Source organism: Ambystoma mexicanum, chromosome 9 (genome assembly GCF_040938575.1).
Source record: "Ambystoma mexicanum isolate Mex_15411 chromosome 9, UKY_AmexF1_1, whole genome shotgun sequence".
Taxonomy (NCBI): domain Eukaryota; kingdom Metazoa; phylum Chordata; class Amphibia; order Caudata; family Ambystomatidae; genus Ambystoma; species Ambystoma mexicanum.
This window is the reverse complement of record NC_090931.1, coordinates 434,625,203-435,604,301: the sequence shown is the minus strand read 5'-3', so window position 1 is coordinate 435,604,301 and position 979,099 is coordinate 434,625,203. Positions and strand designations below refer to the sequence as shown.

General features: G+C 46.3%; 1 protein-coding gene and 1 long non-coding RNA gene across 5 annotated transcripts; one reads left to right on the top strand and one right to left on the bottom strand.

Annotated features, from left to right (window-relative positions):
• Nucleotides 1–136,284: 136,284 nt before the first annotated feature.
• Nucleotides 136,285–791,209, bottom strand: RASL10B (RAS like family 10 member B). Of its 4 annotated transcripts, none has more exons than XM_069614917.1 (8): nucleotides 791,107–791,209; nucleotides 494,350–494,727; nucleotides 342,973–343,097; nucleotides 160,037–160,121; nucleotides 156,985–157,040; nucleotides 156,812–156,880; nucleotides 152,970–153,046; nucleotides 136,285–136,377 (listed from the first exon to the last, which is right to left on the bottom strand). In XM_069614917.1, the coding sequence occupies exons 2-7, from the start codon at nucleotides 494,563–494,565 to the stop codon at nucleotides 152,971–152,973; spliced, it is 627 nt and encodes a 208-aa protein (XP_069471018.1). In that variant the 5' UTR covers nucleotides 494,566–494,727; nucleotides 791,107–791,209; the 3' UTR covers nucleotides 136,285–136,377; nucleotide 152,970. The 4 variants fall into 4 exon arrangements, with proteins under 4 accessions (XP_069471018.1, XP_069471019.1, XP_069471021.1 ...); XM_069614918.1 differs by lacking the exon at nucleotides 791,107–791,209 and adding an exon at nucleotides 605,504–605,571; XM_069614920.1 differs by lacking the exons at nucleotides 156,812–156,880; nucleotides 156,985–157,040.
• Nucleotides 791,210–791,241: 32 nt separating this feature from the next.
• On the top strand, nucleotides 791,242–802,546 carry LOC138488141 (uncharacterized). Its single transcript, XR_011274593.1, has 5 exons — nucleotides 791,242–791,372; nucleotides 791,824–792,026; nucleotides 793,688–793,786; nucleotides 800,109–800,270; nucleotides 800,773–802,546. It is a non-coding gene; the product is annotated as an uncharacterized lncRNA (long non-coding RNA).
• The last annotated feature ends 176,553 nt before the right edge of the window (nucleotides 802,547–979,099 follow it).

Below are 979,099 nucleotides of genomic sequence, written 5' to 3'. Positions count from 1 at the left end.
TGAATACATTTCTAGTATAAAGAAAGTTTTTGACAAGTACATATGAGATAACAAATTAAACACCTGGTCTAAAGGTAATTCACTCTCATCTAAGGAACACAAGCCGGGTGTCCGCTTACTAAACTATTCTCTACGCTTCATTCTAAAATATAGGGGCTATACACCCAGGAAGACAATCACTTATTGTTTGTCCTTTGACAATACACCCGAGTGTGCAGGGGACGTGAGTGTTCCACAGCCCGTGCACCAGCAAGCACCAGGATGCAAAGAAAAAACAGGATCGGGCATGGGCCAATTGAGCTCTGTAGACATTGTTACCTCAATATGTCCTAGTATGTTGCTTGTCTCTACAATTCCAGTTTATTTTACATAATGCCTGGATATTTCGTCTTTGACAACCAATGTTGATATATTTCCAGTCTCGCTGTAAAACTAATTTTGACAAAGTTTCCAAGATTGTCCCTAGATTCCTTTCCCTGTGTAATCTTGGACACTTTTGTGGATTCGGGTCAAGGGGGGACAAGATGCTGTAATCTGAAGCTGTCCCTGAAAAGTTTGGATGAATTCTCACCTTAAATTGCTAGCATGAGAACCCGGTTATCTACTTTTATAGGTTCACCCACATGAATATGTATGCAGTCATGGCACTAGTTGAGCAGCAGCACAAGCTTGGATCTGGCGCAAAGTTTGCAGGTGCTGACCACTACTACTTGAGGAGGAGATATTGGGCTTCATTACGAGTTGGCCAGTATTTCGGCGGTAAATCCGCTGCACTACTGCCCAACGGAATTACTGTTAGCAACACTTTTTTGAGAGTCCATTGGACTGTATGGTATATTTTTGGGTGGAATTACTGCTGCAGTCATTCTGCTGATGTTGTCGATTTTCAGCAGAAAGTGGGGGGGGGAATTTACCTCCAAGATGATGTTGGAGGTAAATACCCCACTCTAGGGCCATACTCGTAGTATGTTGGTGCAGGAAACGTGGCGGTAATTCCGTTACTGCTTGGTTTTCCCTGCACTGCCACAATTGTAGTAAGCCCTACCACAGTGTACTGTTCAAGTAGAAGTACATTCTAAGCACACAAATGTTACTGTATGGCCATTTCTATGCATCTCCCCAAAAGAGGACCAGACTAGTTCCTAGTAACACACATTTTGGTCAGCAAATTAGTCATGAAATGCTAATACGTGAGTATTAAACACCACCAACACATTATGAAATTGCACTGATAAGCCACCATTAACTGGCAGCAAATGCAGCACTAAATTTAAAAATAATATGAATGAAACTGGCCTACCAGCATCACAAATTGCTTTGTAATCAGAAAATAATCCATGTCTTTATTTTGCCTGAGCGGTTGTTCCATCAGTCGAACAAAATATTCTTAGTGCCATAAAATATGGCCCACCATTACTTGAGAACAAAGCCCATAACATGTACTTAATATTGCCCCCCAGTCTCACATTGTAATGTTTATGACTGCAGACTACAACATAGTTATATAGAGAACTGGCATGCAATATTACCCATAAATGCAATCTAGTGATTTATTCATTGATACATTGATTAATAAAAGTTATATAGCTAACTGGTACCTCACAGGGTCTCGAGGTGTTGTAAGATGCAGTTTAAGTATTCACAATTCAGTGTGAAACAATATTGCACTTATTCAGAGAGGATTTCTACTCAAATGTATGAATTCTGGCAATGGTGTTGGGGCCCCATAGCGGTCAGAATTCTGGCAATGGTGTTGGGGGGCCCCTAACTGTCAGAATTCTGGCAATGCTGTTGGGGCCCCTAGCTGTCAGAATTCTGGCAATGGTGTTGAGAGCCCCTAGCTGTCAGAATTCTGGCAATGGTGGTGGGCGTCCTTAACCGCCTGGATCCTGGCAATGGCATTGGGAGATGCTGTTAGGATCCCCTAGCTGTCGGGACCCTTGTCAGTATCCTGGAAATGCTGCTTGGAGCCCTATGACAGAACCCCACTGTTCGGCCCGATTCAACAAAGGGAAATCTGGGTGGGAAGAGCTGTCACACCCATGGCCGCCAGTCAATGTTTGCCCAGTGGGGAGGAGAAACTGATGTGGGGCAAGCTCCATCTATGCCCACTTGTACTCTTCAGCAGCAGCAACAAGTTGTGTGGGAAGGAAGGTGGAAAAGAGGAGCGCGCTTACATGGAAACAAAGATGGCAGCGGCCATCCCAAGCCCAGGTTTTCAATGCTGAGTGAGGAGAGTTGTAATTCAGGCAGTTGGCATTGGCGTTGGCACTGGAGGCAGCAACATGAATGCTCCTGAAGCACGATTTAGCGACAAGTCATTCATACGAATCCCGACATTCCAAGAGTGTGGAAAAATGGTAGAAATTCCAACATCTCTGATGAATTGAGAGTAGAAGTGAGCGCTCACACAAGGCTTTCTTTCACGGGATGACCCACATGGAGTTGGTTACCCAGAGAACAGGCCGTCCTTTCGCAATGGATATACATTCGCCGGAATGAAGCTGCCCAGGACTCTTTGGGGCTCAGGTGCTTGTAGCACATGTGTTGCAAAATAAAACAAACAGCAGGCCACTCACTACCACACCAGACCTAATACAGACCTGAAAGATGCTGGTTCTTTCTGCTCTTCATCCAACACTTTGAGCAAATAAATGTTTCTAATGTGCAAAGCCAGCAGACCGCTGCAATGAACTCCACTGCTCGTGCCAACCGAGTAGCGGGTACACAGATCTCGCTCAAGTTTATTCCGTGACCGAGGTCTAGATAATTCGTCCACTCCCCCATACTAACTTCTAGCCGAGCATGTAATGGCCAAATGAAATCTGGATACAAAATAGTATTTGGTTCGGTATAGTCAGATTACAAGGGTCAGTAACGGCTGTTTGTCATGCTCCAAGAAGCATGCGCTTGCCTCCTTGTGTGTGGGTGACACTGCCTCCACTCTCATGCTTGAAGTGTGTGTGCCCGCTTCTTGTAACCGCCAGGTTGCTTCAACACAGGTGCAGAGAAGCATTCCCCTTCAACCCTTGGAAAACCAATTCTTCGCTCTCTCCCCCCACCCGGACTGCACAATGTTCTGGTTTGCCTGGCAATTGTGGCACCAAGGCAGACTCATTTGCAAGGCTCGGCTATAGAGGTTTACAGATCGAAAAACAAGTTCAGCTTATTTGTCACATTTCTTGTAGTACGCAGTCTTGCACCGGGTCTATTTTACATGGATCCGACGCAACCCTTCTAAGAAAAACACATATCCCATGAACGCCACTGCTTGGGCCCGATCCTCAAAATATTACACATCCTAGAAGTCTCACGTCGCTACATTCCCAAAGGCGACTTTAACTTTTCTAGTGGGCTGTGCCCCGCCGCAACTGTTGAGCTGTCCAGCCCCCTTGCAGAGACTAGTTGTTGTGGCCTGAATGGATGACAGGACGCAGTAGGGTTTCTGACAGTCTTTATTGACTGAGAACAAGGGAGAATGTCTTAAGGTGGACTGGTGGGGCAGGGCGCTTACTCACTGTTAAACTGACCAGGTCCTGTGCTTCCCCAGTTACTTCACTGTGGAAGGGTTGTGCTCACCGGTGGCACGCCGTAAACTCATAGGGCCCCCATGAAGCCTCCATTGGCTGTGGTGTTATGCCCTATGAGCTGTAGAGCAGGTTCTGGAGTTGATTCTCCTTTTTGTGTAATCAGGAGCAGCGCTCCTGTACGACCGCTCTAGCTGGCAGGGCGCCAACTGTGAAGCGGGAACGTTTTCCCGCGGAGCGTGGGCTCGCGAGATCCCGTGTATCGAGATCTCGCGAGAACACGCTCCCGCGATCACGTGATGTCCCCACACACCTCCTCTGCTGGAAAAAGGAATGGGAGGTCACTCCATGATGAAGTCCGCATATTTCCCGGGCTTCCTTCTCTCTCTCTGGGGCCTGCCAGGATCCGGGTATGTAGCGGGATCGATGAAGTGTCCTTGGGAGGGTGCTGGTGAATCGGGATCTCTTTGTCCAGCTCCTTGCTGTGATCCCCTGGGTGTGGTTGGGAAAAGGGAGCTTGCGAAGTCGTTGCGATGTTGCGGCTCTATGATGTCTCCACTCGGGAGATGATGGTTCTCGTATGGCTCTTGGCAGACCTGATCTCCTCCAGTGTCTCCAGGGGAGTGTACAGTATCATCTTTCCTGCAGTACATGGCTACCCTCTCTAGATTCCATCTCCTGCCATCGCTGGTGCGGATGTGGTTTGTCCCTCTCTCCATGACTTCTATGGGACTGCTGTATCTGGAACCTGTGATGGTGTCCTTGTGGGGAAGTCGTATCTTCACCAGATCCCCTTTGTTGACTTGTGTGTGTCGAGCGGCTCGGCGCAAGTCCCCCTGTGCTTTCATTGCTTCTTTGTTGCGCTGCATACGGCACGTTACGTCAGCCATGTCGACGTCTTCGTCGGCCCTCACTTGCTGAAGCCATGGTGGTACCAGTGAGGATGCCGCCCTTCTCCCCCTCAGCAGATGGAACGGAGAAACACTTGTGACGGCGTTGGGGGTGAGACGGTGAGCCGCTACGGCTTCTTTGACCGTCTTGTATGGGTCTAGGCCCGAGGCGTGGGCCAGTTGCAGCGCCCCTTTGATGAGGCGGTTGGCCCGCTCGACTAGGCCATTTGCCTGTGGGTGGTATAGACTTGCTTTCCGCTGTTTGATGTTGTTAAGCTTGAGAAATTTTTCCATTTCCCTGGATACTAGTTGGACTCTGTTGTCCGTGACGAGTTCTTCGGGCAGGCCCTCCCGCTGAAATATGGCGGTGAGAGTTTCAATGACTGTTCCCGTAGTGATGTCCGGGGGCGCTTTGGTTGAGGAGCCTGGACATGCAGTCCGCTTGTGCGTTTTTCCAGCCCGCAATGTGTTGTATCTCGTAGGTATACTCTTGGAGCTTCGCGGCGATCCTGGCCAGTCTGGGGGTGGCCGTCCTGGTGCCGCCCGGGCTCAGCATTTGGATTAGCGGCTTGTGATCGGTGATCAACTTGAATCTTGTCCCCCATACGTATGATCTGAAGTAGTCGACGGCCCAAGCGCATGCCAACATCTCTTTCTCTACCGTAGAGTAATTCTTCTCGGATGAGGATAATGCCTTGGATGCAAACGCCACAATGTTCTCTGTGTCGCCCTTTTTCTGGGTCAAGGTGGCCCCTAGGCCGTATGCGCTGGCGTCAGTGGTGATGTAGGTGTCCCATTCAGGGTTGTATGGTTTAAGGCACGGCGCGTGTAGAATCCTATTCTTGATTTCGCCGAAAGCCTCATCTTGTTCTGGGCCCCAAGAGTACGCTGCCCCCTTCTTCAGAAGCTCCCTCATGGGAGACGTGGTCTCAGAGAACCTGGGGACGAATTTGGCATAGTACTCAGCTAGGCCTAAGAATGAGCGCAGTTCCTCTTTAGACATCGGCGCCGGCGCCTCAGTAATGGCCTCCATGAGGTTCCTTTTGGGGCTCACCCCATCACTCGAGATGCAGTACCCAAGATACTCTACTTTGTTCACCCCGAAGACACACTTTTCATGGCGTAGGTGAATGCCTTCCTCCTGAAGTCTGCTTAGGACTGACTTGAGCGCCTTGTCATGGGTCTCGCTGTGCTTGGCGTATACCAGAATGTCGTCTTGGAAGAATGAGACATTGGTGAGGCCTTTCAATAGGGAGTTCATCATCCTCTGGAATGCGGATGCTGCGGACGATCACCCGAAAGGCATGCGGGTGTATTGGAAGGTGCCGAAAGGAGTGATGAACGCCGTCAGGGGGCGGGAGGACTTGTGTAGGGGAATCTGGTGATAGGCATCACGCATGTCCAGCTTCGAGAAAATGGCCGCCTCTTTCATCATGAGGACGATCTCGTTGATGCTGGGGAGCGGGAAGCTATCCGTGATCACCTCCAAGTTCAGGCTTCTCAGGTCGATGCAGATCCTGAGGTCGTTGCTGGACTTCTTCTTAACTAGTACCACCGGACTCAGCCATTGCGAGGATTCCACGGTTTCAATGGTTCCTTCCTCGACCATCTTCCTCAGGTGAGCGTCCAAAGCTGGTCTTGCGGTGGCAGGTACCGCCCTTACTTTGTGCTTGACTGGGGTGGCGTTGGGTTTTAGTCGAATTTTGTGTACGAAGTTTCTCACTTTTCCCGGTCTCTCGGAGAACAGGTTTGGAAAGATCTCCTTATAGTTTTGCGCTGCTCCTGACGAGATCATGAGCACCTGTTCTGGAGTGCTGGGATCTAGTTTCATGCTGAGTTTGTGTTGGTCATCCCACCCCAGCACGGCTGGACCTTTGGGGGAAAAATACACCTTGGTGGTGGTAGACCTCCCCTTGAAATCGATGCGGGCCTTGATGTAGCCCAACAGGTCGACCGTTGACCCTCCAAACACGGTGGGTTTTTGCCTGGTGGATCTAATCTCCACTCTTTCTTGTCCCATCATCTCCTTGTACGTGTCGATGGGCAGAATGGTGAGGTCGGATCCCGAATCAGCCATGACGCGCGTTTCCATTCCGTCCACTTTAATGGTGCAGTGGGGCTTTTCTCTCCTGGCATGGGGGGCATTGACCATGACAACCATGGGTCTGTCCAGCAGTTCATCCTCATCGGTGGAGGTGCAGTCACCGTCGACACGGGACACGGTTTTCTCCCGCCACATGCATGCTGGAGCCACGTGGCCAATGCGTCCGCACTTGGAGCATTCTCTATTCCTGGCGGGACAGTCGCGGTCGTTCGCCATGTGCTTGAGACTGGCGCATCTGTAGCATTTCAGTGCCTCCTTTTTCCTGGGACTTTTGTCCTTGGGGCCGTCGCGGGATTGCTTGTCTCTGCGACCTCTCCATTGTAGCGCCGCCATTTCGGGCACAGGCAGGTGACTTCCCGCCTCCTTGCGTCTGCTGGAGGTTTCTTCCTCCGCCCTGGCAATCTGGATGGCTTTATCGAGGGTGACCTCCTTCTCCTGGATGAATTTGTCCTGCACTTTCCTAGAGTTGGTGTGGACGACGAGCATGTCGCAGATGACCTGTTCTGCATTTTCTCCGAAGGCGCACAGAGAAGCGAGTTCCCTCATCCTGGTGATGTAGTCATCCACGGTTTCGCTCCCTTCCTGTTTGCGAGTGTAGAATCTCAACCTATGCAGTACAATATTCTCCTTATTAGTGAACCTCTTCATGATGCGACGCGTGGCTTCTTTGTACACGTCGTCGTCATCGGCGTCTTCGTCGGCCGCCGGTATTTCTTTAAGGCCTGCAAAGATACGCTGACCTTCAACCCCTAGCGCATTCAACAGCATCGCCCTCTTCCTGATGGGGGCATATCGCGTGCCGCCCACCGCTTCCAAGTAGGTGGAAAAAAGGGGTTCCCATTGCATCCACGGAATCGCCGGTGTCCCTGGCAGGGGGAGAAACGCAGGGGGTGGCGTGGCGCCTTGCATGGTGGGTCCGTGGGACTTCAGGTATCCTCGTCGCCAGTTATGTTGTGGCCTGAATGGATGACAGGACGCAGTAGGGTTTCTGACAGTCTTTATTGACTGAGAACAAGGGAGAATGTCTTAAGGTGGACTGGTGGCGCAGGGCGCTTACTCACTGTTAAACTGACCAGGTCCTGTGCTTCCCCAGTTACTTCACTGTGGAAGGGTTGTGCTCACCGGTGGCACGCCGTAAACTCATAGGGCCCCCATGAAGCCTCCATTGGCTGTGGTGTTATGCCCTATGAGCTGTAGAGCAGGTTCTGGAGTTGATTCTCCTTTTTGTGTAATCAGGAGCAGCGCTCCTGTACGACCGCTCTAGCTGGCAGGGCGCCAACTGTGAAGCGGGAACGTTTTCCCGCGGAGCGTGGGCTCGCGAGATCCCGTGTATCGAGATCTCGCGAGAACACGCTCCCGCGATCACGTGATGTCCCCACACCAGTGCAATGCAAGACTGGCTCCCAGCATCCACAAGGGCTCTGGTGAAACACAGTGATGGGCCCAGCAAAGGATTGTCAGTTTATCATCTCATTGTAAAATGAGGCAACAAAACAAAATGAGATCACTGTTTGATGGATAAAAAGGCAAGTGGGACAGGAGTGGTTCATGTCATTTCTGTTACTCTTATAAACAAGCATTGGTAAAGAGAACAGTTTTAGCTTTTATGTAGGCACGGGTAGATGCTGGCCAAGCACTGCCATAATGGTAATACCTGGCCATAAAATTGGACCAGCTGACAAATGGTTTGGGTAAGTGAGCTTATAATGGCGCTGCTTGGTAAATGCACAATTAATGCCTGTAAATAAGCCAAAGTGATTGGCTTTGCAAATGTTTTGTTTTTAACAGAAGTTCAGTGCAAGGGAGAAATGCAAGGGCACACAAATTGCTTAAAAATCAAGTGCCTAAAGGCATACTTGGCTCAGAAAACTGCTTGAAATATCAAGGCCTGCTTTATAAATAGCACATACTTCGCTATTACTGAGTGACTGAACTAGCTCAAAGAGATCTCAGGAGGGTGTGTTTTCAGCAGGGTATATGCTAGGTTATTTTTAACGTGCTTATTACCCAGAGTTTTCTAAGCGCGGACCCGGGGATCGAACCTGTGGTGCTCGGTGTCGTCTTGCTTCCAAGGCGAGCACGTTGCCCCCTGAGGCAGGAATGTCCACAGGAATTAGCATGCCCATTGGTGAGTAAAAAGCTAAACACCCCTCTCCCCACAGGCTGTGCCCCACACCCCACATCCCATCTCCCTCCTATGTGTTGTCCTATGCTAATTTTTTTTGAATTTATAGGTGGAGCTAAAGTGCTGCCTAATAGCCTAGACTAAAAGTTCATGAAGGGCAAACCTATCCTCTGATACATTGTGCATACCATTGTACCTGTTCCAAACCAACGCAGGGAAAAGTACTTTTTTTTTTTACGTTGCAAAGTGTATCCTGTTTGTGCGTTCAGGGTGCGCTTTGCAAAGCGCAGCAACACTCCCGTCCGGGCTCACTTGCAGATGGGACCAAGGACATCTGAATGCGTGCGACTTTGATGTGCAGGTTCAGATTCATTTTTTAATGCAATGCTTTTGGTGCACGTGAACGGGAAGCGATAGTGCATCCCACCACTCGCATCAACAAAAGTTTTACGAATTGACCCCAATCTTTAAGGAATGCACACCTCTCCAGTTTTGCATACTACACATTCTTTTATAAGCAGGTATCCAACATCTCTCACATGTTCTTCATGATCCTTTGAATTACAAGAAAAAAATGCAAATAAACCATCTCAACAAATTACTATAGATAATATTTTAAAGGTCTCACATGATGTCCTAGATGAAATACTGACAAGCGTCCAGGAACACTGCCTAGAACAGAGGGAATTACTGTATGTTCAAATCACAGGGTCTTGCCTCGAATGCCATTTACCATTCAACCCCTTCCGTCCTTCTTCCCAATTTGAAAGCCTATTGTAAAGCCAATCTGGGGAAAACAGTTGCCTCATGCAATGGAACCAACAACTTCAATGCTAATGTTGGGACGCACGTCCAGCTCCTGGGCCCCCCACCACAGGCGATTTAGGTTGACGAAAAAATATGAAATGCAAGCGAAGATAGATACGTGCGATTGCAGGGCGGTGAAACAAGCAAAGCAGGGGTGGAGCGTAGGGCATCTTTGTGGCAAGATTTGGAACTATAGGTAGGCCCACGCCTTGGGCGCATGTCTGTGTGTTAGTAGAATATAATAGCTGAGCGGCACCGCAGAATAAAGTAACGACCAGTCCTAGTCCCCACTGTGGGGAACACTGAAGTACTGCCGTATTAGAGCAAGGCCTTCTGCCGCAGGCCGCGGTGGAAGTAGCAGCCCAACATGGCAACGAGCCCCGAATCACTTTCCCATCACATTCCACAGCAAGGGAGCTGAATGAGAAGGCCTTCAGGCCCGACAGATAAAATATAACTGTATCATGTTACAGGCCTGCAAAATTAGAAAGGAATGTGAATGGCCGAACACGGGTCGGGCTGTGCATGTCCCGAAGGACAAACCAATGGTAGCCGGGGCACAGACCCTGAGCTGCCAAATAACGCAACCCAGATATAGGGCACTAGCACCCCCAGAATAATGGCCGTCCTATTTGAACTGCCAGATGCCCACAAACAGAACACCTAAATCCTTCACAATTTGTCTGATTAGTGTGGTCCTGGAGAGTCCTAGGTAAGCCAAGGTGGGGGGGTACAGAGCAAGATGTCCTATGATTTGTACTGCATGGTGATGCCAGCAAATCCAGTTTTGCGCCGGGGATGCATGGCAGGGGCGCCTGCGTGTTTGGGATCATAAGAAGCTCTTCTTTATTCCAGAGGGCCAATTTGACGTCAGTGAGCTCGTGTCAGCGACCAGGTGCACATCACGTGATTCGACCCATGGTGTGGGTAATATTCTCAGATTGCCGCCATTCATGCAAACAGAAACGAGGGTGGCACGTGGTGAAGACTACATGGTAGGAGCCAGAAGAGAGTAGATGCGGCCAATCAGTCAACATTTTAAAGCATTTTGTTGCCACTTGTGACACACAAAGTATACAATACTGATTCCCTATCTTCATTTGCTATGCCCTTTGTACATACTGTTTGCTTTGAACTAATCAAGTGAGCTGTACCACAGTTGGGTTCTACGGGACCCTCCATCAGCTTTTTTCATTTTGTATACAAAATAAACCAAGCAAGAGGTGCACAGAGGCTTTGGTGACCCTGAAGTGATCCCAGACCCTCCGCAGGGAAGGAGGATTCCTGGCCACACATCCAGAGGGGCTGTGTCCACCTGCAGCGACCCTGTGCACAAACGGGAGAAGTTTACAGAAGCCGTGTTGCCAGAATTCCTGTCTGTTGTAATTGTAATTGGTTATTTATAACGCGCTTAATACCCAGAGGTTTTTAAGCGCGGACCCGGGGTTCGTACCTGTATTGCTCTGCGTCGTCTTGCTTCCAAGATGAGCGTATTGCCCCTGAGCTATCCTGCGGAAAGGGGCAATGTTCTTTGGAGCAGGGCGCCGCTCCCGGATTGTGCATGCCATTGATAGGACGCTATGATGGAGGAATTCAGGAGAGCATGTAGATATAAGTGGGCCTTTTGTGGGAGAAAACAACGTGGGTGGAGGGGAAAGCATGAGTGTTGGTGATGTGTAGGGGAGTGATGATGTAGTGACAGAGGTGTGGGTGTTGAGTAGGAAGACCACGTGGTATTTTGTTTTTTGTGACTTATTTTTATTATTTTAAGGAGTAAAGAGGATAAAGGAGTAGCAGGATCCATCCAGAGTGGGGAAAGAAGACATTGTTGTATAACTAAAAAGAGAGAGACAGAGAGATAAGGGTAGGGCTCTGTGTATTGAGTGCACCTGGGATCTTCCTGCCCGATATAAAGAGGGCGTGGGAACAGAAAGTAGTATTTTTATGTTTTTGCATGGATATTGTTGTTGTAATGGGGTTGACCAAGGAGGGGTCTTGGGTTGTTGTGAGGAATTTTTTAATTGGAATGGAGTGACTGTGTGGGTGATGTGCGAGGGAGCGTGGGACATAGTGGTATGAGACAGGAGTGAGGGGTGTACGTGTGGCATGTGATGAGGGGAACGGGTGGGGTATTGGAACTGGAAGGGGTGGGGTAGCAGGACGCTAAAGTACAGCTGGATCGGAACCTGGAGGTAGTAGAAGGTTTTACATTATGATCAAACAGGGGCGGCTACCATGGAGCTGACAATCCCACTGGAGTATATGTGTGCAGCCCTCCCACTGTATACTGTATAACAATAAAATTAGGAAATATTATCGGGAGTGGGTTGCCAAGATGAGGGGGGTATGTTCAAGCCATGGCAAGAACAGGGGACAAACTAAAAAGATGTTCTAGGCCATATGTACACATTTTTAGCAGCAAAATATAAGGGGAAGAAACTGAAAAATAAACAGAAAGTATTGGAGTTGTGAATGATGATAGAGGATTTAGAAGTTGTTCTTCCTGGCCCTGCGAAGAGAGCGGCAGGACCATCTCTATTGTGTGCCGCAACTCAGACCACGCACAACACCCCCTTCCATGCAGGAATCACCTGCCCCATCAATCAGGGCACCAGCAGTGTGTCATGAACCCTCTTGGTTGGCGATGGATGCCGTTGTTACGGCTTCGCCGCCATTAACACTGCCACCACGTTTTTTTCACGTTTCTCTGTTTACGGTCTAGTGTTTTTTCCTCTGTTCTTCGTCTCGCCTATTTACTTCCTGCTTCCCATGATTCCTTGCGTTGCAACCGTCTCCTTTCGTTTTCACGGTGAGACGCTTCCAGTGCTTTTCTCTCGCTCGCTCTTGTTCCCCCTTCTGGGGATTTCTCTCCCTTCTTTTCTCCTTCCTTCCCGCCTCCCTGGCGGCTCCTCTTCTCCGCTAGTTTCCCTCTGCGGCTGCGTTTTGACCCTTACCGGCTACACGCCAGTGTTCTTTCCTTCCTTGTCATTTCCTCTCCGGAAGGATCTTCGATTTGTTTACCTAAAGGATCCCGAGGCAATTGAATTCCACTACCGCTACAGCGACTACTACATCTCTCATCGCAATCCACGACTACAACTCAGGGGTTTTTTCCGCCTTTGGGCTTTTTCCCCTTACCCGCCTGCATACGGGAACGGAGCCAAGGTGGTAACCTATACAGAGTTACACCACGGCTTCATTCCGTGTCAGAGCATTCACAACGAAGAGTAAAAAGGATTACCTTGCCCACAGACACGGCGTCGGAGCCTCAGACCCTGAAGACTCAGGTGAGGAGAGTGGTGCCTCGGGTGGGAAAGTGAAGCATTTGGACAATACCCTTACGGTGACTTCAAGTCATTCTCCAGATTGTGACAGTTTGCAACGCCCGAAGATACCAATGGCTACTCCAGAACAGTTGCAGGATCAAATCCAAGAACTATGGAAAGCTGTACAGTCCCTTTCTCAAGAGCTTCAGACTGTTAAGGCAGAAAATGTGGTATTAAAACAATTGGTTTTGGGCAAAGAACCTTCCCCTCCCCCAGAATTGCCACCTATGGCCCTATCTTCGGGGAAGTTCGACGGTTCTCCCAAAAACCTTAAAGAGTTTCTGGAAGCTGCCACTATTTACTTCACTTTCCGCCCTCATATGTTTTCTTCTGATCAGGCTAAGGTTGGCTTCCTCATTTCAAATATGGTGGGCAATGCCCTTGCGTGGGCTACACCTCTTGTGACAGGAGAAGACCCGGTTCTACAGAATTACGGGAATTTTAAGATTCTTCTCAGAGAATCCTTTGAAAGACATGAACTCACCTACACTGCTTGTGAGGATCTCCTGGATGTTAAACAGGGAGCCTCAGATCTCCTCACCTACATTACTAGATTTAAGACTCTGGCGGCAGGGGCCGGTTGGCCTGAACAGGCACAATTTGCCATTTTTCGTAGAGGTCTCAAAGAGGAGATAAAGGACGAACTAGCCCGGTCTCCCCGACCTGCCTCTTTTTCGGATCTTTTATCCTCGGTCCTACAGATTGAACATCGTCTCCATGAGAGACGTAATGAAAGAAGACGTTACAGAGAAAATCCCTCTACCATAGGGACGTCATCCAACACTCTTCCTCCATCTTCTAAACAGAGTGAAGAACCTATGCAGATTGGAACCACCCGAGCACCACTCACCATGGAAGAAAGAAGAAGACGAAGAGAAAGAGGGCTTTGCGCCTACTGTGGGTCTGACAAACATCTGCTCAAGGACTGTTCCGAACTACCTCCACGGCGTTCGGGAAACGAATCACCCCGGTTTTAAAAGGGACAGAAAACCGGTGGTTGTCTAAATCTTCCAGTCCCTACGTTTCTTTGGCTGTTTCCACAAAGAAGACACCTGAAGATTCCAGACTCATGGTTATCAATATCAGCGTGATGATCCAAGATCAGCTCGTAGAGACTTTGGCACTCTTAGACTGCGGAGCAGCCGGTAACTTCGTTGATACCTTATGGGTTGACAAGGTGGGCCTCAAAAGGCTAGCTAGACTCGAAGACCAGAAGGTGGAGGGTGTAGATGGTACTCCCTTGTCTTCAGGACCCATAACGCAGACGACTGAGGAGCTAGAAGTCCGAATTTCCCAGCATGTGGAGAGTCTTAAATTTGACATCATTAGAGCTGCCCATTTTCCAGTTATTTTGGGAATCACTTGGCTCAGGAGACATAACCCACAAATAGATTGGGTATCTAATTTGCTACGTTTCGAGTCTGAGTTTTGCAAGAAGCATTGTATTCCTCAACAATCCTATCTACAACTACAGGTCACCCCTGCTTCTTGTCAGGAATCCTCAACTGTCCATAATATGGCACATCTTGGCGAGGCCTTCAGAGAGGTTTTCACAGAAGTCAAGCCAGCACCTCTACCACCCCATCGTCCTGAGGACTGCTCTATTGATCTTGAGCCCAACGCACTGGTTCCGTTCGGTCGTATGTTTTCCTTGTCCAGATCCGAGAAGGAGGTCTTACGAACTTACCTGGATGTGAATCTGCACAATGGCCTCATTCAACCTTCAAAATCTCCTGCCGGAGCTCCCTTTTTCTTCATCTCCAAGAGGGATTCCAAAGAATTACGACCTTGCATTGATTATAGAGGTCTCAACAAGGTCACTGTCAGAGACCGCTATCCTATGCCACTCATCACAGACATTCTTGAGGCGGTTCAAGGTGCTCACATTTTCACTAAGCTGGATCTTCGCAATGCATACCATTTATTGCGCATTGCTAAGGGTGATGAATGGAAGACGGCTTTTCGAACACCCTTCGGATTGTTTGAATATAGAGTCATGCCCTTTGGGCTAGTCAATGCTCCCGCAGTTTTCCAAAGATTTATGGACCGCATGTTTTCGGATCTCTTATTTGTTTCAGTGATCATCTATCTAGACGATATTCTTGTATTTTCCATCAACAAGGAAGAACACGAAGAGCATGTCCGGACAGTGCTTTCTCGACTTAAGGAGAACAGTTTACTAGCCAAACCTGAAAAATGCCAGTTCGGGGTCTCGAGCATTCCCTATTTGGGGTTTATTTTGTCTGACCGGGGTATCTCCATGGACCCTCGCAAGGTGTCTGCCATTTTAGAGTGGTCTTCTCCCACCTCTGTCAAAGAGGTTCAGAGATTCTTGGGTTTAACAAACTTTTACAGAAGATTTATACCCCGGTTCTCCGAGATGGTGCTACCTATAACCACACTTCTCAAGAAATCATCTGGAACCTTTGTGTGGTCATCGACGGCAGAGTCTAGTTTCAGACATCTCAAAACTTTGTTTTGCTCAGCACCCATATTGCTCCAGGCCGATCAAACTAAACAGTTTATCGTGGAAACTGATGCCTCTTCCGCGGCCATCGGTGCTGCCTTGCTCCAGGAGTTCGAAGGTATAGAACATCCAGTCGCCTACCTCTCTCGCACTCTGACCATCAGTCAACTTCACTATACCGTCCTTGAAAAGGAGTTACTAGCTATGAAATTGGCCTGTGAGGAATGGCGACATCTGTTATTGGGTGCCAGTATTCCCTTCATCATTCGCACGGATCATAAGAATCTAAAGGTCCTGCAGTCCCTCGAATGTGCCAACTCTCGCCAGGCGCGATGGGCTTATTTTTTTTCCCAATACGATTTCACCATTACCTATTTACCAGGCTCTCAGAATGTCCTAGCCGACGCCTTGTCTCGCAAGGAGTTGGTTGCTGGTTCGGGCCACCTCTCAACCGAACTTATGTTTCCATCTACTCGCATAGTGGCACCTCTTCACACTTTTCTACAGGAGCTCAAAGAAGCTTCAGACTCTGAACCCTGCTGTAGAGACAAATGCTTGGCGTCTCAGTTTCATACCAAAGATGGCCTCTGGTTCTACAAGAACCGACTTTACATACCTTCAGGACATCTCCGCAAGAGGATTCTCTACTGGTGCCATGACAGCCGAGTTGCAGGACATCGAGGCCAGGCAAACACCATTGAACTCATAAAACGCTCGTTTTTCTGGCCCAATCTTCGACGAGAAGTCCAGTCATACATAAAAGCATGCCCAGTCTGCGCTATGGCAAAGAATCCAACAGGCAAACCGTTAGGTCTCCTTACTCAGCCTGACATACCACAAAGGCCATGGGGGAACTTGTCTACTGACTTCATTGTGGATTTACCCTTATCAGAGTCCTGTTCTTGCATCATGGTAACTATAGATTCATTCACCAAGATGGCCCATTTCTCTCCACTGGAAGGCTTACCTACGGCCAATCGCATGGCCGAAGTTTTTGCCAGAGATATATTTCGTCTTCATGGCTTGCCCGATAAGATTACTTCGGACCGGGGTAGCCAATATATTTCTAAATTCTGGAAGGCTTTGTGTTCCCGGTTAGGTATTGACCGTGCTCTTTCATCTGGCTACCATCCCCAGACTAATGGTCAGACGGAAAGACTCAATTCCACTCTGGAACAATATCTCAGATGCTACATAAATAGACTCCAAGATAATTGGGTACAACTCCTCCCCACGGCAGAATTCACCTACAACAACTCCAAACACTCTGCCACGGGTATCTCTCCTTTTTACTGCAACTACGGACTTCATCCCAAGTCCATTTGGCCCATTGCTTCTCACACCAGTAACTCTCCTGCTGCCGAAGCTGCTTTATCGGAAATTTCTGAGGCTCACCGGACGGCCAGAGACAGTCTAGCGAGGAGCCTTAGAACCTACAAAACCCTTGCTGATCAACATCGCCAAACGGCCCCCACTTGGACTAAAGGGACGAAGGTATGGCTTTCGACCAAATATTTACCAAGGTGGATCAGGTCCTCCAAGTTGTCTCCTCGGTTCCTGGGTCCGTTTCCCATCCTAGAAAGAATCAACCCGGTGGCTTACAAGATTCAACTACCCTCCTACCTTCGCCGGGTGCACCCGGTGTTTCATACCTCCCTTCTCAAAGAATCACGAACTGAACCACATTTTAGGTCTAAACCCTTGCAAGACATTTCACCCAGAGACTCCCAGGAGGTGTATGAAGTTTCTAAAATCCGTGACTCCCGCTACTACCGGGGACGTTTACAATATCTCATTTCCTGGAAGGGGTATCCCAGGTCTGAAGATTCCTGGGAACCTGTGCATTTTGTCAAAGCGCCCCGCCTAGTAGCTAAATTTCATCAGAGCCATCCTGGTAAGCCGGGCGGGGTGGGCAGTAAGAGGGGGCATACTGTCATGAACCCTCTTGGTTGCCGATGGATGCCGTTGTTACGGCTTCGCCGCCATTAACACTGCCACCACGTTTTTTTCACGTTTCTCTGTTTACGGTCTAGTGTTTTTTCCTCTGTTCTTCGTCTCGCCTATTTACTTCCTGCTTCCCATGATTCCTTGCGTTGCAACCGTCTCCTTTCGTTTTCACGGTGAGACGCTTCCAGTGCTTTTCTCTCGCTCGCTCTTGTTCCCCCTTCTGGGGATTTCTCTCCCTTCTTTTCTCCTTCCTTCCCGCCTCCCTGGCGGCTCCTCTTCTCCGCTAGTTTCCCTCTGCGGCTGCGTTTTGACCCTTACCGGCTACACGCCAGTGTTCTTTCCTTCCTTGTCATTTCCTCTCCGGAAGGATCTTCGATTTGTTTACCTAAAGGATCCCGAGGCAATTGAATTCCACTACCGCTACAGCGACTACTACATCTCTCATCGCAATCCACGACTACAACTCAGGGGTTTTTTCCGCCTTTGGGCTTTTTCCCCTTACCCGCCTGCATACGGGAACGGAGCCAAGGTGGTAACCTATACAGAGTTACACCACGGCTTCATTCCGTGTCAGAGCATTCACAACGAAGAGTAAAAAGGATTACCTTGCCCACAGACACGGCGTCGGAGCCTCAGACCCTGAAGACTCAGGTGAGGAGAGTGGTGCCTCGGGTGGGAAAGTGAAGCATTTGGACAATACCCTTACGGTGACTTCAAGTCATTCTCCAGATTGTGACACAGTACAGCTGCCACAAAAACACAGCAGTCCCCAATAGGATGTTACCCCCACAAGTGCAGCATCAGGGTACACAAACCCAATCTATGTCCCCTTGCCCACCACCACTCCCCCCTCCATCTTCACAGGCCCAGTATCAGAATATCCTGAAGCCCATAGCGTCAGTCGCAGCTTGCACTCAAGAACATGGGGGCCTAGCTTGTAAGCCACAAGAAGTGTTGGAAGAAGCATTGAGCAGGACACAGGAGGAATTGGCAAGGTTAAGAGTGGATAGGAGGGATGGACAGAAAGCACCTGTTGGGGTGGACGAATCATGGGCAGGAGATATCTTGTTCAGGATTGACAGAAGCGCAATCAGCGATGTGCATATTGAAAAGAGGGACAATAGAGGACGCGGAAGACAGCGGCCAACCACCTTGGATTACGGGATGGTATGGTCAGAGGAGAAGATGGGAGGAGCAGGGGAAGAGGAGTGGGATACGATCAACAAGTTGGAAGAGGCCCCACCCACGGTATCACCATGGGTGGAGAACTTGTGTGGTCCCAGGTTGAGAAACCAGTATGGGCGTATGGCGGTGGCCAAGAGAAAGCAGATGGAGAAAAAGAAGATGACAAAGATGGTGCAGGCACTGTTCCGACTGTTGCAAAAAGGACCAGGGAGGGTACAGTATGTGCAGTGGCCACACATGGCCAAGAATAATTTGATAAAGACGGCTTTATAGGTGGCAACATATGGAACAATGGGTTTCAACCGCAATATCAGGGATGGCATCTGGTTGGGTACCGCTGGGGGAGAGGTGGTTTTGCAGGAACCCTGAGGTGGACGGGGAGGTTTCGGAGTAATGGGCCCAAGAGGGGGAAATATGGGGCAGTGTTGCACATGCGGAAGGGTGCAGCATTTCTCACAGGAATGCAGGAGCAGGAAAGTGTCTATGACAATGATTTTCCTGGCAGTGTGCGTTCCATGCAAGATCATGATACAATATCGACATGCCCCATGTTCTGGGCAGAAAGCATCCCACCCTTTGCGCAAAGTGATTTAGCACAGGTACCCATAAACGTTTGGACGAACAACTCTCATGATGTAGGACTTTTGTGGAGTGTTGCACTAGTACACATTACGCTCAAACCGGAATCAGTTTTGCCTAGGGTCAAATGGTGTCCCTTTTCCAAGGAAGCAGAGGACGGAATAAATAACACTATCACATCACTCTTACACCAAGGCATCATGGTACCATCTAATTCTCCTTGCACACGGCTATATACCATGCCAAAAAATTGAAGGGCTCTACATGGAGGATGCTTCAGGATTTACGCCCTATGAACGATATAGTACAGCCAGAGTTTCCAGCTGTGGCCAACCCTGTGACCATATTATGTAACATACCCACCACAGCAACTCATTTAACGGTCATTGATTTGAAAAACGCGTTCTTCTCTTTCTCGTTGCACCCCGACTCTGAATACCTTACAGCGTTTACACGTATGGCAGATGGCAACTCCCTCACACAAGGCTCCCACAGGGATACTGTGAATCCCCCAGTACTTGTAACAGAGTATTACATGCAGAATTAGGCAATATTCACATGCCGAGTACCATCATTCAATATTTAGATCTGCTAGGGTGTAGCGCTGATGAACAACAGTGCCTCGACGACTCTATCGCCTTGTTAAAACTACTGGCTGACAAGGGATATAACATAGATAGAGCAAAGTTGCAGTACTGTCAACAGGAATTACGTTATTTTGTTCAACTGATTTCTGTCCACAGTAAAAAAAGTGACAGCACAGCGCGAAGCAGCAGTGTGCAGCACACCCCAACCAGTGATGGTTAAGAACATGCAAAAGTTATTAGGGTTGTGTAATATTTGCAGAGCATGGATTTTCGATTACACAGCATTCACCCGACCACTATTGCAGGCACTCAAAGAGGCCCAAAAGACAAAGAGCGCCACCACATGGACTGAAGAAATGCTCACTAGTTTTCAAGAGCTCAAGGATGTTATTGCCACTTCCCCAGTTCTAGCAACACCTGACTATACCCAAGAGTTCTATCTCTTTTCACCCTGAGACGGCCAAATGAAGACAGCGGTGCTGACATAAAAGAACGCTATGGGCCACAAACCTTTAGCGTATTACAGTGGCAGGCTGGATTCAGCTATGCAGGGGTAACTCCCGTGTGCACAAGCTCTTGCTGCAGCGCCTTTGCTATAAAGAAGTTGGCCACTATCGCAATGGGAGGCTTGGTAATATTATAAGTAGAGCACACAGTATTTGCCATCCTAGAAGGGTCTAATTCCACCCTCATTAAACAAAGGGCTTCTACATATAAGGGCATGCTGTCCAGCCCATCCATTCACATTGTCTGATGTAAGACAGTGAACACAGCCACCTTCCTGACTGATGCAGACAAAGTGCATGGCTGTGCCACTTATGAAGGTCCCAACGATGATATTGTAATAAAAGAAATCTCAAGAGCTTACTAAATTGCAAACCCATCTATGGCACCTACAAATGTGGAAACTGTAAACTCTGTCCACTAATAGTAAATGGGATGTAGAGTATCACTCTACCAAATGGAAAAGAAAAACCTGTGAAGCAACTAATTAATTGTAACAGCAAGTTTGTTGTCTTCGTAATCTTATTGATGTGTACAAAAACATATATAGGGAATACCATCAGATGGCTGAAAATGAGAATTTTTGAAAATTTACAGGCAATCAAAAATAAAGACCTTAAATATCAATTGGCAATGCATTGCATTACGGAACACCCACAATTGAAAGTTGACCAACTAAAGATCTATGGACTCGAGCAAATAAATGATCCACCCCAAGTGGAAACAAGGAACTATTACTGCGACAAAGAGAATCAAAATGGATCTGTTTTATGGACACTCGCGACACAGGTCTCAATTGTGACAATGAGTTTTTTAATTGGCTATAATACGAATTACATTACAGACATGGGGTAATCACTTATATAATGTGGGTCCTTCATTATAACCCAGACCTGTCAAATATTTGAGTAAAAATCAAGTTTCATTTTTTTGTTTATTCCCTAGGATGCTTGTTTCACATCAAACTCAAATGATTTAAATAGGCGCAACCTTACGAAATATAAAACCAATGATGATATACATACCCACAATATGGAATAGTTAAATACCTTTCAAATCCCCTACAAAAACAAGCTCCTTTTCTTACCAAGGTAGGAAAATATCCCTTTGGCTTTTCTTTCAAGCAATAACTCCAACAAAAAGATTGCTTGCATATTTATAAAAAAGAATCTTTCATTTGCCTGCTTCATCACATATAGACCGTTAAAACGGTACCTAACATGGCTGAATTGATGCAGTGCATGTGAAATTTGTTGGAGCGTTGTGCAACTATCCTGATGCTCCCGGATAGGGACAATCTGATCCCTCTCCTGCTCACAGACTTTTCTCCACTTTTTCGACTGAAAGCACTCTAAGCGTCCCTCTCTATGTTTCTTTGGGTATATGTTTACCTGATAAATTCTACTTTAGTTTAAATTCAAAAGTAGCTCTCTCCAAACACATTAGAAACAAAGTGGTTGAAATCTCCTATTCTTTCCATTTCAGGCCAGTGAATATTTTAAACTGGATCCTGCAGTATTTCCTCTATTTTTAGTAAGAAAAGGATAAATACTCAACTGGCAAAACTACTTAGTTTGATTTACAGCATAAGGACATGGTGATTAGCCAAAAGACCCTATTATTTAAAGTTTTACCTTAAAGAAATGCTCAACATATATGCCAAAAAATGTATTGCGAACAGAATGAACACTTTCCTTTTGTTTGTTTTGGTTTTTGATTGGCACTGATTGTTTTATGGTCACAATTTGATTTGCATGTAAAGTAACTAGTTATTTTCATTTAAGTGAAGCTTTGATTTATTTGCCTTGTTTACAGAAACTCTCCTGAGGATCCCTTTTAATCTTAAAATAAGGGTGAAACACGTGTAGTGAGTACAAATCATTTGCGAATAATAAAACCTTTAACTACTCTCATCAATAGTGTGAAATACATTATTTTGGCTCTCACCGACTCAAGTTCAACAACAAATGACTGAATTGGCGAAATTGGGACTGTACATTTCACTGAATTTTTAACTCCTGTGTGAACAAGCTCTGTCTGCAGCAACCTTTGCTATAAAGAAGTCTGCTGCTATCACAATGGAAAGCTTGGTTATATTTTAAGTAGAGCACGCAGTATTCGCCATCCTAGAAGGGTCCAATTCCACCCTCACTACACAAAGGGCTTCTGCATATAAGGTCATGCTGTCCAGCCCATCCATTCACATTGTCCGATGTAAGACAGTGAACACAGCCACCTTCCTGACTGAACCAATCACTGACGCAGACGAAGTGTATGACTGTGCCACTTATAAAGGTCCCGACAATGATATTGTAATAGTCATGAGACTGCGCTCTTGATGACGGTGAAGTATTCTTTGTTGTCGGGTTAGCGACTATTGACCAGAAGACAGGAAAAAGGCACACAGGTGCACCAGTTGTCCAGTTAGTGGATGAGGAATATGAGATACTAGTGCAGAAGACACTACCCGTGCATTACTGGGACACAGCTGCAGAGCTTATTGCTTTGATAGAAGCACTATGGGTTTCCCATAGATGTAGAGTTACCATCTACTCTGATTCAACCTATGTTACTACTCTAGTCCACTCAGGGCTGTCACGATGGAAAAGAAGGGGATTTAAAAGAGCAGGTGTGTCCCCAGTGCAACATGCTACCCTGCTAGACAAGTTCATTTATGCTCTTTCACGCCCCAATTTAGTAGCAGTGGTCAAATGCAGCATGCACACACAATTTAAGGTCCCCAGTACACATCACTACCAGTCACACAGATAATAGAGCTACAGGGTCAAGCACCCCAGGCCGAAAAGCTTCTATGGCAGAAGAGGGGGTGTGAACAGTCTCCCACCGACCTCATCTGGAGGCAGGGTACCACAGGTAAGGTAATAATGCCCCGGGAATTGTCGATGGTAGCATTTGAGCAGCTGCGCCAACCCCGCAATGCATCGAAACAGCACATTGTTGCAGGCATAGAGGACTATTGGTACATGCAAAAACTACAGGAGTTGCTGAATGCATTAATTTCATATTGCATGGTCTGTCAAATGTACAACACTGGGCAAACATTGCAGTCACTGCAAGGAACATTGAGTCGGCCCAGTGGGATGTTCAGAGAGCTACACATTGACTTTGCTGACATGGGAGAACGGTGCAACACTTCATTTTGATTTGTTTGCCCCTTCTACCATTGGGTTGAGGCTGGACATTGTGCACATCCAGAAGCTAAGTCAGCAGCTACATTTCTAGTACGAGATGTGTTTCCCCGCTGGGGAATGTGCAAAGTACTTAATCCGATAATGGCACCCACTAATTTAATTAGCTAGTTAAAGAAATCGCAGCTCTTTTAGCGATCAAACCAAATTTGTGCTCCACAAACCATTCTCAAGCCAACCGCGTTGTTGAGTGGATCAATGGCTTTCAAAAGATAAACTGTCTAAACCATGTGTCACGTTTAAAAAGAATTGGGTCCATTGTTTGCCACTGGCGCTCTTCACTATGTGGACACAGCCCGGCAAGGACAATCACCCCCCGCCCCCATGCAAACACCACTTTCGCGCATGTGAAGCGCCTGATGCTCATAGGTCTGCGTCCATTCTGGGTGATGAATTTAAAATGTATTTGTTTAACCTGAGCAAGACAAAAAGGATTATCTCTTGACAGATAACGCCAAAGAGAGCAGAAGAAGACAACAGCACTGCACCAGAATCTGCGAGCTCACCACCCCTTCAGTTGCCACTGGGAGACTTAGGGTATGTTCGTAATTTTGTACGCAGGTGGAGTGAACCAAGGTACAACTGACCATTCACAGTTGTCTAATGCCACTCCATTTGCAGTCAAACTTAAGGAGCGGATGTATTGGGTGCACCTTTTGGATGTCTGGGGGGCCCCCCATACGCACCTCTATCACCCGAAATTGCAGCACCAAATTGATTGACATCAATAATATTTGTTTACTATGCACCCACAGCAGGTTTTTATTTTTCATCGATTGCTTTCTGGGTTGTGTTTCCATCTTCTCTCACTCAAGTATTGTTCCTTTCCATTGTATCAATGGTACTACCACAATACAGCACAGCTACCTCATCTCACCCAGCATCAATCATCTTGCTATCACCATAAGATGTGGAATTCTCCTGCTATAATGTTCACTAAATGTTATCAGACAATTATTGCTGCATTTGTAAATATGAACAATGCCTTAGGAATTGGTAACTTGACTAATGCTTTTCACTCTTTACAGAATTTGCATCATACGCTTCGATTGCTCTACATGTTCTTATATATACCCGTTTTGGTTTTATATTAGGTTTCAGCATCTATAGCTTTAGCCAGGGTATATGGTTGAGGCATGTAAAGGGGGGTGGGGGGTGTAGGGTAATATAGGCTGGTGTATAAAAAAGCAAACAAACAATCTGTTTGGGTTTGGTACCGTCCGCATTGATGGTCGTCCGGACAATTTGATGAACGTGCAAAGGACACAGGTAATTGACAGTCACATGGCAATGGAAACACAGAGGGAAAAGGGGGGGTGGATGAAACGAGGGAATATGACGAGTGTAAAGGGGTTTTATTTGACACAATGTCAGATGTGCACCATTCAGAATTCAGTAACGTATGGTACAGTCACATGTGCTCACTGGGGAAGCAGAGGGCGAATGGGAGCCGTCATGTTTGCTTCCTGATCCCCGGGTGTCGGAAGCACCCAACAGGTTAGTACCCCAGGGAATGCCACCTCTGGACGCCCAGTGTTTGGTTCATCTAGCACTGTGCCGAGTCCACAGCTTGTTCGAAGGGCATTGAGTACGAGCTGTGTTGATGGACAAAGATGAAATAAAGTGTGCAAACAACGACAAAGACACACAATGTAAGCCGTGCCCACTGGTAAAAGTGGACGTGTGTTGTTTGAATCAAATAGGTGGCAAAAAGCGGTAGTGAGCTGCATGGCAGGAGGGTTGGCGGTGTTTGACGAATAAGTAATATGGAACCTCTTTAAGAACTGTCTCACTATTTGGACCACAATCGTTCCAAAACTGATGTGGATTGAAACAAAAGAAACGTTGGTGAAGGTGCAGGCAGTGGAAGAATACAAGTTCTGTTTTTGAGGACACAGAACTGTTCCAGTTGGAACTAAATGCAGCAAGACATTAAACATTAACTGATTCAAGCAAGGGCACAGCAGCCCTCCTGGACATCTATTGGGTGTGCGTCCAGCAAGCGTACATGCATCTCCCACCATCATGGAGAGGCACGTGTTCTCTGGCAACATCAAATTCAGCCACCCTCGTGGTTCCTGAAGTACACTTAACTATAACACCAAAATATGTCACAACACAGTTGAAGTAACCCCATCCCAGCCCCAGGAAGTAAGAAGAAAGTAATGCTCACTAAGAAGATAGACAAGGTGATCAAACTATCTATCCGAAGATTCATCCACACTGTTGAAACAAATTCCAGACAAATATCACCTGTACACCAAGAAAGATGTCTTCTTCATGTCCCTTTTGCTGCCAGGGGTCCAAGCCTCAGCAAATGCAAAATGGCTATAGATTATCAGGTCGGAAATTATCCAGTTGGCGAATTACACAGAGCAAGGATTGAACATGATCGAGAGAGAGAGATGTGTGCAATCTGGTTGATGACCCTTCAAAACTGGTACCTTTTAGACTTGCTGATGGACATCGAAGGGGGCTTGTACAAGCAGGTAGGATTGTCATGTAGCACATACACCCCCCCCACTCCCAAAACAATGCAGACAATGGGTCCTTGGGGCACATCATAAGGCCTCTGCACAAGCAAAAGACAGGTATGGAAAGTGAAACAGGAGTTGAAGATGAAGACTGTTTTAATACACTGTTCTTGTGGGTGCCAACATGGCTCGGAGCAGTGGTAAATATATTGGTCCATATTGTGGTACTCCTGCTGATGATGTTTTGCACATGCCAAATGATACTCTGGTGCTTCGTAAAGACACTCCTGAACAGTGCTATGATGATGGTCTCCATAGGGGCGGGTATGGCAACTCCTAGTACAAAAGATGGGTACATTCAAACAGATGATCCAAAGAAACCTTGCATGGTGGGAATTGACAGGCCCATAGATCCCTGAGGGACTGAGTACATACCCACCAGATCCAGAAAATGAGTTAGAACACTGGGTCAGCCTAGCAGGTGATGGGGGCTGTATTTACCTCATGTGTACCCCAGAGAAATATGCCCAATGAGGGGATATCTTGCGTCCTGTGTGCAGGGTATGGGTACCCAAGGATGAGGAGTATAAGGACCGGGAGGCATCTGGGTTAGTGGATGGAGGATTAGCTAAAGGGAGGAATGTTGGGATGCACGTCCAGCTCCCTTTCCCATCCCATTCTCCAGCAAGGGAGCTGAATGAGAAGGCCTATCGTGTTACAGGCCTGCGAAACTAGAAAAGTATGTGAATGGCCCGAACACGGGTAGGGCTGCACTGTCCCAAGGACAAACCCATGGGAGTCAGGGCAGAGGTCCTGAGCTGCTAAACACCTCAACCTAGATTTAGGGCACTAGCGCCCCCCAGAATAATGGTTGTCCTATTTGAACTGCCAGATGCCCACAAACAGACCTAAATCCTTCACAATTTGGCTGATTAGTGTGGTCCTGGAGAGACCCATGTATACCTCTAGGGAGGGGCAACTGCCAAGGGGGGAATAGAGAGCAAGATGGCCTGTGATTTGTACTATGAGGTGCAAGGGGTGATGCCAACGAATCCAGTTTTGCGTCGGGGAGCCATGGCAGAGGCACCTGCGTGTCTGGTATCATGAGAAGCTCTTCTTTATTCAAGATGGCCAATTTGACCTCGAAAGTATCCACTGAGCTCATGTCAACGACCACAGGCCATCACGTGATTTGGCCTATGGGGAGGGTAATATCAGATGCCCGCCAATCATGCAAACAGAACCCAAGGAGGCGGGGAAGAATACATTGCATCAAGTGAAAATCAAGTTATTCCATTCTATAAAAATATTCATACCCTAATTAACTGTATTAAGGGGCTTTATCATTTTGGTTCGATTCTTCTCAAAACGAGACCCATGTTACCTCCTCTGGAGTATGGTATTTTCTGGTGATCACCAACCAGAACAAATAATTTTCCCTATGTTTATTTTCAATCAAATTATCTACCAAAGCTTAGTCTGATTTCATAGACAGGAAATATGTTCTGAAATGTTCTCCTGTATTCGTGTGTATGTCCATAGGGATGTCTTTTTGATCTACAGGAGGCCGCATAACTATGTTATACAGTAGTCAGAATTTTTATTCATATAGTTCTTTTATGTGTGCAGAAATGCAAAACCATTTTGTTCACAATTCCTCATGTTATCATTTTTTTTTTATTTGCATTGGCTTATACCAAACCTTTCACATTATAATATCAGATTAAAAACACAATTCATACATTAAAAAGTGTTAAGCTATTTTTAGATATTAATAACCAAGGAATATATTCTTATAATTATTATATACAATATTGTTGATCATATGCATCAAGATTCTAAGGATACATTTCTTTTTTAGATCAATTACATAATTAAGTAGTAATGACCTAAACATCAACATTAGTATGTGATAAACAGTGTTGTATAGTGTACTACAAGGCTATTTCTAGATCATTAAACTAATCACACAGTAGCTGGCCTTTAATCTCTAAAAATGGGAACATATAACATGTATTCAATAAATTGCACCTTACTGTCCTATTAGTATGCCCATTAATTATCCATCTCAAATTCCTTAGTTGAATAGCCCCCAATATTTGAAAGATTTCCTTTAGAAAAGTTATTAATGCTACAGAAAAGGAGATGTGCCTTGCGTTCATTAATGTAAGCAATAAGGTATCGGAGAAAACTTACTGAGTGTTTGTATTTCTCAAAGTACAAGTGGCACCTTTGAACAAGAACAGAACGTTCTAAAGTTAGATGACGCAAGATCTCTTCTTGGCTAGATTTATAAATTCTAGAAACCTGTTTTCCTTGTGGGATTTTAAGGTGGGGTCAACCACTTCTAGTGTCTAATATATTAAGACTAAAGCATAAAAGCCAAGTCCTCAGTGAGGAAGAGGGACATTTTATGATGTAGGCCATTGATGAACGTAGCCCTCGGGACTCTCAGACGTAGCCATAAACAACTTTAGACTACATGGTGCCAATTTTGTATATCATGATATCCCTCTGTTTATTTTTCAGGAACCTGGGATTCTCTCTTGCAATTGAGATGTCTATATTTAACTCAATTCACAATCCAATTTAAAGTTCAGCAGGGCAACCCTGCCCCTTGTTTAACCACTTCTTTTAGTACAAAGAAAAACATGTTTTTTCTTCATCCAACAGATTAAAATATACATTTAACATATTCCAGAAGAGCGTCCACTTCCATGATCAAAGCCAACCAGGGCATTGCTATTGGTAAAGAGGGTGGGAGGCACAACACAGTACGCCATCAAGTGCCTTCCATGACATTTAAGCCGTTCCAACTGGCTTCATTTAATAATTCCAAGCTATATGCTACGCTTGGAGTAACCTTGGTTTTAAAACATTCTATGAACATTTGGACTATGAATGCACTGGTGTTGTTCTCCAGTCTATCCTTCACCACTTTCAAGTGTTTTTTGTTTGCGATTGTGTACCCTAGTTAAGTTATCCACCTTCTCTATCATAATGTTATGTACAAACCAAGCACATTTCTTCTTATTACATTCCCACTTAAAAGGTAATTTTTTTTTGATTTACTGGGTTAATTGCCAATTTATAATTTTTTACAAAATAACCAAAGTAGTTAAAACTTCTTTGTAGACCTATTGACGTAGCCTCCAAAAGATTTAAGTCATCGCCTAGGATAGCCATGCAACCGGGATGGAATCTATTTTTGGCAGAAAGAGATTTGACCAAGCTAATGCCGGTATCCAGTCAAAATATCTGAAACAAGACAGAGTGGAACATTTCAGAGTGAACAAAAACACTGAAAAAAACTGCAACCATTAATAAATAACGGTAGTGGGGTAAAGGGGCTAAAATGGGTCAGGTCGGGTGGTGTTTTAAGGGTCGCAAAATGGGGGCTTGAAGGTGGGATCCCGTGAAATAAAAAAAAAAAATTAAAATCAGTGTTTTTTGGGTTTTTTCCATGATGAAATTTACCACTCTGTAATTATGGTCGGTAAAATCACATCTAATCATTAATGCTTGCTTATCTGCCATATGTATTTAAATATACTAAGAGCAAGAAAGCATCCTTTTCTCAGGCCTTCATTCACTTTAATGTCATTGGAAAGAGTACCTCCAATGTCTAAGTGAATTTGAAGGCTGATATTAGTATTGACCATTAAAAGCAGATTTAATAATACAAGTGGGATTTTTCATGCAACTAATTTCCTCCACAGAAGATTTATATCTACCCTATCAAATGCTGCTGTCATGTCAAGAGTGGTTGTATGTAAGGCAGTGTCTTTACTTCTTATACATTTCTGCTGGCACACCAGGTTTAAAGACATTTAGGGATTTTTCCATCTTTTTTTTCGAAATACTGTTTGATACATACTTAGATGACCGGTCTCTTCAGACCAGTCTGAGTTCCTTCAAAACAAACGTGGCAAGACATTTGCTAGAGGTGTCATTCAAGCAAATTGGTCTGTAATTTGAGGGAGAATTTCGGTGTCTCCTTTAATAGAGGGTGACTATTAAAGCTTTACACCACGTTAGAGGTGTTGTCAAGGTAGAAATTACCTGTGAGAATAAAAGCTATTAAAGATTTCCCAAAGAATTACATTCCTTTTACAGAGAATGTTGGGCAGACCATCTGGCCCGCAGGCCCCAGAATTATTCAGCTGAGTAAGGGCATATTGTAGATCTTCAATTTCAAATTTTGGTGAGCATCTATAAATTGTATCTGGCGACTCAAAGTATGAGGTCTCATTAGGATGGTAGTAGAGTTTCTGAAAGTGTGCTTGCCAGACTGATTCCGAGATGGAATTAGTTTGTATGTTATACTGAGTGTCCTCATCATTATTTAACAGCCCCCAGATTCCCACAGTGTCCTTTCTGGCCAATATGTAATGATATGCTGGCTCGCTTCTATGTAAATGCTTTCTCTATATTGTTTGAGCCAGTTTTTATATTGAGTTTTGATCCATTTAAGCAATGCAGAGCAGACCTCATGCTCAGAATCCTTAATCCTTTTCATTCTTCTTAATTCCAGTCTCATCTACCTTTTTCTATTGCTAATTTTAATATCAAATGGATGTTTATGTTGGTAATCTTTGGTACCATCTGACAGATACATTCCCCAACCATTTCATTTAAGTTTACAGGGGAACATCTGTACAACCTTCCATGTTGATCCCGGTTTTCTCAATGTCCTTTTAAGTTGTTATTCATTGGTGATATAGCAAAATATTCAGACTTAAGGCCTCATTAAGAGTTCGGTGGGTTCCCGTAGGTAAATCCACCAGCATACCACCCAATGCAATTACCATTAATGCCAACTTGGTCCAGTGGTATTACCGGCAGATGTAAAGTGGCGGTAGCAGTGTAGCTAGCCATTTCTTTTTTCGTCCACAGGACTCAATGGGGCATTTTTTCAGTGGAATTACTGCAGTGGTAATTGCCCCCGATAATTGCACCAAAAATGGGTGGAAAGTTGGCACATTCACCTCCAGCTAATAGCTGGAGGCGAATCCTCCAATTTTCCCCCAAACTCGTGATTGGGTGGTGCAATAATGCAGTGGTAACACTATTACTACTGCATTTATACTACACTGCCCAACCTCTGGTGAGGCCCTTGGTGTTACAATACATGTTCACTAGTAAAATATTTCTACTGATAATTATTTGATCATCTTCAAGTATACCTATTTAGATAAAAGGAGAATTTGTTTGGACTATTTCAAGTGTAGCTCCCAAGCATTCCTCATGTTATCAGTAAATCGCCATGCTACACAGTTGCCACAATTATAACGATGCATAACTGGACGCAGATCCCATAAAGTTGTAATCGTGGGGTACTTTCTTTGGATCGGATAGGTGTGTACCAAGGACTTTTTAAAATATGTATTTCATTCGGAAGCAAAAATAGCTTGGGTGACAAAGCCCAGGATTGCTTAATAAAGTAGAAATTGTTTCGGAGGGCCCTTTTTATTAAGTTAATAATGCGGCTAAAGGTTGTGACACATTTTATTCTTTGTTGTCTTTGGCTGTCTTTTCTGGAAACCTATTTCCTGATTGGTGTGGAAGACTTTCTTCTTTGACTGTTTTATGATCTATTAGTGGATAGACATAAATTTCTAGCCTCATCTGTAAATCGTGTGCATGTTTTTTCAATATTCTCTCAAATGGTACAATTCCATTTAACCCTAAGGAAATGCTCATATGGTAAGTTTGCCTTTAAACCTTGTGGATGAAAATTCTTATATAGTGTAGTAAAGTATTTATATCAGTGGGGTTGTGATGCAACCCACAATGCAATTTCTGTTGATCAAAAATAATGTACAGATCAAGGTAAGGTAGTCTCTACTTATCGACCATAATTAATTTCAGATTAAAGCCAATATTGTGCAGTCAATGATGAAAAGCAACAAACATTTGGTATTGCCCCTTCAGACAACAAAGATATTGCCAGTGTATCCTGTCCACACCCTGTAATTTTAAAAGGATTGACTATCTAATATTTATGTGACTTCTCAAAATTAGCTATATATAGTTTGATACAATCTGGAACAAAGATTGCTCCTGTGTTTCTTCCTTTGATTCCTTTAGAAATTATCTTTCAAAGGGAGGCATTTTCTGTTAAAGCTATACATGCACACTTCAAAGTTGGCACTAAAGTAGGTAGTGTGTGGGATGTTCCTATAGAGGGCTTCAACATCAAATGATGCAAGTTGTTCATTTTTAGATACAGCTGTAGAGGAGGAGCTAAATGCCTCTACCAGAAGTTCCTCCCCCGTCTTGCCTATATGTTGGGAACCGGAAATTATGACAAGTAAATCACCAGTAATGATGCCTATAACACGGAAAGCCTTTGAGATAAGGTATCCATTGAGAAAACCTTTTTTCATGCATCCTCGGAGAGCTGACGGCCTTGTGTGAAGATGAATGAAAGAGAAGCTGGTGACATCACATGAAGTAGAGACAATGCAACAAGAAGAGATGCCAAGGAAGAAAGTGCTTAGACCTTATAGAATCTGATGACGAAGTAAAGAATCAAGTAGCCTTTCTTGTGCAGAATGAAGATTGCATGTGTAAAGAGCACTGCAGAAAATGCAAGCCGTTCTATAATTGTACAGATGTTGAAACACAAGTAGACTAAGTAATCATGAAGGCTGGCTAGACTGCAGACAGCGGCGGTGCTGCCAATATATGTATATAAGATCAGCTGAATCTAGTTGGAGGAAAGTCCCATCCATCTCCACAAAGAAAAATTCTCTCTGACAGCAGCCACATTGAAAGCAGCTATAACTAACGCAAAAAGAGATTATCAACACTAGAAACCACAACTCAAAATCTGGCACGAAAGAGTTATTTTCCATCCTAAGAGAATTGGAATCGCCTGTGCCCCCTACTGATGATTGCATCAAGGATAATACCTGGTGCAATAACATCCAACAAGCACTATCTAATAAAATAGCCCTCTGAACAACACACACAATGCACCCCAGCCAAAATGCCCCCTCTTCCACTTCTCACCAGTCACAGAGAACGAAGTAATCAACATAATTGCCAGTTTAAAACCTTCCAATTGTCTAGGTGATCTATGTCCTGCTTCACTTATCAAGGACGGAGCCAAAGATCTTGCCCCCTTTATCACCACACTGATTAACTCATCTTTTAAAAATTCAGCAGTCCCTAAAACCTCAAAGAGGCCTGGGTCCTACCTCTACTTAAAAAAAACAACCTTGACCCCAATATACCCACAAACTATAGGCCCATCACAAACGTCCCATTTGTACTAAAAATAATAGAAAGAGCAGCATACCTCCAAATACAACAACATTTGGAAGACAACCACCTTCTTGGCCTGCAACAATCTGGCTTTAGACCCAGTCATGGGACAGAAACAGCCCTCCTGGACCTAAAAATACAAATGGATGAAGATAGAGAGAAAGGCAACTTGGCCATCTTGCTCCTGTTAGATCTGTCTGCTGCCTTCGATTTAGTCAACCACCAAATACTTTCTGAGCATCTCTCTTTGGCTGCCACATTCTCCCAGGATGCCGCCAATTGGATCCAGTCCTTCCTCTCGGACAGAACAACCAGGGTCTTCGTCCCATCAGGCGGCGCTGCAGCTGACCCGGTCCCTATCCAATGTGGAGTCCCCCAAGGTTCCCACACTTTACAACGTCTTTACCAAGCTCCTCTTTGACCGCCTTGAAGACCTGGGAGTCACATACACAAATTAGGCTGAAGATACCCAGGTCCTCAAAGCACTCACAGGGAACTACGATGAAGACATTGCAAAATTGAATGAGATCTACCTTGAAATCCAAACATGGATGGCCACCCATGACCTCTGCTTAAACGACAACAAGACGGAACTGCTGATCGTCGGTTCACAGGCCCGTCTTAATAAACTTGACTCCAGATACCAATCCTTCATTATTGACAGCAACATTATAAAATTCTCAAAAGAAGTTAAAACTTTGGGTGAATATCTTGACACCACACTCTCCCTTAAAAAACAAATCAATGCCACCATCTCATCCACAACATACACCAACAAACTCATCAATGCTTGCAAACTCTTCTTATCTACTAACAGGTGCCTCGCCTTGGCTAGGGCCCTCATATTATCTAAACTGGACTATTGTAACACCCTTTTCCTCGGCTCCACAAACCACAACCTGAACAGACTTCAGATACTCCAAAATAACGCCCTTAGATGCGCCCTGAATCTTCTGCACAAGGCCCACATCTCCGCGGTCAGGAAAGAATATCACTGGCTACCCATCCGTGATAGAATTAAACTTTGAGCATTATTCTTCACACACAAATGCATTTATCTGACAGCCCCACACTATCAGAAAAAGGTACAAGACAGATCTCTACTAGACCCACCAGATCTCCTTACCTACACTAACTCAACATCCCTAGGTTCAACCTAAAAACAGCAGGGAGAGCTAGCTTTCCTGTGCTAGCACCCAAAGCCTGGAATGCACTACCGATGACTATCAGAGCGGACATATCATTCTGGTCTTGCCGATCCAAGGTAAAGGAACTACTCAGGTCTCAGCAGTATACTGTAGTAGACACTCAGTATGACACCTGCCTTCTCTGCATTTTATGCTGCCTGTGTTTCAAAGATGATTCTGCAACTAATTTATTCCACATCAAGGACCAACCTTTAACCAGGTTCTTCACACTATCCACTGTATTGTTTCACCTGCCTTTATATTGTATGTGCAGCTTTCTGTAACCACTGTTGATCCTCATGATAAAGCGCCCAGTTACCCCAGGGTTTGTCTGCGCTATACAAATAAAGAAACTAAACACTAAACTATATTTATATATATTATATTATATATATATATCCATATTTATATTACACGGCCTGCGGTAGCGGCCGTGCAGTTATGGTTAAGTTGCTAAATCCATAGAAAGAGCGCTTTTTGGGCGGCTTATAACTTCGCTCCCCCTGGACGAATCCTCACCAAACTTTGTATAAAAGGTATATTGCCCGCTCTGAATTATATTGCAAGGTATGGTGAGGTTTGGTCAAGGGGGGCAAAGTTATAGAGGGGTCCCAAAATTTCTTTTTTCCCCCATAGACTGAATGGAGAAAAACTTTGCTCACGCCTACAGCTGAAACCGCTGGATTGATTTTCACCAATTTTTGGGCAGGAGTGGCAGCTTGGACTCGAAAGCGTGCTTTTGAAAATTTGGTGGAAATCCATCCAGTAGTTTCTTTTAAAATGACCAAAAAGTAGGTCCAAAAAAATTAGTGACACACTTCCCTGTTCACTCCGTGGACAGGACACCGGTTGGTCAATGGGCTTGCATCATGTCCGCGGACAAGCAACGTGTTCGCTGATTGGTTGGAGTGAAGCATGAGGTGCATCACATTTTCCCGATGTGCCGCCATGTTGACTTTGTGGATTTCTGCAGACAGCGCGTCCTGGAACAGAGCAGAAATCTAATTTTGGGGAGTGTGTTGGTGTGGAAGAGTGGCTGGAGAGGGTGGAAGAGTGAGAGATGGCTAAAATGCTGCATTTTGTTTAGGTGGAAGAAGGCTGTGATGTGATCGCAGTGACCGCAGTTGTCCGCAGACATATCAACCACTGACAGCACTACTGGGTATTTTGTTATGCTTTGATGTATTGGTTTTGGGTAGTTTGTCGAGTATTGGATGGAGAGAGCATGCATTGAAGAGTTTTTGCATTGGCTGCAAGTACTGTCTTAGCATGTCAAGTGAAGTGGTAGGGTTTGAGGTGGTTGTGTTATGTTTTTGGGTTGTGGTCAGTTGGCAGGCTGAAGGCCATGCACCCAAGACTCTAGGCCCTGGCCACAACCACTGCAGCATAACACACCCACGTTCATGGTTGTGTTATGTTGCAGTCTTTGTGACTCCAATCATTGTATACTTACTGTTTGCTTTGTTGAGGTTGTATCCAGTTTTTTCATGGTATGGGATATTGGAGCAGCCAATGTTTTTTCATTCTCTGTGATAAAAGAAAAGATCACATGCTAGTTAAGGTAGTTTGTAATGAGTATTGCATTGTATAGTAGACATTTCTGTACTTTGTTGACCCTCATAGTTAGTACTTTACAGGCACTATGCTTCAAACCAGTGTACTGTGCAATTTGCCCAGTTCCTGTGTTTGTTCGTAAAATCATTGGGTCTGTGGGAGAAAAAAGATCCATGCAGGATTAAAAAAAAACTTTCTACGTTATGGTATAATATTTTTCGGTGGTTGATTTCAGTAGGAGGAATTGAATAGGTTTATGGTTTGGAAGTGGTGGTAATATTGTTGTAATTAGATACCAATTGGTGTATTCTAATTGTTTATTTCTTGTTTAATTTTAGCAGTATTCATTTATCTGTTTGGTTGTTGCTGAATTTTGGGGCAGTTATATAGCTGTTGGCGTATTTTAAATGTTGATAGTTTTGAAGTTGTTGAGGGTATTTTTATACGTAATAAGTGTTGTAGGGTTTCCTTAGAAATATTTATATTGCAGTTTTTCGGTTGTAGTTAGATACCAGTTGGCGTATTCTAACTGTTTATAGTTTTTCACTGTTAGATAGCTGTTGTCTTATTCAATTCGTTTATGGATTTAAAGGTTATTGAGGACATTTTGTGGATGTTTATACTCAGATTAGTGATAACATTTTGGTTTTAAGAATATTAAGTAAGCATTTACAAGATTTGCTGGTAATCTTTGTTTTAGAGTAATGGAAGTATCATTAAATTTGAAACATCCACATTTCTTTTTTATGTATGCAGTATAGTGACCTGCATTGGTTGTGGCTCCTGCCTGGTAGATTATGCCTACTGTTGTGAAGGTTTTCTTATCAAGTGATACTTGTCCTTGTGTGAATCCAGTCAGAATGCAGTTGTTTTTTGTACCATCTGCATTGTAACGCGAAAGCATTACTATTACGTATTCACTATGTGACTGTATTTGTAAGGTGGAACGATTATCAAAAATGCAAGTAGTACGTAATCTGCCATGGTTTGCATTTTGTACAAGTTTCTGAAATGGAATGGATTCACAGTTAGGTATGGATACATACACAAAGCGTTCATTAGGGATGTGTTCCTGTGCCACATGGTTGCTGAAAGTGCATGTATGTTTCCATATGTATGAAATCTGGAAGATTTCATTTATAGGTATGTTTTTGTTTTCGATTACTTGTAGTAAGTACATTAGACATTCTTGTGGATCTTCTTGTGTGTTTATAGTGAATATGACCATTCCAGCACAGTAGTCCAATTCCTGCCTTATTCCAGAAACACTGTAAGTGTTGTCAGGATTGTTGGTTGTATTTCTGTGAAGGACTAACATTTGCAAACATAATTGGTCTGTCCCGTTTAAGTAGATGTTTTCAATAATTGGTGGCAATTGGAATATAATATTGATTGCTACATTTGCATAGAAATTTACACCAGTTGTATTTGAAAATTTAAATGGACCAGACAGTTCTGTGTCTAAGTCATTTGTTGGACGTGTGAGCTGTTTCTTTAAAGAGGTTGTTGGTCTTGTTTGTGCCGTAGGTCCTTCTTTGGTTGTGGTCATTGATGAAGTATTAGCTTCTTTTAATTTCTTTGGAGGTATGGTTGTGAGATTCTGTATAATTTGAGTCTGAACTAGTTTTCTTTTACAAACTTTTGCTTTTTAAGGAACAGGTTAGGTTTTGAGATGGGGTACGTAGAGTGCATGTAGTCTATTGTAGTCTATAATGCAGGGAATATCAGCATTTACTTTACTTGCATCAAAGTTGACTAGAAATAGTCCCTCAAGTGTACGTAGGCGTGATAGTGCTACATAGCTCATGCCTTCTTTAAACACTGTGCTGCCAATATCTATCAATGCTTGATCTAGGGTAAGACCTTGTGATTTATGAATGGTGACTGCATTTGCTAGAGTTAGAGAAAATTGTTCTCTGCGTACATACATGTCCTTGAAAAGAAGAAATCGGGCTGTTGAGCGTCCTGTCCTTTTAACTTCTGACAGTTTATCAAAGTGAATATTGACAAACTAAATGTTGTTGTCACGTGGGTATGTTTGAAAGCCAACAATGTTACCAAGTGCTCCATTAAGTAGTCCTTGCTCCACGTCAAGGCTTGAGCATTACTCTAGAGTTTAAAGATAAATTTAATATAGAGTTTTCTAAGATATTCAGTTGTGCTGTGGCTTGTTCACACATGGGTAGTGTCATAACACATCATTATAATTATACGGTGCACTTCCAGTTTGTCTGTGGAGCAAATTTGAACTATTGGTTGCATTTCTTTTTTCAACATTGTTTCATTGAATTGTGCACAGCTTGCAAGAGTTGGCATCAAGGATGTACAGTTTACATTTTTGTGCGCTAATTGTTCCATGACATCAGTAGCACATGAGTTATGGCCATTTAGGTCATGGATGCGTCTGGCATTCAAGATACTCTGTGCTTCCTTAGATAGTACACCAATCTGAATACTTTTCAAAATGCTGGCATTGGTGAGGTCTGCAGACTGACGCATGTTTTCAGTTAATTCTTTGTATTGGAAATGTTGCCAAAGATTAACATTTCCTATGCTGCCAAGATTAACATTTCCTATGCTGCCAAGAGTTTTCCGGCATAGTTTGTGCCCTAAGGTTCTAAATAGGTTCACCTTTAACTGGTGTTAATTGAAGAAGATCTCTGAAAACAATAATGTGTTTTCCTCCAAAGAGCTCTTCATAGTCTGTTTTGAGGACCTCTTGTAATTTCAGGTGAATCAAAGCCAACATTAGGTTGGAGACATGCTCACCTCATCTATTAGCAGCATTTTCATTTCTTTAAAAACTCTGTGTAGTTCCATTGCAGCTTCTGGAGAGAGTTGTGGTAGTAGTCTAATTTGTTTTGGTGTTCTACTGGAAGGATAAGTAATCTGTCTAAAGTGACACCGTCTGTGTTGTAGGCAGCTAAACCTGTGGGGGCAGTTACAACAGCTGACAGTTTGTTGTTTGTCAATTGTTAGAGGAACTTGCTGATGATTTGTATTAAGAATGTTTTCCCTGAACCAGCTTGACCACTCACATATACCAGTATAGGTTTGTAGTCTTGGCAAGTACACATTTTAGTTTCGTGCTGCATACCATGTTCATTTTGTTTTGTTATTTCTAGGAAAATGGTATGCTGTTCATTGTTCAATTGTGATTTAAGTATAGCAAAGTCTTCTGTAGACCCTTAATACTGGTACATGGTGTTTTCTACTTCAGTCATGGCTAATTCAGCCTCATTTCCTATGAGTGGCTGTCCAAGTGGTTATTGGCTTCATGTTAGAGTAGGTTGACTGCTGTCAGGAGTGTCTATATTTAGTTGTGCCTGGAGTAGTTCTTGTTGCTGTTCATTGTCTAACATTGTTTTGTACTGGGTAAAGTTTATGTCGGTTATAGTGCTTTCATTTGCTTTGAAAGCATCTTCACAGGAGACATGGGTATCTAATAAATAATCTTCTTTTCTCCATGGTTTAAAAAGTTGTAGTACGGACATGTAATACAGTTCTTTATGTTGAGGAGTTTTTAATGACAATTTCATATGACTAATTAAGCTTTGTTTGGTAAGTTTCACTAGGCTGCCTTCACAATATTCGACTCTGTATCTACCTTTCTTCTCATCTGGTTTAATATTTTTCTGTATGTGAAGTTTTGGGCTACGGAGTATAGACACATGGTTTCCAAAGTGGTACTCCTGTTTGGGTAGTATGTGTCTAGTAAGTTGTTTTTCAAAATGTCTTAGCTATTGGGATCATTCTTGGCTATTGTTTCTATGTCTTCATACGATTTGATAACTCTTTTTCTGGATTTAGCAGAACCAATGCTTAGCCATACTGTTTTCAGACTTTCCATACAAGGTAGTACTGGTTAAACAGTCTGTGGCTTTGTAGCAGCCACATTCTCTATGGGAGAGCATTTTTACGTCTAAGCTGTACAATTTCTGTGACAGTGTTTTGTCAGATGATATGTAGTCCCAGAGGTCTTTGAGCTCTGTTTTTTCTGCTTTGGTTAAGTAGGCTGTGCACAATGTATTGCACATCTATATTTGCATTCCATAGGAGGGCAATGATTGCATTATAAGCATGTATATACTTTGATCCTTCTGTTCTTTTTATGCAGTATGTGTTCTTAGGTGATTTACCTTTGACACTATGTCTGACTGAAGACATGAAGTTGTTCATTTGACCTGTTGTTGAAACTGGTCTAGGGAAACCAAAGCGGCATTTGGTGTAGTATTTCCCTTTGTTTTTGTATTAGCGCCAACAATATTTCCCACACTTCTGTCTTTAAAATGGTTAAATTTGTGCATGTAGGTCACTATGTGTAATTTGTGAAGGGATTTCACAGGTGACATATTTCAGAATGAACTGCAAAACAGTGGCATCACTGTCCTGACCAAATTTAGGAGCATCTTTAAACCACAAAAGCATGTGGATGTGTGGTACTCCTCTGGCTTGGTATTCTTTTCTCATAAAGAAGTGTTGCACATATCCGAAGGGAGGCACTGTTTTATTACAAATGAAGTATAGTATGGCAATAAAGCAATGATGGAAGTATCTTGATACATTTACAGGATCTAGAGAGCAGAGTTCTCCTGGTGCTTTTATATCTATATTTGTTTTGTTTTTGTTTGCTATGCGTAGGAAGTCGTGCAAATCTTCCCATGCGTAATCTGCACAACTTAATGTCACAAACCATGTGGGTGGGCCAATGTTTATCATACACCACGCATGTTTGCTAAAAGATCTGTAATGCTTGACTGTAAAACAATCTTTTTCTTGCACTTTTTGTAGTAATTGCAGAGCAGGAATTAAGAATTTGGTATTTTCCCTCTTTTTTGTTGTTGTCAGGGACCAGTTTTTAACGGGAAAAATACAAATTAGGCACTCAAACAGAAAAACTGGTTACCCCTCTCTCTGTCCATGTTATGTTTATTGATTAGCCAAACACAATATTTCTACATTTCTCTGCCATGAAACATACCTGAGACGATGTGAAGTATTTCAAAACATTTACATTTTATTTTTCACCTAAAAAGCATTTTTTTATATATGAGTTTTCAACATCACACACAGTGTGATTAAACAATACCAATAATTAAAACACTAATATACACACAGATCACAATTTACAAATAGAGACAAACAATCATAATGGTAAAACACAAACAAACCATATGATGGGGTGAAAGGAACAGTGCAACAGTGATTTTAGAATCACAGAGAAGATAAATGATCTCTGTTTGTTAAGTTTTAAAGCGGTCATCAATATCTTTTGTGTTAGTCTTGCACCGCTAAAAGAGTGATGTTCCATCAAAAAGTGCAAAAACACAACAAGACTTGTTATTCAAGTCTTATAAGATTGTCGACATGTTTCCGCCCTATTTCTTAATGAGACACCATCCCTGATGTCATTTTCGAGTTGTTATACTGGCCTTCTTCAGGACACACAAGTATGGTTTATGTTGTATTGCATAGATCTTCTATACCCCCATGGTATGACAACGATCTTGCTAAAATGGTAAAAAGCTAAAGTCACACTTTTATAGTTCATGGCATGACTCATAATTCCAAAAACAACAGTATTATTATCTGTGGTTGGTTAAATCAGTCTGATAATAATAACACATGGACATGAGCAAAATTTGGCTAATTCCAAGCTAATTGGGAATTACACAGTTTTATTTTGTGGAAAAACTAAATCTAATGATGCACCCTAACATTTTATATATTTCCTAGTATTCGTAAAGGGAAAAAGATTGGTCCAACTGATAGTCAGTCACAGGTTGTACTTCTTAAGGACATTTCTATGTGGCCCAATACTTTAATTCTTTAACCTGTAAAAGGGGACCACAGCGTTGCAGACCTGCCACATACAAAGGGTCATATCTAGGTTAAGCCTGAGTGTGTAGTTATTTTGTGAAACATTTTTTTAAAAAAAAGAAAACATTATTTAAAAAATTAATTAAATGCTTAATTGTCCATTTCCGTTATTTACATCATTATATATTTTATTTTCACCAATAAAGTTTGCAATACAATCAGAAATAAACAATCGTCATAAAAGTACAAACATGGTCACAAGATTGAGTACAAAAGAGAACAAAAAGAAGAAAAAAAACATCTCATAATGCATAACCCAATATAAATAAGATGAAAATGTAGAACAAGAAAGAAAACTGAAAAGAGACCAGAAAAGGAGAAGAGAAAGAAACAGAAGAATATCTAACTGTATCATGTGGTAGTACAATTTATAAATAATCACAAACCACATCTCTGTCATGGGCGCTACTCCCGAGGGGCCAGGACTGGCCCAGCGCCCTCGGAAGCAGACCCATCTTCCACTACTCCGGACCCAGCAGACCCCTACAGGGGCCCTTTGGACCGTGTCCTGGCGCCTTTGGCGCCAGGCTCATGAAGGGTTTCAGTCCCAGCGCCATAGGCGCCAGGCTCATATTGATAAACAGTGTAATAATGCTTGGGTGGACTTACCTGAGGCAGACCATGCTGCATACTTACCCAGAACAATCCAGTCTGGTTGAAGTCCCCAGCCATCAGGGCTGGGAGGAACTATTCCCTCCATTCAGGAACTCTTTTCTTACCTGGGTGGAACCGGTGGAAGAATACACACTGGAAGCACTTCTCTGCTCTTTAAATCACGCCCCGATGGAAAACACGTGCTTCGCGTTATTCTGCAGCAGCAGCAGGATGCTCACCGAGTCGGCTCCTGCATTCCAGGTCCAGAGTCATCTTCAGCTTCCGCGCAGCAACCTGTGGATGAAGAAAGACACAGAACAATACTTACCAGATCCCGGAATCCAGTCACCGGCAAAACCTGCAAAGAATAAACATAAGGTTAGAAAAGTGCAACTCGCTTACCTGATCCATCCGTGATTCCAACGGAGCTAACCGCGGCCTTCTCTTCGGCAGCTTCTCTGCACCTGAAAGGCAAAGGACATAATTAAAAAGGGGTTCGGGTGAAGGCAGTCGCATTCATCTTAACTTACCAGTTTTTGCACGCGCAGAAGCGGCCCCATCAACCGCAGCATCCCGGCACCTGAAAACTAGAAAAAGGACATTATTAGAGGTGCCATTAAAAGCGGCCAACGAACATTATACTTACGTGCATTGGCACGTGCAGAGGCAACGGAAAACTACGCCCACAGCATCCTGAGGCCTGAAACAAAGGAAAAGGGACATTATTGAGGTGCCCATCTTTTAAAGCCTAAAGACTACAGTATACTTACAGGCATCCACTCGTGCAGTAACGGCGGCATCGCTCTTCAGCATCCCAGCACCAGTGCCACAACTAAGGCTGCAAAAGACTTGAGCCTCAACACTGAACTCATCCAGTGACGTAACTGGAATCCACGCACCCCTGCACCAGACGCAGGATGGAGAGCTCAGCATTTATACACCTAAGGTGAGAGCTCGCTGAGACAAGTAGAAAGCTAGGCTGTGGGAGAAACTGGCGATTGGTGGGAGAAGGAATCCCATCAAACGGTGATTAACCCTTTTTCTTCCACCTGCAGCAAACTTACCCTGCAAGTCAGTCATTCGATAAGAGGAAGCCCAGTCCTGAGAGTCGTCCGAGCTCTACGCTTCTCAATTGAAGAAACGATAGCAGCCCAGCCGGGATCAGCGCCTCCGTGGGAATCAGGTGAGCGTTACAATCCCCACATAACATTTCCGTTATTTACAAGACAGGATAATACCGCCAGATTATTGTACAGCTAATTGCACTTACTATTCAAAGAATTTTCTGAAAGTGACAGGCCTATTTCATCCAGTCTTAGTTTTAGAGCCTTCTTATTTTCTTATATACAGATGATCCAAGGCAAGGAACTCTCTGGAATCTAGCTCCATTATTGGCCATTTCAAGTGTGGACACTGTTCAGTCTGCTCTTTGACGAAAAATATTAAGACCATCAAAATAAATGGTAAATATTGGAAACTACAGAACTTCACCAATTGTGGCACAGCGTGGGCGATATATGAGATCCAATGTCCCTGCAACATGACCTACATAGGGAAAACTGAGCGCCCAATAAAACAGAGTATGCGAGCATCGCTCATGTTTAAAGAACAAGATCGAGAAGAAACCACTAGTTGCCCACTATGGCTCACAGAAGCACAAACACACCGACATGTTCTGGTTTGTCATTGAGGTTATTAAATCAACTGTGGGAGGGGGCCATTGAGATCTTGCACTAGAAAAAAAGTGAACATCATTGGATATATAACTTGGGTACAGTGAAGCACAGTCTGAATTTAGCCATCGAGTGGAATAGCTTGATATGAGGTGATATTACAAAATGTTCCACTTTTAGATTTTGCCTTTTTAATAAGGTAACCTGAGTCAGCTGCTGATACCACATCAAGGAGCAGCTAAGAATATCAAATGTGAAGGTAAGTGATTAGTTACTTCAGTTAGTATTCATTGTTGTCTTTTAGTGGGTGTGATGTGAAAGGAGAGACTTTGGCAGAAAGTCTGTCTCATGGGAGGAGAGCAGATAGCTATGGCTGTGTCTTTCAGAAGGCAGATTGTCTGGATTTTGGGTGACTAGGATAAATTGGTTAGAGATGCATGCAGATCGCTGTGGAGTGGCTGCACGTCTTTGATTCCCTCATGTGATTGTGCACTGGCATGGAGTGTGCGGAATGAAGTGGTTAGATTTGGTTACTGTTTGTGCCACTTTGATAACACACGGTCATCCAGACATTATTATTATTCATTGTGGAGGGAACAGTTTAGGACATGTCTCTGGAATCTCCTTGCAATTTGCAATGAAAGAAAGACTTGGGGAAAATTATAGACATGTTTCCAAACTCCCGAGTAATTTTTTCTGGTATTGCGCAGAGACAAATATAGCTGCTTTCTTCTTCTTTCTCTCCACAAATGGAGAAAGCGAGACACAATGTCAACAAAGGCTGTTTGCGCTTTTTTCAGAGATGTTGGTAGGCCCTCTTTTCACAATGAAAATATGTTTCGTAGCACATACGTTTTTCGCAAAGATGGAGTCCATCTTACTCATGCTGGGAATCAGATTTTTCTGCGAAATATACAGAATGCATTGCAACCATTTTTGAAAGTATAGCAATCCTTTTTTCCAGTAGGTGTTGACCACTTGAAGTTTTAAAAACACAAAAAACCCCACAAAAAGGCTCTTTTCAGAGCCACCACTTCCTCCCAGAGAAGAGTGCAATGGTTTTGATAGCATAGTACCCTAAAAATGTGAACGTCCGTGGACTTCTAAAAATGCACAGGACCCTGTAGCATTTCATTGGCACTTTTATTTTTAAACTGTGAAAGGTGGAGAGATGAAGATGTTGGGTGGGCCTTAATCAGGTAGGTGGCAGACTTTCTCATGCCCCCGGACTGTAGCCTCGAAAGCACTTTGAAGTGTCTCCCCCTGCAGAGTACCGCGTCGTAGTACATACACAATACAGTGACCCTCGAAAGGTAAGGGTCTTCTGCGGGGTGTATGGCCTGCAAGGCTGGTTCAGGGATGCGCTGCCCCACAAGAGTGCTTCTTGTGGTGGCAGGAGCAAAAACAGAGCTTGCTGTAGAGGAACTCAATCTACTACCTTTATCGCAGGGGACGACCCACCGAATTGCCACTGTGTGGAATGATCTTAGGTGTCACCGCATGGAAGAAGTCCCATAGCTGTACAAACCTGGTTTGCCACTACTGAGCTCCATCTGGCACTCAGTGCAGTGCACCTTGTGTGCACAAGCTTTGGGTATCCCTTCAACGGTAGTAAACAGCCTCCAAACCCAAGATTCACGGTGGCTGTGAGTAGTAGGGAATTCCACTACCTCAACCTCGTCATCCACTTCATCACTCTCTACATCTCCATCCCTGTTCCCCTCTACAGGCCCTTGGGGAGGTGGTGCTGGTGGAGAAGGTGGGTATGGTGCTGAAGCCGAGGCAACTGCAGAGGTGGAAGCCATGGTTGCCATCTAGAATGTAGCACAGCAGGCAGATATTGTTCTCCAAATGGCACAGCAGACACAGCACAGCAGGCAGTGGTCAGCAGCCAATGCAGTGTAGACAGCACAGCAGGTATAGCACACCAATATTAAGCAATGCTCTCTCTGGTAGCCAAACATAGAATGAGGAGCAGCTTTGGGGTGTGGCCTTTCATAGGGGTGCTGGTGCTTGCTTTGCGGACAGCCGTGCTATCCGCGAACACTTTGAACACCAAAAAGGGTTCAAAAAGTTCCAAATAATATCTAGATCGCTAGGGACATGGTCGGGGACATGTGCAAGGGTGAAGTTCCAGAGTAAAAAACTTTGGATTGCTCAAAAAAAGCACTTTTTTTTGTGTCCAGGGGCCCGGACTGTGTCCGCGGACAAGGGCTTTCGCTTAGCCGAGGTGCAGTCACATGACAACACCACGGACACATTCGCAAATGGGACGTGTGTCCGTAGGACACCTAATGCACAGGATCGGTTGTACGCATGCGCACAGGTGTTCTACGGAGAGGGCTTGGGGCCCCAAACTAATTAAAAGTGCGACCCGCATGCACCAGACAGTTATGGACAGGCACAATGTTCGTAGGACCCAGAGGCTGGGATGCGCATGCGCACAAGTGTCCGCCGGACAGGGTTCAGGTCCCCGAACTAATTAAAGGTATGTCACAACTTTGCAGACATGCGGACGGGTTATGTGTTCTATGGACACCTCCATTTTGATTGCAGACAGTCCGACCAGGGAGAGTGTCCTTAGGACACCCCATTTTGGTTAATTGCGGACATCGGAGACAGGGGCGCCGTCCGTGGACACCAAAATGGTCAAAAAAAAGATGAAGAAAAAAAAGACATAGGAACAGTGTACATAATACTTTATTAATGTACAAAAATATAGAAATGATGAAAGAGGGGGAAGCAGAAATTGAGACATATACAGGGGAATTAGGGTTTTCTACATGTTGGATGGTAGGGGAGGAAGGGCTTGAGGTCTCATAACGTTTTTGGTAATGGGGATTTTTTGGGGGTGGTTGACTGGGAGATGGAGAAGGAGTACAGGTGCACGTGGGACAGTGATGTTTAATTTTTTCCATGATATGATTTTCTACAAAGTTCTTCAAAATAATGAAATTGGTCATTAATTGATCAATTTTTTGTTCTAAATGCTGTAGATGATTTTCCACAGTGTGTTTGTTGTTCCATTAGTACATGATGTACTGTTTGAGAATTATTCTTATTTTCTGTATGTACTGTTAAAGTAAAAACAATGTTTTAGGTACATATAACAAAATGTGTATCACTTGGCTTATTTGAAAATTGCAGCGTCTACCATTCGTTTTACTGTTTTCACTCATTTCATCCCAGGGAAAACTTTCTTCAAGCGACTCCAGAGTGCTAGCCATTTCTGTGTAAAAAAAAAAGATGCATTAGATTTTAGTGTATCCTACTAAAGAAAGTTTATAACTATAGGAATTAATGTATTGTACTTACCAGTTTGTTTTTCAGGTGTCCTGTTATTGCTTAGTAGGTGTGCGGTTGATATTTGCTGCGCAGTTTCTGTATAAAGTATCAGTGAGGTAATGAACATGTTCAGTGTGTTTGTTGTATGATACAACAATGTAAGATACCCCTGAGCTTTTGGACAGTGTTGATGTTAACCGAATCCGTCCGCGGACATTCGCATGACCCGCAAACTTTGCAGCCACTAGCATGAGAAAGGGGGTTCAGTATGTTGTATGGTATATCTATTTAAACTAAGGGTATCCTAGTACAAACCTATCAAATTCATGATATCTATATCTATATTCAGTGAAAAGAATGTTTTATGGTTAAGTTGCGCTACTAAAAACCTATGAAATGCAGTGGAAAAACTTTGTTAAAGGGACGTTATGGTTACAAGTGAAACCGAAACCCCCTGAAATTCACCAGTTATGGTAAGCTAAGCAACCATAACTCGCGCCACCACTGTGCACTGCTAAGAATAACACCCATGACATCAAAGAGAGAGAGACATATTTAGTCTCGAGCATAGAGCACTGTCTTTAGACAGGCTGACATTAAATAAGGGGACGAGAGTCACACTAGCTGGGGGCTAGATATGTCAGATGGAGAGGGAATCCTTTCGCGGAGAGGAGGGAGGAAGCGCACGTGGTCCCGAGGGATGCCCACATGCAGACAAGGAAGTAAGATGGTCTGATCTAGAGCAGCCTAAAGATGGATGCTAGATCCCATGCCATATCCGGAACACCGTAAAGGACGATCACATAGCGAGAAGGGAGAGTCACCACCATATGTGAGCAGGCTGGGGTCATTGCCAGGTAGAAGGCGATCAGGAACCATTGTCCCAACTATGGATAGGCAGACGAAGGGAGCAGATTGTGGATTTTGGTTCATGCAGTTCCCTTTATTGGAGAAAGGAGGGCCAGGCTGCAGTATATTCCATGGCCACAAATGGATTAGAATAACTTGAGATGCAAACTTCCCAGTTTAACGGCAGGTGCAGGAAAATAGATCTATGAGCTAGAGACAGGGGTAAATACTTTAGCAATATTGGACGTTAAGGGTCTCCTAGCAGCCATTCCTGGGGAAAGGGCTGATGACATTTGGACGAGAGCAGGCCATTCAAGTGTCACGGCACAGAACACATCACACGATGCAGTGCCATTTAACAATTGTAGAGCAGATGTCTGGAGAGCTCTCAGGGTGCAGTATCCCGACACATAAGACATGGGTGCAATTATGGCACGCAGGATGAAGGAAGACATAGATCCACTTGCTTATATTCAAAGTATTCAGGAACAGTGGACTCTTGAAATGCGGGAACCACGGGGAAAGACAGTGGCAGTATTTTACCACATCTTATGCCAGGGACTGCCGAGCAGGTACAGAGGCAGCTCAAGAAACTAGTGGGAATGGAGGAGAGACCATGGGCAGAAATAGGGTTGGCCATAGTGCATCACTGTCGGCTGTTGCAAGAGAAAAATAGGAAGAGGGAAGATACCAGAAAACTTGAGAAAGCCAAGTTAGTTCATAAGAAATTGTCAAAGTATGCCATAGAAGGGGCCGTATTGAGAAGCAGAGAAGGACTGGGAATACAACAAGCAGTGGGTACATCGCAGGCGAATAATCAGTGCCAAATGGATCAAGGAGGGAACAGGTTTTTGCCATGAGGCAGAGTAATGGGCTACAGAGGAAGGGGTGGTTTTCAGAATAATCAAGGTGGTTTTCAGAATATGCAGAATGAGAATCAGAATGTGCAAGAAGAAGCATTTAACCAACGGGAACAAGTCAGAAGAGCTCCCTCTGTATGTTGGACATGTGGGATGACAGGGCACATTGCTTGTATGTGTGGAAGCTAGGGGTATGTACAGAATGGGCAATTCCCAAGAGGAGGACCGCTTATCCTCCAGCATATAGCTCACAAGCTAGGGACGGGTTTGCCCAAGATCAAACAGTATATCAGACACAAGTGCCGCACATGCAACAGGCATTGCAGCCACAGCAAGCACCACTGATTCCACCACAAGGATAGTCACAGCATGCACCCATGCAGATACTGCAGAACGAAACAAGGGACAATTATTGACACCTAGAGTAGGGGGTATCTCTGTGGTGGGAGGAAGTCCTTTCACAGGTATGGGGATATACATGAATCCACAATAGGACAGCTCACAGGGTGACTTGATGTGTTCAGTACTATCAGTAACACCAGACCCCCAAGAGGAACCAAGGGTTGATTTAACGCTAGGAGGAAAATCCTTTTCTTTTTTAGTAGACACTGGGGCTACTCATCCATGTATACGAGAGGGAAAAGACCCAATGTCAGGAATTGCCATGAATGCTCAGGGATTCTCTGGAGCTAAGAGTCAGTTTCCTTTTACTGACAAATTACCAGTCTCTATAGGAGAGTGTGACTTGTCTGTTCCATTACTGTATTCAAGGCAGACACCAGTTACCATTCTAGGACTAGATTTAATGACGAAGCTTAATATGACGATTTATTTTACTGATTAAGGCATAGTGTGTTCTACTCCAGGGATATATTATATGAACTTGGGCAAATTTATATTGACATTTACAGGGCAAACGGCTCTGCGAGGAATTCCACTGGAACCATATGTTTTATGGGGTATGCATTTTGTTGACATGGCTACCTGGCTTAGTGGGAAAGACTATGAGAATACCCAATGAATTCTTTTTCAGGCCACAGATACCTATGGACAAAGATTATTCCCCTAGAATTAGATGCAACCATAGTACGAGGGGAAATGTCCATGCTGGGAGGAACAGATGACGAGGGCAGGCCATGGAGAACAGTGATTGCCATTGGGGAAGGGTATAGACTGACGTCATTGACAAAGACATGTTTAGAGATAACCTAGCAGATGATGAAGTTGTATTTGAGATGAGTATTATATATTGGATCAGAATAGAGAAAAGAAAGATCCCACAGCGAATGTCAATAACGCGGCAACAACCAGCATTTTTTGACGAAGATTTGGAAAAGGTGCCAAGTTCTTTATTAACCACAGGCCCCTATGACCTAGGCCTATTGATGAGGGTAGGGGAGGTTAAGATAAAGCTGAAGCTAGGAGCAATTTTACCTCGAGCAAGACAGTTCCCCATGTCTCAAGAGTCGGATGAGAGTATTTTTAAGACTATTTCAGCTCTGATGCAACAAGGTATCTTAGTAACATCAGATTGTAGAGGCAGAGTTGCCTTTAGTTCCTAATCCGGCAATAATATTATGCAGCATCCCAGCAGAAGCATGATATATCACGGTGATTGACTTGGAAAATGCGTTCTCAATTCTGTTGCATAAGAACTCCCAAGACTTGACGTCATTTATGGTTCACCAAACCAGACTGAAGAGCACTTGTTTGCCCCAAGGGTACTGTGAGTCTTCATCAATCTTTAATAGGGTCCTCCAGGTGGACGACAGAAGATGAGTGCAGACAAGACTCAATTCAGTTAATGACTATCCAGGGATATAAAGTAGAGAAAGAGAAGTTGCAAAATTGTCAAGAAGAGGTGTTGTATATAGGCAAGTTGATCTCACATGAGGAAAAGAGGGTCACGCCTGAAAGAGCTGAAGCAATTATGAAAAACCGCAAAACCGCACACAGTAAAACAGATGCAACCGTTTTTGGGATTATGCAACTACGTTAGAGCGTGGGTGTTTGATTACAGTTTGTACACAAGACCCCTTTTGCAGGCTCTAAACAAAGCACAAGTGAATAAGGAAAAAATAGAATGGACTGAGGAAATGGAGGAAGGGTTTGAAGAACTAAAGAAAGCAATTTGTACAGCTCCCATTTTAGGGATTCCCAATTATGCTGATGAGTTCTTTCTGTTTTCACATATGAACGTGACAGTCATGACAGCAATGCTTACACAGACGACTACATTAGGGTACATACCCCAGGCATATTACAGTGGGATTCTCGATCCAGTTATGAGAGGGTGCTTTCCGTGCAAACAGTCGCTGCCAGCAGCCGCAGCCGCATTGGCAATTGAGAAGTCTACGAGTATTGGGATGGGGTGTTCTATGACACTTTTTGTAGAGCATGCTTTGTTTGCCATTTTGGAAAAACCTAAGGGTACATTGACATCTCAGAGAGCATCGGCATATGAGGTGGTTATATCGAATCCAGCAATCAAAATAGTCAGGTGTAAAATAGTGAACCCTGCCACATTTGTAGCCGAGCCCATGGTAGAGGGTGATCATGTGCATGACTGTGCTAGTAATGAGAAGTTCTATCATGACATACCGTGTGTAAAGGAGAATGCGCTGTCTGGAGGGGAAATTCTCTTTATCGATGGGTCTTCAAAAATTGATCAAATAGATGGGGAAAGGAATTCTGGTGAAGCTGCAGTAAGGCACAGAGTAAAAGGGGAATTTGAGGATGTAGCAAGTGCGAGACTACCATCTCATTTTTCAGCGCAAGCAGCAGAATTGGTAGCACTTAATGCCGTGCTCAAAAATCATGCAGAATGAGAAGTGATGGTGTACAGTGACTCCGCCTATGTGACATCAACTGTGAACAAAGGGGTAACATGTTGGAAAAGTAAGTGCTACCTCTGAGTGGACGGCACTCCAGTGAAACATTCAGCATTATTGGACAGGCTTATTAAGGCACTACAACTGCCAGTAGCCATTGCAGTATTTAAATGTGCAGCACATACTAAGAGAACTGACTATTTCTTGCAGGAATGAAGCCGCAGAAGCAAAAAGGGTTGCATATTCACCAGATATTTTGAGTTTTTATACTCCAGATGTTAAGGAGATGGTAGTCCCAATTATGATAGTAAATGAAGGGTTTAATCATTTATCGAGAACACAGTTGATGGAAGTTCAAGGCAATGCACCACATGAAGAGCAGGAATTATGGAAATGGAGGGGCCTTCCTTATCCCCCACAGAAGCATTATGGTGATAGGACAGCACTTGAAAGCCGGTGATGCTGGTAGCATTGTTAAGGGTAGCGCTTCAACAGCTGCACTACCCTACGCATGTACTAGGGAACGCCTTGCAGCAGCTATTGCAGAGGACTGGTTCGTACCAAACCTGTTAGAACACATTGCATTTTATGTAGTAAATTGCATCGTATTTCAAAAGTGCACTGCTGGGCATACACTGCGAATGATCAGAGGAGTGATTCCTCGACCAAACAGTCCTTTTCAACATTTATATAATGATCATATTGATATGCTGTAAGTGTGTAGTGGATACAGGTATATGATAGTGGTGGTGTGTCCTTTTTCAAGGTGGATCGAAGCAGGTCCTTGTATACACCCAGATGCCACTTGCGCAGCAATGTTTTTAGTACAAGAAGTTTTTCCAAGATGGTTAGTGTGTGAGGTTCTGAGATACAATAATGGGCCCCATTTTGTTAATTAAGTATTTGAACAGATTAGCCTACTGTTAAGATGGATTTCTGAACTCTGACCTGGTGGGCAGAGGTTCAGGAGGCCAGCCTAGTTTCTTGAAACAGGGTAACCTTCTGGACAAGCCAGATCAATCAAGGTTGCTTGGCGGCAGTCAAGACTAGATCTCAGAACGGGTGAGGGTGACGAAAGACCTCAATGAGCACACAGAATGAAGGACACTTACAAATCACTCCCAGTCAGGTGTAGATATATTAAAAATACATATACATTTATTTCAAGGCCTTTCAGTTTCAACACACAAATCAAATCACAGTAATACTATTAAGCCTACACAATCCTGTCTAAATACACATATACAAGACCATTGGCGTCTAAAGGGTTAATGCATGAAATGGGTCCACATCCTAAAAGGGGAAGGAAACAGGCAGTGCAAATAGTCTTTAGTCCCTTCTGCATCCAACACACTCCTAACTAAGAGGCAGTCCAAACCCTAAGAAGAGTGGAGCCTAATACTCAAATGTACATGCAATGCAAGTGCACGTGGTTGTTCAAATGCATAAAACGGGATCTCTTCAAGGGTCTGTAGCAACTCAGGAAGGTGGGTGAGGCGATGAAGAATAGGTTGCCACTATTTGAGGAGGTTCTCCACTTGAGGGAAGGTGTTAATTGAGGAAAATCAAAGACTTACATTTTCACTAACCTGGGCAGACAGAGACTTGCACTGGAGGCAACAGGCAGAAATTGAGGAATCCCCCGTGGAGGTCCTGCTCTCTCTCACTCCCCGGATTGAAAATCAGAGAGGAGGGAGGCAGAATCCCCAGGGAAACCCTCTTGGTGAATAAAACCCTGAATCGAGATGGCTCTTCGGAACGGTGAGTAGAAGCTTGGACGGTCCCTCTAGGTGAGCTGGAGTGCGAAGAGGATTGGAAACCTTTCCGGGGAACAATATAGAACAAGTAAATGCCAGGTAGTAAGAAGTGAAAGAACAAGAGATGGATAAAGAAGGGAAACGTACGTGAATTTCAGAATGTAATTCTCAATGGGATGAGGACGTTCTTGGGAGTATCCGAATGGCTGGAAGCCATAGAACTGTGGTGCTGAATGAACGGAATAGAAAGGGTATGAATGTTAGTAATGGGAGGATAGAATGACCTAAAGAGGACTCTGAGTTTAAGGGACTTACAGACACGGGCGGAACTCCTAGCTGGAAATCTATGGTGGAAACTGGATACGGCCTGAGAGTAAGCCTGTATGTATGAGAGGCGGAAAGACAAGAGTAAAGATTAGATTTTAAAGGAGAATGCAAGCTAGCAATGTCGGAAGAAGGAAACCTAGTGGCAAACTTACGGAGCGTCTGTATGAACAGTAGCGACACGTATGCTACTAGCACTTCCTTCCTTATCAGGAGTCACGTGAGTAGACGCAGGAACATAAGATGTGCGTGTAACAACTAGACCGCGGTCTTCCTCACAAGGAACTGTCACTTTAGGAGCCTGCGTTATAACGCTATGTGCTGTTCTTCCTAATCTCCTTCTTTGCCACAATGACCAACGCTGATAATGTGTTACAGTATGCCCCTTTCTCAGGGCAGGAGAACCCGGCTTTCCGGGGTGGAAGCGATAGAATTTTCTCACCAATTTGGGGGCATGGACCCCTGAAGCATCTTCCCACGTTCTTTCTGAAGGTGAGTATCCTTTCCAATCAATCAAAAACTGAAGGTGACCTTGTCTGTATCTTGAATCACAGATGTTGGCCACTTCGTATTCCGGACCTGTCTCAGTGTTCACTGGCGGGGGGTGTGACAGATGAGTTCTAGCAAAGCGGTCCGGAACGGATAACTTAATCTGTGAGAATGAAAAACTGGGTGAATTCGAGACCAGGAAGGAGGTAACTCTAATCGCACTGCTGATGCTCCTACTAGGGAGAGGATCCTAAAAGGTCCAAAAAATCTAGGAGACAATTTGGAAGGAACCAGGTGTTTGGGGAGAAAACGAGAAGATAACCAAACCAAGTCTCCCTTCTGAAGTGGAGGTATCTTTCTGCGATGACGATCAGCATATCGCTTAGCCCGATCCTGGGCTGCTTTCAAAGATTGGCGAGCCAAACGGTGACCTTTCTGAATGTCGCAAACCATGCGGTCGACTCCCGGGCATTGTGAAGAAGGAGGCGTGATGGAGGGTAAAAAGGATGGGTGATAAACATAGGAGCAGTAGAACGGGGTTGATTTCAATGCAGAATGATATGAATTGTTGTATGAAAATTCTGCTAGTGGAAGTAACTCCTTCCAATTATCTTGAGCTGCGGATACAAAGCACCGAAGATATGTTTATGTTTATTATTTGATAATGCGCACAAAACCCAGGGGTAGCCGGGCGCAGCAGGTACAAGGATACTTAAGCTTAGGTTACATACATGTGATAAGAAGCATTTCAGTATAGTGCATACATGTCAATACAAACAGTTGAACTGAGAACTAGCATGTTACAGTGTAGAGAGTACAAATATACAAAAGGTAGAAGGGTAAAAGCAAAAGAATAGTCTTAGAGCTGGGTTTCAGAGGTAACGCAGCATTTAGGTACAGTGAAGATTAGTTGTCGCTGGACCAGAGCCAGTTTTTTACCTTGCGTCTAAAGCTGGAGTAGGGTAGACCGTCTAAATCTAGGGGTTTCTAGCAGGAAGTGGTTAGAAGCCCTAGTGTGGTGGCTGGACGATTTTCTGGACAATCTGGCCGAGATGTAGGGGGTGCTGTGTTGTTGAGCCCTTTATGGGTGAGAGATAGTGTCTTGAGAAGGACTCTGTCGCTAATTTTTAGCCATTGGTGGTCTTTTCTGATGTTGGAAATATGTGCTCTACAGGGTATGTCAAGGGCTGCTCTAAGAGCGTGGTTTGAAGGATTTGCATTTTATTTATGATAGTTTTATTAGCACCTGCATAGAGGGCATTACAATAGTCCAATTTCGACATTACTAGTGCGTTGGCTAGCGTGATGCAGTTAGTTTTGGAGAGGTACGGTCTGCAGGTCCTGATTAATTTACAGGTGTACGCTGTAGAGGATGCCACGGTGTTGACTTGTTTTTTGAGAGAAAGAGTGGAATCAAGGTAAAAACCTATTGTTTTTACCTCAGATGCCACCTTGATTGTGTTACCATCTATGTTGAAATTGCGATAGTTGGGACTAAGTTTTTTTAGGTTAGAGTCGGAGCCCAAGATCAGTATCTCTGTTTTGTCGTCATTTAGGCAGAGGCCATGGGAGGCCATCCATGCCTGAATGAGGAGGTACATTTTGTTTACTAGAGTGGTGTCTTCGACAAAGTTGCCTGATATGAGAATCTGTGTATCGTCCGCGTAGTTGGTATAAATTACCCCTAATCTGTCAAGTTTGTCGAAGAGTGGCTTAGTAAAGATATTATACATTGTCGGGGAGACACATGAGCCTTGTGGGACACCACAAGTGATATGGATTGGGTCCGCTGCAGCTAGAGGGGAGAACACTCATTGTACGGTTAGCTAGGAAGGATTGTACCCATGCTATAGCTTCACTTGAAAAATGGGCGGCAGACGCTAAGTGGTTGCATAATACTGCATGGTCCACCAGGTCAAAGGCCGCCGATAGGTCAAGGAGGAGGAGAATAGCTGTACTACCTTTATCCTTCAACTCGTCGATTTGTGTCTTGAGGTCGATTAGGGCCGTTTCAGTACCGTGAAGTGGTCCAAAGCCAGATTGCCGTGAACCTAATAGTTGGTGTGACTCCAGATAGTTTTGGATCTGGAGGTAGGCTACTCTGTCAATGATTTTAAGGAGAAATGGGACCGTAGTGATGGGCCTGTAGTTCGTGGGATTGCTGGGTCAAGTATCTGTTTTTTGAATAGGGGCAGTACCCAAGATTCTTTAAGGTTTGTGGGTACAGTATTCGTATTGAAAGAGGCGTTGATAAGTTTCGAAATGAAGGGTGCTAGATCTCTGGCTGCATCCTTGATGATTTGCGCAGGGCAACTGTCGCCTTGGCAGTTCGATGGTTTAAGGGATAGAATAACCTTTTCAGTTTCCAATATAGAGATGTTGGTAAATCTGAAGGGTTTACAGTTGCTTTGGGTGGAAGTGCTAGCTATCTCTTTCAGTGGGGTGGTGTGAGTTACACTAGGGCTCAAGGAGGCTTTTTTCTTAGCAATTTTAGATTGAAGGGTTGTGATTTTATTTGCTAGGGCATTTTGGAGGCTGGTGCACCAAGATTTGTCCTTGGGGACATTGTCTGTAGGGGCAATTGGGTTTTCCAATTCCCAGAGAATAGTGAAGAGTTCTTTGGAATTCGAGTTGGCTTTACTGATTCTTTCCTTGAATGCGTCTTTTTTAGTTTGAATTATTTCATTTCATTTCATTATACCCTTCTAATGTCTGGTTTAAACGCTCAGTTTGACCATTGGTCTGCGGGTGATATCCGAAACTGAGGGACCTCTTGATTCCCAATTCTCGACACAGATATTTCCAAAAATTAGAAGTGTATTGGGACCCACGATCTGAAACAATAGCATCTGGAAGTCCATGGTTGGAGAAGATTTCTGTCAAGAACACCTTTGCCTTCTGTTCTGCACCAGGAATCTTGGTGAGAGGAGTAAAGTGGGCCAATTTAGTAAAGTAGTCGATGGTAACCCTTATAGTGTTGTGTTGGGATGAAAAAGGAAGATCAACAATAAAATCCGTAGAAATACATTTCCAAGGTTGATCTGTGATAGGCATACGGGATCGTAAGCGGTAAAATGGAACACGAGGAGTCTTGGACTGTTGACTCACCACACAGGCAGAAACATAATCACGGACATCAGATCTTACTGTAGGCCACCAGAAATGTCTAGAGATGAGTTCCAAGGTGTTTCGATAGCGAATAGATGGTCCATAAATCTTTGAAATATTGCCGGTGCGTTGACCAGTCCAAAAGGCATAACATGATTCTGGTAGTGTCCGAAAGGAGTTCGAAAAGCTGTTTTCCACTAATCCCCAGGGGTAACTCTAATAAGATGATAGGCTCCTCTGAGGTCCAGTTTAGTACAGAATGAGGCTCCTCGAACAACCTCCAGGATATCAGGAATCTGATATCCTGGAGGTTACTTGTCTGGAATAGTAATCCTGTTTAAGCCGCGATAATCTATGCAGGGTCGTAATTCTTCCAAATCTTTTTTCGGGATAATGAACAATAAAGCTCCAGCAGGAGAAGTGGATTCAGAAATTAGACCATTTTGGATATTTTGCTGAAGGTACTCCTTCAGAGCTGCTTTTTCCTTCTGGGAAAGCACATACATGTGCCCGCATGGGATTGGCTGATCGGGCATTAGATCGATGTGACAGTCGTCTCTACGATGTGGTGGAAGAGTGGGAAATTTGGGAGTGGAGAAAACTGAATGATAGAGCTGATGGCATTCAGGAATCCTGCTGATGTGGCTAATAGACGGAACTTTCTGGCAACTTTCCATTTCCGACAGGATATGTACTCCTACTGAAGAACTGGACAAACAATGAGAGGTGCAGTATTCGGAACCCAAAAAGAGAGTACTTGCTGACCAATTGATGAAAGGATTATGTAATCTCAACCATGGTAATCCCAAAATTACGGGGAAATGTGCAGTTCTGATAAGGTCGAATTCCATGGTTTCCTGGTGAGTCTTAATCTGAACATTTAAAGGTACAGTCTGTTCTCGAATGGGACCAAACTCCACAGAGTTCCGTCAACACCTTCAATAGGAGTTACCAATGGTTTGGCAACTCTAGGGATCCCTTTACTGGATGCTCATTCATCATCCAAGAAGTTCCCCGCCGCCCCATAATCGATGAGTGCAGGTACATTCTTTAGGATAGAATTTGGGAGGGTTTTTGTAAAGAAAATCACGACCAAGAGTTGGTCAACCACCCCAGGTTCAGAGTAAGATTCATTGTTATTCGGGGAACCCTGTCTAAACACTCCTACCGTGGTTCCCCCTACGGTAGGCATTTGGCGTTTCTCGAAACCTGGGATTGCTTCCTACGAGGTGGTACTAAAGGACAGTCTCTTAGAATGTGTACAGATGATCCGCAATACATACACAGTCCTAAATTCTTTCTCCTCTCCCTTTCTGTGCTTGATAAGGGAACTTTCATAGTCCCAATTTGCATGGGCTCTTCCGTAGAAATAGGTTTAGTGTTTCCGGGAAGAAACTCCAAATGAGCTCGAGGACTCTTACTCTTCTTCCTTTCCTGATGGCGTTCTTGCACCCGGTAATCTATCTGCATGGTAATTGAGATCATTTCTGCCAAATTTGTTGGTCTAGGAATCTTTGAGACTTCATCCTTGAGCTCTTCAGATAGTCCTCTCCTAAATAAAGTGATCAGACCATCATCCGGCCAACCCGTCTCAGAGGACAATTGTTTAAAGAGCATGATATAAGAGATAAGATCCTTAGATCCCTGTCTCAAATCTAGTAGTCTTTCTTGTAGAGATACCGAAATTTCTTTTCTGCCAAACATGGTTTTCAGACTGTTTATGAAAGCAGGATAGGAATCAAGAATAACATTTCCTGACGTAACCAAAGGGGTAGCCCATGCTAACGCTGGACCCGATAAATGGGAGATCACAAATCCCACCTTATCTTTCTCTGTGGGAAATAATCTGGGCTTAAACGTAAACTGAATAGTACAGCTTTCCAAAAACTCTTTCAGCTTAAGCGGGTTCCCATCAAACTTTTCCGTGTGAAAAGTTGATGGTGGAGTTTCAGAAAAGGCACGACCTATCTGCTGTTTTAAATGTGCATTGTCTTGTCTTAGGGTCTGCATCTCTAGCGACATGGACTGCATTGCAGCCATGAGTTGTTGCATATGTTGTTCCATAGCCTATCGCCGTCTGCCCCAGTAACGATACCAATGGCGTCGCTATCTGTTAATTGAGGAAAATCAAAGACTTACATTTTCACTAACCTGGGCAGACAGAGACTTGCACTGGAGGCAACAGGCAGAAATTGAGGAATCCCCCGTGGAGGTCCTGCTCTCTCTCACTCCCCGGGTTGAAAATCAGAGAGGAGGGAGGCAGAATCCCCAGGGAAACCCTCTTGGGGAATAAAACCCTGAATCGAGATGGCTCTTCGAAATGGTGAGTAGAAGCTTGGACGGTCCCTCTAGGCGAGCTGGAGTGCGAAGAGGATTGGAAACCTTTCCGGGGAACAATATAGAACAAGTAAATGCCAGATAGTAAGAAGTGAAAGAACAAGAGATGGATAAAGAAGGGAAACGTACGTGAATTTCAGAATGTAATTCTCAATGGGGTGAGGACATTCTTGGGAGTATCTGAATGGCTGGAAGCCATAGAACTGTGGTGCTGAATGAACGGAATAGAAAGGATATGAATGTTAGTAATGGGAGGATAGAATGACCTAAAAAGGACTCAGGTTTTAAGGGACTTACAGACACCGGCGGTACTCCTAGCTGGAAATCTATGGTGGAAACTGGATACGGCCTGAGGGTAAGCCTGTATGTATGAGAGGCAGAAAGACAAGAGTAAAGATTAGATTTTAAAGGAGAATGCAAGCTAGGAATGTCGAAAAAAGTAAACCTAGTGGCAAATTTACGGAGCGTCTGTATGAACAGTAGCGAAGCGTATGCTACTAGCACTTCCTTCCTTATCAGGAGTCACGTGAGTAGACGCAGGAACGTAAGATGTGCGTGTAACAACTAGACTGCGGTCTTTCTCACACGGAACCGTCACTTTGGGAGCCTGCATTATAACGCTATGTGCTGTTCTTCCTAATCTCCTTCTTTGCCAGAATGACCAAAGCTGATAATGTGTAACAGCAGGGTCTATTCCAAGAGTTGGGAATAGTTCGTACTAGCAGTGGAAAGTAGAGGGGCCCTGAGGGGCCACTCATGCGTAAAGATGAATGGAGGCGCTAGGAGCCAGCGGTTAGGGTTGCGATTACTCACCGACCTCCGGCGCACTCCAGACCAAACTTCGGCAGTCAAGTCCACTTCGGTTGCAGGTTCAAGTGTGGCAATTTGGCAGCTATGTAGCTTTGAGTGACGAAGATACAGCGATGATTCCCAAATGGCAGAGAGGAGCTTTCTCTGCTCCTGGTGGATGGATCATGCCAGTTTTACCGAAGTAGGCTCCAGGGGCAAGAGGGGCACAAATGCAGCGCACCTGCAAAGTTCGTCACCACGGCCGGGCGACACAGTAACCGTGTGTACTGCGGTTCCGGCGCACTTGTCTCACCTCAGACCTGGGAATGCCAAGTGTACCTAATACGGTGTGAGGGTGCCGTGAACACAGAGCTATCGATATACCAAGTTTCGAGGGCCTCTTCAAAACAGCAGCAGAATCAGGGCAAAGATTCTGCGTAAGCTCGTCAGCCCACTGGTTGGCCCAGGGACACTTCCGAACGTCTTTGCAGACCTTCTAGGATGACCAGATGCAGAGCGGTCCCACGGGACGACAGTGGCTCAGGGTGCCAAACCTTCCAGTGGGTCACGAGTGGTTCCTCGACTCGGCTTCTTAGTTTCAGGATACTTGGATCCTATCCTTCATTCAGTGAGAACTCCAGAGATCAACATGGTATGGGTGTTTGGGGCATTCTCTTATCCAGAATCTCCTTTGCGCCAAAACGAAGACGACCCAATGGGAGATCTAATCACATACAGGCATACCATGCGTGGACCAATCACAGACCGCGGTGGGGCCAGGCATTCACAGCACTCCAGACTCTCTGGCCCCCAAGATGTGTATTGGAACCAGACGTTCCAGCCCACATCCTGGAGGCACACACACAAGGCATGCACAAGCCCGTGAAAACTTGATGTTTCGTGGGAGAATGCATGCCCAAATAAGGACTGACCTGGGTCGGTTCGACCTGGGGAAGGTGAAGAGGCAAGATGGCCAAAGGACAGGAAAAAGAACCTTATGGCATGGCCATTTTGGAGCCAGGCCACCTATTTGGGCCAAAAGCGGTAATCATGGTTTATCTGGCAGAAAGGGTTAAAAATATATGAAATGATAAGCTGCCACCAGCCCTGTCTGAGGCACATCTGCAATTCTCCTAAAAAATCCTTCAGGAGTATCTAGGGCCTTTGGAAATGACTAATAGACCCAAGTGTACTGTACTAGAAGGTACATTGTACGCTTGTTACATGTTGCAGAAAAGTTGCAACATTGGAAAGGGCTAAGGGAAACAAAGTCTCCCAGTAATGACTGTCTTAAGGGCATGTCAGTTTCCCCATAAAAAGTGAGCGAAAAGCCCAGAGGAGAGCAGCAGAAGGCTGAGCTCTTCTGGTGAAGTCAGACTATGGTGTTTAACATCAGCAAAAAGTTTTGGGGTACACAACTGGATGGAAAATTACACATAAATGGGAATCTTTCCTAACACTCATCCCTCTCAGACCAAGGACAGGAGGAATTAATCCACCCCTTGATGAGTCTTATGTTTAGGTCGGTTATACATTCTGGACAGCCTATCAGCATTGCTATGTTGAACACCTGGCCTATGCTCAACAGTGAAGTCAAAGCCTTGCAGATTTAAGGAACCAACTGAGCAACTTTGGATTCTCTCCCTTCATGCTCATTAGCCACTTTAAGGGCTTATGGTCAGTTTGCGCAGAGAAGTGGGTCCCATAGAGGTAGGGCCTCAGCTTCCTTAGGGCCCAAACAACAGAGAAACATTTCTCTACTGTGGACCATCTGAGCTCTCTGTCCTTAAACTGGCGACTAATGAAGCCAAGAGGGTGTTCCTTACCCTTCTCATCTACTTGTGATAGTACAGCTACTATCCCAGTGTCAGAGGTATCTGTCTGCACAATAAAAGGTCTTTGGTAATCAGGGACCCTGAGAACAAGGACCTGGCACAAGGAGTCTTTTAAGCCATTGAAGGCCTTGCCACACTCTTCAAACCAAGTTACCTTCTTGGGTTTCTTAGGAGTGGTGAGAGCAGTCAGAGGGGCAGCTATGGTGCCATAGTCTGCCATGAAATTCCTGTAGTACCCAGTGAGTCCTAAAAAGGCTCTCACTTGGGACTGAGTAGTGGGGGTAGGCCAGCCTTGTACTGTTTGTACTTTACTGGGTAGTGGCTGTATCCTGCCTCCACCTACTTCATGTTCAAGGTAGACCACTGAGCCTTGTCCAATCTGGCACTTACTGGCCTTTATGGTCAAGTGGGCCTTCTGAAGTGTCTGCAGCATAATCCTAAGGTGTTTCACATGGTCTTCCCAGGTGGCACTGAAAACCACTTTATCATCCAGATATGCAAGACAGAATTCATCCACCCATGCAGCACATGATTCACAAGCCTCTGGAAAGTGTCAGGGACATTTTGGATTAAAGCGCTATATAAACCTAATAAACATAAATAAACATTCTTCAACCCAAAAGGCATTACCCTGAACTAGTAAAGACCCTCTGGTGTTGAGAAAGCGGTCTTCTCCTTGGCATGTTCAGCAAGAGCTATTTGCCAATAGCCTGCAGTGAGGTCAAATGTGCTGAGGTATTTGGAGGCACCCAATGTATCCACCAGCTCATCTGTTCTATGCAAGGGGTGTGCATCTGTCTTGGTGACAGCATTCAGAGCCCCTAATCCACACAGAACCTCAACTCAGAGGTACCTGCCTTTGGAACCAAAACCACAGGGCTGGACCAAGGACTACTAGATGGTTCAATCACCCCAAGATCCAACATTTTGTTGACCTCTGTCTTAATGCAAGACCTTACTTTGTCCGTCATCCTGTACCCCTTACTTTTGGTAGGTACACTGTCTCCTGTGTCAATGTCATGTTTGCACCAAGGTGTCAAACCAGGAGACTGTGAGAATAAGGGGGAAAATTACCTCAGCAAACCTTTCACCTCTGCTTGTTGAACAACAGTCAGGTGAGGGGCCACTTGGACACCCTCAATGGAGCTGTCAGAAGGACCGCCCTGGAACAGGTCAGGGAGAGGTTCTGACTCCTCTTCCTCAACATCTGAAGCCAGCAGCAGTGCAGCGATTTCAACTCTTGGGATGAAAGCTTTCAGCCTATTTACATGGAACACTTTTGGAGCCTGACCAGCCCTTCCAAGGTCTACTAAATAGTTGACCTCACCCAGTGACTCAACCACTGTGTAAGGGCCTGACAATTTGTCCTGTCAAGCTCTAGGCCTTATAGGATTCATGATCAGGACTTGCTGACCAGGTGTAAAATTGATGAGGGAAGCCTTCTGGCCATACCAATGTTTCACCAGTGCTTTCACTACCTTCAGTTTCTCACTAGACAGATCCATCAGGAGTACCATTTTCTGATTCCTAGCCCATAGTGTACTACGTTGGTAGTAATGGGGGAGTGGGCATCTCCCATCCCTCCTTGACTATGGCCAAGAATCCCCTTACAGGGCGACCAAACAGAAGCTCAAAGGGGCTGAAGCCAACACCCTCTTGTGGTACCTCTCTGTAGGCAAACAGTAAGCATGGTAACAGAAGATCCCAGGTTCTTCTTTGGTGTTCTTCCAGAGCCCCAATCATTCTTTTTGAGGTTCTGTTAAACCTTTCAACTATACCATTGGGTTGTGGGTGATATGCAGATAAAAACGTATAGGTGACACCACATTCCTTCCACATGGCCTGCATATACTTTGACATAATGTTGCTGCCCCCATTAGACACAACTTCCTTAGGGAAGCCAACTCTAGTAAATATGCCAAGTAAATCTTTTGCAACTGACTTGGCAGTCACAGTCTTCAATGGGATGGCCTCAGGATACCTGGTAACATGGTTGATGGTCGACCAAATCAAGGATAAACCTATTGCCGGAGGATGTTTGGTGGTCAAAGGGACCAACAATGTCGATCCCTACCCTCTCAAATGGTACCTCTACAACTGGGAGTGGTACCAGTGGAGCTTGGATTGTTGAGCCACTCTTACCAGATAACTGTCAGATGGCACAACTCCTGCAGTAACTTTCTACTTGCACCCCCATCTTAGGCCAGTAGAAATGCATGGATAACCTTTGCTTGGTTCTCTTGAAACCAAGGTGACCAGCAAGGGGCACTTAATGCACCAGCTGCACGAGGAAGGTCTTACAGCAAGAAAAACCACTATCCTCCTATGGTTTCCTTCTGTAGACTCTGTAGGCTCACTGTAGAGGAGCCTACCCTTTCAATAAATCCTATGCTTCCCAGGAGGTTCACCCTCAAGCTGGGAGCAGGCCTGTCTCCTTAGGCCTTCCAGAGATGGGCATTCACTTTGGCCCTTACTGAATTCATCCCTGTCAGGACCACCTTCTACTAACAAGTCTTTTAGTTCAGGATGGTCCTTTAAATCAAATACTTCAGGTAACACTTCTACCTCGCCAGGTCCAGGTGCTTGATCAACTACCTCCACCTCAGTGATAGGTGATTTAGGGGGAATGTTTTCTTTCCGTCTTTTGTCTTTCTTGGCTCCTTTAGCCTTGGGTTTTCCATTTGGCTTGGGCACTGCAGTGGTCTTGGACAGTGCTGCCCTTGTTTGAGACCTTGTGCAGGGTCTTTCAGCTGTGTCATCTTGCTGCTGTGTTAAAGCTCTGAGATCATTTCCCAGCAAGACATTTCCTGTGACATCTCTCTGAATGCTCACTGGAATCCTGACTACTGTACAATTTAAAGTAAGATTTACAGGTATAACTGGGAACTGGAGAGGTGGGCCACGAGCCAAGTTAGTGGGCATCAGAGGAGCTCTGGCAACTTCCTCTGGGTCTACCAAGATAGAATCCACTACAGTACAACTGCACCCACTAGCCTTAGAGCAGGAGTATCCTTACTCACTGTCCTTAAAGTAGTGCTTGGTATTATCAGGAATCCTAGCATAGGCCTCTGAGACTTTAGGCTCCCAGGGAAAATAAAACTACCTCAGAATCTATCCCACTAGGGAAGGAATCTGAGGTGAAGGATGCCCCTGTAATCTCTTCTTCCTCATAGGGGAAATAGGCCAGATTAGCAGAGTGGACCCCCAAGGTTTTGACCTTACATCTGGGGTCAATTTCACATGGTCACTTGCTCCAGAAGCCACACCAGATCCACTGGGTCTGTGGACATAGGCAGGCTTTTTGTAACCAGAGTTCTGTTTTGGAGGATAACCTCCAATACCCTGTCTGTTCTCTTGTGACTTAACCCTATGGCCCTTCTGGGAGGAAGTTTTATCAGATCCACCACCATCCTTATTTATGGGATTTTTCCTCTCCACCTGCTTACCAGGATGAGTCTTGTCCTTATGTGACACTCTACGTGACACTCACAAATCTGCTGCAATGGCCAGCTTCTTAGGATCTAACTCCTTTGAATCTGCCAAGTGCTGCTTAAGCTCAGTGGAACAAGATGCAAAAATATGTTCAAGCATGACAAGACATATCATACCCTCAAAGGTGGAGACCTTATAGCCTTCAACCCAGCCAGTCAATTTTTTTAAATAATCAGTCACATATGACACCCAAGTACTTCCTTCTTTCTTTCTGTACTCTCTAAACCTTTTCAAGTATTGGGCAGGAGTCTTCCCAAACTTTAAAATGAGAGTTTGCTTCAACATTGCAAAATCTACTCTTTCAGCTTCTGACATTTCCATAATAGCACTGCAGCCAGAATGGGGGAGTCTGCTGAGCAACCATGCAATCTTATCAGCATTTACAACCTCTTGAACTTTGCATGCATACTCAAATGCATTCAACCAGTCCATAATGTCATTCTTCCCATCATACACACTGAGCAGATCTTTAGGAAATCTAGGATGAGAGGAGGACCCAGACCCATGTCCAGATCACATGGATCCTGGTGAAAGTTGAAGCTTGGCCAGTTCCAACTGGTGGTCCCTGTCTTTCTGTTTTTCTGCCTGTTCTATCTTCAGCTTAGCATGTGAAATTCAAGCTCCTTCTGCTTAAACAGCAGCCCTTGCTTCTTGAATTCCACCATGGCCTCAGCATCAGTGCTTACAGAGGAAACACTAGACATAGCATCTTCCCTGTCATCATGGGCACCACTGATGAGGGCAGTGACAGCACTGTCAGTTCTGCCAGTGGAAGCTGCTCCACCTCCTTCTGCACTCTCATCAGAGGCTATGGCACGGAGTTGCAACTCTTGCCTTGCCTTTCCATGATTTTCTAAATAATTTCTGATTTTTTACCTTGAACAGGTAAACCCCTCTCAGTACACATCTTTCTCAATGTTTGTGATCTAGAAGCATTTAACGTTATAAAGGTACGTGTTTCCATTATATTAGATAGGTCTATTGCCTTTACAGTTATCACTACAAAATCACTGTGTGTCCTGGATAGGAATAACTTGAAATGCCTTCACTAGTGTGCAACACGGATACCTTCAGTCCTATCGCACCGCTGCCACCAATTTGTTAAGATGGATTTCTGAACTCTGACCTGGTGGGTAGAGGTTCATGAGGCCAGCCTAGTTTCTTGGAACAGGGTAACCTTCTGGACAAGTCAGACCAATCAAGGTAGCTTGGTGGCGGTCAAGACTAGGTCTTAGTAGGGGTGAGGGTGACAAAGACCTCAATGAGCACACAGAGTAAAGGACACTTACAAATCATTCCCAGTCAGGTGTAGATATATGGGGATAAGCAAGTGTTGTGAGCACAAGGGTTTCCTCAATTTATTAAGGGGGCTGTGATATGTGAGGAGAAATACAGCAGACAAAAACGTACCTATACCACTAGCTACCCACCTCTAAAACACCGAAAGGTGGCTACTTGTCAGAAATTTACCTCACAGTAGGAATTTCATAGGATTATATCTCCCACCATAGACAAAGAAATGTGTTTAGCATATTTTAATTATTATATCAAACAACATGGTACAACAACATAAAAAACCTATTTCCAGCGTTCGTTATTTGTAGAAACACAAATGGGCGGAAGAAGCAGACACCAAAACATTTGCAATGTACAATTTGAGTGATGTTAGTAATGGTGTATTTTGATCGCATTTTCAATTATAAAACAACATGGTATAATAGCGTCAACATTTGAATATGTTTCTAGGGAGAAGGACAACACTGTTGCAGTTTACAGCTCATCAGTAAAGTCCAACGCCCCGTCTTCAGGACGCAATAGGTTAAAGAAACACGTTACACTGGCAACATGGCGCCTATGTGTCAGTGTAGTGACCTAAAAAGATTAATAAAAATTGTTTTACTCAAACATGATAAAAACGGTGATGGTGGTGTTTGTGTGCATACAAAACAAGTAGCCAGGTTGCTAACCTTAAAAGTGATTTCTTTTGGTGTGATGGGCAAAGCGATTGCATGAATCAATTTAATTGAGGCGGCAGACCAGTCCGTCTTAAGAATTCAAGCTGTAAATCAATACGTAAATTTATTTAGATTTTTGTTGAAACAAGTAACATATTGAACCAACAATAGTTACATTTTGATATATGAATCAATCATATTTACCACTTTATGTGTAAGGCAGGGATTTTTGTTTCAAGCCCTGCAGAGAAATTTCAGTGGTGTACCGAGTTTCTATGGTATTCCGGATACTACATGTCCCATAATGCATCATGGAATCTAAAGGAAATGCGAAAAGCCTTTCAATTTCACAGGTTTCACCTGATTTACGTTTCTTTCAAGCATTTAAGTGGCAGGGAGTAACACTTACTTGGCCATAATGATCCCCAAGGCTGTCTTGCATTGTTATATATTGGGTTAGATATTTTAAACCGCTCGCGTGTCAGTGAATGGCTCTGTGTGGGAGACAAAGGCACCAGAGAGTACAATTAGACTCTGTACATGTTTGAGCAACAATCAAGTGTGGCATGGATTTCAAGGAAACCCTTGTGCTCACAACACTTGCTTTTCCCTTTTAGGACAACCCTTTTGGTCGGTTGAGCATAATTCAGATCATAGAAAAAGTTAATTATATATCTTTTTCTGAGGATTTATACCAAAGATGTTTGGAATTACCTTCAATCTTAGGTCCATCCCCAGGACCAACAACAGCAGTAACAGCTCCAAAAAACACAAATGATCTTGATCTCCTGACCCAAAAGAAAAAAAGCTGATACGCACTGAATCACACGGACAACTTATGGTGGAATACCTGAGGGCCGGAGTGATCCCAGAGGGCCTTCAGGTCAAAAATATCCCCCTTGTCTTTCTGGATAATCCGAAATCTATGGGCACCTTTAGCGGGGTAGCTAATAAATGTTCCAGAGACTGGGTGATATTAGTCATTGAGACAGCTGAGGAGGAGTCAAAGAAACAAAAAGAAGACCTGGATACTTTAGAGAAAAAAAATAATGATGAATCTGCCATTCCAGACATAAAAATACTATTGGAAAATATAGAGGACGAAATGAAAAAATTGAAAACATTTACCTTGGATAAAAATTATGGAAGTTAAAAAAAGATATACTTAACTACAAGGAAGAGTCCACCTATCCCAATCTAAACCCAACCTTTTTTCAACAACAAAATGCCAACCAAGTGGGAGGGAGGGGTCCATCCAATAATAGAAACCGTGTAAATAAATTTGTCACTTTCTCTAACTCATCCAACAGCAGTGACTCTGATTCCTCTACAGCACAACCCTCTACTAGCCGTGGAGGCTTAGCGCAAAGAGGTGCCCAACCACAGTTTTTTCAGGGACAGCGGAAACGCGGGAAGAACAGACAATGGGGCAATCGCACGATGCCGACCAGACAGTGGCAACCGCCACAGAACAACTGGTAATCCCGGTTTTCAATTTTAGTTCCCACCATCTCACTGAGACAGAAACCAGTGTCTTAAGTAAGGGACTATCCTTTGTTCCAACCAAAGCTGCCGATAAATTTACCACTGAGGAACAGATGAGAAATGTCTTCAGACTGATAAGGCTCAAGTATTTTTTCCGCAATCAGAAAGAGGGGCTGACTCCAGACGATAATATATCAGGACTTAAATGTCCTTCGTCTTTTACACCAACACCAGCCATGATCTCTCCAGAAATTCTCACTTTCGAAAACAAAATAATAAGAGAATTAAATTATCTTTTTAAAAACAAAAACCAACAAAAAGATAATCTAACACAAGCAGAGCGAAGAGCTCTAAAAAATCTCAAAAGCAATACCTCCTTTGTAGTGAAACCCGCTGACAAGGGGGGGGGGGTATCGTACTGTGGGATGTGAATGCATACAATCTGGAAATTGAAAAACAGTTAGATAACCAACTCTGTTATTGGAAACTTGTGGGCAACCCTACTACGGGATTGACTGAAGAAATTCTGAGCCTTATGAAACATGCACACGATCAAAAGTGGATCTGTAAGGATGAGCTGATGTTCCTGACTAGACCCAATCCGACCACTCCTGCCTTTTACTTATTACCCAAAATACATAAGGATGCGATTCATCCACCTGGTCGCCCGATTGTCTCAGCTATAGGCTCATTGTTGGAGCCCTTGTCCATCTATGCAGACTCTTTCCTGAGACCATTTGTGGCCAAGATGAAATCATATGTGCAAGACACTACAGCTATGATACACATCGTTGCCAGTCTACACCCAGGGGCCGATGACATCTTGGTCACCCTGGATGTAGAGTCGTTATACACTAACATCCCCCAGGACCACTGCATTGAAGTATTACATCAATATCTAGAGACAAGAGCTGACCGTACAGTGCCATCCAATTTTATCATCAAATGCGTGAGGCTGGCACTGACAAAAAACTTTTTCTTGTGTAATCAAACCTTTTACCAACAAAGGCAAGGGACCTCAATGGGTGCTACATTTGCACCAGACTTAGCAAATTTATACATGGATCACTACAAATCTAATTTCATCTACAGGGCGACTAATCCCTTCCATGAAAACATTAGTTCATGGCATCGTTACATAGACGATGTATTCATGCTTTGGCACGGAAGCCAGGACCAACTAGATCTCTTTTTAATATGGCTCAACAACCAAACTCTAACCATCAAATTCACCATGTCATCAAGCACTGACAATATAGCCTTTCTTGATCTGAAAATCTTCAAAAAGGAAAACCAACTGGGTACTACATTATTCAAAAAACCCACAGACAAGAATACGCTTTTATTGTTCAGTAGCTTCCATCCGTCTAGTCTACGGGAAAATTTACCCTACAGACAATTTCTTAGAATCCGACGGAAATGAATTGGCTGACTTTAAAATCAATAGCCAGTTCTTGAGCGAAAAACTAAAACAGAGACAATATCCTCGGAAAATAATCAAGAGATCTATGAAGAGAGCACGTAACGCAAATCGCGAAGTGATCCTTCAGAAACACACAAAACCACAAGATGATAGAATTACATGTCTCATCTTTTTCGCCCCCGAGTAATGACCTAAGAAGGGTGATACTAAAAAATTGGAAAATCATTCATACTGATGATTTTCAACCCAATTGTCCTAGATTTGCCTTCAAGCGGATGCCTAATCTGCGGGATAAATTAGTACACACTTACCCTATTAACAACATTGAGACACCCATTCAATCTACATTATGGGGACTGCCACCAGTCAGTGGTCATTATGCATGCGGACATTGTTCAGTCTGCCATTTGACCAAGAATTTGAAACAGATTGATCTGTATGACAGGCTATGGAAATACCAATCCTTTTCAAATTGCCTGACTAAATGGGTGATCTATGGGATAAAATGCCCTTGTGGGTTAATCTATATAGGCAAAACGATCAGGTCAGTGAAATTACAAATTGGCGAACATCGCTCAGCCATATGGAATGGTACTCCGGATAAACCATTGGTGGCCCATTATTTACAAGCGAAACACACATGCGAAGATATATTTTGGTTTGTTATTGAGACATCTAAAGCTCACCCACGGGGAGGGAATAGGGATCCGTTCCTTAAAAAAATGGAGCAAAAATGGATTTATAATCTCAATACAGTCCAGTCAGGTCTAAATATTGCCGTAGAGTGGAGTCTGTTTATCGACTAATAGCTCAGACAACCAGTGGGGGGTTAATGAAATATGATCTCATTGCCATTTATGTCTATCATGTCTGCTGGAGGGTGATGCCTTGTCTAAAATTGTCATATAATGCATAACCATTGTGTGCACAAATTTGCTCTATAAGAAAAAATGTATTTGACACACTATACACACCCCCTTACTGAGAACTAGCAAGCAGATCATTATTTACTGCAGTGTTAAGTATACCTTCATAGGATCCATATACACTCAAAAATGGCCGACCCCTTTCTAATACTGAGGAAAGTCCTTCCTCTATTACACACACGAATGGACTGGACTTGGCAGTCCTCTTTCGATGTCAACGAATGACATTTGGCTTAAACCAGTATTCAACCAAGGAAAAAGCCACGAGGTAAAGCGATTCTGTGAAGGCGAATGCACACACGACAGGTAAGCTTGCTTTGAAATCCATGCCACACTTGATTGTTGCTCAAAAACGTACAGAGAGTCTAATGCTACTCTCTGGTGCCTTTGTCTCCCACACAGAGCCATTCACTGACATGCGAGCGGTTTAAAATATCGAACCCAATATATAACAATGCAAGACAGCCTTGGGGATCATTATGGCCAAGTAAGTGTTACTCCCTGCCACTTAAATGCTTGAAAGAAACGTAAATCAGGTGAAACCTGTGAAATTGAAAGGCTTTTCGCATTTCTTTTAGATTCCATGATGCATTATGGGACATGTAGTATCCGGAATACCATAGAAACTCGGTACACCACTGAAATTTCTCTGCAGGACTTGAAACAAAAATCCCTGCCTTACACATTAAGTGGTAAATATGATTGATTAATATATCAAAATGTAAATATTGTTGGTTCAATATGTTACTTGTTTCAACAGAAATCTAAATAAATTTACGTATTGATGTACAGCTTGAATTCTTAAGACGGACTGGTCTGCCGCCTCAATTAAATTGATTCATGCAATCGCTTTGCCCATCACACCAAAAGAAATCACTTTTAAGGTTAGCAACCTGGCTACTTGTTTTGTATGCACACAAACACCACCATCACCGTTTTTATCATGTTTGAGTAAAACAATTTTTATTTATCTTTTTAGGTCACTACACTGACACATAGGCGCCATGTTGCGAGTGTAACGTGTTTATTTAACCTATCGCGTTCTGAAGACGGGGCGTTGGACTTTACTGATGAGCTTTAAACTGCAACAGTGTTGTCCTTCTCCCTAGAAACATATTCAAATTTTGACGCTATTATACCATGTTGTTGTATAATTGAAAATGCGATCAAAATACACCATTACTAACATCACGCAAATTGTACATTGCAAATGTTTTGGTGTCTGCTTCTTCCGCCCATTTGTGTTTCTACAAATAACGAACGCTGGAAATAGGTTTTTTATGTTGTTGTACCATGTTGTTTGATATAATAATTAAACACATTTCTTTGTCTATGGTGGGAGATATAATCCTATGAAATTCCTACTGTGAGGTAAATTTCTGACAAGTAGCCACCTTTCGGTGTGTTAGAGGTGGGTAGCTAGTGGTATAGGTACGTTTTATTCAGGTGTAGATATATTACAAATACATATCCTTTGAGTTTCAACACATAAATCAAATCACAGTAATACTATTAAGCCAACACAGCCCTGTCTAAATACATATATACAAGACCATTGGCGTCTAAAGGGTTAATGCACAAAATGGGTCCACAACCTAAAAAGGGAAGGAAACAGGCAGTGCAAATAGTCTTTAGTCCCTTCTGCAGCCAACACACTCCTAACTAAGAGGCAGTCCAATCCCTAAGAAGAGTGGAGTCTAATTATCAAATGTACATGCAAAGCAAGCGCATGCAGTAGTTCAAATGGGTAAAACAGTGTCTCTTCAAGGGTCTGTAGCAACTCAGGAAGGTGGGTGAGGCGATGAAGAATAGGTTCCCACTATTCGAGGAGGGTCTCCACTTGAGGGCCGGGTCGATTCCAAGAGTTGGTAATAGTTCACTGGTTCGCACTAGCAGTGGAAAAGAGAGGGGCCCCCAGGGGCCTCTCGTGCATAAAAATGGATGGAGGCACTAGGGGCCAGAGGTTAGGGATGCGATTACTCACTAACCCTCCAGACCAAACTTCGGCAGACGAGTCCACTTCGGTTGCAGCATCAAGTGCAGCAATTTGGCAGCTCTGCAGCTATTAACAATGAAGATACATCGATGATTCCCAAACGAGACAGTGGCGATTCCTCCGCTCCTGGGGGATGGATCAGGCCAGTTTCACTGCAGCAGGCTCCAGGGGAAAGAAGGGCACAAATGCAGCACACCTGCAAAGTTTGTCACCATGGCTGGGCGACACAGTAACCGCGTGTACTTCGGTTCTGGCACACTCGTCTCATTTCAGACCTGGGAATGCCAAGTGTACAAAATTCGGTTTGAGGGTGCCATGAACACAGAGCTAGCAATATACCAAGTTTTGAGGGCCTCGTCAAAACAGCGGCAGAATCAGGGCAAAGAGTCTGCGTAAGCTCGTTGGCCCAGGGACACTTCCAAGAAGGCTTACTTGCAATGTTTGATTAAGGTGCCGGGAATAGTTGGTCCCACTATTCCAATGGGTTGAAGCGTCTTCACAGACCTTCTAGGGTGACCAGATGCAGCGGGGTCCCACGGGATGAGAGCGGGCTCAGGGTGCCAAACCTTTTAGCGGGTCACCAGCGGTTCCTCAACTCGGCTTCTTAGTTTCAGGATACTTGGATCCTATCCTTTGTTCAGTGAGAACTCCAGAGAACGACATGGTATGGTTGTTTTGGGCCTTCTCTAATCCAAAATCTCCTTCGCGCAAAAACTAAGAAGCCTGTGAGAGCTTGGCGTTTCGCAGGAGAATGCATGCCCAAATAAGGACTGACCTGGGTCGACTCAACCTGGGGAAGGTGAAGGGGCAAGATGGCCAAAGGACAGGATAAAACACCTTGTGGCATGGCCATTTTGCAGCCAGCCCACCTATCTGTGCCAAACACGGTAATCAAGTTTTTTCTGGCAGGAAAGGGTTAAAAATATACGAAATGACAAGCTGCCACCAGCCCTTTCCGAGGCACATATGCACGTCTCCAAAAAAAATCCTTCAAGAGTATCTAGGGCCTTTGGAAATGACTAATAGACTGAAGTATAATGTACTGGAAGGTACATTGTAAACTTGTTACATGTTGCAGAAAAGTTGGAAAGGACTAAGGTAAACAAAGTTTCCCAGTACTGACTGTCTTAAGGGCATGTCAGATTCCTTTCATTTGCAAAAAGTTCAGAGGAGTGGAGCAGAAGGCTGAGCTCCTCTGGTGAAGTCAGACTATGGTGTTTAACATCAGCAAAACGTTGGGGGGTACACAACTGGAGGGGAAATTACACATAAATGGGAATCTTTCCTAACATCAACTATTGAATACTAAGCACAAGTTTTCTTTTGCTTATCACCTGCAAGCGAACGGGATATGTGAGAGACTCAATGGTCTACTTAAAGAGAGGATCGCAAAACTCAAATTGACCCTGAAGAAGGGATGGCTATATTGCCTGCCTCTTGCCTTACATGCATTAAGGAATCAGCCTGGGTCGGACCACCTCCTCACACCCCACGAGTTACTGACAGGGAGGGGAATGAGAATGCCTCCATCGAGGAGCAGAAGTGATGCCCAGAAGACTGCAGACATGTTAGGAAATGAGCTACATGCTTATTTGACATGTATGACTGCTAGTATCTTTGTCATTTCAGATCAACTCAAGTGCCAGGGAGGGTCGGTCTCAGAACACAGATGAAGACTATCCAGCAACCGGAACTTTAGAATTACTATCTGTACCTTGACTTTTTTTTTCTGGTGACGCAGTATTAATTCGTAACTTTATGTGAAAGTGGCATGAGCTGTGATATTCTGGACCTTACATTGTGGAGAATGTTACTCCATCAGAAGTGAAAGTACAAGGAAGGAGAGCTTGGATACATCTTAATGACATTAAACTTTATATGGGCGAGGCCGCAGCAGCCCTGACAATTGATTCAGAAGCAAGACAAGAAGAAGTAGTTCAGGAAGGACGACGCTGAGGTTGCTGTTTAAATAAATGCAAGTGTGCATTTGGACTGTGGCTCAGCCCGGACACTCTTTATAGATATTATAGCAGGAGTGCAAACTCAGTTCTCGAGTCACAGGAATCTTTTGAATTGAACTTTAGCAAGTGTTGACGTACTATAAATATGCCAACTTTGAGTTGCAATTTGACGACTGGAAACGCAAACCGTTTCCAGACTCGTTTATCACTGAGTTTCTGTTTGGTTGAATCTATGGTCCTGACAGATGTCGATGCCCATAGGCTCCTTCTCGCCGTTTACATTTTTATTCTTAGAGCTTATCCTGCTCTTGTTGGGCACAGTGTATATATATGCACTTTTCTGCATGATCCTAAAAATTGCCATGCAAGAAGATTACTTGTGGCAATAATCGAACAGATCCATCAGTTACCTGATTATTTAACAGGGTTCCCGGATTAAAAAGATTTTCTTTTTCTTTAAAGCAGTATACAGGCACACTGTGGAATGTTAAAAATGGTACAGTTTTTGAAAGTGAACAAGCCCAACGACGTTCAGAGAATCAGAAGTGGTGAGGATCAATTTATTGGTGCATAATATATGCATGCTCAGCATTTATTGCTGTTTTCCTGTTCCTTTCGGTCCATACGGTTTACTTCATTGGTCCAAGCAAAGTAGAAGGCCCCTTGATTCTTCCCACTCCAGTGACTCGTGTGGAGTTGCCCACTACTGAGAAGCCAAGACCTTTTGTGTTATCCCCCTACAGCAAAGCTGCTTTGGAGTTATTTCCATGGGTTGCTGACAAATTAAGAGGGAGATATAGGAGAAGCACAAGGGAAGATGATAATTAATTCAACAATTATTTAGACACTACAGCACACTTGGGGAATAACATGTGGTATCAGCACATGAAAAAGGTAGGAGAGAGAACGTCCAAAGCGAGTTGCTCTGTTTGTGCTCTCTTACCTTATGCTATAGGAACCTCTAAGATATTTATATCTATAGAGATACCAGTGATAAAAGCTCATTGCATGGTGCACCTTGCACTCTGCCATAAGAGAGGTCAGTTCCAGGGTCAAACAGCATCCTTGGTAAGGGTTACCAAAGCGACAAATCAAAGAGAAGATAATTATGTGCAAGATTTGAAGACAAGAGAAGCCAGAAACAAGGAATCTAGTGATAAGTTATGAACATCCTGGAATAAACGAAGCAGGAATCAGAAGAGAAGAAAACAAGATGCTAGATTGTCAAGGCAAAAATCAAGAGGAGATATGAATATGTTGGCAAAGAGGACAATTGCGAAGAATGGGCTGAAGGACTGGTTTTGTGCATGCAAGGATCAATGGCGAAAGATTCCAAAGTTGCTGACATGGGTTGATGATAAAGGAGGACCATTGCAGATAATACCACTAGCTAATGCATCTCTGTATTTCAGAAACAATGACACGAGAAAGGTTGGAATGAATCAGCAGTGTGGTTGAATTTTTTATGCACCAGGCATGAAGGATGGGGCAGTAGGGATAATGGACCACTACTTGGCCTGTGGATCCAGAGCTTATATGAAGTTGCCCAAGGATTGGAGAGGGCTGTGTTCTTTAGTACTTATTCATGTTCCAGCACTAGAGATTCCAAAGAGTGACCTGAATATTGGAGAGTTTCCAAAGGCAGATGCTCATATGAGGAAGAGGAGATCATTTGAGTTTCTCAATTGGACAAAAAGAGAGAATTACTTGTCAGCTAAATCAATCGAAGCCTTTAATTCGATTCCGTATGAACACAGGTTGTTCAGTCAGACTTTGGCAATATTCGCGACTATCTTCATGCCAGGGATCCAGATGATGGCGAATGCAAAGTGGTTGCAAATCACTCGCTGGGAGCTTCTGCATATGATCAACACTACTATAAAGGGATTCAACGTTATCAAAGAAGAATTGAGAGCCATAAGACTGACGACTCTTCAGAATAGGTATGTCCTGGACATGATTACAGCAATGGATGGAGGTGCCAAAATCGGGAAATCATGTTGCACATTCATAACTTCTCACGATGACGAGAATGGGACCTTGACAGAGGCCGTAACTTTGCTAATGAACTAGCACATCAATGTGGAAGATGAAGTAGACGATATTGCAGATGACAGCTGGTTTGCATCGATCTTCTCATGGGTTCCGCAATGGATGTCAAATATCTTCCAGTTTCTTGGAGCACTATTGATAATGATCATGTTTGGATTCTTCGTGATCAGAATAATAATTGCACAATGCAAGAAGACAGCAAAGAAAGCAGTAGGAATGAAGATCATGATCGATGTTGAATCAGGACTAGGACCCAAGGAATTGGCAGATGTAGAAATCAGAAAATATATAGAACCAAGTATTTTAGCACCTGAGGGAATGAAGTTCCTGTATCATAGGAACCACAAGAAGTATGTGGGATGATGGATCTACTCCAGCACAAATGGACAAGGTAGACACATGACCTGGAGTGTTGATGACCATGTCAAATCAGCAGGATCGCTAAAAGGAGTAATGAAAATATGGAAGCAGTTTTTCAAACAAGGATGTCTAGATGTGAAGACTGATGGGAGAGTGGTCGATTAATCGACCAGAGAGGGGAGGGTAGAGGAGGAGCCAAATGCCTCTACAGAAGTTCCGCCCCGTCTTGCCTATATGTTGGAAACCGGAAATTGTGACAAGTAAAACACCAGTAATGATGCCTATAACACGGAAAGCCTTTGAGACAAGGTATCCATTGAGAAAACCTTTTTTCATGTATCCTCGGAGAGCTGACTTCCTCTTAGGAGAGATCCCTGAAGACGTGTGAAAATGAATGAAAGAGAAGCTGATGACATCACATGAAGTAGAGATGACGCACCATGAAGAGATGCCAAGGTAGAAAGTGCATAGACCTTATAGAATCCGATGATGAAGTAAAGAATTAAGTAACCTTTCATGTGCGGAATGAAGATTGCACGTGTAAAGAGCATGGCAGAAAATGCAAGCCATTTTATAAGTGTACAGATGCTGAAACGCAAGTAGAATAAGTAATCATGAAGGCTGGCTATACGTAGTGAATAGACAGCAGGTGGTGCCGTATATATATATCTATATAATCTGGATGTTCCACGTCTCATTTTAGCAAACCAGGACCTCATGAGCAGAAGGGCTGAATGTGCGCTGCAGCAGAGAAGAACAGCTGATGGTCTAAGAAGAATTGAGAAGGATACCTGGCCCAGTGTCAAGGGATAAGGCAGCCAAAAACTGGTTTTCTATCTTCAAGAGATACAAAGGACGTGAGAAGCGAGATGAGCCCCTGCTAAGGTACATGGAAAAACACTATGAATGCCAAGTTTTATTCATTTCATATTTTTAAATGTGAAGAAAGGACCTCAAACATGGTCTCCTGACACATGGGGTAGATGGATACAGACTTGTGGCAACCTGCTTAGAGACTTGAAGATAAGAGCATGCTTGCACTCCCTTCTATTCACAGGAGCACTGATACTTTGCAAATCCGAGTTCAAAGACAATTCGAATGGCAGACTGCAGGAGTGATGATGGATGATGGGCTAATTGGGTGGGGAGGCACGGTCAAGTCCACCCACCAGCACCTGGGGTACCAGCTTGCGTGCTGCTAGCGAGTGGAATATTCCAGAAGAGTACAAGCGTGCCAACCAATTATAGAGAGCCATGTAGCAAAGAGCCCTATAGTTTGAGAGCCAATGAAACGTTGTGTATTTGATGACAATGAAGATGACATGCACTAGGGGTGGGCGTAGTTGTCCAAATCACAATCCTATTCCCCATAGAAAGTATACCTAGATGTTCCACGTAGACCTATCACAATCCCAAGTAAGTTTTCTAAGCTTGCCACTTAGTATGACGTGAATGATGATGAGTTTTTACTATAAAAATGTATTTTTTCATCTGATACGTTGAGAGATTATGCTGTGCGACGTCGATTGATGTCCGTTGTACTCCCTGTTTTAGACAATTGAGTATAAAACAATTTACGTTTTGGCAACTTCCTGAGTTGGTCTTATTATTTGGTGTAAGAGTACATTCTGCATCCCCATCCATCTAATAAAGCGGTATCTCACTTAAAAGGGCCATAACGGGTCACAGCCAAACCATTAACCAAATTAATTATGTCTGTGGAGTCCTTATGGCATTTATATAACAAATGGTTGAAAAGAACATCGACTTGTGTGACAAAGGCTCTACCTATGAAGTCAATTGCTGCAACTATTGGCCTCTGTGGTGGCTTCTCTATATATTTAAGAATCTTTGGGAAATATAGAATGCTGGATGTAACAATATTGCTACTACTCTACATGAGGACGAGGATGATTGGTGAATGAAACTCCTACTCAGCACCACTACTACTAAACAAGTATGGACCCCCTAATAAAAGTGAAACAGGCACAACATGAATGGTACACCTCCTTCACCTCTTTAAGGTAGTATGGGGCGAAGGAAGGCTAAACTCTTCTAGAGGGTGTAAGCTAGCATATAAGCATTAAAACAACAATAGTACTATAATACAGAAATACTAGGATAGACATCTTTAATTAAACTACAAAAACACAAAACAAAAACGAATGACCCACCTGCAAAAATGCAGGCTTTGGAACAAAAGGGGGAATTCTAGATCTTAAGATAGGGCTGGCCAGGCAATCATTTCAGCACATTTCAAAGATGTCTTCAAAAAGGTTAGGGAGATGGGTCTTAATGTAACTGGGGCCCCTTAAGACAAGCCAGGGAGGAAAAACACTTCCAATACCTTTTAGACTTGTTCCTGAAGCTCAACAGCATCGATCTGGGAGTCTGAGAGCTTTTTGAGGGAGTGTTTGGCATTGGGCTGGTAAACAGGTTGACACAGGGGTGCGGATCAACAAGCAACAACAGTACTTTGCACAAAGAAGTTTGGGACAGGCAGGTGATGTCTGGGTCAGTGCAGCTCACAAGCTTGCTCAAAGAGGGAACCAGAACCCTGACAGAGCTATTCCTTTATTGACGTGTTGCTGTCATAAAAATTGGCTGAGCCAGCACAAATTGCCACTAAATAGAATTCAATGGCTCCCCATGTTCCGCATTGTCAGACTCTACGATAATTATAGGTTTTGGTCACACTATAAAGTACATTTGGCTGGCCAAGCTCCAATTGAATTAAACCCTATATCCGAATCCTAACTTATTCTTTTAAGACGGAGAGGACCTTCCCATCACCACTAGTTACGTCCCCGTTACTTGATTCTCTGGGAAAAGCTGTGATGTTGAGGACATAACTATCATTATTAGTAAGCTAAAACCTTCACGTGCGCCTGGTCCAGATGGCATGGCCAACATAACTTTGAAATCTAACCCAACCTTCTGGGCGAAGGCATTGTTGGAATTATTTAATCAGATTGAGCATACTGGACAGGTCCCTGATAGCTGGTTAAAATCTATACTTACACCAGTATACAAAAAAGGCGGAAGGCACGATCCTCGAATGATAGACTCTTAGTCATGCTCGACTCTAGTACTATACAGTTCTCCTTAAAAAGCTTAATTATCAGATCAGGAGTGATCTCCTGAAATCTTTTCAAACTGGTTTTAGGAAATCGAATGGAACATTGGACAACATTTGTGCAATTCAAACACTCATGGCTGACACTACTGGTCATTCTGGCTCCAATCTTTATTGCTGTCTGACTTCAGTAAAGCTTTTGACATGGTATCACATCCACTTCTTTGGGCAAAGCTGTCTTCTTGGGGGATTGACCTGCATTTACTACACTTCTTAAAGCTCTTATACACTAATACAACTGTCACTGTGCATCTTAGTCAAGAGGGAGCCATCACCGGTCTGGTGAAGCATTTGCACCCCTGCTTTTCTTTCTTTACATTACAGCCATGCCCAATTATCTGGAAAAGGCGAGAATCTTTGCATTCAAGACGAATGTGTTGCCATTACCTGACTCGGCTATGCTGATGACATTATACTTTTTGATCAAACCCCCATTGGCCTACAGTGATCCTTTGATGCGCTGACCATCATATGATTAACACTAGAAAAAATAAGGTCATGTATTTGGGGGGTACCCTACCAAAAAACCCACAATTTATTTGGAAATTGGGGAAAGAGCCATTAGAAGTCGTAGTCATATTTGGGATTTCCGCTGAAGTTGAATCAATCCCCATCTTTTATAAGAGACTATACAACTTCCAAGATTTGGAAGAAATGGTTGGCCATCAAACATTATGTTGACCAAAAAGGGGAAATAACCTGGAGTGTCTCTTGACCATTTATCGTGCCAGCCTTATTCCATCTATACTATATGGCCTACAGGTGCTCCCCCTGGGGCCTGATGAAATGGCTTGATGGGATTGAAGCGAGAATGTTATGTTCCATGATGAACCTGCCGTCCTCTGTACCTGTTGAAGCATTAAGGATGGAACTTGGCATACATTCTCTTTCGTCTACCTGGCTTGTTCAGCGCGCCACCCTCTACCTCAGACTGACCTCGTCGACTTGTGAAACTAATAAACTGTGCAATATCTTGGGCTTCATCACATTAGACCATAAGAGCACTCTTTTTATTCGCGTAATGGCACGCTCAGCAAATTTTCATTTGACTACACTGCCCATGCCGTTGGCTCTCGTTCGTAACATGCAAAACAGAACAAGTCCTAAAATCAAAAACAAGAATCTGCGATAGAGTATGCAGCATGGACAAGCTGTCAATGAAGAAACGGTACAGGCAATAATCCACACAGGGCTTTAGACCAAACTACGTGGCTAATTATCTCACAAAGCCTTGCGATCCGGATTTAAGGAGCTTCATAACATATTTATGCTTCAATTTATTACCAACACTGGAGTATAGGGGGACTTGGCAGAACATTCCAACTGACCAAAGATCTTGTCATCTCTGTGGCAGGGCAAACAGAAACGGATCGCCATATATTGACTGTGTGTCCTGCTTTAGCACCCATGTATTTGAAGAGCTATGGAAAATACACACAAAGAATAGATTCTATTGTGTCAGACCAATTTTGGAACACTCTATATGGCACACCATCCCTGGTTATTACTGCTGCACCTTTCATGTATGGAAGGCAGTGCAGAAATTAATAACATGAAATAATTTGATACAACATTTTACTGATCTGAATATTTATCAAATTTAATAATTTTAACATGAGTTGGTTGCGTTTTAGCACATTTTTATCGTTTATAAGAGAAAAGTCAATTTGCTAATTTTACTCATTAATGTAATTTAATGTATTTGTATTTTAATGTGCTAACTAAAAGCACAATAAAGAAAAAAAAGACTGTTTAATAGTATTCTCCTTAAAACCTCTTTGTGAGGATCTCTTCTCGATTAGTTTACATTCCATTTCAAGTAATGCATGTTCACTGCAATTCCTAAGTGCTCTTATAAATTCCCTGTGGGAATATTGTCCATTGTACAGTTTCAATGTAACGTCAGGTCGTTCTCGATAAGTTTTAGTATATGATTTGTTTTCCTTTACATACATATTCTAGCACAGAAATGAAATGGATTTACAGTCATAGTAGTTTGATCCTAAGTTATTATTGTTCAGAATCACATATTTTGCTTTATTCATTATTTGTACCTTTCCAAAATACACACATGTATCTATATATCAACATCATATGACTACAAATTGTGAATTGTTTGTTTTGTTGTTAAGGCACATGTCTAATCATATTCTGCCATAAATAGATTGGCCAGCCATGATGGGTAACATGCACCTATCACTGTTCCTTTTGTATGTGGTACATTTCTCAGTTGTATATAAAGATATTATTGACAAGAGTAAATGCAAGCATCCTTTAATCATCTCATAGTGTAACATATAGTAATGCAGAAATAATCAAGGGCCTGAATAGTGAGAGTGTGCTCTATCGGGGTATAAAGCACATTCACATTAAAGGACACCAACATGCATTAATCTTTCCAAATAATTGTATCAAGTTTATAGAAAATATCCATGGAGTCCATAACAAAACAGTTGTATTTGAAAACGTTGGGTCATTGAAATACATCTATATATTATTTTGGGGGGATTTCATCAATTATGGTGCAACCACGGACATAAATCTCTCCTTTACTAATATGTATCACATTCACAAGCTAGTGTGATGAATCCAAGAATGTCATCACTTTTTCCCTTGGGATAACCCCACACCCTCGTGTGACCAGGGGATGGCAGCCGCTATCTGATCCTGAGCCTGGGGGTGGCTTTATGAGGGAGGACCATCTGGGGGGAGGTGACTCGCAGGGAGGCTCGATGGCATCAGTGGAAGAAGTCACATATCCTCCCTTTTTCCTGAAGGAAGTTTGGTCAGTCCTCCATGCCCTAATGGCATTTTGTTGTCCTCATTCCCCACCTCTATGTAATGTTGGCGTATCTAAACTTCAAATCCCCACAAGGGAGATTGTGCGGCCTACTGAGATGAGGAAGAGGCAGGGAGGGGTGAAGATCACCTCCCAGGCAATTCAATATCCATTTCCTCGGAGTGATCTACTTACCCTTCAACATAACTGAAAATGCTCCTTCGAAGTTCAATATACAAGTCGTCAAACCTATCATATACAACTATTGAGAACATCTTAAAAGACTCCGTTTATAAGTTGTCACAAATGGACTTCCTGTTTGCCGAGGATAAAAGTACTGCCACGAGGAAGCTGAATCAAGTTATGAAGATCAATGTGGGTCCAGAAGTAAAGCTGTGCTCTAGTTGTTTTGGGCAAACATTGGCTCGTGGGACATTTAAACAGGTGAGCCAGCTGACTGAGAAGCTGTCCGGAGAGATTGAGTTCTCTCTGTGCTGACCGAGGCACTGGCAGTGGGCAAATGCGATGTCCGTGGAACTGACTGGCTTACGGGGGGAAACTGAAGGAGGCAGACTGCAGAGATCAGTACACAAAAGGAAGGACGGCATCCTGACGTGGAGCTGTATCGAAAAGCGACCTCTGTGCTGTGAAAGCCCAGGCCAATGCAGAACCAGCAGACAAGAGCTGCAGGAAGGACAGGAACCACAAAGCAAAGAAGGCGAGCCTAGAGGAAGGAAATGGGACGCCGACAAGCTGCTGCAGGTTCCCCGCGGGAGGAGCTGTTCCCACTACAGACAACCAGTGAGTCTGCTTGAGAGAGAAGGGGCCAGTGGGGCACTTCGGCAATGGGACTGAAAGCAAACAGAAGCTAAGTGTGAGCAATATACACATGAGAATCTGCCTAAGAGAGAAGGGGACATTGAGGCATTTTCACAACGGGACAGAAAGCGAATGGAAGTGAAGTGTGAACCACGCACGCATGAGAAAGCCCTGGCAGGAAATTATACCTGGCAATTCAAATCTTAAGTGTTTTTGCACAAAAGAACAAGTGTTTGTATTCCAGGAGAAAGCTCTGGGAGGAGAGCATACCAGGCAAACTTAAAGTGTAGAAGTATGCATATGAGAAGAGTGCTGGCTGGGGCATATACCAGGCACTGCAAGTCATAAGTGTTTATGTTTGATGAAAGAAGTGTTTTGCATTTGAGAAAATCCCGAAAGGAGAGTACACTGGATGAAACAAATTGAACACTTTATAAAAAGCACTATATGAGAACATCCTGACAAGCACATATCAGAAAATGATTACAAGAGTATGATTGATTAAGTAATAAGAAGAAACCTGGCAGGAGAGTATACGAGGTAGTTTATCTAGAAACAGACTGACAGCCAAATCACTTTGTATATTTATTATAGTTTGAAATTTAAGGACCAGTAAAAATCTGTGTGAAGAGAAATCCAGGGGAAGGGAAACACCCTCCCGAATTGATGAACTTTATCATCTTGGAAATTTTGAGTTGGAGTTATAGCATTTTTCTTTAAAACATTTGTGCACCTTCCAAGCCCAAAAGACATTTCACTTTTCACTAGGATCAGAATAGTACTTTGGACACAGGACGATTGATCTTGGCCATCTTGACAAAGTACAGACCCACTAGCAAAAACAAAATAAGATCAATATGATTGATCATACACACATCAATGGATCAAATTATAAACTAACCAAAATCCTTAAAATTATAATTATAGCAATAGCTATCATGGCATTTCGTCTATAACTTTGAATATCAAATGCCTCCCACTAGAATATATCAATAATTGATTTTATGCCGTTAACAACGCAAAAAAAGTATTGTTTGGCTTGAATCAATGAGACGTAATGTCAACATTCATGCAAGTCAAAATGATGCCAGTTTATGGGCCTGCACTCGGTCATTGACCCCATCTCAAGACATCTGAATCAATAGCCAACTTAACAAAGTTTGGAAATCACAAGTAAAATAGATAAAAGCCCAAACTGATGCATTTACTCCCATTCATGATGCTGTTTTGGCTGGGAAAAATTTGTAATGCACAATTCTATTCAATTAGTCACAAGAGAACACACTGGATCATCAAGAATGCAATTGTATGATTCACCAAATATACATACAATTTAAAAATGGCAAAGTGTAGATAAATATTCTGGGAAGACTTAGGCCCTGATTCACAATTGGTCATTTTTTAACTAAAAATAGCTCCATTGAAATAAATATCTAAGACCAAATGGAATTCCTATATACATGATCTACATGAAAGAAATGTACCTAAACAGCAATACCTTTTTTGGGTCTTTAACACAGGAATACAAATGTGAGGGCACTATGAAGCTCATAGATAAACATAAACCTTTCCATGCACCAGGGCTAGATGGAATGGCCAATGCTGTATACAAAAATGCCCCTAACATCTGGGGACCTTTATTGCATTGCATATTTGGGAAAGTATGCACACAGGGTTTACACCAATCTTTGAGAGAATCGCTCTTGATCGCAGTATTTGAAATAGATCTGATCCCTGTAATTATCGCTTACTAACAATGCTTCATGCAAACAGTAAGATCTTTGCTACAATAATATACAACAAGCTAAATAAATGGGCTAATGCAAATAGCGCTCCATCAAGATTTCACATAAGCTTTCATACAGGTTTCTTCACCCTTGACAACCTTATGATTCTACAATATCTCATGCAGCAGGCAAGTGGCATTCATCGACTACAAGGCTGCTTTTCGACATGGTAAATCGTGACCTCCTCTGGAGCAAACTAATAAAACTGGGTGTTTCACTTAATCTCCTAAATTTAATTCAACAATTGTATTCAGAAATTTCAGTGAAGATTTGCTTCAACCATCTATGAGCATATTTCAATTTTATTCTTACTAATCATGGGCTCAAACATGGCTGTATCCTTGCTCCCCCTTTTAGTCAATATTTATGTGATGGATTTGGTAAATTATGTGGAAGTGTCTCGAAACATTGCTCCAACAATTGGTGATGCGCATATTTGTCGCTTAGGATACACTGATGATGTAGGTTTAATAGATCAGAATAAGGTTGGAATAAAAAAACTATTGCAGCTTTAATTAGATATGCAAACTGCAATGAGCTCCTTATGAACTTTGAACAATCTAAGGCATTGGTTTTTGGTGGTAAGAAGCATTGGTATGGTAGGGTAATGCTTATTTGTGAAGCACTTATGCACAAGGCAAGCGTTACAAAGCGATCAAGGCGGGAGGGGAAAAAACAGTTATTCATAGCCCTTGAATTTCTGAACGATACAAGTCTGCACAAGCAGAGTAAGTGCATATAATACAATTAACAGTGTAGATAACAGCAAATAGGTCTGACGACAATTCTGCAGTTTTTCCAAGTACATTGAGGCATCACCATGCAGGGAGGGGAGACAGGGAAGGTAGACGATCTTCAAGGCATGGTCCGTTCAGATCGTGCAAGTGCACAGACGGGACAAGAGTTGGGCAGGGGAAGCCAAGAGCGCCCAGTTAGTCAGAAACTGGGCAAGCGCTGAGAGATGCCATTCTCATGGGTCATTGACCAGTGCAGTAGCAATGGTGCAATTGCAGGCCCGCAGGCAAGTGCGAGGACTGGCGAGGGTAACAGAACCTGTGAGACTCACCCGGCGGCCAGTCGGCAAGCTGTGTGGAAAAGGAGGGATAGAGCAGAGAGAGAGGTTAGCAGGGTAGAGGGAGAGAGAAGGAAGAGGAGAAGAGTAATGTTTTATGGAGTTTTCAGAACTTAAAAGGAGATCAGGCTCAAGATGGAGGGCAACAGAAATGCTATTCCATGCTGATGATAAAGATCTCCCTCCAAATATCTGCTTGAAGAACCAGCTCACTTGCAGAAGGTTGGAGGTAGATGAGCGGAGGGCTGGGGGAGGGGGGACAGTATTTAGGTCGGCATTGCTGCAGATAGGTAGGTCCCAGGCCCTAGAAAGCCTTGTGGACAACGCAGAGGGTCTTGAACTTGATCCTTGCAGCCACGGGGAGCCAGTGGAGGGATTTCAGCGCCGGAGAGATGCGGTCCCTGGGCTTGAGGCCAAGGATAAGTCTTGCAGTTCTGTTCTGGATGAGTTGCAGAGGGCGCAAAGTAGAGGCAGGAAGGTTGAGTAAGAGGCTGTTGCAGTAGTCCAGCTTGGAGAGAACCAGGGATCTGGAGTCAGTGAGCCACTGGGAACGGTGAGAAAAGGTAGAGTACCTCTGAGGAGGTGGAGCTGGTAGTTGGACTTTTTAGAGATGTCTGAAATGTGAGTGGAGAAGGAGAGAGTGGGGTAGAAAATGACCCCAAGGTTCTTTGTCTCACAGGTGGATGCGGGTTTAGGGCCAAAGGAGACCGGCCAGAGAGTGAGTGGGAAAGCAGGAACAGGAGTCCCAATCAGAACAATCTCAGTCTTACTGGCGTTGAGGCAGAGGTTGTTTGCAGCACAACATGACTGAATTGTGGACAAACAGTCCATTATGAGTGAGGTAGAGGAGGTGGCTGAGGGTAGCCTAAAGGAGAGTTGCGTGTCATCTGTATAACACTGGAAGTTCGAGATGAAAGTGGCAATCACACGTGCCAGGGCGACCAAGCAGACATTGAAGAACCAGGGGGATAGGTTAGAACCCTGGGGAACGCCGCAGGTTGAAAGAGTGATAGTAGAGAGAAAGAACCCAAGTTCCACCTGGGATGGGCTGTCAAAAAGGAAGGAGGTTTACCACGCCAGAGCCTGCCCTGTTATTCCCAGGGATTCAGGGAAATGTGCGATTAGGATGTTGTGGTTTACTGTATCAAGACAGAGGGAGTGTTAGTGTCAAGATTTGAGAGCAGGTCTTCATGGGTGTTCAGAAGAGCAGAGTCCGTGCCTCTGGATGCTCTAAAGCCAGACTGATGGTCGTAGAGGCAACCAGCAGATTCAGTGTGACGGGTAAGCTGAGATAGTCAACTTCTCGAGTTTGCCCAGGAAAGGGTGATCGAGATGGGGCGGTTGTTTGCCAGGATGGATGGGTCAGCAGAGTGTTTCTTAAACAGAGAGTGAACAAGTGAGTGCTTAAGAGAAGTTGGGAAAAATCCAGTGGCAAAAGAGAGACTGCAGAGATCAGCCAAAACTGGAGTGAGAGAGTCAATGTTGTCCTTAATTGTTTTGGAGGGGCAGGGGCCCACCTGTTTGATGAGGGCTTCGTAGACCGGATTTGTCTGGCGACCTCACCAGGTGTGATGGGAGTGAGAAAAGAGAGAAGTGGTGGAGGGGCCAAGGGAGGCTCCAGAGGTGTTGGTGTGTGTGGTGTGGAAGTGAGAGAGGAAAGGATGTCCTCGGGTTTTTGTGGTGAGGTGTGCAGCCATGGACAAGCAAAGGTCCTGGGTGGGTGTGACAGAAGAGGAGTCTGCTGCAGGATTGTCCAGTTTCTTACAGACTTTGAAAAGTTTGGGCATGTTGTTTGATGCCGTGGAGATGCAGGCTTGAATAAAGACTCTTTTCTTGGTGTGGATGCAGAGTCGATATTGCTTTTGAAGGAGGCAGCAGGGCAGTTTGTCAGAGGGTCCGTCTGACTCATTCCATTTCCGCTCAGCTGCCCTACACTTGTGTTTAAGGGCAGACAGATCAGAGTCGTAACAAGAGTTTCACTTTTTGGAAGGCTTCAGTTGGACCCTCATGACAGGGGCAAATCAAGAGTGTTCGAGATAGAGATATTGAAGTTAGTGAGGGCTGTGTAAGGGTGGGAGTCAGCCAGAGTAGGAGAGGGAGAGTAGGTGGAGGCAAAGGCAGCCGCTGTCACTCTTTTCATGGGTCTGGTGACTTTGAAAGCAAGTGGCCGCGCCAGGTGTGCCGACTGAAGGGGAGAGGAGAGCTTCAAGGGTGAGAGAATCGCATAGGTTATGGAAAGGTCCTGAGGAGGCAGCAATAGTCCAGATGGATGTTGAGGTCACCCAGCAGGAGGAGCTGAGAGGAGGAGGAGAGTAGAGAGGAGGCCATGACAGCCCATTCGGTGAGTAAGAGAGTGGACTGTCCTGGTGGCCGATAGAAGGTGGCCGTGAGGAGAGAAGATTTAGGAGAGAGTGAGAGCCTGCAGACAAGGCATTCCAAGGAGGAGTAGGCCTGAGTGGAGATGAAAGACACAGGTATCCATTCTGGGAAGATCAACACCACTCCTCCTCCTTGGGCCTGGGTACAGAGAGGATCTTGTATCATTCAGGGAGGAGTGTGTCAAAGCTTGTGACAGAGCTGTCCTTGAACCATGACTCCGTGATGGCGGTCCATGCATTCATGGAGGTTGCAGATCTCAGATGAGTGTTTGACAGCAGAGCGAGAGTTAACTGTGGCAATATGAAGCAGCATGACATCTTTGAAGGTCTTCTGCGAGAGCGCAGGGGACGGTGGTCCCCCCCCCCTGAGAGAGGCAAGAGAGCCAGCAGGATAGGGGAGGATAGTGGAGGGGCCAAGGCCAGCAAGGTAGCCTGGACAGTGAGGCAGGGCAAGGGTGCCTGTGCAGAGAAGGAGGATGGCACAGCTGGCAAGGACGCCTGTCCAGAGAAGGAGGACGGCACAGCAGGGGAGGTAGGAGCCTGTCCAGGGGGAGAGGTAAGGCTTGAGAGGCGAGGTAGGAGCCTGTCAAAGAGAAGCAGATTGGGTTGAGGACCCTGAACCATGATGCCTCCATTCAGATAGACATTAACGATGACCCTGGAAATATTGAAGAGGTCAAGGAGGACCTCCCAGCGGGTGCCAACATTAATAGGAGAAGAGACGATAGGAGAGAGAAAGGCGACCATGTGCCGGGTCCATAGGTCGGGTGAGGTAACGAAAAAGAGGATTTTTGCGAGAGTCTCTCTGGTGGAAGCCGTGACATATGTGTCTTTTAGGAAGGCCTTGGTTGGAGTCCAGTATTCCTTCTCAAGTTTCTTGCAGGCAGATTTAGTGATAGGAGAGGCATAGGAAATAGAGAAGCAGTTAGAGAAGGTAGGAGGGATAGATAGGTAGATAGGGACATAGCTAGCTGCAATGTTGAGGAGGGCACTCACCAGGCTGATGTACTGGCGTGCAGGAATTAGTGCAGGGTGTACTCAACAGCAACCGTCGTTTGTAAAAAAGTAGTAACAGTTGTGAACCTAGAAAGAAGTGATTGTAAGAATGATAACAGCAAGTACACCGCCACGTTCGATTTTAGCTAAGGCAGAAAAAAAAACAGTGCAGTATGTGCACTCAGTCAAGTTCCATCCTAGCTAAGGCAGAAGGAAATACAATGCAACAAGTGCACAGAGCCAAGTTTAAGATTTTACTAAGCAGGAAGACCACAGTGCGGCAAGTAAGTTGAAAAATACAGTTCTGAGCCTATCCACTTGGCAGAGAAGGCCAAATTGGAATAGGAGTAAGGTCAAACAGTAGGATGGAGGTACAGCTAAAAATTACTTTCAGGCAAACATGCACTTTCAAAGCAGAAAGGAGGCACCACTAAAAAACGATTTTCAGGCAAACAGGCACTTTCAAAGCAAGAAGGAGGTACAGCTAAAAACGACTTTCAGGCAAACTGGCACTTTCAAAGCAAGAAGGAGGTACAGCTAAAAACGACTTTCAGGCAAACTGGCACTTTCAAAGCAAGAAGGAGGCACAGCTAAAAACGATTTTCAGTAAACAGGGACAGACGGTGTCACTTCGGCCTCACTACTCTAGGGTATTAGTACGGCGGTTGAATACAACTCTTTCTAACTTTGACACAAATACCCTTTGTGACCCCCTCCAAGCTGGTTTCCGCTCCCGTCACTCCACTGTAACTGCTATGATGAATGTCTCCAACTTTATTGCCTCTGCTAAAGATTTCAACCTACCCTCTATCCTAAACCTCCTCGACTTATCTTATGCCTTTGATACCGCCGATGACGCTGATATCCTCAATACTCTCTTTCTGCTTGGGATTCATGATCAAGCATTTGCCGGATCGAGTACTACCTGGCACCTTGTCAGTTCTCTATTTACTCGAACAACACCTCTCTACTTACTCCTCTTACTGTTGGTGTTCCTCAAGGCTCTGTGTTGGGTTCCCTCCTGTTCACACTGTACACTTCTGCTCTAAGGGCACTTATCTCCTCCTTTGGGTTCTCTTACTAACTCTTCGCAGACGACACCCAAATCGTTTTCTCCTTTTCTGAATGTTCCCCTAACCTATCTACCAAAATCTCTGTCTCTCTCTCTGCTTTTAAATACTGGATGGCCTCACATTCCCACAGAGGTGTTTTTCTTTCCTGCCAAATCCCCCCCCCCCTCTTCTCCTCAGCCTATTCAGCAGCAGTGGCTCGCCTCAATCTCCTACATTTCTGTAAAATCAGGCATGGCCTTCCTTTCAAAACTGCCAAACATACAACTACTCTTGCCTTGTCTAAACTGGACTATCATGCTGGTATCCTCTTTGGTCTTTCAAAGTATGCATTCTGTCCCCTTGACAAGATCATTAACTTTGCTGCCAGACTTCAGTTTGAACTCCCTTGCTTCACGATTACTTCCTCCTATTGACAGTAGCCTGGCTGGCTAACAAAGCAAATCAGGGCCAAATGAAATATCTCCCACTAGTGCATAAAGCCATCCATGTTAAGGCACTACCTTATCTATCCACTTCTATAAACTCCTAAAAACCCTCTTGCAGCCTTTGCTCGGTCTCCTCCACCACGGTTGCAGCACCTCACCCACCCTGTGCTTCCTTTCGCTTCAACTCTTTTACTCTTCTTGTTCCGCTTACTTGGAACTCTCTCTCCCTTCTGCAATTAGAAACACAGTCCACATTGATGTATTCAAAATCAAACTGGAAGCCCACCTCCTTTGTTCTGAGCTATCCTCTTGACTCGCCTCTCCAGCCTTAGTACTCTAACCTTCACACACCACTAACCAGACTCTTGCCCCTCTTTTATCCACCACACTATCACTTCATAGTTTGAGGTCACCCCTCATGCTTAGCTGGCTAGACTGCCTACCTACTGACAATCGTCCTAAATATTTGTTTTCGGTATCTGTCCAATATAGCCCTTCTCATACCATGTCACCCTGCCACTCAAACTCTCCCCTTTATAAGAGGCTCACTGTCTCCCTTTTATCTGCTACATTACTTTTTGTACACTCCTTTGCAAGCAAAACAGCTTGTTTTCCTATACACATCTTTCTATGCATGTGCAAAATAAAGACATTTAAAAACATATCAAACTTGCCCCTAATACCTGGTCGTTGGTAGTACTATAATCTCCACAGAAAATAAAATATTTAGGAGCAATTTGTTTAATACTAAAGTACAATCTGGTATTCAAGTTTATGTCATGGCAAAAGCCCTTGCGAGATTAGCCTTCATAATGAGCTTCATCAAATGTTCAGTGGACTTTTCTCCTGGAGGTGTTAGGAAAGTGTACATTACCAGCATCACCTCTGCCATAAAGTAAGGCCTCGACAAATATTTTTTGTTGATACTAGAGTGGCTAAATATTACGGACGACAAGATACAGAGAACTATTTTAGGACTCGCGCAATGCGTTCCTATTCAGGCCATTCGTCTTGCCATAGGCCTTACATCCCTGAAAACTGAAGTAGAGATCAGGCGTACGTACCATTGTTCATATCAGGATGAAGCCAACTCACTCGAACTTGGGGGTTGTAAAGATCTGGTGAAGCAGGTTAAAGAAAATTATTTACTACCCTTTAAATAACTATGCAACGATTTTCACAAAAAGGTGGATTGGGTTCCATATTGGTCACTTGATTTTATCGCACTCAAGCACGAAATTTAAAAAAATAAGCTCATCTTTGTGATTGGACTATGAATGCCACCATTCAGAGGGAACAACTTTATTGGAACTATGTCATCTCCCTATCCCACTTTCTAAAACCCATTGCATACCTTCTGCTGTGCCCTCATGATAAAATATGCATATTTTTTATACTCCTGCGGTTTAACCTGCCTTCTCTAATGATAATGGGCACTCGCAATAATATTCCCCCAAAAATGTGTAGGGACTGTCACAACGCCTTGCTTTAGTAACCAGGCAACATCTGCTTATACAATGCTCGAATTAAGCACCATATTCAGAAAAGGTGTTAAACAAATATGCACACATTTTTGTTCATAGCTCAACAAACTATGTTTGGTAGTAGTGCATAGCAGGAAGATCATTATCTCTAGCAAATGCACTTTTTTCGCATTATGGAACATCATTGTTCCTAATTTATAGTAGAATTTTAATAACGGTGCATTTTTTGAATTGTGAAATGTAGTTTACAATTAGTAAGTTAAGTATTGTCTTCTTTGTATTCATGTAATCCTACTTGCTATGTATAAGAAGATTGATTACGTTTTTCTGGATATCATCTACTATTGTGATTTGTAAAGTTTTATTATCAACTAATTCACATCCAAATACATTTTTTAAAACTATACATTTGGACAGATTTCTTTTACCCAGCCAATGTCACTAGTTCTAGGTCTTATCTAAGCCAATGGTTCATATTGTTTGTGGATTTTGGGAAGAAAATAAATGGTGTGTATTGTAGGAAAGCCATTGCTTACATATAAGTTATCATCATCAGCGAATAAGCTTTTTTTTGTACCATCTATTAATCAATTCCTTAGCCACAATTATGATTCATTTTAATTGGGCTGCGTTTTCGTCAGGTTTGGTATGACACCCTGTGCTTTGTAAGTGTATGGTACTCTGCTTAATATAATAATCTTGGTTGAGAATTACTATATTTCCTCCTTTGGATGCCTCTTTAATGCTAATGTTAGTGTTCACGAAAGAATGTGTCCGTGGCCCATCGCGGCTCCACATGGGGATTGGCCACATTCGAGCGTGGAGGCGGGGCCGAAGCTGCAAGCATTCCAGCTGGCATCAGGAAGCCGGCCCACTCCACGAAGCCTATCTCGCACAGCGGGCGCGCACTAGGACCCGGGGGAGCGGACGATTCAAATCCTTCCCGTCATCCCCCGGGCCTCTCCTTCATTGTGCACTCAATAAGTGAGGAGAGACATTAATGTCCTGCAGTGGTGCCAAATAATTAAAAAAAAATATATAAAAACAGATTCATCAGAGACACAACACACTTCAAGCTAAAGCATTTAGACTTATAACGTGTCCCAGTGAAGGCCTGATATACATTGCCAGTTTGTGAGCCTCAGCAGCCGACCCTGATTTGTTAGCCCTGCTAACTCAAGTAAGATGGCTCAGTATAGGGAAGACTACTCCACCACTCCAGAATATAGCAAAGAGGAGTGGGTAGAGGAACCCTTCCAGCAAGAGAGTGAGCTCTCATTGAGTTTTAAGAAGGTGCTAGGAGACTCCCTCTCCCAAGCTGTGGCAGAGGGCGTGCAGCCTATAGCACACAGGCTAGACATGCTAGAAGCATGGATGCAGGACAGAGAGAAGATGTCCTCTAAGAAAAAGAGAGCACTCAGCCCAGGTGAGGGCACGTCGGCTGGACACCCCTTAAGTGGGGTTGAACAGGGGTGTACGGCTCGGAAGAGCAGAAGCTCACTGACCCCCCTCCCTCCGAGCAAGGAAAGGAAGGTTCACTCCGACCCACAAGAAGCAGATGACCCTGTCACGAGACTTAAGAAGGCCTTCCTGGCGAAATCAGCTGATCGCCAGCCCAGACCCCCTACCCGAGAGGTGAATACAGGGGACATAGATGAGGGCTATTCGCCCGACAACGAAGGAGGGGAAGAAGAAGACCCCGACCCCCAAGGCGGTGCAGTAGACGCTCCTATCCCTGATGGAGAAGATTATATTAATGACTTTGACCCAGAAGCCATCCGTCATCCCAAGTCGGCAGAGTGGGTCCCTTCTCCCAGGGTGGTGCTCTATATGGCGCAAAACATTCGGAATCCTTTGGACAAGGAGGTACACTTGCGTATGAGAGCAGAATGCCCCTGTCCATAGCTGCCCGATAAGCTGATGGAGACCCCTGAACTTGACCTGAAGATGGTCACTTTTGTTACAAAATTCTCCAGGGATGTCCGGAAGAGCGTAGGCAGAGCATGGAGAGGGTGCCAGGACAAGCTGCTCGATCTGGCCGGTCCTTAAGCGAAGATTATGGATCTTGCCGAGAAAGCCAAGGATCCGGTACCCCTATAGATCCTACCACCCTGGCCAATTGGGCTCAGCGCGCGGTCTGTTTGCTGGGAAACGCCAACTGCACCCTCTCGTCAGAGAGAAGAGGACTTCTACTAAAAATTGACTCAAAGTTGAGTGACCTCTCGTCCTACGAAGCAGGGCAAGGAGCCAAGGGTCTTCTTTTCAAAGAAGTGTTTGCCAAGTAGATGGCCCCGTTCGTAGGGACCTACTCAGCCCTCGAGAAAGCCCAAAGTTCCATACGAAGGATCTTTCCTGGGCGGGTTTTTGCAGGGACCGGACTCCAGCGGGGTTGGGCGTTCGGTCGTGCAGCCTTCCATCGCAGGCCCTAAGGACATTGGTCACAGTACTGGGAAGGGAGACATTAAGACGCTTTCTTCCCTTGCAGAGCGATATATTCAAGAGGGTGTAGGCAGAGAGGAGCCTACAGGCAACCCCGAGCCTCTGGCGGTGAGTACTCCCAGCATGCAAGTGGGAGGCAGGACCCTTCAATTCTTAAGCGCGTGGTATTCCTTATCCAACGATGCATGGGTGCGACACGCAGTAGAGGGAATGCATAGACTTCCTAGGCGACCCCATTCAAGAGCTAGAACCAAATCCGATTCGGATGTCAACGCTAGAAACGGCCCTTCTCCAAAGTGAGTTAGAGAAGCTGTGGCAAAAGAACGCAATAGAGCGCGAGACGCAGGCAGAACCAGGTTTTATCAGCAATATGTTCCTGGTGCACAGGAAGGAAAAGGTCCACCCCGTTATCAATTTGAAGAGCCTGAACGAATGGTTGAGGTACAATCATTTCAAGATGGAAGGGATCCACCTTCTCAGGGACCTGCTGCGCTCGGGGGACTGGCTAGCACGCCTGGACCTCAAAGATGCATACTTGACGATACCAATAGTGAAAATTCACTGCAGATTACTGTGTTTTCGCTTGAACAGGGAAGTGTGGCAGTTCAAATATCTACCTTTCGGCCTTGCCCCGGCACCCTGGGCTTTCACCAAGCTTATGCGCCCATTAGCCGCTGCCATAAGGGAGAGAGGAATCTAAATAATAATAATATATCTATCCTGGTGCTAGGATCAGACAAGTCATCCCTAGACATCGAAGTTCGTTGGATATTCTCTCTCTTGTCCTCCCTGGGATTCCTAGTAAACCTAGACAAATCGCATTTGCAACCGGTCCAGAGGATCGAGTTTCTAGGGTTCACTATAGCTACCATAAAAGCGATGCTAGAATTGCCAAATCACAAAGTGAAAGCGATCCAGAAGGAGCTCAGAGCAGTGTTTGCAAGGAAAGTTCTCTACGGAATCTAGCCAGGATAGTGGGGCTGCTAGCAGCTTCCATCCAAGCCATCTTCCCAGGCCCACTCCACTACAGAGCACTGCAGCGTCTCAAGATCAGACACCTGCACTTATCACCAGCTAGTAGAGCTAGACGACAAAGCCATATCAGAACTTCACTGGTGGCTTCAGAACATGGAGGCCTGTAACAGTCGAGCCATATTCGGTGACGTCCCAGATTTAGTCATAGAGGCCGACGCGAGCAGGGCAGGCTGGGGAGCTCGATGTGAACAAGTGGAGACAGGAGGGAAGTGGTCCAGAGAAGAACTACGGCTCCACATAAACTGTCTCGAGCTGCTGGCAGGCTCCTTTGCAGTGCGAGCAGTCACCAAAGGCAGAGTCAAATGCTGCACATTGTTGAAGATGGACAACATCTCAGCAGTTCGCTACATCAACAAGCTGGGAGGTACCAGATCGAGAATGCTAGCAGAACTGGCAAAGGATTTCTAGCATTACTGCTTCCGAAATCAGATAGCAGTTGCAGTGGAATATCTTTCAGGAGCTCAGAACGACATAGCAGACTGGATCTCATGCTATCTAACTGATGCCAGCGACTGTAAACTTCTTCCCAGAGTATTCCAGAGTCTACAGGAGCTGTGGGGTCCCCTAGATACAGATCTATTCGCATTCAGACTGAACGCTCAGATGCGTACGTATTTCAGCTGGAGAATGGACCCAGATGCAGCAGGCAAGGATGCTTTCCTCCAGCCCTGGGCCGGAGCAGTGCATTACGCATTTCTGCCGTTCATCATGATCACGAGGGTTCTAGCGAAATTCACCAGGAGCAGGCAGAGCTAGTATTAGTGGCCCCCTTCTGGAAATCTCAGCTGTGGTTTCAGTAGCGAAGGAACCTTCTACGGATTTCCTGAGGACAATCCAGTATCACCCAGATCTCCTGATCAGCCCGACAGGACAGAGACACCCACTGGTGGAAGCAGGTTCCCTGAAACTGATAGCCTGCAGAATTTCAGGAAGAGATGGGAGCTGCCGGGCATTTCGCAGCTCACTGCTGACTGTATCAGGAACTCCTGGGCTCCTTCCACCATTAGGAGCTACAGTTCAGCATGGGACACATGGGCGCAATGGTGCTTATGTCAGCAGTTGGATCCCATTTCAGCACCTATAGTGTACGTCCTTAATTTCCTAGCGACTAGGTTCCAAGAGGGTAACGCCTATAGGACTCGGGGAGTTTTTCGATCTGCCTTATATGCAGGGCACGACAGAGTAGTGGGTTGCCCGGTGGGCGAACATCACGCAGTGCATAGACTATCAGACTGAAGAGGCCCCCAGAACCTAAATACACAAATTTATGGGACGTACAAGACGTCTTGCAATTATTTATGAGATGGCCAAAAAACAGGAGCTTGTCCCGATCGCAATTATCAAAGTTGTCCTGATCGCAGTTGACAAAGAGTTTGCCCGCTACCATACTCAGGGAGAGAGGGGACAATATTTGGACACGGGTGGGCTACTCTGGGGTGACAGCACAGAACATAGCTCATAACGGGCACCATTTAATAATTGTACAGCAGCCGTATGGAACGCCCTCAGAGTAAAGTAAACCGACCCATCAGTCATGAGCACGAGCATGTCCTGCAAAATGCGGGAGGATACATTCAGGAGAGTCAGGAGCGTTGGCGCCTTGAGACTCGTGAACCGTGGGACAAGACAGTGGCACTTTTTTTAGCACATAGGTCAGGCATTACCTGAGCCAGTGCAGCGACACTTAAAGAAATTAGCAGGAGTGGAAGCGAAGCCATGGGCAAAGATTCAGTTGACTATAGTTCACCATTGTCGATTATTGCAAGAGAATGCTAGAAACAAATGCGAGGAAAGGAAGCAGGAAGAAGTGAAATTAGTTCAGAAGAAACTATTGAAGTATTCAATAGAAGGGGCTATGTTGACAAGTGGAGAGGGAGTGGATATGCAAGACATACAGCCCAGTCAGAAAATGGCTGATGGGAGCTTCGCAGGAAGGGGAGAATACGAGTACTGGCTCTGGGGAAGGGGTGTGTGTCTAGAGGGAGAGGGTGAGATTTCAAGCTCTGCAAGGAGGAGGAGGAGTTAAAGGGGGCCGCTCTGGCCTATGGGACCGCCCCAACAAGGTTGGCCATGTGGGGAAAAGGGACACATCGCTCAGATGTGTAGAAACAGAGGGGAATGCAACAGAATTGGCAGGACCCGAGAGGGCGGACAACCTATTCACTGGCATACAGTGCAGAACAACCCAATTATTATGACTAAGATCACATAAAGTATCAGGCATATGCGCTGCCGACACAGCCAGCACAACAAGCGCTGAAGCACACACAACAGACACCGGCAGCTCCCCAGCAGGTACCAACAGAGACGCTGCAACCTCAGACACAATGACAAGCACCACTATAACACAACACTGTGGCCACACAGGACCCAAGTATCGAAACGCAGACTGCCACCCCCAGGTTAGATGGAATTCTTCCACACGGAGAGTGAGGAATTAATACCTAAAATAGGACAGCCCACAGACTGACTTGATGTGTTAAATCCTATTTGTTACACCTGACCTGCATGAGGAGCCACGAGTCGGCATGACCATATGTGACAAACATTCTCTTTTCTTGCAGATACGGAGGCAACCAGATTCTGTTGTTAGGGAGCGGAGATACCCAATGTCAGGCATTGCCATGAATGCACACAGCTTTTCTGGGGCCACAAATGTGGTTCCATTAACTGACAAATTGCCCATCACTGTCGTGGAACACGTCCTCAGCCTGCCACTATTGTATTCCCGTCAGACACCAGTCAACATAATGGGAAGGGACATGATGAGTAAGTTCAACATGACCATCTCATTCACTGACAAGGGAATAGTGCGCGCTACACCAGAGATTGATGACATGAATGCACCGGAATTCATACTAGCAATTTGTGGCCGACAGCACAGAGGGGGGCACCCCTGGATCCTGAGGCGTTCAAATAGGGGGCAAATCTTATACTAGAGTGGCTCCCTTGGGATACAGGGGAAAAACACTGACTACCCGCAGCAATTCTGTTTAGAGAAGAGTTTCCCATGGATGAGGAGGAAGGACATGTATTTGCACTAGAACTGGAAGCAGTTATAGTAAGAGAAGAGAGAGTAATGCTCCATGGGGTTGACGACAAGGAGAAAGCATAGCATGCAGTAATTGCTTTAGAGGAGACACAGACTGACAGAATTGACAGATGAAGAGCTATTTCAAGACGTTGAGGAAGACGTTGAGTGGCTTTTTTATAAGCATAACCTACTGGATGAGGGTTGAGAAAAGGGAGGTGCCACATAGGATGGCTCTAGTAAAAAAAAAAAAAACATTCCTTGATGAAGGCTCAGCACAGGTGCCAAGTATCTAATGGACAAATACTCCTATTAAGTTTGCCTATTGAAGGGAGTAGGGGCAGTACAAATAAAATATAGCAATCTTGCCATGAGTAAAGCAATATCCTATGTCCAAAGTAGTAGATGAGGATATTTTTGAGACAATCTCCTCGTTAGTGCAGCAGGGAATCTTAGTGCCCTCAGAATCCCCATGCAGCATGGCTGTATACCCAGTGGAAAAAACAACAGGGATTATCGAGATTTATTCAAAATGTGCACCCCTTAAATAATATTGTTGAGCCAGAATTCCATTGGTTTTCAACCCAGCAACAATATTGTGTAACATGCCATCCAAAGCCACCGCTTCACAGGGATTGATCTTTAAAAAAAAAAGGAAAAAAGAAAAAGAAAAACACACATTTTTCTCGATCCCTCTCCATGATGAGAGACAAGAGTGGACTTCATTTTCATATAGAAATATAAAGTGGAAACATACAAGATTTCCTCAAGTGTACTGTAAGTCCCCTTCTATATTTAACAAGGTCCTTCAGATGGACATAGGGAATGTAACTTTGACAGCACAGTAGTTCAGTATGCGGACAACATTTTGGTGTGCAGTGAGAGGACTCAATTCAGCTGATGACGTTTCTATACACTGGCCAGTTGATCACATAGAAAGACAGGAGAGTAACCCCATAGAGAGCAGAACCAATCATGAAAACACCACAGCCAAAGACAGTGAGGGAGATGCAGCAATTTGTGGGTCTCTGCAACTACTGCAGGGCATGGTTCTTTCCTTACAGCACATACGTTGAGTCCTGCTCCTAGTAGGACTCAAGGAGGCTCATAGAGATGACAGCAAGATAGCCTGGACAAGTGAAATGATAGAAGCCTTTGATGAATTGAAAAGAGCAATATGCACAGCACCTGTTTTTGGAATTCCTGATTACAGTAATGAATTTTATTTATTCTCACACTCGAATGGGGTGATAATGACAGCCGTGCTCACACATAAGACTTCCCTGGGACACAAACCATTGGCATACTACAGTGGGCTTCTAGATCCAGTAATGAAGGGTCATTATCCTTGCAAACAAGCATTGGCGGCAGCAACTTTTGCAGTAGAGAAGTCAGCTAATTTTACGATGGGCTTCAGAGTAACACTGTTATGTTACATTTATTTATTAAGTGCTGCCTTCGAAATCTAGGCCATCATGGCGCTAAAGGTTAAACCCAGATGAAGCCATCAAGGAGGCAGAGAGGGGAGCTCAGGCTGAAAACAGAAAGGTCTTCGGGGCATGCCTGAAAGACAGGTGGTCAGTAATCTCCAGCAGGCACAGAAGGCTGGAATTCCACAGCTGAGCTGTGGCCACAGAGAAAGAACAGCCTCCCAGGAATATCTGAAGCAGGGAACCAGCAACCGCAATGTGGTAGAGGATTGCAAGGAACGGGAGGGGACGTACTGATTAACCTTAGCTAGCAGATTTTCGGGTCCTGTTTTACAGAAGGCCTGATGGACAATGCAAAGGGCTCTGAACTTAGTCTGCTTGGTAACCAGTGCAAAGCGTCCAGAATGGGGGAAACAGAGGAAAGGCAAGGAGCCCCAGTGGCCAACCTCGCTACAGAAATTGAGGATTTGCAATCGCTGAAGCAAAAAAGCAGGTTACCCCAGGATAAGTGAATTGCAATAATCCAAAGATCAAGAAATAAGCGAGGAAACTACCAAAGGGCGTAGTGTGTGGGGAAGATAGTGTAGCACCTTCCAAAGGCTGCAAAGTGTATAGTGTACAGACTGTGTATGCAGGCCCAGGGCAGTACTGTATGCCAGTGAGGCTGAGAGTTTCGCATCCAGGTTTTTTACCACTAGAGAAGGGGCAGGCAGAGTTCCTAGTTCAGGCTGACCAGAAAGCTGAGGACCATCACGAAGACTCAGGTGCGGCACCAACAATAAGGTCCTTCGTCTTATCACCATTTAAGCGAAGCCAATTTTTGCCCATCCACAGATGGATGGCGGACAGACACGAATGACAGAGTTCAGCCGTGGCAAGAAAAGAAAGATCTAGCCGCATAAAGATCTGGGTGTCATCGGCAAAGGAGAAACACCAAAACCCAAAGTAAATAAACTTAACCAAAGGCTGGATGTAGATATTGAAAAGAAGCAGAGATCTGAGCCATGAGGAACACCACAAGTGAGAGGCCTAGGAGGTGAAATGAAAGGAGATAGAGAGAATGAGAGCGGTGGGAATGGTAAGACAAATCAATCCAGGACTGGGCCACAAACACCTGCTAGCGACAATCTCTCCACAAGGATGCTGGTCCACAATGACAAATGCAGCAGAGAGATCCAGCAGGATCAGGGCACCAACACCATCCTGATGCACAATATTGTGCAAATCATTCACCTACGACACCAGGGTTGTTTCAGTACCCCAGCCAGGCCAAAAACCGGACTGGAACATGCCAAGAAAGCCATAGTCTTCCAGAAAGGATCGAAGGAAAGGAGTGACCAGAGCTTCCAGAAGTTTCATAGGATAAGAAAGAAGCGAGATAGGACAGAAATTAGAAGGAATAGAAGAATCAAGATTAGGTTTTTTGAGAAGAGGGATAATCAAAGCGTGCGGGCGGGAATGTGTAAATTAGAGAATGACAGATGAACGGCCATAGTGACAAGATGTGCAATGGCAGGGATGACAACTTGGAGCAGGCTTAGTGGAATCAGGTCTGCTGGGGAGGCGGACTTCATATTGAGTGTGGCTCGAATAACATCTGAATCCTAAAAAAAAACAGAAAGGTGGACCAAGAAAGGAGAAACTGCCAAGGGGCCCGAGTTGACAGGAAGAACAGCCAACGGGGTCACCTGGTCAGCGATCTTCTGCCTAATATTATAAGTCTTTGCGATGGGATCACCTGATTGGAAGAGAGGGGGGGCAGGATTGGACCAATTTTAAAAGTTCCTTCAGGGAGTTCATTTTAACTTCCACACAAGAGGCATAATAGTGGCATTTTGCTTGTACTATAGCATGCTGATAAAGAGTTGTTTTGCAGAATGCAAGACATGCTTTAGGACAGTAAGATATCCGGGCCAAGCAGAGGCTACCAATATCGGCAGTGAACAAAGGGTCAAAGGGACGGCCACGAGGGCGCACAGCTTTAAATGGCTCTAGAAGATTAGCAGCTGTAAGCATTGCTGAGGAAAGAGCCCTAAAGTTGCTGGGGATGTCAGCTGGGAGAGAATTAGTGATACCTGAAGAGATGTCATTACCTCCAATATTACACCAACGGCGTGAGGGGGGTTGAGGGAGGCCAGGAACCAACAAAGTAGGAGACACGTTCACAGAAAAAGAGATGATCACATGGTCGGACCAAATAACCAGCAAACAAGGAAAACGTGTGACCAAAGGAGGGGGTGCAAATAGGAGGTCAAGGGTATTATTGAAACATGAGTAGGGCCCACCACTAGCTGGAACAAACCAAGGCCTGTGCAGGCAGAGATGACACGATCTGCCTGGGCATCACTGGTGTCATTGGGTGGAAGTTAAAGTCCACCAGGACTATTAGAGTCCCTTATTGGAGTCTTATTCCGGCCACAGTCTCAGCAAAAGCCAGATCGAAGCTAGGGTCAGGAGGCTGATAAACCAATAGGAAACAGAGTAAATGAGGAACAGATCAAAACATGGAGCAGATGTGCCTCCATGTTAACTGTATGCTTGCACACAACAGAACAGTAAAAGATTGAGCAATATAGAAGGGCAATCCCCCCACCTGACCAGAGGCAGCCTATCTAACTTACGTATGCCATACTCAGGGCACAGAGCATGGACAAGTAGCAGGGCCGAAGAGTCGTACAGCCACGTCTCTGTAACAAATATCAGGTACGGGGCATGGTCGGCGAGAAGAGCATGACAGTCGGTGGTATGGGCTGCTAAAGAGCACATGTTAAAAAATAAGAAAATAACCTGACCTCACGGGTGAACGGCCAGTGGACTGTCAGCAACAAGGTGCAACAGTCACCCAGGTGGAAACACTGTCAGGCGGGACAGTGTTGATCAGCTCTTTGCATGTATAACAAGTGAAGGTTTTATCAAGAGGATTAGCCCAAGAACGGTCTGACATGCTGATGAGCGCAGAAGGGCCTGACTTTGGCTGTAATTTGGCCAGAATGAGGTGCTTATGCTGCGCCCGTCCACTATGCCTCCGAGGAGACGGTACAGTAATATTGCACTTGAATTGTCAGGAGCCAATCAGCAAGCAGGACACAGGGGCAGTGAGGACAGACTCGCCAAGAACGTGGATGTCGAAAAGGAAATTACGTTCATAGGGAACGTGCCCCATGAGAGTCAGGAGGCCAGGCAACCTCACGCTGCAAGCAGCGAAATACAAGGAAATAAATGAAAGGCCAAATAAATGTAAAAAAGAAGGAGTTAAATTTAAAATTATGTAAGCTGTGTGCAGAAATAAAATGTGACAGAAAGGAGGCCAATCACACGCCTGAGTTCGGGCGGAACCAGTGTCTGTTAAAGGAAATCATCATAATAAGTGCAATAGTATAGAAGATAAAAGCCACCAAGTAGCAAAGCTACTAGTAAAATTTTGAATCTGTATGTGGAGCATGCTCATCTCGAACCTAGTGGTTAAAGTCGTGAGATGCAGAGTAGTGAACCCAGCAATGTTCATAGCAGAGCCAGTGGAGGAGGGAGATTACTTTTGCATAATATACAGAGTATTATGATGATGTATCCCATGTCAGAAAGACTGCCCGCATAGGGGGGTAAGTGCTCCTTATTGATGGTTCCTCGACAATTGATTAGAGTTTGGGGAGAGACACACAGGGACGGCAGTGGTAAAAGTGAGACAGATTTAGATCTTTGAGGTAGTGCGAGATTGCCATCACATTTTTCAGCGCAAGCAGCAGAGTTAGTAGCGCTTATTGTGGCACACGAGGATGAGGAGTTCACAGTGTACTCCAATTGTGCTTATGTGACGTCAACCGTACACGCAGGTCTGTCACATTGGAAAAGTAGGGGCTTATTACATGCTGATGGCATGCCAGTGCAGCATGTGCCCCTATTGGACAGGCTCATAAACGCAGTAAAGTTCCCAGCGGCCAACACCTTGGTGAAGTGCGCAGCCCACACGAGGGAGGAGGACATAATTTACTATGGCAACGAAACTGCTGAGGCAAAGGCCAAAAGAGCAGCATATTTTCCTGAAGTAAATGAATTTGGCACACCACCCAACAGCCATATACGAGTACACAACATGGCATTGAAGGAAGGCTTTAACTCCCTGCCCATCACACAAATAATTGAGCTGAAGGGCACCACTATAAGAGCAGGAACTTTGAAGAGAAGGAGGTGCTCAGTATACCCCACTAATGCAAAGTGGCGGCAGGACAGCCCCGGCAAACCGGTTATGCCTCTTGCATTACTGAAGGTAGCGTTAGAGCAGCTCCATTTGCATTGTATGTCAAAAGTATGCCGCCGGACATACCTTGCCATTAGTAAGAGGAGCAATACCCCGTCCTTCTGCTCCCTTCCAACATTTTCATATAGACTATGTGGACATGACTCAAACTTGTAATGGCTACAGATGTATGCTTTTAGCTGTATGCTCTTTCTGTCGATTGATCAAGGACAGTCCATGAACCCACCCTGATGCCACCTGTGCTGCCAAATTCCTCGTAAGAGAGGTATTCCCACGATTGGGGGGGGGTGTGAGGTCCTCAGATCTGAGCACATCGCGATTCTACTGGGGATTAAGCATACATTCTCCTGCGCTCATCACCCACAAGCGAATGGAATCTGTGAACACCTCAATGGCCTGCTCAAAGAGAAAATAGCCAAACTGAAAATTACCCTGAAAAAGGGATGGCTCCATTGATTGCCCTTAGCCCTGTTTGCATTATGAAATCAGCCCAGCTCAGATCACCACCCGACTCCCAATGAGTAGGTGACAGGACACTGTAAGAGCATATCTCTTGCTCCTCCCACTAGAGCACTAACTGATGCCCAGAATGCCTGTGTTGTTTTAGGAGCTAAAATGCATGAGTACCTAGCAGTGATGATGGCTAGTGTTTCTTTTATTTCCCAACAGATCAAAGCATGGCAGGGGAGGTCGAAGAAGAATGATGAAGATGACACACCAATAGACCTGCAAGACCTTCTCGTACCCCCTCCCCTCTATCAAGGCGACTCAGTACTTTTAAAAAATTTCACTAGGTCATGGCACAAGTACCACTTTGAGGGCCTTTTACATTGTAGAAGATAGTGGGTGAAAGCGGCAAGAAGGAGAGCCTGGTTGCATCTTGGTGAAGTGAAGCAAACAATGTTTGTGGTTGTCGGTGCACACTAATAGATCAAGGTCCTTAATCGATTGTTAATTATTAGAGTTTTTTAGAATCTTAAGGTGCGGGGGAGAAAAAATGGTCTTGGCACAAGACCAATGTTGCTGAAAGTAGAAAGAATAAGAGGATCCAAATTGGGAGCCCTCCCGTCCCTTGCACACTATATAATGTTGTCAATAAAGACATTCAATGAATTGCGTTAAATTTCACAGATACGGAATGTTCAATTCTGGTAAATGATAATCTCAAATACGAAATGGTAGAAACATTTAATTCAAAAGAAGAGGAATAAATATATTTCAATGATTACAGTTGACTGGAGGTCAATTGGCATAAAATGCAAAGGAAAACAAGGAAAAATATCCATAAATTAAACTACGCGTTTCGAGGTAATTCCCTCTTCTTCTTGAGCCTAGTAGCACTGTGACACAGTTGAGGTAGTTAGCAGAAAAAAAAGGGGGGGGAGAGAAAAAGGGAAAAAGTAACTATTGTGAGTATATTTTCCATAATTGTGTATAACTAACATTACAAAACACATGTTAAGAGACATTGACCAGCAGTAGTGATTGTCTAGCAACAATACAGAGTATTGAGATGGTTATCATATAGCATGCTGTTCATTCAATAAGTCGTTCATGGTAAGGACAAACATCAAGCAGTTACAAGACACTGTTTCAATATAAGCGGACCCAGTGAGCACCAATTAGAGAGAACATTAGTTAGCTGGGTGGTAATAGTGGCACTAAAGTAGTGTGGTATCTATAGGAGTGATCACTCGACAGGAAACAACCTGTTAATAAAGGTTAAAAGGATAAAAAGTGCGGGGAGATGAAATATGTATATATATATATATATATATATATATATATATATGTTTAAATTAGTTCTAGGGAGGCAGTAACTCATCAGGCCGATAGTTGTATGGTAAAAAACAGGTTTGATAACTCACATGTCTCAAGAGATTGATAGTAGTGTCTATCTCTTGTCGTGAGGCGGAACAATCCTTGCATCGAAGCGAATAAAATACCAATGTATTCAACTGTGTTAGGTCAACCTAACTACATCTGTAAAGGTGAAAAAATATAAATAAAGAAAAGGATCCATTTCAACTGAAGACTATTAAGTGACTGATCGGTGTATACTAATACATAATACTGCCACGACTGGGGTTATGGAAATCAAGGGTAAAATAAAACTCACTCATGCAACAGTCCCCACGGGCACTAGAATGCAGAGGAAGCTTAGCTGAGAATTTCATGAGCCACGTGATCTGCAGCTTTTGTATTTTCTTGCGAGTCCGTAGTATTCTGCGTGCTCTAAAAAGAGGGGAGTGCAGGTATGAGCTATGTATCGAAGACAAAAACTGGTCGGAAAAAAGTACAACTAAATGTACTTCAAATACCTGATGCGGTCTGATGGAAACTCTGCGGCGGAAATGGCACGGGATGCGCCGGTTGCTTCATGGACGGTCGTAGAAGCCGTTACTTAATGGATGTATTAAGGTTCGCTGTCCTACGGAAAGAAGTCGTTCCCATGCAGTGGCCCTTGAACGATATCTGTAAGAAAGCAAACTAATTTAGATACTGGCAGGATCGCAAAGTAAGCGCCTCTAAATGGTATGTAAAGATGGAATGAATACCTGTTGCCAAGCAGCGTATGCTGTGTCTGGTACCGGTTGCACTCTGAGCGTGGCGGTTGCCACGGTGATCAAGATCAGTGTATCACGTGGTGGTGGCTGTCATGTAGGGCTAGAAAGGTCAAAGGCTGAAAGAGTAATATAATAGAAAATAGAGGCGGACTGAATGCAATAAGTGACTAGAGTGGGTTCCATGTTGAAAGGGGCACTTTAAGCTAAATAACCATACGAATTCTAAACAGCAAACTAATACTCTTAATTGGTGTGAAGCGGGTTCTCTTTCACAATGAACAGTAATTACGTATCTTAAAGTTATGTTACTGATGGAGTGTCACATGACAATGGAATCGTCGTTGCAATGCTTATTAATGTCGTATAATGACAATACATTCGAGCTAGTAAACAATCACCGTATTGAAGTGTATACTTTATGTTGAAGATGCATCAAATGTGAAGATCTAAAGATGATAAAAACATCCTAAATGCTCATACAGTAAGGTTAATGTAGTGATATACAATACTTGTAGCGTGTCGTCATGGCGACAATATGTGATGTTGTTACTAGGGTTACACCGTTGAGTCATCGTCTAATTTGCTGGGAAGTCCTCTAATGTTGAGAACCAAGGTTCATAATGTAAAACAGAAAAAACAATATGTAAGTAATTCGAAATGGGTAAAGAGCAAACATGTTCATAAGAGTTACAATCTCTGAGATCAACATATGACCTCCATGTGGAATAAAGTCAAGTAGTAATCTGGTTCAGATGAAGAATCTTAGTGAGAATTCTTCATTTAAACCTTTAGGATCTAATGTATCCAAGTAGTGGATCCAATACTTCACGTCTTGATAAGATTGATTGATAATTACCTCCTCTGTGGGGCCGCTTCACCACTTGCAGAATTTGGACTTGTTTTCGAAGAAATGTCTTACCAGTGGTGACTTGGTATTTTTGCATCGGATTGTTGATTTGTGCTCGGTCCACCGCTCCTTGGCGGGTCTGGTTGTCTGGCCGATGTACAGAAGTCCACACGGGCATTTAATGGAGTAGATTACTCCTGGTGTGAGGCATGTTGCGTAATCTTTCAAATTAATTTTCTTCCCGGTCTGGAGATGGTTGATGGAGTCACCTTTGATCACGTTGTTGCAATGCGAACAAGACAGACATGGGAAGGTGCCTCTTCTTTTTGTTGTTAGAAATTGTTGTTTTTCTTTGGGCGGTCTCTCCGCCTTCACAGTTTATCACGTAAGTTACAGCCTCTCTTAAATGCCATCATCGGCGCTTTAGGAAACAGTTTGTGGAGAGTTGGGTCAATTTGGAGTATTCCCCAGTGTTTCCTAATTGTCTTGCTAATTTGGAAGCTCTGACGGGAGAATTTGGATATATATATAAGAGTGGTGATTCCTTCTCTTTATTTTTCACAGATAATAATTGTTCCTTAGTTCTCAGGTCAGACCTTTCCTTAGCCTCACTCAATATCGATGCAGGGTACCCTCTTGATTCAAATTTGTCAATCAGTTTGGAGCACTCTGTGTCTAGTCCTGCTGGGTTTGATATGATCCTTTTAAGTCTCAACATCTGGCTGAATGGAAGAATTTTGAGCATTGCTTTTGGGTGAAAACTTGTGAAGTGGAGGGGATTATTGGCATCTGTTGGTTTGTGGTAGACCGATGTGGATAGAGTGTTGTTCTTGATTTCTATATTTACATCCAGGAAATGTAGTAATGGCCTGCCTACCTCCATAGTGAATTTGATATTGTCATGTACTGAGTTAAGGTATTCCAAGAATAATAACAAATCTTCCTCTGGGCCACACCATATGCCAAGAACGTCATCAATAAAACGCTTCCACATCAGTATGCATGCAGACCACCGGGGGTGATCTAATACAAATTTCTTTTCAAAGCGATACATAAATGTATTCGCATATACAGGGGCCATAGAAGACCCCATGGACGTACCTGTAAGAAAAATGTATTTTGAAATCTGAAGTAACTGTTGTATAATATCAGATTGAGTAGTTCCAAAATAAGTTCTGGGTTGCCACTGGAGGATGGAGAATTAAGAATAAGCCATTCAGCTGACTCAATCCCTTCCCTATGGGGAATGGAAGTATACAGGCTTCAGACATCCATACTAAAAAGTATGCAGTCAGAGTCTAGGGCTTTAACCTCATTGATGCAATTTAGAAAATGGGTGGTATCCCTTAGATAAGTGGGGATTCTTTGTATCAGAGATTGAAGGGAGTGATCAATGTAGATAGCAAGGGGATCAAAAATATTATCAGTTCCAGCTACTATTGGTCTGAGAGGTGGAGAGTCTCGATTTTTATGGATCTTTGGAAGACCGTAGAAAACAGGTGTTATAGGATGTTGATTAAGAAGGAATCTGCTCGTTTTCTCACTGATCCATTCATTTTCAAGCGCTTTCTTAATTGTTCTTACAATAATAGCCTTAATCCTGTATACGGGATCACCAACAAGTTTGGTGTATGTAGATGGGTCATTTAAGAGAATCATGCATTTTTTGGTGTAGTCGTCTGTGTCCATAACTACGATGGCTCCACCTTTGTCCGCTGGTTTAATTGTGATCTTCTCATCTTTGGCCAATGCTTCAATATGGTCTAGTTGGCAATTTTTGATGTTATGGGGTGTGGTCCTTTGATAATTAATTCTTTTGAGATTAGTGAGTACATTCTTCTTAAACAGATCCAAAATCAAATTCTGGGGAGGAGGATCAAAGTAACTGTTTGGGCAGAGTTCTAGCTTATCGTCAGCCAATTGTGTAGGTTCTGTGTTGCAGTCTGAATCAAAGAACATTTTGAGACAGAGTTTCCTAAGTAATCTGTGTAAACATATCTTCTCTTCAAATAGCGAAGTATTGCTAGTGGGAACAAACGACAGCCCTCGGTTGAGCATGTCCAATTGTCCTCCTGTTAAAATTTTACTTGAGATATTGACCACTAGGTTCTCACTCATTTTGTTTTTTTTCTTAGATTTTTGCTTGCAACGCCTTGTTTTTCTTTGGATTTTTCTTGGTGAAGTGAAGCCCTGCAAATGTGAGATCCCCCCTGTCCCAAGTCCTAGAAGGTGCAGCGCAAGAAGAAGATGGAGAAACAGGAGTCCAAACTCGAGCAATGACAAGGAGCTGACAGCAGTCCACAGAGAGTTATAAAATACGGATCACACTGTCCTTTTTTACACAGAAAAGGAATCTGCTCTCACGAACTGTGTTGCTAAAGAGACTTTTACCCGCAGCCCAAAAAAAGAAAAGCCCTTCTGATTAGGAAAAGGAGATTTACTAAATGTTGACATATCAGACATTCCTTTATGCTGTTCTCTCATTTGCAGTGAATAGTTATATCGCTTTCAAGAGAGGTAGATTGCCAATAATTGTATTACTAACATATGTGAAGATGCAGTTGATTTTTGAACGGATATTTTTAGCAGTGCTCATTTAGTCTTTTTGTAAGTATTAGGGGTTGGAGATAGAAGTGAAAATGCCATAAAAAGAATATATTATATAAGGCGGCGGTCGCCGCTTTATAATTAAGGTGAGTCAAACTCCCTTAGGAACCCCCTCAATATTCTATCATTAATAAATTCGAGTAACAGATTTGACTGTCATTTATAGAGTGATTAAGGGCTCAGAGCCTCCCCCGCCCCTCCCCAGACTACAAAGTTTCATAACGATTTGTTAAAAAATGAAGTTATTAAGAAGACAAAAAAAATGTTTTGCCAAAAGTGCTGCCTTCTTCCCATTCATTTTCCCATAGACAAACGAGGTACATTTTGCCAAAGTGCACAGCCCAAACCGCTGGGTGGATTTGGACCAGGTCCGAAATAACTTCGACATGAAGTGTTGACTCACTATCAATGCATGTTATGGGATTATTCCGTGCAGTAGTTTTTTAAATATTTGACAGAGAAGGGGGTGTCCCCTTCTCAAAAATAGCTATATCTCTGGGGTTAAGCCAAAACTAGGTGTTTTTAGATATGAAACAGGCGCCATCTTGTTTTTCTCTCAAAGCGAGAGATAACAGCGGCTATAGTCGAGGATATGGGAAAATGAAACGCAGGAAAAAAGCTATTTGCAGGTCAAAAATATGCAAAGACCATCAGACTAAAGGTGACTAGAGGGTACCAAGTGAAATTTGGGAGTTGGAGGGGTCTAGGGACTGAGTTTGCAACATAAAGCTTTCTGTAGCCTCAGCTATAGCCTCAAATAGCCGACATCTCAAAGCAAACTGCATCACAGAAACAGTGTGTGTTGTGGGGCAAGGGGAGAGGGCAGGGCAGGTGAGGAGGCCATCTGGGGAGTCGGGGGAGCTAATACAGATGAGGGTGGCACTTGGTGAGAGCCTGGGGGGCAGGAAAGCATTTTTATTTTGGCTATTTTTCCGATATTCGCTGTTATATTGGAGGCTATAAAGGACTACGGATAGCCGAGGGTATGGGTAGTTACAGTTCTTTTTTAAATATGTTCTTTCAGCTGTAGTGACATCGGGGTGAAAGATCACTGGCCTTTTCAGCCATGGCCAGTGACACAATTGCCATCCAAGTCTCCCATCCACGCAGTAACTAGGACAGACCTTGCTTAGCTTCAAAGTGAGGAAGGGGCCAGCCTCCTCAGTCCATTTTGCCCAATAAATGAGCCAAAGTTAGAAGACCACTTAGAGAAACGTGCCAGCCTTTTCCTGACTTTGAAGGTAAACCGGGTCAGTCCTGCATTGAAGCTAAGCAGGGTCAGTCCCAGTTTATGGCATGGATGGGCGACCAAATGGGCATTCAAATTATTATTATTTTTTAAACTGTGCACCTGTCAGTCCTTGAAGGTTTTGCACACCATTTTTTTTGCCTTTTGCTGAATTGCATTCTGGTATTTGTAGTCCCCTAGTCAATAATAAGAACAACAAAACATTTTTTTTACAGCAAAAGTTGGTTTCACATCCCAGCAGAAACTGGGACGAACCTGGCTTTATTTATTTTATTTTTTTAATTTGTTACATGCCCAGACCCTGGGGTATCACAGCCAGAGTCGGACTGGGACAAGAAATAGGCCCAGACACCCACAAAAAAGTGGCCCACGCCTTGTCTCAAAAAAGTGGCCCCCCCTCGCCTCAAAAAAGTGGCCCATCCCTTGCCTCAAAAAAGTGGTCAACCCCTTGCCTCAAAAAAGTGGCCCTCAAACCATCATCTGTGAATCGCGTCAATAAACGACTTTACAGAAAATGCTACTTATGGAGGGTTCATGTGTCTGTTACATTACAACACATTACCACTGTAACACATTTTCATGCTGCCTGCCTCTTGTCCCAGTTCTGCCCCACACATGTCACTCTTGCTGAAAGCTGCTATCCTTGCTCGAATTCCACCCCATGGCTGCCATTGTGCTGCCCCATATGAAATTCTACCGCTAAGGGAATGTGATGATTTAGTCAATTTGAGTGTAATAACATGTCATACAATGACTTGGATTCACCTAGTAATAGTGAATAACCATTGGGCATGCAAATGCATGTCAAATGATGTGTCTATAAAACGGATGACATGGCTAGAATTAGCGAATCTCCTAAATGGTGTGAACCTGGTTCCTCAGTGTCAGCAGGTTACAGAACTGCCAGTGCCACTGCCAGCTATGACTAGGCCGGATCCACACTGCGCACAGGAGGTATGTCCTGCACACATTTGGGCAGGGGGGAATTCCACATGTTCCCAAAAGTGTGCAAGGTAGGATGCCATATGTACACGGTTGGGAAAAGCGATAGTTACATAAAATGGACAGGGCAGTATGCTATGTGCAGTGCCCGTGGGCGTGTGGGGAAAGAGTAGCCCTCCACATGCACAAGAGGACGCAGGGCATTATACCAAATGCACAAAGAGAGGGAGGGAGCTAGGGTAGAGTTCCACATGAAACCAGAAGGGGTCTAGGGCCTTATATCATGTGCAAGGGGGGTCCTTAATCATCATTCGCCCAGAAGGGAAGGGACAGTATGCCTTCTTTGCACAGAGGGGCGTGCACCGTGTGCACACAAAGGGGCGAGTGAGAGTTCGCCGTGCAGAAAGAAAGGGCAGTATACAGTACACTGCATACTGTCAGGACATGTGTATATCCAGAAGGGACCGAGCAGCATCATGCTACGTCGTGCACAGAGAGAGCATGGGTGCATGCGTCACCTACAGGCGCCGTGATGTGTGCTTGCTTGCTGAAATTGCATACTAAATGCTCACATTTCAGCCAGCAGGACATGTTCATGCATTCAGTGAACACACCATATCTTTAACGGTTTGCTAAAAATGTGGCAGCTTCTCTACTAAGAACAAACTCGGCCAAAGAACCCATCCTCTGGGAATGCGCCCACTCAGGAGAGTTTAGAAGCACGCTTTAGCTTATTGTGCTGCTCACAGGCGAGAAATAAAACTTGAATATCAGTCTTGTCCTATGAAAAAGAGTACCACCAGCAACCCCAGGTTACTATAATGGTGTTTGCTAAAGATGTGCAATGCTCCAATCGCAAGGACATCACAGAGAGCCACACTGATGACCCCCAATGAGCGTGAACTTCCAAAAAGATTTACTGCGAGAAAAGGATTTTCAGGCACTTGGTCCTCCCAAAAAGAGCAATTCCGCCCTCTGATTTACATAACATTCATGCACTAATACACTCAGACACATGGAAAAGTTCACCAAAGGGACATGACAAACAATCTAAACAATATGCGAAAGACAGTGCTGACGTTTTTTCTTTTGGTACTCTTAACGATCCATGTTCAGTGTGTAGGTTTTTTTCCCTGACTCTGGAACAGGCTAGTGAAACCAATTGTATTGCATGTACAGCTGCAGATTCCAATAGCCATTACCAACAGGGATTCCCGCTTTAACAATGCTGACTCCCTAATGTTTGCAATGCCAGGGCCACCAGAGAGAACAGTGCAAACTGATCACAGCCATGCAAACAAAGGGGGGTCTGGGAATCTCTCTACCAGCACGAACACAGCCCAATGACCTGTTCTTGGGTGAATAACCCCTGGGAGAGACTCTACCAAGTCTTTAGCTTACTGTCCTTTTCACAGAGAAGAAATTTCCCCGCATATCAGCCTTTGTCCTGCCCAGGGGCAGTCCAGCGCCGAAATGCTAGGCAATTCTCCTCTGAACAAGAGTACCATCAGTAACCCCATACACGTGTTTCAGCCTTGTTGAGCATCATCAGTGAGGTGAAACTGTTGCCTCTCTAAGAACAGTGAGCAAGGGGTCCACGTCTGGATTGCTCTGTTAACTTAGGGTGAAACCCAAAGTTAATGTATGCAAACAATGGGGGGTCTGGGAATCTCTCTACCAGCACGAACACAGCCCAATGACCTGTTCTTGGGTGAATAACCCCTGGGAGAGACTACCAAGTGTTTAGCTCACTGTCCTTTTCACAGAGAAGAAATTTCCCCGCATATCAGCCTTTGTCCTGCCCAGGGGCAGTCCAGCGCCGAAATGCTAGGCAATTCTCCTCTGAACAAGAGTACCATCAGTAACCCCATACACGTGTTTCAGCCTTGTTGGGCATCATCAGTGAGGTGAAACTGTTGCCTCTCTAAGAACAGTGAGCAAGGGGTCCACGTCTGGATTGCCCTGTTAACTTAGGGTGAAACCCAAAGTTAATGTATGCAAACAAAGGGGGGTCTGGGAATCTCTCTACCAGCACGAACACAGCCCAATGACCTGTTCTTGGGTGAACGCATTCTTGTGCTCTTCGGATATCCCTAATGAAAAACATGGCGGCTACAATTGCACCTACTGATCCTGCCTATTAGCACAGCATCCACTAAAAAGCAAGAAACGTCCAGAGACATTCCTGCGGTCCCGTTTACATGAGAAAAACAAGCATTCTAGACACAGCCATAGTTGTATAGGTGTGGCTGCCGCCCCTTCATTTGTGCAGCGCTGTGGGCACCGGCTGGCACTGCTGCTGGGAGCGGGGAGCCCGCCCTGCCTTTTCCTGCCTCTTGGTCTGCGCGCTGCGATTTCAGGCAGACCTTTGGGACGGTTGCCATGGTGACACTTACAATGCTAGAGAGAACATGGCTTCTCCTCCTCTCTGCACTTCGCAAACACGGATACTACGCCAGAAAGACTGCATGGAACTTGCTTGTGGTACTTAACCCCGTGGCTTATCGCCTTGCACAAATGAGTTGTTACTAGACTAAACTATCGAGAGACAGCAACATGGGCTCACGAGTAACACGCTCGTTTAAGTGTTACCTATACATTTTATTGCCCGAGAGATTTGTTTATTAGCCCCATTTTCACAGATGTACCGGTGGATGTACTTGGAAGCCCCACACCCGTGCTATGGTATTTTTCACAAAGCAAATTAAATAACAATTTTCCCGTGACATTCGCACGCATTCGTTACACACAGGTCGCGTCCAATAACATCCCTCGGAATTCAGATCACGAACATGCCATTTGTATGAAATAGTGGTTTATAGTTCAGTGAATTTAAAATTGATGTGAAACTTAAACACCCCACAAACGTTTCAGCGTTCTGTGAGCTCGCCCAGTCCCAGCACACGCCCCTTCACTGTGCCTTCTATAGTTTGGCGGGGTGAAAGGTCACTAAATGCCTTCTCGTTTTTTGTGATGCCACAGCCCTGCATCATAAAACAATTTAGAGCTCCGTGAGCTTCTGAATGGATTTTGTACCCTCGAGTTTCTGCTGTTCTCAGCCCCATCCCTCTGGAACCGCCATGTGTGGGTGGATGAGGGGCTGGCATGGCACCCGCGGCCATGGCCCAGGCCCCATTACATGGACATGGTCCACTCTTTTACAGCGCCAGCCAGGGCCTTACACGATGTGCAGTGCAGAGAGAGTACTGTCTGCCAGAGCATGGGGAGGGAAGGACGAGGACCAGAACCCAGCAGGCAGAGAAACAGAGAGAGAGGGTAGTGAAAGATGGGGAGAAAGAGGGGAGGGAGAGAGAGGGAAAAGGGAAAAGAGGGAGATGGAGAAAGAGAGAAGCTGAGTGAGAGAAAGAGAGAGGGAGTGTGTGAGAGAGGGCGAGAGGGTGAACGAGGGAAAGAAGAGCAAGGGATAGAGAAATAGGGGAGGGAGAGAGAGGCAGAGACGAAGATCAATATGTAAAAGGAGGCAGAAACCAAAAATCCTCATTTGACAATACGGACGGTGGAAAAATCACACACCCCATGATGCAGCTCTCCTTACCGGGGTCAGTGAGTCTGTTGCTGCTGCTGCTGGGGCCAGGCACAGGGCAGGCTGCTGGCTCTATGGGCGCCGCAGCCGCACTAGTGCTGCTGCCTGCTGCTGCTGGTTTGTGAGTCGTCAGTCTTGGGCAACGGCTGGGCCAGTTGACTAGTCAGCTGGGCCTGGCTGACTAGTGTGGGCTGGCCTGCTGCTTCCTGCCTCGTCGACTTGTGGTGGCCAAAAATGGCAGGGTCAGAGGAGGCCCACTATTATATCAGAGAGAGTGTCTCACCCACGTGCCCATGACGCTCCGGCTCCAAGATTGTGGCGGCACGGAGTCTGTCGTCACCGCCCCATGGCTCCAGCCAGCCCCCACCCACAAGCACACAAGTTGCTTTCAACTTTGCAGTGCAATAAATTCGTTGTTGATACTTCCTGAAAGTTGAAAACAACTTGTTGTGTGTGAACTCTTGGGCAGCCGTGCCCCACCCCGGGCCGGCAGCCAGGCCCCAGCCCTGCAGGCAGAGGATAAGGAGCGAGCAGCCCAGCCATCCTCCCGCTGTGTGCTTGCAGTGGCATGCATGAGGCAGTCTGCAGACCACCCCCGCGGGCCCCGCCGGTGTTGGTAAATTGTATTGTGTATATTACACAGTTCAACTTCTCACAGGGGTTGGGGGGATGCTGCGCCGCCGGCCCTCTCATATGGATGATGCATCATGCATTGCAAATCATCAAAGCAAGGTAACAACAACGTGTGCGTTGTTGTACCTTGCTTTGATGAATATGCTCGCTCCACCCTCCAGGTCAGGAATCCCCCTGGCTGGGTGGGCGGGCGGCCTCAGGGCCCCAGTCCCCAGAGAGTGAGTGAGAGGGCGGGGCATGCGTGACAGGCTGACAGTGTCAGCGTGTCAGTTTCATTTCCAGTTTAAATTGCTGTATTTGTTTCCTTTTCGGACCGGCGCCCGAGGTGAGGCACAGCACGGGACATGATGCACTGTGCGCGCAGAGCACGGCACCGACAAAATAAACAAACACTTAATAAATAAAAACAGGCCCACCTCAAGAGGAAAAACTGGCCCCCAGGTCCCAAAGGTCATTGGCCAGTGGCCGATGGGCCGATGCCGCCAGTTCAACCCTGATCACAGCGTGGTTACAGACAGCTTTGGCATTGGTAATACATTGTACAGAGAACAAGATAAAGGAGTTATTTACAAACAGAGATCATACATTACGCTCATAAACATTTTTTTTTTACATATTCAGCAGATGGAAATTATACTAATATTGGTTAAATAACCAGGTTTTTAGCAGTTTTTTAAAGGTGGGGAAGGATGTCTCTTTTTTGATGTTGATGGGGAGGTGTTTGTGTAGCAGGGTATCACTATGAGTTGATTGTCGTTGGATCTCAGTGATCTAGTGGGTTCTTTTTTCTGTAAAGCTTTGAGGTAGATTGAGGCTTTTTTGGCAAGCCATTTATGCATGATGTATAGTGTTTTAAAGATCATTCTGGCTTTGATGGGTAACTAGTGGGCATCCTTCATGATCTTAGAGGTGTGATCAAACCTTTTTATCCCCAATGCTGCCCTTAAAGCTTTGTTTTGCGTAAGTTGCAATTTGCTGAGGTTGGTGTTGGAGGTCCCTAGTAGTAAAGCATTGCAGTAATCCAACTTGGATAGGACCAGAGCCCTGGCCAGGTTAAGGCAATTTGTAGGTGTCAGAAATTGTTGACTTAGTGAGATTAGTTTGGATTTATAGGCAGTGGATGATAAGAGAGTGCTAATATGTTTGGTCATTGTGAGTTTGGCGTCTAGGTATACGCCTAATGTTTTTACTTGCTTGAGAACGGGGATAAGTGTACCTTCGATATTAATAGAGGAGTAGTCTGAGTTGAGGGCAACTATTTTGGAATGGGATCCCACGAAGAGAACTTCTGTCTTCTCATCATTGAGGCAGAAACTATTCAATACCATCCAGTTTTGGATGATGGCGTATATTTTATTAATGGTCAATGGGCCTCATTACGACCCTGGCGATAAGTTACCGCCTGGGCCGTGACTTTTCCACCATGGCGTAAACTATGTTTACGCCATGGTGGTAGGCGGACTTACCGCCCCATTCCGAGGTCGGCGGGGCTGTAAGTCCCCAATCCCCATTTACCCTTCCCCATTCCCATTTTTGCCCCATAGGGCATAATGGGAGTGGGGAAGGCGTTAATTCCGCCACCGTAAATTACGGTGGCGTAATTAACAACATGGTCCCTTAGCACCATGGATTTTAACACCTGCTGAAAGCAGGTGTTAAATCCGCCATGGCGCTAAGGGACCTCGTACTCAGGCGGTAAGGGTCGGCGCTGTTTACGGCGCCGTAAACCCCTTACCGCCTGGGTCGTAATGAGGCCCAATGTGTCCTAATCATAGTTCCCTGAGATGGGTATGAGGATCTGGGTGTCATCTGCAAAGTTGGTGTAGATGACACCCATATCGTCTAATGTCGAGAAGAGGAGCTTTGTGTAAGCATTATAGAGGGTTGGAGAGAGGCATGATCCTTGGGGTACCCCGATGGGCCCTGGGATAGGATTGTCAGCCCCCGCTGACCTTTTCACCTCGAAATCCTCCCTCTCCTCCTCCTCCTCACCTGAAAGACTGGATTCTGAGCTGGTAGGAATCTGTGGCCGCCTGGTACGGTTATCCTTCTTTTATTTTTAGAAGAGTGTATCGAACCCGGAAGGAAGCCACAATGAAGCTTCAACCTCAGCTCCCCTGGGTACCCCTACCGGGAGGGACTTGACGGCGAAAAAAGCCACACGTGGCACAAAACACCCCAATGGACAGTTGTAGATGTAGAGCCCAGCCGGAACGGAAATACTCCTAGAGGGTCTGTGGAAGGTGGGTTCCCATGGCGTGGTTAGTAGTATTGGCATGTGTCCTGAATGAACTCCAGAAGACCAGTGGACTGATCGAGCACAGAACCGGCGGCGGTTCGTAAGAATAGAAGTGGAGCAGGCAGGTAAGTAAACTGCAGGAAGAGAGAACCGGCACACGGTTCGCAAGTAGAAAAACAGGGCAGGTTGAAAAGTGAACCGCAGGAAGGAAGCGAACAGGGGAGAACCGAGGGACAGCCAACAGAAAAGAAGGTAAAGAGAGAGCACCGCAGCAGTGGACCGGGACGTGCGACAGAGAGAAAGGGTATGGAGCGGATGCACTGGGAGAGACCAGAGTGCCGAGCATGAAGAGAAGAAAACAAGAGGAAGAAGTCCCAACAAGGGACAGAGAGAAAACTAGCGCAATGTAACCAAAGGCAGCGGAAAACATACCGCAATGGTTGCAACGCGCCGATTGTAGCTGGGGGTGGGGCTTAAGTGCACCGCCGTGAAGGCAGCAGGAACACTAGACATCAGCTCCTGCTACGTACAAAAATGTGGTGTGCTTTCTAATGGCCTCGTAGACATGAACGAGGCCACAGGCGCCATGAGGAGGCACATGACAGTATGCCCCCTTCCTAGGCGGACACCACACGGTTTCCGTGGGTGAGATTGGTGGTACTTTCTAAGCAGGTCATGAGCTGAGATATGTGACACAGGTTCCCAAGAATCTTCTGATCTCGAATACCCCTTCCAGTGAACTAAGTACTCCAAACGACCCTGTTTGTATCGGGAGTCATATATCTTGGATACCTCGTATTCATCCTCTGTTGGGGTTGGTGGTAGCAGAGAACATGGGCGATGACCCAAAACCGGTACTGCTCATTTGAGGAGTAAGGAATGAAACACCGGGTGACTGCGTTGAAGGCTTGTGGGTAGCTCGAGCCAGAACACAACAGGGTTGAGTTTGGCCTCTATGGGATACAGGCCAATGTATTGAGGGGAAAGTTTTTAGGGTCGTACCCAGCAGGGCAAATACTTGGTCGATAGTCATACCCTGGAGTCCACCTTCCAATTAGGCACCTCCTGGAGATGGCGGTTGGCTTGGGCTTTGTAGGTCTTCTGGCTGTCTTCTAGACTCAGTTTGGCAGTCTTGTGTGCTTCCGTCAATCGGGATAATGTGTCTTCGATTGCAGGTAAGTTGGACTGTACCGGAGTTGTTGGTAGCATGGTAAGTGGGTGCTGTCCATAAGTGCAGAAAAACGGTGTAAGACCGGTAGCAGAATGGCGGGAATTGTTATACGCAAACTCTGTTATTGGTAATAAATCCACCCAGTTGTCTTGTTCTCGGTTGATGTAACAGCGAAGGTACTGTTCTAAAGTGCTGTTTAGTCTCTCCGTCTGTCTTTTTGTTTGGGGGTGGAACCCTGACGATAGAGCCTGTTCAACACCCAAGTTGGCACACAGTGATTTCCAGAATTGAGAGGTGTATTGACTCCCCTGTCGTAGGTGATTTTGTCAGGAAGACCATGGAGATGGAATATATCCTTGAGGAACACCTTCGCCATGCCTGCTGCAGTGGGTACACCCGGTAGAGGAGAAAAATTAGCCTGTTTTGTCAGTCTATCCACAGTCATCATTATGCATGAGCATGAGTGAGATTGAGGTAGATCAGCGATGAAATCTGTTGTGATGTGACTCCAAGGTCGTGAAGGGACAGGATTCTGTTCTTGCAGACCAAGGGGTCTGGAGGTAACGTGTTTGCTTCTGGCACAAACCCTACAGGACTGTACCTACCTTCTGCTGTCAGCTGCTAAACCAAGCCAATAGAAGGACCTTCGAAGCAATTCAAGAGTGCCAGCCTGCCCTATGTGCCCAGCGGTCTTAGAGTTGTGGCACCATGCTAGGACCTTGTTTCGCAGTTGGGCCATTGGCACATACAAGCGGTGTTCACGGAATAAGAAGCCTTCTCGATCGGCCAGCAAGCTTCCTGTTTCAGGTGGTCCTTTGATTAACCAGGCTTCCTTCACTTATTGTAGGAAGGAAGCTACGTGGGTGATGATGTTCCGAATCTTGGGGATGTTAAGGATTTCAAACATGCAATACACCTGGGTCTCGCCTAGCATGTAATGCACAGATGAAATACTTATTTATTGTGTCTATATGTTCAATATTCTGGGTGATATACCACTCATATCACACCCATCTCAAAATACCCTCCAGGCCACAGTGGATCAAGAATCAGGCTGGTTGGTAAAGGTCAATATTTATTGATTTATTTAAAATTCAAATCAACACAAATTTTATATATGAGGCAGCAATCACCAATGTGGCAACCAAACAATTCAGAAAGTAAGTAAAGCAATAGAATTCATTTATGGCAATACAGAATAGAAAACACAGGCAAAGAACAGTTTTGGCTTGTGAAAAGATAATATAAATCTCTATGAGAGCAACAATGAATGGGTCCTAGCAAACAAACTACAATATGAGAAACAATACACACTTTAGATCAGAATGGAAGTTAAGAAACACTTTGAATGGGAAAAGACACATGTAAAACTTTTGCAAAATGTGAATTTGTGCCTAAATTTCACTATGTGATTTTTAATAAAAACGGGTCAAATATACTGTTTCGCTGTTTTGGTTGTGGATGTAGCTACAGGTCTTAGGTTTAAGTGAGAGTTGAAATTAAGTCTCTAGCTATAAAATTGAAGTAGTTATGTAGGTTTTAATGGGAGGTGTTTTTGAGAAAAATAGAACAGAGAAAGGCAGAAATTCAGTTTTAAAAATGACAGTCATTAATCTAGTTTAAATTAAACCAATCTAAGAACAAGAGAATGCCGCAGTGAATCTCCACAGTTACGCATGGCCGCTTGTAACTCTTCACGTGTGTCGGATACTACGTTTTCTTTATGGGAATTACTTTGGGATTGTAAACAGGGTTGCGAGAATGGTTCTGACAAGGTTAAAGGTTCTTAAGTTAAAGATGGGATAGGACAAGGCAAATATACTATGGGTCACTAGGATTCCTATTGCTACTTACAGTCCACTGTAATTTCAGATTGGACTGTCAGGGTCTGGTCATCATAGATTGGTCTACAGGCAGCAGGGCACCTCTGGCAGAATTGTCAGCTGGACGGTTCTGGCAATTGGACTGCACCTGAGATTGGATTGGATTGGCCCTTCTGGTCACTGGACACGGTAGATTAGTGGGATGGCGAGTTTCAGCGGGCAAGCCTTAATGGTAGCAAGCAAGACTGGATCAGAATGAATTTCCCTTAAGTTTGGAATGGTTCAAGATTTGGGCCTAGCTGAAAAGAGTTTAGCAAATGTTGGGCCTTGGTTTTGCAAAGTAGTCTGGATCAGGACAAGATGAAATGTTCTGGAACAGAATGAAGAAGTCAGGAATCAGAGCGTCACACAGAGATCAGGATGTAGTCAGGAATCAGTGTGAGTCTGTGTGTGGTGAAAGTCCTATATTTATCATGTCAAGTGACATCACTCAGTTTATGGTAGGGGCAGAATTCCAAACCACACCCCACGGCTGTGAGTGGTCAAAGGCACTTGCCTATTTCTGGTTGGAAGTCAGAAAGAGCAGTCATATTTTATGATGTGATTTGTGAACTCCCACATTGATTTGAACCACAATTTAACTTTCCCACAAATGCACATTTCTATAAGTATGCCCTCTAATAAAATCAGACACATACATTACATATTTTGTGGTTATCCTGACATCTAACTGCCATCTCAGTGAAAGCTGTCTTTGTCGTTCTGTGGAATTTTGTCAATTTTAATCATAACGGTTTGGCCGCACAATTCCTAATTCAGTATATATCTGGGCAATCACCCCTAGAACACGGGTATACAATATTATATTTGCAGCATCAAAAGTTTTGCCAATATTATTCTTTTTGTGTAACTTTGGTTTCTTATGTAGTACAGGGTTCACTCACGTCTTCACAGAAAGAGCATACAATTAGATTTATAACTACCAATGTTTAGATTTGTCCTCATTCATGGGGCAAAGTTAAAGGTTTTCAAAGCTTAATCACAAATAGGCATTTTAAACAACAAATGTCTTTTTAGCAGTTTTTTTCTTTGTAACTGTCAACTGGCAATAGCTATCAAACCACTTTGATCAGGATGGGGGTCTATAGGGAAGTTTCCTGCCCCTCCCCTAAAGGGATCGGTGTTCAGCCTGCCACTGTCCTTGGCTGGGTCAGAGATGAAAATCTGATGAGGTCTTTGTTCTAAATATGCGAGAACCTCCAGCATCAATGAACAAGTTACTTTCTTACCTGGTAACGTTCTTTCGATGGGATGGTCCGACAACGTATTCCATATCTATGACAGGTAATCACCACAGCTGTGCTGCTTCGGAAACTTTTTTCGGCGTCTGCGTCCTGCGTCTATGACGTCGATGCGCCATCGTCGAGGACCTCCTCCGATGTCCGACGTCATCTGATGTGATAAGTAGGATGCACGACGCCCGTAGCCTCAGTTGTAGTTTTTTCCCCACAGAACGTGTGACATTAGTCAACTGCCAGTCAGACACAAAGCCTTACGGAACGTAAGCTGCAATCGCAAAAGAAATTCTGCAACGGGGAAGGTAGGGAGGGAGCGATATGGAATACGTCGTCGGACCATCCCATCGAAAGAACGTTACCAGGTAAGAAAGTAACTTGTTGTTCGAGGGGATTGGGTCCTCCGACGTATTCCATATCTATGACAGACTCCCAAAGCAGTACCAGAGCAAGGAGGAGGGAAAGAATTTAGAATCAAAATTTAGAATTGCCAATCAAATAGCAGAGCAAAGGACCGCCTTGCCAAAGGCCAGATCCTGTCCTCGGATGGAAACGAGGGAATAGTGATGTACAAATGTATGTACAGAAGCCCAGGTGGCTGCATCACAGATGTTGCGAATAGGAACACACCTCTGCAGGGCAGTAGATGCAGCCATACCCCTGGTAGAATGGGCCCGCAAGCCAGCCGGCAGGTCATTACCCGCTAAGCGGTAACACTCCGAGATGGCCAAAATAATCCAGTGAGACAAAGTCTGTTTCGTCACAGCCTGTCCCAAACGCTTTCCAGCGTAACCAATAAAGAGTTGATCGTCCACTCTGACCCGGGACATGCGTGAAACATAAAAGCTTAAAGCTCTCCTAGGATCAAGCCTATGGAGCCTCTCCTCTTCCTTACCAGGATGCGGAGGAGGATAGAATGCCGGAAGAACAACCTTCTGGGCCAAATGAAATTCCGAAACCACCTTCGGAAGAAAAGAAGGACGAACTCTAAGGACAACCCTGTCCTTATGAAATACAGTGAAGGGTGGCTTAACTGAAAGTGCCTGTAACTCACTCACTCTGTGAGCGGAAGTAACTGCAACCAAAAACACAGTTTTCAGAGTTAACAGCCTCAAAGGGCAAGAATGCAAAGGCTCAAACGGAGCACCCATAAGAAACTTAAGAACAAGGTTTAAATCCCAACCAGGCACCAGGAAAGGTGACGGAGGGAACACATTAGTGAGCCCTTTCAGAAACTGTGAAATTAAAGGGATTTTAAAGTAGGAACACTCTTCAGACGAGCGCTTAAAGATGGACAGCACCACCAGGTAACCTTTAATGGTACCCACTTGCAAGCCCTTGTGGGCCAAAGAAAGTAAAAAGGACAGAACCATGGGGATGTCACATGCAAAAGGATCCACATTCTGAACTCTGCACCAGTCGCAGAACTTACGCCAATGGCAACGGTACAGAGACTTTGTTGTCGGCCTTCGGGCCGAGAGCAACACCTCCATCACGTCTTCAGGGAGGTCCCAATCCTTATACCTCAACCTTTCAGAAGCCAAGCGTGAAGGTTGAGGGATCTGACCTCTGGATGGAGAACCTGACCCCCCTCCCGTGAGAGCAGATCGTCTCGGTAGGGAAGACGACGTGGAGGGCAGATGGACAATTCGAGAAGGTCCGGGTACCAGGTCCTCCGAGCCCACGCCGGAGCAATGAGGATCATCCGGGAACCGAACTTCCGTAACCTCCGCAGCACTTGCAGGATGACGGGGACTGGAGGAAACGCGTACAGCAGCGGGAATGACCACTCCACCACAAACGCGTCTCCTAAGGCTCCTTTTGGAGGAAATTCCTGCAAGCAGAACCTCTTGCACTTCCGGTTGACACTGGAGGTGAAGAGATCCACTTGAGGGGTCCCCCAAAGGTCGAAGTTCTCCAGGAGAATCTCCTGAGCCAACTCCCACTCGTGAGAGATCGTGCTCTGCCTGCTCAGAGCGTCCGCCGTCACATTTTCGTCTCCGGCCAGATGAACTGCCGAGATCGAAACTTCCTGCTGGATGGCCCAGAACTCGAGCTGCATCGCCTCCCTGCACAGAGGAAGTGACCCTGCCCCCCCCCTTTTTATTGAGGTAGTGCATGGCCACTGTGTTGTCTGCCAGGATCAGGACATTCTTTACTTGCACAGTCGGCAGAAAAGCCTTCAGGGCTAGCCTGACGGCCCTCAGCTCCAACAAATTGATATGGAGTCTGGACTCTGACGGAGACCAACGACCGCTGACTGTCAGCCCGTTGGCATGAGCTCCCCATCCCGTGAGGGATGCATCCGTCACGATCGTCACCTCCGGCCAGGGAAGCCAAAATGGAGCCCCCTTCATCAAGTTGCCTTCGACGCCCCACCACAGAAGGTCCCGGGCGACCGAGGGCGGCACCTGAACCAAGTCCGACATCCTGCCGCAGGACTGCGACCATTGCATCTTGAGTGCCCACTGCAAAGATCTCATCCGCAGACGAGCCTCTGGCACCAGCAGAATGCAGGATGCCATGAGGCCGAGCAACCTCAAGAACTCGAACGCTGGGAGCGTCTGGGCATGCTGAAACTTGTGCACCATCTGCTGAATGTGAAGAGCCCTCACCTGGGGAGGAAAACACTGCCCCAGGGAAGTGTCGAGCACTGCTCCGATGTACTGGAGCCACTGTGTTGGCATCAAATGGGACTTCTTTAAATTGAGGGAGAAGCCCAGCCTGTGAAGGGAGTGGCAGGTGACGGACAGATGATCCAGGACTTGCTCGGGAGAGCTCCCCCTGATCAACCAATCGTCCAGGTAGGGGTAGACGTGAATCCCCCCTTGCCTGAGATGCGCTGCCACCACCACCATGAGCTTGGTGAAAACCCTCAGGGCGTAGGTCAATCCGAACGGCAGGACCCGAAACTGAAAGTGCGAGTCGCCAACCGCGAACCTCAGGTACTTCTTGTGCTTGGGATGGATCGGCACATGGAAGTAAGCATCCTTGAGTTTGAGAGACACCAACCAGTCCTGAAGCTGAAGGGCCTGGAGGACTTGAGATAGAGTAACCATCTTGAACTTGTCCTTCCTGAGGAGTTTGTTCAAACCGCGCAAGTCCATGATGGGTCTCAATCCCCCGTCTTTCTTCGAAATCAAAAAATAAGGGGAATACCATCCCTTGTTCCTCTCCGCTACAGGCACCAGTTCTATGGCGCCTTTCTCCAGCAGGGCTTGAATTTCCTGCGCAAGGAGCGGATCCGGACTCTGCAAAGAGAGGTTCCCCGGTGGATTGTCGCAAGGCCTGTGCCGAAAGGGAAGACAGTAGCCGTGGGTTATGATCTCCAGAACCCATACATTTGAAGCAATGGCACGCCACTCTACAAGATGCTGCGCCAGCCTTCCCCCAACCGGCGAACCATGGGACATGGCCTCATGACTGAGTGGTAGCGGCTGCGGCGTTACCTGAGGGCAAAGAGGCAACTGCCCGAGCGGCCTTGGCACCACGGATACCCTGTCGTCCACCCCTGGCACCCCTGCATTGGCCTCTTTGACTGCCAGCTCCTCTCGCTTTACTGAAGGACGAGTAATAGCGAAAGGAACCACCCCTCCATTGCTGTCCCCTAGGACGAAAAGGCGGAGGTTGGCAAACTGCAGCGCCCAACGACTTCGCTGCAGCTTTTGAGGTCTGCAACCTCTCAAGGCTCTCGTCAGCCTTGCTGCCAAAAAGGTGTTCACCGTCAAAGGGCATGTTGAGGAGCCGGGACTGCACATCAGGAGCAAACCCCGACTTCCGCAACCATGCAAACCTGCGTATCACGGTGCTCGCTGCCATGGATCTGCTGACGCATTCAGCCATGTCCAAACCCGACTGAACGGACTCACACATGGCATCCTTACCATCCTGGACCATAGCAAGGAAACCAACCCGTTGGTCCCCTTCGGGAATATGTTCAGCCGCTAACGCAACACAGTTCCACAGAGTGTGTGTGAAACGAGACAAGGCACAAATGGAGTTGCCCGCCTGAAGCGCCATACCACCAGAAGAAAACACTTTCTTCGCCCAGCCATCAAAACGTTTGTCGTCCCTATCAGGAGGGATGGTAGGGTACGATGCCTGCTTTGCCGGAACCGTGGCCGCCTGCACCACCAAACTCTCCGGAGTGGGGTGCCTGGTCAAGTAGCAGGGGTCACTACTGGCTGGACGGTATTTTCGTGACAAGGACCTGCCCACCGCCGGGAGACTCTCCGGAGCAGTCCAAGCCGCCACCACCCTTCTCTGTAGAGCCATATGGAACGGCAGTACCGGGTCAGTTGGGGTACCAACATCAAGGATGTCTGTGAGATCATCCTGCACAAACTCCCCTGGGGGAGCAGACTATCCAAAGTACTCGGAAACCCTAGCCATAAGGCGCCGGTACGAGGAATCGACATGAGAGCCAGGCTCAGGCCTACAAAACTCCACCTCCGGAGAGGTGTCCAGTCCACTGGCATCATGCAGTGACTGCCTCAAATCGTCAAACGGACTATGGCCCGAGACAATTTCATCTGGAACCTGACTAGGAACCAGGCCATCAGAATCCTCATCCACCTCCGAAATATATTACAGATGGCGAAAAGAGGGCACCCGAGAGTGCTTGCTCTTAACCAGAGCCTTCCTAGAGGGTTCCCTCGTGCCACGGGGTACCTCCGACACCCCGGCCTCGAAAGGCATCGAGGGCGTCGAGTGAATCGGCGCCGGCGTCGAGAGAACAGGCATCGGCGCCGAGTAAATCGGCGTCGACGTCAGATGCAGCGCCGCCAGCATCGACGGCGTTGACACAGTCCTCGAAGCAGGAGCACTGAGCGTGTCCTTCGACGACCTGATCGTCGACGGCTTCGATGACTTCCTCGGAGCCGGAGCATCGAGAAAGCCTGTTGACGCCCTCGACGCCTCAGACGTCGATGTTTTCCTCGAAGACATCACAGGTGCACACGGTCTCGAACGCGTCGAGGACCGGGACCTGGAACGGGTACATCGAGAACGAGTCCCCTTGTCCAAACGGGACCTCTCCCGTGACTCGTACCGACCACTCTTGCGAGCGGTGTCTCTCGACCTCTCACGACCGACCCCACTCGGGGGCGCGGACGGCTTAGTACCCTGCGACTCGAGAATCGGCAGCATTTTCTTCCCAAAGGAAGCCCATTTCTCCGGCGTCGCACGGCTGGTGGGGTAAGCGAGGTGCCGGGGAGAGTCCTCAGAAGAGGACCCGGAAGACGACCGCTGTCGGCACTTCCGAGAATGCCTCGAAGAGGCCTAGGAGTGGCGAGACCGACTCCTAGAAGGAGACCCACGAGACTTCCGATGATGACGCGGAGAGTCTCCTCTCAAATCATCCGTCGAAAGCCCCGCGGACTTCAACTTCCGGGGCTTGGACACCCGACCTACCGACAACTTCCTCTTACGTTCACGTAAGGCTTTGGACGCGAGCGTCTGGCAGTCGATACAGTCATCCGTGTCGTGGGCCTCCCCGAGGTACCAGAGGCAGGCGTCGTGCGAGTCCGTCACCGACATCTTGGACCCACACTCCCTGCACTTCTTGAAGCCCAGACGCGGGGTTGAAGACGAAGTAGAAGACATCTTCACACGAAGGAGATTCACACAAAAACAAACAGGTTCGAAGAACCGAGAAGAACAGAACTCCAAAGAGTCGAGGCGTTAACCGAGATTCACGAAGCAACACGTTCGCGGAAAAAACGGAACTGAGGCTACGGGCATCGTGCATCTCACTTATCACATCGGATGACGTTGGACGTCGGAGGAGGTCCTCGACGACGGCGCATCGACGTCATCGACTCAGACGCCGAAAAAACTTTCCGAAGCAGCACAGCTTTGGTGATTACATGTCATAGATATGGAATACGTCGGAGGACCCAATCCCCTCGAATAAGCCTTACTGCTAGCAGTGGAGTGTCAATCTTTCCCAGGCTGGGCACTGTCCAATCAGAATTAAATAGTTAACTCCAAACTGGGTTTTGATTTTAAGATTCACTTTAAGATCTTTCATTTAAAACCTATAAAAATGAACACAGTTTATAAGGGATTTTGACATTTAAAGAATTAGGGTTTTCACAAAAACATGCTTTTAAACACAGGCGATTTTGCACTTCATGGAAAAAGCACATTTAAACTGAATCCTTTACATCAGAGTTTCCTCTGCAGCACAAACATTGATTAAGTGCCAGTTCTTCATTTAAGTGCTGGGATTTGTCTGCAGTCTGGATGTATGTATCCAGCCTTTGCTTGGAGTTCTCTCTGCACAGCTGAAATTGTTACATGTTTTGCCATTTTTAGCCGCATTTTTCCTGTGGAACTGAAAGAAATGTTGCTGGGCTGGTTTCTCATGAGACACATTTCTCAACTGCTGTCAGTCAAATGAGGCCCGGCTTCTCTGGCCACACTAGATGATCTGTAATACTTTTACTCTCAATGATTCTCTGAAAAATGAATGGATCTAGCGCCAAAACAGCACTTTGAAGGTTGCAAAGCTGCATTTAAAAAAAGGCATTTTCGGTTTTTAGTCCAATTCTGTGGCCTTGCTTCATGTTAACGGTAACAGCACCCACTGGCATTCTCCTACAGTGAGTTCTGTTTTCCCCTCCACTTTCACTGTGTGTGGCAGGGGTGTGCAGCCTTTTGTGATTGTGACCCACGCACAGTTTTGCAGATTTCTGCGCGCACAGGGGTTAGCGCATCCATTTTTGTCTGTTTCTTTCCCCATGGTAAAGTGGTCCATTGGGGCGCATCGGCATGGGTAAAAATATCCCACTTAAGCCCCCCACCCCCGAATTCGGCTTGACTTCCAGTTGTGGGGAAGTCAGGCATGTGGGATTTTTCTTTCTGTCCATGTGAAGAAATCCAGTTTCTTCTCCCGTCAGCGAATGATGCGACATGCTCTCCTCGCCGGCTCTGGTTGGAATGGGAATATACTCCCATCTTCTCTCATGCTTTCTTTTCCAGTGTGGAGCGACACTCCGGATCTCTTGGGTTTTTCCTCCCGGGTCCCCGAGAAGGTCCTCCTTTGTGATTAGGTATACTTGGTGCAATACTGTAACCCGGTCCTTACGCTACCTGTAAGGTCTGGTCTTTTGGGAGTTTCTTGAATAATACTTCGCTGATGAAGCTTTCTTCGCTATTCAAGTCAATTCGGGCGAGGGCAGACTCCTTTACGTCATTTAACTGAATCGAGAGGAAGAGCTGTTCGCCCTTCTTCAGAATGCCAGCTAAGATTTGTGCTGGTTTGATATGAATTTTGGCTATGGAATTGGGATTTTCTGATTCTGAATTAGTGTAGAATTTCAGATCGAATGACAAAATGCTCGAGTCAATTTGACTGAAAACAAAAGGTCACTTTTTTTTTAAAGTATATATATTTTTTTGCTTTAGTATAGGTCAAAAAAAGGTGTTTTAACACCAAAAACAGGGTTTTGGGGGGTGGGGGGATAAATTGACTTGAGCATATTGTCATTCGATTAAATGCATTCGAGCATTTGACCTATAACCGACTGGAGGGAAGGTTGATTTGCAGAAATGGAGAGGAGTTCCCCTCACCAGTTTGTTGTCCCACAGCAATTATGGTAACATCGGGTAGGTCATTGTTTTGAAGGTAAAACTTAATTTGGTCTGGTTTTTGTTCAACCATGTGGCATGTGCCATTAAGACTAACATGCTTGACACTCTGTTTTAATTTGATTGGCCTGTGAGTGTGGGTCCAGAGTACCTTATTCACACAGTCTATAAGGGGAGACAACCTACGGAGGATGTCATTCTCTAATAGACAGGGGTTTCCCTCTGGCGCCAGGACTATGACCGGGTGCTTCATCTTGTGTCACCCAATTTTAATTTCCAGCTCTGCAGACCCCTCAACAGGAATTTCCTTCCCTGTCAAAAGTTCTGGAGTTGCCCAAAGAAGAGGGGTGAGAGGGATCTGGTATCTCTCCCCCCTTCCTGAATTTAGCTGCTCAAAGATCCTCTTTGACAGCAACGTGGCTTGGGACTCAGTGTCCACTAGTGCTGGAATTGCACATTGCCCTTGCACTTGGATGGAGGCGTAGAATCTACCTTCTTTCTCCTCCAATGGGCAAAGGTAATGGGCATTCTTGGTAAGCTGGATGGTCAATTTACTTATTTCTGACTCTGTCACAACGGGATAATTGGGTCAAGAGTCAGTGTTGGAAGCAGGGAGTTTGGCAAAGAATTTTGACACACTGCTATTTGGGGAGTTTCAGGCTCCCCTTGTTCTGGTTCTGGGCTGCCCCCCCCTTTTAGGAGGTGGTCCCCAGTATGGAGTTGGTTGGTTTGGGAATCTGAACAGGTGCTTTCACACTCAGGGATTCGAGGAGTCTCAAGCTCCTCCCTTTCTGATTCGGGGCTGTCCCACCCCTTTTTGGAAACAGTCCCCAGAATGGCTTTGGGGAGCTAAGGAATATTCTTTCTCTGGTTCTGGGCCGCCCCCCTCCTTTTTAGAGGCAGTCCCCAGAATAGGTTTGGGCATGATTCTGTGGGGGAGCTTGGGGATCTGTAAGAAAAATGTGGCAGTTGGATATTGGTGGAGTTTTGGGCTCCCCTGGTTCTGATTCTGGGTGCCCCCCCTTTTTGGAGGCACTCCCCAGAGTAAGTTTGGGCAAGGTGGTTCTCCGGATCATCATTCTGGGGTTCAATGGTAGCGATCCTAACACAGTCCCCACATTCACCCAGTCTTTATTAGGATCTCTTGGGACCCATTTTTCTTTGGGAGGAGTTCTCCCGTCCCTGAAGGAGGAGATCCTTTCCCCAGAGTCCTCTGAGGACACCTCTCCTTCGAATTGGAGGACACTTACCTCCTCCCCAAAATGGGTCTTTTTAGGTCCTTTATTTCTCCTACCTGCCCTCTGTTCCTTGGGTTGCAGACTTTCGGGGGCAGGGGATTTTGGTTCCGGTTCCTGGGTTTCCAGGGGCTTTTCACCAGTGGGTAAGGCAGCTTCCTCTATGGCTTTACACCCCCCTTCACCCCGTGCCTCCTCCTTTGGAACCGGTGAGTTGTCGGGGTTCTCTCCCCGTCATTGCTCTGGAGTACCAGACCCTTGTTTGTGTAGTTCTGGGCCGCCATGTTCGTCTGAGGGTTCTGCTGAGCCCTCAACATGCGACCCAGATCTTAGGACAAGTTCTGGACTTGGCGCTCCAATTGGGACACTCGCTCTGGCTGGTACGGGGGTCTCTGGTCCATCCTAGGTGGATCACGGGAAGAGTAGCTATCCCTTCTCCCATAATACCGTGGGGTGGGATAGTTTGGGTAACACTCACCCCTTGGCCCCCCACTCCCGGATTAGACTGTCTGGGCTCAGTAAAGTGGGGAATGAAAGGAGGGTTGTGTTTTGTGGGTTGCAGTTTTGCGGGTACCGGGGAAAGAAGCTCAACCCAGCATTTGGGGGATTACTGCCCTCCTGGGGAAAGTTAGGAGTGAAGTAACCCGGGGCGGTGCCCACTTGGTTGGATCCCCTCCCCCTTGGGCTGGGGGAGTCCACACATACCCCAGGATGGGTTTGTTGCCCTTGTAACAGGGGCTAATATAATCAGGGGAGTTAGGGGTCCCATTCCATTTGTGGGATTACCTCCCAGACTACCTGATTGGGATTGGCCCGAGGGCCTTCTGGATCTTTGGCTGGAAGGATTCTGTACAGGAATATTTTTAGGCACCCCCATCTCCAGATCTAAAATGGGGGCAACCTTCACCTCCGCCACCTTAGCAGCAGCAGGGGTGTTGCTGGTTTGGGGTATTTATTGGCTGTTTTGTTCTCTACAGGTTTCTGCACTTCATAAATACGGGTCGCCTGTTCAATGACCCAGTCCAGTGATCTCTTCTTGTGAAAGTCCCTCTCCAGCTGGGTCATGATGTATTTAGGGAGTGCATGGAAGAAGGTGTTAATGAACTCCCTACTGTCTGTGTGCACCCTCCTGGAGGTCTGCACAAAGGCAGGGGCGTTGCTAGGGGGGGCTATGGGGGGTATAGCCCCTGATCTTTTGGTTGTAGCCCCGGATAGAATCTCAGGAGCTACAGCCAAAAGACTAGCTAGCCCCCAGTCCCAATAGTTCTGACATCAGCTTAGCCCCGGGTCTTTTCCAGACCTAGCAACTCCCCTGCACAAAGGCACATTTAAGTTCTTGCACAAATTCTTGTGGGGCCTGATCTTCCCCACACTGCAGGTTATAGGCCGCCTTGCGGGCCTCTTGGGGATTTCTATGGACTGAAAAGTGTTTTAAGATGGCTGCCCTGTAGGTGGACCATCTTGAGTGGTTCTGATCCTCCAGCATTGCAAAGTGGCTGGAGTACTCAGGGGAAAATGTCCTTTTTACATATTGGATGCAACTCCTGCTATCTTTCAGATGAAAAGTATCCCTCCTCAGTTCGTATAATTCCAGGTGTTCCCAGGCTGAATACTTGGCATTTTTGTGATAGGGAGTTATAACACTCCGAATGTCCTTGATCTGCTACAGGGGATTTTTCAGTAGAGCCCTCTTAATTTTGTTGGCCTTTTTGGTCTTAGACACCCGTGTCCACTCATCCTCTGAGTCAGAGGCACTACTACAGGAGGTGGCTATTTGATCCTCTAGGCTCTCCCTGATTCTGCGAGCTTGAGAAAGGCTTGCAGAATGTGAGGGCTAGTTTCCTGATGCCTGTGGTGCTCATAAGAGTATTCTGAGACTCCCCTGCTCCCAGGATTGGCGGAGTACACCCCCACTGCCCTGGCTGGGAAGAGGTCTTTAAGATATTCTTTTTGGGCTTCATTTCCTGGGGTTCCCCACCAAATTTGACAAACTGATCCTTTGCTAGGTGGTATTTTTGAGGATCCAGTTCCCTGACGCTCACCTCACAGGAGTCTTCCTGATCAGAGAGGCTAGCCCTAATATTTGGGGATCTGTACAGAGATGCCTGTCCATCAATTTGTGGGTGGCGCTGATCTGTCAGTCCCATGTTACCAATTCTGATGAAGTCTACCCTCCCCATGGCCCTTGGTTCATATGAACAAAAAATGGTTGTTCCTAACAAGAGTATTAGGAACTCCCGTTCCCCTGCACACTGTCTAGTTTCTGAATATCAGAAAAACATTTATAGTAGTATTTTAACAAAGTACATAACAATCATTTAGTGTAATTTCATAAGTGAGAGACAGTTCAATGAGTGCGATCACTAACAAAGAGAGCAATCTTTTTCTTTTTTTAGGAAAACATAGTATTTTATTGTACACAAAGGCCCAACGTGTTTCGAGTAAAATAACTCTTCTTCAGGGGCAAATACAACAATTCTTCAAATTTCTAAAGAAAAAATGGAAAGAGGCATGTCTTAGTACATTAATTGTAAATACAATTTTGAAAAGCATAAGGATATTTCATAGCAGATATGACCACTTTTTAAGAGGAGAAGCCTCCAGTTTCATAGCAAATACCATTACTTTTAAGGAGAGAGACAAGGTGGAAGTCTACCCTACTTTGGTATAGCAACCAAGATAACTCATGGTAGGTATTCAAATTTTTACACATTTAGGGTTTCAACATGGGGAAACAGAAAGCAAAATTGAGCTCATAACTCAAAGAAACCTAATCTCAATTCTTGAGTAATATTTAAAGCAATCAACACTTTTATCACCGCCCAATGCAGTCTGGAGAGAGGTTTAATAGAAAAACATTGTAAAAAGATTGCAATTTAGTACAGTCAGGAAGAAGAAAAAAGAAAAAACGGTAAAGAGGCAAGGTTACAACACTTACCACAGAGTGTGGATGTCGAAAATGAAGACAAAAGGAAGTCTTAATATCTCAAGATCACCAAATTAATCTGGTGGTGGACCAATACCTAATATGTAACCAGAAATAATAATAGTAGTCAAAATAAGGGGAGTGCTACAAATTGAGATTATAAATAGTTAATAAGTAAGGACTCCCCAACTTACTTTAAAAGAGAAGGGGTCCGTCAGAGAAAAATTACGGAGCCGAATCTCCTATCAGCGTAAAGCTGTGGGGACACAGTAAAATAATATGAGCCAGTGGACATGAAGCTGGCAGAGTCTATGGTACTGAAGGGGTTAGAGTCCCCGATTACAGGGGTCCTGATGTTATGCTCAGGGGTGTCTCTGTTCCTCCCTATCTCTTCTCTTTTAGCCCCTATTCCCTGGTGGTATGCCAAAATCTGACTTGTTTGCTCCTCTATTAAGACTTTACTGGTCTCAATGATTTGCTCTTGCATAGCTATCTGTTTGTGGAGCCTTTCATTCTTTTCACATAGAGCCTCATTGTCCCTCTGTGCTTCCTGCCTTGTCTGAAAATACTGGGCCAATTTGTGCTGCAGGAGACTCACCTCCTGAGTTTTAGCATCATTGGTCTGGTTATTCTTTTCCAGAGCATCCTCCACCCACCTGGTGTGCTCTAATAGCTTCTCATATTCTGTTTTAACTTCCTTGAGCTCCTGGAGAGCCAGCTTTCTTTCCTCTAGCTTGGTTTCTAATTGGCTGACTTCCTGACCTAAGGCGTCCCTCTCCTGATTTAGGGTGCCCCTATATGCAGCCAGGTCATCCCTTTGTTTTTTAAATGCGTTGGACTTCTGGCGCTCTTCATCAAATTCTGTTTCAGATTGTAGATCTTCAATAATTAATGTATTGTTTTCCTCTTTTAATTTGCCTATCTGGTCCTGTATGATAACCACCTGTTCTGAGCAGACTCTATGAAAAGTTAATTGTTGTGCCAGCTTCTGTTGACTCTGTTGTAAAGAGTCAACCCTTTCCTGACACTCACCTTTCAGTGCCTGAACTTGGGTATCTTGCTCTGCCTTCTCTTGCTCTAGGAGAGCCAGATCTTCCTTTAGTTTTGTCAGATACTGCCTAGCTTCTGTCTCTGATTCATGGCTCTTTCGTAGCCTTTGCTCTGCAGAGTGTAGATCAGTTTGGATTTTCTCCAGTGTTTCCACTTGATTCTTTTCTAGAACTATGTTTTCTGCATGCTTTTCCTGCATTACTCCTATGTGGGGGTATAGGTAGGCCGCTATTCTGGCAATTTTTGTCTGCTACTCCTTAGCTTTTGGGGCCATGTACAGTTCACTAAGAGCTTGGTGTAATGGGCCCTTGTCCTGCCATGCATCTAGGTCCATGGCAGTGACCTGTTCTTTGATTTCTTGAAGCCAGATCTGCTCATTCTGTTCTGGCCACTCACCCTGACAAACAGTTTGTGCAGGAGGTGTTCCCTAGCCATATTAATGTCTACTGGGATAGCTATTTTGGAAATATCAATTGCCTTATGACTTATTTTAGGGTGAATTTACTTTTACAAACAGGGCTGATTTTTGGAGTATTTATTTTGAGAGGTGCGTGTACAGTGTAGCACAGTACACCAACCCAGCAAGGTATCTGTACCCTGCAGGCTAGTATGTTGTGTTAGACAGTCACAGGTGGTAACTTGAACTCAAAATCACGGCACGAGCCCGCAAAATCTGCTAAGGATTTCAATCATGCAATACACCCGGGTCTCGCCTAGCATGTAATACACAGATGAAATAATTTATTGTGTCTACAGGTTCAATATTCTGTGTGATATACCACTCATATCACACCCGTCTCAAAATACCCCCCCCCCCGCCCACAGTGGACCAGGAATAAGGCTGGTTGGTTAAGGTATTTATATATTTATTTGAAATTCAAATCAGCACACATTTTTTTATATATATATATATATATGGCAGCAATCACCAATGTGGTGACAAAACAATTCAGAAAGTAAGTAAAGCAATTGAATTCACTTATGGCAATACAGAATAGAAAACACAGGAAAAGAACAGTTTTGGCCTGTGAAAAGATAGCGTCTAGGTTAAAGTTTACCCCTGCAAAGTTCTCAATTCACAAATGAGCAACACTACATAGATGTAAGAAAGCAGCATGTATTTAGGAATGAAGAACAGAGTACAGGGTTTGAATGCAATCCTCCCTCCCCAAATAAGTGAGAAAAGTGAATCAACACTTAACAGGCCCTAGCAAACATAAGCTACAATATGAGCAACAATACACACTTTAGATCAGAATGGAAGTTCAGAAACACTTTGAAAGGGAAAAAACACGTGTAAAACTTTTGCAAAATGCGAATTCACGCCTAGATTTGCCTATGCGACTTTTATAGGTCAAATATACCGTTTTGGGTTTTTGGTTGTGGATGTAGCTAGAGGTCTTAGGTTTAAGTGAGAGTTGAAATTAAGTCTCTAGCTATAAAATTGAAGTAGTTATGCAAGTTTAATAAGAAAAATAGAACAGAGATAGGCAGAAATTCAGTTTTAAAAATTACAGATTGGTTTTATTTAAACTATATTAATGACTAAGAAAAAGAGAATGCCATCCCGTGAATCTCCACAGTTACGCACGGCCGCTTGTAGCTCTTCACGTGGTGGATATTACATTTTCTTTATGGGAATTACTTCAGGATTGTAAACAGGGTTGCAAGAATGGTTCTGACAAGGTTAAAGGTTCTTAAGTTAAAGATGGGATAGGTTGAGATTGGGATAGGACAAGGCAAATATATTATGGGTCACTAGGATTCCTATTGATACTTACAGTCCACTGTCATTTCAGATTGGACCATCAGGTTCTGGTCATCACGGATCAGTCTACAGGCAGCAGGGCACCTCTGGCAGAATTGTCAGCTGGGCGGTTCTGGTCAATTGGACTGCACCTCAGATTGGATTGGATTGGCCCTTCTGGTCACTGGACACAGTAGATTAGTGGGATGACGAGTTTCAGAGGGCAAGCCTTAATGGTAGCAAGCAAGAATGGATCAGAATTAATTTCCCTTAAGTTTGGAATGGTTCAAGATTTGGGCCTAGATGAAAAGAGTTTATCAAATGCTGGGCCTTGGTTTTGCAAAGTAGTCTGGATCAGGACAAGATGAAATGTTCTGGAACAGAATGAAGAAGTCAGGAATCAGAGCGTCACACAGAGATCAAGATATAGTCAGGAATCAGTGTGAGTCTGTGTGTGGTGAAGTTCTTATATTTATCATGCCAAGTGACATCACTCAGTTTATGGTAGGGGCAGAATGCCAAACCACACCCCCACGGCTGTGAGTGGTCAAAGGCACTTGCCTCTTTCTGTTTGGAAGTCAGAAAGAGCTGTCATATTTTATGATGTGATTTGGGAATTTCCACATTGATGTGAACCAAAATGTAACTTTCCCACAAATGCACATTTCTATAAGTATGCCCTCTAATAAAATCGGACACATACATTACATATTTTGTAGGTTATCCTGCCATCTAACTCCCATCTCAGTGAGAGCTGTCTTTGTCGTTCTATGGAATCTTGTCAATTTTAATCATAACAGTTTGGCCTAACAATTCCTAATTCAGTACATATCTGGGCAATCACCCCTAGAACATGGGTATACAATATTATATTTGCAGCATCAATAGTTTTGCCACAATTATTCTTTTTTCGTAACTTTGGTTTCTTATGTAGTACAGAGTTCACTCACGTCTTCACAGAAAGAGCACAAACATTAGATTTATAACTATCAATTTTTAGATTTGTCCTCATTCATGGGGCAAAGTTAAAGGTTTTCAAAGCTTAATCACAAATAGGCATTTTAAACAACAAATGTCTTTTAGCAGTTTTTTTCTTTGTAACTTTCAACTGGCAAAAGCTGTCAAATCCCTTTGATCAGGCTGGGGGTCCAGAGGGAAGTTTCCTGCCCCTCCCCTAAAGGGATCAGTGTTCACCTGCCATTCTCCTAGGCTGGGGCACAGACAAAAGTCTGATGAGGTCTTTGTTCTAAATATGTGAGAACCTTCAGCATCAATTAAGCCTTCCTGCTAGCAGTGGAGTAGCTGCAAACAGGCGATTTTGCACTTCTTCATGGAAAAAGCACATTAAACTGAATCCTTTATATCAGAGTTTCCTCTGCCGCACAAACATTGATTCAGCACCAGTTCTGGGATTTGTCTGCAGTCTGGATGTATGCATCCAGCCTTTGCTTGGAGTTCTCTCTGCACAGCTGAAATTGTTACATATTTTGCCATTTTTAGCTGCATTTCCCCTGTGGAACTGAAAGAAATGTTGCTAGGCTGGTTTCTTATGAGATACATTTTTCAACTGCTGTCAGTCAAATGAGGCCGGCTTCTCTGGCCACACTGGATGATTTGGAATTCTTTTACTCTCAATGATTCACTGAAAAATGAAAGAATCTAGTGCCAAAACAGCACTTTGAAGGTTAAAAAAGGCATTTTTGGTTTTTTAGCCCAATTCTGTGGCCTTGCTTCATGTTAACGGTAACAGCACCCACTGGCATTCTCCTACAGTGAGTTCTGTTTTCCCCTCCACTTTGACTGTGTGTGACAGGGGTGTGCAGCCTTTTGTGATTGTGACCCAAATGCAGTTTTGCAGATTTTTGCGTGCACAGGGGTTAGCGCATCCATTTTTGGCTGTTTCTTTTCCCAGGGTAAAGTGGTGCAGTGGGGCGCGTCGGCATGGGTAAAAATATCCCACAGGGACATCTTCTCTGACTGAAAAGAGGCAGATGATTGTAGGTTCGTCTTTCAGGATAAGGCATCTGCAACAGTATTTCGGTTCCCTGGAATTTAAGTAATAACAAAATCATATTGTGTGAAGAAATGGGCCCACCGGGCCTTGTGTGGGTTCACGCAGTCCATGGATTGCAACACCTTACAGTTCTTGTGATTGGTCCGTATGGTGAATGGATAAGCACCCCCTTGTAAAAGGTGGCGCCATTCCCCGCAGGCGAGCTTCATTGCAAGGAGTTCCTTTTCCTGGACCGAAATATTCTGTTGACTCTCCGTGACCAGTCTTTTGGTAATTTTTTTTGTTTTGTAGCAGAGCAATTTTAGAGGCTAGTGCATCTTGTATACTGGTGCACCATTCTTTACTCGAGTTGGCCAGGGTCGTGACTGGGGTGGGATTTTCTAATTCTCCAAGGATAGAGAAGAGTTCTTTAGAGTCTGATGAGGCATTACTGATGCGAGTGTTGTAGGCATTGGCTTTATGGGAGATAATAGCTGTTTTATAGATTTTGTTAGCGTCCTTGAAGGCGTTGGGCGAGTCAAGGGTGGGGTGTTTATTATGGACGTGTTCCAGGGAGCGCTTGGTTCTTCTTAGTGAAGCTAATTCTTCATCGAACCAGAAGTGGGTCTTTTTGTCAGCACGTCGTGTTTTGGTTGTTATAGGCACTACTTGTCAATAGTAAGGATCAGCATTTATGGTAGTAGTCTGCGATGATACTTGGGTCCTTGCTGGTGACCAAATTAGTTTCTAATGTGTTGAGGATGGCGGCAAAATTCTCTACAGTGAGTTTTTGGGGATTTATAGCTTCGTAGGTGTCCATTACTTTGGTCTTGGAGGACAAGGTTCATATGAGGGTGAATTTTATGCAGAAGTGGTTGTTCCAACCATGGGGAGTAATTGAGTCCATAGTTAGTCTGCTATTAAGTGAAAGGATCCAATCAAGTGTTCTGCTCTTGATATGCGTAGGAGTATTCACCAATTGAGTGAAATTCATGTCTTTGAGTGCTGAATGTAAGACTTCAGCTTTTGTGGTCTTAGTTGTCATTGAAGCCTAGATTCAGGTCTCCAAGGATAATGCATTTAGCGTTGGGTTTAATGAGTGGGGCAAGAAGTAGTGGAATGTTTACTTCGGGATGAATATTGGAGCTGGGTGTTCTATAGATCACCACTATATTGATGGTGGTTTTCTCATTCATAGCGAGTTTACCTAGCAGAAGTTCATGCCCTACAATGTCTTCGATGGAACAGGATCTTAGTTGTAAATTACTCTTAGCTATGATGGCTATACCACCTCCTGTGGTGTGGGTTCTATCCGTTCTAAGGTAGAGTATTTGGGTGGTATAACAAGAGCTAGGAGAGGTCCAGATGCTTGGTGGAGCCAGGATTCTGTGATTACTACTAGGTCTAGGTTTTGTTCAATAATTAAGTCATGGATTTCGATGACATGAGCTCCTAGTGATCGTGCGTTGATGAGGGTGCCTTTGAAACTGGTGGGTGGCTTGGGGTCCACAACGGTGGCAGTCTTGGGCTTCTGAGGATGAGCGGCATTGGGGGCTCTTTTGGAGGGCAAGGCAGTAAGTGGCTTGTACTTTTTATTGTACCAGAGAGTCATGCTTAACTTCAAGTCACCCCCTAAAACCATGTTGCCTAATAAATGAGCCCACCTTACAAGACTGTTAGGCAAAGTTTGTATGCAGTAGCCTCTGGGAACACTACAAACAACTCTGACTACAGGTATTTTAAACCCAACCTTTGGTATAAGCTTGTACTACACAGTTTTGGTAGCGTGTTGAGCAGCCAGGCTTTTCTGAAGAGGGGTCAATGTGAGCTGTATGGGAGTTACACAGAGATTCACAGTGACAAGAATTCAAATAAACACTTACACTCAAGGTTTCTTGAATAAACAATTATTAATTGATTCATCAGTCAGTTAAAATAAGCTTTCTTCAGAAGGGAGCATTACAATAGTAACACACGAATACACTTCAATACTGTACCCTCTTAGTTTCTAAATCAGTAAATACACTTTTGGGATGGCCCACAGACACAACCTGCACCCTCAGGTGACTTCACTAGCTAGGGAGCTGGGGACATTAATATCTTACTGTTTGCATTTAGAATACTGTTATAAGTTGGTAAAAGGAAAAGGTTATTAGAACAACAAGAGACCACAAATATTCTTAAGCAGGCAAATACTTTTGGATCCTCACAGCAGAGTCATTCAGTATAACAGGCTAGGCCAAAGTCAAAGGACAAAAGTCTTACATAGGATGAAGCACTTCTGGTAGCGAAGTAGAAAAGTATTTGCACAATGTTTTAGAAGTCTTTGAAGAAAAGAAGAATCAAATGTAGGGCCGCAAGCCGTTAGACTTGTGAGTGGTAGAAGATGCAAGCAACTCTACAGCAAGAGGTAAATTCTCTCAGACTTTGTACAGTACCTTTGAATTGAAGAAAAAGTGTAGCAGATGACTTCTGTTCCTGTGCAGCTCTGCAGATCTCACTGTTCCTGGGCCCCTGTTGTGGGGAAAAGAGGGAGGACTTCTGGGGACTCCAGCACTACAATGGGCCGGTCACCGCTCACAACCAGCAGTCTTCAAATCAGTGACTGTTCAATGTTACAGCTACTCGCGTCTACCGCAAATAGCAACACTGCGGTTCCTGGCTGTTGAGATGAATTACATTGCTTCTGGGGTCCCACACTCTGTTGAGGGGGCTTAGGCTCGGTCAGTCCTGCTTCCTGGAAGTCCAGAGGATCTTCCTGAAGCTCTAGGCCAGCTTAAAAGCAACGCACACAATCTGGTGTTCCTCTCCCTGGCTATACGGTTTCCCGCAGCAACTTTGTAGAAATTCAACCAGCTCCGAGAAGGATGTCCAGGTGGCTTATTTTGGAGTTGATTGGTCCCACCAACTCAAGGGGAGAAGTCGTCCTTGCAGGGGATTCTCTGTCGATACGAATTTGGAGTTTCAGCACAGCAGCATGGCTTCACCGGGCAAACCAACGGTCCAGGAGTTACAGCTGACGTCCTCCTCAAGTTCTTCTTCAGTTTCTTTGTCCAGTAATCGGCTCTGCCTTCCAAGCCAAAAGCCTTGCCTTTTATTCAGTTCTCTCCCATTCATTCCAGCCTAGCTGTCAGTCACCCAGCAGGGTGGCTGTCCTTGCTGGACAGTCAGCCGGCCAATCATTACAGAGTGCATTTGGGTCTCCTAGGAGACTAAGTACAGGGAGTTTTGGGCACCTCCCTCACTTCCTCCCTACCCCAGACAACCTGAAGCCAGAGGCGGGCTTCACTTGTGAATCCCACCAAAGGCAAAGCGAATAATGGGACCAAACATGGTTTGGCATGCAGAATCAATTTCAAGAAGGACCTTTCCACAAAGAAATGGTGAAAAAAGAAGACACGGCCATTTTGACAAAAATGGGACCATTGGGTGGTTTACTGCAGCTGCGAATGTAGCCCACGGTAAATGCACACCACAGTAGTTAAAACGAAACCACTGCCACCAGCCATTCAGCGAGGAAAGGGTAACATAAAATTGTTACATGAGAAGCTAGACAAAGGGGATACTAGGTAACCCCTCCAGCACCCTATTGTAAGATCGTGTGTGCTGGGTCTAGAAAGTTACAAATGTAAGTAAAGTCAATTTCGCTTTACTGCTCTGGGAAACAGTAGTTTATCCCAGAGAAGGTATTTAAACCGTGGGGAAATCTAACAGACTTCCCTCTGCCACTGCACTGACGGTGCTGTATGACACAATGTAAAAGATGATGCCTATGGAGTTTGTCAGACTCCACAACCAAAAGAAACACAAAGCTCAGAAATCACACTAAAATCCATGAGAGAGTGGGAAAAAGGGTCTCACTCTCTCCAGGTTAAAAAAATCAAGTCCTCAAAATCCAGCAAAGTTGCTGGGGGTCTCCAAGGTGGAGGGAATTAGCAAATTTCTGAGGATTCTCCTTAACAAAGACCACTTAGAGAAACATGGCCTAAGGGGGCTGGATCCTTCATCACTTTGAAACTAAGCAGGGTCGGTGCCGGTTACTACATGGATGGAAGACAGTCCACAGTCCTGAATGCCGTGTATTTTCTCGGTTTTAAATATTTTATAACAGACAGCATTTGCATTATTTTTTTTTAAATCGTGCTACTGTCAATTCTTGAAAGTTTTGTTTTGAATAAATTAACTTTGGGTTTCACCCTAAGTTAACAGGGCGATCCAGACGTGGACCCCTTGCTCACTGTTCTTAGAGAGGCAACAGTTTCACCTCACTGATGATGCCCAACAAGGCTGAAACACGTGTATGGGTTTACTGATGGTACTCTTGTTCAGAGGAGAATTGCCTAGCATTTTGGCGCTGGACTGCCCCTGGGCAGGACAAAGGCTGGTATGCAGGGAAATTTCTTCTCTGTAAAAGGGACAGTGAGCTAAAGACTTGGTAGAGTCTCTCCCAGGGGTTATTCACCCAAGAACAAGTCATTGGGCTGTATTCGTGCTGGTAGAGAGATTCCCAGACCCCCCTTTGTTTTGAATAGCTAGTGGTAAGTTAGTGTTGCAAAATACTAATATGCATGGTTAAAAAGCCATGCCTAGTGGCCTGTCACGGTTTCAAAATATACAGTGTGCAAATGTTGAAAGCTGTACTCAGTGGCCATAGCTAAAGGCCATAGCTAGTGCCGATTAATATGTTAGAATATACATTCGGCATGGCCAAAGGCTGTAGCCATTGGCTAGTATTGTGTTGAAGACCATGGCTAGTGGCTGGTTAGTGTATATACTACAAAGTGGGCACGGCCGAAAGGCCAAAGATAGGGGTTGGTTAGTGTTGTATAGTACACAGTGGGCACGTCCGAAGTCCATCGCTTATGGTATGTTAGTAGACATGGACAAAAGATGTAAAAACTGCTCATGGTCAAAGGCCATGGCTAGTGAGGCCCATTTACATATTCGAATATATAGTGGGCACAGCCAATGATTGTGGCCACTGGCCAGTATTGTGCTGAAGCCCATGGCTAGTGGCTGATTAGTGTATGGAATATACAGTGGACACAACTGAAAGCTATAGCCACTGGTGAATGGCAAAGTCTATTGTTGAGGGCCTGTTAGTGTTATAAAACATACAGTGCACATGGGTGAAGACTGTGGCCAGTGTCCATGACTGAAGGCCATGATTCGAACCCACTCATGTGTTAAAATATATTTGCCCATGCACACTGACCGTGGCTGAAGGCCATCCTTAATGCTTGTTAGTGTTGTAATGTAATTAGTGATGTGATCTGTGATGTCATCATTTTGGTCATAGGATGCGCAACAGGGGGTGTGAAGTTAAGGAGGCTTTAGTTGAATTTCAGGGGTTTTGTTGCGTTAAGTTCTCACATTAACGTCCCTGCAACTAAGTTTTTTCCTTTAATATATATGCACGATGATGAGTGTAGTAGATTTTGCCAAGCACAGACTTTTCGCCCACGGACAACGCAATGAACATCTACAGCTGCAGCATATGGATCCAACAACGAAAGCAAATTCAGAATTTTTTTTTGCATTCTGCTGTCTCTACCTTTTTACCCTCCTAGCATTAAAGAAAGCAGTTCTTTATCATGCACACGATTCAATGTCACAAATGTCACCCCTGTTGTCCTGGTAACTGAAGAAGTGACCCAGCCCTTCACCAGTACCACTTAAGAAATAAGATGGCTCAAAAGAAGTGTCAACAACAATTTGAGAACATACAATCGTATAGGACTAGTTCGGCTCACGTGACTAATAATATGTTGTACCAACAAATTACCCGTGTGGGGAGAGAGACATCAAGGGAAAGCTGCTATGTGTGTTCTCTCATTTCCTATGGCATGGCAGCCTCCAGGACATTTGTGCCACTGAAATCCCCGCAACTAGAGCACAGTGCCCAATGCATCTGGCGCTTTTCACAACTAGTGGTCAGTTTCAAGGGTAATGGGCCACTTTGCGGTGGATGTAAAAAAATAAACATTCCGTTTTCAGGATAGTTAAATAAAAACAAAAGCAATGATAGAGGACTACTGGAGCAGGGATAACACGATACAGTACATACTGGACGGCCCAAACAGAGGGGAAACTAGAATAGTGACCAAGAAGGAGTTGCAATGTCCAAGAACAGGAAGAAAAGAGGTAGGGGGCATGACTGGGAAAAGAGATAGGGGGCATGCCTGGGTGTTGGGAAAGACCACAACTACTAGCATACAGACAGGTGTTTACAGGATTGATGGGGAGCAAGGCACAGGCACTCCTGGCTGTGCCAGTAAAATTAGTACCGAGAATGAGGAGTGCCTCAATGAAGGGGCAGAATATTCCAAAACGAAGCAGGATTCGAACCCATAATACCTCTCAAGAATGCATAACTATGTTTCCAGAATGATGGCCAAGTTTGGAGCAAATTAAGGGTGCCAAAATGGGGAGGAATATCGCTGTGGATAAGCAAGAGGACAGGCCTGTGCCAGGCGCGTGACTGAGCGTTGCTTACTAGCACTCTAGGAATTTATTTTTTATTTATTTTAGCTGGTATTTACTTTATCTTCTTTTTTTCCTTGTATTTCATGCTCTAAGAGTGCTGCATCATAGTGATTAGTGACATTCTATCATGCATAAAATAAAGATGCATTTTGCTTTGAAATAATCCGATTCCTGTGTCTCTGTGATCTTGTTATATTTTGTTTCCATAACATAGCATTTTTAGAATTCAAACAACCAGACGTGGAGTGTTGCTATATTACCTGGAGTATGGATGAACATGTAAAGAATCAAGATGATCTGAGGGGGGTGGCGAAGATATGGATCCAGAAGATGCCTTACAGAGGGGCGGGGCCTCTGAGGAATGTAGTAAAGGAGTTGACCAGAGGGGGACATGAAGAGAGACACATTAATGTGTCATTCATTTCGTAGCCCCCTCCTCTGTCCCGATGTTATAGAACTTGAAGATGCACATCAATCGTGGTCTCTGACTCACCTCCACTACACTGCAGGTATGAGAGACACTACTCAGCGAGGCAACCCTATCGCCCCTATCCTGGATCAATTGAAGAATCACTAAACCTGCAGGCTATCCAGGATAAGAACAAGCTGGGAACCCTATGTATATAGTTCATTTCCCCTAACCAATTGCCTCCCACTTTAGGTTTTCAGAAATGAAACGTCAATTGTGATGTCACACCTGTTTTTAAGATTGTGTCAAACCTGGAAGCATTTCAGAGAGTGGAAAATCTTCATGTCCATACCTGTCCCTGTTTTATTTTGGTATTAAATAATACAGGTGTTTGTCACATTTTTGGTCCCTTACATTTTTTGTGGGTGGGATTTCCCCTGGCCTGTCCTCTTGCTTATCCACAGAGATATTCCTCCCCATTTTGGCACACAAATCCCCGTTTCCTTCCTGGGAAACTAACTGTGGGTAAGCAAGAGCGCAGGCCAGGGGAAATCCCACAAAGCTGATATAACTGAGAGGGGGACCAAAGGTTTTGGGGAGTCACATGAAGCTTCCTAAAATATATCTGAGGCGGTACCAGCAAAGGTCCTTGGGGAGGAAACAGAGATTATTCCAGGTGTGGCATTCGCTCAAAGGAATGACCCCTTGTTATTTGAGATTTCCTTCATGTATTATTTGAACAGGAGGGCAGACGAAAAGGGGGACCATTTCTTTTTCTAAAGTCTGGGCTATTGTATAGTGGAAATCTTTGTCCCGATGGTACTCCCAGGTCTAAGATAATGGTTCCTAAAAGCCATAAGAAAATGGTGTTAGAAATGTCCCACTTCCACTTGACAGGTGGCCATTTGGGACAACCAAAACACAGGCACAACTATTATGCCTTTTCTAATGGCCTGGAATTTACACCAACGTGAACAACAAGACCAGTTCTCAAATATCCCCTTCAGCCCCCACTACAGCCTTGACCTATTATTGATGTGGCCTTTTCCCAAATAGGAAATATTTGTGAATTATTATATTGGCGCAAAGCCATGCCCACTCTGGTACTCCTGCCTCTACAAAGATATGGGGCTGCGCACATACACGCACGTGCAACCCAGAGGGCCTCCTGAGTGCCCGTTTGCCTGGACAGGCTGAATGGACTGCCTTTGGACTTTTTTCAAATCCTACTCTATTGTGGATTTAAAAATATTTGTGAATTATTATATTGGCGTGAAGCCACGCCCTCTCTGGTGCTCCCGCCTCTACAAAGATACGGGGCCGCACGCAACCACACACGTGCAACCCGGAGGGCCTCCTGAGTGCCCGTTTGCCTGAATACACTGCACGGACTGCCTTTGGACTTTTTTCAAATCGTACTTAAATTTAAAAGTATGTGGACTCATACACCTATTTATATTTGAAGACCTATCTCCTTAGTACACGTGTAATTGACATGCTCCCTTTCTATTTCTGTAGATATTTGTGAATTATTATATTGGCCCAAAGCCACGCCCACTCTGGTGCGGCTGCCTCTACAAAGATACGGGGACAGGCGCATGCAACCTGGAGTGTCTCCTAAGTGCCTGTTCGCTGTCTCGCGGTTGAAAGAGCTGAGGTTAGCTTTTCTCTGTTCCTTAAGGGGGGTGTGCGTTGATGCAAATCTTGTTAAACATCAATTCTGAGCATAATGAAGCAGCGCTGCTGTCATACTGTGGTGAAATGAAGCCTTGCCTTCGTAACCCAGAAGCAAAAGTCTATGGGGACGCGGATGTATGATGACATACTGCCCGCGCCACTTGTTTTGACACCAGTCAGTAACACTTTGAGACGGGCTCTTGCACTCCCCTCCCCCCTTCTCCGCCCGTCCCCGCTGATTGCATGTTGTTGGAGGTGGAGGACGGTGATTAGTCTCCACTAATTATGGATTCAGGGAGCTCGCCCCTGGGGCATGCTGGCAACGATGGGGACGGCACGGCGGATGTTCGGCCGGAGGGTAGATTAGAGCCTGAGCGGGACCTCTCATTTCTGGACACTCATCCGGCTTTGTGAAAGAAGTCTAAACCTCACAAAGAAGTCTCTAGGAAAGGGGCTAATAAACCCACCCGTAATTCCTGGCGGGACATGGTAAGGGAAGAACTGGTTGATTGCAGTGATTATGGCTCTGGATTGGATATGGTGGTGGAGTAAGAGGGCTGTGCTGGCCAGGAGGGCTTGGGCGCAGCTACTAACACCCTAACTGATTAAATGAAACAAAGGGAAAAAAGGGTTAATCAAAATAGGCCTGTTGCAGGGATAGACTCTGCAAGTGTTAAGAGGGCTGGGATGTATGTATCAACTTTTTTCCAAGAAGTTGGAGATGAGGGATAAAATCAGAATCTCGCCCTCTTCTTGTATTAAGGAACAAAGCAAACAAAAAAAAAATGTGATGAAAGGGGAGAGATCATTACCATAAATGATGAAATTGCCCAGTCTGGAACTTTGAATTCTGCTGTAGAGGCCAAACTTCAATCTCATCTACCCTGGGCCTTAACCACAATTGCCCTCACGAACAATGGAGCTAATGACAGTCTTAACACCGAGGTGTGAAAAGCCTTTCGGTAACCTACCGGTCTATGTGCCTCAGGAGGAAGAATCCCCCCTGAAAAACCAGTGCCTAGAATCAATGGTAAGAAATACCTTGTCCCACATGTTGGGTCACCAGTCATTGTGTTTATTGCCCACTTCTTTACAGGGACCTACGGCGCCCTTGCTGATGAACCAAGTGGATTCCGGGATCCACAGGAAATCAGCTTGTGCACAAACAATTCATAGTGATGCTGGATCCCAACAGGAACTGGAGAAAAAAAATAAGAAAATCATCCTGGACGAGCACCTAATGATGGCCCATTGATACATGGAACAAGGGACTGGGCCTCATTAGCTCAAATTTAGGGACCTGGCACCTAATGGGGGTGAAATTTCCACTAAGATTATGGATACTAACTGCAATGGTGCGAATTCTCTGGCTGCACCCAGGTGTGGGAGGGAAGTGAGGGCGCCCAAATCAGTTTTTAATAGCCAACTAAATACAATACCTTGGAGGCAACCTTGTTACCCAGATGATCCAAGAGTAATCCTGTATTATATGTTTGGCTATGGTGGCCCTGACTCATCGAACAGATGGAGGGTTTTGGCCTTGCTAAATGAAATCCCTAGCCTCAGACTATTTCCTAGGGCAGTGTGACAGTATGTTTAGATGAAGTAGACTCACCTGTACCATAATACCTAATGAAGACATAAACCAGGAAGTCCTACCTGTATAAACAGTGTATGTACTTTCCTCTAATGGCTTGGCTCTCATGTTTTGTTACCTAGGAGACGGTGCCTCGCGGGGAGGAGGGAGAAAAAGACGGTTATTTTTGGGCGTATTGAAGAGGCGTCGTGAAGGGAAGACGCTGTTATTAGCTTCAGGCTGAAAGATAAACAAAGTTGCGCCGTTGTGCGATTCGGCGAAGTTGTGTGTCAGTTTCTACTAAGCGATCGCTGTCGCTTACTCAAGTGGGGAGAAACGCCGCGCTGAATAGAAGAAGGCAGCAGTGTCCGGAGAGGAACAGCTGATCGCAGGCGTCTTTTCAAGAGGGACGCAGTCAGTGAGGTTGTTTGTCAGTTTCTACAAAGCGATCGTTGCCGCTTACTTGAGAGGGAAGAAACCGAGCACTGAATCGAAGAAGACAACCGTGTCAGGAAAGGAACAGTTGATTGTGGTGTCTTTTGAAGAGGGACGCAGAAGGCGCCGTTGCGCCGATAAACAAGTGAGATCAAAGAGAAATACGAAAGAGAACACCGATCGATGTGTTGTCCCTAGCGTTTCGTCCTTGAATGAAGGATATCGTTACAGGCTTCAAGAAACTGTAAGTAGAGGAGCCGCCCTGCTTAAGTGCTATTCCAGTGGGAACCGAGTGCCTGATAAAGACTGTAATATGCGGCTGTGAAGAAAAGCAGCAACCTGAAGAGTTTCTTTAAGAGACTGGCCTTAAAGAGAGAGAGAGTGTGACACTGCATCCGGGGTCTATATAAAAAAGAGCTAAATTGAAAGGGAAGTTTGAAGAAGTATTTATAATTTCATGTGAAAGGAATTACCATGTTTAGGAGAGGCTGCATGATCTGTGGGACTGTGTGTTCTAAAGGGACACTCTCAACCTTAGCCTCTCCAAGCAAACTACAAGATGAGTCATTAAACATGTTTGTGCTAAGCGTAAAACAACCATAGAAGGGAAGACAGAGGAAGAGAGACTAAACAAATTAATGAAAGGAAGACAAGAGAAAGAATAGAACACCAAATGTAGAAAAGGAAAGAGTTGTTTTGAACTGTTTTTACTGAAATAAGGGAAATACCCTCAGACCTCAAAGGATGAAGTCAATGGATGTTAAAGAGACAGATAACTTACCTTAAGCCTGAAGAACTGCCAATCCTGATACCAAGTTGGCAAGGTCCCGCACAAAAGACGTATCCTTTTCTTTGAAACTGCAACGAAAAAAAAAGAGCGAAAATACTGTTAATAAAAATATTTGGGTTCTCGTTGAATTCCATACAAACTACTTGTTGGCTCAGACTTTTATTTATACAATACTGTGGTCAAGCTCTCACAGGCAGACATAAAATTGGTTGATTTTATGTATCTGGATTGCTATGATCATGTGTGCCTGGTTCTGCATTCCCGCACAGTATACAATACCTTACTGCTAAAGGTAAATCAATTTAATAAACTGGGCTATGATATTCTAACTTTTAGCCCCAGATTTTCTAACTCAAAGTACGGTATTCATGGTGTAAGAGATGACAGGGCTGTTCAGGACGGGGAGATAATCCAGAGGAGTGGAAAGGTCCTACGCAATGAAGAACAAGATACTAGCTGGAGATGGTTAGCTCTAACTCTACGTGATGTTCGGTCTGAGCTCGCCTTAAAGGGCTTGAGAGGACGCCCCTCAGGCAGTCTTGTAATCGCCATTAGAAATGGGGAGGACATGGAAATAATAAAATGTATGCATGTATACCACTGTGCCCTGGCTATCTCGCTGGAGGTAAAAGTTTGCCTGCCAGTCCAACTCTTCTTAATCATTAACATCTATTGGAATACAGATTCAAATCTTCAGGAAACAATAGCGAAAATCAACTCCCTTATCACAGATGGGATGAGGACAGCTCCGGGGGATCTAAATGATGCAATGATATGGTAGGGGGTCAATGGGTTCCCAGTGGAAAAAGACTTGGGGCTCCTAACTTCATTACAGGAAAGAGAAAAAAAAAGAGTCTCATAATAGGTGGCCCTCTGGGGTGTAGTAGAAAGAAATTGCAGGGACAACTCTGGTCCAACCTTTTTTCACGATTGACGATATATTTATGTCTAAAACCTTGATTGACGTGACTCAAGTTTTTAATATTAGAAACACTCTGTAGAGTGATCATAGGATACTGGAAGTAGTTTTGTCCTTTAGGCTGGGAATTAACATCCGGAATGCATACTGTGTTCCCCTGGAGCTGAATATTTCGAAATCCAGAATTCTGTGGCACAATGGAAATGTGCAAAAATTAAATGCACTTTTTTTAACCGACTTTGCGTAACAACAATTGAAAATAAGGGGTCTCTATTCACACATGATCATTTCTGCTCCTATGTTGAACACTTATAAATAAATCAGTAAGGAGCCCTGGAACTAGAAAGAGAACTTCAAGACATAATTAAGTCTTTGACAGCTTGGTCCATGTTCAAAAATATTCTTATAATAAAGAAGGACGTTGAATATAAAAAAGTGGCTGTAGGTGGAGGTGTAACTGTTGGGCGTGAGGCAAGAAAAACAAAAATTAAAAAATTGGCTCAAAGGTCATCGAACTGCAATGTATCAATCTGACAGTGAATCCATGCTCGCAGCCCTAAAAAACAAGTCCTCGAGACAATTCTGGATCCTGGTGAACACCTTGCAATCTACCCATATTATGACACAAACCACCTCCATTTTGGGGGTGGTTTGGGCTGGACATTGTGGGTCTCTTTATGCATCCAATGAACGGCCTGCTGTAGGTCTGGACCTCCTAAAACATAACCGTTGTGATTTTGAGTTTCCAATATCCAATGTTAAACTTCAGATACAGAAAGCCGGTTCATCTTGTACGGCCAGGTCGAATCGTCTCTCGAATGCCAAATTTAAAGGGAATCCCGATTTATGGGCAAAGGCCCTCTCAATACTGTTGTGGATATTATTCTGACTGGGAGCATTCTAGCCTCCTGGCATTTTTTCATATGTGGTGCCGATATATATAAAAAGGGCGACAGGAATTGTCTGACAAATTATCGTCCAATCGAGCTTTTGGATGCAGATTCAAAAATCTTTCCAGGGTTCATATTAAAACAGATAGAGGAATGGTCAGATCGAAACACTATTCTGGCGGCTCAGTAATTTGGGTCCAGAAATGAAGTAGGGACGGAAGCGGGTGGTCTACTGGTATCTATATTGCAAGAGAAGGCTTGGAAGGATAATGCCCCTCCCACCCCCTTCTACTTCGCAGCCATAGATCTTTCACTGGCCTTTGATTTAGTGGATAGGGCCCAGTTATGGCTTAAATTGTTTAACCTAGGAATGCCGGGGGAGACTCCTCAATTCTCATCCATCTCCATGGGGGGGCACTCATACAAGTTTGCCCAAATAAAGAAGGTTTACTATACCACCCCAAAAGAAGCATGAATGACCTGCGACAAGGTTGCATTTTTGAACCTGTGCTATTTAATCTGTACATGTCCGACATAGGTAAACGCTTGGATGGTGCCTCTTTCGTGTCTCCAAAAATCGAGGCGTTTAAATTATGCTGGTCTGCTTATGCAGATGATTTTTTACTCATAGATCATTGCCCAAATGGTCTCCAACATTTGATAACTGCATTCTCAACATATATTTCAATAAATGGGTTAAAAATAAACGGTAATAATGAGACTAAGTAAGCGTACATCAGTCACTGTGTACGCGTAGTTTCTGAACCACGAGAAATTGGACATCAGGACCTCAATGCGATACTTAAGCTTCCCAATATTTGATAAGCCAAAGAAATGCCAATATCACCATTACGTGTCGGAGAAAGTCAGTAAGCAAATAGTACTAATGAGAAAAAAGTAGATGGTAAATTTATCAAATACTCAATGTGCCCCCTACTACGCTTCTATAACTCCAAAATTATTCCACAACTATGCTATGATCTGGAACTATTTCCAGTTTGGATAATGGCAGAGCTATACAAGGTGAAATCACAAAACTGGAGAACCATTCTTTATTGCCTACCTAAACCAGTACCCTTAGCAGCGATGAGATATGAGCTGGGCCTTCAATCGGTAGAAAGTATAGTTGAATTAAGGAGACTGTCCATATATAGGAAACTACTTACAAGCTCTGGGAACAATCTTTATGCCCCCTTAGAAAAGAGCCGGCGGTGGGCCCCTTATTTAAACTACAAGAAGAATGTGCCATGACACTAGTTAAATTTGGTCTGGCCAGTGACATTCCTCACTCACGGTGCCACGATGAGCCCAGCTATAGGACAGGACACCTCAAGCTAAAATACAAATCAAATTGAAGTAATTCTACTTCCCTAGCTGTCTCCTCACACGTGATCCGGCCGGCCTGACATGATGCCAAGAACTGGAAGGTGGGACGACGCAGCCATCCCATGTCTGAGACTGAACCTTGCTACATAATTGCAACAATTCACCTACAATATGCAGTGGGACTGGACTGCTCTCATGGCATTAGCAAAGACCTTATTGTTACACATTGTCACATAATCGCACATTATTGATACATATTATACGAGAACAGGTGTATCGCGGGCTGGGAACAATGTTTGTCCCAGGCTTGGGAGCCCGCAGCCTGAACAATCAGGACACGGGGGACAGGGGCTGGCGGCCCGAATCTCCAGGGGTTCTAATTTAACATACTGTCATGGGTACTAGGTTAGGTGACACTATCCAGTCGCTTTCATATCCAGTTCATGATAACCAGAAGAGAAAACGGTCAGGAGCATTGTGGGTAAGAGCATGGAGAGCAAGGTCAGGGTTGATATCCATGTCTCCCCTACGCCCATAGAATAACATGAGACTTCCTGTTCCATTAACATGGATCCCTTTTGTGCCAATCCGGAACAAATACAACGCTCTAGTCTTTGGGCGAGGTCCTCTATAAAAGCCACGCCGAAAGAACAAGACTTGCTTTGTGTGTTTTTCTGTAGCATTGAGCACGCGCTTACCTGGTTCCAGTCTCCGGAGTTTCTCCTACGGCTTTTCTGCAGTTCCGGTGGCTACTACAAGCTCCGCATCTGTAAAGAGAAAACAACAGAAGCATTAGTAAACATCAGATTTCAACTCACCTGTTTCTCGGCGGTTCCTATCGTGTCTGCAACCTCATCTTCCACTCGCGGACCTTCTAGTCACCACGGCTCGTCGGATTCCCTTCCAAAGAGGTATTTTTTGGCAAACCTGCAAAGAGAAAACACAAGGGAAAGGCGGGTTAGACTTTAAAGACATTCGGAGAGCAAAATCCAAAAAGGCAACTCAAACCCGCACTTTCTCTTGCTAGCACCCAATGAAGTAACTGGGCAATCGAGGACACTTGGACATATTGTACTCACCTGATCCACAGCATTAAGCGTCCACTGAAGTAACTGGGCAACCGAGGAAACTTGGACATATTGTACTCACCTAATCCCCAGCATTTGGGTCCAGTGAAGTAACTGACCCTGGGCCATATTATGGGATCTCCAGAACTTTTCCAACTAAGGAAGTGGCGGCGCCTTCTTCCCAGCAGCATAACCACAACTAGCAGTGAGAACAGCATCACTACAGCACGGCAGCCATTCGGCCCCGCACCATTGCGCCCCTGCAGAGCCAGGACAGAGAGCACACCTTTCCAAACTAAGAGGTGAGCCCCTAGACCCAGCGTTTAAACCATTAGGGAGTCGGGAAGGAGGATCTTAGGGTCTGGGCACTATTCATTAACCAGTCCTTTACCTTACAGGTAGAACCCCAGGAGAGGGAGAAAAAGTAGGATTTCGGGCAAGGGAAGAGCAGAGCAGAGGTTGAAGGAATCCATTGCTCCTGCAGAGTTTTCAGGTGAGCGTGACACATACGTCAGGTAGCAATTTTTAGGGATGAACCAAGTGCACCACCTGACACCACGACCACCAATAATCACACACCCTATACGTCTCTATACTGGATCTACCACCCTGGGAGCCAACCCGGCGTGGCGTTAGGTTCGGGGAAGGATTTTGTTAAGTGACGATGATTGTGACATCACGAATGTACAAAATGGGACAGCGAGCCTGAAAATTGCTGAGGTGTACTCGGATGAAACTTGATGCCTAGTATGTTGTCTCTGCTAGTTTGATATAATAAAACGGCAGTTAACCTTTGCTTTTTGTGTGGACCTCGACTTAATTGGGATATTGGAGGGAGTTAGGGCCCTCCGTGAGCTGGAGGTCCGCGGACCCTAGGTAGAATCTACCCTAACTATATGGTAGTGTTCTTTAATTTATACAACCAGCATTTGTATTAAAATTCTATGTATTTTGATGGTAATGTCCAATTTATTCTAAATTTTGATCAACATTTCTGTGGGAACATCAGTCATGTCTGTGAGCGCCTGACCATTGAGTGGCCTGTGCGCTCTTGTTCACTCGTGTTCTTAGAAATATCTAAATTGGTAGATACTGAAAATGGGGCGCTGGTGTTGTCTGATGTATCCGTTGTTAAAGCGTCGGCCATGTCGATGCTGAGGTGGGGCGAGGTCGATGCTTTGTAGGGCTTGATGTCATGTAAATGCGACCAGCGCTATCCCCCTAGTAGAGATTTGGAGTGATGTAGCATCTTTCCATGTAAGGTATTCCATACCTGACTGATTCATACAATCATCCAAGATGGCCCTGACATTGATTGGATGAAATTGTATACTCAGTTTCCAGCCCTATCCGCTTGGCAGAGATTTGGAGTGATGACGCGCGCGCGACATGATGACGTCTGATGTGCACCGACGCCGCGTCTAGGTAATAACAATGGGATGTCCGTGCTCCTTTGCATTAGCTGACTCCTTCCCGGAATACTTACCAGCAACTGAGAAGTAAGAAGCCTAACAAAATATATAAGGTTAAAGGATTTCCTTTGATTTAACTTCCACATTGTGTGGACAGGATAAGGGTTCACCCAACTTCGCTTTTTACCTACAGGTAACGCCTGTTCTGACAAGCTCACCTTCCCCCAGCATTTTGGGTACTGGACTGACCACTGCATACCCTGACCTCACTCGCATGAAGGGGTGAGTGACTCACTTTTTTACCTATACAAGACTCGAATAGTAATAACTGAGAATTACTCAGCCTTGAAGACATTTTGTAAAACTTTAAAAAGCAGAATTATGGACCCATATCCTTTCCTATAGAACTCCTCAGCTCCAGCCTCTACCCGGGACCAAATCACTATATTAGAGGGTTCACCCACCCTAATTACTGACTACTCCAGCCAGAGACACATAGAAGGGGCACCAATGAGGGGTAGAGACACATTTGATTTGTAAAAAATGTAAAAATGACAAAGTATTCATGCACATTGCAATTGGAGAACAATAGACTAAAAGTATTCTCTGTGATTTTCTCTCTAGAGGGAAACAGATTGTCCGGAAGATCCCAGATTATGAAAATATGAAGTTTGAAAGTTATTAACATAGAATATTTTGCTCCTGAAGAAGGGAAAATTACTTCCCGAAACGAGTTGAGCTATTTGGAACAGTAGTTAGGCCTCTACTGTACCTAAAATGTATATATTTTGTGATTGAAGGCATGACACGATATGATGATCAACAATTGGTAATATTGCTGAATATAGACTGGCATGTATTAATAAATTGTATTTTTCTACTGAAATCAATAACCAAGTGACTGCATAATTATTACCTCTACAGATTAAGAAAGCGTGTAAATGACTATTACCAAAGTGCAGATTGAGATAACCCCAGTTGATGGTTAATTAGCCAGTTACTCCAAGTCAACTCTAAGTTATTCCTCTTTGCTATGTAAGCAGTTCAGACCAGAACTGGAGTACTGAAACAGATCCTCAAGAGTATTAGAGAAACATTTTGAACAACAGATTGAACATTTTGGCAATAACCTGAGTGTGCAGGGGATGCAAGTGATCCACAGCCCGTGGACACTTCCTTTTCCTTGTTTTGTACCATTGCCTAGTGTCAAGGCAGTGTTTTTCTCCTCTGTACCTCACTAAATATCTACTAACCCTGTAGAAACGTTTGTTAAAACTTGGTGTGCATACTGTGTTCCCATTCTTTGTGCATGTAAATGCGACCAAACAATTTTATTTTTCAATTTCACCGCCCTCTCTGTGACGTTCTCCACTACGTGGGGGCCTTTAAATCGGGGTGCATTCTATTTACGTGTATAGTTCCGTAGGAGAACCAGGTCTCTTACTTTGATCGCTGAGTCTTTCGCTTGCCCTCGAGTGTCGTTGGCTTCTTGTTGATCGTTCTCGGACCCTGCCCTGTGTTCATTGGATCTGTTGAGAGATAAATGAGGCACTAGTAACCAGTGAAGTGACATATTCATGACATTTCCTTCCCCAATACTTCCACTGCCCCCTCGCAATCATACATGGCCCTTGTGGGTGCAGCCAGTGGAAGGTGCATTTGGTGGCCGGTCACCAACTTGTGAGGTGTGAGGTGGTTGTCCGACTCGGGTTTGTTCCATAGCTCAAATAGACCCAGGGGGAGGCAGTGCAGCCAATTCTTTCTTTTAGAAGGCCGTTGAGGTGTTCACAGACGCCGTTGGCCTGTGGGTGATATGCACACAAACTTATGCTTTAACTCCAGCAACGTGGTGATGTGTTGGAATAGTTTGTTAGCGAAGTGGGCCCGTTGTCTGACCTTAGGACTTCACAGACAATCCACCTTGGGAAGACTTCTCCAACTAGAATGTTGCTGCCCTTATTGCATCAGCATGGGAGCACAGGCCTGCTTCTATCCACCTTGAAAAGGGACGAACTACCACAATCCTGGAACAGTATCCTTGGCATACGTTTATCATGTCGACATAGTAAATTTGGAGGTGCAGAAAGGGACCCTCCAGTCGTGGTATTATACCTTTGATCACCTTAAGTGTATGTCCGGCCGTAAATTGCTGGCAGGTGAGGCAATTACTAATGAAATTCGCTACGTGGGCATTTAATTCAGGACAAAACCATGATTCTCCTCTCTGTGCCGCTATCACTTCCTTCCCAGTATGTGCAGGATGATGTAATTGTGTTAATGCTGTTTGTAATAATGTGAGAGGCATCACTACCTTTCCTGTATTATTTTATCTCCACAGGGCGTCTGTAGGGGACATTGAGCACCCTCTTTTTACCCAGAGTTATTTTTCTGTCATTGATGCGGCTGCATGTATTTCCATTATTTAAGATTCATGTATATGGTTCTAACCTTCCTTCATTAGCATCTGTCTTGCCCCTCCCCTCTCTTTTTGTTTTTCTTGGAGGTCCCAAAACTCATAGAAATCAGCTGCTTCATTTCCTTTTGATATTGGGTCCTCCCCATTAGTGTGTGCTTGGCACTTTACTAATGCAAATTGTATTAGGTATGTCACAATCTCAATTAGTTCCCCTAGGAGGAGTGCGTGCTGTACGGGTGTGCCATCTGCCCATCTGAACCCTCTCCTTAACCACCTTGCTAGACCAGAATGCACTGTTGATGTTACATAGGCACTATCTAAATGGATAGTGACCCGTTTCCCTTCACTCTCTCTAAGGGCTATTATCAGGGCTACTAATGCAGCTGCTTGTGATCAAATCTTGTGTGAAACGCCATGAATCTCTGTTTGCCTTGCGGACAGGGTACAAAGCAGTGTTGCAAGGTGATTCTGATGGTACCAGAATGCCTCGTTCAATGAGGGCGCTTATTGTCTCATAAATGCCCTCACCTGCTTCTCTTGACAGTGGGTATTGTCTAAATCTGGGCAGAATAGTTAATTTCTTCAATTTTATTTTTACTCCCTCTATGCTTTTGATGCACCCCATGTCGTAGGGGCTTGTTGTCCATAAAGAAGATGGCACCTTTGCGAAGTCCTCCTCGCAGAATGGGGGTGGTGCTTCTAGTGCCATTGCCATTTTCTGGGCCAGTTCTCTGTGTGTTAGCTGTATCCAAATGTCATCAGATTCTTGAGTCAATCTACACTGTTCTGCTAGCACTATTACTGCCCTCCAAGCCTTCCCTTCATTATCTAGGGCATGTACTCCAACCCAATCCTCCCGTGCCACTATCCCTTCAATGTCTATTGACACAAACGTTCCTTCTTTCTCATCTGTGGGCGTTTCTGGACTGAAAAGGTTCTCACCTGGTCTTCTCCATACTTTCCCCGCTATCCCTGGTCACCATGCAATTGCCATGTCCATCCCATATTGAAATACTTCCGGGCCTACCGGCTCCTCACTCTACACACTCTTGCCACAATATGCCTGGAGTATCTATCTTGCTGTGAGCATGTGTATACCTAGTGTGGAACACACTATAACCTTTTCTGTGAAGAAGATGGTCATGTTCAGTCAGCTTATTATGTCACGTCCCAAAATATTTACGGGTGCATGTTTAGAGTATAGTAAGGGTAGTAACATGTCATGATCCCCAATAGATAGGGAGAGGTTATCAGTAAATTGAACCACTTCTTAAGCCAAAGAAAATCCTTGAGTGTTCATGGCATCGCCTGACAACGTCTAGTTCCCTTCCCGTACGCATGACCTTGTGGCCCCTGTATCAACCAAAAAGGAAAACATCTTGTCACCAATTGCCACCTTTATTCAAGGTTCCTCTGCAGGGTTAGATGTTACTGATAGGATGGGACACAATAAGGTAGTCTGTGGGCTGTCCTATTGTGGGTATAGTGATTGTCTGTTGCCAGTATAAGGGTTGTGTCCCATTATAGTCACCCCTCCCATTTGTGTTACCGGTACTACCGCCGTTGTGTCCATTGGCTGTTGTATGTCATCCTGTAATTGTGTCAGTTGTTGTACTGTCTGGATGTGTTGTAGTTGTTGCTGCTGTTGCTGGGGTAGCGTTGTGGCTGTTGCTGGGGCATGTCTTGCTGCTGCACCATAGGTAGTTGTCGTGCCTGCTGATAATACCCATTCTGACCCCCCTTGGTTGCTTTGTGGCTCTTGGTTACCCTTATTGTGCTGCTCTGTATCTGCACGTGCGAGAGATGTGACCCACTAGTCTGCATGTCCAACATTGGGGCGGTTCTCGTGCTTGCCATGGAAATCCTCCTCCTCCGTCCCCTTGGCCTTGCCATCCCTGTTGTGGGTAACCCAGGAACCCTCCTCCTGGATAGTGTGCTGGTGGCCCAAATCCCTGCCCCCTATTTACTCCTCCTCTTCCTCTAAAGTTCTGTTGGTACCCGCCCATACCCATGTATTCCACCACATCTGTGGTGGGCACTGTTGTGCTGTGTTGTATTGTATTGTGGCAATTGTTGTTGTGGTATTTGTTGTTGTATTTGTAGTTGTGGTAGTTGTTGGGTCGGGACACTGCTGTCTGAGTTAGCAGTGCATGGCTTATTATTAATGCTCCCTCTAGGGCGTATTTTGACAATTTCCTTTGTACTAATTTAGCCTCATCCGCCTTTCTATCCTCCGCCTTTTGTTTCATCTTTTCCTGCCATAACCTACAATGATGTACTATTGTTAGTTGTATTTCTGACCATGCTTTGGCCTCCATTACCACTAATTTCTCGCGTTGTCTCTGCACAGATTCAGATGGCCAGCGTTTTGTCCCACGGCTCTCGAGTTTCAAGGTGCCAAAGCTCTTGAATCTCTTAAATGTAGCCGACGGGATCCTCATCGTCACGCATCTTGCATGACGTAATTGCTCCTATGTCTGATGTATCGGGGTATTGTACCCTTAGTGCTTGCCACACGGCGTGCATAACAGTTCTCAAATGGGGATCCATCATGTGTAGTGTTTTGTGTTGTTACCGCTGGGAATCCCGCCCTCTTCCATGTCATCTGCTGCGTCAACCAACATTGATACCACTAGCCCCTTTACGTCCCCCACTGCCAATCTGAGACCCGCTGTATGTTTTTCCATTTCGTATATCCACTTCCCTGCCCCCACGCTCAGTGATGGCAACCTATTCATAACGTTGTCCCTGTCTGCGTGTTTCCAGGGTATGTACTGTGGCTTACACCCCTCTCTCTACTAATGGCATCTGTGAATATTCAGCCCTTTCCTCTGGTGTTTGTCGGTACTGTCATATCTGTATTGAACCTCTCTCATCTTCGACGTCTACCCTGATGTCTGTGATTTTTATAGTAGGCGGTGTGCGTGATGCTTTGATGTCTGATATTTCTGGTGGATGTTGTGCATGATGCTTCGATGTCTGATATTTCTGGTGGGTGTTGTGCATGATGCTTCCCGGGGCCCTGTGTGCCCTCCCTGTTGACACGTGTGCCCCCTGTTGTGTGTAACTGCTGCCCCATCTCTTCGGCGCCCCAGGAGGTCTCGGAGTCCATGTATGTAGGGTGTTTGTGGTGCCACTGTTGCTGTCGCGTCCTCTGTAGTTGTGTCAGTGTGTCATCCCCCGTTCTTTTCATCTTGAGTTCTACATTCCCATGACATTCCTGAGCCTGTTTGTGTAATGTACAATTTACTTAACCCTTCCTTACCTATACTATTGTTATCTTCGTCTTCCTAACTGCAAAACCCATCGAGAATGTTAGTTTGCGTGGTATTGGGTACAGCGCTATTCTTTCAAGATCAATGTTTGTAAAGTTTGCTGCTTCCATATCTTCTTTTCCTCTTGCGCTCTGTTGTACGGACCCTGCCTGAGGCAATCCAGTTGTTCCCACGCTACTCACTGTGTGTCCCGTCGGTATCCGCCAAGACTGGTACCCTGCTCTCTCTTCCTCCCACGCCTGCGTCCTATCTATTTCTTCCATTACTTCTTTGTGTATCCTCCGTAGTGCTTCCTCGTCCTCTTCGCTCTTACTTCACGCTTCCTATGTCACTGCTAAGCTGCTTTCCTTGTATTTCCAGGAGCTGTTGAGCAATATCTTCCATCTCCAGAATGCCTTTTCTCGTTCAGCATCAATCCTTTCTTTCTCTAGCGTTCTATACCCCTTTGCTTCCGTACATACCTTCACCTGTCTCCATTCTTTCTTCAGCAACTCCTACCGTTCCCTCCTGTCGCGCGCCTCCCCTTCTCCTCTTTCTGATGCTATCTGCGCCTCCCGTTGTTAGGCAGAAACCTGTGCAGTTCCCTCTGGGACCACTGCAAAAGATTTAAGACTACAGGTGTTTGGCAGTAAACCCACTTGGTAGCAGTCTGTACCACACAGATTCACTTGGTAGCTGTGGTGAGCAGTCAGACTTCCCTCAAGAAGAGTTAGGCAGTATACAGAGTAATCACAATAAGTCACAAGAACACAGTAGAACAAGCAAACACTGACCAGAGCTTGGTGTAAAAGAGATATAATTCTTTATTTAAAACCACATCTAATAAAACACACAGGCATTAATATTAAGCAGTTCAAAAACACGGTCACTAAAAGATATACATTCCCCTAAAAGAATATTAGACAAGTCTTAAGTAAAGCCCCACTTATTTTCAGACAGCGGTGAGCGCTTAACGCAGATGGCACTCTAATAATTCGGTTTAAAAGGGAGAGAAAGGCAGAGCATAAATTGAAACAGATCCCAATTCTTTCAAAAGAACGCAGCACGAGAGGAAGGCAGAGTCAAACCGTGAAGTTAGAGTTCAGAAAGCCGGATCCACTTTAAGAGGATCAGAACGAAATGTGTCCAAGGTCACACGGTTGAAAAGTGCACAAAAGTCTCGGAAAGGTTCAGAAAGAGTTGGACCAAACAAAAGGGACCAGTTAGATGGTCAAGGCGGCCAGCCCAGTTCAGAAGGTTAAGGGATTATTATTACCTTGTAGCAATCTTTAGAAAGGGAGGCCTGGCGGACACGGTACCTTAAAGTGGTGAGAATACTCCAGCGGGGGCAGTTGTTCCTGGCAGCGGATGCAAATCGGTGCTTCATCCGGGGGAAGAGAGGATCTCGTCGGGGAGGAAGACAGGAGTCCGTTGCACTGCCAGGGAAGAAACCAGACTCGCAGAGTTCTCAGTTAAAAAGGAGCGGTCCTTTTATTCGCGGTCCAGTGGTAAGTGGTTATCCGGTTGCCGGGGTGCTTGGCACGGGCAATTCGACCACAAGATGTCCTGGGATGCGAGGAAAAGAAGGTAAACTGGTTGTGCCCACCAGTCAGGGGAAGAAGACTCTCCAGCCGGGAGAGGTTCTCTGTCGTCGGGAAGTGGTGAGTCGGTTCCGCAGGGCTCCACCGGTGGTGTCGTCGTAGCAGGTCGGCTCGGCTTCTCCCTCGTCGGATTCTCAGGTCCTGTGGCGACTTCTGAAGTCCCAGTCCCAAAAGCCCTGCTTTTATGCAGCATACCCCCATTCACTCAGCCTAGCTGTCAATCAAACATGCTAAGTGGTGAGCCGGGTGGCTCACCACTTGGGCCAATCACACAAGAGTGCGACTTGAGTTTCCAAGGTAACTCAGTCCAGGGTGCCTAAACCCCCTCCCACACCCCCTGTGGTACCCAGACAGAGTGGCAGCACTTTTGGAGGCTTCTGTGGAGAAGCCCGCCAAAAAGTGGAACAAAGGGCTCGACTTGGGTTGGAGTCACAGAAGAGAACACAAACGCTATTTTAGAATCGAGTTCTGGCAAAAAATACCAACTGGTGAATTAATATTAAATAAATAAACCGGCGGTATGTTCGAGGCTATGAGAATTAAATAATTAAAGTTGGTAGCCTCGAACAATGGGAAAATCCCATAGAGATATATTCGCAGTCGAATATAAAAAGTAGTATCCACTGCCACCAGCCAAAACTCGATCAGGGGGGACGGAGACGTGCCCCCTCGACTAACAGACCCCGGGGAAATCGAATTGCCCCGACCAGTACGTCCAAAATATGATGGTTTGTACTGGTTTCTGTTCATAATTTGGGTCTAGTAAAGCCAATGGTGACTTCACATGCCCTGGGAGACAGTAGTGAGTCCCAGGGTATGGAGTCTATGGTGGGGTGTCACTATGACACCCCTGTGTCACTGCACGGAGGGTGCTGTGTAACACACATAGTAAAACCACATAAGACCCTATGGAGTAAAGGACCCCATAGCCCATAAAACACATTAACAGTCAAAGGAACACCACAAATCATGTCCAAGAGTGGGAGAAAAAGAGTCTCACTCTTGGCAGGAGAAAAAAACAAACTCCAGAAATCCAGCAAAGCTGCTGGGGGACTCATTAGGTTAGGAAATTCAGCCTAAACAGAGAATTCTCCCTAACACCCGTTCCTTCTTTCAAACTGGTTCACTAACGCGTTCCTCTTCTCCTTCAGCTCCGCTATCTTCGCTTCCAGCTTTGCCTCCTCCTCCTCCCGTAATTGCTACTTTTCCATGTTGTTCATCTGTTTGCTCTTACATCCTTTCCCCAACTTAACTCCTTTATTGCTTATGTTGCCCTTTCTGGTTCTCCCATGGTGGTTCCTTGTAATTTCAAAAGCACTTGCGCCGCTATCCACTCATCTGGGCCTATGCCTGCGAATTCGCTCTTCGCTTGTCTCAGCCCTTCTTCTTCGACATCTGGGCTACCTACCTCTGCCCGTGTTGCGTGCGCCTTCGGGGCATACAGGGGTGGTTTGTATGTGGGGTGCGAGTAGCCTTCCGCTGCAGTTAATTCTCGGGGTTCCATAGTTTCTTTTAGTTCCCTAATCGGGTACAATCCCTGTTCCTCCTCCTCATCTGCATCGTCCGAGGAGATGCTGGGAGGTGCAGGAGGTGGGGCACATGTGTCCCCTGCCTCGTTTTTTGCCTCCTGTAATTTCAACATTCCATGGTAATGCCCCTGGAACATTCTCCACAGTTCAAATATTTCCAGGCGGCTTGCTAATTTCTTTCCCTTGTATGTGTTTTGTACGTATGTGAGTAGTGATTGTAAAGTATCCCTTGAGAAACTGCCATTAGGCGGCCGTTGTATTGATGCTTCCCCTTCCATACCCTTAGTCCATTCTACACTATACTTCACTATTTTATCTTGATAGTTAGGCAATGTATTGCAAATGTGTTGGATTGGGGTTAGTACCATGGCGGGCACCCCGTATGATGTTCCTCCCCCACCCTGTGATACATCATTGTCTTTCACTTGTGTGTTTTACCGGACCTCAAACGGAGGGTTTTGATTTTCCGCTATTAGAAAAAGGATGGACATTTTTTTCGTTATACAGTTCAATGTTCAATTAGTGCTACGTGTGGCTTTTAACAGCCAAAGTACAAATGAGAGACAGAGCTATGATACAGGTGCTGATCACAACAACTATGACCAGAGAGGGACCTGACGCATCTAAAAAGTTACACCATTTTTAATAATAAATCAAGCAAGTTAAAAAACATAATTAAATTCAGCGGTCCACATAAGGAAAATACACAGAACTACACAGAAAAACATAGGAATATGTCAAGGGCAGTAGATGCTAGTTAACACAAATTCAAGAAAAGGCAAGGTACACCACGAACAACTTGATGTGTACAAAGCTCCATTAGGATTAGTAAATCTTTTTATACTTTCTGTGTTATCAGTCCAGAGAGCTATCTACAACTACATAAATAATGAACATTCATCAGGAGAAGGACAATTACAACGAGACACCTAGTTCTTATAGGGTCACAGACTTGATCTGAGTCAATTTCATAGCACCTTGATCGGTGCTTGTGGGGGCTCGCAACTTCAAAAAATCAGTTGGAAAAGGAGAGAAGATCTGTCCTTTACTGCCTGTATAGATGGATGGCAGGTTGGGGAGAGTGACAAGAGTGAAGAAGCTCTCCAGGAACGTCAGGAATAGATAACTGCGCTTCGGCAGCACCTGTCCGTAATCGAAGAACAATGTCCTTGTGCCTGTACAAGGAAGAGTGGGGGCGCGCTCTGACAGCCCAAGGGCTGGCAAATAATTTAAAAATGTAAGAATGAGTAAAGTCCAACTGGTGTGAGACTTCAAAAGACTTATCTCTTGGTATTAGGTAATCTGCCTTTTAATATAGGCCTGTATTACACAAGTTGATAGAGTGAATGAGCAGCCAGGCTTATCTTAAGAGGGGTAATATGATCTGTAGAGCTGTACAATGAAATTAGTAAATACAGGTAATCAAAGTAAACACTTACACAAAGGCGGCATCCTGGCTGTAATACCGACCAACTGTAATCGCGTTAGCGCCCACCGGTCCAGCGGTACTACCGCTGGATCACGGGTTGGTCGTTAACAGTCAAACCCTCATTCCCCATTGGTTCCATTGGACTCAATGGGGAATTTTTGGCGCCAATACAGCAGGCGTTAATACAGGGCACTAAATGGTATTTTCACCTCCAGAAAAAAGCTGGAGGTAAAACAGCCCATTTAGCGCCCAACTCGTGACAGGGCCAGCCCTTGAATGCGGCGGTAATACTGTTACTGACGCATTTAAGGGCTACCGCCCCAACTCGTGATAAGGCCCATAATATAAATATGTATTTATATATACGCAAGGATAATTCGACAATCTTTAGAAAGCAGCAACTAATAGTAACATTAATCCCAAAGTTAAGATTCAATTCAACAAGCATAAAATAGTCCATGAACGACCCTCGGCGAGAACGAACATGGCCCATTGACCTGTTCTTTGGGAAGGTACCCACTCGAGAGTCTGCAGCCACACTTTAGCTCACTGTACCCTTTTGTTTTTTTCAATTCAACAAGAGCAATAAAGTGGGTGAGTAAACTTTTCTTATGCTAAACATGTTCCAACACACTGAGTGACGTTATTTGAGGTCAGTATTAGCCCTTATTTGTGATCACCATTAAAATATTGAGTTTCAAGGAGGGAAAAGTTAGTCAGATCAGAACATACTTTGTAAGTAGAAAAATAGATTATCCCAGAGGCACGTAGGCAGTCTTTTATCCCAGCAATAATAGTGTTCAACAATTAATAAAACCTGTAATGGAACAAGCCAAAGCCATTAGGTTCAGAAGAAGAACTTATAGGGAGCTACGACAGCCAAAGTCAATGGGCCAGTTCAAAGTTCTGATGCACAATGTTTTAAAATAGTCAGTACTTCAGTAGTAAATCACAGAATCTCAAGAAGAACTACCTTGAAGAAGCACAAGCTGAGAGGTGATTAGGGCCTGCTTCCCTGGGTAGCTCATTTGTTTCCGAGCCGCTGTCGTCCGTTCTCAGTTGTTTCAAGACCTCCTTCCGCTTCCTCTCTCATGGTGACCCTATAGTCTTCTCCTTGGTGTTCAAAAGTTAGCACCAATGGGAACCCCCAGAGGTAGCGTATGCCCTTCTCTTGTAGCCATTGGGTCAGGGGTCGACACTCCCGCCTTTTGGTTAGGGTCAATGATTTTGGAAGATTTGGATTTGAGATCCTTCAAAAGGTAATGTCCCCCTTGGCCTTGGCATTCTGCAGTATGTCAATTTTTTGTTTGAAGTAATGACATTTTGCCAGGACCGATCTGGGGTCACTGGGCAGGCTCACTCCTCTGTGGACCCTGTCATAGGAAATCTCTGGGTTTGGTGGGGAGTTCATTTACAAGGGCTTTCACTCGTTGCTGAAGGGCAATTACGGATTCGGCCTGCGGCTCCTTCATGCCCATAATTCTGATGTTGGACCTCTGCTCTCTATTCTCAAGGTCATCGACCTTAAGTGCCAGGTCCCTCTCCTTCTGTTCGGGTTCCTGCATGCAGCCTTCTGATCACATTTCAATTAAGTCCACTGATTGCTAGCAATTTTCAATGGCTTTGATCTTCTCTTCTACCTTATTGACGCACCTGTGCAGGTCTGATATTTCCCCCATTAGGCCTGTCATTATTGATTGGATCTCCTCCAAGAACATCAGTTTGTCAGCATTCATGGAACCTTTTTGTCATCTCCCACTACTGGCTGGTCTTCTGGGGTTTGGGCCATAGTGGCCACAGTTGCGGTCCTCTGGAAGCTGTGCAATAGGGTGGCTGTAACGGGTCCAGTGGAAATTGGGTTATGGTGTCTGCTTTTGTTCTTTGTCGGGCTTTCTTCAGTGGGGGGACCCCTGTGCGCCGGCAGCAATGGGGCGTGGTGTAGCGTGCGCCAATTTCTGCTTGGGCACCTATGCCAGGGTGTGGACCGGCTGATAAGGTTGGTTCTGTCAGAGTGTCAGTGCCAGGGCCAGCGACCACGAGGTTTGTCGACCTCGATGGCTCTCTCTACACTGCAGCGTCGCATCCCAAGCTGGCTTGACCAAGGCGGGTGCACCAGGGGGGTGTTCAGCCCAGCCACTGCCTAGCTTGGGCTGCCTGCGTCCCGCGTTGGTGGTCCACTGTTATCTTTAGCTACTGTTGTCTCTAGCCCCACTTGTGTGTCGCCACAGACACAACGGCCCAAAGAGACCCTGGTGTTGTCAATCAGTCCCGTGTCCCTGCCAGCACCATAAGTGTGGGTGAGCCAGAGCCGAAAACATATTGTAGGGCCGCTTAGTGCCACGCTGGCGTTCCTTCCGTTGGTTGGACCCCATCCATTTGCTAGTGCGTCAGAGAGCAGTGGGGAGGCCCTCAACCTCGCTGATGCAATTTCATTTTCTGGGTGAGGGCCTGGCTTTTGCGTGGCTGCTGGAGCACGTCTCTGCTCTCTGTTCCCCAGTGGCGCTCCACTCCCCAGTGTTTGCTGAGGGATCTGTAGGGTCTCTGAAGGGCATCTGGCTGCCTTTGTGATCCCCCTGTACATGTCTTGTGTCGGCTGCGGCAGGGCAAGTTTCACCCCCCGTAGTGTTTCACAGTCAAGATCACCGGCTATGCTGGTCGGATTCCGTTCAGACTGGCGCAGAGTTTGTATGCACCGTCCGGCAGCCCTCCTTCACTTTGGGTAGAGTTTAGTGAGCCATTTATGTGGTTTCATTTGTTGAGAAGTTGTCGGGCGAGGGAGATGGTGGATTAGAGATCCATCCTGTCTGTGCCCTCTGGTGGTCTACCACCATAGACTTTCATTAAACAAAAAGGGGTTTGGGAAAAGGTCTCGCTGTCCCTACTCCAAGATGTATTTTCCCTATTAAACCAAAACAAATGGGTCAGTCCTTAGTCAGAAGGTCTGAAACAGCCAGTCCTGTGTCAAAAGTCCTATTCTGACCATCACATTCTAAAATCAACTGTAAAGTGAATAGGAAATGCCTCTGGTCTTGAAAGGTGTTCAAAGAAGAAAGGTTTAACTCCAACACAAAGGTTCCCGGTAGATACAATTCAGAGTTCAAAAGGGGTAATTCCCTTCCCCTGGAATTCTCTACACTCAGTAGCAGTTCCTTGAGTTTTCTTGAATTAACAGAATCAGTATGCAAAGTTACTGTATTGACAATTGAACTCTTAGTGGACTGCCTGGAGTACTCTCTGGCCAGGCTTCTTCTACTATATTTCCTTCACACTCCTTGGTTATATCTTGTTGTATCTTTATTAGGATTTTCTTATGTAATCTTCTTTGATATATTGCCCTGCCTGATCTGGTCTGGCCTACTCTCTTGCCAAAATGTTCTCACACACCTGTGACTTGAAATGCCTGGTATACTTCCTTGCCAGGACTTTCTTTACTTGCACAATATAGGTTTTCTCACACCTGTAACTTAAAATGCCTGGTATACTTCACTGCCAGGGCTTTATTTACTTGCAAAACACGTATTCATATCCTTATATCTTGAAATGTCTGGTATATTCCCCTGCAAGGATTTTCTTGGTATGCTCTACGCACACCAGAAAACTTGATAGTCTCTAGCTGTATATTGTTTAGACATATGGCAACCTTTGCTTCATCTTATTCATAAAATTAATAATTTATAAATGTACTTCAGGGTACGATAGCCGGTACACCCCGATTTCCCCCTCTGCCTTTGGGTGGACTCCCCAGGTTTCTGTAGCAGGAAATGGCTCGCTCACTCCTTTCAGGTTTGCTACCTCTGCCTTGTGGTTCCCGCCTTCCTCACAGCTCCCTCTCGTCTGCTGCACGCTGCTCTGGGCTTCTGTAGCGCAGAGGCTCCTTTCCGGTATCGCTGCCTGCCGGGAAGCTGTCTCTCCTGTTTTGGCGTTCCTGTGGTTCACTGGCTTCTACGGTCTGCCTCCTTTGGTTCCTTCCACAAACCCTGCTTAGCCCTGGCAGTCTCACAGTCAGCACCAAACAGCCAGGAGTGCTCTAGACAGGTCTCTCTAATCAGCCGATTCTGCTGTTTAAATGTCCCGCCTGCAAATATGGGTTCACGACAACTAGAATGTGGCCTGTGTTCCCAGTCTTTTGTGATCTTCATTACTCGGCTCCTCTTCCTCGTGGCAGTAGTTCCAACATTAGAAAAAGGCAAGTTAGTATGAAAAAACCAATAAGTAGATTCTGAGGAGATGTCATTAGTAGAATTTATGGGAGAATGAGAGGAACTATAACATGCCATTAAGGCAAGAGGAATGAAAGAGATATCTTTAAAAGGGAAAGGGGAATATCATGTCTCATCCGATGAGGTCGTGAGTCTCCCCTGTGAGTTGCCTCCCCCCACGTGATCCTCCCTCATTATAGCCATACCCAAAGTCAGGATCAGGTAGAGGCTGCCGTCCCCTGGCCACATGGGAGGAGGCCACTCCCGGGAAACTAGTGATGATACCATCCGATTCATCACAAGTGTTTGTACCCTTCCCAGGATCGATAGCCACCTGCTTGGACAGTTTGCACTATCTGGTTGTCTGCCTGGGTGATAGGAGATGTTTATGGATTCCTTAACAGTGATGGTTTTTTCCTATTTGCTAGGGATTTTAACACACATATTTGTGTTTTCCACTTCCGTATCAATCCTTATTAATACCTCAGCAAGGGATGGGCCATCCTTTGACCATAGCTTGGCCCTTACTTTTCCATCCATGCATTCAAGCATAAGCATAAACTGATCTTTTAATCTTCCGTCTGTCTGGGTACCAAAATTGTAGAACCGTGCTAAGCCCTTGAGCAGCATAAAGTATAGCTCCACGGTTGCTCCTTATTCCTGTGTTTTCTTTCCAACATGATACCATTCCAAAAATGTGCTGGTCTTTTTTGTCAGTGCTTTTTGTTCTTTTTGGTACATATTCGTTACGGTTCTTAGATTCCAGATTTGCAAGTTCCAGTAAGTCTTTGTATCCCATAGTTTGTAGCTCACACTACACTGGCATAGTGCTCAAAGGCTTTTTCCATCTTTGCATCTTTGCCAAAGCACTGGTGGATGACACAGGTCAGGAAAAAACTATTTGTGTGGTATCACTTTACATCTCTCTCTATACCAGGGTTGTTCAACTCGAGGGCCGGAATCCTGGTGAGTTTTCAGGATATCCCTCATTAATATTCATGAAAATAAATGTGGATACATTTGGAAATCATTGATCTCATGAAAATTAATGATGGGTATTGTAAGAAACCAAAGGGTGTCTCACCGGCTAGTTCTTGGAGACTTGTCATCCAGGTGGCCCGGACATGGCCATCGCTTTTGGATCCAGTTCCTGGGGTGGACCAGTGCGGGAGGATCACCTGGGTGAGGGGTCTTCATGGAGTGAGGGTGGGACAGCCGATGGCGAGACGCGGAATTTCACCTATTTTGTTTATCCAACCCATCCTATGTTTTAGGATGCTCAGAGGTCCCAACTCCCCCCACATCCCCCCTTTTTAAACAAATACGGGGCTGAGGAAGACGGTGACAGAGTAACAAAATTGTACTGGACATGTCCCGTTAAACGGTTCAGGCAAAGTCAGGCACTTGATTCATACACCCGATACCAATTTGCTCTCCTCGAACGAATAAAAGGCAGAACCCAAAGACACTCTCTGAGCAAGGCATAACACGAGTATGAGTAGGGCTTCCTGGACGAAGGCAAACCTACTGGAGCAGAGCGACAGACCAAGGCACGGGAGCAGCGTTTCGAAAACCCCAAGAGTTCTCTACTGGAGGTCATTGCCTCCGACAGGCCGCAAAAGACACATGCAGAAGGCCAGCTCTCACAAGTGAAGACTGCATTGTGTTTCAGGGACGCCAGCGACCCTCCTGGGTTAACGGCAGAGTTGAAGAGGTGAGGCCAAGCCTGTGGTACTAACCTTGACTCGTGAACTGGGAAGACGCACACAGCCGGTGAGTTGGCAAGCGACCTGAAAGACTGGTGTGTGTTAAAGTTTGAAGTAGCAACATTATATCGCTAGTGAAGGCTGCACACGTGTGAATGAGATGCGACGGAAGGCAGACCTGTGAATGAAAATTGAAGTAAAGACAGCTGTAAAATCAGCGATACCAAGTAACGGAGTGAACAGACAACACCAGTTCAAGTGGAATGATACTGTAGTTCAACCTATCAAAATATTGACAGTGAATTACTAAAAGTGAAGCCAGCAGCAGTAGTCCTTCAAGAGGTGAACCATCCACCTAAAGGTTCACAGTGCAGTAAAGTTGTCTAAAGAATTATTGACGGACTGTCACTGCGCTTGGAACTAGTATTCCAAATGATAATGTTGTGACAATCGTAGAATTAATGTCAGAAATAATAGTCCACACATTAGATCGTGACAAAATCTTCTTTGTATTGGTAGAATTAGTCGACACGTGTTTCGATCCGTTAGGTCGTTCTCAAGGCAGAAAATGTACCTGAGCTTCATAAAGCCTTAAATAAAGAAGTTTAACTCCTAGAGAAGGGGAAAGTGAAAGCTGAACTGTAAACTTTGGGTCGAAGTGGTCCTGCAGTGGTCTGTAAAGAAAGCCATGCAAATTTGAAGGTGTTCCACATCTGAAAGTGGTCCGAGCCCGAAAGAGGGAAACCCGAAGTGAAATTAGCTTGGGGAAGAGATCCCCCCTTGCAAGTTTGTGTTGAACTTTATCGTGAGAGGTCTGAGACCGACAGAGGGGGACCTACGAGAACTGTGGGGTGAAAGGTCTGAGCCCAACAGAGGGGGACCTTTGTGGACTTTTTGGTTGAACATTATTTTGGAAGTCAAGAAAAGAGACTTAAATGTAGGAGGCCAGTCGGGCCTCGATCCACGTTTTGGAACAGTTTATTGTGTTGGAGGCCCAGCCAGAGTGTGTCATCCTGCCTACAGGGGCATCCTTACTCTGTGAGGTCTAACGTGGGAGGAGAGCTGGTTCAACTACATTCATTAATTTGAACACTGATTTTTCCTTTTGCATACATTTCTCCTTTTACGCTTTTTTGTACAAGAGATAGAGCAGGCATTAGGCTTTGTTAGCATAGGCCATTTTGATTTGACGACTCCACTAGGACTGTGTTATTTATTATTTGATGGTCAAGACTACTCCCATCTTAGTTATAGGGCAAAATAGGAGTTTCTCCAACCCCAACATCAATAAAGGTTTTATAAATTGTACCCATTGTGTCGGTGTCATACTTGTGATACCATGCCTCCCCTACAGTATCCTGAAAATCCGACATGGTTCCAGGCCCTCGAGGCCTGGAGTTCGTCAACCATGCTCTACACATTGGGCTATCGCCATGAACCATTTGCACACACTTCTCACTGGTTGGAGAAGTAGGTCAGATGCATGCCTATTTTTCTAATGAAAGGATATTGTTTGCTTCCATTCCTATGCAATTTTATACCTTCATAAACATCTTAAAATCCAATAATGTACATGGCGGGCCACAATTCCCTCTTTCATGTTTTTCCTGCTAGGGTAACCAAAATCCCCAACTTTTCCTTTAAGTTGTGTGCATTCGTTTGCCGACTTCAGAACTTCCCCTTCCTTGTAATCCAGGAACATGAGGGTTTTGTGCGAGTAGGCAATGTTTATGTGTTTCCAAGTAACGTTAGGAGAAATGGAGCGTGGTGTACAGCATCAGTTTGTTGCTGTATTAAGGTTTTGGAGGCTCGCATGAGGTTGAGCGTCCACTTGGTGACGCAGTGGGGCGTGAGTGACTTGCAAAGCATCTTGTAAGATCCTTTCATTATGTTTTACCTTTTAGTTGAACTGAATTAGCATATTCAAGATTAATTTTAGCACTCGGGCACAGGATTGGGCTCCTATCACATTGAAGGAGGGTTCGTCTTGTCCAGCTCGTGCACTCTGCTTTGTGGATCTGCTCTTTTGCCATTTTCCAGCACTTGGCGCTGTTGAGTGGAGCTCTCTTTCCATGCTTGTTCTGTCCCTCGTTGAAAATTTGTATTGAGAGGCGATACCAATCGGAGCAGTTATAAGCTTATTTATTTGGTAAATAGGGCTCTGAGTAATGTCTCTCTCTCTCACTCTGTTCATCTCTACCGCACCATTCATGCATGCCAGACCCACTATGAAATGTGTCATGGACAGAGTTCACACTGTTACTAAATTCAGATTATCAAGATGTTTTTAAAATGGCATCACCAGACAGAGGATACAGAAGTTTTGAAACCATACAAAAAGGCAGATTCAGTAAGTCTCCTTATTGCAAACATGCAGTGTAGACTAAGGGCAGATCACACCAGACTCGAGATTGGGTGGAAACCCATTACCGGCGCATTTAAGGGCTACCTCCCAACTCGTGTTGGGGCCCTAAGTCTTCCAAAGTTATCACTTAACTGGGTTTGCAGAATATTCTTGAAGAACCTCATCTGGCTAAGATCTAGATGCATCCTAAATTACACCATCTGACTGAGACTATGAAGTTCCCTGAAATACATCATCAATTAGAGAATATAAGAGTGTGCTGTATCTGGCTTTGCGTGAGATGCATATGTGTGGCCTACTGAGGTCCACGCCAACTGAGGCTATTTGTAATGAAATGGGCATAACCTTGGGGTCTACATGTATAGGAATTGCCTGTAGCACACTCTAGTTGAAAATGTTGAAGTATAGGAGCAATGGAGTTTCTCTTTATGCCAATTTTTCCAAAATATTAAGTGAAGACGCTCCCACTGGAGCAATTGTAGAATGGCTCCAGGACATTACATCCTTTCATGAAGAGATTGGATTCTCGGTGACCCTACCTTTAAAACGAGGGGTGGCCTGTAAAGAGATGAAAGAAAATGCTGCAAATTGGGATAGAAGCAACAATTAAGAATCTGCAGAATATGTGGTATGGAGTGGAAACGATACAGCATTTATTGAATGCTTGTCCTAAATTAATGAAAATGTTTATCAAAGGATATGGGAACATGGCAAGCAATTTGTTCACCATACAAAACAGACCAATGTGTGGCCTTCTTATATTCAGGAGATTTTTCGATTCTCAATCACGTGGCTTTCATATATGGGTGTAAGTGGAAAAACGAATTTGTGCTAAAGTGTTCTGATTGATTTTATTGTAGATTTCAAATATGTGAGAACGTCCATATTGAGTTTTTTTTATTCTCACATAGTGTTTGGCATTAAAGGTGTGTGTTTTTAAACAAAACACCTAAATAAAAAAATTAAAAAATGTGTTATTTTAGTTAACTTTCCTGCTGGTCATCCCTGCATGATGTTAGAATGTTGGTGAATGAGAGTCAATGACAGCTCAGTTAATGGTAGATTAGTGATGAAGCGTGAGTCTTCTGAGACAGTCAGGTGGGACCTGGAACGTGGACTGGGATGCCGGAGGATTTCTCCCTTGTCTTCATGAACTTCAAGAGTAATTAGAAACTTCAGATTTATGTATAATAAAGCTATATCTTTTGTACTTCCTAGACCTTTCTCCATCCCTGCTAGGAGACCGATCTGAAACATAACAGACTGAGACTAGAGATGTTTCCATAATTACATCATTGGACTGAAACTACAGAAGCCCATGGAGTGTCACCAGGCAGTGATTACTAGAGCTTTCTGTATTGCAAAAATGAGTGAGAGCTTTGCAGGCGCACAGGGATGAGTAGTGGCTAAACTGCCTACTCAGCCCCGCACTAGTACTAAACCAGCTTTAATGGCAATCGTAAAGGTAAAACAGACAGAGCCTGACAGGCAGACCTTCTTCGTCATTGTGGTAACCTGGGCCAAGGGCAGGGAAAACAGGTGTGCTCTTATTCCGTGCCAAAAACTCTCATCTCTACCTCTGCCTATCCACTTCCCACCTGACACTCTTCCCCCTACTCTTCTTCAGCTAGAAAGCACAGCCTCACCTATGACCCTGTTACTGTAACAGGTGACTCTTGCTTTCATGCATCATTCCCAGGGTGCCTTGTCTGCAGGAAATGGAAGAGACAGCACGGAAAGAGAGCCCCACAGAAAAGCAAGATGGTGACACCCTTCTCAGATCTAGTATTCCCTCTCTGGCTGCTCTAACTCCACTCCTTCCCATGCCAGCACTCTTAGGCCCTTTGGTGTGCAGCACCATGGTGTGAGGCTGACCTTTGTTACATGAGGGCCCCTTTCCAGCAGGATACTCTCCTGGTAAGATGTCCTGTGGCCTGAGGCGAGGTGTTAGCCTCCCTATCGGGGAAAAGAGGACAGCAGCCTTATTAATGTCTTGCATGGAGCAATGCAGACAGCAAAGCTAGCAATGAATACACATTGCCCTCACACAGTCGACAGCTATATGATATTAAATTGGGGTTGCTTTAACAATTTTGTGCTCTTATAAGTCACCATGCTAAACCAGGTATAATATATTATATGATATGATATGGCATTTATAATGCGCCTATACACAAGTGTTTCAAGGCGCGAAGAGGCAAGGAATGGGGAACAGGGGAAGACAGACAACGATCTTACTAGGCCCAGTGTCATTCAGATCGTGCAAGTGCATGGGAAGGGGGAAAGGGAAAAGTGCAAGGGGGAAGGGAGAGGGGAAAGTGCGGTACATGGCACAGTAGAAAATGTAGATAGTAAATGGCCCGATGGTGCCAAGTGCAAGGTAAGTGCTGGTAGGGGACTATAGGGATTCAGAAAACAGTCCCCAGGTGCAAGGGTTGCCAGGGAGGCAGCGCAGGTGTGCAACTGGCGGGGTCAGGGCCTGAGATTAGAAGGGTGGCCAGGTAACCAGTGCAGTATCAGCCAGGAATTCAGCAGGGGAGAGGGGGAGAGAAAGCAGAAGCAAAGAGGAAGGTTTTGAGGTGCTTCTGGAACCGGAGATGGTTCTCCTGAAGTCTAAGGGAGGCAGGAAGGCTGTTCCAGGGGGAGGCCCCAGCCGAGGACAGATATCTACCACCAACTTGTTGCTTGGAGAAGCGACTGACCCTGAGGGAGTTGGAGGCAGATGAGCGAAGAGCTTGAGAAGGAAGATATTTAGGAAGACAGAGTTGAAGGTATTTCGTCCCCAGGCCCCAGAAGGCCTTGTGGACAATTTAGAGGGTCTTGAACTTAATCCTCGCAGCCACTGGGAGCCAATGTAGAGATTTCAGTCCTGGAGAGATACGATCCCTGGGCTTGAGGCCAAGGACAAGTCTCACAGTCCTGTTTTGGATAGGTTGCAGAGAGTAGAGGCAGGCAGTTTTAGATAGAGGCTGTTACAGTAGTCCAGCCTAGAGAGAACCAGGGCTCTGGAGACAGTGAGCTTCTGGGGGAAGGAGAGGAAAGGAAGAATACCTCTGAGGAGGTGCAGCTGGTAGTGTGACTTCTTCGAGACGTCAGATGTGGGGAGAGAAGGAGAGTGTGGAGTCAAAGATGACCCTGAGGTTTTTAACCTTGCAGGTGGGAGCAGGAAGAGGGTCAAGAGAGTCTGGCCAGAGAGCTGCAGGGAAGGAGGGAGTGGGTGTGCCGATGCGTAGAATCTCAGTCTAACTGGCATTAAGGCAGAGGTCATTGGTGGCACACCACTCCTGGATAGCAGATAGGCATTCAGAGATGAGAGAGTGAGAGGAGGAGGCTGAGGGTAGCCTGAAAATGAGCTGGGTATCATCCTCATAGCACTGAAAATTGGGGCAGAGAGTAGCGATGCGGTGTGCAAGGAGTGCCAGGTATTGGTTGAAAAGCCAGGGAGAGAGGTTAGATCCCTGGGGGACACCACAGGTAGAGAAAAAGATATCGGAGAGGAAGGACCTAAGCTGGACCTGGGAGGGTCGGTCGGAGAGGGAAGAGGTCAGCGATGCCAGAGCCTGACCAGTGATACCCAGGTTATCACAGAGATGGTTGAACAGGATGGCATGGCTGACTGTGTCAAAGGCAGAAGAGAGATCAAGCAGGATGAGGACGCAGGGGGTGTTAGAGTCAAGGTTGGAGAGCAGGTCTTCACGGATGTTCAGGAGAGCAGTTTCTGTGCTTCTGGCAGCTCTGAAGCCAGACTGATGGTCATGAAGACAACCAACTGATTCAGAGTGGAGATTAAGCTGGGAGATGGCTAGTTTCTCCAGGAGCTTGCCCAGGAAAGGAGTGATGGAGATTGAACGATAGTTAGCCAGGCAGGAGGGGTCGGCAGAGGGTTTCTTAAGCAGTGGGTGCACAAGGGAGTGCTTCAGGGGGGATGGGAAGACTCAAGTGGCGAAGGAGTGATTGCAGAAATCGGCCAGGGCAGGGGCCAGGGAGTCAATGTGGTCCTTGATAGTTTTAGAGGAACAGGAGTGAACCTGTTTTGACAAGACTTCCATAAATCTGCCTTGTCTAGAAACCTCTTCTGCGGAGAACAGAGGAAAAGCAGAGAATGAGGGAAGAGGGGTGGCTGCAGGAAGGCCAGAGCAGGGTATGGGGGGGAGGCGGGAATAGAAGGAGCGGAGCGAGAGGACAGGATGTCCTGAGTTTTAGAGATGAAGTGAGAAGCCAATGCTGTGCAGAGGGCCTGGGAGGGGACAGGATAGGTAGAGACTGCATCAGTATTGGCCAGTGCCTTACAGATTTTAAAGAGTTCAGCCGGGTTGTTAGATGCCGCAGAGAAGCGGGCTTGGATGTGAGCTCTCTTCTTGGTAAGGACAGAGAGCCGGTATTGCCTTTGCAGCAGGCCAGTTTGTCAGAGGATGTAAATGAAGCACGCCATTTCCTCTCAGCCACTCTACACTTGCGTTTAAGGGTGACAAGGTCTGAGTCGTACCAGGAGTTGCATTTGGCTTTAGGCTTCAGACGGATTCTCATGACAGGGGCAAGGATATCAAGAGTATCAGATATAGCAGAATGTAGAGTGAGGAGGGCTGTGTCAGGATGAAAGTCAGCCAAAGGGGGAGGGGGTTGAGAAGATGGCAGCGAAAGCCTCAGCTGACACGCGCTTCATGGGCCGGATGACCGAGAAGGTGGGTGGCAGTGATGAGGTGGCTTGGTCTGAGGGGTAGGGAAGGTGAGGTGGGAGGAGAAGAGAAAGTGATCACTCCAGGAGAGAGGAGAGGTGAGAGGGACAGAGAGGGGAATGTCTGAGGAGATCAGACCATCAAGAGTGTGCCCTGCAGAATGAGTTGGGCCCGAAGGGAGAATAGTGAGTGAGAGGGAGTTGCAGAGGTCGCAAAAGAGTCCTGAGGGAGGACAGGAGGTATCCAGGTGGATGTTGAAGTCTCCAAGGAGGAGTTGAGTAGTTGAGGCCAGGAGTGAGGAGGAGAGGTCCACCCACTCAGAGAGGAAGGATGAGATCTGACCAGGTGGCCGATAGATAGTAGACACAGTAAGGGAATGGCTAGGGGAGAGAGAGAGGGCCTGCAGACGAGGCATTCAAAAGAGGAGTAGGCCTGCATAGGAGTGACAGAGGCAGGAATCCACTCGGGGAAGATTAGGGCTACACCCCCACCCGAGTGGTTGACTCTTGGTGCGGAGAGGATCTTGTAACCATCAGGTAGGAGTGTATCAAAGCTTGAGACAGAGCTGGCAGTGAACCATGCCTCGATGAGACCAAGGACATCAAGGTCAAGTTCTTCCAGAAGGCGGCAGATATCAGAGGAGTGTTTGACAGTAGAGCGTGAGTTTAGAGTGGCAATATGGAGAAGGTTGCCATCCTTGAAGGACTTCCGGGGAGGGGTACAGACCAGAGGTATGCCCTGCGGAGGTGTAGAGGGAGCCCGAGAAGGGGCAGAGAGCGAGTGGGAAGGCAAGGTAGCCAAGGAAGAGGCAGAAGAGGGAGGCGGGGTAGTCAAGGAAAGGGGAGAGCAGGAGAGGAAAGGAAGTTGATGAGGCGTGGGAAGCGTCTATCAAAGAGGCGAAGGTTGGACTGAGGGTCTTGGACCAGGACGGTCCCATTAGAGTAAACATTGATGATGACCTTAGAGGAATGGAAGGATGCCAGGAGGGCATCCCAACGGTGCTACCATTAATGGGAGAAGAGGAGAAAGGGGAGAACACAGAGACCATGTGGAGTGTCCATAGGTCTGGCGAAGGTGTGTAGGTGTCAGCGATAGGGAGGCCTGGGTTGGAGACCAGGATGTCCTTTTAAAACGTCTTCCTACCAGATTTAGTGAGGAGAGCAGGATAGTCTATAGAGAAGCAGTTGGAAAAGATAGGAGAGACAGAGAGCACCATAGATTGGGGGGTGGGGGGTGGAAGAGGGGACACAACTAGAAAGGTCAACTAATGCAGGTGGACAGGACTGCGAGAGGCAGGCAGCTTGAGCAACGGGTCAGGTGGACACTCAGGATAAAGGGAACCCCAGAGTGCACATATAACACAAGGTGGGGAAAAAAAACTAAGTATGAGAATCCTAGATAGTGTGAAGAAGGCCTAGGTTATTACAGTGCAATTATTGGAACTTGGACAGTCACAAATAACACAAGGTGGAAAAAACCACCTAAGTTTGAGAATCCTAGATAGTGGGAAGACGGCCTAGGTTATTACAGTGCAATTATTGGAACTTGGACAGTCAAATATAACACAAGGTGGAAAAGCTACCAACAGGTGGTAGGGGGTAGGAGGGTGCCTGGCAGTTGGCGAACCCCTGCAGACACCTGCAGACACTAGCAGGGGGCCGCCCAAGTGGGTGCCGCCCTTAGTCTAGGACCCTTAACCGTGGGACTGCCCAGGGGGGGCCTGTAAGTAGGAGAAGGAGAGCCAATCAGGGAGGGGGTGGGCGGGCAGGCAAGCGGGGAGGCGGGAGGAAGACAACATGGGAAGTAACGACCAAGCAAACAGAGCAAGGGGGCAGGAGGCACCAGAGGCAGTATGTTTGGGAGGATCAAGGCACCGGAGGATCTTACCCGAGGAGTCTGGACAGACACAGCCGCCCGCTCAAGCCACAAGGGAAATGGCGAGCGCGGACGCAGGGGAGCAGGCACACCAACACACAGAATGAATCAGCAAATCAGGGAGCGAGTGGGCGGGCAGGCAAGCGGGGAGGTGAGAGGAAGACAACACGGGAAGTAACTACCAAGGAAACAGAGCAAGGGGGCAGAGGGCACCAGAAGCAGTATGTTTGGCAGGATCAAGTCCCCGGAGGATCTTACCTGAGGAGTCTGGGCAGACACAGCAGCCCCGCTCAAGCCATGAGGGAAATGGCCTTATTCTTAGATTGTAACCCGCCACCAGATGGATAAGGCAACCATGATTACATTTTGGATCAGAGGTGTAGAATTTAAACCTTTGGGTCGCAACATTTGTGTATGAGCACGATATAAATAAAATATCAATTTCAATTGCTGCCATGAATGCACATGTCACCTTTGAACCTGTCCTTCACCACTGAGGAGCAGGTGAGGCAGATGTCGAGACTGGTGCAGCAAGGGCACATTAATGCACTATGCTTTTGGCATGAAGCTTCATGAAAGGGGGGTGCGATTAGCAGACTACCCTTTCAGAATCAAAATTACCCACATCATGTTATTGTTTAATAAACATTTTAAAAAGCTTGGACTTTCACACCAGATGGGATTCATTCTATCACAGACCTGCCATATGTCCCCTGAATGTTATTGCTTTGATTGGTCAAATGGCCTATTTATTTGAAAGTCAAAACACTGACTCAAAGGAACTGGTAATAGCAACTATTTACATCATTTCTTGTATTCACCTCCATTGAGCCTCTAACATAAGGGAGTAATATTTGTGAATTGAATCACAAAATTGCCAATGGATTCCTTTGATATGGTTAAAGGAATGTAGACCAAGGACAGCAATGCGCACAGATCTCTTCCAAAACCTCAAAAAAGTATTTGTTTTGCATAATTTAGACATCATTGGACAATCAATTGTGCTTCCCCGGTGAAAAAGAATATTGCCATTAGTGCTACACTAATTATTTAAAATGTCATCAGGGATGAACAAGTTACTTTCTTACCTGGTAACGTTCTTTCGACGGGATGTTCCTCGTATTCCACATCTATGACAGTAATCACCACAGCTGTGCTGCTTCGGAAAATTTTTCAGCGTCTGTGCCCTGCGTCGATGACGTCGATACGCTGTCCCTCGAGGGCCTCCGTCGAGCGCCAACATCACCGGATGTTATATGTAGGACGCACGACGCCCGTAGCCTCAGCTGTAGTTTTTTTCCCCAGAAAGTGTGGCACCAATCTTCTGCTGGTATGTCTACAGAAAGCCTTGCGGGAACGTAAGCTGCAATCGCATAAGACATTCTGTAGAGGTGCAGGCTGGGAGCGTGCAATGTGGAATACGTCAGAGGAACATCCCATCGAAAGAACGTTACCAGGTAAGAAAGTAACTTGTTCTTCGAGGGGATTGTGTCCTCCGACATATTCCACATCTATGACAGACTCCCAAAGCAGTACCAACGTATGGAGTTGGGAAAAGAATTTAGAATATTAGAATGCCCAATCAAATTGCAGAATAGAGGAACGCCTTACCAAAGGCCAAATCTTGCCCATGGATAGAATCCAGGGAGTAGTGTTTTACATAAGTATGGACAGAGGCCCATGTGGCTGCTTCACAAATATTACGAATGGGAACACCCCTCTGCAGAGCAGTAGAGACAGCCACACCCCTAGTAGAATGGGCCATAAGCCTACCGAAGGGTCCTTACCCGCCAAGTGGTAACATTCAGAGATCGTCAAAATGATCCATCTGGACAAGGTCTGCTTGGTAACAGCTTGACCTAAACGCCTTCCAGCGTATCCTACAAATACCTGATCATCCACTCTGACCCGTGACATCCGTGAGAGATAGAAGCTCAAAGCTCGCCTCGGATCCAATCTATGGAGCCTCTTCTCTTCCTTACCAGGATGCGGAGGAGGATAGAACTCCGGAAGAATAACCTTCTGGCTCAAATGAAATTCCGACACAACCTTCGGAAGAAAATAAGGACGAATCCTAAGGACAACCCTGTCCTTATGGAACACTGTGAAAGGTGGCTTGGCGGAGAGTGCCTGCAACTCACTCACTCTGCGAGCAGAAGTAACTGCAACTAAAAATACAGTCATAAAGGACAACAGTCTCAATGGACAAGAATGTAAGGGCTCAAACGGAGCTCCCATTAGGAACTTTAGAACTAAGTTCAAATCCCATCCCGGCACCTGGAAAGACGATGGTGGAAACACATTAGTTAGCCCTTTTAGAAACTGAGAAATCAAAGGAATCTTAAAATAAGAACACTCCTCAGACGAGCACTTAAATATAGACAGCGCCACCAGGTAAACCTTAATGGTACCCACTTGCAGCACCTTATGGGCTAATGAAAGCAAAAAAGACATAACACAGGAATTGAACACTGAAAAGGATCCACATTCTGTACCCTGCACCAGTCGCAGAACTTTCTCCAACGGCAACGGTACAGGGATTTTGTTGCAGGCCTTCTGGCCGAAAGCAACACCTCCATCACGTCTTCAGGGAGGTCCCAATCCCTATACCTCAACCTTTCAGATGCCAAGCATGAAGGCTGAGAGACTTGACCTCTAGATGGAGAACCCGACCCCCTCCCGTGAGAGCAGATCATCTCGGTAGGGAAGACGGTCTGGAGGGCAGATTGTCGAGAAAGTCCGGTGACCACGCTCTCCTGGCCCATGCCGGAGCAATGAGGATAATTCGGGAACTGAACCTCCGTAACCTCCGCAACACTTTCGGAATGACGGGGACTGGAGGAAACACATACAGCAGTGGGAAAAACCACTCCACTACGAACGCGTCCCCTAAGGCTCCTCTTGGAGGAAATTCCCACAAGCAGAATCTTTCACACTTCCGGTTGGACACTGGTGGCGAAGAGATCCACTTGTGAGGTCCCCCAAAGGGCAAAGATCTCCAACAGAACTTCCTGAGCCAGCTCCCATTCGTGAGAGACCATGCTCTGCCTGCATAGAGCATCCGCTGCCGCGTTTTTGTCTCCGGCCAGATGAAATGCCGAGATCGAAATTTCCTGCTGGATGGCCCAGAACCAGAGCTGCATCGCCTCTCTGCGCAGTGGGAGAGACCGTGCCCGGCCCCTTTTTGTTGAGGTAGTGCATTGCCACTGTATTGTCTGTCATAGTCAGGACACTCTTCCTCCGCACAGACGGCAGAAAAGCCTTCAGGGCTAACCTGAAGGCCCTCAGCTCTTGATATGGAGTCTGGACTCCGACAGAGACAAACGACCGCTGACTGTCAACTCGTTGGCATGAGCTCCCCATCCCGTGAGGGATGCGTCCGTCACGATCGTTACCTCCGGCCAGGGTAGCCAAAATGGAGCCCCCTTCATCAGATTGCCTTTGACGGCCCACCACAGAAGATCCTGGGCGACCGAGGGCGGCACCTGAACAGGATCCGACATCCTGCTGAAGGACTGCAGCCACTGCATCTTGAGAGCCCACTGCAGAGATCTCATCTGCAGCCTGGCCTCTGGCACCAGTAGAATGCAGGATGCCATGAGGGCCGAGCAATCTCAAGAACTCGAACGCCGGGAGACTCTGGGACTTTGAAATTTGTCCACCATCCGCAGAATGTGGTGAGCCCTCACCTGGGAAGGCGAACACTGCCCCAGGGATGTGTCGAGCATTGCTCAGAGGTACTGGAGCCGCTGGGTTGGTGTCAAATGAGACTTCTTTAAGTTGAGGGAGAAGCCCAGCTTGTGAAGGGAGTGGTAGGTGTCCGACAGATGATCCAGGGGGAGCTCTCCCGAGCTTGCCCTGATCAACCAATCGGCCAAGTAGGGGTAGACGTGAATCCCCCCTTTCCTGAGATATGCTGCCACCACCAACATTAGCTTGGTGAAGACCCTCAGGGCAGAGGTCAATCCGAACGGCAGGACCCGAAACTGAAAATGCGAGTTGCCAACCGCGAACCTCATGAATTGGCACATGAAAGTAAGCATCCTTGAGGTCGAGAGACACCAACCAGTCCTGAAGTTGAAGGGCCTGGAGGACTTGAAAGTGAGTAACCATCTTGAACTTGTCCTTCCTGAGGAGCTTGTTCAAACCATGCAAGTCCATGATGGGTTTCAATCCCCCATCTTTTTTCAGGATCAAAAAATATGGGGATACCATCCCTTGTTCCTCTCCGCTACAGGCACCAGTTCTATGGCGCCTTTCTCCAGCAGGGATTTGATTTCCTGCGCAAGGAGCAGATCCGGACTCTTCAAAGAGAGTTTCCCCAGTGGATTGTCGTGAGGCCTCTGCCGGAAAGGAAGACAGAAGCCGGGGCTAGGATCTCCAGAACCCACACATCTGAATTAATGGCACGCCATTCTACAAGATGCTGCGCCAGCCTTCCCCCAACCGGCGAACCATGGGACATGGCCTCATGACTGAGCGGAAGCGGCTGCGGCAGTGCCCGAGAGGCTACTCTAGGTGCCATAGCCGAGTGGCTATGGCACCTAGAGTACATTGCTTTCCACCTCTGGTACTCCTACGTTGGCCCCTTTGACTGGCAGCTCACCTCGATCTACCAAAGGAAGAGCAGTATCGAAAGGAACCTCCCCTCCATTGCTGTCCCCTAGGACGAAAAGGCAGAGGTTGACGCACTGCAGCGCTCAACGGCTTCCCTGCAGCTTTGGAGGTCTGCAACCTCTCAAGGCTCTCGTCAGCCTTGCTGCCAAAAAGATGGTTACCATCAAAGGGCATGTTGAGAAGCCGGGACTGTACATCAGGAGCAAACCCCGACTTCTGCAACCACGCAAACCTGCGCATCACGGTGCTTGCTGCCATGCACCGGCTGACACAGTCTGCCACGTCCAGAGCTGCCTGAACTGATTCACACATGGTATCCTTGCCATCCTGCACGAGGGCAAGGAAACCATCCCGTTCTCCCCTTCGGGAATATGTTCAGCCGCCAAAGATACACAATTCCACAGAGTGTGAGTGAATCTTACAAAGGCACAAACGGAGTTGGCTGCCTTTAAAGCCATACCCCCAGATGAAAATACTTTCTTCGCCCAACCGTCAAAGCGCTTGTCGTCCCTATCCGGAGGGATGGTAGGGTATGCAGCCTGCTTAGCCGGGGCGGTAGCCGCCTGCACCACCAAACTCTCCGGAGTGGGGTGCGAAGACAAGTAGCTGGGGTCGCCACTGGCTGGACGGTATTTCTTCAGTAGCAACTTATTCACAGCCAGGAGACTCTCCGGAGCAGTCCAAGCCGCTGCCACCATTCTCTGTAAGGCCATATGAAATGGCAGCACCGGGTCAGTGGGTGGACCCTGGTCCAATATATCTGTCAGGTCATCCTGCAGAAAATCCACAGGTGGAGCAGACCATCCCAAGTACTCAAGACACCCTCTGCATGAGACGCCTGTACGAAGACTCAGCATGCGTACCAGGCTCTGGCCTGCCAAATTCAACCTCCGAGGAGGGGTCCAGACCACTGGCATCATGCAGGGATTGACGCAGGTCTTCCATCTGGCTATGACCAGACAACAGGTCATCAGGAACTTCAGGAGGTACAAACCCCTCCTCATCCGACCCTTCTTCTACCTCTGAGATGTAATCCAAAGGCTGGAAAAAATCCTTGGATGAAGGTACAGAAAAAGGCTCAAACACAGGCCTCACTGACTTACTCATGGCCTTCCTCGGAGGTTCCACAGCCCTCCGGGGCACCTCTGGTAAAGCCTCTACAAAAGGCGTCGATGGAATCGGCGTCGAGTGAGGCGCCGACGACTTAGACAACGGCTTCGAGGACGGAGCACCGAGCGTGTGATTCGATGGCCTCGGCGCTGATGGGGTTGGCGGCTTCCTCGGGGCCAGAGCCTCGAGAGAGTCCCTCGACAGACATGGCGCCGATGGCGTCCATGCCTTCTTTGAAGGCCTCACAGGCTCCAACGGTCTCAGCGGCGTCGAGGACCAGGACCTGGAGTGGGCATGGTGGCGTTCATCCTTGTCCGATCGGGACCTCGACGGTTTCCAATGATCGTGCCGACCGCCCGAGCCCAAAGGCATGCGAGCGGTGGCCCTAGCATGTTCCTTGCCGGCTTCTCTCGAAGGCATGGACGGAACGGTGCCCTGCGATTCAAAAATCGCCATCATCTCCTTGCGAATTGCATCCCATTGCGCCGGAGATGAATGCTTGTTGGGACAAGCCACCCGGCGTCTGGCAGAGTCCTCGGGTGAGGACGGGGAAGGCAATCGGTGACGGCGCTTCCGAGAGTGCCTAGAAGAGGCAGAGGAATGGTGGGACCCACTCCGAGAACGAGACCCCCTAGACTTACGCCGACGTGGAGAGTCACCCCTCGAATCGTCGGTCGAAAGCCCTGCGGATTTCGACTTACGGGCCAAAGGCAGACGTCGTGCGTGTCCGTCAGGGACATTTTGGAACCGCAGTTCCGACACTTCTTGAAGCCCAACCGCGGGGTAGAAGAAGACGAAGACATTATTCACAATATCCAAGTTAGACGAACCGGATCAACAGGAGAAGAACCGAGGCGCGTCGAGATTCCGAAGAGAACACGTTTGCGGAAAAAACAGAACTGAAGCTACGGGCGTTGTGCGTCCTACATATAACATCCGGTGATGTCGGCGTTCGACGGAGGCCCTCGAGGGACAGCGTATCGACGCAGGATGCAGAACATTTTTCCGAAGCAGCATAGCTGTGGGGATTACTGTCATAGATGTGGAATACGTCGGAGGACACAATCCCCTTGAACTATTCATTAGTGTATATAATTAATACATGGCGATAAGAGTAATCTTCAATTCATTAACATTCAAACATGTTAGGCCCAGGTCACAATCAAAGATAGACAAGATAACAGTAAATTTACGCAACAACAAAAAAACAAAGATCTGAAAGGAGGGGAGCCTGGAATCCCGACTTATCTCCACTACTTTGGAAAGAGACTTTACACATACCTTTTAACCACATAGCTTCTGTTCCTTGTACCTAGTCTGACTCTGCCACTTCTCCTGCTGAGAACTGCTTTGCTTGTGCTCAGAGCCCAGGTGATCCATCTGCCCATCTGTCACTGAATGTAGCATTTCAGGACCTAAGGATTTGGGGACTGGAGACGCATCACTGGTCACCTATCAAACATCTGCAGGCAGACTATTACATCGCATAATGGCTCCATCTGCTAACCCACGGGCTCCCAGTAAGAAGTTTGCCACCTAGCTAACAGGAAGGCGCCACTCGTTCGCCTAACAGCTTATGGCAAAACCCCCCAACTACTTACTAAATGGAGGAGTAGTTGCCAATTCGAAGCTCAGGCTCTTAACCTGCAACTCTAACGATGAACTACAAGGACATCTTCAGACCCACTGAAAACCCATAACTGCAAATATGAACACTGAGCAGAAACATACTTAGACGTAACTTGCACACACTGTACTCCTGATCTACAACATTACATCTTAGCTGAAGAAACAGCTCCCTGCTCAGCACAAACTCCTAAATAAAAATAAATATTGAGATCATTTCACCCAGCATGTTTAACAAAAAGTATGTTAGCCGAGCATACTCACAAGAAGACACAGTCCCAGGCTTCCCACTCATCCCAGCAAATAATTAAAATATTGCCACTAACATTGAAGGAGCTTCTCCCCACTGACCAAGCATTCCTGATCAGATAAAATGCAACTGAAGCTAACTGCTCCACAATTTGTGAAAATGCGAACCAAGAACACCACCACTGTGCTGTAGGAACATCCCCCAACTGACTCAAACCATGTAAACAAAGTAATTACAACGTAGCTACACTGAGGGCGCCATACTCGCCTGCATTCAATTCCCAAAAAATGTCACCATAGAGCCAAAGGAACATCCTGCTTAACGGTCCAAAATACCAATAAGAAACAACTTGCAACTAAGCCCCAGTCATAACTAACACTTTATCACTGAGCTGAAGAAATATTTACCCTCTTACCCTAACCTCAAAACCCAAAACAGATCTGCTGAGCAGAATTTATGACGTCTTCGTCACCCTGAGGACCGAACCAAAAACAGTACAGTTGAGCTGAAGGAACATGCCCCCTCCCTGACAAACTAAAATGCCACTCTTGTGGCTGAGAATTATATCCTGTCACTATTCCTTAAGCTTAACTAGAACAACATCAGTGAACAAAAGGGGCAGTTCCAACCACTTAGACTTGCTGCTGAGATACGTTTGCAGTTAAACTCAAATATTGGTCAAATAGGACACCACTTAGCTGCAGGAGCAGATGTTGCTGCTAATTTTTACTTTTTTAACATGGAACTCCACCACTGGCTCAAAGGTATTGACCCACTGGCACAGCCAGGCAGGCATCTTCAAGAGCTTTAGGACATGGGCTCTTAGACTACTCTCAAGTGCTCTACTGCAACTAAGCTTCAGATGCAAGCCCACATGGTTATGCTGAAATCATAATAAAGAATATGGCACAGCTGGGGTGGCGCTGTGGAGCAGCCCAAGATGGCTGCTTAGCTTTTGAGCTCCGTGCGGCCCCGGCCCTCATCTGCCCACATCTGCGAACATCGGAGCTTGCTACACTCCTATTGCGGCCAACCATCTGCCCCTGTCTGCTGGGCAGCTCCTGGCGGAGTCCCGGCCTTCTCTGACTACTGGGAGACTTGCTACTGCCGCATCTCTCTGGAGGCCTACCCGGGCTGCGGCGGTCACTCGAGGCCTCGCCACTCTTTCGCGGCCCGCCCGCCCCTGTCTCCCACCTTGGGGGACCCCGCGGGGCGGATCGCTGCCGGACGGGGGGCTGGGACCGAACCGACGGCTGCGGTGGCCTGTGGGGTGCCCCGCCACATCGACACTCGCCTGGCGGAGGACTGCACTGTCGAGGTGAGGAGCGGAGGGGTGACGCATCCGGACGGGGCACGGTGGGCCCGGCCATCACCTCGCGCTGCCCCTGGACCTGCCCTGTGGGCGCCCCTGCCCCCTCCCCCCTGGTGCGCCCCGCTCTGCATTGCCAGCGTGATCCACGTCCACATCGGTGGAGATCCCCCCCGGGCTTGACTCGACTCCTGGACCCTGTGCCCACCACCTCCACGTGGCTGACACTTGATAACCACGGCGGCCGTCGCTACTCTTCGTCATGCCAAGTAAATCGAAAGGAAACTGCAGGGGAGGATCGATGGATAGATTCGCTAGAGCGGTTCCGAGATCCGACGCTTGCTCATCCCCACCCCCGCCGGAGGAGTCTGGGGTGGAGTCGCAGGCCGGGCCGCCGGGACCAGACCTCACGGTTATCATGGAGTCGATGGCCAAAAATTTCGCTTCCTTCCACGAGAAGTTGGACGATATACATGCCAATGTTGCCTCGCTCAAGACACGTGTAGACCAAGCCGGGACCCGAATAGCGGAGGCTGAAGGCAGGATCTCTACTAATGAGGACGAACTACACGTGCTGCAGGCCACGGTCGCGGCCCTGTCCCGGGACATGAAGGCGGTTAAATCCAAATGCGATGACTTGGAGTCCCGCTCTCGCAGGAATAATCTACGCATCATTGGTGTCCCCGAGAACGCACTCAAGGGGCGCATGGAGGATGCGATCGAGAGCTTGCTTAGGGAACTGCTCGACAACCCGACCCTGTCTCCGCACTTTACGGTCGAGCGCGCACATCGGGCCCTGTCCCCTCGCCCTAGACCGGGTGATCTTCCGAGACCCATCATTGCCAGGATCCTGAACTATCGGGACAGGGACCTCATCCTACGCTTGGCACGGGAGAAGGGAGAGCTGCGCCTGGAGGCCAACACCGTTAGGATCTTCCCCGACTTCTCCGTAGCGGTCCAGCAGGAAAGGCGCCAATTTCTCGGGGTCAAAAAGCTGCTCAGGGAACGCAATGTCCCATACGCCATCCTCTTCCCGGCGCGATTGAAATTGACCCACAATGGCAAACTCTACTTCTTCACGGTCCCCGAGGAGGCAGTGAAGTTCATCGAGCTGGAGATACCATTACCTAATCCGATAAATGCTCCCGTGGCCGCTGAGTGAGCACTCCCTGTAGTGCCCCACTCTCCTCGCCAGCTCTCTCCGCTCATTTTGGATGTGTTGTTAGCAATGCTGTTCTTTACCCCAGCGACTCGAACCCCGTGGATGGCCATCCGGCCTGGGGTTTCGCCCTGGGCCCTTGGACACTACTCAATACTCCTCGTACACTGTATGCTCATGCGTTAGATCGCCTATTGTTTTCCTGTTATCATCCGACCTCAACTCCTGGGTTCGAACTTGGATCCTTCACCGCAGAACTTGACTTGATGGCCCATGTCGGCCTACATGATGTTTAAGATGCCGTCCGCACGGCTACAGCGCCCCCACTGCGTTTGCAATGTTTGTGTTTGTGCTTGGTTTGCTGTTAGGGCTGGGTGGCCACTGTTGGGCCGAATCGTGGGCGCATCCCCGTTGGGTGGTGCCCTCTGTTCCTCCCCGGTTGGGGAGACCCTGTCACTCCCCTGGCTTAGCTGGGGACCTTGGGTTTGGGTGGGGGACGATACCTACTGCAAGTTGCGGGTGGGCAGTGTGGGTGGTGGGTGGTGATGTTGGGGGTGTGTGGGATTGTATTACAAAAGACGGAGGTAGTGTGGCAGAATGCATGACATCGGGGCACCATTGTGGGGCCCATTTTAAACTACTGGCTGGCTCTAGGCAGAGAGTGTGGGATGTACCCTAGTTCGATGCAATGACAACTGTTGTGCTGTCCTGGAATGTACGGGGCCTTAGTAACTACACCAAGGCTCGTAAAATTATGGCTTACGCCAACAGACATTGTTGTAAAATTTTGTTCCTGCAGGAGACCCACTCTGGGGGCCACCTGGCCAGATGCATGGCCCCTTCCTGGGGCCCCAATAGATATTTTACCTCCTACTCCTCCCGGGCTAGGGGGGTCCTGACGATGGTTCATAGATCGCTCAAGTTTTCTCTACATAAGAATTATGTTGACCCTGAAGGGAGGTATGTTATCCTGCATTGTTCTTTGGCGAATAGGGAATACCTGCTGGTCAATACCTATGGCCCTAATGTGGACTCTCCTGACTTCGTTGACCGGGTGGCGGCGATACTGCTGGGTTATGTGGGGGTACAGATTATCTGGGGGGGGGACATGAATTTCATAATGGATACCACGTTGGACAGAACGGGCACTGCCCCCAGATTGCTCTCGGGCGCAGCGCGTAGGCTATTAGCACACGGGGTGTCACTAGATGTTCGAGACGCATGGCGGGCGATGCACCCGTTGGCGCGCGAATATACCCATTATTCCTCGGTACACGACAGCTCCTCGAGGATTGACATGTTTTTCGTGTCCAGTACGCTTCTGGGCAGGGTGGCTGAAACTCAGATCTTGGCGCGTACCCTATCGGACCATTCTCCTGTCCGGATGTCCGTGGATCTGGGAGTCCCGGTTCCCACTATTAATACTTGGCGCTTCAAGTCTGCCGCCCTGCAAGACATAGTATTCAAGGCGGATATTCTTGCTGACATACAGTCCTACTTTGAGTTTAACTTGTCCCGGTCCACCTCCCTGGGGGTCCGGTGGGAGGCCTTCAAAGTCTTCATCAGGGGAATGTCCATATCGAGGGAGGCGGGAGTACTCAAGGCTATACGTGCTGCTCTTGCCCGTTCCGAAACCAAATTACGCGACCTGGAAAGAGCGCATCCCACTTCGGTTGACCCGGCCACCCTCTCCCAGATCAGTGAGGAGCTCCAAGCTTTTAATGACCAGGCCATTAGGGAAGTTCGATATTTCAGTCGCCCCCAGGCGGCTCGCAAGTATGGTGAGGGGGACAGGCCGGGCAGGACGCTGGCTGCTGTGGCCAGGGGCGAGTGGGGTCATTCACAGATCTCCTGTATCAGGGACAGGTTAGGGCTGAGTCAAACGTCTGACCAACGAATCTTGGAAGTCTTCGCGGACTTCTACGCTGACCTATACTCCCAGCCCCCTGAACATAGCGAGTCCCAAATGCGCGATCTCCTCAGCCAGATCCCCACGACACTCATTTCCCCCACAACCAAAGACTCACTGGACTCCCCCATCCTGCTGGACGAAATTGTCGGGGCAATCTCCAATCTACCCAAAGGAAAAGCTCCCGGTCCGGATGGGCTAACGGCAGAATTTTATCAGGAGCATGTGGCCATCTTGGCCCCCAGGCTGCTGGAGGTCTGGAATGAGTCGCTCCGGCTGGGCACCCTCCCTCCATCATTGCGGGAGGCCGCCATTACGGTCCTTCTTAAACCTGGGAAACCTGCTGATGAGTGTGGATCATATAGGCCCCTCTCACTAATGAATCTAGATACCAAAATATTCGCTAAGGTGATTGCCAACCGCTTCCTCCCGGTCATGTCCTATATGGTGCATGATGACCAATCAGGGTTCGTCCCTGGGAGGTCGACGTCCCACAATATTAGACGGCTATTCAATGTCATGGCCCGCATGGATCAGGGAGTTGGCGCCGTGGCGGTTACGCTGGATGCCCAGAAGGCTTTTGACATGGTCTCCTGGAAATATACCTGGTTGGTGCTGGAGACTATGGGTGTAGGGCCTAACATGATAGCGTACATTAAGTTGCTATACACTTCCCCGGTGGCTAGGGTGCGGGTTAATTCCCAGACGTCAGCTCTGTTCCCACTCTCTAGGGGCACCCGTCAAGGTTGCCCGTTTTCTCCGATCTTATTCGCCCTGGCGATAGAGCCGATGGCCGACTATATCAGGGCCCGGCACGCCCACCAGGGGATCCGCCTGAAGGACGCTCCCGAAATCGTCTCGCTCTATGCAGATGATGTTTTACTTTTCGTAAGAGACCCGGATGTGCACCTGGACCCGATTATACGCGGTATCACCCGGATTGGCACTCACTCCGGGTTCACCATTAACTATACCAAATCCGAAATTTTCCCTCTTACTAGCTCCACCGCCCAACCGCTCACGGAGTACCCGCTACGCTGGTCCCCAATGGGGATTAAATATTTGGGGGTCTGGGTGTCTCGGTCTAGGGAAACACTGCTAGCGGATAACTACCGAGCGGTGGCGGAACAAGCTGAGGCTAAAATCACGCGCTGGCGCGCTCTCCCGCTGTCGCTGGCTGGTAGACTCTCGCTGGTGAAAATGATCCTGCTTCCTAAGTTCTTGTATATCTTCTCTAACGTCCCTGTCTGGCCGGGTGGGAGATACTTTACAGACCTTCATAAAGCACTTGCACAATTTCTCTGGCACTCTGGTGCGGTGCGTAAGAAATGGTCGGACATGTGCCTCCCATATGACAAAGGGGGCTTCACGGCCCCGGACCTGCTTAGATACTGGACGGCTGCACAGGCGCAATTCGCCTCGTACTGGTACCCTGGACCCCCACCTCGCCCCCACGTTAAATTGGAGACTCTGGCGGGGGCACCCTGTAACATAATGTCCCTGATTCTAAATAGGAAGTATGTCCCGGACTCGCCTATCGATCCAGTCCGCGCCACTGTACAGGCCTGGGGCCGGCTGTTTAACACGTGTGCCGAACAACATCCATACTACAGGTGGCTTCCCACCTGGAACCTTCCCGGGCTTGAACCCACGTGTGACATTGCACTGGCGCGGCACTGGGAGGCGCTGGGTTACCGTGCCCTCACTGACTTTTACCCAGATGGGCGGTTTATAACACTGCAGACGTTGAAGCCGGGGCACTCCGGTTCAGTCATGGAGCTGCTGCAATTCTACAGGCTGCGCGCAGCCTTCCGCAGCGCGTGGCCTGACTTCCCAGCTGAGCCTCCGGACTCCCCCGGGATCGCATACATCGCCAATTCGGGAGGGGCGCGGGGTGTGGTCTCCTCATTATATGGATTGTTACTAACCGGCCCCTCTCCCCGCCCGTCCAGGGCACGGGAGGACTGGGCCGCCGAACTGGGGACGGACCTTACAGACCAATTGTGGGGGAAAATGTGCTCTCATACCAGTGGGGTGTCCTTGAACTTTCGCTACCGCACCATACAGTATAAATTGCTCAATAGGCTGTACTTTACACCGGGTAGAATTTCGAGATTTGCACGCTCTACTCCCCGGCCCTGCCCTCGCTGCGGAACCGATGGGGCTGACCATCTACACATGTTCTGGGCCTGCCCGGAGCTGGCCACATTCTGGTCCAAGATCATGCAGACGTTGTCGACAATTATTGATGTTGATGTTGACCTCGACCCGCTGGGGGCACTGTTTGGGGTGTGGGGCCTCGGGGAGCCTAGAGATGTGGTCAAGTTCCTAAATGTAAGCTGTGTGGTGGCCAAGAAATGCATCTTGCTGGATTGGAAAAGCTCGACCCCCCCTACATATCAGAAATGGTTGAACCTGCTCACATGGTCTAGGAATTGCGAGGAGGGGTTTTTGGATATGCTCCCGGCCCGGTCCCGCCCCCGTAATATCTGGTCTGCCTTTAATAGTTATTTGAACGGTTTGGATGACATCTCCACGGTGGGCGGATCTCCCCGGCCTTCTACTAGTGTTGTCTAAAGTGTTGGTGTCTCATGTTATGTTACTGATGGTCCCTGACAGCTTATGTTCCGCAGAAAAGCCCTTGCATTAATGTACCTACGTACTGTATTTGCTCTTGCTGTCCTGATGTAAGTGTGTATGCTACCTGCCTCTGTCAACAAAAATAAAAGTATAAAAAAAAAAAGAATATGGCACAGCTCTTCTACCTAACCCAACAAGCGAAACAACATGTACTCCCCTACTCACAGCAGGGAGCAGCAATGTTCATTCACCAGGAGATTGCTCCTGGCGAGTTACATGGACGTTTCTTCAGCTGGAAGTGGGTTGCCGCATTCCCCTTGTTCAATAGCTCGTGACTTTAAACAGATGCAAACTGCAGCGGGAGAAAATCACACAAACACCAAGATCAAACAAAACAGGAGTCTGGAGTTTATATTTTTTTAATTTTAGTTTGGAGAGCAGGTACAGGCTTTTGTAGACACCTGGTTGATTAACAATGTGGCAAGGGAAGAAAGGCAAGAAAAGGTGCCAACAGAGGTGAAAGAAAGTATCAAAGGAAAAGAAATACCCCTCTCATCCCAAATAAGTCAGCACATATTGCAGGACGCTTTGGATGCCGTTGAACTATAAAATCTACCTGGTGTTATAAGGCATTTATATAAACTATACAACCAACACAACATATTATTTAACCCCAGAGTCCTTTACTGGTGTTAATGCAGCATAGGGAATGTTGGCTCTCAGATACAAGTGGGACATTTTCAGTTAGTCTTGTTGCTAAGTGATGGAGGAAGAACTATATTGGTCAGGGCTTTCTTATCACATACTGGCCAAAGTGATAACAATGGTCAGAAGTGGGCTGCCGTTCCATTTCCTACTGATTTCTGGTACCTGTAGTCATCTATTCAATTTGGAGCGTGGTGTCATACCTCACGGAATGCAGTAGTTTGGGGGAAAATGGTTGTCCTCTGGAGTTCCTTGTTCCGTATGCTAAGAATGTTGGTGAGAGACAGACTTGCACATTGTGGAAATGACCATTAGTCACTAAGCAACTCAGTGGAGCTCACTGCTTTGCCAGGAGTTGTGCACCACCTGGCAGAAGGGGAGCTGGAGTGACCAGGACCCTTATAAGACCTAAAAGGCTCTGGTTGAGAGTAGCAGAACAACAAGCAATGATTGGCATCAAGAAGGGGCATCAGGAGTGATGTTGAAGCGGTCTGTACTACAACAGCAGGTGCACTAAATGGCACGATGTTGGGGTGCACATATTACTTATGGGTAGCGGGTAAAGGGGTAATGGCAAAGCCATGTGGGAGTGTCTCAGTACTGGGTTATAACAGATACATGCATTTTCCTCTTTCTCCATCCTTGCACCATTACGAGGAACTGACCACTGCCTTTCCTTGACAGAGCTGAGGGCATGGGTACAATAATAATTGCTTTAAATGAAATCTGCCTTCAGGAGGCCCCAGTTTCACTGTCCCTAAAGTTATCCCCTGCCATCCTCTCCAAGAAAAGCCTTTTATAGAACCAATGATCTAGCCAGAGAACTTTCAATCTACTACTGTTGCGTTTTGTGGTGTGTTCATATATTGCAAATGCCATGGATAGCCGCCATAACTAGGGAAGTGAGAGAAATGAAGATCAATCAATACAAGAGCATAAGCACACTACATAGGTCGACTACAACCTATGGGTAAGGCTGCAAACCTTTCAATAAATCGTATTAATGATGATTCCAGTCTATTGAGAGTGAAGGCCTCCCATTGGTCTGACTATGGCCCTCTTTTGGTAACATCTTTGTTAACAGTCATGTGCTAGGCGTGGGATAGCTTGGGGTGTTAACAGGGTGCTATTCTTATTTCAACTGATGTCCTACCAAAACCAGGCACAGACCTACTCGGTCGGAGCAAGGACTAAACTTGGCATTTGTAATGCAACATAAATAGAGTGTTCTGGCTCAAGTGGGTGGGATATGGTAGCGGACAGGTCTGTAAATGGCAGAGACTAAATGGTTGGCCTATATTTGTTGGTCTTCTTCAGAGAAAGACTCCAACTTTCTCATACTTCATATTTGTCATTCGTCTGGTCAGACCCGAGAGTCTATTTGTTTACATTTTTGCTTGGCATATGACATTATGTGATACTATTTACCAGGATCAATACACAGTTAGGGTTTAAACACACTAGCAGCCCTATAAAAACATGTTCCTTCCAAATTCTCATTTCAATACAAATATCCATGGAACTGCCTAATTTTATGGTCCAAAGACCTGTCAGCTTCTACTTTTCAGAAATAATTTAAACATCTACATAATGCCTAAACCCATAATTTCTTCAAAATGCTGGGCTTATCTATTTTTGGAATGACAAATACTGGGAATATTTTCCTGTAGGTCCATCAAAAAAAGAGCTTGCTTGATGGTTTAATTTATTGATCGGGATGTTTATAAACACTTGCATGAAATGAGAGGGAATACGATTTAGGCTCCAATGGGCTATGGATAAAGTAAAGTTTCAAGGAGTGTGTGCTTGATAGATCTGTGTGCATGTTTGAAATCTATTTGTGGATTTTCTCCAGGACTTATATAAAAGCATGTAGAAAGCTATATAAAGTAGTATGGCATTTTTTTTAAGGTTGACATTTATTTGCCAGGGTTCAAGAACTTGTATCTTTAGTTTTATTGGAGTGATTGCCAAGGTTTCTTTGCCAAAAGTGTTAATGCATTGTTTCGGATGTTTTTGGCTTGGTTTGTGTTTTGTCTGTGCAGCTTATGTAGACTTCATGAACACAGTACAGCTTAGAACTATTGTGAGCTCAGAGTACAGTTGCTTTGTCTTAGATGGGAATGCCATCGGAGGGCATTCTTAGGACTGTTTTCTTCAGTGCTGGGCAACACTAACAATCCAAGATGAATTTCCTTTCTATGAAGTATGACCTAACAGAGTTTAAAAAAAAAAAAATACAAAACTATGTCATCAAACTGACAAGTTGGTAAAGAGTGTCAGTGTTATGCAGGTTCATTTCATACAGGGCCCAGTTTGTGTTTTTTCCTGGTCTCCTTGTGCCCTGAAGATTGGTCTCCTACACTTACTACTCATTTCTATCACCCTCTTTTTTGTGTTCATTATCGTAAGACTAAGGGCCTCATTACACGGATGGCGGTAGGGATTTACCGGTACCAGTAAAATACTGATACCGGTAAATCCCTACCGCCTTACTACGAGGTCCCTTTACGGGTTGGGGGATTTAATGCCTGCTTTTTGCAGGCGTTAAAATCCAACCCGCTAAGGGACCTCGGAGCTAATTACGGCACCGCAAAATTGCGGTGCCGTAATTAGCGCCTTCCCCATTCCCATAGAGCCCTATGGGGCAGAAATGGGAATGGGGAAGGGCAACGGCGGAAAGGGGATTTACCGCCCCTCCAACCTTGGAATGGGGCGGTAAATCCCCTTTCCGCCAAGGCGGTGCCGGTATTTTACCGGCATGAGCCATGGCGCTAATAGCGCCATGGCTCACCACCTACCGGGTAATGAGGCCCTAAGTGTTGAGCCATCAAGACTTAGCTATTTCTTGGCCCCACAAGTATGCTGCACAGCAACATCTGTGACTAAAAAACCTACTTTAATGTTCTATGTTAATATACTTTGTTTCTGCGCCAAATCAACATTGTAGTAGTATCAGAGGGTATGTGATCACACAAGTGGGAGGGTGGAAAATGGCGACTTTTTACTTTTTTTATTAAACCCCCTTTATATCACATAGATATGCGGGGGGAGACCCCCCTGCAACCGCACCATATTACTATAATATCCCATACCCCTCCACATATATATGTGGTGTAAAGGGGTTGTTTAAAAAAAAAAAGCGCGCATTTCGGCTGTCGCAATTGTGAAGGCGACATTTTGGGTCATTTCCGTATCAGAGCACTTAGGATTGTCATTGGAGTGGCACACTGTGCCCTGCCAAAGGAACCCAGGCTTTATTCTGCTCTTGCCAAGTAGGTGCATTAATAAGCTCACGTCCTCTTGAGTCCGCTTTTATTAGTCTGAAAAATGACTTTTACATTCTAACATGCGCCCCAAAAAACACCTCAGCCTTCTACCAATGTTTGACTTCCTCTGGTTTGCATACAGAATGCAAGGAGGTTACACTGCCAACCTTAGCTGAGAGAGTGAAGGTGGATATACACATCATTCCTAAAGAGTGAGGGGTGGCCAGCAGGAAAGGCAGAGTAAGTTTTGAGCTTCTTGGGACCCATCGATTGTGATATAACTGATACTGGAAATAAGCAGCCATGAAGATGGAGCATGACAAAGTTCAAATCATTTGATTGTCTTCTTTAACATCAACAAAGTGTAAATATTGGTTCTCTTTTATCTGACAGCAAAGGCCTTTTGTATACAAAACCTTGAGGTGCAATTTAGTTGAAAGGAGGATTCAGTGTAGGTTTATTATACTAGAAAGTGTTGAGTCAAATGGCAGTGGATTGTTCTGTGTGTTGAGGTTGGTAGGTTGTGGTGGGCTTAGTTCGATATTTCTAAATAACCCATCAAGTCTAATTTGATGGATTTACATGAGTGTGAACAATTGGGCTAGTTTGTATTTCAGTAGTTTGACTTGGAAAAGTTAGTTGAGTTCACTGGCTTTTCTTAAACTTGATCGATTCAATTGTACTAAGGTATATGAACTCTGAAATTCACTGAGACGGTTTTTGGGTTGGTTTAAATTAAATGGGGTGCCATGCTGGAATAAACTGAGTTGGACAAATTACATTTGGCGTTTTGGTTTGAGGTGAGGCAGATGTGGATGAGCTGTGTTGTTGTTAAGCGATTCATGAGCAATTTATTTATTTATTTTTTATTTATTTTATTTTATTTATATTGCGCACCTTGCCCAGAGGCTTGCGGGCGCATGTTTAGGAGGAAGTTACACGTTACAGAAAAGAGGTTACATGTTGCAGAAGATGTGATACAATAAACCGTTACAGATGATATTGACATAGCAAGTAACAACATAGTATCAGCCCCCCGTTACAGGAGAAGGGTAGGACTGTGAACAGTTACAGGTAGCAGGATAAGTATACATCTGATCCGTTTAAATTACAGCAGAATCACAGGCAGGCGAACCTAAGCGCGTTAGGCAAAAGTGAGAGCCGGAGTGACAATGAGCAGACAGCCGTGCAGAACAAACACTAGCCGCCAAAGGATGCAAGGGTGGAAGGTGGGGTATCTTGTTCCCGTAGCCAAAGTTTAGCTTTGGCTTTAAATTCGATGCAGTGCGGAATGTTCCTTAGGGCGTTAGGAAGTGAGTTCCAAAGCTTGGCAGCAAGGACCGGAAAACTCGATCCTCCCGCCGAGCGTAGTTTGAAGCTGGGGATGACCAGAGTGTGGATCTGGGCAGATCTCAGGGGTCTGGTGGCCGTGTGTTGCGAGAAGCGTGATACCAAGTAAGCAGGAGCTGCATTGTTCTGAGCCTTGTGTGTGAGCACAAGTGATTTGAGTGATATGCGGTGGGAAATAGGTAGCCATTGAATGTTGCGTCTAAAATGGGATATGTGGTTCCGTCTAGGTATGTTAAGTGCTGCCCTTATGGCGTTGTTTTGCGTGACCTGGAGTTTGTCCAGATTTCTTTGGCTGGTCCCAAGGTAGAGGGCGTTACAGTAGTCAATTTTGGACAGGATGAGGGTTCTCGCCAAGGTCAGGCAATTGTCCGGAGTCAGGAATGGTCTGCAGGCTGTGATCAATTTACAGGTGTAAGATGATGCAGAAACAACTGCATTAGTTTGTCGAGTGAGGGACAGTGTGGAGTCGAGGTAAATTCCCAGGGTTTTGGTGACATTGGCCACTTTAATGTCATTCCCGTCAATAATGAAGGATTTATAGTTGGTGTCGAGTTTCGAAAGTTTAGATTGGGAGCCCAGGATGATTAACTCCGTTTTTTCATCGTTGAGACAGAGCCCGTGATTAGCCATCCATGCTTGGATGACGGAGTAGACTGTATTGAGAGATTTTGAGTCGGTTACAAAATCACCCGTGATAGGGATGAGTATCTGGGTGTCATCCGCATAATTAGTGTAAGAGACACCCAGATAGTCAAGGATATCAAAGAGTGGTTTGGTAAACACATTGTAAAGTGTGGGAGATACACAGGATCCTTGGGGAACTCCACAAGGGACGTGGGATGGGTCAGCCGCAATTGGTTTGTGTCAGATAAGAATGTAGTTCCTATCTAATTTGTGAAATGATTTTGTCTTGCAACAGTTGAAGTTCATTACATCCTAATGGGTAATGCTGGGGATGGCTGAGCAAGGCTGAACGGTGTTGTGCTAGGATAGCACATGCTGAGCATCAGAGAGGAGGGTCCTGTCCAATTTATTTGTATTTAGATGGGCTGGGCGGTTAAATAGGAATTTGGTGAGCTGAGAACGGATGGGCTAGGTTGTGTATTTTTAAATTTGAAGGAGACAGTGTTTGTGTTTTAGGTTGGAATGTATTAAGATATGGAGGGGTTTAAGTCAGGTTGCATTTGGATGAAGTGGATTGCAGTAATTTTGACCGAGTCGGGAGTGTTGTGCGGCGCAAAATTAGGTTGTATTTACGTAGTATAGCTTGTATTAGAGTGAGTTATATTTCGGTAGGGAGATATGTATCAAGATAGATTTGCTTTGTGTTAGAAGAAATCAAGCTGGGAGTGGTGGATGGGATTCAGATTTTCTACATATGAATGCATAGAGTATGTCGGGCATTCACACACTCTGCTAGAGCTGAAAGTAAAGTTGAGTTTGGCTATAGATGGATACATTAACATTATGCTGGGGAAATGGTTTGCATTGCGTTTGATTGGACACGAGTGGGTTGTGGTATTAAGTTATTGGGGGTCGATATATGTTCGGTATAGGTACATTCTGCTAAGATGTTTAAGGATGAAGGCCATGTATTTGGCTAGTATAGGCTGAAATAGCGAAGGTTGAGTTTTTTTAAATTTTTTTACTACGACCAGCATTTTGAAATTGTGTTTGGTGGACAGGGGTTGCTGTGGTATGGGTGAGTTGGTTTGTTTCATAGCAAGGAATTTTGAAAAGGCCATGATGCAGAGACCAATGTTTGTATCGCTAGCTCGCCCAGTTATTCTCTGTGTTTTAAATTGACTCAGTATACACTGAAAATAATTAAGCATGTACACATACACCCAAATGAGAGATGAGAGAGCCACTGTCACCACTCACTTTCTATTACCACTCCTTGTAGATTTATGTCCACATCTTGGTCTGTGTGTAGCGTGAGTATATGGTGTGGTGTTGCACAGTGCACGCTAATCCAGAGAATCTCTTAGAACATGGGTTTTATCATTAGAAGTAATAAAAATGTGCTGCATTTGAAGAAAATCTTATACACTTAATATGATACAAGGTGTGGGGATATGTCTTCCTTTAGAGAATATTTGAAATGATAGATATTTAATAGAATTGTTACTGCAGTTCAATTCAGAATTTCTAAGTGGAGGGGCAGCAGAAGGAGAGAGGGTTCGGTAGAACCTTAAAAGGTGTTTGAAGGAGTCGTCTTCAAAAGCAGCGGCCTTGAGCAACAACAGCAGATACAAATCCTTAAATTGCCCAATAACATGGTGAGTTATAAATATATAAAAGATATTCACTCAACCTGGGTTTGTAAGGAAATAGTGCTAGCACAAGCCAGAAAAATGCTCAGTGGTGCCATCAGAGAACAGCCATAGAAGCTGTAAAAGGTGCATTTATAGTGAGTGCTTAGATTTGAATAGGCCTTTGTACCTCTCTCCTGCCATGTTATTGCTTACCTCATTCCGGTCAGGTACTGTGCAATGGCAAGTCATTCCACAAAACCCACCAGAGAATAGAAGACTTTCCTGCCTATATATGATGGCATCTCCCTACATCCCCACGGTATAAACACAACTCTTCTGGTCCTGCCAATGTGTAATGAAGGGAGGCACCAGATAACACAAATACTGCGGGGGAGGGATGGGCTGTTTCGAAAAGGCAAACTATGTGAGCAGACTGGCAGCCATCTTGAGTAAAAAAACAGACTCATGTCTACCAGCCTAGCATGTTGTCACTAAATATACTCAGACACGTAATTTCCTGTGACATCTTTTCTTCGGGTTCCTCTTTGTTTACTATTTCTTCATTGTTCATTCCCATGCCAATTATGCAAACAAACTTGCCTTGGTTTTCCTTTTTCTAAACTGGATGTGTGCCCCCAAAATAAATCTTTAAAAAAAAATAGGTTTCCCATTTTGAATCGCGTTGTCGGCACTCTGTCACACATGTCTGTGCATAACGTGGACAAAAGTCAAAAAGTTGCACCGTAGCAAAACAATCAATAGCCCACTTTGATGGGGTGCGAGAAGCCAGCTGATAGCCAAGCCATGTCCTGCCAGGGATTATGACTCGCCATAATATCCACTTTCAAGTCTCACGCGCCAGAGAAGAGTTGTTTCCTGCGTCCTTTTGGTTCCTTCCCTATTTTCACTCCCCAGTTTACAGCGCAATATTTAATATTTGGTGGAGGAGTCGGCAGGGAAGGGGACATGGCCTCCATTCAGTGGGGTCACGTACCACAGTGGGTCCCTTGCTCACATGACAGTGCATCGGTTGCGGCGTAGTGCTCCTTGGAAGCGGATGGCTGTATGCACATGTTTGCAACGGGCACAGCCAACACTCTTAAGCAACTCGCTGAAAAGCAGTAGGATGTGCCAGTTGTACTTGGCAGAGCACTCTATGTAGCCACACTTCCAGGTCTTCTTCACCAAGTTGGAGACGTTCCAGCGGGGAATCACACGGCCCTTCTGCAGATCCCGCTTGTTGCCCACGATGATGATGGGGGTTTCTGTGGTTCCAATTACCCTGGTGTGTGAGAGAGGGGGTGCAAGAATTGGGGCATGGAGAGTAGGGAAAGGAATGATCATGAGAAAAATAAAGAAGAAAAGATATTCAGTGATTGATGATAGAGGGAATAAGGACAGAGAGAAGATTGCCAATGAAAAAGAAAGAGAAAATGAGAGAGAGCATGACGATTAGGAAATAGAGAAGATGGAGTGATTGATGGGAGAGAAGAAGGAATGAGTAATTGGTGTTTAGAGCGAAAAGGATGGAAGCCATTGGTGAAGTAAGAGAAGGGATAAAGGTTAGTTTTTGGAAAACAAATGTAAAGGATGTGAATGAAGGACATTTTTAATGTGAGTCAAAAGTAATGTGATAGCGAATGAAGGACAGATTCAGAGACAAATGAAATAATGGGTGATGAGAGAGAAATAAAGTGGATAGAGAATTGAAAGAGAATATAAGATATACACATATATAACAATTTAAGATTGTTACATGTAGCCATGGGGTGAGACAACAGAAAACATTAGATTGAGTGTATGCAACAGGATGAGGGACCCAAAACAGAAGAGACAAATTAATGTGTGAAAGCAGGTGAGGATGGAAAGCAAACGTATATAAATATAGAGAGGGTTTGGGGGAAGGAGAGAATGAAAATGGAAGTTGGGGGAAAAAAGCAGTACAAATGTTAATCTTTCGCTTGACACATCATTCATCTAGTATAGGTCTCACCTACAAAAGCAATGACAACTAACAAGATCAGCCATTTACACTTGTAACATTAGATTAGCTGGAAGACATTATTTTAATGCTAAATGTTAGCCTTAACTGGTGATGCTAGACCTTCTGGAACATTGGCATAGGTCGAGTTAGCAGAAGTGCAACACAAAGAGAACCATAATCCCCGTTTAAAATTTGCAAAGACAGAATTCTACTGACCACCTAGAACGAGCACAGGCTGAGAAACTCTCTTTACATGTCCTTTCAGAAGAAGCCCCTTCACACTTTGACCATAGTATTGACCGAGAAGGTTTATTCCCAGCTTTTGCTGGTCTCTGTCTAGTCTAATCTAGACCAGCATATGTCTTTCCATGTCTGAAATATGAACAGGATGTTGGAGATACTCTCTTTGTCTGTAAATACATATCTGTTAAAACAGTAGAACCGAGCCTTGTCTCTTCAGTCTTCTCATAGTATGATAAAACACACCTGGAAATTACATCTCATTCTAAAATGACAGATCGGTAAAGGCACTAGTATAGACAGTGGGAGCACTTCTGCATGCCATTACTACTACTAAATGAGTATTATTTAAACTAATAGAGCACATATTAGGGATGTGGAGAATTGACCTAAAGTGGCTCTTGTTTAACTGAAGCTCATGTCAAGCCACCCACAGCTGAATGTAGGGGAATAAAAAGTGAAAGGATGTAAAAATGTGAAATTTGCACCTGGGAAAAACGATCACAATCTGCCTTTCCAGGGTGTGATTGTGCATTCATCGCTGGCGCCAATGGGAAAAAAAGTCAAAAATAATGGCCATGGCCATCAAAATAGAAAAGGAATTAGGTCCCTTTTTGGATGACGGTGGCCCTTTTGGAACATGTTTTCCATGGCCGCCGTCATCTGAAAAGGGATGTAGTCCTTTTTCTATTTTAATGGTGTCCATCTGCTTTTTGTTTCTCTGGCGGGAGATGGGCTCGCGTTGAGCTTATCTCCCGTTGGACGGAAAAAAAAGAGGGTTGTGAATAGCGTTCACCCCCGGCTGGGGAACGGCATGGGATTTAAGGGCCTGCAGCCCATGTCTGCCCCCCAGCCAGGCCTAAAAGCTATATTATTTCATAGTTAATGTATACAATGTATACATAAACACCTGTATCTAGGCTGCAAAGGTGACAGTAAATGCACCTCTTTAAATATTGGTGTTATGGCGAAGTGCTGTGAAGATATTACCCAATACCATTATGAGTCTGGTGCCATAAAATGTACCATAGGGTATAAGTACATAAAAGAAGAAATGCTACTGTGGTAAGATGATTGTATTCATTGACGAGGAGCCAGTAAACCCGTGGCTGTAGAGCTCAAATTCCAGAGTATTAAATTGTGGCAGTAAGAAAAAGGAGAGGTGGTGGCTGCCACAACAGTGCACAGGTTTGCAACCTTTGACTAGCCAGATATGTGGACTACAACTCCCATCAGCCCCAGCAACCAAAGGTGACAAATCATTTATGTTGTAGTCCAGCAAATCTGAAGAGCAACAGATTGTAGACCCCCTGCAATAATGGGAGTTGGACTTTACAACTGAACATAGATGGACTTTACACCCATGAGGATTTCAACTTTATAAGAGAGCAGTTAAACTTAACAGAAGAAGCCTTTTCTCCTCACTCATCGCATGAGCGATGGTCAACTGCCTTTCTCCATAGTGTTCCCCCCACTTACACTTGGGAAGTAGCACATAATTTCAATATCACAGATTTCAAATCATTATCTCAAAAAGTTGAGAATCAGGTGTAAAAGGCAACTTTTCTCAAAGGCTGCGCCAGTAACAGCTTTCTGTCTCCCCGAGATCCACATGGGCATAAACCACAACTATCATGCACTCCTTGCTCTTGTTACAGTAAACCGTCAGTTTGTCCTGTTCTTAGAATATACAAATAGTTATCACTCATAGCAATCATCTAATGTCTTCACTGGGACCAAAAATTGAATTGGCTAACCTATTAATCATAATTTGGCAAAACACCAGTTTTATTTTACCAAACCATCACTTCATTACAACTAAATTCAGTAAACAGCAATAATATGAAAACTTTGCTCAAAATCCTACTTCTCCACTTCTTTACAATCATGGACACTAGACTATCTATGCACATGAGAAGGATCCCAGAAAAGATAGTCTAAGAGGCAACAGGGTTGCTACTTTGTGCCCTCCTTTGACATATCCGAGGGAATCAAAGCAATGAGTTTATGAGACCTTCCCAGTTTGATGGATTCTCACGATTACAATGTGTCCAATTCAATACTTCACAAATAGCAAGAACGAAACTCATGCCGCTCACCTGTGAGCCAGAGAGATTAATTGTTCTACCGCTCAGCCAAATGCTAGAAGAAGAGTTGAAATGTTGCAACTCTGCCCAGCAGAACCCCTGGCAGAGAATACAAATGTAAGGAATCTTCCCACCGAGCTTTTCAGACGGTTTCTTTAGCGAGAAAACAAACTGGGCTCGCAGTGACACACAACAAAGCAAGTAGACTCAACAGAGATTCCATGGAAGGTTGATGAGGGCACACACTTAGCAGGGCCAGTTTAGAATCCAAACTCGCAGCTGGTCCTGATGTTAACTTAGGCCAGCCCCCTGACAGATCACGGTCCCTGAACACGTGGCTGAACCAGCGATCAGCCCATCCAACACTAAAAAGGTCAGTTCATCACTGTGGAGCCCACACGAGGGGAGGCGCAGCCACCCTAGACAGCCAGCACAGTCGGACATTGTCATTCTTTGGGAGCGCTGGCATGAAGAATGCAGCAGGCCATGGGAGGCCTGGACTGTGGAGAGTGTTATTGGAGAGTGCTGCAGGGAGGCAGCCCTTGTGAGTGGTAAAGAGGAATTAAAGCAGGATTCAGATTGTTACAAGATAAAAGGTAATAAAGAGAAGTGGACGTGTAACAGAAAGGAGCTTTGGAGTGTTTAGAGAGAGGGAAAGACATTGTTGGGAAACAGAGAAGTGTACCACCTTTAGAGACAGAAGTGAGGGGTACCAGCTGGGAAATCAGAGCGAATGAAAGTGGAAGAGAAAGTGAGATTGCACAGAATGGAGGTAAGGCAAATGAAGGAGACAGTGTGGGGTCAAAGGAGGAGCCAGAGGAGAGGTACAGTATTGGAGAGCTTGATAAAAAGAGGCCATTTAGAAGTGGTTGGAACAAGGAAGACATTGGACATTAACAGTGCAGCAAGGAGGGTAATGAATGGCAAGACAGTGAAATCCCTGAATCAGCCATTAGTAAGAGCGACAACCGAGATTGAAAAGGTACTCAGCATAAACAAGAGGTAAATAGTACTTCTATTAAGGTAAACAAAAAGGTATTGTTAGTAGAGTGAGGAGGATGCTAAAGCTCAAGAGAGCGGGCTGTGCTCTGGCCATTTGGGAAGGAATGCTAAAGACAAGAACAACACTTTGGAGAGTAAAGACAAGGAGGTTCCTGAGGACCACATTAATTCACGGGAGAGTGTTGAAGCAGTATGAAGTTCAAGACGTCATTATTTCGGGGTGCAGAAAGGAAAGAATAAGAATAGCCAGGAGAAAGGAAAGGCGTGGGGAAGGTCAGAAGAAGAAGAGGGGAGCAACAAAGGGTAGGGTCATGCTTCTACACCAAACCCCACCAGGGCCAGTGAGACCTCCCAGCAAGCATAAGCATAACAACAAAGCAGGAAGAGAAGAAGCTCCAGTTTTGCTCTACTGGGAAAAGAACAGGAGGCAGAGGTCTGGAAAACCGCCAAAGCATCAGCCTGGCCTGGAGCTATGAGAAGGCCCCTTATTGTGAGTCAAGAAGAGGCCATAAGGACCTAACAACTTCTTCACAACTACGTCATGGGGAAATGAGAATTACTCCTTGAGGAAGGATAGACCTTTGTAAGATACTTAAGTTGGGACACTGCAAACTCCTTTTTAACTTTGGATTTCGGTTAACACAGATTCTGTAATTTTGTTGAACTCTGGAGCACTGTGCTTTTCATCTATGGACCATCTGATGCAAGAGGGCAAGTCATGTATTTGAGTCCTTCATTAAGGACTCCCCTCAGCCCCGCCGTCACTTTAGAGTCAGACATTTGGGACATTACACACCACATTGCTTGTGGCCAAAATATAGTCCTGACAACCTTAGTTGTACATTTGGTGAAAACATTTGAGCGCACTATATTTTGTTTGGCAATTTTATAAATAAACACTTAAAATGTATTTTTTTGTATTGATCTCAGTTCTAGTAACGCCACGATGAGGCTCTCGACATGCATCTTCACCACAATACTGAACGCAGTGCAGACCACTAAGCCTCTAATATAACAAAGCCTCAGGGAGCCTTTCATGTAATGCTGTGACAGTTTGGTTTCAGTTCATTTGTTAAGTGACATACAGGAAAGATACATTTATAACTATTTGAATCTACATCTGCAATGGTGGGGAGATGCAGGGGCTGTTAACAAATGTACTATGTTATTTAAGATTAGGATATCCGGGTTCGAACATTAGGATTGCAAGTAAGTAACTTTACCTTCTCCAGGCAACCTCTTCATCATGATTATTAAACACAAGCATAGAATAGAAAGCCAAATCCCTAAACAACCCATGGTTGGGTGGCATGGAGGAGTCAATAAAATAAGCAACTCAAACATTTACACATAGCTGCCACTTTAATCAAACAAATCATAGATCCAGGCATTTGAAAAGGTAACAAGGATCACATGAATGGGCCACACAGTTACGAAGGGAGGCCTGACCTAGCTGAGAATAAACTCTAGAGTCTGAATCTATGGAGTGTTGTTTTGCAAAATGTAAAAAGGTCCTTTAAGTTACCTGTCCTAAAAATGTCTGCTTGAGGACATTTCTTAAGAGAGCATTAGTAGCAGCATTTCCTGTCATATAGAAGGCTTTGGGAGAGATGAACAAGTTACTTACCAACTTTAACGTTCTTTCGACTGGATGTTCCTCCCAAGTATTCCCCACCTTATGATATTCGTATCCTGCCAGCTTTGCTGCTTCGGAAAAAATTTTTTTCGGCAGAAGGCACTGTGCACAAGGTCGTGTTGTTGATGTCCCTCGACAGGCTCCGTACCGTGTTGACGTCACCATCAGTATAAATAGCTTGTGCCGTGCCCGTTGGCTTCAGTTCTCCTTTTTCGAGGAAATATTCAAGGAACACCCAGGCGTGCCTCATGACGGATAGACTCTTCGTGAGAGAAAAGTGTAAGAAACGTAAACTGTACTGCAGGGTAGGATGGGAGGGGAGATGAGGAATACGTGGGAGGAACATCCAGTCGAAAGAACGTTACAGTTGGTAAGTAACTTGTTCTTCGAATGGATTGTGTCCTCCCACGTACTCCTCATCTTATGACAGACTCCCATAGCAGTGGTCATTTTGGAGGTGGGAGTGCTAGTTATTGTTCTCATGGACAGAATGAAGTACTACCTTGGCAAATAAACCCTCATTGGAGGAAGAGGCATCTAAGCAATAATGCTCGATGAAGGTATACATTGATGCCCATGTTGCAGCTGAACAAATATCTGCTGCAGGGACTCCCTTCTTCAGAGCCGCAGAAGTAGCCATCCCCCCTAGTGGAATGGGCTCGCAGCCCATCCGGTGGGTCTTTTCCCGCCAATCTGTAGCACTCAATTATAGCTAGAATGATCTAGCAGGATATAGTTTGTTTTGTCACCGCTAATCCTAATTTATGACCTGTATAACCCACAAAAAGTTGGTCATCTTGATGTCATTTTGACATTCTTGAAATGTAAAAACTGAGAGCCCTTTTGGGGTCCAGTCTATGCAGCCTCTCCTCTTCTTTGCCCAAATGAGGAGGAGGATAGAATGTTGGTAATATGATTTTTTGTGACAAGTGGAAGTCAGAAACTACTTTTGGTAAGAAAGATGGTTTAATCTTAAGAACCACTTTGTCCTTGTAAAAAGTAGCATATGGAGGTTTAGTGAAAGAGCCTGTAGTTCACTAACCCTGCAAGATGATGTTAAGGCCACAAGAAGGACAGTCTTCAATGTTAGAAGCCTAAATAAACAGGAGTGCAGAGGCTCAAAAGGTATACAAGTTAGAAACTTAAGTACTAGATTAGATCCCAAGTTGGGACTGGAGGGTATACATTAGTAAGACCTTTCAGGAATTGAATTCCGGGGCAATTAGGAGCATGGTTTTCCTGAACTTTCTCAACCTCCTGATTACTTGAGGAATCACGGGGACTGGAGGAAACGCGTGCAGAAGTGGAAACTTCCAGTCCACCACGCACGCGTCTCCTAAAGCTCCTCTGGGAGGAAATTCCCTTGAACAGTACTGTTCGCACTTCCGGTTTACCGTGGTCGCAAACAGATCCACTTGAGGGGTTCCCCACAGGGCGAAGATCTCCAGAAGGACTTCCTGAACTAGATCCCACTCATGGGAGACTGTGCTCTGCCTGCTCAGAGCGTCTGCTGCCGTGTTCTGCTCTCCAGCTAGGTGAACTGCCAATAGAGAGATTCCTTCTCGTATTGCCCAGAATCAGAGCTGCATTGCCTCTCTATACAGTGACCCTATGCCTCCTCTCTTGTTGAGGTAGTACATGGCCACCGTGTTGTCCGTCCTTATCAGGACATTCTTTCCTGTACAGAGGGCAGGAAGACCTTCAGTGCTAGTCTGATTGCCATCAGCTCCAATAGGTTGATTTGTAGTTTGGACTCCGATGGAGACCAACGACCGCTGATTGTCAGATTGTTGGTATGGGCTCACCACCCCGTGAGTGAGGCGTCCGTTACTACTGTTATCTCCGGCCATGGTTGCCAAAAAGATTCTCCCTTGAGGATGTTGTTGTTGCAAGCCGACCATACTAGATCCTAAGCAACTGCGCTCGGGACTTGCAGAAGATCGGACATACTCCCCGAGAACTGGGACCACTGAGTTCTGAGGGCCCATTTAAGGGAGCTCATTCTCAACCTGGCCTCTGGCACCAGAAAAATCAGGATGCCATGAGGCCGAGCAACCTCAGAAAATCGAAGGCCGGCAGATGCTGGGCATTCTGCAACATTGTTACCATCTGCAGAATGTGGAGAGCTCTCACCTGGGGAGGCGAGGCTTTGCCTGAGGAAGTTTCCAAAACTGCTCCGATAAACTGGAGCTTTTGGGATGGTATCATGTGAGACTTCTTGAAATTGAGGGAGAAGCCCAGTTTGTGAAGGAAATGACAGGTGATCGACAGATGTTCCTGAGCTTGTTCGGGAGAACGCGCTCTGATCAACCAATCGTCCATGTAGGGGTAGACGTGACTCCCCCCTCTCCTGAGACTCACTACCACAACCGCCATCAGTTTGGTGAAAACCCTCGGGGCAGAGGTCAGCCCGAATGGCAGAACTCGAAACTGAAAGTGAGAACCGCCAACCGCGAACCTCAGGTACTTTCTGTGCCTGGGGTGGATTGGCACATGAAAGTAAGCATCCTGAAGGTCCAATGATACCAACCAATCTTGGAGTTGGAGAGCCTGAAGGATCTGAGAGAGAGTCACCATCTTGAACTTGTCCTTCCTGAGGAACTTGTTCAAATTTCTTAAGGCCAAGATGGGTCTCAATCCTCTGTCCTTCTTTGGAATGAGAAAGTAGGAGGAGTACCAACCCTTGTTCCTCTCCGCTACAGGTAGCTGTTCTATTGCACCTTTCTCTAGCAGGGTTAAAATTTCCTGCAACAGGAGCGGATCTGGATTTTTGACAGAGTTGGTTCCCGGTGGATGGTCCTGAGGCCTTTTTAGGAAGGGAAGGCAGTAACCTTGAGCTACTGTCTCCAGTGCCCAAGCATCTGAAATAATGAATGCCCTGCCATTTTTTCAGATGCTGAGAGATTCTGCCTCCCACCAGGGTTTTGTGTGATAAGGCCCCAGAGTAATTTGGAGGCCGCTGCAGGAGCGGCTGAGGGCAAAGATGCCGTTCCTGAGGCTGGTTTTGCACTTCTTCCTCGTCCACTACGAGCAACATTTCTCTTGACTCTTTGAATGGCCTGTCCTCTTCCTTTACCAAAAGTGGAATAGTACCGAAAGAACAACCTCTACAAGAAGATGAGCCTGGATAAGGTTTCTGAGGCTGTCGCATGGAGGCGCTAAGAGATTTAGCTTCTGCTTTTGAGGTCTGTAGTTTTTTTTTTTTTTTTTTTTAAATTTGTTTTTATTGAGTTTTCAAAATAGACATTGTACATGAACAGAGAAGTAGAAACTGAAAATATAATTTGAAATAACAACGAATACCTGTTCAGATCAGGTTCTTCCTGGTGATAGGAAAGTGCAATTATAGAGCATACAGTAACAGAAGAACACAGGGGAACCAAGAGTATACACAGATACGTCATCTCTTTTCCCCCAACGACACTACATTTGTCTGTAGTTTTTTTAAGCTTTCATCAGCTTTACTACCAAACAGCCTCAAGCCATCAAAAGGCATTTTGAGAAGTCTGGCCTGCACATCTGGTGCAAACCCGACTTCCTGAACCACCCAAATCTGCGTAGCACTCTGCTTGCAGCCATGGATCTGCTGATACTATCAGCAGTATCCAGTCCAGACTGGAGACATTCCCCCATTGCCTCCTTTCCGTCTTTGACAATATTCAGTAAGCCTTCCCTTTCCTCGCCTTCCGGAATATGTTCAGTCGCCACCAAAATGCAGTCCCACAGGGTATGGGTGAACCAGGCCAGGGTACATGTGACATTAGTTGACTTGAGAGCCATGCTACCCGAAGTAAAGACCTTATGGGCCCAAGCATCCACCTTCTTATCCTCTCTATCCAGGGGTGTAGATGGATATGCTGTCTGTCTTGAGGAAGTTGCAGCTTGAATAACTAGACTTTCTGGAGTGGGATGCCTGCTTAAATAATCAGGATCAGAACTAGAAGTTCTATACTTCTTAGGAAATGTACTGTTGACTGCAGCAATAGTATCAGGAACCTCCCAGTTTTTGTCTACCGTTCTTTGAAGTTCCCTATGGAAGGGGAGAAATGGATCCTTCTGGGGGCCCTGATCAAGTATGTTAGTCATATCATCCTGATCAAAAGTGGGTGAGGCTCTACCCCAGCCCATGTATTCCACCACTCTATTCATTAAACTCCTGTACCTTGAATCTGCATGTTCTGTAGGGTCATGTTTTGCAAACTCCAGCTCAGGTGACGTATCAATGCCACTAGCAGAATAAAGGGTATCACACAGGTCTCTCATTTTCGATTCTGGATCGATTAATTCTTCTGAGACCTCTCTAGTGCCATATTGTACTCCAAAGGGAGAAACCTCCTCTTCTTCAGAGCCACTTTCTTCAAAAATAGAAGACATAGACTTAAAGAAGTCTGACTTAGGTAAAGGAGTAAATCTCCTTTCCTGTTCATGAGTTTGGGTCGAAGGAATCGAAGGAACCTTCAATGGTATCGAAGGAGTCTTCGAGGACACTGATGATGTCTTCGACAAAGGCGTCGACAACGCTTTTGGCTTCGATGTTGAAGCAGTCGGTGCCGATGGCGTCAACAAAGTCGTCGAGGGTTTCAACGACTTTTGTTTTTTATACAGTGTCGGGGAAACACTCTATTCTCGAGGAATTTTCGACGATTTGACGTTGACTCGAGACTTACGAGTTTCACCCATACTACTGGGTTTTACCACAGTAGTTCCTGACTTCCCTGTGTTGTCCGACGGAGCGACCAGGGTCTGGCTCTTTTGAGGCTTCTTTGAGGGGTTCAAGGCCGCATACTCAAAGACCTCCATCATCTTCCTTCTAAATTCTTCCCATTTACTTGGGGAATCCAACTTAGTCGGGCATCGTACCAATTCGGTAGATGTATCAGAGGATGAAGAGGGAGATCTATGTCTCCTCTTAACCTTTTTTGAAGAGGAAGATGAAGAGAGCCTCGATCTACTATGAGATCGAGATCTCTCAGAGTGCTTACGATGGTTCGATTCTTTCAAATCGCTCGACTTCCGATGTCTTTTTGACGAGGCCATCGAGGAGGCCTTAGAAGCTTCCCACCCCACCGCCAGTTTACCTTTCCTCTCACGAAGGGCCTTCTCCATCATTGACTGACAGGAGCCACAGTCGCCGGTTCGATGGTCTGAACTTAGGCACCAAAGACAAACGCGGTGAGGATCTGTAATCGACATCTTCGATCCGCAATCGATACATTTTTTTAACCCCATCTTGGGGTGTAGAAGGGGTGGAAGAAGACAACATTTTCAGAAGAAAATTTCAAAGCGTGCTGTTCTCGAGAGCAAAGCAATCGGAAAAACGGAACTGAAGCCAACGGGCGCAGCACAAGCTATTTATACTGATGGTGACGTCAACACGGTACGGAGCCCATCGAGGGACATTGACGCCACAAACACGTGCACAGCGCCCTCTAGCGAGACTTTTTTGCCGAAGCAGCAAAGCTGGCAGGATACGAATATCATAAGATGAGGAATACGTGGGAGGACACTATCCATTCGAAATATCAGTTTTTCGATAACACTGCACGATACTGTTTGGAGGCAGGATGACCAATATTAATGGCACCAGAGTTCATGAAAAGTTGTTTAGACTTTTTAACATTTTAAGGGCCTTCTTTTATGGCCACAGTTTTAAGGAATGTTTCTATTGGTGAAGGGGATCAGGAAACAGAAGAAGGAAACATCTTATTTGCTTGAAAACTAGAGCGCACACCCTGGGAAGAAAATAAAAATGTGCCTCAAGCCTTTTCTGGTTCCTTTGCCAATTAAGTATGGCTCATGAGAATTGAACACCTGAGAAAAGGTCTCTGGACTTCCCATCGAAAATTAATTCATCTAATTCATTTCCATCAAATTTTATTCATTGAAAATAAATGCATTTTCATTGAATAAAGTTCGATGGATTTTAGGTTTAGGGTTAAGATTAGGGCAAGTGTTAGAAATAGGGTTAAGGTTAGGGTTGGTGCCCTTGGGGGTTGGGGGGATTCAGGGGGGGGAACCCCTCCCATTAAATATTAAACACTAAAACGTTACATGAAGCTGGCCAGTGCCGAAATACTTTCCAGTTGTCAGCACTGGACAGCTCCATGTAACGTTTTAATGTGTAAAATAAATGCATGGAACGGCTATCTTTTACATTGCAAAGTACGTATCCATTGAAACTTGTCCATTCCTATATTCGATGGACAAGTTTCGATGGATATGTACTTTTAATAGCAATTCGATGCATTTACATTCGATGCATTTCCTTCGATGGATTTCCTTTTCAATTAAATGTTTTCGTTGTAAAGACCATAAACCTTGAAAAAAGAATAAAAGCACATTTCACTTGCCCTCCTTGTTGATGTTATGGCATCTAGAAAACTGACGGAAAGATGTTCCAAATCTACAAAGTGTATTGGTTCAAAAGGGGAACCAATAAGTCTGTATTTGACCACATGGAGTTCCCAAGGAATGGCAAATTTTCCGATAGGACAAAAACCAGTGTCTTCTATAAACTCTGAAATTCAACCTCTTCCAAGGCACACAAGCGTCTAATCAAAGTATGATTACCTTATTTCATAACGTCATACACTAATGGGGTGAATTAGAATGGTTTGCTGGATTACAGTAACTGGAGGGAAGGCATAAAGAAAGATTCCAGATCTGGAAATCAAAGGTGCATATCCCAGCTAATTGGATTCTGGAAACCTGTTTGCAAGGTTGGAGTATTTCGCTTTCTTTGCCAGTGGAAACAGATTAATGCTTGGTGGTCCCGATTCTTTGAAAATGACAGACAGAACTTTGCTGTTTATTGTTATTCATTTTACGTTTTATATTGTGTGAACCTCGCCTGCGGGCATTAGTAGCTAGTGCAGATGGCGCAGGAGTGCAGAAAAATTAGAACATTTAATTTTACCCAAAGCCAGATTACCTGCTGCATAAAGTGCAGGTCTCAGATCATGTAGTGCAAATGTGTAAGCTCCCTTAAGGACAGCATTCCCTCCGTGGGTATGCGACAACATAAGGGGCCTGCATCACCACTCAAAAAACAAATAAAGGTACAAAATGATTTTATTTAAGCAAGGAGAGTTGAAAATTACAGCTAGAGCCTTTTTGGCAGCATGCTCCTTCAGCACGAACTTCTTTTCAGGCCAAGAACTGGGCAAATTCATTGAAGAGATTACTCCTTGTTTTGTGGGGCAAACAAAATGAATTTGGTTTTTCGTTAAAATGAATAAAAAGGTTGGCTGCAGCCATCCAAATCTTTTTTTAAATTTGTTTTGTTTATTGTGCACATACAATCTTATTAAGACATTATAAACACTTCTACACACTTCAACCAGTTGATCAAGGTAAACTCAAGAGATTTAAAATAACCAAATAAAAATTACATCACCCATCATAAAACTTGCTCAATAAATCAGATATCACCTCAGTAAATCTCAAAATATAAAACAGATTAAAATCATTAGCATTTAAAAATTGTACCTACAGTAAATGCACGTCCACAGTTGTGCCATTATTACAGTATTTCCAGAGGTGGCTCGCCCTTAACTTGTTCAAACGTATACAATTTGTTATTAAATGGCGTATGGATTCCAGTACTTTCCTTTTGATGTTACCGTATGGGTATGCCTTGAGATATTTCCCCGGGGGGCTACTAACCTCAATATGCCACAAAAATTCAACACTGTTAGATTTTAATGCAAGTACGGCAATTTGTTGATCTCTATCCTGTGAGTACAATATACTAGGTAAAACTGTTTTAAAAGTGCCAACTGGCATAATAAACTCCCCCTACTGCAGTAGACTCGATAATTCTCAGCAAGCCCTTTCTAAGAGGGACATTCAAGGTTTTAAAGGCAAGCCATAAGCAATGTGCCAATATATCTCCTTTGGCTGTAACCAGCTTCCTGTACATTAGTATTAACTGGTCGTATAATCGCTGCTTTACAGCGAGCCAGGTTGAGTTCCAGGGTTAGGTATTCCACTGGCCGAATTGGACTTACTTTACTTAGTTTCCTTAAGGTTCTTGCTTCTAATTTGTCTAAACAGAACACAAACTTACTACCCCAAATTTGGTCATAATAGAGCACATTTTTGTTTACACAGTGCAACATGGGCTTCCAGGTTATGACCACTATGAATACCTGAAAAAACATTGATTGCTCCCACAATTTTGTTTACATTTAGTTTGACCGATTCCCAGTGTTTATCCCATTTTAACTGGTCATCTATGGTTACTCCAAGATATATGTAATCTCTAACCTCCTCTAGTTCTTTGTCCTGGAAGCACCAATAGTAGTTATACATTCTCTTGTTCCCTTCACTAAAAACCATTGTCTTGGTTTTGACTGTGCTAATCCTCAGGTCATTTTTCTTTGAGTAGTTCCAAGGCATGCCATTTTTTTTGTAATGCGTGCAAAGTGTAATCCTTAATTATTAGGTCGTCCGCATAGCCTAATCAGGAAAGAACCAAATTCCCACATTTCAAGGGGCACACATTCGATGTTTCAAAGGCTTGCTTAAGATCCGCCAAATACAGATTGAATAAGCAGGGTACCAATAGGCATCCCTGCTGAACTCCCCTCATTGTATTCACCCAGTTAGAAACGTTCCCAGCCTAATCCAGGCACACTCTAAAACTCTGGGTTTGTATGCAACACCACAATTATGCGCAAGAAGCTGCCTGGGATGTTCCAGTCGTGTACCTTTTCAAGACGTTACCTCTGTTCACTGTGTCGAATGTGGCTGAGTGATCTATGTAGGCCACAGACAAAGGAAGCACCCTTCTGCACCAGGTAAACTCAATTATGCTTATAAGGGACATGATGTTATCAATAGTGCCTATTTTCCTCTGAAAACTGGTTTGATTAAAGGGTAATATTTTAGCACTCACACCAGTCCGTGAGTTCTGCAAGGAGAACCCTGGCAACATTTTTAGATGGAATACTAAGCATGGCGAGCATCCTTAAACCCTGGCAATATTGTAGTATCTTGCCAAGCTTTGGGGGTTATTCCAGCTTTGCTAATTACAGCTAGCACTCCAAATAGTGAGTGGGCCATATTAGGGCATCCAGTTTAAATAGAGCATTGCAGGTCCCGTGCTCTAGACACCTTAAGTTTGCTAATTAATTTAAAAAAGGGCTTCAATAGAAAGATTGAATGGCCATTCATTACCACATAAGCTTTCCTCAATATGATTGGCCACTGCCATCGTACCCAGTGAGGAGGTAACATAATCCTCCCATTCTCGGCTCGATACAGTTAATAAAAATCCCTGGATTATCATTTTATATTAATATATTGCCAAAACCACCTATAATCATTAACTTTTTTTATACTTCATATTATAAATGTTTTATTATTGTTTTAGTTGTAATAAAACTTTTTCAATTCAGACACTTATTAGCAAGACATTTTCCATGATTCTACATAGTGTTCAACAAGTTTCTTCAATGAGACAACCAACAATTTTGTGCTGATTGAGTCGACTAGTAACATAGTGACATCCATAATTCATACAATGCAATAAATAGGGTTTGTACAGAATAAATGCAAGGGTTAAGATTCAATCAACTAGACAAAAAAAATGCTAACATTTCTAAAATTATGATAAAATGTTGACTGATGATAATAAAACTTGGATGCAGTCAATATATAAATATTGAAAGATTATCATGTGCTGAGTATTTTCATAAATATTCTGTTTGGTAGTTAGATTTAGTTTGGAGATTAGCTATGAATTAGTAGGTAAAATGTTGGGATTAAGATATTTATAAAAATAAATAAAATCATCAGTTAAATAATAATAGTAGTACACAATTGGCATTTCAGAGTGAATCACACATATGGTTTCACAATTAGGTATTGGAGTGATCACCTAAATTAAGAGTTAATAAAAAAACAATGGTAGCAATAGTTAATGAAATGTTTGCGGCGTTAAATATGTATGACCACATTGCTTCTTTGGTCATCATTCTGAAGTCTTTCAGATGTTTATAGAATACTTGGAGTCTTAGCTCTGTCATCGCTACACATTCAGTCAATAAATGTTGTAGGGGCTCTTTATGTTGAGTTAGTGTACAAAATCTACAGGTTATATCTAAGGCTAAGGGTTTGTTATACCTGGCGGCTTGCATTTTTGGTAGGCCAGAGATTGAATCTTATCCTTAACATCGCTTGTGCATAGTTAGGATCAGGGAATCTTTTCACGTATAAAGGTATTTCGTTTGGTGATTTGAGTATAAATGGTCCCGATTTAAATGAGGAGTATAAATTAAACATTTCCCAAGTAGTATGCCAATCCCAGCGCCAGAGCTTTCATTTGGTTTTGTCTGGAAAATTTATTAATAGGTCAATAGAAATATCGGCTTCCTTTAAGATGTTACACTGGGCTTCCCACGCTTGAAGGGGGGGTGGGTGGATTTATTTTTATGGATAGGATGGCCTTCACAGTTGGTAATAGAGATGAGTGATTGGCCATGGCAGTCAGGAGTTTTCTGTAGGGAGATAACATTTGCCATGCTACCAATGTCACAAGTGAGGTTAGTCCCATTTCAAACCTAATCATTACAATTGGAGTACTCATTGGAAGGGATAAAAACATTTTCCAGTACATAACATCCAATAGGATCCATGTATGGCAATTCAGTGGCAATTTAGTTTGTGCTGCGTAGGTAAAAATTGGTATACCTTTTTGCTCATAGAATAGCCTCACCGGCCTTTAAGAAAATGAGCCAGGTTTATTCTGTATTGCTACTAACAGTTTCATTTTTGTTCTTAATTCTAGTTCATATGGTAGATCCGAGATATGGGTATTAATATTCACACCTAAGTATTTATATTTGTGCACCTGTGTTAGTGAGACTTTGGATAGAGTCCAATAGAATTTATGAGTATGTGCAGATCTAGTGTGACGAAATACCATTGCATTTGGTTTGTCTGTGTTAATTGTAACATGATTGTCTAATGTGTACTTATCTAGCGCTGTTTTTTTTATAGGGGTCATATCTAATATCACTAGGTCGTCGGCATAAAGGAGCCACAAGACTTCTCTTGAGCCGAGTTTCGGTGTGAAGGAGCAGGTGGCTTGGAAGGCCTTATTAATATCATTAACATAAAAATGTAATAGTATGGAGCCCAATAGGCAACCTTGCTTGAGCCCTATGCTCGTTAAAATGTTATCTGAGAGGTGCCCCCTTGTATTAGTTTCACTTTTAAGGAGGTATTAGTATAAAATTGCTGAATCAAGTATAAAATGTGTAGCGGACACTGCGATAAAACGTTTTTCCCATAAAATTTCTCGTGATACAGAATCGAAGGCCTGCTTAAAATCAAAATGCTAAAAAAAACTGGTTGTTTAGATAAAATGGCTGGTTTTTTTATTGCAGTTAAAATGGTTAAATTTAAAAAGGTCCCGATTCCTTCGATATAATCAGACTGATGAATATCTAAAAGACCGTTAGCATTTATCGAGATGGTAAAATCTCTAAGACTCAGTCGTGCAAATATTTTGCCAGGTATATCAAGGAGCGCAATAGGCCTATAATCAGTTGTGTCATTGCGATTCCCTTTTTTGAATATGGGAATCACTATTCTGTCCATGGTGGGGGTATTAGCCCTGTTCGAATAACATTAGTAAATATTAACATGAGAATCTTTGCCCACTCACTTGGTTGAGCTTTGAGGGTAGCATTAGCAAAGGTATCTGGGCACGGAGCTCTCGATGCGCTTAGGTTTTTTATAAGGATGGTTGACTGCAGTCTGGCATGATGGGCAATTGGCAAGATTATTTGTTTTTGGAGCCTGTATTGAGTAAGGTAGCAAAAAGAGCAACCCATACTTGGTTGCTTATGGTATACAGTAGGAGGGAGTCTGCCGCGCATTTGTCTTTAGTGTTTAATAATTTCCATATTAGTGAGATAGATTTGCTTGTAATGGCTAGTAGAATCTTTTCTCCATTTTCTTGCTTTTTGTTGAAATCAATTTGTTTTATTCGATTTCTATACACGGTTTTCAGTGCACACCGTTCTTGTCCGTTTGCGGACGTCAATAGCTTTTGCAAATCTTGACGTCGTTTTTTTTTAGAGTTTGGATATCCATGTCAAATGTATGTTTGTGTTTGAACGATGGACGGGCTTGCTTACTGATTGATTGGTTAATCAGATTTAGACAATTAGTGTATAAGGGAGATGCCCGGGCGATATCTTGTGAAGAAGTAGTCAGTCTGGTATTTAATAATTCTATTTTTTGTAGTGACCATATTAGACAATTCCTGCCTTGACTGAGCTTGAGTGGAACATTTGTAAATTCTCGTGCTAGTAATATGCACGGAAACCCTTTTAGTTGTAATATGTCATGGTCAGCGCTACGTTAGGAATGATCTGAAAAGATATCTGCATGACAGAGTTTGCAGAGTTAAACATATAGTCGATAACCGAGGAGGATGATCCTCTTGAACAAGTCGAGGCTGCAGGGACATCACTTGGCATATTACCATTAAGCATGATGAAATCGCGTATCGACATAAGTGTCAATCACTTATCAGCTCGGGTAGGGGAACTCTTCGTATTCGACTTAATACAGTTGGTATTCAAGTCCCCCGTTATGACAGTTGTCTGAATTAAGGGGTTAAAAAGGATTAGATCGAACATTGCTTCTATACGAGAGAAAAACACATCCTCATTAATGGCTTTAGGTTTCCAGTATCAATTTAATAATGCTGTACATGAATAAAGAGGATGGTACGGGTTTGATGGTGAAAGTTTAACTAGTTCGATTCCAGAACAGGGAGATGCCCATGATTGTAGTTGGATGTCGGACTGTAACTTGACTGCAACGATCTGGCCAACTATAGGGCGTCCTTTAGGTTTTTTTTTTTCCTGGACGTAAGATTTGGAAATCAGGCCAAACTGTTTGGCCAGTAATACAGGTCTCTTGAAGCAAAATGATGTGGTAGGTGATTAATACTTCGGCTTTAGAGGTGAGGAAGTGAGAAAAGCCTCTGGTATGCCATTCTGCTAAGGAGCATGAGTGAAAGGTCTGTAATGAGTGGATCTAGCAATTTTAAGTCTAGAGTTGTTCTGTACAGTTATGGCAAGCCATGTCCATTTAGAGTTGAGAGAGGATAGTACCTTTGGTTTAGTTGTGAGCTGCTTCTCGTTTGACCCTTGATTACAAGTGACTATGGGAGCAGTAGATGATGATGATTCCTCAGTTAGATTGAATTAATCAGACAAAGATCTGGGCTGTATTTGCATCAGGAATCTGCACAATTGGATTCTGTCTTTCATTCGCCATATTTTTTACAATGTTGGACGGGATGTTAAGTGCTACAGTGTCCATATTAGGGGAATTGATAAATCTGATAGATCGGATATCCTCAGAACAAATGCCTTTAAGATCTGGGATGGACTTGAAGACTAACTAGAGTCGTTCTGTTTGAATAAGGGTCAGAACGTAGTCTATCCATCATTGTTAGAATAAGTCTGTCTGAATCCAAGAGTACAATGCAGTTGGACTGGGCACTGTCTTTTGTTATCTGGATCGGCTTTGGCTGTGTCGGGATAGAGATAGATGATGGTAGTTCTAAATGAGGTTGTTGCATGGAGCCTCTGTATTCAGTGTCTGTGATTTGTGTATCTGTGCTCTTTTATTGTCTAGAGATTTGAAGGTTGGATAGTTCACATCAAGACTGACACAAATAATTTGGCGATTGTTAGATGTTTGGGATTTTGGATAATACAGAGTCTGGTGAATAATATCAGTTTGCGCAGGAGTGGAGTTTGGATAAACAGACAAGTTCATAAGATCGTCATCAATCATTTCTACATCTTCATTTGCATTATTTATAAACATAGGATCTGCATTGTTGACATTAGCATCAGACAAGTTACCTTGAATTGCCTACTGGGGAACACCGGCTGGAGAGCAGGACCTTCAGTGTCCTCAAAGGGCTGTGTGGGATGAATAGATGAATCGATATTGACAATTTCGTCGTGATGATTGTTCCTTGGGGGGAGTGTTCTTCCATCCAAGAATTGTTTTGCTTGGAGTTTTTTTGATTTGTAATCGGCTGCTTCTTCGATTTTTTCTGGGGCTGAAGTAAGACCGTCTGATAGCATTTCTTTTTTTTCTTTTTGTGGGTATGCTGATTGAATAGATCAAATGTGGGCCTCTCAGTCTCGTCTTTATTAATAATTTCAGTGTTCAAATTTTCTATATCAGATGTATTCTCCACATGGATAGGGGAAGAAATTGGAGAGCCAGTCGATTCTACAAGTATGGCCACTGGGATTGTGCTGCTCTCCGGCTGGGTAATAGAATGATCTAAAGTAACCTGGTATGGGGATATTGATGGACCATGCATTTCAGAATTAATAGATTGTATAGTATTAGAAAGGCACATTAGTTCTCCGGCAATCCAGTCCGTTTTTAAAAGTAGGGAATGCACCATGGTATTGTTATCATTAACTTTGAAGTCCATTGCTTTATATAGCTCCGCTAATGACATGACACTTGTGTTGAGAGCAGATAGCGTGGTGTCAAGTGCTAGCGAAGTTGGGTGTGGGAAGCCAAAGGATGGCTAGGTTTAGCAAAGGAGACAGGGGATGAATTTCTAGAGTCCGACATGTTTGGGGTCTCCGGGACTTCTTCAGTAGTATACAAATTGGAAGAGTTTGAAAGTCTTGTGAAACTTGCATTAGACGCTTGCCCACAGTATTCAGGGAAGCCGGAGTGACTAGGAAGAGAGGTTAGCAAAACTTGTGGGGGGTTGTATGGGTGGAGTGACACTGCAGCATTGCAGTATGGTTCTTCATTAGTTGGGGAAATGACATGCAGTTCTCTCGTTATGTTGTTTTGAACAACTTGAGAGTATAAAGGCGGAATAAAGGCGGAATGATTCTAGAATCTGTGGTATGAGTTGTGGCAGTTGTAGCATGTAGGGTTTCTGCTGAGGGAATTGCGATTGGGGCAGAGAATACTTCACACTCTTGGTCCATGTACACTGGGGTTAAACAAACCTGTAAAGTAGTATCCGAAATTCCGCATTCGGTGGTACTATGCCTAGGGCCATGTTAGATTGGGCTGTAATGGAGTTTGCAGCAGCTAGAGTTGACAGAGTTTTGTCCACGTTCACTTACATGTGTATTTTTGTTCGGCATGTTAGAAAGACAAAATTGTCCGATATCAGGGCTACCAAGCTGTTTTTGGTTCTGGTAGCGAGGTGCAAGGGGCTTGAGCGAGACTGTAGCAAGTGTAGATTGGGATCAAGGCGGCTTCCCAATTAGAAAGGGTGCTTGTTTTGGCATCGCTGAGGTTAGGCGATACGCTGCCATAAGGACATTTTGGAGGAGGCGATTAGTAAAGGTAAAGCTCGGATGTCGGCTCTTGCGACGGGGAAGGGTCGCAAGCAGTATCCAAGTGATGTAGCAAGGGAATCGCACTGAGGTAAGATAAGAGCTACTACAGTGCAGCGTTTGGCTGAAGGTTGTAAGTTGTTAGGGCTGCAATATCACGTTTTGCGCAGCAGCATTTGGTGTACGAACACCGTTGAAGTGGGTGTTCGCAATGGAGGGGGTGAACAGAGATTTTGATCTAAAGGCGTACTAAAGGCACCAGTTGCTCACCAGGCAGCTATTGCAGAAGAGAGAGGAAGTGAGAGGAAAGACAAGGAAAAGGGGACACAAGATGGTATGTGTAAAAAGAGTAATATAGATGTTTCCTAGGCAACACTAATAAGGTAATTCCAGCTGAATTCAGGTTTACCTCTTGAACCTGCAGATACAAACACATAGGGCCTCATTACGACCCTGGCGTTAACCATGGCGCTATTAGCGCCATGGTTGACGCCGGTATTTTACCAACTCCACCATGGTGAATGGCAGAATTACCACCCCATTCCAAGGTTGGCGGAGCGGTAATTCCCCATTCACCATTGGCCCTTCCCCATTCCCATTATTGCCCCCACAGGGCGCAATGGGAATGGGGAAGGCGGTAATTACGGTACCGCAAATTGCGGTACCGTAATTACCTCGAATGTTCCTTTGCGGGTTCCATCCTTAACGGCTGGTAAAACCATCCGTTAAGGTCGGGACCCGCAAAGGGACCTCGTAATTAGGCGGTAAGGGTTTAACGGCGCAGACACCTTTTACGGCGCCGTTAACCCCTTACCGCCTGGGTCGTAATGAGGCCCATAGTAGCTTGCGGTTTAGTGGGTGCACACGAAGCCATGAGGGCAAGGTGTCAGCTGCTTCATAAACAGCAGGAGCGAGGCAGCTTAAGAGTGTGCACGTGACAAAGTGTCGGGGTAATTTGAGAGAAAAGGGGGGAGTACAAAAGATGAAAGGCAGTGGGGAGGCGATGTGCGGTGCAGTCGCTCAGCGTTTTGCCCGCACGCTCCTGTTCTTCTAGCGTCACGCTAATGAAGTGAGCGTGGCTTGTTCTAAAAGGTAAAAATATAAGATTAGGAGGGTTTGTATAATCAGTTTTTGGTAAATAGAATTGGGTCAATATACCAGTGAGGATAGTCCATGAAGTGTTGAAGTTACAAAGTTGAGGCAAAGTTGTGACTTCACGGTGGAGCGGTGAGCAAAGGCTCCAGCAGGACAGCTGATAGCACTCGCGGTGCACTTCCAGTTGTAATCATTATCATTCAATACTTTTGCCCTACACAAACCACTCTTCCTTTTTCTTATTCCTAAAATGACCTCAGGTGAGTGTGGTTTTTTATCATCTCCTCAAGGTCCCTTCTAAGACGTTTTTTTCTTCTAATTGTACCACTCCATTGTGATCCTTCCTTGTGGATTTATGTTTTTTCTTATATTGCCCTTTTATTAGTTTCATGCTACCAATCTGGAATACCAAGTCTTGGATACTGTTCAGCACCATCTCAAACTCCTCAAAGACCCATTGAGCACTATTATCAACGCCCCAGTGTTCTACTCTCATCAGATAGCCTTTCAGCTCTTACTATGCTATTTTACTAGCTCACTCTAATTTATCAAAACTCCATTGCATCCTATTATGGCCACCATTGACACTTCGGTCTCCCACCTCTGTTACCTCATGCCTTTCTCTACTCGCAACAATAATGCGCACAGAGGCATATGTTTACTCTCCTCTCTTACGACAATGATCATATCCATTATCTGGTCATGGTGGGATATACTAACAAACAAGTAGTCAATCATATAAAAGGATTCTTTTGTGCATTATTCTAAGGGAGCTGAATGCCTGGACCATGCAAGCCCAATAAAGAGATCCCCATCAGTCAGGTTTTGTCGTTGGTCTCGGTACAATTCCGAACATCATCACATTAAACATGCTTCAATCGGATTATGCCACCGGGAAACAGACAATATACCTTGCATTTGTTGACTTCCGGGTGGCATTTGATTACATTGATCGAACACTGTTGTACAATAAGTTGGTAAAATATAATTGTCTGCAATCTCTTCTGGCTTTGATTGCACTATTACACACAAATACAACCATGCAAGTCAGGTTATCTCTAGCAGGTCAAATGTCATCCATATTCCCCACACATAGAGGATTAAAACAAGGGCGCATACTTGCCTCTACTATATTCAATTTGTTCTTGTATGACATGAGAGTTGCACTAAGACAAATTCCAAGTGATCCACCAAATTTAAGTAATCAAAAAATTGATTATCTGATGTATGCCGATGATCTAGTGCTTGTGTCCAAAACTCATGTCGGATTGCAGAACTTATTGAATGGTCTTGACACTTATGTAAATGAAAACCATCTGATAATTAACACAGTCAAAACTCAAATTATGGTATGTAAACCAGTCTGGCACAAGGGTCAAATTGTACAAATGGAAATTACAGAGTGTTAACCTCTTAAAAGTATCCCAATACAGGTACTTGGGAATAACTTTCTCAGATACCTTGGTAAATCCATTTTACGAATCAGAAATAAGAGGCAAACTGCGTACCTTGGTTTCACAAGCAAAAATATTGGTGGGGAAGTATGGTAAATTCTCGGTAAAGCTTGCAATGACTTTTTATCAACAAAAAGTGATTCCGATTCTGACTTATGGCACGGAAGCCACAAAGCCAAAAGATTGTAAGTGGTGGGATAAGTTGGAATCTCTATTCTGGAAGCAAGTTTTGCATCTCCCCTTTTCTACCCCATTACCACTAATTCGCTTTGAATTGGGATTACTTTCCATGTACTCTTATGTAACTTGGAAATAGTGCCCTGTTGCGAAAATGTCTTTTAGGTTTAGACCATCCAAACATTTTGGGCATAATGGTGAACAATTTGTTAGATCGGGATCAGTTTTTCTCTCAAACATGGTGTCAATTTACTTTGAATGCGATGGCGGACGCGTCGATTAGCATAGAACTTCTTGTAGCCAACCAAGGTCGCGCAAAATTAAAGATCCAGCAATATGATTGGTGTGCGAATGAATCCGAATGCATAGAGTATAAGGACTTTGATAGAACATTGTTTGGACATAAACCATATCGAACAACTGCAGACTATTTAATCAAATTCCCTTCACCAAATCGGTTCAAGTATCTCCGCTTTCGTTTGAATCTATGGCCAACATTGGACGTGTTGACCAGAAGAAAACAATTTACAAAAGATCAAAATTGTTGTCGATTTTGCAAAAATGTAAGCCAAAGAGAAATTCTAGAACATTGCATAGTACACTGTCGCCAGACGAATCTGCAACGAAAATTGTATTTTAAGAACTTAATTGGACACCAAAATCAGAATGTGTTGATGAACACATGGCAATGAACAAGTTACTTACCAACTGTAACATTCTTTCGACTGGATGTTCCTCCCACCTATTCCTCATCTTGTGATAAATCGTTATCTCCAGCTTCGCTGCTTTGGAAAAAAATGTTCTCGGCAGAGGGTGCTGTGCTCGAGGTCGTGGCGTCGATTGTCCCTCGACGTACTCCGTCGACGTCACCGATGGTATAAATACCTCGAGCCGCGCCCGTTGCTTCAGTTCTGTTTTTCCGATGAAATATATGGGATACATTACTCACCGTAATCGTATTTCTGATGCTTGTATCTGCTTAGCTTCACATGCTGTGCATAGGCCGACATCTAGTGGAAGCTGCGGAGTATTACAGTTTGTTTTTCGAAACTCGAAAATGGGCGTCGACACAGGGCGTGCCAGTAATACTATCCCTAGTGTGATGTCTACTGTACCCAAGATCCCTCACGCGTCTAGGATCCTCAGATTGTATTTTTTCTGACATGAGGTAGCATGAGGAGTAGCGCGAGTACAGATAATCCAAGCAGATAGACAGAAAGGTAAGACTACAAGCAATCATGCGCCTTCTCTCAGAGGGGAGGAGGGGTGGGTCGCATGTGAATCTAAGCAGATACAAGCATCAGAAATACAATTACTGTGAGTAATGTATCCCTTCTGAGGCTTGTGGGATCTGCTTAGATCACATGCTGTGCATAGATTAGCGAGCAGTACCTGAAGAAGGAGGTGGGATGTGAGAAGGCTCATGAGCAAATCAGTGTCTTAGAACCGCTTGTCCCACTTGTGTATCTGCCTTGGAATGGGTGTCAATGCAGTAATGCTGAGTAAAAGTGTGAATAAAGCTCCAAGTAGCTGCTTTGCAAATGGTGTCAAGGGGTACATTTGCAATGAAAGCCAGAGTGGCCCCAATGCCTCTAGTAGAGTGGGCTCTTGGCGTGAAAGGCAGAGTTCTTTCAGAGAGTGAGTAACACAGCTGGATACAGTTAATAATCCACTTCGAGATGGCACCTTTAGAGACGCGATCCCCCTCTCTGCCTGTAGCTACGGAGACAAACAGTTGATCTGTTTTTCTTAGCGGTCTGGTCTTATTTACATAGTAGAGGACCACCCTACGCACATCTAGGGTGTGTAGTTTCACCTCAGCCGAGCTTTCCGGGTCCTGGAAGAAAGCCGGAAGCTCGATGGACTGGTTTACATGGAATTTAGATCTAAATTTAGGTGAGAACCTAGGGTGTGTGCGTAAAACCAGTTTGTCTGGACAGTAAAGAAAGGATCCTGCACTGACAGAGCCTGAATTTCACTGACCCTTCTTATAGAAGTAATAACTACTAAGAAGGCCGTTTTATAAGTCAGGTGTTTGAAACTGCTTTTATGCATGGGCTCGAAAGGGGGGCCCATGAGCTTGGCTAGCACCACATTAAGGTCTCACCCTGGTGGTGGGTTTGAAATAGGAGGGTGAAGTCTCTTTACTCCTTCCATGAAGGCTTTAACTACTGGTACTTTCCACCACGAAACCTTGCTATGGGACGTGGTGTAAGCAGAGAGGGCTGCCAGGTGTACTTTCAGTGAGTTAAAAACCAATCCTGCATCCGGCAGGTGGAGCATGTATGTAACAATAGTGGAAGGAGTGCAATCAACCGGGTTGATTGATCTACTCTGGCACCAGATAACGAACCTCTTCCATTTATCAAAGTAACAGTGCCTTGTGTTTGGTTTCCTAGATTCCTTTAGGATGTCCATACACCTCTGTGGCAAATTGAGATGTCCAAACTCTATGACCTCAGGAGCCATGCTGCCAGGTTCATTGAGTTGGGTTGTTGGTGCACTGTTTGACCTTGGTGCTGGGACAGTAGGTTGTACCAGGCTGGAAGTTTGATGGGCTCGCACACCGCCATCCTGCGTAGGTGTGGGAACCACGGTTGTCTTGCCCACATGGGAGCAACTAGGACGAGTGCCATCGACTCTCTGTTCATCTTGTTCACCACTTTCCTGATGAGAGGAGTTGGTGGAAAAGCGTACGCAAACATCCCTGACCAGTTAATCAACAGGGCATTCCCCTGGGAGTCTGGTTGGGGGAACCTGGATGCAAATCCTGGGCATTGTCTGTTTTCGCTTGTGGCGAATAAGTCTATAGTGGGGAAACCCCACTGAGAGAAGATATATTCTACGACCTCTCTGTGTAGAACCCATTCGTGTTCCTCTGGGAGGGAGTCTCTGCTCAGAGCATCCGCTAGGGAATTGAGCTCCCCTCGAACATGTTGTGATGACAGGAAGATGTTCCGTCTGAGTGCCCGGATCCAGATTTTCTGGGCAAGCTTGGACAGATTTGGCGAGCGAGTCCCTACTTGCTTGTTCAGGTAGAACATGGCTGTTGTGCTGTCCGTCCGGATTTGCACTGACAGGTTTAGTAGGTGGGCCTCGAACGCCTGAAGCGCTCTGAATACTGCCAGAAGCTCTAGCAGGCTGATGTGGTTCTTGGCCACTGAGTGAGACCAGAGACCCTGAGCTGTGTGGTGGAGATGGTGAGCTCCCCACCCCGTCAGGCATGCATCTGTAGTGACTATTGCCTGTACCTCGGGATCGTAAAAGGGTTTCCCCTGTGCGAGATTCTCTCTTGTCCACCAGTGAAGGCTTTGTACCAGTGTTGGTGAAACGACCACTAGATTGTCCCACTGAACACTTGCCTGAGACCACTGTTTCGCCAACCATTCCTGCATGGGACGCATGCGCAGGCGTGCGTGGGGGACCAGGTAAATACATGACGCCATCATGCCCAGTAGAAGCATTGCTTTGCGTACCGTTATTTGTTGACCGGACTGATAATGCGGAATTTGCAGTAGTATATACCGAATTCTTTCTTCTGAAGGAAAGGTCAACCCCTCTTGGGTATCTAGGATTGCTCCTAGGAATTGTTTTGAGGTGCTTGGCACCAGGCTTGACTTTTTCTCGTTGATTGAGAAGCCTAACTCTTAAAGGAGGTCGATAGTCCTTTGAATGTTTGTCCTGCAAATCCCTGGGGTTTCCCCCGTTATGAGCCAGTCGTCCAGATAAGGGTACACTGGGATTGCCTCCCTGCGTAGGTGTGCAGCCACCACCGCCAGTACCTTGGTGAATATCCTTGGTGCTGAAGCTATCCCGAAGGGCAGTACCTTGAATTGGTAGTGTCGACTGTCCACCTTGAAGGGCAAATACTTTCTGTGCGCTGGGAACATGGAAATATGAAAATAAGCATCTTTCATATCCAAGGTTGCCATGTAATCCCCCTTTTTTAGGAGGGGGGATTACCTCTTGTAGCGTGGTCATACGACATTTTTGGGGCTTGACATACTTGTTGGCAGGCCGTAAGTCCAATACTGGGCGCATTGTCAAATCTTTCTTTGGCACAAGGAAGTAAGTTGAATAAATACCCTTGTTTACCTGGTGTCCCGGGATGAGTTCTATCGCGTCCTTTTCTAGCAGAATGGCGATCTCCTCGAGGAGAATCTTCTGATGTTCTAAAGAATGTACTCTTTGTCGTGGAGGATGGTTCCGGGGACACTGCAGTAGTTCTATACAATATCCTGTGGATACTGTTGACAGCACCCATCTGTCTGATGTGATCCCTTTCCAAGGCCGGGTGAAGTTGGAAATGCGTCCCCCTACTGGGGTTGCGTGAGAAGGGACCCTGAACTGAGCGTCACTGCTTTGGTGGAGCCGTGCCACCTCCCTTGTTGGGGCTGCCTCTGCCTTTACCACAACCTCTCCTATTACCTCTGCCGTAACCCTGGGTAGAATGTTGGTTGTTGTTCCACTGTGTACCCTGCCCCTGGGAATAGGTAGATCCTCTCTGGGAATTTTGGCCGCGTGGGCGACGAAAATTACTATTCCCTCTCTGGTTAGGGGGTTTATTGGTTAGCTGGCCAAGGGACTTGAGTTTTTCGTATTCGTCCTTGGCATTCTTCAGTGCGTCTTCGACCGCCTTACCAAACAACAGATCGGTTTCCACCGGTTTGTCCAATAATGATGCCTGGGTTTCTGCCTTAAAACGAGACTGCCGTAACCACGCATGTCTTTTGATAACAGTGCCTTCCGCTATCAATCTGCCTGCGTTGTCCGCGGTGTCGAAGGTTGCTTTCAAAATGCAACCAGACACGGCTCTACCCTCTGCGGAAATCCAAGCTAACTGGCCCTTTAAAGGTTCAGGAGCAGAGGCTATGAGTGCCGCGACTTCTTCCCACTGATGGCAGTTGTAGCTGGCCAACAGGGTGGTGGAGCTTGCAATCCTTGCTTGATTGGCGGACGTTGAGGCTACTTTTCTGCCGAAACCGTATAGTTTTTTGCTCTCCTTGTCGGGAGGAGGTTCGGACGATGACAAGGGTGTTCCAGCCCTCTTACGAGTGTTGGTGACAACTAGGGAGTCTGGCTTCAGATGTCCTCTTATATAGAGAGGGTCAGACTGGGCCGCCCTGAAAAGTTTTTCAACCCTGGGATTGACTGCTCTGGTGAGGTTCGGGTTCACCAGGGACGGATCTATTCTCCGCTGAATGGACTTAAGGATAGGGATGGTCTGGGCAACAGGCCTCCTTTCTCCCACTAACTCTTCTGCGAAGTCCCTTTCCTCCTGGACACCGTGGGTGTCAATGTGGAAATGTTCTGCTGCGTGAGCGAGAACCTCATTTAGGAGGGGTTGGTTATCGACCGGGGGGGGCGGTAACCGGGGCTTCGTTCTCTACCGGGGAATCTACTCTGTATGTTTCCGGGTCCTCCGCTTCTTCTTCCTGGTCCTCATCATCCCCATAGTAGCCCGTCCCGGTTTGCTCTTCTACCATACCAAATTCTTGGTCCTCACCAAAGGAAGCCTCTCCTTGATACAGTGAGTATGGTCTTGCGTATGGTTGTACCTCGAAGGGTTCTGACCTCATCAGAGTTTCAAACCGGGGCTTTTTACTCGGGGGATAGGATCAGTAGAGCCTGAGGGTGTCGCCCCTTGTGGATCATACGAGAGGAAATGTTCTGGATTTTTATCATAAAAATCAGCCAAAGAAGACATTCTTGACATGACCCTATCTATGTCTTCACTGGACCATTTTTTGGAACTGGGAATGACTCTCTCAGCAAGTCTATGGGATTTATCTTTAGTAGCTTTGCTGGTTTTAGACATATCAGCAGACCTGGTTTTGTCTGTCTGTTTAGGGGGAGTGGTGTGTTTCACAGGTGTGGAAGAGTGCAAAGGTTGTTTCTTCTGCTGTTTTCCCCCCCTCCCCGTGCGTGGAAAAATGTTTTCCCTGTCCTTTAGTGGCTCTGGAGGTTTTCGACACCTGGCGTCGAGGATCGGGGGTGGTATCCCTGTCCTTCGAGCGTGGGGCCTCGCTGGCTTTAACTGCGGGCTCCGACTCCTGGAGCGCGGCCTGGGGGTGGAAGTCGTCTTCGTCTTCCAACAATCGAACTTCTGTTAGCCTAGGGAGCGAGGCACTCTTGGCAAGAGTGGATGATTGCCTGGAGTCATGCGGCGATCTTGATCGAGAGCGCCCAGAGGACACCGAATCGGACCGTTCTGTTTGTGCCTCTTTCCGAGAACTCGAAGTCGTCGAGTCTCGGTTGGACTTAGTGTGTTTAGTGTGTGTAGTATGTGAAGCGCTTGTGTCGCCCTGCCGGACAACCTTCCGAGGTCGGGGACCTGCGCTCGGCTGTCTTTCGACGCTGTAATGCGCTCGCCGTCCGAAAGTACGGCGTCGTTGCCGTCGCTGAAGGCACCCTCCGCTGCCATGGCCGCCTGCCTGGCGTGGTGGGCCCAACGCTTCGCCGAACGGTCCTTAAGTGTCTTAGGTTTAAACCTACTACACGCTCTGCAGTTCGCTTCGGGGTGGTCCCTCGGCAAGCAGAGATTGCACGTGGCATGCCTGTTGACCCAAGGGTATTTGCGATTGCATTTGGGGCAGAATTGAAAAGGGGTACCCTCCATACGCACCTTGAGGCAGCGGGCTGTTAAGTGTAGGAAATGTACAAGGTGTACCTATATACCAAGAGTGTAGAGTATGTACCACCCCCCACTCTCCCTACTTGCAGGGCCGAGGCCAGAGGCCTTCCAAGGCCCGGGCCGAGGCCAGCGGCCTTCCGAGGCCCAAATCCGTCGTACAGCAGCCGACGGTCGATTTCTTCTCCAGCCGGCTTCGAGTGTCGAAGTTCGACGTTGGGGTGGGGAAGGATGTCAATAGATTATTATTTTAAATTTTTAGCAAAAGTATGGCTAAGGGCAGGGGACTCCGCAAAATGCTTCCGACCAGTATGGCGGAAAAAAACAATCTGAGGATCCTAGACGCGTGAGGGATCTTGGGTACAGTAGACGTCACACTAGGGATAGTATTACTGGCACGCCCTGTGTCGACGCCCATTTTCGAGTTTCGAAAAACAAACTGTAATACTCCGCAGCTTCCACTAGATGTCGGCCTATGCACAGCATGTGATCTAAGCAGATCCCACAAGCCTCAGAAATATATATATATATAGGAGGAACACCCAGGCGTGTCCCATGACCGATACATTCTTTGTGAGAGGAAAGTGTAAGAAAACCTAAACTGTACTGTGGGGTAGGATGGGAGGGTCGATGAGAAATACGTGGGAGGAACATTCAGTCGAAAGAACGTTATAGTTGGTAAGTAACTTGTTCTTCGAATGGATTGTGTCCTCCCACCTATTCCTCATCTTGTGATAGGCTCCCATAGCAGTATCAATTTTTGGAGGTGGGAGTACAAATTTCAGTTTTCGTGGACAGAATGCAGAACTGCCTTTGCAAATAAACCCTCGTTAGAGGAGTCAGTGTCCAAACCGTCACTACCGTTATCTCCGGCCATGGTTGCCAAAAGGACTCTCCCCTGAGAATATTGTCGTTGCAAGCCCACCATAGAAGATCCTGAGCAACTGCGCTCGGGACTTGCAGAAGATCCGACATATTCCCTGAGAACTGGGACCACTGAGTTCTGAGAGCCCATTGAAGGGATCTCATTCTCAACCTGGCCTCTGGTACTAGAAAAAGGCAGGATGCCATGAGGCCGAGCAACCTGAGAAAATCGAAGGCCGGTAGATGTTGGGCATTCTGAAACTTCATAACCATCTGCTGGATGTGGAGAGCTCTCACTTCGGGAGGCGAGGCTTTTCCTGATGAAGTGTCCAAGACTGCTCCGATAAATTGGGAGTTTCTGGGATGGTATCATGTGGGACTTCTTGAAATTGAGGGAGAAGCCCAGTTTGTGGAGGAAGTGGCAGGTGGTCAAAAGATGTTCTTGAGCTTGTTCTGGAGAACTTTCTCTGATCAACCAGTCGTCCAGGTAGGGATATATGTGAATACATCCTCTCCTGAGATTTGCTGCCACAACCGCCAACAGTTTGGTGAAAACCCTCGGGGCGGAGGTCAACCCGAATGGCAGAACTCAAAACTGATAAAGAGAATTGCCAATCGCAAACCTCAGGTACTTTCTGTGCTTTGGATGGATTGGCACATGAAAGTTAGCATCCTGAAGGTCCAATGATACCAACCAATCTTGGAGTTGAAGAGCCTGAAGGATCTGAGAGAGAGTCACCATCTTGAACTTGTCCTTCCTGAGGTACTTGTTCAAGTTTCTCAAGTCCAAGATGGGTCTCAGTCCTCCGTCCTTTTTTGGGATGAGAAAATATGGGGAGTACCAACCCCTGTTCCGCTCCGCTACAGGTACCGGTTCTATGGCACCTTTCTCTAGCAGGGTTAAAATTTCCTGCAACAGGAGCGGATCCGGAATTTTGACGGAGTTGACTCCCGGTGGATGATTCTGAGGCCTTTTTTGGAAGGGGAGGCAGTAACCTTGGGCTACTGTTTCCAGTGCCCAAGCATCTGAGGTAATGCCCCGCCATTCCTTCAGATGCTGAGAGATCCTGCCTCCCACTGGTGTTTTGTGTAAGAAGGTCTCAGAGGGATTTGGAGGCGGCTGCAGGAGTGGCTGAGGGTACAGATGCCGCTCCTGAGGCTGATTTTGCACCTCTTCCTCGTGCTCCACAAGGGAAGTTTGTTTGCCCCTTTGAGAAGCCTGTCCTCTTCCTCTACCAAAAGAAGAGTAGTAGCGAAAAGAACGACCCCTCCAGGAAGATGAGCCGGAATAGGGTTTTAGAGGCTGGCGCAAAGAAGCGCTAAGTGATTTAGCTGCCGCTTTCGAGGTCTGAAGTTTTTCCAGGCTTTCATCAGCCTTTCTGCCAAAGAGCCTCGAGCCATCAAAGGGCATGTTGAGGAGTCTAGATTGCACGTCCGGTTCAAATCCCGACTTCCTCAACCACGCAAATCTGCCTAGCACAACGCTTGCAGCCATGGATCTGCTGATGCTATCCGCAGTATCCAGTCCAGACTGGAGACATTCCCCCATTGCCTCCTTCCCGTCTTTGACTATATTCAGGAAGCCTTCCCTTTCCTCGCCTTCCGGAATATGATCAGCCGCCGCCGAAATACAGTCCCACAGGGTATGGGTAAACCTGGCTAGGGTACAGGTGACATTTGCCGACTTAAGTGCCATACTGCCCGACGTGAAAACTTTACGTGCCCAGGCATCAATTTTTTTATCCTCTCTATCTGGAGGAATAGTTGGATAAGCAGTTTGTTTTGAAGTAGATGCTGCCTGACTAAACTCTCTGGAGTCGGATGCTTATTCAAATATTCAGGATCCGTTCCAGCTGGTCTATATTTTCTTGGAAAAGTGCTGTCTGCAGCAGCAATAGTTTCTGGTTTCTCCCAGTTTTTCTCTACAGTCCTTTGAAGGGCCCTGTGAAAAGGGAGAACAGGATCTTTCTGAGGTCCATTGACGATTATATCAGTCATGTCATCTTGTTCAAAAATGGGTGAAGTATTACCCCAACCCATATATTCAACTACCCTGGTCATAAGACTCCTGTACCCAGCATCTGCATGTTCTGCAGGATCAGGTTTGGAGAACTCTAATTCTGGGGATGTGTCAACTCCACTGGCAGAGTATCACTCAGGTCTCTCATTCTAGATTCCTGGTCAATAAGTTCCTTAGGAACTTGTCTTGTACCATAAGTAACTCCCAAAGGAGAAACCTCGTCTTCTTCTGAAGCAGACTCTTCATAGATTGCTGACATAGATTTGAAAAAATCTGATCTGGGTAAAGGAGTGACTCTCCTTTCTTCCTCTTCCATCTGCTTCGAATAAAATGGTAAATCCCTCGAAGTTTTCGAGGTTGTCTTCGAAGTTTTCGAAGATGACTTCGATAATGGCATTGATGACGCATCTGACTTTGGCGTCAAAATTATCGACGTCGAGGGCGTCGACAAAATTGTCGAAGTCTTCGATGACTTGTGTTTCTTATACGGCATTGGAGATGTGCTCGACTCTCGAAGAGTCTTCGACGGTTTTACGTCGACTCAAGGTTTTTTGGATTCCTCGACGCTACTGGTCTTAGCATTGGTAGCCTTGGACTTCCCTTTGTCGTCCAATGGAGCGACTTTAGGGGTATGGCTTTTTTGAGGGTCTTTTGAGGGGGTCGAGGCCGCATTCTCGAAAACCTCCATCATCTTTTTGAGGAATTCTTCCCACTTACTGGGAGAATCCGATTTAGTCGGACAACGAATTTCTTCGGTCGACTCTGAAGAAGATGATGATGATGAGGGAGATCTATGTCTCCTCTTCATTTTCTTTGATGACGACGAAGAGTGTCTCGATCTACTCCTAGATCGAGATCTCTTCGAGTGCCTATGTCGATCCGATTTCATAGAATCAGTCGTTTTCTTATGTCTTTTAGACGAAACGTTTTTTGAGGCCTCCCTCCCTACCAACAGTTTTACCTCTCCTCTCACAAGAGCCTTTTCGGTCATCGATTGGCAGGACCCGCAGTCGTCGGTTCGGTGACTGGAACCGAGACACCAAAGACAAATTCGGAGGGGATCGGTGATCAACATCTTAGATCCACAATCTGCACACTTTTTAAAACCAGTCCTGGGTGTCGAAGGTGTCGAAGATGACGACATTTTCTTTCACAGAAAACAGAAGCGCGCCGTTCTCGATAGCGAAGCGATCGGAAAAACGGAACTGAAGCAAGGGGCGCGGCTCGAGGTTTTTATACCATCGGTGACGTCGACGGAGTACGGAGTACGTCGAGGGACAATCCACGCCACGACCTCGAGCACAGCGCCCTCTGGCGAGAACTTTTTTTTCCGAAGCAGCAAAGCTGGATATAACGATTTATCACAAGATGAGGAATACGTGGGAGGACACAATCCATTAGAAGTATATTTACAAGTACAAAACTGGCGATGCGAGTAGAACAAGTTACTTTCTTACCTGGTAACGTTCGTTCGATGGGATGGTCCGACGACGTATTCCATGTCTATGACATGTAATCACCACAGCTGTGCTGCTTCGGAAACTTTTTTCGCCGTCTGCGTCCTGCGTCGATGACGTCGATGCGCCATCGTCGAGGACCTCCTCCGACGTCCGACGTCATCCGATGTGATAAGTAGGACGCACGACGCCCGTGCCTCAGTTGTCGTTTTTTTCCCCCAGAACGTGTGACATTAGTCAACTGCCAGTCAGACACACAGCCTTGCGGAACATAAGCTGCAATCGCAAAAGAAATTCTGCAGCGGGGAAGGCAGGGAGGGAGCGATATGGAATACGTCGTCGGACTATCCCATCAAAAAGAACGTTACCAGGTAAGAAAGTAACTTGTTCTTCGAGGGGATTGGGTCCTCCGACGTATTCCATATCTATGACAGACTCCCAAAGCAGTACCAGAGCAAGGAGGAGGGAAAGAATTTAGAATCAAAATTTAGAATTGCCAATCAAATAGCAGAGCAAAGGACCGCCTTGCCAAAGGCCAGATCCTGTCCTCGGATGGAATCGAGGGAATAGTGACGTACAAATGTATGCACTGAAGCCCAGGTGGCTGCATCACAGATGTTGAGAATAGGAACACCCCTCTGCAGGGCAGTAGATGCAGCCATACCCCTGGTAGAAGGGGCCCGCAAGTCAGCCGGTGGGTCCTTACCCGCCAAGCGGTAACACTCCGAGATGGCCAAAATAATCCAGCGAGACAAAGTCTGTTTCGTCACAGCCTGTCCCAAACGCTTTCCAGCGTAACCAATAAAGAGTTGATCGTCCACTCTGACCCGGGACATGCGTGAAACATAAAAGCTTAAAGCTCTCCTAGGATCAAGCCTATGGAGCCTCTCCTCTTCCTTACCAGGATGCGGAGGAGGATAGAATGCCGGAAGAACAACCTACTGGGCCAAATGAAATTCCGTCACTACCTTTGGAAGAAAAGAAGGACGAACTCTAAGGACAACCCTGTCCTTGTGAAATACAGTGAAGGGTGGCTTAACTGAAAGTGCCTGTAACTCACTCACTCTGCGAGCGGAAATAACCGCAACTAAAAACACAGTTTTCAGAGTTAACAGCCTCAAAGGGCAAGAATGTAAAGGCTCAAACGGAGCACCCATGAGAAACTTAAGAACAAGGTTTAAATCCCAACCGGGCACCAGGAAAGGTGACGAAGGGAACACATTAATGAGCCCTTTCAGAAACTGTGAAATTAAAGGGATTTTAAAGTAGGAACACTCTTCAGACGAGCGCTTAAAGATGGACAGCGCCGCCAGGTAACCTTTAATGGTACCCACTTGCAAGCCCCTGTGGGCCAAAGAAAGTAAAAAGGACAGAACCATGCGGATGTCACATGCAAAAGGATCCAAATTCTGAACTCTGCACCAGTCGCAGAACTTACGCCAACGGCAACGGTACAGAGACTTCGTTGCTGGCCTTCGGGCCGAGAGCAACACCTACATCACGTCTTCAGGGAGGTCCCAATCCTTATACCTCAACCTTTCAGAAGCCAAGCGTGAAGGTTGAGGGATCTGACCTCTGGATGGAGAACCTGACCCCCCTCCCGTGAGAGCAGATCGTCTCGGTAGGGAAGACGACGTGGAGGGCAGATGGACAAGTCGAGAAGGTCCGGGTACCACGTCCTCCGAGCCTACGCTGGAGCAATGAGGATCATCCGGGAAACGAACTTCCGTAACCTCCGCAGCACTTGCGGGATGACGGGACTGGAGGAAACGCGTACAGCAGCGGGAATGACCACTCCACCACAAACGCGTCTCCTAAGGCTCCTTTTGGAGGAAATTCCTGCGAGCAGAACCTCTTGCACTTTCGGTTGACACTGGAGGCGAAGAGATCCACTTGAGGGGTCCCCCAAAGGGCGAAGATCTCCAGGCAAATCTCCTGAGCCAACTCCCACTCGTGAGAGATCGTGCTCTGCCTGCTCAGAGCGTACGCCGTCACGTTTTCTTCTCCGGCCAGATGAACTGCCGAGATCGAAACTTCCTGCTGGATGGCCCAGAACTCGAGCTGCATCGCCTCCCTGCACAGAGGAAGTGACCCTGCCCCCCCCTTTTTGTTGAGGTAGGGCATGGCCACTGTGTTGTCCATCAGGATCAGGACATTCTTTCCTTGCACAGTCGGCAGAAAAGCCTTCAGGGCTAGCCTGACGGCCCTCAGCTCCAACAGATTGATATGGAGTCTGGACTCCGACGGACACCAACGACCGCTGACTGTCAGCCCGTTGGCATGAGCTCCCCATCCCGTGAGGGATGCATCCGTCACGATCGTCACCTCCGGCCAGGGAAGCCAAAATGGAGCCCCCTTCATCAAGTTGCCTTCGACGGCCCACCACAGAAGGTCCCGGGCGACCGAGGGCGGCACCTGAACCGGGTCGGACATCCTGCCGGAGGACTGCGACCATTGCATCTTGAGTGCCCACTGCAAAGATCTCATCCGCAGGCGAGCCTCTGGCACCAGAAGAATGCAGGATGCCATGAGGCCGAGCAACCTCAAGAACTCGAACGCTGGGAGCATCTGGGCATGCTGAAACTTGTGCACCATCTGCTGAATGTGAAGAGCCCTCACCTGGGGAGGAAAACACTGCCGCAGGGAAGTGTCGAGCACTGCTCCGATGTACTGGAGCCGCTGTGTTGGCGTCAAATGGGACTTCTTTAAATTGAGGGAGAAGCCCAGCCTGTGAAGGGAGTGGCAGGTGACGGACAGATGATCCAGGACTTGCTCGGGAGAGCTCCCCCTGATCAACCAATCGTCTAGGTAGGTGTAGACGTGAATCCCCCCTTGCCTGAGATGCGCTGCCACCACCACCATGAACTTGGTGAAAACCCTCGCGGCAAAGGTCAATCCGAACGGCAGGACCCGAAACTGAAAGTGCGAGTCGCCAACTGCGCACCTCACATACTTCTTGTGCTTGGGATGGATCGGCACATGGAAGTAAGCATCCTTGAGGTCGAGAGACACCAAACAGTCCTGAAGCCGAAGGGCCTGGAGGACTTAAGAGAGAGTAACCATCTTGAACTTGTCCTTCCTTAGGAGTTTGTTCAAACCGCGCAAGTCCATGATGGGTCTCAATCCCCCGTCTTTCTTCGAAATCAAAAAATAAGGGGAATATCATCCCTTGTTCCTCTCCACTACAGGCACCAGTTCTACGGCGCCTTTTTCCAGCAGGGCTTGAATTTCCTGCGCAAGGAGCGGATCAGGACTCTGCAAAGAGAGGTTCCCCGGTGGATTGTCGCGAGGCCTGTGCCGAAAGGGAAGACAGTAGCCGTGGGTTATGATCTCCAGAACCCACACATCTGAAGTAATGGCACGCCACTCTACAAGATGCTGCGCCAGCCTTCCCCCAACCGGCGAACCATGGGACATGGCCTCATGACTGAGTGGCAGCGGCTGCAGCGTTACCTGAGGGCAAAGAGGCAACTGCCCGAGCGGCCTTGGCACCACGGGTACCCTGTCGTCCACCTCTGGTACCCGTACGTTGGCCTCTTTGACTGCCAGCTCCTCTCGCTTTACTGAAGGAAGAGTAATAGCGAAAGGAACCACCCCTCCATTGCTGTCCCCTAGGATGAAAAGGCGGAGGTTGGCGAACTGCAGCGCCCAACGACTTTGCTGCAGATTTTGAGGTCTGCAACCTCTCAAGGCTTTCGTCAGCTTTGCTGCCAAAAAGGTGTTCACCGTCAAAGGGCATGTTGAGGAGCCGGGACTGCACATCAGGAGCAAACCCCGACTTCCGCAACCACGCAAACCTGCGTATCACGGTGCTCGCCGCCATGGACCTGCTGACGCATTCAGCCAAGTCCAAACCCGACTGAACGGACTCACACATGGCATCCTTACCATCCTGGACCATAGCAAGGAAACCATCCCGTTCGTCCCCTTCGGGAATATGTTCAGCCGCTAACGCAACACAGTTCCACAGAGTATGTGTGAAACGAGACAAGGCACAAATGGAGTTGGCCGCCTGAAGCGCCATACCACCAGAAGAAAACACTTTCTTCGCCCAGCCTTCAAAACGTTTGTCGTCCCTATCAGGAGGGATGGTAGGGTACGACGCCTGCTTTGCCGGGGCCGTGGCCGCCTGCACCACCAAACTCTCCGGAGTGGGGTGCCTGGTCAAGTAGCAGGGGTCGCTACTGGCTGGACGGTATTTTCGCGACAAGGACCTGCCCACCGCCGGGAGACTCTCCGGAGCAGTCCAAGCCGCCGCCACCCTTCTCTGTAAAGCCATATGGAATGGCAGTACCGGGTCAGTTGGGGGACCAACATCAAGGATGTCCGTAAGATCATCCTGCACAAACTCCCCTGGGGGAGCAGACCATCCCAAGTACTCGGAAACCCTAGCCATAAGGCGTCGGTACGAGGAATCGGCATGAGAGCCAGGCTCAGGCCTACAAAACTCCACCTCCTGAGAGGCGTCTAGTCCACTGGCATCATGCAGTGACTGCCTCAAATTGTCAAACTGACTATGGCCCGAGACAATTTCATCTGGAACCTGACTAGGGACCAGGTCATCAGAATCCTCATCCACCTCCGAAATATATTCCAGGTGGCGAAAAGAAGGCACCCGAGAGTGCTTGCTCTTAACCAGAGCCTTCCTAGGGGGTTCCCCCGTGCCACGGGTGTTAGGAAAGATTTCGTAATTGTAGGGAATTTTCCTTCCATGTGGCAACCCCTAAACTTTTTGCTATTGTTTTTAACCTTGTTCTTGACTTTGCCAGAGCAGTACAGCCTTCTGCCGCACTTCTCTGGGCTTTCACTCCTTTCTTACGGGGAAACTGACATGCCCTTAAAACAGTCAGTACCGGGGAACGTGGTTTCCCGTAGTTTCTTTTATCGTGTCGCAGCTTTAGTGCAACACGACACAAGAGGGCACTGTAAGCTAAGTTACAGCTCTCTTGGGTCTCTAGCCTTCTACAGGCCCTAGATACTCTTTTAGGATGGTATTTGATCGGTGCAAGTCATTCAGGGACTGGAATGGTGGCAGCGATCGTTTTGTTTATTTTGAGCTCCTTTTGGCGTTCTGAGCACATTTTTGCACTGAACCCAAAATGGTGGCCTGGCTCCCAAAATGGCCAGGCCGCGAGGCTCCTTTGTCCTGTCCACTGTCCGTCTTGCTCCCTTCACCTTCCCCAGGTCCGGCGACCCGGGGCCTTCCTTATTTGGGCATGTACTTTCCCGCAAAACACAGTTGCTTTCGCGGGCTTCTACATGTCGTTTGTGTGCCTCCAGGGTGTGGGCTGGGATGTCTGGTCCCAATACACATCCTGGGTGCCAGAGAGTCTAGGGTGGTGTGAATGCCTGGGACCACCGTGGTCCGTGATTGGTCCACGTATGGTATGTGTTTTGATGAGCGGATCTCCCATTGGCTCCCCTCCGTTTTGGCGCGAAGGGAACCGTGGATAAGAGGGGGCTGGAAACACCACTACCATGTCGATCTCCTGAGTTCTCACGAACGAAGGAATACAGGAGCCAAGTATCCTGCAACTACGAGGCTGGACCGAGGAATCGCTGGTGACCCGCTGAAGGAATCCTCCTTTGCACTGCTGTCGTCCGGAGAGCCCCTGTCCTCCTTTGATCGAACCAGAAGGCCTGTACTGGTGCTTCGACCTTTGGAATAGCAGGAACAGCTATTCCCGGCATCTTCAACCATCTCCTGCCAAGTAAGCCTTCGGAAGCGTCTCTGGGCCATCCAGTTGACTGACCAGCTTACAAAGGAGTTTGGCTCTGCAACCGCCGCCAGGTTGTGTTGTATTGCGAGTCCTTGTCCCTCTCCCACGCTTCGTACGCTTGGCGTCCCCAGGTCTGAAGGGAGGAGGGTTCATTTGGCTCGAATACACACGGCCGCTCCGTTGTCCTGTGCGGCAACAAAACTGTGCCGGTTTCGTCGATTGGGACGTCTTTTTGCTCTACACGACTACAAAGCGTTCCCTGCTCTTCTGAACCTGCCAGCTGCTGAAACTATCGTGGAGAAGCCTGGGTCTGCTTGCTTCGGGGACCGGTGAGTAGTATATCTAGGATCTGGTCGCCCTCCTGCAGTATCCCATTGCTTTTCCCTGCTGTGTAAAAACAGCACCCTTTTGCCGCGCTCGCGCTCTGCTTCTGCCCGCTGTGGAGGCGGCGCTTGAGTTGCGGAACCTGTTCTTCTTCTGCTGTGCACTAACGTGAACCGCCTGACTTCCTCCAAAGAGCTTCCCCTTGTGCCCGTCGGCACCGGCGTGGCAGGTACTTTGAGCACAAGGCTCCACTCTTCGCAGGGCTCGGACTTCCATCTAGTTAGGTGCCTATGAAGGCGAACTGAGTCGAAAGCATTATCGCACTGCCTGTTTTCCTTCCCTGGCAGGTGGACTACATATTTCGTGCTTTAAACGCTTGCGACTGTGTATTTGTATATATATTGTGTTGATATGGTATGTGTTGGTTTAATATTGTGATATTGTGATTTTATCGCTACGGTCATTATTTTAAAGGCCTTAAAATAAATGTGTATCTATTTTTGATATAACAACTGTTTGGAGTAGTTTGTTAGCGCTCTTGCTTTGTGTGCTCATTGCGGGCCTTCAGTCACCCTCACCCCTCCTGAGACCTAGTCTTGACCGCCGCGATCGCTACCTTGATTGGTCTGGCTTGTCCAGAGGTTACCCTGTTCCAAGTAATTAGGTTGGCCTTCTGAACTTCTGCGCCACCAGGACAGAGTTCAGAAATCCGTCTTAACAACGGGGTACCTCCAACACCCCGGCCTCGAAAGGCGTCGAGTGAATCGGCACCGGCGTCGAGAGAACAGGCATCGGCGCCGAGAGGATCAGCGTCGACGTCGAGTAAATCGGCGTTGACGTCAGATGCAGCGCCGCCAGCTTCGACGGCGTCGACACAGTCCTCGAAACCGGAGCTCCGAGCGTGTCCTTCGACGACCTGAGCGTCGACGGCTTCGACGACTTCCTCGGAGCCTCGAGAAAGCCTGTCGACAGCCTCGACGCCTCAGACGTCGATGTCTTCTTTGAAGACATCACAGGTGCACACGGTCTCGAACGTCGAGAACGAGTCCCCTTGCCCGAACGGGACCTCTCCCGTGACTCGTGCCGACCACTCTTGCGAGCGGTGTCTCTCAACCTCTCACGACCTACCCCACTCGGGGGCGCGGACGGCTTAGTACCCTGCGACTCGAGAATCGCCAGCATTTTCTTCCCGAAGGAAGCCCATTCCTCCGGCGTCGCACGGCTGGTGGGGTAAGCGACGTGCCGGGCAGAGTCCTCCGAAGAGGACCTGGAAGACGACCGCTGTCGGCGCTTCCGAGAATGCCTCGAAGAGGCCGAGGAGTGGCGAGACCGACTCCTAGAAGACTTCCGACAATGACGCAGAGAGTCTCCTCTCGAATCATCCGTCGAAAGCCCCGCAGACTTCGTCTTCCAGGGCTTGGACACCCGACCTACCGACAACTTCTTCTTACGTTCACATAAGGCTTTGGACGTGAGCAACTGGCAGTCGATACAGTCATCGGTGTCGTGGGCTTCCCCGAGGCACCAGAGGCAGGCGTCGTGCGAGTCCGTCACCGACATCTTGGACCCACACTCCCCACACTTCTTGAAGCCCGGACGCGGGGTCGAAGACTAAGTAGAAGACATCTTCACACAAAGGATTCTCTCACAAAAACGAACAGGTTCGAAGAACCGAGAAGAACAGAACTCCAAAGAGTCGAGGCGTTAACCGAGATTCACGAAGCAACACGTTCGCGGAAAAAACAGAACTGAGGCTACGGGCGTCGTGCGTCCTACTTATCACATCGGATGACGTCGGACGAGGTCCTCGACGACGGCGCATCGACGTCATCGACGCAGGATGCAGACGCTGAAAAAAGTTTCCGAAGCAGCACAGCTGTGGTGATTACATGTCATAGATATGGAATACGTCGGAGGACCCAATCCCCTCGAAGCAGTAGTACAGTTCTTGGATTCAATTTATCCAGAAATAGCATGTTAAATTTGAAAATGGAAAATGAATTGTGTAATTTTTATAGGAAGTTAATTTTATTGCTATTTTTTTATATTTTATAAGAAAAATTATGATTTTATAATTTGTTTATCTGAAGTATGAAAATATCTGCATTTTATTTCAGTAGTTATTGAAATGGAAAATTGTAATGTAAGTTGAAAGGTTGATTTTATCAACTAAACAAATAAAAATAAAAAATAAATAAAAAGAAAACAATTTTAAGCTAGCACAGGTGGTATCCCTCTGTTGGTCACTCTCACAGTTAACATTCAACATTCCAAATCCATTGAGCAACAAAAGGTGCGCCCACGAATGGCCCTTCTTACTATGTTTCAAATTACTAGAAGTGGCCTGTGCCTCCATTTCCATATCGTCTGCCGAAACCCTGGGTATATTTGCATTGAAATTGCCCCCTATAATGGTCATATGCGTTAATCAGGAAAATGTGCTTCTTGGTTGTTCCCTCCCCACAAGGGCCCCAAGTCCAAGGGTGGCTCCAACAGAGGCGGCTCCAAGAAGTGTTAGCCGGTGTCTGCAGGGGAAGCAGTGGCCGGCCGTCAACCATCATCTACAAGGACCAGTAAGGTAGGAGTGGCCTGGGTCAGGAGTAGAGCAACTACTCTACCCCAGACTCCGAGCCACTTACCAAACCAAAAGTATAGAAGATGATTGCATTGTATGATGTTTAGATTGCACTGATAGGACTCTCCCCCACTATACAGGTCTCAAATTTAGCTGGGGTTCCGCCTCCAAATTGCATTGTATGATGTTTAGATTGCATTGATAGGCCTCTCCCCCACTATACAGGTCTCTCAAATTTAGCTGGGGTTCTGCCTCCAAATTGCATTGTATGATGTTTAGATTACACCGATAGGCCTTTCTCCCACTATACAGGTCTCTCAAATTTAGCTGGGGTTCTGTCTCCAAATTGCATTGTATGATGTCTAGATTGCACTGATAGGCCTCTCCCCCACTATACAGGTCCCTCAAATTTAGCTGGGGTTCTGCCTCCAAATTTCATTGTATGATGATTAGATTGCTTTGATAGGCCTCTCCCCCGCTATACAGGTCTGTCAAATTTAGCTGGGGTTCTGCCTGCAAATTGCATTGTATCATGTTCAGATTACACTGATAGGCCTCTCCCCCACTATACAGGTCTCTCAAATTTAGCTGGGGTTCTGCCTCCAAATTGCATTGTATGATGTTTAGATTGCATTGATAGGCCTCTCTCCCACTATACAGGTCTCTCAAATTTAGCTGGTGTTCTGTCTCCAAATTGCATTTTATGATGTTTAGATTGCACTGATATGCCTCTCTCCCACTATACAGGTCTCTCAGATTTAGCAGGGGCCCCATCTCCAAATTGCTTTGTATGATGTCTAGATTGCAGTGATAGGCCTCTCTCCCACTATACAGGTCTCTCAAATTTAGCAGGGACCCTATCTCCAAATTGCTTTGTATGATGTCCAGATTGCACGGATAGGCCTCTCTCCCACTATACAAGTCTCTCAAATATAGCAGGGGTTCTGTCTCCAAACTGCATTGTGTGACGTTTAGATTGCACTAATAGGACTCCCTCCCACTATACAAGTCTCTCAAATAATCTAACTGCGCATAGTTCAGCACTGTATCAATCCCGGAAACCCACCACAACCTAACTCAATTAAGTCCCATTCCAGATAGGCCTCTCTCCCACTATACAGGTCTCTCAAATTTAGCTGGTGTTCTGTCTCCAAATTGCATTTTATGATGTTTAGATTGCACTGATATGCCTCTCTCCCACTATACAGGTCTCTCAGATTTAGCAGGGGCCCCATCTCCAAATTGCTTTGTATGATGTCTAGATTGCAGTGATAGGCCTCTCTCCCACTATACAGGTCTCTCAAATTTAGCAGGGACCCTATCTCCAAATTGCTTTGTATGATGTCCAGATTGCACGGATAGGCCTCTCTCCCACTATACAAGTCTCTCAAATATAGCAGGGGTTCTGTCTCCAAACTGCATTGTGTGACGTTTAGATTGCACTAATAGGACTCCCTCCCACTATACAAGTCTCTCAAATAATCTAACTGCGCATAGTTCAGCACTGTATCAATCCCGGAAACCCACCACAACCTAACTCAATTAAGTCCCATTCCAGCAGACCGTTAACACCCTAACCCCCCCCCCCCCCCGACAGTGCACCCTTAGGAAACACACCCTACCCACCGACAGGAAAGCAACACTGAGCCAGAGAACACCCCAGCGGAATCCAGAGAAGGAAAAACCGAGGGCACTGTGACTGCAAAACATAGCATAGAGGACCAACTACCTTACTACGCCTGCACCTAAACTGGAAAATGGCCCGACCCAGAAAAGGACGCAGAGAAAGAGAACAAGACGTGCAACAAGAGACGCGAACACACAGCACTGACAGAACCCACAAGAAGCAGCCCCACTGGAAGGAAACACGGCCAACACAGCCATAACCGGAACAAAATCTACAAGAGAAAAATCCTTATACCTCACAACAACCACGGTACACCAACACCCCAACACGGAAACCTCGAAACATGCAAAGAATTTCCTGAAACACGCGAAAAACAATGGGAACACTCAACAAGAGAGTGGGAGGGCTCCGACCTATCACACCTTACATCACAAGAACAGAGGGGCAACATCGATTTCCACTACATCCCGCACAATACGGCGAAGCACCGACAACCAGCAATGCTACCTCCCACCCAACAATCGGACTCAATGAAGAAACCACCGCTGATCTTCATCCGAACAGCATCACATCAGAAACACCAAGACTAATCAGCCCTGTTACCAACTTATTGGACCGCTTCAATGAAGAAGCAGCTGTCGCCGTTCTTCATCCTACCGACATCAAATCGGAAACACCACGAACAGACAATTACAAACTTGAACAGCAAATACCCTCAAAACAAAATCTCACCCAGAGAATCCACTGTAACCTAATAAACGCAAGGTCAATGTCCAAACACTCAACTGAAATATACGACCTCCTTTCAGAAGGAGGCATAGACATCCCATTTGTAACCGAAACATGGCTAGACGACAACTACAAGATCACCCTCAACAACTGCCTTCCTGAAGGCTTCAAATGCATGCAAACAAACAGAAAATCTAAAAGAGGGGGGGGACTAGCGTTCATCCACAAGGAACAACTGGCCATCAAAATGGAAGATCCTCCAAACATCGAGAAATGCGAATCCTTAATACTACGACTTTCAGTAAACCCCAAAACTAACCTGAAATTCATACTGATATACAGACCACCAACCTACGATGCAACTTTCATAGACGCTTTCACGGAAGCAATCACTGCCCTAGCCATCGAGTACAATCATCTGATCATCCTTGGAGATTTCAACATCTGGTTCGACGAAGAAACCACAACCACCCAAAAATCCCTAACCGCCCAACTAGCAGCCATTAACCTACAACAACTAGTCAAAGGAGCAACCCACTCAGCAGGGAACACACTTGATGCAATCTTCGCCAACAAGGATCTCATCACCGCGGCACCCCCAATTCAAATACTTTGGAGCGACCACCTCATCATTCCATTCATAATCACAACGGCCGCTCCAAGAAAAAAGCAACAAAAAAAACGACCCATCATGATGAAAAGAAATTGGAGAACCATAAAAAACTCCAACCTAACCGAACTCCTAGAACTCAGCAAACCACAAGCATCAACCATGGAAGAAGCAGATCTAGACAAAAATGTTGCCCTACTTCATACCTGGATCGCAACAACCCTAGACGGCAACGCCAAAGAAAAGCCCTTCACCCCATCACATAAGAAAACCACAGCAAAGTGGTTCACCCCACTACTCAACACCATGAAAAGAAAACTAGAATCTGAATGGAGGACCAACAACACCTCCGCAAACAAATTGAAATTCCTACAACAGATCTGCTCATATAAAAAGGAAATACAAAAAGCGAAGAGGAAACATTACGACAACCGAATTTTCAGAGCACCAAACGCTCAAAAAGAACTATTCAAAATCATAAACGAAATAAAAGACCCACCGGGCTGCAACAACACGCCAATTCCATCTATGAAACTCTGCGAGGACCTCGGAGACCACTTCAAAAACAAAATAACCTCCATCCAACTCACCATACAAAACAGGCCAAGCGATCACAGCTCAAACCCCACCGACACCGACGAGGAACACGCAAACAAGCTACGAAACTTCCCAGAAATATCAGTTGAGGCTTTCGTCAAACTGGTAAACCAAAGCAACAAAATCAGGCTCTCCTGAAGACCCCTGCCCCCCGGACATATACAAAACAATTCTCAAACAAGGAACCCCCATGGAATACCACAGGAACCTCCTCAACCTCTCAATCTCAACAGGTAAAGTACCACAGGCCTTCAAATCAGCCTACATCTAGCCGCTACTCAAAGACACAACAATAAATGTAGACGACTTATCTAATATAGACCCATCTCCAACATACCCTACATAGCCAAACTGCTAGAAACGTACGTCTACCAAATAACCCAACAATTCATAGAAGAGCATTGCCTACTAGAACAGGCACAAGTTGGTTTCAGACCTATGAGAGGAACAGAATCGGCTCTCCTCTCAATATGGGACGACCTAAAAACAAACGCAGACTCGGACAACAGTACCGCCCTGATTCTCCTTGATCTGTCTGCAGCTTTCGACACTGTCAACCACACCATCCTCAAAGAGATTAGAAGGACTAGGGATAACAGACACTGCCCTACTATGGACCAAATCCTTCCTAACAAACAGGAAAGAAACAGTATGGATGAAACCTTTTAAATCCAAACCCAGAGACTCCACGTGCGGAGTACCACAAGGTTCATCCTTCTCCCCGCTTCTATTCAACATCTACATGTACCTATTAATCAAACTCATCAAAAAACATGGCCTCACATGCTACAACTACGCCGACGATACTCAAATAATCTTCAACATACAAGATACCTGAGAAGAAAACACCACACTAGAGAATTGCCTTCGTGACATATTCAACTGGATGAACCTCAACCATCTCAAAATCAACCCAGGCAAAAGAGATAATGATTGTTTCAAAAAAGACATCAACTACATCCCCTGGCCAAGAGGGCTCGGCACCACACCAGAACCATCATCAACTGTAAAAAACCTAGGGGTCCTGATGGATAACAACCTCACTCTAGAGCCAAAAGTAAACTCGGTAATCAAGAAATGTTTCCTCCTCCTGCGAGCAGCAAAAAGGATCCTACCGTTCCTGCCGTTCGGCAACAAAACACTTACCATCATCGCTCTGATCATGTCCAGAGTAGACTATGCCAATAGCCTATACCTGGGCATGCCCGAACGACTTCTAAAAAAACTACAACGCATACAAAATGCAGCAGCCAGACTCCTCCTCAAGCTACCCCGAAGAGAAAACATCACACCCGCGCTAAAAATACTACACTGGCTACCACTAAAACAGCGAATAAAGTTCAAGTCCATGTGCATCACGCTCAGAGCAATGCACAAACAAGGCGCAGAATTCCTAAGCGACAAACTACGCCTACATCAACCGACCAGAACACTAAGATCAAGCACCGACATACGCCTGGAACCAAAACCCTACAACAGAAAAAAACTCGGAGGATGCTTTTTCTCCCACCAGGCACCCAAAACCTGGAATGACCTACCTAAGAATATACGGAACACAACAAATCACCTAGCATTCAGGAAACTCCTCAAATCATGGCTCTTCACAGGGTAACCACAATAGAGACGCACTAGAATGCGCAGACATTAAAACAACGATGAAAATAACTCCAATCCCGGCCTCTCTCAATTTGGACATACACTCAAACCAAAGAACTAACCACTTGACTGAGCATAAGATATCATGGAAAATAGCCACAAAAGGAAGGCTCCAGAGACTGATCACATACTTAGACCCAGACGAAAGCCCTCAAGGGACTCACCCACTCGTACGTACTGGACAGACCATATCCAGGCCGGCAGACACATTTAAATAGAATTGTGAATATTAGCATGACCACACTTGGATGGAATTGTGGACAATGACCTGCGTCGCATCCAGAGGGGACTTTGAATGCTAGCATGCCCGCCCTTAGAAAGAATTGTGAATATTAGCATGTCTACACTTAGATAGATTTGAGAATATTAGCCTGCATCGCATCTAGATAGGACCATGAATGTTAGCATGCCCGCACCTATGCGAAAACTGAAGACTAGCACAGGCCACACTTATAATTGTAGATATTGGCCTGCGTCGCATCTAGATGGGATTGATTGAAGGATAGCAAGCCCGCACCTAGATGAAACTTGAATGATGGCGTGTGCCACACTTGGAATTGTGAACCCCAGCCTGCGTAGCATGCAGATAGGGTTGTGAATGATAGTATGCCCACTATCTGGACAGATTTCTAGATGCTAGCCTGCGCCGCATCTGGATGGGACTGTGAATGTTGGCTTGCCCACACCCAGATAGAGTTCTTGACATTGGCCTGCGCCGCATCCAGATAGAGTTGTGGGGGTCGACGGGTGCCACACTTGGACAGAACTGTGAATGTTAGCATGCTAAAGGTCAGGTAACCCACTAACCAATATAAGCTCAAACTCTGCATACTTATCTCACTCAAAAACTCACACAACCATCTCTCGCACAACAAGCCGCACGCACTTCCCAACACTGCAACAACACATAAGCCGGACCAACAGCACACGCGGCCTCACCACGATCCAATACCCGCACCAAAGCTCAGCATCTGGGTATAGTAAAGTTGAAGCTGCCAACAGAACACCACTCCTCTCAGTATCCTACTCCCTCTTCACCTTTCTAACCCATCCCACTTTATCATTTACAGATCCGCCAGAGCGCCTGGGGACCAATTCCACTGGTGACGGTGCGCGGTACAAATACCTTTAACATTTAACACAATCAAGCAGGCTACCCAGTAGACATTCCATACTTTGGGGGTGTTTTGCAATCTGCCATTTGTTATCCACTGAAATATGGAGTCCTCCCTTGGGCCTCCTTCTTTCGATCTTAATCGCTAAAATGATAATTGCTTCCTCACAAATTCAAGCTCATCTGCCATCCATGTCTCTGGCAGTAGGATTATGAAGAATAAATTACAGACTTCATTCAACCCTCCTGTGTCCCAAATGTGACTATGGCCTGTTGAGTTCCAGGAGTACAGCAGTGACCAGCTATCAGGATTGATTATTAAGGTAACTCTGAATGGCAGTTGGGATCCATTGTAGGAAACCTTCCCAAGCTCAATTATCATCGTCGTACCTGTTTTGTCCGAGAGCATTAGGGTACTGCTTTGCCATCACGGGCTTGGATTTCTTGACAATGAATCTTTGATTGGTCAGGGACCTCTGGACCTTTTTCCTTTTAGTTCTTTGGAAATAAAGACCAGTTTACATTTATAGCCATGCTTAAATAGATCTACATGCTTCAACAAAACGTAGTATATCATTAGAACTAAAAACAATATTGGAGACTGAGTTCACGGTATCCTCTTCTTGGTATGTCATCCACCTGAGATTACTCTTAATAGTATGCAATAACTGCATTGTCGCATTGTTGATTTATTGGAGGATGAACATCATTCCTCGAAATCCTACTGACCTGTAGGGCCATGCAGTCACCCACCAATTCCTCTACTTGGTTTCCATTTTTCATCACTCCGTCTGTCATACTCAGGGATTTATGATTCAATTCTATACCCATATTAGGTGACTTTTGCATCTCAACCTTTTTCAAGTAACCTCCTATATCTTCCTTTCTTCCCTCACTTCGATTTTCCACTCTGCCACCAATGACAGGAACTGGGTCTTCCTCAATCAGTTCTATATACAGCATATTTTGTTTATCAGCAATCAAATTGCTTCTGTACACAACAGCATGCTGATTGGAGTCAGATACCTTTACCCGTTCCCCAGTGGCCACCAACTCACTGATCACTGGATTAGTCTAACTTCCTCCAATTCTGCCACAAATGGAGGCCACCTCTAGTACCTTGTACTTGCCATCTGCAGTCTCTACCAGAGTCCACGTCTCAGAAAAAAAGACACTACCCTGGACATTTCTTCTTCCCATGGCTCTTATTGGCATACACGTGAGCTTGGTGAATAGGGGTTTGTTTCTTCTTTTTTTCTGTTAGACCACCCTGCACTCCTCATTTCCACTTGGCCTTGCGGCCCTATGACAGAGTGGTGGTTATCAGATGCACCCTTTATCTCAATTGCCTCCTGCAATAATCATCTAAAACCATCCCTTCTGCCCAAGTCCTCAATATAGATGTACCTCCGTTTATGCCTTCACTCAACAATGTTACTTCTTCCAGTAAGGCAGTGTGACTATCTAATTTGTCTTCTAACAATACACATTTATCTCTTAATTCAGTACAAGTGCTAATTTGTTTATTTTCCTGTGTACAAAGTGATTTAAGAGGACATAAGTCCTTTTCTTGTGTGGCCAACTTCAGTTCCATATGATAACATTTCACTAGAACCGCCGTTAAAAGTTGTGCCAAGTATTGGGTGGTGGATGACTCACTCTCCCGGTCACTAGCCAGAGAGTCATCCGCACAGTGTGTCCACCAGTCTAGGTTACCTGCTCCCATTGTCTCCCCATTCTCCATATCTAGTACCCCTGCCAACTAGCAGTAGATATTAAGGGGATCTCTGAGCTTAATGGTGTGTGGCAATGCCTATCTAAACCCCTATCCATTGGTAGGTCATATAATGCAGCACTCAACATCTTATTAGCAGCATCTCCTAATTCCGCATCTTGGGGAGTGTGAATGTCAAGGTCGAACTGGTCGTAATTAAGTCACCCAAGTCCAGGAGAGTCTCAGGATCTTTCACCAGATCTAACAAAGCATTTGCCCCATTCAATTGAGCTACTTGAGCCATCCTACCCAGCATGGGAGGTTCATTAGCTACCCTATCTGTCGGGCCAACACTCCTTCCAAGCTTTCCATTATTTGCTGCCAAGGCTCGACAGTGATGTGGCAAGATCTAGCGAAGCGTTCTGTCTGGTCATCTTCTGTTCCGCCTCTGCTGAAAAAAGTTTGTAGTTTTGTTCACAGGTCCACCTAGTCCATGGACCATAGATTTCTTAGATGGAGCTTTAATAATTTTTGGTGTACATATTCAGGGTTGACGTAGCGGATAGTTACAGTCTGCCAATGAACAGTTTCCAAAACCGCCAATTCTCCTAACAAGCCCTCTTGGGCGACACTCCCAGGTCCATCGGGTCTGAGCATCACACTTTTCTCCTGACCACAGTTCTATGCCCTTCTTTTCTTTTTTTTTGTGAGGTAATGGCGGCTCCAAGGCACCAACTGCGCCTGGTCACCGCCTATAAATCCCTAGACTCCGACAAACCCCACAATGTTCTCCCGTTAGTAGAGTGAGTGAGTGGCTCAAAGGCACCACAGCCCACAGTCACAGCCTATAAGTCCTTCGAGGTCCTTAAAGGCCTCATAATCAAGCTCCACACAGAGCGTGTGCCTCCAACAAACCCCACAGTATTCTCTCATTATTGAGGGAGTGAGCAGCTCAAGGGTACCACAGCACGCAGTCACTGTTCCTGCTCCTAAACCCAAGTATATCCAAGTTTTTCTGGAGAGGCGTGGTCATACCCTAACCAAATCACTCCTACAGTTCCTGGAAAGAGATTTAGATCAGTATTAACTCAAACACAGTATTCTCCCGTTTGTAGAGGGAGTGAGTGGCTCCAATGCACCACAGCCCGCAACCACCGCTCCTACACTTAAGCCCAAGTAAATCTGGAAAGGTGTGGTCGTATCCCAATGAAGTATCCCAACCAAGTAACTCCTATAGTTTCAGGTGTAAGGTGTAAGTTCAAGACATAAATAAGTTCTAGTTTAATTCAGAAGTTAACCCCAAATGGTAACTTACGGTGCGCAAGTGCTGAGTGCTCAAGTGGACGAACTCACTGACTGCCACCCAACTCCATGCTCCCAACACTCCAAAAATGGAAAACACTTCACTTCCACACTTCGTGCCAACGCTTCGCAAGAGCTGGATGTTTAAGAAGTGTGGGTCCAGGAATGAAAAGGCCCGATGCTCTTTCCAAGAATAACTGGTCAGGTGAAAATGCTCTGCACACCGCTGACACCGAACGCTGAACACATAATGTTAATTTCTTAATACCATTGTCTGATGACAATGTCAAGTTGAGTGTTGCCTGCATATTGGGGCTGATCACATGTATTAAAACAAGAACGCCAGGGGTTCCAGGTACTAATTAAACCATATACCACATGAAAAGATATAAAGGAACAAATAGATTTTTTTTTCCCTTTAAAAAAAAAAAGTGGAGGAACAACCTGTTATGTCCGTAGCCTGAAATCTGTCAGTCAAAAACAGAACAGGGCCAGTTTAACAGTGGACATCCAATTCCCATATGGGCAGCAAGGATAGAACAGAAATCCATTTGCAATGTTATGCTACTAGGATTTGTATTGTCCACCACTGCTATTTGCATGTCAAATCTGGAAGAGTGGCTTGGTTTGGTTTAGTTTGAAGACATAGGCCCATGTATGGCCCTCATGACCCCCACACAACTCTCACCCCAAAGACTGAGACACGACAGATGCACCTTAGTGGTAGACCATTCACTGCCATTGTCGATGCATCGTAAATGTTATAAACGTTACTCTATCAGACAGCCATTCGGGCCATACCCTTTAATGATCTGGAGGAAGTAGAGATGCCATCAATCGAACAAGTTGACTGACCGCAAATCAAGAAATAAATGATGTCATTATGACGTAGCCGCACTTAGGCATGAAGTATATAGCCATCCATTCACAGAGTTACATGAACATGCACTAGCCTATTGCATATGCACACGAAACACATGCTTATGATTTACACATACCTCTCTATATATAGTCACATTCTTCGCCAAAGCTGAACCGCAAGACGCCAAAGTATACGTATACCAAGCTTGCACATGCTTGACTGCCACTAACATGGAAACGCCATACAGACAAATATGGAAGCTATGGGCCCACTTAAGTGAATGAGGAAGTGGAGACAAACTTCGAGTAGATGGAAGGGCTGTGATGATTGCTGCAGCCACAGGCAAGCAGAAATGATGCACCCAGCCAAGGACGAGTGCAGATGGAAAGTTCCTGCTTACCAAGCCACTTGCAAGAAATTCAGACTAAAACCCTCAATTACAGGCAAGAGAGCTCCATTTCGTGGTCTCAACACACATAACCCAGCAGAACAAGACAATGCCTATTCAATCGAGGTGGGTGGAGGGAAGCTGTTCCCACCAAAACAGAGGTAAAAGGATACAAGTGTTGCTCACAAACTGCCAACTGAATGCACTCTCCCAGGCTTAGGTGATCAGAGATGGCAACATTAGAGAACAGACAGCCCCTCCATGCTCATTCTCATTATCTTGGGAAGGTACACTCAAGCCTAACCGTCCAGGGTCCCAGGGCTGGGAGGACCCATTCTACCCAATCCAGAGTCTCCTTTCACGTGGGGATATAATATGTTGCAGGAGCCAATGGTCTCCCTGCAACACTGTCGATTGAAACATGCAGAGGTGGTCCCAGGAGGAGCCACCAGATATGGCCATCCAATAGTAGAATTTACCCCTATAGGACCTATATCTAGTTCTCCTAAATGACCAATGTGAATGTCCGATGATGAGAACCCTTAGAAATTCATGTTTTTTTAGTGCCATCCCGATCGTTTAGATAATAAAGAGAGTAAACTTTGCCCCATGGCTGAGTCTGCCGTTCTAGCGGTGGGGAGTTTTTAATGGGCTGAGAGTCTCTCTGCTGGTAATTGGGGTAACTTCTACAAAGCCCCCGCCGCGCTCCTTAACAAGTGGTAGCAGAGGGATGGTTGCTAAGACCTTTTGGCAGTAAGCCACCTCATCCCGCCGCATGCCGAAGGGGCTCCGCGGCAACCCACGGAAATCGACCCCTAAATACAACGCATGGGCAAAAAGAGAAGAGGTCCACAGTAGACCCCTTTGGAGGAAATTCCTGCCCGCTTCCCGTGGGACGCCTAGCAGAACGGATGGCAGAGTGCCAGGTTGTGGGAGAGTCAGTGTCCGAGGGGCTTCAGCAAACCACAGAGTGTAAGAATCGACTCAGCTATATGGCAAATGGGGAGGGGAGGAAATATTCTGCTTGATGTTTTGTGTTGCGGTTTTGTTCTGTGTAAAGGTTTATCCATTCTTTAGTCGGTCAGTTTGGGCCGTTAGCTTAGACGAACTAGTTACTCTTACCTTGTAACGTTCTTTCGATGGGATGTTCCTCCGACGTATTCCTTATCTTAGATATATATCCTTCCAGCTCTGCTGGCCTCGGAAAATTTTTTCAGTAGAGGGCGCTGCGCGTCGACGTCCCTCGAGTCGATGTCCCTCGACAGCCGCCGTATTGACGCTCGACGTCATCCTGCCTATAAAGGCCGCGCGCAGCGTCCGTTGCTCAGTTCCGTTTTGTAGTCCCCAGTAATGTTTTTGGATTAGACTAATCACCTTGAAGGAGCATAGGCTGCAAACCCACAGGAAGTCATACTGCGGGGATGGATGGGAGGGTCGATAAGGAATACGTCGGAGGAACATCCCATCGAAAGAACGTTACAAGGTAAGAGTAACTAGTTCTTCGAAGGGATTGTGTCCTCCGACGTATTCCTTATCTTAGATAGACTCCCATAGCAGTGGTATTGTGACTGGAGGCGGGAGTAATAAAAGTTATGTTACCCTTCCAGAATGGACAGAGTGTAACACAGCCTTGCCGAATCTAGTTTCTTGACTAGAGGAGGAATCCAGGCTATAGAATTTGGTAAATGTATGTGCGGACGACCATGTGGCAGCCGCACATATATCTCGAATTGGCACCCCTCTTTGAAGGGCTGAGGATGTTGCGATACCCCTGGTAGAATGAGCCCTTAGATTTTGAGGAGGCTCCTTTCCTGCCAATTTGTAGCACTCCAGAATGGCTAAAATAATCCATCTGGAGATGGTTTGTTTTGTTATTGGAAAGCCCAACTTATGTCCTGCATAACCTACAAAGAGTTGGTCTGCTTGTCTGATCTTAGCCAATCTGCTGATATAGAAGCTCAAGGCTCGCTTAGGGTCCAGCCTGTGCAGTCTCTCTTCCTCCTTCCCCGGATGAGGAGGAGGGTAGAAAGAAGGTAATATAATCTTCTGAGTGATGTGAAACTCCGAGACTACCTTCGGGAGGAAGTTAGGCTTCACCTGAAGAACAACTTTGTCCTTGTAAAAGATTGTATGTGGAGGTTTACACGATAAGGCTTGCAACTCGCTAACCCTTCTAGCAGATGTCAATGCTATTAGCAAAACAGTTTTGAGGGTGAGAAGCTTCAATGAACAAGAGTGTAGTGGTTCAAAAGGGGCACCCTTTAGGAAGTTTAAAATTAGGTTTAAATCCCATAAGGGAACTTGAAAAGGTTTCGGGGGATAAACATTAGTTAATCCTTTTAGGTATTGTATTACCAATGGAATTTTGAAGTATGAAGGCTCCTCTGCAGTGCGCTTAAAGATTGATAGCGCTGCGAGATAGCCCTTAATTGTGCCAACCTGTAGGCCTGAATTAGCCAGGTAAAGTAAGAATGACAACACCATAGGTGTACCACAAGAAAAGGGTTCAATATTCTTTTCTCTGCACCAGCTGCAAAATTTGTTCCAACGGCAGCGGTATAGAGTTTTAGTTGCCGGCCTTCTGGCCGAAAGCAACACCTCCATAACATCATCCGGAAGGTCCCAATCCTTGTACCTCAACCTTTCAGACACCAAGCGTGAAGGTTGAGGGTCTTGATGGCTGGATGGAGAACCTGACCTTCCTTCTGCGAGAGAAGATCCTCTCTGTATGGCAGTCGAATTGGAGGGCAGATGGACATGTCTAGAAGGTCCGGGTACCACGTTCTCCTGGCCCAATCCGGGGCAATTAGGATCATGGTCTTCCGAAACCTTCTCAACCTCCTGATCATTTGAGGAATGACAGGGACCGGAGGGAACGCGTACAGAAGTGGGAACTCCCAGTCCACTACGAACGCATCTCCTAGAGCTCCTCTCGGGGGAAATTCCCTTGAGCAAAATCTGTCGCACTTCCTGTTGATACTGGTGGCGAACAGATCCACTTGAGGGGTTCCCCAAAGGGCGAAGATCTCTTGAAGGACTTCCTGAGCTATCTCCCACTCGTGAGAGACTGTGCTCTGCCTGCTCAGAGCGTCCGCTGTCAAGTTCTTCTCTCCGGCTAGGTGAATTGCCGATAGAGAGATTCCTTCCTGAATTGCCCAAAACCAGAGCTGCATCGCCTCTCTGCACAGTGGTAGTGAGCCTACGCCTCCTCTTTTGTTGAGGTAGTGCATGGCCACTGTATTGTCCGTCATTATTAGGACGTTTCTTCCCCGTACAGACGGCAGAAAAGCCTTCAGCGCTAGTCTGATGGCTCTCAGCTCCAACAGGTTGATATGTAGTCTGGACTCCGATGGAGACCAACGACCGCTGATGGTCAAGTCGTTGGCGTGAGCTCCCCACCCCGTGAGTGAGGCATCCGTGACTACTGTTATCTCCGGCCATGGTTGCCAAAACATTTCTCCTTTCAGGATGTTCTCCCGACAGGCCCACCACTGAAGGTCTCGGGCTACTTTGACCGGGATCCGAAGGAGATCTGTCATCCTTCCTGAGAACTGTGACCACTGAGTTCTCAGTGCCCACTGGAGGGATCTCATTCTCAGGCGAGCCTCCGGCACGAGGAATATGCAGGATGCCATGAGGCCTAGCAACCTCAGAAAGTCGTAGGCTGGGAGATATTGGGCATTCTGAAATCTGATGACCATCTGCAGAATATCTCGAGCCCTCACCTCTGGTGGCAAGGCTTTTCCCAGGGAAGTGTCCAGGACTGCTCCAATGAATTGGAGTCTCTGTGATGGTATCATCTGTGACTTCTTTAAATTGAGGGAGAAGCCCAGCTTGTGAAGGAAGTGGCAAACATAATCTAGTTGTCTCTGAGCCTGTTCCGAAGATACAGCTCTGATCAACCAATCGTCTAGGTAAGGGTAGACATGAATCCCTTCCCTCCTTAGACTTGCAGCCACAACCGACATTAGCTTGGTAAAGACCCTCGGGGCGGAGGTTAGCCCAAATGGCAGAACTCGAAATTGATAATGAGAGCTGCCAATTGCGAACCTCAGGTATCTCCTGTGCCTGGGATGGATCGGCACATGGAAATAAGCGTCCTGGAGGTCTAGAGATACCAACCAGTCCTGAAGCTGGAGGGCCTGAAGGATCTGAGAGAGAGTCACCATCTTGAACTTGTCCTTTCGGAGGAATTTGTTCAATTCCCGTAAGTCTAAGATGGGTCTCAGTCCTCCGTCCTTCTTCGGTATTATGAAGTAGGGGGAGTACCAACCCTTGTTCCTTTCCGCTACAGGTACCAGTTCTATGGCACCTTTCTCTAGCAGGTCTAAAACCTCCTGCAAGAGGAGCGGATCTGGAAGCTTCAAAGGGTTGTTCCCCGGTGGATGACTCTGAGGGATATGTAGGAAGGGCAGGCAGTAACCTTGGGCCACTGTCTCCAGAGCCCAAGCATCTGACGTAATAGCCTGCCATTCCGTCAGATGGTGAGTTAACCTGCCCCCTACTGGTGTTCTGTGAGGGGAGACCTCAGAGTGGTTTTGAAGCGGCTGATGCAGTTGCCGAAGGTAAAGTGGCTCCTGCTCCTGCGGGTGCGGCTTTCTTTCCCCTACCCCGTCCACCACGGGTAAATCTTCCTTGGCCTCTTTGAGCCGGTCGTCCCCTGCCCCTTCCATATGAGGAATAGTAACGAAAGGACCGTCCTCTCCACGATGATCCCGAAGGACGAAAGGTATTCTGACGGATAGCAGCTCCCAATGACTTGGCTGCTGCCTTGGACGTTTGCAGTTTCTCCAAACTGTCATCCGCCTTCTTTCCAAAGAGGGTAGAACCGTCAAAGGGCATATTCAAAAGCCTGGTCTGCACGTCAGAGGCAAAACCAGACTTCCTCAACCACGCATGCCTGCGGATTGTGGTACTTGCCGCCATGGCCCTGCTGATACTGTCAGCAGAATCTAGGCCAGTTTGTAGGGTCTCGCACATCGCATCTTTACCATCCCTGATGATGTTTAAAAATGCGTCCCTTTCCTCTCCTTCTTGGAGGCAGTCAGCCGCTGATGAAGCGCACTCCCAAAGGGTGTGGCTGAACCTAGCGAGCGTACAGGTCGCGTTAATAGACTTTAACGCCATGCTACAGGCAGAAAAAAACCTTCTTAGCCATGGCATCATACTTTTTGTCATCCCTATCCTGCGGAGCAGTGGGGTATGCAGATGTGCTGCCTGATGAGGTTGCAGCCTGTACAACCAAGCTCTCAGGAGTAGGGTGTTTTGACAAATATTCAGGGTCAGAACTAGCCACCCTGTATTTTGTTGACAGTTTTTTATTTACTGCCGGGATAATTTCTGGCGTTTCCCAGTTTGTCAAAATCCTTCTCTGTAGAGCAGAGTGAAATGGAACCACAGGATCCTCCTGTGGGCCCTTGTCCAGTATGTCAGTGAGGTCATCCTGCTGAAAGGCAGGAGAAGGTGCAGACCAACCCATAAATTCTATGATTCTAGACATCAGAGCTCTATATGGAGTCTCCGCATGTTCTCCTGGGTCTGGTTTGATAAATTCTGCTTCAGGAGAAGTGTCCAAGCCACTAGCTTCCTGAAGTGCATCCTGAAGATTTTTTAATCTTCCTTCCTCAGAGGCGAAAGTCTCTGGCTCTGGTGATGTGGTCCTCTGTAAATCAATATCTTGGTCTGAATCCTCCCTTTCCTCAAAAATCGAGGTTAAAGGGGGATACATTGGTTTTTGGAATGGTATAAACCCCATTTCCAATGCAGAAGGAGCCATCATCACAGGCCTTGAAAACGTCGATGTCGTCGACACCGACGTGAAAGTACTCGAAGGCGCCGTGAAAAGCGTCGAGAAATGTGTACTAGGCCTCGAAGAACTCGAAAGGATCGGAGTCCTGCTCGAGAACGACGTCGACGTTCTCGGCGTCGAGTCGGAGGTCTTTTGTCTAACCGTTGGCTGTGGAGTAGCCGTGGTTCTTTCCTTCACCGGCGTCGATATCGGCGTCGACGTCGGCGTCGACTCGATCGACTGATGCGCCGATGAATCCTTCGACAACGGCGTCGATGGCGCCGACCTCTGTTTCGAAGGAGTTTTCGACGATGGCGTCGATGATGCTTTATCTCCCGATGGCTCGAGGCGCTTTCGGGTTGACTTTTCCGCCGGGTACTGCGACTCGCGGCGTTTAGATTTTTTGGGTTTTTTACCCGGGGTATCACCCTCAGCTGTCTTCGAGGGGGACGAGGCCGCTTTCTCGAAGACGCTTAGCATCTTTTTCCTGAATTCCTCCCACTCAGCTTGCGAGCTGCGTTTTGTGGGGCAATGAACTCTCTCAGGAGAACTCGACGAAGATGACGAAGGGGATCTCCTACGTCTCTTCTTCGAGTGTCTCGATGTCGACGAGTGGTGGGAGCCACTTCGTGATCTAGATCGAGAGTGTTTTTTATGGTGAGGAGACGAACGTCTCGACTCTACCGAAGAAGCTTTCGAGGAAGTTAAAGTTGACCTACCTCTCTCGAGCTTCCCCCTACGCTCCTTCAAGGCTTTCGCCGTCATGGAAAGGCATTCCTCACACTCCGAACTCTGGTGCGTGATTCCCAGACACCACAAACAGACCCTGTGAGGGTCCGTCAACGACATTTTCTTCCCGCAGTCTCGGCACTTTTTGAAACCGGACCGAGGGGTCGTCGGGTCGGAGGAGGATGCCATCGATATCGAGGTAAATAGTAGTTATTATATACGTTATCTTGACGAGAACTGAGCAACGGTGTTCCGAGGCACAACGAAGCGCGGAAAAACGGAACTGAGCAACGGACGCTGCGCGCGGCCTTTATAGGCAGGATGACGTCGAGCGTCAATACGGCGGCTGTCGAGGGACATCGACTCGAGGGACGTCGACGCGCAGCGCCCTCTACTGAAAAAATTTTCCGAGGCCAGCAGAGCTGGAAGGATATATATCTAAGATAAGGAATACGTCGGAGGACACAATCCCTTCGAAGGTCAGCTTAGATTCTGGATGAAAAACCGCACTGCGGAAGAGGCTATGCCCCTGGTAGAATGAGCCCGCCAACCCTCTGGTGGGTCCTTGCCCGCCAATCTGTAACATTCTGAAATACCAAGGATGATACACCTCGACAGAGTCTGTTTAGAAACCGCTTGTCCTAATTTTCGTCCAGTGTACCCAATAAAGAGTTGGTCGTCTACTCTCAATTTGGAGAACCTGAAATATAAAAGCTTAGAGCTCTTCTAGGGTCCAATCTATGGAGCCTCTCCACCTCTTTGCTGGGATGCAGCAGAGGAAAAAAAGCTGGCAGAACAATTTTTTGATTTAAAATCCAATAAAACTTTAGACGGGATGGAGGGTTTTACCCTCAACACAACCCTGTCCTTGTGGAATACGGTATAGGGTGACCTGGAAGAGAGTGCCTGCAACTCGCCCACTCTACGTGCATATGTTAGTGCAACCAACAACATGGTTTTAAAGGTTAATAACCTCAATGGACATGTGTGCAAAGGTTCAAATGGGGCACACATTAGAAATTTGAAAACCAGGTTAAGGTCCCAAACTGGAACCTGAAAAGTAGAAGGCGGGAACACGTTTGTGAACCCTTTTATAAATTGAACTATCACGGGAATTTTGAAGTAAGAGCATTCTTCCGAAGAGTGCTTGAATATGGAAAGCGCTGCCAGGTACCCTTTAATGGTCCCAATATTAAGACCTTTGTGTGCTAACGATAGGAGAAAGGATAACACATCCAGAGTTGAACATAGAATAGGATCAACATTCTTTTACCTGCATCAGTCGCAAAATGTATTCCATCGTCAACGGTACAGAGAGTTTGTTGCTGGCCTTCTTGCCGAAAGCAACACCTCCAGCACACCATCCGGGAGGTCCCAATCCTTGTATCTCAACCTTCCAGAAACCACACGTGAAGGTTGAGAGTGTTGACCTCTGGATGGAGAACCTGTACCTCCCTTTGCAAGAGAAGATTATCTCTCTGTATCTGTTAGGAAGAATTCTCTGTTTAGGCTGAATTTCCTAATCTAGTGAGTCCCCCAGCAGCTTTGCTGGATTTTTTGGGGTTTATTTTTTTCTCCTGCCAAGAGTGAGACTCTTTTACCCTCACTCTTGGACATGATTTGAGTGTGTTTCTTTGAATCTAGATGTGTTTAATGGGCTATGGGGTCTTTTACTCCATAGGGTTTCATGTGTTTTGGTGATGTGCGTTACACAGCACCCTCCGTGCAGTAACATAGGGGTGTCATAGTGACCCCCCAGTATAGACTCCATACCCTGGGACTGACTACTGTCTCCCAGGGCATGTAAAGTCACCATTGACTTTACTAGTCTTAAATTCTGAACAGAACCAGTACAAACCATCATATTGTGGACGTACTGGCTGGGGCAATTCGATTGCCCCAGGGTCTGTTAGTCGAGGGGGCACGTCTCCGTCCCCCCTGATCGAGTTTTGGCTGGTGGCAGTGGATACTACTTTTTATATTCAACCGCAAATATTTTCCTATGGGATTTCCCATTGTTTTAGGCTACTATCTTTATGTAATTATTTACGGTAGCCTCGAACATACCGCCGGTTTATTTAATTAATATTAATTCTCCGGTTGGTATTTTTTGCCAAAACTTGATTCTAAAATGGCGTTTGTGTTCTCTTCTGTGACTCCAACCCAAGTCGGGCCCTTTGTTCCACTTTTTGGCGGGCTTTTCCACAGAAGCCCTCCAAAGTGGTGCCACTATGTCTGGGGTACTTAGGAGGGGTGGAGGGGAATTTAGGCACCCTGGACTGAGTTGCCTAGGCAACTCAAGTCGCACTCCGTCCTGATTGGCCCAAGTGGTGAGCCGGCCGGCTCACCACTTAGCATGTTTGAGTGACAGCTAGGCTGAGTGAATGGGGGTTTGCTGCATAAAAGCAGGGCTTTGGGGACTGGAACTTCAGAAGTCGCCACAGGACCTAAGAATCCGACGAGGGAGAAGCTAAGCCAACCTACCACGACACCCCGACCGGTGGAGCCCTGCCGGACCGTCTCACCACTTTTTCCCAACGACAGAGGAGATCTCCCGCCGGAGAGTCTTCTTCCTTTGACTGGTGGGGATAACCAGTTTCATCGTCTTTTCGCTTTCCCGGCGTATCTCGTGGCTGCCTTGCCCGTGCTAAGCACCCCGGCAACCGGGATACCACGTTTTACCACGACCGCGAGACAAAGGTACCACCTTTTACCGGAAAACTCCACAGCTGGTTTCTGCCCTGGTAGTGCAACGACCTTCATCTTTCCTCCACGTCGAGATCTTCTCTTCCCCTGGACGACGACGCAACTTGCAACCACTACCAGGAACAACTGCCACCATTGGAGGATCCTTCCCACCTAAGGTACCGTGTCCCGCCTGGCTTCCCTTGCAACCGACTGTACGGGGTAGATGTAGCCCCCGGCTTTCGAACCTGGGTTAGCCTGGGACACCTTGGCTAAACTTTTCTAAGCCTCTCTAAACTCTTTTCTGAACCCTCTGCAAGACTTTCTAAGCCTAGTGTAACTGTGTGATCTTGGACGCATTTGTGCTCTGCTCTCTCTAAGAGTGGGCCCAGCCTTTGGACTTTGGCTCACCAGTAACTTTTTGCTCTCTGCCTTGCTAATAGTGTTCCTGAATCGTAGAGTGGTGTAACCCTTCATATTCTGTCTTTTTTCCCTCCCTTTTTCACAACCTTAGTAGAGTGCAAGCTAGTTAAGTGCTCACCTCTGTATGAAAATAAGTGGTGTCTTACTGTGATTTTCTAATAAGGAAAAAGGGGTGTATATATCATAATAGTAACTGTGTTTAGAATATTTTACAATAAGAGTGCTGGAGTGTTTCAACTGTGTGTTTTTAAATAAATAATTATATACTTTGATACCAAAGCTCTGGTCAGTGTTTGCTTGTATTATTGTATCTGGGTGCCTATTGAGTATACTTTACATACTGCCCAACTCTTCTTGAGGGACGTCTGACTGCTCAGCCACAGCTACCAGGTAAATCTGGGTGGTACAGACTGCTACCAAGTGGGTTTACTGCTAACACCTGTAGTCTTAAATCTTTTGCAGTGGTCCCTAAGGGAACTGCACAGGTTTCTGCCTAACAGTATCAGAGGACAGATGGACATATCGAGAAGGTCCAGGTTCCACGTTCTCCTGGCTCAATCTGGGGCAATTAAGATCATGCGGCTTCCATACCTTCTCAACCTCGTGATTACTCGCGGAATGACGGGGATCGGTGGAAACGCATATAGCAGTGGGAACTCCCAATCCACCACAAACGTGTCTCCTAGAGCTCCTCTCTGAGAAAATTTCCTTGAGCAGTACCTTTCTCACTTATGGTTGATTTTGGTCGCAAATAGGTCTACTTGAGGGGTTTCCCAAAGGGCGAACTTCTCTTGAATGACTTCCTGAGCTAGTGCCGGTTAGGGAGAATTCTCAGAAATGTGCTAATTCCCTCCACCTTAGAGACCCCCAGCAACTTTGCTGGATTTTGAGGACTTGATTTTTTTTTTACCTGGAGAGAGCGAGACCTTTTCCCCACTCACTCATGTATTTTAATGTGATTTGTGAACTTTGTGTTTCTTTTGGTTATGGAGCCTGACAAACTCCATAGGCATCATCTTTTACATTGTGCCACACACCACCTTCAGTGCAGTGGCACAGGGAAGTCTTCCAGATTTCCCAAAGGTTTAAATACCTTCTCTGGGATAAACTACTGTTTCCCAGAGCAGTAAAGTGAAATTGACCTTACTTACATTTGTAACTTTCTAGACCCAGCACACACAGTATATTACAATAGGGTGATGGAGGGGTTACTTAATATCCCCTTTGTCTAGGTTCTCATGTAACATTTTTATGTTACCCCTTTCCTCACTGAATGGCTGGTGGCAGTGGTTTACTTCGAACTACTGTGGTGTGCATTTAGCGCGGGCTGCGCTCGCAGCTGAAGTAAAGCACTGAAGGGTGCCATTTTTGTCAAAATGGCCCCAGTATTCTTTTTTCGCCATTTCTTTGTGGAAAGGTCCTTCTTGAGATTTACTCTGTGCGCCAAACCCGGTTTGGTCCCTTTGTTCGCTTTGCCTTTCGCGGGATTCACGAGGGAAGCCCGCCTCTGGCTCCAGGGTGTCTGGCGGGGGCAGGAAGTGAGGGAGGTGCACAAAACTCCCTGTGCTTAGTCTCCTAGGAGAACCAAATGCACTCTCTAGTGATTGGCCGGCTGACTATCCGGCAAGGACAACCACCCTGCTGGGTGACTGACAGATAGGCTGGAATGAATGGGAGAGAACTGAATAAAAGGCGAGGCTTTTGACTTGGAAGGCAGAGTCGACCACTGGACGAAGGAACCGAAGAAGAACTTGAAGAGGACGCCTGCTGCAACTCCTGGACTGTTCGTTTGCCCGGTGAAGCCCTGCTGCTGTGCTGAAACTGCAAATTCGTATCGACAGAGAAGCCCCTGCAAGGACAACTTCTCCCTTTGAGTTGGTGGGACCAATCAACTACAAAGTAAGCCACCTGGACATCTTCTCTGAGCTGGTTGAATTTCCATAGAGTTTCTGGAAACCGAATAGCCAGGGAGAGGAACTGGACTGACCGGGCCTGAGCCCCTTCAACAGAGTACAGGACCCCAGAAGCAAGGAAAGTCCATCTCAACAGCCAGGAACCGCTGTGTTGCTATTTGCGGTAGTCGCGAGGAGCTGACACACCAAAGTGCCACTTGTTTGAAGATTGCTGGTTGCGAGCCGTGACCGTCCCATTGCAGTGCAGGAGTCCCAGAAGTCCCTCCTCTTGTCCCCACGGTCGAGGCCCAGGAACTGTGAGATCTGCAGAGCTGCACAGGAACAGAAGCCATCTGCTGCACTTTTTCTTCAATCCAAAGGTACTGTAAAGTCTGAGAGAACTTACCTCTTATTGTAGAGTTGCTTGCATCTTCTACTACTCACAGGTCTAAACAGCTTGTGGCCCTATATGGATTCTTCTTTTCTTCAAAGACTTCTCCAACATTGTGCAAAGACGTTTTCTACTTACCTACCAGAAGTACTTCAGCTCATATAGACTTTTGCCCATTGACTTTGGCTTAACCTGTTATACTGAATGACTCTGTTTAGGGGATCCGAAAGTATTTGCCTGCTTACAAATATTTATGATCTCTTGTTTGTTCTAATAACCTTTTCCTTTGACCAATTCCTGAGAATGTTCTAAATGCTACAGTAAGATATTAATGTCCCCCAACACCCTAGCTGTTGAAGTCACCTGAGGGTGTAGCTTGTGACTGTGGGCCATCCCAAAAGCGTCTTTACTGATTTAGAAACTAAGAGTGTGAAGGTTTGGAGTGTATTTGTGTGTTGCTTTTATATTGCTCCCTTCTGATGAAGGCTTACTCTAACTGATACATGGTTAATTGTTTATTCAAGAAACCTTGTGTGTAAGTGTTTATTTGAATACTTGTCACTGAAACGTTGTGCAACTCCCCTACAGCTCACATTGACCCCTCTTGAGGTAAGCCTGGCTGCTCAACAAGCTACCAACCTGTGTAATACAGACTTATACCAAAGGTTGGGTTCCTATTGCCAGGAGGTCAGGGTTGTTGTAGTGCACTCAAAGGGTACTGCATACAATCTTGACTAACAGTTCCCACTCGTGGGAGACTGTGCTATGCCTGCTCAGAGCGTCCGCCGTCGTGTTCTCCTCCCCGGCTAGTTGGACTGTTGATAGGGAGATTCCTTCTCGAATTGCCCAGTACCAGAGCTGCATTGCCTCTCTGCAACAGTGGTAGTGACCCTACGCCTCCTCTCTTGTTGACGTAATGCATGGCCACTCGGTTGGTTGTCTTTCATTATCAGGACATTCTTTCCTCGTACAGAGGGCAGGAAGGCCTTCAGCGCTAGTCCAACTGCTCTCTGCTCCACAAGGTTGATGTGTAATTTGGACTCCGATACAGACCAATGACCGCTGACTGTTAGACCGTTGTAATGGGCTCCCCACCCTGTGAGTGAGACGTCTGTCACTACTGTAATCTCCGGCCATGGTTGCCAAAAGTGTTCGCCCTTCAGAACATTGTCCTTGCAGGCCCACCACAGAAGATCCTGTGAGACCCTGGTTGGAACCTGAATTCGGTCCGACATCTTTCCTGAGAATTGGTACTATTGTGTTCTTAGAGGCCATTGCAGGGATTTCATTCTCAGGGGGCCTCTGGCACAGAAAAATGCAGGATGCCATACAACCTCAAGAAAACGAAGGCCGGAAGAATCTGGGAAGTTTGAAATTTGTTAACCATCTGAAGAATGTCTTGAGCCATCACCTTGGGTGGCGAGCTCTTTCCCAAGGATGTGTCTAGTACAGCTCCGATGTGCTGGAGCTGCTGGGAAGGGGTCATCTGTGACTTCTTGAACTTGAGGGAAAAGCCTAGTCTGTGAAGGGAGTGGCAGGTGAATTTGAGATGATCCCAAGCTTGTTCGGGAGAACGCGCCCTCATCAGCCAATCATCCAGATAGGGGTAGACCTGAATCCCCCCCCTCCTGAGATTCGCTGCCACTAACGCCATCAGTTTGGTGAAGACCCTCAGACAGAGGTCCACCCGAATGGTAGTACTCGAAACTGATAGTGCGAGCCACCAACGGCAGACCTCTGATATTTTCTGTGCTTGAGATGGATTGGCACATGAAAATAAGCATCCTGAAGGTCCAATGACACCAACCAATCCTGTAACTGGAGGGTCTGAAGGATCTGAGAAAGTGTGACCATCTTGAATTTGTCCTGAGGAACTTGTTCAAGTATCTCAAATCCAAGATGGGTTTCATTCCTCGGTCTTTCTTGGGGATCAAAAATACCAACCCTTGATCCTTTCCGCTACAGGTACAGGTTCTATATGGAGGGTTAATCTTTCCTGCACAAGCGTGGATCTGGAATCCTGAAAGAGTGTTTCCCTGGTGGATTGGTGTGAGGCTGCGTTATGAATGGGAGGCAGTAACCTAAGGGTATCGTCTCCAGAGCCCAAGCTTCTGAAGTAATGGCTTGCCATTCTTCGAGATGCTGAGACAGTCTGCCCCCTCACCGGTGACTCGTGACGCAAGCTCTCAAAGTGGTTTTGGAGCAGTTTCTGCAGCTGCTGATGGCAAGGTAGCTGCAGCTGGAGCTGGCTTTGCACCTTTACCTCATCCACCACGAGGGAATTTTTGTTGGCCTTTTTGACTGGCCATTCCTCTCGCCTTTCCAAATGAGGAGTAGTAGCGATAGGATTGTCCCCTCCATGGATGTCCCGTCGGACGAAAAGGCTGAGGTTGTCTGCAACCACTCAAGGCTCTCATCAGCCATTCTGCCAAAAAGGTGAAACCCGTCAAATGACATGTTGAGAAGACGAGCTTGCACATCCGGTGCAAAACCTGACTTGCAAAACCACGCAAATCTGTGCATTACGGTGCTTGTAGCCACAGATCTGCTGATGCTGTGCGCAGTGTCCAATCTGGACTGAAGGGACTCCTGCATGGTTTCCTTGCCATCTTTAATGATAGCCAAGAAACCTTCCCTTTCTTCCCCTTCTGGAATGTGCTCCCCCACCATGGATATGCACTCCCATTGAGTGTACGTACATTCTGCTAAGGCACATGTGGAGTTGCCAGACTTCAGGCCCATACTTCCAGCTGAAAATACCTTCCGTGCCCATCCATCCGCGCGCTTCTCGTCCCTATCAGGAGGGATGGTAGGGTACGCTGCCTTGTTCGATGTAGCCGTGGCTGCCTGGACCACCAGACTCTCCGGAGTGGGGTGCTTGGACAGGTAGCCGGGGTCGCTACTGGAAGGGCGGTATTTTCTTGTGAAAGATTTGTCCACCACAGGATTGGTGTCCGGGGTCTCCCAATTTCTGGCCACCCTATTTTGTAGCGCCACATGTAAAGGTAGAATCGGATCTGTAGGTGGACCTTGGGCCAGAATATCCGTTGGGTCATCCTGAACAAATTGTACTGGCATGCTCTCCAGGTTTTGGCCTGCCAAACTCCAATTCAGGAGAGGTATCAATGCCACTGGCTTTATGTAGAGTATCACAAAGATCCTCCATTTTACTTTCTTCCAATATGAGGCATTCCTTTACGGTTGGGTTCCAAATTGAAGGGGCATCCTCCCCATCCGAACTTTCTTCCAATTAAAAGATGGAAGAAAGGGATTTAAAATACTCCTTTCTTGGCAAAGGAGTGAATTATTTCTCAGGAGCACTCACAGGTGCTGTAGTCCTCGAAGAAGGTTTTGATTTAGCCTTCTTATGAGTTTCCTCATGAGGTGGAGCTGAAACGACCGGTACTTTTGGCGTCAATGGTTTCTGCATCGACGTCGATGTAAATGGCACCAATGGCTTGGATAATGCCGACGAATCAACTGACCCCTTTGAAGATTTTGACTTTGTGGGTTCTGCAGGCTTCGACGATCTCGAACACTCGTCACGTCTCAAGTGATTTTTACTCTTTGGAGTCGTCGAGGGCTTTCAATGAGTATCCTTTTCGAACACTCTAGAGGGCACGCAAGTGTCGAGTCGAGACCGCTCTCTGCCAGCTTTAATAGATGGCGCGGACAGAGGCTTACCCACTTTACAAGTATTTTGAGCATTTCTAAACGGAATGCTTCCCACTCCGCGGGTGTCGACTGTTTGGTGGGGCACTTAACTCTCTCAGGGGTTTCGCCTGATGAGGATGAAGAGGAGGGCGACCGATGGTGCCTCCTTCTTGATCGCTTTGCCGAGGATGAAGAATGGCGTGGGCCACTACAGGACCTCGATTGATTTTTATCTCTCTTGAGTCGAGGAGAACGATCGCTCAACTCGGCGGTTGAGGAACAATCGGGTTTGGTCTTACGAGGTTTGGACAACTTTCCTACCTGTAACTTCCCCTTTCGTTCTCGCAGGGCTTTTCCTGTCATAGCCTGACATTTTGAGCAGGAATCGGTGTCATGGCTTTCCCCCAAGCACCACAGGCAAGAATGATGTGGATCCGTGATCGACACTTTCGAGTAACACTCCTTACACTTCTTAAAACTGGTGCAAGGAGTCATCGAAGTGGAGGAAGACATCTCAACAAGGATTTTTTCGAAACTGCGTAGTCAAAATGACTAACAGAACTGAGGCCAACAGGCGCCGTGCGTGCTATTTATACCACCCGATGACGTCACCCTCGACGGAGGCCTCCAACGGACATCGACGCTATGCCATCGACGCAGGGCGCCCTCTGCCATAAAAGATTTTCAGAAGCAGCCGAAGCTGGACATGATTATCAAACATGAGGAATACATTGCAGGACACAATCCATTCGAAGGTGGTTTCCTGATTTATCTCTCCGAGATGCATTTCTATAAGGCAACACTAAATAAGAGGGACCACATGACTTAATGGTTTACCTGTTTGTTAGGCAGGAAGATGGCTGTTTATGTGTTATGTCATGTTTGTTATTTGGGTAGTTAATAAGCGGACATATATGCTGAAGAGTCAGGCATCATGAATTCCTCCTCGAAGGTATTGGTGACCTCACCAGCGAGGTTGTGTAATAAGACTTGAGGTGCACTGGAATTGATGGATTTCAGTGGTTAGGCTGTTCATTGAGGTCGGGAACTAGTGTTGGACCCTCGGGGAGGAGCATGAGACATGCACAAGCAGATTTGGGATTTGAGCCTTCAGAGAGAAGGGCTGCAGTGGGGCGGTGCGCGGAGCACACCCACAGTGATGGTGGTGAGCCAGAAAGGCCAAGGAAAGGATTTCATTGCATTGTTATGATTTGAACACATGGTATTTGAGAGGCAACATTGAGATTGAGAATTGCAAAATTGCTAGGTAATTATGATTTGAGGTCAAGTAAGTATTGACAAGTGTTACATAAGGTGACAAAACGAGGGATACATCGCTCTAACACTTATGCAAGTCTCTGCCGCGGTATGAAGACAAAATACACAAGTACAGAGCGGAATGGACTTGCAGTACCGAGTGCAAGTTGGCAAAGCCATGGTCCAAAGACTAATGTTTTTACAAATGTGTGCAGCAACAATTGACTACTTATTTACATATTATAGTTATCAAAAATGTTTCAGGACAAGGAAGGGGGCTTGATCCAGCAGCATTGGATGCTGTGTCAATGGGATATGGAAGGCGAACGGCTTTCAGCTCCCCCCTCCTCAAACCGCTGGCGTAGATGAAGCAACAGAAAGTAAGTATTTCACCCTATAAAGGAGTTTGGCAGGATAAACCAATCCCACCTTCGCACCTCCAGCGTACAGTGGCAGAGATGCACTTAGTTGCGCAAAGCAAGGGGGTAAAGAAACGTGCGATATTAGCAGCAAATATAAGGAGCGCAGCGAGCTGCAAGCAAAGCTAAAGGAGAATGAATTGGGGGAAAACAGGGCTTAAGAGCGCCAAGAACTGATAGTCCAGAATGAATGGGTAGGCAGAGAGATATATCTCAAACTGGATGGGAAAGTCGCAAGTGAGACAGGGCACGTGGGGAAGGAACTACCGAGTAGTAAAGACGCAGAGAAGGAAGCTAGAGAATGGGCAAAGATAATGGAGGAAGTACATAGAAGGGAAAGGGAAGAGAAGGTAGAAAGCAAAAGCGTGCGAAGAGAGAGGGAGAGCGAGCAGAAGCAAGAGAAAGAGAAGAAAGGGAGAAGAGAAACCACAGAGAACTAGAAGACATAGCAAGGAGGAAAGCGGAAAAAGAGTGGGAAAGGCAATTGCAAATAAAGAAAGAGAAAAGGAGTTTAGAAGTCGAGCGGCTCATTAAAGAACGTCGACACTGAGAAAAGGAGGCACAGAGAGGCGAGCATAACAGAGATTAAGATGGATTTGGCACGTTTAGATGATGAGGATGGGGAAGGGATACAAAGAAGGTTGGGGGATCTCTACAAAAGTAGGAGAAACAGTAATACCCAATTTGATTAAAAATATGTGTCCGTATGGACGTTTTTATCGAATTGTGTTACAATTTTGTTCGTGGCCAAAATAACCGAACATGAGGAGCAGGGGCTGCGGGCTGTCCCCCGCTCCCCATGTTCAGTATTTTGTGGTTTCTGTGGTGTGGGGGTGAACAAAACGGGGACAGAGCAATTAGGCTGCATGCAGTTCAGCTGCAAACAAATGTGGCACGAACAAACAGCCCAGATCCGGAGAAGCTGCCCTACTGGCACATAGGACTGCTGCTGGACCCTCACAGAGTGAAACGCAGGAGTACAAACGAACAAAGGGAAAGCAGCGGAAAGGCTCAATGTCACAGAGGCTTAGCTTTGTGGACAAGAGATAAAGGGACAGTGACAGAGGTATGCGGATTATGGGGTCAGACGAGAATTTGCAGGGGAGTGAGGATGACGAAGAGGGAAGACCCTCTCACCGCTCCAGGGAAGCAAGCCCCGATAGATACACAGTATGGGGAGGCGAACAACACATGGACAGAGGAAAGGGAGGATATTGAAGGGTGGACGTGTAGCACAGACAATTATCGTTCCGTATGTGCAGAGGCTCAGGGCCCTGCCAGGACGGAAATGGACAGCGATAGCAAGGGCTTCTTTTTAAATGCACACTTCCTTGGTGATACAGAAACGTTTAGTGAAGCAGAAAGAGAAAAGGAAGAGGACCCAAGTACATCAGGCAAAACACATGAATTTAATTTTTTTGCAGAATTCCGAAGGCACAAGTCGATCACGAAATCGAATTTTCAACAAGGCACCATCAATACAAAGGGCACAAGACCCGGTACAAACGAAGGTATATCAACCAAATTACCAAAAACAAGAGAGGAAAAAGAGGAGGAACGCAAAAACAAAGGAAGCGGACAAGGGGGAATGCAAACCAGATCACAAGACAAGAGGATGAAGTAAATTTAGTCATGAATTTAACTGGACAAGAAGTTGACACAACAATTAACAAGGTGCTGAATAAAGGACTAAATTTCAGTCCATCAAATAAGGCAGATTATTTTCACACCAATGTAGACCTATTCAAATTTTGTAGAAAATTAAAATTGAAAAAATACTTTTCCGAATCAATATTCGAGAAACAAAAGAAGACGAATCAGGATATTTCACCTCTGTCAGTAGAAATTGTAGAAAAGACAATAAATATCATGAATCCCACAGAGGAAAATTCCACTACAGAAATGTTCCTGGATGAACAAAATATAAATCCATGTTTATCGGAAGAATCGAACTTAAAACTAAAATCCAAGTTCATTCCTAAAATGGCAGAAAACAATGTAATTGATGTCTTTCAAAAAATGGTGAGTGCAGATCTGAGACAAAATTTTCTCAAAAATAAACAAACGAAAATGAAACACAATCTTTCACGAAAAGAATCGATGGCTATTGAGACCTTATCAAAAAATACACAATGGATAGTTAAGAGTGCAGATAAAGGAGGCAATATTGTTCTGATGCAAAGAAAAGACTATATTACTGAAGGAAACAGACAATTGAATGATAGGAATTGTTATTGCCTACTACAGATGAATCCAATTATGGATTTGCAGTCAGAATGGCACAGCATGATTAAAAATTGGGAAGAAATCGGTTTACTGAAGATGAATATCATTATCTGAACAATACTCATCCAATCATGCCAATAATATACTTTTTGCCAAAGATCCATAAAACATTTGAACAATTTCCAGCCTGTAGACCAATCATCAATGGCATAGGTTCATTAACAGAAAGAGTTTCCCAATATAATGATTTACACCTTCAGCCTTTAACAACTAATCTGTCATCATACCTGAGAGACAGCAAACACGTTAAACAACAACTGGAAGAAATACCTTGGGAAGAAAGTTTTCTTTTTGTAACTATGGACATGGTATCCTTATATACCAGTATTGACCATTTAAAAGGGCTTGAAACAACTGAGTTTTTTTTTAAAAACTAGATCAATTTCGTTCCTGCAACAAAACTCAACGATTCTAGAAATGCTGCATTATGCTTTAACCAACAATATCTTCTTTTTCAATAAACAAATCTACAGACAAGAACGAGGCACAGCAATGGGGGCCAAGTTTGCATCGTCCTATGCAAATCCATTCATGGGACACTTTGAGATTAACCACGCATGGCAACACACAGCATTTACAAATGGATACATAACCTATTGGGGAAGATATATCGATGATATTCTTATGATATGGAATGGAGATAAAAAATAACATTTTTGACTACACCAGATATTTGAATGCGAATGATTATAATATTCAATTTACTGAAAAAAAGAGTTCTGAAAAAATAGAGTTTTTGGATCTGCTAATCTACACAGATGGGGAAAAGATCCTAACAGTTCTATATATAAAGCCAACTTCAGTAAATAAAGTACTACATGCTGAAAGCAATCATGTGAAGCATATAATTAAAAACATACCATATGGAGAAATTCTGAGAACAAAACGGAATTGTAGTTCAAATGCAAAATACGAAAATCATGTTCAATTGCTCAAAGAAAAATTCATACAGAGAGGTTACAGAAATCACGATGTGGACAAAGCTATCTACAAAGCTGAAAAAGTACCTAGAACTGAACTACTAAAGGACAAACCAAGATTGGTGAAGAAAAGAGAAGAAAGGGTAGACTTCATAACGACTTTCAATAGTGAAGCTCATCTTTCGAAAAAACTCCTGACAAAACATTGGAACATTTTGCAAAGCGATGAAATGTTAAAGCAGTCCCAGTCATATGAAAGAAGAAAAAATAGAAGTTTTGAGTCAATTCTTACAAGTACCGGCACCAACAGGAACCCACAGTTGTGGGAGACTACCAAATGGAAAAATTCACAAACTAAGACAATTTATTAATTGCAACACCAAGTATGTGATCTATACAACCACATGTATATGTAATAAGAAATACGTGGGAAGTACTATCAGAGTACTGAAAATCATATTACAAGAACATATTAGAGCTATTAAAAATAAGGACACAAGATACCCTATGGCAATTCACTTCAATCAAGAACATAAAGCAACTGATATTAAGGGTATCAAGTTTCCGGGCATAGAAAAAATTGAAAGCATGGAGAGAGGAGGCAACAAAGAGCTACAATTAAGGAGAAGAGAAGCGAAATGGATTTGTACCTTGGACACTTGCAATACAGGGTTAAATTCGGATAATGAAATGAGTTATTGGTTGTAATGATTTTCTTTTGAAATTCTGTTTGAAATTTAAAATTGTTTGTAAGCTTGTGAAAATGTTTAACAAAATTCAAAAATGAATTGCTGATATAGGAGAATCTAAGAAATGTATTTTGAGAGAGTGCACATATTCATTTACACTTATGAAAATTAGAGATATGTGATTGCAATACCACGAGTTATAATTATAACCTCCCTGCCTAATTAATTTGGCTAAAATGGTGGAAAAAACAATTTTCACCCAATATATAGACAGTTATACTGTTGTCGTTTCTAATATATATCCAAACTCACTTTTGGTAAAGTCCCATGACCTTGAATTAGTGCGTTTGAAATGAAGCAAAATACACGGCTTATTCAAAAGCTAAGATGGTCGCCGGCCGTGTAGGAAAAACGTGTGACGTCATCGCGCAACGTAACGCATGACGTCATTGCGTTGCGCAGCGTGATGACGTCACACATAGCGGGCCCGCGAGTATAAATAAGAGGATTCAAATCACTCTCACAGCAGCACGGACTGAGAAGGATTGAAGGCAATCGTACTGGGATAAATAAGATGAGGAGAGCAGAAAAAGGGATACTTTATGACACCAAAACTATAGGGATCATTTAAACTTAACCTAAGCTTTAAACTTTGTTTATTTTCCTTCTGGTTTTCGCAGAAATCCCATATATTTTTTCATCTGGAAGATAAGAAAGGATAAATGTTTTGCTATAAATGAAAGAAATAACTTTTAAAAAAAGGGGATTTAAGAGTTGAGAACATTACCGAATTCGAAAAAATTGATGACTATGCTAGATGAATATATTAATTGGTGGTTTGCCTCTACCACCCCAATTTGTTGTACAAAAACAGTTTATTTGGGTTTATATAGTGAAGCAAAAAAACTTTTTTCTTGTTTTATATTAGAAACTCTCCTGATGAACCACGTGCGGTAAACGTGAGAAACACGTGTTGAGAGACAAAAAGGATATGATTATTTGAAGAAGAAAGTTTATGTCTGAAAGGAAATAATAAACAAAGATGTGCATAACCATCCAAAGATGTATTTTTGTATGATTTAAAAGTTCAGAAAAGGAATACCGGAAGCGCACTCCAAGGAAGTGTGCATTTAAAAATAATTGTTTGTTTAATATTGCAGCAGCCGCAATATACACTTCAACAGGTGCAGCATCCAGGTAACAAAGAAATTATTCATTACTGCACAGTAAGAAATCTCCAATTATAGGAAATCAAAGTCGCAAAGGACTGCAAAATTTATACAAAAAGATATAGCAAGGGCGTTCAACCCCACTTATGACATGGGGAGACAGGGCGGAGGGACAAGACTGACACAGTTCCCATTATTGTAAAAAGGCAACCGGCGGACTCGGTGTACTCCGTGGCAGCAAATGAACAGGGAAAATTTAAGATGCAACCCACCATCGTTGACTGCGGGGGCTGGGAAATGGATTTATGAGCTCGAAAGACTGACAGCAGGGACAACATTAGCAGTGGGTGACATGAAGAGCTTGCTCGCAGCCGTTCTTGAAGAGGTAGCAGACACTGTATGGAAAAGAGCAGGGTATGCTGGAGTGACTGCACAGAACGAGGCACATAATGGTGCGCCGTTCAATGGCTGCCGAGCTGCCTTGTGGCATGCCCTAAGGGTGAAATACCCAAACACTTCGGATATAAGCACGATTATGGCATGCAAAATGCATGAGGATGAAGGCCCACTTCAAAATATACAAGAGATTCAAAAACGATGCGCCTTGAGATGAGATGGAGACTTGGGATAAAACAGTGGGGTTGTTTTACCACATATGTCAAAGGTTACCTGAGCAAGTGCAAAAGCAGCTCAAGAGGCTAGTGGAGATGGAGGCTAAGCATTGGTAAGAAATTCAGTTAACCATAGACCACTACTGTAGGCTAATGCAAGAGAACATGAGGAAGAAGCGCGAGGAAAGAAAAAAGGAGGAAGCGAAGTTAGCGCAGAATAAATCATCCAAGCACACAATGGAAGTGGCAATGCTAATGAGTGGGGAAGGATTAGTCGCTCAGCACGTGCAGAATAGACCGCAGATAGCAAGGGGAGGCTTTGCAGGGAGAGGGGATAGGAATCAGTGGTCACAGGGATGAGGAGGGGCACCTCGGGGGAGAGGTTTTGGACATCAAATGCAACAGGGCGCAAAGAGGTTTCATGGAGGCCAGCAAAGACAGACGGGTGTCCCATACAATGTTGGGTGTGTGGGAATGGGCCACATATCTCGAGTATGTAGAAACAAGGATGGGGTGCACCAGAATGTGGGTATACAGCACCAACCCACATATCAGAAAGAGCAGGCGGACTATTATGCCCAGCAACACACGCAAGAGCAGACATACATTCTGCGACAAACGCACACACAGGACATCAAACGGCACAGCAGACCATCATGACCACGACACACGCAAACTCCACAATGTCAACTCCCAATGCAAAAGCTGGTGGGAGCGACAGTTGTAGAGGGGACATCCATTCACAGGGACGGGAATGTCATTATACCCACAATAGGACAGAACTCGGGACAGACCGGATATGTTTAACCCTATCCGTCACACCCAAACTGCCTGAGGAACCACATATAGGAGTGACCATAAGTGACCAGACTTTTTCCTTTCTCGTGGCTACAGGGCAACTCAGCCCTGTATTAGGGAGGGAAGATACCCAATATCAATACACAGGGATTCTCTGGGGCTACGGATTTGGTTTCTTTTACAGACAAACTTCCACTTTCCATAGGAGAACACGACCTGACCCTGCCACTGTTATATTCCCGACAGACACCGGTGAACATAATGGGTAGAGACATAATGAGCCGACTTAACATGACCATTTAATTCACAGACCAGGCGATAGTGTGCTCGACACTGGGAATTCATTACATGAAAATGAGAGAACTCATTCATGCATATTACGGGCAGACGGTACAGAGGGAGTGCCAGTAGATATTGAGTTGTTTCAATATGGAGTAGAAGTATCGATAATGTGGCTCCCAGGGCTGTTGCGCATACCGAACAAGTTCTTATTTAGAACACAGATTCCCTTGGATGACCAGGAAGGAAAGGTGATCCCAATAGAACTAGAGGCAGTCATAGTAAGAGACAAGAGGATAACATTGCATGGGACTAACAACACAGGATGATCATGGATTATAATAGGGGAGGGATACAGGTTGACTGATGTGACAGATGAGGAACTATTTCAGGACGAGCGATCAGATCACAAGGTGGTTTTTGACATAAGCATTACATATTGGGTGAGAATACATTATAGGGAAGTGCCACAGAGAATGCCTGTGTTGAGAAAAGCACCACCACCATTTCTTGAGGATGACTTGGGGAGAGTACCCAGCGTCTTATGGGCCAGTAGTCCCTATGACGTGGGTGAACTAAAAGGGATAGGGGCGGTCAGGATAAAGCTCAAACCATGGGCTATTTTACCAAGGGTGAAACAGTATCCCCTATCCACGGAAGCAAACAAAGGCATTTATGAGACGATCGCCGCGCTAGTGAAGCAAGGCATTCTGGTACCTTCATAATTGCAGTGCAACACTGCAGTATACCCTGTAAAAGGCGACAGAGGAATTGTGGTGTTTTATTGAGGATTTGCATCCCTTGAACCAAATTGTTGAAGAATTCCCATTAGTTCCTAATCCAGCGACAATTCTGTGTAGCATCCCGACGGAAGCTACCCACTTCACGGTAATAGATTTGAAGAACACCTTCTCTATACCGCTCCATGAAGAGTCACAGGGACTGACCTCGTTACTATATAGACACCGGAAGTGGAAACACAGTGGATTACCACAGGGTTACTTGAGTCACCTATCTTTAATAGGGTCCTCCAATGGACCTTGGCAACATACAGATGGAAAGCACCGTCATTCAGTATGTGAACAACATTTTGATTTGTAGCAAGTCAGAGGCACTGTGCTGAAACGACTTGGTATAGTTGTTGACAGTTTTAGCAGAAAAGGGTTACAAAGTGATTAAGGCAAAGTTACAATATTGCCAGAAGGAAGTGCTATATATCGGACAGTTGATAGCACAGGAAGGGTGAAAAGTGAATCCAGAAAGGGTAGAGGCAATCTGCAGAACGGCAATGTCAAAGACAGTGAAATGCAGCACTTTTTGGGCCTCTGCAATTATTGCAGAGCCTGGGTGTTTGACAAGAATACATATACAAGACCCTTGTTAAGAAGACTCAGGGAAGCACAGAGAGGGGACGGCAAGTTACTATGGACACATGAAATGACAAAGCATTCGAGGAGCTAAAACAAGTAATATGCACAGCTCCAGCGTTAGGGATCCCAGACTACCATGACAAATTCTATTTGTTCGCACACTCCAATGGAGTAGTGATGACCGAGGTACTCGCGCAGAAGACTACCCTGCGGCACAAGTCACTGGCCTATTATAGTGGACGTCTAGAGCCAGTAATGAGAGGACACTGTCCATGCAAACAAGCTCTGGCTGCTTCCGCATTCGCAGTAGAACAGTCAGCGAGTATTTTGATGGGATGCAGCACCACGCTTTACATGGTGCATGCTCTCTTTGCAATCGTCGAAAAGACCCAAGAATATGCTGACCACACAGATAGCTTCTGGATATGATGTAATTTTCTCGAATCCAGCGATAAAATATGTAAGGTGCAGGACTGTAAATCCGGCTACATTTTTAGCTGAACCAGTAGATGGAACAGTATGACGACCTTCCCAGGGGGAGAAGCCACTTGAGGGGGGATAAGTGCTTCATATTGACGGGTCCTCAACGATGGAGCAGGCAACGGAAGAAAGACATACGGGGACGGCAGTGGTGAGAAAAGAGACGGATGGGACAGCCAAAGTAATAGCAAGCGCAAGGTTGCCTTCAAATTTTTCTGCACAAGCAGCAGAATTAGCGGCTCTCATAATGGTATTAGAAGCGTGCAGGGACCAGGATTTTGCAGTGTATTCGGATCCGGCCTATGTGACATCTACAGTACACTCTGGGATGTCACGATGGCAGAGGGGCTTCCGGCGTGCTGATGGCACACGGTGCAGGATGCGCACCTATTGAGCAGGCTCATAGATGCGTTGCAACTCCCATCAGCCATAGCGGTCGTGAAGTGCCAGGCACACGTGATGGGGAGGGACCCAGTCACCTGGGACAACAAAGTCGCAGAAGAGAAGCGCGCAGCAATTCTCTCTTAAATCACAGACTTTGATACCTCATCGAACACTCGTACCCCCGTGCGCAGTAGGATTCTAAAGGAAGGCTATAATACCTTTCCAGCCATGCAGATAATGGAATTTCAGAGAAGGGCACTGATAGAGGAAAAAGAATTGTGGATGAGAAGGGGATGCTTTGTGGCGACATGAGAGCACAGGCAAGCAATCGATTCCCTCAGCACTGCTGCAGATTGCATTTACGCAATTGCACTATCCTACTCATATGGGTAAGGATGTACTTGTTGCACACATTGGGGGAAGAGTGGTTTTGTCCAAATATGGTGGAGCATTTAGCCGCATTCATGGAAAATTGTGTCACCTGTAAGAAGTTCACAGAGGGGCATACTTTATGTGTAGTGAGAGGAGCCATACCGTGGGCCATTCCAACACCTCCACATAGCTCTGTAGACATAATCCAGGTGTGCTAGGGCTAACTCTGCATGATATTGGTTGTGTGTCCATTTTCCCGATCGATCAAAAGCCGGTCCCTGCTCACACCCCGACGCTTTTAGAAATTCCTCGTTAGAGATGTGTTGCCATGATGGGGGTTGTGGAAGGTCCTGCAGTCTGACAAAGGACCTTATTTCGTAAATGAAACTTTTGAGCACATCACAATCCTATTGGGGATACAGCACAAATTCTCCTGTGCCCATCACCCGCAAGCGAACGGGATCTGCGAGTGCCTCAACTGTCTGCTCAAAGAAAAGACTGCAAAAATAAAAGCCACCTTAAAAAAGGGATGGCTCCATTGTTTGCCGTTAGCCCCTTTCGCACTGCGAAATCAGCCTGAGTCTGACCTCCATTTAACACCCCATTAGGTGGTAACTGGACGGCGCATGTGGCTCCCCCTGGCTCCTCCCACTAGGGCATTGACAGATGCCCATGCTACCTCTTGCACGAATAGGTCACTTCTTTGATGGCTAGTGCCTCTTCTATCTCGCCAACTGCAGGCACAGCGGCTGAGGTCGAAGAACAGTGAAGAAGATAACACCCCAGAAACAAATAAAGAACTTCTAAAACCACCACTACTTAACCCTGAGAACACTGTCCTGTTGAGAAACATCATTCGGCCCTGGTACAAGCCCAGGTTCGACGGGCCGCACATTGTAGAGCAGGCCACATATCGTGCAGTTCAATTTAATGGTAAAAAGGTCTGGAACAACATCAGAGATGTTAAGCCCTGCCGAGGTGAGACCTCATCCCGCCCGAATGAAGATGATTTGATGCATGATGAAGAACAAGACAAAGAACAAGAAACACAACCTTGGCGAACACGGTCCAGGACTAAAGAATTAGAGAAGGGCAATATGCACACCTAGATTAGGCAACTATCTTTTCCTTACAATAGGTATTCATTGAGAAAGTATAGACTGTCCGAGATATATGGTCCCCAATCGACATATGTCCTTTCAAGAGTATTTCATGAGATTCTTGATAAAATCAGAAACCGAGCAGACCTTTACAATTGCTTTTTCACGCTTTTATGCTTTGTGTAGCTCAGACCTACCCACGGTTAACCCGCAGGGACATACTAAGTGACCTGAGGATTTGCATAGTGTGGGAATGATTGTTCTATACACTCGCCCAATACTATAGATGTAGAGCTTAACCTAACACGTACTAACCTCAAACATGCATTTCTGAGGCCTGTAAGGTGAATTCTACAGATCCTCGGAGCAACAAAAGAACACACCGAGTGATAAAATGGGAATGTAATTCGAAATGCTGTGACGATGCTTTGTGCCTTCTGCTGTCTCCATCTCGTTACACTCCTTGTTTTGCGAAGATTGTTATTTTCACATGCACAGGTTTTAATCGCAACTAACGTAACCCCCTTATCTATGCCATCAGGGAAGCCATATCGGGGCAGGCAATAAGCACTGCTAAAGAAGTAAAGAGACTTGGGCGCAATGCAGACAAGACTTCAGCAGGTAAATTCCTAACTGATTTGGCCTGTATTTCAAATATGTGGTACAAGTACATAGCCACGGTAGGGAAACAAATCATCAGAGAGAGCGGTTAGGTCTGCTCTCTTATCCCCTATTCCGCGAGTGCATCCAGGACATTCGTAGCAACTGAAAATCCAAAGGCCAGAGCACGATGCCTCTTGCATTTATCACTCTGCACCACAAAAGGATGACTTCAAGGGGGACGAGCTATGTCCAGAAAAACGTTCCCGTATAAAGATAGTTACATCAAGACTAAAGAAATGAAAAAGTCCTGCGAAATGGAGAAACAAGGGTAGTAACACAAAAAGAGTTTTTCTTTTCTGTATCATGAATTCATTGTCTTTTTATCTGTGTGTATTATGGTTGACTAACCGAAATAAAGTTTATTATGATGATGAAAAAAGAGTTACAGTGCCCCAAGACAGGACCAAGGGAGATAGGAGGAATGCCGGGATGCTGGGAACGACCGCAGATGCTAGTATATGGACAAGTATACACAGCAAACAGGTGAGAAGAAGGAGTGGTTGGGAGAAAAGCACATGTGCTCCTAACAGTTCCAGTGGAAGTATTGCAAAGGGAAAACACCAACTGCCTCAAGGAATGGGAAGCAAGTGTGAAACTGCTCACATGGGTGGAGAAAGAAGCAGGCCCATGCCCATCAAACCACTTAAAGGAGCTTCTTCATGTTTCCAGAATGATGGTCCACTAAGGGTTGGAGAGAATAAGGGTTTTAAGCAGACGGAGCTACCAGGCATGACGGTCAGAAAGGCGCATTCGTGAAGTGCGGTCGAGGAAGTGTGGTCGCTGCTGTCTCGCTGCTCCCCGCTCCGCGTCAGAGAATTTGGAGTTTTGTGAAAACCCGCCTACACGAGAAAGGAGCCATCCAATTGGTCAATCAGCTGGGGAAATGTGCCCCGCCTTTTCTTCCTGACTTCCTTATCACCGCCGAATCCGCACATTCGTGCGCGCGCCTTCATGAAGTGCGATCGAGGAAGTGTGGTCGCTGCTGTCTCGCTGCTCCCAGCTCCGTGTCAGAGGATTTGGATTTGGTGTTTTGTGAAAACCCACCTACACGAGAAAGGAGCCATCCAATTGGTTAATCAGCTGGGTATGCGTAACATGGACGTTATTTGATTACGCATCTTTTGTTGTATTAAGTTAAACGTGCTTACGTTGTGCACGTTAGTAATGAACAATTGTGCACAGCGCACCCTTTCACTTTGTTATTTCGGTTGTTTTTATGGAAATTTGCCCCGCCTTTTCTTCCCGACTTCCTTATCACCGCCGAATCCGCGCATTCGTGCGCGCGCATTTGTGAAGTGCGGTCGAGGAAGTGTGGTCGCTGCTGTCCCGCTGTCACGTGTGAGAGCGCGAGGGCAGAGGTAGTACTATAGTATTGTATTAATTAAGCTTTTTTCTTTTTGTGTGGCCCCACCATTGGGGAGTTTGTTAATTATATCTTCTAAAGTATACACCTTAAAGACAGGCAAGCCGGCTGATTTTGTTAATAATGTCAATAACGACAGCCTAAACATGGTATGTCCGTTGGCTAAAAAATATTTACCGGCAAAACAACAACGCTCACTCTCATTGTCAACTGACATTAGAAAGTTTTGTACCTCTAAAAACAAACAACCAACTGAGACCAATGTAAGTTCGAGGGGTCAAACCATTGATTCATCCCCGACAGGCTCTACTACAAATGCTGAATATGTTGTACCTGGGGTGGTTAATATAATTGCTCCCATAACAGCTCATGTTTCCATACTCCTTAAAGGTCAAGAAATATCTGATTCCATTTTGGAATCAGTGGTTCTATCAGGCAAAGCAATCTTTATGCAAGATCTACAGGGGGACAGAATCATGCTGGCCGAACCCCCTCGTTGTTCAATACAAGCCCAACACAAATTGCCTAAAGCCTACGATTTGCTAACAGCTGTAGGCGAAATTGACGAAGAAGCTATTGAATTTATGAACCTGTCTCACAACAACACTCCCGATTCTGAGGAGATTTTATATATATGTTCAAATTCAGGTGACTTAATTCAATTACAAGAAGAGTCTACTGTGCATGCAACCGTAGTGCCGGAGATTATAGGACAAACAATTCACACCAATGAAACCTCAAGAGTCCAACATGACCTTTCTAAATCTCCGGTCATGTTTGATAAATCTGATATTCACTCATTGAACAAATCCATTTCATTTATAGCCCCAACTCCCCGTCGTTCTAAATTTACTGAACTGGCGAGAGATCGCCAATTCTTTATTCAAACCACTAACTCCCAACGATTTTCCTTCCCAGAAGCCCCTGCACTTAATAATACACTCAGTACAACGAATACGGCTCTTCTCATGGTAGCATGTCTATATGAAGTATTGGAGCAAAAATGGTATTACAATCTGAGTTAATGACCCAGCTACTAAAGAAAGTTTGCTAACAAAGTCTATGTGTGAAATTCAAAATCAATCACTTACATCTTTAACAACTTTGATTATGCAGGAACAAGAATTGGATGATTCGTATTCCATAGCAAGTAATAAGAACCTACGATGTAAGGGAAGTCTTGATTGTAACCAACAATCGGAGCGGGCAACTACTTTGGATTTACTGTCCACCCCAGAGTCCATACAAGTGGCGGGGGATAAAGGGGAAGATGTGAAACTGGCTAAGGAGAAAATAATAACACCAACATTGGAGCCATTGGATCAGGCACAGTCAATAGGTAATGAGATAGAACCTATGCAGAATCATTATCCATTCACTTTGTTTACCAAAACACAACCGCTTCAGCCTAACTTGGCAGTTAAATCACTTAAAAGAGGGAAGAGAAAAGTTCAGTCTGCAAAGGCCTCTCAAATGGCTTCTCAAAAATCTAAAACTCGCAGATTTATCAAGTTATTGACTAACCGGGCCAGAACAAAAGTGCCAGTGGGAACATCCCTATCGAGTAAATTGCCTCAATCTGATAGTAAAAAAAGATTGCTGCCGACTTAGTACTGGAATATAAACCGCTGAATGACATAGTGAGTATGGTGGATCAAGCCAAGATGCCTTTACATGCCACCATACAGGTGTCCGACCGTCTGCCATTAAATAAGGTGCCTGTTCCTGTAGCGAAGGTGTCACTTCCCAATTTGCAGCATCTGAGAGAAGAGATAAAGCTCTCAATTGCTCAATATATGGGTGACGTTCAGGTTCTGACTCCTCCTGACCTTGAAAAACAATTGCAGATGACGTGTGTTACCCATGCTAAGCCTCTTCACCGAGAGGTTGTGATATCTGATTTGGGAAATACACAAATAAATAAGGTTGATAACATCAGCAATCCAGTTAATGAACTGCCAGAAGAAGTTTTGTCCACCTTACACATTCAGCAAATCAGAGAAGAAATTAAAAATTCGATTGCACAATAGATGAATGGAACACAAGCTCCTTCCCCCATTATTCCTGAAAAACAAAATCAGAAGGTACCCAATTCTCTCTTAACACCTCTCTTGAAAGGCCCTCCCTCCCTGCAAATAGGGTGTACTCAAAGTACTAATGCCTGGAACTTGAATAACTCTGGAAAGAATGTGACCAAGAACGAAATTGGTTCAATCCAGGGGTAAATTACCAATTTCTTCTAATTTAAATCAACAGCAATACAAGAACTGCCATCGACTGTTGATAAAATCTAGAAAGTACCCCGTTGGTCAATATGATCTCAATCGAGCCAGCATACTAAACATCTGTAGAGATATACCAAGTTTAACAAATCTACTTTCAACAGATATTGATTTGGTGGAATTTATGATCATAACTTGACAGGGGCAAGATTATTTGTTAAATCTGGACTCATTGCAGGTATAATATGGGAAGCCAGAGTACGGTTGTTTGACCTGGGATTTGTTATATCACATGATGTGGAGATAAACACTCTAGAAGGCCCCCAACATGAGCCAATAAATATGAGAATATATAAGCCATCAACTCACACCCAGAATATATCTGAAGGTAACAGTAATAATCTCCGGTTCGAACATACTTATGACAGGAGACTGTAACAATTCTTGCCAAATGAGCGGGTGTCTTTAATTTCTTGGAACACGAGGGGTCACAGGCATTTTGACAATTCTAAGGAAAATGAGTTAAGTGCATATGATATTATTGATATGATATTTGTTTTGCGGTTCCTGCAGTAAGCAACAGAAGAGGCCGCCTATGGCAGGTCTCTTAATAGCACTTGAACAATCCATGAATTTCAAGAGTAGTTCATACATCTCCAACACCCCTTATATACAGAAGGTCAAACTCCAAAGAAGCAAACTGACCATAATTATTATAAACATATATTGGGGTCTGGCCAATTTATCATCAGAAGACTTCTTTGAGCAACTTAACCTAACGCTAGATGAAACATCTGCTGATTCGACTGTTAATCATTTTCTAGTAATGGGAGATCTAAATCTACATTTAATGCCAGCGGCAAAATCTTATACTGTGGACGAGCTTCAATGGAAGTCACTGATGCAAAGCAGGAACTATGTGATGCTAAATGGTACCATAATGGGCGATATCCCCCCAGTGTCAACGTGGCACAGAGGCTCGCAAGAGGCCAATCTTGATTATATTTACAGTGATGTTATATTCATGAATTTAGCGACATCATTAGTAATTAAAACATCTGAGCATAGCGATCATAAGCAATTGTGTCTATCTTGGTTATGGTCTAAAGATTGTTCATTGGTGTATAAGAATATAGATCTTATGAATATAACGACTAACAACTCAAGGTCTTGTATAAGGTGGACAGAATCTAAATGAACTAAGTTTGAACAACTACTCATTGATAATAACGCGAGTAATAATTGGTTAGAAGAAGGCTGTTATACTACCTCAATGCAAAGATTTGTACAGAAAAAATCATGCGGTGGTCTGAATAACCACAGACATCTGCATGATTTTGATCTTGAGTTGAAGCAAATAAAGGCCGTTCTAAGACAAGACCTGAGGAATTTAAAATATATGCCTGCAATCAGCAGGCAGCCCCAGATGAAGGCCCTAAAAGCAGAATATAAAAGATGGCTAAAGAGTCGGAAAGCCTCTAGATATCAGAAGGACGGGGAATTAATGATGGCCCAGATTAAACTTAAATCAAGAACCGCAGTGCTCATGGACCACTACTGGGCCTGCGGGTCGAAGGCATACCTGCAACTGCCACCTAACTGCAGAGGAATATGTTCACTCGTAAAGTTGAACACCAGCATTGGTAGAACCCCGGAAGAACATACAAGCAGACGGATTCACCAAGATGGAATACTCGCCAAAGGAAGAAGAAATCTGTAGGGTTGAGCAGAGTGAAAAGAAGGAACTATGCATCATAAAAAAATGAAAGAAGCCCTGGACGCAATGCCACCAGTGCGCAGACTGTTCTGCAGAACGGAAATGTTCTTTGTGTCCATCGTTCCAGCAGTCCAATCTAGCATGAATGCCAAATGGCTCCAAATAAAATGTTGGGAGCTGATGCAGACGATAAATTCAACAATCAGGGGGGTCAATGCCATCAAGAAAGAGCTGCGAGCAGTGAGGATAATGGCTCTCCTGAATAGATCTTTTCTAGACTTCCTCACGGACATGGAGGGAGGCTTTTGCACCAAGAACGGATCTTCTTGCTGTAAATTCAGGCCTGCCCATGATGAAGACAATGGGACCCTGACAGAGGCCATTACCCGGTTAGCAGAGCTACATGCTAAGATAGAGGCAGAAACGAATACTATAGGAAAGGAGCAAGGCTGCCTGTCATATCTTTTCATGGATGCCAACATGGATGGCCAATGGACTGAAGGTACTGGTGGCAGCCCTGGTACTAGTATTGTTCGCCTTCTGTGCCATCAGAATAGCCATCACACAATGCAAAAAGACCACTAAAAAGACAATTGGGATGAAAGTATTGGTAGGCTTAGAGGCTGAAGAAGATGGAGACAAAGATATGGAATATACTAAAATCACAGTGTCCTCTGTTCCCAGCAGGAACGGAGTTCGAGTTCCCATTCAAAACACGTGACTAGTGGGGAAAATGGGTTTGGAGCAACCCTGGTGGAGACTTCAGTTACTTGACATGGGGCCTCATTATGACTCCGACGGCAGCCGCGTCAGTAAAACGTGCACGGCTGCCGCCGGAGTCATTTTTTATCCGGTGCCCAGGAACTGGCAATTATATCGCCCATTGAAGCCCCGGCGGACCCGGTAATTGCCCCTTCCCGGGAGCCGGAAAATATTACTCCCCATTCCCTTTGAGTCCTATTGGACTCAATGGGAATGGGGAGGTCAGATGCACCAACACCATTTTGTGAATGGTGCCGGTGCATCAGACATGGCCTGCTTGGGGTGCCGGTCCGCCCGCCAGGTCAGACCTTGCAGGCAGAAAGGCACCCACGATCAGAACTTTTGGTTTGCTGGTCTGGTAATAATGGTACTGGCAAGCTTACCGGTACTGATGTTACCGGACCGTCAACCTTATAATGAGGCCCATGGAGTTTGGATGACCATGCAAAGCACCATGGACATCTCAGAGGAATAACAAAGGTTTGACTCCCAAAGTTACACGCAAATAGAGATAGTCGTCTATCTAGTTCGGTCGACATGTCGATCAGAGGGGGGAATGAAGCATGGTCCTCATGACCCCCACATAACTCTCAGCCCGAACACTGAGACATGACAGATGCACTTCACTCGTAGGCCATTCACCACCATTGTTGATGCATCGCAGATGTGAGAAACGTTACTCTTTTAGACAGCCATTCAGGCCATACCCCGTCGATGATCTGGAGGAAGTGGAGATGTCATCAATCGAACAAGTCGACTGACAGCAAATCAAGAATTCAATGACATCTCTGACATCACGACATAGCTGCACGTAGACATGGCGAACAAGCACTAGCTCACGAAACACATGCTTATGACTCACGAAGGTAGACGACAGAGACACATGCATATTTCTATACATAGTCACATTTTTCGCCAAAGCTGAACCACAAGATGCCAAAATAAACATATACCAAACTTGCACATGTTTGACTACCACCAACATGGAAAAGCCATAAGGAAAAATATAGAAGCTATATGCCCACTTAAGTGAATGAGGAAAGGGAGACAAGCTTCAAGTCCTTGGAAGGACTGACATGATCGCTGCAGCTAGAGGCAAGCAGAAACGATGCAGCCAGCCAAGGACGAGTGCAGATGGAAAGTTCCTGGTTACCAAGATAAGCCACCTGCAAGAAATTCAGACTAAAATCCTCATCATTACAGGCAATAGAGCTCCATTGCGTGGTCTCAACACACATGACCCAGCAGAACAGTACAATGCCTGTTCAATCGAGGTGGATGGAGGGAAGCTGTTCCCACCAAAATGGAGGTAGAAGATTACAAGTGTTGCTCTCGCAGGCTTAGGTGATCAAAGATGGCAACATTAAGGAACGGAAAACCCCTTCATGCTCATTCTCATTACCTTGGGAAGGTACACCACTCAGACCGGTACCTGTCCAGGGTCCCAGGACTCGGAGGACCCACTCCAGAGTCACCTTTCACATGAGGATATAATATGTTGCGACCCTGCAACACTGTAGATTGAAAGATGCAGAGGTGGTCCCAGGAGGAGCCACGAGATACGGCTATCCAATAGTAGAATGAACCCCTATACGACCTATATCTATTTCGCCTAAACTGACCAATGTGAATGCCCGATAGGTTTCGGGGACGGAGCTTGGTTTTGTGACGTCACGAGATGCATTGTTTGAAGTTTGGTGAGAAGGCATTTTTAAATCCATGTGTGAGTTGCTAGTTTGAGCTTGCGTGTGGAAAGTAAGATGGAGAAATTGAGGGTTAGGGCTGATGTACTGTGTTGCATTGATATTAAAGATGGGGAGTGTAGTCTTAAAAATGTTGGTACCCAAAGGTGTGACATATTCTAGTCACTGGTATCTTTCTGTGAGCGCCATTAGTTGGTTTGGAAATAGGCAGTTGGGAGAAGTATGGCATTCCCTCAGGTTGTGTCTGTGTGTGGGGTTGGTTGGTTAAGAGAGTCTGTATTTTCTGTTTGAATGTTGGCTAGTTACCATTAATTATTCTTTCAAAGGCCATTTATTCCAATTTTTCCTGATTTTCAAGTGGTCTTGTAATGTTTCTTTTGGTAGTGCATTCCAAAGTTTGTTCACTATAGTAGAGAAGCCAGTGCCTCTGGGTCTTTCTCTGCAGAATCCCCTGGTTGTTATAAGCACATCATTTCTGGTTCTTAGATCTTTACTTGGTTGATAATGTGAGATTTTGCTTTGGATGAATTCTGCTCTTTGACCAAAGAGAGCTCTGTGGTTGATTCAGAGGGCCTCGAATTTAATTATGTTTTTGACTGGTAATCAGGTCACAGATCTAAGGGCTGTTGTTGTAGGTTTTCTCCTGTTGAAGTTGAGTGATCGTCTAGCCACTGTGTTTTATATCTGTTGCAGTTTTTTGTGAAGAGGTTCGGCACACCTAGAAAGAAGCTGTTGGCATCATTGATTCTTGAAGGAGCCAGATAAATGACACCCATGGTTCTGTGTCAGAAAGGGAGATTGATAATGGTGGACTGTCAAAGTAGGAATATTACTACTGTAAAAGTTATTTAGAATGTCTCTATACAAACTAGATTAGATTGTGAAGATGAATGGTAGAATGGTGTGTTAGTGATATACACATAGGAGAAATGTTTACACAAAAATGCGATATTTGCACAAAAATCTTTTGTTCACAAAAATATATGTTGATTGGAAATGAACTGTTGTCTTATAACTGTTCAAAAATGATGTATTTTACGAAATTGTAACAGAATAAAATGATATATTTTTTAATAAGAGCGCACTCTCTGGTCCTCAGCATGCGCTTTCTGAAACACATTTATTGAATTTTTCAGCACATAGGGCATCCTCTGTTTAGTAGAAAGGGAGATAGGCCATAATATGTCTCATTGAGCGTAGAAGATAGAGGCAATTTTTGTGGTTCGACCATGCAGCAATTGTTCAATAGTATGCACAGATTCTTAATCACTGTAGATTTTCTAGGGAAGTTACCCATTTCTGGAGGTTATTTTAGATGTGTTTTAGGTTGATGGGAGACAATTATTTCGATTTTGTCTGGGTTGAGTTGGGGTTGTTAGACATTACTTAATAGTTTGTCAGTTGCTGATGGTAAAGAGTTTTGCTCAACAGTAATTTTTATATATAATTTGAGTAGCATCCAAGTAGTTTTTAATAAGTGATCCCATATACTTTAATGATTGTCAAGAGTGGGGCAACAGATGTTAAAAAGGAGCGGTGAGAGGCACGATCCCTGAGGAACTCCACAAATTATGGTGTATGAGTTTGTGCACTCTTCCCATGTCCCCGGTTTTGTAATTGGGTAAATGCTGTCAAAAATGGCATCTCTGTTATTGACACTAAACCATCACCTGTTTAACATAGGAAATTATGTACAAGAGTTGCTACTGAACGAAGCAATTATGCAGCTAGTCCTCTGATACAACCATACCTTTGAAAAATTGGACTACTCCTGTACTCCAGTGTAATAACAACCAAAGTTTGTAAGAACTACATGGCAATTAGTACTTCTGTTGATAAAAGGGCACTACCTACATCATCAGTCAATGTGCTAGACAATGGTGAGAGATTTTGAGATGGAGAATATTCTGACCAGTCAGACTTTGCTTAGACTTTGCAGCCAAAGGCCTTTGAGGTTTCATGGATTCTCCATTTGGTGGTTGTGGCTCTGAAATGTGGAAGGTTTTGGTCGGGAAAATGTCCTGTGCCTCGAAGGTGTGGATCCCTTGTCTGAATGCTGATGTTGTCTTGCCCTTCCCTCTCTTGGTGGAGCTCTGCGAGGATCTTGCAAGAAAATTGTAGCCAGTATTGGTGGAGGCAATTGTGAGGTGTCCACTACGTGTGAAGGAAAAGGAGACGCAGGCTCCGGAAAGGGGCTTCTCCAGATGGCGATCCAGTCCTTGGGGTTGAAGTCCAAGATGAGCAAACCTCTGATATTGAGCCTCTAAACATCAATAAATTGGGCTTTGAAGAAGAAAACCTTGATACACAGATCTCCAATGGTTAGGGTCTTGATGTCGAGAAAGATGCTGCCACAGAAAGCATTGAAGAGATGGAACATGGCACTTGCAAGTCTCTAGATGTCAGAGCATGGCAATTGTTAGGAAAGATTTATTTCTCCCTTTGGCAATTTTCCCCTCAATATTCTGTGGACCAACAAACCTTTTGCTTATGTTTTGGACCCTGTCCTGACTTTTTACAGAGAGGTATGGTGAGCATGCATGAGTCAGACCCACAGTGGTCCCTGATAGGACCGCTGCTGACTGAGTGAGTGGTGCAGATCCTTGCTATTGGAGGGCTGTGTTTGATCACTCACCAGAATGTAGAATAAGAAGACGAGTCTTGCAGCCATTCCTGCAGATCAGAAACAGAGCCAAGTATTCTGTGTTGCTTTGCAGCTGACTGAAGACACAAGGACAACTTCTGAAGAGGCCTGGTGACCTTTCCTGCAACTGTCCCTGATATCAGAAGGCCCTGGTCAGTGCTTCGCCGCTTGACTTGAGGGAACAAGCAGTCTCAACGCCTCCTCATAATGCTGCAGCCTGGAGCCTTCGGAAGTGTCCCTGGACCACCCAGTGGACTGACCAGCTCTGAATTGGGCTAATGTGCCAGAAGTGTCGCTGTTCTGTGTTTTCATCTGGAACCCTGGTGGTCGCCAGCTAGTCCTACAAGTCGCCTTCCTGCCAAGTTTCAGCTTACCAACGTCAAGGGATACTGTCCTGGAAGTTGGTATTTGTTTGCGACTGGAGAGAGGCCTGCTGTCTCCGTGTGCAGTGACTGTTGCTGGTAACGGCCATCCCCAGTCTGGTAGAGTGTCCTGAAGATCCCTGCATTGGCCCCTGCTGCATTTCTTCATCAGCTCCTGGACCCGACCGGAATGTACCCACAGCTCCTGGGCATCTTCTACTGGATCCAACGGTGGAAAAACCTACCTCCAGCGACTTCCATCCGACCTGGCAAGTCCTTCGGGAAAATCACAGTAACAAACACCATTTGTTGTATACGCGCATTATAAGTACCCAATAAAAAATTCAATAAAAAATAAAATAAAGGGCGGTGAGTAGTTGCAATACTTACCTGTGCCCCTATCTATCCCATTATAAAGGTTAGCGAAGAAACATGTTCTGTTCTAAGTGATAGAAAAGGTATCTTACTTAACAGTAAAATCCTTTTGAAGTCTCATGGAACTCCTTTCACCACTACACGAACTGTTCCTGCCTTTGACCCCTGCCCTTGCGAACTTTTGTGCACAAGAGATTAGACTCAAAGTTAGGGCATTTATTCTTGTGGACTGGTTCTCTCATTTCATAACTAATTCCCTCCTCTTTCAGGTGTTTAGGTGAATTGTGCGCTTTTCTATAACCAAAGGTAACTGTATATATGTTTTATATTTACAGTCTTGTGTGGTCATATTATCTGCTCGATTCATTTTCCTAGGTTGTTTTGGGGCACATGATAAATATAGTATTGTTGTACTCACCGGTCTAAGTAGAATCATTGTGTATTTCACTGTGTGGACTCATTATGGACCTCTGACCCCATTCACCTCTCCTGAGACTTATCCTTGACCATCTCCAGCCTTGACCTGATTGGGTTGGCTAAACTTCCAAAGTTCCCTTGCTCACTATAACTGGGTCGGCCTCCTGAAATATGCCCACAAGGCCTGATTTGTGAAATCCAACTAAACAGCAATGGCCATGGTGTCCCTTGGTGCTAACTGGGGAACCTCACACGGCACCAGGAAGGCATAAGCACAGCCAGAAATAATAGCCGCATCCCTTCTTTGTCTCTTGGATGGTTATGAAAAGCCAGGGGATTTCAATATGCGATGTTCCAACTTGCCCATTCTGAACCAGAACTTCTCTGCTTTTCTTTGCCTCTTGAAATGCAGGTCCTGAAAGTCTTAGCAATCACCAATGCATTGGTCCTTGGGCAAACACTACCAGCATATCATACTTGTTCTGTTTTATTATTTTACCACTGCATTTTGGGCTCTTATTTAAGAGGGCAGGCAAGGCCAGGGATTGAGGAAAAGAGAGGGTCATAAAAACTGGAGAATCTAACAGAAAACATGTTGTGTGTGTCAAGGAATGATTAACAACAATACATGCGTTCATGTGAAGAGAAAAAACTTTCAAAAAGGAACAAAATATGCCAAAAAAGGTTGCAATAAGAGTGTTCAGGAATCCTCATGCACTAGAGAAAACAAATTAACGCTAAGGCCAACGGTGACACCAATGGAAGATGGGGGTGCTTTGAGGCCTTGCTTTCTTTAAAGGACAGTTTTCTCCACTGTTTGTGCAGCGCAGTAGAAGCATTTATTTAATCTGTGATGAAGACATTTTCGGAAACAGATTGTCAAGGACTTCAGAGAATCAGGGAGCCGGATGATGGCAGACAGCGGATCTTGAAGCGAAAGGTGGGTTTATTAGGAGAAAGACCCTCAGGCATGGCCACACAATCGCTGCTGGAAGCGCGGTTCACGTATCATTCGCAAACACTGGCGGCTCTTGAACGATACAGGAGATCAAACCACAACACCTTCGTCCCCATAACAAACAAAGAAAAGGGAAACGAACCAAAGGGGTGAGGTAAAACAGGAGGGAGAATGGAGAGGAGATATGGGAGAAAAAGGAGCGAGGGAAAGCATGAAGAATGGACAAGGTGAGCATAGAAAAGGTAGAATCAGACACATCAAAGTCATCAAAGACTGCGCAGAACCACTCGCCCCTCTTCTCACAGCCTTCATCAATGCATCCTTCAAAACGGGCATAGTCCCGGACAGCCTCAAAGAGGCCTGGGTACGCCCTCTCCTAAAAAAAAACACGCTAGACCCTGCTAACCCCAATAACCACAGTCCCGTTCCTCCTGACACTACTCGACAAGGCCGCCCACAAACAGATTCAATTTTACCTTGAATCGAACGCAATCCTAGGTAAACGACAATATGGGTTCCGCAAGGGACACAGAACTGAAACCGCCCTTTTAGACTTACAAAACGAAATTACCAACATCCTAGACAAAGGCAAGCCCGCCCTCCTCCTTCTCGTTGACCTTTCAGCTGCATTTGACCTGGTAGACCACACTACCCTTACCAGTCACCTGACACACGCCGCACACTTCTCAAAGGACGCAGCATCCTGGGTAACATCATTCTTAGAGGGAAGAGCGATGAAAGTGTTCTCCAACATAGCACATGCAGCACCCTCATCATCCACTGTGGTGTGCCACAAGGTTCCTGTACCGCCCCCACGCTCTACAATCTTTTCACAAAGCTACTATTTGATAAACTAGATTCGCTGGGAATCACCTACACAAACTACGCCGACGACATGCAGGTTCTCCTCCCCCTGACAGGGAATTATCACCAAGACGCCTCTACCCTTCAGCAAATCTACTCTACCATACAAGCATGGATGGCTACTAACGGCCTCTGCTTGAACGGGGACAAGACTGAAATCCTCATTCTAGGACAGAAATCTACCCTCTCCAACCTCAACCCACTGTACACCAACTTCAATATAGATAATTGTATCATCCCAGTCCTATCCTCAGTCAAAACACTGGGGGTTCACATAGACGCAACACTATCCATGGACAAACAAGTCAGCACCATAGTCTCGGCCGCAGCACTGAGTACTAAACTCATTAATGCAATAAAAACCTTTCCTAACCAAGGAGGGCTGCCTCTCCATCGCCCGAGCAACTATAGGAGCGAAACTAGACTATTGTAATGCGCTCCTAGCCGGCACCTCCCAAAAAAACCTATCTAGGCTCCAAACAACCCAAAACAACGCCCTCCTTAGCATACCAAAAAGAGAACACATCACACAAGCCAGAAAGGCAGCTCACTGGCTCCCAGTCAAAGACCGGATCTCCTTCAAAATTCTCACAACCACCCATAAATGCATCAACCTCAGAGCTCCCTCTTACCTATCTGACACGATAGGTAAATATCAATCCACAAGACCAAGAAGAGCTCAATACACAAACCAACTAGCAATACCTCGCATCAACAGAACCAAAGCAGGAGGCATAGGCTTCCCCTTCCTGGCACCTAAGCTCTGGAATTCCTTACCTACGGACCTCAGAGCTGATGCTTCTCTCTTCTCTTCCGAAAAAAGCTCAAAACTACCCTTTTCAACTAACCCCATTCTCACGTGTCTTTATGCTGATCTTGCATGTCTGTAAAAAAAAAAAAAAAGTATATCTCGTCCAATGTAACCGCACGGACATGAATTGTATGTAACCAAGTATAAGCAACACTGTAACTAGCGCCACGATGCCTTCGGTCTGATGTGCGCTTAACAAATGCGAATAAATAAATAAATAAATAAAATAAACCAAACAGATGAGATCATGATAAACAAAATCTTCTCTCAAATTCGGGGCGATCTTCCTCCCCTTCGCAGAGACATCCATGAAATTGGAACCAAAACCAGACACATTGGGAGCAGTCTCATCAGACGACAGGTCACAATTAGACAACAAGTCACTGCTTGGAACATCTCTCACATTGGGGGTGCAGTGAACAAATTTGTCAAAAGACCACTTCTTACCATCGTCCAGTACCACATTCTTTTTTCCTACACTTTCAACTCTCTGTGGGCTCCCATATTTGGACAAACCCTTAAGCACTTTCCTAGGGTTTTTTACTCTGACCAACTACCCTTCCTTAAACAATATGCCATGGGTGCCTCTGGTGCGATCATAATATCCTTTGTATCTAGTCTGCTTCTCTCTCACTTTCTTTAACACCTCCTCGATGTCCACAACCTTAACATTCCTTGTTGACAGCCAAGCCAGACTAAACGACTGCACACAGCTCTCTCTCATCATGACAAATGGCTCAACCCTAATGGTGGAATGCGCAGTCAATAGATAGGCATTCAATGACTCCTTGAGGATAACTCTCCATGGTAATGAGTTCGCAAGTGCCAGCTATATCGTACTCTTCATAAACCCATTCATATGTTCTACCATGTGCGGCCATCTTTGTTGTGGCAGGCAGTGCAAGGGTTTACCTCATCTTCCTCCTTCAAGTACGTTTGGCAGCATCACGCTCATCTTGCTTGTCCGGGTATTGCTGCAATTGCTTTCTTATAAGTTTTATGCAGGAGTGAAAAAGATGACGCAGAATGTGCCTGCCCCCCTGCTCTTTCCTCGCCACCCGAGGAGATCCTCAAATTCCATGGGAGCAGTTTACAGACTCCTTCAAGGTATATCTCAGGGCCATTGGGGTACCAAAATGTTATGATGATTTGAGGGAGGCCTCCCTCCTGAACTCCATAGGAGCGCAGGCATTATGGATTTTTCACACCCTACCTGAAGTGACCAGTTTAGATGGTGCTGGCGAATCAATACGCCCAAGAAAAATGAGGTGGCCCTGGTGAAACTTGAGAAACATTTTGGGAACAAAACCGACGTCGTCCTGGAGGGGTACTATTTCTTCATAAGGAAGCAGAAAAAGAAGGAGTCTGTGGACAGCTATGTTGCTGCTCTGAGAGGACTGATTGCCACTTGCAAGTTTACAGGTGTTGCTGACAAGTACCTGAGAGATCAACTTATGCTCCATACCACTGACCCCCACATCCAACAAAAGTTATGGGAAGCAAAGGACCCTACGCTGGAGCAGGCCACTTAAATGGCTTGGGCAATGGCATTAGGGAGCAAGTGTATGAAAGTAGTCCAGCAGGAGTACACTGCTCAGAAGTGAAAACGATAGAGAAGAAAGGAGACGACGATAGCTATGACATCACTGTGGCGTTAGTCAAGATGTGAACGGTGTCTGCACCAGGACACAAGTTGAATTCAAGTGACAAATTCAAAAAAGACAAGCCCACTGCTGGAAATGTTCAAGGGGCAAGTGCATATATTCAAGGATCTCGCCCACAATGGAGATGTCATAGGTGTGGTTGCACCAGGCACCCAAATGGTGAGAGGGACTGTCCAGCAGCTACTGCCGAGTGTTTCCGGTGCGGCGTGGTTGGACACTAGGGTTTAGTATGCAAGAGCGCCAACGGGAAGAACAGTATTAGAGATGTTGAGATTATAGGGGGCCCACAGCCTCCTTACGAACTCGGATGCAATCCTGTTCACATACTTACTGTTGGCTCTACAGGTAAGAGAGGGCAGTGGGTGCACATGGAAATAAATGACATTCCTTTAGATGTAATGGTGGACACTAGTTCACCGTAACAATAGTAGATGCCTGCATCACATTTGTGCATGAACTGAAAGGACAGCTACATGAGTTGAGACCCTTCCATTTAAGTGTCATAGGTTATGGCAAGAGTCTTATCATAATACTTGGATATACAAGGGTCAACCTCAGCTTTGGAGAGGGAAGCGTTTTCTGAAAAACGTATTTGGTGGAGAACGGATCAACAGAAGTAGCATGGGAACAGCAAACTGCTCTACAGATCAAAATACATCCTGGTGAGGAGAGACCATACTGTGTGTCACAACACATGATTTCTTATCCAAGGAGGGTTTAGTAAAGACGTTTCCCCTCGTGTTTAACGACAAGATAGGCATGCTTAAAGGATTCATGCATCGATTTGTGCTCAAGAGGGGAGCAAAGCCAGTGGTATATAAGGTCAGGAACATACCTATCGGCACAAGGGATTCTCTGGAACAAGAGCTAGGCAAATTGTGTGAACATGATATCATTGAGCACATTGGAGTGGCTAGCTCCTATAGTGATTGTGCAAAAGAGTGACAATTTCATAAGGAGGTGTGTAGACCTGAGAGATCGAAATTATAACATCTGAGTTGATAGGCACCGACTGCCCAACATCAATGAGATGCTGACTACCATGAGGTCCACAAAGTACTTCTCAACTTTGGATCTATCCTAAGCCTACTACCGGGTTGTTCTGGATGATTATCCGAGGCACCTGACCTCATTCGTCACACCTTTAGGAGCTTTTAGATACAAAAAGCATGCCCTTCGAATTAGCCCACAGTCTTTCAGAGACTTTTGCAACAACTTTTTGGTGGCATAACATGGGTTTATTTTTAAGATGATAATCTTATAGCGTCTATATCGGAACAAGACCGACGCAAAAAGAAAAAGGACACACTTTGAAGATTGACAAGTGCAGGTTTAAAGTATGTGAAGTAACATATCTGGGGCATGTGATCAATGGTGAAGGGATTAAACCCAAGAATGAGCTAGTTGAGATGATATCGAATGTGCCAGCTCCTGTTATTAAAGATCAGTTGCACTCCTTCTTGGGGATGGCAGAGTACTACTCCAAATGTATTCCACATTTCACTGACTAGACGTTAAACATGAGAGGAATGATGAAGAAATATGCAAAATTCAATTGGGCACCCACTCTCAGTATGTTCAGTGCCACTGCCAGCAGTGTCATTACAGTGGATACCAGCAATGTGGGCCTGGGAGGGGTACTGCAGCAAGTTCAAGAAAGTGCAGCAGTAACGATTGCATTCGCCTCTCGGTGTTGAAGGATGCAGAGCTGAATTACTCGATTATTGAAAAGGAGGCCTTAGGAGTAAAAGGGATTTTGCAACATTTCAGGACACTTATCTGGGGCCTGCCTGTAGCTTTGAAGAATGACCACAAACCTCTGATACACATTAGGAATTCCAAACGTCCACATTTGGTGTCCCCGCGGATACAAAGGTAGATGATGGATATTATGGCATACAATGCCAAGATAGTGTACACCCCAGGTGTGGGGAATGCAATAGTGGACTGTTTTTCTAGACTTCCGTGGGCCAGCAATGAAGGGGAGCCAAGTGACAGAGACAAGGGTGAATACATCATTGCACAGATTCTGCAAGGGTTTGCTAAATACTATAGGATCAGAGCTTCAGCCGAAGACCCAAAGCAAAGATTACTACGCCGATCTGTCCGAGAGGGATAGAATGAGATTGGAGATGGCTTTACAAAATACGCCTAAGTGGAGAACTCACTGTGTGTGATGAGCGACGATGGCATCATTCCGTCAACAAGATTGAGAGAGAAGACCCTGGGTATTGCTTGTGAAGGACACTTGGGAAGGAGCCTCACCAAGAGACATTTGAGAGAGATTTACTGGTGGCCCGGAATGTTGAGCGACGTGGAAGAACTTGTAAAAAATGGTCATGCCTGTGCCATCAGCGATAAGTCCAAACAGCCTAATGTAATGTCGCTACAACTTATACAGGTCCCAGATTGCATTTGAAAGAAACTGGCGATTGACATCGAGGGACCTTTCGGAACCTTGGATACCTACAAGGTTTATATAATTGTGCTAATGGATTACACCTGTAAGTGGTTGGAATGTGGTGTTGTGCAGGACTCAGTGACATCTCAGAAGATTTTCAAGTTCCTGGAAGCCATTTTTAGTAGCGAGGGAGATTGTGAGGAGGTAATTACTGAGAGTGGTGCACAATTAATTGCTGAAGAGATGCAGATATCCATGAAGGATTGAGGGATCCAGCATAAGCGTACCTCACTTTATCACCTCATGACAAATGGTTTGGTAGAACATATGAACGGGTGCGATACAGCTGGCACTTGAAAACTCAATGCCATTGAGAGATGCACCCGGAAGTGCACAGCAAGTGCTGTTGTGCTGTCCTGACCTGCTGCCTCAACCTGCGTTGTGCCGCAGTATCCTCGTGGGACCTGAGTCTGCAAGAGGAAGCTTTGTCGTTTCTGCATACAGCGATACACTCTCTGGACTTCTTTCTTCAAAATCACTATCCACTTTGTGGCCCCGCCCCCAGACTCCCACCAAGCCTTCATAGTGCACGGTGTGCGCGCACCCGGAAGTGCACTGCAAGTGCTGCTGTTCTGTTCTGACCTGCTGCCTCGACCTGCGTTGTGCCGCAGAATCCTTGTGGGACCCTAGTCCCGAAGAGGAAGCTTTGCCGTTTCTGCATATGGCGAAATGCTCGCTGGACTTTTTCAAAATCACTATGCACATTGTGGCCCCGACCCCAGACCCCAGACTCCCACCAAGCCGTCATAGTGCACGGTGCATGTACACCCGTGTGCGGGCCCGGAAGTGGACTTCAAGTGCTGTTGTGCTGTCCTGACCTGCTGCCTCGACCTGCGTTGTGCCGCAGAATCCTCGTGGGACCCGAGTCCACAAGAGGAAGCTTTGTCGTTTCTGCATATGGCAAAACACTCTCTGGACTTCTTTCTTCAAATAAATATACATCTGGGACTTAGGACCTATAATTACGTGTTGGGACCCTTACATTTTGTATGCTCATGTTGTCAGAAGTACCCCTCTGTCCTTCTGGAAACATTGGAAGATTCATCACCCTCGTCATGCCCAATGGAAACCAAGATGGCGGTTACTCAGTTCTATCACGAAGAACTGTTGTTACCAGTCTAGTCTTCCATCCAAGATGGCGGAACCCGCTCTACAGCTCCTTTCATTTCTATATCAGCCTCTGGGAAAGACAGGTAATTGTGTTGCTACTCCGTTCATTCTGAACTAGCATTGCTTCTGCTTTCCCCCATGATTGCAGCATTCCCTTGCGTGATATTACTATCTACGTTATTTCTTTCCCCTTTTTTCCTCTATACCCTTCAGCCCTGTTCTTGACTCCCGCTTCTACGTTCCAATATTCCTTTTTTACTTTTTCTCCTATTGCTTCCTTCTCAGCCTTTACTTATTCCTTCTCCCTTCCGTTTCTTCGTTCGCTTCCTTCTTGCTGCGGCTGCTCTTACTTTTCCTTTCGCCGCCGTGCTACCTGCAGTTGTTTACTTTCTTCCGCTGTTGCTCTGGCAGCTTCTTTCCTCTGTGCCTTCCTAGAATCTTTTTCCCCCCTTTACTATTCCTGCCGCGGCCAGCTCTGGGACCGCAGGCCCTACCTTCCGGAGCCACACAGCTGATCCTTTCTAGAATCCTGCAAGCCGCTACAGGTTACTTCCATCAGCGCTTCCAACTGCTCACCATCACTAAATCCCTTCTGTTTTTCTTGATCTGCGCATTGCCGGACTACAGTTTAGTTCTACCTTGGATTGCTGGAAGTTTTCTCGCAGTAATTTCTACTGGCCTTGGACTGCTTTCATCCTCCATTGCAACACTCATCCTTGAAGACTTCATCTACCCCTTTCTTCTGGGTTTTCTTCCCCAAGAGGGTTTCCCAGGGGGCGCCCCCTGGGTGGCACAGAGCCCAGTTTTCTGGTCTCTGTCGACTGGGGGGACGTTCCTGCGTTCAACAAAGAGCGGTCTACCAAGGAAAAGAAGACCTTTGAGTACCCCTTTGAAAGAGTACATAAGTTATTAAGTGATTGTTAAAACATGTTGGCTTTGTTACTTTAATTCTAGAATCACTATCCACATTGTGACCTCGCCCCCCAGACTCCCACCAAGCCTTCATAGTGCATACGCACCCAGAAGTTGACTGCAAGTGCTGTTGTGGTGTTTGGCTGTGCGCGGGGCACTTATTTGATCTGTTAACCAACACAGCTTTGATTCATCTATCTGGTTTATGGTGTGTCGGTATCTACCTCTCGCGACCCAAAAGCTACGGTAGCATTTAGCACAAAATCTATACTGTGTGCCCTTTGATATATCTTTGCTGATAAATTTGTATCATTGTTCCAATTATTTTGCATATGCGCAATGTGTGTTGATCTTGAAGTTCGGACTCATCACCTGGTGTTTTCCTGTGATTGCTCATTACCAATTTAAACTCCTAAAAGGTCTGTCTTTGACGTTTCTCCTCTATTCAATCTAGCCGTGAAAGCTCTCGTCTCAACTTTGAAAGAGGGCTTAGTGAACCTGTGACATACGCTGCTCTTGACAATTTGGTAGTACATATTAAACATCTCTACAAAGGAGTAAATCCTCTGTCATGGTGGGTTGATTACGTAGTGAGTGCGTATGAACCCCTCAGTTCAGATTCCTAATATGCCCAATACTGTTTAGATGTCAAGGGAATCTGCACCCAAATCACCTCCCGATGAGGGGCTCCCGGTAGCACCCATCGCTACTTCTGGTAGCCCGCGCGCACCTGTGAGCCCCTCTTATGAACCTGAAAATAATGCCTTGGGGAACCCCGGACCCTCCAAATTGTTGGATGATGCTGTGATTAAACGCACCACCCTATTTCGTCTACATGAGGCTCATGACATAGAGCTTCCTGCACACCTAACACTCTTGCAGCACTCTTCCAACAATGTACCACAACCATTTACTCAATACTGCAATAAATCAATTTCGGACGTCTCTATGTTCGCTCCCGCCGTGTTAGCAGAACTTGGAAAACGAGTACAGCTTTCTTTGGGTGCCTCAACACTGGTTATTGCTTCTCGCTGAGGCATTGTAGAGATGCATTTATTTACCGAGAGACATCCTCAACCGAATCCAAGGTTTGATCCCAATATATCTGTAAATCTCTCTGCTAAAAATGCATTTAATCCCTCTGCGAGCTCTTCATTTCCTCAACCTAAAAATAAGCTTGAGGAAAGCCTGAATCACGACCTTCCCACCCAGCCAACAACTTTCCCCTCCAAATACAGTGCCCACAACCACCAAAGTGACATTCAAATGCTTGACCCTCGGACGTTTCCCGATTTCAACCATTCTGATCATGAGTTTCCAGTGTTAAACAGAATTCTAAACCTGCTTGACAAAGGTCATAAACTTAGACACTTAGAACTCAGAGATGAACAAGTTACTTTCTTACCTGGTAACGTTCTTTCGATGGGGTGGTCCGACAACGTATTCCATATATCTATGACAGGTAATGTCCACAGCTGTGCTGCTTCGGAAAATCTTTGGCGTCTGCGTCCTGCATCAATGACGTCGATGCGCCGTCCCAGAGGACCTCCTCCGACAGCCGACGTCACCCGATGTGATAAGTAGGACGCACGACGCCCATAGCCTCAGTTATAGTTTTTTTTCCCAGAACGTGTGCCACCAGTTTTCTGCCAGTCAGACACACAAGGCCTTGCAGAACGCAAGCTGCAATCGCAAAAGAAATTCTGCAGCGGGGAAGGCAGGTAGGGAGCGATATGGAATACGTCGTCAGACAATCCCATCGAAAGAACGTTACCAGGTAAGAAAGTAACTCCGGCGTATTCCATATCTATGACAAACTCCCAAAGCAGTACCAAGCAAGGAGGTGGGAAAGAATTTAGAATACAAATTTAGCATGCCCAATCAAATTGCGGAATAGAGAACTGCCTTGCCAAAGGCCAGATCTTGCCCTCTGATGCAATCGAGGGAGTAGTGACGTACAAAAGTGTGTACTGAAGCCCAGGTGGCTGCATCACAGATGTGACGAATAGGAACTCCCCTCTGCAGGGCAGTAGACGCAGCCACTCCCCTGGTAGAATGGGCCCACAAGCAAGCCGGAGGATCCTTACCCGCCAAGCGGTAACACTCGGAGATAGCTAAAATAATCCAACAAGACAAAGTCTGTTTCGTCACAGCTTGTCCCAAACGCTTTCCAGCGTAACCAATGAAAAGTTGATCGTCCACTCTGACCCGGGACATGCGTGAAATATAAAAGCTCAACGCTCTCCTAGGAACAAGCCTTTGGAGCCTCTCCTCTTCCTTACCAGGATGTGGAGGAGGATAGAACGCCGGAAGAACAACCTTCTGGCTCAAATGAAATTCCGAAACCACCTGCCGAAGAAAAGAAGGACAAACTTTAAGGACAACCCTGTCCTTATGAAACACAGTGAAGGGTGGCTTAACTGAAAGTGCCTGTAACTCACTCACTCTGCAAGCGGAAGTAACTACAACCAAAAACACAGTTTTCAGAGTTAACAGCCTCAAAGGGCAAGAATGTAAAGGCTCAAACAGAGCACCCATAAGAAACTTAAGAACAAGGTTCAAATCCCAACCTGGCACCAGAAAAGGTGACGGAGGGAACACATTAGTGAGCCCTTTCAAAAACTGCGAAATTAAAGGAATCTTAAAATAGGAACACTCTTCAGACGAGCGCTTAAATATGGACAGCGCCGCCAGGTAACCTTTAATGGTCCCCACTTGCAAGCCCCTGGGGGCCAAAGAAAGCAAAAAAGACAGAACCATGGGAATGTCGCATTCAAAAGGATACACATTCTGAACTCTGCACCAGTCGCAGAACTTACGCCAACGGCAACTGCACAGAGACTTTGTTGCCGGCCGCTTGGCCGAAAGCAACACCTCCATCACGTCTTCCGGGAGGTCCCAATCCTTATACCTCAACCTTTCAGAAGCCAAGCCTGAAGATTGAGGGATCTGACCTCTGGATGGAGAACCTGACCCCCGTCCCGTGAGAGCAGATCGTCTCGGTAGGGAAGACGACGTGGAGGGCAGATGGACAAGTCTAGAAGGTCTGGGTACCACGTCCTCCGGGCCCACACCGGAGCAATGAGGATCATCCGGGAACCGAACCTCTGTAACCTCTGCAGCACTTGCGGGATGACGGGGACTAGAGGAAACGCGTACAGCAGTGGGAATGACCACTCCACCACGAATGCATCTCCTAAGGCTCCTTTTGGAGGAAATTCCCGCAAGCAAAACCTTTTGCACTTCCGGTTGACACTGGAGGCGAAGAGATCCACTTGAGGGGCCCCCCAAAGGGTGAAGATCTCCAGGAGAATCTCCTGAGCCAGCTCCCACTCGTGAGAGATCGTGCTCTGCCTGCTCAGAGCGTCCGCCGTCTCGTTGTCGTCTCCGGCCAGATGAACAGCCGAGATCGAAACTTCCTGCTGGATGGCCCAGAATTCGAGCTGCATCGCCTCCCTGCATAGCGGAAGCGACCCTGCCCCCCCCCCCTTTTGTTGAGGTAGTGCATGGCCACCGTGTTGTCCGTTAGAATCAGGACACCCTTTCCGCGCACAGTTGGCAGAAAAGCCTTCGGGGCTAGCCTGACGACCCTCAGCTCCAACAGATTGATATGGAGTCTGGAATCCGACAGAGACCAACGACCGCTGACTGTCAACTCGTTGGCATGAGCCCCCCATCCCGTGAGGGATGCGTCTGTCACGATCGTCACCTCTGGCCAGGGCAGCCAAAATGCGGCCCCCTTCATCAGATTGCCTTTGACGACCCACCACAGAAGGTCCTGGGCTACCGAGGGCGGCACCTGAACAGGGCGCGACAGCCTTCCGGAGGACTGAGACCACTGGAGCTTGAGTGCCCACTGCAAAGATCTCATCCGCAGACGAGCCTCTGGCACCAGAAGAATGCAGGATGCCATGAGGACGAGCAGTCTCAAGAACTCGGACGCTGGGAGATCCTGGGCAAATTGAAACTTGTTCACCATCTGCTGAATGTGAAGAGCCCTCACCTGAGGAGGAAAACACTGCCCCAGGGACGTGTCGAGCACTGCTCCGATGTACTGGAGCCGCTGCGTTGGTGTCAAATGGGACTTTTTTAAATTGAGGGAGAAGCCCAGCCTGTGAAGGGAGTGGCAGGTGACGGACAGATGATCCAGGACTTGCTCGGGAGAGCTCCCCCCGATCAGCCAATCATCCAGGTAGGGGTAGACGTGAATACCCCCTTTCCCGAGATGCGCTGCCACCACCACAATGAGCTTGGTGAAAACCCTCGGGGCGGAGGTCAATCCGATCGGCAGGACCAGAAACTGAAAGTGCGAGTCGCCAACCGCGAACCTCAGGTACTTCTTGTGCCTGGGATGAATCGGCACATGGAAGTAAGCATCCTTGAGGTCGAGAGACACCAACCAGTCCTGAAGTTGAAGGGCCTGGAGGACTTGAGAAAGAGTCACCATCTTGAACTTGTCCTTCCTGAGGAGTTTGTTCAAACCGCGCATGTCCATGATGGGTCTCAATCCCCGTCTTTCTTCGAAATCAAAAAATAAGGGGAATACCATCTCTTGTTCCTCTCCGCTACAGGCACCAGTTCTATGGCGCCATTCTCCAGCAGGGCTTGAATTTCCTGCGCAAGGAGCAGATCCGGACTCTTCAAAGAGAGGTTCCCTGGTGGATTGCCGTGAGGCCTCTGCCGAAAAGGAAGACAGTAGCCGTGGGTTATGATCTCCAGTACCCACACATCCGAAGTAATGGCTTGCCACTCTACAAGATGCTGCGCCAGCCTTCCCCCAACCGGTGAACCATGGGACCCGGCCTCATGACTGAGTGGTAGCGGCTGCGGCGTTGCCTGAGGGCAAAGAGGCAACTGCCCGAGCGGCCTTGGCACCTTGAGTACCTTTGTTTCCACCTCTGGCACTCTTACGATGGCCTCTTTGACTGCTAGCTCCCCTCGCTTTACTGAAGGACGAGTAATAGCGAAAGGAACCTCCCCTCCATTGCTGTCCCCTAGGACGAAAAGGCGGAGGTTGGCGAACTGCAGCGCCCAACGACTTCGCTGCAGCTTTGGAGGTCTGCAACCTCTCAAGGCTCTCGTCAGCCTTGCTGCCAAAAAGGTGTTCACCGTCAAAGGGCATGTTGAGGAGCCGGGAATGCACATCAGGAGCGAACCCAGACTTCCGCAACCACGCAAACCTGCGCATTACGGTGCTCGCCGCCATGGACTGGCTGACACAATCTGCCAAGTCCAAACCCGACTGAATGGCCTCACACATGGCATCCTTGCCATCCTGAACCATAGCAAGGAAACCATCCCATTCGTCCCCTTCGGGAATATGTTCAGCCGCTAATGCAACACAGTTCCACAGAGTGTGTGTGAAACGAGACAAGGCACTTATGGAGTTGGCCGCCTGAAGCGGCATACCCCCTGAAGAAAACACTTTCTTTGCCCAGCCGTCAAAACGTTTGTCGTCCCTATCCGGAGGGATGGTAGGATACAACGCCTGCTTTGCCGGGGCGGTAGCCGCCTGCACCACCAAACTCTCCGGAGTGGGGTGCCTAGACATGTAGCAGGGGTCGCTACTGGCTGGACGGTATTTTCGCGACAAAGACTTGCCCACTGCCGGGAGACTCTCCGGAGCAGTCCAAGCCGCCGCCGCCACCCTTCTCTGCAGAGCCATATGAAACGTCAAAACCGGGTCAGTGGGGGGACCAAGATCAAGGATGTCCGTGAGATCATCCTGAACGAACTCCCCTGGGGGAGCTGACCAACCCAAGTACTCGGTGACCCGAAACATAAGGCGCCGATATGAAGAATCGGCATGAGTGCCAGGCTTCGGCCTACAAAACTCCACCTCCGGAGAGGTGTCCAGTCCACTGGCATCATGCAGCGACTGCCTCAGGTCATCAAACTGGCTATGGCCCGAGATAAGCTCATCTGGAACCGGAACCGGAACCAAGCCGTCATCAGAGCCTTCATCACCCTCTGAAATGTACTCCAGGCGGGGAGAGGAAGACCTCTGGGGACCAAAGCAGTGCCTGACCTTAGCCAGAGCCTTTCTAGGGGCCAACCCCGTGCCACGGGGCCCCTCCGACACCACCGCCTCGAAAGGCGTCGAGGGCGCCGAACGAGTCGGCGCCGGCAGAAAAGGCGTTGACGTCGAGCGAATCGGTGTCGACGTCAGCTGCAGCGCCGCCAGCATTGGCGGTGTCGACACAGGCCTCGAAGCCGGAGCTCCGAGATTGTCTCTCGACGACCTAGGCGCCAACGGCGTCGACGACCCCCTCGGAGGCGGAGCCTCGAGAGAAATCGTCGACGACCTCGGCGCCACAGGCGTCGACGTCTTCTTCGAAGACGGCACAGGATCACGCGGTCTCGAGCCTGTCGAGGACCGGGACCAGGAACGAGCATGGCGAGAACGGCAACTCTTGTCCGAGCGGGACCTCTCCCGCGAGCCGTGCCGACCACCCGAGCCTGAAGGCATACGAGCGATGTCTCTCGACCGGTGCCGACCGACCCACTCGGAGGCGCGAACGGACCGGTGCCCTGCGATTCAAGAATCGCTAGCATCTGCTTCTCGAAGGAAGCCCATTCCTCCGGTGTCGCTTGCATGGAGGGATAAGCGACCCGCCGACGGGCAGAGTCCTCGGAAGAGGACAGGGAAGGCGACCGATGCTGGAGCTTCCGGGAATGCCGGAGGAGTGGCGAGATCGTCTCCTTGAAGGAGACCCACTGGACTTACGACGATGACACGGAGAGTCGCCCCTCGAGTCATCTGTCGAAAGCCCCGCAGACCTCGACTTCCGGGTGCTTAGACACCCAGCCTACCGACAGCTTCTTCTTGCGTTCCTGCAAGGCCTTTGCCATGAGCGACTGGCAGTCGACACAGTCGTCCGTATCGTGGGCCTCCCTTAGGCACTAGAGGCAGGCATCGTGCGAGTCCGTGACCGACATCTTGGACCCACAGTCCCCACATTTCTTGAAGCCCGGACGCGGGGTTGAAGACGAAGAAGACATCACCACGAACAGGTCTTCACAACAAACCGAACAGGTTAAACGAACCGAGAATCAAAAACAGCAAACTCCAACGAGTCGAGGCATACCGAGATTCACGAAGCGAACACGTTCGCGGAAAAAACGGAACTGAGGCTATGGGCGTCGTGCGTCCTACTTATCACATCGGGTGACGTCGGCCGTCGGAGGAGGTCCTCGGGGACGGCACATCGACGTCATCGACGCAGGACGCAGACGCCAAAGATTTCCCGAAGCAGCACAGCTGTGGACATTACCTGTCATAGATATGGAATACGTCAGAGGACCCAATCCCCTCGAAATAAAGATCTCAATGGTTGAAATACTGGCAATGGTCAACACATTAGAAAGATTCACATGTGCTAAGGAATTCATTAATGCTTCCAATGCATTAAATACACCATCTCTACCAAAGCCAGTGCTATTACCTAAGATCACTCAAACCTCAGTACATGAGACTAACTTGGCTATAATTGACAAAACAAACTTAATGCAAGGTGAGGTGACAAAAACGTATGCCCAAGCCCTCATGGCTCCCATATCTGACCCAGGACTGACACAGCATAACGAAATGAGGGATTTATGGCATAATGTCTTAACTAATTCTGCGAAAATTCACGAGATGGAAAACAAAACTGAAAGACATAAGGATTCAAATTCGATGCACTCACCAAATGGACTGTTGCAAAATGGCACGATGGTAGAGGGGATAGTATCACCCATCTATATTGTAGATAGTCCCTCTGCACTCACAAATTTAATTGACCAAGAGACTCCTTCAATGGGGTTAAGCGGAACTGGTGAGGAGCTTAATGGCGACTCTGAGGGAGCTATATCGCCCAATCGATATCTGTCTTGAAAAGCCAGACGACTACAAAATCGAGCCATAAAAAGATTAGCTCTCAAAAAATTCAAAGGGTACAGGCTCTTACATTTTTTTTTTTTTTTAATTTTAAAAAAAAGAAAAATTGAAAAACCAAATTATACCTAAAATGAAGTCACACAGCTCAAACCTCAAAAATCTTTTGAATTAGTCTAATGAAGACTTACTGCTTGATCTAAACCAATTAAATAATGAAAGTCACTTCGCCCTTCAAGTAAAAACATCACCTTCCACTTCTGCTGGAAAGACTCTCCTTCCCAAAAAGGTTATTCCTCAAAACCAAATGGAAAAAATTCTGATACTGGAAATTATCCCAATACAATTAATACCAAGCCTGTTGTCCCCCCAGCAACCTGTCATGGCTCCGTTCCTGAAGATTCACCTCCACTGATTGTATCCATGGTTTATCCTCTCACGCTGCCTACAAAACAGTCTCAATTGTCATCTTTTTTTATCTAATTACATCAATAAAAAGAGTTCGTTTGAATCGGAAGATGACTGGTGCTTTATCCAGAGAAACAAAGTAGCAAAAGCTCAATTACCCCTCTTTTTCTCCGCCTTGCAACAGGATCTGGAACCAAGGGATTTTTTGATAGATATCTTTCTTATCTATCTAGGAGTCGCATAAAAATATATCATTGTCCAGAGAGAGTTCAGAATAAAAAAACATAATATTTTAATAGGTTAGATTACACACTTCTATAAATGGTCGGTGCTTTCCACAAGGCACCTCCAGACTTCAGAAACAAATTAGAACACATAGAATTAAAAAGTCCAGCAAAAAAACACACACATATTCTATTCGTGGTGGCTAGGGTTAGTAAAGTGACAGTTCTTATGAACCACCTTTCCAAATCAATTGTTTAGATTTCTGATTCTGTTTGGGGAAACTAAAACATTAAATGCGCAGCAAGAGAATTTTTGCGCTGCAAAAAAGGCACATCTATTTTTGTGTCAGGATGTCAGATATATTTATCACCGTTATATGGGGGTCTTCCTGGTGCGCCATCTAATAGCGCTAGGCCAAATGCTGCTTCTAATGCAAATGTTAACATCGATATTACTTACCCTGCGGAAGGAATCACACCAGTTGCGACCACTGATTCTGGTCGGAACAGACTGGAGATTCACGCTCAGAGTGCGGATATTAATCAATCTGCTGTTGGAACCTTCCCTGTTGGAATCACTGGCCCGGGTCCCAACAGCCTTAAGACACCTCTTCAGACACCCTGTCAGTGAAATACTGATTTTCTAATCGATCTATAAATATTGCAAATAAATTTACCTCAGATACTATCAACACCATTGGTTGGGCGAGTGATCCAGCTATTAACGGCGATAAGAGAATAAACAGAGCATTTATATTACATGCCTTTCATGACATACCACCCCTGAGAATTCTTAATTCTGCAGATCTTGATTGGCAAACTCTTAATAACACAAACAATCATCGAATGATTTCCCACTTTCCTTCTAATATTGCTAAATTAGTCTGGGACTATTGTGCAGATCTAACACAGTTGGGTTTAACACCCTTTCTGTTTTCTTCAAATAATGAAGCTAATGAATGAATTGCCGATTTAGAACCTGACCGCCCTTCTTTGGTGGATGTTTCAAAAAAACATCCTGTTTTCTGATCTTACGGATGCATCCACTATGGCACACCTGGTAACATATACCAAAGTAATAAAAGACCTTGCCTGGCTGGAACCACATGTAAAAAGTTTAAGTCTTACAAAATAGGCCAAACTGCCGTAGACACTCTAATCTCATAATAAGGTCATGGAATTCTTGTGGATCTAATAATCTGCTAGCGTGGCTCAAGACCAGACCATTGGCCACAGAATTTTCGATTCTATTTTCTCAAGAAACCATGAACCTTAACAATGGTCATATCCATGGCTACACCTGTACTCTGTTCCAGCCAAAATTGGGTCTCTGGCAAGGCACTATGGTGGATTAGCTATCCTTCTTAATAACATGCAATTTTCCTCCAGATTAGTGAAAGCCCACAATGATATTCTAGCGGTTGAACTCATTTTATCTCACGTGGACAATACCACTCTTCTCTTAATTTCGTTATACTGGAATCCCGCTAAACAATCTCTTGTCCGAATTTTTGCAGCTCTCGACACTCTACTTGGAGAAGCATTTATTCTCAACTCTAATTATAAGATTGTTGTTGGCAGTGATTTTAATTCGGTATGTTCCGCGGAACTGACTAACCAACCATATATTTTTGACTAAGGTGGTTAATCTGCCTCTATCAAAAGAGGTGAAAAGTGGGTAGAGTATTTTGTCCAATGGGATCTATTCTTTCTTGAAAAATATTTGAATGATCTTCCCTTCACTTGGCAGAGGGGGAAGTTGAACTCACACATTTACTTTTTTGTAGTTTCCACTAACATCAGACAAGCCTATATTCCACAACGGACTATAGCGCCAGGCTTAGGTGATCGTCTATTATATCTCTGACCATAAATACACCGTACTATTTTTTCCATTTAAATAGAAATGTCACACACATTGAGATTGAGAATGGATTCCATTTGTTGGAATCCATTACTAGCTAAGAAGCAGAATTGTATGATGCAGAAAGAATATACCTCTGAAACGACTGCATACGTGAACGACAACACAATACAAGCCTTAGAAAATCACAATGTGTGTCTAATTCAGGAAATGCTTGTTCGACTTCATAAAAAATACAAGACCATTAAAACCAAGCATACTAATTCATTGAATCGACAAATATTCTACTTAAAGGAGGAAAAAAACTTGCAGATAAGAGCCCTCAAACGTGCTAACTTATCTTGCAGGCATTCATTGCGTAGAAGAACTAGATTGTAAATGCTTATGGGAATAGAATGAAAGCAATAAAATACTCTGTACACACTCACGATAACCAAAATATTCTATGTAATTTATGTAAAAATAGACAATCTGTTTGGGTCGATCTAAGAAGAGTCACGTCTTCTACTGTTTGTGACTTCCAAACCTCCATCTCAGGTGATATTTGGACAGCCTATATAACCAACAAATTTAAGATCCCTGGCGACTTCACACACGTTATACTTGATCAGAGTTTGAGGAGCCCTCTAGGAGTTTGCCCATGGTCTTTTATAGACATACAGTGGGCAATCACCCAACTGAATAAGATTTATAAAAAAAGGTGCCCCAGACGATCCAGACAATTTTCACCCCATTTCCTTATTGGATGCATCAGCAAAAGTTTTTGCAATCTTGATTTTGAATCAAATTGTGACCTATATTGGTAAGAAAAAAACTTATATCATGCTACCAAGTTGGCTTCAGAAAGCAAGTGGGAACATCCTTAAATGCAACCATACTGGCACATATTTTACATAAGTCTAAAACTGCGAACATGGGTCCGGTTTATATGGCATCACTGGACCTTTTGTCTGTTTTCGACTGTATCATCCGCAACATCCTTTGGAACAAGATGGTTGCCTTCGGTTTTCCCCTTTACCTAATTAATCTTATCGTGAAGCTGCATTCCAGCACAAGCATTAGGATAAAGAGGGACCACTTACTGAACCCATACCGACCTATGTGGGGGTTAAACAGGGTTGCAACTTAACAGCAACCCTGTTTAACCTCTACTTGTCTTATATGGATAAAATCTGGGATCTCGCAATTTCCTTTCATGTGAGAATCGGTTGTTTAACACTTAATTGGTTGGCATTCGCAGATGACATCTTATTATTTGACCACACTCCTCCTTCAAGCTAAACTATACTTGATTGCAAAGTATGTGAATTACCTCAACCTGATATCTAAAGCAAAGAAGTCTAGGATCGTTATCTTTAATAACTTAAAACGAAAAGTGGTGTCCTACTCGTGGTCCATCAATTAACTGTCGATACCACGTGCACAGGTGGTTCACTATTTGGGTTGCAATCCGACAGATGTACAATATATGGTAATGTGGAGGGATACTCTCAACTCTAAAGCTAAACCGTTAATATCTCAAATGATGATCATTTATAAAACTATGCAAATTCACTATGGGGCCGCTCTTTGAATCATATCTATTAAAAGTGGAAACCATAATACTGTACGGCCTTGATATATGTTTAGCTAAAATTCACCCTTTCTTGGACCAACTCCAAGCCAAAATTTTGAAGCAGTGTCTGAACTTGGCAAATTCACTTCCTAATGCTGTACTCCGACACAAATTGTGACTTGTTTCCCTTTCTGTACGATTCCAGTGGAGGCTTTTAAATAATTACGGCAAAATGAATGCCCCTCCTTCCAACTCACTCTATGAGGAATTCCATACAATGTTAGAACTAGGCCAACCCCCGTCTATTGCTTCATTTCGATTGAACATGGAAAACCAGCTCACAGAAATAGCTTTAGGGCTAGACGATCTATTGATAAGACCTGGACATGTCAAGAAAAATCTTTTTGATTCAGATTGATGCCGAACAGTAGACTCTTTGAGTAAATACACATGCTATGAAGAGAATGCAATTTTTACTCTCAAAAGACATCCACGTCAGCTATATCTTTTACGCTTTCCATCAAACAAGGCACGTGAGATTCACATAAGATTTAAGATCAACCAGATGTTGACTTATGAAAAAATAAAACATTGGCCTCATATGCAAACATTCTTGACTCTAGAGCACTGCAGGTTTTATAAAGCAGTCAATCAGCTAGAAACGCAAAAAACATTTAGTGATCTTTTGCCCATAATTTAACCATCACAGAATCACTGCGCTTGGACAAGAGTGCATTGGTCATTCTCTCTTGTCACGTGAATCATTATGGGCACAATGTATGACCGGTAGTAATCTTAAGATCATGTTGGCACTAACACAGTTACTTTCGCATATTAATGAGGCACTGGCCCTAAAAGTCAATCTAACAACCAGTTAGAGTGCTTTCTTCTTAGTTCAACAACAAACGTACCCTGCTGACTCTAACCTACCTTTCCAGTAGGTGCATACATCTTACAAACAGCAGATGATTTCTATCAAAGCAGGACATCAATGGCACTAAAATTCCCATTTGTTAACTCTCTGATACTAAAAACTTCCAAATATTCATTATGCTACTGGTATGCATCATAAACAAATCAAATACCTACACATTTTTACTTAGTTCACACCACAATCCTCCTGTGGAAATATGATATGGAAATGTTAAAAAACAACAAAATCTTAAAGCGTTCCTATGAATTCTGATTATATTTGTTAAAGATAGTTCTGTGTTTACTTTAAATTGTCACGTTTCTCTAATGATCATCCTGCAATAGATTTAAAATGAAGAATGCACTCTTTTTGTTTGTACTAATGTTGTATGTATTGTTCTTGTTTCAAATTCATACCTTTAGGATGAGTACTTTTAATGTTCACATTGAGGATAATTCACACATATTTTGTTATGTTTGTAAAACTGTCTGCTATTTGCACAACAAGTTATACACTGTGCGATTTTCTTTGCACCATTCACTAGCTTCTATGTAAACTAATTGTCAATTAAGAACAAGCCATTTGAGGGGTTCTGTGAAAAGGTTTTACACATTGTCTTTCTGAATGTGCATCTCGGTTTTACTCCAATGTGACAATATGTTGATGGATGTTTGTAATTTTGGGATGATATATGTCATTGCATTATACGTAAATGTTGTAAAGGTTTTGGATTTTAAACTAAATACAACTTTAAATAAAAAATGAAAAAAAGATGATATGACATGTATTACGTGCCTGTACACAAGTGTTTCTTGGAGAGAGATACTGTCAAGGATTCATTGAATGCCTATCGATTGGCCCTGCATTCCAGTAAAAGGAGGGTTTATTAGGAGAAAGACCCCCTGGCCTAGCTGCACTAGCGCTGCTGGAAGCGCCGGTTCACAAGTGCTCTCCCGTATTGTTTGCGAACGCTGGAGGCTCTCGAACGATACGGGAGATCAAACCATAACACCAGCTTACCTTTGTCAAACCCTAAAATGGTGACTAGGCACTTTAAACCCTGGGTCACGGTCTGTCTTACAATCAGTCAATTACTACACATGACAATAAGGGGAAGCTGCTGCACATGAGGGCGAGGGGTAGAAGAGGGAAAACGCTTCATAGAAATGTGGAACTAGGGACTACTGACCAATCCCAGGTCTAATAGTAAAACATCCAGGTATAATTGTGGTGGTTAGGGCTAGTAATGCAGTATAAGAGGGGGCAGAAAGAGGGAAATTGTTTGGGAATTAGGAAGGGGATCCAGAGGGATGGTGAAGGAGAAGAAAGATTGAGAGGAAATAAGAGGAGAGGTTTGTGGAGTGTGGTAACTCTACCCCATCAAGACTCACAGAGGAAGGAGAGCAAGCTGCCAATTATCTGCTGGGGGCTGTTAACATCCTGTCTGGGGCCACAGGAACTTGAATGATAAAATATCGGCTTGCAAGCCTTCTGGGAGCTATTGCCCAGGACTTGGCTAGAGCCAGAGAATCAGAACTCAGAAGGAATACACACAGGGCCTTTTGCTGGCTGAAGCCTAGGAGGGCAACTCTTGGCTGGAGCGTGAGAATACTTTCAGTCTGACAAGCACCCAAGGAAAGAGTGGGGTGGGAGGTCAAAGAGGGGGATTCCTGCTGGTAATCATTTTGGGTATCCTGCAAGACAAGATATAATCTCAAGTTCTTGCCTGTTTGACCTGTGAGGTGCCTACATCCCAGAAGACAAGAAAATTACCTTTGAGTCAAGAAGCCATCTAAGAAGGAGTCAAGGCAGCTTGCTCGGGTGATACAAAAACCTCCCTACGGAGTGGGCCAAGGACAGGGCAGGGGGCAAGAGCAGGGGCCTATATCTCTTGTACTGTTTTTAGTAGAATAGGAAATTGCACTGAAGTGTTGTAGGCCTTTTAGGTGTTCAGCCAACTCACTTCTTCTGTAGAAATAAAGTTGTTGAACTTTGTTTATAAAGTGAGCTGTTGGTCACAACACACCTCTCGTTTTTTCATTTACACTTTAATGAGTACAAGCACGTAGAAATGATGACCTGATATATATATATATACACACAAAACATACAAAAAGAAGAAAAACGTTTACAGGGACATTTGGCATGTTTTTTATTTAGCTGGATTACAATAATATTTCTCTCTTATGATAGACCTTTGGGGACCCACCTCATGCAGGGAGATATCATAATGTAATGATTAATAACTGAAAAATGGGAGATTCTTATGGTCCGATTATAGATTTAGATCAGGGTCTACAACCTTTGGCTCATCAGATGGTTTGGGCAAACTCCTATCAGCACTAGCCAGCACAGACAAAGATGAGGGATCATAAGAGTCACAGTCCAAAACATCTGGAGGTGGCAGATCCCCAATTTAGAAGGACAGAACTCATGCTCACAAAGGCACCCTATATATCAGGGATCAGCAACCTTGGGCTATCCATATCTTTTGGACTACAACTCCCATCAGCCCTGGCCAGCATAGTCAATGGCAAGAGATCATGCAAGTAATTGTTCTAAACATCTGGAGAACCTTAGGTAGGTAGGTTCCACTGCTATATATTACATTTATCTCTCAGATTACTCTCGTCACTTACATATTTTTACTTAATATATTTGTACACTTTTAGAGAGTCAGATGTTGTTTCACTTACTATTTTGAATGTTTGGGAATCCTTAAAAGTGCATGGTTCAATTCTCAAAACCAAACTATCAGGCATCTTAAATAGGAGAGAAAAACAGGATGCAAATTGTTCTGGAAATGAAAAGCAAACATCAATAAGACGATTCAAAGGGAGCCTCAGGAATGTCACTGCTTCCTTCTGTCTGGCCCCCTCAGCAACCAGCCATCCAGGTACAGGTAAATTTGCACTCCCTGGAGACAAAGTTGTGAGGCAACTGATGTCATTAGCTTGACAATACACTGGGTGCTGAGTCCAGTCAGAATGGAAGCACGCTTTACTAGTTTGGTTTTGCTCCCGGGAAGAACACAGGACACTCAAATGGGACACCTTATCAAGGACAAGGAGGTATTCATCCAGGAGATTAACCATGCAGAACCAGTTGCCCCAAATCAGAGCTTACTGGTCTGTGCCGATGAGATGGTCTTAAATCTTTCTAGGGTAAGAGAGAGACTGAAGAAGGACAGATCAGGATTGTATTCAAGCCTGCCTGGTTTGGGGGATCTTGAACAATCGGGAGAAGAAGAGTTGCCCAGCTGAAATTCTGGAACTTTTCCCCACTGTGCCCTGGCCAAACAACTTCTACATTTCTTGAACTGAACTACCAAAGTGCGGGCTAGGAAGGAGAGGAGGAAGGAGGAGGAGGGACAGAAGGCTGGCGGTGGAATCTCCATCTCAACGCACAGAGAAGCCAGGGATCCATACAGATAGCTCTCCAAGACTCCAAATGAAGAGATGCTCTGCCCACCGACCCCCGGTGCAAGAAGAGGGCAGACAAGCCCATCATGGTTTAGACCTTGCCTCAGATGAGGCAGAGGAAGACCCTTGAACCCGCCCCCGTGGGGTGGTGACAGTGATCTGCATCGCTATCTGTGCCGACGTTCTTATAGACACTTGAATCCCCTAAAGGTCTTGGATCCCTGCTTTTCCTGGAAGACAAGAAACGGCTTTTGAAGGGGTTTGGTCAGAACAAGCAGAGAGCAGTGTGGGTGCTGCCTTTCTTTATTCACAGCTCCACCTCCTCATCGGTAGTAGCATTGAAAAAATCCTTCACCTCAAAAGGAGGTTTAATGATTTTATTCTCTACATCCAGCTTGAATTTCATAGGCCTCATATTGGCCTAATGTCTAATTGATTCTGCACCTGGAGTATGAATGTCCATATTGTCCTATGGCTGCTGTTCATTTGAAGATTCTGCCCTTATGAAGGACTTTTCAGTCCGAAATGCATTGGCATTCTGGCTATTGCCTCAAGCACTCGCTGATTAAAATATGTTTGACTTCTCAAATTTAAAAAGAGTTGTGTATAACCTTTTAGATTGAGGGCCTCATTACGAGTCTGGCGATAACCGTTAAATGCGGCGGTAGCGCTATTACCGCCGCATTTAAGGTTCCACCAGATCATGGCTTTGGCGGATTTCCCCCTAGCTCTGAGATGGGGCAAATCCGCCGTAAATCCTACAGTATTCGCGCCATTACTGCAGGCGGGAAATCTGCCGGCGGTAATAGCGCAAAAATTCCCCATTGGGCCCAATGGGGAATGGGAAATAACCGCTCCGCCAAACCCGTGATCCGGCGCTATTAGCGCCGGGGGGTTTGGCGGTAGCGCTAATAGCCCCGGCGCTTCCGCCCAACTCGTGATGAGGACCTGTGTCTAATAGACAGGAATACGCACATTAGGATTGAAGGAATGTTATATAGCTTTAGGAGCTAGACAAAGGGAGTGCAACCCTCACTGCTGGCTTTTCAGCCTAGGTCCTGTTGTATGTATGTGAGTGCCCAGTGCAGAGGCACTTTTAGAGGGTGTGCACCCCATAAGATATTGAATGTAAAATATTTTTACGAATTGAGATGTTAACTGAAATAGTGCCGGCTCAGCTTTTGCTTTTGTCACACCCGTGCTTACCAGCATGCCTTGAGTTGCCACATGAATATGATCCATGAAGAAGTTCATGATGTCCTGTGTCACCTGGCGAGCATCAGCAAACCGAGACATGAAACAATCCAGCTTGTCCTGCAGGAGAAACTCAGCAGGATCCTTCTAAAGCTGCTAATTCGCAGCAGCTAGGAGTGCATCTACATCTGCTTGCTGCAGGTGAAACAGGCAATTTTGGAACACTTTCTTGCCTATGCTTCCAAGCAGCTTACCATCCTTTCCTAAGACCGAATAAGAAAAGGTCCATGCAGTCACACTAGAGAACAGCGATGCAGCTTCCCCTACTGACCAAAGCAGTTTCAGTTGCTAAGCGAGACAAACCTTTGCTGGAAGTGGCCTATACTGCACATCCTACTCCTGTTGACCACCCTTGTAGTATGGGGTTTCCTCCAAAGCTTCTGCACTTGGGCCAAAATGTCCCTCTGCATGGGATCTTCTGTGAGCTCTTGCACTGTTGTAGTTAGAACTGCTGATTGGTCCCCTGTTTCCGATTGGGGAGTCTCTGGCAAGGGTATGTCCAGCAACTCGAGGAGGCCAGAGATTCCCTTGTGAAATGCCCTGGCCAAGGACATAAATTCCATCTTGAGACTCAATTAATCATTATCCCCCTCTCCCTGGTCTGCTACATCCATATTTATCATAGGAGATGCCATCAACAAAGGAGAAGCCAGTGAAGGCATCAATGTTGGTGCCAGTATAGACAACGGAAACTCTGATGGCAATACAGTGGTAGGCGCAGGTGGTGAAACCGGGGCCTTGGACCCCATCTGCAAAGTTTTGGGTCAGGGACGTTGGACCCAACAGAGGAGGCTGCAGCAGTATCTCTCATATAATGTCGTAGAAATATCCCTTTATTGAGGGTAATTGCATTATTGCCTGAAACTTTCCCAGAAAGCGGTCTTCTGCCGAAGGCTGAAGTGGCTGACGTAGGGGAAACATGCAACCGAGGCGGGTATCCATGATGGGCCATGAATGAGTCAGGGGTCAGAATAAACCAATGGTGATACATTTTGCGGAAGATCCACCATAGGGGTTGACCACATTCTTGTCAGAACCGACCACTGCACCAAGAGGGGGAAGGGATCCCTGCCCAAGCTAACCCTGATCTCCAATCTGGATCCAACTCTAGAAGGTCTGCATGGACATGAGTGATTTTGTGGGGGCTGACAGGGAATATTCTGTTCTTTTACCAGCTTGTCTGCCATTTTGTGGACCTGTGGGGGAGAGGATAAGCATTGTTTTCCAACTTTCTCAGTGCCTTAGCTGGCATTGTGTGGTGGTGACACTTCATGAAGCCCTCCGACTTATTTGTGTGGGGTCTAGATGCTTTGGGAGCCCCCGATATGCCTTCGCTAACTCTGCTGCTTTTTGGGTAACGTCAAGCTGCTGTGTTAGCACCCCAGTGGGGATCTTAGGAGGACAGTCCGGGTTTAAACCCTCTGCAAGGATCGACAAGTCATGGCTTTAGCTCCTCAAAGGGGATCCTCAGACCATCGTCCAATTTTAGCCCCTGAACAGGGGAACCTATGTGGGCCTCCCCAGTAGTGCAAAGACCATAGGAATTCCTCTAGAACCAAGCAATCCCCATAAAGATCTCCCCGAGCTGGCATAAGCTAAAGTAAGTAGGGTTGCTTTCCTGAAGCCATTATTTGGAGCTCAAGAACTCCCTGTGGTGCTGGGGAGTAGGCTTGGCAAAGATTCCCTCCCAGCAATGCAGGAACTAGTCACTGCCCTCACTGAAATGTCATCACAGGACCAGCACAGATACCAACGATGGTTAGGCTCAGGATGTGATGTCAGCTGCAAGAATCTGACGATTTCAGCTAGTGCAAATGCTGAAACCAGTTTTACCCGGCATATGCAGATGAAACTAAATAATGGGATGCAGGCACTAGAGGGAAAAGTAATATACAAAAACAAAAAAATGCGGGGGGAAAAGCACAGGATAAAAGGGTGCCAAACCTGTACTGCACTGGAAGCTCCAGTCAGTCTGTTGCAGAAAAGGACACTGGGGTGCGAGGCCAAGGGCGGTGCCTGGATGGTTGTGGCAACATGCATGCATTCCACTTTACGCTGCAATGTGCTACATTTCAATAGCACAGCTTTATTGCTGGAAAATGGCTCTAGTTCCATCCTCCCATGGTGTCCCAAGAGTATGGAGAAAGGGGGGCGAGAAGTAGGATAAAATGGTTTAGGTCATAGTGCCGAAAAGAATGCTCATAATTATGAACACCCTGCTGCAGTGGAGAAAGATGGAGGCAAGGCTAGCTCACATTCACTTGTCTGAGACTATAGTCAATCGTATAGAAAAGTAGTTCCTAGCCAAAGTTGGACCTCTCCTAATAGCAAGTTTTGGAATTGATCAGCATCGAGTACTTGCTTACCACTAAGACATTATAACAAACATGGATGAAATACCACCGACTAATACATAAACTTCCCTTTTAACAGAACATTTGGTTTAGGATAAGGTCCAATATATTGGCATGTAATGATGTGGTGAATGGAATTAAATATATATTGGACTCAAAGACAGTGTAAATAGTGGGAACATGTGAATTCCTTTTGCCTCACCCAACGTAAAGAAGGACCTCTTCATTTGCATAGACTACATGCATAAGCATTCGATTATGGCGACAAAGGAAGCCATCATAAGTGGTCTAACAGGAAGTCTGTGGATTTTCATTGTAGATTATTTTTTATTATTAGTATTATTATGGTATTTATTGAGCATGAACCTAGCTATGTGTGTCTTGAAGAAGAAGTGTTTGTCGATGTGGAGTCCAAGGGACTTGGCGCAGGAGGTGAGCTGAGGTGTGAAGCCCTGAGAGTTCATGGTTGATAGTCAGGTCTGTATGTCTGGCTGTTCGTTGTTGTTGGTGAGGAGTAGGAATTAGGCCTTAAAGGGGAGGGCTCCCAGCGGATCCATGCATAGATTGAAGATCACTGGGGAGAGGATGGAACCCTGCGGCTCTCCACAGGCGATGGGTAGCATTGGCGATGTAGCGGAATCCATCTGAACAAACTACTTGCGGTTGGCGAAGTAGGACTTGAACCAGCAAAGGACAAGGTTGCTGATCCCCATGCGCCGATAGTGCCTGGTGGTCTACTGTGTGGGAAGTGGCAGATAGGTTGAGTAGAACCAGGAGGCAGGGGTGGCCATAGTCAAGGATGTTTAGGGTGTCGTCGACCACCTGTATGGTTGCTGTCTCTGTGCTGCATCTGGGTCTGAATCCGGATGGGTAGGTTTGGAAGAGATTGTTGGTGTGGATGTGTTGCTGCAGTTGTGAGGCTACCGCTTTCTCGATGATCCTACCTAGAAAGGTAAGATGGGTGATGGGGTGATAGTTACCTAGGTTGTCGGGATCTAGAGTGTGTTTCTTTAGTCGAGGGAGGATTTGTCCTATTTTTAGGGTCGAGTGAAGGTGCATTGAGTTAGGGAGCCTTTGATGATCTCCAGGCAGGGAAGGAGAGCATCTGCGTGCAGGGTCTTGAGGATGGATGCTGGGAGGATGCCATCTGTATATGATGTGACTTTGGGCGGCCAGGGTTTCTACCAGGTCCTCTGTCGAGAGTGTCTTGAATGTTATCCAGGGTGTGGAGATTTTGCAAGGAGGGACGTGAGGTGGGTCTGTGAATGCAGATCTGGCATCTATGTGCTGGCGAATCTTGCTGATTTTGTAGATGAAGGTGTTGATGGTGGTGGATTTCTTGATGGAGTGTTGACTGCTTTGAAGAGGGCTTTGCTTTTGTTGTCCGCTTCTGCTATGGTATACTGACAGTAAGGAGGTCTTGGCTGTGTTGATTAGTTGCTGACGGGTTGCTCGGAATTCCTTGAGAAGCGCCAGCTCGGATGCAGTCCTGGAGCGGTACCAGGCTTTCTCTTGTTTCCCGATTACTCTTTTCCTGTGGTGAAGTTCTTGCGAGCACTGAGGTGCTGCTTCCAGTAGAGAGTCACAGTTCGATTGGGGGTGTTTGGTCCATGTAAAGTTTGGGTTGGCGAAGTCTTCTGAGGGCTTTAAAGGACCTGAAGGTTTGTCTGCTGGAAGTGCTTGACTGGGGTGACTATCACAAGGTCATATTCGACCAAGCACAAGGTCATATTTCAGCCGGGCACAGGAGATCTTGAACCTAAATCTCCCACTCACAAAACTCATTTAGACTCTGAGTTCATCAAAGTGTTTCTTAGAATGCTCTCACTTATGGATGAGTTATGTTTTCTATATGCTTATGCTCAGTCATAAAGCCTTGAAATAATGATGTTTGTGGATTGCACTTTGGGCACTACTGTTTATTTGTTGATTTGTTGAAAAAAATCAAATATCCAGCTTAATAATAAAAAGCTATGTCATTTCATCTGAAAGTATATATGTTTTCACAAGTAGCTTGCTAAATGGAAAATGCCTTAAACCCCATTTAGATGTGTGTGTTCACTAGGGTTTGAACCTACTTGCATCAGATCATTGCATAGATTTAAATTCCAGAGGGTAGGACCACCCCCCAGTTTCAGTGACTGGGGTGGTATGCAGGATGTTGAAAGGCAAGGCTAGGTGGTCAGACCAGTCAAGCGGGAGTGGAGAGCTGTAGTGGAGGGAAGACAGTGTGGTGATGATTATGTCAAGGATGTTACCTTTCTCGTGTGTTGGGTCTTTCGTGTGCTGTGTGAGACTGAGGGTGTTGAGAAGGCTGAGGAGAGCTTTCTTCATTGGTTTGTGGCCCTGTAGCCTGGGAGGTTGAAGTCTCCTAGGAAGATGTTGTTTACGTGCGCAAGGGTGATAGGGAGAATTCTCAAAATGTGCCAATTCCTCCCACCCTAGAGCCCTCGAGTTCTTTTGCTAAACTTTGGGACTTTGAACTTTTTTATTCTGTTAGTTTTCTGTGTTTATTTTCTTTGATTATGGAGTTTTAGACAACTCCATAGGCATCATCATTTCATTTGTGTCACACAACACCCTCAGTGCAGTGACACAGGGGAAGCCTTTTAGGCTGTCCCAAAGTTTAAATATCTTCTCTGGGATAAACTACTGTTTCCCAGAGAATGTAAAGTGAAATTGACTTTACTAGTCTTTTCAAATTCCTAGGCCCAGCACACACTATCTTACAATAGAGTGCTGGAGGGGTTACTTAGTATCCCCTGTGTCTAGACACTCATGTAGCAGTCAAATGCTACCCTTTCCCCTCGAAACGGTTGGGGGCAGAGGTTTTACAACGAACTCCCATGATTTTTACAGACCGCGAACACAGGCAGAGTTAAATTGCACAAGGCATGTTTTTCAAGATGGTCTCAGAGCCTCCTTTGTTTAAACGGGTCCCGGTCTTCTTTTTTCGCCATTTCTTTTTGGAAAGGTCCTTCTAAAGTTTGTCTCTGCGTGCCAAAACCAGGTTTGGTCACTTTGTTCCTATGCCTTTGGCGGGCTTCAGGACTGAAGACCGCCTCTGGCGCCAGAGTGTCAGGGGTGGGCAGGAAGTGAGGAAGGTGCCCGAAACCCCCTGTGCTTAGTCTCCTCGGTGACCCAAATGCACTCTGGCATGACTGGCTGGCTGACTGTCCGCCAAGGACAGCCACCCTGCTGGGTGAGTGGCAGCTAGGCTGGAATGCATGGGAGGAAACTGTTTAAAAGGCGAGTCTCTTGGCTTTGAAGGCAGAGTCGACCAGTGGAACGAAAGAACCGAAGACGAGCTGGAAGAGGATGGCTGCTGCAACTCCTGGACCTTTGATTTGCCCGGTGAAACCCTGCTGCAGGTCTGAACTCGCCAAGTTCATCTCGACAGAGAAGCCCTTCAAGGACGACTTCTCTCTTGAGTTGGTGTGACCAATCAACTCGTAAGCCACCTGGATACCATTCTCGGAGCTGGTTGTATTTTCCTCAGAGTGCTGCAGGAAACCGAATAGCCAGGGAGGACACCAGTTTGTGTGCTTGACTACAGCTACCGGAATCGAAGAATTGCTTTTGCCAGATTTTGACCAGTCCCAGTGCAGTGTAGGAGTCCGCCGGCGTCCTCCCTCTTGTCCCCACGACTGAGGCTCAGTAACAGCGAGATCTATAGGAACTGCCAGGAACAGACATCTTCAGCTGCATCTTTTTCTTCATTGTAAGGAACTGTGAAAACCCGACCGAGAGAACTTCCCTCTCACTGCGAAAGTGCGTGAAACTTTGGCAACTTGCAGGCCTAGTCAGCTTGTGACCCGGCATATGAATCTTTCTTTTAAGAGCTACTTCTTAGAACTTTGGCAAAGACTTTTCCGTTTAACGTCCAGAACTGCTTTATCCTATACAAGACTTTACCCCATTGACTTTGGCCTAACCTATTGCATTGAATCAACTCTGGTGAACTAAAATTATTTGCACTGTTTTTGGTTTACTGTAATATTGGTTTTTATTAACTTATGCCTTTTTGCTCCTACATCAAATGCTCTGAATGTCATTTTGCTCCTCTTTCAAAGTAGTTTAAATGCCTCAGAATCTGATCTTGTGAAGTACTGAAGTATTTTTTTGTTTGATATAGATTGCCTCCTTCTAGTGAATGTTTTATAAATGACTGTGAAATAAATTAATAAGTGTTTTACTATGAAACCTTCAGTATAAGAGTCTATTTGAATACTTGTAATTATAGACCTCTGTGTAACACCCTTACAGCTCACATTCCCTCTTGAGATAAGCCTGACTGCTCAGCAGCGCTACCACAAAACTGTGTAGTACGGACTTATAGCAAAGGTTGGTTTTGCTTACACCTGTAGTCCTAGTTGTGTGTAGTGGTCCCAAAATGGTACTGCATACAAACTTTGCCTAACAGAGGAGCATGGTGGTGACCAGGTCAGTGAAGTCTCTGATGAAGGCAGCATTGGGTTTGGGTGGTCTGTAAATGAGATGGAAGGTGACTGTGTCCGTCGGGGAGAGTGAAATGTGTCAAAAGAGGGCTTTGAAGGAGACAATGTTGTCAACGTCAAGTCTGGTGCAGGGCAACAAGGTCTTGTGTATGACTGCAAGGCCACCGCCTATCTTGTTCGGCCGGTCTCTCTGTTGGATGCTGTAGCCGTCGAGGACAAGGACATCTAGGATGTGGGTGGAGGTGGGTGTCATCCAGGTCTGGGTGATGAAAATGACGTCAAGGTTGGGTGTAGTGATGAGATTGCTGATGTCTGCTGCATGGGTAATAGCTGAGCATCAACTTCTGTGTTGTAGATGTTGAGGCAGTCTTGATGGGCTTGAGGCGGAGGTGGGTTGTGATTGTTGCATTGCAGAGTCCATGCTTTAGAGGAGGAGCGATGTCATTGGCGTTGCCGGGTGATGGCCTGTGGGGACGGAGTTGCATATGTTGAATCAGTGATGTTAATAATATCAAACACAACCTGACCTAAAACACTGTTTCATTTGGTATCACAATCTTTTTTTGTGTGAATGCCATTAGTCTTGTGTAAAACCTTTAGCATACTAGAGGCACAACCTTTCATATCTTCATTGCGTTTGTCTGGTAGCAGGCCGATCCTTCAGAAAATACCATGAAAAACCTCAGTCTGTTTAAGCAACTCTTGTAACATAAGACCATTATGCAACCCTAACAGAGATATCTCCGAAATATTACCATTGACGCAACAATCATCTTCATTTTTGTCAGTGTGTGTAGACATCCCCAACAAAGATATATCACCATCTTGAAAAATAACTGCGGTATCAATAAATGATCTATTGGGACTATTTACTATGTCTAGATTAGCTCCCTTCTCCATATGTTTACAATTAAATTGAACTGTCCCCCATTCCTTTTCGCGATCTTCACCAAATAGCGATTGAGAGCAGCCTTCGTGGTCAGATTCGTTTCCGACCTTTTTGTTTGTTTTGAGTTTGTTAGATCATAAGAGTGCACAGTCAAGTAGTTCTTCCTCGTTATTGCAAGCTACTGGCAAGGGTATAGCAGCAGCTCTAGCCAAACCTGCTCTACGCGTATGCATAGCCGCAAACATTTCAGGTACTGTATCCTTTTTGCCCAATGTTGATTTTTTCCTCATTTTCGTATACACTTCACCTGTCACTCACTGTATTTACCCACAATACCCTATCACAAAAGGCAAGTTACAATCCAGTACACTGTAATACTGAGTGGTTTATATGGTCATAACTGTAATATGTTCACAGACAATTGGGGCCTAAAAGTAACTGTGCAGGTTCCACAGTAATTAAATGTTATCTAAATTGCATACATATAGGAGTCCGACACCCTATCAATTCAGCATGATTCTCCAAATAACTTTTCTGATATTGACAAAACAGTATGAAGGCAGACACCAACTCAAAGTAAAAAGTACATAGACTTGTGCACGCCCAATCAACATTAGAAAGTTACTGCCTGACACACACATGTATCCCGTGAAACTCAGTGAGGCTAACCCATTAGTTGGGAAGCTCAGCACTCAACACGAGATAAAGCAAACTAGTTAGGCGAGCGTACAGAGTATTTCGTTAAATACGTATAACAAAATAATACCGTAACTAATATTGAATAGCTCCGGACTCCTCTCGCCACCTCACTGTCGTCCGCCCGAACAGCCGAACAGCCTACTTAGGACTTAAATCGGGTGCGTGCGCAGATGCGCTATACATGAGTAGTTGTAGGCTTGCTGGGTAATGAAAGGGTAGACCCAGGAGGCACCGAGAAACATTATGAGGATGGAAAGGGAAACAAAATGAGGCGTGGGGGCTAAGAATACCAGAGTCCTCACAACAAAGTTCCAAAAATCAAAATAAAGTCTGATGATTACTTGGTGTTATGTCACATCAGCCTTGCAGCGTTTCAACGCAGCACGAACTTCACCTTACGGACAGCAGCTCCTTCAAGTTGACCAGCGTTCCCCAGAGTACCACAGCCAAACAGCCTACTTAGGGTTCACTCTAGGGGATACCTCCATCCAAAAAAACGGAACTAGAAGAGAATCCCACGACTGCAGAGTCTGTTTCGGACTGGGGAAGGGAAGCGCCTGAAAAAAATATAGCATCCGGGGTAACACATTTACCTTTATAACCGCTATCTTACCAAACCAGGATACGGGTAGGCTACCCCATCTTTCCAGGTCATTCCTTAAACTCCTTACCAGTGCCGGGTAATTGGCCCCAAAGAGCTCCCTTATTTTGGCTGGAATATTAATCCCAAGATATTTCACCGACTTAGAGGGCCATGCCTCTGTCTGTTCCAATTCTGCCTTCAAGAGTGGGGTAATATTGAGTCTCAGTATCTCAGACTTAGTGGTATTAATCTTAAACCCAGATACCAGTCCGTAACACTGGATTTCTTACGCTATCCCTTGCAACAGGGTCATGGGGTCTGTAACGGAAAGAATAACATTGTCTGCAAAAAGGTTCATTTTATGCTGTGCACTGCCAGATCTAATGGCCATTATTCAATCTTGTCGCAAATGGTTCCATTGCCATCTCGATTAGTAATGGTGACAAGGGACCCCCCTGCCTAGTTCCCCTGCTCAGATTAATGGGATCATTTAATGCCCCGTTGATCATTAAGCGGGCTGATGGCGATAAATAGTTGGACATAATCTTGTGGCACATCCTTGGGCTGATGTTGAATTTGTGAAGCACCTCCCGCAGGAACCGCCATTCAACCTGGTCAAAGACTTTTTCGGCATCTAATGCCAAAAACAGAGAATGTGCCGTGTTCCGACCAGATTCATCCACCAGATGTAGTACCCGTCTAATGTTGTCCACAGCGCCCCTTCCCCACACAAATCCAGATTAATCTTTATCTACGAGGGCCAGTAGGAGCCTCTCTAATCTAGTCACCAAAATCGTATTGAATATCTTGGCATCCAGGTTCAAGAGAGTGATTGGCCTATATGAGTAGCACAATGTGGGGTCTTTCCCCGGCTTACGTATCAGAATCACCTGGGCCTCCCTCATCGATTGTGGCAGTTCTCCCTCCTCCCATATAGAGTTAAAGAGGTCACACAGGGGCCTTGCAAGAACCTGGCACAGTGCTTTATAGAATATGGCCGTCAGGCCGTCTGGACCCAGGGCTTTGTTATGCTTAAGCGTTTGAATGGCTTGTAGGACCTCTGGGGTGTCTATCAGGGCCTCCAAAAGCTCACTATCACTTTGGGTCAGTTGTTTTAGTTCCATGCCGTTTAAATATGCTATCTGCTCCTCCCATGATGGAGAGCCCGTCGTATGAGGGAGTCATAAAAGAGTTTCCTTTTCTGATCTTCTTCCGCCAATTCCTTCGCTCCCCTGTCCCTCACTGTATGAGCAAATGAGAGGCTCACCTGCTGCCTACCATCTTGCCTGTTCAAAATATGTGTGCCACTGCCCCAGCAATACCCGGTCCATCCTCTGCCTCAACAACACCTTCAGCTGCTGTTTGGATGCACTCAATAGCTTGGAATTGTGGCGGGTCGGGTCTGCAGCGTAAGTGTTGTCAGCCTTCTTAACCTCCTCTACCAAGTCCCTTTCTACTAGCCCCCGATCAGTTTCACTGCCGCAGCACTGGCTATGATGCTTCCCCTAGCCACCACCTTCAGAGAGTCCCATCTGGTCCCTTCACTATTGTCCCCTACAGATTGTGACCCAAAATGTCCCGCACCGTTCTCTTCAGTTCCTCCAGGCAGACCGGATCCCTTAGAACCCTGGGGGCAACCTCCACTGGCATTGTAGTCAATAGCCCACCAAGCCCCTCAGGTGTAGTCACACCATGCTATGATCTGTCAAGGTCATGGTTTGAATAACCGAGAAGACGGTCCTACGGGCTAGCCCGGAGTAGATGAAAATATAGTCAAGGCGTGATGCTGAGGTGTGTACATGTGACATATGGGTAAAGGCAGTGTCAGTGGGGTGGTTTGTACGCCACACGTCTATATGATTGCAGGCGGCTATCCGATCCCTAACTGTGAGGTGGCGCCGGTTATGGAACATTGTTTGACTCGACCTATCCTTCCTACCATCCATGACCACATTCATGTCTCCAATCACCAGAAGCTCCCCCTGCACACTTTGTTACAGCTTCTCTATCACCTGCCACATAAACTGCTCTTTCCCCATAATGGGGGTGTATCTGCCTCCCATGTCCCGTTTCGTGACAGTGTTTTTGAACCCTAGGTCATTATACAAGAGGATCGCCACCCCTACCCTTTTACTAAAGACTGAGGAAAAGAGTGAATAATTCCTATTCCTAAGACGCAGCTGGTCCTTAAGTAGCAGGTGTGTATCTTGCACTAGCTGAAGCTGCATACACTTCGGTTTTCGAAAAAGCGGACTGCGTTTGCTCAGGGTGTTAAGAACCCGAGCGTTTATGGTGCCTATCCTAATCATTATCTCCCCCGAGCTTTCGTCCCTCCTCCTTTGCACTTCATGCCCCCATGCCATCATTTCCGCCCTTTCCTCTGGAATCCACATATTGTGGCCTATTCCCACGAAGTATTAGAAATGCTCTTCTATGCACACCCCTTTCAGATGTTTACCACTGGATACACAAATAAATCATGCACTCCTGCAAATACCCATGTGCATCTTATAATCCTCCACAACATTGAAGTAGAAGATGTGGTCCCGCCCCTCCCACTCGACCAGACCCGCCGCCCCACAGGCGAGCTCCGGCGAACTAGATTTGTAACCTTTCAACTGCAAGATAAAGAACACCACAAAACAAAGCCTCTGAGGTCTGGCAGCTGGCCTAACACCTCAAGCAGGATTCTCCCGCACACCAGAATTGCCCACACTCCAGTGCCTGGGCTCCCCTTGGGAGGCAACCAACTGTATGCTAATATACGAAAGAAAATGTAGACTGTAATAAAACTGTTCATGTGTCCATCAGTACTCTACGGGTTTGATAGAATGTCCAAAACTTTACCTGGGGTTCTAGCAGTCACCTTCCAAGTCTTAAAATAAAAATGTTTGGATCAAAGCCTGTCAAAGTGTTGGTGTATGTTAATGAATGTATTGTAATTCAGAAGCCTTAGTAGTAGGAGAGTGAAGGCTTGATGCAACGTATCTATTTGAGGACAAAATGTATTTACAATGTAGCATGTCACCTACAGACTGAACTGCATCAAGGCGAGAGGGACCGAGCAGAACGAAACTTGCATGAGCAGCCCTTGGACAAAATCGGCAAACAGGGGAATTAACAGAAAGGTATTGACAGAATAACCAAGTTATAATGGCCTTGCGTAATGGAAGACATGTATCCATATCTCAGAGAAATTGTGGTAAAGAGTCTGGTAGCTGCAACCAAAAAACGTCGGTCTCCCTATTAAAGAAATTACCTGAAGGAATAATCAACATATGTTTTGGGGATCATAAGACTCTTGATGAAGAATAATGGAAAACTGTACTTTGAAGATAAGGATGTAGCAAATCGTGGAGGCATTTAAAGGTGAGGCACAGTGTTTTCAAATCAATGTGTTGGTTTGCAAGGAGCTAATGAACGGAAAGGCATGGGACAGAGATATATTCAACCCAGTGACAATCGGAAAATAAGGCGAACAGCAGCTTTTTGGACTGCTTGAAAAAGACTGATCTGGTATGCCGGGAGGCCCAAGTAATGTCAGTTGCAATAGTAAATTTTTGAGTTTATTAAAAACCTACTATACCTCGCATGAACTCAGAATTAATAAATGGCACCTCTCTTTGTAGAAGTCAACATTTAAAAATGAGGCTTTAACCACTTGATTAATTTGAGTATCCATACCTAGGTCTCGTTGCCAATATATTCCAAGATGTTTTACTTCGATCAAGTATTTCATGGGAATGTCAAATAGGGTGGGAGGTCCTGGGGGGATGCCTGACCACAGAAATGTGTTCTTTGGGCCCAGAAGGGTGACTTCTGTTTTATTTGGATTAAGGTGAAGGGCATTCTCGAGCATCCAGGATTCCACCTAAGCACTTGTCATAGGTCCAAAAGCTCACAACAGCAGCACTGATGTGTGCTGTGTTCTGGGTATTACAAAAGAGTTACAAAGTGGTCATTCCTAGCCCTATGTTTCTTTAGCAAACAGACAAAAGGTTAATCCAATGAATCAGAAATAAGAAAATAAATTGCAAACCTAAATGTCTTATGGTGAGTGATCCCCAACGTTTTGGAGACAAAAAAGAAGCTTGTCGTGCCTATTGGAAAAGTATGCAACTCCAAAACGGACAGTTCCAAGAATGATAGTGTGAGGCATGAGGATTAAGGTAAAGGTCATGAAGACACCTAGTCCAATATCAAACCAAAAGCCCCAGCGGTCCACCCATGAGAGGGTTCAGTAAGTCGCACAGTCTCAGGGAGTTAGAGTATCCTAGTGCACTTCATGATTTAGCTGCTGCACAAAGCTGTGCAAGGAATTTGGGCAGAGATGCTTACTTACCTAGCAAGGGACCAGAAAGACTGCAAATGTGAGATTGCAGTGTTATTGGACTGTCCACCCTATTGACCACACCTAAATGCCTTTTCTCACACTGCCAGTATGCTTCCATTGTTGCATTTTACCTACCTGTACCTGCATACGTGACGTAGCCCCTTCACCATAGGGTGAGGTTTTCCATTGTTGAATTTGACCGACTTGTTCCTGCATGCTTGAGCCCCCTGCTCCTTAGGGTGAGGCTTTCCCAATTTGTGCACCCACTCCACTGTTGTTTCTTCATGTCCAACCTTGTGCTTTGTTCAGCCTGTCCACTTGCACTTAATGTACGATCCTCCTTCCTCCCGCCTAAGCATTACACTTCCTCCCCTTCCCACAAGTCTCCTCCTCCACCTCTCCCCTCATTTCTGTTACTGCACGTGCATGCTCCAAATTGTCTCAGGATCGAGTAGGAACGTTATTGTTTGTCCCTCTACCCTGTTCCTCCCCTCCTCCCCCTCTCCCCTGCACTCTTGTTACTGCACATGCACAATCTGAATTGCTCAAGACCTGATAGGAAAGTTATTGTCTTGTTGTATTTCTTCCCTGTACCTCCCCTTCCCTTGTCTTGAAGCGCCTTGCAACACCATTTTGCTGTATAGGTGCATTATAAATACCCAATAAATTAAAGAAATACACACAAACTTTGGAACTCACTCCCAAAAGATATCCAGCCAACTGAAGGCCATCTGACATTCAGGAAACAATTAGAATCCTAGCTAGACAATGAACCCGAATAGATGAACATCTACAGCCCAAAGATAGGAAACAGACCACAACAGGCCACCACCACAGCGCCACCATAACACAACACTTTTCCAACGAATGACACATCATAAAAATCACAATAAGCAAAACACCCTTTATGGAACAATCCAACACAACACCTTTTCTTCAACGAATAACGCATCAAAATAAACACAATGACCAAAACACCTATTAGCGAACAACAAACCAAACCTCCAAAACAAATCATCACCACCAAACAGGGTTAGCTTTCCCAAGCACCTTTTCCTTCCAGGAGTCCACTGCCAGAGTATGTGGATTTGTACAGAGAATGACGATGCAACAGACATAAACCTGCAAGACAACAAAAAAACGCTCCCACAAAATCTAGTGCAGACGATCTGTCCGAATAACGAAACCTACTAACAACCTCACCTTCTCAAACACTGCACTCGACACACGCTCATCAAACGGCCAGCACAAAATACAGCTAAAACAAATATGTTGGCCCATCACGACGTAGTCAAAACTCTACACCTCTCAAAGCAACTGCTAAAAAACCTTCCCCAATGCAGAAATTCCAATGCCTCTTCCGTCTAGAAACACAGAAGGAGAATCACCACAAACCAACTAGAGAACTCACCCACATGGGTGCCAGTTCCTCCTGGCTCTGCCATCACCAACATTTGAACACACCTTGTCTCTTCCCACTAATCACTTAACCACTCCCTCCACCTCCTTTCTCTTTCAGTTCCCCAAGAGCACATGGCGACCACGAAAATGGCTGTGGTGCGGGGAACAAATCCCAATAATGTAACATAACATGTAAGTTATGGCAAAAGTAGTTACCCTTGACCCTCAAGTGTTTAATATCCACCTCAGTTTGGCATGACTAGTCATTCTATGGTTGGCATAGATGGCAATCCAAAATCCCTCAGAGGGATTACCAACAAACAAATATTATGAAAATATGAGCATAGTGAGTAGTTACTATGGGCATCCATTTTGGCGTTCTTTCAAGCTGACTTGAACCAATAACAATTCAGCTTTACAGATATATACGAAAAAACCACAGGTCTGCACCTACTCTTCTCTCTTAACGGTAGTGGCTTAGACCAAGAGAGTCTCTTAAAATTTCTCACTATAATTCACTGTTTCACACTTGAAGCACCTTGCTATGTCTGACACAAATACTAGGCAAAAGGAGCCACTCTCCCGCCTTGCCCACACACACACGCAACCTGTTTTCCTGGCAATCCTCCATCAAGGACTTTAGGTTTTACTGTTTGACATCAAAGGATCAAGGATCCTGCTCCTCACTTCTAGAATGGATTGAAGGAATCTGAATTTCCATGTGAAACACAATGCTGGCCTTTCAGGATTGGATTGGATTGGGACAAAACTAATGGCCAAAAAGTGGCCCTCGTTTGAAAATTGCAATTTGGGATTTTTTGTGACAAGTAGTTGGTTTAATTTTTGCTAACATTTATTGCAGGTGGAGGTTGTAAAGTACATTGGGCTTTTAACATTGGTCATAACTAACTGATGCATTACACGGAAAGTAAACCTACTCTTAATAGCCTTCAAAAATGAATGGTCCACAGTCCCCTTTGGGGACTACCCTACTGAAATATAGACTGGTTGGAGCTCATGCTTACCTGGTTTCCAGGATCTGTTGTCGAATAGTTTTGATGTACTCGAAGCTGTCAAAGCAGCAGATGTCATAGACAAGGATATATGCATGGGCACTACGAAGCCCCCTGCAGCAGGCATCCGCCCACTCCTGAAAGAGAGTAAGATAGAGAATGAGAGAGAGAGAGAGAGAGAGAGAGAGAGAGACGCCAGTCACTCATATGGACGACTCATGAGCAGATTTATCTCACAAATCAAACAGTAGAGCAGAATAAACAACCGTTTAGGACCTGGTCCAATAAGAGACATGATTATGCCTTCTTGAACCTATATGATTCTTTATAAACGTTGGTGTAGCCACTGTAATCTTTCCCCACACTTGCTGAAAATTATAATTATTGGGATTCAATGAAATATTTACATTTAAATCATTTTGATTTCGTTTTCACATAATGTCCAACTTGGCTTAGGGATGTTTCATCATGTGTTCCATCGTGAAAATGAACCTCTTGTCCACTAGGCATGCCTTGATCCAATTTCTTCATGCCTAAGAGTTGAGATTCGACCAGTTTTTGTGAAGAAGGCATTGTAGGAGAAGGCACTGAGGAAAACAACTGTGGCTGCAGCTCAAAAGAGTAAAAGGAACTAGAAATCCCAATTGGGGATCAATGAGAGATCAGATTAGTCTGCTAACCACATTCTAGGTGGAAAGCCTTATTAGCTATTTTATGCAGACCTCTGTAAAGAAAGATTTTTGTTCCTGCACCTAATCAAAATGTTTACATTATATTGATATTCGTGGAGTGTATGGGTTGGAGAGCCAGAAAAAGATGGAAGTCATGAATGAGAAAGGGAGCGTTTATTGGGGCGGACCTTCATAACCATTGTTTTGTGTATATCGATATTTAATATGAGCTGTGGGCAGAATTTGGATATCAGACATTTCAATTTAGATAATACAACTTCACGAAGTGCAGTAACCCATTAAGATGATGTGCTTGGCCTATAATTATGAATGATATACAAGGTAGATCATCTTAAATGCTGGATGAATTGATGGTTGACCACACCAAGTCAGTAGAAACAGAGAATGTGACGCCAAGACATCCAAGGCTGTACAACCTGCCCATTCCCATGCCTACTCAACATCTTGGGTCACTGATCTACTGATTTGCACTGGCCTGCTTCTTCTTCCCTGGGTTTTTGCAGATTTATCTTGAACAGTTCCACATACGTAATACATTTTCTTTCCTGAATATATATTTTCAAAAGCCACATCCTCTTGTTTCGTTCTGTGACATTTAGCCCTGCAAACAGTATTCGACTGACATATGACTACCTTTTGTGCCAAGCTTAGACACATTAGAAATGTGAATACTTTTGTCAGATGCCCTTGGTCCCTATATTATTCCATTTAGGTAAAAAGATTTCAATATAGCAAATCTCAACTCTCTGCAACTAACTCAGTGCTGACTTTATTTAACAGATATAACTTTTGAATACCGCACACATATGGCATCAATCAATTCAGTAAATCGAACAGAAAAAAATCATTGTGCAATGGGTTTAAGCTGCAAAGCTATGGCACAAAATGTGTTTACAATGCCTCTGAAGGAGAAATATCCTTAGACTGCACCTCTGCACAGTCGCTAATTGCTGGCAAACGATAGGAAACAACAACTCTGAAGAAATGCAGAAGGTTAGGATCATAGATTGACCCAAGCAATAAATACAACAAAGGGTGCTGCTTAGTAAATGAGACTTTCTGGCAAAAGAAGAGCAGAGCAAAGCTATAGGTGCTAGCATGGCCAGTAGGAAAGTGGAGAAAAAAGGTAAAGATGCAGGTCAACTTGTGTAAACACTAGGAAAGGAACCGAATCTAACAGTAGATGGTTAGAGTAAGGTGTAGGGCTAGCTTCACAATGTCCCAGATGATATGGAAACAAAACAGAACAGAAGGAGCATGGTAAGGCAAGATGTGGTTGTACACTGTACCTCATTCTGAATCATAAGGATGTTTGCATATTGTAATGCACAATACTTCTTGTGCATAGTGATACAAACATGTTCTGTAGTAAAGACGAGGGCTTTGGCACAATAACGTTGAGCACCTCACGACATTGAGGACTTAAAGAGATTCCACAAGTAACTCATACCTCTTCACGTTGAACCAAGGATACAATAAACGAAAGGGTTTACATACACAAATATCAGTTGATTAGTAAAATCGACTTTATTATAAGCTCTTACACCAAACATTGAAGACATTTGCCTTCTTACATTCCCTGATCTGTGACCACCTCATTATACCCTGTGTGCTCCAAGCAGTATCAAAGGCATCCAACAAGCCCCACAATAACCCCCTGATCTGGAAAAGAAACTGGAGAATCATCAAAAGTAGGGACCTGGACGAAAAACTAGAATCCTCAATGCCATCGATGACACCCTGAATGCAACTGACAGACAAAAGAACAGACATAATGCTGAACTGTATCATGAAAACAACAGATAACATCTCACCGGGAAAAACCCATTGCAAAAGAAATTGATGGCGAGGTTCATGCCTCACCTCAAGGCAATGAAAAAAACAAACCGGAAACTAGAAGGAAAAACTATGATCAAGACAAAAGAATACCATATCAAAGACAGATCCGATCAAATAAAGCAGAAATTCCCAAAGCAAAAAAGAAATACTACAACGAAAGGATCATGAAAGTCAACAACACTCAAAGAATTGTTCAACATCATAAATGAGATGAGAAATCCCTCCCGGTGCAATAACACACCAGCCCCCTTGCAAAAACGATGTTATGATCTTGCAGATCACTTTAAGAATAAAATCAACATAGAACGGATCAAACAAAGTAGACGGACCTACCAGACCACCTAAATCAACTAGCCCACAGACCAGGCTGAACCTCTTTCCCCAAATACCAAGAGAAAAATGAATCAGCCTGGTGAACAAAAGCAACAAGGCAGGCTCCCCAGCTGATCCCTTTCCACCAGGCATCTACATAGATGCTTGCACAGGGAACAACATCGGAATACTACCAAAACCTCTTCAACCTGTAACTTTCAAATCAGCCTACATCAAAACCACTCCTCAAAGTTACAACGGGCGATATGGAAGACCTCTCAAACTACAGACCTATCTCAAACATTCCATACCCGGCAAAAGTAATAGTGACCTATCTTTACGAACAAATACTGGAACCCTCCGAAAACAACCAGCTTCTGGATCAGGCACAAGTGGGCGTCTGACCCATGAGAGGTATGGAAACGGCACTACTCTCTATATGGGACTACCTAAAGACCAATGCAGACTCCAACACGAACTCGCCACTGAAACTACTCGACCTCTCCGCAGCATTTGACACAGTCAACCATAACACCCTCATCAAGAGACTTAAAGACATAGGGTTCGGCAACACAGCACTCCTATGGAATAAATCTTTCCTGTCAGGAAGAAAATAACAATATGGCTAAAACCATTCAAATTCACACCGCGGGACACCACTTGTGGAGTACCACAAGGCTCCTCGCTAACCCCACTATTGTTCAACATCTACATGACACCCCCAAACAACCTCATCAAAAGACACAGGTTTACATGCTACAATTACACAGAAAATACCAAAACCATCTACAAAATCAACATCAATGAAGAGAACCCCACGCTAAAAGGCTGTCTCAAAGATTTCTACCAATGGATGAACACTAATAACCGTAAAATGTACCCGGACAAAAATGGAAATCATGATTTCACCCAACAACCAAGGAATCAACCAGGACATCCCAAGGCCCACAGAACTGGGAACCCCACCTGAACCATCCAAAGTAGTCAAAACCTTGGCAACCTAATGAACAACAAACTTACACTAGAACCACCCGTCAATGTGATAATTAAGAAATGCTTCTTCAATCTGCACACTATCAAAAAGATACTACTCTTCTTTTCCTTCACGCACAGAATACTTGCCATGATCTCCCTTATGTCCAGGATAGACTTCGCCAACAGCATATACCTTGGAATGCTGGAATACTTGCTAAGGAAACTACAACAAATACAGAATGCAGCTGCCAGGCTTCTACTCAAACTCTCTCGAAGAGACCACATCACACCAGCACTAAGGACGCTACTGGCTCCCAGACGAAAACAAATCACCTTCAAAACAATGTGCATAACACACAGGGCAATTGACAGCTAGAAAGCAGAATTCATACAAAAAGAATCAGCACCTACAAACCAACAAGAACAATTAGATCTAGCAACGACATCCGCCTACAACCTAAACTCGACGTGAGAAATAACTTGGCAGGATCAGCCTTCTCTTGCATAGCCGTAAAACAGTGGAACTCCCTCCTGAAAGAAATATGAACTATGGAGGACCATCTACAATTCTGAAAACTTGAAGGGGATAAAATGCCTGAACAACATCAACGTGCCATGAAATGAGCAAATATACAGAGAGGAAACCCACGAAACCAGGTACTGACCAAATACACCCGACATGAACCGAGACAGAGCAAAGGGACCTACCCCCATCAACACAATCCAACACGCTAAACCATGCAATATTTGGCAAGAGAAACCACCTAGAAAAGCGGGGAGTACAAACACTAATGTACTACAGAGATTCCCTCTACTCTAAGTACTCACTATCATTTAATAACCTGCATTTGGCTTACTCACATAGGGCAGCCTTATCCTGCATGTAACCTAACAATGTAAATTAGTCACTTCCACACTTAGCCTGTATGTGTAGGTTAGCCACATTCTGCATCTGGCCCAATAGTATAGCTAAGCATTATGTTCCCTGCCGTGCCCTGAGACAGGCACGATGTAACATCTGTATTATGCTGGGTTCGTCTCCCGTAGACTGATTGTTTAGGGTGGTAAATGCATTGCACTTTGATAAACTGTAGGGGCAAGAAATATATCACACCCATATGGATTGTTTAGGGGTGGGAAGTGCATCACACTGGGATGGATTGCGGTGGATTGAAGATGTGTCACACAGTGTTGAGCACTTGGATGGAGTGTTGAGGGGGGGAAGTGGGTATCACTTGGATGGACGGTTAAGGGCGGGAGATGTATTGCACTTAGATGGACTGCCAGTGTTCAGAAATGCGCTGCACTTAGAGGGATTGGGTTGGGGGCTGAAACCATGCCGCACATGGATGGCATGATGGGGACAGGGAATGTGTCTCACCTGGATAAATTGCTTGGGGGGGCAAATGCGTTGCACTTGAATAAACTGTTGGGGGTGGGAAATGTATTGCATTGAGATAGAAGGCTGAGTGTAGGAAATGGATTGCCACTAACTGTGCTAAAAACCCACCTTCCTGCATACGCACCCTCAAACTCTAAACTAAACACACCCATACCTCTAGCGCACCACAAACCATACACCCTTCACAACACCTGACATGCAAACAAACCATACACAATCACACCTCAACACCACATGACAGCTACCAACCGAAAAGACACAAATGCTCAGTGACCGGTTTCTCCGAACTGAAGTTGCCAACAGCACATCAAAGCTCTCTTGCTCTTCTCCCTCTCAATCCCACTAAAAACCCTGCAACCCTCCTTCCATTGCAGATCCGCCAGCGCGCCAAGAGACCATGCAAATGGCAACAGTGCGTGGTATAAGACCCATTAATTTTAACATCAACATCAAAATATATAGCAGATGCTACTTCTGGTAGGTGTGTGTATTCTATATGTAAGTTTTCTCCCATGTCTATATTTGAAGCTGTGGGTTTCAAAGTACCAGCATACTTCTTACTTAGTGAGCTGCTGAAATGTTTGAACATATAATTGTGATCAACTATGTGAAGCAGGTTTATATTGATGGATGGGAAGAAATGTGATACAGGGCTTGATGTCTGGCTGCTCCAGATGTTGTCTGAGCCTCTCTATGTCATTCTTTTAGTTTTCGAACCTATTTTTTAAATGCATTTATTGGTGATTTAATGGATGTCCTATGTGGTAGGGAAAAGCCTTAAGGAACCGCAGGTCGTATAGGCCAAGAGGATCTGAGAAGGGTATAAGGAGCGTAACAACCTTCCCATGGATGCAAATTCAACAAAAGAGTCACTATAGATGAGCCCTGAAAATACAATATCAACACAAAATTACAGCTAGGAAAGCAAGTTGATCGAGTACAGTTCGTGATCATAAATTGAGGCATTAAAAGACTTTTTAAAGAGTTCATTTTTACACTTTTAATGCACTTCTTGTGATCTTCTCCCAGTCTTTTTGCCAGAACTTCGGGCTACACACTGCAAGAGTCATTCCTCAATGATGGACTTGATTATTAATAATCATAATAATAACAATAGTATTCTTAAATAGCGCAGCGCGCCCGGTGACTCACGCTTCTAAGCACTGTACTAACAGGTGCTGTTATTACCCAATTTCAAGGTATCCAGCTGATCAGCCTTGGAGGCATGAAGAGCTGAGTTGGCCCTGCTACGGGATTCGTACTTGCGAAGTTCAGGCTGGCCTATGTCTGGGGCAAGAACGTGGTAACTATCCACTATCCACAATAAAAGACGCCTCATTAAAATAACATGCAATAACGTGCACAGAGACCTTCATTTCCTGGTAGGCAAGTAAAGGCACAAACTATGGAAAGTGTTTCCCGTGGCCTCTTCTCCCTCCTTTTGGTGTTCTGCCTGTTCCCTTTACTGCAGCTGCGTTCCACGACGTCGCAGGAACCTGCACAGCCATGCCTGGCTCTGGACTTCCCTCCCCACATCCTGACAAGGCCAGGAGATTGGCCTGGTCACAATAGACTTTTACATTAGTCACATCTGGATAGTACGGACGCTGTTACAACATCAACCCTGTATGCCAAAGTCAGGAAGGGAAGGAAACACGTTAGACTTGTATATAAGAGAGGGTTCTGAAAGAGACAGAATTGATGTGTTATATCAGAAGGAGCTCAGAGTTCAAATCTCTCCTCAGTTGACTTGCTGCAGCCACCACAGCTGGGTCTGGTCTGGGCTCATAGCTTAAGTACAGGTGAAAGGCAGGAGCTGATGGTTACTCAAAAGATTATCTGAGTTATTTGGCCTCATTATAAGTTTGCCAGTAAATGTTAAAAGTGCTTGTAGTTCCGTTTCCAGCCACTTTTAACGTTCCGGCAAATTACAAGTAGGTGAAAACACTGTTGCTGGTAATACCGGTGCCTAATACCAGACCTTCTGGAATTACTATTGCCAGTAATACCAGAAATGGAATATCAAAAGTCAAAAACCCCGGTGCAACGGTATTACCCTTGGTTTACCAGCGAACTCGTAATGAGGCCCATTGTCTTTCATCAAATCCTGCACTTTGGACAGGCATGTACTGATGTGAGGGTTATCAAATGAATTACGTAAAGGTGACAAAGCTGGAGGAAGTGAGTGTAAATGGCAAAATGTTGGAGGATAAATTAAGTATATAGGTGAGGATAAATTAAGTACATAGGTGTTACCAATCACTAGAACAAGGATAACTCTTGGAAAACCCACATGTGTGGTAAAGTACAAAGTTTCCCACATTCTCCTGTCTGGTACTTTTGTGCAAGAAGATCGAATACCGACCCTGTCAGGCCCACAGAACAACTGGATTGGGCCAAGTTAAATGTGACAATTCCCCTGAAGCAACTGACTGATATCTCTGTGGAAAAAGATGGTACACCCACTGAGGATGTCACCTAAATAATGACGCCTCAAATTTTCCAATTTAGCCCACCCCTACTGGTAATAAAAGAGGCAAAAAATGATATTGCCCGGTAGTCGGTGGATCAATGAAAGGTGGATTTGAGGAGGCTTTCTGGGATTTTATATTTTTATGGATTCTACAGCGGCTCTCTTGGAAGGTTACTAATTTGCCTGTTAACTGTTGTGTTGGACAGGGATCAATACAATTATGTGTCATGAACTCGAAGAAAATTATGAGGTTAGTCGGGATGCAGACGTCACAGCCAAATGTGTACATTGTCAGGTAGGCGGTCTGGAACTATTGTCTTTTTTCACTCATTCCCCCATTGTGATCTAATTTCCCCAGTTCTGCCACATAACGATCGTATTTCGCAAAGTATGCCCCTTTTTCATTCTCATTGCCCTAGTTAAGCCCCATTTCACTTTCATTGTCCAACGTCCGTCCCATGGTCACTCTCATAGACCCGGTTCTGCCACGTGCCACTCTCACTTCTGCCCTTATGTCATTTTCACTATCCCATTCTGCCAAAGATGTACTCACCGCCACATGTCACTCATTGTCCGAGCTCTGCTGCGTTTCCATCTAACTGCCGCAGTTCTGCCCCAATTTCATTCTCACAGTCCCCGTGCTGCCCTATTTTGCTGTCATTGAACCCTACGCACGGGCGCACACACACTAAACATGGCCATGCTTTCTTAAGCAGCCACTTCTCTCTTGGCTCATGGCTTCGACATGTGCACCTCAACTAGAAACAGTAGTTGGGAGCATTCCACAGCTCTGAACAACATAATGCGCTTGCCCTTTCCATTCACTAAGACAGCCTTCCTCTGGACTGGGACTCGCAAGTGCCACCCAGCGTCAAAGTGCCAATGCAGGTCATACATGAACGGTGCCCCATCACACATGGGGAGTGTAGAACGGATGGCCCTGTAGGCATAGAGTGGTTCTCTCTCAGTCTGCAGAGTGGTACCCATCACAGATGGCCACATTGGAGGCTGTCTCTGCCAGGGAGTGCTCTGCATTTCAGTCATCCCCTGTGACCGCTCATAGAGGGGGGTTGGGTACATACCCATTGCCCATTATGGATGGGATGTCACTGACTGCATAAACCCAGGTAAAAAAGGACTAAAATGTTAAAGAAATGATAACTTGTTGGAAGTGTAGCAACCCCATCTTCAGTAAAGAACTGGCTGTTCAAAACAGGACAAATTGTTAAGCACAATGTTAACATCCACCCCCTTAAGATTACATTTGCACCACGAGTTGGTCTCCCTTTCTCCTGCGCCGTTTCTCCACTCCCACCATTTGCCAGAATGAATTTGGCGTTGTTTAGACTGCTACTTTATTCCCCCTTGGGTATTTGTCCCAGTCTTACAGTGGGCTTCTAGCCTCAGATAGAGGGACCAGAGTCCTGTTTGGGGGTACTCCTGTAGACACTAAGGGCCTGATTCACAGAAGCATTTTATAATGGCAAAACCCCATTGGAAAACGCTCTGATAATTAGACCCTAAGACTTTAAGCAGGGGAACAGATTTGGGGGGACTTAGAAGGAAGAGGGAACAAGTTACTTACCTGTAACTGTTCTCCAGCATGGGTCTGGCATGGATTCACATGCTCATGAATATTCCCCGTCGTCAGGCTGGGAATCCTCGGTTAAGAAAAAATCTGTTTAATTTTCGTTTCTGAACTGTCTTTCTCCTAATAACCAATCACTGGTCTCTGGGTCATACTGCCCCCAGCCAATGACTGCCCTCTACCTAAGCCCCTCCTCTGGCAGCCATCTTCAGATTTGGTAGCACGTAAAATGACAGTAGGACCAAGAGAAGAGCCGCAGAGGGGTAGGAGGGAGGGTTCACATGTGAATCTATGCCAGACCCATGCTGGAGAACAACAGTTACAGGTAAGTAACTTGTTCCTTCTCCAGAATGGGGTCTGGCATGGATTCACATGCTCATGAATATAAGAATAAATAGCAGTACACACATGCACAACCACGGCAGGTGGCAAGGCTCAACATTAAGCAATTACATCAACTCAACATTAAGCATCTTTCACCCCTTCACCAGGCCCACCTTCAGGCGAACAGGTTGCGCAGCACTGCCTGGCCTACTCCGGACTCCTCCCTGGAATCCCAGTCGACGCAGTAGAATCTCGTGAAGGTGTGCGTCGACCTCCATGTAGCAGCCCTGCAGATGTCCAGCAGGGGCACACCAGATAGGAACGCCGTGGTAGCAGCGATCGCTCTGGTGGAATGGGCTCTCGGACGGCCGGGCAACAGTCAGTTTGCCAACCGGTGACAGTGCATGAAGCAGCCGGAGAGCCATCTGGAAATGGAAGCCCTCGAGAGGGCCTTACCTTGGTTCACAGGTCCAAAGTTCACAAACAACTGTGATGTCTTCCGAAAACTCTTCGTGCGGTCCACGTAGAACTTCAGTGCTCTAGCTACATCCAGCGAGTGCAAAGTCCTCTCGGCCGGCGATGAAGGCGATGGGAAGAAAACAGGTAAGACCAAGGGCTTGTTGAGATGGAAGTCCGACGGCACCTTGGGCATGAAGGAGGGGTGCATCCTCAGCACCACCCTCGTCTCGTGGAAAGTCAGGTATGGAGGCTTGCAGGAGAGGGCCTGGATCTCTCCCACTCGTCGTGCGGAGGTGATGGCCACAAGAAACGCTGTTTTCCACGACAGGAACTTCAACGGTGGCGAATGCAGAGGCTTGAATGGCGGCCCCATGAGCCTGATTAGCACCACGTTGAGCTCTCACACCGGGGCCAGAGCCTTCACCGGCGGGAACGATCGGAACAGTCCCTTCATGAACTCCTTCACCAGGCGATGGGACCACAGGGATGAGCGCCCCGGAGTTCTGGTGTAGCGGGATATAACCGCCAGATGGATCTTGATGGAGGCATGGGCCAGCCCCGCCTTGGCCAGAAATAGCAAGTACGGCAGCACTCGAGGGGCCGTAATCCGCAGAGGGCTAATCTTCTGTGCCCGGCACCAGACAGAAAACCTCTTCCATTTGTGTCCATAGCACTTGACAGTTGAGGACGCCCTGGCCTTTGCAAGCACCTCCTTGCAGTCCGCCGGGATATCGTACCCTCCAAACTCTAGTGCTGCAGGAGCCAGGCCTGCAAGTACAGCGACCAGGGTCGTGGTGGAGGATGGCGCCTCCTTCTCTGACGAGGAGATCCGCGTCCGTCGGCAGTTTGACTGGTGGGGACGCTGACATGTGTCCAAAAGGTCCGGGAACCAGATCTGTCTCGGCCACACCGGTGCGACGAGGATCATCCTGCACCGGGACCGTCTGAGTTGGTTGATGAGTCGCAGCAGCAACGGTGGTAATGCATACAGGAACAGGCCGTCCCAAGGGAATGAGAAGGCATCGCCAATGCTCCCCGGCTGGGGAAACCTGCTGGCGAACCTCTGACACTTGGTGTTCGTCGCCGTCGCGAATAGGTCGATCTGGGGATTGCCCCATCGTTGGAATAGCAGATCCACTTGATCGTGACGCAGTTCCCACTCGTGGCACGAGCGCAGCTCCCTGCTGACTGAGTCGGCGATGGTGTTCTTTTATTCCTGCCAGATGGAAGGCTACCAGAAACATCCCTTGGGCAACGGCCCAGTGCCACAGATACTGGGCTTCCTTGGATAGGGCTGGGGATCTGGTGCCTCCCTGCTTCCGGATGTAGAACATCATGGCGGTGTTGTCGGTTAAAATCATTACCACCTTGCCCTTGAGGGACGGGAGGAAAGACCTGAGGGCCCAGAACACGGCTCGGAGCTCCAGGACATTGATGTGTAGTGATCTCTCCTCCGGGAGCCAAAGGCCTCTTGCGTGGAGATCTCCGGTGTGCGCTCCCCATCCCTCCAGGGAGGCGTCCGTCGTCACTGTCTCCTGATGTGCCGGGGTCTGGAAGTCCATACCCGCCGCCAGAGGCGCGCGGGTCCCCCACCACCGGATCCCTTTGCGGAAGGTCTCGTTGAGCGGGATCCTGTCTTCGAAGCTGCTCGCCGCCTGCATCCAACGGGTTTCGAGGAACTCTTGCAGTGGACGCATCCGCAGCCTGCACAGGCGCATGAGGTAGCTGCACAAGGACATCATGCCAAGAAGGGACTTGATGGACCACACCCTGGCCACCACGTCCATGGTCAACAGCCCTTGTACCTTGCCCAGGATGGCCTTCGTCCTTTCCTCCGACGGAGAGGCCAATCGCGCCACTGTGTCGAGCCTGGCTCCCAGGAACAGGGCGACTTGCGACGGTACCAAGTGGGATTTTGCGAAGTTGATCGAAAATCCCAGATCCGTGAGCAGCTGGACGGTCTTCGCTGTGTGCCCGACAGTGAGTTCTCTTGTCTTTGCTCGGATGAGCCAGTCATCCAGGTAGGGGTAGACTTGGATCCCCTGCAGGCGCAGCCACGCCGCCACCGGTGCTAGGCACTTGCTGATACCCTGGGCGCCGACTTCAATCCGAAGGGAAGGGCCTTGAACTGGTAGAGTGGCCCTTGGACTACGAATCTGAGGAACTTTCGATGTCCTTTTAGAATGGGGATGTGAAAGTAGGCATCCTCCAAGTCCAGCGACGATAGGAAGTCACCTTCCTCCAGCTGTCCCAGCACGTGCTGGAGGGTGACTATCCGGAACTTGATGTACTTGTTTAAACGACGAAGGTCCAGGACTGGTCGCTAGCCGCCGGTCTTCTTTCTTACGAGGAAGTATCGTGATTACACTCCGGAGCCTCTTTGGGACGAGCTCCATGGCTCCTTTCTTCAGCATCGCCCTTACTTCCAGCAGCAGTTGAGGGATGTGGTTTTCCTTCCTGGCCACGGGTGGAATGCGGGGGCACTTCTTTAGAAACTCGAGAGTGTGCCCGCGGGCCAGGGCATCCAGCACCCATCGGTCGGTGGAGATGGACTCCCACATGCTGACGAATTTCGCCTGCCGGCCTCCCAACGGGGTGCTCAGGTGGGGGCCCGATGCTACGGCCGGTTCAGTCCTGCTTGGCAGTGGCCTTGCCGCCTTGGCCTCCTTGCCGACGAGATCCTCCTGTCCTTCCGCGTCCTCTGTAGGCATCTGGCGATGAGGAGCAGGCCGCCTGGCGGTACGTCGAGGAGCCGCCACCGAATCCTTTGGAGGTACCTTGCTTGACTCCGGAGTTCTGAAAGGGCGGCCGTCGTTGCTGCAACACTCCCTAGGCCCGAGCCGTCTCCGTGTCGGCCTTGATGGCCTGCAGTGACTCGTCCACTGTCTTGCCAAACCAGTTGTTCCCGTCGAAAGGCATGTCCAGAACTCTGGTCTGCACGTCTTGGTGGAAATCGGTTGCCTTGAGCCAACCACACCGGTGAAGGCAAACACTGTTGCCCATCTGGCGAAAACCGGTGTCAGCAATGTCTGTGGCTACCGTTATGACGTGGTCCGACGCCACCTCACCTTCCTGTAGGATCTCCAGGGCCTCAGCCCTCTTGTCGTCCGGGAGGAAGTCCAGCAGGGGAGCGATCTGAAACCACAGCTCCCTGTCGTAGCGGGCCATAATCGCGAGGGCGTTGGCCGCTTTAATCGTTGTCGCAGACGACGAGATGACCCGCCGTCCCATGATGTCCAGTTTCTTCCCCTCACTGTCCGGCGGGGAGGTCGAAGTTGAAGCCGTCGCCCCTGCCGCTTTCTTCTCGGTCGCCACAGAGACGACCGAATTCGTGGTAGGCTGCGCCCTAAGGCACATGGGGGCGGAAACCAGGGACCCGGTACTTCTTCTCGTACCGGTCTCTCTTGGCAGGAGTCGTGGACGGGTTTCTTCAGGAGCGACAGCCCCTCGTCCCAGATGTCATCAAGTAATGGAACCGAGAGGACAGTCTTCCTCTTGGCCTCACGCCGTTGATAGAGGAAACCTTCCTTCTTCTGTTCCTCGGGGCAGAGCTGGTAGAACTCAGATGCCCTGGCGATCATGGCGTGGAAGGAGCCAATTTCGTCGGGCGGGGAGGCCCGAGGAGGTGCTGATGGAAGGCCCATCCCGTCGTCATCCCGTCGTCACCACCGTCGCCATCCGTCCCCGTCGTGGCCGTCTCTGTTCCCGTGTCATCACTCGGATCAGGGGAAGGAGATGAGAGCTGCGAAGGCCGTGAAGGCTGGAAGGGCGGGGGGGGGGTGAATTCTCCTCCGCTTGCTTGGAGGGCTTCCCGACGGATCGTCTGTTGGGGGTAAGGGCAACCTTGTCCATCAAGATTGCTCCCGAGTTGTCCTGTGGCCCAGGTACCGGCTGCGACGGGCGCAACGGTTGGGGAGTGGAATCCTCCGCCTCCACGGGCTCCTCATCGGCATCACCGTCGCTTTCTTCGTCCACCTCGTTGGGATCCCTCCCGTGGGACCGGACCTCCTCGAACTTCTTCTTCAGGATCTTCGCCACTCCAGCTAGCTCCCCCTCAAGAGGCTGTATCTGTGTCTGTGATGGCCACCGCCCCCCCCTCTTTTTCCACCAGGGTTTCACGGGGTTCGTATCGATGGGTTGAAAAGAGGATTCCCTCCGCGGTGGCAGGGAAACTCTGGGCCCCGAGGTTGCCTCCACTGGGGTAGCCTCCACAGGCTTCGCCAGGGCCGCCACGACTCCCTCTATAGAGGCCTTAGCCAGGTGAAGCAGGGCCTTCACGACTTTGGACGCGCTTGAGGCCTTCACCTTGGGGGGGGGAGGTGGGAGGGTCACTGCCTCGCTCCCCCTCGGCTATCTCCGTCGGGATCGACCGGGACTTCACCCGAAGCTTACCAGGGTTCTCCGATTTCCTCTGCCCCGAGCCAGAGCGTTGGCTCGTGGTTGATGGCATTGGTGAAAGGGCGCCCTGCCTGACAACCGAGGAGCCCGACCGATCGGTGCTCCCGGTGCCCGTGGACTCGAAGTGCTTTGCCTTTTGTTGGGCCCCCGTCGCCGGAGCGCCCTCAAAGGTCTTAGAAGACCTCTCGGACTTCTTCTTCTCACCTACCGCTGGGCTCTTCCCTTCCAGCCAGTTGGTGAGGCGGATACTCTGATCCTTCATAGTCCGTTCCGACATGTTCTTGCAAAACGCACAGTCTTTATCCACGTGCGTTTTGTCTTCGTGAAGGCAGTGGAGGCATCTGGAATGCTCATCCTCCTTGAAGACATTCTGCAATCCGCATCCAGGGCAGCTCCTGAACAGCTTTAATCCGGGCGTCGTGTTTCCTTTGTCCTGGGCCATGTCCACGCAGGGTAGGCCTCAAAGATGTTCCGGAATCCTCCAAGAAGTGAAACTCGATGAAAACTTCGCCCTTGAGGGGTGTAGAAAATTCCGAAACGGGTCCCCGTTGATCATAGGTAGTAATGGTGGAGCTTGAGGCTCGATTGACGAAAAAATTACATTAAACTCTTTGAAAAATCGCAAAATGCAGTAAAAGCTCGAGAGCTATAGCACGAAGACTCCCAACACTTGAACGTGCGGTAAAAATCTGAAGATGGCTGCCAGAGGTGGGGCTTAGGTAGAGGGCAGTCATTGGCTGGGGGCAGTATGACCCAGAGACCAGTGATTGGTTATTAGGAGAAAGACAGTTCAGAAACGAAACTGAAACGGATTTTTTCTTTACCAAGGATTCCCAGCCTGACGACGGGGAATATTCATGAGCATGTGAATCCATGCCAGACCCCATGCTGGAGAATCACAAGCCTAGGTGGCTTGCACTGTTTTTGTTATCTTGTGGTAGCTTGTCCATATGGCGCAAGGGGGCGCTGACCCACCAGTTCACTCGCCCATTATGGAGGAGGCGGACTAGCCAGGCCACTTAGCGCTCCCTCGGCTGCTTTCTGAAGCCGAGGCAGCACTTCTGGGCTCAGGACTAGCACAATTTATAAACAGGGAAGACTAATGTTCCTGAGCTCAACAACACGGACAAAAATGGTCAACAAAATATCTGTGGAGGTGTGACATACCGTTAAAAGGAAGCTACTCCTGAGTCCTGTCCTATATCTGAAACACAGATCAACCTATATTCATTATTAAACTATCAGCTCACGTTCCTTATCGAAGACCTCTGAAACGTTACTCTTTTGCTTAATATTCCCTCTTACTACAAAAAAACCTTTGCATGAAAAACTCAAACCATAACCTTAGAACTATGTAATGGCAACTGCAGTTCCAGATAAAGTTCCTCCAAACCCTTTCAATATTTTAGGAGGGTGTCATTTCTACTGACGTTTTCCGGAGTGTGCTAGTGGCAAATGTATTGGGCACTGTCTCAGTGATAATATATGGCACAAATAGAGATTTGTCAACTGTACAGTCATTATTTCTATGTGGTGTATAATTTTCGAATAGGCACCGAATCGATTTTCTGCAATGAAATGCTCCTCTGTACTGTTGGCAATTTGTCTGAAGTATTGCAGTATTTCTCAAGTTCCCGCTCAGAATTGCTTTAAAATGATTTTACTTTGTGCCCAACTTTTCATGGAATTTGTGCTTTAAAATGAAGCCTATCGACCTTTTTATACATTTCTTGACAGTCAAATCGCCTGGGAGTCCATCTAATTTGTTTCCAATGGACTCACTTCGTGTCTTTGCAAAAACATGTATGGCCCACCACTTTAATAATCCACTAGCCACCGGTGATGCTTATTAGTGTCATAGTTCCACTTGTGCCGGCCAGCAGGTGGTGTATTTGAATCCAAACAGGTGTACTGTCTAATTGGGCTTGAAACCCATAGTTTAGAGCTTAACAAATGTTCAAAAGAAGAGGGACATCTACACCCACAGGCATCTTATTTGTAGGATTTCATCTTGGAATGGAGGTTTTGCAGAAGCTATCAGTAGCTAAATGTCACTGTGTGACTTCAATTTTGAGTTTTATATTTCCACGCAAAAGGCCAGAGTCATTTCGCGCGCTAACGGCATTGGCACTGTAAAGATAACGAGACCTACTGGTCTTGAAAATGATCAACGATCACAAACACATTTTAACCTGTGTCAAATGCCGGACATATGGTTTAAGAAGCACGCCAAGACGGACTTCTCAAGTTCAATTTGTTTATTCAGTTAGTGTTTCTCCAGTCTCTACCCACCAAACCCCCACCCTTTAACCCCTCCCACCCGTCTCTTTGCCGCTCTTCACACTGAGGAGGTGTGGACAGGACTCCGTTGCCTCAGTTCTTGAGTTACAGTCCAGTTCTGCACTATCTTGAGGGTTCACAAGACCCAAACCCCAGTCGTCTGTTCAGGAGAGCCTACGTGTCGGCTTTTCGGGGTCTCGTACTGAAAGACTACAGTAGTTCCTGCTATCTGGGAGGACACTGTGGGCTTCCACAGCAATGATGTGAGCTTCAGGCAAGCAAGAGGTACAAGGATCCTTCTCCACTAGCCTTATTGTGTAAGCCTGTCCTTCCCAACTCTTCTCTAAACTTTCACTGGATCCCCTGATCCCCGCTGGAACCTCCTTCTGTCATATAGACCTGCTTAGGTCGTGGCATGGCCCCCCATGGTTTCCAGCTTCTGGCTGACTGATCTTCCTGTCCTTCCCTCAATCTCCTGTCTCTCATTTTGTTCCTCAGCCTCTGATCAACATATAGCCATTTCTCCTTACTCGAAATCTCTTCATCTGAATACGTCCCTTCCTCCAAGGAGATAGACACACGCACGCAAACGCGCCTCCCTGATTGTGCCAGGGCTGCAGGGATGTCACGTAAGGGTTGTACTCTGCTATTCGATTTTCTTCTGTTCATTGTTTTTGTTTATCGCGCCTTCACGCCTCCGGGTCCTATGGTGCGTTATACAAACGAATAAAAGTAAAACAAGTAAAGTAAGCCCACTTGTGCTATGTTGCGCTTGTTAAAGTCAATAGAACATTAGCGTGTCTAAAGTGTATCAAGTCTACATTTGTTTTTGCATGGGGTAAAACATTCGTACATTGCTTTTACATTTAGCATGGTCAGTCGTAAAAACATGTATGTGAATGACATACATTTAATTAGTAAATGAAGTGAATCCATATGCATGCCGTAATCTAAAGATAGTAATGTTGAGCAAAGTGCGTATGCAATGCTGTTTACTCCTATCATTGTTTTTTGCCTTTTTGAATCATCATGTTCCTTTAGGATAGATCCCACCAAGTAGCACTAGATGGTGCACTCCACTATTGAAAGCAAGTCGAGACGGCCAGTGGATGTGTGACGATCTCTTTTTCATACCTCCTGAATGTGAGGAAGGCAGACTGTTTACACGTTTCAACTGTACTGATACAGAGGACATATACGCAGTGCTTAAAGTGGGCCGTGGCCTGCCCGGCAGTCTCCAAAAAGTGGGACTGAGCCGGGGCCCCGTCCTACCGCAACATTGGCGGGCTGCAGCCGCGAAGGGAGATGCGCCTGCAATAAAGTCAGGCAAGCTGACAGAAGTGGCAGCCTGCCACAGCGACGCTGTGACTGGCTGCCACTTCCGTCAGTCATAGTAACTGCATCTGGTGACCCCTCGCGTGAGAGGTCACCAGAGGCAGTTACTGTCCCTTTGTTTCCCCAGGTCACCGAGGCGTCTTTAACCCTTGACAAACCTGGGGATTCCTCGACATATTTTCGAGGTTTATAAAAGATGGCTTTGAAAGTACACATTTCAAGCCATCTTTTATAAAGCTTTGCAGATGGACAATTTTGTCCGTAGTCAAAGCTTTATAAAAGATGGCTTGAATTGTGTACTTTCAAAGCCATCTTTTATAAACCTGAAATGTTTAAAAAAGATGGCCTGAAAACTAGGCAAACCGTAGGGTATACACACAAATATATATAAATGTTATATATTTGTATGCGTACCTTACTATGGTTTGTGTACTCTGCAAGCCATCTTTTCTAAACGTAGAAATATGTTACATATTTCTATGTTTAGAAAAGATGGCTTGCAGAGTACACAAACCATAGTAAGGTACGCACACAAATATATAACATTTATATATATATTTGTGTGTATACCCTACGATTTCCGTACTTTTTAGGCCACGCCCCTCCCACAAGCCACGCCCCCAAATGAGGGCCCCCCTCGATTTCTTACCCCACTTAAAGCCCTGCATATACGTATGTGCATTCCTCGAGATGTAACCAGCCTTACGTACTCATTGTAAATGTGTACCGCCTGTTAAAATATACCCATGCAATCTTAAATGCTTGGCTGCAATACTCACTGGGCCCAAGCTATGTGAACACCTACAACTACATTAAAAACAAGCATCGGCAAAGCAAACAGTTTGGTTTTTTTTGGGAAGGTATGGGATAGCAAATCGCTGGGCACTGATATACTGGTTCTACCTATTTTTTTTTTAATGGTGTAGTTTATTTATAAACTTTTTCATTATACAAGAATGTTTAGAAAGGATTAGAGTTAAGAAAGTATTAATCGCTTCATTTGTTGAGTTCGAGGATGGTTTGGAGAAATAAGGCTATTGTGTAGGTGTATTTGTTATCTTGTCCGCTCAAGAAAGTAGACCATCTTTCTTCTGTGTCCATTTGCTGCTGTGAGAGATCTATAAGATCACAACTGCTGGAAAACACAGCGATTAACTGGGCATATGATGACAGTACCTGGCAAATGCGTGTATAATACCTTGAACCAAAGCTGTTGGCTTTGTCGCTTGTTTTTAACAGGATTTCAGTGCATGGAAGACAAATTAGCGACTGAAGACATACTTCGTTAAGACATTTTTATTACACCAGTAGTAATTTACAGCTGTAATTTAGCCATTAACTCCCACCAGCCTGTTAGAAAAAACACTGGCAGGCTAAAGACTGTTATTACTGCTTGATAGAGCAAGCGCAAAGAGATCCCAGGAGGGTGTGTTTAGGGCAGGGAGAGGTTGGTTTGAGTGTGAATGGCCATAGGCCGTCAAATGGGTGGATAAATACCCAAACACCACCCAAAAACTTTGTATCCCTCCTCACATGTCATCTCCCTCCTACCTGTACTCCAATGCACCCTAATAGCGCAAACTAAAAAAGTAAAGTTGTGAAGGGAGACCTACACAAGAAAATGATGTTCCTTCTGTTTAAATGTGCGGTGACAATTACATTCATATCGAGGATTGGTTTAACATTCCCAAGATATCTGTGTACATGCGGCAGGGCATTAGCATCAGTAGTAGTACCCAACCCTGCCTGTGATCATATAAATCACCAGCAGCAGTTGTTACAGTATTACTGACATTCGAAAAAGCACTCTACTGATTGGTAAATCACAATGTTTTGAACGAGGGCGCCAACTGGTGACAAAGGAGTGCTGTCCACAAGTGAGTCATGTGCTGCAATACCGCCTATTAGCTAGGCTATAATGGTGGGTTCTATGGGTCATTCCAAGCAGTCATTGTCTGTTAGACCGAGTTCACAGGCCTGACAGAAGCGTGGGCCTTCTACAGAGCCCAATGAACATAGTCACCATCCATCAGCACACCAGACAACCAGCTGCGGTGCTAAGATACTTTTTTGTGTAAAAGTAACAGTTTACGTAGAGGGCGCAAACCATATCTTTTATCCAAAGAAACACTAGTGGCAATGGCAGTGAAAGCAGGCGATTGTAGGTAAGTGGGATGGTGGGAAGCAATAGAGGGGGCGGCTGGTTGGGGAAGGGTTTTAAAGATCTGCGATGAATGCAGGTGTCAGAGAGGGCAAGCGGCTGTGAATATGGCCGGGAGTGGGAGAGTCCCCAGCAGCAGACATGGAAGGTTGCCTAATACAGGGTAATAAAGCCTGCACTCCTAGTCAGTGGAATGACTGAGGCCCCGCCCCCTACTGCAGAAGTGTTCCAGTCCATGACAAGGGGTAGTTAACGTGTGTTATAGGCCTGCAACCGAGATCTTTAGTCACAGACTGATAACATTCATTACACCTTGCTTTCACGGGCCAGCAGCGCCGCATATGCATGCTTTACACCGGAGACACAGCCACCCGGAAGTGCGTTTTGATTTTCTACATTTTTTTTTTTTTTAACATTTGTAGAGCGCTCTACAGCCCAAGGGCATTGAGGCGCTTACTTAAAACAGATCGTAAGAAGGCATATTTAAGGGTTACAAAAGCCGCCCATCAAGTATTCTTGAAATTACATGTTACAGAACACATTGGTACATACATTAGCAGTAAACATACAGATTGTTTAGGATGTGCACGTGGGGCCTGCAGGTTTACACAAAGAGTTTGGTTTTGATGGCCTTACGAAAGGCACCATGGGATTCAATTAGCCTAAGATGTGGTGGTAACGCATTTGTTTTCTCCACCGTTTCCTCCCCAGTCTGCTTACACTTGAGTTACCGCCTTTCCATCCCGTTCACCCTCTTCACTGAAGTGCATGTTCTCACACAACCACCCAAAGTTCCTCCAACTTTCACCAGACTGTGGAAAGAGACAACTGGACACCCTCCTGGAAAAACTTGAAGCAAAACAAACCCTGCTTTACAACCAAAAACAGAGCAGAACACTGGATGACGAAGACTTTTATAATCAGGCCAAGCTAGAAACCAACCTGGACAGCGGGTCGGAAACTCACGAAAGAGTGGCCGCCAAATGGTTCACTCCCAAACTGAATCACACCAAAAACGAAAATCGGAAACCTGAGAAGATGCGGTGGAGCAACCTCCGGACATACAAACGGGCACATCACTGTCAATTACGCACTACAGGGCAGAAATGATACAAGCAAAATAAGCGCATTACTCGATTCATATTGAATGAGCCCAACGCTGCGAGAAACACATTCTTCAAAAACCGGTAACAAGGGGCACGTCAATTCACCAAAATGCTAGGGGTGGCAAACGGGACATCACAGGGCCTTTTGCTTCAAAGGACACAAGAGGAAGTTACATCATATAACGTTTACCCCCAAAGACAGCCCAGGAAGTGATGCTTGACCAAGGTGACATCAGAGCAGGTCACATCCTTCTGAAAGGATATCATTACCCAAAGCACCTAGGTACGGGAATGGTCATGTGTGGATTATATACACCCATACGCACTAAGTACACCAGATGTGCTACATAGGTAGATATGAGTCCATTTGCATATTTTAGGGAAATATTTATATTGGTGACTAGATGAGAAGTGAAAACGGATGTAAGTCCAAACATGAAATGTCCTTAGATTTCACAAGTATACACTTGTAGCTGGCCATTGCTCCTCGTTCCAAAGTAATGAAAAGTCACCTCTAAATTAAACGTTTCAATTACTTTCAAATAACAATAAGCCAAAGAAAATTAATTTTAAGTTAAATTTTTGTTTGTATTTGACAACAAAAACTTGGCTGTGCCGCATGATTTTTCGGTCTATAAGGTGATAAAATCACAGCACATCAGGAATCATTCTTTATTACTTAGAACGTGCAGAAAAGCCAATAGGTAACCTGTGCCTGGAGTTAGGCAGAGCATTGCAGAGACATCAACCCATTGGGCTCTTCCTGCAGTCTTTTGCACCACTCTTTCCTTTCCATCTTCTCGTATACAGCAGTGCCTATTCAACTTTCAGTTGTTGGGAAAGCATGCTACTCAAGGGCGTTTCTGGAAGTAGCTCATCAGAGCCCTCTATACTTGTTCTATATGTTCCCGACTCATAAAAGATGCACCACCCGAAGCAAGAGAGCTGGACAAATTACAACCATATTTGACACAATCTCCAGACCAGATCTCTAGACTTTTATATTTGCATTTTCGTTTAAACCTCTTTTTGACTAAAGATCGAACAAGCACTTGGGCATCCAAAGAAACCTCTGATCTTATTTGTCGTTTCTGTGAACATTCTATAGAGAACTTAAAACACTTGATCTTGTTTTGCCCAAATTTCTACTCACTACGAACAAAATTGTTCGGACCTCTCTTTGAGGCCCGTCAAACTTATTCAGCCAATGATTGGTGGAAAGCTATGTTTGACGGTTCCGATCGCAAAGTCTTGTTTGGTCTAGTTCTGTTTTTGAAAGACCTAAAACTCAACTTGGCTGAACCGAATCCCACACCAGTAAGGAACTGTTGAGTTGAACACCAACGATAAGTGGTGTGGGTTCGTATGGAACAATATAACTGCGATGGTTTAATAATTCTTTTTTCTTGTTTTTCTTTTAAAGGTTTTCTTTTGTAAACCGAATAAAACATTTTTTTTAAAAAAACAAGCAGTGCCAGAGGCAGCAGGGAACAGTCAGTGATAGCAGCTGCTACCTCTGGTGACCCCCAAATGACTACATCGCAACACACTTCAGCAAGACAATTCTACAACTCAAAGACCAGATATATTGCAAAAGCTTAACTGCAACATCCCAATTAAGTAAACAATGCCGACAAAACCTTCCGCTCTGTCATTATCAGATGTCCTCAGGGCTTTCTCTTCACAATCAATTCCAGCAGCCCAGAATGCTCCCCAGAAGACCTTTGCCTCCCCAACCCGAACTACACAAACAGAACTAAACAAATGGGACTAACACCTGCCTACTTATCCCTTCTTAACGCCTCCACTAAGCAGCCTTTCTTAAACCTCTCATTAAAAGATTAACATAAATGAGTTAGTCCCCGTTGAATTTAAACCATAGGGAACTTGACCAAATACAGCGCAAGTAAATATCTGTTAGTCCCAAACCCATGGAGACCCTGGCACACTATACCAGCCTCTTATGGTGCGACACCCTGAAATAGGCCATTACAAATGCAAACTCATCAAGGAAGGCCTCAGAGGCAAAGCAGTGGAGTGCTGTAGGTCTACTTTATGCATGTCTCTCTGCTATATCACCTCTCCGATGCAGCTCAGACCTTTGACCTGCAGGGCACCCAAAGATTAGCCCTATTTTTCAGCATCTACTTATTTTCTTTAATTCTTCTGACGCCTCCCCCGGCATTTCCCTGTACAATCCAGCAGCTGAAATTCAGCTTCTAACTTGTGAACAGCTACGTCAGAGCCCAATGCTCAGCGTTTGAATATGTGAGTGAGTGGTATCTAATAACATAATGAAGCATAAACTCAGAGACAGTCTCTCATCACAGTGCTAGATGCACACAATGTGCTCCTTTGTTCGGGCCAACCTCTCTTTGCCAAAGTCCAACTGAAGCCACTGAAGGCAAGTCCCTTTTTGCGCACACACCAGAATAAAGATAACCCGCAAGGGAAATAGGCCAGGAGATAGCCTTGCAAGTATAACCAGGTGTAATTGTACAGAATCCAAATATCAGCAAAGGACTCTGCTGCTCGAGAGCGCTCCAACTATTAGAGTTACAGCCAAGGGCTTAAATAACCCAAACGCGTCATAGTATACAGTCCAAATGCGTGCCCCTGATTGGCGTTACCCTTCACATGGGCATGCGCCATAGGGGATGCCAGGCGGTAATTGGTTAGTTCTTCCCCGTCAGTCTGGATCCATGTGGGTCAGCTGGGCTCATCCTCCCGGTGAAGGTCAAATCTCACATTAATACATTGTTCCCATCTAAACTAAACATGCTAAGCCTGAATATTAACTAATTTTGGCAGGCACCTGGGCGGCACAGGAGATGGTGCCAGGGAGGATAAAATACAGTCATGCTGACCCACACATTCAGGGCTTAATTGATACCGCAGTTCCCAGACTCAAGGTCTCCACCCTTGGTTTTGATCTTTAATGTATCGCTTCTGGTAGCTCGTGTTACAAGGATATGTGTTTATGCTAGAAAGAAGAACAAGTTACTCTCTTAACTGGTAACGTTCTTTCGCTGGGATGGTCCGACGACGTATTCCATATCTATGACAGTAATCACTAAAGCTGTGCTGCTTCGGAAAATCTTCGGCGTCTGCGTCTTGCGTGGATGACGTCAATACGCCACCCTCGAGGACCTCCTCCGGCGGCCAACGTCACTGGACGTTATAAGTAGGACGCACGACGCCCGTAGCCTCAGTTGTAGTTTTTTCCCAGAACGTGTGGCACCAGTCTTCTGCAGTCTGACACACAAAGCCTTGCAGAAACGTAAGCTGCAATCGCATAAGCAATTCTGTAACGGGGAAGGCAGGGAGGGAGCGATATGGAATACATTGTCGGACCATCCCATCGAAAGAACGTTACCAGGTAAGAGAGTAACTTGTTCTTCGAGGGGATTGGGTCCTCCGACGTATTCCATATCTATGACAGACTCCCAAAGCAGTACCAATGCAAGGAGGTGGGAAAAGAATTTAGAAAACATAAATTTAGAATGCCCAATCAAATTGCGGAGTAAAGGACCGTCTTGCCAAAGGCCAGATCCTGCCCACGGATGGAATCGAGGGAGAAGTGATGTACAAAAGTATGGACCGAAGCCCAGGTGGCTGCATCACAGATGTTATGAATAGGAACACCCCCCATTAGGGCAGTAGAGGCAGCCATACCCCTGGTAGAATGGGCCTGCAAGCCGACCGGTGGGTCCTTATCCGCCAAGCGGTAACACTCAGAGATAGCCAAAATAATCCAGCGAGACAAAGTCTGTTTCGTCACAGCTTGTCCCAAACGCTTTCCAGCGTAACCAATGAAGAGTTGATCGTCCACTCTGACCCGGTACATGCGTGAAATATAAAATCTTAACGCTCTCCTAGGATCAAACCTATAGAGCCTCTCCTCTTCCTTACCAGGATGTGGAGGATGATAAAACGCCGGAAGAACAACCTTCTGGCCTAAATGAAATTCCGACACCACCTTGGGAAGAAAGGAAGGACGAACTCTAAGGACAACCCTGTCTTTATGAAACACAGTGAAGGGTGGCTTAACTGAAAGTGCCTGTAACTCACTAACTCTGCGAGCGGAAGTGACTGCAACCAAAAATACAGTTTTAAGAGTTAACAGTCTCAAAGGGCATGAATGCAAATGCTCAAACGCAGCACCCATCAGAAACTTGAGAACAAGGTTCAAATCCCAACCGGGCACCTGGAAAGGTGACGGACGGAACACATTAGTGAGCCCTTTCAGAAACTGAGAAATTAAAGGAATTTTAAAATAGGAACACTCTTCAGACGAGAGCTTATATATGGACAGCGCCGCCAAGTAACGTTTAACGGTACCCACTTACAAGCCCCTGTGGGCCAAAGAAAGCAAAAAAGACAGAACCATGGGAATGTCACATGCAAAAGGATCCACATTCTTAACCCTGCACCAGTCGCAGAAGTTACGCCAACGGCAACGGTACAGGGACTTTGTTGCGGGCCGTCTGGCCGAGAGAAAAACCTCCAACACGTCTTCAGGGAGGTCCCAATCCTTATACCTCAACCTTTCAGAAACCAAGCGTGAAGGTTGAGGGATCTGACCTCTGGATCGAGAACCTGACCCCCCCTCCCGTGAGAGCAGATCGTCTCGGTAGGGAAGACGACGTAGGGGGCAAATGGACAAGTCGAGAAGGTCCGGGTACCACGTCCTCCGGGCCCACGCCGGAGCAATGAGGATCATCCGGGAACCGAACCTCCTTAACCTCCGCAGTACTTGCGGGATGACGGGGATTGGAGGAAACGCGTACAGCAGTGGGAATGACCACTCCACCACAAACGCATCTCCTCAGGCTCCTTTTGGAGGAAATTCCCACAAGCAGAACCTCTCGCATTTCCGGTTGACACTGGAAGCGAAGAGATCCACTTGAGGGGTCCCCCAAAGGGCGAAGATCTCCAGGATAATCTCCTGAGCCAACTCCCACTCGTGAATGATCGCGCTCTGCCTGCTCAGAGCGTCCGCCGTCTTGTTTTCGTCTCTGGCCAGATGAACTGCCGAGATCTAAACTTCCTGCTGGATTGCCCAGAACCAGAGCTGCATCGCCTCCCTGCACAGAGGAAGTGACCCTGCCCCCCCTTTTTGTTGAGGTAGTGCATGGCCACCATGTTGTCCGTCAGGATCAGGGCCTTCTTCCCTCGCACAGTTCGGCAGAAAAGACTTCAGGGCTAGCCTGACGGCCCTCAGCTCCAACAGATTGACATGGAGTCTGGACTCCGACATAGACCAACGACCGCTGACTGTCAACTCGTTGGCATGAGCTCCCCATCCCGTGAGGGATGCGTCCGTCACGATCGTCACCTCCGGCCAGGGTAGCCAAAATGGCGTCCCCTTCATCAGATTGTCTTTGATGGCCCACCACAGAAGGTCCTGGGTGACCAAGGACGGCTACTGAACAGGGTCCGACAACCTGCCGGAGGACTGAGACCAATGGAGTTTGAGGGCCCATTGCAAAGATCTCATCCGCAACCTGGCCTCTGGCACCAGAAGAATGCAGGTTGCCATGAGGCCGAGCAATCTCAAGAACTCTAACGCTGGGAGACTCTGGGCAAGCTGAAACTTGTGCACCATCTGCTGAATGTGACGAGCCCTCACCTGGAGAGGAAAACACTGCCCCAGGGACGTGTCGAGCACAGCTCCGATGTACTGGAGCTTCTGAGTTGGTGTCAAATGGGACTTCTTTAAGTTGAGGGAGAAGCCCAGCTTGTGGAGGGAGTGGCAGGTGACTGACAGATGATCCAGGACTTGCTCGGGAGAGCGCGCCCTGATCAACCAATCGTCCAGGTAGGGGTAGACGTGAATCCCCCCTTTCCTGAGGTGCGCTGCCACCACTACCATGAGCTTGGTGAAGACCCTCGGGGCGTAGGTCAATCCGAACGGCAGGACCTGAAACTGAAAGTGGGAGTCGCCAACCGCGAACCTCAGGTACTTCTTGTGCTTTGGGTGTATCGGCACATGAAAATAAGCGTCCTTGAGGTCGAGAGACACCAACCAGTCCTGAAGTTGAAGGGCCTGGAGGACTTGCAAGAGAGTAACCATCTTGAACTTGTCCTTCCTGAGGAGTTTGTTCAAACCGTGCAAGTCCATGATGGGTCTCAAACCACTGTCTTTCTTGGAAATCAAAAAATAAGGGGAATACCATCCCTTGTTCCTCTCCGCTACAGGCACCAGTTCTATGGCGTCTTTCGCCAGCAGGGATTGAATTTCCTGCGCAAGGAGCGGATCCGGACTCTTCAAAGAGAGATTCCCCAGTGGATTGTCTTGAGGCCTCGGCCGGAAAGGAAGACAGTAGCCATGGGTTATGATCTCCAGAACCCACACATCTGAAGTAATGGTGCGCCACTCTGCAAGATGCTGCGCCAGCCTTCCCCCAACCGGCGAACCATGGGACATGGCCTCATGACTGAGCTGAAGCGGCTGCGGCGTTGCCCGAGGGCAAAGAGGCAACAGCCCAAGCGCCCTTGGTACCTCGAGTACCTTGTTTTCCACCTCTGGCACTCCTACAGTGGCCCCTTTAACTGGCAGCTCCTCTCGCTTTACCAAAGGATGAGTAATAACGAAAGGAACCTCCCCTCCATTCCTGTCCCCTAGGACGAAAAGGCGGAGGTTGGCGAACCGCAGCGCACAACGACTTCGCTGCAGCTGTGAAGGTCTGCAACCTCTCAAGGCTCTCGTCAGCCTTGCTGCCAAAAAGATGTTCCCCGTCAAAGGGCATGTTGAGGAGCCAGGCCTGCACATCAGGAGCAAACCCGACTTCCGCAACCACGCAAACCTGCGTATCACGGTGCTCGCTGCCATGGACCGGCTGACGCAATCTGCCATGTCCAAACCCGACTGAACGGCCTCACACATGGCATCCTTGCCATCCTGAACCATGGCAAGGAAACCATCCCGTTTGTTCCCTTCGGGAATATGTTCAGCCGCCAAGGAAACACGGTTCCACAGAGTGTGTGTGAAACGTGACAAGGCACATACAGAGTTGGCCGCCTGAAGCGCCATACCCCCTGAAGAAAACACTTTCTTCGCCCAGCCGTCAAAACGCTTGTCGTCCCTATCAGGAGGGATGGTAGGATACGACGCCAGCTTTGCCGGGGCCATAGCCGCCTGCACCACCAAACTCTCCGGAGTGGGGTGCTTGGTCAAGTAGCAGGGGTCGCTACTGGCTGGGCGGTATTTTCGCAGCAAAGACTTGCCCACTGCCGGGAGACTCTCTGGAGCAGTCCAGGCCGCTGCCACCCTCTTCTGTAGAGCCATAAGGAACGGCAGTACCGGGCCAGTTGGTGGACCTTGGTCGTGGATATCCGTAAGGTCATCCTGAAGAAAATCCCCTGGGGGAGCAGACCATCCCAAGTACTCGGTGACCCTAGACATAAGGCGCCGGTACGAGGAGTCGGCATGAGTGCATGAGGCTACAAAACTCCACCTCCGGAGAGGTGTCCAGCCCACTGGCATCGTGCAGGGACTGACGCAGGTCCTCAATCTGGCTATGGCCCGAGAGAATCTCGTCTGGCACCGTATCAGGAACCATGCCATCATCAGAGCCCTCATCCACCTCTGAAATAAACTCAAGATTGCAGTAAGAAGGCACAGAATGTGGAACAAAGCCATGCTTGACCTTGGCCAGAGCCTTTCTAGGAGGTTCCACCGAGTCCCAGGGTACCCCTGTCGAAACAGCCTCGAAAGGCGTCGAGTGAATCGGCGTCGACGCTGAACGCGGCGCTGACAGCATCAATGGTGTCTACACAGGCCTCGAGGCCGGAGCCCCGAGCGTGTCCCTCGACAGCCTAGGCGACAATGGCATCGACGACTTCTTCGGAGGCGGGGCCTCGAAAGAGTCCATCAACACCGTCGGCGCCACCGGCGTCGACATCTTCCTCAAAGACACCACAGGTGCACACGGTCTCGAGCGCATCGAGGACCGGGACCTGGATCGGGCATGACCAGAACGATTCCCCTTGTTGGAGCGGGACTTCTCCCGCGAATCGTGCCGACCACCCGAGCCCTAAGGCGTGCGAGCAGTGTCTCTCAACCGATCACGACTGACCCCACTCGGAGGCGCGGAGGGACCAGTGCCCTGTGATTCGAGAATCGCTAACATTTTCATCCCGAAGGAAGCTGATTCCTCTGGCGTCGCATGCTTGGTGGGATAAGCGACCCGCCGACGGGCGGAGTCCTCGGATGAGGACGGGTAAGGTGACCGATGACAGCGCTTCTGGGAGTGCCTCGAAGAGGCAGAGGAGTGCGGGACCGACTCCGGTACCGAGACCCACAGGACTTCTGACGACGATGCGGAGAGTCGCCCCTCGAATCGTCCGTCGAAAGCCCCGCAGACCTCGACTTCCGTGGCTTGGACACCTTTCCTACCGACAACTTCTTCTTGCGCTCCCGCAAGGCTTTGGACGTGAGCGACTGGCAGTCGACACAGTCATCCGTGTCATGTGCCTCCCCGAGGCACCAGAGGCAGGCGTTGTGCGAGTCCGTCACCGACATCTTGGACCCACAGTCCCCGCACTTCTTAAAGCCCGGACGCGGGGTGGAAGACTTGGTAGACATCTTCATGAAGAATATACTACACAATACGAACAGGTTCGAAGAACCGAGAAAGAACAGAAACTCCAAAGAGTCGAGGCGCGCCGAGATCTCGGAAGCGAACACGTTCGCGGAAAAAACAGAATTGAGGCTACGGGCGTCGTGCGTCCTACTTATAACATCCAGTGACGTCGGCTGTCGGAGGAGGTCCTCGAGGGCGGCGTATCAACGTCATTGACGCAGGATGCAGACGCCGAAGATTTTCCGAAGCAGCACAGCTGTGGTGATTACTGTCATAGATATGGAATACGTCGGAGGACCCAATCCTCTCAAAAAAGAGCCGTGCAGGCTTAGATCCTTTGTGGACACTTGATTGGTCTTGGGACCTGGAGGTCACTTGCTTATCAGGGAATGCAAAGGTGTGGGGTCCAGTCAATGGTGTGGGACTGGCTCCGGCCTGGCTGGGTGGGGGTTAGAGGCCTAATGGCAGTTTAGTGGAGATGGAAGGACGCAGCGTGGAGCCTGGGGTTGTCTCACGCTCTTGCAGGGCGCATTCCTTTGGAAGATGCTAAACATTCGCAACATTGAAGGGACAAGAGGGAAGTGGACTTCCGTGGGAACAAGGCTCTAGCAAACCCAGCATGTTGTACAGAAATTAGGCCTTCTGAACCAGGAACATGCCTGAAACGTATCCCTTCTGGGCCTAATACAAATTGGAGTCAAGGGCTAAGGGTTTTCTAGTGGCATGCATCTACTTCTAATCGCTACAGAGCCCCTAAATATTGCCTGATCGTGCGGATTACTCTCCCCTTGTACGTTATATCATCTCATATGGTGTTCCCTTACTTGGAAGCACCTAGGGGGGTGGGATAGGCTCATTTCCATTCCAACATTTCGCACTTCTGTTACTTCTACAGTAACAAATCCCCCCACCCCTATATTTCCATTCATTTGTGTGCCTTTCTGCCTCGTCCCATGCTGGTGTTCCTTTTATGGGCATCCATGCTCTGCACAAATGCCTCACACTCTCCCCATGCTGCTCATACTGTTCAGGTGTGCAGGTCAAGTATATGCATCCCCCATCACCCGCCAAATCCACCCACACTTTCTTATAGTTTACAGAGGTATAATGGTAGTGTGGTACAAGTTGTCAACTACGTCACCAATAGGGAGGGGGACCATGCAGTGTGCAGGGCAATTACTTTGCTCAGTTTGGATGTCTACTTCTTTTGTATCACGAGGTACTTTATTATTATTATTATTCCCAATAGTCACCATCATCATTGCACTATTAGGCACAGCTTTAGCACAACACCAGAGACCCAATTAGCGCATGCAGAAGATTACCATGATAACCACGATGATCGGAACCAGCATCTTCATTAATGTTCCAAGCCACAATGGGATCCAGCTGAAGGCCAGGGCGAAACCATCCTCTACTTTTACCTCATCTTCTTTCTTCATTTTCACCCCTAGCTCTTGTACAGCAGCGATGACGTGTTGTGGGATACACTGACCCACTCAGCAGAATTCCCATCCATAACCAAGCTGCACTTCAGCAGTTATCAGCAAAATGGCTGCACTAGCTCCTTTGAGCACCACTGCCTCGCATTAAAACTGCGTTTTGCAGCTACAAAAGGATGTCCTACACTGTTTTGCCAAGCACCATTGGGCAAGTTCAAACAGGGAGCACCCCGAGAAAGGCTGCCAGGGTGTGTTCTTGTGTGTACTAAAGAAGCAAAGTGAAAAGCTGCGCTACTTTGCTGCTAGCCCAAAGTCTCCTATTGAAAAAGGGAAATATTTTACATTTAAAATCATGTCGCTCTGATGCTCTTTTCATCTGTTCTACATTACTCTGCTTTCATCAGTGAGGCCCTGTCATGCCCATCCATATTCAGATTGTGCTCCAGCAGAAGAGGGCATTATCCCTGAATAACAGGCTGTGTCAGACCAGATCCATAATCTACAGAAGCTTTACTTTCAGCCACACGGACCAACGCTTGACTTTTGGGTTACAAAATGTCAAAAATCACTGCTTCAAAAGAAACCCTAGCTCGAAGGGCACAGGTCAATTTCAGTGGACCTGTGTCTTAAACAGATTGCTGTATAGGTGAAACTGACTAGGGCTGCAAGTCAGAAGGAAGAGAAAACCTTTTTAAATGGTCAGCACAGCAGACTTTACCATGTGTTAAAATGCGCTTTTGCAAATAAGGAAAAATGCCCGTTTTAAAAGTGTAATGTTGAAAGAAGGCCGTGCCTTGGCCTAGCAATGTAAAAGGGGTTATGCTGGGAAACCTATATGGGATGTTTTATTTCAACAGGCTTGCTGCTGATGCAGAACAAAATAAAATAAAGAAATAAAGGCATTGACTATACTGGAAAATTAGCCAAACAGGGTTCTACTATGGCTCAAGGGACAGTTGGGGGCTGGGTGCTTCCCCCAACAGGAGCCAAAAGAGAGTTCTGGGACACCTACATATTAACTGGTGCCTTTTGAAACTTTGAATGACCAAGAGAAAGAAATATTACACGCTCGTCAAACTTCTGTCTGGGGTTCAGCTTGAGACAATAGATCTGGGACACCTACGTGCGATTTCTGGAAGTGAAAACCACCAGTCATTCAAGCTGGGGAAATTCCAGGGCAGCCTTGGATAAAACTGACATTTGATGGTAACCTGAAGAAAAAAGATGGTCCCAGTTGGGGGACAAAGGCCATCCCATTTTGGCTCTAAAGACTAGTTTATTAATAAAACCTTGAGACTTTTATCTCCGCAATTGGAAAACACAGAAATGCAAAAGTTTCACAATCTAGATGCAATTTTGGTGGCTTTAATTCAAGACATGGTAGCCTTCACTGGCATATAAGGGACAGAATTGGCAGAGAATTGGATTTTCTGAGGAAAGTGTATATGGTGCCACTTTCAAATCCAGGATTAAAATGCCTTATGATAATACACATGTATAAAGTTATAGAATTTTGGTTGAATATTTCTCACTGAAAATGCCCAACGATTATTAGACAGACAAAACAAAGTCTTACAAACTTGGGAGTTGGACTGCCATGCTCTTTATAAAATGTAATTTGCCTATGTAATTTGCAAGAGAGCCACAACTGTAAAAATGTGCCATTTATGTCAAAAATGAGTTGTGGCAAAATTAAAAGCTGATGTCATGCCTCTCAAAATCCAACCGGCTAACAAGAAAGTGGTAACAACAGACCCTGACCAATCCAGTTGGTTAGAGGCATGTCCAGCCAAATCCTGCCCCCATAATAAATCAGGTGATGTCACCATATGTTATAAATAAGAGGGGCTGACAGAACTCTACACACACACTCTACTGAATTTCCAGTGCCTGCGTATCCAGACATACCAGATCCACCTTTGCAAGATTCCAGACCCTACTGCCAGGCCAAAGCACTGCTGACCCTATCCCAGCAAGGCCATTGATTCAGAAACCCCACAAAAATCCCAATAACAAAGGGGAAAAGCTGTGGTACCCTTTGGGAAGTATCCTGTGACCAGACCAGCTTTTTGCCCACTACCTGCATGCCCGCTGTACCCTTGCCATTCAGTGACCAGACTTGCCCAGCTGTTTGCTGTAAGGGGCACGCACCTTGCTGTGACCAGAGCTCTTTGACTCCAGAACCCGGTTGGTTGTCCCAAATTCAAACTCAAGTGTGGATTGTGAGTATTTCCCCCATCCCATAGCCACACATAGTCTGCCCTATCTTGATACTTTGTCTTTGTCCTATTTTCCAAGTAATTCTATCCATACCCTGGTAACTTTGTTAAGAGTGTTAGAATTTTCTGTGCATCCTGTCCTTGATTTCCCAGCGTTAGCCCCACTTTTCTATTAATTTCTGTTTTGCATAGATCACAAGTCTTTAGTAATATTTTGAATAATCAAATTAATTCCCACATAAAGTTGAACGCGGGGTGAAAAGGTTGACGTCGCAAATCAACCTTGGAGTGCACCGTGTCTTTCTTTAACAATATAGTCTTGATAATCTAGTTTAAGTAAAACTTGCCTTTCTTCCCAAACCGATTTTCTCTTTTAATTGCTTTATTTTCCTAAAACAGTCTGCTTCCACCTTGAAAATCTCCAATTACCCAGCTACAGTCACTCTTTCACTTCTATATTGTCCCTATGATGTGCATCTATACCCCAGACTAAAAACTGCATTCCGATTCTGCTTATTTCATCAGTTTAAAAAAAAATGTTTTGACATTTAAAACTGAAAAAAGGTGAAAATGCAACTTTTACACGTGTGATTTTGACACCAGTGGGGTTCTCACTTTCAAATTACTTTTAAACTGTATGCCTTTTGTGATACATTGCTTTATAGTTGCTAGTGATATTACATCCCTGATGCTGTGATAAAACATATGTACCTCATTATTTAACCACACATATAATCAATTATTTGTCAAAGTCAGAGTGTCATTTTAAAGGGTTTTGAAATCCGTTTTTGCCTCTTATTTTGTGAGGGAAGGTCAGATTTTGATTCTGTTTGCTTGGATATGTTCTTGTAGAAGGTTACCCAAGTGTATTTCAGTGGTTTTCATAGTAATTATCACCTCATTGATGATTGCTGCCCAATATAAAAATTGTGATTTTTTTCAAATTTAAAATAAATAAATATTGCGTTAGCACCCTTCGTCCTACCTCATGGTACATTGTGACCCGAGGTATTTGTAAAATGGGGGGTGAGACGGGTTGGGTATCGGCTCAATTCAAATTCGTAAAAAAATCAACAAAAAGTATGCAAATTGCGCGCTACAACTAAGGCTATGGTCGAAGGCCCTGGTCTGGTGTGTCACGCCCGATTGGAATCCTTCACAGTGTGACAATGTCCCGTTTTTAGCATCCTCAGGTACGAATGTGTAACATGAACTCCCGATCTTTTTACCAAAACCGCTCTCTATAGCTGTCAAGAGGTCCAACAAGTATCTGTTTTTCATTGTCATGAGTATTAGGGCCCTTAATTCCACCTTGATGACGTTGAACCCCTGTTCAGTGGCGTTTGCCAGCTGAATTAATTCCCACCGAACTATCTGGCGCCACTGGACATTGGCCCTTGTCTGCATGCTGGGTACCAAGGATGCAAAAAATGTCTCAGCTGAATTGTAGAGCATGTATTCTTCAGATATCTGGGCTAGTAGTTTCTGACGAGTCGTTGGAAATGTAATTTGATGTTGTTTTTCTTTTGCATAGTTGGTCATAGGGCCCTTTTTCAGGGAGAATGCGAAAGATAGGTGGTGGCTTTGTGCGTCGAGCTTCGAAGGTAGGGGGTCAGTGGTTGCTTCGAACAGGAGGTCCCCCCGTTAGGTGCAGGGCAGAATGCAGCCTTTCTAGCAAACAGTAGCCCCTCCAAAAAGGCAGGAGGTCCAAGTACGCTTGCTGGCCGCAGATCCAGTAATAGTCAATAAGTGCAGCTGTACCCTTCTTGAGGTCGGGCATCAGGACGACTCGATTGCATTGTTCATTCGACCCAACAGCCACTGTCCCCTCACTGAAAAAACAAAGTGTGTATGATTTCTGTGGGTGTACCTTCACTGGTTTCTCGAGCGCAGCAACCCAAGTTAGCTTTGTGATATGATCTGTCCATGTTTGCTCACAAGTTTGCTCCAATAATATTGCAATTTGCTCAGCCCCAGAAGTCCTTCGGCGTGCAAGGTGAATCAGACATTGTGTTTCTATCATGGGTAATTCTTGTGGTACTAAGACCTTAGGTGCCCCAGACGCATGCAGTATTAAGGAGCAAACGTAGCAACTCCCATTGGTTGTTCGCCTTCCCATTGCACGCATGTCAGAGTACCAACTATTTGAGTGTTCGGGGTGGCGAGGGAGACCTTCATAATTACGTTGGCGCACTTGTCTCCTCTTTCTGTCACTATGCAATGTGAGCTTTTACCTTAATGCTATTATTTCCTTAGTACTGTAACCTTACATAGGGTTTGTTTTACCCCTGGCCTCAATAGTCTGAACATTGTGGTATTGCATATTGTGGTTTGGGAGCTTCTACTATTCACAAGGCTATTCTTAAACCCAGTATCATTTGTTGGCGTTATGAAAACCTCAGCTGTTGCCGCTGACATACTCACATTCATCTTTTCATTCGAATCAGGAAAGGGGGTAGGGTTGATTTCAGCTTTTGTAGAGTACATAAACATAGAACTGGGGATACTGGGTGGCATTGCAGTTACATTTAAAAGAGTTGCAGTAACACTTGAAAGCATTTTTGTTTCATCCAAATCTAGGCCTGTTATGTTCAAGGGTGTACTTCCATTCCAGGTCCATTTGTTCCCATTCCAAGTCCATCTAAACCCCTGTCCCCTTCTTTTAGATGGCCAGCCCAGATAAAAGATGCCCCCAATAAATACCCAAGACAGACATACATATTGTCAACAGAATCGCTGTGAAGTGAAGGTCACAGTTATAGCTGTAGGCCCTAGTAATGATAATTCTACTTCTACTACTATCTACATTTGAAGAATCTCTTAGTGGTCCCATCTCCATCATCGTTGCACCTGCAGAAATTGGAAAAAACGGAGTGGGTAGGAGATGGGGAGGGATGACGAAGATGAACAAGTGAGGAAGAGAGAAAGAGAGAGAGAGAGATAGTATTAGTTTCTGTAGCTCGTGCTCTAGCAGCAATGCATGTATTGTACTCATTTTCACATGCACAAATATGGTCAGCATAGAGCTACTGGTTTGAGGTAGTGGTGTTGTTTTCCGTCTGGGCGTTTTGTGTGGTGTCCTGCGGTGCCCCTCCGGACATCAGAGTGGTGTATCCAATATCTCAGCCCCTTAACCCTCACTGCCAGGGGTGGAAAACACCACTTCATAGGGGCCATGGAACCTAGGCGTGTTCCATTTTCAGACAAAGATTCTGACATAGATCCATTCCCCAGGCAACAATGGTTGGATCGGGTGTTGTCTGCTAGTGGGGTAGTTGTAGTTTCTCTGTCCTCTGTGTGGAGTGGTGTGATTTGTTTCGAGAGGCATCTGATCGCAAGTTGGGTTAGATATTGTTTAAACCCTTCACCCAGAATCGTAGCTGCTCTATGAGCATCTGATGTTCTTACTGGTGACAGAGGTGTCTGCATGCGTCAGCCAGTCACCATCTCATGGGGGGACAGGTGTTGGTCCTTACTGGACTGTGTGTGCAAATGGAACAATGCCAGGGGCAGGCAGTACACCCACTTCTTTTTTAGAGTGTTCCATAGTTTGGAAAGCCTGCTTTTAAGAAGGCTGTTGATCCTCTCTAGCACCCAGTTTGCTTGTGGGTGGTGAACACTGTCAAGTTTCAAAATGGAAATAAAGGCAATCACTCTTGATAGTCTGTAAAAACGGTCAACTTTTATTCAAACTAAACACAAACTTTTAACTGCAAGATAGATTCTCTGTAGTTGTTTAGAAGTCTAGCTTCTCCTCCTGCTGAAGTGAAATTTCTTCAGATTCTTCCAGAAGCTGTGCCAGAATCAGTCTCTCAACTTGTCACTTAGACAGAATCTTTCTTATCTACTAAATTTAACTTTAACGTTCTCCAGCCACTTTCAATCTCATCTTAAAAGTCTTTGCATTCTTTCTTCTTTGTTTTTATTTTTCTCTCCTTCCACTTTGCACTCTATTTCTTATTATTAAAGTCTGGCTTTCTCTTTATCCTTTTGTTTGTCTCTTTTCCTAGCTGCAGTTCCACTGATGACTCCTAGAGGTCCTCGCAGCAGGCTTAACATTAAATCTTGGTACCTGCAGTTCCACTGATGGCTCCTAGAGGTCCTCGCAGCAGGTTTAACACTAATTCTTGGTACCTGCAGTTCCAATGATGGCTCCTAGAGGTCCTCGCAACCAGGGCCTTTCCTTTCTCTACATTCGGGAAGTGAGATCAACTGTTTCAGCTCCCCCGATCTCTCAGCTCGGCTCAGTCCCTTATCACTAGTCCGTTTCACTTCTCTGGGTGCTCCTCGCAAACTCAGCAGTCAGTTATCAGCTGTTTGTGGAGCTTCTCCTTTCACGGACCACAACAAAGTCAATGTCTATAAGTATAGCAATTTATTTCGGCGGATTTGACTTTAGGCTTCCTTCCAGCGCAGCTCACACTCCGATCAATGTTTTTTCCTCTAACTATTTAAAACACACTCTTTAACTGAAGATCATTTTTCAGGGCTACCTTCAAATAAGCCCATGCATAACGGCTCTCGCTCTCTATTCATCCTCCTTAACCTGGCAACCAGAACACACAGCTTAGATAAAAGCACCTACAAAGTGAATCTCTTCTCCCATTCGCCAGTTAAAAATGTCCTTTATCATGTATATGTCCCGCCTTCGTTCACTCATTCCTTTATTCTGAATAATGCTCTGAGGTGCTGTGAGGACGGATGTTATCAGATAACATCCCCTGGTTTCATATACTTTAACCCCTTATGTGATTCACCCTTTCACAGACACCCCCCCCACTCCTGAGCCCTTACGTTCGGGAACGGCATGAGTGTGCGAAAGAAGCCAGCCTGTTTTAGCAACCGACCTGGGCAATGGATAGTTTGAAAAGAGTAAGGTTGCAAAGACAGAAACCATCTTAATATCCTTGGATTGGTATCCTTATTCCTTGATAGCCATGCTAATGGTGCATAATCTATCACCAGTGTGAAATTCCTCCCCAGTAGATAATATCTGAGCGCTTCTATAGCCCATTTGACGGCTAAGCATTCCTTTTCAATAGTTGCATACCCTAATTCATGAGGGAGTAACTTCCTGCTGATAAACAGTATGGGCCTTTCTTCATCACCCCTACTTTGAAATAATACTGCTCCCAGTCCTGTCCCTGAAGCGTCTGTATGTAAAAAGAAAGGTGCTGTAAAATCAGGACATTGAAGCATGGCTTTGTCAGACAGTGCATTCTTGAGGGCATTAAAGGCTCCTTCTGTTTCTTTGTTTTTCCATTCCCTTTTTGGAGGGGCTGATGATCTTAACAAGTTGGTTAGAGGTGTTGCCATAGTGGAGAAGTGTGGGATGAACCTTCGGTAGTACCCCACAAAGCCTAAGAAAGCTTGAACGTGTCTAGTGTTAGCAGGGAACTGTAACCTTTGTATAGCTGCCATCTTTTCTTTTTGTGGTCTGATAATACCTTTCCCCACAAAATATCATAGGTATTTAGTATGTAAATTGGCCACATGTGTTTTCTTAGGATTGATATGTAAGCCTGTCTGTTGTAGGGTCATCAATACTCGCTCTAAATGTGTCAGGTGTTCTAACCAAGACTGACTATAAACAATAATATCATCTAAGTAGGCTCCTACATATTGCTCATGTCCTTTGACTAAGGAGTTCATTAACCTTTGAAAGGTAGGTGGTGCGCCATTGAGCCCAAAGGGGAGAACTGTGAATTGATAAAGGCCTGTTGGCATCTCAAAGGCTGTCTTCTCTTTATCCGAAGGCCAAAGAGGAATTTGCCAGTATCCTTTTGTAAGGTCAATGGTAGTTAAGAATTTTGCTTTCCCCAATTTATCCAACAAGTCTTCAATTAGTGGCGTTGGAAATGTGTCAAACTTAGACACTTCATTCAATTTCCTGAAATCCATACAGAATCTTGAACTCCCATCCAGTTTAGGGACTAATTCCATGGGGGGGAAGGGGGACACCAAGCACTGTGTGAGGGTTCAATGACTCCCAAATTAAGCATTTCTTTTACTTCCACATCAATGGTTTGTATCCGAGCTTCAGGTATCCTATAAGGTCGAAGACGTACTGTAACTCCTGGAGAAGTATTTATGTGATGATATGTTAAAGTGGTTCTCCCAGGAATGGATGAAAATATTTCAGCGTATTTGTCAATTAACTTGGAAAGATCCGATTGTTGCACTAGAGACAATTCTTGGTTGATCTTTAAGGCTTCTTTCCCCACTTCTTCTGATGCTTGTGGTAAGTGTTCAGTTGACACCTCTTCAGTGTTAATCATGGATACTATAGGTAAAGGTTCGATCAACTTCTTTAACAGGTTCACATGGTAAGTTTGTAGAGGCATTCTCTTATCTGATTAGCATATTTTATAGGTTACTGGTCCTTCTAGTACTTCTTCCACCGTATAGGGGCCTTGCCATGTGGCCAACATTTTATTCTCAGAAGTTGGAAGAAGAACCAGTACTTTGTCCCCTACTTGAAACCTCCGCATTCGGGAATGCGAATTATATCATTCTTGATTCCCTTGAGCTTCTAACCGGTCATCTCGGGCTATCGAGCGGAGATTTTCTATTCTCTCTCTTAGTTGCGAAGCATATTCAGTCAGGCTTATTTCTTGATCTGGTTGTTCCTCCCATCCTTCTTTTAATATATCAAGTAGTGTACTGACTGGTCTACCAAAAAGAAGTTCAAAAGGGGCACAGTCTGTTGACGACTGTGGTGTATTTCTGAGAGTCATCAAAATCCAAGGTAATAAGATAACCCAATTTCTTTCTCCTGGAGTGGTAGTTTTTCTTAACATGTTTGATTGTTTGATTATATCTGTCGACTAATCCATCTGTCTATGGGTGATAGATGGCGGTCTTGAGATGTTCAATATTTAACGTTTCACACACCTGTTTCATTACTGCTGACATAAATTTACTTCCTCTATCAGTCACAATCTCTTTGGGGATTCCCACTTGAGCAATGAAGGGAACTAACACATCACATATCTGTTGTGCGTTGGTAGACCTCAACAGAAAAGCCTCAGGATAGCGTGTGGCATAGTCAATACTGATATGTCTTTGTGCCCTCGACTAGTAGGATACAAAGGGCCAACTATATCTATACCTTTTCGATGGAATGGTTCCACAATTAAAGGCATCGTTTGTAGTGGAGCTTTTGCGACTACTGCCTTATTCTTCTTCTGCATTCAGTACATTGTTGACAATGTCTGGTCACTTGACCGTATATTCCAGGCCAGAATAATCGTGCTAATATCTTTTGTGTTGTTTTCTCTGTTCCAAAGTGACTTTCTCCCACTTGCACATGAGCCACTTCTAATACAGTCCTATAATACTTACTGGGAATTAACAGTTGTCTAAGTGTTTCACCACCTTGGTTTTGTGTGACCGGGTAATATAGACCTTTGTCCTTAATGAAGCTTGGCCTTTCCCTTCCTGGCGTCCTCCTACACATTCTCATGCATTTTTCAAGACCAGATCAAATTCTTGTGCATCCGGAAACTGTCCCCCTGCTCGTTGAGCCTCCAATCCACCGTGATAGGGTACACATTCTGCTCTAGCAACTCTTTATTGTCATTCTGACGTTTGGTTCTGCTTTTCTGTTCCTTTGTTGGAGTGGCCACAATTGCTTGCTCATAGAAGGGGGCAGTCTTCAACCACTCTTTCATAATGTTTCGTATTAGTCGTGGCAGATCGGGAACATCCGATCCGACTAATAGGGGTTCCGGTAACATCGGCATCACAGCAGCTTTTACCCCAATTTGCTCCTCCACCACCTTAATCCTGATCTCCTTAGTGTGATACCTTTTCACATCCCCATGCACACACCTTTTTTGGATGCTAACACTCGACTCAGGCACTTCGCCTACCAGATCAGCTGTAACTGCTGTTTGCAGGGTCCCGGAATCAATCATTGCTCAGGTTGGGCGGCCCTCCACTTCAGCTTCACAGGTATAAACATATGGCGATTTGATAAGCTGGTGCTCTTCATTGTCCTCAGTTTCTTTTGAAATTTCAAAAGTGCCAACGTCCATCGGCTCAGACTTGCTTTGCTTAGGACAGAGTCGTGCTAGATGTCCCCACTCACCACATTCCAAACATTGGGGACCTTTGAAGGATTGACTAGTGGGTCTTGTTTTAACAGTTCCTGGAATACCTTCACTGCCAGATTGGTATCGTGAACCTTCCCACTCAGATCTGCGTATCATTGAATTTTGCCACCTTGTCACATTTGTTGATCGATTGACAGTGGTCTAGGGTCCATTGACCATTCTGTTGGGCGCTGCATACGTCATCATTTTACTTTGACCTGCCTTTTGGTAGGCCCATGCAATGTTCACTGCTTCCATCAAACTAGGGCGGTGGTGCTGTCTAACCCATCGTTGTATCGGAGGTGGTAGTGCATCTATAAATTGTTCTAATACAATCTTCTCGGCCAATTCTTGAGTTGAGGTGGTTGAGGTTTGTAGCCACTTGTCGCCTAATTCTTTAACCCGATAAAATAATTGTCTCAGGGTTTCCTCACTTTGTAATTTGATTCCTCTGAATGTAATCCGGTATGCCTCCTTTCATCATGTCCCAACCTTTCAAGTACTACTCTTTTCATGTCGACATAATTGGGGTCACCTGTCGGATTGGCAGCCTGATATGCACTTTGCATCTCCCCCGTCATCAGGGGAGCAATGAAATGACACCATCGTTCAGCTGGCCACTGGGCATTTCTTGCCACCCTTTCAAAATTTACAAAGAGGTGGGGTGGATCTTCTCCGGGGGTATATTTTTGTAGTACAGAGGCTGGTACCGGAGCATATCTTCTTAGGTTAGTGGCGTCAATTAGTTGTGCCTGTTGAACTTGTAGTGCTTGTTGGAATGCCTGGCGGTCTGCTTGTGCCTGTTGACTCTGTAACTGCAGTGCTTGTTGTAAAAGATACTGCCCCTCACTTAAAGTCTTTATTAGAGCTTCCATTGCGTTGTGCCTTATCCTACAGCTGCCACCTAATGTCAAGTTTCAAAACAGGAATAAAGGCAATCACTCTTGATAGTCTGTAAAAACTGTCTTTTATTCAAACTGAACAAAAACTTTTAACTGCAAGATAGATTCTCTGTAGTTGTTTAGAAGTCTAGCTTTTCTTCTTCTCTTTAGATTCTTCCAGAAGTTGTGCCAGAATCAGTCTCTGAACTTGTCACTTAGACAGAACTTTTCTTATCCAGTCAATTTAACTTGAACGTTCTCCAGCCACTTTCAATCTCATCTTAAAAGTCTTTGCATTCTTTCTTCTTTTTTTTATTTTACTCTCCTTCCACTTTGCACTCTATTTCTTATTATTAAGGTCTGACTTCCTCTTTATCCTTTCGTTCATCTCTTTTCCTGGCTGCAGTTCCACTGATGACTCCTAGAGGTCCTCGCAGCAGGCTTAACATTAATTCTTGGTACCTGCAGTTCCACTGATGGCTCCTACAAGTCCTCGCAACGCGGGCCTTTCCTTTCTCTACATTCACGAAGTGAGATCAGCTGTTTCAGCTCCCCCGATCTCTCAGCTCAGCTCAGTCCTTTATCACTTCTCCGCTTCACTTCTCTCGGTGCTCCTTGCAAACTCAGCTGTCAGTTATCAGCTGTTTGTGGAGCTTCTCCTTTCACAGACCACAACAAAGTCAATGTCTATAAATATAGCAACTTATTTCTGCGGATTTGACTTCAGGCTTCCTTCCAGCACAGCTCACACTCAGATCAATGTTTCTTCCTCTAACTATTTAAAACAAACTCTTTAACTGAAGATCATTTTTCAAGGCTACCTTCTAATAAGCCCAGGCATAACAGCTCTCCCTCTCTTCATCCTCTGTAACCTGCCAACCAGAACTCACAGCAGACTAGCTTAGATAAAAGCACCTACAAAGTTAATCTCTTCTCCCATTCGCCAGTTAAAAATGTCCTTTATCATGTATAAGTCCTGCCCTCGTTCACTCATTCCTTTATTCTGAATAATGCTGTGAGGTGCTGTGAGACCACCCCCTGGTTTCATATACTTTAACCCCTCATGTGATTGACCCTTTCACAAACACATGCAATGTTTAATCCCTAATAGGGCAGTCACCTCCTTGAAGAGTTCATTGAAAAAATGTGTCCAACTGTCTGATCGTAGGACATCACACACTCCCCAAAGAGGGAAAACTTCTCTAACCAGAAATTTCACGGCACACTTGGCGTCTGGGTGGGCACATGGGCCAGCCTCAACCCATCGAGAAAATGGACACACCACCACAATCAGTTATCGTGCCCCGTTGCACCTCTCTCCCATGTCTGCATTGTAAATGCGCAGCTCACAGAAGGGACCCACAGGGTGGGGCAATGTCCCCCTTAGAGTTATCAGTGTCATTCCTGTGATGAACACTTGACATGTTGTACATTGAACCACCATTTCTGCCAGGTTGATTTGGGATAAACCAATCTTCCTGGAGGTCTGCTGCGATGTGTTGCTTACAGCTGTGAGATGGGAAATGTAACTGTTCAAACGCTCCACTGGGATCACTACTCTTCCTGTGGCCTGCTGTCTCCACAGGAGGTCTGTGGGTGATTTAATGCACCCACGTTTGTGCCATAGATTCTGTTCTTCTGTGGGTGCCCTATGCTGTAGCTCAATTTGGGCAATAGGGAGGGCTGTGTATGCATCTGTGTGTTGTTCTGTGTTGGATGTGGCCACAACATATTCTGCTGATATGGATACTGAGAGATATGCTGCCTTTCTGGCTGCCACATTGGCGGCTGCGTTTCCCAATGATATTTTGTCTGCGTTGTTGGTGTGCGCTCTGCGAGGGACACAATCAGTTTGTTGTGTAATGCTGCATGTTGTACCGATGAGCCATCTGCTCTTTGAAACCCTCTCCTCCAGTGCGACAGACCTGCATGCCCCGTGGTGGTGTCATATGCAGTCTGAAGATACGGTAACACAGCACCCCCTTTGAAGCCCAGAGGGCTTCAATGAGCGCTACGAGTTCTGCTTCTTGTGCAAAATAATGCCTGGGCAATCTTTTCATGATTAGTGTTTCGTACTCTCCCTTTTCTAGGTGCACCACTGCTGACCAACATGTTTTTCACCCGTATCCTGGTCAATGGATACTGACCCATCAACAAAGAATATGTCTCCTTCCTGTAAGGGGCTGTCTTTGGAATTGGGGATATCACCACCTTCCCCCTCATATGAAGCGCAGTCATGCTGTTGCATGTACTCAGCTGTGCCTGGTTCGATGAGAAACGTGGTGGGATTTACTGTTCTACACCGCACCACAAGGATATGAGGGATGGACAGTATTATTTTATATGAGTCGAGCGTGCCAATGTAGTAAGCCAGAGGTTTGTGGCCCATTTAATTTTTCTGTGTGAGCACTGCTGTCATGAGTGTGCCGTTTGAGTGTAAACATTTTTTAAATTCCTGTGTGTAATCAGGGGTGGCAAAGACAGGAGCTGTTGAAATTACTTCTTTTAGGTCATTAAAGCTTGTCGCCATTTTTGATGTCCACTGAATTATGTTGCCTTCTTTTTGGGCCTCTTTGAGGCATTGTAGGAGTGGTCTGGTTATTGCTGCGTAGTCTAGGATCCATGCTCTACAATAATTGCAGAGCCCTAAGAACTTTTGCGTGCCCTTTACTGCAAGTGGTTTGGGAGTGGCAGGCACTGTGGCTGCCTTGTCTGGAATTATCCTTTTGCCATCCTTGGAGATAAGTTGCCCTAATTAGAGCACTTCCAACAAACAGTACTGGAGCTTTCTCTTGTCCACTTTGTACCCTTTCTTTGCTAGCAACTGTAGTAGTGCAATGGAATCCCTTCGACAGCTCTGCTAGCTGTTGCTGGAGACCAGTAGGTAATCTACGTATTGAATGATCATGCTGGGTACCTGCATGTTCCCTAGATCTTCATGGAGTATTCTGTTGAAGATACTGGGGCTTTCACAGTACCCCTGGGGCAAGCAACAGTGTTCATAGCGCTTTCCTCCCAGGGCGAATGCTATAAGATACTGTGAGTCCGGATGGAGGGGGCACTGAGAAAAATACATTCTTCAAGTCTACCACCATGAAATGGGTAGCTTCTTTGGGAATGCTGCATAAAATTGATGTCGGTTTAGAAACAAGTGGAAACTCTTTCTGTACAATGTTATTAAGGGGTCTTGAATCCTGAATCATCCTCCAACTGACCCCCGTTGCTTTTTTGATTGGATATATAGCCATACTGCATGGTGATGTTGAAGGCACTATGATCCCTTGCTGTAATAGGGCCTGCAGTGTTTCCTGAATCCCCTCCTCTGCTTCTATGGAGAGGGGGTATTGCTTGACCCGCGGCAGAATGGCTCCTGGTTTGAGTGTTATCTTTACCGGTGTTACCTCTTTCAACATACTTGCATCAAGCAGGTTTGTTGTCCACAAATAGGTAGGGACATATTGTAAATCACTTTCACCGAATGGGGGTGGTACACTGACAACAGCCAAAAGAAATGGTGCTCTGCACCTTCCCGTATTGCAACATTATGTCACTAAATATACACATTTCAAGGATTATTTCACCATCACTACTGCCATCTTCAAAAAGGTCCTGGTCTGTCACTTCTTGTATAGGTACATTGGGGTCAATACACAACACAGTGCACCATTGGCACCCATCGAGGTCAGTTCCTAGCACTACAATCCTTCTAGCAGACACAAGCAAGCCTTCCAGATCTAATAAGATTGTGCCAACAACCACTTTGGGAAGCGCCACAAGTCAGAAAATTAAGTCTGCAGGTATTCTCCACTCTTTTCGGGTAATCTGGGGGACAGCTCGGATGAATAACTTGGGTCCTTCCTATCATCTACCTTCCTCTCTACCTGTGGTGTTCCCCAGGGGTCTACTCTCTCGCCCTGGCTTTTCAACCAATACCTGGCAACTCTCGCCCACTGCATTGCCATTTTCTGCTCAAACTTCCAGTGCTACGCTGACGATACTCAACTCATTTTCAAGCTTCTCTCAGCCACCTCCTCTGCCTCTCTCATCTCTGATTCCATAACTGCCATTCAAGATGTGTGTGGCGCCAATGACCTTTGTCTGAATGCCAGCAAGACGGAGATCCTCCTCATCGGCACACCTTCACCATCCTTTCCCCTCACTTTCTGGCCGGCCTCCCTTGGCCCACCAACCCCCACCTGCGAGGCTAAGAACCTCGGGACATTTTAGACTCCAAACATTCTCCGCCCACATCTCTGAAGTCTCTAAAAAGTCTAATGTCCTACTGCACCTCCTCAGAGGTACTCTGCCTTCCTCTCCTGACCCCAGAAGTTCACTGTCTCCTCTGGTTCTCTCTAGGCTGAACTATTGTAACAGCCTCTTTCTAAATATACCTGCCTCTACTCTCCGCCCTCTGCAACTAATCCAGAACAGGACTGCAAGACTTGACCTTGGCCTTAAGCCCTGGGATCGTATCTCTCAAGCTCTGAAATCTCTCCACTGGCTCGCAGTGGACTCTAGGATTAAATTCAAAACCTTCTGCATTGTCCACAAGGCTTTCTGGGGCCTGGGTCCAAAATACCTTCAGCTATCCTTCCGCAAATACCTCCCCTCTCGAGCTCTTCGCTCCTCTACTTCTAACTCCCTCAGGGTCATGTGTTTTTCAAAGAAACAAGCTGGGGGTAGATCTCTGTCTTCGGCTAGGGCCTCCCCCTGGAACAGCCTCTCTGCCACTCTAAAACTTGAGGAGAACCATCTCCGGTTCCGTAAGCTACTCAAGACCTTCCTCTTTACATTTGCTTTCGCTATCCCTCTCTCCTGCTGAACTGCTCTCATGGCACTGTGCACCTGGCCACCCTCTGTCCCCTGGGCCCAGGTACCTGCTCACCCTGCCACCCTCCTGCACTGCCTCCTGGCCACCCCTTGCACTGGGGACTGTATCTGTACCCATACAGTTCCTCACACCCCCATTTTCTTCTTTTTTTTCTGCACTTATCAGACTTACCCAGTCTACTGCCTTAAACACAGCACTTTGACTGCACTACCACTGTTTATTGCCTCTATTATCTAGTTATTTTATTTATGATTATTTATATGTTCTTCTCTGCTCCGCACTTTCCACTCTCTCCCTTCCATGCACTTTTCCCCTTTCCCTTTCCCATGCACTTGCGCCTTCTCAATGTCACTGGGCCTAGTAAGATCGTTTTGTTCTTGACTGTTCCCCTCCCTTGCCTCGTCGCACTCTGAAACACTTGTTTACGAGCACAATATAAATAAATCATCATATCATCGCATAGCATCGTTCGGAGGGAGCACATGCCAGGGGTGGCACAGACAATCCCTCCGTCTGTGAACGATATTGTCATATTCAGTTTGCTAAGCAGATCCCTACTCAGTAAGTTAACAGGGGAACTCTCAGAGTAGAGGAGGGGTGCTTGTACAACCTTCCCTCCCACCTTGACCTCTAAATCTCTTTTGTATGGAACTGTTAATACAGCCCCAGAGAAACCCTGCGCGTCGAGAGTTTTTCCTGATAGCGGGAAGTTTCCTTCGCTAATGCACGACTTCTCTGCTCCTCAGTCCACCATAAAGATGAATTGTTTATTTCCCATCTCTGCCCCCACCAGTGGTTCCTCTTCTGGATGCAAGGTCATTGACAGTGCTGGACACGCAAGTGCTCTCTGTGGGCTGCCCTAGTTGGGGTAGGTGTCTGTCCCTGGGAACGAGAAGGGATTCCCGCCTACCACCGTGGCTCCCTGGCATGCGGCTGCTGCTCCGTGGGGCGCAGTAGCAAAGGGGTGCCTGATTTCCATGGCTTGTAGGTTGGGGTGGGGTTGGTGTGGCTGCATGGTCTGTTACTGGTGTGGTGGGTGGTGAGGGCTGGGGATTTGGGGAGGCAACTGCGTATATGCCTGGTGTATTTCATGCAGGATTAAGGGCGTCCCCTGAATGGGCTCTTGTGTGCTACCTGGGTGGGGGTATCCATAGGGCTATTGATTGTAATGATAGTTTCCTCCCTGCCTGCTGCGACATTCTCTCGAAAAAAGTTCCCCCACCTCCCGCATGATCAACAATGCCTCGTCTGCCACCCCTTGGTCCTTGTCCACGGAACCCACCTCATCCTCGTTGCGGCCCTCCTTGCCACTGGGGCCCCAAAAAGTGTTGGTTTCCTCCCTACTGTCCTTGTCCATTGTCTGCTCATACCGCTGCCATCCTCGCCTATGTTGAGACGGAGGCACACCCTTCCTCTCCCATCTGTACTGGGGCAGCACTGCCGATACCGCTGCTACTTCCACTAGTTTATTTTGAACTAATTTCACTTCCTCGCTTGTCTCTCTGAATAGTTTCTTTCTCGCGTTTGTTGATCCTTCCACAATGGTGCACTATAATGCTTTGAATCTCCGGCCATGCCTCCACCCCAGCTAGCTTATTGAGTGCCTCCTGTACCTACTTAGGCAATCCTCTTTTCACAATAAAGAAAAAAAACAAAGGCGTTGACTGATCCCAGGCGCTGTCCGTTTCTGCTCTCCACATCTCTTGAACCCTAAGAATATACTGCTCAGCGTCTTCCTCATCCTCCATTGTGCATTGCATTATTGATTGTAAATCAGGGGTGTCTGGGAACGTTTGCCGCAGTCCATCCCATGCCGCGTTCTGATCTCATTGAGCGATGCCCCATCATGGATGCCATTACTTAGCGTTACTCCCGAATAACCAGCTTTAATACACACTGTCTCTGCCTGATCTCCCACTGCCGCTACTAGCAATCTCTTAATGTCACCTATGGCTAGGCGGCACCCCCACAGTGTGTTTTACAAAAGCATAAATCCAATTCCCTGCTCCCGCGGTGAGTTGGGGGAAGGGCCTTGAGGACATGTTTTTATCCATTTGTGCCAAGGAACTAATGGGGTTGTCATGCACCTTTATGTATGAAGAGCATTAGTAATTGTGTCTTTCCTTTCCCTCCCTTGATAACACTTCCCTTGTTCTTTGCTACTGCTATCCTCCCACATCTTTCTCTTAACCTTCCGTCCCAGAGACTTTCTACTCTCTGCGTGCTCACAGGTGCTTGCTCTGCCCATCCCTCTGCGTCTTCCTCAGCGTCATTGAAATCACTCCAATATTCCTCATCCCCCACACCGGGACCCCACATTCTCATACCCCCGGCTGTCTGTTTCTTCCTTACGCTCTCATGGGGGCACTGTAAATCCTGAATAAGAAGTCACCTGACTTCGATTCATCCCCAGGAGGCTGTGGGGGAGATCCTGGGGGAAACATTGGAACCTCTAATGCCCGTGTTGTTTCACAAGCTGCCCTCAACATGGACAATTCTGTACGTCTAGTGGCCAATGCTACTTCAAGGTCTCTTGCGCTTACCCCTGTAAGGGTGGACACCTCAGGGGGTCCGATATATGGCGGGGCGGGCCGTGCTGGGACCGGCCATCATCGTACCTCCGGACACATAGGTCGGGTTGGTGTATTCTTCTGCTGGGCGCGTGTCGAGCGGATGAATCCCCTTTTCCGTCTCCCCACTCTTCCCAGTCTCCTCGGTAGTCATTTTCTTACTATTGTCCAATTTCGCCCCATTCCCTTCAGGGGCCTCTGCCTCCTCAAACATTCTCCAGAGGTCCAATATATCCCTTCTATTCTGTAATGGTCTTCCCTTATCCCTTGCAGTTAAGTACGTGGACATATGGTCCAAGGCGCAACTATCAAACGACCCCCACTCTGGCCAGGAGTGGGGCATTCCTTCCCCTTTAGTCTTGGTCACCCATTGGTTGTGGTACTTCTTGATTTCTTTCACAGTAACGGGGCAGGGCTCTACATATATGATGTAGGGGCGTGTCTGTCCCCATAGCTATGTCCAGTCAGTGTTGTGTGTCGGAAAGGTGTTTGTAAAGTTGTCCCCCAACTTAACCCACAAATACAATCCATCCAATATTACATGTATAGTCTATACTCTCAGTCAATACTGTCAAAATGTTCATAACAACAATATCAATGTCACCCTTTCTCCACTAGAGCATCTTCATTCACTCCCCTCACACTCCCCTGATGCACCCACACACACCGTACACCATACACGGCCCATTCTGGGCTTCCTCTGTACATATAGAAAATACATAACAAAACAATAACACTACTTTTCCCGAGCTCTCTAATTATATATGGAGCTGCTATTTTTCTCCTTATATGCATCTCTCACACTGGTCTGGACAGTGCACCGTGGTGCCACCATCTCCCCTCACTCGGGGGAGGCTCCCGTATTCCTTTTTCCTTTTCCTCAATATATCTGTAAAAAAAAAATGAATAAAAATGGTCAGAAAATAGACATTCCCAATCACCACATCAAACTATGCATTCACTTTCATTCCATCCATGTTCGCCTGTTTCACACTGCTCTACATCCCCACCTGAACATTGTAATTCCTTACAGGCTATACTCGTGTGTTTGCATTCTTCCGAAAGCCTCTGTTCACTGGGATTCCACAACAGGCCTGGGCCTCTCCTTGGGGCTGTACCCCGCTTCAACGAGCAGGCGGGAATTCTGCAAAGACGGCACCCAGAAGGGCCACTTCAGCCTACGTATTTTGGGACTGGTCACCGTAGATGGGCACGGCCTTTCCGGAGCGGCCGACTGGATACCACTGCAAGTACGGGAGCGATGGAATCATGTCATAGGGGTCACCAAATTAAGGCAAGTCCCTTTTTATGCACACTCCAGAATAAAGACAGCCTGCCAGGGAAATAGGCCAGGAGATAGCATTGCAAGGATAACAAGGTTTAAATTGTACAGAATACAAATATCAGCAAAGGACTCTGCTGCTCGAGAGCACGCTAACTGTTACAGTTACAGAGAAGGGCTTAAAAACCCCAAACCCATCATACTATACAGTACAAATGGGTGCCTCCGATTGGTGGCACCCTATATATGGGAATGCTCCATAGGGGATGCCAGGCGGTAATTGGTTAGTACTTCCCAGTCGGTCTGTATTCACGTGGGTCAGCTGGGCTCATCCTCACGGTGAAGGTCGGGTCTCACATTAATACATTTTTCCTATCCAAACTAACCATGCTAAGCCTGAATATGAACTCATTGTGGCAGGCACCTGGGCGGCACGGGAGATGGTGCCAGGGGGAAGGAAGGATTAAATACAGTCATGCTGACCCACACATTAGGGGCTTCTTGATGCTCCAGTTCCTGAACTCAAGGTCTCGACCCTTGGTTCTGATCTTTAATTTATCCCTCCCGGCACCTCGTGTTACAAGGGATATGTGTTTATGCTAGAAAGAAATACAGCTGCGCATGCTTAGATCCTTTGTGGACACTTGACTATTGTTAGGACCTGGGGGTTGCTTGCTTATCAGGGAATGCAAAGGTGTGGGGGTTGAGTCAGTTGTGTGGGGCTGGCTCCGGCCTGGCTGGTTGGGGTTAGAGGCCTAATGGCAGTTTAGTGGAGCTGGATGGATGCAGCGAGGAGCCTGGGGTTGTCTCACGCTCCTGCAGGGCGCATTTCTTTGGAAGATACTAAATATTTGAAACACTGAAGGGACGAGGCGGAAGTTGACTTCCATCGGAACAGGGCTCTAGCGAAGCCAGCATGTTGTACAGGAATTAGGGCTTGTGAACCACGAACGCGCCTGCAATTTTTCCCTTCTGGGCGTAATACAAAATGGAGTCAAGGGCTAGGTGTTTTCTAGTGCCATGCATCTACTTCTAAGCGCTACAAAGCCACTACATATTGTCTAATAGTGCGGATTACTCCCCCCTTGTACGTTATATCACCTCATATGGTGTTCGCCTTACTTGGAAATGCCTGGGGGGGGGGTGGGGTTATTTTCATCCCAACATCACTTAAGGAAAAACATGGATGTTCTACACAACCGTGAGCCGCCTAAGAAACCTAAAACCACAGCAGATACTAAAACTGCTGTTCTACCTTTCAATTTAACAAGTTGTTTCCCGACCTAACAAAAGGATTGTGACATTGTTCTTTTACACTCCATTCTTGATTACATGAAGCAATCAGCATCATCACCGCCTACATCATCTTTAAACACAGGATATCACCTTCTGCTGGTCCTATAGAGTTGGCGCCGCCAATGAAGCCATTTACCTCGGCATCGCCCACATCATCTGCAAACACAGGATATCACCTTCTGCTGGACATATAGAGTACACACCGCCACTGCAGCTATTTACCTCGGCTTTGCCCACATCTGCAAACACAGGATATCACCTTCTGCTGGTACTACAGAGCAGACGCTGCCACTGCAGCCATTTACCTCGGCATTGCCTACATCACCTGCAAACTCAGAATATCACCTTCTGCTGGTCCTATAGAGTAAACGCCGCCACTGCAGCTATTTACCTCTGCATTGCCTACATCACCTGCAAACCCAGAATATCACCTTCTGCTGGTCCTACAGAGTAGACGCCGCCACTGCAGCTATTTACCTCTGCATTGCCTACATCATCTGCAAACACAGAATATCACCTTCTGTTGGTCCTATAAAGTAGATGCCACCGCTGCAGCTATTTACCTCGGCATCGCCCACATCATCTGCAAACACAGGATATCACCTTCTGCTGGTCCTATAGAGTAGATGCCACTCCTGCAGCTATTTACCTCGGCATCGCCTACATCATCTGCAAACACAGGATATCGCCTTCTGCTGGTCCTATAGAGTAGATGCCACTGCTGCAGCTATTTACCTCGGCATCACCTACAAACACAGGATATCACCTTCTGCTGGTCCTATAGAGTAGATGCCACTCCTGCAGCTATTTACCTCGGCATCGCCTACATCATCTGCAAACACAGGATATCACCTTCTGCTGGTCCTATAGAGTAGATGCCACTGCTGCAGCTATTTACCTCGGCATCACCTACATCATCTGCAAACACAGGATATCACCTTCTGCTGGTCCTATATAGTAGACGCTGCCACTGCAGCTATTTACCTTGGCATTGCCTACATCATCTGTAAACACAGAATGTCACTTCTGCTGGTCCTATAGAGTAGATACCACCGCAGCAGCTATTTTACTGGCTACCATTGGCTCAGCGCATCACACACACTTTTTTTTATTGTAGTGGGCCACTATTACTAGGTCAGAACAATATAGGGGTCACACACATTAAGCTTCCCGAATGGTGACTATTTCATTCAAGAGGCAAATCCATTCACATTCTCGTCCAGGAAAAATGTAACCATAATGAGATACCTTGGCTTTTCTCCAAATAACATTCTTTGTCCTTTTGCACTGCCATTTGTTCTTGGCTATGCCAAGATAGCCATCAGTGCCAAATGTGCATAAAAAATATCTACTTTATCACTTTTAGAGCAATATCATTCTGGCAATGTGGAAGTGACTGAGCTTAGCTTACTGCTATCGGGCTTCAAGTTAGGCACTGCATTTCATGCATACGCGATCCATTCCCTACCCTCTTTATTGCTTCTCCGCTTCTCAAAAGTTTCATTGACAAAAGTGAACATATATTTCAAAGGATAAGACACTTTTTTACTGCACGACTGAGCAGCAAACGCTGGGAAATGCACGTCAGCAGTCAAAGTTCTGACTTCAGAGAGAGAAGCTCTGCGCTCTTGGCAACGTGCTATCTTGTTACTCTCCAGCTAGGACTCTGGGTGCCAAAAAAACCTTAGTAACACCAGGTTTTAGGGGAGTCACACCGGAAGCAAAATCTTTAGCAGTAAGTGTTGCTGCCTCATGGAAAAAGCGTTCTTCGGAAATTAGAGATCTGCCAGATCAGCTGCCGATCTGTCGAGTACTGGAAGGCTGGCCGCTCTCCAAGGCCTTTTCCCAGAATGTTCGTCTGTTTTATAGCCAAGTGCAGTGATGTGTGTGTACATTTTCTCTCTGTTCTTCCTGGGTGAGGGAGGCAATCTGAGTAACAGTTACTGTTACACCAGTCTCATATGGACATTCTAAGTTAGGGGCATGGGAGCGGCTCGTGTAGATCAATGGCTTTAAAATCCAATGTACGAGTCGGTTTCCCGCCATGGCCAGAGAGGCCTCACTCTCATGATGCCAACTTATGAAATAATATAACGCGTACATATGTCGCAGAATATTGTAGTACTAGAGTACAAGGTTGTTACATCGAGTTTTTTTTTTAGATGGATTTTTTTTACCGAAATAGTGTTTTCGAAAAAACGAATCGAAACATATATGGGGTAGTGGTTAAGGGTATATGAGGGGTAGGGAATAATGTTAAATTAATAGCGGAGGTGGGGATTTTGTGGGGGCAAAATACAAAAATGTCCAGTTTTTTCGAAAAGATCGTTTCAGTAAAAAAAAATAAGACTGTCGTTGTAATAACATAGAAGCTCTACATTCCTTTGCTACACCTTACAGTGCACCTTGAGAGCAGCTACTTGGTCTCGGGTGTTGGACCCTTAATTAAAGGGAAAGTCTGCAGACGCACGATGCTTCTCAACGGCCTTTCTACCCTATGGAATTTCCTACCTGATAATATTGGCCGCATTCAGAGTCCCACTTTGCGAGGAGTGATGGAGGATGCTGAGACGTATGCAATCCATACAGCCGTTAAGAGTGTGGACAGAACATTAAATCGATGGGGATACATGAGGCCAAGTGTTCTGTACACCCAGCAACCTTCTGAGCAGATATGTAGGGCAGCGGAGATGGGAACTAGTGCCACTACTAAATGATAATGATGCCATAGGTTATGTATATAGCGCTTAAGCGCTTCACATAGAACATATTTACATACAATATCACCCAACCAAAGGTGGCACTCATTTATCGACCTCGGAATGGTGAAAGGCTGAGTTTGCCTTGCCAGGGTTCAAGCCTGTGACCCGCAGATCACACCGATCGCAGCAGCAAGGGTTTAACCCGCTGAGCTATCTTATCAGCAATAATAACAGTAGTAATGACAACTGCCAAGAGGATAGGTTGGGATTGTGGGGAAAAAGGGAGAGCATTTGGCAAACTTTTAAGATGGAAGAAAAAGAAGATGGCCATGTTGTTGATCAGTGCAGCATTAAACAACAGTTGCATTTAGAAAACATTGCTGTTAGCTGGGCTATTCCACTTTATGGCAAAACCCAGCCCTGGGGCTTCAGTCGGGCGTGCATTCAGACTCAGCCAATAGGTACAAATCCAAGAACTAATGGCAAGATCCACGAGTGGGGGAACTTGCTATACAGTCTCAATTTAATTTGAGCATCGTTGGTTTAAGGTTAGACTGTAAAGCAGAAGAATAAGCCGTTCATAAACTCAACACGACAAATAAACATTAAATAAGGGAGCAAAGCCTGCATTAACCACCGTTAGACAGATATAGAGCACATGAATTGCCCCAAGAACCAACAGTTTGTTGGAATAAGCTCAGATCTACAGCTGCCAGGTCTAAAATGATCAGAATCCATATCCAGATCTCTTCCAAGATGATTAAGAATATAGATTAGTACTAACTCAGTAAACGTGGCTTACCTGAGACCATCCTAAAAATTGTTCTTAAGCCCTTGATTTTCAATAATATTCAGGAATTGCCCGGTAACCGTATGCTGCAATCACTTCATTGCAACGGGTGCCAAGAGCTACGTTGGAGGGAGATCTGAGAATCCAGAAACTACTTTCAACAATCACTGGCAATGCCAACAGTTTGGGCTTTTGTTTAGGCATGGCAAAGGGACTTGACAGGCACTGACATAGTGGTATTAACTACCTATTGATAGTATCAGGTGCAAATTGGTGCGTCTTATATCAGTGCCTGGTAAATGCCACTTCTGATACACAAGCCAAAGCTGTTGGCTTTGTAAATGTTTGTTTTAACAGGACTTAGTGAAGGACACGCATAGTGCTTATAAATAGAGTGGCTGAACGCAGACCTGGTTAAAATTTTTATTACACCAAGAGCATGTTTTACAGCTCTAATTAAGTCATTAACTCTCAGAGGAGAATTGCCTAGCATTTTAGTGCTGGACTGCCCCAGGGCAGGACAAAGACCGATATGTTTGGTATATGTCTTCTCTGTGAAAGATAGTGAGCTAAAGACTCTGGGAAAGTCTCTCGTAACCAGGACTAATGTCTGGCAGAGGGACTCCCAGGACCCCCTTGTTAATTAACTCTCAGACTACTGATTTGAAAAAACACTGTCAGGCACTTCCAGAGTCACAAGTTTCATGGCAAGGCTTCATTAAGCAAGCTTAAAGAGTTGCCAGGAGGATATGTTTTGGAGTGGGAATGGCCATAGGGATTAGCATGGCCATGGGCAGTCAATGGGTGGGCAAATAACCAAACAACACCTATACGCTGTGTATCCCTCCTCATATGCCATTTCTCCCAATCTGTACTCTAATGCAATGGTTTCTGCTTAAAGGTGTTGCAAGGTACACCTAGTAACCCAAACTAAAAAGGGGACAACCACAGAATGCTTCAGCTGCAAACAGAATGAACCACATCTGATATTAAATTAGAAGGTGATCTTGAGCAGGGTGTTATGGTTAATGCAAAAGTCGGTATTGTTTTGTTGGCATGGGGTTCAGAGGAGAGCCATAGGTTCTGCACCCTGAATAAGTGGCACAGCTTCCTCCAAGGTGAGCTAGAAGACAGCACTAGAACATTAAGTTTTAGTTTTTGCAATCTTAATTCTATTAGTGAAATCTTTAGCGTCAATAAACTAGCAAGGTGTTAGAGATCAAGAGATGTAGCAAGGATTGAGGCAGGAAACTGAGGTGTTGGAGAGCTCCTCAAGAAAACACATTGTCTAGACCTATTAAAAGCATGGCGGGTATAATCGCCACATTAGGCTAGTTTACTGACTTGTAATTTATAAGCCTTGATTTGTAATCCAGAGATGTGGAGAGCAGTACGTAGATCTACATGTTGGCGTCACATCATGGGTGCTACATTTTATTTCCGTTAAATGAGGACTAAACAGTTTGGCTCCTTTGCGAGTAGCTGCTGTGTGTGTGTGTATCTTAATAAATAATTGAGATGTGGTAGTGGTGAGGACTTAAGGAGTAATGTGTACTAAGAACTGATATGAGCAAGAGAAAGTGTGCAGTTTACTTACAGCTTTGTCTACTTAAGATGGGGGATATTGAAGGGGAAATTGAATAACCTCATGACTTGGACTTGATTTGTGCCCCCCCATTAGTAGAGTGAATAGCAGCAAAACTGTCAGCTGTGAAAATAAGGCTTGTGATTTGTTCTGTCTATAGGATGGGCTTCACAGTGATTGGGAGTGAGAGAGAGGGAGGCAAGTGGAGGGGGAGAGGGAGAGGGAGACTTTCTCTTGTAGTTGCTAAGAGGGAGGGAGGAAGATATTTCTAGCCCAGTCGTTGAAGTCCCCAAATGCTATTAGTTGGCCACTGGCAAAGGAAATTAAGGATAGAACATCAGCATGTCTAAAATGTTTACAATTATCCAGGGTTCCATACACAAGTGCACATTGGATTGTAAGAGTGTCTGTGACTCTAAACGCACCGGCAAGTGCTTCCAAATGAAATTGTTTTATAGAAAGGGAGAGTTTGACACACAATTTGACTGGTTAGATTAGAGCCACAACCAAATCATTAGTATCACTTTCTGTACGACATAGCCTTTGGGCACCAACTGTACTTTGGATGCTTAAATGTTCCCATTATAGATACGGGACTACAAGTACCAGCATGAAAAGTGATTCTGACTTAAAATCCAGGACTGGATAAAAGTAACCTTGATGACATGGGACAAGTTGGAAACTGTGTCATGATGGTCCAGAGCCTCTCTTCCGCTACCTTTCTATTACCTGACATTTTTTCTGCCACCGTTTCCCTACTGGTATTTCTTGCTGCTTCTCATATACTCCTCAACATCCAAGCCAAATTCCAGAGAGGGACATCCAACAGCGGAGAGGATCTTCATGTCCAGCCCACACAGAAGTCCCAAGCGCCTTCTGCTTCCACTAGCTTCAACTCAACAATTACAGAGCCTGCAGGATCCCCGCTATCAGGTCTGTTGGGCAGCCATTGTGGTCACATCAAATTTCATCCTGGCCGGAGAGTGCAGAATGTATGCCCATGAGATCTGGCCAAACCTGTGAGCTTTGCCTGGCCCCCACCACAGTGTGAAATAAACATGTGAATTAGCAGAAGCTAAGAATAAATTCTGTTTATAAGGCTTCAAGCACCTAGCAGCAGCTACATATGTGGTACAAGTAGCTGATAGCTTGCTGCACATCTAACAGCCACACAAGCTGCAAAGTATAGCTTTTTTGACATTGTATATGGCCTGTTATGGTTTAAGTCTTCTATACATACCCAATACTCCTTTCTACACTGTCACAAAGGCATAATGACTTTTGTATGGGCTCAGTTAGCTGGGGAATCAAACGCCTGGTACCTGTTTTTGTCAAGCTAACAAGAGTCTTCTAGGCTACAAGTAGGAGCTAAATAGCTCAGAGCAATTGCGAAACCTGTAGTGCAACCACTTATTGACAGCCCCACCCTGCTAAAGGGAACATACCCAGTAATGGAGGGGAAGAGAGCTTAAGAGAGAGATCTGCAAAGAGACAGAGCGAGAGATAGAGAGAGAGAAGGTTGTATAGGTCTATTACAAATCCTAAATAATAGGGATCTGAATAATCAGAAGGGTTTAATTTAGGTAATTCAAGTAGGTGAAAATAATTACTTCGGTTTATCTACTTCCAGGTCAAAGAACAAGTTACTTACCAACTGGTAATGGTCTTTCGATTGGATGTTCCTCCAACGTATTCCTCATCTTAGATGTATTCCATCCAGCTTTAGCTGCTTCGGAAAAAAAAAGAAAATCGGCAGAGGGCGCCGTGTGTCGATGTCGTCGAGTCGATGGTCCCTCAAAGGCCTCAGTCGAGGGTGACGTCATCGGGTGTTATAAGTAGCACACCTCAGCTCTGTTTTTCCCCTTTTACTATTGATTTTGCACTGTGTAGATTGTGCCGGCAGACAGGCATTCGCCTTGCGAGAGTTGAAGTGGCAATAACCCGGAAAAATCTACAGAGGGTTAGGTTGGGAGGGTGATGAGGAATACGTTGGAGGAACATCCAATCGAAAGAACGTTACCATTTGGTAAGTAACTTGTTCTTCGAGTGGATTGTGTCCTCCAACGTATTCCTCATCTTAGATTGACTCCCAAAGCAGTATGGACAATTACTCTGGAGGAGGGGTTAGATTTTTCGATACCCATAGATGGCTGAATATAGTACCGCTTTACCAAAATTCAGCTCCTTACACTGGGAAGTATCCAGACTATAGAATTTTGAAAAAGTATGCAGTGAAGAGCAAGTTGCTGCTTCACAAATGGACCTTATAAGAACACCTCTTTGTAGGGCTGTCGAAGAGGTGATGCCTCTGGTGGAATGAGCCCTTAGACCTTCTGGTGGGTCTTTTTGTGCTAATCTGTAGCATTCTGAAATGCAAAACACAATCCAGTGTGATATTGTTTGCTTTGTCACTGATTGACCCAATTTCCTTCCTGTGTAGCCAATAAAAAGTTGATTGTCCACTCTAAGCTTGGAAAGCCTAGAGATGTTAAAGCTTAAAGCTCTTTTTGGATCCAACCTGTGTAATCTTTCCTCCTCCTTACTAGGATGAGGTGGAGGATAGAAAGCGGGTAAAACAATTTTCTGACTTAAATGAAAATCAGACACCACTTTAGGTAAAAATGAGAGGTTAACCCTCAACACAACTCTGTCCTTATGGAACACAGTATAGGGTGGCCCAGAAGACAGTGCCTGCAATTCGCTCACTCTTCTTGTAGATGTTAAAGCAACTAGGAAAGCAGTTTTCCATGTCAGTAATCTTAATGGACAAGTGTGCAAAGGCTCAAAAGGAGCACACATTAAGAATTTTAGGACCAGATTGAGATCCCAAATTGGCACTTGAAATGGGTAAGGAGGAAACGTGAGTCCTTTTAAGAATTGCACTACCAAAGGAATTTTGAAATAGGAGCAATCTTCCGACGAGCGCTTAAAGATGGAAAGTGCCGCAAGATTACCTTTAAAGGTTCCAACATTTAGACCTCTATGTGCTAGGTACAGGAGGAAGGACAGTACTTCCGGAATAGAACATAGAAAAGGATCAACATTCTTTTCTCTGCATCAGTTGCAAAACTTTTTCCAACGGCAACGGTATAGAGACTTTGTTGCTGGCCTTCTTGCCGAAAGCAACACTTCCATGGCGTCATCTGGAAGGTCCCAATCCTTGTATCTCAGCCTTTCAGATACCAAGCGTGAAGGTTGAGCGTTTTGACCTCTGGATGGAGTACCTGACTCTCCATTTGTGAGAGAAGGTTCTCTCTCTGAGGAAGACGTACTGGGGGACAGATGGACATGTCTAAAAGATCCGGGTACCACATTCTCCTGGCCCAATCCGGGGCAATTAGGATCATGCAGCTCCCGAAGCGTCTCAGTCTCCTGATGACCTGAGGAATGACGGGAATCGGAGGGAACGCGTACAATAGTGGGAAATTCCACTCCACCACGAACACGTCCCCAAGGGCTCCTCTCGGGGGAAATTCCCTTGAGCAATACCTTTCACACTTCCGGTTCATTCCGGTCGCAAATAGGTCCACTTAAGGGGTTCCCCAAAGGGCGAAGATCTCTTGAATGACTTCCTGAGCCAGTTCCCATTCGTGGGACACTGTGCTCTGCCTGCTCAGAGCATCTGCCATCATATTCTCCTCCCCGGCTAGATGAACTGCTGTTAAAGAGATTCCTTCTTGAATTGCCCAATACCAGAGCTGCATTGCCTCTCTGCACAGAGTTAGTGACCCTACACCTCCTCTTTGGTTTAGATAATGCATGGCCACTGTGTTGTCCGTCATTATCAAGAAATGTTTTCCCCTGACAGATGGCAGGAAAGCTTTCAGCGCTAGTCTGATTGCTCTCAGCTCTAAAAGGTTGATGTGTAGTTTTGACTCTGATGAGACCAATGACGGCTGATTGTTAGATCCCATCTATTAAAATAGAGGGCAAAGTGGTTTTCTGTGCTGATTGGTTTCTAGGAGGTGTTCAATGGATAGCTCATCTGTTTAAGGATGGGGTCTGGATGACGGCGAGAGAACTACAGATGTGTTATAACATTGAGAATTTCAAAGTTTCAGACTACAGAAAGCTCAGAAGTGCGATTGGAGATATTGATTTGGAGAAAAGGCTTAACCTAGACTTGTTTACAAGGAAGGCAATAAGGGGGGAATGTGGGTTAGCCAGCCGTGTTTACAATATGATTGTGTCTGAGTACAAATGAAATGACTCATTAAGAGAAGAATGGAGTAGAAGAATTGGTTCGGATATCTCGGTGGAGTTATGGAAGCAAATGTGTCAGAATGTCAGGCTATGCTATTTGGGACTTACAGAGAGATCAAGACAGATTAAGATCCTAAATCGAGTTTATTGGACACCCAAAAGAATGTGGAAGCGAGGTCTGTTGGAGAATTCAGACTGTTGGACATGTACCCATGAATCGGGTACCCTGGAGCACATGTTGTGGGACTGCAGGAAGGGGAGAATGTTTTGGAGGGAGATAGGTGTAGTTTGCGAAAAGGTGATTGAGGGAATATGCCTGTTCTAGACTTCAAAACAGTGGTGTTGGGGAGCGATGAAACATTGGAGGATCTTAGTCAATGTCAGAAAAAGTGGTTGTTCAGAGGAGCTATGATTGGAAAGAAAGGAATTTTGAGCAATTGGAAATCTGCTTTGAACTTGAAAATTGAGGCTTGGACAACGGACATGCATGCACTAGCAGAAATGTAGAATGTACTGTACAAGAGAGAAAAAAAGGCTTGTTTGAAAAAATCTGGGGAAAATGTCTTACACTATACTAAACTATGTATTATAAGGAAGTGTATCTGAAGGGGTGAGTGTTTGGGTGGGGTGATTGGGGAGGTGGGGTGGAATCAATTGTAAGATGATGTAGTAATTGTATCCTTCAATGTAAATAGTTGTATTGTTTATTTGATCCATATGATATTATTCTGACCATTTGGGTAGCATAACTATGATTTATACTATATTTTGTTAACTAGTAAATAAAAGTTAAAATAATAATAATAATAATAATAATAATAATAATAATAATAATAATAATAAGAGAAGAGAAGGACTTGATCTTCTTGGAGGACCTAACTGGGTGAAAGCTGTTGGGTTTACCAAGTGTGTACCGGTCCCGGTATTCTGATATGAACTAGGTCTTCTATCTTTGAAGGCGTGGCTGGAACGGAAGTCTTTATTCCTTTTTTCGAAGGCTTTGACTTCCGCCTGGGAATTCCCTCCTCTTGAAACTGCAATCATTGATTGAAAATAATACTTGCTCCTTTTTCTCTAGTCGCGTAAATGAGAATAAGAACATGCTGAAGTAGCTGGATTGCTCGGCTGAATGTCTCGAACTATAACCGCTGAAGATCAAAAGGGCAGTTGGAGAAAGGGATAAGATACACACTGGAGAGTTTGTTAAGAAGTACACCATCTTTAATAATATGGTAAACAGTATTAAATCCCTATCAGAACCAGAGCCATACATTAAGAGTTTCCCCGGCCCGGTTTGGAGAAATACATTTCTGAGATTCAGATTAAACTTGTTACCACTAGAGAAGTAGAACAGGCAAGAAATGGGATTGAGAGGGAAAACAGGTTATGTAGATATTGTAAGGGAGAGGGCAAGATAGAAACAGACCATTTGTTGCTAATTTGTCCTCATAGATTACGGATAAGACAAATATTTTAATCTGTTTATAAAGGATTTAAGGTTGTATGCTCATGATTGCTTGATGACACACATTTTAAACAGAACGCTAGTTTCTTTAACTTTGGCTGTCTTATGATGTTTTGATGAAATTGTTGGATTTTAAAGGAAATTTTGGATTTTATGTATAGAGAGTCGTGGCTAAAGGTCTAAGTTAATGAAATGTAAATTGATTTATTATGTTTGTATGATGTGTTTCTGAATGTGTACTGTGTAAGGTTTAATTGTGAAACCAAAGTACAATAAAAACAAATAAAAAATGAGTTCATGTTTCGTGCTTCCACATTTTGCAATGTATGCATGAATGTATATCTCATTCCATCCCATCTTTAGTTATGCATACATGTTATTTTGCATAGTTGTCATTCAAGAAGTTCTCTGTTTAATAAAGCTACATCAAAAGCATAAAACAACGTGGCCAATCAACCTAACAATATATGGATATTCTTAATAGAAACATGTTAGTAAAGGAAGTATCCTTCAGCCTGAAAGTGTGTGTGTCTGCAAACTTATTAGAAGGCAATCCAAAAAAATTAGATTTAAAAATGAAAGCATGTTGTCCTCCACAATGCAATTTCAAATACAAGGAACAACTTAGTGTGTAAGTTGAAATCAGTGACCTCCACTGATTTACTATAACTACTCGAGAAGCAGAAACTTGGTGGAATAAAAAATACACTTCTAAATATGAATTTGTGATTGTTTTTGTAATGTGTTCCAAGGTATACTTATATAAGGATATACCTTAACATGTGCAACAATAATGGTAATATAGCCTACTGCAAAGATCTGTGTTGCCTCCATACCACAAATGTGAAACTTAGTTAAATAACATGGTAATTTATCGCCCAAAGTCAATCAAATTACTACTTTGGGTTGGGTAATAATATTGCCCCATATTGACACGCCACTGCACCACATTTGTGTCTGTTCATATGGTCAAACTATGTTGACACTGCCCACCTGCAAAAATCTCACTTTCCATTAACAGGATCTACTAGATCCAATCCCTCATACTCATGGAAAAGTCTAAAGGATGAATGTGGTCTACCGGTCAATGAACTGCTGCCAGGGATATATCTTAGCAAAGGGTGTAAATACAATATTTCCAAAATAGCAGCCTAGGGCAGTGATATGCAAATAATTGATTGGCCAGAGAGTAGTAAGCTGCACATGAAGTCCCGCTCAGTAAGAGCATTTTTGATGGTCAAAAAAGCTAATAATGTTGACAAACTGCTGCCAACTGTTGGCATCTAACTTAACTCTTTCATTAAAACGTATCAGATAAAATATGCCAAAGCAGCTCCTGTATTGTTGTTGTAGGATCTGAGATGTTCTGCTGATGTTGGTGTTTTGGGTCCCGTAATTTTTCTTTCTCATACACCGCTGGCATTGAAGTAAGGACTACATTGAGCAGTTTTGCATAAAGATGTGGGCGTGGATGCAGGCACAGGCTGCATGTTTAACATGACATGAGACAGACTGAAAATCTATAAAGGGGGAACTAAATTCTAACATGGTTTTTAGTATTGCTAAGTGGTCACGTGCAAGCTGCAAATAGCCCTGGCTTTTCATTCAATAACACTTTGCATTCTGGGACTTGTAGTGTTGCTTTCCCCATAAGGTTAGACACATGAATATCCAAATGCACAGTGCTGCTGTATAAAAAATAAACATGTGCACTTGGCAGGTACTTTACTACAACTATCCAGTCCAAACTGTGTAGAAGGGCTGCAGGACTGCATGTGCTCTTAAACCATAGGACGGGGCAACTTGAGATTTCTATAAACCGTTCAGTAATGCATTACCAATATAAAATCACTTCATTTTGTAATTGTTTGAAACGGCATTCATATTGCTATTGCACACTTTGTGAATAAAGTGAGTTGCACAAAGTAAAATCTATTTTTTTTATTTTAAAACAGGCAGTTGTGTGGAGATTAGCATTTCCTTAATTTACGTTTTGTTCTGGAACTTAACCGCAGGATGAGGTGATCATTTTATTTTAAAATTGCTGCAGCAAATCATACAGTGACCTAGACGTTCCAATTATATAAGGAATTTGACAAGTAAAAGGGTCACTGAAGATGGCCTTCGCCTCACAGCCACGTCCCAGACATTTCTGCCATGTGGATCTCACTTGACAGACAATGGAACACAGCAAGAAACGTTAACATGGGTGCACAACATGGGTGCACAGAAGTCATGTCTGCTCCTAAGGTACCCGCACCAACAGAGCTGCACATAGGAAGGGGTGTGATCGCCTCCGTCATGCCCTCCCACACACGCCCCTCTGCAACATAAGCCCCTGAGGAAATGCCACCAATCTGCGGTGCAGCCGTTGTCTTCTCTGCAGCGTTGCATTACATGGGTGGGGGGGTGGGGGCTCAGTCCCCATGTAATGCTAAAACACTTACAGGGTAAGTCATAGAATTTCGCACAAAAGTGGCGCACGCGGCTGGCGCACAGTGTGCGCGTGCGAATGTCTGCGCCAGCCGCGTGCGCTAAAATCGATTTCCGCGCACAGCGTATTCATGGATTTTAGCCTCCAAAACCAGCCATGGCGCAGAGTGGCGCAGGGACCCTGCAGCAGCGCCAGTTGCGCCCCCAAGAACGCCCTTGCGCAAGGAAAAGCCATCAAAATTCCCAATTCAGCGCAAAGGGCTGCGCTAACCCTGGACCAGTATACAGGGCTGTCAAACAGCAAACGCCGAGCGGGGAACGTGTATTACTGGAGTGCGCGGGAAGTTCCACATGCAATTTCAGCAGGGTACGTGTATTTCTGGGGTGCGGGGAAGTTTAACACGCAATTTCAGCAGGGTACATGTATTACTGGGGTGCGCGGGAAGTTCCACACGCGATTTCAGCAGGGTACGTGTATTTCTTGGGTGCGGGGAAGTTTAACACAAGATTTCAGCAGAGTACGTGTATTTCTGGGATGCGGGGAAGTTTAACACAAGATTTCAGCAGGGTACGTGTATTTCTGGTGTGCGCGGGAAGTTCCACACGCGATTTCAGCAAGGTACGTGTATTTCTGGGGAGCGGGGAAGTTTAACACGCGATTGCAGCAGGGTACGTGTATTTCTGGTGTGCGCGGGAAGATCCACACGCGATTTCAGCAGGGTACGTGTATTTCTGGGGTGCGCGCAAAGTTCCACACGCAATTTCAGCAGGGTACGTGTATTACTGGGGTGCGCGTGAAGTTTCACACGAGATAGGCCCTGTGCGAGTGGGCTACGTGTATTTCGGGGGTGCAGGGGCATCCTACGCGTGAATTGCCAGTGTGGGTCCTCCCAGGTGTTCCCTCTTCACCCTCCACGGCCCCTGCAGGCAGCCCACACCACAGGGGACTACCCTGCACCCCTGGTCATGTCCTGCAGGCAGCCCATCCACCATGGGCATGCCCCCCCAGCCAAGCCACATGTCACCTTGCACTAGTGATCACCAACGCATTACCCCCTTGCACTCCCACCCCCCCAGCAGTGCAGGGCAACTGCCAGCAGGCCCCCACTCATGTCCCACTCATGTCACCTTGCACCACCACCCCCCAAGAAGTGCAGGGCACCTGCCAGCAGGCCCCCACTCATTTCCCCTAGCACCCCCACCCCCCAGCAGTCAGGGGCACCTGCCAGCAGGCCCCCACTCATGTCCCACTCATGTCCCCTTGCACCTCCACCCTCCAGCACTGAGGGGCACCTGCCAGCAGGCCCCCACTCATGTCCCCTTGTACCCCCACCCCCCAGCAGTGCAGGGCACCTGCCAGCAGGCCCCCACTCATGTCCCACTCTTGTCCCCTTGCACCCCCACACCCCAGCAGTGCAGGGCACCTGCCAGCAGGCCCCCACTCATGTCCCCTTGCACCCCCATCGCCAAGCAGTGCAGGGCACCTGCCAGCATGCCCCCACTCATGTCTCCCAGCAGTGCAGGGCACCTGCCAGCAGGCCCCGACACATGTCCCCCAGCCAACACGTCATCACAATCTAGATCCCTGGCCCTTATGGCCAGCCTCCACATACCAAAGACCCACCCAAGTATTGCATCCACCCACATAGAAATGCCAATTACATGATACAACCCCAATGGCAAGTATGTAAATGAACACATGTCCATCACACACACACAATGGGTGCAAGTGAATGTCAAAACCCATATCATGACATGCATGAAACCAATGAGATAATACCACAAATGGAAGTATACAAAAATATATATTAAAGATATCATGAACGTAAATCAAATTAAACACACAACAATGGGAAAAACAAAAGAAATGGTCCATGTCCGATAAATAATGAAAATCAAGAAAACCTAAGCAAAAGAAATCCCCAAAAAAATTGTGTCCAAAGTCACAGTCCAAAAAATCAAATCCAAGGGAAAATAAAAAGTAAAAACCATTGCTCCATGGTGAACACAAAAAAAATATTAAAAAAGATTAATCCAATGTAGAACTATGTACAATTGAAGAATCCAGGGTCCATGAGCCCAACTTAAGAAATGAAACCTACCAAAAACCACTACCAAAAATGTGGTGCATTGTCCAAGCGGGTCAAAATAAAGAAAAAACGAAAGGAAACCTAATACTAACGAACTATTTACAAGGGCAGCAGGCAAGTCCAACAGCTCACTTGTTGACGTCCCGGGCCTGGGCATCATCGAACTCCTGCTCGATGTCCCGGAGCCGGTCCTCTTCCATGGCCCGAGGGTTCGCAGGGACGATGACATCTGGATATCCAGGTCCCTGCGAATGGCCTTGAGGCACTCGGCCCGCCTCAGGGCCCTACACATGGAGTTCTCCACCCTGACCATAGCGAGCCGTGCCTCTTCCACCCGCTGCTCCGCATCTATCGCATGGCCCAACAGCTGCCACACGGAAGACACTCCCATTCCTGGGTCCTCCTGCCCTATGGCCGATGCCTGCCCCTCCGATGTTGATGGCCCCGAGCCATCATTGCTCCCACCAACAGCCTGCTCCTGCTGCTGCTGCTGCTGTCCATGTGCCCAGTCCGATGGTGCCTGCACATCCTGCATCTGCTGGTCTCCAATTGTGGTGTCCACCCCTGCTGGGCCACCAACTCCCGACTGTGGCAGGGATGGGATCGCCACCAAGCTGGCTGCGTTGGACAGGCCAAGTCCACAGGGGGCCCTGGTGTAATCTGGGCCGGGAGACGATGTGGAGAACGACCGGCGCATAGCCTCCACAGAGGAGGAGAGGTCCGCCAGAGTGCGCGTCACATGTAGGAACCCACCGACCAGGGCCCCTCCCAGCAGTGCCACGTCACGACGCTGCTCTTCGTGATGGCGTGCGTTCTCCACCCAGGAACAACGCACGTCATCACGAATGTCACGCGTGCGCAATGCGACACCCACCAGGACGGATCCCATACGGTCGCGGGACCCCTCGCCCGCAGGTAGTGGAGAGGCAGGTGATATGGCACTTTCCCCTACCTGCGGACGGGCCTGGGACAGGGCCTCCCTGCTGGTGCATGATGGTGCAGTCACAGGGTCAAGGACAGCGACATGCACAGGCCCCTCCGCGGTGACCTGTGCTGCCTCCTGACCCTGACCCTGGACTGCACCACTTGCACCAGTGGTACTACCCCCACCAGGCCCCATGTGCGGCTCAGTAGCGGGCTCCTCCTCCTCTGTGGAGACCACCAACCTGGATGTCTCCACACCGTCTTCCGCCATTGGAAGCCCCTGTGGGGGCTCACCCGGCCCTTCCACCACAGCCGTTGTGGCAGACGCGGCACCAGCCCCCTCGCTCCCGGATGATGGTAATTCCTGGGAGGGTGGCTGGGCCATGCGTCGCCGACCGGTGGAGGCATCCCCGCTGCTTGGCTCCACAGCGCCGTCTCCGCCCTCTTCTTCACTTGACGCTGCATAGAGGGAGACATAGAACACAAGCATCAGGGTACAGCACAAAATACCCTAGACAGGAAGCAATAACACATGAGTGACACTGCCAAATGTCACTTCCATCCTGTCCTTCCACAACACATGGGTCAATGCATGCAACACACATGCAGAAACACTCCCAGCGCCTGCAATCACACCCATGTACAAGGGCCCCTGTAAACCAAGATGGTGCCTTCAAAGTCACATGCATCCATGGTGTTTCAAAGTCAAACACACACTTCTCTGGCGCACACACACACACACACGTGCACCATGCATGTATATGACATGAGCACCCATTCCTCACCCCCCCCCCTCCATGTCCTGGAACACAGACTGGCATGCTTTCAGGTGTGCATTCTGCATAGAGGTCCCCATGTTGCATTAAAACACATGCACCTACCATGTGGTTCACACATAACTGGTCCCACATGCATGACCATGATGTCCCTGCACACACACATCCATACATGTATCAGACTACCAGCACACTGCAACATGCCCTGTCTCAAACAGCAATGCTTGGCCACTTACCGCTCAACTCCAGACGGGTCTGCCTCCGAAGGGTCTGGGCGTGGAGCGCTGGGCCTACGCTTTCCAGGACCCTCATCTGGATGTTGCTCAGGCTGACCCAGCCCCCCTCTGCGAGGCGCCGGGCCTTGTTGAGGGTCCTGGACCTGAAGTCCTCCAAGCCCTTCTTGACATGATGGAATTCACGGACTGCCACCCCCTCCGCGTTGATGGCAGTCACGATGTCCGTCCAGATCCTGGTCCGTCCTAACTTGTTGGCGCGTCTTGTTCCGAAGAGAGCATCATAATGCCCCAGGACTTGCTCCACCAGGACACCAACTTCGGTGGCAGTGAAGCTGGTGGCCCTCTGCCTCTGGCTGGGGGTTGCCAGTGGTCTCAGATGGTGGCGTGCCCGACATGGCAACCCCAGAGGCGGGAGCGGGTGATCAACTGGGTCCTGGGGCTGGGCTGTGGAGCGATGGAATCCCAGTCGGGAGTCTTCGGTTCCAGCAGGGGCGGTCACAGCAACAGCACCCCTGGCTGACATGCACTCAGCAAATGGCAGGGCACGTGGGCAGCAGGCAATCAGGCAGCAGCAGATGGCAGGTGGGAGCGTGCTCGGGGCTCTGGGGGGCAGTAATTCGGCCTTCTGGGCAGGAGCGGGGTCTTCCGTGTGTGAACGCATTGGCCAGCTTGATACGGAGTGATTTGGCACGTGAAAATCTTGCAAGTCAACGTGTAATTCGAGGAAAGGCCCTTAGCGCGTAAGTGCGTCAGCGCACATATGCGATTTCATTCGACCAAAGGCCCTTAGCGTGTAAGCGCGTCTGTGAAGTGACGCGCGCGGATGTTTCCCTCATAGCATGTGATGACAGAACACTCGTGGAAAAGCTGCACGTCCGAGTGTCAGCGCATGTAATTGGAGGAAAGGGCGCGTACACGCGGAAGTGACGTGTACGTGTGGGCCGGTTTAAAAGGTACGTGTAGGACGCCATTTCCTTGTACGTGCTTTTTGTGGAGAGCGAGTGGGTGGATTCTGTACTTCTTGTCGGTTCACAAGCGATTACTTCACAGCGTTTCAAGTTCGTACTCCCCGTTACCTCTGACAGTTTTCATTTTTCTACTTTTTTTGGGCCTGTTTCCTCAAACAGTGTTCACTTCTCCTTTTGTCCCGTCTCCTCAGACAGCGTACAATTCTTCTTTTGGCGGGGGTGTTGCCAACGCATATTTTTTCACGTTCTTTTTCCAGGCAGACGGTGAGTTCCGCACTTACTTAGCAACTGTGCTTGCCCCGTGTGTCGCGTACCCCTTCAGAGGTCATTGTAGGCTGCGTGTATTACGCGTACGCTTATTTTTGTGTTGCTGGGTGCCACAGCGTAGTGCAGGTTCATTTTTCCACGCACGTGGTCTACGAGGGGTTGCATGCACGTTTATTTTTGTTTTTGGGCTGCCTGTGCGTTGCGTGACCTGTCATCTTCCCCCAGGGGTCACAGACAGCCTTGTTAGAGCACTAGGGTACGTATTCCATCTAGTACCCTACCCCTTTGACCCCCAATTGCCCAGGACAATAGTTTACTGCTCCTCCCATACGCACAACAACATCAGTGCCATGGTTGGGAGGCGAACAAGCGGTAAGGGAGGCAAAGGTGGCCGACCTTCAAAAGGTGGATGTGGTGGGCGCGGTAGGGGACGTGGCCAGGATTTGCAGGGTCTCTGTAGACCCCCATGTTTGGAGGACCAATCAGGGACACCCATGCCCCCCCCAGGTTGAGGGAAACGTGGCTGAGACCATCCCAGCTCAGTCCCTGTTGGACCAGCCCATTGTGGCACCTGACCTGGCACAGGATGACTCCCTGGCTGACTTCCAGCTCAGCAAGTCTAGGCCACGTGTGGCGGTGTAAGTTGTCACCAAGGCACGTGGATCTGAGGCAGCTATGTCATCTGCTGCCCCAAGTATGCAGGGAGGTGAAACTGCAGGGGCAGCTGCAGCTCCATCCGCCCCAGCTCTGACTCTCCCAGCCAGGACAGTGTCGGTCGTGGTCCATCATACTGATGTTCCCCCTGCCAACATCACACTTCAGACAATCCCTGCACCAAGTCCTATGGTCAATGTGCATTCGCACACTCCAACAACCCAGTCCACCGGTGATTCTGCCCCTACTGACCAGAGCGGCGTTAGCCACTCCGGCTCCGCTCCACCTTCTAAAAAGAGGAAGAAGGGTGCTCTGGCAAGACAGGCTGAGACCCCAGGCACAGCTACACACTCCGGCACGTCAAGGAAGCCTTGCTTTAATGACGCAGAGCTTAATGCACTTGTGAGCTATGTGTTGCAACATAGCCACGAAATGGTGGTGACTGCAGGGTCCAAGACCACACCTGGTCAACGTAAGGCACACTGGCAGACCATCGCCAACAACATAAGTGCCCTTGGATTTGTGAGGCGCTCAGCTGATGATTGCTACAAGCGGTGGAACAACCTGAAACGCAGAGCAAAGGACAAGCTGGCCTCAAGTCATGCCGCTACTCTGGTGACTGGCGGTGGGTCTCAACAAGAGGACAACAAACTCACTGAACATGAGTCTGTTGCTGGGACCTTCGTCACAGAGGAACAGATCCGAGGTGTGGGAGAACTACCCGATTATGAAACATTGTCCGGTGAGTGCCCATGCGTTTGTGTGTGTAATGCATGTGTATGCTGTTTGGGTGACGGGTTCTGATTGAATGGCAGGTGAGGGTGTGTTTGACTGAGCAATATGGGTCACCCATGTGCTTCATCCAAAACATTCTGCGGCCTTGAATTTGGGTGTGACACTATCCCTTCTGCCCACAGTAGTAATATAGCGCAACATCACGGCAGTTGCCCTTGAGGTGGCATCATGCAACAACATTGTTTGTATTTTTCAGTGTTCTTTCAGGCTGATTGTTTCAATTCTCCCACTTTTGCAACACATTCCTCAGCCCTATTGTGACATATGTGACATGCTTCTGTCAGTGAAGAACCCCACATAGGCCCACATGTGTCACCTTGGTAGTTGAAAGACTTGATCATTCAGGCTGAATGAGTATTGTCCTGATCACATTATGTTTTTGGGCCTATTTGAATGTGGAACATGCTAGTTGTTTCCTGTCATGTTGAAGTGCACAAACATTGATGTGTAGATGTTCCTGTAATCACTTTATTTTTGTACACAGGATGTGTTGCAGTGTGTGGCACATAGCGTATCTTTTCACACTATGTGGCATTTTTCATCTCTTCATGTCCATCTCACATGGATGGGTGACAGTACTCATTCACTGACATATGGATGTACTTGTGGAATGTACCATGGCTATGGTACATGCCATCTGTGTGATGGCATGTGCCATTTATGTGTGTAGGACATGCCACTCACAGGCCAATGTGTGATGGCAGTGCTACCCAGCATGCAGCAAATGTGTTGCTCTTCCATCTTGGTGTCATCAGTGTCAGACTTTTGCCTCCCCTTCCAACTCTGTGACAGTGCATGCATGGGAGGGTTATAGTCATGTGGGACATGTGTAAATCATGTACTGGTTCTGTAGCTTATCAGGCCTATTTGTGTGCTATGGTGCTAATGCCTGTTTCCATTTTTTGTCTTTCATGTTTTTGCAGGGGATGTCGCACTTGATGCTGGTGAGGTTGAGGAGATGGTGCAGACCCAGGAGGAACCTGAGGCACAACCGGCCACCAGTGGGGGACGTGGTGTGGTGGTGGGTGAGAACCCACTCTTGCTGCAGACGATATTGTCAAGGGGTGTCTCTTGGTGCACCTCCCCAGACCTCTATTCAGGTGTTGCTTCGGATGATGAGACCTATGTGGCGTTGCAGGTAAGTGTTTCTGGAAGGGGTTCTGTTCTGTCCAACCTACCTGCACCAGGGGTAGAACCCTCTATGGGGATGTCAGTGTTGGGTAGTCAGCCTTTGGCGGTTAGGGGTGCAGGGTCACACTCCACAACATCTGATCCTGTTCCTGGGCCAGCAGATCAGAGGGGGAATGCAGTCCTGCAGCCTCAGGCAGTGCCGGCACAGCAAGGCGCAGATCGCCTTGCCCCAAACAGGTTTGGTGCCCGCCGATGCGGTGGCCGTACGCCACCAGGCAATACCGCATGGGAACAATCCATTTACGGTATGGCAACCCAACAAGCAGCATCAGTTGAGATGATGGCTCAAGCAATGGAGAGGGTGGCCACTTCCATTGTCCCCCCTGAAAGGCAGATGGAGCTACTACAGCAGGCAACAGACTCCATTTGCCAATCACACAGGGAGGACATGTTGGCGTCCAACAGGGACAGACGGGCGGCACTGGAGACTCTACACCAATCGATTTCAATAGAGTCCCAGGGCCACAGGGAAGGCCTGAGGGTAGAACTCCATCACCTTAGGGAGACAGGGAGACTCTTGTTGACCTTGAGACTTCCACTAAATTGAGGACAGAACAGCAGCTGGAGCGACACACACGTTCACTCTCAGCTGAGATGCAGGCAACTCGGGAGGAGATCCGGGCATCATGTCAGGTGCTGCATGGGGATCTCCGCACTATAATCCTCCAGAACGAGAACTTCCGCACCCGCATGCTTGCTGCCATGGAGGACCATACCAGGGCTTTGCGTGGGCTGCCTCCCATAGCACCACCACCTCCTGTGGCAGCAGCAGAGGGTGTTCAGAGTGACAGCAGCAGTTCTCGCACATTGGCATAGCCGTGCAGGCCATGAGCCCATGGAGGTGTTTTTTGTTCCCCAACATCCACACAGGCGGGCTGGTGCGCACCCTGTCCTCGGACCTCCTGGGTGGCCTCCCCCCCCCTGGCCCCCACATGGGCATTTTTGATTTTTGATTTTTTTTGACAGTGTGTTGCCTTGTGTGGCTCCCGTGGACATGCACTGTATTCCGGCTGGGCACATGCAGGCTTGTCCTGAGTTTGGGTTCGATGCTTGGGTTCGTGAGACACACACCACTCCTGCTTCCCGTTTCCATGGGCTTTCAAAGAGTGTGACCAAGTGACAGTGATGTACACAGTAATGTTGGGCTCCCATGAGCTGTGTGGGCAGTCTGTAGTCAATACAGTGTACACATTCCTTGTGTATATTGTAGTTGTATTGTACACTGCATGTTGGAATTATGTATGCTTCTGCTTCCATGTCTCTCTCTGAATTTGCAGGTTCATTCCTCATGTCTTCACAAGGCCGTCTACTTTGGAGATGGAGTTCATGTTGTATGCAGTACACAGACAAGTTTTGAAGCCTGCAAGACTACAGTTGGAAGGGGGCGATGTGGTGGCATATTCAGGTTGTAAGACTATTACTATTTTAACTTAGTACTGTCATGTTTTAGTTATGTTTGAGCTTGTGTAGCTGCATTGTATTGTTGGTAAGTATTTGGTCATGTGTGTTGTTAGTTCAACATTACTGGGAGCATATTGTTTGTGGCCAGTTTCCATTAGGGACACTGTACTTTGTGACACTTGTGTCAGGTTTTCGGGATTGCTTTGTTTGCTCTCACATAGCATGACATGCCATGGTGTGTTGGGTGGTGGTGCCGGGGAGGGGTTGGGTGACATGGCACTGTTCTCATGTATTTTGCAAGGGGGTAATGCATTTAGCAGCATATGTGTCTTTTGATGACACAGCATTGGTGGTGTTTCTGTAGGTAGGTATGCACACATTGTGACACTTCCAGGTGACCAATCTCAGGCTGGTATGGTAGTGACAGTTGACTGTCCCTTGAGTCATCATCATTGATTGTCAGATGGTATGTGCCAGGGCTGTGTGCACTCCACTGGGGTGTGATTCTAAGTGAAGTAATTAGCCACCAGCTGCGTTCGGGCTGCCTCACCCCGTGCCCTTTCCCCTCCCATGCGCAGCGGGCCTGCATGTGGTTGGGGATGTGGGGGCACCACCATGTCCACCGGCAGGCCCCGGCGTGTTGCAACGTTGTGCAGGACACATGCTGCCACTATGATCCTGCACACTACTGGGGGAGCGTATAACAGCTGCCTGCCAGAACGGTCAAGGGAGCGAAAGCGTGACTTGAGCATTCCGAATGTGCGCTCCACTATGCCCCAGGTTGCAATATGGGCTGTGTTGTATCTTACCTCGGGTGGCCTGGTGGGGTTCCAAATTGGCGTCATCATGTGGGTGCTCAGAGGGTAGGCACTGTCCCCTAGGGAGGTGGTGATGGGTATCATTAGTAGGGTTGTGACATTACTCAGTATCTGGCATGCATGCATGTGCTGTGGCACTTATACTCACCGAGCAGCCATGTATCGCCATGCCACCCAGCTTCTATGTCCCGGTTTAGGGTTGACATTCTGTAAATGAAACTGTCGTGGGTGGACCATGGATAGTTGGCATATACTGAGGTGATGATTCCCTTGGCACAATCGCGTGTAAAACCTCCCGCGAGCCCCTGAAGTACACGTACCCCGCTCACCCAGGCACAATCGCGTGTGAAACTTCCCGCGCACCCCTGCAATACACGCTATTTTTGACACAGCGGGTGTCCGTGTTTGTCGCGTACCCCTTTGCACGTCATTTGTCCTAGAGGCGAACAGTATGGGACATTCATCAGAGCTGTATATACAGGCTTTTTGTTAGCGCAGGGACGCTACCGCCTGCCTTCGTGTGGCGGACATGTGTTGATGTACATAGTTGACTTTTGGTTTGTGTCATGAGATCGCCATTTCACTGCTGGGGTTTGGGGGTGCAAGGGGACATGAGTGGGGCATGAGTGGGGGCCTGTTGGCAGGTGCCCTGCACTGCTGGGGTGTGGGGGTGCAAGGGGACATGAGTGGGGGCTTGCTGGCAGGTGCCCTGCACTGCTGGGGGGTGGGGGTGCAAGGGGACATGAGTGGGGGCCTGCTGGCAGGTGCCCTGCACTGCTGGGGGGTGGGGGTGCAAGGGGACATGAGTGGGGGCCTGCTGGCAGGTGCCCTGCACTGCTGGGGGGGTGGGGGTGCAAGGGGACACGAGTGGGGGCCTGTTGGCAGGTGCCCTGCACTGCTGGGGGGGTGGGGGTGCAATGGGACACTAGTGGGGGCCTGCTGGCAGGTGCACTGCACTGCTGGGGGTGGGGGTGCAAGGGGACACTAGTGGGGGCCTGCTGGCAGGTGCCCTGCACTGCTGGGGGTGGGGTGCAAGGGGACACGAGTGGGGGCCTGCTGGCAGGTGCCCTTCACTGCAGGGGGGTGGGGGTGCAAGGGGACATGAGTGGGGGCCTGCTGGCAGGTGCCCTGCACTGCTGGGGGGTGGGGGTGCAAGGGGACATGAGTGGGGGCCTGCTGGCAGGTGCCCTGCACTGCTGGGGGTGGGGGTGCAAGGGGACATGAGTGGGGGCCTGCTGGCAGGTGCCCTGCACTGCTGGGGGGTGGGGGTGCAAGGGGACATGAGTGGGGGCCTGATGGCAGGCGCCCTGCACTGCTGGGGTGTGGGGGTGCAAGGGGACATGAGTGGGGGCCTGCTGGCAGGCGCCCTGCACTGCTGGGGGGTGGGGGTGCAAGGGGACATGAGTGGGGTCCTGTTGGCAGGTGCCCTGCACTGGTGGGGGTGCAATGGGTCATGAGTGGGACATGAGTGGGGGCCTGCTGGCAGGTGCCCTGCACTGCTGGGGGGTGGGGGTGCAAGGGGACATGAGTGGGGGCCTGCTGACAGGTGCCCTGCACTGCTGGGGGTGCAAGGGGACATGGGTGGGACATGAGTGGGGGCCTGATGGCAGGTGCCCTGCACTGCTAGGGGTGGGGGTTCAAGGGGACATGAGTGGGGGCCTGCTGGCAGGTGCCCTGCACTGCTGGGGGTGGGGGTGCAAGGGGACATGAGTGGGGGCCTGCTGGCAGGTGCCCCTCAGTGCTGGGGGTGCAATGGGACATGAGTGGGGGCCTGCTGGCAGGTGCCCTGCACTGCTGGGGGGTGGGGGTGCAATGGGACATGAGTGGGATATGAGTGGGGGCCTGTTGGCAGGTGCCCTGCACTGCTGGGGGGTGGGGGTGCACGGGTGTTAGGCAGAAACCTGTGCAGTTCCCTTGGGGAACACTGCAAAAGATTTAAGACTACAGGTAGAGCAGTAAACCCCTTTGGTAGCAGTCCGCACCACCCAGATTTACCTGGTAGCTGTGGCTGAGCAGTCAGACTTCTCTCAAGAAGAGTTAGGTAGTATGCAAAGTATACACAATATGTACCAAAACACAATAGCACAAGCAAACACTGACCAGAGCTTGGTTTCAAAAGTATATAGTTATTTATTTAAAATACACATAAGTTAAAAACACTCTAGCAAAATATAGTAAACACTTCAAACACAGTTATAATGAAAGTAGATTCAATCCTTTCTCCTATCTAGACAACTCTAGGTTAACACCACTTAATTAAAACAGAGGTGAGTGCTTAACGTTAGATGACACTCTAGTAGTTTCCAAGAAAGGGAGAGAAAAAGCAGAAATGGGTTAAACACACCACTCTAAGGTCCAGAACACTTGCAATGGGCTCAAAGAAGCACAAAGTCACAGGTGAGCAAAAGTCACTAGGCAGGGCCCACTCTTAGAGTAGCCGGAGCGAAAATGTGCCCAAGATCACACTGTTAGTTAGAGATTCAAAGTCTTGCAAAGAGTCAAAAAGAGTTTAGAGTGGCTCAGAAAGTTTAGCCAAAGTGTCCCAGGCACTCCCAGGTTCGAAAGCCGGGGACTAAATCTACCCCGTACAGTCGGTGGCAAGGGAAGCCAGGCGGAACACAGTACCTTAAGCGGAAAGGATCCTCCAGCGGGGGCAGTTGTTCCAGGCAGCGACAGCAAGGCTCGACGTCGGTCAGGGGAGAAGAATATCTCGCTGAAGAGCAGAAGAGAAAGGTCGTAGCACTGCCCGGGAAGAAACCAGCCGCGGAGTCCTCCGGTTAAAGGGTTGGTACCGACTTTCGCGGTATGGGGGTAAAGTGTGGTATTCCGGATGCCGGGGTGCTTGGCACAGGCAAGGCGGCCACGAGATACCTCAAAGAACGGAAAGAAGGCGAAAACTGGTTGTCCCCACCAGTCAAGGGAAGGAGCCACTCCGTTAAGAGTTCTCCTCGGTCGTCGGGAAAAAAAGTGGTGAGACGGTTCAGCAGGGCTCCACCGGGTGGTGTCGTCGAAGCAGATCGGCTCAGCTCTTCCCTCGTCGGATTCTTGGTCCTGTGGCGACTTCTGAAGTCCCAGTCCCCAAAGCCCTGCTTTTATGCAGCAAGCCCCCATTCACCCAGCCTAGCTGTCACTCAAACATGCTAAGTGGTGAGCCGGGCGGCTCACCACTTGGGCCAATCAGGACGGAGTGCGACTTGAGTTACCAAGGTAACTCAGTCCAGGGTGCCTAAATCCCCCTCCACCCCTCCTAAGTACCCCAGACAGAGTGGCACCACTTTGGAGGGCTTCTGTGGAGAAGCCCGCCAAAAGTGGAACAAAGGGCTCCACTTTGGGTCAGAGTTACAGAGGCGAACACCAACGCCATTTTAGAATCAAGTTTTGGCAAAAAGTCCCAACCGGAGTTATAAAAATAAATATATAAACCGGCGGTATGTTTAAGGCTACCGTAAATAAATAATTAAATGTGTTAGCCTAAAACAATGGGAAATCCCATAGGGAAATATTCGCGGTCGAATATAAAAAGTAGTTTCCACTGCCACCAGCCAAAACTCGATCAGGGGGGACGGAGACGTGCCCCCTCGACTAACAGACCCTGGGGCAATCGAATTGCCCCAGCCAGTACGTCCACAATATGATGGTTTGTACTGGTTCTGTTCAGGATTCAAGACTAGCAAAGTCTTTGGTGACTTTACATGCCCTGGGAGACAGTAGTCAGTCCCAGGGTATGGAGTCTATGTTGGGGAGTCCCTAGGACACCCCGGGGTCACGGCACAGAGGGTGCTGTGTGACCCACATCACAAAAATACATGAGGCCCTATGGAGTAAAAGACCCCATAGCCCATTCAACACAAGGTTTAACCAAGAAAACACACTTCAACATGTCCAAGAGTGAGGGTAAAAGAGTCTCACTCTTGGCAGGAGAAAAAAATTAAACCCCAGAAATCCAGCAAAGCTGCTGGGGGACTCACTAGGTAGGGAAATTCAGCCTAAACAGAGAATTCTCCCTAACACTCGCCCCCCCCAGACTAAGGGACAGGAGGATTTAATCCACTCCTGGATGAACCTCATACCTCTAGTCGATGATATACATCCTAGAGAGTCCATCAGCATTTTGATGGTGACACCCTGACCTGTGCTCAATGGTGAAATCAAACCCTTGCAGGCAGATTGACCATCTCAATAGTTTTGGATTTTCCCCTTTCATTTGCATTAACCATCTCAAGGGTTGGTGGTCAGTCTGAATAACAAAAGTAGAACCATACAAGTATGGCCTAAACTTCTTCAGTGCCCACACAATAGCAAAGCATTCTCTTTCGATAGTTGCCCACCTTGTCTCAGGATCCTTCAGTTTCCTACTGATGAAGCAAATGGGGTGCTCCCTACCCTTCTCATCCAGTTGGCTTAGAACTGCACCTATACCTACATTGGAAGCATCAGTTTGTACAATGAAAGGTTGGTGGTAGTCAGGAGCTCTCAATACTGGAGCCTGGCAAAGAGCTCTCTTCAGTTTTTCAAAGGCCTGATTGCACTCCTCATTCCATTTTACCTTTTTAGGGAATTTGGGAGAGGAGATTACATTCAGTGGAGAAGCTATGGTCCCATAGTTCTCAATGAAATTCCTGTAATATCCAGTGAGGCCTAGAAAAGCTCTCACTTGGGTTTGAGTAGTTGGTGTTGTCCAATTTTGCACAGCTTCAATCTTGCTGGGCAAAGGCCTTATTTCTCCACCTCCTACCTCATGTCCAAGGTAGACCACTTTACTTTGACCAATCTGGCACTTACTGGCTTTGATTGTCAAATGGGCCTGTTCCAGAGCCTGCAACACATGTCCTAGGTGGTTCACATGTTCTTCCCAGGAGTGGCTGAAGACTGCAATGTCATCCAAGTATGCCATGCAGAAATCTTCCATCCCAGCCAGAACTTGGTTCACCATCCTTTGGAATGTGGCAGGTGCATTTTTTAGTCCAAAAGGCATGACCTTAAACTGGTACAAGCCAACTGGGGTTGAAAATGCAGTTTTCTCCTTGGCATGGTCTGTCAGGGCTATTTGCCAATAGCCTGACGTCAGGTCAAATGTGCTGAGGTACTTGGCTGCACCAAGTTTATCCACCAACTCATCTGTCCTGGGCAAAGGGTGGGCATCAGTCTTGGTGACTGCATTTAGAGCTCTATAGTCCACACAGAATCTCAAGTCTTTGGATCCTGCCTTTGGTACTAACACAACTGGGCTAGACCATGGACTAGTAGAGGGCTCTATTACCCCGAGATCAAGCATCTTCTTGACCTCTCCTTTGATGTGGGCTCTGATATGTTCTGACATTCTGTATCCTCTGCTTTTGACTGGCAGACAGTCACCAGTGAGTATCTCATGCTGGCCCCAAGGGGTCAAGCCTGGTGACAGTGAGAACAGGGAGGCAAACTGATTTAACATAGATTTGCACTCCTCTTGTTGCTCAGGTGTCAGGTCTGAAGAGAGATTGACTCCTTCAACTTTTTCATCTAAAGGTACACCTCTGAGGAGATCAGGGAGAGATTCACTCTCTTCCTCCTCTGCAGCTGAAGCTAGAAGCAAGGCTCCTACATCAGGTCTGGAGATGTATGCTTTTAGTCGGTTGGTGTGGAAGACTCTAGGAGCTTCCCTGGGTCTGCCCAGATCCACCAGATAGTTGACCTCTCCAAGTTTTCCCACAACCTTGAAGGGTCCCATCCATTTGTCTTGCAAGGCCCTCTGCCTTGTTGGGAGCATAACTAGAACTAGCTGGTCTTGAGTAAACTCAACCATGTTAGCCTTCTGGTCGTGCCAATGTTTGACCAGGGCTTGACCAGCTTTCAAGTTGTCACTTGCTTCTGCCATCATGTGTGACATTCTCCTCCGGAGACCTATCACATAGTCAGTCACTCTGACTGGCTTGAGGGGAGGAGCACCTTCCAACCCCTCCTTAATCAGGGCCAATGGACCTCTGACTGGATGGCCATAGAGAAGCTCAAAGGGAGAATAACCTACTCCCTCCTGAGGGACTTCTCTATAAGCAAAGAGAAGGCATGGCAGTAGAAGGTCCCACTTTTTCTTAAGGGGTTCTTCCAAAGCACCTATCATGCTCTTCATGGTTCTGTTAAACCTTTCAACCAACCCGTTTGTCTGAGGGTGGTAGGCGGTTGAGAACTTGTAGGTAACTCCACAGGTTTTCCACATGGCCTTCATGTAGTGGGACATAAAGTTTGACCCCCTGTCAGAGATTACCTCCTTAGGAAACCCAACCCTGGTAAAAATACCAAGGAGGGCCTTAGCCACAGCCGGAGCTGTAACAGTCCTCATAGGAATGGCCTCAGGGTATCTAGTAGCATGGTCTACTACAACAAGGATAAACCTGTTGCCTGAGGAGGTTGGAGGATCAAGGGGACCAACAATGTCAATCCCTACCCTCTCAAATGGGACTCCCACAACTGGGAGAGGCACTAAAGGTGCCACATTCTTGGAACCAACCTTACCAGAAGTCTGGCAGGTATGGCAGCTCTTACAATATCTATCTACTTCAGCCCCCATCTTTGGCCAATAAAAGTAGAGTGAGAGCCTTTCCTTGGTCTTCTTGAAACTCAAGTGGCCAGCCAAAGGTATCTCATGGGCTAGTTGTAAGAACTGTTGTCTGTTTTCTTGTGGGACTACAAGGCGTTTGTAGTCTCCAGGTTCAGACTCAGTGGGTTCACTGTAGAAGAGGCCATCTTCCCAGTGCAACCTATACTTCCCAGGCTCTTGCCCATCAGCTTGAGAAGCTGCCTGGTGGCGGAGACCTTCCAGAGTTGGACATTCTCTTTGCCCCTTACGAAAAGCTGCCCTGCTAGGCCCACCTTCTGCCAGTAAAGACTGCAGCTCAGGATGGTCCTCAGGGTCCAAATCTCCAATAAGGTTGGGGCCTCCTTCTAGCTCTTCCTCAGAGTCTAGCTCAACCACACAGGGTTGTACCTCCCTCTCAGCCTCAGCTGGAGGGGGAGTTACAGGTGTAACTTTGGACAACCTAGGGGAAGTCCTTGTTGGAAGCACTGGAGTGCTTGCTGCTGGCTTTTTCCTAGGAGTCTTGGGTTGCCCCTTTGCTCCTGATCTGGTAGTTACTGCAGTAAGTTGCTCCAGTGGTAGAGGAGTGATTTCTGTCATCATCTCCTGAGATAACCCTCTCAGGGTTTTCTCCCTTGCAGGTTTTGTGAGTTCCTGGAACCTTTTGCTAGGAGGTCTGGGGGTATGAGATACAACTCCAAGAGCTTTGAGGTCATTACCCAACAGAACCCTACCTGGCACTTCACATTGTACACTGACAGGTATTTTTACAGCCATGTCATTACATTGGATGAGAACTGGTAACTGGGGACACATCTGCACAGGCCCACCAGCTAACTTGGTGAGGCATTTGGGTGCCTTAGCAACATCCTCTGCCTTGAAAAATGATTCATCCACCACAGTTATGCTGGCTCCAGTGTCCCTAATGGCAGGAGTCTCCTGACCATTCACCTGGACACTGTCCTTATAATACTCTTTAGTATTATCTGGGATAGAGTTATAGACATCTAAATTCTGTTGCTCCCACAACCCCAGAGAGACTAAAGAAACACTAGCTGAGACTCCAGTGGGTTCATCAGCTAGTAATAGAAAGTTTCCACTTGCCATATGTACTTCCTCTTCTGGAGCGAAGGCTAAGGAGGCAAGCTGGACCCCTGAAGGTTTACCCTTACATCTGGGATCTCCTTTCACATGGTCAGTAGCCTTACAAACAAAGCATGAGCCAAAGGCTCGCTGGAATGGAGGCTTGTTCTGACCTCCTTCTGGTCTGGGACCAGAAGGTACACTAGCCTGATTTGGTTTCCCTTGTGGCTTACCCTTATAGTTTTGTTTGGGGCCCTCTTTGGAATTTGTAGTATTAGAATTCTCTTTGGAGTCCTTCTTAGACTGTTTTTCCCCATCCTTCTTCTGAGTTACCCCAGAATCCTTGTGAGTGGCCCTGTTGGCAACCCACAAGTCAGCAGCCTTAGCTAGTTTCCGGGAATCCAATTCCCTGGAATCAGCCAAGTGTTGTCTGAGCTCAGGAGAGCAGGCATCATAAATAGTCTCCAACATAAACAAATTCTTCATACCTTCATAAGTGTTCACCTTGTAACCCTTAATCCATCCCTCTAAGTTTTTCAAACATTCATTCACCCAGGTAGCCCAAGGGGTACCATCATGCTTTTTGAGGCTCCTAAACCTCTTAAGATACTGGGAAGGGGTCTTCCCAAACCTAGCTATCAAAGCTAGTTTCACACATTCATAGTCCTTCCTATCCTCCTCCCCCATCTCCATTACCACATCAGTTGCAACAGGGGGAAGCCTAGAGAACAACCAGGTGAGTAAGTCATTTCCTGTGATGTTCTGGAGCCCATGATTATATTCAAACAGAGACAACCAATCCAACACATCCAACTTAGGCTCATACATACCAACCAATTCTTTAGGCATCCGGGGTCTTTTAGGACTGGAACTTCTAGAGGAGCCAGAGAGAGAAACATTCTCAACAGATAATTTCTTCATTTCTAAGTCATACTTGAGCTCCATTTCCCTTAGCCTTAGTTCTTTGTCAGTTTGAGCATTAAGTTTCTTATACTCCAATTCTAGCTTCATTTTCTCCAGTTCAAAGTACTGAGGACTAAATGTGGGACCTGGTAAAGGTCCAGTAGGCACAGCAGGTAGAGCAGGCAGAGGCCTAGGGGGGACAGTTACAACAGCCTCACCCTCCTCTTCTGACTCTTCCTCAGAATCATCAACATTTTGCTCCATGTTAACTTCAATACTGTCATCTACAGTTGCTGGAGTGGTAGGTTCCTCTGAACCATCACCCAGACTTTGGTTAGCCAACAATCTTTCAATCAGCTCCATTTTCTTGCCCTTAGTCAGGAGATCCTTATGTTTACAGAGCACTCTTAAACAATCAGCAGTTTTGGCTGCAAGGGACTCTTGACTATAGCTTTCTATAACTGACATGTTAGAGGATTACTTTTACAGTGCTAAGCTTTGTGGTTAGTTGCACTAAGGTATCTAAAGCACAATAAAATGTATACTCAATACAAATCCCACCGCTGTACACCAGTGTTAGGCAGAAACCTGTGCAGTTCCCTTGGGGAACACTGCAAAAGATTTAAGACTACAGGTAGAGCAGTAAACCCCTTTGGTAGCAGTCCGCACCACCCAGATTTACCTGGTAGCTGTGGCTGAGCAGTCAGACTTCTCTCAAGAAGAGTTAGGTAGTATGCAAAGTATACACAATATGTACCAAAACACAATAGCACAAGCAAACACTGACCAGAGCTTGGTTTCAAAAGTATATAGTTATTTATTTAAAATACACATAAGTTAAAAACACTCTAGCAAAATATAGTAAACACTTCAAACACAGTTATAATGAAAGTAGATTCAATCCTTTCTCCTATCTAGACAACTCTAGGTTAACACCACTTAATTAAAACAGAGGTGAGTGCTTAACGTTAGATGACACTCTAGTAGTTTCCAAGAAAGGGAGAGAAAAAGCAGAAATGGGTTAAACACACCACTCTAAGGTCCAGAACACTTGCAATGGGCTCAAAGAAGCACAAAGTCACAGGTGAGCAAAAGTCACTAGGCAGGGCCCACTCTTAGAGTAGCCGGAGCGAAAATGTGCCCAAGATCACACTGTTAGTTAGAGATTCAAAGTCTTGCAAAGAGTCAAAAAGAGTTTAGAGTGGCTCAGAAAGTTTAGCCAAAGTGTCCCAGGCACTCCCAGGTTCGAAAGCCGGGGACTAAATCTACCCCGTACAGTCGGTGGCAAGGGAAGCCAGGCGGAACACAGTACCTTAAGCGGAAAGGATCCTCCAGCGGGGGCAGTTGTTCCAGGCAGCGACAGCAAGGCTCGACGTCGGTCAGGGGAGAAGAATATCTCGCTGAAGAGCAGAAGAGAAAGGTCGTAGCACTGCCCGGGAAGAAACCAGCCGCGGAGTCCTCCGGTTAAAGGGTTGGTACCGACTTTCGCGGTATGGGGGTAAAGTGTGGTATTCCGGATGCCGGGGTGCTTGGCACAGGCAAGGCGGCCACGAGATACCTCAAAGAACGGAAAGAAGGCGAAAACTGGTTGTCCCCACCAGTCAAGGGAAGGAGCCACTCCGTTAAGAGTTCTCCTCGGTCGTCGGGGAAAAAAAGTGGTGAGACGGTTCAGCAGGGCTCCACCGGGTGGTGTCGTCGAAGCAGATCGGCTCAGCTCTTCCCTCGTCGGATTCTTGGTCCTGTGGCGACTTCTGAAGTCCCAGTCCCCAAAGCCCTGCTTTTATGCAGCAAGCCCCCATTCACCCAGCCTAGCTGTCACTCAAACATGCTAAGTGGTGAGCCGGGCGGCTCACCACTTGGGCCAATCAGGACGGAGTGCGACTTGAGTTACCAAGGTAACTCAGTCCAGGGTGCCTAAATCCCCCTCCACCCCTCCTAAGTACCCCAGACAGAGTGGCACCACTTTGGAGGGCTTCTGTGGAGAAGCCCGCCAAAAGTGGAACAAAGGGCTCCACTTTGGGTCAGAGTTACAGAGGCGAACACCAACGCCATTTTAGAATCAAGTTTTGGCAAAAAGTCCCAACCGGAGTTATAAAAATAAATATATAAACCGGCGGTATGTTTAAGGCTACCGTAAATAAATAATTAAATGTGTTAGCCTAAAACAATGGGAAATCCCATAGGGAAATATTCGCGGTCGAATATAAAAAGTAGTTTCCACTGCCACCAGCCAAAACTCGATCAGGGGGGACGGAGACGTGCCCCCTCGACTAACAGACCCTGGGGCAATCGAATTGCCCCAGCCAGTACGTCCACAATATGATGGTTTGTACTGGTTCTGTTCAGGATTCAAGACTAGCAAAGTCTTTGGTGACTTTACATGCCCTGGGAGACAGTAGTCAGTCCCAGGGTATGGAGTCTATGTTGGGGAGTCCCTAGGACACCCCGGGGTCACGGCACAGAGGGTGCTGTGTGACCCACATCACAAAAATACATGAGGCCCTATGGAGTAAAAGACCCCATAGCCCATTCAACACAAGGTTTAACCAAGAAAACACACTTCAACATGTCCAAGAGTGAGGGTAAAAGAGTCTCACTCTTGGCAGGAGAAAAAAATTAAACCCCAGAAATCCAGCAAAGCTGCTGGGGGACTCACTAGGTAGGGAAATTCAGCCTAAACAGAGAATTCTCCCTAACAACGGGGACATGAGTGGGGGCCTGCTGGCAGGTGCCCTGCACTGCTGGGGGGTGGGGGTGCAAGGGGACATGAGTGGGGGCCTGTAGGCAGGTGCCCTGCACTGCTGGGGGGTGGGGGTGCAATGGGACATGAGTGGGGCCCTGCTGCCAGGTGCCCTGCACTGCTGGGGGTGGGGGTGCAAGGGGACATGAGTGGGACATGAGTGGGGGCCTGTTGGCAGGTGCCCTGCACTGCTGGGGGGTGGGGGTGCAAGGGGACATGAGTGGGGGCCTGCTGGCAGGTGCCCTGCACTGCTGGGGGGTGGGGGTGCAAGGGGACATGAGTGGTTGCCTGTTGGCAGGTGCCCTGCACTGCCGGGGTGTGGGGGTGCAATGGGACATGAGTGGGGGCCTGCTGGCAGGTGCCCTGCACTGCTGGGGGGTGGGGGTGCAAGGGGACATGGGTGGGGGCCTGCTGGCAGGTGCCCTGCCCTGCTGGGGGGTGGGGGTGCAAGGGGACATGAGTGGGGGCCTGCTGGTAGGTGCCCTGTACTGGTGGGGGTGCAAGGGGACATGAGTGGGACATGAGTGGGGGCATGCCCTGCACTGCTGGGGGTGCAAGGGGAGACATGAGTGGGGGCCTGTTGGCAGGTGCCCTGCACTGCTGGGGGTGGGGGTGCAATGGGACATGAGTGGGGGCCTACTGGCAGGTGCCCTGCACTGCTGGGGGTGGGGGTTCAAGGGGACATGAGTGGGGGCCTGCTGGCAGGTGCCCTGCACTGCTGGGGGGTGGGGGTGCAAGGGGACATGAGTGGGGGCCTACTGGCAGGTGCCCTGCACTGCTGGGGATGCAAGGGGAAATGAGTAGGACATGAGTGGGGGCCTGCTGGCAGGTGCCCCTCAGTGCTGGGGGGTGTGGGTGCAATGGGACATGAGTGGGGGCCTGTTGGCAGGTGCCCTGCACTGCTGGGGGTGCAATGGGACATGAGTGGGGGCCTGTTGGCAGGTGCCCTGCACTGCTGGTGGGTGGGGGTGCAAGGGGACATGAGTGGGGGCCTGTTGGCAGGTGCCCTGCACTGCTGGGGGGGGGGTGGGGGTGCAAGGGGACATGAGTGGGGGCTTGCTGGCAGGTGCCCCTCAGTGCTGGGGGGTAGGGGTGCAAGGGGACATGATTGGGACATGAGTGGGGGCCTGCTAGCAGGTGCCCTGCACTGCTGGGGGGTGGGGGTGCAAGGGGACATGAGTGGGACATGAGTGGGGTCCTGTTGGCAGGTGCCCTGCACTGCTGGGGGGTGGGGGTGCAAGGGGACATGAGTGGGGGGCTGCTGGCAGGTGCCCCTCAGTGCTGGGGGTGGGGGTGGGGGTGCAAAGGGACATGAGTGGGACATGAGTGGGGGCCTGTTGGCAGGTGCCCTGCACTGCTGGGGGGTAGGGGTGCAATGGGACATGAGTGGGACATGAGTGGGGGCCTGCTGGCAGGTGCCCTGCACTGCTGGGGGGAGGGGGTGCAAGGGGACATGAGTGGGGGCCTGCTGGCAGGTGCCCAGCACTGCTGGGGGGTGGGGGTGCAAGGGGACATGAGTGGGACATGAGTGGGGGCCTACTGGCAGGTGCCCTGCACTGCTGGGGGTGGGGGTGCAAGGGGACATGAGTGGGGGCCTGCTGGCAGGTGCCCTGCACTGCTGGGGGGTGGGGGTGCAAGGGGACATGAGTGGGACATGAGTGGGGGCCTACTGGCAGGTGCCCTGCACTGCTGGGGGGTGGGGGTGCAAGGGGACATGAGTGGGGGCCTGCTGACAGGTGCCCTGCACTGCTGGGGGTGCAAGGGGACATGAGTGGGACATGAGTGGGGGCCTGATGGCAGGTGCCCTGCACTGCTGGGGGTGGGGGTGCAAGGGGACATGAGTGGGGGCCTGCTGGCAGGTGCCCTGCACTGCGGGGGGTGAGGGTGCAAGGGGACATGAGTGGGGGCCTGCTGGCAGGTGTCCCTCAGTGCTGGGGGTGCAATGGGACATGAGTGGGGGCCTGCTGGCAGGTGCCCCTCAGTGCTGGGGGGTGGGGGTGCAAGGGGACATGAGTGGGGGCTTGCTGGCAGGTGCCCCTCAGTGCTGGGGGGTAGGGGTGCAAGGGGACATGATTGGGACATGAGTGGGGGCCTGCTGTCAGGTGCCTTGCACTGCTGGGGTGTGGGGGTGGAGGGGGTCATGCGTTGGTGATCAGTAGTGCAAGGTGACATGTGGCTTGGCTGGGGGCGCATGCCCATGGTGGATGGGCTGCCTGCGGGACATGACCAGGGGTGCAGGGTAGTCCCCTGTGGTGTGGGCTGCCTGCAGGGACCGTGGAGGGTGTAGAGGGAACACCTGGGAGGACCCACACTGCCAATTCACGTGTAGGACTCCCCTGCACCCCAGATATACACGTACACCACTCGCACAGGGCCTGTCGCGTGTGAAACTTCCCGTGCACCCCCGAAATACACGTACCCCGCTCGCCCAAGGCCAATCACGTGTGAAATTTCCCATGCACCCCAGATTTACACGTACCCAGGCCAATCGCGTGTGAAACTTCACGCGAACCCCAGGAATACACGCACCCCACTCGCACAGAACCCCAGATTTACACGCACCCCGCTCGCCCAAGGCCAATCGCGTGTGAAACTTCACGCGCACCCCCGAAATACACGCACACGCTATTTTTGACACAGCGGTTGTTCGTCGCGTACCCCTTTGCACGACATTTGCCCTAGAGGGCCACAGTATGGGACAATCATCAGAGCTGTATATACGTGCTTTTTGTTAGCGCACATTTTGGCGCACATTTTTTTCATGCGCAGGGACGCTACCGCCTGCCTTCGTGTGGCGTACATGTTTAGGCCTGTGCGCGTCTTCACCGGTGCGCTGGTTTGCCCTATTCGATTCCATGAATACGTGTTGCAGGCGAGCGTGTGGGCGTTCCGCGCACTTGCCTCCTGTACTTCCCCCGTGACGCCCACATTTTCACGCGTTGTTCCCCATTCCACGTGTCACGCCTACTTTTGTTATGTGCGCCGCGCTATGTGCACTTTCGCTGTGGCCGAGGCGCACGCCGTTAGATGACCTGTGCGCCGGCGTGCGCCACGCAGATTTTCAGCGCACATCCCACATTTTACGCGCGCACGAACTTCCATGAATCGATGTGCGCGGGTTTTGCTGCGATTTTCGCACTTGCACTGCGATTCGCACCGTTTCGCACGCTTGCGCAGGAATTTGCAGCGCACATTAATTCCATGAATCGGGCTGTTAATTCTTATGGTGCTAGTGGTGCTGCAGAGCGAGCACAGTTCATTTGAAAGAAAGTGGTCTCACGCGCCAACACAGAATGGAGGTCCACTCCACCCTTCCCCAACGTAGGCCTGGCGGCGCCACAGAGACCACAAAAACAGACAGCGTAGTGGATGATGGGTTGTTTTCAGTCGCATGGCATGTCATCATGTTATTCTGAAATACAGTAACTTGCCACGTTACTGATAGCATAGCTTAAACTCACATTGCCAAACCCAGAGACCCCTACTGATCACGGATAATCCAATTAGACTGCAATCCTGGGAGAGGTAGGCATCCCACCTCCCTCCGAAGCTACGCCATGTAATCTGTGTGCCACCTGCACTCAAAAGTTTGAATCTTGGCAGCGCAAACTCAGTACTTCATTCTTCGGGGGATGTTTTGAGTACTAAATTAGTTAATAACACCTACTGCTGTACTTCGAGATGGAAGTGATACAATATTAAGCACTTCATAAAAATGTACAGCACTAACACGCACAATTTATATGTTACAACAAAAAACATGCATACCAACTAAGCCACCCAAACTTGGCAACTGAACACCCATATCAATACGCATAACAAAACTGCTGTACTACTCCAACCAATTAAAATAGCACAGTCCCACCCATCCTCACACTACAGGCACTTGACATGAAACACATAGAAATAGACCAGGGATGGTGTCAGGTCCTTTCAACCTTTTCTGTTGAAATGGCCCGAGACTCAGCGGGGCCCCCGAGCAGCTGCCCTTATATAGACAGTCTTATGGCACAGCATCATCTTCTAATACTAGCACAGCAACATCATTAAATCTATGGCTTGCAGAATACATTTGACAGTCTGCTTTTGCAGCTAACCTCAGGCTGTCACCCCAACCTCACCATCATTGGCATTTTACTCAAGTTTTGTCAACATTAGTGCCATGCTGAGAGAGGAATGAATAGCTTTTCAATGGACATTTACTGTTTCAGCACCCCACTGGCTGCCTGTCCTGAGAATGATCTGCTCCCATTAACTCCTTGCTGCATTCCTTTGGGTCTGTTATAATTTAAGCACCACACGGGTGCCTCAGATTGTTTTCCCCACACATAGCAAAGGGGCCCACAAACATAATGTTGAAATGGACCCCCACACATCTTCAGCCGTCCCTAAAATAGTACCCATCGACTTCTGAGCTACACACGTCAACACAACAAAGCTACCTTGCATTTTACCACTTTACACACTAAAGAAATTCAGCCCAACTCCAGATGCAGCAGAGCACAAAGAGACCATGACAAAGGCAGCAGAGCGCTGTATAAAAGCCAGTAACATAACAAACAATGGATACATAAAGGAAAAAAACACAATTAACAACAAAAAAATGGTAGCGTTCTTTCGACTGGATGTTCCTCCCATGTATTCCTTATCTTTGATATTCCCATATCCACCTTCTGATTCTGATTTATTTTTCAGTAGAGGGTGCAGTGCGTCGATGTCTATCGAGTAGATGTCCCTCGGAGGCTTCCACCTTGACAACATCATCACGGGTATAAGTCACGCGCAGCGTCCATTGCTCAGTTCCGTTTCGAAGTGTTAGTCATTGTCCAGGATGAGACGGTTACTACCCTTGAGAGAGCGCAGACTGCAATTACAAGGGACGTTTTACTGCGGGCAAGGATGGGAGGGGTGATAAGGAATATGTGGGAGGAACATCCAGTCGAAAGAACGTTACCATGGGTAAGCAACTTGCTCTTCGAATGGATTGTGCCCTCCCAGGTATTCCTTTTCTTTGATATACTCCCAAAGCAGTAATGTATATAAAAGGAGGGAGTACAAATTTAATTCTTTCAAGTATGCACAGAATGCAATAATGCCTTCCCGAATTTAGTCTCTTGGCTAGTGGAGGAATCCAGACTATAAAATCTTGTAAAGGTGTGTGAAGACGGCCATGTGGAAGCTGTGTAAATGTCCTTTAGTGGAACTCTTGTTTGAAGAGCTGACGAAGCTGCAATACCCCTGCTTGAATGAGCCCTCATATGCACTGGAGGGTCTTTACCGGCAAATTTATAACATTCAACAATAGTTATAATAATCCATCTCGAGATGGTTTGTTTGGTGATGGCTAGGCCTAACCTATGACCTGTGTAACCCACAAACAATTGGTCATTTTGTCTTAATTTTGCTAGTCTGCTAATGTAATAACTCAAGGCACACCTTGGATCTAGTCTGTGCAACCTTTCTTCTTCTTTACCTAGATGTGGAGGAGGGTAAAAGGAAGGCAAAGTTATTTTCTGGGTGATCAGAAACTCTGAAACAACTTTGGGGAGGAAGTTAGGTTTCACCTGTAATACCACTTTGTCCTTGTGAAAGACAGTGTGAAGATGCTTGCAGCATAGAGCCTGTAGCTCATTCACCCTTCGGGTAGATGTTATAGCCACCAAAAAGACAGTTTTGAGGGTAAGAAGTCTTAATGGGCATGAATGAAGGGTTCAAAAGAAGTACCCATTAGAAATGTTGAGACTAAAGTCCCACAGGGGAACTTGAAAAGGCGTTGGGGGGTAAACATTAGTTAACCCCTTCAAAAATTGAATTACCAAGGGATATTTTAATGTAGGAGACTTCCTCAGCAGTGCGCTTGAAGATGGACAGCACTGCTAGGTAGCCTTTTATCGTGCCAATCTGGAGTCCCAGATTTGCTAAGTGCAAAAGAAAGGATAACCCCACTGATGTATTACATGTGAAAGGGTCAACATTCTTATCTCTACACCAGCTGCAGAATTTGTTCCAACGGCAGAGGTATAACGATTTGGTCCCAATCATTATATCTCAGCCTCTCAGAAACCATGCATGAACGCTGAGAGTCCTGATATCTGGATGGGGAACCTGACCCTCCTCTCGCGAGAGATCTTCTCTTGTGGAAGACGAATCGGAGGACAGATGGAGTTGTGCAGAAGGTCCAGGTATCACGTTCCAATTAGGATCATGGATTTCCGGAACCTCCTCAACCCCCTTATTATGTGAGGAATGACGGGGATTGGAGGAAATGCGTAAAGGAGTGGAAATTCCCAGTCCACTACGAACCCGTCTCCTAGAGCTCCTCTCGGAGGAAATTCCCTGGAGCAGTACAGTTCGCACTTCCGGTTGACATTGGTCGCGAACAGATCCACTTGAGGGGTTCCCCAAAGTGTGAAGATCTCTTGAAGGACTTCCTAAGCTAGATCTCACTCGTGGGAGACTGTGCTCTGCCTGCTAAGAGCGCCCGCCGTCATATTCTTCTCTCTGGCTAGATGAACTGCTGACAGAGAGATTCCTTCTTATATAGCCCAGAACCAGAGCTGTATTACCTCTCTGCACAGTGGTATTGACTCTATACCGCCTCTTTTGTTGAGGTAGTACATGACCACTGTGTTGTCCATCATTATCAGGACATTTGTTCCCCGTACAGATGGCAGGAAGGCCTTCAGCGCTAGTCTGATTGCCCTCAGCTCTAAAAGGTTGATTTGCAGTTTGGACTCCGATGGAGCCCAACGACCGCTGATGGTCAAAGCGTTGGTATGGGCTCCCCACCCCGTGAGTGAGGCATCCGTTACTACTGCTACCTCCGGCCATGGTTGCCAAAAAGGTTCTCCTTTCAAAATATTCTCCAGATAGGTCCACCACTGAAGATCCAGTGACAGACTGTTTGGGATTTGTAGGAGATCCGTCATCCTTCCTGAGAACTGTGACCACTGGTTCCTGAGAGCCCATTGGAGAGATCTCATTCTCAGGCGAGCCTCTGGCACCAGAAAAATGCAGGATGCCATGAGGCCGAGCAACCTCCAAAAAATCGAAAGCCCGAAGATGTTGGGCATTTTGGAATTTTGTCACCATCTGCACAATGTCTTGAGCCCTCACCTCTGGTGGCGAGGCTGTTCCCAGGGATGCATCCAGGACTGTGCCGATAAACGGGAGTCTTTGTGATGGTATCATGTGGGACTTCTTGAAGTTAAGGGAGAAGCCCGGCCTGTGGAGGGAGTGGAAGGCATGGTTTAGATGATCCAGGGCTTGTTCCGGGGAACTGGCCCTGATCAACCAATCGTCCGGGTAGGGGTAGACGTGAATCCCCCCTCTCCTGAGACTCGCTGCCACAACCGCCATTAGATTGGTGAAAACCCTTGGGCGGAGGTGAGCCCAAATGGCAGAACACAAAACCGATAGTGAGAGTTGTGAATGGCGAACCTCAGGTACTTTCTGTGATTGTGATGTACTGGCACATGAAAGGAAGGTCCAGAGATGCCAACCAATACTGAATCTGGAGGGCCTGAAGGATCTGAGAAAGGGTAACTATCTTGAACGTGTCCTTCCTGGGGAACTTGTTCAATTCTCTCAAGTCCAAGATGGGTCTCATTCCTCCGTCCTTTTTTAGGAATTAGAACGTACAGGGAGTACCAACCCTTGTTCATTTCTGCTACAGGTACCGGTTCTACAGCACCTTTATCTAGCAGGTCTAAAATCTCCTGCATAAGGAGCAGATCTGGAAACTTCAAAGAGTTGTTCCCGGTGGATGACTCGGAGGTGTTTGTAGCAAAGGCAGAGAGTAACCTAGTGCAATTGTTTACAATGCCCAAGCATCTGAAGCAATAGCCCGCCATTCTGTCAGATGTTGAGTTAATCTGCCTCCTACTGCTGTTTTGTGATGTATGACCTCAGAGGTTTTGGGGCGGCTGACGCAGATGCGGAGGGTAAAGTAGCACCTGTTGATGCGGACTTAGCACTTCTACCCCATCCACCAGCTGTCCTCTGCCTTTTCCGAATGCGGAATAATAGTGAAAGGACCTACCCCACCCAGGGTGCACCTGTGGGGTGGTTTGGAGTTTGCCTTATTGCAGCACCAATTGATATTGCTGCCGCCTTGGAAGTTTGCAGCTTCTCCAAACGGTCATCAGCTGTCTTACCAAATAGATGAGTGCCGCCAAAGGGCATATTCATAAGTATGGACTAAACATCTGGGGAAAATCCCGACTTCCGCAAACATTCAAATCTGCGAATTGTCGTACTAACCACCATGGCTCTGCTGATGCTGTAAGCAGAGTCGAGACTGGTTTGGAGGGATTCGCACATAGCGTCCTTTGCATCCTTGATAAGGTTCAAGAAACCTTTTTCTTCCCCCTCAGGGATATGGTCAGCCGCCATTGAAACAATCCCAAAGGGTGTGCGTAAACCTTGCCAGCATGCATGTGGCAATAGAAGACTTTAACGCCATGTTGCATGCCGAGTAAACAGTCTTGGCAATGGCATCAAACCTTTTGTCATCCCGATCCTGCGGGATTGTGGGATATGCATTTTGTTTTCCAGAAGAAGATGCAGCACGTACAACTGGGCTTTCTGGAGTTGGGTGCTTTGACAGATAGAGAGGATCTGCAGTTGATGCTCTATATTTAGCTGTCAATTTTTTGTTCACTGCAAGGATCACATCCGGTGTTTCCCAATTGCTACACACCCTTTTATGCAAAGCATTGTGAAAGGGGACAATAGGATCCTCCTGTGAACCCTTGTCAAATATGTCCGTTAGGTCATCTTGTTCATATAGAGGTGTGGGCCTAGACCACCCCATATACTCCTTCACTCTAGTTATGAGCATTCTGTAATTGCTTTCTGCATGATCCCCTGGATCAGGCCTACCAAAGCCAACTTGCGGGGAAGGAACAAGTTACTTACCTGTAACTGTTGTTCTCGAGGATGGGTCTGGCATGGATTCACATGCTCATGAATATTCCCCGTCGTCAGGCTGGGAATCCTCGGTAAAGAAAAAACCAGTATCAGTTTCGTTTCTGATCTGTCTTTCGTAGTAATAACCAATCACTGGTCTCTGCGTCATACTGACCACAGCCAATGACTGCCCTCTACCTAAGCACCGCCTCTGGCAGCCATCTTCAGATTTGGAAGCACGTGAAGTGGCAGTATGACCAAGTGAAGAGCCGCAGAGGGGTAGGCGGGAGGGTTCGCATGTGAATCCATGCTGGAGAACAACAGTTACAGGTAAGTAACTTGTTCCTTCTCCAGCATGGGGTCTGGCATGGATTCACATGCTCATGAATAAAGAATACATAGCAGTACACACATGCACAACCACGGGAGGTGGCAAAGGCTCAACATTAAGCATCACATCAAACTCAACATTAAGCATCTTACCTCCTCACCAGGCTCACCTCAGGCGAACAGGTTGCGCAGCACTGCTTGGCCGACCCTGGACTCCTCCCTGGAATCCCGGTCGACGCAGTAGAATTTCGTGAAGGTGTGCGTCGACCTCCACGTAGCAGCCCTGCATATGTCCAGCAGGGGCACACCAGAAAGGAACGCCGTGGTAGCTGCGATCGCTCTGGTGGAATGGGCTCTCGGACGGCCAGGCAGCGGTCGGTTTGCCAACCGGTGACAGTACATGATACAGCCGGAGAGCCATCTGGAAATGGAAGCCTTCGAGAGAGCCTTCCCCTGATTGACAGGTCCAAAGTTCACAAAGAGTTGTGACGTCTTCCGAAAACACTTCGTGCGGTCTACGTAGAACTTCAGCGCTCTAGCCACATCCAGCGAGTGCAAAGTCCTCTCAGCCGGCGACGAAGGCGACGGGAAGAATACAGGCAACACCAAGGGTTCGTTGAGGTGGAAGTCCGACGGTACCTTGGGCATGAAGGAGGGGTGCGTCCTGAGCACTACCCTCGTGTCGTGAAAAGTCAAGTACGGGGCCTTGCAGGAAAGGGCCTGGATCTCTCCCACCCGTCGTGCGGAGGTGATGGCCACAAGAAACGCTGTTTTCCACGACAGAAACTTCAACGGGGCCGAGTGCAGAGGCTCGAACGGAGGTCCCATGAGCTTGGTCAGCACCACGTTGAGCTCCCACGTCGGGGCCGGAGCCTTCACCGGCGGGAACCATCTGAACAGTCCCTTCATGAACTCTTTCACCAGACGATGAGACCACAAGGATGTCCGCCCCGTGGTTCTGGTGTATCGGGAGATCGCAGCAAGATGAATCTTGATGGACGCGTGTGCCAGTCCAGCTTTGGCCAGCGTCAGCAGGTACGGCAGTACTTGGGGAGCCGTAATCCGTAGAGGGTTAATCTTCTGTGCGTGGCACCAGACAGAGAACCTCTTCCATTTGTGTCCGTAGCATTTAAGAGTCGAGGACGCCCTGGCCTTTGCAAGAACCTCTCTGCAGTCGGCCGGTATGTCGTATCCTCCAAACTCTAGCGCTGCAGGAGCCAGGCCTGCAAGTTCAGCGATTTCGGGTCGTGGTGGAGGATGGCGCCTCCTTCCCTGGAGAGCAGATCCGCGTCCACCGGCAGCTTGATTGGCGGGGACGCTGACAAGTCCAGAAGGTCCGGGAACCATATCTGCCTCGGCCACGCAGGTGCGACGAGGATCATCCTGCACCGTGACCTCTTGAGCTGGTTGACGAGCCGGATTAGCAGTGGCAAAGGAGGGAACGCGTAGAGGAACAGGCCCTCCCAGGGGAACGAGAAAGCATCGCCCATGCTCCTCGCCTGGGGAAACCTGCTGGCGAACCTCCGGCACTTGGAGTTCGTCGCCGTCGCGAACAGGTCGATCTGGGGTGTGCCCCACCGTCGGAAGAGGCGATCCACTAGATCCTGCCGTAGTTCCCACTCGTGGCACGAGCGCAGCTCCCTGCTGAGTGAGTCGGCGATGGTGTTTTTTATCCCTGCCAGATGAAACGGCACCAGAAACATCCCTTGGGCGACTGCCCAATGCCACAGGTCCTGCGCCTCCTTGGACAGTGCTGGGGACCTGGTTCTGCCCTGTTTCCTGATGTAAAACATGGTGGTGGTGTTGTCGGTGAAGATCCTCACCACCTTGCCCTTGAGGGACGGAAGGAAGGACCTGAGGGCCCAAAACACTGCACAGAGCTCCAGGACGTTGATATGTAAGGATTTCTCCGTCGGGAGCCAAAGGCCTCTTGCGTGCAGATTTTCGGTGTGCGCTCCCCACCCTTCCAGGGAGGCATCCGTGGTCACTGTCTCCTGGTGGGCTGGGGTCTGGAAGTCCATGCCCGCCGTCAGATGCGCGCGGGTGCCCCACCACCGGATCGCTCGTCGGAAACTCTCGTCGAGTGTGATCCTTTCCTCGAAGCTGCCCGTCGTTTGGATCCAGCGCGCATCCAGGAACTCCTGCAACGGGCGCATCCGGAGCCTGCACATGGGAATGAGGTAGATGCAGGAAGACATCATTCCGAGGAGGGACTTGATGGACCTCACCTTGGCCGCGTCGGCCACCAACATCCGCTGTACCTTGCCCAGGATGGTCCTGGTCCTCTCCTCCGACGGGGAGGCCAGAAGGGACACTGTGTTGAGCCTCGCTCCCAGAAACAGAGCGTCTTGCGCGGGTACCAGGTGGGATTTGGCGTAGTTCACGGAGAATCCCAGGTCCGTGAGAAGTTGGACGGTCCTTGCCGTGTGAACCACGGCGAGCTCCCTTGTCTTGGCTCGGATGAGCCAGTCGTCCAGGTAGGGGTAGAGGTGGATCCCTTCGCGGCGCAGCTGCACCGCCACCGGTGTGAGGCACTTGGTGAACACCCTGGGTGCCGACCGTAGTCCGAAGGGGAGGGCTTTGAACTGGTAATGACGCCCTTGGACCACAAACCTGAGGAATTTTCGGTGCCCCTTCAGGATGGGAATAGACGACAGGAAGTCTCCTTCCTCCAGCTGACCCAGGACGTGCTGGAGGGTGACCATCCGGAACTTTTGCGCCTTGATGAACTTGTTCAGACGTCGCAGGTCCAGGATGGGGCGCCATCCCCCCCGTCTTCTTCTTCACGAGGAAGTATCTCGAGTAAACTCCGGAGCCCTGAAGCCTCTTTGGGACGAGTTCGATGGCGCCCTTCCTGAGCATCGCCTTTACCTCCCGGAGAAGTTGAGGGACGTGAAGTTCTTTCCTGGCCACGGGGGGGATGCGCGGACATTTTCTTTGAAACTCGAGCGCGTGGCCCCGGGCCAAGGCGTCCAGCACCCAACGGTCGGTGGAGATGGACTCCCACACGCTGACGAAGCTCGCCAGCCGGCCTCCCACTGGGGTGCTTCGGTGGGGGCCCGACCCCACGGCCGGTTCAATCCTGCTTCGACGAGGCTTTGCCGCCTTGTCCTTGGCGACGACGGCGGGGTCCGCCAGACTTGCCTCGTCCTCTGTAGGCCTCCTGAGACGACGAGCGGGCCGCTTGACGGTAGGAGGAGAAACCGCCGCCGGAACCTTTGGAGGCGCCCTTGCCCCCGCTGCTCCGAAAGGGCGTCCGTCGTTGTTGCAGAACTCCAAGGGCCCGGGCCGTCTCGGTGTCCGCTTTAATGGCCTGAAGGGAATCGTCCACTGTTTTCCCAAACAGGTTGTTCCCATCGAAGGGCATGTCCAGGACTCTGGTCTGAACGTCTTGACGGAAGTCCGTAGCCTTGAGCCATCCACGCCGCCTAAGGCAAACGCCGTTGCCCAACTGGCGGAACCCAGTGTCGGCGATGTCCGTCGCAACGGTAATGGCGTGGTCCGAAGCCACCTCACCTTCCTGCAGGATCTCCAGGGCCTCTGCCCTCTTGTCGTCCGACAAGAAGTCCAGCAGGGGAGCCAGTTTGTACCAGAGCTCCCTGTCGTATCGGGCCACGATAGCCAAGGCGTTGGCAGCTTTAATCGTCGTCGCTGCAGACGAGATGACTCTGCGTCCCATAGCGTCCAATTTCTTTCCCTCGCCGTCCGGTGGGGAAGTCGATGTGGAGGCCGCACCCCCCGCGCTTTTTTCCTGGCCGCCGCGGAGACGACGGAGTCCGGGGTAGGCTGCGCCCGGAGGCACAGGGGGGCCATGTCCGGGACCCGGTTCTTTTTCTCGTACCGGTCTCTTCTAGCTGGCGTTGTGGAAGGGTTCTTGAGGAGGGTGAGGCCCTCATCCCAAATGTCATCCAATAGAGGCACTGCGAGGACCGTCTTCCTCTTGGCCTCGCGCCGCTGATAAAGGAAACCTTCCTTCTTCTTCTCCTCAGGGCAGAGTTGGAAAAGCTCGGATGCCCTGGCGATCATGTAGTGGAACGATCCAATCTCGTCGGGCGGAGAAGCCCTGGTGGGAGGCGACGACGGTACATCCTCGTCGTATACCTCGTCGTCTGTACCCGTCGCTGCCGTGTCAGTCCCCGTATCATCCCCTCGGGTGGGCGGGGAGGAGGGCTGGAAGGGGCGCGACGGCTGAAAAGGAGGAGGAGGGTGGGTCCTTCTTTTCTTGGTAGGGGGAACCCCAGAAGGTCCCGGTTCTGGGTCCCCCGACGGGAGAGGTTCCGTCGGCAACGGTAGTCTCGTCCTTATCTCTGAGCATAAGGACTGTATAGCCAACAAAATGGCCGCCGAGCTGTCTCGCGGCGCTGGCAGAGGGGAATCCGACGGGCGATCAGGGGCCCCGTCGGTACCCTCGACGATGTCGTCGTCACCTGCGTCGGGATCCATCCCGACGGGCCGGTCTTCTTCCACGCCGAGGCCGTGGCTTAAGACTTCGACCAGCTCCTCCTCCGAGGTTGAGGCCGAATCTACGACGACGCCCTGCCCCCCCTTTTTCTTCCCCACGGGGGGTTTCACGGGGGTCCTATCGATGGGCACAAAAGAGGACTCCCTCCGAGGTGGCAGGGAGACTCTGAGCCCCGAGGTCGCCACCACTGGCGTAGCCTCCACAGGCTGAGCCAGGGCCGCCGCGACAGACTCGATAGAGGGCTTGGCCGGATGGATTAAGGCCTTCACCACCTTAGGTGCGCTCACCGCCTTATCCTTGAGGGGGGGGGACAGTGCCTCGCTCCCCCTCCGCCTTCGAGCTCGACCGGGGCCTCTCTAGGAGCCTCGCCGGGTGCTCGGCCTTCCTCTTACCCGACCCAGAGCGTTGGCTCGTGGTTGATGGTGCCGGGGAGGGTGCGCCCAGCCTGGCGCCCGTAGAGCCCGACCGTTCGGCACTCCCGGTGCCAGCGGACTCGCGGTGCTTGGCCTTATGTTGGACCCCCGTCGCCGGGGCGTCCTCAAAGGTCTTAGAAGACCGCTCGGATTTCCTCTTCTTCTCGCCGGACGGGCTCTTCCCTTCCAGCCAGTTGGCGAGACGTTGATGGCGGTCCTTCATGGTCCGCTCCGACATGTTGCCGCAAAACGCACAGTCCTTCTCCACGTGCGTCTTGTCCTCATGTAGGCAGTAAAGACAAAAAGAGTGTTCGTCCTCCTTGAAGACGTTCTGCAGCTGGCATCCAGGGCAGACCCTGAACAGCTTTCCGGGCGTCGAGCTTCCCTTCTCCTGGGCCATGACCGGGCCTGAGAAACTTCTGGAGTCCTCCAAAAGCGTAGCTCGACGAAATCTTCACCCTTGAGGGGCGCAGACGAATCCGACACGGGTCCCCGTTGATCGGATGGAGAGTCGGTGGAGCTTGAGGCTCTTTTGACCGAAAAAACGAAGTTTTTGAGAAAAAACGTGAAAAAAATAGCACTAACGCTCCAGAGCAATAGCACGAGGATCCCAACACATGAACGTGCGGTAAAAAGCTGAAGATGGCTGCCAGAGGCGGTGCTTAGGTAGAGGGCAGTCATTGGCTGTGGTCAGTATGACGCAGAGACCAGTGATTGGTTATTACTACGAAAGACAGATCAGAAACGAAACTGATACTGGTTTTTTCTTTACCGAGGATTCCCAGCCTGACGACGGGGAATATTCATGAGCATGTGAATCCATGCCACACCCCATGCTGGAGAAGTATCAATTCCACTTGCTTCATGCAGGGAGTCCTGCAGATGTTTTATTCTGCATTCTTCCGAGACTAATTCTTCTGGGATAGAAGGTCTCTCCAGACCAAAAGGTCTTTCATCATCAGAAGTTTCTCCTTCCTCATAAATTGAGGATAAAGTCTTGAAGTAATCTGAACGAGATTGTGGTATATAACTCTTCTCAAACGAAGTAGGAGTTAGGGATGTCACTATTGGTGCTGAAATAGTTGAAATCATCGAAAATGATGTCAGCGGCTTTGATGAAACAGTTATTGGCTTCAAGGTCGTCGATGGAACCGACTGTGAAGTCGAAGTCTTCGACAAAGTTGTCGAAGATACTGCCTTTAACGGCGTCGAGGAGGTCGGCGCTCAAAGCGGCAATGGTTTCTCCTTTGCTGGAGTCGCCGAGGGCGTCGATCACGCAGTCTTGGGCTTCGCTGTATGAGTCCATAGTGACGATTTCTTGTGCGTCACAGAGGCTTTTTCTCGACTCAAGAGTTTTTCACGCTCTCAAGGAGTTTTTCCTGCCGAGGTCAAAGACTCACGACTTTTATCTTTGCAGGTTTTTCTCCTGGAGCATCGCCTCTAGGTGTCTTCGGGGGGAACAAGGCCGAATTCTCGAACACCTTTAGCATGCTTTTATGGAATTCCTCACAATGTGCCGGGGAACTGTGTTTGGTTGGACATATAACCCTCTCCTGGAGGATGAGGTGGAAGGCGACCTATAAGGCCTTTTCTTACTATGTTTCAAAGAGGATGAATGATGTGATCCACTTCGAGAACGTGACCGGGAGTGTTTTTTGGGACGAGGAGAGGAAGGTCTCGACTCATCGGAGGTGCATATGGATGGGGTAATGGACTTTTGGGGCTTACCTCTCTACAATATCCCCCTGCACTCGTCGCACTCTGAACATGTATGCTCTGCCCCAAGGCACCTAAGACAGACCCTGTGTGGATCTGTCATGGACATCTTAGCCCTGTAGTCACAGCATTTTGTTAAACCGGACTAGGGCGTAGATGGAGCCGCTAAAGGCCATTTCGATCGAAGTTATTGAGAAGATTTTCCACAGGAAACTCAAAGAATTTCGATGTTCTCACAGAACCGAGCGTTACGTTCCCGAAGCGGTGAAGCGCGGAAAAACAGAACTAAGCAACAGATGCTGCACGCGCTACTTATACCGGTGATGACGTCGACGTCAAGACGGAGGCCTCTGAGGGGCATCGACGCGCAGCACCCTCTACTGGCAACATTTCTTCCCAAAGCAGCAAGCTGGATATTAGGAAATATCAAAGATAAAGAATACATGGGAGGACACAATCCATTCGAAATATATTTTACTCCCAACTTAAAAAAATTGTGAGTAAAATACTCCCACTTTGAAATCTTATCTGAAGCACAAGCCCTATACATGATCATATTGTTTTAATCCATTGATCAGCCTAGGCTAATTGCCACATCTAGGGCCAGCAATGGCGGTCAGGCAGGCCCCACCACCCGAGATCACTGGCTGGGTAAGCTGCGCTGCTCTGTGGCATGCCTGTTGGGGTGAATCTACCCACCTGCACTTCTTGTGGACCTGTGAAGAAAGCTGGAATATAATATAAAAAAAACAAAAAATATTTTATAAATGTTTTTTTTTTGTTGTTTCTTAATTCAATATTTTCACTGCGAATATCCCAACATCAAGACTGAGCCCTCTGCTGCCTTATTTGTACGTGGCAACTCCACAGAGGCCTTATCTGCTTGAAGGCTCATCCACATACAGCAGCTGTGCTATGTGTTGCAGCATTTTTCGAAATTCCATGATGGCCACCGCTTGTTTGCAGCACTGGAGTGCTTGCCGTGCCTAACTTCATTGGCTTTGCCCTTCTTCTTAGAGCCAATCACTAAGCCGGCAAAGCGAACACCAGTCCCTTACCAAGGCCCACACTACGGCCCCCTGTCTGTGCCGGTCCGGGCCTGGCTGGGCTTCACAGTCCCCTCTCCTACTAATGCAGGTAAAGGTATGCTCCGACATACACACTTGGACTATGGCATCCCTCTCCTGCCATCACATGAATGGTGACTGCTTCTTGGTGCCGACCTCATCTCTCCTTGACTCACTCCCTCTGCCTCTCCAGTCATTCACATTGCCCAGCACTGCTGGCAGATGTCCCCTATACTACATGGTCAAAGTTCGCATTGCTTTTTCACTCCCTGAGCCTCACCTCCACTCAACCCATCTCTGTGCTGCAACACCTGGGTCATCCTGCATTGTATGTGTCTGTTACGTGTATACATTGATTTTAGTTGTGCCTTCATCCTGTATGTGGCTGTTAGTGTAAAAATCAAATTTAGGGGTGCCTTCATCCTATAACTATTTTGTTATTATTACTCTTAACATCCACTTGGCCGACTGTGTGTCAGGTTCAGAACTGCGTATTGCAGTACACCCCCACCCTGCCCTCTTTTCTCTCTGCCTCTCACTTCCTCCTCCCGCTCTGAGATGGCACTCTCCATCCCTCCAATCTACTCCAACTGCTGCACCACCATCTATCCTCCCTCTCTCACAAAACCTGGACAGAAAAAGAATTTAAAAAAAAAAGACATCCTTGCTGCAAACCCTGGCCTCCCAATTGCAGTCACCTATGTCAGTGGATCCTCCAGAGAAATCTTCACTGACATCCTTTTCTTTGTCCCATATCCTGACCTATGTACCTCTCACCTCATTTCCACTCTTTTCCCTTACTCTTCCACCACCACTAATGGCGGCACCAAGTGGGAAGTCCTCCCGATGGGTTTCTTCTCATCTCGCTGATGCATTAATGTCTACCTCACGGGCACAATCCTGGTTCAAGGCCCTCAGGCCAACCTCCTTCTCTTTGACCGGATCCTGCCGTCTCTCATCTACTTCCTTCCATCTCCTGTCTCTCCCCTTTCTACCCTCCCTGCTCCACCACTTCTGACTGAAGCTCCACACCCCGACACTCCACCTCAAAAAACCTTCAAAGGCAGCGATCATCTCTACCTGGCGACCCTCAAAGCACGCTCAGCCTTCAAACACTCTGCTGACATCTGCATTCTCATTGAAGACACTGACCTGGACATATTCACACTCACTGAGACTTGGTTCAATGCCAGCTCAGTTATTTAGTTTGACTCACTCTTACCCGATGGCTTGAAGATCACCTCCAAGCCGTGCTTGCAGTGGGGTTGCCTTAATCTTCCCCGAGTGGATTCCTTTTTCCATCCTACCCACTCAGCTCTATTCGTCCTTTGAGAGCCTAGTATGCAAATTGGTCATCTCTCCTTCCTCCACCCTGACCATTGCTACCATCAACCAGCCTCCAGATGCTTCCTCTCTGTTCCCCTCTGAGTGGGCAGACTTCTGTTCCTCCCTACTCTCTACCACCTCCAACCTGCTACTCCAAGGTGACTTCAACATCCACTTAGACTCCCCGTGCACAGCATCCACCCTCTTCATGACCTCTGCGGCTTCCTCCCCCTCTCCATCCTTCCCTCTGGGCCAACCCATTCTGTCGGACAGACGTTAAACACCATTATCCATTCCAAACTTCCTCTCTCCCCTGGTCACCTCTCTTCTGGTCTGACCACCCTCTTCTCACCTCCCACCTGGGTCCCTATGGCCCTGTGACAACCCCTCAAAAAGCCCTGCCAACCTCGTTCACGAACATCCGTCCGATGAAACGAGTCAGCTGCTGCCTTCAGTTCCACCTTCAGTCCCCCTTGCCCACCCAACAGACCCTACCACTGATTCTGCCCTCAGCAACCTCTATATTTCCATTACCAACACCCTTGACATCCTTGCCCCAGTCATGAAAATCCACCTGAAACCTGCCTCCAAGCAAAACACCTGGTACAACTCCGAACTTGCAGTCCAAAAACCTAAGTGCAGGGCTGCAGAACGGAAGTGGCAAGCTTCAGGTTCACCCTCTGACAAACTGGCCTGCTGCCTGCTCCAAAGGCATTGCAGACTCTCTATCCGTGCCAAAAAAAAAGCCCACATTCAGGCACGAATATCTAGCACGTCCAACAACACGGCTGAACTCTTCAAAATCTGCAGGGGACTTGTCAACCCGTCAGCAGTATCCTCTACCCCTACTCCATCCCAGGCCCTTTGCAATGCACTCGCCACTCACTTAACTTCCAAAACCCCGGGCATACTGAGCAGCCATGTCACGCACTCTCCCAACCGAGACCCCTTCCCCCCCTGACCACTCACCCTCCACCTTCTCCTTTGCCCCAGTCTCTCCGGAAGAAGTCACCAGACCGGTCAACTCCATGAAAGTCTCTTCCAAACAGGTTACCCCTTGCTCATCCAGAACCATCAAGGATAACATTTCGATCTTTAAGCACTCCATTGATACTGGTTATTTTCCATTCTCCCTCAAGCACTCTTGTGTGCCCCCTCCTTAAAAACCATCAGCAGATCCTTCCTGGCCGGCCAACTATCACCCCATCTCCATCATCACCTTCCTGGAGAAACTGCTTGAGAAGTTGACCCTCCCCCAACTTAACTCCGACACTGAACTTGTTGACGGTCTTCACAACCATCAGTCTGGATTCCGAGCATTCAGAGGCATGGAAAGTGCTCTTCTGAACACATGTGAAGAACTGCTTGCATCCCTTGACTCCAACTCCCCTGCTGTCCTCGCCCTCCTTGATCTCTCTTCTGCATTTGACAGTGAACCACCCCATCCTCATAAAAAAGCTCCATTACACCCTTGGTATTTCGGAGCGTGCACTGGACTGGCTTACCTCCTTCTTAACCGATCGCTCTTCCAAAGTCATACTGGACTCCTTCTCCTCCCTTACTTCCTCCTCCACCTGTGGCATCCCCCAGGCCTCCATTCTCTCACCTTGGCTCTTTAACATCTACCTTACTCTGCTGGCACGTCTCATTTCCTTCTTCTCCCCCAATTTACAGTGCTATGCTATGACACACAACTCTTCTTCAAACTTCCTACAGATGCCCTTGCACCCTCCTTCATCCCGTGCAGCCTCTCAGCACTTCTAATGATCTTTGCCTCAAAGCCAGCAAATTAGAGACCCTCCCAATTGGGACCCCAGCACCCTACTTCTTCCCTTCTCTCTGGCCTTCCTGCATGGATCGTCTCCCTGCTCCATCCTCAGAAGCCATGCTCAGAAGCCAAGAATCTCAGAGTCATCTTCGACTCCTCTCTCTCCTTCCTCCACCATGCTCAAGACATTATCAAGAAGTCCCACTTTCAGCTCTTCCTTCTGAAAGGAATTCTACCTTTCCTCACCTTCCCGCAGAGACTCAATGTTACGCAGGCTCTGGTTCTCTCTAGGCTTGACTATTGCAACAGCCTCCTCCTTAATCTACCTTCATCCATTCGGCGACCCCTCCAGCTAATCCATTGTAGGGCAGCAAGACTTAACCTTTGCCTTAAGCCCAGGGACCGCATCTTTACTGTCCTACAAAGGCTCCACTGGCTCCCGATCGCAGCACGGATTAAATTCAAATCCCTCTGCATCATTCACAAGGCTGTCTGGGGCCAGAGTCCACTCTATCTGCAACTATTTCTGACCAAATACTCCCCCTCTAGACAACTGCGTTCCTCTGGCACCAACTCCTTGTGTGAAGCGGTTTGCTAAACAGAGAGTATGTGGTCGATCGCTTTTTCTCAGCGGGCTCCCTTCCTTGGAATAGCCTTCCCCTCCCTCTTAGGCTTAAGCAGGACCTCCTTAAGTTTCAGAAAAGCCTCAAGACCTTCCTCTTCACTTCCTCTCTCACCTGCTAATCGCACAGTAGCTTGACTGAAGTGCAAGGCCCTAATGCATCCTCGGGGGGTGCTGACCTCCCACTTCTTCTTATCTCAGCTGCTGTCCATCCTCTGCACTTGCTTCGGCTCACCCTCTCCAACGAGGTTGCACTTACCTCTTCTTCATAGCACTTCACCTGCTTCTCGCATGAGCACCACAGCACCTATCCCATTACCCCTCTTCGCCACTGCACTTGCACATTCTGAACACTCAAGGCATAGCAGATTTCTCTTCCCCTCCCCACTTCTCTTCTTTTTTTGTATTTAATTAACTTAAGTATTTATCGTTGTTGTAATTACATTGACTATCATCCCTTTCCCCTCCCTGTTGCCCTGTGGGCGCTCAAGTGAACAATAAATAAGTGTTTGGGCAACAATCCAGCCTTGAGCTAGTGGTGAGTAGCCCCACAATTAATTTCCCTTAACAGGCATGGGTGCAATTTTAGGGGGGCAAGGTTGTTTGTCCCCCCACGCCCAACTTTTGTGGCACACCATTTTGTATCACTCATTTGGCAGGGGCCTCTTTCATTTAGATGTCATGTCCCTCCAACATTTTCAGGAAAGTTACTCCAATGGTAACGGGAGCGAATTATAGAAATCTATTTGTTTAATATTTGGTGAAACACTCAGCCGACTGCAACACTGACTTGTAATTTAAGTGTTCGTTCTTTGTGCATGAAGCGCTTAGGCGCTATTTAAATAAACTATCAATCAATCATGTTCCTCCCGTCCCCGCCTCCCTCTGGGAGAGTCAGTCCGTTGAATGTAGATAATGGGCTTGTTACCCCATCAGGATAACTTGAGCTACTCAGCATTTATCGTCAACCTCCTGTCGCTCAACTGTTTTTAATCCTTTGGTAGCAGTCGGTTTATTTTATTTATTGCATTTGTTACACTCCCAAACCCGGAGGTATCGCGGTGTAAGTTTCTTCAAATGCTTATCTGGTATCAAGCTTTGTTACAGTACAGGCAGAACATTTCAGGATACAGTGATAACAATATGCACAGAATGGAAGGGGTCAGACTGGCAGGAAATCTAAGGACAGGGTGGAGACACTTCCAGTTATATGTTTTAAACAGCCATGTTTTGATAAGTCTCTTAAAACGCTGGTGCGAAAGCTCACTTCGAATGTGCATGGGAAGGGTGTTCCAAATCTTGGGTGCAGCTACTGGGAAGCTGGCACGCACCGCCCTAGAACTCTTGAACCCCGGGAGAAATAGGTGTGTGCTAGATCCTGATCTAAGGGATCTAACTGATCTTTTTTGGGTGACATAATTATTAAGGTAAGAATGGGGTATCAGTGGTGATACATTTACGTGCAATGATCAGGGTCTTAAATAGAATTCCAGCTTGGATGGGGAGCCAGTGTACTTCACTCCTAATGTGAGAGATGTGTTCATTTCTTTTCAAGCCAAAGGCTGGCTTCTAGGGCTTTGTTCTGTAGTAGTTGCATTTTAGTCAGGTTAGTTCTTGTAGGTTCCTAGTAGGAGGATATTACAGTAGTCAAGTTTTGATAGTATGAGGGCAACAGCGAGGGGGAGGTAGTTTTGTGGTGTGAGGAATTGGCAGTTAAGTGCGATGAGTTTGGCCATATAGGCAATGGAGGAGGAAAGGGCACTGATGTGTTTAGTCATAGTAAGGTTGGTGTCTAGATAGACACCCAGAGTTTTAACCCGTGCGAGTACTGGGATGGAGGTCCCGTCAATGGTGATGGCCGAGTAGTCGGCGTGTAGAATTTTTAGTCGGGTGGGCAAACCTACAATGAGGATCTCAGTTTTTTCTTCGTTGAGACACAGGCTATTTGTGGCCATCCAATTTCGTATGATGGCATAGATCCTATTGATTGATGTGGAGTCTTGTTTGTGACCTCCCGTTATGGGGATAAGGATCTGTGTATCATCGGCAAAGTTGGTGTAGATAACTCCCATGGGTCAAGTGCAGCAAATAGGATTTTGATATATGCGTTGTATAAGGTGGGAGATAGGCAAGAACCTTGAGGGACTCCTAGAGGTACTGGGATAGGGTTGGCAGCCTCATCACCAACAGAAATTCTCGAGGTGTGTTCCGATAAAAATGAGTTAACCCATAAGGTGGCATCAGAGGAGAAGTTAAAGTTTTTTGATAGAGCAAGGCATAGCGAGTCATGGTCTACCAGGTCAAATGCAACAGACAGATCGAGTAGGAGGAGCACGAACATATAACGAGAGTCTCGAATGATGTCCATCTGGATTTAAAAGGTCTAGTAATGCTGTTTCTGTGCAGTTAGAAGCAGGTAAGGTATGTCTTAATGTTAGGCTGACTGAAACCTCTTTCTGTTGTCGTGTCTACATGTGTTTAAATGAAAACACGCTTTTTATCTCAGAGACACTTTTTGAATATTGCTCATATTTTTTATTTTTTTAAAGTGCCCAAGGGAGAATGTCGGCTTAAGGATGTTGAAGGTACATACGATTTTGGGGAAGAACATTTATTTTGACTACAGTTGGGCATCTACATAACCTCTAAACTTATGCTTTTCCATCTCTTTTCCTCTGCATCTGTTGCAAGGAGGTTGTCCAGATTTAGGCTAACATTGTGAAGTCTCTGGGTATTTGTTTATTTCCAAATATACACAATATGTGAGTCTGCCCATTCAACTTTCCATATCAAGAGGTCTACTCGGCTTAATCTCATCTTCTCCCTGTTAATCATAGTCTCACGTGTGCTATCGCAGGTATTGGTGTAGCCTGCTTCCCAACTAGGAGCTACATATCCTTTTATATTCTGCTTCTTTTACTGTTTTACAATCTGTGTTAATTCTAAGGGATTTAGGTAGTGTTTCAATAATCGTGATGCATAGTAGAGGGCACAGCAGTTGCCCCAGTTTAGGAACCCCTCAACCAGAATCTGTCAGAGGGAAGGCTATTTATCATGATCCTTGATTAAGCTCATGCGTTCAGTGCTTCAGGAATTAGTCTGAACCAGCAGAATCTATATAAAGCAAAGAAATGTGCATACAATTCGAGTACATGTTAAGGTGCTTACCATTTGTATGGATTACAGAACCTTTTATCTCTTTAATCTCATCTGGGCATTGTTTGTCGACACAAGTGTCGCACAGTTTAGTTCTGCAACACTTTATCACCAATCTTGCCTATTTACAGAATTAACTTGGAAGGCCATCAAGTCCAGGTAATTTTGCCTTAGAAAGGCTTTTAACGCTATTTGTGGCTTCCTACTATGTCAAGTCTTTGGGCATCATTACAAATTTGGTGGCAACTATGGGCTTGTGGTGGTAACGGTAATTGGGTTTGGCCCGCAAATTTGCCATCCAAACTTGATTACTGTTAGAGTCGTTTTGAAAGTCCATAGGGCTTCATGGGGATTTCAGTGTAATTACCTATGGCAGTAATTCTCCCCATTTTGCCAATTGTTGGCAATAAGGTGGAGGATTTACCCCTCATTCTTTGCTGGAAGTAAATCGTCCACCGTACCACCAAATTGTAGTACAGTGAGAAGGTAATGCAGGGGTAATGTAGTGGTAACGGAATTATGGATGCATTACAGCCATTTAAACCCACACTGCCGTACTTGTAATGAGGCCCCTTGATCCTTTGATTATTTTTTAGTCACAGTGTTAATTTGAATCTGTACAAGTTAGTCATCGATTAGCTGTAAATCAACCTATTTCCAACACATAAATCGCTCAGAAATTACTTTAATTCTTTACAAATGTCATTGTCTTTCCTGGTTACAGGACAATCTTTTTGCATTGAGTGTAACGCTTTGAGTGTAATTCATTGGTTGTGTATTTTAACTAACATTCCTAAAACTGAGATCAATCAAAGTGACAGACTTCAAAACACCGGCATTATTAGGATCATTCAAAGATGTACATGCTTATACCAATACATGTTATGTTATGTTTTTTGGCATTTATATAGCGCTCTATATATCACTGGTATGACCTCAAAGCGCTTGCAGGTTGAACGCCCTCGGGGACCGTAGTCCAGGTCAGTTGAGAGAGTAAGGTGTAATAGGGTACTTGGGCGCACCAATTATGTGCACAGCCGATGCAATTGCCTGATGGTAGCTGCAGACTAGCATTAGGTGTGGTGGTATTTGATAACAGTTGAATGTGTGCAGTCAGGAGGATGGACACCAAGACTGGGTTCTGGCTGAGTTAGGCCTGTGTAGGACGCTTATGTGTGCAGCTAGGCCGGTTTTCATGGAGTGTAGCTGCGTTTTATTAGAATGATGAGGTGTTCATGGGGTAATGTTCGTATGTCAGTATCTAGGCCGAGATTGATTGAGGGGTGTAGCTGCACTCTAATTGTGTGTTGGAGTAGAGAGTAAGCATAGCGATATGGGAGGTGAATGTTTGTGTGAAGTTGTGATCCAAGAAGCTTGCTATTCCCGATTTCAAGGGCGCGTTTGCTTAATAGTGACTTAATAAGCGTATTCAGTGGCGTGATTGCTCGGGATGTCATTGAGCATTTGTTATCGGTTGCAAGGTCTTAGTTGCCTCAGATGGTCATAGTCTCCATTACGGAAAGAGCCATGTTTTTAGAGCTTTGCGGAAGGTCATATAGTCTTGGGTGTGTCAAATATGTGGGGGGATTTCAAGGATAAGACAGCATTCTGAACACTAGAGGGACTTTACCAGTTCGAGGTAATGCCCTTTGGATTGAATAATGCACCTCCTACTTTTTAAAGGCTTGTGAATCATGTCCTTAATGGGTTGGATGAATTCTGCTTAGCATATCTGGATGATATAGCAGTCTTCAGTGCCACCTGGGAAGAACATGTGAAACACCTGGGAATAGTACTGCATGCTCTTCAGAAGGACCACTTGACCATAAAGGCCAGCAAGGGCCAGATTGGACAAGGATCTGTGGTCTACCTTGGAAATGAAGTAGGTGGAGGGAGGATTCAGCCTCTACTGAGTAAAGTAGAAGCAGTACAATACTGGCCTACCCCCACTAAACAAACTCAGATGAGAGCCTTCTTAGGTCTCACTGGGTACTATCGAAACTTCATGGCAGCCTATGGCACCATAGCTGCCCATCCGACTGCTCTCACCACTCCAAAGAGACTCAAGAAGGTCTCTTGGTCTGAGAAGTGTGAAAAGGCCTTCACTTGCTTAAAAGACTCCCTGTGCCAGGCCGATGTATTCAGGGCCCCTGATTATAAACATGCTTTTATTGTGCAGACAGATGCCTCTGACATTGGGATAGGTGCTGTACTATCACAGATAGATGAGAAAGGCAAGGAACACCAGATTGGATGTATTAGTCACCAGCTTCAGAACAGAGCTCAAGTGGTCCACTGTAAAGAAATGTTTCTTTGTCATGTGGGCCCTAAGAAACTTGAGGCCCTCCGTCTATGGGACCCACTTCACTGTGCAAACTGACCATGAAGCCTTAAAGTGGGTAATGAACATGAAGGTAGAGAATCCAAAGTTGATCAGGTGGTCCATAAGCCTGCAAGGGGTTGACTTCACCATTGAGCACAGATCAGGTGTCCAACATAGCAACGCCGATTGGTTTCCCAGAATGTTTAGTCGACCTGAACACGAGACTCATCCAGGGGTTGATTAAGTCCCCCTGTGCTTAGGTCTGTGAGGGGCGAGTGTTAGGAAAGATTTCACTTAGGTGCAATTTTCCCTCCATTTGTGACCCTCCCTAACCCCCACCAAATGTTTTGCTTTTGTTTGGAGTACCTAACCTGACTTTTTCCAGTAAAGCACAGCCTTCAGCTGCACTACTCTGGGCTTTCGCTCATTTGTTATGGGGAAACTGACACATCCTTCAGGCTGTCAGTACCGGGAAACTATGTTTCTCTTAGACTTCGACTTTGTTGCCATTTCTTAGTAACTTTATATCTATGTGGCAAGTACCTGACAGTACCGCTCATAGGGGCCCTTTTGTTTTATGGCCTTAGCCACCCTCTAAGGATTGTTTGGTGTTTGTACAAGTGGGTCTAGGACGTACTGGTGGCAGCAGTTTACCTTTAAAGTATTTCTACTTCATATTTAAGGACCATACCGCATTTGGCTCAAGACTGTGGCCAGTGCCGAAAAGGGCTTGCCACAAGTCTTTTGTTCGATCTATCCTTTGGCCATTTTGTCCCTTTGCCTTCCCTCAGGGCGAGAGACCAGGGTATTCCTTATTTGGGTATGCAGCCTCCCCTGAAAATCACAACTTTCTCGTGGCTCCTGCATGTCATGTGTGCTAGATCCCAGGAAGAGGGTTGGTCTGGCTGGTCTCAATCCACACTATTGGTGGCAGTATATCTGGTAGGCCTGAATGACTGGAACCAGTGTGGGCCACGATTGGCCCATGCTTGGCGTGCATGCAAGAGAGCAGATCTTCCATTGGCTATCTGAGATTTGAGTGCAAACTGAATCTTTGATAAGAGGAGGGGCTCTGCATCTATTCCAGGTCAATCTACTGAAGCTCACACCGAAGCTCATAAGGAGCCAAGTATCCTTAACAAGAAAGCAGACTCAAGGAACCGCCGGTGATGTACTTGGAAGGTTTGGAACTCTAACCCTGCTGCTGTCCCGTTGGACCATTGTTTCTTCATCGTACCAAGAAGGCCTGCAAGAGCGCTTCACCCCTTTGGAGTAGTGGGAACAACTACTCTCGGCTTCTCCTACTTGGCCTCGAAAAGAGCGTCTCCGGAAGTGTTCCTGGGCCATCCAGTGAACTGAACAGCTCAAACAAAGGGTATCGCACAGGAATGCCGCTGTCCCGAGTTGAGACTCGATCCTCGGGGAATCGCTAGCTTGTGGTCTTGGGCCCTCTCCCCACAAAACTCATTGTCCTAGCTCCGCTGGGTCATGATTTATGAGAGTGAGCCACACCGTGAGCATTTGCGGTCCCTGCGTCGCCCCGCTGCGGTGACCATTGCTGAAAGCGCCTGCAGTTCTTGAGTACCGTGTCCTAAAATGTGCTGCACTGGAACTTTCCTCCTTCCTTCAAGGGCTGAGAAAAAGCAAACATATCATCACAGACAATCGTCCCGTACCGCAGCCGCTAAGAGCCGGAGCGCCCTGGCACTGCAGGGTTAACACCAACAGGCGAAGTGGGCTAGACTGCCAAAGTTTGGTCTGGACTAGGTCGAGGGTCGGCAAGTACATTCCTAATTTACCAGTGGCCCGTAGCACATCCATTCACTTTTATGCATGAGTGTCCCTCAAAAGATATTCACATTGGCTCGGATAGCCTGCGCTCCCTAGCTATTCCGAAACTCCAAAAGTTGCTCTATCTACAAGGGTAGACCTCTTCTAGGAATAGGATCTTATTCTTCATCGCTTCAAGCCTCTTCCTGAGCAGCTACAGCCCCCTGAAGAGAACCTGCTTTTTTCGTTAACGCATGACTGCGCGTTGTCAACGCACAACTGTACTTTGAGCACTAGGCTCCTCTCATCATAGGGCTGGACTACATAAGTTAGGGCTTGTTGATGAAGGACTGCCTAAACTGGTATCTGTGTTGATTTAACCCCTTTGTGTTACAGGTCGTGGTTATGTTCTCCCCATCATCAGCCTTAGGCTAATCACATTATTGTATATATGTTAGATAGTGTATGATCGCGTGTGGTATTGTTTCTTTATAACTGTGGTTTAATTGCGTTTGGATTATAAGGCCTATAATCAATATACTGTTGATACAACTGTCTAAGAGTGATCTGTGGAGTTTTACTGTGTGTGCTCATTGTGGGCTTTCGATCACTCTCACCCCTCCTGAGACTTAGTCTTGACAGCCTGCCAAGCTACCGTAGATTGGTCTGGTTTACTAAGAGGTTTCCCCTGTTCCACTAAACTGGGCTGTCCTCCTATATTTCTGCCCACCAGGCCAGAGTTTAGAAATCCATCTTAACAAATATGTCAAAGATTTTGATTTTCCAATCGCGTGGACGTGTTTCAGAAGCTTATTCCCCGACCATCAGCTTTACTGGGCCAAATGTGGATTCAGTTTCTTGGAATCACCAGCACAAGAGGTATTACACATCTTGTAGAAAATAGGATATGAATACAACTAAGAAAAATTGCATCAGACTGAAGGAGATGGATGACATTAAACCTCACATTAGGGGTCATGACTGGAACAATTAAAATGGCCGACTATACAAATAGTTGTATCTGTTTAGCCTGCTCCCACTGCCTCTGTCCCAACAAACGGCTAAATGGAACATTTAAAACCTTTAATGACTACATGTGGGGGTTGTAGTTAGACCATGGATTCCAACTTCGATCCTATCATGTTTGGTGAAGGACGGTGGGTGTCATGCAGCATTCTCCCTGCGTGGTCTACATCACTGGATTAATGCAGATTCCGGGGCTACACCTATCTCATCATTTATTCAAAACGACTGAGAGTCCTCCATTCCTGCAGACATCCTGCTAACTACAGAGAAGAACCTGTCAATCAACACATTGCCACCCATACGCCATAATCTGATGGTGTATAAAATGCAAATAAAGACTTGTTCCTCGAATAGCGCCTGTCTGGGGAATTATGCTTAGGGAGGAATTCCTGCGATTATACTACAAAGGAAACAATTACATTGGCGGTCATGGCAGGCCACAGGCATTTGAAACCTTAAACATGTCGATAGGCATTCACTTGTGGACATTAGTTTCTTATGTTTCAAATAGAAGTTGTGCGCCTCCTAACTTTCAAGGCACTCTGTGCTCTCAATCATAAGTACAGCTATTTTCTCACCAATTAACACTTGCATGCATTGACTACTAGCACTCTACCACCGCGAGCAGAGGTTAGCTCTCACAGCACCAACGATCTACTGCTGGCTACTCCAGGTCACTAGACTAGAGCAAGTAAACTGAACTAAGCTATGTGATCAAAGAACAAGAATGGTTAAGAGTGTGCAAGAGTATTAAGAAAATGAAGTTAGAGCAACTACCTACGATGCACCCTATGAAAAGTTATTAATTCTGTATAATGATCCGCACAGAGGATGAAACCATGTTAAATCCTACCACCTAATGTGTGCTGGACATGTAAGAGTGGCAGGCACAGACCTACACGTTTTAGGGATGTGATTAGATTAGTCAATAAATGGATGACGTTATTCAAGGGATTGGAGTGGTAACCAAGAGTATAGTTCAATGTACCCATTGTTTACATACTAAGTCTTTTCCCACTGGACTAACATCTCCCTTCTGAGACGAGGAACTGGATATAAAAGGGCCTCATCACGACTTTGGCGGTAACCCTTAAATCCGGCAGTAGCGCTATTGCCGCCGGATTTAAGGGTCCGCCAAATCAGGACTTTGGCAGATTTCGCCCCAGCTCTGAGCTGGGGAGAAATCCACCGGAAATTCACGCTCATACCGCCCGCGGGAAATCCGTCGGCGGTATTAGCGCAAAATTTCCCCATTTCCCGAATGGGCTCAATGGGGAATGAGGATTAACATTATCGCCGAACTCGTGATCCGGCGCTATTAGCGCCGGGGAGTTCGGCGGTAAGGCAGATAGCGCCGGCGCTAATAGCGCCAGCGTTACCGCCCAAGTCGTGATGAGGCCCAAAGAGTGCTGATAATGTCGAAGAAGCAAAGCCTTAGAAAGTGGAAGTACACTGAAAAAGCCTGATGGAAGGATTAGATTCAAGGAACACTAACCTTATCAGCAAAACAGACGGTGTTCTTTGTGAAAATACAATCTTTGGATGACTATATGTCAATCTGAGGCCCATTAAATGAAATAAATGTTAGACATCTTGGCTTTTTAACTAAAACGTCACTCATTAAGTCTCTGTTTAGCTTGGTTGACCATGTGATCCCGCAATTCACCTTATGCCCTTGCCCTCACCCTGTCTTGCCTACCCCCATGAGTAAATGTATGCAGCCCGCAGGCTTGGCTACAGTGTAGACCAAGAACCTCTGGGATGGAAGGAGTGGTTGTGTTGCAATGGTCTTAAACAACAAATGTGCTGAAATATTTGGATTACAGGTATGGTTTAGTTCGAGATTTTAATCTGTCAGTGTTTGGATGCTGTTATCAGATATATGTGGTTTGAAGAAACTTGATACAAATATTTTGGAAAAAAAGAAATACGGCTTCTGGTTGTGGAACATCAGGGGCCAGTTTACAGAAACGTTACACTAGTGCAAGTGCAAAGTTGCACGGTATTAGCGCTGGTGCAAAGTTTCTGTAATCTGGCCCCAGAAGTATTTTTAAATGTTTTTTTAAAATTTGATTTCAATGTCACTCAGTATCCCTTCCTCCCTCCCTATCTCCCTCCCTCCCTATGCCCAGATTGGATGTTTTACAAATCTATTTTCTCCATTTTCCAACTTTTTCTTCTCAGACTTGAAAAGCAGGAGTATTCTACCCATCTTCTTACCTATCGATTTACTTCCAATGTGTTTGTTGGGAAATCATGTTCTCCCAATGTTTTAATCATGCAAGTATTTCGACTTAAGAAATAATTGAATGATTTCCACATTTTGGGAACTGTATTACTTTCTTTCACAAAATGTTAACTTAAGCACTAGAAGCAAAGTGAAACAAACATTTAGCAAATGAAAAGAGTTTGTAGTTAGACTGGTGCAGGGCTTCTCAGTGTTATGTCAATGCGAGGAAGGCAAGTCCCAAATTGAGAAGTATGTTCTTTTTTAGTTCTTGGTGCAAGGAGGGGAAAGTCTGGAGTAATGGTGAAAGTAAACGCCACACACCAGTACCAGACTTGGGCAGAGCAGTACCCTAGTACCATGATGGCAGACAGACAAACAATTCTTCCGGTCACGTGATCCTTTAAATATGCATTTCCTTTATTTTGTTTCTCCATTAATGCGAGTATTCTGCAACACTAATATGTTGTTTAGCTAAAATTAATCCTGGTTTTGATGTTCATTTTTAATGTGTGCCTTTGATTGTCAAAACACAGTGAACACTTGAGCACTAACTTACTCAGTCCAGTTGAAGCTGCTTTCCTGCTTCTTGTTTTATTGCTCCATGGTGCAAGCAGCACTGACTTTAAATACTAAGGCGCTCATTTTGGAAGTCCCTGTAGCGTAAATGGAGGTGCTAAAAGCAGGTGTAATATAGCTGTACCTCTCTCCAAGCCTCCATTCATGCTACAGGGAACTTTCATTGTTTTTGAAGGTGGAGGGCAGGGTCATAACTGGAGTTACGTTTCCGTCTCCCGTTTGCACTGTGCCTTAAAAAACAACTTGGTTTCTGCGAGAAACCTGAAGGTGTCTCCCTAGCTATTCCCCCGGGATCTGTCATCCAGGTGGCCAGGACACGGCCATCGCTATTGGATCCAGAGATCATCTGGTTGTGGGGTCCTCGGGAAGTGGGAGACAGACGGGTGAAACACGGTGTCCACCTTCTTCCAACACCTTTTCCCTATCCTACTATGCGGACATTAATTCTGACAGGAGCAGTCTCGCACAACACGAAAGAGAATGGACTAACACCCGAGCCGTTTACCTGACATGTCCCAATACAAGGGTCAGGTAATTGACCAGAATCACACACACACACACACACACACACCGGACGACCCTTTCCTTTCCCCACAGGGATAAAGGGTGGAGCAAGAGAGCACAGTATGAGTAGATGTCAATGGTTGATTAGACCCTCCTCTGCTGATAACCAAGGCAGGGAGAGACTCTTGTCTCCGTGGCACCAACCTTGACTCGAAAGAGAAATCCAAGCAGTTCATCACAGCTGGTGAGTCGAGGGGAGAATCGATAAGAAACCGAACTGTGTTGAACGAAAGACGCAAAGTAGCAATTTAGGGAAAATCAAAGAACTGTTAAGAATAAAGGGGAGACCAGCTGCAGAGGGATTCAGCACCACGTGGGTGCTCACTCGAGAATCTCTGGTCTATCCCATGTTTCTTAAAACTGATGATACCAGAAGGCCGTAGGAGAGCCGCTAAAGCAGGTCAAAGTGGTCATACAGGAAGTCTAGCAAAATCCCTGTACAATCAAAAGTCTTTGACCAACAAACTGTTAAGAGAAAGTGAATCACGCATCAAGAGAAAGCAAGGGAAGTGAATCCCAAAATCATTGACAGCAAAAGGAATTGTAAAGTGGCAAGAGTGAACCCAGCAGAGGGATGCCAGTAAAGAGGGACAAAGTCTAAAGTCTCAAGAAACAGTGTGTTGACAAAACTGAACCTGGCAGAGGGATGTCCATGGAGAACTGTTTAAAAGGACATTAAGATTCACGTATACAAGAAAAGCCATAGTGAACTCAGAGGGAGACTAAGAATCGAGAGGAGTCTGCGGACGGAAGAGGAGGACCCAGGGGTGAAGAATTATCATCCCAAATACACGTTGAAAGAATTTGTTTGTTATTTTACCCATGAGTAGTAGAAATGAGAGGAATCCTCTGGAACTTAGGTGCAGATGTTTGATGTGCAGGACAATGAGGGAGGGATAGGCCTTGATCTTCACAACATCAGTTTGATCTATGGGACTGATACTAAACCAGACCTGTTACAAATTCTGAAATAGCTACTGAGTCTTTATTCAATAACGTAGAACCTAAGTGTTACTTTAAGCTGGCCTGATGAAGTACAGTTACAGGAAGCTTTGAATGTAGTAAAAAATGTTAAAAAAAAGAATCCTGAGGAATTAGAGGACCGCTTTTAGTTATAGTCCATATACTCACAATTTGCGATTTGCTGTCAACTATTATTTCTTTTCAAGCCACAGTTACTAAATACTCCTTTTAAATCAGTTTTGCAGTGCCGTTCTTAATATATAGAATGTTACACACTCATTACGATTTCAGCAGAGTGACAAAACAAGTGGTGCACATTCCATTACTCCCAAATTTTTTGGCAGTAATAGAATTATTGCTGTTTTACAGCACCACTGAATTCTTGTTTGACCTTGAAGTGGAGGATTTACCGTGCGTCATGCTGAAGTTCAATCCACCGCATTAAGGGCCAAAAATCAGCAGAATTACAGCTCAATGAAATTCTGCCCAAAATCCCCATGGAGTTTTACAGACTCCAAAAATGGGGGTTCACATCGCCCTACAACCACTCAATCCCGTGATAAGCTCACACGATTGAGTGGCGGTAACAGTAAACCAGTTTGTTGGTAATTCGCCGGATTACTGCCAAACTCATCGTCTTAAAGGACTAATGTCCCTATGTTCCCACTAAATACTAAACGTGGTGTACAACTTAGCAAAAACATTGGTCAAATTGGACGGGAGCGGTGCGCCTCTACTTTTTTAAATAAACTTTTACTGTTGCTATACTTTCATTTTAAAAAGAAACAGTTCCAGAATGGTTTAGTTTTAAAATAAAAGTGTAGGAAGAAGTTGAAGCTTGCACTTTCAGCGCACAGCACTGAAAGTTCCCTTAAACAGCAGGCGCATGTGTTTGGGGGTTTGTATTGTGGGTCAGAGGGGATGTGGCAATGGGATTTGTGGGCAGTCGGGGCAGGCCAGTAGGGTACATAGTTCAACTACTTTTTTTTGTACACTTCGACCACTGAGCATAAAGGTGTTCCGCTTGGTTTACTGCCACTTTTTTCACCCAAGAGTAGCTCTCCTTCGGTGTTGCAAACTTGGGTTCCTAGAGGAGCAGCCAGAGAGGTTGCAGTTTTTTCCTGGAAGGCCAAGGGCAGCTATGAAAGAGCCTGCAGCCAGGCAAGCAGAACCAAGACTACAGGCAGAGTGCAGGTACCCTCAGTGCTGGAAATGGAAAACATTTATTGGGGGAACCGTCTCTTCTTAGGAGGGGCGGGGGTTTGGGAAGGAGGGGGTGGGGCCAAGGGGCGTGGCCCCCGACAGGTTGTGCAACACAGTATCTCTTTATAGAACCCAATCCTGGCGATTTGCATAAAAGCAAAGAACATTATGTGAACATAATGTCCACAATTTTAAGTGTTAAACAAGTCTTATAGTAATTCATTAAAAACACCTGTTAAACAAATAATGGACTTGTTTATTTTAACTGGTCACAATATTCACCCTAATAAAGAGAGTTCTGTAAAATGCAGGACATATATACCAGATTGAATAGCTGCAAACATGGATGTGAGGCTTCAGCAGTTTCTGTATACAGGCTCTAGTACTTTAAAGAATGGGTTGTGCAGAGGGAGCAGCCTGCGCTACGAGTAGACTGCTTTCAGAAAACTCTGCACGAACGCCGAGACTTCTGAAAGCGTCATGAGTGCTTCATCCTCACATGACTGAATCACACCCAAGTTGGTTAACACTTTAATGAGTGGGCCTGAGTATATGCTCAAAAAATGGGCGATAACAGTGAGCTTTTTGGCACTCTTCACCATTGTACTCATACTTCAAAGAAAAATGTCCCTATGCTATTGTACAGCTTCTAATAATAATAATATCAACCATTGTGCAGTAGAAAGACTCTGTATGGCTATTAATGTGAATGATCAGAAGATGAAAGTTTCATTTCATTCCATACTTGGATCACAAGGGTGAGAGGTGCTTCTGTCAACTAGGATTTAATACAACACAAGGGGTGGGGGCATAGCAAGAAGCACTTTCCAATCCTACTTCTAAATACAAGTCTAATCTAATAGTCTTTAATGGTACCAATTTGGAGCCTCAGATTGGCTAGAGATAACATAAAGGAGGATAAGACATCCAGTGTTTTACACAGAAAGGGATCTACATTCTTTTGTCTGCACCAGTCGCAGAATTTATTGCAAGGGCAACAGTACAAAGACTTGTTGCTGGTCATCTGGCCGAATGCAAAATCTCCATTATGTCATCCGGGAGGTGACAATCCTTGTATCTCACCTTTTGGAAACCAAGCGTGAAGACTGAGTGTTTTGACCTCTGGATGAAGAACCCGACCCCTGCTCTCGCAAGAGAAGGTCCTCTCTTTATGGAAGCCTTATTAGAGGACAGATGGACATGTCCAGAAGGTCCGGGTATCACGTCCTCCTGGCCCAATCCGGGGCAATTAGGATCATGTGTTTCCCGAACTTTCTAAACTTCCTGATGAAGTGAGGAATGACAGGGACTAGAGGAAACATATACAGGAGTGGAAATCCCCAGTCCACCACAAATGCGACTCCTAGAGCTCCTCTTGGGGGAAATTCCCTGGAGCAGTTTAGTTTGCACTTCCGGTTGACACCGGTCGTGAACAGATACACTTGAGGGGTTACCCAAAGGGTGAAGATCTCTTGAAAGACTTCCTGGGCTAGTTCCCCACACGTGGGAGATAGTGCTCTGCCTGCTCAGAGGGTCCGCCAATGTGTTTGTCTCTCCGGCTAGGTGAACCTCAGACAGAGAGATTCCTCTTTGAATTGCCCAGTACCAGAGCTGCATCGCCTCTCTGCACAGTGGTAGTGACCATACACCTCCTCTCTTGTTGAGGTAGTACATGGCCACTGTGTTGTCCGTCATTATCAGGACATTCTTTACCCGCACAGGCGGCAGGAAGGCCTTCAGCGCTAGTCTGCTTGCCCTCAAATAAATCGAAGCCCGGGAGACACTGGGCGTTCTGAAATTTGGTAACCATCTGAATAATGTCTTGAGCCCTCACCTCGGGTGGCAAACTCTTTCCCAAGGAAGTATCCAGTACAGCTCTGATGAACTGGAGTTTTTGAGAAGGGGTCATATGGTACTTCTTATAATTGAGGGAGAAGCTTAGTCTGAAGAGAGTGGCAGGTGATGTTGAGATGATCCAGGGCTTGTTCGGGAGAACGCGCCTCGATCAGCCCATCGTCCAGGCTGGGGTAGACATGAATCCTCCTTCTGCTGAGACTCGCAATCAGTTTGGTGAAAACCCTCGGCAGAGGTCAGCACGAATGGCAGAACTCGAAATTGATAATGAGAACCACCAACTGCGAACCTCCGGTATTTTCTGTGCTTGAGATGGATTGGCTCATGTAAATAAGCATCCTGAAGGTCCAATGACACCAACCAATCCTGGGGTTGGAGAGCCTGAAGGATCTGAGAAAGTGTGACCATCTTCAACTTGTACTTCCAGAGGAACTTGTTCAAGTAACTCAAGTCCAAGATGGGTCTCGGTCCTCCGTCCTTCTTGGGTATGAGGAAATAAAGGGCATTCCCTCCCTTGTTCCTCTCTGCTACAGACACTGGTTCTATAGTACCTGTCTCTAGCCGGGTTAAAATCTCCTGCACAATGAGCGGATCTGGAATCCTCAAAGACTAGTTCCCCAGTAGATTCGGAGGTCTTCTTAAAAAAGGAAGGCAGTAACCGTGGGCTACGGTTTCTGAAGCCCAAGCATCCGAAGTAATGTCTCGACACTCAGAGGTTTTGAGTTGGCTGATTCAGCGGCAAATGGTAAGGAAGCCGCTGCTTGAGCTGGCTTTGCACCCCTTCCTGGTCCACCACTAGGAAAACTTTGTCCACTTTGACTGGCCATTACCCTCGCCCTTCCAACTGAGGAGTAGTAGCAAAAAGATTTACCCCTCCAAGATTGTCCATTAGGTCAAAAAAGGCTGAGGCTGGCTAATAGCGGGGCATAAAGACTTGCCAGCCGCCTTCGAGGTCTGCAACTTCAAGACTCTCGCCAGCGTTTGTTGCCAAAAAGTTGAGACCCGTCAAACGGCACGTTGAGAAGTCTGCATTGCACATCCAGTGCAAAATCCGACGTCCGCAACCACGCAAACCTACGCATAGCAGTGCTGGTAGCCATGGCTCTTGTAATACTATCAGCAGAATTCAAACCTGAATGAAGAGACTCGCTTATTTGCTGCCTCCAACTATGGTTAAGAAGCTGTCTCTTTCAACCCCCCCACACCCGTAGGAATGTGCTCTGCCGCCATGGAATTCCTTCGCCTTAGAGTGAACGTAAAGGTAGCGAGGGTACATGTGGAGTTGGCAGATTTGAGTGCCATACTCCCTGCGGGAAATCCCTTCCTTACCCGTCCTTCTACTCGTTTGTCGTCCCTATCAGGAGGGATGATAGGGTACGCCGCTTGTTTAAATATCGTACTAGCTGCCTGCACCACCAGACTCTCTGGAGTGGGATGTTTCGACAGGTAGTCGGGGTGACAACTGGAAGGGCGGTACGTCTTGGTCAAGTTCTTATTAACAGCCGGATTGGTCTCCGGTGTCTCCCAATTTGTCGCCACCCTTTTCTGCAAGACAATGTGGAATGTTAATATGGGATCCAACTGTGGACCCTCGCCTAAGATGTCAGTAAGGTCATCTTGTTCGTACGGCAATGGAGTTCTACTCCAACCCATGTAGTCCACTACCTTTGACATGAGTTGCCTGTTGGACGCATCAGCATGATCCCCAACCTCTGGTTTCCCAAACTCCATTTCAGATGAGGTATCCACCCCACTTGCAGTCTGCAGGTTGTCATAGAGGTCCTTCTTCCTGTACTCCTCTGCAATAAAACTCTCAGGTACATTAGGCGCACCATATTGTAGGCCAAATGGGGCTTCTTCATCAGACTGCTCATCCACTTCATAGTTGGAGGAAAAAGACTAGAAATAGTCTTTCCTGGGTAGTGGTACATATGTTTTCTCAGGAATAAGTCAGTAATGGGTTCAACACTGGAGTAGTCGTTGAAACTTTCTTTATCAGGGCCATTGATATAACTGGGGCGCTCAGTGGTGATGGAACAGCTGGCAATGGTGGCGCAGCTGGTGTCTATGCCTTCGGCGTCAATGTCGACATCGAGGGTTTGGCTGCCGTCAATTGCGCCACCGAAGGCGTCAACGACCGCGACTTATGTTTGTGGCTCGACTGATCCTTTGATGAGACTTCATCGAATAGAGGCCCCGAGGGCTCACGATGCAGATGGGGCCTTTGTCCCAGGCTCGAGGGCGAGCAGGATTTAGGTTGAGCCCTTTACTTCCCGGCTTCTTTCGAAATCGCGGTAGGAGCATGGCTTGCAGGCTTTTGTTTCTCGAATATCATGAGCATCTCTGCTCAGAAGGCCTCCCACTCGGCCGGAGTGGACTTTTTGGTTGGTCAAGCAACTCTCTGAAGCGCCCAATGACTAAGTCGACCAGCAGTGCCTTCTCTTCGATTTCTTCAAGGCCACTCCTTGATCTCGACCGCTTGCCTTCTTCCTCGGATGAGAGTCGCCTCTCGACTCGTCAGTCGAAAGTATCACAATCATGTTAGGAGATTTGGCGATTTGGCCAACTCTCAACTGACCCTTACGTTCCTTCAAGGCCTTTCCAGTCATAGATTGGCACTTGGAGCAGTCGGAGGTGTCATGGTTCGCCCCGAGGCACCACAAACAGATTTGGTGGGGATTTGTCAGAGGCATTTTCGACCTGCAATCCCGACACTTTTTGAAACCAGACTTCACGGTCGTTGGTATCGATGATGAAGACATCTAAATCACGAAATAGCAAAGGTGTCACAAGAGTGAAGAAATGTGCCGTATTTTTTCGAAGCAAACGCTGTAGCAGAAAAACTGAACTGAAGACAACGGGCGCTGCGCTTGCTATATCTGCCTTCGATGACATCATCCTTGACAGAGGCCTTTCGAGGGACAGAGTCGATGCCATCGAAGCACAGCACCCTCTGCCGAAACAAACTTTCCGAAGCAGCTGAAGCTGGACAATACATGTCAAAAGATTAGGAATACGTGGGAGGACACAATCCATTTGAAGGCAGGTTTTCTGGTCCTTTGCTTTTTGCATCAGTGGATTTCAAGTCTGCGCATGTCATGTCTTCTGGTGGTGCGCTGTCCACCAGAGATGCTGAGTTTTTCCACAAAGTAGTTGGGTGACTTGAGGCCGACTGCCTTATAGATGATGCATCAAGACTTGATGGTGATTTGTGCGTGCAGTGGGAGACAGTGAAGGTCGATGAGAGTCGGGGTGATGTGGTCATATCTGCGTAGACCCTTGATGAGGTGTGCAGCTGTGTGTAGGACACTTCTCAGGGGCACAAGGGATGAGGACAGGAGACCTTTGAGGAGGGCATTGCCCCCATCCAGGTGGGATAGGACCAGTGCTTAAAACGGTGGATCTAAAGCTGTCCGGGGGGAGTAAGAGCTTGACTATCCACAGGCAGGAGCGCCGATACCAAGCTGTCTGAGGTTTCTTAGCTATGTGTGTCTTGAAGGAGAGGTGTTTGTCGATGTGGGACCCAAGGGCTTTGGTGCAGGAGGTGAGCTCGGGTGTGAAGCCCTCAGGGTTCATGGTTTATAGCCAGATCTGTATGTCTGAATGGTCAGTGTTGTTGGTGAGGAGTAGGAATTTGGTATTGGAGGGGTTGAACTTCGAGTGCGCACTGGCCATCCAAGACCAGATCAGTGAGAGGCAGGTTTTGAGCCTATGGATGTCCTTCATGGAGTCCATCTTGAGGCATAGCAGCGGGTCATCAGCATATTGGTGGATGTGGATGTTGTGCGTGGCTAGGTGGGCTCCAAGCGGCTCCATGTATAGATTAAAGATCCATGAGGAGAGGATGTAACCCTGCAGGTCTCTACAGGTGACAGGTAGCATTGGTGAGCTAGGGAGGTCCATCTGAACAAACTGGTAGCAGTTGGTGAGGTAGGACTTGAACCAGCATAGAACAAGGTCGCTGATCCCCATGCGCAAATGTAGGGTGTCTGTGAGCGCCTGGTAGACTACTGTGTCAAAAGCCACAGAGAAGTCTAGTAGAACCAGGAGGCAGGGGTGGCTGTCGTCAAAGATGGTGAGGGGGTCGACCGTCTGTATTGTTGCCGTCTATGTGCTGCATCTGGGCCTGAACCCGGATTGGTCGGTTTGGAGGAGATTGTTGTTGTCGATGTGTTGCTGCAGTTGCACGGCTACTGCTTTCTAGATGATCTTACCTAGGAAGGGAAGATGGCTGTTGGGGCGATAGACACCTAGGTTGTCGGGATCCAGAGTGGGTTTCTTTAGTAGAGGGTAGATTTATCCTATCTTTAGGGTCGATGGAATATCCAAACTAGCATACCCAGCTTGCCCTTCCGTCTAATGCCTGCCCACACCTTCTCCCAACCTCTGAACTCACATTTGGAGACTGGATTGCCCAATCCTTTTGCAGCAACCCCTCCTTTCCTACTCACTGCTTTGACTCCAACCTTCCTTAACTAGCAGTGATGGCAGGGACGGAAACATGGCTTGCACCCGAGACCACAGCCACTCCTACAGCCCTACACTGAGTCTGACACCTTCTTACACTCCCCCTCAGCATGCCAAGAGAGGTGGTAGAGTGGGGTTTATGATCAAGAAAGATATCCCCCTCCTCCCCTCTTCTCCAGAGCACATCAGGCTTCAATGTTTTGTGCTACTCCTCTTAATAACTTCACCATCTATCAAGCCCTGGCACTCTCGACCTTCTATTCCATTACCTTGATCGTCTACTGGAATTTCTCCCCTCTGAGAGCCCAACCATAATCATGGGGGACTTCTACCTCCTTTGATTGATCAATTCACATTGACTCCTGCTGGACTGATTTCTCTTTCACCACTCTCGGGTCTCCATCAGCCCTCCCATGCCCATGTAAACTCTCTGGATTTCATATTCCTATCCTCCTCGCTCATAGCCTCAGCTCTCTCCACTAACCCCCCTCCCTCAGACTACTCCTTACTCCACGTCACTGTTTCTATCCCCCAGCAATCTCACCCTCCTCTACCAACCTTGATCACCAAACTTAGGTTTCAGCATAATTACCAGGTTACTCACCGTAGTGACCACCTTACTCCTAGTCCATAGTCCCCTTTCCTCCATACTTATGGGACATCTCTCCGTCCTGTGGGACGGGACCGGAGCACTTTTGTAAAAAGCATCCACATTATTTTTCAAAAATTTGTCCCTCCTCGCGTTCCTGCGCAGGGCCCGGCACGCGGCCGTAACCCCACCCACTTTGGCTCCGCCCCACGCATCGCCCAACAGTCCTTTTCTATCGCAGGGTCAAGACCCATTAGCAATAGCAGAGGAACCTTAATAGAGGGGACGGCGGGCGGGCGCATGGAGGAAAGGGGACTATGGACTAGGAGTAAGGTAGTCATTACGGTGAGTAACCTGGTAATACTCCTACGTCGTGTCCCCTTTCCTCCATACTTATGGGAGATTCCCAAGCACTCCTTACAGGAACTATGGGTGGATGGAAATACCCCTTACTGAAACAGGTTCTTCAGCACAGCCTGGCCGAACTGAGCGTCAGCTCTAGAGCTCATATCGAGGCAGTAATGCTTACAGAAAGCAGATGGGGAGGCCCAAGTAGCCGCTCTATCGATGGACTCCCAGGGAACATACTTCTGAAAAGCAATCACGGCTGCCTTGCCTCGCACCTGGTGTGCATGGATACCTTTAGGAGGTTTCAGCTTGTGGACGGTGAAAGATTCTGTGATACAGGCAGCAATCCATCTGGAAATGGATTCCTTAGACGCCTGCTGCCCTGGGGTTTACCGAAGGTCTCAAACAGTTGGGAAGAGCTCCAAAGCTCAGTAGTCCTGTCCAGGTAGAATTTAAGAGCTCTTCGGACATCCAGGCAGTGTAGAACCCTTTCCGCCTCCGAGGCAGGGTTTGGAAAAAAGACCGGAAGGGAAATCGACTGATTCAGATGGAATTCGGCCACTACCTTTGGTAGGAAAGCTGGGTTCGTCCGAAGGACTACCTTGTCCTTGTGAAAGACCAAGAAAGGATGCTCCACCGACAATGCCTGGAGCTCACTCACACTCCTCGCTGACGTAACGGCCACCAGAAAGGACACTTTCCAGGACACGTACTTGAGGTCAACCCTAGTCATTGGCTCAAAAGGTTTATGGCACAGCGCCGTCAGGACTACATTTAGGTCCCAAGGCGGGTGCAGACTACAAACCGGAGGGTAGATGCGTGTGAAACCAGCAAAATGTCTCTTCACCACTGGGTTGGTTAACGAATAAGAACACCGGTCTGTAGAGAGTTAGGCGGAAATCGCAGAGCGATAAGTCTAGCAGAACAAGACATGAACCCCTGACTCTGCTAGGGAGGAGACGAAGGACATCACCGTGTCAATCGTCACCACCCTCTGGTCCAATTCTTTCTCCAAACACCAATGCCAGAACCTAAGCCTTTTACTCTTGTATTGAGATCTGGTCGAGAGATTGTGGGTAGGGGTGCCACATCTGCTGTTCCCCATGGTGAAGAAGATCGGGAGTTACTGGTAACCTGATCGGCGGACACACCGACAGGTGTTGAAGTTCTGAGAACCAAAACCTGGCCGGCCACCACAGAGCTATCAGTAGAAGAGAACAGTTGACAGAGCTCTTCAACTTCCAAATTGCTTGATGAACCAGCGGAAGAGGCGGGAAGGCGTAAACTCATGTTGTGCCATGGGATCTCGAGTGCGTCCCCCACAGAGGAGGCTCCCAGCCCCCCTCTGGAGGCATACTGAGAAAGCTTCTTGTTTACCGCCGTGGTGAAGAGGTCCACCTCCAGTGTGCCCCAACACGAGAAAATCCATGAGAGGATCTCCGCCTTCAACTTCCACTCGTAGCTGACCACTGTCCGCCTGCTGAGGGCATCCGCGGTGACATTCAGGCGGCCCAGGATGTGCACTGCAAGCAGCCAGACCCCATGAAGCACGGCCCACTCCCAAATCTGGATGGACAGATCCACGAGAAGGGGAGACTTTGTTCCCCCTTGCTTGTTTATGTAGTACATTGACACCGCATGTCCGTTCTTATGCGGACCACCTTGTTGACAATGAGAGGTCTGAACGCCTTGAGCGCCAAAAAAAAAAAATCGCCAGAAGCTCCAATTGATTTATGTGCAGGAGCTTGTCCTGAGGTGACCAGAGGTCCGAGACCTGAAGAGGATCTAACGTCGCACCCCACCCGAAAAGGGAGGAGTCTGTCGTGATCGTCACCATGGGGGCTGGGTACTGGAACCCCACGCCCACTGACAGGTTGCTGAGAGATGACCACCAGTCCAGGTCCACTCTCATGGAATCCGGAATCATTATCCGTTTGGAATCCGGGTCCACAGCCTGACGCCAGGAACTCCGAAGAGCCATCTGGGTCTGTCTCATTTTGAGAGGAGCAAGAGGAAGAGCCAGTACACACGAGGCCATGAGGCCCAGAAGCCTCTGGAACCACCAGGCCGACTTGCTCTCCGACTGCGTAAACATCTGACACGTGGCCAACAGATCCGCCATTCTGTCCCCGGTCAGATACACTCGGCAGTCTATCGTGTTCCAACGAAAACCCAGGAAAGTCAGGTCCTGTGAGACCGTCATGGAGGATTTCCGCCAGTTCACCGACAGCCCAAGATGGAACAGGAGCTGAAGGAGAGACTGGAGGTTGCCCGCTGCTGCCAACGGACAAGGGCTGCGTAGGAGCCAGTCGTCCAAATAGGGATACACATGGATACCCTGGAGACGAAGATAGGCCGCAATCACCGACATCATCTTTGTGAAGACATGTAGCGCCGAACTGAGGCCAAAAGGAAGCACCCGAAACTGGAAGTGCTCCTCTCCCAAAGAGAAACAGAGGTATCTCCTGTACGGGTTCCAAATCAGGATATGCATGTACGCATCCTGAAGATCCACCACGCTGAGCCAATCGCCTACCTGCAACGAGGAGCGAATCTGGCCGGGCGTGATCATCTTGAATTTCTCTTGGGGTAGGGAAAGATTGAACTGGGAAAGGTCTAGGATGGTGCGCAGGCCAGCCTGTTGGGTTTGGGCACCGTAAAAAGCCGGGAGTAGAAGCCCCCCCCCTTCGCTCCCCAAGGGGAACAGGTTCCACAGCTCTGAGGAGCAGAAGTTACTGAACCTCGGCCTTGAGGGAGGGTGAGCCCGACAGCTGAAAAGGAGGGTTTAGGGATGAGGTATACTTTATAACTTCCTTGCCTAAGCCTTGCATTTCCTTTAACTGCTGCGCACTGTTACCCTCGGGTCTGGTGCGCATTATAAATGAACAAACAAACAAACAAACAAACAAACAAACTACACCTTAAAACACTGGCAAAATCACATTCTCTGTCCCTCCTTACAAGGGGCCTCACACTCACGTCCTCTGCTCTCAACTCGGCCAAATCTTCATAATACACATCCCTCATAGCCTGTCTTTGATCCCACCACAACAAACTAGCCAAAACCTTTCAAACCATGCTTATCCAACCTGAGCCTCTAAACATTCCCTCCTCCCTCTTCCCAGGCAAAATTGCCTGCTTCTCCCCCTTTAAAATCTCAAAGATTTGTGACATCATCACCACACCTCCTCTAGCATCTTTCTGCACATCACCATCCCAACCCCCCAATTCAGTCCTCTCCTGCCTACCTCTACAAATGAACTGCTTCCTTCACTCAGGTTGCCAAACCCTCCCGCTCCCCTATTCATCCATTTACACCTCACACCATGAAGGAGCATGTTCCCTATACCATATTCCATATCTCTTTTAATTTCTCTTGTTCAGAGAGGAATTGCCATAGCATTTCGGTGCTGGACTGCCCATGTGGGCGGGACAAAGACTGATATGCAAATGGATATTTTCCATCTGTGGAAGGTACAGTGAGCTTGCAAGGAACTTGGGGTTGGTCACCCTGAGTTACCTGGGGGAAACCAGACGTGGACTCCCTGCTCACTGTGCCCAGAGAGGCGCAGCTTCACCTCACTGATGAGGCCAACAAGGCTGAAACACGTGTAGGGGGTTGCTGTTCGTACTCTTGTTCAGAGAGGAATTGCCATAGCATTTCGGTGCTGGATTGCCCATGTGGTCGGGACAAAGACTGATATGCAAATGGATATTTCCCATCTGTGAAAGGTACAGAGAGCAAAAAATCGTGTGCTGCAAACTCTTATCTCAGAACAGGTCATCATGCCATTTTCTATCTGGAGAGGAGCGCCTGCTACCTATTTTTGAAATACCTCTACAAATAAACTGGTACCTTCACTCAGGTTGCCAACCCCTCCCACTCCCCTATTCATACATTTACACCTCACACCGAGAAGGAGCATGTTCCCTATACCATATTCCATAACTCTTTAATTTCTCCATTGATTCCATGGGCTTCACAGCCTGCTACAGAGTAGCCACTGTGCTTACTCTCCCCACATAAAACTATGGCTAACAACCGTGCCACGTGCTGACCGGTTTCAACTAGTTGCAGTCCCACCCTTCTGCACTCCTAAGTCACCCTGTGAATGAATTACTCTATAGGCAGTATTTACTTCCCTGAACCCCTTCACATTCAATATATTGTCTCCAAGGTCTCCTCTCTCTGTAGCCCCACCCACTACTACAACTGGTTTATATTCAGACATATGTCACTCGGTAACATTGTAAGACACCCCTTCTGTGATGCACTGTTCTCCTGTGTACACTCTATCACCTTTAGTGTCAAACTTCTATCTTGCAACTAATGAATACAAATGCAGATGTATTTCACTTGAAGATAGGGTTCCCTGGACAGTCCAGTTGACTATTTCCAGATGGTTTCAACTTGACCTAGCTGCTCACATGTGTTTTCTCATATCTCCAGAATTGCCATCATGACTTTTCCAGAGAAGACTTGATAAGTAACAATGGCATTATTGTTTCCGATTGTTATATAACGAAGCCCATGTACCACAAATTGATTCAGCAGAAAACGATCTCTTAGGGGTTAACGGAAAGTCCACTAGCATGAGGTTCTCAAGCTGAAATGTAACCACTTGCATTATTCAAATCCTTCTATAACCAACCTCTGCTGTCTCAGGATTTTTACTTGAAGGGTGTCTTGGTGGAAATTTTGATAAACCATTTTCAAATGCTTTCTACTGGATCCAGTTGCTGATACACCTGGTTTTATACATGTCCCTAACTACTATGAAGATAGTTTGAGTGGTGATTGTTGCCCCCGCACCCTAGTGCACTGCAAGACCCTTGACCACAATTCCAGTAAATCTCTCCACCAGTGCCCTGCTATTTCCAATCTTTCCCTCCCTTTTCCCCACTCCTTCCCCTTGATACTTGCTGGCTCCCACTGACCCTTGCTCCTCAGCTCCCTTTCCCTCACTTCCTCTTTCCAATGCCTATTGAAATGCCAAACCTATTAGCTTTGCCATTGCTCATGTGAAGTGCAACGTGGGCTCTGTATTGTATTATACTAATTTCAGTATTCATGTATTGCTACTGTCTGCTCCCTCATTGATAGATGCTTTCATATCTTATATATAGGTCGATGAAGGCTAGCGTGACTGATTCAAGACTGAAGCATGAATGGAAAATGTGTACCATTGGACGTCAGAGAAAGGGGTTGGCGATTGCACTGAAATGGAGCCCCTACACATGTTGCTTTCCCTAACAACGTAACCGTTGTCAAAGTGTTGGTGTCGGCTCACTGGTATCTTATTAACATTTATACAAATTTACATGAGCATCCTTTTGCAAGACTCCATAATGTCTAGAATATGGCTGTCGACTTACTGCTGAAGCTCGGGAGAAATCGTTTTCCTCTGCCTCTCACTGGCCAAGGTAGAAAGATTTGAGTTAAAGTTGCTCAACAGAACACAACACTGTTTTCATGGACATGTTCTGGTGAGCATGAATAGAGGTGAAATATTTATGGGATGCTGTTCGTCCCACCCTAGCACCTGTGGGCCATTCAGGACCACATACTTGTCCTTCAGGCTTACCGAAATTAATTTGTCACGGAAATCCAATATTGCTATGTATGTATTATGAAACCTCCATGGGCCGATGGAAATCTGTCTGACAACAAGAGTTTCCGACTTTCATTTGGGTATAATGATTTGTGTTATCCTTGAGAAATTATTGCGTAGTCTGAGCCAGAGTTGGACAATAATTTTTTTGCATGTCTTAAAGTAGCAGATAGAAAAATGGCTTCCTCTTTTTTGCCTTGGTAGCATCCATTTCTATGCTGAGGTCAAGCTGACAGTTGTGCTCAGCACATTTGTTTACTTTATGAGTGTTAAATTCAACAGTGTTTACTATAGGAAGTTCTGTACAATGAGGACTTGTACACTCTGGCATGATTGGCAATATGGTTCTTGCGGTCACATCCGAAACACGTACGCAATGTTGCATCTAGCATGTGGTTGTCATACCTGTCACGAGGCACACAGGATGGCTTCTTTTCACTGTGTGCATATTTGGCATAAGCTGAGATTTGATGCATGGTGCATACTTTGTTCCTCATCTCATTCTGTGTTGACTCACTCATGCACAACTACACTACTTTGATATTCGTTGTTGTCATAATAGCATCAAATGAGGAGTCTTTTCGGAGCCACAAAGCTTCTTGCACTTTTACATCGTGACAGTGAAGTACTATCCGATCTGTGATCATTTGATCAGTTATGGCTCCAAATGTGCTGGTGGCCTATAATTCTGTGAAGGCTGGTACAGTCAACAATGGATTCGGGAGATGCCGCCAATCTATTGTAGAACTTCTTGTGTTCTCACTTTTTCTAAAACAATTATCCAAACGACCAAGTGCCTCCTTGTCTACATCATCAAAAGCAGTACCATCTAGTTGGGCCACCAGGGGAACGACGGCAACTAATCATTGACCTTCACAACCCAAAGAATTAAGTAGCAATGCTCTTAGATGAGTGCATGCAAATTATGTAACTTTGATGGCTTCAAAGTATGTACTAAAGGAGTCCTCCAATTGGGCCAAAGGTATGACAGAGGGCCTAGACATTGAAGAAAATCAGTGGGGATGACAATCCTTGCATGGACGCTGGGTAGGTGAAAGTTGGTGATGAGGAGAAGGCATGTTCCATGAAAAGGCAGGTGCTGCTGGGATGTCTCATAGGTGCACGGCGACGGTACCAACTTGTCACCACTGTGGTCTTCAAAATGTCATGCTTCAATAATGATCTAACTCAATAGACCCGCACTGAATAATGTTTATTGCAAGTGAGTGTTATATGACAATCAACAAGGAGTCATCAAAAATGTTGTATGGTCTATTATCGTGAAATATCAATTATTACCATGTAGACATAAAAGAGTCCAAGAACTAAATGTGTACTCTTTAATTAAACATATGAAAATTATTGTATTCATTCATTCTTTTTTTATATAAAACACACGTAATTAAAACATTAAAGTGGCATGTGCACCCCATAAAGTGCATAAGAACAATAATCCCATCCTTTGAAAATAACAATTGCCACATCTACATAGAAGGATTTGTTGACTAGAAATGACATCTATGAACCATCAGCCAATCAATTGACCATTACAGAACAATGGGGTATGACCAGACCAAAAGGTCACACCCCTTTTGGAGGTTGTAGCTGCTGTCCATAGACTAGAAGAACGCAGGAAGTGGATATGAGCTTATTAAGACCGTGGCAACAGAAAACACCAACTGCAATACAGCAATGGTTGTTTATGCCATTTGGTGTCCATGCCATAAATTGTACATCGGGAAAACAGAATGAAAAATAAAAACCCAGATTTGTGAGCATAAAAGGTGCATAAGAAATCAAGTTCTAACAAGTCCCCTAGTGGGCCATTTTATTGCCGCAGAACATCAATGTGAGGAATTAAGATGGGGGGTAAAATTGCACCTAATAACAAAAAGCAGCATCAGAAAAAATTATTTGAGCAAGGACAATGCCTAATGTTCCTAACTAAAAGCCATGAGATTGGGTTAAATGAATGCATTGAATGGCACCATATAACCTCATTGCTGACTGAGAGACACACATAAATTAAGTGGGAAGTTTTATAGCATATGGTGTTTGATGGTTCTAGTATGCATTGTAATGCTTCCGCACATTCCTGCTTTCAAGCATGTTGGTTGGTAGTAGTCGAGTTAGGTTATGTCTTATATTATAACATTTTGTATTAGAGCCAAAAACTCCATGTGATACTTTGTTATCATGGATAAACAATGTGAATGATTGGTGCTCCTCTCGTAATGCCCAGATTGATTGTGGCGCACACTTTAATCTTGGGTGGGACTTATTCCTCATACTTTTATTGGTTCAAGTTAAATACTGAACAACACCAAGACGGCCACTAGGTTCTGATGTAGCTTAATAGTACACGTGTGATGATGCCGTGCATCACATGACTAATTATCAAGTTCCTTAGCGTCCTGTTAAAAGTAGGGCTTCTGACTCCTGGACCTGCTTCGTAGAAGGGATCGGAATGCCAAAGATATCAAGTGATGCCCATATAGAGCGATTAAGCGAGATTCATTGAATTGTGTGAATTAGTTTACAGTGAGTTGATACGCGAGTCAACAGTTGCGAACACCCTTGTGAGCCAGTGCTATCATTTTTACTATTGCAGATACTGATTATTGGAACACGGATGCCTAATTTGTATGAATGCTACGAACAGCACGCTGATATCTAACATTCTGCCAGTCTTTCGTCAGTCTACGTCACATCTTTGAAATAAGTAAGTACTGCTGTGGTTTTGGAGTTTGCTAATGGCACCAGTCTCTTAACATAATTAACATTGGTAGATGAAATCGAACAGAGATGTGATGCATTGGTTCATAGGGATGGACGTGTTGAGAAGTTGATGTCAAAATATGATTCTGCAACACCACAAGTAATCGTAGTAAGCATCATAAAGACATTTTCAAGTAATAATAAAGACTTAGAGGCCGATTCATGGAATAAATGTGCGCTGAAAATTCCCGCGCAAGCATGCGAAAGCGTGCGAATCGCAGCGCAAGTGCGAAAATCGCAGCTAAACCCGCACACAGCGATTCAAGGAAGTCCGTGCGCGTGTCAATCCCTGGATGTGTGCTAAAATCCTGCGTGGCGCACGGTGGAGCACACATCTCCAAACAGTGTGCGCTACGTGCACAGTGAAAGTGCACATAGCGCAGCGCACACAACTAAAGTAGGCGGAACAGGGGGCGTAACACACGGAATGGGGAACAACGCGTGAAAATGTGGGCCTCACGACGAAGTACAGGAGCCAAATGCACGGAACGCCCACAAGCGCGTCTACAACACGTATTCATGGAATCGAACGGGGCCAATGAGTGCGCCAAAAAAAGACGCGCTAATCCGAAAACACGTACGCCAGCAGGCAGCAGGCATACGTGGACCCGCGCAGCATAAAAGTGCGTGCAAACAACAAACAAGCTCAGACGCCAAGATGAATATACCGTTCCTCGCAGCATTGGTCGTGGGATACCGCAGGCGGAGGAGGAGGATAGTCAGGCCCAGAATTTTTACACCCAGAACCAGCCTTTTTGGGATGCCTGATGACCAGGTGTATGGGAGGTACAGGCTTCCACCTCATATAATACTCGAGCTGGTGAGTGAGTGGGAGGATGACCTCACATCACCCACACTGTGCTCCCAAGCACTGAGCCCCTTGAAAAAGGTGCTCCATGTACTGCACTTCTTGGACACTGGTTCATTCCAGCGGACAACTGCCATAGTGGGGGGGGGGGGGTCTCGCAGGCCACGCAGTTACGCTGCCTGCACCAGGTGTTGGCCATCATGACTGCACGCCCATCAGTCCCGCAGGCACATATACCTGCCCAGAACACCTGCAGGATTTTTACGGGGTGGCACACTTCCCCAAAGTGCTAGGTGCCATTGACTGCACCCATGTGGCTCTACGTCCTCCCAGGGCAACTGAGCACATCTACAGAAACCGCAAGCACTGGCATTCCATCAACGTGCAGGTAGTATGTGATGCCAAGGGAATCATCTCCTCAGTATATGCCAACTATCCAGGGTCCACCCATGATAGTTTCATTTACAGAATGTCAACCCCCGGATCTAGAAGCTGGGCGGCATGGTGATACATGGCTGCTTGGTGAGTATAAATGCCCCTGCACATGCATGCATGTCAGATACTGAGTAATGTCACAACCCCATTAATGATACCCATCATCACCTCCCCAGGGGACAGTGCCTACCCACTGAGCACCCACATGATGACGCTAATTCGGAACCCCACCACACCACCCGAGGTAAGATATAACAGCCCATATTGCAACCCGGGGCATAGTGGAGTGCACATTCAGAGTGCTCAAGTCACGCTTTTGCTCCCTTGACCGCTCTGGTGGGCGGCTGCTATACGCGCCCCCAGTAGTGTGCAGGATCATAGTGGCAGCATGTGTTCTGCACAACGTTGCAACACGCCGGGGCCTGCCCGTGGACATGGTGGTGCTCCCACATCCCCAACCACAAGAACGGCCGCTGCGCATGGGAGGGGAAAGGGCACGTGGTGAGGCAGCCCGTACGCAGCTGGTGGCTAATTACTTCACCTAAAATCACACCCCTGTGGAGTGCACACAGCCCTGGCACATACCAGCTGACAATCAATGATGATGACATAAGGGACAGTCAACTGTCACAACCATACCAGCCTGAGATTGGTCACCTGGAAGTGTTACATTGTGTGCATCTCTACCTGCCGAAAGACAACCAATGCTGTGTCACAAAAAACACACATTTATGCTGCATGAATGACTACCCCCTCGCAAAATACAACATGAAAATAGCACCATGTCACACAACCCCTCCCCAGCTCCGCCACCCAACACACCATGGCATGTCATGCAATGTGAAAGCAAACAAAGCAATGCACAAGACCTGACACAAGTGTCACAAAGTGCACTGTCCCAAATGGAAACAGCCCACAGACAATATGCTCCCAGTAATCAATAACAAACAGCACACATGAACAAATACTTACCACTAACACAATACAGCAACACACCATGAAACATTGCAAAAACATGACAGTACTAAATAGTGGTAGTCTTACAACCTGAATAAGCCAGCACATCGACCCCTTCCAACTGTAGAGTGTTGCTGCCACGCAAATGTGTCAGTGTACTGCATACAACATGAACTCCATCTGCTAAGGAGACGGCCTTGTGAAGACATGAGGAAGGAACCTGCAAATTAGGAGGAAGACATGGATGCACAAGCACATATCAATACACCATGCAGTGTGCAATACAACAACAATACCCACTAGGGATGTACACACAGTATTGGCTACAGACTGCCCACACAGCTCTTGGGAGCCCAATGTCACTGTGCAAGTCACTGTCACTTGGTCACACCCTTTGCAAGCCCATGGAAACGGGAAGCAGGAGGGGTGTGTGTGTGTCACAAACCCAAGCATCCAATCCAAACTCAGGACAAGCCTGTATGTGCCCAGGCGGAATACAGTGGATGCCCATGGGAGCCACACAAGGCAACACACTGTAAAAAATAAATAAATCAAAAATGGCCATGTGGGAGCCAGGGGGGGGGGAGGCCACCCAGGAGGTTCGAGGACAGCGTGGATGTTGTGGAAAAAAAATACCTCCATGGGCTCATGGCCTGCACGGCTATGCCATTGTGGGAGAACTGTCGGTCTCTTCACCCTCTGCTGCTGCATCGGGAAGTGGTGGCACTATGGGAGGCAGCCCACGCAAAGCCCTAGTATGGTCCTCCATGGCAGCAAGCATGCGGGTCTGGAAGGTCTGATTCTGGAGGATTAAAGTGCGGAGATTCCCATGCAGCACGTCACGGGTTGCCTGCACTTCTGCACGCATGGCCTCGCGGGATGCCCAGATCTCCTCACGTGTTGCCTGCAGCTCAGCTGAGAGCGAACGTGTGAGCTGCTCCAGCTGCTGTTCTGCCCTAACATTTCGGGAAGCCTCAAGTTCAAGCAGACTCTGCCTGAGGTTATGGAGTTCCACCCTCAGGGCTTCCCTGTGGCCCTGTGACTTTATTGATATGGATTCGCGCAGAGTCTCCAGTGCTGCCCGTCGGTCCCTGTTGGACGCCAACATGTCTTCCCTGTGTGATTGGCAAATGGAGTCTGTTGCCTGCTGTTGTTGCTCCATCTGCCTTTCAGGGGGGATAATGGAAGTGGCCACCCTCTCCATTGCCTGAGCCATCATTTCTACTGATGCTGCCTGTTGGGTTGCCATACCGTACATGGAGTTTTCCCATACAGTATTGCCTGGTAGCGCACGGCCACCGTGTCGGCGGGCACCACACCTGTCTGGGGCAAGGCGATCTGCACCTTGCTGTGCTGGCACTGCCTGAGGCTGCAGGACTGCATTCCCCCTCTGATCTGCTGGCCCAGGAACAGGATCAGATGCTGTGGAGTTTGACCCTGCATCCGTAACCGCCAAAGGCGGACCTACCAACACTGACACTGACATCCCCATAGAGGGTTCTACCCCTGGTCCAGGTGGGTTGGACAGAACAGAATTCCTGCCAGAAACACTGACCTGCGACAGCAAGTCTCATCATCCGACTCAGCACTTGAATAGAGGTCTGGGGAGCTGCACCCAGAGGCACCCCTCGACAGTATGGTCTGCAGTACCAAAGTGTTTTCACCCACCACCACACCACGTCCCTCACTGGTGCCTGGTCATGTCTGAGAATCATCCTGGGTCTGCACCATCTCCTGAACCTCACCAGCATCAAGTGCATCGTCACCTGCAAAAACATGAAACACAAGAAATGGAAACAGGCATGAGCACCATAGCACACATATAGGCCTGACAAGACAGGGATCCTGTACATGGTTAACTCATGTCCCACAGGACCATAACCCTGGCATGCATGCACTGTCAATTATTCTGAAGGGGAGTCAAAAAGGCAGACAATGAGGACACCAAGATGGAAAAGCAACACATTTGCAGCATGTTGTGTAGCACTGGCATCACACATCAGCCTGTGAGTGGCATGTCCAATACACATACATGACACATGCCAGCACACAGATGTTATGTAGCATAGCCATGGTAAATTAGACAACTACAGCGATATGTCAGTGAATGAGTACTGTCACACACCCATGTGACATGGACACGATGAGAAGATTAATGCAGAATAGTGTTGCAAAATATGCATGTGCCGCACACTGCAACACATCCAGTGTACAATTAGACAGTGATTGTAGGCAGATGTACAAATCATTGGTTGGTCACTTCAACATGACAGGAAACAACTATCATGTTCCACATGCAAACAGGCTCTAAAAATAAATTTCAGCAGGCCAATACTCCCTCGCCCTGAATGGTTTAAACATTCACATAAACAGGTAACTAAAGTGGCACAATGTGGGGTGTAAACAATGACAGAAGCATGTCACATATGTGGCATTAGGGATGAAAAAAGCTTATGAAAAATGGGAAAATCTAAACAATCAGCCTGAATGAACACAGAAAAAAATCAGAATAATGTTGTTGCAAGATGATAGTTCAAGTGCAACAGCAGTAATGTGGGGCTAATTGGCTACTGTTTGCAGAAGGGATATGGTCATACCCAAATCAAAGGTACATGAATGGATTGGAGGAAGCACATGGGTGACCCATTACACTCAGGAGTACACACCCTCACCTGGCACTCTGACCTGGAAGTCAGCCTGGGAGTCATCCTGTGCCGGTTCAGGTGCCACAATGGGCTGGTCCAACAAGGGCTGAGCTGGGATGGTGTCAGCCATGTTTTCCTCAACCATGGGGGGGGGTAGCATGGGTGTCCCTGATTGGTCCTCCACACATGGGGGTCTAGGGGCACCCTGCAAATCCTCGCCACGTCCCCTACCGCGCCGACCACGCCCACCTTTTGGAGGTCGGCCACCTTTGCCTTCCTTTACCGCTAGGTCGCTTCCTAACCATGGCACTGATGTTGTTGTGCGTATGGGAGTTGCAGTAAACAATTGTCCTGGGCAATTGGGGGTGAAAGGGGTAGGGTACTAGATGGAATTCGTACCCTAGTGCTCTAGCAAGGCTGTCTGTGACCCCTGGGGGAAGATGACGGGTCACGCAACGCACAGGCACCCCAAAAACAAAAAGTAACGTGCACGCAAACCCTCGTAGACCACCTGCGTGGAAAAATGAACCCGCACTACGCTGTGGCACCCAGAAACACACCCAGAAACCCAAAAACAAGCGTACGCGTGTTACACACAGCCTACAATGACCTCTGAAGGGGTACGCGACACACGGGGCAAGCACAGTTGGTAAATGCGTGCGCGACATACCGTCTGCCTGGAAAAATAACGTGAAACACAACACCCCCGCCAAAAGAAGAATTGTACGCTGTCTGAGGAGACAGGACAAAAGAAGAAGTGAACGCTGTTTGAGGAAACAGGCCTAAAAAAAATAAAGCACGCTGTCAGAGGTAACAGGGAGTACGAACTTGAAACGCTGTGAAGTAATCGCGTGTGAACCGACAAGAAGTACAGAATTCACCCAGTCGCTCTTCACGAAAAGCACGTACAAGGGAATGGTGTCCTACACGTACCTTTTAAAGCAGCCCACATGTACAGCGTCACTTACACGTGTACGCGCTAAGGCCCTTTCCTCCAATTACACGAGCTGAAACTCGGACATGCAGTTTTTGGACGTGTACGATGAACATGCACCGGTGTTGATGGAAATGCCTGCGCGCGTCACGTCACTTACGCGCGTAGGCCCTTTCTTCAGATTACACGCGGACATGCAGTTTTTTCACGTCACAGAAGCGCTTACGCGCTAAGGGCCTTTGGTCCAATGAAACCGCGTACGTGTGCTGACACGCTTAAGCGCGAAGGGCCTTTCCTCGAATTACACGCTGACGTGCAAGATTTTCACGTGCCAAATCACTCGGTATCAAGCTGGCCACGCAACACACGGAAGACCACGCTCCTGCCCAGAAGGCCGAATTACTGCCCCCCAGAGCCCCGAGCACGCTCCCACCTGCCATCTGCTGCTGCCTGCTGCCCACATGCCCTACTATTTGCTGCCTGCACATCAGCCAGCGGTGCAGTTGCTGTGACCACCCCTGCTGGAACCGAAGACTCCCAACTGGGATACCATCGCTCCACAGTCCAGCCCCAGGTCCCAGTTGCCCACCCACTCCTGCCTCTGGGGTTGCCATGTCGGGCGCAACACCATCTGGCACCACTGGCAACGCCCAGCCAGAGAGGCAGAGGGCCACCAGCTTCAGTGCCAGGGAAGTTGGTGTCCTGGTGGAGCAAGTCCTGGGGCAGTATGATGCCCTCTTTGGAAGTTTGCGCGCCGACAATGAAGGACGGACCAGGATCTGGATGGACATCGTGTCTGCCATCAACGCGGAGGGGGTGGCAGTCCGCGACTTACAACATGTCAAGAAGCGCTGGGAGGACTTCAGGTCCAGGACCCTCAACAAGGCCCGGCGCCTCTTGAAGGCAGCGGATGCCAAGGGGCGCCGGGGCCACCTGTCCGACCACCAAATGAGGCTCCTGGAACACATATGCCCAGCGCTCCACATCCAGGTCCTTGAGAGGCAGACCCGTCTGGAGTCGAGCGGTAAGTGTACATGCATACTGATTGGACAGCGTGCATGTGGTGGTGTGCCAGTAGTATGCAGGTTGCACATGTGTTTTGTAGGGCCATGTAGGGATGTGTATGAACAGGGGCGTGAGGCTGCCACATGCGAGTCCTCTTAGGTGTGAGACACATCGATGGTGTATGTGTTGGTAAGCATGCTGTGCAAATGCAGGTGTGGGAGCACACGTTTGATTTTCTGTGTATGTACGTTGGCATGGTTGTGGGGTCACACATGGATGGTGGTTCCTGCTGCATGTATCTGCACTGTGTACATGTGCATGTATTTGACAAGTGTGCAACTGTGATGCAACATGGATGCACGTGACACTGATATGTAGAAGGCTGAATGCCAGATGTGACATGTATAGCGATCGCATCACTGCGACAGTTGGAGATGTAGACATGCATGTAAGTGTGGTGGCTTGTGTGCATGTCTAGTGCACTCCTTGTGTTTCATGTGGGGTCAGGCTCACCTTCGGCTGTTCATGCTGTTGTATGTGTATGGATGGTGCTGCCTGGTGCAATATTGCTATGGAAATGCTCATGTGTGTGAGTTGAAATGACATGTGTGTCGTGGAGTGTGATGCCATGTCTGAAGTTTGACACTGCCACTCATGTGCAACTGCCATGTGTGTATCAGTCCAATGTACTGTGCCCTGATGCCTGTGTTTTATCTCTCCCTGTCTGCAGCGTCAACTGATGAAGAGGGCGGAAAGGGTGCTGTGGAGCACAGCGGCAGGGATCGCACCACCAGCCAGAGACGCAAGGCCCGGGATCCCCTCCCAGATTGTCATCTCGTTGGGGAGTGAGGAGTCTGGTGCCGTGTCCCAGGCCGCAACTGCCGAGGGTAGGTCCAAGAGGCGGAGGTCGGAGGTGGACTCCTCGGCAGCAGAAGGGGCAGCTGAGACCCCACAGGGTCCAACGGAGGAAGATGGCATGGAGTTATCCAGGTTGGTGGGGGGTTTGCTGGAGGAGGACGCCGCGGAAGGGACACACGGGGTCTGGAGGTGGGGATTCCACTGGTGCTAGTGGTGCAGTGCAGGGGCAGGGACAGGGACAGGAGGCAGCACAGGCCGCCGCAGAGGTGCCTGTTTGCAATCCTGTCCCTGATCCTGTCACTGCATCATCTGGCATCAGCAGGGATGCCTACGTCCAGACCCGTTTTCAGGGAGGGGATGAGCACACAACAACTGGCCTTCCTCTCCCTGCTGACGTGGCTATCCGGGACTGTGTTGAGCCTGTCCTGGCCGGGATAGCGTTGCGTCAACGGGGCATGCGAGGTGACCTGCAGTCTTTTCGTGAAGAGACTGCACATCATCTCGGATGCCTCTTTGACCACGTTGACCTGCTGGGAAGGGTCACCTTTGCTGGATTCCTCGGTGTGCTGGACCTTCTTGCGACCCCCTCCTCACCTGAATCCCCTACGCGCCAGTCGTCCTCCATGCCATCTTCCCACTCATGTATCACCTGGGTACCCTGTGGAGCTGCCTCTGACCCAGCGGCCAGGCTGGTGGAGGACACATCCCTGCCACAGTCGGGAGTCGGAGGTCCAGCGGCCACCACGACAACTGCACCCCAGCCGGAGGAGGACATGCAGGCAGCAAGAGACAGGGCGCAGGCACAGGCACAGCAGCAACATGGTGGGAAGCAATGATGGCTCGGGTCCTTCAACATCGGAGAGGCAGGCATCACCCAGAGGGAAGGAGGACCCAGGATTTCAAGTGTCTTCCATGTGGTAGCGGTTGGGCCACGCCATAGATGCGGAGCGGCAGCGGGCGGAAGAGGCACAGCTCACAATGGTCAGAGTGGAGAACTCCATGCGGAGGGCACTGAGGCGGGCCGAGTGCCTCGAGGCAATTCGCAGGGAGTTGGAGGTGAACATGTTGTCGTCCCTGCGAACCCCCGGACAATGGAAGAGGACCGCCTCCAGGACATTGAGCGGGAGTTCGATGATGCCCTGGCCCGGGACATTAAAAAGTGAGCCGTCGCACTAGCCCGCTGCCATTGTAAATAGTTTTTAGAGTTAGGTTTCCTTTGCCTTTTTCTTTGATTTGTGGTGAATGGACTATGCCACACACATTTGTATATAGTTTTTTTATTAGGTAGTTTATTAGGTAGGTTTCATTTCTTTCGTTGGGCTCATGGACCCTTGACAATGGATTGTACATAGTTGGACAATGGATTATTTTGACCTTTTTCATTTGATTTCACAATGGATCAATGGATTTTTCTTTTTACGTTTCCTTTTGGATTTGCGTTGTTGGAGGGAGAGTTTGGACTATTTTTCTTTCGGATTTGTTTGGATTGGTTATACTTTTCATTTACTCATCTTTTGCACATGCTTTTCATGTCATGTTTGCTGTTTTTTTATGCTTTCATATTTTAGTTCCATGTGTGGGATTCGCTCATTGGGTTGATGCATGTGAAAATGTGGGTTTACACAATCAATGCCAACCAGTGTGTGTGTGTGACGGACATGTGTTGATGTACATAGTTGACTATTGGTTTGTGTCTTGAGATAGGCATGTCAGTGTGGGGTGGATTGGGAAATCATTGCGTCTCAAGAATGCGGTGGCATGCTGTGGTATTTTGGTGTAGAAGTGGGACATGATTGTGCATCTGTATTTCATGCCCCCGACTGCTGGGGGGTGGGGGTGCTGGGGGACATGAGTGGGGGCCTGCTGGCAGGTGCCCCTGACTGCTGGGGGGTGGGGGTGCTGTGGGACATGAGTGGGGGCCTGCTGGCAGGTGCCCCTGACTGCTGGGGGGTGGGGGTTCTGGGGGACATGAGTGGGGGCCCAGTAATAAACGTACCCTGCTCCAATCGCGTGTGAAACTTCCCGCGAACCCCAGTTATACACGTACCCCGCTCCAATCACGTGTGAAACTTCCAGCGCACCTACGAAATACACATAGCTCGCTCCAATCGCGTGTGAAACTTCCCACGAACCCCCGAAATACACGTACCCCACTCGCACAGGGCCTATCGCGTGTGAAACTTCCTGCGCACCCCCGAAATACACGTACACCGCTCCAATCGCGCGTGAAACGTCCCGCGAACCCCAGTTATACACATACCCCACTCCAATTGTGTGTGAGACTCCCCGTGCAGCGGTGTACGTGTATTCGGAGGGGTGCGCGGGGAGTTTTACAGGCGTTTTCGTGGTTGGGGGCCTGTGCGCCATGTACAGGATTTGTGCGCTGTGCATGGCGCACGGGGAGGGGTTGGGGCGTAACTGGCGCTGCTGCAGGGTCGCTGCGCCACTCTGCGCCACGGCTGGTTTTGGAAGCTAAAATCCATGAATACGCTGTGCGCGGAAATGGATTTTAGCACACGCGGCTGGCGCAGAAAGTCGCACAGGCTCACTGTGCGCCACTTGTTCGCTGAATTCTATGAATTATAGAGTTAATTGCTTGTATGAACAGCAATTATTGTGGTTCCTTTGTTCGTGGCACAGGAGGAGGTGCTGAGAATGCAGTGTTGTTGCACAATATTTGATTCTCATTAACATTGGAACTAATCACAGGTGGAAGAAATTGAAAAGAAGTACAGTGAGATTTGTGTTTATCCACTTCTCCAACATATCATTGACATAAGTGAGGCGTACCAGTTCAATATAGAAGTCGCATCGATTTAAAACCCCTGAAGAAGTTCAGAAAGTTTCTTTATTAAATATCACAGAACAAAACATGTTGGGTTAGGCTGTTACCACATGACTGTGGTTCACATAAATGAGGGCATGATATGGCCTTTATGTCCATGATAACTAGTTCTACTCATCAAATATGGCCACACCATAAATGATAGTTGGACATACATTTACTGTTGACATTATCGAATGTTACTCGTATTTGGACATAACGCTACTGTGTAGCTGTGGCAATTTCTGAGCAAATTGTTATTTTCAAAGGATGTAATTTTTGTGCTTATGCACAAGACACTTTATTCGGTGCACATGACACTTTAATGCTTTTAATTATGGGTGTTTCAATATTAAAAAAACGAATGAATAAATATGTTTTATACAAATTTGGTTCTTGGTTCTTTAGTGCATATGGTCAAAATTGATATTTTGCAATGATAGATCATGACAAAATTTCAGATGAGTTTTGGCAGAACTTTGGGGGTTGCTGGAGTGGAACTTTGGGGGTATGCAAATGTAAGGACACCGCCTACTGTAGAAAGAAAATACATTTTTTTAAAACCCTTCTCCCGTTGCCACAGGGCGCATCTAGCACCTTACTGCACTTCAAAACGAACTTGTGCCTATAGTTATTGTTGCAACAAAACCAATCGTATATTGGTTTCGGCTGCGCAGACCCCCAAACTCACACCCTTTAGGAATGATCTAACTCATGTACTAAGCTTAGAGGGGGTGCATTAACTTGCCACGGGCTGCCCATGTTAAAGAAGGCTTGTTTGATTTGAATGAGCAGGACTTATTTCCCGTCCTGATCAATAAGTGCATGCTCACCAAAATCAAAAGCAAGCTTTCTGTAAATCATTATAGGGAGAACATGGTGCCAGCATGCAGAAACCTGAAGCTGCCCCTCAGTTGCCCAAGGATCAAACAGGACTTTGGCTTTGAGAAATACCTTGTTTTCCTTAACCTTCCATTTGCCCGTGCCCTGGTCATTAATTTCCAACTGGGCACACTAAAGCTGGCTAATTTTACAAAGACACAGGGAGAAGGGAATACAGGTTTATGGCCAACATTGCAGCACTTGTGAGGAGACAGTTGCTCACTGCATCTTCCTATGCCATACAACACAGGGCACGAGAGCACTTTACCTTAAACCCATCTTAGAAATAGTGGGAATACGTATCACAACTGACGCCTTGGACCTTTCCAAAAGCTCGGATTCGGATGACATATAGTATAGCAGTGGCTAAATTCATCCATCAGCATGGCTAGTGAGGCTCAAAACGCAAATTAGGCAGTTACTGTCTAAAGGCAATGATGTTAAACCTGCAATATTGGCCTAATAGAGAGCGCGGGCTGCAAATGTTTACGTTTCCTCGTTCAGCTTGCAGATTACTGTGGCTACAATTTTTGAGGCCCAATTGTGAACTTGGATTTAAAGGCAATTTAAATACCAAGCAGGGTGACTCAGCTTCATAACTTAAAACTTAGTCGTTGGGTCTGCAAGCATATACTCTCCTTCGGTTTGCCCACTGATAACTGTGGACATGTAGATTCGTAAATGTGAATCTGCGTCTTAATTATTTTTAATCTTACTTGTTTTAGAATTTTATGTACATATATCAAGCACTACAATATTTTAGAATGCAACTTCCATGAAATTGTATCGGTCTTGCTGTCTTACTTTTTACGGCCTGAATAAAAGTGGCATTGAATTGAATTTCAGATGACTCCTTGTTATTTGTCTTTTCTAACTCTCACTTGCCATAAACTTTGTTGAGAGATGGTCTATTCCGGTAGATTGTTACGTTCTTCACCAGGGAAAATCCCCTTTTGTTAATGCCCTGGTGTCTCTTGTAGTAAAGAATGTTTGAATATTGATGTGTTAAGGAGCCCCCGACACCATGTTTGCTTTAGTGCTGCTTCGCCTATGTTTCCGATTCAGATGTGTCTCTCCCTGTACTGCTCTGCACCTCTGCCTTCATGCACAAGCGATCTGATGCACAGCATGTTCATATGGACAGGAACTGCATGCATGTCTGAAGCTCTATTAAATGAAGACTAGATTACTCGCTGCCATTTTCTTCAGCCCTACAATCTACTAGCAGCTACAGGCATGCTTGCTGCATCTGCCAGAATGGACGCTGCCCTATTTTGTGTGTGCCTAAATGCCTCTGGGGCCTCTGCAGTGAGCGAGGCAGAGTTCCTTTTGGTACATTTCGCTCCGTTGATCTCTGTACATGCAAAACATGAGTCACTTCCATTGGGTGCTTCTACTCTGGATGAGGCAGAGTGTATTCTGAGAAATGTTATCTTTGTGTGAAGAAGTGTGCTTACTGGCATGCGGTGGACATATCTGGGCTTTTGAAGCTTTCGCTAATGCATGAGGTTATCTATCCTGATATTGCCCCTGACCAAATGAGAACAGGCATACAATGGCTATAGATGGGCACATAGTTATGCGCCAGGCATATGTTGACAATACCTAGGTATGTGATGGTGTCCCTATGCACATGATGTCTGTAACAGACGATATGAGGGTGTTCTTAAGTCAGGCTTTTTTAATGATAGTTTTGAAATACTGGAGCACTGCTCAAAAATATAACAAGGCTTACTTAAAACATGATTATGGCGAGTGCCTAGTCTTCCTCCTTTGAAAAAGTGCATAGTATCTACACTTGTGCTCTGTAAGGTACTTGGACTTAATTACATCTTAGCTTCCATGAGTGGAGCATCAATATTGAGCCTAGTACATATTCTTCTACATTGAGAGATTTTGTGACAACCCAATGTCAGAATGGTGCAGAGAAAGTCACATGTCAGTATTCTAAGTCACAAGTGATTGGCTCTGCCACAGTCCGTCCCATCTTTCAGAGACTGGAGCCTGTCAGGACATCTCATCAAATGTCCCTGTAGTCCAGTGCATCTCAGACTGCCCATCCACGTCGTCTCCACTCTCCCAGAGCTCTCACATTTCACTATTAATGCTTATTTCACCCACTTAAGAAAAGACAGGGAACTTTATCAAGGACATTTTCTGACCACACATTGGACACGTGTTTTGCTGCTTTGAAGATCATTTCAGCACTCTGTTTTGATTTCTGTAAAGGATATCAGCTACCAGCTGTATGATATCTCCCATCTGTGTTCAATCAGTTTACCAAGAAGTGAATGCAAGAGTGATGTTGAGTTTTCTCCAGCTGAGCACACAATAGAGGGCAGTCCCCCAGTCTGCCTCATTATAGGTTTGGCGGTGTGGCCAAAAACTGTGGTATTGCAGTGGTAACAGTAAATCCGTTTGGTGGTATATCAGCCGATATACCACTGATATGCCACCAAACGCCTAGGTATTTGCATAAGTCACAAATATGACCCCCATGGGTAGGGTAGACCTAAAACTCTGACAAATCATGGCACACTGCTGTCCTTCTACAAGTCCTGTGGGGTAAGGAAGTATTTCAGATGGCAGTTGGGCCCAGCATGGCACCACCCACTTATAAGACTTAATCTAAAAAACGTTTGTGGATGAGTAGTTTAGCAAATCACGATTCACCATTTCCGGCCAAAGTGGTAGAGCATATAGGAAAATATAGTGATTTCCAAACAGGTCAGTTCTTCAGAAAGGCCAGGAGATCTGGGGCTAATTGACTTTCAGAATCATTGTGAGCAAGTAAACATCCTCTGGTATCCCTATAGATCTCTGTCTCCGCCGAACATTGACTTACCTGCAAGGTGTTAACTGGGAAGGAGGCAATGGATGGAAAGTCCATGATTTGCAGGTCGTGGACGTGGCCGTTCATGACCACGGCCGGCAGGTAGACGCGACGTGCCTTGGTGGACACACACACCTCGCTGAATTCGTTGTAAAGGAACTGGCGGACGATGGCACTCTTTCCGACCCCTTGCGCCCCAAGCACGGCGATCTTGAAAGTTGTCACCATGCCTCCCTGCCGTGGCCTTGCGTGTCGTGGCAGCCGGCCCCCTGACACAGTCCACTGCGTGTGCGCTGGCAAGTGGGGCCCTGAACTGCATATTCCGGCGGCTGCGGGTTCAGCCACAGTCTGGAAGCATGTCCACTATGCCTTTAGGAAGGCGGGCTGTCACTGGAGGAACAAAAAGAGGACAATGAGAATGAGTACAAAAGGCCATCAACCATAGTGGGTTCAAGGCCTGACCATACATGGGAGGATGCAAAACGAATTAGGGAAAACAGAGCCTTCCTAGTGTTTAAGTTCCAACCCCAAGCCCCAGTATAACATTTCACATAAATGCATCTGGATACGATTCTCAAATTGTATCTACTTCAAAACAATGAGAAACAAACAACCTATTGGTATGATGACCGTAGCAGTGATGCTATTGGCTCCTGGCCATGCTAACCAAAGCCTTACTGTGGCTAGCGTTCTTTAACACTGTTATAAAAATAAGAAACAGCCCCAATCAAATGATGAGCTGTTCAGTCACCAAGCAATTCAAGATTCACATTCACCGTCTTGCTGGACCACTGTGGGGTGCCTGCCACATTTACCCATATCTCACCCTCTTGGGTGTAGATGGGGACGGCTGTGAGCGGGTATAGTTATCTTTCTTATGTGGTATACAGAGGAGTACATTCACAATGACAAGGAAACATATGCACACTTCATAATTTCCACCAAACATGCACTTCACCTCTCCCCTAATGCCAATGCCACAGTCATACTTGCGGGGCCGGAATTATTTATATTTCATGTAGGGCATCATAGGAGATTCCTGGATTGACAGAGCCTAGACCTACCTAGTTTTATTGTCCAATATATAAATCCCGGACTAACGTGGGGCCGGCCACCCGAAGCATTTTAGGGGTACACATTCATGGCTTCATTCAATTAAGCAAATGCGAGCCATAATTGAGCATCACCAAATTCAAGTCAATTAATTTCTTAAAAGCCTTGCCCTAACTCTTGTATGCACTGATGAGACAGAAGATGGAGCTTGGAAAGTTCCAAGAGGGAAGTACTAGGGTATTGTTTTCTGGACTATACTTACAAAAATGTCATGCATATAGAGTGGTGATCACTTAGCGTAAAGAAGGTATACGAAACGGAAACAAATGTTTGACAGAGATATATGAAAAGGTATTACGACTATCAAAAGTAGATGAGGTTAGAATACACATACAAACGGTGTGGCACAGAGAATGTCTTCACCAGTTTGTTCTACCACAAAAATAAGGCACCTTTATATATGGTTCAAGTGGAAGCAGAGACATATTCTGGCAAGCAGATGAATCTCAAAGGTAGATAAGGCATGGACTGTGTCGAACACAGTTCAATTCCCTTAAATCGTGCCTTACAGGATTTCACAGGAAGTGGTATGTAGGGAACCCTGCTGATGTCTCCAAAGGCCAGACTGCCCCTTTGTGTAACATTAGCGATACATGCTTTTCTTTGTGCCATCCCTTACAGCCACTTACGTAATCATCGTGTGCAATACAATGAAAACACTTAGCCTGGGTGTGACAATGAGACAATTAGGCGGCGGTTGAAGAAAGAAAAGTGGTCTTTATTCAGACTTACAACTGGTTGAAGCACAAAAATAAAATAAAAGTGGGTGCAGAGTTCTTTACTGCAGGAATTATTTCTCCTCTCTGTCTGTATTGATGTAGTGTTCTTTGTATGGTTCCTTGCAGGGAATGTAATAAGGACCACTGGCAATTCTTCTCCTCCTAGTCGTCATAAGCCCACCAGCCTTCTGCAGCTCCTGTCTGGCCGTCTGGTTCGTTCTGCAACAAAACCAAGAATGAACACCCCTCCTCCTCTCATCAGTGGCTTTATATATGCCGAACTTCACAGGCCAATCAGGATCTACTTCCTTCTCCAGTTTATAAAAGTTCTCCCAAGCCCCGCCCCTTTCTCCCTTGAAGCATGGCGTACCACATCCTTCCCCGGCTCCAACCATTTCCAGCGCCCTGTTCGGGCCCCATTAAACAGGTACGTGAATTGTTGTGAATGTGTGCTTGTTGGTACGTGGTTGGGGTTCAAGGGTGTTTCGGGCAGTGTCTGCCGAATATCGTGCTCTCCGAGTTTGAGCGGAACTGCTGCTTGGCAGCCATCCAGCGTTTCATTGAACACGGTTCCGCGGCCCGAGTCGCCATTACGGTCGTAACAGCCGGCCACCCGTGTCTCTGCTAAGTTGCCGAAGCGCGGCATTCCGGCCTTCGCATACCCGTCTTGCAGGTATGAATGTCCATGATAAATCAGGACCGGCGGTGGCCCAACAACGCTGGGTTCGGCCGACGAGCATTTATCACCCGCATTCTCCTCTGTATCGGCCATAATGATTTCCTTGCAGGGCTGCACTGTGGGTGGGTCTGTGGTTCTCCATTCATTCCGTTTGAAGTCTGTACAATTATACTGAGTTTTCTCCTGGCCCCACCATTCCCCAAGCATGTGTGAATCTTGTTGCTCTGAGTCTCTGGGAGCTATTTTCTCTTCGGTCTCTAATGGATGGCTACGTTCTTGTTAACATTTCTGACCGTTACACTGGGTTATTTTGAATGAATTTGTAAACTATCTCCCCATCGATGCAGGTATTCGATTGGGTTTCAGGAGGAGACGTGTGGCATTCACTGGATTGATTCATTTTAGTTGATGGATTTGTGTTGTGGATATAATCTTGAATAAAAAAACAGACATGTTGGCAAAAAACAATTTAAGTCTGTTTATTTTTTGCCCGGGCCTGGTGGCGAGCCCTTTACCAATAGTCGAGGGAATCACGCCATACCACCCTGATCCCAAGACCAGCTGTAACAAGAGCTCGAAGTGAACACCCGCAACCAGGCTACGGTGAATATGCTGGTTTGGGTTCCTGTACACTTTCCTATTATTCTTTGCTCAGGTCGCATGCATATATAGGGTAGCACAGCTACCCAAAGTGACCTGCTAGATGACTGAGCAAACTTCACCACTTGATGCCACTGTCCTCAACCATTTCCCATCCCAAAGGGCAGGGCAAACAGAGCTCCAAGGATAGGGGAGAATGAGAGAATCAAGTACAAAAGCGGCTTCTCCTTTTCCTACCATGATTACCCCCACCACATCTGGGAAACAAACAGACATGCCCTAAGATAAATAACAGCTACATAACAGTCCAGGGGCCGGTGGCAGCACAATCAATGAGCAGGTGTAGGGATCCCTTGTCCTTTAAAAAGTTCTACTTTCTGGATTGTACCTGCTGCAGGTGACTGGAACAGCTTAATTCCCCCAAGCCGGGGCCCATGCAGATAATGGTCTGCTCAGAATAGCGTTGGGTGTGTCGTCACCGCAGCAAGACTCTAGCTCTACTAAGTCTCACAATGCCCGCAGGCTGCCACTTGACTGTGGTTCAGCCTTGTACCTTAATGTGGAGGTCCAATGTTCTTGGCACTTTATGGAGCACGTTAGAAGGCCGGATAGGGCCCTGCAATACGTGTCACTGTGTCCACTGCACAGGTCTCCCACTCCCCAGGCCTCAAATCTCCCAGTCGGGGGCCGCGCCTCCAGTACGGATGCATCTTCTGGTGTCCGGCTGCACTAGACCAGCACACAGTGTCCTAGATCCAGCGACTACATCTTTGACACCTGTTGGGTTGCTCCCGACATACACGGCCAAGGCCCAGCCCAACTTGTAGAGCTCAGGGTTTACTCTTGCTGGGCTGCTCCAGCAATGCAGCTTGGCTGCTGAGGCCTCATACTCACTTCACTGCACCCAGGAGCCTCCTGGCACGAGTCCTGGTCCTACATTCCATGGGGCCATACAACACCAGCCCTGAGGGGACAGCCGGTTGGCAGCCATTCAGTGGACCATCCTCCACCTGTTCTTTCTCTCAATTTCTCTCTTTTCAACGTCCTTTCAACCGTTCGGATTCTTGATTTCCAACTAACATAGTTAGTACCCATTGGATATGGATTATGTCAGAATTGAGCTATTAAATTCTTACCTAGCCCAGAACCTCCTTGCTCTGCAGTATCGAACTCTTCCTCCCAGCAATGTTAACATCGAATTGAGGGCATACCCACCTCAGCCCAATAAACGTTGTCCTAGCAAACCAGTAACCAGAACTGATATACATACCCAATTTAGAGATATTTCACAGCAGGATGCTACAATCTTAAGTGATTTCCCACCTTTACCAATTAAAAGTGCCCCAATTTTAACATGTGGGAGCACAAGCCTGAATGATAATGACTATTCTCTAATCAAACGTGCGGTTCCCTTGTTGGACCACGGGCTGCGTCATTTATCCTACTATCATGGGACATCACAGACTTAGAGAAGAACTTTCAATGTAATGAGTGGCGAGAATTTGTCAGAGCCCTCCAGGTGCTCCGTTTCCAGGAAACCTGGGAACTAAGGCCACAGCATCTCCATGGTTACACCACATATACATCCCTGGCATAACAAGGCCCAAAAAGGACGGCCATATGGCGGCCTGGTGACTTGGATCAATTCTCGCTTCTATAGTGAGGTCAGACCAGCTTTCATCAATACTGCAGACATGAAAGAAATCCATATACTTATAAAACCATCAAAGCGCATAATTCTGTTTAATGTCTACAATGGACCTAATGTGGCCAGCGCAGACGATTGTCTTCAGTTCGTCATGGATAGATTGAATCGTCTCCCAGAGTCCACGTGCCATGGCTCAGCGGTACTGCTTGTCTGCGATTTAAACATTCAATTTGAACCTCTGGATGTGAATAAGGATATAAATCGCCGAGGAGGATTTGGCTTGGGATATTCCAAACCTAATAGCCAGTATTCCGCCATCCTCCTTTAGATCTGCAGAACTGAAATAGCTTATCGCAAATCTTGAGCTTAGGGAAGGCAACGGCTGCATGCCAGGTGACCAACCGGCCAGAACAACATTTGTAGCTGGCAGGAGAGAATCGCATACCGATTATATTCTCATCACCGCCAAGGACTAGGGGTGTACCAAAATTGGTCTTCGATTAAGTATTTGGCCGAATTGCAGCTGAAAATTAGGTATTCGGCTTTGGCTGTATACTTAATTATCACTCAAAGCCGAATAGTTTCTCCCACAAAATACATTAAGTATTGCTTTGTCGGCATGCCAGGAATCATTCAGGCATGTCATGTTTATTCTTTAAAAGGATCATCAAACAACCACTCATCACATTTGTAAATGCATTCGATAACCCTGCAATCCATCATAAACCCCATGAAATGTCCTCATTCTCACTACTATAGGGCGGAAACCTATCTGCCAAACCCCCAATGGAAAAAGTGTCACCCTGAAGAAGTAAACCCCCACTGTTCAGAAGCCAAAATGGTAAACCAGACCCACACATAAAGGTATCATAGTATCGGCCCAGGTTCAGCTAAGTGTAATATGATTTGTTTGTTTTCTTTATGATTGATTACTACCTTTTATACACCTTGTGTATTTTTTTGCTTTTCATTTTACGGAGAGTCATTGGTAAAGGAAGAAAAAGCTAAGTTTAAATGGGTATCCATGAAAAGAGACATGACAGACAGGCGTCACCACGCAAACCCGGACTACATCCTAAAGAATGAAGACTGTAATCAGCAAGTCCTGGGGGAGGAGGGAGTTTAAGGGGTGGGGGTGGAGTAGGAAGAGGGGTAACCCGGCAATGTTAAATCTGTCCCCGATTATGTCTATGTTGAAAATGATTCAATAAAGTACATTTTTTTTTTTAAAGGATCATCTAAAACAAATGCTGCTGTAACTTTTTTGATTGAGTACAGGGAGAGCAGAGGTGTGCAAGTGCAAAATCCCTGCCCTTCATGTGCTGGACAGACAGACTTTCATCTGGTGGTTTGCTTGGGAGGGGTGAGCTGAAGTAAAAGTCTCAATATTGTGAATGTGTCTCTGGTCGCACCTGTATTTCACAGTTGAAGACCATTGAAGTGGAACAATTGTTTATGAAGTCGCTATTGGAAAATTGTATTTTGTTTAGGTGCTTATTGATTTCCTGATGACCTGTGTGATAAATCTAAATAATACATTTAAGTGAATTAATATATCTGTTGCAGAGATCCTAATAAGTTCCAAACCCTGAGACAAATAGCTCAGGATGTTGTGTACCTGCAGAAAAGAACTGTATTCAGCCTACAGGACAAGGTTTTAAAGCAAGTAAGATGGCTCAGTGGGAAGTGTGCCTATGGCAGAGATGTGCTTGTAATATCGAAACATAGGTTACAATTCCTGCCCAACTTTCTCATGTTGCCAAAATGAGTCCCTTTGAATTGCGAGAGGGATCTCACTGAAGAACGTGGCTACATTTTTTTAAACAAATCCCCCACCCCCCCACCCCCCGTTTGTGTCAGCTGAAATATTCTTCCCAACATTAGAGAGTTACCAAAGAGGGATATTTGTGTAATAAAGACAGGGAGATACAAGATTACAATTTAGAACTATTGCACCAAATGGATGTACAAAAAGATCTGAAAATCAGCACTGTCCCTTCCGTATTGGATCAGCTGAGAACCATGGAGGACTCAGCATTCCCTATATATTTGTGTTTGGTTTCTTTTACCATGTCCCAAAACACTGCAAACATACCCCAACCGAAACAAAGACTATTTATTAATGAAAAGACATGTTTCAAATGCCTCATCCCCACTCAGTAGCACAATTAAAAATCATGGCTTTGGCATCCCAAAGGAGTGTATCCAGTAGCACTTCAGCATCAGCAGGGTGCTAATAGATGTAATCATTCCTTTTGTGTTTCAGTGCCTTGCTGGAGCCAGAAAGCTAAAGATGGGCAGGTGCAAAAGTAATATTTGAAAGCACAAGCAGACACATCCCAGTCTCTCCTCGCAGTGACTGCAGACATGCATACTATACTTTTTGGCTAGCCTTAGATACTCGAGTCCTGCCCAATAAGCGACTCTTATGAATGCACAACAATACAAACTGTGCTGGTGTTCAACAGTTTATTTTCTGATAATGTATTCCTTTGATGGTTTATGCAAGCATCTTCAATAGACAACAAAGAAATTAAATGCAAAAAAGAATGGATATACATATTTAAAAGTGTGATTTAATTTACAAAATGTTTTTCTTATCTAGATAACCTTATTTATTAAAAAGGCAACTATTCGGCTCTGTATTAAGATCCTCCAATACTTATCCAACTATTCAATATTTCATCAAATAATTAAATGAACTATTTAGTACACCCCTACAAAGGACTGGACCTTATTTGAAGATATGACAGTGGTAAGTCGCAACCGAGAGAGATCATCGGCCGCTGAAAGCCCGAATGAAGCTCCTTTTACAGCACAACATTGTGCATCATACCAGCTTGATAGACATTGGTGGTACTGCCAGGAAACGAGTGAAATGGGATGATCTTCTGACACAAGGGGCCAAAGCCCAGATCTATCCCTTAGTGCTCGCTAGCTTCAATGGATTGTTCTCAATAATTTGAACAAAATGTATTTGGACTCAATTGACGCTTATGAAATCATGATTTCAAATGTTGTACCCTTGGTTACGAAGCCCGGTACAGTGGCTCAAGGTAAAATCTTAAGCCACGCCACATGGTACGATGGCGAGTGTTGCCAGGCCAAATATGACATTACAAAGGAAATTAAAAGGCCTGTGTCCACTACATCTACGTTGAGGGCGTTGAGAGCATCATATAAGAAAACAGTGGCTCAAAAGAGGCAGCATTCAGGGCCAATGAATGGCAGGATTTTCTAGCTGGTGTGAGAAGTAAAGATAGTTCTGCCTTCTGGAAAATGGTAGAGCGAGTTTTGTCTGCAAAGTCCAACACCATTCATGGGTGTATACCTGATGTCACCTGGGTAAATCTCTTTGCTTATATGCATCTAACACAGAACAAGAGGGCTTGAACATTGGATGTCTAGGCAATACCCCATTCGCCATACTTGACACATGCCCTGTTCCCCCCCCCCCCAATCAGTGAAGACACAGATGCAATATCAGCATAGAAGGAAGGGAAAGCGATGTGCCCGGACTTGGTACCAGTAGATTGTTCAAGACTGAAACTGACATCTGGGCGCCCACCCTGGGTGAAATCACTGCCCCAATTGACATCATCCGTGGGATTCGTCAATGGTGTGTCTTAGTCATTACCTTATTTTCCATATACGTTACAAAATTGATCATTGGCTTGGAGCAAGAGGGGACTGATGCACCAAAGATAGGGCCTGATTTTATTACTGCCCTACTCTTTGCTAATGATGCTATCCTATTTCCAAAACTCCTGCTGGATTATGGAAACAGGTGGGAATCTTTCAAAGGGGGTGCATAGAGGTCTTACGATTAACAACGTGAAAACCAAAACCATGGCCTTTTGCCACCACATTGCAAAAAGATGCCAAGACTATGTGTAAAAACAGGGGGACAAGCTATTGAACAGGTCGAGACTTTCCACTACTTGGGGATTTGGTTCTCAGCAAAGGGCACCTGGTTACCCCAGATGGGGAAGGCAGAACTTTCATTAGAAAGATCTTGAAATGCGGATAGCTCATTTGGTGGGACGGTGTGGGGAGGGGTGTTAAACGCGCACCAGGAGGAAGTACCAGAGAATACCACTTTGTCGCGCAGCTAGCGCCCAACGGCTTCTTGATTCCGGTACTCCTGAGACTGTACTATCCTACTAATTTAGGAAAGGTTTGTTTCATTACCATTGGTGTTCCTTAGTGCTATGCACTCCCCCTAACGTACAAACCATGCATGCCTGTGACTTTATATACGCTGAAATCTGACATGCCATCAGACATTACAAATCCCAGGAGGGCTGTGCTCCCGAGCCCGCACTCATTCCAACGCGTATCCAAGAAAGCAATTATCCTTTCACCGGCAGTCCTTAATAAGCACAAAACTCTGATCGCAGACATTCGCGAGTTCTGTCAGCCTCGAGCTACCACTTTTATCACCAGCTCTGCTGTACCCAGAGTCACAAAAATGCCTAATCAAGTCTTACCATCTCCTCCGTCTCGCAATGATGACACAGTCTGTATCAACTCTGACCTGCCGGGGGTCATCGATAATACCTCCTCCCTTTACCAAGACATCCACTCCATTGTTACAATCGATACCGATCAGCCTGCCAGAATCGACTCCCAACCAGTGCGCTCGCTCTCTACCCACTTAAGATTGCTGAATGTTCCTAGTGGCACACTCTATGATCGCATTCTCTTAGCCACAAATTTGTACTTGACAACACTGAGTGCCACCAAACTTACTATCGGTACTAATGTTGACGGAGGAATCAGCAAAGCTGTTCATTCAGACATTTCTCTTCATGCTAGTTTGTTAGACTCAAACATTGTTCCGAACTTATCACAATCCCCTATATTATTTAACCACTGCTCACTTGAATCCTCTCCTCTCACTGTGTCTTATACCCATCCCACTCCACGCAGATCTGTTCCTGTGCAAAAAGGTGATTCTATTCCAAACACTATGCTCAGAATCACTTTGTCTGCCAAGAACTTGGCCATAGCTAGTCTTGCTAAACTATTTGAATCCCTTGATGTGAAAATTACTCAATCTTTACAAATTCAGCACATTGCTGATTGGATAACCCATGAATTGAGCATTAAGGCAGCTAATTGTTCCATCCTTAAAAATGTGCAGCTGAACCAAGTTGAACAGTCACCCTGCTCATCCCTCAATACCCCCATTGAGCACTCCCAAGTCGGCTGTCCTGCTCACATTCACACGAGTGATACGATCTGCTGGCGATAGCACTTCCAACTTGCCGGCAATCGCCATTAATGACTCTGGAGCTTCCACTGTCCATGAACCACATCTAAATTTAGATGATGAAGTTACCAAACCTTTTAACATATTCACATGTCAGAAAAAAACGAAAAAGATATGCAGAAATCTCTTCAAATAAGCTCTCTCCACCAGAGCAACAAAAAAAGCCAAAAAATATGAAATCTGTCCAAACCACTTCTAATAATAGTTCTAAACATTTCATATGTATTATTACTGCCTCTAAAAAACAAACTGTAAATGCTGGTTTGGCAGTTGCAAAGAAATACAAGACATTACCTAAAGGCAGAAAAACACCTGCATCTCAGATTATAGGCCATTCGGTTACACATCCGCTTCTGGATGATCTCATCTCAGCCATCGCTAAACATCCTGAGACAAATGTGAATAATTCTCTAATTGAACGGCCGCTGTCTACTTAGAAAAAGAGCCACCTACAAAAACCTTTGACAAAAGACATTGATTTATCCCTCGAACAGAGCCGCACTGAAATTAGGAAAGCTATGGACTCTTATCTTGCTACTCAATTTAGAGAAAACCACACGCCATTTACTAATTCGAAAAAGAATAAGAAATCTGGTATGTTTGTTGTTGACCACTTGCGCGAACATAATCGCAAGCAAGAAACGCTACCCTTAAAACTGACATTTTGATTCTCAGCCCCATGGTTTTTGTGAACAGATGCTGCCTCTACGAAAAGTGTGTGCCAAGTCCTCATTCCAGCAAATACAGTGAGAGATAAACATGATTTACATTTGATTAAGAAAGGAAAAACACAACCATTCCATCATTCCTTAATTATGAAATGTCACACGAAATCATATCCCTCCTTTGACCTATGTAGAACTAGCATTATGAATATTTTTGAACAAATACCAGCACTAGAAGACATCAAATCGGTCGATATTGACCATTTGGGATTTCTTAGTGAAGACAACCAGTCTATAGTTAAACTATGGATCCCGTTGGGTCTAGTCATGAACACAATATGGAAAGCCAAGATGTATTTATTTAATCTAGACTTTATTGTTGTCCAAGATCTGCGCAATTATCATAACAAATCAGTGAACATCGAAACTGACAGACCCTCATATGAATGTTTTAAATGTGCTCATCATGGAGTTCATCCCACAAATGAGTGGGCTTCACTCAAAGCATAACCACCAGAGTCTATTCATAGTTATAAACTGTGCTTGGCAAGCTGGACTACCCGTGGCCATGTTCACTTATGAGACTCCTCTGACAATTGCATAAACTTTGATATCTTGGCTTTCCAGGAGACATGGTTAGTTGATACCCCTGTATGGAACGACCATGACATTGTATTACTACCTGCAAGCCCTGCCCTCAAAGGACATCCCAGCTCAGGACTTTTAGTAGCAGTCAAAACAAGTGCCGGCCTGACCATCCAACCTTGGATAGCCCCGACCATTACCTACAATTAGTAAAAAATCTTCTGTCACGGCCACGTGATTGCTCTCCTCAATGTCTACAGAAACCCGGCTGGCATTTCTGATGACTCCTTCTTCAAAGACTTAGAACAGCTTCTTCATACTAGCATTACTGATCCCTCTATTACTAACACCATTGTTGCTGGAGACCTTAACTTACGTTGCCTTCCTCACAACACATGCACAATTAACATTACGGTCACTAGATGGATCACGTTGATGAATGAAAGACATATTTTAATGACCAATGACTCGCTACCCGGTGATCATCCTCCACGTAGTACATGTGATGATCCTCCACATAGAGGGACCGTTGAGAGTATCACTGACTTTGTTCACGTAAATGAACGCTTATATGCTGAGGCCGAAAAATGTGAAATTGTCAATCAAATGCATAGCAATCATCATATGATTACCCTTTATTGGACCCGGACTTGCAAACGCACTCAGGCCACTGCTCAATGGTTCACACCTACACTTACAGTTAACAATGCCAAAACTTGTTTCTGGTGGTGTGAAAATTGATTACAGCAATTGAATCACATGGTTTTGCAGACTCAATCAGTTAACAACGAACCATCTTACACGGATGCATTAAAATGCTTTAAAGTCCCATCTCCTTCTCTTTATCCTTCTTTATGCAAGAAGAGACATTATTTTGATCCTTACTTGAAACAGAAGAAAGCTGAATTTCTATGTCTCAGAAAATCACTTAATCAATTACAAGCGGCAGACAGGCCTGCTGCTTTGAAAGCAGCCAAATGTAAATATAGAAATTGGGTACGTGGGCGAAAAGCGCTGATGTTATCAACGTGATGGCGAGATCATGCTAAATTCACTGCCTAATAAGAATTCTGTTCAGATCTTGAGTCTCTTGAATCAAGCCATTCATGTCACACAACCTCTCATTCAAATCAGTAGTGTTACTGAGCAACAGTGGTGTGAGCACTTTGCTACCTTACATGCTGATTCCACTACCATTACTTCTTTACACAATCTCCCCAACCATCAGCCATGACTCTTGCAGATTTCCATAGAAGACATAGAACATTTCATTGCAAAATCTAGTGGATCAAGAGCCCCTGGCCCTGATGGGCTGAGCAATGCAATGCTCAAGTTCCATCCCAAGATCTGGTCCATCATCTTAAACATATTTGCTGAGGTTATCAGAAGTCGCTCTATACCAAATTCCTGGCACAAGTCTGTGATTGTACCTGTATGTAACAAAGGGGACCGTTCCCTGCATCACCTTATAGACCAGTAGCGCTATTAGATGCTCCAGGGAAGATTTTTGCATGGTTCGTACTCCATGACTTCAATGAATGGACATTATCACAGCAGAAATGAGATCCTAACCAGACTGAATTCGTAGCCGGCATGGGCACTGCAATCAACTTGATGACTCTTAATGCCATCAATGCCCAAGCCTTTATGACAAAACAACCCATCTACTTTGCATTTGTAGACTTCCACACTGCCTCTGATTCTGTATCTAGAGGGCTCTTGATAAACAAACTACACAGTGCAGGTTGTCCACCTACACTAATTGACATCATCGGTGCACTTCATTCAAAAACCTCGATTCAGGTTTGATTGACCACCAAAGGCCTATTATCTACCCCCATTCGAACATTTAGAGGACTGAAGCAAGGTTGTAGTCTTTTTTATATTTGACATGAAGCATGCATTTGAGAGTAGTGTTACTGATGCTCCAAAATTAGGCTGCAAGATAGTTTCTGCTTTGCTATATGCTGACAACCTAGTTTTAATTTCTAAGACACCTATGGGTCTGCAAAGGCTGCTTGACTCCTTATCTCGATATATAAGCATCAATCAGCTAACAATAAACCTACAGAAAACAAATATTTTGATCTGCTTCAACAAACATTCTGTTAGTGGTAGTCCTAAATGGACTCTACACAACATTGAAATAGAGGTTGTCACTCAATACACTTATTTAGGTATGATCATGGACACCTTACCACAAAACAGAATCCATCTACCGGCGATGGAGAGAAAACTAACCACTGCAATCTCACAAACCAAGATCATTGTGGCTAAATATGGCACATATTCCCTGAGCCCTACCTTGATTTATTACAATCTAAAAGTCACCCCTGCCCTATTGCATGGCATGGAAAAACGAGCCATTCTACCTGAAACCTTCTTCCATAAGATGGAGGGGAAATACTGGAGACAGATCCTAAAGTTACCCCAATTTATACCTGCTGCATGGCTTAGATACGAATTGGGAATGATATCCATGAATGGGCTGCATCAATGGCGCCTTTGCGCCTTGTTCAGAAAGTGCCTTTTGGTGGACAATTCTGATATTTTACTACAAACATTGTCCAAATACATACTGCTGTCTAAGCACAACTTTGCATCCCAATGGAAAATTAGTGTTTTTCACATTTTGGCCACTGCTAATATAACTATAAGTACACTTGTCTCCGATCCTAATAGGGCTAAAATGAAAGTATACTTAGCAGATTGGATTGAGATGCGGAGACAATGTAATTTATATAACGATTTCAGAGAAAATCATTTCGGAGAAAAGAAATTTAGGACTGTTCAACCATATTTGCTTAATCACCATTCACACATGTATAGATCAGCAATATTTCGCTTAAGACTTAACTTATGGACCACACGAGACCTTATGGCCAAACGCAAAATGATCAGCAAAGAAGGTAACATCTGTCGCTTTTGTATTTAAGATGGCCAAAAAGAGACTTTACGACACTTAATAATAGAGTGCCCTGTACTTGTCAAGGAAAGAAAAAAGTACTTTTCTAAACATCATCTGTACCTGAGCAAGATCGACACAGATACTTTGTGGCTTCCGATTCTTTCCACTTCAAGTACCAGCATTAGAACTGCCACAATGAACTTCTTAATTGCATTGGCTTTAGACAAACAGCCTATAACCGATATCTGACCATATGTGATTGTTATTTTTTGTTCACTTTTCCTTTTCTTAATCTGTAAAATCATGCTGTCACAATATTAATAACAACTCGATGCTGTTATTTCATTGATGCAGACTTTGTGTGCACATATGTGAGTCAGAATGTTTTGTATTTTACCTAGTTAGACTCTGAGACGCCTTGTAGTTGATGAACTACAGTAATACATCTGTCTACAGCTACAAAATGAGAAGGCAGACCAGATGTATGTTTTATGTTTTAAATGAAATTGATTCTTAGCCGATTATTGAACCAAACCTCTAATTTGTTGTTTTAAGATTTTTCTTTTAAATTTTGCGATTGAACATCGTATATTCACTTAATACGTGATTTGTATACTGTGTCAATTTTACATGTGCTTCATGAATTACTTTCATGGTTTTGATACTATGTAATTTGCAATTGAAAAGTTGAATTATTAAGCTGTATCAATAAAAAAAACAAAAATGGTAATAGGTTACAGGTAGCCGAGAACACATTCTTGAAGAAATCCCTATGGCTGCCGAAAACCACTTCAAATATAGCCCTTCATATAGAATTAGCACAACCGCATAACAGATGCATTGGCAAGCAGGCCCATGTATTACTGGATGCAGCTCTAGTTTACGCCAAAGTTATCAAAATATAGTGATGCTCTAACTGATTTCGCAGCCAGGTGCGAGCAACATCCAGTGGCATAGGGAGAGGCAGCAGAGGAAAGCAAACAATATATACAATATATACGAATTAAAAGTGGCACGCAAGGTTACACAGTGTGCGGATCGCATGAAGAATGGCCTTGGCACTTATCTATCTTGGATGTCCTTCAGTTTCAGCCATGAGATTACCTTAGAGCGGAAATTCAGGTGGGGCATGTCTACTCTGAGGTTGGGAGGCAAAGAGTTCCATAGTTTGGCTGCCTTTACTGGGAAACTGTTACCTCCTATGGTGGCAAGTTTGTAGTTAGGGACAGAGGGGCAATCTTTGTAAGCAGTTCTAAGGGGTCTCGCTGGGGCTCGTCTATGGAATCTGTTAATCAAGTAGATCGGGGCGGCCTTGTTAAGGGATTTGTAGGTAAGTGAAGCCGTTTTTAGGAGAATTTTAACTCTAGTGGAGAGCCAGTTGTTCTGTTGGCTAAGTCCTGAGATGTGCTCTCTTCTGGGGATGCCTAGGGCTGCTCTCAGGGCGTTGTTCTGGAGAGTTTGTAGCTTGCTAGTGGTGGCCTTGGAGGTTCCCAGGTAGAGGGCGTTACAGTAGTCGAAGCGGGATAGTATAAGGGCTCTAGCGAGTGTAAGGCAGCTAGTGTCTGACAGAAATGGTTAAGCTGAGTGGATTAATTTGCACGTATATGCAGATGAGGATGCCAGTGAACTCAGTTGTCTTTTGAAGGAGAGGTTAGAATCCAAGTAAAAGCCCAATGTTTTGACCTCCTGTCCAACTTTGATGTTGTTCCCATCTATCATGAAAGAGTTGTAGGCCGGGCTGAGTTTCCTTAGACTATGCGTCGTTCCCAAGATGATGAGCTCCATTTTCTCATCATTCAGGCATAGTCCATGAGTGGCCATCCATGCCTGGATGATGATGTACACCCTATTCAGCAAGGCCAAATCCTTTCCATAATCTCCAGAAAGCGGAAGGAGGATCTGAGTATCATCTGCATAATTAGTGTAGGTGATACAGAGATGATCCAAATCATCGAAAAGGGGCTTGGTGAATATGTTGTACAGTGTGGGGGAGACACAGGAGCCCTGTGGTACACCACAGGTGATAAGTATGGGGTCTGCTGCAGCTGTGGGAGAAAAGACCGTCATAGTTCTTCCGTTAAGGAATTAGGTGATCCATGAGATGGCCTCAGGAGAGAAGTGTGCTGCTGTGTGGAGGTGTGAGCATAGGACAGAGTGGTCGACCAAATCGAAAGCTGCAGAAAGGTCAAGGAGTAGGAGCAAGGCAACTTGTCCTTTGTCCCCGAGTGTATCAATCTGAGCTTTCAGGTCGATGAGTGCATTCTCAGTCCTATGTTGAGGGCGGAACCCTGATTGTCTGGATCCTAAGAGGTGGTGTTCTTCCAGGTGCTTCTGTATTTGAACGTAAGCAACCTTGTCTAGTATTCTTAGTAAAAAGGGAACAGTCGTTATGGGTCGGTAATTGGTAGGTATGGCTGGGTCAAGAGTAGGTTTTTTTAGTAAAGGAAGTACCCAGGATTGTTTTAGATTGCTGGGGATAGAGCCGGTGGTGAAAGAGGCATTGATCAGTTTCGTGATGAAGGGTGAAAGATCGCGAGCAGCGTCTTTGATGAGCTCTGCTGGGCAAAGGTCTCCCTGGCAGTTGGATGGTTTCAGGGACAAGATGATTTTTTCTACGTTGAGAGTATTGACTTTAGAGAACTTGAAACGAGTGGGGTCTGTGGTTGTGCATTTATCCGGTTTTTTGGAAGGGGGCATGTCTTTTAAGGTCGCTTTTTTGCTAGAGATTTTGGTTTGAAGGGTCTTGATCTTGTTGGTCAGGGCAATCCGAATTTCCGAGCACCAGTTTTTATCTTTGGTGCAGGTATCAAGGGGTAGTATGGGAGTTTCAACTTCTTTGAGAATGGAAAAGAGTTCTTTCATGTTGGATTTGGCTGACGATATGCGAGAGTCATAGGAAGTTCGTTTGGCCATATATATTTCTTTTTTGTATAGTGCAGTTATTTTAGATAGATTAAGTTTGTTAGCAGCTGAGGGACATTATTTCCAGGTAGCTTCGCAATTTCTCTTTTGTTGCCTCAGGTTTTTGAGGAATGGTGTGTACCATTTGTTAAGGTGTGATTTCCGTTTGGTCGGTTTGAGTTTGAGAGGGGCGATGAGGTCCAGTGCTGTGGCTATGGCTTTATTATATTCCTCAACTAGGATCTCTGGGTCCGCGTTGTCCGAAAGTGTATCAAGTTTGGGGAGTATGTTCGGGATGAGTCTTTCTGCTGTAATGTTTTTCTTATTTCTGGTGAGAATGGGTGGGGCTGTTGTGATAGGCGGAGGTGTAGGTTTGTCGGTGGTCAACCAGAACGAGACTAGGTGATGGTCGGTCCAGATTAGAGGTAAGATATTGGTGATGTTTGCTATGCAGTTGTGATCGGCCACCCAATCAAGTATTCTACCTTTTGAATGAATAGGGGCCATGCTTCTTTGTGCGAAGCCTAATTCAGCCATGGTCGTGCCTATAGAATTAGATATTGGGTCTGCTGGGTCATTATAGCCTAGGTTAAAGTCCCCCAAGGTGAGGACTTGAGATGAGGTTTTAAGATTGCTAGTTAGAATGGCGTTAAGGTCTTCACCGAAGGTACCGATAGGTCCTGGCGGGCGGTAAATCAGGTGGATGGTAAGGGTTTGGGCATTAGTGAGTGGGACTTTGACTGATAAGTTTTCGCAGGATTGGACATTGGTAGGTGTAGCGAGTCCCATGGGTAGGCTAAGTTTATGTATAATGGCGACACCCCCTCCTCTGGAATTGGGACGATCTTGCCTCAGGATGGTGTACTTGTCTGGGACTGCTAGCATGATCATGGGGCCTGCTGCTGGGTGTAACCAGGTCTCAGTGATAGCGAGGAAGTCTAGGTCGTCTTTGAGAATCAAATCTGCTATTTCTGTAGCATGTGCTACTAAGGATCTAGCGTTAATCAGGGCTCCCTTGATTTTAGGGCTGGCTGTCTTTAAGGTGGTAGTTGTGTTTTCAGTAGTGCTTGTATGGCGTTTATCTTGAGTTGGTCCAGATGTACTCTGGCTAGGGTGGATGAGTATGGGACTAGAGGTGAGGTTGTGATGTGAGCTCGAAGTTTTAATGTTAGGGCTAAGTTGAGGTAGCTGCTTTGAGGATTTTTGTGAGGTATGCAGCGAGCGGGCCAGTGGCTCGTAGATTTTGGCTAGTCTAGCTCTGAGTCCTAGGTTACTGTCTATGGTGGTACGAGGGAGACTGGGTAGTAGCTGAAGGTTGGCTAGGTCTGTATGGGGTGGAATCTGGTCCGTGAGCATAGAAGGAAGGGGCATATTGGACAATAGTGGTGCCATCTTACAATACGTAGCGATGTTTAGGAGGATAAGGACAGAGGCGTGTAAACTTATAGTGGGTAGAGGCATTCTAAATAGTATTGAAGGTAAGGTCTTGACTAAGGTAGGCGCTAGTAGACCAGCGCGTGCTTGCCCTCTGAGCCTGGGAGAGAGGCTGCACAGTGAAGTAGGGGCAGTAGGTTGCTATCTAAGTTTGAGTCCTGCCAGCAGGCTGAGTGCGTCTCTGCTTAAGCGAGGCAATAGGTCTAAATATCTCATAGTTTGAGATAAAGCAAGTTGGCTGAAGACACTAGAAGTGAATTTGAGCAGTATGGCTAAATAAGACTAGATTCGAGAACAGGCAGCATGTCTAGATACAACTAAATTCAGGATCAAGCGGCATCTAAGTTCGAAATTGAACAGTATAGCTAAGTATGAAGAGCAGGCAGCATGTCTAGTTACAACTAAATTCAGGATCAAGCGGCATCTAAGTTTCGAAAATTGAGCAGTGAAGCTAAGTATGACTAGACTAAAGAACAGGCGGCATGTCTAGATACATATAGATTTGAGCGTGTCAGGGGCTAAATGAACAATACGACAATAGGTGTAGATCAGGCCGGATAGGCAAGAGAGCATAGTGCATCTCTGAAACAGATTTAATAGTCAGGAAAAGATACAGATTAACAGGCGGGTCAGATCTGATGCATGTCAGGCACGTGATGTAGAAGCGGTAGATATTGTACATTAATTAGAACAGGAGTAGGCAAAGTCTTTGTAATTATTGACAATAATGTTCGCCAGAAGTTAGAGAGTAACCATCATTCAAAGTTACCTTATGAGTTGTGGTGCCTTGCACTGGTGTATCCGCAGGTTTGGGAACAAAGGGGACCGTCGCTCCTAATATGCTACTTGAAGCGCCATGGAGCGAACAGGGGGCAAACAGGGGCCTTTGTGAGGGCCTTCGTCGGTGGCCGTCGTTTCTGCCTGCCGGCGGAAGTAGCGGGATGAAAAAGCTTCAGTTGATTAGCAACGAAGTCACGCGGCCAGAACCTCGCTCTGGTGCCGCGAAGCGCCCGCCATCTTGGAATCAGGCGGAAGATAGTGAGGGGGTCAGGCGGTGCCTGCTAAGCGGTGCGTTTCGGATCAGAGATAGAATCCGAAGTTAGGTATGCTTAAGGCGCATACCGAAAGATTGATGGTCCAGTCCAGCTAGTAGAAGCCTCACCCTTGTGGAACCCAGGGTGCCGAGGCAATCCGAGGCGCGGCTAGGCTGAGGGTTGTGGGAGCCGCTCCAAGGCTCTCGGGAGGCTGGGCTCCTGCCCTCCCCCGTGGTGTGCTGCGGCTCGACTGAGGATGCAGGGGGTAAACAGGGGCCTTTGTCGGTGGCCGGCGTTTCGTGCAAGGGCACAGCTAGCCATCTCTAATCAATTAATGCCCACCACCCAAGCATGTGAATATCAGAGATGCAAACCAGTGCTAGGGAAGGAGGATTACTTGTATCAAATAAATGTACGACTGACGAGAGGTCTCTATGTAAAACATTGACTGGGCATATGGACTCTCAAATCATCATTGTTTTCATGGCGGGCAGTGGTAGAGGAGACCTGCCCAACCAGTATAATGGACACAGAATCAGTTGAGCACTTGTTTCTTTGCCCTCTTTACTTTAGGAAAAGGTATCTTAGGCCGATCTTGCTGAAGTAGAACATCAGACATCTCCATGAGGACTTACTGTTTATCCAAGAGTACATCCGGTGACCTCGTGGTCTTTGCATTTTCATGTTACACTGGTGGGGCATGGCAACTCAGGAAAAAATGTTTGGGTCACTTATAAGGGCCAGTAGCATTACACAAGGGGAAGATTGTATATAGGAGTGCACATTGTACTTCACATTTTGTTTTTTTATGCAGTTTGACTACAAATGTCTGGCACACATTTTATGAGATTCATATCTGGTGAATGGTTTATATGTTTTTAGCACTATTATGGCAAGATCATGTATTCATCTTTCAATGTTATTGTGTTTTGTATTGCTTTTATGGCCGATGCCGAAATAAAGTTGTATTGATTGATTGATAGTAGTTTCCATTGTCCCTGTCTCCAGAAACAACACCAGCCCTTTGCCCTGCTGCAACCACCCGCATTCCATATGATCCCCACCTTACAAATAGTACAAGACAAGCCACACAGTTTAAGTAAAACACTACAAATGTGCAGGCCCATACGATACGAAATAAACTATATTTGAATAAGTGTTCTGTGCGTTATTCTAATGTCAAAAACTAACATGCATACCGCCTGTAACCCCATTGTAGCCAGACCCCAATCTGGCCAGAGGTTACAAAATGGACAGGTCCAAAGAGTTCTCCATTACTCATCCTGCCACAAATATATATCCTTTTCTTCCTACACTGATAGTTGCTCTTGAGCTGATGACCACTGGCGTTATGTGGAATTCTTTCTATTCGGGCTTGCAGAAGACCAACATAGCCTTTCTGTGTTTTGAGGTTAGAAGATTTACTTGACTCCACGATGCACACAATTTTGGAAATAGGCAGACTGACCTCTACATTGTCCTGTTAGGGGACAAAATGGCCCAAGTGCCTCATTGCGCTATACATGCTCTCCAAAAGCAGTCTGCCTCCGTGATGCCCTATTCAGGATTTCACCTCTTAAGAATTTGGGCATTATATTGACAATGGAGTGAAGGCCCCATTATTGAATCTGACTCCGTTTTAAGGAGCAGAGAAAGGGTCATGGGCTGAAGGCTAATTGCCAAATCCTCAACTGGGAATAGGTAATTTGATCTCAGTGGTATACGCACACATTCAGATCCATGGTCTGCTTGTACATCACAACATTGTAATGGCCTGTTCAAGACATTGCTGTGTTAGGAGAAGAGGGGCAGGATCACACGCATGGATCCAAGAGTCTATGGGGAATGGAGCTATGAGACCATATTTGCAACTGTCACACAGAGCCTTTGTGTTGACGAAACAAACTGCATCGGCACCGAGCGGTCTGACCTGAGCCCAGTGGCGCAGCGCTTTCCACAATTCCAAGGGCACCTTCACATGGGCAGCCAGCCATCACAAACTTTTAAATTGAATAACATCATGACCACGGAACCGAGCCGCAGGCAAGACCTTGCTGGGCTTCCTACTATTCATATAGAGCAGTCTGCTCAGATCAACATGGCCGCCATAGTGGCCTTGAGGCTATAGAGACCTTCTCCGCCGAACCTCCCGCATCCGCAGATGGCAGATTGGCGGAGGCCCGGGTTATCGGTTTCCTGATCTGGGAGCTGCCAGGCAAAGCCAGCCCCCTCAAAGGGCCTCCTTTAAAGGTCCTGCACAACCCCTTTCTGGCCTGTATTCTAACATCTCTACAGGAAGAACAACATGCTGACAGCACCGAGCAACAGATGAGCTGCAGGTGAGCTCTTGCTGGGCTTCGTACTCTTCATATAGAGCAGTCTGATCATACCAACATGGCCGCTGTAGCGGCCTCGAGGCCACAGAGACCTTCACTGCTGAACATCCTGCCTCTGCAGATGGCGGGTTGGCTGAGGCCCGGGTTATCAATTTCCTGATCCGAGAGCCGGCAGGCAAAGCTGGCTCCCTCAAAGGGCCCCCTATAAGGGACCTGCACAACCCGTGTGGGCCTGTACAGGAGCTTCCTGTGCTTCCTATGTATTCCACATCTGATCCCCCAGATTTCTCCAAATGCACCCCTCTACATCATGAGGGCTCCAACGGATGCAACGCCTGCCACCATGCTAACCATGTTTGTAAGGTAAAGGTAAGGAGGGCATTACACCTCTACCTTGCCTGCCGCCTATTCGTACTTGATAGCTTACTCTTGTCTATATTACAGGACAATGCTGCCTGTTTACTGCCAAACCTACAGACTCTAATCCCAAGCTAAATCTATCGCACTATGATGACTGTTCCACTCCCTCAACGCTAGTGCCCACCAAGGGTCAGCCTGATGCTTCTCCTTCCAAAGACGTGTGCATCATGTATGGTACAGCCATCTTTCATTAGCGCTTTTCCTCACTGAATGTTCACACCAATGTTTTCTGCAACTGTTGTAGCCCCTGCCTCTTGGGATTAGACTCCTGGGTTTACTCGGAACGATCCTTGGATTTACCCTCCTCCTTCCTGGTCTGAAAACTTGTACATAGCATGCAGAGTTTGTAACAAAAGTCTCTCACCTGTAACTACCCATTTCTCTATACTGCTGTCGTTTCACCTCCCTCGTTATTGTCTCTGACCTATGCAACCTGTATCCATATAACAATTTCTCTGTCCGCCGTACCACGAAGCAAGGCTTTTTTCAGATGTATACTCACACCAATTATGTCTCTTGCTCTAGTTTGCACCCTGAAGTCCCCTGTACCTTGAGGCAAGGCTTTTCCAGAATGTTTATTCATACCAATTAGGTCTCCTATGCTTGTTTGCCCCGCGTACCATTAGGCAAGGCTTTTCCAGAATGTGTACGGACACTGATTATGTCTCCAATGCTTGTGTGCACCCTGAAGTAGCCCCTGAACCATGAGACGAGGCTTCTCTAGAATGTCAACAGTCACCAACTTTGTTTTTTCATGCCGGTTGCACACCTGAAGCCCCTTGTGCCATGAGGTGAGGCTTATAAAGGGTGCCCCCACCACCTACCTTTATGCTGTAACCCTATATAGGTGAACTTGCACTTCATGAACTGTACTATGCTCTTTCTGTAACTAGCGCATAGATGTATTAGGGCTTTGTGTGCTGAAATAAATTAAAAAATAAATAAAGTTGTCCTGCAAAGGAAGCGAGAAAAGCAGCTCTGTGGTAGATATGAGGTATTTAATTTTCTAGGGTCTACGTTAAAAACCGACAAAGAAACAATGAGACCCAAAAGAGTGAGTTTCTTTTTTGGTCGCAGTACAAAAATGTTTTTTGTATTTTTCCCCCATTTTAAATATTGCTGGTGGAGACGCCCGCATGACCCCACCCCTTCCTTCCCCCAACCTTTATTTACACCCATCCCCAACCACCCCATCTATTTATTTAAAAAATTTACAAAAATCCCTGTAAAATTCAACCAAAAAACCGATCTTTTCGGCCTCGTTTTCTGATTCGTTTATTGGGGGATTACCATTCTCTAGCTACCCTCAGGGGATACCATGGTAAAGGGTAGCCTTGAGAGGTATAGAAAGAAACACATGCATACCCTTAAATATGCCTAGAAGAGCTCCTCTGAGTTAGTGTCCATTTGCACACAACAGATATTGTAGTCCTTCTGACAGAATTAAAACTACCCCTAAAATAAATATGTTGCTTCTTGGAGAATAGAGCATATTGAAGAATTACAGTATGTTTATAGATTAGAGCAAGTTTGCAGCTTTGAGAATATGGTACTCCATATTTAAATAAAGACTGGGACTGATGTTATGGCCGCACTTCTTACAGTTTGGACTAAATGACGTTGCAACAGGGAGTGGTAGAAGGAATGTAAAGGCTGCAAGAGCACTAAGAGGTGGTTGTGAGAATTAGGTTTATGGAGTAGTAGAAGGGAGCATTCAATTACGAAATGGTTTTCAATGGTCAGGGACAATATATGATATCATGTGGCATTTATAACGCGTCTGTACACAATTTTTTCTATGAGCGACAAGGCAAGGAGGGGGAAACAAAAGGAGGATAAAATAACGGTCTTACTAGGCCTTGTATCATTCAGATTGTGCAAATGCGGAAAGAGGAAAGGGCAGAAGTGCCAGGGCAAGGTGGAAGTGCAGTTTACTCACAAGTGCAGCCAGCGGGTGGCTCATAAGTGCAGAGAGAAGGGTCTTTAGGGTTGCAGATACAGACCCTTAAGTGTTGGGGAGCACAGAGGCAGTGCAAGGGCAACTGGACATGCAGGAGCCTGGGGCCGACTTCAGAGGGTGACCAGGTGACAAGTGCAAGGGGCAGTCAGGTGCATCAGCAGGTGTTAGGAAGAGAGAAAGCAGAAGCGAAAAGGAAGGTCTTGAGTGGTTTCCAGAACCGAAGATGGTTCTGCTCAAGTTTGAAGAGAGGCCGGGAGGCTGTTCCAGAGGAAGGCCCCAGCCGAGGAGATAGATCTGCCCCCAACTCTCTGCTTGGAGAAGCATCTGAGTTTGAGGTGGATGAGCGGAGAGCTCGAGTAGGAAGATGTTTTGGAAGAGAAAGTTGGAGGTAGAATGGTTGCAGGCCCCAGAAAGCCTTGTGGACGATGCAGATGATCTTGAACTTGATCTGTGCAGCCATGGGGAGCCCGTGAAGAGATTTCAGACCTGGAGAGATACGATCTCTGGGCTTGAAGCCAGGGACAAGTCTCTCAGTCCTGTTCTGCATAGCGATAATTCCTGCATTTGGGGGCTGAGATGGTTTGTAAGGGTGCACCAGCCTGGGTTTAAAGAAGGTCAGAGTGAGGTGAGGGCCTCGGCAAGAGTTGCAGGATGTTACCTGCTCCTCACAGCCACCTAGACTGAGGGATATCGCTATTGCCACCGCAGCAATTCTTCTGCTGTGCAAAGTTTTTCAACAAAATGTTTCGTTTTTGTTTTTAAGGGAAGCAGATTTCTTGCAACTTGCATGTACCTACTTCCCTAAAACAACAAACTACAGACAAAGGTGAACACAAATATAAATAGTAAAGGGGCATTGTAACTTTACTCCTTCCATGACCAGGACTCGCTGCACAGCTAAGGCGTGGTAGGAGGCTTGCAAGTAAGTAGGGTGTGGGATTGGGAGGGGTGACGTATTTTGTTCATGAGGGAGGCTGGAGTCTATAGAAGATTTTGGGGTTGAGGAAGACACAGGACTGGTGGCAATGGCACTAGCATGAAGGCGAAACAATGGAGGCCTGGAGAAACAGGACATTAGCAAGGAATGCAGGCGGATGATGCAGGATTTTGCCTGCATTTTGGGCTACCTGGTTGGCCAGCAATTCTGTCCGAGATGCCAACGGAATGAATTTGAGACTAGAAAAGGTTTTCCTCAATGTTTAGTGAACCACTTCTATATGAGCATGATACAGATAAAATAGATCATATAACCATGGGGAAATTCCATAATGTGGATCCTCTTCAATTGCTGGAGTTGGGATGGCAAGTTTGGAACTCTTGCATTTATACTACGGTTGTGCTATATGCAGATCAACCGAAGCATGTCAAAAAGTGCCAAGAAATGAGTTTCTCACGATTCCTGCCATCGAAGGCAGAGCCTACCGTTTCGTTTAACAAACAAAAAGTTACAAATGAACAATATATGTAGGTGGAGAGAGAGAGAGAAGAAAGAGAGAAAAGAGAGAGAAGAAAGAGAGAAAAGCGAGAGAGAGAGAATAGAGAGAAGAGAGAGAAGGTGTGTGTGTGTACACCAATACAAATAAATTAAAAGGGCAGTTTAAGGAATGTATATATTGATAAGAACTGCCTTTATGTAGTGCACTCTCTGGCGTGAATTGTCCCTAGAAGCAGAGGTTGTGTGCATCTGCCAGGATTAGAACGGACGACCTTCATATTGTCCATAGTACACTTGAGTGGATGTATTCGAACACTGAACTATTTTATCAGCTTCTTCTAGTGCTTCAGCAAAAGATTGAGTTATGATTATGCAGCTTGCTTTACAATCGTGTTTGTGTGCATAGTGCTTCTAGATAATTGCCCTGGAAATGTAGGTGTACACACCTCAGTCTGGCTTCCACTCCGCAATGGACTGATTAAGCACATTGCAAGTCCATTAAACAGCCATTCAACTTACCAAGCACTTTGAAATCTAACGGACCTCGAAATGCCTTATGCCAGTTCACATGAACAGCTCAACTATGGCAGCATGTTCATATGCATGACATGGCGATTAGAGACAATAAGCATCCACACTCAAACATACGATATCCTACTGCTTCCCTGCACTCCCTTTACCTAATACGACTGACCCTTTTGCCTTTCTTTCTCCCACCCCCTTCGGTTTCCTACCACAAAACAAGTTCTGGAAGCCATACGCATAGGCACAATTAGATTTCTCATAAGGACAATCCTCGGTGGTGTTAGCTACCACAGTACAAATACATGTTGCACTACATTAAATATAATGTAATTTGTAAAATGCAAACTACAGGTGAACAATTCTGTTAAAACCATGGTGTTACAGGGTAAGTTCAAAGTCAGTCATGAAGTACACTTGAACCAGATGTATAAAAGGGATACGTTGTCAATATTCTTACAAGTTAAAGGTACCAGTTATTCCTAAACACGTGTAAACAGACGCCCACCGAACTGTACACACACAGTTATCTCTACAACTCCCACTCAGAATACTAATTCACGTGCATCCGACATTCGATTAACCTTGCTTCCCTGTACTCTTCCTCCGTTTAGTTTCTCTTATACACTCCTATGCAAATTGTTCTATATATTGTTTTTGATAGTTTGTCTCATGTTTTACAATTATGCTTCCATTTTATTCTAATGTATTCTTGTTGTTTAGTGTAAAGCGCTTTGGCGTAAAGCGCTATATAAACCTAATAAATACAAATAAAAATACCAAACTTTCCACTGGCATTCACAATGACCTAATAGACAAAACACAACACACATCCTTCATTTGCACAAATAACCACCAGGGCAAGGCACAGCATAAGACTACAAACAACGGTATTGTACATCAAAGTCTTGAAAATCGGTACAGGATGTCATAGGCCATTTTCTCAGTGTAAAATACAGGGACGGAGACCGTTGCCCATCAAAATTGAGGGGTAACATTTTAAAATAATAAAGCCAAAGAGTAGGCGTGGATTTTAAATGAACCTTCATCACAGTTGTATGCTGCTCACTGTGCCCTGGCATGTATCGCTCCTTTTTAAACAGGCTAAAGAGTTAGAAGGCTGAAACCAGGACATGCCAAACCTGCCCGCGGAAGAACAGGTCACAAGAGAGCTGTGAACGAGAGCCCAGATTTATCCTAAGCCGTGGGCGGAGGTGAAATGCGCTCACTGCATCATGCTATAGATAGACACATATATTGATTAGGTGACTCGACATTTCTATCCTCAATGACTTGCAGGAAGTAAAACAATCAGGAGAAAGATGGTTTAAGGAGTGGAAGATTTTGAAGCCTTGAAAAGGTATGCAAGATGTGGCAGACTGGTCTGTTGGAAAACAGACAGCTCTCCCAACAGTCCATTGTAGGGATCAACATGTATGGGAGTGCGAAGCTATTAAGCTCGTGCGAATAACCCAGAAGAACCTAGCTAGATTGACAACAAGAGCTACAAGGAGCCAGTGATCAAAGTGTGCGCAACGCTCAGAAGTGTTGTTCCACTATTTTTTACGACCATATTCACCATTCTATATAGAGGATTCGTCCATTCATGTCACAGTGCAATTGTAAAGTTGTAATAGGAGCCTTAGTTAGTAGTCACTTGGACTATTGCAATGCCGCAGCCACAGCACCTTGTTACATGATGCACTATGCTTCCGCCTACCTTCTCCCCTGTCGAGACAACAGCTCCACTACTTTTTTCGTTACACTTCTACCACTGCAAGGAGCTACTTTTGAGTTCCCTTTGAAAATGTGTTGGATACATACCTATATGATATAAGGCAGGATTCAGCAAGTGAGGACATGCTACCTTAGAACTGATTACCGAAGCTTGAAACTGGGCAAATCTGGTTATGCATGGAACATTTCCAAGATGCCCTGGACCGAATCCTTGTGACTCACATTTGAACGTTCACGCTATAAGAATATTTAATGTTATATGTATTTTTTGCTACTGTTAAATTATGATTTACTACGGAGCAAATACCGCACATGTACGTCATTTCATTTGTACAGTGTTGTCAGGTGAAACCATGAGTGTCTTCAGGGACCTACGTGATGACGTCACCGCGCAGCGACAATGTCACACGTTCGTCTCCAGTCGTCCATGTAAGGACACACACCAATATAAACATTCAGCCTGACACGCGGCTTTTTCATTCATGCGAACGTGTTCTACATGAACAGCCTTTTCTTGAGTATTTGGTTACTGTTATATAACCCAGAGGGCTTTTGATTGAATTTCTCTTTCAATGCATGCACCTTATCTGTAATATGTGTACCTTACAGGCTGACCGCTTGGCTTACAAGCTCAACACGTGTGATGAGGTATTTTCTACACTGTTAGGTTTACCATCCTTTGGAGACACAATTGCTTCATAAGAACATCTAGTATTGGATATATATTACTATTGTTTTGTCAAACACATACAAATGCTAGATTGTATGTAACCTTGCATATTCTGCATTTTTTGCAGAACTAGCCCCGATGATGGACTTTCAGCAGTGGTTTAAGTGGGGTAAGACATTGAACAGGGCCCTCATTTGGGGGCGTGGCTTGCATTGTGGTCATGGTCTAATACTTGATGGGTGTGGCTTAAAGAACATGTACAAATGGGTAGTGGGGTTTTTGCAGGCACTGAGAACCCTAGGACAGGTGGTCAGGATTCCTGCTCGTGCCAATGCTTTATCTGGAATGTGGTGTTGGTGCTGTGCAGAAAAACCTGATCATTCTCTACACACTAATGCACCCTGCAGTCTTTGTTGAAGATGTAGCCCTCGAATCAAGGTGCCTGCAGCCTCTGAGGGTTTTACACGATTTGCTATGAAAATGTGTTTTTTGTGTAATAATTTCAAGCAAAAGTAAAAAAATAAAAAAAAAGTCCTGTCAAGGCTGGGATGCTTTGCATTATATCGCGCTAGTTGTGTAAAACTGGCGACTGAGGAAAAGCCTTTTATTGCTGAATTTGGTCTGTCGCGCATTTTCTTTGATGGTACGCAGCTTTTGTTTATTATTTTGCCAGCTATTTTGATGCCGGCTTCCTCGTTTCTCTTTGAAAAAGGGTTCCTTCCAGGGAGCGCTGTTGCGCACAGCACCAATGGCCACCTGAGAGGAGAGCTCCGGCCCGTAAACCATCCTCTTTCAGAATAAATCTTTTTCGGGGCCACCTAAATGCTGGAAAATACCTGCAAACGGCAGTGGAAGACCTACGGCACCACTCAACCAAAACCTATGCATTAACGGATACGTATCCCCGAGATATCGTTAGGGGAACTTGCACCGTGGGAGCAGCATTGGCGGCCCCGAATCGCGGCTCCACAAGTAAGCCACGACAGCCCGGGGGCGTGAACTCAGCTGAGCGCCGGGAGGGGGAAGGGCCACGCTACGCACCCGAATACTGAACATCCCGCATAGATACTGCAGAGCTGGCAAGGGACGAGTCCTGCTAATACCCTGATACTAGCCCAGGTGTACACCACCAGAGCGGACTAGGCGTAATCCACGGAAGACGCTGACTCTCCCGGCTGAAGGCTGCGGTCTGGTGGATGCGAACCGCCGTGACAAGACCCTTGTGTCGGCCCCCTGGGCTGCGCTGCCCTCCGCCCAGGCCGTTGGAGTGCTACAGACTGACCCTCTGCCTACACCCAAGATTGCCTGGAGGAGGGCGGGCCCGTGACCTGGGCAGACCTTACGGTGACCGGTGCGCCGACTGCTGCCATCAGTCGGATCCCGCTCTTATCACCCTGAGGCAGGAGCCTATACCACAACTCCTTCATAGAGCGCCCCGGCCGCTCCTGTCTGCTCATGTCCACTACGCAGACCACCATCGGACGGGCTGCGGGGGTTCGATTGGGACCCGGAACGACCTACCCTGGCCTTGTCCTACGCAACGCATGTTGCCCAAACCCCATGTTGAAACCCTGGGAACAATCCAAAACAAATGCCTGCAGTATTGAGGGAATTAGTGTGATACCCGGATTGCGCCACTAGCCAGATCATACGCCCAGGAGACGCTGGCCACCAGCCTCCCGCCTCGGGCCCCAGGAGGGCTAATACCCTGTCGGATCCGGCCTATACACTGAACCTGTGCAGAGTCCACAAATCTAAGGCCCGGACGGCTTGGTGGTGTAAGGTGACCCGACTGGATCAGTCATAAGTGTCGCTGTGCGCCCATATAAATCCTACCTTTTGACTACAAGATCTCCTGACTTCGGACACACCCGCGACGCAACGGACAGGAGGAGTGCGTGCTGTCATCGCCACTGGCACTGGCTATAATCCTAAGCAAGCAGTCACATACCAACCCCGGACTTTGGCAACATACCATAGGTTGGCACCTGTAAGGGGGCATTGGAAACACTGAACTCCAACAGCCGGCGGAGCTTATATAAGCGCCTATACTCAGACACACGGCCCGGCCGCTACAGAGCAACCCTGTCACCTCTTCTTCACTGCGGCTGAGCCAAACAAGCCCAACTCACACGCCAGGAAGGATCGCTTCCAACGTACAGGTGATTGATACACCCCACTCAAGACTGCTGGACAATAACACTATAGAAAGCAGAGACGTGGAAGAACACAAACCACTCGATCCGAGATATGGGCCGCCACGAAAAGAAAGGGACGGGCCCCAAGAAAACCGGCCCAATGGACTCCTTTGCCAGCTCCCAGCCACATGGGTCTACCACAACGCCGATTGGGCCGGCTGACAACCAGCCAGAACTCCCGATGGATGAGAGGGTGGACAGACTGATGTCGATAGTCCAGAATGGCTTCCTTGTGGCCAATAGTAAACTGGACGACACTGGGGCAACAATTAGCTCCCTGAAGGCAAGAGTCGATAAAGAAAGCGCACGCACCACTGAGGCGGAAAACAGGATCAGCGCCAATGAGGACTCGATAACGCAACACAGCCGTGACATCGCCCAACTGAAAGGTGACCTTCAGGGAACCCTAAATAAATGCGAGGATCTCGAGTCTTGATCCAGGAGGAATAACATCCGCCTGGTCGGGGGTATCCGAAACCTTTGGCAAGGGATCCATGGAGCGACAAGTGGAAACCCTCCTGAAATCTCTTTTAGGCCCTGACGCCTTCTCCGATCATTTCCTTGTGGAGCGTGCCCATCGCACCCTGGCCCCTCCTCCCAAGCCTGGAGCACCACCCAGCACAATCATTGCCCGTTTCCTTAATCAGAGAGACAGAGACGCTATCCTGAGAATCTCCAGGGAGAAAGGCTCCCTCAGCTACGAAAATAACACAATACACATATACCCGGATTTTTCGACAAATGTGCAAACATTAAGAAGGTCCTATGAGCCAGTTAAAAAACAGTTGAGGCTACGCCAGATCCTGTACGCGCTCATCTTACCGGCTAAGATGCGGATCCAACACGGGGTCGAGCGCATTTCTTTAAAAATCCTACAGAGGCCATGACGTATGTTGAGGCCTCTATCCCACTTCCCCCGGGAAGCTGGGCAATAAATCAGAACTTGCCGCCCCAGCCGGCAGCGGCACCGGAGGACCATGCTGGCTGACAGGCCTTATCCCACACTGCGTTATCATGAAGTTCGGAAACCTGTTGGCGATGAGGTGGTCCTGACCGTCACATGTTTGAAGTAGGGCCGTGAGCCCCCCTTAGTGGTCGGTCATGTGAGTACGGCTCTCACCCCCAGGAGACTTCCCAAGTTATGTTTCAAGGGATACATCATCGGGTTGGGGTTGATAATGCGGGTGGGGGTTGGCGGGGAAATCAAGAAAAGGTTCATCCTGGCACTGCGCCAGGACTGATATGGGAAGTTATAACGTTAAAATCAGGGGGCTACTTTCTAGCGAGACGCTCGCATTACTTCAGACAATGGCAATACACCTGGCAAACACATTTCCCGATAAGCAACTATGACACAGGCTAAAGGGGGCTTAAACATTAGACTACTCTCCTGGAATATCCGCGGGCTCAATAACCCGGTTAAGGCGAGGAAAATCGCAGCATATATTACACGCCACGACCCCCATATTCTCCTTATACAAGAAACACATGCACTGGGGAATGTTAACACCAAATTCCTGCCACGCTGGGGCCCTCATAGATACTATACGGAATACTCAGCACAGTCTAGGAGAGACCTGACACTTATACATCCCAAGCTGTGCTTCAAATATCACTCCAGTAAGATAGACCCACAAAGTAGATTATGCGCTGGTATGGGGTAGGGGGGGAGTTGGCGGGGCGCCAGATAATCCTGATTAACACGTATGGACCCAATATAGATGACCCACAATTTTACTGTACAATATTGGATATGCTGTCCACATCGAGGGAGGCACAAATAATTTGAGGTGGAGATTTTAACACGATACTTGATCAATCCCTGGATCGCTCATCAGCCGCCTTAAGGGCCCCGTCCAAAGCGGCACTAGTCGTCAAACAATTGATGGAACAGATCGACATAATTGATGCATGCCGCACGTTACACCCATATGAGAATTAATTCACCTTCTATTCATCCGTCCACGATTCCCACTCGCACGTAGACTACTGGTTCACTAGTTCATCCCAAGCTGGGACGATTACCAATTGCGAAATACATCCCACACGCTCTCGGACCACTCACCGGTAACACTCGACATTGGCCTGGATGACTCTCCACCTCCAGCTAGAAGATGGAGGATGCCCCCCACGATCCTTAGAGACCCCCATATCTGTGAGGCACTACGTACTGAAATCGAGGCATTTCTGGAACTGAATGAGGGCTCGGTGAGCACCTATGCCACCCTATGGGAGGCGTTCAAAATTTGGATTCGGGGAACCGTATTGGGCAAGTCCACGGGTATGTTGAAATCTGTGAGAAGGGAACTGGGTGTAGCTGAAGCCAAAATAGATTTGTTACAAATAGAGTATAGCGCCACACTAGATAAGGAAACCCTGTCGAAAAAAATTCACACTACACTAAAGGAATTCAATGAGTTGGCCGACAGGGAAGTCCTATACATGGTTGCCCCGGCTAAAGCCCACAGATACGGGGAGAGTAATAAAGCGGGGACATTTCTGGCCAATATGCTTAAAACCGATAGACATCACAACCCATTCGCCAGCATACAGAATCCGGCCGGGATAGCGGTCAATAAAGAACAGGACATCAATTCCACCTTTGCAGATTTTTACTCCGCTCTATACTCCAACCACGATGTAAAAATCAAAGAAGACACACTCAGGTACCTAGATGACCTAGACCTCCCTACATTAACGCCTGAGACACGAAACATACTGGACCAACCTGTTACAGTCGAAGAACTAATAGCGGCTATTAAATCCCTATCCGGTGGCTGGGCTTCCAGTTCAGGCGGCCTGACCGCGGAACTATACAAAGAATTTCAGAGTGAATTAGCCCCATTATTATTGAAAGTGTGGGAAGAGGCTATGGGCCCGGGGTCCTCCCAGATTCGATGCGCAAAGCAATCATCATGGTCCTTCTGAAACCCCGTAGACCAGCACAAGACATGGCCTCTTATAGGCCCCTCTCCCGGATAAATACTGATGCAAAAATCTTCGCTAAGGTACTGGCCACCAGACTCCTACCGTACATGCCAATCCTGGTCCACCCAGACCAGGCTGGCTTTATACCAACAAGATCTACAGCTCTGAATTTGAGGCGTCTATTCAATGTAATGGCAGAGATAGATCCAGAGGCAAAGGCGGCGGCCGTAGTGGCCCTGGATGCCGAAAAGGCCTTTGATTCAGTCTCCTGAACATACCTTTTCCTAGTGCTCGAGCAGTTTGGTCTCGGTCCATACTTTATTAAATGCGTGCGGTTATTATATTCCCAGCCATCTGCTAAGGTCTTAACCAACAACACTCGGTCCTCTACATTTCAACTACACAGGGGGACCAGGCAGGGATGTCCCTTCCCACCTATCCTTTTTGCACTTACCATAGGACCAATGGTGGAATATATCCGTCAGAACCACTCACATAGAGGTCTCGGGATGACTGGTCCCCCACAGATCATATCATTATATGCGGACAATACACTGCTATATGTCCGAAACCCACAGGAAAATGTGAAACACATCATGTCATACATACATGAGTTTTCAGAATACTCTGGATACAGAATCAATGTCCCAAAGTCCGAAATATTTCCTTTGACCCTAATACAGGTGACCTCTCCGAGATAAAGAGGTTCAAACCCACCCCTACCCAGGTACCATATTTGCGGATCATGGTGGCTAGAGATAGACAATTGCTATATGCACATAATCATGGTGAATTATTGCTCAACCTTACGACCAAGCTCCAGTTGTGGGCTAGTCTTCCACTATCCCTGTATGGCCGAGTGGTACTACTCAAAATGGCGGTTCTCCCCAAACTCCTATACTATTTCAACAACATCCCGATCTGGCCTGGTAAACCCTTTTTCGCGAAACTCAGTCACTCGCCTCCTCTTTTATCTGGAATGGGAAGACTGCCAGGCTGGGATGGGCTAAAATGGTAGAACCATACTCACAAGGCGGTATTGCTGCACCTGATTTTGAACTGTATTACATAACTGCACAGGCACAATTCACGAAACATTGGTTCGACCCCGAGGACACAGCCCCACATATACCCCTTGAAAAACACGCAGTCCATCCCAATGACATACGTTCTGTCATCCTTAACCCCACTTACGGAGACATCTGTCCATTTGACCAGGTATACACCACCACACGCGCCTGGTCCAAAATCTACAAAAGGATTGGCCTGGAGACCCCTTATGACCCAGAAATCCCCCTATGGAACTTCTCTAGTATCTCCCCAACGTTTGACAAGGCCCTCCAACGATCCTGGGACCCAAATAAACTCTTTACGATGCGGGACATGTTCCCAGATGGCACGTTCTGCAAGCTCACACACTTCATAGATGCGGTGGGTGGAGGCCAGCTTAAAAACGCTTTCAATTCCATCGTATGAGAGCTGCCTTTGCTGCTAGATGGCCAACATTCCCATTGGCACCCCAGGCACATGAGTGTATTAGAGCTGTAGTATCCATGGATGGCCACGGCAAGGGGGTCTCGATGCTATACACTTTGGTGCAAACTCACTCCCCTTCACTTAACACAATTAAAGAAACCTGGGAGCGGGATGTGGGCACCCAGATCGATGACATTAGATGGACCCGGTACCGTCAACTCACCAAATCTGTCTCAATGAATTCAGGGCTCCAATTGATTCAATTTAAAATCTTGAGTCAGCTACATTACTCCCCAGCTAAGCTAGTTAAATTTGTGGAAGGTTGTACAGGGACATGTCCAAAATGTAGCGCCCCCAATGCTGGGGCGTATCATATGTTCTGGTCATGCCCAGTTATTGTGGAATTCAGGCGGGTGGTGGCGGGATTCCTGGAGGAGATAACGGCGATCCCGGCCACTCTGTCCCCTTTGAAGTATTTATTTGGTGACATTGGTAAAGTGAAGGAAACCACGAGAAGATTATTTAATATTTCATGCATAGTTGCCAAACGATGTATCCTTAAGTGCTGGAAATCTGCTGCTGGACCAACCCGAACCAATTTCCCAAAAAACCTATGCATGGTAAACGACGATGAGGAACTCTTTGTACTGTCGATTCCGACACCCTGCCGCCCCAAAGATATATGGTCGCTGCTACGCCTATACCTGTGTAATTTGATGCCTGACACAGATGTTACGCCTACATCATCACCATGAACTGTGATGTATGCCTGACTATCATATGTATATGAGTAATGGAATTATGTTTATGTGGTATTGCACTGTTTATGTGAATTGTCTTGATGTGAAACTGCTCCCTCAATAAACAAAAGTTTTTTTAAAAAAAGAAAAAGGGTTCCTTCCCCTATAAGTCAAAGCTTCGGGAAGCAATGGGAACCGTACATACAACCTCCTACTAGGGTATGGGCATAGCACTAGTTGCTAGGAAACACACAAAAGGTACTCACGCGAGCCTACATGCCAAAAAGTTGCATGCTGTGAGGAAAGTGGTCTGTGCATCACGAAAATAAAAATCCTGCACATCGAAACAGCATCCGGAAGAAAATAAGGTTGTGTGTGTGCATTTGAGATAAAAGAAGGTGATAAAAGGGGGAAATTCTCCCCGCCCCGGGCCTAACAATCTTGCTTTGTTTCTAGTGTGGACAGCTCTGCCTTTGAGGGAGGGTAGGGTGTGTGGACGGGGATGGGATCAGGACCAGGTAGGCGTGGGATGGAACTGAGCAACTAATGGACGACATCCAAGGGATTGTGGAGAGACACACATCATCCTTTAATCTTTCCACTCAGTTCGGTAAAGGACCTGTCAAGGCCAGATGAGCTTCACGGACAGCAGCGAGACGGCCTCGCTTCCAGATAGGTGAGATGTTCAGCTATGACTGACAGAAGTGCCAGCCAGCCACAGCATTGCACTAGCTGTGTGCGCAGCGCTGTGGCTGGCTGCCGCTTCTGTCAGTCACAACTGCCTGACTTGATCATGGCGGCGGGCTCATCTCCTGTCACAGCAGGAGATGAGCTAGCCGTAGCGTGGTGGGACTGCTGGGCCCCGGCTGAGCTCCACTTTCTGGAGACTGGCGGGGCTCAGTCCCAGCTGGCCACGGACCACTTAAAGCACTGACTTTCAGTCCAAAATGCATCGGCTGCTGTCTCTGCTGCTTCAGTTATGAAGAAAGCACACAATACACTACTAAAGGATGTCATATTTGACTGTAATGAAGTAGTTCTCGCTACACAGGGTTGTCATCAAATTATTTCTCCAGTTACATTTCCTGAAAGAGTGAGTTTCATGCCTCCGGTGCAACTCAATAGATGAAACATTTAATTTATTTATATACGATGGGGGCCCGCCCGTAACGCCTATTGTTCACATTTGCACTTCGGCATGTCAGAGGTGCTTGATACCTCTCCAGATCTGCTTTAGTTTTAGGTTTTGTGAATCAGCTATAGAAGAGCAAGTGCAAATCGTGCCAAGCTAATCGGTACCATCAACTTTGCACAAGAACACATTTTTTAGAATCACGCCCGTTTCAAATATGTATGAAGGAACACTTGGTCACATCTAGAACACATTTAAAGTACAATTGGACATGTATATTTAATTGACAATAATTAATAGTTTGCATTGGATGTGGAAGTTAGATTTACGCTAGCTTCTCATTCTACAGAGATGGGTCTTTTTGATCGAGTGATGCCCGACAACCAGGAATTGCTTTCAGCTCCTGCTCATCAAATCTCTATTTTGCCCCCTTTATTGACTTTGTACCAATCACACTGGCCGTTTGGAGGCCTTTACATGTCGGGCAGAACAGGGGTAGGAAAACAGAAACACTGGAATATTTAAAAACAAGTACTTGAGACAAGCAGTCAGGTTGAAGTAAAATAAGTTGAGGGTGGCCAAGTAACTGTGGGAAGTGAGAAAGGAATCACAATCCTTCTTAGTCACAGCAGCACACATCGAAGTAAGCATCCAGCAGAGCATAAAGAAGGGGTAGGAATCCAATCACAACAGGGGTCATGTCCCTAGACTTCTGACTTATATTCCAACGTGCCCCTTATGCACTGAATCAGATTGAAATGACAGGGATCGTTTTGCACATACTGTAGACTACAAGGAAGTTCCTGGTTATATATATGTATATGTATGTATGTATGTATGTATGTATGTATGTATAAGGATGAGTGCAGCACAAAGAAGAGGAGGGCTACACAGTATGAGAGAGGAAGGGAGCAGGACAGGACGAGGGCATCGTCAGGAACCGGCCACCTTACACCCGTCCTACTCATCTTCAGCTAGAAATCTCAGCGTCATCTATGACTCGCCTCACACCTTCTCTACTTTCATCTCCAAAACTGAAACAGCAGCTCGCCTCAACCTCCTAAATATTCAAAAAAATCAGGCACCTCCTTCCTTTCAATCCTGCTAAACATCTCTCAACGACTCTTGTCTTCTCTACACTGGACTACTGTGCCAGCATCCTCTTTGGTCTACCAACTATGCTTTCTGTTCTCTCGACAAGATCATTAACTTTGCTACAAGGACTCTCGTTGAACTCCATCATTTCACACCGACTTCCTCGTACCGTCACCAGGCTAGATGGCTGACAATGCAAAACAGGGCCAGATTTAAACAATTTATCCTGGTTCACAAATCCATCCACTGTGAGGTACCAACATATGTATCCTCCTCCAGCCAACTCTACCAGCCTTCTCATAATCACCACTCTGCCTCCTCCACTTCCCTTGTGAGACCTTGCACTCTCTGCGCTTCCTCTCGCTTCCACTCTTTCACCCTTCTTGCATGAAATTCTCTTCCCCCGGACATCCGAGAAACAGTCCACATACATTTGTTCTAAACCAAACTAAAAGTCTACCTCCTTTCCTCCGAGTTACCCTCTTGACCTCCCTCTCATCTGCCTGCTAGCTAACATTTATCCCACGCCTCTAACCTGCCTCTGTCCCTCACTTCCTGTCTCCACTCTAGCATGTATTCATTTCTTTATTTTATGTCTTGTAATGCGCCCCATGCCCATGGGCCTCAGGGTGCACAAGTAACCGAACAAGACAGACAGACATATCAAGACTGATGGCGATCAGGGCCAGAAATGAGAGGAAGAAGCACTAAAGCAAGAAAATCTGGATTATGGCCTGTTAAACTGGTGGGTTTTTACTGTTTTTTTAATGCCACCAGGGAGTTACAGGATCTAATTGATAGTGGATAAGGGCATTCCAAGCCTTAGAAGCCTTTACTGGAAAGTTGGCACCTCCAAACTTGGACAGCAGGAAGCAAGACTGTACAGATTTGTGATTATCACCAGAGTGGAGGGATCATGGTGGTCGATTAATGATAAGCAGTTCTGAGAGATAAGCAGGGGGCAGTAGAGGTCCAGCATTTATAGGCTAGTGCAAGGGTCCTCTGCAATATACTGTATCTAACAGGCAACCAGTGCAAGGCCCTCCTAGAACCATAAATGTGACCCTGCTTGCAGAGGCCAAAGACAGTACGCATAGCGCTGTTCTGTGGGGTCCTTGAGGGCTAACAGGTTAGTTTGTGTGGTCCCGCTCAGGAGACTGTTACAATCGTCAAGTCTTGAGATGACTAGGGCAGAAGCTAGTTTGGATCAGTTGTTAACTGAGATATAGGGCCTGATCTGATTGAGTAGCCGGACCACATAGCCACAGCATGAGCGTGTGTGTGTGTGATACATAAGTTTTCATATTAAGTTCTGCATCAAGGTGAAATCCTAGGGTTTTGGCACAATCTGAGACCTTGATCTGGTTGTTTGTAGGTGGTATAAAGTTTCTTAAGTCTCTGGCTAGTAGTCACAATAAGAATCTCAGTGTTGGAGTCATTGAGAGCCAGGCAGTTTGAGACCATTCAAGATTGTATTGCGGCATAGACATTATTTAGGGTGTTAGAGGTGTTAGAGTCCTTGTCATGATTGCCTACAAGTTCAAATACCACCTGGGTGTCATCAGCATAATTGGTACACTTGACACCCAGGCGGTCCAGTAGGTCAAGCAGTGGCCAAATATAGATGTTAAAAAGTGATGGCGAGATGCAGAATCCCTGTGGTACTCCTGCATTAACAACATCGGGCGAGGATTGAGCATTATCCACTGCCATTCTTGATAGTCGTGGGCCAAGGAAAGAGGAGATCCAGTCTGAGGCCTTAGAGGAGTAGCCTATGTTTTTTAGCCAATCGGCGAGGATGGAGTGCTCGACCAGGTCAAAGGCTGTAGAAAGATCCAACGGCATCAATAATGCTGTGCTCCCACTTTCGATTATACCAGTAAGGGTTGTCTTGAGATCCAGGAGGGCCTTTTTCCATCCTGTGCTTTGCTCTGAATTCCAGACTGATGAGTGCTTAGGATGTTCTTTGCTTCAAAGAAATCCAGAACCTGTAAAGGATTTTGAGCAAGAAGGGTACGTTAGTTATGGGATGAAAGTTCTTTGCTAGGGAGGGGTCCAAGGAACTTTTTTTCAGTAGGGGAAAAACCCACACCTCCTTCAGTGACGATGGAACCATGCCCTCGTTAAATGAAAGGTTGACCATTCTAGTGATCCAAGGTGTCAATAAAGGAAGAGACTCATTGAGCATGGCAGCTGGGCAGATGTCTCCCTTACATGCCGTGGGTTTAAGATTGGTAACTATTTTAAAGATTTCTGCTTTGGTGCATTGTTTGAAGCTGAATTCTGGTATCTGTGGCCTGATATTAGTGATGTTAGGATGAGGTCTATCATCAGATGTAGTGTTTAACTTGAGCCGTTGTATTTTTCTTTGATGACCCAGAATTTTGTTAGAAAATTCATCTTGGATCAATTGACACCAAGCTGAATCTTGAGTGATGGCCTGTTTAATGACATATTTTTCCCTCAATTTAATTTAGAACCTAGAGCTGGATTTAGCGTTGCTGATCCTGGAATTATAATATCTAGATTTTGCCTCAGTAATGGTGGATTCTAAGTTTTTAACTGCAGCTTTGTAATTTATAATGGTGTGGTTGGTAGGATTTTTCTGCCATTCTCATGTTAGTGCCCTTTTCTTGGTTCGTGAATGAAGCACGTCTTCATTAAACAACGTATTCTTTAAGGTTTCGGCTTTAATACGTTTATTCTTTTCTGGTGCTAGGGTTTCTATAGCAGCCAGTAAGGTAGAGGATAAATGAGTGACCAGGGCAGTGGCCTCTTCCAGTGACTCTGGAGGGAGCAGATGGGTTTCCAGAAAGGAATTGAATTTGGGTTGGGTCAGATTCTTATAGTTGCGGCTCATTTTATAGCATCTTGGCAATGTCTCAAAGCGAGAAGATGTTTCAGGGAGGAATATGGTAAAGTCCACCAGGAAGTGATCAGACCATGGACATCTAGAAGAGTGACGTCTAACTGGTGTGTCAGACATCATGGTCACATCCCGAGCACAGCTGGTCGTACCGCCTATTTGCACTTAAAAAAGGTCTAATGTTGGGTGTCCTTAATCTATGTATGTCCACTCATGTATTGTCCCTGGTGACCATCACATTTACTCCCTTCCATAACCGGGTCAGAATGTCTCTCAAACTCATCCCATTGTATGAAGCTGTATGAAGCTCACTGCTTCCCATCAAATCTGATTTCTTATCTATTATACGCTCTTTTGTGTTCAAGAGAGCATTGTGCCTTCATGTATATAAATAAATAAAATAATACTCTATATACAGTGTATATACAGCGTTCCAAAAGGATGCAAGCAGAATATGGGAAAGGGTTACGATTACTCTGCCTTTCCCGCTCTTTTTTGGTGGTAATTTTTGAGGTGCTGATTTCATGGGCTGTCATGAGTGTGTTCATTAATGAAATGTGATCCACTTGTCTCTGTACACAGCAAGTAAAAACAATTCTGGTTAGTCAGATAAAATATGAATATTTAGTCAGGGTCCATTCCTATTTTTGGAATATATTTTTATTAACAATCTACAAGTTCCTATGATGAAGAAACGCATCCCTAGCTCAGGACCTTTTCTATTTTCCCCCATCACACACCCTCACACTTTATAACTATACCAGTAAATATTAGGTTGTCATACTAATTCCCGGGCATTAACGAGGATTAGAAACATTCCCTTCCCCTACTACTTGGTCATCTCTTCCTAATTTGAGGCGTTGCCCAGGAGTGCCAGGAAAAATGATCTGTGTAGAGACCTCCCCCGAGAGTACATCAGACGTCCTCTGAACTTTGTTCCACAGTCTTTTCATATGGAGCAGCTTCAGATCATATAAATGAGCGATGACTCCTCATCTCAGCCTCTCTAGCATGCAGGGAAGTTTATTTTGCTTATTCAGCGGAGATCAAGAGGCTACTAGTATGCTCTGTGCAAAGATTTAGTGGCTATTGAAACAAGTATAATCCTGCATGACTCTAAAGGAGCAGGCTCCTATAAGGACCTGCCTCACACAGGGCTTCATTACGAGTTGGGTGGTGCGGTAATAATGTGGCAGTGATTTACAGCAGGAATACCGCCCAACTCGTGATGAGGTCCATTGTCTGGTATCTGCCTCCCCAGGTCCCTACCCAGATTAAACTCAGACTGGGGAATCTGTACTCAACCTACATTGAGAGAACAGCATAAGCCCATGTGACTGCTTGTGTTTTATTAATGAACCATTTCAGGTATTTCTCATAAAGAGGGTGCTTAAGCCCTGCATCCCCTATTATACTCTGACAGGGATTTCATGACGCATATCAATTAAGGGCAATAAATAATTTTTTGGTGAATTCAAAGATTGCCATTGTGCCATATGGTGGCTCCTGCCAGCATATCAGTTGACATGTTCTCCCTTCTGTGGATCGCCTTTCAGATCTTTCTGGAATGGTGCAAAACTGCATTGATATTTAGGGGGACTCCACCTGGCCAACGAAATGGACAGTCAAAGTTTTGAAAAAAATCTTCATATTATACCCACATTTGGTTCTTTGTGTCCCCCAATTTGTGTATGAGCTTGTTATTCCAGTCTGGCATCCAAGAGGCCAAGCTTTGTGCAATGGTCACTGAGACCATCCAAGAACTTGGTTTTGTAGAGCATTTCTTACTTAATTGTTGCATTGCTATCCCGGGAGAGGGGTGCACAGAGTATCTTGGACAGTATTAGATGGCTAGAATCAATAGAGGCTGGCTGAAGAGGGAAAATCACAAAAGCTCCTTCTAATTAGCGTCACTGGGAGAGTTTTTCAAAAATTGAGGATCTTTCAATGGCATACCAGAGAACACTAGCATTTGTTTCCAACATAGACATTAAGGATCTCTGGAGTTGGATGCCGAAGTAGGTTATCAACTGTATAATTTACATTTTTGGTAAGGTCAGGTTTTCCATATGTACTCCCCTGGAGAACCTTTGTCTTTCACAAAGTTCATGTTATAGATCAAGGGGTCTCCAAATTTCTAAGTGAGTTCTAGGATCTTGAGCAGGTGAGTATTGGTATTTGCAAGGGTTAAGAGATATTGGGGGTCATTACAAGTTTGCTGCTACAGGAACTATGGTACCGGTAAGCTTGCCGTTCCCGGAATGGCAAACTACGAGTTCTGCTTGCGGGTGCCATTACGGTCGCCAGGACCTGGCGGCCGTACCGGCACCCGCAAGCAGGACTTGACGGTAGCGCCGGCACCGTTATTAACGGTGCCAGTGCTACCGTGCTCCCCATTCCCATGGAGCCCTATGAGGCTCAATGGGAATGGGCACTGGCAATTACCAGCACCCGGCAATGGGTAATTGCCGGGTCTGGCGAGGCCGGAATGCCCCGGTAATTGCCCATTGCCGGAAAAAAAACTACTCCCGCGGTAATTACCAGCACAGCTACCGCCATAGTCGTAATGAGGCCCACTGTCTGTGTAGAGCAATAGTTTGCTCCAAGAGTGGAGTATTTGCACGTGAGTCATAAATTAGTATTCTCAGACTTCTCAGCTAGAGGCTGCAACATTATTTCAAACAAAAGTGAGGCCAGGGGGCACCCTACTGTGAGAATTGCATGGATATAGCAGCCAGTGGAGAGCTTCGCTCTCATTATATAGGACTTTGATCCACCATGTAAGTTTCCCATCAAAGCCAAATGTTGAAATGGTGCCCAGAAGACAGGATCCTTCTGCCTTGTCAAAGGGCTTTTCTGTGGCAGTTGAGACCAAAGCCAGCTGTTCATGCATCCATGAACATCCATCATCACAAGTGGTCGATTGATGGCCCCTGTATAATGAACCCCAGCTCGTCGGGGTGTGCAATGTCTCAAATCTAGTTTTGGATACTATCAGCAATGTTCTCTATCTGAAACGTCAGGTCAGTGTTTAGCTTGGCAATTAGCTGGAAGTTCCCTTACTCTGGAGCTTAGTGCCCTGCCTTAGACATTACCACATTCTAGTTACCCGTTTCATCGTTTCTAGGATATTGCTCTGATCAAGAAAGGCGTTGCAGTTTTGCCAGGGGTGACCTCAATTTCATGTAAGGATTATAAAATGTGACAGTGTACTCACCTTGTGTAGTATCTGGAGTATTGGTCTGCACTGGGTGCACACTGTGCAGACAGTAGATTGTAGTGATGTCACCTAGAACACCATGAGACATCAAGGTTCCAATTATTACAGTTGGGATCTTCAGGATGGGAGAGTTTACTGAGAAGATGTGTTATACCTAGCTCCTGTCTCATTTAACCAAGCTTACCCTGTAACTTACAATAAAGCTTCCGTCCCTTTGGTGATTCTCCCGACTGCCGGCTCCTTCGTGCAGGACCTGTGTGGAAAAGACTTGAGCCCTTTAAGAGGAGCTCCGCCTCCACCTGCGACCAGATTGGTCATCTCAATATAAACCGTACGCACGCGCACCCGCGCGCGCGCTTTTGGGGCAAGTACTGGTTAAGTACTGCTTGGCTGCAAGTTCCTCTGCAAGTCCCTTTGGTGATTCTCCTGACTGCCGGCTCCTTTGTGCTACACGTACAACAGGACCCGTGTGGAAAAGACTTGAGCCTTTTAAGAAGAGCTCCGCCTCCACCTGCGACCAGATTGGTCATCTCAATATAAACCGTACGCATGTGCACCCGCGCGTGCGCACTCGGGGCAAGTACTGGTTAAGTACTGCTTGGCTGCTTAGCTGCGCAGCCAGCGGCCGCGGTCATCGATTACGGTTATTTACTGCTTCAGGTGTCGGTAAAGCATATTTTTAACCTTCACCAGCTCTGTGTAGTAAGTGCTTTCTTCATCTAGGTCTATCTAGGTACGCGTGTATGGCGTACTCTTTATAAACTGGTATGCCCGCGAGTATAAATGTTTTGCAAAATGGTATGGTTACTCCGTCTACCCGCGCCTTATGCGCTTCTCCCAAATCTATAACATTGACTCCGGTCAACTCGGCATCTGTTACGAAGGGGTGTCCCATGCCAGTTTTGTCTTTACCGAGCAACAGTATACCAAGGGTCTCTCTTCCCTTTGCTCCAGCACATTTATCACACTCTCCGTGCGGCTCAAATTTTTCTTCTCACCCTCTCTCAGATCATACTATGCTTCATACCCCTTTTCCGCCTATACTCTTTCCCTACAATAGAACCTGTGAGTTCTCCAGCGCACCAGACCTCTTCCCCCTGCTCCGATCCAGATCTCTCTCTTTATGCGAGCCAATGCCAGTCACCTACTTATATGTTTTTTGACTCGCCTTGTGCCCAGACTAGTGTGCCAAGCTCTGCTTCCACTGCATGCTCCCCAACAGTGTCTTTTGTTTACCCCAGCCCACGGAGAGCACGTGTCCCGGCTCCTCATGTTTCAGTCCCACTTATTCCTTCCCCCCCTCAGCCTTCCCCGATGCTTGATGTCACACTGTCCGCCATCAACCTCAATCTGCAAAGCCTTTTCCAGTTATATGAAGGGCTTGATGCAAACATTTTTAAACAATCTACTCGGAGTTAACATGTACTTTCCTTACTGGAAACTCTAGCTTTACTCCCCAAGCCCATTTCTCAAGGTGATACAAATGAAGACTGTGTGCCCATGGATAACATCTCAATTATCACCATAGGCTCTCCTGTGCCCCAACATTCTTCCCATGCTCCTGCCTTACCTTTGTTCAAGGATATTACCCCAGAGGTGGAGGATGATGGTGCTGCCCATGTTCTACCATCTCACGACTCCTGGATTAGTATTCCTACTGCACCAGTCAACACTGAACCCTCCTCGTCCATACATCTTCAACCGACCGCGACCCAAATTGAAGCCGCGGCTTCAATCTCACATCCAACTGCACCAGTCAAAAAAGGTACCAAGGTGTCTTTCCCTTTAAGGAAAAAGAACAAAAATCACATTACTCTGAGACTTCCAAAACAAACCATGAAATCCTTCTTTCACACCTTGAAACCAAGGTCAGATAAAAGTAAGTCTATTAAAGAAGTAGCCCTTGCAACCCAAGTCCCAAACAAAGAAGTCTTCACCACTCTCTCACTCAGGGATGACTTAAAAGAGTCAGCTCTAGCGTTGAAGTCCTGTGATCCCTCTAGTAGCTGACCCAAATCTTCCTCTGGCCTATCCACCCCTAGATGTCCTAATTCGAGAGCTGGACCAAACAGATCCAGCAAAATCTACCAAATATGTTGCATATACACCTGCCCCGATAGGCGAAAATAATACTCCGGTTGTCTCCACTACAACGAGTACAAACGGGGCCCTTGATCCTACAATTGACCAACTACGCAAGGCGGTAGACTCCTACTTAGCACTACGAACCCAGTCAGCGGCAGTTGTCCCTATCCAAGTGCGCAGTGGGCTGGATCCACGATTGCATCAATGGCTTCTAACGAATACTGCTCGAATGAATAGGTGCGATTCCAAACATCCACCTCTGCTTAGTAGTATTAGTCACCCCTTTGCACCCAGGCCCATGAATGTTCATCACCCCCTCTCAAAAACCTGACGATCTGACTATCAACTCAAACACACAAGGTGCTGAACATCTTCTCAGAATTAGTTGGATTAGAAGACATTTCTTCTAGCGACATTGAACAGATTGAGTTTATTTCTGACTCCACATGTTCGGTGGTGCGACCGTGGATTCCCTCGGGGATTGTGCTAAATACAATCTGGAAGGCAAAAATGCAGCTCTTCAACATGTGTTTTCTTTTGGCTCAAGATCCAGCCCTCATGCTTGTAAGAAATGACTTAAAACAGCGCCCAATACTTACAAGAATGATGCAATTACGACAATAACCAATTTTGATTATCCTTACATGTCCTAACCATTAGTATAATCAACAGAATGCTCCTTTTCCATTGTGAGTTGGAATACGCGTGGCCACTCACACCTGCAAGTTTCCATTTCCAACTTTCCTGTAGAATACAATGTCATAGCGCTACAGGAAACTTGGCTTACACAATCACCCATGTGGAATATTTATGAAATTGCATTGTTGCCAGCCATTGCAGGAACCAAAGGTCATCCTTCTTCGGGTCTTCTAGTGGGAGTCAATATGTCTAGGGGTCTCTCTGTTGAGCCTTGGGATTCTGTTACTTCCTATATACAACTTGTGAAAATATCATGTCTACCGCATGTGCTAGCACTGATTAACATCCATCGCTACCCGCTTGGGCTGACAGAGGCTGCTTTTTATGCCGGTACGATTAGACTTCTTGATCTTGTAATAACCACCCATGAGGTTACAGACACAATCATTGTTGGGGACCTTAATCTCAAATGCTTACATCCTAAAGGCAAAAACAATCTTGCCAGAGTTAATCGTTGGTCTTCCTTCATGTTGGAACGCAATTTTCACATGGTTTCTCCATACAAGGCGACATACCAGCTCGACCTACGTGGCGAAGGGAAACTATGAGTAGCATTATTGACTTCATGTATATTCACACCAACCTGAGCGGCCTTGCACAATCTTTTGAAGTCAGACCCCAATTGCACAGCTACCATAATCTGCTAGCATTAAAGATCTAATAGTCAATAATGCTAAAACCCATTTTCGTTGGTCACATACCAATCTAATAGCCCTTTCTAGCTTGATTAATTGCAATAACAGTTATTTTACTCCAACACAGTATACAAATCTATTAATCTCATTTAAGAATCCAACCAAATCCACTAGTTTCCGAGGGCATTTACATCGTCATTCCTTTAATCCTCTAGTCAAAGCCACAAAGAACGAATATCAACGAGAAAAGAAATTCATTTGTAAACTAAATCAGCCTTCTCGGAATCAACAACTGAGAACTGCAAAATGTAGATACCATAACTGGATGCGACAATATTGAGCCCAAATCTTGCAACATGATAGTGAAAACATGCTAAGATTAATTGCAAATAAAAACACTGCCGAGACCTGGGCTGTATTTAATCGGTGTGCCCAGCAGACCCAATCTTTAATGCAGTCTCACAACGTTACTGAGGCACAATGGATACAGCATTATGCAAATCTGTACGCAGAACCCAGTTTTTCCAACACTGCCAATCGTTTAGAGGACCAAGAAAAATGTATATTGGAATGCTCTCCAATCATCTTAGAGGAATACATCAGCATATAAGTCCCTCGAGAGCAATGGGACCTGATGGTCTTAGTAACTTTATGTTCAAATCCAACCCCTCCATGTGGGCCAAAATCTTCAATAATTTATTCCAACATATTATTGCCTCACGCTGGATTCCTCTCTTTTGGAAAACCTCCATAATAGTGCTCATTCATAAAAAAGGTGACCGAACTCTCCCCCATAACTATAGACCCATTGCGCTTCTAGACGCTCCTGGGAAGCTTTTTGCTAAACTAATCCTTCGTCACTTTAACATCTGGACAAAGTCTACTAACAGAAGAGATCCATTTCAGACGGAATTCTTAGCAGGCATGAGCACTAATATCAACTTGCTTTGCCTTAATGCAGTCAAATTTCAAGCACAGGCATCTAAACAGGCAATTTATTTTGCCTTTGTTGATCTTCATACTGCCTTTGATGCAATTTCTCGCCCTCTCCTGTTTTCTAAACTAAAAAGAGACAGCTGCTCTCAAACATTATTTCAAATCATTCAATCCTTACATTGTGAAACGTCCATTCGTATTAGATTGACCTTAGGAGGGCTGTTGTCCATGGCAATTCCAACTGCCCATGGCCTTAAACAAGGATGTCTACTTGCTTCTGCAATTTCTAACTGCTTCATGCATGATGTACGACAATTCTTTGAGGCAATACCGTCAGATTCACCCAAACTGAATAATATTCAGATCCAGACCCTCATGTATGCGGATGATCTGGTGCTCATCTCCAAAACTGGTTTGCAAGAACTACTTGATGTATTTAATATCTATATAGAGAAGAATGAATTTCGTATTAATACCACCAAAACTCAAATTGTCATTCAGACCGAAGAATTTGACTAGAAATAAATCTATATGGACAATCAATCAAACCAATTTGATGATAGTACCAGATTATACATATCTGGGAATGATATTCGATGGTAATGCCTCAATCTCTGGCCACTTTGATGCTATGAACCAAAAATTAGACACAGCCATTTCTCAGACTAAGGTTATATTACATCGCTTTGGCACCTTCACTTTGAAGCCACCTGTCATCTATTGCAAACAAAAAGCGATCCCCTGTATCTTATATGATCTAGAATCCCAACCATCTTGGTCTTCAAAAGTCTTAGATAAGTTAGAGGCCAAATTTTGGGAAGCAGTACTCCACCTTCCTCAATGCATTCCAGGGGTTTGGTTACACTACGAATTAGGTTTAACCTGCTTACATGCACAATATCATTGGAGGGTTTGTGCTCTACTTTCCAAATGTCTAATGGCCACCAACGAGGATAACATCTTGAAGTTTTTATCTGATTATGTATTTAAAACCAACCATAACTTTGTCAAATGTTAGGTGTATGACATTTATACCATTATGGCACAAGCGGAAGTAACCATTGATGTTTTACTCTTTAACCCTGACAAAGATAAAAGTCTAATTTATCGTCATGATTGGATTAATACCAGACATGAATGTCTGCAATACAAAACTGCCTCCATTGACAGATTTAAACATAAAAGTCTCGGCTATATGGAACCGTACCTTCTTAAAGGGATAGTCCAGTAAAAAAAAATATTTCTAAAATAGATAGGCAATATAAAAAAACGAATACTAGCACTAGTTTTTTGTAAACTTCCTGTGGAAAGTTTTGAGCTATTCAAGCTCAAAATTCGCAAAAGCAAGCACATGGGCGCATCCATTTTGTGAAATGGATGCCCGCCTGTGCTGGCTTTTGCTTTTGCGGCACTAATGAAGGAAAAGCCAGCCAGCTGTAGTAAACAAAAGCTACCGCTGGGTGGCTTTTCCTTCATTGGTGCTGGGACTCGGAGGACCGGACCGGAGACCAGAGCAGGAAAGCTGCAGCTGAATCTCGGTAAGTGCTATTTATTTTAAAAAAAAATAAGCACTAGCTGCAGTTTTTTTTCTAAGTTTTCCGGGCTGGAGGAGCCCGGAAAACGTAGAAATAAAACCACAGCTTTAAAAACGTTGTATTTATGTTTGCGGTCGCTTTTGAAGCGACCGCAAACATAAATACAACGTTGTGTTTGAAAACACAGCGGTTTTTCTTTCCAGGTTTCTCAGGCTCCTCTGGCTCGGAGGAGCACTGGAGACCCAAAGTGAAAGCCAAGGCAGGCAGAAACACAACACGGTTGTGTTTACATGCCGCGGTGTTTCTCCCTACAGCTGATTTCCCATTTGGGGCTCTCGGGCTCCCCACGGGAGGCCCGAGAGCCCCAAATGGGAAATGCTAAATGCTGCAGTGTTTCTGCCTAAATCTGCCTTCCCATTTGGGGCTCTCGGGGCCCCCGTGGGGAGCCCGAGAGCCCCAAATGGGGAAGCAGATTTAGGCAGAAACACAACCGTGTTGCGTTTCTGCCTGCCTTGGCTTTCAAGCTGTGGGAGCACCGGAGACCCAAAGTGATAGCCACAGCAGGCATAAACACAACGCGGTTGTGTTTGAAAACGCTGCAGTTTTTCTTTCCGAGTTTCTCAGGCTCCTCCGAGCCAGAGGAGCCTGAGAAACTTGGAAAGAAAAACTGCAGCGTTTTCAAACACAACGTTGTATTTATGTTTGCGGTCGCTTCAAAAGCGACCGTAAACATAAATACAACGTTTTTAAAGCTGCGGTTTTATTTCTAAGTTTTCCGGGCTCCTCCAGCCCAGAAAACGTAGAAAAAAAAAACGCAGCTAGTGCTTATTTTAAAAAAATAAATAAATAGCACTTACCGAGATTCAGCTGCAGCTTTCCTGCTCTGGTCTCCGGTCCGCGTCCTCCGAGTCCCGGCACCAATGAAGGAAAAGCCACCCAGCGGTAGCTTTTGTTTACTACAGCTGGCTGGCTTTTCCTTCATTAGTGCCGCAAAAGCAAAAGCCAGCACAGGCGGGCATCCATTTCACAAAATGGATGCGCCAATGTGCTTGCTTTTGCGAATTTTGAGCTTGAATAGCTCAAAATTTTCCATAGGAAGTTTAAAAAAAAATAGTGCTAGTATTCTTTTTTTATATTGCCTATCTATTTTTTAAATACATTTTTTTACTGGACTATCCCTTTAAGTTTCCCTCTGAAAAAATATGTTCAGGAATTCTATGGCTACGCCTCAATTTGTGGCACACCCGTGAGCTACTTTCCAAGCGTAATCTTATTAAGTTGGATTTGGCCTTCTGTCGATTCTGTTTAAACATCGAAGTTAGTGAAACCTTGGAACATGTAATATCCTTGTGTCCATCTTTGATTCATGAACGTTTGAAGTTTTTCTCTCATCATTGTAATCATTTAGGAATGTTGGATTCTATACAACGATGGTCCACACTATTATACACCTCCAATGTTTCTTTACAAATAGCAATTGTACATTTTCTTTTTGCTGTGAAGTTAACCTTTTAAGTTCATGTTTGTTTTATTAACTATGTCATACTATTTGTTATCGTTTTTTGATTGTTTTAAATGTAAAGTTGTGTATATTGAAAAGTTTATTTAATTCAGCTATATCAATAAAAATAAAAAGTAAGCCATAACAAGGCATGTGAGTGGGTTCCAGGGAAGGGGAAAAAGATGCTGTCAATATGCGAGCAGGTGTGGAGATTGGCATTTTAAGTCCATGGACATCAGGTGGTACAACCTCAAGGCATCCAGTAAGCTATGTTCTCTAATCAGTCACAGGAATGCCCATCTCGTTGGAGAACAGAGTTGTTTAAGCATTCCAGAAAGTACAGAGTTGGATCTCAGCCTTCATTCCAGTCCCTCTCCCAAATGATCAGGCAGTGAGTGTGTCAGTAGGGGTTTGATCGTGTCCATCCTCCACCCAGCATCTGCCCTCTGCATCTGCAATATAGTCCACCATCTGAAAGACGATAGCTTTATGAATGAGGACCACCACTCTGTTTTTCTTCCTCATGCCCGAATTATAGAAGCAGCCACCTTTCCATCTCTTGGCTGTTTTTTGCAATCATCTTTGGTACAGTGCTTCAGACACTGAAAGTCCTAAAGAGTAATCTTGGCAAGAGACCCTTGTGATTTTGGTATTTTCCCTGACAGGTTACTCTACCTTTTCTTGAGGGGTCTTAATCTGAGGCCTCAACAGTGATGCAAATGTGAATGTGTCACTGAGAGACCCCAAGAGTCTCAGGGTCAGGGTACATGAAGTTCCTTATTGTGTTCTGTGTTAGTATGTTCCAACTACTGGCTGTGAGCTCCCTACTGTTTGGTGACAAGACTAAATGTGTACCCCAGGATGTCTCTACTGAGCAGCCTGCAAAAATTGAGTAAGGTGTATTTCAATCAGACCTGATTTGCCTATTTGCACGAAACATGAAATGCATGATGACCAGCATTGTTGTCAGACAGGCATTTATTTTATTTTGGAATTTTATAATGCACTCATTCACGGGGTGATGCACCTGGGAAAACAAAGCAGGACATTGGGCACAATACAAAAAGTGTGACCTATATACCAGGACTACAAAAGATGGGATGAGGTGACAAACCCAAGTTGTCTGCTTAGTTACAGTCAGTATCCGAGATCTGAGCTGACAATTGGGTTACATAGTCTGGTTGATGCTTTTGCTAAGGCACTATTGGTTACGCAAATATTGGAGCTTTATTCATAAAACAACAAACATAAAACATGTGGACATAAGAACAAGTCAAGTGACCTTTTGCAGTGCCAAGCCCGGCAGATTCAAGGTTATATGATATGATATTGCATTTATTATGCGCCTGTACACAACTTTTTTTAGGTGCCACAAGACAAGGGAAGACCAGACAAACAATCCTATTATGCCTTGTGACATTCCGATCGTGCAAATGCGACAACAAGAAGTGCCTCGGGAAGGGGGTGGGGAAAGTGCAAGGGAGAGGGTAGGGGGAATTGCGGTCAGGGCCAGTAAGGCTCTGGGTAAGTTCGACCAGGGCAGCGTAGCTCAGAGTAAGTGCAAGTCGGCAGGGGGGGCTGTAGAGGTTACAGATTACAACCCTTAAGTGAGCAATAGGCCAGGTGGCAGTGCAAGGAGGACTGGTTATAGAGGAGCCTGGTACCCAGTGAGACTCAGAGGGTACCAAGCAGCCAGTCGGCACATCAGGCTGGAAAGGTTAGCAGTAAAGCGAGAGAGAGAAGGCAGAGGAGAAAAAGAGGGTCTTGCACTGCTTCCAGAACTTCAGGTGGTCCAGCTTAAGTCTGAGAGGCCGTTATGAGGTAATGGTTATGGGTGTGGGGTGCAAGTGCTAGTAATAAGTCATAAGGTAAATGTGTGATAGAGTCAAATATAGGAGTATTTGAGAGGGGGATATTTGGTTAATGTACGCTGGCAGATCAGAGTTAGATCTTCTGCTCATGGAGTCAGAGTTTCACATTCCTTTTGAATCTCTTGAGGGTATATTGTGTGTTCAGGGTAATGGGGAGGATGTTCCAGAATTTCAGACCCAATACTTGGAGGGATCCCCTCTGTGCTTCAGCTTTTGAACCTGGGTGTAGTAAGGTTGTTCACCTCTGATGTTAGTTGTCTTTTAGGTACATGTTTATTTATTTACAGAAGTTTAGGTCTTATGGGGATGTCTATTGGAGGATTTTTGATAGTAATAAAGTTAGTTGTAGTTTCTGCAACTGGGAGCAAATGTAGGTTTTTTTCCAGCCGTGAGAGTCATGGCCCCAGGACTTGAGTGCCAAAATAAGGTTTGCTCCTTTATTTTGGACAAGTTGGAGTTGATTTGGCTGTTTTTGTTTAGTCCTAGATAGAGAGAATTGCAATAGTCTTGGCGAGAGGCGAGAGAGAAAAGGGCTATAGGCATACACATTGTGTGTCATTTCCAAATAGGGGACAATTCTCTAAAGGATGTGGAGCTGGAAGCGTGATTTTGGGCTAGTACCGTCTCTGTGGTTGTAATTAGAGAGTTTGGTGATGAAAATTATTCTTAAAATTCTTTACCTGGTCTGACGGGTGGGTGCCATGCCAATGAAGGGTGGCCATTTAATAGGTTGTGTGGCCGCGGCTGGAATCCAAAAGAGGATTGTCTCTGTTTTAGAGTGCTAAAAACTTGGGTCATCATCTATGGTCCCATACTGCATTGTCTGGAGAAGAACAACAAGGAAATTGCCCCTGAAAGGACAATATGGATGACAAATAAGAGTATTAACTGACTGAGCCCTGTTGCTGGGGCTGCGCAGAATATTCAAGGATGAGACTAGTGTGAAAGGGTGTATGTGGGCTTTGACTAGGAATACATATCCCAATTGAAAATGTGGGTAAAGACCGGCAAATTTCAATGTGGCAGCCCTCGGTGATTGCGTGGCTGTGGGGAATAGCCAGCTGCCAAAGATTTAGAAGCAATGGCACTTTTGATTGTTATTCATTAATAAAATGATGCAGGTAATTCCATCTCAGAGAGTTTGATCTGCTAATCAGACCCTGCGTTCATAAGCTCCATGCCAAAAGCTTAGTGGCGTCCACTGCATCAGTATCCTGATCTGCAGCGCCTTCTGTCTCTCCAGTGGCACAGAGCAGGTTCAGCGATCACAGGTGCACTTCGACAGCTGCTCTGACAGAAAAGGCACGTCAGCACAGAGGTTGCATTTAAAGTATGCACCTATTTTCCAAAACCACTTAGTTATGAATAATTACTATTCTGGTGGCAGTTTAATATTTAAACATATAGCTATACCAGAGTTTAAGGCATGTTGGATAGCAATTGACCCAACTATAAAAAGCCACATCTGAAGGCCACCAGGGGGCGCAGGCAGGATGGACGCCTGAGCTTCGAGCTCCGCACCCAGCCCCGGGTAAACTGCGGTCCACCAGCGGAACGAGGATCCCATGACCCAAGCGACCCCCACCAAGAGAAGTGGGAACTTCTAGCCCCCACCTGGACCCAACTCCGGTCCCGATCCGACGCTCCTGCGCGGAGCTTTACGGACCGAGGAGTTACCGGCGACCCCTCCCCCACGGCCTGGTGCGAAGCAACGCAGGAGACAACGAGGAAAGACGTGGCGGCCGCGCGCACACGGGCTGTGCCGTACACGAGTGAGCCTGGGGCCGCGGGCCCGCGGCGCCCCCCCCTGGACACCTAACGCTCACGACCCAGGGGCCCGATCCGAGGAGGGCCATCCACCCGCCCAAGGAGCAACGACATCGCAGGGGGGCCGACGCGGGAGTGCGCCCCCCCCCTCCCATCGCAGCACACACTAGAGCGGCCCGCGGCGCCCTGGGGCTCCACGCTTGGCGCTCCTGACGCCCAAGGCGGGGCTGCCGGGACACCGCCGACGCGGCCTATCCGGACCCCCCGGCCCGTCCCACGGCCCTGGGGCCCGGCCCGGAGAGAGCCATCTTCCCGCCCTTGGAGCAACTGCACTGCAGGGGGGCCGACGCGGGAGCGCGCCCCCCCCCTCCCCGTCGCAGCACACACCACAGCAGCCCACGGCGCTCTGGGGCTCCGCGGCTGGCGCTCCGGACAGTCGGGGCGGGACAGCCGAGGTGCCGCCGGCGCGCTCTGTCATAGGGAGGCCCGGGTCCACCTGCCCATCCCACGGCCCGATCCGAAGAGGACCATCCTTCTGCCCACGGGGCAACGACATCACCTGGGGGCCGACGCGGGAGCGCGCCCCCCCAACACACTCCCCTCCCTTGCCTGAGGAAAGTGCCAGGGGATACCTATAGCCTCGCGACGAGGACTTTCCCCACTGCGGTGAGGCTGGGGGTACAAAGAGAGGCAAGCATAGAGGGTAGGGACACCTGATCAGCACCCCTATGACCCCCCTCCACTGGAAGGGCACCAAAGGGAACGTCATCCACGCTTGAAACACTGTTTGAGTTGGGTCCTCAGATACCCACAACAACTTGGGAACCCCCCAGCTGAGATACCGGGAGATTGTCACCACAGGGCTAACTAACGGAACCAAACAGGGCAGACACACACCGAGTTGTCGACACCCCCGGGGGACGCGCCCCCTCTCCGCGCTGCACCCCGACTGGCCCGGACACGGCTGACCTCCAGGCGGTGCCCGCTAACAAGTAAGCGACACGATCCTTTCATGAGCTGGAAAGAAAACCTCCTGAAATACCAATTTGTGGCCAACAAAAGTGTCATGGCGACTGGCGGCCCCGCTGCCCCACCCCCAGACCTGGGGGCCATCCAGAACAATATCCAAACGATTCTGGAGGAGATACGCGGGATGAGGACTGACATGGGTGCAAAATTGGCTGACCTCACGACCAAAGTCACCACACTAGAGGACCGAATGGAGGGGGTCGAAAGCAATCAACTCTCTGTAACACTCCTTGAAACCCAAATGGACATTAGACTCAAAGACATGGAAAGACGAGAGGAAGAACTCCGGCTTAAGCTCGACGACATGGAGAACAGGGAGAGAAGGAACAACCTGCGCATTTTTGGCCTGGTGGAGCCCGAGGGCGAATCCACACAAGGACTCGAGGGCAAAGTGCACGACATTGTGAGGATCGCCCTGGGAACAGAGGATGCAGGCACGATTAACTTTGACAGGGTGCACCGGGCGGGGGGGGGGGGGGGCAGGGGCCCGCGCTCGGTCTTGGTCCGGCTACATTATTCTAAAGACAAGGCCAAAATTCTAGAGAAAGCAAGAAACCTCGGCAACATACAATATGGCGACTCAAGGGTGTCCATCTTCCAAGATCTGTCGGCCCTCACCCTGTCGATGAGGAGGAAATGTGGCAGCCTCACAAGATGGCTTCAGGGAAAAGGGGTTCGATACCGCTGGGGACATCCCTTCTACTTGGAATTTGAATGGCTAGGGGAGAAACACCACCTGGTGTCGGAGAAGGACATTCGGAGGGCCACAGACGAACTGGTTGGTGACCAGGCGGGCCACTCGGGCGCCCAGGATGGAAGAGCCCGAGACCCCCCCAGGGGTCCTGACAGATTGGCGAACCAGAGCGGCAAATCCAAGGTCAGGGGGGCCCGGAAGTTCCGGAAGACTAGACACCCGTCGACAAACTCTGAAGACCACTCAAAGTCATGATAACACCGTTCGATCGGAGGTGGAGGAAATCACAAGGTGAGCATTGACTCGGGGTCTGGGCACTGGAGGTCCTGGGTCCACGAGATGCCATAACTGGACGCCACGTTGGCGCTACGGCTGGCCCGCCGGACTACAGGGTGGGCGAAAGTTTGCCGAAAAGTTAAACTGTTTGGTTGAGTTACCCCATACACGAGGCCCAAGTTAATGGTTTGAGGGCTGGAGTGGGGGCTCATTGTTCCTGAATTTTATCTCGGGCGCCTGTACCGAGGTTCTGACGGGGCCGATCTATACTGATTCTGAGAATTGGGATTCCCCAACACATGATAATCCCGGGGCTGGGGTTAGAGTCCTTGGTGGTTCGTTGACCAAACCCAACGTATGTTGGGGAAAGTGGACAAACACCTTATATTTCAGGGGAAGGGTGGGAGGGGGGGAGGAAACAGGGAGGGGGGCTTGGAATAGGGGGGAGGGGGGCAGAATGGCCAACAGGGTAGACAGAGGGTTAAAGGGGGAAAGTCAGTTCAAATCACAGAAACTTGCTTGGCAGCGGGCTCTGAAATTCAGATACTATGAGGGATTCAAAGTGCACAACCGAAAAGACGATAATGATTGAAGGGAAGATAGGCAAGTTGAATGTCAAGGGCCTTAACTCTCAAAATAAGAGGTCCCTTACGAGCAATATGTTCCGCAAACAACATCTAACAGTCCTATTCCTACAGGAAACACATTATAAACGAGGGAGAGAGTCCAGAATCAAAGGGAAGGATATTGGCTGTAACTACTGGGCATCACACGCGACCTCAAAGAAAGAAGGGGTGGGCATTCTCCTGGGAAGGGCACTCCAACTCACAGGGGTAGAAACCAAGAGAGGATTTGGAGGTCGTTTTTTAGGCGTCAAAGGGTTTTGCGAGGGACAGCGCGTCACTCTCGCCACCGTATACGCACCCAACTCGGGTCAGGTGGAGTTCCTCACGCGGATCTTCAGTGTCATGGATGAGTGGGCAGAGGGGGCCATGATACTTGGCGGGGACTTCAATCTCATAGCTGACCCCCAACTGGACTGGTGGTCCGCAGGGGGAAGGACACCCAGGGGGATCACTAAGGACAACCTGGCCTTGCAAGCCCTCCTGAGGGATCACTATTGGGTAGACACCTGGCGCAAAGCATACCCAGGCCAAGGCGGTTACACCTTCTTCTCTCCCCCACACTGCACCTACACTAGAATCGACCTCCTGCTGACCTCAGAGGAAGGGGACGGGGTGGTAACCCAACCAAGGGTTGAGGCCATAACGTGGTCGGACCACGAATTGCTCGTGGCTAACTGGACACTGCCCATTGCCCCGAGATCATCCCGATGGCGGTGCAATGACACGCTCCTTAGGGACCCCGTATTCCACGACTTTATGAAACAAGAAATGCTGGCCTACTTTGAGACAAACGACACCGGGGAGACTGACATGTCCATGGTATGGGAAGCGGGGAAAGCCACCTTTAGAGGTCTCCTCATAGCGGAGGGCTCGAGGCGTAAGAGGGAGAGGGGCCTGGTCGAGAGCAAGCTCCGTGCGGAGCTGAAGATCTTGCGGGCCAAACTGGGCGCCCCGGGGGTTGACCGGGATGCACTCCTGGGCGAGATACAGGGCAAAAGACAGGAGCTCCACACGGTGCTCATAGGGGAGGTTATCAAAAAAATGCGTTACACCAAACAAAGATACTATGAACGGGGCGACAGAGTAGGCACTCTATTGGCACAAAGGTCACGGGGGTGCAGAGTGGAAAGAGGGATTGCCCAGCTTGGTGATGAGGGAGGCAGAAGGCATGGGGACCGGCAGAAAATTACGGAATGCTTTGCTGACTACTATAGCAAACTTTATTCCAGGCAAGTGGGCGAATCACAGGAGGATATTTCCTCATACCTGGCAGAACATCCCCTCCCCAAGCTGACCGACGAAGACTTAGAGGCCCTCGAGGGGGAAATCTCAGAAGAGGAGGTGGAGGGAGCCATCAAAAGATTGAAGGCCGGAAAGGCACCTGGCCGAGACGGCTATACAGCAGATTTTTACAAACAGACCCAATCGATCCTAGTGAAACCCCTGGCTAAACTGTTCAACCAGATTAGGAGTCGGGACACAATCCCACCGACATTCCTGCAGGCCCTCATCACCGTCATACCTAAACCCGGCAAGGACCGGACGGACTGTGGGTCTTACAGACCCATCTCCCTTCTCAATTTGGACGCCAAGATTTTTGCTAGAATCTTGGCCTCCAGACTGGAAAACTCCCTCCCACGTCTGATACACCCAGACCAGGCAGGATTCATCCTTAACAGACAGGGTTCCGATAACTTAAGGAAAACACTTCACATACTTGCCACAACTGAGGCCAGAAACGAGGGCACACTCTTATTGGCTCTCGACGCGGAGAAGGCCTTTGACAGGGTCAGTTGGGCCTTCATGAGGGAGGTTCTCACATCCATGGGGATGGGCCAAAGGTGGTTGGGATGGATATCTGCGCTTTACTCCTCCCCCTCGGCCAGAGTGGTGGCAAACGGAACGGAATCAAGAGAATTCCCCCTTGAACGTGGTACGAGGCAGGGATGCCCCCTATCCCTGTTAATCTATGCATTAGTAATGGAACCATGGGCAATCTCGGTCCGCAATGATATGGCCATCAGGGGAATACAGATGGGGGACACGCATTGCAAAATTTCCCTCTTCGCAGATGACGCCCTGCTTTATATCACCAGACCGTCCCAAACAATCCCCCGGTTGCTACAGGGCCTCACACGATATGGAGAGCTATCGGGGTATAAAGTCAACCTGGACAAATCGGTGGCATTCACAGGTGGGAATCTGTCGGACCCAGAGATGACCTTTGTGGGGGGACTCCCCTTTAAACGGAGTGAGGAGGGGTTCCGGTATCTAGGTGTCCAAATCACGCGCGACCTTGAAGACCTGTATATGGCCAACTTCCCCCCCCCTCTGGTCAGCAATCAGGAGAGACATAGAAAGGTGGGCGGGAGCGGGTCTCTCGTGGATGGCACGCCTCAATCTCACAAAAATGGTGATTCTCCCAAAATTCCTGTTCTCTTCCAGATGCTCCCGGTGCTGGTCCCTAAGGCCTTCTTTGAAGAAACAAAACGAGTCCTTCTTAATTTCCTCTGGCAGGGCAAAAAACACAGAATCTCGTATGAGGTATTGACTAGGGCTAAGGAGGACGGGGGGTGGGGTACCCCGACCTGGGGACATACTACAGGGCATCCCAGTTGAGGATTCTGGTTGATCATTTCTCACCGGGAACGAAAAAACAGTGGGTAGCCATGGATAATAGGCCCCTGGCACCTGTCACAATAGAGGAATGGCTCTGGGTTCCTAGGAATAAGATCCCCAGAACCGTCTTGAACCATCCGATTCTGAAAGTACTGTGGTCCCTATGGAGGGAGGGAGGCTACTACAGATGGCTCACAACATGGCCCTCCCCCTTAAGCTGCATTTGGGCCCCTCCTTTCCTGGCCAAAATAGCAGAACCAGCAGCATACCAGACATGGTTCGAGGCAGGCCTTAGCAGGACTGGCCATATGTGGGTGGGGGGCTCTTTCCTACCCCTGAGTGATCTTGAGGAGGCCCTGGGAATAGGCACGCTTTCCCCCTTTCGTTATCTCCAGCTCAAAGGTGTCCTCACTGAGCCATCTTGGGGCGATACCCTCAGGAGGGATCTCACAGACTTTGAAAAGCTTCTCCTAACCACGAGGGGCTCCAAGGGGACAATATCCCGCCTCTACAAGCTCTTTCTGTTCTCTGTCCCCAGAGATCCGCCGCCAGCACGCACACAATGGGGTAGGGACCTAGGTGGGGAAATCGATGACGAAAGATGGACGGAGATGTGCAGACGGGCTAATCGATCCACGGCCTCCCTCCAGTATCGCCATCAGGCCCTCAAGATATTACACCGATGGCACTATCCCCCACAGAGGATAGCTAGGATGAGGCCAGGATATGACCCACACTGCTGGAAATGCAAGACAGAAAGAGGAGACTATATCCACATGTGGTGGGGATGCCCAGTGGTCCAAGATTATTGGGACAAGGTACGGGCCTGGATTAAGGGGGTGGATGGGGTTGAGCGATCTTCCTGCCCTTGGCTCCTCCTTTTTGGAATTGACGATGGGGAAGGCCAAGAGGACATTCAAGACCATATGCTTCAGATAATGCTGGTAGCAGCCAGATGTTGCCTGGCACAGAAATGGAAACATCCGGGAATGCCAGGGGAAAAAACCTGGGTAAACAAGGTACGGGCCATCTACGACATGGAGTTTCTCACACACCTGCTTGATGAGTCCAAATCCAGCATCGAGGAAATCTGGCTCCCCTTTTTTGACAAATACGGCCGAGCGGTCTAAGGTTTAACGATGGTGCCGAGGGTCCCCCCCTCCCCCCCAAGGACATGGGGCCATGGCCCGCGGACCCGATTGCGAACTTCACCCAGTTGGTCCACATGACTTCAACGTGCCAAGCGCATAATGCATTGTCACTTCTGTTTTTTAAAGAGTCCGTTAAGCAAGCTATTAACTAACCCATGAACATTTGAACTGAAGGGGGGTGGAGGGAGGGAATGGGAGGGAGGGAGAAAGGGTGTGTTGCGATTGGTTTTTTCTTGTTAACTCACATCAGCAAATGCAATGTAATTTCGTAATGCACAAATGAAACTTAATAAAATTGATTTTCAAAAAAAAAAAGCCACATCTGATTTATATCATACACATTTCAACATTGTGAGCTTAGGCCACCTGTGGAAGGATTGTGTGTATTCTGGTCAGACAGCTTGGCCCCGCCACTAGCAGGGCACAAGACTGAATGGCTGAGCATCTCCTTTGATCCTTTGTGAGGTTGGGTAACATCTCTCTATAGGGAGGCAGGGGTTGTCCTGGGAAACTAGTATTAAAGGCCACATCCTATTCAAAAGGACTAGCCTCACACTAATGGCTAATCTGCTTACTCGGTCCGCATAAGTCTACAAAACAAGAATGAGCCCAGTCATAAAGGTGAAACGGGCACTGTTAAGAGGTATTTCCCCCTTCGCCTCTTGGGATGATAGTATCATATCACATCCCAAGGTAGGGAGGGATTGTGGTGATAATGTCACAATCCAAGCCCTAGGGCCTATGGATGATAGTGTCCCTTCCCAAACAGAAGGCCGGTTGATAAAGTTCCAAATTATAAGCCTCAGAACCAATGGATGAGAATGTCACATTGCAAGGAACAGGATGGACAGTCTCAAATCCAAAGCTAGAGTGCAAGTGGTTGATAGGTCCTCAATCTATCGATGATGTTGTCCCATTCCAATGTAGAGGACCATGTATGATTATTGCACATGCAAGATTGTCAAAACGAACTGAGATTAGTGTTCCAAACACGTGGCCCATATATATATATATATATATATATATATATATATATATATATATATATATATATATATATATATATATATATATATATATATATATATATATATATATATATATGGGATACATTACTCACCGTAATCGTATTTCTGATGCTTGTATCTGCTTAGATTCACATGCTGTGCATAGGCCGACATCTAGTGGAAGCTGCGGAGTATTACAGTTTGTTTTTCGAAACTCGAAAATGGGCGTCGACACAGGCGTGCCAGCAACACTATCCCTAGTGTGACGTCCACTGTACCCAAGATCCCTCACGCGTCTAGGATCCTCAGATTGTATTTTTTCTGACATGAGGAAGCATGAGGAGTAGCGTGAGTACAGATAATCCAAGCAGATAGACAGAAAGGTAAGACTACAAGCAATCATGCGCCTTCTCTCGGAGGGGAGGAAGGGTGGGTCGCATGTGAATCTAAGCAGATACAAGCATCAGAAATACGATTACGGTGAGTAATGTATCCCTTCTGAGGCTTGTGGAATCTGCTTAGATCACATGCTGTGCATAGATTAGCGAGCAGTACCAGAAGAAGGAGGTGGGATGTGAGAAGGGTCATGAGCAAACAGGTGTCTTAGAACCGCTTGTCCCACTTGTGTATCTGTCTTGGAATGAGTGTCAATGCAGTAATGCTGAGTAAAAGTGTGAATAGAGCTCCAAGTAGCTGCTTTGCAAATGGTGTCGAGGGGAACATTTGCAATGAAAGCCAGAGTGGCACCAATGCCTCTAGTAGAGTGGGCCCTTGGCGTAAAAGGCAGAGTCTTTTCAGAAAGAGAGTAACACAGCTGTATACAGTTGATAATCCACTTCGAGATGGCGCCCTTAGAGACGCGATCCCCCTCTCTGCCTGTAGCTACGGAGACAAACAGTTGATCTGTTTTCCTTAGCGGTCTGGTTTTATTTACATAGTATAGGACCGCCCTACGCACATCTAGGGTGTGTAGTCTCACCTCAGCCGAGCTTTGCGGGTTTTGGAAGAAAGCCGGAAGCTCGATGGACTGGTTTACATGGAACTTGGATATGAATTTAGGTGAGAACCTAGGGTGTGTGCGTAAAACCAGTTTGTCCTTGTGGATAGTAAAGAAAGGATCTTGCACTGACAGAGCCTGAATTTCACTGACCCTTCTTATGGAGGTAATGGCTACTAAGAAGGCCGTTTTATAAGTCAGGTGTTTGAGACTACTTTTATGCATGGGTTCGAATGGGGGTCCCATGAGCTTAGCTAGCACCACGTTGAGGTCCCATCCTGGCGGTGGGTTCGAAATAGGAGGGTGAAGTCTCTTTACTCCTTCCATGAAGGCTTTAACTACTGGTACTTTCCACCACGAGACCTTGTTATGGGATGTGGTGTAAGCCGAGAGGGCTGCCAGGTGTACTTTCAGAGAGTTAAAAACCAATCCTGCGTCCAGCAGGTGGAGCATGTATGTTACAACATTGGAAGGAGTGCAATCAACCGGGTTGATTTGTTTATTCTGGCACCAGATAACGAATCTTTTCCACTTGTCAAAGTAACAGTGCCTTGTATTTGGTTTCCTGGACTCTTTTAGAATGTCCATACACCTCTGTGGTAATTTGAGATGTCCAAACTCTATGACTTCAGGAGCCATGCTGCTAGATTCATAGAGTTGGGTTCCTGATGCACTGTTTGACCCTGTTGCTGGGACAGTAGGTTGTACCAGGCTGGGAGTCTGATGGGCTCGCACACCGCCATCTTGCGTAGGTGTGGAAACCATGGCTGTCTCGCCCACATGGGAGCAACTAGGATGAGCGTCATCGATTCCTTGTTCATCTTGTACACCACCTTCCTGATGAGAGGAGTTGGTGGAAAAGCGTACGCAAACATCCCTGACCAGTTCATCCACAGGGCATTCCCTTGGGAGTCCGGCTGGGGGAACCTGGATGCAAATCCTGGGCATTGTTTGTTTTCGCTTGTGGCGAATAGGTCTATAGTGGGGAAACCCCACTGAGAAAAGAGATCTTCTACTACGTCTCTGTGAAGGACCCATTCGTGTTCCTCTGGGAGGGAGTCTCTGCTTAGAGCATCCGCTAGGGAATTGAGCTCCCCTGGAACATGTTGCGATGACAGGAAGATGTTCCGTCTGAGTGCCCATATCCATATTTTCTGGGCAAGCTTGGACAGATTTGGCGAACGAGTCCCCCCTTGCTTGTTCAGATAGAACATGGCTGTCGTGCTGTCCGTCCTGATCTGCACCGACAAGTTCAGTAGGTGTGGCTCGAACGCCCTTAGCGCTCGGAATACTGCCAGAAGCTCTAGCAGATTGATGTGGTTCTTGGCTACTGAGTGAGACCAGAGACCCTGAGCTGTGTGGTGGAGATGGTGAGCTCCCCACCCAGTCAGGCATGCATCTGTAGTCACCACTGCTTGTACTTCGGGATCGTAAAAGGGTTTCCCCTTTGCGAGATTCTCTCTTGTCCACCAGTGTAGGCTCTGTACGAGTGTTGGCGAAACGACCACTAGATCGTCCCACTGACCACTTGCCTGAGACCACTGTTTCGCCAACCATTCCTGCATGGGACGCATGCGCAGACGCGCGTGGGGGACCAGGTAAATGCATGACGCCATCATGCCCAGTAACCGCATAGCTTTGCGTACTGTTATCTGTTGACCTGACTGATAATGCGGAATCTGCAGGAGTATGTTCCGAATTCTCTCTTCCGAAGGGAAGGTCAATCCTTTCTGAGTATCTAGGATAGCTCCTAGAAACTTTTTTGAGGTGCTTGGCACCAAGACTTGACTTTTTCTCGTTGATAGAGAAGCCTAATTCGTGGAGGAGGTCGATAGTCCTCTGAATGTTTGACCTGCAAATTCCTGGGGTTTCCCCCGTTATGAGCCAGTCGTCCAGATAAGGGTACACTGGGATTGCCTCCCTGCGTAGGTGTGCAGCTGCCACCGCCAGTACCTTGGTGAATACCCTTGGTGCTGAAGCTATCCCGAAGGGCAGTACCTTGAATTGGTAGTGGCGACTGTCCACCTTGAAGCGCAAGTACTTTCTGTGCGCTGGGAGCATGGAAATATGAAAATAAGCATCTTTCATATCCAAGGTTGCCATGTAATCCCCCTTTTTTAGGAGGGGGATTACCTCTTGTAGCGTGGTCATACGGAATTTTTGGGGCTTGACATACTTGTTGGCAGGCCGTAAGTCCAATACTGGGCGCATTGTCAAATCTTTCTTTGGCACAAGGAAGTAAGTTGAATAGATACCCTTGTTTACCTGGTGTCCTGGGACGAGTTCTATCGCGTCCTTTTCTAGCAGAATGGCGATCTCCTCGAGAAGGATCTTCTGATGCTCTAGGGAGTGCACTCTTTGTCGTGGAGGATGGTTCCGGGGACGCTGCAGTAGCTCTATACAATATCCTGCGGATACTGTTGACAGCACCCATCTGTCTGAGGTGATCCCTTCCCAAGCCTGGGTGAAGGTGGAAATGCGTCCCCCTACTGGGGTTGCGTGAGAAGGGACCCTGAACTGAGCGTCACTGCTTTGGTGGAGGCGTGCCACCTCCCTTGTTGGGGCTGCCTCTGCCTCTTCCACGACCTCTCTTGTTACCCCTGCCGTAACTTTGGGTAGACTGCTGGTTGTTATTCCATTGTGTACCCTGTCCCTGGGCATAGTTGCCTCTTTGTGAATTTTGGCCGCGTGGGCGACGAAAATTACTGTTCCCCCTCAGGTTAGGGGGTTTGTTGGTAAGCTGGCCAAGGGATTTGAGAGTCTCATATTCATCCTTGGCATTTTTAAGTGCGTCCTCGACCGCTTTTCCAAACAATAGATCGGGTTCCACTGGCTTGTCTATTAAGGAAGCCTGTGTTTCTGTCTTGAATCCCGACTGCCTTAACCACGCATGTCTCTTGATAACAGTTCCTTCTGCTATCAACCTCCCTGCGTTGTCAGCGGCGTCGAAAGTTGCTTTTAAAATGCAACCAGACACGGCTCTCCCCTCTGCCGAGATCCGAGCCAGCTGGCCTTTTAACGGTTCTGGAGCAGAGGCAATGAGCGCCGCGACTTCTTCCCATTGATGGCAGTTGTAACTGGCCAACAGGGTGGTGGAATTCGCAATCCTTGCTTGGTAGGCGGACGTTGAGGCTACCTTCCTGCCAAACCCATAAAGTTTTTTGCTCTCCTTGTCGGGAGGAGCTTCTGATGAAGATAAGGGCGTGCCAGCCCTTTTTCTAGTGTTGGTAACCACTAGGGAATCTGGTTTAAGATGTCCCCTTATATACAGAGGGTCAGACTGGGCTGCCCGGAAAATCTTTTCAATTCTGGGGTTGACGGCTCTGGTGAGGTTAGGGTTCACCAGGGAAGGATCGATTCTTCGTTGGATGGATTTGAGGATAGGGATGGTCTGAGCGACCGGTCTCCTCTCTCCTACAAACTCCTCTGCGAAGTCCCTTTCCTCCTGTACACCGTGGGTGTCGATGTGGAAATGTTCCGCTGCTCGAGCGAGAACCTCATTAAGGAGGGGTTGGTTATCAACTGGAGAGTCGGTAACTGGGGCTTCGCTTTGCACTGGGGAATCTACTCTGTAAATTTCGTGCTCATCTTCTCCCTCCTCCAGGTCCTCATCATCTGCATAGTAATCCGCCCCGGTTTGTTCTTCTGAGATTTCAAACTCCAGGTCCTCTTCAGGGAAACCCTGTCCCTGATAACTGGGGTGTGGAGTAGAAAATGGAGTGGAGTAAGGCTGTACCTCGAAGGGTTCAGGTCTTTCCAACCAGGGTTTTTTACTTAGAGGAATAGGATCGGAGGAGCCTGAGGGTGTGGCCCCTTGAGGGTTATATGAAAGAAAATGATCAGGGTTCTTATCATAAAAATCAGCCAAGGAAGACATTCTAGACATAACCCTGTCTATGTCTTCACTGGACCATTCCCTGGAACAGGGTATAACTTTGGTAGGTGATTTAGTAGGAGGGGTAGATTTGTGTTTGCTTGTCTGCCTAGGGTGGGAGGATGGCTTTACAGGAGTGGAAGGCTGTGCTTTCCGCTGTTTTCCCCCCTCCCCGTGCGTGGAAAAATGTTTTCCCTGTCCCTTGGAGGCCCCAGAGACTTTCGACGCCTGGCGCCGAGGGTCTGGAGAGCTATCTGTGTGTTTCGAGCGTGGGGCCTCACTGGTGTTAACCGCGGTCTCGGTATCTTGGCGCGCGGCCTGGGGGTGGAAGTCGTCTTCGTCTCCCGACGATCGAACTTCCGTTAATGTGTGTAGCGAGGCACTCTTGGCAAGAGTGGATGATTGCCTTGCGTCGTGAGGTGATCTCGATCGAGAGCGCCCAGAGGACACCGAGTCGGACCGTTCTTTTTGTGCCTCTTTCCGGGAAGTCGACATCGTCGAGGTCCGGTTGGTCTTAGTATGTTTAGTGTGTGTTATGTGTGTAGCGCTTGCGTCGCCGGGGGTCTTCCCCATAGCCGCCCTGCCGGACGACCTTCCGAGGTCGGGGACCTGCGCTCGCCGGCTGTCTTTCGACGCCGTAATGCCCTCGCCGTCCGAAAGTACGGCGTCGCTGCCATCGCTGAAGGCGCCCTCCGCTGCCATGGCCTCCTGCCTGGCGTGGTGGGCCCAACGCTTTGTCGAACGGTCCTTAAGTGTCTTAGGTTTAAACCTACTACACGCTCTGCAGTTCGCTTCGGGGTGATCCCTCGGCAAGCAGAGATTGCACGTGGCGTGCCTGTCGACCCAAGGGTATTTGCGATTGCACTTGGGGCAGAATTGAAAAGGGGTACCCTCCATACGCACCTTAAGGCAGCGGGCTGCTAAGTGTAAGAATATATATAATGATGTAACTATATATCAAGAGTGAAGAGTATGTACCACCCCCCACTCTCCCTACTTGCAAGGGCCGAGGCCAGCGGCCTACTAGGCCCGGGCCGAGGCCAGCGGCCTTCCGAGGCCCAGATCCGTCGTGCAGCAGTCGACGGTCGATGACTTCTCCAGCCGTCGTCGAGGTGGAGGGTCGACGTTGGGGTGGGGAAGGGAATGAATAAGAATTAATTTTATAATAACAGCAAAAGTATGGCTAAGGCCAGGGAACTCCGCAAGATGCTTCCGACCAGTATGGCGGAAAAAAACAATCTGAGGATCCTAGACGCGTGAGGGATCTTGGGTACAGTGGACGTCACACTAGGGATAGTGTTGCTGGCACGCCTGTGTCGACGCCCATTTTCGAGTTTCGAAAAACAAACTGTAATACTCCGCAGCTTCCACTAGATGTCGGCCTATGCACAGCATGTGATCTAAGCAGATTCCACAAGCCTCAGAAATATATATATATATATATATATATATATATATATATATATATATATATATATATATATATTGGTGGCATATGCCATGGTAGGAGACAAGCGGAAGGGAGTTTTACATACCCATGCAAAGCACCTACAGTTCATGGGCTAATTATATTCTAATATGTTTAAGGAAGTATGGGGGGGGAGTTGCTTTAAATCTTTAGAAAGCATACGTTTGTGAAGGTGTTGCTTCTCCAACTGTTGCGGATGTGGTGAGATGGTACAGAATTAGTCATGCACACAATAGTGCCAGAACATAGACAATGGTGGTTGCTCCTCAGCTGCACTGTCCCCGTCTGTGGTAGTTGGCTTGTCAATGACAGCTTCAAACAATCTTCTGCTCAAATGAACAAGTTACTCTTTACTCTCTTACCTGGTAACGTTCTTTCGATGGGATGGTCCGACGACGTATTCCATATCTATGACAGTAATCACCACAGCTGTGCTGCTTCGGAAAATCTTTCGGCGTCTGCATCGATGACTTCGATACGCTGTCCTCGAGGGCCTCCGTCGAGCCGATGTCACTGGATTTTAGAAGTATGACGCACGACGCCCATAGCCTCAGTTGTAGTTTTTTTCCCAGAACGTGTGACACCAATGTTCTGCCAGCGTGACGACAGAAAGCCTTGCGGAAACGTAAGCTGCAATCGCATAAGAAATTCTGTAGCGGGGTAGGCAGGGTGGGAGCGATATGGAACACGTCATCGGACCATCCCCCCAAAAGAACGTTACCAGGTAAGAGTAACTTGTTCCACGAGGGGATTGGGTCCTCCGACGTATTCCATATCTATGACAGACTCCCAAAGCAGTACCAACGTATGGAGGAGGGAAAAAGAATTTAGAATATACAAATTTAGAATGCCCAATCAAATTGCAGAGTAAAGGACCGCCTTGCCAAAGGCCAGATACTGCCCATGGATAGAATTCTAGGGAGTAGTGCCGTACAAAAGTATGGACCGAAGCCCAAGTGGCTGCTTCACAGATGTTAAGAATAGGAACACCCCTCTGCAGGGCAGTAGAGGCAGCCATACCCCTAATAGAATGGGCCTGTAAGCCTACCGGAGGGTCCTTACCGCAGGCGGTTACATTCAGAAATTGACAAGATAATCCATCTAGACAAAGTCTGCTTAGTAACAGCTTGTCCAAACATCTTCCAGCGTAACCTATAAAGAGCTGATCATCCACTCTGACCCGGGACATACGTGAAATGAGAAAAACTTAAAGCTCTCTTAGGATCCAACCTATGGAGCCTCTCCTCTTCCTTACCAGGAGGATAAAATGCAGGAAGAATGACCTTCTGGCTTAAATGAAATTCCAATACAAGGTCACCTCTCAGCCTGGCTCAAACAGACCATTCTAAGGTCTTAATAGGATAAGAAATCCCCCTGAAAATAGCATTTTCTTATGAGGTCCATTCTCTAAGCACTAGGTGCAGAACTGTATGTACCTGAAGGACTTAATTTTCTGGGACTCTTTCCATTTCCAACGTTCTATCTACAGTGTTCATAAGAAAATGCAATTCTGCATGTAGCAATGCACTTGTAGTCTAAAATCTGTTTATTCTTGTTTTCCCACATCATATGTGAGAACAATTGACACTGTTATAGCCACATGTACACAGAGCATGAAGTAATGCTGATACATGTGTAGCTCGAGTTTTCATGTACTTGGGTCACTCAACCTTGCATGTACAATGTTGGAATTTTTCTGTTATATGTACTTCTCTATACAGTATGAGATAACCTGCTTCTAATCATATGAACCCTCTTGGGCTCTGCTGTACATTCACGCACAGAATGTGTTTAATTTTGTTGTATGTTTTTAACAATGAATGTGTCCACTACCAGTAAAACAAACTAACTCACTCTGAATGCCTGCACTGCATTTCTTGACACACCCTTGCACAACTTGACAGTTAAAGGAATGGTTTGGTCAAAATATGTTATTGCCCCTACGGGTCGACCACGTGTTTTTAAGCTTAAGTCGCTTGATTTTAGAAAAATTTCCTATGAACCTTACCCGAGTTATTGTCCATTAAACGCACGCGAAAACAGGCATCAGGGAGCTGCCATTTTGTGATAATCCTATCATTTCCCCCACCGCCCTGGCTGACCTGCTTTTGCGGCACTAAATCATATCCCCCGTCCCTGAGCCTGACATCAAAACATTCATATTCCCCGCCTCTCTCCGTGAAGTTTCTGTGCTGCGTAGGCAAACGCGCTCAGTCGTCTTCTACGCGACTTCACACAGAACCCGGAAACCAACACAGATCAGCTCACAACACAGCGCGCCACAATTCGGAATATGAAACTGTACTTTAAAATCAAACAGCAACACAGTAAATTTGGTAAAGTACATTTATTTGACATTAAATGTTTATAGAATATTCAGCAATTGCCATATGAACTCCGAAAGTCATTTATTTTCTTTTATCTCTATCCGCAAATCCGTAAAAGTTTATCGTGAGTCACGCGCTGTTCCTTTATGGTACACAGGGTGTTGGTTTTCGTTCAAAGAAGCACTTTTGTCGCACGTTGATCCGCAAGGCTGTTCCATCGAGTAGGCACTAGGCCAGCGTAAAGGTTGATCTGTTGCTTCTAGCCGCTAGTACCGCGTAAGGGCATATGGGCCCTTGGCGATCGTCCCATAAGATCATCAGGATTGTGCAGTCGTTTACATTAAGCTGCAGCTGGCGGTTAATAAAACATCTGCCGGTGTCTGAAACTGGTGGCAGCGGCAAAAGGGAAGGATATACCTGTTTTGAAAACATAAAATTTATAATTAGTCTCGCCAGCCGATCTTTATTAATATTATTTATTACGGCTGAGCTGAAACTATTTGCTTTCAAGGATAGTGCAATGGAGTATGTTCGGCTCTAAAATCAATGCGAAAACTAACGAAATAAATCGAGGTTAGTACACAATGAGAAACGACTTTTTGTCTACATGCGTGTGGAATGTGGACCTGCATGCCAATGTGCCCGCTACAAGGACGATCCCACAAACGTTTTCAAAGCTCTTCATTCATTCATTTATTCATGCATCCATTCATTAATTCTTCATTCCGGTATAAAAGCGTCTATAGAGTTACTTACATTATATTTGCAATTTCCATTGTGTCTCTGCGTAATGCAGTCCGTAAATCCCACTGTGCTCTTGGCAACGATTTTTCGTATACTGAACTAACATGAAACTCGGTCTAGTTTCAGAATTTTCTGCCTTATCGTCTCTTACGTTATTGCACCCCCCACCCCCCCTTCAAATGAAGTTCTTTCGGCATGGTCCCCGTCTCTCAAGGTAAAAAAACAATAAACCTTATACTGCCAGTGCGAGTTGTGGGCCTCTTCAGGGCGCGAGCTGAAAATCAAAGCTGCTGACCTTCACTACATCCTGTAGTAAAGCCATCTGTGAGAACTTGAAGTTTCGAATCCATCTATGTAGTGCGCCTCAATGTGCAAATGCAAACTGGCTTCTCTCCCATCTGCAACGGCTCGCTTGGCGCGTTCTAAGGCCCCAATTTTGTCCTCGTTGTCTGCGAGCTTTGAAGCCCCAAAGAACCATAACTATTGAGACTTAATTTTTTGGGGAAGGTCAGGGAAAGTATAAAGTACGCGAGGAGTTGAGTTGAAAGTGAGATTTATTGTTTGTTTGTTTTATTATTTGCAATACGCAAGCCTCCCCTCGGTTAACATTGCCCAGCATTTAGAAGAGATTGCGAAAATTAGTTACATCAACAAAAATATATAGATACACATATAGACAAGGTCAGCAATATGAGGTGAATAGAGGGAGAATTCAAAGATGACGCCCAGGTTGTTCGGCACCCAGGATGGTGAAGGTAGGGGTTAGGATTAGTGTACTTTGTATGCACACTGTACAATAACATTTATTTACAAAAAGACAATCGTATTACAATTATTTAAACCGGGATTTATACTTCACAACCAGCTCTCCTTTGGGTGGACATGGCACAGTGGCAATGTTGGGTGGCAATGGATCAGTGCTCTGCACAGAAAGGTTCAGAATTCCCTATCTGTGCTTCTCTAATACAGCAACAATAAGGCTTTTGACAAAGTCGAACTCCATTTCCTCATAGACTGGTTTGATCACCCATTGCTTACTTCTTTTTGAAAAGGCCTTAGTGTAGCAAGGCATCCTTACATTACCCTTAGTCCTAGATTGTTCACAGCCGAGATTCTCGTTATGGGCCAAGACCGCTAGTAGAGTCCCATGTCTCATGCCCTGTATGCTGAAATGCAAGCGCTTTGGCCTGTACTTTAGGCACACATTGTGGAACACCTCCAAACCTCCTGTGTGACAGAATTCTGTCAGTCCCCTCAAATCTCTTGATAGAGTTTTATCGAAAACAATCTTCTCAATGGCTTTGTGTGTCGGTGAAGATGGATTCAACCACTTCTTCTTCCGTGCCTCCAATGGGGACAAAGGGCCATGTTCACATTGGTGGAAATGTAGGTTTTCTGACCAGCGGTGCACGTTGGTACAGTGGTGCATCAGTGACCGCCATTTTTCAAGTAGTATTTCCAGTGACCCTTCACAAGTTTTGGAGCTCCACCAAAGATGGTTGCTGATAGACTGGGACCACTCTGAAATACTTCCCAAACCTTTTTTTTTCCCTGCAGCCGAGATTTTCTTATTGATTGATTTAGCAAGATGCCATACGTCAAATTGATGTTTAATATGTGGGAACTGCTCTCTCATTGTCTTGGCAATTGAAACATGTCTGTCAGTGGCTATGAGGTTGATGTGCATTCCCCTCGATTGCAGATATTTCACCGATTTTATAAATCCTAGTTTCTCCATGGCCACTGAGGATGTACATTGTGTTACCTGCACGACCACCGAACTCACAATTTTCTTACTATCCATGTCCTGAAAGTGGTAGGTGCAGTACTTGGCAGAAAATCCAATTGTTCAATTTTCCAAGCATCACTAAAGGCCGGGAAACAGATAATGATGTTGGTATTTGTAGTACTGCGTTTTTTAAATGAAATGGAGTCCCACAAACTGAAAGAAAGACACTAACTTTCTAAAACTGGACCCACTAAAAAGTGAGGGAGCTGCACACAGCAGCTGCCTGCTGGCAGTTTCCCCAGCATCGGTTGTGCAGACCATGAGAACGTATGATTTAATCTACAGGCGGCATGTATTTTGACGTTACTGCCTTGTTTTTGACGAGTCACATGAATCAATGGCTTCCCACATACTTTCCCTCTAACTGAATGCCCACATTTCAGCATACTTATAATATTCTCAAACAACTGTCGAATACTGTGTATTTGCCCTCTTTCATTAGACTGTCATCCTGCGTCAAAGTTGTTTCGGCCTGTGACGTTGAGGACATATCACCACATTTGAAAGAAATATCGCTGCTATCAAGTTCTGATGCGCTGGTGAATGCAGCTGCTGGTTCATTCTCTGTCATTTCAACATCTGCTACTTCAACATTGATGGGAGAACACAACAATGTTGACAGCTTTATGGGTGGCAATTTTTTGGCGGGTGTAGATTGTGTGAATTGATCTGCGACTACTTCAGAGCTATCTTCAATACATTCAGTATCATCTTCTTGTGGTGGTGCGGTCGCACTGTAGCAATGGTCCTTTACAACTTTGCTGGATTCTCCGGACACATTCATTTCATGTTCTGGCCATTGGACATGAGCATCTCTAGTCTCAACACGCGGCGTCTGAATTAATAGTTCCAACATAGTGTAAATGGTCTGGCAAGCAAAATCTCTCATTCGCTTCACTGTCTGTGTATGTATAGTTCGGACACCCACGGGTAACTAGAGGATAGATTGGAAAAGGGATGTTCAATTTAAACACAAGATAAAGTATAGTACAATTGACTTGAAAAAAACATAAAATAGTTCACAGCACAAAAAGAATTCTAAAGTTATGAACTGTTTGTAACTAACCTTTTTTTGTTTCTTTTATTTGCAACTTTTTTGATTCGACCATCAACATCTGCACGCTGTTGCTCTGATACGTATCCGCATGTGTCTCCTTCTTCTTGCGCTGCAACGACTATATTTTCTGTATCCGCATAGACAGCACGGAATGAGGCTTCATCGACTCCCTGAAACATAGTACTTTCATTACTTTGTATCAAAATATTGTTAGCATAAAACACACGTGAGGACAAACACACATGTACATCTCAATAGCCAAACACGATTTAAACATTGTGTGGAACAAGTATTCGAGCTCCGATGACCTAATTCGATGGAGCTGTCAGTATCCATACCTCTGACTTTGCATGGACTCCCACGAATGATTGTATTGAAGAGGAGGAATCAGCAACTCCCTGAAACACAGTACTTGAGTTAGTATGGTTTTCAATATTGTAAACATAACACACACTTGGGGTCAACGGCACAGGTACATCTAAAGAGATAACCACAAATGTTGCATTGTCTAAAAGAATCAACGAATATTTAAATATGATCAGATTTAATCGACTTATTTCTCCGATTTCTTTACATCTGCATCATCTAAATGGGATCTTGTGAGTGTAGTGGAAGCTCCATCGTCTCCCTGAAACACAGTACTTGCGTTAATAGGGAAGAAAGTATAGCAAATGGAATCACGTTATATGATCACGCTCAATGGAGCTGTCAGTATCCATACCTTGTGCTGCTGAAGAATATCTAGGGCTGTCTTCAATGTGGTGCGCACTTCCGAAAGCTGTTGCGCCGATTCGTATCCGCATGGTCCCGCTTCCACCGGAATTACTTGAATGTCAGGCTCCGCATCAACTGCGTGGTTGACGATTCAACAACTGCCTGAAACATAGTATTTGCATTAGTAAGGATTACAATATTGAAATCACAACACACGCTTGGGGGTCGACCGCACAGGTACATATCAACGGCTAACCACGAATGAAACATGGTGTAGAACAATCAAACGGCAAGTGTTCCAGTCCTGATGATCAAGGTCAATGGAGCTGTCAGTATCCATACCTCGTGCTAATTATAACTGAAAACAAACACCAGGGGACGACAATTAAGGTGTATATCAATTGGAAAGCACTAACCAAACAATTGGTAAAATAATCACACGATACATAAAAACTATTACTTGACATTCATAAAACAAGTCTGTAGCGGAATAGCCAAGTATGATTACCTGATACACGCTAGAAGTGGTTGATAACTGCGAGCACGCGACGGAAGTAGAATGTTCTTGCTTCAGATTCAAGGGATAGTCAAGAAGTTGTAAAGGTAAATTATTGTTTGATAATGAAATGCCAATAATTAAAATTGCCATGTAAGGAGACAGAATACTTCAGTAATACGCAATATAGCACAGTTGCCTGTGCCCATATATAGATTTCGTTTGTGCGTTATGAAATCTAAAAATAATATATTGATAAATGTCATTATTCAAAAAGCTATACACTCATATCAATGTCGAAAGTATTACAAATTGGAAACAACACCTAAAATATCAATGAATCCATTCGGCTACCTACACATTACCGCAAGACCTAAAGCTGAAAATGGACACTTGACTCACCAGTGGCGGATTGTGGACGAATAGAGTGGGAATAGCGTTTGCGAGCAATTTTCGTGTCGATCGCCGTTTATTCTTCTTTGTTACCCAAGATGTGGTGTACATGTTCGAGGGAAAGTGCCGGCTGCAGATGCGGTAGCGATCACCCCTCTTGTCCTCAAAGACTTGTTGGACTCTACTTTCCAGCTCATCCAGTGGATATCCGCAATGTCTGACCCATTCTCTTATTCGGTTAACAGTTTTCGGGAAAACATACATTGTAGGGCCTTCAGATTTAGCATGGGTCTTCGAAGGGCAACCGCTAATCGAACAAGCGGGCATTGTTGAAAATTCTGAAAATTAAATATCAAGATTATTATAAAACCTTGATGAATAAAAATGTCATAAAAAAGTAAATGAACCATACCATGCTCAATGCAAGGTTTGTTTCGGTCGCCCGAACCCTACCAGTTCATCATGTGCGGCTTAGTATTTGCATAAGTTACAGACATTTTTTAAATTATGTGACTAAACTCTGAACATGTGACTCGTCCCTTGGATGTTCTGTCTTGCACGAAAAGGAAACATGCTTACATTATAGACTGGACCCCCGAAGGATGCCATTCGATGACAACTGACACAGATGAAAATAAATAGATCTATTGATAGCATAACAATTGAAACTCAAGTCAATAGCAATGAGACCAATGACCACAGCTCTATTGGGACCTGTAATAGCAAATAGATTGAAATGTAAAAATGACCGAAATATGACTAGGATACATGGCCTTACCTTGACCAACAAACAGTTGGATTCAGCAGGCCGAGCAGTATGTTGCAGGAGAACAGGTAGATGGCCACAGGTTGCACTCTGACGAGTTTGCTCGAAGCGGTCACAGATAGCACGGCGACGAGCAGATTAGCATAGATCTCAGTGCTTCTCAGGTAGAAGGTTCAGGAGTTGACTTGCAAAGCACAAAGATGTTCTCATGAGACATATCAAGTGGTTTATAAAGTATTAGAAACAGGGGTGTGTTTGTGAATGAATGACGTGTGTATGTCGTGGTATTATGTTTATTGCAGCGGTGCGGCCTGCCTCGGGGGAGGCCTGCCTGGAGACACGGGGTCTGAGGAGGCCATGTGAGCGATGGCCCCTGGGCGTGGGATACCTTTTGAAGTGTACATGCTGTTTGGAAACTTGGCCGTTTGCGCCCGTGACAGCCCCCCATGCCAGCGCTCATCCCCGGGTGCGAACCGCCTTTGATAGAGGGGGTGGGATGGATGGGCCTGCGGCGTGCAGATAAGGCACAGGAAGACTGCTGAATGGAGACACACTTATGTGGATTGCAGGGGTGCGGCCTGCCTCGGGGGAGGCCTGCCTGGAGACACAGGGTCTGAGGAGGCCATGTGAGCAATGGCCCCTGGGCGTGGGATACCTTTTGAAATGTACATGTCTTTTGGCACCTTGGCCGTTTGCGCCCGTGACAGCCCCCCATGCCAGCGATAGAGGGGGTGGGATGGATGGGCCTGGGCGTGCAGGCAAGTGTGTGGGAGCGAGGGGCCATCAGGCCCCTCTCATCCTTTACTTCTCAGTAGAAACTCGTACCAAGTGCCTCCAGTAGTGGGTTCGCCCCTTGCCCTTATGTGATGTTAACTTTGGATGACGGAGCAGGACACGGGGCATCCATTTTTGTACCCCCTTTCCACTCCATCTTGGTGACCAGGCCTCACTGCGATAGTACAGCGCGCAGAGCACATGGCCCACACCCTCGTTCCCACTCTGACTGGAAAACTCCAGAGGTATTTGCAACAGCTAATAAATGTAACACATCACTCTCTGAGATCACGGTCCTGCATGTGAACCGGCCTGAACCAAGCACATAGCTTGTTCATCTCCACAAACGTGTCCTTGCCCATGCACCCTCGCCAGTGGAAACTTACTGCCATTCTGACCCTGTGTCCCTGCAAGGTATTCTCTTCATGTGCCAGACCACTGACCACGCCATGATGCCCACCTAGCAGATCCCCAACTAACATTAGACCCCTACTGCAGTATATCGTTGCCTATCAATAACAAATGCCACATACCGGAGATTCTTGTGAGCACAGACCCACACTTCAAACAGTGTATTATAGTGGTCAAGACCCTTGACCTAAGGCCTGTATAATCCAATGTTAATTGATAGTATAGATATATGTGTGACTTTTATAGAGACATAACCGACTGAGACTTTGAACAAGTGTTATTTAGTGCATGCATTATTGATAATATATTATGTTAGCTTAGATAGTGACCACCCCGCTTCACAGCGACCTGAACTTCACCCAATCCGAACACAGATGTCTGACATCCATCCTTGAATGGAGACACACTTGATTCATTTAAAAAATTGCAACAACCGTTGTTAAAATATATGTGGTGTTTTATTTTGTATCTTATTTTGATGACACAAAAAACAAGACTTTAAACATTGTACAGTTCAGGTTGCAGCACAGCGAGAGAAATCCCCTGTACTGACTGCTGTCACTGGAACGTTGTCGCTGGAACGTTTCTCTTATGGCACGAACGGCACAGGCGGGTATCACTTTTCGAACGCGGTGTCCAAGCCTCCCGTGAAGCCACCATGTAAAGGAATGATAGGCCACCAGCCTGTACCACATGTGAAAAGGAATGAAACAAACTGTTTTTAAATGACCAAGATAAGTTTAATAAACGTTTGTTTTCAATGACAATTCTTGTAACTAATGGCATTCTGCTCGGACAAATGCTATATGGACACTGCACACTACTGAACGACTTTCGTGCTTTACAATGATATGCATATGTAATTTTGGATATAGTAGAAGACCATGAAAAAGGAGTGGCATGACAAGCAGAGTATACTTACTCGTTACACGGATTACGAGGACAAACAGTTGCGCGGAGTTCGTGCATAAGCACCATCATTATCCACAACACGGACCGTGTGAGGCAGGCTGCCCTGAAGTCTGGCAGCTCGGTGATGCATTGCGGTCGTGGCTCGCCTTCAGAAATGTAGGCCACGCATCCCGAGTTTTCACAGCAGCAGCAGTTCTCGTCCTCGGTTGGCATTAGCTCGCACCGATTGCATGTGCACCAGGTGGAAACACCGTCCATGCGACTAGGTCCAGGCTCTTCAGCTGTTGAATCGTCCTCCCAACTGCCGTCCGAAGACCCATCGTTTTTGCGTGTTTCCCTTTCCAGTAGTTCCTCCTCTGTATACTCGGGATCGTACATGTAGGGCATTATTGTAGCCATTGTGTGTTAAACAAACTAAAATAATTTATAGCGGTGGTACTGGTATCTGTTCACACGGGCTACAAGCAACGAAGGTAGCTGACCAGAGCACAGAAACGAGTCACAGAATACTTAAAAGTAACACAGAGAGAGGAATGGAATCGAAAATCTGCTGCTGTGTGTTGTGAAACTGTCTGTTTATACTTATTGAGGAAAGAGGCGTCCTGCCATTTCCATGGCGACACGTCATTAGCTGAAGCACAGCGAATGTTGACACGAGACGTGCTTTGGCTTTGTGAAATGGGCGGTACGTGTCTGCTGATGACAGGCTCAGGGGCGGGGGATATGATTTAGTGCCGCAAAAGCAGGTCAGCCAGGGCGATGGGGGAAATGATAGGATTATCACAAAATGGCAGCTCCCTGATGCCCGTTTTCGCGTGCGTTTAATGGACGAAAACTCGGGTAAGGTCCATAGGAAATTTTTCTAAAATCGAGCGACTTAAGCTTAAAAACACATGGGCGACCCGTAGGGGCAATAAAAAATTTTGACCGAACCATTCCTTTAGTAATATGCTGCCAGTGTGCCTTTCATGTAATTAAATTTGCACTATGAATGAGTGTGCAACCAAACAGTATCCTTACAGGCAGGACCCTCTTTTGTGTATAGCCTTCGTTAGCCCACTGTCCTGTGCCTGTCTCGGGCTCCCCCTCCTGTATCCTCTTAAATGAAATTCCGACTCCACTTTCGGACGAAAGGAAGGACAAACTCTAAGGACAACCCTGTCCTTATGAAACACAGTGAAGGGTGGCTTAACTGAAAGTGCCTGTAACTCACTCACTGTGCGAGCGGAAGTGACCACAACTAAAAATACAGTTTAAAGGGTTAACAGTCTCAATGGACAAGAATGTAAAGGCTCAAATGGAGCACCCATAAGGAACTTTAGAACAAGGTTCAAATCCCAACCGGGCACCTGGAAAGGTGACGGTGGGAACACATTAGTGAGCCCTTTCAAAAACTTAGAAATTAAAGGAATTCTGAAATAAGAACACTCCTCAGAGGAGCGCTTAAAAATGGAAAGCGCAGCCAGGTAACCTTTAATGATACCCACTTGCAGGCCCTTGTGGGCCAAAGAAAGCAAAAAAGACAGAACCACAGGAATGTCACATGAAAAAAGGATCCACATTCCAATCCCTGCACCAGTCGCAGAACTTTCTATAACGGCAATGGTACAGGGACTTTGTTGCCGGTCACCTGGCCGAAAGCAACACCTCCATCACGTCTTCAGGGAAGTCCCAATCCTTACACCTCAACCTTTCAAAAGCCAAGCATGAAGGTTGAGGGATCTGACCTCTGGATGGAGAACCTGACCCCCCTCCTGTGAGAGCAGATCGTCTCGGTAGGGAAGACGACGTGGAGGGCAGGTGGACAAGCCGAGAAGGTCCGGGTACCACGTCCTCCGGGCCCATGCCAGAGCAATGAGGATCATTCGGGAACCAAACCTCCACAACCTCTGCAGCACTTGCGGGATGACGGGGACTGAAGGAAACGCATAGAGCAGTGGAAAAGACCACTCCACCACAAACGCGTCTCCTAAGGCTTCTCTTGGAGGAAATTCCCGCGAGCAGAACCTTTTGCACTTCCGGTTGACACTGGAGGCGAAGAGATCCACTTGAGGGGTCCCCCAAAGGGCGAAGATCTCCAGGTGAATCTCCTGAGCCAACTCTCACTCGTGAGAGATCGCGCTCTGCCTGCTCAGAGCGTCCGCCGTCTCGTTTTCGTCTCCGGCCGGATGAACTGCCGAGATCGAAATTCCCTGCTGGATGGCCCAGAACCAGAGCTGAATCGCCTCCCTGCACAGAGGAAGTGACTCTGCCTCCCCTTTTTGTCGAGTTAGTGCATGGCCACCGTGTTGTCTGTCAGAATCAGGATATTCTTTCCTCGCACAGTCAGCAGAAAAGCCTTCAGGGCAAGCCTGACGGCCCTCAGCTCCAACAGATTAATATTGAGTCTGGACTCCGACTGAGACCAACGACCGCTGTCAACTCGTTGGCATGAGCTCCCCAACCCGTGAGGGATGTGTCCGTCACGATCATCACCTCCGGCCAGGGTAGCCAAAATGGAGCCCTCCTCATCAGAGTGCCTTCGTCGGCCCACCACAGAAGGTCCTGAGCGACCGAGGGCAGCACCTGAACGGGGTCCGACATCCTGCCGGAGGACTGTGACCACTGCATCTTGAGAGCCCATTGCAGCAATCTCACCCGCAACCGGGCCTCTGGCACCAGAAGAATGCAGGATGCCATGAGGCCGAGCAACCTCAAGAACTCGAACGCTGGGAGACTCTGGGCACGTTGAAACTTGTGTACCATCTACTGAATGTGAAGAGCCCTCACCTGGGGAGGGAAACACTGCCCCAGGGATGTGCCGAGCACAGCTCCGATGTACTGGAGCCGCTGAGTTGGCGTCAAGTGGGACTTCTTTAAGTTGAGGGAGAAGCCCAGCTTGTGAAGGGAGTGGCAGGTGACGGACAAATGATCCAAGGACTTGCTCGGGAGAGCGCAGCCTGATCAACCAATCGTCCAGGTAGGGGTAGACATGAATCCCCCTTTTCCTGAAGTATGCTGCCACCACCACCATGAGCTTGGTGAAAACCCTGGGGGCGGAGGTCAATCCGAACGGCAGGATCCGAAACTGAAAGTGCGAGTCGCCAACTGCGAACCTCAAGTACTTCTTGTGCTTGGGATGGATCAGTGCTTGAAAGTAAGCGTCCTTGAGGTCGAGAGACACCAACCAGTCCTGAAGTTGAAGGGCCTGGAGGACTTGAGAGAGCGTAACCATCTTGAACTTGTCCTTCCTGAGGTTTTGTTCAAACCGTGCAAGTCCATGATGGGTCTCAATCCCCCATCTTTCTAAGAAATCAAAAAATAAGGGGAATACCATCCCTTGTTCCTCTCTGCTACAGCCACCAGTTCTATACCGCCTTTCTCCAGCTGGGCTTGTATGTCCTGCGCAAGGAGCAGATCTGGACGCAACAAAGAGAGATTCCCTGGTGGATAGACGCAAGGCCTCTGTCGGAAAGGAAGACAGTAGCCGTGGGCTACGATCTCCAGAACCCACACATCTGAAGTAATGGCACGCCATTCTACAAGATGCTGCGCCAGCCTTCCCCCAACCGGCGAACCATGGGACATGGCCTCATGACTGAGCTGAAGCGGCTGCGGCATTGCCTGAGGGTAAAGAGGCAACTGCCTGAGCAGCCTTGGCACCTCGAGTACCCTGTTTTCCACCTCTGGCACTTCTACGGTGGCCCCTTTGACTTGCAGCTCCTCTCGATCTACTAAAGGATGAGTAATATCGAAAGGAACCTCCCCTCCATTGCTGTCCCCTATGACGAAAAGGCGGAGGTTGGCGAACTGCAGCGCTCAACGACTTCGCTGCAGCTTTGGTGGTCTGCAACCTCTCAAGGCTCTTGTCAGTCTTGCTGCCAAAAAGATGTTCACCATCAAAGGGCATGTTGAGGAGCCGCGCTTGCACATCAGGAGCAAACCCCGACTTCCGCAACCACGCAAACCTGCGTATTACAGTGCTCGTTGCCATGGACCGGCTGACACAATCTGCCATGTCCAGACCTGACTTAATGGACTCACACATGGCATCGTTGCCATCCTGCACCATGGCAAGAAAACCATCCCATTCCTCCCCTTTGGGAATTTGATCAGCCGCTAACGAAATACAGTTCCACAGAGTGTGCGTGAAACGTGACAAGGCACACACGGAGTTGGCTGCCTGTAAAGCCATACCCCCTGAAGAAAACACTTTCTTCGCCCAGCCATCAAAACGCTTGTCGTCCCCATCAGGAGGGATGGTAGGGTACGATGCCTGCTTTGCTGGGACCGTAGCCGCCTGCACCACCAAACTCTCCGGAGTGGGGTGCGTGGTCAAGTAGCAGGGGTCGCTACTGGTTGGACGGCATTTTCAAGGTAAAGACTTGCTCACTGCCGGGAGACTCTCCGGGGCAGTCCAAGCCGCCGCCACCCTTCTTTGCAAGGCCATATGGAATGGCAGTTACGGGTCAGTTGGTGGACCTTGGTCGAGGATATCGTCAGGTCATCCTGCAGAAAATCCACTGGTGGCGTAGACCAGCCCAAGTATTCTGTTACCCTCGACATAAGGCGCCGGTACGAGGACTCGGCATGGGTGCCAGGCTCAGACCTACAGAACTCCACCTCCGGAGAGGTGTCCAGACCACTTGCGTCATGCAATGACTGCCACAGGTTTTCAATCTGGCTATGCCCAGACAAAATCTCGTCAGGTACCTCCTCAGGAACCAAAACTTCCTCAGACCCTTCATCCACCTCAGAAATATAATCCAGAGGCTGGAATGAGGGCACAGAAAAAGGGACAAAGAAATGTTTTGCCTTGGTCAGAGCCTTTCTAGGGGGTTCCACCGTGCCACAGGGTACCTTTGACAAAACAGCCTCGAAAGGCATCGATGGAATCGGCGTCTACATCGAGCGTGGCGCAGACAGGTCCGACACAGTCCTCGAGGGCATCAACGGCTTCCTCGGAGGCGGAGCCTCGAGAGAGTCCCTTGACGACCTCGGCGCCGTAGGCCTCGATGTCTTCTTCGAAGACTTCACATGCTCCGACGGTCTCCAGGTCGTCGAGGATCGGGACCTCGAACGGGCATATCTAGAGCGACCAACCTTGTCCGACCGGGACCTCGAAGGCGCCCGGTGATCGCGACGACCACTCGTGCCCGAAGGCGTGCGAGTGGTGTCTCTAGCAATGTCACAGCTGGCGTCTTTCGACGGCACGGATGGACCGGAGCCCTGCGACTGAAAAATCTCCATCATCTCCTGCCGAAAGGAATCCCATTCGGCAGGAGTGGAATGCTTGTTGGGACAAGCAACCCGCCAACGGACGAGGACGGGGAAGGCGACCGGTGACGGCACTTCCATCAGTGCCTCGACGAGGCAGAGGAATGGCGGGACCTACTCCGGGACCAAGACCCCCCCCCGGCCTTCGAAGTAAGCGACTGGCAGTCCACACAGTCATCCGTGTCGTGGTCCCCACCGAGGCACCAGAGGCAAGCGACGTGGGAATCCATCAACAACATCTTGGACCCGCATTCCTGACACTTCTTAAAACCCGGCCGTGGGGTAGAAGAAGACGAGGACATCATAGGTATTCACAAACTAACAGGTTCGAGGAACCGGAAGAACAGAACTCAGAAGAGTCGAGGCGCGCCGAGATCTCCGAAGCGAATACGTTCGTGGAAAAAACGGAACTGAGGCTACAGGCGTCGTGCTTTCTTCTTATAACATCCGGTGACGTCGGCTCGACGGAGGCCCTCGAGGACAGCGTATCGACGTCATCGACGCAGGAAGCAGAAAGATTTTCCGAAGCAGCACAGCTGGGGTGATTACTGTCATATCTATGGAATACGTCGGAGGACCCAATCCCCTCGAAACACACTGTAAATGAAATCCAATATATATATATGTATATTTATGGGTTAGAAAGCATGCATTAACAGTACATTAGCCACTTCCAAGGTTTTGTAATGTAAAAAAGTCCAACTTTTACTAAACACTAAAATCGGCTATAAAGCATAGCCATACTATTCATTAAATGTTTGATATGAACCCAACCAGGAAAGAGCACACTGTGCACCAAAGGTAACACTGGTGCTTGTAGTAAAGGAAATGCTAGCAGCCTGCATGCTACTGCTGATGGGGAGGGTAAAATACAAAATGTGGACATTTATTTTTTAGCCCTTCCTGTCTCCATTTAGTCTGGTGACATCGCACTCAGAAGCATAGAACATAGGTAGGTGTGCTTAAGATCCTAGGAAGCAATGAAAGCCTGGAAATGAAAAAGACTAGTTGTTGCCTATTGAAGAAAAGCGAGGAAAAGGGGTAGGATCTATTTGGCTATAAAAAAAAAAGCATGGCAGAGTGTCAGTAAGGCAGTTTAAGTTTAGGAATGAATTGGAGAGCGCCCTGACATTGATAAACCTTCCCTGCAGCCAAAAGAGAAGCTGCAGAATGCCATCGAGAGTGCTGATTCTCCCCACCAGAAAAGAAATTGTGAAGGGACTGAAGAAGTCTTTGAGAGTGCTGGAATCTCACACCTACCATTCATCCTGAGACCGCTGAAGAAGCCATTGAAACCACTGAAGTTAGGGTATGCTACAAACTTAAAGGGCTAAGGAAGCCCTTGGGAATACTGGAGTCTCACTCCGACGCTACATTCTGAGAGCCTGACATAAGACTAAAAGACTGGTAAATAATATGCTGTCTAAAACGGAAAAATAGGCAGATGCAAACTAAATAGACTGGTGAACCCTATAACTCCTAAAGTGGCAGAAGAGGGCGACATACACCTAAGAGACTGAAAAAAGTAATAAACATTCTCACATTTGTTAACTTCATAATCAATACTTTAAACTTAAATATTAATCTTTCCTCAGGCCTATCTACTGCACAACCCTGCGTTTCTCTTGCTGCAAAGAGGGTTTAATGCAATGCTAACTGTTTTTTAAAGGAGTTCCTAATATGTCAGTTTCCTAGTTTGCCATTTTGGAGCTAATTCGTAAATGTTTCACTGACACGATTTCCCTTTTTAGTTCCTGCTTCTCGCCTGTTTCTACCGTACTTGGAAATACCACAACACACAAAGCATATACTGCCCAGTGATTCTGTGGAATACAAAATCCCAGCCTATTTTCTTTCTGATGACGACCAAGTGTGTTTGGCAACAGAGGCGTTGGTGGGAGGGATGAGGGGGCTATAGCCGTGGCGCCCCCAGACATTTTTCATAGGGGTAGCCCGATGAGGTCACTTGGAATCTTGGGGTGGCAACTCAAAACCAACAGGCGAGCCGGTGGGGGGGGGGGGGGTGGTGGGGAGCAGCGTTTTTATATGGGTGGCCCTGGTGGCACCTCTGGGATATAGCACCGGGTCTTTTGGTGGGAGCCGCGGATAGAAGCTCAGGGACTACAACGAAAAGGCTAGCTAGCCAGAGACCCGACAGTCCCAACATTAGCGTAGTCCCACATCTTTTCCAGACCTTGCAACACCCCTGTTGGCACATGCACGTTCGGCTAGCTCCACCTCCCTGTACTTTTCCTTCGCATTTCCTCTCTCTCTGCAGTTGCCAGCCCAGTTAAGTGCGTTATGAGAACCCAATCCTTCTTCCACACCATAAGTGCTTATCTTTGTTATGGCAGCTCTATGCCCAGTTGGCACCTTTGGCATTCCTCGCCTGTGAAAGGTAAACATGGGCCTGAATACAACATTGAACAGCTAGAATGGACATGGCCATGTTTCTTCTGCCACACCACTGCAGAGGATCTCTGTCCTTTTGCGCATATACGTTTTGGTGCATATTGCCATGGTTACTGATGACGTCCAGTGAAAAGCACATCCTTTCTTCCGTTTTTATGCAAGGTTACGATCAGGTATGGACTCGAGGCAAGCCTTTCTTAGTTGTTGCCAATTCCTGGAGTACCAACACTGTTATCTTCCTGACCCTGGTCAGCCCTTTTTTCCGAACAGTCAGTCCCTCAGCACTGCTCCACTATTTATTCTCTCTGGCACCTGTTGCTTACTCCATCATTCCCTATTTTCCCCTTTTTGGCTGCCTTTCATCTCTTGGTGTTTCCATTCTATTGGCACAATTGTCCCATTCCTTGTCTTCCTCATTGTTGTCTGTCTGCAGCCATTTCTTTGGGACCACCTTCCCACAGTATTAGCAACTGAGCCGGCTGTCTCCTCTCTGCCCCCCAGAAATTTGTTTGCACTGTCCCTACATCATGAATTGTGGATGGCAGCATACAGTCATGTAAGGAAACTGCTCCATCTCAGGCTTCGGTGCCGACAGTGCTGGCATGGTTGCAGCAGGTTTCTTGCATCACATTTGTTCCTCTGATTCGTACCTTCATAGAGACTGGACAATATGTATGTTGTACAAATGTTAAGCACAGCTTGAAAATGCTCTGTTTGAAGAGTATCTTATCCAGTAAACCGTGTTTCCTTAAGCTAGCTGGCATCCCCATACTGCCACCCGTTTAACTAGGAAGCTACAGCTCTGAAAAGTGCTTGCAAAGGAGTGGTATATATATTATACGGCCCGTGGTAGCGGCCATGTAGTTATGGTTAAGTTTCTAAACTCATAAGAAAAAAACGTTTCGGGCTTCTTATAACTTCGCTCCACCTGGACGAATCCTCACCAAACTTTGCAAAAAAGTATATGACCTGCTCTGAATTTGTCCGCCAACTTTGGTTAGGTTTCGTGCAGGGGGTAAAAGTTATAAGGGGGTCCCAACATTTTTTTTCTCCATAGAATGATTGGACAAAAACTTTGCGCACGGGTACAGCCCTAACGGCTGGACGGATTTGTACCAAATTTGCGGCAGGAGAGGGGGCTTGGTTCAGAAAGCGTGCTTGTGTGTGTTTGGTGGGAATCCGATCAGTACTTTCGTTGCAAATAACGGATATGTATGTCTCAAAAAATGTGTGATATCTGGGTCCGCTCCGCAGACCTATTTCCCTATTCGCTCCGTGGACAGAAGGGTCATTGGCTTGCGGTACGGCGTGCTGTCAGAGAAGTTTGGACGCGGCCGGTGGTTGGCTGAAGGGAAGCGTGCTCTGCGTCAACATTTTTTGGCAAACACCGCCATGGTGTATCGGAGGACAGTGCGCCAGCGGATAGGTATGGAAAATATACCGTACGTCATGTGTTGACGGCAAGAAGGGAGGGAAAGGGTAGGCGAGTGAGAAGTGGTTCATGTGTCATATGTAAATAGGTGGAAGAAGACAGAGGAGTGCCTGCAGTATTTGTGCGTAATGCGCCAATTTTCAGGTACCTAGACGGGCGACTACTTTGTGTGGTGATTGGAGGCAGCTGTCGTAACGGCCCGATAACTACTGCCGCGACCTGTTTGCTGCAAACTCTTTCCGTGGTGAGTGGTGGCAGGTGAATTTCAGAAGCGGAGTGAGTTGCATGTGACATAGGTTGGGTGCGAGCGCAGGTGGCTGTGCTATCCGGATGGATAGCGGTAGTTGGGTACATGGTGGCATGCATGGGTGCATGAAGTTGCGTTGGGTCTGTTGAAGGATTAGACTATTGGGTGCATGGCCGAAGGCCGTAGGCCATGCACTGAAGGGTATTACCCAAATTGACCTTTTACAATTGACCTTTTGCACAATTGACCCAATTATAGTGGTCCTAATTGACCTTCTGCACAGTTGACCTTTATGACAATGCATTTCTTACCGTAAAAGCATTTCTGATGGTTGTATCTGCTTAGATTCACATGCTGTGCATAGGTCCGACATCCAGTGGTCACTGCAGAGTATTGCATTTTGTTTTTCGTAGTCGAAAAGGGGACGTCGACAAGGCGTGTCTGTAACACTATCCCTATAGTGACGTGTGTTGTACCCACAATCCCTCACGCGTCGAGGTCCCTCTGTTTGTATTTTTCTGCCCTGAGGGAGCCTTCTAGACGTGAGTGAGTACAGAAAAGAGAGAAATATAGAAAGATGTCTATGTTCCTTCCATCCGAGCGGGGAGGAAGGGTGGGCGCATGTGAATCTAAGCAGATTCAACCATCAGAAATGCTTTTACGGTAAGTAATGCATTGTCTTCTGATGTTTGTTAATCTGCTTAGAATCACATGCTGTGCATAGACTAGCGAGCAGTACCCGGAGTTGGCGGTGGGTTATGAGAAGGAACAGTAGAGAAAAGATGTCTTAATACTGCCTGTCCCACCTGGGAGTCAGATCTAGAGTGTGCATCTAGACAGTAGTGTTTTGTAAAGGTGTGCACAGAACTCCAGGTAGCCGCTTTGCAGATGGACTCAAGGGGAACATTTGCAATGAATGCTATGGACGCCCCCGTGCCTCGAGTAGAATGTGCTCTTGGCCTAAAGGGCAGTTCTCTCTTAGCAAGAGTATAGCAGAGAGTGATGCATTGGACAATCCATCTAGAAATAGTGGACTTTGAAACTGCATCCCCTTCTCTTCCTGCTGCCACCGAGACGAAGAACTGATTAGTCTTCCTCAGTGATCTGGTTCTTTCCATGTAGAACATGACCGCTCTGCGCACATCTAGTGTGTGCAGAGTCCTTTCTCCCAAGTTGGAAGGATTTTGAAAGAACGCTGGTAGTTCTATAGACTGGTTTACATGGAATTTTGAGATGAATTTTGGAGCAAACCTTGGGTGAGTGCGTAGAACCACTTTATCTTTGTGAACTGTAACAAAGGGGTCTAGAACAGAAAGAGCCTGTAGTTCACTTACTCTCCTGATGGAGGTGATAGCTATTAGGAAAGCAGTCTTAAGAGTGAGGTCTTTAAGAGTTGCTTTGTGCATGGGTTCAAAAGGTGATCCCATGAGTTTTGTAAGTACCACGTTAAGGTCCCATCCGGGAGCTGGGTCTGCTATCGGGGGGTGTATTCTCTTTACTCCCTCCATGAAGGCCTTTATAACAGGGATCTTCCACCACGACACTTTGAGTTGGGAAGTGGTGTATGCAGAAAGTGCCGCTAGGTGGACTTTAATGGAATTGAACACTAGACCTGAATCCAATAAATGGGTCAGGTATAGAACAATATGTGTGGGAGAGCAGTCAATTGGGTTGATGCTCTTTCCTCTGCACCAGCTGACAAATCTCTTCCATTTGCTAGAATAGCAGTGGCGAGTGTTAGGTTTTCTGGCTTCCCTGAGGATGTCCATGCATCTCTGCGGGCGCTGTAGGTGTCCAAATTCTACGACCTCAGGAGCCAGGCTGCTAAGTTCATGTTCTGGGGGCATGGATGCAGCGTCCTGCCCCTGTTTTGTGACAGCATGTTGTACGGGCAGGGGAGTTTCACTGGGGGAGATAGAGACATCTCCATCAAGTGAGCGAACCATGGCTGTCGGGCCCACATTGGGGCCACCAGTATCATGGTTACTTGTTCCTGGTGCATCTTGTGCACCACCTTGTTGAGAAGGGGAGTCGGGGGAAAAGCGTAAACAAATTTCCCTGACCATCGAATCGACAGACCGTTCCCCTTGGATTGGTTTTGGGGGTACCAGGAGGCGTAGCTTTGGCATTGTGAGTTCTCCAGGGTTGCGAACAGGTCTATTTCTGGGAATCCCCATTGCGTGAAGACGTCGAAGACGATGTCTTCGTGCAGTCGCCATTCGTACTCTTCGGGCAGGGGGAAATCTCTGCTGAGTTTGTCTGCCAGCAGATTGAGTTCCCCTGGTACATGTTGTGACAGGAGGAACATATTCTGTTTGAGAGCCCACTTCCATATGTTTTGGGCCAGTTTGGACAGACCTGGAGAGTGGGTTCCCCCCTGCTTGTTGATGTAATACATGGCTGTGGTGCTGTCTGTAAGGACCATCACTGTCCTGCCTTGTAGGTGTTCCTGGAAGGCTTTTAGCGCCTTGAACACCGCTAGTAGCTCCAGAAGATTGATGTGTTTGGATGCTACGCTTGGAGTCCACTCTCCGTGAGCAGTCTGATGGGATAGGTGAGCCCCCATCCTGTGAGGGATGCGTCTGTGGTTAGAGTGGCTTCCGCCGCGGGTGTGGCAAAGGGTTTCCCTTTTTCTAGGTTTTCTTTTGTCCACCACCGTAGCGAGAGAACTAAGGCCTGCGAGACCACTACTAGATCGTCCCATAGTCCGCTGGCCTGACACCACTGGCTGTTGAGCCACTCTTGCATAGGGCGCATGCGCAGGCGCGCGTGAGGTACCAAATAAATACACGACGCCATCATGCCTAGCAAGCGCATTGCTTTGCGTACCGTCACCTCTCGACCGGACACATATTGAGGGATCTGAAACAACATGTTTTGAACCCTCTCTTTGGAGGGGAAGACGAGGCCGTCCTTTGTTTGAATTAGAGCCCCTAGGAATTGTTTGATTTGGCTGGGGTCTAGGCTGGACTTCTTTTCGTTGATGGAGAAGCCCAACTGGAACAAAAGGTCTACAGTCTTTTGGGTATTGGAGAAGCATGTTTCGTAAGAATCCCCTGTTATGAGCCAGTCGTCGAGGTAAGGGTAAACTGGGATGGACAAACTGCGCAGGTGGGCCGTGGGCTACGGTGGAAAGTACCCAGCGGTCTGACGTTATACCCTCCCATGCTGGAAGAAAGGATGTTATCCAGCCCCCGACCGGTGTTGCATGGGAGGGGACGCGAATCTTCGCGTCACTTGGTGTTGTTAGGGGCTTGGGAACCTCTGGGGGTGGACCCTCTCCCTCTTCCTTTGCCCCGACGCTGTCCTCTTTGACTGTACTGGCCACTACTGGTCTGGAAATTGGTGGCAGGGTACTGTTGCTGCTGGTTTTGTTGTTGGCGTTGGCCACGAAAAAAGCGTTTATTGCCATATCCGCGCCTGGTAGCGGGCTTAGAGATTTGGTCAAGAGTTTTGATTGTATCGAACTCTTTTTTAGCCATCTCCAGAGCCTCATCCACCGCCTTCCCAAAGAGGTTGGAGTCTTCAACAGGTTTATTTATTAAAGACGCCTGTGTCTCCGGTTTGAACCCTGAGTTGCGCAGCCATACGTGTCGTTTTAGGAATATTCCCTGAACTAGGGAACGTCCCGCAGTTTCTGCCGCATCCAGAGAGCTCTTCACAATACTCTGGTTGACCTGGGTTCCTTCGCCAATAGTTGAAAGCAGGCGTGTACGTAATGGTTCCGGTGCTTCTTCGGCGTCTTTACGCAGTTTGGCCCACTGCGCGTCCGCATAGCTAGCGAGCAAAGAATTGTTGTTGGCAATTCTTGCCGAAAAGGCGGCCGAGGATGTAATTCTTTAGCAAGGGCATATAACCGCTTGCCCTCCTTGTCAGGTGGTGCCTCACTGGTGGAAAGTGGTACCCCTGCCCTCTTTCTTGTGTTGGTTACTACCAGGGAATCCGGAATGGAATGTCCCCTGATGTACAGCGGGTCTGAGGGTGAAGGAGTGAAAAGTTTTTCAATTCTAGGATTGACCCCTCTGATTAGTGCGGGTGTGGACAGCGAAGGGATGATTCTTCTCCTCACCGAAGCGAGGAGGGGAATTGTCTGACTGACCGGGGGTTTCTCCTTAATTACCCTTTCTACAAAGTCTAATTCAGGAGAGAGCTCCCCAGTGTCTAGTTCGAAGTGTGCTGCTGTTCTGCGCAACAGGGCATTAAATGTGGGTTGATCGTCAATGGGAGACGTGTTTCTAACCGGTGAAATGTCAGGAGGATTTAGGTTCAGGACATCAGTGTCGGAATATATTGATGGTGATTGCCAGGGGTGAGAAGGTCCTTCTTCTGGATTTTCTCCGAAGCCTTCTCCTACCGAGTCTGGGCTGTCCTCCAGACCTTCCTCCTGGTTCCGTCCGTCTTCCTCGTCCATAAAATCATCCTCTTCCTCAAAATAATGTTCTTCCCCAGTGAGGTCATACACACTGTGGAAGTCTGAGGCTGTGTCCTGGTGGGGATTGACTAATCTTGGAATTTTGGCCCTGGGGTCCTCCTGAGGCCCTTCTCTTATTCTCTTTGGAGTGGGAGGGTTTTGGGCATTCATAAACCTCTCCATCCTTTCCATGCAGAGATGGAGCCTTTCCATGGTTTTATGGGGTACCCCTGAGCGGTCTAGTAGCTGAACACGGCTCGACCTCTCCCATAACGTCGAGGAAAGTGTCCCGTCGCCTTCCGAAAAGCCTTCAGTGTGTCTTTCGACCTTTGCGTAGCGCTCGACGTGTCTTTCGGCGTACGCTTGTGGGCGTCGGCTACCACGATCCTCGCCAAGCTCTCAGCGACTCGTTTGTCAGCGGGGAGCTGTGGTTTCGACGTTATGGGTGTCGAACGCTCTACGGCGGCATGCGCTTTCTGCTGATGCGCTCCGGCCGATGATTTGGGGGCGGCGCCCTTATTTGCCGAAAGCCCAGTCGCTGGTCGCGGCTGCGGTTGCGAGAAGGGCTTCGAACCCGAACGGTCCGAGGAGGCCGCCGGTGAAACCTGCGTCTCCTTGGGCGCTGATGCTCTCTTTGCCTTCGGCAAAGAAGAGCCATGGGTTGTGTGCTTATGTGTGGTCTTGTGTGCGTCAGTGTCGCCGGGGTGTTCATCCCCATAAGCAGGGCGTGAGCCGAGCCCGTCGGGGCCGGGGACAGACGACGAAGCGCGTGTGCGCTCTCTAGGGGGGTTTACGACTTCCGTAGCGGAGGTCGTGGTATCACGTTCCTCGTCACTGTCGGAGGTAGCGACGGTGGGTGGAGCGTCGGCCTTCGACATAGCATAGGCCGCCCACCTTTTGACCCTACGGTCTTTTAGAGTCTTCGGCTTAAGAAGCCGACAAGCCGTGCAACCTTCCTCCTTGTGATCGAGGGGCAAGCAGCGGTCAAAACCTAAAGGGTGTCCTCTCCATAGCTGAGGCAATAAAACGTGATAACCACCCCAAGGGAAAGGAAGGGGAAAAGGAAAGGCATTCTCAGAAAAGAATTAGAGATGTCCCACGACCCCCACTCTCCCTACTGTATTTGGCCTGCGAGGCCAGGCCACGTGTTCGGCAACGCCGAAGGATCTCCTCCGCTCGTCCCCTCCGTCGAAGATCTTGCTCGGCGGAGAAGCTTCACAACAGCGTCGAGGGGAGGATCGATATGTTCTATATTAATATAGGAAAACGACCAAAGGTCGAGGAGATGAAATCTGCAATGTCTCTCGAGGAGCTCCGCGTAAAGGCGACCAGTATCTGGGCGGAAAAAAACAATCTGAGGGACCTCGACGCGTGAGGGATTGTGGGTACAACACACGTCACTATAGGGATAGTGTTACAGACACGCCTTGTCGAAGTCCCCTTTTCGACTACGAAAAACAAAATGCAATACTCCGCAGTGACCACTGGATGTCGGACCTATGCACAGCATGTGATTCTAAGCAGATTAACAAACATCAGAAATTATTTTAGTTATTTTATATATGTATTGGGTTGGTTTTGGATTATAAATAATATAAGGGGATTGGGTGGGGGGGTTGCGGGTGGTTTTGGATTGGGTGGAGGGTTGCGGGGGGGTTCCCCCCGCATATACGTCAATTTTGACCTTCGAAATTAGGTCAATTTTCCTGAGGTCAATTCTCCTGAGGTCAATTGTGAAAAGGTCAATTAGTATACAACCGCACTGAAGAGCCTAGGGCTTCAGCTCACCCACCGCAGCAATGCATGTCTGACTTTGCATCCGGTAGAGGGTGGTGCTTGCATAGTGTGGTGTGTGCAGATTGGTAGGAGTAGGGGCAATATTGCGAACAGTATGTGGGTAGGTTGGCAATGACAATCCTTTGTGAATGGAAGTGGTTACGCCCATAGTATGTGCATGAAAGTGCATAGGGGTGCCAGAGACAGTGTTTTCTTTCTACATTACGGTTACTGTTGCAATTTGTTGCTGTATAGTTCCATGGCGGTGTGCAGGTTGGATAGGAGCGCTGGTGGCAGTGGTGTGTATGTGGATTGTAGTTGCTGACTTGCATGGTGGCATAATGTTGCGGTGGGTGTGTTCAAGGCCTAGACTATTGGGTGCATGGTCAAAGGCTGTAGGCCGTAGGCCATGCACTCAAGAGCCTAGGACTTGAGCACACCCACAGCAGTAATGCATTTTTGACACTGCATCAGTTAGAGGGTGGTAACCTGTAAAGAATGGTTGTGGAGCACATTTCAGATGCCATAGAGCAGGAGAAGTGAGCTGCCATGCGAAATCAAACATACACGCAGTTGAGGTCACTGTTAGAACATGGTAAAGTTTTTGATGTGTGGTTGGAGATGGTGCAGTGAAAAGTCACGCAGTGTGGGCACTGGGTGCAGTGTTTGCATACTGTTAGTATGGAAGAGGGTATTGTTGAAGTGCAGCTTATATGTCCTTGGATAGTGTGCTGTGTGCAGATTGGTTGGACTAGGGGCAATGTTGTAAACATTTTGTGGTTAGGTTGGCAGTGACACAATACTTTGTGAATGGAAGTCGGTAAGACCATAGTATGTGAATGAAAGTGCATAGGGGCGCCGGAGACAGTATTATGTTTGCAGATTATGGTAACTTGCATTTTAGGCTGTACAGCTCCATTGCGGTGCAGAGGTTGGGTAGGAGTACTGGTGCCAGTGGTGCACAGGTGCATTGTGGTAGTTGGCGACATGCTCACATGCATGGTTGCATTACGGTGCAGTGAATGAGGCCAAGGACCACACCCAGTGCAGCAATGCAAGTTTGACAGTGCATCAGGCACAGGGTGGTGATCCTTGGAGAATGGGTGTGGAGCACACTGTAGAGGTGCTACAGCAGCACAAATTAGTTAAAAAGCGTGTAGTGTGCGTTTCATGGTTGTGGTGATAGTTGGAATATGCTACAGTATTTGGTGTACGGCACGAGATGGTGCAGTGAGAAGTTGTGCAGTGTGGCTACAGGGTGCAGTGTTTCTATACTGTGAGTATGGAAGAGGGTATGGTTAAAGTGCAGCTTATATGTGCTTGGTTACTCTGCTGTGTGCAGATTTGTTGAAGTAGGCCCAATGTTGTGAAAATGTTGTGATGAGGTTGGCAGTGACACAATACTTTGTGAATGGCAGTGGGTAGGGGTGGTGGAGGCTGTGGTATCTTTGTGGATTGTGCCAATTATGACCTGTTTTCGTAATTGGGCGTTTTATGGTGTGGGGGAGTTATGTAGAAGTGCCGTTACGTATGTTATGTTTGTGCATAATGGTAGCTGCCCACATGGTTGCATATATGGATCATAGTGTTGTGCTGGGTGTGGGCAAGGGCTGGATTGTTGAGTGCATGGCAAAAGGTGTGCTGGGTGCGCCTCAGGACCTTTGTGGATGCTGAAATAGTGCATCCTTTTGCAGAAGTTTCTGGTGGAGGGGCTTTGGAAGCAAACGGAACGTGCAATGAGAGTGCTTAACGGTAAATATGGAGTGGCCTACAGAAATAATAGTGTGCAGTGCAGTGATTTAGTATGTGATTGCTGTATGCATGTTAGAAAATTTCACAGCAGCCAATGAGGGAGTGTTGGAAAAATGCCAGTGCAAAGGCAAGAAGTATTGTGTCTGCTTTACTGGGACGTGGCCCTCACTGTAGCTGGGAAAGTACACGTGCCACAACCTGCCCTTCTGAGCATGGTGCCTTTGCAAATGGTTCTGTGGGGATTATCCAATGAGGTGTCGAGGGTGTGGTTCACAGGAAGGGGCAGTGACTTATTTACCAAAACTTCGATGCAGTGAGGTTGGCAGAGATGGACAGACGCTGAGTGCTGATAGTGGGTGATAGCTTTGTACAAGATCTGCACATGTATGCCGTGGAAAGAGGTTTTGATGCTAACTTTCAGTTGGAAGGAGTGGAGGCTTTTTGGGGCACAGTCTATGAGTGAGGTTTCGGTGCCATGGTTCTCCTTTGTACATGTGGCGTCTCTGTCGGTACTATGGATGTTGTGGTCGTGCATTATGGAGGACTACATTTGGGGTACATGTCGTGCTCACATTTGCTCCATCACCTGAAGAAGTTGATGACAGCAGTGATGTGGATTTTTCCCACTGCCAAGGTCATTTTCTCATCCATAGCACCAAGAGGTGCTTGGGACCATACCAATGTAATTTGTCCACAGCCAGAGGTCGGGAGGTGTTTCATAAACAGAAGCATGTGTGACTTTATGTGCAGTGCTGGGATGTTCTGCACCGACTATGACAGTATTAACGAGCAAGATTGGCAGTGGTTTACAAGGAAATGTCATTTTTTTAACCTCTATTGGCAATGCTGTTTCATTTGCCACTCTGCACGAAGCATTGGAGAGAATCCTGTAGCAATGTAAGAGAAGCGTTAACGTTCAGTGCGTACAAATGTCAGGAGGACAAGAAACAGAAAGTGATGGAAAGACAAATTGTATGCAAGCACGTACATAACAAAAACAGGACAAAATATTTAAAAAAGTATTTTGTGAGACATTATTACAGACCCAAACCCCTACCCTGCTTTACACTTACCACTCCGCCCCCTCCCTCCCTAGCATGAAAACTCAGCGGATTATGCTGTACTTTCACGCTTACACGTGCAACATCCAGCCATTTTCAGGTGGTAGCAATGGAAATGAAACAGTGGAGCGAAAGACAGTGCTCTATAAGGTTTATGGTTCAGGTGTGTACGCAAACACTATGGCAGAAGGTCACTTTGTAATAGGGTGGAAGTGTGCAAGGTAAGGGGCAGGCATCCTGGATGCATGCATGAACTGTATGCATTTGTAACATGCATGCAGTTCTCCTTTTCAGCAATGTTTTGTGAAAAGTATGAAGTAAGTGGGGTACTGGGGAAAACAAAACAAAAATGTGCAGTGTACACTGTAAGTGGCAGGCATCCTACTGTTATCAATGTATTGTGTGTATGATATCATATGATGTGGATTTGTATGCTATGGCATTCGTAGTGCGCCAATACACACGTTCAGCAAAGCGCAATGAAGCAAGGGAGGGGGAACAGAGAGGACACAGAGACAATGACCCTACTAGGCCAGGTGTCACTTAGACTGACCAAGTGTATGGGCGGAGGGAGGGGGAAGGTACAGTACATGGTAGGAAGAACAAATGATAAGTGAAAATACAGGCCGATTATGCCAAATGCACAGATAAGTGCACACATCGGGTGGTGGAGGAACTGTTGGGGATACAGAAAACAGTCCAAGTGCGGGGTTTGCTAGAAAGGCTGTGCAGGGTCACCTGGCGGGGGGGTCACACGGGCCCGACATCACAGAGTCGCCAGGTAACCAGCGCATGTTAAATGTACGCAAGGCAGTCAGGCGGGGAGAGGAGCAGAAACAGCAGACGCTAAGAGAAAGGCTTTGAGGTACTTCCGGAGCCAACGATGGTTCTCCTCACGTTTCAGGGAAGCAGGGAGGCTTTTACAGAGGGAGGTCCCAGGTGACAAAAGCATTTACCACCACCTGGTTCCTTGCCGTAGCGACTGACCCTGAGGGAGTTGGAGGTGGATGAGGAAGTAATTGGAAACATTTCAGTGCAGGAGAGATACCTTCCCAAGTTGCGCACTCCTCTTCTGGATGTGTTCCAAAGGGCGGAGAGTCGAAGCAGGCAGATTTACAAAGAGCCTGTTGCAATAGTGCAGCTTGGACAGAAGTACGGCTGTGCAGACAGTGATCTTTTGGAAAGTTTCTTTCATTTGGTACGTACAATCAATGCTGCTTTTAGTGGGGAAAACATTTTGTAGCATTGTCGGAAGGAAAGCAGAGAGTTCCTGTTTTGATATTACAATGTATGATATGGGTAAATCAGAACCTTGCAAGCACATATCACTGCAGTGCCTCTTGATGTTAGGGGATGAGAAAACGGTATGCTTCTAAAGAACTTAATGGCCGCAAAGTGGCACATACCGTGCGCTGAGACACTTATAACTTAATTATAAACAAACTGTCGAAAAAGGTTTTGTACCTCCACTTTGTGGGGATGGGTGCTCATGTACATGAATGTGCCTGCAGAAATCTTGCAATCTTTTACGGAACTTTGCACTGTAAGTCCTCTGGAGTGATAGGACACTTGTACACTGATTTTGTTACGGTACCTATGAAGTGTTCTGCAGAACTGATGGTGTTAAATGCTAACGGCTTGCATGGCATTGGTGTAATCGTGTGTGCTTATTTACCCGTAACCCAATGAGGTAGTGGTAGAGAAAAGATAGTGGAAAGGGAAGAAGGACAGCTCCAGCTTTACAGGGGTGCGGCCCTCGCGGTACTTTGGAAGCGCACGTGCCCCAATCTGCGCTTCTCACCATGCTGCCCAATTGACAGGGCACTGTGGGGATTATCCAATTAGGTACCGTGGGTGTGGTTCACAGGAAGGGCCGGTCAAACTGTTGTACATTGCACTATGCGTAGTGAGGGTGGCTGACATGGCGAAACGCATTGTGTTCACTGTAAGTGATCCCTTTGTCACAGATCTGCACAAGTATGCCCTGGAAAGACAGACAGCAATTTCGGTTTGGAAGGAGTGGGCGCATTGTGGAACGTTGTGTATGAGTGCAGTTTCGCCGATATGCATGCACTTTGCAAAGAGCTGCCCACTTTTGCTACTGTCGATGTCAGCGTCATTTACTACGGCGGTATGCATATGGATTACCTGCATTGCTTACATTTGTTCCATCGACTGAGGACATTGCTGGATGCTTTTTCCCACTGCCAATGTGCTTTTCTCATCCACAATACTACAAAGAGTATGGGGCACTGCGCATGGATGTTGTTCAGAGCCAGGCGTAGGAAGGCGTCTCATCAACAGAAGCATGTGCACTTTTTTGTCCACTCGTGGGATGTTGTTCTGCAACAATGACCTCATTTTTTGTGGAAATGTGGAGTTCTTCCAAGAAAATGGCATTTTGTTGTCACCCATTGGTAATGCAGTTTTGTTAGCCCGTCTACAGGATGCAGTGAGGAGTTTACTGTATAGTGGGAGTACACGAAAGCACAAAGTGAAATAAAAACCGAAAAAGGTGTTTCTCTAGAAGCATCCAAGAAAAATAAAAGGCTCTTTTAAGAGCCGCCCCTTACCATGAACTCCCCCTACCCTGGTTGCAAGTTATTCCCCCACGCCCGCACGAAAGCCACATCCGGGTATTTTGAAGATGGTGGCAATGGAAATTGGACTGTGGGGATTGTCCAATCAGGTGATTAGGGTGTGCGGCAATAGGAAGGAGGACTCCTGCTTCACTCAGGCCCAGCCCTCGCAGTACATGGGGAAGCACACGTGCCACATTCTGCACTTCTCACCACGCTGGCCTATGGAAATGGGACTGTAGGGATTGCCCAATCAGGTGCTCAGGGTGTGCATCACAGGAAAGCGCGCCAATAGGAAGAAGGACTCCTCCTGCTTTACTGGGGCGCTGCCCTTGTGGTACTTGGGAAAGCGAACATGCCACAATCTGCGCTTCGCACCATGCCGGGCAATGGAAATGGGACTGTGGGGATTGTCCAATCAGGTGCTCAGGGTGTGCGACACATGAAAGGGCGGCAATATATTTTCCCATTACTCTGTGAACTGACGGTAGCAGGCAGAGATGGCGAGACGCACAGTTTTCATAGTGGGTGATCCCTTTGTGCTAGATCTGCTCCAGTATGCAGTGGAAAGAGGCTTTAATGGCAATTTGAATTTGGAGGAAGTGGAGGCTTTGGAGGCTTTGTGGTGCGGTGTAGATGTGCGTGGTTCGGCCATTTGCTTGCAGAATGTCGACGAGCGGTCACTTCCGCTACTGTACACGTTGTGGTCGTGCACTATGGAGCCTTGCTTTTGGGTTCCATGGCTTGGTCACGTGTGTACCGTCAACTCAAAAAGATGATGAAAGCAGTGAAGCGCATTTTTCCCACTGCGAAGGTGCTTTTGCCATGTATACCACCAAGTCCAGTATAGAACTATTCCAATGAATGTTGTCGTCAGCCAGAGGTCGGAAGGCATCTTATCAACAGAAGCATGTGTAACTTCTTGCGTGCTGCTGGGATGTACTCCTGTGAGAATGACAACATTGGCCATCGATATGTGGATCTTCTCAATGGAAATGGCATTTCATTGTCACCCAGTGGCAATGACACTTTGCTTTCCAATCGATAGGCTGCACTGAAGACGCTATTGTAAGAATGTGAGGTGAAGTACAACAAATAAAAACACTTATAAAAACAGGGAAAGAAATGGCTTCTATGGAAGCACCTTTAAAAAATGTTTTAAAAAATACAAAACGGCTTTTTGGGGAGCCATCCCTAGAAACGAAATCCCCTACCCTGGTTGACATTTATTACCCCAAATGTTCTTAATGGCACGTTATGGTTCAGTTGCGCTACCACAAACCTTTCACCTTCACAGAAAACACTATGCTAAAGCAACGTTCTGGTTACAGTGCCCTACTACAAACCTATCAAAAAACACTGCTAACGGGACGTTATGGTTATTATGCACTACTGAAAACATATCCCCTTTACTGAAAAATGTATACTGAAGGAACTTTCTGGATACACTGCCCTACTAAAAACCTATGAAATAAACCAACAAAAGACATTGTTAAAGGGACATTATGGTTACCGGTAAAACCGCAAAACCCCAAGAATTCACGAGTTATGGAAGATAAGCAACCATATCTCACGCTACCACTGTGCGATGCAAGAACACCCATGACATCAAAGATGCCATCACAAATGTCATAGATGACATGACTGATGACATCACATGTTTGCCTGCCTTTTTTCTTTGCAGTTACGTATGTACAGCAGATGCTTTTCTTCACTGACAGTCGGGAACTGAAAATTGAAAAGGTGGTATATTTTCATGAACCTTACCCTGCTCATATGTTCTTACACCATTTTTCTTAGGGTGCAGTTGTGACACATACACATAGGGGAAGATGGAAGATGGAAGATGGAACCCCAAAGCACAGCAATCATTTCTGTGAATGAAGGCCATCAGTTAGGTTATGAACACTGTGTGGTAGAGCTGCTGTTTTTGTGCTTACTTTACTTTCCCTGTATATGCTTATATTTGTATGCGTTGTGGTCTCCTTATGGTTTGTGTATAGTAGTAGAATTATGTAGCGAGAGGGACATTCTTAGCTGCTTATTACAGGTTTTACGGTACACAAAACTCTGAATAAAAACAATCATCATTGTACTATGCAGCATGCGCAAAATTTAGATTTCCACTGCTTTGATGGGCGCTGCATATAATGGCTACATTTCTACATGAGTGTGCTCATGTACTGGAAAGAGCTCTGTGCTGCTATGGTGTTTACAGCAATGTATTGGTTACTGAACTATTTGTGTCATGACAGTTCTTCAGATGATCTTCATTAGGTTTCTGCCAACATTACAATGACAATCCCTTGTCGAGGCGTTTCATGTAAACTATATACACATGTGATGTCATCAGTCATATCATCAATGACATTTGTGATGGCATCTTTGATGTCATGGGTGTTAGTCCTTGCAGCGCACAGTGGTAGCGCAAATTATGGTTGGTTATCTTACCATAACTCGCTAATTTTTGGGGTTTTGCGGTTTTCCCAGTAACCATAACGTTGCTGTAACAACGTTTTTACATTGAATTTCAAAGGTTTTGAATAGTGCAACTTAACCATAACGTCCCTTTAACAATGTTTTTTGTTGGTTTTATATATATATGCATATTATTCTCCAGAGGAGTCCAGCAACTGCCTTACAGGGGCCAAATCTACAAAACGCCCAAGGAATGTGAAATGGTGGACCAGGGTCCAGTACGTACAGAGGAGACTAGACCCAGACCTTTTTGTACAGGTAAGCTTTACTGTCTGCTGGTACACCGAGTACATAAAGTTAGTACACCAGGTAGGTTCATAGGAACAGCGTGGGACAGACAAGGGACACACCTCTACCCATCCATACCCACCCAGCATCCAGGTGAAAGTGTCATCCTCACAACATTTACTCACAGCAAACACCAGAGATTCTATCCTGGCATCACAAGCACACTGACATCACAGAGTCTGTCAGACTGAAGCATGACAGCCGGGCGCATCAGACTACTAATTCTCCCCCTCTCTTATGGCGCCCACACCAACGAAGCTCTGGGGAAGAGGAGAACAGCTACTGACAGGGAAATCACATCAAGCAACACGGGCAACAACACACCACCAAGCTCACCACACACAACTCAAGAACCACACCAGCATCAAGAAGGACATGGCCAGTATGTTAACCCTCAGACTACTTGGAGGATCACAACCACAAAGAAGCACATATATTACCTTCCGCAGCGAACAAGTGCCCATCACAAAAGCTGTCAGAAAGGAACCTTCAACACTGTACACTAAAGAGGTGGGGGGATTAAACTATGGACCAAAACACCCCCTAACTTTAGGAACACCTAAACAATATAAACTAAAGAATGGTCCACAGTAAAGTGTCACGGTGTCACGTGTCCAACCTCACTAATAGGAAGGCAGGGAAAGGGGTAAACAGTTCCCACTTAACATAACTTTAAACATAGGTACTTGTCGTTATTAGTACTACGCAAGGAAAAATAGAGCAAGGTATACAATTGGAACCTTCAACACAGAAGATAATTGAACAAGGCAACGGCAAACTGCCTGCAGTCAGGACACTAAACATACAAAAATAGTAACAAATAAAAAACAACTGCCAGGCCACAGGGAAAACAAAGCAGACAGAAACAAAGCAACTGCCCAAAATGTGGTACCAACGGCCACTGCACAAAACATGGTGCAAGTAGCCTGATGACATACACACACACACCACACCCATCACTGCAATCAAAAGAACACTTAACTATGCCACGAAAGTCTCAACCCAGAACTTTGCAGCTCTCCATCCCATAGCGACCACCAAACCAAATCCCCACACAGCATCCTGCTGCCAGGGAACCATGTAGTGCGCTGACACATCCTAAATGAAACCATGCAGCACCCCAATGATGGAGATCCATGCGACAAGCAGCTGCATCCTAAAACAGACCATGTTTAATCCTTGTAGCAGGCCACTGCAACTGTGGCCAACCAGAACTAAACCTAAGGCAGAACAATGCAGCATCCCACTGCCAGTGACCCATGTGACAGTATATTAGAATCCGAAATAGAATCCATGATGCAGCGCACTGCTGATGAACAATGTGGGATTCAGCCCCATCCACTAACAAAGCACCATATGTAGATAAAGAACATTAATAGAACCTATCTGGCCATTCCAGGTGTGCTACATACCTCATTGTGGAACCAGTCATGCTTACACATACTACCACAACATATGATGAACCAAACCCTGTCCCATAATGGCGCCCTAGACACATGCAATACGCACATGCAATGGAGAACCCGTCCCGCCCGTTTCACAGGACAAACCAAAGAGACAAACCAATACAACAAATGACCAACAGCATTAGACAATCTCTCCTTCTAGTAGAAGTCCCAACATGAATTAAGCCTATGCAGACATCCTCCAATTCTCAAATCCAATTACTAACCCCTATATACCTTAACTAGGGATTACCCAAGGTAGATGACAGGGAAACCTATCCCATCTAACCTACACCCGAGACCACGACATAGACAACATAATTTATATATCAGCCCCTCAAACCTAAACATCAAGCCTCTCTGCCCACCTAGAGGAAAATGGAACGCATAACACGTGAGGCTACCAATGAAAACTAACATCAGCATAGTAGAAAGAACACAAGGCTAAAACAACCAGGATTATTATTGCTACTCTCTTTAACGGACAGACCTATTATCTCCTGTATCGGTGACAACAGCTAGGGGTTAAGTCCTGCAGAGCAGATAAGTACGTTTTACAGTCAGGCTCTTCTACAGTCCTCTTGATGCCGCAGTGTAACTACAAATGCAGATCTCACCATACAGCTGCAGGAACCTCATGCAGGGCCACACAACATGGAGGATGCGCCGCCTGCAGGGCCCGAGAACGCCTTGACGCGATTGTGCGTGATATGCTCTTTATCCATTTATACCACTTGGTACACTCCTACACATGATGGCCACCGAACTCCATTGCTCGCTCCACAGGTCATGCCATGCGCCCTTTAACCTCTGCACTGTCGGGGGAATGGTGCACCTCACGCTGCCTCTGTCCCGCAGCCGCAAGGCGTAACAAAACGGTGCCATGCACAGAGCTGTAAATCTGCTGAATGCGGTCGGTAAATGCAGAGGTCAAGTCTCCAAAACAGATTAGCGGTTTGCCAAGCACAGTTCTTCCCACACGATCAAAGGGCAAAGAAATAAATGAGAGCGTAGACTATCCCCTATAGGCTTTGTGCTCGGCTGGGGCTATTTTAAAACAGATTCTTCAATTTAAAAGCTGCACACCTTAAAAGGTGGGGAGCAGCTTTTAAACCAAAGAATCTGTTTCATACTCTGCATGGCAAAACACCAATTGGAGATATTTTACAGAGACAATTAATGCTTTGCTATTGTGGTCTCAGACAGGGTTTAAAGGCGTGCTAAACCATTAATGCAGCAGAAGGAAGGAGACAACTGTTACACCGAAACACAAAAACACAAGGTGGATGGTGACCACGCTGTGAGAAAAGTAGATGGGTGCAGGGGAGCCGACTTATGAATTTCCCGGGGTGGGGGCCCAAATACAGGAAGTGACATCACTGGGAGTTATAGGACCGCAAATTTGCATGTAGTCGCCAACTTGGTTCATCGGCACGCGGGGGGGGGGGGGTGGAGCCGCGCGCAGCGCAGAACAATGGAAACATTGGCTAGCATGTACTGCATATACTAAAGTAAGAAGGAGATTTAGGCCTTCGAGTTGCTTTCCAGTAGGCCATCACTGCCCCTACTCCACCCCTCTATAATCATCCAGGTTGTAGTAGCCCTCAAAAGGCAGAGCAACACAACTAGGATGGGAGAACGAAATGCCGTCCCATCCTGTGAGTGTGTCAAACGTCAGAGCAAAGACTGTGCGTGTGCCTCCTACCTTGGAGCACAATCTCACTAATTTGGTGCAAATCTCGGTAGTGGGAGCATGGGAATCCCCTGCGTGTGTGTGTGTGTGGGCTGCAGACCCCGGATCATATGCTCACTTCTCCAGTGTGAAACTCTGGCAAAGGCTCTTTGGGCAAGCATTCAGGATTGGTCTCACACCTTTAAACAGTGTGATATATTGAGTGGGCACCTCACTCCTTGGAGCATAGTATCAACTGTTGCTGGTAATCTCACAACTGAATGTACAGTTTCACTCTTGGTCATCTCAGTGACCCCATGTATATTAATGGAGTCAGTCTCCCATCTGGGAAGACAATTATATTTCTGTTAAAACACTCCAGTTTTCTCAATCTATAGATACATACCATATTCATTCAATGTGTGTGCAGGGGTGATAACTTGTGTCTGAGAGAGCTCATTCTTTCATTCAGGAGAGATAAAGGGGTAACAACCCCCTGTATGTGGGATCAGGCTCATTTTGCCCCATGGCCCCTCACTGCAGAAAGAGTGAGCAGGTTTTAAGACCCTGCTGATTCTGCTATCCTACAGGCTCGAGCCTTCTATCTCTTGCCCCATCACAGCTTCCAACATCCTGAGCGGCAGCTTATGAACAGCAGGCAGCTCCGGATATGCCTGTTGCCAATTGAATGTAGACAGATCTACTATTTAGACACTGGGAGAGAGCCATGCATCCACATTGGTGGTGAAGAAGCACTCAACATACAGAACACAATGGTATAGTGTTGCAGTCCTGCTGAGAAATGACAATTCTGAGCATGTGAGCAGTAGGCTGGATCAGTGCTGCCCCATAAAAGGTGTAGAAGACTCTGTGAGAAGTGGCAGTACTGTCCCAACGGTGAGAAGTGTAGTATTTTCACATTAACTATGCTTAAGAACATTGGGTTATTGAATGGTGCTGCTACATTCTGAGTAAGTCCATCCCTTTAAATATATGAGCTTTTGTATAAACACAACAGTGTTGAGTTATTCTGATGATGACAGACTTGCTCAATAGTTCTGGTTCTGTATCATTAAATGTACTTCAGATCTTTAGAGTATTGGAAGGATAGCTCAGGGGCAACGTGCTCGTCTTGGAAGCAAGACGACAAAGAGCAACACAGGTTCGATCCCTCGGTCCGCGCAACACAGGTTCGCTCCCTCAGTCCACCCAACACAGGTTCGCTCCCTCGGTCCGCGCTTAGAAACCTCTGGGTAGTACACGCATTATAAAATAACCAATTAAAATAAAAATACATACATCTGTTGTGAAGTGCTCGGGCCTTGTCAATAAGAGTGTAGCAGCTCAACTGAGAAGTGCTGATGTTGTCCCATCAAAAGTATAGCAGCCACACTAAGATGAACTAGCATTGCCTCAACAAAAGCATAGTATTATCGCTGAGAAGATTCAACAATTATAGAAGCCCGGTTACAGCAGTACTATCCCATCAAGAGTATAGCGAGCTAACTGAGGAGTACCAGCATTGCCCCATTTCAAATATGGCAGTTCTACTAGAAAGTGTTGGCTCATACGCCTCCGCTCCCCACCCATAGCATTCACCCTCACCACGTGCACACTCAGAGACATGCAAAGTCTCATTTGCCCTCTCCCTGCCCCCTCCCTCGCTTTGCATCTGTACCTCCATTTCTAAAAATCCTTCTGGGTTGGGTGTACCTCTACATCTGTTCACCCCTCTTGCCAAGAGGGGTGCACAGATGTACAAATACACCAAACCCAAAACGATTTTTAGAAATTGAGGGACAGACTTGCTTTGCATCTGTGCCTCCATTTCTAAAAATCCTTCTGGGTTGGGTGTATTTGTACATCTGTGTACCCCTCTTGGCACGAGCCTCTTGCTTTGCATCTGTCTCACAAGTTCTAAATATCGTTTTTCCCCGGCTTTTACCCAGGCCGCCAGAGAGAGACACAGTATGGATGGAACAAAGGGCCATCCATACAGCGTCTCTTCTCTCCGGCCGGGAGGGCGTGGGCGCTCAGCCCCGACTTCATTCTGCACGGGCGGGCCCCTCAGCCCCACGTACTCGGCACCCCTGGATGGACGCCATTTATCTGCTTGTACCATTGGCTTCTGCCCTAGTCATGTAGCAAGCACACAGTGCTTCGTCGTGGGCTTACTGCTCCCATGCAGGGGTGGCTTGCTCACTCCCACTGCCTAGGATGTTTTAAAAATATGCCTGCATGGCTCAGCCCCCACACAGCTGACACTAACCTCCACTTTTACCATTGATGGTGAAGCAAAGAGCTGCAAAGGTCTATTTGCAGCAACGAACGACAGGAAGGCCAAGGGTGGAAGCAGGCAAAGGTTCCAGCGATGGTCTGCACGCCAGTAGGCTCGGATGACTACAGCCAGTGACGGTTTCAGGGAGACGGTGCAATCTTCTGGCAACAACAGTGTCGCCGACAGGACGAGCCCATTTATACCGGGCAAAGCGCCCATATTGCTGGTTGCCTACTGGCTCTGCATTCGCACTACACCTCGAAAGACACAGACACATAATACATGTGCAGAACCAAAAAAGTGCCAGCAATATTCTCGAACAAACAGACTGGAAACTTTCGTAATGAAAGGCAGCCTGCTGCGTTTCTACTGCTTTTCAAGCACATGAAGCCAGCTTAGTTTCATTATGAAAGTCATCACCCTGGCTCGGAAAGAAAAACACAATATGGCAGGCCGCACATGGCCTGCGGGACGTATGTTGTACATCAGCTAAATCGGGCAAAAAATATTCCTGTCTAAAAGTCGTGTCCGGAGACAGGGATATGTGCATTTCTTATTACATCTTAACATTATTTAAAAGTATGCTTCTACTACTTCAACACTGTGTGTGCAAGGCATTTGATATTCAGGAGTATCACATAAAACAGGGATTATTAGACTTTGGAAGTCACAGGGAGTAGGCTATGTAAGGCCTGAACCTTTGCCCACGGTAGAAAGGATACTGCAGGAGTTACACATCTCTAGTGTTGCAGCTGACCTGGGGTGTCACACCTGACTAGGGAGGAGGGAGCCCACGGGGGCTGAGGGACCAGCTAGAACAACCATTTAGGGCCAGATTCATGGACCTTTTAGCGCGGTCCAAAGTGACTTTGCACTGCCAACAAACACCCAGATTCACACAGTGGTGCAACGTGTATTTTTGCAGTGCAAGTCACATTGCACTGCAAAAGTAGTCTTTGCACCACGCTAAATGGGCCTAAATCACGGTGCAACGAGTATTTTTGCCGTGCAAAGTGACTTTGCATGGCATGGCAAAATTACACTTTGTATCGCTCTGTGAACCAGGATGTATGTTGGCAGTGTGAAGTAACTTTGCACTACGCTACAAGTTCCATGAATCAGGCCCAACATACAACAGCAAAAAACTCCTCGCCACAACAACCCAAAGAATCTTGCTAATAAACACTCTTGCTGGATCTATCGGATTGCGAGTTTCTTGCAGCCATATGTGGTAACAGACATTACACACACATGGATTGTTAGGTATGGTACACTATACATGCTGCCGTTCAGCGCAATTTCCAGACGAAAAATAAAAAAGCTTTTAAACCAAAGAATCCGTTTCATAGTCCCTGCATGCATGGCAAAACGCCAATTGGAGATATTTTACGAGACATTTAACACTTTGCTATTGTGGTCTCAGAGACAGGGTTTAAACGCGTGCTAAACAATTAATGCAGCAGAAGGAAGGAGACAAAGGTTACTCCGAACCACAAAAACACAAGGTGGATGGTGACCACGTTGTGAGAAAAGTAGATGGACGCCATTCATCTGCTTGTACCATTGACTTCTGCCCTAGTCATGTGGCAAGCACACAGTGCTTCGTCGTGGGCTTACTGCTCCCATGCAGGGGTGGTTTGCTCACTCCCACTGCCTAGGATGTTTTAAAAAATATGCCTGCATGGCCTTCAACTCAGCCTCACCCTCACCCTCTCCGTCTGACCCCCACACAGCTGACACTAACCTCCACTTTTACCATTGATGGTGAAGCAAAGAGCTGCAAAGGTCTGTTTGCAGCAATGAGCGACAGGAAGGCCAAGGGTGGAAGCAGGCAAAGGTTCCAGCGATGGTCTGCACGCCAGTAGGCTCGGATGACTACAGCCAGTGACGGTTTCAGGGAGACGGTGCAATCTTCTGGCAACAACAGTGACGCCGACAGCACGAGCCCATTTATACCGGGCATGGCTCCCATATTGCTGGTTGCCTATTGGCTCTGCACTGCATTCGCACTACGTCTCGAAAGACACACAGACACATAATACACGTGCAGAGCCAAAAGATGGGCAGCAATATTCTCGATCAAACAGGCTGGCAACTTTCGTAATGAAGAGCAGCCTGCTGCGTTTCTGCGTGCATCGCTCTGTGAATCAGGGTGTTTGTTGGCAGTGCAAAGTACGCTAAAAGTTTCATGAATCAAGCCCAACATACAACAGCCAAAAACTCCTCACCACAACAACCCAAGAATCTTGTTAATAAACACTCTTGAAGGATCTATCGGATTGTGAGTTTCTTGCAGCCATCTGTGGCAACAGACATTACACACGCGTGGATTGTTCTGTAGAGTACAATATACATGCTGCCGTTCAGCGCAATTTCCAGACGAAAAATAAAAAAGTCATGGCATAGAGTACAGTTGCATTTTCTCTCAAGCACAGGCAAACCTGCCACTGGAAAAACAAACATAATGCGAAGCCTCCCACACATAAAAAAAAAATACTAGGAAAAAACCTGTCACATGACGTGCAAAGACATTATGCACAGACAAAACTCAGGCCCCGAAAACCCACTCATGCGCAAACATGCCGTAAAAAGCACATAAACAAGCACAGTAACCCCCACATGCCACTCACGCTGCGAGAACGTGAGAACGTAACATCAAGAACAGCGGCGCTGAATGCACGGATCCACTGGGTTACTGTAAAGGAAACCATTAGCTATTTTCATTATCTTAGAACCAGCTCCTTTTCGTTCATTTTCCTTCAGTCAGATCTGACCTCAGCTGCAGACTTTATGAACTCCTACCCCCAAAACAATGATAACTTCACCATCTTGGGGAAAACATTTGTAAGACAAACAATCCTAAACCGTAGAGTGGATTTGTTTTATTGCACCATTTCGTTTACTTACGATCAAATAAATGTAGCCTCTTGAAAAAACAGCTGGCGTCCTAGCACGCAATTTCAGATGTTAGTGCCCGAAAGTTTCCTTAGGATCCAGAGGGCTTGAGGTACACATGGTATCATGTTCTCTCTGTTGACCTCCCTGCGACTTAACTTTCTGATTCAACAGTGTCTTTTTTTTGTGACCTCTAGAGATGTTCCTGCAGGAAGATCCTGGTCATGGACATCATTTAGGGGTCAGCAAAGGTACCAGCATCCACCCCTACCACACCTGCAAGCCCTGGCACTGCCTCCGCTACCCGTAGCCTCAGAGTCAATGCCGGTGTTTTGTTATCGGGCTGCACGAATTGCATGCATTTATTGTTACCCAACATACTCTTTTATCGACCTTTAAAGATGAAGGCCAAGTGCAGGGGCGCGAACTTGCGACCATAAAATCAAATGGTATACATAGTCTTTTACCCGCCATCTATCCAGGCGAGCAAAAGAGACTGCATACCATTTCCCGCAGGCCACCGAAAGCCAAGCCCTGCCATACACATCACACGAGTACGCGCAGGGACTTACAGGCCTTTCCTCAGTGGACAAGAGGAAAGCTGTGGGTGGGTGCAAAGAGGGGGGGTGGGGACTACAGGTGAAGAGAAGGTGAAGGGCGGGTGGAGATTAACTTGAAATCGTAATTTCCTGCTCATTGAAGGACACTCAAAATCAGCCTTGGATGCAGTCTTTAACAGGCAGGTTTTAGACATAGAAATAAAGAACTACAGATGCCTGTATGTATTAATCCACTCAGCCAGAGACTTGCTTACCTAGCTCTTCATTGCAAAAACCAAGAGAGTTTTTCATCAATCCATAATTCCTGAACTGCATGACTTCATGCAAACGCTGCGGTATTACATTGCCGCACCACCCAACTAGGAGTTTGGCCTAAAGTTGGTGGATTCACATGAGCTGGAGGTAAATCCGCCACCTTTCTGACACATTTCTGCTGAATTACCTCTGCAGTATTTCCGCCAATTAAATGGGGTATAAACACTGCCGCTTGGAATCTGGCAATAATACCACCGAACAAAGTGGCGTGAACAGTAAGTTGGTGGTCACTTTTTGGATTTACCGGTCAGATTCCACCAAACTTATATTGGGGGCAATTGCTCCCCTGCCTGCAGTAAACTCGACTTGGTCTGTGGAATAAAAGGAGGAACAGGGGTGAGAGAAAAGCGAGAAGGGACTAGGCTACCAACGTATAGACAAATAGAAAGACAGAGTTGGGGATAGTATGAATATGGTTGTGGGACTATGTGTATACTCATTTCTGATCAGAAGGAGCACTGATCAGATTTATGACGATACCTAACTGAGGAATTGCCTGGAATAAGATAGCATTACTTAGACATTTGAGGCTACACTTGCTGTATAATGTCAACCAGGACACATAAGACTACAATTTGAATATGACATGATGGCTATATCTGGATTATCTGGCAATATGCAGGCTTTTAAGGCTACACTTTGCACACATGCTGTGCCTGGGCATATGAGGCTTTTATGGGCATTATAAGTTAGTCTTTAGGCATTGGAACCTGAACTTCTCATAAGATGGCAGCACTTGAGCGTGTGCAGTTGTACCTCACAGAATACCTGGCATGTGAGGCAATAGCTGACATAACATGGCAATAACCTTTTAAATTACTTTTTGTTATTTATCAATCTTGTACAAACAGTATTTTTGCTTATATCGTTGTCTTATGATGTCGTTAGGTGCAAACGTCTCGAAAACTCCACTTATGGGGACACCTTGAGGGTTAAAGTGTCAAGGAGTTCCCCCCTTCTCACCCGAGTCCGATCTTTGCTGGAATTCTTGGTCGATGCCTTCTTGCGGACGGATTGGGTCTTGAATAAGGCTGCACAAGTCTCTTCCGACTCCAGCGTGCGTTAAAAGTTCCGGGATGCAACGATCCAGGAATCCGGGAAATTAAGAGAGTACACTACACAGCACACAAGTCCAGGAAGTAAGAAAGAAAGGAGAGGGACTAGGAATGGAGTTAGTAGGGACAGAATCAGGGAAACAATACCGCGAGCTACGGAGCACACATCTGGTCGCTACTTTGCAATAGCATTGAGACGCGCGAAGCCGCGGGGGGCGTGGTCTATTAATAGAACACGCTACGTCCAACGTGTAGAGCGAGGAAAGTGTTTCACGCTGGACGGCCATGTTGGGAGTACCAGGGAGTGTAAGCCCCGTTGACAAGGACCAGGAAGTCCAAAAGGGTGGCGTTCTGTAGGTCATGACAGCATGCCTCCTCCGAAGACCTGTTCCTCCAGGTTTGCCCGGGTGTATGAGGTGACATTTTCTGAGCAGTCGAGGGGTCTTGAGATTAGAAAGTGGTTCCCAGGTTCTTTCACTAGGAGGATATCCCTTCCATTCAACCAGGTATTGAAGCTGACCCTGTTTATACCTGGAGTCGCATATTCGGGACACTTCATATTCCAGTTGGTTGTCAACCATCAGAGGAGGGGGTCTGCAGGATTTCCGGGAGGATTGGATGTAGGGTTTTAATAAGGATGTGTGAAAAACTGGGGGAATTTTCTTCCAGGAGTCTGGTAGTTTGATCCGGTATGAGACTGGATTTATAATTTCCTTGATGGGAAATGGACCATAGTACCGAGGGGCCAATTTGTTTGGCCGTAGATGTCGGGGTAGTAATTTCGAGGACAACCAGACTTGATCACCAATTCACCAATTGCATAAGAAGGCCATGGTCTTCATTTGGAATCCGCATACCTCTTAGTCTGTGTTCTGGCCTTCTCCAAGTTTTCTTTGGCCTCCTGGTGTACGTTGATGAGGGTTTCGATCCAGGAGTCGACAGTAGGTACCGGTGTGGGATGAGGGAGAACAGAGGGTAGACCCGATGGATGGAAACCTTGGCTACAATAAAAGGGCTGGTTTTAAGTGCTGAATGATCAGAATTGTTGTAGGCGAATTCAGCCACGGGTATCAGGAGTGACCAGTCATCCTGAACCTTGGTGGCGAAACATCGAAGATACTGTTCCAGGGTCTGATTAGCACGTTCTGTGGCCCCCGTTGGTTCGGGGATGATAACCTGATGAGAGGGCGCGTTGGATTCCCAAAATGCAACAGAGATGTTTCCAGAATTGTGAGACTTATTGAGGTCCTCGATCAGATATGATCTTGGAAGGAAGTCCATGCAGACGTAATATCTGTTCCAGAAAGATTCCAGCAAGCTCGGACGAGGATGGTAGCTTACACAAGGGTGTAAAAGGAGCCATATGAGTGAACAAGTCAATGGTAACCATGATAGTCGTGTATCCTCGGGAACGTGGTAATTCCACAATGAAGTCTGTAGCAATGAATTCCCATGGCCTTGTTGGCAGTGTAGGTTGCAGTAGAAGACCCGCCGGTCTCTTGTTATCATGTTTATTTTGACAACAGATAGCACAAGCTTGGATGTACTGCTGTACGTCGGTCTTCATTCCAGGGCACCAAAACTGTCTTTGTATGAGGCGGAGGGTGTTGGTTATGCCACGATGTCCGGAGTGAAGGGTATCATGACAGAGGTTTATTATTCTTTGTTGTCATTTCTGTGTGGGAATGACCAGTGCATTGTCCTTAAATAAATATCCTTCCTTGACTCTTAGATTCCATTGATTCTTCCTTGAAATATCCTTCCACAGATCAGAGGATTGGGTTTGCACTTGATTTTCTTCCAGGAGATTGACTGCTTGAGCTACAAAGATTGTGTGGGTAAACATCTTAGGGTAGGCCCTATCTTCAGTAGTTTCATAGTCAGGACGTCAAGATAAGCCGTCAGCAATCAGGTTTTGTGATCCGGGAACATGAGTGATGTGGAACTGGTACTGGGCAAAGAAGTAGGCCCAACGCGCCGGACGACTGTTCCTACACTCCAATGACTGTAGAATTTGAAGATTTAGATGGTCCGTGCGGACCTGAACTGGATGTCTAGCACCAAGAAGTAGATGTCGCCATTCAGTGAAGGCTTGGGGGATGGCTAACAGTTCCTTTTCCAGGACGGAGTAGTGTGTCTCACTGGGAGTCAGGGTTCATGAAAGGTAAGCAATGGGGTGTTCCAGTTTATCCTCAAATTCCTGCTTCAACACCGCTCCTATGGCCTAGTTAGAGGCATCCGTTTACACTAGGAATGGTCGATTTATGTCGGGTTGGGCTAAGATGGGGGCTTGCGTGAACTCTGCCTTTAAACATTGGAATGCCTTATCATGCGGTGTAGACCAGCTAAAGGGGGTTTCTTTCTTCAAGAGAGCAACGATCGGCTGAACGATCTCGGAAAAGGTGGATATGAACTTCCGGTAGAAGTTGGCAAGCCCCAGGAAGGATTAAACTTGTTTCACAGACGTGGGAGCGGGCCATGCCAGTATGACCTTTACCTTTGAAGGGTCCATACCAATTCCTTCTGGGCTAAGGATGAATCCTAGGTAGTGAACAGAAGTAACGTGAAACAAGCATTTTTCGGGTTTGGCTAAAAGTTTGTGTTCACGGAGTCGTAATACTGCCTTTACATGTTCTTCATGCTTTAGAAGGTCCTTGGAAAAGATCAATATTTCGTCCAGATAGACAATGACGAAGAGCAATAACATGTCAGAGAACACCCTATCCTTGAAACGTTGAAAAACTGCGGGGGCATTAGCTAGTCCAAAGGGCATGACTAGATATTCATAGTGACCAAAGGGTGTTATAAAGGCTGTTTTCCATTCGTCTCCTTCTAGGACACGGATCAAATGGTAGGCACCCCGGAGATCAAACTTTGTGAATATTACAGCGCCTCTCACAGCTTCCAGGATATCCGAGATCAAGGGCAATGGGTACCGGTCTTTGAGGGTGCATTGATTTAACCCACGATAGTTGAGGCAAGGTCTGAGTTCCTTGGTGTCCTTCTTGGGAACAAAGAACAATGAAGCACCCACTGGAGATTTTGAAGGTCTTATGGTGCCATTTTCAAGGTTGGTATCCAGGTATTCTTGGAGGGCCTTTTTCTTAGGTTTGGAAAGGATGAACATTCTGCCGAAGGGAATCACTGCTGAGGGATCTGTATCCATGGCACAGTCTTCAGGTCTGTGAGGGGGTAAGGCCTGGACTATGGCAGTTGAAAATACATCAGCATATCCCTGATAGGCCTCAGGGACTTGTATGATATTGGAAACCATGAGTGGTGTTTGCTGGTCTCTTGGTGGTTCTTTAGGGGGTGTCAAGGAGGGATCCAGGAATAGACAGTGAGACATACAAAACTCTGAGCCTAGGAATAGTGATCCTGATGTCCAATTGATATACGGATTGTGCTTCTGTAACCAGGGCATACCCAATACCATGGGGTAATGAGCCGACTTAATGATGTCGAATCTAATCCGCTCTTGGTGATGGTTTATAGAAAGCTGGATCTCTTTAGTCTGCAGGCTTATGGGCCCTGAAGTGAGGGGTCTTCCGACGATTGCTTCCACCGGCTGCATGGTGCTTCATGTCTCGTATGGAATATGATGACTAACAACCCAGTCTTGATCAATGAAAATTCCCATAGCTCTGCAGTCTACCAAGGCCAAAATGGAATAGGTCTTATTCTTGGAGGGCGATAGGAAGGCCTGCAGTATCTCCAAATTGTTTTGCCCAGGAGAGTTCAAGGATGGAATTGATGTGGAGCAAACATCTCTCTCCCGAAGCTCTGCTCCATATAGGATCGGGAGCTGGTGTTCCCCGAACGCCAAGGAGGGGCTAGAGGACACTCCCTAACCAAGTGTTTATCTGAGGCACAATACATGCACAACCCCGTATGAATCCTTCTCATTCTTTCTTGCGGGGATATAGGTCCACGGAAGGCTCCTATCTGCATGGGTTCTGGTTCAGTGACTGAGCCTGGGTTTGTTTCCGTCTTGGTGGTACTCTCAAAGGACACTTTCAGAGGATTTCCTCTGGATTTCTTCTCCTCTGCCTTCCTTTCCTGGATTCGAAAGTCTATTTGCATGGCAAGGTCCATTAGTGCCTGGAATGAGTTTGGGCGAGCCACTTTGGCCAACTCATCCTTAATCTCCTCATACAGTCCTCTCCTGAAAAGGGTAAAACTCACCTGAGGGGACCAATCAGCTTCCTTGGCTAATTGCTTGAATCAAGTTACAAAGGTGAGCATATCCTGGGATCCCTGCTGAAAGTCTAACAGGCGATCCTGGGTATTATAGACCTGCTCTGGGCTGTCAAACATGGTTTTAAGGGTCTGTATGAACCCATCATAGTCATCTAGGAGAGCATCGCCGGAATTAACGAGGGGCGTAGCGCAGGTTAAGGCATTTCCTGAAAGGTGAGAAATTATGAAACCCACCTTAGCCATGGGAGTCGAAAAGTAGTAGGGCTTAAAAGTAAAGTGGACCAAACATGAATCCAGGAATCCACAAAGGGTTTTTGCCGACCCATCGTATTTGTCAACTATGCCGCCCAGCAACACACTTTCTTTTGTGGCAGAATCACAGGATAGAACTAATTGTTTGAGAGCAGCGTTTTCCACCTTGAGATTCTGTACCTCGGTTGATAGTTCTTGCATGCCACGCATCAGGTCCTGAACGGCCGCTTCCATGTCCATATCGAGTTCGGTCGGGTGGCGGCTCAAACTGTCAAGGAGTTCCCCCCTTCTCACCCGAGTCCGATCTTTGCTGGATTTCTTGGTGGATGCCTTCTTGCGGACGGATCGGGTCTTGAATAAGGCTGCACGAGTCTCTTCCGACACCAGCGTGCGTTCAAAGTTCCGGGATGCAACGATCCAGGAATCCGGGAAATTAAGAAAGTGCACTACACAGCATACGAGTTCAGGAAGTAAGAAAGAAAGGAAAGGGACTAGGAATGGAGTTAGTAGGGACAGAATCAGGGAAACAATACCGCTAGCTACGGAGCACACGTCTGGTCGCTACTTCGCAATAGCATTGAGACGTGCGGAGCCGCGCGGGGCGTGGTCTATTAATAGAACACGCTACGTCCAACGTGTAGAGCTAGTAAGGTGTTTCACGCTGGACGGCCATGTTGGGAGTACTAGGGAGTGGAAGCCCCGTTGAGACAAGGACCAGGAAGTCCAAAAGGGGTGCGTTCTGTAGGTCATGACATAAAGGTCATGTGCTGTCACTTGTTGTATGATGTCGCTTCCTCTACCCCTGGTATTTTGTTGAATAAACTCCCTTGCTGCTAGGAAATTAAACTTGCATATGACAAGAACAACGACAACTTTGCATAAAATGATAATTTTGTGTGCATCAAGCATGCTAGAAGTTCCTACTATCTAGTAGAGCAAACTTCAAATATTCTGTGTAACACAAACCCTGCGAGGGTTTGGGTGACTAATGCTTTTAGAAATGCTTACTTCGTCTAATGGTACAGAAGTCTAATGGTACAGAAGTCAACCACCTTGCAAGGGAAATCTCATAATACTCATCATGTAATGTAAATGAAGAGGAAGGGTTATCAAACAAATGCCAGAGAAAGCACTTTGGTACAAATGAGGGATCTATGTTTTTGTTCTCATAAGGCATGCTCGCTGACTTTCTCGTAGATATATATTTTTAACCAAACTGTCCTTTGCTCATGCCTTGATGATGGGTTCACATCATATGCCTACGTTATAAATAACCCAACCCCACTCTCCCCATCTATATCTGTCCCTGACACCCCATTATATTTTTTTATGACTAACCAAAATGTGTGTGCGTGCGTGCGTGCGTGCGTGCGTGCGTGCGTGCGTGTGTGTGTGTGTGAACCTTTGTGAAATGGATCCAAGCCTTAATTAGAGAGTATGAATTGTGACAGAAACAATGCATTTTCCACTAAATGTCAAGATGGTTTACACATCCTGCTTTCCTGCTATAAATCTTGTAGGCTCACTATGTTGTTCTCAAGCTAAATCATATGGCATTGCATACCAATTCTTTCTGACTATACAGAACGCTTCTGTGCGCTTGTCCTGCTCAACTAACCTATTGCTCTCTGAGAAGACATTGCATTGGCTGTTAGAGCGTGCTCTTGTGCAAGAGTCCCAATTCATACCTTGGTTTATAATGCGATTGGTCTACCCTTGGCATGCTTCCAGCGGGAAACCCCAGCTGATAGAATCCAAGCCAATCCTAATAACGTCACTAGAATGTTCTCATTGTCTAATTTCAAAGTGAATACTCCAAGGATTTGCTCACAGACGAGGTCTTCTAATTAAATACAAAGGTAAACATCATCTCTCTCACCTTCTCCTTATCTCTTTTCCCCACTATAATTTTGCCCTGGAATCCTGCACACCTTCAAGACCCGGAGCCACATGCCAAGAATTTGCAAAGACAGTATAATCTGATCGGAAAGCGGTGGAAGCGCCGAAGCAACTCCTTCCAATGAGTCAAAACAGAGACATTGGACGAAACCCATTTGCACACTTCCGAAGACATCCTAAAGCGACCACCTGAGTGCAGCTACTACAAGCAGCCCAACAGATCTCAGAAACAGTGAACAGAGAAACAGACCACTCTAACCAAACAACCTCTCTCTTGAACACTCCACCAACCAACCCGTCTGCCACAAGGCAACAACCACAAGAGGCAACTTTTCCAGCACCCTTTGCCACAAGAAAACCTACCAAAAGCCATAACGAACCCACAAGGGTTCCAGAAAGATGAGCTCAACACCAAGAAGAACCTTCTCAGCATCTTTCAAATTGAAATACTTGACTAGGAAGGCCTGAGAAGCCAATGCAAGCAGCAAAGAATTACCCACCCACACTCCTGCCCCCAACAAGACTCACAGTGGAATGGTGGGCACCAGATGCCTCTTGATCAATGCTCGGCCAATCGCCAAAAACGCCTCAGACATATTTGTCCACCTCTCCAAGGACTAAACAGATCTACCCTTCATCTAAGAAATGTTGCTCTCTGATGATCAAATGATAGTTACAAAAGTATCCCACCAGGCTATAAGATCAAATGCGCAAATTGTGCCAATGCAACAGGAGAAGGGACACCACTGGTCCTCAGATATTCTGTCAAAGTCTCAATGCCCATTGTCGACAACATCATAGACTGTGAATCTCTGGCCCTCATCTGCCCCATCTCGCTTAACACATCACTAAGCTTTCGCCTCATCACAGACCACCATCTTTCAGCCTGACCTTTGCAACCAAACTCACTGATGTGGCCGCCAAACTATCTGTTGATGTCTAATATCTTATTAAACACCTGTGTATAGGCGTGTTCTAAATGCCATAACATACTTATGGATTTCAATAGCTGGCTAAAACAAGACGACAATCCTACCACAAGATACCTCGCAGAAAACCTTATTGCATTACATCTTCAACAAATGGTTACGGGTCCCACCCACATAGTTGGCCACACACTACATGGAAATTTCTGTAATGAGAACATAGTCACTGCTTGTTCTCCAGTCCAACTTCCCCAGGGTGTTCATCTATCTATTCGGTTCACAATTTTCACAGCAGTACCCCCAACTCGTGGAATCATCCAAAGTACCTCCACAACCTTTATAACTGATACATTCTGCCATGGACACCATTGCACCAAAAATAAAAGATTTAAACACTCACAAAAGAAGAAACTTGCTAAATGGTTCTTTCCTAAACGGATCTGCATGAGAGAATAAAAAAAGACAATTGGAAAAAATCTGAAAGAAAAACAACCTGCGACCAGACAACTTGCCTACCATCATCAGCTACATTTCTACAGGAAAGAAATTATTAAAGCCTCTTGGCACTTTCTTATGCATTACTCCCTACGTGTAAAGTCGGCACAACAACCAAAAGAAAATATTTAAGATAATCCAAGACCTAGCAACCTGTAACATATCCCAAGTACTGACTCAAGAACTCTACAACCAGATTGCTGTGCACTTTAGCAGAAATATCTTATAAATAAAAGAGCACCTGGAAAGTAAAGGACTCCCACCACTCTAAGCAACTAACACTTTCTGCACCAACCTCCCTCCCTCTAACCTCACTCTGTATAGGACCTACTCGCTACCACCCTAAAATTATATACAACTATCACAAAAAAAACAGACAGCTGTTTTCTCATCCTACTTAAACAACTTGATCGCTATTGGGAATTTCACGCTACTTTTGAAGTCAGCTTAGGTTAGGCCAATCCCAGAAAAGCATACAGCTGACCCAAAATGACCCTGTAAGCTACTTCCCCATCTCAAACACTAATTTCATTACAGAAATGCTGGAAAAATCATATATGGTAAATTCCAGGATTTCATTGAGATGAAGAACATACGTCATGATGCACAGCACGATTTTGGACTAATGATGGGTACAGAAACACCCTCTGCTCATTCTGGGACCACTAAAGAACATCACAGGTCAAAACATCAACAGCACACTGAGCAGACTGGACATATCTGGAAGCTACTTCTTCCTGGCCACAGGTGGAACGTGAGGGCACTTCTTCAGGAATTCGATAGAGTGTCCTCTTGCCAGGGTATCCAGCACCCAACGATCGGTGGAGATGGACTTCCACACGCCGACGAACTTCGTCAGCCGGCCTCCCACCGGGGTGCTTCGGTGGGGGCCCGAGGCAACTGCCGGTTCAGTCCTGCTTGGAGGTGGTGGCCTTGCCGCCATGGCCACCTTGCCGATGGCGGCGATGCGCTCCCTGCTTGCAGCGACCCCTGTAGGCCTCCTGAGACGAGGAGCGTGCCGCCTGGCGGTAGGACGACAAGCCACCGCTGGATCCCTTGGAGGCGCCCTGTCTGCCTCCGGAGCTCCGAAAGGGTCGTCGTTGCTGAAGGGCTCCTAGGGCGCGGGCCGTCTCCGTGTCCGTCTTTATGGCTTGGAGGGATTCGTCCACCGCCTTCCCGAACAAGTTGCTGCCGTTGAACGGCATGTCCAACACCCTGGTCTGGACGTCCTGACGGAAGTCGATCACCCGGAGCCAACCCCGTCGTCGTAGGCAAACTCTGTTGCCCAGCTGGTGGAACCCGGTATCGGCAATATCGGTTGCCACCGTTATGGCGTGGTCCGACGCCACCTCGCCTTCTTGAAGTATTTCCAGGGCCTCGGACCTCTTGTCGTCCGGTAGGAAGTCCAATATGGGGGCCAGCTTAAACCAGAGCTCCCTGTCATAACGGGCCACGATCGCCAGGGCGTTGGCCGCTTTGATCGTCGTCGCCGCCGACGAAATGACCCGTCGCCCCATGGCGTCCAACTTCCTACCCTCGCCGTCCGGAGGGAAATTCGACGTTGAGGCTCCTGACCCCGCCGCTTTCTTTTTCGCCGCCAGCGAGACGACCGAGTCTGGCGTTGGCTGGGCCCTGAGGCACAGGGGAGCGGTCTCGGGGACCCGGTATTTCTTCTCGTACCGGTCCCGTTTGGCTGGTGCCGTGGAGGGGCTCTTGAGTACCGACAGGCCCTCCTCCCAGATGTCATCAATCAGAGGCACCGCGATAACAGTCTTCCTCTTGGCCTCCCAGCGCTGATAGAGGAAACCTTCCTTTTTCTGCTCCTCCGGGCAGAGCTGGAACAATTCGGACGCCCTGGCGATCATGGCGTGGAATGAGCCAATCTCGTCGGGCGGAGAGGCCCGTGCGACGGGAGACCCGTTCCGTCGTCGTCGCCCTCAGAACCCGTCGTCGTCGCCCTCAGAACCCGTCGTCGAGCCCACTGCACCGTCATCTCCCGACTCGTGGGAGGATGAGGAGGGAACTGTAGGCCTTACGGGGGGAGAGTGGAGGAGACGGTTGGGTCCTCCGTCGTTTGTTCTGAGGACTTCCCGACGGGCCAGGTTGCGGGTCCTCCGGCCTGGGCCGTGGTAATCTCGTCCTTATCTCAGAGCATAAGGACTGGATCGCAGACAAAATGGCCGCTGAGCTATCCTGAGGCCTAGGTTCCGGCTGCGCCGGAAGGGAAGGCTGCTCTTCCTCGCCATCGTCGTCTTCCTCGGTTATCTCCCGAGGATCTTCCTTACGGGATCGAACCTTCTCGAATTGGACTTCGAGATTCCTCACGGCCTCGGTCAGTTCCTCCTCCGAGGCTGACTCTGAGCTCGAGGAGGCTACCGTGCCCCCCCTCACTTCTTCCATCATGGTGGCCATGACGATGGGCTGAAAAGAGGATTCCCTCCTTGGCGGCAGGGAAACTCTAGTCCCGGAGGCAGTCTCCGCTGGCGGGGTCTCTGCCGGCTTGGCCAGAGTCGCTGCGATCGCCTCAATAGAGGCCTTTGCCTGCTGGATAAGGGCCTTCACCACCTTATGTGCGTCCCGGGCCTTCTCCTTAGGGGGATGGGCGACGCCTCGCTCCCCCTCTCCCGAGATCGGACGGGGCTTCTCCCGAAGCTTAACCGGGGTCTCGGACTTCCTCTTCCCCGAACCGGAGCGCTGGCTCGTGTTTGACGGTGCGCCCTGCCTGGCGACCGAAGAGCCTGACCTTTCGGCGCTCCCGGAGCCAGCGGATTTGCGGCGCTTGGCCTGGTGTTGGGCCCCGGTCGCCGGGGCGCCCGCACAGGACTTAGAAGCCCGCTCAGACCCTTTCTTCTTCTTCTCACCCGTTGAGCCCTTCTCCAACCAGCTGGCGAGACGGCATCGACGGTCCCTCATGGTCCGCTCCGACAAGTTCTTGCAGAACTGGCAGTCCTTCTCTACATGAGTCTTGTCCCCAAGAAGACATTAGAGGCATCGCGAATGCTCGTCCTCCTTAAACACATTCTGCAGCCCGCATCCAGGGCAGCTGCGAAACAGCTTCGGTCCGGGTGACAAACTCGCGTCCTGGGCCATCTCGAAGTAGGCCGCAAATCTTCTGGAATCCTCCAAAAAGTTGATTCGACTAAATCTTCACCCTTGAGGGGCGTAGGAAAATCCCGCAACGGGTACCAGTTAACGGGAGTAGAAACGGTGGAGCTTGAGGCTCGATTAACCGAAAAATGTGAAAATTCACCTGAAAAAGCACGAAAACGCAGCAAAAGCTCGAAAGCTAAGCACGAGGACTCCCAACACTTGAACGTGCGGTAAAAATCTGAAGATGGCTGCCAGAGACGGGGCTTAGGGAGATGGCAGTCATTGGCTGTGGTCAGCATGACGCAGAGATCAGTGATTGGTTACTACTACGAAAGACAGATCAGAAACGAAACTGATACTGGTTTTTCTTTACCGAGGATTCCCAGCCTGACGACGGGGAATATTCATGAGCATGTGAATCCATGCCAGACCCCATGCTGGAGAACCAAAGGAACTACTCCATGTTGTATCACCTCTTTCCTCACTGAGAGCACCTTATCATGCCTTCTGGCCTGTAGAGTACCCAGAGGATGCACACTGTCGTCTCTTGTATTCAATATCTACCCAAACCCACTCCTAAAACCTCAGTCTGTCTGGTCTTGCCTGTTACAACTATGCTTAAGACACACACATGATTTACAAACTCAACAACAACCTTTCAAAAGATTTGCCAGACCTTAAAACATTCCTAGCACATGTGGCCCATAGATGACAGCATACAGACTAAAGGTCAATCCTACCAAAACAAAACTCATGCTTGGTCTTGTGGCTTCATCAAAAACAAATCCTCAATCCCTTGGCCTGATGAGATGGGCCCATGCCTGTATCATTCTCCTTGGCAAGGAGGACCTGCGCACTACAATGGACATCAGCGTCACACTTCAATCGAAGGACAGAACCATTGTTAGAACGAGATTTTTCTAAGTTCGCACTTTGACGCACTATACCTGATCACTACTTCTAACTACTTCTAACAAAATTGGACTACACGCACCTGTAATCCCAGCACGAGTGCGGGAGGCTGAGGTTGTGGATGAGGTTGTGGATGGAGTGTTCGCGGCTGCTGTTCGTATCCACTGGTGGTCTGTGCTAGAACTAACATGAGTATATTCTGTGTAACCTCAAGCAGAGGCGTAGCCAGGATTATCGAACAAGTGGGTCCTGGAGCTAATGAAATTGGGCCCACCACAGTGACATTAACATCTGTAAATGCCTACACATCGCTACTTAGTGGGCATTTACAGATTTTGGGTGGGCCTTGCCCGCTCAGGCCCTACCCTGTCTACACCTCTGACCTCAAGTCAAGAGGCCTGTGTTCTGTCCCTGGTGAACCCCAAGAGAAGGGGACGTGTTTCTGTGTCCTTTGAATTCTACACAGTACACAAGCAGTGAGCTGTGCCTCACAGACCTAACCTAAAAAAAAAGAAAATTTGAAACAAAAAAAACAACAAAAAAAATTGGACTACACAAACAGCTTCTTTTCTTGGGCACCCAGAATACCTAATGGAAAAATGCAAAGAGTCCAAAATGCAACGATCAAATTACTCCTCAGGATGAAATGGTTTGAATACAGCACCCCAGTGCTGCACACGCTCCGCTCTGCCTTTCAGTAAAGAAAAGACTACATTTCAAAACCCTTTGCACTGCACACCATCAGGTAACCCAACTCTAGTGATAGTTCCTATCTTCAGCTGGAAAAGACAAGGAGGATCCTCATTCTCCCTACTGGCTACCAATCTCTTGAACTCCCTACCCAAGTAATTCCACACAGAAGGGAACCACCTGATGTTTAGGCAACAGCTCAAGATGTGACTCTTCAATTATTTTACTAACGGAATTGGTTAAACCGCAACAGACCAAGGATAACTCCAGATCCTTTTGCTCATTTTACAGGGAACGGTTGCTAAAATCCCCAATTGTTAACACTCTACAAGGGAGACTGGCCTGCTGCACCTCCCGCTTAGGGAAAAACAGCCCTGTGAACCCGTCTGCCTGAACCTCACCACCTTCCCTCCTCACCCCCACTAAGGTGAATAGCCACTACAAGTGTCAAATCAAAATCCAAACCATAAAATGGGTCTACTATTATACATTCTGCTTGGAAGCCATGAGCTTCTTATCTATCCTATGACACTCCAAATAAGACTACAACCAAGGAAGCACTTCACACATAAATTTGATGAAGTCTTTGGGTCCTAACCCACATTCCTACTTATCACTTTGTTCCTCCCGCACTGGCTCCACACTGCTAAATTCTTCACCGGTACATCACACACATTCTCATTCAGATGGCCCACAATGTCAAGCGCACCAACACAGACTCCAAACTTGTTCGGATGCTATCAACAACCACCCTGCATGCATCGCTGCTTTCTCAACCCTTGAGGATAACCCGACCTAGTATATCCTCACTGCACTCCAAACAGAAAATTCATACTAGCACACAGGTACTTCCGATTTGAACTCATCAACACAAGTATTCTGCATATGCATTTCCCTCTATTCCCCTAACAGATCCCCACACAATGTTCTTACAGAGCCATGCATAGCAAGGCCAAAATTATTGGGTGAAGGGCACTCTAAGACCACATCCCTTAGCAACACCATGACCTCATTTCGGGAACTCACTTGGTGTTGCATGCTTTTTTATACAGATTTGTACAAGTTCCATGACCAGACCAACAGCCGTAGCTTCCAAAAGGAGCCAAGTACTTTGTTTTTTGCCAGCCTGCCTGTTTTTGTATTTGGGTTTATGAAGTGAAAAGCTGGCTAGGGAGTGAGCCGTCCCAAGAGGTGACAGAGTCTGAGACATTCCTTAGGAACTCCCTGAAGGGTGGGGCCTTGAGGTCCTTCCTGAACTCCTGTTGGAGTGTTCAAATTGTGACAAGGATAGTATTCCAGTAGAATGGTGCAAAACATGAAAATGCTTATTTCTTGTTTTTTTCTTTGCGCACCAGTTTTCTCTTGAGCCTTGAAATAAGACACCTTGAGGTGCACATGCCACTTGACCCAGTGAGATTCATGGAGAGTTAGTTGCCTTGTATGTGAATCGAATAGTATTCTGTTGGCTGGCACAAGTAGCCAGCGCAGTTTCCTTATAATGGTGATCTGGTGATATTTCTTTGACCTGTGATCAGGCGTGCGGCAGTGTATTGGGCTAGAAGTGTGGCTGCGACGCCGATGAGCCACAGTCGAGGTGAGAGATTATTAGGGCTTTGACCATAGTTTTGAAGGTCTCTGGCTAACATCTTCTGGATAAGTACTTGTTGATACCAGGCAGGTTTCTTTGGTAATGGCTATTGATAGTGAACTTGAATGATTTGCACCTTGTGACCAGCAAAGGAGTGAATGCATCCATGTGCATGTCATTTAGCCACCCTAGAATGGCCTTCGGTTTAGCTAGATATCCTAGCATGATGAGATCTGTTTTTGTAGGTCTGAACTTCAGCTAAGTACCTGCATCCATTCTTCAATGGAAGCAAGTCACTGAGAGCCGTGAGATGCATTGAGAACAGCTCACTGTGCAGTACATCTATGTGCTTTCCACATATCGGTCAACTGAGATATTTGGGTAAGTGAACATTTATTCCAGTGGCTCCATTTAGAGAACGAAGATCAGTGTTGAAAAGATTGAGCCTTGGGGGACCCTACAAGTGACCAGACAATTTAACGGAAAGTGTCAATCTGGACCGTGTGGTATATACCCAATAGGTAGGAGGGAAACTAGTTGAGGAATGTGCCTGTGAACCACATTCTGTTAATTAGAAGAATGATTAATATAGCAGGGTTGACGGTGTCAAAGGCAGCAGAATGGCCAAGGAAGGGTTGTGATCGGCCGGTAGTTGGCAAAGTAATCCAGGTATAGTATGGGTTTTCTGGAGTGTCAGATTAGTACCATTTTCAAGATGCTTGGAAAGATTTCTTGATAGAGCAAGACGACTATTTGGGGGAGTGAGGTGAGGGCAGTGCCTTGATCTGATTTAGGAGGTGGACACATAACGTGTCGTCCTTGTATGTGTTTTGCGTGGTGATGGGAGTTTGAGTAGAGAGGGTGGCATTTTAGAGGTATTGTTGTGTTTTTTATTTGATCTATTTTAGCAATAAAGAAGTAAATTATTGAACTATGTTTTTCTGTGCACCCTGAGATCACTGGTTCATAAAATGGGTTTTTGCAGTGTTGAATGCTACCAAGAAGGCTTTGCTCCATTTAGCTACTGCTGTTTTGATGGTTGTGGAGTAATGTGTACCTTTTGTGAGGGGTTTCCAGCATGTGCTGTAGAGGAAGGCCTGATCATCTACCACTTCCATCTTGGTGTGGTTAAAGATTGATACTAGTGTCAGCAGAGTTGATTAGGCTAATGCAGGCTAGTGTTGCAAGCCTTTGTTCGAGAGCTTCCATGAGGAAGTTCTTCCAGGAACTGCATGAAGACATAGTGCCCTGTTAGTAGGGAGTGTGTGGGTGAAATGGGTGGGGATGGTGGCATGGCCTGTCCAGTAGACGGGGCTAGGGGCGAGGCTAATAGAATAGAAGTTTAGACAGAGTGTGTTGCCCATAAATTGAGTAGGGTACAATGTCTATTGGTTCAGGAGAGTATCCCTAGTGCTTTCAGGGGCAAGCGTCCTTGTATGTTGAAGTTACAAAGGAATTATTTTTGTGCATGAGACTAATCCTGATGTGATGAGGTTGGTGATCTTGGCGAGGAATACTTCACACCTTGAAGGTGGGTGATAGATAAGGTAGAAGGTGGCAGTCAGTCTTTGCAATAGGCAGAGGCAGCATGTGAAGAGCTCCATGGCGTCCACTGCCACACAGTTCTATATGGTACAAAACCAAGTCAGACATGTGGATGACTGCAAGGCCTCCTGCGACCTTCCCCATGTGGTCGGCATGTTGGATCCTCGACACAGGAGGGATGAGGAGGTCTAGCACATGGGGGAAGGTGGGAAAGAACCATGTCTCAGTGAAAAGGATAGTGTCAGGATCTTGTATGGTGAAGAAGTCAGAAATATCGGCACCGTAAGTATGGGTAAGTGAGCATTTAATGAACATCGGGTAGTAAAAACTGAGTTGAGGCAGATGTTATGTGGAGAGGAGTGGGATTTATATGAGCTTAAGAGGATTTATTTATTCATTTATAAAGCACCCAAAGACCGGGAGGCATTGATGCGCTGTTACAGGAACCAGTTACATGTGGCCATTTGGCAATTGATACTTTCAAGCAGAAAGAATAACAGCTACATACAAACAAAGGTAAAGACTAGGGCACAGCGGTGCAGGGCAGGCCTTGCAAATTATTAAAAATCTCACCTAGATCTGCAGGGCGAGTTCCGTAGTTTACATACTCGAACTAAGAGAAATGCACTCACCCGAAGGTGACTGGTGACAAAATATTTACCAGTGCTTTTTGTAAAATGGAGCATGTTGCCATAAATACACTTCATATTTGGTGCAATGCTGAGAAGCATGCACAGTGAAACTTACATTTGCCAGTTTCTGCAAAGTGTGTTTGCCATAAATGCAAATAATTTTCTAACACCACCATACTCACCAGCAAGGTCAAGTATCTTGCAAATTGTGTTCACACTTCATAAAAAACTACTCGTCAATGCTAGTGGGCTAGTAGATTTTGCGAGCCCTGAGGGTGTTTGTCCGTTTGTCTGTGACGTATTTACAGGTTCTCCTGTTGCTTCGGCACCAAACACTGCCTCTTGTTCCCCAAATGCCACTGTGTGCTGTCACAGATGACTCAAGAAATTTGCAAAGTTTTTTTTCACGGCCCTAGGGCCGGTGCCTTTCGCTGTTGCCTGACAAGCACCAATCCTCCTTGGTTCAGACTTACCAGCTTCCCATGTTAGCATATACAGCATATTCCACAGTATTGTATAAGTCCTTACTGGTACAAGAAGTGAAGGCCTAAACGCAGACTGCCTTCTCTATCTAAACTCCTTCAGGTACTGCCTAGAGGACTGTCAATACTCTATTCAGAGGTTAGTTATCAAAACAGGGTATTGAATCGTGCCTTACAGACACTCTGCCCAATTCTACAATGCCCACTTACTCCTCCCCCTCGCTTCCTGATACTCTGCTCCCTACTCTCTCCTCCTTCCAACTCCACTGCCTCGACTCGTTCCATTTCTTATGTCTTCTTCTTCTTCTTCTTCTGTCACTCTGATGGCTCGTGCTCCTTCTAAGCCTTGCCTCCACCCTTTGGTGTTAGTACTTTCTTCCTGAAACTGAAACTACTGCTCCCTCTTCCACACTACCGCTTCCTCCTCCATGCTACTACTCCACCCCACCTTTACTCAAACATCCTTCTTTCAATTACAGAAAAACTTCATATTTACATCCTACACTTCCTCTCCTAAACACTCTTACCAGTACTTCATGCACACTCATAATGCAGTACGACTTGCACAAACTAACCAATGCCTCACTTGCTCCAAACATTTTCTTTGCAATCCATTCCACTGGCCTTCATCCTGCTGGTCTCTTGGTCTGCCACCTCCACCTCCCCGGATCTCACACGAACAACCCACACCACCTTGTTTCCTGCTGCTTCTTTAAACCCACTCCTTATCCCCTGATTAGTTGTCTGGCCCAAGCCATCTGGAAGGGTCACTCACAGAATGCTTCATAATGTGGGAGAAGCCCTGCCACTTTTATATGCTCACAGCAGCCGTGCTGGAGGAATGTTGGCCTGTGCTGCCAAGTGTTCATGTTCATGTTAGGGGGCCCACCCTGCACTCATCCCCACGCATCCTGAGGCTGGAGAGCGATGCACAGCTTTGGGGGCACTGCAGCATAGGAGCTCCGGCTCTTATCTCTGAGCCTTCCCCTCCCACTGTGATGACTGTATTGTGCTTCCCTGTGGAAACAATGTCTCTTTCTCTACCAGAGTGTTCAGGAGTCTCCGTGTGGGGCGGTGCTGGTTCTCTACCTCATGGGTGTTGGCCCTTCAGATTTGTTGGGTTTCTGAAATGAGAAGAGAAACCTCTGCCAGAATTTTGGATCATAGGCATGCAGTGATGCAACTCGGTACTGCACATGAACAGACCATCACATGGGGAGGTGACAAAAATGGAGGCCCTACCAAATGCCACTGTCCCCATCGAGGGTGGTGCGGGGGGGGGTGGACTGGCTCAGGATTTCTTCCTGGTACGCCGCCTACCCCAGGCTAAGAGTGGCTCCTGTCCCCTATTGACAAGGTTGGGGTACTGTCCTTGTCACAATGCACTGCTGCTGTTCATTTATGCATGTGTTTTTTGTATGGCACCAAACATAAGCAGAAATTATCCTGGTTCGCAGTGCTAGGGGTAGGGGAGATTGCGGTTGAGTGGAGGGGTCCTGTGGAAAAGAAAGGAGGGGAGCGGCATAATTGAGAGGCATCAAGGCAGGACCGTGTCAAGGGGTAGAAGAAAGGAAAGGCCTAAGCGAGGGAGTGAATGGAAAATCCATATTTAACATAGCTCTGGAGATGCAGTCCGGTTGAACCTAGCTGGTAAGTGGCAGAAGTGCGTAGAGAGATGTAGCAATTCATAGGCAGGGGCCTCAGGATAGCCCAAGTCCCAGGAGCTTAGTATGGGACAGAGATTCCAAGCAGGGCTTCCAGCTGGGCTCAGACCGAGGGGCCAACATTCCTTGAACTAGGTTTGAAGGGAAATGATGAATGCAAGGAGACAGGTATTTGGAGGCCTACGGTATGAGATCTGGGGTGCCCCCCACAAACACTGTTCAATGGGACAGGAGGAGGTCTCCAAGTGCAAGAAAGGAGAAGGCATGATGCCCAGGTCTCCGGAGGGTGGGGTGGGGATTGGCGATAGAGGAAGAATCAAAGCACTAGGGGTGAGGAAAATAATGGGCACAAAGGACAGACAACCCAAGGTTATTCCAGGCAATGGGACTGGCCACTCCAAATTGGCTACCTTCACTTGACTTGTGAATGTACCTAGGTATCCTGAAGTGGTCAGACTCAAAAGATCTCAAGCTTCGTGTGAGGACATACTGGTTAAGAATGTCACACGTAGGTGGGCCCAATACACACAATGGCTAAATGGATTATCCATGGAGGATTGCACTTGACCCTTTATTCCATCAGAAGCTACTGGGGACTCTTAGGGCATGGGGACATGTGTTCATTGGCACAGGATCATTGTAGCTGCCATATTCTCGATGAGCTAAATGTGTTTAAGTGCAGTTTTTGTCAAACTGAAGAGGCTGTTGCTGTAATCCAATCTGCAAAGGACTACCGCCTAAACTTTCTGCACTTTGTGATGTTGAGGAAAAGGAGGATTTCCTGTAGCCTGTGGAGTTGGTAGCTATCCCCTTTTACTGTAGCATTAATCTGTAGGGAAAGCGAGAGATTGGAGTCAGGAAAGTACTATGTTCTTGGCCATTGAGGATAGGGTAGGGGCTGAGCCCATGGATAAGGGCCAGTTGTACTGAGGGTTTGAAATACTGTGAAGTGCACTTAGCAGGATCTCTGTATGTCCCCATTATAGTAAAAGAAGCTTGCAGAAATCCAGGCTTGGATCCAGACAATGTAACTGGACAGGCTCTGATGCTAGCGTTGTTACTTAGCCAAGTTACTTAGCCAAGCAGAACAGCAATTGTGAAGTATCTAATTTTAGAAGGAAGGGTATCCGGAATGATGTGATCATGTAGGTGCTTCATGTAGGCGCTAAAGGCGGAGACTTGTGGGACACCGAAACGTTGATGGTGAGGTTTCGAAGCCTGATTTTGTAGATTGACCTAGTCTTTATATATAAAGCGCAATGTATGAATGATATGATATAGCATTCATAACATGCCTATACACAAGTGTTTCAAGGCGCGACGAGGCAAGGGAGGAGAACAGAGGTAAGACAGACAATGATCTTACTAGGCCACGTGACATTGAAATCACGCAAGTGCAGGGGAAGGGGTGGGAGGGAAAGTAAGTAAAAACCCATTACAGGCCTGTCAGAAGTGGGATGTGTGTGTTTGTGTGTTATATGTGTGTGTATGTTTGTCCAGCTATAAAAATCCACACCGTTGAACCCACGTCTACCAAATTTTGCAGGGATTCCTCTTTTGTCTAGGGCAAGAGCGTAGTCTATGTTTGGATGTAAATAATTCACTCCGTAGACACCCTCATTTACTGATGCTCACCCAGATTCACTACAGTAGCTACTAGAATGAGGCAACATTTGTAAAAGTGCCTGAAGCTAAATATTCGATGTGTTGGTTATTCCTTTGAAATGTATTACTACTGTACACGGGCTGTTAAAGCATTTAAAAGGGAATTTCTAAAAATTGCATTCTTTTTATCACACCACACCAAATATGGGAATTGGTAAGGTTAGAGTCTACATAAGTTCATTCACAAGACAAGAGCACAATCAATCAATCTTTCTTGGGCACTTACTCAAATGTGCTGAAGCCATTGAGTGACTGAACATGCCGCACAAAAAAATGAACATCACTTGGAAAAGCTCCATCTGATGCGAAGTGAAAATCAATATCAAGAGCTTCTGAAACACAACAACAAACAGCAGCACGACTTGCTGACAAGGGGACAAGAGCAACGTTCTCCAAGACAAATGAGATGCCAGAGCAAACTGAAACAAGACTTGCCGACAAGAGGACAAGAGCAACATCCTCCAGGGCACATGAGACAACCACTCGACCAGGACACAGGCAGACCTGGGTACCCCAGCTAGTTCCATATATTGTTGAGGCAGCAAGTAAGTAACATCCGCATTGTGCCCGATATCTCCATCTTCTGGCCCATGCGCTGGATAAGGAAATTGTGCTAAATGGTGTTGTAGGGTGCAGAGAGGTCAAGAAAATTGAAGGCTGCTGGTTGTCCTTTAAAATGTCTTCCCCGATGTAGAGCAAAGTGGTTTCTGTACTTATAAACAAGCGAAAACCTAATTGATGATCATGAAGGAGGATCCTGCTGTGGGCCTGCAATGTGTGCGTCTCATTATAGGCCTGCAACTGGTCAGTGTGTCCAACTTTAGCCCTGCAATTGGTCAGTGGCCACTTTCTCAAGGAATGTGGCTCGAAATTAGAGGTTTGAGATGTGGCGTAAGTTCACCCATATCTTTGGTTGCTGTTCAGTTATTTATTTATTTTTTTAAAAATTGTATTCAAGTGTATTGGTTATAAAAAATAAACCTTCACACTACAACAACTATAATATACACAGACATTAGATATATAATAACAGTATGTCCTTCAAAAGCAACATATAATAAAGACATTAGATATATAATAACAGTATGTCCTTCAAAAGCAACATATAATAAAGACAATTCATACATAATACATAAATACTTTAAAAAAAATAATACTATTCACAATTAAGCATCAAGCACTTCCATCAAATGCTTTCACACTAGCTGTGCCAAATTTAATATGACCCTTGATATCTTATAAATGACTGACATAGTCTTGATAATGCAGGACATAAATATCCACCACTCTAGGTTACTGGGTTAGAAGGTGTCTTGTAGTCTCAAGAGAACCCTTACACAATCTGCAAATTCTTTGATCTTTTGGGATAGCCATTATGACTCCCACCACCATTAAAGAAGATAACAGATTAATTCGGAGTAACGTGATGAATCTCCTCAGGTTACGATCTATCGTATGAATAAGATATTCCTTAGGCTTTAAATCAGGAAAAGCTTGATTGTGATAGCCATTCAAGGACGTTTTACCAGATACATATTGCAGGCTGTTCACTCTATCCCAGGCATACACTTTTTTATCAGCATTTCCCTGGTAAGACTAATGTTGGGCAGTTCATTACAATCCCAGCCGATTTGTCTGTGAAATTTGTCAAAAGCCTTTCATACTTCATATGATAGGTTAGAGGCACTAGGTTTTGACTGTAGGGCTTTGCCATGCCACCGTAGCAGAGAAATCACTGATTTTATAAAATATTTTTAACAGTAAAATGCACCTTTTCATGTTCATCATAGTCGTAAGGGTTACCAACCCCAACACTAGGCTCCAAAGTCACTACAGGCAACGATTGAGGAAGGCCGAGGACGTGTTTCCTTCATTTTCCTTCTAACACATTTAACAAGGGCAACTGGCTATCTAAACAAGTCTCTAAGCCATAAATAATTCCAGGAACAATACTGATTTTATATGCCATCATCATCAACTTTATTCGTCCAACAGGCCATCAAAGTGCATCCTAACATATACATTTACTAAACATACAAAATCAAATCACAACCAAACAACATAAATAGAGGAAGCAAGAGGGAGTAACACAACAAGACAAAAACCACCCGTGTTCAAAATTGGCCCCAGTCAGACAATTCAACTACAGTGAACCCCAGTTCTCTTTATCCCAAAGGAGTTAAGTTTGCACCAGTTAGAGGGAGGGGGGGTTAAACGGGGTGTATCCAAGATGGCCACTGGCCAAATTGTTGGGGGTACTGGCTGGTTGAAATCCCACCCTTTGTCAGCCAACCATCCCATCCAGTTCTTTACAAAATCCCTTTGGCCACTCTCCCATCCCAAAAGACCAATTTAACAGTGTCATGGGGGTTCAAACCCTTGCCTCGGACTCTCGAGCATCCCACCATGGATTTTATCGAGACAAACTCACAGCCTCTCACAGACCGCATCCAATGCAGGCACTTATTCGATAATGCTTCTCTTGGTTCAGGCTTGAGCTCAGACAGTTTTGGGACCCGATGTAAGTAAATTGTGGAAGGTCCAAGCCCACCCTTAATATGGCACCCAAGTGTGTTCCCTCTGTGGTGCAGGTTGTATGGTCCAGGGACCTTTGTGCTTTGGCCAGGTACAGGCCGTGAAGCTTGTTCCACAACTGCGGAAGGCATACGCTTGGGGTTAGCGCATTGCTACAGTTCGGGGCTTGATTCTAGATTCCCAAGGGGCGGAGATGGAGGGCGATCTCTTATGTGCCCTGCAATGAGGGGTAACATGTACTGTACTTAGTACTGTTTCATGCAGCCCTGAGCCTTGGTGCACTCCGGGTTTGATTGCTGGGCCCCTTAACCTTTGGGGGGGTAAAGACAGAATCCTCCTGCACCCTTTTGCCTCCACTCCCCTGATTTCCTACTAAAACCAGGAGTAAGTTCCTAATGGCAGTCAGCTCAGCAAGCACCTCAACAAGCACCGGGTTACAGTTGCACCTCCCAGTGGAACAAACGTCCTCAGCTGACAAGTCAGGAATGTGATCCACCACCTGGCATGTGGGGTTATGGGCTCTGAGCGGGGATAAAGAAAGAAAATAAATTTCCACCGGAGCTTATAGAGGGAAAAGCTCACTCCAGGCTCGGCTGGAGGAGACCAAAGCCCCAGATGAGATGGGAGCAAAGCCAGCAGCAGCAGTGGCACATACCACTGGGACCAAAGGTGTTGGAGCTGGAGTACACATGGGGCTGCCAGCCTGTGAGCCAGTCACCTGTGCAAGGTCAGTGACCAGGGTATGGGGATCAGGTGGTTAGGTGCAGCCCACAAGGCTTTCCAGGGGCAGATTCCCCAGTGCTTATACTAGTGACTTCTCTAGACCGTGGCAAATTGAGTCGAAGGGCGAGTTCAGGGTGGGCACAACCAGAAGCTTGAGGGGATCAGGGTCAGGGTGACATGAAACAAAAGGTATAGTTAAAGCGAAGGGAGAACCTGCAGTTCCTTTTTCTTTGTCAGTGACAACATCAGTGCGGAGGGGATTCCTGCACCTATTCCTGGAACTACTCAGTCGAGGGACTGCCAGTATTCCTGGTTTTTGAGATTTTGGCCAATATCCGGGCGATGATCGGTCGAGCCCCCCCCCAATAGGTAGCCATTCAGAGGCATGAGGGCAACCTGAGTACCCCCTGCATTAAGCTGGGCAGCTCCAGGAAACACCATCTTTTCTGTGCCCAGTAGATTTATTTGCAGTCTGCCCCGATTTCCCCCTCCTGGTGGCAAAGACTATTTTATCCTCCTTCAAAAGCCCAGCCTGGAGGTATTGCCTTTTCACAGTCAGCACCTTGCGTTGGGATTTTGTGACAGGCTGGGCCTGTACATCCTGGAGGTCAATGCCCAAAAGGAGTGGGGGGAAAAGGGGAGAGGAGCGAGGACTCCCTGAGCTCCATGATCGCCTTGGATAGGGACAGGATAGGTTCCAGAAATAGGGCTACAAATAACACCAGTGAACTTCAAACAAACAGTCTTTTGCAGTGGGTGGTCTCTGTACATGCGGGACTCTAACCTCTCTCACCTCCAAGCCTCTGGCAGGTTTCTGTATCATCCAGAGAGGCCTCTCACCTCAGCTCAGAATACCAGCGGCACCAAACACTGCACCCTTGCCCCACTGCGGGCTTCACCGCTGCCGTCTGGGGAAAGAATTTTAAATCCCTGCGGACGTGGCCAACGGGAAGAACCAGCGAGATGCTCCTCGGTGCACACATTGTCTCTAGACCCTCACCCGCGGCACCAAACACTACGCCTTTGCCCCTTACCAATCAAAGCACACCAGAAAAGAGATGTGAACTGCGCCCCTCGATCTGAAATAAGAATTGGAGGCTAAACCAAAAAGACAAACGACATGGTCAAAAAACAAAGAGGCTTATTATGCTGCTTTAGGCATCTTCCGGCAGGGTATAAACCAAGCCATTTTAGTGAAGGTGTCGACCGCAAACAACACTGTAGTCATTCACTGCACAAGAGGCATCTCTATAACGAAGTCTAATGAGATAATGTACCCCGGTTTGTGTGGAATGGGCATGGCTTTAAGGACGCCCCTAATATAGACAGGGCATCGGCTTTGCCATGCAAAAACCTGGTTGGTAAGTCACTATGAAATTAAACATGGCAAAAAAGAAATGCCAGTGGTTGTCGTGAATTGGTGCATTTAGCATGGGAGAGTGCCTGCAAATTAGAGTGATCCACACAAGGAGCGGATGTTTAGCACCCAAGAGATGATGTTGACATTCCTTAAATGTTCCCCTTTTGCCAAAAGCTCCTCTTGCCAAAAGAGATGTGAACTGAACCCCTCAACCTGAAAAAATAATGGAGGGTAAACCAAAAAGACAAACAACGTGGTCAAAAAACAAAGAGGCTAATTATGCTGCTGTAGGTATCTTCCAGCAGGGTATAAACTAAGCCATTTTAGCGAAGGTGTCGACCACGACCAACACTGTAGTCATTCACTGCACAAGAGGCATATCTATAACAAAGTCCAATGAGGTCATGTACCCCGGTTTGTGTTGAATGGGCATGGCTTTAAGGACGCCCATCTGTTTACTTGGCACGGTTTTACATTGCGTACAGACAGCACAGGTGATTAGGTAGTCCACTACATCTTGTTTCATATTAGGCCACCAACACCACCTCTGTAGCGGATTCAAGGTCTTACGTTTAACTGGATGGGCAGGCAATTTGGCATCATGAAACCATTGTAGTGCCTTCAGGCGAATGGCTCCTGTAGGAATGTACAGACAATCCTGATCATACGGCAAACCATCAGTGACATGGGCATACATGGCTTCTAGGTTAGCGGGGCATTTAACCCAAAGTCCAATGGTGTCCAATAATGGGGTGGAAACAGCACAAAACACACACCACTGCATCTTTGGCCAAAATCGGATACTCAAAACGGGGAAGATCACAAAGCCCCTAATATAGACAGGGCATCGGCTTTGCCATGCAAACAACCTGGTCAGTAAGTCACTATGAAATTAAACATGGCAAAAAATAAATGCCTGCAGATGTCGGGAATTGGTGCATTTAGCATGGGAGAGTGCCTGGAAATTACAATGATCCACACGAGGAGCGGATGTTTAGCACCCAAGAGATGATGTTGACATTCCTTAAAGGCTGCCCTTATTGCCAAAAGCTCCTGTTCCATGATGGTATAATTCTGCTCACAGGGTGCGAGTGCAGGAGTTAAATGCTACAGCATACAACTGTTGCATGGTCGGACACCTCTGTGAAAGGATGGCACTGATGGCTACTGCAGAAGCATCAGCCTCCATGATGAACGGTAGCAAAGGGTCTGGGTGCGGAAGGACCGGGCTGCCACGAAGGCCTCTTTCAGTGTTTGAAAGGCTATTTGCGCCTTTGTGTTCCATACAAAGGGTACCAATGGGCGAGTCGACCTTGTGAGAGGAATCGCTATATCGGAAAAGGAAGCAATAAACCGCTGATAAAAATTGGTTAAGCCTATACAGGACTGTAATGCCTTGACCGTAGAAGGGCAGGCCAATCAAGCACTGCCCGTATCTTGCCATCGCTCATTTGAATACCCTGTGGGGTCAGGACAAATCACAGAAACCCCACCAGGTTGGAGTAGAACACACACTTTTCCGCTGTAGCGAAAAAAAGAATATTACTGCAGAAAAAGACTGCCGCAAAATGATCAAGCATGTCCTGAAACACATCATTGATAAAATACTGAAAGGTGGCTGGGGCATTGTAGAGACCGAAGGGCCTTACCAGGTACCTGAAAAGACCACGTCTTGTTTTGAATGCCGTTTTCCATTGATTTCTGTGACGCATCCGGACCAGGTTATATGCCCCCCTTAACACTAGTTGGTAGAAATGACTGAGGTCTGGAACTGGTCCAAGAGCTTGGATATCAAGGGCAGAAGATAGTGCTTTTTTTATCGTCATGACATTTAAGGCCCTTAAGTCATGGTCGTAGTCATCTGTCCTTCTTTGGCACAAAAATGATAGATGTGGCAGGGGAACGGGATGGTCAAATATGACCCAGCTGTAGTGACTTCTCGATAATTCTTTCAGCATCTCTTCCTCTTTGGCCACAAGGGAGTAAATGCGGCCATATGGTATTTATTATTTATTGTGCATTTGTTAGGTGCTTATACATTAAGCCAATTCTGTTTCAAAGTGCCCCGGTATGGTGGCCCACGGCCTCTAGGTCTATAGGGCAATCGTGGTCTATAGGTTGTGGTCATTTTTCAGATTGTTTTTTGTCGAATATGTCCAGGTCCAAGTATTCAGCTCTGGCACCACAGAACCAGGATGTTGGGAAACCACATTAATACTAGGAAGAGCAGACAACATGGCCAAACGAGGAAGGGGGGGGCTTTTGGCAGGAAGCCCCGAGTCAAGACAGTGACAAGTGCAGTACAGTGAGGAAAAGGTGGCAGTCTATAACGGGGTTGTGAAGGCGCAACAAAGGCAACCCTAATATAATACCGAATTGCAGTGCTGCGATGAGGTCAAAAGACAATGATGCTTATGTCCATGAAAGGAGGACATCTGTACCGGACTGGTTTGTTCAATTACTTGACTGGATGTCAGGCGGGACCCATCCATGGCACGCACGGCTTCAGGAGTGGTTTTGGCCTGAATAAGAAATTAATTGGCTGTAGCAAACTGGTCGTCCATATACCAGTTTTCCCCGAATCGATCATTACACAAGCAATCAGTTCTCGAGCATCAGGGAAAGAGAAGGAAATAGGAACATAGATATGCAAACATGAAGGGTAATTGACTGAGCCGAAATCAACAGGAATTGTACACAAAGCTCTCTTAATGGGTGAGTCTAGGCATTTGCCGGATGTTTAGTGAGTCCTTTTGGGCAGACACAGATAAAATGTCCCGTCTGACCGCAATAAAGACACAAATTGAGCAACATGAGTCTTTCTCTCTCTTCCTTGATAAGAGGTCCCCCATGTAGCACCAATCTGCATAGGTTCCCTTGATATAACAGGGAGGAGTAAGGGAGTAGTTTCTTACCTGTAACTCCATTACTCCAGCGTTGGTATCTTTCATGGATTCACATGCTTAGAATATTCCCCGTCAGGTTGGGAACCCTTGGTATACTTATTAAGACGTTTTCCATTGGAAAAAATGTGACACTTCTGTGTCCCATCTACGGCGTTTTGGGGGATGACCCAATAGGACGTGCATTATAAATAGCCCCGCCCCGCGGCTCCCTTCAGATTTTTAACCCCAAAGTAGTAGGAGCAGATCACATTTGCATTCAGGGCAGGCCGGAGGGTGCATGTGAATCCATGAAAGATACCAACGCTCGAGAAATGGAATTACAGGTAAGAAACTACTCCCTTCTCCAGCATTGGATCTTTCATGGATTCACATGCTTAGAATAGATTATATAGCAGTACCCTTATCTGGAGGTGTGAAATGCAAACCAATATTACCAGAGCCGCACATGCAGTTAGCAATACAGAACCCCCAATCATGGTACATTCACAGGAGGATACACCCCTTTGTGGGGCTTACATTACTGAAACAGGTGTCGCAGGACTGCTCGCCCCATCCGCACATCCGCTGCATGTTGTTTTATCTAGGCAATAATGCCGAGTAAATGTATGCAGCACTGACCAGGACACTGCTTGACATATGTCCACCAGCGGGATTCTGGACCACAATGCCGCCGATGGCGAGGTGGATCTTGTTGAGTGAGCCTTTGGACGTCTTTCCAGAGGCTTCCCTGCTTTAGAATGGCAGAAGACAATAGTCGACGACATCCAGCAGGCTAGTCTTTGTTTGGAGATCGGTTTTCCCTTTACCGAAGGCCCATAAGCCACAAACAGTTGTCTCGTACGCCTAAAGTCTCGAGTACGACTGAGATAAAACTTCAAAGCTCTTTTGACATCCAACGTATGGAGAGCTTTTTCCGCGAAAGAAGAGGCCGCTGCAAAGAATTTTGGCAGTACAATTGAAGAATGTTTGAAGAATGCAGTTGGAACTTTTGGTATGAAATGAGGGTTGGTTGCCAGTACCACCTTGTCCTTGAGAAAACGCAAGTATGGGGGATCGATCACCAATGCTTGCAGCTCCGACAGTCTTCTTGCTGAAGTAATAGCTACTAAAAAAAGCCATTTTCCACAACAAACATTTTAAGGACGACGATGACATAGGTTCAAAAGGAGCCTTCATTAGTCCTGCCAGCACCAGATTGAGACTCCAACTAGGAGGGAACTTTTTGGCCGGAGGAAAGGTCCGAAATAAGCCTCTCAGGAAATGCTTAACCAGTCGATCGCTGAACAAAGGAGTTGAATACCTTTCATGAGTAAACCTTGAAATGGCCGCCAAATGAACCTTTATGGAGGAGAAAGATAACCCTCTCTCCGCTAAGTGTAGCAAATATGGAAGAACTTGCTCCGGAGCGATGTTTGGGGGGTCCACCCCCGGTTGGTCCCTGCACCACACGCAGAATCTTTTCCACTTATATGCGTACAAAGTATTCGTGGACGGAGCCCGCGCTGCCTGTAAAATTGGGTGGCAATGTGAGGAAATGTTCAGGGCCCCAAACTCTGAGAAGTCAGGAGCCAGGCTGTCAGGCTGAGGGCGCCCGGGTCGTGATGCCAATCTGCTTCCTTGTCTTGAGATAGAAGGTCCGGAATCTTATGCAACCTCACTGGCTATGTTATCGACAGCTGGAGCAGGTCCAAAAACCACGACTGTCTCGCCCAGTAAGGAGCGACTAGAATCACAAGACATTGGTATTTTTGAACCCACTGGAGGGTCCGTCGAATGAGCGGAAACGGAGGGTACGCATAAGCGAACCTGCCCGTCCACGGGAAGGAGAATGCCTCCCCCAGCGAGCCGGGTTGCAGCCATCAGCTCGCTTAATGTTTGCACTTCTAGACCTTTTCGCAACCCGAGAGAACAAGAGGAGGATGACCCCACTTCTTGAAGATGTTCGCCAGTTGTTGATCGTTCAACTCCCACTCGTGCAGTTGATTCATCTCTCTGCTGAGAGAGTCTGCTTGTACATTGTTCCCCCCTGGCAGATGGTAAGCCATTATTGCTTATTTCCTGCTCGAGGGCCCAACACCATATCTCCTGAGCCTCGCTCGAGAGCGTTCTGGAACGAGTGCCCTCTTGCTTCCTGAGGTAGAACATTGTTGCTGTATTGTCCGTTAATATTCTTACGACTGATCCCCCGTATGCGTGGTAAAAATGATTTCAGAGCCCAATGTACCGCTCTTAACTCCAGCACGTTGATGTGAAGCGTCGACTCTTTTGGGGACCACTGGCCTTGAACCTGCAGGGATCCCAGATGGGCTCCCCATCCTGTCTGCGATGCATCCGTTACCACCGTCAACTGAAAATCCGGTTCCTGCAGTAGCATCCCTCTCGTCAGATTGTCTGAGAGCTGCCACTACTGAAGCGCTTGTAGGAGGTCGTTGTCGATGCTCAACTTGTCGGACCACAATCCGCGACTTTGAGACCATTGGTCTTTCCAGAAATTCTTGTATTGGTCTCATGAAGAGACGACAGTTGTTCACCAACGGGATACATGATGCCATGGCCCCTAGCAGTGACATGTATTTTCTGACTGACACTCTGGTGCCAACATTCCACTCCTTCGCCTTTTGCTTGAGTTTTTCAACTCTTTCCAAGGACGGTTTCACTAGCCCTGAATAAGTTTGGAATTCCGCTCCCATAAATACCAAGCTCCTTGAGGGAGCTAAGCAGGACTTCTCGAAGTTGACTGCAAAGCCTAACCGCTGCAGAAGCTTCATGGTGGTTTCTAGGCTTGCTTGCCCCACTTCCGGCGACGAGCCCCTTACCAGCCAATCGTCCAGGTAAGGGTAAACATGATGACCTTTCTTTCGCAGTCAAGTTGCCACTGGAAGCAAGCATTTTGTGAACGTCCTGGGAGACTATTTTAGTCCAAATGGAAGCACTTTGAATTGGTAATGACTCTGACCGACTACGAATCTTAGAAACATTCTGTGTCGTCAACGCATGGGTATGTGGAAATATGCATCTTGCAGGTCTAACAATGCCAGAAAATCCCCTGCCTGTATAGATCGGATAACCTCCTGAAGTGTAAGCATTTTTAACTTCAGGCTTTGCAGAGTCTTGTTTAGAGCTTGAAGGTCCAGAATGAGTCGCCACTTGCCGTTGGGTTTTTTGAACACGAAGTAACGGGAGTAAACTACCAGACCCCTCTCGCCCGCCGGAACAAATTCTATAGCCCCTTTGTGCAGCATAAGCACCACTTCCTTTTGTAATATGTGAAGATGGGGTTGCGCCAAATACACCGGTGGAATATGAGATGGTACCTTCTTGAACTGCAAAGAGTGGCCAGTTTTACCGTGTCTAATACCCAATGGTCTGATGTTATCCTTTCCCACTCGCCGACGAGACGCGACACTCTGCCTCCCAAGACATCCTGAAACTCGTCATTGTTGGGACTTTGACTGCTTGCCTTTGGTGGACGAAGACTGTCCTCTCCTTCTCCTCTACCACTTTGTAGGGCTCGAGCGATCTTGCCATGTCTGAATTTTCCTTCATACCCTTAAGAGCCTCGTCCACTTTCTCCCCGAACAACTGCTCACCCTCGTATGGCATATCGAGCACCTTATATTGGACCTCTGGTCTAAAGTTCATTCATTTCAGCCAGGCTTGTCTTCTCAATACCACTCCGTTATTTATTTGCTTGAAACCGGATTCGGCCAAGTACACAGCGATATTGATAGAGTGGTTTGATGCCTCCTCCCCCTCATGAACCTTTAACATGGCTGTTTTTCCATACTCTTCAGGCAGGTGTTCCAGTATGGGGGCCAAACAATGCCACATCGCACGGTCGTATCTTGCCATGATAGCAAGCAAGTTAGCTGCTTTTACTGTCGTTGCTCCCACTGACAAGACCTTTTTACAAAAAGCATCCTGCATTCTAGCCTCACTGTCCGTGGTATTGTACATTTTTGCTGAGATCTGGCTTTTCTGGCAGCCGCTGCCGACACTGCCGATTCCGGGGAGGGCTGTGCGGTCAAACATTTAGGAGTAGAATCCGGAGCTTTGAACTTCTTTTCCAATCTGACCTTGTTTGCAAGTTCCAAAAATTGATTACGCATGGTTCGCAGGCCTCCCTGCCAGACGTGGTCCAGAATGGGAACCGAGAAGACTGACTTCCTCCTCTTCCCCATATGGTCAAATAAGAAGCATTCCTTCTTTTCTTCCTCTGGGGTCAGACCAAATTCAATACAGGCTTTCCCCCATCATCGCGTGAAAGGAGCCGATGTCATCTGGCGGTGACGGCTGAGCCGGGCTTCTAGGAGCTTCCACATCAGCCTCCGATTCCCTTGTGGGATCTCATGTGGGATCTCTCGAAGGGGACGACGAAATGTCTGAAAAAGAGTCTCTAGGCTCTTGGCTTGGTCGGACTCTGAATCTTGCAACTCCCCTTCTTCCCGGCGTGCGCAGGGAAGATCCTCGCTAACTGGATAGGAGGCCGGCAACCCGGTCGTTGACATTGACCGTGGAGCGGGACCTGGTTCGTCGTCGGCAGGCATTGCCGGTATCGCTGGAGGTGTACCTATGGGGGGTAGCCTTGCGTCCAACTGGCTCAATAGAGACTGCACCGTGGTCAACACCTGTACCAACTGAGGATTTAGCAAAGACGATCTAACAGGGACACTTTGCATTCCCGAGACCGTCGATGAGCCAACACCTCGCAAGACCAGATCCGTTGGAAAAGCAATTTGTTCGCGGTCTTCCTCCATCGACGATATTGAGAACGTTGATTCCTGCTGCAACAGGGTATCTGGCAAAACTGCATCGTACACTGCAGGTTGCCAAACATCTAATGGATTCACCGTCGACGATGATCTCGGAGACCCTTCAATCGTCACTGCCGTGGTTGATAAAGTCACTGCAGGTATTGCCTGCTCCGGCGGTAATGAACCCGTCGACGACGGAATTCCCTTTGACGATAGTGGTGGCTGTGACGCAGCCTCTTTAGGTGATCCTGCCTTTTTTGAGCTAGACCTATGCTTCGTCGAGTCTCTACTCGAGGAAGACCTGTGATGGTCCCCTGCAGAGGAGGTCTTTAAGGGATCTCTTCTATCCTTTTTTGACTAAGATGAAGAGGAAGATTTTCCTTGTTTGCGGTCTTGGTCCACACGACCATGTTTCAATGACGAAGAGGATTCTTTCGCCGGATGTTTTTCTAGCGAGGGACGTTTCTCTGTAGAACGCGGCTTCTTCGCCAGAGGCTCTGCAGATACAGAGCGGCGATGAACTATCTGAGATTTAGGCCTCTATGCCAAACTGTGTGCAGATCCTACCTCCGATGAAGGGTACTGTCCTTCATTCAGCCACGTCACCAGACGCCTATTACGGTCCCTCAGGGTTTTCTGTGAGAATGCCTTACAAATCTCACAACTGCCTGTCGAATGATGCGGGTGAAGACAATACAGACAATCCATGTGCCCATCCCCTTCATAGACTTTCTTCAGTCCGCACGTGGCACATGGGCAGAACAACGCCTTTCCAGACATTGGGAAAGAAAGACAAAGTTCAACCTTGTAAGGAGTGAAAACACAAGGTACTCCCGCTACTTTGGAGAGGGTTGAAAATCTGAAGGGAGCCGCGGGGGCAGGGCTATTTATACTGTACGTCCTATTGGGTCATGCGTAAGCGCCCCAAAACGACGTAAATAGGACACAGAAGTGTCAAATTTATTCCAATGGAAAACGTCTTAATAAGTATACCGAGGGTTCCCAGCCTGATGACGGGGAATATTCTTAGCATGTGAATCCATGAAAGATCCAATGCTGGAGAACATCAGTTTTCCCTGGGCGCATCTTGGGTGTCTTCCTCTCACCATGCCTCTGTAAAATGCGTGCACCGACCTGTAGGATGAGGTCTAGTAAGTCTGGAAAGGACGAAGGAAGAGAGGTGACTACCGAAAGGGCGTCTTTCAACTCTTCTGACAGGCGCTGATAGAAGATAGCTGCTTTTTTATGCTGAGACTGTGTGGTTTTGGCTGGCAGTTGATTGAAACAGGCCAAAAAAGCAAACGGGGGGGTGGGGGGGATTACCCCATGTCTGGGCCAAGAACTCGAGATCTGAGGCCTGCGCTTTATATCTTGCAATTGAAAACCACATTCATGGCCCGCAGTAATGTATCAAAGTCATACTGGGCAGGGTTGTTAGCCTCCAAAAGCGGATTAGCCCAAGCAGCGCATTGCCCACTTGATTGGAAAGGACAAATGCAGCTTTAGTAGCAGCATCTGGAAATGCCAACGGGCGACACAGGAAATGTAATTTGTACGGATTGATAATCATCCTATATGGTTTCGGATAGCCAAGAAAAAGCTCAGGAGGGTCTAGGGGAAACAGTCCCAGTAGCACCAAAGGTGGAACATTAGGAGCCGGAGAAACAGGTACCGGAACTGCAGTGGCACCATCTTCCAACTCATCGTCAGAGGCTAACGGGTGGACTAAACTTTGGGCCTGATCCATGCGCTGATGTAGCGAAGCATGAGCTGCTTCCATGTCAGTGCGTAGGTCTGTGAAGGCCTGCAATAATGCAGCCATAGGATCAGGGTTCACGTGCATGACAACAGTGGGAGACATAGAAATGGGCTCCTCAATCTGTCATGATGTGTAGCACCTCTGCAAGCACCACTGCACTTGCATGCAAGTATATGAAGGCCAACTGCCCCCAATCTGGGGAGACCTTCCTCCTGAGAACACTGCCTGCAAGGATACAAGTAATTGCGAAGACCACAGGCTCAGGTGAAAAAGGCAGGATTACGTCAGGAACCAGCAGTCACTACAGAGAAGGAAAAGCAGGGGAATAATGTTATAGTAGAAACGAAAAGCAACCCCGGAGGTTAGTCTAATATTTCCACTACCCCCCCCCCCCCCCTTGTAGTACTCCTACCTTATTCTGGATGTAAAAGGGATGATGCACCTATCAATATTTCTACCAGCTGCTGCAGTCCATAGGTCAGAGATGCCCGTCTGACGTAGATGCCCACAGGCATTATAGTACACAGATGAAAGTGCAGGGACCTTACCCGAACAACACAAGGACAGCAGCTAGGGAGTGGAAAACTAATCCAAGAAACAAGGAAACATACTCCAGGAGGTCCAAAGGGCAAAAGTCATCCAGTTAGCAAAAAATGACAAAACAATGGCAAATAAATGGGAAAAAAATGCCACAGTTCCACAAAGTTCATAAGCAGTCCAGAAGAACAACCAAGACACACAAAAAAACAAGGTCAGGATCCAGATGAAACAAAAATTCCAAAGCAACACAACAGGCAGGGAGATCCATGATGCAGTCAACAAAACAATAAAAAGGTACTGTAAGGAAGTCAAGAATGCCAAGTACAAAGCCAGTACGGGGAGCCAAATCAATTCAGTATGAACAGAGCCAAGGTAGTATAAACAGAGTAAACCGCTGATCAAAGAAGTCAAAAATGCCACTCACTGCAGGAAGAATACAGTCTCACAAATGCCTTTTCCGTAAATGTGAGGCGAAAGACCTAGGCAATAGAATAACATTTGCAATGTTGTCCACAAGTAGAAAATCTTTGGCAATGATTCACAAAACCAGTTTCTTTACGATTTATTGATTAGATAGTTGCAGATGCTATAATTGCCAATGCATTTCTGACTATTCCTAGTCCTTCGTCAGGACATAATTCAACCTGCATTGTTACTTGATGTTCATGGCGTTCACTGGCCCTGTGTAGAACAGGGGCCATGGTAACCTTAATGTGCACCACGATCCGATCGTGTACACTTTAGTTGTGCCATTTCGGATGACGCAGCAAGCTGCAGGATCATCCTTGTCACGTGACGAAGAGCATGGCCTGCTTGGTGATGTAGTGTTGTTAGTGTGCGAGGAAGTGAAGGCGTTGGTGCTATGCGACTCACCAGTTTGCATGCATGCGGGACACCGCAGGTAGGAAGGCGTTGGCAAACCGGTGATGCCGATCCTGGTATGCCTGTTGCACTAGGTGACATGGAAGACACCAGTCCCAGACTGGAGTGGGACTTCGCTGATAGCTATGGGGAGTATAGCAAGTCCTGACACGCAGCAGTCAACAGATGGTACAAGTGCATGCATTGATTAAAGATATTAAAATAATTGATGTTACAATGATTCCATAGGACTCTGTTGCCCCTTGTGGAGACATCGTATTGGCCCCTCATAAAGTTAGACTTTTTTGTTTGTTGTACCACCAAGATTGAACCCTGGGTTGTTATGGTCACTAAATGTTGTTACTTTAAGTCGAACATTCACAGATTCCCATTTAGGAGTACTAAGAGTAAATATATAATCAATGTAACTATAGGAAGTCCCATTTGACCAATTATAGCCAGTGATAGGGCCATCAGACAATGCCTCATTCAGGAACGTCAGACCATACGAGTGCAAATAATGGAGCCATGTGTGACCCTATTCAAGTCTGTTTTTGGAAGGTATTACTGCGAACCGTCATACAGAAAGAATTGAAGCCATCCAGATACAATTTTGGCACAAGCCAAGTTTCCTGAGTAGAAAGATGTGGGAGGCAATCAGTTTCCTTAGGCCGCCTTCTCCATGTAAGAGGTCCTTGTTATCTCTATTGTTTCAACCTAGGACGGTTAAGGAGGCTGGATCAATTTTAACTGGTCCTCAATGTTCAGAGGCACGACTTCGCCCATTCGCCCAGCGCTGCTCCATCAACGGGTAGGTAGATCATATTTCCATAATGCAAAGGAACCCTCTTGGCTTCTATGGTTTAACTTTTAGGGTCAAACCTATGGGCTGTTTCAACATTCTCTGGGTAAGAAAAACCTACTTCCAATAAAACACCCATTTTCAGAAAGGGTGCATGCTGCATAACACAATCTACAATCTGCTTACTAAAGAACTGCAAGCATGCCCAGTTCAGCCCAAATTTGGGGTCAGGGAAGATTATGATCTACCTTTTTTTACCCCCCGTTTACTATATATATATATATATACATATATATATATAGTAAAAAGGGGGTAAAAAAAGGTAGATCATATATATATATATATGCGTGATTGTGATCCCTGCAGCCAGCCCTTCATCCATTATATACTGTACCCTTCCCAAACATATATATGGGGTGAAAAAGGGGTCAGCATTTTCGAGGGTTGCAGTAAACGGGGCAACGTAATTGTATAATCCGGAAGATTACTCTTGCAAAATATTTTGTAGTTATAACCCTTTATTGTGGCAGTATGAAAATAAGCACAGTACTTCTGCTCTATTAAGAAATGGACTATCGGCAGTGGCAAAATGTTCTGTTATGGTAATCCTAGTTTATGTTTTTTGGGTAGTATGGGTCAGCCTGCTGTGTCCTTTAGACACCCATTCCCCTGCAGTGGCAAGAGAATTGGATTCCGAAGAAACCATAGCTGGCCCAGTAACTGGAGCAGGGACCTCACTGGTCATATCCATGCTATGGTCATCAAGATTTACTGGCATTCCATTACGGTCAGTATCATCATCGATTACAGAAACCTTTATTTATTTCAAGGTGCGAAAATTATGGGATCTATGGATCCATTCATCTAATGGACCCTTTATTGCACTAGGGACAACTTGATTATTTTTCTTCTTCTTGCCCCTCAGCATAGTTAGAGCTGTCTCAGCCAAGGATGATCTTCCATAGAAATACAGGTCAGATTAGACTTGGGAGGGGGAGAACATTGCTCTAAGGGGATGCTGACAGAGAACTGGCATGTTTTCCCCTTTATGGCTATGTGTCTCAATCTTGTTTTTCTTTTTCAGTGCCTTTGGGTCACATGTGGCAGAGAGGTACGATCAGAGATCTGCAAGGGAGCATACTGTTCTTCGTCGCCTTTCTCATTATGTCAGAATTTGAATGCTTCCCTCCTTTTGTATCTCGTTTGCCTAAATAATTATTGGTGTGCCATGACCATCGTCATTTATTTCAACCTCTTGCTCTACCTTGTCAATCATCGTTGATGAATGTACATTTGGTGCAACTGCTATATCAATAGCATTCATCACCGCGCAGCAAACATTTTCAAGACGTCAGTGCAAATGGCCAGTATTGATTTTAACAAAGAGTACAAAGTTGGCACCATGTTACTTTGACTGGATAGGATTGTCTCACAGAGGCTGGATGGGCACCGCTCGATTCTGCAAATGTCTCCAAGTCCGTAGATTGCGGAGGGTCTGCCCCCAATAATGTTGGAATGAAAATGAGTGTCCTTTGTCTTACGCCGTATGGAATCAACATCAATTGTCTCTCTCTACAGGCGGTAGCAGAGATTCAGTAGAGAGTTGATGCCAATGGCAGCGAGGCAGCAGGGTTAATGAATCCTCCTGTTGGTCGGTATTCCCAGTCTGACACGACTGATTAGTGGTGGTCATAACGAATCCTGCCTTTTGTCATCCACTCTTGCGGATAAAAAGAAGTAATCTTTCCACCTAAAGTGCTGCCTTCCCAGCTTCGTGCCGCAGAGCAATCCCTCTCCCTGGGGGCAAAGTAGTGGCAGTTTTTGCTACTGCAAAAGTTTGTCTGTCAGCTTCTGTGTAGCGTAGCAACTTCTGCCTTTTATGTTTAACTAAGATGGCTGTTGTGCAGTTATCAGGTAAGTTTCCCACCAGAGATAAGAAGCCAATATGATGAAAGAGTCTGCCAATTACAAGCTTACCGATAAGATAGCTTGCTGTGCTGTGCTCCGGTGTCTGTGGTCCACAGACTGCTGACTGCACTTATACGTGCACTATCCAGCACGAGGCACAGGTTGATATACGATCACAATCGGGTGCAGTAGTTCACAGCTCCCAATGAGGATATGCCACAATACTGTAAAGAACAAGTGAAGCAGAAATAGGCAGGGGCAAAATCCAAGCAAGCAGCAGCAAAGAGGACTACTTCCACTGCTGCCTGTATTTATGCATGCACTTCCCCGGGCGCGCGCTCCATGCGAGGGACGGTTTGATATACGATTACAATCAGGTGCAGTGGGCCGGGCCTTCAGGTTCAGAGCTCCCAATGAGGATACAACACACTACTGCAAAAAGCCAGTCAATTAGAAGTAGACGGGAGCACAATCCAAGCAAGCAGCAGCAAAAAGGACTGCTTCCACTGCCGACTTCAATTATACATGCACTTGCATGTGCTCCGTGCGATGCACGGTTTGATATACAATAATGATCAGGTGCAGTGGGCGGGGCATTCAGGTTCACAGCTCCCAATGAGGATAAGCCACAATCCTGCAAAAAGCCAGTGAAGTAGATGTCGGCAGGAGCACAACCCCAGCAAGCAGCAGCAAAGTCTGGTAATTTGAGCACAGTGACATTCTGATGGATTGATTGCAGCGGGTAGTGAGGGGTGCTGCCAGCACACCCACCTGGCCTTTAAAAGGATGAAGGTTAGAGTAGGATTCCATGGGTAAGGATTACAATATAAGGACCGTCTTGTAAGGGATTATTCTGCGATAGGTGCAAGGAAGCCACATTTTAGACAGAGCACCTACTCAGAGAAGCCTTTTGGAGTTTGATCCAAGCACTTCCAAGAGCTAGAAGAAACGCACCAAATGTAGTTCTGAGCATGGGTCTACTTTCTTGAGTGAAATAACTTGCACTCTTGGCTTTAAAGAGCCTCAAACATCTAGGTTGAGGACAAGCACTGAAGGCCTTCTGAGGAGCACCTCTGTTGTTATTTTGGTTGCTAGGAAGTTCTCTGCGTAAGAGATCCTACTACAATTAGCGCCCACTAGCCCCTTCTCCCAAAATGGGGGCTCTAACAAACTTTATTATAAACAACCTAATAATACTGCTTTGTCCTCATCTGGATACAAATTCGTATTAAGGCACAACTTGCCATCTTAGAGAACCATCATTTTAATTTACACTTAACTAGCACTGTAGGCAGAAGTGCAAAGGGCCTGATACTGTACGTCTTTTACCACATAGAATATTGAATTTTCTAATGGCAAAGTGACATTATGCTCTATGACTTTTCTGCCCACGCCGTCATCGTTCGAAGCTATAACGTCTAAACAGTAGGGGACACATGGACCTGGTTTCATTTGACAGATTACAGGTAAATTGATAGGCATCCTTAAATTAAGTTGGACTCCCGACAAGTAGAGCATTTTTTGGCATGCTTAAAATGTTGGCACTGTTAAAGGAATTTTCAAAAAAAGTGCCCTAAAAACCATAGACCAACATATTTTTTGTAACGTTTTGTGAGGATGTTTCAAAGGAGAGGAGGCAAGGTCATGGGGGAGGTCCCAAAACATGCATTTCTCAAGCAATTTCATTTACACCGACGTCTGCTCTCATCTACAGCCAAACCGCTGGAGTGATCCGCACCAATCCTTCATGAAGAAATCGGGCAGAGTGTGATGCACATTCCTTTTGTGATTTGGTGCAAATCTGTCCAGTGATTGTTTGCTATTTGGCCCAAACTGGCCAAAGTCCAATTAGGGATATCTGTGTTCACCCAAATTGTTCATGGACACACTGGGACATTTTAAGGGTCCGGATTGGACAATTGCGGTTTGTGAATGTGCAAATCAGTACATTTTAGTAGGGGAACCAAATGGGACAGTTGAAAAAGTCCAACCTATTTAATGTGGGGCCCACAAAGTGCTTCCCAATGGGTCCCATTGGTATTTGAAGACTTTTTGGGGGTTCTGTCGACCTCTCACTGTATCATTATGTTACAGGGACATATTGTAACATGCTGGGCTACCCTCTCACAATAGGCAAGGTCTGGCAGTCATAGGGGGTGGGGGTGGAGGGGGAGTTGGTGATCTGCTTCTTTTAGATCTGTCAGCAGCCTTTGATACGTTTGACCACTCCCTCCTGCTCACTCGACTATCCTCTGCCGCACTTTCTGGGCTGGTGCTTTCATGGTTCACCTCTCTCCTGGTCGACAGGGGCCAGGTTCTTTCTATCTCTTCTTTTCATTATTGCATTCTCTTCTTTTCATTCTTCTCGTATACTTTCAAGGAGTCCCCTAGAGCACAGCCTTGCTCCCACCATATTCAATATTCATATCCAGCCCCTTGTCCAACTCATCCACTCCTAAGGCTTCCGCTGCAATTCCTATGCTGATGCTACGCAAATTATTGTCGGGCTTCATAGTCTATCTAAGCTGGACGCAGCGTCTCAGCTTAGGAGTTTGGCGGCAGTCGGTTGTTTTTGGATGAGTGGCAATTGGCTCAAATTGAATGAGGACAAGACTGAGATACTGATGGTTGGCCCATCCTCCAGCTATCCACCTTCTTTCCTAAATCCTTTTTGGCCTTCGTAACTTGGTCCTTTTCGTGGTGAAAATTCTTGGCTTCAAAACTGCTGCCTCGTAGTTCACCAAGGCGCAAGTTAGTTCCATCTGCCAGACCAGCCATTTTCAGCTTAAGTTCTTCGAAAGGTTCTCCCCTTCCTTACCTCTCATCTCCGTGCTCCAGTCCTGTCTTGTCTCGAGTCAAATCGACTACTGCAGGTCTCTTTTTCTTGCCCAGCCTTTGTAATTCTCCCTTCGTCTTCAGCTTCTTCAAAATATAGTGGAACACGTGGTTACGGGTATCCCTTATGGCTGCCATATTTCTCATATGCTCTGTTCGTTACACTGGTTGACTGTTTCCAAATGTACCTCTTTCAAGTCACTTTGCATAGTGCATCATGCATTCTATGGTCAGGGCGCAAAATATTTGCAGAATAAGTTTCCACCTTTTCTCCCAGTACACTCATTGCGCTCCCAGGATGGTCTTTTGATTTAAGGTCCTCGGTTTCGGCACACTAGGAGTGGTGGTCACTCCTTTTCTATTGCAGCAGCCAAACTGTGCGATACTTCACCACTCTTTCTTAGGGCCACTGAAAACAGTCTTCAGTTCCGACATCTGTTGAACACCCATCTTTTTTAGTTCCTTTGGGCCTTCTTGTTTTAGCCTTTTCCTGCTGTAACTCTAGCGTCCATATGTCTCTGGTGTTCATGCACTGTATAAGTATGCTTAACATAACATAACAAATAGGGGTGTACCAAAATTCGGCTTTGAATAAGTATTCGTTCCAATTCTGGCTGAAAATTAAATATTCAGCTTCGGCTGAATACTTTATTATCACTCGAAGCCAAATAGTTCCCGTACATGATACATTAAGTGCTGCTTTTACTGCTTGCCTGGAATCATTCAGGCATGTCATGTTTATCCTTTAACGATTTCATTAAACACATGCTACCACTTTTTTTTTATTGAATACAGGCAAAGCAGAGGTGTGAAAGTGCAAAGAAAGTCAGTGCCCTTCATTTGCTGGATAGACTTTCATCTGGTGGTTTGCTGAGGAGGGATGAGCTGAAGCAAAACTTCAATATTTTGAATTTATCTCTGGCCTTACACGTATTTTGTAGTTAAAAACCATGGAGATGGAACAGTAGTTCATAAAGTTGCTACTGAAAATTATATTTTCTGTAGGCGCTTATTGATTTGCCGATGACCTGTGTGAGGAATCTGAAAGTTACAGGTTCCAATCCCACCAATTTCCAATCCAAATAAATCATTTTGTGGATTAATATAGCAGAGATGTCAGTAAGTTCCAAACCCTGAGTAAAATAGCTCAGGAGGTAGTGTGCCTGCAGCAAAGAACTGTATTTAGTCTGCAGGCCAAGGTTAATAAGCAAGTAAGATGGCTCAGTGGGAAGTGTGCCTGCAGCAAAGATGTGCTTATTATAATGAAACGTAGGCTACAATTCCTGCCATCCAACTTTTACATGTTGCCAAAATGAGTCCCTTTAAATTGAGTAAAAGTGACAGATGTTACTAAAGAACGTGGCTACATTTTATGAACCAAAAGGAGTCTGTGGCAGCAGAAACGTTCCTCCCAATATGAGAGAAATAAAAAAAGAGGGATATTTGTGTAATAAATATAAGGAGATACAAGTTTACAATTTAGAAACATTGGACCAAATGGATGTACATGTGAAACAAATAAGTAAAATAAACATACAAATTAAAGATCTGAAAATCAGCACTGCCCCTTTCCTATAGGATCAGCAGAGAACCATCGAGTACTCAGCATTCCCTCTATATTTTTGCCTGGTGTCTTTTACCATGCCCCAAAACACCACAAACATACCCCACCCGAAAAAGAAAGAAAAATATTATCTACTCATGAAGACATTTTTCACAAGCCTCATCCCTAGTCAGTACCACGGGTAGAAAGCATGGCTTTGGCATCACAACAGGTCTTTATTTAGTAGTACTTCAGCACTTAGCAAGCTGCTAATTCATGTAATCACTCCTTTTGTGTTTCAGTGCCTTGCTGGAGCCAGAAGGCTAAAGATGGTCAGGCCCAAAAGATACAAGTCATTTATAACGCGCCTGTACACAAGTGTTTCTAGGAGCGAACATTTGAAAGTACAACTAGATACATACCAGTCTCCCCCCTACAGTGATTGCATGCATGCATGCATACAAAGCTCTCAACCTTTTTTTGTCACCAGGGCGGGTGAAAACACCCAATTTTGATTTTTGGTGGGTTAGAACCTACTGAAGTGAATGGGCGTACAGGAGGATTGGTGGGTTAATCAGCTGTTCAGAAGGTGGGTGACACTCGCTAAAAGTGTGCGATGTGCATGCTATACTTTTGGGCTAGTCTTACTTCCTTGGGCCTTGCCCAATAAATGACGCCTAGGAATGCACAAAAATACAAACTGTACCATTATTGAGGAGTTCATTTGCTGATAATTTGTTCCTTTCAGGGTGTATACAAACACCTTCTGTAGACAACAAAGAAAATAAAAGAAATGCAATAAAGATTGGATATATGTATTTTAAAGTGTGTTGTTAATTTACAAAAGTGTTTTTCTTGTCTGCATAACTTTATTAAGAGGGCAACTATTCGGGTTTGTATTCGGCTCCGGCCAAATACTTGCCCAACTATTCCTTATTCGGCCGACTACTTAAATCTACTATTCGGTACACCCCTAATAACAAAGAATAGCAATATGTCCCAAAACAGCCTTTATGTTTTACACAAGGAATGGTGGGATGGCCATATGCTAGGGCTGGGTCTCATGGGAGCTCAGCAAGGGCCACTTTAGGCTGTTAATCTGTTAGCAGAGAAAGTGGCAGCCCACAAACCTACCATGGTTATGCAGGATCCCTGGGACATGACGAGTTCATATCATGGAAAGGGACTACAGGCCATGCTCAGTGGCCTGCAGACCTGCAGTGGGACACTAGTGGCCACTTCAGAAGCCTTGGCGGGGCAGGTGCAAGGCCAATGGTCATGCCACTGTCAAATTGGCCACTGGCCATGACAGGGCCTATGAATCCACCATTGGGAAAAATTGGCTACTGGGCATGACCGCAAGTGTGGCCCTGTGGTCACTCCAGTGCGTGGCAGGGCCTGTGATCCGTCATGTCCCTGGTATAAAAAAACTATACTGGTCATGGTCAACGACATGTGGACCAGCAATGGGGACAAAGTGGTAACTGGGCCTGGCTAAAGGCTACATCCTGGGAAAAGTGGCTACTAGCCATGGTAACAGGCTGTGGCCCACTGTCCGTAGCATCAGGCTATTTCAGTCAGCTTAGTAGGGTCCAAAGCTTTGCTGGATGCTGTCTCCTGTACAAAGTGACGCCTGGTCATGACTTGGGGAAGCCTGGGACAAAGCTGAAGGCCTTTGCCTAGCAAATGTGGCCACTGAGCATAGTCAAAGGCTTTATGTAATGGGCCATCAGTTTGGCAGTGCCCAGGGCATACCTATACGACATGTCCAGGCAAAGTGGTGATCCTGTGCATGGCTGCAGACCATCCCCTATGGGCACATATAGTGGCTTGTGGGTGAAGAGGCATGGCTGAAGGCCATGCCCCATGCACAGTGTAAAAAAAAATCCATTCACCATTTATGGTTCCTAAAGAAATCATTACTCAGCTACTGCCATCCGAACAAAACCATAATCCCTGTCCAAAATATCTTGCAAGCCTCCTCACACTGCCACCTTCCTCCAAAATCTTATAAGTCATTTCAGGAAACACTTGCTAGCTCCATAACAGTATAACTGACCCCCACCACCAACGAGGAATCATCTTGCAAGGACTCTCTCAGCCTTCCCAATATGTGTCAGCCAGCCTCCCAATCAACGGTTAAAGAAATGTAGAAGAGCAGATTACGTCATCTCTAATGCTCGCCCCCTCACCTGCGTCATACTGGAAGCAAAACAGGAAGACTCTGTGCATGACACCAGGTATCATCCCAATACCGCCCCGAAGATATGAGAGACGTTATGCACTCAGACAACCATATCAAAAGTACCCTCACACTGACGTGGTTGGAGGATGTCGGCATACATCACTGGATATAGAAGAACTGTAAGAATAAAGTGATGTAATAAAGTAAAGATACAATGACGTACAGAAACTATATGCAAGCGATTAAAGTATAATAATGTAAATAAAGTAACAAGAGAAACATGGATGCAAAGACAAAGAAACCATATATACAAAGAAGATATGTAACCAGACGAGTACGCAAAAACACAGAAGCTTGCTGCAGCAGAAACTATACCGTGTGGAAAGCGGCTATGATGGAAAGATGGACGTTGGATCATGTCAAAACCTCAAACTACCTCAGAGACAAGACAAACCAGGGATGCAGATCAGAAGCGTTGCAGAAAACAGCTTCATGCAAGAAACAAATGATATTTGTTTTGCTGAAACTATGGATGACACAGCAAGACATAACTGGAAAGTACAAAGGGAGTTAACGAGGATAAGCTATGAAGGGTACATTTCTCTTAGATTAAGCAGAAGTGAAAACTCTGCAAGGGCCAAGTATTGGACAATCAAGAGTGAAGAAAGCACATTTAAGATGGAGTAACCAAGTCTACAGAGGCCAAGAGGAGTAATAGCACCCAGCATAATTAAATCAAATAGCAGTAAATAACAGGTCAAAAATGGACAAATTCGAGGTCTACTGACACGTGGTGTAAGACTTGACAACAAGGTCTATTCATTATGCCTCAGACGAAGACAGTGGTGTACCCCGACTGCCTTAAAAATCCCAGAGAAGAAAATAGTCAGCAAGGTCAGCGAGGTCAACTACAAAGGATAAGCCTTGGCTCATGGTCCGACTGATGAGGCTAACTGACCAAAGTGGGCAGTGGTCTGACATTGTTCTCTGCACCTGGGTTTCGATCTGTTCACGTGCTGCTAACGAGTCGAATGTCCAAGGTTGGGAGAGTATGCCAACCAATCATGAGTGGCTGTGTAGCAGCATGCTATACAGTTTGTTTGTTTATTTATTTGTTGTGCGCGCCGGACCCTCGAGTAGCAGGGCGCATAAAACAAGGAAGTTTACAGCTTGGATGCAGGAAAGGTTGCGGTTACAACATGTGACAGAAAACAGGAAATTCTTGGCTCCATAGGGTGAGGCATGTACAATACAGGAAAAACACAGCCACGCATTCAATATATAGCTAATGTTGCCTAGTAACATGTCAGTCTATGGCAGGTGAAATGCATATACTGGTGGGTGGGAGAGTACCCGTTATATGGCATTTTCATTAAACCATTTTATAGCGTTTGTTCTGAATTTGTTGAATGTTAGGTCAGATCTAAGTGCCTGGGGTAGGGAGTTCCACAATAGAGCTGCCTTGACAGGGAAGCTGGAACCTCCGATAGTGGTTAGCTTAAAATGGGCACTAAAAGGGAGTTGGGGCTGACTGTTCTAGTGAGTCTAGTAGGGTTTTTTCTAGTAAATCGTTCTATGAGGTAGTAGAGGCACTTATGTTGTTAAGGCACTTATGGATGAGGGATGCAGCTTTAAGGTTGATTTTTTTCTTGGGTAGAGAGCCATTTGTGTTTGTGTCTTATTTCAGAAATATGTGCTCTTCTCGGGATGCTTAGGGACGCTCTAAGTGCATTGTTTTGGAGCACTTGTATTCTGTTGATTATTTGTTTGGAAATCCCTATAAAGAGGGAGTTGCAATAGTCTAATTTTGATAAGTTGAGGGCTCTAGCTAGGATAAGACAGCTGTCTTCTGATAGGAATTGTTTGCCGGCTCATATTAATTTGCATGTATAGGCCGTGGATGAGACCAGTGAATTACGATTCTGCATTCATCATCGATGGGAACACTATTAAGGTCGCTAAAGAAGTAAAAACCTGGCGTTTTTATTTCTTTAGTGACCTTAATATTGTTCCCATCGATGATGAATGCAGAATAGTTTCGGTTGAGTTTAGAGATGCGGGCTGCAGAGCCCAGGATGATAAACTCTGTTTCGTCATCGTTCAAGCAGAGGCCGTGGTTGGCCATCCATGCTTGAACAATGCTATAGACTCTGTTCACCAAAGCCAGATCTTCCCCATAATCCCCGGTAAGTGGTAGGAGAATCTGGGTATCATCCGCATAGTTAGTGTAGGTGATACCCAGATTGTCAAGATCGTCAAAGAGTGGCTTGGTGAAGATGTTGTAAAGTGTTGGCGTGACGCAGGATCCCTGGGGCACTCCGCAGGTGATGGGTATCGGGTCTGCTGCCGCTGAAGGGGAGAACACCCTCATGGTCCTGTCACTGAGGAATGATTGTATCCAGACTATGGCCTCCCCTGAGAAGTGGGCCGCCAAGTCCAGGTGATTGCACAGAACTTTGTGGTCCACCAGGTCAAAGGCGGCTGAGAGGTTTAGTAAGAGGAGGAGAGCTACTTTGCCCTCGTCTCCGAGTGAGTCTATTTGGGCCTTCAAATCAATAAGGGCAGTCTCTGTGCCATGTAAAGGTCGGAAGCCGGATTGGCAGACGCCAAGGAGCTGGTTCACCTCAAGGAAATTCTGAATTTGGGTGTAAGCTACATTGTCTAGTATTTTTAGTAAGAAAGGCACCGTGGTGATGGGCCTGTAGTTTGTGGGAATGTTGGGGTCCAGTGTTTGTTTTTTCAATAGGGGGGGGGGGGGGGGAGTACCCAGGATTACTTTAGGTTACGTGGAATGATGCCTGAGGTAAAGGAGGCATTGATGAGTTTTGTGATAAAGGGAGCTAGATCTCTAGCAGCGTCCTTGATCAATTGTGCTGGGCATTGGTCTCCTTTGCAATTGGATGGTTTGAGAGCCAGAATAGTTTTCTCTACTTCAGTTACTGAGACCATGGAGAAGCTGAATTGGGTACATTCATTGGGTTTGGGTGTAAGGATTTTGTCCCCGGGGGTTTGGGTTTTGGCTGGTAATGAGGCTTTCTTTAGGGCAATATTGGATTGGAGGTTGGATACTTTGGTGGTGAGAGCCAGCTGTATGTCTGTGCACCAGGTTTTGTCTTTGATAGAGTCATCCTGTACAGGGATAGGTGTTTCCAGTTCTTTTAGGATGGAGAAGAGCTCCTTCATGCTGGAATTAGCTTGGGTAATCCTATTGTTATATGTTTCTTGTTTGGCCAAAATGATGTCCTTTTTGTATTGCTTAGAGATGTTTGTTAGATTGCATTTGTTTTCAGCGGTAGGATGCAAGTTCCATATTGTGTGGCATTTTCTTTTTTGTAGTCTTAGAATTTTTAGGTGGGGAGTAAACCAGACGTTTAGGTGCTTTCTAGGTTTACTATTCCTAAGTTTAAGTGGTGCAATGCTGTCAAGAGCGATGGTCATGGCATTATTGAATCCCTCCACTAGAAGGTTTGGATCAGTGTATTCTGGTAAAGAGTTGAGTTTAGGTAGGATATGGGGCAAGATATTCTCTGCCGTGATATTTTTCTTATTTCTAGTTAGAGTGGGTATGGCTGGGGGGAGGTGTAGGAGCTATGGGTCTTTTAGTTTTGACAGTGAAAGAGATTAGATGGTGGTCCGTCCATATTTGGGGGGTAATGGCTATTATGGAAGGGTTACAATTGTGACTGGCGATCCAATCAAGAGTTCTCCCTTTGGCATGGGTGGGAGTATTCACCTTCTGCGTGAAACCTAGTTCAGCTAAGGTGTTGGCTACGGCGGTGGCCTGGTGATCATTGATATCATTGTAACCTATGTTGATGTCTCCTAGCACTAACGTTTGTGAGGAGTTTTTTTAGCTTCTCAGCGAGAACAGTTGTGATATCTTCGTTAAAGGAGCTGATAGGGCCTGGGGGTCTGTAGAGGAGATGGATGTTTAATGTTTGCGAATTGGCAATGGGTAATTTGATGGAAAGAAACTCACAAGATTGAAGGTTGGGTGTGGAGGTGATTCTCATGGATAGATTAGTTTTGGCGATAATCGTTATTCCTCCACCACGTGCATCTGGTCTGTCAGCTCTGAGGATCGTATAATTGTCTGGGACTGCTAGAGAAAGTGCAGGACCTACTGCATCGTGGAGCCACAATTCCGTAATGGCGATGAAGTCAAGGTCATTTTCCCAGATAACGTCCGCTATATCTGTAGCATGAGCGACTAATGATCTCGCATTAATTAGGGCAGCTTTTAGGTCGGGTTCTGGTGGTACTATAGGCGGCAGTTTGGCAGTAGGCTTATTTCTTTTAGGAAGAGGTTTATGGCTGAGGGGGCCGGTAGTTTCTGGAGGTAGAGGTAGTTTCGGACGAAGGTGGTCCAGGTTGATGTTGTATTTCTTAAAAGGTTCCAATATTTTAGGAAGTCGAGCCCGGAGTCTATGGTTCCTCTGTGCTAAGATGCAGTATTGACTGTATGTGGACTCCTGGGTCCTCGAAAGGCTGGAAGGTTAGCATGGTGATGTAGGCAGTGGTAATGAGTATAATTATCAGATTTGGGAGTGATACTCGGAGGGCTATGCTAGGCATGTAAGAGTACATAGAGTTACTCCTGGTTAGGCTGGGGCCTGTTCCCTGCATTCATCGAGTATTAGCAATGGCAGGGTAGGCTATGTGTAGGGAGGATGGACTGGATGCAACAATTAGATGCTAGGCAAAGTAGGCTAGGAACAACCATCAAGTAGTAAGCTCAGATAATAGGGTAGATGCAGCAATCAAATATTAGGCTAAGTACAATAATCAAATATTAGGCTAAATGCAGCAATCAAATATTAGGCTAAATGCAGCAATCAGATACTGGGCTAAATGCAGCAATCAGATACTGGGCTAAATGCAGCAATCAGATACTGGGCTAAATGCAGCAATCAGATACTGGGCTAAATGCAGCAATCAAATACTGGGCTAAGTACAATAATCAAATACTGGGCTAAATGCAGCAATCAAATACTGGGCTAAATGCAGCAATCAAATATTAGGCTAAATGCAGCAATCAAATATTAGGCTAAATGCAGCAAACAAATATTGGGCTGACTACAGTGATCAGGAGAATGGCTGTCTTAGTGGGGTGCTAGTGGGGGAGACCAGGGCCCTTCAGAGGGCGAGGATTATCATCGTGGGAAGTTAGAAGGTCAGCAAATATACTGGGCTAGCATCCAGTGTAGACTGGGCAAGTGGGGAGTGGGCGTCCTGAGTAAGGCTCAGTATAGGAGGGTTGGAAGCCTCAGGATGCATGTAACATAGCGCGTGTGGTCATGCCATGGCTAAGTGATACGCAGATATTAAGCGCAATTGTGCAGTGATGGCTGGGCCGAGAACAAGAGCCGGGGGAGGTCAGGCAGAATCTGGGCACAGTGTTGCAAAGGACAATCCGCTGTTATCATTTTTCATAATCAGTATTATACGCATTTGGAAGTAGTTTGAGGCACCCCTACCAGATAAGGGGCAGCAACACTTATACATAATATAGGTACATATGTTCCCCTAACCAATCCTTCCCCTTGATAGGTTTGCCAAGTACGATGACATCATAGCGACATACATCGAAGTATAAAGCCTTTGTGTAATCAAAACCTAGATGAAAGTGAGTGAGCTGCATTTGCATGGCCACCAAATTTTCCCAATTTATTTGACCTGACAAAGTAGTACTTTGCCTCATTCTTTGAGTCTTATTTGGGTCCGAGGTCATTTATCATGGTAATTCCCTTCTGTGCATGAGATACGCTCCAATGTGCTACTGCACATTTTGGTAGCGGTGTGGATGGTTTGAGAACCAGCTAACTAGGCCATGATCTAGACTCTCGGACTATAGACAACTTTCGCCAAAAGCAAGAAGATCGTGGAGCTTCCTGTGGAGAGCGGTGTGCAATACATACGTGTGGAAAGAATCGGTCGGCAGCTACCCCTTTGAAGAAATTCAGTTCGGACTGAAGGCATACTGGTCGATTGAGAAAGAGTCTATGCCGAGGGACTCGAGCTGAGCCACGGATGTAAGTAGAACATTGAAAGTGGTAAATAAAAAGGAGGGGCTATAGTGTAAGTGTAGATATATTGTGACAGGATTTGTGTTTAAAGAGATAGATACATCGATTTCAGATTCCAAGGAGAATATGCATTACACTCCAAAATTGAGTAAATAGTGAGATGAGATACATTTACTAAGGAAAAGTAAAGGAAGGTGATCATAGAAAAAGAAAAGTGCACGTTTATTTGGGGTTATAAATAGGTCAGTGTAAAACTTTTATTGTGTATAAACAAAGAAATAACGACAATAGTAATACAATTATTTGTACAAATTGGTTGAGTGCGTGGTGAGTGCTGTCGGCTCCTGCTTACCTGACGACTATATTCATTAAGTGCCTACTAGCAAGCTTCAATACTTTTGTTATGAGGTGGAATTCCGTTGGAATCTATTAACGAACTCGGATTGGCCTGCACAACAGAACTTATTCAATCCACTGGCTTACAACAACTCAGTCCCGCGCCTCGACCAGGAATAGCTTTATCTTCAGCTCCCATGCAGATTGGAGCACGCACATTGCTTGAGTGTGTGGAGAGTGCTTTCCGGTGTCAGCTCGTCAGCGAGTCGGAGAGGAGCCCGACCGGCTACTTTAGGTAAGTCTGTCATTATATCTCTATAGATAAAAATGAAAATGACGCCCAAACAAAGGACCAAGTCAATCAGATACAACATCAGGGGGGACAGGAGCACACGGAAACCACATTGATACCTGAATTAGTATCAAAGGCGGCTAAATCAGCACCTGAACAACCTGAGGCTGTAGTTAGTAAGGGGCAAATTCACTTCATTTTATCCTGCGAGATCTGAGGCCAGCAAACCCAGCCTAAATACAACCCCTACAAACGTGGGCTAATCCTCCAATATGGCCCATGGCCAGCAGAGTAAAGACCTTTTGTCGTTTGTTGACATTGATAATAACTTTACTGAATCTGGTCTATTCCTTGCAGCAAAATATGGCGGCACAGGCCGATATAGTACATTTTTATAATGCCCTAACAACAGTTGTGGAAGCGCAAGTTATCCAAACTGATGCTAGCTTTGAGTCAATTAAAGAAACTAAACGTGTATCTACCTCACCTAATCTGTTAATCCATTCCTCTGCTCACAATTTGAATGAGGAATCAATTCAAAGCCAGGCAGTGTATACTGAGCTACAATATTCCCCATCATCTGTACAGTTCGCTTTGAAGATTCTTTTAAAACTCTGTGGAAGAATCTTCGAGTCAGTACAACTGCAAGCACGTCGTAGCCTGCGAACCAGAAACTGAAGCTGTTTTGTAAAATGATTTGGAAGATCATGCGACAATCGAGAACAATCTCGCAGACCTGGTGGAGATTGTGGACATATGCTACCAATAGTCAAGAGGTGGCAAGTGTCTCAGTCGGAGACGCAGATCCGTTTAATTCTAGAAAACGGAAGTGATTGGCAAAGCGAGTACTAGCAAAGCAGTCAAGACAGCGAGCTGAACCAGAGCGGCCATCAATTAGCAGACATTAGAAGGGTTCTGAACGCACAAAAAAGAAAATTGCATGCAATAAAAACCGACGATAACTGAAAGCTGGCAATTTAACTAACTGGCTGATGACTTCCAAACCAGAAGAAGAGGTTGTGGTTGCCACTGAGACGAACAATCTATCTCAAGACTTGTATGATATCACCAGCTTAGAAGGATCCATTGGTCAGGAGCCACTATCACCTACATTAGTAAATAAAGCACCAGAGAAGCAAGTGGTAATTGCGCAAAAAAGGTCGCTGGCAATAAGACAAAAGAAGCGCCGTCCAAGATTGATGAGAAACTTTTAATAAAACACCTGAATTAAAAAAAAACAGATCAGCTTGGTTGTGTTGCTTTGGATTTTTAAGGCATATGAGTCGCATTCCGCAACTCTGAGTTTTGGATACTGAAGTCTTCGATTTATTCAACCTTTGAAGTGTAACAACCCAAATGTCTATGATTCACTGCAAAAATCCAGGAACAGTTCTATTACTTCGCAGTTTTATAGACCTTCTCCATAGATCTGGGGTAGAGCTTCATGTCAAGCTAGGTCAATTATTGAAAGTTCAGGGCAATCCCATAATTTTTGTTTAAATATAAATATTGTAAATGTCCAACTTTCAGATATCCAGTTGACGAAGTGGTTGGCTGAATCTGCCAGCGGTATTGTCCCGCCAGAACTGAGGCATTCCATAATGATGTGGAATACGCAGGGTTTCATTCATCTTCTTGATCCCGAGGGTTCTGTAAAATTGCTAACTCAAAATCAAGTTTTCTTAATACAGGTGTCATGGCTTATGTCTGAAAAATATATTGCTGGGTACACTATATATCAGATCATGGCGAAGAGGGGTAAAAAGGGTAGACCGTATGGAGGACTGCTGCTGGGTGTTAAGCACCGTTTTAAATCGTGTAGAATGCCAACAACAGATACAGAATATGTTTTAGCTGTTGAAGTGGAATTCCTGAACCATATATTCGATCGTCCTGTGTTGTTAGTTAATAACTACAATCCTCCAGGGATGCTATATAGCGACCACAAACAAGTAGTGCTACAGGATTTATTCTTTGCATGGGCAGCAGATGACGGTGAGGAGATTATTATGGGAGGCGATTTTAAAGCACATTGTGTCTGTAGCAAAGTTTTGATTGGATGGAGTGGAATATGTTCCCAGAGCCAGATAAGCCAATCAATTTGTAATAGGTCTGATCAAATGTGGAAGCAGTTTACAGAAAACTGGGACTTTAAAATGCTTAATGGCCGTGTAGAGGGGGATAAACTGGGGTCTTACACCTGGAGGCAAAGACACAGGAAGGCCACTTTATATTCCTTCTTGGTAAATACATATGCTCTCTCAAGAGTATGTTGCACTGTTGGTGGCGAACTGCCCAGTCTTGTACTCAATGGCAACAAACGCTTAAGGTGCTTGCCTCTGGCAATTCCAGAACTATATGGTTACTTCTCGGAGAAGCTAAGGGTATATGATATGATATTTTATTTGTATTACGCTAGTACACAAGTGTTTCAGAGCACGAATAGGCAAGGGAGGGCAACAGGGGAGAACACAAAAACAACAACGAACTTACTAGGCCCAGTGACATGGCGAACACGCAAGTGCATGGGAAAGGGTAAAGGGAAAAAGTGCGTGGAAGGGGGAGAGTGGAAAGTGCAGAGCAGATAAATAAATAATAAATACCAATAAATAGAAAATGAAGGCAATAAACAGTGGTAGTGCAGCCAGCAAGTGGCAAGTGCTGCGTTTATGGCAGCAGACTGGGTAAGTCTGATAAGTGCAGAAAAAAAATGAAAAGGGGGAGGGCTGTATGGGTACAGATACAGTCCACCAGTGCAAGGGGTGGCCAGGAGGCAGTGCACGAGGGCGCAGGGTGAGCAGGTACCTGGGCCCAGGGGAAAGAGGGTGGCCAGGTGCACAGTGCCAAGAGAGAGCCGGTCAGCAAGGGAGAGGGGGTGAGAAGGCCGTAGCAAAGAGGAAGGTCTTGAGGTGCTTCCGGAACCAGAGATGGTTCTCCTCAAGTTTTAGAGTGTCAGGGAGGCTATTCAATAGGGAGGCCCCAGCCGAAGATAGAGATCTACCCCCAGCTCGTTTCTTTGAGATACGATCCCAGGGCTTGAGGCCAAGGACAAGTCTCGCAGTCCTGTTCTGGATAAGTTGCAAAGGGCGGAGAGTAGAGGCAGGTACATTTCAAAAGAGGCTGTTACAATAGTCCAACCTTGAGAGAACCAGAGCTTGGGAGACAGTGAGCTTCTGAGGGAAGGAGAGGAAAGGCAGAGTACCTGTGGAGGAGGTGCAGTAGGAAGTTTCACTTTTTGGAGACCTCAGAGATATGAGCGGAGAAGGAAAGTGTGGACTCAAAGATGACCCTGAGGTTCTTAACCTCGCAGGTAGGGTTAGGAGGGGACCAAGGGAGTCTGGCCATAAAGTGTGGGGAAACGGATGGAGATGGTGTGCCGATGAGGAGGATCTCAGTCTTGCTGGCAGTCAGACAAAGATCATTGGCAGCACACCAATCTTGAATGGCAGTTAGGCAGTCAGAGATGAGAGAGGGAGAGGAGGTGGCCGAGGGCAGCCGGAAAATGAGTTGAGTGTCATTAGCATAGCACTTGAAATTTGAGCGGAAAATGACAATGCAGTGGGCAAGAGTTGCCAGGTATTGGTTAAAAAGCCAGGGTGAGAGGTTAGGCCCCTGGGGAACCCCACAGGTAAAGAAGATGGATGATAGGAAGGACCCCAGTTGGACCTGGGAGGGTCAATCAGAGAGGAAAGAGGTGAGCCAGGCCAGAGCCTGATCAGTGATACCCAGGTTATCACGGAGACGGTTGAGCATGATGGTGTGGTTGACTGTATCGAAGGCAGAAGAGAGACCAAGAAGGATGAGGACAGACGGAATGTTAAAGTCCAGGTTTGAGAGCAGATCTTCACTGATGTTCAGGAGAGCAGTTTCCGTGCTTCTAGCCGCTCTGACACCAGACTGGTGGTCATGGAGACAGCCAACAGAATCTAAATGAAGGTTAATCTGGGAGATGGCCAGCTTTTACAGGAGTTTGCCCAGAAAGGGGGTAATGGAAATTGGGCGATAGTTAGCCAGACAGGAAGGATCAGCTGTGGGTTTCTTGAGAAGAGGATGCACAAGGGAGTGCTTCAGAGGGGAGGGGGAAGGATCCTGAGGCAAAGGAGTGGTTGCAAAAATCGGCAAGGGTTGGAGCAAGGGTGTCAATGTGGTCCTTGATGGTTTTAGAGGAACAGGGATGAAGCTGTTTTGACAAGGCTTTCATAGATTGGACTTGTCTAGCGACCTCGTCAGGGAAGAAAATCAGAAAGGAAGAGAAGGACGGTGGGGGTGGGGGGGTGGTTAAAGGGGGGGCCTGCAAGCCGAGACTGAGAGGGAATAGGAGGTGCAGGGGAGGAGAGGGTGGACAGGATATCCGGGTTTTTTTAGATAAAGTGCGAGGCAAGGGCATTGCAGAGAGCCTGGGAGGCAAGAGGAGGGGTGGAGACTGCCACAGGATTGGCAAGCTCCTTGCAGATTTTAAAGAGTTCATCCAAGTTGTTAGATGCCGCAGAAACACGGGCTTGAATGTGGGCTCTCTTCTTAGTGTGAACAGAGGGGACACAAAGGGTGCTTAACCCCATTAGTAAGGAGCTAAGTGTGCAACATTTAAACTAGAGAAGCATAATAGTAGGGCTTATAGGTGAGGACATGATGATTTAAGTGGTCCGCTGCTTGATATTTATGAAGACGACAAAGTATAGAATTGGCAGATTAAAATCATTGAGGACGCCTGAGCCCGATGGTCAAGCCATCGTCGTCCTCAAGAAGGACCCAGACTTTTGGGCAACTTTATTGAAGATGATGTTTGATAAAACCTCTATAGAAGGTAGGATACCTCTGTCTTGGTGTACATCAATCATGATCCCAGGTTTAAAGAAGGTGTCCCCCCCCCCCCCATCACCCGACAACCATCGCCTACTATCCATGATTGATAGCACAGGAAGCTGTTCTCAATATTTTTGCTAAGGGGTTTGCAGAGGTGGGTGGACGACACAGATCTTCTAGACAGATTCCAGAGTAGTTTCCGTCCCAGGTATTCGACATCACAAAACCTCAGATTGATGGACTATCTCACGCAGAGAGCATGTAAGAAGGATTCAACTGGGATATACACTCTCTTTGTGGATTTTAGATCTGCTTTTGATTTCGGTAGATAGATCTAGTCTGTGGGAGAAGCTAGAATTTCTAGGTTGGCCACCTAAGATCTTGCATTTTGTGAAGCTGCTCCATGCCAACAATAATGTCGAGTGAAATTGGATGGCGAGCGGGGCCTTAGCTGCACCTATCCCCATTGGTGTAGGGGTGAAAACGGGGTGCGCCCTGGCTCCCCTGCTCTTCAATTTGTACCTGACCGATCTGCCTGTGAGTCTGGAAAAGTGGTTTGTTGCCCTCCTAAGATTTAAACTATATGCTGCCAATATTAGCCTATGTGGATGATCTAGTGTTACTGGATTATACATTCGCTGGGCTAAGACGAGCAGCCGATGTTTTATAGAAATATGCAGAGTAAAACTCGTTAAAAATAAAACTAAACGGATGTCATTTACAGATAAAAAAGTTGCTCAATCCCATTAAGAGCTAAATAATGGAGTATGCTGCAGAATACACATATCTGGGGTTTGAATTAGAGACTCAGAGGGGATATGATACATGCAAGTCTGCCCATATAAGGAAGGCAGCTAAACTGACTTCTCTGGTGCATCGTTTTTCCCCAGCTGTAATATATGTATTAGAAAGTCTGACCATTATTGACCTAGAGTGGTTAGATTGTATCTTACTTGATCTCTCTTCTGCCTTTGACATGGTCAACCATGCCATCCTGCTCAACCATCTCCTTGATAACCTGGGTATCACCGGTCAGGCCCTGGCGTGGCTGACCTCTTTCCTCTCTGAACGACCCTCCCACGTCCAACTTGGGTCCTTCCTCTCCTCTAGCTTTATCTCTACCTGTGGTGTCCCCCAGGGGTCTAACCTCTCTCCCTAGCTGTTCAACCAATACCTGGAACTTCTTGCCCACCGCATTGCTGCTCGCTGCCCCAACTTTCAGTGCTTTGCGGATGACACTCAGCTCATTTTCAGGCTACCTTCGGCCATTTCTTCTCCGTTTCTCATCTCTGTCTGCTATCAAGGAGTGGTGTACCGCCAATTATCTCTGCCTTAATGCCAGCAAGAATGAGATTCTCCTCATTGCCACACACGCTCCCTCGTTTCCTGTCACTCTCTGGACGAACTATCCTGGCCCTCTTCCTGCTCCCACTGCAAGGCTAAAAACCTCAGGGTCATCTTCGACTCCACACTCTCCTTCTCTCCTCACATCTCTGACATCTCTAAGAAGTCACACTACCAGCTGCAACTCCTCAGAGGTATTCTTCCTTTCCTCTCCTTCTCCCAGAAGCTCACCGTCTCCAGAGCTCTGGTTCTCTCTAGGCTGGACTATTGCAACAGCCTCTTTCTAAATCTGTCTGCTTCTTCTCTCCACCCTCTGCATCTCATCCAGAATAGGACTGCTAGACTTGTCCTTGGCCTCAAGCCCAGGGATCATATCTCTCCAGGACTGTAAACTCTTCACTGGCTCCCAGTGGCTGAAAGGATTAAGTTTAAAACCCTATGCATTGTCCACAGGGCCTTCTGGGCCCCGGGGCATCAACCTTCAACTCTCTCTTCCTAAATATCTTCCTTCTCAAGCTCTTCACTCATCCGCCTCCAACTCCTTCACGGTCAGTTGCTTCTCCAAGCAATGATTTGGGGGTAGCTTTCTTTCTTCGGCTGGTGCCTTCCTCTGGAACAGCCTCCCTGCCTCCCTGAAACTTGAGGAGAACCATCTCCGGTTCCAGAAGCACCTCACAACCTACCCACTTTACTTCTGCTTTCTCTCCTCCTCTGCCCTGCTGAATTCCTGGCTGAAATTGTACTGGCTACCTGGCCATCCTCTGATCTCGGGCCCAGGTCCCCTCCCCTGCCAGTTACACACCTGCACTGCCTCCCTGCCAACCCCCGCACTTGGGGACTGTTTTCTGTATCCCTACAGTCCCCTACCAGCAGTTGACACCCAATGTCTGCACGTACCTTTGCACTTGCCACCAGCTGGCCCTACTTCTCTTATTGCTTTATTTATTCTATTATCCCATGTACTGCACTGTCCCCACCCCTCCCACTTTGCATTTTTTCCTCTTCCCCCTTCCCCTGAACATGCGCGATCTGAAGGACACTTGGCCTAGTAGGATCGCTGTCCGTCTTCCCTCTGTTCCCCCTCCCTTGCCACGTCGCGCCTTGAAACACTTGTGTATATCACTTGCCATATCATATCATGGGAAGGTTTTTGAAAAAGATGTTGGGTTTACCTCCATGTGTACCAATGGTCATTATTAGTTTGGAATTTGGGCTGATCTCCTTGAAATCTATGGTCCTGAAAATATGGGTTCTAATATATATGCAGAAGAAGACATGCTTGGAATCACACTTCTTGTATAACGTGGGGCTTGCTTGATTCACGTAACAAAGAACAAAAACTGGGATATGAATCTAGCATTGTCAAATTCATTGAAGTGCTGGGTTGGTCGCCAGATTGGTAGGAGGGGTTCCATGAACTGAAAAAAGAACTATGCAAAGAAATGACGTATGAGATTGGGGAAAATGTTTTTGTCACTTGTCTGCACTAAGTAGCTATGGCTTTGTGTCCGAAATGCTCTATTCTTTCAAGAAAACTTAGGTGTAATTCACCATCTGTCCATCTAAGAATCTGCATCGTTTTATACTTCTTCGCTTAAATCGCCTCGCTGTTGTTACTGTGACGGGCAGCTTAGCGAAGGTTGTGAAAGTTGAGAGGCTGCCCGGAAACCAAAAAACATGTTCTCAATGAGTGCCCGTCCCTGGGTCCTACTTCTATGAAATATGTGGGAAAATATATACATGGTTTGGACACAATTAAGACTACTTATGTTTGGCGACGCTGCTGTAACACTCGAAAGTAAAATTCTGCAATTGGGATCTATACAGGGTTTGGCTAATAGTTTTAGAGAAATTGCACTTTCAAATGGCTGGGCCAGTGAGTATTGTATAACGTGAGGGGACTGTTTGCTGCTAGGTATTAAGAAAAGTTGAAAGTTAAATGAGTTAGATTAGGATGTTTTAAGTATACATTTTAGTAGAGTTTGAAGTATTTTAATCTATGGTTGTGTTATTCTGAAGAAAAGGAATGAAATGTACGGTAAAAAAATGAAATCAAATAAGATTTGATGGAATGTACCTGATGAATTTCAATGAATGGATGTTATGTATGATTTTCTTTTAGATTTTATGTAATTAGCTATGTCATGTGTAATGTTTTATATACTAAAACACAATAAAACAAAAATAAATTTAGTTGAAATCCGGCCTTAAAATCAAGCGTTTGACGTCAATCAGAGAAGGATAAAAGCTGAGAAAAAATAGAAAAGTTAAAATGGTAAAGTTAAAAAAAAAGGTACTTGCAGTAGCAATAATAGAACAGGGCAGCAAGAGCCGATAGAATGATAAATGAAGAAATATAGAGAAACAAGAACACAGGCTTTTTAAAAATTGTTAAAAGGATTGTTCTTTTGTGGTAAAGGAGGGCAATTGATGGTGCTTGCCCAAATCGATGTTTGTATTGTGGGCAATTTAAGAACCCGGTATGCATTAACAGTCAAAATCAATTCATCATCGGGGACACTCCTCTTTTACATCTATGCAGGACATTAACAGGATGCACACCTAAAACAAGGCAGTATCACGCGGAGTGGGTGAAGGGCACGGCTAACAAAAAAACGTATGTCGTTTCATCAAAAAGGAGGCATATGACAATGTATTTGTATGCTACATACCCGGGGTAGAAGCTACAAACAAGATTAACCATTCTAGAATTATGGAATGTATCAAAACGAGAAAGAAGACCCGCTTAAGAAGGAGTGGGTGCTCAATCAGCATAAAGAGGAGTATGAAACGCCCTGTGCTCTTCTTAATCCTCCCAAAAACAATAGCAATAATGGAAGATAAACTGGGAATGTATCCTTTGAAGGAATAAAAGGCAGCAGCAGGGTATGTTAATCCAACATACACACCTCCCGCTTATAATAGTGAAGACAGCATGGAGGAAAGTAAGATTAAGGAACAAAAAGATATTTCGGCACGCAATGAAAATAAAGAGCGTGACGAATGAAGAAGTAGACGGATAGAAATAAAGGAGGAAGGCAAAAGCCAGAAATAGGAGAAGAATAAATCCAAGGAAGGCATCGTAGTGCAAAACAAATGGATGGATGGACAGATACAACTCAAGTTAAACGGAAAGGGAATCAATGGTGTTAGAGAAAGGGAGTAAAGAGAAGCATGGGAAGAAAAAGTACAGGAAAGAATATATGAAGAGGAAAAGGAGAAAGAGGAAACGAAAGGAAGAGCGAAGAAGGTATGAGGAACAAAAGAAAAAAAGGTAGGAGGTCCTGGGAGGATAGCTCAGGGGCAACATGCTCACCTTCGAAGCAAGATGATAGCGAGCAACACAGGTTCAATCCCCGGGTCCACGCTTAGAAACCTCTGGGTATTATGCGTGTTATAAATAACCTATCATATCAATAGAGGAGAAGAAACTTGGTGAAATAGAAGCCCAGAGAACGAAAGAAAATAGGTTGCAAAGAAGGCGAGAGGATGAAGAGAACAGGGAGATGAGGAGAAGGGAAGAAGAAATGAGTAGGCGCAGGGAGCAAAAAGTTAACAGATGCATAGTGCCAGTTGAAGCGTGAGAACGGTGGGAAGAAGAGAGGATCACAACAGCCCTGTAGAGAGCTGCAGGGAATACCGAGAATACAGACATGGGGTGGAGAGCAAGAGGCAGAAGGGGATCTGAATAGGCAAATGATGGACAGGATGGCTATAAAACTAAAGAGGGGTGTGCCCTGAACCCATGCAGTGAAACTTGGCAGCGCCTATCAAGATCCTGAACAGATCCTGCGTTCGACAGCTGTGGGCAACCCTGAACATAAGTAGACACAGCTAACTATTAAGGGAACTATAGTCCTGCAGCTGGAAGTTTCTCCGACTTGAATGGGACGGCTACATCAGAGGAAAGAGCTGTAGAAATTCCGGACCTGTGTGAAGGAAGATGGTGGCCGCGACCGCACTGCAGTGAAGAGAAGAGATGAGGCAGAGACTTGCCCGCTTTGTATAAGCGCAGCGCACCCAGGCTAGTCCAGGAGTGCGGACTGCTTGGGGTGCCAGCTGGCTGGCTGAAGAGGATTGCCAGTCGTCCAAGGCACGTAGTGTGCACTTGACTGGATGCAGACCAGATCCCGTGTGGGTGGACTGCAGCACGCAAGACTGGCCCATGGGTCAGGGTGCCGATCGTAGCGGCGCAGCCGACTTCGCGCTTCATTCCACACAAAGGATGTTGAAGGAGCAGGGCGCGGACTCGAAGCAAGTTCAATGCATGTCTGGTGCTTGAAGAGCAGTGAAGCTTAGGAGAGCAGGCAAAGCGATCTGCATATCCGCATGGACTCCGTGACTGGCTGCCCGGAAGAGGGCTTGGCTGGGGGCCGGGAAGGCACTGCTGCACTGAGGGTCAGAGAGAAACAGGACTTGGGCCAGGACTGGGTCGGCGGCCGGACCATTTAGAACTGTCCGGAGGTGCATCGACTGTCGAGGGTCTAGCGGTGGCCCGCTGGGTCCCCTGGTGAGCTCGGGAGGGCCGCATCATGGCGGAGGTGACTTGCCATTTGCTGGTGGGGCAGACATACGCCTCACCTGAGCTGGTGCTACCAGGAGCGGCGCGCAGACCGGGGAGGCGATTGAGACCGTGCTGCATTACTGAAAGGCCGAGTGGCGTCTGGGTACTCCTGACACATATGAACACCAAGAAAGGTAGGAACGAAACTTAGCTTAACTGTTCCCTCTTAGCGCTACAAAGGGATCTTGTGGAGGCATATTGGTGGAGCGCGGGAAATGCGGAGAGCAGGGACCCTGCTGGACTTGAGGACTACGGGGGTGCACCACTGTGGGGAATGGCTGGCACAGGCGTAGGCAACTGCTGGCATTGATGCCGGAACCTATGGATGCAAAATAAGGTGTGCATGCAGAGAAAGCAGCTGGAACTCCAGCGCCAACATTAGAGACTGTCGCTGCAGATGGTGCGGTTGGCTGTGGACACGACCGCGCTGTCGAGAAACTGGAAGTGGCTAGAACCTTCTGACTCCAGAAACTGGGCACTTAACCCTAACTCTAACAATACCCAGCGGTGGGGTAGTCACATTACTGCTAAAGCCTAAAGTCACATTGGGCGATAGGCATTGACCGTCTGTGCCTTGTCAAGTGGACAGATTCTGGTGCTGCATCTGAGAGAGGGTGAAAGTGATATTGCAGAGTGAAGAATCTGGCACCCACTGAAACCTTGCTGCGTGGTCCCATGCCTGAATTGGGGTAATACATGCTTGAAGGGTGGGGGTCTGTTCCCGGTGCTGATACGGTGCACTGACTATGTGTGACCTGTCCCTCCTGCCTGTTGCGATTGCTCTGGTGATGCTGGGGATGCACACTTGTAGGCCCCCACTGAGGCTGGGACTGCGCTGTGTGCCGCTGCTGTCTGGGGTCTTTGGAGTTTGCTTGGTGTGGGGCATGGACAGCTGAACAGGAACGTCGGAACGCAGGTGCGCACGCTGAGACCTTGACTATTAGCTGCTTTGCCCTCATCTGAATATGTTCCCCACCAAGGGCAAGAGCAAATCCACGATTATGGATTCATTCAACAATGCTGGTAGGCCTCGGCATCAGATGCAGAGTACATCTGCATCACAGACTGAGGAGTGTGCTTCTGGCACGGGAACACAGGAAGATTTAGTGCTGGCAACAATAGCGGCACTAAGGTCCTGGTTGGAGACAAAAATAGATGAGGTCAAGGTGGATGTTCAACTACTGAGCCAAGATGTCTGTATTTTGGCTCAGAGAGTTACATCGGCTGAGACGGAGCTGAAGGAAACGCAAGAGACTACTAAGGGCCTGGAAGCCCGGGTTCGAGACCTACAGCAAAGGAACACCACTTTGGAATTGCAATCCGAGGAGGCAGAGGGGGAAGGCCTGATGAAACAATGTCAGGCTACTTGGGCTTACTGAGGGACTGGAGGGCTCTAACTCCACTCAATATGTTGAGACTTTACTATTGCAAGAAATAGGAACTTATCACAAGGCTTCACGGTCGAGCACGCTCACTGCTCCCTGCAGAAGAGGCCCATGTCGCACCCTAGACCTATTAACGCGAGAATTCTGAATTTACAAGATAGGGAGGTGATCCTGAAGTACTCCAGGGAGGACGGCGAGATCCAGCGGGACTACTCAAAAATTGCCATATAACCGGACAACACACTGGTGGTACAGAGAGCCAGGAACTCTTTTGTGCCGATCAAGGCGAGACTCAGGCACCTAAATATCAAATACATGCGCATGTATCCGGCCCAACTCAAAATGATCTACAAGGGCAGAGCACACCTCCTCGAAACCCCTGCGGCGGCCAACATGTGGCTGGAGCACAAACAACTCATGATATGATGACCGACGCCACTGAGGCGAGTTGGCTTCAATGTTGAAACGATGCACTCGGGGCCCTGGATTTTGGACCCTCTGACAAGTCACATGTGACATGAGAAGTCTCCTTCCCTCTGAACAACTGCTTCCGCATATCATGGGGGCAACACTTGAACACCCACCACTGGACTCGTTGGTCTGTCCTGCGCATAACTTGTTGTTGGCCTGTTGCTGACAACCATTGTGCGACACACAATGGTCTGGATAGGCCTGGGTGGATGGGTACGCCAGAGCACGGTACACACCGAGCCTTTGCTGGAGCGAATGTATATTGTTTGGTTTATTATGTTTTTGGTTTCACGTTTTCCACGCATTTGGGTACAGTGGTTGCACATGAGAATTTTCTGGGTGGGTGGGAGGTGGGGGGTTGGGCATCGGTGGGGGATACAGGATCTAGGTTCGGTCATGAAACACTGGTGGGGGATGGCTGTTCGGTGTGCAGATTGGGCTATAGACATTTGCAATATGGTCTCTATTAACGTGTTCACCTGGAATGTGCGGAGCTAGAACGTACTTACGCAGGAATAGGGTGAAATCTTTCCTAAACCGAAAGAGGGTGTCCATTGCCTTACTACAGGAGACCCATCTGACAGCTGATGAACTGGAGGGGGCCCGGGAAAGATGGGGGGTGGGGTTCCGAGGCTAGAGGGTTGCTAACTAAATACACTAGAAGGGCGTTTACGTGGATAAACGACTCTGAGCCGTTTCAGCTGTTGGAGGTGGACAAAGACAGAGATGGATGGTACCTCGTTTTGCGGGGCTACATAGATCACATCGAGGTGTGTGTATAGTTAACTCTTATTTCCCGAATCACTGCATCCGATCACATGTACACACACTGTGCTCAAGTAGCGCACCACCAGGACTGCTTTTTCATATGGGGAGGTGATTTTAATTGTACCAGAGACCCTATGCCGGACAGATCCACTCCCCCCCCATACCAGCCGAGAGGTCTGCCGCCAGCGTCAGCAGCTCTTAACAAGGCACTGACCAACCTGGACTTGGTCGATGTGTGGAGGAAACTGAACCCGGAGGTTAGGGGTTACTCTTTTTACTCTTCGCCCCATGCTCTGTACACCAGGATTGATTACATCCTTGTTGGGAGGACCCAAATGGTCGATATTGGTGGTGCAGAATACCTGGGTCGAACAATATCTAACCACTCCCGTCTAATGGGGACGTGGAACATACTGAGCCCCAGACCCCGCCCATCCCAATGTGGCGTATGCCCACGGACACCCTGACTGACCAAATCTTCAGGGATAAGCTGCAGACGACGCTGAGGAGTTTTTAGAGCATAATGTGGGCAGTGTGGGGGAATGGGGCACTATGTGGGAAACTAGGGGGGATGCTATAGCCATCACTGGGGGTATCCACAGAATGCTGAGGACTGACCTGGAAAAGTTAGACAATGAAGTTCGGGACTTGGAAGCTCAGAAGGCGGGACAGCAGACTAGTGAAGGGTGGTTGGCTGAAACCCAAAACTGCAGCCGTGAGGCATGGGGAAGTTTAAATTTGATCACACCGCTAGAACTACCAGAGAGCATGCAGAGGGAGAAACCGTGTAGGCTTTTATCGTGGCTCTGTAGGAAAGAATGGCCTAGACATTTGACCACTGTGCTAGTGGAAGGGGAGCACATGTAGGATTTAGCCAGATATTAATGATAACTTTGCGAGGTACTACTCCCAATTGTACAGACACGAGGAGCAGGTATCACAGGATGACATGATGGATGCTCTCTCATCGATGGGGCTGCCCAGACTAAAGGCCGCACACCAGGCAGCACTAAACCAACCCATTACAGTGGTGGAAGTGAGGGATGCGATTGCTTCACTCGCTACCAGTAAAACACCAGGTAGCGATGGACTTTCATCTAAATTTTATAAAACGGATATGTCGGTTTTGGCTTCAGTGTTGCTTAGGGCTTTCAAGGAAGCCTACTCGAGGGGAGTATTAACGGCAAGTATGCGGGACACCATGGTGGTCCCGATCCCTAAGCCAGGGAAACGCACGGAACAACGTGAATCCTATCGGCCCCTGTCCATGTTAAATTATGATATGAAAATGTTGACTATGATACTGGCCGGGCGGCTCCGCAAAGTGTTTGCAGGTCTGATACATCGTGATCAAACTGGCTTTATCCCCCGTCGAGAAACGCCCTGAACTTGCGTCAACTGCAGCACATTATTGCACAGACCAACGGAAGCCCGAACAATGTTTAATGGTGTCACTAGACGCGATAAAAGCGTTTGATTTGCTGTATTGGGAGTGGCCATTTGGGGCGTTGCAGGAATTTGGGTTTGGTGAGCAGTTCATACGCCCGGTAAAGATCCTATACTCATCTCCGATTGCAAGGGTTAAATCCGTGAGACAGGTGTCGGCGGCATGGGATATACAAAGGGGAACGCGCCAGGGCTGTCCGTTGTCGCATATGTTGTACGTACTGGCGCTTTTGGCGTTCTACCTATGCCAAGAATTCCTGGAGGCAGGTATCTGGGTTGGTGGCATTAGAAATCTAATATCATTGTAAACCGGCAACGTTTTGCTCTACGTGGGTGAGCCACAATACAATCTGCCACTGATTATGGAGGTCCTGGACAACTTTGTTAAATTGTCTGGAATAGCTTTCAGCAGGGAGAAGTCTTCCCTATTTCTACTGGCGAGGCTCCGTGGGGTCCAGGGTGACAATCTACTGGAATTGGGACTAGCGTGGAAGGTGGAATTCTTCAAATACTTAAGGGTCTACATCATGCATACGCCTGAAGGCATGCATACATGAAACACAGCTGGGGTGGTGAAAGGCCTGAGGAGGTGAATGATATTCTGGGATAGGCTTCCATTATCACTGATGAGTAGGGTGGCAATTACGAAAATTATTATTTTGCCTAGGTTTCTGTACTTCTTTACTAACGTCCACTACTACATTAAGGTCTCCTTTTTTTGCTTATTAGACTCGCCGATAAGGGGAGTTCTATGGGGTTCGTCCAGCCATAAGATTGCCTTAGATACACTGTGTCTGCCATATGAGGAGGGAGGCATGCAACTTCCGAACCTGGAGCGGTACTACCTAGCGGCACAACTTAGTTTTACTGTGAAATGACTATTGGACAGTGCCACATCGGAGTCGCTAATGCTGCAACAGCTGGTAGCCCCTGCCCATCTTAATGAGGTTCTATGGTTACTACAGGGGTGCCCGGACGGTACACCCCTACTAGTTAACCTGGGTAGGAAGATGTGGCCTCGGACTGTAAAATTGCTGAAGATTGACTGCCCGTACTCGTCTGAGGATCCGATAGCGGAGGATGTATGTAGAAACAGGGAAGATCTAGCGGTGGCGCGACGCTGGGAGGGCTGGGGTGTCTCCACCTGGGGTGACATGTAGGAAAACAGTGTCCTCACTGAACATACTGGGTTTTCAAGTGGCAAATTCTTGAGAATAATGGGGGTGGCTAAACGGAAATGGTCGGGCTGGCCTGAAGAACAGGAGGCATCCCCGATACTGGCTTTGATGTACTCCCTGGAAGATGGTTGGTGACCGGTGTCCAGATTGTACAACAGTTTAGCCAATAGACCCAACCCTTGAAGCTCTAGGCTAAAATCATGTTGGTAAACTGACCTTGGAGTGGACATTGGAGAGCGTTGGTGGGAATGCATACTTGGTTACCCCCGAGAAGTGTCTAGGAACCCCCGTTTCAAATTTATTCAATTGAATATGCTTCATTGCACTTATATGACACCTGACAGGGTGGCCAGGTTTAGCGGTGGCAAGCAGCCGACATGTCCATGGTGCAGTTGTATTGGTGCTGATTTGGTCGATATGTTTTGGGGTTGCGCAAAGGTACAGGATTTCTGGGCCCGCATTGAGCAAGCGTGAGAGAAGGCGGGGGTCACAAGCTACACCTGGAGCCCAAAGGAGTGCCTACTGGGGGCATACCCGAGAAACAGTAAGCACAAGCATGTAATTAAGTTTAGGGACATAGCATGCATTCTGGCTAAGCGGTGCATTGCCATGGCCTGGAAGTCACCTGGGGGACCGCAGTATCCACGCTGGTATAGGGGCTTTGAGACTTGGGCTGAGGCTGAGAGAGTGTGGACCAAGACAGCACAAATGCTGGATGCAGCCTCAATGAGTCTTGAAGTCTATTGATCTGTGATATATTCCACCTCTCGTATGACAAACCGCTGTGAATCCCACGTCACTCCTTAAGATGTTGCACTGTTGGCAGGTCGCATTCCCCCATCACAAGACTCTGACAGGCAATCCAATACCCCTAACCCAAGTATGAACATAAATAACATGCTCGTAGCAAATTAAGGCGGTCCCTGGTAAGTCCTCCCAATCCTGACCCGATTAAAACACCAATATTGCTATTACCTAGTTTACATGTGTGGAAATGTACTATGTTTGTTGACTGACATTGCCTATTCATTTATATAGTGACAGTTTGTGCTGGATGTAAGTTTCATATGCTTGGAACTAACGCTTAAAGTTTATTTCTGTAACAATGTTTGACTATAAATGTCAATTCATCATCCAGAAAAAAAGAAATAAAAACTAAAAAGAACAATGAGGGATCTTTATCAGAAGGAATAGGAAGTAAAATGGGTGAAATCATGACAGACGAACATAGAGTATTGTCTGTAAGTGGGTTAGACCTTAATGACGAGGAGAGGGCTGATAGTCATACAAGTTGGGGTATAATGATGTCAGATGAAGAAAGGAAACAAAATGAGAAGGCACAGAGAGAGGGTACATGTGGTTTTTCAATAGATCCAAGTATAGAAAAAAGCAGTAAAGGGTCCGATTTAGACGACCCTATAGGGAAAACACCAGAACCAAGCCCATATTCTGTACGACCACCAGTGCGATCGCGCTGTGCAGGGGATATATGCCGCCATATGTGAGCAGAGTAAGGTCGTTCCCAGGACGAAGATAGATGGGCAAAACTAGCCCCACCAGGAAAATGAGAAGTGTAGGTGGGTACGATTATGGGCGAGGGTATAGGCAATTGCCATTATTAGAGAAAGGATGACTGCAATATATACCGTGGCCACAGATGAATAAAGATAACTTGAAATGTAAACGGCCTAGTTTGACTGCCGGTGCAGGAAAATGGATCTATGAATCAGAAAGGATGACAGCAGGAATGATGTTAGCAGTGGGTGATGTAGAGGGCCTGCTAGCAGCCGTTCTAGGTGAGACAGCTTACAGCATTTGCAGATGAGTAGGGTTTGCGAGTATAACAGCACAAAACACGACATGACGGAGCACCATTTAATAATTGCAGACCAGATGTATGGAGAGCGCTTAGAGTACAGTACCCCGATACAACAGACATGGGTGCAATTATTACAAGGAAAATGGGGGAGGATGAAGACCCTGTTGCCTTTATTCAAGAGCACAGGAGGCTTGAGATGAGAGAATCATGGGATAAAATGGTGCCATTATTTTACCACATTTTGTGTCAGGGCCTGCACGAGCCAGGGCAACAGCAAATTAAGAAACAGGTAGGAATGGAAGCGAAACCATGGCCAGAAATACAGTTGACTACTGTACATCACTGTTGATTTTTGCAAGAGAAGAACAAGAAAAAAACTGAGGGCAGAAAGCAAGAGGAAGCAAAGTTAGTTCAGAATTTGATTTCGAAGTTTCTATAGAAGGAGCAGTATTGACAAGAGGTGAAGGTGTGGTAACAAAGGACTACAGCCAGCGCAGATCAAGGTGGATACAATTTTTAGCCATGAGGCAGAGAGAAAGCCTATAGGACGAGGGGCACAACAGAACCCTCAAGGCGAAGGAGGCTTTAATGGAGGAAAGCTGCAGAAATGTTGGAATTGCAGGAGAATGAAACACATAGCCCGAACGTGCAGGAGTCGAGCAGAGAAGCAGCAGCAGCAGAACTGGCAGGCTCCAAGAGGGGGATGGGCCATTCTCCGCAGTACAATACGGAACCAAAGGAATATTATGCCCAAGATCACACACAGAATCAGACACATGTGCCGCAAATAAGGCAGGCACAGCAGATCCAACACAGGTGCAGATGCCACAAGGGTATTTACAGCAAGCACCTATACAAGCACAGCAAGTACCAACATAGCACCACAATGGAACACAAATGTAGCGGCCCCAAAAACATCTACACTTTGGATAGGCAGTGTGAATGTGTAGGAGGAAATCCTTTCACGATTACTGGGAGTAATTTATATCCACAATAGTGCAGGCCACAGAGCGACCTGATGTATTCAGTAGTATCAGTGAGACCAGCCCCCAAGAAGAACCAAGGGTCAGGGTAACGATAGGAGGCAAGACATTTTTGTTTCTTCTAGACACTAGAGCGACTCTTTCCTGTGTTAGAGAGGGAAAATACTCAATGTCTGACATTGCCAAGAATGCTCAGGGATTCTCTGGGGCAACATGTTTAGTTCCTTTTACTGACGAATAACCAATTTCAGCCAGTCCAATCCCCGATCCGAGATACCAACGGTATCGTGGAATCTTTGTATGGGGATGGAATGGTTGATTGTCAAATGCAGAGGCGAGATCGAGTAGCATGAGGACAGCCGGGAGTTGGAGACAGGATAGCACTGGAATCCCAGTGCTTCCTCTATCATTATTGAAGGTGGTGTTGGAGCAGCTTCACTACCCCGTGCACACAACAAGAGAGAGTCTTGCTGCTACGAGCGCAGAAGACTGGTGTTCACCAAATGTATTATAACATGTGGCACTGTTTATTGTCAACTATATTGTTTTCAGAAATTCGCAGTAAGACATACCTTAAGAACGGAGAGAAGAGCCATCCCAAGGCCTAATGGCCCGTTTCAGTATCTACATATAGATTATGTGGATATGTTGCAAGTATGCAGTGTATATAGGTACATGCTGGTAGCAGGATGTCCTTTTTCCAGATGGATCGAAGCAGGTCCATGCACACACCCTGATGCTGCATGCCCTTGTGCATGAAGTGTTCTCTAGATGGGCGTGTGCGAAGTCCAACAGTCTGATAATGGCCCGCATTTTGTAAATGAATTATTCGAACAGGTAGTTCAAGTACACATGTTTTCATCTGCCTATCACCCATAGGCCAATGGTATCTGTGAGAGATTAAATGGACTTCTCAAAGAAAGGATAGCAAAATTGAAGGCGACTTTGAAAAAGGGGTGGCTGCATTGTCTGCCCCTTGCTTTGTTCACATTAAGAAACCAGCCTGGTTCAGATCACCACCTGACTCCCCATGAGTTGGTGACTGAATGTCACAGGAGAACACCCCTAGCTCCTCCCACTCGAATATAAACTGATGCCCAAAGTGCAGCAAAGGCTTTAGGTGATGAGATGCACGATTATTTGACAAGTATGACTGCTGGTGTTTCTATTATTTCTCAACAGGTCAAGCAGCGGAGGGAAGGGTCGAAGAAGATTGAGGAAACAGCCAAACCAGTGATCCCCGCAAATTGTTAAAACAGCATAGTTTGTAACCATGGGAAAAGGTGCTAGTGCAAAGCTTTGTGCGCACTTGGAATCAGGCTTGTTTTAAAGGAATGCGCCTAGTAGAGGAGGTCACACCCACATCTGTCAAATAACAAAACAGAAGATCCTGGCTGCATCTGAATGATATGAAGCCCTACAAAGGAGACCCCTACCCCACCGGCAACCGATGACAGGGAAGCAAAAGAAGTTCCACAGATGACTACAAGATCAGCTGCCAAGGGTCAAAACTAAGACTTATCAGAGTAAAGACATTTTCTAAACTTTTCAGCTATTCCAAAGTTTGAATGGAAGTGAACATTGTTCCTTTAGCCTAACAAAAATTGTTATGTAATTGCTGCAATGTCCCAGAAACAAAGCAACAACGTATATACATATATCATTTCATGTTGCCTATAACTGTAACACTGCATACATTTTTGCATGCTTTTTTCACCTATATTCTCCAGTCTTACAGAGACTTGGTAAGACAAAACGTGGATGCCTTTACATTTTACAGGGACTCCTAAAAACAGCCCTGTTATTCTTAAGAATTATCATTGCAATTATCCTGCAATATTTGTTGTAAAAAGAGAAAGAACTTAATAAAAGTGACCTAACCACACATTCATAGGAAAGGAAAATGAGAATGTTTCTGAGTACAAGGGGTACCATGCCTGTAAGAAGACCAATACGTTAATTTGTATTGATGCTTATATTGTCATTCTGTACAATGATTTGTCTTTTCTTCCTCATTATGGTTTTTCTGTAGTTGATTTGTAATAATGCAGATGAAATAAGAAATATGTCTATAATTATCCCTATCAATGGTGCAAACAATGTTTTTCTTATATTTCTGAACAAATTGTCCAATTTAAGAGATATTGAGGGAGATAATTAACATATAAATTCACATTTTGATAATTCTATCCGTTTTACGAATAACATGTGGTATCAACACATGAAGAACGTGGGGAGAAAAACGACAGATGAAATCTGTTATGTATGGTCCCTTATTCCTTTTGCTATGGGAGCATCTAAAATATTCATAGCCACAGAAGTACCAATAAAAAGGCACACTGCCTGACACACCTTGCACTTTGCCTAACTAGAGGACAATTCCATTGTAAAACGGCTTCATTGGTATGGATGAATAAGGCGAAATCCCAAAGAGAAGACAATTATGTACACAATCTGAAGTTGTGAGAAAAGCAAAAGACTATGAACCAAATAAAATAGGAGGAGCCTGGAAATAATGGAGCCGGGATCAGTGTTAAGGAAAATCTATTACAATGCAAGGATAAAACAGGGAAAGAAGTACGAGAATGCTGGGAGAGAGGTCAATCACAAATCAAGGGAACAGTCCTGACTCCAGAGGGATAGGATGATGGACTGGTCGTGTGTAAAGCAATGGCATTCTGGACAATGGGAAACAGTTGTGATGAATGCAGAAAAAGAATGTAAGGACTAATGGCCTAAGATCATAAGGTTATTAACATGGGTTGACGATGAGGGGGCATCCTTATGTTTGAGAAACAACGGCACGATAAAAGTTGGAGAAAATGTCAAGTGTGATCATGTTTTTGATGTACCAGGCATGAAGGGAGGGACAGCAGTCCTGATGGATCACTACTGGGTCCGTAAATCAAGGGCATATATGAAGTTACCACCAGAATGGGGAGGAGTCTGGTCATTAGTATTGATGAATATACAGCCCTAGTAGTACCAAAAAGTCACCTGCATCTCACAGACTTCCCTAAAATGCAGGTGCACCAGAGAAAGAAGAGGTCGCTCAACCTCCTGCGCCTGAAGAGAGAGAACTATTTTTCAGCAGGGGGCGTGGCTAAGCAGCCATGGAATAAGCTGTGGTTCCCATGAGCTCCGGGATCCGACGAATTGATCCGACGGTGAAATAGATGATTCTCTCACTGAAAAGCAACTTCAAGCTTAAGAAAAGGCGTGTGAATATATGGAGCGGAACCTGTGCATGCTGATATCACGTCCTGAGCTCTGGAAGGAGCGAATTGATAGATTGTATTCCACGGCCAGCCGCAACATGAACACGAAGATGGCGGCGGCCGAGAACAAAGGACCCTCGAGACGGGCATTCTGGTTACGAGGAAGCTGCCCCAGCCGCTTGCTACAGCTGCGGATTACATTGACTGATGTGTGGAGGCAGCGCGGATCGAGCGGTCGTGATCACAGGGGGCCTTTGCTCGTGCGGCGGGGGCCCCGGTCATTTACCAGGAGTGCACTGAGTGGTGGGCGGGTCGGGAACGTACTGCCCGGCGCCCGTGGTAGCTGTTGATGGAGGCTTGGTTGGGCGTGTGAAGAGCAGCCGGGCCCTGCTGCGCGGAGAACCGCTGCAGCGACGCATGAACACTGTGTCCCGCGATGTGGATCGGAACGTTCGGGGCGGGCGCTGCCTGCCTCGAGAAGTAGCGCTGGGAAGCTGATCAGTGCATCAGGGGCTGTCCCCGTAATAAACGCAGCGCACACGAGTTACGGTGCGGCGCAGCTAAAGGGGCCCCCCGCTGGCACGGTGGGAGCCCTGGCCTATACTAAGAGCGCACTGAGCGCATGAGTGAGTGCGTAAATTTTGCGGAATGTAAGGGGACCGCAGTGCGCCGCATCTGCATTAAAGATAAAGGTAGATTGTGTGTGCGCTAGGGGTGCTGGAGGCATGAGGAGCGGCTGGACCCTGCTGCACAAGAACTGCTGCAGCGGTGAATGCACGCTGTGCCCCGTGGAGCGGGTCCGAAAAGTTTGAGGCGGGCACTGCACGACCAGAACAAAGAGCTCCGTAGAGCAGATTCAAATACCCAGAGAACTTGATACTGGACTGCCCCGTGAGTGGATTGGGATTGTTTATAGTCCCAAATGGACCCAGCAGAGTTATTGCAGGTAAACGGACTGGCAAGATGCGTGTGACCTGGTGGGCTGCATATGACCTGCATTTGGGCGCTAGTGCACACTTTGATGTCGCACAAGGCGGCCACATGTGATGACTCAAGGCCCAGTTAATAAGCGGGCTTACTATGCGCCTTAGAGGTGCATCTAATCTCTGCCCGCATTACGTGTGCCGACAAGCAGAGCACAGCCCACCTAGAGGCGATTGCGCTTGTTGTGGCGCGAGCAAGCTGGAAGATAGCCACCCTGATGACTTAAGACTCTGGAAGTGCCACAGCAACAGCACATAGCCCAACTCAGAAAGGTTTTTTAAAAAAGGGAGGTGCTATGTCGACGAAGGGGTTGAGGACCAAGACCAAACAACCCACAATGGAGGTTTATGCAAAAGTGCAGCGGACCCCCACAACGCTAGCGCAGAGTATGATTGCGACGCCTGCTGAGGAGGCCCCAGACAGAGATAAGCAACAGATCTTGGCGGCCATTACTGAGATGAGCACCAAATGGGGCTCAATGATGGCGGACCTGCGGACAGCCCTAGAGAATAAGATTGATGAGGTGGGCACTGAGTTAACCCTGCTACGACAAGACGTCAGAGCATTGGCGGAGAGAACGAGTGGGCTGGAAAGCGCAGTGAAGGCCAATACTGAAGTCAGCACTAATAACGCAACTGAGGTTCACGTGCTAAAACATCAAGTTGCTAATCTTGCAAACCGAGTGGAGGAGGCGGAAGGAACGGGCGAGAAGTAACAACATATGGGTGGTGGGCCTGCCAGAGGAAGGCCAAGACCCCACGAACTATGTGGGGAACATGATCCTCCAAGAAATAGGAGCAGACAAGCTCTCACAGGGGTTCACGGTGGTGCGAGCGCATCGCGCCCTAATGAGAAAACCACAACCTGGGGCCCCGCCGAGACTGATAATTGCGAGGATCTTGAACTATAAAGACAGGGAGAAGATCCTGGAATACTTCCGCAAGGGCGGTACGATAGAGAAAGCATCCGCCAACATCACGGCGTACTACACGATGCTGGTGCAGCGGCAGAGGTATAGCTATGTGGCTGTCAAGAGGAGGCTATGTGCGGCTGGCATTAAGTAAATGCTCCTGTACCCGGCGAAACTGAAGGTGTTGCACAAGAGCAGAGCGTTTTTCTTTGATACACCGGAGGATGCGGGGTCCTGGCTGGACCTGCAGGGTTGCCCAGAACAAGAGGCAGATCGAGATCGTCAGGAAAATGACAACTGAAGAGCCTATGTCCGGAACATTGTGGGGGTAAGTGGGAGGGGGCCCTTATTCGGGGGGGAATAGCTAGTCCGGATGGATGTTGAATAACCTTTGGGACTTGTGCTCTGCACGGACTGGAATATAGTGAATAAAATGCTAGTAGGAGCTGCATAGTGTTAACGTTAAGTGTAATATTGACATTAGGAGTAACGAGACGGTAGCAGCCCACCCCTGAGAATTGGTAGTTGAGTGGCCAGTAGGGCGACTTTACTCTACTGAGCCCTGAGCACAGGCTTGTGCGGGACAGGGCTAGATGTGGGGGTGCCTGAGATCCAGGGATGGAGCTGAGCAACAGTTGGGGGGGGGGGGGGGGGGGGTTTGTTGAGGAAGGGTTGGATGGGGGAGGGGAGTTTGGTGAGTTTGTAGTTGTTGGGAGTTTTAGTTTGTATATGAGCCTACATAGAAGAGCCGGGTGGATGAATCTGTATCGCGAGGGCGGGAGGGATCGACCAGAGGTTAGGAGGAATATTACTGAGCCATGGGTGAGTTTAAAGTAATTACGTGGAATGTCAGAGGTCTTAATAGTTATTTGAAAAGGAATAAGGTCATGCTGTATCTGCGAAGGCAGAAGATAGATATTGCACTGTTGCAGGAGACACACCTGACGCGTGAAAAGATGGAGACGGTGGTGAAGAAATGGAAGGGAGTTGTGGTGGGCTCGCCATATTCTGCTTATGCTAGAGGGGTACTTACCTGGGTGGCACCGCATGTCCCGTTCCGGTTATTACAAGAGGTGGTGGAGACGGACGGGCGTTTGGTCATATTGAGGGGGCTGGTTGAAAATAGAGAGATAAGTATCGTAAATGTATATGCCCCCAACCAAAACACAGCAACATATTTTAGAACGCTGTGCACCAACCTTAGTAAGTGTGTGGGTAGTGCGGTGATCTGGGGTGGGGATTTTAACTGTGTGATGGACCCCAAAGTAGTTAGGTCAGATGATAAAATTGACAGGCCTGCCCCAGCGGCTAGGGCACTGCGGACACTGTTGGACGACTTCGGTCTGATAGATGTGCGGAGAACAAAATTCCCCCAAGAGAGGCAATATTCGCACTACTCTGCCCCGCAACAGCTACACACGAGGCTGGATTATGTTTTTGCCACGGCGGATATACTTACTGAGATTACCCAGATAGAATATAAAGCGAGGGTCCTTTCGGATCACTCGCCATTGGTTCTCGGGTGGCAATACTGCCCCCCCCCCCAATCTCCCTCGAGAGCATGGATTCCGACATGGCGGCTTCGTGCAGAGGCGCTTAAAGATCCCGTTTTTAGAGAAGACGTCAGGGAAGAGATCCTTAACTATTTTGAGGTGAACACAGATAGCGTGGATTCTGTAAGCACGTTATGGGAAGCCTTCAAACTAGTGATGCAAGGGGTTGCCATAGCCAATTCAAAGGGTCTGCAGAGCGGGATCCTGGCTGACCTGGGAAAAACAGAAAGAGTACTGGAGAGAGTGTTGAAGGGTGGCAATGTGGATATGGAGCGGGCATCTAAACTACAACAGTGTTTGGAGCACTGGGAAAGGCTTGGCAATGTCAACTATAAAAAATACATAGAGAGACAACACGCGGGTGGGGATAAAACGGGACGCCTTTTAGCATGGCTATATAAAAGTGAAACTCCTAGAATCCCTATCAGAACAATAACGAGAGAGGATGTGGAGGTAGTGGACACTCAAGAAGGAGTAAACAAGGAGTTTGCGGACTACTATAAGGTGCTATATGGGGACAATGAGGGTTGCAGCCGAGAGGAGATAACGGAAACATTGGAAGATATAGGACTGCCTAAAATAAGTGAGGAGGAGAAGGAGGAGCTAGATGCACCGATCACTCTTGAGGAGCTAGAAGAAGTGGTGAGACAGTTGCCTACTAGCAGGACCCCGGGGGCGGATGGGTTCCCGAGTGAATTTTATAAAGTATATAGAGAGGAAGTTCTCCCCCCAATGTTAGAAATGCTTAATGAGGTGTATGAGATAGGACGGCTGCCGGAGTCGCTCAGAGAGGCGATTATAATACCGCTTCCCAAGCCTAATAAACCAGGGCACAGCTGTAGCTCATACAGGCCTTTGTCGATGCTAAACCAGGATGGCAAAATATTGATGGCTGTCCTGGCAAACAGATTGCGGCGAATAATTAGCAAGTTGATACACCCTGACCAGACTGGCTATGTCTCAAACAGGAACATAACCCATAACCATAGGCGACTCGAACAGGTGATAGAATGGGGTAGTAAGAATGATGGAGAGATGGCGATTGTGTCCTTGGACGCAGTGAAAGCTTTTGACTCGGTCAAGTGGCCGTGGCTGCTGGCGGCCCTAGAGGGATATGGGATAGGGCCTGGCTATATTCGATGGGCGAAGATGTTATATAGTGAGCCGCTAGCTAGAATAAGAACGCGATCGGTGATATCCGAAAAGTGGCAACTAAGTAGAGGCACCAGGCAGGGGTGCCCCTGGTCCCCGATGCTTTACATTTTAGCCTTGCAGCCCCTAGCTATATACCTCAGGCAACAATATGATACAATAGGTATTGAGGTAGGGGGAGAACGACACCTGATATCCCTGTATGCGGATGACTTGTTACTATACTTGAGGTACCCGGAAGAAAATCTCCAGTATATTCTGGAGGTGATGGAGAGGTACGCGAGGCTGTCCGGGATATCGGTTAATCCACAGAAATCCAGCATTTTTCCGCTGGGCAGCTATGCGAGCACCCCTGTGAGACGATTACTGGTGCTACAAACACCATGGGCGGTCAGCTCTTTCCGATATCTTGGGGTGGATGTGTACCACAAGGTAGAAGAGGAGCATAGGCAAAATACTGAGGTAGTTGTTGCGAAAATTGAGAAATGCATGAACTTTTGGGTGAAGTTGCCCCTAGCAATGATGGGACGCGGGCAATGTTGAAGATGGTGGTCCTTCCTAGGCTCCTACACTTCTTTAGTAATATTCCGTATATGATACCTAAGAAGTTTTCCGCTAAATTGAATAGTATGTGTAGGGACTTCCTGTGGCAAGGTACCCGCAATAGAGTGGCGTTATGGAAGCTGCAAAACTTTTATGAAAAATGGGGGATCAAACTGCCTAATTTTGAGGTCTATTATGTGGCGAGTCAGCTACAATATGTGGCCAAATGGCTCTCAGACGAAACGACCCCCGAACTACGGTTGTTTGGACGGGACTGCGCCCCATTCCACTTGAAGGAAATGATCTGGTTGCCTGAGTCGGAAATGAGGCGGTGTTCGAACATGATGATGCTTGGGTGGAAAGTGTGGCGTAGAGCGTGCCGGATGATGGAAAATCCATTCCGTGCTCCCAGCAGGTGCCGCTGGCCGCACTGGTAGGGGATGATGAGCAACTGAGGGTGATTATTAGGACCCACTGGGATTCGGTGGGGTTGGTGACGTTAGGGGATACATGGCAATAAGGAACCATTACGGATTTCGGAGTGCTTGAGGAAGAAATGGGGTTGCATTCGGGCCAATATATTACGCATCATAGAATTGTACGGAGAATTCGGAACACGTGGCCTGAAACTGTATTGGAGGAGGAACCAGATGCTTTCATAGGGGCAATATATGACATTTCTGAGGCAGGGCACGAGATCTCTAGACTGTATGAGATGGTGATGCATAAGGTCGGGAAGGAGCCGACGCAGTTAAGATTAGACTGAAAAGCGGAAGTGGGAGCCCCGATGGAAGATGGGATGTGGGAACGTGCCCTAGGATACCACAAAAAGGTGTCTAGGAATGCGAGATTAAAACACGTACAATTGTATGTGACACACAGAGCATACTTGACACCTTTGAGGATATCCAGGTTTGCGAAGGCTGGTAGACAGGCGTGTCCCAAATGCGATGAAGAAAAGGCAGATATGACACACATGTTTTGGTCATGCCCAGTAATTGGGCGTTTCTGGGGTGAAGTGGCACAGAAATTAGCGGAAAAGGGGGTTACGATCATCATAGACACTTCTTGGGCCTGCTTGCTGGGAGGGTTCCCCAGATCACAAAAACTTAAACATGTTGGAAAGCTCAAGGACTTAGCATACATGCTTTCGAAAAGAAGAATTGCCAAGGGGTGGAAAACGTGTCACAAGCCACGAATAGAGATATGGTGGAAGGAGCTGCAGAAGTGGGCGCAGGCTGAAACGGTGGTATGGCAAGAGGCGAGTAGCGCAGGAGGGGGGGGGGTTTGGAGGCAGGAAACCTGATGGCATGGAAGTCATTAATAGCAGAATTATTTGGTACGATACAAGACCTGGCAGAATCCACAGGGAGTGACACCCCGCAACAGGCAGCGAATACAGAGCGGGAAGTATGAATAGGCTCATAAGGGGGGAGGGAAGGGGGGGAGCAGTGAACATGATTATTCAATGAACAATTGAACTATTATACAATGCACTGCATGTTTGGTTTGTACTATTGTTTGGTTTGAAAATTAATAAAATTTGTTTAAAAAAAAAAACTTTTTTCAGCAAAGTCGATAAAAGCATATGACAATATTCCAGATGAGCATAAACTATTTGGCAAGACAGCAATGATATTTATACCCAGATTCATGCCAGGACTTCAGACTGCAGTGAATGCCAATTGGTTACAGATCACCAGATGGGAGCTGCTTCAAACAATCAACGCGACAATAAAAGGATTTAATGCTTGACCCATCCGGGACATGGCCCTCCAGAACAGATACGTCTTGGACTTGATTACAGCAATGGAACTTTTTGTTGGGATGAAGATAATGATCAATATAAATGCTGAAACTGGCAAACATATGCAAAAGAGAGCACCACACGTTAACACATAAAAGGAAGTTCCCTACAAAGCACATTGCGCCTACCACGATTTTTGTATCAGGACATCGTCGCGCCCAGCGAACTACAAACTCTCGCTCGTTCTGCTACTTTCAAATGATCCACTGAAGCGCTATCCGCCATTCTCCTTAAGGGATTGATGGACTACTGCTCTGCATATACACATTGTGATATTGGCGTTGTTCGATTTTCTGCACCGTAATGCATTTACAGGTTTTCTTGCCCGTATTTGACCCTCTGGTACTGTACAGATATGTATTCTCGCAAACCAGAACCTCATTAAAATGGCTTAACATCAAGCAAAAAACAGTTTACAAAACCTTGTCCCTCACTCACAAGTGCCTCTCCAACCAAGCGCCTATCTACCTGGCTAACACCATCTCACGCCACACAACTCAGCACACCAGAACTGCCATGCGGCATTGCGTCAACATACCCCGATTCAAACAACAAGCCGCTTGGGTTAGCTTCCCTGTCCTTGCGGCTAGAAAATGGAATGCCCTCTTTCTCTCCGTAAGAGAAGAACCTTCCTACCATCTATTCCGGAAAAAGACCAAAGCTTGGCTCCAGGAGCAAGACACCCCCTCGATGGTTTAACCATCTGAATTATTTCTCTTTGTTAATATCCTTGTATAATCTGATGTATAGACTAAATGCTGTAACCTGCACTAATCTATGCCCTCATATTGTATATCTGTAAAATGTTGTAACTCACTGTTTTCCTATAATATGCCTGTACTTTATGTAACATGTAAGATTAGTGCCCAGTTGCCTAAGGGCTCGGTGCGTTGTATAAATAAATAAACTAAACTAATCCCCAGGAACTAGGTTTTATTACCCTAAGGATCATAAGAAATATATAGGATGTTGGGTATTCTGTCCACCATCCGGGAAATGCTGCCATATGACTTGGAGTATGGATGAGCATATAAAGAATGCAGGTCTCCTAAGGGGGGCGATGACGATATGGATTCCAAAAAAGCCACAGTGTGAAGAGAAGGTGAAGAAGATTGAGGAGGTGGTTGAGGACTTGACCAAAAGGGGGTCAATGTAGAAGAGCAGATGACTTCATCGCTAGTGCCCACCCCCTCACCTCCGTCATACTGGAAGCAAAGCAGGAATACGCTATGCAGGACACCAGGTATCATCCCAATACCACACAGAAGATATGAGAGACATTATTGCACTCAGACAACCATATTGAATGTACCCTCGCACTGACGAGTTTGAAGGACGTCGGCATACCCCACTGGATATAGAAGAACTGTAAGTGCGAACCAGTGAGTATAAAGTGATGTTATAAAGAGAATATACGATGATGCATAAAAACGATATGCAAATGGTTAAAGAATGATAATGAAACTGAAGTAACAAGAGAAGCAATGATGCAGAGACGGAGAAACCATATATACAAAGACGATAGGTAACCAGACAAGTAACAAACATATATCCGCAGAAACGCAAGGTAGATGAGATAAATAGAAGCCTGCTGCAGTTGAAACTATCACGTGAGGAAAGCGACCATGATGGAAAGATCGACAGAAGATTGTGTCAAAACTACCTCAGAGACAAACCAGGGCCGAAGATCAGAAACGCAGCAGAAAACAGCTTTATGCCAGAAACAGAGAATATCTGTTTTGCTACTAAGGATGACGCAGAACGAGATCATTGGAAAGAACAAAGGGAGTTAACCAGGATAATCTATGAACTAAGGGCACATTTCTCTTGGATTAAGCAGAAGCGAAAACATCTGCAATTCCCAAGTATTGGACAATCAAGGTTGAAGAAAGCACATGTAAGATGGCCCAACCAAGGCTCCAAAGACCAAGAGGAATAATGCAACCCATCAAAACTAAATCAAATAGCAGTAAAATACAGGTCAGAATTGACAATTCGTGGTCTACTGACACATGGTGTAAGACTTGAAAACAAGGTCTACTCATTACGCCTCAGATGATGTTAGTGGTGTACCCCGACTCCCTTAAAAATCCCATAGAAGAAAGCAGTCAGCAAGGTCAACTACAAAGGAGAAGCCTTGTCTCATGGTCTGATGAGAGATGGTAGGCTAATCAACCAAAGTGGGCAGTGGTCGGACATTCTCTGCACCTGGGTTTCGTTCTGTTCACATGCTGAAGCATGTCAGAAACCCATTGGTCACCTTCAGACTTCCTAATTTGTGCCATAATTTCTTAAGATACCCTTTTCACCAGCTCTTGTACATCCCCTCATTCCCAGTCTTCTCAAAGTCCACAATTGAATTCTGTGGCACTCTATAGGGCTCCATCTTGTCCCTGTGGCTCCTCAATGCCTACCTGAAACCGCTGGCTGACCTCATCACCCCACTCCACCCTTTTTCAAAAGTATGCAGCTGATACACAGATCGCCCTTCAGTCTTTGGGGATGTGGATTAGCTTGCCATCATATTGTGGAATTCTTGCTCCAGATTCAAGACTAGATGATAAATAACCTCGGCCTAAATGCCATGAAGACAGAGATGATCTTCTTTGGCAACTCCATTACCTCTGCTGTTCCCTTTGCTTAGTCACTCTTTTTAGGAGCCCTTCTTACAACTTGGTTCCTCTGCCTAAGACTCTTGGACTATATTGTACCCACTGTACCTCTGATGCAAGAATCTAGGAAGAAGTCTCACTTCCAGCTTCATGTCCTAGGCGCTGCCTGCTGCCTACTTCTCATGAACATGTCTCAAAGGGTTCATGTTACTTGTACCATTAAACTCTTACAGCTTGACTTCTTTAATAGTCTCGTATTAGGTCTCCCAATAACATCAGACATCAACTAATAGCTAGCCAGAATAAAGCAAGAGACTGATCCCGTGTCTTAAACACAGGGCACGCATCAAGCCTATGCTATCCTCCATGCATGGGCTACCTGTCAAAGTTCAGTTAGTTCAAATAGCTTTTATTTGACTTATCGTCATTCGCCATAAACCTGCATATACAAAGAATCACTGTGATGCAATAAAGGACAGTACAAGGATCATGTGCAACACAATGTAGGGCTATTAGGTAAGATAGCTCAGCGGGTTGAGCGCTCGCTGCTGCAATCTGAGCGTGATCTGCAGGTCGCAGGTTCGAATCCCGGCAAGGCCAACTCAGCCTTTCATCCTTCCGAGGTCGATAAATGAGTACCAATTTCGATTGGGTGATACCGTATGTAAATATGTGCTCTGTAAAGCGCTTTGGATAAAGTCGCCATATAAATAACACATCATTATCATCATCATCATCATTAGGTAAAATGGTAATTAATCATTAGAGTCCCAATACTAGGCGTTACAATAGTAAACGGACAAACACTTGACAAAAAGTCCCCCTATTGCTATTGACTGGGTTCATTACCCCAATTAAAACATATCAGTGTTAAAAAGGTCATTAGCTTCGTTCAAGGCAGATTTTACTAATCCATTAGTAGCAGTTAGTTAAGCTGCTTGTACACTAGTGTCGATGGAGATTAACTGGCATACCTTACTCGACAATTCCAACTTTCAATGCTTTTGCTCTTATACGCCAGGCTAGGTCAAGGTAATTGGCTACATAGTAGACCACTTTTACTTCATCACATGTTTTAAAAAGTGTGAGGGCGTGCCTTATGTGCCGTATCCCATGGGTATTACAAAGGGTTTTTAGGAACTTGCAACATGCTACCCAGTAGCTCTGGCAAAAAAGGCAAGAAGTGGTCCATAAATTCTCTATCCAAGCCACAGGCTGGGCATGTTTTCTTTCCATCCAATACCCATTATTTGGGTGGAGAAGCCAGGTGTAGTTGGGCAAATCTGAATTTAATGTACATGGTGCAGGCTAGATGAGGCCAGACATAATCCAAATATTTCTCAAAGCCCCTTGTTGGCTTGTTAGGCAGGTAGATTATGGTGTGGGCCAGTTTCATGCAGTCGTTTACCAACTCACCCTCTATTAAGCTCTGTGCCCTTGTTTCGGCTTTGCCTATATCTTTGTGCATCACCCGCTTTGGTTTAGCCATAGGTCTCCCAACTCCAGCCACATCAAGAGTTTTATGACGTGCTGGAACCACGGCAGGGATCTACCACCCTCTATCTCCATGAGGTGTGTCGTCGCCTCCCAATAAACCTGCAACTCAGGCACCAAACACAATCTCAGCCAATACTGCACCAGTTTAAAATCTACCTCACTCTCAATTGGTCTAAGTCCCAGTTCCAAGTAAGCGGGCACACTCGGGCATGGTTTCGGCAGACCTAATCGTTTTTTCAGAAAGGACATTTCGACACTACCCAAGTGCTTAATGTCCGAGTAGCCCCAAATGTACACCCTGTACATTGCTGCAGCCCTGGCCTGGGCCTGGTACATTGTTACTGCTGGTGTGATTGGGCCTTGCCCATGTGAGTAAGAACCTTAAAATACTCCCACCATATTTTTCCAGTGACAGGCTGGATTTCGCCATCTGTAAGGGCTAATTCCCTTGGTCGTTGAACCTCACCCCCAGGTACTCATATTGTTGGACCTGTTCCACAGGGGTGTTGTCAATGGCCATCCAATATTTTTTTAATCTTGTGAATTTTGGACAAAATACAAACATTTTGTTTTTCCCCATATTGATCTCCAGGAGTAACTCAGAGCATATTTCTACAAAGGCCTAAAAGGTGGTCACGAGGCCTTTCACAGAGGTGGACAGTAACACTACATCTGCGAAGAGTAGGATCCGACAGACCTCTTGACCCAGCTTATAGGGATCTAAACACTTCAACCTGACACGTCGAACCACCTTGTCAATGTATAACAGGAAAAGCAGTGGGGCCACTATATATCCCTGTCTAACACCTCTGTTGACTTCAAATGGCTGGGTTAATTGCGCCCCCCATCCCCACCGCCACCTTACTGAGGCAGTATTGTACGAATACAACTAGATTATGATATGTAGGAGCCCCTGTGGGATTCCCTGTTCTGTCCAAAATTGCCCAATGTTTAGCCCTGGAGAAGGTATCAAGCGCGGTCCTGACAGCGACGAAGACTGCAAAGATCTTCATCTTTCTCAGGGCCACATACTTCGATGTGATCAGCTGTAGGCGAAAAGCTTGGTCCATTGTGGTAATCTTTGGTAGAAACCCAGCCTGTAAGTGATCAATGACATTACACTGAGTAACCCACTCTTGGAGATGTAAATGGATTGCTCTAGCAAAGATTTGCCCTACCTTATCTAAAAGGGAGATGTGTCTAAAGTTTGCTGGGTCCTCCCTGCCCCCTTTTCATAAATCTGTATTATTGTGGCGTTTTGCCATGAGAGCAGGACCCTGTTCAAGCTAAGGCAGGTGTTAAAACAGGCGCCCATACTCCTATTTCATCTTTTATTAGATTGTCAGGCAATAGGTCTGGTCTGGGTGCTTTCCCCCACTTCTAGGATGAGATGGTTTTATAAACCTCCTCCAGTTCTAGAGAAAGTGGGGCTATAACATCATTCTATCCACACTGCGGTTAACACTCAACCTCTCTGCCGTTTTGTCACCACTTCGATAAAAGTCCCTAAAGAGATTCAACCACGTATTTGGGCTTATATTGGTCATAACCCCTCCCTCTAGCCCCTCGTCCACTCACTATCTTCCAGAATGTGCTTGAGTAGCTTTCTTGGACAGCTTCCTGCATGCTCTCCCATTCCGAGCGAACATATCCATCTTTTTTCTATTTTAATAAGCTTTCTAAAAGGCTTTGCACACTCTTAACTCTGTTTCATTTAGGCCATGGCGTTTCTTTAAACAGTTCAGTATATCGGATTTTGCCAGTCTGTAATCCTCATCGAACCAAGGTTGGGATTTTATTGCATGTTTTTTTACTTTTTTTGTAACAAAGGGTGGTATAGTCGAAACCACTTTATTGAAAGGGGGGAGGATCTCAATATCCCCCATTTCCCTCATAGCCAAGGCTTCCAGGGCAGGGAGAATTGCTTCATATATATGGGGTTTCAATTCTCTAATGTCAAAGTCAGACAATTTTACCCGCTGCTTAGATGCACCATGCAGGTGCAATGGGAAACTGGTCGTATTATGGTGGGCCTCCCCCTGTCTGCTCCTACGGATGAGCAACAGCGACAGTGGCTTATGATCACTACCCCTGGTGCTCATAACTTCAAAATCATGCATCTTCCCCCATAGATTTTCTGAAAGAAAAATATAGTCAATATGGGATGTTCCATTCGGTCCTGTAAAGGTGGGTTTTGGCGCCTGGTCCTTTATAAAGCAGCCGTTGCAGGCCCTGTCAAAGTGTGCATTGACTTTCATTTCATTTATTGCAATGTGTATTGCGCGTTCGCCAAAGCGCCATTACGACGATTAAAATAACAACGGTTCAGTCATAAATGAACAGTGAGATAAGTAAGTCATGAAGAAGCAGAACGGAATAGAAGATAGGTTTTGAGGCAAGTACGGAAGAGGATTGAAATGCCAATAAAAGGGTGCCAAAAGATAAAAAGAGCGGAAACTGGATGAGGCACGGGGGGGGCGGTGGAGTTCTGAAAAACCAGCTGATAAATAGATGCAGAACGAAGAGATCTGGCTGGAACATACAATAAAATAAGAGAAGCTAGGTAAGGAGGAGCAAGACCGGGGAGACATTTGGAAACAATAGAAAGGAAGTGAACGAGGAGACAAGACTTGAAGGCCGGGAGAGCAGTAGAATAGCAGAATTATAGATAGAACGAAGAAGAGAGAGACAAGTAGATGGCAGTCCAATTAACAGAAAAGAACAATAGTCAATGCAAGAAAAAATAAGGGTTAAAGTAAGAAGCCTAGTGGCTTGAAAAGACAGAGAAGTTTGAGCACGACAGAGATTAAAAAGGATAAAGTAACAATTACGGGCAGTGAGAAAAATGTGGGAAGAGTAGGCGAGAGCGGGATCAAAACAAACTCCAAGATTACGAGCTAAAGCTGAAAAGGGAAGCTGTGTAGGGGGAAAGAAAAGAAGAGAAGAAGGGGAAGAAAAAGGAGATGGTGATGAAGAAGGAAAATAAAAAACTTCTGTTTTTGAGGGATTCAAGTGAAAAAAGTGAGAAGCCACAAGCTTGGACAGCAGAAAGACTGGCAGAAACATTGTAGTGGAGAGCCTCATTGAACTCGAAAAAGAGAAAAAGATTTGAGAAACGTCCACATAGACGTGGTAGGACAAACTGTATGAAGAGATAAGTGAAGAGAGAGGAATAGTGCAGATAGAAAATAAAAGGAGGGTCAAGAACCGAACCCTGAGGGACACCAAGGGCATGGGGTGGAAAGAGCTGACCCGCCAAAGAACCAGAATAGGTACAGCCACAGATATAGGATTTAAACCAAGTTAGAGGAGAACCCGTCGTACCCAAAGTGGAAAGTGTAGATAACAGAGTGGGATGATCAACCGTTTCAAAAGCAGCAGAGAGATCTAGTGGAATAAGAATAGAGGACAGATAATGATGCTAAGCAGCAAGCAGAGAGTCTGGGACATTCAACAGAGTAGTCTCACTTGAGTGACTTGTACTAAACCCAGATTGGAGTGGAGGAAGGAGGGATTGAAGATGGAGAAATGTTGCAATTTGGGAATGGATGATTCTCTCTAAGAGTTTAGAAAGAAATGGAAGTAATGAAATAGGGGGGAAAATAGCAAGTAAGGCTGGATCTATTGATGATTTTTTTTAGAATAGGAATTACAGTTGTATGTTTAAAAAGTGAGGAGCAAAGGAGAGGGATTTAAAAGAGTAGTAAGGTAAGTACGAATGTTAGGATAGACTAACAGAATAAGTAAAGAGGGAATAGAATCAGTAGGAGGCGTAGTTGGATGAGCAGGAGAGAGGAACTGAGCAATGTCAATATCAGTAAGAGGAGAAAAGGTAGTAAAGGACAGATTGGAAACAGAAGATAATGAAGACGCAGGGTCTGGAGGTGAAGGGGGAAAGGAAGCATGGAGATTAGAGACTTTAGTAGTGAAATAGTGAGCAAGATTAGAAGCAGAAAGAGACGAGGATAAAGAGGGATCGGGTGGACCAGGAGAAAAAATGGAGGCAAGGAGCTGATAGAGCCGACAAGGATGTTTAGAAAGAGAAAGGGTCAAGGAGGAGAAATATTGTTTTTGGCTAGATAGGAGAACAGGATCATATGAGGAGTGAGCAGAAGACAGAAGATCAAGTTAATGAAGGGATTAAGATGTTTTCCACCAGCGCTCCAGTCTCCAGAGAGAATTAAGAACAAGAAGAGCAGGGGTAAGCCAGGAACAAGGAGGCTTATGGGAAGGTGTAAAAGGATGAAAGGCTAAAGAGAATCTAGAGTGGATGTAAGAGTAGTTTGGAGAACATCCAGAGCATAATCAGAGTAGCAAAGGAATGAATAGAAAGAAGAGAAGTCGTCAAAATGAAAGTAAAAGAGGAAGAATCAAAGCAGCAGAGATCCGAACGCAAAATTGTTTTTGTAGAATGAGGTTAAGGCGGCAGGGGAAAGGTGAATGGAAAAGGACTACAAAAAATGATCTGAGGAATATACAAGTAAGAAGAAATCAAAGCATTACAAGGAAAATATAAGATCAAGAGAGGAACCAGAGGAGTGTGAAGAGGGACATTCGAGAGCTGAGCGGTGGTAAGAGACCAGCAGGGGAAGAAAAAAAGATGACCAATGAGTAGAAAGAATCAAGATGCAAAATGAAAGAGATGAGTACAAAAAGTGCAGGGATAGAATGGAGAACAGAGGAAAGTAAAGTATCAAAATCAGAGATAAAAGAAAGAAGAGGGCCAGTAGGACGATACACAGTTAAAATGGTGATTTACTGAGGTTTAAGAAAGGAAGCAAAGTGATACTCCGTAGAGCAGGGTTGTCCAACGTATGGCCCGCGGGCCACAATGCGGCCCTACGAGCCATTTCATGTGGCCCGCGAGGCTGAACAAACAAAGGAATCCAAAATGAACAAGCCGGCATGCTGCAGCCGGCTTCGTGTGATGGCAGCTCAGCCCATCCCCGCATCATTGTGACGGAGGCCTGGTAAGTTTGTTATCCTTTGTTTTGTTGCAGGCCACGCCACAGCCTGCTTTATTTATTTATTTGTTCAATGTTTGTCGGGTCCGTGGACCCGATTAATTAATTTATTTCAGCAATGCTGGGTCCGACCAGTATTGCAGAAATAAATAAATTAATCGGGTCCACGAACCCGACAAACATTGAGCAAATAAATAAATAAACCGGGCCATGGCGGAGCACTGTTACTGCCTCTGGTGCCCACTAGAAGGGGCACCAGAGGCAGTTACAGGCCATGTCCTGTTATTATTTATTTATTTTTTCAATGTTGTCGGGTCCGTTTACCCAAATTCTGGGCCGTGGCGGAGGACTGTTACTGGCTCTGGTGCCCCCTGCGGCAGTTACAGGCCCGGTGTTTTTTTGTTGCATGTTTGTTTGCATGTATGAGGTAACGAGTGCTCAGAGTACGGGATGTCCTGTGAGTGCACTGCTTTCCCCCCATTTTGCCAACCTCTGAAGCCTGAAAAGTAGATGCATGCAGGTTTGACATGCTGCTAACTTTGCACCAGACCTGCAGATGAACTTGGTCTGCTGTTAAATCTCAGTTACCAGTTTAATGGTATCCACTACTGAATAATTGCTCATTTTACTATAGCCAATATGATAGCTCAGTGGGTTGAGCACTCACTGTTGTGATGTGTGTGCTTTCAGCATTACGTCTCTATGATGTGGAATTCCAATATGCCCCCGATTAGTTGCAATGGGCCTGAGGGATTTCTTGGAATTTGAGAGTATATTTTACATTGTTATACCCAATGATCCCATATCTCCCTGCACAATAGGGTCACACCAACTAAGCATCCACATGAATTAAACTTGCTTTCTTAGTACTGTTGCTCGCCTAAATTTAGGGTTCTTTTGTATGGGAAAGCATTCCTAAATGACTCATTACTAATATTCTTTTCAGCTGAAAGATGGATTTTGATTTTCCTCTTCTTTTGTATGGGAAAGCATTCCTAAATGACTCATTACTAATATTCTTTTCAGCTGAAAGATGGATTTTGATTTTCCTCTTCTGACCCTGTTCTGCTATTCCTTCCTCTTCTTGTCGCACAACATCCTACGAGAATAAGGGCCAGAATTCATCTCTTGCTATCTGAATTGGTTCCGTTTGCATCAAATGTTTTCCATTAATTTAGTTTGGTGTTTGATGGAAAATTGAAAGCTTGCATCGCAAGGCAAATTTTGCCCATGGCTCAGTCTTTCTTCTTAATTTAGATGACAAAATCATTGCTAACAAAGTGGTGTGGCGTGTTGTGTAGGAGAGGCATGGTATCACAAGTATGACACATACACAATAGGTACAATATGAAAAACCTTTGTTGAAGTTTTCTGGGGTTGGACAAACTCCTACTTTGCCCTATGACTAAGATGGGAGTAGTCTTCAATTGGGTTCACCTTTGGATGATCAATTTTTCACATTTTATCTTTTGAATGGGATTATGCTTCTTTCGTTAACACAGAAGTAATGAATGTGTATTACTGAGATAAGCTGCCATATGTATTGGGCACACTGCACAGGCAGCATCAATCATTAACAAAGAAGTAATTAATGTGTATTACAGAGATAAGTTGGCATATCTATTAGGCACACTGCACATGCTCAGGCAGCATCAATCATGCTTTGTACAGTACAATGCTGGCCTAAATTGGGAACAACAGCATAGACATGTTGCTACAGAGGCATATTTTGGGCACAACCAGTATGCCAATGCGTTACATCAGTGACAGTGCTGTCTTAAACTGTGGACACATTGATCATTAAAATGTACATGTTCCCCTTTAGAACTGATTGTAAACTTATGGCTTTTTTGGCCACTTTTCCTGTAGTAAAATGCACAATTTCAGCCCCATATTTGAAAAATAAATCTTGGGGGGGGGCCCAAACCCTCCCTAGATCGTTATAGCTCCCTCGCTATGCTCGGTCGCCCCCAATATTTCAGAAAAATATCAACACATACACACTGGAAGAAATCACAAGAAACTAACCTTTGATCACTGTCCCTGACACCAAAAGCTATCTTTTGGACTGCATAGCTATCACTGCCTGTGATGCTATTGTGTCAAAGGTCACACACCATCGCTTTTGAATATACTGCTTTGGGCGAGGGTGTTGACTTTTGGCTCGCCGGCCCACCGGATGACAAAAAGTTAATGCTTCAGCCCCACATTCAAAAAGGTTGGCAAGCCTGCCATAGAGGGACCAGGAGAGAGGTGGTGTAACCAGGAGGAGTGAGAAAGAATACCTACCCCAGCACCATGGCCAGTGGGGTGTGTGTGAGAATTAGAGGAGGAGGAAAAGAGAGAAGCCGGAGTGACCGTGTTAAAGGGTGAAATCCAGGTTCCAGTAAAACAAAGAAAATTAAGGCCTAGTCACTGGAAAAGGTCTTGGGTGACATGAGACTTGTTGCACAACAATCTAGTGTCCCAGAGACCAATAGGAATAGGAAAAAGAGACCAGGTAGGAGCCGGGGGTAAATAAGATTCGAGACTGGGCAAGGGCAAGATTAGTGAGGTGAAAAAGAGCGTTCAGAAATATGAACAGGAATGGGGTGAGGCAGGAGAGCTATAGAGTAACAATCAAGTAATAATCAAGACGCTAGTAGCATGATGAATGAGGAAACCGGTCACATCGGGAAGCAGAAAAGCAAAAAACATAGTGGACCAGGTGAGAACTGGGGCAAACAGGATCAGTCAAAGCCCATAGGAGGTCGCCCTTGGATGCCCAGGGCTTAGGATGCCTTAGAGGCACTTCCTCGTTAGAGGTTGAGTGATCGTCACATGACCGCTCCTTTACGTCCAGTTCTCTTCCTTTTCCACAGAGTTTATTGGACAAGGGACCTCCTTATCTGATGAAGAAATTAAACAAATACCTCCATTCAAGGCACATTAATTCTTCAGGTTCCAAACCATTGGTCGTTTCTGCCAGAAACTGGGCGGTAGAGTTTTGGATGCAGTGGGATCCTCCCTCTGGGATAGCCTGCCAACTACCATCAGATCTGTAGAGAATCCTCTCCACTTCCGCAAAAGACTGAAGACTTTTAGCCTTCAGGACATCCTTTAGTCTAGAATCATGAACAATCGTGGGTATATGGACTGCCAAGCCTCTTGAGCTTGTGGTCAGTACCAGGCGTCTGTCCTTATTGTATTATGCTATGCCCTTGTGCCATGTACAATGTTCTTCTCCCCGCCTTGTGCATGTGAAAGATCGGATTTCACTCTCCCTTCACTTTGCTCTGCAAGCACTACAAAACAGATTTGCCTGTTACTTGTGCCTTAATAGAGCTAAATAAATTCAATAAAAAAAACTGTCCCTCCCATCTTCGTAGAAACCTTTCTGTCACAGTTGTCACCACCACACTTTAAAGCCAATTCGTGCCTCTAGTTTCAAAGCGTCAATCATATCGGGAAGGACTTGTGTGCTTCTTCACCCCACAACCTGCCTGTATCTTCACCCCATAACCTGTTTGTGGCTTTTTATAGGAACTTACTTGTCAGGAAATGCTTGCCATTATCCCCACACTATACAACCTGTCCCAGCCGTTTTGGAGGAAGTATACCATATTTAGGTTTAGGCACACTCTGAAAAAAGTTATTCCGCTACATTGGGGAAAGCCTTACAGCTGGGAACTCTAAGACATCCTCACACACCCCAAACTTGGCTTTTGCCATCTCGAGCGACAATTTGGTATATAAGACATCACCTGCCATTGTGTAGGGACTATTTTTTGTTCCTCCAGTTAGCCAAAACATGACATTTTGGGATATGGGCTTTCTTAAAACACCCAGAAAGTGCACAGCCATACCTTTCACCTTGGTGAGTGGGAGAAGAGCATTCGGGTGGGGAGTCGTCAATGAGGTAACTATATGCTACAACATGTCAACTGCCTTCTTGGCAGGAAATTCAACTGCTCCCTCTTATAACAATCTGAATTGCCATTTGGAAGAACTCTCTTGAAACTAGGCCACTCACACCTATAATCTACCCCCTCCATCTTGAAAGGATGTGTTGGCACCTAATCAAATGTTTATGCTCAGGTATCACATCACAGCGTGTCCCCACAATAATCAAAGAACTTTGTCTTGAATCTCTTGGTCGCCTCCTCATGCCACAGCCTACTCCGTTATCATGGATGAACCTTCCCCAATTTTTCTACAACTTTCAAGCTATAACCTCCCCCATCCATCTTGTGGCACCCTTACCGCCTGAAACTCTGATCAGCCCATTCATGAAAAGAACGGCCATGCTTTGCTGCTTCTTGCCAGGAAACTATTCTGGCACTCCCGTGCAGCAACCTCACATCATCTCAGGGGAGCCTTGCTGTCAAGAAGGAGTCTCTCAGCCACACCAAGTCTCAAGCTGTCCCTGCAAACTTAGGAGTGATTCTTCGGTCAACGAAACATGTGCCCCATGAAGGCACAACCTGCCATGTTGGAAGAACCTCTGAGTCAGGAACAAGTTGACTGGCCTATCACACCACAACCTGTTCCTAACATCATGAGGTACGTTTCTGTCAGGAAGCTCTCAGCTACCCCTTTATAACACAACCCCACCATCCACCATTAGAAAAAACTACAAATTGAGATTTTTCAATAGGAAAAGTGTGGTGAAATTTCCAAGTGGGATACAAATTCATTTCAAGCAGTTAAACAATTTAAAATGTCAACATTGGCCTCTTTTGTGCCACCTTGGAGAAACCTTCTCTAAAACCTTAACCACACAAATGCCACAACTGGCTTTAATATCTCGAGGGGACAGGACACAAGTTTTCAATGTTGAAGAAATCTCACTCTAGGGCTGTCTCTATAGCCTTTGATTTGTGTTTTTTTTTGTTTGTTGCAGAAAGAACACATGGTTCGAATCAGTCTAGCAGATTCTCTGAATTTGAGAATGGTGATGATTTGGAAACTCTTCCTAGCTGAAACTTTGAAAACCCACCCTAAACCACAAGTTTCCTCTGCAACCTTCGTTGGAAGGAGGCGTCCATTCCTACACATCATCAGCAGTCCCCTTTCTCTTCCGCCACCCTGAAACGAACCTTCTTCCTGTCAGGAAATTGTTAACTACCTCCTCACGACACTAGCGGCCCCCACGATTTTAGGGAAACCTACCTGTCAGGAAATTCTTAGCCGCCCCTTCAGACACGGAATCTGGAGAAGGCCGCTAGGACAATGAGCACTTTGGTGCTCTCCTTCCCGGCTCCGCCGCCCACAGAAGCCCGGCGCGGAGATACTGCGTGGGCCGGAGATGCGGCTTTCCCCAGCACCGCTGGCAGCACGGAGGAGATCTCCTATGCGACGGTGAAGTGAGCTCCAGAGATCCTCGGAGGAGGGGGAGGGGCACACCGACACAGATTCCACGCAGAAATAGTTCTACAGCTCATAATGTCAGGAAACTGCTTCGGTGTAGGCCTACGGCAAGTGGCGTATAACATGTAACTGTAAATACCCCGGTAAGTGCTCGTTACCAATTGAATCGTCGTAGATCAAAATGTTCTACAACAGTGAACATTACAAATAAACAAATGGATGTCGCCAGTAGTCACAAAACAAGTAACTGCACGCTCATAACAGGAGTGAGAAAAAGCATACCGTGGAAACAAGCGGTTGCTGTCTGGGGACTAACTCTCATCTACCGTATAGGTTACTTAAATTAATGCAAAATAAACTACAAACTGTTAAAGGGAGTTTCCCTACTGGTCTTTCGATGTCTCATATGTCAAGCTACCACCCCTCACTGGAAGCACAGTTTGCGCCCTTGTTAGACATAAGCAGCAGGGACGTTTCACCAAAATGCCAGGGGTAGCCGAAGTGACATCACATGACCCTTGACCGCTGATGACAGACCCCCACCCCGAAGTTACATCACGGGAAGTTATGAAACAAGAACTTTCACCCGTTGACAAAACAGTAATTGGCATCACATAGCATTGTTCCTAAGCACATTACGAAAAATATGGGTATGATATCACTATAATGAGATATACATTAATGGATCACTATATGTAGCGTTAATATCTGTGTGAATAGGCCAATATTACCAAATTAAAGTGAATGCAATCAGATGTCCAAGGCCAAATGATAATGATGTATTATTATATAGCACTTACGCCTAAGCGCTTTATATAGAACAACCTACAGAATCATCCAACCAGTGTTGGTACTCATGTATAGACCTCAGAAGGTCTAAAGGCTGAGTTGAGGTGTTTAAGAACAGACTAAATCAGTGACTCACCCCCTGAAGTGTGCCTGAAATAAACCTTTAATGAGTTTAGAATTACTGTGTAGAATTCTAGAAAGACAAATTATTTGTTATTCTTATTCTTTCGTATTTAGGGTCACTGCTCAAAGCGTTACACTTGTGCAACCCTTCGTTTGTTTTTTTAACAAGAAAGCCAGCCACTCCAGAAAAAAGGGCCACATGGTGCTGGCCAGAGAGCAGGAGTTTAGATTTTAAAAAAAAAAAGCAGATTATCCAGTCCTTTTTTTATATTGCATTCTGCCAATTGGTTTTCCCATAGTTAATAAAAAAGGCCAACAGGCAAAAAAAAAACAAGCATTGGCAAAGCCAACAGCTTTGGCTTGTATGCAGGTATGGCTTAGGGCATGGGGAACAGCTTGACATTGTCTGATTAGCTGTGCATATGATATCAGTGTCTGGCAAATGACTATCAGAAACCTATACACAAGCCAACACTGTTGGTTTTGTCACTTCTTTGCTTTAGCAGGACTTCAGTGCACGGAGCAAATATAAATCAAGTTGCTGAATGCCACCCTGGTTAAGATATTTTCATTTCAATACTAATGCATTTACAGCTGCAGTTGAATTATTTCTCAGCAGACTGCTGAGAAATAACACTCACAGGAGGACATTTGGCGTTACTGCTTGATAGAGTGAGATGAAAGATATTTCAGAAGGATGCGTTTTGGGAGGGCTTGTGTAGGTAGCTGGTTTAAACGTCATAGGCATTAGCGTTGCCATGGGCAGTCCATGGGTCGCTAAATAACAAAATAACACCCACGAGCTTTGTGTCCCTCCGCACATGTACTCTGCCTCCTAGCTGTAGTTGAATGCAATAGTTTCAGCTAAAAAAGTAGTGCTTTAGCCTAATAGCAAACATTAAGAGAAAAAGGAAAGAACTTCATATGGTCAAATATAAAGCACGTTCTCCGTACAGGATGCATATAAAGGCATTTTCCAGAGCAGGTACCACGTTAAAGGATACCTCGTGGCACTAACGAACAATTTAGAAGGAAATGGCAGATGATGCAGATCCTGTCAGCCGACATGAATGTTTGGGGGATCGCCAGGCCGTGAAGTATAAACGGTCTCTACTGGTTATTTGCAAAAAGCCAGGTGTGGAGGGACATTTAAATATCTTTCTCCCGCTGGGACGCGTTACCAATCCCTGCAATCCGCAAATGACACCAAAAATAGCAAAGTATAACACAGATTCTGTTTTGTGCTTTGCCGCTTCTGGTGTAATCAACATTGTCATGTGGAGTAAGCGCAAGCAGGCGTTATTGCAGCCTAGACTCCTGCGTTCTAGGCCACATTCAAAGCCACCTTTGCAAGTCCTCACATTAGCAGCGCAGCGCTCTCGTGCGTACCGGCTAGGATCACACGTCATCAATCCCGTACTTTATGTGTGTGGTTATCTATGTTGTCTGGCATAGAGAGTGTGGAGGGGAGCTGGTGTATTTGTGGTTTGTTACTGTGGTGGTTTGGGGAATTTGAAATAGATTCGTTCTTGGATTGATGTGCGTCCCTTTGTGAATGCGTGTGTTCTGTGGATGGGCTTGTGTGTCCAGATGTGTTTTCAGCTAGAGTGGGAGGTAGAATGAGTTGGAGGGGGCTATTGTTTCCATACTTAACCACTGACGCAGACAACCGCGTCGACTTTGTAAACATCATAGAATTTGAATGTATTTGTTTACATTGACACAACACCTTCTTCAGCTTTTATGTTATGGTATGGTATACAATATGACTAAGGCTAGATCATACTGTTCCAGGATGTGCCATGCCAGTGTACATATTCGGGGATCATAATGTTTAGTTAATTTCCCAGGACCTACCTTATAACAATCTACTGACACCTCAAACACAGCAGCCATCGCGATACACAGGCTTACCTGGGACAATCGCCACTAACTAACAACTGACAGATCCAACCTCACTCCACATCACAAAACACAGCATCACCATGCTAGCAGGTACTAATATAAAAGTGTATTTTGTCGTTAAATCCCATCAAGCTTTCAGGCAAATTCACTGGCCTATTGTACTACATATTGAACCACTCCGGTGGGTGGAGAACAGAAAGGGGTCACATCCAATACGTTTCCCCCCCCCTTACACCAAGTCTCTGATGTAATCCCTTCCGTCAGAATTTAAAGTGTTGGCCCCTCTACTCGGAACGCTTGACCTCATTGCATCCCTGCATATGATATTTTAAAATATGCTCTTCTTTGTATCACACACACGTTCATGAGGCACACTAGCAATCCTCTGCCACAAAAACATACACACCACTGTAAGGGTTTTCTAACGAGGGTAATGCAATGGTAGAGACAAAACAAGCAACCACATGGGCTACCGTCCCGCGATTTACACTAAGTATGCAACAAGTATATGAAAATGTTTCTGTCAGTCCTATGGCTCAACTCTTCCACCTGTACATGCTTAGCATGAGAGGCTACAAGTAGGGAAATATATTCTATCATTGTACTCTTTGTGAGTGATCACTGTTATTGGATGTGACCCTCACATCAGGCATACATAGGCTAGTTTACAGATAACGTTGTGTGCATTTCACCGACATGAGCAAACATGGATATGTTTGGACGTTCAAGCATATCACTGTAAACTGTGTACTCATAAAAAGTAATGCCTGAGGTGCTTGTCTTGCAACTTCGTGCAGTGGTTCCTTAATATTCGCACATAAAGTGTGTCCATGTCAATGGGCATATAGTGTCTGAGAGTCTCTGTCTCATTCTTCATCCAGCCCACTGAGATCAGCCTATGCTCATTGCTAGGAAAGATTTCTTAATTGTGGGTAATTTTCCTTCCATGTGGCAACCCCTAAACTTTTTGATGTTGGTTTCACCATGATCTAGACTTTGCCAGAGAAGTGCAGCCTTCTGCCGCACTCCTCTGGGCTTTCGCTCCATTCCTACGGGGAATCTGACATGCCCTTAAGACAGTCAGTACCGGGAAACGTTTTCCGTAGTTTCTTTATCATGTTGCAGCTCTCGCGCAACATGGCACAAGAGGGCACTGTAAGCTAAGTTACTGCTCTCTTGGGTCTCTAGTCTTCTACAGGCCCTAGATACTCTCTTTGGATTGCAAATGAACGGTGCAAGTGAATCACGGACGGGGTTGGTGGCAGCAATCGTTTGTGTTTTTGAGCTCCTTTTGGCGTTTTAAGCGCGTTTCTCGCGCTTAGCCCAAAATGGTGGCCTGGCTCCCAAAATGGCCAGACCACGAGGCTCTTTGTCCTGTCCATTACCGTCTTGCCCCCTTCACCTTCCCCAGGTCGAGCCGACCCGGGGCCTTCCTTATTTGGGCATGCACTTTCCCGCGAAACACAGATAGTTTCGCGGGCTTCTACAGGCCTGGTGTGTGCCTCCAGGATGGGGGCTGGGATGCCTGGTCCCAATACACATCCTGGGCGCCAGAGAGTCTAGGGTGGTGTGAATGCCTCCCCCGTGGTCCGTGATAAGGTCCACAGATGGTGTGAGTGTTTTATGAGCGGATCTCTCATTGGGTCCCCTCAGTTTTGGCGCGAAGGGAACCGTGGATAAGAGGGGGCTGGAAACGCCACTACCAGGTTGATCTCCTGAGTTCTCACGAACAAAGGAATACAGGAGCCAAGTATCCTGCAACCACGAGGCTGAACCGAGGAATCGCTGGTGACCCGCTGAAGGACTGCTCCTCTGCACTGCTGTCGCTTTGTGAAACCCTTTCTACCTCGGATCGAACGAGAAGGCCTGTATTGGTACTTTGACCCTTGGAATAGTGGGAACAACTATTCTCGGCATTTTCACCATCTCCTGCACGTAAGCCTTCGGAAGTGTCTCTGGGCCATCCAATAGACTGACCAGCCTACCCAGGAGTCTTGCTCTGTAACCGCCGTCAGGTTGTGTTGTACGAGTCCTTGTCACTCTCACACGATTCGTACACTTGGCATTCCCAGGTCTGAAGTGAGTAGTGTACATTTGGTTGAAATACACACGGCCGCTCCGTTGCCCTGCTGTGGTAACGAACTGTGCGGGTTCACTGCGTTTGAGACGCCCTCAACTCAACTTCTGCTGCTGCGGAATCTACACGACGACAAGACGTCCCCTGCTCCTATCTGAACCTGCCAGCACTGAAACTGACGCAGAGAAGCCTGGGTCTGCTTGCATCGGGGACCGGTGAGTAGCATCGCTAGGAACCGGTCGCCCTCCTTCAGGAGCCCATAGCTTGTCTCCGCTGTGTCTAACAGCACGCCTTTCCGGACTCGCGCTCTGCTTCTGCCCACACTGGAGGCTGTGCTTGAGTCGCGGACCTCTGTTCATCTTCATTTGTTCACCAAACTAAACTGCCTGATTCCCTCGAAGAGATTCCCCTTTTTGCCCATTGACACCAGCGTGTGCAGGTACTTTTGAGCACAAGGCTCCACTCTTCGTAGGGCTTGGACTTCCTTTTAGTTAGGTGCTTCTGAAGGCGGACTGGGTCTAATTATTATTCGCACTGCCTGTTTTCCTCCTCATCTAGGTGGTCTACACATTTTGTGCGTCTAACTCGTTAGACTCATTTGTATTTGTATATATGTTGTATTGGTTTGGTATGTGTTTGTTTACTTGAGTTTTATTGCGATTTCTCGCTGCGGTCAATGTTACAAAGGCCTTGTAATAAATGTGTATACATTTTTAATATAACACCTGCTTGGAGTAATTTGTAGGTGTCCTTGCTTTGTGTGCTCATTGCGGGCTTTCAGTCACCCTCACCCCTCTTGAGACCTAGTCTTGACCGCCGCGATCGCTACCCTGATTGGTCTGGCTTGTCCAGAGGTTACCCTGTTCCAAGAAACTAGGCTGGCCTTCTGAACCTCTGCCCCTCCAGGACAGAGTTCAGAAATCCGTCTTAACACTTACACCATATCCACGCCCAGATTCAAGCTACAAAAATCAGGCGGATCTAGTTTCCCAGTCCTCGCGGCTAGACTCTGGAACACACTGACTAATGCACTCAGAGCCGAACCCTCTTACCACTCATTCAAGAGCAAAGCCAAAGCCTGGCTCCTTGCCCAGGACCATGTCCCTACACAAGCCTCACCACCATTCCATCGCATCCTGAACACCTCACCTGTATATAACCTTATGTGACTGCACTCTCTACAACCTATGACAATGTAACTCCCTCCATGCATATATGTATTATACCTACTGTAACCTTTTGTATATTGCGGTCGTCATGTTTTCTTCTGCAATGTCTGCTATTTGTAACCATGTACATTGTGAAGATATGCGACCAGATGCCCCTGGGCCGGGTGCGCACTACAAATACAAATAAAGAGAGGCATCTGCACAGGATGTGCCCATTTTCCTCACAGAGCAAATTGATGCTGCTGATTATCACGAATCACCACCAGATACACACATTTTCCACACAGCTTCATCAGATGCCTTTGTTTATCACACGTCTCCACAGATGCATTTATTTTCCACAGATCTACCAGATACATAATCAAGCCGTTGCCGCCACTGAACTCATTTCACTAACGTTGCAAATATATGCCGGCGGAGGCTTAACAACATTCCAAGCCGCCAAGGCACATACCAGAGCTGGCGGCGGCTTAACATCAGGGACACCAAGCCACCGCCGGCACTGAATTAGTTTCACTAACTTTGCAAATATGTGCCGGCGGCAGCTCGGAATGTTGTTAAGCCTGCCGCCGGCACATATTTGCAACGTAGTAAAACAAAGTCAATGTCAGCGCTGGCTTAAAGCTGACACAGATGCAAATGAACATTATTAAACAAATGGGAGTGCTGGCAGCAGTTCATTTCTCCAATGCTTACCAGAAACAAAATGGCTTACTTGTACAAACACACAAGCACATCCAGTCGCATCACTAACTGCACAGCCAATCAGGTGCTCCTTACATCAAAAACACTAGATGTAAATAGCCATTTTAAACAAAAACGTAACTATTTACACTACCTTGTTTATTTTTAATTAAAAATACAGTGAAATGTGTAACATAAATTGAAAGTTGCGTAAATATATTTTAAAGCAATCAAGTCAAATAACCTTTAAAACACTTTAACAGATGGCGGCTGCCATTTTTTAAGTAATAATGGCTAACAAATTCACCACACAATACAAATTCAGCCAAAGAGTGCAAAAAGAGGTGTGGTTGGAGGGAAAATGGATGGGAATGGGAGGAAAGTCATATAGATGTCAATTAACGATGGGCGTTAAATGGGTGGGACACATAGCCAAACTACATAAATCCATCCTCGTAAGTCATCTGCATTGAAAAGCAGTACAAACCTACATTCAAAGCCCCTATTTCAAGCTCTTATTTTAATGACAATAGTTTCGGCTTTAGAGGTAGCGCTTCCAGTGCCACCTATTAGCCAAAACTAAAAAGAGGACTGAATAAGCGTCTCACATTGGACAACCTGAAAGCTACAGGCTACACAACAACCCAAATATTCCTGGAGAGTTGTTCAAATACACTGAAAATGGATGAAAGTGCATTACAGGCCCCAAAAAAATGTATAAAGGTAGAGCTAAATCTCCCTGAAATAGATATACAATTAATAACACAAATAGCCCTAAAAAAGGATATACATATTCTTGGTCTAGTTGGAAACATATACATATAGTGCAAGCATACATTATATCACATTCCTAACAGGGAGGGTGGTGGAGGCGCCATCAGCTTCTTTTTTTCCTTTGGATTCTGGTACTTCTAGTACTGGATTTAGAATTGGAAAATCCAGGATTAAAAGTATAACATCTCAAAGGAAAAAAAGGCATACGTACTGGCAACACACGGAATGGAAAGATGAATCTTGGCTTGTTATGCTAGGGAGCTTTTATGCTGCATCAATGCCTTCATGGAAATGTTCAGATTACTTACAGGTATTCACATTACTCAGAGTCCACTCCTCTTCATCGAAGTCCTTCAAAATAAGGCAGGCCAACTCTGGCGTTTCTAACCAATTGAAATTTCCTCCAACCCATAACCCCAGACCCATCCCTTGAAGCAGGAGGATACGAGGGTTCCCTTCCAGCCATCATCCGCTTACCAATATTCAAGCAGTGTAGCCACAAACAATTACCCCTCGTGCAAGCGAGAATGGATCTAGGACTGGAACGAGGAAGAGGAAGACTCTGAGTAATGGGATTACCAGTAGGTAATCTGAACATTACCTCCTTGTCCCTCTTCCTTGTCCTTCCAAAATGAGAATATACTCAATACAGAGGAGGTAATTGCACAGTAAACGTAGGCCAATACCCAGAAACAGGGGTGGGGGGCATGACATCCAAATGAAAGGGGCACCTGCCAAATGAGGGGGACAAAATTTTGTCCCACAAATGTTGTGATGGACAAACGCCCTTCTCCCCCCTAACCTAAAATTACGCCCATGGTCTTGGGAGATCAACATACAACTTCTACTATAGAGTCAACTCCCCCTACCCCGCTCCAAGCGCTGGAACGGGGGTAATGACCCAGTAGCTCAAGTTATTGGCCTGGGTGAAGCAAGGGCCTATAACGAAGGCACTGGGCCGTTACCCCGTTCCAGCCCCACGAACAGGGGTTTATGTGGAGAATCCTGTGGACCCCCCTCTAAAACCCTGCCTAAAGTCTCATCTCGGGTGGCCAGCAGAGGGCAGATGCTTCCTGATGCCAATCCTGGGGGTGGTGTATTGCGGGAGAATCACCTGGGTGGAGACAAGTCACAGGGTGGTGGGGTGATTTCGAAGGGAGACACATGGTATTGTACCTCAGATGCTGGTAAAATCATTCCGAGAGAGGTGCCTCTTGCCATTCTGAGGAATTTCAGTCTATGGTTAAAACTAAGCTAATAAAACCTAGAATTAAAATGTCTAAATCTGCCACATCTCCAGAACCATTCTTTTTTACCCCCAAAATAACATATCCTCCACAATGCCAAAGGTATACCAAAAGGAATGACGAACATGTGACATTTCCTGTCCCATCTGTCTCTCAAAAGGTTAAACCCTATAACTCCTCTTTCAATTAGATCAATTGGGGGTGGGGAGCATCCTTGAACCTTTTAAATAAGTAAGAAAACACAATTTGAGATAGACTACATGTCCCATAATCCCTCAGACTGTGACGAAGAAGAGGGCTGAAGAGGTATGTAGGAGCCAATGGCAGGCAGGCAGGCCTGATAGCTTTTGGCAAGGTCAGGCAATTAGTCCTAAGGGCCTGTACCTTAAGCCAATTAACCCACGCCCCATGGGCATAAAAGGCTGCAGCAGGAAGGAGCAATAGAAAGAGGCGGGAGCTTGAAGGTCGGTAGAGGTAGCAGTAGAAAAAGCAGAGCACGAGACTGGCAGTTCACTAGGATGTGTGACCACAGAAGGGACCGCGGAGCAGAGGAAGAGCAGATTTCACCTACATGCTTCGAGTTGGTCCTGTGCTCACAAACCTTGTTTGGCTAAGGCCGCATTGGAAGAGACTGGGAGAAACGAGCAGTCTTTCTAGGTGTGCCTAATTGCTGTGATTGCAGGGCTGAAGTCATGCATCCCCCCGCCCCAAAGCCTGTGTGCAGAAGCAAGCCGAGGGAAGCTGGAGAAAGGAAGACACTCCATTAATGAGGCCGGATCGAAGACACCCGTGTTGCAGAGGGTTATGGGTCCCAAGAATGGCTGGAGCAGTAGCAGTAGAAGAAATGAATAGGGAAGTAGAAGCAGCCGGCAGCCGCTGCGATTGTGGTCAGTGAAGAAATCTCTGTACTCTAAATCATTTGGAATACCTTGCCAGTAGCTGTAACCAGCTTAAATTAGACTCGCGGGCGAGTGAGAGCGAGTAAACATTGTTTGCAGAAGGGGGAAGCCATTTTTACGAGGTAATTGTATCGCGGGCTTATATCGTCAAAGCTAAAGTACCTGAGTGAAGAGAAAGCTTCTCTTTTTCCCATTGTTAGCTGTAAACTGTTGCAGAACGGTCATGTGTCTTCTATTAAAGAGGAGAACGTTGCCGGTAGCACTTATGAAGTAGAAGCTGACTTTCCCACAATGTTACATGCCCATTTAACATTGAAAGAGGTCACATGCATGAAACTGTTTCCCAAATTCTTTTAAAGCATAAATCTGACCAAAAAGTGGAAACGCACATCTTTAAAGAGGCAGTTCATCCTCCAAACGAAATAGCGTGTCCCTATTTTCGTTTCCACAGAGAAATTGACTCCTTGTAAATACTTATGTAGCAGTCGTAGAAGTTGCTGAAGACAAAACAAAAAAAAAGGTATTACCCAAGCCAGTAGAGCAAACCCTGTTAAAGTGAAACCAGCTCAATTACGAACGAACAGAACATCATTATCATTAAGATGTTAAAGTTGTTGTAACCCTAGAGAATACAAGGGTGACAAGGTTATTCAAGGCTGGAAGACTGGCAATACAGCCTTGGGAACACTGGAGATAGGAAGGTATATATGACGCTGGGAAAGGGAGCTGGATACTTGTTAAAAAAAAGAACTCCTTAAAATCTGCAGAGCTGAGACTGTTCAAGTTACGAGGAAGAAGCAGTCTGGGAGATAAAAGACAGATGTTCTGGTAGCTGCAAGACAGAAAGGAAAGGCAAAGAGGCTGCCCTTGCTAGCCATGCAAGAGAGAAGAGTGCCTTGCCAACCTGTAGAGGTCAAAGAGTCTTGTTGAAGTTGCCTAAAATACAAAGTCGCAGTAGCAGCAGAACTGTGGTTGTCGATACTTTTTTCAGAACATTTAGCAGAAGCAAACTCTCTAGCAAGGCAGCCTGATTTCACAGTATCAGTGGCAGAAGGGAGTTGCTAGAGAGAAAGCAAGCCTTAAGAAGAAGCATCCTGACAAACTGTGTTCAAATATGATACAGAAGTTACAAGAAGAAAATTGTTTCTAGGCAGAAGTGGTATTTTTGACTTGACCTTTACCAATTCTTTCCTGGATGGTGGTTATCCGGGAATACCACTGGTGCTGTTTTCTTTGTGGAACTTGAAAAAGAAATCTTTTCATCAAACGAAGGAGGAACTGTTACCAGTGGATTTTTGTTAGTGTGAACCATTGTTTGTTTGAAACTTTAAGACTTGATTTAAGACTTTCTTTTCCTTAGAGAAAACGGACTTTGGGACATTACTGGGGGAGCAAGATCTGCCCAGGACAAATTCAAGACACTGGTCAATTTGTAACTTTTTATTTATGTTGTTTATATGTTATTTTGAATGTTTCTGTTTAGTGTGAGGGTTAGTTTTATGTATGCTAGGAGGTTTTCCTTGAGATCCTAGACTAGGTAGGGAATCTCCGGGTAGACTGCATTTAGTTCAGGTTTATTTTCTATGTTTATGTAAAATAAAATATCAAACCTTGAGAAAACTAAACATAGTAAGCCTATGTGCTAAAAAAAGAGAAGGGGAGGGCGCAACACCTTTCACTCTGCAACAAATCTAAGATATGATTTAGAAGCAACTAAATCCCCCTAGTCCCCCCAGCCTGCAGGTAGAGGCCATGGCCATTCAAAAAAAAAAACACATTTGTAGCAATGGAGGGTAATGGGCAGATCCTCCAAGGGCACAAAGCAGGGGGAAGAATGAGCCTTTAAAACTAGAAGTTACCAAGGGGAGGGGGGGGGTTGAGGGGGAGGTAGAATGTACCCATGGCCAGGGAATCTCTATCCTTTGACAAAAGACGAGAAGATAGATACTCAAATGACGATTATCAAGCCTGAAGGGTGGGTTGTGCAATCTCAAGTCCAGAACCCTTGTGAAGAAGTCCAAAATTCAACCCAGGTCAGAAGATGGGGTCAAGATTGGATTTGAGACACCAGGTGCCGAAGGTCACCAATGCCTAGCCTAGGATTTAAGGATAGAGGGATGACTGGGACCTAACAGGGAAACAGCTATGATTGTTCAGGGAGACGCTTATACCCTCCTAGCACAAGGGCAAGGGTCAAGGGTAAATCCAGGCTAGGGGGAATTTCTATTCGTTAAAGATTTGAGTGTTGGCCCGTCTTTGGAAGCATTGATGCCTATTTCTGTAAGGACTGGTAGGAGGAAGAGGACGATTTAGTAATGGTCGACAATATCTCCGGGGATACAAAGAGAATTATGACAAGTTGAGAGTGGACGTATATGGATGTCCTGCCCACAATTTGTACCGGACATCTGTCCCCTTTAGGTATGTATGGGGGGGCAATGTAAAAAGAAGCATCTTTTACTGCTAAAGTTAAGTGAGCAAACAAACAAAAAAGGCAGCAAAGAGACGGAAAGATTGTAGACCGTGGCAGATTTGTGAAATGTCATAGAAACTAGGAACACTGTGCACTGAAGATCGCGGAACATGTATAGAAAAAAGCATGGTGATAGATGAAGGGGGGGTACAAGAAAATATCTAACGAGAAAGAAGGAATTGAAATGAGAGTAAAATATATGATGAGAGAGAAAGAGGAAAGTTCACACCCATTTTCATGGCACCTCAGATGGTTCTGGGTCACTCTTGATTGGGCTTTGGTTGGTATTCCCTGTGTTTTGAGGGCTTCCATGGTGTTTGTGGATTCCTTACCCAATTTCTGTGCACACTCACCAACATTTATCTTCAGGGGACACATTCCTGTATTATGCAGTAGCTTCACATAGCCAATCAAGTGTGACCTAAAACTGGGCTATCAGATGCCCTTGCAAAGGTTTGATGTACCCTCTACCTTTTTTTTGGGCATTCGTGTAAAAAAAAAAAAAAAAAGAGTGACTTTCGTCAAGGCGCACTTGCCTCTCCTTGGTGAAACCCTTGTCTGCATATGTGGTACCTTCACCCTGGTCCCTAATGTTTTCCCACCGCTTTAGGATACACTTGTCTGTATTCAGGACAGTGTGGCAATGTTTAAATTTACAGGGCCGAGTACGACTCGTATTGTGCAACCTTTCACCTGGGCGATGTCATGACAAGTGACATTGGAGGAAGTGATAACACAGCCATGTGTCTGTACACAGTGCAGTGGCTGGGACTTATCTGATTTTAACCATAGCAAAAAAGTGATGGTAGGGATCAATGATTGTGGTCATAAATAATTAAAAGTCTTGTACCAATACCTTTTGTAGTGCAAAGAGTCCCCTCAAATGGAAGAAGCAGCGCTAAACAAAATCCATTTACATTACAATGCATTACTTTTGGATTTTACTCCACTTTCCCCTCCAAAATCACATCTCATTATATATATATATATTATATATATATATATATTTTGAATATAATTTGTAAGGTCCCTCAGTTGGTTGATGCACCTGCTGCAGCGATCTGTTTGCAAGCTGGGGTCACATGTTTGTATCACAGATGTGCAGGCAAATCATGTAATCTTTCTGAGGCTGATACAATGAGTAACATTGAGTTGGCTAATGGACTTATGTCTGGGTATAAATGGGAAAGCAGCAAACAAAGCTACCGGTGGGTGTAAGCCCTAGGGAAGATTTTCATAATCCCACAACAGGCAGAATTGAAGCCAGCAGGTAGCACTCACATCTCCTACATGGTGAGAGAGGGGAGAAAAAACGAAAACATTGTGTGGATGGTAGCAAGTTTCTTCTCCTCCATCACCACACTTAGAATCTGTGGAGCAGATTGAGAAACCAATAACCACTAGCACTAGGCTGATGGGGGCAGGAGTTGGGGCGGTTGCTTACAGAAAGGAGTGCTGGAGGACTTCATGCACACTCAAGGCCCAGGCAAATTCCCTCGTCAACCAAACACTGTTTTACTTAATTTCACTTTTCTTTTACAAGGGTATTTTTGCTCGCACGTGATGGTGCAATGAGCAATGATCAAGCTAATTGACAATTCAGAATTAAAAATGGTAAAGAAGAACTCATAGTATGCACTTGCTCAGGTTCTTGGTGCCTCATAAATATCAGGAGGCCCTCAGCTGTGCTCAGAATGCCCTCATCTAGATTACTGGTGAATCTCCCAGATGGTGGTGATGTCATTTGGCTATCAGCACAATAGCTTGTGTTCTGAGACTTTGTACCTTTTTGTGGATTCCGAAACAATTCTCGGGTTACAGGTTGTGCTATCCCTGGATTTGAGACACAGTAGGCTGGATTCAACACGTTCTTTCATGTGGGTTTGTGGAAACTTATCCATGGTTAGGTTCTCCCTTGATTTTCCATGTTATGTAATAAATCTTTTATACTGCACCAGTCACCACTGTTGTCTTATAATGCCAGTACCTTGGCCTGAGAAAACAGCGATTTATGCCCTATCCTGGGTAATCAGCCCACAGCCTGTGAAGAAATAAAAGGAAAATGGTGCAAAAAGGGGGGCAGGGAGAAGCTGGAGTAGGGTAGGAACACATATAACAAACATATCGTGAAGTTACAGGGGGATTGTGGTAGAGGATATTTAATTGTATAAGTAGGGGTGTGTGTGTGGAATTGGAGGCAGTGTATTAGACAGAATGCCGATTTAGAAAGCAAGAAAATATGAAAACTCATGGTAATAAGCATTTTCTGCGACTGCGGCAGCGAATGGCATAGTAGTATGTTATTGGGGAAGTGTATTATTATGGTATTTATTGAGCGCAGACTTCGCTTCGGTAAGCAACAGAGCACTTTACAGTCATAAGGGGAAGAACACAGTCAGGGAACAAGAGAGCGAAGAGCTAACAACAGGGAGGGCAGCTAATTGGCAGCAAGGGATAAACAAGCAATCAGGGGAGGAATCAGTGAGGAGCAGATCACGGAGTCTCAGGTAGGGTGGGGAGTGGTGGGTGTGTCGACCTAGGCGTTAGGAGGAAGCCATTCCTTAAAGAGGAAGCCGTTGAGCTCTTTTCTGTAGAAGCAATGGGGCAAGTCTGATGTTGATGGGGAGCAGGTTTCAGAGCCTTGGGGCGTAGACAAGAAGGGCCTACCTCTGGTTCTTTACTTCATGCACCTGCAGAGTTCAAATCTGTGCATGTTCTTACTTCTCGTGGATCACAGGCCTCCAAGGATGGTGAGTTTCTCAGTGAGGTAGCTTAGGGACCTCAGGGTGACAGCCTTACAGATGATGCAACAGGATTTGAAGATGATACAGGCTTGCAGTAGGAGTCAGAGTAGTTCAATGATGGTTGGGTGATGTGGTTGAATTTGCAGAGTCCTTTGATAAATCGTGCTGCTGCATGCAGGACACATGTCAGGGGTGACAGGATAATCGCCGGACCGACTTTCAAGCAGGACCTGCAACCATCCATGGTGGGAAGAAGGGCTTGATTTTCTGAAGGAGAGACATTTGGTACCAAGCAGTTGGTTTCTTCCTTGCTAAGTGCTGATTGAAGGTGCGGTGTCTGTCGATGTTGATCCCAAGGGACTTGGCACAGGATGGCAGCTGGAGTGTGAATCTCTCGAGGTTCATAGCAGAGAGCCATGTCTGGATGTCAGGGTGTTTGATATTGTTGGGCAGCAGTAGGAATTCCGTCTTGGAGGGATTGAGCTGCAGGTATGCATGGACATCCATGACTGGATCAATATAAGGCAGTCGTTGAGCCAGTAATGTCTTCGAAGGAGTATACCTTGAGGTAGATCTGCGTGTCATCTGCATACTGGTGAATGTGAATATTGTGTGGAGCGAAGAGAGATCCGAGCAGTTCCATGTAGATTGAAGATCACTGGGGACAGGATGGATCCTTGTGAGACTCCAGAGGGGATTGGTAGAGTTGGTGATCTGGAGGAATACATTTGTTCGAACTGTTGGCGATTAGCAAGGTAGGATTTGAACCAGCTTAGGACGATCTTGCTGATCCCCATACGACAATGTGGATTGTCGGCGAGTGTCTGGTGGTCTACGGAGTCAGGTGCTGCTTATAGGTCAAGGAGAACCATGAGGCAAGGATGGCTATCATCAAAGATGTTAAGGACATCATTGATCGCCTTGATGGAAGCTGCATCTGAGCTGCACCTATGTCTAAAGCCAAATTGGTAGGACTGTAGGAGGTTATTGGCTTCGATGTGTTGGAGGAGTTGCTTACTCAACTAACTTACCTAGGAAGAGAAGATGGGTGACAGGGCAGTAGTTGCTGAGGTAATAGGGGTCCAGTTTCTTGAGCAGAGGAACATTTGTCTGGTCTTCAGGGTCGAGGGAAATGTGCCTCGAGTTAGGGAGCTGTTGATGATTGTCAGGTAGGGGAGGAGTGCTTCAGTTGGAAGGGTCTTGGATACAGATACAGGGAGGATGTCACCCACATAAGATGTGGAGTTGAGCAATGCTAGAGAGGCAGTGAGGTCTTCCATAGTTAGTATCTTGAAAGTTGTTGAGGTGGTTGTGGTTTTATGAGATGGGATGTAGGGTGTGTTGTCAGTTATGGGGTTGGTGTCTATGCGTTGGCGGATCATTCTGAACTTGTTGACGAAGAAAGAGTTGATGCTGTAGATTCTTTGATGGTGTGTGGTACGGGTGGGTCGGGTAGAGCGTCGACATAATGCTTGATGGCTTTGAAGAGGGCTATGCTTTCATTGTTAGCCTTCGCTATTGTTTTTTGGTAGTAAATGGCCTTGACAGTGGTGATCGGTCAGCTATCTGAGTGTAGAACAGAGTTCCTTGAGCAGGGCGAGCTCGGATGCACTGCAGGATTTTCGCCAATTGTTTTCTGATGGTTCTTTTTTGAAGTTCATTTCTTGAGTGTACCATGGGGCGGAACGTTTAGTCTTGAGGGTATGCTGTTGACTGGGGGATGGAGGTTAGTTAATGTTGTTTGTGAGGGTGGTGTTGGGTTCTTGGATATGTAGTCACAGTCCTGGTTCGTCAGAGGTAGATTAGCCCTTTTGAGGTGGAGTTTGGTGAGGTTTTCCACGAGAGCCTCCGGAGGTTCTTGAATGATCTGAAGGCTAGTTTGCTGGGTTTTCAAAGGGTTTGCTTGAGAGGTGTGCTGTGACGATTATTTTTAAATGTTTTTTATTTTAATGTTATATGGTTGAGAACAACCTTTAACTTAAGCTTAAAACACATAAGAAAAAATAAATCTCTTCACAATTAGCAATCGCGTAAAATATTTCATGCAAAATAGTAGAACTAGAATCGCAGTACACGATGTGATCACACATTCCTAATTTTCACAACCTAAAAAGGAACGACCAACACTACATATAGATTTTAAAACATCTAAATTCATTGAAAGTTTCCAATACATATCTTTGATTCATACAATAGTGAAACTTATCCATGTAAATAAAAAATACCTAAAAATGTCATACATTCTCACATCGACCAGCTAGGTATATTGATATATGGCAATTAACATTATAAAGCATCACCCTTAGGCTACAGTCTCCAAATTGATGAAAAAAAATGATGAAATTAGTAACAGCCAGGGATGTAGAAGTGGCATGTCCTATAAACACAAATAGCCTGATTCATGGAATTATTTGTGTGAAAAATGCAGATTTACGCACCTTTGTGCCCGAAAATCCCTTTTTGAAGTATGGGGATTTCCTGGCAGAAAGGCATGCAAATCTGCGTTTTTCACGAAAATAATTCCATGAATCAGGCGGAAAATGGGGAGTCCCCTAAATGAACCACTTTTCTTCTCTTACTTTTGGTAATGAACACATCTATGTAGAGGCACACAAATAAATATGAACAAAGCAATTTTTATTTATTGCGTGGCCCTACCACTTAATAACAAATGCATACAGTCTTGATGGATTTCAAATTTTTACAAAATGATCAAATACTGTTTCTCACGTGGGACATATAGCCACCATTAAATCACCACTCCAAATCTGAAATACAGAATAAGCATTACCAGTGCATAATTCGAAAAAAATGCACTCAGTACAAGTATACATCTTTGTTAGCCAGATACTGAATATCGAAAGGACAAGACCAATTCTTGTTAAAAATATATAGATAAGAAGGAGTGGAGTGTTGCACACACGGGTATGGTAACAGGTATGAGTTAATCAACTTAATGCAGAAACAATTCCAATCCTGTGCTACTGGCCCTATCTAGCCAAGCTAAATAGGATCCATCTATGCCTATACCCCGTGGCATTAGAACAGAAACCAGACGCACATCCCCAAGTCTTATGTCCTGACAGGCAACATGACCTAACAGTCTCCCCAAGCATTTGAGTACATTTTTTTCAAAAAGGTCCACCTGCGGCCCTGCAATTCTGGGAAATAAATTAATAGGTGTTTCAAAGTCTCACATTCCATTGGATTACCACAAAACGACATCTTACTTAACTATATTTTAAAATCCGGGGGGCGTGGCTAGGAAGCCATGTGAAAGGACGTGTCTGTACGGGGGCTCCCGAAGATCCGTACATTATCCGACTGAAAACCATGCAAGGACCGATGTAATTTGGCTGAGACTGATATGACTGCGTACATGAATCTCAGGTGAACGTGTGGACACGTTTCGATACGGGCCTGCACCGTGAGAGCGCAACAGGAAGTTAAAAGAAGACCTGGAGGCGAGAGTGCGATGAACGAGAAAATGGCCGCCGCCGCTTAACGAAGGAACAAAGGGGTGATTGATCTGGGCGCCTGACGGTCGCACTGGAGCGTGGTGGTGGTGAAGGTGCATGACTCGGGTGCATCGTGGTCATTAAAGACACCCAGTCCTGCAAGGCCGACGGCGCGGACCTGGGAAGGGAGCAGGGCCTGGCCGAAGATACTTTGTAACCGGAGCGTGCGGTGTGACCTGGAACTGTGCCCCGGGCCCTTCATGGCCTAAAGTGCGCCTCAAAGGGTGAGACTAGGTAATAGACAAGATGGCCGGGGGAGCCGGAGGACAAAGGAACTTTGTGTCAGAGATGTGGCGATAACGATGGGGCACCCGAAAAGCGCACTGTGACACCCTGCCCTAGATCCGAGCGGGGATAGGAGGACGGGAGACATGTCTAACAAGCCCCTGAGAGCGAAGACCAAACAGCCCACGCTCGACGAATACGCTAAGACGCCTCCCGGCCCAGACGGAGCCAAAAGCAAAGATAAAACGCAAGCCAAGGAAATGGCCGCCGGAGGTGCGAACCAGGAGGTCCTCGCTGCGATCGCAGACCTGAAAGCGACTTGGGAGACCAAGCTCCAGCTCGCTGTGGCTGAACTGAAGACCGCAATGGAACTCCAGGTTGGGGCAGTGCAGGAGGACGTGAACCTCCTAAGGCAGGACGTGCGTACTCTGGCAGAGCGCACGGAGACTTTGGAGAAAGAAATGGGCCCTACCGCGGCGGACTGCGCTGTGCATAAGCGTGAACTCCATGCCCTGGTGCAACGCGTGGGCAATTTGGAGAGTAGGGCGGAGGAGGCAGAAGGACGCGCCCGGAGGAACAACATCCGTATCGTGGGCCTGCCGGAGGGAACGGAGGGCCATAATCCAACGGAATTTATCGAAAACATGCTACTGCAGGAGATCACGGGAGGCACCCTGTCGCAGGGTTTTGCGGTTGAGAGAGCGCACAGGGCCTTAATTAGGAAGCCGCCGCCGGGAAACCCGCCCAGGCCAGTGATAGCCAAGATCCTTAATTACCGGGACCGAGAAAGGATCCTTGAACACTTCCGCAAGGGAGGCACAATACAACGAGGAGCGGCGAACATAACTGCCTATCCCGATTACACCCTGCAGGTACAGCGCAGCCGTATGAACTTTGGATCGGTGAAGAGGAGATTGCGGGAAGCGGGGCTTAAATACATGTTGCTCTATCCGGCCAAACTGAAGGTTTTCTTTCAGGGCAAGCTGCTGTTCTTTGTCACCCCGGAGGATGCTATGGAGTGGTTGGATGCACAAAACTGCCCTCAGGAGCCAGATGTTCAGACGGCTGGTGGAAAATAAAAGACGAGATAAGTAACGCTGTAGGCCCGGTCGGGTCACGAACATTGGGACTTGAATATAGTCATTGAACTCGCTGGAGAACATGCGTGCGTCAGTGGTTATGAAACGTGGTCCGTGAGCATGGACATGGTTGCGAAGTAGAGGAGCCTCCAGAAGCCGCTCTTTACACCCCTTTTTTGTGTTTAGTTTAGTCACTGTTAGTGGGGTGACACCCTGTCGGGTTCTCTATTTGGGTTTTCCAAGGAGGACCAAACACAGGGATGCCTGAGATCCAGGGATGGAGCTGGGCAGTTGTTTGGGGTAGGGGGTTGGGGGGGTGTTTTAGTTTTTGTATGAGCCTGGGGGTGAAACCGGGATTGGGTGTTCGCAAAGTGGGGAGGGATTGCCTCGGATGGGGGGAGGAAACTACTGATAGGCCATGGGAGACCTCAGGATACTAACGTGGAACGTTAGAGGGCTTAACAGTTATCTTAAGCGAAATAAAGTCATGTTGTATCTTAGGAGGCAGAAGATAGACGTAGCCCTGCTACAGGAGACACATCTAAAGCGAGAGAAACTGGAGCTGGTAGGGAGGAAGTGGAAGGGAACAGTGGTAGGATCAACGTACTCCGCCTATGCCAGAGGAGTGCTGGTGAGGGTGGCGCCACACGTCCCATTTAAGCTAATTGAGGAGGTTGTGGAGGAGGATGGGAGGTTGGTTATGGTGAGGGGGCTGGTAGAGAACAAAGTAGTGTGCATTGTAAACACATACGCGCCTAACCAGGAAACGGCGACATATTTTAGGACGCTGTGCACCAAGCTCAGTGTCGGGATGGGGGGAATGGTGATATGGGGAGGCCACTTTAATTGCGTGTTGAATTCCAGGGAGGATAGGTCGGATGACAAGATGGCTAAGCCCAGTCCGGCGGCTAAGGTATTGCAGACGCTGCTGGCGGATTTTGGCCTGGTAGATGTGTGGAGAGCGAAACACCCGGGCGTGAGGCAATACTCGCACTATTCGGCTCCGCATCTACTGCACACGAGGCTTGATTACTTTTTCGCTACGCCAGACATAGTCGCGGAGTGCGACCATATAGACTACAGGGCGAGAGTCCTCTCTGACCACTCGCCCCTGGTCATGCGATGGCAGCTGTATTCCCCACGAGCGCGTATACCAACATGGCGCCTCAGGGCGGAGGTGCTCAAGGACCCTGCCTTCAGAGAGGATATGAGGGAAGAGATAACTGCTTATTTTGAGGTGAATAAAGGGAGCGTTAAGTCGGCTGGCACCTTATGGGAGGCCTTTAAGGTCGTAATGCGGGGGATCGCCATTGCAAAGTCTAAGGGATTGATGGGAGGAGTCCTGGCGGATCTGCATAGAGCTGAGACTGAGCTGGAGGAGGAGTTGAAAGGTGGTGGGACAGATGCAGAGGCGGTCTCCAAATTGCAACAGGAGTGTGCGGAACATTGGGATAGGCTCTGTAATTTGAACTATAGAAAGTATATTGAGAGATTGCATGCGGGGGGAGATAAAACGGGCCGACTCTTAGCCTGGCTGTACAAGAGCGAGACCCCACGATCCCCGATCAGATTGGTAACCAATGAAAAGGGGGAGGAGGTAGACACCCAAGAAGGCGTGAACAGGGCATTCGTGGAATACTATAAGGTCTTATACGAAGATTGCGAGGGGGGCAGCCAGGAGGAGATAGACGAAGTGCTGGAAGATGTAGGCTTGCCTAAGGTCAGCGATGAGGAGCGAGAGGAGCTGGATGCTCCGATCACCCTGGAAGAGCTGAAGGAGATTGTGAGACAGTTGCCCACTAGCAAGGCCCCAGGGGCAGATGGGTTCCCCAGTGAATTTTATAAAGTGTATGCGGAGGAAGTGCTCCCGCCCATGCTGGATATGCTCAACGAAGCGTACGAGATGGGACGGTTACCGGAGTCACTTAGGGAGGCGATCATAATACCGCTCCCCAAGCCAAATAATCCGGGACATGATTGTGGCTCCTACAGGCCCCTGTCGATGCTGAACCAAGATAGCAAGATCCTGACAGCTGTCCTGGCTACTAGAATGCGTAGAGTGATCAGCAAGTTGATCCACCCTGACCAGACGGGCTATGTCCCTAATAGGAACATTACTCACAACCACAGACGCCTCCACAGGGTGGTCGAGTGGGGTTGTAGTGATGACGGTGAAATGGCGATAGTGGCATTGGACGCGGTTAAAGCGTTCGACTCTGTTCGGTGGCCTTGGCTGCTGGCGGTGCTGAGATGGTACGGGATGGGACCAGGTTATGTTAGGTGGGCCGAGATGTTATACAGTGCACCACTAGCCAGGGTCCGCACGGGTGCAGTGGTGTCAGAGAGATGGCAGTTGGGCAGAGGCACTAGGCAGGGGTGCCCCTGGTCCCCAATGTTGTACATCCTGGCCCTAGAACCCTTGGCGATTTACCTCCGGCAGCAATATGACCCGGTCGGCATCGATGTAAGAGGAGAGTGTCACCTTATATCCCTGTATGCAGATGATATGCTGCTATACCTAAGATACCCAGAAGAAAATTTGCAGTATGTCTTAGAGGTGAAGGGGAGGTATGCCTGGTTGTCCGGTATAGCGGTAAACCCCCAGAAATCCACTCTATTTCCGCTAGGGGGCTATGTGGGGACTCCGGTAGAGAGGTTGCCAGTGTTGCAGATCCCGTGGGCGACGAGATCCTTTAGATACTTGGGAATTGACGTGTATCACATGACTGTGGAAGAGCACAAGCATAACACTGAACTTGCTGTGGGGAAGATCGAGAAATGCATGAGGTTCTGGGAAAGATTGCCACTAGCGATGATGGGCCGGGGAGCTATGCTTAAAATGGTGGTACTGCCCAGGCTTCTGCATTACTTTAACAACATCCCTTACATGATTCCTAAGAAGTTTTTTGTGAGGCTACATAGTGTTTGCAGAGAATTCCTGTGGCACGGCACGCGCAACAGAGTCGCACTGTGGAAGCTGCAGAACTTCTACGAGAAGGGCGGAGTCAAACTGCCGAACTTTGAGGCATATTATGTGGCAGCGCAGCTACAATATGTGTCCAGGTGGCTCTCTGACGATGAGACCCCTGAACACAGGCTGTTTGGGAGGGATTGCTCCCCCTTTTATCTGCGAGAGGTGATCTGGGTGACTAATGCATGCATGAGGGAGCGGCCTAGAATGCTAGCTTTGGGACGGAACATGTGGAAACGGGCCTGCCGGATGATGGGTAACCCTTTGCCGTGTGTGTCGCAGTTCCCATTGGTCGCACTGGCGAAGGGAGATGGGCAGCTCAGAGTAATCATCCGGATATACTGGGAGTCAGTGGGGTTGGTCACCATGGGAGATATTTGGCAGGACGGGACCATCTTGGAGTTCGAAGAATTAGAGGCAGGGTCGGGATTGCACAGGGGTCAATATATGACATATCACAGGATAGTGCAGGAGATCCGTAATAGGTGGCCCGAAACTACCCTGGCCGATGAACCGGACGCCACTGTGGAGATACTATATGACACATCGGAGGGCGGGCATGAGGTCTCTAGGTTGTATGAGATGTTGATGACGAAGGTTGGGAGCGATTTAGTGCACTTGAGACTGGAATGGGAAACGGAGATGGGGGCCCCGATGGCAGATGGGTTGTGGGAGCGAGCCCTGGGGTATCATAAAAAAGTATCGAGAAACGCCAGGTTTAAGCAAATACAGCTTTATATAACGCACAGGGCATACATGACCCCCTTGAGAATATCAAAATTTCGGGATGTTGGACGCCAGGCGTGCCCCAAGTGTGACGAGGAGAATGCAGACATGATACACATGTTCTGGGCGTGCCCAGTAATTGCAGGCTATTGAGGTGAAGTGGCGCAGAAGCTGGCAGGAAAGGGTGTCACGCTCAAAGTGGATTCAGCCTGGGCCTGCTTACTGGGGGGATATCCCAGAGCGCGTAAACTTAGACATGCCGAGAAATTGAAAGATTTGGCTTATGTGCTTGCTAAACGTAGGATTGCCATGGGATGGAAGGAGTGTCATAAGCCACGAATGGAGGTCTGGTGGAGGGATCTCCAAAAATGGGCGGAGGCCGAGACGGCTGTGTGGCGGGATACCAGTATTTCAGGGGAGGAGGAAATGTGCTCCCTCGCGGCATGGAAATTGTTGATAGCTGAACTGTTTGGAACGGGGTCGGCTCCAAGTGAATCTGAGAGCGATGACGCCCCCCCGTTCACAGCGGATACCGATGGCGAACACCATACAGGCTAATAGGGGGGAGGGATGGGAATTGCAGTGCTTTTTGTTGTTAAATGTGTTTATTTATGTTCAGTTGTATTGTCGTTTGGTTTATATATAAAATAAAAATATATTTAAAAAAAAAAAAAGTTAGTGGAAGGGAACCCCTAAAAGACATGAGGTAAGCTTGGAGGAAGGGAACCCCTGCACGTATTGTGAACTTTTGCTTTGAAAGGTCTGCACCTGACAGAGGGGTACCAACGTGAACATTTGCTTTAAGAGGTCTGAGCCCGACAGAAGGGGACCGCCGTGAACTTTTTGGTGAACTGTGTTTTGGAAAGTAAGACTTGAACGTGGAAGGCCAGATGAGCCTCAGTCCCCATTTTGAACTGCTTTTGTGTTAAAAACCTGAGCAAGAGTGTGTCATCTTGTCTACAGGGACCGCCTTACTCTGTGCTGTCCAATGTGGGAGGAGAGCTGACTCAGCCACATTAATTCTTTATATTTCAACACTGACTTTCCTTTGCATACATATATTCCTTTTCACACTTTTTGTACACGATATAGGGCAGGCATTAGGTTTTTGTTAGTATAGGCCATTTTGATTAGACAGACTCAACCAGAACTGTTTTTTTATGATGATTTGATGGTCAAGACTACTCCCATCCTAGCTATAGGGCAAAGTAGGAGTTTCTACAAACCCATTGAAACTTCAATAAAGGTTTTACAAATTGTAAAAAAAAAAAAAAAAAAAAAAAAAAAAAAAACTATATTTTAAAATCCCATAGTCTTGCACAGGTTGAGATGAAATTTTAAGAAACCTTGGGCCTCATTACAAGTCCGGCGGTAACCCTGCCGGTGCACCGGTGGGTCGCTGCCAGACTTGCAATATTTACTGGAGCCTGGCTTGCTGGAAACACTGGGGGATTACAACCCCATTGTTCCGGGAAGTCAGGCGCCAGTAATTGTAAATCCCCATTCCCATGGGAATGGGGACCACGGAAGCACCAGCACCGTTCATAATTTATATATAGAAAGAAAAGGTGCTAACATTCCTAACTTTTTGTGTTCTCCTGAGAGGTGACTAAGTGATGGATAGGAGTGACATTTTTCAATTGTTAATATCCAGTCGGACTTAAACAAAGGTTTTTTAATATACGTTGGATTGTCTCTTAGTTCATAAATTGAGCTGCCCATTTCTCTCAGATGGGTAATACTAAGAGAATATACATCTCTTAGCCAGACACTCGCATTCGACTCTAGCAGTATATTCAAATCTTCAAATAGTGAGGCGGCAAATGGAAACAAGATTTTCCTTACTACAAGCGATCGAATTTTCCAAACAGCTTGTGCATGCAGTGATACAATGCCACAATCATACCTAATTGCATCAATAGGTACAGAGTTTCCAGAGCCGTAGCGCTTTCTGCCAAATCAAGGCCTCCAGAATGGGCAAATATTCCAGCGCTTCTCTAGAGTAAATATCAAGTATTCTATAGTATCTTCGGCACAATTTTACATTCATATTATCTTAGTGTAGGCTTAATTGTGTATCTACCAAATCTTTGTTCGACTTTTACTAATTGGTCAGCTAGGCTTTGGGCCCTCGTCTTTAACCATTCTAGTAAGATGGCATGGCCATGTTTGGCGGATAGAAAAAAACCTAGATAAATCAATCAATGAGTCCACCTTTCCAATTGCTTTCTCATCTATTTTCCCCTTATAGCTATTTTTTGACCGACCCTTAACAGGGCACATTATTTTAGACTTTGCTGGATTAACTGCCATAACATTATCTGTCATATAATTTGTAAAAGCATTTACCATTCTTTGTAGACCAACAGCAGTGCACTCAAATAGTAGAAAATCATTGTCATAAGATAGCCAAAATGGTTTAAAATTTTGAATCTTTGATGTTAATAAAGGTAGCGATTTCTAAGCATTCCCCAATGTCTGATACATACAAGTTGTACAGGCAGGCAGCTAATACACATCCCTGCCCGACACCCCGAAAGGTTGGGATTTGCCGTGACATATGGTTCAATCGGACTTAGATTTTGGAACTCGAGTAAAGACCAATCATTAAGCGTAACAGTCCATCAGGAATATTCCATTGTTTTAGCTTGGACCAAAGTAATGTTCGGTCTACTGTGTGAAAAGGTTTATTGAGGCAATATATAAAGTTTCCTATTTCCCACCCCAGACAAGCTGTTGAGCAATGTTGACCATCGCCCCGTTTATTGAGGTGCCTAAATTTCGATAAACCAGTCTGCCATTTCTGGAGCCTGCCGGACTCGCAGGCCCAAGCCTCCAGGTGGGACAGCAAGATACAAGAAAATACCTTGCTGTCCGCTTCTAAAATAGCAATGGGCCTGTAATTAAGTGAGGAAGTACGATTTTCCCTTTTGTAGATAGGCACAACATGAGACAATGACTAGGATGCAGGGAAGGATCCAGAGATAACCACATCCTTGAACAAATTCAATAGAGCATTTGCCCAGGCCCAGAGATGCCCTTTAACAAGAAGTCAGATTACTTGTTAGGCCCTGGGGCTCTCAATGGACTGATCTTCTTAAACATTGAGAACAGTTACGTAGTCAAACAACCTATAGTCCATCTTCTCCTGTAGGTCAAGACTGTTATACACTATTAATCAGTCAACAAAAGGCTTGCGCCGATTTGTTAGAAAGCGTTTGGAAAATCGCATTTGCATCTTGTTGGGCCCTCATTATACACTCAGACCACATCCAGTTTTTATGACTTAGTAAAAGGGATCTTATCTGGTTTTCTTTTCTAATGTTGACATCTCTGGATTCCTCTGTAGCCTCCTGGTCACCTTTCTTAATTCACGCTTATTGAGGGCTACATCTGCGTTGTACACATGCCTATGTTTAGTTGGATTCCCAGAACGACCATATGTCCGATGTAACTGGAGAGGATTCATTAAATCTTGCAAAAAGTTAAAGGTATGGGCCGTGAATGTTAGATACTTCCAATCCTCAGTGATAGAGGTCAAAATTGTATCTAGGGCATTGCTAACCCTGGCCACACGTGAAGCATTCCAAGTCAAGCGATTACCGGTATTAATGCTCACGTATGTGAGGTCCTGGTATTCGACTTTCTTATGGACAATTCCTAGATTGAATTTTGCTACCAACATTGAGTGGTCACCAAGGTGACTAGGCCTAATTGTCAACTCACAACAAGAGTCAAACAGCGGCCCTTAAACAATCAAATAAAGAGTCCATAGGCGCCCCTTTGCGAGAATGAACAGAGCCCATTGACCTGTTCTTTTGGGAAGTGTGGCTGCAGACTCTCGAGTGGGTACCTTCCCAAAGAACAGGTCCTTTAGCTGGGTTCGCTCTCGCAGAGGGGCGGTTCTGGACTATTTTTTGAGTGTTTAAGGGACTTAGGTTTAGTCACCCTAAGTTTCCTAAGGTCAACCTAGAAGCGGACCCCTTGCTCACTGTGGTCAGAGAGACACAGCTCCACCTCACTGATGAGGCCCACCAAGGCTGAAACACGTGTATGGGGTTGCTATTGGTACTCTTGTTCAGAAGAGAATTGCCATAGCATTCGGTGCTGGACTGCCCATGTGGGTGGGATAAAGACTGATATGCAAATGGATATTTCCCTTCTGTGAAAGGTACAGAGAGCTAAAGTGTGGCTGCGGACTCTCGAGTGGGTACCTTCCCAAAGAACAGGTCCCTTGGCCGGGTTCGTTCTTGTAGAGGGGCAGAGCCAATGGACTACACCGCCATTGGACTATTTTTTTAACAGGATTAAGGCATTGGCAATTGAGATCACCCACAAGTAGAATATGTCCCCATCTTTATATATTATGATGATTGCCTTGTCTATTCCATGTTGTTTGTTAGCGCTCCGAGGCCAGCGCTTTACAAAAGTTAAATAGAATAGAATGTCCACCTACAAATTCCTCTCACCAACCTTCTTCGGAGTGCCCCAGATAGTCGAGCATTCCTCTCAGGCCAGATATTATTTCATGCCAGAAGATGTTAATCATGAGAACATTCTCCATCTTAACTGACGCTATTCTTATGTGTGTCAATAATGCTCCAAAGATAGAGTTATCAAATGAGACCACACTAACCCCTTTCCCTGATTTTACAAGGGTAAGCAGCCCTCCCGAAGGTCGGCCCAGATCGGCTTGTCGGGCTGGCTGAAAAATGGTATAGCCATCAAAAGATGGAGCATACAATAACCACATTTCCTGGAAGCATACAACCATATGCAAGAAACATTTGTTGCCCACACTAGATTTTGTAAAGAGTTTCACGTGCCCTCTCGTATTCAATGACAAGATTGACCAGGGTGAATGAGGTATTTCTGAAGGATCCTAATAATAGCGTTATTTTTTAGTCGTCGCCTTCATAAGCCATGACCAGTCCTGTGTTTCTTCAGAGGTTCTCATCGTTTGTCTGAGGACCTCAATTTCCTCACACCTCGGCTCTTGATATGCCTGCTCTCGGACCTCATCCAAGCAAGGGGCAAGATCAAAGCCATATACCCGAAGAGAGTCCCAAGCTTACAATACAACATCATATACAAGTTTTGAATTAAGATAAAGCATACACCCATCTGTCCGATGTCTATATACAAAAAAGACTCTCTCAATCTCTACAGTCGTGATCCCCACTAGACTAGGAATTTGTTTAAGAAGATGTATGGATATTTTACCTGTTCAAGTTCAAGACTTTATGCTCTGGAATCACACTTTCTACAAGTAATCTGTAGTGGTTATCTACTTCAGTTTCCTTGGATTCCAGACAGAATTTTGAATAAAATCGAGCAGCCCAAAGCCTCAGGGCCCACTTGGTCGTCACTCTAAGGGTGCATCACCAAGATTACTCCTACAGCCTCAATGTTCTTTTTCATGTGTGATGTTAGCAGACACGGAGAGGGGTTTGTAGTTTTGCACTGTGGTGGCTTGTTCACTTTCACCTAAAGCAGCACATACAGAGCCCAAATATTGGAGCCAACTGTCGGATGGCTTTATCATATTAGATGGTTTTGGCTGCATAATAGATGCTCCTGGGATTATATTCAACTTGTTAGATGTCGTGGGTGGGCAAGTGAATATTGACTCATTCGGGCCTGTCAAGATTTTATGGGAGGGCAGAATGAATTGCAGACTCCTTGCTGCTTGTATATCAGAAGGATGAGGGAGTAATAACAATGATCCCATCTCCTGCGGCAGTGCTCCCATCCCATCTACCACGGACACTAGCTCAAGCTCGACCGATGACACAGGGGAAATCTGAGCCAACCTTTGGTCACTAACCCCACCTCGGGTGGCTGATCCATTACCAATGTTTTAGAAATGTTTGAGAGAACTGACTTCACCAATGGTTGTGACAGTAAGCACTTTACGAATTGTCTGGATGCATGCGAGTTCACCTTTTTAGTTTGACAATTTTTTGATTTTTGTACTTGCTGTACCTTCTTCCAGGGAATTTTCACTCCTTTTTCTACGTTTGTCAAAGGATGTGAGTTTGTCAGATTTATATGGCTCGTCACCTCTTGGTAACTCGCCCAGGTAGATCACCTCCGGATTCGTGTCCAGTGGTGCCGCCCCCTTCGCACTTCTCATTATTAGACTGATTCACCATCTGGGAGTGAGGGACCTTGATAGAGAACCCACTAAAAGTAAGGGGATCTTCCCTGCAACCAGGTATCGGGATTGTCTCACTAACGTGCAATCAGCTGTGAGCCTCTCCTCCATATTCACGTCTCTTCCCTGTCAAACAGGAATATTAGGGACAGGTATGTATGTTATGTTATGTTATTTTGCATTTATATAGCACCTTATGTACCATTGGTATGGTCTCAAGGCGCTGGTAGGTTGCATGTGAGCACTGGATATGTGTGCAGCTGGTATGGAATTTGTGTGATAGCTGGCTTTCTAGCAGTAGATGTGGTGGTTGAGAGATCAAAAGTATGTGTTCGTTCTGGCAGGTTTTCGTCCAGACCGATTCTGGCTGCGTTAAGCCTGAGGAGAACGCCTAGGCTGGAGGGTGTATAACCAGCAGTGTTTAATTAGAGTGATGGGGAGTATGAGGCAGATGATGTTATGAGAACAGCTATACCGAATGGTGTCATAGTATCGCTGTGTTCTAGTTGAGTGGTGGTGTAAAGAAGAGAGTAAGCATGGAGATGTGATATGGTGGTTTCCCTTATTTAGCCCACTCTAATAGTACCATGTACTCTATCCGTTCCATGCATTATGACCGTTTCAAAAAAATAAATAATAATACTTTTAAAAAAACCTTCACTGCCATGCTCTTTCAAACGTTCCAGGCACTCAAATCATTCCATCCCGCACACCTCACCTGTTTGCTGGACACCCGCTCCGCACCTGCACCATAATCTACATCTGTTCTGCACCTTACATTGGCTCAATACCACCGCACCCTACATCTGGTCATCCCCATCACGCCCTATATCCGTTCAACACCCTAAATCAGCACAACACTCTACATCCGCTCCATTCTATTATCCACTCACACAACCTACATCCGCACCACACTCTTATCGGTTGCATGCTCTTAACTGCTCCATGCCTCATGCATTTTACGCTCTCGTCCGCTCTACGCACTGATCCGCTCCACACGCTCATCCGCTCTACCCCCTCGGCCACTCTAGACACTCATGCGCCCTAGGCACTCATCCGCTCAATGCACTCATCCGCTCTACGCGCTTCATCCACTCGAACGACGAACGACTTCGTCCACTCCACTCACTTCATTCATTCATCCTGCATTATCGGTTCAACTCATCTCCATTGCCGTGCGCACTCGATCCGTTATGTGTTCTCCATCTGTCCCATGCACTACACCCGTCTCATGTACTCGCATCGTCTAGTCTGTACTTTCCATTTATATTATGCACTCATACATTCCATGTCATCTGTCTGTGTATTCGTCCGTCTCCTGTATTCATTTTCCCTCCTCTTCACTTTATTCATTTTGTCTATTTTGTTTCTTTCGTTCATTGCAGTCATTACATCCATTTCATTCATTTCAACCGCTTTACTGCTTTCGTACAATTTATTCTTTTTCACTTCACTCCTTTGATCTACTTTACTCATTTTATTCTTATTGTCCTTTTAGTTTACACTATTATTAGTTGTCAAATTCTTGCTTGGATCTTGATGTTCTTTTGTTTTATTGTTATTTAAGATCTTGTATTTTTGTTTAGTCGAATTGTGGTATCCATTTTATCCTTACGTCCACATTGATCGTCTTGTCTATTACATTTATTTTGACAATTTCCTTAATTTCAGCCACTTTGCTGTTCTCGTACAACATATTCATTTTATCTACTTCTCAGGTTTGATTCTTTTTAACTAATTCTATTTTGTTTGTTTATTTTAGTTAACCAATAGATGATAATCAGTTTTCGATTTCTCGTTTGGATCAAGATGCTGCGTTGCTATTTATGATCTAGTATTTGGTAAGGTCGCGTCGTTGAGATGCTGTTATCCAGATTAAGTTAGTTTCAGGTCAGGGTCGGTTCTAGGGGAAGAGCCAAGTTTTCAGTAGTTTGCGGAAAGACATGAGGTCTTCCGTGAGTCGGATGTGGGGCGGGAGTGCGTTCCACAGCGTGGGGGCCATGGTTGAGAAAGATGACCTGCCTAACCTGACTGAGTTTGTTTTAGGTATGACTAGGAGGCCGGCTGAGCTTGATCTTAGAGTATGTGGAGGGTGATAGGGTTTTAATTTGTCTTGCAGATGTCCGGATTTATGCAGTGCTCGGTGGGAAATGCATAATGTTTTGAAGGTCACCCTTCGGCCAACGGGAAGCCAATGCAGAGTTTTGAGGGCTGGGGAGATGTCTTCTCTCGGGCCGAGCGCTAGTAGCAGTTTGGCTGCGGCGTTTTGTGCACTTTGTAGTTTAGTCAGTTGGTAAGCGTGGACTCCGAGGTAGAGGGTGTTAGCATAGTCCAGTCTTGATATAACAATTGATTGGACCGCGGAGAGTCTGTTTGGAAAGGAGAGGTATGGAAAAATGCGCCTAAGTGTTTTAAGGTGGTAGTGGCAGGACTTTGAGACGTTGTTGACTTGGCACGAGAGTGCTAGGTCAGAGTCTAGGGTGCATCCAAGGATTTTTACTGAATTAGAGGGGGGGGCGGTGAGTTACCCATGGAAGATGGCCAGGGTAGTGGGTGGGGAAGAAGTTTTGGGTTGCCACATACCATGATTTCAGTTTGAGAGGTTTAGCAAGAGGTGGTTTGTGGTCATCCAGACAGAGCTCTATGTCAAGGAGGCAGGAGGCGAGGTCAGGTCGGCAGTTGGGTTTCGAGATCAGAAGTTTTAGAATTAGTTGTGTGTCATCAGCGCAGTTGTAACACAGGATGTTGTGTGAACGAATTATTTGTGGGAGAGTGGCTATGTACAGATTGCACAGGAGGGCTGATCGGCATGCTCCTTGTGGGACTCACGTGTCGACTGGTCGGGCTTGGGAGGAATAGGTGGAGAGTAGGTTATTTGGTTCCTATTTTTGAGGAAGGATGCTATCCATTTGAGAGCGGTTCCACAAATTCCTAGGGAGTGGAGGCGGTCAAGGAGGATCGCGTGATTGATTGTCGAAGGCGGCGGATAGGTCAAGAAGGATTAATGCGGCGCATCCCGCAGAGTCTTCTGTGTTTTTAAGGTCATCCCAGATTGACGTTAGGGTGGTTTCAGTTCTGTGTCAGGCTCTGAAACCTGATTGCACAGGGTCTAGGAGATTGTTGGCTTCGACAAAGGCATTCAGCTGGGAGTAGGCAGTCCGGTCGATGAGTTTGGCAAGGAACCTGGTGTTTGAGATGGGGCGGTAGTTTTTGGGCTCGAGAGGGTCGAGGGAGGATTTTTTTATTAGAGGTTTGACATGAACCGTTTTGAATGCGTCAGGAAAAATTCCCGAGGAAAGGGAGTATGATCAAATGATCTTAGCCAAATGTTGATCCTGCCTCACATCCTGGATTTTTTTCTGTTGTTGATTGAACAAGAAATCCTTAATCGTCATTTGGAGCTTTACATTTTCAAATTTGAAAAGTAATGATTCAAGAATTACTGAATTCAATTTTGTTTCCAACTTTAAAGGGATGGTCTAGTAAAACTTTTTATTTAAAAAATAGATAGGCCACATAACAAAAAATACTAGCATTCTCCGTTTTAAAACTTCCTATGTAAACTTTTGAGCTATTCAAGCTCAAAATTCGCAAAAGCAAGCACATGGGAGCAGCCATTTTGTGAAATAGAGGCCCTTCTGTGCTGGCTTTTGCTTTTGCGGCACTAATGAAGGAAAAGCCAGCCAGCTGTAGTAAACAAAGGCTACCGCTGGGTGGCTTTCCCTTCATTAGTGCTGCAGGCGGAGGACGGGGACCGGAGGGGGCTGGAGGAGCCCGGAAAACTTAGAAATAAAACCGCAGCTTTAAAAACGTTGTATTTATGTTTGCGGTCGCTTTTGAAGCGACCGCAAACATAAATACAATGTTATTGTGTTGGAAAACGCTGCGGTTTTTCTTTCCAAGTTTCTCAGGCTCCTCTGGCTCGGAGCCTGAGAAACTTGGAAAGAAAAACCGCAGCGTTTTCCAACACAACCGCGTTGTTTCTGCCTGAATCTGCTTTACCATTTGGGGCTCTCGGGCTCCCGGGGAGCCCGAGAGCCCCAAATGGAAAAGCAGATTCAGGCAGAAACAACGCGGCATTGCGGAAAACAACAGCTTTGTTTCTACCTGAATCTGCTTTCCCATTTGGGGCTCTCGGGCTCCCCACGGGGAGCCCGAGAGCCCCAAATGGGAAAGCAGATTTAGGCAGACAACTCAGCATTTAGCATTTCCCATTTGGGTCTCTCGGGCTCCCCGCAGGGAGCCCGAGAGCCCCAAATGGGAAATCAGCTGCAGGTAGAAACACTACGCGGCATGTATACATAACCGCGTGTGTTTCTGCCTGCTGTGGCTTTCACTTTCGGTCTCCGGTGCTCCCCTCCGAGCCGGAGGAGCCTGAGAAACTTGGAAAGAAAAACCGTATTTATGTTTGCGGTCGCTTCAAAAGCGTTTTTAAAGCTGCGGTTTTATGTCTAAGTTTTCCGGGCTCCTCCAGCCCGGAAAACTTAGAAAAAAAAACGCAGCTAGTGCTTATTTTTTGTAAAATAATTAAATAGCAGTTACTGAGATTCAGCTGCAGCTTTCCTGCTCTGGTCTCCGGTCCCCGTCCTCCGCCTACAGCACTAATGAAGGGAAAGCCACCCAGCGGTAGAATTTGTTTACTACAGCTGGCTGGCTTTTCCTTCATTAGTGCCGCAAAAGCAAAAGCCAGCACAGGAGGGCCTCCATTTCACAAAATGGCTGCGCCCCTGTGCTTGCTTTTGCGAATTTTGAGCTTGAATAGCTCAAAATTTTACATAGGAAGTTTTAAAACGGAGAATTCTAGTATTTTTTTTTTATGTGGCCTATCTATTTTTTAAATAAAATTTTTTACTAGACCATCCCTTTAATACCTCATACAGACTGACCAATATGCATAGTACTTGATTTATTTCAATAAGTGAGTTAGCCACTGGAATGTCAACCACTATATTAGAAGGAAAGGGGATGTCTGACTTTCTCGCTGGTCTAAAAGATGGGGATGAGGCAAATGTGAGTAGGGAGGAATCAAGGTCTGAAACATAACGCTGCTGGAGATCCAATGGGGCATCCATACTCAGAGCATCAGAATAGGGACTATAGCCCTCTGATACCACTTTGGTCTTGGCTTGACCCTCCATTCCAGGAGAGGTAGCAGGGGTCCTCCCTACTCTCTCCCGTCATCAGTCTTACACCCCCTTTAGTTCTGGAGGTCGCCTTCCCTTCGAGGGGAAAAAAAGGTAGAAATCTTCTCAGTTTGAACAAGAGGCTGCTCGCTAGATACAGTTCACTGCCTGTAGGGTTGATTTCGCTTTCGCACTCCTCGGACATCCCTTGAACTAGCAGCCTTGTTCTCCAATACAATAGATGGGCTTGACAGACGTCGAGAAGGCGGTAGCATCAAATTGATTGCAGCTAATAATTCTTCCTCTGATATCACATTCAAAAGGGACTTTCTGCGCCAAACTCTTTGTGCCACTCCTTAAGTCATACATGCGCGAACAGTCTTCTACAGCGAAAATGTTGTTTTGACTAAATCGGAATGAGACTTACTTCAAAATGGAGGCTCTGCCAAGTATGTTAGAAGTCCCCTCAAACTGCAAATCGCACACTGCCACAACACCAAAACACACTGCGCACGCTCCGCATGTGCAGCAGTCTTTGAACCCGCCTCCAGGCAGGCTCATGGAAAGAGCGGAAAGACTCCAAAAGTTGGGAACTGAAAACAGCTTGCAGTGTAACGTCTCCACTCTCCAGCTCACCAAATCACACTGTGCACACCAGTGTGACTGGTGTCACACCATTGGTGTGACTAATCTCAAAGTTGATTGCCAGATGTTCTGACTAGTCCAGCAGGACAGGAGGTCTGTGATGGACGGTGGACAGTGCAGGGATGTTGAACTCGAGGATATTACCTTTTCTGTGAGTTGTGTCTTTCATGTGCTGCTTCAGGTTCAGGGTTTTCAGTAGGCATTGTAGATCTTCCTTCATGGACTTGGTTGCTGGGTTGCCAGGAATGTTAATGTCACAGAGGAAGATGTGGGCATGTGTGATAGACATGGTGGTGACCAAGTCAGTGAAGTCTTCGGAGATGGAGGTGTTGGGTTTGGGTGGTCTGTAGATGAGGTGGCAAGCCACTGTGTTCCATTGGTGAGAGCGTGAAGTGGCAGGATAGGTTTCCAAAAGAGCCAATGATTGCAATCTCCGGTTGGGTGCATGGCCACGATGCTTTGGAAATGATGACGAGTCTTCCTACTTCTTGTTGGAACAGATCTTTTGTAGAATTCTGTAGCAGTTGGGGATCAGGACATCTTGTAGGTGGGTGTAGGTTGATATCATCCCTGTCTCAGTAGTGAAGATGGCATTCAAGTCATGTCTGGTGATGAGGTTGGCGAGGTCTGCTTCATTGTTGATTGCTCAGCGGACATTGGTGACCATTGGTTTTCATGTGGTTGTGGATGATGGAATGCTGATGGGGTATATGGTGAAGCGGGGTAGGTTGCTGCGATGCACTGTCCATGAGGTTGTTGGCGAGCGGCGTGGGTGGTGATGGTATGGATGGGAGTGAGGGTTGAAACACATATTGAAGGGAGTTTACCTGATGTCAGAGGAGCAGGGGTCTGAGTGCTGGGTCCTTTTGGTTCGAACAGGAATTGCCCTTTTCTTCGACTGCTCTTCACTTGGGACACCCGGCAAGAGACGCCCTTGATTTAAGAGTTAAGAAAGGGAAGAAAGAGCCAGGGCTAAGAAGGTGGGTGAGTTGCCCGCATGGAAGGGGGTAAAACCCACATTGATAACATTAGGGACGCGAGAGGGGCCCAGCATTGGTCAGACCTGCATTTCGTGGAGACCTTTGCGGACTTCTACGCGGCCTTGTACGCCTCCCAGCGCGAGCATATCCTCCACGACGTCAACTTATTACTCGACCAAATCCCTAGGACCTACATCTGCCAAGCCACCCGAGAGCAGCTGGACGCCCCAGTCACCCTTGAAGAGATTACTGAGGTTATTTCTACCCTCCCGAAGGGCAAGGCTTCTGGCCTGGACGGACTCGCCTCAGAATTTTACCAGGAACATGTTGCCATTCTAGCCCCGAGATTACACAAAGTATGGACCGAATCGCTCCGCCCAGGTACCCTGCCCCATTCCCTGCGTGAAGCCATTATAACTGTGCTCCCTAAACCGGGTAAGCCCCTTGATGAATGTGGTTCCTAATAGACCCCTCTCACTCATAAGCACAGATACTAAAATATTCGCCAAGGCATTAGCTAACAGATTCCTCCCTGTAATGTCACATCTCGTCCATCCTGACCAAAGTGGATTCGTCCCCGGCCGTTCTACAGCTCTCAAAATCCGGCGACTGTTTAATGTCATGTCCAGAATTGATCCAAATGCTAATGCGGTTGCGGTCACCCTGGATGCCCAAAAGGCATTTGATGTGGTGTCCTGGCAATATACGTGGGCAGTGCTAAAAAAAATGGGAATTGGCCCATGCATGCCATCCTACATTAAACTGCTATATACAAATCCTGTGGCTAGAGTCTTAGTCAACTCTCCGACGTCGACGCCCTTCACGCTCCATAGGGATACACGCCAGGGCTGCCCGTTCTCCCCGATCTTATTTGCTCTAGCAATTGAGCCCATGGCCGACACACCCGCAAGGGTATACGGCTTGTGACACACCGGAAATTATATCATTATACGCCGACGACGTACTCTTGTACATTAGAGACCCTTCTGTACACTTAGACCCGATCATCCGAGATATTACAAAAATTGGCACGTTCTAGGGTTTGACCATAAATTACTCCAAGTCCAAAATATTCCCACTATCTACTGCAACCCCACAACCAGCCTGCGAGTTCCCCCTTTGTTGGTCTCCTGGAGGCATCAGATATCTTGGGGTCTGGGTATCACTACTTAGATCCCCTTTACTGGCCAATAATTAAGATGCTACTGCGCAACTAGTGGAGTCCAAGCTATCTAGGTTGCGCAACCTCCCGCTCTCCTTATCGGTTAGGCTGTCATTAATCAAAATGATAATAGTCCCCAAGCTTCTTTATATTTTTGCGAATGTCCCGCTATGGCCCGGGAAACAATACTTCTCGTACTTGCACTCCGTATGCACCCAATTCCTGTGGCACTCCGGCGCAGTTCGCAAGAAGTGGCAACATATGACCTTACCCTATGAGAGAGGGGCTTTAATGCCCCTGACTTTTGCTCGGTATTGGATTGCCGCACAAGCCCAACATGCCACACATTGGTATAAACACCAGGATCCACCCCCCTACATGAAACTCGAGAACCTGGCAAGTGAGGAGGTGAACATTATGTCCTTAATGCTCATACCACACCGATGCCCCGGTTGACCCCGTGGCCACGCCACAACCATGGCATAGAAACTACTGCTGCAGCCTCACCCCGAACATGACCCATACTATAAATGGGTACCTATCTGGCACTTCCCGGCCCTCGCCCCCACACACGACAAACTCCTCATGCGACACTGGCTTGCCCTGGGATATCGAGCGCTATCTGATCTATATCCCGAAGGGAAATTCATCACCCGGCTGACATGGCGACCTGGCCACTCGGGTTCAGCTCTTGAGCTGCTACAATACTAATCAGAGCGGCAGTCCGAGCTATGTGGCCCTCTTACCCTGATGAACCCCCTGACTCACCCAAGATCTGCTACATATCCAATTCAGCCGGCGGAAGGGGCATAACATCCTCGCTCTACAAAATGCTGATGGCAAAGGCGGCAGAAGCGCCCGAGACACCACGGGACACATGGAGCACCGAACTGGGCTTGACAATCACAGATGCCATGTGGGGCAATATGTGCATACACACACGCAAGGTCTCACTCAATTCCAGGTTTAGATGAATGCAATACAAACTGCTTAACCGGCTATACTACACGCCCCACATGGTGGGGAAATTTGCTCAGAACCAGTCCCATGCTTGTCCGAGGTGCAGGTCTAGAGAGGCTGACCATACCCACATGTTTTGGTCCTGCAGTGCGCTGGTCCCGTTTTGGGAAGCAGTCACCGAAGCCCTATCGGAAATAGTGGGGATCCAGATCGGCCCAGATCCCCTTGCTATACTATTTGGGGTGTGGGAAGGAGCGGGGACGAAGAAAGCGTCCAAGTATGAACATTGGGGCCAGGGTAGCCAAAAAATGCATATTACAATGCTGGAAGCAACGCCCCCCCCCCTTCGAGATGTGGCTGAAAGCCCTTACTTGGACTCAAATGTGCGAGGAAGATTATATTAATTCCCTCCCCATGAACTCCCGCCCGAAAAATGTGTGGACTGATTTCTGTAGCTATTTGAACAGTAAAGACGACATTGAACTGCTTTCTTCTCCCATGTCGGATGCACAATCTGAAGCATAACCTCGAACTGAGTAAATACTAATGGGCTGAAAATCTATTTTCCTGTGTTTACCCCTGTACATGTCATGCTTTGCTAACCCCAAACATATAACATTATTTGCTAATCTGCTGTATTACGTGCCTGCTACGGTTCCTTCCCAATAAAGTAAAGTTTTCTTTTTTAAAAAGAAAGAAGGTGGGTGGGTCTTACATCACGTCACATAGATCCACTTGCACCTTCTCACCAACTGCAAAGGAAAAGAAGCTGAAGGGCAGCTTAAGTAGGGAAAAGGGTGGCAAAACCAGAAAGCACCAACAGATTATCCTTGATTGACAGGTGGGTGGGGCTTAGGTCACGTAACCTAGGGCCACTTATACCTGCTCACCAACTGCCATAGTATAGTTGTGCGATGGCAGAATTCTCATTTGTGTTAGGGAAGCTCTTGAAATGCGGGGGGCCAGGATTCTCATTTAGGGCTTGATTCACAGAAGCCTTTTATAATGGTGCAATCCCATTGGAAAACGCTCTGTGAATCAGACCCTAAGTGATTTGTTGGTGCACTCTGCAAATCCCAGGTATACAATTTGGAAATACTGAGTAGCCATCAGAGTTGAAAGAGCCAAGGATAGCCGGTTTAAAAAAGATGCATGCAGGGTACCACAATAGGAAAAAGGGAAGAAGGAGGTAGAAACCACCCTCCAAGAGACATACGTTCATGGTCTCTCTATTAGGGTGAATTCAATGATGCGGGCTGTGGAGCAGATGAATTGTCATACTTCTACCGAACATATGCCACATACAAATGATGCTATACTGACATCCAAGGGCAAAGATGTGCCCAGAGTACATGACCAACAAAAGATATAAAAAAGAGAACCTTGGCCATTACGTAAACACACAACCTGGCATGAGAATGGTTGATCCCTGTAACTTGGCACATACCTATTAAATCAACAGTTTTCTCCTAAAATAATAGATATTAGGCCCTAGTACTGTGCAGTAGTAAACTGAAATGTCCACATGATATGATGCATTTAAGATCTTGATAAGGGATGGGTTGAGCTGTGATTTTAGGGATCAATCTGATTAACATGTCCCTTGACGTGTTGTGAATATGGTTTCCACTATCGGACTCAACATATTCTCTGTGAGCATATAGTTTAACGCATTTAATGGACGTTGATTTTTTTAAATCACTCCAAAGTCCTGTGATTTATGCAAATTTCACACTTCAACAAATCCCATCATCAAAGGTATTTTTCCTCCTTGCTATAGTCCGCTAATAGGGAGTGGGCTACATTCAGACGTCCAAAATATCACCTCACAGCATAGTTTATGTTATGGTGTGTTCAGTTACTTGGATTTTAATGCACATTTTGAACTTCACAAAGGGGCACTTTTAAGGTGTCCTACCTCATTGATATTCTCTGTTGAAAGTATGGAAGTCTGCTATGTGGATATAGATGGCTATGCTTGTGTTGGCTGTGCCCAGGTTTAGGGTGCTCTCGTCGGGCTTTGAGGACCCATCTGGATCTAGGGCATCGTTGTATTTAAGTATTTTACAAGCAAACCTGATTACAAGCAAAATAGATTTCACTCTGACCTGATTACTAAGGATTATGCGACAATCCGAGAGGAAGGGATTTTGGTCAGCAGCTGCTCTCATACGGACTTTCGGGAAGGTGGGAGTGAGTGCAGAAGAAAGCAGACGAGGGCAGCCTGAAAAACTAGGCCTTTGGTTCGTATGATCTGTAGGTTAACTTGTTATGCAGAGGTTGTATTCCCAGGGAAATGGCTGACTCGGTTGATGCAACTTTTTAATCGCAGGAAAGAACCTCGGGCAGGGGATAAATGCACCTGCTGCAGAGATCTGCATGTAAGATGTAGGTAATCTGTTCCAGTGCCACATTGATAACTCATTTGGCTAATGTACTTGCTGCCGAGATCTGCAGGTACTCTTCAGGCAACTCGTTTGAATCCTGGTGGCAGATGCAACTCCGTACTATTAAATTGGGTAATTGAAACACCTGTTGTTCACAGTAGCAAGGGGCAGCCAAAGTGAGACTGAGGTATAGGGAAGATAGTCAGGAACTCTGTGGCAGACCTATGTACAGACTGGGACATGGAAGGTAAACTGAATTGGCCAGGTCTATGCATAGTCATACTGGGATATGTGGAGCGGTAGGAACTAGTCTATGGTGTCAGGATTGCACTGTCCCAAGCTACACAGAAGACCTTGCTAGCCCAGAGATGGAAGGACAATAGCTCCCTGGCAACACAGCGTTTGCAGTAACGTCACTGATGAGAGTAATGGAAAGCTTCCTAAGCTTCTATTTTAGCCTCTGGTAGTGCAGGTGTACAAGACCGAGACTTATAGGACGTAGTGGGTGTGCATTGGGACACAGTAAAACGTGTAGCTTCTATTCCAGGTACTGATAAGGAGTAAAGGAGTTATTCTGTGTGTAGAAGCAAACTCATATATACTCCTGGTGCGGGTTGGTTCTGGGTAAAATTATGAGCCCAGGGGGCCGTGGCCGACTGCCATGTAGAGAAGACGTGTCTCTGGTGAGCTCCGCTTGATGTGCCAAAATAAGCTGTTTAAAAGGCTCAGAGGAACCCCTGGACCCTGTGAGCCGCACCACCTTCCGCGGACACCATCTAGAAGCCCTACGATCCGTCTCCTAAACCGGCAAGCACTTTCACTTCGCAAGCTGAGAAGTGGCGGAACGAAGGCCAAAATGGCGGCTCCCACGCATTGATCCCCAGGAGGGGCTGGAGCGCATACACGCCACTGAGGATTTCGCCCGCCATCCGGGGAACGGTCCTAAGATTGCCGATTCGGCATAAGCACCGGAGTGCTTGAGCAGACCAGCCTGATACAGAGACCGGAGTGGTGTGTCCCGAGACCCCACCCCAGAGGGTCCCGACGGACCAGGCGAGTAGCTGTGACGAGGAGCTGCGCCTGAGCAGCAAGCGGGCTACTTGGGACACAGGCGCACCCGAGGGCTGCGGGAGACGGGAGTCAGCCCGCCTGGAGAAACTGTTCGGATTCCAGCAAAGACCTGAGGCGAGCCAGCGCCGCGGAGGTGAGCGGCGTACGGGGGGGGGCCAGCCCAGACACTGACACACTAAGCCAGGCATAGGCGACCCGGAGCCGTGTGCCGCCCCACCCCCCCTGTGCCTCGCTCCGTCGTCAGCACCGAGGGTGGAGCATCACCCAGCTTCGCCGGAAGGAGAGTAGTTTCTTTCCCCTCCGCCCCCGCACTTACTACCCCCGCGGCCCTAGGAGAAGCGGAGGGTGCGGGGATCGCGAGTACCGGCCTGCAGCACCAGAACCCAGTCAGGCCCCGGCCGCCCCTCCAGAAGGGCCCCCCACACCCTCCGATAACACCAGACGGAGGAAGTACACTGTGGACACCTACCGGCACTGGTAACACGCTGTCCGGAGCATAGTGGGCTCACTAGACCTGCAGCGGGGGACCTTAAGCTTCCCCACACTTGCCTAAGCCCACGGACTGGGACCTCCTATACGCCTTACCAGCTGGCCGGGGAAATCAGACCTGCACTCTTCCCTGCCTCGCCACACTGGACGCCTCTGATGCATGGGACGCCAACCACAAACAGTAGATAACCGCAGCTCACCCCGCACAACATACTCCTGATAGCGGATGCAACTGGCATACGGAACTGCGGGAAGAGGAGACACGCTCCCCGGAATCTACAGATAGCGCTCAACGCTGAGCTACCACAGACTAACCCGCCCAGCTGCCCAAGGCCTGTGCAGGCAATCAACTGGAAAGTGCCGGAGTTCCCTGTGTCCCCAATACAAGCACCCTGCGGCGTCTGGCTGGGCCCAAACCACCATCTCATACTGACACAGCGTCACCACAGCCAGATCTGCAGCGGCAGGCATGAGACACCGCACCGGATCTCTTGTTGGTAGCCTCCTACCCGCGCTACCTGCAACCTGAGCAAGGGGATGTCACCATCTGACAAGATGCCTGGAAAGGGGGCAATGTCCAAGCAACGCCAAACCACTATAGACACCTTTACGGCCAGCGGGCGGACCTCCAGGGCCCGAGAGCTCAAACGTGGTAATGCCAGACACACAATCTGACTCCACTGAAGCAGCAGCTGAACCCAGCAACACCCAGATTCTTGAAGCCATCAAGTTGTTCCAGGCAATAAAGGAGAACAAAATCGATGCCGTGGCCACAGACCCCGGCCTCCTGCGTCAAGACGTCCGATCTCTGGCCGGCAGAACTGAAGCACTAGAAACCCAAGTCTGGGAAAAAACGGAAGCAAAAAACCCATCTCCTTCAAGACATGGATGAGCTCCAACAAAGCGTCAAGAACTTGTAGGATAGGGCTGAGGAGGCAGAAGGGTGGGCTCGCCGGAACAATATACGACTCCTCGGTCTGCCAGAGGGTATTGAGGGCCCCGAACCCAACTAACTACGTGAGAACCTCCTGCTGCAGGAAGTTGGCGCAGAGAAGCTTTCTCAAGGCTTCACTATCGAGAGGGCCCATAGGTCCCTAGCAAAGAAACCACCGCTGGGTGCCCCACCCAGGCCGGTGATAGCAAAAGTACTTAATTACAGGGATCGGGAGGTCATACTGGCTTTTTTGCGATCAGGAGGTCAAATCCAAAGAAATTCTGCAAAAATTGCCATCTATCCAGATTACACCTTCCAGGTCCAAATGAATAGGGCGCAGTTCATACACACAAAAGCCAGACTAAAAGCAGCAAGACTGCGATGTATGCTCCTGTACCCCTCTAGATTGAAAGTGCTACACAACAACAGGGCCCACCTGTTCGACACACCGGCACAAGCCCGAGACTGGATGGACGGACAACAAATCCCTGACATTGAGGAGAAGAAGCGGAGACCGCACTGAGTCCTTCCTAGCCATGCACAGAAGGACTCTTGCATTCGCAATTGCCCGCCAGCAGACAAACCGAGCCTCAGCACAGCTGAATGGATCCTCTACATGGAGACACCGGAGCCAAAGGTCACTCCACCCCCTGGAAGTTTCCTTTCTGGGTATATATACCCGCCCGTAGGGCACCCGGAGACCAATGTTTGGTCAAACGGAGCGGAAACGGGACTGTCATAACGAGGGGAACCTCGCTGGACCTGTTCTATGTTTGGGGAGTTTACAGTTAAAGAGGGGGGGGAGGGAAACGGGGCGTTAGCACCAAAGTTGGGAACCTACACTGGGAAACACAGAGACCACGGGAAAGCTCCACATGCGACTCATCACCAACAGGACCTCAAGCACCACCAGAAGCTAATGACAAACCGCACAATACCCATGGCTGATATGATAAAGATCATGACGTGGAACGTCAGAGGCATGAATATCTTTGTTGAGCAGCGCCGAGTCCACGCATACCTGAAAAGATGCAAGGCTGGAATTGCCATGCTTCAAGAGACACACCTAACTGCAAAGAAACTGGATGCACTAGCCAAGACATCATCACAGGTAACAATCCCACCCCGTGGTCTGACCACCACAACATCTCCTTTAGCATCCTCACCACTAGCTCCCCTGCTGCCCCCTTACCTCAACCGCTTCCACCTTGCCTCGCCAGAAGCTCCCGCCAGCTCACTAAGGAAAGGCTACTGCCCTTCCTCCAAGGCCCAGCCTTCAGACCACCTTTTTCATCAGACCCAGAAACACTCGCAACAACCTATGATACTGCCATCAAAGCAGCCATCAACTCCATTGCCCCTCTCAAACCTCGCAAATTCAAACCCACTACCCATTCCAACTCTTGGTTCACCCCTGAGCTCCTCACACTCCGCAACGAGAAAAAAGCCGCACTCACACAGTGGCAAACGTCCCACTCTGAAAAAGACAAGACGATCTTTAAAGCCCTATCCACCAAATACAAAAAGGCAATCACCCAAGCAAAGGCCAAATCCTTTGAATCCAGAATCTCGGAAGCCCAATCTAGCACAAAAGAAATCTTCGCCATTTTCAGAGAGCTCGAGACACCCTCTCCCGCCCCCGAGAATTTCACCAAAGACAAAGACTGGTGTGACAAAATACAAACGGCCATGCAAACCAAATTAAGCCTCCTCAAAAGCAAAATACTAGCCACTAAACAAGCCCTACCCAGTATGCATATCCCCATCCCATCACCTGCCCCGGATCCCCCCCTACCCTTCTCCTTCAAACCTTTTCAAGAAAAAGACATCATCAACATTATGAGGAACATCAAGCCCTCTAACTGCAAAGGTGATGCATGCCCAGCCTCCATTATCAAAGACTGCACGGAAGCGCTAGCTCCCTTCCTAACAGCCTTTGTGAATGCCTCCTTTACCACAGGGAAAGTCCCCGCCTCCCTCAAGGAAGCTTGGGTCTGCCCTCTTTTGAAAAAACCCACTCTCGATCCCACCTCCCCCAACAACTACAGACCCATCACCACTGTCCCATTCCTCCTCAAAATATTGGACAAAGCAGCCTACTTGCAGGTCCAGCACTTCATTGAAGAGAACAAACTCCTTGGACTCCGCCAATCTGTCTTCCGCCCCAGACACGGGACCGAAACCGCCCTACTTGACTTGAAAAACCAAATGGACGATGCTAGAGACATGGGTAAACCAGCACTTCTACTCCTTGACCTATCCGTGGCATTCGACCTCGTGGATCATGGCGTCCTATGCCACCACCTTTCCTCCACTGCCAAATTCTCCCCAGAGGCCACAGCATGGATCACCTCCTTCTTACAAGACAGAACCATGCAAGTATTCTCTGACCTAGCCGCCGCATCACCAACTATTATACTTTGTAGTGTACCCCAAGGTTCCTGTCTCTCCCCCACCCTGTACAACATCTTCACACGACCCCTCTTCCTCATCCTCGACGCTATGGGCATCTCATACACCAACTACGCCAACGACACCCAGATCCTCCTCACTCTCACAGGTAACTATGACACCGACTCCCTGACCCTCAACCACCTCTACAACACCATCCAAGCCTGGATGTCAGACAATGGACTATGCCTCAACTCTGACAAGACGGAACTCCTCCTGGTAGGTTCCCCCGACACGCTAAAAAATCTAGATGCCCAATTCAGTCACTTCACCATTGACTCCATTAAAATCCCGGTCTCCGATTCTGTCAAAACTCTGGGAGTCTACCTGGACTCCAGCCTATCCATGGATAGGCAAGTCAACGCAATAGCATCCCGCAGCTGCATATCATGCCAAACTTATCAACGCAATCAGGCCCTTTCTCTCCAAAGAGAACTGCACCAACATAGCCAGAGCCATCACCGGCTCCAGGCTAGACTACTGCAACTACTGCAACGTACTCTTTCTAGGAACCTCCAACAAAAACTTAGAGAGACTACAAGTAATACAGAACAATGCTCTCCGGGCAGCCCAAGGCATTGCTAAAAGAGAACACCTCTCTGAAGCCAGAAAACTAGCCCACTGGCTCCCAATAAAGGAAAGGATCGTATTCAAAGCCCTAACACTGACCCACAAGTGCATTCACTTCACTGCCCCAGCATACCTCTCTCAAAGGATCCACCCTGTCTCCACTACCAGGCCAACCAGATCACCGTACACCAACATGCTCTCTGTGCCACTAGTAAAAAAAGTAAAAGCGGGTGGATCCAGCTTCCCCTATCTCGCGCCCACTCACTGGAATGCCCTACCTCCCACTATCCATGGTGAGGACTCCCTCACCACCTTCCGCAAAACACTGAAAACTACCCTCTTCACATAAGGACCGACACATCAGCACAAATACTTATCATATATGTTGTAATATACGACCAAATGCAATATTTGTAACAACAGTATGATTTCTTGTACTATTCATAATGTGTCAACAATCGCTATCATGTGTACCATGTAACTAAGTTATTGCAAGTAACAGCGCCTCAATGCCCCTGGGCTGCTTGCGCGCTATATAAGTATAAATAAATAAATAAATAAATAAATGGCGAGGGACCCTAATAGGATCCTCCTACTTCTCCTATGCCAGTGCTTGAAGTACCGAATATTGTACTAGATCCAAACTTACTGAAATTTACTTTCCCGTTGTCTGCTAAACAGCATGCAAATCGACGCAAGGAAAGCACACCAATACAAAAATTCACAAATGGCGCTAAGGATTTCAACCAAATCAAGCCGACAACGATTGCGCGTAATAGAAGCAAGTCAAATCCCTCATACTTATCAACCAGTGGTAACACTCTGGAGTTGCAACCAGGAACCAGACCAATGGCTTACAACAGGGTCTCTGTAACGCCTTGTCGTTAAAAGAGATTGATTTGGCAGCGTGAGAAGCACGCCTGACTAAAAGACTCTTACCCGACTTCGAGGAAATGAAATAGATTAGCAGCAAGCTTCCCTCTTGGAACCTCGAGTAATAACAGCACTGTGGAAACAGTCACTGGCATAAATATTGAAGGCGACCATGAGCACATCACCAGTGGTAAAACGATAGGCTTGAACCAGAAATGTTTGGAACAGAAGCGCATAATCGACAGCCTTGACTCAAATCCAGTGATCAAAATGACGCTATGCTCAAAAAGTCAAGGAAAGCACTCCTGCACCAAGGCCGACATTAGCTCAAAAACGAAAAGCCAGAGGGGATACGCCCCCGATGAACAAACTCAGCTACGGCTGAAAAGCACTCCAGTAGCCAGCAGAAGCGAACAGAGCATTCCAAGCAAAGAGAATACTGGCAGTCCACAAAGTAAAGATTGTGATTCAAAATCGAATCTATCAGTTGCAGCTGCCATACAGATTCACAATAACGTCTTGGCCGCTACATCACTGGCCTCAATTCCATTTATAAAGCTGTATGAAAGCCTAAATGAATCTTCCCAAAACAATGGAGCAATAATGAGGCATTTGGATGACAAAATAAACAAAATCGAAACGCAATTTGTGGCCTTCCAACTAAGACAAGAAGCTGAAAACATTCAGTCTGCCGAACACATGACCAGGCATTTTGAGCAGCTGCTGTTGGAACACAAAGGAAGCAAATTGCGCATAGGGGAAACGCTTGACAATATAAAACAAATGTCAAATTATTTATTGGAGAAACGAGACTCTTCTGCGAACAATACCCAAGGTGGAATAGACGCAGGGACACAATGCAAAATAGAAGTAGAAACATCTGGAACAGATAACTTAAATGACAAAAACACCTTAGTCATTGAGCCTAATTCACATGTTCCCCTTGACTTAACAGGAAACAGCGCAAAAATGGTGTCTAGGTCTACGACAAAAGGCACTGCCCCAGAAGCAAACGAGATTGCTGATAGCTCAAAACAATTATCGGCGACAGGCACTATAGACTTAATTGTCGATACCTGCAAAAAAGGCTGTGAGACAAATATGATACCAGAGAAGTGTTTTGAGAATCCATCGTGCTCTTTTGCAAAAGCATCATATGGTATATTTAGCAGTCCCGCTAAAAATCTTGAGATTACGGCAAATAAAAGAAAACCATCCTCAGAGTCAAACGGCTATCCAAAGAAAAAGCTAGAAAAAGAAAAGAACACTCAGGCTTCAACAAAACACAGAAGCAATACAAGGCAATTTATACGATATGTGACCACGCCTGTAAAACTGAAGTCATCTGAAAATAAAACCCTTGGCACAGCAAACGTAAATAAAAAAAGAGGGAAATGAAAAGAAAAGAGCTGGCCCCAAGAGCAAAGTGACTGCAAACCCAAAAAAGCGGATGAGAATTGAATCAGACCAGAACTCTTCTGACTCTGGAGATCTAATGGAAGAACTATGCAACCTGTCAACATATTCTGACAATGAAGCTGAAGAAGGTCCTCGAGGATCAGCCGTGGACTTTACAAATACGTCCACAAGCAGCTCAGATTCACCAGTACAAACTAAACCAGAGAAACCTCTTTTAAAGAAAACAAGCGGTCAGAAAAGTGTAAAAGGAGAGACCTGGGTGAAAGAAAGAACAATCGATGAGCGTACAACTGAACCGAAGAGAGGACTAGCAGATTTCAGTTCCAAGCCATCAATTAATTGTCGTTCTGTATTGAACCCGAAACAAAAATAGCGCATAGTCGCAATTCCTCTTCTGAATTACATGAAGTTACCCGAATTGCGCATAAGGCATCCTCTCAAAAAATCATGATTGAAAATATTTTCAGAAATGAATTGGATGTCAACTTGAACCGTGGAAACATCATGTGTCTACTGCATGCAGTACCAGCGCTACGGAACATCAGGTCCGATGACATCCGTATTGTTGAATATCTATCGGAAGATCGAGTAGACATTGTACTACTCCATGTCAACTCCCAAGCAGTACGTAATATGCTATTGTCCGCAAAGCAAGATCTCATGGGTCTAGGGTTCGAGATCTCACTTTATGATCCAACAAGTAGACAAGAATCAATCGTGACATCGGACTCCAAAAGTATGAAAGAAACCTTGGATCAGCGACGTGAAGACCTGAGGAGACAGCTAAAAACTGTACCACTTCTAAATGCAAAGAATGGAAATGATGCCATTAAGTCTAACAAGCATTAGCGCAAAAAAGTGGAATCTGATGCTCTTGTGACTGTGATCTCGTGGAATACAAGGGGCTTCAGCCACTTATATAATGACTTTCTGGTAGACCTAACTGATAACTTTGCCATCTGTCTACAGGAAACCTGGTTGGGTTGTCACCAATCAAAGATGGCTATGTAACATTGTTAAATCCAGCAGAAAAAAACAAAAAGGGACGTCCATTCTCTGGACTAATCACAATGATAAAATCAGGAACAAACTGGGAAGTAATTGGAAAAATCAATCCCAATAGTTATGTTCAAGGTACACTACTTCAAACAACGAATGTTCACAATAACAAAGAACATCTCTTAATGTTGAACGTGTACTGGAACCCGTTAAAAATCTCGGCTGACGCATTTATATCTGCTGTAACGAAAATAATAGATAGCCACCGAAGGACCTGCTTAGATCTTGCAATAATCTTGTGCGAAGACCTGAACATCTCATGGTTTGATGAACATAAGAAGCTTATCGAAGTTAATTCAATAGATGGATGCTCAGGAAATGAAAGAAGAACGCAATGGAGCAAAGAACTGGAAGCTCGTGACTGTATGATGGCAAATGGACATGTGAGAGGTGACATACCACCAAATTTCACCTGGGAAAACATGGGATATAAAAAGACCATATATTATTTCTGGACTTCAAGAAATGCGTTTGTAACAATTAACAACTTACAAATCTTACCAACAACAAACAGCGATCATTACCCATTAGTAATGTCCTGGCCGCTAAAGTGGAAAAAGAAAAGTGTCACTAATAGTCAAGCGCTTGAAGTAAATCATGGGCGAAATCGACTAAGAATAAAAGAATTTCAAATAATCAAAATGTCCAATGAGATACAGGAGGCAAACTATGATAATGTTGATTCCTTAGACTACATACCGCTGCTGCCAAGCCTGAAGATAGGCTTTTCTGGAAAAGTCTGCCAAGATAACAACGATCACAAACACAAATGGAGTTGCATTTAGAAAAATCAAAAAAAGCAGCTCAGGAAAGACTTAACAAAACTAAAAAAACAGCATGGAGTGAATGCCCTGAGCTTATTATAACAGAGAAAACAACACTATCGAAATTGGCTAAAATCCTTCTCTTACCAGAGAGATCAAGAGTGTGGTGAAGAAATGCTGGCATTGATCAAAAAAAACAACTCAAGAAAAGTTTGGAAAATCTTGAATAAAGGAACAGTCAATCAGGACGCCTTAATGTCAAATGGAGTGTCCGAAAATGATTGGGTAATGCACTTCCAAAGGGTTTTTACAGGAAAGGAGTCGCCACAGTCTGTAGAAAGCGGAGATGATGACACAGCCTTGGACATAATTGAGTCCAGTGAAGATATTCTTATGGCCATTTCAAAGCTAAAGACATCGAGAGCTGCTGGGCCAGATGGCATCAGTAACACTCTGTTAAAAGAGCATAGATATGCGTGGTCAATATTCATTGGAAAGCTATTTGTGGCGATAGCTGACAGAAAACAGGTCCCGAGTTCATGGACTGAGGCAATAATAGTACCAGTATACAAGAAGGGCAGTCGGGACGTTCCAGCAAACTATCGCCCGATTGCCCTCCTGGACACTATTGGTAAAGTGCTGGCGACATTTCTCCACAAAAAGCTATCCGCATGGGCAAAAGAAGTAGAGCTACCTGATGTCAGACAAACAGGATTCACAAAGGGCGTGGGAACAGAGAATAACCTTGCCCTGGTGAACCTGTTAAAACTTGACGCCCAAAACAAGAAAGATCAGTTATTTATGGCATTCATAGACTTGCAGCAAGCATTCGATTCTATAAATCGAAAAAAACTATGGGAGAAGCTGGAAAATAGAAATTGCCCAAACGCTCTGTTGCTACCAATAAAGGCATTGCACTCCAACACAACAATCAGAGTAAGACTAAATGCAAGTGGAGACCTGTCTAAATCTATTATTACCACCAGAGGGGTGAAACAGGGATGTCCACTTGCTGCCATCCTGTTTAAACTCTATATCGCTGACATCTCTACAGCATTGGCAAGTGTCAACTGCTTCCCTCCAAAAATCAATGGACATCCAATAAGTTATGTGATCTATGCTGATGACTTAGTACTGTTCGACAAGACCCGGATAGGGCTACAGCGGCTTTTGTCAGAGCTCGAATCCTACATGATTGACAATGACTTGTCAATCAATGTGAAAAAAACAAAAATCATGAAGTTTGGCAGCGATCGGGTCGCTAAAAACAAGAACTTTAAATGGCGAATTGACAATAAATTGCTCGAGGAAGTTACAGAAAATCGTTATTTAGGAATACTGATGAATACCTCGATACGTGAGTGGAGCTGGGTTCAAGATCTATTCCAGCGGACCCGAACGCTTGCCTTACAAGGAGCAAGATTACATACACTATTTGGAAAATTATCTGTAATACCGCTGCGCACGTTTTATCTCCAAAAAGTGGTCCCTACAATAACTTTTGGGGCAGAAGCGGGCTGGAATATAGACCTAAAGATCTGGTCTAACTTGGAAGGCTTATTCTGGCACCAAGTCTTGAGATTACCTAAGTATCTCTCAATGACCACAATACGTCATGAACTGGCACTAGAAAGCCTATACGGAACAGTACTATGGAAATCCTTGTCACTGTTACGAAAGATGGAAATAGCGCATCCTGAACCGGCCTACAAAATGCTAAGATCAGAAGGAACACATCATCACACAGGTTTGCGCTTAAAATGGTCAGAGAAAGTGAAAGCCATCATGCATAATGCAAATATCTCAATGGACACATTGACGAATCGGCCACAGATCGCGAGAACAAAGTTGAAAGAGTGGTTATGGATTGACAACTTGGACAAATACGAAAAGATGGCGACGGCGTTGGATTTAGGGCCTCCAAAGAATAAAGTGGGTAAAATGCCAAAATACCTGTGCCAATTCCCCTCGAGATATCACAGAGATAAATTTCTCAGACTTAGATTGAACCTTCATAAAACAAACCAAATAATGGTGATGAGAAAAATTACGCTGGTCACTGATGAAGCTTGTCGGCACTGCAAAATCCATGTAGAGTCATTAAAACATCTGACAATCGATTGCGCGGTTATAAACGAGTGGAGATCCATCCACTTGAGTAAATTTAAGCCTGCAAACGACATGATGGAAGATCTGTGGTTCCGAATACTGAGTGGAAGCTCTGTACTCCTAACCTGTTCAGTGATACATTTTCTGGATAAAGTCTTAACTTGAAAAGATAAGAACTTAAACTGTCAACGGAAAGCGTTACTAACGAGTTGGGAAGGAGTTGTAATAAAAGTTTGTAAGAAACTAGATGTTACAAATAAAATTAAAATAAAAAAAATAAAAAAATTCAACATCACCTAAATCGAATGGGGAAGATAAGTGAAAAGAAGAGCAGTGACCCAGGATCGGGTTTCCAATCCTCCTGCAGGAGGAGGACTAGAGGTAGAAGTTCTGCATCAGAAGCAAACATGGGACATGTCGCTATCCTTGGGGCCTCTTCTAATTACCAGGAAAAGAGAGGAATGAAACATGAGCTCTCGATGCAAAACAATAACCAGTTGTAACCCAAAATTGCACCAGATCACACAGTGCATTACTGCAAAATGTAGACCCTATGGCTCCCAATTCCTCCACTATTGCCAGGCTATCCCAGCTGTTCATACTGGTGATGCATTTCGTCCTCTGAAATACCGTTTTTTAAGTGGGGGGGGTGGGTGACATCTCTTAGGCAGCTTAGGGTACTGCAAAATCCTGTGCTAGTAGACACGCACCTGTGAAGAACATACAGAATGTATATCGCCTGTGTATTCCCTAAATACAGGATGGGGCAGGGTGGTGCTGAATAGCATGCTTGTATGTAATTTTAGTATTTCATATTTCACACAATGAATACTAACAGTTTTCTGTAAGCCACCCAATATCTTTTGTCAACCGAGACACCGCGGCATAATGTGGCATTAGGAGATCAGAGCTGAGCCACGGCTCACAATTTGCTTTAAAAGCTGCCAGCTGAGGGACAAAGCAGACTCAAACACTGGGACCTGAGCTAAGTGTCAATGTGTTGATTTGTCAGGAGGGGGATTGAATAGTAGGGAAATCACAAAATGATACCTGACGTGTAACAAATTCTTCTCCAGCGCCACCAGCTTCTATTTGTATTTGGGATGTATATAGCGCAAATCTAGCTAGGAAGCAACAGCCATTAACGGTACAATATGAGGTAAGGAAAGGGGGCTTATAATATGTGGCAAGGGATGTTCTGGCCATGGTGGTGGATGTGAATAGCCTAGGTGGCACCTAGTTAATGACTATAGAGTACATTCTTGAATTCCTACCTGAATTGCAAGAGTATTGTTGTGGCCCAATTTGCTACTAGAATAGTGTTTCAGTAGGCAGGGTACAAGCAAAAGAAGGCCTATTTCCTGTTTATTTACTTGCATGCTAGTTTCGTCTCAAGCCCAGGATAAGTACAACCGCCCCCACCACCAAGTTACAGAGTTTTCCACTTACGTAAGCAGGTGTGTGAGCAGTGGTTGCCTTATAGGTGGCCAGTGCAGATCCCTTACAAAGGTAGAAATCTGGTTGAATTTCTTGTCTCCTATTAGGAGTCGTGTCGCAGCATGTTGGGCAATCCCAGGTGGGGCCAAGTTCACCACTAGAAAGCCGTTGAGGAGGTAATTCCCCCCATTGATGAGGAGATTACCAGGACCTAGACTGTGGCTCTGAAGACCTATAGTGAAAGACAGTATTTTATCTTCAGGAGGAGAGTTAGCTGCTACCACATATTTCCGGTCTTAATGTTATGTTGTCAGAAGAAGAGAATGCTGTCTATAGTGAACCATCCTGCTGGGTGACTGAGTAGAACAAAGTCTACCTTTGTAGGATTAAAATTCGGTTATGTGCTTGCCTGTTCAGGTTTGAATGGAGGCGAGGTAATTCCTGAGGCGTGATAAGCCCTCGGTAGCACAGAATGTTAAGTATAATTGGGAATCATCCACATATTGATGGAGTGAGATGTTGGAGTCATTGAGAAGGGATCCCACTGGCCACATGTAAAGATTAAAGATAATTGGGAAGAGCATTGTGCCTTGTAGGATCGTGAGAGTGACCAGCAGTAGTCTGAGCTGAAGTTGGCCATCTCTTGCTTGGTTCCGGTCTGTTCCCCGTCTGAGTGGTAAGATGTGACACCTGTGCTGCCGGTTAGCAGCTTTTCAAAATTAGCTGTGTATGGTTTATTTATTTAATAGATTTGTATAGCGCACATACAGCCCAAAGGCATTGTGGCACAGTTACCTGTGGCATACTTAGTTACATAAAGGTTACATACATGTAATGGAGGCAGGTTACAGATAATCAGATAGCGGGTACATAAAGAGTAAACAGTCATTCAGAAATGAGCTATGTTTAGGGCAGGTTGATGCGTTCCAGGTGAGGGTAGGGTATGGGTTCGGTTTAGTTGAAGAGCATGGTTTTAAATCGCTTTTCGGAATGCTAGGTGAGAGACTTCAGCTCTCAGGGGTGGAGGTAGGGCATTCCAATGGAGGATGGGCCAAATGCACGATACTTGCGGAACACCGCATAAGAGGATAGTGGGTGAGGCTGAGGCAAGGTCTGAGAAGACTTGCATGGTCCTCCCTTGAAGGAATGAGGCGATCTATGCTGTGGCATTAGGTGAGAGGTTAGCTGGAGTGGTGAGGTGATGGCATAGGACTTGGTGGTCGACGAGTTCGAAAGCCGTCGATAGATCTAGGAGGAGGAGAGCAGGTTCTCCTTTGTCCCTTGCGTCGTCCATTTGGTTTTTTAGGTCAAGTAATGCTGACTCAGTCCCGTGACCTGGGTGGAAACCTGATTGGCGTAGTGCAAGAAGTCGGTTTTCCTCAATGAATTGTTGTACTTGTATGTATGCCGCCTTGTCCAATATTTTAAGAAGGAAATGGACCGTGGTAATGGGTCAGTAGTTGATAGGTATGCGTGGGTCGAGGGAAGGTTTCTTTATGAGAGGGCGGACCCAGGCTTCCTTAAGGCAGGATGGGACTTTGCTTGTGGCAAAGGAGGAGTTTACAAAGGCTGCGAGGAAGGGGGCAAGGTGGCTGGTGCAGTCTTTGATGAGTGTGGCTGGGCATATGTCTCCTTTGCAGTTAGATGGTTTGATGGTTTGATGGTTTTCATAATGCTGATTAGATCAGATTCTTTGATTTCCTTAAAGAAGAATGAGTTTGATGCCGTAGGTGGGGGTGTCGGTGTGATGTTGGAGGTCGGGATGTTGAGTGTTTGCCTGGTTGTTTGAATATTAGCTTGGAGGGTATTGAGCTTACCGTTCATAGCTGATTGGATTTCATTGCACCAAGTTTTATCCTTGGTGAAGTTCTGTGGTATTGGTGTGGGGGTCTCTAGGTCTCTGAAAATCGAAAAGATTTCCTTAGTATTAGATTGTGCCTCTAGGATTCTAGCTTCAAAGGAAATGGCTTTGGCCCCGATTATAGGTTTTTATACTCTTTTGTTTTAGATTTGAAATTGAGTTTTGCTTCATCTGTGCACATGGTTTGCCAGAGGGTCAATGCTGCCCGCTTCTCCAAGCGGAGTACGAGGAGGTCTGGGGTAAACCAAGCGTTGGTGTGGCTTGTGGGTTTTGCCTTGCGTGGTTTAAGTGGTGCAATGGCTTCGACAGCTGCCTTGATGGCTGTGTTGTAGGATCTAGCTAGGACCTCAGGATCAGCTGAGAAAGGGGGTCTGAATGCCGGCCTGGCTAGGAATGGGATAAAGTTATCCTTGGTGAGCTTCCTAGAACTTCTGGTGAGTGTTTTGGGCAGAGGTGGCTCATATGTTTTGTTGCTCCTGGTAGTGGGGATGTTGAAGTGAATGGCATGGTGGTCGGACCATGGGATGGGGTGTTAGCAGTGATGGAGATAGGACAGTTATGCTGAGCTATCCAGTCTAGGGAGCGACCTTATATGTGCGTGGGTGTGGTGATGGTGTTTGTAAACCTGAGAGTTGAGTGCTGTGTTGAGTGTTTTGGCTGCATGATCGTTGGCATCATAGAGACCTAGGTTGAGGTCGCCTAGTAGGATGGCTTTGGTGGGGTGTTTCAGGTTATCGGAGAGGAGGCCACAGAGTGGTCTGGAAATCACCTATGGGACCAGGTGGTCGGTAGACGAGGTGCAATGTGATGGTGCAGTGGGTTTAGTTTTTTTTTTTCTTTTTTAATAAAGCACTTCATGCCGAACTCTGGCCTGTAAGCGTGGGGCCAGGTATCAAACCCATGCTGCTTGGCGCTGTCTTCTTCCCAAGACGAAGATGTTGGCCCCGAGCTATCCTCCCAGCCCAGATTTTTTTTTTTATAACCCGGTTTCCCTACAGCCAAATCTACTTCTAGCAGTTGCCAAAAAAGACAAACATTTATTTTTTTGATTTCAAAAGAATTGAAAGGACTGACTCTTATGACAAGGCTGCATTAGGAGATATGTGCAAGTTGCTGTGGTTCTCCATAAATGTCTTCCCTGATCTAAAGAAGAAACAATCCCCTTAACATATTGACCCACTCGCTCCTCTATGTGATTTAATGTATCCCCAAAATCAGGCCAAAGCATGTGGTTAAACAAATGTTCCATGAGGAAATCAAGGATTAGATCCACTCTGGCATGTCAAGCTTTCCTTTCCTTCTTAGCACCAGATGTAGTCTCTCTCCTCCCTGCCTAGACTATTTATCCGTTTGTGTCCAGGATGTATTAATTAAAACTAGTACCCGGCGAGCGACAATGAGATTGTAATAAGTAATCTCATTGGCCTTCGCAGGGGCGTTAACCGACCAGGAATCCCTCTCCCCACAACGTTCGTTCCTTCCCCGGCATGGGGGGGTGTGGCAGCCACTCAGCCAATGAGGAGGTTTGGAACAGGGTAATCCCCACTCCGAGCCAACACACGGCTGGAGGCTGCCATCTTCCCCCGCCAGGGATCGAGATAAGTGTTGTTCCTCCTCTGTCCTCCCCCACCCCTCAAATCGAAAGAATTCCCTCCCCGCTCTCCCAACCCCACTTACCTTCTTTTTCTGTCCATTTCGGGAGCGGACACGCTGGGAACACTTCTGTTCCCAGTGCGTCGGCTCCCGATCCGTGACAGGCTATCATGGAAAGGAAGAAAGGACTACACGTATTTTTGTTTCCATTTTAACCTATTTTTTGAATGGCCGCCCTGGAAAGGGAGGAGGGACTATTTATAGTCCCTCCTCCCTTTCCATGGTGGCCATTTTGTTTGTTTACTTTTTTATATTAATTTTCAATGGCCGCCATGGAAAGGGAAAACGGACTTAGTTTTCCCTTCCCTGGCGGCCATTTAAAAAAAGAAAATGCTCTTAGTACCCCGGTCTTACAGGCCAGGGTAATAATAGCAATAGGCCCCTCACAGGGGGGGGGGGCATTACCACTTCAGGTAATGTGGTAATGCACCCCCTGTGAGGGGCCTATTGCTTAAGTACAATCTGAGTGTCAGGAAAGTATCCAGACTCACATGACTGAATACCCTGCCTACTTCCACAGGATAGATCTCACAATGGATTTAAAGGGCTAGATAGAGGGGGCTTTGACAGACTGTTAGACATAAACCTTGACCATGTCAGACTGTAACCCTATGAATTTTACCTAACAACTGGCAACAAACCTTGGCCTTTGTAAACTGTGACCATATGACCCAGAGGTGCACAAAGAAAATGCCACTAGTACCGTCATTGCCTGACACATTGTGACCCATCAACCGAAACAATCACCCTATGAACTTCAATATTGTAAAACTGCGACCCTACTGACTTTGATGTATTTAGCAAGTTGACGTGTACGAACCTTAATCTGGGTAGACAAGTAATACACATAGTCCTGAACAAAGTATAAACCTTGACCTTAGCCAAAGGTCACCTGTGTGGCACAGTGTGTCTGGTGGAGTCTGGAGGCTGACCGCTGTGCTTTTTCTCCCGTTTTCAGCAAAAAAGTCTGAGTCCGCTTTCTACTGCTACTGCTACGAGTGGAATTTTGAACTTAATCACCGCGCAGGCGCGGAGCGCGGCGCAGTGTGTGGCACAGTGTGTCTGGTGGAGTCTGGAGGCTGACCGCTGTGCTTTTTCTCCCGTTTTCAGCAAAAAAGTCTGAGTCCGCTTTCTACTGCTACTGCTACGAGTGGAATTTTGAACTTAATCACCGCGCAGGCGCGGGGCGCGGCGCGGTGTGTGGCACAGTGTGTCTGGTGGAGTCTGGAGGCTGACCGCTGTGCTTTTTCTCCCGTTTTCAGCAAAAAAGTCTGAGTCCGCTTTCTACTGCTACTGCTACGAGTGGAATTTTGAACTTAATCACCGCGCAGGCGCGGAGCGCGGCGCGGTGTGTGGCACAGTGTGTCTGGTGGAGTCTGGAGGCTGACCGCTGTGCTTTTTCTCCCGTTTTCAGCAAAAAAGTCTGAGTCCGCTTTCTACTGCTACTGCTACGAGTGGAATTTTGAACTTAATCACCGCGCAGGCGCGGAGCGCGGCGCGGTGTGTGGCACAGTGTGTCTGGTGTCCGGTGCACCGTGCACCGCGCACTGAACCCGAACTGCTGACTGAAGATCAGAGGTGAGAATCACTAAGATCTACCAAGACCTAGCAAGAGCGTCCAAGAGTGAACCCAGCGCTTCCTTGCCTGCCCCCTTTCCCCATCCACGGTTATCTTTCTGTCACTCCCTCCCTCCCTCCCTCCCTCCCTATCCCCCATCCTACCCCTCCCTACACATTTCGAGGTCTGGTCCCCGGTACACCCCCTTTTCTTTCCCTTTTTTTTTTTTTCCCCTCCTTTTTTCTTCTTTTTTTCTTGTTAACCTAATCCACCCCCCTTAGTCACTACCCCTCCCCCCTTTCCCCCCTCACTCGACGGTGCTCTTCGCTCACCTCCTGTGAGCCCTCCGACTGCCCTTTGACTGTATGGCATCAAACAAACACTGAGTGGCATCGGACTTCCAGTGGCTGCTACTTATACCATCTCCTGGGTCGCGTTAGAACTCTTTCTGCTGCCCAAGCCCCCAGCAGAAGGCGACAAACCCCTGGAAGCCGTCTCGGGCTTTTGTAACCCGTGCTTCTCAAGTGCTTCTCAAGTATAGTCCGCAGCATGGTATCGCTACCCCCTGAAGGGGGTCAAGGGCGCTGGACCCGCAGCATGAAAACCCAACAAAAGATTGCTCACAGAAGTCTGAGCTCTCTCGGAACTGATGCAGAAGGAAACGACCCCGCAGTCGAGACTGTGGTGGAGCATGGGAGTCCTCGTACTCCTCCGTCTTCCGACAGGGTCTCCCAGGTGACTAGGGCGGAGGAGGGGGGGCCAGGCTACCTGCGGGGTCAGATTGAGCTACCGCTCGTAAGTACTCAGCAGCCGTCATTACTCCTAGACCAGGAAAGAAGAAAAACTGTATTCACCTTCAATAGTTCGACTGATGAAATGCTTCGTTCCCCCTCCTCCTCAACCCCTGGCCAGCCAACCGTGCAAACGAGAGGTCCCGGGCCTGAGGCGGTCGGAGGACAGCCCCGGCAGGGATCTGTCTGGCTGGGGGAGCTGGGGGTGGAGGCAATCAGCGAACAGAATAACCAAAATCGAAAATCCAACTACCTGGGCCCGGAGAAGTCTAGAATGACACAAGGAGGAAAACAAATAGTCTCGGATAGCCCACAAATGCTCGGGTCTGCACCGAGCCTGGTGACTTCAGTGGTCATGCATACCAATAAAGACACAGGAGTTTGCATGAGCAGAGAGGAAGAGGTCTGTACGGATGTACCCAGGTCCAACCGAATAGAAGAAAGCGTCACAACGCCAGAAATTGTACTGGACTTGTGTGGAAGGGGTCACAAGGCAAACATAGATGACTTAGTGTTTGAAGCTCGGGAAGGTTCAAATGCCTCGTGTTTCAAAGCCCCCGAGGAAACACTAACTGCAACGGGCCCCTCAATGGTGCCCCTCCCTAAAATAAGCCTGGAGTGTGACGGTAACTCCGGAAGTACGACCGCCAAGGATCAGGTCTTGGAACCTATGGGGTCCGTATCAACTCACACATTAAGTGCATCAAATGATTTGCTCTCCGCTCTGGAGGAAGAAGAACAAACAACAAAAGTAACAAGTCTCAAAAGAACCTGTAAAGGAACGGCAAGAAGACCCAGATCAAATAAAAAATACAGGAAAGATCATGATAAAGGAAAGATTGCAGCTGGAAGAGGACCTGCTAAAAAGAATTTACAAACAGGTCTAAAAGGGCATGGCGGAGTAAAGGGGCTATCAACTCCTTTACTGTCGACCTCCCTGAAAGACTTTTTCATAAGATCTAGCAAGCGTAAACTAACCCCGGACCATGAAATGTCCGACGCAGAAATACTTGAGGCTATAGAAGACCCTCCCCCACTGAATAAATCTCGGAAAATTAATCTAATTCAGGGGAACTCGGCGCCCAGAATTAAATGGCATGCTCACATCACACCTATTGAGGTGGGGGTCACCGAGGCAGTAAAAACTGTCTCCAACGTCACTCAAAGTGCCGGTAACCAACCATCACCGGCCAAGTGTATAAACAGTCCATCAGCGACGGAACCATCGATAGGCCTGATTGTAGAACAAGGTTATCCGAGGCCTCGGGCGGGTGGAGAAGCAGGTCCGACCCCCTCACTCGACCCCCCTAATCTCACACAACTGGGATCTATATCTATACATCCCCCGGAGAAAGAACCAGAAGTAAGCATGCAGTCTGTGGTTAAGCCCCTCGAATTCCCCCCAAGCCTCGACAAACAAGAGAGACCTTCAGCTAGAGTGAGGCATTCATTGGGGGACGATCCGTATGGTTGGACTCGTGCGCATATACAAACTAATGCTAACAGAAGGGGGACAGATGCATTAAGCGCCACCCAACCTCTAAAATCATTTATAGATAAAAACGCAACGGAAAGATTACCCCTTCACCAAAGTGAAAGGGGCATACACACGCCCCACAGATCGAGGAGGCAAAGCGAAATATCAGTTACCTCCGATAAAGAGACGCCGGCTTCGAAAAAAAAATCTGACCTGCTGTCCATTATGTCGGCCCTCACCATAGCACTCAACCCCTTCAGTAAATTGTACGAATCTATACACGAGGCTTTAAATGACAATACAGCAATAATCAGCACCCTAAAAGGATAAACTAACCTTCATTGAAGGCTACGTAACGGCAGTAGAACAGAGCTCGGCTGTCATGCATCAAAAAAATCGAAGAAAAAATAGAAAACCTGGGGAGGGAGCTAGCCAACACTGCACTAAGAGTGAAGTCTACCAACTTATCTACGGCCAGAGGCACACAAACGGACGAAGCTGGCCTTATTAAAAAAAAGGACGTAGCATCCATCTTTTTAACAGGCCCACCCAAGTTACCATCATGCCCCACAAAGCAAAAACTAGCCCCAAAAAGTCAAACCAATGACAACGCCAAGACGAAGGGACCAGTGCTGTGTCTTAACACAAAAGAATCCTTAGATGGACCAGAGAGGGCGAAACCCCAGCTGCTTAAGGGCCAAACAACAAAAAAGGATTCAAGTAGCCCTCCAGAAGACTTACCACGGCAAAGCGCTGCTGTGGAGAGGGGAGGGCCTCACCACAGGCAAAGCCAACTGAGACCCGTCGTAGTGCCGTCTATACAAATGGATGGGACTGATTCATCAATCCTGGATCTGGATTCCTCAAATGGCTCCCGGCCCTTGGAGTGTGTAGAAATAATGACATCATCACCTGAGAGACAGAGAGTGGAAACAAGACAATCCCTCCCGGATGAGAAGGAGGGACAAAAAGAAAGGGAAAAAGAAAAAACAAAAAAAGAGGCTCAACAGCTACCCCAAAAAAAAATCTAATACGGATGAAGACCGGAAGCACAGTCCCCAAAGACAACGCTCAAGCACTCCAAGTGCAGGCCTAGAGGCCATTGAAGCCCTAAAAAATAAAGAAAGAAATAGAACTCAGACCAAAGAAATGACTAAACCCACATGGAAATCACGAACACAAGATCAAAGAATTGATCGGAAGTATTCCTTCCAAGAAGATCCGAGCAGGTCTAAAACAAACAGGAAAAAAAGACCAAAAATCAAATGAGATAACAATCTTCAAGTTAGAACAATCCTCTTCAGGACATAAGCACATTGTCCTGAACAGAAGAACGGTCTTAAAAATAACAGGGCAAGTGGAAACACTAAGGCACTTATCGACATCGGATCTGGTTCTGGTGGAACCGTACCACAGGGACAACACAGCGAAGGCCTACTTACATGTGAAATCAAAAGTCCTAAAGGATTGCCCTCTAGAAACATCAAAAGAGCTGCAGCATTTGGGACTAAAATTAACACAAGTACAGATTACCAAAACAGCGAACGAAAATGGGACCAAAGAATATCAGACTAGCTCACAAGAACACTCGGGCAAATGGAAAAGAGAAACTCCTAAGAAAAAAGGCAGATACCGAAAATACACCCCAGAACGGTGTAGAGAAGAGAGGAACAAACAGGATGACTACCACCATAAATATCGAAAACCGATACTCTCAACAACTACTAGGAACGTACGACAAGAAATAAACACGATTCCGGATCAAACAACAAGAGTCCAAGGTGCTCCATCTAACATGTCCTCTAAAGCCCAAGCGCCCTCAAAACCATGGAAATGGTTAACAGACACCTTCGGGCGCCAAAAGAAGGATTAGCAGTTAGCCCATGACGCCACCCAGCAGAAGGATACTAACTTCAATGTGTCCAATAGCTTGAACAAAACCACACTACAGATGGTGTCATGGAACACCAGAGGCTACCTTCACCTGACTAAATCTAATACTACAAACTGGAACGAATTCGATTTAATCTGTTTCCAAGAGACCTGGCTTGCGGATAAACCTTCCCTGGAGGGATTCACCTTGGAAATCTCCCCTGCCAAGAGAGCAGCCGTGGGGAGACCATCATCGGGACTACTCACGGCAGTCCGAATGGGTTCCGGAATTGAAATAAAGAAAAAAATCAGCGAAGATTACGGCATGTTAGCCATTCTAGCGAACTGGAATCACGAAGCTGTGGGAGAACTCGGAAAGTCCACTACCGAGCTGGTTGTGATAAATCTCTACTGGAACCCGGAAAAAACATCTACAAAAGAATTCTGTAACATGGTTGCAAATACCATTGATGATGTGAGAATTCACTATGGCAGCCCCGACATCATCATCTGCGGGGACCTGAATGCGAAATGTGGAACGCACTCAAGAAACGAACTGGTCCACCCCGCATTAAGGAAAGTTGATGAAAGAGGACGGGCATGGCAGTCCCTGATGAAATCAAGACACCTTTATAACATTGCAACCTTGCAGGAGGGTGTGACCAAAATCCCTACCTGGGAAAGAGATACCGCAATTGCTAATATAGACTACATCTTCATATCAGACGGGATTACACCCTTCTTCCAGGAATTTAAAGTAATAAGAACTGTAGAAAGCGACCACAATCTGCTCCAGTTCACTTGGAGGGGAGTAGTGAAAGTTCATCTTATGTATCAATTCGATATTGAAACCAACAAGCAGCAAAACAGGATCCGTATCACGTCAGAAAACCTAAAAATAATGAGGAAGGCCCTCGTTAAAAACCAAGCAGCCGGGCAGAATGAATCGGGTAAACAACGTCCAGAATATGTGTCCTTATTGATTCCACATAAAGTGGCCTTTGGAGGGAAGCCTTGTATTCAACCATCGCATACTCATACGTTCAATGCAACTTTAGTTGCAAAACGCAAAGCAATGAGAAAATTAAAAAGATTAGCGGCCAAAGAGGCTACTGAGGACGCGTGGTCTGCATATCGCTGTGGAAAAATAACATACAAAGCATGGCTAAGAGAAGAGCGACAAAAGCTCTACCAAAATGACGCTGAGGCCATGTTAAAAACTTGGGCCTCGAAAAGTAGTCGAGACTTCTGGTCGTTATTAAAGGTCGTAAAGAAACAGCGACCAGCACAGATTCTTAGCTGTGTTTCTGAACAGCAATGGGTAACCTACTTCTTAAATCTCTATGCACTCCCAGAAAACGGCACATTGAAGAAGGGACAGAAACATCATTCAGTATGCCAGACTGAACCTTGGAAAAACGTAGCCGTCTGGGGGGATATTAGGGAGTCCATCGCCCGCCTTAAAACCTCTAGGGCACCAGGCCCGGATGGCTTGACCAATAATGACTTGAAGCTCCATCCAGAAGCGTGGTCCGACGTGCTGTGTGAGCTGTTTGATCAATGTGCAAAGACCAAACAAATCCCCATCTCGTGGACGGAGGCGGTCCTAATACCGATTTATAAAAAGGGTCCCAGAACAGAACCGGCCAATTACAGACCAATTGTCTTACTGGACATAATCGGTAAAATATTCGCCACCTTGATACTAACCCACTTTAAAGAGTGGGTTAAGAACTCGCCAGCACAAGATATATTCCAGACTGGCTTCCAAAAAGGAGCAGGTACTGCGATCAATATCTTAATACTAAACACCATCAAGGCCAGAGCAAAAGGTGGTGGTCCCGGAGTGCATATGGCAATGATCGATCTTACCCAGGCTTTTGACACCGTGGATCGTAACAAACTATGGGCAAAGCTGGAAAAGTGGAACTGTTCACCAGCCATCCTAGAACCGATCAAGGCTTTGCACACAAAAACTTCTCTCTGTGTTCGACTTTGCCAACAAGGAACCCTTTCAGACAAGATACTTACAGAAAGGGGTGTCAAACAGGGCTGCCCTCTGGCTCCGGCACTCTTTGTCGCCTTCATCGGAGACTTCCAGAACACCGAAGATCGGGTGCGATCGTTTCCCCCGAAGTTAGGTGAATCATCAATATCAAGATTATGCTATGCAGATGACCTGATCTTGTTAGACCACACTCCTATTGGTCTACAAAGACAGATCGACAATCTCTACAATTACATGGAACAGAACAACCTTAAGATAAACACGAAAAAAACTAAAATCATCTCGTTCACCAAAACAAATCAAAAAACAAAGGCTCCCCACGCATGGTATTTGAATAAAACCAAGATTGAATCAGTAAAAGACTTCAAGTACTTAGGTGTCATGCTTGACAATACTCTGAAGGATAAATCGCTCCAGCATTCGCTGTGGGAAAAAATCCACAACCTAACTGCCCAAACCAGAGCTGTGGACACCAAATTTGGGAAATTCTCCTGGGCACCGGCACTTCACTTTTATAAATCAAAGGTCCTACCAGCCTTAACTTATGGTATGGCTGCAAATCTATCACTCCCGGCAGAAATCTGGATCAAATTGGAAGGTTACTTTTGGAAGTCAGTTTTGGCTCTTCCCCAATCAGCCCCTATGCCAGCCATTCGTAGGGATTTGGGTCTGCAATCGATAAACGCAGTAATAATTCAAAGCGCAGTCCAGTTATATACAAAAATTTTGAGCCCTAGTTCGCTTCCCATCTTTCACTTATGAGCTCTGAAATTGCCAAAGGCTCCAGCAAACCCCTACGTGATTGGGTTGCAAAAATTTCTGAAAAATTGATTGAAGTGGCCTGCCCTCCAGAAATGCTGCTAATCAATCCAGGGAAGGTGAAAAGAAAATTGGAAGATCAAGATTGGATCAATACCTGTGAAAGAGTTCACCAATACAAATCCTTAAAACATCTTCCGCCGACCCATAATGGCCTGAAATCACCTTTAAAATACTGCGTAAAATTTCCAGACAAGAAGCTCAGAAAGACTTTCATGAGAGCACGTCTGAACCTTCTTATCACAAAAGAAATATTGGCAAAAAGAGCTCCCACGCAGGAGAACCATTGCAGACTATGCAAATATCCAGACCAAGTCGAAACACCATACCATTTAATCATGAAATGTCCGGCTATGGCAAATGAAAGACACTCTTACCTGACACCACTGGCTTCTAATGAAATCATCTTAGACGACGAAACGCGCTGGTTCCGTCTAATTGCAGGAGACTCGGCAAGATGGTCTAGGATGACGGCGAAATTTCTTACTGAAGCCCTAAGAAGGGCGTCTGCTATTCCATCACATATTGGGGACTCTAGCATCCTAGAAATTGCCGAAGCCTAAGCCGAGACTCAATTATTGCTTGAACAGATTCAGTGGTGTCCTAAGTAGGAAGCAGGAAGACGAAAGATAAAAGACTGAATGTCTTAATGTGTGAAGTTATCTCTTCTTTTTGTAAAAACCTAAACGGTTAAAACAAATAAAAAAAAAAAAATAAAAAAAAATACACATAGTCCTGAACAAAGTATAAACCTTGACCTTAGCCAAAGGTCACCTTGAACCTTTATGCCTGCAAACTGTGACACGCAAACTTCACCCTTGGCATAGTGTGATTCTACACATTTTGACTATGGCAGATTGTGAGCCTCAATCTTTTCAGCATATGGCCCTCCCAATCTCAGCACTAGGAGAATGTGACCCTATAACCCTCAATTGTTGCATACTGTGACCAGGCAAACCTTGAGTATGATGGACTGATCCATGAATCTCAACCCTGTTGGACTGTGTCCCATGATATTTGACCTCGGAAGGCTTGAACCCCCTTCAATTTGGCAGACCTTGTAACCCTACAGTAAACAATCTTTGAAGACTGTGATCATATTACAATCAATCCTGGCATCCTATACTAGGACCCTTGAACTTGGCAGACTGTGGATACCAGTCTCAAACCGTGGCAGACTTTTGCAGATGACCATGAGAGCTTTAACAGAGTGAACTGATATGAACAACCACCATTGCAGATTGTGACGTGACACTACAACTACCAGTGACACATTGAACACAGTGACCCGTGAACTTCAACCGTGGCAAACTGTGATGCCATGAACCTGGACATTTGCAGATTGCAATTCTATAAACCTTGTTTACCTTGGTTAACTGTGACACTATGCAACTCTTCCATGGCAGACTCCGAATTACAAGCATAGATTTAGCAGATTGAAATTGTACAACCGTTAACCTTGGCAGATTCAAGTCTTTTCATGATCCACATCCTTGTTAGACTAGGATCCTACAAACCTAGTAATGAAAAGCCGCCAGACCTGGCAGAATATTGCTTCCCAAAAACTGGCAGACTGTGATGCTATGACATCAACAGCCTTTGGAAACTTAGGACTAGGGCCTTTGTGACGTTACAGACTGAGGTCAAACACACCAAGAGCATACAGACTGTGAGCCTATGTTCATCAGTGACCTACTCAGACTTAGAGCCATTAACCCACAGGGACCTTTGAAGAAAGTGATCCTATAACGCTCGGTGAGCTTGGCAGACTCTCTCACTATAATCACCATTGGCGACCTTAACATATTGGGACCTACACGTTTCGACCTAGCAAACTCTGCCTTCCATAACATTATAACATCACTAATGGCATATGAACATAAATGTTGCCAAGCTGCCCCCCAATGAATACTATAAAACATTGACTGTTACCGCTCTGCATCTGTGAACTTGGCAAACTGTGATCCTATTAAAGTGTGTGACTCCATCAAACTGTCAACATACAATCCTCAACCTCGACAGAGTGTGGCCCTATGGACCTCGGTGTCCTTGGCAAGAAATTGCATATTACCATTAAACTTATTAGGCATTGACTGACATCTCTCTAGTATCTTGACAGAATAAGAGCTATAAAATTCAAACTTGGCAGGCTGGGAACCACACATCTCCAGCTTGGCAGACTGTGACCCTGAAAACTTGAATTTGGTAGAGTGTGACTATACAAATCTTGACCTTGGGTGACTGGAGACCCAGAAGTCTTCCTCTTAGTAGAGCTTGACCATACAATTATAGAACTTGGCAGATTGTTACCCTCAACGTTAGGAGACTATGGCCATAAAATCTAGAATAGATGAGTTAACCTACAGCTGTGACCACTTGGCAGAACACCTTTGAGCATACAATGGTGGAAACCTTGAAGCTGTGACCTTGGAATGCTTGGGCACTGATCTTTGAACCTAGCAGACAGGATTCTACAGCATCAGGTTTTAACAGACTGCGACCTATGAGTCTTGATCACCTTGGAGGGAGGCAGGCAGGGATGAAGGGTGGGTCGAAGGGAGAGTGAGTGAAGGGGAGGTGGGGGAGAGAGTGAGAGAGAGAGAGCAAGAGAGAAATTGATAGAGCACAAGCTTAGCTAGAAATCATCAGAGCGCTGTACAAAGAAAGAAGGAGAATCTGGAGAAAGTCTTCCACTAACAACATCAGGCCATAAACAAGTCCATGACCTATAAACCATGTCACCTTGGAGACTATGTGAACCCAGAACTTACAACCCTGACAGGCTGTGGCCTTACGGCCTTCGACCTTGGAATGCTCTACAATTATGATCACTGACCTTAACAGACTAACTGATGACGTTGAAATCTTTAAGTAGACTGAGGCCATAAGACCAATGAGTAAGGAAGACCATGATTCTACGATTCTCTCGATGTTAGCAGACTGTAACATTATGACACTCAGTTCCAATGGCCGACTTTGACCCATCAACCTCGAATTTGGCAGACTATGACAAACACACTCTTGACAGGCTGTGATGAAATTAGCCCAATTGGCTTTGCCAGGCTGTGATTCTATGAACCGCTAATATAGTAAACAGTGGCCTTTCAATCTGTATCCTTGGCCAACTCACGCTAAAAAACATTATCTTGGCAAACTGTGACTTTATGTGCTTCACCTGCAGACTATGACTCTATAATACCTGACGGACTGTGTCCCTATGGCCCTGTTAACCTTTGCAGACTTTAACTGTAGGAAACGTAATTGCGGCAATTTAGGCTATGACTCTCTGTGGCCTTGCATACTGTAGCCATGCACACCATGACAAGATGAAATTATATACGTGTGCATTTTTGGGGGATATCATAGCTGTGTCTTTTCTGTATCTTCATAAGTAGAAACTTCTAGCATCCACAGAAAACTATGAAACGTGCTTATTATCTTCTTTGGCCCACTACCTTTTCACTGAAGGGCCTAATGAGGAAATGCACACTTGCAGCACAGGCCCCTGGTGAACTTTTTATTTTCCTTCCGAACACAGGCCCAGAGAATTTCAAACTGAGCACATGTGTCAGGAAAGGACTCCTTTTTTTTAGTGCGCAGCCAAAATGTGTATTATTAGGTGAAAGGGATATCATTAAAATTTAGAAGATGGACCTGCGGATGGAATTGATGCCTAGAACATAGTCCACTTTGAAAATGAATGTATACAATATGGGTATGTGGGAGATAACTCCTGATTAGGGCACAAACGAGTGCAGACATAAGAATCATGCCTAAGTGAGTAAATTAGTGTGCTTGTGAGGATGGGGTGGCATAAGAGAAGGCATGTCCTTTTTGTGGTCAATTATTCCTCCGATATCAGATGGTCTCTATAAAGCTAGGCAGGAGGCATCCCCAGACACATACCCATTTCCATGCGTACGGTACATGACTGCACAATGTATCTTTAAAAGGCCCATCTCTTCTTCCCTAGCCACACTTACTGTCTCTCACCAACTCCCGTGAGCACCCTAATTCCCATGATCACCGTCTCATCACTTCCCTTGGCCAACCGCACTCCCCTGCCAATTACCGACTACCCGGCAGCCTCCTTCCTGGGACTATGCTGACTCCCCAAAGACACTTTCGCTTCTCTGCCACTAAACCCCATGCCCTGTGCACGGTTCTTGGATTATCCCATGTCATGCTCTGTGTTCAAACCGTACCTTACAATCAGGAATACCGTCTTGATCATTTTGAATATTACCCGCTTCCTGGGCATATAAGACCTGAGCGCACTCAAGCGTTTAGCTATTAAAAGGTTTAAGGTAATGTGGCAGCGAGCCCTCTATATGTGGTAAGCCACATATTAGAATCCCAGCAGGCTTAGCAAAGCTTTGTCTCCTAATTCCAACACTGAAGAGTAAGTGGAGGAAGATTTGGAGAGACTCCAGCATCACCTCAGTGAAGATGCTAAATGAGACTGAAACATGTCAGGGATTGCTTGCTGTCTCCTGAGGAAGGGATGTGATTTTGTAGTTTGGCTAGTATTTTTTTGTTATTCCTTCAAATCCTTTATGCCATCCCTCTCCAGTGTTGGTACAGCTCTATCCGCCTCCAAGGAGAAATACAATGACAACAATTTGAATAGAGTGGCATGATGGGAGACCACAAAGTGACAGTGGCAGGTTTTAGCACAACCCATCTCACTTAATTCTTTGGTGTGGGTGGGGGGCGAGTTGCATTCGCTTTTAGCCATCTTCCTCTACAAGCTATGGAAATCAGAGCAACCCCTGGTCTAAAAGGATGACTTTAGAGACCATCCTGGGGTCATCCGATGATCATCAGACGTTGTCATGCTGTCAAAGTCATCAGCAAATGTCTCAGAATGGTGTGTGATGATTTGGGGATGAGCTTAGGATGACTCAATGAATATGCCCACATTTCAATTTTAGAAAACTTTTTGTGCCCAATGCTTTTAGGATGGCTTGCTAATCACTTCAAGAGATTGAACGTTTGTCCCTGCTGATTTGGGGATGATTCTGGGATGACCTGCCGATTACTTCAAGAGCATCGCCATGAAACACGTTTGCTCTTGATGATTTGGGGGTGACTTACAGATTACTTCAGAACATAAGAATATGTAGGATGATGTGCAGACTGTCATTGAGGTCTAAATACCTTCAGCTCTCTTCCTAAATATCCTCCTTCTCAAGCTCTTCGCTCATCTGCCTCCAACTCCCTCAGGGTCAGTGGCTTCTGCAAGGAATGAGTTTGTGGTAGATCTCTTTCTTCGGGTGGGGCCTCCCTCTGGAACAGCCTCCCTGCCTCTCTGAAAATTGAGGAGAAGCATGTCCGGTTCCAGAAGCACCTCAAGACCTTCCCCCTTGGTTTCTCTCCCCCTCTCCCCTGCTGAAATCCTGGCTGAAACTGAAATTGCACTGGTCACCTGGCTACCCTCTGTTTTCAGACCAAGGTCCCCTCCCAGTGCACACCTGCACTGCCCCCTGGCAACCTCTGCACTTGGGACTGTTTCTGTATCCCTACAGCCCCTACCAGCACTTGACACCCAATGTCTGCACTTACCCCTGCACCTGCCACCAGCTGGCCGCACTTCTTACTGTTCTAATTTATATTTATTGTTTTTATTTATTTACTGTTTCCTATGTTGTGCCTTGAAACACTTATGTATAAGTGTGTTATAAATGCCATATCTATATCATTCCGCTTTTGTTTAGTTGCACCTGTGCTGAATGACCCCCAATGTGTCAAGGGTAAAGTTTGAGACTATATTGGAAGAAAGGGGAAGCCAGAGGCCTAAATATAGCACCCCCTGAGTGAGAATCCTTTGCCATCTTAGTCAAAAGCAGGCACCTAGCATCCTCGCAATCCCCAATGTGGCATGGGTAAAGCTTGAGACTATGTTGGGCCAAAGTGGAAGACAGAGGTCTAAACATAGCATGCACCCTCTGGGTGAACTTTGTCATCCCAGTCAAAAGTAGGTACCCAGCACCACCTCACAATCCCCAATATGGCTTGGGTAAAGCTTGAGTCTATGTTGGGCCAAAGTGGAAGTCAGAGGCCTAAACATAGCATGCACCCCATGGGTGAGAAACCTTTGCCATTCCAGTCAAAAGCAGGAACAAGGCACCCTCACAGTCAATACATTTTCATGCTGACTGCACCATTATATGCCAGTATTCACATGTATTCATTCACACAGTATTCATGTTTGCTTTGCGCATAATCCAACAATCAATTGAACAATCAACAACCATAACCAAAAGGACCTCCAGGATAAAAATACAAAATGTAAACCACATACAACCCAAAAAAAGAAAGAAGCAATAAACAAACGGAACCACAAAGTCCCATCAACCAAGGTCTCAACTACCCACAACCTACCAAATACAAGCAACAACAAACCACAAAAATTAAATCCAAAAGACCAGGAAAAAACACTAATAGAAAGAGGACGACCACTCAAAGGAACACAACCCAAACATCATTCCTTGCCACAAGAAAGACAAAAAAGCCAGAATAGACAACAGAAAGAAAACCCAAACCCAAACCACTCGGGAAGGCACCAACCAGCATGATCCCACAACCCCAAAACACCCACAATAAACATCCCAGATGACCGAAGGAGACATACAAATAACAGAGCAAACACAGACTACATTGCTTTCTACCTGTCCACATACGACATTGTGGTAAACAAAAACGGCACAGCAACAACAAACCAACAAGTGTCACGAATACAGACCCATACAGACCGATACAGACCCAACCAGGACACCAAATGAAACATGACAACTATCATCCCAACCTGGTCTCCACCATGGACAATACCCAAACCAGAACAAGGGACAATTTGGAATCCCTCACACTGTACACTCCATACACCACCAAGACTGGAACAACATAGAGGTAGATGCCCTATTTACCACCCGGAACTAACCAGAATTAACCAACTCCGCCATAAACCTTATCAGTCTACTCGACAGAGACTGACCAACAAACCCCCCCCCCCCCCCCCCAACAGATTCAATTGGGCAAAACCCACCTGGAATGGAAACCCAACCACCGGGCAGAACAAACAATACTAACAACAACCGAAAGGGAAAATAAAGAGAACAACAATGCAGCCTCCTCAACGTTAGATCCATGGCAAAACACTCAACAGAAATCCATGACCACCTAAGCGAAGAAGGCACAGATGTCCTCTTCCTTACAGAAACCTGGCTATCAGACAACTATAAAGCCATCGCAAACAAAGCAATACCCGACAATTTTAAAATACATACCAACAGAAAATCGAAGAGGATGCAGAATCGCAATTATACACAAAGAACACGCCCGAGCATCTCGAATCAACACAACCAACGCTGAAGACTATGAATCCTTCCTCATCAAGATAGAACCCAATAACCATTCCAACATAGTATTCCTCCTAATCTACAGACCACCTTCTTACAACTCCAACGTTGCAACAAAACTAGCAGACGAGGCCGCCATGCTATCAACCCACCACGACAACCTAGTCATACTGGCAGATTTCAATATATGGTTCAAAAAAAGAAAACGAGTATACAGCGAACTCACTCTGCGCACTCCCAGAAACCTGGCAGTTCAAGCAAATAGATCCACCCACAACGCTCGGACACACCCTAGATGAAATTTTCTGCAGGGAAGAACTATGCGCATCCGCGCCGCCTAAATCAATGGTGTGGAGAGACCACTACTTGGATACCATTCTACATCACACCCCAAACCCGCCTACAGGCCGGGAAGGAGGAACTCCACACCAGCAAGAAAAGAAACTGGAAGAACTTGGACCTAGAGGCCCTACCAAACTTTTGATACGCAACCGTCCCCCGCGAAAGAGATCCCACTGATTCAAACATAAATACAACAGAAAACACACTCAATAATTGGATCAGCAAGACCCTTGACCAATTAGCATCAGCTAAAACAAACACCAGAAAAACTGTCAGTAAAATGGTTCACAGAAGAACTGAAAAAACTCCAAAAAAAACAACCACAAAATAGAGAGAACAATACACCAGTCAAGACGAAATAAAACAGACATATACAACTGCATAACAACGAACAACCTCAAACCGAACCTGCAAAAACCTGAAATAATGCCCTCTCACGCAGGATTCAACAGAGGGAACCCACAACTGGACTGGCCAATCGGCATAGGAATACAACCAGAGACTACCAATGTAGTAAACAACCTAGGAATACTCATGGACAATGGACTATCACTGGATCCGCAAGTAAATGCAAATCGCCAAAAAATGCATCCTCCTCCTACAACTATTCACTACCTCTCCTTCCCCCGCAGAACCCTCACAATCATATCCCTGATACTGACAAGAATTCCTACGCAAACAGCCTCTACCTCGGAATGCCAGAAAGACTCACCAAGAAACCTCAAAGGGTGCAAAATACAGCAGCCAGGATCCTACTAAGACCAAACAGAAGACACCACATCACTCCAGCACTGAAACCTACATTGGTTACCAGTAAAAAAGCACAACAAATACAAAGCACTCTGCATCGCCTACTAAGTCTTGCATAGACAAGGAGCAGAATTCTTCCAAAACAAGATTAGCCGGTATTGCCCAGGAAGGGAACTAAGACCCAGCAACGACCTACAAATAGAGGCAAAACACTACGAAAAAAGGAAATTCGGCAGAACAGCATTCGAACGTCTAATTGCCAACACCTGGAACAACATACCCAAAGTTATTAGAACCACATAAGACCACATCACCTTCAGGAAACTGCTAAAAACCTGGCAATTCAGCATACAATGCTGACCTCGAAGGGACACCAGCAACAACACTGCAGACAAACTAGAGAGGCGATGAGAGGGGCCAAAGAACCACAAACAGGAACCTGGCTAAATACCATCAAGCAGCATCCAAAGGGCCGCCCCAGAGAACACAAAAAAAAAAAATGGACCGACTTTACTAACCCTCTTCCCTTCCTCATCCTCCTACATAACGGACGCCTCTACACCAGATCTTGTACTAGCCACACTCAAACATACAGGGAACCATTACTATGCCGACATCCAGCGTGAACCACCCACATAGCTCAATACCATCTAAAATGCAACACACCAAGATGCCAGACTACCTTACAGCTACGACCACCTGTGACTCTGAATCCCTTATGGACACTATCTAACCAGTGCACACGACCAACCCATCGCAACCACACAACACTAACACCAACACAAAACACTACCACACACACACACCCGAGACATGGAATCTTACCCATAGGGTTACAATGCGCGAGGCTGCTCACAAATGACCACATACAAAACAACACTCACAAACGCCAGTTCGTCCTGGTTCTGAACCCATCCTCTCAACCTTTTCCCCACTAACCCCCATACCCTTTTTTGCAGGGCCACGCAAGTGCCTGGTGACTGCCCCTGCATGGTAGCGAGCCACGGTACAAATCAGCATAACATAATGCCAGTAATGATACTATAAGAAAACATGCCCACCATGGCTCTGTCACTTTGCCTTTAAAAATGTTTTGTCACAACAAGAAAATATGTCCAAACTGGCTGCGCAATGCAGGTGAGTCTAGATGCGTAATAATGCTTATCATGTTTGCTTTACCCTTGATGCCCAATGAAAAAAGCCAAGCCACAGTAAGAAATGGCTTGACTGGCTGCCCTAAATACCAGTCTAGACACATAACATTCATCATACTTGCTTTTTCATAGCATCCCAGGAAAAAAAACAAAAAAGAAAAAACTGTTCATGCCACAGCAAAGAATGGCTAGACTGGGTGTCCCAAAAAGCCAGTGCAGCCACATAAAAGCACAATCCTTTCTGAAATAAACACTATTTTGTACTGGCATCTATGTATGATGGATACCCATTAAAAAGTGCATCATGGTGGGATTCCAAGTTGGCTGCCGATGGGAGAGCAGCGTGATCGTGGAGCTCTCACCCCCGTGGCCAAAGACAATAAATATAGATTAAAAGATCCTTCCCCAGGCGGGGATTTATCGATGTAGGCTGCGGTGTGGAGTGCAGCAGCCTGGATCGCTGGGGGACTTCGGCAGAGGCTTGTGTGCGGCCTTCATCGCTGCGGTGCAGAGGCACTGCGGCCGATTCAGGCCGAGCTGAGTGACATGCTCGCAGACCGCAAGCAAGAAGAACCACTTGGGGAGACCGGGGGGCGGCCGAGAACCCTGTGCGGCTGTGAGGCAGAAAGCAGCCGCAGTCAGACGGCAGAGGAGCCCGTTAGGAAAGAGCTGCCTGAGATATTGGAGACCAACCGGGGCTGGATTTGTGAAGCGGTTCTCCCCTCCCGCTGGCAAGCACCAGCGGGAAGGTCGAGGAGGGACCGACCCACCTCGCGCCGGAGAAGCAGCACCTCATAAAAGAGATCACGAGGATCCGGAGGGGCCATACTCGTAGCCCACTGCTGACAGCTGTGCAGTGGAGAAGAGAGACCGGAGCGGCCAAGAGGACCGGGACTGGCCGCACAGCGAGTCAAGAGGCAGGAAGGCAGCGACCCTGAGGGGCGCGAATCCCTCCCCCCGCCCCCTTGGGGGGAGAACCATCACTGGTCATCATGCGCCCTGGCCGAAGGAAAGGATGCAAGCAGGCAGAGGCTGGCCAGTGCAGGTAGTGATCAGCAGGCAGTGATCGGCAGCTTTGAGCAGAGTGACAGTGAGGAGTGGGGGAGCGCAGCAAGAGGGCCCCTGACCAAGATTTGAAGCAGCACTTTGCAGAGAAGATCAGGGGCGGCCCTGTGGTGTTATAGCAGAGGCGGCTGGAGGCCCATTTGAGGCAAATTTTGGATTTTGGCGCTGCATATGGTGCCTCAGCCAGTGCACCCCCATCCAGAAGCACAGCAAGGGAGACAAGGGAGCAAGATGTGCACCACGCATAGGAGACCGTGACTGGTGGGGCCATGACCTCCCCGGGCCAATCCTGAGGCTGAAAAGAGGGCTAAAGAGTCCATCTACATCTGTGGTGGGCAAGGAAGAATAAGGGAGAGGCCATTTGGTCGGGTTCAGGGCAGAGGGATCCTGGCATCAAGGCCAGGAGGAGGGTCATTTGAAACCTGAAGAGAACAAACAGTGGCTCACCTGTGCACAGTTAGAGGGGAGTTCCAACCCCCCGCCCCCGCACAGACAAAGGCAGACCACAAGGGAGGAGGTTCCTATGGCCCGAATAAGTGGCCAAAGAAGAGGTTCAAAATGGTGCGACACAATATCAGGGAAAAGAGGAGGGGGCAGGGCTCCCCCATCAGACATGTCAAAAAACAAGGGGAAGGACATGCAAGCTGTCCCAAAGTCGGTGAAGAAACCACAGGAGGGCAATCTGTAGAGACTCTGGCGCAGAGATAGGGAGGTAACGGCTGGGGGAGATCAGCGGGCCGGGGCAAGAGAAGATTTGGAGGCGCTGGCAGGCACAGCAAAATATTAAGTGGTCACCCAGTAGGTCCTTTGCCAATGCTGTCAGGGTTTTGGGGACAAGCTCGCGAACACCATGCAATTGCAGTTTAGCATGATGCGAGCAGAACTGTCCCAATCATTGCAAGAGGTGAAGGGGGACATAATAAAACTAGAAGAGCGGACCGATGCAGTGAAGAGCACTATACAAGAAGTCACAGAGGACACAAGAAGATAGACAAGTTGGTAGAGCAATTAGCAAGGGTCACGCAGAACCGCAACACCCAATGTGAAGGCCTTGAAAACCGCTCCAGAAGATCTAACTTCAGAATAAAGGGCCTTGCTGAGGCTGTGGCGGTGTTACACCTAGGGCTTTGTCTGCCCCTCGGTATGTCAGGGCTTTGTCTGCCCCTTGGGATGTCAAACCTCATTTTTGCCTCTGACATATTGCTGTTCCTGTTTGGCAGCATTGGAGGTTGACATGGAGACGCTCTCGAGCTATGGTCTCTGCTACTCAGACGCCTATTCTGCGTCATGTGACAAGTCACTCAGTCTCCGCCCTTCGTAGCATATTTAAACATTCATTTCCGCATCGGCACTGCTTCCGATTGTAGCGTTACTTCTCCTTTGTGAAATTCTAATTGTGTTATCGACTACGGCAAACGTTTCTTGGATCTTCTTTTGCCCGCTCCTTTTGAACTAGTCTAAACCAATTTGCTGACGACCAGAACTACTATAACGGACTCCCTTTGTCTAGTGTTTCTGATCCAATTCCACCAGCCGTTGCTGACCTCTGCCTGCTCCTGGATTCCTAGTCAGCTATCTGTGTGTATTCCGTTATCTGCTGCAAAGCTACCATTCGCTTACCCTGGTGTACCGCGGCCTGCCTGTATCCCGCTACCTGGAGCAGTTGCACTTCCATTCGGTGAGCTGATACTAAGACTATTATTCAGTGTTTGTGTCAATAGTGAACACGTACGTGACCTTTCTGCATCACCAATTATTCCTGAAAACTTCCTCCTCCACAAACTGCCTACCCTAAGGACTTGGATTTCCCATTAGTGCACTAATGGACACTTTGCTGAACTGTGCACCATCCCGAAACTAGCGCGTCCCTCGTTCCGCCCGGGAAGTGTACCCTGTACTAACCATTCCCCATTTGTTATTTTCACCCTACGTTGTTTTCTTAAATTGGACATTACGAGACAACAGTCCTTTCTCACAGGGGTAAGTAACTTCCTTTTCGCATTAACAATACAACCATACCTTAGAATCATACTTGAGGGGGTAGTGGATTAATTCCTACTTTGGTATACTATAGGTTCCACCTCAAATATCATAGCCACCATATTACCAGGTATACAGAGAGTTATAAATATATTTAGAAATACCGACCACCACTTTCGTATTAACCTGTTCCATCTTTTCATTACAGCATTGGTGTGGCGGTGCGCATGTTCCTCGCTCTTTTATGTGATCAACAACTCTGTCCAAATACTTAAACAGCAGAGGGGTATATTGCAGAAAAGAACTACCTCAGGTTGAGGAAGTCTGTGTCTGGGAGGTTACATGTCCTATGAGGGTTGTTCCAGGTAGGTCATAATTTGGTCTTTTTGTTGGTCCGAAGTCCTCCACTCAACAACCCGGCCAGATCGGTGGCGAGTAACAGGCAGACCTTCTGGAGGTGGAAGACTGGTCAGGAAAAGAGCTGGACCACATACACACAGTTGGGCCAAAGAGGGGAGAGCCAGGGGCCAGACCCAGAAATGTAGTTGTGGCCTTACATGGGTACGGATAGAAGGAGAAGGTGTGGCGGCTGCCAGGAGGGCCAGATCAATCCGCTACAATGGCTCGGTCTTCGGCTATTCCAGGACCTAGCCCAGACCACCCTGGTGAAGCGTAGGATGGGCTTGATGGTGCAAGTCCTAATGCGAGCAGACATACCTATAAATTGACCTTTCCCTTTGGACTACTGTTCAAATGGGAAGGGAAACAGCATTGTGTCACCACCTACGAGAAAAGTATGAGTGTAGTGAAGATTGAGGAGGAAGAGTCAGCAAGGCAAGAACAAAGACCAGCAAGAGAACTACTCAAGAGGTAAATGTGGGAGTAGACGATGTTTTCGACAAGAAGGCTAAAATAATCAAGGTCTAGGGGGGCCCAGTTGAAACCCCCCCCCCCCCCACGAGGGGCAGGGGTGGAAGGCACCCACACGCCCATCGACACAGGAGTGCCACGCTGAGGGAAAAGGGGGGTTACAGGAAGGAATGTTGTAGCCCGTCTGGGGGCGGTAGTTAGGGGAAGGTACCGGGGATGGATGGGTGGTACAGGAGGTCTTGGTATATCTACATGGTTCTGGGGGACAGGCACAGGTTTACTCAGGGTTGTTACAAGGGCTCAATTCCACAGATGATGGGTCGGGGGGAGCTAGAGGCTGGTTGAGCCTGCCCAGAGGGGAGGGGGGTTGAGGGAGATTCCCAATGGCAGCCACTCATCATTTGTGTGAGCCGCACAGTAAGATGACCATGGGAAAGAATGAAGTGCTTCGGGTGACCAGCCTAAACGCCAGTGGGCTTAATTTCCCGGTTAAGTGAAGGAAGGTGGAACAGTTCTTGGGGCGGGGGAAGTCGGGAATTGTAGCCCTCCAAAAGACACCTGTTCAGTGGAGAGACAGGCATAAGCTGAAAAGGGGTACCACCATCTGTACCAGTCCAACGCACCAGGGAAGACCGGGGGGAGGGGTGTTAATGGCTATTCGGGACATCCCATGCTTAAAGGTCATAGCTACAAAGGGGGAAACAGAGGGCAGGTATCTGGCGGCCTCTTTCCAATGCGAGAGGGGGACATATACAGTGACAGCAATCTACGCCCCCAATATGGGGCAAGATGGGTTCTTACGGGCGACACTGACCAAATTGGAGACTTTTGCCAAAGGGCAGATAATATTGGTAGGTGACTTTAATCCGGTGGCGCCATCTGCCTGACTGAACGAACACATGGCCCAATTGGCGTTGGTAGATGGCTGGAGGGAACTGATGGGGGTGGCTACACATTTTATTCCCATGTTCATAGATCCTTATCATGGATAGATTGGTCCTGGATTTTGAGGTGACTATTGGAAAGGGTCGCGGGGATAGAGCTAGGAGTGATCGCCCTGTCAGACCATGCGCCCATAACGATTACCTTAATGAACCAGGCCTATGGCGGTGGAAGTTCCCTAGCCACATCCTTAAGGATGTAGTCCTATGTGAGGACATAAAGAATAAAATCTTGGATTACTTTGCACTTAACACAACAGAAGGCGTGCACAACCAGGTGGTATGGGATGCATTTAAGGCAAGAATTGAGGGGGGAGCTCATCACGATGAAGTGCCAGAGGGACAAACAAATAGGTCTTTTACAGGAAAAATTGGAAGCTAAACTTAAACAAATAATGGTTCAAAAGGCTAATAACGCAGGGAGTATGCTGCAAATGGAATATCGGCTGATATGGGGCAATTAGATGTTTTGCAGACTAGAACTGCAGGGCGTTCATTACTCTACCTCCAACAGAGGTATTATGTCAAAGCCAATAAGGCGGATTGCCTGTTAACGAGGTCGATTAGGAAAAAAGAAGTGTCAAGGACAAACCTTAAAATAAAGGGAGGGGTGCAAGAAAGCACTGCTCTACCTGACATAATTTCGGTCTTCACAGAATATTATTCATCCCTGTGCACATCAGATTCCCCTGAAGAGGGAGCCCAAAGGGAATACCTGTCCCGGTGCCCTCTCCCTAAGATCACTCCTCAAGAACGGGAAGAGCTTGAGGAAGACATTACTCCCGAAAAAGTAAGGGTGGCAATGGCTGCCTTGCCATCAGGAAAGCTACAGGCACGGACGGCTTTCCAGCGTATTTCAATAAAACCTTTAGAAAGGCACTGATACTGTGCTTAGTCCAGCTCTTCAACTCTTTGCAGGGGGGGCAGGGTGCATCACCCCGACAATTGAAGAAGCCATGGTGTGCTGCTCCCAAAGCCGGGTAAGAGGTAAGGATGTCACTCTGCAGTTTGTACCGGCCGATTACCCTTATTAATCTAGACACAAAGATCTACACCAAGGTTCTGGTGTCACGCCTGGATCAGCTCCTCCCCAAACTGATTGATCCCGACCAGTCGGGATTTATTAGGCATAGGCAGACCTCGAATAACATTTGGCGGGTCCGTCATCTGATTGAAAAAGTAAATAAATGGATTGAAAAAAGTAAATAAATCTAGAGCCCCTGCACGTATACTAGTGTTGGATGCAGAGAAGGCATTCAACCGGGTCGAATGGCCATTCCTCTTCTATACCATGGAGATTATAGGATTTGGTTCTCAATTCCTTTCAATAGTAAGAGCTAACTACCAAACTCCCTCCTTGCACCTGGCAATCAACTGGCGACTTTCCCAGAGGATCAGGGTCTCACAAGGCACTAAGCAGGGTTGCCCGCTCTTATACGCCATCCACCAGGAGATGCTCTTTGCCAGCATTAGGGCCTTCCAAGATATTAGGGGGATTCCTTTTGTGGGTGAGGAGGATAGAGTCGCAGCGTTTGATCACAGAACCTGAAACCTAATTTCCAGGGATCTGGCAGGGACGATTTCTCTTTGTGGAGGTGGCCGGTTAAAAATAAAATGCCCACAAGTTAGAGTTAATAAACGTGACCGCCCCCTCAGAAAAGGTTCAGGAATTGCAGGGTATAGTACCCTACAGATGAGCAGAAACCAGCATTAGATATTTGGGGGTGAAGATTACTGGTTGTCTGGGTGCTCTTTACTGTTCTACCTACCTGCTGTTTAGCGAGAAAACTGCACCGGCTGCTGGCGGAATGGATGTTCTTATCAACATCATGGATGGGGAGGATAAATGCCCTCAAAATGGTGATTTTGCCAAAGATCCTGTGCTATATTTCACAGCCCTGCCAGTGGGGGTTCCCCAAGTTTTCTTCACGACCCTTCAAAAACATGTGTGGTCATTTAGTTGGAACCGCCAGAGACCAAGGGTAGCTATGCAGATGCTAATGTCTACCAGAAGCAAAGGAGGGCCGAGTGTGCCAAACATCTGCCTCCATTTCCTTGCAGCTCAAATCACGAGTGATAAGGGATTGGTTCAGGGCGATCGCGGGACGGTCTGGTGTCGAATGGACAAAGCAGCAGTGGGCTTGCCACTGGACAAGGTGTTGTGGCGGCCCAGGAGGGATAGAACTACAAATATGTACCGTAGCAGGATAGGGGCACTAGTGGGGGGCTCATGGGATGAGCTGGTGCGGAGGGTGAACTTGACCACCTTCCCCTCCCCACTGACATTGTTGTTTAGGAATCACCAGTTCATACCATGTATGAAAAGGTGTGCCTTCAATGGGTGGGAGGCGGCAGGCTGCTGCAAACTACATGGCATGTTCTCTGGTCAGGACATTAAATCCTTTGCACAGTGCAAGCAGGACTTCAGGCTAGATGAGGGGGGAGAGGTATCACTGCTCTCAACTGAGGCACTGGATTACGAACCCAAAGGTCAGGTCAGCGCCCACCAGGGATCTCACGCCTTTTGAACGGTTCCTAACGATGGACACGGGGACAGGCATTTGGTAGGAGCGTTATATGGGATTATAGCAGAAGGGGCAAGGAGCCAATCATGGTGCTATATGGGAGTAGTGGTAAACTGCAGTGGGGCAGCATCTGGAGAGGGGACTTTGGACTCAGTTATGGACAGATATCCCAAAGCTCACGCAAGCTGTCCAGATTCACGAGATGTTGGTTAAGATAATTGTCCAATGGCCTCTGACCCAAGAAAAACGACAAATTCTACCCAACTACGTCAGCGCTCTGCTTGAGGGGATATGGGAAACTGGGATTGTGGGAGCATATCTGGTGGGAATGCCCAGTCCTACAGCCTTATTGGGACATGATCCATGCAGCAATGAATACTATTTTTGGGAGTCAAATGCCGGACATCATAGGGATGGCCATCCTGGGAATAGGCGGGGTTCTGGAAAATCTACCCTCAAAAGCTCAAAGAAAGACACACAATCCTGACAGCGGCAGCAATGCTTGTAGTGGCACACAAATGGAAACAAAAAGCTGCCCCCACAGAACACTAATGTGTTAGTAAAATCTGGACCTTTGTGACACTGGAGTGGGTGGCCTATTTGATTCAAGGGGAACACTAAAAGGTTTCTCTCAGACTGGGACATTTTCCTGCATCACCTGCAGCGGGACTCGCTGGCCGCATGGTGCCCGAGGAAAATGAGATTGCTGGGGCTGGTGAGAGTACTCGCTCCACTTTGGGAGGACGTGTTTCATGTGGAGACCAGGACTATGGGAGGGCGGGTTCTCAAATGGTGCAGGGGCCCGTACAACGGCTGGCGAGAGAGCTGGCCACTCACAGAAACTTGGGACCGGGAGCCATCTACAGAGTTTATGGACTCAGGGGGGGAGTGGCAGGACTGGGTGGATTGTTGGGTTACACATGTACTTACTGTTGAAAATGGCAATAAAATAAAACAACATGTTTTAAAGTGCATAGTTACTGTGCTGCCCTCACCAGTCAAAATCAGCTCCCTGGCCCATCACAAACACACCCACATACCCATTCTTTGACTCAACAGTCACTCGCTTATTCACACACAGAATTCACTCACTCATTGCACGAGAGGATCAAAGGTGACCTTCCCATACATTTTATATCCCCGTAAACCTGTTCCAAAAAGGCAGAAGGAAATGTTTTTCCCCCCCTTTGCTTTGAAAAGTGCACCTCGTTTGAAAATAGGGATTTACTTGAAAATGCCCAGAACCCCCTTTCCACCCTCTGCTTTCCGCGGTTGTGCATTTGGGGGGAAAAGAGCACCTCAACTATGATGCACACATTACAATGTCCTTTGTGCACGGTTCACCAGCTTTTTGGCGGTGCAAGTGAAGTGAATGAGCATCCCATCAGTTACACCAAACGTGTTTTGAAAATCGTGGTACGATGGTTTATCCCTACTGATCACTTCTTTACGCTGTGTGTTCATTTCAGAGGTTGCATTCGAGGTGTCAGAGCGGAATTAGGAATGGGAAAGGACACACGAGAAGGAATGCGTGGGTTTTTTACTGTTGCTGCAGTCATTAACCCCAGATTTAACCCCAGATTTGCTCATGAGCAGGTATTGTGTTACATACCATTAGCTCCAGAGCCGGTGCTGTGACTGGAATCGTTAGCCCCAGAGTATGTACTGTGCATGCCATCATTCGGGTATTCTGTCATATGTAACGGATTAGCAGGTACTGTATCAAACGTAATTCGTTCCAGGGCAGGTACTGTGGCTGGAATCGGAATCCCAGATCCGGTACTGTGTCTGTAATTATTTGCCCCAGGGCAGGTATTGTCAGATGTAGCTCATGAGCAGGTACGTACTGTATCGAATGTTATTAGCTCCAGAGCAGGTATTGTGTCTGCACTCATTTGCTCCAGCCATAGGATGTGATGGGACTTTACCATTGGCGCTAAAGAAGGTGGTGTCTGCTGATATTCATCGGGTGTTTTCTGTATCTGCAGCCATTAGACCTGGAACAGACACTGTGCCTGCCGTCATTATCCACAAAAGGCTCATTAGACCCAGAGAAAAGTACTGGATCTGCAACCATAGCCCTGGCTAATCATTACATTCAGAGTAGGCACTGAACTGCAGACAGTACACTTCTGCAATCATTAGCCAGCACAGATATATGTGTGTGTGTGTGTGTGTGGGGGGGGGGGTACACGTACACACACACAAGTTATGGTGGGTTTAAAAAGGTTTGGAAAAAAACCTCACCTGAACTGTGAAAATAGGAAAATCACACATTACACAACGCCACCTAGTAGCCATCAAGTTCACCTCCAGTTCTCAGCCACAACAGCAGGTTTGCATTTGAGCCAATTTGCATAGCCACAATGCCTTGCTGTTGTGGCTCAGAAGTGTAGGTGAACTTCCAGCAATGGCTACTAAGTGGCATTGTGGAATGTGTGACTTAGCTCAATGGATATATATGTCACACCAGACCACGGTCTATGTAGTAGATGCACAGCAGTTACTGCGTCTGCGAGCATTCAAGAGCCTGAACTGTACCGTGAATGAGCTTCGGAGCAGCTACTGTGTCTAGGCTGCCCTGTGTAATTTCAAAACCAGATGTTTAGAAAGTCGCGTACAGGACAATTGTTTTGACCCGGCCCAGAGCTAAATAGCTCAGGAGGAGGGTGCAGGAAGAGGCCCACCCGGCTGGCAGCTCTCTGTTGACTTGTAGATTACTGTGATGCGCTCGTAATATGCAAACAAAGGGATGCAAATTCCAAACGCAGCATGTGAGATGCTCTGAAGTCACACACCCTGTGCCCCTCATTCTTTGTGTTGACAACCTTTGAAGTATAAATGATTGCTCATTTAACAAGCCATTGTTTTTACACAGTTTGCGCTTATCATTTCAGTGTTAAGAATGGAACATGGGGCATTTCTATTCAGGAGGACAGAACAAGTATGTTAGCTGACCAAACCTATGCATTCTGCAGAGAAAATTAACTTGCCACACAGAAAAAGTTGTTAAACTATTTTCTTAATTTTCATGTCTCTTTAGCTGACACACCAACACTTTTTTTGTATATTACTTTTTAGTTACATATGGCAAATCCCCAGGAAGGTTAAGTGCTGCTTCAACAGTTTAATGGCTGCTTTGGGATATGGACTAAATGCACCCGCTCTGCATCAAAGGTCTTTTAATTTTTTAAGTAAGCCAACCACTGACTAGTGCGCACACCAGATGGCACCTCAATGTGACTGGGTACCTTAATTTGTAAAGCAGGGTACATTATGTGTCAGCATGCAGACAGTAGTCCATGGCAAATGAATGCAAAGCTGTGTGCAGCAATGGTCTGTGCGCTGCACATGTCACCACCCTGTTGGTAAATGGCATCTATGTGGTGCTCCCATATGTAAAAGCACATATGCCCGGAACGTTTTGTGTATGTGGCTCTGCTGAGTATACCATACTGTGCCCACACTTAAACACATAAAGCAATCAAACAAGTTGCCTCAAATTGTACATCCACTAGGCCAAACACCCTTTCTACACTGCCACACCATGATTTTCACTAGCTGCAGTAAGCACTAATAAGAGATGCTAATGCCAGCTCTGTTAGATAAAGCATATTTTTTTGCAGAAAAAACCAACAAGGCCTGCGTAATGATTAGGATGTAGTAGCTGAGGAACTGTTGATCTTTACAATGCATTAGAAGCTGGTTTTGTTTAAAACGCTTCATCAGCTTATTACTGGTCAAGCTAAAGTTTGTAAGAGGTACAATCCTTTCAGTATATCCTTTTTGTGCATTGTTTATTGGGTGTCTCTTGTAGGGTATCCTTTCCCGTCTATAGATATAATTCCCTAAAGATGTTTCTGTATTGGCAGTTTGGCACGCTAACACTGAGACCCAGCCCTTCTTCATCTAAAATTCACCAGAAACAAGTAGCAAAAGAGTCTTTGTACCGCATTTGAGTGGCTGATGCTCCTGCAATGTTATACTCACATCCAAAAATGTAAGCTGTTCGAATAAGTATGTGTGGTTCATGGTTACAAACATTTTAATGTTAGGGTGAGTGTTGTGGACCGTGATGTAAGCACCAACCCATGCGTCTGTTATGAATTTAGAGATTCACACGTACCATCCTTGTATCACTCACTTGTTTATCAAATAGAGAGATCTCTGATCACTGATTAATTCCTGAAATGCTCTGTGATTTAATGCAAAGCATACAGGAACCCTCGTTGGTGCCATTTGTTCCCTTTTCCACTCTCAAAGAGGTATTTAGAAAGAGTGCAATAAGAGTGTACCAGACTGTCTATCTTGGAATAATAACCTTCTATCAGAAAATAATTCATATGGTTAGTCTAGTATTGCCCTTTGTGAAATACAATTGAGGTGGTAGGAACAGAACACCTGCAACACAGGGCCAGTGGGCCCTCAGACCCGGGCAGGCTGCTCACACTAAAAAGTGTGCCAGTATGAACAGTTTCAAACTGCATTCAGTCAAGGCCTTTCCTAAGAGAAGATGACAGAAAAAACATTTACTTGAGCAGCAACAGCTATGTTTTCACATTAGATTCAGTGGTCGAAGTGTATAAAAAATACAAGTAGTGGAACGATGTTACTTTGCCTTGCCCCCTTTTATGCCCCACCCCTTTTTCTGCTCCCTTCAGTCACCCGCCACCCCCTCAATTCAAACCTCCTACCTGGGTTCTTCCTTCCCTTCCCTCCACCCCAAAAAGCTGTGATTTACAAAAGTTCTCACAAGACTAAATAAAATGCAGTGAAAGAATATACATTTGAATGACCACCATAAAGTCATTGCCCCCTCAGCATGCAGCTTTATGTAGCCTCCCCTTGCCCCATCATTCACAACTCTTAAAGGTCATGTACCACTGATAAGCCCCTCTCATTGCCTGCAAACACCTCTGTGCCTACACAAGCACCTTGTGCCTACAATTGTCAGATTACTGTTTGACTGCATGGGAAAAGGCTTCATCTACAAGCAGTCCATTTAAATAAACAACCCTTAGCCAGAATTTGCGAGATAGCACACAGGATTGTGAACGCAGAGCACAGGTTAAAATCCCCAGCAGGGGTACTGTTATTTTCTTTTTTTTAAAGTGGTCTTGCCTACTGTCCTGGAACGGTAATCCAGGTAACAAAGGAAGGGAACTATGTCTGGTTTCCCTGAGAAGTAAGGGAATGTCGTGCCCTTTAGTTCCCTGCCACTTTGACCTCCGATTATATTTTTTTCGTAAAGTACTTGAATTACAATGCAATTAAATCAGCTTCATTTATATAGCAATTATTTATAGCTAGATAGTGGTTTTGTCGCACGACACAGAGGTGTAGTTTGGGAGTGATGTGTGCCAGTCGGTGGAGGGCGCATTCTAATGTTTCGCCCTTGGCACCAAGTTGGCTAGAAACTGTCCTGGGCACGTACTTAAAATTTTAATTACAACATTTGATAAACACAATGCAACGAATTACAGCTTCAGCCTCTTACTTAAACGTGCATTTCCAGAGGTTGAAAAGGGGCTCCTCTTACCAATACAACAACAAAGGGATGAGAACGATCTAAATTAATGGATGCTAAAAGATATGCATACACAATTAAACACAAGAGCTGGATCGCGTGCACTCACCTGATGCTGTCTGGAAATTGAAAAGCAGCGAACCTATGTTGCTTTCATTATCAATTGAAACACACATTTAAAGTCCCTATGCGGTCCGATAGCATTGTTTGTTTAAAGGTTTGCCGATACTTGCTAAAACGCCTTTAAGGGTTCATGATGTATTTCACGTATTTCTGAAATGCCGTTAAGTCGTCGTGATGTTTTTACGTAAGACGTGACGTCTACGTGCTTAGAAAGAGAATCATGGAGGAATGAGTACTCAATGCCGTACACGGGTAGGTATTTATTTTGTGATTTTTATTTATAAGACGCTTAGTGTTTCGAAGCGCCAGGTATATGTAGGTGCCGGTGGGTTGGCTTTTTCCCGTTTTGATTTTAGCAACAGTCTTTGTGTGTCTTCTTGGCTTGTAAGTAGTAGTCCCATCCCCGTCCCCCAAACAGAAGGGATTTATGGCCGGGCAGGGAACACCCAAGGGAATTTCAAGGCAGTTATGTTTTTTGCAAAGTGTAAACGTAGTTGCATGTTTTTCATCTCCAAGTGGCAGTGGCCTTTAGCTGTATTCACAGGCTTTCTATAAAACTGTACAGTGTATATACCCCGTGTTTCTTCACCCTTGTCGCGCAACATGGCTTTCACTGAAGAGCAATGAACTCGCCCAGTTGGAAATAAGTCCCATGTCAATCCCATTGTTACAACAACAGCATGCTTGCTTGCTTCTTTTTCAGCACTGCAGCACAGGGTTAATCGGGCTTGGATGCCTCCGGGGCTGCCGAGCCCTCCTGCGCTAGGGGTGATACCTATGACTGTTACCGGAGCGGGGAACGAGTGCTGGGTTACTGGATGGAGAGGAGCGGCCTCGATGGCAGGGGGCGGGAGCGCTAAGGCATGAAGTTCTTTGCCATGATTTCTGTATTACTGCAGTTAAGAGGTGAGTGGTTCTGATTTGAACCTTGCAGGGAGATGTACCTAACTTCAACGCGTGCTGCCAGTCAGTACCAGCCAGAGTCTGCACCACAAGATGTATTTGCCCCCCCAACCCCTTCTCTCCCCATTTCTTCCGCTATCCGCCTGTATATGACAGCGTTCCTTCATTTCTCTGTGCTGTCTCACTGACTGGATGCCTGCATGTTCATGTATACTATTCTAGTATACAGAGAAAATGTAGACGCCTACGCAGCCTTGCCAACAAGATAACAATGGAGTATTTCACTTTTAAACTAGCCATACTGTAGGCAGAGGTATTCAATATGGGGGGTGGCACATCTTTGTTGTTCAAGTGTGATTTTACACGTGTGTGTGTGTGTGTATATGTGTATATATATGTATATATAATGTGTGTGTGTGTTTTCTTTTCCAGAGCACCACATCAGTACTCTATCTTTTGTTTGCCCCTTGCTTTGTGTTTTATCAGATCTACGTGAAATCACCAAATCCAAAAGTCAGTCCCAAAAGTCTGTTTTTTTTTTAAATTTATTTTTTAATTTCCCGTGTGTGTGTGTGTGTGTATATCGGAAAAAATAGGGCGCAGACTTTTGGGCTTATGACTTTTTGCCCTCTGTAATTTCGTACAATACCGTTTTATCACGTTATATTTATAAAGATGTTATGTTTGTTATACTGGTTAATTACAAATAAATGTTTCTGTTGTGTTGACAGTTATTAGGAAATTAAACTGGGTTCATGGATGCCAACTATTGATTTTCACTACAGAGGCAGAAATACCACAACCTGTTGCCCAACCCATACCCTGGCCAAACACATTTTATAGCACTTCCTTTTTTATAAGTAATTGCAAAAAGTAAATTTGATTAACAAGTTTTGCATATGTAACATCTCAGCAGCGGTCTGTCAACCTGCTGAGCTACCCTGGTACACATCTACTATAGAGCGAATCTATGCATCCCTTGCTGTACTAAAAATGACTGCGTTAACAACAGTACTTTTGGTTTACCGCTGCCATAGAAGTGATTTAAAGTGGAATTCATCTACATCTTCCTTCTGTGGGTGCCAGGCCTTTGCCTGCATGGGACACCATATGTTGCAGATAAGCCAGGGGCCCTCGTGTCTGGCCCGGCAGCCGCAGCAGAGTCTGCTGCTACTTCAGCACTGTCACCGAACTGCAGTAAAAGCTAAATGGCTATTACTCAATGTTTCTGAAAGTTAGCTTGGTGGGTTAAGCACTACCGTCTCCGATTTTTATGCAGGTACATAAATAAATGATTGGAATGCCAGTATGCTTTTATGTAAGGTACATAGATAAATGATTGGAATGCCAGTATGCTGGACTTCTCAACTATTCTATGCAGGGAATAGAAAGGGTACAATAAACAAGCTGATGCTCTTTCTCTCGGTCTCTATCATTTTTTGGCTCCGTGAACGAGTAGGAGTCATGTTTTCAAGTATGTGCTATGACTGCTCTATGTTCTCTCTGCCATCTGGGGTGGACTGGCCTAGAGGGAACTTTGGAGATTTCCTGGTAGGACTCTGCACCCTAGGTCCCTCTTGTGTGAGGGGGAGGATGAGTGTAGTGTGCAAATATTGTTAAGGGTATGTCTAAAATATTTTTTAATTTTACTTTTTCAATTGCAGGAACACAAATTAGTGGCTCTATCATCCCATTTAGGACAGCAAAGTCCCCAGCAGAGTGGCATAATCTAAATCTTAAATCTGTAGTAGGGCTTGCTGGAGGTAAGGATGCATTTTCTAAAAACTGTTTTGTTGTGGGTGTAGGTGGAGTAGTTTTAAAGGTCGTTGGGAGTCTCAATCGGGGGATTTCAAACTTATTTTTTGAGGCTGTTCCTTTCTCATGCCCAGTTTGGGGCGGTACTGAAAGTTCACGTCTCATGTGGGAGTTGCGTTTACAGAGCACTGTGTACTCTCTCCTGGCTTCCCAGCGTTGGGTCCTGCTTACTAGCTGATGCCTAGCACCCAAGTGCTGGTTTTAGCTCCTGCTCGTCTAATTTTAATTTTGAAGTCTCAGGTAGACCAATATATCCTTGACTAACTGTTGTTTTCATTGCATCAGCATCGCTCCAAGCGTCGGTCGGTCTATCAACCTAACCACCTTTGTCCCAGCAAGAAAAATCCAGTGAAGCACTTTACCCAGTCACGCAGCCAAGTAAGGACTTCTTGAGTAGAAGTGCTGAAGGTTTATATCAGCCCCGAGCAATGCGCATCCAGGTGTGGTTTTTGCGCCAAACTGAGGCCTAGCCAAGGAGCACACAAACTGAACAAGGAATCTTGTGAAACTTGCATCGATGTGGTGTTTTGAAAAATCTTTTTGATCCAACCAGTGTTAATGACCCATTTTCCAAGGGGCTTTTTTTTCTCTCACAAGCTTTCCACAAGGTTAATTTGAAATCTTTGCATGTGGTGTTGGCATTATTATTTTAGGCAGTTAAGTTTTGCGTGATATAGAGTTTGCAATGTTTTCACAGATTCAGGATCGTTGGTACTAAGGTCTTCTCAATCAAACTGTCATACTTGTGAAACCCCTACCGCGCACAAGTTTGGATGACAGGCTCTGAGCCTCCTAGCGGAGTCATTGCAGGAGGCAGACGTGAGTTTGTGTGTGTCTGTCTCTAGGTATGTGTGTGGAGGATGCGTGTGTTGATGTGGGAAGGGGGAAGTGTGTTGGTTCGGGAGGGTTAAATACCTCCTCTTTCAACCTCTCCTCCCCCAACGAGTGAATGAGGGGGAGTGGAAGGAGGGGGGGCAGTATGTGATATTACCGAATTTTAAAACCAATACAAAAACCGGTGAAAAGAAACAGTCTTTGTGTTCCGGCTTTAAAATGCGGGAATATCACATAGAACCGGATTGTTTCCTAGTGCCCAAAGATTGTAGAATCTCAAACGAAAAGCAGGAGAGGTGGACACAGACGAAAGAAGTGCAAAAACACAGAAATATGTCTCTTATTTGGTCTTTGGGTTCATATGGATCGTATTTGCAGGAGAAGTGAAGCCGCAGTGTGTAGTTTGTGGCACTACATTAGCAAATGAAATTAAGGGAGCATTGCGAAACAAAGTATGCTTGTAACGCAGCTGCAAGGCATAAAAAGCAAAAAGACACATTTAAAAATGTGTCCTTATTACCTGCAAATGTTTAGTACACAATGTGGTAAACTTCCAATCTGGGCAAAAACTAAAAGCCTTTTACAGATGCTGAAAAAGTGGTTCTGCCAGTCTTGCTGCCAACCAGGTAATGCTTATTGACAGTGCAGTAGAGAAATGCAAAAGTATCCCTATGGCTGACACCACAATTTTTCCGCCACGTCACTAACCTGGCCTCATATGAGTACAGAATTGATATCTCGCTTGAAACGGTCAGTTTGCCCTAAAGTTGGATGAGGCCACTAACATTTCAAAAGAATCTTATTTGATTGCTTATGTGAGGTACTGCCATTGAAAAGAAATATTGGAGGATTTATTTTATAAACCAATTCAGAGCAGAGCAACTGCATCTGAAGTCTTTGACATTGACAACTTCTTAAATTCCCACTGCCTAAAGTGCGAGGCTTGTGATGGTGCTCCTTCAATGTGTGGTGCTAGAACTGAGTTAAAAGCTTAGTGTTGGCAGTATCTCCACATATATTGTGGACACACTACATGATACACCGGGAAGCTTTGTGCGAAATATGGGGAATGAACTCTGAGGTGCGGACTTCTGTTGTAAAGATTCTACATTTTATTAAGATGCACCCCACAAGCATCCGTTTGCCACAATATGTGCAGAAGTGGGAGCTGGAGATGATGCTTTGTTTCACACAGAGGTCCGGTGGCACTCCAGGGGAAGGTTCAGAATTCTGGAACAAAGTGAGACACTTTCTCCTGGGTTGGGACCAGATAAAAGAAGAGCCTGTGATTCACGTTGGCTTGTAGGGTTAGCTTAACTTGGCGATGTCTTTGAAAATCTAAATTTTCTAAACTGCTCCCTGCAAGGCGCAGAAACCACATCATTTGCTATGAACGCAAACATATCTACATGCAAGAAGAAGCTGGAGCTTTGGCGGAGGAGGGTTGGCGTCTGCATTACCGATGTGTTTCCATTGTTAGCAGATGCTCTTGAGGAGACGTTATGATCTTTAACGTGTTGGCTGAACTAATAGGAAACCATCTCAGAACCAGTCTCAAAGTACTTTCCAGAGGACAATTGTAACGTCAATGACTGGGTGGTCCTGACTTTCCTAGCAGATGTAGGGGCCACCTCCCAATACACCTCAGGAGGAACTAATGGAGAAATTAAAAAAAATGGCTTTAGGTAGATTTTGGCAAACTGTGCCTGCAGAGTTTCAACTTTATCCAAATGTGCAGTCCATCTACTGTTACCTTTCTGCACTTCGTACATTAGTGAGAATGGATTCTCAGCAATTGCAGCCCTAAAGTCTAAATATCAGTGGAAGAAAACCTGCGGTTCGCAATAGTGACAGGCTGGCTGTTGAAGCGAGAGGCCCATCCTTCACAACCAGTTCTCCAATATGCCACTGTCCAACGTGCAAGTGACTGCATTGATAGTAATCTCAAAGATGTTGTACTTAATTACATCAGTTGCATGTTAAACGTTATTGTAGGACAGCAATATTGTCTGTTTTGTGGGAAATAAATATCCAACACTATTTTAAGTCAAGTCCTCTGTATTGTAGCAAAATATTCAGAATACTGTGTTTGCAAATGTTTGTCCTCTAATTTGAGTTATTGCAAGCAATGATTTTGAGTATTTAGTGAGGCCTCCATTGGGGCACTATTCTACACCAACGCGCGATAACCGATACACGTTTTTGCAGTCCATGTGGATAGGGGTGCCCAAGCCAGGCACATTTTTCTTGGGGGTTAGGGGGATCTGGATCAAATAAGTTTGAAGACCACTGAGTGGCTAAGTTATCAATATTTTTAAAGGTGTAAAACTTTGTTATCATTGTTATGTTCATATATTTTGATTGCTAGTTTGAAAGAGCTTTTTCGACCCTCCCCGGTCCCTAGGTGACGGTGCACGTGCCGGCATGAATGGCGGAAGCTTGATGTACTAAACAAATCTTTGCAAAATCCCTGGTTGCTTTTTTACTTTTTGAAGTGTTCCATCATCCATGGGCTTGCAGTGCTCTTGTGTGCGATGTTGCTATGTTTACGGTACGTGCATATACAACTCATATACATGACGGCACCTTCAGTGAGTACGAGCAAATCGTTCCAGTGCTTTACTGTGAAGGAAAATCACACAGGACCAGCAATACTCAAGATTTGACTTGGTCGCCTGCTTAACAACATTGCAGTGTCGCGTAGTCCCTGTGAGAATGTGTCTCTTGTGTATATAAAGGGCACAGTGGCGTAATGCTTGTAATTTTCAATAAGTTGCCCAGGCAGCTGCATGCTGGGGCACGGATGCCCGCTGGCATTGATTTCCCTTGTCTGAGGATTGTTGATGTGGGAAGCGTGTGCGACCTTCGCAGCCTCTTCAATATTGCTTCATTCTGAATCAGGGTGCCAAGAGGCACTGTTTTGTTTGACTGGCATGAAGGCTGGCTAAGTTGTGTGGCAAACTGTTTGAGCTGCTGTCTGGTATGGCATGTGCTACACACACTGTCAGGTGCAGTCTCGGGCCACGGATGGTTGAAATACCCTCATGAATGCGCTGTTTGATTACTGCCTTCCTGCTACTGGTGGCACAGGGCCCTTTTGGCTTTACTCTGCAAAAGCTCCAAATTAGGTTTGGTGGTGTGTTTCTGCGCACAGAGAATGGTTGCAGACATTACCCATCCAAGCTCATTAAGAAGGGAGAAAAAAAGGCTTCTCTAACGAACAGTGGACGGATACACCCATCTTTTTATTTCTTTTAACGCTTCTTGTGGCCTGTTCATTGTTTCACTGGAGTCATTGAACACCAAACAATTTAAAAAAAAAAAAAAGTAAAAATGCAGAACCCCGCCATCTAAATGGCATCAATTAATTGTCCAGCAACTGAACGAGATTTGCATTGAGTCTTGACTGTCTTCCCCCACCCACCCATTCTCCCCCCTCCCCTGTTCAAGCTGGGGAAGATTGTTTACAGTATATGCATCAGTGTGAGATTTGTGAAATGTGTACAGGATAGGTACTCTGTAGTTCTAGGTCAAAGTACCCCAAAAGAGGTTCTGTAAAGCTGCCCCCCCATAAAAGCACTGTCTGGCATTCAAAGACTGTACTTTTGTATTGTAATGCTTATGAATATAATTTTCTCAATGCTCAAGTTACGGATGCTATACCCGTGAGGCAGGGCTGTTGTATTGCTTTTATGCCATTTATTTTAAAGAACATGTTTACCCCAGTTCACAGGGTGAAGTTGTGCCAGGTTTGGGTGCGGGGCAGTGTTCTAATTCCCTCCATGACTCATGATTTCCTCTAGCTACCTTTAGTTTATGCTCAACACTTCGGGGAAATCGCTACATGATTTAATAAATAGTAAGTTTCAGGGACTCTAGATTAATGCATGTTCTAGCTATACTTCTGTCCCATTCTGTATATGTTGATAAGGATCCCGAAGAGTTTTTAATTGCCCCTTCAATGCAGTTTGTTTTTTCCAACCATTGCACTTCAGCAATTAGTTTGCCTGTAAACTTTAACTTATTTATTGAATGATTGCCATGGCTAGTTGTGGATCACTAGGTCATTCTTTTGAAAATATCTTTTTTGAACATTGTTTATGATCTGGGGTGAATGGTTTTTATGATTTTATTTTTGTCGCTAATGCTGGGAACCAGTTCATTCTTATTAAATTGTGTGGAGCTTGGAGCTATTTTCTTTTTCTGGATTTTTCACCAGCCGTGTGTCAGAGGACTGGCGTTATAGTTTTCCGACCTGGGTGTAAAAGGAGTGCTATTAATTGCTTTTCTATTTGAAAGTCAGAGGCCACTTTATTCCCTTAAGGCAATGGTCTTCAGACCTTATGCTGAGCCTCCCACCCCGAGTAAAAATATAGTTTCTGTCCCCATGCTTAGAATTTCTATTTAATGCTTATGTTTCCTAACGGTCACCATAATCCTATTTTAAGGAGCTATGGGCCCCCTCAGTTTAAGACCACTGCCTTAGGGCATCCTAGCTGTTCAGCATACAGAGGCCCCCTTTTCGTGGACAGGGCGATTCCTTCGCTAGTTCCACACCTGATCGCTTTCAAGCCGTCGCCAAATAGGGGAATAAATGCACCTACTGGCTGCTCCAATGTGGCTTTAACGCTGTTGCTGTTTCAATGCCCCCACAATGTTCACATGGATGGGTCCATGCCTTCCTCAAATAGGTGCACCTGACCCTCAGTAATAAGCTATCTACGTGTATCAGCCTAGGGCGCATGTGTGAGAAACCAGGCCTCTGTAAAATGTACCCATGGTGTGATTACATTTTTTGCAGGATTTTTCCACTGCTCATGAGCGCTGTACTATTTCAGCTGTAGATCATAATTCATAGCACAGTAGCAATGCTTATTGCGGGCTTCTGACCCGTCGGAGTATAGTGCCTGGCTCATAATAGCAAAGGCCTGCCTGTTAAGGTCCAATATTTACGTTTTGTTCCCTTCCCCCACCAGTAAAGATCACTTTGGTCATGGGTTCTGTCCCTGCATATCTTTTTATTATCGGCCCCTGTCATTTCCTGTACATGTTGCTGTCAGTAAGCTGGGACTCTCTAATGTTGATATTTACATTTAAGAAACTGGTGCTTGTCTTTTAAAGGAGACACACACAATTATTCTGCAGCATTTTAGGTACAAAAGCTTTGCAGTTAAGAACATAGTGCCTCTCCAGAACACCCAACTCTACTTTTATTAGCGAACAGATGCAACTATTTGCCACCATGGAAGAAATTCTTGGAGGACGTTAGCGAGCACCAAGAGACAAGAGATGCTCACGCATAGGGAGACTGCTTGCGCATAGGGAGACTCTGCTTGCGCATCCATAGCCAGCCCACTGTAAATTAATGGTTTTGTGTACAGATAAGTTTCACAGATATTTGGCGCATACTAAATGTACTTTTCTTCTTCTTTTTAGGCAATAATTCAAATCATGGCACTTGTAATGTGATTTTCTTTTGATTCCGACAATTCTCTTGAGCCTTTGGCAATTCCTGGTGAAGTTAATTGTCAATGACTGTTAGAGGGCCTTGATGAAGGAATACAAAGGGATTTCAAAGCAGTAGTGCCAAGTCAGCAGGTAAGCAATGGCAATTTGTTTTTTTTGTCCATCTATTGGATGTTTAGGGGTGGAGGGTACATCTGAAGTCCCTACGGGGAGGCATTCCCTCCCCCCCCCACCACATTTAGATGAGCACTGCACAATGCTCACCACTCTTTTACAGCATCTCTTTCCTCTAGAGTAACTCTAAAGTATAGCTGGGTCTGCATGATTTCTCTTATGTTTTGGGAATTTGTAGAGCGCCTTTTACCATTGGTATGATCTCAAAGCGCTTTTGGTTAAAACACCCTCTGGGATTGTAGTCCAGGTCAGAGTATGTGTGCAGCTAGACTAAGATGTAGGTAGCTGCATGGGGAGGAAGAGAAAGTGCCAGGGAGCACAAGAATAATTAAAAATGTAACCAAGGGAACCGATAGGATTGCGCTTAAGGGAAGTCACTTACCCCATTGTACAGCTCAAAACGTCTGTTGTATTGATATTCACATTTTGAAGTTTTAACTGGCCCTTTTCATACCTGCAGCAAAGAAGCAATGTATTAAGACACCGAAAACATTTGCAAATTAATTAAAACCTATAGTGATGCAGATGGACTAATTCAGGCTTTAACAAGAAAGGCAGAGGAGAAAAAGCAGCTGCTGGTGGAACCTGAGAAGTGCTGAGCGTGAACTACAAGAAGATGTAGTGAAAAAAAACAAAGAAAAGAGAATTCTATTGTAAAAACTGATGGGTGAAAACTGACTATTACCAAACTATGGCTGTTCCGTTATGGTCACAAAAGCTGGCAAATGTAGTCTATTGGCAGGGATGGCTAGAGTTCTTCATTCTGCCTCAGAACCCGCATATGTTACTCCTCCGAGACAATTGAAAGAGACAGCAGAAAATCGGCAGATGTCTCTGTGTAATGTTGCACTTCCCAATGTAGCTGCGCAACAACTGCAGAATATTGGACTTTCAAGTAACAGTCCACTGTCTGCTACAAAAGGTTTGTCGGACAGATATAATTTGACATGCTCAACTCTAGCACCACGTCTTCGCAACAGTGTGTCCTTGTTACAGTATACACACCTGCTCAATAATTCAGATTACGGTCTAAAAACGATGGAATTGGAACATCACCACAACTGAGTTTGGTTGCTTTGTCATGTTTTCTTGGGTGTGGTGAATGGTCGAACTATTGTTAGCTGCTCTGTCATATTGGGTGAAGTGACTCTGCAGTCAGACCTTTTTCACAGATTCTGTTTAGGTCACTCAAAGTGTGTATTTTAGCGCAGTGATTTGTAATTGTGATGCCATGTTAGCAAGAGGAGAGATCCCCCACCCCTTGGAGTAATCCCACACCCATCCTGAAGCTGTCATAGGTCCCCTAACCCCCCCCCGGAGTAATCCCCCACCCATCCTGAAGTAATATAAAATCATCACTGGAAGTAATCAGAACTCATCCTGGCGTCGTTTCTGTGATCATTCTAGAGTCATCTCATTTATATATTTCAGCCTATACACATACTTCAGGATGGTTTCAGGTGATCTTCCTGAACTAGCCATGGATGACTCTAGGGTGGATTCACCGGATGACTCCAGAATGATTCCAGGAAGAGCCTCCTTTTTGACTTGGGATAGCCTCCACATGTAATTTTGAAAAACGCCAGTAATAACCATGTTTTCTTGCTCACAACAACCCTCGTTACCAGATGGCCCCATGCCGTGTTTCACATCTTTCTACAGTCTTATGGACCACATCACTTTGCAGGCTAGGACTTGCAGGCCCATATGTATAATGGCGTAAGGAAAAGTAGTACACAAAGGATGGATGTCTACAAATTCTAGCCTGGCCACTTCAATTACATTTTAGACAACCTCTTAAACGTGTTCACCTTCAACTGGCATAAGTGGTTTTCAAGGTGTTCACCCGTATCCCTCAGGCTTTGGGAGGTAGGCAGCCCTTCTCATCTGTCTCGACTTTACGGCAAGGCTTTTCACTTCCCTCTCCGGAGGGCATGGCTGGCGAATCAGACTATTTCTTCCTACATATTTAGTGCATTGGCGGGAAGCTTTTAGCTAATCAGTCAGACGTGTCAATATTGTGTTTGTCAATAGTGTGCTGTGCTTGTAGTGAATTCTAAGTTGAGGGATTTGCATAGACAGGGTACAACATGTCAGAAGAGCAAACTTGTGTGACTACGCAGAATCCAAATTCTTTGCTCTAGGAACGTAGTCTACCAATACTACGGCTCTGTGGTGAAAGTGTATATTGGCAGAGATTGAAAGGTAATCACTGAATACATTATTTGATGAGGCCTCTGTGTTGCACTTGTGTCTGATGAGGCTGTTTGATTGCGATGATGATAAATCTGAGTAAGACAGCATAATCTGGTTGGGTGCGAAGCTTTGGCTCATCCTACCCAGGGTATTGGATATTTGGGATCATAACCATGGAAATGTATAAAAATTAATTGGCATAGTTACGTGACGGGGTGGGTCAGCTCTCAAGGTGCCTCAGGCGAACGGGAATAACATTTTCTCAGTTGCAGATTAAATGTAATGAGTTGATGGATGAATTGACACATTTACAAGCAAGTCCACTTTGATATGATACATTGCAGAATGAATTGGAAGTTAAACACAAACGGGCGCAAGAGTATACAGACCACATTGAGCAATTAAAGACAGAAATAGAACAGGTAAAGGTGGAAAGGACTGGTGCCATAATAGAAATTGACTCATTACATAAAGGGACTAGGCAGTGGTCTCAAGATGTTCAGTGCTTAGAAGATTAAATCACTCTTTTAATGTACGAGAGCGAAGGAAGTCTGAAAATAATCTCTAACTATAAGGGGCAAGTCTTGCAAATTAATACTTTGCTCTTTTTTTAGCCTTCTGAGTAATCTAAAATTAATAGCTTTTACGGTGAAACAAAAAGGTAGAATTCAAAAATGAGGCAGTTTAAGGTACAAAACAGATATTTAATAAGACAAGTTTTACAGTAACATCATCATGAACTGCTAAAATATGTCAATTGTTGAGCCTAAGCCAGACCTGAGAGCCGGGACAGTAGAGACACTACTGCCATGAGGTGGCATCACAGGGTCAGCGAGAAGAGATGGTGCACTGTGCGCTGGCATAGAGAGGCAGAGAGTCTGAGACAGCTGGAGAGAAGAAGGGTTTTCAATGAAAGCATAGAAGAGAAACCAGCACAAAGGAGTAGATGCCACAAAGTGCTCAGAGTTATGGACTTGCACAAAAAAATGCAATGCTAATGACCCAGTCAAAGTTAAGAAGTCACGTAAGGAGAACATAAGTCCCTTTAAAAAGGATTCTGATGGATCAATAGACAAGCACTTTGATAAGGTTATACAGATGTACAAGACACAGTTTTCTGAAAGAATAGTACATTAGTTTCTTCCATTGGATGGTGGATCAGGCACATGCTGTTTTTTTGCGTAGTTTAAATGAGCAGCACGTTATCATGAGATGACTATTAACAAGAAGTAAGGGTACTTTTCACCTTTCAAGTCGGTGCAGGAAGTGAAAAAAGCGGCTTATGCATTGTTAGCAGGGACAGACGAATCACCTAGGCAATTTCTACAAACACTAAAAGAGGCATTTTCACTATTTAATGAGGGCTACAATGTTAATTCGATTGAGTTCAAAACTTCATTCTTTCATATTCATCAGCCAATTGTAGCGCAGTTAGCATGTGAATTCTCAAATGAATAAAGTATTCATTGGATTCTAGATCAAGAAATGAAAGTATGGGCAGTCATTTCCCAAACTGAAAATAAGGGCAAATAGCCGAAACATAAAGGGAAAGAGGTGGTAGCTTGCCCCACAGTGGCAGAAATTAAGTCGGGGAGAAATATTGTGCTAGAAATGGGACAGCAAAAAAACACACAATACAGAATCAGAAGGGTGTGTCGGCATACGTAAAGGCAAGGCAGAAAGGCTGGTATCACTAATTCCAGTGTTTCAATCCACAAATCCCAAAGATTGAGCTACCTATGTCAGCCCTCGGTATGTTGGACATTTGCCTCTGGTAGGATACCAGTACAGTGTAGCAGACTCGCATAGCACACCAGGTGACACCCCTCATGGGACTATACCAGATGTTGGGAGCTCCAAGTCGGTTTAATTCTACGACAATGACCTATGGGAGTAGTAATCAAATGCAACCAACATATGTAGATAGATGCATTGAAACAGGCGCTCTATAAAGGGAGCAATATCAGCCTAATGAAAGACCAAGTGTGACATTGCCCATTCTCCTCTGCTGAAGCCACAGCGCAACAGGGTTATGGACAAGTAGTAACACCACGTTCCCCACCTCTTCTATCATGGGAATTCAGGAGAAACACTAACCAAATTCAGTTACCTGATGGTAATCGGAGTAACCAAAACAGGGCAGGGCAATTTGAATGAAATCACTGTAGGCACAAAAAGATTTCTTTTTGGGATCAAGAAAGATTTCAGAACCTAGAGACACAAGTGAAGTTGCTTGCTGAGCATGTGGGAAGACTTTGTGCTAACCAAAGAAATCACCAACAGATGGTGAGTCAGAATGAAGAGAATAAGAGTGACGTTGCTCAAGGAACTAGTAAGTGACTAGTTGGTCAAACAACCTAACCTGGAGACCAGGTGCAAGAGGACACACCATTAGACGCATATACAGAGAGAAACTGCAACTTATGTTTGGGGAAGCAGATTTGTAATGACATTGAAAATAGGAACACACAGGAGAAAGGAGTGTGGTTTAACCTAGAGCTAAAACAAAGCATTGACTCCATTCAGGTGTGTGAGGACAGTGAAAGGCATAGGAAAAATGCAGGTTTTTACACCAGCTTGGGTGGTAAACCCAAAGAACAGCAGGAAGGAAAAACGATTTAAAAGAAGTATATGCAAATGGGAAGGATGAGAATACAAATGAACAAATAAAGGGGGGGTGAGAAAAGAAAGGGGCCATCACCTGTTTAATGCCTTGGGTGATTCAGTTCAAATGAGGGAACAGAATACATCTACATCAGAGATAAGTGAAACTAGATTAAATGAAATGAATATTGAGGGAGTAAATACAAAAAAAATGATGTGGTTTAATTACCTGATGAATCTAATACTGTTCCTATTTCCACAGAGGTAAAAACTCCTTAAAGGACACATGCAGGTGATTCCCCAGCGCAATATTTAGTGCCACAGATGTTCAATGGTGTTCAGTTAACAGGTAAATTACAATTGCAAGGTAAATTCAAAACACTAAATGTTCATCTATTACAACATGAAAAAGGAGATACTGAAAACACAGAGAAATTGTGTACCATAAAGAAGGTAAGTGATGATACTGAAAACAATCTACTTTAATACACTGCACCCCGAAAAGCTTGAGTTTCAAAATTGTGAAGGCGACTTGGTTGCATTTTGAAACTCAAGCTTTTGGGATTATGTGCATTTGTCCCCCGCTTTTCATTTAATGTATGCAATTTGTCCCCCGCAACCACCGAAGCTCATATACCGAACTAGGTGAGCGGTGTATACACCGCTCACCAAGTTCACCATTTTGGGATTTGTCATTTTGTTTCATGCTGAATGTGCAGAAAAAGGCCATTCAGCATTTTATTTGTGTTATTTTGGGGCAATTCAGTGAGGAAATAACTGTGGAAGGTGCTACTGAGATTAACATTAAGGTATGGAAACATAAATTCAGACAATAAGTGGTGGTCACTCCAATTGAGGAGACAGCCTTCCTGTTGGGTATGAATTGTCTAAAGTGCATGTTGCTGTTAATTGGTGTGGTAAATAGTTTTTCTGTGGTCATTGGCCAAAAAGCCCCTGAAGCCTCAAAACGTGGTAGGCCAGGTCAGCAATGCAAAAGAATAGCACACCATTACCAAGTCAGAAAGGGCGGTTGAGGTAATACTTAGTGTACCTCGTGTTAGGGTACCTTGTGTTAGTATCATTCCCATGTGCCATGATGAAATGCAGGAGGAAACGGGGAAAACTGTCAATAGAGATTCATTTAAATCTCTGGCAGACCTGGCAAACACAAGTGGATGAAGACACGTTGAGGTTCTATTTAGGGATAAAGACACGAAACAATGTGAAGCTTCGGTGTCAGATCAGGAAAAATATATTTCAGCCGTTGCTGAGATCCACGTGAATGAAGGTCAGGAATGGGTATCAGTGCACATGGATGGTGTTAGGCTTGTTATCTTGTAGACTGTCTGTGGAAGCTGCTGAAGCCCCATAGTCCCCCAGAAATGCAACCATCTAAACTGGATGAGAACAGCTAAACTGGGTGCACTCCCGAGGGAAAAGGGGAAATGGGACAAAATAACAAACACCGGGTCTGGAACCTTGGCCTCTCGACCTACAAAGGGAAGCAAGAAATAACAATTCTTGATCACTGACCTTTCCTTTTTGGTTTCCGATTCTTCTTCACACCCAACACAAGAAATAGTTTAAAAAAACATACCTGGCTCTCCTCTACAGATTGCCTAGAGGAGTTATTTACATATGGTTGGTGAACTGGATGAAGTTACTGCCTTCAATGCTTGAACTCACTAACCTATCTGGTTCCTCTGTATTAGAGTTCCTCTTCACTCCAGTTTGTAGGAAACTGTCTTTACCCGTTTTTCCTTAAATAACCTCAAAGTCGGTGCACAAGTGTTTAGAAACTCAATTTGCTCTTCAGAGAAGAAATGCCTCACTTAAACTTGCTGTATTGTCTCCACCCCTTCTGCGCACACGCACTGAATGTCCAAAGAGGCTTTAACACTGCACATGCTCTGTGAAATGGCTCTTAAATAAGGGATGGCACAAATACTATGTGAACTGCGCACGTGTGTGAAGTAATATTAATAAAATTAGTACGCACGCTTAGGTTAATAAAATCACATTCGCCAACCGCTTCCGAAGTTATTCTCATTGGAAGAGGAAACCAAGTTCCTGATGCTGCTGCCAAAGAATCAATTCAGTTAGTCATACGAGCCTTCATCACGGCTCTGCAATGCGCGCACCCGAACTTGCCCTAACTGACACTTGCGCAGTCAGTGTGAAACTACTACACGGCGTACAAGTAGCTCGTTTTTGGATCAGTACTCTGAGAAACACAAGTTGGAATGGAATCGGGCCGTATTACCGAGCGAAAGAAGTCTTAACTCTGCACATTCATGAGCATTCATTCATGCTCATAGCAGCACAAGCACAAACAGTTGCATAGCAACAAAGTATGAATGATTCCCCTGTAACGATGCAAACGGAGAGAGGAAACCACACGCAGTCATTTAAGCCAAAATAGTCACTGTTAATAGTTTTTTCAAATAAGAACAATAGCCAGTCTTACTTTATAAACTTTTTCTGGTGAAACTTTTAACTGGTTCAAAACCACTTACTATAGCTAAATTCAATTAAAAAAAACTTTAAGGTTCACTTAGCTTTCTTCACATAAGATGAACTCTGGAATTGATTCCTGGACCTCCAGACTTCTTCCTGCACCTCCTAGGTCCAACGATAACTGGAAGGCCCAATCTTAATTTGAAAATTTTCTGGAGCTCTTGACAAAGGTCCTTTCTGCTGGGCATCTGACAATGAAAGGCAGTTTAGAATGTTCAGAACCCGCCTTTCATTCACTCCAATCCAATCAGAGAGCTCGCTCAGAACCTCCGTTTTGGCCAGGGGAGCTCTCAACCCTCTGAACAACAAAGTTAAGGGCCAACCAATCTCAATAGAAAACACTCATTCTTGCAGCACACCGCTCAACCAAGATAACAGGACCTGACCGATGGGAATCTCTAAATAATTGAGACAGTACTGGCCCTAGAACAAGAGAGGCGATTCATGAATGAGAACATGTTTAAAGAAATGCTTGACAGAAATGAAATGCCACATTTTTGCCATAAATCAACACATATTAAGAGTAGACAGTCCTGGTTTAGGACATGGAATTGTGGGGAGTTGCATGTTGAAAATAAAAATAGAATTCAAAGACATCTATCGCAATATATGAGTCATAAGTGCAACTAAGGCTAAATTCTATCTTGGAAATGACATCATGCACAGAATGAGTATGGTTCTAGATTTTCTAAATCAAAAAGATTGGTCTAGACTAGGTTGGAGCACTACAGGAATTTGAGAATAAAAGGCAAGCATAATGTTTTGCACAAATAATGCCATATGTAGTTGAACTCCTAGTGATTAAGGATGTTACCAGTCCTATATTCACAAGGTAGTTTACTGTATAATGAAAATCCAGAAAGGGACAAACCATTATGGAGTCGGATGCATTTGTGTGTTTCAGAGAACACGAGACAGCAGGGGATAGAATGTGAATAAAATTCCTTTGGTAGAAGTTGGAGACAGTCCCATCCAGATACTAGTGGATAACAAAGGATGTCAGGAGATTCATTTGGAAGAAGGTACACCATTAGGGATGGTGATTCAAAGATCATATTACACTGCAGATTTGAATAACATTGGAAATATTCCTGAAGGCTATGTCGTGATGAACTGCCTGAGTGTTTAGACTCGAAACCAAAAAAGTACAGAAATTCTTCCTGTGGAGGACTTTCCAGAATTTTCTAAAATGTTAGAGGACCAAATCCAAGCTGCGGATGCATGTACAAATGAGTTGGAGAGAGACCAGTTGAGGAAAATATTTGTAGAATTCAAGAATGCCAGAGATGCATATGATTGTGGGCGTCAAAACATTGCCAGAAAGTTATGATAGGGAACTGTCTTTCTGTGACAGTACAGCCTGCCTTTGGCTTGTTTGGAGTCGTGGGTGGAAATAATCAAAAACCTAGCGTGCAGATGGATCATTAGACCTATTAACACTACCTCAAACACGACTATAGTAGGTGTCTTGGAGCCTAATGGTCAGTGGCGGTTATGTGCAGACTTGAGAGAACTTAACAAGAGAGTACCAGTGTCAAGGTGGCCCCTACCATTCATTGACCAAGGCATTGTACAGATACAAGCGTGAAAGGTTTTTACCTCTTTGAATTTTCCAGCTGGGTATTGGTGTGTGTCATTAGCAAAGGCCTTACAAAATAGATTTGCTTATATCTTCCTTTTCGCTATATCAACAGTAGGAGCGAGTTTGGAATCTTTCTGAATAAGTCACTTCTGGATGCAGCCGAGAGTTGAACTGTGGTTTATATGGATGATATCCTGATTCAGAATGCGGGCATAAAAAGCCATTTCAGTGAAAAAAGACAGGTACTCTGCCAATTACAAAAGGCTGAAGCAAATGTATCATTGCAGAACGTACAGTGGTGTAGAAAAAGGGTAAATTTCTTTGAACATGAAGTTACGGGCCAAGTATTGAACCAACAGAAGAAAAGGATAGAAGCCATTTGAAAGTTGAAGGATCCCACTAATTTGAAGGGTTTGTAGAGCTTGCTAGGGATGACTAGAATAGAAAATACATTGAGGATTATGAAGAATCACACAACTGTTAGCTAAGCTACTGAAACGTGTCATGACCTGGAACAGTGTGAGGCAGTAGCTAAGTTAAAGGATTCTTTAGTAAGGGACTCATGTTTGTGTTTAACTTATACAAAGGAGAATCAGGATTTCTTCATAGAATTAGCATTCACAGATGTGCATGTCAGCGGCCTTGTATTAGAAGCATGACTCGAGTAACAAGACCATTGCATATGCCAGTAAAGCTTTCTCACAAGTAGAAACCAAATTTAATGACTGTGAAAAAGCACTATTGACAACCGTTTGTGCATTGCAACATTTCTGCCCCATTATTCAAGGAGAACAGGTAATTATTGAAACTGCACATCAACTCCTATAATTTTTACAAAATAAAAGGATCAGATCAGGAAATGCATCCCATTATAGAGGAGAGATGCAAGGGAAGAGAGGAGGCGAGGGTGATGATGAGTAAAAAATGGTTTCAACAACAAGACAGACTGTTGGTCTGAAAATCCATTTCAGGTCATGTTCAATGGGTCATCCCTGTTTCGTTTAGGGGGCTGATGTTATATCATGCCCATGATGCGATAACCGCGGGTCACAGAGGTACTGAGAAATCATTTTAAATATGAAAGCAATATGCTTATTGGCAGCATATGTTCTAAGATGTGCAATTATACATGTGGGGGTGTTTGTGGGCACAGTTCCACCCCACTTCCCCAACACACAGAGCACTGTTAATGAAGAGCGAAATGACGCTACCCTGCTCAGATGTGCAAATCTATTTCATCAGTCCAGTCCAAAGATCATCACAGGGGAATATGTCAAAATGGTTTGAATATACCTGCTCCTCATTGCAGTGCACAGACTGCAGGTACCTTGTTGGGATTTGGGTTGCCCGAAAGAATAGAATCAAACCGTCATTTTACCAGTGCAGTAATGACCAAGATGTGGAACATTTTAGGGGTGAAAAGGAAGTTCCATGTTTTGTTTTGGCCATCCTGCGGTGGATGAGTGCAGAGATGCAACAGGTCAATAATCGATATACTAAAAAACATTTGTAGTTGAAGCAGAGTCTCCCTTAAGTGCTCATGGCCATTACAGTGACATCATCAAAATCTACAAAGCTCCGTACACATGAGATAATTACAGGCAGGAAGATGGTTCATCCCCAACATTTGCTGTACAGGACCAATGAGCAAGTCTTGGTAAATGCATCCACATTTCATGAGTATGTGGAAGAATTGAGGTAGCATTTACAACACACATTTGCTTTTGCACAGAGAAATCTAAAAAAAGCAGCGGAGGGTGCCAAGTCATACTATGACAGAAAGTCATCTGTTAGAGAGTATGGGATTGGTGACCAGGTATACAAATTCAATTTTATGAAAGGAAAAAGCAAGAATTGTAAGTTCATGGTGTCCTGGCATGGCCCATTTGAAGATTGTGGACAATATTTCACCTGTGGTGTATAGGATACTGGTGAAGGAAGGTGATCTGGCTGTAGAACAGTTTGTCCACGTGAATCAAATAACACTTTCACCCAAGGAATAGAACAACCAGGTGAGACGAACAAGGATTGAAAGATGTAATGGTTATATCAGAAATAAGGATAAGCCATGATCTGGGAGAGTACAATGGTCCACAAGTGGCATCACAGGAGGTTAAGCGGCAAAGGATTCATTGTAGCAGGTAATTAGGTGTGTTTAGTGTCCTTAAGGAATGACTGAAAGGTTGAGGTTAAAAAAAAGAAAAGGACAAATCTTGGATTGATTAATTGGTGCTTGGTCATTAACCTATCTGTCTCTCTCTGCTGTTATACAAATGGTTAACACGTTTCCTTCCAGGTTTGCTGGAGCCTGATGCCCACGGAGGAGTCGTCCCCGGGACAAGAAAAGGGGCAATCCTTAAGGCGGAAGAAGACCAGATGATAAAACAACGGTCCATGCTACGTGGGAAAAAGAAGAAAGCCAAGAACTATATTGATTTATTTTAAAAGGTTTTAGTTATAATGGGCCTAGTAACATGGACACAGGCCACAAGAGCAAATAGACATGTTTTTACGCGAGCCAGTGTTTTGGTTGCAACCCTGTTTGAACATTTTTTATTGATTTTAATTTGCTCCTTCTCAAACATTTCTCATCTCAATGTTGCTAGTGGGACAGTCATGAAAACATATACGTGAATGGGGTGCATGATTTCTAGCCTTGGAAGTTGGTAGTTCTGCAAAGCCCACATGTTTTGAACAGTGACGTCTGTAGAAAAGGAGAGAGAGGTTAGAGTATTTATGAGCTGAAGGAAATGTGCAGTACTTTCAGTGTGTAGTTTAACATTTGATATTAATACTATATATATTGGGGTGTGGTGGGGGTAAATAGAGTGTATCAGATTTGTTTAGGCAGCAACGTTCCTGGCATAGCTGCAGATGAATTAATATGGCCAGGCCTAGAAAATAACGCAAAATGAAAAGCTGAACAGCTGTACTTCACAATGTAAGATTCAGAGCATGCAATGTAACAGCGTGATGTACCTTGAAAATAGAACACGTATTGTTAGGGCAAAGCAGAAAAGGTAAGGAAGGGTAAAGTGAAGTGCAATATTATTATAATAGTATATATTATTATAATATATAATTATATAATATTATTGTAATAGTATGTTCTGCGGGCTGCTGATTGGTGTAGCTGGAAGTGGGAGTTGCAGGGAGTTTGTGGAAGGCCGTGATTGTACTCCGGGACAGTGTCTTGGCAAAGACTGGCTGAGACATACCTAGCTGCAGGAAGGGAAATCGCAAGCCAAGAGCGAGACAGTCTTTCTGAAGGACAGTTCAAGACCAGACTCATTTCCATGGTGAGTAGAAATAGGCTACAAATGAGCAGGACCCCTCTGCAGGGTAATTGACTGGGCGTCGGAGAGGACAAGAAAGGGACGACTTCCTTAATCTTTATGATACCAAAATATTAATGGAGTAGCGTGAGTTCAAAAGTCTTGGGTGGGGGCTTGTCCTTTCACGCAGCAGGATCCATAATAGACGTACCACCCAATGATAAGTACGAAGGGGAGAATATCATTGCACTGGAAACGTAATGCTTTTATATTGTTTTGGTAACTGATGAATCTGAGATGATTCACCTAGGAAACCTGGCCTGGGACCCTTCTCGCGTGGCCGGGGAAAGGCAGATGCTTTCTGATCCTGGCCGTGCGATTGGTGTGCTGAAGGAGGATCACATGGGGAGAGGGGATGCATGTCAGGAAGAATGGGAAACAACCTTGTATAGCTCCCCCTCCAAAGACCCCAACCTTCTAATGGCCTATTGTAAAGTAGAAACTGCTTAGAATGCTGAATTTGGTGTTGAGGACTTCAAGTCCCATAATTCCCAAAACACTGGGATGACGAAGAGGACTGCAGAGGGACAAGAAGGCAGGGTGCAGTCAATTCGGAATAAAGTTGAACACCTGAGGGAGATTGGGAGGCATAAAAAGCCTCCTTGGGTGCAAACCATAGAGAAGAAGGTGAAGCAGGGCAGTAGTAGAAGGTTGGGTAGGTTCCCTACCTTCACATGACAGCAGAAACAACTCGGCTGTGAGCCGAGACTCCGGGACCACTGAGGCATGTAATGTGAATGCTGGTCCTGAGAGGTTCTCCTAGCTCGGGCTTTCAGCTGCAAAGTGCACCATTTAGTAGTTTTTTCCACTGGCCGCCCAACACCGGGGGCAGACGAGCTCTGGATTGCTGTAAGAGCCAGGAGAGCTCTGACATTGGCAGATGTACGCCGCGGGAAGCCACAAGGAAGAGGTTGCCGGGCCGAACAGGGAAAACGAAGCAGAAGACCTGGAGGCAGCGAGGTGAACGGATGCGCACGCAAGACCCAGAGAGTTCATTGTTACACTGTGGCCCGGAGCGCACCGTAACCGCCCGCTGGCTAAGTCCAGGAATCTAAACTGTAGCATTCTGAACAAAGTAACGTAAATAGGAGGAAACCTTTTGAATACCGAACTAATGTGAAGCAGGTTAACTATTCTGTTGTGAACCAAGCTGATTTAAAGAGGCACAGATGGCAGAGTAAGAACTTGATTATCATACCAGAGGAGAGTGATTATGACATTGTGTGGCATAATAGGAGCCAGCTACCGAAAAGGGCAATATTCATAGAAGAAGGGACCAATTATTACCAAAGCCAAAAGATAAATCTACCTAAGCAATTAAGAAATAACCTGAATTGCCCAAGAAAATAGAAGGCAGTTGAGAGTCTGTGTTGTTAAAAACTATTGCCCATATGGAAAAAAGGTCTTAAGAGAAAATGGCTTAAACCCACATTGCCAAAACCAAAGAGGTGTGAAAGGAAAAAGAATCCTGGTCAGCCGGTGGTTAATGCTAAAAGGGAAAAGGAAGAGTGGCAAGAAGGCTGCCCTTCTGAAGGAAGCAATTCAGAGGGAGTGGAGTGAAGGCCCGTCCCTGCACGCTCACACGAGATAAAATACAGCCCGCTAGGAGAAAAAAAGGTCCAAGACACACTTGCAAGTATTTATTTCTACAAAATAGAAGTGCATCAACAACTAACTGCTGCCGCTGAACGTTCTGATCTCCAATTACTCACCAGTAGCTGAACAGGTCAGGGCGTTGCTCAACCTTGGGATACTAGCGAAGAGGGAGCTGCTCCGGTAATTGTTCATTCTAAGCTGGATTGTACTGGTGGTACGAGCCAGAACCAGACTTCCTCAACTTGACGAACTGTTTAAAGCAACACACCCCTTTGTTGTTGTTAAAGAATACAATCAGAGGAATTGGTTACCCAAAAGAGCTGGGATATCCACACCGCCACACCAAGGATGTAGGAAATAAACAAAAGCACAGCTATACATCAGTGATAAATGACACTCCTGTATAAACTAAACCAAGCAAAAGGAAATGCCTGAAAATAGGCTTGGTAGGGTTGTATGGTAAGTACGGGTGTTTGTCTGGGACCAAGGAATACTGGGAATAAGGAAAAGGATAGATGAGGCTAGTATCCTACCAATACCCAAGGAATAATATATAAATCGTCAAAGGCTTACCCAAATAATACTTTGGCTGAGTTTAGAGAAAACAACGTCTGGACAAAATAACAAAATGGGAAGTTAGTATAGGGAACTACCCCGAACGGCACGAGGGTCGCGACTAGATCCGGGATGGTGCACCGTTTCAGGAAAGCGTTCTGAAATGCACAGTGGTTATCCAGGTTTCCAAATTGATGTAGCCCCAAAAGTACAAGAGTTCCCAGAAAATCTGTGAAGGTCAAAGGTGCTAGAACATAGAGGAAAAGTTCAACAGTTCAATTCCAGTCAACAGAAGAATAGAAAACTTACAGAATCACCTCGCATGCAAAGGAATCTGCATCAAACTGTTCTGAAGGAAGGTCCAAGTCTTCAGGAACCGGACGTGGGCTGCGTGGAAAATAGCAGCAAGTAGTTTTGTAGATTCAGTGTTCTTACCAAACAGTAGTGACAGAATACTGCTATGAAGAGCTTGGGTTCGGCTGGCTGACGGAATGGCAGCTGAAGCGGCACGATCCGCTGTGAAGCGCAGGGGTTCGGCAGGCCGACGGCACGGCTGCCGAAGGTTTTCAAAAATAGAAGTAGTCCCAAAGGCACAAGAGTTCGCTGTGAAGAGAAGGGGTTCGGCAGGCCGACGGAACGGCTGCCGAAGGTTCGGGTCAACAATCCAAGGACAAGGCAATAAGAGTAGTCGTATAACGTACCAAGGTCAAAGATGAAAGCAATCCAGAAGAGGTCTAAATTGACAAAATAACGCTAATTAGAAGCAGCGTTTCAGGTTCTGGCAACCGTATTTAAACGCGTGGGCGGAGTCAGTTCTGCCGTGTGCGTGGCTTCCATGTCATGTGACTACCCGGCACTCGGGCAGCCGAGAGACGTCTCCATGGTAACCTCCAGCGTTGCCAGAACGGAGATGCTGGGAAGCAAGAAACACGGCGGAAAGACGAACCACGGTGTTTCATGACAGTATCCACCTGCAAAGGCCACGGCAACCCCCTGGTACCATGGAAGGCTCGTAGCAAAGCAGGAGAGTGCACGTTTGACAGTGGTACCTACGTGCGGTCCTGCAGACCATATCCCTTCCAATCCACCAAGTAGTAAAGGGACCCTCGGGATGCTTTAACATCAAGAATGGCAGCCACCTCGAATTCTTCCTGCCCATCAACCAGTACAGGTACGGGGCGATGAGACAAACTGGTATTCGGAAGGCAAGGCTTGACCAACGCCACATGAAATATGGGGTGGATCCGCCAGGCGGATGGCAAAGACACGCGCACCGCTACAGGGTTGATAACCGCCGTGATTTCATACGGGCCAACATATTTAGGTAGAAGGGACTTTTTCCCCAGAATCTTCAAATTGCGAGTAGACAACCACACCTTCATGCCAGGTGTATAAGCAGGGGTACGGCGCGCATCAGCGTTCTTCTTAGCACTAACCTGGGAACGTAGCAAATGCAGGCGAACGTCCCGATGCAGCTGATCCATATCCCTAACGCTCGCCAAAGCGGCAGGGTTGTCTATGGGCAACAAAGGATCCAAGGGCAAGGAGCGAGGATGGAAACCAAATAGGGCAATGAAAGGAGATACCCTTGTGGCAGTATGCAACGAGTTGTTGTATGCAAATTGAGCCAATGGCAAAGCCGACAGCCAGGATGTCTGAAACTGGAGACACAGACATCTCAGATACTGCTCCATAGTAGCATTGAGGTGTTCCATTTGACCGTCTGTTTGAGGGTGGAAGGCAGAGGAGAATTGGTCATCGATAAGAAGAGAAGCAGTAAGAGCTCTCCAAAAGCGTGAGGTGAATTGCGTCCCTCTGTCTGACACTATGATAGAAGGCAAACCGAAATGCCGAAAGATGTGCAAGCGCACCAACTCAGCTAGCGTTGGGGCATTGGGTAGATTAGAACAAGGAATAAAAACTGCATCCTTGGTGAAGTAGTCAATCACCACTAGAATAGTGTTTATTCCTTTGATGGCTGGAAGTTCCACTACAAGGTCCATGGAAATCATCTGCCATGGTTTGTATGGCACTGGCAAAGGCTGCAGAAGACCCATCGGTCTGGTCCTTGAGGTTTTACACTGAGCACAAATGGCGCAAGTAGATATGTAATCCATAACGTCTCTAGACATGGAAGACCACCAGGACCAACGGCGAAGGGACTCCAAGGTCTTTTGATGACCGGGATGAGCTGCCATCACTGAGTCGTGAGCCCAATGCAAAGTGTGAACGCGGGCAGGACCAGAAGGTATGTAAACACGCCCTTGAATGAAAGGAAGACCCCCCTGGATATCCAGGTTAAGCGAAGTAATGTCAGATGGGTTAGAATTCACCCAATCCTCGATGATAGAACGTAAAGAGGGCTGGACAGTGCAACCGCATACTACCTTCTCTCCCACCAACGGCACAGGATTTCTAGGAATCAGATTATCGCCTGCCGATTGTCTCGACAAGGCGTCCGCAGGAACATGCAGACTTGCCGGGCGGTAGGTTATGATAAACTGGAACTGAGAAAAGAAAAGGTGCCAACAGGCTTGTCGAGCGGTAAGGCATTTCATAGTTTTGAATGCTAGCAAGCTTCGATGGTCTGAATAGACCGTAACCGCATGTCTGGCTCCCAAGAGATGGTGCCGCCATTCCATGAAGGCTTCCTTAATGGCAAGAAGTTCCCGTTCTGTGATGGGATAATTCCTTTCGTAGGCCGTAAGCTTTCGGGAGAAGAAAGCAACCAGATGTATGTCCCCTGTCAGAGAACAGGGTTGCGAGAGAATGGGACCTACAGCATAACCTGAGGCATCTGCCTCTACAAAGAAAGGAATATCCTGATTAGGATGCTGTAACAGTGGGACCGAAGTGAATTCTTCCTTCAAGAAATCAAAGGCTAACTGAGCAGTATTATTCCAGGAAAAACGGAACTTTGAACTGGTCAAGGCTGAGAGTGGTGCAGCAATAGCCGAGAATGAATTGATAAAACGTCGATAAAAATTGGCGAAACCAAGGAGGATTGTGGGTCTTTGACTGTTTTTGGAGTAGGCCATTCTAATACCGCCCTGACCTTGGACTTCCTCATCTTGATGCCTTCGTTGGTGATGTTAAATCCCAAGAACTCCACTTCCGAGGAGTGAAACACACATTTTTCGGCCTTAGCATATAGATGGTGATCTCTTAGCCGCTGCAGGACGATAGAAACATGTTTGACATTCTCCGCCATCGTTGTCAAGGTAAACCACAACGAAACGGTCTTGGATATCATGAAACACGTAATTCATAAAGGCCTGGAAAGTGGCAGGTGCATTACAGAGACCAAACGGCATCACTAGGTATTCAAATAGGCCAAAATGAGTCTTGAAAGCTGTTTTCCACTCGTCCCCGTTCTTGAGACGAACGAGATTATAGGCCGCTCGGAGATCCAGTTTGGTGAATACACTGGAGTTGCCCAACTGATCGATGAGAGTTGATATCAAGGGTAACGGGTATTGATTCTTCACCATCACTTCATTCAATGCTCTGTAGTCGATGCAGGGGTGTAAATCCCCTTCTTTTTTGGGGACAAAAAACAAGGGTGATGCTGCCGGGGACGTGGAGGGACGAATAAACCCTGTAGCCAGAGCTTTATCCAAGTACTCCTTCAGGACCAGATCCTCCTTAAGAGACAATGAATAAACGCGTCCCGATTGAATCTTGGCTCCTGGGTCCAGGTCTATCGGGCAGTCATATAAACGATGTGGAGGCAGGGTCTCAGCCTTGCCCTTATCAAATACATCAAGGAATCGTGTGTATTCCGTAGTGACTGGACTAGTCGGTGTAGCAGTAACTGCCCCTATATGAGTGGGTAGCCCTGACAAGACTCAACTTGGATTATCATCCACGATTCCTAATGAGGACAAACAGGTGCTGTTACAAAAGACAGAAGGAAACTGGATCAGCCCTAAGGACCAATCTATCAATGGATTGTGCAGTTTAAGCCAAGGAATGCCCAAGATCACTCTATAGGCAGGGGCTTGAATTACATCAAAGCAAATGTCCTCTGTATGGCCTCTGGCCGTGGTCATGGTGATTGGGATAGTTTGTTGAACCACTAATCCTGAAACGAGCGCTGATCCATTGACAGCACTAACATTTTCTGGGTGCGGTTTTTCCGTTAATGCGATCTCCGCGTTAGTGGCGAAGCCCTGATCAATATAGTTCCCGGTGGCCCCGGAACCAATGACCACTGAGACCGGAACAGGAGATTTTAAGGCACCCGTAAAAGTAACTGGTAATTTGAACAAGGCAGTCTGGGTTTGGGTTGGACATAGGGAGTCCAAAACTGAAGTTCCCAACGTATGGACTCCTTTTAATGTCGGGATTTGGCGTTTCCTGCCTTCCTCTTTGGTTTTTTTAGGGCATTCCGGCAACAAGTGTTCCGCCTATCCGCAGTACATGCATAAATTGTGACTACGGCGGTATTCACGTTGTGCAGGAGTCAAAGGACGTCAAACTGCTCCGATCTGCATTGACTCTGGGGTAGAGACCCCAGCCGTTGGGAGGTCTGGGACTGAAAGCAGTATACTGGGTCATTTCTCTCCTTTACGCTCAGCCCTCCTTGCGTCTATTTGAAGAACCATGTCCAGTAATTCGCTAAACGCAGTGGGTACTACAGGTACGGTGGATAATGTATCCTTTAATTCGTCGGAGGCCCTGGTAAAATACTGCTGATTTCTTTTCTTCAGGCCAATCAGTCTCAGCCGCCAATTGGTTGAACTGTGCCAAATAGGCGAGTAAAGGCATAGATCCCTGCCTTCGTTTGAGTAATTCAAGATCAGAAGCTTGTGAGGTATAGCGGGTATCAAAGACCCGACTCATGGTAGTCAGGAGGGCATCACAATTGTATAGAACATGACTGTTTGATTCTAACAACGGATTTGCCCAAGAAGCGGCCGTACCTCCTAAATGGGACAGGATGAATGCAGCCTTGGTGGTGGATGTCGGGAACGAGGTGGGACAACACAAGAAGTGCAACTTGCACTGGTTAACAAAGGTTCTGTAGTGTTTTGGATCCCCCATAAACCGTTCTGGAGAAGCCAGCGGGAATTGGGCTGAAAGCACAATGGAAGGGGTTTCCTGAGCGGGTGTAGGGAAACCCGAACTGGATTGTACCGGTGGTACGAGCCAGAACCAGATTTCCTCAACTTGAGGAACTCTTTAAAGCAACACACCCCTTTGTTGTTGTTAAAGAATATAATCAGAGGAATCGGTTACCCAAAAGAGCGGGGATATTCACACCGCCACACCAAGGCTGTAGGAAATAAACAAAAGCACAGTTATACATCGATGATAAATGACACTCCTGTATAAACTAATCCAAGCAAAAGGAAATACCTGAAAAAAGGCTTGGTAGGGCTGTATGGTAAGTACGGGTGTTTGTCTGGGACCAAGGAATACTGGGAATAAGGAAAAGGATAGATGAGACTAGTATCCTACCAATACCCAAGGAATAATATATAAATCGTCAAAGGCTTACCCAAATAATACTTTGGCAGAGTTTAGAGAAAACAACGGCAGGACAAAATAACAAAATGGGAAGTAGTATAGGGAACTACCCTGAACGGCACGAGGGTCGCGACTAGATCCGGGATGGTGCACCGTTTCGGGAAAGCTTTCTTAAATGCACAGTGGTTGTCCAGGTTTCCAAATTGATGTAGCCCCAAAAGTACAAGAGTTCCCAGAAAATCCGTGAAGGTCAAAGGTGGTAGAACACAGAGGAAAAGTTCAACAGTTCAGTCCCAGTCAAGAGAAGAATAGAAAACTTACAGAATCACCTCACATGCAAAGGAATCTGCATCAAACTGTTCTGAAGGAAGGTCTAAGTCTTCAGGAACCGGACGTGGGCTGCGTGGAAAATAGCAGCAAGTTGTTTTGTAGATTCAGTGTTATTACCAAACAGCAGTGACAGAATACTGCTATGAAGAGCTTGGGTTCGGCTGGCCGACGGAATGACAGCCGAAGGGCCAGGATCTGCTGTGAAGCGCAGGGGTTCGGCAGGCCGACGGCGCGGCTGCGAAGGTTTTCAAAAATAGAAGTAGTCCCAAAGGCACAAGAGTTCGCTGTGAAGAGCAGGGGTTCGGCAGGCCGACGGAACGACTGCCGAAGGTTCAGGGCAACAATCCAAGGACAAGGCAATAAGAGTAGTCGTATAACGTACCAAGGTCAAAGATGAAAGCAATCCGGAAGAGGTCTAAATTGACAAAGTAACGCTAATTAGAAGCAGCGTTTCAGGTTCTGGCAACCGTATTTAAACGCGTGGGTGGAGTCTGTTCTGCTGTGCGCGTGGCAGCTGTGTCATATGACTACCCGGCACTCGGGCAGCCGAGAGACAACGTCTCCATGGTAACCTGCAGCGTTGCCAAAACGGAGATGCTGGGAAGCGAGAAACACGGCGGAAAGACGAACCGCTGTGTTTCATGATATCTCCGTAGGCACGTGCAGCACATTATAAGCACAAACAATGTCACTGATGATGTAATCACATATAGTATAACTCTACGATCCTAATTGGGAGAGCCCTATACATGTAGGGCCTTCTCCATATGGGATGCCAGGTCATTGGTCCATCTCCGTCTGTCCATCTCCGTCCATGTGGGCATGTCATCTGTGGGGAAGTTGACCTAACAATTAATTGGCTACTAACACATAATTTTATTGTAGTAACTGTGCACCTGGCAGATACAGATATGAGCTCGGGGAGGGCTGAGGTCACACTAACTCGCATGATCCACTCGTTTCTCAGACGGCTCGGCAACTCCGAAGGTCCTCCACCTTCGTTTTCGGCTTTAATTTGTTGCCACCCTGCACCTCGCTGCAAAAATCAGGTGACCCATTTGTGAAGACACGATAGCCATGCCTTCTGATCTTAGTGATCGATCGAGGGGTGTAAAGGTTTTATGGTCGGTGGCATGGGTTTGGATGGTCCTGTGGGGATTGTTAGGGACAGGAAGGCCTTGCTATCTTTTCCTTGGGATGGTACTGCCAAGAGGTGCTCTGCTCCCTTCTCATGACCTTGCATGGTGCATTCTTCCTAGGACACGAGGGTGGGGGTGGTGTCGGCGTTCATGCAAGGGATCTAATACTAACACACATGTTTGCCACCCTTGGGCCTAAATTCTAAAATGGCTGCTGTTTGCCAAGATGGTGTTCACACCCCCATATACCATATATCATATAATGCACTAAGGTGATCGTGCTTACACCTCTATGTGCACCCCCCTCCCCCTCTGCTCTCCTAGTGTTTATTTCTCATTCGGTATTGCCTAAGGGGAAGGGAAGACCCTCTCCTTCCCAACATTCCCCCTTTTGTTAATCCCAAATTAACGAACTCCCCTTCAGTGTCATTTGCAACTAAGTTCCAATATATATTCTCCTCCCTCCACACCCTCTCCAAACATTCAGCTTCCAAGTATGGGGTTTACTTGTCTTTTGGAACCTATGCTCTGCAAACCTCTCATAGACTTCCTCCAGATTGGGCATATTCCTCTTGGTACATGTCATGTAAATGCAACTCCCATCCCCAGCTAGATCAACCCAGTGTTCTGTATAATTCTCGGGGTGTGGTGATTGTGCCACGGGGGTATAAGGGATGAGGTATGGTTTGTTTGGGTCGTCTGTCTGGGTACCGCCCTGTGTGGAACCCCAATCGAGACCATCATCATAGCACTATTGGGCACTGCTTTGGCACAACATCTGAGACCTATTGGCAGGCGCAGAAAATGACCAACACAAAGACAACCACAGGCAACAGCATCTCCACAATCGCCCCCAGCCAGGATGGTGCCCAGGAAAAAATTGCATCAAACCAATCTTCACTCTTTATTCCTGCTTCTTTCTTCATGCACACGCCTAGATTGTGTACGGCTCCTATTATGTGTGAGAGTGAGCCATTCTCTGCATCTTCGGGAGGCACGAAGCGTGCAGTATGAGTCCCTGATGTTTTTGCACACGCCTCCTTCCATTGTGGTCAGTAGATCGAGGAGAATACCTATTCTGCATGGTTAGCCTCAAGGCTCGTAGTTCCGCCTTTATGATGTTAAATCCCTGCTCGTTGTAATTTGCCAGCTACATCAGTTCCCAGTGGACAATTGCAGCCATTTTGCATTGACTGCTGTTTGCACACCAGGTAGTAGCATTGAGGCAGAGAAAGTTTCTGCTTTGCTGAAGATCCTGTAAGGAAGTCATGGTATCAAACGGTGAATACAGACACAAGTGATCACAGTTCAAGGGTGTTTATTGAAGTTCAATGGGTTGGTTAAAGACCTATCTAAGCCTAAATCTAAGGATGGGAGCAAACTACGACCATCAAATAATAATGCAGTGCTAGTGGAGTCTGTCAAAAATAAAAATGGCCTTTACAAATAAAAACTATTGTCAATCCTTAACTCTAATAACAAATGGTGTGGGGAAAATGTATGCAAAAGAAAAGTGTTCAAGAAACAATGTCAGGATAACTGAATACTTGGCTTGCCTTCCCTTTCCCACGTTTTCAGCACTGGACAAGGTGGCACACTCAAGCTTCGAACACACTCTGGCTTCTCTTAGCAGGAGGATGCAGTTCAAAACACATATCTGGGCCTTCTGCGACAGTCTCTTCGAATAAAAGTCTCTGGTTTGTAGAATGCCTGGAGTAACAAAACAAACACCAAAGATCCTCTCTGGTTAAGATGTTCACCTTCACAAAGTCTGTGGGTGTTCTGTTCACCCCTGGTCTCCCTCAGTTGGGCTCGGACCCCCTTTTCACAATTTCACAATGAGTCTGTCACGATTGGGCTTGGAACCCCTTTTTACAATTTCACAATTGATCTCCCTCTTTCATGCTTGGACCATGTATTCTCCATAAAGTCTTTGGAGTTATTGATCACCACGGGTCGCACTGAGCCGGGCTCGGAACCTCTCACCAATTTTTTCTCTTTCAATCTGTTTATTTCACCATGGGCCTCCGCTCGGACCTGTTGCCGCTCACGCTTTTCCACTGTTTGTACTCACAAATATCAAAGTCTTTCGACTGTGCACAGGATTTTAGTTGACCCTCGCATGACCATATTGAATTCCTTTCACTTTCCTTTTATCACTTTAAATCTGAAGATATGGCATGCTTCAAACAGAGACCTTCGACTGGGCATCTGCAACGTGCCTGACCACTCTGTCCCTTCACACTCTTGACGTTGTCTCAAAAAGTCACTCTTTCATATTTCTGGCTTCACCTTCGCCTCCTGCACACAGCCCGGCCTTGCAATAGTTTTCTTCAGCTCACCGGCTGCTTTCACAGCTTTCATTTGGGAGCCAAGGCCAATATTGGGGCGTCTGCTTCACCTCCTTGACACTTGCTCTAGTGCGGGAGGACGGTGTATATCTCGAAACGCTAAATGCAGGATTCCCAGTCTTCGCTTATTTCAGAAGTTTAAAGGCTTTGGATGTCATGTCCCTGAATGCACCTGGGTCTTTTACGCTCCTCCTTCACTAGCTCCCCGAATAGGGCATTCCCCTCATTTTGGGAGCAGCAGGAGCCCAAGGAGATGTGAGGTCAGGGCCTCACCACATGCCCCTTAAATGCCTGGGTATTCTTGTTTCATCCAGGGGAGGAACTCTGGAGTATCGCCAGGCAACTCTAGCTGTCCCTAGTCTGGCTTCCTCTCCACACTGCAGTCTCCCTTGGCCTTCCAGCACAAACGGCCTCTCTCTGGCTTCTCTGGATCCTCCAGCATCCCCAGCTCTATAAGAGTGTGTTCCTGTGCTCTTCTTTCTATACTGGTATGGAGGTCTAACCAGTTTTAGGTGTAGGTGGTTGAAAAGGGAGATCTGACTCTGCCTGTCCTCGTTATGCCTGTCCTCATTAATGGGGCAAGATCTAGACTGCCCATAGGAATCCATGGTACATTGGTTCCTATGTGCAATCTTCATAGCTCTATTCCTCTTCTTTGTCCCAGTGCCTTTGAAAAAGGCAATGGGGAGGAAGTATGGGAGTTGTAGTTTTCCCTAATGATGGAGGGAAATGTCTGTGTTTGTCAGGGTGAAGGGGGCAGATGTATGATTGTAGGTAAATGGGGTTTAGAGGACTGAGGGGATGTCAGATAGGGATATATTTCTTCTCCTATGCCTCCCTTGAATGTTGGTACCTGTTGGAATTGGGCAGGGGCAAAGGGACAGGATTCATAACAATCTATAAAGGTGGAGGAAGTGTCAGATAGGCGGGAATACTGCATCTCGCCATCAGATATCTCACCTCACTCCCCGAGGACCCCTCACCCAGGTGATCCTCCCACACTTACCCACCCCAGGGTCTGGATCTAAGGGCGATGGCCATGCCCTGGCCACCGGAGCAAGAGATCCCCGGGGTTTAGACAGTGAGACACCCTCAGGTTTCACACAGGTCTGTACTCTTCTGATATTTCATTTAGCAAGACTGATGAGTCTTTGGACAGATAGTTAGCTCTTTTCTTTCTTTGCAGGATTCCACCTTTTTCTTTCCTAGGGAGGGTGTGGAACTCTGGTGCTGGCAACGGTTTCATGATGGTGGGAGGTGCAAGTACGCTTGTGGCTGCACACCCAATAGTAATTCATCACTGCTGCCATGCGTTTCCTGAGATCGGGAATGAGCAGAGTGAACTGGGGACTTCCAGCTCTTTAAGATTTTATCAAACATCAATAATTCAGATGACACAAATAGCTAGGCACAATGTTAGTCTGTTTTAATGTAAGTAAGTAAAACAGGGAGTACAACGAACATCAGCAATCGCTCCATACTCAACTCTCAACTGATTTAAGAAAAAACATATTTTTTATAGACCAAATGTGTCACTACTGACGTTTAGACCTGCATCATTACCAACATCATCCTACGTGGCAAGTTTCTAAAACCTATCGGGAAGCGGGATTGGGTCTAAGTGAACTACTAAGTATAGGTGTAATATCAGTATAGAGTAACAGAGAGAAATAATTGGATAGTCTACAACAGGTGGGACAACTAAGCCCTCCCTTTAAAATGGCCACTATGAACGTCACTAAATGTACGACGTCCCTTTGGTTGCACAACTATAGGACCCCCAACTACGGGGTCCTCTACAATTGGCTGACTACTAACCCCTGTCAATAACTTTCCATCTACCTGAGCAGCATGCAGACTGAACAACCAGGTGCGGGTGAGCTTGTCTCAATACCAGCTTCCCACCAATTAAAATGGACACTCCATCATCACCTCAACGTTTCAGTGTCAATTAGTGTCTGACGTTGGCCTTGGTTTGTACTGTTCTCTGGGATTTTTTAAGGAGTATGGGTACTGTCTGGCTTCCGTGCATAGGTGGGATCTCATGCGTCCAACTTTCTTCCATCACATGACTGGACACCATGAAATGAGGCCTTCCTCGTTGTTCAAGACTGCTATATACGTAGTGAAACCTTCATTCTTTATTCAATCCATATGCATCTATGAGGTATATATTGGCGCTTGCTGCAATCTATTTACTATAAGCATTTGGCTAGCTTCATGATTGCTTTGCTTCTTGCATTTCATTGCATCTGTACACGTTTAAACTATCTAAATATCTTCCCTATGTTTGTGGCATAAGTTTCTTCATCTTGATCCCAAAATGTCACTTATCCTTAGTACTTCTTCATTCTTCATAAATCGTCTGCCTCTCAGGTCTGATTATCTTCTAACTATGGAATCGATTCGGTTTCGTATGACGTCACCATTCATCCTGGTCATTCAGTTTCTTTGTTAAATCAGGAATCGCATTCAAATGACCATCATATTGTCTTGGATGTAGGTATGGTTTCCTTAATGGATACTTTATTTCCCATATTCTCTTAGGTATAGGTATTCTTATGGGTACTGCACTAAATCGTTGCTCTTCTTGCATTCTGATTGGTGTAGTATATATCACATAATATGGTTCATACTTCTCAGGTAATGTAGGTGGGGTAGGTGGAGAAGGGGTACTTGGCTCCTCCTCTACAAGACTCTTATTACAATGTTTGTTGACCCATATAGATATCGGTCCTGCACTATAAAAGCAAAGTTCATATGTTTCTTCTTTGTGCACTTTCACCGGTTTCTCCGTTGCATCAATCCATGTTAGTTTTGTGATGTGTTCAGTCCAGAACAGTACACATGCTGCTTCCACCCCGGCCAGAACCCCTTCTTCGTATCCCATTAGACTGTCTGCCATGCAGCTAACAATTGTTTCTTGCCATTTGTTGTTTGTGTATTTCAGTCCTTGTATCACCAGGTAAGGTCTTTTGCGGCATTTGCTACCTTTTGGATTTTTGTTGCATTGCAGGCGATCTGGATCAACAAGTTTGAGCCTCACATTCTGTGCCTGGAAAGTGGCCCTGAGCCTACATAGCATAAGATGTACTAGGCATTGGGCCTCTAGAATTGGTACTTCTTGTGGCACTAGGACCTTGGTTGCCCCTGACTCATGCAGTATCAACTAACACACATAGCAACTGCCACTTTGTTCCTCCCCACCACGCTCATGTCTGTGTACCAACTGTTGGACAATTCTGGCATCAAGACCAAGACTGTGGAAGGCATCATACTTCAACCTTCGTGCATGTCTTTTTGTACGTTTGGGTTCATCTATATACCCATTAATAACACTACAAAATGATTTACACAGTAAGGTTTGTGTTATGAACAGCATTAAAAAACCTTGAAAACAGTAGGGACCTGGCAATATATTCTAACAATTGTAAGGAAGGCATGGTATCAAAGTAAGACAGACACAAGTGATCACAGTTCAAGGGTGTTTATTGAACTTTTAAAGAGGTGTGATAAACGCCTAATCTAAATCTAAGATGGGAGCAAGATACGACCATCAAAAAATAATAATACAGTCCTAATGGAGTCTAGTCAAATAAAAAGGGTCTATACTAAAAAAAATAGAACTATTGCTAATCCTTACAGCTATACCACAAAATAGTGTGGGATAATGGTTACAAGAAAAGAAAGAAGTGTTCACAAAATGATAAGTCAGGATGTTTAGGCTGCGGTCTCCCTTCCCCACGCTTTAAGCATGGGACAAGGCAGGACACTTGAGCACTGCACACTCTGGGCTTCTCCGGCACAAGCTTAGAGTTCCTTTTCTCAATATCATGGCCTTCTGTGCCTACGTCTCTAGTGTGCCTAAGTCTCCATTATGCCAAGTCTCTCTCTTCAGAAGGCCTGATGTACCATAAACAACAAAACAAAAGTTCCTTCTGTTAATCTTCACATCGAGTGATTTCGTTTCACCCTGTATACTTCTCTCAATGTTAGCCTTCCTCAGTCGGGCTAAGACTAACAACTCATTGTGGACATCTCTCAGTCGGGTTCATGTTTGTCGTCACAATGTTCCCTTCTGCCAATCTTCACATCGTGCGATTTCTCTTTACCCTTGGATCCCCTTCAGCCGGGCTCCGCTTCTCCTCTCAACGTTAGCCTCCATCAGTCAGGCTCAGACCAACAACTCACTGTGGACATCCCACAGTCGGGTTCATGTTTGTCATCACAATGTTACCTTAGTTTTATCACAATGCAGGATTCACTTCACCATGGCTTTCTCCTGACATCTCTCCGCCGGGTTCACATTGCCATTCTAACACATGTCAAAAGAAAATAATTCTAGACCCCTTATCTAAGTCTGGGTCTCAGCCCCCAGTTAGGCTTCACACAATTCTATCATCAAAACGTGTCAAAGACTTTCGCATGTACAATAGGGTTGGTTTGACCCTCGTATGACCACTTTAACACGTCACGCTGGCCTCCCCTAAGGCCTCTTGGTACTCGTAGTTTCAACAACAATCAAAGACTTTTGAATGTGCACAGGATTCAAAATAACCCGCTGCAGGGCCACCTCAATTTATCAGTCCAAATACATTCTCCTTGTTCGGGAGGGGGGCACCAACCTGAGACCTTTGAATGAGCACCAAGGTGGAGCCAGACCACTCTATCTCTGGTGCCAATTTTGTTCACAAAAGACCTCTCTCTATTATCATTTTTCATATAATGTTGCCACTGCAACCTTGAGCCTAACACAGTCTGGTCTGCTATCAGCTTCTTCTGACTCACCGACTGTGCTGAACTCATTGGTGTTTCATTTGCTGCTGGAGTCAAGGACGGTTCCACAGTGGCAACCGCTTCTCCCCGCCCCGGATATCAGTGCGGGAGAACCCAGTGTATCGCTGACATCCGTCACAACATTCACTAGCTGCAATTCCCAGTCTTGCGTTTCCCTTCTTCTAAGGCTTCGCGGATCTGGGTTGAAAAGGGCAAGGGCAATTCCCACCTTGTCGGCCTTTCGGGTCTCGCTACCTTTCTCCTCCGTTTGAACTGCTGTCCCGGAATAGCTGCTTCCTCATACCTCTGTCCTTGCTCAGAATGTGCTTTCGGGCCCTGCCTTTTATCCGTGTGGCCACCTGGATGACAGATCCCCGGGAACTAGCAAGTGAGACACCTTCAGGATTCTCACACACTCCAGTGCGAGGGGGTGCATTGTTATAATGTACAGAATTGTTGGCATGTTGATGGGTAAAGTTGGGCCTTGGGGAAAATAAATGTTCAGTTTTATTTGGCCTGTTATTTACAGTAAAATTGTAATTTCTTCCTCTAACCTCCCACCCCCTGCTTTTGTGTGTCCCTATAACATAAAAGAAGTTCCTAAATAAATCCCTAAAATAAACATTGAAATAGTGAATATACCTGCTATAAAATGCATTGCACACATGTAAGAATATGAAAACCTAGACATGACACTACAAATGGAATGCTTTCTAACACTATAAGAAGTGTACTTTTTAACATATAATGAGTTGTTTGAGAGTGCTGGTTCCATCTTCTTTTAATCTCTGAAAGGCAACATTTATGCACACAAAACAGAGAGGGAGAGGGCGCAAGAAAGGGCCCCCTGAGCAAATGTGAATTTGTTAACAGCTGTGTGTGTGCATGGGTTTACGTAGGGGGGGTCACTCCAAATATGAATGCTCGTAGTGAAAAGGGAAATGAGGTAGATGCACACTAGCAGTCTTTTGAAGTGCTGGTACAATGTCCGAATGTGCCCTCTGAACGTTGGATAGGTGAATCCGATAGCGGAGCTCCTTTACTTTAACCGCAAGAGTAGTAGAAAACACTACCTCAGGCAGTCCATTGAACCTGGGGCTGTTCTACGTGCGGACAAAGGACTGCACGTAAATGAGTTCTTCTGATCGGGGTGGTGATATCTGTCTGGAAATACATTTAAGTGCTTGTGTGAGGGTTGTTAAACAGTATTTGAATTCGTCACCCAACACAGCTGCTGCCCTATGGGCGTCTGATGCCCTCCTAATTGAAGAAAAGGGTGTGTGTATATGTGGCGACCAGTTACCACCTCATGGGGTGATAAATGGTGGTCTTTGCTGGGCTGTGTGCGCAAACTAAACAGAGCCAATGGTAAGCAATGCACCCAGTTTTTCTTTAACGTGGTGCAAAGCTTAGACAGCTTACTTTTGAGGAGTCAGTTGATCCTCTCCACAGCTCTGTTGGCCTCTGGGTGGTAAATTGTACACATCCAGTGTTTAAAAGTAATGCAGTAATTGTCCCACCCATTATTGTTTCTTCGTGCATCTCTGCATTGCCTTATCACTCCATTTTCTCTGCCTTAAGAGCTGACAACGCAGCTTTTGCTCTTTTCTTCTCAATTTCCTCATTCCTTTATACTCTCTATCATACGTCTGTTTTCCATCCATCTTGTAAACCCTTGCAACCTTGGCTTCTGTTCACCTTCAGTTAATGTGACTTACTCTGCGTCACCTTCAAAGACACTGGTTTAACTCTAAGTCTCAGACTGACTATAACTCATATTCATCATAATATCTCTGAAACTTGAGGAGAACCATCTCCGGTTCTGGAAGAATCTCAAGACCTTCTTCTTTGCTTCTGCTTTCTCTCCTCCTCTCCCCTGCTGATCCCCTGGCTGAATCTGAAACTGCACTGGATACCTGCTACCGTCTGATCTCTGGGCCAGGTCCCCTCCCTGCCAGTTGCACCCCTGCACTGCCCCCCTGGCAACACTTGCACTCGATGACTGTTTCTGTATCCGTACAGCCCTTACTAGCACTGGACCCCTGTTGTCTGCCCTTGCCCTTACACTTGCCACTAGCTGGCTGCACTTTTATTTATGGTCTTTATTTCACTGTAATCCTATGTACTGCACTGCCCCCTCCCCTTTCCCCTGCACTTTTCCCTTCCCCCCTCCCCTGCACTTGCATGATCTCAAATGTCTCCTGGCCTTGTAGGATAGTTGTCTGCCTTCCCTCTGTTTCCCCTCCCTTGCCTCGTCACATCTTGAAACACTTGTGTATAGGTGCATTATAAATGCCATATCATATCATATCTTGTATGATGACTCCTTTCCTTCTGCTAAACGATACTTCTTTTCTGATCTCTTCCACGCACAATCATCTCATACGCAATGTCTTTTCCAAACACGTTCTCATCTTCTTTCCCCTCCTACTCTTAATCACTCACTTGACTCTTCTCTATCCGCATCTGACTTAGCCTCTTTTTTCACATCCAAGGTGGCCTATGTTCGCCTTGCAATTGATTCTTCTTTCTCTTCTACACAAACAGCACATCTTCCCCTTCTAATTCCCTCTACCCTGCGCACTCCTGAGGTAGAGCGGTTACTGGAGTGCGTATATATGGGGCTGGATGGGCCGTGGCCGGGTGGACACATAGGTTGGGTTAGTGTACACGGCACTGGGAGCGCTGCCAATGGATGTATACCCTTGTATTCTATCATGTCTCACACGCTTCTACTAACTTGTCCCCTTCATGAGTGTTCCGTGCTCCTCCCTCATTGGAGTCTCCCACATCCTCAATCATCTTCCACAAGTCTAAGATTTCCTTTCTGTTCTATAGCCCTCATCCTTGTACTTCGCTGCTAGAAATGTTGTCATATGCTCCAGAATTCCCTTATAATGGGTGCCCTGCTCTGGCCATGAGCGGGGCACTCCCCCCGTGTTTCTGTCACCCACTGCTTATGGTATTGCTCAATTTATTGCTGGTACAAGGGCAGGGCCGTGTACATGTTCTCTAAAGGGGTCTCCCCTCCCATTTCAGCGATGTATGCGCTCTAAAGCATCCCTATGCATCTGATCGCACGCTGCAAATATCACAACCAAAAAAACACAAAACACTAAAATAACAACCTAAAATAACCACTACTATATCCGAGCTCACTAATTATGCAGGGCTCCTATTTATTTCCTTTCCCTCCGTTACACAATATACATGTTACCACCTTCTCCCCTCACTCGGGGAGGTTCCCTACACTCCTGTTTTCCTTTCCATAATGTCCTCATTAAAAAATCAATAATAACAAAAGCAAAAAATCACACCCACACCATACAAAAGACCTCGTCCACAACTCACTCACAAACCACACTTTCCCCATTTACCATTCCCCTACTTGTTATCACTTGCAAGGGTATACTCACCTATGCGTGTTCACCCGAACTTCTCTGTCACAGGGTTCCTACAACGGCCTGCACACTCTCACTGGATCCGCACCCGCTTCGAAGGACAGACAGGACTTCTATAAAAATGGCTTCTGTACACTTCTGGGAATGATGCATCAAGGGACTGGTTGCTGAAGGTGGGTGCGGCCCCTTCAGAGAATAGTCCCGGAAGCCTCTGTCAGTGCAGGGGTTGCTGGGATCCCAGGGTCGCCAAATGAAGGCACGCCCCTGCACTATCACACCACAAAAAATACATCCCGCTAGGGACAAAGGCCCATGGCACACTTGAAAGGATAACAGGTATTTATTTCTACAAAATAGAAGTGTATCAGTAAAGAACTCTGCTGCCAATGAACGTTCTAGTCTCCATAGGCACATGCAGCACATTATGGGGACAAACAACATCAATGATGACGTAATCACATATAGAACAATTCTACAATCCTAATTGGGAGAGCCCTATACATGTAGGGCCTGCTCCATAGGGGATGCCAGGCCATTGGTCCGTCTTCATCTCTCCACTAACACAAACAATGTAATTTTATCATAGTAACTGTGCACCTGGCAGATACAGAGCTGGGTTTGGGGGAGTGCTGACGTGACACCAACTTGCATGCTCCAATCGTTTCCCAGACAGATCAGCAACTTCCAAGGTCCTCCACCTTCGTTTTTGGCTATAATTTGTTGACACCCTGCACCTCGCTGCACAAATCAGATGACCCATTTGTGAAGGCGTGATAACCTTGCCTTCTGATCTTAGTGATTGATCGAGGGGTGTGATTGTTTTATGGGCGGTGGTCTGGGTTTGGATGGTCCTGTGGCCGGGGTCTCAGGATAAAAGCATTGCAAAGCTGTATTTCTTATGAGGGGATCGTTGTGGGCAGGAGGGCCTTGCTATCTGTTCTGTGGGATAGGTACTGCCAAGAGGCGCTCTGCTCCTTTCTCATGACCATGCAAGGTGTATTCTTCCCAGGTTGCGAGGGCCTGTAACTTCTTGGGCAATGGAGGGTTTTATGGATGAAACCTGGCCAGGGTGTGGGTGGTGTCTGCGCTTATGCAAGGGATCTAATACTAACACACATAATGATGTTTGCCGCAGTTGGGCCTACATTCTAAAATGAATGCTGTTTTCCAAGATGGCATCCACACACCCCTCTAACATATAGCTTGGAATGTATGCACTAAGGTGATCCCGCAGCCTCCCCTATGTGCACCTCCCGGCTCCCTGGATGTGCTCTCTTAGCGTTTATTTCTCATTCAGTATCATCTAGGGGGGTGGATAGACCATCTCTCCTTCCCAAGAAGAGCATAACCTGGAGAGAGTGTGGCCACCACACAGGTATAACACACAGCATCAATGTGGTTCTTGTTTCCCTTGAAGAGTTTCTTATATTTAATGTTGTGGAGCATAAGACATTGCTAACCTGTTGGAGTTCAACCTTTAGCACAAAAGTACTTACAAGTATAGTTTATTCTGACCTGGCAGGGGAGTACACCAAGCCAGAATTTTGATCTGTTCTGGCAAAAGAATACACCAGAGCAGAGACCTTTGTTCTAGTGGGCCTGGCAGGTGAGTGGACCAAGTGGAAGCCATTGAACTACTGTGGTGCGGTTAAAATTCCTAAAAAAGAAGTTGAAGAACCACTAAAGTGTTTTTGTGGATTAATGCAGAAACACCCTGACAAATTATTGAAACAAGTATTGTATTAACTGCTGCAGAAGTATTTAATATTGTCAAAGAAGTGGTTTTGGGAACTGGTCCAGACATATCCTGACAAAGACCACTTTGTTGAAACCAAGGAAGTGAAGAAATATTCTGTGCTCATGAGAAGAGGTTGTTCCAAGATCTTTGTAACAAGTCAAAGAGAGGAAGCTTTGCTGAACACTTGTGAATTGTTTGTTGAATACAAATTGGAACTTTGTGTTATGAAATTGGAACCAAAAGAGAAGTGAAGTGGACTTTGTTGTGATACAGGATTTCTTAACCTTTTTGGAACTGTTGAACAAAATCCTGCTTGAATCTGGGGAAGGGGAATTCACCCAGATTAGAAGCAGAAACAGTTGTGTTGTGAAAGTACCTGTTATATTTGCTGCTGTTGAACTGCCATATATTACCTTATTAATGTGTTGTATGTTTAAGTGTGAGGGACAGAAACCTTTTGTTAGAGTGTTTCCTTTCATTTATTTTAGGCAGGGAAATCCTTGTCAGGGTAGGGATAGTGAGGTATTTTTCCAACCTTTTCAGTTAATAAAATGGCATCTTTTGAAAAACCTTCACAAAGTTGTCTGCCTCATATTTCTGACCCTTCATCTATGTGTCAGGAGTGGGATGGTAATCAATTGACACAAATTGGGAACCCTTACATTTGAGAAACTCAGCAAGACAGCCTCCACATCTACTGTAGTTACTGGGCAGTCTATAGGTTTTGGTATATATGTATATATGTATTCAGTAAAATACTTTGTTAAAGGGATGTTGTGGTTCCAAGTAAAACCGAAAACCCCCTGAAATTCGCCAGTTATGGTAAGCTAAGCAACCATAACTCACGCCACCACCGTGCATTGCTAAGACTAACACCCAGGACATCAAAGATGACATCACAAAAGTCATTGATGACATCACTGATGACATCACACGTGCATGTACTTTTCATGAAAACTCTGTACAAGGGATTTGTCACAGGTTTTGTGTTTTCTCACCTCACCTGTTTATGTTGCCTTGCGGGATCCTTCGCCGGGGTTTTCTTCCGTGCTGTTCGGGTCTTGTATAAGCCCGCTCGGCCGTTTTCGGATTCCAGGATTCGTTCAGCTTCTTCGTCCGGGATCAAGGAAACTCCAGGAAGACCAGGAAGGAAGAGCGCACACAGGGAGGTGTGCGCGGAACGCAGACGGAAACAGGTACAAGGAAAGGGAAGGAGAAGGAGTGGATCAGGGAATTAGAGCAGCAACTCAGTTCCAGGAGCACAACGCACGTCTAGCCTCAGCTAACGATAGTGTTGAGATGCGCAGAGCCGCAGGGGCGTGGTTAATTTATGGAACGTGCTGCATGGACGTAAAGGTCGATAGACGGCGTTCTGTGAATACGGCCATGTTGGGTGTACTACAGCGAGTAACCCCCGACGTGCCAGGGACCAGGAGGACCAAAAGGGGCGTGATCGATGGATCATGACAGCATGCCCCCTTCTAAAACTCGTTCCACCGGGTTTGCCTGGATGTATTAGATGGAACTTTCTGGCAATCTGGGGGAGTTAAGGTTTGAGACTGGTTCCCAGGTACTTTCACTGGGTGGATAGCCCTTCCATTCCACCAGGTATTGAAGTTGTCCTTGTCAATATCTGGAGTCACATATTCGAGACACTTCATATTCTAGCTGGTCATTGACAACCACAGGCCTGGGTCTAAGATTAGTCCGGGTGGTTTGGATGTAAGGCTTCAATAGAGATTTGTGAAAAACTGGATGGATTATCTTCCAGGAGTCTGGTAGTTTAAGTCGAAAGGCCACCGAGTTAATGACTTCTTTTATAGGAAAAGGCCCATAATATTGAGGAGCCAACTTATTCGGTCTGAGATGTCGAGGCAGTAGCTTTGAGGATACCCAAACTTTATCCCCAATGGTGTAAGAAGGCCCTGGCCTTCTCCTCGAATCTGCATAGTGCTTAGTTTGAATCTGTGCTCTTTCTAGATGTTCCTTGGCTTCTCTCTGTACATTGATGAGTGTTTCAATCCAGGAATCGACTGTTGGAACTGGTGTAGGGTGCTTAAGGACTGAAGGTAGTTGTTAGGGTGAATTCTCTGTTTAGGCTGAATTTCCTAACCTAGTGAGTCCCCCAGCAGCTTTGCTGGATTGTTGGGGTTTATTTTTTTCTCCTGCCAAGAGTGAGACTCTTTTACCCTCACTCCTGGGCATGATTTGAGTGTGTTGCTTTGACTCTAGAGGTGTTTAATGGGCTATGGGGTCTTTTACTCCATAGGGCTTCATGTGTTTTTGTGAGGTGTGTTACACAGCACCCTCAGTGCAGTAACACAGGGGTGTCATAGTGACCCCCCACTATAGACTCAATACCCTGGGACTGACTACTGTCTCCCAGGGCATGTAAAGTCACCATTGGCTTTACTAGTCCCCAATTATTAACAGAAACCAGTACAAACCATCATATTGTGGACGTACTGGTCGGGGCAATTCGATTGCCCCGGGGTCTGTTAGTCGAGGGGGCACGTCTCCGTCCCCCCTGATCGAGTTTTGGCTGGTGGCAGTGGAAACTACTTTTTATATTCGACCGCGAATATTTTCCTATGGGATTTTCCCATTGTTCGAGGCTACCAACTTTAATTATTTAATTCCTATAGCCTCGAACACACCGCCGGTTTATTTATTTAATATTAAATCTCCGGTTGGTATTTTTTGCCAGAACTCGGTTCTAAAATGGCGTTTGTGTTCGCTTCTGTGGCTCCAACCCAAGTTGAGCCTTTGTTCCACTTTTTGGCGGGCTTCTCCACAGAAGCCTCCAAAAGCGGTGCCACTCTGTCTGGGTACCACAGTGGGTGTGGGAGGGGGTTTAGGCACCCTGGACTGAGTTACCTTCGTAACTCAAGTCGCACTCTTGTGTGATTGGCCCAAGTGGTGAGCCGGCAGGCTCACCACTTAGCATGTTTGATTGACAGCTAGGCTGAGTGAATGGGGGTATGCTGCATAAATGGAACTTCAGAAGTCGCCACAGGACCTAAGAATCCGACGAGGGGGAAGCTGAGCCGACCTCCTACGACGACACCACCGGTGGAGCCCTGCTGAACCGTCTCACCAATTTTCCCAACGACAGAGGAGATCTCCAGCCCGGAGAGTCTTCTTCCTTCGACTGGTCGGGATAACCAGTCTGCTTCCTTTTTCTCTTCCTGGAGCATCTCGTGGCCGCCTTGCCAGTGCCAAGCACCCCGGCAACCGGGATACCACGTTTTACCACTACCGCGAATCAAAGGGTAGTACCTTTAACCGGAAAACTCCACGGCTGGTTTCTTCCCTGGCAGTGCAACGACCTTCATCTTTCCTCCACGTCGAGATCTTCTCTTCCTCTGGACGATGCCGCAACTTGCACCCGCTGCCAGGAACAACTGCCCCCGCTGGAGGATCCTTCCCACATAAGGTACCGTGTTCCGCCTGGCTTCCCTTGCAACCGACTCTACAGGGTAGATTTAGCCCCCGGCTTTCTAACCTGGGTTAGCCTGGGACACCCTGGCTAAACTTTTCTGAGCCTAACTAAAACCTTTCTGAACTCCCTGCAAGACTTTTTAAGCCTGTTGTCATTTTGTGATCTTGGGTGCATTTGTGCCCTGCTCTCTCCAAGAGTGGGCCCGGCCTATGGACTTTGGTTTACAAGTAACTTTTGACTTTCCTGCCTTGCTTAAGAGTTCCTAAGTATTAGTGTGATGTATTTTCCTACATTCTGCCTTTTTTCCTCCCTTTTTCGTTAACATATTGGAGTGCCATCTTTAGTTAAGCGCTCACCTCTGTCTGGAAATAAGTGGTGTTAACTAAGACTTGTCTGATAAGGAATAAGGGATGTATATATAATAATAGTAACCCTTGGGCTACCTGGGTGAGTGAAGGGTTGAAAAACTTAGAGGGATGGATTAAGGGTTACAAAGTGAACACTTATGAAGGTATGAGAAATTTGTTTATGTTGGAGTCAATTTATGATGCCTGCCCTCCTGAGCTCAGACAGCACTTGGCTGATTCAAAGGAATTAGATTCCAGAAAACTAGGTAAGGCTGCTGACCTGTGGGTTGCCAACAGGGCCACTCACAAGGATTCTGGGGTAACTCAGAAAAAGGATGAGGGGAAACAGCCTAAAAAGGACTCCAAAGAGAATTCTAATACTGCAAATTCCAAAGAGGGCCCCAAACAAAACCATAAGGGTAAGCCACAAGGGAAACAGAATCAGGCTAGTGTACCTTCTGGTCCCAGACCAGAAGGAGGTCAGAACAAGCCTCCATTCCAGCGAGCCTTTGGCTCATGCTATGTTTGTAAGGCCACTGACCATGTAAAAGGAGATCCCAGATGCAAAGGTAAACTTCCAGGGATCCAACTTGCCTCCTTAGCCTTCGCTCAAGAAGAGGAAGTACATATGGCAAGTGGAAGCTTTCTGCTACTGGCTGATAAACCCACTGGAGTCTCAGCCAGTGTTTCTTTATTCTCTCTGGGGTTGTGGGAACAACAGAATTTAGATGTATATAATTCTATCCCAGATAATACTAAAGAGTATTATAATAACAGTGTCCAGGTGAATGGTCAGGAGACTCCTGCCATTAGGGACATTGGGGCCAGCATAACTGTGGTGGATGAATCATTTTTCAAGGCAGAGGATGTTGCTAAGACACCCAAATGCCTCACCAAGTTAGCTGGAGGGCCTGAGCAGATGTGTCCCCAGTTACCAGTTCTCATCCAGTGCAACGATATGACCGTACAGATACCTGTCAGTGTACAATGTGAGGTGCCAGGAAGGGTACTGTTGGGTAATGACCTGAAAGCTCTTGGAGTTGTGTCACATACCCCCAGACCTCCTAGTAAAAGGTTACAGGAGCTCAGTAAACCTGCAAGAGAGAAAACCTTGAGAGGTTCTTCTCAGGAGATGATGAAGAAAGATATCACTCCTCCTCCATTGGAGCAACTTACTGCAGTGACTACCAGATCAGGAGCCAAGGAGCAACCCAAGACTCCAAGGAAAAAGCCAGCAGCAAGCACTCCAGTGCTTCCAACAAGGACTTCCCCTAGGTTGTCCAAAGTTACACCAGTAACTCCCCCTCCAGCTGAGGCTGAGAGGGTGGTTGAACCCTGTGTGGTTGAACTAGACTCTGAAGAAGAGCTAGTCGGAGGCCAAGACCTTATTGGAGATTTAGATCCAGCTGACCATCCTGAGCTGCAGTCTTTACTGGCAGAAGGTGGACCCAGCAGATCAGCTTTCTGTAAGGGCCAAAGAGAATGTCCAACTCTGGAAGGTCTCTGCCAACAGGCAACTTCTCAGGCTGATGGGCAAGAGCCTGGGAAGTACAGGTTACACTGGGAAGATGGCCTCTTCTACAGTGAACCAACTGAGTCTGAACCTGGAGACTATAAGCGCCTTGTAGTACCTCCAGAAAACAGACAACAGTTCTTACAACTAGCCCATGAGATACCTTTGGCTGGTCACTAGAGTTTCAAGAAGACCAAGGAAAGGCTCACTCTCTACTTTTATTGGCCAAAAATGGGGGCTGAAGTAGATAAGTATTGTAAGAGCTGCCATACCTGCCAGACTTCTGGTAAGGTTGGTTCTAAGAAGGTGGCACCTTTAGTGCCTCTCCCAGTTGTGGGAGTCCCATTTGAGAGGGTAGGGATTGACATTGTTGGTCCCCTTGATCCCCCAACCTCCTCAGGCAACAGGCTTATCCTTGTTGTAGTTGACAATGCTACTAGGTACCCTGAGGGAATTCCTATGAGGACTGTTACAGCTCCGGCTGTGGCTAAGGCCCTCCTTGGTATTTTTACCAGGGTTGGGTTTCCTAAGGAAGTAATCTCTGACAGGGGGTAGAATTTTATGTCCCACTACATGAAAGCCATTTGGAAAACCTGTGGAGTTACTTACAAGTTCTCAACAGCATACCACCCTCAGACAAATGGGTTGGTAGAAAGGTTTAACAGAACCATGAAGAGCATGATAGGTGCTTTAGAGGAACCCCTTAAACAAAAGTGGGACCTTCTACTGCCATGCCTTCTCTTTGCTTATAGAGAAGTCCCTCAGGAGGGAGTAGGTTATTCTCCCTTTGAGCTTCTTTATGGCCATCCGGTCAGAGGCCCATTGGCCCTGATCAAGGAGGGGTTGGAGAGTGCTCCTTCCCCCAAGCCAGTCAGAGTGACTGACTATGTGATAGGTCTCCGACAGAGAATTTCACACATGATGGCAGAAGCAAGTGACAACTTGAAAGCTGGACAAGCTCTGGTCAAGCATTGGCATGATCAGAAGGCTAACATGGTTGAGTTCACTCAAGACCAGCTAGTTCTTGTTATACTCCCAACAAGGCAGAGGGCCTTGCAAGACAAATGGAAGGGACCCTCCAAGGTTGTGGGAAAACTTGGAGAGGTAAACTATCTGGTGGATCTGGGCAATCCCAGGGAAGCTCCCAGAGTCTTCCACACCAACCGCCTCAAAGCCTATGTCTCTAGACCAGAAGTAGGAGCCTTGCTTCTAGCTTCTTCGGAAGAGGACGAGGAGAGTGAAGCTCTACCTGACCTCCTTAGAGGCTTACCTTTGGACAAAAAGGTTGAAGGAGTTCATCTCTCTTCAGATCTGACACCTGAGCAACAAGAAAAGTGCAAATCTATGTTAAATCAGTTTGCCTCCCTGTTCTCACTTTCACCAGGCTTGACCCCTTGGGGCCAGCATGATATTCTCACTGGTGACTGTCTGCCAGTCAAAAGCAGAGGGTACAGAATGTCAGAACATGTCAGAACCCACCTCAAAGGTGAGGTCAAGAAGATGCTTGATCTCGGGGTAATAGAGCCCTCTACTAGTCCATGGTCTAGCCCAGTTGTGTTAGTATCAAAGGCAGGATCCAAAGAGTTGAGATTCTGTGTGGACTATAGAGCCCTTAATGCAGTCACCAAGACTGATGCCCACCCTTTGCCAAGGACAGATGAGTTGGTGGATAGACTTGGCGCAGCCAAGTACCTCAGCACATTTGACCTTACGTCAGGCTATTGGCAAATAGCCCTGACAGACCATGCCAAGGAGAAGACTGCATTTTCTACCCCAGTTGGCTTATACCAATTCAAGGTTATGCCTTTTGGAATGAAAAATGCACCTGCTACATTTCAAAGGATGGTAAACCAAGTTCTAGGTGGGATGGAGGACTTCTGCATGGCATACTTGGATGACATTGCAGTCTTCAGCCACTCCTGGGAGGAACATGTGAACCTCCTAGGACATGTTTTGCAGGCTCTTGAGCAGGCCCATCTGACCATAAAGGCAAGTAAATGCCAAATTGGACAGATTAAAGTGGTCTACCTTGGGCATGAGGTAGGAGGTGGAGAAATAAGGCCTCTGCTCAGCAAGATTGAAGCTGTGCAGAATTGGACAACACCTACTACTCAAACCCAGGTGAGAGCCTTCCTAGGCCTCACTGGGTATTACAGGAATTTCATATAGAACTATGGGACCGTAGCTTCTCCACTGAATGTAATCTCCTCTCTAAAATTCCCTAAGAAGGTCAAATGGAATGAGGAGTGCAATCAGGCCTTTGAAAGCCTGAAGAAGGCTCTTTGCCAAGCTCCAGTACTGAGAGCTCCTGACTACCTGCAAACCTTCATTGTAAAAACGGATGCTTCCAATGTAGGAATAGGTGCAGTCCTTCGCCAACTGGATGGGAAAGGTAAAGAGCACCCCATTTGCTTCATCAGCCATAAGCTGAAGGATCCTGAGACAAGGTGGGCAACAATCGAAAGAGAATGCTTTGCTATTGTGTGGGCACTGAAGAAGTTTAGGCCATACTTGTATGGTTCTACTTTTGTCATTCAGATTGACCACCAACCCTTGAGATGGTTAATGCAAATGAAGGGAGAAAATCCAAAACTATTGAGATGGTCAATCTGCCTGCAAAGGTTTGATTTCACCATTGAGCACAGGTCAGGGTGTCACCATCAAAATGCTGATGGACTCTCTATGTCATCTACTAGAGGTATGAGGTTCATCCAGGAGTGGATTAAATCCTTGTGTCCCTTAGTCTGGGGGGGGGCGAGTGTTAGGGAGAATTATCTGTTTAGGCTGAATTTCCTAACCTAGTGAGTCCCCCAGCAGCTTTGCTGGATTTTTGGGGTTTATTTTTTTCTCCTGCCAAGAGTGAGACTCTTTTACCCTCACTCTTGGGCATGATTTGAGTGTGTTTCTTTGACTCTAGAGGTGTTTAATGGGCAATGGGGTCTTTTACTCCATAGGGCTTCATGTGTTTTTGTGATGTGTGTTACACAGCACCCTCAGTGCAGTAACACAGGGGTGTCATAGTGACCCCCCACTATAGACTCCATACCCTGGGACTGACTACTGTCTCCCAGGGCATGTAAAGTCATCATTGGCTTTACTAGTCCCAAATTATTAACAGAAACCAGTACAAACCATTATATTGTGGCCGTACTGGTCGGGGCAATTCGATTGCCCCGGGGTCTGTTAGTCGAGGGGGCACGTCTCCGTCCCCCCTGATCGAGTTTTGGCAGGTGGCAGTGGAAACTACTTTTTATATTCGACCGCAAATATTTTCCTATGGGATTTTCCCATTGTTCGAGGCTACCAACTTTAATTGTTTAATTCCTATAGCCTCGAACATACCGCCGGTTTATTTATTTAATATTAATGTGGTATTTTATGCCAGAACTCGGTTCTAAAATGGCGTTTGTGTTCGCTTCTGTGACTCCAACCCAAGTTGAGCCTTTGTTCCACTTTTTGGCGGGCTTCTACACAGAAGCCTCCAAAAGTGGTGCCACTCTGTCTGGGTACCACAGGAGGTGTGGGAGGGGGTTTAGGCACCCTGGACTGAGTTACCTTGGTAACTCAAGTCGCACTCTTGTGTGATTGGCCCAAGTGGTGAGCCGGGCGGCTCACCACTTAGCATGTTTGATTGACAGCTAGGCTGAGTGAATGGGGTTATACTGCATAAAAGCAGGGCTTTGTGGACTGGAACTTCAGAAGTCGCCACAGGACCTAAGAATCCGACGAGGGAGAAGCTGAGCCGACCTGCTACGATGACACCACCGGTGGAGCCCTGCTGAACCGTCTCACCACTTTTCCCAACGACAGAGGAGATCTCCAGCCCGGAGAGTCTTCTTCCTTCGACTGGTCGGGATAACCAGTCTGCTTCCTTTTTCGCTTCCTGGAGCATCTCATGGCCGCCTTGCCTGTGCCAAGCACCCCGGCAACCGGGATACCACGTTTTACCACTACCGCGAATCAAAGGGTAGTACCTTTAACCGGAAAACTCTGCAGCTGGTTTCTTCCCTGGCAGTGCAACGACCTTCATCTTTCCTCCACGTCGAGATCTTCTCTTCCTCTGGACGACGCCGCAACTTGCACCTGCTGCCAGGAACAACTGCCCCCGCTGGAGGATCCTTCCCACATAAGGTACCGTGTTCCGCCTGGCTTCCCTTGCAACCGACTGTACGGGGTAGATTTAGCCCCCTGGCTTTCGAACCTGGGTTAGCCTGGGACACCCAGCCTAAACATTTCTGAGCCTAACTAAAACCTTTCTGAACTCCCTGCAAGACTTTTTAAGCCTGTTGTCATTTTGTGATCTTGGGTGCATTTGTGCCCTGCTCTCTCCAAGAGTGGGACCGGCCTGTGGACTTTGGCTTACAAGTAACTTTTGACTTTCCTGCCTTGCTTAAGAGTTCCTAAGTATTAGTGTGGTGTATTTTCCTACATTCTGCTTTTTTCCCTCCCTTTTTTGTTAACTTATTGGAGTGCCATCTTCAGTTAAGCGCTCACCTCTGTCTGGAAATAAGTGGTGTTAACTAAGACTTGTCTGATAAGGAATAAGGGATGTATATATAATAATAGTAACTGTGTTGAGAGTGATTTGCAATAATAGTGCTGGAGTGTTTCAATAAGTGTGTTTTTAAATAAATAATTATATACCTTGATACCAAAGCTCTGGTCAGTGTTTGCTTGTACTATTGTGTCTGAGTGCCTATTGTGTATACTTTACATACTGCCTAACTCTTCTTGAGGGAAGTCTGACTGCTCAGCCACAGCTACCAGGTAAATCTGGGTGGTACAGACTGCTACCAAGTGGGTTTACTGCTAACACCTGTAGTCCTAAATCTTTTGCAGTGTTCCCAAAGGGAACTGCACAGGTTTCTGCCAGTAGTAACAGTAGTACCGCAGGGTTGAATCCATGGCTGCAAAAAAAGGGGCTGCTTTTAACAGCCGAATGGTCCGAATTGTTGTAGGCGAATTCTGCCACTGGTATCAGAAGCGACCAATCGTCCTGGACCTTAGTAGAAAAACAACAAAGGTATTGTTCAAGGGTTTGATTCACTCGTTCTGTGACTCCATTGGTTTGGGGATGATATCCTGAGGAGAGGGCTTGTTGGATTCCTAGTATCCTGCAGAGGTGTTTCCAAAATTGAGAGATATATTGTGATCCTTTGTCCGATATAATCTTGGAAGGAAGTCCATGCAGTCGGAAGATGTGTTCCAGGAAGATTCCAGCAAGTTCTGACGAGGATGGTAACTTATACAGAGGTGTAAAATGGGCCATATGAGTGAACAAGTCAATGGTGACCATGATAGTGGTGTATCCTCCAGATGGCGATAATTCTACAATAAAATCTGTAGGAATGACTTCCCAAGGTCTTGTTGGCGGTGTAGGCTGTAATAAGAGTCCTGCTGGTTTCTGGTTGTCATGTTTGTTTTGATTACAGACAGAACAAGATTGCACGTACAGTTGAACGTCAGCCTTCATTCTGGGCCACCAGAATTGTCTTTGTATTAGACGGAGGGTGTTGGAAATGCTGCAATGACCGGAGTGAAGGGTATCATGGCAGAGGTTTATTATCTTTTGTTGTAGTTTCTGTGTGGGAATTACCAGGTTGTTATTTTTAAACAGGTATCCATCCTGGGTTCTCAGATCCCATTGAGTCCTTTTCGAAAGATCCTTCCAGAGTTCCAAAGTCTGAGTTTGCATACAAATGTCTTCCAGGAGATTGTTTGCTTGAGCTACAAATATTGTATGGGGAAACATCTTGGGATATGCCCAATCTCCCGGAGGTTCTTAGTCTGGACGTCGAGAGAGGGCGTCAGCTATTAGATTTTGTGTCCCGGGAACGTGGTGAATCTGGAACTGGTATTGGGCAAAGAAGAAGGCCCACCGAGCTTGACGGCTGTTCCTACGTTCCAAGGCCTGCAGTACTTGTAGGTTTCGATGGTCCGTGCGGACCTGGACAGGATGTTTCGCTCCGAGGAGTAGATGACGCCACTCGGTGAAGGCTTGACGGATGGCCAGCTGTTCCTTTTCCAAGACTGAGTAATGGGTTTCACTGGGAGTTAACGTCCGAGAAAGGTAAGCAATGGTATGTTCCATCCTGTCCCCGAATAGCTGTTTGAGGACGGCTCCAATAGCGTAAGTGGAGGCATCTGTCTCCACTATGAATGGTCGGTTGACATCAGGTTGAGCCAGGATGGGAGCTTGTGTAAACTCAGTCTTCAACCGTTGGAAGGCTTCCTCTTGAGCTGTGGTCCAAAGGAAGGGAACATCTTTCTTTAACAGGACAATGGGCCTCATTACGACCCTGGCGTTAAGGGGTTAACGGCGCCGTAAAAGGTGCCGGCGCCGTTAAACCCTTAACGCCTGATTACGAGGTCCATTTGCGGGACCCGACCTTAACGGCTGGTTTTACCAGCCGTCAAAGTAGGGTGCCCCAAAGGAACCTTGGTGCTAAGTACGGTGCCGCAATTTGCAGCACCGTACTTAGCGCCTTCCCCATTCCCATTGAGCCCTAAGGGGCAAAAATGGGAATGGGAAAGGGCCCATGGTCAATGGGGAATTACCGCCCGCCAACCTTGGAATGGGGCGGTAATTCCGCCATTCACCATGGCGGACCCCGGCATGGACCATGGTGCTAATAGCACCTTGGTTTAGTGCCGGGGTCGTAATGAGGCCCAATGATTGGTTGGACTATCACGGAAAAGGAAGGTATGAATTTCCTGTAGAAATTAGCTAAGCCCAGGAAAGACTGGATTTGTTTCACAGATGTGCGTCTTGGCCAGGATAACATAGCCTTAACCTTGGATTGATATATTCCAATGCCTTCTGGACTAATGACAAATCCTAGGTAGTGTACAGTAGAAGCATGGAAGATGTTTTTCTCGGGCTTTGCCAGGAGCTTGTTTTTGCGTAGTCGTTGTAACAATGCCTTTACATGTTCTTCGTGCTTGGAAATGTCCTTCGAAAATATTAGGATATCGTCCAGATACACAATCACAAAAAGGAACAGCATGTCTGAGAACAGCCTATCCATGAAGCGTTGGAAGACCGCCGGGGCATTATCAAGTCCAAAAGGCATAACCAAGTATTCATAATGACCAAAGGATGTTCTAAAGGCTATTTTCCACTCGTCTCCTGCCCTAATGCGAATCAGATGGTAGGCACCCCTGAGATCCAACTCGATGAAAACAACTGCGCCCCTTACTGACTCCAGAATGTCTGAGATCAAGGGTAACGTATAGCGATCCTTAAGGGTGCATTGATTTAAACCTCGATAGTCCAGACACGGTCTGAGTTCCTTGGTGTCTTTCTTGGGAACAAAAACAGTGAGGCCCCTTCTGGGGATTTAGAGGGTCGTATGGTGCCATTTGCAAGATTAGTATCCAGGTATTCTCGAAGGTTCGGATAAGATGAACATCCTCCCAAAGGGAATTACAGCGGAAGGGTCCGTTTCTATAGCACAGTCTTCTGGTCTATGGGGAGGTAACGCCTGGACAATGGCAGAGGAGAAGACATCAGAATATTCTTGGTATATCTCCGGAACCCGGATAATGTTTGAGACAGAGATTGTACCTTGGTGATTCATATGAGGTCCTTCTGATGGTGTCGGAGCAAGGTGTGACAATAAACAGTGGGACATACAAAATTCTGAACCCAGGAACAAGGAACCCGCTGCCCAATTGATGTACGGATTGTGTTTTTGAAGCCAGGGCATTCCCAAAACCATTGGCTAGTGGGCCGATTTGATGATGTCAAATTTGATCCTTTCTCGATGGTGGTTTATGGCAAGTTCGACGTCCTTTGTCTGAAGGGTTATAGGTCCTGAAGAAAGGGGTCTTCCATCAATAGCTTCTACAGGTTGCATGATAGTCCGGGATTCGCAAGGAATATGGTGTTTAAGAACCCATTCTTGGTCTATGAAAATCCCCATAGCTCCACAGTCCACCAGTGCCAGTATGGGATGCGTTTCCTTCTTGGATGGCGATAAGAAGGCCTGTAAAATCACCAAAGAATTTTTTCCAGGAGAGTTCAAGGATGGAATTGATGTGGAGCAGGCATCTCTCTCCCGAACCTGTGCTCGATTTAGGATCGGGAGCTGGCGTTTCCCGAGCGCCGTGGGGGGGCTATTGGGCACTCTCTTACTAAATGTTTGTCTGATGCACATTACATACACAACCCGGTATGGATCTTACGCATTCTTTCTTGGGAGATATGGGTCCACGGAATGCCCCTAGCTGCATAGGTTCAGGCTCGTTACTTGAAGTGGAAATAACTTCGGGGTTAGAGGGTATCCCAATGGGGTTCTTCTGGAGTGACGACTTGCTTTTCTTTTTCTCTGCCTTTCTCTCCTGTATGCGAAAGTCAATCTGCAGGGCAAGATCCATTAGGGCCTGAGAAGAACTTGGGCGCGCCACTCTGGATAGTTCATCCTTGAAGTCTTCGTTTAGCCCTCTTCGAAATAGGGTAAAACAAGCTTCAGAGGACCAATCCACTTCTTTAGCCAGCTGTTTGAAGCGTGTGACATACGTAAGCATATCCTGGGTTCCTTGTTGAAAGTCGAGTAGACGTTCCTGGGTACTGTAAACCTGCTCTGGGCGGACAAACATGGTTTTAAGGGCCTGTATGAAGCCATCGTAATCATCCAGGAGAGAATCCCCAGAGTTTACCAGTGGGGTGGCCCAGGTCAAGGCATTGCCGGAAAGATGTGAAATAATAAAGCCCACCTTAGCCCTGGGTGTAGAAAAATAATAAGGCTTGAAAGTAAAGTGGACCAAACATGAGTCAAGGAATCCACGAAGGCTCTTTGCGGAACCATCATATTTATAACCAACGCCGCCCAGTATTACACTCTTTTTCGTAGCGGATTCACGGGACAACACCAATTGCTTTAAGGCAGCGTTCTCTGCCTTTAAATTTTGCGCTTCAGTCGTCAGCTCTTGCATGCCATGCATAAGGTCCTGGAAGGCCGCTTCCATGTCTGTGTCGAATTCAGTCAGATGGCATCTCAATCTGTCACAGGTTTCGTGTTTTCTCACCTGTTTATGTTGCCTTGCGGGATCCTTCGACGGGGTTTTCTTCCGTGCTGTTCGGGTCTTGTATAAGCCCGCTCAGCCATCGTCGGATTCCAGGATTCGTTCAGCTTCTTCGTCCGGGATCTAGGAAACTCCAGGAAGACCAGGAAGGAAGAGCGCACACGGGGGAGGTGTGCGCCGAACGCGGAAGGAAACAGGTACAAGGAAAGGGAAGGAGAAGGAGTGGGTCTGGGAATTAGAGCAGCAACTCAGTTCCAGGAGCACAACGCGACGCACGTCTAGCCTCAGCTAACGATAGCTTTGAGACGCACGGAGCCACAGAGGCGTGGTTAATTTATGGAACGTGCTGCATGGACGTAAAGGTTGATAGACCGCGTTCTGTGAATACGGCCATGTTGGGTGTACTACAGCGAGTAACCCCCGACGTGCCAGGGACCAGGAGGACCAAAAGGGGCGTGATCGATGGATCATGACAGGATTCTTATTATAATGTTGACAAAAAAGTGTTAAGAATCATTGAAATAGATGTCTTGATATATGCAGTGCTTTAGGCAATGCATTGATATAAATAGCATTCTATTATGAAGTTCTTTACAGTATACTAAGCTACTCATGTATACATATAAGCATTGTGTGCAGCATACATGATGGAGGTGCAATATTCATAGTCTTGCCATGTTGAATAGTGAAATGATAAATACTTTCTTATTAGAGTTTTGTGTACTGCACAACATATAATAAGTAGCTAATGAAACACACTTCCTATACAATTTCATTATTACATACAAAACACAAAGACACAACAACACATACAAATATGAGTCTATACAGAGAAAGTGAAGTAAGCAAAAAAAGCAGCAGTAGAACCAGAAATTGTTCATAACCTACCTAATTATTTTTATGCACAGAAATGATTGTGCTGTTTCAAACCTACTACTTCCCTATGCATAACTTTCACATGATGTGACTGGACCCTAAAGAAAGTAATGTGAATACAATTATGAGCATATCCAGATAAAGTACAGTAATAAGAAAGTGTTGATAACTTTACTGATTGACTTCATACACAAAAAGCATTGGTATTTTTCAAGTTTGTATTCTCCCTATGTATATGTTTCATATGCTATGAGTGAACCCCAAATTAATTACTATAAGAACATATTTGAAGTATATGTCTACAAATATAGTACCTTTTTATTTCTTTGTTCCTAAGTAATACTGGCTAAGATATATCACTAAAAGAAAAATGAGAGAGCCGGACACGTGATGTCATCAGTAATGTCATCAATGACTTTTGTGATGTCATCTTTGATGTCCTAGTTGTTAGTCTTAGCAATGCACGGTGGTGGTGCGAGTTATGGTTGCTTAGCTTACCATAACTGGCGAATTTCAGGGGTTTTTCGGTTTTACTTGGAACCATAACGTCCCTTTAACAAAGTTTTTTTACTGAATTTCACAGGTTTTTAGTAGTGCAACTTAACCATAACGTCCCTTTAACAAAGGTTATTTGACTGAATTTCATAGGTTTTTAGTAATGCAACTAAACCACAACATCCCTTTATCAAAGTTTTTTTTTACTGAATATACATATACATACTATGAATTTGATAGATGTTTACTAGGATTCCCTTACTTTATATACATATAACATGCTGAACCCCCCCTGTTAGTGATTTTGATGTCAGCGGACTGTGCGCATGTCCGTGGACGGACGCAGACAACATCAACACTACCCAAAAACTCAGTGGGTATCTTAGATTGTTCTATCATGCCATATGAACACTGAACAAGCTCAAAAAGCAGCACATAAACACATTATATATAACAATAGGTAAGAAGTGCAACCTATATATGTAAAATATCAACCGTCCATTTAAATACCATGTGTACTAAAATGGAATATACCAAAACAAAAAAGATATGCTTCCAGCATAATTACCTCACAGAAACTGCACAGCTAGGATCAACAGCAGACCTACACAACAGTAAGAACGCAAATTACGAGAAACTAGTAAGTAAACTTCATTTTTCTTATATATTTCTAAACTTTCTATATTTGGTACACTAAAAGTAATATTTTTTTTATACAGAAATGTCCAGTACTTTGGAATGGCTTGAAGAAAATTTTCCACGTGAGGAAATGTCTGAAGACAGTGATACTAATGGTAGACACTTCTCTATATAACAAAATTAATAATCATTAATTTATGTGTACTTACCATATATATTTTATTTAACAGACCATACAAACATTGAAAATAATACAGCAAAAGAGACATTAGAAAATACTCTACAGCGTATGGAACAAAAAATGAATATGTTATGGAAAATGTCAATCTTTTGAAACATTTTGTAGAGGACCACATAAAAGAAAAAAATAAATATAATTGCACTACATGCAACTGTTCCCCCTATCCATGTCCCAGTCAACTATCCCCAAACCTCACCACCAAGAAAAACGTTATAATGAGACTTCCATCCCTTCATCCCCTCAGTGATCCTCTCCAAGCCCCTAATTCCCCTGTATTTGTGTCAGTTTTTGCTTCCTCCTCTCTTTCATAAATGTTATATTTGTATATAATAATAAAATATTATATGTGTTGTTACTTCATTCCTTTGTGCCTTATTTTATTTAAAAAGGCAGTTGGGTTGTCCGCGGACAGTGCGGGTGTCCGTTATGTCCGCAATTAACCAAAGTGGGGGTGTTCCAAGGACACTATACCTGTCCGTACTGTCCGCAGGCAAGATGAAATTGTTCTTAGAACACACCAGGTGTCCGGGATGTCGTAATTAACCAAAATTGTGGTGTCCTCAGGACACTATACCCGTCCGTACTGTCCACGAGCAAAATGGAACTGTTCTTAGAACACGCGCAATGTCCGGGATGTCCGTAATTAACCAAAATGGAGGTGTCTTAAGGACACTATACCTGTCAGTACTGTCCGCAACCAAAATGGAACTGTTCTTAGAACACACGCGATATCCGGGATGTCCGTAATTAACCAAAATGGAGGTGTCCTAAGGACACTTTACCTGTCTGCACTGTCTGTAATTAAAATAGAGGTGTCCTTAGAACACACCAGGTGTCCGGAATGTTCACAATTAACCCAAATGGAGGTGTTCTAAGGACACTATGCCTGTCCGTACTGTCTGTAGAACATCTACGCACATGCGCACCACACCCATAAGTCCTACGAACATCGCGCCTGTCCGTAACTGTCCATCTCACTTGTGTCGCACTTTTAATTAGTTTGAGGACCCGAACACTGTCCGTAGAACACCCGAGCACATGCGCACAACCGTTCCTGTGGATTTGGTGTCCTGCGGACACCAGTTTCCTTCGCGGACGTGTTCGCAACGTAATCATGTGACCGCACCCACGCTGAGCATGTGTCCTGATTTACGGACACGGTCCGGGTCCCGAACATTTTAAAAGTACTTTTTCAGACAATCCAAAGTATTTTACTGTAAAAATTCACCATTACACATGTCCCAGACAATGACCCTGGCTTTCTATATACTTTTTGGAACTTTTTAAACCTTTTTAGCATGTTCGATCTGTCTGCGGACCGCGCGGCTGTCTGCGGAGCGCACACCTGCACCCCTATAAAAGGCCACACCCCGGAGCTCATCTTCATTCTGTCTTTCTACCATTGAAGATTGACCTGCTTTTGCTACCTTTGCTGTTGCATCATCAAACCTGATGGCTTCCATGGCTGCTTTTCTTCCAGCTGGTGCTGCTTCTGCCTCAGCACCACCCCCCCTCAACCACCAACACCTCCCCAAGGGTCTGCAGAGGGGAACAGGCGTGAGGATGTAGAGGAGGAGGATGACGAGGATGAGGTAGTGGAAGTCCCAACTACCAGCACTTGCTGTGAGTCTTGGGTGTGGCGGTTGTTTACCATTCAGGGTGACGTACCAAAAGCACGTGCAAACAAGGTCACCTGGAACCAGTGCAAAATGGTGCTGAGTCGTGGGAGGCCTGGTTTGTACAGCTTTGGTACGACATCCATGAAGCGACATCTAAGGTCGTTCCGTGGTGGGGCCATTCGCAAGGTTGTACCTTGTGATCAACATAGTCGGTTGAGTTCCTCTACCACATCCTCCGTTCCTGCTCCTGTCACCACAAGAGACACTCCTGTGGGACAGCGCATCCCTCCAGCTGCCTCATAGGCCATCCATGATGCTGTTGACCCTTACCTTTCAAGGGTCACAGTTTTGTGTATGTAGTGCGACGCAGTACTCTGCAGGGGGGAGAGTGCTTTCAAGACTACGGTCAAGGAGCATCAGAAGGTCTGCCCACTATCTAAATAAGGCCCACCCTACATCTTCCTCTCTCCACCTGCCCTTTCTTATCCACATGGTAGTGTGTCGTGGGTAAAAAAACAAAAAAAAATAAAACCACAGAAATCCCCCCAAAAAAAGGCTCTTTTCAGAGCCGCCTTTCACAGTCTAAAAATAGAAGTGGTAAATAAATGGAGCAGGGCCCTGTTCATTTTGTAGAAGTCCGCGGACATCTAAAATTTTGGGGTGCTGCCCTATCATAACCATTGCACCTTTCTCTGGGAGGAAGTGGTGGCTCTGAAAACAGCCTTTTAGTGGTGTTTTTTGTGTTTGAAAAACGTCAAATGGTCAAAACCTACTGCAAAATTGATGGCTGTAATTCCAAAAAAGGTTGCAATGCATTTTGTACATTTCTCAGAAAAATCTGATTGCCAGCATAAGTAAGATGGACTCCATCTCTGTGAAAAATGTATGTGCTACGAAACATAATATTTCATTGTGAAAAGAGGACATGCCAACATCTCTTAGAAAGGCCCAAACAACCTTATTGACATTGCGCCTCGCTTTCTCCATTTGTGGACCAAATGAAGAAGAACGCATCCACATTTATGTCTGCGCAATACAAGAAAAAATTACTTGGGAATTTGGAAACATGTCCATAACCTTCCCAAATCCTTCTTTCATTGCAAATTGCAATGAAATTCCAGACACATGTCCTAAACTGTTTCCTCCACAATGAATTATAATTATGTCTGGATAATGCTCTGTCTCCAAACTAGCACAGAGATGTACCAAGTCCAGCCACTTCATTTCACGCACGCCATGCCAGTGCACTTCCACATGAGGGAATCCAAGATCTGCAGCTACTCCACAGCTTTCTGCATGCACCTCCAACCAATGTATCCATGAGTCTCCCAAAATACAGATAATCTGTTTTCTGAAACAGGCAGCCATAGCTATCTGTTCTTCTCTCAGGAAAAAGACTTTCGGACAAACTCTTTCCTTACACAACACACCCAGTAATCTTGACTGACCAATCCCTTGCTCTGCTCATTCTCATTTGCACACCTATCCACCCCAAAATCCCTGTATGTAATACTCGATGTCCGTGAACTACCGCCATGTCCGCGGACATATCGAAAATCTGAGCGTGGTGAATGTAAATATAAATAGTGTGCCCCATTTCCCCTTTGAGGTTGGCTCTGAAAAGAGCAGTTTTTTTTGTTTTGCAAATGCTTAACAGACACCTGTTATTTTCTCTTTTTTTCTTTTTTTTCTTTACTCCTAAAATCTTCACATTACCTTCTCCAAAGCAAACCTTACATCCCAGAACAGCATGGCATTTCCCATAAAAGATAAAGAAATGCCATCTTCTCTAAAATAAACAGCATTACTGGAATCAATATTCTCATTATTACAGAAGAACATACCAGCTCTGAGCATGAAAGCACACATGCCTCGGTTGATTGCACACCTATCAATATTTTGCTGACAAAAAACAGAACTATTGTCCCATATTGCCCTAGGTATTAAGCCAGAAAAAATTACTTTGGTATTTGGAAGAATGTTCATTACTGCTTGAACCAAGTGTTCCAAATCTGCCAACAAAGTAGGGGCACTCACATAGCCCAAATGGAAAGCACCATAGTGAAAAACTACCACCTGGGGACTGTTCATCCTGCCCATTTCTTCAAACAATACCCTGTACATTGTAATCAAGCACAGTGCTCCACACAACCTCCACTCCTTTAACATCAAAATTGTTTGCCACATGCCTACATTGAGCATACTGCTGTAAACCATGCACAAACATATCTCCAAGCACCAACACCCTGACTTTCTCCACCTCTGCCATCTTCACTACACACAGTCTCTTTCAACACAAATCCACAACCTCAACATCCCTACAGTCCCCTTTCTATGCTGGATTTGCTGGAAAACCCTGCATGTGGCACGCCCTGTCCGCGGACAGCCGCGGTGTCCGAGGACCGTGTTACTCTTGGACAGCCCTTCTACCCTTTCCACTTCACTTTCTGTGCCATTCCCTCACTGGATACAACTAAGCAGTCACACAACCATCCACCAATCACATCCAAGACCTCTACATCTAACTCCATCATCAGAGTTCAGCACTTTAAATGTACTGTTGATCACTCTGAGTGCAAGTCTCATATCATTGGAAAACACCTACTACAAATACTACTGTACAAGTCTCTAAGATTTCTACTTGCATCATGCATGAATACAAACTACAGGTATGCATATTTTCTGCACAGTACATGTACAACTCTTATGAATGCATCTAAACAGAGTAACTGCCACTTAACCCGTATAACCTATAAAATGAACTTACTGCCATTTTCCCCATCTGCTATAATCAACTGTCACTTCCAAACCTGTCTGCTATCTAAAAAATCTTTTACACATAAAGCTATCTAAAAAAGTATAATATTAAAAGATGGGAGAAATAACAGTATAATTGTAGAAAAAAACTTAGTAGTTCATTATAAAATTACACACAGCCAGGATAAGGTCATGCATCTTCATACACTCACAAAGATAGACACTATCATTGAAAAACTCTGAGCTGAAATAACACCACTGCCTGTAAATCACATCCTTCTGCTTTATTACCTATACCTTCACAAATGCATACAGTCCATGCTTTTCTATACACTTTCTGCCATTTATCCCGAGAGCCCCAAATGGGAAATGCTAAATGCTGCAGTGTTTCTGCCTAAATCGCACGGGGAGACCTAGAGCCCCAAATGGGAAAGCAGATTTAGGCAGAAACACTACGCGGTTGTTTTCTGCAATGCTAAATGCTGCAGTGGTTCCTCCGAGCCTGAGAAACTTGGAAAGAAAAACGTAGCATTTTCAAACACAATAACGTTGTATTTATGTTTACGGTCGCTTCAAAAGCGACCGCAGACATAAATGCAACATTTTTAAAGCTGCGGTTTTATTTCTAAGTTTTCCAGGCTCCTCCAGCCCGGAAAACTTAGAAAAAAAACACAGCTAGTGTTTATTTTTATAAAAAAAAATAGCACTTACCGAGATGCAGCTGCAGCTTTTCTGCCTGTAGTTCCGGTCCCTGTCCTCCGCGTACAGCACCAATGAAGGAAAAGCCACCCAGTGGTAGCTTTTGTTTACTACAGCTGGCTGGCTTTTCCTTCATTAGTGCCGCAAAAGCAAAAGCCAGCACAGGCGGGCATCCATTTCACCGTGCACGTCAATGTGTAACATTTACAAAAAATCTTTCAAATCTTTATGCCAGTTCCTCAATAAGTATGTGAAAGGCAAAGACAAAATCAAAATGAAACTACTACAAAATATGGATACCTGTCCAGTGCGCAAACACACAGGACTACAAGGACATTCATTAGCCTGCATTTCAGGACCTATTTGCAAAAGCACCTTACATCATATCAAAATGATATCAACACATCATTCTAGTCTATAAACTGTACTATGCTAAAGGTCCTGCTTTAGCACTAGCAAATTTAAATATCAGTCTTCTACATGGTACAGCCAAAGACCTACTCGAAGAAATAGAGCATATCCAGAGAAAATATTTTGAAAGTGAAAGCCACTTACAAAATTCAATAGCTTGACAACAGACTAGCAACAGTTGTACAGATGGCAACCTTCTACTACACACATACAAAAAAGAAATACTAAAATTTAAAAGTACATCTGCTGAAGTACCAACTCATGTGTGTGTGTTGCCGCAGAACTTTTTATAAAAGTAACACAAAAACTGTAGACGTAACATACAAAATAGAAGACAATGAAGATTCCAAATGGTTTGAATTAGCGCTCTACCTTATAGCAGAAAACAAATATGAAATAACTGACCCCTTAATACTTTGCACTTACTGCACTACAAAACTAGACAACAACCAAACTCCTTCACGTGCTATCACACATAACTTGGAATTATTCCCACTACCGAAACCCCTGCAACAACTCAACTTATATGAGAGCATCATTATTAAAACAGTGCACCCATTTCAAGCAATAATACGCCTTCAATCAAAAACAGCAAAATTACCTCCCTCTGAATTAGTGAAAGGCATTCGTGGCAAAGTAGTTTATTTACCATTAGATCTAAAAGAAAATGTGTACACTCTGGGAGTGCAACGTCCAATAGAGCAATCTTTAATTGTCTTAGTAAATGGTGTACCTACAAAAGACAAAAAACTTTGGCAACAACTCGTAGACTTACATAAAGTTAGACAAGCCTTGTAATATCTAAAAGACAATAAAGAATACTAAAATAAATTAATATTGAAGAAAACTTGAAGGAAACCACTGAAATAATTCAAGAGTCTGAACTTTGAACTTCTAGATCCAGCTACTGTATCCAATATTTTACACCATTATACAATTCATCCATTACACTCTAATGACACCATAGATGATGCACTAGAAACATACCAAATGCGACAAACCAAAGGATCACCAATCAGCATATGGGAAAAAAGTATAGAAGCACGTGCTTTTCCTCTACTCTTTCCTACTGGGAAAGGAGGAAGGTATGATGATAGACCCATTCAAATAACAGCATCAGAATACCGCTTGTTACGAATGTATTCTGAAGATCCCAGATTTAAACAAAATGTGGAGTACATATTCCACCTACTCTTTGAAAGTGAACTAGCAACTCTATGCTACGGAGTTGCGCACACATTGAAATCAGGTACCCACTTTCAAAATATGTCAGCTACGCAATTACTACAAAAAGTGCAAGACAAAGATGAGGTTCTACAATGAAGCATTACAAATCTGTTACAAAGCAAACATGCGTGGTACTAAGGAGCACTGGTTCCGACGTCACGGAGATGTACGTTGTATGATAAGAAACCTTGGTCCACCCACTTGGTTTGCTACATTAAGTTGTGCAGAATATGCATGGGAAGATTTACATGATTTTGTCACAACTCTTACCCCAGACCCACCCCTACTGGCAAGTCCACTTGCCAGGTAAGGTCAAGGGGCGACAGGGACGTCATTTCACCAAAATGCCAGGGGTAGCGGAAGTGACATCACGCGACCCTTGACCCCTGATGACAACACAGGAAGTGTTGTTATTTGACCCCACCCCAAAGTGATACATGATCATTCACCTGTTGACAGAACAGGAAGTGGCATTACATAGCATTGTACACTACGAAAAATATGGTTACGATATCACTATAATGTGATGTATATTTCATATAAGAATGGATGGCCCTATATATTGTTAAGATCAGTGTGTATAGGCCCATATTACCAAATTACTGTGAATGCAAGCAGACGTCAATGACCAAATGATAATGATGTGTTATTATATACCACTTAGGCTTAAGCGCTTTTTATAGAAAAAATATACACCCAATATCACCCAACCTGTGTTGGTACTCATTTATCGACACCAGAAGGATGAAAGGCTGAGTTGAGGTGTTTAAGAACAGACTAAATCAGTGACTCACCCCCTGAAGTGTGCCTGAAATAAACCTTTAATGAGTCAAGCAATTATTGTATAGAATTCCAGAATGACACATTATTTGTTATTCGTATTCTTTCTTATTAAGAGTCAGTGCTGAAAGTGTTAGACTTATGGCACTCCTGTTCTTATTTTTCTAAAGTGAGCCACTCTAGAAGTAAAGAGCCACATGGTGCTGGCCACAGCCCAGGAGCTTGCATTACAAAATAAAAAGAAAACTTTTTTTTTTAGAGGTCGCAAGGGAGATCTCTGGCGGCCCCTAAATGACGTCCCTGGGGGTCGGGGCTCCATTAAGGTCTTGGAGGCCTTGCATCCACTCCCAAGACTCTCTTGGAGTCAGTCCTGGTGCCTCTGGCGCCAGGCTCATCTTCATTGTGGCGAACATGTTTGAAGGGGGACTACTTTTCATTGGGCCTGCAGTTAACATGGAGGCATTCGCATAGCATGGTTCCTAAGAACTAAGCTATGCGGTATAGTGTTTTGGGTGTGGTGGCCTGGGACTACTTTACCTGGACTTCTTTGCTGGGAGGCTATTTAAACCACACCCAAGCAACAGAGCACGCTTCGCGTTACTTTGCAGACTGCAACGTAACGCTCACTGTGTCCTGTGATACCCGCGAGCCTCAGAGCAACGAGCCTGCATAGGAGACAAAAGGAACATCATTAATAGAATCTTACCTGCAATCTCCATCCTGTCATCCGCTCCCCAGTGAACAGCTTCTTCTGGGCACTGCATAGCTACCGGAACAAAGCGACCTGAAAAGGAAAAGGAGAAAGACAACATTAGAAAAGGCATACTCTGCCATTACTTAAGCCACGAACATCACAAGAAGCTTACCTGGCTTGTCACCTCCCGGCCAGCATCATTCCGGAGTTCCACACCCGCTGGAGAAGGCCAGCGCGGCCTGTAAGGAAGAGAGGAGACACAGGTTAGCAAAGGCAAGACAAAGCAGCGCAGCGCATAGCGCATTACTTACCGCATTGCAGCGCACATCTCGTGCCATCATTTGCCAGCGGTACTCAAACCAACCAGCACGCCACGCCGAATCTCCCACATGCCTAGGGAGAAAGAAAGGACATTATTAATCACAAAAGCAAGGCAGGCAAGAACAAACAGCGCTATACAAAAACTGCTGCAATAAGACCTACCTTAAAGACACTTGAACGGGCATGCGCCAGAGAAGTAACTCAGTCGCCCACGCCCACTGAAGACTACGCACCCCTGCTAAGAAAGCAGGATGGCGAACACGCCTAATACCACAACAAGGCTAGACTTCCTCCGAAGACACCATCTGGAAATCGGGGAGAAGGTTCCGGCAACCAACCAGGGCTGAGTGGCGTCCCCGTGGATACCAGTTGAGCGTAACAGAATGCAAAGCCTACAATAACTAATCCACCTGGGTGCCATGGAGACATCAGAAATCGACCAATTGGCTCAATTATTAGGACAATTGCGTGCCGAAGTTCATTCAGCTAGGCAAGAGACCAATGCTCTCCGGAGGGACCTAGTAGTAACCAAGGATCACACTGAAGAGATCAGTAGGCAGTTCCTACAATCACAGGCAGGACATACTCCTTTGCCCGGAAACAACCCCTCGGCACAGGCACCCCCCTTATCATCCTCCCAAGTAAAATTACGCTACCCGGAGCAGTTGCCCTAGCATCACCGGAACAGTTCTCAGGCGACTCAAGGAAGTATGCTGCATTCATGAATCAGTGTCGGCTTCACTTTCTTTGTAGGCCTGGTGCATTCCCCAACAACCAAGCACAGGTAGCTTTTGTTTTGTCATACCTGAGCGGTAGCAGAGTGGACTGGTCGGTGCCACTTGTAAGCCCTGATGATCCATTGTTACATGGCTTTGGGGGGTTCCAGAGGGAAATGGAGAATCTTTTTGCTCATCATACCCAAGAACAAGCAGTAGCCAATGAACTCTTGTCACTCCAACAGGGGAATCAAGACTTATTAATGTACATTGCCACCTTCAATAGATTGGTTGCTGAAGCTAGGTGTCCTGAAAACAAAAGAACCATGTTATTCCACCGAGGACTACGAGGCGAATTGAAGGACGTTCTAGCCCAGGTGGTTGACCCACCCATAGACTGTACCGAATTCATTAACTTGGTTGTGCAACTAGATCACCGATTGCAAGATCGAAAGGCAGATCGGTCTAGGTCAGACACTCGTGCCGTCTATGTTCGACCAGGGGACAATGCATCACGTGTGCCAGAAAACACTTTAGAACCCATGCAAATCGGAGGAATACAACCCCCGTTAACAAAAACAGAACGAGACAAAAGAAGGCAACAGCAACTATGTTTGTACTGTGGAAAACCAGGACACTTCCTTAAGGACTGCCCAGTGAAATCTCCAAGGAGAACAGTCGGGGCTACAGAGAAGGATGAGATTAAGGAGTCGGAAAACTACCCAGCTCGGCAAATGTAGAGGTCAGTTTGTCGAGTGAGAAGAAAGAGCCACCGACCTCGCACTTTGCAATACCAGTGATCTTAATTAACCACCAACGACCGTCTCGGATGCACACCGTTGAGGCATACATAGACAGTGGAGCAGTTGGTAATTATATTGATCAAGAACTGGCAGCAGAGTTGGGGCTTCCCTTATGTTCAAAGTTGACCACGGACAAGGTAAACACTGTGGATGGGACAGAAATCGCTTCCGGACCAGTAATCCAATGTACAGCCGGAGTAACCTTGCTGTGCCAGGATGGACACCGGGAATCCATTTCTTTTGATCTCATCAAGGGACCTCAGTTCCGGCTAATATTAGGGATGCCATGGTTAGTTGCTCACAATCCCCTAATAGACTGGCTTGCACGGAAACTGACCTTCCCCGATGATTGCGCTCCTGCCTGCTCTTACCAAGAGCAGAAACCTGACTTCTGTACCTCTGCGATTCCCAGAACAGCAGCATCAACACTTGGAGTAACTAACACCCTACCAAGTAAATACCAAGATTTCCAGAATGTGTTCCAAAAAGAAAGAGCTAACACACTACCGCCGCACAGGCCCTATGACTGCCTGATTGACCTCATTCCAGGTGCACAAATTCCTTGCGGCAGAATCTATGCTCTCACAGAACCAGAAAACCTCCATTTGAAATCCTATCTAGACCAGTACCTGGCAAAGGGATTTATCCACCCGTCTAAGTCCCCGGCAGCCAGTCCTTTGTTCTTTGTACCAAAGAAAGAAGGGGACTTGAGGACCTGCATCGACTACCACGCATTAAACCAGATTACCGTGAAGAATCGCTACCCCTTGCCACTTATTCCTGAAATGTTAGACCAAGTCAAAGATGCCCAGATTTATACCAAATTGGACCTTCGAGGAGCGTAACACCTGGTCCGAGTTAAAAAAGGAGATGAATGGAAAACCGCCTTCCGTACTAAATATGGCTTGTATGAATACCAAGTAATGCCCTTTGGGCTATGCAACGCTCCCGCGGCATTCCAATACTTCATGAACAATGTCCTGAGGGAATTCATCAATCTTTGCACCTTGGTTTACATAGATGACATCTTAGTGTACTCGGCCTCGAAGCAAGACCATGTTAAGCACGTTCACTCTGTTCTCACCAAGCTCCGCCAACATCGATTATATGCGAAACTCGAAAAATGCTTTTTTCACGTCACCGAAGTGGAATTCCTTGGTTTCATCCTCACTCCGAAAGGCATCAGAATGGACGTACACAAAGTAGACACCATTCTTAAGTGGTCATCACCAACTTCACTGAAAGGGATCCAAAGCATGCTGAGCTTTGCAAACTTCTACTGCCGATTTATCCCAGACTTCTCTCAAATTGTACACCCGATCACAGTACTATTACGAAAAAAACAATAAGAAGTTAATTTGGACCGAAGAAGCAGAAAGAGCCTTTCAAGAACTCAAACAAAGATTCACTTCCGCTCCGATCCTGTGACACCCTCGTCCAGACCTCCCTTACATTGTGGAAACTGATGCTTCCAGTATGGCTATGGGGGCTGTCCTCTCATAGAGGGACCCTAAAACCGGCCAGTTACACCCCGTGGCCTTCTGGTTGCGAAGGTTTTCACCTCCGGAAATCAATTATCACCGACAAGAAACTCTTGGCCATTAAATCCGATTTTAAGGCATGGCAACACTATCTCTTTGGAGCCAGGCACACCGTTACGGTAATCACGGATCATCGAAACCTGCAATATCTGAAAATAGCAAAGGCCCAGTCCTCGCGTGAACTGCGGTGGGCCCTTTTCTTCGCCGAGTACGATTATGTAATCACATTTCGACCAGGAGTCCGGAATGGGAACGCTGATGCCTTGTCCCGCATGGGCATCGACGAAAAGGTGTATACAACTCCAGATCCAGTACCCATCATTCCTGAGGACAAACTCTTAGGTCTCACGACAGCTTTGACACAAACCGAACTCCGAAACGAAATCCAATGGGTAATGAATCCCGACACCTTGCTTGGATGGCATACTCGGGGAGAACAATATACCATCAAGGACCAATTGCCCTATTTTAGGGACCGTCTGTCATGAACCGGCGATTACGTCCGTTCTAGACATCGTGGTCCCTGACCCATAGAGGACTGAATTCCGTGATCCTTCCAACATGGCCGTTGAATACAAAACGCAGGTTACCAGCCTTTACGCGCTACGTTCAACTTCCTATAAAACAGTCAAGCCCCCGTGGCTCTGTGCGTCTCAACGCTACCGCTTAGTGAAGTCAGACGTGTGTTGCTGGAGTTCACTCGGGGCCTCCTTCCGAGTCCCGTTTTCCCATTTCCCTGATTACACTCCTTTGCATTCCCTTTCCTTGAACTACCCTCTTCCGTGCCTTTCTTCCTGGATTTCTCCTGTGCTCGGGTCACGGCTTTCCGTGCCTCTGAGTTAGGACACTGTTTCCTTCCTGGTTCCCGGTCCTGGATATTTGAATGCTACTTGGCGTAGGACTTGCAATCCTCACGCTGGAATCCGAAGACCTGCACACGGGCCTGTACAAATCCTGGACCGTGTGAAAGAACACATCCAAGAAGGTCGCAAGCAAAGAGAAACAGGTGAGAAGGGGAGAGACTTGTGACAGATTGAGACGCCTTAAACCGGATACAAATACAAAGATGGAAGCCGCAGTTCAAGACCTCATGCGAGGTATGCAGGAACTAACCACTGAAGTCCAGAACCTTAAGGCACAGAACGCTGCATTAAAGCAGTTAGCCTTATCTCGTGACTCTGCAGCCAAAGAAAGTGTCTTGTTGGGAGGAGTAGTGGACAAATACAATGGCTCTTCAAAAACCCTCCGCACCTTCCTTGATTCATGTTTGGTACATTTTACTTTCAAGCCATACTACTTTTCCACTCCAAGAGCAAAGGTGTGATTCATGATATCACATCTCACAGGCAATACCCTGACCTGGGCAACCCCCCTAGTCAATACGGGCGACGCACTCCTGGATGATTATGATGGGTTTGTGGAAGCCCTAAAGGCCATGTTTGATCGCCCAGAACGTGCTTACATTGCTCAAGAAAGACTGCTTGAATTTCAACAAGGTTCCCAGGATATGCTCACGTATGTGACCCGCTTTAAACAATTAGTAAAAGATGCCGATTGGCACCAAGAAGCCAGCTTCACTCTCTTTCGAAGAGGCCTAAATGAAGAAATAAAGGACGAGTTAGCCAGGGTAGCCCGCCCAAGCTCCTTCCAAGCTCTCATGGACCTCTCCCTACAAATCGATTTCCGGATCCAGGAAAGAAAGGCAGAGAAAAGGAAGTCTAAGCCAACATCCCAAAAGGCTGCTACGGACCACCCATACAAACCAGAAACCACTGCATCTCCAACTCCGGACCCAGAACCCATGCAACTAGGAGCCTTCCGAGAACCCATTACCCCACAAGAAAGGATGTGTCGGATTCAACCGGACTGTGCATGTACTGTGCCTCTGATAAACACCTTGTGAGAGAGTGCCCTATTGCTCCACCTCGGCGTTTGGGAAACGCCAGCTCCCGATCCTAAGTGGGGCACAGTTTCGGGAGAAAGATGTCTGCTCCTCACCAATTCCTTCCTTGAACTCTCCAGGACAGAGCAATCTTGTGATTCTACAGGCATTCCTGTCACCTTCTAAGAAAGAATCCTACCCCATCCTGGCTTTAGTGGACTGCAAAGCCATGGGCATATTCATAGATCATGATTGGGTCATCAGTCATAACGTTCCCTACGAAACACGAGAGTCAATGCAACCTGTTGAAGCCATTGATGCGAGACCCTTGTCTTCAGGGCCCATAACCCACCAAACCAAAGAGATTATTCTTTCAATAAACCATCACCAAGAGAGGATTAGACTTGACATCATAAGATCTGCCCACTATCCCATGGTTCTAGGCATGCCCTTGCTGCAGAAACACAACCCCTACATCAATTGGGCAGCAGGCTCTTTGTTTCTTGGTTCAGAACATTGTATGTCCCATTGTCTGTCATCTACCACCTTACCAAGTTCCTTAGAAGATTCCCAAGAAACCCAGCAATTCCCAGTAACTGTCTCCAACATTATCCGGATCCCCCAGGCTTACCAGGAATACTCAGATGTCTTCTCAACAGCTATTGTTCAGTCTCTTCCACCCCACAGACCTGAGGATTATGCCATTGACACTGAGCCTTCAGCAGTGATTCCTTTCGGAAGAATGTTCATTCTATCCGAACCTGAAAAAGGGCCCTCCGGGAGTATCTGGACACCAACTTGGCAAATGGAACTATTCGACCATCCAAGTCCCCAGAGGGAGCTTCCCTCTTCTTCATTCCTAAGAAGGATTCCAAGAAGCTTAGACCATGTTTGGATTACTGTGGTCTTAACCAGTGCACCCACAAGGACGGTTATCCATTGCCTCTTATTTCGGACATCCTGAAAGCTGTGAGAGGTGGAGTCATCTTCACAAAACTAGATCTCAGGGGTGCCTACCATCTTATTCGTATAAAAGAAGGTGATGAATGGAAAACAGCCTTCAGAACACCCTTTGGCCATTTTGAATATTTGGTTATGCCCTTTGGACTTGCTAATGCCCCGCAATTTTCCAACGTTTCATGGATCGGGTCTTTTCTGACATGTTGTTCCTCTTCGTCATTGTATACCTAGACAACATACTGATTTACTCCAAGGAACCTCGGGAACATGAAGAACACGTTAAGGCAGTTTTACAACGTTTACGAGAACATAAGCTCCTGGCCAAACCTGAAAAATGCCTTTTCCATTTATCAACTGTTCACTATCTTAGATTTGTTCTTAGCCCAAAGGGGATTGGAATGGATTCTTCCAAGGTTGATTCCATCCTATCTTGGCCTGTTCCTACCACTGTGAAACAAATTCAATCCTTCCTGGGGCTCGCTAACTTTTACAGGAAATTCATACCCGCAGTTTCTGAGATTGTACATCCCATTGTCACACTATTAAAGAAAGACACCCCCTTTCAGTGGTCCTCAGCTCAAGGCTCGGCGTTTCAACGGTTAAAGTCAGAGTTCACACAAGCTCCCATCCTGGCTCAACCCGTTACAGACCGTCCTTTCCTTGTTGAGACTGATGCATCCAACTACGCCATCGGAGCAGTTCTGAAACAGGAACTTGATGACAAGATAGAACATTCCATTGCCTATCTCTCCCGTACCTTGACTCCCAGTGAAACTCATTATTCCGTCCTGGAGAAGGAGTTGCTAGCTATTCGACAAGCCTTCACTGACTGGCGTCATCTCCTTCTGGGAGCCAAACACCCGGTACAAGTCCGTACGGAACATCAGAATCTTCAAGTCCTACAATCCCTGGAGTGTACAAAAACAGCTGTCAAGCCCGCTGTGCCTTCTTTTTTGCCCAATACCAATTTCAAATCCATCACTTTCCTGGAACACATAACATCATAGCCCATCCTTTATCCAGATGTCCTGATTATGAACCCCTTGAGGACCGAACCTTTCCCAAGATATTTCCCAACACAATATTTGTAGCTCAAGCCGCGACTCTCCTGGAGGATATTCAAGCCCAAACTCAGTCCTCCAAACTCTGGAAGGAGTTTAAAAGAGACAATTGGTGGAATCTCAAGATAAAAGACGGATACCTATTCAAGGATACTCGGCTAGCCATTCCCACTCCAGGGTTGAGACAAAAGATCACAAACCTATGCCATGATATCCTCCATTCAGGACACTGTGGAATCTCCAACACCCTCCGTCTTATACAAAGACAATTCTGGTGGCCAAGGATGAAGGATGACATAAGAACCTATGTCCAAGCCTGTGCAATCTTTAATCAGAATAAGCATGACAATAGAAAGCCAGCAGGTCTCCTACACCAACCAGCAATACCAACAAAACCCTGGGAAATCATTGCCACAGATTTTATCGTGGAATTACCTTCTTCCAGAGGCTACACGACTATAATGGTTACATTGATTTGTTCACACATATGGCTCATTTTACACCTCTATACAAACTACCATCCTCATCTGAACTAGCTGGGATTTTTCTAGAACACATATTCCGACTTCATGGGCTACCTTCCAAAATCATTTCTGACACAGGGCCCCAGTACATATCCCAGTTTTGGAAACAACTATATCGGATATTGGGGATCCAACGTGCCTTGTCATCGGGCTATCATCCACAGACCAATGGAGCTACTGAACGAGTAAACCAAACCTTGGAACAGTATCTTCGCTGCTTCGCCACCAAAGTCCAGGATGATTGGTCACTCTTGATACCTGTGGCCGAATTTGCTTACAACAATTTGGATCATTCAGCTATCAAGACCAACCCTTTCTTCTGTAGCCAAGGATTTCACCCTTCAGTTCTACCATCCATTCTCCCACATCCTACCCCAGTTCCTGCGGTCGATTCATGGATTGAAACTCTGATCACAGTACACAAAGAAGCAAAGGAACACCTGGAAAAGGCCCGAAGAAATGTTAAACAATATGCAGATTCCAAAAAAAGGCCTGGTCCTTCATATTCAATAGGCGATAAGGTTTGGCTATCCTCAAAACTCCTTCCTCGTCACCTGCGACCAAATAAATTGGCTCCCAGGTATTACAGACCTTTTTCTATAAAGGAAATTGTTAATCCAGTGGCCTTTTGACTCCGACTACCAGAGTATTGGAAAAGGATTCATCCAGTCTTCCACACTTCTCTGTTAAAACCATATGTGCAGTCCTCTCGAACTGCTCCAAGATCTACTCCAGTGATTGTCAATAACCAACTTGAATATGAGGTCCATAGAATTTGTGACTCCAGGTACAGACGAGGTCAACTACAGTATTTGGTTGAATGGAAAGGGTATCCTCCCAGTGAGCGCACTTGTGAACCCGTCTCAAACATGAATGCCCCCCGGCTGATGCGAAGATATCATCTTATCCACCCAGGCAAATCCGGAGATGCGGGGCTTCAGAGGAGGAATGCTGTCATGAACCGCCGATTACGTCCGTTCTGGACATCGTGGTCCCTGACCCATAGAGGACTGAACTCCGTGATCCTTCCAACATGGCCGTTGAATACAAAATGCAGCTTACCAGCCTTTACGCGCTAAGTTCAACCTCCTACAAAACAGTCATGCCCCCACGGCTCTGCACGTCTCAACGCCACCGCTTAGTGAAGTCAGACGTGTGTTGCCGGAGTTTGCTCTGGGCCTCCTTCCGACTCCCGTTTTCCCATTTCCCTGATTACACTCCTTTCCATTCCCTTTCCTTGAACTACCTTCTTCTGTGCCTTTCTTCCTGGATTTCTCCTGTGCTCGGGTCACTGCTTTCCGTGCCTCCGAATTAGGATACTGTTTCCTTCCTGGTTCCTGGTCCTGGATATTTGAACGCTACTTGGCGTAGGACTTGCAATCCTCACGCTGGAATCCGAAGACCTGCCCATGGGCCTGTACAAATCCCGGACCGTGTGAAAGAACACATCCAAGAAGGTCGCAAGCAAAGAGAAACAGGTGAGAAGGGGAGAGACTTGTGACACCGTCTATCTGTGCCCAAAGGGGAACTACAACAAAAAATCATTTCAGATTACCATGATTCACTGATGGAAGGTCATCCTGGAATCGGCAAAACCCTAGCCAAGGTGAAACAGAACTATTGGTGGCCTACTTGGAGTAAAGACATCATCCAGTATGTTCAGTCCTGCGGTGTATGTGCGCAAAACAAATCGCAAAAGCAGAAACCAGCTGGTCTCCTTCAACCATTGGACATTCCTCCGGCCCCATGGCACACCCTTTCCCTTGACTTCATTACAGACCTGCCTTCCAGTCAAGGATTCCCTTCAGGTAGTTGTTGACATATTCTCAAAAATGGCACACTTTATTCCTCTCAAGGGCCTCCCAGATGCATCCAGTTTAGCAAAAGTGTTCCTGGAAAGTATTGTTAAACTACATGGTTTCCCATCAGTTTGTGTCCAAATTCTGGAAAAAATGTTGTTCAATGGCACAAATCGACATCCGATTATCCACCAGTCACCACCCCCAAACGGATGGCAAAACAGAAAGAACCAATCAAACCCTTGAGCAATACTTACGGTGCATGCTGCATCAAGTGGAAAGAAATTGAAGGGACTTACTATGAATAGCAGAATATGCTTATAACAATTCATTGCATTCTAGCACGGGACAAACACCCTTTTACATCCTTTACGGCAGACACCCGTGTACTTCCGAATTAGACCTTCCAGCCAGCTTGGAAATGCTAGCAGTGAGGACTCTTCATGCAACCATCCCTCAGGCCTTTAGAAAGGTGACAGAACATCTAACTCAAGCCAAGGACAGACAAAAGAAATTTGCCGACCAACACCAAAGAAAGGCACCCGACTATCGAGTAGGGGACAAGGTTTGGTTAGCAGCAATGTAGGTACCCATTAAGGGAACCCGGACCTTTTGTCCTCGATATTTGGACCCTATTCCATTAAAGCAATCATCAACCCAGTAGCCGTCAAACTAGCATTACCACCCAATAATCAAATCCACCGGTTGTTCCACAAGTCACTATTGAAACAGGTACAACCCGGTACAAGGGTTACGACACCACCAAAACCCATAATAGTTGATGGAGAACCAGAATTAAAGTCAAGGAAATCCTGGACTCTAAATACACTAGTTCCAAATTATGTTATCTAGTCGATTGGAAAGGGAATGGACCTCAAGATAGATCCTGGGAACCCAGCGAGAATATCCATGCACCACATCTGATCAAGGAATTTCATCAGAACTTTCCAACCAAGCCTGGATTGAACAGAAGAACCACCGTGAGAGGGGCTTTGGGGGGAGTGCTGTCACAACCCTTACCCCAGACCCCTACTGGCAAGTCCACTTGCCAGGTAAGGTCAGGGTTTGGGGCTCCATTAAGGCCTTGGAGGCCTTGCATCCACTCCCAAGACTCTCTTGGAGTCAGTCCTGGGGCCTTTGGCGCCAGGCTCCTATTCATTGTGGAGAACATGTTTGAAGGGGGACTACTTTTCATTGGGCCTGCAGTTAACATGGAGGCATTCGCATTGCTTGGTTCCTAAGAACTAAGCTATGCAGTATAGTGCTTTGTGTGTGGTGGCCCGGGACTACTTTACCTGGACTATTTTCCTGGGAAGCTATTTAAACCACACCCAAGCAACAGAGCACGCTTCACGTTACTTTGCAGACTGCAATGTAACGCTTACTGTGTCCTGTGATACCCGCGAGCCTCCGAGCAATGAGCCTGCAGAGGAGACAAAAGGAACATCATTAATAGCATCTTACCTGCAATCTCCATCCTGTCATCCGCTCTCCAGTGAACAGCTTCTTCTGGGCACTGGATACCTACCGGAACGAAGTGACCTGAAAAGGAAAAGGAGAAAGACAACATTAGAAAAGGCATACTCCGGCATTGCTTAAGCCACAAACATCACCAGAAGCTTACCTGGCTTGTCACCTCCCGGACGGCATCAGTGCCAGAGTTCCACACCCGCTGGAGAAGGACAGCACGACCTGTAAGGAAGAGAGGAGACACAGGTTAGCAAAGGCAAGACAAAGCAGCGCAGCGCATAGCGCATTACTTACCGCATTGCAGTGCACATCTCGCGCCATCATTTGCCGGCGGTGCTCAAACCAACCAGCCCGCCACCCCGAATCTCCCACACGCCTAGGGAGAAAAAAAGGACATTATTAATCACAAAAGAAAGGCAGGCAAGAACAAACAGCGCTATACAAAAACTGCTGCAATCAGACCTACCTTAAAGACAATTGAACGGGCACGCGCCAGTGAAGTAACTCGGTTGCCCACGCCCACTGAAGACTACGCACCCCTGCTAAGAAAGCAGGACAGAGAGCACGCCCAATACCACAACAAGACTTCCTCTGAAGACACCATCTGGAAATCGGGGAGAAGATTCCGGTAACTAACCAGGGCTGAGTGGTGTCCCTGTGGATACGAGCAAAGCGCAACAGATTTCCTACACATAGCAAACAAAAACAAAATGAACATAGATATACTAACACCTGGAGAACTTTGCTCTCTAGATCCTGTTAATGTTTCAAGATATTTCCATCATCGCTTCATTGCTATGCTACACTTTATTTGTAATAAAATTGTTCCTCCCCTCGGAGAAGTGCAACACTTCTTATGGAGAACAGAATACCAAGCCAGAGGAGCACCACATATCCATATGCTTTCAGAAGCAACAAATAGTGATCTTCATGCACACATTTTACAATTTCAAAGACACAAATGTGGGAAATATTGTCGACGCATATACAAAAACAAAGGGAGATACTACACCAAATGCCGCTTTGGTTTCCCTAGACCAGTTACAGCAACAGGTCAAGTAAACAACTTCATGTCTTCAGTTAGACATAGTGTTAAAGGTAAATCACCTAAGAACACATATTACATAAAAAGGAAAGAAGAGGCAAAATATATCACTGATTACAATACAATCATGCCCTCTTATGGAATGCAAACATAGATGTGCAGTACATTGCAAACAATTCCACTGCAGTTGCACAATATGTTACAGCCTACTTAACCAAAGCAGAAAAAACAGAGCTTCAAGACCTCTGGGATGACCTATCATCAGACAAAACACTGTCTCAGAAATTGTACAGATTAGGCATAAAAATGCTCTCTCACAGAGAATGTGGTTGCTATGAAGCTGTAGATCGTTTAACCGGTACTGCTTTGTATGGAAAATCTGAAAATATAGTATGGCTAAGTCTTGGTCCTGCTAAATCTAGAAAAAGAGTTCTTAAATCATACGATGACATAGAAACAATAGCCAAAAATGATCCTAACAGCCAAGACATTTTGAAAAATAATTTACTGGACACATACTACCCAAACAGAAGTACCACTTTGGAAACCATGTGTCTATACCACATAGCCCAAAACTTCACATACAAAAATAATATGAAACCTGATGAAAATAAAGGTAAATACATAGTGACAAATTGTGAAGGCAGCTTAGTGAAACTTACCAAACTAAACTTAATCATATCAAATTGTCATTAAAAACTCCTCAACATAAAGAACTATATTACATGTCCCTGTTACAACTTTTTAAACCATGGAAAAAAGAAGAAGAGTTACTAGATATCTATGACTCCTATCAAGACGCTTTCAAAGCAAATGAAAGCACTATAACCGATGTAAACTTTACACAGTACAAAACAATATTGCACAATGAACAGCAACACGAAGAAGAACTCCAGGGCCAACTAGATAAGGACACTCCCGACAGTAGTCAACCTTCTGTAACAGGAAGCCAAGAACCACTGGGACAGCCACTAATAGCAAATGAGGCAGAATTAGCTATGATAGAAGTAGAAATCACCATGTGTCACTATGAAGAAGATGCAGAAGACTTAACTGTACTGCAATCAAAACTGAACAATGAGCAGCGTAGCATTTTTCTAGAAGTAACAAAAGAAATTGCACATGGTGTACAACATGAAAATTAACAATGTACCTGCCAAAATTACAAACCTATACTACTATACATCAGTGGTCAAGCTGGTTCAGGCAAAACATTCTTAATCGAAATCATCAGCAAGTTCCTTCAACAATTGACAAAGAACAAACTGTTAGCTGTTGTAACTGCCCCCACAGGTTTAGCTCCCTACAACATAGGCAGTGTCACTTTACACCAATTACTACTCCTTCCAGTAGAACACCAAAACAAATTAGAATATTACAAACTTTCTTCAGAAGCTGCAATGGAACTATGCAGAGTTTTGAAACAAATGAATATGCTACTAATAGATGAAGTGAGCATGGTCCCCAACCTAATGTTAGCTTTGATTCACCTCAGATTACAAGAAGTACTCAAAACAAACTACGAGACCTCTTTGGAGGAAAACACATTATTGTTTTTGGAGATCTTCTTCAATTGACACCAGTGAAAGGTGAACCTATTTTTAAAGCCTTAGGGCACAAACTCTGCCGTGAAACTGTTGGCAGTATAGGAAATGTTAACCTTTGGCAACATTTCCAATACAGAGAATTAACAGAAAACATGCACCAGTCTACAGACCTCACCTACGCCAACATTTTAAAAAGTATTACAGTTGGTGTACTATCTTAAGAAGCACAAGCAATATTAAAACCCAGCACATCCATGCACTTTATGGCCATAAATCATGTGCTACTGATGTCATGGAACAATTTGCACACAAAAATGTCAATTGTATGTCCTTGATGCCAACTCTTGCAAGCTGTTCCAAATTCAATGAAATAATGTTGAAAAAAGAAATGCAACCAATAACTGAAATGTGCTCCACAGACAAACTGGATGTACATGGTATGACACTACCCATGTGTCAACAAGCCACAACAAGACTAAATACCTTAGAAAACTCTATCTCCAACACAGCTGGTTTGGAGAAATTATTAAAATTATCTTTAAACTGTAGAGCAATGCTTAAACGAAACCTTGACATGGAGCAAGGACTAGTTAATCGAGCACTTGGTACAGTTGGTGGCTTTCAAACATACCCACGTGACAACAACATTCAGTTTGTCAATATTCTCTTTGACCAACTATCAGAAGTAAAAAGAATAGGACGCTTAACAGCCAGATTCCTTCTTTTCAAAGACATGTATGTATGCAGAGAACAATTTTCTCTAACTCTAGCATACGCAGTCACCATTCACAAATCACAAGGTCTTACCCTAGATAAAGCATTGATAGATATTGGGAACACAGTCTTTAAAGAAGGCATGAGCTGCGTAGCACTATCACGCTTACGTACACTTGACGGTCTATTTCTAATGAACTTTGATGCAAGTAAAGTAAACGCTGATATTCCTTGCATTTTAGAAAACAATATACTACGTTCACTATACACCCCCCATCTAAAAACCTATCTTGTTCCACAAAAAGCAAAGCGTTGTAAAAGAAAACTACTTCAAACAGAAATGCAACATGATCTCACTTCAAATCCTCCAAAGAGAGTAAAAGAAGATAATACTTCATCAATTACTACAACCAAAGAAGAATCTACTGCTCAAAGTAATTCAGGTACTTCTTCAAAGAAGCAACAAACACTCTGAAAAAATTACTTCAACACAGAACTATCTGGTCCATTCAAATTTTCAAATATAAGTGGTGTAAATTGCTACGCAAATGTAGCAATAAATATTCTATTTCAATTGCCACCAATTGTTGACAACATTTACTTACACAATACAGACCAATTGTGCTTGCAAATGTTAGTCCTTCATAGAAATGCAAGCAACAATCCTGACAACACATATAGTGTTCATGGAATAAGACAAGAATTGGACTACCGTGTTGGAATGGTCAAATTCACTATAAACTCACAAGAAGATGCACAAAATTTCTAATGTACTTACTACAAGTACTGGAAAACAAAAACATACCTATAAATGAAATCTTCCAGATTTCATGCATGTGGAAACATACATACACACTGTGCAACAATATGGCACAGGAACAAATCTCTAATGAACGCTTTGTGTATGTATCCATACCTAACTGTGAATCCGTTCCATTTCAGCAACTTGTACAAAATGCAAATCATGGTAGATTATGTACTACCTGCAATTCAGATAATCGCTCCACCTTACAAATACAAACACATAGTAAATACATAATATTAATGCTTCTACATTACAATGCAGATGGTACCAAAAACAACTGCAAACTAACTGGATTTACATATGGTATCACTTAGTAAGAAAACCTTCACAACAATTGGTATAATCTACCATGCATGAGCCACAACTAATGCAGGTCACTACACTGCATATATAAAAAAGAATTCTGGGTGGTTCGAATGTAATGATAGCACCATTACTCTAAAGCAGAGATTACCAGCAAATCTTATAAATGCTTTTTTAATCTTCTTAAAACCAAAATGTAATAACTAATCTGTACATAAACATTAACAAAACTTCAATTAGAAAACTATAAACAGTTATAATACAGCAACAGGTATCTAACTGCCCCAAAATTCTGCAACAACCAAACAGATAAATCAATACCACTAAAATATAACAAGAAATAAACAGTTAGAATATGCCAACATGTATCTAACTGCCCCAAGAATCTGCAACAACCCAACACATAGATTACAATTTGAGAATATAAATAAAAACAATAACCAGTTACAATTCAACAACAGTTATCTAACAATCTACAACAAACCAACAGATAAAACATTAGCCAGAAACAAGTAAACAATGAAAACAAAGAAATGTACTGTACCATAACAAAAAAGGTTTTTTTTAATCCAACATGGATTTTTTTCCCACAGACCCAATGATTTAAACAACAAACACAGAAACTGAGCAAATTGCACAGCACACTGGTTTGTAAACTACTAAATATGAGGGTCGAAATAAAGCAGAAATGTATATTATGCAATATAATAAGTCTTTATAAACTACGTGGACTAACATGATCTTTTCTTTTCACACAGAAATTGAAAAAGAATATCTGCTCCAGTTACCCAAGTCATGAAAAAAATATTTTCAATCACATAAAATCAAACAGTAAGTATATTACAAAATAAATAGAACTCATAAATACTGCTCTATAACACAACCATTGAAGCAAACATCTAACCATACACCACAATACAAAATGTTTACTTCCATGGATATGTTATACTGCAGTTCTTGTTACCAAACTCTACAATCTTAATGATATTACATAGCCAAAACTTCACATACAAACTATACAAATCAAACAGTACACAAACTGTACATTTGCAAATATTTCATAGATGTTTGATTCTATGGATGTGATCTATGGGTGTGATATTCGGCCATGGACCCAAGACTTTAGGCCCTGGCCACAACCACCGCAGCATATAACACCCATAGATCACACCCATAGAATCAAACATTTTAACTGGCTATATGGGCCACTGCATTGCATTTCTTATGTCCGCGGACATGACGAATACATCAGGGGTGCCTGCCACCTAAACAAATACAGCATTTCACCCATCTCTTACTCCCTCACCCTCCCCAAGCACTCTTACACACAAACACACACCCCAAAGTTGTATTTTGCCCCTGTTCATCACCGCGCATCCAAGATGGCAGGCGCATCAAAACAATGCGACGCACCTCACGCTTCATTCCAGCCAATCAGTGAACACATCACGTGTCCGCGTACATGACGCAAGCCGATTAGCCAATCGGTGTCCTGTCCGCGGAGCAAACAGGGAAGTGTGTCCGCGGAGCAGACATAGATATCACTAATTTTTTGTGACCTACTTTTTGGTCATTTTAAAAAAAACTACTATATATATATATTCAGTAAAAAAAACTTTGTTAAAGGGACGTTATGGTTAAGTTGTGCTACTAAAAACCTATGAAATTCAGTAAAAAAAACTTTGTTAAAGGGACTTTATGGTTCAAAGTAAAACTGAAAAACCCCTGAAATTCGCTAGTTATGGTAAGGTAAGCAACCATAACGCGCGCCACCACTGTGCACTGCTAAGACTAACACCCTGGACATAGGTGTTTAGTAGCGCAACTTAACCATAACATCCCTTTAACAAAGTTTTTTTTAATGAATATACATAGGTTTTTGGTAGCGCAACTTAACCATAACGTCCCTTTTTTTACTGAATATACATATACATACTGTGAATTTGATGTATCTTTACTAGGATTCCCTTACTTTATATACATGTAACATAGAACATGCTCAACCCCCAGCTAGTGATTTTGATATCCGCGGACTGTGCATATGTCCGCGGACCGACGCTGAAATGGGGGATGAAAGCCATTAGCAACCTAGGTTCCCAAAGCAGAACCCGGGGTGCTAAAAAAGAGGATTTTGCTTCCTACACTGGGACACCTGTGGGGTCCCAGTATAGGAAGGAAAATCCTTTTCCAAGATGGCCACCATGGAAAAGGAAGGCGAGGTTTCCATACAGGGCCCTCTTCGCTTTCCATGGCAGCCTGCAGAAGGCAAAAAGAGAACCCTATGACCATATTACCACGAGCACATTTTTCTTCCCTTTCAGATCTATCCTAATTTGAATAGCTTTACCACAAAGCCAGTCCCAGGTGGACATGGCCACTTTAATCCTATTTTTTCTCCCTTGTGGTCTAGCCAGTAGCCAGATTGTCTGGATCATGACCTTATTCCATGAACCAGACAATCTGGCAACTGCCCATTGCAACAGGCTCCCCCTCATTCACTAAAGGTATACCGCTATTTTTTTATAGCTACATAATGACACTTGGCAAATAATAAAATACTGGCGCATTGGCAAAAACATGCTTGTAAGTCCATGTCAATGCTCCTTACGCAAGTTTGCTACAAATCCACCGATGTTTTATTTTTTCAAAAGTATCAAATTAATGCACACACAATCGTCATATAACCTAGCACCCACTAGACAAAGGGCCTCATTACAACTCAGGCGTTAAGGGTTAACGCCACCGTTAACCCTTAACGCCTGATTCTGATTTTAAAGCCTGCTTTTAGCAGGCGTTAAAATCCATGGCGCTAACCTGCCATGGTGCTAATTACGCCGCCATAATTTACGGCGGCGTAATTAGCGCCTTCCCCACTCCCATTATGCCCTATGGGGCAAAAATGGGAATGGGGAAGGGGAAATGGGGATTTACCGCCCCACTCACCTTGGAATGGGGCGGTAAATCCGCCATCCACCATGGTGCAGACGGAGTTTACACCATGGTGGTAAAGTTGGTGCACTTAGCACCAAGGTTGTAATGAGGCCCAAAATCCATTTAGACTGTACGAAAACATTTATATCTAGATCTATAATCTTTTTGCAAACCTTTTGTGTAGATTTGTCAAATGGCACCACATTTATAAGCCTTTACATTATTTTGGCATCCCCCCTCTAATTTTGCCCCCTCATGACAGAATCCCACCAAACTTTGTAAACTCATTTGCAATCAAGTCACAAATCTACCATCCCATCCTCATCACCCCTCACCTCCTTAGAGATTATTTGATAAGTTTGACAAGAGCAATGCTCAGAAAATGTTATTGTTCCGAGGATTCAGGCATGTATTTTTATACATACGTTGATCGATCGCACAAACATTTCCAATGCACCTTACCTTAGTTTTCCTCTTTTGTACACATGCGAAATCTGGCAACAGGGCGCGGCCATCTTGTACTAATCTTACCCGTTGCTGCATCGGCCTAAGGCAGCGGTATTCAAACTGTGGGGCACGACCCCCCAGGGGTCCGGGGTTGCATCACTGGGGGGCCCTGAGAGCTCAGCATGAAATAAAAAAAAAAAAAAAAAAATATATATATATATATATATATATATATATATATATATATATATATATATATGTAGGCTGTCCTGCTCCCTGACAGACGAACCATGGCTTGCCGCCGAACCCGGCTACCGACCAGGCTAATCGGCCCCTCTGGCACCCGGACCTGGGAGGACCAGACAACCGCTCTCCTTAGAGCCCTCGACAACACTCAACTTGGCCTTGTAAAAGACTTAGGTCGAAACACGCGTCGGCTGTTTGCACACACTTATGTTGACTAAACTGGCAATAATTGCCACAGTGATGATGCTTTGGTTTTGAGAAACCAACTAAAATAAACAATCGCTGGCACCAACAACTCCTTGACTCGACCATGATTAAATACCACAGGTTAAACTGTAATTTTTGGGACTATTAAATCCAACCAGCGCCCACACGGATTCTAAGGTTGCCCACCTGGTGCCTTCCTGCTTGCCGCTCCTTTTCACCACTTAGCAAGCCCCGCCCACCTGGTGCCTTCCTGCTTGCCGCTCCTTTTCACCACTTAGCAAGCCCCGCCCACCTGGTGCCTTCCTGCTTGCCGCTCTTTTCCCTACTTAAGGAGCCCTCCAGCCTCTTTTCCTTTGCAGCTGGGGAGCCGGTGTAAGTGGATCTAGGTCACCTGGCCTAAGACCCGCCCACCTGGTGCCTTCCTGCTTGCCGCTCCTTTTCACTACTTAGCAAGCCCCGCCCACCTGGTGCCTTCCTGCTTGCCGCTCCTTTTCACCACTTAGCAAGCCCCGCCCACCTGGTGCTTTCCTGCTTGCCGCTCTTTTCCCTACTTAAGGAGCCCTCCAGCCTCTGTTCCTTTGCAGCTGGGGAGCAGCTGTAAGTGGATCTAGGTCACTGACCTAAGCCCCACCCACCTGGTGTCTTCCTGGTTGTCGCTCTTTGTCACCACTTAGCAAGCCTTGCCCACCTGGTGCCTTCCTGCTTGCCGCTCTTTTCTCTACTTAAGGAGCCCTCCAGCCTCTTTTCCTTTGCAGCTGGGAAGCAGGTGTAAGTGGATCTAGGTCACCTGGCCTAAGCCTCGCCCACCTTCTTAGCCCTGCCTCTTCCTTCCTGCTCTTAACTCTTAGATGAAGGGCGTCTCTCGCCCGGGCGTCCAAAGTGAAGGGCAGTCAAAGAAAAGGGCTATTGCTGTTTGGACCTGTTCACACCAGGAGGATCCAGGGTCCGACCCCCTGCTAAGACAGCAGGTAAGCATGAACCAACAAGTGTTTACACCCACTGTGCCAACAGGGCATCCCCACCCTCTCTGGTGCCTCTGTGTTGTTCCCTTGTGCACCCCCACCCTTCATGCACACAGGAGTCTGTCTTGATACATTCTGGTTTCACCATCACCATCTTGTGGCCAATGCTGCATTTTACTTTTATGGACTTCATTTATTCACGGTGCATCACCCTTTCTCAACTCTCATGCTGGACTTCCTTTGCATCTTGTACTCATGTTGGCCCTGAATCATGCTGTTCCATCTTCATCTTGTATCCTGGCTTGCAACATTATGTCTTACTACTGACTTCTGCAATTGTATTAGCTCTCCACTCTTGCTTCTCCACTCTTTTTGACTGCTTAATCTCTGTTCTCTCCTCCCCTCCTCTCCCCCCACCCTTTTCCTATCTCCTCCCCTCCTCCCCTTACTTTCTTCTATGCACTTACTCTATCAGAATTGTCCCTGGACCTACTATGATAGCAAACTTGTCTGTCGCTCCCCTATCCCCTTACTGTTGCCCCCCTCCCTCCAACACTATCTGAAACATTGTCAGGCCTAGTACGATAGTCACTTGTTTTGTTCCTCCCCTCCCTTTCTGCACCCCTCTCCCTCACCTTTTGTTTTCCTCCAGCTCTACCAGAAATGTCATCAGGCCTAGTACGGTAGTCGCCTGTCTGTTTCCATGTCCTTCCCACTCTCCCCCTCCCTTCCTTATCTATGTTTTAGCACTAACACTATCTGAAATGTCGTCAGCCGAGTACGATAGTTAAAGGCATGGTCTAGTAAAAATGTTTATTGTCCCTACGGGTCGGCCATGTTTTTCTAAGCCTAAGTGGCTCGATTTTAGAAAACTTTCCTATGGACCTTACCCGAGTTTTCATCCATTAAACGCACGCAAAAACAAGCACCAGGGAGCTGCCATTTTGTGATAATCCTATCATTTCCCCCATCGCCCTGGCTGACCTGCTTTTGCGGCACTAAATCATATCCCCCGCCCCGGAGCCTGTCATCAGCAGACTCGTACCGCCCATTTTCCAACGCCAAAGCACGTCTTGTGTCAAACATTCGCTGCGCTTCAGCTAATGACGTGTCGCCATGGAAATGGCAGGACGCCTCTTTCCTCAATAAGTATAAACAGACCGTTTCACAACACACAGCAGCAGATTTTCGATTCCATTCCTCTCTCTGTGTTACTTAGAGTAGTCTGTGACTTGTTTCTGTGCTCTGGTCAGCTACCTTCGCCGCTTGTAGCCTGTGTGAACATCTGTACCATCTCAGTAAATTATTTTACTTTGTTTACCACACAATGGCTACAATAATGCCCTACATGTACGAGCCCGAGTATACCAAGGAGGAACTACTGGAAAGGGAAGCAGGCGAAAACGATGGGGATTCGGACGGCAGTTGGCAGGACAAATCAACAGATGAAGAGCCCGGGCCTAGTCGCATGGACGGCGTCTCCACCTGGTGCACATGCAATCGGTGCGAGCTAATGCCGACCGAGGAGGAGAACTGCTGCTGCCGAGAAAACTCGGGATGCCTGGCCTACATTTCGGAAGGCGAGCCACGACCACAATGCATCACCGAGCTGCCAGACTTCAGGGCAGCCTGCCTCACACAGGCCGTGTTGAGGATAATGATGGTGCTTATGCACGAACTTCGCGCAACTGTTCGTCCTCGTAATCCGAGTAACGAGTAAGTATACTCTGCTTGTCATGCCACTCCTATTTCATGTTCTTCTGAATCAAGTGTGTCTCCATTCAAGGATGGACATCAGACATCTGTGCTCCGAATGGGTGAAGGTCTGGTCGCCGTGAAGCAGGGTGGTCACTATCTATCTAAGCTAACATAACATATTCTCGATAATGCATGCACTAAATAACACTTGTTCAAAGTCTTTCAGTGGGTTATGTCTCTGTAAAAGTCACACCTATGTCTATACTAACAATTACCATTGGATTACACAGGCCTAAGGGTCTTGACCACTATAATACACCGGTTGAAGTGTGGGTCTGTGCTCACAAGAATCTCCGGTATGTGGCATTTGTTATTGATAAGCAACGATATACTATCAAAGGCCGTTCGCGCAAGTGGATGAGCGCTGGGATGGGGGGCTGTCAGGGGCGCGAAAGGCCAAGGTGCCAAACTGCATGTACACTTCAAAAGGTATCCCACGCCAAGGGGCCATTGCTCACATGGCCTCCTCAGACCCCGTGTCTCCAGCCAGGCTTCCCCTTGAAGCAGGCCGCCCCCCTGCAATCCACATAAGTGTGTCTCCATTCAGCAGTCTTCCTGTGCCTTATCTGCATGCCCCAGGCCCATCCATCCCACCCCCCTCTATGAAAGGCGGTTCGCACCCGGGGATGAGCGCTGGCATGGGGGGCTGTCAGGGGCGCGAAAGGCCAAGGTGCCAAACTGCATGTACACTTCAAAAGGTATCCCACGCCAAGGGGCCATCGGTCACATGGCCTCCTCAGACCCCGTGTCTCCAGCCAGGCCTCCCCTTGAAGCAGGCCGCCCCCCTGCAATCCACATAAGTGTGTTTCCATTCAGCAGTCTTCCTGTGCCTTATCTGCACGCCCCAGGCCCATTCATCCCACCCCCCTCTATCAAAGGCGGTTCGCACCCGGGGATGAGCGCTGGCATGGGGGGCTGTGACGGGCGCAAACGGCCAAGGTGCCAAACAGCATGTACACTTCAAAAGGTATCCCATGCTAAGGGGCCATTGCTCACATGGCCTCCTCAGACCCCGTGTCTCCAGCCAGGCCTCCCCTTCAAGCAGGCCGCCCCCCTAAGACCACGACATACATGCGTCATTCATTCACAAACACACCGCTGTTTCTAATACTTTATAAACCACTTGATATGTCTCATGAGAACATCTTTGTGCTTTGCAAGTCAACTCCTGAGCGTGTTACCTGGCAACCACTGAGATCTACGCTAATCTGCTCGTCGTCTTGCTATCCGTGAACTTCTGTGACCGCTTAGAACAAACCCATCAGTGTGCTATCTGTGGCCACCCACCTATTCTCCTGCAACATACTGCTCTGCTTGCTGAATCCAACTGTTTGTTGGTCAAGGTAAGGCCATGTATCCTGGTCATATTTCGCAGATTTTTAAATTTCTATCTATTTGCGAGTAGAGTACACAATAGTGCTATGTTCATTGGTCTCATTGCTATTGACTTGAGTTTCCATTGCTATGCTATCAATAGATCAATTTATTTTCATCTGTGTCTATTGTCATCGAATTGCATCCTTCGGGGGTCCAGTCTATAATGTAAGCATGTTTCCTTCTCGTGCAAGACAGAACATCCAAGGGACGAGTCACATGTTCAGATTTTAGTCACATAATTTATACATTTCTGCAACTTATGCAAATACTAAGCCGCACATAATGAACTGGTATAGTTCCTGCGACCAAAACAAACCTTGCATTGATCATTGTATGATTCATTTACTTTTGTATCAAATCTTTATTCTTGAAGATTATATAATAATGTCGATATTTACTTTTCAGATTTATCAACAATGCCTGCCTGTTCGATTAGCGGTTGCCCTTCGAAGACCCATGCGAAATCTGAAGGCTCTACAATGCATGTATTCCCGAAAACTGTTGATCGAATAAGAGAATGGGTCAGACATTGCGGATATCCACTGGATGAGCTGGAAAGTAGAGTACAACAAGTCTTACAGGACAAAAGGGGTGATCGATACTGCATCTGCAGCCGGCACTTTTCCTTGGACATGTACACAATATCTTGGGTAACAAAGAAGAATAAACGGCGAACGACACGGAAATTGCTCAAAAACGCTATTCCCACTCTATTCGTCCACATTCCGCCACCGGTGAGTCAAGTGTCCGGATTTAGCTTTAGACCTTGCGGTAGTGTGTAGGTAGCCGAATGGATTAATTGATATTGTAGGTGTTCTATCCCTTGTAATAATTTCGATATTGATATGAGTGTATAGTTTTTTGAATAATGACATTCATCAATATATTCTTTTTCGATTTCATAACCCACAAACGCAATGTATATATATGGGAACAGGGAACTGTGCTGTATTGAGCATTTTTCAAGTCTTCTGTTGCCTTACATGGCTATTTTTATTATTGGCATTTGATTATCAATCATTAATTTACCTTTACAACTTCTTGACTATCCCTTGAATCTGAAGCAAGAACATTCTACATCCTTGACGTGGTCGCAGTTATCAACCACTTCTAGCGCGTATCAGGTAATCTTACTAGGCTAATCCGCTACAGACTTGTTTTATGCATGTCAAGTAATAGTTTTATTCTATCGTGTAATTATTTTACCGAATGTTTGGTTAGTGCTTTCCAATTGATATACACCTTAGTTATCGTCCACTGGTGTTTGTTTTCAGTTATAATTAGTGTTATCCATACTAATGCAAGTACTGTCTTTCAGGGGGATGCTGAAGCGTCCGCCACATCTACAACATTTCTAGATGTTCTTCACCAGCAGGAAGTATGGATACTGACAGCTCCATCGAGCGTCATCATCAGAACTGGAATTCTTGTTGTTTGATTGTTCTACACAATGTTTCATTCGTGGTTAGCCGTTGAAATGTACCTGTGCTGTCGACCCCAGGTGTGTGTTATGTTTCCAATATTGAAAACCATACTAATCCAAGTACTGTGTTTCAGGGAGACGACGGAGCTTCCACCACAATCACAACATCTCATTTAGATGATGCAGATGTAAAGGAATCGGAGAAATAAGTCGATGAAATGTGATCATATTTAGATTTTCCTTGATTCTTTTGGACAATACATCATTTGTGGTTTTCTCTTTATATGTACCTGTGCCGTCGACCCCAAGTGTGTGTTATGTTTCCAATATTGAAAAGCATACTAATGCAAGTACTGTGTTTCAGGGAGATGCGGACGCCTCCTCTCCAATACAACCATTCATGGCAGTCCATGCAGAGCCAGAGGTATGGATACTGACAGCTCCATCGAAATAGATCATCACTGGTCGAATACTTGTCGTTTGATTGTTGCACACAATGTTTAAATCGTGTATGGCTATTGAGATGTACCCGTGTGTTCGTCCTCACGTGTGTTTTATGCTAACAATATTTTGATACATAGTAATGGAAGTACTATGTTTCAGGGAGACGATGGAGCCTCATTCCGTGCTGTCTATGCGGATACAGAAAATATAGTCGTTGCAGCGCAAGAGGAAGGGAGGACATGCGGAAACGAATCGTAGCTACAGCATGCAGATGTTGAAGGTCGAGTCAAAAGAGTTGCAAAGAAAAAAAACCAAAAAAGGTTAGTTACAAACAGTTCATAACTTTAAAAAAATGTTTGTGCTACAGAGAACCTTGAACCTGGTGGACCTCGCCTCCCGGAACTCCCAAAAACTGGTTTTAGTGGCTCTGGACGCAGCCAAGGCATTTGATCGAGTAGATTGGCCCTTTATGAAACTCACCCTAGAGGCCTTCGGCTTCGGGTCAACTTTTCAGACAATGGTGCTGGCCAATTATAAGAGCCCAAGTACGAGTCTAAGAATTAATGGACACAGCTCAGCTCCAATCCCCCTATCATGCGGAACCCGGCAGGGCTGCCCGCTATCGCCCTTACTCTTCGCTCTCACCATGGAGCCTTTGGCCCAAAGGATTAGGGGAGACAATCAAATTAAAGGGCTGCAGGACGGCCCTAACCAACATAAAATCGCCCAATACGCGGACGATGTCCTACTCACGATCTCAGAAGCCCAATCATCATTGAAACAGGCGATACGAGAACTTACCACCTATGGGGAGGTCTCAGGCTTTACTATAAACTTTGACAAATCCTCGGCCTTGGCCATCGGGCTCACCCCAGCAGAACGGGAGCCACTAACTGCGATGTGCCCAATGACATGGGTAAAGAAGGCCATCCCCTACCTAGGGGTCTACATCCCGGCTAACCCAAGAGACACATACAAAGCCAACTTCCCCCGGCTACTGAAAGAACTGGAAGGCGATTTGAAACGATGGGAGACCCAAGAAATCTCACTGCTGGGGCGCATCACAGCATGCAAGATGAACCTACTGCCGAGGTTCCTGTACGCCTGCGCCTCCCTCCCAGTAGCGATTCCTACACCAACCCTCAGGGACATCCAAAGGAAAATGCTGAAATTCATCTGGAAAGGTAAGAGAGCGAGAATCCCTCTCAAAACAATGCTGGGGGGCTCCAAGCTAGGAGGTCTGGGGTTCCCGGACTTGAGGGCCTATAGTGTGGCAGCACAACTAGCACAGATTCAGGCATGGCAAACCATAACAAACCGCCCCAGGTGGGTAGAGCTGGAACAATCACAAACACCTCTACCCTTGCGATTTCTGCCACACATTCCGCCCCCCCCCCCTTAGAACACACTGGGGAGACCTCCTCCTATCAACTAAACACACCCTTATCTCCTGGGACTGGGCACTAAAGCAAAAGGGAGTGCCAAGAGGACTGTGCCCACGATCCCCGGTCTTCCATAACCCATCCTTCTCACCCGGAGCAGACCCCCGCAATTTCCGGAACTGGATAAAGGGCGGGCTGGAGACCATAGACCAGCTATATATGGGAGGGACACCCCTCACCTTCGCCCAATGCAAGGAGAAGTTCCAACTCCGGGAAAGGGACAGATTCACCTATATCCAGATACGCCACTGGTGCTCGCACCCCCAAACTCTGCAGGCAGCAACTCGCCCGCCCACCGCCCTGGAACTGACACTGGGGGACCTTCCAACCCGGGGCAGGGTATCCACCCTATATAGGCGCTTCTTAAGGGACTTCCTGTCCACAAAGACCCGCTGCATGGCTCAATGGGATGCGGACCTGGGTCATCCGGTCGAGGATCAAAACTGGGTGGACATATGGACCAGAACACATACCTCCTCCACCTGCGTTACCAATAGGGAATGTGCGTACAAGGTGCTCCTCCGGTGGTATTACCCGCCCCTTCGACTTCACCACATGAACCCACATGTGGATCATGCCTGCTGGGGAGGATGTGGTCGCCCAGGCTCTTTCTTCCATATGTGGTGGGCTTGCCCAAAGATACGACAGTTCTGGAGGACATGCCTAGAGACCATTGCACAAATTACGGGAACGGCGATCCCTCTGGAACCTGAACCAGTTTTGCTGGGAGCCCCGATCCCTGCGATTTACCCGCGCTCAGGGACCAAGTCCAAACTATTGACACACTGCCTTCTGGCGGGGAAAATGGTGTTGGCCAGGGCCTGGAAATCCCCAGAAGGTCCTCACATAGCCCAATGGTGGTCTAAACTCTGGGACATCCTGATCGCGGAGAAGGTGACGGCAGCACAGGCGGGAACGCTCCATCGCTTTCAGAATGTTTGGAGCCCAGTGCTGGAGTACGACCAGTGCTTCCCCGCCCAGACCTACAAACCGACCAGGGCCCGATGGATCCTGAAACACCAAGAGAACCCTGAAGGAGACACATAGACGCTAAGGGGCGAACTGGATGACCCAGGAGGGAAAATTCCGCCTCCAAACCTAAAGGGGGGAGAGGCCGGAGGGAGGTGGGAGGGAGGAAGCCTGGTGGGGGAAATGAGGACTGGGGATCAAAAAACCTGAATAAGCATTGCTTGTAATATGTCGTGATTTGTATATTTGCCATCCTGCCTTGATTTAAAATAAACAAAGTTAAAAAAAGAAAATAAAAAATGTTTGTGCTGGGGACTATTTTATATTTTTTTCCAGTCAATTGGACTACACTTTATCTTGTGTTTAAACTGAACATCCCTTTTCCAATCTCTCCTCCAGTTACCCGTGGGTGTCAGAACTATACATACACAGACAGTGAAGCGAATGAGAGATGTTGCTTGCCAGACCATGTACACTATGGAGGAACTATTAATTGAGGCAAGGCGTGTTCAGGCTCGAGATGCTCATGTCCAATGGCCAGAACATGAATTAACTGTGTTTGGAGACTACAGCAAAGTTGCATTGGACCATAGCTACAGTGCGACCGCACCACCACAAGAAGATGTTATTGAATGTATTGAAGATAGCTCTGAAGTAGTTGCAGATCAATTCACACAATCTACACCAGCCAAAAATGTGCCACCAAAAAACCTGTCGACATTGTTGTGTTCTCCCATCAATGTTGAAGTAATAGATGTCGAAATGACAGAGAATTAACCAGCTGCAGCATCCATAGACACATCAGAACTTGATATCAGCGATATTACTTTCCAATGTGTTGAAATCTCCACAACGTCACAGGCCGAAACAACGTTGACGCAGGATGACAGTCTAGTGAAAGAGAGCAAATACATTGTATTCGACAGTTGTTTGATGGAAATTATAAGTATGCTGAAATGTGTGCATTCCATTAGAGGGAAAGTATGTGGGAAGCCATTGATTAATGTGACTCGTCAAATAAAAGGCAGTAACGTCAAAATAAATGCCGCCTGTAGATTAAATCATAGGTTCTCATGGTCTGCACAAGCCGATGCTGGGGAAACTGCCAGCAGGCAATCTACTGTGTGCAGCTGCATCACTTTTTAGTGGCTCCAGTTTTAGAAAGTTAGAGGCTTTCTTTCAGTTTGTGGGACTCCATTTCATTTCTAAAGCGCTGTACTACATATACCAACGTGATTATCTGTTTCCGGCCATTAGTGATGCTTGGAAAATTGACCAATTGTCTCTAGCAAGTACATTCGAAGGCAAACGATTCAGGCTAGCCGGCGATGGACAGTGCGACAGCCCTGGATTTTCTGCCAAGTACTGCACCTACCACTTTCAGGACATGGATAGTAAGAAAATTGTGAGTTCAGTGGTCGTGCAGGTAACACAATGTACATCGTCAGTGGCCATGGAGAAACTAGGATTTATAAAATCAGTGGAATATCTACACATCGACCTCATAGCCACGGACAGACACGTTTCAATTGCAAAGACAATGAGAGAGCAGTTCCCACATATTAAACATCAATTTGACGTATGGCAATGGATGCATGAATAAATGAATGAATGAAGAGCTAGGAAAAGCAAGGAAAACGTGTTCATAGTGGGCACATGGGCATGCAGGTCCACTGGTCTCACCGATCTCGGTCCTTGGCCCAGCCACTTTTTCCTGCACTGCCTACCTGCACTACAGGACTGTCTCTGTATCCTTCAGCCCCTTCTCCCGGCATTTACCTTGCACTTGCCACCAGCTGGCCCTATTATTTCATTTGTATTCAACTAACCATGTACAGCACTTTCACCCCCCCCCTTCCCCATGCGCGATCAGAAAGACAACTGGCCTAGTAGGATCGTTGTCTGTCTGCCCTTGTTCCCCACCTGCCTCGTCGCGCCTAGAAACACTTGAGTATAGGCGCGTTACAAATGCCATATCATATATCATATCATTCCTCACGCATGTAGACTAACTATCGTTTATCATTGTGTGTTGGCCTCGATTTATTTCGTTACTTTTCGCATTGATTTTAGAGCCGAACATACTCCATTGAACTATCCTTGCAAGCAAATAGTTTCTGATCGGCTGTAATAAATAAAATAAGTAATATTAATGAAGATCGGCTGGCGAGACTAATTATAATTTCTTTGTTTTCATAACAGGTATTTGCTCCCCTTCTGCTACTGCCATCGGTTTGAGACACCAGCAGATGGCTTTTACAGTAGACACCTGCAGCTTCGTGTGAACAACTGGAGCACACTGACAATTTTATGGGACGATCGCCAAGGGCCCACATGCCCTTACGCTGTACTAGTGGCTAGAAGCAACATATCAACCTTTACGATGGACTAGTGCCTAGTTGATGGAACAGCCTTGCGGTTCACCGTGCTTCCAAAGTGCTTCTTTTAACGAAAAGCAACACCCTGTGTACCATGGCGGATACAGATAAAAGAAAATAAATGACTTTTGGAGTTCATATGTTAATTGCTGAATATTCTCTAAACATTTAATGTAAAATAAATGTACTTTACCAAATGTACCGTGTTGCTGTTTCATTTTAAAGTACAGTTTCATATTCCGAATTGTGGCACGCTGTGTTATGAGATGGTCTGTGTTGGTTTCCGGGTTCTGTGTGGAGTCGCGTAGAAGACGACTGGGTGTGTTTGCCTACGCAGCACAGTAACGTCACGGAGAGAGGTGGGGAATATGAATGTTTGGATAATGTCAGGCTCAGGGGCGGAGGAATTGATTTAGTGCCGCAGAAGCAGGTCAGCCAGGGCGATGCGGCAAGTGATAGGATTATCAGAAAATGGCGTCGCCCTGGTGCTTGTTTTCGCGTGCGTTTAATGGACGAAAGCTCGGGTAAGGTCCATAGGAAAGTTTTCTAAAATCGAGCCACTTAGGCTTAAAAAAACATCGCCGACCCGTAGGGACAATAAACATTTTTACTAGACCATGCCTTTAAATTCACATCCTTACTGTTCATGGCCTGTAAGAATGTTGTTGTATTTTCCCTTGTTCCCTTCGTTGGCTTGAAGCGCTTTGAAACACATTGTGTATAGGCGCTATATAAATAAACGATCATATCAGATCATATCATCATATCATATCATATATATATATATATATATATATATATATATATATATATATATATATTTATTTATTTTTAGATTGGAAGAAATGGGGAGAGTGGCTCACATGGTCGGGCTTAAGCATGAAACTAACTCAGGCAACAATGAAAATGTGGACCGCAGTTGTAAATGGATATTCATTCCTCTAATCACAGACTGGGCCTCATTACAACTATGGCGGTACAGTAACAACGGTGCCGTAAGCTACCAGCACCGTTGCTACCAAACCACCATAGTAAAAGTTGTGCTTGCGGGTGCCTGACAGCCTGACAGGTCTGACCTGGTGGGCCATGCGGCACCCGCGAGCACAGCTCGTCAGATGCACCGGCACCGTTATTAACGGTGCCGGTGCATCCAAGCTCCCCATTCCCATTGAGCCCTATGGGGCTCAAATGGGAATGGGGATCTACCAGTACCGGCACCCGCAAAAGGGCAATTATCAGGTCTGCCTAACTCGGCATGACCCGGTAATTGCCCATTTGCGGGTGCCAGACCCGGATGCAACTTCGGCGGCAGCCGTGCCGGTTTTACCGGCATAGCTACCGCAAGGGTTGTAATGAGGCCCACTGTTTCAATAGTACCCAAGGGGGTGCTTTGTGTTAAAATGTAAGTAAATTGTGATACATTCAGCAACAATGGTCAAAATTACTAACTGCCTTGTTAAGTAACTCATCAAACTGGTCCACATTGGCCAAAATGGTGGCCCATTTTGACTGGCCCACACTAGCATTTTACATTTTTGGTACAGGCATTGCCCTATAGCCCAGTCCAAGCCTGGCGGCTCATCCATTATGGAGGAGCTAGGAGCCAGCCCAGTGAAACAGTGAGCACTCCCTCAGCTGCTTTTTCCAGCTGATGGAGTGCTCCTGGGCTGGCTGAACTGTCAAAGGGCAAACTGTTTCCCTTTGACAGTTCAGTTTAGTTCCCCAGCCGCACATGCTCACTGAGCCATACAAGTGCTGGGGCGTTTTGCTTCGCCAGCATACATAGCTCATTGAACATGCTGGCTGGGGCACTGGATGTCTGTATGTCCGAGGAGAAGCTCCTGCGCCTCCTCACACATACGGACAGAGCAGCCTGGAGCTGGGCGTTCCAGCACCCACACGCAGGCCAATACAGAAGGTACGTTTATGTTCATTGTTTTTATTTAAACATGTGTATGGATGCGTGTATGCTTATGTTATGAGTGAATGTATGGTGATGGATTCTCGTGTCAATGAAAGAGTGATTGCGGTATAAATGTGCAGCGCCTTGCATACACACATAATCATATTGATTGTGTTAGGCCCAGTGGGGCCCAGGGGACATGGATGGTATCTTTTTACTGGACATCTATTATAGAGGTCCAGTAAAAAAATGTCATGCCTGCCCTCTGGACCCCCAGCACCAATTGCAAACTGCTTGGCTATTTACCCATTTCTTTGTTAAAAGTATGCTCTACAATGCAACATTTTACCCCATTATTTAAAAAACATTCACAGGGGGAAACCCCCCCGTTGAATCCCCCTTTATTGGTTCTGGCTCCCTCACTATGCTCGGTCTCTATGGCATTTTTGGGGGAAATAGTTATGCCCCACCACTTAAAAAAATCACCAGCCGCCACTGGCCCTCAGACTGTGTTGGAAACGGGATGGGGGGAACCCACGTACTATGGCGGGAGCACAATGGGCGGGAACAATGGGATAGTGGTGGGATCGTAGTGGGGAGAGCCCAGGGTGTGTGATGGGGTGCGGAGAGACCAGATACTTGGTAGGAGTGGGATGAGGGAGCCCAGCGACTGTGATGGGAGCAGGTGACGTAGCGCAATATATACTGTCCATTTCGCATTTCTGGGGAGTCCCGACCTGTCCAAAGTTTGCTCAGGTAGGCCCCGGTCAAAAAAATGTAAAGACCACTGGCCTAAGATGAACTGCCCTGATGGCACTAAATCATATGCCCCGCCCCTGAGCCTCACATCACCAAAGCTTGTGATATTGTCCGCCTTTCTCTGTGACATTCCTGAGCAGCGTACCCAAACGCGCCTAGTCATCACCTACGTGACGTGACGCAGAACCTGAATATCAACACACAACTTCTCACAACACAGCATGACACAATTCAAAATACTAAACAGTACTTTAAAAAGGAACAACAAGACTGTACAATTTGTAAAGTACTTTTATTTCACAATAAACGCTCCAACAACATCTGACTATTGCCATGTTCAATCAAATTTGAAATTTCTTTCTTTGCTCACGATCCAAAATGTTTATCATGAGTCACGCCTTGTTCTTTTTGCATACAAAAGGTGTTTGTTTTGGATAAAATAAGCACTTGGGTCGTACAGTGAATTCCAGGGCTTGTGCATCAACTTTAGGCTATACCACCGTAAAGGATGCTATGTTGCTCCTAATCGCTAGTACAGCGTAAGGGCATATCTGCCCTTGCCGATCATCCCAAAAAATTGTTAAACACATCCAGTTGTTCACAAGTAGCTGGAGCTGCCGATTAAAAAATCTGTCAGTTGGCATCTGGAATCTATGACAATTGCAAAATGGCAAAATCTACCTGTTTCGGAAACATAATAGAAATAAGTCTCACTAGCCAATCTTTATTACAATTTGCTTCCGAGAACATTGCTATGTAGTATGATCAACTCTAAATGGGATACGAAAGCGGACGCTACAATTTATGTGCTCATACATGGCATTTTGATGAAATATTAGCGTTGAACCTGGGAGAACTGAGTAGTGGTCTACATGCATATCAATACTGGCCTGCCCATCTGGACGGTAGAAAGAACATTACACACAAAGGTTATACTTGCGTTTCATTGTAATGTGCCACACAGAACAAACAACTACAATGTAAACCACAAATAATGCTCAGATAATGATAAATTGATGCTCGTTCGAGTATAAAATCATCCAAAATTAAACTTACATTACATTCACCATTTCCGTTCTCTTGGCGTAACTCAGACCATAAGGCAGACTCCGTTCGAACCAACAGTTTGTCATAAACTGAATTTACATGTTCCTTAGTCCACTTTTCTAATACATAAGCTTATTATATCTTACATTATAACAACCCTCCTTCATTCAATTCCTTTCAGAATCATCCCTTTCTGTCAAGGTCAAAAAACAATTAAACCTTATACTGTGTGTTCGATGCGTGGGCTTCCTGAGCTAGCAAACAAAAATTCAAAGCTGGTGACCTTCACTAAGAATCAAAATACATTCTTACTTTGCAACAACTTGCCACACCGCATCCATGAGAACTGTAATTCTCATGCACATGCAGGGCGGTGTTTACATCATGCAGTGCAGGTGGCTGCCTGAGGTGCCGACTGTAGGGGGCGCCAGTCTGACTCCATTATTACTTTAATTACATTTTAACACAGACATGAATAGCCCTTTCTTTGCCATGCTCTGGGTGTAGAACAACATCAATTTATAAACATCAATCGTCATTGCAAAGTTTCCTTACCCCTTAGCAGTGGGTACTGTATCACTTCTCTGCACAGTGCTTTTAGCCTGCAACCTTCACTAATTTTCAAGTTGATTGCATTATTTCAGTGACAACACAGATGGTGAGGCAGAAACGTAAATGGTGGACTTGTAAACATAGATTGTAAGTCAATCAACCACTTCTTCCGGTCCTCCACAGGACTGTTCACGAACATTCTAACTGTTCGCACTTTCGCAACAAAAACACACCTGTTTTTTGCTTCTTGCAGCCATATCCCATCCCATCCTCATCACCCCTCACCTCCCCAGAGATTGTTTGATAAGTTTGACAAGTGCAATGTTGTGTTTTTCAATATGTTTATACCGCGATGTCTGCGGACACCAAGCACAGATCCAAGATGGCGGGCGTTTCCAAAAATCTGACGCACTTCACGCTCTTCACCATCCAATCAGGGGACACGTCGCTTGTCCGCAGACATGACGCAAGCCAATTAGCCAATTGGTGTCCTGCCCGCTGAGCGAACAGGGAAGTGTGTAGGCAGAGCAGACATAGATATCACAAATGTTTTGTGACCTACTTTTTGGTTGTTTAAAAAAAACCACCTGGCAGATGTTCACCAAATTTACAAAAGCACGCTTTCGGGACCAAGCCACTGCTCCTGCCGCAAATTTGGTGAAAATCCATCCAGCGGTTTGGGCTGTAGATGTGCGCAAAGATTTTTTCCCATTCAGTCTATGGGAAAAAAAGAAATGTTGGGACCCCCCCTATAACTTTGCCCCCCCCTGGACCAAAGCTCACCAGAATTTGCAAAAAAATTCAGAGTGGGCCATATTCTTTTTTTTGCAAAGTTTGGTGTGGATTCGTCCAGGGAGAGCAAACTTATAAGCCACCCAAAAAGTGCTCTTCCTATGGGATTAGCAATTTAACCATAACTACACAGCCACTAGTGTGGCTGTATAATATATATATATATATATATATATATATATATATATATATATATATATATATATATATATATATATATATATATTAGAGGAGAATTCATTCAACCAGGTGACAGGGCCTTGATCGCCACAGACTTAATCCTCCCAAGGGTACTTATATCCGACTGGCCTAGCCTGGCGCTATGGCTTAGACGTATTGGCAGGAGTGATTGACCCTGACTACAGAGGAGATCTTAAAATGCTAATGCAAAATAATGGGTAGAAAGCATGCTGAATTAGGTCCAGAGAACTGATTGCCCAAGCAATACTGGTGAAGGCTATGTTTCCAAAATCAAAGGAAATTAAAAATAGTGATCAGACTGAAAGAGGGACCCAGGGTTTTGGGGAAGCAGACCATGAACCAATGGTAAAACTCAACACAGAAGGAGAAGAAGAAGTTATTCCTGATTTAGCTTATGCACAACGTAATGATCCACTGTTAGCAGAACTTTTCAATCAGGTAATAAGTGACTAAAAAAAGAAGGGAAAATAAATGACAATTTGTTTCTCCTGAAAATGGGACAATTATATAGGGGAGACACAGATCCAGCAGGTACACCCAAACCCAAACTGTGATTCCCCAAACTCCTAAAGACATTGGCCCTCATTACGACCCAGGCGGTAAGTATTTGACATTACCGGCATGGCGTAACTAACGTTTACGTGCTGGGTCAAAGCCGTAAAAAGCGGGACATTACAACCCATCGTGTACGAGCATTACGCCATGCCGGTAATGTAAACTGCGCCATGGCGTTAATGCCCCCAAAACGGCACCTACCGGCATTGTATGCCGCGGAAGGTACACTACCGCCAACCCCGACCACCGTTCATAGCGGTGACCGTAGTGAGCGGTCACCGTACATAAGCGGAACCTGAAGTAGCGTCACCGCAGCGGAACGGGAAAGAGCACGGCGGCCATCTTTAAAAACACAATCCATTGGCATCCTCCACAACCACTGGACATCCGAGCCTGAGACCCGGCAAATACCATCAGCAACCTTCTTCCTGCAAGAAAATGCCTAAAGTGGTTAAAAAAGCCTGTGACCGCCAGCGGCAAGACCGCTTCACCAGAGAGGAGCTTACCATGCTTGCGGAGACCCTCCAGGAGAACGCTGCAGTGGTATTCTCCAACCAAATGACAAGACCAGCCATAGCCAAGAAGAAGGCCATATGGGCACTGGTAGCTCAGCGGGTTAGTGCCGTGGGGACAGTACCCCGCAATGTGAGACAGTGCCGCAAGCGGTGGGACGATCTCCGGCTCAGAGTCAGGTGCATCCTATCGGCTAACAGGAACTTGGGCACGGCAACCGGAGGAGGATCGGAGTCCCCTATTAAATTGCAGCCATGGGAGGAAATCTGTGCCTCCACAATCGGAATGGAGAGCATAGAAGGAGTAGGAGGAATGGAGAGAGGAGCCCTGACATCAGGTGATGCAGGTAGGTGGCTCAAATCACGCCTTGCAAAATTCACCAAAGCCAATTCATGTGAAGTACAATGTTGCCCCATAGTGTAAATGCAACACATCAGCAGGAGACTGCCCACAGACACATCCGATCTCCACCCTGTACACATTCAGTATGCACACCCTAACTGCAGGCACCCACATACCTCCATGCTACTTCCACACAAAAGGGAGACAACCTGTATGCCCCTGCCTCAAATGTGCCGCATGTACTAACTGATAAGATGTCAGTCGTCACAATGCCCGCCCAATGTCCTCAGACCCATCAATAACACTTTCCCTCCTTTGCTCCACCACAGGCTCAAATTCCGACCTTGAGGATGAGGACACCACTGCCTCCACACCCACCAAGAGGGCCAGGACAACTGTGCCAACACCACAACCCTCCACCTCTGCCGTCGCGAGGAAAACCCCACAGCAGCCAAAATCCGTGCCAGGAAAACAGGACAGGGCACTGACAGCCACCCCAGCAGGCAGCACAGACGCAGCAGCAGCAGCGGACATTACCCCAATCCTGCCCACAGAAGGGACAGGCTCTGCTGCAAGCAGCACTATAGTGAAAACTGCTGGCATTGCAGCCTCCTCCGATAGCGAAGCAGGGAGCATTGAGGAGATTGATGTCGGAAGCCCCACTGCCCACCCTCATTCCCCCTACCTGTCCCTAAGCAGCCCGCATGCGGATGCCACACAGGGGCAGTTAGAGGATGAGGATTGGCCAGGCTCTCCATCCCCGCTGCAGGAGGTGAGCAGCCCAATGGGAATACCACTGTCATTAGCCATGGGCCAGAGAAACCAAGAAACCCTGGAGGAGATTGTCACCCGGCAGCAGCAACTATCCTCGCTCCTTAATGAGCATGTTGCAGAATGTGGGGGGGCAAGGGCAGCAATGGAGAAATGTGCGGAGACAGTGAAGGCTGCTATTGAGTCCTCCACAAAGAACATCTGCGCAGAACTCGCCGCTGTGCGGCACGTCATCTCTGAACTAGTGCAGACAATCCGGGACATGCGTCCAAATGAGCAGGCAGGAACCTCCTCGGGTGCCAGCTCGACCCCAAGCAGCCCCATCCGCCGATCGGGGAGTAACCTGCGCAGCACAGGCAGGGGTGGCCTGGGGAGGGGGCTACCAATAGTGGCCGGACAGTGGAGAAATCCTACATCAGACACTGCTGCACAGACTTACTCACACCTTTGTAGGGATTCCAGGGGGGGGTGGAGGGGGGAGTGGGTGTGTTGGGGAGTTCAGGGGGGAGAGTGGAGGGGGGAGTGGGTGTGTTGGGGAGTTCAGGGGGGAGGGGGGAGTGGGTGTGTTGGGGATTTCAGGGGGAGGGTGGAGGGGGGAGTGGGTGTGTTGGGGAGTTCAGGGGGAGGGGGGAGTGGGTGTGTTGGGGAGTTCAGGGGGGAGGGGGGAGGGGAGAGTGGGTGTGTTCAACAAAATCACTTTCACAATATACTTTTCCTATTTGCACAAATCACATGTGTGGACATTGCTCATTGCGTATGTGTGATTTATTGGTAAACAGTCCCCAGTGTCCATATAACAGACGCACACAGTGCCACAATCGTCATCTCCAGGTGACACCACCCATCCTCGTGTGCTAGAATAATTGGTTGATCAGAGTACTACGCATTTCACGCCTCTCCTGTGCATCGCCGCCTCCATGAGGTGCTGCCCCATCCCCACCCTCATCATCCTCATCCTCATCGTCATCGTCAGGTGGTTGCAGTTCTGCATCAGGGGGCAGGGGCACATTGCGTCTGACGCACATATTGTGTAGCATGACACATGCCATGACGATCTTTGCCACCTTCTCATGGCGGTACAGGAGTGCCCCACCAGACCTGCTGAGGCAGCAAAACCGTGCCTTCAATAGGCCAAATGCCTGCTCAATCCCCACACGGGTATGTGTATGTGCACGGTTGAAGTCCTCCTCGTGCTGGTTCTGTGGGTTCCGGACTGGTGTAAGGAGCCACCTCTTCAGGGGATAGCCTACATCACCTGTATGTGGGCGAAAATGTATGTGTCGGTCATGACGTCTATTTCAAAACATGACGTGCCACCATGGCTTGCATCCAACTGTTACTTCGGACCTCTTTTAAATGCACTAATTGATTCACAGTATGTGACCAGTACATGCTCATGGCTCTTATGGAATGTTGTGCATGCCATCAACCAATGTATGCAGGGGGGTCAAGTGCCTTGTGAGTGCATTTCCACTGTGTTCGTTCATGCCGTTTGTTTTGGTGGCCTGGCACGTGTCCTGTGATGTCAACGCTCACATCATTGCAACATTGCTGTCAGCCTCATCATGACCCCAGTGAGCAATACTGATGTTGATAGGGACATTTTGTGGGCCTTGCTGTCTGTGTGATGGTGTGTTGATGTTTCTGTCCGTCATGTGCCTCATTCGTGCGCAGTTATGGGGGACAGGCCTTTCAGTGGATGGTGTCTGGTGACGTGCATGTAGGTGCATTTCGTTGAGGTCAATGTGGTGTGAATTGGTACAATGCACTTGCAGATGGTTGTGTCATGGTTGGGGCACACCTTCATTCACGTGGTGGGGCTGCATAGATCGGCCATTAGGTTTAGTGGTGTCAGCTGAAGTTTGTGCTGCTTTAGGGTATGATCTGGCTCCATTGTCTCTGCTACTCACAGCCAGGTGGAGTATGCATCATCCCCCCCTTTCAGCCAGGTGGAGTATGCATCATTCCCCCCCCCTTTCAGCCAGGTGGACTATGCATCATTCCCCCCCCCTTTCAGCCAGGTGGAGTATGCATCATTCCCAACCCCCTTTCAGCCAGGTGGAGTATGCATCAACCCCCCCCCCTTTCAGCCAGGTGGAGTATGCATCATTCTTCCCCCCTTTCAGCCAGGTGGAGTATGCATCATTCCCCCCACTTTCAGCCCGGTGGAGTATGCATCATTCCCCCCCCTTTCAGCCAGGTGGAGTATGCATCATTCCCCCCCCTTTCAGACAGGTGGAGTATGCATCATTCCCCCCCCTTTCAGCCAGGTGGATTATGCATCATCCCCCCCCCTTTCAGCCAGGTGGAGCATGCATCATTCCCCCCCTTTCAGCCAGGTGGAGTATGCATCATCCCCCCCCCTTTCAGCCAGGTGGAGTATGCATCATCCCCCCCCTTTGAGCCAGGTGGAGTATGCATCATTCCCCCCCCTTTCAGCCAGGTGGAGTATTCATTGGTACGTCGTTCACCTACCCACTTCACATTTCCATGGTCATGACATGTGACTCACCGAGTAGCCAGGATCTTGGCCCTGCATGTCGCTCCATGTAGCGTGGTATTGTGGAGTTCCGAAGGACCATTGAATCATGGGTTGCTCCGGGGAATCGGGCACAGCAATGTGTGATGATCCTGTTGGAGTTACAGACCATTTGCACGTTGATTGAGTGAAATAGTTTACGGTTGCGGTACGGTACCTCCATGGCATGTGGCACCACCAATTCCACATGGGTGCAGTCAATGGCACCAATGCAACCAGGTATGCCGGCTAGTGCATGGAAACCCACCTTGGTGTTTGCAATCTCCTGGGCAGACCGTGGTAATGAGATGTAGTCGTCTGTGTGCTTGGGGAGGGCATCAAGCACTTGGATCAGTCAGTGTATGTGAGAATAATGGCTGTGAAATGCCATGCAAGTGTCCCACTGTGTGCTGGTAGGTGCCTGTGGCCAGGAAGAGGAGTACAGACACTACCTTCAGTAGGGGTGGGATGGCGGTTGGTGTTTCTATCATGCTGACGATGTCGTTGTGTATCATGTCTACGATGGCGGTGATGGTGTCCCGGTCCAAACGGTACAGGGTGTGGATCTGCTCAGCGGTGAGGTTGAATGGACTGGCTCTGATGCGTGGGATTGTGGGTTGCCTGCGTGGTGCCACTGGCTGTGCTGGTGGGGCTTGCTGGCCCTGCCTTGCCCTCCTTCTCCTCCTGCGTCTCCTCTGTTCAGCCTGTTGTTGTTGTTGTTGTTGTTGTAGTTGAAGTTGTAGCACTTGCATTGCTATCAGGTCCTCCAGCCCCAACTTTGCTAGTCCTATTGGAATCATTGTGGAGTGTGACTGGGTGTGGGAAGGGGTTGGGTGTGCTCTTTTTGTACTTCCTGAGTCTGTATTGCTTCCACCTGTGCTGATTCTGTGCACCTGTGGCAGCTGGATTCACTACACAAGGCCCTTTACGGTTGGTTCGCGATGGCGTAATTAGCACCATGGCGGTAAGGTACTTAACGGGCTGGGTGATGGCGTTAGGTGCATGTCCGCTTGGGTCGTCATTCGCGTAGCTTTGCGCCATGCCGGTATTTGCAGTGTGGCAGGTCGCGTGCGCGCGTCCTTGGTGCAGTTAGCGGCAGCGTTAACTACGATGCCACTAATGGCATCGTAGTTAATGGTCACGGGTCATGATCGGACCTAGCGGAAAACGATGCCGGTAATCATTTACCGGCATCGTTTTTCACTTACCGCCTGGGTCGCAATGAGGGCCATTGTGTTAGAAATGGCCCATGCCAATTCCAAGATGGCCGCCGCACCTTGAGGATGCGTTTGCAGCGTTCTCCGGTCAAATTCTCCAACAACAGTGGAGCGACCCCTTCCCACAGTGAGCTGCGTTCTGTGGTTTGAAGCTAGGAAGACCCCAACTACTTCTAAGCAGCGGGGCTGTGGAGCAGTGACCCTTGCCCACATCACAATAGCGAATATAAGTGATTAATGGGCAGAAGGTAGCCCTTACTGGGCGTACCTTAGCAGATCCGGCGGGCATAGAAAATCAGGCAAGTCTGGAACCCTAACATCATCAGGGCATTGCGGTGCATTAAGGAACACAGATTAATGTTACCCAGACATTAACGTTTAAAAATGTACTGCGTGCACGCCCGCAGACCCATAAACTCTACCTGGCAGTAATATCAGCACTGTGGATCTGAAAGAATTTAGCAGCGATGTTAACATACGTTGTACAACCAAAGACATCTACACTCTGGGGCTAGAAGTGGATCCCAGTGGGCTCTTTTTCTCTGCCACCTTTTTGTGTAATATCCCTTAAACTCACAGAACATTATTCTTGTGCACCTGAGAAGAACTTGGCAAGGTGGTAGGCGAAGGTCCAATAAGTAAAGATATTTGCATCTTGGGTTTGTAGGTGGACTCGGGCTCCCATTCTCTTCCATGTACCTGTGCAATATTTTTCCAAAATGTAGAATGGAATTTTCCGACCTGCGGGGACACAGTCTTGTAGCTTATCTATCATACACCGAGGGGAAAAAAAAGCTCACCCAGCTGGGGCTCACCAAGGATCTCCAGAATAAACAGAACCCGCTACACAAGCTCTGGCGGGCACCGGGTCAGGTGACCGCTATAACTAGAGATACAGGCATACCTTTCTCTAGCGAGGAAACTAGTGCTCCCGAAGCAGAGATGGCAGCATCTAAAGAGGACTTTGCGACAAGCTTCCAGCAATTCCAGGACAAGTTCTTGGCCTCATTCCAACTACAGTTCACCTCCTTCACCACAGAAATCAAGCAATCTTTATCTGACTTTAGTAAAGATATTGCTACCCTTGGCAAGCGGACTGATGTCTCATTGCTCTGTGGGAGGAAGCAGAAAGCAAAACCACAAGAGGACTGAAAGGCGCAACTCAGAGGACCTACCTCTAAACCACCAGAATAACGAATCGTCAATTAAAACAGCCAGCAGCGAATGAAACAAGCATCATAATACTGGTAAAACTTGGAGAAAGAGACAGAGCACAACATCCTGGAACTCATTTGTTCAGGTAACAGACAGGGGTACTAGGCGACCCCGCACATTGCCCTGGGAGTACAGTTGACCCACAGCTGGGGTTTGGTGCCCCGGATTATGTTAGGTACCGTGGCTCACACCAGGGGACACTATTGGGGGATTGTAGTTGGAAAGTTGGGGTTAGGGGGTAACGAGGAGGGTGATACTGGATGAGAGGGATAGTAAGGGGAGGAATGCATGGTACTCGATGGTAAGGTCAAGAAGGGTGATACACGCACAATCTTCTGGTTTACTACATTTGTGAATAACTGAGACAGTTTAAATATTTAACGTTAAATATAAGGGGTCCAACTATGCCAGCGAAGCGTAGGAAGCTTGAAGCTCTCATGGGGTGTCACCAACCAGATTTGGTGGCACGCCAAGAGACGCATATATGTTTGACAGATAGATATACATTTCAAGCCTGTGGTTTTTTCCTTGTAAGTGCTAGGAACAAATGGTTTGCTGTGCTGAATTCCCCATATTCCAGGCTTTTAAGAACAGGTTGAGTGGAAACCAAAAAAACATATTTTGATATGGTTACCAGCCGTTTTGTGAGAGGTAGGCGATTAAGGCCTTTTTTTCCAGTAGGACATGCGTGGACGGAATGGAAGAGAAGGGTAGGAAAGCTGAATGGGAAGACAGTAAGGCATACATTTTCTGAAAAGTAGACAAAATACAAATTCCAAGTTTAGAAAGGGGTGATTTGCACAGGTCAAGCAACAACTATGTAGGGAAAAATTCCATAATTTGGGGAAAAATCGGGAAAATTACAGAAAAAAAGGTATGTGGTGGACATGTTCGGCTCGGTAAGGAAATGCCTTCTGTGAATTTTGAGAAAAACAATGCTCTGCTACATTCCTGCTATTCTTCCAGTTAGATCACACATTTTTCGTAATGTTTCACAAAAAAAGCAATACCACAAGCCAAAAAGGGAGCCATAGTACACAGGATTGTTATGCTTATGGCCTAGACAGACGTACTTAGCATGTGTAAATAAGGAAAACAAATGTGGTGAGGAAGGGCAAGCATACAATTTTTGAAAGAGCACAGGCAGACCTTTTGAAGGGTAGGTGACTGATGCAGGTTACAAAAGTGTATAGTGCCTAAAGCAGCGACTAAATGTAGGTCAAATGTTGGGAAATTAAAGGGTTGTGTGACAAAGTGCAGCAGCAAATGGGTTGAAACGTTATGAAAACCACGTAAACACAACAAATGTCAAACCTTCCTGCATTCCCACAGGTGCCCCGACAAAAAATGGTACCTCACATGTGTGGGTGCACCTACCTGGGCACAAAGCGAAAAGGCTAAACCACTGGTAACACCAAGTCTTTCGGCAGAGGAGATTTTGAGGATTTTTGCTCAGATTTGGGCCTGGGGTATCGCAGCCACCATGGAAAACAGGGAACTCCATGCATTTCTGGAAAGAAGACACCCGTGGAAATTCACACAGGTGTGTCTTGCGCTAATCGCCATAGAATTTATTACCCACAATCCCTGGCAAAATCTGAAATTTGGCAAAAAAACCCACAATTTTTTGACATTTCACGCTACCCAATGCTGAAGCATGCTGCCAACAACACATATCCTACCTTCACGCATTCCCACAGGCGTCCCGACGAAAACAGTACCTCACATGGGTGGGTATACCTAGCTGGGCACAAAGGGAAAATGCTAAACCACTGGTAACCCCAAGTCTTTCGGCAGAGCAGATTTTGAGGAATTTTGCTCCTGTGGACAACCTACAGATTTGGCCTGGGTTGTTGCAGCCACCAAGGAAACCAGGCAACCCCATGCATTTCCGAAAAGAGGACACCCGTGGGAATCCACAGAGGTGTGACTGTGCTGAATCGCCCCAGAATTTATTACCCACAGTCCCAGGCAAAGTCTGAAATTTGGCAAAAAAACCACAATTTTCTGACATTTCACTCTGCCCACCCACCGAAACACACCGCCAACAACACTACGCTACGCTGGAAGCATCAGTTTCCACTACATGGGGGAGATCAGGGCGAGGATGTCGTAAAATTGGCGCAGAGGTGAATCTTTTCTTGAGTTCTTGAAAAGCCTGTTCCGCCTCTTCAGTCCATTGGAATATTTTGTTGTTTTTTCTCAGTAACAATGTGATTGGGTGGACTATCCGTGAGAAATCTCAAATAAATCAGCAATAAAAATTTGCAAAGCCGAGCATTCTTTGGGTTCCTTTAAGTGAAGAAGGCGAAGGCCAATTAAGGATGGCATGTACTTTGTGTAAATCCATCTTGACTCCCTTTGGCGAGAGAACAAAACCAAGAAACTCAAATTCGGTGACATGGAAGGAGCATTTCTCGAGTTTAGCATACAGTTTATGCTATCGAAGTTTTGCAAGGACTGAGCGAACATGTTCCACATGCTCTCTTTCAGAGGGGGAATACACCAGGATGTCGTCAATATAGACCAGGGCACAGACATCGATTAATTCCCGTAATACATCATTCATGAAGTATTGGAACGCTGCGGCAGCGTTGCACAGCCCGAAAGGCATTACCTGATATTCATACAGGCCATACTTGGTGCAAAACGCAGTTTTCCATTCATCCCCTTTCTAAACACGTACAAGGTGGTATGCTCATCTGAGGTCTAGTTTCGTTTAGATTCGGGCATCCTTGACTTGGTCCAACAGTTCTGGGATAAGGGGCAAAGGGTAGTGGGTTTTTACTGTGATTTGAGTAAGTGCGCGGTAATCGATGCAAGTCCTCAAATCTCCTTCCTTCTTGGGTACGAAGAATAAGGGAGAGGCTGCCAGTGACTTTGACTGGCGCATAAACCCATTAGCCATGTATTGATCCAGATAGGACTTCAAGTGGAGATTTTCGGTTTCCTTAAGTGCATAGATTTGACCACAAGGAACCTGTGCGCCAGGTATCAGGTCAATCTGACAGTCATAGGGCCTATGTGGCGGTAATGTGTTAGCCTGTTCCTTCTGAAAAACATCTTGATAATCCTGATATTCTTTTGGTAAGGTGTCCATTGGTTCCGCGATCCCCGATGATATTCCTTGAACAGATTTCAGGTTTGGCTGTGGTGTAGATTTCGGGTAACAAGCGTGGGCGCATTCATTGGAAAAGGTCTGTCTCTTTGCACGCCAGTCTATGTGGGGATTGTGAGTTACTAACCATGGCATCCCTAAGATCAACCGGAACTGAGGAGCGTTGATGTGGTCAAACGTGATTGCTTCTTGATGTCCATCCTGACACAGAAGGGTTAGTTCTGTTGTGCATTGGCTTACTGGTCCCGAAGCAATTTCTGTACTGTCAACAGTAGTTACCTTTTCAGTTGTTGGTTTTGTGCATAAGAGAAGCCCCATTTCTGTTGCCAGATCTCGATCTATGTAATTACCAACTGCTCCACTGTCTATATATGCCTCTATGGAATGCATATGTGACGGTCGTTGGTGATTGATCAAGGTTACTGGTAGAGCGAAATGTGAGGTCTGTGACTCATCCTTCTCGCTCGACAAGCAGACCTCTACGCTTACTGGGCCTGGTAGTTTTCTGATTCCTTTCCATCAGCTTCTTCCTCTGTAGCGCCTACCACCTTCCTTGGAGATTTCAGTGGGCATTCTTTGAGGTAGTGACCCGATTTACCGCAGTATAGGCATAACTGTAGCTGTCTCCTCTTGTCCCTTTCAACCTTGGTTAAAGGGGGTCATACTCCTCCAATCTGCATGGGTTCTGTGGTATTTTCTGATGGACGTTGAACATTATGTTTTGAATGTACGTACATGGCACGATTTTCGAGTCTACTTCGGTCTGTTCTTCGATCCTTTAATCTGTGGTCCAACTGAACTACCAGGTTGATAAACTCTGCACAGTCTTTAGGTGGATCTACCACTTGAGCAAGGACATCCTTCAGTTCTCCTCGTAGGCCCCGATGAAACAACGTGGTTCTTTTATCTTCTGGCCACCCCGCTTCTACAACCAGTCTATTAAAGGTGGCAATATAAGTCAGCAAATCTTGATTTCCTTGGGGGAGGGACAGGAGTTTGTTATCAAGAGCTTGTCCATGAAAGTGTCGAGCAAATAACTTTTCCAATGGGTCATCCAGGCTCACTAAAGGTACCGACCAGTCTGCGGCACTTCCACTCAAATATGATAAAACGAAGGCCATCCTCGCCTGGTCGTTTGGGAAAGCCCCAGGGCTACATAGAAAATGAAGGCGGCACTGGTTCATGAATGTTGCATACCTTCTGGGGTCTCCATTAAACCGTTCTGGTGGTGCCAGGGGTACTGCTCCCGGCAACGTTATCTGTACTGGATTGACTGATGATGGTGTAGTGACGGATGGAGCGAATCTTGGCAATGGAGCCTGCCCCGCCTGTGTTTGTAGTAGCTGTTTGCTTAGTTCATCAGTACAGTCTTTTGTGACTATTAACTCTTGTCTTAAGGCATTGGTTTCCTGCTGGGCTACGTGTACCTCGACGCGTGATTGTCCCAAAAGCTGGGCTAACTGATCAGTTTCAGATGTCTCCATGACGCCCAGGTGGATAAGGTTTAAAGGCTTTGTGTTCTGGTACGCTCATCTGATATCTCCGGTGGCGTCTGGAAGGCTCTGAGATCTGGAACCCTGGATGCGTAGTTGCCCAGTGCTGAATAATGAATCTTAGTTATTTGTAGAGTGAGCTATCCGTCCTGCGTTTCTTGTGCAGGGACGCTTGACGTTTGTTGGCAAGCTGCCCAAGTTGCTTCACTGGTGCAGTACGCCTTCCTTGGGCCCAGGCCTGCTGTGACCCCGAATCTTCTGGTAGTCAGGTAGTTTTGTTAATTGTAAGTCTTTGTTCTGTTTATGGTGGGAATGTGTTAATGTCTTTATCTCCTTTTTTTCGGGTGCGAAGGTCTTGATGCTGGCGTGCCGGATGGAGAGGCACGTTTCTAGGTAAGAGAAAGCGCGAAGCGCAGCGCCTTCATTGTCTTTTGAAGGTAACCTGTGTTTTCTTCTTCTCCTCACAGGCCGCTGTGGTGCTGCCAGTGGATGAGAGCGCGATGAAAAACAGGCCCCCGGAATCCGTTAAGATAAGTACAGCGCTGTGTGGTTGTTTAATATTGAAAGCGAACCTGAATATGTCTCTTTTCCTTTGCAGATGCTGCTATGGTGCTCCGGAGGGAAGCGTGGCATAGCGCAATGGAATTCAGGTAAGACTGATGGAATTCGATGTTTTGGATGCACGCATTCTAATATTGTTTTTCCCTTTCTCGTTATTGCAGGTCGCAATGTTCGAACAGCAGCTGTGGTAGCGGTTTGCCGGAAGTCCTTAAGCTAGTATTCACAGGTGAGTGATGTTTCTTCTTCTCTCGGTTTCCACAGATTGCAGCCCAGTTGAGATGCTGAGTGCTGGATGGTGTTTTCTCAGATAAGACAGAATAATCTTGTTCTTGTTCTTGCAGGATTACAGGAAGATGCTGACGACCAGGAGCTGGACACAGTGAGCATCACGCTGCTGGTTGCAGAATAACACAAAGCATGTTCTGCTATCAGGGTGTGGTTTATATAGCCCAGGTAAAGTAGTACCAGGGAAAGTAGTTCCAGGCTTGCCACACTCAAAACACTAGACTGCATGGCTTGGTTCTTTGAACTAGACTGTGTGGGTGCTTCCATGTTGGATTTAAAGGCCCATGTACATAAATGGGACCTAGTTTGAACAGCCCTTCCTTACTACATTTGAGCCTGGTGCCATAGGCACCAGGACTGGCTCCAGGAGCCCTTTTTCAGTGGTTTTAAGGTCATCAGGGTTCTGGTGGGAGCCTGCTCGTGGCACAACTTGTGCCCCCTCACAGTGGTCATGACAAATGGGGCAGAAATCTGCCCCCAGGGAGGGCTGCATGAGATGCCCCCCTCCATTTTGGGTTGGGGAGAGGGACACCCCCCTTTTCATTAAATAAATGACTGGTGGTTTGGGTTGGCCCCCAACCCCCCCAAAACCTCTGTGTATTTCTACATTTTATTTTTTTGAGGCCCTGTGTCAAGTTTTCTACTGGCCCTCTCCCCCGCACCCCCAATCGTTGGGGGGTATCTCATGTAGCCCTCCCTGGGGCCACATAGAAATCTACCCCCAGGGAGGGCTGCATCAGATGCCCCCTCCATTTTGTGTGAGGGGGAGAGGGCCACCCCCCTTTTCAATACATAACTCACTGCTGGTCTAGGGTGCCCCTCACCCCCCATCAAAACCCCATTTTATTTTCAATGTTTTGTTTTTTGTTTTGCACCTTCCATTGAGGCAGATGGGCACATTACTGTGCTCATCTGTCCCCTGGGGGGCAGGGGTGGGGCGTACTGCCCCATGCTTGAGGGGCCTTTGACAATAAATCTGGTGGCCCTCTCCCCCCCACCCCAAATGGATGGGAGGGGGTCATCTCATGTACCACTTCCTGGGACCACATAGGGGCAGACATCTGGCCCCAGGGAGGGCTGCATGAGATGCCACCCCTCCATTTTGTGTGAGGGGGAGAGGGCCACCCCCTTTTCAATACATAACTCACTGGTGGTCTAGGGTGCCCCTCACCCCCATCAAAACCCCATTTTATTTTCAATGTTTTGTTTTTTGTTTTGCCCCTTCCCTTGAGGCAGATTGGCACATTACTGTGCCCATCTGTCCCCTGTCAGGAGGGGCGAAACGTACTGCCCCATGTTTGGGGGACCTGTGACAACAAATCTGGTGGCCCTCTCCCCCCCACCCCAAATGGATGGGAGGGGGGCATCTAATGTACCACTTGCTGGGGCCACATAGGCGCAGACATCTGGCCCCAGGGAGGGCTGCATGAGATGCCACCCCCGCCATTTTGGGTGGGGGGAGAGGGGCACCCCTCTTTTCAATACATAAATCACTGGTGGTCTAGGGTACCGCCCCAGCCCCCATCAAAACACCATTTTATTTTAAAAATATTTTTTTTGCCCCTTCCCTTGAGGCATATGGGCACATTACTGTGCCCATCTGTTCCAAGGGGGCGGGGGGAAACATACTGGCCCATGCTTGGAGAGCCTGTGACAACAAATCTGGTGGCCCTCTCTCCCCCACCCCAAATGGATGGGGGCATCTCATGTACGCCTTCTTGGGGCCACATAGTGGCAGAAATTTGCCCCCAGGGAGTGCTGCATGAGATGTTCCCCTCCATTTTGGGTGGGGCAGAGAGGGCCAGGGGGGAAATATGTGCAGCCCCATGCTTGTGGGAGCTGCACCAACATTTCTGGTGACCCTCTTCCCCCCCACCCCAAATGGATGGGGGGCATCTAATGCATCTGCCCCTAGTAAGGGGTACATTAGATGCCCCCATCCATTTGTGGTGGGGGAGAGGACCACCCCACTTTCCTTACAAGTAAAGCCTGGTGGTCAAGTGGCCCGCCTTCCCCCCCACCGCACCCATATCTAATTATATAAAAACACATTTGAGGCCCCTTCCCTAGTGGCAGACGGGTAGCCATCTGCCCCCAGTGGGGCCCAAACCTGCAGCCCCATGCTTTGGGGAGACAGAGGGGGGGAGTGCTCCTTACATAGTAAGCAGCCCCCACTACCCCCTCGTCTCAAACAGATCCCTGGTGGTTTAGTGGTATTGCTGGGCGCGAATCGCGCACTCGGCACCCGATCCGCGCCCAGCAATACTTCAAAAAAGGTGTTGTTGGAAAGGGGAGAGTCTCCCCTTTCCAACAACACCTCCCTCGATCTGAACGGCACAATAGTGCCGCAGATCTAAGGAGAAAAGGTGGATACTCACCTTTTATTTTCACGTCAGCATGCATTACGCATGCTGACGTGAAACTGACAGAAATCCAACTCGTCCTTGACATTACTTCCCTGTTGGCACTTCGTTTTGAAATCCAACTCCCGGGCCGTGAGGAAGAACCTCCTCCTCACATAGCTCAGGGGTTGGATTTCAAAACGACTTGCCAACAGGGAAGTAATGTCAAGGACGAGATAGCTCGTCCTTGGCACTAAAGAGGTTTAAACCTTACGAATATCCATTTACTATCCCCAAACAGATGGATCAGTGAAGATATTTAATGAAACCCTAAAACACATTTTAAGAAAATTAGTAGAAGCAGACAGGAAGAATTGGGACATCATGATACCATGGGCTCTGTTTGCTATTCGGAAAACTCTGAAAAGTCATCCACATAGTTTCACCCTTTGAATTATTATATGGGAAAGAACTCAAAAATGTATTAGATATGCTACGGGAGACGTGGGAGGAAAGGGAGAAGACTACTATTCTACTATCCCAAACTGCCCAAATACTAAAAGAGCATATGAAGGCAGTGTGAATTATAGTACAGACCAATATGGCCCAAACGCAGGAACACCAAAAAGAATGTTATAACAAGAGGGCTGTAATGAGATCCTTCTCGGTAGAACAGAAAGTCTTGGTTCTACTCCCACCCTTAGAAAAGTAAGATGCTTTCTAGGTGGCATGGACCCTACGAAATTCTAGAACAAAATTATTGTCTAAATAAAGTGATGCTAACCGGTTAATTTCTACTGACGTGCCCCAGAATCATAAACAAGATTAATTAGCACTGGGCAAGTAGTTCACCAGAAACTGTATAGAATCCCTGAAACCAGAAAACAAATTATCCAGGATGAGCTGGAGGCCATGATAAAAGCTGAAATTATTGAACCAACACAATGAACCTGGTCCTGTCCTATTGTATTAGTGGCAAAACCAGACAATTCCTGGAGATTCTGCATGTATTTTAGGAAGGACAATGAGGTTTAACAGTTTGACAGCTACCCCACGCCCACGACAGAGGACTTAATTGAAAGATTGGGTGGTGCTGTATATCTTTTGACTATTGACCTGATGGACGATTATTGGTAGGTGCCAGTTAATCCCATAGATAAACCCAATACTGCTTTTTCTACTCCTCTTAGGTGGTTCCAATTCCAAGTATTGCCTTTTGGTTTACATGGAGCCCCTGCTACTTTTCAGAGACTAATGGACGAGGTCTCGATTCCATATTCATCATTGTCTGGGGCCTACATTAATGACATCACAGAAAAACATGGCCTGAACATCTGTCACATTTATATCAAGTCACCCAGGCCTTAGGAAATGCTGGGCTCACTACAAACCCAAAATAATGTAATCTGGTTAGATCAGATGTAAAATATTTGTATTTTTTTGTAGGGAATGGATTAGTCAAACTGAAAAGGTTAAGGCTGTTATGGAAACACCAGCCCCAAATACTAAAAAAGAATGAATTGTCTTTTTGGCATTAGTGAGTTATTACCGTAAATTCATTCAAAATATTTCTACCATTTCTACTCCTCTTACTGATAAGCCCAAATATGCAGAACCGCAAAGACTCAAATGGCGTCCGGAAGATCAAACATGTTTTGACTGGTCACAACACATTTTGTGTAGTGAACTCATTTTGAAGGTGGCAGTCTTCAAAACACAGTTTATTTTACAAACGGACCCCTCACTTATTGGTCTTGGGCAGTATTATCACAAAATCATGATGGTATAGAAGATCCTCTACATTAGGAGGAAAATGTTTGCCCAAGAAAAGAACTATGCAACTTTAAAATTGAATGCCCTTGCCATCAAAGGGGCTATAACATATTTGAAATACTATCTGATGGGTCAAAAATTTAGATTGGTTACAGACCATGCTCCCCTTAACCGGTTAAGTCTACGAAAGGATACCAATGCTAGAATCATGCGCTGGGTTTTGGATTTACAGACTGTTGAGCACAGAAAAGGAAAAGAACAAGGTAATGCTGATTTTGTTTCGCGATTCCCAATAGATGCTGAAATATCAAGTGACATTAGGGGAAGGATATGTGCTGAATCAGAGATGATTCCACCAGGAAACCTGACCTGGAACCCTCCTCATGTGGCCACGGAAAGACAGACGCTTTCTGATGCTGACCCTGGGGGTGGTATGCTGCGGTGGGGCAACCAGGTCAGGAAGAATGGGAAAACCCCTTGTATTACTTCCACCAAGTCCCCTACCTTCTAATGGCCTATTGTAAAGTGAAAAGTGTTAAGAAAGTTGAATTTGACTTTGTGGACCTGAAGTCCTATAATTCCCAAAATACTGGGATGAGAAGGAGTAATGCAGAGGCACGAGACTGCAGGTTGCAGTCAATTAGGAACCCACACCCACACCTGAGGGAGACTGGGAAGCATAAAAAGCCCCCCAGGTGCAGGCCATAGAGAAGCATTCACCACAAGGCACATGTACAAAAACACATTTTATATTAGCATGACATTTCAAATGTACATGTATTTCTTTTTATCCTCAGGCTTATGTGAGTGGTCAGAAATGTGAGGCAGGCAACTCTGTGAAGGTTTCTGAAAAGATGCCCTTTTTGTTAACTCAAAAGGTTGAATAAACCCGTCACTATCCCCACCTGCCCCTCACACTTAAACATATACCATAAGGTAATTAATGGCAGTTCAGCAGCAACAAATATAATATTTGAAGCTTCATTGTGGTTTGTATTCATGCTCAATAAGTGAAATAATAGAGCTGACCGTATCTTGCTGATGAGATTGAACAATTATAAAGTATGTGAAAGGGTGCGATTGTCTTTATTGCTCCAGTAAATAAATGAGTGATTAGCAAAAGGGTACAGTGTGACGCCTGATGATGCATAGCTAAGGACCAGAGGTGTAATAAGAGTAGAAGAAAGGAAGAATCAGGCTATTTATTCCTCCAGTCCTGGTTTGAGGCAAGGCAAAAGAAGAACTCAGGTGGTGATGAGGAACATGGAGGTCTAGAATGGGAGAACAAATTTCTCTTACGTGCCAGTTCTTCGCTTTGAGTCAGGAGCTAATCTAGGAGCATGGGGAAGCAGATGAGGTTCCACTTTGACGCGAGGCAGGTGGTTACAAAGGTGGTCTTTATGGCACAACAGCCATTTAGAGAGTCTTGCCGGGTCCTTTGCCATTCAAGGTTTCACATAACAAAGGTCCCTGTGTGTGGCAAGTCTTTTCATGGACAATCAGACAGTGGTCCGCTACATAAGCAAGTTGGAAGAGACAAAACCTAAGTGTCTTTCAGATCTCATTCTGACCCTTTGGGAGTTTTGTCTCACGATTACAAATAAGAAACATGGGACCTCCCTTCCGGGCATACAAAATCTAGTAGCAGACTAGTACTCTTGTTCCTGGAGGGTTGCCAGGGTATGGGCACTAGAAAGATACTTTTTTGACAACTTTGGTCTCACTTGACATCTTGTCGGATTGATCTGTATGCTGCCTTTCTGATTGATTCAAACTCTAGTGCCCACTTTTTGCCTTTCTGAATGGCTACCTCCTAGTGTATTGCAGTTGGAGGCCGGACCCGTTTTTTGCAGGCTAAGCACATTATTCAGACTTGTGAGGCAGTGAGACATAGGCCCTCATTACAACACCGGAGGTAACCAATGGCGCCATTAGCACCATGGTTGCTTCCGGTATTGTAACGAGTCCACCAATGGTAAATGGGGAAATACCGCCCTATTCCAAAGTTGGCGGGGTGGTAATTCCCCATTTACCATTGTGCTTTCCCCATTCCCATTTTTGCCCCATAGGGCTCAATGGGACTGGGGAAGGCGGTAATTACGGTACTGCAAATTGCAGTACCGTAATTACCTCGGAAGTCCCTTTGCGGGTCCCTACTTTAACGGCTGGTCCAGACCAGCCGTTAAGGTCGGGAGCCGCAAAGGGACCTCGTAATCAGGCGTTAAGGGTTTAACGGCGCCAGCACTTTTTACGGCGCCGTTAAACCCTTAACGCCAGGGTCGTAATAACCGCATAATGTTTCACTTCTTCTTTATGGTCGTGAGAACACCAAGCCAGAATAAAAGAGCTCAGTGGTGCTTACCACACCATATTAGCAAGCTCAGGCATGGTTCCCTCTGGCAACTAGAGATGCTGATGAACTTACCCATCCTACGTCCTTCATACCGGAAATCCTTTTGAAAACCGCAGCAACAGCCTCATTCTCTCATCCTGGCAGGCTTGGTTGGTATCTGGGTGAATGGCGCCTCTAAATACTTTCAACAGAAGTTGCCTCTCTCATTAGCAGGTCATTTGAATGTGCCTAACACTCTTGGGAATTGTTGTGCTTTGAGAGGGACTTGAATCCTGTTTGGATGTAGTGCACATGGTAAACCTCTTGGATTATCTCTCTTCTTTATTTTATAATCGCACAGTTAATGTGTACCATATTCCTTAATTTTATCATTTGGTCGGTGGGGGCACTTTATTTATTTATTCACATTTGTTGAGCGCACAGCAGCCCAGAGGCATCATGTCGCTGGTTACAGACATTTTCTTAGTTACAGTTAAACATTGACATTTGCATATTTTTTGTTTTCAGTGCCAGTATAGGGAGAGAGGCGAGAGTAGATGGTTAGGTGAAGAGAGTGGTTTTGAGTTTTTTTCGGAAGGCAGGGAGGGAGTTTTCAGCTCTGATGTCTGCAGGTAAAGAATTCCATAGCTTGGCGGCTACGTAAGGGAAGCCTAACCCTCCAGCTCTGGCTTTGTTAATGTGGGGGGTTTGTAGTTGGTTGGCATAGGGAGTCCTGACTGGTCGTGTAGAGGTGGATTTTGTTATGGTCTCAGATAGATATGAGGGTGCTGTGAGAGAGAGGCACCTGTGGGTGAGAGTGAGGATTTTAAATGTGATGCACTATTTTACTAGGAGCCAGTGAGCTGCCTTTCTGGCATGGGTAATGTGGTCTCTTTTTGGAATGCTGACTGCAGCTCTTAGTGCATTGTTCTGTGTGATTTGGAGTTGGTTAATGTTTTTGCAGAAGTACCTGCTAGGAGGGCATTGCAATAGTCCAGTTTGGCACCGATGGTTGCTCTGGCTATAGATAGACAATTGGGTTTGGAGAGGTATGGCTTTATTGCATTTATGAGTTTGGTAGTGTGTGCTGAGGCGGCTGAGATGGCACTGACCTGCTTTGTCATGGATAAGGTGGAATCTATGCAAACTCCTAGTCTTCACAGAGGTGGACACAGGGATGATAGTTTTGTCTATGGTGAAGTTGGAGTAAAGTTTGTCAAGTTTGGCTAGAGTCGTTTTGTGACCTAGTATAATGATGTTGGTCTTCTTCCCATTGAGGAAGAGGCCATTGGCCGCCATTCAGGCCTGGATGGTGGTATAGATTGTGTGGAGTGCTTTGGCGTCTTTGTGGTATACCCCAGAGAGTGGTAGGAGTACCTTTGTGTTATCAGCGTAGTTAGCGTACACGATACCCAAGGCGTCAAGCTTGTCAAAGAGAGGCTTCGTAAACAAGTTTTATAAGGTGGGAGCCGTGCAAGAGCCCTGCGGGACTCCACAGTGGATGGTGGTGGGAGCTGTGTTGGCTATGTTTGAGAAGCCCTTCATGGCCCTACCCACCAGGAAGGAGGTGACCCAAAGCGCTGCTTCATTGGAGAAGTTAGCTGATTGAGTGAGGTGTGAGGTGAGAGTCTTGTGGTCAACCAGATCGACAGATGTCCCACTTACACATAGAGGGTTTTAAGTTTTTGAGGATGTTGGTGACTTCAAGTTCAGTGATGTCTCTAAAGGAGAAAAGAGGTTTAGTGGCAGATGGAGTGTGGTGGTGTGACTGGTAGGCCCCTGTTTGATGAGGTAGTGAATTGTAATGGTTCTGAATTTTTATTTGTAGGAGATTCATTTTATTAAGCATGGCCGCTTGAATGCTAGCACACCACGCTTCATCTTTGATGATCTTGTCTGTGGTGTTAGTTCGGTAAGTAAGTTCCTTAAATATAGCAAAGATTTCCTTGGATTGTGAGTTTGCATTAGAGATTCGATTGTTGAAGGCATTAGCTTTGGCTTTGGTGATGGCATCTTTATATTGGTGGGAGATTAGGTTAAAGTCTTTCTTGGTGTTGTCACTAGGGTTGGATTGCCAGTTTTTAAATGCCTCAATCTTACGGGAGCGCATGGATTGTAGTTCAGCAGTGAACAAGGATTTTGAGTGCAGGTTCTTTTTTTCATTTTTATTTTCTAGTGGCGCTATGGCCTTAATAGCATTGGAGGGAGTATCTTTGTAGATCTGCGCTAGAGTGTTTGGATCATTCGAGAAAGTGTGGGCTAGTGCTGGCGTGGTAAGGTAAGGGCGCAGATTGACTGCAGTGAGTTTTTTTGGAGCTTCTCACTTTTGAAGTGGGGGGCGAGTGAGAGCTTTTTAGAGCTAGAGGTGATGGGCAGGGTGAATTCAATACAGTTACGGTCGGTCCATGGCAGTGCTGTTAGAAGTGATAGTAGTGAGACGGTTATGGTCTGCAACCCAATCAAGGGTGCAGCCTTTGTTATGTGTGGCGGTGGAGATTTTTTGGGAAAATCCTAGATCATTAAGTTCTTTGGCAAGGGATGCAATAGTTTTGTCCTTAGGATCGTTTAATCCTAGGTTTAGGTCCCCAAGAAGGAGAGTCTTGGTGAAACCTTTGATGCTGGTGCTAAGTAGGTGGGTGAGGTGTCCCTGGAAGCCTGACGGGAGGCCAGGGGGGTGATATATCGTGTGTATGTTGACAGTGCTATTAGGGGACAGTGTCAGCTTTACAGAGAGCATGTCAGAGTTGCTCGACCATGTGTGGCTGATGGATCTGATGGAGAGCGTTTCTATGAAAATTAGAGCTACTCCTCCTCCCAGGTGAGCTATTCTGTCTTGTCTGTGATATGTGTAGTATGCTGGGAGTGCAAGCGCGATAGCAGGGCCAGATGCCTCATGCAGCCATGTTTCAGTGATGGCTAGTAGGTCAATGCTATGATTGGTTAGGAGATCATGTATTTCTAGGGCGTGGGCGGTGAGCAACCTGACGTTGAGGAGAGCACATTTGATGTGTGGTGGTGGTAATGTCATAGTTTTATTAGTAGTGTAGATGCTAGGTGTGTGTGAGATGGTGGGTGTCTTAGCGAAGCGGAGTGATTGGAATGGACTGGGTGTGCGATTGGTTGTGAGAGTGTGTTTGAGGTGTGAGGTGTGCTTGTGTGTGAAGCGGGAGCCTAATCAGAGATTTCGTGTGGTGGTGGATGAGGGCAGGCAAGTATGTTCTATTGGGTGCGTTTGTGCTCTGAGTCTGGTGTGTCCGCTAGTAGTAGCAGTGAGGCTCGGCATTAGATATGCGCTAGTAGCGTGTGAGAGGGGGAGCTTATGAGTGGTGGTGTAGGTGGGCAGAGTGGTGTTTTGGGGCGGATTATGGGTTGTATAATGTCGTGAATCTGTGTTAGTGGAGTTGGAGAGTATATCAGTGGGCTCGAGTATAATGAGAGAGAGAGTGATGGCCAACACTATGGTGATGGTGGGAAGGTGGTGGCTGAGGAACTTATAGAGGACCTTGCTAGTGGTTGTGGGTTGCATGGTGTGAGTGAGATCTGGTGAGAGGTGGCTGTGTGCATGGGGTACTCAGGTTGTGAGTGAATAGTAAGGGCAAGTGGCACAATGCAAACAATCAATGGGGCATGGGCAGTACACAATCAATGGCAAATGGCACAGTGCGGGCAATCAATGGGGCATGGGCAGTCCACAATCAATGGCAAATGGCACAGTGCGGGTAATCAATGGGGCATGGGCAGTACACAATCAATGGCAAATGGCACAGTGCAGGCAATCAAGGAGCATGGGCAGTACACAATCCATGGCAAATGGCACAGTGCGGGCAATTAAGGAACGTGGGCAGTACACAATCAATGACAAATAGCACAGTGTGGGCAATTAAGGAGCCTGGGCAGTACACAATCAATGCCAAATGGCACAGTGCGGGCAATCAAGTTCAGTAGTGATGAGGCAGATACCCAATACGTTTGGCGTGGAAGTGAGGGTATGGGTCTACTTGCAGAGTGGACTGGTTAGTCTGTGGACATACCGCTCAGTGTTCATGGTGAAGGGGTTAGGCCACGCGTCCCAGCACGTAACAGGCACAGAACAGGGCCTTACACATGAGGGCTGGCTTCCGCCTTGCCGGCAGATGCACGTAGACAATATCGTGGATGGTGTCCTAGCAACGGGACGCTTTGGTCGCGTTAGGATGGGCGGCCATTTTAGAATCAGGCTGCTCGCGTGTGTAGTATGAAAGATATCTGCAACAAAGGTATGAGGAGGATCGAGTTGCTCAATGATTCAAATAGGATTAGGGCTACGGCAATGTAGTTAGAGCGTAGCAGCAGCAGCAACTCAACATCTGCTCACTTCGAGCCGGGGACTGGCTGTTACACATACACCTGTTGGTTTGAAGATTGCTTAATTGGAGTATATCTTAACTTACCTATGCAACAATGATATCCTATACTCTGAGACCTTACTAGGGTTTTTTTCTTTGTTCCGCGGGTAGCCTGATAATTAGAATTGATCATTGCAGGAATCGCCTGCCTAATTGGGAATGCCTGTGTGCTTAGTTTCATTTAGGAGAGTGTCTGATGTAAGGGCACTTGATTTATCTGGGTGCTTCTTTAATCCAGATGGGGTTAATTTTCACATCTGCAGAAGGATTAAGAAAGGTCATCAGTCGTGTTTCCTGCCTTTTTAGGCATGCCTCCCCTGTGTGTGGGTAGGTGTCTCAAGGGCTAGAAGAGCAGGACTCTGGACTATGACGAATCTAGCAATGTCACTGCTTCCCTAGAGGTAAGCTTCCCTCATGTGTCCAGGGAAAGGCAGAAGCTACCTGACTCTGACCTTGAGGGTGGTTACCTGCGGGAGCACCACATGGGGGAAGACAACCCTCAGGGACGCGGGGTGGACTTGCTAGGCCAAGGCAGGCATTTCCCTGTATCTTTAGCCTCTGGTAACACCCACTTGCCTCCCTATTCCTGTAATGCATACTGAAATGTGGGTGTAGATCCTCCAGTCATGACCAATCACCAACTGTCTTTACATTCCCCTTTGCCTGATAACACTGAGACGAGGAAGAGGAGGAGGACTGTACTAATGAAGATAACTAGAACTGGAAAGCAAATGTTGTGCTCTACTTTTTGGAAAAGGTTGCAGGTGCTGGGACATTTAAAAACGCCACACCTGGAGAGAAAGGGAAACTCACTTCTCCTGACATCGGTCAAGACACTGAAGGAGAGCAACCTGCAGTGCGGAGCAGAGAAGCTGCTGGAGGTGCCATCCGGGGAAGTCAGGAAGGTTTGCTGTGCTTGCGCCATGGACATTAGGGGCTGTCAGGTGAAGAAGGAGGCAAAGCGGCAACCGGAAGCAGACAGGACGCCCTCTCAGCTAGCAAGCAGGCCGCAGGGAGAATGGTGGGACATGAAGGATGCCAAAGCACCCGACAGAAACCAGTGAGCCGAGAGTGGGAGGTTGGGATGCCGGGGCGATTCATGGTGGATGCTGCATACCGTTGATGAACCTGCTAAACCCAAACAAGGGAGCTGGGACACCGGGGCGATTGAACAAAGAGACTAAGATGAATGAAAAGGGGTCGCTGACCCAATATGTGAAGACTAGGACACACACCCAAATAGTGAACCAATTAAGAAAGTCCAGGCAGGAGAGTAAACCAGACATACAGCGAGCATGGGACCTGCACCCAATCAAGATTGTTGAACTTGGAAAAGGAGGAAAGCAGTTCCCCAAATGTGTGGAATCTAGGAGAAGGGATTCTCCCTCCCCTTTCTCAGGTGAAGTCTGTAAACTATGGGAAAGCCAAGAAAGTTCTGGGGGAAAAGCATATCCCTTGAGCCTGTGAATTGTGAAACTGTGAAACCTGTAAACTGTGGAAAAGTTAAGAAAGTTCAGGGGAAGAATCATAACCATGGAAGCTGTGAATTGTGGAACTATGAAATCTGTGAACTGTGGAAAAGCTAAGAAAGATCAGGGGCAGAGGCATACTACTTGAGCCTATGAAGTAAGGAACTGTGAAATTCGTAAGGGAAGGATAATACCCCTTCAGATTGTGGAATGGTATAACCCAAAAGGAGATCAAGAGAGAAATCCTATAGCTTGAGTTGATGAACTGTGTACACCGAAATAAACTCATAGGAAGGGCCATCCCCCTTGAGATTGTGCAGTAAGGTAATGTGGAAGTGAAGAACATTGAAAACAAATAAATCCAGGTGAAGGGAAGAACCCCTTTAACTTGTAGAACTTTGTTGGTTTCTTTTACACTTTGGAACATTATGTTGGAACTTAGGAAAGGAGCGGCATGTGATCAGCTAAAAGACATTTTCACCTTCCTGTTTAGTGTGCGAGGGTCAGGTTAGGATTTTGGACACAGGACAGAGAAATTGTTGTTTTGGACATTCTGACACAGACGTTCCTTAGTTTTGCTGAGGCAGGGAAACCCCTCCTAGAGTTAGGGATAGGTAGGATGTCCCCAAGCCTCTCTTTAATTTGATCAATAAAAGTCTTTATCAATCACCATAATGCCACAGTGTCTGCGTCCTACTCTTGATTCTTTACAGCACTGAGAAGGTCTTCTGATGAGCTTTTTATTTCCTTCACTGACCTAATAATCTTCGTTTGCTCACTTTGATGGATGGGCCATGGCTCTTGCGGCAGGTTTATATTACCATTTGTGGTACTCACACTTCCAGCCATAGCTTCCAAAGTCTTTTGGACAGGTACTAGACTGAAAAACATTTCCTGAACAGCTGACTATGTAATTGAGAATGCATTTGCAACATTTGATTATAAGCCTATCATGCATGTTTCAGCAGTGGTGATATCTATGCTTTAAAACTGCATAATAGGAAGCCTCGATGCCATAGAATTTCGATTAGTCCTAGTCAATTGGCGACAATGATTTGGGAATCCATTAATGGCAGAGAGGTGATTATCTCCACTCCCTTTTAATCCGTCCCTGTTGTTCCTTTTTTCATTTTTCCCAGGTAGTAATCCAATTTTGTTGATATAACTTTAGTTTTGCTTTCTCAGGGTTTTGTAATAGTAGTTCTACTGTTATGTCGGCGATTTCCAGTATACTTAGACAAGTTATCCTCCATGTTTGAGGGGCTGGAGAACGAGGCTTCTAACAAATCTTTTAGAGAGGGGAATAATTTATGCAAGTTATTTGTAGGAAGTAGGCATTTTCTGTAAGTTGCTATTGTGTGCCAGGCTATGATTTAAGATAGGGAGTTAAGGCCCAGCTCTAATTATGGCGATTGGTGTGCTAGCTGGAAGGGCTAGAATTTTTTTTCCAGAAGATACCTTCAAGAACCTCCCATCTTGCTGCATCAGCTAAGCATTTGGTCTGGGCACCATAGCTGATTATAGGCACCACTTTTTGTTTGCAAAATATCTCTGGAGGGCTTTCCCATGGGTAGCCAGAAGTCTCATTCGGCTTTTTAGTTGATTTTTGTAGGGTTGATCACTTCTATGGGTGTTGAGATTGACACCCAAGTATTTATACGGGAGTGTTTGAGAAACAGGAACTTTTGAAAGAAGCCAGTTGAATTTGAAGCCCGATTTAGGTAGATGGTGGTGAAAAATGAGTACATTGGACTTGAGAGTGTTGACCGTAAGTTGGTTTGCTTCGGCATAAGAACCAAGCACAGTTAGTTTCCTTTGCAGTCCAATGGGTGTCTTATCAAAAATAACCAGATCGTTCGCATATAGAAGATATGGAATTTCAACAGCCCCTAGCTTTGGTGAGAACGCTTGTACGGATTTAAAAAACGGATTTAAAAATTGCAAATAGGTCACCTATATAGAAGCTAAACAATATTGACGCTAATGCACATCCTTGTTTCAACCTCCCACTTGTCGGTATTGCGTTGGTTAATAAGCCATTTATAATTAGCTTTATTTTTATAATTGCATTCGAGTAAAATTGGAGAATTAAATAAATTATGTGCGGAGGCAGTTAGCTTGAAAAGGTTTGGTCCATAGAATTTCGCAAAATATGAAATAAAACGCTTGCTTAAAATCTTTAAATGCAAAAAATACCTGTTGCTTGGAGGTGTTTGATTGTTTTTTGAACGCCGCTAATATTAACAAATTTAATACAGTTCCAATTCCAGTTACAAAGCCCGACTGATATTTGTCAAATAAATTATTAGACATTTGCCATTGCAAAAAATCACGCAATAATAGTCTGGCTAGAATCTTGCCCGGAGCATCTAGAAGTGTTATCGGCCTGTAATTGTTAGGGTTATTGTGATCACCTTGTTTAGAAATCAGCATAATAATCAACTCTTTCCAAGACTGAGGTAGGTGAGTGGAGGAGATAACTTGCTTAAAAATCAGTTCAAGGATCTGCGCCCATTCCTCCGGGTGTGCTTTGAGAGTTGAATGGGTCATGGAGTCCGGGCCAGGTGCTCTGGATGAGCTTAGTTTTTTGATTATTAAAATAAAATCCAGCGTGTCAAATGAAAACTAACTAAGAACAGTGGGAATAGAAAAAGCAATTGGTATCTGTGTACAAATTGGATTAAGAAGTTCCTGATAATGACTAACCCACTTTCATTCACTAATTATGTTCAATTCGAGTGATTGTTGAGGGCTAGCAGGTTGGTGGTTAATAATACGCCAGATCTCTCCAGCAGATTTGTTCATCAGAGCAGTAAGCATGTTTTCTCCATTGACCTGCTTTTGCGCTAACAGTTTTTGTTTTGTTTTGTTTTTATATTTTGTTTTCATATTTATTCTTTGGTTTATTTGATTAGTAGGTGAAAGTGAAGTATTGGACGAGACATAGATGATATAGCTTGGGGGATCATTTGTTTATAGTTGATATACGAGCTTTGGACTTGGTTTCCTTTCCAAGTTTAAGATTGAATGAGGTGGCACGTTAGCGCTGCTATTTGGGATGGATACCATCTAAGGCGATTTCTGCCGGGATTCACTTTGATATTGGAGGATATGAGGGGACCAATATTTTATATCGCTCGCAGGGTTCGATGAGATCTTGAAAGATGCGAAATTTCTATTTGCATTCGTGTAAATTAATATATAATCTAGCGTTGGGGAACTTACACCTCTCACCCAGGTATGACCAGGAGGGCGGTGTCCGAATGTTGACCCATTTAGCATTGTAAAATTACTAAATTCCATAAGAGCCATCCATTCAGTTGCTCGTGATTTGAGTTGTTTGGTGTTAGTGCTAATGCAGTTCATGTTAAAATCACCTGCAATAACTGGTCTTAATAAGTGGATCTAAAAGAATGATGTCTAGTATAGTTTGAATTTTAGAAAGAAAGGTAGGCCCGGTAGGCGAAAGATGGTTCCAGTAAATGTTTAAAAAAGCAGTCGACGGATGAAATGGATGGTTCAAATTTTCAGTCATGATTTTTATAACTTGTATTCCCTGTTTCCGTCGATAGCCATGACTTAAGATGAAGTTGAGAGGTGTTTTTGATAGCTACCAAGAGGCCAGAAACTGGCTCCTGTTTGGCAGCTTTTATCGCTGGAACCGACACAATTTGCTGGTCTGCCCAAATGGGTTCTTCTTTGAGCCACGTTTCTTGAAACAGAACCACGTCAAAAGCATTCAGAAATTGAGCCTTATTTGACAAGAGGTGAGTAAATCCCCTTGTGTTCCAGACTGTAAGAGAGCATGTATGAGTGAGTGTTGAATTTCCTTCCTAGAATGGGATGGTTTTAGGGGCAAGCTCTTTAAATATCAAGATCCATTGCCATTTTGACTTGGGTTCAGTAGTTTTGATCGGCTGCTGAGGTGCAGGCAAGTTTGGTTTCAAGCACGTGCAACACTGATGGTCCAAAGTTTGCAAGGAAAATTTGGCTCTAGCATCAGGGAGCCATTGTGACGTTGGTTGTTGGTTAGATATCGGCTCTGGAGGAGGGAGTGAGTGAGCCTCTAGCTGGAGACCCAACAGTTTTAAATGATGTCTTTCAAGCCAAACTATATGTTTCACTATCCTAGAAAGAATAGTTATTTCCATAGTGTCTTCATTCAAGGGATTAGGATATTTGATGTAGTCAATATCTTCTGATTTGATGTGTTCAAGTGCAGGTATGGCATTAAATACAGTTAATATTGTTGACCTATTAGGAAAAGGGTCATGTCTCAGTCTGTCAAGCATTGTGATAGTTCTGATTTCATCATCAAACCGTATCGGGGCTAAATGGTGATGACTGGGTTGGCTTGCAATTTGATCTATCTGTGAGTCAGAGGAGTGCCCCAGATTAGATTGGGATCGACAAGAGTCATATCGGTCAATACAGGGTGGTTTGAAGTCACAAGCTTAGTTCAGTGCAGGAGGGTCACCAGACTGTTGTAGTGCATCAGGAGCATCTGTGGATTGTTTCAGTGTTCCGACTGAGTCAGCCCGTTTCTGCTCTAACGTTTTAAATGACAAGATGTCTATATTCATGTTAATGCAGAAAGTCTGTTTAAGTCTGACAGAGGTGGATCGCGGGCCATGCAGACTTTGATGCACAATCTCAGTTATCGGTGTTGAATGAGTAGAGTACACAGATAAGTTCATTAATTCATGATTAGTGTTTTCGTGTTCGAGATGGGCCTCAATCGGAGGCATGACATTGTCATACAGTTCATTTGTGCTTGTGGCATGATTGGTAATCTTACCATGCAATGATGCCAGTAAGAGATCAGGAGGGAGGGCTTGACTGGATTCATCAGAAGGGGTTGCCGTCGCTGAAGATGGAGTTATGACTGGCTTAAAAATGTTATCAATAAAGGTTTCAGTTCTGTGGGAGCAACATTTTTGTGATGGCATCGCCATATTTTTACTTTATTTTTTGTTGGGGTCTATGGCTTTTCCAGAAGTGTGTTTTCTGTTTCTTTTACTTTTTTTCTTGAAGTTTTGCCTGCTCCCTATCATATCCCTATCATATAAGGGAGCTTCGGTATTAGAAGTTTCCAATATATCAGAAGTTCTCACGTCAGAGTTTATATTTTCGTTTATTGGTTGTTCAGGCAATTTTATTGTAATAATAGAATTTGGCGAGGAGGCTGGATTATCCGGAGGGCTCTCCGTCCTGTGCTCTGGCATCACAGCAGAATTTAGGTAGCATGTATCAAAAGTCGTTAGATTAGCCATTTCTCCTGAATGATTGGAGTTCAATGGAGATGATAGTTTTCAAGCTATCCAAACTATTTTATCATTTGAGGACTGAAGAAGATTAGCGTGGGTTGAGGTTTTTCAATCAATGACTTCGTACAGTTTCTTTAGTGTGAATATACTAGCATTAACTGCTATGAGAGTGGCCCCAGTGTGCTGCGTGGAAGATGAAGGAAATCCAAAAGACGGTTGCAGAGTCGGCTTGGAGAAGGAAGCGACCACAGAAGATTCCAGATCGGAGGAGGAGTTGTGATAGGGAAGATCTTCATTAGCAAAGAGTGCTGGGGATTTGGAAAGTCGTGATGATAGGTCAATAGGTGCAAGTTGGTTAAAGGTTAGAGCAGCAGGATGGTTGTGATTAGCAAGGGGTTGAATAGCATAGGCCCGAGTAAGGAGAGAAGTCTGCTGGCTTTGAAGATAGCTTCTGTGTTGGTTTCTTGATGTTTTACTACTTGTGAGTAGAGCAGGGGTATGGTGGAAGAATACATTATATGAATAGTGGTGGGAACTTGATGAGTAACTTGGGGTTCAGAGAGCAAGTTTGGTGTGAGAAATCTCTCTGATTCATGCTCAGAGGCAGCCAGAGAAGCGTACGCTCTCATAGTCAGATCTGAAAGGAGTGGGTAAGCTTCAGTTGTGGAAGAGGGTTGATTAGTATCAGAAATAGAGATAGAAGTAGGATGCTGAATCAGGACCTTCGTTGATCCCATATCTGGAGGGGATTGAGACTCTTCATTTATTGTTAGGAAGTTTCTAATATCAGACATTGGAGGACCATTTCACAATAAGGAAGGCACTGAGTTGAGCTGCCTTTTAGCTTTAGGCGAGAGAGTGAATTGAATAATTGCATGCATGCGGGCCTGATGCGGCATGCCCAATGTTAGGCGAAAGATAGACATCATAAACAGCAGTAGGTAATGAATGCTACACATCGCAAGTTCCAATGAAAACAGAGCGTGGTGTCGCAATGAGTTTTAAACGTTGGCAAAGTTTGAAAATAAAGATAGTTGTGCACTGCGATGTGGCTAGATGTTAAAAAGGTTGAGTTGAGAGAGTTGAGAAAGCAGTAGCAAAGGGTTACCGCTATAGTTTTGATCAGCTGTCTGGGCTTAAAGACAGGCTATGCCAGACAGGAGGGGCCAGAACTGCAGGCCCGCGGCCCTGCGGACCAGCGGTCAGCAGTCAGCGTACTCAGCGGTACTCTACGCAGGAGTGTGCGAGTTGGTACGCGCGCCAACTTGAATTTATGGAAACCATGTGATAAAGGGCGTGGCCAAGGAGGAAGAGAAGTAAAATTAGAAAATGAATATGGTATTCTTCACTTTGGAATTCCAAACAGTTCTTTTTGAGAGCGTTGATTGTGTATAATACCCAGGAAGTCCAAGGTTGGATGAAAGGTTGCAGCTGAAACCACGGGGAAATCCAGGTTGTAGTGAGTAGAGAGGGCAGCAGTCAGCGTACTCAGCGGTATTCGACCCAGGTGCGCGCGCAAGATTATAGGCTTGGCATGAGAGGCACAAATGGAACGCTTGTTACATTTACCAGTGAAGGGTTGTTTAGCTTGCCAGCCTACACGTGTCTCTATTCCTCATGTGGTCCCAACCACACCTTCGCTCACCCAGCTACTATTTTTTGGAGGGATGTTGTGATTGCCTAGTGGCATTGCGTGTCTACCTTTACTTACCTGGAATTCTACACAGCTCCAGCCTATTCTGCTTACCAGTCCTGCCACATGACCTTTTCTTTGTAATTGTAGTTATTTAACCAGATATGTTTCCTTATATGGCAAGATATTTTGTGCCAGTTATTATTTGTAGTGTATGAGTGTTTTTATAGATTGTTTTGTATATATACTTGTTCATTGGGCTTGACCAAAATACTAGATTTTTGATACCCCACACCCGCTCTGCCTCACCATTGCAGTAACAAGACTACTAGCTCTTCCAGAGTGCTCAAGAGCCCAGAGTGCCAAAGAGAACAACCTATGTCCAGGACCGCTCTTGCCATGCACAGCTCTGCAGTCTCCATTTCTCCTTTGCCTTCTCTGGCCCACTGCACCTTACTGGCCTCTCACTTCATTACTAAAACTCAGGACATCCTGTCTTCACTCTCCTCTACACCACTCCCTTCTCCCTCACCTGCTCTCAGGCCTCCCTTGCTCCCCCCCTTCCCTCCCACTCCCCTCTTTGTCTCCCATATCACCGATGAGGTTTCTAGACAAATCCGCTCTATGAAAGTCTCATCCAAACAGGTGCTCCCCTGCCTCTTCAGAACCATCAAGAACAACATTTTCTCCCTTGCTCCAGCCTTGCCTGATTTCTGCAATTACTCCTTTGCCACTGGATCCTTCCCTTTGCTCCTCAAGCACTCCCTTGTGCACCCTCTCCTCAAAAGGCCTTCTGCTGACCCTTCCTGTCTGGCTAACTACTGCCCTATCTCAATTACCCCCTTCCTGGGCAAACTCTTGGAGAAGCTGGCCATCTCCCAGCTTATCCACCACACTGAATCTGTTGGTTGTCTCCACGACCATCAGTCTGGCTTCAGAGCTGCCAGAGGCAAGGAAATTGCACTCGGGATCACTCGTCAAGACTTATCCTCTACTCTCGATTCCAACTCTCCTTCCGTTCTCATCCTTCTTGACCTTTCCTGTGCCTTTGATACAGTCAATCATGACACCCTTATAATTTGGCTCTATGATACCCTTGGCATCATGGACCTGGCTCTGGACTGGTTGACCTCCTTCCTCTCTGACTGACCTTCCCATGTTCAACTGGGCCCTATTCTCTCCTCCATCGCACTCTTCACCTCTATCCTCTCACTGTGGCTTTTCAACATCTACCTTGCCCCTCTAGCCCATTTGATCTCCGTCTTCTCCCCTAACTTCCAGTGTTATGCAGACGACACGCAGCTCTCCTTCAAGCTTCCCTCTTCTGCCTCCTCTTTTTCCTATTTCATTCCTGACTGTCTGTCTGTCTGTTATTCAGGCATGGTGCACTGCTAACAATCTCTGCCTTTATGCCAGTAAGACTGAGATCCTTCTCAGTGGGACCCCAGCTCTCTCCTACACTCTGGTCCCCCTCCATAGGCACCCTCCCCTTACCCTCTTTGGTGTCATATTCGACTCCTCTCTCTCCTTCTCTCCTCACATCACAGACCTTGTCAAAAAGGCCACTTTCAACTTCAACTCCTCAGAGGCATTCTCCCTTTCCTCGCCTTCCCCAGAAACTCAATGTCTCCAGAGCTCTGGTCCTCTCCAGGCTGTACTACTGCAACAGCCTCTTCCTCAATCTGCCTTCGCCCCCTTCAACTAATCCAAAATAGGTCTGCAAGACTTATCCTTGGCCTCAGGCCCAGGGACCGCATCTCTTCAGCCTTAAAATTCTCCACTGTCTCCCGGTTTCTGTGAGCATCAAATTCAAGATCCTCTGCATCATCCACAAGGCTTTCTGGGGCCTTGGACCCTGAGACTTCCAACTCTATCCCCCTAGATAGCTTCCTACTAGAGCCCTTCAGTCTTCTAGCTCCAACTCTCTGCTGATCAGATGCTTTTCCCAGCAGCAAGTGCAGGGTAGTTCTCTCTCCCCCACAGGTGCCTCCCTCTGGAATGGCCTCTCTGATCCACTCAGACTTCAGCCAGATCTCCTTAAATTCTGGATGCTTCTCAAGAACCTCTTTTTCTCTTCCTCCCTCCCTCTCCCCTGTTAATGTCCCCCTCTGACTCTTGATTGGCTGCCTGGTTCCTTCAGATTCGTACAGGGCACCAGGCCCTCCTCTACCAGTCTACCCCTGCACTTGGTCTCCCCTGAAAATCGAGCACTTTCTGTCATGAAAAAAGATGTTCTTCATTCTGGTGCCATAAGAGCATATCACAGCAACACACCTCTCCAAGACTATACAAGAGTCTATTATTAACCCACCAGTGGTTGCATATTTACCAAAGCTAAGTGTTTCTTGTAAGGGGGAGTAAAGGGAGGGTAAGATCAAACATGAAAACATGTGGTGTAATACATTAGGAGGCAATATCACGTTATGCCATAGAAGTGGACCCAGCAAAGAGACACACCACCGTCTGTCTATTCAATATATACAAGCAAAGGAACATATGTCTAACAACCCAAACTATGTGTAGGCAACGGTGTGCCTCTCCACCTTCATAACCCAATTTCACCAAGTACCAAGCAAGGCCCGGGGGCAAATCATTCAACCAGCTAAAAGCAGATGAGTGTGAGATGAAGAAGAGAAGAAGAAAAGAGAGAGGATTGAGGTGGAAGGAGGGTCCGAAAGGAGAAGTGAAGGTGGGCCTACAGAGAGGTTGCTGGTCAGTTCAGTTTCATGGCCAAACGTAGATGGAGCTTACACATTGAACAGTCTTACTTGCTATGATATGTCACTTCACTCAGCAAGCAGTCCCTCCATGACTTGGGCCCAGAGTAACTAGCAGCAGAGGGCTACCAAATCAATTTTGGTGGGTAGAATGTACCATTCCGTTGCAGGGAAGTAAAGGGGTGAGTTCCTGTCCTGCATGCCCCTGCAGTCGGGATCAAAAGGGTGCAGCAAGTCAGGAACCGTCCACGAGGGTCTGTCTCCGAGGCTTGCACCCTCTTCCCACAATTGGCAGTGCTTTGGGTTGTGCTTCAGATCAGCTTAAATAACTGGAATGTAGCTGCCACACATCAGCTTTAGTGTCTCCGGATGAGTAGGTCCGTGTTTTCACAGAAATGGACTGCAAAGGCCTGATTTCGACCGCATTGTCACTGTCCTGGAGATTGCGCTCATGGTGGGAAAAATGTGTGCCAACCCCACTCTCACTAGGTACAAAAAAACTGAAATAAAACGGCAAAGGGAAAAAAGAGAGAACAAATAAGCAAAGCGGAGAGCGGAGGGCAGGATCTCTTGAGGCTGACTGGTCTGCTCCCCTAGTACTGGAAGCATGAAGGCACAACATCCCATTATCCAGTTATCAGAGCACATAAAAGCAACTACTCACTATGAAGTAAAGCATAACATCATGGCACTTCCACTAACCAAGAGTAGACTAGGTTGGGTTAAGGTGTTGGGTTAAGGTAAGGCATGGGATCCTATTACAATAATTGCTTTCACATTCGTTTTACAATTTGCCATCGTAGCACGTTTTGGGGCATCTAGATGACCGTCGCCCTCAGGTCCCCAAGCTATGTTGCTGAGCTGTTCAGGATCTACAGAAGCCTACGATCCACCAGAAGCCAGGACATATGCAGACTTGAACTCTGCATGTGCAGGAAGGAAAGAAACAGAAGACAGTCCTTCTCTGTCTATGCCCCCCCAAACTTTGAAACTTCCTCCCCATCAGCACCAGACTGACCCCCTCTTTTCTACATTTCAAGAAGGAGCTCATGGCCCCCCTTCAAGGAATATCTCCTCTTATCACCTAGGTCCACACCCCCTTCTCTCCCCACCTAACCTGAGACTCCCTCTGTTTTCTCCCCAGGTTGCTTTTGTATCCCTTACTGCCAAATTGCCTGCCACCCCCCTCTCCCATTGTTAGCTCTTCGCTCCCATGTATTGACCCCTTTGGATCTGCTTCGATTCATGTGTACTTTACCCTATGACTTGTACAATGCTCCATTCCTTCCCGGAGCTAGGTATGCACTTAATCAACTCCGCTATCACAACATTACTTACAACGATGCAGTAAAAAGTGAGAAAATGCAGAAAAATACGAGCTAAAATGTGCGTTATCATTTTTGCATATTTTAAAATGTCCACTTCGTGTTCCACCATGGCAGACATCTAAAATGCCTAGGTGAGTGGGAAGGGTGGATAAGAAATTAAATCAAAATGATCCAATGAGTGTTTGCAAGTATTGTTTTTTCATCTGCTTTCTAGCAATGTGGCTATATTCTTTGACTGTAGGGCTCATAAGGCACCCCCTGATGGTGCCTGCAGTACTGCAGTAGGCATTACACCATCTCACGTGGCACAGCTGCTTCTAACAGGCAGAAGTGCTGAAAATATTGTTAAGTACTCAGAAATCGAATACTTCCTCCTCTCTGCACAATTAACATTATCAAGCGTCCATAAGTATTCTTTCATCTCAGAATTGGTAGACATCAAAGGATGCCTCCAACAGAAAGAGCTTTATTTGCACAGGTGGAGAAGCTACTGTGGATCCTCCTTACTGTTCCAGTATCTTCCTGTGAGTCTGAGAGGAGCTTTAGTGCTTTGCGATGACTGAAAACGTGGCTGCGTACCACTATGACTCAGAAAAGACTCAATCATGTTTGTGTGGAATTATACACAAAGATATCATGGATCTAGTTGACATACAAACAATAGCAAAAGAATTTGTCATGCATAATGAACGCAGCAAAAAAATATTAGCTTTTTTAACAAATGTGCATGATCATCACTCACTACAAATAAATGGGCAGATTTTATTCTGTGGTTTGTGTCTGTAGCAAAGTCCTCAATATGTCCTCTGTTCCCCCAGATTTTATGTATCTCCAACACCCCTGGTGCCAGCCTAGACAGCCAACTAGTAGAGGCCATCTTTGTGTGACATGTTTTTTGGGCAGCTAATGGCAAATAAATAAGCCTACGAAGAAGGCCATCTTGGGTTTTTCATCCTATGAAGAATTTCCCTGCCCGTGCCTTGGAATGATGGAAGAGGTGTCCCTGCGGGCATGGTTCCTCCACCTACAGTGTGATGCTGGTTGTGAAGGCAGCACACAGGGGATCCCCTGCAGCGGACCACCATGCCTTCGGTCATTGGAAGGAGTCTGTCACACGTGTCACTGTCTTTTAAAGGATTCAATGGATGTAAGAACTAGCTAGAGTGCTAGAACACCTATGCGATGCAATCTTCCTTAGAGGCGGACCATAGAAATATGGAAATCAGTTATGGCTTTTCAGAGAAGATTGGCAGTCTCACTGAAGGCTTCTGCATCTGCCAGAGATCCTGGAGAGCTTATGCGAGGATGCTCCACTCAATGCCAGGTAAGCAGAATACTTCAAATCCATGGTAATGGCAAGACCTAAAGAAGGCACTTTGCTTGTCACCACATGTTGCAGCAGCAAGCCATTACACAACAATTGGCCTCATTACGAGTCCGGCGATAACCGTGCTGGAAGTTCCGGCAGGTTACCTCCAGATTCGTATTACCATTCCGCCTCCGTGATTGCCGGAATCACCGGGGCATTACAACCCCGGTGACACGGTAATTCCGGAGGCGGAATTCTGTTAATCCCCATTCCCATGGAGTCCCAGAGGACTCCATGGGAATGGGAAAGTGGACACACCAGTACCATGCTGTAATGGTGCTGGTGTTTCCATGTCCGCCTGCAGGCGGGTGGTGTTAAACCCGCCAGGTCAGACCTGGCGGGAATGACACCTCTCGCCTGCAGGACTCTTAATCAGCTGGTCCGGAAAGAACGATGGTGGCGGATTTACCACCACCGTTCTTTCCGGACCGGCTGACTCGTAATGAGGCCCGATGATTTCAGTAAAGTAATGTTACTGATCCAATCCCATTCCAGACACAGTGAGTGCCCACAGCTGATCCAGATAGGAGGGAGGGCAGTCAAAAGACAGGGGCCAAGCCCCCATAAAAGGACTTGCACTTTGGCAAGGGTGTAGGAGTTTGGAATAGAGGATTGGGGCACAGGTAGTTGGAGACAGAGGCGAAAGATGGTTGAAGCAGTTTGGAAGAAGAAGGTGAAGGGGTGGTGGGGAAAAAAGGCTTGTGGAAGAAAGGGTTATGTAGAGAAAGGAGGCTGAGGATTGGAGGAGAATTAAGGAGTTGGGAAGAAACATCAGGAAGGGAGTGCCCCAGAGAACCGAGGAGGAGGGTGGTAGCCACAGGGAGGCCAGAAGAAGAGACAAGCAGAGGGAGAAAAGGAGGAATAATTCAAGAGCAGGTGGTAAGAGGATGGAAAGAGGAAACATCCACGAGAGAAAGGGGGGGGGAGTTGGAGAAAATATGAATTCAAGTACACCCAGGGGGCAGGGGGGTCAACCAAGTATGTTTACTCATCCCCTGTACTCTGGTTTACTCATAGACCACTGTAGAAGTTTCTGAAATTGCTGGGTCTTCTGGATTCTTGTCTTGGTTCTGGTGGAGGAAGCCCATGGGCCGTGGGTGCAGGGGTCTCTTTGGGCGTCGGGTTCTTGGGTCTGGCTACTTCGCTGACCCATGCTCCTTTTGACTGTATTCTGGACAGCTGGACACTTAGGACACAATGACGTTCTTACCACCACTCCGGCGACCTCAGGGCACTCCAAGGGCATGATGCAGGTGGCCAGCAGTGATGACCATTTGAATAAAATGGCACAAGACGACCCTCATGTCAAGAACTAAGAAACTGGTCTCGTAAGGCCCATATTCGTGGTAGAGAGCTGCAACTTCAGGGAAATGCTTCTTGCTCTATACGTCGAGGATCTACAGAATCCCAAGGCTCAACTCCTGACGGTGACTGTTGCAGCAAAGGAGTAGCCCAGTAGGACAAGTGGCTAGCTGTGAGGATGGTTCCTGGACTGTTCCAAGCCCTTCCACTGGTTGGATCTTCATGCAGGGGTCTGGTCCGGATGTTCCCACTGGTTATGTGGTCGAAGCAGCAATGAAGGTCTTATTGAGATCTACAGAGAGATGGGGCTTCACCGGGCAAGTGAAGAAAAGGCAGCTGGCAATCTTCCAACAATGAGTTCCAGATCTTCAGTGGGCTGCTCTCCTTTGGCTGCAGAAGTCCTTTTAACCAGAATCTGGGCTGGAGATGCCCCCCCCCCCAGCCCACCAATGGCAGGGATCTGCATCATTCCTACTGGCAGGGGCTGTCCAATCCTGGACAAACTCTTGCCACTACATTGGCACAGCAACAGACAGCTGGCAGGAATGTGGACTGGGTCCAGACAGACCCAGCCCCAACATCCAGCTACCCACACTGATCCCATATATGGAAAATCCAGCCGCACCGGGGCAAGACGAAGGACAAAAGACAAGATAGAAAAAAGAAGGGAGTCCTTTATGTCTCATGGAGGGAAAGCAGAAAAAAGTTATATCTTTCCTAACAAGTGCCCACAGCTGATCTCAATAGGAAAGGGGGCTTACCAACTGGAGGGACCAAGCCCCTTAATAAATTCAGACAAGAGTTTGGAGTCAAGCAGTCGGACAGGGAGGTTACTGGACACAGATGCGAAAGGTGCTCAAGGGAGAGTGGAAGAAGGATGTGGAGCAAGCAGGCTGGAGGAAAATGGAGGGGTTGAGAGAATAGGTGAGGATGTGGGATGAGGCACATCACAGATGTGGCCATGTAGAAAGAGAAGGGTGGAAATGAAAGGTGTAGGAGAGAAGAGGCTGAGGAATGGAGGAGGTTTAAGGAGGTGGGAAGAAACAGGTGGGGTGTGTACCAGAGTACTCGGGAGGAGGGTGGTAGATATTGGAATGTCGTAGGAAGAGGCCACTTAAGAGAAGAATGTAGAAATCTTCAGGAGCAGGTGTTGAGAGGGTGCAAGGAGGAAACATCCAAGAGAGCATGGCGGGAGAAAGTTGGAGAAAATAAGTGTCAAGCACACACAGGAGGTTTGAAGAAGATATAGGAAAGGAGATGGAGAGAACATCATAGAATGGGTTGGATGAGAGAGACTGAATGAAAGGAGGAGAGGGTACTATGGGGAAGGTTGGCAGAATTACTAAAGGAGGAAAGAGTAGGGTATTATAGAGGAGGTTAGAGGAAACATTGAGTTGGGAGATAAGGAGAGCATTAAGGCTGCGGTTGGAGGAAATAAGGGAACGGCGGAGGAGAGTATTACAGAGGAGATTGAAGAAAACATCAAGAGAGGAGGGAAGGAGAGTACTAATGTCAAGGTTTGAGGGTGCCTTAAAGGAGAGAAACAGGAGGCTGAAAGTATTAAAGAGGAGGTTGGAAAAGACAGTTCAGAGGCTGATAGTGAGAATCTTGAAAAGGGGAGGAGGAATAGCAGAGAGAAATGTGGAAGAGTAGTTAAGATGGAGTTGAAAGGAGAAAGAGGAAAGGGATCCGGAACAGCTCAAGTCTGTGATAAGTGGGTTAATGAAGAGTGCAGGTACGAGCATGTGGCAAGGCCTCTAGTAGGCCCATGACGAGGAGGAGAGATAGAGTTGAAAGGAGAAGACAGAAAGTGCAGGAGAGATCTCATTTGGCAAGACCATTGCGACTCATCCATGAGGTAGCAGAGGATGATGTGCTGAGGATGATGTGCTGGGGATGAGAGTTAGGACCCTGAGACTTGGACCTGGTGAGAGGATCTGCTATAAAGCTGTAGAAAGGGTTGGGTTGCCAGCCTGTTCGTTGTCACTTTGGGGGTTTGTTCACTGCTATTCCACCCTAGTGCCTCCCTTTCCCAACGTCTATCGTGCGAGTGTATGTAGGATCATGATACCTGGTCAAAGAATTTTCCTCAGAACCAAAGACAAGAAGCAGATGAGCTGAATGTAAAGCCTAAGAAGTCATTAAATATGTTCAGGGGACAAGTTAAAACCTCAAGACTATCAGTCACTGAGAAACGCCAACATACCCCAGGAAAAGAACCTGGATTGAGAACGAACTCGAGATAACGTTTTGAAACCCAAAGAGAAGCAGTCTCGTTCATTACTTTTGTTTTACTCTGGAGAAGTAACCCCAGTAACTTTAAAGCGGGTTTGTGCATTTTCTCTTATTTTGGACTAAAATGTTAGCTGTCCCTAATAAACTCCTGTTTACACTGGCGTAACAGGGGCCCCTCAAGCCCCGCGGTGCGCGGGGTGGGGGGGACCACCAGCACATGTTCTGTGAGGGGGGCCCCACTTGGAGAAAAAACAATATTTTTTTTCCCATTTGTTTTTCTTTTTGATTTCACTTTGCATTCATAAAGAAATGATTTCTGTAACAGAAATAATGTCTTTATGAAGGCAGAGTGACTACAAAAGAAACTTTCTTTTTGAAGTCCAAGGGATCCCCCCACCCCATGCAATGGAAGACCCTAGGCTGGAGGCCACCATGTCATGGGGTGGGGAAGCCCTATGACTTCAAAAAGAAACAGTGGGCCTCATTATGAGTTTGCCGGTCTGTAAACAACGGTATCGTAAGCTTTCTGGTACTGTTGTTTCTGGACCGGCAAACTACGAGTTCTGCAAGCGGGTGCCTTTCAGCCCACCAGGTCTGACCTGGCAGTCAGAACGGCACCGGCGTGCAGAACTCGATGGATGCACCGGCAACCATTCTTGAATGGTGCTGGTGCATCCGGCCTCCCCATTCCCATTGAGTCCAATGGGACTCGAATGGGGAGTAATATTTTCTGGCGTCCAGGAAAGGGCAATTACCGGGTCCGCCAGGGGCTGTAATGCACCGGTAATTGCCCATTCCCGGGCACCAGAAAATTCATACCTTCGGCGACAGATGTGCCAGTATTTACCGGCACGGCTACCGCCAGGGTCATAATTACCCCCAGTATCTTTTTGAAGTCGGTCTGCATTCATAAAGAAATTATTTCTGTTATGGTTCAGTCCTTAAAGGAAATCGTTTCTTTATGAAGTCAATGTGACTTCAAAAAGAAACAATTTATTTTTGAATAGGGCTCCGCTTAACCCCATGATTGGTGCATGTGTGAGTGCATGGTGAAAGGGTGCACACTTAAATGTGCGGTTGACTTGACAAACGGTGAAACCTTCTGTAACCTATGTTTTGCTTCAAGCCCAACGCGCCCAGTTACCTGAGGGTTTGGCCGCGCTATATAAATAAAATAACTAAACTAAACTAAACTAAACTTACTGCCTGGCTGTGCCTGCATTGTGAAAGGGTGCACACGTAAATGTACGGGTGGCTGGGTGTGCATGCGTATATATGGTGAATGGTGTGTGTGTTTGTGTTCTGGGGTGCAACAAAACCTACATTTCGGGGGGGGCTAACCCTTCAAATGTTGGGAGAGGCGGTAACTTCACAGGCGATGGGGGAGGGGCGAATTTAGTTATGTGGGGGCATCCAATTTCTTCACGCATTTTAATGCGACTATTCCAGTACAGCTTCAATGTTACAAGCAGTTAACTCTCTCCTTTTAGATTTAAAGCTCCCACTTATGGACTACTGCGAGAATTGAGTGGTCTCCTGTTCCCTCTCTACCCTTCCAATCACTCCCCTGGCACGCAAGTAGTAAGCCCACATCACGATTTCAATTGGCTAAATAATTTGGTATTTGAATGCCGGTACTAACAGTGAAATGCTTTATGTTACTAATTGCTAGGCTCTTGTTAACAGCAAAACCCAGGTGCCGTTTAACATCTTTGTCCTGTTCTGTCCGGCAACTGCTGTGAAGGTCAGTTAGGTCGAGTCAACATGGCCCAACATTTCGGGGGGGAGGAGTGCTGAGTCCCAGTCAATTCAAAGGTGTTGCACCACTATTTGTGTTTAATGCCTTGATTACTTATTGGTAATCTTCATTACTCCTAGCCCTATTCTTCCTCGTCCCACTATTTGTGTATGATCCACTCTGCCTCATACACAAATGCTGGGATGAGGAAGAGGTACATGGAGGTAATGTCTCACTTAGCCACCTGTAATCTTCATTGCTCCTAGTCCCACTCTTCCTCATCCCAGTACTTACCTATGAGTGAAGGAGCCTGATGTGTGAGCCCTGAGACAAGGAAGAGGGACGTGGAGGTAATTCTGGACCAAGGAGCTGATTTTGGAGATTGGGGAGGGGGTGGGAGGGAGAGGGGATGTTTGTGGGGGGTGGCGGGATTGTGTGACAAATCATAATGGTTGTCCATGTCCAGTGTAAGGAGGCATGATATGTGGGTTAGTGGCTAGAGAGGCATTTTGGTGCTGCCAGTCTAGTCATTCCTCAGTGTGGGATGACTTTTTTTTATAACTGGGCATTTCTGATAAAGCAGTCCTGCTAAGTGTAATTACCTGGCTAGACTGGCATTTGGGTGCTGCCAGACTAGTTTTCCTTACTAGGGCAGTGTATATTTTTCTGGGCATCTGTGATGAAATGATATGATACAAGTCATTTATAACGCGCCTGTACTCAAGTGTTTCTAGGTGCGACAAGACACGGGAGGGAAGATAGAGGGAGGACAAGGAAAACGATCTTACGAGGCCTTGTGTCATTCAGATCGTGCAGGTGTGACAATGAGAAGTGCAAGGGGAAAGGGAGGGGGGAAGTGCAAGGGAGAGGGGAGGGAGAAACAGGGCAGCAATTCTCTGAGTAAGTGCAGCCAGGGCAGTGCAGCTCTGGGTAGTGCAAGGAGAACAAGGGACTGTAGGGTTACAGTTACACCTCTGGAGTGCATGGTAGGCCCAGAGGCAGTGTAGGGGTGACTGATCAAGAAAGAGTCTGGACATAGTGAGAGTCTGAGGGTAGCCCAGAAACCAGTCGGTACATCAGACAGGTTGGTCAGGTAGGCCAGGAGGGGAGGAGGAGAGAGAAATCAGAGGAGAAGAGGAAAGTTTTGAGCTGCTTCCGGATCTTCACATGGTCCGGCTCAAGTTTGAGAGGGGCAGGGAAGCCTTTCCAGAGGGAGCCACCTGCCTAGGAGAGAGATCTACCCTCCCTCCCCCCACTCTCTGCCTGGGGAAGTGTCTAACACTTAAGAGAGTTGAAAGTAGCTGAGCGAAGGGCTTGAGAAGCAAGATATTTTGAAAGAGAGTGATAGATGTAGTGTGGGCCCGGGCCCAGAAAGCTTTGTGGACAATGCAAATGGTCTTGAACTTGATCCTTGCAGCAACCGGGAGCCAGTGGAGAGATTTCAGGGCTGAAGAGATATGATCCCTGGTCTTGAGGCCAAGGATAAGTCTTGCAGTCCTGTTGTGGATTAGTTGTAGAGAGTAGAGGAAGGCAGGGTGAGAAAGAGGCCTTTGCAGTAGTCCAGCCTAGCGAGAACCAGGGCTCTAGAGACAGTGAGCTTCTGGGGAAGTGAGAAAGGGATGAGTCCCTTTGAGGAGGAGCAGGTGGTAGTGGGACTTCTTGGAAATGTCCGAGATGTGAGAAGAGAAAGAAAGAGTGGAGTCAAAGATGACAACCAACTGTTTTGCCTCACAGGAAGGCGAAGGAAGAGGGCCCAAGGTGGCCAGAGAGAGTGCGAGAGGGAAAGCATGGGGCAGGGGTCCCAATGAGAAGGATCTCCATCTTACTGGCATTAAGGGAGAGATTGGTGGATGCGCACCAATCCTGAATCGCGAATAGACAGTCAGGAACGAGAGAGAGAGGATAGGAGCGTGAGGGGAGCCTGAAGGAAAGCTGAGTGTCATTTGCATAAGAGGAGAAGGTAGAGATCAGGTGGGCCATAGGGGCCAAAAAGAGGTTGAAAAACCAGGGTGAGTGGATGGAGCCCTGGGAAACGCCACAGGTATAGAGAGATGTGGCAGAGAGAAAGGGACCAAGTTGCACCTGGCAGGGGCAATCCTAGAGGAAGGAGGTCAGCCACTCAAGGGCCTGAGCCGTGATGCCCAGGTTCTCATGGAGTCGATTCATCAGAATGACGTGGTTGACCGTGTTGAAAGCAGAGGAAATATCAAGGAGGATGAGGACAGAAGGAATGCCGTAATCAAGGTTAGATAGCAGATCTTCACAGGTGTTCAGGAGAACAGTTTCCATGCCTCTGGCAGCTTTGAAGCCAGACTGATGGTCATGGAGACAACCAACCGATTCAGTGTGGAGAGTAGGCTGGAAGATGGCCAGTTTTTTCCAACAGTTTGCCCAGGAAAGGGGTGATGGATATTGGGCGATAGTTTGCCAGGCAGGCAGAAAAGGCAGACGTCTTCTTGAGGAGTGGGTGCACAAGGGAGTGCTTAAGGGAATAGGGGAACATTCCAGTGGTGAACGAGTGATTACAGAAATCGGCCAAGGCTGGAGCAAGGGTGTCAATTGATGGTTCTAGAGGAGCAGGGGAGCACCTATTTGGACAACACTTCATAGATCGAACTTGTCTAGAAACCTCATCAGGTATTGTCAGAGAGAAAGAGGAGAAAGGAGGAAGAGAAGAGAGCTGGCCAATGGGGGGCCAATAGAGGAAGAGGGAGAGGAAGAGGCGATGGGGGGCTGGATGTCCTGAGTTTTAGCTGAGAAGTGAGAGAACAGAGCCATACAGAGGGCCTGGGAGGGAACAAGAGAGGTAAAGACTGCAACAGGATTGACCAGTTACTTACAGATTTTAAAGAGTTTGGTTGTGTTTTTAGAGGCCACAGAGATGCAGGCTTGAATGTGTGTTCTCTTCTTGATGAGTGTTATTGCTTCGACTGGCATTTTGGTGCTACCAGTCTAGGTATGTCTAAATGTGGCCTGGGATGCTTTACTGTAATGTTATTACACTGGTCTACATTGTGCAGCCAGTTGGACATGTTTTCATTGTGGTATGGCATTTGTAATAGCAAAGCATTAATGTTCCTGTGCACTGTTGGTGACCTGCATGTATTGGATTGGTGTTACCCTTCAAAACCATTGCAAACACTCTGGATTTTTAGCCAATTTTTCTCAGAAAGTGTGCTGTATATTGCATTAAAACACATATTTATATCTTTCTTCAAGTGCAGTGTGTGGCATACCCCTTCAACAGCAGATTTGTGCGTATTGTGCACGCGTGATAATCTAGGCCGGCCCAGAGTGTGGCGCGACCCGTGATTTGTTGCTGAGTTGGGGGGGGCCCTCAGCATGGCTCGCATCGGGGCCCCCACATTTTGTGTTACGCCACTGCCTGTTTAATATGTATTTCCATACCCGTCTGATGTTGATCCTTCTTGTTTTCATGACAGCCACAGGAAGAAAAATCCCAGACAATGTGGGGATCTCGGTGTGCGGGGGTTGTAGCCCAGATGCAGCATAATCCATTGAGAGTAGGTCATTTTAAATGAAACGTGCACAAGCAGCATGAATTGTAAAGTTGAGTGTTGCACGCGTGCAAGCATAGGGTAAGAAGACGCCTCGCTGTCACAGGGACACCACTGGTCTATTGGGGCCCGACCATGCCCTAACACGAACTCAGTGTCTGGCTGAATTTTGCCCTGGGTACATGGGGGATGGGGGTATGTAGTCACCCATATATGCAAGAACAGTTATTGAGATCACTCTGAAAGTCTACTACGCAGATGCGGGGATGACAGCTAGAGATGATAGTGTGTATTATGAAAGCTCAGCAGACGATGGACCAGCTCCAAGGAAGACCTGGGTGATGAGCAGGATCTTGCACTGTTCCAGCTAAATAGACACGCCATAACCTCGCCAGTAGCGCTGGCGAAGAAGACATAAAAAGCAACATTAGGGTATGTCCGGCTGTTAAGATGGATTTCTGAACTCTGTCCTGGAGGGGCAGAGGTTCAGAAGGCCAGCCTAGTTTCTTGGAACAGGGTAACCTCTGGACAAGCCAGACCAATCAGGGTATCGATCGCGGCGGTCAAGACTAGGTCTCAAGAAGGGTGAGTGTGACTGAAAGCCCGCAATGAGCACACAAAGCAAGGACACTTACAAATTACTCCAAGCAGGTATTATATTAAAAATATATACACATTACAAGGCTTTTGTAACATTGACCATAGCGAGAAATCACAATAAAACTCAAGTAAACCAACACATACCAAACCAATACAATATATATGCAAATACAAACGAGTCTAACGAGTTAGACGCACAAAATGTGTAGACCACCTAGATGGGGAGGAAAACAGGCAGTGCGAATAATAATTAGACCCAGTCCGCCTTCAGAGGCACCTAACTAAAAGGAAGTCCAAGCCCTACGAAGAGTGGAGCCTTGTACTCAAATGTACCTGCACACGCTGGTGCCAACGGGCAAAAAGGGGAGTCTCTTCGAGGGAATCAGGCAGTTTAGTTCGGTGAACAAATGAAGATGAACAGACCTCCGCGACTCAAGCGCAGCCTCCACTGTGGGCAGAAGCAGAGCGCAAGTACGGAAAGGCGTGCTGTTAGACACAGCGGGGGAAAGCTATGGGCTCCTGCAGGAGGGCGACCAGTTCCTAGCGATGCTACTCACCGGTCCCTGATGCAAGCAGACCCAGGCTTCTCCGCGTCAGTTTCAGTGCTGGCAGGTTCAGATACGAGCAGGGGACGTCTCAGTGTCGTGTAGATTCCGCAGCAGCAGAAGTTGAGTTGAGGACGTCCCAAACGCAGTGAACCCGCACAGTTTGTTACCACAGCAGTGCAACGGAGCGGCCGTGTGTATTTCAGCCAAATGTACACTACTCACTTCAGACCTGGGAATGCCAAGTGTACGAATCGTGTGAGAGTGACAAGGACTCGTAATACAACACAACCTGACGGCGGTTACAGAGCAAGACTCCTGGGTAGGCTGGTCAGTCTGCTGGATGGCCCAGAGACACTTCCGAAGGCTTACGTGCAGGAGATGGTGAAGATGCCGAGAATAGTTGTTCCCACTATTCCAAGGGTCGAAGTACCAGTACAGGCCTTCTCGTTCGATCAGAGGTAGAAAGGGTTTCACCAAGCGACAGCAGTGCAGAGGAGCAGTCCTTCAGTCGGTCACCAGCGATTCCTCGGTTCAGCCTCGTGGTTGCAGGATACTTGGCTCCTGTATTCCTTTGTTCGTGAGAACTCAGGAGATCGACATGGTAGTGGTGTTTCCAGCCCCCTCTTATCCACGGTTCCCTTCGCACCAAAACGGAGGGGACCCAATGGGAGATCTGCTCACAAAACACTCACACCATACGTGGACCTATCACGGACCACGGAGGTCCCAGGCATTCACACCACCCTAGACTCTCTGGCACCCAGGATGTGTATTGGGACCAGACATCCCATCCCACATCCTGGAGGCACACACAAGGCCTGTAGAAGCCCGCGAAAGCATCTGTGTTTCGCAGGAAAGTACATGCCCAAATAAGGAAGGCCCCGGGTCGGCTCGACCTGGGGAAGGTGAAGAGGGCAAGACGGTCAGTGGACAGGACAACGAGCCTCGTGGTCTGGCCATTTTGGGAGCCAGGCCACCATTTTGGGCTAAGCGCGAGAAACGCGCTTAAACGCCAAAAGGAGCTTGAAAACACAAAGAAACGATTGCTGCCACCAGTCCTGTCTGTGATTCACTTGCACCGTTCGTTAACAATCCCAAGAGAGTATCTAGGGCCTGTAGTAGACTAGAGACCCAAGAGAGCAGTAACTTAGCTTACAGTGCCCTCTTGTGTCACGTTGCGCGAAAGCTGCAACATGATAAAAGAACTACGGAAAACAACGTTTCCCGGTACTGACTGTCTTAAGGGCATGTCAGTTTCCCCGTAAGAATGGAGCGAAAGCCCAGAGGAGTGCGGCAGAAGGCTGCACTTCTCTGGCAAAGTCTAGATCCTGGTGAAAACAACAGCAAAAAGTTTAGAGGTTGCCACATGGAAGGAAAATTACCCACAATTAAGAAATCTTTCCTAACACCGGCCATACCTTACTTAGAAGTATTGTTGCATTGTTGTGCCATCAGATTCATCCACCGCCTGGTGAGAAAGCTTCATGGGATGTCAAAGACAACTTATGTCCTGATATTATGCACAGGCTATGGATCCCATGTTGTAAAAAGTGTACCAGTTCTTTGCCATTTTCACCAACCACAACTGTGTGAAAGCTGCCTGATTGAAGGAATTAAATCCAGGGAAACGCCCATTAAGCAAATGAAACAAAGAGTGCAAAGCCGCCAGGAGCTATTTAGCACTCTAGCAGAGAATAACTGGGCATATATGGTGGTTGCATATGTCCTAAAACATTACCTCTGTTTAGGCTAAGTCATAGCCCCATCTCCCCTTAGTTCAGGGGGCTGCAACCTTTGGCTCGCTAGAGGATTTGAACTACAACTCCCATCAGACTCAGAAATCCGAGTCAATGGTGTGGGATCATGGGAGTGGTAGTTCAAACATTTGAAGCCCCTCAGGTTGCATTAGACCCCTGCCTTAGATACTAATTCCCTAGCAGGTGATGGCCCTCTTTCAGGACAGTATTGGGATTTGGCTGGGTACTGTATATATTTCGGTGTCCAGTCAATTCGTCGAAAAAAAACTGGTCGACTGCAATTTGATCGACACAATTTGGTCGAAAACCAAATGGTCGAATTTTTTTTTTATTTATATATTTATTTTTCGGGTTTTCGTTTAGTAAAAAAAGGGGTTTTTAGAGAAAAAAAGGGGGTTGGGGGGGACCCCCCCCAAAAAAATAAAAAAAAGGGTTAAAATAAAAAAAATAAAAAATTCTACCATTTGGTTTTCGACCAAATTGGTTCGACCATTTGTCTGGTCGACCAATTTTTTTCGACCAAATGTCTGGCAACCGTATATTTCATATGCCACGCTTCCAATCACAACCACGATGGGCCAAATCAAACTGTAGTCAGAGCCCCTACAGCCTCCTTTGACTATGTCAAAGGCTTGTTGATTTGCAGTAATCCGAGATATGGCTTTATCAACCTTATGGCAGGCGACATGATATATGATTCCATTTTAGGGCCAAGAGTAAGAATTGTCAGTCGCGTCATTCATTACTCTCTCGCAGGATGGGATGACAGATGCAGGTTCCCCAGAGGAGGGGGTACCTGTATCCCATTAAGCCAACAGTTACTCTGATATTGTCTGTGGCTGAAAAACATGTATTATTTGCATTACTCTTAAAACGAGCTTTTGAAAAATCAATATGTGAACAATTCCAATTTAGATGTATGTGCTTTAGCCAGCAATGTATACAAGCTGTAAAAATGAAGGCTCAGTGTGCTGCACCTGCTGAGAGGGAGATAGATTTGGTAAGATTATCTGTATGAGGTACGTTATAAAATGTGGCCTGTAGGCCCACGTGCCTGTTTTCTGCTCGTCCACACTCTACATTTCATGGACACTTCATACTTAATAGAAATATTTGGACTTGTTCTCTGGTGCTATTAAAGATATAGCAACACTGAAGAGTGATTGTAGGAAGGTTTTGAATGAATCGAAATCCCTTGGCAAAGCTCTAGGAAACCCTCCAGACCACCAATTCCCAGTCTGCCATGCCATCACAGTAGGGCCCAGGAGTATGCAGTTCATGCATTGTCCCACCCCAGAAGGGATAGCCCAGCACGAACTGCTAGGTCACATACATGCAGGCAGGCCCAGACATGTGCCAGCCTCACTGAGCCTGATCAGTAAGGTTTAGCTTGGGTGTTTGGGTGTATAGACAGTGCAAGCTCAGGACACAAGAGTAGGCCAGCCCATCAAACGTAACGGTGACGAATGAAACACTGCAGAGTGATAGCTGGCTGGTTTTCAATAAATTAAAAATCAATAAAAGGTACACCTTTGGCAGACAACCTGAAGCTAGTTCCTGTTTAAAATATATAGACTGAGTGGCTTACAATTCTAAGGCTAAAATCTTGACGTCCATTGAGTGTGCATCAGAACGCCATTTTTTTGGACACCCAATAAGCAGTGACCCCAGGCCCAATCAATACAAAAGCAGTTGGAAGATATATTGTCATCTAAACATAATAACATAGATTACATTGGGCACATTTGCACTTATCGTTTACCGCCCTCTGAACGCAGAGATTCTCTGTCCCTGTGCCAACTCTTCGACAAGGGCAGGCTGATAGACTACAATGTCCTCATCAGTCACCAGAATGTTAAGAAAGCTTTTAGTGCATTAACAAGAAAAAAAGGTTGCCATTTTAATTGTGAAATCCGAATTGCTTTAGGGTCGTTGTTAGTATGGATAAGCAAATAATGGGGCATCCACATTGAGCATATACTTAGATGCCAAATTATTGATGATACAGCAGTTCTTTGTCTATAGTCGGTCTCAATTTTGTTTTAATTGTGACACGAATTGATGTCGTCTACAGCTGGAACAGGCTCAAAGCAGCTTCCTGCATGCCCAAACTCCTTCTCCGCCCACACGTTCAGTCTGGTATACCCTCCTCTTGGTTTTCTGCAGCTAGACATGGCTGTAAAGTTGATTATTGCCTGTCTAGGACTGATGGTGAACTTCGAAATGGACATTTGAGAACGGTAAAGAGGGGCCTGAGATTGGGAAGACCGAATGGAGAGCTTGGAATGACTGGGGTGTGGGGAGGGATTGGGGTGGAGGGGGCACGGGGGACCTTCTAACCGCAGCTGCCGTGTGTGCCTGATTTCCTTCCGGTTTACTGCCATCTTCACAAGCAGCCTCAGCGCAATGTCGGTGCAGCCCAGTTTCGAACTGCATAAATTTAGAGATGCAGCTGTAAATCCCCTGAGGATTAGCCCTAGGGCTTTTATGCAGCTGGCAGCCTGGTGTCACCAGTGTTATGTCCCAGCCCTCGGTGTGCACGCACGAGGGCTGGAGGAGTAAGCTAGGCCGCACAGCCTGTGGCGCAGCGCCAGCGGGAGCTCAAATAACTCGCACGCACACACGGGTGGATGGTCTGCCCCGGAACTTCCTCCCGAGCGCGGGGGCGGGGCTTTTATTCATGGGCCACCACACCAGCCACACTCTGTGGGCCCAGGAATGCGCGGTTGCCACCTGTTCTGGCCATAGCCCCCACTGTATTCATCCCTCGAGGATTGTTTGTTGGTGATCTGGGCCACCATGGCTGTGTTGAGGACCGGTTGCAGTCTGTGCAGAGTGGCCCCCATGTTGGCAGCCCTGGTGTGTGCCAGTTCCCTTTGTCGTCCCAATTCAGGAATCCGTTGTAGGGGAATACCTTTCTCACTAAGTACTAGCCACCTTAGCTTTTCTGAATGGATGCCATTAATAATTTGCCTCCGGATCTCTTTCTCGACATTTGTAAACTCACAGGACATGGCTAACTTCCTCAACCGTGTATGGTAAGCTTCGAGGGTTTCATCCACTGCCTGGATGGTAGTGCAAAAAATGAATGTCTTATAGTCCGGGTTTAGTTGTTGGAGGAAGTGTGCCGTTAAGGCATCTTTTGCACTCAGATATGCATCTTGGCCATCAACAACGTTTAGGGAGTTGAAAATGGGCAGTACCTCATCGCCCGCGCAGTAGGTGTGCCTTCATCTTCCTGGCCGTCGTTATATCCTTGCATTCCATCGCCATCTCAAACTTTTGGATCCACAACTGCCATCTGGGTCCACTTGATGATGGGTCTGTGAAGGGGTCAAACGGTTGGACCAGTGCCGATGAACCTCCTTGTGTGCGAGGCTGTGGTGATGCCATTGACAAGTTTGCCGCGATTCTTGATGGCGTGCTGGGCCCAGGGGTGGATGTTCCGGCCGCCATGTTGGACGTGCACCCGTTCTGTCTTGGTGTGATTCCTTCCGATTATGCCACTGCACCGTGGTAGTCAAAGTCCGCACAGACCTCAGATGTGCCCTTCGTATTGGCACGTGAGAACGTTCTGGGCCTTCCTTGGAGTTTGCTGCGGCTCCCAGTCGCTGGGGAGGTCTATGTGGGTTCAGGTGCCTCCATGTCGTGTCTGGGGCAAATTAGTAAAGTTGCAGCTGCTTCCGTGAACGGATGGCACCAAAGGCGAGAATAGAGAAGAAAAAAAAAATTATTTTTATTTATTTTATTTTTTTTGGGTGGGGGGGTCACGTGCGCGTTCCCCCCCCACCGGGTGTCCAAAAATTATTGCGTGAGGTTAGCGGGCCATCCGCGTGCTGTTATATGGCGAGCGCGTGTTGATACGAGCTCCACCTCGTCGCCAGTGTTGCGTTCTAGGCCCCGCAGCCGTGCTCGCGCGCGGGGGCTGCCGTAGTGAGAGGTAGGCCGCACGGCCTGTGTCGCAGCTCCAGCAGGAGCGCAAAGAAACACGCCACACACTCAGCGATGGTCTGCCTGGAACTGCCCCCGAACTCGGGGGCGGGGCTTTTATTTGGCACGCCCTGCGTCACCGCGTAGGGGGACGCAGGGCGGATGCAACAACAACCTTGCCAGTCCGAAAACAAGGGTAAGCTTTCCGGCACCGGTGTTTCTGGATCGGCATATTACAGGTCTGCCTGCCGTAACCGCTATGCCCGACAGGTCTGATCCTGCCGGGCACAGCGGCCAGGGTAGGCAGACCGGTCACAGAAGCACCAGCACCGCAAGCAACGCTGCTGGGGCTTCCGTGTCCCCAGTCCCATGGAGTCCTATGTGACTCTATGGGAATGGGGACTTACATGTAGCACCGGCAGGGTTACCACTGGACTCGTAATAAGGCCCAGTGTCTGCAAAATTGAAAGTAAGAGCTGCGCACAACCATGGCACCTGCTATTAATCACTCAGGGCACTGCATTGTCTAGCGTATGGGCTGTTTAGTAGATATTGTTATCTTCGGTCACCAACTTTGCTGCACAGGTTATTGGACCAAGCATCAATGAAATAGTGCACCTGCTATTTCACTTTAAACACATAACATTTGCACAATATACAAGATACAGTTAGTCACAGAATTCCCTTTACCCTAAAGTCCTTTTCCAAGGTCTTTTATCAAATCAAATAGTTTATTCGAAAATACATTTTCCCCATCAAACATCACGAATACACTACATAAAAACAACAGTCGTTAAAAAGGATGACAAGATAAGACACCCGTATCAATTACTATTCCATGTAAAATTCATTAGCACCCTGGACGGGAGAGTCCACCGGTCAGGTTGCTCCAAGCCCGGGTTCTGAGCATCCCGAGCAGTGGAGGCACCCGCTGGTCATCTTCCCTACCTCTCCCTGTCAATTGCCAAAGCCCCGCCCTGCCCGCCGCACCTCATCAGACTTCACCAATGGCCTCTTTGGAAATGGAAGAGGGGCTCCGCACCGGAGCCCCAACTTTTAGTTCCATGGCGGCCATGTCAGGTGAGGATGCATGCACTTGTATGCATCAACCGGTCACGTGCCCGCCGCAACCCATTGATTCATACAAATGTATTGCTATTGGCACCCCGAGGGTTAGCCTAGGCTCGCTATGCTAATAGCAATAAGCCTTCACCGAGTGGTAACAGTGCCGGGGCACGGCGTTAAGGCACTCGCTTCGCTTGGGCCTATTACTCGGGACCTTGAACTATTACCACCTGATGAAGACCCCAGAACGGTGGCTTATTGCAATAATAAGATAGGTACTTTATCATAAAATAAAGTCACTAAAGTGCTGTGCCTAACACAAAGCCTGAGTCTTTAGCATTTTCGTATTATCGAATCAGGCCTCTAATCATACTTGCTTGTCGTATATATGACAATAAGGGCCATGCTAATAGTTGCATTATCGGAATCAAGGTTCTAGATTTAACAACGCATTATGAATGACAGAAAAAAATAAAGTGCGCCAAATCTTCCTTCTGAGCATCACAAAGCATACATTTCCCTGAGGCGACATTTCTTGATCTCTTGCTATCACAGATCCCAGGGCTAAATAGTTAAAACAAGCTCTCGTTATTGGCATTCTATGAGCAGCACGTTTAGCCAATAAAAAGTACTCCTGTACACTGGTAGCTGAAATAATCATTTGGAGTCTGTTAGCTGGTGTTTTCAACTCCAAAGTTTCTTTATTTTTAACAACCCTGTATTTTAATTGGGCTGCTAATTCGTTCCTTAAACTGTCATCTATCTGCATCAAGTTTGTATAATATTGGTCAGCGTTAATTGTACGGAACAGTTCTGTCACATGTTTCAACCAGGGTATATCGTTTGCACCCCTCTCCTGCAGTATATTTGAGATCAAATGTTATGAAAGAACTGCTCTTGGATTCGCCCAAATGCATAATCCGTGAAGCTCAGCTGCCAAAGAAACCTTTGGCTTCATTACGAGTTTGGTGGTATCTGGGCCGTAGATCCGTTAAGATACCACCAAACAGAATTACTGATGGATTACATGTGGTGGTGGCGGTGTAATTCCCCATTTAATTTGAGTTCATTGGACTCAATGGATTTTTTTGGCGGAATTACAGTGGTGGACCTACTGCTGTAGTAATTCCATCGATTCTGTCGATTTTTCGGCGGTGAGTTGGAGGATTTACCTGCAGGCTTTCCCTATAGGCAAATCCTCCACTCCAGGCCAAAACTCAGAATTTGGTGTAGTGGTGAAGTTGGCAGTAATGAAGTTACCGCCAACTTTACCATTTACCACCAAACTTGTAATGAGGCCGAAACGTCTTGGTTGTTGTAGTATGATGCACAGGACAGAGATGAGGGACAGATATGATAATTAGAATGTCTTAGGTTTATTGTTTACTTACGTATGAAGTTACTATTAAGTATATATGATGGGGAATAGGGAAGGAGTCTCTGGAGGGAGCTGCTCCTGTATCTCCAACCGTCTTCTCATTGGCTGCATTCCACCTCCGCATTCTCCTTCTGGAATTCTCCATCAGCTCATAACTTTGCAGTGCACAGGGAAATGGATCCTGAACTACAACTGTAGCATGGTGCATCTTGTGGTACAATCCTTGTGGATTCCACATCAGTGTACCACAAGATGCACCATGCTACAGTTGTAGTTCAGGATCCATTTCCCTGTGCACTGCAAAGTTATGAGCTGATGTTGGTAAACCTAGTATTCTTTTCAAGAATTGGTTCTCAACTATTCATAGGTTGTCACTGCAGCCTTTGTTGTTGTCCAGTAGATCTTTTTTTATCATTGAGACTGGCTGTTATTTACATTTTGTTTCAAAGTCTTGAGGGAAATATTCCTCCTCTAGCCTGCTGCATCCTTATTTATTGCCTTTCCCAGTGTGTTTGAAGTTAGTGTAGCTTAAAAGCAGATACCCAAGTAATCAAAATGCAAGATCGTTGGTATAGGGAGGTGATTACCTGCCATCCCCCTACCGAAATAGCTGATTTGGCGGTGTTCATCTGCATATTAAGAACATTTACAAATGCTGTGTACTTCATTTTTAATATCCGAAGTGCTCTTGGAGTTCTTGCTATCAGCACAGTGTCATCTGCATATGCCAGTGAAGGGGATGGAGTACCCACTATCCAAGGTACAATGGCATCACAGTCAATTAAAATATCATTCCGGTTGTTGATATAAATAGAAAACAATAAAGGGGCCAACACACACCCCTGCCTCGCTCCTGATTTTATAGAGAACCAGAAGGTGCAATGGCGATTTACCCCACTCCTTACACATGCTTCCCCATTGCTGTGCAGGACCATTAAGATTTCTAATAAGTATTGTTAGGCAAGATTTGGAGCAGTACCCCTTGGGTGCACTACAACAACCTTGACCTCCTGGCAATAGGAACCCAACCTTTGGTATAAGTCTGAATTACACAGGTTGGTAGCGTGGCTGAGCAGCCAGGCTTATCTCAAGAGGGGTCAATGTGAGCATTAGGGTAGTTACACAGAGATTGACAGTGACAATGATCCTGTCACGGATGGCACTCTGTTAAGAGTGGCACAGGACACCCAGGAAGAGTTTGGGTGGTTGTGCCGAAGTAAGGTGGACAGATAAGTTCACACACAGCTGAAAGTAAAGAGAACGAAGAGTAGGCAAGTGTAGCAAGGAAATAAAGGTACTACAGAATGGATTCCCTCTTGGGGTGTATGCAGATATAGGAAAAGAGTATTCCACGGACCTTAGGAAAAACTCTAGCCTTCTGCACAGTTTGCTATAACAGAGGCCCACGCTGATTGCTCATGGCTTGGAACAACAGCTATGGCTGTCTGTAACGCAGAAACGAGACAAGGGAAGGGTCAGAGGTTGCCTGACGGAAACCAACAGACAAGCTCTGTACAAGGGGTATACAAACAGAACAAGAGAATACACTAACAGACAAATCCAGGAAAAAGGAAGTCGATAGCAAACTAGCAGAAGGAAATGAAGGGAAAGCCGTATAACAGGATTGGATAGGGATAAAGAACAGAGGGTTGAAAACACGTAAGAAAGCAAGGGAGCAGCAGTCAGGAAACAGGGGGACTGCAATAACAAAGTAAATAAAGTAGGTGAACTTTTGTGGATAGCAGAGGACGGTAGGGCACAAGGTTGAAAGCTCAGAGGAGCAGGAAAGCAATGAGCTAGCCCAAAGGAGCAGGGCTGTAAGGAAGGGAGCCCAGAGGGAAAGGGCTTAGGGCAGCGGAGTAAAGCAGACTGCACGGCAAGGAGCCCAGAAGGGCCGGGCAGCAAGGAGTGAGCCCAGGGGAGCAGGGCCGCTGACTGTAGAAGGCTGCAGAAGACTGTAGAGGGCTGCTAGGCTGAGAACCCAGCGGACAAAGGCTGTAGGTAGCAAGCATCGGCGCATGATCGGCTGCAAGGTAGGAAGCCCCGAGGACAAGGGCTGTTGGCAGCGGAGAGAAACAGGCTGCGCGGCAAGGAGCCAGAAGGACCGGGCAGCAAGGAGTAAGCCCAGAGGAGCAGGACCGCTGACTGTATAAGGCTGAAAAGGACTGTAGAGGGCTGCTAGGCTGAGAACCCAGCGGACAAAGGCTGTAGGTAGCAAGCATCGGCGCATGATCGTCTGCAAGGTAGGAAGCCCCGAGGACAAGGGCTGTTGGCAGCGGAGAGAAACAGGCTGCGCGGCAAGGAGCCAGAAGGACCGGGCAGCAAGGAGTAAGCCCAGAGGAGCAGGACCGCTGACTGTATAAGGCTGAAAAGGACTGTAGAGGGCTGCTAGGCTGAGAACCCAGCGTACAAAGGCTGTAGGTAGCAAGCAGCAGAGCATGATCGGCTGCAAGGTAGGAAGCCCCAAGGACAAGGGCTGTTGGCAGCGGAGAGAAACAGGCTGCGCGGCAAGGATCCAGAAGGACCGGGCAGCAAGGAGTAAGCCCAGAGGAGCAGGACCGCTGACTGTAGAAGGCTGCAAAGGACTGAAGAGGGCTACTAGTCTGGAAGCCCAGCGGACGAAGGCTGTAGATTGAAGGCAGCAGAGCGTGATCGGCTGCAAGGCAGGAGCCTGGAAGACAAGGGCGGAAGGTAGCAGCGAGCGTAATCGGCTGCAAGGCAGAAGCCCGGATGGACAAAGGTGGAGGCTGGTAAGCAGCAGAGCGTGATCGGCTGCAAGGCAGGAGCCTGGAAGGGCAAAGGCAGAGGCTGGAAAGCAGCAGAGCATGGTCGGCTGCAAAGCAGAGAGCCCGGCAGGGCACTTGTTCCAAAGCAGGAGTAAGGAGGAGCCGCAAACAAAGATCCGTAGCTCGAAGCAAAAAGGTGCTGGAAGGACTCTAAATGCAAGAGCCTGAGCCCCTGCAGGCAGCAGCTTTTATACCACCCTGCCCAGCACAGAGGCAGGCTAATTGGTTGCACCTGGATCAGCACACCTGCATACAATCTGCCTCCTCCCTCTCTGTTCCTGAGCTGGTGGAAGCAGAGCTGATCCCTAGGGCTTCTGGGGATTGTAGTTCCGATGATGACAAATAGGAATGGCCAGGAATAAATAGTTCTAGCCAAGTGCATTGTGGTAAGTGTAGTTTGTTGGGAAAAATAGAAAAGCATCAAAGTCTCGCAAATGGGAAACAAGGTCCAAAAAGTGAACAATGGTTGATCCAAGAGTTCTCAGCAGAAAAATGAATAACAATTAGTCCATATTGATCGCCAATGTATGCGCCTATGGCGCAGGCATGACAGTATGCCCCTCTCCAGGCCCCTTTCCAGGCTTCCTGAAGACCGACCTACAAGAAGAATGTCTGTCATAACAAAAAGGCACATCATGAAGCACCAGAAATTGTTTAATGTAGCAAGGTGGGAGTCTTGAAGGACGGAGACAGTATCAATGTTCTGAACCTTTGAAGTAGAATTAAAAAAAGACAAGGTCTTTGGAGCACAAAACCCAACAGTGTGTTCATGAATAGAGAAACTGTGAATGTCTGCTGCAGGCTCCATGGTAAATCTTGCTTTGAAAGGCAACAGTAAGGTGTTGAAAGGTGGAGTCAGAGGTACAGTAGAGTTGGTTGCTCTAGGAAGGTTTTCCGAAGCATCAGAAGCAGCAATGGCAAAGTCAAGATTAGCCGCAGAAATTTCAGGAGTCACAATGGCGGGTTCTCCATGATTTGTAGGAAGTTCAGAAGCCACTGCAGCAGGGAGATCATGAATGTCTGTAGATAGTTCCGATACTGTAGCAACTGGTAGTGCGGGTGCCATAGAAGATCCAGCGGGCAGTGACACACCTGAGTCTGATTGAGTGGAATCCGGTAGTTCTAGTGCTGCCGAGACACCTGCAGGAACAACCGGAGCTGTAGCCCTAAAAGAAAAGTTGTTATCTGACTTAGCAACAGGTTCTGTCCTTGCAGGCAGAGAGGAAGGGGGTGCTTCTACTGCAGAAAGAGTGATGTGAAATGCTGCAACATTAGCAGATTTAGAAGTATTAGCAGGAGAAGCAGCAGAGATTGGGCTAGCAGATACAGTGACAGGTAGTAGGACAGATGTGGGGTCAGGATAGGGTAGGCGTTCTGAAAGCTGATCTTCAAAGTCTGGTGTGCTCAGATTGCTAGGTGGGTCTGGGGTATTAACTGATGGAAAGGCTGGATTCCAGACAGGTACTGGGTATTGTTCAGAATTTGAATCGTGGTCTGGTGTACAAAAACCATTGGAAGCAGAGTACATTTCTGATTTGATCACTTAGGAAGAGGCAGTTAGTGTGAGTAAAGGACAGTAGTCCGGGGTAAGGGCGAAACAATCCTTTGACTCAGAAGGATCTCTAATCAGAAGATTACACTTGTCTTGTGGTGTAATGGCAGTGTGAGTGATTTGGCCCACCGAAGAAGTTAATTCTTTACTGTCAGTACAACAGCCTGAGTTGCTGTGGCTGGAAAGTGAAAGAGCTGTGTCAGACTTTAGAAGGGGTGCATATGCTAAATTTAGGTCTTCCATCTGCTTGGTATAATGCTTGGTATAAGTCTGTATCCTTTTCTGCGTGGCAATTCCAGGCCTTATCATGTCAATCTTTAAAGACAGAATATCGGGGGTAGGACGTATTGTCAGAAGGTCTGGAATATTGTGTCCCTTCATTAAATTTTTAACTATGTAAATAAACAAAGTCATCATAGAGATCTTCGGTCTGTCTTCTAAGGCGTTGGAGTTGTTCTTGAAGCAGGTATGTACCATTAGCCTGATCTAAAGCTTCAGAATCTGGTGTAGCAGAAAATTTGGTTGTAGCAATAGGTAGACTGACCTTAAGGTTATTATGGTTGGTAGATACTGGGGAAGTATTAAGACTACCGATGGTCAGTATTGGTCTTTTGTACCCAGGACTAGGTGGACTAACCTCAGGATACTTAATGCCGTGTCCTGTCAAATGCGGGTTTCCTGCAGTCTGGGGAGCATGCCAAGCTGATCTTGAACATATCTCTCTAGCAACAGCGTACTCTGGTTTAGAGTCTCCCACAATGAGTGCTATATCCTTGGCTGTAGCAGTGTTAGAAGAATTGTCAGACGACGCAGGAGTGTCTTTCACAGTTTGGGCTAACAAGATGTGTAAGAATTAATTATCTTGCTGTAGCTCTTCAACAGATAAGGACTGAGGATCATAGTCGCAAATATCATAATAATTATACATGGAAGAAGGGTCAGCTAGCCAGTGAGTGTAGTACCGTGCTTGTAAATCTTTATTAACTAAGGCGAGACTGTCTTTTAGACTAAGGTTTTTGTTTGCTGTCTTTAGGGAAACTTTAGATTTTTGCAAAGGTTTCTTAACCCGAAAGAAAAGCATCCTTAGTCTGTGTGTGTCTTTCCTGCCTATGGAACAAGACATTTTTAACTCTTGCATTCTGTCACGGATGGCACTCTGTTAAGAGTGGCACAGGACACCCAGGAAGGGTTTGGGTGGTTGTGCCGAAGTAAGGTGGACAGATAAGTTCACACACAGCTGAAAGTAAAGAGAACGAAGAGTAGGCAAGTGTAGCAAGGAAATAAGGTACAACAGAATGGATTCCCTCTTGGGGTGTATGCAGATATAGGAAAAGAGTATTCCACGGACCTTAGGAAAAAACTCTAGCCTTCTGCACAGTTTGCTATAACAGAGGCGCACGCTGATTGCTCATGGCTTGGAACAACAGCTATGGGTGTCTGTAACGCAGAAACGAGACAAGGGAAGGGTCAGGGGTTGCCTGACGGAAACCAACAGAAAAACTCTGTACAAGGGGTATACAAACAGAACAAGAGAATACACTAACAGACAAATCCAGGAAAAAGGAAGTCGAAAGCAAACTAGCAGAAGGAAATGAAGGGAAAGCCGTATAACAGGATTGGATAGGGATAAAGAACAGAGGGTTGAAAACACGTAAGAAAGCAAGGGAGCAGCAGTCAGGAAACAGGGGGACTGCAATAACAAAGTAAATAAAGTAGGTGAACTTTTGTGGATAGCAGAGGACGGTAGGGCACAAGGTTGAAAGCTCAGAGGAGCAGGAAAGCAATGAGCTAGCCCAAAGGAGCAGGGCTGTAAGGAAGGGAGCCCAGAGGGAAAGGGCTTAGGGCAGCGGAGTAAAGCAGACTGCACGGCAAGGAGCCCAGAAGGGCCGGGCAGCAAGGAGTGAGCCCAGGGGAGCAGGGCCACTGACTGTAGAAGGCTGCAGAGGACTGTTTAGGGCTGCTAGGCTGAGAACCCAGCGTACAAAGGCTGTAGGTAGCAAGCAGCGGAGCGTGATCGGCTGCAAGGTAGGAAGCCCCGAGGACAAGGGCTGTTGGCAGCGGAGAGAAACAGGCTGTGCGGCAAGGAGCCAGAAGGACGGGGCAGCAAGGAGAAAGCCCAGAGGAGCAGGACCGCTGACTGTAGGAGGCTGCAAAGGACTGAAGAGGGCTGCTAGGCTGAGAACCCAGCGTACAAAGGCTGTAGGTAGCAAGCAGCGGAGCGTGATCGGCTGCAAGGTAGGAAGCCCCGAGGATAAGGGCTGTTGGCAGCGGAGAGAAACAGGCTGCGCGGCAAGGAGCCAGAAGGACGGGGCAGCAAGGAGTAAGCCCAGAGGAGCAGGGCCGCTGACTGTAGAAGGCTGCAAAGGACTGAAGAGGGCTACTAGTCTGGAAGCCCAGTAGACAAAGGCTGTAGATTGAAGGCAGCGGATGCAAGGCAGGAGCCTGGAAGACAAGGGCGAAAGGTAGCAGCGGAGCGTGATCAGCAGTTATACTGAAGCAGGTAAGTACTTTTGAACCCCCAACCAAAGTAAACTAACCCCGTCTTGGAAGGAAAGGTAAAAACACACTGTCAGAGGAAAGAAGTTATTCAGGGAGCTAGTCCAGCCAATGTCAATTGAGCAAAAGTCTAGGTGAACTGAAGCACTTCTTGTAGGTGAATAAAAGTCTTGAACAAAGTTTTAGAAGTAGTTGTAGAAAAAGTAGAATCAATGTAGGGCCACACGCTGTGAGGCTTGTGAGAAGTAGAAGATGCAAGCAACTCTACAGAAGCAAGCAAGACAAGTCTCAACTGAGAACAAGTAAGTTTACAAGACAAGAGGTAAGTTCTCTTAGACTGTACAGTACCTTTGGTTAGAAGAAATGGTTCCAGCTGGCTTCTGTTCCTGTGTGGCTCTGCAGATCCTGTTGTTCATGTGCCTCAGTCATGGAGACAAGAGGGAGGACTTCTGAGGACTCCTGCAACACAACGGGACGGACAGCGACAGCAAAGTACAAACTTCTATTCAGTGGCACTTTGTGGTTTCAGCTCCTCGCGTCTCAGCAAAGAGCACCACTGCGGTCTCACGGATACCACTCTGGACTTTCCTCGCATGTGAGGTCCAGCACTCTGTTGAGGTGGCTCGGTCTTGGTCAGACCTGATTCAAAGGAGTCAGGGGGATCTTCCTTCAGCACAGGTCCATCTTAAAAGTGATGCACTCCAATCTGGTGTTCCTCTCCCTGGCACTTCGGTTCTGCAGCAGCAAGGAAGTACAGCGAGCTCCGCAGAGGATATCCAGACGAGTTCACTTTGAAGTTGATTGGTCCCACCAACTCAAGGGGAGAAGCAGTGGCGTAACACAAAATGTGGGGGCCCCCCTGCGAGCCATGCTGAGGGGGCCCCCAACTCAGCAAAAAATCACTGATTGCGCCACACTCTGGGCCAGCCTAGATTATCATGACTGCGCAATACACACAAACGTGCTGCTGAAGGGGTATGCCGCACAATGTGCTAGGAGAAAGATATAAATATGTGTTTTAATGCAATATACAGCACATTTTCTGAAAGGAATTGGCTAAAAAGACAGAGTGTTTGCAATTTCTTTGTAGGGTAACACCGATCCAATACATGCAAGTCACCAACAGTGCACAAGAACATGAATGCTTTGCTTTTAAAAATGACATGCCACATTGAAAATATGTCCCACTGGCTGCACAATGTAGACCAGTGTAGACACGTAATAACATTACAGTAAAGCATGCAAGGCCACGTTTAGACATACCTAGACTGGTTGCACCAAAATGCCAGTTGAAGCAATAACACTCATCAAGAAGAGAGCACACATTCAAGCCCTGGTCTCTGCAGCCTCTAACAACATGGCCAAACTCTTTAAAATCTGCAAGGAACTGGTCATTCCAGTTGCGGTCCCTACCTCTGCTGTTCCCTCCCAGGACCCATGTACGGCTCTGGCCTCTCACTTCTCTGCTAAAAATCAGGACATCTTGTTCTCTATCTCCTCTTCCACTCCCTCTCCCCCTCTCGATCCTCCTTTGGCCATCTCTACCTCTCCTCCTTTCTCCTCTTTCTCTCTGACAACACCTGATGTGGTTTCTAGACACGTCTGATCTGTGAAAGTGTCATCCAACCAGGTGCTCCCCTGCTCCTCCAGAACCATCAAGGACCATATTGACATCCTCACTCCAGCCTTGGCCGATTTCTGTAATCACTCTTTAGCCACTGGAACGTTCCACTCTCCCCTTAAGCACTCCCTTGTGCACCCACTTCTCAAGAAGCCGTCTGCCGATCCTACCTGCCCGGCAAACTATCGCCCAATCTCCATCACACCTTTCCTGGGAAAACTCTCAGAAAAGCTGACTATCTCCCAGTTTACTTTCCACACGGAATCTGTTGGTTGTTCCCATGACGCTCAGTCGCGCTTCAGAGCTGCCAAAGGCATGGAAACTGCTCTCCTGAACACCCGGGAAGATTTGATCTTTAACCTTGATTCCAGCATTCCTTCTGTCCTCATCCTCCTTGATCTTTCCTCTTCTTTCGACACAGTCAACCACGCCATCCTGATCAATCGACTACGTGAGAACCTGGGCATCACAGATCAGGCCCTGGAGTGGCTGACCTCCTTCCTCTTGGACTGCCCCCTCTCAGGTCCAACTTGGTCCCTTTCTCCCTGCCACCTCTCTCTCTACCTGTGGCGTTGCCCAGGACTCTATCCTCTCACCCTGGTTTTTCAACCTCTATTTGGCCCCTTTAGCCCACGTGATCTCTACCTTCTCCTCTAAATTTCAGTGTAATGCGGATGACACTCAGCTTTCTTTCAGGCTCCTCTCCTCTCTCGCTCATTCCTGACTATCTACCCATGATTCAGGATTGGTACGCCTCCAACGATCTCTGCCTTAATGCCAGTAAGATGGAGATCCTTCTTATTGGGACCCCTGCCCCTAATTTCCCTCTCTCATGCTGGCCACCCACTTTGGGCCCTCTTCCTTCGCCTTGTTGCGAGGCAAAAAAAACGTGTTGTCATCTTCGACTCCACTCTCTCTTTCTCTCCTCACATCTCGGACGTCACCAAGAAGTCCCAATACCAGCTGCTACTCCTCAAAGGGACTCTTCTCTCACTTTCCCCAGAAGCACACTGTCTCCAGAGCCCTGGTTCTCTCTAGGCTGGACTACTGCAACAGCCTCTTTGTCAATCTGCCTTCCTCTACTCTCTGCCCTCTGCAACTAATCCAGCACAGGACTGCCAGACTTATCCTTGGGCTCAAGCCCAGGGATCATATCTCTCGAGCCCTGATATCACTCCACTGGCTCCATCCAACGCTCTCTTCCAAAATACCTTCCTTCTCGATCCCTTTGCTCAGCTACCTCCAACTCTCTAAGGGTTAGATGCTTCTCTAGGCAGAGAGTGGGGGGTAGATCTCTCTCTTCTGCAGGTGCCTCCCTCTGGAATGGCCTTCCTGCCCCTCTCAAACTTGAGCCGGACCAGCTGAAGTTCCGGAAGCAGCTCAAAACTTTCCTCTTGCCCTCTGCTTTCTCTCTCTCCCTCCCCTGCTGACCTACCTGACCTACCTGTCTGCTGTAACGACTGGTTGCTTGGCTACCCTCAGAGTCCCACTGAGTCCAGGCTCTTTCTTGATCAGTCACCCTTGCACTGCTTCCGGGCTGACCACGCACTTAGGGGCTGTAACTGCAACCTTACAGTCCCTTGTTCTCCTTGCACTGCCCAGAGCCGTGCTGCCCTGGCTGCACTTACTCAGAACATTACTGCCCTGTTTTCCCCTTAACCCTCTCCCTTACACTTCCCCCTCCCTTTCCCCTTGCACTTCTAATTCTCACACTTCCACGATCTGAAAGACAGAAGGCCAAGTAAGATTGTTTGTTTTATCCTCCCTCTATGTTCCCTCCCTTGTCTTGTCACGCCTAGAAATACTTGTGTACAGGTAAAGGCGCATTATAAATTACTTATATCATATCATTTTGTCACAGATACCCAGAAAAATATACAATACTGCAGTAAGAAACAGCTAGACTGGCAACACCCAAATGCCAGTCTAGCCAGGTAATTACACTTAGCAGGTTTGCTTTATCAGAAATGCGCAGTTAAAAAAGTCATACCAAACTGAGGAATGACAAGACTGGCTGCACCAAAATGCTTCTCTAGCCACTAATACCATATATCATGCCTGCTTAGCCTGGACATGGACAGCCATTAGTATTTATTGCACAATCCAGCCCCCCCCACATATCCCCTCACCCTCCCACCCCTACTCCAACCTCTAAAATCAGCTCCTTGGCACAGAATTAACTTCACATCCCTCTTCCTTGTCCCAGAGCTTACGTATGAGACTCCTTGCCTCATATGTAAGTACTGGGATGAGGAAGAGTGGGACTATGAGCAATGAAGATTACAGATAGCCAAGTCAGGCATTACCTCCTTGTACCTCTACCTCATCCCAGTACTTTTCTATGAGGCAAGTTGCCTCATACACAAGTACTGTCTCGTACACAAGTACTGCCTCATACACAAGTACTAGGACGAGGAAGAATAGGGCTAGGAGTAATGAAGATTACCGTTAAGTAATCAAGGCATTAAACAGTAGCAGTAGCGCAACACCATTGAGTTGACTAGGCTTCAGCACCCCTCCCCCCCCTTTAATTTTGGGATCAACCTGGCTGTTATGCATTACGCAGGTTGCCCTCATCTCTGGAAGCTTTCCAGCCGATTGTCACTATGGAAGCTTTACAGGATCGGATACCAATCCAAGTTGGCGGCTGACCACACTCGGTGCGTTGTGACATTATCGCGCTTCGGCTTACGTCCATATCCGAAAGTCTCAATCTGGAAATAAGAACGGATCGGGATGGGTAAGCGTTGTAATTGTCTTCAATTGCGGTACGCTGTGCTTTTATTCGTTTCCTGGCTATTTTGCTTCGCCTTACTGTTGGCGCCCTTGCCTCCCGTTCGTTCCTCCCCTGGACTCCCTCGCTCCTCTCCTGGCTCTCTTTCTCCCCGGATCCTCCTCGCATCCTGTGTTCTCTCCTCCTGTGGCTCACTGGCTCTTGCGGCTCTCTTTTCTCCCTGGATCCTCCTCGCATCCTGTCTTCTCTCCTCCCGTGGCTCTCTGGCTGTCCCTTGGCCTGCTCATTACCTTGCGGCTCCTGACCTCGCTTTCCTTGTGGTTGCTGATGGCTCTCAGAGAGCTGTTTCTTTATTACTGGTTCACGTAGTTTCTCATTTCGGCTGCTACTATTCTGAAGTCCTCCACTAGAAGTTCCCACTGCAATCTTAGAGACCTTTCATCACTCTGGTTATTTCCCCTGGCAGTTTTTTTTCCCTTGAGACCTGGGTCTCTGGGTCGCCCCTGCGCCCCCCTGATTTTCACACTTGGGCTGCTCAGTGACTACTTGGAAGGACAAGCTTTACCTCTTCACTCCCAAGGACACCAAACCTAAGGAGGTAAGGACTGCCACTGGCATTGGCTGACCTTCAGAGCAGTTGCCGGACAGAACAGGACACAGATGTTAAACAGCACCTGGGTTTCGCTGTTAACAAGGGCCCAGCAATAACTAACGTAAAGCATTTAAAAAATGCCACATTGTTTAGGCAATTGAAATAGTGATGTGGGTTTAGTACTTGCATACCAGGGGAGTGATTGTAAGGGTAGCGAGGGAACAGGAGACCACTCATTCTCACAGCGGTCCATAAATGGGTGCTTTCAGACTTAAAGGAGAGAGTTCACTGCTTGTAAGATTGAAGCTGCACTAGAATAGTCTCATTAAAATGCGTAAAGAATTCAGATGCCCCCACACAAAAAGGTTTGTCACTCTCCCACCGCCTGTGAAGTTAGCGCCTCTCCAACATTTAAAGGATTAGCCCCCCCCCGAAATGTAGGTTGGTTTTGTTGTTCCCCTGAACACAAGCACACACACCATTCACCATATACCCACATGCACACCCAGCCATCCATGAATTTAAGTGTGCACCCTTTCACCATACAGGAACACCCAGGCAGCCATCCATAAATTTAAGTGTGCGCCCTTTCACCATACTGTCACACCCAGGCAGCCACCCGTACATTTAGAGGGCATCCTGCCCCCCGTGTCAACCTGTAACAAACCTGCGCTTACTACGGCCCGCTCTGGCTTAAATGACGATCGCCAAAGAAGATCATCCATGCCCAGAATTGTGGACCCCAAAGTAAGGAGTTTCGCCCTAGACTCGAGAAATATCATATTAACAAATATGGATAAGCCCAGCAAAAAGGAATCAAGGGAGTCACTCGAAAACAAAATCCTAGCATGGCTTAATCCTAAAGTGGGCCAAATGTGTATTAGATCACAGGATTTGAAAGTCCTTCGTAGACTCCAGATTGATAGTTGGTGTACCAAAGAGCCTACCGATTGCATTCTTTTTGGATGTGGGTCCATCTGTCTGCCTCCATTTATATATAGACTCAGAAATGTTCAGGACATGTTCTCATCTACTAAAATAAGAATTGAATTAAGTCCCTGAGTCTTGTATGTCTTTGTATACTTTTTAGGTTGTTCCTGATGATTGTATATCACCAATTGTCGATTCCAGAGTGCCAGTTTATTTTGGGTTGACTGTTTTGTTTTGTTATGTATTGTTTGTATGTTGTTTGTTATGCTCCTTGATGCCCTAGGGCTTTGCCGGTCTATAAATATGCAAATAAATAAATATGTGTGCATCCTTTCTCCATAGAGGCATGCACACTCAGGTACTCACCCATACATTTAAGTGTGCACCCTTTCACCATACACTCACACAGGCAGCCACCTATACATTTAAGTGTGCACCCTTTCACCATACACACACACACACACACACACACACCCAGCCACCCATACATTTATGTGCAACCTTTTACCATACACGCACACAGGCAGCCACCTATACATTTAAGTGTGCACCCTTTCACCATACACTCACATGCGTCATGGGGTTGAGGGGAGCCCTATTACTTCAAAAAGAAACTGTTTCTTTTTAAGTCACTCTGACTTCATAAAGAAATTATTTCCATTAAGGACCAAAGCATAACGGAAATAATGTGTTTATAAAGGCAGAGTGACTATTTCTTTTTGAAGTCATAGGGCTCCCCTGAACCCATGACATGGAGGCCTCCAGCCTGGGGTTTCCATTTCATGGGGTGGGGGAGCCCTCGGACTTCAATAAGAAAGTTTATTTTTTTAGTCACTCTGCCTTCATGAAGAAATTATTTCTGTTACAGAAAGAATGTCTTTATGAATGCAGAGTGAATTCGAAAAGAAACATTTTTGACAAAAACATTTTTGACAAAAACATTTTTTTCATGTTTTATTCTCCAAGTGGGGCCTCCTCCCAGGACGTGCTAGCAGGGCCCACGTACAGCGGGGGCCCCCGTTACGCCAGTGGGGAGAGGTCGTCCTTGCAGGGCTTCTCTAGTCGAAACGAATTTGGAGATTCAGCACAGCAGCAGGGCTTCATAGGGCAAACCAACGGTCTAGGAGTTGCAGCAGGCATCTCTTCCAAGTTCTTATTCGGATTCCTTCGTTCAGTCACCTCTGCCTTCCAAGCCAAAAAGCCTTGCCTTTTATGCAAGTTTCTGCCATTCATTCCAGCCTAGCTGTCAAATCACACAGCAGGGTGGCTGTCCTTGCCGGACAGCCAGCCGGCCAATCACCTTTGGATGCATTTCTGTAACCAAGGGGATTAAGCACAGGGAGTTTCGGGCACCTCCCCCACTTCCTGCCCCTGCCAGACATATTGGAGCCAGAGGCGGGCTTCACTAGTAAATCCCGCCAAAGACAAAATTAACAAAGGGACCAAACCTGGTTTGGTGCACAGAGTAAATCACAAGAAGGACCTTTCCAGCAAGAAATGGCGAAAAAAGTCAATTTTGTCAAAATGGGCACACATGGGTGCTTTACCAAGGCTGCAATTGCAGCCCGCAGTAAAAACACACAATGGTAGTAAAAAGTAAGCCACTGCCACCAGCCATTAATTGTAGAAAGGGTAACATAAAATTGTTACATGGGAAACTAGACAAAGGGGATAGAAGTAACCCCTCCAGCACCCTATTGTAAGATAGTGTGTGCTGGGTCTAGAAAGTTACAAATATAAGTAAAGTCAATTTCACTTCACTGCTCTTGAAAACAATAGTTTATCCAAGAGAAGGTATTTAAACCTTTGAGAAATCTAAGAGACTTTCCTGTGCAACTGCACTGAAGGTGCTGTGTTACACAATGTAAAGATGATGCCTATGGAGTTTGTCAGACTCCCCAACCAAAAAGAAACACAGAGCTCAAACCACATTAAAATACACGAGAGAGTGGAAAAAAGGGTCTCACTATCTCCAGGTTAAAAATTAAAAAGTCCAGCAAAAGTGCTGGGGGTCTCTAAGGTAGAGAGGAATTAGCACATTTCTGAGAATTCTATCTAACAAGTATTGCGGACATTTAAGGAACAAAATAACCTGCCAGAGCTTAACTCTATTTACCTTATCACAGACAGTGCTCAGATCAATAAATGTGAAATACCTGACTCTCTTTCTATCTAAAGCGAGTTAGCACCAATAAATATAGGTTTAAAGCTTGGTCGGCTGTTTCCAATGTTGGGCGAAGGCCCAGCTGTGATACAGAGAGAATTTAATTGTCAACTACCCACTGTTCCAACTTGGCCAACAGGCATCTGCCAAAAATCCTAAAATTAAAACAGTCACTCACCCTTTTTAAAAATTGGAATAATAATGGTCTTTCTCCAGATGGCAGGTATAGTTTTACTACTACAAATCCATCAAATAGAGTCGCTAGTAGGGGACCCCAAACTTCCACTAGATCTTGAAACATATCAGCAAGGATTCCATCTGGGCCAGGGTAGCAAGTATGGGCTTGAGATTTATCGCCTGGATCACTTCCTCAACTGAAAGTAGATGCCTGGGAGTATCGGAAAATCCTGTGAGAGAGCTAAGCCAGAGTTAGAAGTAGGTGATAGTATCCATTAATATTTTTGGGCAATAGGTGGTTCCACATAAGATTTTGAAAATGGGCCAACCAAATCTGGTAAGGTACTACAGACTCCAATACGGTTAGAGCTCTGTTGTACAGCTGGCCTCTTGAGATTATCTCCCAAAATGTTTTGTTTTCATTCTTGATGGTTGCAGTTTCTAAATTCAGCCAGGCGCGACCATCAATCTCTGCCTTCCTTCTCTCTATTTTATTTGTGTAATTCTTTCTGGCAAGTTTCACTAAATGTTTATTGGGGTCTGGACTTTGTAGAACAGACACAAAATTACACTTGCTGCTTCTACATTGGTCAATAAACCACCACTTGTTTTTATGAGGCTTATTGGAGGCTTTGATAGACTTTACAAAAACCTCTGTAATATTAGAAATTGAAATAGAAAGGTTTGCGATAACGCTTAATGAACCACATTCTTCATCCAAAAACGTCATGATTAGTGATCAATTAGAACGTATTGTTTGCTGGTGAATAGTGTATTTATCCATCAAAAAGCCATTTAAGTATTTTGATGGAACAACCAGCAGTGGTCTGATAATTCACTGGGGATGCTCTTTTGCCTCTTATCTTCTACTACCTATAGGAAATCATTTAACAGCAAAACGTGGTGGTCACTAAATAAGTCGGGTATGATAAAAAAGTGTTCAATGATTTCGCAGTGATAGATAGAAATATGAAAGTGATCTATGGTTGAGTTGCCTTGTGCAGATTAAAAGGTAAGTCCTTTATAGCAAGTGTAAATATAGATAAAATGGTCTATCATATGCATATAGTGATAGGCTTCTTTTAAGTAGCACTTGTGCTTTAGCAGTATGTAGTGAAATCAGTACACAGGCATCCTGCTGCACCATAGAAAATATATATGAACATATGTATTGGTTCTGCTAGGGTGGCACAACTGGTTTCGCATTCCGGATGTTCAATCCCGACCCACATTTCAAGGCAACAAATAGACAGTAGTTTCTCAAAAATCGAAATTTATTTAAAGACCCAACTAGGTCAACTTCAAACAAAGGTGGTCTACAGCTTTATACCAAGGAAATTACTACAATGTTATATACCCATAAACAATTAGTCAACAAAACTAATTTTGCCTGCCTTTATGAATCTTACAACCCCAACTCACACAAGCATTCATCTCCATAATCAGTTATAGGTATATATTATACTCTAAAGGTTACTAGGCATTTTAAGCACACTCCTATGATTGCTCCTATCTAAGCAACAAAATATACTTGAATGATAATGTTGCTGCTTATCTGCCTGTGTGTGTGTGTGCACATATTTATATAGAACCATTTCAGAATTCTTGAAAACACTTGATTTTCACCAGCATCAAGCCAAGTATGATATCCGAGATAGGTTACTTGAACAATTGACACTTACAAACACAGATTCATTCTACTTACCCCCGCTGTATAGGTGTGGGATTGTGAATGTATTAGCTATTTACAGGTAATTTCAATGTAGACAAGAACACATTACATCTAACACCTGTGGCTGCATTTATAGGACCCAAACAGAGAAGTCCCTTTCACATTAATGGCAGGCATTTAAAAAACTGAAACAAAAAACGGCCGGGACTTTTGTGTTGTTTTTCAAGTAAAAGTAAAGAGTCACGTGGAAAGGGGCCGAACTGTCATTACCAATTGATAAGCAGCAATTTAATTCACAAAGGAAGGAGGAATCAAAGATCCCTGTCACATGGAAAACAGGATCTTTAAACATTGAAAACAAAAACGGCCTGCACATGTGTGTGTAAATAAAAATGTTTTTTAAAAGTGACAAAAATATCACTGCTCACAGAAACAAGTCAAGAAAACAAAACATGAGGTGTGGTTTGACCAACAAACAATGTATATTATGTTTCACCTACCAAAACACCAGTGATATTTGAAGAGCCACTTTGTCTTCATGCAAAATGTCAGCCCAAGGCAGTCCCTTTTGTTGGCTGTGGGCAAAATTTATCAAGGAAAACTCTCACTCTCAGCCTGGATGTCACATCTCCAATCTAATGGCCAACCGCAATAAAATGTCTTGCTAAAGGTGTCAAAATTCAGTGTTCTCCAGACCTAGTGGCTCTGAAAGCATTGACTTCAAGAAAAAGTCACCCTTGGCTGGAGCACGATTAATATGTGTGAAAATGGGGGCACCCACTTCAAAGAGCAAGCTTCCAACACAAAGGAGATTAATCCCAAAAAACTGTGGCCACAGGCTGACCCAGTGAAAACAAATGGCCAGAAATGACCGCATCTAGTTTGTTGCTGCTACCTGGTACGATTACCGTGACTGCATCTGGGTCCCGATTGTTATTCTGCTCAATTACCAATACTGCACCTAATCATTCAGCATTATCACACATATTGTATCCAGGCCCACTAGCATCTGTGGTCTGTGGTTAGATACATATACTGTTCCGGGTACTGCATCACCATTTCTTGCGACCTCATGCACTAGGCCTTTGCTACTAACGGCATTAGCACTACGACTGCATCCTGGTCTTCGCTGTTACCCCGCACTATTATTGAGACTATATCTACGCCCACTAGCACCTGCTGCCTAATCCTGCTATTGGCACTATCACTTGACTACTGCACTCGCCCAAATCTGACTAACCTAATGTGATCTAATGTATTAGCCTAGACCAGCCTATTGTGTTTAGTTGTATTAGCCTAGACCTGACTAGCTCACTGTGCTCAAACGCACCAGACTATACCAGAATAGTCTACTGTGTTCAAATGTATTAGCCCATACCGGACTAGCCTATTGTGTTCAGCTGAACTGGCCTAGACCTGACTAGACTAGCATGCTCTAACGTACTAGACAACACCTAGCCAGCCTACTGTGTTCAACTACACCAACCTATATATGCCTAACTTGCTGTGTTGCCCCACTGGGCCACTTATTCTTATTGTGCAGGTCAGAGTAATTACCTCTGATCCATACTGTACACTGTAACCTACCTGACCTTGAGGCATTATCTGCACCACACTACTAAACATAGTCTCCTTAGGCATACTTCTCACTCTAGGGGTACTAACTAGTATCTCAAGTGCACCCACCCGCAGGCCACCTACGCATCATATTTCAACTACTATGGCAGTATCCCTGACCACTGTGCCCATTGCACCCACTCCCATTATTTTGACTCATAGACAATTCTCAAGTGAGTTAAACCGTCCCCAGGGACCACCCAACCAGAACAACCCCTGTAACATTGCTTATAGAAACTCTAGACTTAGCGTCCGATTGCCTAAACTATTCGAACCCCCGGCCAGCTCTGTGACCAGATTAGACTGCCAGAGATCGAGCTTATCTAATAGACTATCAACAAATACAAAAAAGACTAATCTTAATACCTCACTACCCCATACATCACTTATCTTCTTCCAGAATAAATCACAAAAATCCATATATGACCAGTGCTAGCTCCAATGGTACGACGTCCATTAATCGCCGGGTTCTTTTCACAGCATTGTTTGCCGCAGATTTATTACCGCAAAACAACCCACTGAAAAATATGGGGGTGGGTAGAGAGATACAAGGTTTCTGGGTGTTTCGGGACTAGATTTCAAATCAGTGGGACGGCGATTTGGGGGGTAACCCCCAAAAAGAAAAAAAAAATTAGATGAGTTTTTGTAGCAAAAAATCTGCTGCAAGAAATGCCGCGAAAAAAAACGTGCGATGGAATGACATGAAACCCCTCCAATACCCCACCTCCTTCGGTAGACAATTCCGCACCTGACCTCATTGGGGCCTTAAGAAACGCAAGATCTTTAGTTGCGCACACTACAGAGATAGCCGACCTTATTGCAGCAGAAAACTATGACTTCTTAGCCATCACTGAATTTTGGCTACATGATGCAGCAGGTCCTGCCCTTACCCTAGCAGTCCCTGATGAATACACTATTCTGAGAGCAGACACGAGTCACAAGGAGGAGGCATAGCCATTATTGCTAAATCGGATCTAGCCATGAGGTTAGCCCCTTCTCCAGACATCAAATCATGCGAATCCCTGTCAGTCAAAATTCCTATTGCCAACTCCGAAACCCTTAATATCCATCTCATACCTAGACAGCCTGGCCCTATCGGCAACTTCAACAAAGATATCTCCACTATTCTGTCGGATAACCTAAAAAGCACCTCACAAACCCTGTTGCTGGGGGATCTTAATCTAGGATTTAATGACCCGAAAGACCAACAAGCAATTACTTTGGCGAACATCCTGGCAGAACTCAGTTTCACCCAGAGAGTGAACCTACCAACACACAATAAGCGCAGAATACTTGACTGGGTGGCGGATCACAACTCTAACGCATCAATTACTACTATCACCCCTCAAATCTGGACAGACCACCACCTTCTGTCATTCACGTAAGCAACCAAAAGGCCCACTGCCAAGTCGACCATATCCCCCCTCCTACACTAACGAGAAACAAAAAAAATATCACATTAGATAAACTTCTTCCCCACATTTTACCCAATCTCAACTCACTACCTGACAATATCCCAACTCATTAGTTGATGAATTTAACAAAATTATGATCACCTCTCTTGATGATATTGCCCCATTACAATTGAGAAATAGCAGGCCTAAAAGCCACCTCAACACTTGGTTCACCCCTCACTCGAAAAGCCTGATGTTAGATAAGAGAAAATGTGAAACTGCATGGAGACTACTTCCCTCTGCTGAAAACAAAACAAACGTAATTAACATTACAGCACAATACAAGAAAGACATCCTCTTGGCGAAACAGGAAACCTACAATAGCAGAATCTTGCAAGCTAACTCTATTATGAAAGAACTAGTCACAATATTAAAATAACTAGAAACTCCAATTCCAGTACAAGATAACTGCATCAAAGACAAAACTTGGTGCTCCAATATTCAGCATGCCCTAGTCAATAAAGTCTCTAACCTTCAGAATAAGATAGCTCAAAAGAAAGCTTCCCTAACATCCCCGACCCTACCTAGCAAAACTCCCTTGCCCCCACCCAAACAATTAACCCGCGTCAGCTTTTCTAAAATCACTATCATCGAGGTTGAGAAGGTCATACTTTCACTCAAACCTACAAATTGCCAGGGTGACCAATGCCAAGCGCAACTAATTAAGGACACTGCCAGAGATCTAGCACTCTTCATTGCAATGCCTCCTTCTCATCAGGTATCGTCCCTTGTAACCTTAAATAGTCCTGTGTACTCCCTCTCCTCAAGAAGCAAACACTAGACCCCTCCATACCGACTAACAACAGGCCTATCACAACAGTGCCATTCCTCCTAAAAATGTTAGATAAGATAGCAAACCTCCAAATTCAGACGTTCCTAGAACTTAACCAACTTCTAGGAGCCCGCCAATCTGGTTTCCGGCCACAACACGGCACGGAAACAGCATTAATTGATCTCAAGGCCCAAATCGACGAGCTCAGAGACAAGGAAAAATTAGCTTTGCTACTCCTCCTTGACCTATCGGCTGCATTTGACCTGGTGGACCACGAGGTTTTATGCAGCCACTTGGACTCAGCAGCCCATTTCGACAAAGAGGCCATAGTCTGGATACAATCTGTCCTCAGCAACAGGACTATGAGAGTCTTCTCCCCTTAAGCAGCCGCAGAACCTAACCCCACCACCTGTGGGGTGCCCCAGGGATCATGTGTCTCTCCGACCTTGTACAATGTATTTACCAAGCCTCTTTTTGATGAATGATCTGGACCATCTTGGTATCACCTACACCAACTATGCAGATGATACTCAGATCCTCCTACCACTTAGTGGGGATTATGATAAGGATTTGGCCTTGGTGAACAGAATGTACAGCATCATTCAGGCATGGATGGCATCTCATTGTCTCTGCCTGAATGATGACAAAACGGAGCTCATCATCCTTGGCACTATTCCCCACCTCAGAAGACTAGGCCCTGAATATTCATCCCTCGACATTGGGGGGAACCCCATTAAAGTTGATAAAGAAGTAAAAACTTTAGGTTTTTACCTTGAATCCACCCTTACATTCACCAAACAAGTAAACACTTCGGCTTCCTCCACTGCATATACCTGTACATTTATTAGAGCTGGCAAATACTTCCTGTCTTCTAACAGCTGTATTATATTGGCCAGAGCCCTCATCCTGTCCAAATTAGACTACTGTAACACCCTCTACATTGGTGCCAACAAATACATCATTAAGAGAATACAGATAGTCCAGAACAACGCCCACAGAGCTGTACTAAGCATAGCAGGGAAAGAACATATTTCTGAGACTAGGAGACAACACAACTGGCTATCCACCCATGACAAAATCTGACTAAAAACAGCATCACTCAACCACAAATGCCTAAATAATAGGGCACCACATTACCTGATGGAAAGAATTAACAGACAATCATCAAACAGACCCTCTAGAACAGTCAATACTAACTGTCTCCTTGTGACACAATTCAAATTATCCACAATCGGAGGCACCAGCTTCCCGGTCAAGGCAGCACAACTTTGGAACTCCCTGCCACCACCGTTGAGAGATGATAAATCATTTACTAAATTCAGACAGAACCTCATTGACTGGTTCAAAGACAATGGGCCTCATTACACGGAAGGCGGTGAGCCATGGCGCTATTAGCGCCATGGCTCATGCCGGTAAAATACCGGCACCGCCTTGGCGGAAAGGGGATTTACCGCCCCATTCCAAGGTTGGAGGGGCGGTAAATCCCCCTTCTGCCATTGCCCTTCCCCATTCCCATTTCTGCCCCATAGGGCTCTATGGGAATGGGGAAGGCGCTAATTACGGCACCGCAATTTTGCGGTAACGTAATTAGCTCCGAGGTCCCTTAGCGGGTTGGTTTTTAACGCCTGCAAAAAGCAGGCGTTAAAGCACCAACCCGCAAAGGGACCTCGTAGTACGGCGGTAAGGGTTAACGGTCACCGTTGCCATTAACGGTGACCGTTAACCCTTACCGCCGTCCGTGTAATGAGGCCCAATGACAAGTAACACTCTAGCCTGTAACTATCTTGCCTTGTAAACAGCATCAAACTGCCTTATAAATTACTTTCCTGCCTTTACTGTGCTACATTCTATTACATGCCTCACTATGTATCTACCTTAGCCTATATATTCTGTATATTATGCTTCTATACCCTGTTTTGCACCTATACCTTTTTTTTGTACCCTTAGCATATAAATTCCGTATTTTATGCTTGTACACCCTATGCCTTGTAATTAAGCTTAAAGCCTTCTTTTATCTTCTGCGCCCTGATACCCTTGGGTCTGGCGCACTTTATAAATGAATAAACAAACAAGTAGGAGTCAGGGCCATTTGTCCCACATGAAGATTCACAATTAATTTAAAAGGACTATTATCATTTAGGCCTTTTTCTCAGCCATCAAAAGGCGAATGGATCTCATCTCTGTGCCGTGTGTTATGTAATTGCCAGGCGATTTTGGAGCTATAAAATTAATTCATGTGCGACTCATGGAACTGTAATGGCTATCTAAGATGTGTTTCTGGCTGCTCTGAACATGTTCCAAATGTGAGAGTTGGTGAGCGGGTGGAAAATGGAATTAGGGATATACTTAATAACATACATATTCATATCTGTTGTGCTTTTTATGGAAACAACAGAAAGATGCCACATGGCCGTGCTATATGATACAGATTTGGTGGTCAGTTTATCTAATTCCCCATGATTAACTGAAACAGAAAATGTGTTTAGTATGTCAGTTGCTAGTAAAATTATGTAGTTCTGATACATAACTAGTTTTTGCCAATAGGTTGAAAGGAGAACAAAGGGGCGATGACACATTGGAATTGCCAAATGTTGCTCCAAACCCCTAAACCAATCCTGACTTGGAGGCTGAGTTTGGGAGGAGAGAGAAGGGTAACTGTCCAATCCTAGTTGCAGGGATTATTGCAGGGTACTTCTCCAAGATTGTAAAATTGGTGGTGTCATCATTGCTATATAAGGGGGACTGCACTAGGACAGGGGACACACAGAAAAAGGAAACACAAAGACACACAGAGAGGAACAGACAGAAAAAAGGAGGATGACAGGAGGACAGAGAGAAGAGACAGACCACCAGGAAGGCTGCTGAAACCTACCCTCTGACAAATGTAAAGAGACACCAGAGGAGATTGCTGAGAGTGCATCTGGGTGGAGCCGTTTATTTGTAGGAAGGCCTCAAAGCTGACTGGGTCCTATGGTAGAGAACGGGAGGCCATCTTTGAGAGTGGAGTAACTAGGGCCCCTGCCCTATCTTTTTTTTTTAACATGTTTATTTTAAACCATTGACAGGAGACAACAGTGCACAAAGCAAGGAAACATATTGTATGTACCCCCCCAATTACCCCCATCCCCCTATTCGTCCATTGGAATCCGCTAGAGTTTCATCAGTCTGTACCCTCTGCTTCCGCTGCGCGCCTCCTCCCCGTCCCCCAAGATCACCTCTCCCCCATCCCCTCCCAAGTCCCCAGCTCTCAGGGGGTCAGCCTCTGCACCGAGGACCCTCCTAACCTCTGGGGGTTTATAAGTCAGAGCAGGGAAGTTTTGATCATAGTCCAGAAAGGGCGCTCAAATATTCGGGAAGCGGTGCAGCAGCCCCAATCTGGCAGCCGACACCTTCCCCGCTATCAGGATATCCCATATCTTCCCCCACCAGAGAGGCATATAGGGTCCTTCCATAGTTTTCCAGGTGCAGGTGACCGTAATTCTCCCCGCTAAGAGACACTGGGTCAGCAGCTTAGCTCTCCTTCCAGATCTCGGGTAAACCCCCAGAACCGGGGCCCCCAAGAGAACAGGTTCTGGTTCCAATGGAATCACAGCTTGAGTAATTTGTTTGATGGTGGCTAGGCATTGTCTCCAGAACGTTTTTATCTTTGGGCACAACTACCACATGTGAAAAAAGGAGCCCGGCTGACCACAAAGTCACCAACAAGAGAGGTCCATGGTTCAGTTCATATGGTGAAGCCTGAGAGGAGGATAGTACCAACGTAACAGAATTTTATAAACACATTCCCTGTTGGTGATACAAAAGGACGAAGAATGCGTCCGCATCCATATGTCCACCCATGCCTGATCTCCAAGGGGGTGTCCCAAGTCTGCCTCCCGTAGCACCATGTACGGAGCCCTAGCAGACAGAAAGTCTCCCTGAAGACGCTTATATAGAGTCGAGATCTTTCCCCGAGACGGGGGATCCTGCAGGGTCAACTCCAGGGAGGCGGGAGTATGTGTTGCGGCTTGCCAGGTTATAGGGTGAGAGCATCAATGGCGGAGTTGAGCATAGGGAAACCTATGTGTTGAGTTGAAAGGCTACCTTACAATGCTCGAAGGTGCGGGGTTGGCCTCCCTCGAAACGTTGTCCTAGAGTTTCAAGGCCCCCCGAAATCCAGTTTTTATTGTTTTGGGGCAAGGCCCCCGGGGAGAACCCCGGGTTATGAAAAATTGGGGAGGATGGACTCAGGCCCCTCAGGACACTCCGGTGCTTCAAGGCCCAGTCCCATGCACACAGAGTTTGTTTAGTGGAGGATAGTAGTTTCTCCCATCGCCGGCGCTGTGGAGGCGGGATGTGTTGGAGGAAGTGCAAGGGGAGGGGTAAACGAGATTGTTCAGCCTCCACCCATCTTGGGCGCTCTGAGGCTATGGACCAGGCATGGGTATGAGCCAACTGTGCTGCCATCTGGTATCCCCATAGATCGGGGACCCCCAACCCACCTAGTTTGGAGTTGCCCATCATCGTCTTTTGGAAAATCCTAGCCTTCGTACCCATCCAGATGAACCAAAGCACCATTCTTTGCAGACGGCGGAGCGCGGGGAGTGGAACAGCCATGGGGAGGGACAAGCAGGCATGTAGGAACCTCATAAGGAGGTTCATTTTACAGGCCGTAATGCGCCCCATAAGTGAGATATCCTGTGAAGCCCAGCGTTCCAGGTCCCTCTCGAGTTCCTTAAAGAGCGGGGGCAGTTCGCTCGATACACCTCTCTCAGGCTCACAGGAATGTTAACTTCCAGGTAGGGGATCATACTCTCCTCGCATTGGATAGGGCTGATCGACTCAAGGGATTCCCTTTCCCAAGGATCCAGGCCAATTCCCAGAGCTACAGATTTAGCAAAATGAATGGTGAAGCCTGTTCCCTTCCAAAGCTATCTATTTCAGAGAGAGCCTGTCTCAGCGAGCTGTTAATCTCAGTGATAGTTAGCAGCACATCGACTGCATAGAGAGCTATTTTGTGTTGGGAGGGGCCAATTTGCAAACCTTTAATACTAGCGTTCAATCTAATTCTCTGAGCGAAGGGCTCCATAACCAAAGCAAAAAGAAGGGGGGACAAGGGACATCCCTGCCTCGTTTCACAGGTCAGGGAAATCGGGCTGGACAGGGAGCCATTGACCCTGAGGAGAGTTCTTGGGGCTACGTAATTTGCCAGGACCATTTTTTGGAAGGGCGGACCGAAACGGAATGCCTCTAAGGTAAGGCGCATAAAGGCCCAGTCCACTTTGTCAAACGCTTTGGTAGCGTCCAGGGCCAAGAGCGCAAGCTTCCACGAATCTTGGAAGGCAATGTCAATTAAGTTTAAGGCTCTACGAACATTATCCCCTGTGGATCTGTTTTTGATGAAGCCAGTTTGGTCAGGGTTAATTATCTCGGGCAATATGTTTGCTAATCGGTTAGCAAGGACTTTGGAGTAGATATTTGCATCTATGTTTAGAAGCAAGATCGGTCTATAGGAAGCAGTGTCCCTGGGGTCCCTACCGGGCTTCAGTAAGAGGATGGTGATGGACTCCTTCATGGAAGGGGATACTGAGCCTGATTCCCTAAAAGGGTTAAAAGGCTTGACCAGCGGAGAGGTCAACTGGGGCCGAAAGACTTTATAGAACTTCGTAGAGAATCCATCCGGGCCAGGAGCTCAGGGCTTGAGGGACTTGATGACCGTGTCAACCTCCTCACCAGAATTTGGGGTATCCAGGCTCTCTCTGACCAAATCTTTCAGCTGGGGAAGTGCAGCCGCCCGCAAGTATTCTTGTTGCTCACCTTGATCTCGGGGTGGTGCAGTCATTACCTCCGCTAGGTGGGCCAATGCAAGCCGCAGTTTCTCCTAGTCCGTGTATTGGATCACGCCATGCTGGTCGCAGAGCCCAGTGATCGTATTCTTCCCCTTCGCCTTAGCCAACTTGGCCACCAAAGGCTCGTTTGCTTTATTGTTCCTAGCCTAGTAAAATAGTTTGGATTTCACGAGGAGGTGTGCCATGCTTTCTGCATAGTGGGCTTCTAGCTTTTTCCGGGCGGCGTCTGGGGTTCTCCAGGTTTTTGGGCACCAGCCTTTACGCTTATGATTTTCTTCAGTGTCTTGGACTACTTTCTCGAGGGTCAGGGGTGCCTGGCGTTTGCGCTTGTGATAGGCTGTTCCCTGCGCAATCAGTTCTCCCTTTACTACCGCCTTCATGGCGTTCCAGGTGTTCCCTGGTGACGTGTCTTCATTAGGGTTTTCTTTGAAGAAATTATGTATTGCTTTAGCAACTGATACTCTCAGCGGCATCTCATTGAGCATGGGTTCATACAGATTCCATCGGCGTTGCGGGCCTGGAGTAGGGTCATGTGCCCGAAGGGTCAAGGTTATAGGAGCATGGTCCGATAGGATTCTGGAGCCGATGGAAACCCCATCCACATAGGCCAATACCTGCGGAGATGTTAGTAAAAGTTCGATCCTCGAGAAGGTCCTGTGTACATAGGCGTAAAATGAAAAATCTATTTCGGTGAGGTGGAGAACCTGCCATGAGTCCACCACGTCTAAGGTCCTGAAAAGGCGGAGGAGTCTGACGGCCAGTTTAAAGTCTTTGGGGGGCGGAGGGCGAGATCTTTCCATAGACGGTTCGGGGGCCCTGTTAAAGTCCCCTCTGATAATGATTTGGCCTTCCACAAAGGGAGGGAGGGCATCACCCAAAGCCGCATAGAAGGCAGCCTGTCCTTCGTTGGGGGCGTACACCGAAATGAGCGAGTACAGTTGTCCCATTAAGAGGCATTTAACCGCTATGTAGCGGCCTTCGGGACATTGCTTGTTTTCCAAAATTCACAGGTTCAGTCATCTTGCAAAAAGGATTGCTGTTCCTCTCTTTTTGGTGCAACCAGAGGCCAAGAATTCCAAAGGGAAGTGTCTGTTTCAGAGCCACCCAAAGTCTATTGGGAGTAGATGAGTTTCTTGAAGGAAGGTTACTGCGGCCTTCTCATTCTGCAGTCTCTGCAAGATGGACTTGCGCTTTGCATGCGAGTTCAGCCCCCTGATGTTGAGAGAAATGAATTTCAGCCTTCGATGAGTCGGGGAGGAGTCCGAAGCCCTCATAGGATTCTGGCGGGGGTACTGAGGGGAGTGCAGACTAGCCAGCATTTCGGGGAGTAATTAGCTTGATGTCACCCCGTGAATGGGATTTTAACCTTGGCCTCCAACGGGAGGCCGAAACTTTAACCATGCAGGGGGCTGACATTTTGAATCCGGCACCACCCCCCCGGCCATCTGGGCCAAATTTAACCCTGGAGTCGGGCACGGGCCGTGGGAAGCCCGCGGCAAGTGCTTGTGGTTCTACATATACGTGCCCGTGAATATTACCAGTACAGCACGTAATCCTCGAGGGCGAGATAAGGGGGAGCACCCCAGAGCCAAGTCTGAACTGCCCAAGGAGTCGCGATGTTGCTCTACACAATCCGGGTTCCAGCACCTCACGGGTATCACTCCTTCCATGTTGGATCACTTCACCCTCCTGTTCTTTTGCACCCTCGACCAGGATGCCCATCTTTTTTTTATCAGGAGTCAGGAGCCCCACCCCCCGCCTCCTCAGGCGCAGGAGTGTCTGAATCCCCAGGAGAGCCTGGGTGTAGGATCTTTCGGCATCTTCGAGGTGAATAATTCTTCGGAGGGGACCCTTGTAGGAGAATTAAAGTGCCGTTGGGAACAGCCAACGGTATTGGACTTGGTGCTCCCGGAGGAAGAGAGTCAGTGGTCGGAGGGCTCTTCTCTTCTGCAGTGTGAGGAGGGAGAGATCTTTATAAATCTGAAGGGGGGAGCCTTGAAACGATAATTTGTCCCAGGACCGGCCTATTTCTGCTATAGCTTCTTTCGTGGTGTAGAAGTGCACCCTTGTTATCACTTCCGGGGGGCCTTCTGAGTCCACCCCTTGTCTGGGGGGTAGCCTGTGGGTGCGATCCAGTAGCAACTGGGGTTTGTCCAGCTGTGGCAACAGGGATTGAAAGAAGTCCCCCACGTATGCCGCCAGTTCTCCGTCCGGCACTGAGGATGGGATTCCCCCGAATTCACAGGTTGTTGCGCCGTGCCCTGTTTTCGAGGTCCTCTTGCTTGAATTCAAAGATCTAACACTTGTCCTGGAGAGTTCGGATCGAGTGCTGAATCTCCACCAAGGCCACCGAATGGTCCTGAGACCGGTCCTCCACCTCCTCCAGTCTCTGTTCCACTACTGTGACCCGCTGATCAGTCTGTTCCAGTTTCGTATTGAGCTCCGACATACATACCCTGAACTCTGCCTTGATGTCCAGCATAAAGGCCTGGATATCTCCCTTGGTAGCCAAGGAGCCGCAGTCCTCCGGGCCTTCTGTGGTGTGAGTTTGGGGGGCTCAAGCTACTTTCCTTTCTCCGCCGACAGGAGCATTGTGGCGATGTCTGGGTTTCTGGTGATTTTTGATTTGCTGGACATTTTTACCACTATCTGGTGGAGGGGGGGTCCCCGTGGACCTCAAGGAGGAGAGGGGTGCTCATGGAGATGAGGACCCGGTTCTGTCCACCATGTTTCGTGAGATCCAGAGGGCAGTACCTCCTGCGGTGCGCCATTGCCAAGCCTCCCCTGATGCAGCGAGTATTTGTTGACTAGGTAGGAAGGCTGTTCTGTATCGTGACCTTCATGTGCTGTCAGGGTCCCCAGGATGCCGCAGGAAGCCGGGTCCCCCGCAGGCACAGGGGGCGAAGTTGTCATAAGGGGAGGCGGGGGCTCCCAGGCCGCACCAAGGCAGACAAATTGGCACTCTAGCTGGCTGTTTGGGGTCTAGGGTGCCCTCACCCTATGGTCTCTGTGAGATGAGTCTGATGATGTTAATGCCCCCACCAGAGGAGGCTGGCCAGACTGTGCCGGGCTGGGGGAGGAGAGGGTGGAGATGTGATGTGGGCAGGGGTGCCCCAGGAAAGATGTAGAAGTGCGGCACAGGGGGTGAATTTATCGCAAGGAGAGGCGAGGGCCCCCAGCCCACACCAAGGTGGACAAATCGGTGTTGTTACTGGCTGTGTGGGGCCTAGGGTGCCCTCACCCTATGGTCTCTGTGCGTCAAGGCTGACAATGTTGAAGCCCCCACCAGAGAAGGCTGTCCAGACTGTGCCAGAGGGGGTGAAGTTGAGTCGTGGGCAGGGGCGCCCCAGGAAAAGATGTAGCTCAGGCTCGACCCAGCACCAAAAGGGAGGAGGATAGGCAGCCCGCTCCCCCTCTACCCCCACCAAGT

Coding starts and splice junctions, on each gene's coding strand:
- RASL10B (XM_069614917.1), bottom strand. CDS start 494,565: ATGGTGACAACTTTCAAGATCGCCGTGCTTGGGGCGCAAGGGGTCGGA. Junction 343,098..494,349: donor TCCCAGTTAACACCTTGCAG/GTAAGTCAATGT, acceptor ACTCTCTTTCAG/GAGTGGGCGGATGCCTGCTG. Junction 153,047..156,811: donor ACTCCGGAGACTGGAACCAG/GTAAGCGCGTGC, acceptor TTTTCGTTGCAG/TTTCAAAGAAAAGGATACGT.